General features: G+C 43.1%; 3 protein-coding genes, 2 non-coding genes and 2 pseudogenes across 8 annotated transcripts; 3 read left to right on the forward strand and 4 right to left on the reverse strand.

The window, feature by feature from the left end:
• Nucleotides 1-75054: 75054 nt before the first annotated feature.
• Nucleotides 75055-85305, forward strand: LOC124787755 (MOB kinase activator 1B). 4 transcript variants are annotated; one of them, XM_047254637.1, is made up of 6 exons: nucleotides 75055-75187; nucleotides 75408-75616; nucleotides 75833-75999; nucleotides 84083-84310; nucleotides 84400-84563; nucleotides 84640-85305. In XM_047254637.1, exons 2-6 carry the CDS (start codon nucleotides 75603-75605, stop codon nucleotides 84718-84720), a joined length of 654 nt encoding a protein of 217 aa, XP_047110593.1. In that variant the 5' UTR covers nucleotides 75055-75187; nucleotides 75408-75602; the 3' UTR covers nucleotides 84721-85305. The 4 variants fall into 4 exon arrangements, with proteins under 4 accessions (XP_047110593.1, XP_047110602.1, XP_047110586.1 ...); XM_047254646.1 differs by having other exon boundaries at nucleotides 75069-75310; XM_047254656.1 differs by having other exon boundaries at nucleotides 75143-75160.
• A 117335-nt stretch (nucleotides 85306-202640) lies between these two features.
• LOC124793790 (cyclic nucleotide-gated cation channel subunit A) lies at nucleotides 202641-798557 on the reverse strand. The gene is made up of 8 exons (XM_047258047.1): nucleotides 798462-798557; nucleotides 733575-733737; nucleotides 693348-693613; nucleotides 587369-587549; nucleotides 238005-238408; nucleotides 227402-227801; nucleotides 215244-215373; nucleotides 202641-203454 (listed from the first exon to the last, which is right to left on the reverse strand). The coding sequence occupies exons 2-8, from the start codon at nucleotides 733729-733731 to the stop codon at nucleotides 203298-203300; spliced, it is 1695 nt and encodes a 564-aa protein (XP_047114003.1). The 5' UTR covers nucleotides 733732-733737; nucleotides 798462-798557; the 3' UTR covers nucleotides 202641-203297.
• A 119013-nt stretch (nucleotides 798558-917570) lies between these two features.
• On the reverse strand, nucleotides 917571-917644 carry Trnat-ugu. The gene has a single exon. It is a non-coding gene; the product is annotated as a tRNA-Thr (tRNA).
• Nucleotides 917645-918013: 369 nt separating this feature from the next.
• On the forward strand, nucleotides 918014-918088 carry Trnat-ugu. Its single transcript has one exon. It is a non-coding gene; the product is annotated as a tRNA-Thr (tRNA).
• A 16457-nt stretch (nucleotides 918089-934545) lies between these two features.
• LOC124770779 lies at nucleotides 934546-1055740 on the reverse strand. The gene is made up of 3 exons (XM_047249218.1): nucleotides 1055652-1055740; nucleotides 982144-982296; nucleotides 934546-934654 (listed from the first exon to the last, which is right to left on the reverse strand). Exons 1-3 carry the CDS (start codon nucleotides 1055738-1055740, stop codon nucleotides 934546-934548), a joined length of 351 nt encoding a protein of 116 aa, XP_047105174.1.
• A 48781-nt stretch (nucleotides 1055741-1104521) lies between these two features.
• On the reverse strand, nucleotides 1104522-1104639 carry LOC124726234 (annotated as a pseudogene).
• A 42942-nt stretch (nucleotides 1104640-1147581) lies between these two features.
• LOC124726920 lies at nucleotides 1147582-1147699 on the forward strand (annotated as a pseudogene).
• The last annotated feature ends 5734 nt before the right edge of the window (nucleotides 1147700-1153433 follow it).

The raw sequence follows: 1153433 nt of genomic DNA on the forward strand, positions 1-1153433 counted from the left end.
ATAATGGTTTTAAAAGTTTGGCTTTAAGTAAGACAGTTGTGGCAGCTTTCAGGCCAATCTTAAAATTCCAGAATGAGATTTTCACTTTGTAGCGGAGTGTACACCGATATGAAACTTCCTGGCAGATTAAAATTGTGTGGCGGACCGAGACTCGAACTTTGGACCTATGCCTTTCGCGGGCAAGTGCTCTAGGAGACGAGGAACTGGCAGAAGTGAACCTGTGAGGACGGGACCCAAGTCGTGCTTGGGTAGCTCAGATGGTAGAGCACTTGCCCGCGAAAGGCAAAGGTTCTGAACTCGAGTCTCGGTCCGGCACACAGTTTTGATCTGTCAGAAAGTTTCAATCTTAAAATTGTTTCCCGTGAAAATATAAGCTGGAAAACCTGTCTCGCGTTGATACGTCAGTACAGAAAACAGCAGGATTGGAGGAGCATACTCAACCACTTATGGGCATTATTTTATAACTCTAGCGCAAAAGTCGTTGAGTGACTTGAGCCAAATTTGTGTTTGAAGGAGGATTAACTCTGAAATTCTATGGGTGATTCATACTCTATTGCGGATGACATCTGAGGTATTTTCTGTCAGTGAAAAGATTGTGTACCCAGTGAAAGTCATTTGCATCCTGAAAGTTCTCCAGTAAGGAATTTAAGAGAGTCGCCAAATTTTCAGTGACGTTTTCTTTAATATGAATTTATCTCTGCCTCTTAGTTCCACTGCCATAGGAACCAATCACAAAACACTGTTCTGCACATACCTGTTTTGTCCTGGGATCTAAGTTTGTGGCGTAAGCCTGACTGTAACGATGCCGCCCAAGGTAAAGCCTTTCTTCTCTTGTTCAACCGGAAATATCATTTCGCTTGTCAGTCTCAAAAACATTCGAATAGCAAGCTTAGTATTGAGCCTTACCTTAAGAAGTTTCGCTCATTATTCCAGTTTGATCCACCAACACGATTACAGAACCATCTATTAGAAGGTTTCCTAAAGTTCCTGACGTCCGTTATTGTTTCGTCACTCTTTCTCAGGTCTCTACTGCGCTAGCTCAACCTACTCACAGCGGCATCCGGGGCTTTTCGTTTAATCAAAACTGATCGCTGTATTACTACCTCTCCAGCTGACAACAGCTCACCGCTGCGGTGTTTGACTAGAGGTAGATTTTAAACAAATGTTCGTGCCAACTCTTTGAGGCCACCTATCGTCATAATCAGACTATAACTCTGCGTAAAACACAACTCCAACTGTTCTGTCAGTTTCATACTCGATGACTGTAAAGCACCTACAGAACGTGTGTCTGCTTGGTGCACCACCGTCAGCATCCTATTATTAAAAACATTTCCTCTTGTATTTAAAGACACTAATCATACCCTGGATTTTCTGAAAACTCTATTTGTCACACGACACACAACTTATTAATCGTCCAATCGCACCTGAATAAATTCAATGCTTTCCAACAGTTATTTTTTCTGGAGGGTAGACACAGAAACGTATCAGCGAATTTGTCTTCTATACTTCAGTCCATTCCTGGAATATCTAGAGTTTCTGTCCTTTGTGTATCTTTGTCATACTGACGATATTTGCATCATATGGACCTAAGGTGAGTCTGAAATTCTGGAATTCTTGGAATCTGTTAAGTCACTACTACAGCTAAATTTATTATTTTCGAAGTCACATTCAAGTCAAAACCAGTGTTGTAGGGTCATGTATAGGAGTATATAGTAGTGGTCTATTAAACTAAAAGCTATTCGCGATTTCAAGTATAAGTGTCACTTTACATTAGCTCATCTGACGCTGGATACACAAAATGTTACCATAACAGCATGGGCGGTTGCGCACCAAAGTGGCAGTGCGGTTATGAGATTCGAAAGAGCCGCTTTGGAGGTAAAAGCGCATCTGTCGACTGTGGGGATGTGGAGATAACGACTGTTGACAACGAAGATCATTCAGAAACGGAAATTCCTGGAAGATCGCACAGTAGTAATAATACAACAACGACAAAGATATCTGAAGCGTTGACGGTTCCTCACAGGACAAAAAACGGATAGACGCGAACCACTGCATCGTCACGTCCAGTCTGCTGTTCCTCGTGCTTTGAAAAAAGTGCAGAGATTTCAAGCCTGCATATGAGAAGGAGGGCCGACATCACAGCTGCCTTTCTTCCAGCGACATCAGGCCTGCTAAAATCATCGACATCATAAATACCTGCATCTGGTAACTGTATTTGTTCACCGTAGAATCCAACCATCCTGATTTATATTTCTGTGGCTGCCCTAAATGACTTCCGGCGATATGAAGATGATTTCTGCATTAGCGCCACATTCACTTACGTCCCAAATATTTCTCCTCTTGAACTAGTGCTCCATTACAACTGCCTTCGTTGCCAATGGCTTTAAATTTTATTACCTTTACTAAAATTATGGCTGACACTCGAGAGAGAACCACACACATTTTGGCATACGAGTATTCTCTTTCAACTCAGAAGTCACTGAAAATTTTTCCGGCCCTCAGTGGCGGGTGCTCGTACGGCAGTCCAGACATCGCAGCGTTACACACCGCGTCTGAGTCAGCATGCGTCATAGTTTCACGCAGGAGAGATACGGAATGGACGCTAAGCAGAAGGTGACAGAAGTCCCCTGAACGAGCAAGAAGTCACCACATCAGTCCACACGTAAAACTGATGGAGACTTAACGGGCGCCCATGTGCCATTTGCCAATGACTGATTCTTAACACCAATCGTGGAACTACCTTTATCGATTTCACCACTATACATGGCGTCCAATAAAAAATCGCTACCGAGGCCGAAGGCGCCTTGCGAAAACATGTCGCACTCGAGTCACAAGAATATATTTCATAGTGTTTCCGAAAATAATATTACCACCAGACCTTTTTATTCAAGATGTAACGTCTCTTAGCAAAAGACATATTATGTGATAAAGAGAAAACATTGTGTATCATGTTTTGTTATTGTATGGAATTATGTACTTTTTTATTATTTATTTTAGATAATATCTGTGTCGGCGAGTACTGAAACCGCCACAGACGATAAATATCAAACAAAGATGAGAATATGCAACTAGTATAAATAATACAGAACGAACATTAATTTCTCTGTCTTCTTCTTGGAGTTGTACGAGTAAGATAGCCTGTGACGTTGCAGTATATGCTAGCGTAGTCTTCTTTTGTCATGGTCAACAGATGTACGCCATTACGTACTCATTGTAAAAGGTGTGTATTAGTTAACATATTTAAATGTTTTGAATAGAGTTATTTAATGAAATCTTGCATTATTATTTGTAGTAGCTTGCTTGGCATATTATCCCATCTCTTTAAGAGCTTACGAAGCGAAAAAGAGCATCGCATTCTTTCTCGCCACTTGCGACCTTATAACTTCATTCTACCTGGAGCAAAGTTACAAATCAAAGAGCGCTTAAAACGGCAAATATCGACACCTTTTGATGACACCTGTCGTCTAGATGCAAATATGTATCGATTCCCGTGGGAAAACGTCAGACAGTGAAATAGCAGATTCCATTACAACGATTCTCGGACTTTTGTTGCGGCGCATGTTTAGACTCCGAAACAGTATTGTACGAAAAGCTTGTTTTTCGGCCAGGAAATAATCTGCAGATAAAAAATAGATAGTAAAAAGAATGTTGTGCGTTACTAATACAGCCCAGCCCAACAAAGCAGAAAAGAGTGACATCGATTATGAGTCTGCCCTGACGTAGCTATGAGAATGTAATTACACCGAAAAGCTAAACTTTCATCACTAATAGAACGTATCTGTTAATTGAAGAAATTCTTGATTTGCTAAAAGATCTACAATTACCTGGAACAGTTGCCACACAGCAACTTATTTCTGGAAGGTAACAACCCAGCCGTCTTCTCGTTCACGTGTCAAAAAGCATATTTCTGTACTTGGTCAAATGATGTGCCTGTCGAGTGGAAGAAATTTACTTTGATTTCTGGACTGAACTTTCCCGGAGAATGTTGTTTGTCTCCCCTGTATCAGTATTTGTCCCGCTCACAGCTTTGCTTATATCGTGTCTTTTGTGGTATGCGAAATTAAAGTTAAAGCTGTAAATTACGATGTGGAAGACTTCCACACTGAAACAGCAGTGTGATTTCGTGGCTCATAGGTGCGTGTGAGACTCCAGATATAGGTGGTCTACGAGGTGCATTCAAGTTCTAAGGCCTCCGATTTTCTTTCTAATTAACTACTCACCCGAAATCGATGAAACTGGCGTTACTTCTCGACGTAATCGCCCTGCAGACGTACACATTTTTCACAACGCTGACGCCATGATTCCATGGCAGCGGCGAAGGCTTCTTTAGGAGTCTGTTTTGACCACTGGAAAATCGCTGAGGCAATAGCAGCACGGCTGGTGAATGTGCGGCCATGGAGAGTGTCTTTCATTGTTGGAAAAAGCCAAAAGTCACTAGGAGCCAGGTCAGGTGAGTAGGGAGCATGAGGAATCACTTCAAAGTTGTTATCACGAAGAAACTGTTGCGTAACGTTAGCTCGATGTGCGGGTGCATTGTCTTGGTGAAACAGCACACGCGCAGCCCTTCTCAGACGTTTTTGTTGCAGTGCAGGAAGGAATTTGTTCTTCAAAACATTTTCGTAGGATGCACCAGTTACCGTAGTGCACTTTGGAACGCAATGGGTAAGGATTACGCCCTCGCTATCCCAGAACATGGACACCATCATTTTTTCAGCAGTGGCGGTTACCCGAAATTTTTTTGGTGGCGGTGAATCTGTGTGCTTCCATTGAGCTGACTGGCGCTTTGTTTCTGGATTGAAAAATGGCATCCACGTCTCATCCACTGTCACAACTGACAAAAAGAAAGTCCCATTCATGCTGTCATTGAGCGTCAACATTGCTTGGCAACATGCCACACGGGCAGCCATGTGGTCATCCGTCAGCATTCGTGGCACCCACCTGGATGACACTTCTCGCATTTTCAGGTCGTCATACAGGATTGTGTGCACAGAACCCACAGAAATGCCAACTCTGGAGGCGATCTGTTCAACAGTCATTCGGCGATCCCCCAAAACAATTCTCTACACTTTCTCGATCATGTCTTCAGACTGGCTTGTGCGAGCCCGAGGTTGTTTCACTTTGTTGTCACATGATGTTCTGCCTTCATTAAACTGTCGCACCCACGAATGCACTTTCGACACATCCATAACTCCATCACCACATGTCTCCTTCAACTGTGGATGAATTTCAATTGGTTTCACACCACGCAAATTCAGAAAACGAATGATTGCACTCTGTTCAAGTAAGGAAAACGTCGCCATTTTAAGTACTTAAAACAGTTCCCATTCTCGCCGCTGACGGTAAAATTCCATCTGCCGTATGGTGCTGCCATCTCTGGGACGTATTGACAATGAACGCGGCCTCATTTTAAAACAATGCGCATGTTTCCATCTCTTTCCAGTCCGGAGAAAAAAAATCGGAGGCCTTAGAACTTGAATGCACCTCGTAATACTCCGACATTTCAAGGATTTTTTGAGCTATTTACCATGATTTTATAGGAGGGGCTTACCAGTAACAACATTTACCTGACAGCTAACGAAAACCTCCCGTAAACACTGATCGGAGCTGGGAGATTGGGACTACTTTAATTTGTTTTTGGACAATGTCATTCATTGTCTCAGATAAAAGTTAACATTTTGTGTATGTATGGTCTGTGTGTGTATATTGTGTACGCGCCTGAGTGTTGCTGTACAAAGTGATGTGTTGTCTATCATACGAGGCGTGTTTTTTAAGTAACTACCGTTTTGAAATTAAAAAAGACGTGCTAAGATATCTCAATAATTTTATTTTTACATGAAAGCCTCTACCTTAATCTACTTTTCTACGTAATTTCCTTCAGTATTGAGGCACTTGTCATAACGTTGTACCAGTTTCTGAATACCCTTCTCATAGAAGTCTGCCGCCTGACTTGTTAACCACTGCATCACCACTGTTTTGACTTTGTCATCGTCTTGAAGATGCTGACCGCCCAGGTGTTTCTTCAAGTGCAGGAACAGATGGTAGTCACTGGGCGCAAGATCGGGGCTGTAGGGAGGATGATCTAGGGTTTCCCATCGAAAAGATATGATGACATCATTGGTCTGATTCGCCACATGCGGACGGGCATTGTCTTGCCGCAAAACGATGCCCTTCGTCAACTTCCATGGACTGTTGCTTTGATTCTGGTGTGACGTAGGCCACCCATGTTTCATCGCCCGTAATAATTTGGCTTAAGAAATCATCATCGTCGTTGTGGTACCGCTCAAGGAAAATCAATGCACTGTCAAAACGTTTGGTTTGTGTACATCCGTCAACATTTCGGTACCCAATGTGCGCACAATTTTCGGTAATTCAAGTGCTCGGTCACAATGCCATACAAAACACTACGAGAAACATTAGGAAAGTCATCCCGCAAGGAGGAAATCGTAAAGCGTCTGTTTTCTCTCTCCTTATTGTCCGCTTCTTACACCAAACTTTCATTAACGACCGAAGGACGCCCACTCCGTTGTTCATCATGCACATTTGTGCGGCCATCTTTAAATGCTCTCACCCACTTTCTTGCCATTCCATCACTCATAATGTTTTCTCCGTAAACTGCACTCACGATGAATATCGATCGCTTTTAGGCCTTTAGCACTAAGAAATCTTATAACAGCCCGTACTTCACAGTCGGCAGTACTCACGATTATCGGAGGCATCTTAAACACTCAGTGCACAACGTAAACAAGGAAGAATCAGACTGTAATGGCGTCAGTGCGTAGATTAAGGTACAGGCTTTCATGTAAAAATAAAATTATTGAGATATCTTAGCACGTCTTTTTTAATTTCAAAACGGTACTTACTTAAAAACACACCTAGTATCTTCATCTGAGTCCATATGTTACTCACTTGACGAGATTCCACCTGCAAGGAAAGATTTTTTTTGTGGCTACATTGAAACTTATAGCACTAACACCCACCTCATTACCCACGCTACTGAAATTATGGGAAGGCTGTGGGGTAGAAGGAACATATCACGTGTGCGCTACGTGCAGGCTCAGTCATTTATCGAAGTCAGAACGTTATTTGACGTTAGATTTTGCCGTTACGATGTGCCAAATACTACAGAACCAAGAAGTTTTCTGTGAAATTCACAGAACGCTCTGATCAAACATCTGCGCACCTAACGCACAGTTGAAATTGTGTATGAGATCCAACGTGTAACGCCAACAGGACTGGCCACAAGAGGCAGCAGTACACTCATCGGCTCTTTGTGCATTAGCTCTCTGTCTGTGTGTCCGTGTGCGTCGTGGGGAATGAGTCAACGTCCAGCTAAGTGAATAACTGTCTCCTCACGTCCATCTCAGATTACAAACTGGTACTGAAGGAGCACGTGGAGATGCAGGAAGCATGGCACTATTTCTGTGACGCACCTGTGATGTGCTGAAATATTCATGTGAGGGAAGACCATTTCTTGCGCGTAAGTCGGCACTTAATGCATGGACTGGGCACTGCAGTGTCTTCCTGAAGTTCCTGTAAAAAAGGAGACGAGGCAAGGAGTCTGGGAAATCCATACCAGAAGAAAGAGCGGGTGGAACGTTTGCTAAGGTAGCCGGGAGTGGCCACCTTGATTCATTCTGTAGACGAGGCACACAAATCGTTATCATCATAACTGAACATTTGAATAAACGTCATTGGATCATTATTGACCTGTTGTTCGTCACGGAATGTGAGTATACAACTCCTGAATTGTTTAATTTTGTATCACTGGTTATGTCCTTCGCAGTCGAAAATGGGGAGGACACCTGCACTTGACTCTCTGCTTCAACTTCGATAGCAGATTTATCGGTTGCGTGCTTTTCCAGCGAGTGGTCGTCATTGTGTAATTCTCGTGTAATTCCGCCCACTTATGCAGGAACGTTACATTCATTTAAGTTGACGGTCAGCTGCCATTCCGTGGAGGAGTTCCTGTGTTTTGTTACAATTCTCTGGCGTAGCGACTTACCTACACAGAACAGCATGATACGCCGACAGCTTCAGACAATATCTGATTCTGTTGTTCCAGTGACGTATGGTGAACAGATCCAAGAAGGGGAGCATGTTCTTTCGCATAATCTATATAGAACCTTAAAGGTATCCCATCACTTCAATTCACCACTTCTTTGTGAAGCGATTTCCGTCGATTTTCTGTTTTGCGATGACTTAACTCAATATATGTCTTTTCATAATTAGCATGACGGCTGGATGGTCGATTCGCCCCTATTTCGGTTCACTGAATTCAGTGTTTCAATCTTTTCGGTACCCGCATGGTTACTGTAGCCCCTGGTCGTCAGCCGTATTTTATAATAATACGCATCTAGCAACTAACAACAGAATCCAAAAACGTCAACTAGCGTTCAAAAGTACCAGTACTTTTAGAGACAGTAGTTTTTTTCTTTTTTTTAAGAAGTGCTTAATTTCAATTGACGTTGGTGAATTTGGCCTTGAGGTAAATAAAGTTGGCCGCTTACCTCAGGGGCATAGGTTCAGTAGCGTGGCCACTGTGGTGTTAGAGATGTGAGACGGGGAATATTTTATTGCTTGTCTTCCAATACTGATATCTGACGGGCATGGGCGACTCGTACCGACCCACTGCTACAATATAAATCTTGAGACGGTAATGTCCAAATGTGAAACATATTTGTAACAAGGTATATGAAATTAAAATAAGGGTGTTGTAATGCAACACAATGACTACAAAGAAAACGACATTTAAAACATTTGGTAAACATATGTGATCGTGTCTCATATTCAACAGAGCATTTAAATACAGGAAGAGCTACTGTTATTAGTCAATCACCCACTCTCACATACAACACAACAAAACTTCGTCAGGCAGTTACCATACTTTGGAGACGCTGAGCGAGACAAGAATCTGAAACTGATATAGTAGTCACGAAGTGCTGCGCACTTTTAACGGTCAGTGCTTGGCTGCCGTCGGCCAACTTATCGCGCCCTTGCTAGTTCATTGCGAACTCGTAACATAGTAATTTATGTCGGTTACCAATAATAAGGTTTGTACATACAGTCTTAGACATATAAACTGACCGTCACCCAGTCACCACTTAAGGTGGTCAATAATACCGACCGCCCCTGACAACGCTAAGTCCGGCCATCTGCATAATCTGGCAACAGTGTAGGATGCGGAAGTGTCAGGAGGAAGTTTTGTCTACTTCCGAGATGTCATGTTGTGTGAGACCGTGGCCTAGTGGTAATCATCGTGGATTCTAAACTTATTGTCACGTGTTTGCGTCCAACTGTATTCTTTTTATACACCATATTTCGGCCCTCATCTAAAGTTATGAGTCTGATTGAACATCGAAGATAATTCGCTTCACATTACACCCACCAGTAATAACAAATACTTCCAGAAACAATTCCGCAGGACAGCTCGTGGCTGCGTCGCGATCAAAACAGCTTACGCTAGAGTATTTCCTCGCGCTGCATCGCCTACCGGCCACCGGTCAAAAGCCACCCGCCGCCTAAAATCGGGCGCCGCCCAGGTGAACTCGGCGCGACGCTGTCAGTGTAACAACTGTTATTTTCGAATTTGGAGTTCTAGTTATCATCTTGCAGCTAAGCATTGGATTTTGCATACTTGAAAATCTTGTACTACGGTTAAGCATTGTAAAATAGGATCGCAAGTGGAAACAGGTGTAACATCTGCAACACAGTATTTACTTTTGGTGTAATAGAGGGGTAAATGCAGAGGAGGCAGCTCGAAAGATTTGAACTGTGTGTGGAGCGAGTGCTTTTGGGAAAAATTAGCCAGAAAAAGATATTCTTGTTTCAACAAAGATCGTTTTGGCATGAATGGTTTTCCACATTAAGCAAGTCTCAACTATTGATATAAGTGATGGATTACCATTTAACCATCATGCGACGTCTGCATTCAACAGGCAAGGTTCAGGAGTCTGGTGTAGGAGTACTGCATGCATCAATTCTAAACAACAAAAATCATCGGAGTGACTATTATTGCAGTTTTGCTTGAATATCATCATGTCGCTCATTGAGCGTTCCTATCCAATACTGTTAATTGTGACGTGTTATGATGTTTTTATCGTTAACTTTCTAAGAAGAAATGAAAGAGCTGATCACTTAACCAAGTGCAACATAGAGTACACGTGTAGTGAGTCATTTCAGCTGCATAGCTGACGGTAATATTAGATTATGTGCGCCACCATTAACGTTACTGTAAGCAGTTCGACAGCGTAACACCACTACATCCACTGACAACCTGTACCATTATCATCACACAGCTGTTACTCGCAGTGATTACAAGTTTCTGATGTCTGTCAAGAATAGCAGCAAACGCCTCATGAATGTGACTTTCCATTTGCATTACGCCTGTGACAGAGCGAATCCTAAATAACAGTAAAAGGTTACCCAGCGAAGGGAAGAGTCCACGTATGGTCTCGTGTTCTTGCAGTCTGATATTAATGTAGTTCCCGATGGTTTCACACTAACCGGTTCTTTGGCTATCGGAATACTCATACTGCCGGCCACGGTGGCCGAGTGGTTCTAGGCGCTTCAGTCCGGAACCGCGCAACTGCTACGGTCGCAGGTTCGAATCCTGCCTCGGGCATGAATGTGTGTGATTTCCTTAGGTTAGTTAGGTTTAAGTAGTGCCAAGTTCTAGGGGACTGATGACCTCAGATGTTAAGTCTCATACTGCTCCGAGCCATGTGTGTGTAATACTCATACGGGAATTATCAGAGCGTAATTTCTAGAACACTCAACTACCTTAAGAACACCTCATTCTGGATTGAACATAACTCGGAAATCGACGTTAATGTGAAGTTTCCGTCCGTCTCCTGAAGACTTACTGAATGAAGTCTGAAGTGCAGTCACAGTTGTGTTGCCTGCCGGATGAATTCTGTAAAGTGTTGTGGCAGCTCACAGTTATTTCTGAATACAGGCATGTGCAAATATCTTCACTGCTCTAGAGGAACTAGTCTTTGTTGCATTTTTTCCATACCGTAATTAGCAAAATAACATAAGCCTCATTCTGCTGAATAACTTGATGCCAGCAAGTCCTGAAATAAGAATCTGCGAGCGGTAGTAATACATGAAAGGAAACAGACTGTTGGACAAAAGAATGGAGAGCATCCTGCTTTTTGCTTTTCCGATAGGGCCTACGATAAGAATCTGGTGTCATATTATCCTTCAGAACCCTAAACTGTTTATTTTTTCACTTCAGACGAAAACAGAAGCTATGATATGAGAAGAGGAAATGACTTATATGCTTCTCAGAAACATTAGTTTTTGTGTTTATTTTCTCGCTTCATATTAAAACAAGGGCGTTGTTATTAGAGGAGAAAATGAAGTATGTGCTTTCAACACATAATATTTCGTTGTGTGCCACTACTGTGTGCATGAGAGCTCTGCTGTTAATTTTCGTGTGTTGGATAAATTTTGATATAACCTCACATTACTTTGTGAGCAGGTTCCTATTTTCTTGGGATTCAAATAGAGTGGACATTTTATCAGTGGTTAATATTCTGATGACTAACGACATGATACCCATTCCAATTGCTCCATGGTACCTGTGAGTAGAGTCTCACGTTGGGTACTGTAAGAACATGGAGGCAGTGATGATCGCTCATTGCAGTCAGAGCCAAGGTGATTTCTTTCTGTTTATGGCGAAGCGTGTGCTGCAGTGTCCCCGCTCACCCAACATAAACATATCGCGGGGGCTTTGGGCATTGGTAATCGCCGCACTTGTCGCGAACCTCTACAACAAGAGCGCACTGTATCTGCTATCGATATTGTGGAGTTAATACATCTCACTTACTTAACGTAATATGCAGGACATGGGTTGGGTAAAAATTCAGGTTGTAGTAACTAGCCTTTGAATTAAAATACTTTACAGTTGTATATGATGCAATATTTAATGTTGCTTGTCTCTCTATTATTAACAGTATTGATTTATATCGTGTGTGAACGCGAAAACACACACTCTATAGCATAGCGTCCGGTAAAAAAGGAGTATAAATAGGTTTTCGATATGCAACAATAAAGAAGCGTGATCTGCGCTCTCCGAATCGAAATAATTATGATCTTTGTCCATTTGTATGAAAAGAATGACCGTTTTTTGTTTCATTGTCTCCTCGAGTCTGATGTTCTAACTGAGGGACGCTTATTGTTCACGGTCTGTAATTCATACAATTATCTGTAGCAATATTAGAATTTGTTGAATATATACGAAACTACTGGTTACAGAATGTGTTTTTTGTCAGTAGCGAGTACCTTTCCTAAATATGATTTAGTTACGTAATAATTAAATGTTGCCCTGGCCATTTTTGTTTAGGCTCAGTGTTGTAGCGACGCCATTAATAATAAAAATGGTATAAGCTCTTTTAATAGTCATTTCACGCTAAAAGTATTAAAAAGAATAATCTCAATAAATGGAAAACGGCGTCTTGTAATATTTTAAAATTCATATTCGGCTCGAGATACAGTTCTTTTTATTAACAGGAATTTCTATAAATGCTTACGCTGCCACTGCACATAAGCAGCTATCCTGGAGCATCAACCCTCATAGAAAAAAAAATTAAGCATTGTGTTTAATGGATTATCGCGTAATATTAAAGAAATATTTTTAATCCATCGTGAGTAAGACGGATGTCTTCATGTTGGGATACGTATGATATTTCTGGCGATAGCGCCCTGAAAATTTTTTTGCCGTGGCTTTTAACAAACATAAAAGAGTACTTTCAAAATCCTTTCATACAATAGGAATAACGGCACAGTTATCGTTATATGAATTAACAGCATTTTCAGAAAGTTACGCGATAACACACACACACTTACACAGTCACTGATTCCAGTGAGAGTGACGACTGCTGTCTGTTGAACGACACATGCGTCAATCAATTTCTCATTTGGCGTCGAGTGGATGAGAATTTTCAGTTACCTTGCATTGCGAGAATTGTGAGGAGGAGACTGAAAGTAAATGGACTTGTATGCTAAAGAGCTGTGACTAAGTATAGCTTGATGATTATTAGATGATTGTACACATGGCTTTTCTGGACGAATACACTTTTAGTAACCAACCCATTCATCATCACTACGTAGATTTCTCGAATGCGTCGAGGCATTGACTCAACTAAGTTCCTAGATAATGTAGCGTGATGTTTTACTTCCTACCATACGTTTTCTATACTCGTTCAAAGGTCGCTTGCATTTGTAGGTCCACAGGCAATGACCTCGTTACCTCTGCCCACATATTCTTTATCGGGTTGAGATCCGGTGATCGTGGAACAAACGGCAACAGCTTTATCCTCTCTTGACCATGAAACAAATCTTGCACTGCTGTACTCTGGTGAATGGGGCTGTGGTTCTGTAAATAAATTGTTAATATATTTATTTTTAAATAACGTATTTGTAATAATAACATTGTATTAGTATTTTCCATATTGTTTAAGAATTCAGGGCCTGTCATAGATAAGTGATCTAGATTCAACAGTCCTATTAGGAATGTGGTTTACCGAGTGAATCATATGATGAGCGTCGTAGTCGGAAATACACATTAAGACTGACTGGATGAATCCGATTAGAACGATCTGGTATCAAACTGAAATTGAAGAAATTGGATAGTTTGAAAGTCTGTATTGCAACAATTCCTTTGATGGAGTAACAGTTAATGACTGTCTAAGAAAAACTGAGGACTATATCTACTAGCAGCAATGTAACGTAATTATAACCTATATTTATGTGATGCAAATACTGAATCGAACAATACACATATGTTTCAGTGGTGGGAAGATAAACCATATCGGATTTGCTGACGTAATAATAATAATAACAATAATAATCCCGTGTGAGGTTGTTAGATCCTCCATCGGGCGCCTCCCCACGTGGCGGATAGGGGAAAGCCTCCCAGATATGGGTGGTACCGAGGAAATCAAATACTTGGGGTGGACCAAATACCAACACAATCCTCAACGGCCATTTAACCTGTAGAAACCAAAATCCAGGCACGTCTGACTGAAAATCACCGCTACTCTGGTCAGCATCTGTTAGCTCAACGAGCTTGGCTGAAAGTATTGGGGTGGACCATACACCAACACAATCCTCAACGGCTCCCAACCCGTTGAACCCAAAATCCAGGCACGTCTGACTGAATATCACCACTACTCTGGTCAGCGTCTGTTAGCTTAACGAGCTTGGCTGAAAATATTCGGTTCCAAAGGCTTAAACAACCTCTGGTCCTATCCGGTCCTGGTATCATGCAGGCCAAACCAATGAAACACAAGCAAACATGAACTTGCAAGTAAATTCAGCTCTACCGCAGGTGGTACACAACCCTCCCGTCGACAGACGGCAACTGGACTTCCGGATTCTGGGGAGTCCAGGCTAGCACAGCATAGAATATCGGAGATATCTGGTAAATTTCCCTAAAAGCAGAAAACATTCATTGGAACACTAAATATTAGAAAATTGATCCAACCAGGAAAACTACATAATCTCACATAAGAAATCGACCGACAAAAAATTCTCATCCTTCCTCTTCAAGAAACATGACTACCTGACAATGAAACCTTGCATTACGGAAACTATAACATCTCCAAGAGCAAAACACAACAAAAGGTAGCGAAAGGTGCATCAATCTTCGGCATGGCATTTCTGGTACACAGACTCATCATCAACTCTGTCAGAGAAATCACACCCATCTAAAATCGACTTATGACCATGCACAATCAGAGCGCCAATAAAAAAATATAAACTCATCAATGCACATGTCCCCACCAACATCAATAATAAGAAACATCCTGAAAATGTTGAAAAATTCTGGAACGCACTCGAAAAAACCATGAGCAAAACTCATCAAAATGACGTGAAAATCCGAACGGGAGACTTCAACGCTCAATTTGGGGGGCAAAAAACCTATAGAAAAATCATCGGTAAAAATTCAGCACACCAAAACACTAACACCAACGGCACACGTCTGATGGACATTTGCCAACAATTCAACCTCAAAATGACGTCTACACACTTTTGGAAAAAATAGAACACATGGCGATCCCCGATCCAGCATCTTGGTGAATGCCAGATCGACCCCGTTGCCATCTCTTACACCCACTATAGAATCATCCACGATATTCAAGTCCGATGAGGCGCAAATATTGACTCAGACCACTACCTCGCACGAGTTAGAGTGAAACTCTCTCTGAAGACAGTCGACCTTTAAAAAATCTCTGCATTCAAAAATTCGACACTTCCAAAATTAAAGAAACCAATATCACAGAAAAATGGGAAAAAGAACCGACGAGCGGCTGGACTGACTTCTGCAGTAAAATTACCAGAAAAGCCAAAGAAGTAATTCCACTTTAAAAAAGGCAAAACCTGCGATCAAGCCATCATCAATCGCCGACTCGCCTTCCAAACGTACAAGAGCAACGAATCGACAGGAACCCTACAACACTTCCTCTACGTCCGCAAACAGACAAACAGAACCGTCAGAAAAACCAAACACCACTACATCATCGAACAGTTGAAATCAATTGAGGAACAACTTCAGAAACTACAACAGCAGAAATTTCTACAGAAATTTCGCAAACAAAATTAAAGGTTACTCACTACAAAATTTGACCTTCAAGAAACAAAATGGAATACTCGCCATCACCAACCAAGAAAACTGTGAAGAATTGTCATACTACTTTTCCGATCTCCTTAACTGCCCCGAATCATCCGAACGATTTCCACGCGCATCCCCAAGATACACAAAACTTGATCCCGATATACCGACTCAAGAAGAAATCCAGCACCACACCAAAAACTCAAGAAGGGAAAGACGTCAGCAGAAGACGGAATCATCGCAGGACTACTGAAAAATCTTGGCTCACGATCACTACAGGAAATCACGTGGATCATTCAGGATATCTGGCGAAGTGAAAAACTCCTAGACGACTGGAAATGTGCACTGATCCACCCACTCCACAAAAAAGGAGACAAATCTGATGTAACTACAGAGGATTTTCCTTCCTTTCAGACCCTTATAAAATCATCTCCGCGTGCCTCTTACAACGCACACAAGAACAAGTCGAATCCCTAATCGGTGAATACCGATCAGGATTCAGACCACACACTTGGCACCGGACAAATTTGCAACCTGAAATTCACACTCAAAATACGTCATAAGAAATCTCCCAACCATCTGCACATTCGTCGACTTCAGGAAAGCGCCTACGACTCCATCGACCGACAATCCCTTTTTAACATACTCTAAGAATGCAATATCGATCCTAAAATACGACGACACATCCAACAAACAATAATAGACCCAACTTCCAAAGTGTAATTCAACGGACAAATCTCACAACCCTACTCCATCAAGACTGGCGTCCGGCACGGCGATAGCCTCTCCCCATTACTCTTCAACATCGCCCTAGATATAGTCATCAAAGAATGGGAAAAGAAACGAGAAACAGAAACATCTGGAGACCCATCAGGTTAGGAAGACAGCAGAATAACATGAACGTCACATGCCTTGCCTCTGCTGACAATCTTGCCATCTTTTCCGGAGATGAATAGACAGCAGTTCATGAGATCGAAGTCCTCAAAAAATGTGCCGAGGAAGTTGGACTATAATTCACGGCCGCAAAATACATCAAAACACAAAATTTGATCACAAAATACGCCACAGTAAACAAGGGCAACTACTTTAAATACTTAGATTAAATCATTGAACCCGCAGGTACAGAAAGATTAGCACAATAAAGACACGAACTCAGAATGCAGAAAGCATACGGAAAAATCGCGGGCATCTACAACTAGAAATGCATGAACATCAAAACCGAAACTACACGACTGTTATCAAAACCTGAAACACTATACGCCAGTGAAACCCTAAACCTCGTTTACAAAAGGGACCTCGAGAATATCAAGAACGATGAAAGAAAAATCATCCGAAAAATCTCTGGGCCAAAACTCACAGATTAAGGATATTGTCTAAAATCACACACAATAATAGAAAAACACTCCAACATCGAAACAAGTTTCCGCAAACGACGACTGAAATTTTACGGTCACATCACAAGACGACGGCCTGTAAGTAGGCTGTTTAGGTTTTTATGTTGGTAACGCCACGTAGCGCTCTGTATGAAAATCACTGACTGTGCGACTGTGCTGTGTGCAGTCTGTGGCTGGTTTGCATTGTTGGAATATTTACTATTGTAGTGTTGGGCTGTTGGGTGTGAACAGCGCGTAGCGTTGCGCAGTTGGAGGTGAGCCGCCAGCAGTGGTGGATTTGGGGAGAGAGATGGCGGAGTTTTGAGCGCGGATGATCTGGACGTGTGTCCATCGGAGACAGTAAATTTGTAAGACTGGACGTCATGTACTGATACATATATAATATCTTTTGAACACTATTAAGGTAAATACATTGTTTGTTCTGTGTCAAAATCTTTCTTTTGCTAAGTATGCTTATCAGTAGTTAGTGCCTTCAGTAGTTAGAATCTTTTATTTAGCTGGCAGTAGTGGCGCTCGCTGTATTGCAGTAGTTCGAGTAACGAAGATTTTTGTGAGGTAAGTGATTCGTGAAAGGTATAAGTTAATGTTAGGGCCATTCTTTTGTAGGAATTTTTCAAAGTTAGATTGCGTTGCGCTAAAAACATTGTGTGTCAGTTTAGTGTTGATCAGAATAAGTAAAGAGAGTAATGTCTGAGTACGTTCAGTTTTGCTCAGCTGTTTGAAAATCAAATAACGTAGAGATTTATCAGCACAGTAATTCATTAATTTTTCTAAGGGGACGTTTCAAGCCTACTAACAAAGTAAATGTTGATGTATCTACAGAAACTAAAAACTACAAGTCTGGATCAAACAAGTCCAAATTGATCTCAAAAATGCCAACATCATACCAACAGACATCGACGATAGAAAAATCTTCAGACATCTGCCGCTGGGAAACTGTACCAGAAGATAAAACCAACATATCTAGGTGAGAATGTCGCGCTAAACACAGCGAGATGATGAAAGAATTTTGGAAAAACAAGAAGAATAACAGCAACAAATTATAATTCGCTTTTTGTGATCCCCTATGTGTCTGAACAATGTAGATAAATAAATATATAATAATGATAATAATAACATGTAATAATAGTAGTATTAGTAATAGAAGAAAATTCAGAAAATTAAAATGACAATGCAGGTGTCGTCGAACGCATTATGAAAGAGAACATTCAAAGTAACATCTAATTAAGCAGACTACAGAATGGACGGCAATGAGGAAAAATACTAACGAGACCAATGCAGACTGAAAAGCATTGGGTACTAAAAGTTAATCACGTCGAGCTATTCAACTACGTCGATTGTGGTCTTAAGTTAACGATAACAGATGCTTAGTACAAGTGATTAGAAGAATTATAATAACAAAGCAAGCGTTTTTAGCCAAAACGTTTCAACACTGAACACATCAAAGAGGTAATACATAAATGCAACGCAAAATCAACTGTACGGGATTTACATGCCTGTAACTCTGGGGAATCAAGCAGAGAACTTTCCGGAAACAACAGCAGTTTACATGCAAGGGACAGCGACTAGGACAATATGGATGGAAACAATGAAAAATCTGAAAGCACTACGAGATACAAAGAAAGCAAAATGGAGAAAATAAACAGAAGGAAGATGCAAATCATTTGATAAATCCGTATGTACATCACCATCCTCATGTATTTACGGACAACGTGTGATGCTAGGGGCTACGAGGGCGAAGAGGAATCTCTACTTTCAGGAGATCGTGACTAGAACAAAATGCAACAACAATACCGGGAACATCAAGAGACTACCAAACGACGGAATATAATGGTTTCTTCGATAAAAAGTAGGCCATAGGAAAAGAGTGAATCAGCATTTGCGAACTATGAAACAGCTCTCATTCTACTTGCTGTTCATACCTGCAGGAAATAGATGTCTCCTTGAGGATACAACAGCTCAGTGCTTGGCTTCGTTATATGTTCTAAAATGTTAACATACGCCTCTCTGTTGAGGTTCCCCTCAATTTACCATAGAGGCCCCGCTCCCTGAGACGAAATGAAGCGCCAAATGCCAACAGAAAAGCGTCCATTTCTCTGTCTTTTCACGAGATACTTCGAACTGACACGCCCTCCCCATGGCCGATACACCTACAGTATCAAAAGCGTTTATCTGTTAATAAAAACGCTGACGAATTCAACACCACCACCTATGTAACAAAGGCGATACCAAACAAATTTAACGACAAAACAAGAAAAGTATTTTACAACAACTATTCTGCATGACAATATTGTAAAGTGACTTCTATCGCAAACAATTTCATTTACGAAACTATATACAATAAATCAATTGATATCTCACCTGAACCGTAGGATTCGTAACGGAAGAAAATATTTTCTCGTCTGCTTCAGTCAAAAATCGATATACTCTTCCGCAAAAGCAATACGATAGATCTTCTGATAATCCGTCAAGCATTGCTTTTTAGCAGCTCTTCGGCATAAAAGTCCATGATCTTACAGTCTCCTCCTCACAGTTCTTGCACTACCAGGAAACTCCCCCAGTTGACGGCAACTGCGGAATGGTTTGGTGTCTATATTGTCGAACAGACATCGTCGTCCCTCTCACTGGACACACGGGGTGCCCACTCCCACTTTTCTGCCCGATACGGGCTGTTTCGATACAGTTTTTCCACCAACGCCTAGCCGTCCTCTTCAGTACTCCGCACCTCTCACTGTCTTCAGACGGGCAGTAACTTCCGTCCTCAATTAGTGCGATAACGCGAACTGTTGTCTCTTGATTCAACTGAGCATGCATTATGACTGGTGCTTTTGTGATGTAAAGCACGATTTATATACCATGAATGTGTGTATGTGAGTGCCTACGTTGGGAGAGGGGAGGGGGGCGGGGGTTGTTACAGGCTCTCAAGGGGAAGTTAAACTGAAGACAATTTATTGTTACAATGGCGAACACAAACGTATTAAATAAAAAAATCGCAAGTTTCATTAGCTAATGAGATGGAAAACGAAACTAGTTACAATATTGGATAAATAAATAACGTTAAGACGTAAAACAAATAAAGTATTACAAATCGGATTAAAAGTCACTGTGACGTATTTTACCCGACGGAAAGCTACAAACTGAATTTTTACCCAACCCATGTCCTGCATATTACGTTAAGTAAGTAAGATGTATCAACTCCACAATATCCTTAGCAGAAACAGTGCGCTCTTGCTGTCGCGGCTCGCGACAAGTGCAGCGATTCCCAGTGCCCAATGCCGCCGCGATGTGTTTATGTTGACTGAGCGAAGACACTGCAGCAGACGTTCCGCCATCAACATTAAGAAATCATTTTGGCTTTGACTGCAGCGAGCGGACATTACTGCCTGCATGATCTTACAGTAACCAACGTGAGACTCTACTCACAGGTACCGTGGATCAATTGGAATGGGCATCATGTCATTAGTCATCAGAATATTAACCACTGATGAAATGTCCACTCTATTTGAATCCCAAGAAAACAGGAACCTTCTCACAAAGTAACGTGATATCAAAAATTATCCAACACACAAAAATTAACAGCAGAGCTCTCATGTACGCAGTAGTAGCACACAACGAAATATTATGTCTTGGAAGCATATACGTCTTTTCCTCCTCTCATTCAACGCCCCTGTTTTAGTATGAAGTGAGAAAATAAACTCAAAAAACTGAAGTTTCTGAGAAGCATATAAGCCATTTCCTCTTGTCATATCATAGCTTTTGTTTTCGTCGTAAGTGAAAAAATAAACAGTTTAGGGTTCTGAAGCATAATATGACGCCAGATAGTATTCGTAGGCCCTATCGGAAACGCAAAAAGCAGGGAGTTCTCCATTCTTTTGTCCAACAGTCTGTTTCCTTTCATGCATTACTACCGCTCGCAGATTCTCATTTAGGGACTTGCTGGCATCAAGTTCTTCAGCAGAAGAGCCTTATGTTATTGTGCTAATTACGGTATGGAAAAAATGCTTCTTTCGGCAATACTACAGAAATACTGCAGCAATATGCTTGATACCTCACTGGATATGCTACTGCAACTGTAGCCAAAGATTCAAATCCCACAGGAAAAGTATATTTCAAGTCAGATGAGTTTGCTCCTCCTCTACCGTCACTGAAAGCGATCACAACGAAATTAAGTATAGGAATCCCACGGCACCCTTGAGTTCATAATGCGGCGCTGTGCAGATGAAAAAAGTAGTTTTTCACAATTAACAAATGACAGATGGAATTTGTCAGATTCCACTAATTATGACTGCATTATTAATTGTTGGTTCACAGGCGCTTTTCTGCTGCTTATTGTAACTATTTTTGAAAGTTAGAGCTGGAAGAATAGAAACATCAGATTTTAACCATTCGAATTCACCTTATGTCTTGACGTTTCGAGCAACTCAGAATATTCGTCAGAAAAGCTGACAACAAGGAGCCAGGTCATGCCTGTCTTCTGGCAGGTGTGCCAATGACAGTGATCTCAATAACAATATTGTATAGCAAAGATACGTTGCCAGCTCAATCACTGGAGAAGCTCCAAAATTGTAAATCGCGTCTGGTGAATACGCCTTCAAGGTTTAGGTCCGATTAAGACAGTAAAGTAGAAAGTATGGAACGTTTCCGTCTGACGCCGCTAGGCGCGCGCCGATCGCGTAATTTTGGTATGTGCGTGCTCGGCAGTTCAGTCGACATCTATCCGTGACAGCGGGTACGTCTCTACGCGTCTGTGTTTTTTGATATTCGAATTTGAAATGTGCGCTGCAATCGAAAATCCTGCCTGTTGTGAGATGCGGTCTGTGATACGGTTTTTGTTGCCATAAAACCTAAAACCTATAGAAATTAATCGTGAACTGTGCGAAGTGTACGGAAACAACGTAATGGGTGAATGTTCCGTCCGGATGTGGTGCATTCGGTTTAAAAGTGGCCGAACCAAAATTCATGATGAAGAGTGGGCGCCCGAGCATTGTGACTGACGATCTTGTCGCTAAAGTTGATCAAACTATTCGTGAAAACCGTCGCTCCACAATAACAGAGCTTTTGCTTTCTTTTCCACAAGTTTCACGGACTTTGTTGTTTGAAATTGTCACTCAGAAGCTAAGCTACCACAAATTTTGTGCACGATGGTTGCCCAAAATATTTACAGAGCACCATAAGAAAAAGCGAATGGGGGCAACATTGACATTTCTGGAGGCCTACCGCAAACATGGTGAGTCATTACTGGATCGAATCATAACCAGTGACGAGACTTGGGTCAAAAACGTCAATTGCGATACAAAACTACAGTCCATGGAGTGGAGGCACACAAGGTCCCCCCCCAAAACCAAGAAAATGTTTGCAAACCTTGTCAGCAAGGAAGTTGATGGCGACTGTGTTTTGGGATAGGCACGGTGTGCTTATTGATTTTCTCGAACGTGGAGCAACCATAAATTCTGCCCACTACTGTCAAACTTTGCACAGCCTTAGAAGAGCAGTTCGAAACAAACGCCGAGGAAAGCTGACGTCCAAAATTTTGTTTTTGCTCGACAATGACCGACCTCACACAGCAAACCGCACTAAAAAAACTCCTTAATTCATTCAAATGGGTAATTTTCCCTCATCGGCCCTACAGCCCCGACCTTGCACCAAGCGACTTCCACTTGTCTCCCAAGAGGAGGAACTGGCTTGCAACCCAGCGCTTTGATGACGACGTGGAACTCCAGACGGGCGAGACTCACTGGCTGAAGTTTCAGGCGGCAGAATTTTAAGACGAAGGTATTTCAAATCTTGTCCACGGCTATGATAAGTGCCTCAAAGTGTTTGGAGACTATGTGGAAAAGTAGTATGTCAGTCTCTCTTTCAGATGTATGTAATAAATGTATTTCTTGTACTTAGTTTTTTTTTAATGCCAAAACGTTCCATACTTTCTGAATAGCCTTAGAAATTGTCGCAGTTACTAATTTATGATGTTCCGTTTGCACTCAGTGCATCGATGCATTATAAGTAATTACACTCTAGCTCATTAACCTATTTACAGAAATGCAAATAAGACTCATTGACATATAATAGGGATATTCCGGCCCTTGCGACCCACTGCTTTGAGACAGAACTATAGTTACTTCCGAGGTGACTCACAGAACACATGAACTGGTATCCTTCCCGGTAGTGTAACTGAAACTTGGCAACAATGCAGGATGTGATTGGCAACTCTGTGATCAAAGAGTTACTTCCTCGATGGCACAGAACTATCCTACTAAATGCACTTGACATTATCATGTCATTTCAATTGAATAATGCGAGTGAATTTCTTTTGAGGCGTGATATAAGGATATCAGTTCACACTTTTGAGTCAAATGGCTCTGAGCACTATGCGACTTAACTTCTGAGGTCAACAGCCGCCTAGTACTTAGAACTAATTAAACCTAACTAACCTAAGGACATCACACACATCCATGCCCGAGGCAGGATTCGAACCTGCGATTGTAGCGGTCGCTCAGTTCCAGACTGTAGCGCCTAGAACCGCACAGCCACTCCGGCCGGTCTTTTGAGTCCACGAAAGTCCTTCCACATGGGGAATTCAACTACTCTCGCCTCTTATGTTGCGATTTGTCTGTCGTAGCAGCTACTGGGCAACAAGTAAGACACTTAACGATGCACCTCTTTGCTAGCTCTGAGATAATGTGCTTGCCTACCGGGTGCAAGCTGCATTCGTTCGCCTTTTTGAGACCCGTGGAAAGCAAGTTTGTTAATTCTTTTGTAGCAGAGTTACAAGCAGGTAGATAGAGATTCAACAAGGGAATCGTGAGACAACGGTGGGGCAAAATTTGTCTTGCTACTTTCAGTACCCCTTAGTGTCACAGCGAAAATCTTACGGTAATACAAAATTCATCATGCCACTTTTGTTTTCTGCCGACATACTTTTTGTTGTTGTGAGTCAAAAGTCGTTAATATCCTACTAATTCGTGTTAAAATAGGCACAATCGTCTTACAGACAATTAATGCTTTGTTAAGATAGTCTGCCGTCGTGACGTTTCTGTAGTAAGTTGAATTTATTTTTTTAGCACAGTGAGTATTTTAAATGCGTTTTCCATTAGTTGATTGAGCACAACAGTAATCATCAAAGAGATACTAATCAGCAACAGTATATTCTTTCACAATATCTAAAACAATCTGACAATGCTGAAGTAGTTTGCAAATTCTTAGCCTGTAGAAACCTACCAATTCTAAAAAAGTCATTATACCAGTGTAGATGAAGAACATTTTCGTCTAGAAATGAAGTGCCATGACGGTTGATCGATCAAGAGGGGGGAGTTAATAGTTTACGAGTATGCAATCAGAGACACAAGTGAATGAGAGATGACTTCCCAATCATCACCTGAATAGTTTTGATTCTCAAATCAACAGAGTGCATTATCATGCAGCAGCATATGTGATGTAGTTTTGTCGTTCGATTTTCTTACACTGTGACGTATAGGTGTCTCAATTGTTGGCAAAGAATTCCAGCAGTGATGGATACACCCTTGGGAAGGATTCGTAGTGCAAAACACACTTTTGGAGCCGTCAGATGGAAAATATTATGTTCACACTACTCTTTGGTAGAGTTTACGTCTTTTGGTAGGGCTCACTCTTTCATTTCTTCTTAGGTAGTTAACGATAAAAGTATCATAACACGTCACAATTAACAGTATTGGATAGGAACGCTCAATGAGCGACCTGATGATGTTCAAGCAAAACTGCAATAATAGTCACTCCGTTGATTTTTGTTGTTTAGAATTAAAACATGCAGTACTCCTACACCAGACTCCTGAACCTTGCCTGTTGAATGCAGACGTCACATGATGGTTAAATGGTAATCCATCACTTATATCAGTAGTTGAGACTTGCTTAATGTGGAAAATCATGCATGCCAAAACGATCTTTGTTGAAACAAGAATATCTTTTTCTGGCTAATTTTTCCCAAAAGCACTCGCTCCACACACAGTTCAAATCTTTCGAGGTGCCTCCTCTGCATTTACCCCTTTGTTATACCAAAAGTAAATACTGTGTTGCAGGTGTTACACCTTTTTCCACTTGCGATCCAATTTTTCAATGCTTAACCGTAGTACAAGATTTTCAAGTATGCAAAATCCAATGCTTAACTGCAAGATGATAACTAGAACTTCAAATTCGAAAATGACAGTTGTTACACTGACAGCGTCGCGCCGAGTTCACCTGGGCGGCGCCCGATTTTAGGCGGCGGGTGGCTTTTGACCAGTGGCCGGTAAGCGATGCAGCGCGAGGAAATACTCTAGCGTAAGCTGTTTTGATCGCGACGCAGCCACGAGCTGTCCTGCGGAATTGTTTCTGGAAATATTTGTTATTACTGGTGGGTATAATGTGAAGCGAATTATCTTCGATGTTCAATCAGACTCATAACTTTAGCTGAGGTCCGAAATATGGCGTTTAAAAAGAATACAGTTGGACGCAAACATGTGACATTTAGAATCCACGATGATTACCACTAGGCCACAGTCTCACACAACATGACAACATCTCTGAAGTAGACAAAACTTCCTCCTGACACTTCCGCATCCTACACTTTTGCCAGATTATGCAGATGGCTGGACTTAGCGTTGTCAGGAGCGGTCTGTTTTATTGGCCACCTTAAGTGAACGTCTCAGACTTAAGGTACGTTGTCCAAGACGCGACGCACACTAGCGACTGCGACGGGTCGCTACGTGACGTCAGAAGTTGGCTGCTGGCGCATGTGCAGTTCGAATTTGGGATGCGACGCGCGACTGTTGCGGCAGCTGTCGCAGCACTGCACCAGTGGGCAGTGTTGCGACGGAAGTCGGACGACACAAAGACGTACGGCTGCCAGAATGATGTCGAGCCAGTCATGGAAAACTGAAATGAGCCACTCACAGGATGTGATGCTCTGTGAGCTGCTCTCGCAACATCCTTGCCTTTACGATTTGAAGAATCCTAAATATAGAGACACTATGGTCAGAGACAGAATTTGGGAAGAAATTGGTGCACAGTTGAAACTGGCAGGTGAGTGAAATATATATTATTTTCCCATTAATGCAAATTTTTCAGGCCTGTTATGAAAATCAGTATAATCCATGCACATGTAGAATTAGAATGATGAAAATGAACTTGAAGGTCAATTATCGCATTACTCTTTTTTGTGACGATAAAAATTGAAAACGGCAAGTACATTATAAAATGAACAAACTAAAGTACAACGAGAAAGTTACATTTTACAATACCTTCACTTTGAAAGTAAACGGTAGATTGGTGTCTTGATGATACCTTCTAGTTGTGAAAAACCACCACCAGATTGTTGTACAGCTTTCTGTAATCAATAGATGTTCATTTTTGAGGAAGGCGTTTCTCAACAGATTGCGCAAACAGTATGCTGCAATAAGTAATTTGTCACATTCACTTCAATTCATTGGTAGAAGATGGTGCTCAAAAAACTTGTGCCAAAAGTGCACTACTGTTTTACAAGGCCCTTCTGGTCTGACACAGTTCACAATTGAAATTCGTCTTTTGTAAATCCTGGAGTCATCTTTTGAGTGCAGCTTGGCAAGATTAAATGTTCATGTCATCCATAACGATGTATGCTGTCAGAATATAAGAATATGGAAGTTCATTTGGATGGGAATAAAGAGTCAGTCGGCTATGAAAGTTGCCTTAGCTTGTTCCAAAAGTTTCTGCATGGGAGAAACTGACAAGTATAATTTGGGGAAATTTTGTGAACAAGCACGGACATTATTTCTTCCACATTTCTGCCAGTGTATACTGTAGACGTTCAGATCTAGAGATATTTAAGGTGTAACCCTATCTTGTTGTCAAGAACTTGAAACAATGCAATGACGCTATCGTGCGCTTATTGTTAATAAACTTATCTTTCATTAGAATTTTAGGTGAAATGTGCAAAAACAGATGGAGGAATATTCGGGACTCTTATCAGAGAAATAAACGAGAAAGAAAGCTTGGAACAGGTTCAGATGCCTCAGCAAAACCAAGAAAATGGGTTCTACTTGATCACTTGGCTTCAAGAAACCTACATTTCGTGGCATTTTAAATGAAATTGTCAAGAGCTTATGGAGAAATATTACTAACTCATACTGGAGAAATATATGACATAAAATGGTTTCATTAGGTCCAAATGTGTCAGCGAAACAAAACAAATGCATTTTCTATCGTGTGATGACCACACGATTCTCGTTGCGCGTCGACAGAACTGGCGGCAAGTCGCGACGCTCCCGGAGATATATGAGCCCAAATCTCGGAAACGGAGATCGATATCATTCTGATCTCAACTTTAAAAATAATTTCGATATGTTAGCTTCTTCTCATCGGCAACGATGTACGACCTAACGTGAACCATACGTAAAGTAGCCAGCGACCACATTTTTCACTGTACACAACTCAAATTTTATGCAGTAGGTCGCTTGTAAATTAAGTATCGGAATAACTGTGACGAATATCGGAAAAACAGACGCCTCATTATCAAGCTGTGATGTGAAACTGTAAGATACGCAAACATCAATTTTTTGCGCCTTTTACTTTCCTCACAATTGATAGAGAAGTAATATACAGCGAAAAAAACACGCAAAACCGGAAGAGATACTTTTCAATTTTTTAAAGTAAAAGGAGAATCTGTATCGAAAAACTAACTCTGGGAGCCGATGTAACTTTGTTGCATTAACATACAGTATTTTTTACAGCAAGAAAATCGGAATTCTTATTTTTCTTATGTATTTGAATCCGCCGCCGCCGACCGGAGCTTGGGAAACAGCGACGACTCCAGTCGTGTTGCGGCCGTGTCGCTGTCTGCCAGGGTGGGAAAAGAGGAGGGGGCAGCGTCGCAGTCGCAGCCAACTGTCGCGTCTTGCACAACGTAGCTTTAAGGTACGTTGTCCAAGGCGCGACGCACACTAGCGACTGCGACGGGTCGCTACGTGACGTCAGAAGTTGTCCGCTGGCGCATGCGCAGTTCGAGTTTGGGATGCGACGCGCGACTGTTGCGGCAGCTGTCGCAGCACTGCACCAGTGAGCAGTGTTGCGACGGAAGTCGCACGACACAAAGACTTACGGCTGCGAGAAAGATGTCGAGCCAGTCAAGGAAAACTGAAATGAGCCACTCACAGGATGTGATGCTCTGTGAGCTGGTCTCGCAACAGCCTTGCCTTTACGATTTGAAGAACCCTAAATATAGAGACACTATGTTCAGAGACAGAATTTGGGAGTAATTGGTGCACAGTTGAAACTGGCAGGTGAGTGAAATATATAATATTTTCCCATTAATGCAAATTTTTCAGGCCTGTTATGAAAATCAGTATAATCCATGCAGATGTAGAATTAGAATGATGAAAATGAACTTGAAGGTCAATTTTCGCATTACTCTTTTTTGTGACGATAAAAATTGAAAACGGCAAATACATTATAAAATGAACAATCTAAAGTACAACGAGAAAGTTACATTTTACAATACCTTCACTTTGAAAGTAAACGGTAGATTGGTGTCTTGATGATACCTTCTAGTTGTGAAAAACCACCACCAGATTGTTGTACAGCTTTCTGTAATCAATAGATGTTCGTTTTTGAGGAAGGCGTTTCTCAACAGATTGCGCAAACAGTATGCTGCAATAAGTAATTTGTCACATTCACTTCAATTCATTGGTAGAAGATGGTGCTCAAAAAACTTGTGCCAAAAGTGCACTACTGTTTTACAAGGCCCTTCTGGTCTGACACAGTTCACAATTGAAATTCGTCTTTTGTAAATCCTGCAGTCATCTTTTGAGTGCAGCTTGGCAAGATTAAATGTTGATGTCATCCATAACGATGTATGCTGTCAGAATACAAGAATATGGAAGTTCATTTCGATGGGAATAAAGATTCAGTCGGCTATGAAAGTTGCCTTAGCTTGTTCCAAAAGTTTCTGCATGGGAGAAACTGACAAGTATAATTTGGGGAAATTTTGTGAACAAGCATGGACATTATTTCTTCCACATTTCTGCCAGTGTATACTGTAGACGTTCAGAATCAAAATTCTAGAGATGTTTAAGGTGTAACCCTATCTTGTTGTCAAGAACTTGAAACAATGCAATGAAGCTAGCGTGCGCTTATTGTTAATAAACTTATCTTTCATTGGAATTTTAGGTGAAATGTGCAAAAACAGATGGAGGAATATTCGGGACTCGTATCAGAGAAATAAACGAGAAAGAAAGCTTGGAACAGGTTCAGATGCCTCAGCAAAACCAAGAAAATGGGTTCTGCTTGATCACTTGGCTTTAAGAAACCTACGTTTCGTGGCATTTTAAATGAAATTGTCAAGAGCATATGGAGAAATATTAGTAACTCATACCGGAGGAATATGACATAAAATGGTTTCATTAGGTCCAAATGTGTCAGCGAAACAAAACAAATGCATTCTCTATCGTGTGATGACCACACGATTCTCGTTGCGCGTCGACAGAACTGGCGGCTAGTCGCGACGCTCCCGGAGATATATGAGCCCAAATCTCGGAAACGGAGATCGATATCAATCTGATCTCAACTTAAAAAATAATTTCGATATGTTAGCTTCTTTTCATCGGCAACGATGTATGACCTAACGTGAACCATACGTAAAGTGGCCAGCGACCACATTTTTCACTGTACACAATTCAAATTTTATGCAGTAGGTTACTTGTAAATTAAGTATCGGGATAACTGTGACGAATATCGGAAAAATACACACCTCATTATCAAGCTGTGATGTGAAACTGTAAGATACGCAAACATCAATTTTTTGTGCCTTTTACTTTCCTCACAATTGATTGAGAAGTAATATACAGCGAAAAAAACACGCAAAACCGGAAGAGATACTTTTCAATTTTTTAAAGTAAAAGGAGAATCTGTATCGAAAAACTAACTCTGGGAGCCGATGTAACTTTGTTGCATTAACATACAGTATTTTTTACAGCAAGAAAATCGGAATTCTTATTTTTCTTATGTATTTGAATCCGCCGCCGCCGTCCGGAGCTTGGGAAACGGCGACGACTCCAGTCGTGTTGCGGCCGTGTCGCCGTCTGCCAGGGTGGGAAAAGAGGAAGGGGCAGCGTCGCAGTCGCAGCCAACTGTCGCGTCTTGCACAACGTAACTTTAGTCTCCATAGCGGCTGGGTGGCGGTCAGTTTTTATGTCTAAGATTGTACGTGGCCGGACATGACGGCTCACATTGTCCGTACTAGCTCTTGTTCAAAAACGTTTGGCTACTACTGTTCTAGACAGATCAATTTGATCTGTTTATTGCCCTAATGTGAGACTAAACTTCTCTAAATTTTTATTCACTTTGAAAATGTAAACATGGTCCAGGTAGACTGTATTATTTTTTTATTATCCATGCGACTGGCCAGTTTCGACCTCTGGTCATTTTCAGGCATGTATTTTAAGGTTCCAGCTTCATTTTACAAAAAGGTCGAAACTGACTTATAGCAAAGATCGTGTTTTCATTCTCAGAACACGTTGAGCTGTAGACCCCCACAAGAATAGAAAAAAATGAAATTTTTCTTCTCGTCTGTGGAGAGAAATTTATTTTTGAATTCCTTGAATGCATCTAGCATCTCCCTCCATATAATCGTTTTGGATTTGTTCGGATTTCGTTTTTCAAGAAGGCTTTGATTTTCTTCAAATACGTGATTAAGCTCTCTCTGCTTTGGTAGCAAATATCTATCACTGCTATTGAACGACAGTAGGTCTTTCCTTTCTCTCACAACCTTGTGTGATACATACATCTGTAATACGTATTGAGCAGTAATATTGAATTTTATCCATTGTCAACCCCCATTTTCAGCATCAAATACGAATGTTTGATGTTGATTTCTCAGCTAATCTGTAGTCTGTTTCTTGTCCAACTTGCAAAGCAGAAATATTTTCCTACCTTTCTTAAACCTACTATTAATATGTGCAGTGGAATACTTTGAAAGTTTTCCTTTGTATGCAGCGATTGTCGGTTAGTCTACAACCTTCTGGTTTCTTCCTTCCATTTTGATTATTGCATTACATTCGGTTGTCTTTTGGCGATCCATGTTACTCCTCTATTAATTGTCTGCTGCTTGTTTTGTCAGTATATCTGCCCTTCATGTACTGGCAAGTGATAGATTCTGTGTCAGAGTGCCTGAGATGCTGTAACTACAGCGCCTTCGTAAGCAGCTGCGTTCAGAATGGCTAGCTTCCACTAGAATGCTGCACAGCAGTACGTTGCAGCAGCAGCTACAAGCATTTTTCGCTAAGTCAAAGATGCATCCGGATTTGGCTTTCCCATCTGAAGCGGTAGCGCTTAGCAGTAACCATTGACCGACAGAATCAAGGTAGGGTGGCGCACCACTGAAATGCAGCAAACAAAATTGCATCTCAGACAGAGGTAAACACAACACTATGGATCTGAACAATGACTTAGAATATGCAGCTGCAGTTGATAAAGTCTCCGAACCAGATGAAATTCCTCGCCCTGTTCTAGAGAACTCTTCTTGGCCTGCAGGGTATGGTCATTCACAGAGGGGTGGGATTACTGGTAGTTGGGAGCTCCAACGTTAGGCGCGTAATGGGGCCCATTGTGGATATGGCTGTGATGGAGGGGAAGGAATCCAATGCGCACTCTGCGTGCATACTGGAAGGAGTCATTCCAGATTTGGAATGGGTGCTTCCAGGTACCATGAAAAGAACAAGGGGTAGCCAACTGCAGGTGGTGGCTCATGTCAGTATTAAAGACGTGTGTCGCTTTGGATTGAAACAGATTGTCTCTGGTTTCGGGCGGCTGTCTGAAGTAGTAATGATTGCCAGTCTTGCTTCCGAGATGAAGGCGGAGGTAACCATCGATAGTATCATCGACAGAACTGATTGTGGTCCTTTGGTAAGGAGCTGAGTGGAGGGTCTGAATCAGAGGCACAAATGCTTCTGCGACCATGTAGGTTGCAGATTCCTCGATTTGCGCCATAGGGTAATGGGTTTTCGTGTTCCCCTAAATAGGTCATGACTTCAGTACACGTAGAAAGTGGCTAGATTGGGTTAGATGGTGTGGGGACATGCAGAGAGGGCTTCAGTTTCAAAGGGTGCAGGCCAAATACAGTATGATGATAGATCTAATAACTATAGGTATTACAGCAGTAAATTGTTGTAGCTGTGCTGGGAAAGAACCAGAGCTCCAAGACTTAATAAAAGCACTGAATCTACAATCATTTTAAGTATAGAAAGCTGGCTTAAGTCGGAAAGAATTTCAACCGAAATTTTTACAAAGGACCTAACTGTGCTGAAAAAGACAGTTTAAGTAAAGTTGGTGGTGGAGTGTTTATTGCTGTCCGAAGTAGTTTACTTTGTAGTGAAATTGATGTTGATAGTTCCTATGAGTTAGTATGGGTAGAGGTTATACTTGACAACCGAAAAAAGTTAGTAATTGGTTCCACGACCTCCAAATTCAGATGACTCAGTTGCTGAACAGTTCATCTACTTCTACATCTACATGATTACTCTGCAATTCACATTTAAGTGCTTGGCAGAGGGTTCATCGAACCACAATCATGCTATCTCTCTACCATTCCACTCCCGAACAGCGTGCGGGAAAAACGAGCGCCTAAACCTTTCTGTTCGCGCTCTGATTTCTCTTATTTTATTTTGATGATCATTCCTACCTATGTAGGTTGGGCTCAACAAAATGTTTTCGCATTCGGGAGAGAAAGTTTGTAAGATGGCAAGAACTATGCCCCTTACATGAAGTCATTAAAGATCACCTAACTCACGTTGAGCGAATAGTAGGGCTCAACAAAATGACTGACAAGGCATAATGCATCTTGTAGATGGCATAGTATGGACATATTGGAATAATTATTGTCGGGTGATGGTTTTAAAGTAATTCACACGACATGAAAACTTTGTGGAAACGTGTCGATTTACTGGAGGCTAGTTTATCCCAGGGAAGTACCCAGAAATGACTGCGGCGCGCGGCTGGGGAATGGCGAAGGGAAGTGACAATAGGCAGCTTAGGGCGGCTCAAGCTGTGAAAAACCAGTAACGAGGCGCGGCCTCCAGCTGCCTTAAGATGAGTGACAGCATGGGTGGTTGACCCCGACCCCATGCTGGTGTACCGGGAAGCAGACGGAGAACTTGTATGCCTGTTGATAAATGTCCATCATCCCGTTTTCAGTGAAACATGTGAGAAAGCCGCGTAAAGCTACGGTGGAGCGGCCAACAGAGGTCAAAATATGCGTGTTCGTGACTATAGCAACTTCACGCTGAATTCACAGTCCACAGAATCAGAAGTAAATCAGATGAAGAGCGACAGAATGAAATATGCCGGCCTCCGATGGGAATGTAGGACCGTGGAATTTGAAGTACTCTCCTGGGAGTCAGAATTCCAGAAAAATTGGTGTTTGTGCAGACGCTAACCTTGATGGGTGGCCTGGGAGGAGCTAAATAACAGAAGTTGAGAGGAAGGGAAATGTTGTGGGAATTTGTTCACTTCGCAGAGCAGGCATTGGTCGGTGCTGGGAAGCGACGCATAATTAATGCGACTTGCGCTTTCTCTGAACTGTTCAGCAACTATATCATCGGAGTCTGGGGGTCAGTAGAAGGAGCCAATTATTAAACTTAGTTCGGCTGTTAAGTATAACCTCCACCTATACCAATTCGCATGGAGTATCTACTTTGACTTCACTACAAGATAAACCACTTCTGACAGACACAAACACTCCACCACCAATTCTGCCTAATCTATCTTTCCTGAACACCATCTGAGACTTCGTAAAAATTTCTGCAGAACTTATTTCAGGCTTTAGCCAGCTCTCTGTACATATAACGATTTCAGCTTCTGTGCTCTCTATTAGTGCTTGAAGCTCAGGGACTTTCCCAGCACAATTACAACAACTTACAACTACAATTCCGGCTGTTCCTTGATCCAAGCACGTCCTGTGTTTGCCATGCACCCTTTGAGATTGCAGCCCACCCCGTACTTTCCCGAGGCCTTCTAACATAAAAAACCACCCAGTCCACGCCACACAGCCTCCGCTACCCGTGTAGCCGCCAGCTGAGAAAACTTGTGTGTCATTTCAGGTAGGTACCCCACTCATATAATTATAGTTGGTGGTGACTTCAATTTACCTTAGATAGCCGGCCAGCGTGGCCGAGCGGTTCTAGGCGCTTCAGTCTGGAACCGCGTGACCGCTATGGTCACAGGTTCGAATCCTGCCTCGGGCATGGATGTGTGTGATGTCCTTAGGTTAGTTAGGTTTAAGTAGTTCTAAGTTCTAGGGTACAGATGACCTCAGATGTTAAGTCCTATAGTGCTCAGAGCCATTTGAACCATTACCTTAGAAACGTTAGGGAAAATATATGTTTAAAGTCGATGGTAGGACATCACACACATCCATGCCCGAGGCAGGATTCGAACCTGCGACCGTCGTCCAAAATCGTTCTAAGTGCCTTCTCAGAAAATTATTTTGAACAACCAGTTCAGGAGCCCACTCGAAGTGTAAATGGTTGCGTAAACATGCTTGACCTCTTAGCAACAAATAATCCTGACCAAAGAATTGGCGTCATTCCTGACAGGGATTAGTGACAATAAGGTTGTTGTAGCTAGAGTGAATAAGTAACATCCAAACCCCCAAAAATAGATGCAAAATACATCTATTTAAAAAGGCAGACAAAAATGCGCGCTACGGTCGCAGGTTCGAATCCTGCCTCGGGTATGGATGTGTGTAATGTCCTTAGGTTAGCTAGGTTTAAGTAGTTCTAAGTTCTAGGGGACTGATGACCTCAGATGTTAAGTCTCATAGTGCTCAGAGCCATTTGAACCATTTTTGAAAAATTCGCTTGACACCTTCCTGAAACCTATACCACTTCCAGTCTGACTACGAAAGCGTAGACGAAAAGTGGTTTAAATTCAAAGAAATAGTATCGACAGCAATTGTGAAATATGTAACCAATGAATTAATAAGAAATGGTACTGATCCTCGTGACACATAAAACAGGTCGGGTCACTATTGCAGGAGCAAAGAAAAAAACATGCCAAGTTTAAAAGAATGCAAAATCCTCAAAATTGGCGAAGTTTTACAGAAGCTCGAAATTTAGCGCGAAGTTCAATGCGAGATGCTTTTTATAGTTTCCACAACGAAACTCTGTCTCGAAATCTGGCAGAAAACCCAAAGAAATTCCGGCATTTTGATCATAATTCGTTAGCCTTCTTGCGACCTCGTTCTAATACCTCATAGGAGCAGGCATAATTTATTGCTTTTTGAACACCGAGCAGTAACACACAAAGATAGTAGATGGAAGGATACAAAGAAACAATCAGACTCATGGGTGTGGATCCACTTCATCATCAGAAGACTAAGCAAGAGGGAAACATGCAAGCAATGCATACGCTAATTTCTATACGTTATTTGTATAGAACGGAAGAAGAAAAAGCGAAAATCTGCACAGTGCCCACATCTGCCCTTTAGTTTCTGTCCACACCCATGAGTCTGATAATTTCTTTGTATCCTCCTATCTACTAAAATTAGGTTTGAGAGCAACGATAGGTACAGTGTTCGAAGTATTCATAATATTGTATACGTGTGTGTAAATGTCTTTCAATGCCCACTCAAAGAAGACAAGGATGCACAGTCTAGCTACAGTATTATAAATACGCCTCAGTTTGTGGATGAACTCAGACTTAGGTTGATAATCATTTTGAATATTTGGCAGTACTGTACCCATTGGTGTTAAACTCGTTTCCAACCAATGATTCCCACAGCTACAGGAACACTACTTGTGATACCTCATAGACAAAATAGTAATGCAATGCTATAAGAAGATAAGATCGTCCTGACTCAAACTGTGGGAAGTTTGTTTTACAACTTTCATACCTGGATAAAGAGCTTTTCCTATTTGAGATATCTGTGAACGTTGCTGCATAAGACGAGTTAAGAAGAAACTAAATTCCTTCAGCTACGACAATGTTTAAAGAAATCGTCTTAACGGCACTAAATCGTGGTTTGTGAATCGTTCACTGGCTGTACTCTGCCGCATTTCGCTGGTTGGAAGGCAAAAAGCTTACTGACAAATTTCACACAAGGAAAAGGCGGACGAAATGTCTCCCACTGGAAGGTCATGTTGTTCTATTTAAATGATTACAAAATCAGCTAAAACGAACAGTGAGGCTGTCACTATAAGCACATTACTGTTGTCAGAATGATGTTGCACTGCCCAGGGCCCGTTTAGGTCAGGCATATTGTATACAGAAGTGGAAGAGGGAGCACCACTAAATTCCACAATCCGCATGCATTGCATACACACAGAAATTACTGTTACAGTGTACTATTGGAGCCGAATGTGTGAACTGCATATTTTCCGGTGAAAAAGAGCACTGGCAAACAGTCTTCGCTACATTAGGTTACTTAAACTGGTGTCACTCTGAGCTAGAATTTATGGTCAGCGACTAAGTATAAGGTCAATGAGTCGGATGCGGGTTTTGCAACTGTGAAATACTTTCCTACATTATAGAAGTGAATATTAAATCTGAACCAATAATGCGAAAATTTTGAACTTGGGTAGCTTACAATGAAAATCTTTCTGTTTATTGGAAAGGAAAACAATTGATTTTCTAAAACATTCTCTGCTATACACAACTTGGAACAGGTCACGTCGACCAAATCTTGTGGAAGAACTGACAGCGACGTATAACGGAAGGCAGTAAGATCCCTTGGCTTTTGGTTTGGCAGTATTCGACAGCCATTTCTAGGCGCAAGTAAATTAAGAAAGGCAGCGCGTTTTTGTTATCAAGTTACGTCTTCATCAATTACTTTAGTTTTAATGTAATCTGCGAGAAATTGCTGATTTTTGATATTAACATGAAAAGGACTCCGTAGACAGGGAAAGAATCTCTTCTTGGCCAACTACTTCTATAATGACCAAAAGGCATTAAATGGTCTTCAAGCACATGTGTTCCAGCAACGGTATGAAGAAAATGATAGTAACAATGACGGTAATAATTGAATTATCCGGTAACTTCACACTTCACAGTGGATTTTCTCGAACTAAGAAATGTGCTGAATTAGTGAATATTTCAAAATGGCTTTACATCGAGGCTATGATGCCTAGAAGAGTATTTACATCCTGCTGACATGAGAATAGCATAATCTCCACGTCAGAAGATTGCTTCTACTTAATCATTTAATAGACTCGCATTTTTTCCATCGTGACTAATTTTGTAAGCTAAGCACATCATCCGTTACAGCACACTCCTGGGGCTGGGAAATGTGGCCACAATGGTCTGGTGGAACGAACTATCACAGGTGCAATGCGTGGGTTCAGGCATTTACTTTTAAGAGGCACAAACAGATTTACTTTACCTCTGGTAACCTCAAGAGACAGACGTTATAATCCAGAATCCGCATTAAACATCATGTTCCTTCATTACCAATTGGGTAGAGCCGGTTTACGTTGGGAAATGACATTGGCGGAAGTCAGGGTAAACAGAAATACTGTCTCCAGTAAACTTACTTACATTAGAAAATTTTATTTTATTTGATGAAACGATAGCCATTTAAAGGAACAGGACTCTTATTTTTCTTGTACTTGATTGAACTAGAGACGTTGAAAAATTTGGTGCTGGACTGTGATTCGAATTCGTATCTCATCTTTCGAGGATCTGAATCTCTCGGAACAGTATAGTTCAATCATTTCGTTCCTTTTCCCAAGACTGCAGTCTTCTCTAGGTCTCCTCCAAAGGTAACTATGTGGGTCCGAATCCTGATCCAGTACAAAAATATTCATAACTTCATTTCAAGCCCTACACGTGCATACCAGCCTGCTAGTGAAAATTAACGTGCATTTTTAATGTCTGCTCATGTGTTGCCAACAATCGCAATAGGTGTCGTTATTTCTAGTCAAACACGCTCACATCTTACTGTTGGTGAGAAAGTAAGTGTTACTTAAGCTATGTTCGTGGATGATAAAGAAGGACGGTAGGTGGTTCGATTGTCGCTCAGGCACAAAAATTTGTATCCTTATTTTAGATTCGAACATCTAGCAGCTGGTAAGAAAAACCGATACGTTACATTTGATTTTACTTAGGTAACAATCCGATTGCGTGCTGGGTTCGTATCTCCGTCACAGAACTTCACATCATGCGCTTCATCTTTAAATGCATGAACACTTTGTTCCTTCTGAATGGAGGTATATCACACATCTTTCGTGGTTAGTTAACAGGGACGAAAGGGTCTTTAAAGGAGTCCCGGTTTATTATAAAAATTGTCGTCTTTTTTTTCCAAGTTTAGATTTGGTTACTGATATTGCCAAAAATTTCTGTAATTCGTGCCTCTTCATGACTAGTAAGCAATATGATTAGATTAGATTAGATTAATACTTGTTCCATAGATCATGAATACGACATTTCGTAATGATGTAGAACGTGTCATTTTAATGAAAGATTTCTTTACATACCATGATTCAGTTTCCTTGCAACAATTTTTTACTCTCTCTCTCTCTCTCTCATTCTTTTATATTTTTATCTCTCTCCCTCACCACAGTCTTTTTTTATTTTTATTTTTTGTTGTGCTCGACTATCGGCGAGGCACGAACACGTTCGTCAATGATTTTCTTAGTTTTGAGTACACTCACGAAAGATATATAAAAATAACTACGAGAGTTATTGATTTATGAAGCTTAGTTTGCAGTCAGTTCTGAGTATTATTAGTAACTACGCTCCAGTCCCTAAATCCAGTTACAGAAATGTGAATCAGACGGATTACGTATTCCAGGCAGTAGCAGCCGCGTCTTTGAGACGTCAGCTATGGTCACTTCTCAGCCCACTGTAGGATCACATCGGTTCGTCTTCTTCCTGCTGGTAATGTAACTGAGATTTGACAACAAGGCAAGGTATATTTGGCAACTCTGTGATCGACGAGTTACTTCCTGGTGTGCACGGAATTAAGCCTCAAAGTTCACTTGATTTTTCCTGTCATTTCCGTTGAATAATCTGAGTTATTATTAACGCTTGAGCTGTTACAAAAGATTGTAAATTTATGGTTTTCAGCCCAGGAAAGTCGTTGTACGTGAAAATCGCACCTAATCTCGTACTTTAAATAGCGGTTTACGAGTTCTTGCCACTACTGGTCTCGTAAGAGGAGACCTAGACGCATGCCTCTTCCTGAGCTCCGTAGAAACGCACTAACGTGAGATAAAAGCGTCTGTTATGGTTTGCGGTTCCGGTCTTGCTGACTGTAACGTTTTTATCCCTTCTGTGAAAGAGCTACAAGCAGTCAGATCACACATCGATAAGGAAATCGCAGGAAAATACTTTCGGCTCATAGTGCAATGGTGAAAAACTTACAATGCTGCACGACAGGTAACGCCTCTTTCCGCTGCTGACAAACAAATTTTGGGTTTCTAGGAACACATAACTTTATTTATGAAATGCCACATTTGCATACCACTTGAGTATGAGAAAGCATACCAATCAAACACAGACCCAATCGAAATTAGGTGATTAGTATTTTACTAATTCGTGCCGATAGAGGCACGCTTGTGTACGGAAACTCAGTTTTATTGAAACAGACTTTCGTCGTAAGGTTATCGTGTGTAGTTTTATTTCATTTCTTATAATACAGTGCACTATTTTCGTACGGTTTCTTTTAGTGTTGTTAAAACATTAGTTAACATGGGAGAGAAATTAATCATCAACGATATATGCGAATTCTCTCATGTTATCTATAACAGTCTGACAATGCACATGCAGTTTATTGATTACATGCATGTGGAAAACTTGTTCTGTGTTAAAGCTGTCAAACAAGGTTTTGTGAAGAATAAAATGCCACTGCCACACGACAGCTAATGTAGAAAATACTTTTCTGACGTATTTTGGCACGATGCGCTCTCCCCATACATAATACAAAAGTTTCGAGATGCATATGCAGCCTGGCCATCTATTAAACCTGAAAAGAACAAAATGTCGCAGAAGTTAGTCCTTTTTCCACATGCTACTATTTTGGGTTGAGAAGTGAAGGGTATTATGTTCAAAGTTCCATTAGATCGATAACTTCATGGCGTTTACGCTACTAGCTGACACATAGTTACAACACCTCCAGAACTCAAGAACAATTCCTCCAGAACTTGCGCATTGCACAGTGCTGTGAGATAATGCATATGACCGGATGTAGACTTTTGAGAGACAGACAGTTGCAGCTTTTCTTTTGCACTGCACGACGTTTTTAACAAACAGATAGCACGACGTTTTTAACAAACAGATAGCGCAATAGAGTAGCTCAAGTCGAAAGGAACACTTCATGTTTAAATTTCTGCATCCTACACTGTTGAAAGTTCTGTGTAGGTATCAGTTACGTGATTTTATTTCGGTGATTACAAAATAGAGGCGAATGTATGCACTGGGTAGCCGAGGCAGCTAGTTCATGGCGATTCGGTCAACCAAGTAAATGAATGTACTGAACATGCTGCAAACCACTGCAGGGAGCCTGTGTGTCAGAATTCTCACCCAGTGTGACGCAACATTGTTATGATAGAAAAATAAGTGATAGAGAAGAGAATTTGGTGGGCTCTTGGATTGATGCCAGGTTCATATACTTATGGTCTGGGTTCGATTCCAACTTCTGCTAATGATTTTTGATAAGGGGAGACAGATTCTGTTCTCTTCTGGCTACGCCAAGTGAAGAAGGTATGATGGCATTGTGGTCTGACACTCATGTTAAACATGATATTCCTTCTCTGCCAAGTAGACGTTAGGCTGAACCACAATAAAGTCAGAAGTCGCAACACGAAGAAACTCTATCAACAGTAACCTTTCTTATACCAGTTATTTATTTCTAGTGACGAAACAAACGCTCTGTAGGGTCACAGGACACTTATTCCATCTTTTATTTGAGCTTCTGTATGTCGATAAAATTCGTTCTGATCTGGGAACGCAACCTAGACCGCCCTTAACGCGGAATTTGATCCCTTCGTGAAAATACAGCTCGACTGCAATTTGTTGTTTGTTCAAAACTGCAGATTCCTCAACATCTCCACATATTGCGCGTGAAAGGGTTCGAATCCTGGCCCCGCACTAAAGCTTTCATTATGTATTATCAAGCTCAAGCATGAGAACACCTATCTGCTGGTGGGTAATAATTTTGATTTTTAATGTATTTTCATTCGTTGTCAACACTAACGGTATCTGACGTTTTTGAGTCCCAGTGAGACACAGAACTGTTTTCGAAATCATTGCAAATTCAAGGATGTTATTCCGAGCTGCTGGTGGAGAAAAATTCGGTAGCTGACGTCTCTTTGTGCGCAGTCAACAACGATATGTGTGGGGCTCGAGTCCCAGTCAGCTCTGAACTCTTCGTCATATTATTTCTACTTCAAACATGCACACATGTCGCTGCTGGTGTAACAAACCCATTTTTAACGTTCGTTTTCTCTAGAATATAACAGCGATAGGTGCCAGGTTGGAGTCCTGGGAAAGAGAAAATTAATGTTTCGTCTCGTCATGTCAGTGAAAACGTCTAGCTACTGCCGAGAAAATCCGATATGTCACATTTGATTGTGCTTGGATGACAATCCAATTAGGTTCTGGGTTCGAATCCCTGTCCAACACAAAGCTTTACCTCACGGCATTTCAAGCAAGTTACTTGTGAAGAAGTAATATTTAACATCTCCCATAGTTCGTTAACAAGGACAGTAGATGCTGGGTAGGAATTCGCGTCCGTTAACCATGTTTACTTTATGTAATTTAAAGTTGATATTTGCTGACTACTACTGTCTAAAATCGAGGTATATCACTCTCCGTATGCCTAGTTCAGGAATGACTGTTAGTTTCCGTCAGTCACGAAGTCTTTGCTTAGTCTGCATGACTTGGGTTTGAATCCATATGCAGAACGAGACGGTTCGTCGTGTCATTTGAAGTTCATACATATTCTCAACTAGCTGCTCGTGAATAACTTACATTTTTAATGTCATTTTGTGTTAAATAGTAGGTATGGTACGTTATTTTGAAGAGGAAATCATGAATACGACGAACTTACTACGTGAGTTACCTATCTGACGTAATAATGAGAGTGGTAACATTTCATGTATGTCATTTATTGGAATAAATGTGAACTTACAAGCCTGAAGAACCGTCTTATCTGTGATAAGATGTTCCCTGATATTTGTAGTACCTTGGTATTATTTTACATCTTGAGTTATTGCGATACAGAGCAGTGTTTTCTAGTGGTGACTTGTTGGAACCATTTTCAATAGTCAAACGACTGTACCGAGGGGCGATTAGAGGACCTACTAGACAGCTGCGCTATGTGGGTTGCATTCAAATCAGGCGAAATGCGATTCAGGTCGTTCGGATACTTTTGAGCACGACTGTACGTGGTGTTCCAGCCAAATAGCGTATACCATCCCAATTAACTTAGCTATCGAATAACTAGGAGTCTCAGCTTCATTGAAGACGTAGAAAATGTATTCAGCTGATGTTTAACACTCGAGAGAGATTTTGAATAGATTCTCAGGTTCACAGCTCGCGCTGACAGCCACCACTGCCACCACTGACGCAAGGTTAACACACTCACACTCGCGCCACATCAACAAGTGATATTCAATTGACACTCAGAACAGCGGTCGTCTCTGTTTCTCCTAATTTTCGTACATTCAACCATGAGCTGTAGTTAAACATATACACTATTGTTGGGCTTAATTGAAGCAGAAACGTGAGATGTCCACTCTAACGAAAAGGATTGATCAGCCACTGTAGAGTTATGTATTGTTTTAATTGTATACCTCTTTTGATTGCTCTTTACCGACCCCCACTCAGTTTTGGGCATTCTCGTTGTTCATTTTAGCGTAATTGATATCTCTGGCCCCAGTTGTATTTACATTCCTGGAAATGGAAAAAAGAACACATTGACACCGGTGTGTCAGACCCACCATACTTGCTCCGGACACTGCGAGAGGGCTGTACAAGCAATGATCACACGCACGGCACAGCGGACACACCAGGAACCGCGGTGTTGGCCGTCGAATGGCGCTAGCTGCGCAGCATTTGTGCACCGCCGCCGTCAGTGTCAGCCAGTTTGCCGTGGCATACGGAGCTCCATCGCAGTCTTTAACACTGGTAGCATGCCGCGACAGCGTGGACGTGAACCGTATGTGCAGTTGACGGACTTTGAGCGAGGGCGTATAGTGGGCATGCGGGAGGCCGGGTGGACGTACCGCCGAATTGCTCAACACGTGGGGCGTGAGGTCTCCACAGTACATCGATGTTGTCGCCAGTGGTCGGCGGAAGGTGCACGTGCCCGTCGACCTGGGACCGGACCGCAGCGACGCACGGATGCACGCCAAGACCGTAGGATCCTACGCAGTGCCGTAGGGGACCGCACCGCCACTTCCCAGCAAATTAGGGACACTGTTGCTCCTGGGGTATCGGCGAGGACCATTCGCAACCGTCTCCATGAAGCTGGGCTACGGTCCCGCACACCGTTAGGCCGTCTTCCGCTCACGCCCCAACATCGTGCAGCCCGCCTCCAGTGGTGTCGCGACAGGCGTGAATGGAGGGACGAATGGAGACGTGTCGTCTTCAGCGATGAGAGTCGCTTCTGCCTTGGTGCCAATGATGGTCGTATGCGTGTTTGGCGCCGTGCAGGTGAGCGCCACAATCAGGACTGCATACGACCGAGGCACACAGGGCCAACACCCGGCATCATGGTGTGGGGAGCGATCTCCTACACTGGCCGTACACCACTGGTGATCGTCGAGGGGACACTGAATAGTGCACGGTACATCCAAACCGTCATCGAACCCATCGTTCTACCATTCCTAGACCGGCAAGGGAACTTGCTGTTCCAACAGGACAATGCACGTCCGCATGTATCCCGTGCCACCCAACGTGCTCTAGGAGGTGTAAGTCAACTACCCTGGCCAGCAAGATCTCCGGATCTGTCCCCCATTGAGCATGTTTGGGACTGGATGAAGCGTCGTCTCACGCGGTCTGCACGTCCAGCACGAACGCTGGTCCAACTGAGGCGCCAGGTGGAAATGGCATGGCAAGCCGTTCCACAGGACTACATCCAGCATCTCTACGATCGTCTCCATGGGAGAATAGCAGCCTGCATTGCTGCGAAAGGTGGATATACACTGTACTAGTGCCGACATTGTGCATGCTCTGTTGCCTGTGTCTATGTGCCTGTGGTTCTGTCAGAGTGATCATGTGATGTATCTGACCCCAGGAATGTGTCAATAAAGTTTCCCCTTCCTGGGACAATGAAATCATGGTGTTCTTATTTCAATTTCCAGGAGTGTAATTTGTTTGTATTTTTATCGAACCTCAGACATGATCATCAACCATCTTATCATTAAAGAACCTTATAATAGTTAGGTATTTCGCTTCACAGTTGTGAAAACCTAGTATCAATATTTTACCATCCTGTACTTAATTTTGCTAAAATTGTTATGTCATGAAGTCATAGTTAGAGAAAAAATAAAAATCAATAACGAAAATCTAAGATATTCAGTTTTGTTAACATATAGTTACGCCTGAACCCATAACGTTATCAATAATGTTTCCTTTACAGGAAGTGTACTGGAACTGACATTGAGATCACTGTCTGATTACACCACTGTCCATACTGCTGCATTCTTCTGAACTCTACATGTGTGAGATGATATCTTCCTACCTTGCAGGCCATAGGTCCAACACCAAATTCCTAAAACACTAACAGAGCGTCCTTGCGCAACTTTGGTAGAAAGATAGGTCAGAGTCAGAATCACACCTGTTACATTATTGCGACCATGCCAGGATGGTAAATTACAAATTACCATGGTAAGCTGGTCAACCATATATAATAACTAGGACAAAAAAATCCTCTTAAAAATTATTTTGTAATAAATTTTTGAGTTGCATCAACCAATGGTAAATATCAGTGGCTAGTGACAAGTAAGTAGGGAGACAGAGACGTGCAGTGCACTGAAAGATGCACGCAGTATCCATATGGTACAGCTGTAACGTAATTGTTAGCTTTAAGTTTTTCTTGCAAGCGCACAGGTGGCTGTCACAGCGTTTATAAGTTGGTTCTGTCCCAACTGGTAAGTGACGGTCGTACAGTCTTGTTATTGTGTCAAGGGAATTAGGAACAGTAAAGAAAGGCTGTAGGTATCTAATAATTTAATGAAGCGAGTAAGTTCGTATGATCGCAGGATACACGAAGTAGGGCGCATCAGTTAAAATTGCAATGATGGGAATCAGAGAGATTAGCAATGGCAGATTGAGAGGTTGACCGAATTGAGACTGACACCCAGCAAGATAAATGTACAGGAACCTCAGGGCAGAACAACAGACGACACAATGCCCCGTGAAATAGGTCAGTGGGCGCAGCAACAAGGCGCCGTAAGCGGCGACCAATACATTGCAGAGGTTCAAGAAGACGGAGAACGTCTAGAATATGTAGAACGCATAGTACATGTAATAAGACCTCCCTCACAACCAAGTATATGCAATACAAGTCAAAATGTGTCACCGCACTGTTCACTGGAGTCAGCTGCGGACAGACACGAGACTGTAAACGCAGAACGAAGTGCGTTGGAAGAGGAGACAGTAGGACCCGTTAATTTGTCGGAAATTCTCCACCAATTAACGCGAACCATAACGATACAAAATAGAGAGCAGCCGAAACAACTTCAACAACAGATACATGAGCAGAGTGCAGGAACAACGAAGCAACTACGTGAGATCATACAACACTTAGGTCACATAGAGGAAGAGGCAAAAGAATCCAGAAATGTAATCGAAACTTTAATAATAGGTCACACGCAATTAAGAATAGACACTGACAAGTCCCAAGTGGATGTGCCAACATTGCATGACGAGACACAGACCAAAATCAAAACATTACATACTGATACTCACGGTGAAATTGCGAAGGTTAATGCAATTACACGCCAAGCAGCGGGCACAGCACGACAAATAGTTGAAGATAGTGTGCTGCAAAAACGCATAAGGAAATCAGTTCTCAAGAGGTACGATACTCCCAGCGTAAGAATAGAAGCGAAAACGAAAAATCAGTTCGAAAAACTCAGAGAACTATGGCGAACTATACAAGAGCGAAGTGATCAAGATCATACAGGCTCTAAATCCATAACAACTTCCGAGTCAATAACGCCACCAGAAAGGGAAGAAGTTTCACAATGAACGAAAACAGATTTTACGCAAATACAATTCCAGTCACAGACGGAGAAGAAGTTACGCAATAGCCAACCACCTGCGGTGCCACAGGCACGTTTCGAAGCTAATGAAGAGCAGATGGTACCACGAAGACAAGATTACCACAAACATACTTTTCGGAACGATTCGGATCACACGATGAAGCGGCAAGATTAGCCAGGCAAGACACCGAGCCAATAAGTGACAGGGAAATGCAAGGGCACGAAGGTTATAGCGTAAAACATACCGACAATCGCGCAAAGCCAATGGAAGAACGTCATTGCGTTCCATTACAACGATGTCATGCAAGACTATGCGAAAGCTACAATGGGCAATATCCAGTCGATTTATCACAACCCGAAAAACAAGTGAAATGAACGGAAACAGAAGCGGCGAGGACTCTCGAATTTCGTACGGTACAACGACGGGTTACGACAACGATCATTTTCTCACTGTAAGGTAGATTCAGCATTTCCGTAAAGGAAACTCACTGCATCCACGAACCTTCATTGATCAGTTCAGAGTAGGACTACCAGAACATTGGACATTAGCACACAAACTAGACTTTATATGTGCCCATTTATCTGGAACAGTAGCAGAAACGATGCAAAACGTAGCAGCTACATGTCGATCATACGAAGATTTCAGAGGTAAGTTTCTCTCACGCTACTGGTCGATTGAAGCGCAAAATAGAGTGAAGTATGAACTACTACAAAATCCATACTTCGAGAATTCCAGAGAGAAGAGCCCTGTAATATTTTTCGAAGCAATGGCAAAGAAAAACCAATCTTCGGATGTGCCTTACAACGCTGGAGAATTGATTAAATTGTGTACCATGAAGTTGCCACCTAAATACCAAGTCATTGGTAGGGCGTGGAGGCAATGATGTGGAAGCCTTCAAAGGAATTTTGAGAGAATTAGAATTAATATTCTCGGAAGATGAGGCAAAAAAAAAAAAAAAAAAAAAAAAAAAACAGAACAAAACAAAGCGAAACCCGCGTGGAAACGTGAGAGAAGGACTGTGAAATGCACCGAAGACCGCACTAAGGTTCAAATGGTTCAAATGGCTCTGAGCACTATGGGACTTAACATCTATGGTCATCAGTCCCCTAGAACTTAGAACTACTTAAACCTAACTAACCTAAGGACAGCACACAACACCCAGTCATCACGGGGCACCACACTAAGGAATGTCAGCTATTACGAACCGCGTGACAACTTCACACCGAGAAATGACAATAGATTCCAACAGAGAAATGGGTACGGATATGGAACAAGAAATGGCAATGATTATCCACTCAGGAATGTCAATGATTGCTACAGGGGGAATACCGGCAATCGCAATGGGTATTGGAGGACACACAGGCCGACAAATTACCAGGAACGTAACCGGCGTCACCAAGTCGAACAAAGACAGGAAGGACCGAAAAAAGACGTGGAGATACGGCCACCAAATCCCAATGAAAGTTCGAAATGACGAGAGAGGGCCCAAGTCAAGGAGAATAGCGCACCTATCCAAGGAAGCAACAGCAATATATCGAAAAACAAACACTTTGATACGAAAGGTAAAAGATGAAAGAACAGAACCGCAGGGACCGAAAGAAGTCGAGATTTCGCAAATATCAGGTTGGACAGGAATTAGTTGGGAGGATTTCACAAAAAACGGACTACCTTAACAAAATGAAGCAGGCGTTACGAAAGTTGAGGTAAGAGGTAATGTAATTAGCATTGCAGAGTTACCTAACACTGGAAGTAGGGAGAGCCGATTCCAAGAAGATAACGTACTGTCGAGAGAAATAAATATTTTGTCACGACCAGTAATAAATGAGGAAATAGAATCACAGGGAAAAAACAAAAGCAGGAAAACAACATCATACTGGGGAGAAATTAATTGGGAGGATACCGACGAAGAAAATGAACTACCAGAGGCAGGCATAATGGAAGTAATTAGAATTGTCGAGCTATCTGAGGCTGAGACCAGGGAAAACGAACTCAAAGAGGATAATGTGCAGTCGACATAAGTTGAAAATAAAGTACCATTGGGCACAGATTCCAATGTACACAATAACAGAAATTACAGATATATAATAAGGACATTTAGATGTGATTACTTGGGAGTTTCCACGAAGAAAGAAGAGGCAGAGCTAATTGAGTTGAGGGAAGACGAAGTTAAATGTGAAGAAAAAGTTTTAGACGACAGAGAGATAGTGTTTGAGGCATATCTGACAGAAGGTTCGAATTCACAGATAAAAATCCTGAAACGAATCACATGTGATTCAACAGATGATGCTTTAATGCGGGGAGATGAGGAAGAACAGAGCAATCTGGTCGAGATTCAACCAGCTATGAAGGCCACTGTAGCGAAAATCTCAATTAATGTAGTCACAGAGAGCGGTAGCGAGCTAACCGCGATTGCGGAGAACTTATTTAACCAATGCAATCCTAATGAAAAATTACCGATCTTAAAAATGAAGAAGATTAAAGTGAAGCGTCCCATTAAAAATCATGCTGCAGATGTCAATAAGCGAACTAGGTTAACTCTCTTGTGCCATGGTCAAAAGATCGAAGCCAATTTTGTTATCGTACCAAAATTAACGGTGGACTTGATAATAGGTGCGGATTTTCTGAGTGAAAGACAAGCTGTTATAGACAAGGGAAAAGGTAGCGTCGCTATGGAGAGCACTACACTTCTCTTTGGCTGTTCAGCAAAAGCCTTCCAGACTTAAGGAACGATGTTCCACCATTCAAACAAAATGTTGCAGACAGAACGAACCAAGCATAGAATGAGATGGGTAAAAGATTAGGATGTCACCATTTAAGCCATATCAAAAGGTATGATGAACAGTCATTTATAGGCATCATTAAATAACATCAAAGGAGTCATGAAGTATCTTTCAGAGAGAACGTGACCAGGAGTCTGAGGAAAAGAAGAGACAGAGAACTGAGAAGAACATTAAATTTTTATATGTAGCAATTATCATAATAGGTATAGTTTGGAAAGTTGATGATCTGCTAGCATGACATATTAACATACCACACCACGACACCACACGTAACGAACGTAAGAAGTTTCATTAGCTTAACATATCAGGAACACATTGGAACCTAATAGAGAAACTAGAATTGTAACACAGAGATAGGACGCCGAACCATGTAAAGAATTTATTAAGAGATGAAAATTAAATCAGGCGTAAGGCATAAGGTAGATTATAAGAAAAGATTTTTGCACTCGACCTCCTGCAAGAAACAAGTGTCAACTGCCCACGACATTGTGGCGGACGACAACCGAAAATGTATCTGGGATGTGAATGGACGAGAGCAACAATTTTCTACGATGCTGAGGCGCCGGCAAGGGCGTGAGAAGGGTGATGATTTGTAACCAAGGCAACCCTTGTACCTAATTGCGGTAGCAACCTTCTCATGGTAAGGAAAGTACAAGAAGGGTGGATGAGCAGCAGAAGATCGACGTTGGATCCAGGCCTTATGAAAATTCACTTTCGACAGATACTCAAGTCGAAAGACTGCAGGGAACGATGGGCCGCAAAAAACGAAACAACAAGCAGTGCACGGAGTATAAAAAACAAACAGCCTCGCTGAAACCCCAGCTTAGCTGAGGCACAATTTGGTAAAAAATTATGCGTAGAATCGCACTCTCGCCACCAGATTGCGATATTATATTGAACGACAGAGCTGAAGGAAAATCAGTCAATCAGTGCTGAACTACACGTCCTTATCAACGATTGAAACACTAAAGAATGTGAAAAAAGTTCAAAGCAACTATTAGTCAATAATTTCCTATATCCTGCCCAAAGAAGAGACAAGATTTAAGATTGAAGAAAAGAAGATGTTTGGAAGAACAGAGGTTGAAGAGTCCCAAGACTGATGTTGAAGAGAGAAGATGGGCGAAAATATTTCGAGATACACCTTTCCAAATACCAGTCGTATTGTAAACTAGTTGTCTGCGAAGTCTACAGAAATATAAAGACCTTCAGCAATGTCTTGAGAAGAAAAATACACGTTTTTAAAAGCCAATACTCCATGGGACTCCACACCAAAAGGTCCACATTATTATGAGGGCCACACCAAACTATGGCAATATCCCGTTGCAAAATTCGACGAAGAACGATGCTGCCCATACAATGGTTCGCTGGCAAGCATCTCACACAAGTCCTTCAGCTTCGTGCAAAGACATTCGTCGCCAACCTCACACAGGAACATTCGTAGACATTGTGTGAAAATAGTGGTCGAAATTAGGTAAAGATCAGTGTCAGACAGTGAAACAGATGCAAAAAAGCACAATGTTAATATAGGACATCGATTTATTCATATCGATTTAATACAATGTTAAACTCTCTACACAATATGTGTTCCAAACAGGAACCCCATAACAGCCTTCTCATAATCTTTGTTTCATGAACAAAGCAGGATAAACCTTTTCGGAAAGAAATGTTTTATATACTTATAATGTACGAGATGAGTAAAATGAAAACCTTAAATCTGTAATAACAAATCTAAATTTCGCGCCATTATCCTGTAAGTTGGTAATCGTGCTACAGACAGCGTGCAGAATTGCCTGTAAGTGGCAGGACAGTGCAGATGTACGCATACCGCCGCAATATCAGTATAAAAATGGCCGCCCCACTTGCGACTTGCACCAGGGAAGAACAGCGTCTGTCATTCGGTTTTGGAGTAGTGAAGGTGTGAAACCTATTGAAATTCATCGACGAATGAAGGTTCAGTACGGTGATTCATGTCTGTCACAGCAGCAAGTCTACGAATGGCGTAGGAAATTCGCAAAATGTGTGACTTCAGTGGAGAATGTTCCTCGTCCAAGTCAGGCACAACGAGTTGTGACTCCACAGAACATTGCAGCAGTTGAAGGCATAGTGAAGGAAAACCGCCGAATGACACTGAATGACATTGTAGCATGTTTACAGATTAGTCATGGGTGAGCACACCACATTGTGCATGATGTGCTCCAGTTTCACAAAGTGTCTGCAAGATGGGTGCCACGGCAACTGACTCCTGAATTGAGAGAACGACGTGTTGATGCTTGTGAAGAACTTCTTTGGTGCTTTGATCGATAAGGTGATGGCTTCCTTGCAAGAATCGTTACTGGAGACGAAACCTGGGTTCACTTCCACCAACCGGAGACGAAGAGAGCGAGCAAGGAATGGCGCCATTCCTCAACACCAAAACCAAAGAAGTTTCGAACAGAACCATCAGCAGGGAAGGTTATGTTGACTCTCTTTTGGGACGAAAAAGGCGTCATTTTGGAGCGTTAATGCCTAGAGGGACCACTGTCAGCAGTGCATCATACACAGATTTCCTAAAAAATCATCTGCGGCCTGCAATCAAATGAAAGCGACGTGGATTGCTGTCAGCAGGTGTCCTTTTGCAACATGACACTGCAAGGCCCCACACTGCCCGTACAACAGTTGCATCAATCACTGACCTGCATTTTGAGTGTCTTCCTCATCCACCATACTCACCAGACCTTGTCCCAAGTGATTTCCATATGTCTGGACCACTCAAAGACGCAATGGGAGGAAAGAAGTTCCGTTCTGATGAAGAGGCACGCCATGTGGTGCATGAGTGGTTGCACGGACTACGAAATGAATTTTTTTTCTAGAGGAATTTATGCACTTTGTAAGCGCTGGATGGCTTGCATTGAGTGAGGGGGAGATTATGTTGAAAAGTGATACAGCTTTATACCACTTCTGCACAATAAATAATATTTAAAAAAAATATTTAAGGTTTTCATTTGACTCACCCTCTTAATTAGAATAAGATGCTGAAAAGAAAACCTGTTCATGTATATTGTGTCTCAAAGATAATATTTTTGTAAAGTTAATTTACAGCCTATGAGTGTAATATATTAAAATTTTATTCATGCATAATTGTCAATGACACATTTCTTAAAAACCACATTGTCTGTTAGAGACATATTTTTTTGAATAATGTGTGTATGAATATTGTTTGTGACAATAATATATTTGAACTTGCATAAATCAATAGCAGAAACGTTCAAAATTTGACAAATAAAGGATTTGCTTAAGAATTATTTTGATGCTTACATTAGTTGTTACAATCATAATGTTGGTAAAAAATAGCAGAATGGAAACACTGCATGTTTGGATTATATATAAAGAATATAAATTTGTAAGTTGATTTAAATAGTAAGTGGATGGTATCTCATCTTCGGTATAAAATCTAAAATACATGCAACTTATTTAAATAAATAAGAAAAAGAAATTGACACTAGTATAAAAATTTATAGTCTTCACTTAAGGGAGACAAATCAATAACAAAGTTAAAAATTAAAATATACAAACCAATAGAATTATGTACAAAAACGAGTAGAGCAAGTGGCTGACCAATATTCAATACTTAAGGAAAAGTGCAATTATAAAAAGTACGAACGCCCTGATGGCCAGAAAGAAAAAGTGTGGCCACCAGCTTTGATATAGGCAAATTGCAGACAAAGTAATTGGCTCTTCTCTTCCAGAAAATCGTCAAGTGTTTGAGCAAGGCGACTCGCGCGGGGCTGAGACGATTGCGAGAGACATTATGTGAACATTTGTTCACAGGCTCGTATTAACTCGTAAGGAACTAAACTGCAAAGTCTCCTAGTATACAGAATCACACCGAGCGCTGACAGTTAACACTTGCGAGTGATTTGAGGGCAACGTTGTACATGCTGTTCCAGCCAAATAGCGTATACCATCCCAATTAACTTAGCTATCGAATAACTAGGAGTCTCAGCTTCATTGAAGACGTAGAAAATGTATTCAGCTGATGTTTAACACTCGAGAGAGATTTTGAATAGATTCTCAGGTTCACAGCTCGCGCTGACAGCCTCCACTGCCACCACTGACGCAAGGTTAACACACTCACACTCGCGCCACATCAACAAGTGATATTCAATTGACACTCAGAAAGCGGTCGTCTCTGCCTCTCCTAATTTTCGTACATTCAACCATGAGCTGTAGTTAAACATATTAACTACTGTTGGGCTTAATTGAAGCACAAACGTGAGATGTCCACTCTAACGAAAAGGATTGATCAGCCACTGTAGAGTAATGAATTGTTTTAATTGTATACTTCTTTTGATTGCTCTTCACCAACCCCCGTTCGATTATGCATATTTTCATTGTTCATTTTAGCGCAATTGATATCTCTGGCACCAGCTGTATTTAATTTGTTTGTGTTTTATTGACCTCCAGACATGGGCATCAACAATCTTACCATTAAAGAACCTTATAATAGTTAGGTATTTCGCTTCACAGTTGTGAAAACCCAGCATCAATATTTTACCATCCTGTATGTAATTTTGCTAACATACTTAGAATTCATACTTAGAGAAAAAATAAACCTTAGTAACGAAAATCTAAAGTCTTTATTTTTGCTAACACGTAGTTATGGCTGATCCTGTACACTAATTTCTGTTAGCGATAACGTTTCATTTACAGGGAGTGTACTGGAACTGACATTGAGATCATTGTCTGATTACGTCACTGTCCACACTGCTTCACTCTTCTGAACTCTGCATGTGTGAGATGATATCTTCCTACCTTGCAGGCTGAAGGTTCAACACCAAATTCCTAATACACTATAACGTGTGTTAGATGGTCTGTAAGCCTTAATTATTGAATCAATCAGTCAAGAAGTATAGGGAAAAAGACAAAACAGCCAGATCACATTTTTCACTAATCGCAATTTAATCTTTCGTACCACTTGATTTAAAAATTATGAAACATTTATAATTGTAAGACATAGTTTTAGAAACCAGAATTTAAACTGCGAAATATTTTGAGGTGGAGATTACTCTGACCATAATTTATCGGTTATGAACAGCATATTAAGCTTAAAAAAGTAGGAAATTAAGGAGATGGCTCCTGGGTAAGTTAAAAGAACACGAGGTCATCGAGAGTGTCAAAGGGAGCATTAGACAATGATTGACTGGAACAGGAGAAGAACATACTACAATACGAACGGTTAACTTTGAGAAAATGAAGACTATGTAAGATTGAAAGCCAACGGCCTTGCCGCAGTGGTAATACTGGTTCCCTTCAGATCACTGAAGTTAAGCGCTGTTGCGCTGGGCTAGCACTTGGATGGGTGATCATCTGGTCTGCTGAGCATTGTTGCAAGCATGGTGCACTCAGTCCTTGTGAGGCAAACAGGAGCTACTTGATTGAGAAGTAGTGGCTCCGGTCTCATAAACTGACATACGGCCGGGAGAGCATATCTGCATCCAGTGACGCCTGAGGTTGAGGATGACACGGCGGCCGGTCGGTACCGTCGGGTCTTCCAAGGCCTGTTCAGATGGAGTGTATGTAAAATTGAAAGTGGCAAAAAGATAAGGTTCAGTATAAATCCTTAGATATAACAGACGACATTACATTTCATTGACAATAATAAAGAATATAAAAATGCAGCAAATGAAGCAGGCAAATGAGAATATAGACCTCTAAAAATGAAACTGACACGTGCAAAACTGCACAGCGAGACTGGCTGGAGGTAAGTTGGAAGGCTGTAGAAGCATGCTTGAATATGGAAAAGAAAGATGTTGCCTCTAGGAAACAGCATTATGAATATTGAGAGTTCAGATAGCAAAATCGGAAGTAAGCAATGAAGAGAAGGCTGGAAGATGGAAGGAATACATACAAAGGCGGCTATATAAACGAACCTGAAGACAATATTACATTCTGGCGAAAAGTCTGAATACACAAGTAAATGTTGATCTTATGGCTTGCCATAAAGAAGAAAGTCAGACCTATGTTTGTAGCATTTGTACATTCAGAGCAACCTTTTGTTGATGTTAGCTAGAATACTCTCTCCGAAATTGTGTAAGTATTAGGGAAACAAAAGAAAAGTTGGGAGTAGATATTAAAACCCATGGAGAAGAAATAAATACTTTGAGGTTCACCGATGACATTGTAATTCTGTCATAGATAGCAAAGGACTTGGGAGAGCAGTTGAATGGAACGGACAGTGTCTTGAAAGGAGGGTATAAGATGAACATCAACAAAAGCAAAACGAGGATAATGGAATGTAGTCGAATTAAGTCGAGTGATGCTGAGGGAATTAGATTAGGAAATGAGACACTTAAAGTAGTAAAGGGGTTTTGCTATTTGGGGAGCAAAATAACTGATGATGGTCGAAGTAGAGAGGATATAAAATGTAGACTGGCAATGGCAAGGAAAGCGTTTCTGAAGAAGAGAAATTTGTTAACATCAAGTATAGATTTAAGTGTCAGGAAGTCGTTTCTGAAAGTATTTGTATGGAATGTAGCCATGTATGGAAGTGAAACATTGACGATAAATAGTTTAGACAAGAAGAGAATAGAAGCTTTCGAAATGTGATACTACAGAAGAATGCTGAAGATTAGATGGGTAGATCACATAACTAATGAGGAGGTATTGAATAGAATTGTGGAGAAGAGGAGTTTGTGGTAAAACTTGACTAGGAGGAGGGATCGGTTGGTAGGACATGTTCTGAGGCATCAAGGGATCACCAATTTAGTACTGGAGAGCAGCATGGAGGGTAAAAATCGTAGAGGGAGACCAAGAGATGAATACACTAAGCAGATTCAGAAGGATGTAGGCTGCAGTAGGTACCGGGAGATGAAGAATCTTGCACAGGATAGAATAGCATGGAGAGCTGCATCAGGACTGAAGACCACAACAACAGTAGGGATAAAACAGGGGGGTCAAAAGGCTATGCACAACTCGTACAGCAGCCAGACTACAGTTAAAAGAGTAAAAGGACATGAAAGGAAAATGGTAATTGAGAAGGGCTTGATACAGATTTTCAGCCTGTCCCCATGTTACTCTATCTGTACAGAGAGCACGAAGCAAGTGAAACAAAGAAGAAATTTGGAAAAAGGAATTTAAATTCAGGGAGAGGGAAAAAAGGTTTTGAGGTATGCTATGGTATTATAACTATAACAGAGATGATAAAGGACTTTGGAGACCTATTGAACGGAATGGGTAGTGTATATGAGAAAAACATCAACAACAGTAAAACAAGGGTAAAGAAATGTATGTGAATGAAATCAGTCGATACTGAGAGAATTACATTACAAAATGAGACATTAAGGTGGATGGCAATGAAAATAAAACAAGGGTGTCTGAATGTAGTCATATTAAATGAGGGCATTGGAGATGGAAACAGTGTATTGGAAGTAAGTAACATATCTATGGCGCTGCTGGTTCAGGGTATCGGTAATCATGACATCATATGACACGGTCGCCTATGTGCAGGGGGGACGAGGGTGAAGGGAGAAGCAGGAGAGGGAAGTTGACAGATGTGAGCATGCCAAAACACACACACACACACACACACACACACACACAGATGCACATTTTCCTCTCTCAGTCACAGCCCACTATTTTAATGGTGATTGAGCACGAAACAGCCGGTCATAATGAAAGTGGGATATCACTGTGGGATTTCGCTCAAATCGCCAACTCAGTACTTTTTCTGGTGTTATTTTTTACCTGACGCAATTTTGCATGTCATATTCAAGGTCACCCCATCATCCTGCCCTCCCCTTCTCTCCCCGCCCCCCACTTTGCTCTAGTCCAATAGGGATTATTCAAGGTCTATATGCAATAGTGTAAGGATTGTCATGAAGCGCCTTAAGCAGAGGTTGCCACAAAAGCAGAAGAAGACTGAAAGAAAGGATTTATCCATCAATTAATGGTATTATTAATAATATTAGTATTATATTTGATTGTTCTTCTGTTACTGTTTTTTTTTTCAGCAGCATAACAGGTCACTGATCCAGTAGCTGCTGAAATGCAGTAACCCACAGATGGCCTCCTGATTTATCAGACCTGCTGTCATTCAACTATGCTGTACCATTGTCATAGCCACTGGAGCTATCTTAACTCACCGAACCTCAGTTACATCTCACAAGAGTATTGCTATTTGCCAACACATATGAAGTACCAGTGAAGACAAACATGTAAATGTAGGCCTAGCACCCAACAATGACTTTTAAGTAGCTACATAGAAGTAGAGAAAGTTCAGCAAGTTGGGGCTGCAGTACAGCATTCATAGTAAAATGGGACTATCTGTGCAGCATGAAGCAATACATAGAGAAGATCACGACAGATTATGCTCCATCTCATGCCCAATTGTCATTCATGTGTTTCAGAGGTAGATTTCAGTAGTGGATATATATATATATATATATATATATATATATATATATATATATATAGTGAAACTGTACTTGAAATAACTTCAGAGAACATGTGCATTTACATTAAATATTTGAGGGTTGTGAATTTGAATGATCCATGCTGTGCACTAATGATTGCTACAATCAAGCTAAACCACTGGCAACCATGTGTAAGAGGCACATACAATGGTTTTGTAGAATATTTGCATGAGAATGGTGTAAATATGAAGCAACCACAGCAGTGTATAAATGCTTGGATTCCATCAGTGCCACAGTGTATAAATGTAGACCTTATAAGCATCAAGTCTGTTGAAGTCGAATTCACAGACGTTATTGCTTTGCATCTTGTGGCACCTGTTGGACTGGATGCTGTACAGACCGGATTTAATGCTTGTAGAAGACAGTTGTTCGCAAAATGTTGCTCGACACATTATGTGGAAAAATGTATATACACCCTAAGACTAAAGCAGGTGCACAACGAAGGAATTATCATAATGGGATGGAAACCAGTATATGTAATGTAAATGTACAGATGAACAAATGATTATATTTCAGAAACAGTGGATGACTTACTCAAGAGAAAAAGCTTCAAAAACTGATCAAGTCAATCGTATGTCGGTCTACCTCTGGTCCCTATGCAAGCAGTTATTTGGCTTCACACTGGTTGACAGGGCTGATAGATGTCGTCCTGAGGGTATCGTGCCAAATTTCGTCCAATTGACTTGTTAAACTGTCTAAATCCCGAGATGGCTGTAGGGCCATGCTCATAATGCCCTAAACGGTCTCAATTAGAAAGAGATCTGGTTGCCTTGCTGGCCAAGGTATGGTTTGGCAACCACGAAAACAAGAAGTAGAAACTCTCACTATGTGTAGATGGGCATTATCTTGCTGAAATGTAAGCTCAGGATGGCCTGCCATCAAGGGCAACAAAACGGGGAGTAGAGTATCATATATGTGCTGCTCTAACGCAAGGGTGCCACAGATGTCAATCAAAGGGGTCCTCCTACGAAAAGAAATGGCATCCAAGACAATCCTGGTTGTCAGGCCATATGGCAAGCAACAGTCAGATTGGTATCCCACCGCTGTCCATCTCCAGACATGTCTTTAGCCTAGAATCTCATTGATAGGTATAGAATCAAATTCATTGATGAGTCCTAATTCGAACTGAGCCCTGATGACCAGGAGGGGGAGGGAACGTCATGCACACTGTACTATTTCTGCTTCTCATACTGTTCAGTTCTGTTTCGGTACCCTGTGCAGTGTATCATTACTTAAGGTCCTGACCTTGTAATTTAATTACGGCTGTCTTCTTGCTCAGCCTATCTGCATTTCCATTTTCCTTCCCAGATGTGTGGATTGCTTCATAATCAAATTCACAGAGTTTTAATGCCCACCTCATCAGTCCACTGGATGAGTTCTCCAAACCAAGTAACTGTTTCAAAGCAGCATGGTCAATCACTACCTTGAACAAGTTTCTACCATACAGGCACACCAGACATATGTTACTCCATGCACCAAGCTAGGCATCTCTCTCTCTCCATTGTAGAGAAAATCCTTACCACTGCGTTCAACTGTCTCCATGCAAAAGTAACAGAATTTTCCTGACTTAAAACGCACTCAAAAGCATGATTTGATGCATCACATGACAGTGTGAGCTCCTTCCGGAAGTCTGGAAACAACAACATTGAACTCGACATTAACACCCTTTTCAATTCGATAACCAGTCCTTGACGTTCCTCAGACCAAACAAACTTAATATACTTTTTCAGCAACTGTGTAAGTGATCGTGCTATAACCATAAATTCCCTCACAAACTTCCTATATTAATTTGTGAGATCCAGAAAAGATTGCAGCTCCTTGGTTGCCCCTGGCACCAGAAAATCTTGTATTGCTTGTGTTAATCTAGGATCAGTTTTCACACCATCTTACTAATGATATGGCCTACATAGTTGACTTCTTCCAGCATGAAGTGACACATTTCCCTACTAGTGTCAAATGAGCTGCTTATAATCTCTTGAACAATTCCCTCGATCATTGCCTATGCTCCTGCATATTACTTGAAAAGACAGCTACATCATTGAGATACACCAGACACTGATATCATTTCAGTCATTTCATTTTAATCATTTATCACCTCATCCAGTAATCATTGTAATGCTACCAGTTCATTTTTAACCCAAAAGGCAGCCTTCTATATTGATACTGTCGTCCAGGTGCTGAAAACACAGTTTTAGGTCTGCTCTTCAGAGCAACTACTGATTGATGGTATCCACTCTTTATGTACATTGTCGAGAAATACTGCCACTGCCATAGATGATCTAACATTTCTGTGATGTTCAGAACACAGTAATGATCTGTCGTAGTCTTACTGTTCAAATGATGGTAATCACAACAAAAGCGATACTTCTGCAAGCCATCCATAGACTTCTTGAGCATGATTACAGTTTTCACACCCCCAGGGACCACTACTTTCTTCTATTATCTCATCAGGCAATTGTTGCTTTATAAATTACTCAAAAACTGGTTGCAGTGATCGTGGTGTTCTGCACAGACTGTGATAAACCAGTGCTTTGTTCCGTTGGAATCCTGTGTTGTGTGACTAGTGTGGCAGGCAGCAGCCCTCATGGAAAAAACAGATAATGAAGTTCCATTAACGAGTTCTGCATCTGTCCTCTTATAGCCTACATCACTTGTTCAGCAATCTTCCTTCACCAAACTATCCAATGTGGACAACAATATTCCTTTCAGTAACTTAATCTCCTCAGCATCATAAGTATCTATGTTGACAGTTGCTACTTTGCCACCACTCCTCATTTGTATGGATGCACACTACTTTCAGCAAATAACATTCTGCATCCAACATTTTACTATCTTCCAGCGGTTCTACTATACATAACGTATTAACTTTTAAATCATGCTCCACATCCACCCATAGTGACTTCACAGGGCCACTTGCTGCACGATCATGTGAAACAAGGCTTAATGTCATTGCTCGCAGTTTAACTGGATTGTCTCTTATACTAGATGCTCCTCATGACAAATCAAAATTGAAAACAACTTCCCCTTGCTTGAATGTTTTCTATTAAGCTCCACTACACATCGTCGAAGGTAAACTATGGCATGATGTCGATGCAGAAAATCTAACCCTTGAATCATGCTGTAGCCCTCACTTACATGAAGCACCACATTCACATATCATGTAAACACGGTTGTCTCAATCGAAAAATTCATCATTATTGACCCCAATGGTTATATATCAGTTTCTCCAACTTCACACAACTGGTCATATGGTGGGTTCTAGCCCCTCATATATACCAATACTCTTGAGCCACTGACATATGTGCCCCTCTGTCCAACAATACATTATTCTCTCTACCATTTATCCCGCCTATTATGGCACATTCCGCCTCTGCATTCTGTAACTGTCGTGTCTGTTTGTTTCTCTGTTTAAACACACTTCTCCAAAACTGCTTGACATATTTTCATGAGGTTTTCACAGATAACATGAACATAAGATGGTGCAGTGTAAAGGCTTTATTTCATCAAAATTATATCATGGAAGAAAATGTACCATAATTTAAAGTGTTAACTAAAACCGCCGTGTCTGTATCTGTTTGAACCTAGTATTCTCTAAAACTAGTAGACGAATTTTCAGGGACTTATCACAGGTAACTTGAGCATAGCTTGGGCCGCCGTACACGCTTCATTTCATCAAAATAGAATCATGGGAGAAAAATGTAGCAATATAAAAATGTGTAAACGTTGCACATCTTCTCTGAAACCACTGGAACAATTCCCACACAAGTGACTTACTGTCTGGAAAGAATCGCTGGGGGGTAAGAACCACATAGCTATCAAAAGGATGGGGGTGGAGGTGAAAAGTAATTGTAGATCATGACTCGCAAATTCCCAGTATTTGAGAAAAAGAGAACTTAGTGACTTGCAACAAACTTAACACATAATTTCAAAAATTTGTGAAACTTTTTCTTGCTTGCAACCCCCACAAAGTGATGAAAGGAAAAAGGTTTATCGCTTACTTCAGGTTACTGTTCATGCAGAAAAACTGTCGGATCAGGAATGATGTTTTACTGTGTTACTTCTTTGTTATAACTGTACTCATGACACATTTTGCAGACAATGGTCACATACACCACTGAATGTACCAGCAAAATGACATTGTATGACACATAGTTCAGGGTATATGATGTCATAAACACTGAAATGCTTGAGAAACTGGCGCATATTGCATGGCATTTAAATTTACAACTTTATTTGCTGCTGACTATATCTGTAACACATTTCACTGAGAGTATCCACATATGCCATTGAATCTACCTACAAAATTTTATATTTCTGTATGATACATAGTTCAGCCATACTTGATACTCACTTTGTTTGATAAATTATTTATGGCATTTTAATTCAGTTAGTTTGAGTGTAAGACCTAAAATTTACAACCTTGTAGTGACAATCTCTTCTTTTGCTAGTGTTTTTGTCTGCTCCTTTGCTTTTTTCTGACAGTCAGTATACTGCTCTAAGAATGTTTTGTTTATCACACAAGGTGTACAGTTGTCATTTGAATTAAACTTGAATGCATCGTTTTCGCTCTTTGAGTGGACTTCATAGTGTGGTTTTAGTTTGTCTTTAATGTCATACTATTATCTACCGAGTATTGTAAGTATTGCTGAGGGTGCTGTTTGTTCTCTCTTCAAGGACCTCTGGGTTTTATTAGTGCTTACATTCTTGTTGTTATCAGAAACTAAATTTTCGTCTTTGTTCTCAATGCTGAGTAGAAAACTTATGTACGAGGGCAGTTCAATAAGTAATGCAACACATTTTTTTCCCCGGCCAATTTTGGTTGAAAAAACCGGAAATTTCTTGTGGAATATTTTCAAACATTCCCGCTTCGTCTCGTATAGTTTCATTGACTTCCGACCGGTGGCAGTGCTGTACGGAGCTGTTAAAATGGCGTCTGTAACGGATGTGCGTTGCAAACAACGGGCAGTGATCGAGTTTGTTTTGGCGGAAAACCAGGGCATCTCAGATATTCATAGGCGCTTGCAGAATGTCTACGGTGATCTGGCAGTGGACAAAAGCACGGTGAGTCGTTGGGCAAAGCGTGTGTCATCATCGCCGCAAGGTCAAGCAAGACTGTCTGATCTCCCGCGTGCGGGCCGGCCATGCACAGCTGTGACTCCTGCAATGGCGAAGCGTGCGAACACACTCGTTCGAGATGATCGACGGATCACCATCAAACAACTCAGTGCTCAACTTGACATCTCTGTTGGTAGTGCTGTCACAATTGCTCACCAGTTGGGATATTCAAAGGTTTGTTCCCGCTGGGTCCCTCGTTGTCTAACCGAACACCTTAAAGAGCAAAGGAGAACCATCTGTGCGGAATTGCTTGCTCATCATGTGGGTGAGGGTGACAATTTCTTGTCAAAGATTGTTACAGGCGATGAAACATGGGTTCATCACTTCGAACCTGAAACAAAACGGCAATCAGTGGAGTGGTGCCACACCCACTCCCCTACTAAGAAAAAGTTTAAAGCCATACCCTCAGCCGGTAAAGTCATGGTTACAGTCTTCTGGGACGCTGAAGGGGTTATTCTGTTCGATGTCCTTCCCCATGGTCAAACGATCAACTCTGAAGTGTATTGTGCTACTCTTCAGAAATTGAAGAAACGACTTCAGCGTGTTCGTAGGCACAAAAATCTGAACGAACTTCTCCTTCTTCATGACAACGCAAGACCTCACACAAGTCTTCGCACCCGAGAGGAGATCACAAAACTTCAGTGGACTGTTCTTCCACATGCACCCTACAGCCTCGATCTCGCACCGTCGGATTTCCATATGTTTGGCCCAATGAAGGACGCAATCCGTGGGAGGCACTACGCGGATGATGAAGAAGTTATTGATGCAGTACGACGTTGGCTCCGACATCGACCAGTGGAATGGTACCGTGCAGGCATACAGGCCCTCATTTCAAGGTGGCGTAAGGCCGTAGCATTGAATGGAGATTACGTTGAAAAATAGTGTTGTGTAGCTAAAAGATTGGGGAATAACCTGGTGTATTTCAATGCTGAATAAAACAACCCCTGTTTCAGAAAAAAAATGTGTTGCATTACTTATTGAACTGCCCTCGTATAATGAAACACTAAATATGTACTGTTCTGAGGATCTCGTATGTCAATATCAAAAATTTGGCTTAATTTGAGGTGTATGCAATTTCTAACATTTGTACTCTAGTTACCAGTTGTGATTAGAAACAATAATTTTCTTCAGCTCTTGTTCATAATTTATTAACTCAGTTAGTAATATTTTATTGTCAAAATTGCAATATGACTTCATTAGATCCAAAAGTATATGCTTGTGGTTCTGTCACAAAGACCCAATACATCACATAGTATGTTTGTGGACGTTACTCTATCTGATTTTGTATTTGTAAAAACTCGGGAACCGAGCTCTGTGTCATTTAGAATGTTGCATTTCTGCAAATAATTATTTTTTCTTTGTTTCCTATCTGATTCTATGAGTATCATCATTGATCAAAACAGAAATATTGCTATACATTTACCTTCTATGGGGACTCAAATGACTGTGCAACATTGTTCAAAGACAACTAAGTGAAGACAGTTTCATAGTTAATTACATGTCCTATAGACCAAGTGATTGATTTTGAACTTAATTGATAGAGAAGCTCAGTAAAATGATTCTCCTAGTTCAAGTTTTCATCAGTATATACATCAAAAAATTTGCTGCTACAATTGTTGGTATGACTCTATGTGTTGTACAGAATTGAATACAGTGCATTTTTCTCAAAATTTAGGGAAAGTCCATTTTCTGAGAACCACGTAACAATCTATTGGAAACCATTTCTCCTATAGCTTTCTCCCTAATGGGAGTTATTATAACACTAATATCATCTGCACAAATTATCAGTTCTGATTGTTGGGTGTTAAGTAGAGGTCATTCACATGTATGAGTACTAAGAGTAGACACAAAACTCAAACCTGTGGGACTCACTTTGTGATTTTTTTTTACCAGTCACTGAATTATTCCACTATTCCAGCATGCTTTAAAGTATTTGGCATAACTTTTTCTGTTCTGTTTGTTAAGTATGTTTCAAACCAGTTGCATGTAAAGCCATCAGTTTCATAAAACTTGAGTTTTTCTGAGAGAGTAATATGGTCTACACAATCAAACACATAGCAAAGATCACCATATATATATATCCTAAGAGAGAAGATATTGTTTAGGAAAGGGCTTTAAAAAATTGTATCACATTACTGCAGTTTTCCCATTATGTCATACTTCTACCACACTTATATATATATATATATATATATATATATATATATATATATATATATATATAAACTTATCAGTTTCCCATGTGAGAACACGCCACATATAATTGGCTATGTGAAAAGACCAGATTTTCTAGGTCCAACCCACAAACTGACATTGTTTGACCTTGTCACTTATTAATAGTCATGGCAAGTGCCAAGCGAATTGGAAATTGCAGACGTCTGAATGGAATGGGTGAGTCTGAAGGGATCATTGTGATACATGGCAGGAGAACAACTTCATCTTCAAATCTGCTGTTCAAAATTGTAGCTTCAGGAACATTGCCCACAATTTTTTATGACTAACCTATGTTGAAACGTTGCATAGCTTAGATGCATTTAAATTCCGAAGCAAAATGATAGGTGAACCAATTTTTAATTGCAAGTTATGTGGTGGCATTCCTGGTAAATGCAGCATATTCAAAAATTCAACAGGATAGCTGACTGCTTCGTCAGGATCGGTAACAGTGTCGATCGATTTGAAGAATATCTCATTGCCGGGCAATGACTGTTGCATTTTGAAGTTAATAGCTTCAACATCAATATTTTTACAGCTAAAATAGCTCATTCATGAAGCCACACATGATTAATATAATTAGCTTGTAAATCTGGAAATATGCTTTCAGTCAAAGAATCTTTCGTATTTACCGTGTTGCAAAACTTGTCTGGCAATTTGATGCATTATGTGTCTCCATGCAATGATATTGTTCCATTTCCAATGTCGAGCAATTGCTCAGAGAATGATAGTGTTAATGGATCATTTTGCAGTAGAACACGTATATTTGTGTTAAGACGTAATGTTCTGACATTTCGCCATAGGTAAATTTGTTTTATACATGCATTAATTACATCTGCATATGTAGCTCGTGGAATGACCAGCAAGGTAAGTCTAAAATCACTAGACAGCAGCAGTAAGGCACCACCGAAAAGCCTGGTGTTATTATTCAGATCTTTCATCATTCTATCAAGACCTTCAAGTGAATGCTTGTGGGCCATAGTGCATTCATCCCAGATAATAATTTTGCATTTTTGCAAAACTTGAGCCATACCAGAATGCTTTTTTTATGTTGCACACTGTTTTTGCATTTGTATGAATGTTCAATGGCAACTTGAGTGCTGAATGTGCAGTCCGTCCATCAAGCAAAGTGGCTGCAATACCCGATGAAGCAATTGCTAACGCAATATGATTTTGTAATCGAATGCGCGCAAGTATTAATGAGATGAGAAACGTTTTTTCAGTGCCACCTGGTGCGTCCAAAAAAAAAAAAAAGAATCTACCTTGTTCTGCTGCAATTGACATATTAATTCGATCGTATACAATCTTTTGTTCATCAGTGAGTAGTTGCTCATTAGTTTCAACGAATGTAGTTAAAGAGACCATACTGAACTGTTGTTCGCGCAGAATCTCGCTGTTAATGATGTCTGTTGCTGGGCGGTTAGGTGAGGGCATACCAAAATGAATGAGTGGCAAATTCGAATTCAGAATGCAGATATCTTCCATCTTTATTAGCGCCTCGTTATATATTTCCGCCGAACAATCGATATTGGGATCTTGATCAGCGATCCGAATGCGATGCAGAATGTCGTCGCTCATGGAATCTTCATATTTGTCCCAGAGGACAGAAGCTTGAGATGGAAAACATGTCGTCAATCATATGGCGAATAATTGGCGAATTTGATGAGGAGAGGAACTCAATGTTGCATCTGCAAGTGTAATATCCCAATGGTTGTCATCTTCCAGCAAATATAATTTGCAACACGCATCATGATATGTGTCATACAAAATGCCATTAACTGTTCACAAGTATTGGTAGGACGTCGGTCGAGGAACATTAACCAACAATAAACGCAAGAAGAAACATTCCCATTCCTTTGGATGGACTGTGTATAATCGGCCTAATGTATTTCCCATAAATATACCACTGTATCCTTCAACCGGAACACCTCGCTTTCTTGGTTCCCACTTTTTTGACTGTTTGTTCCATATGAAATATCGTGGCACATCAGTACACATTAATGTCTTTGCAAATTGACCGGGAATATCTGGTCCCTTACGTAGTTCGAAAAACGCAATTAATGTGATTTTTGGGGCAATTAATGCACGTTGTAGAGCAGTCTCTTCCGTGAAATAAACACACTATCCATTTTCAAGGCGCACGGCGAAATGTATAACAGCAGCGACTCTTTCGTGTATCGGAAAACCCAAAATACGCCAGACTGCTTCATTGCTGCTGATGTATCGGCCCATTTGATACCATGTTATTTCATCGTTTTCGTTAACATTGTGAACAGCAAATACCGCCATATCACTGCCCTTAAAGACATATTTGCATCTATATTTTAAGAACTTCACTGAACTGCAGAGCTCAATGTTAATGTGTGCTTTGTAGATTTTACACAGCAATGGAGAATACAGATCCACCCAGTGATTGTCAATGTCAACAGTTGTATCGTTTGACATGCGTAATTGATGTGACTGACCACCATGGTCAGTGTCTCTACGACGACACAATGGATAACCATCGATATTAGTGATTATATCATTTATACAATTTTTTGGAAAACGATTCGTACATTTTCCATTGTCTATGCATGGCGCCATCATGTTTATAGCACCGCATGGACCATGGATCGTGTTAGCGGTAACAATCTCATACAGTTCTTGATCGATATTCCGATCCGGAATTTTTGCTGAGATAATTTATCAATTTTTTCAGAGTGTATTTTGTCGACCAACCAAATGAAAATATGCATGTGTGGCAAACCTCGTTTTTGTCATTCAACAGAATACAGCCAGCAACGTGTTCTGCCAAATACAGAGGAATTTATCATCAAGTTCATCAACGATTTTAACTGTTGTCTGAAGACATGTGCAGTGATATCATGCCGATCTATTGCAGTTTGACCTGGCAATAACGCAATTTTAATTTCATCCCATTTTGGATTACACGTAAATGTAATGAACAAATCTGGTCATCCGTACGTGCGCACAAAAGTCATGTCTTGAATATATTCTTGCATATGACGTGGGCTACCAATATATGATGATGGAAGAATGTATGAAGTACCGACGTCGTTGATAGTAATTACTCCTTCTACGTTACCAACAATAGCATCATGCAAATGAATGTATTCCTCAGCTCGAAGTTTCGCTTGATTATACCTGAAGTATCGTAATCACTGGCTTTCAATTTTCGTGTACATATCAACGATATATTGGTGAAACAGCTGGCAGCATTGAAGAATATTATTGTCTTCATTGGCACGAATCATCAACTGATATGCGTAGAAGTTCATCACCCTCACTTTCTTGCTGGTTTCTCTACCTGAAAAGTAAAAACATAATTAAGAGAAAAAGAAATTATTTGTGCATATTAGGTAATGACATGTGTAGATTGTACCTGTTGATGGATTTCTTTGTTTTTATATTTAAATGATATCCATCTTCTCCTTCCCAAAATATCAATGGATATTGCGAACTGTCATAAGAGCGATGACTGTCTTCAATCGTATGTACTGTGTTATCTCTGTGTTAGATTCTTATATCTCGACATTCAAATGCGTAGCCAACCATAACAAGTGCAACTTCATTAATGGTCTGTGCGTTATATCAGCCCGTGTGTGGCCCAGATGGTACTTTGTCTGCTTTGATGACGATCGTGTAGTTGTCGTTTTGCAGTCTGTTTGAAACGGTATTGAACAACTGGACCAGCTGGTTGTGATTCAGTAAAAATGGTTCTAAAACACCCACAATTTTCCGCTCCTCCATCTGCTCGATATGGTTGTACTGGCAGCGTGCGTTTATTTGCTGCTTCTCATCACCCATGAAGTAGATTTGCAGAAATTTTGAATCAGTATCAGGCATCGGCATTAAAGAACAAATTTGATGATACGCCTGTCACTGAATCTTAAACGTTGACTGAAAATTGCAACCATCCTCATTCTGAACGATTTTTGTTGCTCCAAATGATGTCATTTGTAAGCACGAATTGAATTTGCGAATTTTACGCAAAAGCAGTATAGATTGAAATCTAGCTCCAGCCAATAGTGTGTTCAATGGTTCTGGCGGCGAATTCACTGGTGGCAATACAACTTTTCCAGTTGTGCAGCAGAAACCGACTGATTCACCTTTGTATTTGAGTGCATGACAGTGTTGGCATTGTTTGATCATAGCACCGATTACAATTTGTGAATGTGACGAATAGTCGATGTCCGACTCATATTCAAACGCAAGGCAGAGAAGTGATGAGCGTGTCAATGCGCGATACACTTGCAAACGCTGTTGTTCAAGTGTTCTGAATGTGTTGGTGACTCATTGACGGTCCAGTCTTTGTCTCAATGCATTAGCTCGAAGGCGTTCGTTGCGTTGCTCTTGACTTTCATTAGCATGTCTGATTGCAGCCTGGTTTCTTAAATTTTCATTGTCCGCCAATTGATTTTCTTCCGATCTATTTAACCGATGGTTCTGGACTAATTGTGAATTCAGAGTCCGTCAATCAATATTTTCTCCTCATCCACGAAGACGTGGCATTGTTTTATGTATGTAACTTATATGTGAATATAATACACTTAATATTCACTGAAATGCGACACCTGAAATATCAAAAGACACCGTATGAAAAAATTAAAATGTCAAAATAACGAAACACACATATCCTGTGTATATCAACGACCTTTCATCAGTAACATTACCAGATGCCAAGTTTGTTTTGTTTGCCGATGATACAAACATTGCAATAAATAGCAAATGAAGTGAAGTCTTAGAAAGATCAGCCAATAAAATATTTGTGGACATTAATCACTGGTGCCTAGCCAATTCTTTGTCACTAAACTTTGAAAAAACACACTACATGCAGTTCAGAACTTGTAAGGGGTGTCCCAAGAGTATATGTCTAACATATGATGACAAGAAGATAGAAGAAGTGGACAGTGTTAAATTCTTGGGATTACAGCTTGATAATAAATTCAACTGGGAGGAGCACACCACAGAACTGCTGAAGTGTCTTAACAAGTCTCTGTTTGCAATGCGAATTTTGTCAGACATAGGGGATATAAAAATGGAAAAGCTGGCATACTATGCTTACTTTCATTCCATAATGTCATATGGGATTAATTTTTGGGGTAATTCATCAAGCCAAGCTAAAGTTTTCCGGGCACAAAAACGTACAGTAAGAGTTATATGTGGTGGGAACTCAAGAACATCCTGCAGAAGCCTGTTTAGGGAACTAGGGATACTAACTACTGCTTCCCAATATATTTATTCCTTAATGAAATTTGTCATTAAAAATATATCACATTTTCAAACGAACAGCTCAATTCATGGAATCAATACTAGAAATAAGAATAATCTTCACAAGGATTTAAAGTCACTTAGTCTTGTACATAAAGGCGTGCATTATTCAGGAACACATATTTTCAATAACTTGCCAGCAGCCATAAAAAGCTTAACAACCAATGAAATTCAATTTCAGAGGAGCCTAAAGGTTTTATTGGTGGCCAACTCCTTCTACTCCATTGATGAATTTCTTAGTAAAACCAACCGATTTGTATATAAGTACAACATAACTTCTGCACAATTTTAAATAAGTATTACAGTAGTTGTATTACATGTTTATTACCTTATAAATAAATAAAAAACTTTTTTATTTTAAATTCAGTGCATTAGTATTTGTAAAATGACTCTTAGTGTTCATTAAAAATGACGATCATTCCATTTGGGACCCGTGGAATGGTACATTAGCTTATTTGTTTTAGTTGTAAATATTTGTCGTGTATTGTTGTTTTTCTGACATGTTCCATATCCTGGAGGACCTCCTCACTACGGATCAATTGGAATGAAAGTAAATCTAATCTATAATACACTCAAATTAAAATATCGAAAAATAAACGAAATCCTATGCACGTAACTTATATCTGAATATAAAACGCTCAGTATTGCACACAAAAATGCAACGCCACCTACTGTGCTGATTTAAGAATGTAAATTTTCCAGGCCCCCACTTGAATGCATACACAAAAATTCATTCAAGTCGATCCAGACATTTAGTTGCAGTATAGATAAATAACCTAGATACCGACTGCAGCACCATCTGCTGGGCTGATTTGGGAATCTAAACCATCCAGGGTAACATAGGACAGGTCATTAGACTTACAATCTAGATAATATCAAACATAAAAGTATATAAAATAGCTTACATATTAAATATACATAGGAGCTTTCACAGTATATATATAATATTACATAGTTCACAATGCCTCATGATGCAGTATATTCATAATATTACGAAGTACAAAATGACTTATGATACATAATACATACAAAAAACAATAATTTTCGAGGTATAATTAGCTTATATTATACATTAGTGGTTCCTAATTATAATTAATTTCTTTAACACTGATTTCTGTTGCTAGTTCTTTTTATGAAGCGTGAGATTTATCACTCACAGGATGGAAATGGAAGAGGATATAGATGAAGATGAAATGGGACATATGATACTGCGGGAAAAGTTTGGCAGAGCACTGAAAGACCCGAGTCAAAACAAGGCCCCGATAGTAGACAACATTCCAATAGAACTATTGACTGCCTTGGGAGAGCTAGTCCTGACAAAAGTTTACCATCTGGTGAGCAAGGTATATGAGACAAGCGAAATACCCTTAGACTCCAAGAAGAATATAATAATTCCAATCCCAAAGAAAGCAGGCATTGACAGATGTGAACTATCAGTTAAATAAGTCACTGCTGCAAAATAATAATGCAAATTCTTTACAGACGAATGGAAAAACTGCTAGAAGCCGACCTTGGGGAAGATCAGTTTGGATTCCATAGAAATGTTGGAACACCTGAGGCAATTCTGGCCCTACGACTTATCTTAGAAAATAGATTAAAGAAAGGCAAACCTACGTTCCTAGCAATTGTAGACTTAGAGAAAGCTTTTGACAATGTTGACTGGAATACTCTCTTTCAAATTCTGAAGGTGGCAGGAGTAATATACAGGGAGTGAAAGGCTATCTACAATTTCTACAGAAATCAGACGGCAATTATAAGAGTCGAGGGGTATGAAAGGGAAGCAGTGGTTGAGAAGGGAGTGAGACAGTGCTGTAGCCTCTCCCTGATGTCATTCAACCTGTATATTGAGCAAGCAGTAAAGGAAACAAAAGAAAAATTCAGAGTAGGAATTAAAATCCATGGAGAAGTAATAAAAACTTTGAGGTTTGCCGTTGACATTGTAATTCTGTCAGAGGCAGTAAAGGACTTGGAAGAGCAGTTGAACGAAATGGACAGTGTCTTGAAAGCAGGATATAAGATGAACATCAACAAAAGCAAAACGAGGATAATGGAATGTAGTCAAATTAAGTCGGGTGATGCTGAGGGAATTAGATTAGGAAATGAGACACTTAAAGTAGTAAAGGAGTTTTGCTATTTGGGGAGCAAAATAACTGATGATTGTCGAAGTAGATAGGATATAAAATGTAGACTGGCGATGGCAAGGAAAGCGTTTCTGAAGAAGAGAAATTTGTTAACATCTAATAGAGATTTAAGTGTCAGGAAGTCATTTCTGAAAGTATTTGTAAGGAGTGTAGCCATGTATGGAAGTGAAACATGGAAGAGAAATAGTTTGGACAAGAGGAGAATAGAAGCTTTCGAAATGTGGTGCTACAGAAGAATCCTGAAGATTAGATAGGTAGATCATATAACTAATGAGGAGGTATTGAATAGAATTGTGGAGAAGAGGAGTTTGTGGCACAACTTGACTAGAAGAAGGGATCGGTTGGTAGGACATGTTCTGTGGCATCAAGGGATCACAAATATACTATTGGAAGGCAGTGTGGAGGGAGATCAAGAGATGAATACACTAAACAGATTCAGAAGGATGCATGTTGCAGTAGGTACTGAGAGATGAAGAAGCTTGCACAGGATAGTGCAGCATGGAGAGCTGCATCAAACCAGTCTCAGGACTGAAGACCACAACAACAACAACAGGATGAACTTTTGTTCACTGTTGGCTAATGTAGTCAGCTAAACTATAAAATTCTCCTTGTATCAGAAACTTTTTTAGAGTTGTGGGGAAAGTTTCCTCATTTTTGAGTTCTTGCAATTCCCTTGGCATTGCTTGTATTAACTTGATTCCAGAATATTAGGGTCCTTTTTCAATAATCTTAAGTCTAAGTGGAATGCACTGCAGTTGTTTTCTGTTCCTTGTGTTGTGTGTATGAACAGTCTCATTAGTCTCCAGTTTTGTGTGATCACGTAATGCACTCATCATGGTCCTGAATATATACAATGAGGAAACGTTAGAATGTTTAGTTCTTTGAAACAACTTTTACACGATTCTTTTTGCTTCTTTTTCAATATAATTTGAATGGCTTGCTTTTGTAATGTGAATATTCTCTTCACTCCTGTGGTAGTTGAGATCCCCTATACCGTGATTCCATATCGCATGTATGGTTCAAAAAGGCAATGGTAGACACTGCACAAGAGGTCTTGGTGAGTATACCGAGCCAGTTGTTTCATTATAAATATCACTGAGCTTAGCTTACTGAAAACAGTATTTATCTGCTGTTTCCAATTTAGCTCACTGTCTATTGTAATGCCCAAAAACTTAACTGAAGCTACTTCTTCCAGTCCTTTTTCATCTAAGAAAACATCCATATGTTCTTCTTTTGTTTATTTTTGAAGGCCAACTACATAATTTTTTTTTGGATTAATAATTAACTCATTTTCAGAGAGCCATTGTGCTGTACTAACTTATATGTATGTATTTTGCTCAAGTGCCTCCAAATTGTTGGAAACATTTAGCACAGTCATATCATCTGCAAACAGTATTTTGATTTCATTTTCACAAGTTTGTGTATTATTTACAAATAAATTGAAAAAGACAGGTCGCATTACAGATCCTTGAGGTATACCATACTTAATGCTTCTAACTTCTGATCTGTATAAGCTATTAATGGCTAAATATTGCCTCCTGTTACTTATACATAATGTTATCCACTTTTCTGCATATCAAATTGCACAGGCACAATATAATTGTAATTTAGTTCTATCGAAATTTAAACAGTTAATTTCAATTTCCACTGCAATAAAGTAATGCAAATAAAAGTATAGCTAAATATTGCAGAGACTGAAGAAGAACGCGTTACAGATGAATGTCTTGGTTTACATGTGTACGATTTATTTATCAAGTTAACGGTTTCACAGTCAATATAAATCACAAACGTACTACGCTTGCTGATAGACAACAGTTTCCTGTGCAGTGCAGATGAAGTAGGAGCTTGAAAACCAAGCAATCATTAACACTGAAAATACAAAGACGTTTATAATACAAAACCATCTTCCTATATATCAGTATAGAACAATGTATGTAGTGTCTCAAATGTCAGTTCGAGCAAGTGACAGTCACCTCCTTAAATAAAGCCACGCATGACTATTTAACAATTTGATAAGAAAATTATTAGACACTGCAACATCAAACTGACAATGAGTGTTCGAAGCGAAACAGGCAAAAAGTGTTTTTAATAAGCTATCTAACTCAGTTATTGAAAGAAAAAGAATCGAAAACTTTTAAAATCATTTGAAAATGGTACCGTACCTCACAAAGACATCTATACATCATCTGTTTATTACTGCCAGTCTCCCTAATACTGAAGTTCAACCCGGTCACTTTTAAAATTATAGTTAATATTCATACGGACAAATTAACAGAAAATATATGTAAAAATCATTTATGTGTCATTACAAAGAAATTCTAATTTTATTGTAAATTTATATCATGCTCGTTATAACAAAGCTCCATATGTAAAACGATAGATGCAGCCAGAACTCAGATTTTACGACTGTCTTGGTCTGTCTGCTTGCACACCCAATACTGTCACCTACAGTCCAGGGGTAAGGGATAAGTAAATAGACAAAATAATCGAAGATAGCACTGGATACATATTATTAAAAAGCTAATCCAATAGCCCACAGATATATTAATGTCTCGTGCCCGAGACTGACCCAGCCAGGGAATATCCACGGTATTTGCTGCAAAAGAATCATTTGCGAACAGAAACTAAATTGTGTATTGTTATGGTGAAAGTACTAAGATATCACTCGCACCATTTTTCCCTCACGTTTGCAAATTTGTGGTGTTATCTTCCTAAATAATTTCAGTTTATACTCATGGTATTATCATTATTTTAGCTGCATAATTAAGGCCTATTAAACGCTGCCAATCATATCTGCTTTTTATGTCCCTCACCTAAGGATTACGATTGTTGGGCAGGAAAAAACTGTTTTCTTTCGTCCAATAAAAAGTCGGGAGATGGGAATGCTATCGATAACATGAGCGACAGTAGCATAGATGTTGTATGTGTATTAGCTGTCAAACGGTTATAGACAGTCATCAATAACTAAAGTTCTGCGTGTAGTTTTATGATCTAGGTGCACTATTTTCGTAGCTAGTTTAAGGTAGATATACTCGCTGTTTTAAGAACTCGACTGAAGCTCTTTTTTTTAGGAGAGCATTGGGAAAAGAGCAATAACACCATTCCCGATCGCGTGCGCTCCTGTTACATATTCGCTGTAGATCGTGTACATATTTTGCTTTTTGGAGAAATTTGCACACCATATCTCAGTAATAAGCAGCGAACTAAACAAGCTTTGCATAATTAATCCTTTTGTTTCGTAGCGGCCATTTGTAAAACAAACCAGTGCATAGATATTCGTGACAGCCGCAGACAGCTAATGGTTGTGGTTAACGGCATCTGAAAAGTAACGTCCCAGGAAGAATCACAAGAGAAGCTGCATACTGAACATCTGCAATATGCACTAGCAGATTAGCCATTTGCACTTTTTTCTGCCAAAGTAACTGGGGCACTTCAGAATGAGCTTCTTGTTGTAAGTGTACTTAACTTCCTCTCTGTGAAGTAACTATTCATGCTGTGTTGCCCTTGTCACTTGTTGCGATTGATGTAGTATTAGATATGTTGTTGGTTGATGTCAAATGATGTAGTATGACTTAAGTGAAGCCGTTATAGTAACGTGATTTAAGCATTGGAACGTAATTTATTGATTTTGATGTTACACATTTTGTTATTCAATGTTTAATTTTAGTGGCAGTCGGTCATCAAAAACTTTTAAACCGAAGAAGAACATACCTGAAGGGACGCACCAGTATGACTTAATGAAACATGCTGCTGCAACATTGGGTTCCGGTAATCTGCGGCTCGCAGTTATGTTGCCTGAAGGAGAAGATTTAAATGAGTGGGTCGCAGTTAACAGTAAGTTTAAAATTTGTGACACTTCAGCATTGTTCCCCATGCAACAACATACGAAGGTCTCATTTGTAAAGCACGAAAATGCGCATTGGGTAGCCGTTGGTTGTAAGAGATTTAAACAAGACCGAAGTTTCCCAGTGCGGTGAAAGTGAAAATGTTTCTTGATTCAGATAGTGACGTCCCCCTAAAAGTGTGCAGCATGTTCAACGTTCGTAGTTTGCTAATCGATGATTGCCAGCTTTTGTGAAAAGGTATTGTACTTAGTTCGATACTGCTTGCCTCTTTTTTTTTCTCCTACCGAGTATACAAATAACTAGTTTTTTGACCTTTTGGTTGTAGATAGCACCTGTAATATATCAGATTTTGAATTTATTGTTTACTGTCTTAAGTAGGATGCTGTTACTACATGTGTTGACATATGTAGTGGTGACTCTCCTCTTTTTTAGGTTTACTGTATGTACACCCTGACAGTATTTTAGGATTGCATATGTACCTTATCTTGTGTGCATGAACACCAAAGTGTTGACCTTTGATGAACTCACTGCCTGTAATGTATTTTGCCTTTCTCTAACTTTATCATTAGTTTATTGCACATACACAGAGGCCCTACCTTCAGTAATTATGTGATACCAAGCCTAGTGAGATAAAAGCACCAAACTGTGAATTAGTAAATGTCTTGTTTGCTATCTTTTATACAAATGCTAAAACCCATCCCTCCAGAATCATCTCACTAAACCAATGTTGCAGTTGCATTCTTTGCTATGAGAGTAATTTGATCTGTTGTAATACAGGCATTTCAGTTCATGCTAAGGTGTGTGTCAGATGGCACTTAGCAGAGATAATAACCTCAGCTTATTTAACTTGTACATGAACATCCACTTTTGTAATATGCGTAATAAGTGGTATTAAAAACATATAGGCCTACTTCATAGAACCATTACTGATGTGGTGTGCTTTTGATGTAAATATGCAGTGACAGGAATACTATCATGTCATAATTATTATTAGATGTTATCTAAACATACATGATTTTTTAAACATTAATAAGATCAGTATTGAGATCTGTAATACTTAACATTGTGTTTGTCTTTTGACGTTGTAGAAGCTGTATGAACAAGGAATGTGTGATAAGCTAAATGTAGACCTGAATTATTTAGTGTTCTCTACATATGAAAATTTATGATGTCAACTCCTGTTGAGTAATGCTAAGCTCCCTAATGATGAATCAACTGAAGTATCTATAAACTTCAAAAGACAGAAACTGCAATTGTCATGTTAAAAATTTGTGGGTTGGAGAAAACACTGAAGTTCTATTTCCATTCTCTTTCTTTTCCCCTTCTTCATAATGTCAAATTCAGTGAACCGGCATTCTTGTGTCAACAGTATGATTTACAGATTGCTTTCGCAATGTAACAGCACTGAATTGGTCACTGTCCAATGTAAGTTCTTCACTGCACCACACCATAATGACAGAAAATAAGGCTTCTGAGGGGTCATAAAAACTATATGCAACTAATATGAAACTTTAAGATACTTAATTATTTTAGAGGGAATGTCTTTATAAAATCTGTTGTAAGAAACTCTTCTGAATAGATCGATGTCTTACTTTATCAGAATAAATTAGTGCTCTTACATTGTTTATCTCCATCCTTCGGAACTACTCATTAAAACGATCGTATAGCTATTGTTCCTTATTTTTACTAATCTGACTCTTGAGTGGATGTGTTCTATAGACCGAAATAACCCATCAAAACAAAAAAATGCACCACAAAGCTACTCACTGTTTCTATTAGCCTGTAGCATCTCTGAATTTGCGGTCATTTATTTACTTCTTAATTGATACTCTTCGATAATAAAGTGCCACTGAATACCTAAGCAATATGCAAGAGGTAAATCACTTTCGTCATCAGGGCTAGTTCAAGAACATTTTTTCATGTAAACAACATATAATTTGGTGCCTCCCCCCTCTTTCCATTCCTCCATTAGTTGCTATTCTTTAAAAATAAATCTAAATGTAATGACAGGAAATTTTGTTTCTACTGTCAATTGTGGCAAATCTTGAGTACAAATTTCACATTGGGAACACATCAGGTGCTCCTATCAGCTTGGTGATTCAAGTGGCTGTTTGTGTAGATTGGGCCTTAAGTAGCCCTGTGTGACCTTCATCAAAATATTTTTTGTCTCAGTTCTTTTTATTACATTTGTTTACTTATTTATTTATTGCTTTTATAGCCTGACATGTGATCAGGAACAATACCTGCCAAAAAATAAAAATAATAAAAATATTGACAGGAACAACAACAACACTAATAATAGACATTAATACTAAAAATGAAAAGAATAGTTGACATTAATTATAACAACAGTAAAGGGCATTAAGAATGATGTGGATTAGTTTAGCACATTTGAATATGTGATTAGTATTATAGAAGTAGAAGAGATAAAGAAAGGAGGAGATTGAAATGATTGTTGCAGTTGCTGTTATGAAAGAACAGAATTTAAATGAAGAACTCTATTAATATGGTGGAAGGAGATTGAAGTGAATGAGTAGCAGGCTTAGTATAAGAGAGAAATGGCTGTTTGAACTGCCATTTGAAGTTTGGAAGGAATTCGATTTGTCTGATCCTTTGAGGAAGGTGAGGTTCCCAATAGGCATAGGGCCTACAGAAAATGATTTAGAGAACATGGCTGTGTTGTTTGATTGTACAGAGGGGATTTTAAGTTGTTGAGGAAGAGTATTTCTGCTGTACTGTTCAGATAGTAACTTAAGACTTGAAGATAAATGAGTGGGAGTGCAGTGAATGAGAAGACAATAGAGAAAGCACGAGTATGATGGTCTACGCTTATTGGCACACAGCTATGATAACTGTTCTTAGTCAGGAATGATATGGTCAAAATGTGTAAAGTTTCATGGCCAGAATTGTCACCGTTAATAAAATATTCCGTACTATTACGCTGTGGTCCAAGAAATTTCATTCTAAAACCCTATATTTTGTCCCCGTCTGCAGAGCACATTATCAAGGGGGATTGTAGCTTTGTTGAACGTCCTATTCACACCCTGGCTCTCTACTGGCTACAGCAAAATTCCACTTCCACAAGCTCCTGTGCAGTGGCGTGATGTCACATGTTTTGAATAGGCGAACACAGTTGGCCGTTATCGAGTGCTGTCATTTGCTGTTACTGTCATCGTATGGTGGAAGACTGGTATATATCTTTTTTAGCACCGGAATCAAAATTTCATTCAATTTCACTCCCTTCTCGTTCCTGTTGAAATTCCTAGGGTGTTTCACAATCTCTATGGCCCCTCTATATAGTCTTGTGGTATCAACTTGTGGCTGCCAGTACTTAAGTATTATCAAAATGAATTTGGTGGTCTCCTGGCTATAATGAATGTTCCACAACAGCTCATCTGTCAACCTCCACTCTTCTGCAGTTACTCTTAGAGTCGTCAAGAAGAAAAAAAAAACAACTCTTGAGAGCACAAGGGTAATTGCAGAAGAGTGGAGATTGACAGATCAGCTGTTGCGGTACGTCTTTATTGCCAGGAGACCACCACATTTATTTTGATAGTACCCAAGAACCAGCAGTCACAAGTGGATACCACGAAATACTATGTAGAGAGGCCATAGAGATTGTGAAACACCCCAGGAATTTCAATAGGAAGGGGGAGGGTGTGAAATTCAATGAAATTTGGATTCCGGTGCTAAAAAAGATGTGTACCAGTCTTCCACCATGGGATGGTAGTAACAGCGGACGACGTCAGTCAGTAACGGCCAATTGTGTGCTCCTATTCAAAATATGTGACATCACGCCACTGCATGGGAGCTAGTGGAAGTGGAATTTTGCTGTAGTCAGTAGTGAGCCAGGGTGTGAATCAGACGTTCAACAAAGCTACGACCCCCCTCGAAAATGTGCTCTGCAGATGGGGCCAAAACATCAGGTTTTAGAATGAAATATCTTTGACCACAGCATAATTGTCTGGAATATTTTATTAAATGTGAAATAGTATACATCACAAATGTATTGCATACAGGCATTGATTGCCAGTTCTGGCCTGTGTGAGCTTTTGTCAGAAAGTTATCAGAGAATGGCATCACCATAGTCAAGTATGGGGGAGTATAAGTGATAGTTCAGAATTAACCTCAAGTTCTTTGCAGAAGAGGAAACTGTTATTTGTGTGCTGTTTAGGATTAAGGATGGAAGATATTCCCTGAACTGCTTGGTAATGTCTTTCGTGGTGACTGCACACACTCAGACAAGACAAGTAAATGAGCATTTACATGCTGGATGGCAGTGTAAAAGTCTGTTTTTACTTGCACTTAAGTGCACTGAACAGCCAAAACCTTATGACCACTGTTCACCTCATCATTACGTCATCTGGTGGCATTCGGACATGTGAAGCAGTAAGGAAAGCAGGTAAATGGAGCAGAGATGGATAGGCATCGTCCTAGCGAAGATATGTGCTGCAAATTGGGAAATCATAGAGATAGAAACTCTCACAAAGGGCAAGTTATCGCGCAAAGCCTGTGAAAGAGTATCTTGGAAACAGGAAAGCTAGTTGAATGTTCATGTGCTACTGTCATTTGCATCTACAGAAAGTGGTAGAACAACATTGGACACTACCACTGGGTGCTGAGTGGTTAGATGTCCAGGACTTGTCACAGAATGTGGGGTTTGGTGGCTTGTCTGCTCTGTAAAGTAAGATAGATGGTAATCTAATATATCTTTGCCGAACGAGCACAGTGCTTATGCTCGAACAAGTGGTTTGGAGCACTCCATTTATTGTACATTGTTGAACATGGATCTCTGTAGCAGACCACTCCTGTGTGTTCACACATTGACCCAAAGACAATAACAATTAAAACTGCAGTGGGCACAGGGCTATCGGGATTAGACTGCTGAGCATAGGAAACGTGTCGTCTCTTTGGATGAATCATGTTTCGTGTTGCACCAGGTTGCTGGTCATCTCCATAAATGCCTTCATTGAAGTGAACGGTGGCTTGAAATGTGCTGCACACAATGGATGCAGCCTGGTGGGACCAGTACCGTGCTGTGGGAGGCATTCTCCTGCATTTGCTTGGGACCTGTGGTAGTAATCAAAAGACAACATTCCATCTGCATTCCGTCAAGCTTGATGTCTTCCCTGACGGCTGTGCCATATTTTGGCAACATAATTGTCTGTATCTCGAAACTAGAATCGTATTACAGTGGTTTGAAGAACATGATAGTGAAATCATGTTGATGTCTTGGCCACCAAATTCGCCTGACGTAAATCTGATGTGCTATCGCCACCTACACAAATCAGCGGCCTGTTATTTATGGGAATTACACAACTTGTGTGTAGACATCTTATGCCACATACCTCCACAAACCTACCAACAAATTGTAGAATCAGTGGTGCACAAAATTGGTGCTGCATTGCATTCGAAAGATGAATCAACAAGCGATTAAGCAGGTGGTCATAATGTTTTGGCTCGTCAGTATGTAACTGAAGGTTATCAACATATAGATGATATTTGCAGTGGGAGAGAATAGTTGACAGATCATAAACATAAAAAATGAATATCCTGTGATTTATGTATGGTACTGAATATTTAGATTCCTTTCCAGCAGAAAAGGAAATCACAACAATTGACTTGGTTAGTTCCTGGTGATCATTTGCATTTTCAAAGAAGCAGAATACCTAAAATATCTATTGAAGATTTTGAGAGATTTGTTTCTTCTGTTTGACTGCCATATTGTTCGCCATTAATAATCGAACAACTATTCTTCTTAAAATTGGCTGTTAACACAAAGTGCAAGCTGTTTCATTTGTTGATTTGGGTGTTACTATTCCTGCATTCATTGTTGTATTTTGCACTTTCTGAAAACACAAGAAGTGCAGTTCTGCCTGATTTTCTGTTTGAGTAGAATAATTAAATACAACTTTTTTGATGTAATTACTTTGGACTTCAGTAATCATTGTTATTGGACTTCATGCACCATTAATGTTGTATCCAGCCATCCCACATGAAATGCATTACTGTAATTGTGGCATAGTTGGTATGGAATGCGGCTTCTTTCCATGTATGGTCTTGCAATATGTAGGATAATGAAATTCGTATGTCTTAAATTGTTTTGCTACTGAGTTTTGTAGTGTGGCATTTTTTGTGCAAGAGCAGTTGTTCACCAGTCTTGCAGTCAAAGATTGCATTTCATGTGACCACTACATTCAGATTGATTGCTTGGCATGAGAAATATTAAGGACATTTAAAACATCTAGAATGACCTGCAGAGACTTTAGATTTGATCTATATTGAGAAAAAAGTACTACATAGCCTAGAATAATGCTCCAAATATTGGGAAAAGCATTCAGTCAGTATGATTGATATGAAAGTTATTGCAACAAGATTGACTGGTTATTGACATTTCATACATCCAGAATTTTGTCGAGTCCATATCGCACTTAAATGCACCCGTTACCATGAGCCATAGATGGAAGACAACTTTGTCTGGTGAGCTTATTATGCAAAGTAAGGTTTCTGAATTTTCACTTTGATTATACTTCCTTCCAAATAGCAGCAGTAAAGATTTAAGACTATCAGTTTCATTTCTATAGAAAATAATGAGGTGAAATTGGCCTGTCATTGCTGGTCTAAAAAAAATTGTGGTGGATTTAGGACTAAAACATAAATATAAAACAGATTTTCTGACTCAGTATTAAATCTTTTAAGAACTAGACTTTTTGCTGAAAAATCTAAAACTGCAAAACTTTGTGGAATTAAATACTGCATTTCCATTTAATGTCAGCTAGTGAAGACTGTTTTCTGTCCATGTAAGTGGGCTAAAGTGACTGTATAGTTTTTCTCTAGCTCTGTAATGTAATATAATTATTTAGTATTATTCCATGATTTACTCATACAAAAGCATTTGGAACTCCTGGATAGGAGTAAAGTGTCTCGTAAACTGATGAGCTATTCTTGAATCCTAACAGTGATAGTATTAAGTTGTGACTACAAGGATAAGAAATTTGCATCATTTTTATATAGTGATATTTGATTGAGTTCAGGAAGGAATGATTGGCTTTGAATTTCTAACACCTTGGAGGTTTGTGAGTTTGGGAGCTGGTCAAAACTAAAGTTTTAAACTCTCTAAATATTTCAGTGATAACCATAGAAATTTTAGTGGAGTATCATTTGTTGCTGATAAATATTGAGTATTCAAACTCATAGATTCGTAGGAAAGTGCAGTACAGTAAACGTCTGTAGTTGGAAATGCAAACACAGTATGGCTGAAAATGGCACCTAAATGTGCACAAAGCATGTTGGGAGCAGACATGAATGTGTACCATGACAATGTTCGTTGTTCCCACTCTTTAACACAGGCCTTATTTTAAAAATATACCTCACAAGTCGGTAATCTATACATGTGGTGGTCATTTTATAAATACGTGTTCGAGACATTGTTTATGAAATACTGTTAGAATAAGAAACAAAATTTTTTAATTTACACACACACACACACACACACACACACACACACACACACACACACACACACACAAAGGGATTTAACTTTTATAAGCTTTTGATAGAAGAGTTGAAGGGGAAGGAAGAGGGGTGAAGGGATAGGACTAGAGAGATTTAGGGAAGGGGGACAGTTCAGAAAAGTCATCCAGAAGCTCAGGTGAGGGGAGATTTATTGGACAGGATAAGAAGGAAAGACTGATTGTTGGGGCAAATCTCATCCAATGCAGTCCCCAACAACCAGTCTTTCCTTCTCATCCCGTCTGGTAAGTTTCTCCTGACCTGGGGTTCTGGATGACTTTTCTGAACTGTACCCATTCCCCTAAACCTTTCCAGTCCTTTTCCTTCACCCCTCTTCCTTCTTCTTCAACTCTTCTAGCAGGAGCCACCACTGGCTCCGAAAGCTTGTAAAAGTTAAATCCTTTTGTGTGTGTGTTCCCCTGCTGCTGCTGCTGCTTGGTTGAGTAGATTTTTTATCTATACATTTACATTATATAATCAATAATTGATTATTTTTGTTGTTAAACAAAATTTTTTGTGGTAGTCACTTGTCATTAGTGGTTACTGTTCTTTTTTTTCAGCTGTGGACTTCTTTAATCAGATAAATATGTTATATGGAACAATAACAGAATTTTGCACTGAAGACAGTTGTCCTATAATGTCAGCAGGACCAAAGTATGAATACCATTGGGCAGATGGACATACTGTAAAGAAACCTATAAAATGTTCTGCCCCTAAATACATAGATTATTTAATGACATGGGTGCAAGATCAGTTAGATGATGAAACATTATTTCCTTCAAAAATTGGTAATCAGTGCCTGTAGAACATTACCTCTAACTCTCTTAGCATTAAGTGTTGTTAGTTGGTTATTCTAGTGGACTCTTGAATTTTGCAGGAGTACCATTTCCCAAAAATTTCCTCTCCATTGCAAAGACGATACTGAAGAGACTTTTCAGAGTGTATGCACATATTTATCATCAGCATTTCTCAGAAGTTGTCCAGCTGGGTGAAGAGGCTCATCTCAATACATCATTTAAACACTTCATCTTTTTTGTTCAGGTGTGTGAATTAAATTATTTAACACACAGTATTTAAAATTTGTTCATGATTTTAACATCTTTCTCTTTTCTTTCAGGAATTCAATTTGATTGATCGAAAAGAATTAGCCCCTTTACAGGAATTAATTGAGAAGCTAACAGCAAAAGAATGCCGATAAAAAGGAAATGCTTTCAGATACTCTGTGGGGACAATATATAAAGTGAACAAAATATATTTACATACATTTGTATAGTTTTTGTGTAATTTCTCACATGGTGCCGTTACATAGCTTATCATGCGTTGTTGCACATTGTTCCTGTTGGATTGTCTGTTAGTCCAGATCACAAAGTGAGAATGAAAATATGATGGAAAATTCTTATCAGTGAGTGTCTTAACTCTTACCAGTTTTTTGAGAAGATTAGTAAGTATGTATTTATTTTTGTGGTAGTGACAGAAGCAGACAGAATGTGTAACATTATTACAATATCCAGATTCTTATGTGGCTGTCTACTTGGCTTCATATACTTTGAGTTTAGCATATGCATTTGTTCTGCTGATCTGATGCAGTATTTCAGTTGCAAATATTTCTTTCTCTTCTTCTTATGTGTCAGTTTTAGTCATTTGCTTTCAATGTTTGGCTAGACATTGTTTTGTTGATTGTTAAATGTTGTTGCTGTAGTATTTATTACTATTTTATTGTACAAAATGTGGTTGCAATGCAACAGAAAGAGCAAATAAATTATATATAAAACATGTAAGTTAATCTTGAGATGCAGGTGCACTGTTAATCAACTAAATTGTAGCTTCTCATACAACAGCAGTGTTCTGTGTGTCCCCTTCAATGTTGTACCTTCATCCAGTGACCACCATGATGGGTTCTGTGGTACACAACACAACCAGCCTGTGTGTATGGAGCCACCATCAGAAATATAACACAGAGTGAGTAGGTGTTGTGCTTCATATTGCTACTTGAGAAGCTCACTGCTATCAGCTGCATTCTGAAACCTCTCCTGGAATTTGCTTGTGAATGCCATTGCTCTGGTTCTCATTCTTAGAAAGTGTTTGTCATTGTGTGATTACACTCAGACCAATCCAATAGTAATTTGCAAAATTACACAATGACTGGCTAATTGAGGCAGTTAGTGCAGTGGTTAAGACCCTGGACTTTGATTTGGCATGAATGTGGTTCAGATGTTGGTTTAGGCCCCCTGATATTGGTTTTTTGTGGTTTATTTAAATAAATACAGGCAGCTGGTGAAATGATTCCTTTAGAATGACCATCCCTGATTTCCTATTATATCCTCCTTCAATCTGACCTATTGTTCTGTGTCAAATGTATTGTCAGTCAGACACTAAACTGTATTTACCCTCCTTCCTTTTGTGGCTGTTAAGAAACAAGTCTTAGTAACAGTTCCAATGCCATATTTCCTGTTAAGCAAGACCGTTTGGATATTACAGTGTGCCTACATGTACAGTAAGGAACACTACCACAGAACTGCAAGGCCTCTTAGAACTCCAGTACTTGACCAGTGCTGCTCCTATAACGTCAGTTGTATAGCTGCTGTGTTGAGCGTGTGGAGTGGCTATTTTGTCGCATCTGTAATAATATTGAATGCTATCCGTGTCCCCATTTCCTGAATGATGTGTCAGGATACATTGGCCTACTTCTGAAGAACCTCTAAGTGGCATGGGTATAAAAAACATAGATAATGAAATAACGAATGAGATTGCCTGGGTAGGTCTTGCATACCAAAATTTGTGGTTGATGGGTGGAGTTGCTTACCAAAAATTATAGACATATCCAGATAGGGAATGGTAATTGAAAAAAATTTAAAACAAAATTTGTGTATTTCGATAAGGTAATGGAAATTCCTTTGTGAAATGTAAATAATGGAATGAACAAAGGTAAAAACCCGCCATAACACTTCAGGCATTGAATCCTAGATCGGAACATTAACAAATCGGACAAAGCTACATTGTATGACACTGCAGCTTGACTAGGATGATTGGAGTGGGCAAGGATAGGAAGGTGGTTGGAAGTGAGAGGGAGAGTTTAGGAATGTTGGCAGACAGCTGAGAGGGGAAGGCAGCAGGCACATGGGATTGATATGACACAGGTGGCCTATTGTTGCCACAGGCAGAGGGAATTGTGAGCAGCATACAGTGACATGGGTTATTGAATTGGGAAGGATGGATAGAAGTGGGCAGAAGTTGAAATGAGGGAATTTAGGATTACGGGGTAGAGGTGGATGTGGAACAGGTGAGAGGAGATTGCAACTTATTCTTCAGTCCTGTAATTCTGGTGCCAGATTCTGCTAGCCCTTGCCCTTACACCCTCCTCTGTGCTTTAAAAAGTTAACTGAAAAACAAGTGCAAAACTGTGGAGATGTGTATGTACAGAAAAGAAACAATTACAAACATGTTTGTGAAGGAAACTTTTAGGACAGGTTACAAACTTTCTCTTACGTCATATCTAAAGGCAACACCGTATACCGAAAGATTTCTTCTTCCAAATGTGAAAACTTACCCTGCAGCATTAGTCATGTATTTCAAACTAGTAATTACTTGTAGACTATAAAAATGCTCTTCTAAGAGAGGGCCATGAACAAGGTATAGATGGAACATACAATAATAAAGACCAGAGACAAATGTGAAGGATACTAATTGTCAGTCTCTCTCGTTATAGTTTTATATACTTTTCAGACAGATGCAGGAAACTTGAGCAGTGTTAATCATTTTTTCTGTGCTTCGTGGTTCATTATGTACGAGGGCGGTTCAGAAAGTAACCTCCGATTGGTCACAGTGCGGGTTGTGGGGGGAGTAGCGACGCCATCTGTGCGTTCACGCACTCAACAGGTCAGTCGGCATCAAGCCGTGGTCGAGTGAACGTCGTACCTGCGCTAGTTTGGTTTTTGTGGCAGTTTGAAATGTGTGCTGCAATAGAAAACCCCGCCAAATGTGAAGTGCGTGCTGTCATAAGGTTTTTTACAGCCGAAGGATATTCTGCAGCAGCTATTCATCGTGAGCTTTGTGCCGTGTACGGACCAAGAGTTATGAGTGAAGGAGTTGTCCGTGAATGGGTACGTTTATTTAAAAGTGGACGAGAAAACGTTCATGATGAAGAGAGGAGTGGTAGACCATCATTGGTGACTGACGAACTCGTTCAGACAGTTGATGCAAAAGTTCGTGAAAATCGACGTTTCTCAATGTCGGAGTTGTCTACTGGTTTTCCACAGATTTCTAAGACTCTCTTGTACGAGATAGTGACAGCAAGATTGGGTTACCGTAAGTTCTGTGCACGATGGGTGCCCAAAATTCTTACCGACCACCACAAAACTCAAAGAATGGCCTCTGCATTAGACTTTCTGTCACGTTATGAGGACGAAGGAGAACCATTGTTAAACAGAATCGTGACCGGTGACGAAACCTGGATTAAGTACGTGAACCCTGAGACAAAAGAGCAATCAAAGATGTGGGCACATTCAAATTCGCCTACCAAACCAAGAAAAGCCTCGCAAGATTTTTCTGCCGGAAAACTGATGGCAACGGTGTTTTGGGATGCCAAAGGGGTGTTGTTGGTTGAATTCATGGAACGTGGTACGACCATTAATCAAGACATGTACTGTGAAACAATAAAAAAGTTACGACGGGCTATACAGAACAAACGCCGTGGTATGCTGACTTCCGGTATCGTTTTTTTGCACGATAACGCCCGTCCTCACTCTGCTCGCAGAATAACGGCCCTTCTTGAGTCCTTCAAGTGGGACGTTATCAACCATCCACCTTACAGCCCAGACCTGGCGCCAAGTGATTATCACCTCTTCATGCATTTGAAGAAATGGCTCGGGTCACAGCGGCTTGATGACGACGAAGAGCTCAAAGATGCGGTCACAGGCTGGCTCCAGGCACAAGCGGGTGATTTTTATGCAGAAGGAATTTCAAAGCTTGTGAAGAGATACGATAAGTGCCTCAATCGCTATGGAGACTATGTAGAAAAATAGTGCAAAGATGTAGTTGTAAGATGTATATATTAAAATATTTTTATTTAACTTGGTGTATTTTTTTTAAATCAACCGGAGGTTACTTTCTGAACGGCCCTCGTATTTCCAATTACTGCAGTTACTGGCTGGCTGATGTTAATATCTCTATCTCTCTCTCTCTCTCTCTCTCTCTCTCCCCCCCCCCACACACACACACACACACACACACACCCTTACTCTCATTCACTTCTCTAAATTATAGTTGGGTGTGGGAGTTTTTTTGTCTTTATGTACTGTCATTTCTTTGTGCCATATTTTTTTCTTCCAGTTTTTCCGTCTTCAGATTTCCGCCTATCTCTGTAATCATCACGAGGCTCTTCTTCACCATTTCTCAATTTACTCTAATTTCACCATCTGTTTTATTTCTGTATTTTGGCTTCTTGAAGCTGAATTATCAGCTCAGCCACTCTTTACAAGTTTTCATGCTGGAGAGAGCATGTGTTTTTTCCATTGGTGCTTAGTTTTCCCTGAATTTGTGGCTTGTGTGACATTCCACTTCTGCCCCCCCCCCCATCCCTCCTCCCTCCGTGCACTATTGTTTGATATTACAGAGTGACTTCAGTTGTTTCACAGGCATCCAGTTGATTGAATACATAGTCTTTCCAGCTGTTACAAGCTTTGGGTTATAAGGGGTCTCTTTTTGTGACGACGTCTGTACTGTATGTTTCGTGAATATCCAAAAATATAAAAGTGGTTTCCTGAAGTGTTTTATAAAAACTTTGTGTGTGTACACTTTTAAGAAATTATCCATCTTCTGCAGCTAAAATATCTTTTATTTATCACCCAAACATATTTCCTGTTCATATGTAGCATTTGTTTATTTTTTATTGCCGGAATTCAAGTCTCTTATTGCGAACAAATATTTACACACTTACGTCATTACCATAATTTAAAACAGTCAGTAGTAGCAACCAGTTTGGCTTATTGACTTTTAAGCTGTTTAGTATGTATGTGCGTGTTTGTGAATTTTTTTGTTACTACTGCTACTAATGCATGTTTGCTGCAACTTAATGTATTGCTCAGCATCTGTTTTGTCCATGGGCATTTCTGAGGGACACAATAATTCCATTCCACGATGTATTTGCATGAGTGTGCAGCGGGTGGGCTGACTTGTGTGTTTACTTCTATATAGATATGGGCTGCATAATGTCATACCCTAATGTTTCTTGCTAATGACCATTTACAATTACCCTAATGACACGTGTATGTAATTATTTACTCATAATTGGAATTTCATGAGCTTATCAGTAGTGTCTGACATAAGCAAATGGTATCTCGCACATTTTACCGCCAAAACTAAGCAGTACTTGCAGGGGTCTTCTGCAGTGTGCCCTCCAGTAGTGCAGTGAAGTCCACTAACAGAATTCATACCTTAGTGCCACGTTGGTGTTCACTTTGAATGAACCATTGTTCAGCCTAAAACCAGTTTTTATGCAAGTGACTTTCTGGTCAAAATAGACTACTTGAAGTGTGTGCACCTTTCATGCCTGCTTATAAAATCATCCACCAACCACGTTGCGAGTGTGTCTATGATGTCGATCTGTAGATCATGTCGAGTGTGGGGTTCTAAATTTCAGAGGTGCTGCGCACTGGACATGCACAGACAAGGGGCTGCGGCAGCATCTGCTGATTACAGAAGTTATAACCTATTCTGGTCAAGCTCGCTCCTATTATAAAATTGATTTTGCGCTTCTGTGTCATCATAATCTTTATTATGTTGTTTACTTTGTTTTTGTGACACATTGGAAAGTTGCATAGCATCCTGGTGTTTTTTTCCTAGTAGTGTTCTCCTACAAGAGAGACGAAATGTCTGAAAGCATAAAGTATGTATGTTTTACAGAGTGGGAAAAACCTATACTATGCAAAAACAAGAATGTAAACAGATAAACATGTTTTAATGAAAATTATTTCACAGTGAAAAAGTCAGATTTGTTGGAAGAGAAAAATAATCTTTGTTATTTGACACTTAATGAGAAAACAAGGTGCAAAGGATAAAGCAAAAAGGCACTATTTACTGTGTTCTGCATATTCTCTGATGTGTTTGCAAATATGTACTTTCTCGAGCTTGTACGTACATATGTTATGAAATGTTTGGATGATGCTTTCCCTATTCTTTCACTTAGCAGGAGTGTAGAGAATTTACCATATGACCATTGACAAGAACTGCCAGTGTAAGCTCTACATTGGTCATCCATACTGTAAACTCTGTTTTCATTGCTTGTTCCTACATTTTGTTACTATATTTTGATTTTTCTGTAAAAAGGATAGTCCTTCATAACCTCACTTGAACCATTCTGATGCCAAACTGCACAGCAGACAGCTCTCTCAACACCGGGAGTTTTGGGGCTGACGTGAAAACTAAAATGACCACTCAAAACATACAAGACTCAGTACGTGAACAGAATGCCAGGGACACTACAGTAGACCCAATAGACTTGAATAGTCAGTTGAGATAAGAAAGTCATTTGTGTAAAGGTGACTTAACTGTGTGCTCTGTGATGATAACAAGAAAATTGACAGTTTGCTAACAGCGACTCTAAACTGGGTATGCAGACAACTTATTACTCGTAGCATTTTTCATCAGTGTCCAGTTATATACTGTCAGTTTGTTGGGGTTATTTTTTAATATAATATTGTGTTGCTGGCAACTGTTCTACTTTGCAAGACAATATTTTAAAATTATAGATCTAATACTTAGTTTAATATTGTTCTCAGCGAAATATTATATAAAATTAAGTAAGGTGGAAGGAGTATATAGAGGGTCTATACAAGGGCGATGTACTTGAGGACAATATTATGGAAATGGAAGAGGATGAAGATGAAATGGGAGATACGATACCGCGTGAAGGGTTTGACAGAGCACTGAAAGACCTGAGTCGAAACAAGGCTCCGGGACTACACAACATTCCCTTAAACTACTGACAGCCTTGGGAGAGCCAGTCCTGACAAAACTCTACCATCTGGGGAGCAAGATGTATGAGACAGGCAAAATACCCTCAGACTTCAAGAATAATATTATAATTCCAATCCTAAAGAAAGCAGGTGTTGACAGATGTGAAAATTACCGAACAATCAGTTTCATAAGTCATGGCTGCAAAATACTAACGCGAATTCTTTACAGGCGAATGGAAAAACTAGTAGAAGCCGACATCGGGGAAGATCAGTTTGGATTCCGTAGAAATATTGGAACACATGAGGCAATACTGACCCTACGACTTATCTTAGAAGCTAGATTAAGGAAAGGCAAACCTACATTTCTAGCATTTGTAGACTTAGAGAAAGCTTTTGACAATGTTGACTGGAATATGCTCTTTCAAATTCTGAAGGGGGCAGGGGTAAAATACAGGGAGCAAAAGGCTATTTCCAATTTGTACAGAAACGAGATCGCAGTTATAAGAGTCGAGGGGCATGAAAGGGAAGCAGTGGTTGGGAAGGGAGTGAGACAGGATTGTAGCCTATCCCCAATGTTATTCAATCTTTATATTGAGCAAGCAGTGAAGGAAACAAAAGAAAAATTTGGAGTAGGAATTAAAATCCATGGAGAAGTAATAAAAACTTTGAGGTTTGCTGATGACATTGTAATTCTGTCAGAGACAGCAAAGGACTTGGAAGAGCAGTTGAACGGAATGGAAACTGTTTTGAAAGGAGGATATAAGATGAACATAAACAGAAGCAAAACGAGGATAATGGAATGTAGTTGAATTAAGTCGGGTGATGCTGAGGGAATTAGATTAGGAAATGAGACACTTAAAGTAGTAAAGGAGTTTTGCTATTTGGGGAGCAAAATGAGGATATGAAATGTAGACTGGCAATGGCAAGGAAAGCGTTTCTGAAGAAGAGAAATTTGTTAACATCGAATATAGATTTAAGTGTCAGGAAGTCTTTTCTGAAAGTATTTGTATGGAGTGTGGCCATGTATGGAAGTGAAACATGGACGATAAATAGTTTGGACAAGAAGAGAATAAAAGCTTTCGAAATGTGGTGCTACAGAACAATGCTGAAGATTAGATGGGTAGATCACAAAACTAATGAGGAGGTATTGAATAGGATTGGGGAGAAGAGAAGTTTGTGGCACAACTTGACTAGAAGAAGGGATTGGTTAGTAGGACATGTTCTGAGGCATCAAGGGATCACCAATTTAGTATTGGAGGGCAGTGTGGAAGGTAAAAATTGTAGAGGGAGACCAAGAGATGAATACACTAAGCAGATTCAAAAGGATGTAGGTTGCAGTAGGTACTGGGAAATGAAGTAGCTTGCACAGGATAGAGTAGCATGGAGAGCTGCATCAAACCAGTCTCAAGACTGAAGACAACAACAACAACAACAAGGAAGTACAGCCACACACATACAGCTGACTAATGTTTAGTCCGTAGAAACCTACAACAAAAAAGATCATGTGTGCTAGTTTTGAGCTCTTGGTCTTTCTGTAGCAAGAATACATATGTAAGAGCAGGCGTGCGCATGCACACCCCCCCCCCCCCCCCCCCCCACACGCACTCGCACATATGGGAAGGGGGGGGGTGGGGAAGAGAGAGAGAGAGAGAGAGAGAGAGAGAGAGAGAGAGAGAGAGAGACTGTTGGTTATTCATATTGATAGTTTCCAGTCAATGTGGAGTTGGGAACAGGCAGGCAGGGGAGGTTGCACGAAGGGAGGAGAAGGTATTGTGAGGCAAGTCTTTCGACAGGTCACTCCATGACTGCACAATAAGACAAAGGATTTCAGAGGTCAGAACATACAATAGGTAAGTTCGGGTGTCTGTGTGTACTTTTGCGAGAGCAAGAGCTCAAAAGTTAACGCAAATAATGTGTTCTGTTGCATGTGCCTGTGCATCTCAGGTGACTTCCCTTAATTTTACATAGTATTCCATACAGGTATATTTATTCTCAGTGGCATTCGTTGACTTCCATAATCTAATCTCTCTTTCTATAGTTGCAATTACTTTCAAGCTAGAACAGTGATATTCGTACTGTAAACAGTTGGCACAGTGACGAATAGATCAACAGATACACAACAAAAATAATTTTTAGTTCCCATCATTAGTATAAATATTACACTACCATTCACTGTGCGATAAGTCACAGTATAGAGAGTTCAAGGCAGTTAAGTGTGTGGAATTATTTGGACTGGTCTTCCGTTATGTAAATAATTTGTTTCTTTTTGTATTAGCCACATCCTGTCACATGAATTTACCTATGTTCAAGGTCGCACCCAATATGTAATATAGCATTTGGATCCATTTTGCTTTATGTAGTTTCATTAATGTGCACAATATAAAATACAGAAATCAGAAAATTCTGGCTTGGATGTTTCTTATTGGGAAGCTTGCTGAATTGGTATCTGCACCAAGAACTGTCATAGAAATAGGGTTCATTTCTGAATAGGTCATGGGAGCAGATATGTGATGCAGAGAGACAAATGGGAACGGATGAAAGTATGGGATAAGTAACAGTAATTCAGTGGGCAGTGCTTGCATTGTTGCCTTTCTGGAAGGCTGTGGTCTTCTAACTACCAGAACCGTGCAGCCTACTGCTGTACTCAGATTGCGTGACCTGTTGAAAGCTTAGAATATTTAGTGGAATTGATATAGAAAACATTCTGTAGAGTCTGCCCCGCCTGCACTCCCCCCTCCGTTTTTTTTTTCCAGTTTTGCCTTACAACAAAGTAATACTCATTGTGTAATTTTTTTTCTCATTTAGTTGTAACTTGGATTGAATAGTCACCATATGGCTGACTGATAAATCTTAGGGCTGTTGGAGCATTAGTCATATTAAGCATTTTAGTTATACATACATTTAATTTCATAGCTGACTGTGGTAACTCTTTGAAACTCAACAGGACGTTAATCGTGTGGAATACACTATCATCGAGTAAAGTTACAGGTCATTTCTTTGCAATTAAAGAACAGTGCACTTGAGGAAATGCAATTGAACCTACAAGCTGTTGCAGCAACTTTGGAATTGTTGGCAAGACATTCCCTGGTGGAATCATTCCTCTAGGTATAGCTACTTCCAGCCAGGTATTCCACTTGATGTAAAGCCAGAACATTTGAGAATATCCCATTACGGCTCTGAACTGTAGGAAAGATGTTACTGCACCTGTAATTGTGTGCACATAACAACAGACTTGTAAAAAGAATGGGAGGAGGAAGGATTCAGAAGTGTGCCAAAACACTGCGAAGGTAGATGCAAAGAAATGAAAATGTGATCTTTATAATAACCTGCAACTCTAATATTCTGCTAAAATACATGAATGCTGAAATTGTTCATCTGAATGTGCAGCCATTTTTTCTTCTGTCACCCAGCCTTGAGGTCTGTTAAATCAACAAATTTTTAATGTTGGGTGCCTTTCTGTTAGCCCAGTATTGCTTCATGCATTCTGAAGTGTGCAGCCATTTGTTCTGAATTTCGTTTTCTTTCCTGGCAACTAAAGAAAAAGGTGGATAGGCTCAATTGCATTCTTATTATTTGTTGTTGATGGTATTGTTTATAGGTAAGTATCATCTTTGGAAGATTCTGAAGAAATACAGAATGACATTACAGTTATTCTAATTGATGTATTTCGTGGTAAAAGTTCTAACCAAGAACACACGGAAACACACTGCCTTAAGTGAGACACAATTTATTGGGTCACAGAGTGACATTGAAAAGAATACAATGAAAGAAGTTTACACATATCACACATTCAACAACTGAGGGCCTGAAGGCTGGTGCGTGGTCTTACAAAAACTCTATCCACGCAGATGTCGCTGGTTTAGTGCTGCACTTGCACAGCAGACCTGCTGATGGCGGCCACCTCGGGTAGTTCAGGTGCGCCGCTTGAATGTCAGCAGCAGCAGTAGGCTCTGGTGAAGGAGACCCATATTCCATCCCTGCTGTCAGCAGTGTCTGCTCAGTGCAGTGGGGGAGGAAACCTGTATTCCATCCCTGCTGTCAGTAGAAAGTGCCTGCTCAGTGCAGTGAGGCACTGGCTGCAGGAAGCAAACCCATCATTGGTGCTGACAGTCTCTGTCTCCAGAGTAGGTATTCATGACAAGGCCTGCTTGGCCCATGGAGCAGCCAGGCTCAACAAAGAGTGAGATGTTAGGCTCATGGTCTCAGGAGGGCTCCCTGTGCCCTTTCTGGAATGCAACTGGTTCCAGTGATGTGCCATGAGTCACTCATTGGTGCTAGCCGTGAACACGAGGCAACCATGATGGCAATGGACAAAGGCTGGAATCCAATGAGGGTGCCATCCAAAAACCCTGACCCGTACTGATATGGTGGGTGCAGATGTCAACAAAACTGCTGCAGCTGGGGTTGCCTGCCCAGCAGCAAGAGGTTGAGCAGTGTCTGCTGCTGATGGCCATACACAAGTTCAGCAGGACTCTTGGCCTCAATTGGCATCATTCTGTAAGAGGTTAAAAAACAGGGAGAGCCTTCTCCTTCTTTCAACAGTAGAGTAATCGAGAGGAAGAAGTGATTGGCCAATGTACTAAAATTCCAAAGCAGATTTGATGCCTGGCCTGGCAGATGGTCAGGCCACCCATATTGTATCATACAAATGACCTGTTGGAACACCAGATCCCCTGCCACAGCAGAGGCAGTTTGCGAACTGCTGATGCGGAGGAGTGTAGAGACTGCTGCTATGTGACCCCTTTTTTATTTATTTATTTATTTATTTTTTTTTTTTTTAAGGATTCCCTCTGCCTGGGCAAGCTGTCCGCTCGTGCTGTATGAAACGAGGGGTACGAAGGAAGTGGCATTCGCTTTCAACCTGCTGCCCACAATGTGTGTGTCGGTGTGGTCGGGTTGGTTTGTTTGTACTGTGGCTACCTCCTTATGTTCCCTAATTATCTTCTCTGAATATAATATCCAAAATTATCATCATGGTTACATGGCTGCCAGGAACTGCAAAATATGTACAGTGGTATCAGTGCTATCCTCACCGTGCACCATCATGTCTCCAATGCCCAACGACACCAGAAAGAATATCCAAACGAACTTGTAGCATAATTTGATATTTTACCAAGTAGTTATTCAAAATATCTCAAAATTCAATTGTTTTGAGCCACATTTGATTAAACATTACTCTGATGTCACAGGGTGTTGCATTTGCAACTTAATTTGTACACGCAAATATGTACCCTCACATTAGGTTAGGATCACCACTATATCATCTGAGACATATGCAACCGTAAGACATCTCGTGGCAGAACTCGTCAGCAACATGGATGTTATGCCACTCAGTACGTCAGTGACTGGACCTCTTTTTTATTATTACTATGTGAGCTACTTGTGAGTTCTGGACAGCAAAAGCTGACTCATTAACATATGTACTACTAGGCAGCCTTGCAATAGATGTTGCCAAACTGTGAATGTACAGGTCCACACATTTTGCACTGCTCTAGTGTTGAGCTATCATTATGGATAAAACTTTTGTTTGTCACTGGAATCCAGTCTAAATTATAGCTGTCATTTGGTTTGATTGTAGTGTGTAGTCAAATTCTGAAGTGTTGCTCTGTAAAGCCAACCTCCATCACTTTCACAAATGCATTACTGTGAGCAGTGTTGTATCTGACATCTTGGGTTGTCAGGTGTTCTGACAGATATCAGCGTCGTACTTGCACGATATTTTGGTCACGTAGCTCGTGACCTTCATCAGGTGTGACCTGAGACTGTCTCAGGTCGCACCTGATGAAGATCACGAGCTACGTGACTGAAATATCGTGCAAGTACGACGCTGATACCCGGCAGAACACCCGACAACCCAAGATGTCATTAGATCGCCGGGAAAGCCTGAAGAGTTAGTGTTGTATCTGTTTGCTGTAGACAGGAATAAGGCAGTTCTAATCTGTATGAATCCATTCATTTCAAGACTTTCACCTTGAAACATACAAACTTTCTTCTTTATTTCAACTTAATTTTATGCCCTTTCCTGAGAGAGAGATTTAAAATTGACCTTTTAAGAGTTGCAGGAGATTTTGCTACTGAAAATTTGTTAATACCAAATTGGTCATCTTATTGCTCATAATGCATTCATTCAGGCAAATCTTTGAGGGTGCTGTAATTTTCACAACCATTAATATATATGAGAATTAATCTTTCACTCTGTTAAGTACTCACCGCCCCAAGTGACCTTGTGGTTCTAGGCGCTACAGTCTGGAACTGAGCGACCGCTACGGTCGCAGGTTCGAATCCTGCCTCGGGCATGGATGTGTGTGATGTCCTTAGGTTAGTTTGGTTTAATTAGTTCTAAGTTCTAGGCGATGATGACCTCAGAAGTTAAGTCGCATAGTGCTCAGAGCCATTTGTTAAGTACTTGGGTGGAATAAAAGAAAGGGGAGCTGCATAGCTTAAGATAAATACCAATGCCTAACTAGTTTATGGCACCTCTCACACTCTGGGACATTACTGCCCAGGAATGACCAGTGCCTGTGTCTACCTGCCAGTGCTCATTTTGCCGGAAGCTGCTTTCTCTTTTCAGTGACTCACTGATATTTGCTTTGGGATGTATTCCCAAATGTGACAACAATCAGCACAGAGTGGAAAATCCCCTCATATATAATAGTATCACAGTTTTGGCGAATGCTTCTTATATCTGATGATCACACAAATGATTTTGACCTCCACTTTCCACCTGTGGAAATATTTTATTGCAGTGAAATAATCTGTCATGAATCATGATAATTCTATTATAACCTGAGTTTTGAAGTCTAGCTCATAGTTATCTCCAAGAAATTCAGTTCTCACAGCAAGTATGTAAATAAAAGTTGTTTTTTTGTGTTGAGTCCAAAGATTGGGTTTATGCAGCTGTTGACGTTATTCATAACCTGTGCAACCCTTTTCATCTCATAATTACTAAAGCCTTCATCCATTTTGAGTATGCGTACTGTACTTGAGCCTGGGACTTCTGCTGTAGGGAATGTTGAAAGAACCTTGCCAGCTGGCAGTAGTCTTGGCTTTCACTGGTACTGCCTCCCCTTTTCTCTGCCACTCTTTACTGGCATGTTTGGATTCTGGAGTGTAGTGGTGAACCCACATTTCGTCACAGGTGACGATCTAACTCAAAAATGCAGTGTCTTCTTCTGCAAACCTTGCCATAAGTCTCTAACAGGTCTGCAAACATCTCAACTTCAGATTTTTGGTCAAAAGTTTAGGGACCCATCTGGAACAAACTTTATGGAACTGTAGATCGTTTGTGATGATTGCTTGACAGCTCCCATAACGGATTCCCACTTTTTGTGCAATTTCTGGTACTCTCGCCCATCGATCGTCGTCAATAATGTTTTCAGCCGCATGAATGTTTTTGTCTGTAATGCTGGTCAGAGGACGGTGATCATGTTGCTTATTTTCCACATGTTCTTGTCCTTCCTTGAACTTTTTATGCCAGGCAAACACATGCGTCCTTGATAATGTTTTACCACCAAACTGTGCAGTCAATCTTTGTCAAATTTCCACTGCTGTAACTCCTTCATGAACAAGGAATCTGATAATTATGCATTGCACATTGGAGGAGTGCACCTGTTGCTCATAAATCGTGAGCATTACTTACAAAACGGCAGGAAATATCTAACACACTCTCCTCACTTTTAACGGTCCCGCCTAAGCATAGCAGAAGAGCAGAGCCAGTCCTACCAACTGCTAATGTTCAGGAACAAAACTCCCTTTTATATTTGATCCCCCCTTGCAGATAATGAAAGCCCTGATGAATGATGTGGTTCAGTTGTTCCAGTCCAGGATAGTATTGGGTGACAAAGTGGGGCACTCTTTCGTACCTGGTTCTTAGAAGTATAATGGGATATGGCATGGGAAATATGTTTGCATAATAGGTGTGATGGATAGTGCCTGTCTGTGAAGGCTGAAATATGTTCAACATATCTTTCACTTTATTCTTCATACACCTTACTAGCTCTATCCTAACTCACAACTACCTCTCCTTTGAAACCAGTCCGTGGTGTAGCCAAGGGCATTCACATTACACCCTTCTATGCCGACCTGTTTATGGGCCATCTAAAGGAAATCTTTTTAGCCTCCCAAAACCTGCCACCCCTGGCCTGTTTCAGGTTCATTGATGGTACCTGCATGATCTGGACTCAGTGTCAGGACAACCTTTCCTCATTCCTTCACAACACCACCTTCTCTCCCATCTGCTTCACCTGGTCCTCCTCAACCCAACATGCCGCCTTCCTGGTCATCGATCCCCCTCTTCTCTGATGGCTCTTTCCACACCACTGTCTACATTAAACCTTTCAACCACAAGCAGTACCTGCATTTCAATAGCTACAATCCCTTCCACACCAAAAAATTCCTCCCGTACACCTTGACCACACAAGGACGGCATATCTGCAGTGACAAGAACTCCTTTGCCCAGCATGCTGAACAGCTCGCGAAGGTCTTCACTTATTGACATATTGGTACTATTCCCCCAGAGCTTGTCTGCAGACAGATTTCCTATGCCATATACTTAAAGTGAGTATCATTGTAACAGCTTTGAAATCTACTCAAATAATTCACACAATAACTTATATCTGGCTGTGTTCCAGAACTAATGTACAGGAGAGAACCTATCAGGTTCCTGTACTTGCTATCAAGGCTTCCATCATGTGCTACATCTAGTTTCAAATTTTCTTTCATTGGTGTACTGTACAGTTTTGCATGTTCAATCTGATATTTCTTAGCTAGAGATTTAATATAGCTACCCTGACTCAGTCATTACATTTTCTGCATTAATTATAATTAATATCTATCCCAAGATAATTCTTTATTTCACCTAAGTCTTCCATCTCGAATCACTTGGATAACAGACATTTCATTTCTTGTATTTTCTCTTTACTTTTACAACAAATTAGCAGATCATCAACAAACACAATTATATAGACAACACAAATTGTAGTCCTCAGTACATACTCAGTAAATAATAATAATAATAATAATAATAATAATAATAATAATAATAATAATAATAATAATAATAATAATAATAATGTCAGAAAAAAAACGAAAAATATTAGGTAAAATCTCACAACAAGAAGCGATAGAGCAATTAGATGAAAAGAAACAGAAATTACAAGCATTCGCCAAACGACTTAGAAGATACAAAAACAGTGAAAATAGAAGGAAACAAAACCAAACATTCAACACAAACCAAAAGAAATTTTACCAGACAATAGATAACACACACACTAAAATAGACAATCCACCAAACATAACAGACATGGAACACTTCTGGAGCAACATATGGTCAAACCCAGTACAACATAACAGGCATGCACGGTGGATACAAGCAGAAACAGACACATACAAGATGATACCAAAAATGCCTGAAGTGATAATTTTGCAACATGAAGTCACCCAAGCAATTAATTCTACTCACAATTGGAAAGCCCCTGGAAAAGATAAAATAGCAAATTTCTGGCTAAAGTAGTTCACCTCAACACATTCACATCTAACTTATTTAACAGTTACATTGCAGACCCATACACATTCCCTGACACACTTACACATGGAATAACTTATCTGAAACCTAAAGATCAAGCAGACACAGCAAACCCAGCAAAATATCGCCCCATAACATGCCTACCAACAATATACAAAATATTAACTTCAGTCATTACACAGAAATTAATGACACATACAACACAGAACAAAATTATAAATGAAGAACAAAAAGGCTGCTGCAAAGGAGCACGAGGATGTAAAGAGCAACTGATAATAGATGCAGAGGTGACATATCAACTTAAAACTAAACAAAGGTCACTACACTATGCATACATTGATTACCAAAAAGCTTTTGATAGTGTACCCTACTCATGGTTACTACAAATATTGGAAATATACAAAGTGGATCCTAAATTGATACAGCTCCTAAACATAGTAATGAAAAATTGGAAAACCACACTTAATATCCAAACAAATTCAAATAATATCACATCACAACCAATACAGATTAAGCGTGGAATATACCAAGGAGACTCATCAAGTCCTTTCTGGTTCTGCCTTGCCCTGAACCCACTATCCAACATGCTAAGTAATACAAATTATGGATACAATATTACTGGAACATACCCACACAAAATCACACATTTGCTATACATGGGTGATCTAAAACTACTGGCAGCAACAAATCAACAACTCAACCAATTACTAAAGATAACAGAAGTATTCAACAATGATATAAATATGGCTGTTGGAACAGACAAATGTAAGAAAAATAGCATAGTCAAGGTAAAACACACTAAACAAGAAGATTATATACTGGATAACCACAGCGACTGCATAGAAGCGATGGAAAAAACAGATGCCTATAAATATCTAGGATACAGACAAAAAATAGGAATAGATAATACAAATATTAAAGAAGAACTAAAAGAAAAATATAGACAAAGACTAACAAAAATACTGAAAACAGAATCGACAGCAAGAAACAAGACAAAAGCTATAAATACTTATGCTATACCAATATTGACCTACTCATTTGGAGTAGTGAAATGGAGTAACACAGACCTAGAAGTGCTCAATACACTTACACGATCACAATGCCACAAATATAGAATACATCACATGCATTCAGCAACAGAAATATTCACATTAAGCAGAAAGGAAGGAAGAAGGGGATTTATCGATATAAAAAACCTACATTATGGACAGGTAGACAATTTAAGAAAATTCTTTATAGAACGAGCAGAAACTAGCAAAATACACAACTTCATAACCACTTCTACAACCCTTTAGATCACATAACATCAACAGACACGAAGAAAATAAATTGGAAAAAGAAAACACTACATGGCAAGCACCCGTATCATCTAACACAGCCACACATCGATCAAGACGCATCCAACACGTGGCTAAGAAAAGGCAATATATACAGTGAGACGGAAGGATTCATGATTGCAATACAGGATCAAACAATAAACACCAGATATTACAGCAAGCATATTATTAAAGATCCCAATACCACAACAGATAAAAACAGTAGATCACATCACAAGCGGATGTACAATACTAGCAAATACAGAATACCCCAGAAGACATGACAATGTAGCAAAAATAATACATCAACAGCTTGCCTTACAACATAAACTTATAAAACATGTTCCCACATACAAGTATGCACCACAAAATGTACTGGAGAACGATGAATACAAATTATACTGGAACAGAACCATTATAACAGATAAACCACCACCACATAACAAACCTGACATCATACTCACCAATAAAAAGAAGAAATTAACACAACTAATCGAAATATCCATACCCAATACAACAAATATACAAAAGAAAACAGGAGAAAAAATTGAAAAATACATCCAACTGGCTGAGGAAGTCAAGGACATGTGGCATCAGGATAAAGTTGACATTATACCAATTATACTATCAACTACAGGAGTCATACCACACAATATCCACCAATACATCAATGCAATACAGCTACATTCAAACTTACATATACAACTACAGAAATCTGTAATTATTGACACTTGTTCAATTGCCCGAAAGTTCCTAAATGCATTGTAACATATACCGTACAGTTAAAAGGAAGTCGCGCTTGATCAAGGTCCGCGTCACCTTCCATTTTTAACCAGACATAATGTCTGAGACAAGAAAGAAATAATAATAATAATAGTCATAGTTAATTCTCTGAAACCCTTGACCTTTTAAAAACTCACCCAGACAATCATACCATGCTCTGGGGCTTTCCCTCAAGCCATAAAGTGCCTTAAATAACTCACAAACCCTATCTGTTCCATCCATGTATCCAGGGGTTGCTTAACGTAAATTTCTGACAAAATTTTTTCCATTAAGAGATGCAGTTTGTACATCCATTTGTTCTACGATTACGCCCTTTTGACAACAGAATGACAATAATATTTTCAATGTTTGCATCATAGCAACTGGTGAATAAATATCATCCACAAATTCCGTTTGTTGGAAGCCCCTTACAACTAATCTTGCTTTACAAGTGTTGTCAGATTTCTTTGTAAAAACCCACTTTACATCAAGAACATTTACATTTATTGGTTTAGTTACTAGTTTCCAAATTTTATTTTTATTTAAACTTTCAATTTCTTTATGCATTGCTTCCTTCCACATTTCTGACTCATTACTATTCATTGCCTCCTCAAAATTTTCTGGACTATCAGCACAACAAAAGTTTACATAAATGAAGTTACTCAAGACATAATCATTTAATCTATCAGGCATTCTATGTTCCCTAGTTGACGTTCTCAACTCTTGTTCCTGGTTTTGTTTTTGATTACTTGGACAACGCTCAACACCTCTTCCATCCATATACTCATTTACTGATTCACTGTTTATGCTTTTGCACTCAGAAACACTAAAATGTTCATTCCTTGAATTGGATGCCTTAATATCAATACACTTAACATCATCTTCTACAATATCAACATGTCTGGCAATGATAACTTTGTTATTAATCGATACCCTGTACCCAACTTCACTGTACCCTATTAAAATTCCCAAGTCTGCTTTACGGTCCCACTTTGACTTCCTCAACTGTTCTGGTACACGTACAAAAACCCTACTTCCATATAACTTCAAATGCTTAACATCAGGTTTCTTCTCAAATAATATCTCATAAGGAGTTTTCTTTTCAATAGTATTAGCTAAAGTTCTGTTCTTAAGGTATGTAGCTGCACGTACCACTTCTGACCAAATCTCCTATCTACTCTCGCTTCAGATATCAGACATCGTGACATATCCATAATTGACCTGTTATATCTTTCAGCTGTACCATTTAATTCATGTACCTAGGGAGGGCATGCATTTAATACGATTCCTTTCTGTCTTATAAACTGATACACATCTGAATTTAAATATTCTTTCCCATTGTCACATCTCAATTTCTTAATAGTTTTACCAGTTAAATTTTCAATTTCATTTACATATTCCACAAAACAATCATAAACCTGACTTTTAGATTTAATAGTATTGACTCTAGTCTAGCAGATTTTGTTGTCTATATTCTGCAATTCTGTGTATTGACATGCCCTTGGGGATGGGTATGGGCTTAGTCTTGAAATGAGCCCCTCTCAGGTTTTTAAATAAGCCCATTTAAGTTGTATTGTTTATGCACTTTCTTAGAACAGCAGCTAAGGTTTTGTGTATTTATTAATTCTCCAGAGAACGCCATTTCAATGCAGGAAATAAAATACTCAAGTTCTCGTATCACTGTGTGGCAATCATGTTAAGGGAGATTCCTTGGGCCCTTTGGTTGTTTTAATAGTGAAAGAAAAAACTAGCAGTTGATCATTTTCAGAATTTATTGAATTGTGCAGACAAACGTAATCGTATTTTTACTTCCACCAAAAAACCTTCCTTTTGCCTAAGCACTTACAGAACGCTCCAGTTGGGAAAGAAATGCATAATGAAGAACGTATGACAACAAAACACAATGTAATATAGGTTACCACTCTGATACATGTAAAGTAAAGTAAAGTAAAGTATGACTGAGCTCATTTTGGCATCAAGTGCTGGTATTTATAACAAATTGCATTGTTCTAGAACATACTAGAACAAACCTATCAAATTAATTTACATGTGTCCTACCAACCGATCCCTTCTTCTAGTCAAGTTGTGCCACAAACTTCTCTTCTCCCCAATCCTATTCAATACCTCCTCATTAGTTTTGTGATCTACCCATCTAATCTTCAGCATTCTTCTGCAGCACCACATTTCGAAAGCTTCTGTTCTCTTCTTGCCTAAACTATTTATCGTCCATGTTTCACTTCCATACATGGCTACACTCCATACAAATACTTTCAGAAACGACTTCCTGACACTTAAATCAATACTCGATGTTAACAAATTTATCTTCTTCAGAAACGCTTTCCTTGCCATTGCCAGTCTACATTTTATATCCTCTCTACTTCGACCATCATCGGTTATTTTGCTCCCCAAATAGCAAAACTCCTTTACTACTTTAAGTGTCTCATTTCCTAATCTAATTCCCTCAGCGTCACCCGACTTTATTCAACTACATTCCATTTTACTCATTTTGCTTCTGTTTATGTTCATCTTATATCCTCCCTTCAAGACACTATCCAGTCAGTTCAACTGCTCTTCCAAGTCCTTTGCTGTCTCTGACAGAATTACAATGTCATCGGCGAACCTCCAAGTTTTTATTTCTTCTCCATGGATTTTAATTCCTACTCCAAATTTTTCTTTTGTTTCCTTCACTGCTTGCTCAATATATAGATTGAATAACATCGGGGAGAGGCTACAACCCTGTCTCACTCCCTTCCCAACCACTGCTTCCCTTTCATGTCTCTCGACTCTTATAACTGCGATCTGGTTTCTGTACAAATTGTAAGTAGCCTTTTGATCCCTGTATTTTACCCCTGCCCCCTTCAGAATTTGAAAGAGAGTATTCCAGTCAACATTGTCAAAAGCTTTCTCTAAGTCTACAAATGCTAGAAATGTAGGTTTGCCTTTCCTTAATCTAGCTTCTAAGATAAGTTGTAGGGTCAGTATTGTCTCACGTGTTCCAATATTTCTACGGAATCCAAACTGATCTTCCCCGAGGTCGGCTTCTACTAGTTTTTCCATTCATCTGTAAAGAATTCGCGTTAGTATTTTGCAGCCATGACTTATGAAACTGATTGTTCGGTAATTTTCACATCTGTCAACACCTGCTTTCTTTAGGATTGGAATTATAATATTATTCTTGAAGTCTGAGGGTATTTTGCCTGTCTCATACATCTTGCTCCCCAGATGGTAGAGTTTTGTCAGGACTGGCTCTCCCAAGGCTGTCAGTAGTTTTAAGGGAATGTTGTGTAGTCCCGGGGCCTTGTTTCGACTCAGGTCTTTCAGTGCTCTGTCAAACTCTTCACGCAGTATCGTATCTCCCATATCACCTTCATCCACATCCTCTTCCATTTCCATAATATTGTCCTCAAGTACATTGCCCTTGTATAAACCCTCTATATACTCCTTCTACCTTTCTACTTTCCCTTCTTTGCTAAGAACTGGGTTTCCATCTGAGCTCTTGATATTCATACAAGTCGTTCTCTTATCTCCAAAGGTCTCTTTAATTTTCCTGTAGGCAGTATCTATCTTACCCCTAGTGAGATAGGCCTCTACATCCTTACATTTGTCCTCTAGCCATCCCTGCTTAGCCATTTTGCACTTCCTGTCGATCTCATTTTTGAGACGTTTGTATTCCTTTTTGCCTGCTTCATTTACTGCGTTTTTATATTTTCTCCTTTCATCAATTAAATTCAATATTTCTTCTGTTTCCCAAGGATTTCTACTAGCCCTCGTCTTTTTACCTACTTGATCCTCTGCTGCCTTCACTACTTCATCCCTCAAAGCTACCCATTCTTCTTCTACTGTATTTCTTTCCCCCATTCCTGTCAATTGTTCCCTTATGCTCTTCCTGAAACTCTGTACAACATCTGGTTTAGTCAGTTTATCCAGGTCCCATCTCCTTACATTCCCACCTTTTTGCAGTTGACTAGTGAATAATAAAATATTGCTGTATGCATCATGGAACAGATTTGGAAATTTGTAAGTAAATTTTTTTCTTTGAAATGAAGCATTGTTAAACTGAAAATAAATTATGGTTATTGATTTCTGCAAACAAACACGAAATATATGTAAATTGAAAATTAGCTTGATTCATCATGTTTATCACTTGATGTCTGGTATGAGACTGGCATTTGATTAGTTTTCTCTGGTTATTATCTGTTGCACACCCATCCCCCCACTCACTCAATATCATGCACAGAATGTGCAGAATATTTTGTTACTATTTAATACACATTTTCAAAATATGATTGTACCATTTTTTTTATTGTAAAAACGGACTTTGTAAAGAAAATGTGTCTGGTTGTTGCAATTCAAGCGGCTCATCAATCTGCCAGTAGTTACCTTACAAGAGTGTCTCATGTTAAAAAACGAAATATTAAGTAATAATTAACACTGCCCATAAAAAAAATTCAAAAATCCATCACTGAAATCAGAGGCAATGATTTTAAAACTGGAAATTAGTAATGCAAAAATATAACACCCAATCATATAAAAACTGGTCTTCAAACGTATTGTGTCTTTCTTTCACAGAGAATTATTTGTATCCAATGGTTTCAAAATACTATGAACTATAATATTTTGTTTATTCAGTTACTCCTATTGCCTTATCTTGAGAGAGGAGTGCTCCCAGCCCAATATCACTACTGTCTGCCAGTATGAAAAATGTGATTGACATATCTTGTCTATGTAACATTTGAATTAACATAGTTGGTTTTTGATCTCAATAAATGCCTCTTGATATTCCCAGCTCCAATCCCAAACTGTGTTTTTCTTTAGTAAATTACTGAAGCAAGGAGCCTCTAATGCTTGATGGCTAATAAACTTTCAGTAAAATCTGAATAACTGAAAGAATGATTTAAGTTGCTTTTTGTTCCTAGAGGCTAGAAAATTCTGAACCGCCTCAGTTTTTACTTTATCTTGTAAAATTCTCTTTTCTGTAATTCTGTGACCCAAAAATTTGTTTTAGCCTGAATTTACATTTTTCTAATTTTAGTCAATCCCCTTTTGTGAGTTTCAAACATCCTTCCTATAATAATTCAAAATATTCATCCCAAGTTCTCCCAATAATTAAAATGTCACCAACACACACAGTTAATTTTGAAGTAGTTTCATGTCCCAAAACAGAATCTAATGCAATAATAAAATCAGCAACTGAAACTTTTAAACCAAATGGGACTACACAGTACTGATAGCATCTACCGCTGAGTAAGAAGACAGTGTACTCGAGTCTGGATACAGTGACACCTGATGATTAGATATCTAAACTAATCCTGAATGTCACACACTGAAATGTGTGTGAAAGTTTTTTAATGCTTTCTGGGTGGTGCTTTCCTCTTGCAAGATACTTATTTAACTGTCTTGAATCAAGGGCGAGTTGCTCAACCCCATTTTTTGAAAACAACCACCAGAGGACTGTATACTCGCTACAACTCACCAGGTGTTCATCTTCTGAGTTTCTATTTCGACTACGTCCCTTTTCATGAAAGGTATTCCATATGGTATATTGAGGAAAGATTGAAGGGCCTTAAGTTATAGTTTGCATGATAATTTTTCATTCTACCAGGCTGATTACTAAATACATCCTGAAATTCCCACAATAATATTTTTGAACTGTCATCCTGGATATCATTTAAGTTTATAGCTTCTACTTTACTTTCCACAAGTTCTTCAAACTGTTAGTCAAGTAAATTATCTGGTGTCATTTCTTGAAGAAAAAAAAAAAAAACTTTCATGGTCACAAATTACTGTCCTAATATGATTATGACCAGTCCCACAACTTAAACAAGGATGTCTGTTGTAAAATTAACTTTACTTTTAAGTACAGTTGTAAGTATTACTTTCCACCCCGTCTACATCCTGCATTTACTTTTAATACCCAATCCAAGCCCAAGGTGAAATTTTCATTTAAGTCTGCAATTTCTGGGCAACCATGTCCAAATGTTCCATTCTCTATCATAAACATTAAAAAAAAATTCAGTTCATTACTACTGTTCTGTCCTTTCCTGTGGCCCCCTTTATCTTCACCTCTATTACTGCCATTTTAACAAAATTTTTCCACCTTTTAAATTTCTTTTTCTGTTATTCCCAGGAGAGGACTACCTGTGTTGATAAAGTATTTCCCTTCCCATACTTCAATTTTGACTATAATGTATGGATGTCCTAATCTTTGACTCTCCTCTTTGTCTTCTAATTCTTCAAACAACAAATAATTTTAAATTTCTTTAAATCACAGTTCTGTCTGTCATTCCCTTCTTTTCCCTTGTTATTTCCTTCTCCGTTTTTAATGAATTAACAGTTACACTGATCTCTTAATTATTACCATTCCCTTCTACCATAGGTTGGACACTAAACAAACTACTAGTTGTTCCCCATTTCTCATCTTCTTCCACCATTTTCGATAGAAAGTTTCACTGAATTTTGATAATCTTTTCCATAATTCTCCCCTGTCAGCACTATTTCGATAATGATTCTACAATACCCTTAAGAATCTTTCTCCTTTGTCTTCCAAGCTCATGGATTTTCCCAACAGACTCAGTTCATCCTGGCTCTCATTTTCTAATCCTTCCATGCCTTGTGATTCATGAACACCAACAGGCAATAGCTTCTGTTCTGAAATAATTTCCCTATCTTCTCTTTTCTCACCCTCAGAAACATCATTAAATTCAGAACTTCATCGTCTTCTATCTCAACATAATCACCAATGTTGACTTCAACATTATCAGTATCACTTCCAGTAATATTTCCTTCATCTTCTACAATAAATTATTTTCATCTCGTTAACCCCATCTGTATCTGATAATCAGCAACCTACCTATTAGCATTATCAACCACTGCATACACTCTTCTTCATTAAACAATCCCCCTAGTTCCAAATCCACGTAATATTTCTCTCTCTTTTCATTCTTTACTGTATCACTTTCAGCCCAGCTAACAACCACTGCAACATCTAAATATGGATTTTCACCTCTTTCCTACTTATTGTTATTTTCTGCTAAATCATTCTCTTTGTTCCAAAATTTGCTATTGAATTCCAAACCCTTCATTTGGTGCACTGTCTTTAATTTTTGTTGTTGGCTCCTCTGATTATAATTTCCTCTATCACTGTGGCAAAATTCCATTGTCTGGCTACATGCTCCTCTCACCCCAAAAATGTGGACCATCATTGGAATGCTCCTTTCTTTCCTGATTGATTCACTCTATCAACACATTTTACATTCATAGGTATTTTAGTTCCCTCACCCCATCTTCTATTCCTATTATCAAAGTCTCTCCCCCTATTTCTATCTCTGTTATTCCCATTGTAATCTTGTCTCATTCCACCATTAGGTGTTTAGAAACAAAACTTCCCGTACCATCATTCTGCAGCTCATTCCTGAAATTCACACAATCTCTCCTTCCATGGTTACCTCCATGAAAACCCTGATTCGGCCCCCTGTTCCCCATGTTGAGTGTTTCCATAATTAAAATGTCATCTATTATCCATTTCTAGGGCTCCATCAAAGTTGTCAACATCTTTTAGGAAATCTTCTATAGAATCATCAGGTCCGTTAATGAAGTCCCATTGCAGTCTTTTAGGTGGTCTCCTCTTAAGAGCATCTGTGTGGGTTATTTTATCAAAAGATTGCCCTAAGTGAGCTAGTTCTTCCAGCTAATTTTTGCAAAATGCCTTCATCCCCCATTAGCACACCAGGTCCATTTAGGGGTTCACTAATTATTCTTCCCTGAGCAGAATTTATTCATGAAATGCTGTTTGCTGCCAGCTGATCACTAATTTCATCCTTAAAAGCTTTAGGCTAAATTGGTTGTTAGTTTTCTCTGCTGTTCTTGCTTGAAACTGTACAGTATTAATGACCATCTGTTCAGTATTTTCATTTTGAAAAGCTACAGACTGCTAGTATTTTCCACTAATCTTGCTTCTAACTGTTCACCATTTACTTTTTTCTGTTCATCTACTGACTATGAAAATGATTTCAGAGCCTCAAAAAGATCTACAAGCTTTCCTCCTCTACACTGTCTGATCCATATCTCCTGCTTCCTCATTTTCTGGCTCTTCAGCTTTCACCGTCTTGACATGTTTTAACAAATACAAAAACCACAAAGCATAGGTATGATTGTTTGTAAGGTACTTATCTCTTTTTACTTCTTCAAAAATTCTGGCTGGAGATCCTATGTGGACCTTTACTTTCATCTACTATTTACTGTTGCTGTTTGTGATGAATTTTGTCCATGTGAGTGCCAACCTCAATCATCTGTCTCTTTGTTTAGCAGATAATTTCCTCTTGCAACTTACTTGACATGACACGACACACATTTTTTCGCTCTAAAAACAGAACAGCATTAGGTTATCATTAAAATGCTTCATGCCCTGGAAAAGAGCCCATGTATTGAAATAGGCCTCTCCCAGCTGGTTAAACCCATTTAAGTCGTCTCATTGAAGCACTTTCTTAGAACAGCAGCTCAGCTTTTATGCATTTATTAATATGCTGGGGAACACTTTTCAATTTAGGAAATAAAATAATTATCTTTTATATATCCATTTGTGGCTGTCTTCAGGGAGATTCTTGAGGTCCCTAGGTTGTTTTAATAGTAAAAGAAAAAACTAGCAGTTGATCATTTTCAGAATTCATTGAATTATGTCAGTAAACACAATCACAACACAACTTTGAAATGGAACATCATTAAAAAAAAATGAAAATAAACATGTTTTTGACATGTTAATATTCTTTAAAATTATGTTCTTGAACTGCTTTAGTGTATACTCTGACTATGTTTGGTTGTTGAACTTCATAAACAAATATGAAATTTACATAAATTAAAAATTAGCTTCAGGTATTGTGTTCCTCACCTGAAGAAATCTAGTATAAAACTGGCATCGTGTGATTAATTTACTCACTCTCCCCCCGGTAATGGTCTGTCCACAGAATGTTCCATTGCCATTCATTGGCCACTTCCATGTCAGCAAGAAATTCTAGAGCAAATATTTGCATTATTGGCAGCTCAGCATGAAGCAACTCCTGAGCATGTGTAATTTTGTATGGATAGTAATGCAGGATGTTTTATGCGTCAAGCTCACAGGCATGACCAACATTTGGGCAATTCCCGGTGCTCTGCATGTTTGCACACCACCTCTCAATCCCTACTGCAATACTGTGGCCACATCTCCAACAGATGTTGGATCAACTGCTTTCCTTCCTCTGCCACATTTCACTTCAGAAGGACCTACTGTAAGAAAATGAAATGCCTACGGCCATCCTTATGATCTTTCTTACTGTTTAGCTACCAGTTTTGGCGTTTTAATGCACCACCTTCAGGCCTTAGTTGATACTGAAGGGGTTATCACAATCCATATGTATGCTGTATCGTTGGGCAACATAACTGGTTTATGCAGACTATCTGTAACTGTGATGTCAGCTCTCCAGTCATCATGGTTGAAATGCTAACATCACAGTTATAGATAGTCTGCATAAACCCATTATGTTGCCCACTGATGCAGTGTATATATTGATTGTGAGAACCCCTTCAGCATCAAATAAGGCCTGAAGATGGTGCATTGAAGCACCGAAACTGGTAGCTACACAATAAAAACTGATCATAAGGACGGCTCTGCAATTGAAGATCAAAATTAATTATGCAGCTGAAAGACTCATATCATGGCTCCTCTCCAACAAATTATTGTTAAAAAAAAAAAAAAAGACAGCTCATGTGCTCCTCTAACCATCCCAACACCACCCGGCTATATAGAACCATTGCAGCTTGATGGAAAAGAAATTGAACTTGTAAGGGGATTGACAGGCCACTCAAGTGGGACCACCACAGGGCAAAACTGTTAAACAAGTTTGGTAGTCTCTGCTATGCTTTCGGAATTCTCAGACAATCATGTGATATAAACATACCAAAAACTAATACGTTTGTTTGCATGGCTATCTTCCGCAGAAGCTGTTAACACCTTTTACTATAGGTTATCCATCATGAGCAGACTGCAATCTAATTAAATTGAATTCCACCAGATGTGTTTCGCTTTTATTTATAGAGCATCTTCCATGGTTATTCTGTAAACTGGATACATACATTTGTACATTTTTAATTGTTTTAGGTTAAAACAGCATTTTCTTTCTAAAGTTGGTCTAAAACTGTTTATCATGGGCTTTTGCACCCAATAATAGTCTTTGCCATCCCTTTCGTTAGGGTTACTTACAGAAAAATTTTCCTCATGCAAAAAAAAATAAAATAAAATAAAAAAAATTAAAAAAAATGAACAGAATACCAATATCTGCTGCCAAACCCATTCTGAAAGAGCTTACTATATTTCTAGTCTCTGTATTTATATTCTAAAGACACTTTTTGTCAGAGAAAAAAAAACCCCTTGGTCTCTTTGCAACAAATGGAGAAACCCATAGTCATAACACAAGAACAAAAGCAAACATTCATCTGGTGGAAACAAAGATTAAGTGGGAGTCACAATGTGGTGGGAAATATGGGCCACCTACTCTTCAGCAAACTACTCTTGTCAATGAGAAACAAAAGAATACTTTTAAGAAGAAAGTTAAGGACTTACTAATGAAAAATACTCTTTATTCTGCCAATGATTGCCCATAGCCAAACTTGCATTAACTATTTGACATTATCATCTCCTAATCCATGCTTAAAAGTGCTTGTAATTACTTTGTATGCTTGCCTCAAAGTTTAAGGCATAATTTCTATTTGCCAGTGTTTTGTAGAATTATATAGAAATAATATGTTCACACTCGTATGTAACAAATTCTATTAATATATTACCATGCATCTTCCATATTTTAGTACATTAAAATATATCCTGAATCTTTTGTCAGATCTGTTACTGTAGGTACTATTGTATCTGGCACAATATGCGTGCTGAATTTTCATATATATTTTTATCTATTTAATGATATGGATATAATAGAGGGAAACATTCCACGTGGGAAAAATATATCTAAAAACAAAGATGATGTGACCTACCAAACGAAAGCGCTGGCAGGTCGATAGACACACAAACAAACAAACACAAACATACACACAAAATTCAAGCTTTCGCAACCAACAGTTGCTTCATCAGGAAAGAGGGAAGGAGAGGGAAAGATGAAAGGATGTGGGTTTTAAGGGAGAGGGTAAGGAGTCATTCCAATCCCGGGAGCGGAAAGACTTACCTTAGGGGGGAAAAAAGGACGGGTATACACTTGCATACACACACACACATCCATCCGCACATACACATACACATACACAAGCAGACATTTGTAAAGGCAAAGAGTTTGGGCAGAGATGTCAGTCGAGGCGGAAGTACAGAGGCAAAGATGTTGTTGAAAGACAGGTGAGGTATGAGCGGCGGCAACTTGAAATTAGTGGAGGTTGAGGCCTGGCGGATAACGAGAAGAGAGGATATACTGAAGGGCAAGTTCCCATCTCTGGAGTTCTGACAGGTTGGTGTCAGTGGGAAGTATCCAGATAACCCGGACGGTGTAACACTGTGCCAAGATGTGGTGGCCGTGCACCAAGGTGTACACGATCAAAGGCAAAGCCACGTGATTTACCAACTGACCTGCCTACACTGTGAAGCTTTCTATGTGGGAATGACAAGCAACAAACTGTCCATTCGCATGAATGGACACAGGCAGACAGTGTTAGTTGGTAATGAGGATCACCCTGTGGCTAAACATGCCTTGGTGCACGGCCACCACATCTTGGCACAGTGTTACACCGTCCGGGTTATCTGGATACTTTCCACTAACACCAACCTGTCAGAACTCCGGAGATGGGAACTTGCCCTTCAGTATATCCTCTCTTCTCGTTATCTGCCAGGCCTCAACCTCCGCTGATTTCAAGTTGCCGCCGCTCATACCTCACCTGTCTTTCAACAACATCTTTGCCTCTGTACTTCCGCCTCGACTGACATCTCTGCCCAAACTCTTTGCCTTTACAAATGTCTGCTTGTGTATGTGTATGTGTATGTGCGGATGGATGTGTGTGTGTGTATGCGAGTGTATACCCGTCCTTTTTTCCCCCTAAGGTAAGTCTTTCCGCTCCCGGGATTGGAATGACTCCTTACCCTCTCCCTTAAAACCCACATCCTTTCGTCTTTCCCTCTCCTTCCCTCTTTCCTGATGAAGCAACCGTTGGTTGCGAAAGCTTGAATTTTGTGTGTGTGTTTGTGTTTCTATCGACCTGCCAGCGCTTTCTTTGTTTTTAGATATATTTTTATCTATTTAGCTGCTTAAGTTAAAAGTTAGGTTATTGCTGTCATTACTAAGCATTTGTTGTTGTATGAAAATGTAATATGTGAGTATAAGGTTCCTGGGCTTCAAATAAACAAAAGCCCACGCCTATTATGTAGCCCACCTACCCATCCTCACAGAGATCACTGCTCACCGAGGTTAGGATTCAGCACCCAGAGATGACAGTGGCATGTGCTCTCTCTCTCTCTCTCTCTCTCTCTCTCTCTCTCTCTCTCTCTCTCTCTCTCTCTCACACACACACACACACACACACACACACACACACACACACACAGCAAGAAATGCATATTATCACTGGCTGCCTGTTTTTCAGTTTAATCTTCACATGGGATGAGAGTAATAGTTCTACATAATCTGCACCTAATTATATTTACAAATATATTAAAAGTCGCGAAAAGGTAAAGTTCTCCCACTAAGGATACTCTCTAAATTTTCTGGGACAGAGGTAATGAGTGTTCACAGCAGAAATGCTAATTTTGAAAAACAAAATATGAAGCTATTCTTCCATTTCTTCTGTGCCAGCAGAGCTACACATATGGAATGTTTCCCACAATTTGTATTTTCCAGTTCCCCTTTTTCATGAAGTGAAGGGACTACTTAACATAAAGAGTGACTACTATAATTAAAGTTCCTGTTTCAAAATGCTGTAAAAAAAAAAAAAAAAAAAAAAAGAAGAAAAAAGAAGAGTACTGTTGCTGAGAATGACATCAAATTTGAACAAATTATTGTCAAAGAAGGGGGAACGGTTATGGAAACAAAAAAAAATTTAACAGGAATTTAACCATTATATGACGCTACAAGTGGCAGAATATGCAAAATAAAAGATGTGGGCTACTCGTCTGTTCCTCAGCTTTTGTCTGAGACACTTGGTATGATTGTCTCAATGCAGGCTCATGCACAGCTGGTAAAGCCCTTTACAAGAACGGTGACTGTGCGCCATCATCTCTGCAGAACTTATGGACACTCAAGGGTATAAAAAAAGGAACTGGTCTGATGTCTGCCAAGGGTCTGGAGGAAATAATTACAAAATTTGAAAATACAGGTTCTTTTGAGTTTTTGTATGTCCATCCTTTTGACTGGAGGTCTGGGGGACCATCGCTCTTCACTGTTGTAAGAAAATGAAACGCCTACAGCCGTCCTTACAATAATTTTTTATTGTGTAGCTACCAGTTTTGGTGCTACAATGCACCATCTTCAGGCCTTAGTTGATGCTGAAAGGGTTATCACAATCAATATATACACTGCATCAGTGGGCAACATAATGGGTTTATGCAGACTATCTATAACTGTGATGTTAGCATTTCAACCATGATGACTGGAGTGCTGACATCACAGTTACAGATAGCCTGCATAAACCATTTATGTTGCCTACTGATACAGCACACACATGGATTGTGATAACCCGTTCAGTGTCAACTAAGGCCTGAAGGTGGTGCATTAAAATGCCAAACTGGTAGCTACACAGTAAGAAAGATCATAAGGATGGCTGTAGGCATTTCATTTTCTTACAGTAGGTTTTTCTGAAGTGTAATGGGGCAGAGGAAGGAAATCAGTTGATCCAACGTCTGTTGAAGATATAGCCACAGTATTGCAGTAGGGATTGAGAGGTGGTGTGCAAACATGCAGAGCACCGGGAATTGCCCAAATGTTGGTAATGCCTGTGAGCTTGGTGCATAAAACATCCTCCATTACTATCCATACAAAATTAACATGCTCAGGAGTTGTTTCATGCTGAGCTGCCAATAATGCAAATATTTGCTCTAGAATTTCTTGCTGACTTGGAAGTGGCCAATGAGTGGCAATGGAACATTTTGTAGACAGACCATTACCGGGGGGAGAGTGAGTAAATTAATCACACGATGTCAGTTTTATACTAGATTTCTTCAGGTGAGGAACACAATACCTGAAGCTAATTTTTAATTTATGTAAATTTCATATTTGTTTATGAAGTTCAACAACCAAACATAGTCACAGTATACAGTGAAGTCCAACTGTTACAGTAAGTTTGTGTCAACTGCAGACAACACAGGAGAAATATTAGAGAGATACTGAGGAAAGTCAATGATAAAAGGTCGGGAGAGGAGAAGCCACAGTACCAAGCCTTCAGTGGCTCCACAGTTTGTCAGTGCTTAGTCAGAATAAACTTTTATAGATTCGGGGCTTGTGACTTCCACCATTTGCTCTCAGTTTGTGAGATAGGATTTAAACCAATTATTTGCTGTACCTCTGATGCCACATGAGTCTGGCTTCTGAAGCAACAGCGAATGATCAACAAGATCAAAAATCTTGCTCAAGTCCAGAAGAAAATTCCTTTTGATTAAAGGCTTTAAGAATTTGTTCATTGAAATTGAAGAGTGCATCAATAACAATCTTGTTTTCTCTAAATCCATATTGGTGTTTCAGGAATTATGCCACTCTTTCTGGAATGCTGTGATTCTGTTGTACATTACTTTCTCAAATATCTTAGATATAACTGGGAGTATGGAAATAGGATGATATTTGTTTTCATCTTGACTGTACCACTTTTTGACGACAACAGTTACCTTGAGGTCTTTAGCACTGCTGGTAAACACCCTCCACTTATTGGGCTATTGATTATGATACATAGCAATGTGACAATTTCTACAGATGTAGTCATTAGTAAGTGATATGGGATGTCATCAACTCCACATGAAAATGATGTTTAGAATTGTCCTGTCTGATAATGTGAGTATAGGTTTGTGTATAGGTTTGTGTGATACTGCTGACATAGTGGTTCCTGACACTAGATTATCAGAAATCTTTGAAAAATTAAAAAGTACGCTAATCTGTTTTGCATAAGAGATTTTTGTTCTATTTAGCTGCAGGTTTTCAAGTGAGAGCCGTTTGGCTTTGGTTCGTGTGCTACCAATGATAACATCCCAAGGTAGTCTACTCATGTTACATGAGTTTAAAATAAACTAGTAGTTAAAGATCTGTTTTGCATTGCAAATAAATAGGGCGGGAGATGAGAATGGGGAGGAGATGATAGGATACAGGGGGTCGAAACTGTTGAATGGAGGGTGTGGGGCACAGTGACTGTAGGTTGAGGCTGGGATAATTACAGGAGCAGAGAATGCATTGTAAGGAAAACTCCCATCTGCTCAGATCAGGAAAAGCTGGTGGTGGAGGGAAGGATACAGATGGCTTGGGTAGTGAGGCAGCCACTGAAATCAAATGTGTTATGTTCAGCCGCATGTTGTGCCACAGGGTGGTCAGGGTGGTGTACTTCGCTTTTGGCCACAGTTTGGCGGTGGCTGTTCAGCCTGGTGGACAGCTAGTTGGTAGTCATACCAATGTAAAAAGCTGTGCAATGATTGCAGCACAGGTGGTAAATGCCAAGGTTGCTTTCACAGGTGGCCTAGCCCCTGACGGGGTAGGATAAACCTGTGACAGAACTGGAATAGGATGTGCTGGATGGGTGTATTGGGCAGGTTTTGCACATGGGTCTTCCACAGCGATATGATCCTTGTGGAAAGGGGTCGGGATTGGAAATGGCTTAGGGATGGATTAGGATGTTGTGAAGGTTGGGTGGGTGATGAAACACCACTTTAGGAGGGATGGGAAGTACCTCTGGTAAGATGTCCCTAATTTCAGGGCATGATGATAGATAATCAAAGCCCTGGTGAAGAATGTGGTTCAGTTGTTTTAGTCCGGGGTGGTACTGTTTGATGAAGGGGATATTCCTTTGTGGCTGGTTTGATTTTTCGAGGTGGTGGGAGGATTGGGGTAGTGAGGAGAAATGGCATGGGAGATCTGTTTGCAGATGATGTCTGAGGGATAGTGCCTGGCTTTGAAGGGCTTGGTGAGACCCTCAGCAAGATAGTTTTTGTCACTGCAGATATGCCGGTTTTGCACGAGTGTTCCACAGCGATATGATCCTTGTGGAACAGGGTCGGGATTGGAAGTGGCTTAGGGATGGATTAGGATGTGAAGGTTGGGTGGGTGATGAAACATCACTTTAGGGTAGCCAGGCTATATGGGAGGCATTTTTTTTTGTGTGTGTGTGAAAGGGATGACAGCTGTCAAAATGTAGATGTGTTTAATGTGGAACTCAAAACAAATCCTGACATAATCATCCTACCTGCAGACAAAAGTTCCACTACTGTTGTTATGAACTGCAGTGACTACCTGGCAGAAGGTGTTCGGTAAGTGTCTGACTCCTTCACATACAAAATTTGCCAGAGTGATCTCATCCCAGAAGTCCAACACAAACTCCAATCCCTGCTTAAAGCCTTACACCCTTCCCAGAACATCACCCCTGAATCCATTTCCCTCCTCACCCCTATGACAACCAGCACACCCACCTCCTACTTTTCCCCCAAAATACACAAACCTAACAATCTTGGTCGGCCCATTGTGGTTGGTTATTGTGGCCCCACTGAAAGAATTTTGGCACTTCCAACCAACTGCCTGCCATCTATCCTCTCATGTCAAAGACACCAACCACTTCCTTCACTGTCTCTCCAACATCCCCACCTCTTTACCTCCTGGATCCCTACTCATCACTGTTGACACCACTTCCCTATACACCAACATCCCTCATGCCCATGGTTACCGCTATTGAACAGTACCTTTTCCAGCGTACTTCAGACTCCAAGCCCACTACCTTATTCCTCATACAACCTACTAACTTTATCCTAACCCACAACTACTTCCGTTTGAAGGGAAGGTATATAAAAAAATCTGCAGCACAGCTGTGGGCAGCCACATGGTACCCTTCTATGCCAGCCTTTTTATGGACCATCTAGGGGAGACTTTCCTAGCCTCCCAAAACACCAAACCCCTAGTCTGGTTCAGGTGCATTGATGATATCTTCATGATCTGGACCCAGGGCCAAGACACCTTATCTTTGTTCCTTCACAACATCAACACCTTCTCACCCATTCGCTTCATGTGGTCCTCAACAACCCAGCATGCCACCTTCCTAGATGTTGGCCTCCCAATAGCCTGGTTAACTGGGGACAGCATGTTTGCAGTGACAAAAACTACCTTGCTCAGTATGCTGAGGGTCTTACCAAGGCCTTCACAGACAGGCACTATCCCCCAGACCTAGTCCATAAACAGATGTCCCCTCACAACCCCAATCCTCCCACCACCTTCAAAAACCAGCCACAAAGGAATGTCCTGTTTGTCACCCAGACTGAAACAACTGAACCACATTCTTTACTCCCTCTATGGGTTTGGAGATTAGAACTGGCCAGAGGTATTCCTGCCTGTCATGAGAGGCGACTAAAAGGAGTCTCCCACTTTTCAGTCCTGTAAGTTTAGGTCCCATTTTATGGTGTGACCTACTACATCCCAAATTCTACAGAAGTGCGGGCCTTTTGGGGAAGGATATCTTATACGGTGCATCAGTTATCCATAGTACCATTAGATCCAATCTCCTACACCTTTTCTTGTCATGGTTTTTCATCGCCACCTGCAATTCAACTATTTGGGTGAGGACAGCTTCCGGGTATGTCACCTACTTTCATAGTGTTCTGTCCTCTTTTGCCCCCATGACAATTTCGGATTTCTCTGCACCCAATATCCAGCATTGTACCCAGTCCATTGTGGTGGGGCCGTCATGTACCAATTTGGTGGTAGCCACCCTGACAACACAGGGATCGTACTGCTGATGCCTGAGCTGTAAACTCCCCACATATGCCAAGGAGTAGATGCCTGTCTTCCTGGGGCATCAGGACTCCCGGCAATGGCCATCGTGTGATGTGGCCGTGGCTGTGGCTGGGTGGCACCCATGGGGAGAGCCCCTGATTGGAGTGGGTGGCACCAGGGTGAATGACCTGCGGTGAAGCAGACCAGATCATCTTTTGCTGGGGACCGATTGGCCCCAGCAGTCTCTAAGAAAGGAAAGGTTGATTTCAATGCTGACAGGTATGACCCTAAATCATTCCCCTCCCTAGCATCACCTTGGGAGGAATGTAGGCTTCAGAGTGACAGGATCTATATTTGCCATGTTACTTAGTGTGCAGCAGAACTGATGGGTAATCCTTTCTGGAAACGAAGCCCCTGTTTTTTTTGTTGAGCACCTGGAAGATAAGTTTGGTGAAGTGACAGCACTATCCAAAATTACAATTGGTTGGTTTTGATTCAGACGGCATCCCCAACCCAGTCTCATGTGTTACTCGCCTGTGACAAGCTGGGTGATATTCCTGTTTCGTTCACTCCCCATAAAAGCCCCAACGTGGTCCAGGGAATTATTTTTCATTGCAACCTCCTTTCGCAGTCCGATGACGAGCTACATGCCAATTTAGAATGGCTGGATGTTAATTTTATCGAGCACATTTACAGGTGACCCATAGACAATAGGGTTGCTACCAATGCCTTCATCGTGGCCTTTGAGGGTGATTTATTACCTGAAAAGGTCAGGGTGATGGTGTACCGATGTGACATCAAACCCTATGTCCCTACCCCTATGTGGTCCTTTAAGTTCTGGAAATTTGGGCACATGTCCTCCCAGTGCAATTTCAGTGCCACATGTAGAGACTGCAGACCTTCGCTGCATCCGAATTCTTCATGTGTGCCTTCTCCCTTCTGTGTGAACTGTGGAGAGCATCACTCCCCCTGCTTGCTGGACTGCATGGTACTCCGAAAGGAGTGGAAAATTATGGAATACAAGACCCTGGACTGGCTGTCTTACTACGAGGCTAAACTCAAATATGAAAGACTAAACCCTGTTCCCATGCTATCTTCTTATGCTACTGTCATGACAGTGTCGCCATCAATGATACCATTATGCCCATCATCTAAGGTTACTCCAGTGAGCCCTCAGGGCTGCCCATCTTGCTCCTCCCTCCAGTTGGCCTGTGAGCACCTCTTCTTCTATTGTTCCCAAAGCTTCTACTTTGGCAGCATTGCCCCCCAAATGCCAGACACATCAGTCCCCTCTGCCCAGCCGGAGATGTAATGGCCTGCTCTGGCTCCTCTCAAGTGGAAGGGGCCCCTTGGGCCTCCTCCCTTTCATGGTCACCCCCCCCCCCCCCCTCCCCCAGTGGTCCAGCAGACACCAGCCAGTGGCTGAAAGAGCCACTGGCTGCTGGTCGATGGGCTTCAAGTTCTTCCTCTGTCTCTGAGGCTACTTCCGAGAAGCCCTCCCAGCAAGCCCCTAAGGAGAGGTGAGAGTGCAAAACTTCAAAGAAGTCTGCTAAGAAACGGGAGCCTCCAGTGCCCTCCACACCAGCGCTCCACCACAGCTCTGCGTCTGAGGACACGTTGGAGATTCTGGCGTCCCCTGAGGACCTAGATCTCACCGACACCTCGGATGCAATGGTACAGGATGCCAACACTCAATCAGTGGCGGCATGTGATGCTGAGGCCTAGTTTGCCTCCTTGGTCATTACATGCCACCCCAGACAACAGAAAGCATCATCCTCCAGCGGAACTGCAACTGTTTTTTCTCCCACCTGGCTGAGTTACGTCAACTTCTAAGTAGTACACCTGTTTTTTGTGTTGTCCTTCAGGAGACTTGGTTTCAGGGTGAGGACAATGCAGGAAATTACCATCTGTAACATCTACCTCCTTCCCGATGGTGTGGCATTGTCGCACATTTTGGCTGCACTCATTTCACAACTTGCCCCACCTTCTCTCCTTCTGGATGACTTTAATGCCCATAATCCTTTGTGGGGCGGAGCCAAGGTTACTGGCCATGGCAAAGATGTTGAGGACCTACTAACTCAACTTGACCTTTGCCTCCTAAATACAGTTGCCCTCACACATTTCAGTGTGGCACATGGCTCATATTTGGCCACTGATCCCTCGGTTTGCAGTCCTGGCCTTCTCCCATCTGTCCACTGGAGAGCACATGACGACCTTCGTGGTAGTGACCACTTTCCATTCTTCCTGTCCCTACCCCAGTGTCCTTCCTCTCGACACTTGCCCAGGTGGGTTCTTCCGTAGGCTAACTGGACCTCTTTCACACCCACTACCAACATTGAGTATCCGTTGCATGCCACCATCGATGAAGTGATCCATGTTGTCACTAATACTGTTGTTGCCACAGTGTTGGGACCACTATGTCTCCACCATTGGAAGACAAACCTCCCCCTCCCAGGTTTGGACCAAGCTCCACCGACTTTACAGCTGTCAGAACCCTGCAGGTGTACTTAGAATTTCCACAAATGGAGCTGTATAAGCTGATCCAGACATAATCGCAGAGCGTCTTGTTGAGCGTTATGCTCACACATCTGCATCTCAGAATTACCACCCCACCTTTTGTCTCCTCAAACAGAGTGTGGAATGATAACACCTATTTTTTGCTCCATGCCATCCTGAGCCTTATAATGCTCCCTTCAGCCAGTGGTAATTTCTCAGTGCCATTGCTGGCTGTCCTGAAACATCCCCTGGCCCAGACCGCATCCATTCGCAAATGCTGAAACATCTGTCAGCGGATTCCCAACGCTGCCTTCTTGCCATCTTTAACCGCATCTGGAGCGATGGCGAATTTCCATCACAATGGTGGGAAAGTATCATCATTTCAGTGCTAAAGCCTGGGAAGAACCCACTAGATGTTGGCAGCTATTGCCCCATCAACCTCACCAACATTCTGTGGATGCTGCTCAAACGTATGGTGAGCCAGCAGTTGTGTTGGCTCCTTTGGTCTTGTGGCCTTCTGGCTCCGTTCCAGGGCGGTTTTCACCAAGGACACTGCACCATCGACAACTTGGTGTACCTGGAGTCTGCCATTTCATCGGCCTTTTCCTGGCGACAACACCTTATTGCCGTCTTCTTCAACCTCAAGAAGGACTATGTTACCACTTGGCGATACCATATCCTCAATACTCTGCACAAGTGGGGACTCCAGGGCCCGCTCGAGATTTTCATACAGAACTTTTTTTCGCACCACACTTTCAGAGTTCATGTCGGTGCTTCCCACAGTGCACCCCATATACAAGACAATGGGGTCTGCAGGTCTCTGTCCTGAATGTCCCACTCTTTTTCATTGCCGTCAGTGGTCTTGCGTTAGCAGTAAGATTGTCAGAATCTCCCCTCCTATATGCTGACAATTTTTGTATTTCCTTTCACTCCTCTTCTACTGTTGTGGCTGAACGCCGCCTGCAGGGGGCTATATAGAATGTGCAGTCGTGGGCCCTCTATCATGGCTTTCAGTTTTCGGCTGCCAAAACTTGTGTCATGCACTTCTGTCATCATCGTACCGTCCATGCCAATCCAGAGTGGACCAACTACTAGATTTAGTAGAGACTTACTGCTTTTTTGGACTGGTCTTTGATACCCGCTTAAGTTAGCTTCCCCACCTTCGTCAGCTTAAAGACAAGTGCTGGCGGCACCTTAATCTTATTCAATGCCTGAGCCACACTGACTGGCGTGCTGATTGTCCTACACTGATGCAATTGACACAGCTCTCATACAGTCCCGTGTTGATTATGGGAGTGTGGTGTGTGGTTCAGCAGTACCCTCTGCACTGAGTTTATTGGACTCTGTCCATCACTGTGGAGTTCGCCTCACAATGGAAGCCTTCCAGTCAAGCACCGTGAACAGCCTCCTTGTGGAAGCTGGCATTCTTCCATTGAGGCTCCGGTAGTAACTATTGCTCGCAAATTATACTGCCCACATACATAGGTCACCTCGCCATCCAAATTACCGTCTCCTTTTTCCTAAAATGGTGATCTATCTCCCACAACGGTGGCCTAGAACCAGAAATCCCTTTGCCATCCGTATCCGGTCACTTCTTCATGAACTGGACACTTTCCCCTTACCACCTTTCCTGCAGGCCCATTTCTGTATACCTCCGTGGTCCATACCTCGGCCACAGCTTTGGCTGGACCTGTTGCAAGGCCCCAAAGGCTCAGTCCCACCTGAGGCCCTCCACCATCATTTTCTCTCTCTTCTTGGCGAGTTTGAGGGCTCAGAAATAATCTACACAGAAGGATCACTGGTCGACAGTCTTGTTGGGTTCGCTTATGCTCACTTTGGCCATACCGAACATCGCTCCTTGCTGGATGGCTGCAGCATTTCCACTGCAGAATTGGTTGCCATCTATCACACTCTTGATCATATCCACTCCTGCTCCGGTGAATCCTTTGTAATTTGTAGTGACTCCTTAAGCAGCCTACAAGCTCTCGACCAGTGCTTCCCTATAGACATCCTTTGGTGCTGTTAATCCAGGAGTCTCTTTATGCCCTCTGCAACAGTGGACGTTCAGTGTCTTTCATTTGGTCCCCAGGACATGTCGGGGTAGCAGGCAATGAACTTGCTGACCGCCTGGCCACCAGTAAACCATCTCTGGAGATTGGCCTGCCGGAGACCAATTTGCAGTTGGTTTTCCGCTGCGAAGTTTTTGCGATCAGGGATACTAAATAGTGCACACTGAGTACACCAAATAAACTCTGTGCTATCAAGGAGATGATGAATGTTTGGTGGTCATCGATGTGAGCCACTTGCAAGGAATTTGATGCCCTTTGCCAGCTCTGCATTTGCCATACGTGGCTAACACATGGTTACCTCCTCCATCGCAAGGACCCACCTTGGTGTCGATGTGGCTCCCATATGACTGTCGTCTACGTCTTGCTGGACTGCACAATTTTAGGCACTCTGCGGCGGACTTTTAACCTTCCCAGCACACTACCCTCAGTGTTGGGTGATAATGCCTCAACAGCAGATTTAGTTTTACATTTTATTCGTGCCATCTAAGTGTGGGCATTTGGCTTTTTCTCTGAGGCCACCACCCTCCCTCCATTTTAACTCTCTGTCGCCCTTTCTGTGCACTTGTTTGTCTTGGTGTTCGTCTTTTCCCTACATGTGTTCATCTCACCTTGTCTTTTTGGGGTGGACATTTTAGTGTGTTGCAGATTGCCTGGCTCATCCTCTTTTATTCTTGTGATCAGCCAGCCCAGACCTTCTTCTACTTTTCCTTGTGGTGTATGTTATCCCCATTTTTTTTTTTTTTTTCGTTCCATTAGATTTCTTTTTAGGTGTGCTTCCCCTTTTACTTTCCCAAACATACTTTGGGTGTTGTTTTACTTTGAGCCTTGTCCGCGTCAGGAAAAACGACTGATGACCCTGTAGTTTGGCCGCTTTATACACCAAACAAACCTACCAACCAACCACATTCTTCGCCATGGGTTTGATTACCTATCATAGTTCCCTGAAATTAGGGACATCCTACCTCAGGTACTTCCCACCTCCACAGCATCCTAATCCATCCCTAAGCCACTCTCAAGCCCAACCCCTTGTCACAAGGGTCATATCGCTGTTTAAGATCCAAGTGCAAAACCTGCCCAATACACCAATTCCAGTCGTGTCAAAGGTTTATCCTACCCACCAGGGGCTGGACCACATGTGAAAGCAGTCATGTCATTTACCAGCTGTGCTGCAATCATTGCACAGCTTTTTATATTGGTATGACTACCAACCAGCTGTCTACAAGCTGAACAGCCACGCCAAACTGTGGCCAAAAACAAAGTCTACATACATGTGATACTCTGCTATTCACAATATACTGCATGGCAGAGGGGTGAGTGAACCACCTTCAAGCTCTCTCTCTCTACTGTTCCACTCTCGAATGGCACACAGGAAAAACGAGCACTTAAATTTTTCTGTGTGAGCCCTGATTTCTCTTATTTTATCGTGATGATCATTTCTCCCTATGTAGGTGTGTACCAACAAAATGTTTTCGCTATCGGACGAGACAACTGGTGATTGAAATTTCATGAGAAGATCCCATCACAACAAAAAACGCCCTTGTTTTAATGATTGCCACTCCAATATACGTATCATGTCTGTGACATTGTCTCCCCTATTTTGTGAAAATACAAAATGAGCTGCCCTTCTTTGTACTTTTTTGATGTCATCCATCAGTCCCACCTGAGGCGGATTCCACACTGCACAGCAATACTCCAGAATAGGGCAGACAAGCGTTATGTAAGCAGTCTTTTTAGTAGACCTGTTGCACCTTCTAAGTGTTCTGCCAATGAATTGCAATCTTTGGTTTGCTCTACCCACAATATTATCTATGTGATCGTTCCAATTTAGGTTATTTGTAATTGTAATCCCTAAGTTTTAGTTGAATTTACAGCCTTCAGATTTGTGTGACTTATCATGTAGACCATTATGTGGCACAACATGAAGCTGAATGTAGCACACTTGTTTTAGTGGCTGCCTCACTACCCAAGCCATCTGAATCCTTCCCTCCACCACCAGTTTTTGTGAACTCCACAGATGGGAGTTATCTTTACATGGCATTCTCTGCTCCCGTAATTATCCCGGCCTCAACCTGCAGTAACATACTGTCCCCATGCTCTCCACCCAACAGTTTCCACCCCCTGTGCCGTGTCATCTTCTCCCCATTGTCATCTCACATCCTGTTTATTTGCAGCCCTTGCCAATGCCTCTGCCCGTCTTTCCCCGTTCCTCTCCTTTTTTGTTCCTTTTTTCCCTGTCTCCCTGCACCACAACCTCCTGATGCTGTGCATGTTGACAGTCTAGTCCCTGCCACTCCATGCGACAAGATTTGTCTCTCTTACCCCACCCGCATGCTACTACGTCTTCCCCTTCTCTTCCCCCTTCCCCCTTCCGGATTCCTGCTTGCATCCCACGTGATGATGCACATCCCACAAAATGTTGCATTGTCACATGCATATATGTGTGTGTGTGTGTGTGGGGGGGGGGGTTGCTGTGCCCCCCCCACCCCCCCCCCCCCCCCACACACACACACCACTCCCGGACGAAGGCTGTGGCCGAAAGCTATATGTGAGTGTCTTTTAATTGTGCCTGCCTGCAACTTGATGTGACGTTTTTATGGTAAGTAGCAATCTCTCTCTTCATACATTGTTGATATTCCTACCTGAAGTTTCTATTGTTTAATAATTTTTAAAATATCTTTTGAAGTGAAGTTTAGATCCCTGTTTGTCTTATTTTCTATATCAAGTTGATTGTTCAGGAGGCAGTTGTTCCCTTGGTGATCCATCATTTGTTTTCATTGCTTCTCATTGGTCTTTCTGTATGTTTTTTGAGGGAAGATGTGATGTTAAAATAATAAAATAATGTCACACTCAAGATACACAATTTTCAAGGTCTTCTGCTTTAGCAGGTGCTTAATTAACATTAAGCTGTAATTCCCTGATTGTTCAGGAGGCAGTTGTTCCCTTGGTGATCCATCATTTGTTTTCATTGCTTCTCATTGGTCTTTCTGTATGTTTTTTGAGGGAAGATGTGATGTTAAAATAATAAAATAATGTCACACTCAAGATACACAATTTTCAAGGTCTTCTGCTTTAGCAGGTGCTTAATTAACATTAAGCTGTAATTAACATTAAACTGTTGGTACCTTTAATATCTCTTCTGTGTGTGATAGTTGGTAAGTAAGAGGCTCTCAAAGTCAGAAAACACATTCACTAAGTTGTGTAAATTGCGCACAGGTGTAGAATTAGTGTTTGTCAGTATGGCATCTCCTGAGTTGCATGATGTGGGTTTTAGTCTTGTAGGCAATTAATACTCTGCATTTTCTTGAATTACTTAAAAAAAAAAAAAAAAAAAAAAAAAAAAAAAAAAAAAAAAAAAAAAAAAAAAAAAAAAAAACATCGGTACAATCTGAAGGCCAACTTAGCATAAACATAACCTAATCTTGGCTGGATTAATATTTCCTGCACTACAAATGTAATTGTGTTGCATAAATAATTCTTTCCAGCAGGATGATTCCAGGGTAGAGTTGGGACTAAGAGTTGTAGCGCTGCCTGTGAGAGTGTGCAGGAACAGGACAGTGGACAGCTAAATGCAGTATTCGGCGGCTGTGCTTGGGAGGGAATGGGGGAGAAGCTGAGAAGGGGAAAAACTATACAGGTGTGCTGGGGCAATAGAAGACCTGTGTATGTATGAAGTGTGAGGAGGTGAAGGGGATAGAGGCAGGAGGGGATAGAGGCAGGTGGAGGAAAGGGACTGGTGAAAGATGATATCACAGGGTAGGAAAGATAAGTTATAGGGAAGTTCCCACCTCTGCAGCTCAATAAATCTGATGTTGGTGGGAAGAAGTCAGATGGCACAGGCTGTGAAGCAGTTATTGAAGTCAATCACATAATGCTGCACTGCATGCTCAGCAACTGATTGGTCCACCTGTCTTTTGGCCACATTTTGGTCATGGCCATTCATGTGGACAGACAGCTTGTCAGTAATAATGCCAAAATAGAATTCCAAACACTAGTTGCAGCTAAGTTGGTAGGCCACATGACTCCTTTCACAAGTGATCCTGCCTTTTATGGAATAGGAAATGCCTTTGATAGAATAATTTCCATCTTGGGGTCTCTTACAAGTAGGCTGCACACCAATCAGAATTTTTTTGTTTTCAGTTATATTTATTGTATATGAAGTTCAGAATTCAAATATCAATCATCCAAAGCAGTTCAATAAAAATCTCAAAAATTCTCTAGGAAATTGAATTTGAATTTTAACATTCATTTTTTAAAACCAGAAGTTTCTCTTAGCTTCTCAATGTGTCATGTGGCCAGGTGGTACAATGCTCACCTGCCACATGGGTGGCAGGTGATTCACGGGTGATGCGTATTTTTAAACAAAGATGCATGTTCTATGAGCATTTATGTAAAGTGTAAAATGCATAATGATGAAAAAATGTAATTTTAATGTTTTTTTTTTTAATTTAAATAATCTTTATTGACAATGTTTTATAGGAGATCAATAATTAAGAAATTATATTTGGACTGAAAATCAATTTTTTGTACCAGTATGTAACTATAAATAAGAAGATTATTCATAAAAATGACAGTTAGATATGTGTTGATTAGCAAATATTGATGAATTTTATGTTTAAATGATGTAGGTATTCAAACTGCACAACAAAATAATAAACATAATTACCAAAATGAGACTTTTAACCGTTGATTACCAGTCTCAAGCACTACCATTTTTTCCATCTTCATGTGTTTTAAACTTCACAGAAATGCTCGTGGAACATACACCTTTATTTAGAAAGATGCATTTCACAGGAATCAACGTGTCAGGCAAGCATTCTACCACAGAGCCACATGTTCCATTGACAAATTGGGCTTGCTTTACAATATTAAAGAGAGTTTGGAAACTTCAAATTAAATTTTGTTAAGAATTTTTGAGAGTTGTATCAAACTGTTTTGGGGAAATTGTATCTGAGTTCTGAACTTTGTGTACCATAAATATAAAAACAATAAAAATTCAGTTGATGTGTGGTCTCCATGTTAGAGAAGCATCCTTCTCCTTTAGGTGGCAATATTAACTCTCACCCCCCCCCCCCCCCCTCTTCAACATCCATTCTTGCTCACTACAAATTCATTTTAATACTATGTTTTTCAAAAGTTTATCACATCTAGAGCATGTTTGTGTTATATTTTCAGATAAGAAGTTATAAGAATTTGTGTTTTCTTTTGTTGGGTTTGTGTATGGCAGAGATGATTTGTCCACTTTAATCATATAGTTGGTAGTCAAAGTTTTTCATCTGATGCTAAACTGCTGTCATTTCCATTCTTTGTGCAAGATGAGGTGTCTGTTACAAGAAAGAAATTATTTGCACAAACGTGCTCTTAAAGTCCCAAGAATGAGAATGAATTCAGTATAGTTTTCTTATTTATTCTTTCATTGTAGCAGCAAGCTATTATGAGTGTACTACTCAAATATTCATCTAAGTGCATTCTATGCTGAAGCTTTCCACCTCACATATTTCCAGAAATATTTAAGATATTATTGTTCTGTTTTCACCCAGATGAATTGTGAGAAAATTCCTACTAAATGATGTCTAGTCTTTTTTCATAGAGGAACTGTACTAATGTCTGCCAATACTGTTGTGGTTCTAAAAGAGTGAATTCAACTGTGTTTCACTCTTCAAAATATGATTACTAAATTTGGTCTAATTACAATATTTTGAACTTATGATTTGCCTGTTTTGAACAGGAAACCTATGACTTCATACTCAAATAAGGAAATAAGCTATATCAGATAAGGAGGAAACAGTGTTGCACTGCTGTGATACCAGTATAAACGGGACATAGAGCAAATTTAGCTTTCATTCCATCTGTGTCATTCATATGCGTTATTTGCTGGTTAACTTAGAAAAACAAATGTCTTTCACAAATGAAGACAAACTAGATATGCAACTTCTTTATGAGGACTGCAGAAGGAAGGTGAAGATAATAGCTGAGTTGTAATCTCAGACAGTGACCAACAATAATGGCAATTGGGTGCTGATAATCTCCATTGAGTGCTCATAAACTGCAACAGCACAATAATAACAATGCAATGAATGTACAAAAAACTGTTATCAGAAGGGACTGGAGTACTATGCAGAGGGTAATGAATAAAACTGCAACAAGCAGAGTGAATTAAATAGGTGTCTTGCAGCTGTTGCCTGTAATACACATATTAGCTTCAGAGAAGTTGCTAGTAGCTCTGAAATAAGTCAGCCAAGCATTATTTGCATTTTGCACACATAAGGTTCCATACATATCACTTCTTCAGCAGACTAACCAATGGAATTGCAGAAGACACATGAAATTCTGTCACTAAATTGTGATGCAAAATCAGGACAATAGGTTTTTTCTTCTTTACTGGTGAAGTTGCCTTCACAGATTATGGAAAGTCAAATGCATTACTGGACTGCTCAGAATTCACATTGGTTGAGGCAGGTTGAACGCCAGAGGGAATGGAATGTGAATACTGATGTGGGATTGTTGGAGACTGTGTGACTCCTCTTACTTCACTGAAGAGTCTTTAATGGGTATCAAGTGCTGCTGGCTCTCCTAGAGAAAGTACCTCTGGAAGTACATAAATTTGTAGATGTATGTGGTACCAGCATGATGGGTACCAAGCTCACTTCTCATTTATACCAAGGAAAGTATTTATACATCCGTTTGCTAGTAGCTGGTTAGGATGTTAAGATGTTATCACTTGGCATGTGAAGTTCACATATAATCTCAAAGGTGAAGTCTGTGTACAAGTTTCAGTGGCCCAAGAGGATTTAAAACATCGTATCATTGCAGTATCTGCAATGATATCAAAGGAAATTCGTCAGACTATCCATACGTCCTTGCATTCCATTTCATTTCATTTTATTATCTTCCTGTAAATCATTTACATGATGTAGGAATTGTCACAACAAAGTTATCATATTAGTACAAGTACTACAGACATAATAATGGAATATCACTTTCAAGGCATTTTTCAAAAGTGCAAATTTAGACATATAAATTAAAATTTTTGGCAATAAATTTACACACAATCAAAGTACTCATCTACGTCACAGAAAGTTTTGCTTAAAAGGTAATTTTTAAGCTCAGTCTTAAATTTTACTTCCTCTATTATTTCCTTCATGTACACTGGCAGAGCATTGTAAAGTTTTATTCCAAAATAACTTACATGCTTTTGGGTTTGTGTTGTCCTTACCCTTTCTACATACAAATTCTTACGAGTTCTAGTATTATAATTATGGCAGTCCTCATTTGTACGTAGATTTTTCATATGTGCTCTTGTACACAGAATGATTTTAAAAATATACAGTGATGGTATCGTGAGTATTTGCAGTTCTTTGAAAAGGGGCCTACAATGAGTTCTTGGAGAGTTATGTGTTATGATTCGTATTTCTGAAATTTGAAGGTATCTGTTAAGCTTGAATTAGTTTTACCCCAGAACACTATGCCGTAAGACACAATGGACTGAAAGTAAGCAATATACAATAGTCTAGTACAGTCTGTGCTGCATACTCTAGATAATATCCTCAATGCAAAACATGCCGAATTGAGCCTGTGGGATAAGTACTTGAGATGGTCTTTCCAGCTTAAGTTTTGATCAATGTGCATGCCCAAAAACTTTGTGGATTGTACACTCTCTATCTTCTTATCCATTAGTTTTAACTGGAGGTCCATACCTTGAGTTGCTTTGCCATACTGTATATAATTTGTTTTACTTAGATTAAGTGTTAACTCATTAGCATTAAACCAATGTTGAATATATTTCAGGACTATATGAGTTGTGGTGGTTAATGATTTTTTATCATCACTTATAATTATGCTAGTGTCATCTGTGAACAACATTATTTTGGTAGAAATATTAGGATTTTTTATGTCATTTATATAAAGCAAGAATAATAAGGGACCAAGAACACTGCCCTGTGGGACACCTATTTCCAATTTCTTTGCATCTGAGACCCACTTGATTTTCTGATTTTTATGTTCTGCAATGATTTCTACCACCTGAGTTCTACCTTGAAGGTAAGATTCAAACCACTGCTTCACAACTCCCCTTACACCTATTGCTCCATCTTGTTTAACAGAATTTTGTGATTTACTGTATCAAAAGCTTTAGATATATCTAAGTTAATTCCCACTACACATTTTTTAGTGTCAAGACTCTTGAAAATCTCTTTGGTATAGGCATGGATAGCTGATTCTGTGCTGTGGCCCGAGCAAAAGCCATGTTGATTGCAGTTTAGAAGTTTGTGAGCATCTAAGTAATTTATGAGTCTGGTTTTCATTAATTTCTCTAGAATTTTTGAAAATGATTGGAGAAGGGATATTGGTCTATAATTTTCTACCTTGTATGGATCTCCTTTTTTAAACAGAGGTCTAACCTTAGAGATTTTTAACCTCTCAGGAAACACACCTTCGCTGAAAGACAAATTGGCAATATGTACCAGGGGCTTTATAATTTGTTGGGCAACTTTTTTTATTATTGACCCAGGCACTTTGTTCACACCTACAGACATTTTTGACTTTAGACTCTTTATCACCTTTAATATTTCATTATCATTTGTGGGAGTCAATAACATACTACTGTCTACTTTTGGGGCTATTAATTTCTCATGTTTAGTAAAGTTTTTACTTAATGACACTGGTACACTTAAAAAGTAATTATTAATGTAATTTGCCAGAGTTTCATCTTTTAATTCAATATTTTCACTATTTTTGAGTACTATTTCCTGATCCTTGAGGCCCTTACCTGTTTCCCTTTTCACAATTTCCCAAATAGTTTTTGATTTTCTTATTAATTTATCATTACTTAGTAATTTTGCTTTTGAAAGTACTTTTCTATATATTTTTTTGTAATTTGTTACATGTTCTTTAAACTTGGGGTCAGTCCAACTTTTCAGTCTATAGTTAAGCATTTTCATGGTCCTGGAGGAATTTCTAATAACTGTTGTGATCCAGGAGTTAGCATGTGTATGCCCATATGTGTTTGTTTTGACAAGTTTCTTAGGAAAACACGTTTCAAAATTCAACATAAACAGGGAAGAAAAAACATTATATGCAGTGTTTGTGCTAGTTTGTAACAGTACTTCTGCCCATGATTGGTTAGTCAGTGTATTTATGAAGTGACTGCACCTATTTGTGGAGAAGGTTTTTTGTACATTTGGTGTGAACTACTTTTGGTCACAGGGGCTATGGGAAATTTAAGGATGAGTGCATTGTGATCAGATATTCCTAGGTCAACATTTATTACATCTATATTTGTGAAGATATTATCTATGAGACTTTTTGAGGAGTTTGTTATTCTTGTAGGATTAGTTATATGTGGATACAAATTGAAGCTCTGTAAAACATTCAGTAACTGGTCTTTGGATGCACCTTCAGTCAATAAGTTGACATTAAAATCTCCACTTATAATTATTGTTGATTTTTTTATGATGTAATATTTTGAGCAATGCCTCTAACTTATTTCTAAAAATTTCAGGATCACCACATGGTGATCTTTACACTGACATTATTATTAATTTACTCTTTTGCATATTCAAGTGTATTGCTGCAGCCTCAAAATATTTTTCTTCACTCAAGGATTCAGTTACAGTCACATTTTTAACCTTTACTCCAGGTTTTACATAAATGCAAACACCACCATGTCTTGTTTCCTTCATGCAATAATGACTTACTAATTTGTATGGGGAAATGCAAATATTTTCTAGTTCATAACTCGTGCACCAATGTTCTTGAATGCAAATACAATCTGTACTAGCTTCACTGGCTGCAATCTCAAGTTCTAATATTTTATTTTTAATGCATTGTATGTTAAGGCTCATTATTTTTAAATTATTGAAATTAGATTGAGAGGAGTTTGTACTTATGTTTCCCAATGTTACCGGCTGTTCCTTGCTCAGGCTGGGTACCAAAAATCCTTAAGAATTACATGTTTCCTGCTCCTTGTATTTCTTACCCCTGGACGTGCCACCATACTTGTTGTATCTGTAGTTGTAGCTGCTGTTTCAGTGGATGCTGGAGGTGTTTCTGAAGCTGATGATTCAGTGAATGTTGGAGATGCTGCCAGTTTTGATGCTGAGTCCGTTTTTGTAACTGATGTTCCAATTGATACTGGAACTTTTGCTGAAACTGTATTTTCGTTTAAATCTTGGACTGCAGTTGGCACTGACGTTACTGTAGACGTTGAAGCTGTGTATGAAGCTGATAAATGATGCTTCGATGGTGTTGATTTTTCTTCTGTTGATGATATCTGAGTGGCATTTTGTACCAGTGACTGCAAATGTGTGTTGCAGTAGCCAGTGGGCATTTTGATAACTTGGTGAAAAAAATGGAATTTTGAGGAAGTGTTTATAATCACAATCTTTTGTGAGTTCTGTTTACTTGCTGTTGCTGATGTAATTTTACAGTATAAGTGCACTATTATTTAACAATCCTTATACCTCAGTCCCATGTTTTATAAATGTATTCAGTTTTTGATGTGCACTATTCTGTCAGGGCTGTGGCAGAAAGGACAGTAGAATGTTACTGTAGTTATCTGGTGAATCATCCTTAGATGCCATGTAATTTGCCCTCCAGTTGGTTTGCCAGTCCAATCACATGTAGCCAAGTTTGATGAGTATCAGTTTAATTTAAAACTTCTCTCATCTTTTATAACTAGACTCCTTAGCTTCACTTTTGTATCTAGACTCCTTAGCTTCCATCAAGCTGGAGTACCCCATCAGCCTGACCAGGCGCGGCTCGTGGTTTCTATACGGGGGAAGGCTGTGGCATTTATTGATCAGAGCCAACATAGACCTCGGGTTACGCTACAGATTAGTCTGACGTAAACAACTAAGAATTCAGGGGGAGGGGGTGGGCAGATCACGCTCTACCCATAATTTTACGTACTGTATCTTCTATAATCAGGTATTATATATCATTAGAAGCTAACTTCGTGTTAAAATCTTTGGTTAGTGTTTTTATACGTCATTATTGCATTTTCTGACACTTTGCAGCAAATCATATGAAAAGACGCGTTTCGGAGAGATCTTTAATGCGGGTCTGGAAGCACCAAGTTCTTTCACTTTCATCCTATGGCCGTGTTCCAAGTTTTTACCTATTAATTTGCACACTGAATTCATATTGCGCTTGTTTCACACTCGCGGTATGTTGCAGGTATTCACCAGCAAGTAAAACTCACTAAAATCCTGCAAAATATACTCCGAAAAAGAAACTTGCTAATATCACACGGTATCAACAAAAGCAGTCAGCATCAGCAAGCAAGGAAGGTAAAGTAACGGGACAAATTTCGCGCGTTTTGTCCTCTAACCACTTATGAAACTCTCGCTAGATGGCAGTACTGGTACGTTACTGTAGTGTAGTGCACTCTGGCGGGATATTTGCAAACTTATTCTAAATGTGGATAAAATAGCCAATAGCAGAAACAAAACAACTATGTAAAACATTATCAAAACAATAATACTAAATGTCGATTAATGACGCATCGAAGCGTAGTAGAGATATGCAGAGACAGAGATTGGATAGCGAAGTTTCGGCCACTCTACATTCCTTTATTACATCGATAGTGGAACCTGAAAAATATGTGGTGGTTGGTACGACACCCTTAGGCTGCAAGCTCTGAGCCTTCGGGTCGCCCATAAAGAGCAGTACTTTGTAGAAGCCACGCCCCCAAACCGCTACTACATGCAGCTTACGGACGTTTCAAGGCGCAGCCTAAACACTACTAACCATTCGGAAAACATCTATCGATACAAACAGTTCCAAAAATGTTGACCGTCGTTATTTTAATCGGAACGGGAAATATGCGAAATTCGTCCTGATAATTTAAATTATGTAATACGTTCTTGCGAAATTTACTTTAACATATATTTTGGGGCGGCTCCGCCTCAGAGCCTTTAATTACGAGCCGCGCCTGACCCTGACACAACAGTTTTATATAATAACACAAACTTGAAAATAGGACACCAACTGGTTTCATGTTAATAACACATAAATCCTATCTTCTAAACATCATAATTTCTCTGATGCTACTAATCTGATCTTGGAGATTAAAATTCCATTGAATTCATCTCTTTTAAAACTATGATATTAGCAGCAAAATTTACTGTAGTTCCTTTTGAAAAAGTGAGGTAGACACTAATATTTCAATAATTAATATAGCTGTGAAAAGAGACAATACATCATTTAGTGAGGAATTTATTTCAATGGGTACAGAGTAATGGTACCTTAAATAGTTCAGAAAATATATGAGGTTAAAAGCTTAAACAGAATCACCCTCTACATAAACCTCTTTTGGTAGTTGAGGAGTGAGGTGGCAGCTAGGCTGTGTAAGTCGGAGGTGTGGAGAAACAGTATATTATTAGCTAGTTATATTCTTCCCACAGATTTATATAAGCCCTAGAATGTTGCAAATTATGTTGAGAATATCGGAAATACATTTGTACTGTTCATGTAAAAGAAGTAATTTAACTGTGATAAAAAGTAATCATAATCAAAATGGGGTAAAAGTACTCTATAATGTAGTCAACATAAGGATGACAAGAAAAGTCAGAAACATCACTTGATTTGAAAATTCAGAGGCTTCCTTTACCAGGCTATAGATTAGCTGGCTGTTTCTCAAGGAGTTCCTTGTGGGGTGGGGGAGTGGCCCAGTACGTAAAAAACAGTATCCCATTTGAGCCCGTAGATATATCACGACACTGCACTCAGCAGATATTTGAATGTTGTGCAGTGGTAGTTGAATTTAGTGAAACTAAACTTCTAATTGTTGTTCTTTATAGGTCCCCTAACTCCAACTTCAGAGCATTTCTGCTCAAGCTAGAGAGGCTTCTTGATTCACTTCGTAGGAAGTACCAGAAACTAGTTATTTGTGGTGATTTCAATATAAATTTTGTATATGATAGTGCAAGAAAAAGGATGTAGGTAGATCTCCTAAATTCATATGATCTGATGCAAACTGTGTTTTTTCCAACTAGGGTGCAGGGGAACAGTAGCATAGCCATAGACAATATTTTTATTCATTCTTCATTAGTAGATGGTCATTCTGTTAGAAAAAGAGTGAATGGCGTTTCAGACCACGATGCACAAATTTTAACACTAAAAGGCTTTTGTACTCAAACCAAGGTCATATTTAATTACAAACTATGTAGGAAAGTTAATCCAACAGCAATAAAGAGTTTTTTAAACCTTGTCAAGGAACAAGAGTGGCAGGATGTTTATAGTGCCGGTAACATCAATGATAAATACAACGCTTTCCTTATCACATTTCTCATGCTCTTTGAGAGTTGCTTTCCATTAGAACATTCTAAACTGGGTACTAGCAGTAATGGGCAGACCGGGTGGCTGACTAGTGGGATAAGGATATCGTGTAGAACAAAGCGGGAATTATATCGAAATGTTAGAAGTAGTCACAATCGAGCTACAGTAGCCTATTACAAACAGTATTGTAAGGTGCTTAAAAATGTTATCAGGAAGGCAAAGAGTATGTGGTACGCAAATAGAATAGCTAATTCACAGGATAAAATTAAAACCATATGGTCTGTTGTGAAGGAAGTGTCTGGTCAGCAGCACATAATCGACGATATAAAGTCAGTTTGCAGTAAAAATATTTCTGTTACTGATAAATCAGATATATGTACAGTATTTAATAATCATTTTCTGAGAATTGCTGGTGAATTAAATAAAAATTTAGTTTCTTCAGGAAATCATATAACTTTCTTGGCAAATGCCTTTTCGAGATTGATCTCTGAAATACTTCTCTGTGATACAGACAAGAGGGAGATTGAGTCAATAATTAAATCACTGAAGTCCAAGGACTCTCATGGTTATGATGGAGTGTCTAGCAGAATATTAAAGTACTGTGCTGCACATGTTAGCCCTGTATTTAGCCATATTTGTAATTTTTCCTTTAGGAATGGTCAGTTTCCTGAGCGATTAAAGTACTCAGTAGTAAAGCCACTTTATAAAAAGGGAGAAAGGGATAATGTAGATAATTTTAGACCTATTTCTATGCCATCAGTGTTTGCAAACGTTATTGAAAAGGCTATGTATGTAAGGATAATAGATCATTTTATATCACACGATTTGCTATCAAATGTACAGTTCGGCTTTAGAAGTCGTTTAACAACTGAAAATGCTGTATTCTCTTTTCTCTGTGAGGTACTGGTTGGGTTAAACAAAAGGTTTCAAATGCTTGGTATATTTTTTGATTTAAGTAAGGCATTTGAGTGTGTTGATCACAAAATATTGCTCCAGAAGTTGGACCGTTATGGAATACGGGGAGTAGCTCACAATTGGTTCACCTCTTACATTAGTGACAGGCAGCAAAAGGTCATTGTTCACAGTGTTGAGAATGGCTGTGATATGGGGTCTGAGTGGGGTACGGTCAAGTGGGGGAACCCCAGGGATCTGTGTTGAGGCCACTCCTGTTCCTTATTTATATAAATGATATGCCCTCTAGTATTATGGGTAACTCTAAAATATTTCTGTTTACTGATGACACTAGCTTGGTAGTAAAGGATGTTGTGTGCAACATTGGTTCGGTTTCAAATAGTGCAGTACATGACCTCAGTTCATGGCTTGTAGAAAATAAACTAACACTAAATCACAGTAAGACTCAGTTTTTACAGTTTCTAACACACAATTGAACAAAATATGACATTTTAATTTCACAGACTGGGCATATGATTAGTGAAACTGAACAGTTCAAATTTCTAGGTGTTCAGATAGATAGTAAGCTGTCGTGGAAAGCCCACGTTCAGGATCTTGTTCAAAGACTTAATACTGCCATTTTTGCTATTCGAATGGTATCTGAAGTAAGTGATCATTCGACATGAAAATTAGTCTACTTTGCTTATTTTTGTTTGCTATTGTTGTATGGTATTATATTTTGGAGTAACTCTTCCCATTCTAAAAGGATGTTTTTGGCTCAGAAACGGGCAGTTCGGGCAATAAGTGGTGTTAGTTCATGAACCTCTCGTCGCCCTCTGTACACGAGTCTGGGTATTTTGACATGGGCCTCTCAATACGTATATTCCTTATCGTCATTACCAATATTAGTTTATTCCCAAGAATAAGCAACTTTCACTCAGTTAATAGTCGGCAGAAATCAAACCTGCATTTGGATCGGACTTCCTTAACTCTTGTGCAAAACGGTGTGCAGTTTACTGCTGCATCCATTTTCAATAAGCTGCCACTCGAATTCAAAAATCTTAGCAGTAATCCACATGCTTTCAAATCCAAACTGAAGAGTTTCCTCATACGTCACTCCTCCTGTTCTGTCAAGGAGTTCCTTGAAAAATTAAGTTGATTTTTATTGTATTGCTGATAGCGTTTACTTAAACTTATGGACTGACTTTTTTAAGGTTCATGAACATTTATTTTTAACTGTTATTATTTTCATGTACTGACACATCCCATGACCTTGGAGATTTGCTCCTCAATTTGGTCCTAAGGAACTTGAAGAAAAAAAAAATAGAATGTTAGGCTAGTGTACATTAGATTGTGAATGAACTGAGAACAACAACATAGAAAATTGAAAAGTGAGCAAAGGGAAGAATTGAATAACAGTGGAGAGTTCTGAATGAACTTTCTGCATGAATATATGTAATGTAACAGGAAGTTGGTTGAAGTGGAAAGGGGGTTATGGTACAGTGAACTGATATGACTTGTCTTTAAAGGGTTGTTGGGATATGATAGGTGGTGAAGTGGCACTGCATGAGCTTAAAAGAATTGTATCTGAATGACATCTTAGATTTGCACCTCAAAAATCATAGCATGAATCAACTTTTTTTTCAAGCTTTCTGAGCTAATTAAGTAATCACAGGTCAAATACTGTTGTGTGGTTTTTAAGACAAGGATTTACCTATTTCTGGTTAATAACAGCAACATGCAAAACCTCTGTTGTATTTGTCATGTGATCACATTTGACTTAATCTGATTTGCATTTGAGGAAGTTGCTTGACATTAGAGAAGTAAGACATGACACTAAGAGAAATGTCTACTAATCTGTAAGGTTTCTGTTTAAGGTAGGGTACAGTCTAAAAAATATAGAGATGTATTATACCGAAAATATGAATAAGAGAAAAAGCAAGTGCTGTGGTATTTTATAGCCCTATAAATTTAATCAGAAAACTTAACAAAAACTATTCAATTTTACTGTATATTCTCTGCCATGATGCAAATGTTGCCACACAATGTATCAGTATATAAAAATGGCTGTTGTTTGTGCATTTTCGTGAATTATTGTAATATTTTTTCTAAAAGTTGTCTGAATTAGCTGGTTGGTGCAGGTCTAGTGTAAATGTATAAACAGTTATGCATGGACATTTTAAAAGTAACATTTTAGTCCAAATTTTGATTTATATGTTTCTTAATTCTGTGATTTTATCTCTCTTTCAGAATTCATGTTTTATCCATAGAGATGTGATGATGGCATTATTTTTGTGACAAGTGAGTACAAGAAATATCAGTGCTAATCAGGAAAAGTAGTCATAGTAACAAAAATTTATAAAATAGTAACTTTGGGAGATCACACAGAGGTTGTATATGACATGCAGGAAAATAGAGATTGTGTGACTCAGCATAATTTAGTGTATTTCTTTTTTTGTGTTTACAAGAAGATTATAGTTTATACTAAACAATCAGCAAAACAACAAAGTTCTTAGTTAAAATAGTTTAGAAATCTATTCAAAAGATGGACAATTAGAGAAAGAAGTATCTCCAGCTAATTTTTGAATCTACAACAAGTCTGTTGTCTCTCTCTTATGTATAGGATGATTCTTTGTTTAAAGTGCCTCTTATAAAGTAGTGTGATATAAATGAAAAGGGATCATAGCCTTATGCACCAAAAGTACTTCTGATGATATCACTCTATTTCTTATAAGAGTTCAAAGTATTTTACTACTGTTGTGAAATGTGATTTCGGATCTGTTGTTACCAGATAATTAAGTATTCTTGAAATGTACTAAACTTATTTTGTCTCACATATTTGCTAATGATATGGGTGTTCATTGTATACAGCAAACAATGTAAAGTAGACACTAGTATGATTGTATCAACACTGTTTTAATGTAATGAAACTCTTATGTCTTTAGCTGTTGATTCTGATGTTGACAAACATTCTAAATAGAATGTGCTTCTGGGTGTTCTGCTGAGTTATCCTCATTTACGTACAATATTCACTCACATCAAGGAAACCTAAGAGATCACATTGTGCATATAGGTTTGTGTTGCTGTTGCTGCTATTGGACTCTTTTATAGCTGTAAATACATGCTCTCAAAGTTGTGCATATTTTGTAATGTTAAGAGCACGACATTTATTGCTACTACATTAATGTTTTCCAGATGGACTGTTGCCACTCACATTATTATTTGTAGCAATCTTCTGTGATCAACTATGTGTTTAGAGGAGCATGACTCACAAGAATCTCATTGTCTGGTTGTAAGTTGTACCATCTCTTCTAACATGCATATGAAATTTTGTGGTTGTGTCCTGCTTCCAGATCTAAACTTGCTTTTGAAATTTAAAGTAATCATAAAACTTCTTTTGTAAAATTTTCATAAATAAGACTATGTAATGTGATCACGTAGAAAATTTGTTTTTCTAAGAATCTTTTTAAAAGGTACCTTATTCATTCTTGGAAGGTGTTTGTTAGTTACTATTTTGTCTTAAAGTTGGAAGTTTTAACTATGAACTGTAAGATTGTTATAACACTGTCTTTTGGTGTAAGTTTATGAATATAAAAAAAAGTTACTCACATTGAGTATGACAAATAGATAATTTATTGGTAATGTGAAATATGTTGTGTATTCACTTGATATGAAATAAAAGGATTAATTTTTTAAAAAGAAAACAAAATGGTTGAAATAGCCTCAAAAACTGTGCCACGTAGTTTGTATTAGTATCCCATCTTGCTTTTAAATAAAATAATGACATCAGTGTGTCTAATATTAATTCTGCATTTTTAGAGGTTAATGAATTGGATCTACCTGTACTTATCTCTTATTCTTGAAATTCACAGTTGTAAATATAACAGATGTACCATCTTTAATTACCATTTTTAATGACATTATATAGTTTTCACATTCTTGTTATTTGTTCACTTCTTTATAATCATTTTCTAAAATACCCACACTTAAAACATAATGTTTGTTGTGCAAGAGAAATGTTGTTTCACATGGAAGGGGAGAGATGTATGTTAACATATTCCCTACTGCTTATCCCACCATGGTCCCCAAAGCAGTTTGTTTCTTCCCATTAGCATGAATTTCAGAAACTTCTTGAAATTGCAAGAACAATTATTATGAGAAATTCCAAGCTGTAAAAGGCTCAAAGGTGTATAATTATTCAACATGAGATAAATAACTCAAATATGTTAATGCTTCTGTTTGGCCCACCAGTGACCCGATGACATCTTTTCATGCTGGTTTTCAGTTGTTTGGGTCATCTTATGTCTCGATTGGTACTGCACTCTTTTAGCACCAAATGCTGCAGAAAACAGGTCTCTTATTCTTGGACATTAAAATACTCACACTATCATATGTTAGTGCTAGCAGGCAAGAACAGCTGCCGTAAGGTATGTAGCAAAATAATATTTACAGTCATGAGATTGTCTGCTATAAGAATTATGTTTGGGTACCAGTTCTAATCACGTTTCGTTGCATGTTTAGCTAGAAATGGATCCATCTACTTCTGGGCTGCCTGTAACCAGAAAACAAAGATGTAGTACACCATTAGATAAAGAGGGAGTACGCTGCTATTTGAACTACAACCTAAATCAAAATGCCTCCAGTGACCATGACTTCTTTTTTGCATCTGATGTTGATCCAGCTTACAAGCCCCAAGATTCAAGATTCTCTCTGGATTTACATGTAAATGATGATGACTTCTCTTCCAGTGAGGTTCATGGATATTGTATGTAACTCTGATAATGATAATGGTGTCAGTGAAAATTGTATCCCAATTTGGAAACCAATTAGACAAAATTTAACAAAAGTAATTTTCAGTCAGGGTTTGGAAGTTAACATTTCGACCAGTTTGGACATCCCTTCTGATGTTTACAAAATGTTGGTAACACAAGACATATTTAACAATATGGTATTGGAAACAAGCAGATATGCAGCACACAAACCATCCAAAATGACAGGCAAAAAAAGATCTCATCTAGCCAATTGGATTGACATTTCTGAGAAAGAAATAGACAAATTTACTGACATAATGCTAATTGTAAGGTTAAATGATTTCCCAGAAATTTTATTTTATTGGTCAAAGAATCCACTGTACAGAAATAGTTATAAAAGCTACTATGCCTTGTGGCTGATTTCTAATTTTATGGTCTTGGTGCCATTTGGTTAATAATGATGCCCCTAGAAACGTAAACAACAGGACTTTCAAAGTACATGTGTTAGTTGAGCATCTGCAGAGTAACTTTCAAAATACTTTCTCCGGGAAAAAGTGTGATTGATGAATCCATGATTCCTTGGAATGGGAGATTGATTTTTAGGCAGTATATCCCCCAGCAAGTCTCACAAATATAGTGTAAAACTCTACAAAATTTGTACAGAGGAAGGATACACTTTTGTCTTGCAAAGCTATCTATGGAAAGACAACAAACAACAAAGTGCAGATCACACAGAAGATATTATCATGAAAATGTATCGGCCACTTTTTGAAAAAGGTCCCATTCTTTATGCTGACAATTTCTGTATAAGCATTTCCCTAGTGCGTAAACTGTTAATAAAATATACTTCTCTGTAGAATAATTCATCCCAATTGACCAGGACTTCCCAAAGGTATTGTAGAGATAAAACCTTAAAAAGAGGGAACTATATGTAGAGAACAATAATGGCATCAAAATTTCTAACTGGATGGATAAAAGCAGAGTTCTAATAATTTAATGGTTGTTTTAGACAACATCAGGAAAAAGAACAGACAAGGAGAAGTTATAATGAAACTAAAGGTTGTACTGGAGAAACAAGATACAAAAGGTTTTAATCTCAGTGATAAGATTCTTTGTTTTATTCAACATTGAGAAAGGAGTTGAAATGATGGAGAAAAGTTGCAGTGTCCTACGAGGTCGTACTAGGACCTCTGTAGTAAATGCTTGGGCCCCGAGTGCTTCGAGGAAAAGAATATCATTTCAAATTTTCAAGGGCCCTTAGCATTTCAAGGGAAAGAATGTATTTTCAAAGATTGCATTGCCTTGCAATTATGTGGATATGCTGCTTGTGGCACTCCTACATCAAGAAAGCAAGCTCGTACATTGAGAGATTAATTGAGGAACTAGCAAGAAAATTTTGGCCACACTGCATGTTGCAGTTTAAAGGATCATCACTCAGCAAGACAAAAAAGCAGCAGACAGCAAAATTTCAATGAAAAACACATCCATTAATGACTCTTATTTAAGACTGCAGTGTTTAATGATGCAAAGGTTATATTAATAAATATTGTTCATATAATTTATTCATGTGTTTCACAAATGAAGTAGCAGCGTAAAATGTCAATAAAAAATAAAAAAATCAAAAGACAACAAAACCAAGAATGATTATTTAAGATTCCAGATAAACAGTGCAAAGTTTATGTAAAAATTAGTTTTTTCTGGGGTTCTTTTCTTTTTCTTTCTGGGGAAAAAATTTGTGGGAAAAAAATTATTTCTTGGTGTAGCTGGTCACTACTGCAGCAGTATACACAATGATGTCTTTGCTGTAGACAGTCGAGCAAACACCTCTGTTGTGAAATGATGATTGATGTCATACAGAGGTATAGCCTATTTATACTCACAGCATTTGGGACACAGGTGACCCGACCCGCATTTCAGTGAAATTTTCATCAGATCACTGATGGGCCATATGATACAGTACAGGTGAAACATCAAATGCTGCTCCACCGAGAAAGTGTTAAAGTGATAGAAACATGAAAAATTATTAATAATAATCAGTGTGAGAAGCAACAGCACTTTGTGGAAATCTTTGGGCAGGCCATTAGTTGATAATGATGTTAGTTGGGGATCAGACAGTTTATGAATGCAACAGAGTTTAGTGTAATCATTTTTATGCTTTTAGAATATATGTAATGGGCTTTACTAAGTATTGTTTCAAACCTCTGACGACATTTTCAGGAACAATAGGATTTATCTGGCAATGGAGCCATGTATTATTTCAGAACTAAGAAACAGCATGATGGAAAACTACTTGAAGGTCAGCTGTATGATTTTTTTGATCAAATACTTGCAAGGAGAATCTTACAAATAAGACTGAAATGTCTCCACACTTTGCACGAATTTCCATTGCAGTACTGTTTATAGTCAAGAAGGAAGAATAAAATAATGAAAGTGGTTGTTTTTGAGATTAACTAAAAATTAATCTGGACTATGGTTGCTCATGAGTTGTAATGTGTAAGGAAGTATCTAGTGGTAAGAATGAATTTGTTGAATGTATTTGAGACATCAAGGTTTGAAATGTAAATGATTACACAGGAAGACTGGGTGTATACAAATAACAACGAGCTTGAATGTGAAGAGATTAAGGGGATAGAGGAATGTTAAGTTGTAAGTTGAAATTTAAGTAGGAAATAAATTAATCTGGTACAAAATCGAACTAAAGAGATGAGTAATGTGGAGAATCTGGAGCATCTAAATGCCAAGGAAAATTAAAATATACTATGTCTTCAAAATTTAAACTTATCTCATTGAATTATCAAAGGATAACGTATAAATAGTTAAAGAAAAAGGAGTTTCCAGAATGAAACTTTATAAGCAACAAAAGAACAAACTGCAACAGATGTGTAAATGCAAACTGAAAAACTGAGCTGACTACTAGGTTTTGGGAAATAGTTTCCTTCATCTATTAGAGTTATTCCTCTATGACTTTTGTGAGATGGTACTGACTGGATTTTTTCTTAATTTCGGAATATCTACATCTATTCTCTGTGAAGACCATGGCAGAGTGTACCAGTTATTAGGGCTTTTTCTTTTCCATCAATGTGTGGAGTACAGGAAGAATGATTGTTTAAATTCCTCTGTTCATGTTGTAAGTAATCTTATCTTGTCCTCACGATGCCTATGGGAGGAATATGGAGGGGGCTGTACTATATTTCTAGAGTTGTCATTTAAAACTGGTTCTTGAAACTTTGTTATTAAACTTTCTTTGGATAGTTTGTCTATCTTCAGAAGTCTGCCAATTCAGTTCTTTCAACATCTCTGTGACTCACTCCCACAGGCCAAACAAACCTATGATCATATGTGCTGCCCTTCACTGTGTACATTCAATATTCCCAACTAGTCCTATTTGTGCATGTCACTTGAGAAATATCCTAGGAAGGGTCACACAGGTGATTTGTAATAAACCTCATTTGTAGACTGCATTTCACTAGTATTCTGTCAGTAAACTGAAATCTGATATCTACATCTACATCCATACTCCGCAAGTCACCTGACGGTGTGTGGCGGAGGGTACCCTGAGTACCTCTATCGGTTCTCCCTTCTATTCCAGTCTCGTATTGTTCGTGGAAAGAAGGATTGTCGGTATGCTTCTGTGTGGGCTCTAATCTCTCTGATTTCATCCTCATGGTCTCTTCGTGAGATATACGTAGGAGGGAACAATATACTGCTTGACTCTTCGGTGAAGGTATGTTCTCGAAACTTTAACAAAAGCCCTAACTGAGCTACTGAGCGTCTCTCCTGCAGAGTCTTCCACTGGAGTTTATCTATCATCTCCGTAACACTTTCGTGATTACTAAATGATCCTGTAACGAAGCGCACTGCTCTCCGCTGGATCTTCTCTCTCTATTCTATCGACGTGCTTTACCCACAGCTGAGCTTATATGATCATTCCATTTCATGTCCCTAGTAAGTGTTACATTCAGGTATTTGTATGAGTTCACCAATTCCATCTGTGACTCACTGATATTATATTCATAGGATTTTTTTTCTTTTTTTGAAGTGCACAATTTTACATATCTGAACATTTAAAGCAAGTTGACAGTATTTGCACTACCCTGAAATTGCATCAAGATCTGACAGAATGTTTATGCAGCTTCGTTCAGACAATACTTCTTGTAGATAATTGCATCATCTGCAAAAAACCTATGATTACCATTAACATCATCCATAAGGTCATTTATATACTAAATGAACAGCAAAGATCCCAACACACTTCCCTTGGACACACTTGAAGTTACTTATGCATCCACTGAAGTCTCTCCATCGAAGATAACTTAGTGCATTCTATCTACCAAAAAATCCTGAATCCAGTCACAAATTTTGCTTGATATCCCATATTTTCATACTTTTTATACAAGTGTAGATGTGGTGCTGAGTCAGTTGCTTTTTGGAAATCAAGAAATACTGCAACCACCTGGCTGCCTTGATCCAAATTTTTCAGTATGTTATATGAGAAAAGTGCAAGTTGGGTTTCATGTGATTTGTGTTTTTGAAATCCATGCTGATTGGCGGAGAAGGTACTCCTGTTCAACATAGAATACAATCTAAGGTTCTACAACAAATGGGTGTCAAGGATATTGGATGGTAGTTTTGTGGATTACTCCTTGTACTTTTCCTGTAGAGCAGTATAACCTGTGCTTTCTTCCGACTACTGGGCATTATATATATATATAAAAAAAAAACAAAGATGAGGTGACTTACCGAACGAAAGCGCTGGCAGGTCGATAGACACACAAACAAACACAAACATACACACAAAATTCAAGCTTTCGCAACAAACTGTTGCCTCATCAGGAAAGAGGGAAGGAGAGGGGAAGACGAAAGGAGTGGGTTTTAAGGGAGAGGGTAAGGAGCCATTCCAATCCCGGGAGCGGAAAGACTTACCTTAGGGGGAAAAAAGGACAGGTATACACTCGCACACACACACATATCCATCCACACATACAGACACAAGCAGACATTCTTTTGGAATGGTGTTCAGCTCTGTTGTCGTGTTTTGCATTATCTCTTCTCTACTCTCAAAACGGGGTCCTTTCAGTGGCGTCTTCAATTCTGGAAACAAGCAGAAGTCGCAAGGTGCCATGTCAGGAGAGTAGGGAGGTTGGCGAATGGCTGTAATTCCATGTTTGGCCAAGAAATTTTGGATCAAGTGGGAGGAATGAATGGGGGCATTGTCATGATGCAGTTGCCAGTTTTTCGCCGTCCACTGGTCTTTTGCATCGAACTGTGTCCCGGTGTCACAGGAGAACATTTTGATAGTACTCCTTTGTCACTGTTTGTCATTCTGGTGCATAGTCATGATGCACAATTCCACAGACATCAAAGAAGACAGTCAGCATCACCTTGGTTTTGCTTCACACCTGCCGCACTTTCTTCAGCCTTGGAGACTCGGGATGCTTCCATTGCGACGAATGTCTTTTTGTTTCGGGAACATATCTGTACACCCATGACTCATCTCCCATGTTCAGAATCCCAGGATCAGTGTTGGTAGTGTCCAGAAGGTCCTGTGCAATGTTAAAATGGAGGTCTTTTGGTACTGGCGACAACTTGGGCACAAATTGCACAGCCACTTGGTGCATGTTCAAATCATCACGCAAAATTTCATGTGCAGACTCATTACTCACTCCAGCCTCTTGGGCAATCTCCCACACACTTAAACGATGATCTGCCATCACCAAATTTTGCATCTACTCAACAACAGCTGCACTCCAAGCAGTATGGGGCCTGCCAGAATACTGGTTACTCTCTGCTGGTGTGCGGCCATTTTTGAATCAGTTGAACCACTCCTTAATTTGTGTTACACCTATCGCATCTTCTCCAAATATCTTACGAATTGTTTTGCTTGAAGAATCACCAAGCCTTTGACGTAATTGCAGTATCTGCCCAACACATACAGTCATCTTGAGAGAATCAGTAATCCAATGAACATGTTGTGTAGCACCTCACTCAGTGACCAACAGGCAGCAACTGATGCTCTGGAAGGCAGGGACAAAATTCATGCATGTGCATAAAAGTTTCTTCCTTTAATGTGTACAGTGGCGCCGTGCTATCATCTGTATTTTGTGTGGAAAAATCAAAGGTTGGATATTTTTTAGACAGACCTCGCAGTTAACAGAGGGTCTAAATCAGCTGCAAATTGAGTGTAGAATCTGATAGGGATGCCATTGGGCCCTGGGACTTTGTTCAGTTTTAATGATTTTGACTGTTTCTCATTGCCACCTACTCTGATATCTATTTCACTCATATTTTCAGTGGTACGAGGATTAAACTGGGGCAATGTTCCTGGATTTTCCTTTGTAAGAGAAAATTTAAAAACAGATTTAAACATTCTGCATTTGCTTTGGTACTCTCAATTGCAGTTTCTGTCTTGGTCATGAGTGACTAGACATCAACTGTGGTGCAACTAAACAGCCTTTACATATGACCACAATTTCTTTGGGTTTTGTGAAAGAGCTTTTGACAATATACTGCTACGGTAGTCATTGAAGGTTTTATGCCTTGCTCTCTTGACTGCCAAACACATTTCATTCAGCATCTCTCTGTCTATAGCCCTTTGCAGTCCCTCTTTCTTTAGAACTTTCTTTACAGTGACTGTATACCATGGAGGATCTTTCCCTTTATGAACTGTTCTACTGGGTGCTTATCTATCCAGTGCATGGTCAACTATTCTTTTAAACTTCAGCCATAGATCCTCTAAGTGCTGTTGTCCTGGGCTGAAAGTTTCAGGTTCCCGTTGAGGTAGAACACTTCTGCATTTATTTAGTTTACTGACCATATATCTGTTTCAGTTGCTCTTTGTTTTGGGTTGGTGCCTAAGTTCATGGTGTTGTTTTTCCATAAGTTTCATAAACACAAGAGAGACTCTAGTAATCAATAATATGTTCTAATTCACTATTTACAACAGCTTACTAAGGGTGGGGTAACTTTTTGAGCCCGCAGCTGTAGAAATCGTGTGGTTTTGAAGCAAAGAACTTGTCCAAACCACGTTCAGAGCGCATTTTCATGTGGTAAAGAATTTCCTGGAGATTATTCAATAGAGAGTGGAAAAGATGAAATCTGAGGGCACAAGATGAGGTGAATAAGGTTGTATGGAAAGATTTCTCAACCCAACTCCTGTATAGTGTTTTTTGTCAGTCTAGCACAATGTGAGCAGGCATTATCATGGTGTTACATCACTTCACACTGTCTTCCTGGTCATTACAAGACATCTCAGTTGTTGACAGTAAATGTCAGTATGATGATTACACCTTGAGGAAGCAACTGTGGTACACTATACTGTTGCTGTTCCACCAGATGCATAACATCTTTTTTGAATGTGTGCAGGTCTTTGTATGGGAAATCACTGCTTTGTTTGGGCTCAACCATCCATTTCTTTTCCTTATGTTGGCTTGAAGACATCATTTCTTGTTACCAGTAAGAATACTGAATAAGAATGATATGTGTTGTTCATCAGCCAATTGACGACGAGCAAGCAAAGGTGCACTTATGGCCATTTTGTGATTTTGGCTTAGAGCATATACTCATGCAACCAAATTTTTAACCTTCCCCATTGCATGTAAATTTTGCATGATGGTGGAATGATCATAGTTCATTACATTCGTCAGTTCTCGAGTACACTGATGTAGATCATAATGGATTAATGCTTTTAAGTGATCTTCATCAAACCCTGTAGGTCTTCCTGGACATGGAGGGTCACTAATGCCAAAAAGACCCTCCTTAAAATGAGGAAACCATTTTCTTGCCATGCTCTGTCCAATGACATTATCCCTATATGTGGCACAAATGTTTGTGGATGTCTTCACTGCTGTCACCCGTGTATTGAACTCAAACAGAAGAATATGGTGGAAAAGTTCCAATTTCTTAACTTGACAGTCAATTTGGTAGTATTCACAACTCCACTCACTACCTACAGATAGCAATATGTAAACTAAGGTAGCAACAATGAGCAAAATGACAATAAATAAATCCCTAGAAGTTGGACTACCAATGTGCAAAACAAAAGTGTTGTGAACTTTTGCATCACCGTAATACTTTAGTAACCCTTGTTGCCACTATCATTTCATGGTCACCGGTATGATTTTTTATGTGAATCCTCGAAAAGGTCAGGTGTGTTTGTTGCCATTAGATCTAATATATTTCCATGATGAGTCAGGTTTCAAACAATCTTTTCTAGGTGCTTTTCAGAGGAGCCATTTAGTAATGTTTCACAGGCTGACTTGTCATGCCCACCACAAACAAAACTATCATTATCCCAGTTGACTGGTAAATGATTAAAGTCTACTTCAATAATTACAGTCGGATAAGGGAAGATAGGTACAGGTAAACTGAGGTTTTCTCTGAAGTTTTCAATTACACCAGGAAGTGAGTCTAGTGGTCAGTAGCAGGATCCTATTAAAAGATTACACCTACCCTTGATACTAAGTTTTGTCCAAACAATCTCAATACACCATCTCCATTTCCCGTTCCCTATCTTTTCAGTATATGCTTAAATTTTCTCTAAAGATTTCATTACTGTCCTCTTCAGGTTTTAACCAGCTTTCTATCCCTAGTATAATGTGAACTTCAGTGCTTTTTAGGAGCACTTCAAACTCTGGCACTTCATTGCAAATGCTTCAGCAGTTAACAACAAAGATTTTAATACTCTCACTTGTAGGGGCATTTCTTTGGATCTTACACCGATATTTCTGTGCTTCCTGCAGCTGTTGTTATCTGGATTGGATGGAGAGTTTCCTAAACCATTGCATGCACCACACACAGACCATCAGCTACCTGGGTAGCTGCCTCTGTTGTGTAGTGCATACCTGACTCATTTAGGGGGACCATACAACTTTAAACTCTTTGGTGCAAGTCTAGGAAGTCACAGCCTAGCTTGTCACAGAACTTCAAAGTCTTTGGTTCAAGCCATTCAACTGAGCCAGGGGCCAAGATCTATTCTGTGGACAATACTTCGTGAGCGGGGATGGTATTCTGATCCTTCTCTACTAGTTGCTGGAATGATCCAATTGAGACCTTGGAGTGCAGATGACAGGTATCATTTGTTCCAATGTGCACCACAGTCTGCCATTGATTGCATTCTGTTCCAACAGTGGCTGCTGCAACAGTTTCTTTAACATGCTTAATGAGGCCTCTAGGCATACACACTGAGTACACCTACTATTCCTTCCCTCTCCTTCCTGCCATGTCCATAATTCACCATATGTTGAACTGCCAATGATCAATAAACACCTACCTTTATGCTTTTGATGCCCCTTTACATAGGACACAGCAGGTTTCCCAATGGGTGAAGTGAGTTTCACTGGCTTAGTTTTGGTTTCAGTGGAAGACAGCACCTCGAACTTCTTTGTTATTTGGATGGTGCTGCACCCAGATGGAGATGATCTCTGTCTCCCATGTAAAGCACACCTAGATCTATCACTGACATGCCACTCACAGTTGAATAGGCAAGTAATGATGGGCCCTGTATTTCCTGCAGGAGAGATGTCATCCACAGGAGAGGACTTTACTTGAGTTACCTTTGGTATCTATGGTACCCAATTCTTTGTAACCCTCCCAGCACACACATTCACAGCAGCTTCTAATCACTTGACAGTAGTCATGGTGATTTCCAGTTGCTTATGAATAGTAACCTCCTAATTTTCTGCCCACAAAGAGTGAACACATTAGAGCTTTATTATACCTGGTGCAATAGTTTACAGGACAGTAAGCAAATAAGTTATGGCTGGTGCAGTATTTTACAGAATAGTAAACAAACAACTTATACTAAGCTAGTTGATTCTCTTTTAATTTATGAGACTAATATGCTACAAGTATTAATAGTAGCCTGCCAGAACTAAAGTGATTTACAGCCAGAAATTACAACAGAAAACTTGATCCAAATGTTACTATTTCTCTGAAATGTCTTCCAGGTTATGGTTCTACAAGAAAATTTAATAGTAACATTAATTTATAATAAATGTAGACATTTCCCTCAATTTTCCTGTACTTTGAAAGATGAAGCTTCTTATAACTGATATATTTGTTGCTTCTTACTTGGATGTTTATCTATAGTTTAAGTAGACCCTTTCTTGCCACTATCTGAAGCTTGACTTTTAAATTCATAATGAAAGATGTTCTGTGAGCAAGTATTGTCTGTAGTACCTAATGCCAGAGCATTGTACATTTCATGGATGGAGTAGTGATCACTTACTTTTGAAATGGTTTTCCAGTAGTGTTTCTTTTACAGCTACATCTAAATTTACACACAGTCTGCATGCCACTGTATGTAGATGACAGAGGGCATTCAATATTAATTATTTCCTGTTGGTTTCCGTTTGCTGCTGAGTGAGGAAAAAATACCTCTGTTTGCACCCTAATCTTTCTTTTCTTATTCTCATGATCCCTAAGCAAGATGTACTTTGGTGTCAGGAGAGTGGTTTCACATTCTTCCTCAAATACAAGTTTTTAAAATTTACAACTAAGTCCTCTATCTTCCAAGGATTCCCATTTAAATTCTCCAAGCATTTCTGTTACACTTTCATATGGGCTATGCCAGCAAGTTACAACCCTTCCTAAATACCAACAACGTGGGACTTGGTCAAAATGTTCACCACTAATCCTATAATGAGATACTGGTAGGCTGTTTTTCTTTATATATGCATTATATTGCATTTACCCACATTTAGAGCTGGTATTCATTACACTAAGTGGGAATTTTTTCCAAGTCTTTCTGTGTTTTCTTACGACCATCTGGTGACGATACTTTCCTGCTGACAACAGAATCATCATTAAACAACCATACAGTGCTGCTGATCCTATTTGATAAATCAGTTATGTATATGAAGAACATTAGAGGTCATTTTAGGGTTTCTTGGGGCACTCTTGATGTTACTTTCATTTCCATAGACAATTTGCTGTGTGTGGCATAGTGTGCTGTATCAGTCATATTAATTGTGCCAATGACATAGCTGTGAAAATACTCCTTGTTATCATATTTTGCTTTGTAGTCAATAGCGTGAGGATTTCAAACACCTTTTAGAAATCTTAAGAAGATGGTGTCTATCTGTCCACATGCATCTACTGTTTGTAAGATATTGTGTATGAATAAAGCGAGTGGTTTTTCATAAGAGCGTTTTTTCTGATTTCATGTTGATGCTTTGAGAAAAACTTGGTTTGCTCCAGGAATATACTCTAGGTTCCTGCAACAGACATATGTCAGTGATATTGATCTGTAATTCTGTGCATCTGATATTTTATCATTTTTATAAGCAGAAGTGATCTGCCCTCTTTTTTCCAGCCATGCAGGAGCATTCATTGTGTATGAGACTCTTGATAAATATCATCTAGAAAAGAAGTTAATATTGCAGTGTTTTCAGTGTAAAAACTAACTGGAATTCTGCCAGGGGCTGGAACCTTGTTGATTTTAAGTAATATTGATTGCTTTTCAATACTGGGAGTGAGTATACTTATCAGGTGTAGTTACAACACGCAAAGGAAGAACTAGATAGGTTGAGGAGGGTGAAGACTGCTTGGGAATGGGAACTGGCAGTTGGCAAAAAGGCAGCTAGGAGGAGGAGGTACTCAGACAGTTGTACTTTGTGTATATGCAATAGATTTGACCAACTTCAGAGCTGAGTGGAGAGGAGCCTCTTGTAGCTGTAGGTGTAGGGAACATGCAACAGTCCTCAACAGTTTTGAGGGCTAGGTCAGTTGCAAAGTCTAACAGACAGAAGAAGGTTCTGCTGCTAGGTAGTTCGCACGGTATAGGTGTGGGCCAGCAGATGCAGGAAGTGTTGGGGAGTGGGTACCAGGTCACCAGCATTGTGAAGCTTAGTGCAGAGTTGGCTCAGGTGACTGAGAGCATAGGGGAATTATGTAGGAATTTTACGGAGGAGGATCAGGTAGTGATAGTGGGTGGAGTAGGAAACAGTCTTGATAGGGACGAGAAATATGATGTAGGTGGTGACTTGGTAAAGATAGTTACTCGGACTGGTAGCACTAATGTGCATTTCATGCAACTGTTTCAACATCATGATTAGCCTTATCTTAACACAGCTGTTATGTGTGTTAACATGGGGCTAGAGAAGCCAGTGATGGCAGAGGGCATGGGTCACATTTCAGTGGTCCCAGTTGAGACTATCAGTAGATCGGGTTTCACTAGGCATGACCAGAACCTCAATAGGTATGGGAAGGGAAGGCTGGCAAAGCTTACAGCTGACAGTGTAGTGGTGGGATAACTCATAGAAAAATTCCTGTAGTAGTTGGTATTAGACCTGGACCTTTTTTGGATTGAAGTCAGGTGATAGGTATACCTGCTTAAAGGAAGTCACTCTAACTAAAGGCTCACCTTCAGAGGATGTTATATTTCCAAGTAGATAAGGAAATAGCGTATTTCATCAAAATATTAGAGGCATTAGAGATAAAGTTAGTGAACTGCTTATAAATATTGACTCTGAAATTATTGGTATATCGGAGCATCACTTAAATAATTTGACAATTTAGAGGCTTCCTTTATCAGGCTACAGATTAGCTGGCTGTTTTTCAAGGAATCTCTTGTGGGATGGGGGAGTGGCTGTGTATGTAAAAAAACAGTGTTCCATTTGAGTCCAGAGACAAATCACGGCACTGCACTGAACATATATTTCAATATTCTGCAGGGGCAGTTGAATTTAGTGAAACTAATTGTTGTTGTTTGTAGGTCCCCTAACTCCGACTTCAGAGCATTTCTGCTCAAGCTAGAGATGGTTCTTGATTCACTTTATAGGAAGTGCCTGAAAATAGTTATGTGTGGTGACTTCAATATAAATTTTGTATATGATGGTGCAAGAAGAAGGATGTTGGTAGATCTCCTAAATTCATATAATCTGATGCAAACTGTGTTTTTTCAACTAGGGTGCAGGGGAACATCAGCACAGCCATAGACAATATTTTTATTCATTCTTCATTATTAGATGGGCATTCTGTTAGTAAAAGGGTGAATGGCCTTTCAGACCACGATGCATGAATTTTAACACTAAAAGGCTTTTCTACTCAAACAAATGTCACATATCATTACAAACTATGTAGGAAAGTTAATCCAACAACAATAGAGTTTTTTAAACTTCATCAAGGAACAAGAGTGGCAGGATGCTTGTAGTACCGATAACATAGATGATACATATGCTTTCCTTAACACATTTCTCATGCTCTTTGAGAGTTGCTTTCCATTAGAATGTTCTAAATAGGGTACTGTCAGTAAAAGGCCACCCAGGTGGCTGACTAGTGAGATAAGGATATCATGTAGAACAAAGCAGGAATTAACTGTAAGGTGCTTAAAAATATTATTAGGAAGGCAAAGAGTATGTGTTATGTAAATAGAATAGCTAATTCACAGGATAAAATTAAAAACATATGGTCAGTTGTGAAGGAAGAGTGTGGTCAGCAGCACAAGGTCAACAATATAAAGTCAGTTTGTAGTAAAAATATTTATGTTACTGATAAATCAGATATATGTACAGTATTTAACAATTATTTTCTGAGCATTCTAAAGGGAATCATATAACTTTCTTGGCAAGTGCCTTTCCAAGACTGATGTCTGAAATACTCCTCTGTGATACAGACAAGGGGGAGATTGAGTCAATTATTAAACCACTGAAGAGTAAGCACTCTCATGGATATGATGGAGTGCCTCGCAGACTATTTAAGTCCTGTGCTGCATGTGTTAGCCCTGTATTTAGCCGTAATTTTTCCTTTAGGAATGGTCAGTTCCCTGAATGATTAAAGTACTTAGTAGTAAAGCCACTTTATAAAAAGGGAGAAAGGGATAATGTAGACAATTTTAGACCTATTTCTATGCCATCAGTGTTTGCAAATGTTATTGAAAAGGCTCTGTATGTAAGGATAATTGATCATTTTATGTCACACAGTTTGCTGTCAGATGTACAGTTCAGCTTTAGAAGTTGTTTAACGACTGAATATGCTATATCCTCTTTTCTCTGTGAGGTACTGGTTGGGTTAAACAAAAGGCTTCAAACGCTAGGAATATTTTTTGATTTAAATAAGGCATTTGATTGTGTTGATCACAAAATATTGCTCCAGAAATTGGATCGTTATGGAATATGGGGAGTAGCTCACAATTGGTTCACCTCTTACTTTAGCAACAGACCACAAAAGGTCATTGTTCACAGTGTTGAGAATGGCTGTGATGTGGGTTCTGAGTGGGGTACGGTCAAGTAGGGGTACCCCAGGGATCTGTGTTGAGGCCACTGCTGCTCCTTATTTATATAAATGATATGCCCTCTAGTATTATGGGTAACTCTAAAATATTTCTGTTTGCTGATGACACTAGTTTGGTAGTAAAGGATGTCATGTGCAACATTGGCTTGGTTTCAAATAGTGCAGTCCATGACATAAGTTCTTGGCTTGTAGAAAATAAACTAACACATGATACAACAAAATCTGACATTTTAATTTCACAGAATGGCCATATGATTAGTGAAACTGAACAGTTCAATTTTCTAGATGTTCAGGTAGATAGTAAAATGTTGTGGAAAGCCCACATTCAGGATCTTGTTCAAAGACTTACGCTGCCATTTTTACTATTTGAACAGTATCTGAAGTGAGTGATAATTCCACATGAAAAATAGTCTACTTTGCTTAATTTCATTCCCTTATGTCATATGGTATTACATTTTTGGGGGAACTCTTCCCATTCTCAAAGGATATTTTTGGCTCAGAAACCAGTAGTTCAGGCAATGAGTGGTGTAAGTTCACAAACCTCCTGCCGTCCCCTGTTCATGAGTCTGGGTATTTTGACATTGGCCTCTCAATATATATAAACAGGGTGGTCCAAGAGTCCGGAAACACCCTGATAAAATCCAAATGGAGTAGCAAACAAGGAAACAGAGTTCCTACACACGAGGAACGGGATTGGGGCAACTTTATAGGCTATGCCACCAACATGGCGGCCATCTTGAAAGCCGCAATCTTGGATTCAACTCCAAAATTTCAAATGGGAATGTGGTCATGTGACATATCAAACAGATAGAGAATTTCACCAGAAAAACAATGCCATTGTTATATTAAACATAGCTTTATTCATTCTCAGGTTATAGCCAGTTACATGTGGCAGCAGTGGGACGCTCGGCAGCATGTGTGTTATGTGCCGAAGAGACATTACATCGATGTTACACAGTCCCGAGAGACCACCAACAGTCATAGGAATGGCTCGATATGTTGTCCATCATGTTGGAATGTTAATGCTGTCCTCCGAACCCCATCCTGATGAACTGTGACCAACACATCTGGCTGAATTTAACCACACGCATCAACAATGACCTGCTTTAGATGATGCAAATCTCGTATTTCCACAGAATAAACCAGTGCTTTGACATGACTCCAAAGATAAAAATCCAAAGGAGTCAAATTTGGTGAACGTGATTGCCACTCCACAGCACCCCTACAACCAACTCACTTTTGAGGGAACTGCACATCTAGGTATGCTCGCACATTGTGCCCATAATCTGGTGGGGCTCCATCATGCTGGAAGAATTCCGGAAATGTCCCATCCTCCGTTAACAATGAAGGAAACACTTCATGCAATAACCTCAGATAACCGTTGAATGCAAACGTACCATCAATTAAAAAAGGTCCAACGACATTGGTACCCCACACACCACACCAGACCATCACTTTCTGTGAGTCAACTGTTTTGGAAGCATCAATCCAGTGCGGATTTGTGTCGGACCAGTATCTGTGATTCTGCTTGTTCACTTCACAATTGATAAAGAAATTGGCTTCATAACTGAACAGCACCTGATAGGCGAAACGTGGTGGGTTTATCTGCAGCTGCTGTGTCACCCATTCTGCGAGCTGTACCCAACGGTCTGGGTCATCCTCATTCAGGTGTTGGAACAGTTGAATTTTGTACGGGTGCCATTTGTGCTGCGATAAAATTCGCATTATGGAGGTACGACTAAAGCCACATTCTTGTGACAGGCGACGAGTACTCCATTGCAGACTCTTGCTAAATGATGCCAACACGCTCACTGTTGTTGCTTCATCGGTGGTGGATTTTGGTCTTCCAGACTTAGGTTTATCTGCGACAGAACCTGTTGCTCGGAATTTGGCCAAAAGCTTGGCAACTGCGCTGTGAGTAATGGGCTGTCTGGTTGGGTGACGACTGTTGAAATCCTTAGCAATGACCCGTGTGCTTCTTTCTCCTGATATCAAGATTATTTCAATGCATTCTTCATGTGTTAAGGACATTTTGTAACCTATAAATAAGGAAACAATGATTAAAACATTAACATGAGTAAATGATACCTAACAGTTAAACACGTGTAACATATCAGGCATGGGATAGTCACTTTGCACCGTTTCAGACTCCATTTTATGCCTTCTCAGTACGTAATACTCACGCTGCCGAGCGTCCCACTGCTGCCGCAAGTAATGGGTTATAACCTGAGAATGAATAAAGCTATGTTTAAAATAACAATGGCATTGTTTTTCTGGTGAAATTCTCTATCTGTTTGATATGTCACATGACCACATTCCCATTTGAAATTTTGGAGTTGAATCCAAGATGGCGGCTTTCAAGATGGCCGCTATGTTGCTGGCATAGCCTATAAAGTTTCCCGCTTCCCGTTCCTCGTGTGTAGGAACTCTGTTTCCTTGTTTGCTACTCCATTTGGATTTTATCAGGGTGTTTCTGGACTTTTGGACCACCCTGTATATATATTCCTTCATGTCATTTCTTGTTAATAATATTAGCTTATTCCCAAGAATAAGCAGCTTTCACTCAGTTATTACTCAGCAGAAATCAAATTTACATATGGATCAGACTTTCTTAACTCTCGTGCAGAAAGGTGTGCAGTATACTGCTGCATCCATTTTCAATAAGCTACCACTAGAATTAAAAAAATCTTAGTAGTAATCCACATACTTTCAAATTGAAGCTGAATAGTTTCCTAATGGGTCACTCCTTTTATTCTGTCAAAGAGTTCCTTGAAAAATTAAGCTGATTCTTGTTGTATTGTTGATTGTGTCTGCTTAAACTTATGGCTTAAATTTTTGGGGTGGATAAACATTTTATTTTTATCTGTTATTCCTTTCATGTTGTAATTTCATGTATGGACACATTCCATGACATTGGAGATTTGCTCCTCAATTTGGTCGTAAAGAACTTGATGTGTTAATAAAATAAATAAAATCAATCTCTCTCAGTTATGACTTTCTGTGATGGCCAAACATTAGTATGATAGTATCCTCACATGTAAATAAATTTTAATGCGGAATTGAATATTTCTGATTTTTGTCTACTGTCTTCAGTTTCAACGCTTGATGAATCCATAACGGCATGAAGGAAAGTTTGGAATAATTAATTGACTTTAAATACGACCAGGACTTCCTAGGATTTTTTGACAGGTCTTTCACCAGGATCTAACCAAAAATTATTGTAGGCTTCTTGTGTAGCTCTTTTTGCAGATGCACAAATTACTATTGAATTTTTTCTTTCAATTTTCCATCAGCGTGGTTCATGGTGTGGGTTCCTGGTGTCATGTCCTAGTTCATGAACCACGGACAACGTATGAGTGGCCAAGTAAGTGGTCCTGACAGTCAGGATACCAGTTACTTTGGAATAAGGCTGGGCATCTCGGACATATTCTGAGTCGTGGTCACCTTTGTGCTCAGACAGCAAAGACTACCAAATCCACCAGTTAGTCCCTCAACCGTTAGGGGTAAAAACCCAATGGGACCCGGGGCAAGTAAGGCTAGCAACCTGCTTCCCTGGTACTTTAAATATGATGCTGGCAACAATCAGAGCAAAATGCCTTGGACCTTTGGAGGTGACGGAGTCCCACCTCTAATTGACAAACCAGGAAGTCCTAAGATACGACTCGGCAAATGAATGGTAATGAGATGGGGAGCTATTAATATCAATGGGGGCAACTCTGGGAAGAAGGTAGAGTAGGCAGAGGCTGCAAGTAAGATGGGGTTGGATGTTTTAGCTGGCAGTGACATTCGGGTAAGGGGTGGAAAGAAGAGGAAGTGGGAGAATACAAGGTTTACCTGTCAGGAGTCAAATCAGGAATAGCACAAGGGGGTGTAGGGCTTTACATCAGGAAAGAAATGGAATCCAGAGTAGTTGCAATAAGACACGTAAATGAATGAGTGATGTGGATAGATTTGACAGTGTCTAACAAGAAAATTAGGATTGTGTCAGTATATTCGCATTGTGAAGGGACAGATCAAGATGAGATTTATAGTTTTTATGACGCACTCAGTGACGTAGTTGTTAGAGTAAAGGGCAAGGACAGTGTTCTGCTCATGGGTCATTTTAATGCCAGGATTGGAAATCGAACAGAAGGGTGTGAGAAGGTTATGGGTAAATTTGGAGAGGATATGGAGGCCAACAGGAACGGGAAACAACTCTTGGATTTCTGTGCCAGTATGGGCTTAGTAATCACAAACTCCTTTTTTAATACATAAGAACATTCACCAGTATACTTGGGAAGGGAGGGGAACCAGATCTGTCATTGACTATATAATAACAGATCAGGAATTCAGGAAGGCTGTGAGGGACACACGTGTATTCAGGGGATTCTTTGATGATACTGATCACTATTTAATCTGCAGTGAAATTGGTATTGTGAGGCCGAAAGTGCAGCAGGTCAGGTCCATATGTAGGAGGATAAGAGTGGAGAAATTTCAGGATAAGGAAATCAGGCACAAGTACATAACAGTGATCTCAGAAAGGTACCAGTTAGCTGAATGTAGTCAATTACAGTCACTGGAAAAGGAATGGACAAGGTACAGGGACACAGTACTAGAAGTGGCTAAAGAATGTCTTGGAACAGTAGTGTGTAAAGGTAGGATGTAGCAAACAGTTTGGTGGAATGACACAGTCAAGGCAGCCTGTAAAAAGAAAAAGATGGCATATCAAAAATGGCTACATACTAGAACTCAGGTAGACAGAGAAAGTTATGTTGAAGAAAGAAACAAAGCCAAACAGATAATTGCAGCATCCAAGAAGAAATCTTGGGAAGACTTTGGAAACAGGTTGGAGACTTTGGGTCAAGCTGCTGGAAAACCATTCTGGAGTGTAATTAGCAGTCTTCGAAAGGGAGGTAAGAAGGAAATGACAAGTATTATGGACAAGTCAGGAAAACTGCTGGTGAATCCTGTTGATGCCTTGGGCAGATGGAGGGAATATTTTGAAGAGTTGCTCAATGTAGGTGAAAATACGATCAGTAATGTTTCAGATTTCGATGTACAATGGGACTGGAATGATGATGGAAATAGGATCACATTTGAGGAAGTGGAGAAAATGGTCAGAAGATTGGAGTGCAATAAAGCGGCTGGGGTGGATGAAATTAAGTCGGAACTCATCAAATACAGTGGAATGTCAGGTCTTAAATGGCTACACAGGATAATTGAAATGGCGTGGGAATCAGGACAGGTTCCATCAGGCTGGACGAAAGCAGTAATCACACCAATTTTTAAACATGGAAACAGAAAAGATTGTAACAACTACAGAGGTATCTCTTTAATCAGCGTTGTGGGTAAAATCTTCTCAGATATTGTTGAAAGGAAAGTGCGAGTATTAGTTGAGGACAAACTGGATGAAAATCAGTGTGGGTTTAGGCCTCTTAGAGGTTGTCAGGGCCAGATCTTTAGCTTACGGCAAATAATGGAGAAGTGTTACGAGTGGAACAGGGAATTGTATCTATGCTTTATAGATCTAGAAAAGGTGTATGACCGGGTTCCTAGAAGGAAGTTATTGTCTGTTCTACGAGATTATGGAATAGGAGGCAAACTTTTGCAAGCAATTAAAGGTCTTTACATAGATAGTCAGGCAGCAGTTAGAGATGACGGTAAATTGAGTTCATGGTTCAGAGTAGTTTCAGGGGTAAGACAAGGCTGCAACCTGTTTCCACTGTTGTTCATATTATTTATGGATCCTATGTTGAAAACAATAAACTGGCTGGGTGAGATTAAGATATGTGAACACAAAATAAGCAGTCTCGCATATGAGGATGACTTAGTTGTGATGGCAGATTCGATTGAAAGTTTGCAAAGTAATATTTCAGAGCTAGATCAGAAATGTAGGGACTATGGTATGAAGATTAACATCTCCAAAACTAAAGTAATGGCAGTGGGAAAGAGATATAAATGGATTGAGTGCCAAATAGGAGGAACAAAGTTGGAACAGGTGGACGGTTTCAAGTACTTAGGATGCATATTCTCACAGGATGGCAACATAGTGAAAGAACTGGAAGCAAGGTGTAGCAAAGCTAATGCAGTGAGCGCTCAGCTATGATCTACTCTCTTCTGCAAGAAGGAAGTCAGTACCAAGACTAAGTTATCTGTGCACCGTTCACTCTTTCGACCAACTTTGTTGTATGGGAGCGAAAGCTGGGTGGATTCAAGTTACCTTATCAATAAGGTTGAGGTTACGGATATGAAAGTAGCTAGGATGATTGCAGGTACTAGTAGATGGGAACAATGGCAGGAGGGTGTCCACAATGAGGAAATCAAAGAAAAACTGGGAATGAACTCTATAGATGTAGCAGTCAGGGCGAACAGGCTTAGATGGTGGGGGCATGTTAAATGCATGGGAGAAGCAAGGTTACCCAAGAGACTCATGGGTTAAGCAGTAGAGGGTAGGAGGAGTCAGGGTAGACCAAGGAGAAGGTACGTGGATTTGGTTAAGAATGATTTTGAAGTAAAAGGCTTAACATCAGAAGAGGCGTCAATGTTAGCACTGAATAGGGGATCATGGAGGAATTTTATAAGGGGGACTATGCTCCAGACTGAATGCTGAAAGGCATAATCAGTCTTAAATGATGATGATGATGATTGATGATGATGATGATGATGATTTTCTATCAGCCTCTTTCATAGTGAAACTGTGGTAGTCTCTATTTTACATCATTCTTGTAATGCTGCCTTTAAGCCAAGATGGGTCTTTGCCATCGTTTATTACTTTAACTGTTGCATATTTATCTTTTTGCACTGTAAACAATGGAATATCTGGGATATAATGAAAATATGAATTAGGATAGATAGCTATTGCTAGGATGTCTAAAAATATTTCCTTTAAGTGTGAGTTGTCAGACCAGTTGTTCCCATCTTTTTGCCAGATAATGTATTTAGTATTATTTTTTGATTGTTTGTCCTTCATATGTGTGGTTTTTCCAGTCAATACTAGATTGGTCAAATGCACCACTTACAACTACTATTAATTTGGGGCATGTGCACACTTTTTAATTTAGGCTCTCTTTGACCGACTGACTGATCTGTTTGAATCTGGTAGTCTGTAGGAACATGTGCATCCTTCATCCAATGAAGATTCTTTTGTCTGGCTTTATGTCCTACCTAGCAACATTTCATTTTTGGTGCACTCAAGATTGCTGCTTGATTTATGTATTTATTTTCATGTATCTCATGTAATTCCTGCCATATATCTCACCATTATTCACAGAGGAACTATTAGGTTTTTAAAAAATTTTTTACATTGAGAGTCCATGTTTGCCAATAAATTAAGATTATGAATTTGCCTTTTGAAGTGCATTAGAAGCTTAGTTTTGAAAACTCATTTTAGTTTACCAAAAGCATTCCATGTCACATATCCTGTTTTATTTTGCACTCTCCAAAAATACAAAATCACATCAACTTGTCCTACAACTTCACTGTTGATTTGTGCAATTGTGTTTACAAAGTGTTTATTATAATCTTATCGTAGGTGATTTTAGACCTGCTTTCAAACTTACTCTTCCATGTGCTGTTGAAATAAATATGTGCTAGGGACAAACAGCATAATGAGATGGTTCAGGCATGTCCCTTTAACACATATTTCTTTTTCTTTTCCCTAGTTTATCGATCTGAAAACTAGTTATTGGGGTGCTGAGGATACTTTTGGCCATATGAAATCTGCATGTTTGACTCTTTTCAGATTCTGAACTTTTCTCTATCCTAATAAAGTCTAATGGAAGCTCTAGCATTGACGTATGTGTTTTGTGTACTAACACAAGTTGTATAAATACATGATCCTAAAAGTCTGTTCATTTAGATTTAGTTTAAACTGAGACAAACACTTTCTCAAAATATGGAAATCTGGAGAAAGTGGTATTTCATACTTATTACTTTATTCTATACTTTCACTCATGGATTATGAATGAAAGGTCTGTGCTATCTATGCATCAAAAAGTAGCATTGTCTCTTGACTGAATAATATCTGTTTTTTCTTGTGCAATTGGTTATAATTTTTGTAACTATCTTACATGTTATATAGAGGGGCTAATAGACTATCCGTATTTTTTTTTGTTTTTCCTGTTTATATAGAATAAAACAAGTACAGCATTGAAACTTCCTGGCTAATTAAAACTGTGCACCAGACTGAGACTCGAACTCGGGGCTTTTGCCTTTCACGGGCAAGTACCCTACCATCTGAGCTACCTGAGCATGACTTACGACCCATCCTCACAGTTTTAATTCTGCCAGTACCTCGTCTCCTTTCATTCTGGTAGTACAGCATTGTTACAGTTTTGGGAAATTGTCTACCTCTGCAGACATTCTGCAAACAATTTTGCAAGTTCCTTTGGTATAACTTTTCTTTCAGCTTTAACCATTTCTATTCATTTCCCTTGCCTTTCTTTCTTCATACTTTAAATGACTTTATTCATCTCATCTGGCATTGTTTCAATTTTTTTGTTCTTGCTTTCCTTATTCTTACTCTTATTGCTCTCAATTGCAATCAAGATTCAAGTTCACCACCTCTGACTATCACAAAGGAGAATCACTTTGTTGTGCACCAAGAACAAATATGGGCTCCCTACAACATTCTGTAACATCCTGTACCATTGGTCAGAGACTAGCAGCAGCTGGGCAGGGAATTGGCAACCCGTGCATAGGCTGCCATGAACATGTGTTTAGCATTGAATCACCATTCTGCAGTACACCAGGTGACCTTCGTTGGTGAGTATGACAGTGACCTAGGAGAGTCCCCACTATTCCAGTGTTTTGGAGAGGCACAGTAGTGTTACTTTTGGTGTTATGGTGTGGGGAGGCATCGAATATGACTTCAGGTCATGGCTGCTAATGACTGAAGGAACTCTGACAGCACAACAGTACACTATAGATATTTCACATTCTCATGTGTTAGTACTGGATGTCATTTTTTGACAGTGCTTGTCCATGCATGGCACACATCTTTGTGGAGCTGTTTGTGTGATATTGAGATACTCCTATGGCCAGTAAGATCCCAGGTCTGCCCCTGATGTAACATGTTTGGGGCCAGGTCAGATGTCAATTCATTTTCAGGGCCAGAAATTGTTTCAGTATCCATAATTACTGTTTTTAATTTTCTTGTTTGCTATGAAGTGTACAGCTAAATTTCCTCCCTGTTCTATTCCTCTGTAGGAAAGCTTATATTCTGTTAATACCGTTTAGTGTCTGCGTGTTCACCACACTTCTAATAACTGAACCACATCCTTCTCGATCTTATTTATTTCCTGTATTTAGATATCAAAGTTGTACAATGTGTGGTTCTTGGATAAAAAAAGTAGTAGAAGTACTTTAACTTCTAAGGTCCATGTTACTGTTCATATAGACAAACTTTGCATGGCAGGATTCCAGTACAGAAGTAGATGGGCATGTCTCATATCTTTAATAATTACATGAGATGCCTCAGTCCACTAATCTTAAGGTTCTTTCACTTAGGCTAGAATATCAATATTGTGGGAGCTCAAATATGACAGGAAGGCCTTAAACAATCCTATCTATGTAAAATTAGCTTACCAGGGTCTGAAGGTTTTTGTGGTACATGTGAACAATGTTTTATCTCTGCAGAGCTGCACTCACAATAGTCTCGTAAAAATGTACCTGACCAGAAGACAAGTAAGCAACCAGCTGGATTACCCCTGAGCATATGGTATGCTAGCAGTTACCTGCAGCTGCACTCACACATCAGTAGTTGTGTTATGGTGAGTAAAAAAGCTATTACACATGTGGTAACATTAACTACCCTCACACGTCAGCTTGTTCGAGTATGCAGAACTCATGATGTGCTCGCCACCCTTTCTAACTGCCCCAGCACATGACAATGTGACACACGTAGTGTTACTGCTGAGTGATGTGTGCAGAGATGTGTAGGCAGGAGCATGCTTCCATGCATTCTGCTATTGAAATTGCTGTAAATTATACATGTACTTTAAGCAACAAATTTAACAATTTTTAACATAGTTTGTGTACATTAGTGTAAAAAAAGGTTTCATTACCCACTTCACTGTTTTAGGGGCCAGTTCCCTTTTTTATTTTATAAAGTAGTGTATGTTCTTCGTCAGGGTTCAGCTACCTCCATACCAATTTTCATCAAAATTGTTTCAGTAGTTTAGTTGTGAAAACACAGCAGAGAGAGCTATTTTCACATTTATAATATTAGTATGGATTAACTGAGGATTGCAAAAATAGAGTGGAGTATGTGATATCAAGCAGTTCACACATCAAAAAGAGAAACTTTGAGTAACTTCTGGCTAGTGGAATACAAATAAGCTTGATCAAAACAAACAAATGAGGCTATGTACCTATGTAAGAACTGAAAGGAGTAACTGTAGAAGAATCAAAAGGATGGCTGAGGACACAGCAAGCATGAAAGGTGATGCAGAATGATGGTTAATGTAAAGTAGGACTTGCAAATAATACATATATTTCTCTTGACTGGTGACACACGTTATGTGGATCGACTGGAACGGATTTCTTCCTACAGCACATTGTAGTTCTATAGTAGATCTGCAGATGACTAAGGATGAATGATCATAGCTGGTGACACACATTCTGTGGATTGACTGGAAAGGATTTCTTCCTATAGCACAGCATAATTGTGTAAGTGTGTGTAGATATGACTGTAGATGACTGAGGGGAAGAAGGGACAGAGCACAGTTCTGTAGGAATTCCACCCAGAGTGGAAAAAAAATTGAAGTTCCTACAGGGAATTAAAATGAATATGACAGAGATGCTATTAGGGAAACTGTCATCTTAAAGAGTGATTGAGGTCACAGTGAGGAAAAAAGGTAAAAGAGACATACAATCAGTGAAAACAACCTAAAATGAGGAAGGCAAATGAGCTGCTAGCCATAGAGTGGCAGCATGTGAGACAATATAATTGAAATAACAATTTTCACAAGGTGCTATAAACCAACGAGAAGAGGATCCTGAAAATTGTTACAGACACGAGAAGCTCGTTAAAAGGCATAAGGTGGGCACAACATGCTGATATTTAGTGCAGTGGTCATACCTCACTAGTGTTGTAACATAATTGTAGTTGTGCTACACAAACTGGTTATGGAAACTGACAAAGTACTGCCAATTGATGTACATTGCCCAAAGCAAGTACCTATATGGAATTGCAGATGGGCACATAGATCAGAAACTCTGTGTTACAAAGTTAGACGAGACCATTTGTGCAGGAAACAAGATTGAGAAGGAGAGACAATCTACACTCCTGGAAATTGAAATATGAACACCGTGAATTCATTGTCCCAGGAAGGGGAAACTTTATTGACACATTCCTGGGGTCAGATACATCACATGATCACACTGACAGAACCACAGGCACATAGACACAGGCAACAGAGCATGCACAATGTCGGCACTAGTACAGTGTATATCCACCTTTCGCAGCAATGCAGGCTGCTATTCTCCCATGGAGACGATCGTAGAGATGCTGGATGTAGTCCTGTGGAACGGCTTGCCATGCCATTTCCACCTGGCGCCTCAGTTGGACCAGCGTTTGTGCTGGACGTGCAGACCGCGTGAGACGACGCTTCATCCAGTCCCAAACATGCTCAATGGGGGACAGATCCGGAGATCTTGCTGGCCAGGGTAGTTGACTTACACCTTCTAGAGCACGTTGGGTGGCACGGGATACATGCGGACGTGCATTGTCCTGTTGGAACAGCAAGTTCCCTTGCCGGTCTAGGAATGGTAGAACGATGGGTTCGATGACGGTTTGGATGTACCGTGCACTATTCAGTGTCCCCTCGACGATCACCAGTGGTGTACGGCCAGTGTAGGAGATCGCTCCCCACACCATGATGCCGGGTGTTGGCCCTGTGTGCCTCGGTCGTATGCAGTCCTGATTGTGGCGCTCACCTGCACGGCGCCAAACACGCATACGACCATCATTGGCACCAAGGCAGAAGCGACTCTCATCGCTGAAGACGACACGTCTCCATTCGTCCCTCCATTCACGCCTGTCGCAACACCACTGGAGGCGGGCTGCATGATGTTGGGGCGTGAGCGGAAGACGGCCTAACGGTGTGCGGGACCATAGCCCAGCTTCATGGAGACGGTTGCGAATGGTCCTCGCCAATACCCCAGGAGCAACAGTGTCCCTAATTTGCTGGGAAGTGGCGGTGCGGTCCCCTACGGCACTGCTTAGGATCCTACGGTCTTGGCGTGCATCCGTGCATCCGTGCATCGCTGCGGTCCGGTCCCAGGTCGACGGGCACGTGCACCTTCCGCCGACCACTGGCGACAACATCAATGTACTGTGGAGACCTCACGTCCCACGTGTTGAGCAATTCGGCGGTACGTCCACCCGGCCTCCCGCATGCCCATTATACGCCCTCGCTCAAAGTCCGTCAACTGCACATACGGTTCACGTCCACGCTGTCGCGGCATGCTACCAGTGTTAAAGACTGCGATGGAGCTCCGTATGCCACGGCAAACTGGCTGACACTGACGGCGGCGGTGCACAAATGCTGCGCAGCTAGCGCCATTCGACGGCCAACACCGCGGTTCCTGGTGTGTCCGCTGTGCCGTGCGTGTGATCATTGCTTGTACAGTCCTCTCGCAGTGTCCGGAGCAAGTATGGTGGGTCTGACACACCGGTGTCAATGTGTTCTTTTTTCCATTTCCAGGAGTGTATTATGAAGGTTGCCTACAGGCTACCAAGTCATATTCCACTTCCTGGGAGATAAGCTAAGACAAATACAGCACCAAATATAACATAGAATTGCTACCTAAGATCAGGCACAGCTTGTAATTAAAGGCTCTGAGGTGGAGCCGCCACAGCATATATATTAAAATAAATTTCTGAACTCATGCTACAAATTTACATCATAGGACACATTTTGCATGTTTCCCACATGAATTTAAATCAGGCCGATCAACGTTTTTGGAACTGTTGATGTGTGATATCCAGCAATGTTTTTCAAATAGGTAGTAGCTAAAGTTGTGCCTTGAAATGCCACTCCATGTAGCAGTAGTTTGAGTTCAGCTGTACAGCTCTGGTCGGCCTGCAGGCTCTGGGCATTCAGCTAAGCGTGTTCTACCAACCTCTGCACAGTTTTCATGATCCACTGCTTTTACCAAAAGAGAATGAACAGGGTTGTTGGAAATTCGTTATCGAATCCCTGTCTCTGTACATATATGTTATGATTTGATGTGTCATTAATTGACATTCCGTATTATTGTTTTGAAATCATTTTAGGTATTTGCTTTTGTTCTTCCATTGGCTGTTCTAGCCACTGTTAAGATAAGTTTGGAAAGCTCTCACCAGAGTGCACTAGGATACCGTAACATAAGGATCACCACCTAGCGAGAGTTTCACAAACAATTAGTAGAACAAAGCATACGAAATATGATCCATTAATTTAGTTTCCTTGCATGCTGTGTTTGCGGCTAACATGCATTATTTTCATGATTGTGTTTCTTTTTGTGATCGTATTGTGCCAGAGTGAAGTGAGCTATACTATCATCTGAGTAACTGCAAGGAATGACAAGTTAATAAACAGCATAGTATGAATTCGGTGTGCAATTTATTAGCTAAAAATTTGGAACATGCTGATAGGATAAAAATGAAGGACCTTGGGGCGCCCAGACCAGACCTGAAAATAAGTCGAGAACAAAAACAGTGTAAATCCAGGAAAGAGTATACATGAAATTTTAACAGAACAAGTACAATGCAGCTGAATGATTATAAAGTGAAAAATGTGTTTTTCTGTTACACCTGTCTTGTGACAAATAATAGTGATAGTGCCTGGACTGACTGTGGTATCACAGACAAAAAATTTTCATGCAAAGGTGAAAAACTCAATTCTAATGAAGAACATTGCAATGGTTTCACTGCATTTTCAATGCTATGAAAAGTGGGCAATATGTGCCAACTAGACTGTGTTTACCTCGTTAGCATAAAGACATACAAGGGGGAACCCAAAAGAAACCAGATTGTTGTAATAAGAAATTTATTGATTAACCTGTTTACAAAATTACTTCAGTCACCTCCAAAATACTCTCCATTACATGTGATGCACTTGTTAAGTCTCTTTTCCCACTGTTGGAAGCATGTTTGAAACTCTTCAAGTTTGATATTGTCTTACCGCCTTCACATCGTCATAACGCTCCCCTTTTAGCATTTTTTTCATTCGTGGAAATAGGAAAAAGTCACACGACGCTAGGTCTGGTGAATACAGAGCGTGGGGAATGACAGACCACCTCTGAGATGCCAAATAGTGGGTCACTCTTAAGGCCGTGTGTGCTGAAGCGTTGTCGTGATGCAGAAACCAGTCACCTTATCGCCAAAGGTACGGGTGTTTCCCCCTCACATCCTCTCGCAGACACCTTAAAACATCCAAGTAAAAGTGCTGGTTAACAGTTTGTCCAGGGGGTATGAATTCCCGATGCACAATTCCACGAACATCAAAAAAGACAATGATCATTGTCTTCACATTTGACCTCACTTGCCTTGCTTTTTTTGGTCTGGGAGAGTTGGGAGTCCTCCACTGGCTTGACGCTTGCTTGGTTTCTGGGTCATACCCAACTCTCATCCCCTGTAATGACTTTGTTCAAGAAGTTTGGATCACGTGCAATCTCTGTTTTCAAGTCCTGACACACATTCATGTGGATGGTTTTTTGCTCCTGTGTGAGAAGGCACGGAACAAATTTAGCAGCAACACGGCTCATGTGCAAATCCTCACTCAAAATCCAGTGGCATGAGCTCCAACTGATTCTTGTCTCTGCTGAAATTTGGTTGATCGTTTGGCGATGATCCTCGTTGATCTTTTGGCGGACCTTTTCAATGTTCTTCTCATTTTGCGATGTTGAAGGGTGTCCAGGACGAGCTTGGTCTTCAACACACATCTCCCATGTTTAAAGCACCCAATCCACTCGAAAACCTGTGTGCCGCTCATAGTGTCCTCCTGGAAAGCTTCCTGAAGCATTTTGTGTGTCTCTGTTGCAGTTTTTTTAAGCTGGAAACAAAATTTCACACACTCTTTGTTCTTTTAAAGTTGCCATAACGACTTCGCAACTTCACAGAGGTAACCCGCCAGCAGTCAGAGAAACACAATACCACACTTGCACGTTCAGCTCTACACTGACACCGTCTGCACAGCTGTTTCATGAAGGTCTCTACTAACACCATCTAGCATGAGAACCCTGCACTATGTCTATGAGTGGCAGTGCCCTCGGAGGCCGGTTTATTTTGGGTCCCCCCTCGTACAATGAAAGTGTCTCAAAAAGCCGGTATATCTTGAGTAAACTGATAAATTGATTAAATTTTGTGGCTAATTCAAGCTGTCCTTATGGGGTCATGATGAAACAGAAAATTCCAAGAACCAAGGAATTTTTCGATGACTAGTTGGTCTGATGTCAGAACTTGATGGCCTCCAAATGAACTGTTGGAATCAATTCACAAGGTGTGCCTAAATCTGATCAAGAATGAACTGTTGAAGACAAATTTCCTTGCTATCAAATTTGATGAAACCATTGAGAGTGCAAACTTGTCACAACTGGTCATAATAACTTGCTATGACCTGCAGGGGAAAATTAACGAAAGATTTATTTTCTTTGCACGATCAAAAAGTCACACTGCAGATGATGTAACTGTAGCTGTTCTCAGCGAGTCAGAGAAAATGAACATAAGTGAAACCACTGAGAAACTGATAGCTAAGTGTTACATTGGTGCTCCTTGTTATGAGTGGCCACAAAAGTGGAACTCAAATCAGGATGAAAGAGTAGTATAAAAATGCTCACTTCATTCACTGTAATGCACATCAGTTAAATTTAATTGTTGAAAGTTGCGTCCTAAACACACAGCCATTCTTGCCAAGATAGTGAAGAAACGTACTCCTACTTGTCCTCCGTCCATAATATGGAATTTCAGTTCATGGAGTGTAACAACTATTCACAAATATCAGACGGAAATTGTAGAGTGCATGGAAAAAGTCATTGATGATGCTAGTAATGATTACAAGACAATAAACAAGGTTATGGGGTTCAAAGGTTTCTGCAAGATGAAGGTTAAAAGAAAAAAAAAAAAAAAAAAAAAGTAATCCCTCATTGTGACAGTCTCTTCAACCAATTCCAGCAAAGGAATATTGACACAGTGAAAACTGTTGAATACGTATCTCAGTTTGCAGCTTGTGTTCAGCACATTAGGACCTCACTTGACACTGACAATCACTGGGAACAGGAAAAGCCCACTGCAAAAAGAGGTCGTTTCACTGAATCCAGAATGGCTTGTGCACGAGACATCTGTGACCACAACGTGACTCACATCAGTGATCGATTCAATTTTAATGATCACTTGTCAATTGCATGACTCTTTGAACTGTCTTTGTTTTCCAAATATAACATTGTTTTCCCAGAAAAGAACTTTCTTAGCTGTCAATTAGTTTAAATTACAGTGTTTAGACTTAAATGACATGAACTGAATGCGCTATACTGCCTAAATAATTTTATGAAAGCATCAGGTGCTTCGACTTTATTGAACTTTCTTTATGAAAACATTTTAGCAAATGCGTCTCCTGCAGATAATAGAAACCTTTCCAATGACAACAGGAGAGGCAGAACACTGCTTCTCTGCATTAAAGCAAGTGAAAACATTTATGTGCAGTGCTATCAATGAGAACAGACTGTGCATTTGCTTTGTGTTCTCTTGATAAAGAACTACTGAATCAGCCAGTTTCATTGATCATTGACCATTTTGCGGAGCAGAAGGGGCGAGGAGTGGGGGGGAGGGTGAACTGATTTCATTTACAAACAAATGAATTAAGGTAAGCAAAAGTGCATTAATAGATAATTAGGAGCAATTCCTTTGTTGTAACTATCAGTTCAGCTTATGAAATTAAGTGCATAAAAAAGGGTAGTGACTTGTTAAGCCATTGACTAACATTTTCTAAAATGCAGCCTCATTCGTAGTAGGCCTATGGCTTCTTGCCCTAAATGTCAAATTTGCCGACACTTTGGCACAATAAACCGTACTAAAAACTATGCATTTGGGAGATATCTTTCATGCGCTAGATCACTTAAAATGCATTAATTCATAATACACAAATGTAAACAGTACAACTATGGTATGTAAATTAACATGGCTGTTGGTCATATCAGCCAGTCACAGCACAAGACCCGTGACGTCACTGAAATATCACTATTTCGTCACGCAATTTCAAATGCCGCCATCTGAGCACATTAAACGACCAAAATTTAGAAATAAAAGCACCAGAAACATTAAGTGTACAGCGAAGTTAACCTATACCACATTCATGATCTCTCCTAAACGTGCCTTTTAATACAATTCTTAGGGATAAACTGTCAGGAAATACGATGGCTGGGAATAAATAAGCTAACGATAGATTTTATCTTGCAGTTAACTTTCGATGTTACTTAGCAGTTCACTATGAAATGGAAAGAAGGTACAGTATGTAAATGTTTGGGTAGAGTGTGATTTGCACCCAACCCCCTCCCCCCTCCGAAATCTTGGTTGTGGAGACATGTATTCCTGTATCGTAGCCTGTGTTAGTTCCAGTCGATTAATGTTGCAGGCTTACCAGTATGGAAACCATGAGCTGCGCCTGCCTAAGGCAAAGGGGAGGACTGTGTAAGTCTCCTCCACAAGCTACTCAAGAAGGGCAGAGCTTACGAGTGTGGAGATAACAAGAGACAACTTTTGAAATGTTAAAAAAGTAGATTATAAGAGTACTTATACTTATCTATTCTGACTGAAATCATCTGTTCTTTGTCACTAAAAGGATGATTCAGGAAGGAACTGGAGCTATATTAAGCCAAGGAGATCCTGCAGAGAAAAGTGAAATTATAGCACCATAGAATGGGTGCTATTTGCAATTCACTGGACTACCAGTTAAGTTATAACCCATTTGTGAATGAATTTTCCATGTGAGTTGATTACAAGTTAGTGCAGTAGTTCAGCAGTCTTAGTGATCCTTGTGCAAACAAAGTTGAAGCTGGAGGAATATGACTATCAAAGAATATTTGGACATTCCAGTCCAAGCTACTGGAGAGGGCAGTCATTTGTATGCATGAGATGTGCTGGCTTGTATGAATATGTGTGTGTGTGTGTGTGTGTGTGTGTGTGTGTGTGTGTGTGTGTGTGTGTGTGTGTGTGTTTTCCTTTTATGAAGAAGACTTTGGTCAAAAGCTAATGTGAAAGTGTCTTTTCATTGTGCCTGTCTGCAACTCAGAGTATCATCATATCATCGACATAAATACATCCTCCATCGATAAGGTTTCAAACCATTTTTTGGTGGCAACCACAGGATCCACAACATGATAGGTTCCACCAAGGATGCAGCCAACAAACTAAATACTGCAGCAGTATATGAACTACTTTGTTTAGTGTGGAGCTCACAATGGAAATGAGATCCATCCTTCATGAAACCCTCCCCACACCACCAAGAGTGTCTTTCCGCCGTCCACCTAACCTTCGTAACCTCTTGGTTCATCCCTATGAAATCCCCAAACCACCTTCCCTACCCTCTGGCTCCTACCCTTGTAACCACCCCCGGTGTAAGACCTGTCCCATGCACCCTCTCTCACCACCCCCTACTCCAGTCCTGTAACCCGGAAGGTGTACATGATCAAAGGCAGAGCCATGTGTGAAAGCACCCACATGATTTACCAACTGACATGCCTACACTGTGAAGCCTTCTATGTGAGAATGACCAGCAACAAACTGTACATTTGCATGAATGGACACAGGCAGACAGTGTTTGTTGGTAATGAGGTTCAACCTGTGGCTAAACATGCCTTGGTGCATGGCCAGCACATCTTGGCACAGTGTTCCATGATCCGGGTTATCTGGATACTTCCCACTGACACCAACCTATCAGAACTCCAGAGATAGGAACTTGCCTTTCAATATATTCTCTCTTCCCATTACCCACCAGGCCTCAACCTCCGCTAATTTCAAGTTGCCGCCGCTCGTACCTCACCTGTCATTCAACAACATATTTGCCTCTATACTTCCACCTCGACTGACATCTCTGCCCAACCTCTTTGCATTTACATGTGTCTGCCTGTGTCTGTATATGTGCGGATGGATGTGTGTGTGTGTGTGTGTGTGTGTGTGTGTGTGTGAGTGTGTGTGTGTGTGTGTGTGCGAGTGTATACCTGTCCTTTTTTCCCCCTAAGGTAAGTCTTTCCGCTCCCGGGACTGGAATGACTCCTTACCCTCTCCCTTAAAACCCACATCCTTTCGTCTTTCCCTCTCCTTCCCTCTTTCCTGATGAAGCAACCTTGGGTTGCAAAAGCTTGAAATTTGTGTGTGTGTTTGTGTGTTTTTTATTGTCTCTAACAACATACCAATACTTTCATTTGGTAAGTTACAGCATCTTTATTTTTAGATATATTTACATTACATTCATATTGTTACATTTACAATGGTGATTTCATTCATATAACTACTTAAAAATACTGGGTACAGGTTTAATGTGGATGCTAGAACAATATCTGTCCATGGACTGTTATAATTACTTGTACTTTTAATTAGATTCATTCATAATAAGATATAAATTGCAGTCATTGATTAATGTTCATATGAGTGGTTGTGCACGTTTTATGTGTTTTATACTATATATGTTTTCCGTGTCTATGTTACGTCAGTGTTGTTACTGTCACTCATTTCATTGTCGGTACTAGAGCTACTTGAGCTATCTGTGTCAGTTTGTCTTCATCAGACGCAGTCTGATGATCCAACTTTCTTTTAACAGGTTATCACCAGCAACGAGAGCTGGATTTACGGTTATGACCCAGAGACAAAGCAACAATCGTCCCAATGGAAGAGCCTGGGCTCTCCAAGACTCAAAATAGCGAGACAGATGAAGAGCAAAGTGAAGAGCATGATCATCATTTTCTTTGATACCAAGGGAGTTGTTCACAGAGAATTCACCCCACCCAACCAAACAGTGAATTTCATGTACTAATGTGACTTTTGTGACAGCTCCGTGAAAACATGCGGCGATGATGACTCAAACTTTGGCATCAAGGGAACTGGCTGCTGCATCATGAAAATGTGCCCTGTCACACGTCCTTGCTCACAAGGACCTTTTTGGCAAAAAAACAACATAGCGGTTGTACCCCACTCACCGCACATGCCAGATTTGGCACCTTGCGACTTCGCACTATTCCCAAAACTGAAACTCAAGTTGAAAGGCCGTCAGTTTGACACTCTAAGAGAGGATTCAAGAAGCATTTCTGGCAGTGATAAACACACTCACTGAAACTCAAGTTGCAAGGCCATCAGTTCGACACTCTAGAGAGGATTCAAGAAGCATTTCTGGCAGTGATAAACACCCTCAAAGAACAGGACTTCCAGAAAACATTTGACCAGTGGCAGAAGCGCGGGGACCAGTGTGTACGTGCGGGTGGGAACTACTTTGATGGTGATGGTGACCATTAGGCCTAAGGTAAGGCTTTCAACAGATGGCAGCACCAGTACCAAAAATTTTGGATAGCACCTCATATGATGTATTGTATTTATTGGTCCAGTAAATCTTACATGTACAGTACAGCACATCAGATATTGGACAGGTCAAAGTATATCTTACAATTAAAACACTTTAGAAACTAGAAAATTATGTTCATAAAATTTTACAGCACTTCATATACTGAGCAAGTCAATGTGTAAGTTATACACTCCTGGAAATGGAAAAAAGAACACATTGATACCGGTGTGTCAGACCCACCATACTTGCTCCGGACACTGCGAGAGGGCTGTACAAGCAATGATCACACGCACGGCACAGCGGACACACCAGGAACTGCGGTGTTGGCCGTCGAATGGCGCTAGCTGCGCAGCATTTGTGCACCGCCGCCGTCAGTGTCAGCCAGTTTGCCGTGGCATACGGAGCTCCATCGCAGTCTTTAACACTGGTAGCATGCCGCGACAGCGTGGACGTGAACCGTATGTGCAGTTGACGGACTTTGAGCGAGGGCGTATAGTGGGCATGCGGGAGGCCGGGTGGACGTACCGCCGAATTGCTCAACACGTGGGGCGTGAGGTCTCCACAGTACATCGATGTTGTCGCCAGTGGTCAGCGGAAGGTGCACGTGCCCGTCGACCTGGGACCGGACCGCAACGACGCATGGATGCACGCCAAGACCGTAGGATCCTACGCAGTGCCGTAGGGGACCGCACCGCCACTTCCCAGCAAATTAGGGACACTGTTGCTCCTGGGGTATCGGCGAGGACCATTCGCAACCGTCTCCATGAAGCTGGGCTACAGTCCCGCACACCGTTAGGCCGTCTTCCGCTCATGCCCCAACATCGTGCAGCCCGCCTCCAGTGGTGTCGCGACAGGCGTGAATGGAGGGACGAATGGAGACGTGTCGTCTTCAGCGATGAGAGTCGCTTCTGCCTTGGTGCCAATGATGGTCGTATGCGTGTTTGGCGCCGTGCAGGTGAGCGCCACAATCAGGACTGCATATGACCGAGGCACACAGGGCCAACACCCGGCATCATGGTGTGGGGAGCAATCTCCTACACTGGCCGTACACCACTGGTGATCGTCGAGGGGACACTGAATAGTGCACGGTACATCCAAACCGTCATCGAACCCATCGTTCTACCATTCCTAGACCGGCAAGGGAACTTGCTGTTCCAACAGGACAATGCACATCCGCATGTATCCCGTGCCACCCAACGTGCTCTAAAAGGTGTAAGTCAACTACCCTGGCCAGCAAGATCTCCGGATCTGTCCCCCATTGAGCATGTTTGGGACTGGATGAAGCGTCGTCTCACACGGTCTGCACGTCCAGCACAAACGCTGGTCCAACTGAGGCGCCAGGTGGAAATGGCATGGCAAGCCGTTCCACAGGACTACATCCAGCATCTACACGATCGTCTCCATGGGAGAGTGGCAGCATGCATTGCTGCGAAAGGTGGATATACACTGTACTAGTGCCGACATTGTGCATGCTCTGTTGCCTGTGTCTATGTGCCTGTGGTTCTGTCAGTGTGATCATGTGATGTATCTGACCCCAGGAATGTGTCAATAAAGTTTCCCCTTCCTGGGACAATGAATTCACGGTGTTCTTATTTCAATTTCCAGGAGTGTAATTAAACCACATTAGAAACTTGAAGTTTACAACTGAATGATGTGCTGTAGTCTTTGTTTCAATAATGACTGCATTATGATCACTTGTCGTTATGTTCAGATACACATGCCAGTCTATTTCTATACAGGTTGTTCACAAGTAGGATGTCACTGTTGATGTGACCTTAGTCATCAGTGTGATCACAATGCCACGAGGTGGATCTGGCATTGATGTCAGCTGCAATGATCATCTTCTTCCCTCTCAAGTAAAGTGCTATCTGTTGAATCGTTTCAGTGTATGGTTGAATTATATGGGAGTTCTGGGCATGCAGTGACACCAGTATCCATGTGTCTGTACCCTTGTGCCCTTTACTGTTACAACATGTCTGTTGCACAATTATGTGATTTTTGTAGTCTGGCACTTGGTGTCTATTATTGTACAGCCAGTGTTTTGTTCCATGAAATATGGTGTTAGTTTTGGATTCTAACTGTGAAAGTAGTTCTTGCAACATGCACATCTTTTATGGCTGAACATCTAAGAACACCAAGAGGACATTGTACATGCTATAAATGAGATTTTTGCTCATAAATCTGAGGGTGTGCTGCTGGAGTTTTCGTCTGAGAAAGAATTGCACATGCTTTACTGAATAATGATGAAGATTGTATGCTTGTTTATCAATATTTTGCATAGACATACTTTTCATTTGCAACAGTTATGTTTATACTTTGATGTGACCTTACTTGAATAAAGAAAGAAATGTCACATGTGACAATCTTTTCACCTCCTTGGCAGTCTCTGAAACCTAGGAAGCAAATGCTACAAGTTTTGTGGGCACCATAAATCGATCTCACAGGGAAATAACATCTCTGTCAAGAAGACAAAAGGAGAGAGATAACACTGTTGTTGAAGGAGAATGATACAACATTGATTGTTTATCAGGGAAAGAACAGTAAGAATGACATGATTCTCAGTGCTATGCATCCTTTAGTAAAAATTGAGGCTGGCTTAAAAAATAAGCCAGATACAGTTACATTTTGTAACTGCTGTAAATATTGTGTGGACTTGCTCAACCAAATGACTCACATATAGTCAAAGCACAATCCGGTTGTTTGTCTGTTCACGCAATTTGCAGCTTGCTAGATTTGCCTTGAATAAATGCCTGGGTATTGTACATTGTTCTAAATGAGAAAAAGTTGAAACACAGGGACTTTATACAGCAGCTTCAAGATCCACAGCAGAGATACATGAGACTGTACAAGTGTGAAGCAAATTGTAGATTACTTAACGATAGATAGCTACATTATCCTTAGTATCAATTGATCCAACCAACAGCCACATTGATGAGCTGGAAGTCAAATGAGAACAATATCCTACTGTCATAGTATATACACAAATGGGAATTACTGAGCCATATTTGATTAACCTAGTCAACAGTTCAGTATTAATAGTTGCTCAGGAACAATATTGGAGATAAGAATCTTCTGCCCATACCTACTGAGAAGAATCAATATCAGCTGCAGAAAGTAATGGAGCTCCATAGTCTTTATCGCTTCTTCTACTTCTGTCCACATTAGATCCATCTTTATATGATCTACATTTCTGGGCTCGTCACATTCCTCTTTCACATTTCCGTAAGGGTTTAGTAACTCTTCAGATTTATCCTTCCACATCTCCTTGATTTACTGTGCATTCTCAACTTCCTTTCCACAAAACTACAACTCTATATAAATGACATAACAATGTTGTAGAATCTTATAACATGTTGATACATAGTTATCTCAAACAGAATGACCTCCTCCAAGCCAACTATCATTGATTCAAAATATGTCATGCAAAAACCCAACTTGCGTTTTTCTCATATGACATCCTGTAAGCTATGGATAAAAGTAAACATTTAGAAGCAATTTTGCTTGACCTCCAAGGAGCATTTGACTCAGTATCACACCAACTGGTTTTAATGAAAGTACAATCAAAGTTCATGATTGGATATAGAATTTCTTGGTAGGGAGGACACAGCTTGATATATTTAATGAACAGTCATCAGCAGATGTAGAAATAACTAAAGGTATGCTCCAGGAAAATGTGTTGGGGCCCTGTTCATGTTGTATATAAATTACATTGCAGACTTTTGCAGGTGACACTGTTCTCTGTAATCAAGTACTGTTTGAAAAATACTGGACAATTATTCATTCAGGTCTTGGCAGCTTGCTGTAAATATTGAGAAATGTAAAATTTTGCACTTCACAAAATGTGAAAACATTGTATCCTATGACTACAATATCAGTGGGTTATAATTCTTATAAACACATGGTGTATAAAGTTTTACCCCTTCATGAACAGTGATGCCACCCTGGAGTGGCTGGCATATCTCAATGTTAAAGATAACCTTACTCTCAGCATAACAACATTGTGAAGAAGCCAGACTAACATTTTATTCCTGAAGAGGGTCAGCAGCCTTTTCAGTCATTGCTGGGGCAACACTTTGTATGACTGATCTGCCTTATAATATTAGCCAACATGGCTTTGTGAATGGTTGAAGTCATGGGGCACAATATCCTGATGAGCCAAAACTTTATCAATACCCGATTTTATGAACACCTGCTTAAAATGGTGTTGGTCCTTCTATGGAATGCAATGCAGCAGTGATTCTGTGTGACATGAGTCAACAAGTCCTTGGTAGGTTTCCAGAAGTATGTGACACAAAATAGGTCTTGCAATTCCAGTAAATTATGGGTCAGTAATTTGTGGACACAGAGATGGTGACCAATAGAGACCCAGATGTGTCCATTGGTTTCAGGTCAGAAAATTTGATGGTCAAGACATAAACATCAGCTCATTATTATGTTCCTCAAAGTACTGTTGCCTGAATGAATGCAGGTGGTCCACAATAATTCCCACACAATCCACAGCAGCCGTGGTGACTTTGGTTACTACTGCAGGTTCCCTGGAAGCCAGGTGAATATTTAAACATAATACTGTCCCCACCAGCCTATGTCCTTGTCTCAGTGCTAGTTTTGAGCAGCTATTCACCTGGATGTTGACATATCTGATCACGATCATCAACCTGGTGTAACGAGACATGTGATTTATCCAGCCAGGTGACACGTTTCCATTGATCTGTGGTCAAATCTCAGCACCAGTTGTTCACCGCAGTAGTAATTTTCAAGACCATTGAGTCAACATGGGGACACTTAAGGGTCATCTGCTGTAGTGCCCCATGTTCAACAGTGTGTGGTGAGTAGTGTGCATTGAAGCACTCGATCTTGCACCATGAGATGTGGATGTCCAAAAACTAAAAAAAAGGCCAAAAACTTAACCTGTTGGAAGTGGTGGAAATTAACAAACATGTGGTTCACAATCCTGATGAGGCATGGTGCCTTATATCGCTCCTGTCTAGAGCCTGTGTATTGGGAGAATCACTCGTGTGCACAGTGACTGATGGTCTGAAGTGGATTCAGTCAAGTACATAGTTCTAATTTTCATCTCATAGGAGACAGTAGCAGACAGGACTAAACAGAAAACTATAATGTACAGGGTGACACACGGGAGAGGGACGATATTGAACTGTGTAGTACTGAGGGCACGGTGGTGGAAGTGGTCGTGGTGGAGATGGTTCTGATCCACACAAGATGCCATTTTATTTACTCAATCACTATGGAGCAGTGGGACTTGCAACATTGAATGTTTGTCTATGACAGTTTCATGAAAAGTGATGAGTCTATTATTGCTATGCAGCGATTGTTTTGTGCGCGATTTAATGTCGGTCAACATGGAACTGTTCCGAGCCATAACACAATCCTCAGATGGGTGGAAAACTTCAGATCAACTGGAAACATACTGGTTAAGAAGCATCCTGGCCTGAGACACAGAGTAAGGACACCAGAAAATGTTGAAAGGATAAGGCAAGTGGCAGTCAGAAGCCCAGGATGGTCAGCTAGATGTCATGCTAGTGAGTTATGAATCAATTGTGAGTCAGTTAGACGAATTTTGCATAAAGAATTAAAATTCCATCCCTACAAAATGCTCATTGTCCAACAACTTAAGGAAACTGATTTTGCTGTACAAGAAGACTTCGCTTACAGAATGCAAGTGATTTTGGGACTGAATGAAAATGAAATTTTATAGATGAGCAATGAAGCTCATTTTCATTTAAACAGGACCATGAATAAGCAAAACGTACATTACTGGGCTCCAGAGCATACACAACTTATCCACCAGCGTCCTCTACACTCAGAAAAAGTAACAGTCTGGTGTGCTCTTGGCTCTGTTGGCATTATTGGAAGAGAACGGGGCCACAGTTACTGATAATTCAGTATGTTATGTTCATATGCTTGAAACATTCTTGAAACCAGAACTAAGAAGACGATGAATCCCATTAAAACGTGTTTGGTTCCAGCAGGATGGGGCAATATCGCACACCGCATGTTTCCTGGCCACAATTATCTCATGTTTTGGCAATGTTCCTTGGCCTCCCAGGTCCCTCAACTTGTCAGTATGTGACTTTTTTCTGTGGGGGGTGCCTTAAGAACTGTGTCTATAACCACAAACCACGAAATTTGGACGAGTTGAAGAATGCAGTCATTCAAGAAATTGCCGCCATCCCTGCAGAGATTTTAGTCCGTGTGATGGAGGATTTTGAGAAGAGACTTGAGTCTTGCATTTTAAATGATAGACATCACCTTGACGGCATATTTTTCATAAATAACTTTGTTAACTAAAATGGCAAATAATGAGCTTTGATTTTGTGTAAATAAACATGCATTAATTTTAAAGTTGGCTGAGTATTACTTCGTTAAAAACCATCCGTCTCCCTTGTGTCACCCTATAGTTAAGTATTTGGCCGCCAAAGTCCAGTAGTGCACAGAGACATTCAAGAAACAGGTCAAGAGAATGTTTATGTGAATTGTTCTGTTTATTTCTTGAAGACTTTTTTTATATTTTTGTTTGTAAAGTTTTGCATATGCTTTTAGTAGTGTGAATGATGCTTGAATGTGGTCTAAAGTAAATACGTAGATCATTGTTCTACTGATGAATGCTGCACAAACTAGCGTGAGAAAGAAATATCAGAATGTTAAATACTTATTTCAGGAAAAAGTACAGTTCGAAAGTGTGTTATTGTTTGTTTGGTTAGTCATAAAAAGCGCAAACTAACACAGAGAATAATATTTTCTATTGGCCTTAAAGAAAACTGACCAGTCAGAATGGAGTATTCTTCATGCTTCTTTTCTCTTGGAGATATACAGGGTGATTCAAAAAGAATACCACAACTTTAGGAATTTAAAACTCTGCAATGACAAAAGGCAGAGCTAAGCACTATCTGTCGGCAAATGAAGGGAGCTATAAAGTTTCCTTTAGTTGTACATTTGTTCGCCATTTCAGCCAATAAAGTTTTCGGTCCCTTATTCTTCGAAGGTGCTACTGTAACTGGACATCAGTATCTGGAGTTGCTAGAGAATTGGCTGTTCCCTCAGCTCGAACAAGAAGCACAACAATTCATATTTCAGCAGGATGGAGCGCCACCACATTGGCACTTATCAGTCCGTAACTACCTGAACGTCAACTACCCGAGGCGATGGATCGGCCGCCAGGCAGCCCGTGACAGAGCACTTCATCACTGGCCTCCAAGAAGCCCTGATCTTACCCCCTGCGATTTTTTCTTATGGGGGTATGTTAAGGATATGGTTGAATTTTGCAGAGAGAACGATTTAATTGTGAAAGAAACATAGAGACACTGTATAGTTACAGATAGATTATATAAACGTAAGACAGAGATTTCTTCTGCAGGTTTTCAAACTGCAAAATGTTTCTGGGGGTAGATGTAGACTCTCACCATATCACCAGGTTATGAACTGCAGATTGTAACTGAAGAAGTTATACACACATCAAAAAAAAGTTTCGCCATCACCCCAGATCCCAGAACTCCTGGAGATGGACGTTGACTGTGGATATTGTATCACAGACACAGACACAATATTAGAGGTACTGGTGTGTACAGCAGTCTGGACCACCACCTCTGAAGGTTTCGCTGTATGGTGGTACAACATGCAATGTGTGGTTTTCATGAGCAATAAAAAGGGTGGAAATGATGTTTATGTTGATGTCTATTCCAATTTTGTGTACAGGTTCCGGAACTCATAGAACCGAGGTGATACAAAATTTTTTTGATATGTGTTGTCAGTTAGGAAATTAAGGAGATAGAGCCCAGGTAATTTGAAAGAATCAGAGATTGCTGAGAGTTTCAAACAAAGCATTATGAAATATTGGCTTCAGCATGAGAAAGGAACACTGTAGAAGATGAATTGGTAGCTTTGAGAAATAAAATAGTGAAGGTAGCAGAGACTCAAATAGGCTGAGAGACAGAGATTCAAATAGGCTGAGAGACAAGAGGCAGTACTAATCCTTCGATAACATACAAAAGATTGATTTTAACTGATGGAAGTAGATCATATAAAAATGCTTCCAATGAAGCAGGCAAAATGGAATACAGATGTCTAAAATGAAATTTACAGAAAGTATAAACCAGCAAAGCAGGAATGATTAAATGAGGAAAACAAAGCTGTGAATGCATGTATAACTATGGAAAAGTTACACTAAAGTGCCAAAAAAACTGGTATAGACATGTGTATTCAAATAAAGAGACATGTAAACAGGCAGAAAATGGCGCTGCAGTTGGCACCACCTATTTGAGACAACAAGTGTCTGGTGCAGTTGTTGTATTGGTTACTGCTGCTACAATGGCTGGTTATCAAAATTGAAGTGAGTTTGAACGTGGTGTTATAGTCAGTGCATGAGCGATGGGACACAACATCTCTGAGTTGGCAATGAAATGGGGATTTTCCCGAATGACCTTTTCAGGAATGTACCATGAATATCAGGAATCCGGTAAAACATCAAATCTCCGACATTGCTTCAGCCGGAAAAAGAATGGGACCAACAATGACTGAAGAGAATCATTCAACATGATAGAAGTACAACCCTTCTGCAAATTGCTGGAGATTTCAATGCTGGCCATCGAGCCATTCAAGAAAACGTAATTGATATGGGCTTTCAGAGCTGAACGCCCCTTGTGGACCCCTTGGTGATTATGACACAAAGTTTTACACCTTGCCTGGCCTTGTCGGCACCAACACTGGACTGTTGATGTCTGGAAACATGTTGCCTGGACGGACAAGTCTCGTTTCAAATTGTATTGAGTGGATGGACATGTACGTGTATGGAGACAACCTCACAAATCCAAGGACCCTGCATGTCAGCAGGGGACTTTTTATGCTGGTGGAAGCTCTTTAAAGGTGTGGGGCATTTGTAGTTGAAGTTACGTGGGACCCATGATACATCTGGATATGACTCTGACAGGTGACACATATGTTAGCATCCTGTCTGATCACTTGCATCCATTCATATTAATTGTGCATTCTGACAGACTTGGGCAATTCCAGCAGGACAATATGACACCGCAAACGTCCAGAATTACTACAGAGTGGCTCCAGGAGCACTCTTATGAGTTTAAACACTTCTGCTGTCCACCAGACTCCACAGACATGAACATTATTGAGCACATCTGGGATGCCTGGCAACATGCTGTTCAGAAGAGATCTCCACTCTCTCATACTCTTATGGATTTTTGGACAGCCCTGCAGGATTTCAGTGTCAGTTCCCTCCAGCAATACTTCATACATTAGTCGAGTCCATGCCATGCCGTGTTGAGGCATTTCTGCATGCTTGCGGGGGCCCTGCATGATATTAGGCTGGCGCACCTGTTTCTTTGGCTCTTCAGTGTAGATGCCTTGTAAATTACAGAAATCCTTCCAAAAAAGAAGAAGCAGCAGTTGTATGAATATCAAGAGCTCCAATGAGAACCCAGTACTAAGCAAAGAATGGAAGTTTGAGAGGTGGATGGAATATATAGTAGGGCTATATAAAGAATGTAAATCATAAATTGACATTATGGGAAAGGAAATGGAAGCAGATGGAGATGAGACCAGGTATGTGATTCTGTGAGAAGAAGGTGACAGAGAACTGAAAGACCTAAGTTAAAACAAGACACATTCACACAGAATCATTTAGATTTTTCGGAGAACCAGCCATGACAAAACCTAGTATGCAAGATATATGAAACAGATAAAAAACTCTCAGGCATCAAGAAGAAACCAGTACTTCCAATTTTGAAGTAGGCAGGTGCTGACTGTTATGAAATTAGCAAACCATTAGTTTAATAAGCCATTGTTGCAAAATACCAAAACACTAATTATTTACAGTAGAGTCAATAGACTGTTGGAAGCTAATCTGCGGCGTATCAGTTTGGTTTCTAAGGAAATGTTGGAATGCATGAGGCAGTGCTGACACTAAAACTTATCTTAGAGGCTATACCGAAAGAAAGGCATCTCACTTTTTTAGCATTTGTATATTTAGATAAACAATGCTGACTGTAATACCCTTTCTAAAATTAGCAGGGATAAAATACGGTGAGTGGAAGGTTACTGACAATTTGTACAGAAAGAAACCTCCAGTTCTAAGAGTTGTACAACATGTAAGGGAGGCAGTACTGTGAAGGAGTGAAAGAATTTTTGCCTTTCCAAAATGTTATTTAAGTTGTACACTGAGGAAGCAGTAAATGACATGGAGAACATATTAGAACAGAAACTATGCTTCAGCGGGAAGAATTACAATCTTCGAGTTTTAAATATGGTAGTGGATAGTTAGAATGTTCTGGTAAAATGTAAATAAGTTTATAGGCACCCCCCCTCCCCCCCCAATCTCCCCCCCCCCCCCCAAAGCTCCCAGGGAATGGAAAAAATATAGTGTACTCAGGTGTTTTTCTTTCAAGGAAATGATTTAAAAGTCAGTTTTACCCAGGTTTTTTAACAGGGCCAGAATTGGAAATTACAAGTTGTCATTCGTCTTCCAAAATATTAAAAATACACCTCATCCCCAGATCTACAGCCCTCCTCCTTCCTACAAACTATCATATGGGCACGTGCGCGCGCACACCCACCCACTCACCCACCCACCCACCCACACACACACACACACACACACACACACACACACACACACACACACACACTTGTGAAGTTACTTTGTGTTTGCTTAATGCACTGTGCTGTAGCTGCAGGTAGCAGCTCCATGTGATATGAATGATGAATGCAACACATGCACTGGTTCCAGGAGCCTCATGTAGTGCATGATGGAGATGTCATGGTGATGATGTGGAAGAGTAGATTGTTATGGTATGACGGAACAGAGGAAGAGGAGATTGTGAGGAAGAGAGTGCAGGTGCAGGATGCTAGCGGCGACAGAAGGCAGGAAGATCACAGAAATGTAAAAATTTTCTCATTCCATCATGGCAGACTGTTTAGCAACTGGTTTCACAGTGTTTCAGAACAAAAACAGTCTCTGTTGCAAAATTATTTAATGTCAGTGATGCATTTGATGATGCCCCCCAAAAGGGTGAAATGCATCATTGACATTAAATAATTTCAGAATGGAGACTATTTTCGTACTGAAATGAAGGATATGTGTCAAAGACAGTACCCATCTACATAGTGCAGAGAATCTGGTGGGGGGTTCCAGATGGCATGGGTTGTGAAACAGCCATTACAATTAAGCATGTTGTGCTCAGCAGCATGTTCCGCCACTGCATCCTTGTCTGTAGTGATGAGAATTCCCAGGTCAACTATGGTGAAGGCCTCACTGAAGCTTTCACAGAGAGGTACTATCCCCCTAGATAGTCCACAGAGAGATTTCCTGTGTCATATCTTCACAACACACCCCTAATCCTCCCACCACCCCAAGAATCAGCTGCAAAGGAGCACCCCCCATCATAAAGCAGTATAATCATAGGCTGGAACAACTGAACCAAATCCTTCCCAGGGCTTTGGCTATTTATAGCACTGCTCATAAATGAGGAACATTCTACCTACTTTATTTCCCACACTTTCTAAAGTGGTATTCTGCTGCCCACCCAATTTACACAGATTTACCGGATATAGACTGGGACACTCAGATGTTTAGGATGGGCGGTAAGGACAGAGCATCGAGTGACATTATACTGAGTGCACTATCCGAAAATTACCTCAAGCAATTAAGCAGAGAACCGACTCATGGAGATAACATCTTGGACCTACTGGTAACAAACAGACCCGAACTTTTCGACTCTGTAAGCGCAGAACAGGGAATCAATGATCATAAGGCCATTGCAGCATCCCTGAATATGGAAATAAATAGGAATATAAAAAAGGGAGGAAGGTTTATCTGTTTAGCAAGAGTAATAGAAGGCAGATTTCAGACTACCTAACAGATCAAAACGAAAATTTATGTTCCGACACTGACAATCTTAAGTGTTTCTGGAAAAAGTTCAAGGCAATCATAAAATGCGTTTTAGACAGGTATGTGCCGAATAAAACTGTGAGGGATGGGAAAAACCCACCGTGGTTCAACAACAAAGTTAGGAAACTACTGCGAAAGCAAAGAGAGCTTCACTGCAAATTTAAATGCAGCCAAAACCTCTCGGACAAACAGAAGCTAAATGATGTCAAAGTTAGCGTAAGGAGGGCTATGCGTGAAGCGTTCAGTGAATTCAAAAGTAAAATTCTATGTACCAACTTGACAGAAAATCCTAGGAAGTTCTGGTCTTATGTTAAATCAGTAAGTGGATCAAAACAGTATATCCAGACACTCTGGGATGATAATGGCTTTGAAACAGAGGATGACACACGTAAAGCTGAAATACTAAGCACCTTTTTCCAAAGCTGTTTCACAGAGGAAGACCGCACTGCAGTTCCTTCTCTAAATCCTCCCACTAACGAAAAAATGGGTGACGTCGAAGTAAGTGTCCAAAGAATATAAATGCAACTGATATCATTCAACAGAGGAAAGTCCACTGGATCTGATGGGATACCAATTCGATTCTACACTGAGTATGCAAAAGAACGTGCCCCCCTTCTAACAGTCGTGTCCTGCAAGTCTCTAGAGGAACGGATGGTTCCAAATGATTGGATAGTTCCAGTTTTCAAAAAGGGTTGTCGAGCAGATGCGCAAAACTATAAACCTATATCTCTGATGTCGATCTGTTGTAGAATTTTAGATCATGTTTTTTGCTCGCGTAACACGTCATTTCTGGAAACCCAGAATCTACTCTGCAGGAATCAACATGGATTCCAGAAACAGCGATTGTATGAGACCCAACTCGTTTTATTTGTTCATAAGACCCAGAAAATATTAGACACAGGCTCCCAGGTAAATGCCATTTTCCTTGACTTCCGGAAGGCATTCGATACAAATCCGCACTGTCGCCTGATAAACAAAGTAAAAGCCTACGGAATATCAGACCAGCTGTGTGGCTGGATTGAAGAGTTTTTAGCAAACAGAACACAGCATGTTGTTCTCAATGGAGAGACGTCTACAGACATTAAAGCAACCTCTGGCGTACCACAGGGGAGTGTTATGGGACCACTGCTTTTCACAATATATATAAATGACCTAGTAGATAGTGTCGGAAGTTCCATGTGGCTTTTCTCGGATGATGCTGTAGTATACAGAGAAGTTGCAGCATTAGGGGATTGCAGCGAAATGCAGGAAGATCTGGAGTGGATAGGCACTTGGTGCAGCGACTGGCAACTGACCTTTAACATAGACAAATGTAATGTATCGTGAATACATAGAAAGAAGGATCCTTTATTGTATGATTATATGGTAGCGGAACAAACACTGGTAGTAGTTACTTCTGTAAAATATCTGGGAGTTTGCGTACGGAATGATTTGAAGTGGAATGACCATATAAAATTAATTGTTGATAAGGCGAGTGCCAGGTTGAGACTCATTAGGAGAGTCCTTAGAAAATGTAGTCCATCAACAAAGGAGGTGGCTTACAAAACACTCATTCGACCTATGCTTGAGTATTGCTCATCAATGTGGGATCCGTACCAGGTCGGGTTGACAGAGGAGATAGAGAAGATTCAAAGAAGAGCGGCGCATTTCATCAAAGGGTTATTTGGTAAGCACGATTGCATTACAGAGATGTTTAGCAAACTCAAGTGGCAGACTCTGCAAGAGAGGCACTCTGCATCACAGTGTAGCTTGGTGTCCATGTCTCAAGAGGGTGCGTTTCTGAATGAGGTATCAAATATATTGCTTCCCCCTACTTATACCTCCTGAGGAGATCACAAATGTAAAATTAGAGAGATTCGAGCGTGCATGGAGGCTTTCAGGCAGTCGTTCTTCCCGCGAACCATACACAACTGGAACAGGAAAGGGAAGTAATGACAGTGGCATGTAAAGTGCCCTCCGCCACAAACCGTTGGGTGGCTTGCGGAGTATAAATGTAGATGTACACAATATTCTGATGTATCTCTGTGCCACACTTATTCCCAACCCCTTGCCACATGAGTTGTACTCCTGTGGAAGACCTGCACTGAATACACTCTCAGCAATCGTATTCCAGCCCTGTAACGTGTTTGTCCTGTTGCATCAGAGAGAGGACCACCTGTGAAAGCAGTCATGTCATATACCAGTTCTGTTGCAGTTTATGCACAGCATTTTACATGGCATAGCCAGCACCCCCCGCCCGTCCCCCCCCCCCCCTCCCCGCCCACATGCTCCCCTTCTATCTCCCTATCTCCCTCCAGCACCAGATTCTCCGCACTACATAGATCTGAGTTGTCTTCGCAACACATCCTTCTTTTGTTTACACCTGCTGGCCTCAACTTTTGCTAGGTCTCTGCCATGCACCCACCTCCATCTTGCCCAGGACCGTAACTTCACTCGTCCTACAACCACACTCTTTTCCCTGTAGTCTATCTTCCTCTGTTCTGTCATCCCCTCCAAAACCTCTCCTCAACATCATCATCAAGACATTGTCATTATGTGATGCACAAAGTCACTGGTGGCAGTGCCCAAGTGTGTGTGTGTGTGTGTGTGTGTGTGTGTGTGTGTGTGTGTGTGTTTTTAATTTGCCGATGACCTACTAATTCTTGTTGGACCATGAATGTCTGTTGAACAGGATGGGTAGTTTTATGGAAAGATGTTATAAGATGAAAGTAAATCAAAGAAAGATGAAAGTAATGAGAAGTAGCAGAAATAAGAACAGTGATAAACTTAACAGCAGGATTGATGTCATGAGTAGATGATGTTAAGGAATTCTACTACCTTGGCAGCAAAATAATCAATGATGGACAGAGCAAGGAGGACATCAAAAGCAGAATAGTGTTGGCAAAAAGGGCGTTCCTGGCCAAGATAAGCCTTCCAGTATCAAACATAGGCCTCAATTTGAGGAAGCAACTTCTGAGAAAGTATGTTTGGAGCACAGCATTGTATGGTAGTGAAACATGGACTGTAGAAAAACCAGAACAGAAGAGAATCAAAGCATTTGAAATGTGGTGCTACAGGCAAATGTTGGCAATTAGGTGAACTGATAAAGTAAGGAGTGAGGAGGTTATGCAGAATTGGAGAATAAAGGGGCAGGTCACAGGACAGACTGTCACCACGTTTTTTAATTGTCTGTCTACTATGTTACCTGTCTGCTTCCTGTGTATTTTATTTGCTTTGCCAACGCTTTGCTTTATGTTTTAACTTTCCACAATTTTCCACCATTTTACAATTTAAATCATAAGCTGATTTTTGAATGCCTGCATAGTGTACGTGATGTGTCTGCCAGGGAAATCCCGTCGCATCTAGAAATAAACTTGCCTGCAGACAAAAGAGGACGGGGCCATACGAGCTGAGCGGAATAAAGCTGAACGGGTGAAAGCCAATGTTTGTTTGTGTGGTTGACTGGGTTTGCAAATGATCGGCGTTGTTATAATTGCTAGTGAAAGCCATAGATTCAGACTACCAGAGTGGAAATAAACAACTAACAGGAATAACAAGTAAGAAATATTAGTACTTATCTTCTTGGTGTATCTAAGAAAATGAAATTTTGATAGAAAGTTTTTGGCCAGACCGCTACACTAGTAAGGGCCAGTTGTACACTCCCCGGCCTGCAGGCCTAAGTTCTATTCTGGAAGTAGCGCGGAAAACGCGTTGTGCGAACACGTAATAACACCTAACCGGAGAATAAACGCGGGATAAAACCAGTGATTGTAGCAGGATTAGTGAAGTTAACCAGAGAATAAGTTTTTACACAGGCAGGAATAGTTACAGAATTACTGATGACAAGGTTGATTGTTAGAACGAAGAAAGGAGAAGATGAGAAGCTGGAGCGCATGAATGAAATGTGAAACTATTTCCTAACATAAAGCTTTTTGCTTGTAGTAGGCCTATTACGCATTTGATAGTGGTTCTTAATGAATTATATTCTGTCATGTCGTAAAAATGACCATTTGCTCCAAAGCAGTCTCGTTTATTTGGGGTGTATTACGATTGCTGCAATATTAGACAGGCCTATTTCGTTTTATCTAGCAGACAGTGACAAAATACACGTAATCAGCTCCAGAAACAACACCAGTCTTGGGTACTATTTGCATTAACAGCTTTTTCAGTATTAGACAACATTTCGTTTTTTCATATGGCAAGAGGTTTGACGAACTTCGATGAAGTAATAGATTCTTTCGCAGAAAGGAAAGTCCGCCATGTAAAACTGTAGTACGATTAGAGAGAGAAAAACACTAGGACTTAAGGATTGGAGAAATGTATCTTACTTGTCTCTTGCCTTTACTGGTTTTATGTATCCTATATTTACTTTTATGTTACACAAAACAACAAGTTATTAGCTAATAGGCAATAAAGAGTGCAAATTTTCTAAATAGTTCTTGTTCTCCTGGTTACAAATAATCCCATCCAGTATTAATCAAACCGGGTGACTGGGAACAGGTAAGGCACCACAGGACATTTTAATTTCCACTGTCCTGAATATAGTTTGATGGCATCCATTACAAAATATACAAGTTTGAATTCAACAGAGCGAAATAAGTGACATGCGATAAAAGAATGCTGTGTGAAGTGGCGTGACACTGCACTTTGGCACTCTAAAGACCAAATAACATGTCTTACATTTCTTCGATGACATGTTTTATGTCTCAGGCTCTACTGAAAGATATGCGCTATAAAACGAACATTTTTTGAAAAGTCGATTTAATTTTTTGCGTCCTGCCTCTAACGCCGGAGGAACGGAATAGGGGTGGTGTCACTTTCTAGTATTGCCCCGGTTCGGAAATATCGTAGATCCATGACAGAGGACTCTTGAGTTGTAGTGGGGGGAGGGTAGTCTCTACGTGACTCATGTTTACGTTTAGTGACTGCTGTTTCCTGTTCGTTTATTGCTCTCACGTCAAATGAAAACAAAATGAATTTCTGTGGACGGGAGCTATAAAGTGAATTAAAATACATTCACATAATTACGGAAGGCTAAAATAAGTTATTAGTTTCAGATTTTATTTTATTTCCACCCTTCTAAGCATTAGTCACCTTGCAGAACAATGAAGTTATTTTTGCCGGTTTGCTAAAGAAATTTGGCTTTTATTACTCTTTTCCGCTGAGGCAATCCATTTATTTGAAACGAAACGTTTAATCCCACGCTACTGGCTGCTTTCAACTGTTCACTGCCTTTCAAGTGCACATTTTCATCTTCTAGCATGTATTACATTATGCCCTAATAAAGAACCAAACACGAGATAGTATAGTACTGGTACTCCATGAAAATTTACATCCGAATGTGCACTTTAAGCCGAATTATGCATTGTAGTATGGTTCACGAAATTCCGATGCTCTTGGAGTAGTATCCTCTGATGTCTTGTTTCTTTTATGACGTAATGTAAAATCCTTTAATGTTTTTACACATACGATCATACGGGCTACCTGCGTCATCGTAACTGCGCAAGTGCGGTGATGCCTGTTACCTGGCACACTGGCAACTGATGAAACGAACTTATTTCTAACAGGTCGCCGGGAAATATTGAGAATGATGATTCGAAAAGCATTACTTTCAAATTAAATTTCTTTTTACACAAGATGAACTATGTGCGAGAATGTATGATGAATTTCTTAAGTCACAGAGCTTTTGACTCTCATTTAAAAATCAACTCTGTGAGGATAATCATTTGAAGAATTTCTAGCCCAGATGATCATTTATGTCGTTATTAAAAGTTTTACTGGCACCTTTGTGAAAAAAGATCAACTTCATAAATTCTCTTGCAGCCGATTAATAGTCACTGTTCTTGTAAAAGAGCTATACCAGCAGTGCATGATCCTACATGGAGACAGTCATGCTGAGCACCTCAAGATGCAAACAAAGGAATGGCCCTCTACCACACATCTTTTATTTAACAATTTTACTGCTTATAGCATCATCTAGTAATAAAATTTTTGTTATTTTTTTCATTCCCCAATACCTTTCCCCCTTCGCTGAAAACACTCCTTGCACATTTGACGTCAGTTTGAGCAATGTTTTTTTTTTTATTTTCTCCAGTGCTTTGAAACTGAGTCTGAGCAATGATTCTTTTTTTCTGCAGTATTGTGAAACTGGAACTGTAATTATATTCATCCTATATGGTACAGCAGAAAGAACTGTGTGTAGTGGTTTCCAGAGTATGAATGCAGAGATAGAAATGATACAGAGGAACACACAGCAACTTTTATGGGTAGAAATCGCCAGCCAGAGACTGTAATTATTAAGCAGAATTTTATGTAAGTGAAAGAAAATATTAATTTATCCTAATATATTGGATTATAACAGCACTTAGCAGTTCATAGTAGGTGGAGCAATCAAGAATACTCACCTGAGACTACACTTTCCAGAACCAGCACATATAAGGCTGATAAATGTCAGTGTCTTCTTTTTAAAAGATCCAGCAAGATAATAAGACAATGCTTGGTTTTGGGGAGGGAGAAGGTTTGCAGGGTTAGTGATTATATTATTTCTAAATTTGACAATTAAGAGGGTGACAGAAAAGGAACAAATATGCTAATAAGAAAACACTGTGTGCTGTTACTGTACAATAAATTTACAAAAGATTTTATCCATTGCACATATATGAAAATATAGATATACAGTACCTCTTGTACAATAATACATACAGATATGAAACAAGCTCTGACATACATATTTAAATCACAATCTTCAATGAAACTGAGGTATTATGTTTCTAAAACTAGGAAGTCATAGGAATGCTTAGCTTATCCTGCTTCTACAGTATAGCTGAATATTTTATGGTAAACAATTTATGTCTTTATCATGCACTGCCTCTGAATTTGTTCCACATAAAAAGCTTGATACATTAACTTTAAGTATAGTTTATTTTGTGCTTTTCAATCTGTGTCTCTATCTACTGTTATTTTGGTACAAAATACCACTCAAATTCAACCGAGGAACTGGAACAGAATAAAAGCTACATGAAGAAAAATGAAAACAATTACTTTAAAATCTTTTTGTTCATTTATGTAGCTTTTATTTGTTCCAGCATGATGTGTGTCACTATTTAAAACACTTTATATATTTTTTGTTACAAATCTAACATGGTTCTCTGAAACATTTTTTTTCTTTTCGTCGAATTATGCATATTCATCTGAAATATGTCTTTCATCTTTGAGTATTAATGGGATAGAAACATTATAAGACAGTACTTGATACCACCTCATCATCTAGTGAAGGTAAAAGTACTGTCAAAGGCACCATATGATGAATGTAAGATTCATCTCATCACTTAGATTCACATGAAAGAAGCTTTTGAAGTAGTTACACAGGAATACATTTAGTACACAATTCCATTACTGAAACTTGATCTGTGACACAGAGATGAAAAAAGTTGACAAGTGGTAACTCACATGCCTACCACCCAGATGTGCTGAGTCTGGTGAAGTCAGGGTAGGCCAAAAGCTATGAAGGGGTAATGACTGTGAATAATTGTTGTATTTATTGTTTTCTTTTGTTTCAGAGGAAGGACAGGACAATGACCATCCTTCGTCTTTAAGTCTGTGAAGAATCAATGGAAACTAATGATAAAGAAGTTAATCACAGTTATAAGCCCTTCACAAATTTTGCACCACCCTATAATTGTGAGGTGCTCCAAGGTTATCTCACCATTCTACCAGCATCTATCTGTGTTTATTTTTCCTTTTATTAGTCCCATTACCACTAAGTCTACCTTCCCATTTATTTGCTCCAAGCATGGTGTTAAATTTTGAAAACTAGATTTGTGTGTTGAATGAATAACTCTTCTCATAATTACAATATGTAATATCACACATGTGCTTGAAAGGACTTACAGTTAAAATCAGTCACACAATTTAAGTGAAGACTGTTTACATTACAGCCTAGGACAGACCATGTTTTTGCTTATCTTCCACATAATATGACAAGGATTGGTGTTTCTACATTATTTCCTTGTACTCAGTGGTTTACGCTACATAGTCCATATTTCTAATGAGGACTAAATTGTGCAAGCAGACATTTAAACAAAGATTCATGTATTATGAAAACTAATTTGCGTAATTTTTTAGCCTAAAATGATTGCCTTCTATAGTCAGGACTGCCTAAATACTTCTTTGTTCTCAACAACCAATTTCAACATACTTTGCTGTTATCTTCTTATCGGCATATATTCTTATTACAAAATGTGTTTGTTATGAGTTACAACAATTCACAGTGTTCCAGCTCACAATGACAGCAAAGTCTGTCATAACCAGATATTGAAAGTAAAGAAGTATTTATCTGATCTTGGTTACAGAATGTTTTTCAAAACAAATAAAACAGGCTGCTCCTTCACATTTCTCAACATGAGAAAATTCAGTTAAAATGATTATGTTATTATATTTAAGGACTGGTGTGAAGTTTGATAAAGAATGGAGAATATAATGATTTGAGAACAGTTATACTAATGCAACTAGAATTTTGGTATGACAAAGATATGGTTTCTTTCAGCTGTGACTTTGAAAAATGCATCATTTGGTCTTTTTACCTTCCATGACTTTATTGAATAAATTGTGGACAGTATCATGTCAGTGAATGTGGAAAACATTAGTCTGGTAAATTCAAAAAATGGAAAATCCAGGATGGAATACTGCCAATATTATGAAAAGGGTAGTTGCTACTCACCATAAGCAGAGATTCTGATTCGCAGACTGGCCTCGGCAGCCAGAGACTGTGGTCAAGTGTGTATGAGTTGCATTTATGTGAGCGTGTAAGTGTATGTTGCCTAATTCCAATGAAGGCCTTTTTGGCCAAAAACTTACCTGCTGACAGTATTTTTGTTGCGCCTATCTGTGACTCAGCATCTCTGCAGTATGATGAGTAACAACCACAGCCATCCTTTTCATAATATCGTAATTTGGTTAAGTGACAGACAAATATTTTCCAGGCATATTACTCATAGGCCTGCCACTACCGATTTTGTGATATAATTACTGTATCTATCAAAGAGCATGGGATTTAATGTACCAGATTCATAAACTTTTGTGATTTTTATTGGGCCTCAGATATTCCTTCAGTTAAATAACAGTAATTACTCCTTACTCATATATAATAATAATTGTTTTTAGTATTTTTATAATATTAGTGTTATTATTATGTGAAAGCATGTTTATCTAACACGGATGATATGAGTACATCAGAACTGTTAATAAAATACGCAACTTGACTTGGAACCTTCAAATCAGTTTGATGTTTGTTTCAATATTCGTGGATTGTCCTATACAAGAATGTTCATTATGGTAATGTAGAGTGCAAAGTGAACACACCATTTGAAAATGACTTTTTTTGAAGAAGTACTGTGTGTTTAATGAAACTATTTTATGCTAGTTCACAGGACAGAACAAATCGTTAAAGAAACTCAGACTATTGCCTCCTCACTGCAGAAAAATTGAAATAAATAAATAAATAAGTTATACCTTGCTGGCTAGAAGCACAGATTCTGATCTGCACTGATTCTCATTTTTGATGTTTGTGGTTTTCATTGTGCACCATAAATATTTAAATAAATTTACAATTTAGATGAAATTATTTAAAGATAGATTGTTGATGCAGTACTGCTAGTCCCACAATTTACTAGTCTTCTGCAACGTATACTCTCGCTCATTTCAAATCCCTGAAGGTTTTTGCTTTTGATGGAATCTGTGGAACACTATGAGTGAATGAATGAATCAATCAATCAATGAGGAGCCATTATTATATATTTTAACATCATTATCTTACATCTGTTTTGTAAACTATGTTTATGTGTTTTACTGTGTAGATTTATTTTTTATCTTCATGAAAATAGACAAATCATTTCTGTAATGAATAAATATTTAAAATGATTTGTTACATATGTAAATTTGTGTTATGCTTTTAGTTTCATGTTAGCTGGAACCATATATGAATTTCCTGTAATGAGAAACCAATTCAGTACCAGTAATTTAATTATCAGCTGTCAGTTGTAACTGTCTGAGTATTAAAGGTTTAACTTAAAAACTGAAGACGTTTAAAATTAACCGGAGTAAATACATAATGTTTGCAAATGTTCGACATGAAATCTGCAACATAAATGTTCTCGACTGATAGAGGAAGACAAGGAGGGGAAGAAGAAGAAGAAGAAGAAGAAGAAGAAGAAGGTGATGATCATACAGAAGAAGAAGAAGATGAGGAGGAGAAGTAAAAAAAGAGAGAGAAAGATGATATTAATTTTGTCAAAGTATTTACTTATAGTAGACATCCTCTGACATGCTCGTTCCTAACGTTGCCAGTAATAAATACTATAATTAGTAATGTAATGCTCTGTAACCAAAAAACTAAATGTCGTATGAAATGTGGCAATTCAATTTAGTTTTAGTGGCTTGTGACTCATAAAATAACTACATGACACCTTCCACATTTAATGTATAAATGAAACATTTTATGGAAAAAACGTTAGTACTATATGACAATACAGAATAGAACTTTCTTTTTCCAAAAACTATGTATATACGTTGATTTCTACTGCCTGAACTTGTCAAAAAATGTGTGCAACAAATTACAGTTTTTTAAATGGTCTAGCTGTAAATCGGATCAATACTTGTTGATAAATACAGCATATCAAGTGGAACCCATTTACCACACAGTTAATGTTGAAACACTCTCTTCCTTCTATTTCCTCTCTGTAAAGAAACATTCTGAGAAACATTCATATAATACTAGCTTGTATTTAGACATTATTTTACTGTAACTCTTGTAATGGTCACAGCTACATATTTCTATTTTTAGGAAATATGTTCACCTAGGTCAAGTCTTAGCTACAGTGGGAACCCTTAAAGTTTATTTTACCACTTTTTAACTAGTCAAATATGTCACTGACTTTTGTATCTAGACACATTAATCTTGTGCCTCACATTAAATGGTATTCTAATGGTAGCATTTCTTATATACCACATATGCCATTTTTCATAGACATTTTGGTAAAAATGATAAAGTTATCACTATTGTAGGTATGACTAAATTAAAAGGAAATAATGAATTTGTAATCTTTGGTGTGCATGCAGGAACTGTCATATTGTGGCTTACTCCTTACCTTATTAAATAGTAGCAAACTAAAGAAAGCATTTTCTTTGATGTGAATACAGCTGATTAGAGTCAGTAACAAAGTATTGTTTGTGTTACCCGTGTATGAAGTGTTAGTGAGGATTTAAAGTAAAGACATTGTAAAACCCATAAATCCATGTAAGAAATAGGGACTGCAAAGAGAATGGATACTGACAATCTGAGTTGTTCTCTTAGTTTTGTACAGTGCACCCCATGAATATATTCTGTATTAAAGTATGTTTGGTTGAAATTTGTAAAAGAAGTTGACTGACATTTGGTCAGTAAATAATTCATTGTCATAACATAGATTACATTAGAAATGTGCACAGAACTATAATGTAAATTAAGAGTTTCTTCCATTATAAGAATATATGCAATATATATTGTTTAAAATACAATAGCTACAAACGTTTTCAAATAAAAATTACAACTGAAATGGACATGTTTTAATGGATGGCATGGTAAATCTTGGAATATTTGCTCCAATTCTGCACTGCAATTTCATATCTTATTATAAAACAATTATCTTAAAGTCTGCACTGTTTCAAAACTTTATCACTTTTTGAGGACAGAAGTAATTACATGAAAGATATGTTACTGGTTTAAGAAGTCTCCTGATACAAAAATATATCTTCTCATATTTGTCACTCACCACTGTTACCATCACTGCTGAGGACTCCTATGCACAATTGTCACATCTCTTCTGATGAAAACATATAGCAAACTATGGCTTCAAATCCTCAGCACACACAGCCAATAGTTATCAATGAATGTTTTAGTAACTTAAGTAGTTTTATGTGAAGCTCAGTCACTCAGGCAATCAAGAGATAAAAAGAGGCTAACAGAAGACGTGAAAAATTCTTCATTGTTCTGGAAAGTTAGAGCTGATTACAGTGTACTTGAACTTAATCACAAACTGTGAACAAACTATACATTTGCACATGTGTAGAGATGAAAACAAATGTTGGTAGAATACACTCAAACACATATGGCAGTAGCTGTGACAGTCTGACAGCACTGAAGCCACCAGATTTTCTCTGGTGCCTACATTGTGTTTTGTTTGCTTCTTCGAAGGCGAGAAGTTGTGGGTCTTTGGAAGGATCTCCTCACTTGGCAGTTTGCCTCTAGTTCTTTGTCAAAAGATGACAGTGATAATTTTTCCATTTCTCCAGGTCTTAGTGTGTCTTTTGCTCTACTGCTGCTGTAAGATAAAACAAAAACAATTTACATCAGTTATTTGTATCTATGAATTGATTTGTGTATAGTTTTCCATTGTAAATGATATTACAATAGGGAACACATTTACTTCAAAGCTAATTCTCTTCAATACATGCAAATTACTTTGTTTTAAAGATTAATTATCATTTGGATATTGTCCAAGGACCACTGAGTGTCATACCTCAGGTGAATTATTTTTGTATGGTGGGTTAGAAAGAAATCAATTTAAAACTAAATACTGAATATTGTAGTGTCCTACAAGACTATTAATATTGTTCAGATGGCCTAGAGAGTAAGATGAACCAGCAGAAAGTAAGTTGTGTTGTGACTGGAAGATGCTAAGGGGTAATTCAATCACAAAAGTGCAAAGGTTTTCTTTATTCATGTGCATTGACACCATTCTTTTACATAGAATGATTATTGAACTTTAAATGTAACTGACTGAGTGTGGATGGGTGTAAAGAATGTGGGTTGTGATTATGGGGCTGCTGACAGCACATTAGATTAAGGTTAAAACCAGTTCTGACCTGTGGCTTACTCTTGACTAGCACCATGGAGATTCTTGGGCTTATAAGCACTGCTTAATAGGAAATAAATGGAAATTAGGGTTTAACTTTCAATGACTAAAACATACTCAACAGTGCCATAATCCCTCATTGTGCAAGATGCAGTAGAAAGTTTTGGTATTTTATCCATGATACTGGCAAACCATCGGGTGATTAGGAAATGTTCACTGTTACCTCTACATCGATTGACAGATAACAAAAATTTCTGTTGCAGTAAATTTCAAATGGATGTGTTCTCCTTAATGGCATCAGCCTTGATGGCAGGTTATGAAACAGAGATAAGCGTTTGGATAACTGTAGATCAAAACTTTCTAACAGAGTTGTGAAGACTTATCATTTTTTAAACAGAAGCTTCATGTAATACATTGATCACATCCAACAATTAATCTGAATTGTATACTACTTGTTTCACTGATATTTCTATATATTTTTACTCTAGTCATCTGCTACATGTTATACATATGCCTGCATGGACACTGATTCTTTGGTGCTCTGTCATTACGTCACCAATGTCTTGGACAGATAATAAACATTTGTTTCGTGAAAAATTGTCCAATCAGAAATATCTAAAAAATGGCATTTAGTAATGAGTTTCAGCTCTATCTTTTTATATTATTAAGAGGTCATTCTATTTACCCATGAGAACCATGTGTAACAGGTGTATAAATAAAAATGCTGAGCGCTGTGCTATCAGAAGTTACAGAATTTAATATTCTAAGAATGAATTTCCTTTTAATAAGATATTTTTCCCTACAACATCAAATAAAATTGAAAAGTGTAATAACCTCAAGTCTTGCCCCGAAAATCAAATATTACAGGAGATACAGAAAATTTAGTGAAGATAGGAAAGAATAAGCAGCAGGAGAGATTAGTTTTGGCAAGAAAAATGAGAAGTGAGAAAGATTAATAAAATTGTGTTGGCTGCAATCTATCAATGAAAATAATCAATTTTTGAAAACGTAATTGCATGGATAAAAAAATCTTCTCAGGAAGCAGTGGCAGGAGAACACACAGATAAAGGTATTTACATTCGCAAGCTTTGGAGGGAGCCAGTGGCTCCTTCTTCTGGCAGAAGGACTGAAGGAGAAGGAAGGGCAATGAAGAAAAAGTACTGGTGAGATTTAGAAAATAAGGAGAGTTAGTGCACTGTACATGGTAGAGGTGGGGGGTGTTCAAACAAGTCATAAAATGAAAGATATAAAAAACTAAAAGGGAGTGAAGAAATGCTGAGACCAAAGAAATTAATGTGAATTAAGATCAGGTGGGTGGTGAGAACCAAGGACATGTTGTAACATCAGTTCCCACCTGTGGAGTTCTGAGAAACTGGTGAACTGGTGTTTTGGTGGAAGAATCCAGATGACACGTTTAGTGAAACAGGCACCGAGGTCATGACTGTCATATTGTGGAGCATGCTCTGCAATGGGATATTGTGTGCTGTCAGTGTACACCCTTGCCTATGGCTATTCATCTTAACTGATGACCAGATCAGGCCCATGTAAAATGCCGAACTGTGTTTACATGATAGCTGGTGTATGACTCGTGTCGTTTCATGGGTGGCTCTCCCTTTGGCAGTATATGTTTTACCATTATGGGCCTGGTAAAGGTGGTGGTAGTCTTACAGTGGGGACAGTGACAGGGGAAGGGGCCATAGGGTAGGGAAATGGGTGCAGAAGGAGCATAGGGTCTCACAAGGATACTGCGGAGATTGGAGGGGTGATAAAAAGCTATTCTAGATGTGGTGGGCAAAATGTTGCACAGAATGGACCTCATTTCAGTCCAGGATTTTAGAGAGTCCAGCCTTGTTGAAGTAGCGGATTGATACATTCAAGATCAGGATAATAGGATAATTTATTACACACACACACACACACACACACACACACACACACACACACACACACACACACACACAGAGAGAGAGAGAGAGAGAGAGTTATGACAGAAATATTGTGCACTCCAGGTATAGAAGGGTAGTATATTGACAGCAATCATTTGTATGTAGGTGATTCATGTGAAAATGTTTCTGACATTATTATGGCTGTATGATGAGAATTAACAGACTTTGAGTACAGAATGGTAGTTGGAGCTACATGCATGGGACATTCCATTTCAGAAATATGAATTCTATACTCTGAGATCCACAGCATCAAGAGTGTGCCAAGAATACCACACTTCAGGCATTACCTCTCATCACAAACAATTCAGTGGCCGACAGCCTTCACAGAATGACTGAGAGCAGTGGTGTCTGTCTAGAATTATCAGTGCTAATGGATAAGCAACACTGTATGAAATAATCACAGAAATCAATGTGGGACATATGACAAACACATCCATTTTGAAATTACACCAAAATTAAGCATAATAGGCTGTGGCAGCAGATGGCTGATATGAAAGACTTTGCTTACAGCAGGACGTCACCTGCAGCACTTCTCCTGGGTTTGAGACCATGTCAGTTAGGCCCTAGACAACTGGAAAACAGTCACCTAGTCAAATGAGTTTTGATTTCAGTTGGTAAGAGCTGATGGTAGAGTTCGAGTGTGGCGCAGACTCCATGAAGCCATGGGCCCAAGTTGTCAACAAGGCACTGTGGAAGATGGTGGTGACTCCATAAAGGTGTGCACTTTGTTTATATGGAATGGACTGGTTCCTTTGATCCAACTGAACTGATCATTGACTGGAAATGGTTATGTTCAGCTACTTGGAGATCATTTGCAGCCACACAAGGAATTCATCTTCCCAAACAGTGATGGAATTTTTATGGATGATAATGCATGTCACCGGGCCACAGTTGTTCGTGACTGGTTTGAAGAACATTCTGGACAATTCGAGTGAATGATTTGGCCACCCAGATAGCTTGGCAGGAATCATATTGAACATTTATGAGACATAATTGAGAGGTCAGTCTGTGCACAAACTCCTGCACTGGCAGCACTTTCACAATTACGGACAGTTATTAGAGGCAGCATGACTCAGTATTTCTGCAGGGTAAGAGTTAGCCTGATGCTGGCACTAATAGTGTCCATAATCCAATACTAATTAAATGCTAGTTGAAATTCAAGAATTTGTAGGGAACATGGATAAAGGCATCTAAAACTAAGACTTGTTTGAAAGTGTGGGCAAAGACATAACATCATTTCCCGTAAGATATAACACTTCCAGAAGTAAGTGGTGTAGAAAACTGATGAAATGCTCTTAATAGAGGTGTCATAAATGCAGTAGAAAAGATACTAGGATAAGGAAAAGTCAATAAAGATGCAAACACAAATAACAGAAGAGATACTGGAATTACTGAAGAAATGAAAAAAAAAAAAAATATTTTGGAAGTGAACATCAGAAATATAAATCATGTAATAAAAAGGTGTGGCCAATCTTTCAGGACCCAGTCCTCAGAAAGACAGAAAAAGGAACATGCTGTATGGACATGTCCATAAATGCTTTATTTCCATTTTAGAATCCATTTTATATAACATCCTAATACCAGCAGGAGATCAGAACTATAAAACACTGACATAAAAAGAATTGCAATTTTAATAAGGAGTTGTGCAACATAAACAAGAGTTGGTAGCTGTGTTTCTACATCTGAAAGATCATGCCTATTCAAATTTTATGGCAGTTACATAAGAGTGGCGCTAGTAGTGCCACTATGAGGATACAAATCAGGTCTGCTTTAAATACCTTCTGTAACAATCACGAGTGACAGTTACCTTTGAGATTGGTCATGGTGAGTTGGTGTTGCTCAAGAATGGCTTTAAGATGACAAAGGCACCATCATCAACACATCATTGAGTTTGAATGAGGTCATGTAATATGGCTTTGAGAAGCTGAACGTTCCTTCTGTGATACTGCAGAAAGACTTGGTAGGAACATAAAAACTGTACATGATTACTGGCATTGGTAGTCATGAGAATGTACGGTTGCAAGGAGACCAGGATCTGGATGACAACATCACGTTACCGAGAGGGAAGACCTTGGTGTTTAGCGTATGGTTCTGGCTCATCATATTTTAGATCTATCTTCAAGAGTCTGCCAGTCCAGTTTCTTCAGCATATCTTTGATGCTCTCCCATGGATCAAACAAACTTGTGACCATTCATGCTTCCCTTCTCTGTATATGTTCAATATCCACTGTTAACCCTATATATTAAGAATCCCACACATGAGCAGTATTTTAGGATGAGTTATGTGAGTGATTTGTAAGCAGTCTTTCTTGTAGACTGATTGCATTTCTCATGTTGATCATAATGGTGTGCAGCATGGAGTGACTCATTTATTTAAAAGAATGTAAAGTGCAAGAAATATATAGAATCAAGACTAACCCTATACATTGAAGTGCACAAGGCCTCTACTGATTTTCTTGATTTCTCTCTGATTCACAAACATGTCTACTGTATTTACAAAACACTAATAACTGACAGAGAGACTTCATTAAGCTCTTAATGTCCAAATAGTCTCCTGTACCTTAAACAGAATATGTTGTGAAATTTGCCAAAGGCAAGGCAAAGTGATCATCCATACTGCAATTACTCATCGTCTACTAAAGGCAGACCATGCTACATTAGTTCTGTTAGAGCCAGACAGTCAAAAAATCATCTTAATTCACCACTAAGTGAGACAATTCCCCAAACTTTGGAATGCAAACAGAATGCAAAAGGCTGTGCTGATTAATTCAGATGATGTTGTAAGGGTAGAAAATTTTAGGGACTGGGAAGGAATTACAAAGGGAGTCCACAGGGTTCAGTTTTGGGTCTATCCTATTCTAGGGTGACCACACAATCGTTTTTAATGGGACTGGCCTTTTTTTTTCATTCTGTATACTGTTATCCTGCAAAATATTCAATAGGACACCAAATGTACAATTTTTTTTTCGCAATCAGCAGTAACCTTAGTTTTTTGCTTCATTTTGTTTTTTTAGTTAATTTTTAGCTCAATTTAGTGTCACAGACATAGTTTTTTTCAACATTTTCTTAAGTCTTGCCTTGTATTGAATGTAAAGATAGAATAAAGAAGCATTATTTTGGTCACAGGATGAGGAGAGGTGCAAACAGATTTTCTGTCATCTCACTCAGCACCAGTGATTCATGCGTGACCTTTGCGATTCATATCGATTATTTGCTTCTGCAGAAATGATGGACAGATGTTACAAGTTTTTATTAAAGAATGTTATAGGGCTATCAATGTTGAATTGCATTTGTAATAGCCGGCCGCAGTGGTCTCACGGTTAAGGCACTCAGTCCGGAACCGCGCGACTGCTACGGTCGCAGGTTCGAATCCTGCCTCGGGCATGGATGTGTGTGATGTCCTTAGGTTAGTTAGTTTTAAGTAGTTCTAAGTTCTAGGGGACTGATGACCACAGATGTTAAGTCCCATAGTGCTCAGAGCCATTTGAACCATTTTTTTGCATTTGTAATTAAGAATGAGCTATTTACTGCTGGATGACATAAATTTGCTGTAGATGCAACCAACACAAGGTCTTTGGATCATTACAGACAACAATAAGAAGTAGGTGGCAGTTTCAACACTGGGTTCACCAAGTTTGCTTCAGTGTACTCTATTATCTGTTGTTTACTATTTGTGGAACTAACACATGCCCATTAATATGGGGAAAAGAAAGTATTCATTCTCGAAAACCATGAAAGAATGATTCCCTTTCTTGTGTCATTCAGTTTTTTCCATTGAATACAGAGGCTGTGCCAATATAATGCTGCACATAAAGAAAAAGAAGGACCTGTTGGCAGTTTCTCTGCGAACTTCTAGCAACATAACTTCCTTTGTGAGTAAAAATAAACTACAAACAGAGGAAGATAAATGTAACACTGCAGATGAAGAGCTGTTTGCATTGCATACCACAAAACACAATCATTCTTTCCATTCAATGAACTGCAAGGCTCTTCTCATCAGAAACATATTTGAGAAGAAATTCACATATTTGAGGACAAAATGCAAGTCGATTTTAGTGAACATTTTGTCACTTTGTGCAATGAATGAATTTCAGTCAGAACTTAAAGATACTAAGTATGTGTCTTGGCCGTGCGATCTAATGCACGGCTTTCCAGGCGGGAAAGAGCACCAGTCCCCGGGCCGAATCCACCCGGTGGATTTGTGTTGAGGTCCGATGAGCCGGCCAATCTGTGTATGGTTTTTAGGTGGTTTTCCATCTGCCTCAGCAAATGTGGGCTGGTTCCCCTTATTCCACCTCAGCTACACTGTGTCGGTGATGGCTGCGCAAGCAAGTTCTCCACGTATGAACACCAACATTACTCTACCACGCAAACATAGGGGTTACACTTGTCTGGTGTGAGACATTCCCTGGGCTGGGGGAGGGGGGTGGGGGTCCACCAGGGGCCAAACCGCACGATAACCCTGAGTTCAGTGTGGGGTGGCAGAGGGGTGAAGTGGACTGCGGTAGTCGTCGTGGGGTTGTGGACCACTGTGGCTGCGGTGGGGATGGAGCGTCTCCGTTGTTTCTAGGTCCCTGGTTAACATAACATAAGTATGTGTCTACGATGGTTGATGCATCAAACAACAAAAGCTTAAAGCCAGCGACAGTTCTAGCTAGGTATTTCATTCCTACCAAAGGTGTACAGTGTGAAGTAATCTGTATTTAGAACACTGGTGGAGAAACGGTAGAATTATTAGCTGTCTACATTCTGGATGTTTTAAGAAAGCAAGATATAGTTGACAAGATACACAATGTTTATATTCCAAACCGAACAGTGCTCTCAAGATGAATATTCATGGTAACAGTTGTGCAGCCCACATGGTTCACAGTGAAGTTCAGACAAGTGCAGGCATTCTTCCCATTGACATAAGAAAATAGTGAATAAAATCTTTCAATTTTTTCATATTTACACTGTGCATGTGGGGAGCCTGAAATCATTTGATGATTTCATTGATGCTGAATACAAGCAAGTTCTACTTAATATTAAACTTGATGATTCTCATTGTTGCCTAGAGTTACAGGAGTTATTGATGTGTATTAATCTTTTAAATCTTATTTTCTGTCCCAGGATAGGGTCCTACATTGCTGAAACAGTATTTTGAGAACCTACAGTAACTTCTTTGGCTTCAGTTCACACAAAACCAACTGAAAATGTTTTCAAATTCATTCCAAAAGTTTGAAAGAACCATAATGTCAGTCACAGAATCAGCCAAGGGCTTAGAGCTATGTAAAGAAAAAATCAGTAACAGAGAATTTAGTAAATTTCAAACTTTAGTTATTTCTCCAATTTGAAGTAGCTTGGAAAAGGAAGATATTTTTACTCAGTCAAAATATGAGGTGATTACCAATTTATTTCATGACACTTTTGTGACTTATTTAGAAAAGCAGACTTCTCCATTTCAACCTCGGAAAACATTTGATGGGATAACACTGTAAAATTCTGTTTCTTAGGCTGAGCTTTTAAATTGTCTGAAAATTCTTAAGACTGTAGATTCAGGTGCAAAATTTCAATTAGATGAAGATGTATTATTTGATGAAATAGTACGTATTAACAACATTGTATTCATGAAACTCAAGGAATGGTAGAAAGCAAATTTGGAAACAGATGAGAGCTGGTTTGATGTATTCCATACACTTAAAAGGACAGGTACCTCACTTCAAAATATAGAAATGCTTGTGAGTTTTTCTCTTGCTGTACCAGGAACAAATGCTATTGTGGGAATGGTGTTTTCAAATTGTTTTACCACTGAAAGTATTGAAGCAGTTGTAACAAATGAGACTCATTATTAAGACCTTACCTACCAGGAGTTCTACAACCTGCTATTAATCAATTCAAAGGTATTGAAAGATATTAGGTCATCTGATAAGCACTAAGTTAGTAGCAGTGTTCCTGATACTGTAGCTAAATGGTCTACAGATTTTTGATGTCTACATTAGTATTCATTGGTTAGAAATCATTTTACCAGTTTCCCAGTGTTTTGAATTATAACCACTCTTGGCAAAACAATGAATTATCATGTGACACGGTGCCATTACAATCATATTTTGAAGTGTCTTGTTTAAATGGATGCCTTTTTATTTGTATAAACTTAAGTTTTTATTTATTTTAGTGAAGTGATGGAGTCATGTATGCAGAATATTTTATTTTTTTCTAGAGGCCTGTTTTGACCCATTTTTTATCCCAATTTTTCACAAATGTCTCGTTTTTTCACGTAGAAAATCTGGTCATGCTATCCTATTCCCCATAATATGAAAATGACCTTCCACTTAACATTCAGCAACTAAAATCTTTACTTTTTGTAGATGATACTAGTGTCGCAATAAACCCTATTAGAGAGAAAGCAGTAGAAGAATGGCAAATGATATTCTCCAAAGGATTATTAAGTGGTTCTTAGAAAATGGACTAACCCTAAATTTTGAAAAAAAAATGCACACACAATATGTGGTTCTGTTCAACAGTCATAGCAACAAATGATGTAGCACATGGGTGAGAGTCAATACATGGAGTAGAATGCTCCAAACATTTGGGTATACATATTCATGAAAACTTAAACTGGAAGAAGCATATTACCAAGCTTCTCAAACAATCAAGTTCCGTTACTTTTATTCTTCATATAATTGCTAATCTTGGAAACAAACAAATCAATCTTCTGACGTATTTTGCATATATTGACTTAACAATGTCTTATGGAATAATTTTCTGGGGTAACTTATCACTGAGATTGATAACACAAATGCAAGCAGTAAGAATAATAAGTGGTGTTCACCCATGGGTGTTATGTAGGTATCTCTTCAAGGAGCTACACATTTTAACTCTGCCATTACAATACATATATTCTGCTAATGTAATTCATCATAAATAATCCAACATAATTTGAGATGAACTGTGATTTGCATACTTACAACACTAGAGGGAAAAATGACCTGTATCACCCATTGTTAAAGTTGCCTGTGGTTCAGGAAGGAGTTCAATATACAGCAACAAAAAATTTTGAACATTTGCCCAGTAAAATAAAATGTCTGACAGGTAGCAAAGCAATTTTTAAATATAACTGAAAATCATTCCTCCTGGGCAACTCTTTCTATTCCATTGACGGGTTTCTACTTAAATAAATGTAAAAAAACTTGTTTTTAAGTGTACTGTATCTCTTGGACTAAAATAATAATATGTACATTAATGTTAACACAGATCACGTACACATATCCTGTACTTGTTCCACATCATTTCAATAAAAGTATCATTCAGATGATCTATGAGACATGTAAGTAACTAAATAACTAATGAACAAGATTTTAGTCAGTGTCTAAGAAAGGGTGATCATGTTATGAATGTGATGCAGGAAACTGCTGATGCGTACATTCCACAGAACATCACACCATTTATGAAGACTGCCTATCAATTGGTGGGAGAAGTGCTACTACGCAGTCAGTAAACGTGCAGTGCTGCAATAGTTCATTACTGATCTACTGCAGAAGAGCCTTACAGCCATTCTGGTAATAGATGAAAAGTCACCATATAATAACAGAGAGTGAAAGAGTGCGGTAGTGATAGTTTTTGCACTCAAGTGCCACCAATTCTGCTAAAATACGGGAAGCAATTATGAGGATATTCAATACCCATAGGAGGTCACCTATGTCTGCCATAAGTAACCAACACAGTCTGTGACAACTTCTAGAGACACTGTTAGGGCAATGGCAAAGCCTTATGCTAGTGTTACTGCTACCGCTATCCAGCACTCTGTTTTCAGGCCACAAGTGGCCCATCGTGACCATCCGACCACTGTGTCATTCTTGGCTGAGGATGTGGATAGGAGGGGTGTGTGGTCAGCACACCGCTCTCCTGGTTGTTATGATGGTTTTCTTTGACTGAAGCTGCTACTGTTCAATTGACATCACGAGGCTGAGTGCACCCCGAAAAATGGCAACAGTGCAGGGCGGCCTGGATGGTCACCCATCCAAGTGCCAGCCACGCCTGACAGTGCTTAACTTTGGTAATATGATGGGAACTGGTGTATCCACTGTGGCAAGGCCGTTGCCTACAGCTATCCAAGATCTAGCTTATTTTGAGCAAAGAGGGCGCAGAGATGGGCAGTTTGGAATATATAACAACAAAGAAGATTGCAATTGCCCGTTCTCCATGTAGAAGCTAGATCTCCTGTAGTAGCAGCCCTAGACACTGGCCCTGGTAACCGCTAGGTGCACTATACAGTTTCTTGTTATGATAGGTTAATCAATAGGGAATGTAAATCCTCCTCACTTTATTTAAAAAACCCGGTAGACAATGCTCAGCTCTTTGTCATATGCAGTCTTAATTTGCACTCTTACCACAGAAAGCCTGCACTTCTTGAGGCAGCTGCCACAGAGTTGCTCTTACAAGCTACTTAGGGCTCTTACAAGCAACTTAGAAAGGAGCTTAGAGTGCGTGATGAACTGTTGATTAACTTGGATTTCTGAAACCAAGAAGGCTGACAGTTGCTTTTATTGCCTGTTAAGGATGTATAACTGTTGATGATCTGATACAACTGGAGATGGGTTTGTTATCGAGACAAGCCTGGTAGGAGTTTCTCCAACAAATCTCTGTATATGGTATCATATCTTTGATGGACAGTGAGCTCTCCATGTCCTTCCATGTTATAGTTCTGTGGTGCAATGCAACGGGTGGTGATTTCATTCCTCAGCAACACAGCATTCAGCTTGTGGACAAATATTTTCAACAAGAAACAATTCAGTGAATGCTGCAACTACCACGGCATTCAATTTTGAATCCTACAGATTGTTTATGGACTGCTTTCATGGAGAGTGTCTGCATACATGTCACGTTGACAGCAGCAAAATGAGAAGAATGGTATTGACTTGCTATGAAGCTCATAAACACCATTATTAACAGCAGCAATGAATGTGCTTTATTACTGTTTGTTATAACTACTCTCCATGGCAGTGGAATTTGTATTATACCAAAGTGACATTTCCACTGTGGACATTTGAAAGTTCTTTGTTCAGCTCTGGACTTCCATGTTTTATTCATTATGAGTCTTACATTCTAGACTTCAACAAAATTTGACACACAGTGTTTTAGTTTCCCCTTATGTTTCCGACTTTTCCTTGATTTGTGAAAAACACTGTAGCTGTATAGCAAATTGTGGTGTCAGCTTACATGAAATTTGCTACCCTCTCTTAATGTGTCAGGAAAGGGAACCATTCTGGGAGAATGTGCAGATCAAAATGTAAACCTAGAACAGAAAAGGATGAGTGCCACACAGTCACCGACCTCCTTCGGCTGCGGTCGTCGTCTTCTCGTCGCTCGACGCGTGAGAGGCGCTGTTTCACTTTGCTCTGGTGGCTCTTGTACTCTGCCATCAGGCGTGCGAACCGCGTCTGCAGTATCTCTAGAGTGTTCTCTGCAAAGATATCAGACACACATTTGTTAGAAACCTGACCAGTGGTCTCATAAGACTTACAATAATGAATTAAATACGATGTTCCCACTACAGCTTCAGGGAGCAGCAGCACACAAACATTGTTGTATGAGGTCTGCTGGACCTGACATGGATAAAATGAGAACAGAAAGTGCAGGCTGGATAAAGTTGTGTATTCAAGGACAATCTCATATGTAGGTGAGAATTTCTAAATATGCCATTGCTGTGTGAATTATGTGTGCAATATAAAGTGCAAATAAGAAAGTAACCACATAATAAGGAATAATGATGTATGTGTGACAAGTGAGTTCAGAGACAACTGGACTGTAATACTGATGTGGTCATATGGCTCATTCTCTGAATGTAAGCTACAGAAACATTTAACCAGAATATGCATTGGTCTCTGCTAAGAGGAAAATAAAGCTTGATATTGGATCTCATATGATACCATACCAGTAATTGCTGTCCATTAATGGATGAAATGATTTGAAAAAGTGGAAAGCTCACATAGATGCAGATACACTGATACACCATGGACACTTTACAACATACGCAGCATGCTTGCCTGAACACGTATTAAAGTGATACACCGAGAGATAGATATCAGGTAGAAGAAGCCTGTGCAGTGTATGGGGTGGCTGTGTCTGCTCTGAATCATACACTAGTCGAAAACTTCTTTAGTGGTTCAGAGATATGAAAACTAGTGTGTAATTGGAATTTAACCCATGACGTCTGTGTAACAGTATGACATGCTGACTACTCATAGAACAACTTTAGAATTTGGCTGCAAATGGATTGTTGTTGTGGTCTTCAGTCTGAAAATTGGTTTGGTGAAGCTTTTCACATGAGTCCATCCTGTACCAGTCTCATCATCTCTGCATAACTTTTGCAACCTAGATGCATTGGAATCTGCTTATTGCTTTCAAGCTTTGTCCCCCATCTCCTCACCCACTCACCCCCCCCCCCCCCCCCCATCTCCACACATAAGTACACTTTCTTCCATTATCAAATTAACTATTCCCTGTGCTGTAAGGTGTGTCCTATCAACCAATTCCTCCTTTTCATCAAGCTGTGCAATAAAAATCATTTCTCAATGACTTGATTCAGCACCTCTTCATTGGTTATCCAGCCTACCCACTTAATCTCCAGAATTCTTCTGTAACATCACATTTCAGAAACATGTATTCTTTACTTGTCTGTACTGCATATTGTTCAAGCTTCATTTCAATATAAGCAAACATTCCAGACCAGCATTTTTAGAAGAGACTCCCTAAGACTTCAATTTATATTTTGTGTTGATGTATTTCACTTTTTTTAGGGGAGCTTTTATTTCTATTGCCATCTAGGTTTCATATCTTCTTTAGCTCTGTCAGTGTCAGTTATTTTGTTGCTCATATATGTAGAGGGTGTTGAGGGTACACATACAGATGTTTTAGTAACTGGTACCTTAATATCTGTCCACTTCAATGTGTTAGCTGCTTTTTCTCTGAGTCCAACAGTCTTCCTGCAAACACATCAAATAATTTGTAAGTGTTCATTTCTGAACTGTTTTAACTGCACTGTGAAGTGGACTATGCCTGTCAGTATAGACTTCCTGTTTTGTGTCCATACTTCAATACCTGATCTGCTGCCCAGGGGAGATACTAACTTGGAGGTACTAACCAACCTGAAAATACTAATCATAACAAGCATAATTATTAATATTCAAATCAAGTAAATATTGATGTAATGTTATTTGATACACTATCTTTGCCCATCAGTATAGATATCTATACTTATACTTCTAACAACCTATATATATAAAGGGCGAATCACCTAAAAACTTGCACCAGAAATATTGCAGAAATGGAAAGTGCTATTGATGTGCAGTTTTCACAAAATGCACTGGTAGTTAGAGGCTTGCATTGTTATCCAATAAACAGATTATAATAATACTTAGAAAGTGTATTTTTGTGCAAACAAACACTTTTTAAAATGGAACAATGCCTATTGACATTAACTAACTAAAAATAGAGTAAACTAGAATGTCAGTGGTGTTTGTTGCAGAACTCTAGTGTCAGTCATTTACAAAACATGGTATTCTGAAAAGTTTACACACCAATGTTTGCTTACAGTGTGCTTGTGTGTTCCTTGAGCACACTGCAACTTGCTAGTCAGTTAGTGCGTGACAGTCCAAGTAGCAGATCATGAGTGGACGATGTTCATTTTTGTACGGTGTATGCGGCAAGATATCTCAATACCCATCAACCATCCCAGCAGTTATTTATTGAATTCTTCAATTATGTGAAAATGGTTGTACAACACCTAGACTACATAACAGAGGGAAACAAGTGACAATGGAAGAGGGAGGGAAGTTAATCTTCTTGTTGCTGTTGCAGTTGATCCCCACTTTAGCTCTCAAGCAAATCACACAAGGAAGTGGCTTTAGTCAGGCAAGTGTCTTACACATTCTCCATTGACATAGGTTCGATCCCTATCACATCTCTTTCCATCAAGAGCTGCATGGAAACGATTATGAGAATCATGATAATTTCTGTACATGGGCATTAGCCAGGATACTCCAGACCTGTATCTTGTTTAGTGATGAAACTACATTTACCGATTATTGCCAGGTATACTGCCAAAACAAGCACTATAGATCTGTTGACAATCCCCATTGGCTTCGTCATGTGGAACGTCAGTGTCCATGGAGTATAAATGTGTGATGTGGACAGTTAGCCAACAGGTCATAGGCCAGCGCTTCAAACAAGGAACACTGAACATGCACAAGTATCGCAGCCTCCTGAAAGGCCCTCTTCCAAGGATGCTAGAAGATGTTCCTCTGCAGATTGGGAGGAACCTGTGGCACCAACATTATGGTTGTCCAGCCCATTGTGCATGAAGTACTACAGCATGTCTTTGCACATTATTTCCAAATCATTGGACTGGACACAGAGGACCTGTACCTTGATCAGCCCACTCCCCGGATTTGATGCCTACAAATTTTTCTCGGTGGGGAAAGCGGAAAATGCTATCCACAGGGATATACCAACTACACCCGATGATATGGAGTGACGTATTACTGCAGCCCACTAGGAAATCTCCGCTGAAATGCTAACACATGTGCAACAGTCGTTCCATATCAGCCAGGGACTATGTATTGCCACTGCCAGTGGTCATTTTGAACACATCCTGTGGTCAGAAGCCACATAACTAGTGTATGCACTTGTGCTGTTATTTAGTGTGCGCTACCACAGGCATTGTACAAATGTCGGTGTGGGAACATTTCAAAATGCAATATCTCATAAACAATTCACACTAGAATCCTGTAACAAATACCACTGACATTTTAATTTACCCTACTTTTAGTTTGTTAATGCCAATAGGCATGTTCCATTTAAAAACTGTATGTTGTCACAGAAAATACACTTTATAAGTATTATTATAATCTGTATATTGACTAACAATACGAACCCCTGACTACCAATGCATTCTGTGAAAATCACACATCAATAGTACTTTCCATTTCTGCAATACTTGGGGTGCAAGTTTTAGGAGCTTCATCCTGTACACTCTCATTTTCTAATCTTATTCTTTCAGTATTATCTGATTTAATTCGTCCAAGGGAGATATTTCACTGATTCTGCGTATCACGTATCTGACAGTTGTTGATGGGTATGTGGAGGTGTGAGGCAGGAAATGTCTATGCACAAGTAATGTAATTTCATCGCTGATTCGCGAATGCAATGATGGCGCCCAATGGGGACCCAGATGTGTTTCATAGGATTTATATCAGGCGAATTTGATCGTCGAGACATCAACATGAGTTCACTATAATGCTCCTGGAACCACTTTAGCATGGCTCTGGCTCCGAGACACGGACAACTATACTTTTGAAGGATGACATCGTCATCAGAGAAGACATCAAGCATGAAAGGACGCAGATGGTTCGCAGCTGTCAGCGTGCCTTCGATGTTACCACAGGTCCCATGCAAGCGCAGGAGAATGTCTCCAATAGCATATACTGTTCCCACCAGCCTGCATCCATGGCGCGCTACACGTTTCCATCCACTATTCACCTCGATGACGGCGTTTGTGGATACGACCAGCGGCCTAGCGTAGCAAAAATGTGACTCACTCGAATAGCTGACAACTTTCCATCAATCGACGGTCGAATCCGGATGGTTCTGTGCCCGCTGTACTCGTAACTGTCGATGTCGGGTCAACTTATGAACACGTAGGGGTGATCTTCAGTGGTCTCATAAGACTTAAAAAAATTATGAATTAAATACGATGTTCCCATTACAGCTTCGTGGAGAAGCAGCACACAAACGTCGTTGTATGAGGTCTGCTGGACCTGACATGGATAAAATGAGAACAGAAAGTGCAGGCTGGATAAAGTTGTGTGTTCAAGGACAATCTCATACGTAGGTGAGAATTTCTAAATATGCCATTGCTGTGTGAATTATGTGTGCAATATAAAGTGCAAATAAGAAAGTAACCACATAATAAGGAATAACGATGTATGTGTGACAAGTGAGTTCAGAGACAACTGGACTATAATACTGATATGGTCATATGGCTCATTCTCTGAATGTAGGCTACAGAAACAGTTGACCAGAATTTGCATTGGTCTCTGCTAAGAGGAAAATAAAGATTGATGTTGGATCTCATATGATACCATACCAGTAATTGCTGTCCATTAATGGATGAAATGGTTTGAAAAAGTGGAAAAGCTCACATAGATGCAGATACACCGACACACCATGTAGTAGCACTGGTTCTGGAAACTTTACAACATAGGTAGCATGGTTATTAAAGTGATACACTGAGAGATGGATATCAGGTAGAAGTAGTCTGTGTAGTGTATGGAATGGCTGTGTCTGCTCTGAATCATACATAGTCGAAAACTTCTTTAGTGGTTCAGAGATATGAAAACTAGTGTGTAATTGGAATTTAACCCATGACGTCTGCATTACAGTATGACATGCTCACTACTCATAGAACAACTTAAGAATTTGGCTGCAAATGGATTGTTGTTGTGGTCTTCAGTCTGAAAATTGGTTTGGTGCAGTTTTTCACATGAGTCCATCCTGTACCAGTCTCATCATCTCTGCATATCGGGTCAACTTATGCACACGTAGGGGTGATCTGCAGCGGAACTCCATGTTGAACAATGTATGATGAACGGTGTGTCCCAAACCACTTGTGCATGCACGAACGTTGTACTCTTTCAACTAAGATGTCCAGACCACCATCTGTCCTACTTTAAAGAGCAGACAAGCCTCTAAACTCCACGTTCTGTGAGAAGTCGTGGACGCCCAACCATGTAGCCACAAAAATCTTTGGTCATTTGCCAAATAGTATTAAAAGTCTGACAGATATCCAAAAAACATTTAAAAGCAAATTGAAAGAATTTCTGTGTGACAACTCCTTCTACTTAATAGATGAATTCGTAGATATGAAGTAGTAACTGTAAAAAAATTATTAATTAATTACTTTGTGTAAAGAAAACGTATGTTAAGGTGACAAGTTCCACACCATTGCGAAATGTCGTATTCATGATCTGTGGAACAAGGATTAATGTATGTGCGCATCTATTGGTAGCTTAACTGTCCTTCTACCTCCTTCTGTACATGCTTACGCCAGTAGTACATGAACATTCGACAGCTTCGCCGTTTTCGCGATACTCGTTCACAGGCTTTGCGTAATAATAATCTGCCCTTTGTCAAAAGATTGAAGGGAGGATATAAGATGAACATCAACAAAAGCAAAACGAGGATAATGGAATGTAGTCGAATTAAGTCGGGTGATGCTGAGGGAATTAGATTAGGAAATGAGACACTTAAAGTAGTAAAGGAGTTTTGCTATTTGGGGAGCAAACTAACTGATGATGGTCGAAGTAGAGAGGATATAAAATGTAGACTGGCAATGGCAAGGAAAGCGTTTCTGAAGAAGATAAATTTGTTAACATCGAGTATTGATTTAAGTGTCAGGAAGTCGTTTCTGAAAGTATTTGTATGGAGTGTAGCCATGTATGGAAGTGAAACATGGACGAATAGTTTAGACAAGAAAAGAATAGAAGCTTTCGAAATGTGGTGCTACAGAAGAATGCTGAAGATTAGATGGATAGATCACATAACTAATGAGGAGGTGTTGAACAGAATTGGGGAGAAGAGGAGTTTGTGGCACAACTTGACTAGAAGAAGGGATTGGTTGGTAGGACATGTTCTGAGGCATCAAGGGATCACCAATTTAGTACTGGAGGGCAGCGTGGAGGGTAAAAATCGTAGAGGGAGACAAAGAGATGAATACACTAAGCAGATTCAGAAGAATGTAGGCTGCAGTAGGTACTGGGAGATGAAGAAGCTTGCACAGGATAGAGTAGCATGGAGAGCTGCATCAAACCAGTCTCAGGACTGAAGACCACAACAACAATTGTCAAAGTCACTCATTTCAATGGATTTCCCCGTTTGCAGGTCATTTCTTCGCTAGGGTGATCTCCTATCCGTATCTGCTCCAGCTACACACTTTTGTCACTGCGTCATGCGCCCGCAATCCCACCAGGAGGCATCCAACGATGTTGTGGGCAGTGGTCATAATGTTTTGGCTTGTCAATGTAAACCACTATTTGTTCATTTCGAATAGTCAGTGCTAAATGTTGAAAACTGACGTCGGAGAATATTTTTCATATTAATTTGTCCGTTTTCAAGTGCTACAAGCAGATAAATGCGAATTATGTAGTCACAGGCAGCAGATTAGCTACTTTCTATTTTTATTTTATATATAATAAGCGACTTGCTATTAATTTTTGAATTTATTACTGTTACCTCAATATCCTTCCTCTATTATTGTTTCGTAGAAATGGCAGACAAATCCTTAGGCTTTTAAAGCAAATGAAGCATTGTACTTCAGTGCTACGTCGCTTTGTAAACATATTTCCTGGCTAGAGTTGGTGCCACTCTCCAGTACAACGGATATCCACCGACGACAGCGAGAAACTACCGTATAGACCAAGTGGGACAATGAAAGTACACGTACACCTTAAGCCACGACACACGGCAACTGGGACATTACTGTCTCCGCAGTGTTGCACCAATTCTTATGCAATACGTTTGTTTCTTGTTTCTGTCGGCATTGTTACTAAGATGGCACTGATCGCTTTTCCCATTTGCTATAATAATGCAATATATCAAACCAATGCAAATTTTACGAACAAAATTACTCCTTTTTTTTTTTTAAAAAAAAGAAAAGGTTTATTTAAAAACAAACATTTTAGCATTGCTGCTATAGATAATTGATATTTAAGGTTTTAAAATCGTTATTAGTAAAAAATAAAAAAACACCTGTTACAAGCAACACCTGTTGAAGGTTGTGTGGAATATGGGATGCAAGTGAACACAGCAAAAACAAAGAGTATGGTCATCAGTACAAGACGCAGGCTGTCCAATATTAAAATAGGACAATCTACCATTATCCAAGTAAGTGAATTTAAATATCTTGGAAGCACAATAACTGAAGACTTGAGATGTCACCAGGAGGTGAAAACTCGAATTGCCATAGTGAAGGAGGTATTCAACAGAAAGAGGAGACTCTTATGTGGCAAATTAGATAAAGGACTAAGGAAAAGGCTTGGCAAAAGTTTTGTCTGGAGTGTGGCACTATATGGGGCAGAAACATGGATCCTGAGACGAGAGGATGAAAAAAGGTTAGAAGCATTTGAGATGTGGAGGAGAATGGAGAGAATAAGCTGGATGGAAAGAGTGAGTAATGAAAGAGTATTGGAAAGGGTTGGTGAAAGAAGATGTCTGCTGAAGGTTGTAAGAGAAAGGAAAAAGAGCTGGTTGGGACATTCATTGAGAAGGGAGTGCTTGCTAGCAGATACTTTGCAAGGACTGGTTTGTGGGAGAAGACTGAGAGGAAGAAGGAGGTACAAGATGATAGTCGACATAAAGGGAAGAGGAAATTACGCAGACCTGAAGAGGATGGCAGAAGACTGGATACCCTGGAGAACTACCATGTGAAAACCTGCCTTTTGGCAGAACACTGATGATGATGACAACCGAGACCAAACAAATACCGAAGAAACTAAAATACTGGTATCGGTTCTAACAGCTCGGACTTTCACATTTCTAGTAAGACTGATCGCATACGTAAAGAAAGTGATGGCTAGGAGGTAACGCCCAATCGGTATGCAACACACCCAACGTATAGGTAACGCGGGTACGACCTTAAACAACACCGACTCGAAGGAAGGCCTCGGCGCTTGTTCGTGACGTCACGTCAGCTAGGCACGGCGAACGCCAAGTCTGTTGCACGCAGAAACGCCTGGGCGTGCCTATGACTATAAATCTCTTATTTTTGGACAAAATGTTTGGTATTGTTTTGGATTCTACAGTTTTATTTAAATGAAAGATTTTCTTAGTATTGTAAAGCTACAAATGAAGATCATAGTTCTGTATTACTGAATCCTGTCGAAACAAACGTAGATCAATATGAGAAGATGCTTTGCCCCATTCCGAGCTTCGGAAATTTTACATTCAAGTAACTACACTCCTGGAAATGGAAAAAAGAACACATTGACATCGGTGTGTCAGACCCACCATACTTGCTCCGGACACTGCGAGAGGGCTGTACAAGCAATGATCACACGCACGGCACAGCGGACACACCAGGAACCGCGGTGTTGGCCGTCGAATGGCGCTAGCTGCGCAGCATTTGTGCACCGCCGCCGTCAGTGTCAGCCAGTTTGCCGTGGCATACGGAGCTCCATTGCAGTCTTTAACACTGGTAGCATGCCGCGACAGCGTGGACGTGAACCGTATGTGCAGTTGACGGACTTTGAGCGAGGGCGTATAGTGGGCATGCGGGAGGCCGGGTGGACGCACCGCCGAATTGCTCAACACGTGGGGCGTGAGGTCTCCACAGTACATCGATGTTGTCGCCAGTGGTCGGCGGAAGGTGCACGTGCCCGTCGACCTGGGACCGGACCGCAGCGACGCACGGATGCACGCCAAGACCGTAGGATCCTACGCAGTGCCGTAGGGGACCGCACCGCCACTTCCCAGCAAATTAGGGACACTGTTGCTCCTGGGGTATCGGCGAGGACCATTCGCAACCGTCTCCATGAAGCTGGGCTACGGTCCCGCACACCGTTAGGCCGTCTTCCGCTCACGCCCCAACATCGTGCAGCCCGCCTCCAGTGGTGTCGCGACAGGCGTGAATGGAGGGACGAATGGAGACTTGTCGTCTTCAGCGATGAGAGTCGCTTCTGCCTTGGTGCCAATGATGGTCGTATGCGTGTTTGGCGCCGTGCAGGTGAGCGCCACAATCAGGACTGCATACGACCGAGGCACACAGGGCCAACACCCGGCATCATGGTGTGGGGAGCGATCTCCTACACTGGCCGTACACCACTGGTGATCGTCGAGGGGACACTGAATAGTGCACGGTACATCCAAACCGTCATCGAACCCATCGTTCTACCATTCCTAAACCGGCAAGGGAACTTGCTGTTCCAACAGGACAATGCACGTCCGCATGTATCCCGTGCCACCCAACGTGCTCTAGAAGGTGTAAGTCAACTACCCTGGCCAGCAAGATCTCCGGATCTGTCCCCCATTGAGCATGTTTGGGACTGGATGAAGCGTCGTCTCACGCGGTCTGCACGTCCAGCACGAACGCTGGTCCAACTGAGGCGCCAGGTGGAAATGGCATGGCAAGCCGTTCCACAGGACTACATCCAGCATCTCTACGATCGTCTCCATGGGAGAATAGCAGCCTGCTTTGCTGCGAAAGGTGGATATACACTGTACTAGTGCCGACATTGTGCATGCTCTGTTGCCTGTGTCTATGTGCCTGTGGTTCTGTCAGTGTGATCATGTGATGTATCTGACCCCAGGAATGTGTCAATAAAGTTTCCCCTTCCTGGGACAATGAATTCACGGTGTTCTTATTTCAATTTCCAGGAGTGTATATTTACTTGAAACTTCCTGGCAGATTAAAACTGTATGCCGGACCGAGACTTGAACTCGGGCCCTTTGCCTTTCGCGGGCAAGTGCTATACCGACTGAGCTACCCAAGCACGACTCACGCCCCGTCCTCAAAGCTTCACTTCTGCCAGTGCCAGTTTTAATCTGCCAGGAAGTTTCATATCAGCGCACACTCCGCTGCAGAGTGAAAATCTCATTCTGGATATATTTACTTGATCCATTCAGTTATTGAAACTTACCCCAACGCCCTTACAATTAACTCGTTTATTTTATTTATTTTCGTTTGACGTCGTCACTGGAAATGTGAACTAATTTACATGCGTAAATGTTCAACTGCTGCCAGTCATTAGATTACAGTCGTTTTCAACGAAAGGAATTCTAAACAGGAAACAAAATAGCTTCATACATCGAAAATACTGCTGAGCTTAAACTTTTTTAAACATGCACATTAGAAAAGATAAATATTCCCCTCTTGCAACTGAAAGGAGAAACTTTATAATATAAAAAAAATTATTTGATAAAACAAGTATCTCTCTTTTGCATCTTCTTCTGTCCCCCACCCCCTCCCCAACGTGTACAATCGCAAGATATTTCATTAACATTCAGTGCTCCTCATCCCATAGTCAACCAAGATACCTAAAGAAGAGCACCAATATGTTCACAGTTTCTCGTAAAAGCAACCCAATACAAACGTAAATTCCTCAGATTTACGAATAAGGTAAAGAAGCACGAATTCTGTTGCTGCTGGACCATGAAGTTGTTTTTGTATTGTAAGTAGGCTGATGTAAGTAGGCTGTTTAGGTTTTCTTATTGGTAACGCCACCTCTGTATGAAAATCACTGGCTGTGCTGTGTGCAGTCTGTGGCTGCTTTGCATTGTTGTAATACTCGCCATTGTAGTGTTGGGCAGCGGCAGCTGGATGTGAACAGCGCGTAGCGTTGGGCAGTTGGAGGTGAGCCGCCAGCAGTGGTGGATGTGGGGAGAGAGATGGCGGAGATTTGTAATTTGTCATGAACTGCTATATTTATATATGATGATATCAAGGTAAATACATTGTTTGTTCTCTACTAATATCTTTCATTTGCTAACTATCCCTATCAGTAGTTAGTGCCTTCCATAGTTTGAATCTTTTATTTAGCTGGCAGTAGTGGCGCTCGCTGTATTGCAGTAGCTTGAGCAGCGAAGATTTTTGTGAGGTAAGTGATTTGTGAAAGGTATAGTTTAATGTTAGTCAGGGCCATTCTTTAGTAGGGAATTTTGAAAGTCAGATTGCGTTGCGCTAAAAACATTGTGTGTCAGTATAAGCACAGTCTTGTATAAATTGTTCAAAGGGGACGTTTCAGTATGTCAGTCCTTAAAATAGGTGGATGGTTAAAATGGCTCTCAGCACTATGGGACTTAACATCTATGGTCATCAGTCCCCTAGAACTTAGAACTACTTAAACCTAACTAACCTAAGGACAGCACACAACACCTAGTCACCACGAGGCAGTGAAAATCCCTGACCCCGCCGGGAATCGAACCCGGGAACCCGGGCGTAGGAAGCGAGAACGCTACCGCACGACCACGAGCTGCGGACAAAATAGGTGGAAATTTAAGTTCAGGAGTACACTATTTGTTAAGAAGTGTAATGAATTGCACAATTAATTGATTGCAGAAATCTCTCAGAACAATGTTTGTTGGTCAATTACCGCCAATAGTTTCACATTTTCCTGTGTCAGAGGGAGACACCACCATTAGGAGCATGCCTGCAACAGACCTGGCGTTCGCCGTGCTTAGCTGACGCGACGTCACGAACAAGCGCTGGAGTCGGTGTTGACTTAAATGACCAAAGCTACTAGGAAAACTACTGTAGTCTACGCTGACTTACGGTATTCTACGATAGTTTTACAGCTCTGCAGCGTACACTGTGCTGCTGAGTAAAATAAGTCGTTCCGGATACTCGTCGACTCTGGTGTGGTGAAACCTAGCTTTTAGTGACTTAGACTAGAGTTTGCTATAGTAGAGTAGAGAAGAATACAGTAGAGAAGCGGACGTACCGAGACGGTCGACCTTGTCGGCGAGCGACTCGCGCTCGGCCTGGGCGCGGTGGAAGGCCTCCTCGTCGAGCAGGCCGTCCTTGCGCAGAAGCTGGCAGCCGCGCTCGGTGAGGGAGCGGCGCGCGTCCGGGTAGTCGGCGAGCGCCTCCCAGAGGTCACGCTTGGCCAGGCAGAAGAGGTCAGAGTAGCCGAGCGAGCGCACGTTGGCCGTGCGCCGGTTGCCGGTGCGGTTGCCCGCGATGTCGAGCACGCTCACCTCGCCGAAGACGGAGCCGGCGCTGAGCGTGGCCAGCACGGTGTGCCCGTCGTCCGCCACGACGCTCAGCCGGCCGCGCTTCACGATGTACATCTCGCGGCCCACGTCGCCCACGCGGCAGATGTAGTCGCCGGGGCTGAACACCTGCGCAAGCGACCGGTCGCTCAACCCGCTGCCCTGTCAACATCTCGCGGTGCCTCTACACTTGGCAGCCACCTGCCGCTGGTTTTTATGTCGAGCTCGATGGACCATTCGTGTGATCGCGAGGAATATGGCCGTCATAATGCTAGGGAGATACTCTCCGTGTCACTTTTTCACCGATAGGCTTGCAAAGGGCTCCCGAGCTTGTTGCTAGCAAGTATACACTCACCTTTACCGAGCGAGCAAAAAAAGAGTGCGAGCAAGGCACTTAGGGCCAAGTGCGTCGTTTAATGAACAAAGTAAGAGCATATGGACTCTCAGACCAATTGTGTGATTGGACTGAAGAGTTTCTAGATAACATAACGCAGCATGTCAATCTCAATGGAGAGAAGTCTTCCGAAGTAAGAGTGATTTCAGGTGTGCCGCAGGGGAGTGTCGTAGGACCGTTGCTACTCGCATTATATACAGGGTGTTACAAAAAGGTACGGCCAAACTTTCAGGAAACATTCCTCACACACAAATAAAGAAAAGATGTTATGTGGACATGTGTCCGGAAACGCTTAATTTCCATGTTAGAGATCATTTTAGTTTCGTCAGTATGTACTGTACTTCCTCGATTCACCGCCAGTTGGTCCAATTGAAGGAAGGTAATGTTGACTTCGGTGCTTGTGTTGACATCTGTGAACGTTTGGGCAGGCATTGTTGGTGATGTCTTGATTGGGCCCCATGTTCTTCCACCTACGCTCAATGGAGCACGTTATCATGATTTCATACGGGATACTGTCCCTGTGCTGCTAAAACATGTGCCTTTACAAGTACGACACAACATGTGGTTCATGCACGATGGAGCTCCTGCACATTTCAGTCGAAGTGTTCATACGCTTCTTAACAACAGATTCGGTGACCGATGGATTGGTAGAGGCGGACCAATTCCATGGCCTCCACGCTCTCCTGGCCTCACCCCTCTTGACTTTCATTTATGGGGGCATTTGAAAGCTCTTGTCTACGCAACCCCGGTACCAAATGTAGAGACTCTTCGTGCTCGTATTGTGAACGGCTGTGATACAATACGCCATTCTCCAGGGCAGCATCAGCGCATCAGGGATTCCATGCGACGGAGGGTGGATGCATGTATCCTCGCTAACGAAGGACATTTTGAACATTTCCTGTAACAAAGTGTTTGAAGTCACGCTGGTACGTTCTGTAGCTGTGTGTTTCCATTCCATGATTAATTTGATTTGAAGAGAAGTAATAAAATGAGCTCTAACATGGAAAGTAAGCGTTGCTGGACACATGTCCACATAACATATTTTCTTTCTTTGTGTGCGAGGAATGTTTCCTGAAAGTTTAGCCGTACCTTCTTGTAACACCCTGTATAAATGACCTTGTGGATAACATCGGAAGTTCACTGAGGCATTTTGCGGATGGCTGGTTCAAATGGCTCTGAGCACTATGGGACTCAACTGCTGAGGTCATTAGTCCCCTAGAACTTAGAACTAGTTTAACCTAACTAACCTAGGGACATCACAAACATCCATGCCCGAGGCAGGATTCGAACCTGCGACCGTAGCGGTCTTGCGGTTCCAGACTGCAGCGCCTTTAACCGCACGGCCATTTTGCGGATGATGCTGTGGTATATCGAGAAGTTTTAACAATGGAAAATTGTACTGAAATGCAGGAGGATCTGCAGCGAATTGACGCATGGTGCAGGGAATGGCAATTGAATCTCAATGTAGACAAGTGTAATGTGCTGCGAATACACAGAAAGAAAGATCCCTTATCATTTAGCTACAATATAGCAGGTCAGCAACTGGAAGCAGTTGATTCCATAAATTATCTGGGAGTACGCATTAGGAGTGATTTAAAATGGAATGACCATATAAAGTTGATCGTCGGTAAAGCAGATGCCAGACTGAGACTCATTGGAAGAATCCTAAAGAAATGCAATCCGAAAACAAAGGAAGTAGGTTACAGTACGCTTGTTCGCCCACTGCTTGAATACTGCTCAGCAGTGTGGGACCCGTACCGGATAGGGTTGATAGAAGAGATAGAGAAGATCCAACGGAGAGCAGCGCGCTTCGTTACAGGATCATTTAGTAATCGCGAAAGCGTTACGGAGATGATGGATAAACTCCAGTGGAAGACTCTGCAGGAGAGACGCTCAATAGCTCGGTACGGGCTTTTGTTGAAGTTTCGAGAACATACCTTCACCGAGGAGTGAAGCAGTATATTGCCCCCTCCTACGTATATCTCGCGAAGAGACCATGAGGATAAAACCAGAGAGATTAGAGCCCACACAGAGGCATACCGACAATCCTTCTTTCCACGAACAATACGAAACTGGAATGAAAGGGAGTACCGATAGAGGTACTCAGGGTACCCTCCGCGACACGCCGTCAGGTGGCTTGCGGAGTATGGATGTAGATGTAGATGCGTCTGTTCACTGTCCCTAGTGTTGCAGACTGAGATGGAGAACGAAACCAGTGTGTGTGTGTGTGTGTGTGTGTGTGTGTGTGTGTGTGTGTGTGTGTGTGTCGTCAAAGCCAAAAGTCTTGAGGAACTCCCCAGAATGGTGATGAATTCCGGTAACACTGCTAGCATATGAACCGAGTCGTTATATGTAAAGTGCAGCTACTCTCAGAGATCCAGTGTGGGCTTCAATTACCATATGCCAGCAAAACCTGGTAGATATTCCAGTGCACTAATGCGGAACCGATTGACGCTAGAAAAAAATTAGTTCCAATTTAGGCCACCAGGTGCAAATGTGGTACTCTACAGCACCTTATTGACGTCTCTGGAGCCTGTATTGGACAAACTGCGTAAGTGGCAATTAATAATAAAACAAGCATTATGTCTTTCTCACTTGCTTAACCTTTCCTGACCACATCCTGTTCCTAATCCATTACATATGGAAATGTTTCTTTACGTCTTTCTTTCATTCACAGCTCCAGATTTCCACCTGGTGGTCATAATTGGAACTATTTTTTTTTCCAGCGACAATCGATTTCGCATTAATGCAGTAGCATATCTACCAATTTTCGCTGAAATATGATAATAGCAGCCCACAATGGATCTCTGTGAGTAGCTGTGCTTTAATTATAACCACCCAGTACAATGTTATTGATCTACTAGTTTGTTCTCGAACCCAACGTTGATTAAAAGGGAATGTATGTAACAATGCTTATATGACATATTCCGTAAAACAAACGATAAAAATAGCTATAAAATCATTTATTACAAATCGTTAAGGAAAACTCGTAAATTATTGTGAACTATGTATATTATATTCCATAAAGCAAATTCTGGACACGTTTACTGACATGTATTGGAAACGTAAATGTAACAGGTACTTTGGTATGTTGACATGTTTTATTAAGGACAATAAAGTGCACAAATTATTTGCATAGTAAAACTGTGTATTGTCAAGGAACAGACATTGTCGTTATCAAACTGATTCTCGCTGAACTATGCAAAATACGATTTTTAGAGAAAATCTGATTGTCTGGACATTTTTCAGTAATTGTAATACTTTGGCATGTTTAGTAAGACAAAATTGTATTTTTTCTCATATTCTGAGTCGTTAGGAATTTGTAAATGTAAGGATCTATTATGGTTACAACATTAATCAAAATATGGTTAGTAAAAATGGAAGTTCGTAAAAGTAGTATTACGTAAAATGCCTACAAATGATAAAGAAGTTGTAAAGTATTTTAATGTATTCATTCCTGTTACTAATATTTTTTACTGTCAGTTATCGTATAACGTGAGTAGTAGTCACTCGAACTTGAGGAAATGAGTACAGTAAAAATTGAGTACAGGAAACTGTACGTACTAATAATGAATAAAAAACAGTGCACTACTCAGTGGAATCGACATCCTTCCGTGATACGGGGAGGTGGGCCTTCCCCACATCGAATCCGCCTCGCGGATTAACGACGAGGACTGGAGAGCCGACCAGCCTGCGGTTTCCCATATTCATCTAGATAAATGCCGCACTGTAACCCACGTCCTGCCTCAGATAAACGCTACGCAAACTTTTAGAAAACTTTGTCATACCTCAACGAACATTTACCCTCGGCGGAGACGGGTGGGGGTACTCAGATTCCATCCCCATCCTAGGGGGAGTGGGAGTATGAGGGGAGCGGGGGGGGGGGGGGGGGGGCGAAGGAGGAAAACAAGTCACGGTGGAACCTACAGCTCCATTTGGAAAGCCGTGCGGTTCTGGCGCTGCAGTCCGGAACCGCGGGACTGCTACGGTCGCAGGTTCGAATCCTGCCTCGGGCATGGGTGTGTGTGATGTCCTTAGGTTAGTTAGGTTTAAGTAGTTCTAAGTTCTAGGGGACTTATGACCTAAGATGTTGGGTCCCATAGTGCTCAGAGCCATTTGAACCATTTGGAGAGAAAAACCTTGTCCTAAAATTATTATTTGAAACAATCGAATACTCGTTCTAAAGAGCTAAAGATGTAATAAGATTCAAGAACGGCAGCTTTATTTATAAACAAAAAATTGTAGATAATCTTTCTTAGAGTTCATATTATTTTATTTTTTGACTTATACTGTCTTTAACTATTGGCAGTCTCCATGCACTAGCACTGCGACCCAAGAAATGCATTTGTCAGATTCTGTTGAACTAGTTTTATTGATATTATGAGCAAAGGCTAGTCAGCTGTGGAGACGAAAACCAGTCAGGCAAGGAATTCACGCATAACCATTCGCAGGAATCAATCGTCGAACAGATGAAGTCTGGTATCACGCGAAGAAGCCGCGCTCTATACGGCCTTTACTACCACGGTGTACCATCGGTACGTGTAATAAGCTGACGATCGTGCGACCGCTACCAGCAAGAAATACTGATAATAAACAGCTAGCGGCCAGCGTGTCTCAGATCCCTTTTTATTATTAATGTCAAGAGGGCAAGGTGAAATGTCCATGGATTAACGTGGTGATGACGTTGACATCAATGAATTTCGTTACGTTGGTGTCTGCTGTTGCATAGTAACGTAAGTCGAGTGCATGTTCATCTCTGCTGTGCAAAGCATCGTGAAGTGGGTGCCAGAGGCTACTTCCAACTGTGTCACGTACTAGGATTTTTCTCGCGTTCCAACCGCATATCGAGTGTGGGAAGAATGACAGCTTAATCCTTTCACTACCATTTTTATTTAAAAAACATTGATGTATGGTTATTTTAATTAATATCTTAGTCGGAAGAAACAATATGAAACGAATATTTCCCGCCGTTTCGTTTTCTAAGGCGGCTGGGGTGGGGGTTAGGACATACAGGGTTATTCCTAAGTACCTGCAGAGGGTTCAGAAGACGACTGTGCAAAAACTACAAGACATATCGAAAACAGACACACACTAGTAGAGAGAGCATCTCTCCAAGTTTGTAATGAACTACGTGTGCTCAGTGTTTACTTATTTTGTGAAGTGGCAAGCGTGAATTCGTGGGCGCAAGTCATTGACACGATGAGTCAGGGAGAGTTCGGAGGCAGCCCGCTTTGCGAATTTGGTAATTCGACGTGACATTACCGTGATGGCGGTTAACAATGACACTTGAGGACAGTACAACTACAGCAGCAGTCCGTAATTATAAGAATTCTATTGATTGGCGACTCCATGTTGTCTTGTGCACTACGACCAGATAACAGGTATACTTGAAAAAAGAGACAGCATTGGTCGTATATTTTTTACTATTGCAAAATCGATTTTCTGTCACTGAGTGACCATCTTCAGTGCTATATTGTAAGTTATACAATATAGCACTGAAGATGGTCACTCAGTGACAGAAAATCGATTTTGCAATAGTAAAAAATATACGACCAATGCTGTCTCTTTTTTCAAGTATAAGAATTCTGCTAACCATTAGTAGGCTACCTTTTACTAGTCGGACATTGATACGTAGCAGTAACATGCAACAAATTCCAATTGGTTCTCTGTAAACCTATCATGGGGCACATACGTGCCGATGGTAGTCAAAGGGTTAAACGCCTCTCTGCGCGCTGTAATGAGGCAAATTCAGTGTCGCGGTCCCTACGGGAGCGACACGTAGGGGGATGTACTCCGTTCCTAGATTCCTCGCTACTGCTGTTTCTTGAAACTTTGTAAGCAGCCTTTTGGGGGGTAATTGGTGTCTGTCTTCAAGCATATGCCTGTTTAGGATTTTCAGCATCTCCGTGGTGCTCTCTTGCGGACAAAACAAATCTCAGTCCATTCATGCTGCCAAATTTACAACGGAACTATCTGTTGCTTGATAGTACTCAGATTTAATTACGGAACTAATCTGATAACACTGTTGTCTCTAATTATACCTGTTAGCACATCATAGTCTCTTTCTATAGTAAGTAAAGCAGCCATCAGACTGAAGTTTCAAGATTTTTTTGAGCACCACAGACTTTTACTGGGCATAGTCGTGTTGGAGGTGGTACGCCGTTGCTTTCCTCCGACCTGTAAACTGACTTGCCCAGTCGTTTACAGGACGCCCTACAATTTAAGCTGGATTCCGAACCACGGCATTTTTCACTGCCAGAAGTGAAAGAAATCGTAAGTGATAGATAAAAACCCTAGAATCGCCTGTGAATCGAACCCGATACCTTTGGAATTGAAATCTGCCACTTTTCCACTGGACCACCTTTTCCTTTTTTATTCTGTCCTCCTGTCTATCCGTTCCTTTGTCTTTGGTCGTCATCAGTTTCCTTCCGATGTCGCAGAACACGTTTAAAATTTCATCGGTGAAAAATTCTCTCAGTTTTATTATTGTTATTGTTATTATTACAGAGGGTTGGCAGTTCCCTTACCGAACACGCTGAGCTACCGCTCCATCAGCCACCGAGCCCAGTTCTTCCAATACGAGTTAACAATGTTTGCTTTGCGAAATATGAAATACGTAATTTTGAATAGATTAATTAACTTAATACGCAGAATAATTATATTTTTGCAACTTTTGAGTGGTAGTATCATGTTTGCGTTCTGCTCAAATTGATAAATTGGAATGCCCTGCCGTTAATTTCTTTCTTTTTTTACACTTTATCCTCAACGAGTATTTATCCGAATTTCTGAAGGTTGATAAATCCCCCTTTGTAATTCAAAAATTAAGAAAAGGTCACTGACTTCGAACGCAGCCTCCCTTTGCATGAATATGATTCGAGTGAAGGACTTCTGATGATGATTTAAGTGAAGGAAGTCCGAAAACTGCAATCACAGATGAAAAAGTCGAGAAAGTGCATTGTACGGTACAGAACGATTACTGATTAAAGGTGCACCAAACAGCTGACGCCCTAGGCATCAGTTGAAGGAGTGTGGTGCATCTGATATTAAGAATCACCTGAGAGAAGGTTCTGTGCAATATGTGTGATACATTTGTTGAACTGCGACCATAAACAAAAGCGAAAAATAATTTACTATTTTAAAAACAATCCAGCTGATCTTGTGCGCCGATTTGTCACTGTGCATTAGACACTGAGCCACCACTGCTCGTCATAAACGATACAGAGAACCAGTTCTTTGGGCGGAAGCCAGTGTGCTTGCTCGATCTAGATTGAAAACGCCACTGTCGTTATTGATTACTTTGCAATGTGTAAACCAATAACTTGCGAATATTACACAAGTCTTCTAGGTCAAATAGATGAAAAAAATACGTGAGATTGGGTCGATGTTCCGAAAGAGAAAATAATCCATCCTTTTTTCTTAGAAAATGCAACCAATCACGGTTTGACAGCTGGAAATCTGATGGGTTTGAAGCTAGAATCACCCCTATCCATCACACGCTATATTATCTGACTTCCGTATATTGCAGATGTAAGGGAAGTGTTGGCTGTAATATATAATATGAGTCCAATAAAGTCATAGCTGCCATATAGGTTATGGATATTTTGCAGTCTCTCCAGAATCGCACTTGAAAAATAGAAACGTTCACTGGAGAAATGTTTCACAGGGTGCGGTGATGTAAAAGGGACTACGTTGGGAAATAAGGCTCACTTCCAGGTCAAGAATTTTTGTAATTAGTATTGATAAACATTTCGCATTGAAATCAATCACTGAAGCTGCGACCATGAACGTGGCGATGCTGAAGAGGTCGGTACTGAACTGCCCCGAAACAACGTTACATTGTAAGCAAGCGACTTTAACTTTCAGATTATGTGCACCGAAGTTTTCACGTGGGCTTCATACAGTTACTTAAATGAAAATCCATTTTTGACTGGTGACTTACCAAATGTAGGGGAAAGAGTGGCCCAAAATGACATACCGGTACTAGGAAGTTAATTGTCTTATACAGCTCATATACGCCAATTAAAATCATATAAATGCAATTCTACATTAGACTGAGGTTCTTAGAGTAGCTTATGCATAAACAATTCAATATAAAATTATTAATTTCGTTATGAATTCACAATTTCAAAAATGCTGACGTGTCATTTTGGGTTCCCGTGGGGCAAAATGACACATCTTTCCTCTTAGCAGCGTTGTTCCTTATTTTTACTAATAAATTTTTTGTATAAGCAAAAATTATAACTTAAACATATATTATACCTTAATTAAGCTCTATAACTGTAATCCTAACAAATTAACAATGTGAGTTAATAAAGTATATCTAAATTTATGACTAATTATTTTCAGAAACTGTCTTAGAACTCAGTTACAAAAAATAGTATTTCTTGTTGCTAGTTACTGTTTCAATTTCTAACAGACTTTTTATGGACAGACACACTGCATTTCATTTCAGCAGCTGTAAGGTACGTGACGGAGCAGTGCGAAAACCATGTAGTTGTATGTCATTTTTGCCCTGTTCAATAAGCGTAATCTTTGATCATAACTTGGAAAACTAACAAACACATAGTAAATCTATCACAGCAATAATCAACACCGCACAATTTTAAAGTTGCTTACGTGGACTTAAGAAAATCCTTTCCCGCGTTTCACGCCACTAAACGGAGGCAGCAAAGGTTGATGGCTTGTGGGCAAAGTGTAGTCACCACGAGCAATCAAGGCTGTGATTCTGTCAGCCGACAAATTAAAAAAAAAAAAATATCACTATGCCGTTTTGGGCCACTTTCCTCTAATGCTTATATCTAAGCCTTCCATGCTTGTAGTGCTGTGCTCGTACCAACAAGTGAGGAAATTGACTTTTTAGCCTTTTTTTCATAGCAACGTGCTTAGTGCTCACTGTCGCCTTGTGGAACCTCTTTGTGAAGCGAGTTCTAAACATAAGGTACCGTATACAATCTTCATTCTACATCTACATTTATACTCCGCAAGCCACCCAATTGTGTGTGGCGGAGGGCACTTTATGTGCCACTGTCATCACCTTCCTTTCCTCTTCCAGTTGCGTATGGCGGGAAGAACGACTGCCGGAAAGCCTCCGTGTGCGGCCGAATCTCTCTAATTTTACATTCGTGATCTCTTCGGGAGGTATAAGTAGGCGGAAGCAATATATTCGATACCTCATCCAGAAACGCACCCTCTCGATACCTGGACAGCAAGCTACACCGCGATGCAGAGCGCCTCTCTTGCAGAGTCTGCCACTTGAGTTTGTTAAACATCTCCGTAACGCTATCAAGCTTACCAAATAACCCTGTGAGGAACGCGCCGCTCTTCTTTGGATCTTCTCTATCTCCTCTGTGTCTAGGGTTTTAAATTTTTGTGATGTGTCTGGACTCTGGCCTAAACTTTTAGGCTGGAGGTTTTAGTGTATTGCAAAGTGGCTGGCTCCTCCCTTTTTTCCTTGCGGTCAGCCAGCCACTTCCATCTGCTATATTGTTTTAGCTCCCTCTACCACTTTCTTCCTGTGTTGTCCATGTCTTACTGCTAGCGGCATGCTTCGTCCCACGCTTCCGTGTGGATAGGCACATATTTTCTCCAAGCTTGTTACCTGTGTTTTACGTTCTCTTTTATCTTACTGTTCTGAGTCTTTTCTTGACACCCGTCTCAATCTGTTACTGAGCAGGCACTGAAGACTTTGCCATCGTGCACCCATACAACCCTCTCCCATCCATCCATCATCGGAAACCCTCCACTATGTATGGTGCACCAGTTTCAGAATGTCTCTGTGCCCTCCCAAGTTTCCAGATCTTAGCCCAACTGAACATCTATGCGACTGTCTCGATCACTGATCCACTGAGTTAATCCTCCGCAAGCTGCGAAGTGTTTCGTGACCCACAAAATTCCCAGACTTGAACACCTGTGCCGCTGGTGCGGGCAGCGCGACGTACCTGGAGGCGAAGCTTGAGCACCAGCTCCTCAAGCAGGCCCGGCTCGCAGTCGCGGAAGATGCGCACCTGGCGCAGCGTGTCCAGGTGCACGTGGATGGCGATCTCGGCCTTGAGCTTGTCGGGCAGCGCGGCGAGCACGCGCTCCTCGTCGAGCGCCTGCTTGTTGGCCCACGTGTAGGCGAACCAGCGGATGACGCGCGCCTCCAGCTCGCGTGACACGCGCCGGAACGCCATGTACTGCTTGACGCCGTCCATGCGCGTCTGGAAGTCGACGCGCGCCAGGTTCATGTTGCTGATCATGGAGCCGATGTTGCCGACGATGGTGGCGAAGATGAGGACGCCGGCCAGGAAGTCGGCCACGACGAACAGGTACTCGGCGTCGTTCTCGGGCTGCGGCGTCTCCCCTGGTGGGACAGAGGCACCACCCAGCTGAACGCCAGCGCCTTGTTTGGGAACAGAACCGGGGGGCACACAGAAACAACCAGCTTAGCACCAATCATGCGGGAGAGTGCTGCAGAGCGTGCGCAGGTGGTGGGTGGCGAAGAAGGCTAGTGCGGAGCAACTGTGTATGCCAGCCCTACATTCAGTTCCTTTTTCTTTAGATCTCACTGATCACTGACAACTGCTGCTGTCGGAATATATGTTACTCAATCCCATAATCTCAAAGCAGTCTTGATTAACATGTCTCATTGCTCAGAAATTACACCGATGGAAATTTAAAATGTTACACCAGATACATCTTGACCGGGCGCTACCAGTTGGTTACTCAAGTACTCCCCGCCCTTTGGGGTATGTTGATTAAAATTTCATCCTCAAGCGAACATATTTGCAGTGATCTCAGTGCCCAAAAAAACATTCCTATAGATGAAGAATGGCGTAGTGCTGCTACGTGTGTCTAACGTTGGTGGAACTCTTCAGGTTCAGGCTGCAATACAGCCTGTCCAGAGGACGTGCTAGTGCATCTTACCTCCATGTTTCAGATTTGGAGAAAGTTTGAATCTTCATCATTAGAAATATAGGAGATTTTGCTATAGATCGTGCAGACAATTGGCTGTAGTAGAATGAGCACTAAACGAGTGATGACGAAATTGGCTCAGGACAACACTGTGTCAAGAAGAGTAGACGCAGGTACTTCCATAAGGAATACACCACGAGTAGTCCGTGGGATTGTTTGACTGTCTCTGACGAATAGATGGACGACAGTATCTGAAATCCGGGCACAGGTTACAGGCAGTGTCGCCACCAACTGTGAGGAACAGAGTGCTGGGAGCTGGGTGGACATCTCATGTGTCGGCTACCACTGACACAATATACGTACAACAGAGACTTGCATGGTGTAGAACTAGAGTGAACTGCGGCAATGAATGGAATTCCTCAGTATTCAGAGATAAGTCCTGCTTTTGTTTATGAGGTTATATAGATGGCAACGTGTCTGTAGACGACCTGGAGAAAGGTCGCAGAAAACAGCCATTCTTGAGACCCATGTCTCTCCAACTTCATGAATCACGGTGTGGGGAGCTACTGGATACGACGACAGGACTGATTTGGTAATTCTTGAATGCAGACTGGATGTTCGACAGTATGTGGCAAGAATAGTAAATTCTGTTGCCATACTCTTTGTCATGGGGATACCAAATGACATACTTCAGCAGGATAATGCAAGAGCGCACACTGCATGTCGCAGCACAAACCCTTTAAGGGATGTATGGATCACTGACTGGCCTCCTTGCTCCCTCGAATTGTCAGTCATAAACCATGTCCTCGATGTGATGGGAAGACATATACTTTTATACTGATTTACAGCCAACAGTCTTCATTCACACACACATGGTGTATCTCAGAAATGGTAAGAAACTCCTTGAGATTCTGAGGGCGTTTGCTTCGATGCTAGAACGAATACAAGAATGTATTCGTGCCTTTGGGGGTCACATTTCATAGTGATGTTGAAGAGGGACATAAGTACCTAATGAAATGAGAGTTCAGTTATTCAATACTCCATTATGTGAAGAACTTATCCGTAAGGTCTGTTACACGGTGAAGAATCACTCCAGTATTTATCGCTTTCCGATTCTGTAAGTGTATGGGCAGGTATATAGATAGTAGTGAGGAAACACTATTACTAGGTCTGTTAGGAAAGTAATGAGACTGGAAACTGTATGTATGAACCCAGATGCTCTTGGCTTCTTCTTCTGTCTTTGATTCAATACTAGTAAAAACTCGCTGCAATTGGGACACGAGTGTTAAAAGCGACGGAAATGAAGCTGTGTTTGTCAAGTATGTGTACGAGCACGGATCGCGAAAGTATGAGGGATGTTATGCCATCAAATTTTGCGTGAAGCTTGGCAAAATCGCTGCTGTGACTTACGGAAAATTGCAATAGGATTATGAGAACATTCCTTATCCAAGGCTCAAGTATTCAGTTGGCACAAGTCCTTTTTATCTGGTTGGTAAGGAGTGGAAGACATAGCTCGCGTGACAATCTGGGTAGACTGAAATGCCTTGTGAGGTCAGACCGTCGATCGACAGAATGATTAGTATTGAGCTACATTTGCAAGTGTTTATCGTCCATCAAATTTTAACACAGGATATTGAGATGTTAAAAGAGAGCGCAAAGTAAGGTTCAAAAGAACCTCGTGACAGCAGAACAACTGGAAGGATGTTTGATATTCAGCACCGCCTTCAGAGTTATCCAAAATTCTTCAGTCTCGTTTTCACAGACGACGCATTATGGATTTACGAGTATGAACTGGAGACGAAACGCCAAACTCGGATGTGGTCCACTACAAACTCTACTCGGACTAAGAAGGCGAGAATGAGCAAAGTCAAACTCAGATCGATGCTTTCTTTTTAATTTCAGGGGATCGCCAACAAAGAATTTCTGCCTCCAGGATAAACTGTCTATCTAAGGTTGTATTGGTAAGTTCTTGAAAGACTGATAAAAAGGGTGACACATGCTATCAAAACTGGGAACGACGTCTGTGTCGTTGTGTATCTGCAGAAGAGAATTAATTTGGACGGGACTATAAGGAGATGTAAAAGGTAAAACTCATGTTTACGAGTAAAAAGGAAGATGAGTAGGAAAACCAGGCTTGTCACATCGTAAAATTGCATGTGACATGAAATGGAACAGGTACCTAAGGCTGTTTGCAGGGAAAGCGAATGGTCGACTTTGGTTTATTGGAAGAATTCTAGGATAGTATAGTTCATTTGTAAAGGAGACCGCTTAGAGAACACATGTGGAATCCGTCCTTGGGTACTGCTCATGTGTTTGAGATACCTAGCAGGTCATGTTCTCGGGTTAAAGGAAGATATCGAAGCACTTCAAAGGCGTAATGCTAGATTCGTTACCGGGCTGCCCGATCAACATGCGAGCGATACGGGAATGCTCCGTGAACTGAAATGTGAATCCCTGGTAGGAAGAAAACTATCTTTTCGCGAAACACTACTGAGAAAGTTTACAGAATCGGAATTTGCGACAGACTGCAGAACGATCCTTCTGCCACAAACATACATGTCGCGTAAAGACCACGAAGACAGGGTAAGAAGAATCAGTGCTGGTTCGGAAGCTTCCAGGCAGTCGCTCCATTTGCAAGTGGAACAGGAAAGGGATCAACTAACAATAGTACAAGGTACCCTCCGCTATGCACCGTATGGTCCCTTGCGGTGTATGTACTTAGATGTAGATATCGGTTCCATTACATTCCCAACACACCTCGTAGATTGATAATGGAGGACAAAGTGAGTCTGTTGCAGTCTCAAAAGACCAAAGGAAGCATGGTTAGTATGGTTATCAGCATCCACCAATAAGTGTCAGCCATTTGGTAGAGTTCTTGCTTTAAGACGAAACTGAAGCAACAGTGAATTCTAATAGTTCAATGAACAAGAACGATAACATTTTCGCTATCTGTTTAGTTGCAATTTGTATTTATTGTGGCTTCCTACTGAAGAAAACTGATATAAATACTTGAAAATAAAAGGAAAATTTAATCCTAATGTTCCACCGATAATGAGGTCCTTAGAAAAACCATAAGCTCGAATTAGACAAGGACGGAACTAAACGTTGGGCTTGTTATTTTCGAAAAACTATATCGGCATTTGCCAACCCATGTAGGGAAACGACAAGAAATGTCCGTCTTGATGACCGGACGTCGATTTTAAACACGTTCTTATTTAATGTGAGTCAGGGGCTATACTGCACAATCTCGCTCTATTGTTATTAGAACTTGCGCCTTCGCCTCGCAGCATAATGGCAGCCGTGTCTCGCCGGACCTTTTGACATGCAACATGCGCTGTACGACCCAATGGCGTACTGATTAGCAATTCTGCTGCTCATCGACCTTTATTCGCTCCTTCTGAGCTCCGATGCGGAAACAAAAAGTTAAATTCTTCATTATAAATAGGCATACAGAATTAATGAGAAGTATTCTCAGGCCTGAAACATTTTATAAGAGATAGATAGAAATTATTCTGTGAGAATATGCGACATTTTCATAGAATTCATCACGTAAAATGCAAGTTGACTGAGTTTGATGGTGCCTCTGTTTACTGAGACATACATGGTAAAAGATTATGGAACAACAAAGGTGTTGGCGGTGTCTGCGCGTTTAGGCGATACGAACTGACTCTCCTTGGAGATGTAATCGCAATATATACCTGTAACTGGCTACATATTAACTTTTTATTTTCATGCTTTGTCGCTCCGTGATCTCGAAGTGTATTTAGGAGCGAAGTGTAATATCGCTTTTGATAAAGAAGGCTACAAATTGACACCGGCTCTATTTGAGTAACAGACTCAGCGCTTGCCTGGAATGAATAAGAGAAAACGCAAATACCCTAAATTAGGATGTATGGGTCGGAATTTGAAAGTGCCTACTTCCACATAGCAATATTACATTTTAATACTGCTCCTTCTTGATTACTGTACATACAGATTCTCAAGAGCAATAGATAGAAGTGCTCGAAAGAAAAACAGATGGAAGAACCTGTACGCTGTGAACAGTGACATATTTTCAGTCAAGGGACATATTCAAGAGACGGAAAAAAATGTTACTGATTACGATGTGATATAACACGACAGCTAAAATTAGAACGGTTACCGTTATATTTGCTGTGAATGTGAATTATTGCAGCTCAGCGACGTAACTTGCAACATTTGTTGATTACGTTTTACGTGATCAGATTCTGTCTCAAAAATACTTTCAGTAAACTTGTGTTGTTTGGTGTATATCTGTTAATGAACCGCCGCGGAAATGTGGAACCCACGTAAGATAAGTATGTAAATATTTGAAACATTAGTGATTCCAAGCTGCCGTTTAGTAGCATGTTTTATTAAACACAGTATAACTTCCAGAATACACACACTGATGTCCAAAATTAAAGCAACAAACCGGTTTCCCCTTCCTGTGTCTAATTCACGATGTAATCATACAAACTGTCTACAGATGTCCGTACAATCCTGTTCTGCACTGAAGATGGCATTCCGGTCAACGGACAACCATGCCAACGATGACGTCAGGTCACCTATGAAGGGAGGTAGTGTTTGCGGGGTAGCCACACATCCACAATCGCTGTCAACACAGTCACAGACAGTGCAGTATGGCACAGAGAAGATGCCTACTAGACACTCTGGAATGGAGGGCCGTAGGAAGAGAGGGAGCAGGACAATCGCAAACTCATCTGCCCCGACGGCTTAATGTGAATAGTTCTGTTGTTTCTCAGGTGTGGCGACGGTTTATAGAAGCCGAAACTATTCCCGAAGACGAGGGCAGGGCCGACCACATGTGACTTCGAAAGAGAGGACCGTTATTTGACTGTAAGGGCACGACATTAGCGCCTTAGTACTGCATGGCAACTGGCACGTGAGATCGCAGCATCCATTCGACCTGTCGTACCGAGGCAAACGACGTGCAGAAGGCTTCGCCAGAGTGGCCTTTATTGTCAGAGACATGCTGTATGTCTGATGCGTCTTCACAGAAGGGAATGTCCAGAGTGGACGGTCCAATATTGGGCCAAGGTCGTTTTCACGGGTGAGTACCGATTTACTCTTGAGAGTGAATCTTGATGGATTCGCATCTGGAGGGAACGTGGAACACGATTTTGGGACCCAAACATTGTGTAAAGAAACCAAGATCTAGGAGGATCTCTAATGGTGTGTGCATGGATTACGTTTGCTATTGGAAGCCTTCTTTATGAAATTGTGCGAGTGAATAGGCAAGGTGTAACTGCTGTCAAGCATCGTGTGTGTAAAGAAACCGAGATCTAGGAGGATCTCTAATGGTGTGTGTGCATGGATTACGTTTGCTATTGGAACCCTTCTTTATGAAATTGTGCGAGTGAATAGGAAAGGTGTAACTGCTGTCAGGCATCGTGATGAGATCTTGGGACCTCATCTGCGGTTGTTGCGAAATGCTGTGGGCCCAGACGTCGTGTTAGTGGACGAAAATCCTCGAGCTCATGGAGCACGGGTGATTGATGTTTTCTTGGAAACGGAAGATATTGCACTAATGGCAGCGCCTGCTCGCTGTCCCGATTTCAGTCCCATAGTGCATGTCTGTGACGCACCAGGGAGACGGCTTGCATCATGTCAACATCCATTAACCACTCCTCGAGACTGCGAACAGCTCTGCAGGAAGAATGGGCGTTACTGCCTCAACACGAGACTGATGACATCATTCACAGCATGTCCCGTCGCTGTCAGGCGGTGGTCACAGCCCATACTGAGCACAATAACCAGTTGTCGGAAAGTACGTACAAATCGGTTAAATTGGAAAAAACAAAGAATATTTTTGTTTATCATTATGCTTGTTGCATGTGTTTGCGTTCTGTATTCTTTACATTGTTTATACTTTATTATCACCTGTTTACACTGTTTTGTGGCAAAATAAATGCAACTTTGCAAAATTTCTTTTTGTTGCTTTAATTTTGGACACCAGTGTAATTGACAGGCTGTATGGAGATATCGGATTTACGAAGGTTAATGGTATAAGATATTTGTTTCTTTAGAATTAAATTTTATTTACATTCATATGTCTACAGTGGTAAGGGTTTGCTTGTGCAGCCAGGATATTAGCTTTCATTCTAGTGCAGACAGTAGCATGTACAACTGGAACATTCCAGGATAAAATTATATTTGATTCATAGAGTGCAAATACCATGCCAAAACTTCAGTTTAATTACTTCTTTACTGATAATATGGTGCAGTGACGTCACGAGTGCTACGTTTAAAACTGTGCGTGCACATGCAATACCGTTTGCTATATGTTTCAGTTTTGGCATATATCTTTCTACAGCTAAACCAGCAGAACAAAGTAACGTTACATTAAAATATCAATATCACATGCTTTTTACAAAATGCGCTTGAAGATTTTTGAATTTTTTTATAAAATGAAACACATTTTAAAACTGTGAAACAGCAAGGTTCAGGTTGTGCAGCGCATGCTACCAATTGCTCTAATGGGGTGTTACAGATTTGTTTCATGCTTGTCTGATGAATTTCAAAACTCATAAGAAACAAATAAACAAAGCAGAAAAATATAAATGACGGTTAGAGTACTTACTGTGGCCTCCGCAATTCTGCCGAATGAAACTACAAAGATTGGATTAATAATGACAACACTTTATTCAATGTTAGCAGAAAATTGATCAATTCGGTAGTAGTAGCACATTGTATGATTCTGGTACATTTTCCCAGATTAGCTGGTTTCTGTTGGATATTGACAAAAGGAAAACCTTTTATTTGTGGAAACTCTTCTTTTTGTAGCCTCTCTAAGAGACAGTTGTAGAGAAATGCCGGAAGACTTGCAGAGGAACGTTGCAGGCACTGGCGACTGACCCTCGATAAGGGCCGGCCGGTGTGGCCGAGCGGTTCTAGGCGCTCAGTCCGGAACCGCGCGACTGCTACGGTCGCAGGTTCGAATTCTGCCTCGGGCATGGATGTGTGTGATGTCCTTAGGTTAGTTTGGTTTAAGTAGTTCTAAGTTCTAGGGGACTGATGACCTAAGATGTTAAGTCCCATAGTGCCCAGAGCCATTTGAACCATTTGAACTCGATAAGGTGCACATATTTCGTGGGGGAGACTCGTTGTTGTTATATTACACGATTGGCTGTGTCCGTCACTGGCAACTGTAACAACCGTAAAATACCGACGAGTATGGGACCGGAACGGTTTCAGATGAAGCGATCACATAAAAATGTTGGTAGGAGAGGAAGATACCAAAATAAGGTTTATAGAAAAGATAGAAAAGCTCCAAAAATGCAAAAAGAGCCACACGTTTTGTCGCGAGTTCGTTTCGTAATTGGCGGAGAGAGAGATTGAGATTCTTAGCCAACTCCAATGACAGACGCTAAAAGAAAGACATTATTCATCACGGAGAGGTCTGCTGTGCAAATTTCGCTGAAGCACATAGGAAGAAATGTTCAGCAAAGTATTACTTCCTCCTGCATATACATCTCATAAAATGACTACAGAAATTTGGACTCATATGGAGGCTTTGGCCCGTGTTACACCGTAAAAGAGCCTAGTCAAATATCTTTTATAAGAGACGTTCAATAAATCTTTGACAGTGTACAGAGATACTTTTATTGCAACTTTTATAAAAGTTAGTTTTATAAAATATTTGTCAAAGATCTCTTCTACTGTACTACGGGCCTTATGGACAGTCGTTCTTCCCGCGTACCGTTCCTGAATGGTACAGGATCTAGGCGAATTACCCTCCACCACTCATCAAATGTGCCTTTCAGAGCAATTTTGGGAAATTTTGCGTCCAAATTATCTCTCGAACAAAAAGATGTATGGCGCATATTCCTCCATTCGTGCGGTATCAGTACAACATAATGAACATGAACTTATGTTGATGATAATGATATCAATAACTTTTGAGTATAACGTGAAAGGCATGTGTGTAACAGTGATTATTGCAGAATCAAATCTGTGAAAATCCTCTGTATTTTCCTTGAAGTTTAAGAGATTTGGAACTAGCCCACTAATAATGTGTCTCAAAACCTGTAATTCGCAATGGAATCTAATCTCATATTTCTGAAGACTTTTGCAGTCAACGTTTAGTCATTTAGGTAAGTAGAGACAGAGGACGAATGTCGTCTTCTTAGTAGTGTCGGAATGAATATTACGTGGTCTTCGTGAGCTGCAATCGGGCAGGTCTGCCGTCTGTGTGCGTGACTAGGACAAGAAGATGCAAGCTCGGCAGCCATTGGCACGAAGTCGGCCCCTGCCACTGAGAAAGAGGTCAGACCAGCCCCTGAACGTAAAGTGACTAAAAAGCCAGCAAACGCGCTAAGGCCTATCAATCTTTTGCTGTTGTATATCAGAAAGTTGCCGCTAAAGTTTGATCAAATATAAAATTTAACTTCTTTATGCAATTACGTCCACTTCTATACTCCGCAAGCAACAGTACGACACGTGGCGAAGGATGTGCAACAGTATCATCCCCCCGCCCCCTCCCCCCCTTTTTTTTCCTAATCCAGTCGCAGACGGCAACCGGAAAGAAAGACTGCCTCTATCTGCTGTATGAGGTGATTATTTCAAGTTAGTGGTTCAGTTATTTCAGCCTCCTTTTACGCGTGTCTGAACGGGACATAATCTTCAGGGAGTGGGGGAGAGAGGTGGTTGTAGATATTACGAAGTGTCATATCGAAAATGTTATTTATTGCACAAAAGGCGAGTTTGTCGGGAAGGAAGCTTATTACTCGCAGTTTATGATAGTGTCACTAATACGTAAGGTTCAAATATTTACCTGAGAATTCGTATTTAACTACAACGTTAGTCTAAAATTAGTGTTGATCATCCAGGACATTACGACCTCACTTATATCGAAGCACTGAGCGCACACAGCACTTGGTGCGGTACGAAGGGATACGGAGACACAATCCGATCGACTACGTAAGGAAAGACTGGGGAACATAGACTGCGATTGGCCGGCAGCTGGCAACGAATCTCACAGGAGTGGTGAGGCTCATCGGTTGTTCATGTGTTGCCCACATAAGTATCTAATAAAAGCGGTGGAATGAGGCTGAAAGGGTCGTTAAACGATATGTCGTTTTTAACGTCCCAGAGATGGACGAATCGATGCAGGGAACCCGTCAGCACTGAATGGGAAGAACTCTGGGAACGGTTTCAGCATTCAACTAACAACTTTCATGCCATGTTCAAGAACATGTACTTTGGAGGCTTGCCTGCTGGCTAAAACGGAGTAGGCATTAGTCCTTATCAGGTGACATCGAAGTGCAATACTGAGAAAGTCTCTAATGCTGCACAGTGTTCGCTGGACCATGTTGCAAATGGGACGCCACAGAAGGTAGCTCGTGTACGATTTTATTTATCAAACGTATTCAGTTTGGATTGCAGCGGACTCTGTGAAATAGTACTGGAGTATGGGAGAACAGAAACGGCCACCTGGTCTGATACACAAACAATTTAGATGGTCCTTTCAGAATAGGTCGTCGTTCAAGACGAATCACAATAGACATAATTATCAGAAGAAGCGAAAAATGCCGCTTATGGCTGTGGCAGGCTTTCTGGGACGTTTAATTGGTACTTCTTGGGACCTGACTTACTGAGCAACGGCTGTGTAGAAGCTGTGCTGTACTTCGGTATTATTGTGGACTGCGCGATCTTGAGCATTTCTGGCATATGATGGTTTTGAATAACCGTGTGGCGTCGTCCTAATGGTGCCGTATTTCGGAAAGCCGACATTTCTCTTGCGTCTTCAGGAGGTTCTGATGACTGCCTTCATTTAGGCACAGGCTTAAATACTCCCTTACCGCTTGATGTCAGTCACGGACCCGCAATGACAGGACGGAGCTCCCCTGGCGAGGTTACGGACATAGTGCGCTGTCGGGAAACGAGACGTAATTTGCATTACCGAAGTACATAGATAACACCAGCAAAAGGATTTTTTGATTGTGAATGTATGTTGAAAGTTACACCATGTGGAATGAAACCGTGCACCGACTGGAATACAGGCAGCTGTAGGCGCTCGATCAATTAGTTGAAGAAATGATTCAACCAGTATTCGAATTTCTGTCCAAAGAAGATTTGGTTAAAACATGCACCGATGCTAATACGCAAAATGACAAGGAGAGCTTCAGCGTGTACATTTGGAAACTGGTACCGAAACATCTTCAATGTCGGCCAAAACAGTTGAAATAGCATATAGCTGCCAGTATATTCACAGAGTGGTCGTGGTCTAGCGGTAGCGTTCTCGCTTCCCGAGCACGGGGTTCCGGGTTCGATTCCCGGCGGGGTCCGGTATCTTTCCTGCCTCGAGATGACTGGATATTGTTGTGTCGTCTTCATCATCATCATTCAATCCCATTACGGTCGAACGAAGGCAATGGCAAACCACCTCCACTAGGACCTTGCCTAGTAAGGCGGCGCGAGTCTCCCGCGTCGCTCACCTACGCTCTGTAAAGTAGCACGGGACTCATCATCATCATATTCACAGAAGGTCTGTTCTGATGACCACGAAAGCGTTGGGAATCGTCATAGCCATGAACAGAAAAAAATTTCTCGGAGGTATCAGAGGAAACGTGTGGCCGCCGCGGAGCTCTGTAAAGTAGTACGGGACTCATCATCATCATATTCACAGAAAGTCTGTTCTAATGACCACGAAAGCGTTAGGAATTGTCATAGCCATGAACAGAAAAAAATTTCTTGGAGATATCAGAGGAAGCGTGTGGCCGCCGCGGAGCTCTATAAAATACTACGGGACTCATCATCAACATATTCACAGAAAGTCTGTTCTAATGACCACGAAAGCGTTAGGAATCGTCATAGCCATGAACAGAAAAAAACTTCTCGGAGGTATCAGAGGAAACGTGTGGCCGCCGCGGAGCTCTGTAAAGTAGTACGGGACTCATCATCATCATATTCACAGAAGGTCTGTTCTAATGACCACGAAAGCGTTAGGAATCGTCACAGCCATGAACAGAAAAAAACTTCTCAGAGGTATCAGAGGAAACGTGTGGCCGCCGCGGAGCTCTGTAAAGTAGTACGGGACTCATCATCATCATATTCATAGAAGGTCTGTTCTAATGACCACGAAAGCGTTAGGAATCGTCATAGCCATGAACAGAAAAAAACTTCTCGGGGGTATCAGAGGAAACGTGTGGCCGCCGCGGAGCTCAGTAAAGTAGTACGGGACTCATCATCATCATATTCACAGAAAGTCTGTTCTAATGACCACGAAAGCGTTAGGAATCGTCATAGCCATGAACAGAAAAAAACTTCTCGGAGGTATCAGAGGAAACGTGTGGCCGCCGCGGAGCTCTGTAAAGTAGTACGGGACTCATCATCATCATATTCATAGAAGGTCTGTTCTAATGACCACGAAAGCGTTAGGAATCGTCATAGCCATGAACAGAAAAAAACATCTCGGAGGTATCAGAGGAAACGTGTGGCCGCCGCGGAGCTCTGTAAAGTAGTACGGGACTCATCATCATCATATTCACAGAAAGTCTGTTCTAATGACCACGAAAGCGTTAGGAATCGTCACAGCCATGAACAGAAAAAAACTTCTCGGAGGTATCAGAGGAAACGTGTGGCCGCCGCGGAGCTCTGTAAAGTAGTACGGGACTCATCATCATCATATTCACAGAAAGTCTTTCTAATGACCACGAAAGCGTTAGGAATCGTCATGGCCATGAACAGAAAAAAACTTCTCGGAGGTATCTGAGGAAACGTGTGGCCGCCGCGGAGCTCTGTAAAGTAGTATGGGACTCATCATCATCATATTCACAGAAAGTCTGTTCTAATGACCACGAAAGCGTTAGGAATCGTCATAGCCATGAACAGAAAAAAACTTCTCGGAGGTATCTGAGGAAACGTGTGGCCGCCGCGGAGCTCTGTAAAGTAGTATGGGACTCATCATCATCATATTCATAGAAGGTCTGTTCTAATGACCACGAAAGCGTTAGGAATCGTCATAGCCATGAACAGAAAAAAACATCTCGGAGGTATCAGAGGAAACGTGTGGCCGCCGCGGAGCTCAGTAAAGTAGTACGGGACTCATCATCATCATATTCACAGAAAGTCTGTTCTAATGACCACGAAAGCGTTAGGAATCGTCATAGCCATGAACAGAAAAAAACTTCTCGGAGGAATCAGAGGAAACGTGTGGCCGCCGCGGAGCTCTGTAAAGTAGTACGGGACTCATCATCATCATATTCACAGAAAGTCTGTTCTAATGACCACGAAAGCATTAGGAATCGTCATAGCCATGAACAGAAAAAAACTTCTCAGAGGTATCAGAGGAAACGTGTGGCCGCCGCGGAGCTCTGTAAAGTAATACGGGACTCATCATCATCATATTCACAGAAAGTCTGTTCTAATGACCACGAAAGCGTTAGGAATCGTCATAGCCATGAACAGAAAAAAACTTCTCGGGGGTATTAGAGGAAACGTGTGGCCACCGCGGAGCTCAGTAAAGTAGTACGGGACTCATCATCATCATATTCACAGAAAGTCTGTTCTAATGACCACGAAAGCGTTAGGAATCGTCATAGCCATGAACAGAAAAAAACTTCTCGGAGGTATCAGAGGAAACGTGTGGCCGCCGCGGAGCTCTGTAAAGTAGTACGGGACTCATCATCATCATATTCACAGAAAGTCTTTCTAATGACCACGAAAGCGTTAGGAATCGTCATGGCCATGAACAGAAAAAAACTTCTCGGAGGTATCTGATGAAACGTGTGGCCGCCGCGGAGCTCTGTAAAGTAGTATGGGACTCATCATCATCATATTCACAGAAAGTCTGTTCTAATGACCACGAAAGCGTTAGGAATCGTCATAGCCATGAACAGAAAAAAACTTCTCGGGGGTATTAGAGGAAACGTGTGGCCGCCGCGGAGCTCAGTAAAGTAGTACGGGACTCATCATCATCATATTCACAGAAAGTCTGTTCTAATGACCACGAAAGCGTTAGGAATCGTCATAGCCATGAACAGAAAAAAACTTCTCGGAGGAATCAGAGGAAACGTGTGGCCGCCGCGGAGCTCTGTAAAGTAGTACGGGACTCATCATCATCATATTCACAGAAAGTCTGTTCTAATGACCACGAAAGCATTAGGAATCGTCATAGCCATGAACAGAAAAAAACTTCTCAGAGGTATCAGAGGAAACGTGTGGCCGCCGCGGAGCTCTGTAAAGTAGTACGGGACTCATCATCATCATATTCACAGAAAGTCTGTTCTAATGACCACGAAAGCGTTAGGAATCGTCATAGCCATGAACAGAAAAAAACTTCTCGGGGGTATTAGAGGAAACGTGTGGCCGCCGCGGAGCTCAGTAAAGTAGTACGGGACTCATCATCATCATATTCACAGAAAGTCTGTTCTAATGACCACGAAAGCGTTAGGAATCGTCATAGCCATGAACAGAAAAAAACTTCTCGGAGGTATCAGAGGAAACGTGTGGCCGCCGCGGAGCTCTGTAAAGTAGTACGGGACTCATCATCATCATATTCACAGAAAGTCTTTCTAATGACCACGAAAGCGTTAGGAATCGTCATGGCCATGAACAGAAAAAAACTTCTCGGAGGTATCTGAGGAAACGTGTGGCCGCCGCGGAGCTCTGTAAAGTAGTATGGGACTCATCATCATCATATTCATAGAAGGTCTGTTCTAATGACCACGAAAGCGTTAGGAATCGTCATAGCCATGAACAGAAAAAAACTTCTCGGGGGTATCAGAGGAAACGTGTGGCCGCCGCGGAGCTCAGTAAAGTAGTACGGGACTCATCATCATCATATTCACAGAAAGTCTGTTCTAATGACCACGAAAGCGTTAGGAATCGTCATAGCCATGAACAGAAAAAAACTTCTCGGAGGTATCAGAGGAAACGTGTGGCCGCCGCGGAGCTCTGTAAAGTAGTACGGGACTCATCATCATCATATTCACAGAAAGTCTTTCTAATGACCACGAAAGCGTTAGGAAACGTCATGGCCATGAACAGAAAAAAACTTCTCGGAGGTATCTGAGGAAACGTGTGGCCGCCGCGGAGCTCTGTAAAGTAGTATGGGACTCATCATCATCATATTCACAGAAAGTCTGTTCTAATGACCACGAAAGCGTTAGGAATCGTCATAGCCATGAACAGAAAAAAACATCTCGGAGGTATCAGAGGAAACGTGTGGCCGCCGCGGAGCTCTGTAAAGTAGTACGGGACTCATCATCATCATATTCACAGAAAGTCTGTTCTAATGACCACGAAAGCGTTAGGAATCGTCACAGCCATGAACAGAAAAAAACTTCTCGGAGGTATCAGAGGAAACGTGTGGCCGCCGCGGAGCTCTGTAAAGTAGTACGGGACTCATCATCATCATATTCATAGAAGGTCTGTTCTAATGACCACGAAAGCGTTAGGAATCGTCACAGCCATTAACAGAAAAAAACTTCTCGGAGGTATCAGAGGAAACGTGTGGCCGCCGCGGAGCTCTGTAAAGTAGTACGGGACTCATCATCATCATATTCACAGAAAGTCTTTCTAATGACCACGAAAGCGTTAGGAATCGTCATGGCCATGAACAGAAAAAAACTTCTCGGAGGTATCTGAGGAAACGTGTGGCCGCCGCGGAGCTCTGTAAAGTAGTATGGGACTCATCATCATCATATTCATAGAAGGTCTGTTCTAATGACCACGAAAGCGTTAGGAATCGTCATAGCCATGAACAGAAAAAAACTTCTCGGAGGTATCAGAGGAAACGTGTGGCCGCCGCGGAGCTCAGTAAAGTAGTACGGGACTCATCATCATCATATTCACAGAAAGTCTGTTCTAATGACCACGAAAGCGTTAGGAATCGTCATAGCCATGAACAGAAAAAAACTTCTCGGAGGTATCAGAGGAAACGTGTGGCCGCCGCGGAGCTCTGTAAAGTAGTACGGGACTCATCATCATCATATTCACAGAAAGTCTTTCTAATGACCACGAAAGCGTTAGGAATCGTCATGGCCATGAACAGAAAAAAACTTCTCGGAGGTATCTGAGGAAACGTGTGGCCGCCGCGGAGCTCTGTAAAGTAGTATGGGACTCATCATCATCATATTCACAGAAAGTCTGTTCTAATGACCACGAAAGCGTTAGGAATCGTCATAGCCATGAACAGAAAAAAACATCTCGGAGGTATCAGAGGAAACGTGTGGCCGCCGCGGAGCTCTGTAAAGTAGTACGGGACTCATCATCATCATATTCACAGAAAGTCTGTTCTAATGACCACGAAAGCGTTAGGAATCGTCACAGCCATGAACAGAAAAAAACTTCTCGGAGGTATCAGAGGAAACGTGTGGCCGCCGCGGAGCTCTGTAAAGTAGTACGGGACTCATCATCATCATATTCACAGAAAGTCTGTTCTAATGACCACGAAAGCGTTAGGAATCGTCACAGCCATTAACAGAAAAAAACTTCTCGGAGGTATCAGAGGAAACGTGTGGCCGCCGCGGAGCTCTGTAAAGTAGTACGGGACTCATCATCATCATATTCACAGAAAGTCTTTCTAATGACCACGAAAGCGTTAGGAATCGTCATAGCCATGAACAGAAAAAAACTTCTCGGAGGTATCAGAGGAAACGTGTGGCCGCCGCGGAGCTCTGTAAAGTAGTACGGGACTCATCATCATCATATTCACAGAAAGTCTTTCTAATGACCACGAAAGCGTTAGGAATCGTCATGGCCATGAACAGAAAAAAACTTCTCGGAGGTATCTGAGGAAACGTGTGGCCGCCGCGGAGCTCTGTAAAGTAGTACGGGACTCATCATCATCATATTCACAGAAAGTCTTTCTAATGACCACGAAAGCGTTAGGAATCGTCATGGCCATGAACAGAAAAAAACTTCTCGGAGGTATCTGAGGAAACGTGTGGCCGCCGCGGAGCTCTGTAAAGTAGTATGGGACTCATCATCATCATATTCACAGAAAGTCTGTTCTAATGACCACGAAAGCGTTAGGAATCGTCATGGCCATGAACAGAAAAAAACTTCTCGGAGGTATCTGAGGAAACGTGTGGCCGCCGCGGAGCTCTGTAAAGTAGTACGGGACTCATCATCATCATATTCACAGAAAGTCTTTCTAATGACCACGAAAGCGTTAGGAATCGTCATGGCCATGAACAGAAAAAAACTTCTCGGAGGTATCTGAGGAAACGTGTGGCCGCCGCGGAGCTCTGTAAAGTAGTATGGGACTCATCATCATCATATTCACAGAAAGTCTGTTCTAATGACCACGAAAGCGTTAGGAATCGTCATGGCCATGAACAGAAAAAAACTTCTCGGAGGTATCTGAGGAAACGTGTGGCCGCCGCGGAGCTCTGTAAAGTAGTATGGGACTCATCATCATCATATTCACAGAAAGTCTGTTCTAATGACCACGAAAGCGTTAGGAATCGTCATAGCCATGAACAGAAAAAAACATCTCGGAGGTATCAGAGGAAACGTGTGGCCGCCGCGGAGCTCTGTAAAGTAGTATGGGACTCATCATCATCATATTCACAGAAAGTCTGTTCTAATGACCACGAAAGCGTTAGGAATCGTCATAGCCATGAACAGAAAAAAACTTCTCGGAGGTATCTGAGGAAACGTGTGGCCGCCGCGGAGCTCTGTAAAGTAGTATGGGACTCATCATCATCATATTCACAGAAAGTCTGTTCTAATGACCACGAAAGCGTTAGGAATCGTCATAGCCATGAACAGAAAAAAACATCTCGGAGGTATCAGAGGAAACGTGTGGCCGCCGCGGAGCTCTGTAAAGTAGTATGGGACTCATCATCATCATATTCACAGAAAGTCTGTTCTAATGACCACGAAAGCGTTAGGAATCGTCATAGCCATGAACAGAAAAAAACTTCTCGGAGGTATCTGAGGAAACGTGTGGCCGCCGCGGAGCTCTGTAAAGTAGTACGGGACTCATCATCATCATATTCACAGAAAGTCTGTTCTAATGACCACGAAAGCGTTAGGAATCGTCACAGCCATGAACAGAAAAAAACTTCTCGGAGGTATCAGAGGAAACGTGTGGCCGCCGCGGAGCTCTGTAAAGTAGTACGGGACTCATCATCATCATATTCACAGAAAGTCTTTCTAATGACCACGAAAGCGTTAGGAATCGTCATGGCCATGAACAGAAAAAAACTTCTCGGAGGTATCTGAGGAAACGTGTGGCCGCCGCGGAGCTCTGTAAAGTAGTATGGGACTCATCATCATCATATTCACAGAAAGTCTGTTCTAATGACCACGAAAGCGTTAGGAATCGTCATAGCCATGAACAGAAAAAAACATCTCGGAGGTATCAGAGGAAACGTGTGGCCGCCGCGGAGCTCTGTAAAGTAGTACGGGACTCATCATCATCATATTCACAGAAAGTCTGTTCTAATGACCACGAAAGCGTTAGGAATCGTCACAGCCATTAACAGAAAAAAACTTCTCGGAGGTATCAGAGGAAACGTGTGGCCGCCGCGGAGCTCTGTAAAGTAGTACGGGACTCATCATCATCATATTCACAGAAAGTCTTTCTAATGACCACGAAAGCGTTAGGAATCGTCATGGCCATGAACAGAAAAAAACTTCTCGGAGGTATCTGAGGAAACGTGTGGCCGCCGCGGAGCTCTGTAAAGTAGTATGGGACTCATCATCATCATATTCACAGAAAGTCTGTTCTAATGACCACGAAAGCGTTAGGAATCGTCATAGCCATGAACAGAAAAAAACATCTCGGAGGTATCAGAGGAAACGTGTGGCCGCCGCGGAGCTCTGTAAAGTTGTACGGGACTCATCATCATCATATTCACAGAAAGTCTGTTCTAATGACCACGAAAGCGTTAGGAATCGTCATAGCCATGAACAGAAAAAAACTTCTCGGAGGTATCAGAGGAAACGTGTGGCCGCCGCGGAGCTCTGTAAAGTAGTACGGGACTCATCATCATCATATTCACAGAAAGTCTTTCTAATGACCACGAAAGCGTTAGGAATCGTCATAGCCATGAACAGAAAAAAACTTCTCGGAGGTATCTGAGGAAACGTGTGGCCGCCGCGGAGCTCTGTAAAGTAGTATGGGACTCATCATCATCATATTCACAGAAAGTCTGTTCTAATGACCACGAAAGCGTTAGGAATCGTCATAGCCATGAACAGAAAAAAACTTCTCGGAGGTATCTGAGGAAACGTGTGGCCGCCGCGGAGCTCTGTAAAGTAGTACGGGACTCATCATCATCATATTCACAGAAAGTCTGTTCTAATGACCACGAAAGCGTTAGGAATCGTCACAGCCATGAACAGAAAAAAACTTCTCGGAGGTATCAGAGGAAACGTGTGGCCGCCGCGGAGCTCTGTAAAGTAGTACGGGACTCATCATCATCATATTCACAGAAAGTCTGTTCTAATGACCACGAAAGCGTTAAGAATCGTCATACCCATGAACAGAAAAAAACATCTCGGAGGTATCAGAGGAAAAGTGTGGCCGCCGCGGAGCTCTGTAAAGTAGTACGGGACTCATCATCATCATATTCACAGAAGGTCTGTTCTAATGACCACGAAATCGTTAGGAATCGTCATAGCCATGAACAGAAAAAAACATCTCGGAGGTATCAGAGGAAACGTGTGGCCGCCGCGAAGCTCTGTAAAGTAGTATGGGACTCATCATCATCATATTCACAGAAGATATGTTCTAATGACCACGAAAGCGTTAGGAATCGTCATAGCCATGAACAGAAAAAAACTTCTCGGAGGTATCAGAGGAAACATGTGGCCGCCGCGGAGCTCTGTAAAGTAGTACGGGACTAATCATCATCATATTCACAGAAGGTCTGTTCTAATGACCACGAAAGCGTTAGGAATCGTCATAGCCATGAACAGAAAAAAACTTCTCGGGGGTATCAGAGGAAACGTGTGGCCGCCGCGGAGCTCTGTAAAGTAGTACGGGACTCATCATCATCATATTCACAGAAGGTCTGTTCTAATGACCACGAAAGCGTTAGGAATCGTCATAGCCATGAACAGAAAAAAACATCTCGGAGGTATCAGAGGAAACGTGTGGCCGCCGCGGAGCTCTGTAAAGTAGTACGGGACTCATCATCATCATATTCACAGAAGGTCTGTTCTAATGACCACGAAAGCGTTAGGAATCGTCACAGCCATGAACAGAAAAAAACATCTCGGAGGTATCAGAGGAAACAAGTGGCTGCCGCGGAGCTCTGTAAAGTAGTACGGGACTCATCATCATCATATTCACAGAAGGTCTGTTCTAATGACCACGAAAGCGTTAGAAATCGTCATAGCCATGAACAGAAAAAAACATCTCGGAGGTATCAGAGGAAACAAGTGGCCGCCGCGGAGCTCTGTAAAGTAGTACGGGACTAATCATCATCATATTCACAGAAGGTCTGTTCTAATGACCACGAAAGCGTTAGGAATCGTCATAGCCATGAACAGAAAAAAACTTCTCGGGGGTATCAGAGGAAACGTGTGGCCGCCGCGGAGCTCTGTAAAGTAGTACGGGACTCATCATCATCATATTCACAGAAGGTCTGTTCTAATGACCACGAAAGCGTTAGGAATCGTCATAGCCATGAACAGAAAAAAACATCTCGGAGGTATCAGAGGAAACGTGTGGCCGCCGCGGAGCTCTGTAAAGTAGTACGGGACTCATCATCATCATATTCACAGAAGGTCTGTTCTAATGACCACGAAAGCGTTAGGAATCGTCATAGCCATGAACAGAAAAAAACTTCTCGGGGGTATCAGAGGAAACGTGTGGCCGCCGCGGAGCTCTGTAAAGTAGTACGGGACTAATCATCATCATATTCACAGAAGGTCTGTTCTAATGACCACGAAAGCGTTAGAAATCGTCATAGCCATGAACAGAAAAAAACATCTCGGAGGTATCAGAGGAAACAAGTGGCCGCCGCGGAGCTCTGTAAAGTTGTACGGGACTAATCATCATCATATTCACAGAAGGTCTGTTCTAATGACCACGAAAGCGTTAGAAATCGTCATAGCCATGAACAGAAAAAAACATCTCGGAGGTATCAGAGGAAACAAGTGGCCGCCGCGGAGCTCTGTAAAGTTGTACGGGACTAATCATCATCATATTCACAGAAGGTCTGTTCTAATGACCACCAAAGCGTTAGAAATCGTCATAGCCATGAACAGAAAAAAACATCTCGGAGGTATCAGAGGAAACAAGTGGCCGCCGCGGAGCTCTGTAAAGTTGTACGGGACTCATCATCATCATATTCACAGAAGGTCTGTTCTAATGACCACGAAAGCGTTAGAAATCGTCATAGCCATGAACAGAAAAAAACATCTCGGAGGTATCAGAGGAAACAAGTGGCCGCCGCGGAGCTCTGTAAAGTAGTACGGGACTAATCATCATCATATTCACAGAAGGTCTGTTCTAATGACCACGAAAGCGTTAGGAATCGTCATAGCCATGAACAGAAAAAAACTTCTCGGGGGTATCAGAGGAAACGTGTGGCCGCCGCGGAGCTCTGTAAAGTAGTACGGGACTCATCATCATCATATTCACAGAAGGTCTGTTCTAATGACCACGAAAGCGTTAGGAATCGTCATAGCCATGAACAGAAAAAAACTTCTCGGAGGTATCAGAGGAAACGTGTGGCCGCCGCGGAGCTCTGTAAAGTAGTACGGGACTCATCATCATCATATTCACAGAAGGTCTGTTCTAATGACCACGAAAGCGTTAGAAATCGTCATAGCCATGAACAGAAAAAAACATCTCGGAGGTATCAGAGGAAACAAGTGGCCGCCGCGGAGCTCTGTAAAGTAGTACGGGACTCATCATCATCATATTCACAGAAGATATGTTCTAATGACCACGAAAGCGTTAGGAATCGTCATAGCCATGAACAGAAAAAAACATCTCGGAGGTATCAGAGGAAACAAGTGGCCGCCGCGGAGCTCTGTAAAGTAGTACGGGACTCATCATCATCATATTCACAGAAGGTCTGTTCTAATGACCACGAAAGCGTTAGAAATCGTCATAGCCATGAACAGAAAAAAACATCTCGGAGGTATCAGAGGAAACAGGTGGCCGCCGCGGAGCTCTGTAAAGTAGTACGGGACTCATCATCATCATATTCACAGAAAGTCTGTTCTAATGACCACGAAAGCGTTAGGAATCGTCATAGCCATGAACAGAAAAAAACTTCTCGGAGGTATCAGAGGAAACGTGTGGCCGCCGCGGAGCTCTGTAAAGTAGTACGGGACTCATCATCATCATATTCACAGAAGATATGTTCTAATGACCACGAAAGCGTTAGGAATCGTCATAGCCATGAACAGAAAAAAACATCTCGGTGGTATCAGAGGAAACAAGTGGCCGCCGCGGAGCTCTGTAAAGTAGTACGGGACTCATCATCATCATATTCACAGAAGGTCTGTTCTAATGACCACGAAAGCGTTAGAAATCGTCATAGCCATGAACAGAAAAAAACATCTCGGAGGTATCAGAGGAAACAAGTGGCCGCCGCGGAGCTCTGTAAAGTAGTACGGGACTCATCATCATCATATTCACAGAAGATATGTTCTAATGACCACGAAAGCGTTAGGAATCGTCATAGCCATGAACAGAAAAAAACATCTCGGAGGTATCAGAGGAAACAAGTGGCCGCCGCGGAGCTCTGTAAAGTAGTACGGGACTCATCATCATCATATTCACAGAAGGTCTGTTCTAATGACCACGAAAGCGTTAGAAATCGTCATAGCCATGAACAGAAAAAAACATCTCGGAGGTATCAGAGGAAACAAGTGGCCGCCGCGGAGCTCTGTAAAGTAGTACGGGACTCATCATCATCATATTCACAGAAAGTCTGTTCTAATGACCACGAAAGCGTTAGGAATCGTCATAGCCATGAACAGAAAAAAACTTCTCGGAGGTATCAGAGGAAACGTGTGGCCGCCGCGGAGCTCTGTAAAGTAGTACGGGACTCATCATCATCATATTCACAGAAGGTCTGTTCTAATGACCACGAAAGCGTTAGGAATCGTCATAGCCATGAACAGAAAAAAACTTCTCGGGGGTATCAGAGGAAACGTGTGGCCGCCGCGGAGCTCTGTAAAGTAGTACGGGACTCATCATCATCATATTCACAGAAGGTCTGTTCTAATGACCACGAAAGCGTTAGGAATCGTCATAGCCATGAACAGAAAAAAACTTCTCGGGGGTATCAGAGGAAACGTGTGGCCGCCGCGGAGCTCTGTAAAGTAGTACGGGACTCATCATCATCATATTCACAGAAGATATGTTCTAATGACCACGAAAGCGTTAGGAATCGTCATAGCCATGAACAGAAAAAAACTTCTCGGAGGTATCAGAGGAAACATGTGGCCGCCGCGGAGCTCTGTAAAGTAGTACGGGACTAATCATCATCATATTCACAGAAGGTCTGTTCTAATGACCACGAAAGCGTTAGAAATCGTCATAGCCATGAACGGAAAAAAACATCTCGGAGGTATCAGAGGAAACAAGTGGCCGCCGCGGAGCTCTGTAAAGTTGTACGGGACTCATCATCATCATATTCACAGAAGGTCTGTTCTAATGACCACGAAAGCGTTAGGAATCGTCATAGCCATGAACAGAAAAAAACTTCTCGGGGGTATCAGAGGAAACGTGTGGCCGCCGCGGAGCTCTGTAAAGTAGTACGGGACTCATCATCATCATATTCACAGAAGGTCTGTTCTAATGACCACGAAAGCGTTAGGAATCGTCATAGCCATGAACAGAAAAAAACATCTCGGAGGTATCAGATGAAACGTGTGGCCGCCGCGGAGCTCTGTAAAGTAGTACGGGACTCATCATCATCATATTCACAGAAGGTCTGTTCTAATGACCACGAAAGCGTTAGGAATCGTCATAGCCATGAACAGAAAAAAACTTCTCGGGGGTATCAGAGGAAACAAGTGGCCGCCGCGGAGCTCTGTAAAGTAGTACGGGACTAATCATCATCATATTCACAGAAGGTCTGTTCTAATGACCATGAAAGCGTTAGAAATCGTCATAGCCATGAACAGAAAAAAACATCTCGGAGGTATCAGATGAAACGTGTGGCCGCCGCGGAGCTCTGTAAAGTAGTACGGGACTCATCATCATCATATTCACAGAAGGTCTGTTCTAATGACCATGAAAGCGTTAGGAATCGTCATAGCCATGAACAGAAAAAAACATCTCGGAGGTATCAGAGGAAACGTGTGGCCTCCGCGGAGCTCTGTAAAGTAGTACGGGACTCATCATCATCATATTCACAGAAGGTCTGTTCTAATGACCACGAAAGCGTTAGGAATCGTCATAGCCATGAACAGAAAAAAACTTCTCGGGGGTATCAGAGGAAACAAGTGGCCGCCGCGGAGCTCTGTAAAGTAGTACGGGACTAATCATCATCATATTCACAGAAGGTCTGTTCTAATGACCATGAAAGCGTTAGGAATCGTCATAGCCATGAACAGAAAAAAACATCTCGGTGGTATCAGATGAAACGTGTGGCCGCCGCGGAGCTCTGTAAAGTAGTACGGGACTAATCATCATCATATTCACAGAAGGTCTGTTCTAATGACCATGAAAGCGTTAGAAATCGTCATAGCCATGAACAGAAAAAAACATCTCGGAGGTATCAGATGAAACGTGTGGCCGCCGCGGAGCTCTGTAAAGTAGTACGGGACTCATCATCATCATATTCACAGAAGGTCTGTTCTAATGACCATGAAAGCGTTAGGAATCGTCATAGCCATGAACAGAAAAAAACATCTCGGAGGTATCAGATGAAACGTGTGGCCGCCGCGGAGCTCTGTAAAGTAGTACGGGACTCATCATCATCATATTCACAGAAGGTCTGTTCTAATGACCATGAAAGCGTTAGGTATCGTCATAGCCATGAACAGACAAAAACATCTCGGAGGTATCAGAGGAAACGTGTGGCCGCCGCGGAGCTCTGTAAAGTAGTACGGGACTCATCATCATCATATTCACAGAAGGTCTGTTCTAATGACCACGAAAGCGTTAGGAATCGTCATAGCCATGAACAGAAAAAAACATCTCGGAGGTATCAGATGAAACGTGTGGCCGCCGCGGAGCTCTGTAAAGTAGTACGGGACTCATCATCATCATATTCACAGAAGGTCTGTTCTAATGACCATGAAAGCGTTAGGTATCGTCATAGCCATGAACAGACAAAAACATCTCGGAGGTATCAGAGGAAACGTGTGGCCGCCGCGGAGCTCTGTAAAGTAGTACGGGACTCATCATCATCATATTCACAGAAGGTCTGTTCTAATGACCACGAAAGCGTTAGGAATCGTCATAGCCATGAACAGAAAAAAACTTCTCGGAGGTATCAGAGGAAACGTGTGGCCGCCGCGGAGCTCTGTAAAGTAGTACGGGACTCATCATCATCATATTCACAGAAGGTCTGTTCTAATGACCACGAAAGCGTTAGAAATCGTCATAGCCATGAACAGAAAAAAACATCTCGGAGGTATCAGAGGAAACAAGTGGCCGCCGCGGAGCTCTGTAAAGTAGTACGGGACTCATCATCATCATATTCACAGAAGGTCTGTTCTAATGACCACGAAAGCGTTAGGAATCGTCATAGCCATGAACAGAAAAAAACTTCTCGGAGGTATCAGAGGAAACGTGTGGCCGCCGCGGAGCTCTGTAAAGTAGTACGGGACTCATCATCATCATATTCACAGAAGGTCTGTTCTAATGACCACGAAAGCGTTAGAAATCGTCATAGCCATGAACAGAAAAAAACATCTCGGAGGTATCAGAGGAAACAAGTGGCCGCCGCGGAGCTCTGTAAAGTAGTACGGGACTCATCATCATCATATTCACAGAAGGTCTGTTCTAATGACCACGAAAGCGTTAGGAATCGTCATAGCCATGAACAGAAAAAAACTTCTCGGGGGTATCAGAGGAAACGTGTGGCCGCCGCGGAGCTCTGTAAAGTAGTACGGGACTCATCATCATCATATTCACAGAAGGTCTGTTCTAATGACCACGAAAGCGTTAGGAATCGTCATAGCCATGAACAGAAAAAAACTTCTCGGAGGTATCAGAGGAAACGTGTTGCCGCCGCGGAGCTCTGTAAAGTAGTACGGGACTCATCATCATCATATTCACAGAAGGTCTGTTCTAATGACCATGAAAGCGTTAGGAATCGTCATAGCCATGAACAGAAAAAAACATCTCGGAGGTATCAGAGGAAACGTGTGGCCGCCGCGGAGCTCTGTAAAGTAGTACGGGACTCATCATCATCATATTCACAGAAGGTCTGTTCTAATGACCACGAAAGCGTTAGGAATCGTCATAGCCATGAACAGAAAAAAACATCTCGGAGGTATCAGAGGAAACGTGTGGCCGCCGCGGAGCTCTGTAAAGTAGTACGGGACTCATCATCATCATATTCACAGAAGGTCTGTTCTAATGACCACGAAAGCGTTAGGAATCGTCATAGCCATGAACAGAAAAAAAACATCTCGGAGGTATCAGAGGAAACGTGTGGCCGCCGCGGAGCTCTGTAAAGTAGTACGGGACTCATCATCATCATATTCACAGAAGGTCTGTTCTAATGACCATGAAAGCGTTAGGAATCGTCATAGCCATGAACAGAAAAAAACATCTCGGAGGTATCAGAGGAAACGTGTGGCCGCCGCGGAGCTCTGTAAAGTAGTACGGGACTCATCATCATCATATTCACAGAAGGTCTGTTCTAATGACCACGAAAGCGTTAGGAATCGTCATAGCCATGGACAGAAAAAAACTTCTCGGAGGTATCAGAGGAAACAAGTGGCCGCCGCGGAGCTCTGTAAAGTAGTACGGGACTAATCATCATCATATTCACAGAAGGTCTGTTCTAATGACCACGAAAGCGTTAGGAATCGTCATAGCCATGAACAGAAAAAAACTTCTCGGAGGTATCAGAGGAAACGTGTGGCCGCCGCGGAGCTCTGTAAAGTAGTACGGGACTCATCATCATCATATTCACAGAAAGTCTTTCTAATGACCACGAAAGCGTTAGGAAACGTCATGGCCATGAACAGAAAAAAACTTCTCGGAGGTATCTGAGGAAACGTGTGGCCGCCGCGGAGCTCTGTAAAGTAGTATGGGACTCATCATCATCATATTCACAGAAAGTCTGTTCTAATGACCACGAAAGCGTTAGGAATCGTCATAGCCATGAACAGAAAAAAACATCTCGGAGGTATCAGAGGAAACGTGTGGCCGCCGCGGAGCTCTGTAAAGTAGTACGGGACTCATCATCATCATATTCACAGAAAGTCTGTTCTAATGACCACGAAAGCGTTAGGAATCGTCACAGCCATGAACAGAAAAAAACTTCTCGGAGGTATCAGAGGAAACGTGTGGCCGCCGCGGAGCTCTGTAAAGTAGTACGGGACTCATCATCATCATATTCATAGAAGGTCTGTTCTAATGACCACGAAAGCGTTAGGAATCGTCACAGCCATTAACAGAAAAAAACTTCTCGGAGGTATCAGAGGAAACGTGTGGCCGCCGCGGAGCTCTGTAAAGTAGTACGGGACTCATCATCATCATATTCACAGAAAGTCTTTCTAATGACCACGAAAGCGTTAGGAATCGTCATGGCCATGAACAGAAAAAAACTTCTCGGAGGTATCTGAGGAAACGTGTGGCCGCCGCGGAGCTCTGTAAAGTAGTATGGGACTCATCATCATCATATTCATAGAAGGTCTGTTCTAATGACCACGAAAGCGTTAGGAATCGTCATAGCCATGAACAGAAAAAAACTTCTCGGAGGTATCAGAGGAAACGTGTGGCCGCCGCGGAGCTCAGTAAAGTAGTACGGGACTCATCATCATCATATTCACAGAAAGTCTGTTCTAATGACCACGAAAGCGTTAGGAATCGTCATAGCCATGAACAGAAAAAAACTTCTCGGAGGTATCAGAGGAAACGTGTGGCCGCCGCGGAGCTCTGTAAAGTAGTACGGGACTCATCATCATCATATTCACAGAAAGTCTTTCTAATGACCACGAAAGCGTTAGGAATCGTCATGGCCATGAACAGAAAAAAACTTCTCGGAGGTATCTGAGGAAACGTGTGGCCGCCGCGGAGCTCTGTAAAGTAGTATGGGACTCATCATCATCATATTCACAGAAAGTCTGTTCTAATGACCACGAAAGCGTTAGGAATCGTCATAGCCATGAACAGAAAAAAACATCTCGGAGGTATCAGAGGAAACGTGTGGCCGCCGCGGAGCTCTGTAAAGTAGTACGGGACTCATCATCATCATATTCACAGAAAGTCTGTTCTAATGACCACGAAAGCGTTAGGAATCGTCACAGCCATGAACAGAAAAAAACTTCTCGGAGGTATCAGAGGAAACGTGTGGCCGCCGCGGAGCTCTGTAAAGTAGTACGGGACTCATCATCATCATATTCACAGAAAGTCTGTTCTAATGACCACGAAAGCGTTAGGAATCGTCACAGCCATTAACAGAAAAAAACTTCTCGGAGGTATCAGAGGAAACGTGTGGCCGCCGCGGAGCTCTGTAAAGTAGTACGGGACTCATCATCATCATATTCACAGAAAGTCTTTCTAATGACCACGAAAGCGTTAGGAATCGTCATAGCCATGAACAGAAAAAAACTTCTCGGAGGTATCAGAGGAAACGTGTGGCCGCCGCGGAGCTCTGTAAAGTAGTACGGGACTCATCATCATCATATTCACAGAAAGTCTTTCTAATGACCACGAAAGCGTTAGGAATCGTCATGGCCATGAACAGAAAAAAACTTCTCGGAGGTATCTGAGGAAACGTGTGGCCGCCGCGGAGCTCTGTAAAGTAGTACGGGACTCATCATCATCATATTCACAGAAAGTCTTTCTAATGACCACGAAAGCGTTAGGAATCGTCATGGCCATGAACAGAAAAAAACTTCTCGGAGGTATCTGAGGAAACGTGTGGCCGCCGCGGAGCTCTGTAAAGTAGTACGGGACTCATCATCATCATATTCACAGAAGATATGTTCTAATGACCACGAAAGCGTTAGGAATCGTCATAGCCATGAACAGAAAAAAACATCTCGGTGGTATCAGAGGAAACAAGTGGCCGCCGCGGAGCTCTGTAAAGTAGTACGGGACTCATCATCATCATATTCACAGAAGGTCTGTTCTAATGACCACGAAAGCGTTAGAAATCGTCATAGCCATGAACAGAAAAAAACATCTCGGAGGTATCAGAGGAAACAAGTGGCCGCCGCGGAGCTCTGTAAAGTAGTACGGGACTCATCATCATCATATTCACAGAAGATATGTTCTAATGACCACGAAAGCGTTAGGAATCGTCATAGCCATGAACAGAAAAAAACATCTCGGAGGTATCAGAGGAAACAAGTGGCCGCCGCGGAGCTCTGTAAAGTAGTACGGGACTCATCATCATCATATTCACAGAAGGTCTGTTCTAATGACCACGAAAGCGTTAGAAATCGTCATAGCCATGAACAGAAAAAAACATCTCGGAGGTATCAGAGGAAACAAGTGGCCGCCGCGGAGCTCTGTAAAGTAGTACGGGACTCATCATCATCATATTCACAGAAAGTCTGTTCTAATGACCACGAAAGCGTTAGGAATCGTCATAGCCATGAACAGAAAAAAACTTCTCGGAGGTATCAGAGGAAACGTGTGGCCGCCGCGGAGCTCTGTAAAGTAGTACGGGACTCATCATCATCATATTCACAGAAGGTCTGTTCTAATGACCACGAAAGCGTTAGGAATCGTCATAGCCATGAACAGAAAAAAACTTCTCGGGGGTATCAGAGGAAACGTGTGGCCGCCGCGGAGCTCTGTAAAGTAGTACGGGACTCATCATCATCATATTCACAGAAGGTCTGTTCTAATGACCACGAAAGCGTTAGGAATCGTCATAGCCATGAACAGAAAAAAACTTCTCGGGGGTATCAGAGGAAACGTGTGGCCGCCGCGGAGCTCTGTAAAGTAGTACGGGACTCATCATCATCATATTCACAGAAGATATGTTCTAATGACCACGAAAGCGTTAGGAATCGTCATAGCCATGAACAGAAAAAAACTTCTCGGAGGTATCAGAGGAAACATGTGGCCGCCGCGGAGCTCTGTAAAGTAGTACGGGACTAATCATCATCATATTCACAGAAGGTCTGTTCTAATGACCACGAAAGCGTTAGAAATCGTCATAGCCATGAACAGAAAAAAACATCTCGGAGGTATCAGAGGAAACAAGTGGCCGCCGCGGAGCTCTGTAAAGTTGTACGGGACTCATCATCATCATATTCACAGAAGGTCTGTTCTAATGACCACGAAAGCGTTAGGAATCGTCATAGCCATGAACAGAAAAAAACTTCTCGGGGGTATCAGAGGAAACGTGTGGCCGCCGCGGAGCTCTGTAAAGTAGTACGGGACTCATCATCATCATATTCACAGAAGGTCTGTTCTAATGACCACGAAAGCGTTAGGAATCGTCATAGCCATGAACAGAAAAAAACATCTCGGAGGTATCAGATGAAACGTGTGGCCGCCGCGGAGCTCTGTAAAGTAGTACGGGACTCATCATCATCATATTCACAGAAGGTCTGTTCTAATGACCACGAAAGCGTTAGGAATCGTCATAGCCATGAACAGAAAAAAACTTCTCGGGGGTATCAGAGGAAACAAGTGGCCGCCGCGGAGCTCTGTAAAGTAGTACGGGACTAATCATCATCATATTCACAGAAGGTCTGTTCTAATGACCATGAAAGCGTTAGAAATCGTCATAGCCATGAACAGAAAAAAACATCTCGGAGGTATCAGATGAAACGTGTGGCCGCCGCGGAGCTCTGTAAAGTAGTACGGGACTCATCATCATCATATTCACAGAAGGTCTGTTCTAATGACCATGAAAGCGTTAGGAATCGTCATAGCCATGAACAGAAAAAAACATCTCGGAGGTATCAGAGGAAACGTGTGGCCTCCGCGGAGCTCTGTAAAGTAGTACGGGACTCATCATCATCATATTCACAGAAGGTCTGTTCTAATGACCACGAAAGCGTTAGGAATCGTCATAGCCATGAACAGAAAAAAACTTCTCGGGGGTATCAGAGGAAACAAGTGGCCGCCGCGGAGCTCTGTAAAGTAGTACGGGACTAATCATCATCATATTCACAGAAGGTCTGTTCTAATGACCATGAAAGCGTTAGGAATCGTCATAGCCATGAACAGAAAAAAACATCTCGGTGGTATCAGATGAAACGTGTGGCCGCCGCGGAGCTCTGTAAAGTAGTACGGGACTAATCATCATCATATTCACAGAAGGTCTGTTCTAATGACCATGAAAGCGTTAGAAATCGTCATAGCCATGAACAGAAAAAAACATCTCGGAGGTATCAGATGAAACGTGTGGCCGCCGCGGAGCTCTGTAAAGTAGTACGGGACTCATCATCATCATATTCACAGAAGGTCTGTTCTAATGACCATGAAAGCGTTAGGAATCGTCATAGCCATGAACAGAAAAAAACATCTCGGAGGTATCAGATGAAACGTGTGGCCGCCGCGGAGCTCTGTAAAGTAGTACGGGACTCATCATCATCATATTCACAGAAGGTCTGTTCTAATGACCATGAAAGCGTTAGGAATCGTCATAGCCATGAACAGACAAAAACATCTCGGAGGTATCAGAGGAAACGTGTGGCCGCCGCGGAGCTCTGTAAAGTAGTACGGGACTCATCATCATCATATTCACAGAAGGTCTGTTCTAATGACCACGAAAGCGTTAGGAATCGTCATAGCCATGAACAGAAAAAAACTTCTCGGAGGTATCAGAGGAAACGTGTGGCCGCCGCGGAGCTCTGTAAAGTAGTACGGGACTCATCATCATCATATTCACAGAAGGTCTGTTCTAATGACCACGAAAGCGTTAGAAATCGTCATAGCCATGAACAGAAAAAAACATCTCGGAGGTATCAGAGGAAACAAGTGGCCGCCGCGGAGCTCTGTAAAGTAGTACGGGACTCATCATCATCATATTCACAGAAGGTCTGTTCTAATGACCACGAAAGCGTTAGGAATCGTCATAGCCATGAACAGAAAAAAACTTCTCGGAGGTATCAGAGGAAACGTGTGGCCGCCGCGGAGCTCTGTAAAGTAGTACGGGACTCATCATCATCATATTCACAGAAGGTCTGTTCTAATGACCACGAAAGCGTTAGAAATCGTCATAGCCATGAACAGAAAAAAACATCTCGGAGGTATCAGATGAAACGTGTGGCCGCCGCGGAGCTCTGTAAAGTAGTACGGGACTAATCATCATCATATTCACAGAAGGTCTGTTGTAATGACCACGAAAGCGTTAGAAATCGTCATAGCCATGAACAGAAAAAAACATCTCGGAGGTATCAGAGGAAACAAGTGGCCGCCGCGGAGCTCTGTAAAGTAGTACGGGACTCATCATCATCATATTCACAGAAGGTCTGTTCTAATGACCACGAAAGCGTTAGGAATCGTCATAGCCATGAACAGAAAAAAACTTCTCGGGGGTATCAGAGGAAACGTGTGGCCGCCGCGGAGCTCTGTAAAGTAGTACGGGACTCATCATCATCATATTCACAGAAGGTCTGTTCTAATGACCACGAAAGCGTTAGGAATCGTCATAGCCATGAACAGAAAAAAACTTCTCGGAGGTATCAGAGGAAACGTGTTGCCGCCGCGGAGCTCTGTAAAGTAGTACGGGACTCATCATCATCATATTCACAGAAGGTCTGTTCTAATGACCATGAAAGCGTTAGGAATCGTCATAGCCATGAACAGAAAAAAACATCTCGGAGGTATCAGAGGAAACGTGTGGCCGCCGCGGAGCTCTGTAAAGTAGTACGGGACTCATCATCATCATATTCACAGAAGGTCTGTTCTAATGACCACGAAAGCGTTAGGAATCGTCATAGCCATGAACAGAAAAAAACATCTCGGAGGTATCAGAGGAAACGTGTGGCCGCCGCGGAGCTCTGTAAAGTAGTACGGGACTCATCATCATCATATTCACAGAAGGTCTGTTCTAATGACCACGAAAGCGTTAGGAATCGTCATAGCCATGAACAGAAAAAAAACATCTCGGAGGTATCAGAGGAAACGTGTGGCCGCCGCGGAGCTCTGTAAAGTAGTACGGGACTCATCATCATCATATTCACAGAAGGTCTGTTCTAATGACCATGAAAGCGTTAGGAATCGTCATAGCCATGAACAGAAAAAAACATCTCGGAGGTATCAGAGGAAACGTGTGGCCGCCGCGGAGCTCTGTAAAGTAGTACGGGACTCATCATCATCATATTCACAGAAGGTCTGTTCTAATGACCACGAAAGCGTTAGGAATCGTCATAGCCATGGACAGAAAAAAACTTCTCGGAGGTATCAGAGGAAACAAGTGGCCGCCGCGGAGCTCTGTAAAGTAGTACGGGACTAATCATCATCATATTCACAGAAGGTCTGTTCTAATGACCACGAAAGCGTTAGGAATCGTCATAGCCATGAACAGAAAAAAACTTCTCGGAGGTATCAGAGGAAACGTGTGGCCGCCGCGGAGCTCTGTAAAGTAGTACGGGACTCATCATCATCATATTCACAGAAGGTCTGTTCTAATGACCATGAAAGCGTTAGGAATCGTCATAGCCATGAACAGAAAAAAACATCTCGGAGGTATCAGAGGAAACGTGTGGCCGCCGCGGAGCTCTGTAAAGTAGTACGGGACTCATCATCATCATATTCACAGAAGGTCTGTTCTAATGACCACGAAAGCGTTAGGAATCGTCATAGCCATGAACAGAAAAAAACTTCTCGGGGGTATCAGAGGAAACAAGTGGCCGCCGCGGAGCTCTGTAAAGTAGTACGGGACTAATCATCATCATATTCACAGAAGGTCTGTTCTAATGACCACGAATGCGTTAGAAATCGTCATAGCCATGAACAGAAAAAAACTTCTCGGAGGTATCAGAGGAAACGTGTGGCCGCCGCGGAGCTCTGTAAAGTAGTACGGGACTCATCATCATCATATTCACAGAACGTCTGTTCTAATGACCACGAAAGCGTTAGGAATCGTCATAGCCATGAACAGAAAAAAACTTCTCGGAGGTATCAGAGGAAACGTGTGGCCGCCGCGGAGCTCTGTAAAGTAGTACGGGACTCATCATCATCATATTCACAGAAGGTCTGTTCTAATGACCATGAAAGCGTTAGGAATCGTCATAGCCATGAACAGAAAAAAACATCTCGGAGGTATCAGAGGAAACGTGTGGCCGCCGCGGAGCTCTGTAAAGTAGTACGGGACTCATCATCATCATATTCACAGAAGGTCTGTTCTAATGACCACGAAAGCGTTAGGAATCGTCATAGCCATGAACAGAAAAAAACTTCTCGGGGGTATCAGAGGAAACAAGTGGCCGCCGCGGAGCTCTGTAAAGTAGTACGGGACTAATCATCATCATATTCACAGAAGGTCTGTTCTAATGACCACGAAAGCGTTAGAAATCGTCATAGCCATGAACAGAAAAAAACTTCTCGGAGGTATCAGAGGAAACGTGTGGCCGCCGCGGAGCTCTGTAAAGTAGTACGGGACTCATCATCATCATATTCACAGAAGGTCTGTTCTAATGACCACGAAAGCGTTAGGAATCGTCATAGCCATGAACAGAAAAAAACTTCTCGGAGGTATCAGAGGAAACGTGTGGCCGCCGCGGAGCTCTGTAAAGTAGTACGGGACTCATCATCATCATATTCACAGAAGGTCTGTTCTAATGACCACGAAAGCGTTAGGAATCGTCATAGCCATGAACAGAAAAAAACTTCTCGGAGGTATCAGAGGAAACGTGTGGCCGCCGCGGAGCTCTGTAAAGTAGTACGGGACTCATCATCATCATATTCACAGAAGGTCTGTTCTAATGACCACGAAAGCGTTAGGAATCGTCATAGCCATGAACAGAAAAAAAACATCTCGGAGGTATCAGAGGAAACGTGTGGCCGCCGCGGAGCTCTGTAAAGTAGTACGGGACTCATCATCATCATATTCACAGAAGGTCTGTTCTAATGACCACGAAAGCGTTAGGAATCGTCATAGCCATGAACAGAAAAAAACTTCTCGGGGGTATCAGAGGAAACGTGTGGCCGCCGCGGAGCTCTGTAAAGTAGTACGGGACTCATCATCATCATATTCACAGAAGGTCTGTTCTAATGACCACGAAAGCGTTAGGAATCGTCATAGCCATGAACAGAAAAAAACATCTCGGAGGTATCAGAGGAAACGTGTGGCCGCCGTGGAGCTCTGTAAAGTAGTACGGGACTCATCATCATCATATTCACAGAAGGTCTGTTCTAATGACCACGAAAGCGTTAGGAATCGTCATAGCCATGAACAGAAAAAAACTTCTCGGGGGTATCAGAGGAAACGTGTGGCCGCCGCGGAGCTCTGTAAAGTAGTACGGGACTCATCATCATCATATTCACAGAAGGTCTGTTCTAATGACCACGAAAGCGTTAGGAATCGTCATAGCCATGAACAGAAAAAAACATCTCGGAGGTATCAGAGGAAACGTGTGGCCGCCGTGGAGCTCTGTAAAGTAGTACGGGACTCATCATCATCATATTCACAGAAGGTCTGTTCTAATGACCACGAAAGCGTTAGGAATCGTCATAGCCATGAACAGAAAAAAACTTCTCGGGGGTATCAGAGGAAACGTGAGGCCGCTGTGGAGCTCTGTAAAGTAGTACGGGACTCATCATCATCATATTCACAGAAGGTCTGTTCTAATGACCACGAAAGCGTTAGGAATCGTCATAGCCATGAACAGAAAAAAACATCTCGGAGGTATCAGAGGAAACGTGTGGCCGCCGCGGAGCTCTGTAAAGTAGTACGGGACTCATCATCATCATATTCAGAGAAGGTCTGTTCTAATGACCACGAAAGCGTTAGGAATCGTCATAGCCATGAACAGAAAAAACATCTCGGAGGCATCAGAGCAAACGTGTGGCCGCCGCGGAGCTCTGTAAAGTAGTATGGGACTCATCATCATCATATTCACAGAAGATATGTTCTAATGACCACGAAAGCGTTAGGAATCGTCATAGCCATGAACAGAAAAAAACATCTCGGAGGTATCAGAGGAAACGTGTGGCCGCCGCGGAGCTCTGTAAAGTAGTACGGGACTCATCATCATCATATTCAGAGAAGGTCTGTTCTAATGACCACGAAAGCGTTAGGAATCGTCATAGCCATGAACAGAAAAAACATCTCGGAGGCATCAGAACAAACGTGTGGCCGCCGCGGAGCTCTGTAAAGTAGTATGGGACTCATCATCATCATATTCACAGAAGATATGTTCTAATGACCACGAAAGCGTTAGGAATCGTCATAGCCTTGAACAGAAAAAAACATCTCGGAGGTATCAGAGGAAACGTGTGGCCGCCGCGGAGCTCTGTAAAGTAGTACGGGACTCATCATCATCATATTCAGAGAAGGTCTGTTCTAATGACCACGAAAGCGTTAGGAATCGTCATAGCCATGAACAGAAAAAACATCTCGGAGGCATCAGAGCAAACGTGTGGCCGCCGCGGAGCTCTGTAAAGTAGTATGGGACTCATCATCATCATATTCACAGAAGATATGTTCTAATGACCACGAAAGCGTTAGGAATCGTCATAGCCATGAACAGAAAAAAACATCTCGGAGGTATCAGAGGAAACGTGTGGCCGCCGCGGAGCTCTGTAAAGTAGTACGGGACTCATCATCATCATATTCAGAGAAGGTCTGTTCTAATGACCACGAAAGCGTTAGGAATCGTCATAGCCATGAACAGAAAAAACATCTCGGAGGCATCAGAGCAAACGTGTGGCCGCCGCGGAGCTCTGTAAAGTAGTATGGGACTCATCATCATCATATTCACAGAAGATATGTTCTAATGACCACGAAAGCGTTAGGAATCGTCATAGCCATGAACAGAAAAAAACTTCTCGGGGGTATCAGAGGAAACGTGAGGCCGCTGTGGAGCTCTGTAAAGTAGTACGGGACTCATCATCATCATATTCACAGAAGGTCTGTTCTAATGACCACGAAAGCGTTAGGAATCGTCATAGCCATGAACAGAAAAAAACATCTCGGAGGTATCAGAGGAAACGTGTGGCCGCCGTGGAGCTCTGTAAAGTAGTACGGGACTCATCATCATCATATTCACAGAAGGTCTGTTCTAATGACCACGAAAGCGTTAGGAATCGTCATAGCCATGAACAGAAAAAAACTTCTCGGGGGTATCAGAGGAAACGTGTGGCCGCCGCGGAGCTCTGTAAAGTAGTACGGGACTCATCATCATCATATTCACAGAAGGTCTGTTCTAATGACCACGAAAGCGTTAGGAATCGTCATAGCCATGAACAGAAAAAAACATCTCGGAGGTATCAGAGGAAACGTGTGGCCGCCGTGGAGCTCTGTAAAGTAGTACGGGACTCATCATCATCATATTCACAGAAGGTCTGTTCTAATGACCACGAAAGCGTTAGGAATCGTCATAGCCATGAACAGAAAAAAACTTCTCGGGGGTATCAGAGGAAACGTGTGGCCGCCGCGGAGCTCTGTAAAGTAGTACGGGACTCATCATCATCATATTCACAGAAGGTCTGTTCTAATGACCACGAAAGCGTTAGGAATCGTCATAGCCATGAACAGAAAAAAACATCTCGGAGGTATCAGAGGAAACGTGTGGCCGCCGTGGAGCTCTGTAAAGTAGTACGGGACTCATCATCATCATATTCACAGAAGGTCTGTTCTAATGACCACGAAAGCGTTAGGAATCGTCATAGCCATGAACAGAAAAAAACTTCTCGGGGGTATCAGAGGAAACGTGAGGCCGCTGTGGAGCTCTGTAAAGTAGTACGGGACTCATCATCATCATATTCACAGAAGGTCTGTTCTAATGACCACGAAAGCGTTAGGAATCGTCATAGCCATGAACAGAAAAAAACATCTCGGAGGTATCAGAGGAAACATGTGGCCGCCGCGGAGCTCTGTAAAGTTGTACGGGACTAATCATCATCATATTCACAGAAGGTCTGTTCTAATGACCACGAAAGCGTTAGAAATCGTCATAGCCATGAACAGAAAAAAACATCTCGGAGGTATCAGAGGAAACATGTGGCCGCCGCGGAGCTCTGTAAAGTTGTACGGGACTAATCATCATCATATTCACAGAAGGTCTGTTCTAATGACCACGAAAGCGTTAGGAATCGTCATAGCCATGAACAGAAAAAACATCTCGGAGGCATCAGAGCAAACGTGTGGCCGCCGCGGAGCTCTGTAAAGTAGTATGGGACTCATCATCATCATATTCACAGAAGATATGTTCTAATGACCACGAAAGCGTTAGGAATCGTCATAGCCATGAACAGAAAAAACATCTCGGAGGCATCAGAGCAAACGTGTGGCCGCCGCGGAGCTCTGTAAAGTAGTATGGGACTCATCATCATCATATTCACAGAAGATATGTTCTAATGACCACGAAAGCGTTAGGAATCGTCATAGCCATGAACAGAAAAAAACTTCTCGGAGGTATCAGAGGAAACATGTGGCCGCCGCGGAGCTCTGTAAAGTAGTACGGGACTAATCATCATCATATTCACAGAAGGTCTGTTCTAATGACCACGAAAGCGTTAGAAATCGTCATAGCCATGAACAGAAAAAAACATCTCGGAGGTATCAGAGGAAACAAGTGGCCGCCGCGGAGCTCTGTAAAGTTGTACGGGACTAATCATCATCATATTCACAGAAGGTCTGTTCTAATGACCACGAAAGCGTTAGAAATCGTCATAGCCATGAACAGAAAAAAACATCTCGGAGGTATCAGAGGAAACGTGTGGCCGCCGCGGAGCTCTGTAAAGTAGTACGGGACTCATCATCATCATATTCACAGAAGGTCTGTTCTAATGACCACGAAAGCGTTAGGAATCGTCATAGCCATGAACAGAAAAAAACTTCTCGGGGGTATCAGAGGAAACGTGTGGCCGCCGCGGAGCTCTGTAAAGTAGTACGGGACTCATCATCATCATATTCACAGAAGGTCTGTTCTAATGACCACGAAAGCGTTAGGAATCGTCATGGCCATGAACAGAAAAAAACATCTCGGAGGTATCAGAGGAAACGTGTGGCCGCCGCGGAGCTCTGTAAAGTAGTACGGGACTAATCATCATCATATTCACAGAAGGTCTGTTCTAATGACCACGAAAGCGTTAGGAATCGTCATAGCCATGAACAGAAAAAAACTTCTCGGAGGTATCAGAGGAAACGTGTGGCCGCCGCGGAGCTCTGTAAAGTAGTACGGGACTAATCATCATCATATTCACAGAAGGTCTGTTCTAATGACCACGAAAGCGTTGGGAATCGTCATAGCCATGAACAGAAAAAAACATCTCGGAGGTATCAGAGGAAACGTGTGGCCGCCGCGGAGCTCTGTAAAGTAGTACGGGACTAATCATCATCATATTCACAGAAGGTCTGTTCTAATGACCACGAAAGCGTTAGGAATCGTCATAGCCATGAACAGAAAAAAACTTCTCGGAGGTATCAGAGGAAACGTGTGGCCGCCGCGGAGCTCTGTAAAGTAGTACGGGACTCATCATCATCATATTCACAGAAGGTCTGTTCTAATGACCACGAAAGCGTTAGGAATCGTCATAGCCATGAACAGAAAAAAACATCTCGGAGGTATCAGAGCAAACGTGTGGCCGCCGCGGAGCTCTGTAAAGTAGTACGGGACTAATCATCATCATATTCACAGAAGGTCTGTTCTAATGACCACGAAAGCGTTAGGAATCGTCATAGCCATGAACAGAAAAAAACATCTCGGAGGTATCAGAGGAAACGTGTGGCCGCCGCGGAGCTCTGTAAAGTAGTACGGGACTCATCATCATCATATTCACAGAAGGTCTGTTCTAATGACCACGAAAGCGTTAGAAATCGTCATAGCCATGAACAGAAAAAAACATCTCGGAGGTATCAGAGGAAACAAGTGGCCGCCGCGGAGCTCTGTAAAGTTGTACGGGACTAATTATCATCATATTCACAGAAGGTCTGTTCTAATGACCACGAAAGCGTTAGGAATCGTCATAGCCATGAACAGAAAAAAACTTCTCGGAGGTATCAGAGGAAACGTGTGGCCGCCGCGGAGCTCTGTAAAGTAGTACGGGACTCATCATCATCATATTCACAGAAGGTCTGTTCTAATGACCACGAAAGCGTTAGGAATCGTCATAGCCATGAACAGAAAAAAACATCTCGGAGGTATCAGAGGAAACGTGTGGCCGCCGCGGAGCTCTGTAAAGTAGTACGGGACTCATCATCATCATATTCACAGAAGGTCTGTTCTAATGACCACGAAAGCGTTAGAAATCGTCATAGCCATGAACAGAAAAAAACATCTCGGAGGTATCAGAGGAAACAAGTGGCCGCCGCGGAGCTCTGTAAAGTAGTACGGGACTAATTATCATCATATTCACAGAAGGTCTGTTCTAATGACCACGAAAGCGTTAGGAATCGTCATAGCCATGAACAGAAAAAAACATCTCGGAGGTATCAGAGGAAACGTGTGGCCGCCGCGGAGCTCTGTAAAGTAGTACGGGACTAATCATCATCATATTCACAGAAGGTCTGTTCTAATGACCACGAAAGCGTTAGAAATCGTCATAGCCATGAACAGAAAAAAACATCTCGGAGGTATCAGAGGAAACAAGTGGCCGCCGCGGAGCTCTGTAAAGTAGTACGGGACTCATCATCATCATATTCACAGAAGGTCTGTTCTAATGACCACGAAAGCGTTAGAAATCGTCATAGCCATGAACAGAAAAAAACATCTCGGAGGTATCAGAGGAAACAAGTGGCCGCCGCGGAGCTCTGTAAAGTAGTACGGGACTAATTATCATCATATTCACAGAAGGTCTGTTCTAATGACCACGAAAGCGTTAGGAATCGTCATAGCCATGAACAGAAAAAAACTTCTCGGAGGTATCAGAGGAAACGTGTGGCCGCCGCGGAGCTCTGTAAAGTAGTACGGGACTCATCATCATCATATTCACAGAAGGTCTGTTCTAATGACCACGAAAGCGTTAGGAATCGTCATAGCCATGAACAGAAAAAAACATCTCGGAGGTATCAGAGCAAACGTGTGGCCGCCGCGGAGCTCTGTAAAGTAGTACGGGACTAATCATCATCATATTCACAGAAGGTCTGTTCTAATGACCACGAACGCGTTAGGAATCGTCATAGCCATGAACAGAAAAAAACTTCTCGGGGGTATCAGAGGAAACGTGTGGCCGCCGCGGAGCTCTGTAAAGTAGTACGGGACTAATTATCATCATATTCACAGAAGGTCTGTTCTAATGACCACGAAAGCGTTAGGAATCGTCATAGCCATGAACAGAAAAAAACTTCTCGGAGGTATCAGAGGAAACGTGTGGCCGCCGCGGAGCTCTGTAAAGTAGTACGGGACTCATCATCATCATATTCACAGAAGGTCTGTTCTAATGACCACGAAAGCGTTAGGAATCGTCATAGCCATGAACAGAAAAAAACTTCTCGGAGGTATCAGAGGAAACGTGTGGCCGCCGCGGAGCTCTGTAAAGTAGTACGGGACTCATCATCATCATATTCACAGAAGGTCTGTTCTAATGACCACGAAAGCGTTAGGAATCGTCATAGCCATGAACAGAAAAAAACTTCTCGGAGGTATCAGAGGAAACGTGTGGCCGCCGCGGAGCTCTGTAAAGTAGTACGGGACTCATCATCATCATATTCACAGAAGGTCTGTTCTAATGACCACGAAAGCGTTAGGAATCGTCATAGCCATGAACAGAAAAAAACATCTCGGAGGTATCAGAGGAAACAAGTGGCCGCCGCGGAGCTCTGTAAAGTAGTACGGGACTAATTATCATCATATTCACAGAAGGTCTGTTCTAATGACCACGAAAGCGTTAGGAATCGTCATAGCCATGAACAGAAAAAAACTTCTCGGAGGTATCAGAGGAAACGTGTGGCCGCCGCGGAGCTCTGTAAAGTAGTACGGGACTCATCATCATCATATTCACAGAAGGTCTGTTCTAATGACCACGAAAGCGTTAGGAATCGTCATAGCCATGAACAGAAAAAAACATCTCGGAGGTATCAGAGGAAACGTGTGGCCGCCGCGGAGCTCTGTAAAGTAGTACGGGACTCATCATCATCATATTCACAGAAGGTCTGTTCTAATGACCACGAAAGCGTTAGAAATCGTCATAGCCATGAACAGAAAAAAACATCTCGGAGGTATCAGAGGAAACAAGTGGCCGCCGCGGAGCTCTGTAAAGTAGTACGGGACTAATTATCATCATATTCACAGAAGGTCTGTTCTAATGACCACGAAAGCGTTAGGAATCGTCATAGCCATGAACAGAAAAAAACATCTCGGAGGTATCAGAGGAAACGTGTGGCCGCCGCGGAGCTCTGTAAAGTAGTACGGGACTAATCATCATCATATTCACAGAAGGTCTGTTCTAATGACCACGAAAGCGTTAGAAATCGTCATAGCCATGAACAGAAAAAAACATCTCGGAGGTATCAGAGGAAACAAGTGGCCGCCGCGGAGCTCTGTAAAGTAGTACGGGACTAATCATCATCATATTCACAGAAGGTCTGTTCTAATGACCACGAAAGCGTTAGGAATCGTCATAGCCATGAACAGAAAAAAACATCTCGGAGGTATCAGAGGAAACGTGTGGCCGCCGCGGAGCTCTGTAAAGTAGTACGGGACTCATCATCATCATATTCACAGAAGGTCTGTTCTAATGACCACGAAAGCGTTAGAAATCGTCATAGCCATGAACAGAAAAAAACATCTCGGAGGTATCAGAGGAAACAAGTGGCCGCCGCGGAGCTCTGTAAAGTAGTACGGGACTAATTATCATCATATTCACAGAAGGTCTGTTCTAATGACCACGAAAGCGTTAGGAATCGTCATAGCCTTGAACAGAAAAAAACTTCTCGGAGGTATCAGAGGAAACGTGTGGCCGCCGCGGAGCTCTGTAAAGTAGTACGGGACTCATCATCATCATATTCACAGAAGGTCTGTTCTAATGACCACGAAAGCGTTAGGAATCGTCATAGCCATGAACAGAAAAAAACATCTCGGAGGTATCAGAGCAAACGTGTGGCCGCCGCGGAGCTCTGTAAAGTAGTACGGGACTAATCATCATCATATTCACAGAAGGTCTGTTCTAATGACCACGAACGCGTTAGGAATCGTCATAGCCATGAACAGAAAAAAACTTCTCGGGGGTATCAGAGGAAACGTGTGGCCGCCGCGGAGCTCTGTAAAGTAGTACGGGACTCATCATCATCATATTCACAGAAGGTCGGTTCTAATGACCACGAAAGCGTTAGGAATCGTCATAGCCATGAACAGAAAAAAACTTCTCGGAGGTATCAGAGGAAACGTGTGGCCGCCGCGGAGCTCTGTAAAGTAGTACGGGACTCATCATCATCATATTCACAGAAGGTCTGTTCTAATGACCACGAAAGCGTTAGGAATCGTCATAGCCATGAACAGAAAAAAACTTCTCGGGGGTATCAGAGGAAACGTGTGGCCGCCGCGGAGCTCTGTAAAGTAGTACGGGACTAATCATCATCATATTCACAGAAGGTCTGTTCTAATGACCACGAAAGCGTTAGAAATCGTCATAGCCATGAACAGAAAAAAACATCTCGGAGGTATCAGAGGAAACAAGTGGCCGCCGCGGAGCTCTGTAAAGTTGTACGGGACTAATTATCATCATATTCACAGAAGGTCTGTTCTAATGACCACGAAAGCGTTAGAAATCGTCATAGCCATGAACAGAAAAAAACATCTCGGAGGTATCAGAGGAAACGTGTGGCCGCCGCGGAGCTCTGTAAAGTAGTACGGGACTCATCATCATCATATTCACAGAAGGTCTGTTCTAATGACCACGAAAGCGTTAGGAATCGTCATAGCCATGAACAGAAAAAAACTTCTCGGAGGTATCAGAGGAAACGTGTGGCCGCCGCGGAGCTCTGTAAAGTAGTACGGGACTAATCATCATCATATTCACAGAAGGTCTGTTCTAATGACCACGAAAGCGTTAGGAATCGTCATAGCCATGAACAGAAAAAAAACATCTCGGAGGTATCAGAGGAAACGTGTGGCCGCCGCGGAGCTATGTAAAGTAGTACGGGACTCATCATCATCATATTCACAGAAGGTCTGTTCTAATGGCCACGAAAGCGTTAGGAATCGTCATAGCCATGAACAGAAAAAAACTTCTCGGGGGTATCAGAGGAAACGTGTGGCCGCCGCGGAGCTCTGTAAAGTAGTACGGGACTCATCATCATCATATTCACAGAAGGTCTGTTCTAATGACCACGAAAGCGTTAGGAATCGTCATAGCCATGAACAGAAAAAAACTTCTCGGAGGTATCAGAGGAAACGTGAGGCCGCTGTGGAGCTCTGTAAAGTAGTACGGGACTCATCATCATCATATTCACAGAAGGTCTGTTCTAATGACCACGAAAGCGTTAGGAATCGTCATAGCCATGAACAGAAAAAAACATCTCGGAGGTATCAGAGGAAACGTGTGGCCGCCGTGGAGCTCTGTAAAGTAGTACGGGACTCATCATCATCATATTCACAGAAGGTCTGTTCTAATGACCACGAAAGCGTTAGGAATCGCCTTAGCCATGAACAGAAAAAAACATCTCCGAGGTATCAGAGGAAACGTGTGGCCGCCGCGGAGCTCTGTAAAGTAGTTCGGGACTCATCATCATCATATTCACAGAAGGTCTGTTCTAATGACCACGAAAGCGTTAGGAATCGTCATAGCCATGAACAGAAAAAAACTTCTCGGAGGTATCAGAGGAAACGTGTGGCCGCCGCGGAGCTCTGTAAAGTAGTACGGGACTCATCATCATCATATTCACAGAAGGTCTGTTCTAATGACCACGGATGCGTTAGGAATCGTCATAGCCATGGACAGAAAAAACATCTCGGAGGTATCAGAGGAAACGTGTGGCCGCCGCGGAGCTCTGTAAAGTAGTACGGGACTCATCATCATCATATTCACAGAAGGTCTGTTCTAATGACCACGAAAGCGTTAGGAATCGTCATAGCCATGAACAGAAAAAAACATCTCGGAGGTATCAGAGGAAACGTGTGGCCGCCGCGGAGCTCTGTAAAGTAGTACGGGACTCATCATCATCATATTCAGAGAAGGTCTGTTCTAATGACCACGAAAGCGTTAGGAATCGTCATAGCCATGAACAGAAAAAAACATCTCGGAGGTATCAGAGCAAACGTGTGGTCGCCGCGGAGCTCTGTAAAGTAGTATGGGACTCATCATCATCATATTCACAGAAGATATGTTCTAATGACCACGAAAGCGTTAGGAATCGTCATAGCCATGAACAGAAAAAAACTTCTCGGAGGTATCAGAGGAAACATGTGGCCGCCGCGGAGCTCTGTAAAGTAGTACGGGACTAATCATCATCATATTCACAGAAGGTCTGTTCTAATGACCACGAAAGCGTTAGAAATCGTCATAGCCATGAACAGAAAAAAACATCTCGGAGGTATCAGAGGAAACAAGTGGCCGCCGCGGAGCTCTGTAAAGTTGTACGGGACTAATCATCATCATATTCACAGAAGGTCTGTTCTAATGACCACGAAAGCGTTAGAAATCGTCATAGCCATGAACAGAAAAAAACATCTCGGAGGTATCAGAGGAAACAAGTGGCCGCCGCGGAGCTCTGTAAAGTTGTACGGGACTAATCATCATCATATTCACAGAAGGTCTGTTCTAATGACCACGAAAGCGTTAGGAATCGTCATAGCCATGAACAGAAAAAAACATCTCGGAGGTATCAGAGCAAACGTGTGGCCGCCGCGGAGCTCTGTAAAGTAGTACGGGACTAATCATCATCATATTCACAGAAGGTCTGTTCTAATGACCACGAAAGCGTTAGAAATCGTCATAGCCATGAACAGAAAAAAACATCTCGGAGGTATCAGAGGAAACAAGTGGCCGCCGCGGAGCTCTGTAAAGTTGTACGGGACTAATCATCATCATATTCACAGAAGGTCTGTTCTAATGACCACGAAAGCGTTAGAAATCGTCATAGCCATGAACAGAAAAAAACATCTCGGAGGTATCAGAGGAAACAAGTGGCCGCCGCGGAGCTCTGTAAAGTAGTACGGGACTCATCATCATCATATTCACAGAAGGTCTGTTCTAATGACCACGAAAGCGTTAGGAATCGTCATAGCCATGAACAGAAAAAAACATCTCGGAGGTATCAGAGCAAACGTGTGGCCGCCGCGGAGCTCTGTAAAGTAGTACGGGACTAATCATCATCATATTCACAGAAGGTCTGTTCTAATGACCACGAAAGCGTTAGAAATCGTCATAGCCATGAACAGAAAAAAACATCTCGGAGGTATCAGAGGAAACAAGTGGCCGCCGCGGAGCTCTGTAAAGTTGTACGGGACTAATCATCATCATATTCACAGAAGGTCTGTTCTAATGACCACGAAAGCGTTAGAAATCGTCATAGCCATGAACAGAAAAAAACATCTCGGAGGTATCAGAGGAAACAAGTGGCCGCCGCGGAGCTCTGTAAAGTAGTACGGGACTCATCATCATCATATTCACAGAAGGTCTGTTCTAATGACCACGAAAGCGTTAGGAATCGTCATAGCCATGAACAGAAAAAAACATCTCGGAGGTATCAGAGGAAACGTGTGGCCGCCGCGGAGCTCTGTAAAGTAGTACGGGACTCATCATCATCATATTCACAGAAGGTCTGTTCTAATGACCACGAAAGCGTTAGAAATCGTCATAGCCATGAACAGAAAAAAACATCTCGGAGGTATCAGAGGAAACAAGTGGCCGCCGCGGAGCTCTGTAAAGTAGTACGGGACTAATTATCATCATATTCACAGAAGGTCTGTTCTAATGACCACGAAAGCGTTAGGAATCGTCATAGCCATGAACAGAAAAAAACATCTCGGAGGTATCAGAGGAAACGTGTGGCCGCCGCGGAGCTCTGTAAAGTAGTACGGGACTAATCATCATCATATTCACAGAAGGTCTGTTCTAATGACCACGAAAGCGTTAGAAATCGTCATAGCCATGAACAGAAAAAAACATCTCGGAGGTATCAGAGGAAACAAGTGGCCGCCGCGGAGCTCTGTAAAGTAGTACGGGACTAATCATCATCATATTCACAGAAGGTCTGTTCTAATGACCACGAAAGCGTTAGGAATCGTCATAGCCATGAACAGAAAAAAACATCTCGGAGGTATCAGAGGAAACGTGTGGCCGCCGCGGAGCTCTGTAAAGTAGTACGGGACTCATCATCATCATATTCACAGAAGGTCTGTTCTAATGACCACGAAAGCGTTAGAAATCGTCATAGCCATGAACAGAAAAAAACATCTCGGAGGTATCAGAGGAAACAAGTGGCCGCCGCGGAGCTCTGTAAAGTAGTACGGGACTAATTATCATCATATTCACAGAAGGTCTGTTCTAATGACCACGAAAGCGTTAGGAATCGTCATAGCCTTGAACAGAAAAAAACTTCTCGGAGGTATCAGAGGAAACGTGTGGCCGCCGCGGAGCTCTGTAAAGTAGTACGGGACTCATCATCATCATATTCACAGAAGGTCTGTTCTAATGACCACGAAAGCGTTAGAAATCGTCATAGCCATGAACAGAAAAAAACATCTCGGAGGTATCAGAGGAAACAAGTGGCCGCCGCGGAGCTCTGTAAAGTAGTACGGGACTAATCATCATCATATTCACAGAAGGTCTGTTCTAATGACCACGAAAGCGTTAGGAATCGTCATAGCCATGAACAGAAAAAAACATCTCGGAGGTATCAGAGGAAACGTGTGGCCGCCGCGGAGCTCTGTAAAGTAGTACGGGACTCATCATCATCATATTCACAGAAGGTCTGTTCTAATGACCACGAAAGCGTTAGAAATCGTCATAGCCATGAACAGAAAAAAACATCTCGGAGGTATCAGAGGAAACAAGTGGCCGCCGCGGAGCTCTGTAAAGTAGTACGGGACTAATTATCATCATATTCACAGAAGGTCTGTTCTAATGACCACGAAAGCGTTAGGAATCGTCATAGCCTTGAACAGAAAAAAACTTCTCGGAGGTATCAGAGGAAACGTGTGGCCGCCGCGGAGCTCTGTAAAGTAGTACGGGACTCATCATCATCATATTCACAGAAGGTCTGTTCTAATGACCACGAAAGCGTTAGAAATCGTCATAGCCATGAACAGAAAAAAACATCTCGGAGGTATCAGAGGAAACAAGTGGCCGCCGCGGAGCTCTGTAAAGTAGTACGGGACTAATTATCATCATATTCACAGAAGGTCTGTTCTAATGACCACGAAAGCGTTAGGAATCGTCATAGCCATGAACAGAAAAAAACATCTCGGAGGTATCAGAGGAAACGTGTGGCCGCCGCGGAGCTCTGTAAAGTAGTACGGGACTAATCATCATCATATTCACAGAAGGTCTGTTCTAATGACCACGAAAGCGTTAGAAATCGTCATAGCCATGAACAGAAAAAAACATCTCGGAGGTATCAGAGGAAACAAGTGGCCGCCGCGGAGCTCTGTAAAGTAGTACGGGACTAATCATCATCATATTCACAGAAGGTCTGTTCTAATGACCACGAAAGCGTTAGGAATCGTCATAGCCATGAACAGAAAAAAACATCTCGGAGGTATCAGAGGAAACGTGTGGCCGCCGCGGAGCTCTGTAAAGTAGTACGGGACTCATCATCATCATATTCACAGAAGGTCTGTTCTAATGACCACGAAAGCGTTAGAAATCGTCATAGCCATGAACAGAAAAAAACATCTCGGAGGTATCAGAGGAAACAAGTGGCCGCCGCGGAGCTCTGTAAAGTAGTACGGGACTAATTATCATCATATTCACAGAAGGTCTGTTCTAATGACCACGAAAGCGTTAGGAATCGTCATAGCCTTGAACAGAAAAAAACTTCTCGGAGGTATCAGAGGAAACGTGTGGCCGCCGCGGAGCTCTGTAAAGTAGTACGGGACTCATCATCATCATATTCACAGAAGGTCTGTTCTAATGACCACGAAAGCGTTAGGAATCGTCATAGCCATGAACAGAAAAAAACATCTCGGAGGTATCAGAGCAAACGTGTGGCCGCCGCGGAGCTCTGTAAAGTAGTACGGGACTAATCATCATCATATTCACAGAAGGTCTGTTCTAATGACCACGAACGCGTTAGGAATCGTCATAGCCATGAACAGAAAAAAACTTCTCGGGGGTATCAGAGGAAACGTGTGGCCGCCGCGGAGCTCTGTAAAGTAGTACGGGACTCATCATCATCATATTCACAGAAGGTCGGTTCTAATGACCACGAAAGCGTTAGGAATCGTCATAGCCATGAACAGAAAAAAACTTCTCGGAGGTATCAGAGGAAACGTGTGGCCGCCGCGGAGCTCTGTAAAGTAGTACGGGACTCATCATCATCATATTCACAGAAGGTCTGTTCTAATGACCACGAAAGCGTTAGGAATCGTCATAGCCATGAACAGAAAAAAACTTCTCGGGGGTATCAGAGGAAACGTGTGGCCGCCGCGGAGCTCTGTAAAGTAGTACGGGACTAATCATCATCATATTCACAGAAGGTCTGTTCTAATGACCACGAAAGCGTTAGAAATCGTCATAGCCATGAACAGAAAAAAACATCTCGGAGGTATCAGAGGAAACAAGTGGCCGCCGCGGAGCTCTGTAAAGTTGTACGGGACTAATTATCATCATATTCACAGAAGGTCTGTTCTAATGACCACGAAAGCGTTAGAAATCGTCATAGCCATGAACAGAAAAAAACATCTCGGAGGTATCAGAGGAAACGTGTGGCCGCCGCGGAGCTCTGTAAAGTAGTACGGGACTCATCATCATCATATTCACAGAAGGTCTGTTCTAATGACCACGAAAGCGTTAGGAATCGTCATAGCCATGAACAGAAAAAAACTTCTCGGAGGTATCAGAGGAAACGTGTGGCCGCCGCGGAGCTCTGTAAAGTAGTACGGGACTAATCATCATCATATTCACAGAAGGTCTGTTCTAATGACCACGAAAGCGTTAGGAATCGTCATAGCCATGAACAGAAAAAAAACATCTCGGAGGTATCAGAGGAAACGTGTGGCCGCCGCGGAGCTATGTAAAGTAGTACGGGACTCATCATCATCATATTCACAGAAGGTCTGTTCTAATGGCCACGAAAGCGTTAGGAATCGTCATAGCCATGAACAGAAAAAAACTTCTCGGGGGTATCAGAGGAAACGTGTGGCCGCCGCGGAGCTCTGTAAAGTAGTACGGGACTCATCATCATCATATTCACAGAAGGTCTGTTCTAATGACCACGAAAGCGTTAGGAATCGTCATAGCCATGAACAGAAAAAAACTTCTCGGAGGTATCAGAGGAAACGTGAGGCCGCTGTGGAGCTCTGTAAAGTAGTACGGGACTCATCATCATCATATTCACAGAAGGTCTGTTCTAATGACCACGAAAGCGTTAGGAATCGTCATAGCCATGAACAGAAAAAAACATCTCGGAGGTATCAGAGGAAACGTGTGGCCGCCGTGGAGCTCTGTAAAGTAGTACGGGACTCATCATCATCATATTCACAGAAGGTCTGTTCTAATGACCACGAAAGCGTTAGGAATCGCCTTAGCCATGAACAGAAAAAAACATCTCCGAGGTATCAGAGGAAACGTGTGGCCGCCGCGGAGCTCTGTAAAGTAGTTCGGGACTCATCATCATCATATTCACAGAAGGTCTGTTCTAATGACCACGAAAGCGTTAGGAATCGTCATAGCCATGAACAGAAAAAAACTTCTCGGAGGTATCAGAGGAAACGTGTGGCCGCCGCGGAGCTCTGTAAAGTAGTACGGGACTCATCATCATCATATTCACAGAAGGTCTGTTCTAATGACCACGGATGCGTTAGGAATCGTCATAGCCATGGACAGAAAAAACATCTCGGAGGTATCAGAGGAAACGTGTGGCCGCCGCGGAGCTCTGTAAAGTAGTACGGGACTCATCATCATCATATTCACAGAAGGTCTGTTCTAATGACCACGAAAGCGTTAGGAATCGTCATAGCCATGAACAGAAAAAAACATCTCGGAGGTATCAGAGGAAACGTGTGGCCGCCGCGGAGCTCTGTAAAGTAGTACGGGACTCATCATCATCATATTCAGAGAAGGTCTGTTCTAATGACCACGAAAGCGTTAGGAATCGTCATAGCCATGAACAGAAAAAAACATCTCGGAGGTATCAGAGCAAACGTGTGGTCGCCGCGGAGCTCTGTAAAGTAGTATGGGACTCATCATCATCATATTCACAGAAGATATGTTCTAATGACCACGAAAGCGTTAGGAATCGTCATAGCCATGAACAGAAAAAAACTTCTCGGAGGTATCAGAGGAAACATGTGGCCGCCGCGGAGCTCTGTAAAGTAGTACGGGACTAATCATCATCATATTCACAGAAGGTCTGTTCTAATGACCACGAAAGCGTTAGAAATCGTCATAGCCATGAACAGAAAAAAACATCTCGGAGGTATCAGAGGAAACAAGTGGCCGCCGCGGAGCTCTGTAAAGTTGTACGGGACTAATCATCATCATATTCACAGAAGGTCTGTTCTAATGACCACGAAAGCGTTAGAAATCGTCATAGCCATGAACAGAAAAAAACATCTCGGAGGTATCAGAGGAAACAAGTGGCCGCCGCGGAGCTCTGTAAAGTTGTACGGGACTAATCATCATCATATTCACAGAAGGTCTGTTCTAATGACCACGAAAGCGTTAGGAATCGTCATAGCCATGAACAGAAAAAAACATCTCGGAGGTATCAGAGCAAACGTGTGGCCGCCGCGGAGCTCTGTAAAGTAGTACGGGACTAATCATCATCATATTCACAGAAGGTCTGTTCTAATGACCACGAAAGCGTTAGAAATCGTCATAGCCATGAACAGAAAAAAACATCTCGGAGGTATCAGAGGAAACAAGTGGCCGCCGCGGAGCTCTGTAAAGTTGTACGGGACTAATCATCATCATATTCACAGAAGGTCTGTTCTAATGACCACGAAAGCGTTAGAAATCGTCATAGCCATGAACAGAAAAAAACATCTCGGAGGTATCAGAGGAAACAAGTGGCCGCCGCGGAGCTCTGTAAAGTAGTACGGGACTCATCATCATCATATTCACAGAAGGTCTGTTCTAATGACCACGAAAGCGTTAGGAATCGTCATAGCCATGAACAGAAAAAAACATCTCGGAGGTATCAGAGCAAACGTGTGGCCGCCGCGGAGCTCTGTAAAGTAGTACGGGACTAATCATCATCATATTCACAGAAGGTCTGTTCTAATGACCACGAAAGCGTTAGAAATCGTCATAGCCATGAACAGAAAAAAACATCTCGGAGGTATCAGAGGAAACAAGTGGCCGCCGCGGAGCTCTGTAAAGTTGTACGGGACTAATCATCATCATATTCACAGAAGGTCTGTTCTAATGACCACGAAAGCGTTAGAAATCGTCATAGCCATGAACAGAAAAAAACATCTCGGAGGTATCAGAGGAAACAAGTGGCCGCCGCGGAGCTCTGTAAAGTAGTACGGGACTCATCATCATCATATTCACAGAAGGTCTGTTCTAATGACCACGAAAGCGTTAGGAATCGTCATAGCCATGAACAGAAAAAAACATCTCGGAGGTATCAGAGCAAACGTGTGGCCGCCGCGGAGCTCTGTAAAGTAGTACGGGACTAATCATCATCATATTCACAGAAGGTCTGTTCTAATGACGACGAAAGCGTTAGGAATCGTCATAACCATGAACAGAAAAAAACATCTCGGAGGTATCAGAGGAAACAAGTGGCCGCCGCGGAGCTCTGTAAAGTTGTACGGGACTAATCATCATCATATTCACAGAAGGTCTGTTCTAATGACCACGAAAGCGTTAGGAATCGTCATAGCCATGAACAGAAAAAAACATCTCGGAGGTATCAGAGGAAACGTGTGGCCGCCGCGGAGCTCTGTAAAGTAGTACGGGACTAATCATCATCATATTCACAGAAGGTCTGTTCTAATGACCACGAAAGCGTTAGGAATCGTCATAGCCATGAACAGAAAAAAACTTCTCGGGGGTATCAGAGGAAACGTGTGGCCGCCGCGGAGCTCTGTAAAGTAGTACGGGACTCATCATCATCATATTCACAGAAGGTCTGTTCTAATGACCACGAAAGCGTTAGGAATCGTCATAGCCATGAACAGAAAAAAACTTCTCGGAGGTATCAGAGGAAACGTGTGGCCGCCGCGGAGCTCTGTAAAGTAGTACGGGACTCATCATCATCATATTCACAGAAGGTCTGTTCTAATGACCACGAAAGCGTTAGGAATCGTCATAGCCATGAACAGAAAAAAACATCTCGGAGGTATCAGAGGAAACGTGTGGCCGCCGCGGAGCTCTGTAAAGTAGTACGGGACTAATCATCATCATATTCACAGAAGGTCTGTTCTAATGACCACGAAAGCGTTAGGAATCGTCATAGCCATGAACAGAAAAAAACTTCTCGGGGGTATCAGAGGAAACGTGTGGCCGCCGCGGAGCTCTGTAAAGTAGTACGGGACTCATCATCATCATATTCACAGAAGGTCTGTTCTAATGACCACGAAAGCGTTAGGAATCGTCATAGCCATGAACAGAAAAAAACTTCTCGGAGGTATCAGAGGAAACGTGTGGCCGCCGCGGAGCTCTGTAAAGTAGTACGGGACTCATCATCATCATATTCACAGAAGGTCTGTTCTAATGACCACGAAAGCGTTAGGAATCGTCATAGCCATGAACAGAAAAAAACTTCTCGGGGGTATCAGAGGAAACGTGTGGCCGCCGCGGAGCTCTGTAAAGTAGTACGGGACTAATCATCATCATATTCACAGAAGGTCTGTTCTAATGACCACGAAAGCGTTAGAAATCGTCATAGCCATGAACAGAAAAAAACATCTCGGAGGTATCAGAGGAAACAAGTGGCCGCCGCGGAGCTCTGTAAAGTAGTACGGGACTAATCATCATCATATTCACAGAAGGTCTGTTCTAATGACCACGAAAGCGTTAGAAATCGTCATAGCCATGAACAGAAAAAAACATCTCGGAGGTATCAGAGGAAACAAGTGGCCGCCGCGGAGCTCTGTAAAGTTGTACGGGACTCATCATCATCATATTCACAGAAGGTCTGTTCTAATGACCACGAAAGCGTTAGAAATCGTCATAGCCATGAACAGAAAAAAACATCTCGGAGGTATCAGAGGAAACAAGTGGCCGCCGCGGAGCTCTCTAAAGTAGTACGGGACTAATCATCATCATATTCACAGAAGGTCTGTTCTAATGACCACGAAAGCGTTAGAAATCGTCATAGCCATGAACAGAAAAAAACATCTCGGAGGTATCAGAGGAAACAAGTGGCCGCCGCGGAGCTCTGTAAAGTAGTACGGGACTAATCATCATCATATTCACAGAAGGTCTGTTCTAATGACCACGAAAGCGTTAGAAATCGTCATAGCCATGAACAGAAAAAAACATCTCGGAGGTATCAGAGGAAACAAGTGGCCGCCGCGGAGCTCTGTAAAGTTGTACGGGACTCATCATCATCATATTCACAGAAGGTCTGTTCTAATGACCACGAAAGCGTTAGAAATCGTCATAGCCATGAACAGAAAAAAACATCTCGGAGGTATCAGAGGAAACAAGTGGCCGCCGCGGAGCTCTGTAAAGTAGTACGGGACTAATCATCATCATATTCACAGAAGGTCTGTTCTAATGACCACGAAAGCGTTAGAAATCGTCATAGCCATGAACAGAAAAAAACATCTCGGAGGTATCAGAGGAAACAAGTGGCCGCCGCGGAGCTCTGTAAAGTTGTACGGGACTCATCATCATCATATTCACAGAAGGTCTGTTCTAATGACCACGAAAGCGTTAGAAATCGTCATAGCCATGAACAGAAAAAAACATCTCGGAGGTATCAGAGGAAACAAGTGGCCGCCGCGGAGCTCTGTAAAGTAGTACGGGACTAATCATCATCATATTCACAGAAGGTCTGTTCTAATGACCACGAAAGCGTTAGAAATCGTCATAGCCATGAACAGAAAAAAACATCTCGGAGGTATCAGAGGAAACAAGTGGCCGCCGCGGAGCTCTGTATAGTAGTACGGGACTAATCATCATCATATTCACAGAAGGTCTGTTCTAATGACCACGAAAGCGTTAGAAATCGTCATAGCCATGAACAGAAAAAAACATCTCGGAGGTATCAGAGGAAACAAGTGGCCGCCGCGGAGCTCTGTAAAGTTGTACGGGACTAATCATCATCATATTCACAGAAGGTCTGTTCTAATGACCACGAAAGCGTTAGAAATCGTCATAGCCATGAACAGAAAAAAACTTCTCGGAGGTATCAGAGGAAACAAGTGGCCGCCGCGGAGCTCTGTATAGTAGTACGGGACTAATCATCATCATATTCACAGAAGGTCTGTTCTAATGACCACGAAAGCGTTAGAAATCGTCATAGCCATGAACAGAAAAAAACATCTCGGAGGTATCAGAGGAAACAAGTGGCCGCCGCGGAGCTCTGTAAAGTTGTACGGGACTAATCATCATCATATTCACAGAAGGTCTGTTCTAATGACCACGAAAGCGTTAGAAATCGTCATAGCCATGAACAGAAAAAAACATCTCGGAGGTATCAGAGGAAACAAGTGGCCGCCGCGGAGCTCTGTAAAGTAGTACGGGACTAATCATCATCATATTCACAGAAGGTCTGTTCTAATGACCACGAAAGCGTTAGAAATCGTCATAGCCATGAACAGAAAAAAACTTCTCGGAGGTATCAGAGGAAACGTGTGGCCGCCGCGGAGCTCTGTAAAGTTGTACGGGACTAATCATCATCATATTCACAGAAGGTCTGTTCTAATGACCACGAAAGCGTTTGGAATCGTCATAGCCATGAACAGAAAAAAACTTCTCGGGGGTATCAGAGGAAACGTGTGGCCGCCGCGGAGCTCTGTAAAGTAGTACGGGACTAATCATCATCATATTCACAGAAGGTCTGTTCTAATGACCACGAAAGCGTTAGAAATCGTCATAGCCATGAACAGAAAAAAACATCTCGGAGGTATCAGAGGAAACAAGTGGCCGCCGCGGAGCTCTGTAAAGTTGTACGGGACTAATCATCATCATATTCACAGAAGGTCTGTTCTAATGACCACGAAAGCGTTAGAAATCGTCATAGCCATGAACAGAAAAAAACATCTCGGAGGTATCAGAGGAAACAAGTGGCCGCCGCGGAGCTCTGTAAAGTTGTACGGGACTCATCATCATCATATTCACAGAAGGTCTGTTCTAATGACCACGAAAGCGTTAGAAATCGTCATAGCCATGAACAGAAAAAAACATCTCGGAGGTATCAGAGGAAACAAGTGGCCGCCGCGGAGCTCTGTAAAGTTGTACGGGACTAATCATCATCATATTCACAGAAGGTCTGTTCTAATGACCACGAAAGCGTTAGAAATCGTCATAGCCATGAACAGAAAAAAACATCTCGGAGGTATCAGAGGAAACAAGTGGCCGCCGCGGAGCTCTGTAAAGTTGTACGGGACTAATCATCATCATATTCACAGAAGGTCTGTTCTAATGACCACGAAAGCGTTAGAAATCGTCATAGCCATGAACAGAAATAAACATCTCGGAGGTATCAGAGGAAACAAGTGGCCGCCGCGGAGCTCTGTAAAGTAGTACGGGACTAATCATCATCATATTCACAGAAGGTCTGTTCTAATGACCACGAAAGCGTTAGGAATCGTCATAGCCATGAACAGAAAAAAACTTCTCGGGGGTATCAGAGGAAACGTGTGGCCGCCGCGGAGCTCTGTAAAGTAGTACGGGACTCATCATCATCATATTCACAGAAGGTCTGTTCTAATGACCACGAAAGCGTTAGGAATCGTCATAGCCATGAACAGAAAAAAACTTCTCGGGGGTATCAGAGGAAACGTGTGGCCGCCGCGGAGCTCTGTAAAGTAGTACGGGACTCATCATCATCATATTCACAGAAGGTCTGTTCTAATGACCACGAAAGCGTTAGAAATCGTCATAGCCATGAACAGAAAAAAACATCTCGGAAGTATCAGAGGAAACAAGTGGCCGCCGCGGAGCTCTGTAAAGTAGTACGGGACTCATCATCATCATATTCACAGAAAGTCTGTTCTAATGACCACGGAAGCGTTAGGAATCGTCATAGCCATGAACAGAAAAAAACTTCTCGGAGGTATCAGAGGAAACGTGTGGCCGCCGCGGAGCTCTGTAAAGTAGTACGGGACTCATCATCATCATATTCACAGAAGGTCTGTTCTAATGACCACGAAAGCGTTAGGAATCGTCATAGCCATGAACAGAAAAAAACTTCTCGGGGGTATCAGAGGAAACGTGTGGCCGCCGCGGAGCTCTGTAAAGTAGTACGGGACTCATCATCATCATATTCACAGAAGGTCTGTTCTAATGACCACGAAAGCGTTAGGAATCGTCATTGCCATGAACAGAAAAAAACATCTCGGAGGTATCAGAGGAAACGTGTGGCCGCCGCGGAGCTCTGTAAAGTAGTACGGGACTCATCATCATCATATTCACAGAAGATATGTTCTAATGACCACGAAAGCGTTTGGAATCGTCATAGCCATGAACAGAAAAAAACTTCTCGGAGGTATCAGAGGAAACATGTGGCCGCCGCGGAGCTCTGTAAAGTAGTACGGGACTAATCATCATCATATTCACAGAAGGTCTGTTCTAATGACCACGAAAGCGTTAGAAATCGTCATAGCCATGAACAGAAAAAAACATCTCGGAGGTATCAGAGGAAACAAGTGGCCGCCGCGGAGCTCTGTAAAGTTGTACGGGACTCATCATCATCATATTCACAGAAGGTCTGTTCTAATGACCACGAAAGCGTTAGGAATCGTCATAGCCATGAACAGAAAAAAACTTCTCGGGGGTATCAGAGGAAACGTGTGGCCGCCGCGGAGCTCTGTAAAGTAGTACGGGACTCATCATCATCATATTCACAGAAGGTCTGTTCTAATGACCACGAAAGCGTTAGGAATCGTCATAGCCATGAACAGAAAAAAACTTCTCGGAGGTATCAGAGGAAACGTGTGGCCGCCGCGGAGCTCTGTAAAGTAGTACGGGACTCATCATCATCATATTCACAGAAGGTCTGTTCTAATGACCATGAAAGCGTTAGGAATCGTCATAGCCATGAACAGAAAAAAACATCTCGGAGGTATCAGAGGAAAGGTGTGGCCGCCGCGGAGCTCTGTAAAGTAGTACGGGACTCATCATCATCATATTCATAGAAGGTCTGTTCTAATGACCACGAAAGCGTTAGGAATCGTCATAGCCATGAACAGAAAAAAACTTCTCGGGGGTATCAGAGGAAACGTGTGGCCGCCGCGGAGCTCTGTAAAGTAGTACGGGACTCATCATCATCATATTCACAGAAGGTCTGTTCTAATGACCACGAAAGCGTTAGGAATCGTCATAGCCATGAACAGAAAAAAACTTCTCGGAGGTATCAGAGGAAACGTGTGGCCGCCGCGGAGCTCTGTAAAGTAGTACGGGACTCATCATCATCATATTCACAGAAGGTCTGTTCTAATGACCATGAAAGCGTTAGGAATCGTCATAGCCATGAACAGAAAAAAACATCTCGGAGGTATCAGAGGAAACGTGTGGCCGCCGCGGAGCTCTGTAAAGTAGTACGGGACTCATCATCATCATATTCACAGAAGGTCTGTTCTAATGACCACGAAAGCGTTAGAAATCGTCATAGCCATGAACAGAAAAAAACATCTCGGAGGTATCAGAGGAAACAAGTGGCCGCCGCGGAGCTCTGTAAAGTAGTACGGGACTCATCATCATCATATTCACAGAAGGTCTGTTCTAATGACCACGAAAGCGTTAGAAATCGTCATAGCCATGAACAGAAAAAAACATCTCGGAGGTATCAGAGGAAACAAGTGGCCGCCGCGGAGCTCTGTAAAGTAGTACGGGACTCATCATCATCATATTCACAGAAGGTCTGTTCTAATGACCACGAAAGCGTTAGGAATTGTCATAGCCATGAACAGAAAAAAACTTCTCGGGGGTATCAGAGGAAACGTGTGGCCGCCGCGGAGCTCTGTAAAGTAGTACGGGACTAATCATCATCATATTCACAGAAGGTCTGTTCTAATGACCACGAAAGCGTTAGGAATCGTCATAGCCATGAACAGAAAAAAACTTCTCGGAGGTATCAGAGGAAACGTGTGGCCGCCGCGGAGCTCTGTAAAGTAGTACGGGACTCATCATCATCATATTCACAGAAGGTCTGTTCTAATGACCATGAAAGCGTTAGGAATCGTCATAGCCATGAACAGAAAAAAACTTCTCGGGGGTATCAGAGGAAACAAGTGGCCGCCGCGGAGCTCTGTAAAGTAGTACGGGACTCATCATCATCATATTCACAGAAGGTCTGTTCTAATGACCACGAAAGCGTTAGAAATCGTCATAGCCATGAACAGAAAAAAACATCTCGGAGGTATCAGAGGAAACAAGTGGCCGCCGCGGAGCTCTGTAAAGTAGTACGGGACTCATCATCATCATATTCACAGAAGGTCTGTTCTAATGACCACGAAAGCGTTAGGAATTGTCATAGCCATGAACAGAAAAAAACTTCTCGGAGGTATCAGAGGAAACGTGTGGCCGCCGCGGAGCTCTGTAAAGTAGTACGGGACTAATCATCATCATATTCACAGAAGGTCTGTTCTAATGACCACGAAAGCGTTAGGAATCGTCATAGCCATGAACAGAAAAAAACTTCTCGGAGGTATCAGAGGAAACGTGTGGCCGCCGCGGAGCTCTGTAAAGTAGTACGGGACTCATCATCATCATATTCACAGAAGGTCTGTTCTAATGACCACGAAAGCGTTAGAAATCGTCATAGCCATGAACAGAAAAAAACATCTCGGAGGTATCAGAGGAAACAAGTGGCCGCCGCAGTACGGGACTCATCATCATCATATTCACAGAAGGTCTGTTCTAATGACCACGAAAGCGTTAGAAATCGTCATAGCCATGAACAGAAAAAAACATCTCGGAGGTATCAGAGGAAACAAGTGGCCGCCGCGGAGCTCTGTAAAGTAGTACGGGACTCATCATCATCATATTCACAGAAGGTCTGTTCTAATGACCACGAAAGCGTTAGGAATCGTCATAGCCATGAACAGAAAAAAACTTCTCGGGGGTATCAGAGGAAACGTGTGGCCGCCGCGGAGCTCTGTAAAGTAGTACGGGACTAATCATCATCATATTCACAGAAGGTCTGTTCTAATGACCACGAAAGCGTTAGGAATTGTCATAGCCATGAACAGAAAAAAACTTCTCGGAGGTATCAGAGGAAACGTGTGGCCGCCGCGGAGCTCTGTAAAGTAGTACGGGACTAATCATCATCATATTCACAGAAGGTCTGTTCTAATGACCACGAAAGCGTTAGGAATCGTCATAGCCATGAACAGAAAAAAACTTCTCGGAGGTATCAGAGGAAACGTGTGGCCGCCGCGGAGCTCTGTAAAGTAGTACGGGACTCATCATCATCATATTCACAGAAGGTCTGTTCTAATGACCACGAAAGCGTTAGAAATCGTCATAGCCATGAACAGAAAAAAACATCTCGGAGGTATCAGAGGAAACAAGTGGCCGCCGCGGAGCTCTGTAAAGTAGTACGGGACTCATCATCATCATATTCACAGAAGGTCTGTTCTAATGACCACGAAAGCGTTAGGAATTGTCATAGCCATGAACAGAAAAAAACTTCTCGGAGGTATCAGAGGAAACGTGTGGCCGCCGCGGAGCTCTGTAAAGTAGTACGGGACTAATCATCATCATATTCACAGAAGGTCTGTTCTAATGACCACGAAAGCGTTAGGAATCGTCATAGCCATGAACAGAAAAAAACTTCTCGGGGGTATCAGAGGAAACGTGTGGCCGCCGCGGAGCTCTGTAAAGTAGTACGGGACTAATCATCATCATATTCACAGAAGGTCTGTTCTAATGACCACGAAAGCGTTAGGAATCGTCATAGCCATGAACAGAAAAAAACATCTCGGAGGTATCAGAGGAAACGTGTGGCCGCCGCGGAGCTCTGTAAAGTAGTACGGGACTCATCATCATCATATTCACAGAAGGTCTGTTCTAATGACCACGAAAGCGTTAGAAATCGTCATAGCCATGAACAGAAAAAAACATCTCGGAGGTATCAGAGGAAACAAGTGGCCGCCGCGGAGCTCTGTAAAGTAGTACGGGACTCATCATCATCATATTCACAGAAGGTCTGTTCTAATGACCACGAAAGCGTTAGAAATCGTCATAGCCATGAACAGAAAAAAACATCTCGGAGGTATCAGAGGAAACAAGTGGCCGCCGCGGAGCTCTGTAAAGTAGTACGGGACTAATCATCATCATATTCACAGAAGGTCTGTTCTAATGACCACGAAAGCGTTAGGAATCGTCATAGCCATGAACAGAAAAAAACTTCTCGGAGGTATCAGAGGAAACGTGTGGCCGCCGCGGAGCTCTGTAAAGTAGTACGGGACTCATCATCATCATATTCACAGAAGGTCTGTTCTAATGACCATGAAAGCGTTAGGAATCGTCATAGCCATGAACAGAAAAAAACATCTCGGAGGTATCAGAGGAAACGTGTGGCCGCCGCGGAGCTCTGTAAAGTAGTACGGGACTCATCATCATCATATTCACAGAAGGTCTGTTCTAATGACCACGAAAGCGTTAGGAATCGTCATAGCCATGAACAGAAAAAAACTTCTCGGAGGTATCAGAGGAAACGTGTGGCCGCCGCGGAGCTCTGTAAAGTAGTACGGGACTCATCATCATCATATTCACAGAAGGTCTGTTCTAATGACCACGAAAGCGTTAGGAATCGTCATAGCCATGAACAGAAAAAAAACATCTCGGAGGTATCAGAGGAAACGTGTGGCCGCCGCGGAGCTCTGTAAAGTAGTACGGGACTCATCATCATCATATTCACAGAAGGTCTGTTCTAATGACCACGAAAGCGTTAGAAATCGTCATAGCCATGAACAGAAAAAAACATCTCGGAGGTATCAGAGGAAACAAGTGGCCGCCGCGGAGCTCTGTAAAGTAGTACGGGACTAATCATCATCATATTCACAGAAGGTCTGTTCTAATGACCACGAAAGCGTTAGAAATCGTCATAGCCATGAACAGAAAAAAACATCTCGGAGGTATCAGAGGAAACAAGTGGCCGCCGCGGAGCTCTGTATAGTAGTACGGGACTAATCATCATCATATTCACAGAAGGTCTGTTCTAATGACCACGAAAGCGTTAGAAATCGTCATAGCCATGAACAGAAAAAAACATCTCGGAGGTATCAGAGGAAACAAGTGGCCGCCGCGGAGCTCTGTAAAGTAGTACGGGACTAATCATCATCATATTCACAGAAGGTCTGTTCTAATGACCACGAAAGCGTTAGAAATCGTCATAGCCATGAACAGAAAAAAACATCTCGGAGGTATCAGAGGAAACAAGTGGCCGCCGCGGAGCTCTGTAAAGTTGTACGGGACTCATCATCATCATATTCACAGAAGGTCTGTTCTAATGACCACGAAAGCGTTAGAAATCGTCATAGCCATGAACAGAAAAAAACATCTCGGAGGTATCAGAGGAAACAAGTGGCCGCCGCGGAGCTCTGTAAAGTAGTACGGGACTAATCATCATCATATTCACAGAAGGTCTGTTCTAATGACCACGAAAGCGTTAGAAATCGTCATAGCCATGAACAGAAAAAAACTTCTCGGAGGTATCAGAGGAAACAAGTGGCCGCCGCGGAGCTCTGTAAAGTTGTACGGGACTAATCATCATCATATTCACAGAAGGTCTGTTCTAATGACCACGAAAGCGTTAGGAATCGTCATAGCCATGAACAGAAAAAAACTTCTCGGGGGTATCAGAGGAAACGTGTGGCCGCCGCGGAGCTCTGTAAAGTAGTACGGGACTAATCATCATCATATTCACAGAAGGTCTGTTCTAATGACCACGAAAGCGTTAGAAATCGTCATAGCCATGAACAGAAAAAAACATCTCGGAGGTATCAGAGGAAACAAGTGGCCGCCACGGAGCTCTGTAAAGTTGTACGGGACTCATCATCATCATATTCACAGAAGGTCTGTTCTAATGACCACGAAAGCGTTAGAAATCGTCATAGCCATGAACAGAAAAAAACATCTCGGAGGTATCAGAGGAAACAAGTGGCCGCCGCGGAGCTCTGTAAAGTTGTACGGGACTAATCATCATCATATTCACAGAAGGTCTGTTCTAATGACCACGAAAGCGTTAGAAATCGTCATAGCCATGAACAGAAAAAAACATCTCGGAGGTATCAGAGGAAACAAGTGGCCGCCGCGGAGCTCTGTAAAGTTGTACGGGACTAATCATCATCATATTCACAGAAGGTCTGTTCTAATGACCACGAAAGCGTTAGAAATCGTCATAGCCATGAACAGAAAAAAACATCTCGGAGGTATCAGAGGAAACAAGTGGCCGCCGCGGAGCTCTGTAAAGTAGTACGGGACTAATCATCATCATATTCACAGAAGGTCTGTTCTAATGACCACGAAAGCGTTAGGAATCGTCATAGCCATGAACAGAAAAAAACTTCTCGGGGGTATCAGAGGAAACGTGTGGCCGCCGCGGAGCTCTGTAAAGTAGTACGGGACTCATCATCATCATATTCACAGAAGGTCTGTTCTAATGACCACGAAAGCGTTAGGAATCGTCATAGCCATGAACAGAAAAAAACTTCTCGGGGGTATCAGAGGAAACGTGTGGCCGCCGCGGAGCTCTGTAAAGTAGTACGGGACTCATCATCATCATATTCACAGAAGGTCTGTTCTAATGACCACGAAAGCGTTAGAAATCGTCATAGCCATGAACAGAAAAAAACATCTCGGAAGTATCAGAGGAAACAAGTGGCCGCCGCGGAGCTCTGTAAAGTAGTACGGGACTCATCATCATCATATTCACAGAACGTCTGTTCTAATGACCACGGAAGCGTTAGGAATCGTCATAGCCATGAACAGAAAAAAACTTCTCGGAGGTATCAGAGGAAACGTGTGGCCGCCGCGGAGCTCTGTAAAGTAGTACGGGACTCATCATCATCATATTCACAGAAGGTCTGTTCTAATGACCACGAAAGCGTTAGGAATCGTCATAGCCATGAACAGAAAAAAACTTCTCGGGGGTATCAGAGGAAACGTGTGGCCGCCGCGGAGCTCTGTAAAGTAGTACGGGACTCATCATCATCATATTCACAGAAGGTCTGTTCTAATGACCACGAAAGCGTTAGGAATCGTCATTGCCATGAACAGAAAAAAACATCTCGGAGGTATCAGAGGAAACGTGTGGCCGCCGCGGAGCTCTGTAAAGTAGTACGGGACTCATCATCATCATATTCACAGAAGATATGTTCTAATGACCACGAAAGCGTTAGGAATCGTCATAGCCATGAACAGAAAAAAACTTCTCGGAGGTATCAGAGGAAACATGTGGCCGCCGCGGAGCTCTGTAAAGTAGTACGGGACTAATCATCATCATATTCACAGAAGGTCTGTTCTAATGACCACGAAAGCGTTAGAAATCGTCATAGCCATGAACAGAAAAAAACATCTCGGAGGTATCAGAGGAAACAAGTGGCCGCCGCGGAGCTCTGTAAAGTTGTACGGGACTCATCATCATCATATTCACAGAAGGTCTGTTCTAATGACCACGAAAGCGTTAGGAATCGTCATAGCCATGAACAGAAAAAAACTTCTCGGGGGTATCAGAGGAAACGTGTGGCCGCCGCGGAGCTCTGTAAAGTAGTACGGGACTCATCATCATCATATTCACAGAAGGTCTGTTCTAATGACCACGAAAGCGTTAGGAATCGTCATAGCCATGAACAGAAAAAAACTTCTCGGAGGTATCAGAGGAAACGTGTGGCCGCCGCGGAGCTCTGTAAAGTAGTACGGGACTCATCATCATCATATTCACAGAAGGTCTGTTCTAATGACCATGAAAGCGTTAGGAATCGTCATAGCCATGAACAGAAAAAAACATCTCGGAGGTATCAGAGGAAAGGTGTGGCCGCCGCGGAGCTCTGTAAAGTAGTACGGGACTCATCATCATCATATTCATAGAAGGTCTGTTCTAATGACCACGAAAGCGTTAGGAATCGTCATAGCCATGAACAGAAAAAAACTTCTCGGGGGTATCAGAGGAAACGTGTGGCCGCCGCGGAGCTCTGTAAAGTAGTACGGGACTCATCATCATCATATTCACAGAAGGTCTGTTCTAATGACCACGAAAGCGTTAGGAATCGTCATAGCCATGAACAGAAAAAAACTTCTCGGAGGTATCAGAGGAAACGTGTGGCCGCCGCGGAGCTCTGTAAAGTAGTACGGGACTCATCATCATCATATTCACAGAAGGTCTGTTCTAATGACCATGAAAGCGTTAGGAATCGTCATAGCCATGAACAGAAAAAAACATCTCGGAGGTATCAGAGGAAACGTGTGGCCGCCGCGGAGCTCTGTAAAGTAGTACGGGACTCATCATCATCATATTCATAGAAGGTCTGTTCTAATGACCACGAAAGCGTTAGGAATCGTCATAGCCATGAACCGAAAAAAACTTCTCGGGGGTATCAGAGGAAACAAGTGGCCGCCGCGGAGCTCTGTAAAGTAGTACGGGACTCATCATCATCATATTCACAGAAGGTCTGTTCTAATGACCACGAAAGCGTTAGAAATCGTCATAGCCATGAACAGAAAAAAACATCTCGGAGGTATCAGAGGAAACAAGTGGCCGCCGCGGAGCTCTGTAAAGTAGTACGGGACTCATCATCATCATATTCACAGAAGGTCTGTTCTAATGACCACGAAAGCGTTAGGAATTGTCATAGCCATGAACAGAAAAAAACTTCTCGGGGGTATCAGAGGAAACGTGTGGCCGCCGCGGAGCTCTGTAAAGTAGTACGGGACTAATCATCATCATATTCACAGAAGGTCTGTTCTAATGACCACGAAAGCGTTAGGAATCGTCATAGCCATGAACAGAAAAAAACTTCTCGGAGGTATCAGAGGAAACGTGTGGCCGCCGCGGAGCTCTGTAAAGTAGTACGGGACTCATCATCATCATATTCACAGAAGGTCTGTTCTAATGACCATGAAAGCGTTAGGAATCGTCATAGCCATGAACAGAAAAAAACATCTCGGAGGTATCAGAGGAAACGTGTGGCCGCCGCGGAGCTCTGTAAAGTAGTACGGGACTCATCATCATCATATTCACAGAAGGTCTGTTCTAATGACCACGAAAGCGTTAGGAATCGTCATAGCCATGAACAGAAAAAAACTTCTCGGAGGTATCAGAGGAAACGTGTGGCCGCCGCGGAGCTCTGTAAAGTAGTACGGGACTCATCATCATCATATTCACAGAAGGTCTGTTCTAATGACCACGAAAGCGTTAGGAATCGTCATAGCCATGAACAGAAAAAAAACATCTCGGAGGTATCAGAGGAAACGTGTGGCCGCCGCGGAGCTCTGTAAAGTAGTACGGGACTCATCATCATCATATTCACAGAAGGTCTGTTCTAATGACCACGAAAGCGTTAGGAATCGTCATAGCCATGAACAGAAAAAAACTTCTCGGGGGTATCAGAGGAAACGTGTGGCCGCCGCGGAGCTCTGTAAAGTAGTACGGGACTCATCATCATCATATTCACAGAAGGTCTGTTCTAATGACCACGAAAGCGTTAGGAATCGTCATAGCCATGAACAGAAAAAAACTTCTCGGAGGTATCAGAGGAAACGTGAGGCCGCTGTGGAGCTCTGTAAAGTAGTACGGGACTCATCATCATCATATTCACAGAAGGTCTGTTCTAATGACCACGAAAGCGTTAGGAATCGTCATAGCCATGAACAGAAAAAAACATCTCGGAGGTATCAGAGCAAACGTGTGGCCGCCGTGGAGCTCTGTAAAGTAGTACGGGACTCATCATCATCATATTCACAGAAGGTCTGTTCTAATGACCACGAAAGCGTTAGGAATCGCCATAGCCATGAACAGAAAAAAACATCTCCGAGGTATCAGAGGAAACGTGTGGCCGCCGCGGAGCTCTGTAAAGTAGTACGGGACTCATCATCATCATATTCACAGAAGGTCTGTTCTAATGACCACGAAAGCGTTAGGAATCGTCATAGCCATGAACAGAAAAAAACTTCTCGGAGGTATCAGAGGAAACGTGTGGCCGCCGCGGAGCTCTGTAAAGTAGTACGGGACTCATCATCATCATATTCACAGAAGGTCTGTTCTAATGACCACGGATGCGTTAGGAATCGTCATAGCCATGGACAGAAAAAACATCTCGGAGGTATCAGAGGAAACGTGTGGCCGCCGCGGAGCTCTGTAAAGTAGTACGGGACTCATCATCATCATATTCACAGAAGGTCTGTTCTAATGACCACGAAAGCGTTAGGAATCGTCATAGCCATGAACAGAAAAAAACATCTCGGAGGTATCAGAGGAAACGTGTGGCCGCCGCGGAGCTCTGTAAAGTAGTACGGGACTCATCATCATCATATTCAGAGAAGGTCTGTTCTAATGACCACGAAAGCGTTAGGAATCGTCATAGCCATGAACAGAAAAAAACATCTCGGAGGTATCAGAGCAAACGTGTGGCCGCCGCGGAGCTCTGTAAAGTAGTACGGAACTCATCATCAACATATTCACAGAAAGTCTGTTCTAATGACCACGAAAGCGTTAGGAATCGTCATAGCCATGAACAGAAAAAAACATCTCGGAGGCATCAGAGGAAACATGTGGCTGCCGCGGAGCTCTGTAAAGTAGTACGGGACTCATCATCATCATATTCACAGAAGGTCTGTTCTAATGACCACGAAAGCGTTAGGAATCGTCATAGCAATGAACAGAAAAAAACATCTCGGAGGTATCAGAGGAAACGTGTGGCCGCCACGGAGCTCTGTAAAGTAGTACGGGACTCATCATCATCATATTCACAGAAGGTCTGTTCTAATGACCACGAAAGCGTTAGGAATCGTCATAGCCATGAACAGAAAAAAACATCTCGGAGGTATCAGAGGAAACGTGTGGCCGCCGCGGAGCTCTGTAAAGTAGTACGGGACTCATCATCATCATATTCACAGAAGGTCTGTTCTAATGACCACGAAAGCGTTAGGAATCGTCATAGCCATGAACAGAAAAAAACATCTCGGAGGTATCAGAGGAAACGTGTGGCCGCCGCGGAGCTCTGTAAAGTAGTACGGGACTCATCATCATCATATTCACAGAAGGTCAGTTCTAATGACCACGAAAGCTTTAGGAATAGTCATAGCCATGAGCAGAAAAAAACATCTCGGAGGTATCAGAGGAAACGTGTGGCCGCCGTGGAGCTCTGTAAAGTAGTACGGGACTCATCATCATCATATTCACAGAAGGTCTGTTCTAATGACCACGAAAGCGTTAGGAATCGTCATAGCCATGAACAGAAAAAAACATCTCGGAGGTATCAGAGGAAACGTGTGGCCGCCGCTGAGCTCTGTAAAGTAGTACGGGACTCATCATCATCATATTCACAGAAGGTCAGTTCTAATGACCACGAAAGCTTTAGGAATAGTCATAGCCATGAGCAGAAAAAAACATCTCGGAGGTATCAGAGGAAACGTGTGGCCGCCGTGGAGCTCTGTAAAGTAGTACGGGACTCATCATCATCATATTCACAGAAGGTCTGTTCTAATGACCACGAAAGCGTTAGGAATCGTCATAGCCATGAACAGAAAAAAACATCTCGGAGGTATCAGAGGAAACGTGTGGCCGCTGCGGAGCTCTGTAAAGTAGTACGGGACTCATCATCATCATATTCACAGAAGGTCTGTTCTAATGACCACGAAAGCGTTAGGAATCGTCATAGCCATGAACAGAAAAAAACATCTCGGAGGTATCAGAGGAAACGTGTGGCCGCCGTGGAGCTCTGTAAAGTAGTACGGGACTCATCATCATCATATTCACAGAAGGTCTGTTCTAATGACCACGAAAGCGTTAGGAATCGTCATAGCCATGAACAGAAAAAAACATCTCGGAGGTATCAGAGGAAACGTGTGGCCGCCGCGGAGCTCTGTAAAGTAGTACGGGACTCATCATCGTCATATTCACAGAAGGTCTGTTCTAATGACCACGAAAGCGTTAGGAATCGTCATAGCCATGAACAGAAAAAAACATCTCGGTGGTATCAGAGGAAACGTGTGGCCGCCACGGAGCTCTGTAAAGTAGTACCGGACTCATCATCATCATATTCACAGAAAGTCTGTTCTAATGACCACGAAAGCGTTAGGAATCGTCATAGCCATGAACAGAAAAAAACATCTCGGAAGTATCAGAGGAAACGTGTGGCCGCCACGGAGCTCTGTAAAGTAGTACGGGACTCATCGTCATCATATTCACAAAAAGTCTGTTCTAATGACCACAAAAGCGTTAGGAACCGTCATAGCCATGAACAGAAAAAAACATCTCGGAGGTATCAGAGGAAACGTATGGCCGCCACGGAGCTCTGTAAAGTAGTACGGGACTCATCATCATCATATTCACAGAAGGTCTGTTCTAATGACCACGAAAGCGTTAGGAATCGTCATAGCCATGAACAGAAAATAACATCTCGGATGTATCAGAGGAAACGCGTGGCCGCCACGGAGCTCTGCAAAGTAGTACGGGACTCATCATCATCATATTCACAGAAAGTCTGTTCTAATGACCACGAAAGCGTTAGGAATCGTCATAGCCATGAACAGAAAAAAACATCTCGGAGGTATCAGAGGAAACAAGTGGCCGCCGCGGAGCTCTGTAAAGTAGTACGGGACTCATCATCATCATATTCACAGAAAGTCTGTTCTAATGACCACGAAAGCGTTAGGAATCGTCATAGCCATGAACAGAAAAAAACATCTCGGAGGTATCAGAGGAAACGTGTGGCCGCCGCGGAGCTCTGTAAAGTAGTACGGGACTCATCATCATCATATTCACAGAAGGTCTGTTCTAATGACCACGAAAGCGTTAGGAATCGTCATAGCCATGAACAGAAAAAAACATCTCGGAGGTATCAGAGGAAACATGTGGCCGCCGCGGAGCTCTGTAAAGTAGTACGGGACTAATCATCATCATATTCACAGAAGGTCTGTTCTAATGACCACGAAAGCGTTAGAAATCGTCATAGCCATGAACAGAAAAAAACATCTCGGAGGTATCAGAAGAAACAAGTGGCCGCCGCGGAGCTCTGTAAAGTTGTACGGGACTCATCATCATCATATTCACAGAAGGTCTGTTCTAATGACCACGAAAGCGTTAGGAATCGTCATAGCCATGAACAGAAAAAAACATCTCGGAGGTATCAGAGGAAACAAGTGGCCGCTGCGGAGCTCTGTAAAGTAGTACGGGACTCATCATCATCATATTCACAGAAGGTCTGTTCTAATGACCACGAAAGCGTTAGAAATCGTCATAGCCATGAACAGAAAAAAACATCTCGGAGGTATCAGAAGAAACAAGTGGCCGCCGCGGAGCTCTGTAAAGTAGTACGGGACTAATCATCATCATATTCACAGAAGGTCTGTTCTAATGACCACGAAAGCGTTAGAAATCGTCATAGTCATGAACAGAAAAAAACATCTCGGAGGTATCAGAAGAAACAAGTGGCCGCCGCGGAGCTCTGTAAAGTAGTACGGGACTCATCATCATCATATTCACAGAAGGTCTGTTCTAATGACCACGAAAGCGTTAGGAATCGTCATAGCCATGAACAGAAAAAAACATCTCGGAGGTATCAGAGGAAACAAGTGGCCGCCGCGGAGCTCTGTAAAGTAGTACGGGACTCATCATCATCATAATCACAGAAGGTCTGTTCTAATGACCACGAAAGCGTTAGGAATCGTCATAGCCATGAACAGAAAAAAACATCTCGGAGGTATCAGAGGAAACAAGTGGCCGCCGCGGAGCTCTGTAAAGTAGTACGGGACTCATCATCATCATATTCACAGAAGGTCTGTTCTAATGACCACGAAAGCGTTAGAAATCGTCATAGCCATGAACAGAAAAAAACATCTCGGAGGTATCAGAAGAAACAAGTGGCCGCCGCGGAGCTCTGTAAAGTAGTACGGGACTCATCATCATCATATTCACAGAAGGTCTGTTCTAATGACCACGAAAGCGTTAGGAATCGTCATAGCCATGAACAGAAAAAAACATCTCGGAGGTATCAGAGGAAACAAGTGGCCGCCGCGGAGCTCTGTAAAGTAGTACGGGACTCATCATCATCATAATCACAGAAGGTCTGTTCTAATGACCACGAAAGCGTTAGGAATCGTCATAGCCATGAACAGAAAAAAACATCTCGGAGGTATCAGAGGAAACAAGTGGCCGCCGCGGAGCTCTGTAAAGTAGTACGGGACTAATCATCATCATATTCACAGAAGGTCTGTTCTAATGACCACGAAAGCGTTAGGAATCGTCATAGCCATGAACAGAAAAAAACATCTCGGAGGTATCAGAGGAAACGTGTGGCCGCCGCGGAGCTCTGTAAAGTAGTACGGGACTCATCATCATCATATTCACAGAAGGTCTGTTCTAATGACCACGAAAGCGTTAGGAATCGTCATAGCCATGAACAGAAAAAAACTTCTCGGAGGTATCAGAGGAAACGTGTGGCCGCCGCGGAGCTCTGTAAAGTAGTACGGGACTCATCATCATCATATTCACAGAAGGTCTGTTCTAATGACCACGAAAGCGTTAGAAATCGTCATAGCCATGAACAGAAAAAAACATCTCGGAGGTATCAGAAGAAACAAGTGGCCGCCGCGGAGCTCTGTAAAGTAGTACGGGACTAATCATCATCATATTCACAGAAGGTCTGTTCTAATGACCACGAAAGCGTTAGGAATCGCCATAGCCATGAACAGAAAAAAACATCTCCGAGGTATCAGAGGAAACGTGTGGCCGCCGCGGAGCTCTGTAAAGTAGTACGGGACTCATCATCATCATAATCACAGAAGGTCTGTTCTAATGACCACGAAAGCGTTAGGAATCGTCATAGCCATGAACAGAAAAAAACATCTCGGAGGTATCAGAGGAAACAAGTGGCCGCCGCGGAGCTCTGTAAAGTAGTACGGGACTAATCATCATCATATTCACAGAAGGTCTGTTCTAATGACCACGAAAGCGTTAGGAATCGTCATAGCCATGAACAGAAAAAAACATCTCGGAGGTGTCAGAGGAAACGTGTGGCCGCCGCGGAGCTCTGTAAAGTAGTACGGGACTCATCATCATCATAATCACAGAAGGTCTGTTCTAATGACCACGAAAGCGTTAGGAATCGTCATAGCCATGAACAGAAAAAAACATCTCGGAGGTATCAGAGGAAACAAGTGGCCGCCGCGGAGCTCTGTAAAGTAGTACGGGACTAATCATCATCATATTCACAGAAGGTCTGTTCTAATGACCACGAAAGCGTTAGGAATCGTCATAGCCATGAACAGAAAAAAACATCTCGGAGGTATCAGAGGAAACGTGTGGCCGCCGCGGAGCTCTGTAAAGTAGTACGGGACTCATCATCATCATATTCACAGAAGGTCTGTTCTAATGACCACGAAAGCGTTAGGAATCGTCATAGCCATGAACAGAAAAAAACTTCTCGGAGGTATCAGAGGAAACGTGTGGCCGCCGCGGAGCTCTGTAAAGTAGTACGGGACTCATCATCATCATATTCACAGAAGGTCTGTTCTAATGACCACGAAAGCGTTAGAAATCGTCATAGCCATGAACAGAAAAAAACATCTCGGAGGTATCAGAAGAAACAAGTGGCCGCCGCGGAGCTCTGTAAAGTAGTACGGGACTAATCATCATCATATTCACAGAAGGTCTGTTCTAATGACCACGAAAGCGTTAGGAATCGTCATAGCCATGAACAGAAAAAAACATCTCGGAGGTATCAGAGGAAACAAGTGGCCGCCGCGGAGCTCTGTAAAGTAGTACGGGACTCATCATCATCATAATCACAGAAGGTCTGTTCTAATGACCACGAAAGCGTTAGGAATCGTCATAGCCATGAACAGAAAAAAACATCTCGGAGGTATCAGAGGAAACAAGTGGCCGCCGCGGAGCTCTGTAAAGTAGTACGGGACTAATCATCATCATATTCACAGAAGGTCTGTTCTAATGACCACGAAAGCGTTAGGAATCGTCATAGCCATGAACAGAAAAAAACATCTCGGAGGTATCAGAGGAAACGTGTGGCCGCCGCGGAGCTCTGTAAAGTAGTACGGGACTCATCATCATCATATTCACAGAAGGTCTGTTCTAATGACCACGAAAGCGTTAGGAATCGTCATAGCCATGAACAGAAAAAAACTTCTCGGAGGTATCAGAGGAAACGTGTGGCCGCCGCGGAGCTCTGTAAAGTAGTACGGGACTCATCATCATCATATTCACAGAAGGTCTGTTCTAATGACCACGAAAGCGTTAGAAATCGTCATAGCCATGAACAGAAAAAAACATCTCGGAGGTATCAGAAGAAACAAGTGGCCGCCGCGGAGCTCTGTAAAGTAGTACGGGACTAATCATCATCATATTCACAGAAGGTCTGTTCTAATGACCACGAAAGCGTTAGGAATCGTCATAGCCATGAACAGAAAAAAACATCTCGGAGGTATCAGAGGAAACAAGTGGCCGCCGCGGAGCTCTGTAAAGTAGTACGGGACTAATCATCATCATAATCACAGAAGGTCTGTTCTAATGACCACGAAAGCGTTAGGAATCGTCATAGCCATGAACAGAAAAAAACTTCTCGGAGGTATCAGAGGAAACGTGTGGCCGCCGCGGAGCTCTGTAAAGTAGTACGGGACTCATCATCATCATATTCACAGAAGGTCTGTTCTAATGACCACGAAAGCGTTAGTAATCGTCATAGCCATGAACAGAAAAAAAACATCTCGGAGGTATCAGAGGAAACGTGTGGCCGCCGCGGAGCTCTGTAAAGTAGTACGGGACTCATCATCATCATATTCACAGAAGGTCTGTTCTAATGACCACGAAAGCGTTAGGAATCGTCATAGCCATGAACAGAAAAAAACTTCTCGGGGGTATCAGAGGAAACGTGTGGCCGCCGCGGAGCTCTGTAAAGTAGTACGGGACTCATCATCATCATATTCACAGAAGGTCTGTTCTAATGACCACGAAAGCGTTAGGAATCGTCATAGCCATGAACAGAAAAAAACTTCTCGGAGGTATCAGAGGAAACGTGAGGCCGCCGTGGAGCTCTGTAAAGTAGTACGGGACTCATCATCATCATATTCACAGAAGGTCTGTTCTAATGACCACGAAAGCGTTAGGAATCGTCATAGCCATGAACAGAAAAAAACATCTCGGAGGTATCAGAGGAAACGTGTGGCCGCCGTGGAGCTCTGTAAAGTAGTACGGGACTCATCATCATCATATTCACAGAAGGTCTGTTCTAATGACCACGAAAGCGTTAGGAATCGCCATAGCCATGAACAGAAAAAAACATCTCCGAGGTATCAGAGGAAACGTGTGGCCGCCGCGGAGCTCTGTAAAGTAGTACGGGACTCATCATCATCATATTCACAGAAGGTCTGTTCTAATGACCACGGATGCGTTAGGAATCGTCATAGCCATGAACAGAAAAAAACTTCTCGGAGGTATCAGAGGAAACGTGTGGCCGCCGCGGAGCTCTGTAAAGTAGTACGGGACTCATCATCATCATATTCACAGAAGGTCTGTTCTAATGACCACGGATGCGTTAGGAATCGTCATAGCCATGGACAGAAAAAACATCTCGGAGGTATCAGAGGAAACGTGTGGCCGCCGCGGAGCTCTGTAAAGTAGTACGGGACTCATCATCATCATATTCACAGAAGGTCTGTTCTAATGACCACGAAAGCGTTAGGAATCGCCATAGCCATGAACAGAAAAAAACATCTCCGAGGTATCAGAGGAAACGTGTGGCCGCCGCGGAGCTCTGTAAAGTAGTACGGGACTCATCATCATCATATTCACAGAAGGTCTGTTCTAATGACCACGAAAGCGTTAGGAATCGTCATAGCCATGAACAGAAAAAAACTTCTCGGAGGTATCAGAGGAAACGTGTGGCCGCCGCGGAGCTCTGTAAAGTAGTACGGGACTCATCATCATCATATTCACAGAAGGTCTGTTCTAATGACCACGAAAGCGTTAGGAATCGCCATAGCCATGAACAGAAAAAAACATCTCCGAGGTATCAGAGGAAACGTGTGGCCGCCGCGGAGCTCTGTAAAGTAGTACGGGACTCATCATCATCATATTCACAGAAGGTCTGTTCTAATGACCACGAAAGCGTTAGGAATCGTCATAGCCATGAACAGAAAAAAACTTCTCGGAGGTATCAGAGGAAACGTGTGGCCGCCGCGGAGCTCTGTAAAGTAGTACGGGACTCATCATCATCATATTCACAGAAGGTCTGTTCTAATGACCACGAAAGCGTTAGGAATCGCCATAGCCATGAACAGAAAAAAACATCTCCGAGGTATCAGAGGAAACGTGTGGCCGCCGCGGAGCTCTGTAAAGTAGTACGGGACTCATCATCTTCATATTCACAGAAGGTCTGTTCTAATGACCACGAAAGCGTTAGGAATCGTCATAGCCATGAACAGAAAAAAACTTCTCGGAGGTATCAGAGGAAACGTGTGGCCGCCGCGGAGCTCTGTAAAGTAGTACGGGACTCATCATCATCATATTCACAGAAGGTCTGTTCTAATGACCACGAAAGCGTTAGGAATCGCCATAGCCATGAACAGAAAAAAACATCTCCGAGGTATCAGAGGAAACGTGTGGCCGCCGCGGAGCTCTGTAAAGTAGTACGGGACTCATCATCATCATATTCACAGAAGGTCTGTTCTAATGACCACGAAAGCGTTAGGAATCGTCATAGCCATGAACAGAAAAAAACTTCTCGGAGGTATCAGAGGAAACGTGTGGCCGCCGCGGAGCTCTGTAAAGTAGTACGGGACTCATCATCATCATATTCACAGAAGGTCTGTTCTAATGACCACGGATGCGTTAGGAATCGTCATAGCCATGAACAGAAAAAAACTTCTCGGAGGTATCAGAGGAAACGTGTGGCCGCCGCGGAGCTCTGTAAAGTAGTACGGGACTCATCATCATCATATTCACAGAAGGTCTGTTCTAATGACCACGGATGCGTTAGGAATCGTCATAGCAATGAACAGAAAAAAACATCTCGGAGGTATCAGAGGAAACGTGTGGCCGCCACGGAGCTCTGTAAAGTAGTACGGGACTCATCATCATCATATTCACACAAGGTCTGTTCTAATGACCACGAAAGCGTTAGGAATCGTCATAGCCATGAACAGAAAAAAACATCTCGGAGGTATCAGAGGAAACGTGTGGCCGCCGCGGAGCTCTGTAAAGTAGTACGGGACTCATCATCATCATATTCACAGAAGGTCTGTTCTAATGACCACGAAAGCGTTAGGAATCGTCATAGCCATGAACAGAAAAAAACATCTCGGAGGTATCAGAGGAAACGTGTGGCCGCCGCGGAGCTCTGTAAAGTAGTACGGGACTCATCATCATCATATTCACAGAAGGTCTGTTCTAATGACCACGAAAGCGTTAGGAATCGTCATAGCCATGAACAGAAAAAAACATCTCGGAGGTATCAGAGGAAACGTGTGGCCGCCGCGGAGCTCTGTAAAGTAGTACGGGACTCATCATCATCATATTCACAGAAGGTCAGTTCTAATGACCACGAAAGCTTTAGGAATAGTCATAGCCATGAGCAGAAAAAAACATCTCGGAGGTATCAGAGGAAACGTGTGGCCGCCGTGGAGCTCTGTAAAGTAGTACGGGACTCATCATCATCATATTCACAGAAGGTCTGTTCTAATGACCACGAAAGCGTTAGGAATCGCCATAGCCATGAACAGAAAAAAACATCTCCGAGGTATCAGAGGAAACGTGTGGCCGCCGCGGAGCTCTGTAAAGTAGTACGGGACTCATCATCATCATATTCACAGAAGGTCTGTTCTAATGACCACGGATGCGTTAGGAATCGTCATAGCCATGGACAGAAAAAACATCTCGGAGGTATCAGAGGAAACGCGTGGCCGCCGCGGAGCTCTGTAAAGTAGTACGGGACTCATCATCATCATATTCACAGAAGGTCTGTTCGAATGACCACGAAAGCGTTAGGAATCGTCATAGCAATGAACAGAAAAAAACATCTCGGAGGTATCAGAGGAAACGTGTGGCCGCCACGGAGCTCTGTAAAGTAGTACGGGACTCATCATCATCATATTCACACAAGGTCTGTTCTAATGACCACGAAAGCGTTAGGAATCGTCATAGCCATGAACAGAAAAAAACATCTCGGAGGTATCAGAGGAAACGTGTGGCCGCCGCGGAGCTCTGTAAAGTAGTACGGGACTCATCATCATCATATTCACAGAAGGTCAGTTCTAATGACCACGAAAGCTTTAGGAATAGTCATAGCCATGAGCAGAAAAAAACATCTCGGAGGTATCAGAGGAAACGTGTGGCCGCCGTGGAGCTCTGTAAAGTAGTACGGGACTCATCATCATCATATTCACAGAAGGTCTGTTCTAATGACCACGAAAGCGTTAGGAATCGTCATAGCCATGAACAGAAAAAAACATCTCGGAGGTATCAGAGGAAACGTGTGGCCGCCGCTGAGCTCTGTAAAGTAGTACGGGACTCATCATCATCATATTCACAGAAGGTCAGTTCTAATGACCACGAAAGCTTTAGGAATAGTCATAGCCATGAGCAGAAAAAAACATCTCGGAGGTATCAGAGGAAACGTGTGGCCGCCGTGGAGCTCTGTAAAGTAGTACGGGACTCATCATCATCATATTCACAGAAGGTCTGTTCTAATGACCACGAAAGCGTTAGGAATCGCCATAGCCATGAACAGAAAAAAACATCTCCGAGGTATCAGAGGAAACGTGTGGCCGCCGCGGAGCTCTGTAAAGTAGTACGGGACTCATCATCATCATATTCACAGAAGGTCTGTTCTAATGACCACGGATGCGTTAGGAATCGTCATAGCCATGAACAGAAAAAAACTTCTCGGAGGTATCAGAGGAAACGTGTGGCCGCCGCGGAGCTCTGTAAAGTAGTACGGGACTCATCATCATCATATTCACAGAAGGTCTGTTCTAATGACCACGGATGCGTTAGGAATCGTCATAGCCATGGACAGAAAAAACATCTCGGAGGTATCAGAGGAAACGTGTGGCCGCCGCGGAGCTCTGTAAAGTAGTACGGGACTCATCATCATCATATTCACAGAAGGTCTGTTCTAATGACCACGAAAGCGTTAGGAATCGCCATAGCCATGAACAGAAAAAAACATCTCCGAGGTATCAGAGGAAACGTGTGGCCGCCGCGGAGCTCTGTAAAGTAGTACGGGACTCATCATCATCATATTCACAGAAGGTCTGTTCTAATGACCACGAAAGCGTTAGGAATCGTCATAGCCATGAACAGAAAAAAACTTCTCGGAGGTATCAGAGGAAACGTGTGGCCGCCGCGGAGCTCTGTAAAGTAGTACGGGACTCATCATCATCATATTCACAGAAGGTCTGTTCTAATGACCACGAAAGCGTTAGGAATCGCCATAGCCATGAACAGAAAAAAACATCTCCGAGGTATCAGAGGAAACGTGTGGCCGCCGCGGAGCTCTGTAAAGTAGTACGGGACTCATCATCATCATATTCACAGAAGGTCTGTTCTAATGACCACGAAAGCGTTAGGAATCGTCATAGCCATGAACAGAAAAAAACTTCTCGGAGGTATCAGAGGAAACGTGTGGCCGCCGCGGAGCTCTGTAAAGTAGTACGGGACTCATCATCATCATATTCACAGAAGGTCTGTTCTAATGACCACGAAAGCGTTAGGAATCGCCATAGCCATGAACAGAAAAAAACATCTCCGAGGTATCAGAGGAAACGTGTGGCCGCCGCGGAGCTCTGTAAAGTAGTACGGGACTCATCATCATCATATTCACAGAAGGTCTGTTCTAATGACCACGAAAGCGTTAGGAATCGTCATAGCCATGAACAGAAAAAAACTTCTCGGAGGTATCAGAGGAAACGTGTGGCCGCCGCGGAGCTCTGTAAAGTAGTACGGGACTCATCATCATCATATTCACAGAAGGTCTGTTCTAATGACCACGAAAGCGTTAGGAATCGCCATAGCCATGAACAGAAAAAAACATCTCCGAGGTATCAGAGGAAACGTGTGGCCGCCGCGGAGCTCTGTAAAGTAGTACGGGACTCATCATCATCATATTCACAGAAGGTCTGTTCTAATGACCACGAAAGCGTTAGGAATCGTCATAGCCATGAACAGAAAAAAACTTCTCGGAGGTATCAGAGGAAACGTGTGGCCGCCGCGGAGCTCTGTAAAGTAGTACGGGACTCATCATCATCATATTCACAGAAGGTCTGTTCTAATGACCACGGATGCGTTAGGAATCGTCATAGCCATGGACAGAAAAAACATCTCGGAGGTATCAGAGGAAACGTGTGGCCGCCGCGGAGCTCTGTAAAGTAGTACGGGACTCATCATCATCATATTCACAGAAGGTCTGTTCTAATGACCACGAAAGCGTTAGGAATCGTCATAGCAATGAACAGAAAAAAACATCTCGGAGGTATCAGAGGAAACGTGTGGCCGCCGCGGAGCTCTGTAAAGTAGTACGGGACTCATCATCATCATATTCACACAAGGTCTGTTCTAATGACCACGAAAGCGTTAGGAATCGTCATAGCCATGAACAGAAAAAAACATCTCGGAGGTATCAGAGGAAACGTGTGGCCGCCGCGGAGCTCTGTAAAGTAGTACGGGACTCATCATCATCATATTCACAGAAGGTCTGTTCTAATGACCACGAAAGCGTTAGGAATCGTCATAGCCATGAACAGAAAAAAACATCTCGGAGGTATCAGAGGAAACGTGTGGCCGCCGCGGAGCTCTGTAAAGTAGTACGGGACTCATCATCATCATATTCACAGAAGGTCTGTTCTAATGACCACGAAAGCGTTAGGAATCGTCATAGCCATGAACAGAAAAAAACATCTCGGAGGTATCAGAGGAAACGTGTGGCCGCCGCGGAGCTCTGTAAAGTAGTACGGGACTCATCATCATCATATTCACAGAAGGTCAGTTCTAATGACCACGAAAGCTTTAGGAATAGTCATAGCCATGAGCAGAAAAAAACATCTCGGAGGTATCAGAGGAAACGTGTGGCCGCCGTGGAGCTCTGTAAAGTAGTACGGGACTCATCATCATCATATTCACAGAAGGTCTGTTCTAATGACCACGAAAGCGTTAGGAATCGCCATAGCCATGAACAGAAAAAAACATCTCCGAGGTATCAGAGGAAACGTGTGGCCGCCGCGGAGCTCTGTAAAGTAGTACGGGACTCATCATCATCATATTCACAGAAGGTCTGTTCTAATGACCACGGATGCGTTAGGAATCGTCATAGCCATGGACAGAAAAAACATCTCGGAGGTATCAGAGGAAACGCGTGGCCGCCGCGGAGCTCTGTAAAGTAGTACGGGACTCATCATCATCATATTCACAGAAGGTCTGTTCGAATGACCACGAAAGCGTTAGGAATCGTCATAGCAATGAACAGAAAAAAACATCTCGGAGGTATCAGAGGAAACGTGTGGCCGCCACGGAGCTCTGTAAAGTAGTACGGGACTCATCATCATCATATTCACACAAGGTCTGTTCTAATGACCACGAAAGCGTTAGGAATCGTCATAGCCATGAACAGAAAAAAACATCTCGGAGGTATCAGAGGAAACGTGTGGCCGCCGCGGAGCTCTGTAAAGTAGTACGGGACTCATCATCATCATATTCACAGAAGGTCAGTTCTAATGACCACGAAAGCTTTAGGAATAGTCATAGCCATGAGCAGAAAAAAACATCTCGGAGGTATCAGAGGAAACGTGTGGCCGCCGTGGAGCTCTGTAAAGTAGTACGGGACTCATCATCATCATATTCACAGAAGGTCTGTTCTAATGACCACGAAAGCGTTAGGAATCGTCATAGCCATGAACAGAAAAAAACATCTCGGAGGTATCAGAGGAAACGTGTGGCCGCCGCTGAGCTCTGTAAAGTAGTACGGGACTCATCATCATCATATTCACAGAAGGTCAGTTCTAATGACCACGAAAGCTTTAGGAATAGTCATAGCCATGAGCAGAAAAAAACATCTCGGAGGTATCAGAGGAAACGTGTGGCCGCCGTGGAGCTCTGTAAAGTAGTACGGGACTCATCATCATCATATTCACAGAAGGTCTGTTCTAATGACCACGAAAGCGTTAGGAATCGTCATAGCCATGAACAGAAAAAAACATCTCGGAGGTATCAGAGGAAACGTGTGGCCGCCGCTGAGCTCTGTAAAGTAGTACGGGACTCATCATCATCATATTCACAGAAGGTCAGTTCTAATGACCACGAAAGCTTTAGGAATAGTCATAGCCATGAGCAGAAAAAAACATCTCGGAGGTATCAGAGGAAACGTGTGGCCGCCGTGGAGCTCTGTAAAGTAGTACGGGACTCATCATCATCATATTCACAGAAGGTCTGTTCTAATGACCACGAAAGCGTTAGGAATCGTCATAGCCATGAACAGAAAAAAACATCTCGGAGGTATCAGAGGAAACGTGTGGCCGCCGCGGAGCTCTGTAAAGTAGTACGGGACTCATCATCATCATATTCACAGAAGGTCAGTTCTAATGACCACGAAAGCTTTAGGAATAGTCATAGCCATGAGCAGAAAAAAACATCTCGGAGGTATCAGAGGAAACGTGTGGCCGCCGTGGAGCTCTGTAAAGTAGTACGGGACTCATCATCATCATATTCACAGAAGGTCTGTTCTAATGACCACGAAAGCGTTAGGAATCGCCATAGCCATGAACAGAAAAAAACATCTCCGAGGTATCAGAGGAAACGTGTGGCCGCCGCGGAGCTCTGTAAAGTAGTACGGGACTCATCATCATCATATTCACAGAAGGTCTGTTCTAATGACCACGGATGCGTTAGGAATCGTCATAGCCATGGACAGAAAAAACATCTCGGAGGTATCAGAGGAAACGCGTGGCCGCCGCGGAGCTCTGTAAAGTAGTACGGGACTCATCATCATCATATTCACAGAAGGTCTGTTCGAATGACCACGAAAGCGTTAGGAATCGTCATAGCAATGAACAGAAAAAAACATCTCGGAGGTATCAGAGGAAACGTGTGGCCGCCACGGAGCTCTGTAAAGTAGTACGGGACTCATCATCATCATATTCACACAAGGTCTGTTCTAATGACCACGAAAGCGTTAGGAATCGTCATAGCCATGAACAGAAAAAAACATCTCGGAGGTATCAGAGGAAACGTGTGGCCGCCGCGGAGCTCTGTAAAGTAGTACGGGACTCATCATCATCATATTCACAGAAGGTCAGTTCTAATGACCACGAAAGCTTTAGGAATAGTCATAGCCATGAGCAGAAAAAAACATCTCGGAGGTATCAGAGGAAACGTGTGGCCGCCGTGGAGCTCTGTAAAGTAGTACGGGACTCATCATCATCATATTCACAGAAGGTCTGTTCTAATGACCACGAAAGCGTTAGGAATCGTCATAGCCATGAACAGAAAAAAACATCTCGGAGGTATCAGAGGAAACGTGTGGCCGCCGCTGAGCTCTGTAAAGTAGTACGGGACTCATCATCATCATATTCACAGAAGGTCAGTTCTAATGACCACGAAAGCTTTAGGAATAGTCATAGCCATGAGCAGAAAAAAACATCTCGGAGGTATCAGAGGAAACGTGTGGCCGCCGTGGAGCTCTGTAAAGTAGTACGGGACTCATCATCATCATATTCACAGAAGGTCTGTTCTAATGACCACGAAAGCGTTAGGAATCGTCATAGCCATGAACAGAAAAAAACATCTCGGAGGTATCAGAGGAAACGTGTGGCCGCCGCTGAGCTCTGTAAAGTAGTACGGGACTCATCATCATCATATTCACAGAAGGTCAGTTCTAATGACCACGAAAGCTTTAGGAATAGTCATAGCCATGAGCAGAAAAAAACATCTCGGAGGTATCAGAGGAAACGTGTGGCCGCCGTGGAGCTCTGTAAAGTAGTACGGGACTCATCATCATCATATTCACAGAAGGTCTGTTCTAATGACCACGAAAGCGTTAGGAATCGTCATAGCCATGAACAGAAAAAAACATCTCGGAGGTATCAGAGGAAACGTGTGGCCACCACGGAACTCTGTAAAGTAGTACGGGACTCATCATCATCATAATCACAGAAGGTCTGTTCTAATGACCACGAAAGCGTTAGGAATCGTCATAGCCATGAACAGAAAAAAACATCTCGGAGGTATCAGAGGAAACGTGTGGCCGCCGCGGAGCTCTGTAAAGTAGTACGGGACTCATCATCATCATATTCACAGAAGGTCTGTTCTAATGACCACGAAAGCGTTAGGAATCGTCATAGCCATGAACAGAAAAAAACATCTCGGAGGTATCAGAGGAAACGTGTGGCCGCCACGGAACTCTGTAAAGTAGTACGGGACTCATCATCATCATAATCACAGAAGGTCTGTTCTAATGACCACGAAAGCGTTAGGAATCGTCATAGCCATGAACAGAAAAAAACATCTCGGAGGTATCAGAGGAAACGTGTGGCCGCCGCGGAGCTCTGTAAAGTAGTACGGGACTCATCATCATCATATTCACAGAAGGTCTGTTCTAATGACCACGAAAGCGTTAGGAATCGTCATAGCCATGAACAGAAAAAAACATCTCGGAGGTATCAGAGGAAACGTGTGGCCGCCGCGGAGCTCTGTAAAGTAGTACGGGACTCATCATCATCATATTCACAGAAGGTCTGTTCTAATGACCACGAAAGCGTTAGGAATCGTCATAGCCATGAACAGAAAAAAACATCTCGGAGGTATCAGAGGAAACGTGTGGCCACCACGGAACTCTGTAAAGTAGTACGGGACTCATCATCATCATATTCACAGAAGGTCTGTTCTAATGACCACGAAAGCGTTAGGAATCGTCATAGCCATGAACAGAAAAAAACATCTCGGAGGTATCAGAGGAAACGTGTGGCCGCCGCTGAGCTCTGTAAAGTAGTACGGGACTCATCATCATCATATTCACAGAAGGTCAGTTCTAATGACCACGAAAGCTTTAGGAATAGTCATAGCCATGAGCAGAAAAAAACATCTCGGAGGTATCAGAGGAAACGTGTGGCCGCCGTGGAGCTCTGTAAAGTAGTACGGGACTCATCATCATCATATTCACAGAAGGTCTGTTCTAATGACCACGAAAGCGTTAGGAATCGTCATAGCCATGAACAGAAAAAAACATCTCGGAGGTATCAGAGGAAACGTGTGGCCGCCACGGAACTCTGTAAAGTAGTACGGGACTCATCATCATCATAATCACAGAAGGTCTGTTCTAATGACCACGAAAGCGTTAGGAATCGTCATAGCCATGAACAGAAAAAAACATCTCGGAGGTATCAGAGGAAACGTGTGGCCGCCGCGGAGCTCTGTAAAGTAGTACGGGACTCATCATCATCATATTCACAGAAGGTCTGTTCTAATGACCACGAAAGCGTTAGGAATCGTCATAGCCATGAACAGAAAAAAACATCTCGGAGGTATCAGAGGAAACGTGTGGCCACCACGGAGCTCTGTAAAGTAGTACGGGACTCATCATCATCATAATCACAGAAGGTCTGTTCTAATGACCACGAAAGCGTTAGGAATCGTCATAGCCATGAACAGAAAAAAACATCTCGGAGGTATCAGAGGAAACGTGTGGCCGCCGCTGAGCTCTGTAAAGTAGTACGGGACTCATCATCATCATATTCACAGAAGGTCAGTTCTAATGACCACGAAAGCTTTAGGAATAGTCATAGCCATGAGCAGAAAAAAACATCTCGGAGGTATCAGAGGAAACGTGTGGCCGCCGCGGAGCTCTGTAAAGTAGTACGGGACTCATCATCATCATATTCACAGAAGGTCTGTTCTAATGACCACGAAAGCGTTAGGAATCGCCATAGCCATGAACAGAAAAAAACATCTCCGAGGTATCAGAGGAAACGTGTGGCCGCCGCGGAGCTCTGTAAAGTAGTACGGGACTCATCATCATCATATTCACAGAAGGTCTGTTCTAATGACCACGAAAGCGTTAGGAATCGTCATAGCCATGAACAGAAAAAAACTTCTCGGAGGTATCAGAGGAAACGTGTGGCCGCCGCGGAGCTCTGTAAAGTAGTACGGGACTCATCATCATCATATTCACAGAAGGTCTGTTCTAATGACCACGGATGCGTTAGGAATCGTCATAGCCATGGACAGAAAAAACATCTCGGAGGTATCAGAGGAAACGTGTGGCCGCCGCGGAGCTCTGTAAAGTAGTACGGGACTCATCATCATCATATTCACAGAAGGTCTGTTCTAATGACCACGAAAGCGTTAGGAATCGTCATAGCAATGAACAGAAAAAAACATCTCGGAGGTATCAGAGGAAACGTGTGGCCGCCACGGAGCTCTGTAAAGTAGTACGGGACTCATCATCATCATATTCACACAAGGTCTGTTCTAATGACCACGAAAGCGTTAGGAATCGTCATAGCCATGAACAGAAAAAAACATCTCGGAGGTATCAGAGGAAACGTGTGGCCGCCGCGGAGCTCTGTAAAGTAGTACGGGACTCATCATCATCATATTCACAGAAAGTCTGTTCTAATGACCACGAAAGCGTTAGGAATCGTCATAGCCATGAACAGAAAAAAACATCTCGGAGGTATCAGAGGAAACGTGTGGCCGCCGCGGAGCTCTGTAAAGTAGTACGGGACTCATCATCATCATATTCACAGAAGGTCTGTTCTAATGACCACGAAAGCGTTAGGAATCGTCATAGCCATGAACAGAAAAAAACATCTCGGAGGTATCAGAGGAAACGTGTGGCCGCCGCGGAGCTCTGTAAAGTAGTACGGGACTCATCATCATCATATTCACAGAAGGTCAGTTCTAATGACCACGAAAGCTTTAGGAATAGTCATAGCCATGAGCAGAAAAAAACATCTCGGAGGTATCAGAGGAAACGTGTGGCCGCCGTGGAGCTCTGTAAAGTAGTACGGGACTCATCATCATCATATTCACAGAAGGTCTGTGCTAATGAGCACGAAAGCGTTAGGAATCGTCATAGCCATGAACAGAAAAAAACATCTCCGAGGTATCAGAGGAAACGTGTGGCCGCCGCGGAGCTCTGTAAAGTAGTACGGGACTCATCATCATCATATTCACAGAAGGTCTGTTCTAATGACCACGAAAGCGTTAGGAATCGTCATAGCCATGAACAGAAAAAAACTTCTCGGAGGTATCAGAGGAAACGTGTGGCCGCCGCGGAGCTCTGTAAAGTAGTACGGGACTCATCATCATCATATTCACAGAAGGTCTGTTCTAATGACCACGAAAGCGTTAGGAATCGTCATAGCCATGAACAGAAAAAAACATCTCGGAGGTATCAGAGGAAACGTGTGGCCGCCGCGGAGCTCTGTAAAGTAGTACGGGACTCATCATCATCATATTCACAGAAGGTCAGTTCTAATGACCACGAAAGCTTTAGGAATAGTCATAGCCATGAGCAGAAAAAAACATCTCGGAGGTATCAGAGGAAACGTGTGGCCGCCGTGGAGCTCTGTAAAGTAGTACGGGACTCATCATCATCATATTCACAGAAGGTCAGTTCTAATGACCACGAAAGCTTTAGGAATAGTCATAGCCATGAGCAGAAAAAAACATCTCGGAGGTATCAGAGGAAACGTGTGGCCGCCGTGGAGCTCTGTAAAGTAGTACGGGACTCATCATCATCATATTCACAGAAGGTCTGTGCTAATGAGCACGAAAGCGTTAGGAATCGTCATAGCCATGAACAGAAAAAAACATCTCCGAGGTATCAGAGGAAACGTGTGGCCGCCGCGGAGCTCTGTAAAGTAGTACGGGACTCATCATCATCATATTCACAGAAGGTCTGTTCTAATGACCACGAAAGCGTTAGGAATCGTCATAGCCATGAACAGAAAAAAACTTCTCGGAGGTATCAGAGGAAACGTGTGGCCGCCGCGGAGCTCTGTAAAGTAGTACGGGACTCATCATCATCATATTCACAGAAGGTCTGTTCTAATGACCACGGATGCGTTAGGAATCGTCATAGCCATGGACAGAAAAAACATCTCGGAGGTATCAGAGGAAACGCGTGGCCGCCGCGGAGCTCTGTAAAGTAGTACGGGACTCATCATCATCATATTCACAGAAGGTCTGTTCTAATGACCACGAAAGCGTTAGGAATCGTCATAGCCATGAACAGAAAAAAACTTCTCGGAGGTATCAGAGGAAACGTGTGGCCGCCACGGAGCTCTGTAAAGTAGTACGGGACTCATCATCATCATATTCACAGAAGGTCTGTTCTAATGACCACGGATGCGTTAGGAATCGTCATAGCCATGGACAGAAAAAACATCTCGGAGGTATCAGAGGAAACGCGTGGCCGCCGCGGAGCTCTGTAAAGTAGTACGGGACTCATCATCATCATATTCACAGAAGGTCTGTTCTAATGACCACGAAAGCGTTAGGAATCGTCATAGCCATGAACAGAAAAAAACTTCTCGGAGGTATCAGAGGAAACGTGTGGCCGCCGCGGAGCTCTGTAAAGTAGTACGGGACTCATCATCATCATATTCACAGAAGGTCTGTTCTAATGACCACGGATGCGTTAGGAATCGTCATAGCCATGGACAGAAAAAACATCTCGGAGGTATCAGAGGAAACGCGTGGCCGCCGCGGAGCTCTGTAAAGTAGTACGGGACTCATCATCATCATATTCACAGAAGGTCTGTTCTAATGACCACGAAAGCGTTAGGAATCGTCATAGCAATGAACAGAAAAAAACATCTCGGAGGTATCAGAGGAAACGTGTGGCCGCCACGGAGCTCTGTAAAGTAGTACGGGACTCATCATCATCATATTCACACAAGGTCTGTTCTAATGACCACGAAAGCGTTAGGAATCGTCATAGCCATGAACAGAAAAAAACATCTCGGAGGTATCAGAGGAAACGTGTGGCCGCCGCTGAGCTCTGTAAAGTAGTACGGGACTCATCATCATCATATTCACAGAAGGTCAGTTCTAATGACCACGAAAGCTTTAGGAATAGTCATAGCCATGAACAGAAAAAAACATCTCGGAGGTATCAGAGGAAACGTGTGGCCGCCGCTGAGCTCTGTAAAGTAGTACGGGACTCATCATCATCATATTCACAGAAGGTCAGTTCTAATGACCACGAAAGCTTTAGGAATAGTCATAGCCATGAGCAGAAAAAAACATCTCGGAGGTATCAGAGGAAACGTGTGGCCGCCGCGGAGCTCTGTAAAGTAGTACGGGACTCATCATCATCATATTCACAGAAGGTCTGTTCTAATGACCACGAAAGCGTTAGGAATCGTCATAGCCATGAACAGAAAAAAACATCTCGGGGGTATCAGAGGAAACGTGTGGCCGCCGCGGAGCTCTGTAAAGTAGTACGGGACTCATCATCATCATATTCACAGAAGGTCTGTTCTAATGACCACGAAAGCGTTAGGAATCGTCATAGCCATGAACAGAAAAAAACATCTCGGAGGTATCAGAGGAAACGTGTGGCCGCCGCTGAGCTCTGTAAAGTAGTACGGGACTCATCATCATCATATTCACAGAAGGTCAGTTCTAATGACCACGAAAGCGTTAGGAATCGTCATAGCCATGAACAGAAAAAAACATCTCGGAGGTATCAGAGGAAACGTGTGGCCGCCGCTGAGCTCTGTAAAGTAGTACGGGACTCATCATCATCATATTCACAGAAGGTCAGTTCTAATGACCACGAAAGCTTTAGGAATAGTCATAGCCATGAGCAGAAAAAAACATCTCGGAGGTATCAGAGGAAACGTGTGGCCGCCGCGGAGCTCTGTAAAGTAGTACGGGACTCATCATCATCATATTCACAGAAGGTCTGTTCTAATGACCACGAAAGCGTTAGGAATCGTCATAGCCATGAACAGAAAAAAACATCTCGGAGGTATCAGAGGAAACGTGTGGCCGCCGCTGAGCTCTGTAAAGTAGTACGGGACTCATCATCATCATATTCACAGAAGGTCAGTTCTAATGACCACGAAAGCGTTAGGAATCGTCATAGCCATGAACAGAAAAAAACATCTCGGAGGTATCAGAGGAAACGTGTGGCCGCCGCTGAGCTCTGTAAAGTAGTACGGGACTCATCATCATCATATTCACAGAAGGTCAGTTCTAATGACCACGAAAGCGTTAGGAATCGTCATAGCCATGAACAGAAAAAAACATCTCGGAGGTATCAGAGGAAACGTGTGGCCGCCGCTGAGCTCTGTAAAGTAGTACGGGACTCATCATCATCATATTCACAGAAGGTCAGTTCTAATGACCACGAAAGCTTTAGGAATAGTCATAGCCATGAGCAGAAAAAAACATCTCGGAGGTATCAGAGGAAACGTGTGGCCGCCGCGGAGCTCTGTAAAGTAGTACGGGACTCATCATCATCATATTCACAGAAGGTCTGTTCTAATGACCACGAAAGCGTTAGGAATCGTCATAGCCATGAACAGAAAAAAACATCTCGGGGGTATCAGAGGAAACGTGTGGCCGCCGCGGAGCTCTGTAAAGTAGTACGGGACTCATCATCATCATATTCACAGAAGGTCTGTTCTAATGACCACGAAAGCGTTAGGAATCGTCATAGCCATGAACAGAAAAAAACATCTCGGAGGTATCAGAGGAAACGTGTGGCCGCCGCGGAGCTCTGTAAAGTAGTACGGGACTCATCATCATCATATTCACAGAAGGTCTGTTCTAATGACCACGAAAGCGTTAGGAATCGTCATAGCCATGAACAGAAAAAAACATCTCGGAGGTATCAGAGGAAACGTGTGGCCGCCGCTGAGCTCTGTAAAGTAGTACGGGACTCATCATCATCATATTCACAGAAGGTCAGTTCTAATGACCACGAAAGCTTTAGGAATAGTCATAGCCATGAACAGAAAAAAACATCTCGGAGGTATCAGAGGAAACGTGTGGCCGCCGCTGAGCTCTGTAAAGTAGTACGGGACTCATCATCATCATATTCACAGAAGGTCAGTTCTAATGACCACGAAAGCTTTAGGAATAGTCATAGCCATGAGCAGAAAAAAACATCTCGGAGGTATCAGAGGAAACGTGTGGCCGCCGCGGAGCTCTGTAAAGTAGTACGGGACTCATCATCATCATATTCACAGAAGGTCTGTTCTAATGACCACGAAAGCGTTAGGAATCGTGATAGCCATGAACAGAAAAAAACATCTCGGAGGTATCAGAGGAAACGTGTGGCCGCCGCTGAGCTCTGTAAAGTAGTACGGGACTCATCATCATCATATTCACAGAAGGTCAGTTCTAATGACCACGAAAGCGTTAGGAATCGTCATAGCCATGAACAGAAAAAAACATCTCGGAGGTATCAGAGGAAACGTGTGGCCGCCGCTGAGCTCTGTAAAGTAGTACGGGACTCATCATCATCATATTCACAGAAGGTCAGTTCTAATGACCACGAAAGCTTTAGGAATAGTCATAGCCATGAGCAGAAAAAAACATCTCGGAGGTATCAGAGGAAACGTGTGGCCGCCGCGGAGCTCTGTAAAGTAGTACGGGACTCATCATCATCATATTCACAGAAGGTCTGTTCTAATGACCACGAAAGCGTTAGGAATCGTCATAGCCATGAACAGAAAAAAACATCTCGGGGGTATCAGAGGAAACGTGTGGCCGCCGCGGAGCTCTGTAAAGTAGTACGGGACTCATCATCATCATATTCACAGAAGGTCTGTTCTAATGACCACGAAAGCGTTAGGAATCGTCATAGCCATGAACAGAAAAAAACATCTCGGAGGTATCAGAGGAAACGTGTGGCCGCCGCGGAGCTCTGTAAAGTAGTACGGGACTCATCATCATCATATTCACAGAAGGTCTGTTCTAATGACCACAAAAGCGTTAGGAATCGTCATAGCCATGAACAGAAAAAAACATCTCGGAGGTATCAGAGGAAGCGTGTGGCCGCCACGGAGCTCTGTAAAGTAGTACGGGACTCATCATCATCATATTCACAGAAAGTCTGTTCTAATGACCACGAAAGCGTTAGGAATCGTCATAGCCATGAACAGAAAAAAACATCTCGGAGGTATCAGAGGAAGCGTGTGGCCGCCACGGAGCTCTGTAAAGTAGTACGGGACTCATCGTCATCATATTCACAAAAAGTCTGTTCTAATGACCACAAAAGCGTTAGGAATCGTCATAGCCATGAACAGAAAAAAACATCTCGGAGGTATCAGAGGAAACGTGTGGCCGCCACGGAGCTCTGTAAAGTAGTACCGGACTCATCATCATCATATTCACAGAAAGTCTGTTCTAATGACCACGAAAGCGTTAGGAATCGTCATAGCCATGAACAGAAAAAAACATCTCGGAGGTATCAGAGGAAGCGTGTGGCCGCCACGGAGCTCTGTAAAGTAGTACGGGACTCATCGTCATCATATTCACAAAAAGTCTGTTCTAATGACCACAAAAGCGTTAGGAATCGTCATAGCCATGAACAGAAAAAAACATCTCGGAGGTATCAGAGGAAGCGTGTGGCCGCCACGGAGCTCTGTAAAGTAGTACGGGACTCATCATCATCATATTCACAGAAAGTCTGTTCTAATGACCACGAAAGCGTTAGGAATCGTCATAGCCATGAACAGAAAAAAACATCTCGGAGGTATCAGAGGAAGCGTGTGGCCGCCACGGAGCTCTGTAAAGTAGTACGGGACTCATCGTCATCATATTCACAAAAAGTCTGTTCTAATGACCACAAAAGCGTTAGGAATCGTCATAGCCATGAACAGAAAAAAACATCTCGGAGGTATCAGAGGAAGCGTGTGGCCGCCACGGAGCTCTGTAAAGTAGTACGGGACTCATCATCATCATATTCACAGAAAGTCTGTTCTAATGACCACGAAAGCGTTAGGAATCGTCATAGCCATGAACAGAAAAAAACATCTCGGAGGTATCAGAGGAAGCGTGTGGCCGCCACGGAGCTCTGTAAAGTAGTACGGGACTCATCGTCATCATATTCACAAAAAGTCTGTTCTAATGACCACAAAAGCGTTAGGAATCGTCATAGCCATGAACAGAAAAAAACATCTCGGAGGTATCAGAGGAAACGTGTGGCCGCCACGGAGCTCTGTAAAGTAGTACCGGACTCATCATCATCATATTCACAGAAAGTCTGTTCTAATGACCACGAAAGCGTTAGGAATCGTCATAGCCATGAACAGAAAAAAACATCTCGGAGGTATCAGAGGAAGCGTGTGGCCGCCACGGAGCTCTGTAAAGTAGTACGGGACTCATCGTCATCATATTCACAAAAAGTCTGTTCTAATGACCACAAAAGCGTTAGGAATCGTCATAGCCATGAACAGAAAAAAACATCTCGGAGGTATCAGAGGAAACGTATGGCCGCCACGGAGCTCTGTAAAGTAGTACGGGACTCATCATCATCATATTCACAGAAGGTCTGTTCTAATGACCACGAAAGCGTTAGGAATCGTCATAGCCATGAACAGAAAAAAACATCTCGGATGTATCAGAGGAAACGCGTGGCCGCCACGGAGCTCTGTAAAGTAGTACGGGACTCATCATCATCATATTCAGAGAAAGTCTGTTCTAATGACCACGAAAGCGTTAGGAATCGTCATAGCCATGAACAGAAAAAAACATCTCGGAGGTATCAGAGGAAACGTGTGGCCGCCACGGAGCTCTGTAAAGTAGTACGGGACTCATCATCATCATATTCACAGAAAGTGTGTTCTAATGACCACGAAAGCGTTAGGAATCGTCATAGCCATGAACAGAAAAAAACATCTCGGAGGTATCAGAGGAAACGTGTGGCGGCCACGGAGCTCTGTAAAGTATTACGGGACTCATCATCATCATATTCACAGAAGGTCTGTTCTAATGACCACGAAAGCGTTAGGAATCGTCATAGCCATGAACAGAAAAAAACATCTCGGAGGTATCAGAGGAAACATGTGGCCGCCGCGGAGCTCTGTAAAGTAGTACGGGACTCATCATCATCATATTCACAGAAGGTCTCTTCTAATGACCACGAAAGCGTTAGGAATCGTCATAGCCATGAACAGAAAAAACATCTCGGAGGTATGAGAGGAAACATGTGGCCGCCGCGGAGCTCTGTAAAGTAGTACGGGACTCATCATCATCATATTCACAGAAGGTCTGTTCTAATGACCACGAAAGCGTTAGGAATCGTCATAGCCATGAACAGAAAAAAACTTCTCGGGGGTATCAGAGGAAACGTGTGGCCGCCGCGGAGCTCTGTAAAGTAGTACGGGACTCATCATCATCATATTCACAGAAAGTCTGTTCTAATGACCACGAAAGCGTTAGGAATCGTCATAGCCATGAACAGATAAAAACTTCTCGGAGGTATCAGAGGAAACATGTGGCCGCCGCGGAGCTCTGTAAAGTAGTACGGGACTGATCATCATCATATTCACAGAAGGTCTGTTCTAATGACCACGAAAGCGTTAGGAATCGTCATAGCCATGAACAGAAAAAAACATCTCGGAGGTACCAGAGGAAACGTGTGGCCGCCGCGGAGCTCTGTAAAGTAGTACGGGACTCATCATCATCATATTCACAGAAAGTCTGTTCTAATGACCACGAAAGCGTTAGGAATCGTCATAGCCATGAACAGAAAAAAACATCTCGGAGGTATCAGAGGAAACGTGTGGCCGCCGCGGAGCTCTGTAAAGTAGTATGGGACTCATCATCATCATATTCACAAAAGGTCTGTTCTAATGACCACGAAAGCCTTAGGAATCGTCATAGCCATGAACAGAAAAATACATCTCGGAGGTATCAGAGGGAACGTGTGGCCGCCACGGAGCTCTGTAAAGTAGTACGGGACTCATCATCATCATATTCACAGAAAGTCTGTTCTAATGACCACGAAAGCGTTAGGAATCGTCATAGCCATGAACAGAAAAAAACATCTCGGAGGTATCAGAGGAAACGTGTGGCCGCCGCGGAGCTCTGTAAAGTAGTACGGGACTCATCATCATCATATTCACAGAAGGTCTGTTCTAATGACCACGAAAGCGTTAGGAATAGTCATAGCCATGAACAGAAAAAAACATCTCGGAGGTATCAGAGGAAACATGTGGCCGCCGCGGAGCTCTGTACAGTAGTACGGGACTCATCATCATCATATTCACAGAAGGTCTGTTCTAATGATCACGAAAGCGTTAGGAATCGTCATAGCCATGAACAGAAAAAACATCTCGGAGGTATCAGAGGAAACGTGTGGCCGAAGCGGAGCTCTGTAAAGTAGTACGGGACTCATCATCATCATATTCACAGAAGGTCTGTTCTAATGACCACGAAAGCGTTAGGAATCGTCATAGCCATGAACAGAAAAAAACAATTCGGAGGTATCAGAGGAAACGTGTGGCCGCCGCGGAGCTCTGTAAAGTAGTACTGGACTCATCATCATCATATTCACAGAAAGTCTGTTCTAATGACCACGAAAGCGTTAGGAATCGTCATAGCCATGAACAGGAAAAAACATCTCGGAGGTATCAGAGGAAACGTGTGGCCGCCGCGGAGCTCTGTAAAGTAGTATGGGACTCATTATCATCATATTCACAGAAGGTCTGTTCTAATGACCACGAAAGCGTTAGGAATCGTCATAGCCATGAACAGAAAAAAACATCTCGGAGGTATCAGAGGAAACGTGTGGCCGCCGCGGAGCTCTGTAAAGTAGTACGGGACTCATCATCAACATATTTACAGAAAGTCTGTTCTAATGACCACGAAAGCGTTAGGAATCGTCATAGCCATGAACAGAAAAAAACATCTCGGAGGTATCAGAGGAAACGTGTGGCCGCCGCGGAGCTCTGTAAAGTAGTACGGGACTCATCATCATCATAATCACAGAGGGTCTGTTCTAATGACCACGAAAGCGTTAGGAATCGTCATAGCCATGAACAGGAAAAAACATCTCGGAGGTATCAGAGGAAACGTGTGGCCGCCGCGGAGCTCTGTAAAGTAGTACGGGACTCATCATCATCATATTCACAGAAGGTCTGTTCTAATGACCACGAAAGCGTTAGGAATCGTCATAGCCATGAACAGAAAAAAACATCTCGGTGGTATCAGAGGAAACGTGTGGCCGCCACGGAGCTCTGTAAAGTAGTACTGGACTCATCATCATCATATTCACAGAAAGTCTGTTCTAATGACCACGAAAGCGTTAGGAATCGTCATAGCCATGAACAGAAAAAAACATCTCGGAGGTATCAGAGGAAACATGTGGCCGCCGCGGAGCTCTGTAAAGTAGTACGGGACTCATCATCATCATATTCACAGAAGGTCTGTTCTAATGACCACGAAAGCGTTAGGAATCGTCATAGCCATGAAGAGAAAAAAACTTCTCGGGGGTATCAGAGGAAACGTGTGGCCGCCGCGGAGCTCTGTAAAGTAGTACGGGACTCATCATCATCATATTCACAGAAAGTCTGTTCTAATGACCACGAAAGCGTTAGGAATCGTCATAGCCATGAACAGAAAAAAACTTCTCGGAGGTATCAGAGGAAACATGTGGCCGCCGCGGAGCTCTGTAAAGTAGTACGGGACTGATCATCATCATATTCACAGAAGGTCTGTTCTAATGACCACGAAAGCGTTAGGAATCGTCACAGCCATGAACAGAAAAAAACATCTCGGAGGTATCAGAGGAAACGTGTGGCCGCCGCGGAGCTCTGTAAAGTAGTACGGGACTCATCATCATCATATTCACAGAAAGTCTGTTCTAAAGACCACGAAAGCGTTAGGAATCGTCATAGCCATGAACAGAAAAAAACATCTCGGAGGTATCAGAGGAAACGTGTGGCCGCCACGGAGCTCTGTAAAGTAGTACGGGACTCATCACCATCATATTCACAGAAAGTCTGTTCTAATGACCACGAAACCGTTACGAAACGTCATAGCCATGAACAGAAAAAAACATCTCGGAGGTATCAGAGGAAACGTGTGGCCGCCGCGGAGCTCTGTAAAGTAGTACGGGACTCATCATCATCATATTCACAGAAAGTCTGTTCTAATGACCACGAAAGCATTAGGAATCGTCATAGCCATGAACAGAAAAAAACATCTCGGAGGTATCAGAGGAAACGTGTGGCCGCCGTGGAGCTCTGTAAAGTAGTACGGGACTCATCATCATCATATTCACAGAAAGTCTGTTCTAATGACCACGAAAGCGTTAGGAATCGTCACAGCCATGAACAGAAAAAAACATCTCGGAGGTATCAGAGGAAACGTGTGGCCGCCACGGAGCTCTCTAAAGTAGTACCGGACTGATCATCATCATATTCACAGAAGGTCTGTTCTAATGACCACGAAAGCGTTAGGAATCGTCACAGCCATGAACAGAAAAAAAATCTCGGAGGTATCAGAGGAAACGTGTGGCCGCCACGGAGCTCTGTAAAGTAGTACCGGACTCATCATCATCATATTCACAGAAGGTCTGTTCTAATGACCACGAAAGCGTTAGGAATCGTCATAGCCATGAACAGAAAAAAACATCTCGGAGGTATCAGAGGAAACGTGTGGCCGAAACGGAGCTCTGTAAAGTAGTACGGGACTGATCATCATCATATTCACAGAAGGTCTGTTCTAATGACCACGAAAGCGTTAGGAATCGTCACAGCCATGAACAGAAAAAAAATCTCGGAGGTATCAGAGGAAACGTGTGGCCGCCACGGAGCTCTGTAAAGTAGTACCGGACTCATCATCATCATATTCACAGAAGGTCTGTTCTAATGATCACGAAAGCGTTAGGAATCGTCATAGCCATGAACAGAAAAAAACATCTCGGAGGTATCAGAGGAAACGTGTGGCCGCCGCGGAGCTCTGTAAAGTAGTACGGGACTCATCATCATCATATTCACAGAAAGTCTGTTCTAATGACCACGAAAGCGTTAGGAATCGTCATAGCCATGAACAGAAAAAAACATCTCGGAGGTATCAGAGGAAACGTGTGTCCGCCGCGGAGCTCTGTAAAGTAGTACGGGACTCATCATCATCATATTCACAGAAAGTCTGTTCTAATGACCACGAAAGCGTTAGGAATCGTCATAGCCATGAACAGAAAAAAACATCTCGGAGGTATCAGAGGAAACGTGTGGCCGCCGCGAAGCTCTGTAAAGTAGTACGGGACTCATCATCATCATATTCACAGAAAGTCTGTTCTAATGACCACGAAAGCGTTAGGAATCGTCATAGCCATGAACAGAAAAAAACATCTCGGAGGTATCAGAGGAAACGTGTGGCCGCCGTGGAGCTCTGTAAAGTAGTACGGGACTCATCATCATCATATTCACAGAAAGTCTGTTCTAATGACCACGAAAGCGTTAGGAATCGTCATAGCCATGAACAGAAAAAAACATCTCGGAGGTATCAGAGGAAACGTGTGGCCGCCACGGAGCTCTGTAAAGTAGTACGGGACTGATCATCATCATATTCACAGAAGGTCTGTTCTAATGACCACGAAAGCGTTAGGAATCGTCACAGCCATGAACAGAAAAAAAATCTCGGAGGTATCAGAGGAAACGTGTGGCCGCCACGGAGCTCTGTAAAGTAGTACCGGACTCATCATCATCATATTCACAGAAGGTCTGTTCTAATGATCACGAAAGCGTTAGGAATCGTCATAGCCATGAACAGAAAAAAACATCTCGGAGGTATCAGAGGAAACGTGTGGCCGCCGCGGAGCTCTGTAAAGTAGTACGGGACTCATCATCATCATATTCACAGAAAGTCTGTTCTAATGACCACGAAAGCGTTAGGAATCGTCATAGCCATGAACAGAAAAAAACATCTCGGAGGTATCAGAGGAAACGTGTGTCCGCCGCGGAGCTCTGTAAAGTAGTACGGGACTCATCATCATCATATTCACAGAAAGTCTGTTCTAATGACCACGAAAGCGTTAGGAATCGTCATAGCCATGAACAGAAAAAAACATCTCGGAGGTATCAGAGGAAACGTGTGTCCGCCGCGAAGCTCTGTAAAGTAGTACGGGACTCATCATCATCATATTCACAGAAAGTCTGTTCTAATGACCACGAAAGCGTTAGGAATCGTCATAGCCATGAACAGAAAAAAACATCTCGGAGGTATCAGAGGAAACGTGTGGCCGCCGTGGAGCTCTGTAAAGTAGTACGGGACTCATCATCATCATATTCACAGAAAGTCTGTTCTAATGACCACGAAAGCGTTAGGAATCGTCATAGCCATGAACAGAAAAAAACATCTCGGAGGTATCAGAGGAAACGTGTGGCCGCCGCGAAGCTCTGTAAAGTAGTACGGGACTCATCATCATCATATTCACAGAAAGTCTGTTCTAATGACCACGAAAGCGTTAGGAATCGTCATAGCCATGAACAGAAAAAAACATCTCGGAGGTATCAGAGGAAACGTGTGGCCGCCGCGGAGCTCTGTAAAGTAGTACGGGACTCATCATCATCATATTCACAGAAAGTCTGTTCTAATGACCACGAAAGCGTTAGGAATCGTCATAGCCATGAACAGAAAAAAACATCTCGGAGGTATCAGAGGAAACGTGTGTCCGCCGCGGAGCTCTGTAAAGTAGTACGGGACTCATCATCATCATATTCACAGAAAGTCTGTTCTAATGACCACGAAAGCGTTAGGAATCGTCATAGCCATGAACAGAAAAAAACATCTCGGAGGTATCAGAGGAAACGTGTGGCCGCCGCGGAGCTCTGTAAAGTAGTACGGGACTCATCATCATCATATTCACAGAAAGTCTGTTCTAATGACCACGAAAGCGTTAGGAATCGTCATAGCCATGAACAGAAAAAAACATCTCGGAGGTATCAGAGGAAACGTGTGTCCGCCGCGAAGCTCTGTAAAGTAGTACGGGACTCATCATCATCATATTCACAGAAAGTCTGTTCTAATGACCACGAAAGCGTTAGGAATCGTCATAGCCATGAACAGAAAAAAACATCTCGGAGGTATCAGAGGAAACGTGTGGCCGCCGTGGAGCTCTGTAAAGTAGTACGGGACTCATCATCATCATATTCACAGAAAGTCTGTTCTAATGACCACGAAAGCGTTAGGAATCGTCATAGCCATGAACAGAAAAAAACATCTCGGAGGTATCAGAGGAAACGTGTGTCCGCCGCGGAGCTCTGTAAAGTAGTACGGGACTCATCATCATCATATTCACAGAAAGTCTGTTCTAATGACCACGAAAGCGTTAGGAATCATCATAGCCATGAACAGAAAAAAACATCTCGGAGGTATCAGAGGAAACGTGTGGCCGCCGTGGAGCTCTGTAAAGTAGTACGGGACTCATCATCATCATATTCACAGAAAGTCTGTTCTAATGACCACGAAAGCGTTAGGAATCGTCATAGCCATGAACAGAAAAAAACATCTCGGAGGTATCAGAGGAAACGTGTGGCCGCCGTGGAGCTCTGTAAAGTAGTACGGGACTCATCATCATCATATTCACAGAAAGTCTGTTCTAATGACCACGAAAGCGTTAGGAATCGTCATAGCCATGAACAGAAAAAAACATCTCGGAGGTATCAGAGGAAACGTGTGGCCGCCGTGGAGCTCTGTAAAGTAGTACGGGACTCATCATCATCATATTCACAGAAAGTCTGTTCTAATGACCACGAAAGCGTTAGGAATCGTCATAGCCATGAACAGAAAAAATCATCTCGGAGGTATCAGAGGAAACGTGTGGCCGCCGTGGAGCTCTGTAAAGTAGTACGGGACTCATCATCATCATATTCACAGAAAGTCTGTTCTAATGACCACGAAAGCGTTAGGAATCGTCATAGCCATGAACAGAAAAAAACATCTCGGAGGTATCAGAGGAAACGTGTGGCCGCCGTGGAGCTCTGTAAAGTAGTACGGGACTCATCATCATCATATTCACAGAAAGTCTGTTCTAATGACCACGAAAGCGTTAGGAATCGTCATAGCCATGAACAGAAAAAAACATCTCGGAGGTATCAGAGGAAACGTGTGTCCGCCGCGGAGCTCTGTAAAGTAGTACGGGACTCATCATCATCATATTCACAGAAAGTCTGTTCTAATGACCACGAAAGCGTTAGGAATCGTCATAGCCATGAACAGAAAAAAACATCTCGGAGGTATCAGAGGAAACGTGTGGCCGCCGCGGAGCTCTGTAAAGTAGTACGGGACTCATCATCATCATATTCACAGAAAGTCTGTTCTAATGACCACGAAAGCGTTAGGAATCGTCATAGCCATGAACAGAAAAAAACATCTCGGAGGTATCAGAGGAAACGTGTGGCGGCCGTGGAGCTCTGTAAAGTAGTACGGGACTCATCATCATCATATTCACAGAAAGTCTGTTCTAATGACCACGAAAGCGTTAGGAATCGTCATAGCCATGAACAGAAAAAAACATCTCGGAGGTATCAGAGGAAACGTGTGGCCGCCGCGGAGCTCTGTAAAGTAGTACGGGACTCATCATCATCATATTCACAGAAAGTCTGTTCTAATGACCACGAAAGCGTTAGGAATCGTCATAGCCATGAACAGAAAAAAACATCTCGGAGGTATCAGAGGAAACGTGGGGCCGCCGCGGAGCTCTGTAAAGTAGTACGGGACTCATCATCATCATATTCACAGAAAGTCTGTTCTAATGACCACGAAAGCGTTACGAAACGTCATAGCCATGAACAGAAAAAAACATCTCGGAGGTATCAGAGGAAACGTGTGGCCGCCACGGAGCTCTGTAAAGTAGTACGGGACTCATCATCATCATATTCACAGAAAGTCTGTTCTAATGACCATGAAAGCGTTACGAAACGTCATAGCCATGAACAGAAAAAAACATCTCGGAGGTATCAGAGGAAACGTGTGGCCGCCGCGGAGCTCTGTAAAGTAGTACGGGACTCATCATCATCATATTCACAGAAGGTCTGTTCTAATGACCACGAAAGCGTTAGGAATCGTCATAGCCATGAACAGAAAAAAAATCTCGGAGGTATCAGAGGAAACTTGTGGCCGCCACGGAGCTCTGTAAAGTAGTACCGGACTCATCATCATCATATTCACAGAAGGTCTGTTCTAATGATCACGAAAGCGTTAGGAATCGTCATAGCCATGAACAGAAAAAAACATCTCGGAGGTATCAGAGGAAACGTGTGGCCGCCGTGGAGCTCTGTAAAGTAGTACGGGACTCATCATCATCATATTCACAGAAAGTCTGTTCTAATGACCACGAAAGCGTTAGGAATCGTCATAGCCATGAACAGAAAAAAACATCTCGGAGGTATCAGAGGAAACGTGTGGCCGCCGTGGAGCTCTGTAAAGTAGTACGGGACTCATCATCATCATATTCACAGAAAGTCTGTTCTAATGACCACGAAAGCGTTAGGAATCGTCATAGCCATGAACAGAAAAAAACATCTCGGAGGTATCAGAGAAAACGTGTGGCCGCCGTGGAGCTCTGTAAAGTAGTACGGGACTCATCATCATCATATTCACAGAAAGTCTGTTCTAATGACCACGAAAGCGTTAGGAATCGTCATAGCCATGAACAGAAAAAAACATCTCGGAGGTATCAGAGGAAACGTGTGGCCGCCGTGGAGCTCTGTAAAGTAGTACGGGACTCATCATCATCATATTCACAGAAAGTCTGTTCTAATGACCACGAAAGCGTTAGGAATCGTCATAGCCATGAACAGAAAAAAACATCTCGGAGGTATCAGAGGAAACGTGTGGCCGCCGTGGAGCTCTGTAAAGTAGTACGGGTCTCATCATCATCATATTCACAGAAAGTCTGTTCTAATGACCACGAAAGCGTTAGGAATCGTCATAGCCATGAACAGAAAAAAACATCTCGGAGGTATCAGAGGAAACGTGTGGCCGCCGTGGAGCTCTGTAAAGTAGTACGGGACTCATCATCATCATATTCACAGAAAGTCTGTTCTAATGACCACGAAAGCGTTAGGAATCGTCATAGCCATGAACAGAAAAAAACATCTCGGAGGTATCAGAGGAAACGTGTGGCCGCCGTGGAGCTCTGTAAAGTAGTACGGGACTCATCATCATCATATTCACAGAAAGTCTGTTCTAATGACCACGAAAGCGTTAGGAATCGTCATAGCCATGAACAGAAAAAAACATCTCGGAGGTATCAGAGGAAACGTGTGGCCGCCGTGGAGCTCTGTAAAGTAGTACGGGACTCATCATCATCATATTCACAGAAAGTCTGTTCTAATGACCACGAAAGCGTTAGGAATCGTCATAGCCATGAACAGAAAAAAACATCTCGGAGGTATCAGAGGAAACGTGTGGCCGCCGTGGAGCTCTGTAAAGTAGTACGGGACTCATCATCATCATATTCACAGAAAGTCTGTTCTAATGACCACGAAAGCGTTAGGAATCGTCATAGCCATGAACAGAAAAAAACATCTCGGAGGTATCAGAGGAAACGTGTGGCCGCCGTGGAGCTCTGTAAAGTAGTACGGGACTCATCATCATCATATTCACAGAAAGTCTGTTCTAATGACCACGAAAGCGTTAGGAATCGTCATAGCCATGAACAGAAAAAAACATCTCGGAGGTATCAGAGGAAACGTGTGGCCGCCGTGGAGCTCTGTAAAGTAGTACGGGACTCATCATCATCATATTCACAGAAAGTCTGTTCTAATGACCACGAAAGCGTTAGGAATCGTCATAGCCATGAACAGAAAAAAACATCTCGGAGGTATCAGAGGAAACGTGTGGCCGCCGTGGAGCTCTGTAAAGTAGTACGGGACTCATCATCATCATATTCACAGAAAGTCTGTTCTAATGACCACGAAAGCGTTAGGAATCGTCATAGCCATGAACAGAAAAAAACATCTCGGAGGTATCAGAGGAAACGTGTGGCCGCCGTGGAGCTCTGTAAAGTAGTACGGGACTCATCATCATCATATTCACAGAAAGTCTGTTCTAATGACCACGAAAGCGTTAGGAATCGTCATAGCCATGAACAGAAAAAAACATCTCGGAGGTATCAGAGGAAACGTGTGGCCGCCGCGGAGCTCTGTAAAGTAGTACGGGACTCATCATCATCATATTCACAGAAAGTCTGTTCTAATGACCACGAAAGCGTTAGGAATCGTCATAGCCATGAACAGAAAAAAACATCTCGGAGGTATCAGAGGAAACGTGTGGCCGCCGTGGAGCTCTGTAAAGTAGTACGGGACTCATCATCATCATATTCACAGAAAGTCTGTTCTAATGACCACGAAAGCGTTAGGAATCGTCATAGCCATGAACAGAAAAAAACATCTCGGAGGTATCAGAGGAAACGTGTGGCCGCCGCGGAGCTCTGTAAAGTAGTACGGGACTCATCATCATCATATTCACAGAAAGTCTGTTCTAATGACCACGAAAGCGTTAGGAATCGTCATAGCCATGAACAGAAAAAAACATCTCGGAGGTATCAGAGGAAACGTGTGGCCGCCGTGGAGCTCTGTAAAGTAGTACGGGACTCATCATCATCATATTCACAGAAAGTCTGTTCTAATGACCACGAAAGCGTTAGGAATCGTCATAGCCATGAACAGAAAAAAACATCTCGGAGGTATCAGAGGAAACGTGTGGCCGCCGTGGAGCTCTGTAAAGTAGTACGGGACTCATCATCATCATATTCACAGAAAGTCTGTTCTAATGACCACGAAAGCGTTAGGAATCGTCATAGCCATGAACAGAAAAAAACATCTCGGAGGTATCAGAGGAAACGTGTGGCCGCCGTGGAGCTCTGTAAAGTAGTACGGGACTCATCATCATCATATTCACAGAAAGTCTGTTCTAATGACCACGAAAGCGTTAGGAATCGTCATAGCCATGAACAGAAAAAAACATCTCGGAGGTATCAGAGGAAACGTGTGGCCGCCGTGGAGCTCTGTAAAGTAGTACGGGACTCATCATCATCATATTCACAGAAAGTCTGTTCTAATGACCACGAAAGCGTTAGGAATCGTCATAGCCATGAACAGAAAAAAACATCTCGGAGGTATCAGAGGAAACGTGTGGCCGCCGCGGAGCTCTGTAAAGTAGTACGGGACTCATCATCATCATATTCACAGAAAGTCTGTTCTAATGACCACGAAAGCGTTAGGAATCGTCATAGCCATGAACAGAAAAAAACATCTCGGAGGTATCAGAGGAAACGTGTGGCCGCCGCGGAGCTCTGTAAAGTAGTACGGGACTCATCATCATCATATTCACAGAAAGTCTGTTCTAATGACCACGAAAGCGTTACGAAACGTCATAGCCATGAAAAGAAAAAAACATCTCGGAGGTATCAGAGGAAACGTGTGGCCGCCACGGAGCTCTGTAAAGTAGTACGGGACTCATCATCATCATATTCACAGAAAGTCTGTTCTAATGACCACGAAAGCGTTACGAAACGTCATAGCCATGAACAGAAAAAAACATCTCGGAGGTATCAGAGGAAACGTGTGGCCGCCGCGGAGCTCTGTAAAGTAGTACGGGACTCATCATCATCATATTCACAGAAGGTCTGTTCTAATGACCACGAAAGCGTTAGGAATCGTCATAGCCATGAACAGAAAAAAAATCTCGGAGGTATCAGAGGAAACTTGTGGCCGCCACGGAGCTCTGTAAAGTAGTACCGGACTCATCATCATCATATTCACAGAAGGTCTGTTCTAATGATCACGAAAGCGTTAGGAATCGTCATAGCCATGAACAGAAAAAAACATCTCGGAGGTATCAGAGGAAACTTGTGGCCGCCGCGGAGCTCTGTAAAGTAGTACGGGACTCATCATCATCATATTCACAGAAGGTCTGTTCTAATGACCACGAAAGCGTTAGGAATCGTCATAGCCATGAACAGAAAAAAACATCTCGGAGGTATCAGAGGAAACGTGTGGCCGCCGCGGAGCACTGTAAAGTAGTACGGGACTCATCATCATCATATTCACAGAAGGTCTGTTCTAATGACCACGAAAGCGTTAGGAATCGTCATAGCCATGAACAGAAAAAAACATCTCGGAGGTATCAGAGGAAACGTGTGGCCGCTGCGGAGCTCTGTAAAGTAGTACGGGACTCATCATCATCATATTCACAGAAAGTCTGTTCTAATGACCACGAAAGCGTTAGGAATCGTCATAGCCATGAACAGAAAAAAACATCTCGGAGGTATCAGAGGAAACGTGTGGCCGCCACGGAGCTCTGTAAAGTAAAACGGGACTCATCATCATCATATTCACAGAAAGTCTGTTCTAATGACCACGAAAGCGTTAGGAATCGTCATAGCCATGAACAGAAAAAAACATCTCGGAGGTATCAGAGGAAACGTGTGGCCGCCACGGAGCTCTGTAAAGTAGTACGGGACTCATCATCATCATATTCACAGAAAGTCTGTTCTAATGACCACGAAAGCGTTAGGAATCGTCATAGCCATGAACAGAAAAAAACATCTCGGAGGTATCAGAGGAAACGTGTGGCCGCTGCGGAGCTCTGTAAAGTAGTACGGGACTCATCATCATCATATTCACAGAAGGTCTGTTCTAATGACCACGAAAGCGTTAGGAATCGTCATAGCCATGAACAGAAAAAAACATCTCGGAGGTATCAGAGGAAACGTGTGGCCGCCACGGAGCTCTGTAAAGTAGTACGGGACTCATCATCATCATATTCACAGAAAGTCTGTTCTAATGACCACGAAAGCGTTAGGAATCGTCATAGCCATGAACAGAAAAAAACATCTCGGAGGTATCAGAGGAAACGTGTGGCCGCCGCGGAGCTCTGTAAAGTAGTACGGGACTCATCATCATCATATTCACAGAAAGTCTGTTCTAATGACCACGAAAGCGTTACGAAACGTCATAGCCATGAACAGAAAAAAACATCTCGGAGGTATCAGAGGAAACGTGTGGCCGCCGCGGAGCTCTGTAAAGTAGTACGGGACTCATCATCATCATATTCACAGAAAGTCTGTTCTAATGACCACGAAAGCGTTAGGAATCGTCATAGCCATGAACAGAAAAAAACATCTCGGAGGTATCAGAGGAAACGTGTGGCCGCTGCGGAGCTCTGTAAAGTAGTACGGGACTCATCATCATCATATTCACAGAAGGTCTGTTCTAATGACCACGAAAGCGTTAGGAATCGTCATAGCCATGAACAGAAAAAAACATCTCGGAGGTATCAGAGGAAACGTGTGGCCGCCACGGAGCTCTGTAAAGTAGTACGGGACTCATCATCATCATATTCACAGAAAGTCTGTTCTAATGACCACGAAAGCGTTAGGAATCGTCATAGCCATGAACAGAAAAAAACATCTCGGAGGTATCAGAGGAAACGTGTGGCCGCCGCGGAGCTCTGTAAAGTAGTACGGGACTCATCATCATCATATTCACAGAAAGTCTGTTCTAATGACCACGAAAGCGTTACGAAACGTCATAGCCATGAACAGAAAAAAACATCTCGGAGGTATCAGAGGAAACATGTGGCCGCCGCGGAGCTCTGTAAAGTAGTACGGGGCTCATCATCATCATATTCACAGAAGGTCTGTTCTAATGACCACGAAAGCGTTAGGAATCGTCATAGCCATGAACAGAAAAAAAATCTCGGAGGTATCAGAGGAAACTTGTGGCCGCCACGGAGCTCTGTAAAGTAGTACCGGACTCATCATCATCATATTCACAGAAGGTCTGTTCTAATGATCACGAAAGCGTTAGGAATCGTCATAGCCATGAACAGAAAAAAAATCTCGGACGTATCAGAGGAAACGTGTGGCCGCCGCGGAACTCTGTAAAGTAGTACGGGACTCATCATCATCATATTCACAGAAAGTCTGCTCTAATTCCCACGAAAGCGTTGGGAATCGTCATAGCCATGAACAGAAAAAAACATCTCGAAGGTATCAGAGGAAACGTGTGGCCGCCACGGAGCTCTGTAAAGTAGTACGGGACTCATCATCATCATATTCACAGAAAGTCTGTTCTAATGACCACGAAAGCGTTAGGAATCGTCATAGCCATGAACAGAAAAAAACATCTCGGAGGTATCAGAGGAAACGTGTGGCTGCCGTGGAGCTCTGTAAAGTAGTACGGGACTCATCATCATCATATTCACAGAAAGTCTGTTCTAATGACCACGAAAGCGTTAGGAATCGTCATAGCCATGAACAGAAAAAAACATCTCGGAGGTATCAGAGGAAACGTGTGGCCGCCGCGGAGCTCTGTAAAGTAGTACGGGACTCATCATCATCATATTCACAGAAAGTCTGTTCTAATGACCACGAAAGCGTTAGGAATCGTCATAGCCATGAACAGAAAAAAACATCTCGGAGGTATCAGAGGAAACGTGTGGCCGCCGTGGAGCTCTGTAAAGTAGTACGGGACTCATCATCATCATATTCACAGAAAGTCTGTTCTAATGACCACGAAAGCGTTAGGAATCGTCATAGCCATGAACAGAAAAAAACATCTCGGAGGTATCAGAGGAAACGTGTGGCCGCCGTGGAGCTCTGTAAAGTAGTACGGGACTCATCATCATCATATTCACAGAAAGTCTGTTCTAATGATCACGAAAGCGTTAGGAATCGTCATAGCCATGAACAGAAAAAAAATCTCGGAGGTATCAGAGGAAACTTGTGGCCGCCACGGAGCTCTGTAAAGTAGTACCGGACTCATCATCATCATATTCACAGAAGGTCTGTTCTAATGATCACGAAAGCGTTAGGAATCGTCATAGCCATGAACAGAAAAAAAATCTCGGACGTATCAGAGGAAACGTGTGGCCGCCGCGGAGCTCTGTAAAGTAGTACGGGACTCATCATCATCATATTCACAGAAGGTCTGTTCTAATGACCACGAAAGCGTTAGGAATCGTCATAGCCATGAACAGAAAAAAACATCTCGAAGGTATCAGAGGAAACGTGTGGCCGCCACGGAGCTCTGTAAAGTAGTACGGGACTCATCATCATCATATTCACAGAAAGTCTGTTCTAATGACCACGAAAGCGTTAGGAATCGTCATAGCCATGAACAGAAAAAAACATCTCGGAGGTATCAGAGGAAACGTGTGTCCGCCGCGGAGCTCTGTAAAGTAGTACGGGACTCATCATCATCATATTCACAGAAGGTCTGTTCTAATGACCACGAAAGCGTTAGGAATCGTCATAGCCATGAACAGAAAAAAACATCTCGGAGGTATCAGAGGAAACATGTGGCCGCCGCGGAGCTCTGTAAAGTAGTACGGGGCTCATCATCATCATATTCACAGAAGGTCTGTTCTAATGACCACGAAAGCGTTAGGAATCGTCATAGCCATGAACAGAAAAAAAATCTCGGAGGTATCAGAGGAAACTTGTGGCCGCCACGGAGCTCTGTAAAGTAGTACCGGACTCATCATCATCATATTCACAGAAGGTCTGTTCTAATGATCACGAAAGCGTTAGGAATCGTCATAGCCATGAACAGAAAAAAAATCTCGGACGTATCAGAGGAAACGTGTGGCCGCCGCGGAGCTCTGTAAAGTAGTACGGGACTCATCATCATCATATTCACAGAAGGTCTGTTCTAATGACCACGAAAGCGTTAGGAATCGTCATAGCCATGAACAGAAAAAAACATCTCGGAGGTATCAGAGGAAACGTGTGTCCGCCGTGGAGCTCTGTAAAGTAGTACGGGACTCATCATCATCATATTCACAGAAGGTCTGTTCTAATGACCACGAAAGCGTTAGGAATCGTCATAGCCATGAACAGAAAAAAACATCTCGGAGGTATCAGAGGAAACGTGTGTCCGCCGCGGAGCTCTGTAAAGTAGTACAGGACTCATCATCATCATATTCACAGAAAGTCTGTTCTAATGACCACGAAAGCGTTAGGAATCGTCATAGCCATGAACAGAAAAAAACATCTCGGAGGTATCAGAGGAAACGTGTGGCCGCCGTGGAGCTCTGTAAAGTAGTACGGGACTCATCATCATCATATTCACAGAAAGTCTGTTCTAATGACCACGAAAGCGTTAGGAATCGTCATAGCCATGAACAGAAAAAAACATCTCGGAGGTATCAGAGGAAACGTGTGGCCGCCGTGGAGCTCTGTAAAGTAGTACGGGACTCATCATCATCATATTCACAGAAGGTCTGTTCTAATGACCACGAAAGCGTTAGGAATCGTCATAGCCATGAACAGAAAAAAACATCTCGGAGGTATCAGAGGAAACGTGTGTCCGCCGTGGAGCTCTGTAAAGTAGTACGGGACTCATCATCATCATATTCACAGAAGGTCTGTTCTAATGACCACGAAAGCGTTAGGAATCGTCATAGCCATGAACAGAAAAAAACATCTCGGAGGTATCAGAGGAAACGTGTGGCCGCCGTGGAGCTCTGTAAAGTAGTACGGGACTCATCATCATCATATTCACAGAAAGTCTGTTCTAATGACCACGAAAGCGTTAGGAATCGTCATAGCCATGAACAGAAAAAAACATCTCGGAGGTATCAGAGGAAACGTGTGGCCGCCGTGGAGCTCTGTAAAGTAGTACGGGACTCATCATCATCATATTCACAGAAGGTCTGTTCTAATGACCACGAAAGCGTTAGGAATCGTCATAGCCATGAACAGAAAAAAACATCTCGGAGGTATCAGAGGAAACGTGTGTCCGCCGTGGAGCTCTGTAAAGTAGTACGGGACTCATCATCATCATATTCACAGAAAGTCTGTTCTAATGACCACGAAAGCGTTAGGAATCGTCATAGCCATGAACAGAAAAAAACATCTCGGAGGTATCAGAGGAAACGTGTGGCCGCCGCGGAGCTCTGTAAAGTAGTACGGGACTCATCATCATCATATTCACAGAAGGTCTGTTCTAATGACCACGAAAGCGTTAGGAATCGTCATAGCCATGAACAGAAAAAAACATCTCGGAGGTATCAGAGGAAACGTGTGGCCGCCGTGGAGCTCTGTAAAGTAGTACGGGACTCATCATCATCATATTCACAGAAAGTCTGTTCTAATGACCACGAAAGCGTTAGGAATCGTCATAGCCATGAACAGAAAAAAACATCTCGGAGGTATCAGAGGAAACGTGTGGCCGCCGTGGAGCTCTGTAAAGTAGTACGGGACTCATCATCATCATATTCACAGAAAGTCTGTTCTAATGACCACGAAAGCGTTAGGAATCGTCATAGCCATGAACAGAAAAAAACATCTCGGAGGTATCAGAGGAAACGTGTGGCCGCCGCGGAGCTCTGTAAAGTAGTACGGGACTCATCATCATCATATTCACAGAAGGTCTGTTCTAATGACCACGAAAGCGTTAGGAATCGTCATAGCCATGAACAGAAAAAAACATCTCGGAGGTATCAGAGGAAACGTGTGGCCGCCGTGGAGCTCTGTAAAGTAGTACGGGACTCATCATCATCATATTCACAGAAGGTCTGTTCTAATGACCACGAAAGCGTTAGGAATCGTCATAGCCATGAACAGAAAAAAACATCTCGGAGGTATCAGAGGAAACGTGTGTCCGCCGTGGAGCTCTGTAAAGTAGTACGGGACTCATCATCATCATATTCACAGAAAGTCTGTTCTAATGACCACGAAAGCCTTAGGAATCGTCATAGCCATGAACAGAAAAAAACATCTCGGAGGTATCAGAGGAAACGTGTGGCCGCCGTGGAGCTCTGTAAAGTAGTACGGGACTCATCATCATCATATTCACAGAAAGTCTGTTCTAATGACCACGAAAGCGTTAGGAATCGTCATAGCCATGAACAGAAAAAAACATCTCGGAGGTATCAGAGGAAACGTGTGGCCGCCGTGGAGCTCTGTAAAGTAGTACGGGACTCATCATCATCATATTCACAGAAAGTCTGTTCTAATGACCACGAAAGCGTTAGGAATCGTCATAGCCATGAACAGAAAAAAACATCTCGGAGGTATCAGAGGAAACGTGTGGCCGCCGTGGAGCTCTGTAAAGTAGTACGGGACTCATCATCATCATATTCACAGAAAGTCTGTTCTAATGACCACGAAAGCGTTAGGAATCGTCATAGCCATGAACAGAAAAAAACATCTCGGAGGTATCAGAGGAAACGTGTGGCCGCCGTGGAGCTCTGTAAAGTAGTACGGGACTCATCATCATCATATTCACAGAAGGTCTGTTCTAATGACCACGAAAGCGTTAGGAATCGTCATAGCCATGAACAGAAAAAAACATCTCGGAGGTATCAGAGGAAACGTGTGGCCGCCGTGGAGCTCTGTAAAGTAGTACGGGACTCATCATCATCATATTCACAGAAAGTCTGTTCTAATGACCACGAAAGCGTTAGGAATCGTCATAGCCATGAACAGAAAAAAACATCTCGGAGGTATCAGAGGAAACGTGTGGCCGCCGTGGAGCTCTGTAAAGTAGTACGGGACTCATCATCATCATATTCACAGAAAGTCTGTTCTAATGACCACGAAAGCGTTAGGAATCGTCATAGCCATGAACAGAAAAAAACATCTCGGAGGTATCAGAGGAAACGTGTGGCCGCCGTGGAGCTCTGTAAAGTAGTACGGGACTCATCATCATCATATTCACAGAAAGTCTGTTCTAATGACCACGAAAGCGTTAGGAATCGTCATAGCCATGAACAGAAAAAAACATCTCGGAGGTATCAGAGGAAACGTGTGGCCGCCGCGGAGCTCTGTAAAGTAGTACGGGACTCATCATCATCATATTCACAGAAGGTCTGTTCTAATGACCACGAAAGCGTTAGGAATCGTCATAGCCATGAACAGAAAAAAACATCTCGGAGGTATCAGAGGAAACGTGTGGCCGCCGTGGAGCTCTGTAAAGTAGTACGGGACTCATCATCATCATATTCACAGAAAGTCTGTTCTAATGACCACGAAAGCGTTAGGAATCGTCATAGCCATGAACAGAAAAAAACATCTCGGAGGTATCAGAGGAAACGTGTGGCCGCCGTGGAGCTCTGTAAAGTAGTACGGGACTCATCATCATCATATTCACAGAAGGTCTGTTCTAATGACCACGAAAGCGTTAGGAATCGTCATAGCCATGAACAGAAAAAAACATCTCGGAGGTATCAGAGGAAACGTGTGTCCGCCGTGGAGCTCTGTAAAGTAGTACGGGACTCATCATCATCATATTCACAGAAAGTCTGTTCTAATGACCACGAAAGCCTTAGGAATCGTCATAGCCATGAACAGAAAAAAACATCTCGGAGGTATCAGAGGAAACGTGTGGCCGCCGTGGAGCTCTGTAAAGTAGTACGGGACTCATCATCATCATATTCACAGAAAGTCTGTTCTAATGACCACGAAAGCGTTAGGAATCGTCATAGCCATGAACAGAAAAAAACATCTCGGAGGTATCAGAGGAAACGTGTGTCCGCCGTGGAGCTCTGTAAAGTAGTACGGGACTCATCATCATCATATTCACAGAAAGTCTGTTCTAATGACCACGAAAGCGTTAGGAATCGTCATAGCCATGAACAGAAAAAAACATCTCGGAGGTATCAGAGGAAACGTGTGGCCGCCGCGGAGCTCTGTAAAGTAGTACGGGACTCATCATCATCATATTCACAGAAGGTCTGTTCTAATGACCACGAAAGCGTTAGGAATCGTCATAGCCATGAACAGAAAAAAACATCTCGGAGGTATCAGAGGAAACGTGTGGCCGCCGTGGAGCTCTGTAAAGTAGTACGGGACTCATCATCATCATATTCACAGAAGGTCTGTTCTAATGACCACGAAAGCGTTAGGAATCGTCATAGCCATGAACAGAAAAAAACATCTCGGAGGTATCAGAGGAAACGTGTGTCCGCCGTGGAGCTCTGTAAAGTAGTACGGGACTCATCATCATCATATTCACAGAAAGTCTGTTCTAATGACCACGAAAGCCTTAGGAATCGTCATAGCCATGAACAGAAAAAAACATCTCGGAGGTATCAGAGGAAACGTGTGGCCGCCGTGGAGCTCTGTAAAGTAGTACGGGACTCATCATCATCATATTCACAGAAAGTCTGTTCTAATGACCACGAAAGCGTTAGGAATCGTCATAGCCATGAACAGAAAAAAACATCTCGGAGGTATCAGAGGAAACGTGTGTCCGCCGTGGAGCTCTGTAAAGTAGTACGGGACTCATCATCATCATATTCACAGAAAGTCTGTTCTAATGACCACGAAAGCGTTAGGAATCGTCATAGCCATGAACAGAAAAAAACATCTCGGAGGTATCAGAGGAAACGTGTGGCCGCCGCGGAGCTCTGTAAAGTAGTACGGGACTCATCATCATCATATTCACAGAAGGTCTGTTCTAATGACCACGAAAGCGTTAGGAATCGTCATAGCCATGAACAGAAAAAAACATCTCGGAGGTATCAGAGGAAACGTGTGGCCGCCGTGGAGCTCTGTAAAGTAGTACGGGACTCATCATCATCATATTCACAGAAGGTCTGTTCTAATGACCACGAAAGCGTTAGGAATCGTCATAGCCATGAACAGAAAAAAACATCTCGGAGGTATCAGAGGAAACGTGTGTCCGCCGTGGAGCTCTGTAAAGTAGTACGGGACTCATCATCATCATATTCACAGAAAGTCTGTTCTAATGACCACGAAAGCGTTAGGAATCGTCATAGCCATGAACAGAAAAAAACATCTCGGAGGTATCAGAGGAAACGTGTGTCCGCCGTGGAGCTCTGTAAAGTAGTACGGGACTCATCATCATCATATTCACAGAAAGTCTGTTCTAATGACCACGAAAGCGTTAGGAATCGTCATAGCCATGAACAGAAAAAAACATCTCGGAGGTATCAGAGGAAACGTGTGTCCGCCGTGGAGCTCTGTAAAGTAGTACGGGACTCATCATCATCATATTCACAGAAAGTCTGTTCTAATGACCACGAAAGCGTTAGGAATCGTCATAGCCATGAACAGAAAAAAACATCTCGGAGGTATCAGAGGAAACGTGTGTCCGCCGTGGAGCTCTGTAAAGTAGTACGGGACTCATCATCATCATATTCACAGAAGGTCTGTTCTAATGACCACGAAAGCGTTAGGAATCGTCATAGCCATGAACAGAAAAAAACATCTCGGAGGTATCAGAGGAAACGTGTGTCCGCCGTGGAGCTCTGTAAAGTAGTACGGGACTCATCATCATCATATTCACAGAAAGTCTGTTCTAATGACCACGAAAGCGTTAGGAATCGTCATAGCCATGAACAGAAAAAAACATCTCGGAGGTATCAGAGGAAACGTGTGTCCGCCGTGGAGCTCTGTAAAGTAGTACGGGACTCATCATCATCATATTCACAGAAGGTCTGTTCTAATGACCACGAAAGCGTTAGGAATCGTCATAGCCATGAACAGAAAAAAACATCTCGGAGGTATCAGAGGAAACGTGTGTCCGCCGTGGAGCTCTGTAAAGTAGTACGGGACTCATCATCATCATATTCACAGAAAGTCTGTTCTAATGACCACGAAAGCCTTAGGAATCGTCATAGCCATGAACAGAAAAAAACATCTCGGAGGTATCAGAGGAAACGTGTGGCCGCCGCGGAGCTCTGTAAAGTAGTACGGGACTCATCATCATCATATTCACAGAAAGTCTGTTCTAATGACCACGAAAGCGTTAGGAATCGTCATAGCCATGAACAGAAAAAAACATCTCGGAGGTATCAGAGGAAAAGTGTGGCCGCCGTGGAGCTCTGTAAAGTAGTACGGGACTCATCACCATCATATTCACAGAAAGTCTGTTCTAATGACCACGAAAGCGTTAGGAATCGTCATAGCCATGAACAGAAAAAAACATCTCGGAGGTATCAGAGGAAACGTGTGGCCGCCGTGGAGCTCTGTAAAGTAGTACGGGACTCATCATCATCATATTCACAGAAGGTCTGTTCTAATGACCACGAAAGCGTTAGGAATCGTCATAGCCATGAACAGAAAAAAACATCTCGGAGGTATCAGAGGAAACGTGTGGCCGCCGTGGAGCTCTGTAAAGTAGTACGGGACTCATCACCATCATATTCACAGAAAGTCTGTTCTAATGACCACGAAAGCGTTAGGAATCGTCATAGCCATGAACAGAAAAAAACATCTCGGAGGTATCAGAGGAAACGTGTGGCCGCCGTGGAGCTCTGTAAAGTAGTACGGGACTCATCACCATCATATTCACAGAAAGTCTGTTCTAATGACCACGAAAGCGTTAGGAATCGTCATAGCCATGAACAGAAAAAAACATCTCGGAGGTATCAGAGGAAACGTGTGGCCGCCGTGGAGCTCTGTAAAGTAGTACGGGACTCATCATCATCATATTCACAGAAGGTCTGTTCTAATGACCACGAAAGCGTTAGGAATCGTCATAGCCATGAACAGAAAAAAACATCTCGGAGGTATCAGAGGAAACGTGTGTCCGCCGTGGAGCTCTGTAAAGTAGTACGGGACTCATCATCATCATATTCACAGAAGGTCTGTTCTAATGACCACGAAAGCGTTAGGAATCGTCATAGCCATGAACAGAACAAAACATCTCGGAGGTATCAGAGGAAACGTGTGGCCGCCGTGGAGCTCTGTAATGTAGTACGGGACTCATCATCATCATATTCACAGAAAGTCTGTTCTAATGACCACGAAAGCGTTAGGAATCGTCATAGCCATGAACAGAAAAAAACATCTCGGAGGTATCAGAGGAAACGTGTGGCCGCCGTGGAGCTCTGTAAAGTAGTACGGGACTCATCATCATCATATTCACAGAAGGTCTGTTCTAATGACCACGAAAGCGTTAGGAATCGTCATAGCCATGAACAGAAAAAAACATCTCGGAGGTATCAGAGGAAACGTGTGGCCGCCGTGGAGCTCTGTAAAGTAGTACGGGACTCATCATCATCATATTCACAGAAAGTCTGTTCTAATGACCACGAAAGCGTTAGGAATCGTCATAGCCATGAACAGAAAAAAACATCTCGGAGGTATCAGAGGAAACGTGTGGCCGCCGTGGAGCTCTGTAAAGTAGTACGGGACTCATCATCATCATATTCACAGAAAGTCTGTTCTAATGACCACGAAAGCGTTAGGAATCGTCATAGCCATGAACAGAAAAAAACATCTCGGAGGTATCAGAGGAAACGTGTGGCCGCCGTGGAGCTCTGTAAAGTAGTACGGGACTCATCATCATCATATTCACAGAAGGTCTGTTCTAATGACCACGAAAGCGTTAGGAATCGTCATAGCCATGAACAGAAAAAAACATCTCGGAGGTATCAGAGGAAACGTGTGGCCGCCGTGGAGCTCTGTAATGTAGTACGGGACTCATCATCATCATATTCACAGAAAGTCTGTTCTAATGACCACGAAAGCGTTAGGAATCGTCATAGCCATGAACAGAAAAAAACATCTCGGAGGTATCAGAGGAAACGTGTGGCCGCCGTGGAGCTCTGTAAAGTAGTACGGGACTCATCATCATCATATTCACAGAAGGTCTGTTCTAATGACCACGAAAGCGTTAGGAATCGTCATAGCCATGAACAGAAAAAAACATCTCGGAGGTATCAGAGGAAACGTGTGGCCGCCGTGGAGCTCTGTAAAGTAGTACGGGACTCATCATCATCATATTCACAGAAAGTCTGTTCTAATGACCACGAAAGCGTTAGGAATCGTCATAGCCATGAACAGAAAAAAACATCTCGGAGGTATCAGAGGAAACGTGTGGCCGCCGTGGAGCTCTGTAAAGTAGTACGGGACTCATCATCATCATATTCACAGAAGGTCTGTTCTAATGACCACGAAAGCGTTAGGAATCGTCATAGCCATGAACAGAAAAAAACATCTCGGAGGTATCAGAGGAAACGTGTGTCCGCCGTGGAGCTCTGTAAAGTAGTACGGGACTCATCATCATCATATTCACAGAAAGTCTGTTCTAATGACCACGAAAGCCTTAGGAATCGTCATAGCCATGAACAGAAAAAAACATCTCGGAGGTATCAGAGGAAACGTGTGGCCGCCGCGGAGCTCTGTAAAGTAGTACGGGACTCATCATCATCATATTCACAGAAAGTCTGTTCTAATGACCACGAAAGCGTTAGGAATCGTCATAGCCATGAACAGAAAAAAACATCTCGGAGGTATCAGAGGAAACGTGTGGCCGCCGTGGAGCTCTGTAAAGTAGTACGGGACTCATCATCATCATATTCACAGAAAGTCTGTTCTAATGACCACGAAAGCGTTAGGAATCGTCATAGCCATGAACAGAAAAAAACATCTCGGAGGTATCAGAGGAAACGTGTGTCCGCCGCGGAGCTCTGTAAAGTAGTACGGGACTCATCATCATCATATTCACAGAAAGTCCGTTCTAATGACCACGAAAGCGTTAGGAATCGTCATAGCCATGAACAGAAAAAAACATCTCGGAGGTATCAGAGGAAACGTGTGACCGCCGCGGAGCTCTGTAAAGTAGTACGGGACTCATCATCATCATATTCACAGAAAGTCTGTTCTAATGACCACGAAAGCGTTAGGAATCGTCATAGCCATGAACAGAAAAAAACATCTCGGAGGTATCAGAGGAAACGTGTGGCCGCCGCGGAGCTCTGTAAAGTAGTACGGGACTCATCATCATCATATTCACAGAAAGTCTGTTCTAATGACCACGAAAGCGTTACGAAACGTCATAGCCATGAACAGAAAAAAACATCTCGGAGGTATCAGAGGAAACGTGTGGCCGCCGCGGAGCTCTGTAAAGTAGTACGGGACTCATCATCATCATATTCACAGAAAGTCTGTTCTAATGACCACGAAAGCGTTACGAAACGTCATAGCCATGAACAGAAAAAAACATCTCGGAGGTATCAGAGGAAACGTGTGGCCGCCACGGAGCTCTGTAAAGTAGTACGGGACTCATCATCATCATATTCACAGAAAGTCTGTTCTAATGACCACGAAAGCGTTACGAAACGTCATAGCCATGAACAGAAAAAAACATCTCGGAGGTATCAGAGGAAACGTGTGGCCGCCGCGGAGCTCTGTAAAGTAGTACGGGACTCATCATCATCATATTCACAGAAGGTCTGTTCTAATGACCACGAAAGCGTTAGGAATCGTCATAGCCATGAACAGAAAAAAAATCTCGGAGGTATCAGAGGAAACTTGTGGCCGCCACGGAGCTCTGTAAAGTAGTACCGGACTCATCATCATCATATTCACAGAAGGTCTGTTCTAATGATCACGAAAGCGTTAGGAATCGTCATAGCCATGAACAGAAAAAAACATCTCGGAGGTATCAGAGGAAACTTGTGGCCGCCGCGGAGCTCTGTAAAGTAGTACGGGACTCATCATCATCATATTCACAGAAAGTCTGTTCTAATGACCACGAAAGCGTTAGGAATCGTCATAGCCATGAACAGAAAAAAACATCTCGGAGGTATCAGAGGAAACGTGTGGCCGCCGCGGAGCTCTGTAAAGTAGTACGGGACTCATCATCATCATATTCACAGAAAGTCTGTTCTAATGACCACGAAAGCGTTACGAAACGTCATAGCCATGAACAGAAAAAAACATCTCGGAGGTATCAGAGGAAACGTGTGGCCGCCACGGAGCTCTGTAAAGTAGTACGGGACTCATCATCATCATATTCACAGAAAGTCTGTTCTAATGACCACGAAAGCGTTACGAAACGTCATAGCCATGAACAGAAAAAAACATCTCGGAGGTATCAGAGGAAACGTGTGGCCGCCGCGGAGCTCTGTAAAGTAGTACGGGACTCATCATCATCATATTCACAGAAGGTCTGTTCTAATGACCACGAAAGCGTTAGGAATCGTCATAGCCATGAACAGAAAAAAAATCTCGGAGGTATCAGAGGAAACTTGTGGCCGCCACGGAGCTCTGTAAAGTAGTACCGGACTCATCATCATCATATTCACAGAAGGTCTGTTCTAATGATCACGAAAGCGTTAGGAATCGTCATAGCCATGAACAGAAAAAAACATCTCGGAGGTATCAGAGGAAACTTGTGGCCGCCGCGGAGCTCTGTAAAGTAGTACGGGACTCATCATCATCATATTCACAGAAAGTCTGTTCTAATGACCACGAAAGCGTTAGGAATCGTCATAGCCATGAACAGAAAAAAACATCTCGGAGGTATCAGAGGAAACGTGTGGCCGCCGCGGAGCTCTGTAAAGTAGTACGGGACTCATCATCATCATATTCACAGAAAGTCTGTTCTAATGACCACGAAAGCGTTACGAAACGTCATAGCCATGAACAGAAAAAAACATCTCGGAGGTATAAGAGGAAACGTGTGGCCGCCACGGAGCTCTGTAAAGTAGTACGGGACTCATCATCATCATATTCACAGAAAGTCTGTTCTAATGACCACGAAAGCGTTACGAAACGTCATAGCCATGAACAGAAAAAAACATCTCGGAGGTATCAGAGGAAACGTGTGGCCGCCGCGGAGCTCTGTAAAGTAGTACGGGACTCATCATCATCATATTCACAGAAGGTCTGTTCTAATGACCACGAAAGCGTTAGGAATCGTCATAGCCATGAACAGAAAAAAAATCTCGGAGGTATCAGAGGAAACTTGTGGCCGCCACGGAGCTCTGTAAAGTAGTACCGGACTCATCATCATCATATTCACAGAAGGTCTGTTCTAATGATCACGAAAGCGTTAGGAATCGTCATAGCCATGAACAGAAAAAAACATCTCGGAGGTATCAGAGGAAACTTGTGGCCGCCGCGGAGCTCTGTAAAGTAGTACGGGACTCATCATCATCATATTCACAGAAGGTCTGTTCTAATGACCACGAAAGCGTTAGGAATCGTCATAGCCATGAACAGAAAAAAACATCTCGGAGGTATCAGAGGAAGCGTGTGGCCGCCGCGGAGCTCTGTAAAGTAGTACGGGACTCATCATCTTCATATTCACAGAAGGTCTGTTCTAATGACCACGAAAGCGTTAGGAATCGTCATAGCCATGAACAGAAAAAAACATCTCGGAGGTATCAGAGGAAACGTGTGGCCGCTGCGGAGCTCTGTAAAGTAGTACGGGACTCATCATCATCATATTCAGAGAAAGTCTGTTCTAATGACCACGAAAGCGTTAGGAATCGTCATAGCCATGAACAGAAAAAAACATCTCGGAGGTATCAGAGGAAACGTGTGGCCGCCACGGAGCTCTGTAAAGTAGTACGGGACTCATCATCATCATATTCACAGAAAGTCTGTTCTAATGACCACGAAAGCGTTACGAAACGTCATAGCCATGAACAGAAAAAAACATCTCGGAGGTATCAGAGGAAACGTGTGGCCGCCACGGAGCTCTGTAAAGTAGTACGGGACTCATCATCATCATATTCACAGAAAGTCTGTTCTAATGACCACGAAAGCGTTACGAAACGTCATAGCCATGAACAGAAAAAAACATCTCGGAGGTATCAGAGGAAACATGTGGCCGCCGCGGAGCTCTGTAAAGTAGTACGGGGCTCATCATCATCATATTCACAGAAGGTCTGTTCTAATGACCACGAAAGCGTTAGGAATCGTCATAGCCATGAACAGAAAAAAAATCTCGGAGGTATCAGAGGAAACTTGTGGCCGCCACGGAGCTCTGTAAAGTAGTACCGGACTCATCATCATCATATTCACAGAAGGTCTGTTCTAATGATCACGAAAGCGTTAGGAATCGTCATAGCCATGAACAGAAAAAAAATCTCGGACGTATCAGAGGAAACGTGTGGCCGCCGCGGAGCTCTGTAAAGTAGTACGGGACTCATCATCATCATATTCACAGAAGGTCTGTTCTAATGACCACGAAAGCGTTAGGAATCGTCATAGCCATGAATAGAAAAAAACATCTCGGAGGTATCAGAGGAAACGTGTGGCCGCCGCGGAACTCTGTAAAGTAGTACGGGACTCATCATCATCATATTCACAGAAAGTCTGCTCTAATTCCCACGAAAGCGTTAGGAATCGTCATAGCCATGAACAGAAAAAAACATCTCGAAGGTATCAGAGGAAACGTGTGGCCGCCACGGAGCTCTGTAAAGTAGTACGGGACTCATCATCATCATATTCACAGAAAGTCTGTTCTAATGACCACGAAAGCGTTAGGAATCGTCATAGCCATGAACAGAAAAAAACATCTCGGAGGTATCAGAGGAAACGTGTGGCCGCCACGGAGCTCTGTAAAGTAGTACGGGACTGATCATCATCATATTCACAGAAGGTCTGTTCTAATGATCACGAAAGCGTTAGGAATCGTCCTAGCCATGAACAGAAAAAACATCTCGGAGGTATCAGAGGAAACGTGTGGCCGCTGCGGAGCTCTGTAAAGTAGTACGGGACTCATCATCATCATATTCACAGAAGGTCTGTTCTAATGACCACGAAAGCGTTAGGAATCGTCATAGCCATGAACAGAAAAAAACATCTCGGAGGTATCAGAGGAAACGTGTGGCCGCCGCGGAGCTCTGTAAAGTAGTACGGGACTCATCATCATCATATTCACAGAAAGTCTGTTCTAATGACCACGAAAGCATTAGGAATCGTCATAGCCATGAACAGAAAAAAACATCTCGGAGGCATCAGAGGAAACGTGTGGCCGCCATGGAGCTCTGTAAAGTAGTACGGGACTCATCATCATCATATTCACAGAAAGTCTGTTCTAATGACCAAGAAAGCGTTAGGAATCGTCATAGCCATGAACAGAAAAAAACATGTCGGAGGTATCAGAGGAAACGTGTGGCCGCCACGGAGCTCTGTAAAGTAGTACGGGACTCATCATCATCATATTCACAGAAGGTCTGTTCTAATGACCACGAAAGCGTTAGGAATCGTCATAGCCATGAACAGAAAAAAACATCTCGGATGTATCAGAGGAAACGTGTGGCCGCCACGGAGCTCTGTAAAGTAGTACGGGACTCATCATCATCATATTCACAGAAAGTCTGTTCTAATGACCACGAAAGCGTTAGGAATCGTCATAGCCATGAACAGAAAAAAACATCTCGGAGGTATCAGAGGAAACGTGTGGCCGCCACGGAGCTCTGTAAAGTAGTACGGGACTCATCATCATCATATTCACAGAAAGTCTGTTCTAATGACCACGAAAGCGTTAGGAATCGTCATAGCCATGAACAGAAAAAAACATCTCGGAGGTATCAGAGGAAACGTGTGGCCGCCACGGAGCTCTGTAAAGTAGTACGGGACTCATCATCATCATATTCACAGAAGGTCTGTTCTAATGACCACGAAAGCGTTAGGAATCGTCATAGCCATGAACAGAAAAAAACATCTCGGAGGTATCAGAGGAAACATGTGGCCGCCGCGGAGCTCTGTAAAGTAGTACGGGACTCATCATCATCATATTCACAGAAGGTCTGTTTTAATGACCACGAAAGCGTTAGGAATCGTCATAGTCATGAACAGAAAAAAACATCTCGGAGGTATCAGAGGAAACATGTGGCCGCCGCGGAGCTCTGTAAAGTAGTACGGGACTCATCATCATCATATTCACAGAAGGTCTGTTCTAATGACCAAGAAAGCGTTAGGAATCGCCATAGCCATGAACAGAAAAAAACTTCTCGGGGGTATCAGAGGAAACGTGTGGCCGCCGCGGAGCTCTGTAAAGTAGTACGGGACTCATCATCATCATATTCACAGAAAGTCTGTTCTAATGACCACGAAAGCGTTAGGAATCGTCATAGCCATGAACAGAAAAAAACTTCTTGGAGGTATCAGAGGAAACATGTGGCCGCCGCGGAGCTCTGTAAAGTAGTACGGGACTGATCATCATCATATTCACAGAAGGTCTGTTCTAATGACCACGAAAGCGTTAGGAATCGTCATAGCCATGAACAGAAAAAAACATCTCGGAGGTATCAGAGGAAACGTGTGGCCGCCGCGGAGCTCTGTAAAGTAGTACGGGACTCATCATCATCATATTCACAGAAGGTCTGTTCTAATGACCACGAAAGCGTTAGGAATCGTCATAGCCATGAACAGAAAAAAACATCTCGGAGGTATCAGAGGAAACATGTGGCCGCCACGTAGCTCTGTAAAGTAGTACGGGACTCATCATCACCATATTCACAGAAGGTCTGTTCTAATGACCACGAAAGCGTTAGGAATCGTCATAGCCATGAACAGAAAAAAACATCTCGGATGTATCAGAGGAAACGTGTGGCCGCCACGGAGCTCTGTAAAGTAGTACGGGACTCATCATCATCATATTCACAGAAAGTCTGTTCTAATGACCACGAAAGCGTTAGGAATCATAATAGCCATGAAAAGATAAAAACATCTCGGACGTATCAGAGGAAACGTGTGGCCGCCGCGGAGCTCTGTAAAGTAGTACGGGACTCATCATCATCATATTCACAGAAGGTCTGTTCTAATGACCACGAAAGCGTTAGGAATCGTCATAGCCATGAACAGAAAAAAACATCTCGGAGGTATCAGAGGAAACGTGTGGCTGCCGCGGAGCTCTGTAAAGTAGTACGGGACTCATCATCATCATATTCACAGAAAGTCTGTTCTAATGACCACGAAAGCGTTAGGAATCGTCATAGCCATGAACAGAAAAAAACATCTCGGAGGCATCAGAGGAAACGTGTGGCCGCCATGGAGCTCTGTAAAGTAGTACGGGACTCATCATCATCATATTCACAGAAAGTCTGTTCTAATGACCAAGAAACGTTAGGAATCGTCATAGCCATGAACAGAAAAAAACATGTCGGAGGTATCAGAGGAAACGTGTGGCCGCCACGGAGCTCTGTAAAGTAGTACGGGACTCATCATCATCATATTCACAGAAGGTCTGTTCTAATGACCACGAAAGCGTTAGGAATCGTCATAGCCATGAACAGAAAAAAACATCTCGGATGTATCAGAGGAAACGTGTGGCCGCCACGGAGCTCTGTAAAGTAGTACGGGACTCATCATCATCATATTCACAGAAAGTCTGTTCCAATGACCACGAAAGTGTTAGGAATCGTCATAGCCATGAACAGAAAAAAACATCTCGGAGGTATCAGAGGAAACGTGTGGCCGCCACGGAGCTCTGTAAAGTAGTACGGGACTCATCATCATCATATTCACAGAAAGTCTGTTCTAATGACCACGAAAGCGTTAGGAATCGTCATAGCCATGAACAGAAAAAAACATCTCGGAGGTATCAGAGGAAACGTGTGGCCGCCACGGAGCTCTGTAAGGTAGTACGGGACTCATCATCATCATATTCACAGAAGGTCTGTTCTAATGACCACGAAAGCGTTAGGAATCGCCATAGCCATGAACAGAAAAAAACTTCTCGGGGGTATCAGAGGAAACGTGTGGCCGCCGCGGAGCTCTGTAAAGTAGTACGGGACTCATCATCATCATATTCACAGAAAGTCTGTTCTAATGACCACGAAAGCGTTAGGAATCGTCATAGCCATGAACAGAAAAAAACTTCTTGGAGGTATCAGAGGAAACATGTGGCCGCCGCGGAGCTCTGTAAAGTAGTACGGGACTGATCATCATCATATTCACAGAAGGTCTGTTCTAATGACCACGAAAGCGTTAGGAATCGTCATAGCCATGAACAGAAAAAAACATCTCGGAGGTATCAGAGGAAACGTGTGGCCGCCGCGGAGCTCTGTAAAGTAGTACGGGACTCATCATCATCATATTCACAGAAGGTCTGTTCTAATGACCACGAAAGCGTTAGGAATCGTCATAGCCATGAACAGAAAAAAACATCTCGGAGGTATCAGAGGAAACATGTGGCCGCCACGTAGCTCTGTAAAGTAGTACGGGACTCATCATCACCATATTCACAGAAGGTCTGTTCTAATGACCACGAAAGCGTTAGGAATCGTCGTAGCCATGAACAGAAAAAAACATCTCGGATGTATCAGAGGAAACGTGTGGCCGCCACGGAGCTCTGTAAAGTAGTACGGGACTCATCATCATCATATTCACAGAAAGTCTGTTCTAATGACCACGAAAGCGTTAGGAATCATAATAGCCATGAAAAGATAAAAACATCTCGGACGTATCAGAGGAAACGTGTGGCCGCCGCGGAGCTCTGTAAAGTAGTACGGGACTCATCATCATCATATTCACAGAAGGTCTGTTCTAATGACCACGAAAGCGTTAGGAATCGTCATAGCCATGAACAGAAAAAAACATCTCGGAGGTATCAGAGGAAACGTGTGGCCGCCACGGAGCTCTGTAAAGTAGTACGGGACTGATCATCATCATATTCACAGAAGGTCTGTCCTAATGATCACGAAAGCGTTAGGAATCGTCCTAGCCATGAACAGAAAAAACATCTCGGAGGTATCAGAGGAAACGTGTGGCCGCTGCGGAGCTCTGTAAAGTAGTACAGGACTCATCATCATCATATTCACAGAAGGTCTGTTCTAATGACCACGAAAGCGTTAGGAATCGTCATAGCCATGAACTGAAAAAAACATCTCGGAGGTATCAGAGGAAACGTGTGGCCGCCGCGGAGCTCTGTAAAGTAGTACGAGACTCATCATCATCATATTCACAGAAAGTCTGTTCTAATGACCACGAAAGCGTTAGGAATCGTCATAGCCATGAACAGAAAAAAACATCTCGGAGGCATCAGAGGAAACGTGTGGCCGCCATGGAGCTCTGTAAAGTAGTATTTGACTCATCATCATCATATTCACAGAAAGTCTGTTCTAATGACCACGAAAGCGTTAGGAATCGTCATAGCCATGAACAGAAAAAAACATGTCGGGGGTATCAAAGGAAACGTGTGGCCGCCACGGAGCTCTGTAAAGTAGTACGGGACTCATCATCATCATATTCACAGAAGGTCTGTTCTAATGACCACGAAAGCGTTAGGAATCGTCATAGCCATGAACAGAAAAAAAACATCTAGGATGTATCAGAGGAAACGTGTGGCCGCCACGGAGCTCTGTAAAGTAGTACGGGACTCATCATCATCATATTCACAGAAAGTCTGTTCTAATGACCACGAAAGCGTGAGGAATCGTCATAGCCATGAACAGAAAAAAACATCTCGGAGGGATCAGAGGAAACGTGTGGCCGCCACGGAGCTCTGTAAAGTAGTACGGGACTCATCATCATTATATTCACAGAAAGTCTGTTCTCATGACCACGAAAGCGTTAGGAATCGTCATAGCCATGAACAGAAAAAAACATCTCGGAGGTATCAGAGGAAACGTGTGGCCGCCACGGAGCTCTGTAAAGTAGTACGGGACTCATCATCATCATATTCACAGAAGGTCTGTTCTAATGACCACGAAAGCGTTAGGAATCGTCATAGCCATGAACAGAAAAAAACATCTCGGAGGTATCAGAGGAAACATGTGGCCGCCGCGGAGCTCTGTAAAGTAGTACGGGACTCATCATCATCATATTCACAGAAGGTCTGTTCTAATGACCACGAAAGCGTTAGGAATCGTCATAGCCATGAACAGAAAAAAACATCTCGGAGGTATCAGAGGAAACGTGTGGCCGCCGCGGAGCTCTGTAAAGTAGTACGGGACTCATCATCATCATATTCACAGAAGGTCTGTTCTAATGACCACGAAAGCGTTAGGAATCGTCATAGCCATGAACAGAAAAAAACATCTCGGAGGTATCAGAGGAAACGTGTGGCCGCCGCGGAGCTCTGTAAAGTAGTACAGGACTCATCATCATCATATTCACAGAAGGTCTCTTCTAATGACCACGAAAGCGTTAGGAATCGTCATAGCCATGAACAGAAAAAAACATCTCGGAGGTATCAGAGGAAACGTGTGGCCGCCGCGGATCTCTGTAAAGTAGTACGGGACTCATCATCATCATATTCACAGAAGGTCTGTTCTAATGACCACGAAAGCGTTAGGAATCGTCATAGCCATGAACAGAAAGAAACATCTCGGAGGTATCAGAGGAAACGTGTGCCCGCCGCGGAGCTCTGTAAAGTAGTACGGGACTCATCATCATCTTATTCACAGAAGGTCAGTTCTAATGACCACGAAAGCGTTAGGAATCGTCATAGCCATGAACAGAAAAAAACATCTCGGAGGTATCAGAGGAAACGTGTGGCCGCCGCGGAGCTCTGTAAAGTAGTACGGGACTCATCATCATCATATTCACAGAAAGTCTGTTCTAATGACAACGAAAGCGTTAGGAATCGTCATAGCCATGAACAGAAAAAAACATCTCGGAGGTATCAGAGGAAACGTGTGGCCGCCGCGGAGCTCTGTAAAGTAGTACGGGACTCATCATCATCATATTCACAGAAGGTCTGTTCTAATGACCACGGAAGCGTTAGGAATCGTCATAGCCATGAACTGAAAAAAACATCTCGGAGGTATCAGAGGAAACGTGTGGCCGCCGCGGAGCTCTGTAAAGTAGTACGGGACTCATCATCATCATATTCACAGAAAGTCTGTTCTAATGACAACGAAAGCGTTAGGAATCGTCATAGCCATGAACAGAAAAAAACATCTCGGAGGTATCAGAGGAAACGTGTGGCCGCCGCGGAGCTCTGTAAAGTAGTACGGGACTCATCATCATCATATTCACAGAAGGTCTGTTCTAATGACCACGGAAGCGTTAGGAATCGTCATAGCCATGAACAGAAAAAAACATCTCGGAGGTATCAGAGGAAACGTGTGACCGCCGCGGAGCACTGTAAAGTAGTACGGGACTCATCATCATTATATTCACAGAAAGTCTGTTCTAATGACCACGAAAGCGTTAGGAATCGTCATAGCCATGAACAGAAAAAAACATCTCGGAGGTATCAGAGGAAACGTGTGGCCGCCGCGGAACTCTGTAAAGTAGTACGGGACTCATCATCATCATAATCACAGAAGGTCTGTTCTAATGACCACGAAAGCGTTAGGAATCGTCATAGCCATGAACAGAAAAAAACATCTCGGAGGTATCAGAGGAAACGTGTGGCCGCCGCGGAGCTCTGTAAAGTAGTACGGGACTCATCATCATCATATTCACAGAAGGTCTGTTCTAATGACCACGGAAGCGTTAGGAATCGTCATAGCCATGAACAGAAAAAAACATCTCGGAGGTATCAGAGGAAACGTGTGGCCGCCGCGGGGCTCTGTAAAGTAGTACGGGACTCATCATCATTATATTCACAGAAAGTCTGTTCTAATGACCACGAAAGCGTTAGGAATCGTCATAGCCATGAACAGAAAAAACATCTCGGAGGTATCAGAGGAAACGTGTGGCCGCCACGGAGCTCTGTAAAGTAGTACGGGACTCATCATCATCATATTCACAGAAAGTCTGTTCTAATGACCACGAAAGCGTTAGGAATCGTCATAGCCATGAACAGAAAAAAACATCTCGGAGGTATCAGAGGAAACGTGTGGCCGCCGCGGAGCTCTGTAAAGTAGTACGGGACTCATCATCATCATATTCACAGAAGGTCTGTTCTAATGACCAAGAAAGCGTTAGGAATCGTCATAGCCATGAACAGAAAAAAACATCTCGGAGGTATCAGAGGAAACATGTGGCCGCCGCGGAGCTCTGTAAAGTAGTACGGGACTCATCATCATCATATTCACAGAAGGTCTGTTCTAATGATCACGAAAGCATTAGGAATCGTCATTGCCATGAACAGAGAAAACATCTCGGAGGTATCAGAGGAAACGTGTGGCCGCCGCGGAGCTCTGTAAAGTAGTACGGGACTCATCATCATCATATTCACAGAAGGTCTGTTCTAATGACCACGAAAGCGTTAGGAATCGTCATAGCAATGAACAGAAAAAAACATCTCGGAGGTATCAGAGGAAACATGTGGCCGCCGCGGAGCTCTGTAAAGTAGTACGGGACTCATCATCATCATATTCACAGAAGGTCTGTTCTAATGACCACGAAAGCGTTAGGAATCGTCATAGCCATGAACAGAAAAAAACATCTCGGAGGTATCAGAGGAAACGTGTGGCCGCCGCGGAGCTCTGTAAAGTAGTACGGGACTGATCATCATCATATTCACAGAAGGTCTGTTCTAATGACCACGAAAGCGTTAGGAATCGTCATAGCCATGAACAGAAAAAAACATCTCGGAGGTATCAGAGGAAACATGTGGCCGCCGCGGAGCTCTGTAAAGTAGTACGGGACTCATCATCATCATATTCACAGAAGGTCTGTTCTAATGATCACGAAAGCATTAGGAATCGTCATTGCCATGAACAGAGAAAACATCTCGGAGGTATCAGAGGAAACGTGTGGCCGCCGCGGAGCTCTGTAAAGTAGTACGGGACTCATCATCATCATATTCACAGAAGGTCTGTTCTAATGACCACGAAAGCGTTAGGAATCGTCATAGCAATGAACAGAAAAAAACATCTCGGAGGTATCAGAGGAAACGTGTGTCCGCCACGGAGCTCTGTAAAGTAGTACGGGACTCATCATCATCATATTCACAGAAGGTCTGTTCTAATGACCACGAAAGCGTTAGGAATCGTCATAGCCATGAACAGAAAAAAACATCTCGGAGGTATCAGAGGAAACGTGTGGCCGCCGCGGAGCTCTGTAAAGTAGTACGGGACTCATCATCATCATATTCACAGAAGGTCTGTTCTAATGACCATGAAAGCGTTAGGAATCGTCATAGCCATGAACAGAAAAAAACATCTCGGAGGTATCAGAGGAAACGTGTGGCCGCCGCGGAGCTCTGTAAAGTAGTACGGGACTCATCATCATCATATTCACAGAAGGTCTTTTCTAATGACCACGAAAGCGTTAGGAATCGTCATAGCCATGAACAGAAAAAAACATCTCGGAGGTATCAGAGGAAACATGTGGCCGCCGCGGAGCTCTGTAAAGTAGTATGGGACTCATCATCATCATATTCACAGAAGGTCTGTTCTAATGATCACGAAAGCATTAGGAATCGTCATTGCCATGAACAGAGAAAACATCTCGGAGGTATCAGAGGAAACGTGTGGCCGCCGCGGAGCTCTGTAAAGTAGTACGGGACTCATCATCATCATATTCACAGAAGGTCTGTTCTAATGACCATGAAAGCGTTAGGAATCGTCATAGCCATGAACAGAAAAAAACATCTCGGAGGTATCAGAGGAAACGTGTGGCCGCCGCGGAGCTCTGTAAAGTAGTACGGGACTCATCATCATCATATTCACAGAAGGTCTTTTCTAATGACCACGAAAGCGTTAGGAATCGTCATAGCCATGAACAGAAAAAAACATCTCGGAGGTATCAGAGGAAACATGTGGCCGCCGCGGAGCTCTGTAAAGTAGTACGGGACTCATCATCATCATATTCACAGAAGGTCTGTTCTAATGATCACGAAAGCATTAGGAATCGTCATTGCCATGAACAGAGAAAACATCTCGGAGGTATCAGAGGAAACGTGTGGCCGCCGCGGAGCTCTGTAAAGTAGTACGGGACTCATCATCATCATATTCACAGAAGGTCTGTTCTAATGACCACGAAAGCGTTAGGAATCGTCATAGCAATGAACAGAAAAAAACATCTCGGGGGTATCAGAGGAAACGTGTGGCCGCCACGGAGCTCTGTAAAGTAGTACGGGACTCATAATCATCATATTCACAGAAGGTCTGTTCTAATGACCACGAAAGCGTTAGGAATCGTCATAGCCATGAACAGAAAAAAACATCTCGGAGGTATCAGAGGAAACGTGTGGCCGCCGCGGAGCTCTGTAAAGTAGTACGGGACTCATCATCATCATATTCACAGAAGGTCTGTTCTAATGACCACGAAAGCGTTAGGAATCGTCATAGCCATGAACAGAAAAAAACATCTCGGAGGTATCAGAGGAAACGTGTGGCCGCCGCGGAGCTCTGTAAAGTAGTACGGGACTCATCATCATCATATTTACAGAAGGTCTGTTCTAATGACCACGAAAGCGTTAGGAATCGTCAGAGCCATGAACAGAAAAAAACTTCTCGGAGGTAGCAGAGGAAACGTGTGGCCGCCGCGGAGCTCTGTAAAGTAGTACGGGACTCATCATCATCATATTCACAGAAGGTCTGTTCTAATGACCACGAAAGCGTTAGGAATCGTCATAGCCATGAACAGAAAAAAACATCTCGGAGGTATCAGAGGAAACGTGTGGCCGCCGCGGAGCTCTGTAAAGTAGTACGGGACTCATCATCATCATATTCACAGAAAGTCTGTTCTAATGACAACGAAAGCGTTAGGAATCGTCATAGCCATGAACAGAAAAAAACATCTCGGAGGTATCAGAGGAAACGTGTGGCCGCCGCGGAGCTCTGTAAAGTAGTACGGGACTCATCATCATCATATTCACAGAAGGTCTGTTCTAATGACCACGAAAGCGTTAGGAATCGTCATAGCCATGAACAGAAAAAAACATCTCGGAGGTATCAGAGGAAACGTGTGGCCGCCACGGAGCTCTGTAAAGTAGTACGGGACTCATCATCATCATATTCACAGAAAGTCTGTTCTAATGACCACAAAAGCGTTAGGAATCGTCATAGCCATGAACAGAAAAAAACATCTCGGAGGTATCAGAGGAAACGTGTGGCCGCCGCGGAGCTCTGTAAAGTAGTACGGGACTCATCATCATCATATTCACAGAAGGTCTGTTCTAATGACCACGAAAGCGTTAGGAATCGTCATAGCAATGAACAGAAAAAAACATCTCGGAGGTATCAGAGGAAACGTGTGGCCGCCACGGAGCTCTGTAAAGTAGTACGGGACTCATCATCATCATATTCACAGAAGGTCTGTTCTAATGACCACGAAAGCGTTAGGAATCGTCATAGCAATGAACAGAAAAAAACATCTCGGAGGTATCAGAGGAAACGTATGGCCGCCACGGAGCTCTGTAAAGTAGTACGGGACTCATCATCATCATATTCACAGAAGGTCTGTTCTAATGACCACGAAAGCGTTAGGAATCGTCATAGCAATGAACAGAAAAAAACATCTCGGAGGTATCAGAGGAAACGTATGGCCGCCACGGAGCTCTGTAAAGTAGTACGGGACTCATCATCATCATATTCACAGAAGGTCTGTTCTAATGACCACGAAAGCGTTAGGAATCGTCATAGCCATGAACAGAAAAAAACATCTCGGAGGTATCAGAGGAAACGTGTGGCCGCCACGGAGCTCTGTAAAGTAGTACGGGACTCATCATCATCATATTCACAGAAGGTCTGTTCTAATGACCACGAAAGCGTTAGGAATCGTCATAGCCATGAACAGAAAAAAACATCTCGGAGGTATCAGAGGAAACGTGTGGCCGCCACGGAGCTCTGTAAAGTAGTACGGGACTCATCATCATCATATTCACAGAAGGTCTGTTCTAATGACCACGAAAGCGTTAGGAATCGTCATAGCAATGAACAGAAAAAAACATCTCGGAGGTATCAGAGGAAACGTATGGCCGCCACGGAGCTCTGTAAAGTAGTACGGGACTCATCATCATCATATTCACAGAAGGTCTGTTCTAATGACCACGAAAGCGTTAGGAATCGTCATAGCCATGAACAGAAAAAAACATCTCGGAGGTATCAGAGGAAACGTGTGGCCGCCACGGAGCTCTGTAAAGTAGTACGGGACTCATCATCATCATATTCACAGAAGGTCTGTTCTAATGACCACGAAAGCGTTAGGAATCGTCATAGCCATGAACAGAAAAAAACATCTCGGAGGTATCAGAGGAAACGTGTGGCCGCCACGGAGCTCTGTAAAGTAGTACGGGACTCATCATCATCATATTCACAGAAGGTCTGTTCTAATGACCACGAAAGCGTTAGGAATCGTCATAGCAATGAACAGAAAAAAACATCTCGGAGGTATCAGAGGAAACGTATGGCCGCCACGGAGCTCTGTAAAGTAGTACGGGACTCATCATCATCATATTCACAGAAGGTCTGTTCTAATGACCACGAAAGCGTTAGGAATCGTCATAGCAATGAACAGAAAAAAACATCTCGGAGGTATCAGAGGAAACGTGTGGCCGCCACGGAGCTCTGTAAAGTAGTACGGGACTCATCATCATCATATTCACAGAAGGTCTGTTCTAATGACCACGAAAGCGTTAGGAATCGTCATAGCCATGAACAGAAAAAAACATCTCGGAGGTATCAGAGGAAACGTGTGGCCGCCGCGGAGCTCTGTAAAGTAGTACGGGACTCATCATCATCATATTCACAGAAGGTCTGTTCTAATGACCACGAAAGCGTTAGGAATCGTCATAGCCATGAACAGAAAAAAACATCTCGGAGGTATCAGAGGAAACGTGTGGCCGCCGCGGAGCTCTGTAAAGTAGTACGGGACTCATCATCATCATATTCACAGAAGGTCTGTTCTAATGACCACGAAAGCGTTAGGAATCGTCATAGCAATGAACAGAAAAAAACATCTCGGAGGTATCAGAGGAAACGTGTGGCCGCCACGGAGCTCTGTAAAGTAGTACGGGACTCATCATCATCATATTCACAGAAGGTCTGTTCTAATGACCACGAAAGCGTTAGGAATCGTCATAGCCATGAACAGAAAAAAACTTCTCGGGGGTATCAGAGGAAACGTGTGGCCGCCGCGGAGCTCTGTAAAGTAGTATGGGACTCATCATCATCATATTCACAGAAAGTCTGTTCTAATGAACACGAAAGCGTTAGGAATCGTCATAGCCATGAACATAAAAAAACATCTTGGAGGTATCAGAGGAAACGTGTGGCCGCCGCGGAGCTCTGTAAAGTAGTACGGGACTCATCATCAACATATTCACAGAAAGTCTGTTCTAATGACCACGAAAGCGTTAGGAATCGTCATAGCCATGAACAGAAAAAAACATCTCGGAGGTATCAGAGGAAACGTGTGGCCGCCACGGAGCTCTGTAAAGTAGTACGGGACTCATCATCATCATATTCACAGAAGGTCGGTTCTAATGACCACGAAAGCGTTAGGAATCGTCCTAGCCATGAACAGAAAAAAACATCTCGGAGGTATCAGAGGAAACATGTGGCCGCCTCGGAGCTCTGTAAAGTAGTACGGGACTCATCATCATCATATTCACAGAAGGTCTGTTCTAATGACCACGAAAGCGTTAGGAATCGTCATAGCCATGAACAGAAAAAAACATCTCGGAGGTATCAGAGGAAACATGTGGCCGCCGCGGAGCTCTGTAAAGTAGTACGGGACTCATCATCATCATATTCACAGAAGGTCTGTTCTAATGACCACGAAAGCGTTAGGAATCGTCATAGCCATGAACAGAAAAAAACTTCTCGGGGGTATCAGAGGAAACGTGTGGCCGCCACGGAGCTCTGTAAAGTAGTACGGGACTCATCATCATCATATTCACAGAAGGTCGGTTCTAATGACCACGAAAGCGTTAGGAATCGTCATAGCCATGAACAGAAAAAAACATCTCGGAGGTATCAGAGGAAACATGTGGCCGCCGCGGAGCTCTGTAAAGTAGTACGGGACTCATCATCATCATATTCACAGAAGGTCTGTTCTAATGACCACGAAAGCGTTAGGAATCGTCATAGCCATGAACAGAAAAAAACTTCTCGGGGGTATCAGAGGAAACGTGTGGCCGCCACGGAGCTCTGTAAAGTAGTACGGGACTCATCATCATCATATTCACAGAAGGTCGGTTCTAATGACCACGAAAGCGTTAGGAATCGTCATAGCCATGAACAGAAAAAAACATCTCGGAGGTATCAGAGGAAACATGTGGCCGCCGCGGAGCTCTGTAAAGTAGTACGGGACTCATCATCATCATATTCACAGAAGGTCTGTTCTAATGACGACGAAAGCGTTAGGAATCGTCATAGCCATGAACAGAAAAAAACATCTCGGAGGTATCAGAGGAAACATGTGGCCGCCTCGGAGCTCTGTAAAGTAGTACGGGACTCATCATCATCATATTCACAGAAAGTCTGTTCTAATGACCACGAAAGCGTTAGGAATCGTCATAGCCATGAACAGAAAAAAACATCTCGGAGGTATCAGAGGAAACATGTGGCCGCCGCGGAGCTCTGTAAAGTAGTACGGGACTCATCATCATCATATTCACAGAAGGTCTGTTCTAATGACCACGAAAGCGTTAGGAATCGTCATAGCCATGAACAGAAAAAAACTTCTCGGGGGTATCAGAGGAAACGTGTGGCCGCCGCGGAGCTCTGTAAAGTAGTATGGGACTCATCATCATCATATTCACAGAAAGTCTGTTCTAATGACCACGAAAGCGTTAGGAATCGTCATAGCCATGAACAGAAAAAAACATCTCGGAGGTATCAGAGGAAACGTGTGGCCGCCGCGGAGCTCTGTAAAGTAGTACGGGACTCATCATCATCATATTCACAGAAGGTCTGTTCTAATGACCACGAAAGCGTTAGGAATCGTCATAGCCATGAACAGAAAAAAACTTCTCGGAGGTATCAGAGGAAACGTGTGGCCGCCGCGGAGCTCTGTAAAGTAGTACGGGACTCATCATCATCATATTCACAGAAGGTCTGTTCCAATGACCACGAAAGCGTTAGGAATCGTCATAGCCATGAACAGACAAAAACATCTCGGAGGTATCAGAGGAAACGTGTGGCCGCCACGGAGCTCTGTAAAGTAGTACGGGACTCATCATCATCATAATCACAGAAAGTCTGTTCTAATGACCACGAAAGCGTTAGGAATCGTCATAGCCATGAACAGAAAAGAACATCTCGGAGGTATCAGAGGAAACGTGTGGCCGCCGCGGAGCTCTGTAAAGTAGTACGGGACTCATCATCATCATATTCACAGAAGGTCGGTTCTAATGACCACGAAAGCGTTAGGAATCGTCATAGCCATGAACAGAAAAAAACTTCTCGGGGGTATCAGAGGAAACGTGTGGCCGCCGCGGAGCTCTGTAAAGTAGTATGGGACTCATCATCATCATATTCACAGAAAGTCTGTTCTAATGACCACGAAAGCGTTAGGAATCGTCATAGCCATGAACAGAAAAAAACATCTCGGAGGTATCAGAGGAAACATGTGGCCGCCGCGGAGCTCTGTAAAGTAGTACGGGACTCATCATCATCATATTCACAGAAAGTCTGTTCTAATGACCACGAAAGCGTTAGGAATCGTCACAGCCATGAACAGAAAAAAACATCTCGGAGGTATCAGAGGAAACGTGTGGCCGCCGCGGAGCTCTGTAAAGTAGTACGGGACTCATCATCATCATATTCACAGAAGGTCTGTTCTAATGACCACGAAAGCGTTAGGAATCGTCATAGCCATGAACAGAAAAAAACTTCTCGGAGGTATCAGAGGAAATGTGTGGCCGCCGCGGAGCTCTGTAAAGTAGTACGGGACTCATCATCATCATATTCACAGAAGGTCTGTTCCAATGACCACGAAAGCGTTAGGAATCGTCATAGCCATGAACAGACAAAAACATCTCGGAGGTATCAGAGGAAACGTGTGGCCGCCACGGAGCTCTGTAAAGTAGTACGGGACTCATCATCATCATAATCACAGAAAGTCTGTTCTAATGACCACGAAAGCGTTAGGAATCGTCATAGCCATGAACAGAAAAGAACATCTCGGAGGTATCAGAGGAAACGTGTGGCCGCCGCGGAGCTCTGTAAAGTAGTACGGGACTCATCATCATCATATTCACAGAAGGTCTGTTCTAATGACCACGAAAGCGTTAGGAATCGTCATAGCCATGAACAGAAAAAAACTTCTCGGAGGTATCAGAGGAAACGTGTGGCCGCCGCGGAGCTCTGTAAAGTAGTATGGGACTCATCATCATCATATTCACAGAAGGTCTGTTCTAATGACCACGAAAGCGTTAGGAATCGTCATAGCCATGAACAGACAAAAACATCTCGGAGGTATCAGAGGAAACGTGTGGCCGCCACGGAGCTCTGTAAAGTAGTATGGGACTCATCATCATCATATTCACAGAAGGTCTGTTCTAATGACCACGAAAGCGTTAGGAATCGTCATAGCCATGAACAGAAAAAAACTTCTTGGAGGTATCAGAGGAAACGTGTGGCCGCCGCGGAGCTCTGTAAAGTAGTACGGGACTCATCATCATCATATTCACAGAAGGTCTGTTCTAATGACCACGAAAGCGTTAGGAATCGTCATAGCCATGAACAGAAAAAAACTTCTCGGAGGTATCAGAGGAAACGTGTGGCCGCCGCGGAGCTCTGTAAAGCAGTATGGGACTCATCATCATCATATTCACAGAAGGTCTGTTCTAATGACCACGAAAGCGTTAGGAATCGTCATAGCCATGAACAGAAAAAAACTTCTCGGAGGTATCAGAGGAAACGTGTGGCCGCCACGGAGCTCTGTAATGTAGTATGGGACTCATCATCATCATATTCACAGAAGGTCTGTTCTAATGACCACGAAAGCGTTAGGAATCGTCATAGCCATGAACAGAAAAGAACATCTCGGAGGTATCAGAGGAAACGTGTGGCCGCCGCGGAGCTCTGTAAAGTAGTACGGGACTCATCATCATCATATTCACAGAAGGTCTGTTCTAATGACCACGAAAGCGTTAGGAATCGTCATAGCCATGAACAGACAAAAACATCTCGGAGGTATCAGAGGAAACGTGTGGCCGCCACGGAGCTCTGTAAAGTAGTATGGGACTCATCATCATCATATTCACAGAAGGTCTGTTCTAATGACCACGAAAGCATTAGGAATCGTCATAGCCATGAACAGAAAAAAACATCTCGGAGGTATCAGAGGAAACGTGTGGCCGCCGCGGAGCTCTGTAAAGCAGTATGGGACTCATCATCATCATATTCACAGAAGGTCTGTTCTAATGACCACGAAAGCGTTAGGAATCGTCATAGCCATGAACAGAAAAAAACTTCTCGGAGGTATCAGAGGAAACGTGTGGCCGCCACGGAGCTCTGTAAAGTAGTATGGGACTCATCATCATCATATTCACAGAAGGTCTGTTCTAATGACCACGAAAGCGTTAGGAATCGTCATAGCCATGAACAGAAAAGAACATCTCGGAGGTATCAGAGGAAACGTGTGGCCGCCACGGAGCTCTGTAAAGTAGTATGGGACTCATCATCATCATATTCACAGAAGGTCTGTTCTAATGACCACGAAAGCGTTAGGAATCGTCATAGCCATGAACAGAAAAGAACATCTCGGAGGTATCAGAGGAAACGTGTGGCCGCCGCGGAGCTCTGTAAAGTAGTACGGGACTCATCATCATCATATTCACAGAAGGTCTGTTCTAATGACCACGAAAGCGTTAGGAATCGTCATAGCCATGAACAGAAAAGAACATCTCGGAGGTATCAGAGGAAACGTGTGGCCGCCGCGGAGCTCTGTAAAGTAGTACGGGACTCATCATCATCATATTCACAGAAGGTCTGTTCTAATGACCACGAAAGCGTTAGGAATCGTCATAGCCATGAACAGAAAAAAACTTCTTGGAGGTATCAGAGGAAACGTGTGGCCGCCGCGGAGCTCTGTAAAGTAGTACGGGACTCATCATCATCATATTCACAGAAGGTCTGTTCTAATGACCACGAAAGCGTTAGGAATCGTCATAGCCATGAACAGAAAAGAACATCTCGGAGGTATCAGAGGAAACGTGTGGCCGCCGCGGAGCTCTGTAAAGTAGTACGGGACTCATCATCATCATATTCACAGAAGGTCTGTTCTAATGACCACGAAAGCGTTAGGAATCGTCATAGCCATGAACAGAAAAAAACTTCTCGGAGGTATCAGAGGAAACGTGTGGCCGCCGCGGAGCTCTGTAAAGCAGTATGGGACTCATCATCATCATATTCACAGAAGGTCTGTTCTAATGACCACGAAAGCGTTAGGAATCGTCATAGCCATGAACAGAAAAAAACTTCTCGGAGGTATCAGAGGAAACGTGTGGCCGCCACGGAGCTCTGTAAAGTAGTATGGGACTCATCATCATCATATTCACAGAAGGTCTGTTCTAATGACCACGAAAGCGTTAGGAATCGTCATAGCCATGAACAGAAAAGAACATCTCGGAGGTATCAGAGGAAACGTGTGGCCGCCGCGGAGCTCTGTAAAGTAGTACGGGACTCATCATCATCATATTCACAGAAGGTCTGTTCTAATGACCACGAAAGCGTTAGGAATCGTCATAGCCATGAACAGAAAAAAACTTCTCGGAGGTATCAGAGGAAACGTGTGGCCGCCGCGGAGCTCTGTAAAGTAGTATGGGACTCATCATCATCATATTCACAGAAGGTCTGTTCTAATGACCACGAAAGCGTTAGGAATCGTCATAGCCATGAACAGACAAAAACATCTCGGAGGTATCAGAGGAAACGTGTGGCCGCCACGGAGCTCTGTAAAGTAGTATGGGACTCATCATCATCATATTCACAGAAGGTCTGTTCTAATGACCACGAAAGCGTTAGGAATCGTCATAGCCATGAACAGAAAAAAACTTCTTGGAGGTATCAGAGGAAACATGTGGCCGCCGCGGAGCTCTGTAAAGTAGTACGGGACTCATCATCATCATATTCACAGAAGGTCTGTTCTAATGACCACGAAAGCGTTAGGAATCGTCATAGCCATGAACAGACAAAAACATCTCGGAGGTATCAGAGGAAACGTGTGCCGCCACGGAGCTCTGTAAAGTAGTATGGGACTCATCATCATCATATTCACAGAAGGTCTGTTCTAATGACCACGAAAGCATTAGGAATCGTCATAGCCATGAACAGAAAAAAACATCTCGGAGGTATCAGAGGAAACGTGTGGCCGCCGCGGAGCTCTGTAAAGTAGTATGGGACTCATCATCATCATATTCACAGAAGGTCTGTTCTAATGACCACGAAAGCGTTAGGAATCGTCATAGCCATGAACAGACAAAAACATCTCGGAGGTATCAGAGGAAACGTGTGGCCGCCGCGGAGCTCTGTAAAGTAGTATGGGACTCATCATCATCATATTCACAGAAGGTCTGTTCTAATGACCACGAAAGCGTTAGGAATCGTCATAGCCATGAACAGAAAAAAACTTCTCGGAGGTATCAGAGGAAACGTGTGGCCGCCGCGGAGCTCTGTAAAGCAGTATGGGACTCATCATCATCATATTCACAGAAGGTCTGTTCTAATGACCACGAAAGCGTTAGGAATCGTCATAGCCATGAACAGAAAAAAACATCTCGGAGGTATCAGAGGAAACGTGTGGCCGCCGCGGAGCTCTGTAAAGTAGTACGGGACTCATCATCATCATATTCACAGAAGGTCTGTTCTAATGACCACGAAAGCGTTAGGAATCGTCATAGCCATGAACAGACAAAAACATCTCGGAGGTATCAGAGGAAACGTGTGGCCGCCACGGAGCTCTGTAAAGTAGTATGGGACTCATCATCATCATATTCACAGAAGGTCTGTTCTAATGACCACGAAAGCGTTAGGAATCGTCATAGCCATGACAGAAAAAAACATCTCGGAGGTATCAGAGGAAACGTGTGGCCGCCGCGGAGCTCTGTAAAGTAGTACGGGACTCATCATCATCATATTCACAGAAGGTCTGTTCTAATGACCACGAAAGCGTTAGGAATCGTCATAGCCATGAACAGACAAAAACATCTCGGAGGTATCAGAGGAAACGTGTGGCCGCCACGGAGCTCTGTAAAGTAGTATGGGACTCATCATCATCATATTCACAGAAGGTCTGTTCTAATGACCACGAAAGCGTTAGGAATCGTCATAGCCATGAACAGAAAAAAACATCTCGGAGGTATCAGAGGAAACGTGTGGCCGCCGCGGAGCTCTGTAAAGTAGTACGGGACTCATCATCATCATATTCACAGAAGGTCTGTTCTAATGACCACGAAAGCGTTAGGAATCGTCATAGCCATGAACAGAAAAAAACATCTCGGAGGTATCAGAGGAAACGTGTGGCCGCCGCGGAGCTCTGTAAAGTAGTACGGGACTCATCATCATCATATTCACAGAAGGTCTGTTCTAATGACCACGAAAGCGTTAGGAATCGTCATAGCCATGAACAGACAAAAACATCTCGGAGGTATCAGAGGAAACGTGTGGCCGCCACGGAGCTCTGTAAAGTAGGATGGGACTCATCATCATCATATTCACAGAAGGTCTGTTCTAATGACCACGAAAGCGTTAGGAATCGTCATAGCCATGAACAGAAAAAAACATCTCGGAGGTATCAGAGGAAACGTGTGGCCGCCGCGGAGCTCTGTAAAGTAGTACGGGACTCATCATCATCATATTCACAGAAGGTCTGTTCTAATGACCACGAAAGCGTTAGGAATCGTCATAGCCATGAACAGAAAAAAACATCTCGGAGGTATCAGAGGAAACGTGTGGCCGCCGTGGAGCTCTGTAAAGTAGTACGGGACTCATCATCATCATATTCACAGAAGGTCTGTTCTAATGACCACGAAAGCGTTAGGAATCGTCATAGCCATGAAAAGACAAAAACATCTCGGAGGTATCAGAGGAAACGTGTGGCCGCCACGGAGCTCTGTAAAGTAGTATGGGACTCATCATCATCATATTCACAGAAGGTCTGTTCTAATGACCACGAAAGCGTTAGGAATCGTCATAGCCATGAACAGAAAAAAACATCTCGGAGGTATCAGAGGAAACGTGTGGCCGCCGCGGAGCTGTGTAAAGTAGTATGGGACTCATCATCATCATATTCACAGAAGGTCTGTTCTAATGACCACGAAAGCGTTAGGAATCGTCATAGCCATGAACAGACAAAAACATCTCGGAGGTATCAGAGGAAACGTGTGGCCGCCACGGAGCTCTGTAAAGTAGTATGGGACTCATCATCATCATATTCACAGAAGGTCTGTTCTAATGACCACGAAAGCGTTAGGAATCGTCATAGCCATGAACAGAAAAAAACTTCTCGGAGGTATCAGAGGAAACGTGTGGCCGCCGCGGAGCTCTGTAAAGTAGTATGGGACTCATCATCATCATATTCACAGAAGGTCTGTTCTAATGACCACGAAAGCGTTAGGAATCGTCATAGCCATGAACAGAAAAAAACATCTCGGAGGTATCAGAGGAAACGTGTGGCCGCCGCGGAGCTCTGTAAAGTAGTACGGGACTCATCATCATCATATTCACAGAAGGTCTGTTCTAATGACCACGAAAGCGTTAGGAATCGTCATAGCCATGAACAGACAAAAACATCTCGGACGTATCAGAGGAAACGTGTGGCCGCCGCGGAGCTCTGTAAAGTAGTATGGGACTCATCATCATCATATTCACAGAAGGTCTGTTCTAATGACCACGAAAGCGTTAGGAATCCTCATAGCCATGAACAGAAAAAAACATCTCGGAGGTATCAGAGGAAACGTGTGGCCGCCGCGGATCTCTGTAAAGTAGTACGGGACTCATCATCATCATATTCACAGAAGGTCTGTTCTAATGACCACGAAAGCGTTAGGAATCGTCCTAGCCATGAACAGAAAAAAACATCTCGGAGGTATCAGAGGAAACGTGTGGCCGCCGCGGAGCTCTGTAAAGTAGTATGGGACTCATCATCATCATATTCACAGAAAGTCTGTTCTAATGACCACGAAAGCGTTAGGAATCGTCATAGCCATGAACAGAAAAAAACATCTCGGAGGTATCAGAGGAAACGTGTGGCCGCCGCGGAGCTCTGTAAAGTAGTACGGGACTCATCATCATCATATTCACAGAAGGTCTGTTCTAATGACCACGAAAGCGTTAGGAATCGTCATAGCCATGAACAGACAAAAACATCTCGGAGGTATCAGAGGAAACGTGTGGCCGCCACGGAGCTCTGTAAAGTAGTACGGGACTCATCATCATCATAATCACAGAAAGTCTGTTCTAATGACCACGAAAGCGTTAGGAATCGTCATAGCCATGAACAGAAAAGAACATCTCGGAGGTATCAGAGGAAACGTGTGGCCGCCGCGAAGCTCTGTAAAGTAGTACGGGACTCATCATCATCATATTCACAGAAGGTCTGGTCTAATGACCACGAAAGCGTTAGGAATCGTCATAGCCATGAACAGAAAAAAACTTCTCGGAGGTATCAGAGGAAACGTGTGGCCGCCGCGGAGCTCTGTAAAGTAGTATGGGACTCATCATCATCATATTCACAGAAGGTCTGTTCTAATGACCACGAAAGCGTTAGGAATCGTCATAGCCATGAACAGAAAAAAACATCTCGGAGGTATCAGAGGAAACGTGTGGCCGCCGCGGAGCTCTGTAAAGTAGTACGGGACTCATCATCATCATATTCACAGAAGGTCTGTTCTAATGACCACGAAAGCGTTAGGAATCGTCATAGCCATGAACAGAAAAAAACATCTCGGAGGTATCAGAGGAAACGTGTGGCCGCCGCGGAGCTCTGTAAAGTAGTACGGGACTCATCATCATCATATTCACGGAAGGTCAGTTCTAATGACCACGAAAGCGTTAGGAATTGTCATGTCCATGAACAGAAAAAAACATCTCGGAGGTATCAGAGGAAACGTGTGGCTGACACGGAGCTCTGTAAAGTAGTACGGGACTCATCATCATCATATTCACAGAAAGTCTGTTTTAATGACCACGAAAGCGTTAGAAATCGTCATAGCCATGAACAGAAAAAAACATCTCGGATGTATCAGAGGAAACGTGTGGCCGCCACGGAGCTCTGTAAAGTAGTACGGGACTCATCATCATCATATTCACAGAAAGTTTGTTCTAATGACCACGAAAGCGTTAGGAATCGTCATAGCCATGAACAGAAAAAAACTTCTCGGAGGTATCAGAGGAAACGTGTGGCCGCCGCGGAGCTCTGTAAAGTAGTACGGGACTCATCATCATCATATTCACAGAAGGTCTGTTCTAATGACCACGAAAGCGTTAGGAATCGTCATAGCCATGAACAGAAAAAAACATCTCGGAGGTATCAGAGGAAACGTGTGGCCGCCGCGGAGCTCTGTAAAGTAGTACGGGACTCATCATCATCATATTCACAGAAGGTCTGTTCTAATGACCACGAAAGCGTTAGGAATCGTCATAGCCATGAACAGAAAAAAACTTCTCGGAGGTATCAGAGGAAACGTGTGGCCGCCGCGGAGCTCTGTAAAGTAGTACGGGACTCATCATCATCATATTCACGGAAGGTCAGTTCTAATGACCACGAAAGCGTTAGGAATCGTCATAGCCATGAACAGAAAAAAACATCTCGGAGGTATCAGGGGAAACGTGTGGCCGCCGCGGAGCTCTGTAAAGTAGTACGGGACTCATCATCATCATATTCACAGAAGGTCAGTTCTAATGACCACGAAAGCATTAGGAATCGTCATAGCCATGAACAGAAAAAAACATCTCGGAGGTATCAGATAAAAACGTGTGGCCGCCGCGGAGCTCTGTAAAGTAGTACGGGACTCATCATCATCATATTCACAGAAAGTCTGTTCTAATGACCACGAAAGCGTTAGGAATCGTCATGTCCATGAACAGAAAAAAACATCTCGGAGGTATCAGAGGAAACGTGTGGCCGCCGCGGAGCTCTGTAAAGTAGTACGGGACTCATCATCATCATATTCACAGAAGGTCTGTTCTAATGACGACGAAAGCGTTAGGAATCGTCATAGCCATGAACAGAAAAAATCATCTCGGAGGTATCAGAGGAAACGTGTGGCCGCCACGGAGCTCTGTAAAGTAGTACGGGACTCATCATCATCATATTCACAGAAAGTCTGTGCTAATGACCACGAAAGCGTTAGGAATTGTCATGTCCATGAACAGAAAAAAACATCTCGGAGGTATCAGAGGAAACGTGTGGCCGCCGCGGAGCTGTGTAAAGTAGTATGGGACTCATCATCATCATATTCACAGAAGGTCTGTTCTAATGACCACGAAAGCGTTAGGAATCGTCATAGCCATGAACAGAAAAAAACATCTCGGAGGTATCAGAGGAAACGTGTGGCCGCCACGGAGCTCTGTAAAGTAGTATGGGACTCATCATCATCATATTCACAGAAGGTCTGTTCTAATGACCACGAAAGCGTTAGGAATCGTCATAGCCATGAACAGAAAAAAACATCTCGGAGGTATCAGAGGAAACGTGTGGCCGCCGCGGAGCTGTGTAAAGTAGTATGGGACTCATCATCATCATATTCACAGAAGGTCTGTTCTAATGACCACGAAAGCGTTAGGAATCGTCATAGCCATGAACAGACAAAAACATCTCGGAGGTATCAGAGGAAACGTGTGGCCGCCACGGAGCTCTGTAAAGTAGTATGGGACTCATCATCATCATATTCACAGAAGGTCTGTTCTAATGACCACGAAAGCGTTAGGAATCGTCATAGCCATGAACAGAAAAAAACTTCTCGGAGGTATCAGAGGAAACGTGTGGCCGCCGCGGAGCTCTGTAAAGTAGTATGGGACTCATCATCATCATATTCACAGAAGGTCTGTTCTAATGACCACGAAAGCGTTAGGAATCGTCATAGCCATGAACAGAAAAAAACATCTCGGAGGTATCAGAGGAAACGTGTGGCCGCCGCGGAGCTCTGTAAAGTAGTACGGGACTCATCATCATCATATTCACAGAAGGTCTGTTCTAATGACCACGAAAGCGTTAGGAATCGTCATAGCCATGAACAGACAAAAACATCTCGGACGTATCAGAGGAAACGTGTGGCCGCCGCGGAGCTCTGTAAAGTAGTATGGGACTCATCATCATCATATTCACAGAAGGTCTGTTCTAATGACCACGAAAGCGTTAGGAATCCTCATAGCCATGAACAGAAAAAAACATCTCGGAGGTATCAGAGGAAACGTGTGGCCGCCGCGGATCTCTGTAAAGTAGTACGGGACTCATCATCATCATATTCACAGAAGGTCTGTTCTAATGACCACGAAAGCGTTAGGAATCGTCCTAGCCATGAACAGAAAAAAACATCTCGGAGGTATCAGAGGAAACGTGTGGCCGCCGCGGAGCTCTGTAAAGTAGTATGGGACTCATCATCATCATATTCACAGAAAGTCTGTTCTAATGACCACGAAAGCGTTAGGAATCGTCATAGCCATGAACAGAAAAAAACATCTCGGAGGTATCAGAGGAAACGTGTGGCCGCCGCGGAGCTCTGTAAAGTAGTACGGGACTCATCATCATCATATTCACAGAAGGTCTGTTCTAATGACCACGAAAGCGTTAGGAATCGTCATAGCCATGAACAGACAAAAACATCTCGGAGGTATCAGAGGAAACGTGTGGCCGCCACGGAGCTCTGTAAAGTAGTACGGGACTCATCATCATCATAATCACAGAAAGTCTGTTCTAATGACCACGAAAGCGTTAGGAATCGTCATAGCCATGAACAGAAAAGAACATCTCGGAGGTATCAGAGGAAACGTGTGGCCGCCGCGAAGCTCTGTAAAGTAGTACGGGACTCATCATCATCATATTCACAGAAGGTCTGGTCTAATGACCACGAGAGCGTTAGGAATCGTCATAGCCATGAACAGAAAAAAACTTCTCGGAGGTATCAGAGGAAACGTGTGGCCGCCGCGGAGCTCTGTAAAGTAGTATGGGACTCATCATCATCATATTCACAGAAGGTCTGTTCTAATGACCACGAAAGCGTTAGGAATCGTCATAGCCATGAACAGAAAAAAACATCTCGGAGGTATCAGAGGAAACGTGTGGCCGCCGCGGAGCTCTGTAAAGTAGTACGGGACTCATCATCATCATATTCACAGAAGGTCTGTTCTAATGACCACGAAAGCGTTAGGAATCGTCATAGCCATGAACAGAAAAAAACATCTCGGAGGTATCAGAGGAAACGTGTGGCCGCCGCGGAGCTCTGTAAAGTAGTACGGGACTCATCATCATCATATTCACGGAAGGTCAGTTCTAATGACCACGAAAGCGTTAGGAATTGTCATGTCCATGAACAGAAAAAAACATCTCGGAGGTATCAGAGGAAACGTGTGGCTGACACGGAGCTCTGTAAAGTAGTACGGGACTCATCATCATCATATTCACAGAAAGTCTGTTTTAATGACCACGAAAGCGTTAGAAATCGTCATAGCCATGAACAGAAAAAAACATCTCGGATGTATCAGAGGAAACGTGTGGCCGCCACGGAGCTCTGTAAAGTAGTACGGGACTCATCATCATCATATTCACAGAAAGTTTGTTCTAATGACCACGAAAGCGTTAGGAATCGTCATAGCCATGAACAGAAAAAAACTTCTCGGAGGTATCAGAGGAAACGTGTGGCCGCCGCGGAGCTCTGTAAAGTAGTACGGGACTCATCATCATCATATTCACAGAAGGTCTGTTCTAATGACCACGAAAGCGTTAGGAATCGTCATAGCCATGAACAGAAAAAAACATCTCGGAGGTATCAGAGGAAACGTGTGGCCGCCGCGGAGCTCTGTAAAGTAGTACGGGACTCATCATCATCATATTCACAGAAGGTCTGTTCTAATGACCACGAAAGCGTTAGGAATCGTCATAGCCATGAACAGAAAAAAACTTCTCGGAGGTATCAGAGGAAACGTGTGGCCGCCGCGGAGCTCTGTAAAGTAGTACGGGACTCATCATCATCATATTCACGGAAGGTCAGTTCTAATGACCACGAAAGCGTTAGGAATCGTCATAGCCATGAACAGAAAAAAACATCTCGGAGGTATCAGGGGAAACGTGTGGCCGCCGCGGAGCTCTGTAAAGTAGTACGGGACTCATCATCATCATATTCACAGAAGGTCAGTTCTAATGACCACGAAAGCATTAGGAATCGTCATAGCCATGAACAGAAAAAAACATCTCGGAGGTATCAGATAAAAACGTGTGGCCGCCGCGGAGCTCTGTAAAGTAGTACGGGACTCATCATCATCATATTCACAGAAAGTCTGTTCTAATGACCACGAAAGCGTTAGGAATCGTCATGTCCATGAACAGAAAAAAACATCTCGGAGGTATCAGAGGAAACGTGTGGCCGCCGCGGAGCTCTGTAAAGTAGTACGGGACTCATCATCAACATATTCACAGAAAGTCTGTTCTAATGACCATGAAAGCGTTAGGAATCGTCATAGCCATGAACAGAAAAAAACATCTCGGAGGTATCAGAGGAAACGTGTGGCCGCTGCGGAGCTCTGTAAAGTAGTACGGGACTCATCATCATCATATTCACAGAAGGTCTGTTCTAATGACCACGAAAGCGTTAGAAATCGTTATAGCCATGAACAGAAAAAATTATCTCGGTGGTATCAGAGGAAACGTGTGGCCGCCACGGAGCTCTGTAAAGTAGTACGGGACTCATCATCATCATATTCACAGAAAGTCTGTTTTAATGACCACGAAAGCGTTAGAAATCGTCATAGCCATGAACAGAAAAAAACATCTCGGATGTATCAGAGGAAACGTGTGGCCGCCACGGAGCTCTGTAAAGTAGTACGGGACTCATCATCATCATATTCACAGAAAGTTTGTTCTAATGACCACGAAAGCGTTAGGAATCGTCATAGCCATGAACAGAAAAAAACTTCTCGGAGGTATCAGAGGAAACGTGTGGCCGCCGCGGAGCTCTGTAAAGTAGTACGGGACTCATCATCATCATATTCACAGAAGGTCTGTTCTAATGACCACGAAAGCGTTAGGAATCGTCATAGCCATGAACAGAAAAAAACATCTCGGAGGTATCAGAGGAAACGTGTGGCCGCCGCGGAGCTCTGTAAAGTAGTACGGGACTCATCATCATCATATTCACAGAAGGTCTGTTCTAATGACCACGAAAGCGTTAGGAATCGTCATAGCCATGAACAGAAAAAAACTTCTCGGAGGTATCAGAGGAAACGTGTGGCCGCCGCGGAGCTCTGTAAAGTAGTACGGGACTCATCATCATCATATTCACAGAAAGTCTGTTTTAATGACCACGAAAGCGTTAGGAATCGTCATAGCCATGAACAGAAAAAAACATCTCGGAGGTATCAGAGGAAACGTGTGGCCGCCACGGAGCTCTGTAAAGTAGTACGGGACTCATCATCATCATATTCACAGAAAGTTTGTTCTAATGACCACGAAAGCGTTAGGAATCGTCATAGCCATGAACAGAAAAAAACATCTCGGAGGTATCAGAGGAAACGTGTGGCCGCCACGGAGCTCTGTAAAGTAGTACGGGACTCATCATCATCATATTCACAGAAAGTTTGTTCTAATGACCACGAAAGCCTTAGGAATCGTCATAGCCATGAACAGAAAAAAACATCTCGGAGGTATCAGAGGAAACGTGTGGCCGCCACGGAGCTCTGTAAAGTAGTTCGGGACTCATCATCATCATCTTCTCAGAAGGTCTGTTCTAATGACCACGAAAGCGTTAGGAATCGTCATAGCCATGAACAGAAAAAAACATCTCGGATGTATCAGAGGAAACGTGTGGCCGCCACGGAGCTCTGTAAAGTAGTACGGGACTCATCATCATCATATTCACAGAAAGTCTGTGCTAATGACCACGAAAGCGTTAGGAATTGTCATAGCCATGAACACAAAAAAACATCTCGGAGGTATCAGAGGAAACGTGTGGCCGCCAGGGAGCTCTGTAAAGTAGTACGGGACTCATCATCATCATATTCACAGAAAGTCTGTTCTAATGACCACGAAAGCGTTAGGAATCGTCATAGCCATGAACAGAAAAAAACATCTCGGAGGTATCAGAGGAAACGTGTGGCCGCCACGGAGCTCTGTAAAGTAGTACGGGACTCATCATCATCATATTCACAGAAGGTCTGTTCTAATGACCACGAAAGCGTTAGGAATCGTCATAGCCATGAACAGAAAAAAACATCTCGGAGGTATCAGAGGAAACATGTGGCCGCCTCGGAGCTCTGTAAAGTAGTACGGGACTCATCATCATCATATTCACAGAAGGTCTGTTCTAATGACCACGAAAGCGTTAGGAATCGTCATAGGCATGAACAGAAAAAAACATCTCGGAGGTATCAGAGGAAACATGTGGCCGCCGCGGAGCTCTGTAAAGTAGTACGGGACTCATCATCATCATATTCACAGAAGGTCTGTTCTAATGACCACGAAAGCGTCAGGAATCGTCATAGCCATGAACAGAAAAAAACTTCTCGGGGGTATCAGAGGAAACGTGTGGCCGCCGCGGAGCTCTGTAAAGTAGTACGGGACTCATCATCATCATATTCACAGAAAGTCTGTTCTAATGACCACGAAAGCGTTAGGAATCGTCCTAGCCATGAACAGAAAAAAACATCTCGGAGGTATCAGAGGAAACGTGTGGCCGCCGCGGAGCTCTGTAAAGTAGTACGGGACTCATCATCATCATATTCACAGAAAGTCTGTTCTAATGACCACGAAAGCGTTAGGAATCGTCTTAGCCATGAACAGAAAAAAACATCTCGGAGGTATCAGAGGAAACGTGTGGCCGTCGCGGAGCTCTGTAAAGTAGTATGGGACTCATCATCATCATATTCACAGAAGGTTTGTTCTAATGACCACGAAAGCGTTAGGAATCGTCATAGCCATGAACAGAAAAAAACATCTCGGAGGTATCAGAGGAAACGTGTGGCCGCCACGGAGCTCTGTAAAGTAGTACGGCACTCATCATCATCATAATCACAGAAAGTCTGTTCTAATGACCACGAAAGCGTTAGGAATCGTCATAGCCATGAACAGAAAAAAACATCTCGGAGGTATCAGAGGATACGTGTGGCCGCCACGGAGCTCTGTAAAGTAGTACGGGACTCATCATCATCATATTCACAGAAAGTCTGTTCTAATGACCACGAAAGCGTTAGGAATCGTCATAGCCATGATCAGAAAAAAACATCTCGGAGGTATCAGAGGAAACTTGTGGCCGACGCGGAGCTCTGTAAAGTAGTACGGGACTCATCATCATCATATTCACAGAAGGTCTGTTCTAATGACCACGAAAGCGTTAGGAATCGTCATAGCCATGAACAGAAAGAAACATCACGGAGGTATCAGAGGAAACGTGTGGCCGCCACGGAGCTCTGTAAAGTAGTACGGGACTCATCATCATCATATTCACAGAAAGTTTGTTCTAATGACCACGAAAGCGTTAGGAATCGTCATAGCCATGAACAAAAAAAAACTTCTCGGAGGTATCAGAGGAAACGTGTGGCCGACGCGGAGCTCTGTAAAGTAGTACGGGACTCATCATCATCATATTCACAGAAGGTCTGTTCTAATGACCACGAAAGCGTTAGGAATCGTCATAGCCATGAACAGAAAGAAACATCTCGGAGGTATCAGAGGAAACGTGTATCCGCCGCGGAGCTCTGTAAAGTAGTACGGGACTCATCATCATCATATTCACAGAAGGTCTGTTCTAATGACCACGAAAGCGTTAGGAATCGTCATAGCCATGAACAGAAAAATCTTCTCGGAGGTATCAGAGGAAACGTGTGGCCGCCGCGGAGTTCTGTAAAGTAGTACGGGACTCATCATCATCATATTCACAGAAGGTCTGTTCTAATGACCACGAAAGCGTTAGGAATTGTCATAGCCATGAACAGAAAAAAACTTCTCGGAAGTATCAGAGGAAACGTGTGGCCGCCGCGGTGCTCTGTAAAGTAGTATGGGACTCATCATCATCATATTCACAGAAGGTCTGTTCTAATGACCACGAAAGCGTTAGGAATCGTCATAGCCATGAACAGAAAAAAACATCTCGGAGGTATCAGAGGAAACGTGTGGCCGACGCGGAGTTCTGTAAAGTAGTACGGGACTCGTCATCATCATATTCACAGAAGGTCTGTTCTAATGACCACGAAAGCGTTAGGAATCGTCATAGCCATGAACAAAAAAAAACTCCTCGGAGGTATCAGAGAAAACGTGTGGCCGACGCGGAGCTCTGTAAAGTAGTACGGGACTCATCATCATCATATTCACAGAAGGTCTGTTCTAATGACCACGAAAGCGTTAGGAATCGTCATAGCCATGAACAAAAAAAAACTTCTCGGAGGTATCAGAGGAAACGTGTGGCCGACGCGGAGCTCTGTAAAGTAGTACGGGACTCATCATCATCATATTCACAGAAGGTCTGTTCTAATGACCACGAAAGCGTTAGGAATCGTCATAGCCATGAACAAAAAAAAACTTCTCGGAGGTATCAGAGGAAACGTGTGGCCGACGCGGAGCTCTGTAAAGTAGTACGGGACTCATCATCATCATATTCACAGAAGGTCTGTTCTAATGACCACGAAAGCGTTAGGAATCGTCATAGCCATGAACAGAAAAATCTTCTCGGAGGTATCAGAGGAAACGTGTGGCCGCCGCGGAGTTCTGTAAAGTAGTACGGGACTCATCATCATCAAATTCACAGAAGGTCTGTTCTAATGACCACGAAAGCGTTAGGAATTGTCATAGCCATGAACAGAAAAAAACTTCTCGGAAGTATCAGAGGAAACGTGTGGCCGCCGCGGTGCTCTGTAAAGTAGTATGGGACTCATCATCATCATATTCACAGAAGGTCTGTTCTAATGACCACGAAAGCGTTAGGAATCGTCATAGCCATGAACAGAAAAAAACATCTCGGAGGTGTCAGAGGAAACGTGTGGCCGCCGCGGAGCTCTGTAAAGTAGTACGGGACTCATCATCATCATATTCACAGAAGGTCTGTTCTAATGACCACGAAAGCGTTATGAATCGTCATAGCCATGAACAGAAAAAAACATCTCGGAGGTATCAGAGGAAACGTGTGGCCGCCGCGGAGCTCTGTAAAGTAGTACGGGACTCGTCATCATCATATTCACAGAAGGTCTGTTCTAATGACCACGAAAGCGTTAGGAATCGTCATACCCATGAACAGAAAAAAACATCTCGGAGGTGTCAGAGGAAACGTGTGGCCGCCGCGGAGTTCTGTAAAGTAGTACGGGACTCATCATCATCATACTCACAGAAGGTCTGTTCTAATGACCACGAAAGCGTTATGAATCGTCATAGCCAAGAACAGAAAAAAACATCTCGGAGGTATCAGAGGAAACGTGTGGCCGCCGCGGAGCTCTGTAAAGTAGTACGGGACTCGCCATCATCATATTCACAGAAGGTCTGTTCTAATGACCACGAAAGCGTTAGGAATCGTCATACCCATGAACAGAAAAAAACATCTCGGAGGTGTCAGAGGAAACGTGTGGCCGCCGCGGAGTTCTGTAAAGTAGTACGGGACTCATCATCATCATATTCACAGAAGGTCTGTTCTAATGACCACGAAAGCGTTATGAATCGTCATAGCCATGAACAGAAAAAAACATCTCGGAGGTATCAGAGGAAACGTGTGGCCGCCGCGGAGCTCTGTAAAGTAGTACGGGACTCGTCATCATCATATTCACAGAAGGTCTGTTCTAATGACCACGAAAGCGTTAGGAATCGTCATACCCATGAACAGAAAAAAACATCTCGGGGGTGTCAGAGGAAACGTGTGGCCGCCGCGGAGCTCTGTAAAGTAGTACGGGACTCAACATCATCATATTCACAGAAGGTCTGTTCTAATGACCACGAAAGCGTTATGAATCGTCATAGCCATGAACAGAAAAAAACATCTCGGAGGTATCAGAGGAAACGTGTGGCCGCCGCGGAGCTCTGTAAAGTAGTACGGGACTCATCATCATCATATTCACAGAAGGTCTGTTCTAATGACCACGAAAGCGTTAGGAATCGTCATAGCCATGATCAGAAAAAAACATCTCGGAGGTATCAGAGGAAACGTGTGGCCGCCGCGGAGCTCTGTAAAGTAGTACGGGACTCATCATCATCATATTCACAGAAGGTCTGTTCTAATGACCACGAAAGCGTTAGGAATCGTCATTGACATGAACAGAAAAAAACTTCTCGGAGGTATCAGAGACGCGTGTGGCCGCCGCGGAGCTCTGTAAAGTAGTACGGGACTCATCATCATCATATTCACAGAAGGTCTGTTCTAATGACCACGAAAGCGTTAGGAATCGTCATAGCCATGAACAGAAAAAAACATCTCGGAGGTATCAGAGGAAACGTGTGGCCGCTGCGGAGCTCTGTAAAGTAGTACGGGACTCAACATCATCATATTCACAGAAGGTCTATCCTAATGACCACGAAATCGTTAGGAATCGTCATACCCATGAACAGAAAAAAACTTCTCAGAGGTATCAGAGGAAACGTGTGGCCGCCACGGAGCTCTGTAAAGTAGTACGGGACTCATCATCATCATATTCACAGAAGGTCTGTTCTAATGACCACGAAAGCGTTAGGAATCGTCATAGCCATGAACAGAAAAAAACATCTCGGAGGTATCAGAGGAAACGTGTGGCCGCCGCAGAGCTCTGTAAAGTAGTACGGGACTCATCATCATCATATTCACAGAAGGTCTGTTGTAATGACCACGAAAGCGTTAGGAATCGTCATAGCCATGAACAGAAAAAAACATCTCGGAGGTATCAGAGGAAACGTGTGGCTGCCGCGGAGCTCTGTAAAGTAGTACGGGACTCATCATCATCATATTCACAGAAGGTCTGTTCTAATGACCACGAAAGCGTTAGGAATCGTCATAGCCATGAACAGAAAAAAACATCTCGGAGGTATCAGAGGAAACGTGTGGCCGCCGCGGAGCTCTGTAAAGTAGTACGGGACTCATCATCATCATATTCACAGAAGGTCTGTTCTAATGACCACGAAAGCGTTAGGAATCGTCATAGCCATGAACAGAAAAAACATCTCGGAGGTATCAGAGGAAACGTGTGGCCGCCGCGGAGCTCTGTAAAGTAGTACGGGACTCATCATCATCATATTCACAGAAGGTCTGTTCTAATGACCACGAAAGCGTTAGGAATCGTCATAGCCATGAACAGAAAAAACATCTCGGAGGTATCAGAGGAAACGTGTGGCCGCTGCGGAGCTCTGTAAAGTAGTACGGGACTCAACATCATCATATTCACAGAAGGTCTATCCTAATGACCACGAAAGCGTTAGGAATCGTCATACCCATGAACAGAAAAAAACTTCTCAGAGGTATCAGAGGAAACATGTGGCCGCCACGGAGCTCTGTAAAGTAGTACGGGACTCATCATCATCATATTCACAGAAGGTCTGTTCTAATGACCACGAAAGCGTTAGGAATCGTCATAGCCATGAACAGAAAAAACATCTCGGAGGTATCAGAGGAAACGTGTGGCCGCTGCGGAGCTCTGTAAAGTAGTACGGGACTCATCATCATCATATTCACAGAAGGTCTGTTCTAATGACCACGAAAGCGTTAGGAATCGTCATAGCCATGAACAGAAAAAAACATCTCGGAGGTATCAGAGGAAACGTGTGGCCGCCGCAGAGCTCTGTAAAGTAGTACGGGACTCATCATCATCATATTCACAGAAGGTCTGTTGTAATGACCACGAAAGTGTTAGGAATCGTCATAGCCATGAACAGAAAAAAACATCTCGGAGGTATCAGAGGAAACGTGTGGCCGCCGCGGAGCTCTGTAAAGTAGTACGGGACTCATCATCATCATATTCACAGAAGGTCTGTTCTAATGACCACGAAAGCGTTAGGAATCGTCATAGCCATGAACAGAAAAAAACATCTCGGAGGTATCAGAGGAAACGTGTGGCCGCTGCGGAGCTCTGTAAAGTAGTACGGGACTCATCATCATCATATTCACAGAAGGTCTGTTCTAATGACCACGAAAGCGTTAGGAATCGTCATAGCCATGAACAGAAAAAACATCTCGGAGGTATCAGAGGAAACGTGTGGCCGCTGCGGAGCTCTGTAAAGTAGTACGGGACTCATCATCATCATATTCACAGAAGGTCTGTTCTAATGACCACGAAAGCGTTAGGAATCGTCATAGCCATGAACAGAAAAAAACATCTCGGAGGTATCAGAGGAAACGTGTGGCCGCCGCGGAGCTCTGTAAAGTAGTACGGGACTCATCATCATCATATTCACAGAAGGTCTGTTCTAATGACCACGAAAGCGTTAGGAATCGTCATAGCCATGAACAGAAAAAACATCTCGGAGGTATCAGAGGAAACGTGTGGCCGCCGCGGAGCTCTGTAAAGTAGTACGGGACTCATCATCATCATATTCACAGAAGGTCTGTTCTAATGACCACGAAAGCGTTAGGAATCGTCATAGCCATGAACAGAAAAAACATCTCGGAGGTATCAGAGGAAACGTGTGGCCGCCGCGGAGCTCTGTAAAGTAGTACGGGACTCATCATCATCATATTCACAGAAGGTCTGTTCTAATGACCACGAAAGCGTTAGGAATCGTCATAGCCATGAACAGAAAAAACATCTCGGAGGTATCAGAGGAAACGTGTGGCCGCTGCGGAGCTCTGTAAAGTAGTACGGGACTCATCATCATCATATTCACAGAAGGTCTGTTCTAATGACCACGAAAGCGTTAGGAATCGTCATAGCCATGAACAGAAAAAAACATCTCGGAGGTATCAGAGGAAACGTGTGGCCGCCGCGGAGCTCTGTAAAGTAGTACGGGACTCATCATCATCATATTCACAGAAGGTCTGTTCTAATGACCACGAAAGCGTTAGGAATCGTCATAGCCATGAACAGAAAAAACATCTCGGAGGTATCAGAGGAAACGTGTGGCCGCCACGGAGCTCTGTAAAGTAGTACGGGACTCATCATCATCATATTCACAGAAGGTCTGGTCTAATGACCACGAAAGCGTTAGGAATCGTCATAGCCATGAACAGAAAAAACATCTCGGAGGTATCAGAGGAAACGTGTGGCCGCTGCGGAGCTCTGTAAAGTAGTACGGGACTCATCATCATCATATTCACAGAAGGTCTGTTCTAATGACCACGAAAGCGTTAGGAATCGTCATAGCCATGAACAGAAAAAAACATCTCGGAGGTATCAGAGGAAACGTGTGGCCGCCGCGGAGCTCTGTAAAGTAGTACGGGACTCATCATCATCATATTCACAGAAGGTCTGTTCTAATGACCACGAAAGCGTTAGGAATCGTCATAGCCATGAACAGAAAAAACATCTCGGAGGTATCAGAGGAAACGTGTGGCCGCTGCGGAGCTCTGTAAAGTAGTACGGGACTCATCATCATCATATTCACAGAAGGTCTGTTCTAATGACCACGAAAGCGTTAGGAATCGTCATAGCCATGAACAGAAAAAACATCTCGGAGGTATCAGAGGAAACGTGTGGCCGCCGCGGAGCTCTGTAAAGTAGTACGGGACTCATCATCATCATATTCACAGAAGGTCTGTTCTAATGACCACGAAAGCGTTAGGAATCGTCATAGCCATGAACAGAAAAAACATCTCGGAGGTATCAGAGGAAACGTGTGGCCGCTGCGGAGCTCTGTAAAGTAGTACGGGACTCATCATCATCATATTCACAGAAGGTCTGTTCTAATGACCACGAAAGCGTTAGGAATCGTCATAGCCATGAACAGAAAAAACATCTCGGAGGTATCAGAGGAAACGTGTGGCCGCTGCAGAGCTCTGTAAAGTAGTACGGGACTCATCATCATCATATTCACAGAAGGTCTATTCTAATGACCACGAAAGCGTTAGGAATCGTCATAGCCATGAACAGAAAAAACATCTCGGAGGTATCAGAGGAAACGTGTGGCCGCCGCGGAGCTCTGTAAAGTAGTACGGGACTCATCATCACCATATTCACAGAAGGTCTGTTCTAATGACCACGAAAGCGTTAGGAATCGTCATAGCCATGAACAGAAAAAACATCTCGGAGGTATCAGAGGAAACGTGTGGCCGCTGCGGAGCTCTGTAAAGTAGTACGGGACTCATCATCATCATATTCACAGAAGGTCTGTTCTAATGACCACGAAAGCGTTAGGAATCGTCATAGCCATGAACAGAAAAAAACATCTCGGAGGTATCAGAGGAAACGTGTGGCCGCTGCGGAGCTCTGTAAAGTAGTACGGGACTCAACATCATCATATTCACAGAAGGTCTATCCTAATGACCACGAAAGCGTTAGGAATCGTCATACCCATGAACAGAAAAAAACTTCTCAGAGGTATCAGAGGAAACGTGTGGCCGCCACAGAGCTCTGTAAAGTAGTACGGGACTCATCATCATCATATTCACAGAAGGTCTGTTCTAATGACCACGAAAGCGTTAGGAATCGTCATAGCCATGAACAGAAAAAACATCTCGGAGGTATCAGAGGAAACGTGTGGCCGCCGCGGAGCTCTGTAAAGTAGTACGGGACTCATCATCATCATATTCACAGAAGGTCTGTTCTAATGACCACGAAAGCGTTAGGAATCGTCATAGCCATGAACAGAAAAAACATCTCGGAGGTATCAGAGGAAACGTGTGGCCGCTGCGGAGCTCTGTAAAGTAGTACGGGACTCATCATCATCATATTCACAGAAGGTCTGTTCTAATGACCACGAAAGCGTTAGGAATCGTCATAGCCATGAACAGAAAAAACATCTCGGAGGTATCAGAGGAAACGTGTGGCCGCCGCGGAGCTCTGTAAAGTAGTACGGGACTCATCATCATCATATTCACAGAAGGTCTGTTCTAATGACCACGAAAGCGTTAGGAATCGTCATAGCCATGAACAGAAAAAACATCTCGGAGGTATCAGAGGAAACGTGTGGCCGCTGCGGAGCTCTGTAAAGTAGTACGGGACTCATCATCATCATATTCACAGAAGGTCTGTTCTAATGACCACGAAAGCGTTAGGAATCGTCATAGCCATGAACAGAAAAAACATCTCGGAGGTATCAGAGGAAACGTGTGGCCGCTGCGGAGCTCTGTAAAGTAGTACGGGACTCATCATCATCATATTCACAGAAGGTCTATTCTAATGACCACGAAAGCGTTAGGAATCGTCATAGCCATGAACAGAAAAAACATCTCGGAGGTATCAGAGGAAACGTGTGGCCGCCGCGGAGCTCTGTAAAGTAGTACGGGACTCATCATCATCATATTCACAGAAGGTCTATTCTAATGACCACGAAAGCGTTAGGAATCGTCATAGCCATGAACAGAAAAAACATCTCGGAGGTATCAGAGGAAACGTGTGGCCGCTGCGGAGCTCTGTAAAGTAGTACGGGACTCATCATCATCATATTCACAGAAGGTCTGTTCTAATGACCACGAAAGCGTTAGGAATCGTCATAGCCATGAACAGAAAAAAACATCTCGGAGGTATCAGAGGAAACGTGTGGCCGCTGCGGAGCTCTGTAAAGTAGTACGGGACTCAACATCATCATATTCACAGAAGGTCTATCCTAATGACCACGAAAGCGTTAGGAATCGTCATACCCATGAACAGAAAAAAACTTCTCAGAGGTATCAGAGGAAACGTGTGGCCGCCACAGAGCTCTGTAAAGTAGTACGGGACTCATCATCATCATATTCACAGAAGGTCTGTTCTAATGACCACGAAAGCGTTAGGAATCGTCATAGCCATGAACAGAAAAAAACATCTCGGAGGTATCAGAGGAAACGTGTGGCCGCCGCGGAGCTCTGTAAAGTAGTACGGGACTCATCATCATCATATTCACAGAAGGTCTGTTCTAATGACCACGAAAGCGTTAGGAATCGTCATAGCCATGAACAGAAAAAACATCTCGGAGGTATCAGAGGAAACGTGTGGCCGCTGCGGAGCTCTGTAAAGTAGTACGGGACTCATCATCATCATATTCACAGAAGGTCTGTTCTAATGACCACGAAAGCGTTAGGAATCGTCATAGCCATGAACAGAAAAAACATCTCGGAGGTATCAGAGGAAACGTGTGGCCGCCGCGGAGCTCTGTAAAGTAGTACGGGACTCATCATCATCATATTCACAGAAGGTCTGTTCTAATGACCACGAAAGCGTTAGGAATCGTCATAGCCATGAACAGAAAAAACATCTCGGAGGTATCAGAGGAAACGTGTGGCCGCTGCGGAGCTCTGTAAAGTAGTACGGGACTCATCATCATCATATTCACAGAAGGTCTGTTCTAATGACCACGAAAGCGTTAGGAATCGTCATAGCCATGAACAGAAAAAACATCTCGGAGGTATCAGAGGAAACGTGTGGCCGCTGCGGAGCTCTGTAAAGTAGTACGGGACTCATCATCATCATATTCACAGAAGGTCTATTCTAATGACCACGAAAGCGTTAGGAATCGTCATAGCCATGAACAGAAAAAACATCTCGGAGGTATCAGAGGAAACGTGTGGCCGCCGCGGAGCTCTGTAAAGTAGTACGGGACTCATCATCACCATATTCACAGAAGGTCTGTTCTAATGACCACGAAAGCGTTAGGAATCGTCATAGCCATGAACAGAAAAAACATCTCGGAGGTATCAGAGGAAACGTGTGGCCGCTGCGGAGCTCTGTAAAGTAGTACGGGACTCATCATCATCATATTCACAGAAGGTCTGTTCTAATGACCACGAAAGCGTTAGGAATCGTCATAGCCATGAACAGAAAAAAACATCTCGGAGGTATCAGAGGAAACGTGTGGCCGCTGCGGAGCTCTGTAAAGTAGTACGGGACTCAACATCATCATATTCACAGAAGGTCTATCCTAATGACCACGAAAGCGTTAGGAATCGTCATACCCATGAACAGAAAAAAACTTCTCAGAGGTATCAGAGGAAACGTGTGGCCGCCACAGAGCTCTGTAAAGTAGTACGGGACTCATCATCATCATATTCACAGAAGGTCTGTTCTAATGACCACGAAAGCGTTAGGAATCGTCATAGCCATGAACAGAAAAAAACATCTCGGAGGTATCAGAGGAAACGTGTGGCCGCCGCAGAGCTCTGTAAAGTAGTACGGGACTCATCATCATCATATTCACAGAAGGTCTGTTGTAATGACCACGAAAGCGTTAGGAATCGTCATAGCCATGAACAGAAAAAAACATCTCGGAGGTATCAGAGGAAACGTGTGGCCGCCGCGGAGCTCTGTAAAGTAGTACGGGACTCATCATCATCATATTCACAGAAGGTCTGTTCTAATGACCACGAAAGCGTTAGGAATCGTCATAGCCATGAACAGAAAAAAACATCTCGGAGGTATCAGAGGAAACGTGTGGCCGCCGCGGAGCTCTGTAAAGTAGTACGGGACTCATCATCATCATATTCACAGAAGGTCTGTTCTAATGACCACGAAAGCGTTAGGAATCGTCATAGCCATGAACAGAAAAAAAACATCTCGGAGGTATCAGAGGAAACGTGTGGCCGCTGCGGAGCTCTGTAAAGTAGTACGGGACTCATCATCATCATATTCACAGAAGGTCTGTTCTAATGACCACGAAAGCGTTAGGAATCGTCATAGCCATGAACAGAAAAAAACATCTCGGAGGTATCAGAGGAAACGTGTGGCCGCCGCAGAGCTCTGTAAAGTAGTACGGGACTCATCATCATCAAATTCACAGAAGGTCTGTTCTAATGACCACGAAAGCGTTAGGAATCGTCATAGCCATGAACAGAAAAAAACATCTCGGAGGTATCAGAGGAAACGTGTGGCCGCTGCGGAGCTCTGTAAAGTAGTACGGGACTCATCATCATCATATTCACAGAAGGTGTGTTCTAATGACCACGAAAGCGTTAGGAATCGTCATAGCCATGAACAGAAAAAAACATCTCGGAGGTATCAGAGGAAACGTGTGGCCGCTGCGGAGCTCTGTAAAGTAGTACGGGACTCATCATCATCATATTCACAGAAGGTCTGTTCTAATGACCACGAAAGCGTTAGGAATCGTCATAGCCATGAACAGAAAAAAACATCTCGGAGGTATCAGAGGAAACGTGTGGCCGCCGCAGAGCTCTGTAAAGTAGTACGGGACTCATCATCATCATATTCACAGAAGGTCTGTTGTAATGACCACGAAAGCGTTAGGAATCGTCATAGCCATGAACAGAAAAAAACATCTCGGAGGTATCAGAGGAAACGTGTGGCCGCCGCGGAGCTCTGTAAAGTAGTACGGGACTCATCATCATCATATTCACAGAAGGTCTGTTCTAATGGCCACGAAAGCGTTAGGAATCGTCATAGCCATGAACAGAAAAAACATCTCGGAGGTATCAGAGGAAACGTGTGGCCGCCGCGGAGCTCTGTAAAGTAGTACGGGACTCATCATCATCATATTCACAGAAGGTCTGTTCTAATGACCACGAAAGCGTTAGGAATCGTCAGAGCCATGAACAGAAAGAAACTTCTCGGAGGTATCAGAGGAAACGTGTGGCCGCCGCGGAGGTCTGTAAAGTAGTATGGGACTCATCATCATCATATTCACAGAAGGTCTGTTCTAATGACCACGAAAGCGTTAGGAATCGTCATAGCCATGAACAGAAAAAAACTTCTCGGAGGTATCAGAGGAAACGTGTGGCCGCCGCGGAGCTCTGTAAAGTAGTACGGGACTCATCATCATCATATTCACAGAAGGTCTGTTCTAATGACCACGAAAGCGTTAGGAATCGTCATAGCCATGAACAGAAAAAACATCTCGGAGGTATCAGAGGAAACGTGTGGCCGCCGCGGAGCTCTGTAAAGTAGTACGGGACTCATCATCATCATATTCACAGAAGGTCTGTTCTAATGACCACGAAAGCGTTAGGAATCGTCATAGCCATGAACAGAAAAAACATCTCGGAGGTATCAGAGGAAACGTGTGGCCGCCGCGAAGCTCTGTAAAGTAGTACGGGACTCATCATCATCATATTCACAGAAGGTCTGTTCTAATGACCACGAAAGCGTTAGGAATCGTCATAGCCATGAACAGAAAAAAACTTCTCGGAGGTATCAGAGGAAACGTGTGGCCGCCGCGGAGCTCTGTAAAGTAGTACGGGACTCATCATCATCATATTCACAGAAGGTCTGTTCTAATGACCACGAAAGCGTTAGGAATCGTCAGAGCCATGAACAGAAAGAAACTTCTCGGAGGTATCAGAGGAAACGTGTGGCCGCCGCGGAGGTCTGTAAAGTAGTATGGGACTCATCATCATCATATTCACAGAAGGTCTGTTCTAATGACCACGAAAGCGTTAAGAATCGTCATAGCCATGAACAGAAAAAAACATCTCGGAGGTATCAGAGGAAACGTGTGGCCGCCGCGGAGCTCTGTAAAGTAGTACGGGACTCATCATCATCATATTCACAGAAGGTCTGTTCTAATGACCACGAAAGCGTTAGGAATCGTCATAGCCATGAACAGAAAAAAACTTCTCGGAGGTATCAGAGGAAACGTGTGGCCGCCGCGGAGCTCTGTAAAGTAGTACGGGACTCATCATCATCATATTCACAGAAGGTCTGTTCTAATGACCACGAAAGCGTTAGGAATCGTCATAGCCATGAACAGAAAAAAACTTCTCGGAGGTATCAGAGGAAACGTGTGGCCGCCGCGGAGCTCTGTAAAGTAGTACGGGACTCATCATCATCATATTCACAGAAGGTCTGTTCTAATGACCACGAAAGCGTTAGGAATCGTCATAGCCATGAACAGAAAAAACATCTCGGAGGTATCAGAGGAAACGTGTGGCCGCCGCGGAGCTCTGTAAAGTAGTACGGGACTCATCATCATCATATTCACAGAAGGTCTGTTCTAATGACCACGAAAGCGTTAGGAATCGTCATAGCCATGAACAGAAAAAACTTCTCGGAGGTATCAGAGGAAACGTGTGGCCGCCGCGGAGCTCTGTAAAGTAGTACGGGACTCATCATCATCATATTCACAGAAGGTCTGTTCTAATGACCACGAAAGCGTTAGGAATCGTCATAGCCATGAACAGAAAAAACATCTCGGAGGTATCAGAGGAAACGTGTGGCCGCTGCGGAGCTCTGTAAAGTAGTACGGGACTCATCATCATCATATTCACAGAAGGTCTGTTCTAATGACCACGAAAGCGTTAGGAATCGTCATAGCCATGAACAGAAAAAAACATCTCGGAGGTATCAGAGGAAACGTGTGGCCGCCGCGGAGCTCTGTAAAGTAGTACGGGACTCATCATCATCATATTCACAGAAGGTCTGTTCTAATGACCACGAAAGCGTTAGGAATCGTCATAGCCATGAACAGAAAAAACATCTCGGAGGTATCAGAGGAAACGTGTGGCCGCTGCGGAGCTCTGTAAAGTAGTACGGGACTCATCATCATCATATTCACAGAAGGTCTGTTCTAATGACCACGAAAGCGTTAGGAATCGTCATAGCCATGAACAGAAAAAACATCTCGGAGGTATCAGAGGAAACGTGTGGCCGCCGCGGAGCTCTGTAAAGTAGTACGGGACTCATCATCATCATATTCACAGAAGGTCTGTTCTAATGACCACGAAAGCGTTAGGAATCGTCATAGCCATGAACAGAAAAAACATCTCGGAGGTATCAGAGGAAACGTGTGGCCGCTGCGGAGCTCTGTAAAGTAGTACGGGACTCATCATCATCATATTCACAGAAGGTCTGTTCTAATGACCACGAAAGCGTTAGGAATCGTCATAGCCATGAACAGAAAAAACATCTCGGAGGTATCAGAGGAAACGTGTGGCCGCTGCGGAGCTCTGTAAAGTAGTACGGGACTCATCATCATCATATTCACAGAAGGTCTGTTCTAATGACCACGAAAGCGTTAGGAATCGTCATAGCCATGAACAGAAAAAACATCTCGGAGGTATCAGAGGAAACGTGTGGCCGCCGCGGAGCTCTGTAAAGTAGTACGGGACTCATCATCATCATATTCACAGAAGGTCTGTTCTAATGACCACGAAAGCGTTAGGAATCGTCATAGCCATGAACAGAAAAAACATCTCGGAGGTATCAGAGGAAACGTGTGGCCGCTGCGGAGCTCTGTAAAGTAGTACGGGAGTCATCATCATCATATTCACAGAAGGTCTGTTCTAATGACCACGAAAGCGTTAGGAATCGTCATAGCCATGAACAGAAAAAAACATCTCGGAGGTATCAGAGGAAACGTGTGGCCGCTGCGGAGCTCTGTAAAGTAGTACGGGACTCAACATCATCATATTCACAGAAGGTCTATCCTAATGACCACGAAAGCGTTAGGAATCGTCATACCCATGAACAGAAAAAAACTTCTCAGAGGTATCAGAGGAAACGTGTGGCCGCCACGGAGCTCTGTAAAGTAGTACGGGACTCATCATCATCATATTCACAGAAGGTCTGTTCTAATGACCACGAAAGCGTTAGGAATCGTCATAGCCATGAACAGAAAAAAACATCTCGGAGGTATCAGAGGAAACGTGTGGCCGCCGCAGAGCTCTGTAAAGTAGTACGGGACTCATCATCATCATATTCACAGAAGGTCTGTTGTAATGACCACGAAAGCGTTAGGAATCGTCATAGCCATGAACAGAAAAAAACATCTCGGAGGTATCAGAGGAAACGTGTGGCCGCCGCGGAGCTCTGTAAAGTAGTACGGGACTCATCATCATCATATTCACAGAAGGTCTGTTCTAATGACCACGAAAGCGTTAGGAATCGTCATAGCCATGAACAGAAAAAAACATCTCGGAGGTATCAGAGGAAACGTGTGGCCGCCGCGGAGCTCTGTAAAGTAGTACGGACCTCATCATCATCATATTCACAGAAGGTCTGTTCTAATGACCACGAAAGCGTTAGGAATCGTCATAGCCATGAACAGAAAAAAACATCTCGGAGGTATCAGAGGAAACGTGTGGCCGCTGCGGAACTCTGTAAAGTAGTACGGGACTCATCATCATCATATTCACAGAAGGTCTGTTCTAATGACCACGAAAGCGTTAGGAATCGTCATAGCCATGAACAGAAAAAAAACATCTCGGAGGTATCAGAGGAAACGTGTGGCCGCCGCAGAGCTCTGTAAAGTAGTACGGGACTCATCATCATCATATTCACAGAAGGTCTGTTCTAATGACCACGAAAGCGTTAGGAATCGTCATAGCCATGAACAGAAAAAAACATCTCGGAGGTATCAGAGGAAACGTGTGGCCGCTGCGGAGCTCTGTAAAGTAGTACGGGACTCATCATCATCATATTCACAGAAGGTCTGTTCTAATGACCACGAAAGCGTTAGGAATCGTCATAGCCATGAACAGAAAAAAACATCTCGGAGGTATCAGAGGAAACGTGTGGCCGCTGCGGAGCTCTGTAAAGTAGTACGGGACTCATCATCATCATATTCACAGAAGGTCTGTTCTAATGACCACGAAAGCGTTAGGAATCGTCATAGCCATGAACAGAAAAAAACATCTCGGAGGTATCAGAGGAAACGTGTGGCCGCCGCAGAGCTCTGTAAAGTAGTACGGGACTCATCATCATCATATTCACAGAAGGTCTGTTGTAATGACCACGAAAGCGTTAGGAATCGTCATAGCCATGAACAGAAAAAAACATCTCGGAGGTATCAGAGGAAACGTGTGGCCGCCGCGGAGCTCTGTAAAGTAGTACGGGACTCATCATCATCATATTCACAGAAGGTCTGTTCTAATGACCACGAAAGCGTTAGGAATCGTCATAGCCATGAACAGAAAAAACATCTCGGAGGTATCAGAGGAAACGTGTGGCCGCCGCGGAGCTCTGTAAAGTAGTACGGGACTCATCATCATCATATTCACAGAAGGTCTGTTCTAATGACCACGAAAGCGTTAGGAATCGTCATAGCCATGAACAGAAAAAAACTTCTCGGAGGTATCAGAGGAAACGTGTGGCCGCCGCGGAGCTCTGTAAAGTAGTACGGGACTCATCATCATCATATTCACAGAAGGTCTGTTCTAATGACCACGAAAGCGTTAGGAATCGTCATAGCCATGAACAGAAAAAAACTTCTCGGAGGTATCAGAGGAAACGTGTGGCCGCCGCGGAGCTCTGTAAAGTAGTACGGGCCTCATCATCATCATATTCACAGAAGGTCTGTTCTAATGACCACGAAAGCGTTAGGAATCGTCAGAGCCATGAACAGAAAGAAACTTCTCGGAGGTATCAGAGGAAACGTGTGGCCGCCGCGGAGGTCTGTAAAGTAGTATGGGACTCATCATCATCATATTCACAGAAGGTCTGTTCTAATGACCACGAAAGCGTTAAGAATCGTCATAGCCATGAACAGAAAAAAACATCTCGGAGGTATCAGAGGAAACGTGTGGCCGCCGCGGAGCTCTGTAAAGTAGTACGGGACTCATCATCATCATATTCACAGAAGGTCTGTTCTAATGACCACGAAGGCGTTAGGAATCGTCATAGCCATGAACAGAAAAAAACTTCTCGGAGGTATCAGAGGAAACGTGTGGCCGCCGCGGAGCTCTGTAAAGTAGTACGGGACTCATCATCATCATATTCACAGAAGGTCTGTTCTAATGACCACGAAAGCGTTAGGAATCGTCATAGCCATGAACAGAAAAAAACTTCTCGGAGGTATCAGAGGAAACGTGTGGCCGCCGCGGAGCTCTGTAAAGTAGTACGGGACTCATCATCATCATATTCACAGAAGGTCTGTTCTAATGACCACGAAAGCGTTAGGAATCGTCATAGCCATGAACAGAAAAAAACTTCTCGGAGGTATCAGAGGAAACGTGTGGCCGCCGCGGAGCTCTGTAAAGTAGTACGGGACTCATCATCATCATATTCACAGAAGGTCTGTTCTAATGACCACGAAAGCGTTAGGAATCGTCATAGCCATGAACAGAAAAAAACTTCTCGGAGGTATCAGAGGAAACGTGTGGCCGCCGCGGAGCTCTGTAAAGTAGTACGGGACTCATCATCATCATATTCACAGAAGGTCTGTTCTAATGACCACGAAAGCGTTAGGAATCGTCATAGCCATGAACAGAAAAAAACTTCTCGGAGGTATCAGAGGAAACGTGTGGCCGCCGCGGAGCTCTGTAAAGTAGTACGGGACTCATCATCATCATATTCACAGAAGGTCTGTTCTAATGACCACGAAAGCGTTAGGAATCGTCATAGCCATGAACAGAAAAAAACTTCTCGGAGGTATCAGAGGAAACGTGTGGCCGCCGCGGAGCTCTGTAAAGTAGTACGGGACTCATCATCATCATATTCACAGAAGGTCTGTTCTAATGACCACGAAAGCGTTAGGAATCGTCATAGCCATGAACAGAAAAAAACTTCTCGGAGGTATCAGAGGAAACGTGTGGCCGCCGCGGAGCTCTGTAAAGTAGTACGGGACTCATCATCATCATATTCACAGAAGGTCTGTTCTAATGACCACGAAAGCGTTAGGAATCGTCATAGCCATGAACAGAAAAAAACTTCTCGGAGGTATCAGAGGAAACGTGTGGCCGCCGCGGAGCTCTGTAAAGTAGTACGGGACTCATCATCATCATATTCACAGAAGGTCTGTTCTAATGACCACGAAAGCGTTAGGAATCGTCATAGCCATGAACAGAAAAAAACTTCTCGGAGGTATCAGAGGAAACGTGTGGCCGCCGCGGAGCTCTGTAAAGTAGTACGGGACTCATCATCATCATATTCACAGAAGGTCTGTTCTAATGACCACGAAAGCGTTAGGAATCGTCATAGCCATGAACAGAAAAAAACATCTCGGAGGTATCAGAGGAAACGTGTGGCCGCCGCGGAGCTCTGTAAAGTAGTACGGGACTCATCATCATCATATTCACAGAAGGTCTGTTCTAATGACCACGAAAGCGTTAGGAATCGTCATAGCCATGAACAGAAAAAAACATCTCGGAGGTATCAGAGGAAACGTGTGGCCGCCGCGGAGCTCTGTAAAGTAGTACGGGACTCATCATCATCATATTCACAGAAGGTCTGTTCTAATGACCACGAAAGCGTTAGGAATCGTCATAGCCATGAACAGAAAAAAACTTCTCGGAGGTATCAGAGGAAACGTGTGGCCGCCGCGGAGCTCTGTAAAGTAGTACGGGACTCATCATCATCATATTCACAGAAGGTCTGTTCTAATGACCACGAAAGCGTTAGGAATCGTCATAGCCACGAACAGAAAAAAACTTCTCGGAGGTATCAGAGGAAACGTGTGGCCGCCGCGGAGCTCTGTAAAGTAGTACGGGACTCATCATCATCATATTCACAGAAGGTCTGTTCTAATGACCACGAAAGCGTTAGGAATCGTCATAGCCATGAACAGAAAAAAACTTCTCGGAGGTATCAGAGGAAACGTGTGGCCGCCGCGGAGCTCTGTAAAGTAGTACGGGACTCATCATCATCATATTCACAGAAGGTCTGTTCTAATGACCACGAAAGCGTTAGGAATCGTCATAGCCATGAACAGAAAAAAACATCTCGGAGGTATCAGAGGAAACGTGTGGCCGCCGCGGAGCTCTGTAAAGTAGTACGGGACTCATCATCATCATACTCACAGAAGGTCTGTTCTAATGACCACGAAAGCGTTAGGAATCGTCATAGCCATGAACAGAAAAAAACTTCTCGGAGGTATCAGAGGAAACGTGTGGCCGCCGCGGAGCTCTGTAAAGTAGTTCGGGACTCATCATCATCATATTCACAGAAGGTCTGTTCTAATGACCACGAAAGCGTTAGGAATCGTCATAGCCATGAACAGAAAAAAACATCTCGGAGGTATCAGAGGAAACGTGTGGCCGCCGCGGAGCTCTGTAAAGTAGTACGGGACTCATCATCATCATATTCACAGAAGGTCTGTTCTAATGACCACGAAAACGTTACTGAATCGTCATAGCTATGAACAGAAAAAAAACATCTCGGGGGTACCAGAGGAAACGTGTGGCCGCCGCGGAGCTCTGTAAAGTAGTACGGGACTCATCATCATCATACTCACAGAAGGTCTGTTCTAATGACCACGAAAGCGTTAGGAATCGTCATAGCCACGAACAGAAAAAAACTTCTCGGAGGTATCAGAGGAAACGTGTGGCCGCCGCGGAGCTCTGTAAAGTAGTACGGGACTCATCATCATCATATTCACAGAAGGTCTGTTCTAATGACCACGAAAGCGTTAGGAATCGTCATAGCCACGAACAGAAAAAAACTTCTCGGAGGTATCAGAGGAAACGTGTGGCCGCCGCGGAGCTCTGTAAAGTAGTACGGGACTCATCATCATCATATTCACAGAAGGTCTGTTCTAATGACCACGAAAGCGTTAGGAATCGTCATAGCCATGAACAGAAAAAAACATCTCGGAGGTATCAGAGGAAACGTGTGGCCGCCGCGGAGCTCTGTAAAGTAGTACGGGACTCATCATCATCATATTCACAGAAGGTCTGTTCTAATGACCACGAAAGCGTTAGGAATCGTCATAGCCATGAACAGAAAAAAACATCTCGGAGGTATCAGAGGAAACGTGTGGCCGCCGCGGAGCTCTGTAAAGTAGTACGGGACTCATCATCATCATACTCACAGAAGGTCTGTTCTAATGACCACGAAAGCGTTAGGAATCGTCATAGCCATGAACAGAAAAAAACTTCTCGGAGGTATCAGAGGAAACGTGTGGCCGCCGCGGAGCTCTGTAAAGTAGTTCGGGACTCATCATCATCATATTCACAGAAGGTCTGTTCTAATGACCACGAAAGCGTTAGGAATCGTCATAGCCATGAACAGAAAAAAACATCTCGGAGGTATCAGAGGAAACGTGTGGCCGCCGCGGAGCTCTGTAAAGTAGTACGGGACTCATCATCATCATATTCACAGAAGGTCTGTTCTAATGACCACGAAAGCGTTAGGAATCAACATAGCCATGAACAGAAAAAAACTTCTCGGAGGTATCAGAGGAAACGTGTGGCCGCCGCGGAGCTCTGTAAAGTAGTACGGGACTCATCATCATCATATTCACAGAAGGTCTGTTCTAATGACCACGAAAGCGTTAGGAATCGTCATAGCCATGAACAGAAAAAAACTTCTCGGAGGTATCAGAGGAAACGTGTGGCCGCCGCGGAGCTCTGTAAAGTAGTTCGGGACTCATCATCATCATATTCACAGAAGGTCTGTTCTAATGACCACGAAAGCGTTAGGAATCGTCATAGCCATGAACAGAAAAAAACTTCTCGGAGGTATCAGAGGAAACGTGTGGCCGCCGCGGAGCTCTGTAAAGTAGTTCGGGACTCATCATCATCATATTCACAGAAGGTCTGTTCTAATGACCACGAAAGCGTTAGGAATCGTCATAGCCATGAACAGAAAAAAACATCTCGGAGGTATCAGAGGAAACGTGTGGCCGCCGCGGAGCTCTGTAAAGTAGTACGGGACTCATCATCATCATATTCACAGAAGGTCTGTTCTAATGACCACGAAAGCGTTAGGAATCAACATAGCCATGAACAGAAAAAAACATCTCGGAGGTATCAGAGGAAACGTGTGGCCGCCGCGGAGCTCTGTAAAGTAGTACGGGACTCATCATCATCATATTCACAGAAGGTCTGTTCTAATGACCACGAAAGCGTTAGGAATCGTCATAGCCATGAACAGAAAAAAACTTCTCGGAGGTATCAGAGGAAACGTGTGGCCGCCGCGGAGCTCTGTAAAGTAGTTCGGGACTCATCATCATCATATTCACAGAAGGTCTGTTCTAATGACCACGAAAGCGTTAGGAATCGTCATAGCCATGAACAGAAAAAAACATCTCGGAGGTATCAGAGGAAACGTGTGGCCGCCGCGGAGCTCTGTAAAGTAGTACGGGACTCATCATCATCATACTCACAGAAGGTCTGTTCTAATGACCACGAAAGCGTTAGGAATCGTCATAGCCATGAACAGAAAAAACTTCTCGGAGGTATCAGAGGAAACGTGTGGCCGCCGCGGAGCTCTGTAAAGTAGTACGGGACTCATCATCATCATATTCACAGAAGGTCTGTTCTAATGACCACGAAAGCGTTAGGAATCAACATAGCCATGAACAGAAAAAAACTTCTCGGAGGTATCAGAGGAAACGTGTGGCCGCCGCGGAGCTCTGTAAAGTAGTACGGGACTCATCATCATCATATTCACAGAAGGTCTGTTCTAATGACCACGAAAGCGTTAGGAATCAACATAGCCATGAACAGAAAAAAACTTCTCGGAGGTATCAGAGGAAACGTGTGGCCGCCGCGGAGCTCTGTAAAGTAGTACGGGACTCATCATCATCATATTCACAGAAGGTCTGTTCTAATGACCACGAAAGCGTTAGGAATCAACATAGCCATGAACAGAAAAAAACTTCTCGGAGGTATCAGAGGAAACGTGTGGCCGCCGCGGAGCTCTGTAAAGTAGTACGGGACTCATCATCATCATATTCACAGAAGGTCTGTTCTAATGACCACGAAAGCGTTAGGAATCGTCATAGCCATGAACAGAAAAAACTTCTCGGAGGTATCAGAGGAAACGTGTGGCCGCCGCGGAGCTCTGTAAAGTAGTACGGGACTCATCATCATCATATTCACAGAAGGTCTGTTCTAATGACCACGAAAGCGTTAGGAATCAACATAGCCATGAACAGAAAAAAACTTCTCGGAGGTATCAGAGGAAACGTGTGGCCGCCGCGGAGCTCTGTAAAGTAGTACGGGACTCATCATCATCATATTCACAGAAGGTCTGTTCTAATGACCACGAAAGCGTTAGGAATCGTCATAGCCATGAACAGAAAAAACTTCTCGGAGGTATCAGAGGAAACGTGGGGCCGCCGCGGAGCTCTGTAAAGTAGTACGGGACTCATCATCATCATATTCACAGAAGGTCTGTTCTAATGACCACGAAAGCGTTAGGAATCGTCATAGCCATGAACAGAAAAAACTTCTCGGAGGTATCAGAGGAAACGTGTGGCCGCCGCGGAGCTCTGTAAAGTAGTACGGGACTCATCATCATCATATTCACAGAAGGTCTGTTCTAATGACCACGAAAGCGTTAGGAATCAACATAGCCATGAACAGAAAAAAACTTCTCGGAGGTATCAGAGGAAACGTGTGGCCGCCGCGGAGCTCTGTAAAGTAGTACGGGACTCATCATCATCATATTCACAGAAGGTCTGTTCTAATGACCACGAAAGCGTTAGGAATCGTCATAGCCATGAACAGAAAAAACTTCTCGGAGGTATCAGAGGAAACGTGTGGCCGCCGCGGAGCTCTGTAAAGTAGTACGGGACTCATCATCATCATATTCACAGAAGGTCTGTTCTAATGACCACGAAAGCGTTAGGAATCAACATAGCCATGAACAGAAAAAAACTTCTCGGAGGTATCAGAGGAAACGTGTGGCCGCCGCGGAGCTCTGTAAAGTAGTACGGGACTCATCATCATCATATTCACAGAAGGTCTGTTCTAATGACCACGAAAGCGTTAGGAATCGTCATAGCCATGAACAGAAAAAAACTTCTCGGAGGTATCAGAGGAAACGTGTGGCCGCCGCGGAGCTCTGTAAAGTAGTACGGGACTCATCATCATCATATTCACAGAAGGTCTGTTCTAATGACCACGAAAGCGTTAGGAATCAACATAGCCATGAACAGAAAAAAACTTCTCGGAGGTATCAGAGGAAACGTGTGGCCGCCGCGGAGCTCTGTAAAGTAGTACGGGACTCATCATCATCATATTCACAGAAGGTCTGTTCTAATGACCACGAAAGCGTTAGGAATCGTCATAGCCATGAACAGAAAAAAACTTCTCGGAGGTATCAGAGGAAACGTGTGGCCGCCGCGGAGCTCTGTAAAGTAGTTCGGGACTCATCATCATCATATTCACAGAAGGTCTGTTCTAATGACCACGAAAGCGTTAGGAATCGTCATAGCCATGAACAGAAAAAAACTTCTCGGAGGTATCAGAGGAAACGTGTGGCCGCCGCGGAGCTCTGTAAAGTAGTTCGGGACTCATCATCATCATATTCACAGAAGGTCTGTTCTAATGACCACGAAAGCGTTAGGAATCGTCATAGCCATGAACAGAAAAAAACATCTCGGAGGTATCAGAGGAAACGTGTGGCCGCCGCGGAGCTCTGTAAAGTAGTACGGGACTCATCATCATCATATTCACAGAAGGTCTGTTCTAATGACCACGAAAGCGTTAGGAATCAACATAGCCATGAACAGAAAAAAACATCTCGGAGGTATCAGAGGAAACGTGTGGCCGCCGCGGAGCTCTGTAAAGTAGTACGGGACTCATCATCATCATATTCACAGAAGGTCTGTTCTAATGACCACGAAAGCGTTAGGAATCGTCATAGCCATGAACAGAAAAAAACTTCTCGGAGGTATCAGAGGAAACGTGTGGCCGCCGCGGAGCTCTGTAAAGTAGTTCGGGACTCATCATCATCATATTCACAGAAGGTCTGTTCTAATGACCACGAAAGCGTTAGGAATCGTCATAGCCATGAACAGAAAAAAACATCTCGGAGGTATCAGAGGAAACGTGTGGCCGCTGCGGAGCTCTGTAAAGTAGTACGGGACTCATCATCATCATATTCACAGAAGGTCTGTTCTAATGACCACGAAAGCGTTAGGAATCGTCATAGCCATGAACAGAAAAAACATCTCGGAAGTATCAGAGGAAACGTGTGGCCGCCGCAGAGCTCTGTAAAGTAGTACGGGACTCATCATCATCATATTCACAGAAGGTCTGTTCTAATGACCACGAAAGCGTTAGGAATCGTCATAGCCATGAACAGAAAAAAACATCTCGGAGGTATCAGAGGAAACGTGTGGCCGCTGCGGAGCTCTGTAAAGTAGTACGGGACTCATCATCATCATATTCACAGAAGGTCTGTTCTAATGACCACGAAAGCGTTAGGAATCGTCATAGCCATGAACAGAAAAAAACATCTCGGAGGTATCAGAGGAAACGTGTGGCCGCCGCGGAGCTCTGTAAAGTAGTACGGGACTCATCATCATCATATTCACAGAAGGTCTGTTCTAATGACCACGAAAGCGTTAGGAATCGTCATAGCCATGAACAGAAAAAAACTTCTCGGAGGTATGAGAGGAAACGTGTGGCCGCCGCGGAGCTCTGTAAAGTAGTACGGGACTCATCATCATCATATTCACAGAAGGTCTGTTCTAATGACCACGAAAGCGTTAGGAATCGTCATAGCCATGAACAGAAAAAAACATCTCGGAGGTATCAGAGGAAACGTGTGGCCGCCGCAGAGCTCTGTAAAGTAGTACGGGACTCATCATCATCATATTCACAGAAGGTCTGTTCTAATGACCACGAAAGCGTTAGGAATCGTCATAGCCATGAACAGAAAAAAACATCTCGGAGGTATCAGAGGAAACGTGTGGCCGCCGCGGAGCTCTGTAAAGTAGTACGGGACTCATCATCATCATATTCACAGAAGGTCTGTTCTAATGACCACGAAAGCGTTAGGAATCGTCATAGCCATGAACAGAAAAAACATCTCGGAGGTATCAGAGGAAACGTGTGGCCGCCGCGGAGCTCTGTAAAGTAGTACGGGACTCATCATCATCATATTCACAGAAGGTCTGTTCTAATGACCACGAAAGCGTTAGGAATCGTCATAGCCATGAACAGAAAAAAACTTCTCGGAGGTATCAGAGGAAACGTGTGGCCGCCGCGGAGCTCTGTAAAGTAGTACGGGACTCATCATCATCATATTCACAGAAGGTCTGTTCTAATGACCACGAAAGCGTTAGGAATCGTCATAGCCATGAACAGAAAAAAACTTCTCGGAGGTATCAGAGGAAACGTGTGGCCGCCGCGGAGCTCTGTAAAGTAGTACGGGACTCATCATCATCATATTCACAGAAGGTCTGTTCTAATGACCACGAAAGCGTTAGGAATCGTCATAGCCATGAACAGAAAAAAACATCTCGGAGGTATCAGAGGAAACGTGTGGCCGCCGCGGAGCTCTGTAAAGTAGTACGGGACTCATCATCATCATACTCACAGAAGGTCTGTTCTAATGACCACGAAAGCGTTAGGAATCGTCATAGCCATGAACAGAAAAAAACTTCTCGGAGGTATCAGAGGAAACGTGTGGCCGCCGCGGAGCTCTGTAAAGTAGTTCGGGACTCATCATCATCATATTCACAGAAGGTCTGTTCTAATGACCACGAAAGCGTTAGGAATCGTCATAGCCATGAACAGAAAAAAACATCTCGGAGGTATCAGAGGAAACGTGTGGCCGCCGCGGAGCTCTGTAAAGTAGTACGGGACTCATCATCATCATACTCACAGAAGGTCTGTTCTAATGACCACGAAAGCGTTAGGAATCGTCATAGCCATGAACAGAAAAAACTTCTCGGAGGTATCAGAGGAAACGTGTGGCCGCCGCGGAGCTCTGTAAAGTAGTACGGGACTCATCATCATCATATTCACAGAAGGTCTGTTCTAATGACCACGAAAGCGTTAGGAATCAACATAGCCATGAACAGAAAAAAACTTCTCGGAGGTATGAGAGGAAACGTGTGGCCGCCGCGGAGCTCTGTAAAGTAGTACGGGACTCATCATCATCATATTCACAGAAGGTCTGTTCTAATGACCACGAAAGCGTTAGGAATCGTCATAGCCATGAACAGAAAAAAACATCTCGGAGGTATCAGAGGAAACGTGTGGCCGCCGCAGAGCTCTGTAAAGTAGTACGGGACTCATCATCATCATATTCACAGAAGGTCTGTTCTAATGACCACGAAAGCGTTAGGAATCGTCATAGCCATGAACAGAAAAAAACATCTCGGAGGTATCAGAGGAAACGTGTGGCCGCTGCGGAGCTCTGTAAAGTAGTACGGGACTCATCATCATCATATTCACAGAAGGTCTGTTCTAATGACCACGAAAGCGTTAGGAATCGTCATAGCCATGAACAGAAAAAAACATCTCGGAGGTATCAGAGGAAACGTGTGGCCGCCGCAGAGCTCTGTAAAGTAGTACGGGACTCATCATCATCATATTCACAGAAGGTCTGTTCTAATGACCACGAAAGCGTTAGGAATCGTCATAGCCATGAACAGAAAAAAACATCTCGGAGGTATCAGAGGAAACGTGTGGCCGCTGCGGAGCTCTGTAAAGTAGTACGGGACTCATCATCATCATATTCACAGAAGGTCTGTTCTAATGACCACGAAAGCGTTAGGAATCGTCATAGCCATGAACAGAAAAAAACATCTCGGAGGTATCAGAGGAAACGTGTGGCCGCTGCGGAGCTCTGTAAAGTAGTACGGGACTCATCATCATCATATTCACAGAAGGTCTGTTCTAATGACCACGAAAGCGTTAGGAATCGTCATAGCCATGAACAGAAAAAAACATCTCGGAGGTATCAGAGGAAACGTGTGGCCGCCGCAGAGCTCTGTAAAGTAGTACGGGACTCATCATCATCATATTCACAGAAGGTCTGTTGTAATGACCACGAAAGCGTTAGGAATCGTCATAGCCATGAACAGAAAAAAACATCTCGGAGGTATCAGAGGAAACGTGTGGCCGCCGCGGAGCTCTGTAAAGTAGTACGGGACTCATCATCATCATATTCACAGAAGGTCTGTTCTAATGACCACGAAAGCGTTAGGAATCGTCATAGCCATGAACAGAAAAAACATCTCGGAGGTATCAGAGGAAACGTGTGGCCGCCGCGGAGCTCTGTAAAGTAGTACGGGACTCATCATCATCATATTCACAGAAGGTCTGTTCTAATGACCACGAAAGCGTTAGGAATCGTCATAGCCATGAACAGAAAAAAACTTCTCGGAGGTATCAGAGGAAACGTGTGGCCGCCGCGGAGCTCTGTAAAGTAGTACGGGACTCATCATCATCATATTCACAGAAGGTCTGTTCTAATGACCACGAAAGCGTTAGGAATCGTCATAGCCATGAACAGAAAAAAACTTCTCGGAGGTATCAGAGGAAACGTGTGGCCGCCGCGGAGCTCTGTAAAGTAGTACGGGACTCATCATCATCATATTCACAGAAGGTCTGTTCTAATGACCACGAAAGCGTTAGGAATCGTCAGAGCCATGAACAGAAAGAAACTTCTCGGAGGTATCAGAGGAAACGTGTGGCCGCCGCGGAGGTCTGTAAAGTAGTATGGGACTCATCATCATCATATTCACAGAAGGTCTGTTCTAATGACCACGAAAGCGTTAAGAATCGTCATAGCCATGAACAGAAAAAAACATCTCGGAGGTATCAGAGGAAACGTGTGGCCGCCGCGGAGCTCTGTAAAGTAGTACGGGACTCATCATCATCATATTCACAGAAGGTCTGTTCTAATGACCACGAAGGCGTTAGGAATCGTCATAGCCATGAACAGAAAAAAACTTCTCGGAGGTATCAGAGGAAACGTGTGGCCGCCGCGGAGCTCTGTAAAGTAGTACGGGACTCATCATCATCATATTCACAGAAGGTCTGTTCTAATGACCACGAAAGCGTTAGGAATCGTCATAGCCATGAACAGAAAAAAACTTCTCGGAGGTATCAGAGGAAACGTGTGGCCGCCGCGGAGCTCTGTAAAGTAGTACGGGACTCATCATCATCATATTCACAGAAGGTCTGTTCTAATGACCACGAAAGCGTTAGGAATCGTCATAGCCATGAACAGAAAAAAACTTCTCGGAGGTATCAGAGGAAACGTGTGGCCGCCGCGGAGCTCTGTAAAGTAGTACGGGACTCATCATCATCATACTCACAGAAGGTCTGTTCTAATGACCACGAAAGCGTTAGGAATCGTCATAGCCATGAACAGAAAAAAACTTCTCGGAGGTATCAGAGGAAACGTGTGGCCGCCGCGGAGCTCTGTAAAGTAGTACGGGACTCATCATCATCATATTCACAGAAGGTCTGTTCTAATGACCACGAAAGCGTTAGGAATCGTCATAGCCATGAACAGAAAAAAACTTCTCGGAGGTATCAGAGGAAACGTGTGGCCGCCGCGGAGCTCTGTAAAGTAGTACGGGACTCATCATCATCATATTCACAGAAGGTCTGTTCTAATGACCACGAAAGCGTTAGGAATCGTCATAGCCATGAACAGAAAAAAACTTCTCGGAGGTATCAGAGGAAACGTGTGGCCGCCGCGGAGCTCTGTAAAGTAGTACGGGACTCATCATCATCATATTCACAGAAGGTCTGTTCTAATGACCACGAAAGCGTTAGGAATCGTCATAGCCATGAACAGAAAAAAACTTCTCGGAGGTATCAGAGGAAACGTGTGGCCGCCGCGGAGCTCTGTAAAGTAGTACGGGACTCATCATCATCATATTCACAGAAGGTCTGTTCTAATGACCACGAAAGCGTTAGGAATCGTCATAGCCATGAACAGAAAAAAACTTCTCGGAGGTATCAGAGGAAACGTGTGGCCGCCGCGGAGCTCTGTAAAGTAGTACGGGACTCATCATCATCATATTCACAGAAGGTCTGTTCTAATGACCACGAAAGCGTTAGGAATCGTCATAGCCATGAACAGAAAAAAACTTCTCGGAGGTATCAGAGGAAACGTGTGGCCGCCGCGGAGCTCTGTAAAGTAGTACGGGACTCATCATCATCATATTCACAGAAGGTCTGTTCTAATGACCACGAAAGCGTTAGGAATCGTCATAGCCATGAACAGAAAAAAACTTCTCGGAGGTATCAGAGGAAACGTGTGGCCGCCGCGGAGCTCTGTAAAGTAGTACGGGACTCATCATCATCATATTCACAGAAGGTCTGTTCTAATGACCACGAAAGCGTTAGGAATCGTCATAGCCATGAACAGAAAAAAACATCTCGGAGGTATCAGAGGAAACGTGTGGCCGCCGCGGAGCTCTGTAAAGTAGTACGGGACTCATCATCATCATATTCACAGAAGGTCTGTTCTAATGACCACGAAAGCGTTAGGAATCGTCATAGCCATGAACAGAAAAAAACTTCTCGGAGGTATCAGAGGAAACGTGTGGCCGCCGCGGAGCTCTGTAAAGTAGTACGGGACTCATCATCATCATATTCACAGAAGGTCTGTTCTAATGACCACGAAAGCGTTAGGAATCGTCATAGCCACGAACAGAAAAAAACTTCTCGGAGGTATCAGAGGAAACGTGTGGCCGCCGCGGAGCTCTGTAAAGTAGTACGGGACTCATCATCATCATATTCACAGAAGGTCTGTTCTAATGACCACGAAAGCGTTAGGAATCGTCATAGCCATGAACAGAAAAAAACTTCTCGGAGGTATCAGAGGAAACGTGTGGCCGCCGCGGAGCTCTGTAAAGTAGTACGGGACTCATCATCATCATATTCACAGAAGGTCTGTTCTAATGACCACGAAAGCGTTAGGAATCGTCATAGCCATGAACAGAAAAAAACATCTCGGAGGTATCAGAGGAAACGTGTGGCCGCCGCGGAGCTCTGTAAAGTAGTACGGGACTCATCATCATCATATTCACAGAAGGTCTGTTCTAATGACCACGAAAGCGTTAGGAATCGTCATAGCCATGAACAGAAAAAAACTTCTCGGAGGTATCAGAGGAAACGTGTGGCCGCCGCGGAGCTCTGTAAAGTAGTACGGGACTCATCATCATCATATTCACAGAAGGTCTGTTCTAATGACCACGAAAGCGTTAGGAATCGTCATAGCCATGAACAGAAAAAAACTTCTCGGAGGTATCAGAGGAAACGTGTGGCCGCCGCGGAGCTCTGTAAAGTAGTACGGGACTCATCATCATCATATTCACAGAAGGTCTGTTCTAATGACCACGAAAGCGTTAGGAATCGTCATAGCCATGAACAGAAAAAAACTTCTCGGAGGTATCAGAGGAAACGTGTGGCCGCCGCGGAGCTCTGTAAAGTAGTACGGGACTCATCATCATCATATTCACAGAAGGTCTGTTCTAATGACCACGAAAGCGTTAGGAATCGTCATAGCCATGAACAGAAAAAAACTTCTCGGAGGTATCAGAGGAAACGTGTGGCCGCCGCGGAGCTCTGTAAAGTAGTACGGGACTCATCATCATCATATTCACAGAAGGTCTGTTCTAATGACCACGAAAGCGTTAGGAATCGTCATAGCCATGAACAGAAAAAAACTTCTCGGAGGTATCAGAGGAAACGTGTGGCCGCCGCGGAGCTCTGTAAAGTAGTACGGGACTCATCATCATCATATTCACAGAAGGTCTGTTCTAATGACCACGAAAGCATTAGGAATCGTCATAGCCATGAACAGAAAAAAACTTCTCGGAGGTATCAGAGGAAACGTGTGGCCGCCGCGGAGCTCTGTAAAGTAGTACGGGACTCATCATCATCATATTCACAGAAGGTCTGTTCTAATGACCACGAAAGCGTTAGGAATCGTCATAGCCATGAACAGAAAAAAACTTCTCGGAGGTATCAGAGGAAACGTGTGGCCGCCGCGGAGCTCTGTAAAGTAGTACGGGACTCATCATCATCATATTCACAGAAGGTCTGTTCTAATGACCACGAAAGCGTTAGGAATCGTCATAGCCATGAACAGAAAAAAACTTCTCGGAGGTATCAGAGGAAACGTGTGGCCGCCGCGGAGCTCTGTAAAGTAGTACGGGACTCATCATCATCATATTCACAGAAGGTCTGTTCTAATGACCACGAAAGCGTTAGGAATCGTCATAGCCATGAACAGAAAAAAACATCTCGGAGGTATCAGAGGAAACGTGTGGCCGCCACGGAGCTCTGTAAAGTAGTACGGGACTCATCATCATCATATTCACAGAAGGTCTGTTCTAATGACCACGAAAGCGTTAGGAATCGTCATAGCCATGAACAGAAAAAAACTTCTCGGAGGTATCAGAGGAAACGTGTGGCCGCCGCGGAGCTCTGTAAAGTAGTACGGGACTCATCATCATCATATTCACAGAAGGTCTGTTCTAATGACCACGAAAGCGTTAGGAATCGTCATAGCCATGAACAGAAAAAAACTTCTCGGAGGTATCAGAGGAAACGTGTGGCCGCCGCGGAGCTCTGTAAAGTAGTACGGGACTCATCATCATCATATTCACAGAAGGTCTGTTCTAATGACCACGAAAGCGTTAGCAATCGTCATAGCCATGAACAGAAAAAAACTTCTCGGAGGTATCAGAGGAAACGTGTGGCCGCCGCGAAGCTCTGTAAAGTAGTACAGGACTCATCATCATCATATTCACAGAAGGTCTGTTCTAATGACCACGAAAGCGTTAGGAATCGTCATAGCCATGAACAGAAAAAAACTTCTCGGAGGTATCAGAGGAAACGTGTGGCCGCCGCGGAGCTCTGTAAAGTAGTATGGGACTCATCATCATCATATTCACAGAAGGTCTGTTCTAATGACCACGAAAGCGTTAGGAATCGTCATAGCCACGAACAGAAAAAAACTTCTCGGAGGTATCAGAGGAAACGTGTGGCCGCCGCGGAGCTCTGTAAAGTAGTACGGGACTCATCATCATCATATTCACAGAAGGTCTGTTCTAATGACCACGAAAGCGTTAGGAATCGTCATAGCCATGAACAGAAAAAAACTTCTCGGAGGTATCAGAGGAAACGTGTGGCCGCCGCGGAGCTCTGTAAAGTAGTACGGGACTCATCATCATCATATTCACAGAAGGTCTGTTCTAATGACCACGAAAGCGTTAGGAATCGTCATAGCCATGAACAGAAAAAAACTTCTCGGAGGTATCAGAGGAAACGTGTGGCCGCCGCGGAGCTCTGTAAAGTAGTACGGGACTCATCATCATCATATTCACAGAAGGTCTGTTCTAATGACCACGAAAACGTTACTGAATCGTCATAGCTATGAACAGAAAAAAAACATCTCGGGGGTATCAGAGGAAACGTGTGGCCGCCGCGGAGCTCTGTAAAGTAGTACGGGACTCATCATCATCATACTCACAGAAGGTCTGTTCTAATGACCACGAAAGCGTTAGGAATCGTCATAGCCACGAACAGAAAAAAACTTCTCGGAGGTATCAGAGGAAACGTGTGGCCGCCGCGGAGCTCTGTAAAGTAGTACGGGACTCATCATCATCATATTCACAGAAGGTCTGTTCTAATGACCACGAAAGCGTTAGGAATCGTCATAGCCACGAACAGAAAAAAACTTCTCGGAGGTATCAGAGGAAACGTGTGGCCGCCGCGGAGCTCTGTAAAGTAGTACGGGACTCATCATCATCATATTCACAGAAGGTCTGTTCTAATGACCACGAAAGCGTTAGGAATCGTCATAGCCATGAACAGAAAAAAACATCTCGGAGGTATCAGAGGAAACGTGTGGCCGCCGCGGAGCTCTGTAAAGTAGTACGGGACTCATCATCATCATATTCACAGAAGGTCTGTTCTAATGACCACGAAAGCGTTAGGAATCGTCATAGCCATGAACAGAAAAAAACATCTCGGAGGTATCAGAGGAAACGTGTGGCCGCCGCGGAGCTCTGTAAAGTAGTACGGGACTCATCATCATCATACTCACAGAAGGTCTGTTCTAATGACCACGAAAGCGTTAGGAATCGTCATAGCCATGAACAGAAAAAAACTTCTCGGAGGTATCAGAGGAAACGTGTGGCCGCCGCGGAGCTCTGTAAAGTAGTTCGGGACTCATCATCATCATATTCACAGAAGGTCTGTTCTAATGACCACGAAAGCGTTAGGAATCGTCATAGCCATGAACAGAAAAAAACATCTCGGAGGTATCAGAGGAAACGTGTGGCCGCCGCGGAGCTCTGTAAAGTAGTACGGGACTCATCATCATCATACTCACAGAAGGTCTGTTCTAATGACCACGAAAGCGTTAGGAATCGTCATAGCCATGAACAGAAAAAAACATCTCGGAGGTATCAGAGGAAACGTGTGGCCGCCGCGGAGCTCTGTAAAGTAGTACGGGACTCATCATCATCATACTCACAGAAGGTCTGTTCTAATGACCACGAAAGCGTTAGGAATCGTCATAGCCATGAACAGAAAAAAACTTCTCGGAGGTATCAGAGGAAACGTGTGGCCGCCGCGGAGCTCTGTAAAGTAGTACGGGACTCATCATCATCATATTCACAGAAGGTCTGTTCTAATGACCACGAAAGCGTTAGGAATCAACATAGCCATGAACAGAAAAAAACTTCTCGGAGGTATCAGAGGAAACGTGTGGCCGCCGCGGAGCTCTGTAAAGTAGTACGGGACTCATCATCATCATATTCACAGAAGGTCTGTTCTAATGACCACGAAAACGTTACTGAATCGTCATAGCTATGAACAGAAAAAAAACATCTCGGGGGTATCAGAGGAAACGTGTGGCCGCCGCGGAGCTCTGTAAAGTAGTACGGGACTCATCATCATCATATTCACAGAAGGTCTGTTCTAATGACCACGAAAGCGTTAGGAATCGTCATAGCCATGAACAGAAAAAAACTTCTCGGAGGTATCAGAGGAAACGTGTGGCCGCCGCGGAGCTCTGTAAAGTAGTACGGGACTCATCATCATCATATTCACAGAAGGTCTGTTCTAATGACCATGAAAGCGTTAAGAATTGTCATAGCCATGAACAGAAAAAAATTTCTCGGAAGTATCAGAGGAAACGTGTGGCCGCCGCAGTGCTCTGTAAAGTAGTACGGGACTCATCATCATCATATTCACAGAAGGTCTGTTGTAATGACCACGAAAGCGTTAGGAATCGTCATAGCCATGAACAGAAAAAAACTTCTCGGAGGTATCAGAGGAAACGTGTGGCCGCCGCGGAGCTCTGTAAAGTAGTACGGGACTCATCATCATCATATTCACAGAAGGTCTGTTCTAATGACCACGAAAGCGTTAGGAATCGTCAGAGCCATGAACAGAAAAAAACTTCTCGGAGGTATCAGAGGAAACGTGTGGCCGCCGCGGAGCTCTGTAAAGTAGTATGGGACTCATCATCATCATATTCACAGAAGGTCTGTTCTAATGACCACGAAAGCGTTAGGAATCGTCATAGCCATGAACAGAAAAAAACATCTCGGAGGTATCAGAGGATACGTGTGGCCACCGCGGAGCTCTGTAAAGTAGTACGGGGCTCATCATCATCATATTCACAGAAGGTCTGTTCTAATGACCACGAAAGCGTTAGGAATCGTCATAGCCATGAACAGAAAAAAACATCTCGGAGGTATCAGAGGAAACGTGTGGCCGCCGCGGAGCTCTGTAAAGTAGTATGGGGCTCATCATCATCATATTCACAGAAGGTCTGTTCTAATGTCCACGAAAGTGTTAGGAATCGTCATAGCCATGAACAGAAAAAAACATCTCGGAGGTATCAGAGGAAACGTGTGGCCGCCGCGGAGCTCTGTAAAGTAGTACGGGACTCATCATCATCATATTCACAGAAGGTCTGTTCTAATGACCACGAAAGCGTTAGGAATCGTCATAGCCATGAACAGAAAAAAACATCTCGGAGGTATCACAGGAAACATGTGGCCGCCGCGGAGCTCTGTAAAGTAGAACGGGACTCATCATCATCATATTCACAGAAGGTCTGTTCTAATGACCACGAAAGCGTTAGGAATCGTCATAGCCATGAACAGAAAAAAACATCTCGGAGGTATCAGAGGAAACGTGTGGCCGCCGCGGAGCTCTGTAAAGTAGTACGGGACTCATCATCATCATATTCACAGAAGGTCTGTTCTAATGACCACGAAAGCGTTAGGAATCGTCATAGCCATGAACAGAAAAAAACTTCTCAGAGGTATCAGAGGAAACGTGTGGCCGCCGCGGAGCTCTGAAAAGTAGTATGGGACTCATCATCATCATATTCACAGAAGGTCTGTTCTAATGACCACGAAAGCGTTAGGAATCGTCATAGCCATGAACAGAAAAAACATCTCGGAGGTATCAGAGGAAACGTGTGGCCGCCGCGGAGCTCTGTAAAGTAGTACGGGACTCATCATCATCATATTCACAGAAGGTCTGTTCTAATGACCACGAAAGCGTTAGGTATCGTCATAGCCATGAACAGAAAAAAACTTCTCAGAGGTATCAGAGGAAACGTGTGGCCGCCGCGGAGCTCTGTAAAGTAGTACGGGACTCATCATCATCATATTCACAGAAGGTCTGTTCTAATGACCACGAAAGCGTTAGGAATCGTCATAGCCATGAACAGAAAAAAACTTCTCAGAGGTATCAGAGGAAACGTGTGGCCGCCGCGGAGCTCTGTAAAGTAGTACGGGACTCATCATCATCATATTCACAGAAGGTCTGTTCTAATGACCACGAAAGCGTTAGGAATCGTCATAGCCATGAACAGAAAAAACATCTCGGAGGTATCAGAGGAAACGCGTGGCCGCCGCGGAGCTCTGTAAAGTAGTACGGGACTCATCATCATCATATTCACAGAAGGTCTGTTCTAATGACCACGAAAGCGTTAGGAATCGTCATAGCCATGAACAGAAAAAAACTTCTCGGAGGTATCAGAGGAAACGTGTGGCCGCCGCGGAGCTCTGTAAAGTAGTATGGGACTCATCATCATCATATTCACAGAAGGTCTGTTCTAATGACCACGAAAGCGTTAGGAATCGTCATAGCCATGAACAGAAAAAAACATCTCGGAGGTATCAGAGGAAACGTGTGGCCGCCGCGGAGCTCTGTAAAGTAGTACGGGGCTCATCATCATCATATTCACAGAAGGTCTGTTCTAATGACCACGAAAGCGTTAGGAATCGTCATAGCCATGAACAGAAAAAAACTTCTCGGAGGTATCAGAGGAAACGTGTGGCCGCCGCGGAGCTCTGTAAAGTAGTATGGGACTCATCATCATCATATTCACAGAAGGTTTGTTCTAATGACCACGAAAGCGTTAGGAATCGTCATAGCCATGAACAGAAAAAAACATCTCGGAGGTATCAGAGGAAACGTGTGGCCGCCGCGGAGCTCTGTAAAGTAGTACGGGACTCATCATCACCATATTCACAGAAGGTCTGTTCTAATGACCACGAAAGCGTTAGGAATCGTCATAGCCATGAACAGAAAAAAACTTCTCGGAGGTATCAGAGGAAACGTGTGGCCGCCGCGGAGTTCTGTAAAGTAGTATGGGAATCATCATCATCATATTCACAGAAGGTCTGTTCTAATGACCACGAAAGCGTTAGGAATCGTCATAGCCATGAACAGAAAAAAACATCTCGGAGGTATCAGAGGAAACGTGTGGCCGCCGCGGAGCTCTGTAAAGTAGTACGGGACTCATCATCATCATATTCACAGAAGGTCTGTTCTAATGACCACGAAAGCGTTAGGAATCGTCATAGCCATGATCAGAAAAAAACATCTCGGAGGTATCAGAGGAAACTTGTGGCCGCCACGTAGCTCTTTAAAGTAGTACGGGACTCATCATCATCATATTCAAAGAAGGTCTGTTCTAATGATCACGAAAGCGTTAGGAATCGTCATAGCCATGAACAGAAAAAACATCTCGGAGGTATCAGAGGAAACGTGTGGCCGCCGCGAAGCTCTGTAAAGTAGTACGGGACTCATCATCATCATATTCACAGAAGGTCTGTTCTAATGACCACGAAAGCGTTAGGAATCGTCATAGCCATGAACAGAAAAAAACATCTCGGAGGTATCAGAGTAAACGTGTGGCCGCCGCGGAGCTCTGTAAAGTAGTACGGGACTCATCATCATCATATTCACAGAAGGTCTGTTCTAATGATCACGAAAGCGTTAGGAATCGTCATAGCCATGAACAGAAAAAAACATCTCGGAGGTATCAGAGGAAACGTGTGGCCGCCACGGAGCTCTGTAAAGTAGTACGGGACTCATCATCATCATATTCAAAGAAGGTCTGTTCTAATGACCACGAAAGCGTTAGGAATCGTCATAGCCATGAACAGAAAAAACATCTCGGAGGTATCAGAGGAAACGTGTGGCCGCCGCGGAGCTCTGTAAAGTAGTACGGGACTCATCATCATCATATTCACAGAAGGTCTGTTCTAATGATCACGAAAGCGTTAGGAATCGTCATAGCCATGAACAGAAAAAAACATCTCGGAGGTATCAGAGGAAACGTGTGGCCGCCGCGGAGCTCTGTAAAGTAGTACGGGACTCATCATCATCATATTCACAGAAGGTCTGTTCTAATGACCACGAAAGCGTTAGGAATCGTCATAGCCATGAACAGAAAAAAACATCTCGGAGGTATCAGAGGAAACGTGTGGCCGCCGCAGAGCTCTGTAAAGTAGTACGGGACTCATCATCATCATATTCAAAGAAGGTCTGTTCTAATGACCACGAAAGCGTTAGGAATCGTCATAGCCATGAACAGAAAAAACATCTCGGAGGTATCAGAGGAAACATGTGGCCGCCGCGGAGCTCTGTAAAGTAGTACGGGACTCATCATCATCATATTCACAGAAGGTCTGTTCTAATGATCACGAAAGCGTTAGGAATCGTCATAGCCATGAACAGAAAAAAACATCTCGGAGGTATCAGAGTAAACGTGTGGCCGCCGCGGAGCTCTGTAAAGTAGTACGGGACTCATCATCATCATATTCACAGAAGGTCTGTTCTAATGACCACGAAAGCGTTAGGAATCGTCATAGCCATGAACAGAAAAAAACATCTCGGAGGTATCAGAGGAAACGTGTGGCCGCCGCGGAGCTCTGTAAAGTAGTACGGGACTCATCATCATCATATTCACAGAAGGTCTGTTCTAATGACCACGAAAACGTTACTGAATCGTCATAGCTATGAACAGAAAAAAACATCTCGGAGGTATCAGAGTAAACGTGTGGCCGCCGCGGAGCTCTGTAAAGTAGTACGGGACTCATCATCATCATATTCACAGAAGGTCTGTTCTAATGACCACGAAAGCGTTAGGAATCGTCATAGCCATGAACAGAAAAAAACATCTCGGAGGTATCAGAGGAAACGTGTGGCCGCCGCGGAGCTCTGTAAAGTAGTACGGGACTCATCATCATCATATTCACAGAAGGTCTGTTCTAATGACCACGAAAACGTTACTGAATCGTCATAGCTATGAACAGATAAAAAACATCTCGGGGGTATCAGAGGAAACGTGTGGCCGCCGCGGAGCTCTGTAAAGTAGTACGGGACTCATCATCATCATATTCACAGAAGGTCTGTTCTAATGACCACGAAAGCGTTAGGAATCGTCATAGCCATGAACAGAAAAAAACTTCTCGGAGGTATCAGAGGAAACGTGTGGCCGCCGCGGAGCTCTGTAAAGTAGTACGGGACTCATCATCATCATATTCACAGAAGGTCTGTTCTAATGACCACGAAAGCGTTAGGAATCGTCATAGCCATGAACAGAAAAAAACTTCTCGGAGGTATCAGAGGAAACGTGTGGCCGCCGCGGAGCTCTGTAAAGTAGTACGGGACTCATCATCATCATATTCACAGAAGGTCTGTTCTAATGACCACGAAAGCGTTAGGAATCGTCATAGCCATGAACAGAAAAAAACTTCTCGGAGGTATCAGAGGAAACGTGTGGCCGCCGCGGAGCTCCGTAAAGTAGTACGGGACTCATCATCATCATATTCACAGAAGGTCTGTTCTAATGACCACGAAAGCGTTAGGAATCGTCATAGCCATGAACAGAAAAAAACTTCTCGGAGGTATCAGAGGAAACGTGTGGCCGCCGCGGAGCTCTGTAAAGTAGTACGGGACTCATCATCATCATATTCACAGAAGGTCTGTTCTAATGACCACGAAAGCGTTAGGAATCGTCATAGCCATGAACAGAAAAAAACTTCTCGGAGGTATCAGAGGAAACGTGTGGCCGCCGCGGAGCTCTGTAAAGTAGTACGGGACTCATCATCATCATATTCACAGAAGGTCTGTTCTAATGACCACGAAAGCGTTAGGAATCGTCATAGCCATGAACAGAAAAAAACATCTCACAGGTATCAGAGGAAACGTGTGGCCGCCGCGGAGCTCTGTAAAATAGTACGGGACTCATCATCATCATATTCACAGAAGGTCTGTTCTAATGACCACGAAAGCGTTAGGAATCGTCATAGCCATGAACAGAAAAAAACTTCTCGGAGGTATCAGAGGAAACGTGTGGCCGCCGCGGAGCTCTGTAAAGTAGTACGGGACTCATCATCATCATATTCACAGAAGGTCTGTTCTAATGACCACGAAAGCGTTAGGAATCGTCATAGCCACGAACAGAAAAAAACTTCTCGGAGGTATCAGAGGAAACGTGTGGCCGCCGCGGAGCTCTGTAAAGTAGTACGGGACTCATCATCATCATATTCACAGAAGGTCTGTTCTAATGACCACGAAAGCGTTAGGAATCGTCATAGCCATGAACAGAAAAAAACTTCTCGGAGGTATCAGAGGAAACGTGTGGCCGCCGCGGAGCTCTGTAAAGTAGTACGGGACTCATCATCATCATATTCACAGAAGGTCTGTTCTAATGACCACGAAAGCGTTAGGAATCGTCATAGCCATGAACAGAAAAAAACATCTCGGAGGTATCAGAGGAAACGTGTGGCCGCCGCGGAGCTCTGTAAAGTAGTACGGGACTCATCATCATCATACTCACAGAAGGTCTGTTCTAATGACCACGAAAGCGTTAGGAATCGTCATAGCCACGAACAGAAAAAAACTTCTCGGAGGTATCAGAGGAAACGTGTGGCCGCCGCGGAGCTCTGTAAAGTAGTACGGGACTCATCATCATCATATTCACAGAAGGTCTGTTCTAATGACCACGAAAGCGTTAGGAATCGTCATAGCCATGAACAGAAAAAAACTTCTCGGAGGTATCAGAGGAAACGTGTGGCCGCCGCGGAGCTCTGTAAAGTAGTACGGGACTCATCATCATCATATTCACAGAAGGTCTGTTCTAATGACCACGAAAGCGTTAGGAATCGTCATAGCCACGAACAGAAAAAAACTTCTCGGAGGTATCAGAGGAAACGTGTGGCCGCCGCGGAGCTCTGTAAAGTAGTACGGGACTCATCATCATCATATTCACAGAAGGTCTGTTCTAATGACCACGAAAGCGTTAGGAATCGTCATAGCCATGAACAGAAAAAAACTTCTCGGAGGTATCAGAGGAAACGTGTGGCCGCCGCGGAGCTCTGTAAAGTAGTACGGGACTCATCATCATCACATTCACAGAAGGTCTGTTCTAATGACCACGAAAGCGTTAGGAATCGTCATAGCCACGAACAGAAAAAAACTTCTCGGAGGTATCAGAGGAAACGTGTGGCCGCCGCGGAGCTCTGTAAAGTAGTACGGGACTCATCATCATCATATTCACAGAAGGTCTGTTCTAATGACCACGAAAGCGTTAGGAATCGTCATAGCCATGAACAGAAAAAAACTTCTCGGAGGTATCAGAGGAAACGTGTGGCCGCCGCGGAGCTCTGTAAAGTAGTACGGGACTCATCATCATCATATTCACAGAAGGTCTGTTCTAATGACCACGAAAGCGTTAGGAATCGTCATAGCCACGAACAGAAAAAAACTTCTCGGAGGTATCAGAGGAAACGTGTGGCCGCCGCGGAGCTCTGTAAAGTAGTACGGGACTCATCATCATCATATTCACAGAAGGTCTGTTCTAATGACCACGAAAGCGTTAGGAATCGTCATAGCCATGAACAGAAAAAAACTTCTCGGAGGTATCAGAGGAAACGTGTGGCCGCCGCGGAGCTCTGTAAAGTAGTACGGGACTCATCATCATCATATTCACAGAAGGTCTGTTCTAATGACCACGAAAGCGTTAGGAATCGTCATAGCCATGAACAGAAAAAAACTTCTCGGAGGTATCAGAGGAAACGTGTGGCCGCCGCGGAGCTCTGTAAAGTAGTACGGGACTCATCATCATCATATTCACAGAAGGTCTGTTCTAATGACCACGAAAGCGTTAGGAATCGTCATAGCCACGAACAGAAAAAAACTTCTCGGAGGTATCAGAGGAAACGTGTGGCCGCCGCGGAGCTCTGTAAAGTAGTACGGGACTCATCATCATCATATTCACAGAAGGTCTGTTCTAATGACCACGAAAGCGTTAGGAATCGTCATAGCCATGAACAGAAAAAAACTTCTCGGAGGTATCAGAGGAAACGTGTGGCCGCCGCGGAGCTCTGTAAAGTAGTACGGGACTCATCATCATCATATTCACAGAAGGTCTGTTCTAATGACCACGAAAGCGTTAGGAATCGTCATAGCCACGAACAGAAAAAAACTTCTCGGAGGTATCAGAGGAAACGTGTGGCCGCCGCGGAGCTCTGTAAAGTAGTACGGGACTCATCATCATCATATTCACAGAAGGTCTGTTCTAATGACCACGAAAGCGTTAGGAATCGTCATAGCCATGAACAGAAAAAAACTTCTCGGAGGTATCAGAGGAAACGTGTGGCCGCCGCGGAGCTCTGTAAAGTAGTACGGGACTCATCATCATCATATTCACAGAAGGTCTGTTCTAATGACCACGAAAGCGTTAGGAATCGTCATAGCCATGAACAGAAAAAAACTTCTCGGAGGTATCAGAGGAAACGTGTGGCCGCCGCGGAGCTCTGTAAAGTAGTACGGGACTCATCATCATCATATTCACAGAAGGTCTGTTCTAATGACCACGAAAGCGTTAGGAATCGTCATAGCCATGAACAGAAAAAAACATCTCGGAGGTATCAGAGGAAACGTGTGGCCGCCGCGGAGCTCTGTAAAGTAGTACGGGACTCATCATCATCATATTCACAGAAGGTCTGTTCTAATGACCACGAAAGCGTTAGGAATCGTCATAGCCACGAACAGAAAAAAACTTCTCGGAGGTATCAGAGGAAACGTGTGGCCGCCGCGGAGCTCTGTAAAGTAGTACGGGACTCATCATCATCATATTCACAGAAGGTCTGTTCTAATGACCACGAAAGCGTTAAGAATTGTCATAGCCATGAACAGAAAAAAATTTCTCGGAAGTATCAGAGGAAACGTGTGGCCGCCGCAGTGCTCTGTAAAGTAGTACGGGACTCATCATCATCATATTCACAGAAGGTCTGTTGTAATGACCACGAAAGCGTTAGGAATCGTCATAGCCATGAACAGAAAAAAACTTCTCGGAGGTATCAGAGGAAACGTGTGGCCGCCGCGGAGCTCTGTAAAGTAGTACGGGACTCATCATCATCATATTCACAGAAGGTCTGTTCTAATGACCACGAAAGCGTTAGGAATCGTCAGAGCCATGAACAGAAAAAAACTTCTCGGAGGTATCAGAGGAAACGTGTGGCCGCCGCGGAGCTCTGTAAAGTAGTATGGGACTCATCATCATCATATTCACAGAAGGTCTGTTCTAATGACCACGAAAGCGTTAGGAATCGTCATAGCCATGAACAGAAAAAAACATCTCGGAGGTATCAGAGGATACGTGTGGCCACCGCGGAGCTCTGTAAAGTAGTACGGGGCTCATCATCATCATATTCACAGAAGGTCTGTTCTAATGACCACGAAAGCGTTAGGAATCGTCATAGCCATGAACAGAAAAAAACATCTCGGAGGTATCAGAGGAAACGTGTGGCCGCCGCGGAGCTCTGTAAAGTAGTATGGGGCTCATCATCATCATATTCACAGAAGGTCTGTTCTAATGTCCACGAAAGTGTTAGGAATCGTCATAGCCATGAACAGAAAAAAACATCTCGGAGGTATCAGAGGAAACGTGTGGCCGCCGCGGAGCTCTGTAAAGTAGTACGGGACTCATCATCATCATATTCACAGAAGGTCTGTTCTAATGACCACGAAAGCGTTAGGAATCGTCATAGCCATGAACAGAAAAAAACATCTCGGAGGTATCACAGGAAACATGTGGCCGCCGCGGAGCTCTGTAAAGTAGAACGGGACTCATCATCATCATATTCACAGAAGGTCTGTTCTAATGACCACGAAAGCGTTAGGAATCGTCATAGCCATGAACAGAAAAAAACATCTCGGAGGTATCAGAGGAAACGTGTGGCCGCCGCGGAGCTCTGTAAAGTAGTACGGGACTCATCATCATCATATTCACAGAAGGTCTGTTCTAATGACCACGAAAGCGTTAGGAATCGTCATAGCCATGAACAGAAAAAAACTTCTCAGAGGTATCAGAGGAAACGTGTGGCCGCCGCGGAGCTCTGAAAAGTAGTATGGGACTCATCATCATCATATTCACAGAAGGTCTGTTCTAATGACCACGAAAGCGTTAGGAATCGTCATAGCCATGAACAGAAAAAACATCTCGGAGGTATCAGAGGAAACGTGTGGCCGCCGCGGAGCTCTGTAAAGTAGTACGGGACTCATCATCATCATATTCACAGAAGGTCTGTTCTAATGACCACGAAAGCGTTAGGTATCGTCATAGCCATGAACAGAAAAAACTTCTCAGAGGTATCAGAGGAAACGTGTGGCCGCCGCGTAGCTCTGTAAAGTAGTACGGGACTCATCATCATCATATTCACAGAAGGTCTGTTCTAATGACCACGAAAGCGTTAGGAATCGTCATAGCCATGAACAGAAAAAAACTTCTCAGAGGTATCAGAGGAAACGTGTGGCCGCCGCGGAGCTCTGTAAAGTAGTACGGGACTCATCATCATCATATTCACAGAAGGTCTGTTCTAATGACCACGAAAGCGTTAGGAATCGTCATAGCCATGAACAGAAAAAACATCTCGGAGGTATCAGAGGAAACGCGTGGCCGCCGCGGAGCTCTGTAAAGTAGTACGGGACTCATCATCATCATATTCACAGAAGGTCTGTTCTAATGACCACGAAAGCGTTAGGAATCGTCATAGCCATGAACAGAAAAAAACTTCTCGGAGGTATCAGAGGAAACGTGTGGCCGCCGCGGAGCTCTGTAAAGTAGTATGGGACTCATCATCATCATATTCACAGAAGGTCTGTTCTAATGACCACGAAAGCGTTAGGAATCGACATAGCCATGAACAGAAAAAAACATCTCGGAGGTATCAGAGGAAACGTGTGGCCGCCGCGGAGCTCTGTAAAGTAGTACGGAGCTCATCATCATCATATTCACAGAAGGTCTGTTCTAATGACCACGAAAGCGTTAGGAATCGTCATAGCCATGAACAGAAAAAAACTTCTCGGAGGTATCAGAGGAAACGTGTGGCCGCCGCGGAGCTCTGTAAAGTAGTATGGGACTCATCATCATCATATTCACAGAAGGTTTGTTCTAATGACCACGAAAGCGTTAGGAATCGTCATAGCCATGAACAGAAAAAAACATCTCGGAGGTATCAGAGGAAACGTGTGGCCGCCGCGGAGCTCTGTAAAGTAGTACGGGACTCATCATCACCATATTCACAGAAGGTCTGTTCTAATGACCACGAAAGCGTTAGGAATCGTCATAGCCATGAACAGAAAAAAACTTCTCGGAGGTATCAGAGGAAACGTGTGGCCGCCGCGGAGCTCTGTAAAGTAGTATGGGAATCATCATCATCATATTCACAGAAGGTCTGTTCTAATGACCACGAAAGCGTTAGGAATCGTCATAGCCATGAACAGAAAAAAACATCTCGGAGGTATCAGAGGAAACGTGTGGCCGCCGCGGAGCTCTGTAAAGTAGTACGGGACTCATCATCATCATATTCACAGAAGGTCTGTTCTAATGACCACGAAAGCGTTAGGAATCGTCATAGCCATGATCAGAAAAAAACATCTCGGAGGTATCAGAGGAAACTTGTGGCCGCCACGTAGCTCTTTAAAGTAGTACGGGACTCATCATCATCATATTCAAAGAAGGTCTGTTCTAATGATCACGAAAGCGTTAGGAATCGTCATAGCCATGAACAGAAAAAACATCTCGGAGGTATCAGAGGAAACGTGTGGCCGCCGCGAAGCTCTGTAAAGTAGTACGGGACTCATCATCATCATATTCACAGAAGGTCTGTTCTAATGACCACGAAAGCGTTAGGAATCGTCATAGCCATGAACAGAAAAAAACATCTCGGAGGTATCAGAGTAAACGTGTGGCCGCCGCGGAGCTCTGTAAAGTAGTACGGGACTCATCATCATCATATTCACAGAAGGTCTGTTCTAATGACCACGAAAGCGTTAGGAATCGTCATAGCCATGAACAGAAAAAAACATCTCGGAGGTATCAGAGGAAACGTGTGGCCGCCGCAGAGCTCTGTAAAGTAGTACGGGACTCATCATCATCATATTCACAGAAGGTCTGTTCTAATGATCACGAAAGCGTTAGGAATCGTCATAGCCATGAACAGAAAAAAACATCTCGGAGGTATCAGAGGAAACGTGTGGCCGCCACGGAGCTCTGTAAAGTAGTACGGGACTCATCATCATAATATTCAAAGAAGGTCTGTTCTAATGACCACGAAAGCGTTAGGAATCGTCATAGCCATGAACAGAAAAAACATCTCGGAGGTATCAGAGGAAACGTGTGGCCGCCGCGGAGCTCTGTAAAGTAGTACGGGACTCATCATCATCATATTCACAGAAGGTCTGTTCTAATGATCACGAAAGCGTTAGGAATCGTCATAGCCATGAACAGAAAAAAACATCTCGGAGGTATCAGAGGAAACGTGTGGCCGCCGCGGAGCTCTGTAAAGTAGTACGGGACTCATCATCATCATATTCACAGAAGGTCTGTTCTAATGACCACGAAAGCGTTAGGAATCGTCATAGCCATGAACAGAAAAAAACATCTCGGAGGTATCAGAGGAAACGTGTGGCCGCCGCGGAGCTCTGTAAAGTAGTACGGGACTCATCATCATCATATTCAAAGAAGGTCTGTTCTAATGACCACGAAAGCGTTAGGAATCGTCATAGCCATGAACAGAAAAAACATCTCGGAGGTATCAGAGGAAACATGTGGCCGCCGCGGAGCTCTGTAAAGTAGTACGGGACTCATCATCATCATATTCACAGAAGGTCTGTTCTAATGATCACGAAAGCGTTAGGAATCGTCATAGCTATGAACAGAAAAAAACATCTCGGAGGTATCAGAGTAAACGTGTGGCCGCCGCGGAGCTCTGTAAAGTAGTACGGGACTCATCATCATCATATTCACAGAAGGTCTGTTCTAATGACCACGAAAGCGTTAGGAATCGTCATAGCCATGAACAGAAAAAAACATCTCGGAGGTATCAGAGGAAACGTGTGGCCGCCGCGGAGCTCTGTAAAGTAGTACGGGACTCATCATCATCATATTCACAGAAGGTCTGTTCTAATGACCACGAAAGCGTTAGGAATCGTCATAGCCATGAACAGAAAAAAACTTCTCGGAGGTATCAGAGGAAACGTGTGGCCGCCGCGGAGCTCTGTAAAGTAGTACGGGACTCATCATCATCATATTCACAGAAGGTCTGTTCTAATGACCACGAAAGCGTTAGGAATCGTCATAGCCATGAACAGAAAAAACATCTCGGAGGTATCAGAGGAAACATGTGGCCGCCGCGGAGCTCTGTAAAGTAGTACGGGACTCATCATCATCATATTCACAGAAGGTCTGTTCTAATGACCACGAAAGCGTTAGGAATCGTCATAGCCATGAACAGAAAAAAACATCTCGGAGGTATCAGAGGAAACGTGTGGCCGCCGCGGAGCTCTGTAAAGTAGTACGGGACTCATCATCATCATATTCAAAGAAGGTCTGTTCTAATGACCACGAAAGCGTTAGGAATCGTCATAGCCATGAACAGAAAAAACATCTCGGAGGTATCAGAGGAAACATGTGGCCGCCGCGGAGCTCTGTAAAGTAGTACGGGACTCATCATCATCATATTCACAGAAGGTCTGTTCTAATGACCACGAAAACGTTACTGAATCGTCATAGCTATGAACAGAAAAAAACATCTCGGAGGTATCAGAGTAAACGTGTGGCCGCCGCGGAGCTCTGTAAAGTAGTACGGGACTCATCATCATCATATTCACAGAAGGTCTGTTCTAATGACCACGAAAGCGTTAGGAATCGTCATAGCCATGAACAGAAAAAAACATCTCGGAGGTATCAGAGGAAACGTGTGGCCGCCGCGGAGCTCTGTAAAGTAGTACGGGACTCATCATCATCATATTCACAGAAGGTCTGTTCTAATGACCACGAAAGCGTTAGGAATCGTCATAGCCATGAACAGAAAAAAACTTCTCGGAGGTATCAGAGGAAACGTGTGGCCGCCGCGGAGCTCTGTAAAGTAGTACGGGACTCATCATCATCATATTCACAGAAGGTCTGTTCTAATGACCACGAAAACGTTACTGAATCGTCATAGCTATGAACAGATAAAAAACATCTCGGGGGTATCAGAGGAAACGTGTGGCCGCCGCGGAGCTCTGTAAAGTAGTACGGGACTCATCATCATCATATTCACAGAAGGTCTGTTCTAATGACCACGAAAGCGTTAGGAATCGTCATAGCAATGAACAGAAAAAAACATCTCGGAGGTGTCAGAGGAAACGTGTGGCCGCCGCGGAGCTCTGTAAAGTAGTACGGGACTCATCATCATCATATTCACAGAAGGTCTGTTCTAATGATCACGAAAGCGTTAGGAATCGTCATAGCCATGAACAGAAAAAAACATCTCGGAGGTATCAGAGGAAACGTGTGGCCGCCGCGGAGCTCTGTAAAGTAGTGCGGGACTCATCATCATCATATTCACAGAAGGTCTGTTCTAATGACCACGAAAGCGTTAGGAATCGTCATAGCCACGAACAGAAGAAAACTTCTCGGAGGTATCAGAGGAAACGTGTGGCCGCCGCGGAGCTCTGTAAAGTAGTACGGGACTCATCATCATCATATTCACAGAAGGTCTGTTCTAATGACCACGAAAGCGTTAGGAATCGTCATAGCCACGAACAGAAGAAAACTTCTCGGAGGTATCAGAGGAAACGTGTGGCCGCCGCGGAGCTCTGTAAAGTAGTACGGGACTCATCATCATCATATTCACAGAAGGTCTGTTCTAATGACCACGAAAGCGTTAGGAATCGTCATAGCCACGAACAGAAGAAAACTTCTCGGAGGTATCAGAGGAAACGTGTGGCCGCCGCGGAGCTCTGTAAAGTAGTACGGGACTCATCATCATCATATTCACAGAAGGTCTGTTCTAATGACCACGAAAGCGTTAGGAATCGTCATAGCCACGAACAGAAGAAAACTTCTCGGAGGTATCAGAGGAAACGTGTGGCCGCCGCGGAGCTCTGTAAAGTAGTACGGGACTCATCATCATCATATTCACAGAAGGTCTGTTCTAATGACCACGAAAGCGTTAGGAATCGTCATAGCCACGAACAGAAGAAAACTTCTCGGAGGTATCAGAGGAAACGTGTGGCCGCCGCGGAGCTCTGTAAAGTAGTACGGGACTCATCATCATCATATTCAAAGAAGGTCTGTTCTAATGACCACGAAAGCGTTAGGAATCGTCATAGCCATGAACAGAAAAAACATCTCGGAGGTATCAGAGGAAACGTGTGGCCGCCGCGGAGCTCTGTAAAGTAGTACGGGACTCATCATCATCATATTCACAGAAGGTCTGTTCTAATGACCACGAAAGCGTTAGGAATCGTCATAGCCATGAACAGAAAAAAACTTCTCGGAGGTATCAGAGGAAACGTGTGGCCGCCGCGGAGCTCTGTAAAGTAGTACGGGACTCATCATCATCATATTCACAGAAGGTCTGTTCTAATGACCACGAAAGCGTTAGGAATCGTCATAGCCACGAACAGAAAAAAACTTCTCGGAGGTATCAGAGGAAACGTGTGGCCGCCGCGGAGCTCTGTAAAGTAGTACGGGACTCATCATCATCATATTCACAGAAGGTCTGTTCTAATGACCACGAAAGCGTTAGGAATCGTCATAGCCACGAACAGAAGAAAACTTCTCGGAGGTATCAGAGGAAACGTGTGGCCGCCGCGGAGCTCTGTAAAGTAGTACGGGACTCATCATCATCATATTCACAGAAGGTCTGTTCTAATGACCACGAAAGCGTTAGGAATCGTCATAGCCATGAACAGAAAAAAACTTCTCGGAGGTATCAGAGGAAACGTGTGGCCGCCGCGGAGCTCTGTAAAGTAGTACGGGACTCATCATCATCATATTCACAGAAGGTCTGTTCTAATGACCACGAAAGCGTTAGGAATCGTCATAGCCACGAACAGAAAAAAACTTCTCGGAGGTATCAGAGGAAACGTGTGGCCGCCGCGGAGCTCTGTAAAGTAGTACGGGACTCATCATCATCATATTCACAGAAGGTCTGTTCTAATGACCACGAAAGCGTTAGGAATCGTCATAGCCACGAACAGAAAAAAACTTCTCGGAGGTATCAGAGGAAACGTGTGGCCGCCGCGGAGCTCTGTAAAGTAGTACGGGACTCATCATCATCATATTCACAGAAGGTCTGTTCTAATGACCACGAAAGCGTTAGGAATCGTCATAGCCACGAACAGAAAAAAACATCTCGGAGGTATCAGAGGAAACGTGTGGCCGCCGCGGAGCTCTGTAAAGTAGTACGGGACTCATCATCATCATATTCACAGAAGGTCTGTTCTAATGACCACGAAAGCGTTAGGAATCGTCATAGCCATGAACAGAAAAAACATCTCGGAGGTATCAGAGGAAACGTGTGGCCGCCGCGGAGCTCTGTAAAGTAGTACGGGACTCATCATCATCATATTCACAGAAGGTCTGTTCTAATGACCACGAAAGCGTTAGGAATCGTCATAGCCATGAACAGAAAAAAACTTCTCGGAGGTATCAGAGGAAACGTGTGGCCGCCGCGGAGCTCTGTAAAGTAGTACGGGACTCATCATCATCATATTCACAGAAGGTCTGTTCTAATGACCACGAAAGCGTTAGGAATCGTCATAGCCACGAACAGAAAAAAACTTCTCGGAGGTATCAGAGGAAACGTGTGGCCGCCGCGGAGCTCTGTAAAGTAGTACGGGACTCATCATCATCATATTCACAGAAGGTCTGTTCTAATGACCACGAAAGCGTTAGGAATCGTCATAGCCATGAACAGAAAAAAACTTCTCGGAGGTATCAGAGGAAACGTGTGGCCGCCGCGGAGCTCTGTAAAGTAGTACGGGACTCATCATCATCATATTCACAGAAGGTCTGTTCTAATGACCACGAAAGCGTTAGGAATCGTCAGAGCCATGAACAGAAAAAACATCTCGGAGGTATCAGAGGAAACGTGTGGCCGCCGCGGAGCTCTGTAAAGTAGTACGGGACTCATCATCATCATATTCACAGAAGGTCTGTTCTAATGACCACGAAAGCGTTAGGTATCGTCATAGCCATGAACAGAAAAAAACTTCTCAGAGGTATCAGAGGAAACGTGTGGCCGCCGCGGAGCTCTGAAAAGTAGTACGGGACTCATCATCATCATATTCACAGAAGGTCTGTTCTAATGACCACGAAAGCTTTAGGAATCGTCATAGCCATGAACAGAAAAAAACTTCTCGGAGGTATCAGAGGAAACGTGTGGCCGCCGCGGAGCTCTGTAAAGTAGTACGGGACTCATCATCATCATATTCACAGAAGGTCTGTTCTAATGACCACGAAAGCGTTAGGAATCGTCATAGCCATGAACAGAAAAAAACTTCTCGGAGGTATCAGAGGAAACGTGTGGCCGCCGCGGAGCTCTGTAAAGTAGTACGGGACTCATCATCATCATATTCACAGAAGGTCTGTTCTAATGACCACGAAAGCGTTAGGAATCGTCATAGCCATGAACAGAAAAAACATCTCGGAGGTATCAGAGGAAACGTGTGGCCGCCGCGGAGCTCTGTAAAGTAGTACGGGACTCATCATCATCATATTCACAGAAGGTCTGTTCTAATGACCACGAAAGCGTTAGGTATCGTCATAGCCATGAACAGAAAAAAACTTCTCGGAGGTATCAGAGGAAACGTGTGGCCGCCGCGGAGCTCTGAAAAGTAGTACGGGACTCATCATCATCATATTCACAGAAGGTCTGTTCTAATGACCACGAAAGCGTTAGGAATCGTCATAGCCATGAACAGAAAAAACTTCTCGGAGGTATCAGAGGAAACGTGTGGCCGCCGCGGAGCTCTGTAAAGTAGTACGGGACTCATCATCATCATATTCACAGAAGGTCTGTTCTAATGACCACGAAAGCGTTAGGAATCGTCATAGCCATGAACAGAAAAAAACTTCTCGGAGGTATCAGAGGAAACGTGTGGCCGCCGCGGAGCTCTGAAAAGTAGTACGGGACTCATCATCATCATATTCACAGAAGGTCTGTTCTAATGACCACGAAAGCGTTAGGAATCGTCATAGCCATGAACAGAAAAAACTTCTCGGAGGTATCAGAGGAAACGTGTGGCCGCCGCGGAGCTCTGAAAAGTAGTACGGGACTCATCATCATCATATTCACAGAAGGTCTGTTCTAATGACCACGAAAGCGTTAGGAATCGTCATAGCCATGAACAGAAAAAACTTCTCGGAGGTATCAGAGGAAACGTGTGGCCGCCGCGGAGCTCTGTAAAGTAGTACGGGACTCATCATCATCATATTCACAGAAGGTCTGTTCTAATGACCACGAAAGCGTTAGGTATCGTCATAGCCATGAACAGAAAAAAACTTCTCGGAGGTATCAGAGGAAACGTGTGGCCGCCGCGGAGCTCTGAAAAGTAGTACGGGACTCATCATCATCATATTCACAGAAGGTCTGTTCTAATGACCACGAAAGCGTTAGGAATCGTCATAGCCATGAACAGAAAAAACTTCTCGGAGGTATCAGAGGAAACGTGTGGCCGCCGCGGAGCTCTGTAAAGTAGTACGGGACTCATCATCATCATATTCACAGAAGGTCTGTTCTAATGACCACGAAAGCGTTAGGAATCGTCATAGCCATGAACAGAAAAAAACTTCTCGGAGGTATCAGAGGAAACGTGTGGCCGCCGCGGAGCTCTGTAAAGTAGTACGGGACTCATCATCATCATATTCACAGAAGGTCTGTTCTAATGACCACGAAAGCGTTAGGAATCGTCATAGCCATGAACAGAAAAAAACTTCTCGGAGGTATCAGAGGAAACGTGTGGCCGCCGCGGAGCTCTGTAAAGTAGTACGGGACTCATCATCATCATATTCACAGAAGGTCTGTTCTAATGACCACGAAAGCGTTAGGAATCGTCATAGCCATGAACAGAAAAAACATCTCGGAGGTATCAGAGGAAACGTGTGGCCGCCGCGGAGCTCTGTAAAGTAGTACGGGACTCATCATCATCATATTCACAGAAGGTCTGTTCTAATGACCACGAAAGCGTTAGGTATCGTCATAGCCATGAACAGAAAAAAACTTCTCAGAGGTATCAGAGGAAACGTGTGGCCGCCGCGGAGCTCTGAAAAGTAGTACGGGACTCACCATCATCATATTCACAGAAGGTCTGTTCTAATGACCACGAAAGCGTTAGGAATCGTCATAGCCATGAACAGAAAAAACATCTCGGAGGTATCAGAGGAAACGTGTGGCCGCCGCGGAGCTCTGTAAAGTAGTACGGGACTCATCATCATCATATTCACAGAAGGTCTGTTCTAATGACCACGAAAGCGTTAGGTATCGTCATAGCCATGAACAGAAAAAAACTTCTCAGAGGTATCAGAGGAAACGTGTGGCCGCCGCGGAGCTCTGAAAAGTAGTATGGGACTCATCATCATCATATTCACAGAAGGTCTGTTCTAATGACCACGAAAGCGTTAGGAATCGTCATAGCCATGAACAGAAAAAACATCTCGGAGGTATCAGAGGAAACGTGTGGCCGCCGCGGAGCTCTGTAAAGTAGTACGGGACTCATCATCATCATATTCACAGAAGGTCTGTTCTAATGACCACGAAAGCGTTAGGTATCGTCATAGCCATGAACAGAAAAAAACTTCTCAGAGGTATCAGAGGAAACGTGTGGCCGCCGCGGAGCTCTGAAAAGTAGTATGGGACTCATCATCATCATATTCACAGAAGGTCTGTTCTAATGACCACGAAAGCGTTAGGAATCGTCATAGCCATGAACAGAAAAAACATCTCGGAGGTATCAGAGGAAACGTGTGGCCGCCGCGGAGCTCTGAAAAGTAGTACGGGACTCATCATCATCATATTCACAGAAGGTCTGTTCTAATGACCACGAAAGCGTTAGGTATCGTCATAGCCATGAACAGAAAAAAACTTCTCAGAGGTATCAGAGGAAACGTGTGGCCGCCGCGGAGCTCTGTAAAGTAGTACGGGACTCATCATCATCATATTCACAGAAGGTCTGTTCTAATGACCACGAAAGCGTTAGGAATCGTCATAGCCATGAACAGAAAAAACATCTCGGAGGTATCAGAGGAAACGTGTGGCCGCCGCGGAGCTCTGTAAAGTAGTACGGGACTCATCATCATCATATTCACAGAAGGTCTGTTCTAATGACCACGAAAGCGTTAGGAATCGTCATAGCCATGAACAGAAAAAACATCTCGGAGGTATCAGAGGAAACGTGTGGCCGCCGCGGAGCTCTGAAAAGTAGTACGGGACTCATCATCATCATATTCACAGAAGGTCTGTTCTAATGACCACGAAAGCGTTAGGTATCGTCATAGCCATGAACAGAAAAAAACTTCTCAGAGGTATCAGAGGAAACGTGTGGCCGCCGCGGAGCTCTGTAAAGTAGTACGGGACTCATCATCATCATATTCACAGAAGGTCTGTTCTAATGACCACGAAAGCGTTAGGAATCGTCATAGCCATGAACAGAAAAAACATCTCGGAGGTATCAGAGGAAACGTGTGGCCGCCGCGGAGCTCTGTAAAGTAGTACGGGACTCATCATCATCATATTCACAGAAGGTCTGTTCTAATGACCACGAAAGCGTTAGGTATCGTCATAGCCATGAACAGAAAAAAACTTCTCAGAGGTATCAGAGGAAACGTGTGGCCGCCGCGGAGCTCTGAAAAGTAGTATGGGACTCATCATCATCATATTCACAGAAGGTCTGTTCTAATGACCACGAAAGCGTTAGGAATCGTCATAGCCATGAACAGAAAAAACATCTCGGAGGTATCAGAGGAAACGTGTGGCCGCCGCGGAGCTCTGTAAAGTAGTACGGGACTCATCATCATCATATTCACAGAAGGTCTGTTCTAATGACCACGAAAGCGTTAGGTATCGTCATAGCCATGAACAGAAAAAAACTTCTCAGAGGTATCAGAGGAAACGTGTGGCCGCCGCGGAGCTCTGAAAAGTAGTATGGGACTCATCATCATCATATTCACAGAAGGTCTGTTCTAATGACCACGAAAGCGTTAGGAATCGTCATAGCCATGAACAGAAAAAACATCTCGGAGGTATCAGAGGAAACGTGTGGCCGCCGCGGAGCTCTGTAAAGTAGTACGGGACTCATCATCATCATATTCACAGAAGGTCTGTTCTAATGACCACGAAAGCGTTAGGTATCGTCATAGCCATGAACAGAAAAAAACTTCTCAGAGGTATCAGAGGAAACGTGTGGCCGCCGCGGAGCTCTGAAAAGTAGTATGGGACTCATCATCATCATATTCACAGAAGGTCTGTTCTAATGACCACGAAAGCGTTAGGAATCGTCATAGCCATGAACAGAAAAAACATCTCGGAGGTATCAGAGGAAACGTGTGGCCGCCGCGGAGCTCTGTAAAGTAGTACGGGACTCATCATCATCATATTCACAGAAGGTCTGTTCTAATGACCACGAAAGCGTTAGGTATCGTCATAGCCATGAACAGAAAAAAACTTCTCAGAGGTATCAGAGGAAACGTGTGGCCGCCGCGGAGCTCTGAAAAGTAGTACGGGACTCATCATCATCATATTCACAGAAGGTCTGTTCTAATGACCACGAAAGCGTTAGGAATCGTCATAGCCATGAACAGAAAAAACATCTCGGAGGTATCAGAGGAAACGTGTGGCCGCCGCGGAGCTCTGTAAAGTAGTACGGGACTCATCATCATCATATTCACAGAAGGTCTGTTCTAATGACCACGAGAGCGTTAGGTATCGTCATAGCCATGAACAGAAAAAAACTTCTCAGAGGTATCAGAGGAAACGTGTGGCCGCCGCGGAGCTCTGAAAAGTAGTATGGGACTCATCATCATCATATTCACAGAAGGTCTGTTCTAATGACCACGAAAGCGTTAGGAATCGTCATAGCCATGAACAGAAAAAACATCTCGGAGGTATCAGAGGAAACGTGTGGCCGCCGCGGAGCTCTGAAAAGTAGTACGGGACTCATCATCATCATATTCACAGAAGGTTTGTTCTAATGACCACGAAAGCGTTAGGTATCGTCATAGCCATGAACAGAAAAAAACTTCTCAGAGGTATCAGAGGAAACGTGTGGCCGCCGCGGAGCTCTGTAAAGTAGTACGGGACTCATCATCATCATATTCACAGAAGGTCTGTTCTAATGACCACGAAAGCGTTAGGAATCGTCATTGCCATGAACAGAAAAAAACTTCTCAGAGGTATCAGAGGAAACGTGTGGCCGCCGCGGAGCTCTGTAAAGTAGTACGGGACTCATCATCATCATATTCACAGAAGGTCTGTTCTAATGACCACGAAAGCGTTAGGAATCGTCATAGCCATGAACAGAAAAAACATCTCGGAGGTATCAGAGGAAACGCGTGGCCGCCGCGGAGCTCTGTAAAGTAGTACGGGACTCATCATCATCATATTCACAGAAGGTCTGTTCTAATGACCACGAAAGCGTTAGGAATCGTCATAGCCATGAACAGAAAAAAACTTCTCGGAGGTATCAGAGGAAACGTGTGGCCGCCGCGGAGCTCTGTAAAGTAGTATGGGACTCATCATCATCATATTCACAGAAGGTCTGTTCTAATGACCACGAAAGCGTTAGGAATCGTCATAGCCATGAACAGAAAAAAACATCTCGGAGGTATCAGAGGAAACGTGTGGCCGCCGCGGAGCTCTGTAAAGTAGTACGGGGCTCATCATCATCATAATCACAGAAGGTCTGTTCTAATGACCACGAAAGCGTTAGGAATCGTCATAGCCATGAACAGAAAAAAACTTCTCGGAGGTATCAGAGGAAACGTGTGGCCGCCGCGGAGCTCTGTAAAGTAGTATGGGAATCATCATCACCATATTCACAGAAGGTCTGTTCTAATGACCACGAAAGCGTTAGGAATCGTCATAGCCATGAACAGAAAAAAACTTCTCGGAGGTATCAGAGGAAACGTGTGGCCGCCGCGGAGCTCTGTAAAGTAGTACGGGACTCATCATCACCATATTCACAGAAGGTCTGTTCTAATGACCACGAAAGCGTTAGGAATCGTCATAGCCATGAACAGAAAAAAACTTCTCGGAGGTATCAGAGGAAACGTGTGGCCGCCGCGGAGCTCTGTAAAGTAGTACGGGACTCATCATCACCATATTCACAGAAGGTCTGTTCTAATGACCACGAAAGCGTTAGGAATCGTCATAGCCATGAACAGAAAAAAACTTCTCGGAGGTATCAGAGGAAACGTGTGGCCGCCGCGGAGCTCTGTAAAGTAGTATGGGAATCATCATCACCATATTCACAGAAGGTCTGTTCTAATGACCACGAAAGCGTTAGGAATCGTCATAGCCATGAACAGAAAAAAACTTCTCGGAGGTATCAGAGGAAACGTGTGGCCGCCGCGGAGCTCTGTAAAGTAGTACGGGACTCATCATCACCATATTCACAGAAGGTCTGTTCTAATGACCACGAAAGCGTTAGGAATCGTCATAGCCATGAACAGAAAAAAACTTCTCGGAGGTATCAGAGGAAACGTGTGGCCGCCGCGGAGCTCTGTAAAGTAGTATGGGAATCATCATCACCATATTCACAGAAGGTCTGTTCTAATGACCACGAAAGCGTTAGGAATCGTCATAGCCATGAACAGAAAAAAACTTCTCGGAGGTATCAGAGGAAACGTGTGGCCGCCGCGGAGCTCTGTAAAGTAGTACGGGACTCATCATCACCATATTCACAGAAGGTCTGTTCTAATGACCACGAAAGCGTTAGGAATCGTCATAGCCATGAACAGAAAAAAACTTCTCGGAGGTATCAGAGGAAACGTGTGGCCGCCGCGGATCTCTGTAAAGTAGTATGGGAATCATCATCATCATATTCACAGAAGGTCTGTTCTAATGACCACGAAAGCGTTAGGAATCGTCATAGCCATGAACAGAAAAAAACATCTCGGAGGTATCAGAGGAAACGTGTGGCCGCCGCGGAGCTCTGTAAAGTAGTACGGGACTCATCATCATCATATTCACAGAAGGTCTGTTCTAATGACCACGAAAGCGTTAGGAATCGTCATAGCCATGATCAGAAAAAAACATCTCGGAGGTATCAGAGGAAACTTGTGGCCGCCACGTAGCTCTTTAAAGTAGTACGGGACTCATCATCATCATATTCAAAGAAGGTCTGTTCTAATGATCACGAAAGCGTTAGGAATCGTCATAGCCATGAACAGAAAAAACATCTCGGAGGTATCAGAGGAAACGTGTGGCCGCCGCGAAGCTCTGTAAAGTAGTACGGGACTCATCATCATCATATTCACAGAAGGTCTGTTCTAATGACCACGAAAGCGTTAGGAATCGTCATAGCCATGAACAGAAAAAAACATCTCAGAGGTATCAGAGTAAACGTGTGGCCGCCGCGGAGCTCTGTAAAGTAGTACGGGACTCATCATCATCATATTCACAGAAGGTCTGTTCTAATGACCACGAAAGCGTTAGGAATCGTCATAGCCATGAACAGAAAAAAACATCTCGGAGGTATCAGAGGAAACGTGTGGCCGCCGCAGAGCTCTGTAAAGTAGTACGGGACTCATCATCATCATATTCACAGAAGGTCTGTTCTAATGATCACGAAAGCGTTAGGAATCGTCATAGCCATGAACAGAAAAAAACATCTCGGAGGTATCAGAGGAAACGTGTGGCCGCCACGGAGCTCTGTAAAGTAGTACGGGACTCATCATCATCATATTCAAAGAAGGTCTGTTCTAATGACCACGAAAGCGTTAGGAATCGTCATAGCCATGAACAGAAAAAACATCTCGGAGGTATCAGAGGAAACGTGTGGCCGCCGCGGAGCTCTGTAAAGTAGTACGGGACTCATCATCATCATATTCACAGAAGGTCTGTTCTAATGATCACGAAAGCGTTAGGAATCGTCATAGCCATGAACAGAAAAAAACATCTCGGAGGTATCAGAGGAAACGTGTGGCCGCCGCGGAGCTCTGTAAAGTAGTACGGGACTCATCATCATCATATTCACAGAAGGTCTGTTCTAATGACCACGAAAGCGTTAGGAATCGTCATAGCCATGAACAGAAAAAAACATCTCGGAGGTATCAGAGGAAACGTGTGGCCGCCGCGGAGCTCTGTAAAGTAGTACGGGACTCATCATCATCATATTCAAAGAAGGTCTGTTCTAATGACCACGAAAGCGTTAGGAATCGTCATAGCCATGAACAGAAAAAACATCTCGGAGGTATCAGAGGAAACATGTGGCCGCCGCGGAGCTCTGTAAAGTAGTACGGGACTCATCATCATCATATTCACAGAAGGTCTGTTCTAATGATCACGAAAGCGTTAGGAATCGTCATAGCCATGAACAGAAAAAAACATCTCGGAGGTATCAGAGTAAACGTGTGGCCGCCGCGGAGCTCTGTAAAGTAGTACGGGACTCATCATCATCATATTCACAGAAGGTCTGTTCTAATGACCACGAAAGCGTTAGGAATCGTCATAGCCATGAACAGAAAAAAACATCTCGGAGGTATCAGAGGAAACGTGTGGCCGCCGCGGAGCTCTGTAAAGTAGTACGGGACTCATCATCATCATATTCACAGAAGGTCTGTTCTAATGACCACGAAAACGTTACTGAATCGTCATAGCTATGAACAGAAAAAAACATCTCGGAGGTATCAGAGTAAACGTGTGGCCGCCGCGGAGCTCTGTAAAGTAGTACGGGACTCATCATCATCATATTCACAGAAGGTCTGTTCTAATGACCACGAAAGCGTTAGGAATCGTCATAGCCATGAACAGAAAAAAACATCTCGGAGGTATCAGAGGAAACGTGTGGCCGCCGCGGAGCTCTGTAAAGTAGTACGGGACTCATCATCATCATATTCACAGAAGGTCTGTTCTAATGATCACGAAAGCGTTAGGAATCGTCATAGCCATGAACAGAAAAAAACATCTCGGAGGTATCAGAGGAAACGTGTGGCCGCCGCGGAGCTCTGTAAAGTAGTGCGGGACTCATCATCATCATATTCAAAGAAGGTCTGTTCTAATGACCACGAAAGCGTTAGGAATCGTCATAGCCATGAACAGAAAAAACATCTCGGAGGTATCAGAGGAAACGTGTGGCCGCCGCGGAGCTCTGTAAAGTAGTACGGGACTCATCATCATCATATTCACAGAAGGTCTGTTCTAATGATCACGAAAGCGTTAGGAATCGTCATAGCCATGAACAGAAAAAAACATCTCGGAGGTATCAGAGTAAACGTGTGGCCGCCGCGGAGCTCTGTAAAGTAGTACGGGACTCATCATCATCATATTCACAGAAGGTCTGTTCTAATGACCACGAAAGCGTTATGAATCGTCATAGCAATGAACAGAAAAAAACATCTCGGAGGTGTCAGAGGAAACGTGTGGCCGCCGCAAAGCTCTGTAAAGTAGTACGGGACTCATCATCATCATATTCACAGAAGGTCTGTTCTAATGACCTCGAAAGCGTTAGGAATTGTCATAGCCATGAACAGAAAAAAATTCTCGGAAGTATCAGAGGAAACGTGTGGCCGCCGCGGTGCTCTGTAAAGTAGTACGGGACTCATCATCATCATATTCACAGAAGGTCTGTTCTAATGACCACGAAAGCGTTAGGAATCGTCATAGCCATGAACAGAAAAAAACTTCTCGGAGGTATCAGAGGAAACGTGTGGCCGCCGCGGAGCTCTGTAAAGTAGTACGGGACTCATCATCATCATATTCACAGAAGGTCTGTTCTAATGACCACGAAAGCGTTAGGAATCCTCAGAGCCATGAACAGAAAAAAACTTCTCGGAGGTATCAGAGGAAACGTGTGGCCGCCGCGGAGCTCTGTAAAGTAGTATGGGACTCATCATCGTCATATTCACAGAAGGTCTGTTCTAATGACCACGAAAGCGTTAGGAATCGTCATAGCCATGAACAGAAAAAAACATCTCGGAGGTATCAGAGGAAACGTGTGGCCGCCGCGGAGCTCTGTAAAGTAGTACGGGACTCATCATCATCATATTCACAGAAGGTCTGTTCTAATGACCACGAAAGCGTTATGAATCGTCATAGCAATGAACAGAAAAAAACATCTCGGAGGTGTCAGAGGAAACGTGTGGCCGCCGCAAAGCTCTGTAAAGTAGTACGGGACTCATCATCATCATATTCACAGAAGGTCTGTTCTAATGACCTCGAAAGCGTTAGGAATTGTCATAGCCATGAACAGAAAAAAATTCTCGGAAGTATCAGAGGAAACGTGTGGCCGCCGCGGTGCTCTGTAAAGTAGTACGGGACTCATCATCATCATATTCACAGAAGGTCTGTTCTAATGACCACGAAAGCGTTATGAATCGTCATAGCAATGAACAGAAAAAAACATCTCGGAGGTGTCAGAGGAAACGTGTGGCCGCCGCAAAGCTCTGTAAAGTAGTACGGGACTCATCATCATCATATTCACAGAAGGTCTGTTCTAATGACCTCGAAAGCGTTAGGAATTGTCATAGCCATGAACAGAAAAAAATTCTCGGAAGTATCAGAGGAAACGTGTGGCCGCCGCGGTGCTCTGTAAAGTAGTATGGGACTCATCATCGTCATATTCACAGAAGGTCTGTTCTAATGATCACGAAAGCGTTATGAATCGTCATAGCCATGAACAGAAAAAAACATCTCGGAGGTATCAGAGTAAACGTGTGGCCGCCGCGGAGCTCTGTAAAGTAGTACGGGACTCATCATCATCATATTCACAGAAGGTCTGTTCTAATGACCACGAAAGCGTTATGAATCGTCATAGCAATGAACAGAAAAAAACATCTCGGAGGTGTCAGAGGAAACGTGTGGCCGCCGCGGAGCTCTGTAAAGTAGTGCGGGACTCATCATCATCATATTCAAAGAAGGTCTGTTCTAATGACCACGAAAGCGTTAGGAATCGTCATAGCCATGAACAGAAAAAACATCTCGGAGGTATCAGAGGAAACGTGTGGCCGCCGCGGAGCTCTGTAAAGTAGTGCGGGACTCATCATCATCATATTCACAGAAGGTCTGTTCTAATGATCACGAAAGCGTTATGAATCGTCATAGCAATGAACAGAAAAAAACATCTCGGAGGTGTCAGAGGAAACGTGTGGCCGCCGCGGAGCTCTGTAAAGTAGTACGGGACTCATCATCATCATATTCACAGAAGGTCTGTTCTAATGACCACGAAAGCGTTATGAATCGTCATAGCAATGAACAGAAAAAAACATCTCGGAGGTGTCAGAGGAAACGTGTGGCCGCCGCGGAGCTCTGTAAAGTAGTGCGGGACTCATCATCATCATATTCAAAGAAGGTCTGTTCTAATGATCACGAAAGCGTTAGGAATCGTCATAGCCATGAACAGAAAAAAATTCTCGGAAGTATCAGAGGAAACGTGTGGCCGCCGCGGTGCTCTGTAAAGTAGTATGGGACTCATCATCGTCATATTCACAGAAGGTCTGTTCTAATGATCACGAAAGCGTTATGAATCGTCATAGCCATGAACAGAAAAAAACATCTCGGAGGTATCAGAGTAAACGTGTGGCCGCCGCGGAGCTCTGTAAAGTAGTACGGGACTCATCATCATCATATTCACAGAAGGTCTGTTCTAATGACCACGAATGCGTTATGAATCGTCATAGCAATGAACAGAAAAAAACATCTCGGAGGTATCAGAGGAAACGTGTGGCCGCCGCAAAGCTCTGTAAAGTAGTACGGGACTCATCATCATCATATTCACAGAAGGTCTGTTCTAATGACCTCGAAAGCGTTAGGAATTGTCATAGCCATGAACAGAAAAAAATTCTCGGAAGTATCAGAGGAAACGTGTGGCCGCCGCGGTGCTCTGTAAAGTAGTATGGGACTCATCATCGTCATATTCACAGAAGGTCTGTTCTAATGATCACGAAAGCGTTATGAATCGTCATAGCCATGAACAGAAAAAAACATCTCGGAGGTATCAGAGTAAACGTGTGGCCGCCGCGGAGCTCTGTAAAGTAGTACGGGACTCATCATCATCATATTCACAGAAGGTCTGTTCTAATGACCACGAAAGCGTTATGAATCGTCATAGCAATGAACAGAAAAAAACATCTCGGAGGTGTCAGAGGAAACGTGTGGCCGCCGCGGAGCTCTGTAAAGTAGTGCGGGACTCATCATCATCATATTCAAAGAAGGTCTGTTCTAATGATCACGAAAGCGTTATGAATCGTCATAGCCATGAACAGAAAAAAACATCTCGGAGGTATCAGAGTAAACGTGTGGCCGCCGCGGTGCTCTGTAAAGTAGTACGGGACTCATCATCATCATATTCACAGAAGGTCTGTTCTAATGACCACGAAAGCGTTATGAATCGTCATAGCCATGAACAGAAAAAAACATCTCGGAGGTGTCAGAGGAAACGTGTGGCCGCCGCAAAGCTCTGTAAAGTAGTACGGGACTCATCATCATCATATTCACAGAAGGTCTGTTCTAATGACCTCGAAAGCGTTAGGAATTGTCATAGCCATGAACAGAAAAAAATTCTCGGAAGTATCAGAGGAAACGTGTGGCCGCCGCGGTGCTCTGTAAAGTAGTATGGGACTCATCATCGTCATATTCACAGAAGGTCTGTTCTAATGATCACGAAAGCGTTATGAATCGTCATAGCCATGAACAGAAAAAAACATCTCGGAGGTATCAGAGTAAACGTGTGGCCGCCGCGGAGCTCTGTAAAGTAGTACGGGACTCATCATCATCATATTCACAGAAGGTCTGTTCTAATGACCACGAAAGCGTTATGAATCGTCATAGCAATGAACAGAAAAAAACATCTCGGAGGTGTCAGAGGAAACGTGTGGCCGCCGCGGAGCTCTGTAAAGTAGTGCGGGACTCATCATCATCATATTCACAGAAGGTCTGTTCTAATGACCACGAAAGCGTTATGAATCGTCATAGCAATGAACAGAAAAAAACATCTCGGAGGTGTCAGAGGAAACGTGTGGCCGCCGCGGAGCTCTGTAAAGTAGTACGGGACTCATCATCATCATATTCACAGAAGGTCTGTTCTAATGATCACGAAAGCGTTAGGAATCGTCATAGCCATGAACAGAAAAAAACATCTCGGAGGTATCAGAGGAAACGTGTGGCCGCCGCGGAGCTCTGTAAAGTAGTGCGGGACTCATCATCATCATATTCAAAGAAGGTCTGTTCTAATGACCACGAAAGCGTTAGGAATCGTCATAGCCATGAACAGAAAAAACATCTCGGAGGTATCAGAGGAAACGTGTGGCCGCCGCGGAGCTCTGTAAAGTAGTACGGGACTCATCATCATCATATTCACAGAAGGTCTGTTCTAATGATCACGAAAGCGTTAGGAATCGTCATAGCCATGAACAGAAAAAAACATCTCGGAGGTATCAGAGTAAACGTGTGGCCGCCGCGGAGCTCTGTAAAGTAGTACGGGACTAATCATCATCATATTCACAGAAGGTCTGTTCTAATGACCACGAAAGCGTTATGAATCGTCATAGCAATGAACAGAAAAAAACATCTCGGAGGTGTCAGAGGAAACGTGTGGCCGCCGCGGAGCTCTGTAAAGTAGTACGGGACTCATCATCATCATATTCACAGAAGGTCTGTTCTAATGATCACGAAAGCGTTAGGAATCGTCATAGCCATGAACAGAAAAAAACATCTCGGAGGTATCAGAGTAAACGTGTGGCCGCCGCGGAGCTCTGTAAAGTAGTACGGGACTCATCATCATCATATTCAAAGAAGGTCTGTTCTAATGACCACGAAAGCGTTAGGAATCGTCATAGCCATGAACAGAAAAAACATCTCGGAGGTATCAGAGGAAACGTGTGGCCGCCGCGGAGCTCTGTAAAGTAGTACGGGACTCATCATCATCATATTCACAGAAGGTCTGTTCTAATGATCACGAAAGCGTTAGGAATCGTCATAGCCATGAACAGAAAAAAACATCTCGGAGGTATCAGAGGAAACGTGTGGCCGCCGCGGAGCTCTGTAAAGTAGTGCGGGACTCATCATCATCATATTCAAAGAAGGTCTGTTCTAATGACCACGAAAGCGTTAGGAATCGTCATAGCCATGAACAGAAAAAACATCTCGGAGGTATCAGAGGAAACGTGTGGCCGCCGCGGAGCTCTGTAAAGTAGTACGGGACTCATCATCATCATATTCACAGAAGGTCTGTTCTAATGATCACGAAAGCGTTAGGAATCGTCATAGCCATGAACAGAAAAAAACATCTCGGAGGTATCAGAGTAAACGTGTGGCCGCCGCGGAGCTCTGTAAAGTAGTACGGGACTAATCATCATCATATTCACAGAAGGTCTGTTCTAATGACCACGAAAGCGTTATGAATCGTCATAGCAATGAACAGAAAAAAACATCTCGGAGGTGTCAGAGGAAACGTGTGGCCGCCGCAAAGCTCTGTAAAGTAGTACGGGACTCATCATCATCATATTCACAGAAGGTCTGTTCTAATGACCTCGAAAGCGTTAGGAATTGTCATAGCCATGAACAGAAAAAAATTCTCGGAAGTATCAGAGGAAACGTGTGGCCGCCGCGGTGCTCTGTAAAGTAGTACGGGACTCATCATCATCATATTCACAGAAGGTCTGTTCTAATGACCACGAAAGCGTTAGGAATCGTCATAGCCATGAACAGAAAAAAACTTCTCGGAGGTATCAGAGGAAACGTGTGGCCGCCGCGGAGCTCTGTAAAGTAGTACGGGACTCATCATCATCATATTCACAGAAGGTCTGTTCTAATGACCACGAAAGCGTTAGGAATCCTCAGAGCCATGAACAGAAAAAAACTTCTCGGAGGTATCAGAGGAAACGTGTGGCCGCCGCGGAGCTCTGTAAAGTAGTATGGGACTCATCATCGTCATATTCACAGAAGGTCTGTTCTAATGACCACGAAAGCGTTAGGAATCGTCATAGCCATGAACAGAAAAAAACATCTCGGAGGTATCAGAGGAAACGTGTGGCCGCCGCGGAGCTCTGTAAAGTAGTACGGGACTCATCATCATCATATTCACAGAAGGTCTGTTCTAATGACCACGAAAGCGTTATGAATCGTCATAGCAATGAACAGAAAAAAACATCTCGGAGGTGTCAGAGGAAACGTGTGGCCGCCGCAAAGCTCTGTAAAGTAGTACGGGACTCATCATCATCATATTCACAGAAGGTCTGTTCTAATGACCTCGAAAGCGTTAGGAATTGTCATAGCCATGAACAGAAAAAAATTCTCGGAAGTATCAGAGGAAACGTGTGGCCGCCGCGGTGCTCTGTAAAGTAGTACGGGACTCATCATCATCATATTCACAGAAGGTCTGTTCTAATGACCACGAAAGCGTTATGAATCGTCATAGCAATGAACAGAAAAAAACATCTCGGAGGTGTCAGAGGAAACGTGTGGCCGCCGCAAAGCTCTGTAAAGTAGTACGGGACTCATCATCATCATATTCACAGAAGGTCTGTTCTAATGACCTCGAAAGCGTTAGGAATTGTCATAGCCATGAACAGAAAAAAATTCTCGGAAGTATCAGAGGAAACGTGTGGCCGCCGCGGTGCTCTGTAAAGTAGTACGGGACTCATCATCATCATATTGACAGAAGGTCTGTTCTAATGACCACGAAAGCGTTAGGAATCGTCATAGCCATGAACAGAAAAAAACTTCTCGGAGGTATCAGAGGAAACGTGTGACCGCCGCGGAGCTCTGTAAAGTAGTACGGGACTCATCATCATCATATTCACAGAAGGTCTGTTCTAATGACCACGAAAGCGTTAGGAATCCTCAGAGCCATGAACAGAAAAAAACTTCTCGGAGGTATCAGAGGAAACGTGTGGCCGCCGCGGAGCTCTGTAAAGTAGTATGGGACTCATCATCGTCATATTCACAGAAGGTCTGTTCTAATGACCACGAAAGCGTTAGGAATCGTCATAGCCATGAACAGAAAAAAACATCTCGGAGGTATCAGAGGAAACGTGTGGCCGCCGCGGAGCTCTGTAAAGTAGTACGGGACTCATCATCATCATATTCACAGAAGGTCTGTTCTAATGACCACGATAGCGTTAGGAATCGTCATAGCCATGAACAGAAAAAAACTTCTCGGAGGTATCAGAGGAAACATGTGGCCGCCGCGGAGCTCTGTAAAGTAGTATGGGACTCATCATCATCATATTCACAGAAGGTCTGTTCTAATGACCACGAAAGCGTTCGGAATCGTCATAGCCATGAACAGAAAAAAACATCTCGGAGGTATCAGAGGAAACGTGTGGCTGCCGCGGAGCTCTGTAAAGTAGTACGGGACTCATCATCATCATATTCACAGAAGGTCTGTTCTAATGACCACGAAAGCGTTAGGAATCGTCATAGCCATGAACAGAAAAAAACATCTCGGAGGTATCAGAGGAAACGTGTGGCCGCCGCGGAGCTCTGTAAAGTAGTACGGGACTCATCATCATCATATTCACAGTAGGTCTGTTCTAATGACCACGAAAGCGTTCGGAATCGTCATAGCCATGAACAGAAAAAAACATCTCGGAGGTATCAGAGGAAACGTGTGGCCGCCGCGGAGCTCTGTAAAGTAGTACGGGACTCATCATCATCATATTCACAGAAGGTCTGTTCTAATGACCACGAAAGCGTTAGGAATCCTCATAGCCATGAACAGAAAAAAACTTCTCGGAGGTATCAGAGGAAACGTGTGGCCGCCGCGGAGCTCTGTAAAGTAGTACGGGACTCATCATCATCATATTCACAGAAGGTCTGTTCTAATGACCACGAAAGCGTTAGGAATCGTCATAGCCATGAACAGAAAAAAACATCTCGGAGGTATCAGAGGAAACGCGTTGTCGCCGCGGAGCTCTGTAAAGTAGTACGGGACTCATCATCATCATATTCACAGAAGGTCTGTTCTAATGACCACGAAAGCGTTAGGAAGCGTCATAGCCATGAACAGAAAAAAACTTCTCGGAGGTATCAGAGGAAACGTGTGGCCGCCGCGGAGCTCTGTAAAGTAGTATGGGACTCATCATCATCATATTCACAGAAGGTCTGTTCTAATGACCACGAAAGCGTTAGGAATCGTCATAGCCATGAACAGAAAAAAACATCTCGGAGGTATCAGAGGAAACGTGTGGCCGCCGCGGAGCTCGGTAAAGTAGTATGGGAATCATCATCATCATATTCACAGAAGGTCTGTTCTAATGACCACGAAAGCGTTAGGAATCGTCATAGCCATGAACAGAAAAAAACATCTCGGAGGTATCAGAGGAAACGCGTTGTCGCCGCGGAGCTCTGTAAAGTAGTACGGGACTCATCATCATCATATTCACAGAAGGTTTGTTCTAATGACCACGAAAGCGTTAGGAATCGTCATAGCCATGAACAGAAAAAAACATCTCGGAGGTATCAGAGGAAACGTGTGGCCGCCGCGGAGCTCTGTAAAGTAGTACGGGACTCATCATCACCATATTCACAGAAGGTCTGTTCTAATGACCACGAAAGCGTTAGGAATCGTCATAGCCATGAACAGAAAAAAACTTCTCGGAGGTATCAGAGGAAACGTGTGGCCGCCGCGGAGCTCTGTAAAGTAGTATGGGAATCATCATCATCATATTCACAGAAGGTCTGTTCTAATGACCACGAAAGCGTTAGGAATCGTCATAGCCATGAACAGAAAAAAACATCTCGGAGGTATCAGAGGAAACGTGTGGCCGCCGCGGAGCTCTGTAAAGTAGTACGGGACTCATCATCATCATATTCACAGAAGGTCTGTTCTAATGACCACGAAAGCGTTATGAATCGTCATAGCAATGAACAGAAAAAAACATCTCGGAGGTGTCAGAGGAAACGTGTGGCCGCCGCGGAGCTCTGTAAAGTTGTACGGGACTCATCATCATCATATTCACAGAAGGTCTGTTCTAATGACTGCGAAAGCGTTAGGAATCGTCATAGCCATGAACAGAAAAAAACTTCTCGGAGGTATCAGAGGGAACGTGTGGCCGCCGCGGAGCTCTGTAAAGTAGTATGGGACTCATCATCATCTTATTCACAGAAGGTCTGTTCTAATGACCACGATAGCGTTATGAATCGTCATAGCCATGAACAGAAAAAAACATCTCGGAGGTATCAGAGGAAACGTGTGGCCGCCGCGGAGCTCTGTAAAGTAGTTCGGGACTCATCATCATCATATTCACAGAAGGTCTGTTCTAGTGACCACGAAAGCGTTAGGAATCGTCATAGCCATGATCAGAAAAAAACATCTCGGAGGTATCAGAGGAAACTTGTGGCCGCCACGTAGCTCTGTAAAGTAGTACGGGACTCATCATCATCATATTCAAAGAAGGTCTGTTCTAATGATCACGAAAGCGTTAGGAATCGTCATAGCCATGAACAGAAAAAACATCTCGGAGGTATCAGAGGAAACGTGTGGCCGCCGCGGAGCTCTGTAAAGTAGTACGGGACTCATCATCATCATATTCACAGAAGGTCTGTTCTAATGACCACGAAAGCGTTAGGAATCGTCATAGCCATGAACAGAAAAAAACTTCTCGGAGGTATCAGAGGAAACGTGTGGCCGCTGCGGAGCTCTGTAAAGTAGTACGGGACTCATCATCATCATATTCACAGAAGGTCTGTTCTAATGACCACGAAAGCGTTAGGAATCGTCATAGCCATGAACAGAAAAAAACTTCTCGGAGGTATCAGAGGAAACGTGTGGCCGCCGCGGAGCTCTGTAAAGTAGTACGGGACTCATCATCATCATATTCACAGAAGGTCTGTTCTAATGACCACGAAAGCGTTAGGAATCGTCATAGCCATGAACAGAAAAAAACTTCTCGGAGGTATCAGAGGAAACGTGTGGCCGCCGCGGAGCTCTGTAAAGTAGTACGGGACTCATCATCATCATATTCACAGAAGGTCTGTTCTAATGACCACGAAAGCGTTAGGAATTGTCATAGCCATGAACAGAAAAAAATTTCTCGGAAGTATCAGAGGAAACATGTGGCCGCCGCGGAGCTCTGTAAAGTAGTACGGGACTCATCATCATCATATTCACAGAAGGTCTGTTCTAATGACCACGAAAGCGTTAGGAATTGTCATAGCCATGAACAGAAAAAAATTTCTCGGAAGTATCAGAGGAAACATGTGGCCGCCGCGGTGCTCTGTAAAGTAGTACGGGACTCATCATCATCATATTCACAGAAGGTCTGTTCTAATGACCACGAAAGCGTTAGGAATCGTCATAGCCATGAACAGAAAAAAACATCTCGGAGGTATCAGAGTAAACGTGTGGCCGCCGCGGAGCTCTGTAAAGTAGTACGGGACTCATCATCATCATATTCACAGAAGGTCTGTTCTAATGACCACGAAAGCGTTAGGAATCGTCATAGCCATGAACAGAAAAAAACTTCTCGGAGGTATCAGAGGAAACGTGTGGCCGCCGCGGAGCTCTGTAAAGTAGTACGGGACTCATCATCATCATATTCACAGAAGGTCTGTTCTAATTACCACGAAAACGTTACTGAATCGTCATAGCTATGAACAGAAAAAAAACATCTCGGGGGTATCAGAGGAAACGTGTGGCCGCCGCGGAGCTCTGTAAAGTAGTACGGGACTCATCATCATCATATTCACAGAAGGTCTGTTCTAATGACCACGAAAGCGTTAGGAATCGTCATAGCCATGAACAGAAAAAAACTTCTCGGAGGTATCAGAGGAAACGTGTGGCCGCCGCGGAGCTCTGTAAAGTAGTACGGGACTCATCATCATCATATTCACAGAAGGTCTGTTCTAATGACCACGAAAGCGTTAGGAATTGTCATAGCCATGAACAGAAAAAAATTTCTCGGAAGTATCAGAGGAAACATGTGGCCGCCGCGGTGCTCTGTAAAGTAGTACGGGACTCATCATCATCATATTCACAGAAGGTCTGTTCTAATGAGCACGAAAGCGTTAGGAATCGTCATAGCCATGAACAGAAATAAACATCTCGGAGGTATCAGACGAAACGTGTGGCCGCCACGTAGCTCTGTAAAGTAGTACGGGACTCATCATCATCATATTCAAAGAAGGTCTGTTCTAATGATCACGAAAGCGTTAGGAATCGTCATAGCCATGAACAGAAAAAACATCTCGGAGGTATCAGAGGAAACGTGTGGCCGCCGCGGAGCTCTGTAAAGTAGTACGGGACTCATCATCATCATATTCACAGAAGGTCTGTTCTAATGACCACGAAAGTGTTAGGAATCGTCATAGCCATGAACAGAAATAAACATCTCGGAGGTATCAGACGAAACGTGTGGCCGCCGCGGAGCTCTGTAAAGTAGTACGGGACTCATCATCATCATATTCACAGAAGGTCTGATCTAATGACCACGAAAGCGTTAGGAATCGTCATAGCCATGAACAGAAAAAAACATCTCGGAGGTATGAGAAGAAACATGTGGCCGCCGCGGAGCTCTGTAAAGTAGTACGGGACTCATCATCATCATATTCACAGAAGGTCCGTTCTAATGACCACGAAAGCGTTAGGAATCGTCATAGCCATGAACAGAAAAAAACATCTCGGAGGTATCAGAGGAAACGTGTGGCCGCCGCGGAGCTCTGTAAAGTAGTACGGGACTCATCATCATCATATTCACAGAAGGTCTGTTCTAATGACCACGAAAGCGTTAGGAATCGTCATAGCCATGAACAGAAAAAAACTTCTCGGAGGTATCAGGGGAAACATGTGGCCGCCGCGGAGCTCTGTAAAGTAGTATGGGACTCATCATCATCATATTCACAGAAGGTCTGTTCTAATGACCACGAAAGCGTTCGGAATCGTCGTAGCCATGAACAGAAAAATACATCTCGGAGGTATCAGAGGATACGTGTGGCTGCCGCGGAGCTCTGTAAAGTAGTACGGGACTCATCATCATCATATTCACAGAAGGTCTGTTCTAATGACCACGAAAGCGTTAGGAATCGTCATAGCCATGAACAGAAAAAAACATCTCGGAGGTATCAGAGGAAACGTGTGTCCGCCGCGGAGCTCTGTAAAGTAGTACGGGACTCGTCATCATCATATTCACAGTAGGTCTGTTCTAATGACCACGAAAGCGTTAGGAATCGTCATAGCCATGAACAGAAAAAAACTTCTCGGAGGTATCAGAGGAAACGTGTGGCCGCCGCGGAGCTCTGTAAAGTAGTACGGGACTCATCATCATCATATTCACAGAAGGTGTGTTCTAATGACCACGAAAGCGTTAGGAATTGTCATAGCCATGAACAGAAAAAAATTTCTCGGAAGTATCAGAGGAAACGTGTGGCCGCCGCGGTGCTCTGTAAAGTAGTACGGGACTCATCATCATCATATTCACAGAAGGTCTGTTCTAATGACCACGAAAGCGTTAGGAATCGTCATAGCCATGAACAGAAAAAAACTTCTCGGAGGTATCAGAGGAAACGTGTGGCCGCCGCGGAGCTCTGTAAAGTAGTACGGGACTCAACATCATCATATTCACAGAAGGTCTGTTCTAATGACCACGAAAGCGTTAGGAATTGTCATAGCCATGAACAGAAAAAAATTTCTCGGAAGTATCAGAGGAAACGTGTGGCCGCCGCGGAGCTCTGTAAAGTAGTACGGGACTCATCATCATCATATTCACAGAAGGTCTGTTCTAATGACCACGAAAGCGTTAGGAATCGTCAGAGCCATGAACAGAAAAAAACTTCTCGGAGGTATCAGAGGAAACGTGTGGCCGCCGCGGAGCTCTGTAAAGTAGTACGGGACTCAACATCATCATATTCACAGTAGGTCTGTTCTAATGACCACGAAAGCGTTAGGAATCGTCATAGCCATGAACAGAAAAAAACATCTCGGAGGTATCAGAGGAAACGTGTGGCCGCCGCGGAGCTCTGTAAAGTAGTACGGGACTCATCATCATCATATTCACAGAAGGTCTGATCTAATGACCACGAAAGCGTTAGGAATCGTCATAGCCATGAACAGAAAAAAACATCTCGGAGGTATCAGAGGAAACGTGTGGCCGCCGCGGAGCTCTGTAAAGTAGTATGGGACTCATCATCATCATATTCACAGAAGGTCTCTTCTAATGACCACGAAAGTGTTAGGAATCGTCATAGCCATGAACAGAAAAAAACATCTCGGAGGTATCAGAGGAAACGTGTGGCCGCCGCGGAGCTCTGTAAAGTAGTACGGGACTCATCATCATCATATTCACAGAAGGTCTGATCTAATGACCACGAAAGCGTTAGGAATCGTCATAGCCATGAACAGAAAAAAATATCTCGGAGGTATCAGAGGAAACGTGTGGCCGCCGCGGAGCTCTGTAAAGTAGTATGGGACTCATCATCATCATATTCACAGAAGGTCTCTTCTAATGACCACGAAAGTGTTAGGAATCGTCATAGCCATGAACAGAAAAAAACATCTCGGAGGTATCAGAGGAAACGTGTGGCCGCCGCGGAGCTCTGTAAAGTAGTACGGGACTCATCATCATCATATTCACAGAAGGTCTGATCTAATGACCACGAAAGCGTTAGGAATCGTCAGAGAGATGAACAGAAAAAAACTTCTCGGAGGTATCAGAGGAAACGTGTGGCCGCCGCGGAGGTCTGTAAAGTAGTATGGGACTCATCATCATCATATTCACAGAAGGTCTCTTCTAATGACCACGAAAGTGTTAGGAATCGTCATAGCCATGAACAGAAAAAAACATCTCGGAGGTATCAGAGGAAACGTGTGGCCGCCGCGGAGCTCTGTAAAGTAGTACGGGACTCATCATCATCATATTCACAGAAGGTCTGATCTAATGACCACGAAAGCGTTAGGAATCGTCATAGCCATGAACAGAAAAAAACATCTCGGAGGTATCAGAGGAAACGTGTGGCCGCCGCGGAGCTCTGTAAAGTAGTATGGGACTCATCATCATCATATTCACAGAAGGTCTGTTCTAATGACCACGAAAGCGTTAGGAATCGTCATAGCCATGAACAGAAAAAAACATCTCGGAGGTATCAGAGGATACGTGTGGCCGCCGCGGAGCTCTGTAAAGTAGTACGGGACTCATCATCATCATATTCACAGAAGGTCTGATCTAATGACCACGAAAGCGTTAGGAATCGTCATAGCCATGAACAGAAAAAAACATCTCGGAGGTATCAGAGGATACGTGTGGCCGCCGCGGAGCTCTGTAAAGTAGTATGGGACTCATCATCATCATATTCACAGAAGGTCTGATCTAATGACCACGAAAGCATTAGGAATCGTCATAGCCATGAACAGAAAAAAACATCTCGGAAGTATCAGAGGAAACGTGTGGCCGCCGCGGTGCTCTGTAAAGTAGTACGGGACTCATCATCATCATATTCACAGAAGGTCTGTTCAAATGACCACGAAAGCGTTAGGAATCGTCATAGCCATGAACAGAAAAAAACATCTCGGAGGTATCAGAGGAAACGTGTGGCCGCCGCGGAGCTCTGTAAAGTAGTACGGGACTCATCATCATCATATTCACAGAAGGTCTGTTCTAATGACCACGAAAGCGTTAGGAATCGTCATAGCCATGAACAGAAAAAAACATCTCGGAGGTATCAGAGGAAACGTGTGGCCGCCGCGGTGCTCTGTAAAGTAGTATGGGACTCATCATCATCATATTCACAGAAGGTCTGATCTAATGACCACGAAAGCGTTAGGAATCGTCATAGCCATGAACAGAAAAAAACATCTCGGAAGTATCAGAGGAAACGTGTGGCCGCCGCGGTGCTCTGTAAAGTAGTACGGGACTCATCATCATCATATTCACAGAAGGTCTGATCTAATGACCACGAAAGCGTTAGGAATCGTCATAGCCATGAACAGAAAAAAACATCTCGGAGGTATCAGAGGATACGTGTGGCCGCCGCGGAGCTCTGTAAAGTAGTATGGGACTCATCATCATCATATTCACAGAAGGTCTGATCTAATGACCACGAAAGCGTTAGGAATCGTCATAGCCATGAACAGAAAAAAACATCTCGGAAGTATCAGAGGAAACGTGTGGCCGCCGCGGTGCTCTGTAAAGTAGTACGGGACTCATCATCATCATATTCACAGAAGGTCTGTTCAAATGACCACGAAAGCGTTAGGAATCGTCATAGCCATGAACAGAAAAAAACATCTCGGAGGTATCAGAGGAAACGTGTGGCCGCCGCGGAGCTCTGTAAAGTAGTACGGGACTCATCATCATCATATTCACAGAAGGTCTGTTCTAATGACCACGAAAGCGTTAGGAATCGTCATAGCCATGAACAGAAAAAAACTTCTCGGAGGTATCAGAGGAAACGTGTGGCCGCCGCGGAGCTCTGTAAAGTAGTACGGGACTCAACATCATCATATTCACAGAAGGTCTGTTCTAATGACCACGAAAGCGTTAGGAATTGTCATAGCCATGAACAGAAAAAAATTTCTCGGAAGTATCAGAGGAATCGTGTGGCCGCCGCGGTGCTCTGTAAAGTAGTACGGGACTCATCATCATCATATTCACAGAAGGTCTGTTCTAATGACCACGAAAGCGTTAGGAATCGTCAGAGCCATGAACAGAAAAAAACTTCTCGGAGGTATCAGAGGAAACGTGTGGCCGCCGCGGAGGTCTGTAAAGTAGTATGGGACTCATCATCATCATATTCACAGAAGGTCTCTTCTAATGACCACGAAAGTGTTAGGAATCGTCATAGCCATGAACAGAAAAAAACATCTCGGAGGTATCAGAGGAAACGTGTGGCCGCCGCGGAGCTCTGTAAAGTAGTACGGGACTCATCATCATCATATTCACAGAAGGTCTGTTCTAATGACCACGAAAGCGTTAGGAATCGTCATAGCCATGAACAGAAAAAAACATCTCGGAGGTATCAGAGGAAACGTGTGGCCGCCGCGGAGCTCTGTAAAGTAGTACGGGACTCATCATCATCATATTCACAGAAGGTCTGTTCTAATGACCACGAAAGCGTTAGGAATCGTCATAGCCATGAACAGAAAAAAACATCTCGGAGGTATCAGAGGAAACGTGTGGCCGCCGCGGAGCTCTGTAAAGTAGTACGGGACTCATCATCATCATATTCACAGAAGGTCTGTTCTAATGACCACGAAAGCGTTATGAATCGTCATAGCAATGAACAGAAAAAAACATCTCGGAGGTGTCAGAGGAAACGTGTGGCCGCCGCGGAGCTCTGTAAAGTTGTACGGGACTCATCATCATCATATTCACAGAAGGTCTGTTCTAATGACTGCGAAAGCGTTAGGAATCGTCATAGCCATGAACAGAAAAAAACTTCTCGGAGGTATCAGAGGGAACGTGTGGCCGCCGCGGAGCTCTGTAAAGTAGTATGGGACTCATCATCATCTTATTCACAGAAGGTCTGTTCTAATGACCACGATAGCGTTATGAATCGTCATAGCCATGAACAGAAAAAAACATCTCGGAGGTATCAGAGGAAACGTGTGGCCGCCGCGGAGCTCTGTAAAGTAGTTCGGGACTCATCATCATCATATTCACAGAAGGTCTGTTCTAGTGACCACGAAAGCGTTAGGAATCGTCATAGCCATGATCAGAAAAAAACATCTCGGAGGTATCAGAGGAAACTTGTGGCCGCCACGTAGCTCTGTAAAGTAGTACGGGACTCATCATCATCATATTCAAAGAAGGTCTGTTCTAATGATCACGAAAGCGTTAGGAATCGTCATAGCCATGAACAGAAAAAACATCTCGGAGGTATCAGAGGAAACGTGTGGCCGCCGCGGAGCTCTGTAAAGTAGTACGGGACTCATCATCATCATATTCACAGAAGGTCTGTTCTAATGACCACGAAAGCGTTAGGAATCGTCATAGCCATGAACAGAAAAAAACTTCTCGGAGGTATCAGAGGAAACGTGTGGCCGCCGCGGAGCTCTGTAAAGTAGTACGGGACTCATCATCATCATATTCACAGAAGGTCTGTTCTAATGACCACGAAAGCGTTAGGAATCGTCATAGCCATGAACAGAAAAAAACTTCTCGGAGGTATCAGAGGAAACGTGTGGCCGCCGCGGAGCTCTGTAAAGTAGTACGGGACTCATCATCATCATATTCACAGAAGGTCTGTTCTAATTACCACGAAAACGTTACTGAATCGTCATAGTTATGAACAGAAAAAAAACATCTCGGGGGTATCAGAGGAAACGTGTGGCCGCCGCGGAGCTCTGTAAAGTAGTACGGGACTCATCATCATCATATTCACAGAAGGTCTGTTCTAATGACCACGAAAGCGTTAGGAATCGTCATAGCCATGAACAGAAAAAAACTTCTCGGAGGTATCAGAGGAAACGTGTGGCCGCCGCGGAGCTCTGTAAAGTAGTACGGGACTCATCATCATCATATTCACAGAAGGTCTGTTCTAATGACCACGAAAGCGTTAGGAATTGTCATAGCCATGAACAGAAAAAAATTTCTCGGAAGTATCAGAGGAAACATGTGGCCGCCGCGGTGCTCTGTAAAGTAGTACGGGACTCATCATCATCATATTCACAGAAGGTCTGTTCTAATGAGCACGAAAGCGTTAGGAATCGTCATAGCCATGAACAGAAATAAACATCTCGGAGGTATCAGACGAAACGTGTGGCCGCCACGTAGCTCTGTAAAGTAGTACGGGACTCATCATCATCATATTCACAGAAGGTCTGTTCTAATGACCACGAAAGCGTTAGGAATCGTCATAGCCATGAACAGAAAAAAACTTCTCGGAGGTATCAGAGGAAACGTGTGGCCGCCGCGGAGCTCTGTAAAGTAGTACGGGACTCATCATCATCATATTCACAGAAGGTCTGTTCTAATGACCACGAAAGCGTTAGGAATCGTCATAGCCATGAACATAAAAAAACTTCTCGGAGGTATCAGAGGAAACGTGTGGCCGCCGCGGAGCTCTGTAAAGTAGTACGGGACTCATCATCATCATATTCACAGAAGGTCTGTTCTAATGACCACGAAAGCGTTAGGAATTGTCATAGCCATGAACAGAAAAAAATTTCTCGGAAGTATCAGAGGAAACATGTGGCCGCCGCGGAGCTCTGTAAAGTAGTACGGGACTCATCATCATCATATTCACAGAAGGTCTGTTCTAATGACCACGAAAGCGTTAGGAATTGTCATAGCCATGAACAGAAAAAAATTTCTCGGAAGTATCAGAGGAAACATGTGGCCGCCGCGGTGCTCTGTAAAGTAGTACGGGACTCATCATCATCATATTCACAGAAGGTCTGTTCTAATGACCACGAAAGCGTTAGGAATCGTCATAGCCATGAACAGAAAAAAACATCTCGGAGGTATCAGAGTAAACGTGTGGCCGCCGCGGAGCTCTGTAAAGTAGTACGGGACTCATCATCATCATATTCACAGAAGGTCTGTTCTAATGACCACGAAAGCGTTAGGAATCGTCATAGCCATGAACAGAAAAAAACTTCTCGGAGGTATCAGAGGAAACGTGTGGCCGCCGCGGAGCTCTGTAAAGTAGTACGGGACTCATCATCATCATATTCACAGAAGGTCTGTTCTAATTACCACGAAAACGTTACTGAATCGTCATAGCTATGAACAGAAAAAAAACATCTCGGGGGTATCAGAGGAAACGTGTGGCCGCCGCGGAGCTCTGTAAAGTAGTACGGGACTCATCATCATCATATTCACAGAAGGTCTGTTCTAATGACCACGAAAGCGTTAGGAATCGTCATAGCCATGAACAGAAAAAAACTTCTCGGAGGTATCAGAGGAAACGTGTGGCCGCCGCGGAGCTCTGTAAAGTAGTACGGGACTCATCATCATCATATTCACAGAAGGTCTGTTCTAATGACCACGAAAGCGTTAGGAATTGTCATAGCCATGAACAGAAAAAAATTTCTCGGAAGTATCAGAGGAAACATGTGGCCGCCGCGGTGCTCTGTAAAGTAGTACGGGACTCATCATCATCATATTCACAGAAGGTCTGTTCTAATGAGCACGAAAGCGTTAGGAATCGTCATAGCCATGAACAGAAATAAACATCTCGGAGGTATCAGACGAAACGTGTGGCCGCCACGTAGCTCTGTAAAGTAGTACGGGACTCATCATCATCATATTCAAAGAAGGTCTGTTCTAATGATCACGAAAGCGTTAGGAATCGTCATAGCCATGAACAGAAAAAACATCTCGGAGGTATCAGAGGAAACGTGTGGCCGCCGCGGAGCTCTGTAAAGTAGTACGGGACTCATCATCATCATATTCACAGAAGGTCTGTTCTAATGGCCACGAAAGTGTTAGGAATCGTCATAGCCATGAACAGAAATAAACATCTCGGAGGTATCAGACGAAACGTGTGGCCGCCGCGGAGCTCTGTAAAGTAGTACGGGACTCATCATCATCATATTCACAGAAGGTCTGATCTAATGACCACGAAAGCGTTAGGAATCGTCATAGCCATGAACAGAAAAAAACATCTCGGAGGTATGAGAGGAAACATGTGGCCGCCGCGGAGCTCTGTAAAGTAGTACGGGACTCATCATCATCATATTCACAGAAGGTCCGTTCTAATGACCACGAAAGCGTTAGGAATCGTCATAGCCATGAACAGAAAAAAACATCTCGGAGGTATCAGAGGAAACGTGTGGCCGCCGCGGAGCTCTGTAAAGTAGTACGGGACTCATCATCATCATATTCACAGAAGGTCTGTTCTAATGACCACGAAAGCGTTAGGAATCGTCATAGCCATGAACAGAAAAAAACTTCTCGGAGGTATCAGGGGAAACATGTGGCCGCCGCGGAGCTCTGTAAAGTAGTATGGGACTCATCATCATCATATTCACAGAAGGTCTGTTCTAATGACCACGAAAGCGTTCGGAATCGTCGTAGCCATGAACAGAAAAATACATCTCGGAGGTATCAGAGGATACGTGTGGCTGCCGCGGAGCTCTGTAAAGTAGTACGGGACTCATCATCATCATATTCACAGAAGGTCTGTTCTAATGACCACGAAAGCGTTAGGAATCGTCATAGCCATGAACAGAAAAAAACATCTCGGAGGTATCAGAGGAAACGTGTGTCCGCCGCGGAGCTCTGTAAAGTAGTACGGGACTCGTCATCATCATATTCACAGTAGGTCTGTTCTAATGACCACGAAAGCGTTAGGAATCGTCATAGCCATGAACAGAAAAAAACTTCTCGGAGGTATCAGAGGAAACGTGTGGCCGCCGCGGAGCTCTGTAAAGTAGTACGGGACTCATCATCATCATATTCACAGAAGGTGTGTTCTAATGACCACGAAAGCGTTAGGAATTGTCATAGCCATGAACAGAAAAAAATTTCTCGGAAGTATCAGAGGAAACGTGTGGCCGCCGCGGTGCTCTGTAAAGTAGTACGGGACTCATCATCATCATATTCACAGAAGGTCTGTTCTAATGACCACGAAAGCGTTAGGAATCGTCATAGCCATGAACAGAAAAAAACTTCTCGGAGGTATCAGAGGAAACGTGTGGCCGCCGCGGAGCTCTGTAAAGTAGTACGGGACTCAACATCATCATATTCACAGAAGGTCTGTTCTAATGACCACGAAAGCGTTAGGAATTGTCATAGCCATGAACAGAAAAAAATTTCTCGGAAGTATCAGAGGAAACGTGTGGCCGCCGCGGAGCTCTGTAAAGTAGTACGGGACTCATCATCATCATATTCACAGAAGGTCTGTTCTAATGACCACGAAAGCGTTAGGAATCGTCAGAGCCATGAACAGAAAAAAACTTCTCGGAGGTATCAGAGGAAACGTGTGGCCGCCGCGGAGCTCTGTAAAGTAGTACGGGACTCAACATCATCATATTCACAGAAGGTCTGTTCTAATGACCACGAAAGCGTTAGGAATCGTCATAGCCATGAACAGAAAAAAACATCTCGGAGGTATCAGAGGAAACGTGTGGCCGCCGCGGAGCTCTGTAAAGTAGTACGGGACTCATCATCATCATATTCACAGAAGGTCTGATCTAATGACCACGAAAGCGTTAGGAATCGTCATAGCCATGAACAGAAAAAAACATCTCGGAGGTATCAGAGGAAACGTGTGGCCGCCGCGGAGCTCTGTAAAGTAGTATGGGACTCATCATCATCATATTCACAGAAGGTCTCTTCTAATGACCACGAAAGTGTTAGGAATCGTCATAGCCATGAACAGAAAAAAACATCTCGGAGGTATCAGAGGAAACGTGTGGCCGCCGCGGAGCTCTGTAAAGTAGTACGGGACTCATCATCATCATATTCACAGAAGGTCTGATCTAATGACCACGAAAGCGTTAGGAATCGTCATAGCCATGAACAGAAAAAAATATCTCGGAGGTATCAGAGGAAACGTGTGGCCGCCGCGGAGCTCTGTAAAGTAGTATGGGACTCATCATCATCATATTCACAGAAGGTCTCTTCTAATGACCACGAAAGTGTTAGGAATCGTCATAGCCATGAACAGAAAAAAACATCTCGGAGGTATCAGAGGAAACGTGTGGCCGCCGCGGAGCTCTGTAAAGTAGTACGGGACTCATCATCATCATATTCACAGAAGGTCTGATCTAATGACCACGAAAGCGTTAGGAATCGTCAGAGAGATGAACAGAAAAAAACTTCTCGGAGGTATCAGAGGAAACGTGTGGCCGCCGCGGAGGTCTGTAAAGTAGTATGGGACTCATCATCATCATATTCACAGAAGGTCTCTTCTAATGACCACGAAAGTGTTAGGAATCGTCATAGCCATGAACAGAAAAAAACATCTCGGAGGTATCAGAGGAAACGTGTGGCCGCCGCGGAGCTCTGTAAAGTAGTACGGGACTCATCATCATCATATTCACAGAAGGTCTGATCTAATGACCACGAAAGCGTTAGGAATCGTCATAGCCATGAACAGAAAAAAACATCTCGGAGGTATCAGAGGAAACGTGTGGCCGCCGCGGAGCTCTGTAAAGTAGTATGGGACTCATCATCATCATATTCACAGAAGGTCTGTTCTAATGACCACGAAAGCGTTAGGAATCGTCATAGCCATGAACAGAAAAAAACATCTCGGAGGTATCAGAGGATACGTGTGGCCGCCGCGGAGCTCTGTAAAGTAGTACGGGACTCATCATCATCATATTCACAGAAGGTCTGATCTAATGACCACGAAAGCGTTAGGAATCGTCATAGCCATGAACAGAAAAAAACATCTCGGAGGTATCAGAGGATACGTGTGGCCGCCGCGGAGCTCTGTAAAGTAGTATGGGACTCATCATCATCATATTCACAGAAGGTCTGATCTAATGACCACGAAAGCGTTAGGAATCGTCATAGCCATGAACAGAAAAAAACATCTCGGAAGTATCAGAGGAAACGTGTGGCCGCCGCGGTGCTCTGTAAAGTAGTACGGGACTCATCATCATCATATTCACAGAAGGTCTGTTCAAATGACCACGAAAGCGTTAGGAATCGTCATAGCCATGAACAGAAAAAAACATCTCGGAGGTATCAGAGGAAACGTGTGGCCGCCGCGGAGCTCTGTAAAGTAGTACGGGACTCATCATCATCATATTCACAGAAGGTCTGTTCTAATGACCACGAAAGCGTTAGGAATCGTCATAGCCATGAACAGAAAAAAACATCTCGGAGGTATCAGAGGAAACGTGTGGCCGCCGCGGTGCTCTGTAAAGTAGTATGGGACTCATCATCATCATATTCACAGAAGGTCTGATCTAATGACCACGAAAGCGTTAGGAATCGTCATAGCCATGAACAGAAAAAAACATCTCGGAAGTATCAGAGGAAACGTGTGGCCGCCGCGGTGCTCTGTAAAGTAGTACGGGACTCATCATCATCATATTCACAGAAGGTCTGATCTAATGACCACGAAAGCGTTAGGAATCGTCATAGCCATGAACAGAAAAAAACATCTCGGAAGTATCAGAGGAAACGTGTGGCCGCCGCGGTGCTCTGTAAAGTAGTACGGGACTCATCATCATCATATTCACAGAAGGTCTGTTCAAATGACCACGAAAGCGTTAGGAATCGTCATAGCCATGAACAGAAAAAAACATCTCGGAGGTATCAGAGGAAACGTGTGGCCGCCGCGGAGCTCTGTAAAGTAGTACGGGACTCATCATCATCATATTCACAGAAGGTCTGTTCTAATGACCACGAAAGCGTTAGGAATCGTCATAGCCATGAACAGAAAAAAACTTCTCGGAGGTATCAGAGGAAACGTGTGGCCGCCGCGGAGCTCTGTAAAGTAGTACGGGACTCAACATCATCATATTCACAGAAGGTCTGTTCTAATGACCACGAAAGCGTTAGGAATTGTCATAGCCATGAACAGAAAAAAATTTCTCGGAAGTATCAGAGGAATCGTGTGGCCGCCGCGGTGCTCTGTAAAGTAGTACGGGACTCATCATCATCATATTCACAGAAGGTCTGTTCTAATGACCACGAAAGCGTTAGGAATCGTCAGAGTCATGAACAGAAAAAAACTTCTCGGAGGTATCAGAGGAAACGTGTGGCCGCCGCGGAGGTCTGTAAAGTAGTATGGGACTCATCATCATCATATTCACAGAAGGTCTCTTCTAATGACCACGAAAGTGTTAGGAATCGTCATAGCCATGAACAGAAAAAAACATCTCGGAGGTATCAGAGGAAACGTGTGGCCGCCGCGGAGCTCTGTAAAGTAGTACGGGACTCATCATCATCATATTCACAGAAGGTCTGTTCTAATGACCACGAAAGCGTTAGGAATCGTCATAGCCATGAACAGAAAAAAACATCTCGGAGGTATCAGAGGAAACGTGTGGCCGCCGCGGAGCTCTGTAAAGTAGTACGGGACTCATCATCATCATATTCACAGAAGGTCTGATCTAATGACCACGAAAGCGTTAGGAATCGTCATAGCCATGAACAGAAAAAAACATCTCGGAAGTATCAGAGGAAACGTGTGGCCGCCGCGGTGCTCTGTAAAGTAGTACGGGACTCATCATCATCATATTCACAGAAGGTCTGTTCAAATGACCACGAAAGCGTTAGGAATCGTCATAGCCATGAACAGAAAAAAACATCTCGGAGGTATCAGAGGAAACGTGTGGCCGCCGCGGAGCTCTGTGAAGTAGTACGGGACTCATCATCATCGTATTCACAGAAGGTCTGATCTAATGACCACGAAAGCGTTAGGAATCGTCATAGCCATGAACAGAAAAAAACATCTCGGAAGTATCAGAGGAAACGTGTGGCCGCCGCGGTGCTCTGTAAAGTAGTACGGGACTCATCATCATCATATTCACAGAAGGTCTGTTCAAATGACCACGAAAGCGTTAGGAATCGTCATAGCCATGAACAGAAAAAAACTTCTCGGAGGTATCAGAGGAAACGTGTGGCCGCCGCGGAGCTCTGTAAAGTAGTATGGGACTCATCATCATCATATTCACAGAAGGTCTCTTCTAATGACCACGAAAGTGTTAGGAATCGTCATAGCCATGAACAGAAAAAAACATCTCGGAGGTATCAGAGGAAACGTGTGGCCGCCGCGGAGCTCTGTAAAGTAGTACGGGACTCATCATCATCATATTCACAGAAGGTCTGATCTAATGACCACGAAAGCGTTAGGAATCGTCATAGCCATGAACAGAAAAAAACATCTCGGAAGTATCAGAGGAAACGTGTGGCCGCCGCGGTGCTCTGTAAAGTAGTACGGGACTCATCATCATCATATTCACAGAAGGTCTGTTCAAATGACCACGAAAGCGTTAGGAATCGTCATAGCCATGAACAGAAAAAAACATCTCGGAGGTATCAGAGGAAACGTGTGGCCGCCGCGGAGCTCTGTAAAGTAGTACGGGACTCATCATCATCATATTCACAGAAGGTCTGTTCTAATGACCACGAAAGCGTTAGGAATCGTCATAGCCATGAACAGAAAAAAACTTCTCGGAGGTATCAGAGGATACGTGTGGCCGCCGCGGAGCTCTGTAAAGTAGTACGGGACTCAACATCATCATATTCACAGAAGGTCTGTTCTAATGACCACGAAAGCGTTACGAATTGTCGCAGCCATGAACAGAAAAAAATTTCTCGGAAGTATCAGAGGAATCGTGTGGCCGCCGCGGAGCTCTGTAAAGTAGTACGGGACTCATCATCATCATATTCACAGAAGGTCTGTTCTAATGACCACGAAAGCGTTAGGAATCGTCATAGCCATGAACAGAAAAAAACATCTCGGAGGTATCAGAGGAAACGTGTGGCCGCCGCGGTGCTCTGTAAAGTAGTATGGGACTCATCATCATCATATTCACAGAAGGTCTGATCTAATGACCACGAAAGCGTTAGGAATCGTCATAGCCATGAACAGAAAAAAACATCTCGGAGGTATCAGAGGAAACGTGTGGCCGCCGCGGAGCTCTGTAAAGTAGTACGGGACTCATCATCATCATATTCACAGAAGGTCTGTTCTAATGACCACGAAAGCGTTAGGAATCGTCATAGCCATGAACAGAAAAAAACATCTCGGAGGTATCAGAGGATACGTGTGGCCGCCGCGGAGCTCTGTAAAGTAGTATGGGACTCATCATCATCATATTCACAGAAGGTCTGATCTAATGACCACGAAAGCGTTAGGAATCGTCATAGCCATGAACAGAAAAAAACATCTCGGAAGTATCAGAGGAAACGTGTGGCCGCCGCGGTGCTCTGTAAAGTAGTACGGGACTCATCATCATCATATTCACAGAAGGTCTGTTCAAATGACCACGAAAGCGTTAGGAATCGTCATAGCCATGAACAGAAAAAAACATCTCGGAGGTATCAGAGGAAACGTGTGGCCGCCGCGGAGCTCTGTAAAGTAGTACGGGACTCATCATCATCATATTCACAGAAGGTCTGATCTAATGACCACGAAAGCGTTAGGAATCGTCATAGCCATGAACAGAAAAAAACTTCTCGGAGGTATCAGAGGAAACGTGTGGCCGCCGCGGAGCTCTGTAAAGTAGTACGGGACTCAACATCATCATATTCACAGAAGGTCTGTTCTAATGACCACGAAAGCGTTAGGAATTGTCATAGCCATGAACAGAAAAAAATTTCTCGGAAGTATCAGAGGAATCGTGTGGCCGCCGCGGTGCTCTGTAAAGTAGTACGGGACTCATCATCATCATATTCACAGAAGGTCTGTTCTAATGACCACGAAAGCGTTAGGAATCGTCAGAGCCATGAACAGAAAAAAACTTCTCGGAGGTATCAGAGGAAACGTGTGGCCGCCGCGGAGGTCTGTAAAGTAGTATGGGACTCATCATCATCATATTCACAGAAGGTCTCTTCTAATGACCACGAAAGTGTTAGGAATCGTCATAGCCATGAACAGAAAAAAACATCTCGGAGGTATCAGAGGAAACGTGTGGCCGCCGCGGAGCTCTGTAAAGTAGTACGGGACTCATCATCATCATATTCACAGAAGGTCTGTTCTAATGACCACGAAAGCGTTAGGAATCGTCATAGCCATGAACAGAAAAAAACTTCTCGGAGGTATCAGAGGAAACGTGTGGCCGCCGCGGAGCTCTGTAAAGTAGTACGGGACTCAACATCATCATATTCACAGAAGGTCTGTTCTAATGACCACGAAAGCGTTAGGAATTGTCATAGCCATGAACAGAAAAAAATTTCTCGGAAGTATCAGAGGAATCGTGTGGCCGCCGCGGTGCTCTGTAAAGTAGTACGGGACTCATCATCATCATATTCACAGAAGGTCTGTTCTAATGACCACGAAAGCGTTAGGAATCGTCAGAGCCATGAACAGAAAAAAACTTCTCGGAGGTATCAGAGGAAACGTGTGGCCGCCGCGGAGGTCTGTAAAGTAGTATGGGACTCATCATCATCATATTCACAGAAGGTCTCTTCTAATGACCACGAAAGTGTTAGGAATCGTCATAGCCATGAACAGAAAAAAACATCTCGGAGGTATCAGAGGAATCGTGTGGCCGCCGCGGAGCTCTGTAAAGTAGTACGGGACTCATCATCATCATATTCACAGAAGGTCTGTTCTAATGACCACGAAAGCGTTAGGAATCGTCATAGCCATGAACAGAAAAAAACATCTCGGAGGTATCAGAGGATACGTGTGGCCGCCGCGGAGCTCTGTAAAGTAGTATGGGACTCATCATCATCATATTCACCGAAGGTCTGATCTAATGACCACGAAAGCGTTAGGAATCGTCATAGCCATGAACAGAAAAAAACATCTCGGAAGTATCAGAGGAAACGTGTGGCCGCCGCGGTGCTCTGTAAAGTAGTACGGGACTCATCATCATCATATTCACAGAAGGTCTGTTCAAATGACCACGAAAGCGTTAGGAATCGTCATAGCCATGAACAGAAAAAAACATCTCGGAGGTATCAGAGGAAACGTGTGGCCGCCGCGGAGCTCTGTAAAGTAGTACGGGACTCATCATCATCATATTCACAGAAGGTCTGTTCTAATGACCACGAAAGCGTTAGGAATCGTCATAGCCATGAACAGAAAAAAACTTCTCGGAGGTATCAGAGGATACGTGTGGCCGCCGCGGAGCTCTGTAAAGTAGTACGGGACTCAACATCATCATATTCACAGAAGGTCTGTTCTAATGACCACGAAAGCGTTAGGAATTGTCATAGCCATGAACAGAAAAAAATTTCTCGGAAGTATCAGAGGAATCGTGTGGCCGCCGCGGAGCTCTGTAAAGTAGTACGGGACTCATCATCATCATATTCACAGAAGGTCTGTTCTAATGACCACGAAAGCGTTAGGAATCGTCATAGCCATGAACAGAAAAAAACATCTCGGAGGTATCAGAGGAAACGTGTGGCCGCCGCGGTGCTCTGTAAAGTAGTATGGGACTCATCATCATCATATTCACAGAAGGTCTGATCTAATGACCACGAAAGCGTTAGGAATCGTCATAGCCATGAACAGAAAAAAACATCTCGGAGGTATCAGAGGAAACGTGTGGCCGCCGCGGAGCTCTGTAAAGTAGTACGGGACTCATCATCATCATATTCACAGAAGGTCTGTTCTAATGACCACGAAAGCGTTAGGAATCGTCATAGCCATGAACAGAAAAAAACATCTCGGAGGTATCAGAGTATACGTGTGGCCGCCGCGGAGCTCTGTAAAGTAGTATGGGACTCATCATCATCATATTCACAGAAGGTCTGATCTAATGACCACGAAAGCGTTAGGAATCGTCATAGCCATGAACAGAAAAAAACATCTCGGAAGTATCAGAGGAAACGTGTGGCCGCCGCGGTGCTCTGTAAAGTAGTACGGGACTCATCATCATCATATTCACAGAAGGTCTGTTCAAATGACCACGAAAGCGTTAGGAATCGTCATAGCCATGAACAGAAAAAAACTTCTCGGAGGTATCAGAGGAAACGTGTGGCCGCCGCGGAGCTCTGTAAAGTAGTACGGGACTCATCATCATCATATTCACAGAAGGTCTGATCTAATGACCACGAAAGCGTTAGGAATCGTCATAGCCATGAACAGAAAAAAACTTCTCGGAGGTATCAGAGGAAACGTGTGGCCGCCGCGGAGCTCTGTAAAGTAGTACGGGACTCAACATCATCATATTCACAGAAGGTCTGTTCTAATGACCACGAAAGCGTTAGGAATTGTCATAGCCATGAACAGAAAAAAATTTCTCGGAAGTATCAGAGGAATCGTGTGGCCGCCGCGGTGCTCTGTAAAGTAGTACGGGACTCATCATCATCATATTCACAGAAGGTCTGTTCTAATGACCACGAAAGCGTTAGGAATCGTCAGAGCCATGAACAGAAAAAAACTTCTCGGAGGTATCAGAGGAAACGTGTGGCCGCCGCGGAGGTCTGTAAAGTAGTATGGGACTCATCATCATCATATTCACAGAAGGTCTCTTCTAATGACCACGAAAGTGTTAGGAATCGTCATAGCCATGAACAGAAAAAAACATCTCGGAGGTATCAGAGGAAACGTGTGGCCGCCGCGGAGCTCTGTAAAGTAGTACGGGACTCATCATCATCATATTCACAGAAGGTCTGTTCTAATGACCACGAAAGCGTTAGGAATCGTCATAGCCATGAACAGAAAAAAACATCTCGGAGGTATCAGAGGATACGTGTGGCCGCCGCGGAGCTCTGTAAAGTAGTACGGGACTCATCATCATCATATTCACAGAAGGTCTGATCTAATGACCACGAAAGCGTTAGGAATCGTCATAGCCATGAACAGAAAAAAACATCTCGGAAGTATCAGAGGAAACGTGTGGCCGCCGCGGTGCTCTGTAAAGTAGTACGGGACTCATCATCATCATATTCACAGAAGGTCTGTTCTAATGACCACGAAAGCGTTAGGAATCGTCAGAGTCATGAACAGAAAAAAACTTCTCGGAGGTATCAGAGGAAACGTGTGGCCGCCGCGGAGGTCTGTAAAGTAGTATGGGACTCATCATCATCATATTCACAGAAGGTCTCTTCTAATGACCACGAAAGTGTTAGGAATCGTCATAGCCATGAACAGAAAAAAACATCTCGGAGGTATCAGAGGAAACGTGTGGCCGCCGCGGTGCTCTGTAAAGTAGTACGGGACTCATCATCATCATATTCACAGAAGGTCTGATCTAATGACCACGAAAGCGTTAGGAATCGTCATAGCCATGAACAGAAAAAAACATCTCGGAGGTATCAGAGGAAACGTGTGGCCGCCGCGGTGCTCTGTAAAGTAGTACGGGACTCATCATCATCATATTCACAGAAGGTCTGTTCTAATGACCACGAAAGCGTTAGGAATCGTCAGAGCCATGAACAGAAAAAAACATCTCGGAGGTATCAGAGGAAACGTGTGGCCGCCGCGGAGCTCTGTAAAGTAGTACGGGACTCATCATCATCATATTCACAGAAGGTCTGATCTAATGACCACGAAAGCGTTAGGAATCGTCATAGCCATGAACAGAAAAAAACATCTCGGAGGTATCAGAGGAAACGTGTGGCCGCCGCGGTGCTCTGTAAAGTAGTATGGGACTCATCATCATCATATTCACAGAAGGTCTGATCTAATGACCACGAAAGCGTTAGGAATCGTCATAGCCATGAACAGAAAAAAACATCTCGGAGGTATCAGAGGAAACGTGTGGCCGCCGCGGAGGTCTGTATAGTAGTATGGGACTCATCATCATCATATTCACAGAAGGTCTGATCTAATGACCACGAAAGCGTTAGGAATCGTCATAGCCATGAACAGAAAAAAACTTCTCGGAGGTATCAGAGGAAACGTGTGGCCGCCGCGGAGGTCTGTAAAGTAGTATGGGACTCATCATCATCATATTCACAGAAGGTCTCTTCTAATGACCACGAAAGTGTTAGGAATCGTCATAGCCATGAACAGAAAAAAACATCTCGGAGGTATCAGAGGATACGTGTGGCCGCCGCGGAGCTCTGTAAAGTAGTATGGGACTCATCATCATCATATTCACAGAAGGTCTGATCTAATGACCACGAAAGCGTTAGGAATCGTCATAGCCACGAACAGAAAAAAACATCTCGGAGGTATCAGAGGAAACGTGTGGCTGCCGCGGAGGTCTGTATAGTAGTATGGGACTCATCATCATCATATTCACAGAAGGTCTGATCTAATGACCACGAAAGCGTTAGGAATCGTCATAGCCATGAACAGAAAAAAACTTCTCGGAGGTATCAGAGGAAACGTGTGGCCGCCGCGGAGGTCTGTAAAGTAGTATGGGACTCATCATCATCATATTCACAGAAGGTCTCTTCTAATGACCACGAAAGTGTTAGGAATCGTCATAGCCATGAACAGAAAAAAACATCTCGGAGGTATCAGAGGATACGTGTGGCCGCCGCGGAGCTCTGTAAAGTAGTACGGGACTCATCATCATCATATTCACAGAAGGTCTGATCTAATGACCACGAAAGCGTTAGGAATCGTCATAGCCATGAACAGAAAAAAACTTCTCGGAGGTATCAGAGGAAACGTGTGGCCGCCGCGGTGCTCTGTAAAGTAGTATGGGACTCATCATCATCATATTCACAGAAGGTCTGATCTAATGACCACGAAAGCGTTAGGAATCGTCATAGCCATGAACAGAAAAAAACATCTCGGAGGTATCAGAGGATACGTGTGGCCGCCGCGGAGCTCTGTAAAGTAGTACGGGACTCATCATCATCATATTCACAGAAGGTCTGATCTAATGACCACGAAAGCGTTAGGAATCGTCATAGCCATGAACAGAAAAAAACATCTCGGAGGTATCAGAGGAAACGTGTGGCCGCCGCGGTGCTCTGTAAAGTAGTATGGGACTCATCATCATCATATTCACAGAAGGTCTGATCTAATGACCACGAAAGCGTTAGGAATCGTCATAGCCATGAACAGAAAAAAACATCTCGGAGGTATCAGAGGAAACGTGTGGCCGCCGCGGAGGTCTGTATAGTAGTATGGGACTCATCATCATCATATTCACAGAAGGTCTGATCTAATGACCACGAAAGCGTTAGGAATCGTCATAGCCATGAACAGAAAAAAACTTCTCGGAGGTATCAGAGGAAACGTGTGGCCGCCGCGGAGGTCTGTAAAGTAGTATGGGACTCATCATCATCATATTCACAGAAGGTCTCTTCTAATGACCACGAAAGTGTTAGGAATCGTCATAGCCATGAACAGAAAAAAACATCTCGGAGGTATCAGAGGATACGTGTCGCCGCCGCGGAGCTCTGTAAAGTAGTATGGGACTCATCATCATCATATTCACAGAAGGTCTGATCTAATGACCACGAAAGCGTTAGGAATCGTCATAGCCATGAACAGAAAAAAACATCTCGGAGGTATCAGAGGAAACGTGTGGCCGCCGCGGAGGTCTGTATAGTAGTATGGGACTCATCATCATCATATTCACAGAAGGTCTGATCTAATGACCACGAAAGCGTTAGGAATCGTCATAGCCATGAACAGAAAAAAACTTCTCGGAGGTATCAGAGGAAACGTGTGGCCGCCGCGGAGGTCTGTAAAGTAGTATGGGACTCATCATCATCATATTCACAGAAGGTCTCTTCTAATGACCACGAAAGTGTTAGGAATCGTCATAGCCATGAACAGAAAAAAACATCTCGGAGGTATCAGAGGAAACGTGTGGCCGCCGCGGTGCTCTGTAAAGTAGTACGGGACTCATCATCATCATATTCACAGAAGGTCTGATCTAATGACCACGAAAGCGTTAGGAATCGTCATAGCCATGAACAGAAAAAAACATCTCGGAGGTATCAGAGGAAACGTGTGGCCGCCGCGGTGCTCTGTAAAGTAGTACGGGACTCATCATCATCATATTCACCGAAGGTCTGATCTAATGACCACGAAAGCGTTAGGAATCGTCATAGCCATGAACAGAAAAAAACTTCTCGGAGGTATCAGAGGAAACGTGTGGCCGCCGCGGAGGTCTGTAAAGTAGTATGGGACTCATCATCATCATATTCACAGAAGGTCTCTTCTAATGACCACGAAAGTGTTAGGAATCGTCATAGCCATGAACAGAAAAAAACATCTCGGACGTATCAGAGGAAACGTGTGGCCGCCGCGGTGCTCTGTAAAGTAGTACGGGACTCATCATCATCATATTCACAGAAGGTCTGATCTAATGACCACGAAAGCGTTAGGAATCGTCATAGCCATGAACAGAAAAAAACTTCTCGGAGGTATCAGAGGAAACGTGTGGCCGCCGCGGAGGTCTGTAAAGTAGTATGGGACTCATCATCATCATATTCACAGAAGGTCTCTTCTAATGACCACGAAAGTGTTAGGAATCGTCATAGCCATGAACAGAAAAAAACATCTCGGAGGTATCAGAGGAAACGTGTGGCCGCCGCGGAGCTCTGTAAAGTAGTACGGGACTCATCATCATCATATTCACAGAAGGTCTGATCTAATGACCACGAAAGCGTTAGGAATCGTCATAGCCATGAACAGAAAGAAACATCTCGGAGGTATCAGAGGATACGTGTGGCCGCCGCGGAGCTCTGTAAAGTAGTATGGGACTCATCATCATCATATTCACAGAAGGTCTCTTCTAATGACCACGAAAGTGTTAGGAATCGTCATAGCCATGAACAGAAAAAAACATCTCGGAGGTATCAGAGGAAACGTGTGGCCGCCGCGGTGCTCTGTAAAGTAGTACGGGACTCATCATCATCATATTCACAGAAGGTCTGATCTAATGACCACGAAAGCGTTAGGAATCGTCATAGCCATGAACAGAAAAAAACATCTCGGAGGTATCAGAGGAAACGTGTGGCCGCCGCGGTGCTCTGTAAAGTAGTACGGGACTCATCATCATCATATTCACAGAAGGTCTGTTCTAATGACCACGAAAGCGTTAGGAATCGTCAGAGCCATGAACAGAAAAAAACATCTCGGAGGTATCAGAGGAAACGTGTGGCCGCCGCGGTGCTCTGTAAAGTAGTACGGGACTCATCATCATCATATTCACAGAAGGTCTGTTCTAATGACCACGAAAGCGTTAGGAATCGTCATAGCCATGAACAGAAAAAAACATCTCGGAGGTATCAGAGGATACGTGTGGCCGCCGCGGAGCTCTGTAAAGTAGTATGGGACTCATCATCATCATATTCACAGAAGGTCTCTTCTAATGACCACGAAAGTGTTAGGAATCGTCATAGCCATGAACAGAAAAAAACATCTCGGAGGTATCAGAGGAAACGTGTGGCCGCCGCGGTGCTCTGTAAAGTAGTACGGGACTCATCATCATCATATTCACAGAAGGTCTGATCTAATGACCACGAAAGCGTTAGGAATCGTCATAGCCATGAACAGAAAAAAACATCTCGGAGGTATCAGAGGAAACGTGTGGCCGCCGCGGTGCTCTGTAAAGTAGTACGGGACTCATCATCATCATATTCACAGAAGGTCTCTTCTAATGACCACGAAAGTGTTAGGAATCGTCATAGCCATGAACAGAAAAAAACATCTCGGAGGTATCAGAGGAAACGTGTGGCCGCCGCGGAGCTCTGTAAAGTAGTACGGGACTCATCATCATCATATTCACAGAAGGTCTGATCTAATGACCACGAAAGCGTTAGGAATCGTCATAGCCATGAACAGAAAAAAACATCTCGGAGGTATCAGAGGAAACGTGTGGCCGCCGCGGTGCTCTGTAAAGTAGTACGGGACTCATCATCATCATATTCACAGAAGGTCTGTTCTAATGACCACGAAAGCGTTAGGAATCGTCAGAGCCATGAACAGAAAAAAACTTCTCGGAGGTATCAGAGGAAACGTGTGGCCGCCGCGGAGGTCTGTAAAGTAGTATGGGACTCATCATCATCATATTCACAGAAGGTCTCTTCTAATGACCACGAAAGTGTTAGGAATCGTCATAGCCATGAACAGAAAAAAACATCTCGGAGGTATCAGAGGAAACGTGTGGCCGCCGCGGAGCTCTGTAAAGTAGTACGGGACTCATCATCATCATATTCACAGAAGGTCTGATCTAATGACCACGAAAGCGTTAGGAATCGTCATAGCCATGAACAGAAAAAAACATCTCGGAGGTATCAGAGGATACGTGTGGCCGCCGCGGAGCTCTGTAAAGTAGTACGGGACTCATCATCATCATATTCACAGAAGGTCTGTTCTAATGACCACGAAAGCGTTAGGAATCGTCATAGCCATGAACAGAAAAAAACATCTCGGAGGTATCAGAGGAAACGTGTGGCCGCCGCGGAGCTCTGTAAAGTAGTACGGGACTCATCATCATCATATTCACAGAAGGTCTGATCTAATGACCACGAAAGCGTTAGGAATCGTCATAGCCATGAACAGAAAAAAACATCTCGGAGGTATCAGAGGAAACGTGTGGCCGCCGCGGAGCTCTGTAAAGTAGTATGGGACTCATCATCATCATATTCACAGAAGGTCTCTTCTAATGACCACGAAAGCGTTAGGAATCGTCATAGCCATGAACAGAAAAAAACATCTCGGAGGTATCAGAGGAAACGTGTGGCCGCCGCGGAGCTCTGTAAAGTAGTATGGGACTCATCATCATCATATTCACAGAAGGTCTCTTCTAATGACCACGAAAGTGTTAGGAATCGTCATAGCCATGAACAGAAAAAAACATCTCGGAGGTATCAGAGGAAACGTGTGGCCGCCGCGGAGCTCTGTAAAGTAGTACGGGACTCATCATCATCATATTCACAGAAGGTCTGATCTAATGACCACGAAAGCGTTAGGAATCGTCAGAGCCATGAACAGAAAAAACTTCTCGGAGGTATCAGAGGAAACGTGTGGCCGCCGCGGAGGTCTGTAAAGTAGTATGGGACTCATCATCATCATATTCACAGAAGGTCTCTTCTAATGACCACGAAAGTGTTAGGAATCGTCATAGCCATGAACAGAAAAAAACATCTCAGAGGTATCAGAGGAAACGTGTGGCCGCCGCGGAGCTCTGTAAAGTAGTACGGGACTCATCATCATCATATTCACAGAAGGTCTGATCTAATGACCACGAAAGCGTTAGGAATCGTCATAGCCATGAACAGAAAAAAACATCTCGGAGGTATCAGAGGAAACGTGTGGCCGCCGCGGAGCTCTGTAAAGTAGTATGGGACTCATCATCATCATATTCACAGAAGGTCTGATCTAATGACCACGAAAGCGTTAGGAATCGTCATAGCCATGAACAGAAAAAAACATCTCGGAGGTATCAGAGGAAACGTGTGGCCGCCGCGGAGCTCTGTAAAGTAGTATGGGACTCATCATCATCATATTCACAGAAGGTCTCTTCTAATGACCACGAAAGTGTTAGGAATCGTCATAGCCATGAACAGAAAAAAACATCTCGGAGGTATCAGAGGAAACGTGTGGCCGCCGCGGAGCTCTGTAAAGTAGTACGGGACTCATCATCATCATATTCACAGAAGGTCTGATCTAATGACCACGAAAGCGTTAGGAATCGTCATAGCCATGAACAGAAAAAAACATCTCGGAGGTATCAGAGGAAACGTGTGGCCGCCGCGGAGCTCTGTAAAGTAGTATGGGACTCATCATCATCATATTCACAGAAGGTCTCTTCTAATGACCACGAAAGTGTTAGGAATCGTCATAGCCATGAACAGAAAAAAACATCTCGGAGGTATCAGAGGAAACGTGTGGCCGCCGCGGAGCTCTGTAAAGTAGTACGGGACTCATCATCATCATATTCACAGAAGGTCTGATCTAATGACCACGAAAGCGTTAGGAATCGTCATAGCCATGAACAGAAAAAAACATCTCGGAGGTATCAGAGGAAACGTGTGGCCGCCGCGGAGCTCTGTAAAGTAGTATGGGACTCATCATCATCATATTCACAGAAGGTCTCTTCTAATGACCACGAAAGTGTTAGGAATCGTCATAGCCATGAACAGAAAAAAACATCTCGGAGGTATCAGAGGAAACGTGTGGCCGCCGCGGAGCTCTGTAAAGTAGTACGGGACTCATCATCATCATATTCACAGAAGGTCTGATCTAATGACCACGAAAGCGTTAGGAATCGTCAGAGCCATGAACAGAAAAAACTTCTCGGAGGTATCAGAGGAAACGTGTGGCCGCCGCGGACGTCTGTAAAGTAGTATGGGACTCATCATCATCATATTCACAGAAGGTCTCTTCTAATGACCACGAAAGTGTTAGGAATCGTCATAGCCATGAACAGAAAAAAACATCTCAGAGGTATCAGAGGAAACGTGTGGCCGCCGCGGAGCTCTGTAAAGTAGTACGGGACTCATCATCATCATATTCACAGAAGGTCTGATCTAATGACCACGAAAGCGTTAGGAATCGTCATAGCCATGAACAGAAAAAAACATCTCGGAGGTATCAGAGGAAACGTGTGGCCGCCGCGGAGCTCTGTAAAGTAGTATGGGACTCATCATCATCATATTCACAGAAGGTCTGATCTAATGACCACGAAAGCATTAGGAATCGTCATAGCCATGAACAGAAAAAAACATCTCGGAGGTATCAGAGGATACGTGTGGCCGCCGCGGAGCTCTGTAAAGTAGTACGGGACTCATCATCATCATATTCACAGAAGGTCTGATCTAATGACCACGAAAGCGTTAGGAATCGTCATAGCCATGAACAGAAAAAAACATCTCGGAAGTATCAGAGGAAACGTGTGGCCGCCGCGGTGCTCTGTAAAGTAGTACGGGACTCATCATCATCATATTCACAGAAGGTCTGTTCTAATGACCACGAAAGCGTTAGGAATCGTCATAGCCATGAACAGAAAAAAACATCTCAGAGGTATCAGAGGATACGTGTGGCCGCCGCGGAGCTCAGTAAAGTAGTACGGGACTCATCATCATCATATTCACAGAAGGTCTGATCTAATGACCACGAAAGCGTTAGGAATCGTCATAGCCATGAACAGAAAAAAACATCTCGGAAGTATTAGAGGAAACGTGTGGCCGCCGCGGTGCTCTGTAAAGTAGTACGGGACTCATCATCATCATATTCACAGAAGGTCTGTTCTAATGACCACGAAAGCGTTAGGAATCGTCATAGCCATGAACAGAAAAAAACATCTCGGAGGTATCAGAGGAAACGTGTGGCCGCCGCGGAGCTCTGTAAAGTAGTACGGGACTCATCATCATCATATTCACAGAAGGTCTGATCTAATGACCACGAAAGCGTTAGGAATCGTCATAGCCATGAACAGAAAAAAACATCTCGGAGGTATCAGAGGATACGTGTGGCCGCCGCGGAGCTCTGTAAAGTAGTACGGGACTCATCATCATCATATTCACAGAAGGTCTGATCTAATGACCACGAAAGCGTTAGGAATCGTCATAGCCATGAACAGAAAAAAACATCTCGGAAGTATCAGAGGAAACGTGTGGCCGCCGCGGTGCTCTGTAAAGTAGTACGGGACTCATCATCATCATATTCACAGAAGGTCTGTTCTAATGACCACGAAAGCGTTAGGAATCGTCATAGCCATGAACAGAAAAAAACATCTCGGAGGTATCAGAGGATACGTGTGGCCGCCGCGGAGCTCAGTAAAGTAGTACGGGACTCATCATCATCATATTCACAGAAGGTCTGATCTAATGACCACGAAAGCGTTAGGAATCGTCATAGCCATGAACAGAAAAAAACATCTCGGAAGTATTAGAGGAAACGTGTGGCCGCCGCGGTGCTCTGTAAAGTAGTACGGGACTCATCATCATCATATTCACAGAAGGTCTGTTCTAATGACCACGAAAGCGTTAGGAATCGTCATAGCCATGAACAGAAAAAAACATCTCGGAGGTATCAGAGGATACGTGTGGCCGCCGCGGAGCTCTGTAAAGTAGTACGGGACTCATCATCATCATATTCACAGAAGGTCTGTTCTAATGACCACGAAAGCGTTAGGAATCGTCATAGCCATGAACAGAAAAAAACATCTCGGAAGTATCAGAGGAAACGTGTGGCCGCCGCGGTGCTCTGTAAAGTAGTACGGGACTCATCATCATCATATTCACAGAAGGTCTGTTCTAATGACCACGAAAGCGTTAGGAATCGTCATAGCCATGAACAGAAAAAAACTTCTCGGAGGTATCAGAGGAAACGTGTGGCCGCCGCGGAGCTCTGTAAAGTAGTACGGGACTCATCATCATCATATTCACAGAAGGTCTGTTCTAATGACCACGAAAGCGTTAGGAATCGTCATAGCCATGAACAGAAAAAAACTTCTCGGAGGTATCAGAGGAAACGTGTGGCCGCCGCGGAGCTCTGTAAAGTAGTACGGGACTCAACATCATCATATTCACAGAAGGTCTGTTCTAATGACCACGAAAGCGTTAGGAATCGTCATAGCCATGAACAGAAAAAAACATCTCGGAGGTATCAGAGGAAACGTGTGGCCGCCGCGGAGCTCTGTAAAGTAGTATGGGGCTCATCATCGTCATATTCACAGAAGGTCTGTTCTAATGACCACGAAAGCGTTAGGAATTGTCATAGCCATGAACAGAAAAAAATTTCTCGGAAGTATCAGAGGAAACGTGTGGCTGCCGCGGAGCTCTGTAAAGTAGTATGGGACTCATCATCATCATATTCACAGAAGGTCTGTTCTAATGACCACGAAAGCGTTAGGAATTGTCATAGCCATGAACAGAAAAAAATTTCTCGGAAGTATCAGAGGAAACGTGTGGCTGCCGCGGAGCTCTGTAAAGTAGTATGGGACTCATCATCATCATATTCACAGAAGGTCTGTTCTAATGACCACGAAAGCGATAGGAATTGTCATAGCCATGAACAGAAAAAAACATCTCGGAGGTATCAGAGGATACGTGTGGCCGCCGCGGAGCTCTGTAAAGTAGTATGGGGCTCATCATCATCATATCCACAGAAGGTCTGTTCTAATGACCACGAAAGCGTTAGGAATTGTCATAGCCATGAACAGAAAAAAATTTCTCGGAAGTATCAGAGGAAACGTGTGGCTGCCGCGGAGCTCTGTAAAGTAGTATGGGACTCATCATCATCATATTCACAGAAGGTCTGTTCTAATGACCACGAAAGCGTTAGGAATTGTCATAGCCATGAACAGAAAAAAACATCTCGGAGGTATCAGAGGATACGTGTGGCCGCCGCGGAGCTCTGTAAAGTAGTATGGGGCTCATCATCATCATATTCACAGAAGGTCTGTTCTAATGACCACGAAAGCGTTAGGAATTGTCATAGCCATGAACAGAAAAAAATTTCTCGGAAGTATCAGAGGAAACGTGTGGCTGCCGCGGAGCTCTGTAAAGTAGTATGGGACTCATCATCATCATATTCACAGAAGGTCTGTTCTAATGACCACGAAAGCGTTAGGAATTGTCATAGCCATGAACAGAAAAAAACATCTCGGAGGTATCAGAGGATACGTGTGGCCGCCGCGGAGCTCTGTAAAGTAGTACGGGACTCATCATCATCATATTCACAGAAGGTCTGTTCTAATGACCACGAAAGCGTTAGGAATTGTCATAGCCATGAACAGAAAAAAACATCTCGGAGGTATCAGAGGATACGTGTGGCCGCCGCGGAGCTCTGTAAAGTAGTACGGGACTCATCATCATCATATTCACAGAAGGTCTGTTCTAATGACCACGAAAGCGTTAGGAATTGTCATAGCCATGAACAGAAAAAAACATCTCGGAGGTATCAGAGGATATGTGTGGCCGCCGCGGAGCTCTGTAAAGTAGTATGGGGCTCATCATCATCATATTCACAGAAGGTCTGTTCTAATGACCACGAAAGCGTTAGGAATCGTCATAGCCATGAACAGAAAAAAACATCTCGGAGTTATCAGAGGAAACGTGTGGCCGCCGCGGAGCTCTGTAAAGTAGTATGGGGCTCATCATCATCATATTCACAGAAGGTCTGTTCTAATGACCACGAAAGCGTTAGGAATTGTCATAGCCATGAACAGAAAAAAATTTCTCGGAAGTATCAGAGGAAACGTGTGGCTGCCGCGGAGCTCTGTAAAGTAGTATGGGACTCATCATCATCATATTCACAGAAGGTCTGTTCTAATGACCACGAAAGCGTTAGGAATTGTCATAGCCATGAACAGAAAAAAACATCTCGGAGGTATCAGAGGATACGTGTGGCCGCCGCGGAGCTCTGTAAAGTAGTATGGGGCTCATCATCATCATATTCACAGAAGGTCTGTTCTAATGACCACGAAAGCGTTAGGAATTGTCATAGCCATGAACAGAAAAATACATCTCGGAGGTATCAGAGGAAACGTGTGGCCGCCGCGGAGCTCTGTAAAGTAGTATGGGGCTCATCATCATCATATTCACAGAAGGTCTGTTCTAATGACCACGAAAGCGTTAGGAATTGTCATAGCCATGAACAGAAAAAAACATCTCGGAGGTATCAGAGGATACGTGTGGCCGCCGCGGAGCTCTGTAAAGTAGTACGGGACTCATCATCATCATATTCACAGAAGGTCTGTTCTAATGACCATGAAAGCGTTAGGAATTGTCATAGCCATGAACAGAAAAAAACATCTCGGAGGTATCAGAGGATACGTGTGGCCGCCGCGGAGCTCTGTAAAGTAGTATGGGGCTCATCATCATCATATTCACAGAAGGTCTGTTCTAATGACCACGAAGGCGTTAGGAATCGTCATAGCCATGAACAGAAAAAAACATCTCGGAGGTATCAGAGGATACGTGTGGCCGCCGCGGAGCTCTGTAAAGTAGTACGGGGCTCATCATCATCATATTCACAGAAGGTCTGTTCTAATGACCACGAAAGCGTTAGGAATTGTCATAGCCATGAACAGAAAAAAACATCTCGGAGGTATCAGAGGAAACGTGTGGCCGCCGCGGAGCTCTGTAAAGTAGTATGGGACTCATCATCATCATATTCACAGGAGGTCTGTTCTAATGACCACGAAAGCGTTAGGAATCGTCATAGCCATGAACAGAAAAAAACATCTCGGAGGTATCAGAGGATACGTGTGGCCGCCGCGGAGCTCTGTAAAGTAGTATGGGACTCATCATCATCATATTCACAGAAGGTCTGTTCTAATGACCACGAAAGCGTTAGGAATTGTCATAGCCATGAACAGAAAAAAACATCTCGGAGGTATCAGAGGAAACGTGTGGCCGCCGCGGAGCTCTGTAAAGTAGTATGGGACTCATCATCATCATATTCACAGAAGGTCTGTTCTAATGACCACGAAAGCGTTAGGAATCGTCATAGCCATGAACAGAAAAAAACATCTCGGAGGTATCAGAGGATACGTGTGGCCGCCGCGGAGCTCTGTAAAGTAGTACGGGACTCATCATCATCATATTCACAGAAGGTCTGTTCTAATGACCACGAAAGCGTTAGGAATTGTCATAGCCATGAACAGAAAAAAACATCTCGGAGGTATCATAGGAAACGTGTGGCCGCCGCGGAGCTCTGTAAAGTAGTATGGGACTCATCATCATCATATTCACAGAAGGTCTGTTCTAATGACCACGAAAGCGTTAGGAATCGTCATAGCCATGAACAGAAAAAAACATCTCGGAGGTATCAGAGGATACGTGTGGCCGCCGCGGAGCTCTGTAAAGTAGTACGGGACTCATCATCATCATATTCACAGAAGGTCTGTTCTAATGACCACGAAAGCGTTAGGAATTGTCATAGCCATGAACAGAAAAAAACATCTCGGAGGTATCAGAGGATACGTGTGGCCGCCGCGGAGCTCTGTAAAGTAGTATGGGGCTCATCATCATCATATTCACAGAAGGTCTGTTCTAATGACCACGAAAGCGTTAGGAATCGTCATAGCCATGAACAGAAAAAAACATCTCGGAGGTATCAGAGGATACGTGTGGCCACCGCGGAGCTCTGTAAAGTAGTATGGGACTCATCATCATCATATTCACAGAAGGTCTGTTCTAATGACCACGAAAGCGTTAGGAATTGTCATAGCCATGAACAGAAAAAAACATCTCGGAGGTATCAGAGGATACGTGTGGCCGCCGCGGAGCTCTGTAAAGTAGTACGGGACTCATCATCATCATATTCACAGAAGGTCTGTTCTAATGACCACGAAAGCGTTAGGAATTGTCATAGCCATGAACAGAAAAAAACATCTCGGAGGTATCAGAGGATACGTGTGGCCGCCGCGGAGCTCTGTAAAGTAGTATGGGGCTCATCATCATCATATTCACAGAAGGTCTGTTCTAATGACCACGAAAGCGTTAGGATTCGTCATAGCCATGAACAGAAAAAAACATCTCGGAGGTATCAGAGGATACGTGTGGCCGCCGCGGAGCTCTGTAAAGTAGTACGGGACTCATCATCATCATATTCACAGAAGGTCTGTTCTAATGACCACGAAAGCGTTAGGAATTGTCATAGCCATGAACAGAAAAAAACATCTCGGAGGTATCAGAGGATACGTGTGGCCGCCGCGGAGCTCTGTAAAGTAGTATGGGGCTCATCATCATCATATTCACAGAAGGTCTGTTCTAATGACCACGAAAGCGTTAGGAATCGTCATAGCCATGAACAGAAAAAAACATCTCGGAGGTATCAGAGGAAACGTGTGGCCGCCGCGGAGCTCTGTAAAGTAGTATGGGGCTCATCATCATCATATTCACAGAAGGTCTGTTCTAATGACCACGAAAGCGTTAGGAATTGTCATAGCCATGAAAAGAAAAAAATTTCTCGGAAGTATCAGAGGAAACGTGTGGCTGCCGCGGAGCTCTGCAAAGTAGTATGGGACTCAACATCATCATATTCACAGAAGGTCTGTTCTAATGACCACGAAAGCGTTAGGAATCGTCATAGCCATGAACAGAAAAAAACATCTCGGAGGTATCAGAGGAAACGTGTGGCCGCCGCGGAGGTCTGTAAAGTAGTATGGGACTCATCATCATCATATTCACAGAAGGTCTCTTCTAATGACCACGAAAGTGTTAGGAATCGTCATAGCCATGAACAGAAAAAAACATCTCGGAGGTATCAGAGGAAACGTGTGGCCGCCGCGGAGCTCTGTAAAGTAGTACGGGACTCATCATCATCATATTCACAGAAGGTCTGTTCTAATGACCATGAAAGCGTTAGGAATTGTCATAGCCATGAACAGAAAAAAACATCTCGGAGGTATCAGAGGAAACGTGTGGCCGCCGCGGAGGTCTGTAAAGTAGTATGGGACTCATCATCATCATATTCACAGAAGGTCTCTTCTAATGACCACGAAAGTGTTAGGAATCGTCATAGCCATGAACAGAAAAAAACATCTCGGAGGTATCAGAGGATACGTGTGGCCGCCGCGGAGCTCTGTAAAGTAGTACGGGACTCATCATCATCATATTCACAGAAGGTCTGTTCTAATGACCACGAAAGCGTTAGGAATTGTCATAGCCATGAACAGAAAAAAACATCTCGGAGGTATCAGAGGATACGTGTGGCCGCCGCGGAGCTCTGTAAAGTAGTATGGGGCTCATCATCATCATATTCACAGAAGGTCTGTTCTAATGACCACGAAAGCGTTAGGAATCGTCATAGCCATGAACAGAAAAAAACATCTCGGAGGTATCAGAGGAAACGTGTGGCCGCCGCGGAGCTCTGTAAAGTAGTATGGGGCTCATCATCATCATATTCACAGAAGGTCTGTTCTAATGACCACGAAAGCGTTAGGAATCGTCATAGCCATGAACAGAAAAAAACATCTCGGAGGTATCAGAGGAAACGTGTGGCCGCCGCGGAGGTCTGTAAAGTAGTATGGGACTCATCATCATCATATTCACAGAAGGTCTCTTCTAATGACCACGAAAGTGTTAGGAATCGTCATAGCCATGAACAGAAAAAAACATCTCGGAGGTATCAGAGGATACGTGTGGCCGCCGCGGAGCTCTGTAAAGTAGTACGGGGCTCATCATCATCATAATCACAGAAGGTCTGTTCTAATGACCACGAAAGCGTTAGGAATCGTCATAGCCATGAACAGAAAAAAACATCTCGGAGGTATCAGAGGAAACGTGTGGCCGCCGCGGAGCTCTGTAAAGTAGTATGGGGCTCATCATCATCATATTCACAGAAGGTCTGTTCTAATGACCACGAAAGCGTTAGGAATCGTCATAGCCATGAACAGAAAAAAACATCTCGGAGGTATCAGAGGAAACGTGTGGCCGCCGCGGAGCTCTGTAAAGTAGTATGGGGCTCATCATCATCATATTCACAGAAGGTCTGTTCTAATGACCACGAAAGCGTTAGGAATCGTCATAGCCATGAACAGAAAAAAACATCTCGGAGGTATCAGAGGAAACGTGTGGCCGCCGCGGAGCTCTGTAAAGTAGTATGGGGCTCATCATCATCATATTCACAGAAGGTCTGTTCTAATGACCACGAAAGCGTTAGGAATCGTCATAGCCATGAACAGAAAAAAACATCTCGGAGGTATCAGAGGAAACGTGTGGCCGCCGCGGAGCTCTGTAAAGTAGTATGGGGCTCATCATCATCATATTCACAGAAGGTCTGTTCTAATGACCACGAAAGCGTTAGGAATCGTCATAGCCATGAACAGAAAAAAACATCTCGGAGGTATCAGAGGAAACGTGTGGCCGCCGCGGAGCTCTGTAAAGTAGTATGGGGCTCATCATCATCATATTCACAGAAGGTCTGTTCTAATGACCACGAAAGCGTTAGGAATCGTCATAGCCATGAACAGAAAAAAACATCTCGGAGGTATCAGAGGAAACGTGTGGCCGCCGCGGAGCTCTGTAAAGTAGTATGGGGCTCATCATCATCATATTCACAGAAGGTCTGTTCTAATGACCACGAAAGCGTTAGGAATCGTCATAGCCATGAACAGAAAAAAACATCTCGGAGGTATCAGAGGAAACGTGTGGCCGCCGCGGAGCTCTGTAAAGTAGTATGGGGCTCATCATCATCATATTCACAGAAGGTCTGTTCTAATGACCACGAAAGCGTTAGGAATCGTCATAGCCATGAACAGAAAAAAACATCTCGGAGGTATCAGAGGAAACGTGTGGCCGCCGCGGAGCTCTGTAAAGTAGTATGGGGCTCATCATCATCATATTCACAGAAGGTCTGTTCTAATGACCACGAAAGCGTTAGGAATTGTCATAGCCATGAACAGAAAAAAATTTCTCGGAAGTATCAGAGGAAACGTGTGGCTGCCGCGGAGCTCTGTAAAGTAGTATGGGACTCATCATCATCATATTCACAGAAGGTCTGTTCTAATGACCACGAAAGCGTTAGGAATTGTCATAGCCATGAACAGAAAAAAACATCTCGGAGGTATCAGAGGAAACATGTGGCCGCCGCGGAGGTCTGTAAAGTAGTACGGGACTCATCATCATCATATTCACAGAAGGTCTGTTCTAATGACCACGAAAGCGTTAGGAATCGTCATAGCCATGAACAGAAAAAAACATCTCGGAGGTATCAGAGGAAACGTGTGGTCGCCGCGGAGCTCTGTAAAGTAGTATGGGGCTCATCATCATCATATTCACAGAAGGTCTGTTCTAATGACCACGAAAGTGTTAGGAATCGTCATAGCCATGAACAGAAAAAAACATCTCGGAGGTATCAGAGGAAACGTGTGGCCGCCGCAGAGCTCTGTAAAGTAGTACGGGACTCATCATCATCATATTCACAGAAGGTCTGTTCTAATGACCACGAAAGCGTTAGGAATCGTCATAGCCATGAACAGAAAAAAACATCTCGGAGGTATCAGAGGATACGTGTGGCCGCCGCGGAGCTCTGTAAAGTAGTACGGGGCTCATCATCATCATATTCACAGAAGGTCTGTTCTAATGACCACGAAAGCGTTAGGAATCGTCATAGCCATGAACAGAAAAAAACATCTCGGAGGTATCAGAGGATACGTGTGGCCGCCGCGGAGCTCTGTAAAGTAGTACGGGGCTCATCATCATCATATTCACAGAAGGTCTGTTCCAATGACCACGAAAGCGTTAGGAATCGTCATAGCCATGAACAGAAAAAGACATCTCGGAGGTATCAGAGGAAACGTGTGGCCGCCGCGGAGGTCTGTAAAGTAGTATGGGACTCATCATCATCATATTCACAGAAGGTCTGTTCTAATGACCACGAAAGCGTTAGGAATTGTCATAGCCATGAACAGAAAAAAATTTCTCGGAAGTATCAGAGGAAACGTGTGGCTGCCGCGGAGCTCTGTAAAGTAGTACGGGACTCATCATCATCATATTCACAGAAGGTCTGTTCTAATGACCAGGAAAGCGTTAGGAATCGTCATAGCCATGAACAGAAAAAAACATCTCGGAGGTATCAGAGGATACGTGTGGCCGCCGCGGAGCTCTGTAAAGTAGTACGGGGCTCATCATCATCATATTCACAGAAGGTCTGTTCTAATGACCACGAAAGCGTTAGGAATCGTCATAGCCATGAACAGAAAAAAACATCTCGGAGGTATCAGAGGAAACGTGTGGCCGCCGCGGAGCTCTGTAAAGTAGTATGGGGCTCATCATCATCATATTCACAGAAGGTCTGTTCTAATGACCACGAAAGTGTTAGGAATCGTCATAGCCATGAACAGAAAAAAACATCTCGGAGGTATCAGAGGAAACGTGTGGCCGCCGCGGAGCTCTGTAAAGTAGTACGGGACTCATCATCATCATATTCACAGAAGGTCTGATCTAATGACCACGAAAGCGTTAGGAATCGTCATAGCCATGAACAGAAAAAAACATCTCGGAGGTATCAGAGGAAACATGTGGCCGCCGCGGAGCTCTGTAAAGTAGTACGGGACTCATCATCATCATATTCACAGAAGGTCCGTTCTAATGACCACGAAAGCGTTAGGAATCGTCATAGCCATGAACAGAAAAAAACATCTCGGAGGTATCAGAGGAAACGTGTGGCCGCCGCGGAGCTCTGTAAAGTAGTACGGGACTCATCATCATCATATTCACAGAAGGTCTGTTCTAATGACCACGAAAGCGTTAGGAATCGTCATAGCCATGAACAGAAAAAAACATCTCGGAGGTATCAGAGGAAACGTGTGGCCGCCGCGGAGCTCTGTAAAGTAGTACGGGACTCATCATCATCATATTCACAGAAGGTCTGTTCTAATGACCACGAAAGCGTTAGGAATCGTCATAGCCATGAACAGAAAAAAACTTCTCGGAGGTATCAGAGGAAACATGTGGCCGCCGCGGAGCTCTGTAAAGTAGTATGGGACTCATCATCATCATATTCACAGAAGGTCTGTTCTAATGACCACGAAAGCGTTCGGAATCGTCATAGCCATGAACAGAAAAATACATCTCGGAGGTATCAGAGGAAACGTGTGGCTGCCGCGGAGCTCTGTAAAGTAGTACGGGACTCATCAACATCATATTCACAGAAGGTCTGTTCTAATGACCACGAAAGCGTTAGGAATCGTCATAGCCATGAACAGAAAAAAACATCTCGGAGGTATCAGAGGAAACGTGTGGCCGCCGCGGAGCTCTGTAAAGTAGTACGGGACTCATCATCATCATATTCACAGAAGGTCTGTTCTAATGACCACGAAAGCGTTCGGAATCGTCATAGCCATGAACAGAAAAAAACTTCTCGGAGGTATCAGAGGAAACGTGTGGCCGCCGCGGAGCTCTGTAAAGTAGTACGGGACTAATCATCATCATATTCACAGAAGGTCTGTTCTAATGACCACGAAAGCGTTAGGAATCGTCATAGCCATGAACAGAAAAAAACTTCTCGGAGGTATCAGAGGAAACGTGTGGCTGCCGCGGAGCTCTGTAAAGTAGTACGGGACTCATCATCATCATATTCACAGAAGGTCTGTTCTAATGACCACGAAAGCGTTAGGAATCGTCATAGCCATGAACAGAAAAATACATCTCGGAGGTATCAGAGGAAACGTGTGGCTGCCGCGGAGCTCTGTAAAGTAGTACGGGACTCATCATCATCATATTCACAGAAGGTCTGTTCTAATGACCACGAAAGCGTTAGGAATCGTCATAGCCATGAACAGAAAAAAACATCTCGGAGGTATCAGAGGAAACGTGTGGCCGCCGCGGAGCTCTGTAAAGTAGTACGGGACTAATCATCATCATATTCACAGAAGGTCTGTTCTAATGACCACGAAAGCGTTAGGAATCGTCATAGCCATGAACAGAAAAATACATCTCGGAGGTATCAGAGGAAACGTGTGGCTGCCGCGGAGCTCTGTAAAGTAGAACGGGACTCATCATCATCATATTCACAGAAGTTCTGTTCTAATGACCACGAAAGCGTTAGGAATCGTCATAGCCATGAACAGAAAAAAACATCTCGGAGGTATCAGTCGAAACGTGTGGCCGCCGCGGAGCTCTGTAAAGTAGTACGGGACTCATCATCATCATATTCACAGAAGGTCTGTTCTAATGACCACGAAAGCGTTAGGAATCGTCATAGCCATGAACAGAAAAAAACTTCTCGGAGGTATCAGAGGAAACGTGTGGCCGGCGCGGAGCTCTGTAAAGTAGTACGGGACTAATCATCATCATATTCACAGAAGGTCTGTTCTAATGACCACGAAAGCGTTAGGAATCGTCATAGCCATGAACAGAAAAAAACATCTCGGAGGTATCAGAGGAAACGCGTGGCCGCCGCGGAGCTCTGTAAAGTAGTACGGGACTCATCATCATCATATTCACAGAAGGTCTGTTCTAATGACCACGAAAGCGTTAGGAATCGTCATAGCCATGAACAGAAAAATACATCTCGGAGGTATCAGAGGAAACGTGTGGCTGCCGCGGAGCTCTGTAAAGTAGTACGGGACTCATCATCATCATATTCACAGAAGGTCTGTTCTAATGACCACGAAAGCGTTAGGAATCGTCATAGCCATGAACAGAAAAAAACATCTCGGAGGTATCAGAGGAAACGTGTGGCCGCCGCGGAGCTCTGTAAAGTAGTACGGGACTCATCATCATCATATTCACAGAAGGTCTGTTCTAATGACCACGAAAGCGTTAGGAATCGTCATAGCCATGAACAGAAAAATACATCTCGGAGGTATCAGAGGAAACGTGTGGCTGCCGCGGAGCTCTGTAAAGTAGAACGGGACTCATCATCATCATATTCACAGAAGGTCTGTTCTAATGACCACGAAAGCGTTAGGAATCGTCATAGCCATGAACAGAAAAAAACATCTCGGAGGTATCAGTCGAAACGTGTGGCCGCCGCGGAGCTCTGTAAAGTAGTACGGGACTCATCATCATCATATTCACAGAAGGTCTGTTCTAATGACCACGAAAGCGTTAGGAATCGTCATAGCCATGAACAGAAAAAAACTTCTCGGAGGTATCAGAGGAAACGTGTGGCCGGCGCGGAGCTCTGTAAAGTAGTACGGGACTAATCATCATCATATTCACAGAAGGTCTGTTCTAATGACCACGAAAGCGTTAGGAATCGTCATAGCCATGAACAGAAAAAAACATCTCGGAGGTATCAGAGGAAACGCGTGGCCGCCGCGGAGCTCTGTAAAGTAGTACGGGACTCATTATCATCATATTCACAGAAGGTCTGTTCTAATGACCACGAAAGCGTTAGGAATCGTCATAGCCATGAACAGAAAAAAACTTCTCGGAGGTATCAGAGGAAACGTGTGGCCGCCGCGGAGCTCTGTAAAGTAGTACGGGACTCATCATCATCATATTCACAGAAGGTCTGTTCTAGTGACCACGAAAGCGTTAGGAATCGTCATAGCCATGAACAGAAAAAAACTTCTCGGAGGTATCAGAGGAAACGTGTGGCCGCCGCGGAGCTCTGTAAAGTAGTACGGGACTCATCATCATCATATTCACAGAAGGTCTGTTCTAATGACCACGAAAGCGTTAGGAATCGTCATAGCCATGAACAGAAAAAAACATCTCGGAGGTATCAGAGGAAACGTGTGGCCGCCGCGGAGCTCTGTAAAGTAGTACGGGACTCATCATCATCATATTCACAGAAGGTCTGTTCTAATGACCATGAAAGCGTTAGGAATCGTCACAGCCATGAACAGAAAAAAACTTCTTGGAGGTATCAGAGGAAACGTGTGGCCGCCGCGGAGCTCTGTAAAGTAGTACGGGACTCATCATCATCATATTCACAGAAGGTCTGTTCTAATGACCACGAAAGCGTTAGGAATCGTCATAGCCATGAACAGAAAAAAACATCTCGGAGGTATCAGAGGAAACGTGTGGCCGCCGCGGAGCTCTGTAAAGTAGTACGGGACTCATCATCATCATATTCACAGAAGGTCTGTTCTAGTGACCACGAAAGCGTTAGGAATCGTCATAGCCATGAACAGAAAAAAACTTCTCGGAGGTATCAGAGGAAACGTGTGGCCGCCGCGGAGCTCTGTAAAGTAGTACGGGACTCATCATCATCATATTCACAGAAGGTCTGTTCTAATGACCACGAAAGCGTTAGGAATCGTCATAGCCATGAACAGAAAAAAACATCTCGGAGGTATCAGAGGAAACGTGTGGCCGCCGCGGAGCTCTGTAAAGTAGTACGGGACTCATCATCATCATATTCACAGAAGGTCTGTTCTAATGACCATGAAAGCGTTAGGAATCGTCATAGCCATGAACAGAAAAAAACTTCTTGGAGGTATCAGAGGAAACGTGTGGCTGCCGCGGAGCTCTGTAAAGTAGTACGGGACTCATCATCATCATATTCACAGAAGGTCTGTTCTAGTGACCACGAAAGCGTTAGGAATCGTCATAGCCATGAACAGAAAAAAACTTCTCGGAGGTATCAGAGGAAACGTGTGGCCGCCGCGGAGCTCTGTAAAGTAGTACGGGACTCATCATCATCATATTCACAGAAGGTCTGTTCTAATGACCACGAAAGCGTTAGGAATCGTCATAGCCATGAACAGAAAAAAACATCTCGGAGGTATCAGAGGAAACGTGTGGCCGCCGCGGAGCTCTGTAAAGTAGTACGGGACTCATCATCATCATATTCACAGAAGGTCTGTTCTAATGACCATGAAAGCGTTAGGAATCGTCATAGCCATGAACAGAAAAAAACTTCTTGGAGGTATCAGAGGAAACGTGTGGCCGCCGCGGAGCTCTGTAAAGTAGTACGGGACTCATCATCATCATATTCACAGAAGGTCTGTTCTAATGACCACGAAAGCGTTAGGAATCGTCATAGCCATGAACAGAAAAAAACATCTCGGAGGTATCAGAGGAAACGTGTGGCCGCCGCGGAGCTCTGTAAAGTAGTACGGGACTCATCATCATCATATTCACAGAAGGTCTGTTCTAGTGACCACGAAAGCGTTAGGAATCGTCATAGCCATGAACAGAAAAAAACTTCTCGGAGGTATCAGAGGAAACGTGTGGCCGCCGCGGAGCTCTGTAAAGTAGTACGGGACTCATCATCATCATATTCACAGAAGGTCTGTTCTAATGACCACGAAAGCGTTAGGAATCGTCATAGCCATGAACAGAAAAAAACATCTCGGAGGTATCAGAGGAAACGTGTGGCCGCCGCGGAGCTCTGTAAAGTAGTACGGGACTCATCATCATCATATTCACAGAAGGTCTGTTCTAATGACCATGAAAGCGTTAGGAATCGTCATAGCCATGAACAGAAAAAAACATCTCGGAGGTATCAGAGGAAACGTGTGGCCGCCGCGGAGCTCTGTAAAGTAGTACGGGACTCATCATCATCATATTCACAGAAGGTCTGTTCTAATGACCATGAAAGCGTTAGGAATCGTCATAGCCATGAACAGAAAAAAACTTCTTGGAGGTATCAGAGGAAACGTGTGGCTGCCGCGGAGCTCTGTAAAGTAGTACGGGACTCATCATCATCATATTCACATAAGGTCTGTTCTAATGACCATGAAAGCGTTAGGAATCGTCATAGCCATGAACAGAAAAAAACTTCTTGGAGGTATCAGAGGAAACGTGTGGCTGCCGCGGAGCTCTGTAAAGTAGTACGGGACTCATCATCATCATATTCACAGAAGGTCTGTTCTAATGACCACGAAAGCGTTAGGAATCGTCATAGCCATGAACAGAAAAAAACTTCTCGGAGGTATCAGAGGAAACGTGTGGCCGCCGCGGAGCTCTGTAAAGTAGTACGGGACTCATCATCATCATATTCACAGAAGGTCTGTTCTAATGACCACGAAAGCGTTAGGAATCGTCATAGCCATGAACAGAAAAAAACTTCTTGGAGGTATCAGAGGAAACGTGTGGCTGCCGCGGAGCTCTGTAAAGTAGTACGGGACTCATCATCATCATATTCACAGAAGGTCTGTTCTAATGACCATGAAAGCGTTAGGAATCGTCATAGCCATGAACAGAAAAAAACTTCTTGGAGGTATCAGAGGAAACGTGTGGCTGCCGCGGAGCTCTGTAAAGTAGTACGGGACTCATCATCATCATATTCACAGAAGGTCTGTTCTAATGACCACGAAAGCGTTAGGAATCGTCATAGCCATGAACAGAAAAAAACTTCTTGGAGGTATCAGAGGAAACGTGTGGCCGCCGCGGAGCTCTGTAAAGTAGTACGGGACTCATCATCATCATATTCACAGAAGGTCTGTTCTAATGACCATGAAAGCGTTAGGAATCGTCATAGCCATGAACAGAAAAAAACTTCTTGGAGGTATCAGAGGAAACGTGTGGCTGCCGCGGAGCTCTGTAAAGTAGTACGGGACTCATCATCATCATATTCACAGAAGGTCTGTTCTAATGACCATGAAAGCGTTAGGAATCGTCATAGCCATGAACAGAAAAAAACTTCTTGGAGGTATCAGAGGAAACGTGTGGCTGCCGCGGAGCTCTGTAAAGTAGTACGGGACTCATCATCATCATATTCACAGAAGGTCTGTTCTAATGACCACGAAAGCGTTAGGAATCGTCATAGCCATGAACAGAAAAAAACTTCTCGGAGGTATCAGAGGAAACGTGTGGCCGCCGCGGAGCTCTGTAATGTAGTACGGGACTCATCATCATCATATTCACAGAAGGTCTGTTCTAATGACCATGAAAGCGTTAGGAATCGTTATAGCCATGAATAGAAAAAAACTTCTCGGAGGTATCAGAGGAAACATGTGGCCGCCGCGGAGCTCTGTAAAGTAATACGGGACTCATCATCATCATCATATTCACAGAAGGTCTGTTCTAATGACCACGAAAGCGTTAGGAATCGTCATAGCCATGAACAGAAAAAAACATCTCGGAGGTATCAGAGGAAACGTGTGGCCGCCGCGGAGCTCTGTAATGTAGTACGGGACTCATCATCATCATATTCACAGAAGGTCTGTTCTAATGACCATGAAAGCGTTAGGAATCGTCATAGCCATGAACAGAAAAAAACTTCTTGGAGGTATCAGAGGAAACGTGTGGCTGCCGCGGAGCTCTGTAAAGTAGTACGGGACTCATCATCATCATATTCACAGAAGGTCTGTTCTAATGACCATGAAAGCGTTAGGAATCGTCATAGCCATGAACAGAAAAAAACTTCTTGGAGGTATCAGAGGAAACGTGTGGCTGCCGCGGAGCTCTGTAAAGTAGTACGGGACTCATCATCATCATATTCACAGAAGGTCTGTTCTAATGACCACGAAAGCGTTAGGAATCGTCATAGCCATGAACAGAAAAAAACTTCTCGGAGGTATCAGAGGAAACGTGTGGCCGCCGCGGAGCTCTGTAAAGTAGTACGGGACTCATCATCATCATATTCACAGAAGGTCTGTTCTAATGACCATGAAAGCGTTAGGAATCGTTATAGCCATGAATAGAAAAAAACTTCTCGGAGGTATCAGAGGAAACATGTGGCCGCCGCGGAGCTCTGTAAAGTAATACGGGACTCATCATCATCATCATATTCACAGAAGGTCTGTTCTAATGACCACGAAAGCGTTAGGAATCGTCATAGCCATGAACAGAAAAAAACATCTCGGGGGTATCAGAGGAAATGTGTGGCCGCCGCGGAGCTCTGTAAAGTAGTACGGGACTCATCATCATCATATTCACAGAAGGTCTGTTCTAATGACCACGAAAGCGTTAGAAATCGTCATAGCCATGAACAGAAAAAAACATCTCGGAGGTATCAGAGGAAATGTGTGGCCGCCGCGGAGCTCTGTAAAGTAGTACGGGACTCATCATCATCATATTCACAGAAGGTCTGTTCTAATGACCACGAAAGCGTTAGAAATCGTCATAGCCATGAACAGAACAAAACTTCTTGGAGGTATCAGAGGAAACGTGTGGCTGCCGCGGAGCTCTGTAAAGTAGTACGGGACTCATCATCATCATATTCACAGAAGGTCTGTTCTAATGACCATGAAAGCGTTAGGAATCGTCATAGCCATGAACAGAAAAAAACTTCTCGGAGGTATCAGAGGAAATGTGTGGCCGCCGCGGAGCTCTGTAAAGTAGTACGGGACTCATCATCATCATATTCACAGAAGGTCTGTTCTAATGACCATGAAAGCGTTAGGAATCGTCATAGCCATGAACAGAAAAAAACTTCTTGGAGGTATCAGAGGAAACGTGTGGCTGCCGCGGAGCTCTGTAAAGTAGTACGGGACTCATCATCATCATATTCACAGAAGGTCTGTTCTAATGACCACGAAAGCGTTAGGAATCGTCATAGCCATGAACAGAAAAAAACTTCTCGGAGGTATCAGAGGAAACGTGTGGCCGCCGCGGAGCTCTGTAATGTAGTACGGGACTCATCATCATCATATTCACAGAAGGTCTGTTCTAATGACCACGAAAGCGTTAGGAATCGTCATAGCCATGAACAGAAAAAAACATCTCGGAGGTATCAGAGGAAACGCGTGGCCGCCGCGGAGCTCTGTAAAGTAGTACGGGACTCATCATCATCATATTCACAGGTCTGTTCTAATGACCACGAAAGCGTTAGGAATCGTCATAGCCATGAACAGAAAAGAACTTCTCGGAGGTATCAGAGGAAACGTGTGGCCGCCGCGGAGCTCAGTAAAGTAGTACGGGACTCATCATCATCATATTCACAGAAGGTCTGTTCTAATGACCATGAAAGCGTTAGGAATCGTCATAGCCATGAACAGAAAAAAACTTCTTGGAGGTATCAGAGGAAACGTGTGGCTGCCGCGGAGCTCTGTAAAGTAGTACGGGACTCATCATCATCATATTCACAGAAGGTCTGTTCTAATGACCACGAAAGCGTTAGGAATCGTCATAGCCATGAACAGAAAAAAACATCTCGGAGGTATCAGAGGAAACGCGTGGCCGCCGCGGAGCTCTGTAAAGTAGTACGGGACTCATCATCATCATATTCACAGAAGGTCTGTTCTAATGACCACGAAAGCGTTAGGAATCGTCATAGCCATGAACAGAAAAAAACTTCTCGGAGGTATCAGAGGAAACGTGTGGCCGCCGCGGAGCTCTGTAAAGTAGTACGGGACTCATCATCATCATATTCACAGAAGGTCTGTTCTAATGACCATGAAAGCGTTAGGAATCGTCATAGCCATGAACAGAAAAAAACTTCTTGGAGGTATCAGAGGAAACGTGTGGCTGCCGCGGAGCTCTGTAAAGTAGTACGGGACTCATCATCATCATATTCACAGAAGGTCTGTTCTAATGACCACGAAAGCGTTAGGAATCGTCATAGCCATGAACAGAAAAAAACATCTCGGAGGTATCAGAGGAAACGCGTGGCCGCCGCGGAGCTCTGTAAAGTAGTACGGGACTCATCATCATCATATTCACAGAAGGTCTGTTCTAATGACCACGAAAGCGTTAGGAATCGTCATAGCCATGAACAGAAAAGAACTTCTCGGAGGTATCAGAGGAAACGTGTGGCCGCCGCGGAGCTCTGTAAAGTAGTACGGGACTCATCATCATCATATTCACAGAAGGTCTGTTCTAATGACCATGAAAGCGTTAGGAATCGTCATAGCCATGAACAGAAAAAAACTTCTTGGAGGTATCAGAGGAAACGTGTGGCTGCCGCGGAGCTCTGTAAAGTAGTACGGGACTCATCATCATCATATTCACAGAAGGTCTGTTCTAATGACCACGAAAGCGTTAGGAATCGTCATAGCCATGAACAGAAAAAAACTTCTCGGAGGTATCAGAGGAAACGCGTGGCCGCCGCGGAGCTCTGTAAAGTAGTACGGGACTCATCATCATCATATTCACAGGTCTGTTCTAATGACCACGAAAGCGTTAGGAATCGTCATAGCCATGAACAGAAAAGAACTTCTCGGAGGTATCAGAGGAAACGTGTGGCCGCCGCGGAGCTCTGTAAAGTAGTACGGGACTCATCATCATCATATTCACAGAAGGTCTGTTCTAATGACCACGAAAGCGTTAGGAATCGTCATAGCCATGAACAGAAAAAAACTTCTCGGAGGTATCAGAGGAAACGCGTGGCCGCCGCGGAGCTCTGTAAAGTAGTACGGGACTCATCATCATCATATTCACAGGTCTGTTCTAATGACCACGAAAGCGTTAGGAATCGTCATAGCCATGAACAGAAAAGAACTTCTCGGAGGTATCAGAGGAAATGTGTGGCCGCCGCGGAGCTTTGTAAAGTAGTACGGGACTCATCATCATCATATTCACAGAAGGTCTGTTCTAATGACCACGAAAGCGTTAGGAATCGTCATAGCCATGAACAGAAAAAAACTTCTCGGAGGTATCAGAGGAAATGTGTGGCTGCCGCGGAGCTCTGTAAAGTAGTACGGGACTCATCATCATCATATTCACAGAAGGTCTGTTCTAATGACCACGAAAGCGTTAGGAATCGTCATAGCCATGAACAGAAAAAAACTTCTCGGAGGTATCAGAGGAAACGTGTGGCTGCCGCGGAGCTCTGTAAAGTAGTACGGGACTCATCATCATCATATTCACAGAAGGTCTGTTCTAATGACCACGAAAGCGTTAGGAATCGTCATAGCCATGAACAGAAAAAAACTTCTCGGAGGTATCAGAGGAAACGTGTGGCCGCCGCGGAGCTCTGTAAAGTAGTACGGGACTCATCATCATCATATTCACAGAAGGTCTGTTCTAATGACCACGAAAGCGTTAGGAATCGTCATAGCCATGAACAGAAAAAAACATCTCGGAGGTATCAGAGGAAACGCGTGGCCGCCGCGGAGCTCTGTAAAGTAGTACGGGACTCATCATCATCATATTCACAGGTCTGTTCTAATGACCACGAAAGCGTTAGGAATCGTCATAGCCATGAACAGAAAAGAACTTCTCGGAGGTATCAGAGGAAACGTGTGGCCGCCGCGGAGCTCTGTAAAGTAGTACGGGACTCATCATCATCATATTCACAGAAGGTCTGTTCTAATGACCACGAAAGCGTTAGGAATCGTCATAGCCATGAACAGAAAAAAACTTCTCGGAGGTATCAGAGGAAACGCGTGGCCGCCGCGGAGCTCTGTAAAGTAGTACGGGACTCATCATCATCATATTCACAGGTCTGTTCTAATGACCACGAAAGCGTTAGGAATCGTCATAGCCATGAACAGAAAAGAACTTCTCGGAGGTATCAGAGGAAATGTGTGGCCGCCGCGGAGCTTTGTAAAGTAGTACGGGACTCATCATCATCATATTCACAGAAGGTCTGTTCTAATGACCACGAAAGCGTTAGGAATCGTCATAGCCATGAACAGAAAAAAACTTCTCGGAGGTATCAGAGGAAATGTGTGGCCGCCGCGGAGCTCTGTAAAGTAGTACGGGACTCATCATCATCATCATATTCACAGAAGGTCTGTTCTAGTGACCACGAAAGCGTTAGGAATCGTCATAGCCATGAACAGAAAAAAACTTCTCGGAGGTATCAGAGGAAATGTGTGGCCGCCGCGGAGCTCTGGAAAGTAGTACGGGACTCATCATCATCATATTCACAGAAGGTCTGTTCTAATGACCACGAAAGCGTTAGGAATCGTCATAGCCATGAACAGAAAAAAACTTCTCGGAGGTATCAGAGGAAACGCGTGGCCGCCGCGGAGCTCTGTAAAGTAGTACGGGACTCATCATCATCATATTCACAGGTCTGTTCTAATGACCACGAAAGCGTTAGGAATCGTCATAGCCATGAACAGAAAAGAACTTCTCGGAGGTATCAGAGGAAACGTGTGGCCGCCGCGGAGCTCTGTAAAGTAGTACGGGACTCATCATCATCATATTCACAGAAGGTCTGTTCTAGTGACCACGAAAGCGTTAGGAATCGTCATAGCCATGAACAGAAAAGAACTTCTCGGAGGTATCAGAGGAAACGTGTGGCCGCCGCGGAGCTCTGTAAAGTAGTACGGGACTCATCATCATCATATTCACAGAAGGTCTGTTCTAATGACCATGAAAGCGTTAGGAATCGTCATAGCCATGAACAGAAAAAAACTTCTTGGAGGTATCAGAGGAAACGTGTGGCTGCCGCGGAGCTCTGTAAAGTAGTACGGGACTCATCATCATCATATTCACAGAAGGTCTGTTCTAATGACCACGAAAGCGTTAGGAATCGTCATAGCCATGAACAGAAAAAAACTTCTCGGAGGTATCAGAGGAAACGCGTGGCCGCCGCGGAGCTCTGTAAAGTAGTACGGGACTCATCATCATCATATTCACAGGTCTGTTCTAATGACCACGAAAGCGTTAGGAATCGTCATAGCCATGAACAGAAAAGAACTTCTCGGAGGTATCAGAGGAAACGTGTGGCCGCCGCGGAGCTCTGTAAAGTAGTACGGGACTCATCATCATCATATTCACAGAAGGTCTGTTCTAATGACCACGAAAGCGTTAGGAATCGTCATAGCCATGAACAGAAAAAAACTTCTCGGAGGTATCAGAGGAAACGCGTGGCCGCCGCGGAGCTCTGTAAAGTAGTACGGGACTCATCATCATCATATTCACAGGTCTGTTCTAATGACCACGAAAGCGTTAGGAATCGTCATAGCCATGAACAGAAAAGAACTTCTCGGAGGTATCAGAGGAAATGTGTGGCCGCCGCGGAGCTTTGTAAAGTAGTACGGGACTCATCATCATCATATTCACAGAAGGTCTGTTCTAATGACCACGAAAGCGTTAGGAATCGTCATAGCCATGAACAGAAAAAAACTTCTCGGAGGTATCAGAGGAAATGTGTGGCTGCCGCGGAGCTCTGTAAAGTAGTACGGGACTCATCATCATCATATTCACAGAAGGTCTGTTCTAATGACCACGAAAGCGTTAGGAATCGTCATAGCCATGAACAGAAAAAAACTTCTCGGAGGTATCAGAGGAAACGTGTGGCTGCCGCGGAGCTCTGTAAAGTAGTACGGGACTCATCATCATCATATTCACAGAAGGTCTGTTCTAATGACCACGAAAGCGTTAGGAATCGTCATAGCCATGAACAGAAAAAAACTTCTCGGAGGTATCAGAGGAAACGTGTGGCCGCCGCGGAGCTCTGTAAAGTAGTACGGGACTCATCATCATCATATTCACAGAAGGTCTGTTCTAATGACCACAAAAGCGTTAGGAATCGTCATAGCCATGAACAGAAAAAAACATCTCGGAGGTATCAGAGGAAACGCGTGGCCGCCGCGGAGCTCTGTAAAGTAGTACGGGACTCATCATCATCATATTCACAGGTCTGTTCTAATGACCACGAAAGCGTTAGGAATCGTCATAGCCATGAACAGAAAAGAACTTCTCGGAGGTATCAGAGGAAACGTGTGGCCGCCGCGGAGCTCTGTAAAGTAGTACGGGACTCATCATCATCATATTCACAGAAGGTCTGTTCTAATGACCACGAAAGCGTTAGGAATCGTCATAGCCATGAACAGAAAAAAACTTCTCGGAGGTATCAGAGGAAACGCGTGGCCGCCGCGGAGCTCTGTAAAGTAGTACGGGACTCATCATCATCATATTCACAGGTCTGTTCTAATGACCACGAAAGCGTTAGGAATCGTCATGGCCATGAACAGAAAAGAACTTCTCGGAGGTATCAGAGGAAATGTGTGGCCGCCGCGGAGCTTTGTAAAGTAGTACGGGACTCATCATCATCATATTCACAGAAGGTCTGTTCTAATGACCACGAAAGCGTTAGGAATCGTCATAGCCATGAACAGAAAAAAACTTCTCGGAGGTATCAGAGGAAATGTGTGGCCGCCGCGGAGCTCTGTAAAGTAGTACGGGACTCATCATCATCATATTCACAGAAGGTCTGTTCTAGTGACCACGAAAGCGTTAGGAATCGTCATAGCCATGAACAGAAAAAAACTTCTCGGAGGTATCAGAGGAAATGTGTGGCCGCCGCGGAGCTCTGTAAAGTAGTACGGGACTCATCATCATCATATTCACAGAAGGTCTGTTCTAATGACCACGAAAGCGTTAGGAATCGTCATAGCCATGAACAGAAAAAAACTTCTCGGAGGTATCAGAGGAAACGCGTGGCCGCCGCGGAGCTCTGTAAAGTAGTACGGGACTCATCATCATCATATTCACAGGTCTGTTCTAATGACCACGAAAGCGTTAGGAATCGTCATAGCCATGAACAGAAAAGAACTTCTCGGAGGTATCAGAGGAAACGTGTGGCCGCCGCGGAGCTCTGTAAAGTAGTACGGGACTCATCATCATCATATTCACAGAAGGTCTGTTCTAGTGACCACGAAAGCGTTAGGAATCGTCATAGCCATGAACAGAAAAAAACTTCTCGGAGGTATCAGAGGAAATGTGTGGCCGCCGCGGAGCTCTGTAAAGTAGTACGGGACTCATCATCATCATATTCACAGAAGGTCTGTTCTAATGACCACGAAAGCGTTAGGAATCGTCATAGCCATGAACAGAAAAAAACTTCTCGGAGGTATCAGAGGAAACGCGTGGCCGCCGCGGAGCTCTGTAAAGTAGTACGGGACTCATCATCATCATATTCACAGGTCTGTTCTAATGACCACGAAAGCGTTAGGAATCGTCATAGCCATGAACAGAAAAGAACTTCTCGGAGGTATCAGAGGAAATGTGTGGCCGCCGCGGAGCTCTGTAAAGTAGTACGGGACTCATCATCATCATATTCACAGAAGGTCTGTTCTAATGACCACGAAAGCGTTAGGAATCGTCATAGCCATGAACAGAAAAGAACTTCTCGGAGGTATCAGAGGAAACGTGTGGCCGCCGCGGAGCTCTGTAAAGTAGTACGGGACTCATCATCATCATATTCACAGAAGGTCTGTTCTAGTGACCACGAAAGCGTTAGGAATCGTCATAGCCATGAACAGAAAAAAACTTCTCGGAGGTATCAGAGGAAACGTGTGGCCGCCGCGGAGCTCTGTAAAGTAGTACGGGACTCATCATCATCATATTCACAGAAGGTCTGTTCTAATGACCACGAAAGCGTTAGGAATCGTCATAGCCATGAACAGAAAAAAACATCTCGGAGGTATCAGAGGAAACGCGTGGCCGCCGCGGAGCTCTGTAAAGTAGTACGGGACTCATCATCATCATATTCACAGGTCTGTTCTAATGACCACGAAAGCGTTAGGAATCGTCATAGCCATGAACAGAAAAGAACTTCTCGGAGGTATCAGAGGAAACGCGTGGCCGCCGCGGAGCTCTGTAAAGTAGTACGGGACTCATCATCATCATATTCACAGAAGGTCTGTTCTAATGACCACGAAAGCGTTAGGAATCGTCATAGCCATGAACAGAAAAAAACTTCTCGGAGGTATCAGAGGAAACGTGTGGCCGCCGCGGAGCTCTGTAAAGTAGTACGGGACTCATCATCATCATATTCACAGAAGGTCTGTTCTAATGAGCACGAAAGCGTTAGGAATCGTCATAGCCATGAACAGAAAAAAACTTCTCGGAGGTATCAGAGGAAACGCGTGGCCGCCGCGGAGCTCTGTAAAGTAGTACGGGACTCATCATCATCATATTCACAGGTCTGTTCTAATGACCACGAAAGCGTTAGGAATCGTCATAGCCATGAACAGAAAAGAACTTCTCGGAGGTATCAGAGGAAACGTGTGGCCGCCGCGGAGCTCTGTAAAGTAGTACGGGACTCATCATCATCATATTCACAGAAGGTCTGTTCTAGTGACCACGAAAGCGTTAGGAATCGTCATAGCCATGAACAGAAAAAAACTTCTCGGAGGTATCAGAGGAAATGTGTGGCCGCCGCGGAGCTCTGTAAAGTAGTACGGGACTCATCATCATCATATTCACAGGTCTGTTCTAATGACCACGAAAGCGTTACGAATCGTCATAGCCATGAACAGAAAAAAACTTCTCGGAGGTATCAGAGGAAACGCGTGGCCGCCGCGGAGCTCTGTAAAGTAGTACGGGACTCATCATCATCATATTCACAGGTCTGTTCTAATGACCACGAAAGCGTTAGGAATCGTCATAGCCATGAACAGAAAAGAACTTCTCGGAGGTATCAGAGGAAACGTGTGGCCGCCGCGGAGCTCTGTAAAGTAGTACGGGACTCATCATCATCATATTCACAGAAGGTCTGTTCTAATGACCACGAAAGCGTTAGGAATCGTCATAGCCATGAACAGAAAAAAACTTCTCGGAGGTATCAGAGGAAATGTGTGGCCGCCGCGGAGCTCTGTAAAGTAGTACGGGACTCATCATCATCATATTCACAGAAGGTCTGTTCTAATGACCACGAAAGCGTTAGGAATCGTCATAGCCACGAACAGAAAATAACTTCTCGGAGGTATCAGAGGAAATGTGTGGCCGCCGTGGAGCTCTGTAAAGTAGTACGGGACTCATCATCATCATATTCACAGAAGGTCTGTTCTAATGACCACGAAAGCGTTAGGAATCGTCATAGCCATGAACAGAAAAAAACTTCTCGGAGGTATCAGAGGAAACGCGTGGCCGCCGCGGAGCTCTGTAAAGTAGTACGGGACTCATCATCATCATATTCACAGGTCTGTTCTAATGACCACGAAAGCGTTAGGAATCGTCATAGCCATGAACAGAAAAGAACTTCTCGGAGGTATCAGAGGAAACGTGTGGCCGCCGCGGAGCTCTGTAAAGTAGTACGGGACTCATCATCATCATATTCACAGAAGGTCTGTTCTAGTGACCACGAAAGCGTTAGGAATCGTCATAGCCATGAACAGAAAAAAACTTCTCGGAGGTATCAGAGGAAATGTGTGGCCGCCGCGGAGCTCTGTAAAGTAGTACGGGACTCATCATCATCATATTCACAGAAGGTCTGTTCTAATGACCACGAAAGCGTTAGGAATCGTCATAGCCATGAACAGAAAAAAACTTCTCGGAGGTATCAGAGGAAACGCGTGGCCGCCGCGGAGCTCTGTAAAGTAGTACGGGACTCATCATCATCATATTCACAGGTCTGTTCTAATGACCACGAAAGCGTTAGGAATCGTCATAGCCATGAACAGAAAAGAACTTCTCGGAGGTATCAGAGGAAACGTGTGGCCGCCGCGGAGCTCTGTAAAGTAGTACGGGACTCATCATCATCATATTCACAGAAGGTCTGTTCTAATGACCACGAAAGCGTTAGGAATCGTCATAGCCATGAACAGAAAAAAACTTCTCGGAGGTATCAGAGGAAATGTGTGGCCGCCGCGGAGCTCTGTAAAGTAGTACGGGACTCATCATCATCATATTCACAGAAGGTCTGTTCTAATGACCACGAAAGCGTTAGGAATCGTCATAGCCACGAACAGAAAAAAACTTCTCGGAGGTATCAGAGGAAATGTGTGGCCGCCGCGGAGCTCTGTAAAGTAGTACGGGACTCATCATCATCATATTCACAGAAGGTCTGTTCTAATGACCACGAAAGCGTTAGGAATCGTCATAGCCATGAACAGAAAAGAACTTCTCGGAGGTATCAGAGGAAACGTGTGGCCGCCGCGGAGCTCTGTAAAGTAGTACGGGACTCATCATCATCATATTCACAGAAGGTCTGTTCTAGTGACCACGAAAGCGTTAGGAATCGTCATAGCCATGAACAGAAAAAAACTTCTCGGAGGTATCAGAGGAAATGTGTGGCCGCCGCGGAGCTCTGTAAAGTAGTACGGGACTCATCATCATCATATTCACAGAAGGTCTGTTCTAATGACCACGAAAGCGTTAGGAATCGTCATAGCCATGAACAGAAAAAAACTTCTCGGAGGTATCAGAGGAAACGCGTGGCCGCCGCGGAGCTCTGTAAAGTAGTACGGGACTCATCATCATCATATTCACAGGTCTGTTCTAATGACCACGAAAGCGTTAGGAATCGTCATAGCCATGAACAGAAAAGAACTTCTCGGAGGTATCAGAGGAAACGTGTGGCCGCCGCGGAGCTCTGTAAAGTAGTACGGGACTCATCATCATCATATTCACAGAAGGTCTGTTCTAATGACCACGAAAGCGTTAGGAATCGTCATAGCCATGAACAGAAAAAAACTTCTCGGAGGTATCAGAGGAAATGTGTGGCCGCCGCGGAGCTCTGTAAAGTAGTACGGGACTCATCATCATCATATTCACAGAAGGTCTGTTCTAATGACCACGAAAGCGTTAGGAATCGTCATAGCCACGAACAGAAAAAAACTTCTCGGAGGTATCAGAGGAAATGTGTGGCCGCCGCGGAGCTCTGTAAAGTAGTACGGGACTCATCATCATCATATTCACAGAAGGTCTGTTCTAATGACCACGAAAGCGTTAGGAATCGTCATAGCCATGAACAGAAAAAAACTTCTCGGAGGTATCAGAGGAAATGTGTGGCCGCCGCGGAGCTCTGTAAAGTAGTACGGGACTCATCATCATCATATTCACAGAAGGTCTGTTCTAATGACCACGAAAGCGTTAGGAATCGTCATAGCCACGAACAGAAAAAAACTTCTCGGAGGTATCAGAGGAAATGTGTGGCCGCCGTGGAGCTCTGTAAAGTAGTACGGGACTCATCATCATCATATTCACAGGTCTGTTCTAATGACCACGAAAGCGTTAGGAATCGTCATAGCCATGAACAGAAAAGAACTTCTCGGAGGTATCAGAGGAAACGCGTGGCCGCCGCGGAGCTCTGTAAAGTAGTACGGGACTCATCATCATCATATTCACAGGTCTGTTCTAATGACCACGAAAGCGTTAGGAATCGTCATAGCCATGAACAGAAAAGAACTTCTCGGAGGTATCAGAGGAAATGTGTGGCCGCCGCGGAGGTCTGTAAAGTAGTACGGGACTCATCATCATCATATTCACAGAAGGTCTGTTCTAATGACCACGAAAGCGTTAGGAATCGTCATAGCCATGAACAGAAAAAAACTTCTCGGAGGTATCAGAGGAAATGTGTGGCCGCCGCGGAGCTCTGTAAAGTAGTACGGGACTCATCATCATCATATTCACAGAAGGTCTGTTCTAATGACCACGAAAGCGTTAGGAATCGTCATAGCCATGAACAGAAAAAAACTTCTCGGAGGTATCAGAGGAAACGTGTGGCCGCCGCGGAGCTCTGTAAAGTAGTACGGGACTCATCATCATCATATTCACAGGTCTGTTCTAATGACCACGAAAGCGTTAGGAATCGTCATAGCCATGAACAGAAAAAAACTTCTCGGAGGTATCAGAGGAAATGTGTGGCCGCCGCGGAGCTCTGTAAAGTAGTACGGGACTCATCATCATCATATTCACAGAAGGTCTGTTCTAATGACCACGAAAGCGTTAGGAATCGTCATAGCCATGAACAGAAAAAAACTTCTCGGAGGTATCAGAGGAAATGTGTGGCCGCCGCGGAGCTCTGTAAAGTAGTACGGGACTCATCATCATCATATTCACAGAAGGTCTGTTCTAATGACCACGAAAGCGTTAGGAATCGTCATAGCCATGAACAGAAAAAAACTTCTCGGAGGTATCAGAGGAAATGTGTGGCCGCCGCGGAGCTCTGTAAAGTAGTACGGGACTCATCATCATCATATTCACAGAAGGTCTGTTCTAATGACCACGAAAGCGTTAGGAATCGTCATAGCCATGAACAGAAAAAAACTTCTCGGAGGTATCAGAGGAAATGTGTGGCCGCCGCGGAGCTCTGTAAAGTAGTACGGGACTCATCATCATCATATTCACAGGTCTGTTCTAATGACCACGAAAGCGTTAGGAATCGTCATAGCCATGAACAGAAAAGAACTTCTCGGAGGTATCAGAGGAAACGTGTGGCCGCCGCGGAGCTCTGTAAAGTAGTACGGGACTCATCATCATCATATTCACAGAAGGTCTGTTCTAATGACCACGAAAGCGTTAGGAATCGTCATAGCCATGAACAGAAAAAAACTTCTCGGAGGTATCAGAGGAAATGTGTGGCCGCCGCGGAGCTCTGTAAAGTAGTACGGGACTCATCATCATCATATTCACAGGTCTGTTCTAATGACCACGAAAGCGTTAGGAATCGTCATAGCCATGAACAGAAAAAAACTTCTCGGAGGTATCAGAGGAAATGTGTGGCCGCCGCGGAGCTCTGTAAAGTAGTACGGGACTCATCATCATCATATTCACAGAAGGTCTGTTCTAATGACCACGAAAGCGTTAGGAATCGTCATAGCCATGAACAGAAAAAAACATCTCGGAGGTATCAGAGGAAACGTGTGGCCGCCGCGGAGCTCTGTAAAGTAGTACGGGACTCATCATCATCATATTCACAGGTCTGTTCTAATGACCACGAAAGCGTTAGGAATCGTCATAGCCATGAACAGAAAAAAACTTCTCGGAGGTATCAGAGGAAACGTGTGGCCGCCGCGGAGCTCTGTAAAGTAGTACGGGACTCATCATCATCATATTCACAGAAGGTCTGTTCTAATGACCACGAAAGCGTTAGGAATCGTCATAGCCATGAACAGAAAAAAACATCTCGGAGGTATCAGAGGAAAGGTGTGGCCGCCGCGGAGCTCTGTAAAGTAGTACGGGACTCATCATCATCATATTCACAGGTCTGTTCTAATGACCACGAAAGCGTTAGGAATCGTCATAGCCATGAACAGAAAAAAACTTCTCGGAGGTATCAGAGGAAATGTGTGGCCGCCGCGGAGCTCTGTAAAGTAGTACGGGACTCATCATCATCATATTCACAGGTCTGTTCTAATGACCACGAAAGCGTTAGGAATCGTCATAGCCATGAACAGAAAAAAACTTCTCGGAGGTATCAGAGGAAACATGTGGCCGCCGCGGAGCTCTGTAAAGTAGTACGGGACTCATCATCATCATATTCACAGAAGGTCTGTTCTAATGACCACGAAAGCGTTAGGAATCGTCATAGCCATGAACAGAAAAAAACTTCTCGGAGGTATCAGAGGAAATGTGTGGCCGCCGCGGAGCTCTGTAAAGTAGTACGGGACTCATCATCATCATATTCACAGAAGGTCTGTTCTAATGACCACGAAAGCGTTAGGAATCGTCATAGCCATGAACAGAAAAAAACTTCTCGGAGGTATCAGAGGAAATGTGTGGCCGCCGCGGAGCTCTGTAAAGTAGTACGGGACTCATCATCATCATATTCACAGGTCTGTTCTAATGACCACGAAAGCGTTAGGAATCGTCATAGCCATGAACAGAAAAGAACTTCTCGGAGGTATCAGAGGAAACGTGTGGCCGCCGCGGAGCTCTGTAAAGTAGTACGGGACTCATCATCATCATATTCACAGAAGGTCTGTTCTAATGACCACGAAAGCGTTAGGAATCGTCATAGCCATGAACAGAAAAAAACTTCTCGGAGGTATCAGAGGAAATGTGTGGCCGCCGCGGAGCTCTGTAAAGTAGTACGGGACTCATCATCATCATATTCACAGGTCTGTTCTAATGACCACGAAAGCGTTAGGAATCGTCATAGCCATGAACAGAAAAAAACTTCTCGGAGGTATCAGAGGAAATGTGTGGCCGCCGCGGAGCTCTGTAAAGTAGTACGGGACTCATCATCATCATATTCACAGAAGGTCTGTTCTAATGACCACGAAAGCGTTAGGAATCGTCATAGCCATGAACAGAAAAAAACATCTCGGAGGTATCAGAGGAAACGTGTGGCCGCCGCGGAGCTCTGTAAAGTAGTACGGGACTCATCATCATCATATTCACAGGTCTGTTCTAATGACCACGAAAGCGTTAGGAATCGTCATAGCCATGAACAGAAAAAAACTTCTCGGAGGTATCAGAGGATACGTGTGGCCGCCGCGGAGCTCTGTAAAGTAGTACGGGACTCATCATCATCATATTCACAGAAGGTCTGTTCTAATGACCACGAAAGCGTTAGGAATCGTCATAGCCATGAACAGAAAAAAACATCTCGGAGGTATCAGAGGAAACGTGTGGCCGCCGCGGAGCTCTGTAAAGTAGTACGGGACTCATCATCATCATATTCACAGGTCTGTTCTAATGACCACGAAAGCGTTAGGAATCGTCATAGCCATGAACAGAAAAAAACTTCTCGGAGGTATCAGAGGAAACGCGTGGCCGCCGCGGAGCTCTGTAAAGTAGTACGGGACTCATCATCATCATATTCACAGAAGGTCTGTTCTAATGACCACGAAAGCGTTAGGAATCGTCATAGCCATGAACAGAAAAAAACATCTCGGAGGTATCAGAGGAAACGTGTGGCCGCCGCGGAGCTCTGTAAAGTAGTACGGGACTCATCATCATCATATTCACAGGTCTGTTCTAATGACCACGAAAGCGTTAGGAATCGTCATAGCCATGAACAGAAAAAAACTTCTCGGAGGTATCAGAGGAAATGTGTGGCCGCCGCGGAGCTCTGTAAAGTAGTACGGGACTCATCATCATCATATTCACAGAAGGTCTGTTCTAATGACCACGAAAGCGTTAGGAATCGTCATAGCCATGAACAGAAAAAAACTTCTCGGAGGTATCAGAGGAAATGTGTGGCCGCCGCGGAGCTCTGTAAAGTAGTACGGGACTCATCATCATCATATTCACAGAAGGTCTGTTCTAATGACCACGAAAGCGTTAGGAATCGTCATAGCCATGAACAGAAAAAAACATCTCGGAGGTATCAGAGGAAACGTGTGGCCGCCGCGGAGCTCTGTAAAGTAGTACGGGACTCATCATCATCATATTCACAGAAGGTCTGTTCTAATGACCACGAAAGCGTTAGGAATCGTCATAGCCATGAACAGAAAAAAACTTCTCGGAGGTATCAGAGGAAATGTGTGGCCGCCGCGGAGCTCTGTAAAGTAGTACGGGACTCATCATCATCATATTCACAGGTCTGTTCTAATGACCACGAAAGCGTTAGGAATCGTCATAGCCATGAACAGAAAAAAACTTCTCGGAGGTATCAGAGGAAATGTGTGGCCGCCGCGGAGGTCTGTAAAGTAGTACGGGACTCATCATCATCATATTCACAGAAGGTCTGTTCTAATGACCACGAAAGCGTTAGGAATCGTCATAGCCATGAACAGAAAAAAACTTCTCGGAGGTATCAGAGGAAATGTGTGGCCGCCGCGGAGCTCTGTAAAGTAGTACGGGACTCATCATCATCATATTCACAGGTCTGTTCTAATGACCACGAAAGCGTTAGGTATCGTCATAGCCATGAACAGAAAAGAACTTCTCGGAGGTATCAGAGGAAATGTGTGGCCGCCGCGGAGCTCTGTAAAGTAGTACGGGACTCATCATCATCATATTCACAGAAGGTCTGTTCTAATGACCACGAAAGCGTTAGGAATCGTCATAGCCATGAACAGAAAAAAACTTCTCGGAGGTATCAGAGGAAATGTGTGGCCGCCGTGGAGCTCTGTAAAGTAGTACGGGACTCATCATCATCATATTCACAGAAGGTCTGTTCTAATGACCACGAAAGCGTTAGGAATCGTCATAGCCATGAACAGAAAAAAACTTCTCGGAGGTATCAGAGGAAACGCGTGGCCGCCGCGGAGCTGTGTAAAGTAGTACGGGACTCATCATCATCATATTCACAGGTCTGTTCTAATGACCACGAAAGCGTTAGGAATCGTCATAGCCACGAACAGAAAAAAACTTCTCGGAGGTATCAGAGGAAATGTGTGGCCGCCGTGGAGCTCTGTAAAGTAGTACGGGACTCATCATCATCATATTCACAGAAGGTCTGTTCTAATGACCACGAAAGCGTTAGGAATCGTCATAGCCATGAACAGAAAAAAACTTCTCGGAGGTATCAGAGGAAATGTGTGGCCGCCGCGGAGCTCTGTAAAGTAGTACGGGACTCATCATCATCATATTCACAGGTCTGTTCTAATGACCACGAAAGCGTTAGGAATCGTCATAGCCATGAACAGAAAAGAACTTCTCGGAGGTATCAGAGGAAATGTGTGGCCGCCGCGGAGCTCTGTAAAGTAGTACGGGACTCATCATCATCATATTCACAGAAGGTCTGTTCTAATGACCACGAAAGCGTTAGGAATCGTCATAGCCATGAACAGAAAAAAACTTCTCGGAGGTATCAGAGGAAATGTGTGGCCGCCGCGGAGCTCTGTAAAGTAGTACGGGACTCATCATCATCATATTCACAGAAGGTCTGTTCTAATGACCACGAAAGCGTTAGGAATCGTCATAGCCACGAACAGAAAAAAACTTCTCGGAGGTATCAGAGGAAACGCGTGGCCGCCGCGGAGCTCTGTAAAGTAGTACGGGACTCATCATCATCATATTTACAGGTCTGTTCTAATGACCACGAAAGCGTTAGGAATCGTCATAGCCATGAACAGAAAAGAACTTCTCGGAGGTATCAGAGGAAATGTGTGGCCGCCGCGGAGCTCTGTAAAGTAGTACGGGACTCATCATCATCATATTCACAGAAGGTCTGTTCTAGTGACCACGAAAGCGTTAGGAATCGTCATAGCCATGAACAGAAAAAAACTTCTCGGAGGTATCAGAGGAAATGTGTGGCCGCCGTGGAGCTCTGTAAAGTAGTACGGGACTCATCATCATCATATTCACAGAAGGTCTGTTCTAATGACCACGAAAGCGTTAGGAATCGTCATAGCCATGAACAGAAAAAAACTTCTCGGAGGTATCAGAGGAAATGTGTGGCCGCCGCGGAGCTCTGTAAAGTAGTACGGGACTCATCATCATCATATTCACAGGTCTGTTCTAATGACCACGAAAGCGTTAGGAATCGTCATAGCCATGAACAGAAAAGAACTTCTCGGAGGTATCAGAGGAAATGTGTGGCCGCCGCGGAGCTCTGTAAAGTAGTACGGGACTCATCATCATCATATTCACAGAAGGTCTGTTCTAATGACCACGAAAGCGTTAGGAATCGTCATAGCCATGAACAGAAAAAAACTTCTCGGAGGTATCAGAGGAAATGTGTGGCCGCCGCGGAGCTCTGTAAAGTAGTACGGGACTCATCATCATCATATTCACAGGTCTGTTCTAATGACCACGAAAGCGTTAGGAATCGTCATAGCCATGAACAGAAAAGAACTTCTCGGAGGTATCAGAGGAAATGTGTGGCCGCCGCGGAGCTCTGTAAAGTAGTACGGGACTCATCATCATCATATTCACAGAAGGTCTGTTCTAATGACCACGAAAGCGTTAGGAATCGTCATAGCCATGAACAGAAAAAAACTTCTCGGAGGTATCAGAGGAAATGTGTGGCCGCCGCGGAGCTCTGTAAAGTAGTACGGGACTCATCATCATCATATTCACAGAAGGTCTGTTCTAATGACCACGAAAGCGTTAGGAATCGTCATAGCCACGAACAGAAAAAAACTTCTCGGAGGTATCAGAGGAAACGCGTGGCCGCCGCGGAGCTCTGTAAAGTAGTACGGGACTCATCATCATCATATTTACAGGTCTGTTCTAATGACCACGAAAGCGTTAGGAATCGTCATAGCCATGAACAGAAAAGAACTTCTCGGAGGTATCAGAGGAAATGTGTGGCCGCCGCGGAGCTCTGTAAAGTAGTACGGGACTCATCATCATCATATTCACAGAAGGTCTGTTCTAGTGACCACGAAAGCGTTAGGAATCGTCATAGCCATGAACAGAAAAAAACTTCTCGGAGGTATCAGAGGAAATGTGTGGCCGCCGCGGAGCTCTGTAAAGTAGTACGGGACTCATCATCATCATATTCACAGAAGGTCTGTTCTAATGACCACGAAAGCGTTAGGAATCGTCATAGCCACGAACAGAAAAAAACTTCTCGGAGGTATCAGAGGAAACGCGTGGCCGCCGCGGAGCTCTGTAAAGTAGTACGGGACTCATCATCATCATATTCACAGAAGGTCTGTTCTAATGACCACGAAAGCGTTAGGAATCGTCATAGCCATGAACAGAAAAAAACTTCTCGGAGGTATCAGAGGAAATGTGTGGCCGCCGCGGAGCTCTGTAAAGTAGTACGGGACTCATCATCATCATATTCACAGAAGGTCTGTTCTAATGACCACGAAAGCGTTAGGAATCGTCATAGCCATGAACAGAAAAAAACATCTCGGAGGTATCAGAGGAAACGTGTGGCCGCCGCGGAGCTCTGTAAAGTAGTACGGGACTCATCATCATCATATTCACAGAAGGTCTGTTCTAATGACCACGAAAGCGTTAGGAATCGTCATAGCCATGAACAGAAAAAAACTTCTCGGAGGTATCAGAGGAAACGTGTGGCCGCCGCGGAGCTCTGTAAAGTAGTACGGGACTCATCATCATCATATTCACAGAAGGTCAGTTCTAATGACCACGAAAGCTTTAGGAATAGTCATAGCCATGAGCAGAAAAAAACATCTCGGAGGTATCAGAGGAAACGTGTGGCCGCCGTGGAGCTCTGTAAAGTAGTACGGGACTCATCATCATCATATTCACAGAAGGTCAGTTCTAATGACCACGAAAGCGTTAGGAATCGTCATAGCCATGAACAGAAAAAAACTTCTCGGAGGTATCAGAGGAAATGTGTGGCCGCCGCGGAGCTCTGTAAAGTAGTACGGGACTCATCATCATCATATTCACAGAAGGTCAGTTCTAATGACCACGAAAGCGTTAGGAATCGTCATAGCCATGAACAGAAAAAAACTTCTCGGAGGTATCAGAGGAAATGTGTGGCCGCCGCGGAGCTCTGTAAAGTAGTACGGGACTCATCATCATCATATTCACAGAAGGTCTGTTCTAATGACCACGAAAGCGTTAGGAATCGTCATAGCCATGAACAGAAAAAAACATCTCGGAGGTATCAGAGGAAACGTGTGGCCGCCGTGGAGCTCTGTAAAGTAGTACGGGACTCATCATCATCATATTCACAGAAGGTCAGTTCTAATGACCACGAAAGCTTTAGGAATAGTCATAGCCATGAGCAGAAAAAAACATCTCGGAGGTATCAGAGGAAACGTGTGGCCGCCGTGGAGCTCTGTAAAGTAGTACAGGACTCATCATCATCATATTCACAGAAGGTCAGTTCTAATGACCACGAAAGCGTTAGGAATCGTCATAGCCATGAACAGAAAAAAACATCTCGGAGGTATCAGAGGAAACGTGTGGCCGCCGTGGAGCTCTGTAAAGTAGTACGGGACTCATCATCATCATATTCACAGAAGGTCAGTTCTAATGACCACGAAAGCGTTAGGAATAGTCATAGCCATGAGCAGAAAAAAACATCTCGGAGGTATCAGAGGAAACGTGTGGCCGCCGCGGAGCTCTGTAAAGTAGTACGGGACTCATCATCATCATATTCACAGAAGGTCTGTTCTAATGACCACGAAAGCGTTAGGAATCGTCATAGCCATGAACAGAAAAAAACTTCTCGGAGGTATCAGAGGAAATGTGTGGCCGCCGCGGAGCTCTGTAAAGTAGTACGGGACTCATCATCATCATATTCACAGAAGGTCTGTTCTAATGACCACGAAAGCGTTAGGAATCGTCATAGCCATGAGCAGAAAAAAACATCTCGGAGGTATCAGAGGAAACGTGTGGCCGCCGTGGAGCTCTGTAAAGTAGTACGGGACTCATCATCATCATATTCACAGAAGGTCAGTTCTAATGACCACGAAAGCGTTAGGAATCGTCATAGCCATGAACAGAAAAAAACTTCTCGGAGGTATCAGAGGAAATGTGTGGCCGCCGCGGAGCTCTGTAAAGTAGTACGGGACTCATCATCATCATATTCACAGAAGGTCTGTTCTAATGACCACGAAAGCGTTAGGAATCGTCATAGCCATGAACAGAAAAAAACATCTCGGAGGTATCAGAGGAAACGTGTGGCCGCCGTGGAGCTCTGTAAAGTAGTACGGGACTCATCATCATCATATTCACAGAAGGTCTGTTCTAATGACCACGAAAGCGTTAGGAATCGTCATAGCCATGAACAGAAAAAAACATCTCGGAGGTATCAGAGGAAACGTGTGGCCGCCGTGGAGCTCTGTAAAGTAGTACGGGACTCATCATCATCATATTCACAGAAGGTCTGTTCTAATGACCACGAAAGCGTTAGGAATCGTCATAGCCACGAACAGAAAAAAACTTCTCGGAGGTATCAGAGGAAACGCGTGGCCGCCGCGGAGCTCTGTAAAGTAGTACGGGACTCATCATCATCATATTCACAGGTCTGTTCTAATGACCACGAAAGCGTTAGGAATCGTCATAGCCATGAACAGAAAAAAACTTCTCGGAGGTATCAGAGGAAATGTGTGGCCGCCGCGGAGCTCTGTAAAGTAGTACGGGACTCATCATCATCATATTCACAGAAGGTCTGTTCTAATGACCACGAAAGCGTTAGGAATCGTCATAGCCATGAACAGAAAAAAACTTCTCGGAGGTATCAGAGGAAATGTGTGGCCGCCGTGGAGCTCTGTAAAGTAGTACGGGACTCATCATCATCATATTCACAGAAGGTCTGTTCTAATGACCACGAAAGCGTTAGGAATCGTCATAGCCACGAACAGAAAAAAACTTCTCGGAGGTATCAGAGGAAACGCGTGGCCGCCGCGGAGCTCTGTAAAGTAGTACGGGACTCATCATCATCATATTCACAGGTCTGTTCTAATGACCACGAAAGCGTTAGGAATCGTCATAGCCATGAACAGAAAAGAACTTCTCGGAGGTATCAGAGGAAATGTGTGGCCGCCGCGGAGCTCTGTAAAGTAGTACGGGACTCATCATCATCATATTCACAGAAGGTCTGTTCTAGTGACCACGAAAGCGTTAGGAATCGTCATAGCCATGAACAGAAAAAAACATCTCGGAGGTATCAGAGGAAACGTGTGGCCGCCGTGGAGCTCTGTAAAGTAGTACGGGACTCATCATCATCATATTCACAGAAGGTCTGTTCTAATGACCACGAAAGCGTTAGGAATCGTCATAGCCACGAACAGAAAAAAACTTCTCGGAGGTATCAGAGGAAACGCGTGGCCGCCGCGGAGCTCTGTAAAGTAGTACGGGACTCATCATCATCATATTCACAGAAGGTCAGTTCTAATGACCACGAAAGCGTTAGGAATCGTCATAGCCATGAACAGAAAAAAACTTCTCGGAGGTATCAGAGGAAATGTGTGGCCGCCGCGGAGCTCTGTAAAGTAGTACGGGACTCATCATCATCATATTCACAGAAGGTCTGCTCTAATGACCACGAAAGCGTTAGGAATCGTCATAGCCATGAACAGAAAAAAACTTCTCGGAGGTATCAGAGGAAATGTGTGGCCGCCGTGGAGCTCTGTAAAGTAGTACGGGACTCATCATCATCATATTCACAGAAGGTCTGTTCTAATGACCACGAAAGCGTTAGGAATCGTCATAGCCACGAACAGAAAAAAACTTCTCGGAGGTATCAGAGGAAACGCGTGGCCGCCGCGGAGCTCTGTAAAGTAGTACGGGACTCATCATCATCATATTCACAGAAGGTCAGTTCTAATGACCACGAAAGCGTTAGGAATCGTCATAGCCATGAACAGAAAAAAACTTCTCGGAGGTATCAGAGGAAATGTGTGGCCGCCGTGGAGCTCTGTAAAGTAGTACGGGACTCATCATCATCATATTCACAGAAGGTCAGTTCTAATGACCACGAAAGCGTTAGGAATCGTCATAGCCATGAACAGAAAAAAACTTCTCGGAGGTATCAGAGGAAATGTGTGGCCGCCGCGGAGCTCTGTAAAGTAGTACGGGACTCATCATCATCATATTCACAGAAGGTCTGTTCTAATGACCACGAAAGCGTTAGGAATCGTCATAGCCACGAACAGAAAAAAACTTCTCGGAGGTATCAGAGGAAACGCGTGGCCGCCGCGGAGCTCTGTAAAGTAGTACGGGACTCATCATCATCATATTCACAGGTCTGTTCTAATGACCACGAAAGCGTTAGGAATCGTCATAGCCATGAACAGAAAAGAACTTCTCGGAGGTATCAGAGGAAATGTGTGGCCGCCGCGGAGCTCTGTAAAGTAGTACGGGACTCATCATCATCATATTCACAGAAGGTCTGTTCTAGTGACCACGAAAGCGTTAGGAATCGTCATAGCCATGAACAGAAAAAAACATCTCGGAGGTATCAGAGGAAACGTGTGGCCGCCGTGGAGCTCTGTAAAGTAGTACGGGACTCATCATCATCATATTCACAGAAGGTCTGTTCTAATGACCACGAAAGCGTTAGGAATCGTCATAGCCACGAACAGAAAAAAACTTCTCGGAGGTATCAGAGGAAACGCGTGGCCGCCGCGGAGCTCTGTAAAGTAGTACGGGACTCATCATCATCATATTCACAGAAGGTCAGTTCTAATGACCACGAAAGCGTTAGGAATCGTCATAGCCATGAACAGAAAAAAACTTCTCGGAGGTATCAGAGGAAATGTGTGGCCGCCGCGGAGCTCTGTAAAGTAGTACGGGACTCATCATCATCATATTCACAGAAGGTCTGTTCTAATGACCACGAAAGCGTTAGGAATCGTCATAGCCATGAACAGAAAAAAACTTCTCGGAGGTATCAGAGGAAATGTGTGGCCGCCGTGGAGCTCTGTAAAGTAGTACGGGACTCATCATCATCATATTCACAGAAGGTCTGTTCTAATGACCACGAAAGCGTTAGGAATCGTCATAGCCACGAACAGAAAAAAACTTCTCGGAGGTATCAGAGGAAACGCGTGGCCGCCGCGGAGCTCTGTAAAGTAGTACGGGACTCATCATCATCATATTCACAGGTCTGTTCTAATGACCACGAAAGCGTTAGGAATCGTCATAGCCATGAACAGAAAAGAACTTCTCGGAGGTATCAGAGGAAATGTGTGGCCGCCGCGGAGCTCTGTAAAGTAGTACGGGACTCATCATCATCATATTCACAGAAGGTCTGTTCTAGTGACCACGAAAGCGTTAGGAATCGTCATAGCCATGAACAGAAAAAAACTTCTCGGAGGTATCAGAGGAAATGTGTGGCCGCCGCGGAGCTCTGTAAAGTAGTACGGGACTCATCATCATCATATTCACAGAAGGTCTGTTCTAATGACCACGAAAGCGTTAGGAATCGTCATAGCCACGAACAGAAAAAAACTTCTCGGAGGTATCAGAGGAAACGCGTGGCCACCGCGGAGCTCTGTAAAGTAGTACGGGACTCATCATCATCATATTCACAGAAGGTCAGTTCTAATGACCACGAAAGCGTTAGGAATAGTCATAGCCATGAGCAGAAAAAAACATCTCGGAGGTATCAGAGGAAACGTGTGGCCGCCGCGGAGCTCTGTAAAGTAGTACGGGACTCATCATCATCATATTCACAGAAGGTCTGTTCTAATGACCACGAAAGCGTTAGGAATCGTCATAGCCATGAACAGAAAAAAACATCTCGGAGGTATCAGAGGAAACGTGTGGCCGCCGCGGAGCTCTGTAAAGTAGTACGGGACTCATCATCATCATATTCACAGAAGGTCAGTTCTAATGACCACGAAAGCGTTAGGAATAGTCATAGCCATGAGCAGAAAAAAACATCTCGGAGGTATCAGAGGAAACGTGTGGCCGCCGCGGAGCTCTGTAAAGTAGTACGGGACTCATCATCATCATATTCACAGAAGGTCTGTTCTAATGACCACGAAAGCGTTAGGAATAGTCATAGCCATGAGCAGAAAAAAACATCTCGGAGGTATCAGAGGAAACGTGTGGCCGCCGCGGAGCTCTGTAAAGTAGTACGGGACTCATCATCATCATATTCACAGAAGGTCAGTTCTAATGACCACGAAAGCTTTAGGAATAGTCATAGCCATGAGCAGAAAAAAACATCTCGGAGGTATCAGAGGAAACGTGTGGCCGCCGCGGAGCTCTGTAAAGTAGTACGGGACTCATCATCATCATATTCACAGAAGGTCAGTTCTAATGACCACGAAAGCGTTAGGAATAGTCATAGCCATGAGCAGAAAAAAACATCTCGGAGGTATCAGAGGAAACGTGTGGCCGCCGCGGAGCTCTGTAAAGTAGTACGGGACTCATCATCATCATATTCACAGAAGGTCAGTTCTAATGACCACGAAAGCGTTAGGAATAGTCATAGCCATGAGCAGAAAAAAACATCTCGGAGGTATCAGAGGAAACGTGTGGCCGCCGCGGAGCTCTGTAAAGTAGTACGGGACTCATCATCATCATATTCACAGAAGGTCTGTTCTAATGACCACGAAAGCGTTAGGAATCGTCATAGCCATGAACAGAAAAAAACATCTCGGAGGTATCAGAGGAAACGTGTGGCCGCCGCGGAGCTCTGTAAAGTAGTACGGGACTCATCATCATCATATTCACAGAAGGTCAGTTCTAATGACCACGAAAGCGTTAGGAATAGTCATAGCCATGAGCAGAAAAAAACATCTCGGAGGTATCAGAGGAAACGTGTGGCCGCCGCGGAGCTCTGTAAAGTAGTACGGGACTCATCATCATCATATTCACAGAAGGTCTGTTCTAATGACCACGAAAGCGTTAGGAATAGTCATAGCCATGAGCAGAAAAAAACATCTCGGAGGTATCAGAGGAAACGTGTGGCCGCCGCGGAGCTCTGTAAAGTAGTACGGGACTCATCATCATCATATTCACAGAAGGTCAGTTCTAATGACCACGAAAGCTTTAGGAATAGTCATAGCCATGAGCAGAAAAAAACATCTCGGAGGTATCAGAGGAAACGTGTGGCCGCCGCGGAGCTCTGTAAAGTAGTACGGGACTCATCATCATCATATTCACAGAAGGTCAGTTCTAATGACCACGAAAGCGTTAGGAATAGTCATAGCCATGAGCAGAAAAAAACATCTCGGAGGTATCAGAGGAAACGTGTGGCCGCCGCGGAGCTCTGTAAAGTAGTACGGGACTCATCATCATCATATTCACAGAAGGTCTGTTCTAATGACCACGAAAGCGTTAGGAATCGTCATAGCCATGAACAGAAAAAAACTTCTCGGAGGTATCAGAGGAAATGTGTGGCCGCCGCGGAGCTCTGTAAAGTAGTACGGGACTCATCATCATCATATTCACAGAAGGTCTGTTCTAATGACCACGAAAGCGTTAGGAATCGTCATAGCCATGAGCAGAAAAAAACATCTCGGAGGTATCAGAGGAAACGTGTGGCCGCCGTGGAGCTCTGTAAAGTAGTACGGGACTCATCATCATCATATTCACAGAAGGTCAGTTCTAATGACCACGAAAGCGTTAGGAATCGTCATAGCCATGAACAGAAAAAAACTTCTCGGAGGTATCAGAGGAAATGTGTGGCCGCCGCGGAGCTCTGTAAAGTAGTACGGGACTCATCATCATCATATTCACAGAAGGTCTGTTCTAATGACCACGAAAGCGTTAGGAATCGTCATAGCCATGAACAGAAAAAAACATCTCGGAGGTATCAGAGGAAACGTGTGGCCGCCGTGGAGCTCTGTAAAGTAGTACGGGACTCATCATCATCATATTCACAGAAGGTCAGTTCTAATGACCACGAAAGCTTTAGGAATAGTCATAGCCATGAGCAGAAAAAAACATCTCGGAGGTATCAGAGGAAACGTGTGGCCGCCGTGGAGCTCTGTAAAGTAGTACGGGACTCATCATCATCATATTCACAGAAGGTCAGTTCTAATGACCACGAAAGCGTTAGGAATCGTCATAGCCATGAACAGAAAAAAACATCTCGGAGGTATCAGAGGAAACGTGTGGCCGCCGTGGAGCTCTGTAAAGTAGTACGGGACTCATCATCATCATATTCACAGAAGGTCAGTTCTAATGACCACGAAAGCGTTAGGAATAGTCATAGCCATGAGCAGAAAAAAACATCTCGGAGGTATCAGAGGAAACGTGTGGTTGCCGCGGAGCTCTGTAAAGTAGTACGGGACTCATCATCATCATATTCACAGAAGGTCTGTTCTAATGACCACGAAAGCGTTAGGAATCGTCATAGCCATGAACAGAAAAAAACTTCTCGGAGGTATCAGAGGAAATGTGTGGCCGCCGCGGAGCTCTGTAAAGTAGTACGGGACTCATCATCATCATATTCACAGAAGGTCTGTTCTAATGACCACGAAAGCGTTAGGAATCGTCATAGCCATGAGCAGAAAAAAACATCTCGGAGGTATCAGAGGAAACGTGTGGCCGCCGTGGAGCTGTGTAAAGTAGTACGGGACTCATCATCATCATATTCACAGAAGGTCAGTTCTAATGACCACGAAAGCGTTAGGAATCGTCATAGCCATGAACAGAAAAAAACTTCTCGGAGGTATCAGAGGAAATGTGTGGCCGCCGCGGAGCTCTGTAAAGTAGTACGGGACTCATCATCATCATATTCACAGAAGGTCTGTTCTAATGACCACGAAAGCGTTAGGAATCGTCATAGCCATGAACAGAAAAAAACATCTCGGAGGTATCAGAGGAAACGTGTGGCCGCCGTGGAGCTCTGTAAAGTAGTACGGGACTCATCATCATCATATTCACAGAAGGTCAGTTCTAATGACCACGAAAGCGTTAGGAATAGTCATAGCCATGAGCAGAAAAAAACATCTCGGAGGTATCAGAGGAAACGTGTGGCCGCCGTGGAGCTCTGTAAAGTAGTACGGGACTCATCATCATCATATTCACAGAAGGTCAGTTCTAATGACCACGAAAGCGTTAGGAATAGTCATAGCCATGAGCAGAAAAAAACATCTCGGAGGTATCAGAGGAAACGTGTGGCCGCCGTGGAGCTCTGTAAAGTAGTACGGGACTCATCATCATCATATTCACAGAAGGTCAGTTCTAATGACCACGAAAGCGTTAGGAATAGTCATAGCCATGAGCAGAAAAAAACATCTCGGAGGTATCAGAGGAAACGTGTGGCCGCCGTGGAGCTCTGTAAAGTAGTACGGGACTCATCATCATCATATTCACAGAAGGTCAGTTCTAATGACCACGAAAGCGTTAGGAATAGTCATAGCCATGAGCAGAAAAAAACATCTCGGAGGTATCAGAGGAAACGTGTGGCCGCCGTGGAGCTCTGTAAAGTAGTACGGGACTCATCATCATCATATTCACAGAAGGTCAGTTCTAATGACCACGAAAGCGTTAGGAATAGTCATAGCCATGAGCAGAAAAAAACATCTCGGAGGTATCAGAGGAAACGTGTGGCCGCCGTGGAGCTCTGTAAAGTAGTACGGGACTCATCATCATCATATTCACAGAAGGTCAGTTCTAATGACCACGAAAGCGTTAGGAATAGTCATAGCCATGAGCAGAAAAAAACATCTCGGAGGTATCAGAGGAAACGTGTGGCCGCCGTGGAGCTCTGTAAAGTAGTACGGGACTCATCATCATCATATTCACAGAAGGTCTGTTCTAATGACCACGAAAGCGTTAGGAATCGTCATAGCCATGAACAGAAAAAAACATCTCGGAGGTATCAGAGGAAACGTGTGGCCGCCGTGGAGCTCTGTAAAGTAGTACGGGACTCATCATCATCATATTCACAGAAGGTCAGTTCTAATGACCACGAAAGCGTTAGGAATAGTCATAGCCATGAGCAGAAAAAAACATCTCGGAGGTATCAGAGGAAACGTGTGGCCGCCGTGGAGCTCTGTAAAGTAGTACGGGACTCATCATCATCATATTCACAGAAGGTCTGTTCTAATGACCACGAAAGCGTTAGGAATCGTCATAGCCATGAACAGAAAAAAACTTCTCGGAGGTATCAGAGGAAATGTGTGGCCGCCGCGGAGCTCTGTAAAGTAGTACGGGACTCATCATCATCATATTCACAGAAGGTCAGTTCTAATGACCACGAAAGCGTTAGGAATAGTCATAGCCATGAGCAGAAAAAAACATCTCGGAGGTATCAGAGGAAACGTGTGGCCGCCGTGGAGCTCTGTAAAGTAGTACGGGACTCATCATCATCATATTCACAGAAGGTCTGTTCTAATGACCACGAAAGCGTTAGGAATCGTCATAGCCATGAACAGAAAAAAACATCTCGGAGGTATCAGAGGAAACGTGTGGCCGCCGTGGAGCTCTGTAAAGTAGTACGGGACTCATCATCATCATATTCACAGAAGGTCAGTTCTAATGACCACGAAAGCGTTAGGAATAGTCATAGCCATGAGCAGAAAAAAACATCTCGGAGGTATCAGAGGAAACGTGTGGTTGCCGCGGAGCTCTGTAAAGTAGTACGGGACTCATCATCATCATATTCACAGAAGGTCTGTTCTAATGACCACGAAAGCGTTAGGAATCGTCATAGCCATGAACAGAAAAAAACTTCTCGGAGGTATCAGAGGAAATGTGTGGCCGCCGCGGAGCTCTGTAAAGTAGTACGGGACTCATCATCATCATATTCACAGAAGGTCTGTTCTAATGACCACGAAAGCGTTAGGAATCGTCATAGCCATGAGCAGAAAAAAACATCTCGGAGGTATCAGAGGAAACGTGTGGCCGCCGTGGAGCTCTGTAAAGTAGTACGGGACTCATCATCATCATATTCACAGAAGGTCAGTTCTAATGACCACGAAAGCGTTAGGAATCGTCATAGCCATGAACAGAAAAAAACTTCTCGGAGGTATCAGAGGAAATGTGTGGCCGCCGCGGAGCTCTGTAAAGTAGTACGGGACTCATCATCATCATATTCACAGAAGGTCTGTTCTAATGACCACGAAAGCGTTAGGAATCGTCATAGCCATGAACAGAAAAAAACATCTCGGAGGTATCAGAGGAAACGTGTGGCCGCCGTGGAGCTCTGTAAAGTAGTACGGGACTCATCATCATCATATTCACAGAAGGTCAGTTCTAATGACCACGAAAGCGTTAGGAATCGTCATAGCCATGAACAGAAAAAAACTTCTCGGAGGTATCAGAGGAAACGTGTGGCCGCCGTGGAGCTCTGTAAAGTAGTACGGGACTCATCATCATCATATTCACAGAAGGTCTGTTCTAATGACCACGAAAGCGTTAGGAATCGTCATAGCCATGAACAGAAAAAAACTTCTCGGAGGTATCAGAGGAAATGTGTGGCCGCCGCGGAGCTCTGTAAAGTAGTACGGGACTCATCATCATCATATTCACAGAAGGTCAGTTCTAATGACCACGAAAGCGTTAGGAATAGTCATAGCCATGAGCAGAAAAAAACATCTCGGAGGTATCAGAGGAAACGTGTGGCCGCCGTGGAGCTCTGTAAAGTAGTACGGGACTCATCATCATCATATTCACAGAAGGTCTGTTCTAATGACCACGAAAGCGTTAGGAATCGTCATAGCCATGAACAGAAAAAAACATCTCGGAGGTATCAGAGGAAACGTGTGGCCGCCGTGGAGCTCTGTAAAGTAGTACGGGACTCATCATCATCATATTCACAGAAGGTCAGTTCTAATGACCACGAAAGCGTTAGGAATAGTCATAGCCATGAGCAGAAAAAAACATCTCGGAGGTATCAGAGGAAACGTGTGGTTGCCGCGGAGCTCTGTAAAGTAGTACGGGACTCATCATCATCATATTCACAGAAGGTCTGTTCTAATGACCACGAAAGCGTTAGGAATCGTCATAGCCATGAACAGAAAAAAACTTCTCGGAGGTATCAGAGGAAATGTGTGGCCGCCGCGGAGCTCTGTAAAGTAGTACGGGACTCATCATCATCATATTCACAGAAGGTCTGTTCTAATGACCACGAAAGCGTTAGGAATCGTCATAGCCATGAGCAGAAAAAAACATCTCGGAGGTATCAGAGGAAACGTGTGGCCGCCGTGGAGCTCTGTAAAGTAGTACGGGACTCATCATCATCATATTCACAGAAGGTCAGTTCTAATGACCACGAAAGCGTTAGGAATCGTCATAGCCATGAACAGAAAAAAACTTCTCGGAGGTATCAGAGGAAATGTGTGGCCGCCGCGGAGCTCTGTAAAGTAGTACGGGACTCATCATCATCATATTCACAGAAGGTCTGTTCTAATGACCACGAAAGCGTTAGGAATCGTCATAGCCATGAACAGAAAAAAACATCTCGGAGGTATCAGAGGAAACGTGTGGCCGCCGTGGAGCTCTGTAAAGTAGTACGGGACTCATCATCATCATATTCACAGAAGGTCAGTTCTAATGACCACGAAAGCGTTAGGAATAGTCATAGCCATGAGCAGAAAAAAACATCTCGGAGGTATCAGAGGAAACGTGTGGCCGCCGTGGAGCTCTGTAAAGTAGTACGGGACTCATCATCATCATATTCACAGAAGGTCTGTTCTAATGACCACGAAAGCGTTAGGAATCGTCATAGCCATGAACAGAAAAAAACATCTCGGAGGTATCAGAGGAAACGTGTGGCCGCCGTGGAGCTCTGTAAAGTAGTACGGGACTCATCATCATCATATTCACAGAAGGTCAGTTCTAATGACCACGAAAGCGTTAGGAATAGTCATAGCCATGAGCAGAAAAAAACATCTCGGAGGTATCAGAGGAAACGTGTGGTTGCCGCGGAGCTCTGTAAAGTAGTACGGGACTCATCATCATCATATTCACAGAAGGTCTGTTCTAATGACCACGAAAGCGTTAGGAATCGTCATAGCCATGAACAGAAAAAAACTTCTCGGAGGTATCAGAGGAAATGTGTGGCCGCCGCGGAGCTCTGTAAAGTAGTACGGGACTCATCATCATCATATTCACAGAAGGTCTGTTCTAATGACCACGAAAGCGTTAGGAATCGTCATAGCCATGAGCAGAAAAAAACATCTCGGAGGTATCAGAGGAAACGTGTGGCCGCCGTGGAGCTCTGTAAAGTAGTACGGGACTCATCATCATCATATTCACAGAAGGTCAGTTCTAATGACCACGAAAGCGTTAGGAATCGTCATAGCCATGAACAGAAAAAAACTTCTCGGAGGTATCAGAGGAAATGTGTGGCCGCCGCGGAGCTCTGTAAAGTAGTACGGGACTCATCATCATCATATTCACAGAAGGTCTGTTCTAATGACCACGAAAGCGTTAGGAATCGTCATAGCCATGAACAGAAAAAAACATCTCGGAGGTATCAGAGGAAACGTGTGGCCGCCGTGGAGCTCTGTAAAGTAGTACGGGACTCATCATCATCATATTCACAGAAGGTCAGTTCTAATGACCACGAAAGCGTTAGGAATAGTCATAGCCATGAGCAGAAAAAAACATCTCGGAGGTATCAGAGGAAACGTGTGGCCGCCGTGGAGCTCTGTAAAGTAGTACGGGACTCATCATCATCATATTCACAGAAGGTCAGTTCTAATGACCACGAAAGCGTTAGGAATAGTCATAGCCATGAGCAGAAAAAAACATCTCGGAGGTATCAGAGGAAACGTGTGGCCGCCGTGGAGCTCTGTAAAGTAGTACGGGACTCATCATCATCATATTCACAGAAGGTCAGTTCTAATGACCACGAAAGCGTTAGGAATAGTCATAGCCATGAGCAGAAAAAAACATCTCGGAGGTATCAGAGGAAACGTGTGGCCGCCGTGGAGCTCTGTAAAGTAGTACGGGACTCATCATCATCATATTCACAGAAGGTCAGTTCTAATGACCACGAAAGCGTTAGGAATAGTCATAGCCATGAGCAGAAAAAAACATCTCGGAGGTATCAGAGGAAACGTGTGGCCGCCGTGGAGCTCTGTAAAGTAGTACGGGACTCATCATCATCATATTCACAGAAGGTCAGTTCTAATGACCACGAAAGCGTTAGGAATAGTCATAGCCATGAGCAGAAAAAAACATCTCGGAGGTATCAGAGGAAACGTGTGGCCGCCGTGGAGCTCTGTAAAGTAGTACGGGACTCATCATCATCATATTCACAGAAGGTCAGTTCTAATGACCACGAAAGCGTTAGGAATAGTCATAGCCATGAGCAGAAAAAAACATCTCGGAGGTATCAGAGGAAACGTGTGGCCGCCGTGGAGCTCTGTAAAGTAGTACGGGACTCATCATCATCATATTCACAGAAGGTCTGTTCTAATGACCACGAAAGCGTTAGGAATCGTCATAGCCATGAACAGAAAAAAACATCTCGGAGGTATCAGAGGAAACGTGTGGCCGCCGTGGAGCTCTGTAAAGTAGTACGGGACTCATCATCATCATATTCACAGAAGGTCAGTTCTAATGACCACGAAAGCGTTAGGAATAGTCATAGCCATGAGCAGAAAAAAACATCTCGGAGGTATCAGAGGAAACGTGTGGCCGCCGTGGAGCTCTGTAAAGTAGTACGGGACTCATCATCATCATATTCACAGAAGGTCTGTTCTAATGACCACGAAAGCGTTAGGAATCGTCATAGCCATGAACAGAAAAAAACATCTCGGAGGTATCAGAGGAAACGTGTGGCCGCCGTGGAGCTCTGTAAAGTAGTACGGGACTCATCATCATCATATTCACAGAAGGTCAGTTCTAATGACCACGAAAGCGTTAGGAATAGTCATAGCCATGAGCAGAAAAAAACATCTCGGAGGTATCAGAGGAAACGTGTGGCCGCCGCGGAGCTCTGTAAAGTAGTACGGGACTCATCATCATCATATTCACAGAAGGTCTGTTCTAATGACCACGAAAGCGTTAGGAATCGTCATAGCCATGAACAGAAAAAAACATCTCGGAGGTATCAGAGGAAACGTGTGGCCGCCGTGGAGCTCTGTAAAGTAGTACGGGACTCATCATCATCATATTCACAGAAGGTCAGTTCTAATGACCACGAAAGCGTTAGGAATAGTCATAGCCATGAGCAGAAAAAAACATCTCGGAGGTATCAGAGGAAACGTGTGGCCGCCGTGGAGCTCTGTAAAGTAGTACGGGACTCATCATCATCATATTCACAGAAGGTCTGTTCTAATGACCACGAAAGCGTTAGGAATAGTCATAGCCATGAGCAGAAAAAAACATCTCAGAGGTATCAGAGGAAACGTGTGGCCGCCGTGGAGCTCTGTAAAGTAGTACGGGACTCATCATCATCATATTCACAGAAGGTCTGTTCTAATGACCACGAAAGCGTTAGGAATAGTCATAGCCATGAACAGAAAAAAACATCTCAGAGGTATCAGAGGAAACGTGTGGCCGCCGTGGAGCTCTGTAAAGTACTACGGGACTCATCATCATCATATTCACAGAAGGTCAGTTCTAATGACCACGAAAGCTTTAGGAATAGTCATAGCCATGAGCAGAAAAAAACATCTCGGAGGTATCAGAGGAAACGTGTGGCCGCCGTGGAGCTCTGTAAAGTAGTACGGGACTCATCATCATCATATTCACAGAAGGTCAGTTCTAATGACCACGAAAGCGTTAGGAATAGTCATAGCCATGAGCAGAAAAAAACATCTCGGAGGTATCAGAGGAAACGTGTGGCCGCCGTGGAGCTCTGTAAAGTAGTACGGGACTCATCATCATCATATTCACAGAAGGTCAGTTCTAATGACCACGAAAGCGTTAGGAATAGTCATAGCCATGAACAGAAAAAAACATCTCAGAGGTATCAGAGGAAACGTGTGGCCGCCGTGGAGCTCTGTAAAGTAGTACGGGACTCATCATCATCATATTCACAGAAGGTCTGTTCTAATGACCACGAAAGCGTTAGGAATAGTCATAGCCATGAACAGAAAAAAACATCTCAGAGGTATCAGAGGAAACGTGTGGCCGCCGTGGAGCTCTGTAAAGTAGTACGGGACTCATCATCATCATATTCACAGAAGGTCTGTTCTAATGACCACGAAAGCGTTAGGAATCGTCATAGCCATGAACAGAAAAAAACATCTCGGAGGTATCAGAGGAAACGTGTGGCCGCCGTGGAGCTCTGTAAAGTAGTACGGGACTCATCATCATCATATTCACAGAAGGTCAGTTCTAATGACCACGAAAGCGTTAGGAATAGTCATAGCCATGAGCAGAAAAAAACATCTCGGAGGTATCAGAGGAAACGTGTGGCCGCCGTGGAGCTCTGTAAAGTAGTACGGGACTCATCATCATCATATTCACAGAAGGTCTGTTCTAATGACCACGAAAGCGTTAGGAATCGTCATAGCCATGAACAGAAAAAAACATCTCGGAGGTATCAGAGGAAACGTGTGGCCGCCGTGGAGCTCTGTAAAGTAGTACGGGACTCATCATCATCATATTCACAGAAGGTCAGTTCTAATGACCACGAAAGCGTTAGGAATAGTCATAGCCATGAGCAGAAAAAAACATCTCGGAGGTATCAGAGGAAACGTGTGGCCGCCGTGGAGCTCTGTAAAGTAGTACGGGACTCATCATCATCATATTCACAGAAGGTCAGTTCTAATGACCACGAAAGCGTTAGGAATAGTCATAGCCATGAGCAGAAAAAAACATCTCGGAGGTATCAGAGGAAACGTGTGGCCGCCGTGGAGCTCTGTAAAGTAGTACGGGACTCATCATCATCATATTCACAGAAGGTCTGTTCTAATGACCACGAAAGCGTTAGGAATCGTCATAGCCATGAACAGAAAAAAACATCTCGGAGGTATCAGAGGAAACGTGTGGCCGCCGTGGAGCTCTGTAAAGTAGTACGGGACTCATCATCATCATATTCACAGAAGGTCAGTTCTAATGACCACGAAAGCGTTAGGAATAGTCATAGCCATGAGCAGAAAAAAACATCTCGGAGGTATCAGAGGAAACGTGTGGCCGCCGCGGAGCTCTGTAAAGTAGTACGGGACTCATCATCATCATATTCACAGAAGGTCTGTTCTAATGACCACGAAAGCGTTAGGAATCGTCATAGCCATGAACAGAAAAAAACATCTCGGAGGTATCAGAGGAAACGTGTGGCCGCCGTGGAGCTCTGTAAAGTAGTACGGGACTCATCATCATCATATTCACAGAAGGTCAGTTCTAATGACCACGAAAGCGTTAGGAATAGTCATAGCCATGAGCAGAAAAAAACATCTCGGAGGTATCAGAGGAAACGTGTGGCCGCCGTGGAGCTCTGTAAAGTAGTACGGGACTCATCATCATCATATTCACAGAAGGCCTGTTCTAATGACCACGAAAGCGTTAGGAATCGTCATAGCCATGAACAGAAAAAAACTTCTCGGAGGTATCAGAGGAAATGTGTGGCCGCCGCGGAGCTCTGTAAAGTAGTACGGGACTCATCATCATCATATTCACAGAAGGTCTGTTCTAATGACCACGAAAGCGTTAGGAATCGTCATAGCCATGAACAGAAAAAAACATCTCGGAGGTATCAGAGGAAACGTGTGGCCGCCGTGGAGCTCTGTAAAGTAGTACGGGACTCATCATCATCATATTCACAGAAGGTCAGTTCTAATGACCACGAAAGCTTTAGGAATAGTCATAGCCATGAGCAGAAAAAAACATCTCGGAGGTATCAGAGGAAACGTGTGGCCGCCGCGGAGCTCTGTAAAGTAGTACGGGACTCATCATCATCATATTCACAGAAGGTCAGTTCTAATGACCACGAAAGCGTTAGGAATCGTCATAGCCATGAACAGAAAAAAACATCTCGGAGGTATCAGAGGAAACGTGTGGCCGCCGTGGAGCTCTGTAAAGTAGTACGGGACTCATCATCATCATATTCACAGAAGGTCAGTTCTAATGACCACGAAAGCTTTAGGAATAGTCATAGCCATGAGCAGAAAAAAACATCTCGGAGGTATCAGAGGAAACGTGTGGCCGCCGTGGAGCTCTGTAAAGTAGTACGGGACTCATCATCATCATATTCACAGAAGGTCAGTTCTAATGACCACGAAAGCGTTAGGAATCGTCATAGCCATGAACAGAAAAAAACATCTCAGAGGTATCAGAGGAAACGTGTGGCCGCCGTGGAGCTCTGTAAAGTAGTACGGGACTCATCATCATCATATTCACAGAAGGTCTGTTCTAATGACCACGAAAGCGTTAGGAATCGTCATAGCCATGAACAGAAAAAAACTTCTCGGAGGTATCAGAGGAAACGCGTGGCCGCCGCGGAGCTGTGTAAAGTAGTATGGGACTCATCATCATCATATTCACAGGTCTGTTCTAATGACCACGAAAGCGTTAGGAATAGTCATAGCCATGAGCAGAAAAAAACATCTCGGAGGTATCAGAGGAAACGTGTGGCCGCCGTGGAGCTCTGTAAAGTAGTACGGGACTCATCATCATCATATTCACAGAAGGTCTGTTCTAATGACCACGAAAGCTTTAGGAATCGTCATAGCCATGAACAGAAAAAAACATCTCGGAGGTATCAGAGGAAACGTGTGGCCGCCGCGGAGCTCTGTAAAGTAGTACGGGACTCATCATCATCATATTCACAGAAGGTCTGTTCTAATGACCACGAAAGCGTTAGGAATCGTCATAGCCATGAACAGAAAAAAACTTCTCGGAGGTATCAGAGGAAACGTGTGGCCGCCGTGGAGCTGTGTAAAGTAGTATGGGACTCATCATCATCATATTCACAGGTCTGTTCTAATGACCACGAAAGCGTTAGGAATAGTCATAGCCATGAGCAGAAAAAAACATCTCGGAGGTATCAGAGGAAACGTGTGGCCGCCGTGGAGCTCTGTAAAGTAGTACGGGACTCATCATCATCATATTCACAGAAGGTCTGTTCTAATGACCACGAAAGCTTTAGGAATCGTCATAGCCATGAACAGAAAAAAACATCTCGGAGGTATCAGAGGAAACGTGTGGCCGCCGCGGAGCTCTGTAAAGTAGTACGGGACTCATCATCATCATATTCACAGAAGGTCTGTTCTAATGACCACGAAAGCGTTAGGAATCGTTATAGCCATGAACAGAAAAAAACTTCTCGGAGGTATCAGAGGAAACGCGTGGCCGCCGCGGAGCTGTGTAAAGTAGTATGGGACTCATCATCATCATATTCACAGGTCTGTTCTAATGACCACGAAAGCGTTAGGAATCGTCATAGCCATGAACAGAAAAGAACTTCTCGGAGGTATCAGAGGAAACGTGTGGCCGCCGCGTAGCTCTGTAAAGTAGTACGGGACTCATCATCATCATATTCACAGAAGGTCTGTTCTAATGACCACGAAAGCGTTAGGAATCGTCATAGCCATGAACAGAAAAAAACTTCTCGGAGGTATCAGAGGAAACGTGTGGCCGCCGTGGAGCTCTGTAAAGTAGTATGGGACTCATCATCATCATATTCACAGAAGGTCTGTTCTAATGACCACGAAAGCGTTAGGAATCGTCATAGCCATGAACAGAAAAAAACTTCTCGGAGGTATCAGAGGAAACGCGTGGCCGCCGCGGAGCTGTGTAAAGTAGTATGGGACTCATCATCATCATATTCACAGGTCTGTTCTAATGACCACGAAAGCGTTAGGAATCGTCATAGCCATGAACAGAAAAGAACTTCTCGGAGGTATCAGAGGAAACGTGTGGCCGCCGCGGAGCTCTGTAAAGTAGTACGGGACTCATCATCATCATATTCACAGAAGGTCTGTTCTAATGACCACGAAAGCGTTAGGAATCGTCATAGCCATGAACAGAAAAAAACTTCTCGGAGGTATCAGAGGAAACGTGTGGCCGCCGTGGAGCTCTGTAAAGTAGTATGGGACTCATCATCATCATATTCACAGAAGGTCTGTTCTAATGACCACGAAAGCGTTAGGAATCGTCATAGCCATGAACAGAAAAAAACTTCTCGGAGGTATCAGAGGAAACGCGTGGCCGCCGCGGAGCTGTGTAAAGTAGTATGGGACTCATCATCATCATATTCACAGGTCTGTTCTAATGACCACGAAAGCGTTAGGAATCGTCATAGCCATGAACAGAAAAGAACTTCTCGGAGGTATCAGAGGAAACGTGTGGCCGCCGCGGAGCTCTGTAAAGTAGTACGGGACTCATCATCATCATATTCACAGAAGGTCTGTTCTAATGACCACGAAAGCGTTAGGAATCGTCATAGCCATGAACAGAAAAAAACATCTCGGAGGTATCAGAGGAAACGTGTGGCCGCCGTGGAGCTCTGTAAAGTAGTATGGGACTCATCATCATCATATTCACAGAAGGTCTGTTCTAATGACCACGAAAGCGTTAGGAATCGTCATAGCCATGAACAGAAAAAAACTTCTCGGAGGTATCAGAGGAAACGCGTGGCCGCCGCGGAGCTGTGTAAAGTAGTATGGGACTCATCATCATCATATTCACAGGTCTGTTCTAATGACCACGAAAGCGTTAGGAATCGTCATAGCCATGAACAGAAAAGAACTTCTCGGAGGTATCAGAGGAAACGTGTGGCCGCCGCGGAGCTCTGTAAAGTAGTACGGGACTCATCATCATCATATTCACAGAAGGTCTGTTCTAATGACCACGAAAGCGTTAGGAATCGTCATAGCCATGAACAGAAAAAAACATCTCGGACGTATCAGAGGAAACGTGTGGCCGCCGCGGAGCTCTGTAAAGTAGTACGGGACTCATCATCATCATATTCACAGAGGGTCTGTTCTAATGACCACGAAAGCGTTAGGAATCGTCATAGCCATGAACAGAAAAAAACATCTCGGACGTATCAGAGGAAACGTGTGGCCGCCGCGGAGCTCTGTAAAGTAGTACGGGACTCATCATCATCATATTCACAGAAGGTCTGTTCTAATGACCACGAAAGCGTTAGGAATCGTCATAGCCATGAACAGAAAAAAACATCTCGGAGGTATCAGAGGAAACGTGTGGCCGCCGCGGAGCTCTGTAAAGTAGTACGGGACTCATCATCATCATATTCACAGAAGGTCTGTTCTAATGACCACGAAAGCGTTAGGAATCGTCATAGCCATGAACAGAAAAAAACATCTCGGAGGTATCAGAGGAAACGTGTGGCCGCCGCGGAGCTCTGTAAAGTAGTACGGGACTCATCATCATCATATTCACAGAAGGTCTGTTCTAATGACCACGAAAGCGTTAGGAATCGTCATAGCCATGAACAGAAAAAAACATCTCGGAGGTATCAGAGGAAACGTGTGGCCGCCGCGGAGCTCTGTAATGTAGTACGGGACTCATCATCATCATATTCACAGAAGGTCTGTTCTAATGACCACGAAAGCGTTAGGAATCGTCATATCCATGAACAGAATAAAACTTCTCGGAGGTATCAGAGGAAACGTGTGGCCGCCGCGGAGCTCTGTAAAGTAGTACGGGACTCATCATCATCATATTCACAGAAGGTCTGTTCTAATGACCACGAAAGCGTTAGGAATCGTCATATCCATGAACAGAATAAAACTTCTCGGAGGTATCAGAGGAAACGTGTGGCCGCCGCGGAGCTCTGTAAAGTAGTACGGGACTCATCATCATCATATTCACAGAAGGTCTGTTCTAATGACCACGAAAGCGTTAGGAATCGTCATAGCCATGAACAGAAAAAAACATCTCGGACGTATCAGAGGAAACGTGTGGCCGCCGCGGAGCTCTGTAAAGTAGTACGGGACTCATCATCATCATATTCACAGAAGGTCTGTTCTAATGACCACGAAAGCGTTAGGAATCGTCATAGCCATGAACAGAAAAAAACATCTCGGACGTATCAGAGGAAACGTGTGGCCGCCGCGGAGCTCTGTAAAGTAGTACGGGACTCATCATCATCATATTCACAGAAGGTCTGTTCTAATGAGCACGAAAGCGTTAGGAATCGTCATATCCATGAACAGAATAAAACTTCTCGGAGGTATCAGAGGAAACGTGTGGCCGCCGCGGAGCTCTGTAAAGTAGTACGGGACTCATCATCATCATATTCACAGAAGGTCTGTTCTAATGAGCACGAAAGCGTTAGGAATCGTCATAGCCATGAACAGAAAAAAACATCTCGGAGGTATCAGAGGAAACGTGTGGCCGCCGCGGAGCTCTGTAAAGTAGTACGGGACTCATCATCATCATATTCACAGAAGGTCTGTTCTAATGAGCACGAAAGCGTTAGGAATCGTCATAGCCATGAACAGAAAAAAACATCTCGGACGTATCAGAGGAAACGTGTGGCCGCCGCGGAGCTCTGTAAAGTAGTACGGGACTCATCATCATCATATTCACAGAAGGTCTGTTCTAATGACCACGAAAGCGTTAGGAATCGTCATATCCATGAACAGAATAAAACTTCTCGGAGGTATCAGAGGAAACGTGTGGCCGCCGCGGAGCTCTGTAAAGTAGTACGGGACTCATCATCATCATATTCACAGAAGGTCTGTTCTAATGACCACGAAAGCGTTAGGAATCGTCATATCCATGAACAGAATAAAACTTCTCGGAGGTATCAGAGGAAACGTGTGGCCGCCGCGGAGCTCTGTAAAGTAGTACGGGACTCATCATCATCATATTCACAGAAGGTCTGTTCTAATGACCACGAAAGCGTTAGGAATCGTCATAGCCATGAACAGAAAAAAACATCTCGGACGTATCAGAGGAAACGTGTGGCCGCCGCGGAGCTCTGTAAAGTAGTACGGGACTCATCATCATCATATTCACAGAAGGTCTGTTCTAATGACCACGAAAGCGTTAGGAATCGTCATAGCCATGAACAGAAAAAAACATCTCGGAGGTATCAGAGGAAACGTGTGGCCGCCGCGGAGCTCTGTAAAGTAGTACGGGACTCATCATCATCATATTCACAGAAGGTCTGTTCTAATGACCACGAAAGCGTTAGGAATCGTCATAGCCATGAACAGAAAAAAACATCTCGGACGTATCAGAGGAAACGTGTGGCCGCCGCGGAGCTCTGTAAAGTAGTACGGGACTCATCATCATCATATTCACAGAAGGTCTGTTCTAATGACCACGAAAGCGTTAGGAATCGTCATAGCCATGAACAGAAAAAAACATCTCGGACGTATCAGAGGAAACGTGTGGCCGCCGCGGAGCTCTGTAAAGTAGTACGGGACTCATCATCATCATATTCACAGAAGGTCTGTTCTAATGACCACGAAAGCGTTAGGAATCGTCATATCCATGAACAGAATAAAACTTCTCGGAGGTATCAGAGGAAACGTGTGGCCGCCGCGGAGCTCTGTAAAGTAGTACGGGACTCATCATCATCATATTCACAGAAGGTCTGTTCTAATGAGCACGAAAGCGTTAGGAATCGTCATAGCCATGAACAGAATAAAACTTCTCGGAGGTATCAGAGGAAACGTGTGGCCGCCGCGGAGCTCTGTAAAGTAGTACGGGACTCATCATCATCATATTCACAGAAGGTCTGTTCTAATGACCACGAAAGCGTTAGGAATCGTCATATCCATGAACAGAATAAAACTTCTCGGAGGTATCAGAGGAAACGTGTGGCCGCCGCGGAGCTCTGTAAAGTAGTACGGGACTCATCATCATCATATTCACAGAAGGTCTGTTCTAATGAGCACGAAAGCGTTAGGAATCGTCATAGCCATGAACAGAATAAAACTTCTCGGAGGTATCAGAGGAAACGTGTGGCCGCCGCGGAGCTCTGTAAAGTAGTACGGGACTCATCATCATCATATTCACAGAAGGTCTGTTCTAATGACCACGAAAGCGTTAGGAATCGTCATATCCATGAACAGAATAAAACTTCTCGGAGGTATCAGAGGAAACGTGTGGCCGCCGCGGAGCTCTGTAAAGTAGTACGGGACTCATCATCATCATATTCACAGAAGGTCTGTTCTAATGACCACGAAAGCGTTAGGAATCGTCATAGCCATGAACAGAAAAAAACATCTCGGACGTATCAGAGGAAACGTGTGGCCGCCGCGGAGCTCTGTAAAGTAGTACGGGACTCATCATCATCATATTCACAGAAGGTCTGTTCTAATGAGCACGAAAGCGTTAGGAATCGTCATATCCATGAACAGAATAAAACTTCTCGGAGGTATCAGAGGAAACGTGTGGCCGCCGCGGAGCTCTGTAAAGTAGTACGGGACTCATCATCATCATATTCACAGAAGGTCTGTTCTAATGAGCACGAAAGCGTTAGGAATCGTCATAGCCATGAACAGAATAAAACTTCTCGGAGGTATCAGAGGAAACGTGTGGCCGCCGCGGAGCTCTGTAAAGTAGTACGGGACTCATCATCATCATATTCACAGAAGGTCTGTTCTAATGACCACGAAAGCGTTAGGAATCGTCATATCCATGAACAGAATAAAACTTCTCGGAGGTATCAGAGGAAACGTGTGGCCGCCGCGGAGCTCTGTAAAGTAGTACGGGACTCATCATCATCATATTCACAGAAGGTCTGTTCTAATGACCACGAAAGCGTTAGGAATCGTCATATCCATGAACAGAATAAAACTTCTCGGAGGTATCAGAGGAAACGTGTGGCCGCCGCGGAGCTCTGTAAAGTAGTACGGGACTCATCATCATCATATTCACAGAAGGTCTGTTCTAATGACCACGAAAGCGTTAGGAATCGTCATAGCCATGAACAGAAAAAAACATCTCGGACGTATCAGAGGAAACGTGTGGCCGCCGCGGAGCTCTGTAAAGTAGTACGGGACTCATCATCATCATATTCACAGAAGGTCTGTTCTAATGACCACGAAAGCGTTAGGAATCGTCATATCCATGAACAGAATAAAACTTCTCGGAGGTATCAGAGGAAACGTGTGGCCGCCGCGGAGCTCTGTAAAGTAGTACGGGACTCATCATCATCATATTCACAGAAGGTCTGTTCTAATGACCACGAAAGCGTTAGGAATCGTCATAGCCATGAACAGAAAAAAACATCTCGGACGTATCAGAGGAAACGTGTGGCCGCCGCGGAGCTTTGTAAAGTAGTACGGGACTCATCATCATCATATTCACAGAAGGTCTGTTCTAATGACCACGAAAGCGTTAGGAATCGTCATATCCATGAACAGAATAAAACTTCTCGGAGGTATCAGAGGAAACGATCGGCCGCCGCGGAGCTCTGTAAAGTAGTACGGGACTCATCATCATCATATTCACAGAAGGTCTGTTCTAATGACCACGAAAGCGTTAGGAATCCTCATAGCCATGAACAGAAAAAAACATCTCGGACGTATCAGAGGAAACGTGTGGCCGCCGCGGAGCTCTGTAAAGTAGTACGGGACTCATCATCATCATATTCACAGAAGGTCTGTTCTAATGAGCACGAAAGCGTTAGGAATCGTCATAGCCATGAACAGAAAAAAACTTCTTGGAGGTATCAGAGGAAACGTGTGGCCGCCGCGGAGCTCTGTAAAGTAGTACGGGACTCATCATCATCATATTCACAGAAGGTCTGTTCTAATGACCACGAAAGCGTTAGGAATCGTCATAGCCATGAACAGAAAAAAACATCTCGGAGGTATCAGAGGAAACGTGTGGCCGCCGCGGAGCTCTGTAAAGTAGTACGGGACTCATCATCATCATATTCACAGAAGGTCTGTTCTAATGAGCACGAAAGCGTTAGGAATCGTCATAGCCATGAACAGAAAAAAACTTCTCGGAGGTATCAGAGGAAACGTGTGGCCGCCGCGGAACTCTGTAAAGTAGTACGGGACTCATCATCATCATATTCACAGAAGGTCTGTACTAATGACCACGAAAGCGTTAGGAATCGTCATAGCCATGAACAGAAAAAAACTTCTCGGTGGTACCAGAGGAAACGTGTGACCGCCGCGGAGCTCTGTAAAGTAGTACGGGACTCATCATCATCATATTCACAGAAAGTCTGTTCTAATGACCACGAAAGCGTTAGGAATCGTCATAGCCAGGAACAGAAAAAAACTTCTCGGTGGTACCAGAGGAAACGTGTGGCCGCCGCGGAGCTCTGTAGAGTAGTACGGGACTCATCATCATCATATTCACAGAAGGTCTGTTCTAATGAGCACGAAAGCTTTAGGAATCGTCATAGCCATGAACAGAAAAAAACTTCTCGGAGGTATGAGAGGAATCATGTGGCCGCCGCGGAGCTCTGTAGAGTAGTACGGGACTCATCATCATCATATTCACAGAAAGTCTGTTCTAATGAGCACGAAAGCGTTAGGAATCGTCATAGCCATGAACAGAAAAAAACTTCTCGGAGGTATCAGAGGAAACGTGTGGCCGCCGCAGAGCTCTGTAAAGTAGTACGGGACTCATCATCATCATATTCACAGAAGGTCTGTTCTAATGAGCACGAAAGCGTTAGGAATCGTCATAGCCATGAACAGAAAAAAACTTCTCGGAGGTATCAGAGGAAACATGTGGCCGCCGCAGAGCTCTGTAAAGTAGTACAGGACTCATCATCATCATATTCACAGAAGGTCTGTTCTAATGACCACGAAAGCGTTAGGAATCGTCATAGCCATGAACAGAAAAAAACTTCTCGGAGGTATCAGAGGAAACATGTGGCCGCCGCAGAGCTCTGTAAAGTAGTACAGGACTCATCATCATCATATTCACAGAAGGTCTGTTCTAATGAGCACGAAAGCGTTAGGAATCGTCATAGCCATGAACAGAAAAAAACTTCTCGGAGGTATCAGAGGAAACGTGTGGCCGCCGCAGAGCTCTGTAAAGTAGTACGGGACTCATCATCATCATATTCACAGAAGGTCTGTTCTAATGAGCACGAAAGCGTTAGGAATCGTCATAGCCATGAACAGAAAAAAACTTCTCGGAGGTATCAGAGGAAACATGTGGCCGCCGCGGAGCTCTGTAAAGTAGTACGGGACTCATCATCATCATATTCACAGAAGGTCTGTTCTAATGACCACGAAAGCGTTAGGAATCGTCATAGCCATGAACAGAAAAAAACTTCTCGGAGGTATCAGAGGAAACATGTGGCCGCCGCAGAGCTCTGTAAAGTAGTACGGGACTCATCATCATCATATTCACAGAAAGTCTGTTCTAATGAGCACGAAAGCGTTAGGAATCGTCATAGCCATGAACAGAAAAAAACTTCTCGGAGGTATCAGAGGAAACGTGTGGCCGCCGCAGAGCTCTGTAAAGTAGTACGGGACTCATCATCATCATATTCACAGAAGGTCTGTTCTAATGAGCACGAAAGCGTTAGGAATCGTCATAGCCATGAACAGAAAAAAACTTCTCGGAGGTATCAGAGGAAACATGTGGCCGCCGCGGAGCTCTGTAAAGTAGTACGGGACTCATCATCATCATATTCACAGAAGGTCTGTTCTAATGAGCACGAAAGCGTTAGGAATCGTCATAGCCATGAACAGAAAAAAACTTCTCGGAGGTATCAGAGGAAACATGTGGCCGCCGCAGAGCTCTGTAAAGTAGTACAGGACTCATCATCATCATATTCACAGAAGGTCTGTTCTAATGAGCACGAAAGCGTTAGGAATCGTCATAGCCATGAACAGAAAAAAACTTCTCGGAGGTATCAGAGGAAACGTGTGGCCGCCGCAGAGCTCTGTAAAGTAGTACGGGACTCATCATCATCATATTCACAGAAGGTCTGATCTAATGACCACGAAAGCGTTAGGAATCGTCATAGCCATGAACAGAAAGAAACATCTCGGAGGTATCAGAGGAAACATGTGGCCGCCGCGGAGCTCTGTAAAGTAGTACGGGACTCATCATCATCATATTCACAGAAGGTCTGTTCTAATGACCACGAAAGCGTTAGGAATCGTCATAGCCATGAACAGAAAAAAACTTCTCGGAGGTATCAGAGGAAACGTGTGGCCGCCGCGGAGCTCTGTAAAGTAGTACGGGACTCATCATCATCATATTCACAGAAAGTCTGTTCTAATGAGCACGAAAGCGTTAGGAATCGTCATAACCATGAACAGAAAAAAACTTCTCGGAGGTATCAGAGGAAACATGTGGCCGCCGCGGAGCTCTGTAAAGTAGTACGGGACTCATCATCATCATATTCACAGAAAGTCTGTTCTAATGAGCACGAAAGCGTTAGGAATCGTCATAGCCATGAACAGAAAAAAACTTCTCGGAGGTATCAGAGGAAACGTGTGGCCGCCGCAGAGCTCTGTAAAGTAGTACGGGACTCATCATCATCATATTCACAGAAGGTCTGTTCTAATGAGCACGAAAGCGTTAGGAATCGTCATAGCCATGAACAGAAAAAAACTTCTCGGAGGTATCAGAGGAAACATGTGGCCGCCGCAGAGCTCTGTAAAGTAGTACAGGACTCATCATCATCATATTCACAGAAGGTCTGTTCTAATGAGCACGAAAGCGTTAGGAATCGTCATAGCCATGAACAGAAAAAAACTTCTCGGAGGTATCAGAGGAAACATGTGGCCGCCGCGGAGCTCTGTAAAGTAGTACGGGACTCATCATCATCATATTCACAGAAGGTCTGTTCTAATGAGCACGAAAGCGTTAGGAATCGTCATAGCCATGAACAGAAAAAAACTTCTCGGAGGTATCAGAGGAAACATGTGGCCGCCGCAGAGCTCTGTAAAGTAGTACGGGACTCATCATCATCATATTCACAGAAAGTCTGTTCTAATGAGCACGAAAGCGTTAGGAATCGTCATAGCCATGAACAGAAAAAAACTTCTCGGAGGTATCAGAGGAAACATGTGGCCGCCGCAGAGCTCTGTAAAGTAGTACAGGACTCATCATCATCATATTCACAGAAGGTCTGTTCTAATGAGCACGAAAGCGTTAGGAATCGTCATAGCCATGAACAGAAAAAAACTTCTCGGAGGTATCAGAGGAAACATGTGGCCGCCGCGGAGCTCTGTAAAGTAGTACGGGACTCATCATCATCATATTCACAGAAGGTCTGTTCTAATGACCACGAAAGCGTTAGGAATCGTCATAGCCATGAACAGAAAAAAACTTCTCGGAGGTATCAGAGGAAACATGTGGCCGCCGCGGAGCTCTGTAAAGTAGTACAGGACTCATCATCATCATATTCACAGAAGGTCTGTTCTAATGAGCACGAAAGCGTTAGGAATCGTCATAGCCATGAACAGAAAAAAACTTCTCGGAGGTATCAGAGGAAACATGTGGCCGCCGCAGAGCTCTGTAAAGTAGTACAGGACTCATCATCATCATATTCACAGAAGGTCTGTTCTAATGAGCACGAAAGCGTTAGGAATCGTCATAGCCATGAACAGAAAAAAACTTCTCGGAGGTATCAGAGGAAACATGTGGCCGCCGCGGAGCTCTGTAAAGTAGTACAGGACTCATCATCATCATATTCACAGAAGGTCTGTTCTAATGAGCACGAAAGCGTTAGGAATCGTCATAGCCATGAACAGAAAAAAACTTCTCGGAGGTATCAGAGGAAACATGTGGCCGCCGCGGAGCTCTGTAAAGTAGTACGGGACTCATCATCATCATATTCACAGAAGGTCTGTTCTAATGACCACGAAAGCGTTAGGAATCGTCATAGCCATGAACAGAAAAAAACTTCTCGGAGGTATCAGAGGAAACGTGTGGCCGCCGCGGAGCTCTGTAAAGTAGTACGGGACTCATCATCATCATATTCACAGAAAGTCTGTTCTAATGAGCACGAAAGCGTTAGGAATCGTCATAGCCATGAACAGAAAAAAACTTCTCGGAGGTATCAGAGGAAACATGTGGCCGCCGCGGAGCTCTGTAAAGTAGTACGGGACTCATCATCATCATATTCACAGAAAGTCTGTTCTAATGAGCACGAAAGCGTTAGGAATCGTCATAGCCATGAACAGAAAAAAACTTCTCGGAGGTATCAGAGGAAACGTGTGGCCGCCGCAGAGCTCTGTAAAGTAGTACGGGACTCATCATCATCATATTCACAGAAGGTCTGTTCTAATGAGCACGAAAGCGTTAGGAATCGTCATAGCCATGAACAGAAAAAAACTTCTCGGAGGTATCAGAGGAAACATGTGGCCGCCGCAGAGCTCTGTAAAGTAGTACAGGACTCATCATCATCATATTCACAGAAGGTCTGTTCTAATGAGCACGAAAGCGTTAGGAATCGTCATAGCCATGAACAGAAAAAAACTTCTCGGAGGTATCAGAGGAAACATGTGGCCGCCGCGGAGCTCTGTAAAGTAGTACGGGACTCATCATCATCATATTCACAGAAGGTCTGTTCTAATGAGCACGAAAGCGTTAGGAATCGTCATAGCCATGAACAGAAAAAAACTTCTCGGAGGTATCAGAGGAAACATGTGGCGCCGCAGAGCTCTGTAAAGTAGTACGGGACTCATCATCATCATATTCACAGAAGGTCTGTTCTAATGAGCACGAAAGCGTTAGGAATCGTCATAGCCATGAACAGAAATAAACTTCTCGGAGGTATCAGAGGAAACATGTGGCCGCCGCGGAGCTCTGTAAAGTAGTCCGGGACTCATCATCATCATATTCACAGAAGGTCTGTTCTAATGAGCACGAAAGCTTTAGGAATCGTCATAGCCATGAACAGAAAAAAACTTCTCGGAGGTATGAGAGGAATCATGTGGCCGCCGCGGAGCTCTGTAAAGTAGTACGGGACTCATCATCATCATATTCACAGAAAGTCTGTTCTAATGAGCACGAAAGCGTTAGGAATCGTCATAGCCATGAACAGAAAAAAACTTCTCGGAGGTATCAGAGGAAACGTGTGGCCGCCGCAGAGCTCTGTAAAGTAGTACGGGACTCATCATCATCATATTCACAGAAGGTCTGTTCTAATGAGCACGAAAGCGTTAGGAATCGTCATAGCCATGAACAGAAAAAAACTTCTCGGAGGTATCAGAGGAAACATGTGGCCGCCGCGGAGCTCTGTAAAGTAGTACAGGACTCATCATCATCATATTCACAGAAGGTCTGTTCTAATGAGCACGAAAGCGTTAGGAATCGTCATAGCCATGAACAGAAAAAAACTTCTCGGAGGTATGAGAGGAATCATGTGGCCGCCGCGGAGCTCTGTAAAGTAGTACGGGACTCATCATCATCATATTCACAGAAAGTCTGTTCTAATGAGCACGAAAGCTTTAGGAATCGTCATAGCCATGAACAGAAAAAAACTTCTCGGAGGTATGAGAGGAATCATGTGGCCGCCGCGGAGCTCTGTAAAGTAGTACGGGACTCATCATCATCATATTCACAGAAAGTCTGTTCTAATGAGCACGAAAGCGTTAGGAATCGTCATAGCCATGAACAGAAAAAAACTTCTCGGAGGTATCAGAGGAAACGTGTGGCCGCCGCAGAGCTCTGTAAAGTAGTACGGGACTCATCATCATCATATTCACAGAAGGTCTGTTCTAATGAGCACGAAAGCGTTAGGAATCGTCATAGCCATGAACAGAAAAAAACTTCTCGGAGGTATCAGAGGAAACATGTGGCCGCCGCGGAGCTCTGTAAAGTAGTACGGGACTCATCATCATCATATTCACAGAAGGTCTGTTCTAATGAGCACGAAAGCGTTAGGAATCGTCATAGCCATGAACAGAAAAAAACTTCTCGGTGGTACCAGAGGAAACGTGTGGCCGCCGCGGAGCTCTGTAGAGTAGTACGGGACTCATCATCATCATATTCACAGAAGGTCTGTTCTAATGAGCACGAAAGCGTTAGGAATCGTCATAGCCATGAACAGAAAAAAACTTCTCGGAGGTATCAGAGGAAACATGTGGCCGCCGCGGAGCTCTGTAAAGTAGTACAGGACTCATCATCATCATATTCACAGAAGGTCTGTTCTAATGAGCACGAAAGCGTTAGGAATCGTCATAGCCATGAACAGAAAAAAACTTCTCGGAGGTATCAGAGGAAACATGTGGCCGCCGCGGAGCTCTGTAAAGTAGTACGGGACTCATCATCATCATATTCACAGAAGGTCTGTTCTAATGAGCACGAAAGCGTTAGGAATCGTCATAGCCATGAAGAGAAAAAAACTTCTCGGAGGTATCAGAGGAAACATGTGGCCGCCGCGGAGCTCTGTAAAGTAGTACGGGACTCATCATCATCATATTCACAGAAGGTCTGTGCTAATGAGCACGAAAGCGTTAGGAATCGTCATAGCCATGAACAGAAAAAAACTTCTTGGAGGTATCAGAGGAAACGTGTGGCCGCCGCGGAGCTCTGTAAAGTAGTACGGGACTCATCATCATCATATTCACAGAAGGTCTGTGCTAATGAGCACGAAAGCGTTAGGAATCGTCATAGCCATGAACAGAAAAAAACTTCTCGGAGGTATCAGAGGAAACATGTGGCCGCCGCGGAGCTCTGTAAAGTAGTACGGGACTCATCATCATCATATTCACAGAAGGTCTGTGCTAATGAGCACGAAAGCGTTAGGAATCGTCATAGCCATGAACAGAAAAAAACTTCTCGGAGGTATCAGAGGAAACATGTGGCCGCCGCGGAGCTCTGTAAAGTAGTACGGGACTCATCATCATCATATTCACAGAAGGTCTGTTCTAATGAGCACGAAAGCGTTAGGAATCGTCATAGCCATGAACAGAAAAAAACTTCTCGGAGGTATCAGAGGAAACATGTGGCCGCCGCGGAGCTCTGTAAAGTAGTACGGGACTCATCATCATCATATTCACAGAAGGTCTGTGCTAATGAGCACGAAAGCGTTAGGAATCGTCATAGCCATGAACAGAAAAAAACTTCTTGGAGGTATCAGAGGAAACGTGTGGCCGCCGCGGAGCTCTGTAAAGTAGTACGGGACTCATCATCATCATATTCACAGAAGGTGTGTTCTAATGAGCACGAAAGCGTTAGGAATCGTCATAGCCATGAACAGAAAAAAACTTCTCGGAGGTATCAGAGGAAACGTGTGGCCGCCGCGGAACTCTGTAAAGTAGTACGGGACTCATCATCATCATATTCACAGAAGGTCTGTTCTAATGACCACGAAAGCGTTAGGAATCGTCATAGCCATGAACAGAAAAAAACTTCTCGGTGGTACCAGAGGAAACGTGTGACCGCCGCGGAGCTCTGTAAAGTAGTACGGGACTCATCATCATCATATTCACAGAAAGTCTGTTCTAATGACCACGAAAGCGTTAGGAATCGTCATAGCCAGGAACAGAAAAAAACTTCTCGGTGGTACCAGAGGAAACGTGTGGCCGCCGCGGAGCTCTGTAGAGTAGTACGGGACTCATCATCATCATATTCACAGAAGGTCTGTTCTAATGAGCACGAAAGCTTTAGGAATCGTCATAGCCATGAACAGAAAAAAACTTCTCGGAGGTATGAGAGGAATCATGTGGCCGCCGCGGAGCTCTGTAAAGTAGTACGGGACTCATCATCATCATATTCACAGAAAGTCTGTTCTAATGAGCACGAAAGCGTTAGGAATCGTCATAGCCATGAACAGAAAAAAACTTCTCGGAGGTATCAGAGGAAACGTGTGGCCGCCGCAGAGCTCTGTAAAGTAGTACGGGACTCATCATCATCATATTCACAGAAGGTCTGTTCTAATGAGCACGAAAGCGTTAGGAATCGTCATAGCCATGAACAGAAAAAAACTTCTCGGAGGTATCAGAGGAAACATGTGGCCGCCGCAGAGCTCTGTAAAGTAGTACAGGACTCATCATCATCATATTCACAGAAGGTCTGTTCTAATGACCACGAAAGCGTTAGGAATCGTCATAGCCATGAACAGAAAAAAACTTCTCGGAGGTATCAGAGGAAACATGTGGCCGCCGCAGAGCTCTGTAAAGTAGTACAGGACTCATCATCATCATATTCACAGAAGGTCTGTTCTAATGAGCACGAAAGCGTTAGGAATCGTCATAGCCATGAACAGAAAAAAACTTCTCGGAGGTATCAGAGGAAACGTGTGGCCGCCGCAGAGCTCTGTAAAGTAGTACGGGACTCATCATCATCATATTCACAGAAGGTCTGTTCTAATGAGCACGAAAGCGTTAGGAATCGTCATAGCCATGAACAGAAAAAAACTTCTCGGAGGTATCAGAGGAAACATGTGGCCGCCGCGGAGCTCTGTAAAGTAGTACGGGACTCATCATCATCATATTCACAGAAGGTCTGTTCTAATGAGCACGAAAGCGTTAGGAATCGTCATAGCCATGAACAGAAAAAAACTTCTCGGAGGTATCAGAGGAAACATGTGGCCGCCGCAGAGCTCTGTAAAGTAGTACGGGACTCATCATCATCATATTCACAGAAAGTCTGTTCTAATGAGCACGAAAGCGTTAGGAATCGTCATAGCCATGAACAGAAAAAAACTTCTCGGAGGTATCAGAGGAAACGTGTGGCCGCCGCAGAGCTCTGTAAAGTAGTACGGGACTCATCATCATCATATTCACAGAAGGTCTGTTCTAATGAGCACGAAAGCGTTAGGAATCGTCATAGCCATGAACAGAAAAAAACTTCTCGGAGGTATCAGAGGAAACATGTGGCCGCCGCGGAGCTCTGTAAAGTAGTACGGGACTCATCATCATCATATTCACAGAAGATCTGTTCTAATGAGCACGAAAGCGTTAGGAATCGTCATAGCCATGAACAGAAAAAAACTTCTCGGAGGTATCAGAGGAAACATGTGGCCGCCGCAGAGCTCTGTAAAGTAGTACAGGACTCATCATCATCATATTCACAGAAGGTCTGTTCTAATGAGCACGAAAGCGTTAGGAATCGTCATAGCCATGAACAGAAAAAAACTTCTCGGAGGTATCAGAGGAAACGTGTGGCCGCCGCAGAGCTCTGTAAAGTAGTACGGGACTCATCATCATCATATTCACAGAAGGTCTGATCTAATGACCACGAAAGCGTTAGGAATCGTCATAGCCATGAACAGAAAGAAACATCTCGGAGGTATCAGAGGAAACATGTGGCCGCCGCGGAGCTCTGTAAAGTAGTACGGGACTCATCATCATCATATTCACAGAAGGTCTGTTCTAATGACCACGAAAGCGTTAGGAATCGTCATAGCCATGAACAGAAAAAAACTTCTCGGAGGTATCAGAGGAAACGTGTGGCCGCCGCGGAGCTCTGTAAAGTAGTACGGGACTCATCATCATCATATTCACAGAAAGTCTGTTCTAATGAGCACGAAAGCGTTAGGAATCGTCATAGCCATGAACAGAAAAAAACTTCTCGGAGGTATCAGAGGAAACATGTGGCCGCCGCGGAGCTCTGTAAAGTAGTACGGGACTCATCATCATCATATTCACAGAAAGTCTGTTCTAATGAGCACGAAAGCGTTAGGAATCGTCATAGCCATGAACAGAAAAAAACTTCTCGGAGGTATCAGAGGAAACGTGTGGCCGCCGCAGAGCTCTGTAAAGTAGTACGGGACTCATCATCATCATATTCACAGAAGGTCTGTTCTAATGAGCACGAAAGCGTTAGGAATCGTCATAGCCATGAACAGAAAAAAACTTCTCGGAGGTATCAGAGGAAACATGTGGCCGCCGCAGAGCTCTGTAAAGTAGTACAGGACTCATCATCATCATATTCACAGAAGGTCTGTTCTAATGAGCACGAAAGCGTTAGGAATCGTCATAGCCATGAACAGAAAAAAACTTCTCGGAGGTATCAGAGGAAACATGTGGCCGCCGCGGAGCTCTGTAAAGTAGTACGGGACTCATCATCATCATATTCACAGAAGGTCTGTTCTAATGAGCACGAAAGCGTTAGGAATCGTCATAGCCATGAACAGAAAAAAACTTCTCGGAGGTATCAGAGGAAACATGTGGCCGCCGCAGAGCTCTGTAAAGTAGTACGGGACTCATCATCATCATATTCACAGAAAGTCTGTTCTAATGAGCACGAAAGCGTTAGGAATCGTCATAGCCATGAACAGAAAAAAACTTCTCGGAGGTATCAGAGGAAACATGTGGCCGCCGCAGAGCTCTGTAAAGTAGTACAGGACTCATCATCATCATATTCACAGAAGGTCTGTTCTAATGAGCACGAAAGCGTTAGGAATCGTCATAGCCATGAACAGAAAAAAACTTCTCGGAGGTATCAGAGGAAACATGTGGCCGCCGCGGAGCTCTGTAAAGTAGTACGGGACTCATCATCATCATATTCACAGAAGGTCTGTTCTAATGACCACGAAAGCGTTAGGAATCGTCATAGCCATGAACAGAAAAAAACTTCTCGGAGGTATCAGAGGAAACATGTGGCCGCCGCGGAGCTCTGTAAAGTAGTACGGGACTCATCATCATCATATTCACAGAAGGTCTGTTCTAATGAGCACGAAAGCGTTAGGAATCGTCATAGCCATGAACAGAAAAAAACTTCTCGGAGGTATCAGAGGAAACATGTGGCCGCCGCGGAGCTCTGTAAAGTAGTACGGGACTCATCATCATCATATTCACAGAAAGTCTGTTCTAATGAGCACGAAAGCGTTAGGAATCGTCATAGCCATGAACAGAAAAAAACTTCTCGGAGGTATCAGAGGAAACATGTGGCCGCCGCGGAGCTCTGTAAAGTAGTACGGGACTCATCATCATCATATTCACAGAAGGTCTGTTCTAATGACCACGAAAGCGTTAGGAATCGTCATAGCCATGAACAGAAAAAAACTTCTCGGAGGTATCAGAGGAAACATGTGGCCGCCGCAGAGCTCTGTAAAGTAGTACGGGACTCATCATCATCATATTCACAGAAGGTCTGTTCTAATGAGCACGAAAGCGTTAGGAATCGTCATAGCCATGAACAGAAAAAAACTTCTCGGAGGTATCAGAGGAAACATGTGGCCGCCGCAGAGCTCTGTAAAGTAGTACAGGACTCATCATCATCATATTCACAGAAGGTCTGTTCTAATGAGCACGAAAGCGTTAGGAATCGTCATAGCCATGAACAGAAAAAAACTTCTCGGAGGTATCAGAGGAAACATGTGGCCGCCGCGGAGCTCTGTAAAGTAGTACGGGACTCATCATCATCATATTCACAGAAGGTCTGTTCTAATGAGCACGAAAGCGTTAGGAATCGTCATAGCCATGAACAGAAAAAAACTTCTCGGAGGTATCAGAGGAAACATGTGGCCGCCGCAGAGCTCTGTAAAGTAGTACGGAACTCATCATCATCATATTCACAGAAGGTCTGTTCTAATGAGCACGAAAGCGTTAGGAATCGTCATAGCCATGAACAGAAAAAAACTTCTCGGAGGTATCAGAGGAAACATGTGGCCGCCGCGGAGCTCTGTAAAGTAGTACGGGACTCATCATCATCATATTCACAGAAGGTCTGTTCTAATGAGCACGAAAGCTTTAGGAATCGTCATAGCCATGAACAGAAAAAAACTTCTCGGAGGTATCAGAGGAAACATGTGGCCGCCGCAGAGCTCTGTAAAGTAGTACAGGACTCATCATCATCATATTCACAGAAGGTCTGTTCTAATGAGCACGAAAGCGTTAGGAATCGTCATAGCCATGAACAGAAAAAAACTTCTCGGAGGTATCAGAGGAAACATGTGGCCGCCGCGGAGCTCTGTAAAGTAGTACGGGACTCATCATCATCATATTCACAGAAGGTCTGTTCTAATGAGCACGAAAGCGTTAGGAATCGTCATAGCCATGAACAGAAAAAAACTTCTCGGAGGTATCAGAGGAAACATGTGGCCGCCGCGGAGCTCTGTAAAGTAGTACGGGACTCATCATCATCATATTCACAGAAGGTCTGTTCTAATGACCACGAAAGCGTTAGGAATCGTCATAGCCATGAACAGAAAAAAACTTCTCGGAGGTATCAGAGGAAACATGTGGCCGCCGCAGAGCTCTGTAAAGTAGTACGGGACTCATCATCATCATATTCACAGAAGGTCTGTTCTAATGAGCACGAAAGCGTTAGGAATCGTCATAGCCATGAACAGAAAAAAACTTCTCGGAGGTATCAGAGGAAACATGTGGCCGCCGCGGAGCTCTGTAAAGTAGTACGGGACTCATCATCATCATATTCACAGAAAGTCTGTTCTAATGAGCACGAAAGCGTTAGGAATCGTCATAGCCATGAACAGAAAAAAACTTCTCGGAGGTATCAGAGGAAACGTGTGGCCGCCGCAGAGCTCTGTAAAGTAGTACGGGACTCATCATCATCATATTCACAGAAGGTCTGTTCTAATGAGCACGAAAGCGTTAGGAATCGTCATAGCCATGAACAGAAAAAAACTTCTCGGAGGTATCAGAGGAAACATGTGGCCGCCGCAGAGCTCTGTAAAGTAGTACAGGACTCATCATCATCATATTCACAGAAGGTCTGTTCTAATGAGCACGAAAGCGTTAGGAATCGTCATAGCCATGAACAGAAAAAAACTTCTCGGAGGTATCAGAGGAAACATGTGGCCGCCGCAGAGCTCTGTAAAGTAGTACGGAACTCATCATCATCATATTCACAGAAGGTCTGTTCTAATGAGCACGAAAGCGTTAGGAATCGTCATAGCCATGAACAGAAAAAAACTTCTCGGAGGTATCAGAGGAAACATGTGGCCGCCGCGGAGCTCTGTAAAGTAGTACGGGACTCATCATCATCATATTCACAGAAGGTCTGTTCTAATGAGCACGAAAGCTTTAGGAATCGTCATAGCCATGAACAGAAAAAAACTTCTCGGAGGTATGAGAGGAATCATGTGGCCGCCGCGGAGCTCTGTAAAGTAGTACGGGACTCATCATCATCATATTCACAGAAAGTCTGTTCTAATGAGCACGAAAGCGTTAGGAATCGTCATAGCCATGAACAGAAAAAAACTTCTCGGAGGTATCAGAGGAAACGTGTGGCCGCCGCAGAGCTCTGTAAAGTAGTACGGGACTCATCATCATCATATTCACAGAAGGTCTGTTCTAATGAGCACGAAAGCGTTAGGAATCGTCATAGCCATGAACAGAAAAAAACTTCTCGGAGGTATCAGAGGAAACATGTGGCCGCCGCGGAGCTCTGTAAAGTAGTACGGGACTCATCATCATCATATTCACAGAAGGTCTGTTCTAATGAGCACGAAAGCGTTAGGAATCGTCATAGCCATGAACAGAAAAAAACTTCTCGGTGGTACCAGAGGAAACGTGTGGCCGCCGCGGAGCTCTGTAGAGTAGTACGGGACTCATCATCATCATATTCACAGAAGGTCTGTTCTAATGAGCACGAAAGCGTTAGGAATCGTCATAGCCATGAACAGAAAAAAACTTCTCGGAGGTATCAGAGGAAACATGTGGCCGCCGCGGAGCTCTGTAAAGTAGTACAGGACTCATCATCATCATATTCACAGAAGGTCTGTTCTAATGAGCACGAAAGCGTTAGGAATCGTCATAGCCATGAACAGAAAAAAACTTCTCGGAGGTATCAGAGGAAACATGTGGCCGCCGCGGAGCTCTGTAAAGTAGTACGGGACTCATCATCATCATATTCACAGAAGGTCTGTGCTAATGAGCACGAAAGCGTTAGGAATCGTCATAGCCATGAACAGAAAAAAACTTCTCGGAGGTATCAGAGGAAACATGTGGCCGCCGCGGAGCTCTGTAAAGTAGTACGGGACTCATCATCATCATATTCACAGAAGGTCTGTTCTAATGAGCACGAAAGCGTTAGGAATCGTCATAGCCATGAACAGAAAAAAACTTCTCGGAGGTATCAGAGGAAACATGTGGCCGCCGCAGAGCTCTGTAAAGTAGTACGGAACTCATCATCATCATATTCACAGAAGGTCTGTTCTAATGAGCACGAAAGCGTTAGGAATCGTCATAGCCATGAACAGAAAAAAACTTCTCGGAGGTATCAGAGGAAACATGTGGCCGCCGCGGAGCTCTGTAAAGTAGTACGGGACTCATCATCATCATATTCACAGAAGGTCTGTTCTAATGAGCACGAAAGCTTTAGGAATCGTCATAGCCATGAACAGAAAAAAACTTCTCGGAGGTATCAGAGGAAACATGTGGCCGCCGCAGAGCTCTGTAAAGTAGTACAGGACTCATCATCATCATATTCACAGAAGGTCTGTTCTAATGAGCACGAAAGCGTTAGGAATCGTCATAGCCATGAACAGAAAAAAACTTCTCGGAGGTATCAGAGGAAACATGTGGCCGCCGCGGAGCTCTGTAAAGTAGTACGGGACTCATCATCATCATATTCACAGAAGGTCTGTTCTAATGAGCACGAAAGCGTTAGGAATCGTCATAGCCATGAACAGAAAAAAACTTCTCGGAGGTATCAGAGGAAACATGTGGCCGCCGCGGAGCTCTGTAAAGTAGTACGGGACTCATCATCATCATATTCACAGAAGGTCTGTTCTAATGACCACGAAAGCGTTAGGAATCGTCATAGCCATGAACAGAAAAAAACTTCTCGGAGGTATCAGAGGAAACATGTGGCCGCCGCAGAGCTCTGTAAAGTAGTACGGGACTCATCATCATCATATTCACAGAAGGTCTGTTCTAATGAGCACGAAAGCGTTAGGAATCGTCATAGCCATGAACAGAAAAAAACTTCTCGGAGGTATCAGAGGAAACATGTGGCCGCCGCGGAGCTCTGTAAAGTAGTACGGGACTCATCATCATCATATTCACAGAAAGTCTGTTCTAATGAGCACGAAAGCGTTAGGAATCGTCATAGCCATGAACAGAAAAAAACTTCTCGGAGGTATCAGAGGAAACGTGTGGCCGCCGCAGAGCTCTGTAAAGTAGTACGGGACTCATCATCATCATATTCACAGAAGGTCTGTTCTAATGAGCACGAAAGCGTTAGGAATCGTCATAGCCATGAACAGAAAAAAACTTCTCGGAGGTATCAGAGGAAACATGTGGCCGCCGCAGAGCTCTGTAAAGTAGTACAGGACTCATCATCATCATATTCACAGAAGGTCTGTTCTAATGAGCACGAAAGCGTTAGGAATCGTCATAGCCATGAACAGAAAAAAACTTCTCGGAGGTATCAGAGGAAACATGTGGCCGCCGCAGAGCTCTGTAAAGTAGTACGGAACTCATCATCATCATATTCACAGAAGGTCTGTTCTAATGAGCACGAAAGCGTTAGGAATCGTCATAGCCATGAACAGAAAAAAACTTCTCGGAGGTATCAGAGGAAACATGTGGCCGCCGCGGAGCTCTGTAAAGTAGTACGGGACTCATCATCATCATATTCACAGAAGGTCTGTTCTAATGAGCACGAAAGCTTTAGGAATCGTCATAGCCATGAACAGAAAAAAACTTCTCGGAGGTATGAGAGGAATCATGTGGCCGCCGCGGAGCTCTGTAAAGTAGTACGGGACTCATCATCATCATATTCACAGAAAGTCTGTTCTAATGAGCACGAAAGCGTTAGGAATCGTCATAGCCATGAACAGAAAAAAACTTCTCGGAGGTATCAGAGGAAACGTGTGGCCGCCGCAGAGCTCTGTAAAGTAGTACGGGACTCATCATCATCATATTCACAGAAGGTCTGTTCTAATGAGCACGAAAGCGTTAGGAATCGTCATAGCCATGAACAGAAAAAAACTTCTCGGAGGTATCAGAGGAAACATGTGGCCGCCGCGGAGCTCTGTAAAGTAGTACGGGACTCATCATCATCATATTCACAGAAGGTCTGTTCTAATGAGCACGAAAGCGTTAGGAATCGTCATAGCCATGAACAGAAAAAAACTTCTCGGTGGTACCAGAGGAAACGTGTGGCCGCCGCGGAGCTCTGTAGAGTAGTACGGGACTCATCATCATCATATTCACAGAAGGTCTGTTCTAATGAGCACGAAAGCGTTAGGAATCGTCATAGCCATGAACAGAAAAAAACTTCTCGGAGGTATCAGAGGAAACATGTGGCCGCCGCGGAGCTCTGTAAAGTAGTACAGGACTCATCATCATCATATTCACAGAAGGTCTGTTCTAATGAGCACGAAAGCGTTAGGAATCGTCATAGCCATGAACAGAAAAAAACTTCTCGGAGGTATCAGAGGAAACATGTGGCCGCCGCGGAGCTCTGTAAAGTAGTACGGGACTCATCATCATCATATTCACAGAAGGTCTGTTCTAATGAGCACGAAAGCGTTAGGAATCGTCATAGCCATGAACAGAAAAAAACTTCTCGGAGGTATCAGAGGAAACATGTGGCCGCCGCGGAGCTCTGTAAAGTAGTACGGGACTCATCATCATCATATTCACAGAAGGTCTGTGCTAATGAGCACGAAAGCGTTAGGAATCGTCATAGCCATGAACAGAAAAAAACTTCTTGGAGGTATCAGAGGAAACGTGTGGCCGCCGCGGAGCTCTGTAAAGTAGTACGGGACTCATCATCATCATATTCACAGAAGGTCTGTGCTAATGAGCACGAAAGCGTTAGGAATCGTCATAGCCATGAACAGAAAAAAACTTCTCGGAGGTATCAGAGGAAACATGTGGCCGCCGCGGAGCTCTGTAAAGTAGTACGGGACTCATCATCATCATATTCACAGAAGGTCTGTGCTAATGAGCACGAAAGCGTTAGGAATCGTCATAGCCATGAACAGAAAAAAACTTCTCGGAGGTATCAGAGGAAACATGTGGCCGCCGCGGAGCTCTGTAAAGTAGTACGGGACTCATCATCATCATATTCACAGAAGGTCTGTTCTAATGAGCACGAAAGCGTTAGGAATCGTCATAGCCATGCACAGAAAAAAACTTCTCGGAGGTATCAGAGGAAACATGTGGCCGCCGCGGAGCTCTGTAAAGTAGTACGGGACTCATCATCATCATATTCACAGAAGGTCTGTGCTAATGAGCACGAAAGCGTTAGGAATCGTCATAGCCATGAACAGAAAAAAACTTCTTGGAGGTATCAGAGGAAACGTGTGGCCGCCGCGGAGCTCTGTAAAGTAGTACGGGACTCATCATCATCATATTCACAGAAGGTCTGTTCTAATGAGCACGAAAGCGTTAGGAATCGTCATAGCCATGAACAGAAAAAAACTTCTCGGAGGTATCAGAGGAAACGTGTGGCCGCCGCAGAGCTCTGTAAAGTAGTACGGGACTCATCATCATCATATTCACAGAAGGTCTGTTCTAATGAGCACGAAAGCGTTAGGAATCGTCATAGCCATGAACAGAAAAAAACTTCTCGGTGGTACCAGAGGAAACGTGTGGCCGCCGCGGAGCTCTGTAGAGTAGTACGGGACTCATCATCATCATATTCACAGAAGGTCTGTTCTAATGAGCACGAAAGCGTTAGGAATCGTCATAGCCATGAACAGAAAAAAACTTCTTGGAGGTACCAGAGGAAACGTGTGGCCGCCGCGGAGCTCTGTAAAGTAGTACAGGACTCATCATCATCATATTCACAGAAGGTCTGTTCTAATGAGCACGAAAGCGTTAGGAATCGTCATAGCCATGAACAGAAAAAAACTTCTCGGTGGTACCAGAGGAAACGTGTGGCTGCCGCGGAGCTCTGTAGAGTAGTACGGGACTCATCATCATCATATTCACAGAAGGTCTGTTCTAATGAGCACGAAAGCGTTAGGAATCGTCATAGCCATGAACAGAAAAAAACTTCTTGGAGGTATCAGAGGAAACGTGTGGCCGCCGCGGAGCTCTGTAGAGTAGTACGGGACTCATCATCATCATATTCACAGAAGGTCTGTTCTAATGAGCACGAAAGCGTTAGGAATCGTCATAGCCATGAACAGAAAAAAACTTCTTGGAGGTACCAGAGGAAACGTGTGGCCGCCGCGGAGCTCTGTAAAGTAGTACGGGACTCATCATCATCATATTCACAGAAGGTCTGTTCTAATGAGCACGAAAGCGTTAGGAATCGTCATAGCCATGAACAGAAAAAAACTTCTTGGAGGTATCAGAGGAAACGTGTGGCCGCCGCGGAGCTCTGTAAAGTAGTACGGGACTCATCATCATCATATTCACAGAAGGTCTGTTCTAATGAGCACGAAAGCGTTAGGAATCGTCATAGCCATGAACAGAAAAAAACTTCTTGGAGGTATCAGAGGAAACGTGTGGCCGCCGCGGAGCTCTGTAAAGTAGTACGGGACTCATCATCATCATATTCACAGAAGGTCTGTTCTAATGAGCACGAAAGCGTTAGGAATCGTCATAGCCATGAACAGAAAAAAACTTCTTGGAGGTACCAGAGGAAACGTGTGGCCGCCGCGGAGCTCTGTAAAGTAGTACGGGACTCATCATCATCATATTCACAGAAGGTCTGTTCTAATGAGCACGAAAGCGTTAGGAATCGTCATAGCCATGAACAGAAAAAAACTTCTCGGAGGTATCAGAGGAAACATGTGGCCGCCGCGGAGCTCTGTAAAGTAGTACGGGACTCATCATCATCATATTCACAGAAGGTCTGTTCTAATGAGCACGAAAGCGTTAGGAATCGTCATAGCCATGAACAGAAAAAAACTTCTTGGAGGTATCAGAGGAAACATGTGGCCGCCGCGGAGCTCTGTAAAGTAGTACGGGACTCATCATCATCATATTCACAGAAGGTCTGTTCTAATGAGCACGAAAGCGTTAGGAATCGTCATAGCCATGAACAGAAAAAAACTTCTCGGAGGTATCAGAGGAAACATGTGGCCGCCGCGGAGCTCTGTAAAGTAGTACGGGACTCATCATCATCATATTCACAGAAGGTCTGTTCTAATGAGCACGAAAGCGTTAGGAATCGTCATAGCCATGAACAGAAAAAAACTTCTTGGAGGTATCAGAGGAAACGTGTGGCCGCCGCGGAGCTCTGTAAAGTAGTACGGGACTCATCATCATCATATTCACAGAAGGTCTGTGCTAATGAGCACGAAAGCGTTAGGAATCGTCATAGCCATGAACAGAAAAAAACTTCTTGGAGGTACCAGAGGAAACGTGTGGCCGCCGCGGAGCTCTGTAAAGTAGTACGGGACTCATCATCATCATATTCACAGAAGGTCTGTGCTAATGAGCACGAAAGCGTTAGGAATCGTCATAGCCATGAACAGAAAAAAACTTCTTGGAGGTATCAGAGGAAACGTGTGGCCGCCGCGGAGCTCTGTAGAGTAGTACGGGACTCATCATCATCATATTCACAGAAGGTCTGTTCTAATGAGCACGAAAGCGTTAGGAATCGTCATAGCCATGAACAGAAAAAAACTTCTTGGAGGTATCAGAGGAAACGTGTGGCCGCCGCGGAGCTCTGTAAAGTAGTACGGGACTCATCATCATCATATTCACAGAAGGTCTGTTCTAATGAGCACGAAAGCGTTAGGAATCGTCATAGCCATGAACAGAAAAAAACTTCTTGGAGGTATCAGAGGAAACGTGTGGCCGCCGCGGAGCTCTGTAAAGTAGTACGGGACTCATCATCATCATATTCACAGAAGGTCTGTTCTAATGAGCACGAAAGCGTTAGGAATCGTCATAGCCATGAACAGAAAAAAACTTCTTGGAGGTACCAGAGGAAACGTGTGGCCGCCGCGGAGCTCTGTAAAGTAGTACGGGACTCATCATCATCATATTCACAGAAGGTCTGTGCTAATGAGCACGAAAGCGTTAGGAATCGTCATAGCCATGAACAGAAAAAAACTTCTTGGAGGTACCAGAGGAAACGTGTGGCCGCCGCGGAGCTCTGTAAAGTAGTACGGGACTCATCATCATCATATTCACAGAAGGTCTGTGCTAATGAGCACGAAAGCGTTAGGAATCGTCATAGCCATGAACAGAAAAAAACTTCTTGGAGGTATCAGAGGAAACGTGTGGCCGCCGCGGAGCTCTGTAGAGTAGTACGGGACTCATCATCATCATATTCACAGAAGGTCTGTTCTAATGAGCACGAAAGCGTTAGGAATCGTCATAGCCATGAACAGAAAAAAACTTCTTGGAGGTATCAGAGGAAACGTGTGGCCGCCGCGGAGCTCTGTAAAGTAGTACGGGACTCATCATCATCATATTCACAGAAGGTCTGTTCTAATGAGCACGAAAGCGTTAGGAATCGTCATAGCCATGAACAGAAAAAAACTTCTTGGAGGTATCAGAGGAAACGTGTGGCCGCCGCGGAGCTCTGTAAAGTAGTACGGGACTCATCATCATCATATTCACAGAAGGTCTGTTCTAATGAGCACGAAAGCGTTAGGAATCGTCATAGCCATGAACAGAAAAAAACTTCTCGGTGGTACCAGAGGAAACGTGTGGCCGCCGCGGAGCTCTGTAGAGTAGTACGGGACTCATCATCATCATATTCACAGAAGGTCTGTTCTAATGAGCACGAAAGCGTTAGGAATCGTCATAGCCATGAACAGAAAAAAACTTCTTGGAGGTATCAGAGGAAACGTGTGGCCGCCGCGGAGCTCTGTAAAGTAGTACGGGACTCATCATCATCATATTCACAGAAGGTCTGTTCTAATGAGCACGAAAGCGTTAGGAATCGTCATAGCCATGAACAGAAAAAAACTTCTCGGTGGTACCAGAGGAAACGTGTGGCCGCCGCGGAGCTCTGTAGAGTAGTACGGGACTCATCATCATCATATTCACAGAAGGTCTGTTCTAATGAGCACGAAAGCGTTAGGAATCGTCATAGCCATGAACAGAAAAAAACTTCTTGGAGGTATCAGAGGAAACGTGTGGCCGCCGCGGAGCTCTGTAAAGTAGTACGGGACTCATCATCATCATATTCACAGAAGGTCTGTTCTAATGACCACGAAAGCGTTAGGAATCGTCATAGCCATGAACAGAAAAAAACTTCTCGGTGGTACCAGAGGAAACGTGTGGCCGCCGCGGAGCTCTGTAGAGTAGTACGGGACTCATCATCATCATATTCACAGAAGGTCTGTTCTAATGAGCACGAAAGCGTTAGGAATCGTCATAGCCATGAACAGAAAAAAACTTCTTGGAGGTATCAGAGGAAACGTGTGGCCGCCGCGGAGCTCTGTAAAGTAGTACGGGACTCATCATCATCATATTCACAGAAGGTCTGTTCTAATGAGCACGAAAGCGTTAGGAATCGTCATAGCCATGAACAGAAAAAAACTTCTCGGTGGTACCAGAGGAAACGTGTGGCCGCCGCGGAGCTCTGTAGAGTAGTACGGGACTCATCATCATCATATTCACAGAAGGTCTGTTCTAATGAGCACGAAAGCGTTAGGAATCGTCATAGCCATGAACAGAAAAAAACTTCTCGGTGGTACCAGAGGAAACGTGTGGCCGCCGCGGAGCTCTGTAGAGTAGTACGGGACTCATCATCATCATATTCACAGAAGGTCTGTTCTAATGAGCACGAAAGCGTTAGGAATCGTCATAGCCATGAACAGAAAAAAACTTCTCGGTGGTACCAGAGGAAACGTGTGGCCGCCGCGGAGCTCTGTAGAGTAGTACGGGACTCATCATCACCATATTCACAGAAGGTCTGTTCTAATGAGCACGAAAGCGTTAGGAATCGTCATAGCCATGAACAGAAAAAAACTTCTCGGTGGTACCAGAGGAAACGTGTGGCCGCCGCGGAGCTCTGTAGAGTAGTACGGGACTCATCATCATCATATTCACAGAAGGTCTGTTCTAATGAGCACGAAAGCGTTAGGAATCGTCATAGCCATGAACAGAAAAAAACTTCTTGGAGGTATCAGAGGAAACGTGTGGCCGCCGCGGAGCTCTGTAAAGTAGTACGGGACTCATCATCATCATATTCACAGAAGGTCTGTTCTAATGAGCACGAAAGCGTTAGGAATCGTCATAGCCATGAACAGAAAAAAACTTCTCGGTGGTACCAGAGGAAACGTGTGGCCGCCGCGGAGCTCTGTAGAGTAGTACGGGACTCATCATCATCATATTCACAGAAGGTCTGTTCTAATGAGCACGAAAGCGTTAGGAATCGTCATAGCCATGAACAGAAAAAAACTTCTTGGAGGTACCAGAGGAAACGTGTGGCCGCCGCGGAGCTCTGTAAAGTAGTACGGGACTCATCATCATCATATTCACAGAAGGTCTGTGCTAATGAGCACGAAAGCGTTAGGAATCGTCATAGCCATGAACAGAAAAAAACTTCTTGGAGGTATCAGAGGAAACGTGTGGCCGCCGCGGAGCTCTGTAAAGTAGTACGGGACTCATCATCATCATATTCACAGAAGGTCTGTTCTAATGAGCACGAAAGCGTTAGGAATCGTCATAGCCATGAACAGAAAAAAACTTCTCGGTGGTACCAGAGGAAACGTGTGGCCGCCGCGGAGCTCTGTAAAGTAGTACGGGACTCATCATCATCATATTCACAGAAGGTCTGTTCTAATGAGCACGAAAGCGTTAGGAATCGTCATAGCCATGAACAGAAAAAAACTTCTCGGTGGTACCAGAGGAAACGTGTGGCCGCCGCGGAGCTCTGTAAAGTAGTACGGGACTCATCATCATCATATTCACAGAAGGTCTGTTCTAATGAGCACGAAAGCGTTAGGAATCGTCATAGCCATGAACAGAAAAAAACTTCTTGGAGGTATCAGAGGAAACGTGTGGCCGCCGCGGAGCTCTGTAAAGTAGTACGGGACTCATCATCATCATATTCACAGAAGGTCTGTTCTAATGAGCACGAAAGCGTTAGGAATCGTCATAGCCATGAACAGAAAAAAACTTCTTGGAGGTATCAGAGGAAACGTGTGGCCGCCGCGGAGCTCTGTAAAGTAGTACGGGACTCATCATCATCATATTCACAGAAGGTCTGTTCTAATGAGCACGAAAGCGTTAGGAATCGTCATAGCCATGAACAGAAAAAAACTTCTCGGTGGTACCAGAGGAAACGTGTGGCCGCCGCGGAGCTCTGTAAAGTAGTACGGGACTCATCATCATCATATTCACAGAAGGTCTGTTCTAATGAGCACGAAAGCGTTAGGAATCGTCATAGCCATGAACAGAAAAAAACTTCTTGGAGGTACCAGAGGAAACGTGTGGCCGCCGCGGAGCTCTGTAAAGTAGTACGGGACTCATCATCATCATATTCACAGAAGGTCTGTGCTAATGAGCACGAAAGCGTTAGGAATCGTCATAGCCATGAACAGAAAAAAACTTCTCGGTGGTACCAGAGGAAACGTGTGGCCGCCGCGGAGCTCTGTAAAGTAGTACGGGACTCATCATCATCATATTCACAGAAGGTCTGTTCTAATGAGCACGAAAGCGTTAGGAATCGTCATAGCCATGAACAGAAAAAAACTTCTTGGAGGTATCAGAGGAAACGTGTGGCCGCCGCGGAGCTCTGTAAAGTAGTACGGGACTCATCATCATCATATTCACAGAAGGTCTGTTCTAATGAGCACGAAAGCGTTAGGAATCGTCATAGCCATGAACAGAAAAAAACTTCTTGGAGGTACCAGAGGAAACGTGTGGCCGCCGCGGAGCTCTGTAAAGTAGTACGGGACTCATCATCATCATATTCACAGAAGGTCTGTTCTAATGAGCACGAAAGCGTTAGGAATCGTCATAGCCATGAACAGAAAAAAACTTCTTGGAGGTACCAGAGGAAACGTGTGGCCGCCGCGGAGCTCTGTAAAGTAGTACGGGACTCATCATCATCATATTCACAGAAGGTCTGTTCTAATGAGCACGAAAGCGTTAGGAATCGTCATAGCCATGAACAGAAAAAAACTTCTTGGAGGTACCAGAGGAAACGTGTGGCCGCCGCGGAGCTCTGTAAAGTAGTACGGGACTCATCATCATCATATTCACAGAAGGTCTGTTCTAATGAGCACGAAAGCGTTAGGAATCGTCATAGCCATGAACAGAAAAAAACTTCTTGGAGGTACCAGAGGAAACGTGTGGCCGCCGCGGAGCTCTGTAAAGTAGTACGGGACTCATCATCATCATATTCACAGAAGGTCTGTTCTAATGAGCACGAAAGCGTTAGGAATCGTCATAGCCATGAACAGAAAAAAACTTCTTGGAGGTATCAGAGGAAACGTGTGGCCGCCGCGGAGCTCTGTAAAGTAGTACGGGACTCATCATCATCATATTCACAGAAGGTCTGTTCTAATGAGCACGAAAGCGTTAGGAATCGTCATAGCCATGAACAGAAAAAAACTTCTCGGTGGTACCAGAGGAAACGTGTGGCCGCCGCGGAGCTCTGTAAAGTAGTACGGGACTCATCATCATCATATTCACAGAAGGTCTGTTCTAATGAGCACGAAAGCGTTAGGAATCGTCATAGCCATGAACAGAAAAAAACTTCTTGGAGGTATCAGAGGAAACGTGTGGCCGCCGCGGAGCTCTGTAAAGTAGTACGGGACTCATCATCATCATATTCACAGAAGGTCTGTGCTAATGAGCACGAAAGCGTTAGGAATCGTCATAGCCATGAACAGAAAAAAACTTCTCGGTGGTACCAGAGGAAACGTGTGGCCGCCGCGGAGCTCTGTAAAGTAGTACGGGACTCATCATCATCATATTCACAGAAGGTCTGTTCTAATGAGCACGAAAGCGTTAGGAATCGTCATAGCCATGAACAGAAAAAAACTTCTTGGAGGTACCAGAGGAAACGTGTGGCCGCCGCGGAGCTCTGTAAAGTAGTACGGGACTCATCATCATCATATTCACAGAAGGTCTGTTCTAATGAGCACGAAAGCGTTAGGAATCGTCATAGCCATGAACAGAAAAAAACTTCTTGGAGGTACCAGAGGAAACGTGTGGCCGCCGCGGAGCTCTGTAGAGTAGTACGGGACTCATCATCATCATATTCACAGAAGGTCTGTGCTAATGAGCACGAAAGCGTTAGGAATCGTCATAGCCATGAACAGAAAAAAACTTCTTGGAGGTATCAGAGGAAACGTGTGGCCGCCGCGGAGCTCTGTAAAGTAGTACGGGACTCATCATCATCATATTCACAGAAGGTCTGTGCTAATGAGCACGAAAGCGTTAGGAATCGTCATAGCCATGAACAGAAAAAAACTTCTTGGAGGTACCAGAGGAAACGTGTGGCCGCCGCGGAGCTCTGTAGAGTAGTACGGGACTCATCATCATCATATTCACAGAAGGTCTGTTCTAATGAGCACGAAAGCGTTAGGAATCGTCATAGCCATGAACAGAAAAAAACTTCTTGGAGGTACCAGAGGAAACGTGTGGCCGCCGCGGAGCTCTGTAAAGTAGTACGGGACTCATCATCATCATATTCACAGAAGGTCTGTTCTAATGAGCACGAAAGCGTTAGGAATCGTCATAGCCATGAACAGAAAAAAACTTCTCGGTGGTACCAGAGGAAACGTGTGGCCGCCGCGGAGCTCTGTAAAGTAGTACGGGACTCATCATCATCATATTCACAGAAGGTCTGTTCTAATGAGCACGAAAGCGTTAGGAATCGTCATAGCCATGAACAGAAAAAAACTTCTCGGTGGTACCAGAGGAAACGTGTGGCCGCCGCGGAGCTCTGTAAAGTAGTACGGGACTCATCATCATCATATTCACAGAAGGTCTGTTCTAATGAGCACGAAAGCGTTAGGAATCGTCATAGCCATGAACAGAAAAAAACTTCTTGGAGGTACCAGAGGAAACGTGTGGCCGCCGCGGAGCTCTGTAAAGTAGTACGGGACTCATCATCATCATATTCACAGAAGGTCTGTTCTAATGAGCACGAAAGCGTTAGGAATCGTCATAGCCATGAACAGAAAAAAACTTCTCGGTGGTACCAGAGGAAACGTGTGGCCGCCGCGGAGCTCTGTAAAGTAGTACGGGACTCATCATCATCATATTCACAGAAGGTCTGTGCTAATGAGCACGAAAGCGTTAGGAATCGTCATAGCCATGAACAGAAAAAAACTTCTTGGAGGTACCAGAGGAAACGTGTGGCCGCCGCGGAGCTCTGTAGAGTAGTACGGGACTCATCATCATCATATTCACAGAAGGTCTGTTCTAATGAGCACGAAAGCGTTAGGAATCGTCATAGCCATGAACAGAAAAAAACTTCTTGGAGGTATCAGAGGAAACGTGTGGCCGCCGCGGAGCTCTGTAAAGTAGTACGGGACTCATCATCATCATATTCACAGAAGGTCTGTGCTAATGAGCACGAAAGCGTTAGGAATCGTCATAGCCATGAACAGAAAAAAACTTCTTGGAGGTACCAGAGGAAACGTGTGGCCGCCGCGGAGCTCTGTAGAGTAGTACGGGACTCATCATCATCATATTCACAGAAGGTCTGTTCTAATGAGCACGAAAGCGTTAGGAATCGTCATAGCCATGAACAGAAAAAAACTTCTTGGAGGTATCAGAGGAAACGTGTGGCCGCCGCGGAGCTCTGTAGAGTAGTACAGGACTCATCATCATCATATTCACAGAAGGTCTGTTCTAATGAGCACGAAAGCGTTAGGAATCGTCATAGCCATGAACAGAAAAAAACTTCTCGGTGGTACCAGAGGAAACGTGTGGCCGCCGCGGAGCTCTGTAGAGTAGTACGGGACTCATCATCATCATATTCACAGAAGGTCTGTTCTAATGAGCACGAAAGCGTTAGGAATCGTCATAGCCATGAACAGAAAAAAACTTCTCGGAGGTATCAGAGGAAACGTGTGGCCGCCGCAGAGCTCTGTAAAGTAGTACGGGACTCATCATCATCATATTCACAGAAGGTCTGTTCTAATGAGCACGAAAGCGTTAGGAATCGTCATAGCCATGAACAGAAAAAAACTTCTTGGAGGTATCAGAGGAAACGTGTGGCCGCCGCGGAGCTCTGTAAAGTAGTACGGGACTCATCATCATCATATTCACAGAAGGTCTGTGCTAATGAGCACGAAAGCGTTAGGAATCGTCATAGCCATGAACAGAAAAAAACTTCTTGGAGGTACCAGAGGAAACGTGTGGCCGCCGCGGAGCTCTGTAGAGTAGTACGGGACTCATCATCATCATATTCACAGAAGGTCTGTTCTAATGAGCACGAAAGCGTTAGGAATCGTCATAGCCATGAACAGAAAAAAACTTCTTGGAGGTATCAGAGGAAACGTGTGGCCGCCGCGGAGCTCTGTAAAGTAGTACAGGACTCATCATCATCATATTCACAGAAGGTCTGTTCTAATGAGCACGAAAGCGTTAGGAATCGTCATAGCCATGAACAGAAAAAAACTTCTCGGTGGTACCAGAGGAAACGTGTGGCCGCCGCGGAGCTCTGTAGAGTAGTACGGGACTCATCATCATCATATTCACAGAAGGTCTGTTCTAATGAGCACGAAAGCGTTAGGAATCGTCATAGCCATGAACAGAAAAAAACTTCTTGGAGGTATCAGAGGAAACGTGTGGCCGCCGCGGAGCTCTGTAAAGTAGTACGGGACTCATCATCATCATATTCACAGAAGGTCTGTTCTAATGAGCACGAAAGCGTTAGGAATCGTCATAGCCATGAACAGAAAAAAACTTCTTGGAGGTATCAGAGGAAACGTGTGGCCGCCGCGGAGCTCTGTAAAGTAGTACAGGACTCATCATCATCATATTCACAGAAGGTCTGTTCTAATGAGCACGAAAGCGTTAGGAATCGTCATAGCCATGAACAGAAAAAAACTTCTCGGTGGTACCAGAGGAAACGTGTGGCCGCCGCGGAGCTCTGTAGAGTAGTACGGGACTCATCATCATCATATTCACAGAAGGTCTGTTCTAATGAGCACGAAAGCGTTAGGAATCGTCATAGCCATGAACAGAAAAAAACTTCTTGGAGGTATCAGAGGAAACGTGTGGCCGCCGCGGAGCTCTGTAAAGTAGTACGGGACTCATCATCATCATATTCACAGAAGGTCTGTTCTAATGAGCACGAAAGCGTTAGGAATCGTCATAGCCATGAACAGAAAAAAACTTCTCGGTGGTACCAGAGGAAACGTGTGGCCGCCGCGGAGCTCTGTAGAGTAGTACGGGACTCATCATCATCATATTCACAGAAGGTCTGTTCTAATGAGCACGAAAGCGTTAGGAATCGTCATAGCCATGAACAGAAAAAAACTTCTTGGAGGTATCAGAGGAAACGTGTGGCCGCCGCGGAGCTCTGTAAAGTAGTACGGGACTCATCATCATCATATTCACAGAAGGTCTGTTCTAATGAGCACGAAAGCGTTAGGAATCGTCATAGCCATGAACAGAAAAAAACTTCTTGGAGGTATCAGAGGAAACGTGTGGCCGCCGCGGAGCTCTGTAAAGTAGTACAGGACTCATCATCATCATATTCACAGAAGGTCTGTTCTAATGAGCACGAAAGCGTTAGGAATCGTCATAGCCATGAACAGAAAAAAACTTCTTGGAGGTATCAGAGGAAACGTGTGGCCGCCGCGGAGCTCTGTAGAGTAGTACGGGACTCATCATCATCATATTCACAGAAGGTCTGTTCTAATGAGCACGAAAGCGTTAGGAATCGTCATAGCCATGAACAGAAAAAAACTTCTTGGAGGTATCAGAGGAAACGTGTGGCCGCCGCGGAGCTCTGTAAAGTAGTACGGGACTCATCATCATCATATTCACAGAAGGTCTGTTCTAATGAGCACGAAAGCGTTAGGAATCGTCATAGCCATGAACAGAAAAAAACTTCTTGGAGGTATCAGAGGAAACGTGTGGCCGCCGCGGAGCTCTGTAAAGTAGTACGGGACTCATCATCATCATATTCACAGAAGGTCTGTTCTAATGAGCACGAAAGCGTTAGGAATCGTCATAGCCATGAACAGAAAAAAACTTCTCGGTGGTACCAGAGGAAACGTGTGGCCGCCGCGGAGCTCTGTAGAGTAGTACGGGACTCATCATCATCATATTCACAGAAGGTCTGTTCTAATGAGCACGAAAGCGTTAGGAATCGTCATAGCCATGAACAGAAAAAAACTTCTTGGAGGTATCAGAGGAAACGTGTGGCCGCCGCGGAGCTCTGTAAAGTAGTACGGGACTCATCATCATCATATTCACAGAAGGTCTGTTCTAATGAGCACGAAAGCGTTAGGAATCGTCATAGCCATGACCAGAAAAAAACTTCTCGGTGGTACCAGAGGAAACGTGTGGCCGCCGCGGAGCTCTGTAGAGTAGTACGGGACTCATCATCATCATATTCACAGAAGGTCTGTTCTAATGAGCACGAAAGCGTTAGGAATCGTCATAGCCATGAACAGAAAAAAACTTCTTGGAGGTATCAGAGGAAACGTGTGGCCGCCGCGGAGCTCTGTAAAGTAGTACGGGACTCATCATCATCATATTCACAGAAGGTCTGTTCTAATGAGCACGAAAGCGTTAGGAATCGTCATAGCCATGAACAGAAAAAAACTTCTCGGTGGTACCAGAGGAAACGTGTGGCCGCCGCGGAGCTCTGTAGAGTAGTACGGGACTCATCATCATCATATTCACAGAAGGTCTGTTCTAATGAGCACGAAAGCGTTAGGAATCGTCATAGCCATGAACAGAAAAAAACTTCTTGGAGGTACCAGAGGAAACGTGTGGCCGCCGCGGAGCTCTGTAAAGTAGTACGGGACTCATCATCATCATATTCACAGAAGGTCTGTTCTAATGAGCACGAAAGCGTTAGGAATCGTCATAGCCATGAACAGAAAAAAACTTCTCGGTGGTACCAGAGGAAACGTGTGGCCGCCGCGGAGCTCTGTAAAGTAGTACGGGACTCATCATCATCATATTCACAGAAGGTCTGTGCTAATGAGCACGAAAGCGTTAGGAATCGTCATAGCCATGAACAGAAAAAAACTTCTTGGAGGTACCAGAGGAAACGTGTGGCCGCCGCGGAGCTCTGTAGAGTAGTACGGGACTCATCATCATCATATTCACAGAAGGTCTGTTCTAATGAGCACGAAAGCGTTAGGAATCGTCATAGCCATGAACAGAAAAAAACTTCTTGGAGGTATCAGAGGAAACGTGTGGCCGCCGCGGAGCTCTGTAAAGTAGTACGGGACTCATCATCATCATATTCACAGAAGGTCTGTGCTAATGAGCACGAAAGCGTTAGGAATCGTCATAGCCATGAACAGAAAAAAACTTCTTGGAGGTACCAGAGGAAACGTGTGGCCGCCGCGGAGCTCTGTAGAGTAGTACGGGACTCATCATCATCATATTCACAGAAGGTCTGTTCTAATGAGCACGAAAGCGTTAGGAATCGTCATAGCCATGAACAGAAAAAAACTTCTTGGAGGTATCAGAGGAAACGTGTGGCCGCCGCGGAGCTCTGTAGAGTAGTACAGGACTCATCATCATCATATTCACAGAAGGTCTGTTCTAATGAGCACGAAAGCGTTAGGAATCGTCATAGCCATGAACAGAAAAAAACTTCTCGGTGGTACCAGAGGAAACGTGTGGCCGCCGCGGAGCTCTGTAGAGTAGTACGGGACTCATCATCATCATATTCACAGAAGGTCTGTTCTAATGAGCACGAAAGCGTTAGGAATCGTCATAGCCATGAACAGAAAAAAATTTCTCGGAGGTATCAGAGGAAACGTGTGGCCGCCGCAGAGCTCTGTAAAGTAGTACGGGACTCATCATCATCATATTCACAGAAGGTCTGTTCTAATGAGCACGAAAGCGTTAGGAATCGTCATAGCCATGAACAGAAAAAAACTTCTTGGAGGTATCAGAGGAAACGTGTGGCCGCCGCGGAGCTCTGTAAAGTAGTACGGGACTCATCATCATCATATTCACAGAAGGTCTGTGCTAATGAGCACGAAAGCGTTAGGAATCGTCATAGCCATGAACAGAAAAAAACTTCTTGGAGGTACCAGAGGAAACGTGTGGCCGCCGCGGAGCTCTGTAGAGTAGTACGGGACTCATCATCATCATATTCACAGAAGGTCTGTTCTAATGAGCACGAAAGCGTTAGGAATCGTCATAGCCATGAACAGAAAAAAACTTCTTGGAGGTATCAGAGGAAACGTGTGGCCGCCGCGGAGCTCTGTAAAGTAGTACGGGACTCATCATCATCATATTCACAGAAGGTCTGTTCTAATGAGCACGAAAGCGTTAGGAATCGTCATAGCCATGAACAGAAAAAAACTTCTTGGAGGTATCAGAGGAAACGTGTGGCCGCCGCGGAGCTCTGTAAAGTAGTACAGGACTCATCATCATCATATTCACAGAAGGTCTGTTCTAATGAGCACGAAAGCGTTAGGAATCGTCATAGCCATGAACAGAAAAAAACTTCTCGGTGGTACCAGAGGAAACGTGTGGCCGCCGCGGAGCTCTGTAGAGTAGTACGGGACTCATCATCATCATATTCACAGAAGGTCTGTTCTAATGAGCACGAAAGCGTTAGGAATCGTCATAGCCATGAACAGAAAAAAACTTCTTGGAGGTATCAGAGGAAACGTGTGGCCGCCGCGGAGCTCTGTAAAGTAGTACGGGACTCATCATCATCATATTCACAGAAGGTCTGTTCTAATGAGCACGAAAGCGTTAGGAATCGTCATAGCCATGAACAGAAAAAAACTTCTTGGAGGTATCAGAGGAAACGTGTGGCCGCCGCGGAGCTCTGTAAAGTAGTACAGGACTCATCATCATCATATTCACAGAAGGTCTGTTCTAATGAGCACGAAAGCGTTAGGAATCGTCATAGCCATGAACAGAAAAAAACTTCTCGGTGGTACCAGAGGAAACGTGTGGCCGCCGCGGAGCTCTGTAGAGTAGTACGGGACTCATCATCATCATATTCACAGAAGGTCTGTTCTAATGAGCACGAAAGCGTTAGGAATCGTCATAGCCATGAACAGAAAAAAACTTCTTGGAGGTATCAGAGGAAACGTGTGGCCGCCGCGGAGCTCTGTAAAGTAGTACGGGACTCATCATCATCATATTCACAGAAGGTCTGTTCTAATGAGCACGAAAGCGTTAGGAATCGTCATAGCCATGAACAGAAAAAAACTTCTCGGTGGTACCAGAGGAAACGTGTGGCCGCCGCGGAGCTCTGTAGAGTAGTACGGGACTCATCATCATCATATTCACAGAAGGTCTGTTCTAATGAGCACGAAAGCGTTAGGAATCGTCATAGCCATGAACAGAAAAAAACTTCTTGGAGGTATCAGAGGAAACGTGTGGCCGCCGCGGAGCTCTGTAAAGTAGTACAGGACTCATCATCATCATATTCACAGAAGGTCTGTTCTAATGAGCACGAAAGCGTTAGGAATCGTCATAGCCATGAACAGAAAAAAACTTCTCGGTGGTACCAGAGGAAACGTGTGGCCGCCGCGGAGCTCTGTAGAGTAGTACGGGACTCATCATCATCATATTCACAGAAGGTCTGTTCTAATGAGCACGAAAGCGTTAGGAATCGTCATAGCCATGAACAGAAAAAAACTTCTTGGAGGTATCAGAGGAAACGTGTGGCCGCCGCGGAGCTCTGTAAAGTAGTACGGGACTCATCATCATCATATTCACAGAAGGTCTATTCTAATGAGCACGAAAGCGTTAGGAATCGTCATAGCCATGAACAGAAAAAAACTTCTTGGAGGTATCAGAGGAAACGTGTGGCCGCCGCGGAGCTCTGTAAAGTAGTACAGGACTCATCATCATCATATTCACAGAAGGTCTGTTCTAATGAGCACGAAAGCGTTAGGAATCGTCATAGCCATGAACAGAAAAAAACTTCTCGGTGGTACCAGAGGAAACGTGTGGCCGCCGCGGAGCTCTGTAGAGTAGTACGGGACTCATCATCATCATATTCACAGAAGGTCTGTTCTAATGAGCACGAAAGCGTTAGGAATCGTCATAGCCATGAACAGAAAAAAACTTCTTGGAGGTATCAGAGGAAACGTGTGGCCGCCGCGGAGCTCTGTAAAGTAGTACGGGACTCATCATCATCATATTCACAGAAGGTCTGTTCTAATGAGCACGAAAGCGTTAGGAATCGTCATAGCCATGACCAGAAAAAAACTTCTCGGTGGTACCAGAGGAAACGTGTGGCCGCCGCGGAGCTCTGTAGAGTAGTACGGGACTCATCATCATCATATTCACAGAAGGTCTGTTCTAATGAGCACGAAAGCGTTAGGAATCGTCATAGCCATGAACAGAAAAAAACTTCTTGGAGGTATCAGAGGAAACGTGTGGCCGCCGCGGAGCTCTGTAAAGTAGTACGGGACTCATCATCATCATATTCACAGAAGGTCTGTTCTAATGAGCACGAAAGCGTTAGGAATCGTCATAGCCATGAACAGAAAAAAACTTCTCGGTGGTACCAGAGGAAACGTGTGGCCGCCGCGGAGCTCTGTAGAGTAGTACGGGACTCATCATCATCATATTCACAGAAGGTCTGTTCTAATGAGCACGAAAGCGTTAGGAATCGTCATAGCCATGAACAGAAAAAAACTTCTTGGAGGTATCAGAGGAAACGTGTGGCCGCCGCGGAGCTCTGTAAAGTAGTACGGGACTCATCATCATCATATTCACAGAAGGTCTGTTCTAATGAGCACGAAAGCGTTAGGAATCGTCATAGCCATGAACAGAAAAAAACTTCTTGGAGGTATCAGAGGAAACGTGTGGCCGCCGCGGAGCTCTGTAAAGTAGTACGGGACTCATCATCATCATATTCACAGAAGGTCTGTTCTAATGAGCACGAAAGCGTTAGGAATCGTCATAGCCATGAACAGAAAAAAACTTCTTGGAGGTATCAGAGGAAACGTGTGGCCGCCGCGGAGCTCTGTAAAGTAGTACGGGACTCATCATCATCATATTCACAGAAGGTCTGTTCTAATGAGCACGAAAGCGTTAGGAATCGTCATAGCCATGAACAGAAAAAAACTTCTTGGAGGTATCAGAGGAAACGTGTGGCCGCCGCGGAGCTCTGTAAAGTAGTACGGGACTCATCATCATCATATTCACAGAAGGTCTGTTCTAATGAGCACGAAAGCGTTAGGAATCGTCATAGCCATGAACAGAAAAAAACTTCTTGGAGGTATCAGAGGAAACGTGTGGCCGCCGCGGAGCTCTGTAAAGTAGTACAGGACTCATCATCATCATATTCACAGAAGGTCTGTTCTAATGAGCACGAAAGCGTTAGGAATCGTCATAGCCATGAACAGAAAAAAACTTCTTGGAGGTATCAGAGGAAACGTGTGGCCGCCGCGGAGCTCTGTAGAGTAGTACGGGACTCATCATCATCATATTCACAGAAGGTCTGTTCTAATGAGCACGAAAGCGTTAGGAATCGTCATAGCCATGAACAGAAAAAAACTTCTTGGAGGTATCAGAGGAAACGTGTGGCCGCCGCGGAGCTCTGTAAAGTAGTACGGGACTCATCATCATCATATTCACAGAAGGTCTGTGCTAATGAGCACGAAAGCGTTAGGAATCGTCATAGCCATGAACAGAAAAAAACTTCTTGGAGGTATCAGAGGAAACGTGTGGCCGCCGCGGAGCTCTGTAGAGTAGTACGGGACTCATCATCATCATATTCACAGAAGGTCTGTTCTAATGAGCACGAAAGCGTTAGGAATCGTCATAGCCATGAACAGAAAAAAACTTCTTGGAGGTATCAGAGGAAACGTGTGGCCGCCGCGGAGCTCTGTAAAGTAGTACAGGACTCATCATCATCATATTCACAGAAGGTCTGTTCTAATGAGCACGAAAGCGTTAGGAATCGTCATAGCCATGAACAGAAAAAAACTTCTTGGAGGTATCAGAGGAAACGTGTGGCCGCCGCGGAGCTCTGTAAAGTAGTACGGGACTCATCATCATCATATTCACAGAAGGTCTGTGCTAATGAGCACGAAAGCGTTAGGAATCGTCATAGCCATGAACAGAAAAAAACTTCTTGGAGGTATCAGAGGAAACGTGTGGCCGCCGCGGAGCTCTGTAAAGTAGTACGGGACTCATCATCATCATATTCACAGAAGGTCTGTTCTAATGAGCACGAAAGCGTTAGGAATCGTCATAGCCATGAACAGAAAAAAACTTCTTGGAGGTATCAGAGGAAACGTGTGGCCGCCGCGGAGCTCTGTAAAGTAGTACAGGACTCATCATCATCATATTCACAGAAGGTCTGTTCTAATGAGCACGAAAGCGTTAGGAATCGTCATAGCCATGAACAGAAAAAAACTTCTCGGTGGTACCAGAGGAAACGTGTGGCCGCCGCGGAGCTCTGTAGAGTAGTACGGGACTCATCATCATCATATTCACAGAAGGTCTGTTCTAATGAGCACGAAAGCGTTAGGAATCGTCATAGCCATGAACAGAAAAAAACTTCTTGGAGGTATCAGAGGAAACGTGTGGCCGCCGCGGAGCTCTGTAGAGTAGTACGGGACTCATCATCATCATATTCACAGAAGGTCTGTTCTAATGAGCACGAAAGCGTTAGGAATCGTCATAGCCATGAACAGAAAAAAACTTGTTGGAGGTACCAGAGGAAACGTGTGGCCGCCGCGGAGCTCTGTAGAGTAGTACGGGACTCATCATCATCATATTCACAGAAGGTCTGTTCTAATGAGCACGAAAGCGTTAGGAATCGTCATAGCCATGAACAGAAAAAAACTTCTTGGAGGTATCAGAGGAAACATGTGGCCGCCGCGGAGCTCTGTAAAGTAGTACAGGACTCATCATCATCATATTCACAGAAGGTCTGTTCTAATGAGCACGAAAGCGTTAGGAATCGTCATAGCCATGAACAGAAAAAAACTTCTCGGAGGTATCAGAGGAAACATGTGGCCGCCGCAGAGCTCTGTAAAGTAGTACAGGACTCATCATCATCATATTCACAGAAGGTCTGTTCTAATGAGCACGAAAGCGTTAGGAATCGTCATAGCCATGAACAGAAAAAAACTTCTCGGAGGTATCAGAGGAAACATGTGGCCGCCGCAGAGCTCTGTAAAGTAGTACAGGACTCATCATCATCATATTCACAGAAGGTCTGTTCTAATGAGCACGAAAGCGTTAGGAATCGTCATAGCCATGAACAGAAAAAAACTTCTCGGAGGTATCAGAGGAAACGTGTGGCCGCCGCGGAGCTCTGTAAAGTAGTACGGGACTCATCATCATCATATTCACAGAAGGTCTGTTCTAATGAGCACGAAAGCGTTAGGAATCGTCATAGCCATGAACAGAAAAAAACTTCTTGGAGGTATCAGAGGAAACGTGTGGCCGCCGCGGAGCTCTGTAAAGTAGTACGGGACTCATCATCATCATATTCACAGAAGGTCTGTTCTAATGAGCACGAAAGCGTTAGGAATCGTCATAGCCATGAACAGAAAAAAACTTCTCGGAGGTATCAGAGGAAACGTGTGGCCGCCGCGGAGCTCTGTAAAGTAGTACGGGACTCATCATCATCATATTCACAGAAGGTCTGTTCTAATGAGCACGAAAGCGTTAGGAATCGTCATAGCCATGAACAGAAAAAAACTTCTTGGAGGTATCAGAGGAAACATGTGGCCGCCGCGGAGCTCTGTAAAGTAGTACGGGACTCATCATCATCATATTCACAGAAGGTCTGTTCTAATGAGCACGAAAGCGTTAGGAATCGTCATAGCCATGAACAGAAAAAAACTTCTCGGAGGTATCAGAGGAAACATGTGGCCGCCGCGGAGCTCTGTAAAGTAGTACGGGACTCATCATCATCATATTCACAGAAGGTCTGTTCTAATGAGCACGAAAGCGTTAGGAATCGTCATAGCCATGAACAGAAAAAAACTTCTCGGAGGTATCAGAGGAAACATGTGACCGCCGCGGAGCTCTGTAAAGTAGTACGGGACTCATCATCATCATATTCACAGAAGGTCTGTTCTAATGAGCACGAAAGCGTTAGGAATCGTCATAGCCATGAACAGAAAAAAACTTCTTGGAGGTATCAGAGGAAACATGTGGCCGCCGCGGAGCTCTGTAAAGTAGTACGGGACTCATCATCATCATATTCACAGAAGGTCTGTTCTAATGAGCACGAAAGCGTTAGGAATCGTCATAGCCATGAACAGAAAAAAACTTCTCGGAGGTATCAGAGGAAACATGTGACCGCCGCGGAGCTCTGTAAAGTAGTACGGGACTCATCATCATCATATTCACAGAAGGTCTGTTCTAATGAGCACGAAAGCGTTAGGAATCGTCATAGCCATGAACAGAAAAAAACTTCTCGGAGGTATCAGAGGAAACATGTGGCCGCCGCGGAGCTCTGTAAAGTAGTACGGGACTCATCATCATCATATTCACAGAAGGTCTGTTCTAATGAGCACGAAAGCGTTAGGAATCGTCATAGCCATGAACAGAAAAAAACTTCTCGGAGGTATCAGAGGAAACATGTGACCGCCGCGGAGCTCTGTAAAGTAGTACGGGACTCATCATCATCATATTCACAGAAGGTCTGTTCTAATGAGCACGAAAGCGTTAGGAATCGTCATAGCCATGAACAGAAAAAAACTTCTCGGAGGTATCAGAGGAAACATGTGGCCGCCGCGGAGCTCTGTAAAGTAGTACGGGACTCATCATCATCATATTCACAGAAGGTCTGTTCTAATGAGCACGAAAGCGTTAGGAATCGTCATAGCCATGAACAGAAAAAAACTTCTCGGAGGTATCAGAGGAAACATGTGACCGCCGCGGAGCTCTGTAAAGTAGTACGGGACTCATCATCATCATATTCACAGAAAGTCTGTTCTAATGAGCACGAAAGCGTTAGGAATCGTCATAGCCATGAACAGAAAAAAACTTCTCGGAGGTATCAGAGGAAACATGTGACCGCCGCGGAGCTCTGTAAAGTAGTACGGGACTCATCATCATCATATTCACAGAAGGTCTGTTCTAATGAGCACGAAAGCGTTAGGAATCGTCATAGCCATGAACAGAAAAAAACTTCTCGGAGGTATCAGAGGAAACATGTGGCCGCCGCGGAGCTCTGTAAAGTAGTACGGGACTCATCATCATCATATTCACAGAAGGTCTGTTCTAATGAGCACGAAAGCGTTAGGAATCGTCATAGCCATGAACAGAAAAAAACTTCTCGGAGGTATCAGAGGAAACATGTGGCCGCCGCGGAGCTCTGTAAAGTAGTACGGGACTCATCATCATCATATTCACAGAAGGTCTGTTCTAATGAGCACGAAAGCGTTAGGAATCGTCATAGCCATGAACAGAAAAAAACTTCTCGGAGGTATCAGAGGAAACATGTGACCGCCGCGGAGCTCTGTAAAGTAGTACGGGACTCATCATCATCATATTCACAGAAAGTCTGTTCTAATGAGCACGAAAGCGTTAGGAATCGTCATAGCCATGAACAGAAAAAAACTTCTCGGAGGTATCAGAGGAAACATGTGACCGCCGCGGAGCTCTGTAAAGTAGTACGGGACTCATCATCATCATATTCACAGAAGGTCTGTTCTAATGAGCACGAAAGCGTTAGGAATCGTCATAGCCATGAACAGAAAAAAACTTCTCGGAGGTATCAGAGGAAACATGTGACCGCCGCGGAGCTCTGTAAAGTAGTACGGGACTCATCATCATCATATTCACAGAAGGTCTGTTCTAATGAGCACGAAAGCGTTAGGAATCGTCATAGCCATGAACAGAAAAAAACTTCTCGGAGGTATCAGAGGAAACATGTGGCCGCCGCGGAGCTCTGTAAAGTAGTACGGGACTCATCATCATCATATTCACAGAAGGTCTGTTCTAATGAGCACGAAAGCGTTAGGAATCGTCATAGCCATGAACAGAAAAAAACTTCTCGGAGGTATCAGAGGAAACATGTGACCGCCGTGGAGCTCTGTAAAGTAGTACGGGACTCATCATCATCATATTCACAGAAAGTCTGTTCTAATGAGCACGAAAGCGTTAGGAATCGTCATAGCCATGAACAGAAAAAAACTTCTCGGAGGTATCAGAGGAAACATGTGACCGCCGCGGAGCTCTGTAAAGTAGTACGGGACTCATCATCATCATATTCACAGAAGGTCTGTTCTAATGACCACGAAAGCGTTAGGAATCGTCATAGCCATGAACAGAAAAAGCTTCTCGGAGGTATCAGAGGAAACGTGTGTCCGCCGCGGAGCAATGTCTCAATTTTTTTAAAAGAACGCGGGTTGGAAACTACAGCACCAAATAATGCCTGTATAGCCTTCCGATAGCAGATTAACCGTAAGTTTAGAAAGACCGTTTTTTTGTTACTCCAAATTCTACACGCATTTTTCTCGAAACAACGTTTTTCAGCTCGCGAAGCGCTCTGGAGCCACCACAGATTAGTTGGTTCATCTGACTTTTTTTTATAAATGAAAGATAATTAAATTAAGAGTCCTTAGTTTTTTTAGTTGAAGTTTATTTTTTTAACATTTGAAAATAGAAAAACGTGTCTAGAAATAGACATGATCAGTGTAGTGATATGTTTTTCAAAAAGCAGCCATTTTTTCCGAGGTACTTTTCAGAATCCTACCGTGATGCCTCCTCACCTTCAGAGTCATTCTATTTTAAGAATTTTCTATTTTTATGTGTTTCAGAAAGAGCCACGGATCTGTACAAGACTTCGGTCAAATCAGGACGCGCCACGAGGCGCTGTAGCCGTAATTTTTGATTTGCTAAGAGATAATTTATTCATACACGAAAAGTGGTAGAAGCTCCATTTTAGTAAACACAATCCGTAGATGACAAAATTCTAGACTTTACACACTTTTCGTGCCTCTCGACCAGAACCTCTCCTTAACCCACCACTCGATAGGGGAGCTGCGATCGGGTATTGCGTGTCCGTGACCGACAGCAAGACGTAAGCGGATATTTAAAACTAAGCCCAGCGCAAGACAGTCTGTAATGACCGCGCCTGAGGATGACAATAAGTTAGCGTGTGGAAATATCTCACAATTTGGAGGATGCTATACTAATGAATACTCAAAAACATTTCAAAATTATCGTCGACTGGATGCACCTGTCCATGGCTAAGTTTTCTTGTCGGGTATTGCACATTCCGTCAGAACTTTCAATGCCACAAGGACACGATCATATTAACGTATCTGGGAAACGTGATTATGAGTTCCACTTATGTCATAATGTTTAAATTCATTCCGACAGTAATCCTTTGAAACACGCCTGGGATGTCACTAAGCACTAGCGCAGGGTTCAGAAACCTCCACCTCCTACCAGCAGCTACGTCATCCGTGCGGAGACATCTTGTGCTGTATGGAATTGTCCTTTTGTAAAGAACATGTAGAGAAGTTACGCCAAAGAAACGAGGTTTTTTGACTACCGGATGAGCATCTTCACGCCATTATGGGGCCGGTCGTAATGTCCCGGATGACCAGTGCGATTCGTAGCAGGTAGTGGCGGCGAACAGCGGCGTGCTGGCGCGCTTACCTATGGTGGTGAGTGTGAGCGTGGACCAGTAGAAGCTGTATATGTACTGTCGCGAGAGGCTGCTGTTGCGCCCGCCGTTGAGGTTGTACACCCAGTTGTCGGAGCCGAAGCCGATCACGTAGCTGATGGCGAAGTAGAAGCACGCGTTCCAGTGGATCAGCACCAGGATGGCCAGCACCACCTGCCAAAACACAGACCGTCTGCTGCGTAAATACTGTGTATTCGTTACGAAGGCTGACAACCTTCTCTCCGAGATGTAACACGATTGTCGCCGATATAAATACATCGCCTGACGGAAGATGTGAAGCACCCAGAATACGTGGTTGGACGACAATGCAACTTCTTACACGTACACCCCATTGGCGGTTATGTAAATGCTTAGTGATGCGGTTTTCTGCGACAGTTAGAACGGCCGTCAGAGAGCATTAGTGATAGACCTGAGTTTCTCCTGGCGTATACAACTTTCAAATAACTTCCAGGAATTCAGCCAGGTGACATTTCCAGCGACCGCCTAGATACTTCGGCGGGAGAACACCCCGCCATTTTCAAGGCAAACTGCAACGGACAGGTGACATACATACAAATTTAAAACCTCGGTTCTCGGACTGAAGCTGGAAAGATAACACACACACTGAACACTAATGCCACCAACCAAAGATGACAAAAGTCAGAGCTATCGATAGTGAGACTACGAATTCGCAGGTGAGGTAGCAAAGACTCTGTCCCTCTGTTTTTTGACAAGGGAGAGAGCCGGATTCCAAACAGAGTTTAAACAGAAACCTCCATCCCTGTTAACGAGGTTACTCGCTAATTTAATCTCAACTGCCTCCTTAATAACACTGTCGCAATAGCTGGACGTGCATGCCAATATCTTGGTGTAATTACACAACATGGGGTGACCGGTATCCAAGCAATGTTCGGCAGTAGCAGATCTACTTGGCTGCTGTAACCGTGTGTGCTGTTTATGCTCAGTACATCGGTCCTCCACAGTCCTGATAGTTTGACCAATATATGCCAAGCCGCAGCTACAAGGAATACGACATATACCCGCCTTACGCAGACCAATATCATCCTTAACGGAACACAAAGGCGCTCTAATTTTAGATGGAGGTCGAAAAACACATTTCACATCGCATTTCCATAAAATACGACCGATCTTGTTGGACGTGTTTCCTTTTCTTTTTTTTTTGTCATCAGTCTACTGACTGGTTTGATGCGGCCCGCCACGAATCCCTTTCCGGTGCTAACCTCTTCATCTCAGAGTAGCACTTGCAACCTACATCCTCAATTATTTGCTTGACGTATTCCAATCTCTGTCTTCCTCTACAGTTTTTGCCCTCTACAGCTCCCTCTAGTACCATGGAAGTCATTCCCTCATGTCTTAGCAGATGTCCTATCATCCTGTCCCTTCTCCTTATCAGTGTTTTCCACATATTCCTTTCCTCTCCGATTCTGCGTAGAACCTCCTCATTCCTTACCTTATCAGTCCACCTAATTTCCAACATTCGTCTATAGCACCACATCTCAAATGCTTCGATTCTCTTCTGTTCTGGTTTTCACACTGTCCATGTTTCACTACCATACATACAATGCTGTACTCCAGACGTACATCCTCAGAAATTTCTTCCTCTTCCTTGATATTAGTAGACTTCTCTTGGCCAGAAATGCCTTTTTTGCCATAGCGAGTCCGCTTTTGATGTCCTCCTTGCTCCGTCCGTCATTACGTGTTTCCTACGTAAGGCAAAAAGGCAGTAGACTTAGGTGTTGACTCAGAATTATCATCAATCACCCGATGTACAGTTGGTCGATAGCGCAACGCACGTTCAATCTGTCTATCACTTTAACCATTTTGACGAAATGTAACTTCAAGATGGGACAGCTCAGCCGCCAAAGTCTCAGCGTCAGAAACGACATGTGCCCTGTGTACCAAGGTACGAAGTACCCCTTCACGCTGAGCCGGCTGGTGGGAACTATTACCCTGTAAGTACAAGTCGATGTGAGTACGTTTCCTGTAGACTGCATGTCCCAATGATCCATCATCCTTCCTCCTAACCAACACGTCAATAAAGGGAAGGCAACCATCCTCTTCCACCTTCATCGTAAAACGAATGTTCGGGTGGATCGAGCTCAGATGTTCTAGAAAGACATTCAGATTCTCCCAACCATGAGGCCAAACAACAAAGGTATCGTCAACGTATCTAAAGAAACAGGCGGGTTTCAAAGGCGCCGACTCCAATGCACGTTCCTCGAAGTCTTCCATACACAAATTTGCGATCACAGGAGACAACGGACTAGCCATTGCAACTCCATCTGTCTGCTCGTAATACTGGTCATCAAAAAATAAAAAGTAAGTGGATGTCAACACATGCCGAAAGAGATTAGTTAATTCAGCAGCAAACCTGGCCTCAATTAACCGCAACGAATCAGACAGAGGAACACGAATGAAGAAAGAGACCACACCGAAACTCACTAAAATATCAGAGTTATTCAACCGCAGTCCCTCCAAACGACGTAAAAAATCAGCTGGGTTCCTGATATGATGTTCACACCGACCTACTTGTGGACTCGACAGAGAAGCAAGATGCTTGTTTTAGATATTTCGGCGGGAGAACGCTGAAAGTGTCACCTGGCTGGATCCCCGGAAGTTATTTGAAAGCATTAGTGTTGTTCACGTTTAGTGCAGGCCCCTATCATGCCGTAGCGGAGAACTTGTTCTCGAACTGAACCCTGCCAGTTGCAGAGACGGATATAAATACTGACCTATGACTTAAAGCGCATGACACACAACGAGAGGAAACCGAAGAACAAAATAAAAAGGGTGTTTACCTCACAACTCCTAAGTGATGAAGTCTGTCTTAAATGGATGCAGTCTCCGAGTTTTCTCTAACAGGTCTCCGTCAAACTGTGGTAAGTTATAAGTATCTATTTAAGAATGCAGGGTTCTTTTTTTTTTTTACAAGCAGGAATGAAGATTTAAGTTATCGATTCAGGGCAGTGGCAGTAAACTTGCGAAGTAACGGATACTGGGGTTGTTTTATTTTCCACTAAGATTTTTCACTTTCGATTTCTGATAATATTTCCACACTGTGCGTCTGTCTTTTGTGCTTTTTTCAATCTTTATTTTATTTTTGTATTGCTTCGTGAAATTTATCTACCTTCCTTCCCACAATTTTACCATATAGCATTCAACTAGGTTGGACGTGAATAATTGTGGTCTCAAATGTAACTTGAACTAGGCACTTTATTTTCACACTTTTTTCTAACAACAGGGACGCAGAAACCTTGCTAACGTTAGATGCATCTGTTAACTGACTGTTATGCAACCTTTTATCAGATATTTCACATCATTCACTAGGTACAAACACAGTCTTGTCCTGCAAATGGCGGCTTCAGTAAGGAGACACTACACTAGTAGCAGTGAGCGGTCTAGTTATTTTTAGTACGTCTGTGGTTTAGTGTTGTTGCCAGGCCTGGCAGGGTTTGTAAGCGACGTGAACAGCGTCAGATACTGCGTGATCACTTAGAAGGACACGAAGATACCAAGTACTCGTGTGAGCACTTGACAAAAGTTGGAGAGGGTCCTCACTGTGGATGTCTGCATGATGCTGAGGTACTCCCTTGGCCAGGAAGAACCCCTGATCTGTCAAATGTAGAAAATATGTGAGACCAGCTCGGACATTAAATGCGCTCCAGCGGCCGTGCCAGTATCCAGGACATCGAGGACCAGCTACAACAGTTGTGGACCACCTTCCTTCAGGAGAGGGTACAACGGCTGTATGACACTCCTCGCACACAAGTCAGTGCATGCATTCAGGCCCGAGCGGGTGTGCCCTCATACTAATACTGAATGGTTATTTGTAATTTTGACGCGGTATTGTAAACACAGAAATAACACAATATGCCCTCTCAACGCATGAAGTTTCATTTCGTTTCCTCCTTCCCTTCTGGATGTTTTACTTTTTTTTGTCAGGCAGTGTACTTCCTTCACTCTATTTCTTACGGAGAGAATGGGGAAAGATGACTTTAGATAGGGCGGACACCTGTCAGCAGGAATACCTTCGCGATTTCCAGAATGAATCTATGACTGAAGAATTTAAATCCACGTTTACTGGCCTGGCTGTTCTGCTCATCTGCAGTGATTGTTTTTGCTAGCGCTGTTTTGGATTCCGTAGAAATGTTGGAACACGTGAGGCAATACTGACCCTACGACTTATCTTACAAAATAGATTAAGGAAAGGCAAACCTACGTATCTCGCATTTGTAGACTTAGAGAAGCTTTTGACAATGTTGACTGGAATACTCTCTTTCAAATTCTGAAGGTGGCAGGGGTAAAATACAGGGAGCGAAAGGCTATTTACAATTTGTATAGAAACCAGATGGCAGTTATAAGAGTCGAGGGGCATGAAAGGGAAGCAGTGGTTGGGAAGGGAGTGAGACAGGGTTGTATCCTATCCCCGATGTTATTCAATCTGTATATTGAGCAAGCAGTAAAGGAAAAAAAAAAAGAAAAATTCGGAGTAGGAATTAAAATCCATGGAGCATAAATAAAAACTTTGAGGTTCTGCGATGACATTGTACTTCTGTCAGAGACAGCAAAGGACCTGGAAGAGCAGCTGAACGCAATGGACAGTATCTTAACAGGAGGATATAAGCTGAACATCAACAAAAGCAAAACGAGGATAATGGACTGTAGTCGAATTAATTCGGGTGATGCTGCGGGAATTAGATTAGGAAATGAGACACTTAAAGTAGTAAAGGAGATTTGCTATTTGGGGAGCAAAATAACTGATGATGGTCGAAGTAGAGAGGATATAAAATGCAGACTGGCAATGACAAGGAAAGCGTTTATGAAGAAGAGAAATTTGTTAACATCGAGTATAGAGTTAAGTGTCAGGAAGTCGTTTCTAAAAGTATTTGTATGGAGTGTAGCATAGAAGTGAAACGTGGACGATAAATAGTTTAGACAAGAAGAGAATAGAAGCTTTCGAAATGTGGTGCTACAGAAGAATGCTGAAGATTAGATGGGTAGATCACATAACTAATGAGGAGATATTGAACAGAATTGGGGAGAAGAGAAATTTATGGCACATCTTGACTAGAAGAAGGGATCGGTTGGTAGGGTATATTCTGAGGCATCAAGGGATCACCAATTTAGTATTGGAGGACAGCGTTGAGGGTAAAAATCGTAGAGGGAGACCAAGAGATGAATACACTAAACAGATTCAGAAGGATGTAGGCTGCAGTACGTATTGGGAGGTGAAGAAGCTTGCACAGGAGAGAGTAGCATGGAGAGCTGCATCAAACCAGTCTCAGGACTGAAGACCACAACAACAACAGTGCTGTTTTGTTCTTGTTTTGTTTTTTATAATGGCAAGTTTAAGCGAACAACGTGCAGCTGTGAAATTTTGTATTCTACTCGGTAAAAATGCTGCTGAAACTATTTTAATGTTGAAAACAGCTTTCCAAGATGACGCTATGGGAAAAACTCAAGTGTACGAATGGTTTGCTCGATTTAAAAATGGCTGCGTGTCGATTGATGACAAACCTCGTTCTGGACGTCCATCAACTGCCCGAATCGACGAAAATATTGAAAAGTTCATTCAGTGTTTGTTTCTCGCAGGTCAGATCGTTCAAAAATGGTTCAAATGGCTCTGAGCACCATGGAACTCAACTTCTGGGGTCATCAGTCCCCTAGAACTTAGAACTACTTAAACCAAACTAACCTAAGGACGTAACATACATCCATGCCCGAGGGAGGATTAGAACCTGCGACCGTAGGGTCAGATCGTCAATCACACCTTTATTTGCAAGTTTTAGGGAAACTGCGCGACAGTGTTCGTCAAAAAAGACCCGATTTGTGGCAGACAGGAGACCGGTTCTTCCAACACGACAACGCACCTGGACAAACAGCCATCTCTGTCAGATAATTTGTGTCTAAAAATGGTTTTGTTCCATTGCCCCACAGCTGACCTGGCTCCGTGCGTCTTTTCCTTATTTCCACGCATGAAAAGGGGCAAGAAAGAACACCGAATTGACAACATAGAAGAAAGCAGGAAAAAAACGAGGGAGGAGCTGTCAGCTATTTCTAAAGGTGACTAAAAAAATATTTCGAACGGCGGAAGCGCCAGTGGGACAGATGTATTACTTGTTATGTAGAGTATTTTGAAGGGAAAAGGTTGTTTTATAAACAGTTTGAAAATATATAGCGTTTAAAATATAATTCCGGTTTTTTGGGTACCGCATCGCACGTGGTTTCTACGGATTTGCAAGGCTACGGTAAGTACATTAACAATTCACCCAAAGTAAACAAGGTTTTGAACGATGTCCACTTACTGCATTAGCTCACTTACGGATTGCGATATTCCTTTGTCAGCAAAAAACTTGCAGTGCACGTCTTAGCGATAAAGACGTACTAGGTGTGTGATACACAATGACGGTCAGAATCTCAACTAATTGGTAAGGGCCGGCCGGTGTGGCCGAGCGGATCTACACGCTTCAGTCTGGAACCGCGCGACTGCTACGGTCGCAGGTTCGAGTCCTGCCTCGGGCATGGATGTGTGTGATGTCCTTAGGTTAGTTAGGTTTAAGTAGTTCTAAGGTCTAGGGGACTGGTGACCTCAGATGTTAAGTCTGAAAGTGCTCAGAGCCATTTGAACCAAGTGGTAAGGAACTGCTTATAACTGGTAGGTGGCTCACAAACGCCATAGCTGTTCAAGATTTAATCATTACTTCTAAGCTCCATATATTCTTCTTTTCCTCCGTAACGTCTTTCCCGTCTAGCACGGGCTCCACTTTTTTCAATATTTGGCACATTTTGTTTTAGTATTCAACTCTGTAGCCGGATGGCCTTCCTGTTGCCATAGTCCTCAAGGTAAAGTGAGGGAGGGAAGCCTTGCGCGTAATCCGTCTGTGAATCGTGTACAGTTCATTCAGTGAGTTATCGTATTGTAACTGTTTGTATATCGTACTCGCTGAGGCGGAATTTGGGGACCAGCCTAGCATTTGTCCAAGCGAGCGTGGGAAACCGCCTAAAAACAACACTCAGGGTGGCTGGTGTACCCACCCAGGAGTCCACGGCGCTCCTAGTGCGGCGCACCTCCACCGTATCGCAGGGTAGCTAATTACGTTATACGAGCAGGTGGGTCTGTAGCTCTGTGGAATCATAAGTCTGCAACATAGACGCAATCTGAACACAAAAATATATATCTTTCCAACACAAAGATGTTTTCACCTATTAATTGGCCTTGATGGATATGCTAAATATCCTGTTTGCCATTGGCTCAAACTTCCAGTACAGGCTACGCTTTTAAAACGAAGCTCGCTGACAGACAAGGCACGCGGACGTCACAGCATACTGATACAGCGAAACAGACTGTTTCGCAATCGGCGCACCGGTCGGTCCAAACGCTTACTGCTGCTCCGTTGGGAAGGTCTGCTCGCAGTAATCCGAGGAATCTACCCAGAGACATAAAATTTAATCTCAAAAAGTTGATGCCTGTGCAAACAAATCTCTAGGTCTAACCGACCTACATCTTTGACGTTATACTGCGGAAAGTTTGCGTTAGTTAATTTTGTTCTCAACTGTTGAAGCTCCGCCGGCCGGTGTGGCCGAGCGGTTATAGGCGCTTCAGTCTGGAACCGCACGACCGCTACGGTCGCAGGTTCGAATCCTGCCTCGGGCATGGATGTGTGTGATGTCCTTAGGTTAGCTAGGTTTAAATAGTTCTAAGTTCTAAGGGACTGATGACCTCGGATGTTAAGTCCCATAGTGCTCAGAGCCTTTTTTTTTTGTTGAAGCTCACTTAAATTTGTCACACTCTGGGAATAAAACTTCGAAAAGAAAGCAGGTTACATCTAAATTGCCATTTCCCGAGAAACTGCTGCTATACCGTCATTCACTACTATCTATCGCTGTTTTATGTAGTGACAACGTTGTTAAGGGAACATCACATTTTGTATCGTATGTAAAACTTCACCATTAATTCGGATTTCGCCTACTGTGCCTTGTAAAACATTATGAATTATGCAGGCCATCATTATATCACATAGTGTTTTGGCGGAAGAGATTGTACGGATACATGACAAAACGACTCTTTCCGCTCCGTTTACCTGAATCGAGAGTCACGGCACAAGGCTTTCATTCGTCATAAATTCTGTCCTAGTCTGCGGGTGCGGGAATCTCCTTAATCTCTCCCGCTACGCAGATGCAGGAATTGAAATCTGCTTCTTTTTCTGTATTACATGTTAGTTATACGAGGTAGAAATGAGAAAATACACAGAACTATATGAGTGAGGGAAACCACATAAAAGTCAAATCTTAGATCATTAGCATGTGAGGAACTTCGATTGGGCTGTCTTTCTTCTCTCAGTTTTTCATATTTTTTAAAAGACGTCATATTCGCCATTGACTGTACATTTATTACAATATCTCCTATTACAGGGACATTTTGGTCATTTGAAGTCGTTACAACTGCACTAAACATGTACATCGAGGTATCAGCCGCTGCCACATACGCCAGCTTTTAAAGTATAAAATACACCATCACGTTATGAGAAAACATCATAAAATACACAGATAAATGCAGCACTGTTAACTAATTTTACCGTTATGTGGTGAGTAGGATAAAAGCACTTTCCACTGAGTGCCTGTTTACTGCACCGTACTAGCCAAACAGGCGGGTATCAGCTCCAAGGTATTTGTGTCATAACCAAGGAGTGCATTTAAGAGGCAAGCAGGTGCCAACATGCTCTTAGGTGTTAATCTTAAGGTAGCGGGAAACCGAGGAATCAAACTTTATTAACAGTGTGGTAAAAACATACACGTATCCATAAACTAGAAAATAAATTCAAACCCTACATGCTCATAAAGATGCATACAATAACGTGGCTTGGTTACAAAAGTCCTCGTATTAAACAGTTGTATGGATTAAACATAATATTTCATGTATTGTGTTATTTGACGTGTGTGGTGTAAAGTGTGGTGCTCACGAGGGCGTCATATCACAAGAAATCATACAATGCAAATACATTCCATTGTGTCCATATATTGAAGTACAACGATTATACTATTCTGGTAAATTCGGAAATTTGTGGTAAGTTCCAACAGGACTATACTGCTGAGGTCATGGATTCCTAGGTTTACACACTACTTAATGTAACGTAAACTAACTTACGCTATGGACAACACACACACCCATGCCCGAGGGAGGACTCCAACCTCCGACGGGAGGAGCCGCGCGTTCCGTGGCAAGGCGCCCTAGACCGTGTGGCTACCCCGCGCGGCGCTATTCTGGTAAAATCATCATCCTTACATGTGATTATAAGCACAACACTTTATGATCCATAATGACCATTTCATGTAGTGCCTTACCTAAAAGGTGGGTGTAAAATGTTGGTCATGTGCAGGCGTCACTTCACTACGAAACCAAACAATACAGATACTTTGGAGCTAATTCCTACCTGGTTTGACCAGTGATGTGTTTGTTACTGACATGTGCAGTAAGCAGGAATTCAATTTCAAGTGCTTTTATCCTACCGTCCCATAGCGGAAAAATTAAATGTGGGTGCTGTATTTATTTGTGTGCGTTATGATGTGTTCTCGTAAGGTGATGCAATTTATACGGGGTGTTCAGCAAGTCTCTCCGCAGTGCCGTATGATTGTTAGCCGCGCGTACCTTATGATTGTTCGCCTGCCTGGGTTTTTCAACGAAACAATAAACGAACAACGATATTCAGTGATATACAGCTCGCGTTTCAGTATCACTGCTTGCTGATGTTTTTGGTGATCGCATAATTTCAGAGGGACTTGGCCTCCACGATGGCCCGACCTAACACCACCTGAACTTTTCTTCTGGGGTGCAGCGAAAGCAACTGTCCATAAAAACAGTCCAAAATCCATCGCTGAATTGAAAACTGAAATATCCACTTTCACTACTTCTGTTACAGAAGAAATGTTACATCTTGTGTTTGGAAACATGATTAGACGAATTGAATTGTGTATTCAACAAGAGGGGGGACACTTTCAACATTTAATGTGAAAATTTGCAAGTAAAAATGAATATTCAATAAATTAATAACTTGTATTTCACTGAGTTTCATTTCGGTATATTCACTGCGGCATACAGCACGTGCGGCTGAGAATCATACGGCACTACGGAGAGACTTTTTGAACACCCCGTATTTTATACACGTGGTTTAAGTGACAGAGGTTAACACGAGTCATAGAGGCTCACGTCTTTTTGTTAATGTTGACCACTGCTACGTTTTCAGCAGATGCATAATATTTTAGTTTGTTTCACTTCAGATTTTTCATGGCTGTATTGTGATACGTGAATGTATTTCTGTCAGTGGTATGTCTAACCTCAATGTATGTGATGTTTGGACGTATAACTGCTTGAAAGTTACCGATATTTTGAAACTGCAGTAGCGGATACTATAATATAAATATAGTCAATGGCGAATGTGAAGTCTTTTTAAAATTTCTGCGAGAGATGTACAGTTGTGTACTTTTCACATTACAGATTCCTGTTTGGTTGGAATGTGTTCATTGGAATGATTGATTAGGCATATTGCGAACGAATTTGAAATCTATGAAGTTGTGTCGATTATCAGACATATTTAAATATGTGCCTAAAAAGGTGTAGGATCTGATCAAGATGGTCTCAGCACGATGCCGGACTAGAGACGCACTGGTGGTATAAAGCGGTTGAGTGAGATTGGCTTTAAGGATTTAAGGAAAAAGTTAGTTTAAAACCGTTTAATAACGGGGGGAGGGGCGTTGGTGGAAGACTTGGCGGCAGGAAGGGCATTCGGTAACCTTCTAACACTAACACCGTTAAATCCAGGTTAACGTGCCGATTCGTTGAAGACACGGGGAGAAGAAGAAAATTTACATTTGCTGAGTAAAGTAACTGTCGTAAATCCAAAATCCCTATATAAATGGTTTGTTTCCTTTACTCTAGGTAATAGTTTTATACTTGGCCTAGAAGACATAGCTGCAGTAAGTAACCAAAAGATAATAGCACTTCCTCAGAGACTTAACAGAGAGATGATACGGCAAATAAATTTCCAAATTTATTGATTTAGTTTGTAATATACAGTGGCCGTTACACTGAGTCCTCATTTGATGAAAGAGGGGTATTTTCTGGTAATCTTGTATGTATTCTCGATCAGAATTATGTATGCGGTTCCCGTGCAATTATACAAGTCTTTCTGTCCGTATTGAAGCCAACCCGTTTCGGATTTTTGAGTGAATCCGACCATGAGCGGACCATTGGAGGTACATTTAGAATCCCGGATGTCAAAGGACACAAAGGTTGCTCAGTGCACAGACCTTACCACCAGCTGGATCGGACCACCATCTCGAAATTGTGCTAAATGCTGCAATCAAGTTGAAGCAAATTGCTTAGTGTTTCTACATAGTCCATTGGCATTCCTCATGTGGAGTAAGAACTTCTCCCTTACACCATGGGTCCAGACGGTTTGCTACTACTTGGAACGTTTTGAACGTTAACTCTTCCCTACGTTTCACGACAGCTTTTATAATCGATGTGTCTTGTGAAAAAAGTACTGTACTCTCCGCCAACACTGCATCCACGTTAGCTCAAATTACAGCAAAAACCTCATGTACTGCCGAGAAAACGGTATTGTCTACTTCTGCTCTCGTTACAGATTTCAGTAACCGCAAAGCCTTTTCCAGTTCCTGCCATGTCTCATTCTCTAGCATGTCTTGTCGAACTGCACATTGGGACAAACAATTGTTTACAACATAGCGTCCCTCCTCTTTAAGAAGCTATCAAAACATATTGCTTCAGCAGCATATTGCTTTCTAGATGGAAGTTTCAGTGTGGCAGGTGAAGTACCGTATTTCTCTTTCCTCTTAGCCTCCAATACGGTATTTTTAAATCTCTGTGTCGGACTATAGATGAAATTCACTGGATTTGATTTTTCATATGTGAATGGAAAGTTTCTTTTAAACAGTTATATCTGAATTTCCTGAAATTTTCTTTGATTGTTGAGTATGATACTGCTTTTGGAAGCTCAGAGCAGTACACAATATTGCCTGAAGCTTGCGCATACATGATTATTACGAGCGGTAATAATGTGTTGGCTGACAACAATTTTAATACCAGTCACAAAGTGGAATCATTGTCTTCTGTGAATCTTAAAGTGTGTTGAAGCCTCAGGAACATTCGGGGACCGGAACAATTGTAAATTTATCCTAGATCTTGACCGGAGACTATTTAAATTTCAAACGGACGGTTTTTATTCCCTTCCCGTGATGTACGAATTGTTTCTGTAAAAACCATGCCGTTTATAGACAACAGTACAAGCGAGAAATAGATAATTTTTCGTGAAATCAAAAACAGAAAGAAATTTATTTTACAGCTTATTTTACTTAAATGAAAAGTATTGTTTATATTTATGCTGTCAAATTGAAATATCCCTATTGTGATATCACCAAAATTCTTTTAAACAATTCTGCTAGTTTTCTGATGGATATTCTTTCACCTATCTTTCAATCAAACGAAATCTTAACTTCTCGAAGTACGTAGAAAAACAACATATTCTGCAACATAAGTATTCTACTGAGTTTTGATTCTTTTTCAAAATCCAGCACTATAGTAGATAAGGGCCGACCTGGTCCATTAGTTGAAAACGTAGAGCATTACTTTGCGAGACGATAAGGTCAGCCAAGTATGAATCGCATTCACGGATTGGAATAACGAGTATTGGTATGGAAAAAAAAATACTAGCTTGCGTTTGGTTTCGTTGCCGGCCTTCAGTTTGCGTCAGTGTGGATGTACATATTACGTGAATGGTTTCCCTCTCCGTTAGATAGGAAAACATTAAGATGGCAGCAAGGGTATCAAGAAAATAGTACTGACAATAACAAAAAATGGTTCAAATGGCTCTGAGCACTATGGGACTTAACAGCTATGGTCATCAGTCCCCTAGAACTTAGAACTACTTAAACCTAACTAACCTAAGGACAGCATACAACACCCAGTCATCACGAGGCAGAGAAGATCCCTGACCCCGCCGGGAATCGAACCCGGGAACCCGGGCGTGGGAAGCGAGAACGCTACCGCACGACCACGAGCTGCGGACTGACAATAACAGAAGGATGAAGAAATGGCAACTGGTACCAGATTCACGCTCAGGTACTGGTCTTGTTTTTGCTGTCCTGTAACTGAAAATTTATTTAGTTCCAACGTCCGTTCCCTGAGAAGGAGGTGTTTGATAAATCAAATAATACTTTTCGAGTAATTATTTGCGACGACCGTTCTGTACAATATCATTTAGAGATCCTTCGTGAAAGAAATGATCACTTGATTTTTGTCCCTAATTTCCCGCCAATAACATAATTTTCGGAGGCAACAGGAAACTTCTGAATGTTTAGCTACAGCGTCAGTTCAAAGCAGCTTAGAAAGAGTTTAAAAACCACTTCAGCAACTGTCGCAAGGAAATTAGAAATTTGTTGCTGCGATGAAAATGTAGTACATATTCAAAGACTCTCCATTATATGTAGAATAAGCTATGCAATGTAGGTTTTGTAGCCTACCAAAGAATTGCTGTGTCAATCGGAACGGAAGGCGCAACGTATATAAAAAGAAGGCGAAGGCATAAGACTCGTCGACGTTGAGCATACAGGATGTCAACGTGGTAATGACACGAACTTTGAAAGATGTTACAGAAACAGGAAAATATTTGATACGTCATTCTCTGCCAGTGGAATTCGGGAAACCACATGTATTACGAGTAGTTTGTATGAGGTCATAAACTGATTTGTAATGTGCGGCGTTGATAGCATTGCAGCATAGTGTGGAAAATGTAGGCTTATATCATAAGGAGTGGGGACTGTAAGCTCCAACGCTGTATTGCTGATAACTTGACGTGTCACTGACTTGGTAGCATCGATATAAAGATCTTTAGATTGCAATCTGCGTTTGCAGGTTGAAGTGGACAAGTGTTCAGTCTTAGTGAAATAGCATAGTACTCGTTTTTGAAATTTACAGAAATGGTTTTCGTGTACGAACAAACAAACGCAAACTGTTGGAGAGCTGAAGGGTTATATAGGACCTAGCACTCAAGAAGATGTTCGACAGGAACTATGTTTCCCATGAACGTTCCAACGGTCAAGTGAAACAGGGCGACAGCTATCACAACACAGAGAACAGAGAACTACTATCTCTACGGACTGCTGACTCGGAAAAGGCAGTGATCGCTCGCCCATCAACACTTTATATGTGCACGTTTTTCAACTACATCTACATATAGACGACTACTCTGCAATTCACACTTAAGTGCTTGGCAGGGTGCACAGAGTCGCCTTCAGACTACTTCTCTACTGTTCCACTCTCAAAAAGCACTTGGAAAGGATGAATACCTAGATCTTTCAGTGCGAACTCTGATTTATTTTAACACTACGGACATTTCTCCTTCTACTGGAGAAACTCAACAAAATATTTTGACAGAGGAGAAGGTTGCTGATTGAAATTTCTTGGATCGATGTCACCACAATGTAAAACGTATTTGTTTTAATGATTGCCTTTCCAAGTCGCTTATCATATCCGTGACACTGTCTCCCCTGTTTCACGATAATACAAAACAAGTCGTCGTTCTTTTAACTTTTTCGATGTCTTCCACCAATCCTATCCGATAAGGATCACATACTAAGCAGCAAGAGGATAGACAAGCGCAGTGTACGCAGTCGCCTTGCAAATTTATTATTTCGTTCCAGCATGATGGAGAACCTACTAAGTTTGCCAGTCTCTGCCAACAGCTGCATAAGACGTTACGTGAATGGTGTACAGAAGGAACAGGTCCACATTCGTGACTATCTCGTTCACACGACCTGACTCCACTTGGCTTCTTCTTGCGAAGTCATGTGGAAAATCTTATCGATATGCTAGTAAGAATTATCGCTGTCTGTTTCTTCGCCTAAACAACACCATGTGTTTCCACAATGTCTTCACTCTGCAACGGAGTGTGCTCTGTTTTGAAATATACTGATGGATTAAAACTGTGTGTGTTAGAACTGCCCTCGAAACAGGAGACAGTCCGCTGCGGAATGAAAGATTTATTTTGAAAACAACTCCTAGACTGTGACAAGATCGTTTCTCCGCATTGTCCTTTTTTCCAGGAGAGGTACTCCAGCGGAGTATGCAGGAGAGTATGCATTTGTGACATCATGAAGGTGAAGGGGATACTGGCAGAATCGAAGTTGTGAGGGGAGGGGACTCACTAGTAGTGGCTGTACGGGCCAAACGATAACAGCACTGCCCGCGAATGAGAAGGTTCAAGTTTCGAGTCCCGGTCCGGCACTGGAAGTTTCCCCTCCGCTGGGGTTGACCTGCTGTAACAGGAAATTCTCCGCTGGCAATCTGACAGCTGTCTTTCCGTTGGCTTCCGAGATGCTGATCTTTTAGTCTGCAGAACTAGCTAGTTCAGTTTATTGGCATACAGACATTAGTAAGCTACTGAATTACCTACAGAACGTGATAGCCTTCGACGACTGTTGCTTGTTTATCGTATAAGTCAATAACACGAAATAAAATTTAAAGTAGTTCGTCTTTAAAGAAATTTAATTTGTCTACTAAATGGTCAGCTTAAGTCTAACGTATGTCTATCAATTTACTGGCAGGAGCCAACAATATTTACTGCTCTCTATGAATATTTACGCGTAAACCGCTGACTGAGCGTAGATTGTGCAATGTGAGAACCAGCATGTGTTTGATTAATGCCACTAATCTGAATAACGGTCAGTGAGCTATGACGTTTATTGAATTATCAAGGCAGCATTTGTCTGTTCTAGCAAAGCGGTATTTATTTTGTGAGTCAGATTTCACAGTGTTCGTTATTTCATGCATTAACATGTTCATTAATTATAATTTTAGTTTGATACACAAAGAGCGCGACAAACGCTCAACTATTGTTCTCCCATCACCCACATACTGAAAACTTGCAGTGGTGGAACCACTTCCATACTTTTATGTAACTCATGAAGCTACTACCGTATTTCTGAAGCATTCAGGAGCAAACAACAACCGTTTTTATAACGCCACTAATCAGAAACTGACCATCTATTTATGTCCTAATAGAGCGAAGATTTTTATACATGTTTTGAAGATAATGTGTACTAAAACAACTGGCAAGCGGCTGTTTTACACGTGTGGCTGGGTAATTAACAATGATTCTAAAAATAACAATACATAGAAGGTGTATCTGAAACGATATTAGAACAGCAACACAACGTGAAAATTCCATAGCGATTGATATCTTCAAACATCCTTGGTTTCGAGTTATTAACGCTATTTGAACGTAATAATATATTCACAATGATGTGTCCAGCGAATCATCATTTCAAGTCCTCGTGGAGAAGAAAGGTATTGTTAGCAATATTTAGAGTACTGGAATGTCGTATCTCTCGGACTACAGTTGATTGCCTGTATAACAGCAGCAGTCAGCACTAGGTACAGATGAGTCAATATATAGTGAAATGTTTGGTTTTGAAAGAACAGCTGGGTTGAAACTTCCTGGCAGATTAAAACTGTGTGCCGGACCGAGGCTCGAACTCGGGAGTTTTGCCTTTCGGGGACAAGTGCTCTACCAACTGAGCTACCCAAGCATGACTCACGCCCCGCCCTCACAACTTCACTTGTGCGAGTACCTTGTCTCCTACCTTCCAAACTTCACAGAAGCTCTCTTGCGAACCTTGCAGAACTAGTACTCCTGGAAGAAAGGATATTGCAGAGGCAAGGCTTTGCCACAGCCTGGGGGATGTTTCCAGAATGAGATTTTCACTCTGAAGCGGAGTGTGCGTTAATTTGAAACTTCCTGGCAGATTAAAACTGTGTGCCGGACCGAGACTCAAACTCGGGACTTTTGCCTTTCGCGGGTGAGCAGTTCCGAGTTTGAGTCTCGGTCCGGCACACAATTTTAATCTGCCAGAAAGTTTCAAATTAGCGCACATTCGGCTGCAGAGTGAAAATCTCATTCTGGAAACAGCTAGGTTGTGATGAAGTGAAATCATTTATGTATCAACTATGGGAACAATCGCTAACTAGTCTGAAAAATTATGAGAGAACTGCCCCACTGACCGGTATTACAAACGTTAGATTTCTCTTCTTCTGCTTCTCTCAAAAGGAGCCTGTTCGTCCGGTCCGTTTCACGGTAGTGAATATGCGCGCATGTATATGTGTAACCGGAGGCCGCAAGGAGCAAATTACGGCCAGTACAAAAACTAACAGAAATATTATTTAGATAAATAATTTGGTTTTGATATTCGTGTAATCATCATCAGCCATTTGTCATACACTAGCGGGTAAATTTCTCCTCTAGACTGTTCCATGCTCCAACATCTTCAGCGATATGCATCACCGATACTTTTGGATTTTCTCTAATCTCTCGCACATAAACATATCATCCGATTCAGTAACCTTCTTGTTAATTTTTAATATTTTCATTTCGATTTGTTAATTATACATCAGGTTAGTCTTATTGTGTCAGCGTCCTTGTGACAGTAGTAACACCGGTCCCAACAGATCACCTATGTTAAGCGCTATCGGGCTTGGCAAGCATTTGGATGGGTGATCGTTCGGATCCGCCGAGTGCTGTTGGCAAGCGGGATCCATTCAGCCCACGGGAACACAGTAGAGGAATTACTTGATTGAGAAGTGGCGGCCCCGGTCACGAAAGCTGGCAACGGCCGGCAGAGCGGTGTGCTAACCACATGCCCCTCCAAATCCGCATCCATTGACGCCTGACGGCTGAGGATGTCACGACGATTGGTCGGTACCGTCGGGCCTTCCAAGGCCTCTTGGGACGGAATTTCATTCAGTTAGTCTTACTGTACAGTGTTGGCCATTAAAACTGTAGCAAGTTTAAGGACGCGTGCAACAAACGTCAAACTGACATGAAATGTTCTACAAGTTTCGATATGCAGATGACTAGCGTTTCAGTGCATCCGCACGAAGTGGATAGGAATAACTCATTCTACGTGATGCATATGAGTGAAAAGTACAAAGTGGGTTTCTCATTCAACAATCGCACTTTAATAATGGAGACCTGTGGTGGCTCAAGTGGCTCTGAGCACTATGGGACTTAACTTCTGAGGTCATCAGTCCCCTAGAACTTAGAACTACTTAAACCTAACTAACCTAAGGACATCACACACATCCATGCCCAAGGCAGGAATCGAACCTGCGACCGTAGCGGCCTCGCGGTTCCAGACTGTAGCGCCTAGATCCGCTCGGCCACCCCGGCCGGCCTGGAGACCTGTGAGAAGGTCGTGTTATGCTTCGTGAAAGAAGGAGAAACTAGCACATGTCAGAAATCGACAACGCTAGGATCGTGTCATTTGGAGTTTTCAATTCGCCTTCTCTCGGTAATGTCGCCCACGACAGTCGGAATCCCATGACTGTCATGGGAACATGGAATCGATGGTTTCAGGAGGCCTGTACTCAACGCCTTCCGGGGTTCAACGGCCCCACGCGACTAACGCCCGACATGGCGCACGTATTGTTCGCTATGACTGGCAGAATCGTACAACTACGCCATGTATTTCGAGTCAAAAAGTAGGCTTGTGTGCAGCACTTATCCGCACAGACAATGCGACAATGTCTGGAGCCGCAGACTGTCAAAACAGCATCAACTGTTGCGGCTTCTCTAGAAGCAGGAAGCAAAGAGGCAAGAATGGTGCGCCGAACGACAATACTGGACACAGTAAGTGGCGCCACAACGTCTTAGACGAGTCCTGTTTTTTCGTGCATCACCGCGACTGCCGTATTCATGTATGGAAACCACGAGCTGAACGAACATTGCCAGACTGCATCGTCGTTATCGTACAGAGCCAGCAAATGGTGTGAGGGATTGGGGTACCTCTAGGTACCCCTCTGGTTCGCGTAGCAGGTGATATGGACGGGAGGCGCTGCAGTTCTGTCCTGTAAATGCTGGTGGCTGTATCCTATCTTCGAAGTCTCCGTGAGGTTTTCAGAAAGCTAAAACAAGACTGCAGTTTGTCTGTACTGTTCCAGCCTGTCTCAATAAAGAGGATCTTCGACCCTTGCCCTAGCCAATTCGTTCTTCATATCACTGACTCACTGACACTCATTGACTCTCTGTCTCACTGACATTGATATCTCTGGTCATGCGTTGTCGAGAGACTGGCTCACCAGCACTCGCCAGCCACGAACTCTGGAGAGGGGTTGGAGAAGCATGGAATGGCGTAATCATACCTGCCATCCAACCTCAGTTGGAACTGATGCCCATATAGGCAAAGCTATTGTTGCTGTCAGCGTTGGTAGCTCTGTGTGGTAAATTTCGCGCCAATAAATGAGTTACAAATTTAATCATGTATTCTTCACACTGTACTGTATCTCAGGAACAAAGTGGTTGTGATTATTTTAAACTGAGGATGGGAACCCATCAGTTTTCCGAATAGTCAGTTCACGAGAATACGGTTATGCAGGGTCTATTCTAAAACAAAAAAGCTATTACAAACGGCCATAGTTATATAATATTTGAAAAATTCAAAAAAATGATTTTGTTTTAACGGCTTAAAATGTCTACTTTATTGCAGTGTTCATCGAAAGTTGTCCAGTAACCCCGTTATCGAGTTGCAAGGCGATCTGTGAAAATGTGTCTCCGAAAACCATTCGAAGCGGGGGTGGGGGTGGGGTTGAGGGAGGGAAGGGGGGGGGGGTGAATAGCTGGAGGAGCACCTCCTTTTGGATCTTGAAGGATTGCTGTACGGTCCAGGGATCGCTGACTAGAGATATGTTTAACTAAAGTAAAAAAAAAAAGTAATCCAAAACTTTAAATGCGTTTTTCTCGGAACCGTATGTTTCAAACTGGCGGGAAACGTGACTTTGGAACGGGACATACAATTTTGATCGGAATTTCATGCCAGCATTCTAAACTAAGTTCTCTATTGGCGTATGTAGCCATTTTGCGATATCTTAAAATATCTATTTTTGGATCACGATTTTATGGGCGAAGAAAATGACATGTGCTTCAGCACGTGACCATTTTGTTAAAATTTAATGTTTTTCAATCATCCTATGTATGGTGACGGAACGTATATTGAGACTGACTTTCACAAAATTGTTTTATTACAGGTCCAAAAGCGGGCATTCGGGAATTCTCGCCTATGACCAATGTTCCGGCTGCAGGGGGTTTTCCCGTTTGGTGCAGCGGTTTCAGGAAGCGTCCGATGTGGACTCAAAAATAACTTCTTAAAGACAAAAGTGTAAGGATAAAACTGTATCATTAGATTTAGTATTACTTTTTATTTTGTATAAAAATATCGAAAATTAATTTTTTTAATGCGTTCAAGGAGGGCTACTCCATTAATGCACAACGGTACATCGGGAAAAGTTACAGAGAAGAAAGAAGAAAGTTAAAAAAAATTTCCTACATACTTTCAGATGTTTTATATCAGTACCCTTACTCACACGGACAATATCACACCTATAATCCATTTCACACCCTACATTCCGAAGCATATGTAGATCCACCTACGCGAACCTGTTAGAAACGCGCATTTGCAGTTCTGTAATTGTCTTCGGCAAAGAACAGACATACATAAAGTTTTCCACGTAACCCCATAAGACGAAGCCCAAGGATGTCAGGTGCAGGGATCTAGGTGACCACGATCAGAACACAGCGTCCAGTACGACCGATTTGCTGATTTAAAAATGCGTGGGCCTTCCTAATCCAATGTGGGGGAGCTCTATCTTACTGAACTATGTTATCTGTGGGGTTCGTATGAAGCTATGGCATCAGCCATTGCTCAAGCTTGTCAATGTAGATGTTTGTTGAAACAGCTCAATGCGGAAAAATGGGGCGTATAACCTTTGTGCCGATCTCGCACAGAACACTGCACAGATTCAACTACACTTGCGCAACGAGAGAAATTTCTAAGATTCTTTTACATTATCTGTAATTCTTTTCTATGTAACGCTGTGCATCAAATAGTCGTATGCGTTTGCAGTTAGTATATTCATTTTGAATTACACTCTCCCGTGCTGCGCATTAGCTGTACAGTACTAGAATGGAAAAACTGGTAGAAGCCGACCTCGGCGAAGATCAGTTTGGAGTCCGGAGAAATGTGGGAAAACGCGAGGCAATACTGACCCTACGTCTTCTCGTCGAAGAATGGTTACAGAAAGGCAAACCTACATTTATAGCATTTGTAAACTTAGATAGAGCTTTTGACAATGTTGACTGGAATACTCTCTTTCAAATTCTAAAGGCGGCACTGGTAAAGTACAGGAAGAGAAAGGCTGTTTACAATTTATACAGAAACCAGATGGCAGTTATAAGAGCCGAGGGGCACGAAACGGAAGCATTGGTTGAGAAAAGAGCGAGACAAGGTTGTAGCTTAACCCGAATGTTACTCAGTCTGTATATTGAGCAAGCAGAAAATGAAACAAAAAAAAAAAAAAAATTTGGAGTAGGAATTAAAGTCCAGGCAGAAGAAATAAAACCTCTGAGGTTTGCCGATGACAATGCAATTCTGTCAGAGACAGTAAATGACTTGGAAGAGCAGGTCAACGGAATGGACAGTGTCTTGAAAGGAGAATATAAGATGAACATCAACAAAAGCTAAACGGCAATAATGAACTGCAGTCGAATTAAATCAGGTGACGCAGAGGGAATTAGATTAGGAAATAAGACACTGAAAGTGATGATGGTCGAAGTGAGGAGGATATAAAATGTAGACTAGCAATGGCAAGAAAAGCATTTCTGAAGAAGAGAAATTTGTTAACATCGAATATAGATATACATATCAGGAAGTCGTTTCCGAAAGTATTTGTAATGAGTGTAGTCATGTATAGAAGTGAAACATGGACGAGAAACAATTTAGACAAGACGAGAATAAAAGCTTTTGAAACATGGTGCTACAGAAGAATAGGTGGATCACGTAACTAATGAGGTGGTACTGAACAGAATTGGAGAGAAGAGAAATTTATGGCATAACCTGATTAGAAGAAGCGATTGGTTGGTAGGTCATATTCTGAGGCATCAAGGGAACACCAATTTAGTACTGAAGGGAAGTGCGGGAGGGGTAAAAATCGTAGAGGGAGACCAAGAGATGAAAGTAATAAGCAGACTCAGAAAGTTGTAGGTTGTAGTTGTTAGTCGGATATGAAGAGGTTTTCACAAGACAGAGTAGAAAGAAGAGCTGCATCACACCAGTCTTTGGACTGAAGACCACAAAGACAACATACTGTGATGGTGGTGTCTTGTTTGCGAAATGCGGTACATTAAGTGAAGTGGGAGCGATGTGTCCTGAATTTAGGCAACACAGAGGTCCGCTCACGGCAGGGGAGCAGACTGAGCCTGGGAGGAAGTGGGGGATGAGGAGGACGCGTGAACGGCTGTGACAGGCAGGGGCGCAGGCTCTGTGCTGCAGGGCTGCAGCCGCATCACAGACTAGTCGAACATCCACGTGGCAGGCTATGTCCCCGTCCTCTGATAATTCTGGAGCCTTATGACTTCCGGAAAACGTGATCCACACAATCCCGATGACATCAAAGGCAGATAAACACGAGAACTGTCACAAGATCGGCTTGGCAGCTAGCTCATGCGGGTTTCTAACGAGAATAATATACAGTAGAACCGAAAAGAGATTAGAGGATCTGTTCGGTGACGATTAGTTCGGCTTAAGAAAAAGTAAGGGCAAGTCTGACGTTGCGCTTTGTAAGAAAGAAAAGATTTAAGAAAACACCCTTACTTGATTTGTCGCTCCTGGAAACGCGTTCGGCAACATAAAATGGTGCAATATTTTTTAAATTCTCAGAAAACAGGTATAAGCTACTGGGAAAGACGGCTATTATATGGTGTGTACTGGGCTCATGCAGTAACAGTAAGAATGAAACACTGAAACAGAAGTGCTTGCATTAAAAAGGTCTAGGAGTAGGAATGAAGTCATCCTCCCCAACTTTTAAACCTGTGCTTCGAAGAAGCAATGACGGAAATAAAAGAATGAAGATTAACATACAGGGAGAAAGGTTATCAATTCGATGTTGGCATCATTATCCTCAGTGAGCTGTAAAGAGTTACAGATCCTTCTGAATGGTATGAGCAGACTAACGTGTATCAAATATACACTGAAGAGCCGAAGAAACTGTTACACATGCGTAATATCGTTTAGGGCCCCCGCGAGCACGCACAAGTGCCGCAAACAACGTGGCATGGACTCGACTAATGTTTGTAGTACTGCTGTAGGGAAATGACACCATGAATCCTACAGGGCTGTCCAAAAATCCGTAAGAGTACGAAGGGGTGGAGGTCTCTTCTGATCAGCACGTTGCAAGATATGCTCTGTAATGTTCATGTCTGAGATTTTGGTGGCCAGCGGATGTGTTTAAACTCAGAAGAGTGATCCTGGAGCCACTCTGTCGCAATTCTGGACGTGTGGGGTATCGCATTGTTCTGCAGGAATTGCCCAAGTCCATCGTAATGCACAATGGACGTGAATGGATGCAGGTGATCAAACAGGATGCTTACTTACCTGTCACCTGTCAAAGTCGTCTCTAGACATATCTGGGGTCCCATATCACTCCAACTGCACACACCCCACACCATTACAGAGCCTCAACCGGCTTGACAGTTCACTGCTGACATGCATGGTCCATGGATTCATGAGGTTGCCTCCATACCAGTACGCGTCCATCCGCTCGATACAATTTGAAATGAGACTCGTTCAACCAGGCAACATGTTTCCGGTCATCAACAGTACAATGTCGGTGTTGACAGGCCCAGGCGAGAAGTAAAGCTTTGTTCGTTTAGTCATCAAGGGTACACGACAGGGCCTTCGGCTCCGAAAGCCTATATAGATGATGTTTCGTTGAATGGTTCGCACGCTGACACTTGTTCAAGGTCCAGCATTGAAATCTGAAGCAATTTTCGGAAGGGTTGCACTTCTGTCACGTTGAACGATTCTCTTCAGTCGTCGTTGGTTCCGTTCTTCCACGATCTCTTTCCGGCACCAGCGATGTCGGAGAGTTGATGTTTTACCGAATTCCTGATGCTCACGGTACACTCGTGAAATGGTCGTACGGGAAAATCCCCACTTCATCTCTACGTCGGAGATGCTGTGTCCCATCGCTCGTGCACCGAATATAACACCACGTTCAAACTCACTTAAATCTTGTTAGCTTGCCATTGTAGTAGCAGTAACCGATCTAACAACTGCGCCAAACGCTTGCTGTCTTACGTAAGCGTGCCGACCGCAGTGTCGTATTTTGCCTGTTTACATATCTCTATTTGAATACGCATACCTATACCAGTTTCTTTGACGCTTCAGTGTAGAAACTGTGAGTAAACCCAAGGAGGTCGAAAGAACTGAAGAGCAGTAGAAGTAAGATCAAGGATAAACCTAACGTCCAAATTGAGGACCACGTAGAAGACGAAGTGAAGGATTTCTTCTAGCTTGGAAGCAAAGTAACGCTTAAAAGACGATGCAAGGAGGACTTAAGCTGCTGACTAGACAGGCAAACAGGGCATTACTCAGTAAAAGAAGTTTATTGGTATCAAACACGCATCTTAATTTGGGCAAGAAATTTCTGAGAATGCACATGTGGAACCTAGAATTGTATGACAGTGAATCATGAATAATGGACTGTGAAAAACCGGAAAAGAAGAGGATCAAAGCGTGTGAGGAGTGCCGTTATAAGAGGATGCTTAAAATTAAGTTGGTGATAAGAAAAGAAATGAGTTGGTTTCACGCAGAATCAGCGAGGAACGGACTATCTGGGAAACATTGGCAAGAAGAAAAGATAGAATGATTGGAGATGTTTTATGACATCAGGGTATAAATTTCGTTATACAAGAGGGACCCGTAGAGGGCAAAACTATAGGGGAAGACACAGATTGAAAAATATTCGAAAAATAATCAAGGACGTCAACGTCTACTCTGAGATGCAGAGGTTGGCATAAGAGAATGCATTATGGTAGTCCGCATCAAACTTATCAGATGACTGATGGAGAAAAAATACTGTGCCTCCAAGATTCTCCAGAATTCGCCACAATTAAAGAGGAATACCGTAGATGATAAATATACCAGGCTAGTACTCGAACGCTGACTTAAGTCTTTCGCAGGCAGAATCACCACAGCACACCTCACGACCTCACTCAAAACATCAATCCACAATTACCTCTTCCGTACTTTTCCAAACTCGACAGGGGTTCTTCTGCATAACTTTATTGAACGAACATTCCAGGTAGAAAGAACGTGGAGGAAAATGGCTTGGGGGGGGGGGGGAGGGGGGGTACTGTGGCATGTTTCCAGGAAAAAGTCTAGGATCGAAAATCATTCCAGCACGAAGAGCTAATCTGTTAGGAAGATTACAAAATGGTTCAAATGGCTGTGAGCACTATGGGACTTATCTTCTGAGGTCATCAGTCCCCTAGAACTTAGAACTACTTAAACCTAACTAACCTAAGGACATCACACACATCCAAGCCCGAGGCAGGATTCGAACCTGCGACCGTGGTCGCGCGGTTTCAGACTGTAGCGCCTAGAAACGCTCGGCCACACCGGCCGGTAGGACGTTTACACTCATCTATTATCAAGAGTTACTAATGTGGTTAGGTTATTCTTCTAGAAGAACAATTTTTTTAGTATAACTGCTTGTCAGATTTCCATGAAATCTGGGGAAACCGACGGCAACGTGTTGTCACTATATGTTGGAGTAGAGACTTCTCGCCATCTTATGTCGCATACTCACGAAAGTGCACTAACCTCTTCTGTTACGATTTCACGAGTGCACGAATTATAAACCTGTAAGATGCAGGCATTAGTTGAGAATTTAAGTCTCGCGCTGGTACGCCCTCGCCACCCTTATCAATATCGCATCTATTGGGTTTCTTCAGTAACACCATAGAAATACGAAGTTTCCTAATGACAGTATGGAAACCGTAGTTCCGATTGACCAGTTTCTTAGATAATCGTATTGAATTCTTGATAACATGGTCCCAGATGTTTGGAGTTTGGGTACATTTCTACTTTATTGCAGTCTTTTGAATAATCAGTATAAATATAGTGTTGGGTAATGGCAGATTTGGCGACTGGAAGGCAAATATGCCGCTGACGCTCCCCAAAGCAATTCGTTACGGTGTGCGTGGCTTGCTCTGTATAAGATTTCGCGAACGCGACAGATATCGAGTACACCCTTGCCTTGGGCAGCTTTAAGTCGTCGTTGACCGATCCGATGATCGTCGGGATTTTTGTTGCAAAATCGAAACACCGCTCTGGCCTGACCTCTGTGCCCTAAGTATTTTTGCAGAAACATTCCCAATCTCACAAGTAAACTGTCATCTTGAAGGTCTCGTCCTCGTCCTTTCTCCGTCATTTACGCGTATGCAGCGCCCTCTGTATTTGACTAATAGTATACTTCTTCTCAAGGAACACTATTTCGACACAGTCCAATTATCTTCTGAATGCTATCTGCGTCTGAGATGCTACTGGCTCGGTGGATAAAGGTCTTTAGAAGGCCCATTCCCTGCGTCGGGTGGTGGCAACAGGTGGCCTGTTAACACAGATCTATGTGAGTGAGCTTTTGACACGCCAATGACATAGTGCACCGTCTCTCTTACGTCACAGTAAGACATCTAGAATCGGCAAAATGTACCTCTCTCCATATACATTATGAATTGTATGTTAACACGTATGAAATGTGTACATCGAAGAAAGTCATGGCGACTGTGCAGATCAATTCGCAAAACTATAAATGTACCAACATATTGATGGGATAAATTACTTTTCAACTACTTGCTGCGATCAGGTTCTCTGGTCCTTCTCCAAAACCCTAAAAATGGTTGAAATGGCTCTGAGCACTATGGGACTTAACTGCTGTGGTCATCAGTCCCCTAGAACTTAGAACTACTTAAACCTAACTAACCTAAGGACATCACAAACATCCATGCCCGAGGCAGGATTCGAACCTGCGACCGTAGCGGTCGCGCGGTTCCAGACAGTAGCGCCTAGAACCCCTCGGCCACCTCGGCCGGCCGTAAAAGAGGACAGACAAGCGTAGTGTAGGCAGTCTCCTTAGTAGAAGTGTTACATTTTGTAAGTGTCCTGCCAATAAAACGCAATCTTTGGTGAGCCCTCGCCACAACATTTTCTATGTGTTCCCTCCAATTTAAGTTTTTCGTAATTGTAATTCCTAGATATTTAGTTGAATTTACGACCTTTAGATATAACTGATTTACCGTGTAACCGAAGTTTAACAGATTCCTTTTAGCACTCATGTGGATGACCTCACACTTTTCGTTATTTAGAATCTACTGCCAATTTTCGCACCATCCAGATATCTTTTCAAAATCGTTTTGCAATTTTTTTGATCTTCTGATGACTTTATTAGTCGATAAACGACAGCGTCGTCTGCAAACAACCTAAGACGGCTGCTCAGATTGTCTCCCAAATCGTTTACACAGATAAGGAAAAGCAAAGGGTCTATAACACTATCTTGGGGAACTCCAGAAATCACTTCTGTCTTACTCGATGACTTTCCGTCAATTACTAAGAACTGTGACCTCTCTGACAGGATATCACAAACCCAGTCACATAACTGAGACGATATTCCATAAGCATGCAATTTCACTACAAGCCGCTTATGTGGTACAGAAATACGGAATCGATCTGAAATCCCTTATCAATAGCACTCAGCACTTTATGTGAATAAAGGGCTAGTTGTGTTTCAACACTGACTGTCTGTCAATAGACAGTTTTCTTCGGGGTAATTCATAATGTTCGAACACAATATACGTTCCAAAAACCTGCTGTATATCGCCGTTAACGATATGGGCCTGTAATTAAGTGGATTACTCTTACTACCTTTCGTGATATTGGTGTGACCTGTGCAACTTTCCAGTCTTTGGGTACGGATCTTTCGTCGAGAGAACGGTTGTATATGATTGTTAAGTATGGAGCTAATGCATCAGCATACTCCGAAAGGAACCTAATTGGTATACAGTCTGGACCAGAAGGCTTGCTTTTATTAAGTGATTTAAGTTGCTTCACTACTCCGAGGATACTTCCTTCTACGTTACTCATGTTGGTAGCTGTTCTCGATTCGAATTCTTGGATATTTACTTTGTCTTCTTTTGTGGAGGCATTTCGGAAGGCTGTGTTTAGTAACTCTGCTTTGGCAGCACTCTCTCCGATAGTAGTATCTCCATTGCTATCGCGTAGAGATGGCATTGATTGTTTCTTGCCGCTAATATACTTCACATACGACCAGAATCTCTTTGGATTTTCTGCCAGGTTTCGAGATATAGTTTCGTTGTGGAAACTGTTATAAACATCTCGCATTGAAGTCCGCGCTAAATTTCGAGCTACTGTAAAAGATCGCCAAAGTTGGGGATTTTGCGTCTGTTTAAATTTGGCACGTTTGTTTCGTTGTTTCTGCAACAGTGTTCAAACCCATTTTGTGTACTAAGGAGGATCAGCTCCGACATTTGTTAATTTATTTGGTATAAATCTCTCAATTGTTGCCGATACTATTACTTTTGAATTCAAGCCACACTTGTATTATTAATCTGGAATGAGTGGAGATTGTCTCTCAGGAAAGCGTCAAGTGAATTTTTATCTGCTTTTTTAACAGGTATATTTTTCGTTTATTTTTGGAGGATTTGTGGATTAAAATATTCAGTCTCACTACGACAACCCTGCGTTCACTAATCCCTGTATTGATTTTGATGCTCGTTTTTAAGTCAGGATTATTTGTTGCTAAGAGGTCAAGTGTGTTTTCACAACCGTTCACTATTCGCGTGGACTTATGAAATAACTGCTCGAAATAATTTTCAGAGAATGCGTTTAGCACAGTTTCGGATGATATTTTATGCATATCTCCGGAATTGAACTTGTACTTTCGTCAACATATCGAGGGTAAATTAAAGTCACCAGCAACTATAATCGTATGAGTCGGGTACGTGTTTGAAATCAGACTCCAGCTTTCTTTGAACTTTTCAGCAACTGTATCATCTGAATTGGGAGGTCGGTAAAAGGATCCCATTATTATTTTATTCCGGTTGCCAACAATGACCTCTGCCCATACTAACTCTCAGGAACTATCTACTTCAATTTCACGACAAGTTAAACTAATTCTAACAGCAACAAACACGCCACCGCCAACCGTGTTTAGCCTATCCTTTCGGAACACCGTTAGGTTCTTCGCAAAAATTTCGGCTGAGCTTCTATCCGGCTTTAGCCAGCTTTCAGTGGCTGTAACGATTTGAGCATCAGAGCCTTCTATTAGCGCTTGCAGCTCTGGTACTTTCCCAACACAGCTACGACAATTTACAACTGTTATACCAATTGTTCCTGTATCTACGTTCTTCCTATGTTCGGTCTGCACCCTTTGTGACTGAAGCCCTTCTTGTGTTTTCCCGAGGCCCTCTAACCTATAAAACCGCCCAGTCCACGCCACACAGTCCCTGCTAAACGGGTAGCCGGCTCCTGCGTATAGTGGACACCTGACCTATTCAGCGGAACCCGAAACCCAACCACCCTTTGGCGCAAGTCGAGGAATCTGGAGCCTACACGGTCGCAGAACCGTCTGAGCCTCTGATTCAGACCCTCCACTCGGCTCTGTATCAGAGGTACGTAGTCGGTCCTATCAACTATGCTGCGAATGGTCAGCTATGTTTTCATCTTGCAAGCAAGACTGGCAGCCTTTACCACTTCTGTTACCCGCTCGAAACCAGAGAGAATCTCTTCTGATCCAAAGTGACACACATCATTGATACCGACGTGAGCAACCACCTGCAGCTGGCTGCACCCTGTGCTCTTCATAACATTCGGGAGGACCCTTTCCATATCTGGATTGGCTCCACCCGTTACGTATACGGTGTGCACATTGGTTTTTTTCCCTTCTTGGCAGCCATGTCTCTAAGGGGCCCCAAACCGCGTCCAAGTTGGAGCTCCCAACTATCAATAATCCCACCCTCCGTGCTTGTCCTGTTCTTGCAGGCCGAGAGGTTTCCTCTGAAACAGGACAGATGACATCATGTGGCTCAGCGACAGTGTCAGCCACAGACAGCACCCGGAACCTATTTGTCAGAGATATCGGGGAGGCCTTCGTGCGGCCGCCTGGGAAGCCTTCCGCCGCTTGCTACACCCTGGGGCGACCTCCCACTCGACCACAGGTCAGGGGTCAACCTCAGTGCGAGCAGTAACTGGGCTGGCCACCGGTGAGGACCGATCGGAGGACTCTGACGCGCTGGACGTCCATTGGATTCCCACGGCCGGCCCACAACAGTGGTGCCCATCCACTGCAGCCTCAAGCTGTGTAACGAGGCCATCACAGCCTGAAGCTGAGAGCGATGTGTCACCACCTCTATTTGAAAAAGGAAATTTAGAAAACCCTATGGCCCTATTTTCAGTTGGATTTTGATTCCTGGAAATCAAATTATTTTAGCAGCTTTCACTGTTCTTGAGCGACGACGTATTTTCTCATGTTAAAAACACACAATTACTAAATTATTGCTCTCTCTAGAAGTATTTCAAATTTCTTTTCTCCACATCGGTGCTTTCGCAAAACTCCTCTGCCGTGTTGCAGCGTGAAGCTGTGTGACTCTGCACGGAAGTCCGTGAGACGCTGTGGAGAGCTTTGGTAGCCAAGCCCGTATATCAGCGCACAGTCAGGTGACCGGAAATTGTACGCCACCACGCAATCTCCTCTTGCCGCCAAGATGTGACAGGGGAATACTCACTTCACTATCACGGTTCGTATCAGCTAGCTCTGTAGAAAGGGCCGCTGTAAGAGGGGGAGTTAACGGCTACAATTCGGCAGGTAGTGTTATGCTTAAATTAATTGTAACGTGCACGTATGCCACTCTTATGTAATGTCATATACTAGATTTACAAGGTATACACGTATAGAAAAAGGACATTGGCTCCTTTGTACAGTGGAACTCTACTGCCGTCAGCGATTGAAATGTTGCTGTTGTCAAAACACTGGAATCACATTCGTAAGCAGCAGGTACAATTATTCACGTTGCCTCCCAGATTTGTTTCCCATGGTTTTCCGGGGTGATTGTTTTTCTAGCACATTCGCCGATTTCCTCCTTCACCTTTGCCCAATCGGAGCTTCTGCTTCATCTCTAAAACCCTCGTCATCTCCATTCTTTGACTACTTATGTCATATCGCATGAAGTATTGATGGAAGCCCGCTTTATGCCAGGTCAGAAGCACTGTTTGTTGGTCGTTCCGTCAATACGGTAGAGTCCTCGTTGAGTGATAGTTGACAATGAATTATCGACTGAATTTGTCAGACGAGGAATACTTATAGATCTGCAATATCGCTGCTTTCCATTTTGTGATAATAAAGGATGTTATGGACACGTAAAGAGAACAGAAAACGCACATGATGTAAGCACTCTAACAGCTGCTGTATGATGTACGTTAAGAGGGCTGAGAAAGAAGTGTATCCAGCATCTGGCAGTCGTTAAGAGCTCTGCGATGTTCTCCTCGCTCAGGTGAGGGTTCGCCAGTGTGGCAGCGCATGCTCGGAACCAACGGTCAGCGGGCTGCACGAAAAGGTCATTCGGTCAAACACACAGTCCGTAAAGACGCCGCCGCAACAAGGTTCTGCGTTCTCTTGTGGCCAAACAAGCGACTGGGTAGAGGCAGAAATACATTGTAGTGAAACAGACGACTCTAATTGAAAGCGGTCTGATCTGTCCTTTGGTATCAATTGTACCTGTTAAGAAATCTTACGGAATCTAGAGATACCATTGTCTAAAAGTTGTTTGCAAAATTCTCTTACAGGAACCGATGATTATAAATTTGATGACCCCGGAATAGAATGGACGTGGCTCCGTTGAGGACATCATATCACTGGGTCGGGGATATGAGTACGAATAAGACACTCTCATTTAGAAATGTACACTACTGGCCATTAAAATTGCAAAACCAAGAACAAACGGAGATGATAAACGGGTATTCATTGGACACATATATTATACTAGAACTGACATTTGATTACATTTTCAAGCAATTTAGGTGCATAGAGCCTGAGAAATCGGTACCCAGAACAACCACCTCTGGCCGTAATAACGGCCTTGATACGCCAGTTAAACAGAGCTTGGATGGTGTGTACAGGTACAGGTGCCCATGCAGCTTCAACACGATACCACAGTTCATCAAGAGTAATGACTGGCGTATTGTGACAAACCAGTTGCTCGGCCACCATTGACCAGAGGTTTTCAATTGGTGTGAGATCTGGAGAATGTGCTGGCCAGGGCAGCAGTCGAACATTTTCTGTATCCAGAAAAGCCCCTACAGGACCTTCAAATGCGGTCGTGCACTATCCTGCTGAAATGTAGGGTTTCGCAGGCCTCGAATGAAGGATAGAGCCACGGGTCGTAACACATCTGAAATGTAACGTCCACTCTTCAAAGTGCCGTCAATGCGAACAAGAGGTGACCGAGACGTGTAACCAATGGCACCCCATACCATCACGCCGGGTAATACGCCAGTATAGCGATGACGAATACACCCTTCCAATGTGCGTTCACCGCGATGTCGCCAAACACGGATGCGACCATAATGATACCGTAAACATAACCTGGATTCATCCGAAAAAATGACGTTTTGCCATTCGTGCACCCAGGTTCGTCGTTGAGTACACCATCGCAGGCGTTCCTGTCTGTGATGCGGCGTCAAGAGTAACCGCAGCCATTGTCTCCGAGCTGATAGTCCGTGCTGCTGCAAACGTCGTCGAACTGCTCGTGCAGATGGTTGTTGTCTTGCAAACGTCCCCATCTGTTGACTCAGGGATCGAGACGTGGCTGCACGATCCGTTACAGCCATGCGGCTAAGATGCCTGTCATCTCGACAGCTAGTGGTACGAGGCGGTTGGAATCCAGTACGGCGTTCCATATTACCCTCCTGAACCCACCGATTCCATATCCTGCTAACAGTCCTTGGATCTCGACCAACGCGAGCAGCAATGTCGCGATACGATAAACCGCAATCGTGATAGGCTACAATCCGACCTTTATCAAAGTCGGAAACGTAATGGTACGCATTTCTCCTCCTTACACGAGGCATCACAACAACGTTTCACCAGGCAACGCCGGTCAACTGCTGTTTGTGTATGAGAAATCGGTTGGAAACTTTCCCCATGTCAGCACGTTGTAGATGTCGCCACCGGCGCCGACCTTGTGTGAATGCTCTGAAAAGCTAATCATTTGCATATCACAGCATCTTCCTCACGTCGGTTAAATTTCGCGTCTGTAGTACGTCTTCTTCGTGGTGTAGCAATTTTAATGGCCACTAGTGTAGTTCACTTGTTTGATCATACACATTTACATACTATTGTTAACTCTAAGTTAAATCCTCAGTAATTCTCTAAAGTTTCTCTTCTGCTCCAAGGGAATATTCTTGTTCTGACCGTCGTATATGGAGAAAAGCATACCTTAACAGCAGTAGTATAGAATACATATGAAGCGGCTTAGACTTTTTACTCCCTGGCAATTCGATTATAGGCCGGAAAATACGTGCAAGACTGCCGAAGAGCAATAACGGTAAAATACAAATAAAAGCGGCGATCAGTGTGGCGCACAACTGAATTTTTTTAGTTTATGTTATTGTACAAAGTATTTATATTATTGTATACAATGCAATGATAATACGAAAACAGAGCAGAGAAATTACGTTCAGCATGACACGTATTACGAAGGAATTCTCCAGTTACCACAGACGAACTACAGGGTGTTCAGAAATTCCCGTTACAAACGTCTAGGACATGTAGAGCGCAGTAAGTACATAATATTTTGAATAGGAACAAATATCTGGAAACGTATCGTTTCCGATCTACGACTGTTCCAGTTCAGATGTGTCACGCGTCCACGTTTGCTAGGGAAAGAGAAAAGTGTCAGAGCTGCTTATCCTGGTATGCAATAAGGAAGACAGGATGACTCGTACTCCTATGGACGACTTCTTGTGGTGTCGTGTGTGAAAATTAGTTTACGGGGTTCCTGTAGAGACAGAGGAAGATCTGCTGGCACGAGTTCTGCCCGCTGCCCTAGAAATTAAAGAAACACCAGGTGGGATGATATCAAATTGATATGTAGATTAATTAAATTGATCAGTTAATCACCCCTGACAATGCCCACCCCCACCTCCGGATGACGTGATGCGTTTTCCTCAGCCTGCACATGGATCCCCTTCCCCTTCCCCTCCCCCTCCCCCTCCCCCCTCCCCACCCCTCCCCCTCCCTCTCCCCACCTACCCTATCGGCGGACGTTTCGAATTTTGGCGGGAATTAAGAATTTTGGTGGGAATTTCTGTGTCCCAGGGCTGTGCAGACATCCCCCCTCCCACCCCCACTCGGGAACTGGCGGGAAATTAAAATGGCAGTGCTCTTTCCGGGACTCGAACCCTGGTCCTTCTAAACAGAGAGAGACCAAATACACTTCCCAACACATAGAAACTCTCCAGATGCAGGAGAGGAAGGTTAGGTTAATATACTTTATTTAGTTTGTTTTGGAATCTGAAGTAAAGATCAGTCCTAGTTACATAATTAATCATTCAGATCGACCCTAATTACGAAACTGTATGCATAGTGCTACACAAGGACTGCATAAAATCGCAATACAGCTCAAAAATTGATGATGGCATACAGCTGGTATTATCCTGCTGGGAAAAAATTTCACAATACCACTCAAAACTAGTGGCAGATGTACTCAAACTCTACACTTCACCTACAAGCTGGGTACATGGTACTATCTTTTTTTGTGGTTAATATTTTCAACTGACGAGAGGCTGACATTGGGGGGAGAGGAGTTTAATGAATGTATTACCTATAAGCATACAGATGATGACTGTATCTATCGCTGTTTGACACCAGAGATCGCTACAGACGCCTGCTCAACAAATCTTGCAGCCCAGGTAATCAAAGCCAATACACGCTACCACAACTGATGGAAGAAATGCATCACTGTTTTAACCACATCGAAATTAACGTGAAAAAAATCAGCACTCATAATGAATGGGTCGTAATGAACACATGTACTGGGGAAATCCATTGTCCCAAAAGATTGCAGAGGGGGCGGTAGTTGAATTTGACTTCTCCTTGATGGGCACTCAGGAACTAACCAACTTGGAGGCAGTCTTACACCCGCCCCCGGCCCTTGCCCTCCTTCCCTCCGTCTCCTCGCCGTTAGTAGGGATAGAGGTCTGTTCTGTCTTGCTGCTGGTGGTCCACAAATAGATCCTTCTGGTGGTACTGGTGTAATGTCTGACTCTGTGGAAATCAGTCAAAGATAGACAAAAGATATGAAGAGCTCATTTCTTGCAATCTGTCAAACATATATCTTCGGAAGACTGGACCCCCCCCCCCCCCCCCCTATGAAACAACATCGGAATTCCAGAGGACTCCTCAGATCGTTTTTTCAAACGTCCAGTGCTTGGAGAAAAGCAGCTCATAGTCTCTGCCAGCCACAGCCCCTGCTGTATCTGGGAGCACAGTTTCCACCAGCTGCACAGCCAGAGGAAAAAAAATGGTTCAAATGGCTCTGAGCACTATGGGACTCAACTGCTGAGGTCATTAGTCCCCTAGAACTTAGAACTAGTTAAACGTAACTAACCTAAGGACATCACAAACATCCATGCCCGAGGCAGGATTCGAACCTGCGACCGTAGCGGTCTTGCGGTTCCAGACTGCAGCGCCTTTAACCGCACGGCCACTTCGGCCGGCTCAGGCAGAGCAGCCTGTAGGGCATGCCATGAGCTCACAGTCTCCTCGAGAAGCGACGGTTCTTCACCAATACGAATGCATGTAAACGCAACTAATCAATACGAGATAAATGAAGGTCGCCCTGTCTTACACACTGCACCCTGACTGGAGCATAGCTGCCTAGAACAGCCACCCGGCCACCCACACCCTCACACCCATCCACCCACCCACACACACACACACACACACACACACACACACACACACACACACACACACACACTGCTCACAAGTAAGTGCCTGCCATTCTGAGATGGAGAACACTTTTAATTTAGAGTCAATGCACCTCCTATAACCGAGCATCCATAAAAAAGGGAAAAAACAATTGCAACGATAATATTAAATATCCTCTTTCCACGAAAATAGGTTCAGTCCATTTTCTTTTACTTTTATGAGCAAAATCGGTATAGATTTTTCATTACACTGCAGGATGCAATTCGCATCTCATTATTTTGTGACATCCTTTGAAGTGCAATACCCCTGATTATAAATGATCAGACTGCAGAGACATCACCACCCTGCATAAAATTATATAAAAGACTTCCGCCACTTTACTGTAAAAACTACCGATCACCACATTATATCCTCGTTACTTCGAAACCCTCATCAGAGTAAAGAAAAAGCAAGAATTTAAACTCTGAAGAACAAAAAACATCTATATTAATCAGTTTCTTTCAGCATAATGGATAAATTACATGACCTGAGAGTGTCCCCCATTTTCAAATCAATGAGTGTAAATAAACTGTCATGCACGTGCATATTACAGACATTTCAGATATGTGAAATAACATCAGAGAATACAAACTTTCATGCCATTAGTTCACATGTCAGAAAAAAACGCAATCAAATTTATGTTCAACAACAACACGCTGTAATTCAAGAGGATGTAGCTATTTTGTACACTATGGCAAGTCCTATTTCACCAGTGCAGAGCTATATCGCTCCTGCATGTACGAAAAAAACCGTGAAAGCCTGCTTTTTTCTCTCTCTCTCTCTTTCGTTACACTGAAACAAATTACCATGTGCATGCCTACATTTGTCATTTTTGCTCCATAAGTCCCCTCTGCTGACATGTCTGTAAAGTTTCTATCATACAGCAGATTCTTGCATTCTAGTTTTGTAAGCAGTTTAATCGTCACAGCCCGTCTCACGCAATCTGCTCAAATGTCAGGTAAAAACACTATTATTTTTAGGTTCCACAACGAGCTATAATTCAAGTGATGTCCACTTTATAATTGGGTGTTATGAAGTATGCAAGAACACAGGACTTTTTACCATGACTTTGTGGTCTCTGTCAGCTAATAAACTGACATTAACACATATGTAACCTTCGGCTCCCACAGAACACTGATCATCGCATGTTGTAAACTATTCAGCTCCCACAACACAAAGGTTGGTGGAAATAAAACACAGAGGTTATGTTTCTCATTGACAAAGTGTGGGAGACATCATAACATATGGAAACTGGAAGAGTCTGCGGCATTGTACAGCATTTCCAACAGCTATCCGAAGGTGGTGACCTATACAGTTAATCTCATCCTCCACAGCGACAGGGTAGCAGATATCTTGGTGTTCTGTTTTGAAGAGCATTGTTTCCTCATTTTGATATCATGTATATGATAACAGTTCCAGTGTTGACCATCACCAGAAGATGCCGTTCACAACATGCGTGAGGTGGTAGAAATAAAAAGGGGTACTGTTATCTTATTGGTGAAAAAAATATATAAAAACATGTGGAGGGTACTGCAGCATGTGGAAATAGGATGAATCTGCAGCATTGAGGAATACTTCCAAACAACCATCTGAAGGTGATGAGCTCTGTATTTATCCTATGCTCCACAGTGACAATTAGTAGTTATCCAGCGTTCCACCAAGGCTCCCTCCATCTCAGCCACAGGGTGTCAGTCAATCATAATGCGGTTATGCGTACCAGGGGACAGACGGGATTGGATACTCATACAGGGCAATGTACGGTAATACCCACCGAAGTTGATAGCATGATCAATTTTAGCAATATTTCCAGTTGTTCTTAATTTCAGCGCCAGCCAGTGGCACAGCAGATTCCTTCCCAATTTCTGTATCATTGCTAAATCACCCCTCCGGTAGCTCATAGGTACCATATACTAGATTGTGAATGATGGTAAATGACTGTGCAGTATGTCTATTCGGTTATATACGTCAAAGTATACTATTTGTTCTGTAATTTCAGAGCCAGCCATTGACACAGCAGAATGCTTCCCAATTTCTGCAGCATCGCTAAATCACCCTTCATTACTCTGTACGTACCACATACTATATATTGCGAATGCAGATAGATGACTGTGCAGTACGTCCATTCGGGCATATACACTATGTGATCAAAAGTATCCGGACACCCTCAAAAACATGTGTGTTTCATATTAGGTGCGTTGTGCTGCCATCTACTGCCAGGTACTCTATATCAACGACTTCAGTAATCATTAGACATCGTGAGAGAGGAGAATGGTGCGCTCTGTGGAACTCACAGACTTCAAATGGGGCAGGTGATTTGGTGTTACTTGTGTCATAAGTCTGTACGCAAGATTTCCACACTCCTAAACATCCTTAGGTCCACTGTTTCCAATGTGACAGTGAAGTGTAAACGTGAAGGGACATATACAGCACAAAAGCCTACAGGCTGACCTCACAGAGACAGTTGAAGAGGGTCATAATGCGTAATAAGCAGACATCTATCCAGACCGTAACACAGGAATTCCAACCGCATCAGGATCCACTGCAAGTACTACGAGAGTTAGGCGGGAGGTGAGATAACTTGGATTTCATGGTCGAGCGGCTGCTCATAAGCCACACATCACGCCACACATCACGCCTCGCTTGGTGTAAGGAGCATAAACATTGGTCGATTGAACAGTGGAAAAACTTTGTGTGGATTGACGAAACACAGTACACAATGTGGCGATCCGATGGCAGGGTGCGGGTATAGCGAATGCCTGGTGAACGTCATTTGCCAGCATGTGTAGTGCCAACAGTAAAATTTGGAGGCGGTAGTGTTGTGGTGTGGTCATGTTTTTCATCGAGGGGACTTGCAACCCTTGTTGTTTTGCATGGCACTATCACAGCACAGGCCTATGTTGATGTTTTAGGCACCTTCTTGCTCTCCATTATTGAAGAATAATCCGGGATGGCGATTGCATCTTTCAACACGATCGAGCACCTGTTCATAATGCACGGCCTGTGGTGGAGTGGTTACATGACAATAACATCGCTGTAATAGACTGGCCTGAACAAAGTCCTGACCTGAATCCTATAGAACACATTTGGGACGTTTTGGAACGCCGACTTTGTGCCACGCCTTACTGACCGCACTCCGTGAAGAATGGGCTGCTATTCCCCAAGAAACCTCCAGCACCCGATTGAACGTGTGTCGGCGAGAGTGGGAGCTATCATCAAGGCTACGAGTGGGCCAACACCATACTGAATTCCAGCATTACCGATGGAGGGCGCCACGAACTTGTAAGTCATTTTCAGCCAGGTGTCCGGATACTTTTGATCACATAGTGTAGTTGGTTGATTTTGGGGAGGAGACCAAACAGCGAAGACATTGGTCCTATCGGATTAGGGAAGGATGGGGGAGGAAGTCGGCTGTGGCCTTTCAAACGAACCATCCCGGCATTTGCCTGAAGCGATTTAGGGAAATAACGGAAAACATAAATCAGGATGGCCAGAAGTTGATTTGATAAGTCATCCTCCTGAATGCGACTAATGTGTGCTAACCACTGCGCCATCTCGCTCCATTGGCCACATACATCACAGAATACCAGTTGTTCCGTAATTTCAACGCATGCCATTGACGTAGCAGAATGCTACCCATTTTCTGAATCATTACTAAATCAGCGCCCCACTACTTTGCAGATACCATATACCAGATTGCGAAAACAGATAGATGACTTTGCAGTACGTCTACTCATCCATATACACCTAAGTATACCAGACAGCGTCCTATACTGACGAAAGTAGGCTATCTACGTATTGCCAGCGTATCGATCATAGTGCAGAATTTACGATTACGAGTGGCCATTTTTGCCTGTGTGGACGGGCGTCACAAATATAGGACAAAGTCGGAGATTAACAGATCCCTCCCATCTGTCCTTGACCAATCCTCCCCGCAACACCAATCTTACCCACGGCACCCATCCAAAAGCACAAGATCTCTCTGGACGCATGCATGTCGAGGAGGATAGCATCTCTTATCGATATATAGTAGACATGAGAGTGTTGCGGTGATATAAATGATGGTTAAGAAGAGATGTGCGGTTTGTACATGATGGAGCTTCAGATGGATCGAGTTTGAAACATTTCATGTAAATCAAGCGTTCTATCAATTCTGAAACATTATTCCACTGTCTGGAGTCAGTGCAGGAAGAGAAAAATGATCGTAGAGCATAAACACACACTCGATAGTTACATGGTTCTGCTCCTAAGAATGCTATATTGTTAAAGCCATACAGTTTCCGAAGCGTTAGTCATGCGGAATGCAATGCTCTTAACACTCTAATGCAGGACATATTTGCCCAACATCAGACATACAACCACCCCACAAGCTTGCTACCTCGATCACCATGGTGACAAACTTTAGAATGATAAAACTACTTCCTTCTACACTATTCTGGTGTCCTAGGAAGGTACCGTCAGTGTATATCCACCACTCGAGCTACTTTTAAACTAACTAGAACTAAGTCTGGAGACTGCTGTTCTGTCTCTTAGGAAATTAACGGCTTTTATATGTCTTTTTAAGCATATTTTTTTAAACGTAACAAAAGTACGGAGCTCATCTGGAAAGCAATAAGAGCATATACTTACGGGGAAAAGATAATATCAGAGCAGCGGAAATCAGCTCTGTACACATGTCAACTCCCTGTTGCATATCCCTAAATGGTAGAGTGGAAATCAGACGAATGTGTAGAATCTTACTAGATTGAGTTTCCATTAAGTGTGTTGCTACATGAGTCCTCAAACAAGCTCTCTGATGTGCTGTAGCAGTACACAGATTTGTTTTCAGACAACGATTTTCCAATCTACACCACTCACTGAGTCTCATCTAGCTGCGAAATGAGTGTTACTATACTTTTCATGATCTTCCTATCCAAAATGCATGCATGTAGATCAACAGGAAGAGGGAAATTCTTAGGATTTTTTAGTGGGCTGGTGAGTAGGACACGCAAATATCCTAATATAAAATCAAACAACGCATGACTGTGGCGTCAATATGACCATATACATACGGAAAAATACAAAAAAATATGAAAAGACTCAAAATCAGTAAAAATCGAGGAAAACGTGATATAATTACAATAAACTGATGGAAAATAGGTAAAATTAAGGGAAATACGATGAAATATGTAAAATTGCGAGGAAAATAGCAAACTTACTTAAATTGACCAAGAATACATAAAATTACAGTAAAATTACCACGAAATGTGGGGACTGAAGCGGGTTGAGGTACCCAAACACTCAAGGCCGAGAAAGCTTAAAAATTATGCTCTGGCTGCATTCACTTGTAACCCTCCCCCTCCCCCTGTAAACTACGTGGGTTTTCGTAACACATTCTCCAACAAAGGCGGTATAAGCATTACAAGAGGTGCTATACTAAAGTAGGTAAAACATATGTATCCAAATCCATAATTGTTCTCACACATGCAGTCGAATATAGACGGTAATTTTCTTCGACAAAATGTGATGTGCTTTGACCCGTGCATCTTGTACCGAGTATCATCCCAAGTTCAAAATCGGTTAACTCGCGAAGTGGTGCCATGTTCACTGCATATCTGTCTGTGACAGACTGCTTAGGTATTGGGTCAACACCCACACGTTACCCTCGACTGGCCGCTACATTCGTGCGTCATGCACGGAACACATTTTCTGGTGACTTTCGGCCATTTAGTTTATCATCTTGTAGTTATTACCCTCTACAGTTCTCTTTAGTACTGTGGAAATTATGCCATGATTAACACATATCCTATTATGGTGTCCCTTTTTTTCTAAGTGTTTTCCATACGTTTCTTTCTACGCCGATTCCACAGAGAAACTCCTCATTTCATACCTCAGTGCACCTAATTTTCAACATCCTTCTACAGCACCACACCTCAAACGGTTCGATTCTCCTTTTTTCCGGTTTCCTGATAAACTATCATGTCATCTGGATGTACATTCTAATAAATCTCCTCCACAAAGAAAGGCAAAGTTTGATATCAGAGCCATTTTTTTCCAGTCTACGACTGGTTGCGGTATTAAAAGCACAGCAAAAATTCTGTGAAGCTCTAGTATGCCCCTCTATCACGTTACATCACATCACACTTTCCACTCCAGAGCGCATAATGAGCAGGTAAAGATGCCTACAACAATAGTTCAAATGGTGCAAATGGCTCTAAGCAGTATGGGACTTAACATCTGAGGCTATCATTTCCCTAGACTTAGAACTACTTAAATGTAACTAACCTAAAGACATCACACACATCCATGCCCGAGGCATGATTCGAACCTGCGACAGCAGCAGCAGCGCGGTTCTGGACTGAAGAGCCTAGAACCGCTCGGCCACAGCGGCCGGCTATAACAATAGCGTCTACCACCATGTGTGGAGTATCTTTTTAGGGATTTCTCTTGGTCTCATGCATCGTACATAACTGTCATGCGTTTCCTTCTGCATGACAATTCAAATTCTGCACGGGCAAGGAAGACGCTTCTGCGCTTCTGCACCATTTGGAAGTGTTTAATCACCCACCATACAGCCCGGACTTGGCTTCCTCTAATTTTCATCTCATTGCTCACACGTACCACATGCTATGAGGACAGCATTTTTGTACAGATAACGAGCTGCAGACAACCGTTGAGAGTTGGCGGATCACACAGGCAGCTGCTTTTTATGACGAGGGTTTTGGGAGGTTGGTACCACGCTATGGCAAATGTCTAAGTCGGTGCAGCGGCTATGTAGAGGAGTATCTGGGAAGTGTCACTAAATGTTGTAAATCTTATAGCGGAGATGCTGAGTCGCGATAGATACAATAAAAAGATTCACACAGTTAAAGCTTTCGGCCATTAAGGCCTTAGTCAGCAGTATACACACACACAAACACACACACACACACACACACACACACACACACACACACACACGTGTGTCTACTGCTGACAAAGGCCTTAATAGCCGAAAGCTTTAATTGTGTGAATATTTTTATTGTGTCTATCGCGACTCAGCATCTCCGCTATATGGTGAGTAGCAACTTTCCTTCTCTGGTATTGTTACATTCCACGTATCGTTTCCAGTCGGGTGTGCCGCGGCAGTCCTCACAGGGGAAGTGACGCGTCTCTTATAGCCTCTCCTTCCCAAGTGGCTCTTTCCACCTTCCCGTGGTGCCAGATGTTAAGCTTGGCATTCTGCCTTGCGACAAAAGGGAGAGCTGCGACCCAACCCGATGCGAAAGCGAAGGGTGCGTGACACAGGGGGAGCTGTGTCGAGGGACCGAACACCAGTCCCTTTCTGTTCGCAGGGCACAGACCAGCAGGTGCTCTGCATGCCGGCGACTTCGTTTGTCGGCGTGGGATAACGGCGCGAGTCGGCAAGGGTGCTTCGCCGCGCCCCTGGGTAACCGGGGCGTGCTCTGCCAAACCCAGGAGGTGGTGACATCGCCTGGGCTAGGTTACATGGGCCCAGACCGCCGAACGACTGGGGTACCGACCCACCACCTGAGTAGGAGTGGGTCCTTGGCCTTCAGGTGGAAGCTCGGGCAGGTATGTGGCGAAGGGCGAGGGGTGCATCCGCCTCTCCGGAGTGCGGGGTGCAGTTGCCGAGGAGTGTCGTGTGAAATCGTCGACGAAGAGGCCATCGATGGGGACCAGTGCGCTGGCGACGGCGCGCTGAACCCGGCAGCTCTGGAGTGCCCTTGACCTAGGGGCGAGGTCGGTGGGCGAGCTGCAGAAGTCTCCCCCCCCCCCCCCCCCCATGCCAGAGGAGCCGGTCCGGGGCAAGAGACGGGCTCCCACCCCTTTTTTTATCACTCGTTCAATATGGAGACATCAGAGACGAGTGATACGAGTGCGCTATCGCGAGCTTCCTTGATGCCTGTACCTGCTCCTCAGGACGAGACGGGACAGGCAAACGAAGAAAATGTGTTGCAAAGACACTCAAGGGTCACGTTGCTCCTTGAGAAAAATATCAAAAATGGCAAAATCAGTCAGGCGGCACTGACAATAATCAAAAATGAGTTGGCGGCGTGGGCCATCGCCAACGCCAAGCTCGAGGGCCGCGTAGAAGAGTTGGAGAAGGAAAATGAAAGACTGAGAAAACGACCTGCTAAGACCTGGGCGGGAGTGGTCGCACAAGCGCCACCAAAACCAAAAACAACAAGGGACACCATTGCAAAAGTTACTAAAAGAGCAGACACAACGGTCTTTCTAAGGACCTTACCCGGTCAGGACACTAGTGTGAGGAAAATACAAGAGCTGCTCACCACTACAATAAACCCGGTAAAAGACAAGGTTAGAATTAACAAGGTTAAACCAAGTAGGAATTCAGTGATTATAGAAGTTGCCTCCGAAGAGGAAAAAGTAAAACTATTAAACAATGCTAAATTAAACTCGGTGGTCAAATGTGAGCCACCGAGGAAAAGAAACCCGTTGGTCATCGTATATGATATACCAACAATCATGACAAACGAGGAAATACATAAAACTATAAAGGCACAAAATTTCGAGGAAATGTCAGAAGACGAATTTAAAGAAAATTTTAAACTGAGATTTAAAACGGGGTCTCGGGACCGTGATGTGGTTCACCACGTCGCTGAGGTCTCCGCTCAAATGTGGAGGAAAATAACTGCAATGGGCAAACTGTACATCGGCTTTCATGCCATAAATACACGTGATTATCTTGTGGTATCGCGTTGCCACAACTGTGGAGATCTCGACCACGTTCTGAGGCACTGTACCAGGGGGTCGGCCTGCTCAAAATGTGGTGAGGACGGACATGTACGAAAAGACTGTAGGGCTGCAGCAGTCTGCATCCCTTGTAATAGAAGGGGCAAAAAACCTTGTGGCGCCACTGGGCGAAACTGCCCCACCTACAGACTCCTGGAGCAGAGATTAATTTCGAGGATAGACTATGGCTGAACAAGCCAAAGCGAACGGGATGCCCAAAAGAAAATCCCCAAGCAAAAGGAGGAGGGATGCCTTGAGGGCAAGTGCCTTTAAGTTATTTTTGAGGTCGCTCACTGACGCCACAATCAATACCAATGATGCGAGTACTCAAACGGACTCTACTACAACTGACAGAGGAACTCAAACTGAGCCTCTTACAGTCAAGTCTCCCTCCTCCCAAAGCCGGGAGACAAGGCCGACTAAAGATCAACGGCAATGGCATCCTGTAACAGAGACTGTGGCAATCTCAACGAAGGAGAACAGAAATATAAACGAACCAGTTCAGGAAAACAAAATATCTAGCTCTAGTGAACTAGCCACAATAGATCCTGTCGTGAGATTGCCACCCATCGACCCAGTCAGAGTCTATCCAAACCTCGAATTTACAATGCAACTGACAAGATTAGAGCAGCCGACTACCCTGACCACTGCCTTAAGACACGTGATCCGGGTGGGACATGAATATGGTAGGAGAGTCACCTTCTCGGTAATGGAGGCCGTAGACAGAATCCAACTCAAGTCAGTGAATCTCCCCACCGACTTCGGAGCCCTGCGGGACTTACTCAAGAAAGTCTTTGAAAGACGTGGCGAAAAATTCGATCTAGACGATATCTATGAACAAGCAGTTTTGGCAAATGGGCGCATCACATTTGACTGGAACAAGACTTGGCCTAACGACAGAATTCACACATATTTTCCATAAAAACTAAATGACAAAAATCACCATTGGCCAACTTAACGCCCATAACAGCAGACTTGTGATGCAGGAGCTACGTAAGGAAGTGGAGGAGAGGAGACTGGATCTGGTCTGTCTGCAAGAGCCGTACTCCCTAAATGGAAAATTAGTTTTCACAGCTGCGACCTGGCAAGTTATAAGCAGAGGGGAGGACCCAAGATCGGCAATAATTATAACCAACAAACTCCTAAGAGCCATAGTTCTAACACAGTTCACAACCAGCCACTGCAACGTCGTGGAGCTGCAGTCTCCATCCGGAACCATTATCTTCATCAACATGTACTTTCAGTATGGTGATGACATTGAGACACACCTGGCACACCTTACCACAGTCATCACGGCGTTGTGGGGGCGAAAAGTAATTATAACTGCAGACATAAACGCTAAATCCCCCCTATGGTACAGCGGCACCAGGGACCCAAATGGAGAGAGGGCAGAAGAGGCCATCATGGCCTTGCAGCTGGTGGTGGCAAACAAGCCTGGCAACCCTCCGACCTACGTGGCAGGAGGTGGCCAAGGCACAAACATTGATGTGACCTTGGCTACGCCTAATGCTGCGCACCTAATCCAGCAGTGGGAAGTTGTAGAGAACGCCACCACTAGTGACCATAATCTCATTACTTTCAGTGTGGGAGACAAGGAGAGCGGCTGGGCCATGGGGTGGCAGGTGCAATATAATTACAAAAGAGCCGATTGGGAGAAACTTGCTAGGGAGTGCGACATTCCTGCACTGCCAGAAGGTGACGGACACCTAGACATTGACGTTGACAACAGAGCTGAGGAACTGATGACAGCAATAACTCGAGCGGTGAAGGCTGCTGTACCTACTAGGAGGAAGGCCATGGCGGCCTCTCCGTCACCATGGTCAGCTGAACTAGAGGAGATGCGCCGGTCTGTTAGAAGGCTCAGGAGGCACTACCAGCGCAGTGTCGTCTGGCTAGAAAGACGACGATGGCTGCAGCTATACCGGGAAGCGAAAGATAACTTCCACAAACATTTTCGTGAAGTAAGATCTAAAAGCTGGGAACACTTTGTTCTAAACCAACTTGCTCTAGACCCTTGAGGAGTTCCCTGTAAGCTTGTCCGGGAAAAAATCCGCTCTCCAATGGAGCTCTCAACCGTCAGGCGTGGGGATGGGATAACGGAGTCCTGGCAGGAAACTGCTGAGGTCCTTCTCCAGTCCCTGCTGCTTGATGACACAGCGGATGGAGAGACAAACGAACAACGGCAGCTGCGAGAGAACTACAGCAGCAATGTATATGGAAACGATATGGCAGTCTACCCATTCTCTGAAGAGGAGGTAGCTGCCCATATAAAATCTCTGAAGATAGGGAAAGCTCCCAGGCCAGATGGCATTGTGGCGGAGGTGGTGCAATCTCTGGCCCCCCAGATAGTCGCCCCTGTAACTCACCTATACAACGAATGTCTCAGGCAGCAAAAATTCCCTCGAATTTGGAAGAGGGCAAATGTAGTGATCATTAAGAAAGGAGCTGACAAAGACCCAGCAGAAACAAAATCCTACCGACCAATCTGCCTGCTTGATCTGCTTGGGAGGGTTTTGGAGCGACTGCTGGCTGACAAACTGGCTGCGCACCGAGTGCTGTGCGGGATGAGCAACAGGCAGTTCGGCTTTAGGCCTCGGCGATTGGCATCTGATGCAATCGCCCTGGCGGCCGAGGTCTGTGGCTCTACCCCGTACAAGTACGTTGTCGGCATCATGGTGGACATAAGTGGCGCCTTCGACAACCTGTGGTGGCCTTCGCTCTTCTCCTGTTTATGGGAGAAGGAGTGTCCAGGGCCGCTATATGGGTGTCTGAGGAGCTATTGCGAGGATCGGGAGGTCTGGCTATCATCCCCTGGCACAAGGGTAAGAAAAACAATCACTAAGGGATGTCCCCAGGGCTCCGTACTAGGTCCCCTGTTTTGGGACATCCACATGGAACCCTTACTAGATAAATTACAGCAAAGTGACGAAGTGCTAGAGGTGATAGCCTACGCCGATGACCTCCTCCTACTGGTTGGCGGCCTAAGCCGAGTAGACATAGAGCCAAAGATAGAACGAGCAATAGAAACACTACAACTTTGGTGCCGGAACACTAAGATGACGATCTCACCAGTCCACATACCTCCTTCTAAAGGGACAACTAGTTCGAAGCCCAACAGTCAGGATAGAAGGCTCACCAGTTCTCAGCCGACGTGAGACTCGATACCTCGGCATCATCATTGATGAAAGGTGGTCATTTGGCAGGCACATTGAAACCGTAACTCAAAGAGCTTTACAAGTACTCAACAACCTCATCTCCATTGGACATAAACGCTTCCATCTCCCACCACATCTCATCAAACTATATCACAATAGCATACTCACCTCCATAGTGGGTTACGGTTCGGTAATCAGGGGCACACAGGCTCACGAGGGTGGTGCCCGCCATGACAGTGAGAAGAGTGCAGAGGAACATGATTATGAGATCAGTGGGGGCATACAGGACCACACCGGGAGGAGCCCTGTTAGTCATAATGGGACTCTGCCCCTTAGATATCAAAATCGGGAGCAGGCCGCTTGGTACTGGGCAAAGAAGGGGAACTTAGAGAAAATAGAGGAAATTCTAGGAAGCAGAATTGAAAACAAAGTTGAGATTAGGCTAAGAGGGGATCAGTTGTGGCAACATTCATGGGAAGGCGAAGAAACAGGGCGCAGAACTTTTGACTTATTACCAGATGTCAGGGAAAGAATGGGAATGTCATATTTTGAACCAACCAGGGGACTGATTCACTTTCTCACTGGACATGGACCCTATTCGACATATTTACGTCGATTCGGGAAAAAGGCGACACCCGCGTGTGATCGTGGTGTTCCGGAGGGTACTCCTGACCGTGTAGTTTACGAGTGCCCCCTTTTCAATGATGTGGCCTCGGTGTTACGTGACCAACTACCTCATAATGACACGTATAGACTGCTGAGGCATCAAGACACCTTTCAGACTATAAACAAACTGGCTAATGCGGTATCACAGAAAGTCTTAAGGGACTACCTGAGAGAACCAAATTAGCACCTATTAGAGACTTACTCAAATACCGATAAAGTCTAGTACCCTATTCCCAAACCGCATGGGCACGGAAAGGCCGACTTCTTCAGTCTGGAATCCGCCGTGCCTCGGGATTAGGGGGACTGGGGTGTAACTTCATCGATCCAGACAACGCACCTAATTTGACCTTAGGATAAGTTTAGTTGTAGGACCTAGTTTATAGATACTATTCTTAGGAAGCTGCAGCGACCAACTCCATGGCCTGCCCAGTGTCAGGGGCACGCTCATTGGGGTAGCTCAATGAGCAATGCCTTATAGTAAGTTTATACTTTCAGCTGACACATATGTAACGCTGCAGGCTTTAGTGACTAGTTTGTAGTTAGTTAGTTAGGTTACCACTTAGTACTCAACATACTAATTTGCCCATTGCAGTATCCATAGATTGCCTACTAACTAGTTACTAAATCACACTTAGAATAGCTGCAACTTGTATAAATGTATAAGTATCTTCGGCCCACTAATCACATAAGGCAGTGGGCTAGATTGTAAAATTAATAAGCTTTTTGGAAATGAAGAATTTTAAAAAAAATGTTGTAAATGAAACATTTTAGAATGTCATTGTGGTTTCGTTTTCGCGACCGATAGGGGGGTGACAAAAAGTAGCCCTCTTGTTAGTAGACTTCTTTTGGCCAGGAATGTCCTCTTTGTCCGTACCAGTCTACTTTCCATGTCCTCCTTCGTCCGTCAGGTATTATTTGGCTTCCAAGGAAGCAGAGTTCATTAATTCTCGATGTTATATTTATCGCTAATCTCATTTCTACTACATTGTAGCTTACTCCTATTCTTCTCAGAATTTCGAACACCTTACACCATATTACACACTCGAACGCTTCCTCCAGGTCGCAAATCCCACCAACCTGTCTTAATTTTTCTTAAACATTGCTTCCATTATCAACCGCGACGTCAGAACTGCCTCTCTGGTATCTTTATCTTTCCGAAAACCAGACTGAGCGTCAGCTAAAAGATCCTCAGTTTTTCTTTTCCATGTTTCTGTATATTATTCCTGTCAGCAATTTGGATGCATGAGATGTCAAGCTGATTGTGTGCTACTTGTCGCACTTATCTTCGGTTGTGTAACAGGCTCCCTATTTTCGGGTTTATCAACATTGGAGACGTCTTTAGTGGTGCAGCAAATAACTTTTGTTTTGTTCCCTACTAAATAATACTGGAGACTCCAAAAATTGGAAAAAATTAATGCCAGTCGAAGATGTACCAGTTCAGTGATGTAGTACTTCTGGGTTCCATTTATAAGTTTTCTGATGTTGTCTTAATAACTGAAAGGCAATATTTCGCTCTTTAAGGGAAATAACTTTCTGACATAATATGCTGCAGTTCGCCGTAACTTCCGAAACTCTACGCTGTTAAATTCAGCTGTAACACGAAATAGTTGTGCCAAAACTTTTCAAATTTGAGACGCTTGCAAGTGAGACGCTGATCATCTACCCAGTGGGGGCTTTGACGGGCTCCGATAGTTACGCTACGAATTCTACACGATCTTGGTACATGGCCGTAAGTAGGCGTCATATGTCCTCACATCGATCCCATAATTCGTGTAGATTGAGACGTGAAGGCTAGAAGGGTACCTTATTCCCTGAAGTGTAGGGTAACTTCTGTTCTGTAGAAACTTCCGCCTAGCGGACAAAAGTGTGATAGAAGATTATTATCTAGCGTCCATCGACAGTGAGGTAATTAGAGACGGTTCAGTACCTCGTACGGGACAAATTCAGGGAAGGATATTGACCGTAAGATTTTCAAATGGACAAAAACGTCACGACCACTACCTTCCGTCAGACTGATTGCCACCTGTTTTTTTTCCTTTTTTTGGTTAGCTTCCCGGGATGCTGCTCAGTACAAAACTACACTCCGCACTATAGTTCAAATGGTTCAAATGGCTCTGAGCACTATGGGACTTAACTTCTGAGGTCATCAGCCCCCTAGAACTTAGAACTACTTAAACCTAACCAACCTAAGAACATCACACACATCCATGCCCGAGGCAGGATGCGAACCTGCTACCGTAGCGGTCGTGCGGTTCCAGACTGTAGCGCCTAGAACCGCTCGGCTACGCCGACCGGCTGTATACCCAACAGACGAATCGTTTTAGTGTCACTGTCCGACAGTACAGGGTCAAAATATGAATGTTATCTTTCTCCGTCTTAGGCAATAGGAGCAAATCGTTCGGTTCTTCTTGCATTTAATGTGGTGTACAGTGGGCCTTAAGGTGCTTGTGGAGGCACCATCAGTTCATGGGCGGTTGTTTGGAAAACCAACAAAAAGTGTTTATTTTACCATCTTTTCGAACCAAATTCGAGCCGGGAATTCCAAGACTACTATCCACAGCAAATGGATGACATTTTTACAATGTATTCTTGAGACCCCGATCTCGAACATCCTTGTAACTCTTCTTGGCGCCTTTATTAGTTTCTGAATTTTTTTTGGTCATCAGTCTTCTGACTGGTTTCATGCGGCCCGCCACTAATTCCTCTCCTGTGCTAACCTATTCATCTCAGAGTAGCACTTGCAACCTACGTCCTCAATTATTTGCTGTATGTATTCCAATCTCTGTCTTCCTCTACAGTTTTTGCCCTCTACAGCTCTCTCTAGTACCTTGGACGTCATTCCTTCACGTTTTAACAGATGTCCTATCATCCTGTCCCTTCTCCTTATCAGTGTTTTCCAGATATTCCTTTCCTCTCCGATTCTGCGTAGAATTTCCTCATTCCTTACCTTATCAGTCCACCTAATTTTCGACATTCGTCTGTAGCACCACATCTCAAATGCTCCGATTCTCTTCTGTTCCGGTTTTCGCACAGTCCATGTTTCACTACCATACAATGCTATACTCCAGACGTACATTCTCAGAAATTTCTTCCTCAAATTAAGGTCGACATTTCACATTAGGAGACTACTCTTGGCCAGGAATGCCTTTTTTGCCATAGCTAGTCTGCTTTTGATGTCCTCCTTGCTCCGTCCGTCATTGGTTATGTTACTGCCTAGGTAGAAGAATTCCTTAACTTGATAGATGTGCTGTCCCAGCGACGATTGTGTGGTAAAAATATTCAAAACAAAACAAAAAAAAAAAAAAAAACTTGGAAGGAGAAATATTATACGATGAAATAATGTACACGAATACAATGAAGGCTTTCACGACCGGATGGTACTGTTGTTGATAATTCTCCAGGGTTATAAGGCTGTGGTCCATGGAATTCTTCAATTTCTAACGTTTCGTCCAATACTACGTTGGACATCTTCAGAGGTATGGCTGGTCCTGCTGAGTCCTGCCGACTGACGAGTCGGGCGGCGGAGAGCGGCCTAAATACCGAGGAAAGTGGGCGTGGTCTAGCTTGCACATCGTAGCAGAGAGAAAACTGGTCATGGATAAAATGTAACTATCGATAATAGTCCGTCATAGACAAAAATCAGTTATCGATTCTAAACGCCACTGTCCATATCTCGCTTAATTTCAAGGCCTCTTCTTTTCTATTAAAATTATCTTCATGTTTATAAATTTCAATAGCCTCCTATACAGTCGTGGATAATAGTTAGTGGTAGCACTTAAAACTGTAGTTTCAGAAAATTTAACTAAATGGTCGCCTGACTGAAGTGCATGTTCCGCAACAGCTGATTTATCTATTCTTCCCAGTCGGCAGAGACTTTTATGCTCCTTAATCCTCGTATTCACACTTCTTTTTGTAGTACCAATATAGACCTTGCCACAGGTACACGGAATTTTATACACACCGCTAGATGATAATGGTGGCCTTCTATCTTTAACAGAATGAAGTACTCGTCCTATTTTTCTGGTAGGTTTGAATCGATAGTTACATTTTATCCTTGACTAGTTTTCTGTCTGCTACGATGTGCAAGCTATACCACGCCCACTTTCCTCGGTATTTAGGCCGCTCTCTGACGCCCGACTCGTCAGTCGGCAGGACTCAGCAGGACCAGCGATATCTCTGAAGATGTCCAACGTAGTATTGGACGAAACTTTAGGAATTGAAGAATTCCATGGACCACGGCCTTATAACCCGGAAGAATTATCAACAACAATGTACACGAATCTTATGTGTTTCACCGACCGCATAGGCGGCGGAAAATATCCATGTTTTACTGTAAATATTAATTTTAGTATCAAGGAGTGAACTCTTAAAATGTATTAATCTCTATGATGTTCATAAGGGAGAAGAATGCTCCTAGACTGTTCTTCTCTTCCACTTCCTTCACTTGTTTCTGGTGTTAGGAAGCAGACATCTTGCTGCACGAAAGTAATGTAAGCTTTTATGCTGTTAACCTTGTTAATACAGTACGTTTAAGTTTCTATTTGATTTATTTCAATGTACCGTCAGCCCTCTGTCATGTTCTTTGCATTGGTTTAATTTTTATTAAGACGTTTACAGCTCCACAATAATAGCGGCCGCTGCTTCAACGGACGCCATTACGTGTCGATCTAAAAAGCGAAATCATAGAGGAAGCGCAGAAATCGCCCGCTTTAACATTTAACAAACATTTTTTCACGGCAATGAGCCGCAGCGAGAGCAACATTAGTTTTAAGATTTTACTTTTCAGCTTACGCCGAAAGCTAGGATTCGACTACCACGGCCTGAATATGATGGTAATAGGAGTATTCTTCGAGTGTTGTGTGGCTCCACAATAAATTTTTGAATCCATGCTCTTTAAAGAACAAATACGCCGAGGCTAATTATCATACTGTTATATTTTCATTCTCACGTAATATTCTAGGAAGTAGAAATCAGTTAATAATTTTTTCATTTGGACCACACAAAAGAAATTTGCACTTGTTTTTAAAGTCACCAAATAAAATTAATAAGTAAATAAATATACTACTTCTCTTGAATAGCCACTTTATCCTAAGGGCCCGGGTTCGATTCCCGGCTGGGTCGGAGATTTTCTCCGCTCAGGGACTGGGTGTTGTGTTGTCCTAATCATCATCATTTCATCCCCATCGACGCTCAAGTCGCCGAAGTGGCGTCAAATCGAAAGACTTGCATCCGGCGAACTGTCTACCCTACGGGAGGCCCTAGTCGCACGACATTATTATTATTATTATTATTATTATTATTATTATTATCGACTTTGTGACCATCAATCCTGATGTTAAGTTTCTCGCTGTTCTCATTTCTCCTACTTCTCATTACCTTCGTCTTTCTTCGATTTACTCTCAGTCCATACTGTGTACTCATCAGACTGTTCATTCTGTTGAGCAGATCAAGTAATTCTTCTTGACTTTCAGGATAGCAATGTCATCAGCAAATCGTATCATTGATACCCTTTCACTTTGAATTTTAATTCCACTCCTGAACCTTTCTTTTATTTCCATCATTGTTTCCTCGCTGTACAGATTGAACAGTAGGGGCGAAAGGCTACGTCCTTGTCTTACACCCCATTTAATACGAGCACCTCGTTCTTGGTCGTCCACTCTTATTATTCCCTCTTGGTTGTACTTATTGTATATGATCTGTCTCTCCCTATAGCTTGCCCCTACTTTTTTCAAAATTTGAACATCTTGCACCGTTTTATATTGTCGAACGAGTTACAGAGGTTCAAAGTTATCCAACTTCTTCACGTAAGATACGACCGTTAAGTCCGGTATGAGATGGAATTTAAATAATGAATAACCGCAACAAATCGCTCACGTTTTAACGTTATATTCTCTAGGTAATTATCTAGAAGTGACAGCTTCCCGTTTTCAAAAATCTTTATCCGTTATCGAGAAACACCCTAGAAATCTGGTTTTTAGGTACCAAAACCGAGGTGCAGATTCCATGACGCATATGCACAGCAAATGAGTATAATTTATACTACATATTACTGAGATCCCGAGCTCGAAAAACATTGAAAATTTTCTTGATATCTTTACCCGTTTCCGAGGTTCAGAGGTTCAAATTTATCCCCTTTGTACACGTGAAATACGCACGTATAATCCGGTGTGTGGCGAAAATTTAGTTTATGGAGTGACGTAGCAACGTGCTATAAAGTACCTCCGTTATCACCAGAAGGTTGTGAGAAGCCTATGTCGTACTGAAGCACTTGCAAAACTTTTGTGCACGCAAAATCCAGTCTGAGGCGTAAAATTAGTTTTGCGTTACTTCAATTTCACATAAGTACACTATCAAAATTTTACTGATCTATACCGTTCTTTTCATTTAGTGAAATGCGAGGCTGTAGCAGGGGAAAGAAGGGAACTAGTGAAAAAAATGCGCCTATCGGAGCACGAAAAAGACGAATATGCGCCTGTTAAAAAGACATTGACTGGAGAGTAGGGTAGCTGCTGCCTCATTCAGTCTTCCTCAGCATCTATAAAACTTTCCCCAAAAATTTACGCAAGCGAAAATATATGTGTTTTTTCATGCTGAGAGAGAAAGGGACAGTGGTGGTAGGAAAGAGGCGGAAATGTAATAAATGATAGAAGATAGTAGACAGTGGTTGTGTCGATCAAAGGAGGCAATGGAAGTGTGAGAGAAAGAGAGAGACACAATGACAGTGGAACACAGTTCACAGTGACAGAACACTGTTAGGAAATGAGTGAAGGAGAGGGTGCCAGTAGGATAGCAATAAAGAAGGAAGTGGAAATTGATGAGAGCCAGTATAAAGACAAATGGCTCTGAGCACTATGGGACTCAACTGCTGTGGTCATAAGTCCCCTAGAACTTAGAACTACTTAAACCTAACTAACCTAAGGACAGCACACAACACCCAGCCATCACGAGGCAGAGAAAATCCCTGACCCCGCCGGGAATCGAACCCGGGAACCCGGGCGTGGGAAGCGAGAACGCTACCGCACGACCACGAGATGCGGGAAGTATAACGACAATTACAGTCTATGACAACGGCAACGAGGAAAAGGGAGATAGTGACAATAAGAAAAGACAGCAGCTGTGGGAAGGAATGAATGAGAAAGTAGGAGTAAGAGAGAGCAAGAGGGAGACAGTGACAGTGAGACCTCAGAGTAGTAGTAGGACAGAACGAAGGAGACTGAGGCTCTGAGACAGGAGGCAGTGACAGAGAGAAACAAGAGACAGTGACAATGAGTTGGGCTGAATGAATGAGTGAGAATGGGCAAGTGTGAGGGACAGTATGAGCGACTTTACAGCAATGGTCTAGTGGGAGCGATTGATTTGCAATTAGGGGAGCTTGTGGGAGTGCGAAGTGAATTTCATGTTATCGGCCTGCTATCCCAACATGATGCAATTAATCTCATTAATTACAAAAAACGCAATTTTAATGTAGTTTTCTCAATTATATTCCGTCCTTGGCTACAGTTTTACGGTGTTAGAAAACTTTGGCGCATAATCTTATCAGTTCTCGTAGACTTCTGACCTCATTCACACTTTTTCAAAATCAGTGTTATATCCGTGCTGAGCTGGGTCCGTTCGTGGGTTAGTGATGCATTTTGGTAGACAAGTTCAGCATTAACGTACAAATTTGACTGTTTATAAAGTCACTTCCAGATAACCTGTGTAGGCCCAACACGCAGCATGTGTTCCTTGACGAACGTGCATCTTGCATGCTCATGCCATTTTTTAATATCCTTTTGTACTCGTTTTAGAAAGACCAGAAGAAAACCAGATTGTAAAACGTGATATTTAGTTTTCATTTTGTATTTGCCGAGGGCCAGGAACGGCTCTGACCGTTTCTCTCTGGAGCGCAGCGTAGAGCTGCCCTTGTCGCCAGGCACCCGCCTCGTTCACTCACCTTCTGCACGACTATAGTACACACTTTGGTGTAACAGATGCTGCTCTAGGACGATAGAAAAGCATCTTCGAAAATTCCAGCTTCAGAATTTTGCTGACCTGGTGGATACGGTACGACATCGGCAGCCGTGTGGCAGCGGCTAAGGCGTCAGGCTAGAAGGCTGCTCGTACTATGCTCCACCAAACACTTGTATCTCTACAATGAGTCGCGTTCCTTCAGAAAAAAATTGTAGCACTTTGGTGGCGAAGTATGAGTCATGATGAAAGGAACATTTATTTAGCGATGCATTCATGCGCTTATCTCAAATAACTGCACTCAGTGCACATTATTCAAAGCAGGTGTAGCCCTGGATGACTTCACAGCGATACACGAATGAACGTATCGGTAGGTAAATAATCATTTTAGCACGGTTGTTTATTATATCGTGATGTCGCAACGAATGTGTCACAGTGATTGTCATTGTTCCTTTCCGAAGAATCATGATTCGATGTGATGATGCTAGTGTCTGGTGGAATATCAGGGGAAAAAAATGTCGATATTCCACTGCAGTTTGGTCAGATGTACAGTCTGCCGCCTAATTATCCGGTTGCACTAACACCGCAGCTCGGCGGCTGGTGCAGTCTTATACTACCCAACAACCCCGTAAAACTTTAAACCTCGATTTCTCGGACATGCTTGAGATGCGCATCGTACTAAAGCAGCACTGGTTGCAACCAGCTGTTCGTCAGGATAGATGTCAGGAGCGGAAAATTGTGGGCTTTGCTATAATTGAAAGTAATCAAACTGGAATGGACCCTATTTATTCATGTAACGATGGTACATGGGTGCCTACGTAGGGCTGAGCAGCCCCAAGAGAGGTTGCCGTCTGTTCATCAGGAGGTTTGAGGAGAGAGGCAGAGGCTAGATGAGCGACCACAACCAACTCGTGGGACTAGAGCCTGACTGAGGAGCACGTGGCAGGAGTGTGCCGAACACGGTCTTCCGCCCAGCACCTTCCACCACAGCATGCACGGCCGTACATTATGAATGGAAAAACTATTTAATAAAATGTTGTCGGCAATGATCCCTCTTGGGGGGTCTCCTCCCTGCACACAGCTATGTACTACAGTCGTGTGTAACAGGAGTAAAACCGGTGACCTGTTCCGTTACTCTTCCCTTGCAAAACAAAAAACAAAAACAGAAAACAGGTGCACTGTAACAATTGCCAACATCACTGAAGAAACAGTAAATTGAAGCTTACAATAATGTGCAATAAAATTTATCTCCAATTCACCTATACATGTTATAAATTAAACTCCCCTTACACGAATTTCTGTCTGGGCGCGAAGGATAGTCTTACGAGCTACCTTAGCGATTTTGATCCATTTTCAGTAATGGACAGACTCATTCACGAGGAAGGTTTGTGTATATAATTTAGTAGCGACCCGCCCTGGCTTCACGTGGGTAGCTCTGAGTGTCTACGGTAAGAGGACTTTTCTGGTGCAACAGTAATTTTGTTTACAGAGTTATGATTAAAAATCGTAGAACAACGTTAGGTAACTGAATATCATCACTTTCATAAATCTTAAACAATATGAGCAGCTCACTCCAGGAAAATTCCCAGGGGACTTCAATGTTATCTGTTCCATATTTAATTGGTTTTTGGAGTGACATATTAGTTCCAATTTTATTATATGTGGCCATATGTACCACATTTTTAGAGATGCATTGACTTTGTCTGCTCTCGTCCCTATAGCTATTATTGGCAACATTTGACAGAAGTCTACTGAGAACAAAACAGAGCAGACACTGATAGGGCTATTCATGTTACACAAATTCTACATTTTCCTATCTAGTGCATCATCAGATACTTCGTGGTAAATTGAAAGCTCATCCTAAACACTCAAAGTGTAACAGGCTAGTTGCGTATCGCGTTTCGAGAAGAAAGGCATGACGATAATGGCAGAGGCACTCTACGGGCATAGTCGACAGGCGTAAGGTAGCCAGAGTACAGTGCCTGGCCGTCGCGAGGTACTGCTACCGGCTTGCAGGCACAAGCTACCGCCTGTAAGGATGATTCCTAGGAGTTCTTCCATTCACCGCTAAATGGAAATGGCATCTTTTCACAACAGTGGTGGACCGTGATTCATCATACTTCAGCCAATTTACATGAAGTATTATTAAATTATACGAACAAACATTTTTCTTGTATCGGTCTATTTATTTGTGAAAACCGTATCAGAATTATTTTTTTAGCCTGAGTGTACAGACAGAAACAGTAGTTGGAACCTTTAATTGATATATGTATTGACGGTAAATATTTCATGCATACTGACTCCACTGTGATGATGTTTGTCGATTAAGTCGTACCGCCTGAGAACTTTCCTGGTGTACACTGCTAAAATGATTTAAGTTAAACAGCGATTTGGAGTTAATATTCAATTAGCTAACGTTTTTCTCTGAATTTTGATCGGTACACTACGCAGTCTCACGTAAACAACTTTCCCGCTAAGCCAGACAATTAGTCCACCTGTAGATACTTACAAGGGGACCGTACGTGCTTGCCCTCATCGATTAGATTCATAATTGATAGGGTGTGTAGATCATGGCTAAGACTTCAAAGCATGCGAAAAGGAAGGCGCAACTCTCAACCACTTTTGAGAAAATCGAGTTTTAAAGTTTCAGGCAAGCATGTATACTAATGTGTGCTCGCTAGTAGCCAAATAGTAGGTAGCCGAACGAGAAAGAGCTTGGTTTCGTAAGCTGAAGGACTGTGCATCGAATGTTGCTCCCGCTATTTTTCTTTCTCCGTTCACATGTAATTCTAATTACAGGTTTATCATGACTGTGCAAATTATCAGTATCTAAGGAATTATTTATTGTTAACATAATTTTCGTCTGGGAAATTCGGGTTTTTCTCCAACATTTGGGGAGTAGTTTACCATTTGTGGTGTGCGTACTGTAAGACCTTCGGTACACACACCATCAGATTATTTGACTTGTCGCTCTAGCGAAGTAGGCGAGTGTCAGCAATATGTCTCGTGGTCTTATCGTGGCGTGTTTATCTTCTGCCGTTACGTCAGACGATAGAAATGCCACTTGCACGCTTAGAGTAACAGATTGACGGTGACCAACTTTAAACAGAACTTGATTAATTTTCACACACATTTATTAAAATAATAACAATCATAAACCTTACTTAACTTGATTCTGGATGCTATTTACAATTGACAATCTGAAGTTCCTTTGGGTCTTGGTACGTTAATCTTATTCTCACATATCTCTAATACTTGACAAAGAGTCTACACATTTCTCTTCATGGCTATGAACAGGACTATGATAATCTTCTTAGGTGCAGACTGAAACTTTACTACAGACAAATGCAGACTAATGCAGACTGACTAATCGGAGGTCTGTACACTAGTTATAATACCTCGCGCGTACAGGTATCACTGCGCGAGTGTGATCCGCGAGGAGAAAAGGTTCTACGTTAGCAGCAATCTCATTGGCTGCATTATATATTAATACGCGGATCGGCGGAAGTAGAATTTGGTCCGTCTCTAAAGGCAGCGCCATCTCGTAGTGCGGAGATGGACGAGCGCTGCGCCTGCGCTGTTGTGCTTAGCGGGGCGCGCTCTAGTGGGAAAGTTGTGTACGCGCTGAGTAGGCGGAACTATGTACACAACACCATTATAGCCGCATTGCTGAAAGAACGCTTCAACCCTTCACTATCCTACTTTGGAGTTCAAAATTTGTTCAAATGGCTCTGAGCACTATGGGACATCTAAGGTCATCAGTCCCCTAGAACTTAGAACTACTTAAACCTAACTAACCTAAGGATCACACACATCCATGCCCGAGGCAGGTTTCGAACCTGCGACCGTAGCGGCCGCGCGGTTCCGGACTGTAGCGCCTAGAACCGCTCGGACACATTGTCCGTCCAGGATGGAGTTAAGCCACTCTTCGCAGAAGGACAGCTTCACGCCTCAAAAGCATGAAAGGTTTGAAAAGATTGTAAGAATGTATAAAACAAGGTGTAACAAGGCACGAACAACTTAAAACAATTGATTCGTGGACCTATGATCGTTTCATAGAAGCTAGAGAACATAATCAGCAGATGACGACGAGAAACCTGCAGCAATGGGCCCTTGCTGCTGCTAGCCAATCTCTTGATTTAAATATTCAAGCTTCTGGCTCGTGGGTCGTGCTCTCCAAACAAAGGCATCGGTTTCGTCACTGAAAAATAACCAGCTTTGTGTCCGACATGGAAAGCGCTTCACTGCAGCAGAAAATTTCCGAATGCAGACACAAGCCCTCATACCAAAGTACGACAAGGATTTTGTTATATCCACTGATCAAACAGATATTACACGTAAAAGTACCTGATTCGTTTACGTCAATTGCAATACTACTTTTATAGACCATACGATGCCAATTTGTGAATGTTTATCCCAGCGTGCCAATATCAATCAACTTACGACAGACATCTCGCCGAACGCGGAACAAAGATGGTTCTTCTGCAGCGAAAGGATATGCACAAGGTGGTATATTCGTACACTACACAATATACTGTCCTGTCATCTTATCTGGAAGATTACTACCACCGTTTTTCGTTTGCTTGCAAGAGCTCAGTGGCTCATTTGGACCAAGGGTACAAAAAGCAGCTGATGAGAACGCACACAAATAGAAAAACGTTATGACAACATCTTCAGAGTTCGGAAAACTCAACACTACTGCCGCGCGGGATTAGCCGAGCGGTCTCAGGCGCTGCAGTCATGGATGTGCGGCTGGTCCCACCGGAGGTTCGAGTCCTCCCTCGGGCATGGGTGTGTGTGTTTGTCCTTAGGATAATTTAGGTTAAGTAGTGTGTAAGCTTAGGGACTGATGACCTTAGCAGTTAAGTCCCATAAGATTTCACACACCTTTTTGTACATTCAACACTACTACACAGGAAATATCTAATTGACATCTTGAAGCCCTGCTTGAGAAAAGAAGAATTTCTTTTGCTCCTCGATTCATGTGGATGGCAAACGAACATGCTTTCGTACGACGAAATTTTTCAAGACAGAGAGGTGAAAAATTTTGTAAAGCGGTTACAAAATTGCTCGTACACCATCGAACACAGTAGAGGGATGGATTCAAGAGAAGACTGCATATAAATTCAATCAATCGTACACGATAAATTGTCTGCATCAATATTTGCTAATATGATCAGATATGCGCGGTAATCAGCGAAACTGTGTGATGACGGAGAACCGTTTATAAACTAAATCAAGTTTGTTTTGCAGTAGAAACATTGAAAAAACCACGCTCATGCAAAAACATGGCGTACATTACGTGTGCCGTATGCCATAATCAATATTTTTTAACATGTTTCTACGATCAGTATCATCCTGATTCGTGCAGTGCTCCATACGTGTCACAAACGTAGGTACTATAATTCAATAAAAAGACTATACTGATTTGATTCCAAATGGTCGTGTATCATTATTTCCAATGTCCGTACAAAAATACTTGTATTTTGTTTTACTATTTTTCGGAATATGTATTATACAAACAGTTAATGAATCATGAAATTCTAGTAATTTGGGTAGTTATAATAAATCTGTTGTTAGGGTAGGTACGGCGCGGGAATGAAGAAAAGCACCAGCAACGAGTTTCAATTCAGAGACCTTGCGCTTATAAAACTAAGTACTTAATCACTTGGCTGCAGACTCCTTGCCTGTTAGTGACCACACAGTAGTATACAGGGTGTAAGTTTTAAGTTGACAAACTAGAATAACTCGAAAAATAAGCTTCACACAAAAAAATATGTAGAATCCAAAGTTGATTATTTTCGAGGGAGACATCTGCTGGTGCTAAAATTAGCCTACCACCCCAGCCCTTCGAGGGGTCGGGGCTGGAGGCAACTTTAAAATTTCAAATGGGAACCCCCATTTTTTATTGCAGAATCAGATTCTACATAAAAACTACGTACATTTTGTCTTAAAAATTTGTTTTGATTCTTGGTAGTTGTCACTGCAATTCAAGAAAATCCATGTTCTCATTTTTGTGTTGATAATGGTTACAGGTAAATAAAAAATACTTATTTACTTCGTAAATTTTGATTCGCTAAAAGTAAATCTCTCCCTCTCTCCCCATAGGGTGGGGTTTGAGAGAGAGGAATTAGAGTTTTAGAAATGTTGATCCAAATATTAATTTTTTCCGCAGATTCGGATAAATTTTGTTTGTTTTGTGGAAATGAGGCCACACAACTTTTAATTATCAAGCAAATCATCTGACTAGCAAACTAACTAACCAAACATCCTACCTACTAACGAGTGAATAATTTTTTCCGCAGATTCGGATAAATTTTGTTTGTTTTATGGTCATGAGGCCACACAACTTTTAATTATCAAGCAAATCATCTGACTAGCAAACTAACTAACCAAACATTCTACTTACTAACGAGTGAAGTCATTAACTAACAGAGTAAACAAAATAAAAGACTAACTGAAGAAAAGACCAACCCACTCGCTAACTAAAGATTCTTGAATTAGATCGCCAACGACCAAGAATCAAAATAGATATTTAAGACAAAATGTAAGGAATTTTTATATGTAGAATCTGATTCTACAATAAAAATGGGGGTTCCCATTTGAAATTTGAAAGTTGCCTCCCACCACACCCCCAGGGGGCTGGGGTGTCGGGCTAATTTTAGCACCAGCAGATGTCCCCCTCGAAAATAATCAACTTTGGATTCTACACATTTTTTCGCATGAATCTTATTTTTCGAGTTATTCTGGTTTGTCAACTTATAATTTACACCCCAGAAACTTTCAAACTCGATTTTCTCGAAAACGGTTGAGAGTTGCGCTTTCCTCTTTACCTAAGTTGAAGCGCTAGCCATGCTCTACACAACCTGTCAACACGAATCAACTCGTACGTACGGTCCCGTTGTTAGCCGTACCGTGCGAGGCCGAGGCGGGCCGGTAGTCGATTGTGGCGCCGGCCGCCACTGACGGGCACGGCTAGGAGGAGGGTCCGGCACCGCACAAAGGAGCGCCTGGCGGCAGACACGGCCGCTTCCTGTCACCTGGCCGCTCCTTTACGGGCGTCGCTGCCGCACCACCCGAATGACAACAACCGGCTGCTTCCTCCGCTTTCGGAAGCGACGAGTCACACGGCACTCCTTGTCTGAATCGCCTGCACAGGATCCATGCTAAAGTAGTTACCTTTCCAAGACGCGTGCAGTCGTGGCTAAAAATATAGGCAGTGTAGGAGGCTGAATACCTTAATAGTGCGAGTAAACTGAAAACCGATAAAAATGTTTAAAACTGTTGGTGGCCCCGGTACATATCAAATTTTGAGCATCCCGCTGCTATGATGGGTGTTGCAAGTGTTCGATGGGTCTACGTTCACCTCTTTGCACTCTCCATCTCATCAGCGACGAAATCCACATCCTTGCTACAAGCACGCTCGTTAAATGACTCAGCTGAGCGCGATTACGTCTTACACACCTTGACATCAAAGACAGGCCAACATAAATACTTCTAGAACAAGGAAGCATATCTAGGTACGACTTTTGATAAGTTTCAGCGGAAATTTTTGGAAATTTGTGGTAAGTTCCTATAGGACCAAACTGCTGAGGTCACCGGTCCTTAGTCGGCCGGAGTGGCCGATCGGTTCTAGGCGCTACAGATTGGAACCGCGCGACCGCTGCGGTCGCAGGTTCGAATCCTGCCTCGGGCATGGATGTGTGTGGTGTCCTTAGGTTAGTTAGGTTTAAGTAGTTCTAAGTTCTAGGGGACTGACGACCTCAGAAGTTAAGTCCCATAGTGCTCAGAGCCATTTGAACCATTTTTCATCGGTCCTTAGGCTTACACGCTATTTACTCTAACTTAAACCAACTTATGCTATGCACAACAAACACACCCACGCCTGAGGGAGGACTCCAACCTCCGACGGGGGACGCCGCGCGAACCGTGACAAGGCGCCCTAGACCAAGAGGCTACGCCGCGCGACATTGCAGCGGTTGTTGCGAATTTTCCGACGTGTGCAAGAAATAATTAACATTTATACCATTTTAGCATCACTAACACGCAATACACATAGCATTACGAGGCAGCTTGAATGTACGATTAGGTGCAGTCAAAGGAATGGTCTCTGAGTATTATATAGTAACGCATTTAATTCTTCCAACATTTCTTTTCATCAGCTAGGTCAGGAAATGGCTTTCAGAATCTATTGCAGCTCTCCTAAAGGCGTCTACTTAAAAACTTGATTACGGCTGAAGCATCGTTCGCGAACCATTGGTATATTAATTTTCATAACATTCATTACTGGACAGCTGAAAATCTACGCTGACCGAGAGAAATGGATAAACAATGACGTATATCTGTCGCGTCATTCCTTCCTGTTTCACTGACGGGAGTCCGTATTGTCCTAACAGATACAATACTTCAATAACTGTAAGATGTCCCACAGATCAGAAGGATATTTCAGTCGTACAACCATGATGGATTTCCCGACCCCGCAACCACTCCACTCAGATAATTACCCTACATAACAGAAGTTTTGGAGTTCGTTACATCAGTCATTTGGGAAAAACAAACTGGCCTGGACGCTCAGAAAAAGAAAAACGATGAGTCTTAAAGTCATGAATGCGACATAACCGGGCGTATGATGCGGTAAGTCCGGATGAAATTTAATATGCAGTATTGTCTGTGTGGAATGGGCTTATAGCAAGTATCAGTGCTCAAAGTCTGCATTCAGAGCACTTTATGTGACACTCATAATAACAAGCCACTGTACTTAACCTGACTTACAGAATTGGTTAAATTTGATACGGCAGGGAAGGCGTTTGTGCAACCTTTTCTGGTGGGCGTCTGATGACAATGCGACCGTGGTGCTGTTATGTTGTTAATATTTGACCTGGTTCCACACATGTCATGTTCCTAAAGTCCTCTTCGAAAGCTGTTTCCAGTGGTACAAAAAATATAAACAGTTTCATTAAAAAAGTCGATGTCGTAATTTGGCAGCTATACGTTAAAAAAATACTTGCATACGTTATAAAATTCACAACATTGCCCGTTATAACGTTTAGAAGTCCGCACCTTGAGATTATGTACGAGGGGTTTACAAAAAAATGGAATGCTACAAATACAACCTTTAAAATGCCTAATAAGGTGTAGTTAAATTGTTAGCATTCAGAACATCTTCCAGTCGTCTCGAAACGGGAAAATCCTGCACAGTTTGAAGGGAATCTTACTCCATTTTTTCCTGCACAAATAGTGACAAGTTGAGGTAATGATGATTGAGGTGGATAGTGATCAAGCACCCCTCCAAAGTAGGCCACAGACTTTCAAAAGATTGACATCTGGTGACTGTGGTGGTGAGAGAAGATGCGACAGTTCATTCTAGTGATTACAAAACCGGTGAAAAATCAGGACGATGGGAGCTGTGTGAATAGGGACCCTGTCGTCCTGGAAAACAACGGGAAACAAATATTGTAGCATCTGATGGAATTGGTCAGCCACAATGGTCACATAATTCTAAGCAGTAATGGGATCTTGCAGAGTAACCATGGGGCTCACGAAATACCACGATGTGACTGCCAAAATCATTACCGAACTCCCGTTATGTTTCACTCTTGTGACACAAAATTGATCACAAGCTGGAAACAATGTACAGCAAGACTCATCCGACCAAACGACTTTCTTCCATTGCTCCACAGTCCAGCCTTTATGGTTTCGGCACCACGTTTTCCTGCTATAAGCATTTTCCTCACTGGTGAATTGTTTTGGAATTCCATCTCGCCCTGCGATTCTCTACTTAGGAGCTCCCTTCGTGTTGTTTTGATGCTGACGGGATTTGCGAGGGCGACATTCAGGGCTGCAGACTTTTGCGGTTATCGGTCTCTTTATTTTTCGTCACAATCCTCCTCAACGACCGTTCGCCACCGTCATTCAACACTCACTTTCGTCCGCGTTATGACTTAGCGGTTGATGTTTTTCCGCTTTCCCCATATGTAGTATAAATGTTCGAGACGGTACCTCTTGAAACACCAAACACGTCGGCTATCTTGGTTACAGAGGCACTCATAATAGGACTCCAACAATTTGTACACGTTCGAATGCACTGAGCTCCGACGTAATGCACTCACAATTAGACGGAACATTGTTCCAACCAACGGCTGACACTTGCAACGTATTGAGGACATTGCACAGGTGCCGTGGTCAAATACAACAGCGCAACCTGCGGGCTTGGCTAATAGAGAGCTCTGTTTTAGCTGCCCAACCACGTGTATGCGCGACTGTACTCTCGATTTCTTTTTGCCTCTTCAACAGTACTACACCACAGAGAGTACAAGTCATAATATATTTGACACATAACAAGAGCTGTAGCCACTCTCTATGACATTACGTGTATGAAGCCATCAACAAAGAGTCTGTATGGTTGTTAACATCCTTAGCTTTTAAGGGATGGTTTCTTTCTCACTAGTGTCTCTGCGGGCGCTTGTCAGTTGTTACTTGATGTTGTCCTAATAAGGCGGAAATCCGTTACTAATAAACAAGAGGTATAATTGACCACCGCGGAGGAGAGTGAAGTTGCTCCAAAGCCTTTCTGCCCTGCTAAGTCTTTATTCAGAATGCTGTGCACGTGGGAAACACGTGTTGTGAAGGTGTTAATTCGTGCTAGGTAATGAAGCGCTTTCTATTCGCGCCGCCGACGCTTCCTCGCCCAGGTTGGGATCAGGCGGGTCTGAAGGACACTCACAACCCATGTCCTTCCATCGACGAACGGAGGAAGGCGACAGCTTAAGATGCCGATCTCTCTTCCTTTGACTAATGGAACTGATTTATGGGCCGCTGATTACAACATCGGCGAGCAACTCCTAAGCAAATAATCATTCGGCACAGAGTTAACCCCTTCATGGATAAAATTAATTTTTTACAGCTTTTTAAAATATTAAGGTGATAACAGTCTCTTTTCAGTCCCATTATTATATTTTCACCACCAAAATATTTTTTAAGTTCTCCATTTTTTCACAACAGGAAGTGGGACACACATGTCCCATGAACCAACGCAAGATACCTTTTCTGCTGACTAACTGATTTTGTAATATTTTTTTTAGCCATAAACAGGATTTTGCAGAGAATAAAATAACTACAAATTATACATGCATGTAATCTTTTTATTTGTGTAGAGACAGTGTGAAAAATATTCATTACATTTCAGTTTTCATGATACATGACCAATACTTAAAAAACTTTACATGCCATGAAACTTGGAAAAACATGGTGTGGCACAGAGTGGTACACCACAAGCAGTGCAAACAACTTTTGTTCTCTTTAGAGTTTGTGCTGCAGAATCTGCATCGCTTCCTAGTGCCACTGTCTTTCGGTACATGTTTGCCTACGTTCACGAGCCGGACGTCATCTGGCACACTAGAGATTCCTCTCTTTGCTCGGAAGAAAGTGGGCATTGATCCCCTCTTCCTATTTCAAATGTCTGCTGGGACACATGTGTCCCACTAATTTTATTTCGATTATAAGATAGTACAGTCGCTGAGAAGTACATTTCACACTGTATTTGTACTAAAAGATGATTATTAAGTTAATAATAAGATGAATTACTTACGTCAGACATCGCTGGAAACTGAGAAATGATGAAAACTGAAGAATGACACAAATAAGTGGCGTTGCAGCGGCTATATGTACACGCCAGTCAACAAAAGTAGTCACCGCTTCTCTATTGCCTTTGCAGTGCAGTCCCGATTTTTTTCTTAGGTTCAGTACAGTCGTCCCTAGATGGCAGCACCGTGCACAGCTGGGTAACATATATCCCGACACTCGAACTGGCACTCAAAGTTAGTGGGACATATATGACCCATCAACCACGAAAGGGTTAAGTGAGGTGACGTCGACGAAATATTTTTCAGGCGGTACTTGTTGGAGTAGATAGACGTTAACCAGTTCGTGAACCTGTACTGCGTTCAAAATTCTGAGAAGATTTTTTGCCTTATGTTGTGACGGAAGCTGATCACTTTAGTGGCATATTCTCCACGTCGATACGAGAACACCGATGAGGCACTGGTATACTATTCGGGACGACTGCAGTTAAAATCCCCGTCCAGCAACCCATATTTAGGTTTATCGCGCTTTCTCAGATCGCTTAAGGTAAATGCGGGTATGGTTGCTTTCAAACAACATGGCCGATTTTCTTCCCTATCCTTCGTAATGAGAAGTCTTTTGTTTCTTATGGCCTCGTCGTCGTTGGGGCGTTAAACATTAAGCTTGTTTTCCTCGTTAGTCAGCCGTGCCACACTAACTGACGAAAATAAATGTCTCTTAACGGAAATGTTTCTGTGCAACATAGCTTCTACAAGCGAAAACTTATCGAACGGAAACGTAACGCGAGTGAAATACTCATTCCTGAAGTTTGTAACGGATACCACAGAACAGAATACCGGTATGCAGAGCTTAGCATTGACGTTCCAAACTGCTACGCGTTCGGACTCCTTATGCACATGTTATCAAACAAATCATTTTAAATATTTAAAGTATACTGATATGTTGAACCTGATATTAAAATGCAGATTTACAAACACAGAAACAAAGATTATTCTTCTACTGCCTAACAACTTTTCGAACCGGCTCGTTGTAATATATTTTTTGCGGCCTTTGGTGGCACTTAGTGAAGTACTTGAAAATCCTTGTGTGTGTGTGTGTGTGTGTGTGTAATGGAATGTTGTGCTTGTGTTGTTATGAATGATTATATCACCAAAACTGGTATAAAATTACATTTTCTGCAACTTTTGTCTATTATTTCATTATGATAGGGCAAACTTTGAAGATAATGTACACCACACTGAGTAAAACAGAAGTGATATCTTCAGTTTCCCACCCCCTGGTGTTCCTAATGTGTATAAACGGTGTAGGAGACAATCTGAGCACTCCTCCTAGATTGTCTGCAGATGATGCTGCTGTCTACCGTCCAGTAAAGTCATTAGAAGATCAGAACCAACTACAAAATGATTTAGACAAGATATCTAATTTGACAACAAAGTGGTGTCTGACTATAAAAAGTGGGAGGTCATCCACATGAGTACTGAAAGGAATACGTTAAATTTCGGTTACACGACAAATCACACAACTAAATACCTAGGGGTTACAATTAGGAGCACTTAAACTGGATCGATCACAGAGAAAATGTTGTGAGGAAAGCGAACCAAAGACTGTGTCTTATTTGGCAGAACACTTAAAAGATGCAACAAATATGCTAAATAGACTGCCTATCCTACGCTTGTCCATCCTCTTCTAGAGTAATGCTGCGCAGTATGGAACCCCCATCAGACAGGATTGTCAGAGCACATTGAAAAGGTACAAAGAAGGCAACTCATCCTATTATCGCGAAATAGGGGAGAAAGTGTAACGGACGTGATATGCGAGTTGGTTTGGGAGTCATCATACCAAAGGTGTTTTTCATTAAGGCGTGATGTTTTCACGAAATTTCAGTCACCAACATTCTCCCCCCAATACGAAAAAAATGGTTCAAATGGCTCTGAGCACTATGCGACTTAACTTCTGAGGTCATCAGCCGCCTAGAACTTAGAACTAATTAAACCTAACTAACCTAAGGACACCACACACATCCATGCCCGAGGCAAGATTCGAACCTGCGACCGTAGCGGTCACGCGTTTCCAGACTGAAGCGCCTTTAACCGCACGGCCACCCCGGCCGGCCCCAATACGAAAATATTTTCTTGATGCCCATCTATCTAGGAAGAAATTATCACTGTGATAAAGTAGGAGAAATCAGAGTTCGCACGGAAAGATTTGTGTGTTCGTTTTTTCCTCGTGCTTTTCGAGGGAAGAACGACAGAGAAATAGACCGAAGGTGGTTCGACGAACGCACTACCGAGCACTTAACTGTGAAGTGCAAAGAAGTCATGTAGATTAGACGCCATTCCACGAAATTACATTCTTTCCACAAAGGAAGCTCTGAACATTTTCTAGTACTCATTCAAGCAAGACAAAAAATTTCTCTACATGAGTATTGCCCGACTTCTGCTGCGTGTTGAACAGGACTTTTCGTCTTGATTTGCGCAGCACAGTGAAGGAAAGACGGAAATAAAGTTGAGCTAAATCATCTTGCAATCGACTCTGAATTTAACAATTACCGATCTGATTTGATACGTTATTAGTGAAGCAAAAATACGGCTAGAATGGCAAAGCCCATCTATGACACTCCGAACTGCGTATAACACTCCGCGTCCGCGTCTCGTATATTCAGAGCTGTAGCATTGACGTTGCTGCTCAAAGAATGATCACCGAATCAGAAAAGACTACTCGTGCGAAACAGAACTTGCTCTACTCAAGGAGTATATACCGGTGAACAAGTGAATTGAGTCTTCCTAGGTTTCCGTAAGGCAGTCGTTTGACGGACGCGTCAGTATGCTTCCGGAAATCGATTCATCTACATCTACATCTACGTGATTACTCTGATATTCACAATAAAGTGCCTAGCAGAGGGTTCAATGAACCACCTTCAAGCTGTCTCTCTACCGTTCCACTCTCGAACGGCGCGCGGGAAAAACGAGCACCTAAATTTTTCTGTGCTAGCATTGATTTCTCTTATTTTAACGTGATGATCATTTCTCCCTATGTAGGTGGGTGCCAACAGAGTGTTTTCGCAATCAGAGGAGAAAACTGGTGACTGAAATTTCGTGAGAAGATCTCATCGCAACGAAGATCGCCTTTATTTTAATGACTGCCACTCCAATTCACGTATCATGTCTGTGGCACTATCTCCCCCACTTCGCTATAATACACAACGAGCTGCCCTTCTTTGTACGTTTTCGAAGTCATCCGCCAGTCCCATCTGATGCGGATCCCACACCGCACGGCAATACTCCAGAATAGGGCGGACAAGCGTGGAGTAAGCAGTCTCTTCAGTAGACCTGTTGCACCTTCTAAGTGTTCTGCCAATGAATCGCAGTCTTTGGTTTGCTCTACCCACAGTATTATCTATGTGATAGTTCCAATTCAGGTTATTTGTAATTGTAATCCCTAAGAATTTAGTTGAATTTACAGCCGTCAGATTTGTTATTTTCGTTATTCAGAGTCAATTGCCACTTTTCGCACCATACAGATATCTTATCTAAATCATTTTGCAATTCGTTTTGGTCATCTGATGACTTTACAAGACGGTAAATGACAGCATCATCTGCAAACAATGTAAGACGGCTACTGAGATTGTCTCCTATGTCGTTAGTATAGATCAGGAACAATAGAGGGCCTATAACACTTCCTTGGAGAAGGCCGGATATTATTTCTGGTTTACTCTGTGACTTTCCGTCAATTACTACGAACTGTGACCTTTCTGACAGGAAATCACGAATCCAGGCGCACAACTCAGGCGATATTCCAAAGGCACGCAGTTTGGCTAGAAGACGCTTGCGAGGAACGGTGTCGAAAGCCCTCTGGAAATCTAAAAATATAGAATCAGTTTGACATACCCTGTTGATATCACTCATTACTTCGAGAGTATAAAGAGCTAGTTGTGTTTCGCAAGAACGATATTTTCTGAATTCCTGCTGACTACAAGTCAATAAATCGTTTTCTTCGAGGTACTTCATCATGTTCGAATACAATATATCTTACAAAACCCTACTGCCTATCGACATTAGTGATATGGGCCTGTAATTCAACGGATTACTCCTATTTCCCTTTTTGGGTGTTGGTGTGACTTGAGCAATTTTCCAATCTTTAGGTACGGATCTTTCTATGAGCGAGCGGTTGTATATAACTGCTAAATATGGAGCTATTGTATCAGCATACTCTGAGAGGAACCTGACTGGCATAGAATCTGGACCAGAAGCCTTGTTTCTATTAAGTGATTTAAGCTGCTTTGCGACACCGAGGATATCTATTTCCATGTTTCTCTTCTTGGCAGTTGTTCTTGATTGGGATTCAGGAATATTTACTTCGTCTTCTTTGGTGAAGGCGTTTCGGAAAACCGTGTTTAATAACTCTACTTTAATGGCACTGTCATCAATAACTTCACCGTTGTTATCGCGATTACGGTTCAAGTAAAAGTGTGGCGAACAAAGTATTAAATGGAATTTTAGATTGTTAAATAATGGTAATATTTAATAAAAAGCTATCAGCCAAAAAGCAAATGTGCAGTCGTGCTCAAAAGTATCCGAACGACCTGAACTGCATTTCGCCTGATTCGCATGCAACCCACATAACGCAGCTGTCTAGCAGGTCCTCTAATCGCTCCTTGGTACAGTCGTTTGACTATTGAAAATGGTTCCAACAAGTCACCACTAGAAAACACTACTCTGTATCGCAATAACTCAAGATGTAAAGTAACACTACGATACTACAAACATCAGGGAACACCTTATCACAGGTAAGACTGTCCTTGTAAGCTCACATTTATTACAATAAATAACATACCTGAAACGTTACCACCCTCATTAATACGTCAGATAGGTAATGCACGTAGTAAGTTCGTCGTATTCAGGGTTTCCTCTTCAAAGTAACATACAGTACCTATTATTTAACACAAAATGACATTAAAAATTTAAGTTATTCACGAGCAGCTAGTTGAGAATATGTATGAACTTCAAATGACACGACGAACCGTCTCGTTCTGCATATGGATTCAAACCCAGGTCATGCAGACTGAGCAATGATTTCGTGACTGACGTAAACTAACAGTTATTCCTGATTAGGCATACAGAGAGTGATATACCTCAATTTTAGACAGTATCAGTTAGCAAATATCAACTCTAAATTACATAAAACAAACATTTTTAACGGACGCGAATTCCTACCCAGCACCTATTGTCCCTGTTAACGAACTACGAGAGATATTAAATATTGCTTCTTAACAAGTAACTTACTTGAAATGCCGTGAGGTAAAGATTTGTGTTGGAGAGGGATTTGAACCCAGAACCTAATCGGATAGATATCGAAGCACAATCAACTGTAACATATCGCATTTTCTCGGCAGTAACTAGATGTTTTAACTGAAATGACGAGACGAAACATTAATTTTTCATGCCCAGGACTCCAACCCAGCATCTATCGCTGTTTTATTCTAGAGAAAACGTTAAATGCGGGTTTGTTGCGCCAGCAGCGACATGTGAGCATGTTTGAACCAGAAATAATATGACGAAGAGTTCAGTGCGGACTGGGAATAGAGCGCCACACATATCGTTGTTGATTATACGCAAATAGACGTCAGCTACCGAATTTTTCTCCATCAGCAGCTCGGAATAACATCTCGCAAATAGTTCTGTTCCTCACTGGGAGTCAAAAACGTTAAATATCGTCAGTGTTGATAACGAACGAAAAAACATTAAAAATCGAAATTATTATCCACCAGCGGATAGGTGTTTTCATGGTGGATCTTGATAATACATAATGAAATCTTTAGTGCCGGGCCAGGATTCGAACCAATTCACGCGCAATATGTGGAGATGTTGAGGAATCAGCAGTTTTGAACAAACAACAGATTGTAGCCGAGCTGTATTGTCACGAAAGGAACAAATTCCACGTTAAGAGCGGTCTGAGCTGCATTCCCAGTTCAGAACCAATTTTATCGACATACAGAAGCTCAGATAAAGATGGAATAAGTGTCTTGTGATCCGACATAGCGTTTGTTTTGTCACTAGAAATAAATAACTAGTATAAGAAAGGTTGCTGGTGATAGAGTTTCTACATGTCGCCACTCTAGACTTTATTGTGGCTCAACCTAACGTCTACTTGGTAGAGAAGGAATATCATTTTTAAAGTGAATATCAGACCACAATGCCATTATATCTTCTTCACATGGCGTAGCCAGAAGAGAATGGAATCTGTCTCTCCCTATCTAAAATCACTGACCGAAGTTGGAATCGTACCCAGACCATAGATATATGAACCTATCATCAGCACAGCAGACCACCAAATCCACTGCTGAGTGGCTCATTTATCTATCATAACGCCGTTGTGCCACACTGGCTGAGAATTCTGACACACAGGCCCCCTGTATCAATTTGCAGCAAGTTCAGTAAATTCATTTACTTGGTTGACCGAATCACCATGAACTAGCTGCCTCGGCTACCCAGTGTATACATTCAACTTTATTTTGTAATCACCAAAATAAAATCACGTAACTGCCACCAACACAGAACTGCCAACACTGTAGGATTGGTTGGTTGGTTGGTTGGTTTGGGGAAGGAGACCAGACAGCGTGGTCATCGGTCTCATCGGATTAGGGAAGGATGGGGAAGGAAGTCGGCCGTGCCCTTTCAGAGGAACCATCCCGGCATTTGCTTGGACTGATTTAGGGAAATCACGGAAAACCTAAATCAGGATGGCCGGACGCGGGATTGAACCGTCGTCCTTCCGAATGCGAGTCCAGTGTCTAACCACTGCGCCACCTTGCTCGGTAACACTGTAGGATGCAGAAATTTAAATAGGAAGTGTTCCTTTCCACTTGAGCTACTCTACTGCGCTATCTGTTTGTTGAAAACAGAAAAGGTGTAACTGTTTGTCTTTCAGAATTCTAGACCCGGCCACATCCATTATCTCACAACCTGTGGAATGCAGATGTTCTGGAGGATTTGTTTTTGAGTTCTGGAGCAGTTGTGCCTATGTGTCAGCTGGTAGCGTAATGGTAAGTGTCATGACCCGTAAAAAAGATGTCTCGATTTAGAGTACATTCATTGCTACATTTTTTAAAACGCAATTCTACTGTCTGCTTAATTTATCAACGTAATAGATCTTGTAACATAATTCTCTTCACTTCTGAACCCAAAATAGTCACATGTGGGAAAAGGGCTAACTTCTGCGACATTTTATTCTTTTCAGGTTTAATAGACAACCAGGCAGCAGACGCATCTCGAAACTTTTGTGTTATGTATGGGGAGAGCGCATCATGCCAAAATATGTCGGAAAAGTATTTTCTACATTAGCTGTCGTCTGGTAGTGGCATTTTATTCTTCTTCAAACCTTGTTTGACAGCTTTAACTCAGAACAAGTTTTCTACACGCATGTAATCAATAAACCGCATGTGCGTTTTCAGACTGTTATAGATAACATCAGAGAATCCGCATATATCGTTGATGATTAATTTCTCTCTCATGTTTACTATTGTTCTAACAACACTAAAGAAAACCTTACGAAAATTGTGAGAAGTATTACAAGAATTTTAATAAAACTATCCACAATAACCTTATGACGAAAATCTGTTTTAATAAAACTGAGTATCTGTACACAAGCGTGCCTCTATCGACAAGAATTGGTAAGATTCTACTCACTTAGATTTTGATTGGGTCTGTGTTTAATTGGTATGCTGTGTCGTACTCAAGATCTATGGAAATGTGGCATTTCACAAATAAAGTTATGTATTCCTAGAAACTCAAAATTTGCTTGTCAGCAGCGGAAAGGGGCGTTACCTATTGTGCAGCATCGTAAGTTTATCACCATTGCACTATGAGCTGAAAGTATTTAACTGCGATTTCCTTATCGATGTTTAATCTGACCGTTTGTAGCTCTTTCACAGAAGGGATAAAAACGTTACACTCAGTGACACTGGAACTGCGAACAATAATAGACGCTTTTTCACAGGTCAGACGGTACCACAGAGCTGGCGAAGAAGTATGCGTCTTAACTTCTACTTACGAGACCAATAGTGGCTAGAGCTCGCAAACCGCTATTTGAAGGACGTGATTAGTCGCGATTTCCACGTGCAACGACTTTCCTGGGCTTAAAACCGTAAATTTAAAATCTTTTGTTACACCTCAAGCGATAATAACTCAGATTATTCAATGGAAATGACGTGAAAAATCGAGTGAACTTTGAGGCTTAATTCCGTGCACACCAGGAAGTAACTCGTCGATCACAGAGTTGCCGAACATACATTGTCTTGTTGCCAAATCTCAGTTACAATACAAGCAGGAAGAAGACGAACCGATGTGATCTTACAGCGGGCTGGGAAGTGACCATAGCTGGTGTCTCCAAGTCGCTGCTGCTACGGCCTGGAATACGTAATGTGTCTGATTCGCAATTCTGTAACTAGGTTTAGGGACTGGAGCGTAGTTACTAATAATTCTCAGAACTGACTGCAAACTAAGCATAATAAATCAGTAACTCTCATTGTTGTTTTTATATTTCTTTCGTAAGTGTACTCAAAACTAAGAAACTCTTTCACAGACGTTTTCGTACCTCGCCAATAGTCGAGCACAACACACAAATAAAAATAAAAACAGAATGTGTGTGTGTGTGTGTGTGTGTGTGTGTGTGTGTGTGTGTGTGTGTTTGTGACAGAGAGAGAGAGAGAGAGAGAGAGAGAGAGAGAGAGAGAGAGAGAGAAATCAAAAAGAATGAGAGATAGAGAGAGTAAAAAATTGTAAAGAAATTGAATCATGGTATGTAAAGAAATGTTTCATTAAAATGACACGTTCCACATCATTACGAAATATCGTATTCATGATCTATGAAACAAGAATTAATATAATGTAATCTAATCTAATCATATCCTATTGATGACCAATCATGAAGAGTCATGAATTACCGTAGTTTTTGCCAATACCAGTAACCAAATCTAAACTTGAAAATAAAAGATGACAGTTTTTGTAATAAACTGTGGCTTCTGTCAAGACCCTTTCGTTCCTGTTAATTATCCACGAAAGATGTCTTATATACCTCTATTCTGAAGTAACAAAGTGTGCATGCATGTATAGATGAAATGCATGATGTGAAGTTCTGTGACAGAGGTACGAACCAAACACGGTTTTTTCCGTGTCTGCGGAATCCTTTTCATCTTAATATCAAACATCAGCAATTACTCGTAGATTACATTAAAACTAAAGTAATTGATGAAGACGTTACTTGATAACAGAAACGCGCTGCCTTTCTTCATTTGCTTGCGCCTTGAAATGGCTATAGAGTACTGTCAAACCGAAAGGCAAGAGATCTTACTGCCTTCCGATATACGTCGCTGTCAGTTCCTCCATATGATTTGGTCGACATGACCTGTTCAAGTTGTGTATGACAGACAATGTTTTAGAAAAGCAATTGTTTTCCTTTGCAATAAACGGAAAGATTTTCATTCTAAGCTATCCAAGTACAAAATTTTCGCAATATTAGTTCAAATTTAATATTCGCCTCTATGATGTAGGAAAGTATTTCACAGTTGCAAAACTCGCATCTGACTCATTGACCTTACACTTAGTCGCTGACCATAAATTCTATCTCAGAGTGACACCATTTTAAGTGACCTAATGTAGCGAAGACTGTTTGGCAGTGCTCTTTCTCACCAGAAAATCCGCAATTCACTCATTTGGCTCCACAAGTACACTGTAACAATAATTTCTGTGTATGCAATGCATACGGATTAGAATTTAGTGGTGCTCTCTCTTCCACTTCTTTATACAATATGCCTGACCTAGACGGGCCCTTTATCATTACAGGCCATGGGAAGTGCAGCATCATACTGACAACAGTAGCCGGCCGAAGTGGCCGTGCGGTTAAAGGCGCTGCAGTCTGGAACCGCGAGACCGCTACGGTCGCAGGTTCGAATCCTGCCTCGGGCATGGATGTTTGTGATGTCCTTAGGTTAGTTAGGTTTAACTAGTTCTAAGTTCTAGGGGACTAATGACCTCAGAAGTTGAGTCCCATAGTGCTCAGAGCCATTTTTTTGACAACAGTAATGTGCTTATACTGACAACCTGACTGTTCGTTTTACCTGATTTTGTAATCATTTGAATAAACTAACATGACCTTCCAGTGTGAGACATTTCGTGCCCCTTTTCCTTCCGTGAAATTTGTCAGTAAGCTTTTTGCCTTCCAACCAGTGAAATGCGGCAGAGTACGGCATGTAAACGATTCACAAACCACGATTTAGTACCGTTAAGACAATTCCTTTAAACATTGTCGTAGCTGAAGGAATTTAGTTTCGTCTTAAATAGTCTCAAGCAGCAATGTTCACAGACATCTCAAATAGGAAAAAAGCTCATTATCCAGGTTGAAGGTTGTAAAACAAGTTTCCCACAGTTTGTGTTACGTTGATTTTTTCGTCCGATAGCACTGCGTAAGTATTTTGTCTATGAGGTATGACAAGTAGTGTTCCTGTAGCTGTGGGAATCATTGGTTGAAAACAAGTTTAACACCAATGGGTGCAGTACTGCTAAATATTCAATATGATTATCAAACTAAGTCTGAGTTCATCCGCAAACTGAGGCGAGTTTATAGTATTGAAGCTAGAGTGTGTATCCTTGTCTTCCTTGAGTGCACATTGGAAGGCGTTTACACACACGTATACAATACTATGAATACTTCGAACGCTATAATTAACGTTGCTCACATAAACTACTTTTGTTTTTTTGATTCTTCTGGGTCTTCAGCGTGCAATATGTGTTGTAGATACAGTTTTAGAGCAAACAATTGACCGCCGAGTCGTTCACGTAAGGTTGGCAATACAGTCGCGCTCCTCTCAGAATGGTATGTCTGGCAATATGCTCGATCTGGCAACATTGTAGACTGCGGCACTTCCCAGAGGAAGTCTTGACTTCAGTCTTAATACTTTATTCTTGACTACGACCGTAGTCTTGAGGTAAAACGAACAGTCAGGTTGTCAGTATAATCACATTACTGTTGTCAGTAAGATGTTGCACTGCCCAGGGCCTGTAATGATAAAGGGCCCGTCTAGGTTAGGCATATTGTTTCTGTTATCAAGTAACGTCTTCATCAATTACTTTAGTTTTAATGTAATCTACGAGTAATTGCTGATGTTTGATATTAAGATGAAAAGGATTCCGTAGACAGGGAAAAAACCGTGTTTGGTTCGTACCTCTGTCACAGAACTTCACATCATGCACTTCATCTATAAATGCATGCACACTTTGTTACTTCAGAATAGAGGTATATCAGACATCTTTCGTGGTTAATTAACAGGGATGAAAGGGTCTTGGCAGAAGCCCCGGTTTATTACAAAAATTGTCGTCTTTTATTTTCAAGTTTAGATTTGGTTACTGGTATTGGCAAAAACTACGGTAATTCATGACTCTTCATGATTAGTCATCAGTAGGATATGATTAGATTAGATTACATTATATTAATTCTTGTTTCATAGATCATGAATACGATATTTCGTAATGTTGTGAACGTGTCATTTTAATGAAAGATTTCTATACGTACCATGATTCAATTTCTTTACAATTTTTTACGCTCTCTATCTCTCATACTTTTTTATTTCTCTCTCTCTCTCTCTCTCTCTCTGTCACACACACACACACACACACACACACACACACACACACACACACATTCTTTTTTTATTTTTATTTGTGTTTTGTGCTCGACTATTGGCGAGGTACGAAAACGTCTGTGAAAGAGTTTCTTAGTTTTGAGTACACTTACGAAAGAAATATAAAAACAACAATGAGAGTTACTGATTTATTATGCTTAGTTTGCAGTCAGTTCTGAGAATTATTAGTAACTACGCTGCAGTCCCTAAACCTAGTTACAGAATTGCGAATCAGACACATTACGTATTCCAGGCCGTAGCAGCAGCGACTTGGAGACACCAGCTATGGTCACTTCCCAGCCCGCTGTAAGATCACATCGGTTCGTCTTCTTCCTGCTTGTATTGTAACTGAGATTTGGCAACAAGGCAATGTATGTTTGGCAACTCTGTGAACGACGAGTTACTTCCTGGTGTGCACGTAATTAAGTCCATTGAATAATCTGAGTTATTGTCGCTTGAGGTGTAACAAAAGATATTAAATTTACGGTTTTAAGCCCAGGAAAGTCGTTGCACGTGGAAATCGCAACTAATCACGTCCTTCAAATAGCGGTTTGCGAGCTCTACCCACGATTGATCTCGTAAGAAGAAGCTAAGACACATACTTCTTCGCCAGCTCTGTGGTAACGTGCTGACCTGTGAAAAAGCGTCTGTTATTGTTCGCAGTTCCAGTGTCACTGAGTGTAACGTTTTTATCCCTTCTGTGAATGAGCTACAAACGGTCAGATTAAACATCGATAAGGAAATCGCAGATAAATACTATCGGCTCATAGTGCAATGGTGATATTCTTACAATGCTGCACAATAGATAACGCCCCTTTCCACTGCTGACAAGCAAATTTTGAGTTTCTAGGAATACATAACTTTATTCATGAAATGCCACATGTGCATAGATCTTGAGTACGACACAGCATACCAATTAAACACAGACCCAATCAAAATCTAAGTGAGTAGTATTTTACCAATTCTTGTCGATAGAGGCATGCTTGTGTACAGATACTCAGTTCTATTTAAACAGATTTTCGTCATAAGGTTATTGTGGGTAGTTTAATTAAAATTCTTATAATACTGCTCACAATTTTCATAAGGTTTTCTTTAGTATTGTTAAAACAATAGTAAACATGAGAGAGAAATTAATCATCAACGATATATGCGGATTCTCTGATGTTATCTATAACAGTCTGAAAACGCACATGCGGTTTATTGATTACATGCGTGTAGAAAACTTGTTCTGAGTTAAAGCTGTCAAACAAGGTTTGAAGAAGAATAAAATGCCACTACCAGACGACAGCTAATGTAGAAAATACTTTTCCGACATATTTTGGCATGATGCGCTCTCCCCATACATAACACAAAAGTTTCGAGATGCGTCTGCTGCCTGGTTGTCTATTAAACCTGAAAAGAATAAAATGTCGCAGAAGTTAGCCCTTTTCCCACATGCGACTATTTTGGGTTGAGAAGTGAAGAGAGTTATGTTACAAGTTCCATTACGCTGATAAATTAAGCAGACAGTAGAATTGCGTTTTAAAAAATGTAGCAATGAATGTACTCTAAATCGAGACATCTTTTTTACGGGTCATGACACTTACCATTACGCTACCAGCTGACACATAGGCACAACTGCTCCAGAACTCAAAAACAAATCCTCCAGAACATCTGCATTCCACAGGTTGTGAGATAATGGATGTGGCCGGGTCTAGAATTCTGAAAGACAAACAGTTACACCTTTTCTGTTTTCAACAAACAGATAGCGCAGTAGAGTAGCTCAAGTGGAAAGGAACACTTCCTATTTAAATTTCTGCATCCTACAGTGTTACCGAGCAAGGTGGCGCAGTGGTTAGACACTGGACTCGCATTCGGAAGGACGACGGTTCAATCCCGCGTCCGGCCATCCTGATTTAGGTTTTCCGTGATTTCCCTAAATCAGTCCAAGCAAATGCCGGGATGGTTCCTCTGAAAGGGCACGGCCGACTTCCTTCCCCATCCTTCCCTAATCCGATGAGACCGATGACCACGCTGTCTGGTCTCCTTCCCCAAACCAACCAACCAACCAACCAATCCTACAGTGTTGGCAGTTCTGTGTTGGTGGCAGTTACGTGATTTTATTTTGGTGATTACAAAATAAAGTTGAATGTATGCACTGGGTAGCCGAGGCAGCTAGTTCATGGTGATTCGGTCAACCAAGTAAATGAATTTACTGAACATGCTGCAAATTGATACAGGGGGCCTGTGTGTCAGAATTCTCAGCCAGTGTGGCACAACGGTGTTATGATAGATAAATGAGCCACTCAGCAGTGGATTTGGTGGTCTGTTGTGCTGATGATAGGTTAATATATCTATGGTCTGGGTTCGATTCCAACTTCGGTCAGTGATTTTAGATAGGGAGAGACAGATTCCATTCTCTTCTGGCTACACCATGTGAAGAAGATATAATGACATTGTGGTCTGAAATTCACTTTAAAAATGATATTCCTTCTCTACCAAGTAGACGTTAGGTTGAGCCACAATAAAGTCTATAGTGGCGACATGTAGAAACTCTATCACCAGCAACCTTTCTTATACTAGTTATTTATTTCTAGTGACAAAACAAACGCTATGTAGGATCACAAGACACTTATTCCATCTTTTATCTGAGCTTCTGTATGTCGATAGAATTGGTTCTGAACTGGGAATGCAACTCAGACCGCTCTTAACGTGGAATTTGTTCCTTTCGTGACAATACAGCTCGGCTACAATCTGTTGTTTGTTCAAAACTGCTGATTCCCCAACATCTCCACATACTGCGCGTGAATGGGTTCGAATCCTGGCCCGGCACTAAAGATTTCATTATGAATTATCAAGATCTACGATGAGAACACCTATCTGCTGGTGGATAATAATTTCGATTTTTAATGTATTTTCATTCGTTATCAACACTAACGTTATTTAACGTTTTTGACTCCCAGTGAGGAACAGAACTATTTGCGAGATGTTATTCCGAGCTGCTGGTGGAGAAAAATTCGGTAGCTGACGTCTCTTTGTGTGTAGTCAACAACGATATGTGTGGGGCTTTATTCCCAGTCCGCACTGAACTCTTCGTCATATTATTTCTAGTTCAAACATGCTCACCTGTCGCTGCTGGCGCAACAAACCCGCATTTAACGTTTTCTCTAGAATAAAACAGCGATAGATGCTGGGTTGGAGTCCTGGGCATGAAAAATTAATGTTTCGTCTCGTCATTTCAGTTAAAACATCTAGTTACTGCCGAGAAAATGCGATATGTTACAGTTGATTGTGCTTCGATATCTATCCGATTAGGTTCTGGGTTCGAATCCCTCTCCAACACAAAGCTTTACCTCACGGCATTTCAAGTAAGTTACTTGTTAAGAAGCAATATTTAATATCTCTCGTAGTTCGTTAACAGGGACAATAGGTGCTGGGTAGGAATTCGCGTCCGTGAAAAATGTTTGCGTTATGTAATTTAAAGTCGATATTTGCTAACTGATACTGTCTAAAATCGAGGTATATCACTCTCTGTACGCCTAATCAGAAATTACTGTTAGTTTCCGTCAGTCACGAAATCATTGCTCAGTCTGCATGACCTGGGTTTGAATCCATATGCAGAACGAGACGGTTCGTCGTGTCATTTGAAGTTCATACACATTCTCAACTAGCTGCTCGTGAATAACTTAAATTTTTAATGTCATTTTGTGTTAAATAATAAGTACGGTATGTTACTTTGAAGAGGAAATCCTGAATACGACGAACTTACTACGTGCATTACCTATCTGACGTAATAATGAGAGTGGTAACATTTCAGGTATGTTATTTATTGTAATAAATGTGAGCTTACAAGCCTTAAGGCCAGTCTTACTTGTGATAAGGTGTTCCTTGATATTTGTAGAATCGTAGTATTACTTTACATCTTGAGTTATTGCGATACAGAGTAGTGTTTTCTAGTGGTGACTTGTTGGAACCATTTTCAATAGTCAAACGACTGTACCAAGGAGCGATTAGAGGACCTGCTAGACAGCTGCGTTATGTGGGTTGCATGCGAATCAGGCGAAATGCAATTCAGGTCGTTCGGATACTTTTGAGCACGACTGTGCATTAAACGTGTTCTATCTCGGACACTATTTATAATAAGGCATATTTTCATATGAAGTTGTTTCTTTCAAATGAGCGTTTCTATCATATTCCTGGATATTGACCATTCCTCCTGGGACCATCTTTTCAGAGGAAGCTTGCGAGCACATTCTAAGGCATCCAGGAATAAATAGTTTGGTATTTGAAGGAACAGCGGAAAGGAGAAATTATAGAGCTGGTGGTTATTGGAAACGTAAATGAGATCAATGAAAACGTTTAGTACGTATAGGTGAAAAGGTTAAATGAAGAAATGCCCGACGATATTGAACGAGGCGAAAGACAGATTTTATTTTTTTTTAAAAAAGGAGTAACAGGAAATTACAGAAATTATTTAACGAAATTATGAGATATTCCGACAGGGAAATATAGTTCTGAACACGTCTGGGTTTTCGTCATATGTTTTAATGGCACTTGTTTGTTTATTAGGTAAGCACAGCGCAGAAATATAGACAGTGTAATCGTTTTTTCAAACGGTATTTTGGAATGCGACTCTTCAAACTTTCTTGGAATCATTATGAAGCAAAGTTATATTAGTGGTGATGTTGGCGGACGAACCTGTCATCTGCGAGAACGCAGCAACACCATAAGACTGTAGCGAAATGCAGGAAGACCTGTGGATGATCGATGATTCGTGCAGGGAGTAGCAGCTGATCCTAAGCATAAATAAATGTAACATACTGCTTATAAACAGACGAATAAATCACTGAAACAATAACAACCATACTGGAATGACCACAAAAAACAAAGTGCAGGAGAAGCGGATCTCAGAGTAAGGTTCACTGCGTGTATCTTAAGGAAATGTACGAGGGACGTTCGAAATGTCATTATTTTTAAAAGTGGAAGTGCTACACTATATGACACAAACAAACGTCATATGAATCCACACCTATCGCTGGTTCAACGACGGAGGGGCGTTAGAAGAGGGGGAATGACTAATGCACAGAGCGCTGAAGAAGGTAGGGTAGCAACTGACGAGCGTGCCCGAGGTTATTCGAGTACACATCACGATGGCAGATGGACGTGTACTGACAACGTTGTTGCCAATGGAAGTGCGTTCTGTTATCCTGTATGAAAGACGTGGTGTCCACACTGCGTACTGGCTGTGCTCAGGCCCATCCCATGCTTCATGATGCGCTGTGTTACCGAAACGTGTTTGCAAGGTGGGAGCCGAGAAACCTGATCCCAGGCCACAAGAGCGCAAGAACGGGAATCCGCGGCAATCACTTGATGCGGTGCACGCAGGAGGGAAATGAGTTCCTGTTCAGAATCATCATATGTGATGAGACGTGGGTGCACTACTTTGCCCAAGGATCCAAGGCTGCCTCACTGACATGGAAACGTCGCGATTCACTGGCGTGCAAAAATTTAAAGTGTCAGCCTCCGTAGGAACCGGCCAGGGTGGCCGAGCGGTCCTAGGCGCCACACTCTGGAACCGCGTGACCGCTACGGTCGCAGGTTCGAATCCTGCCTCGGGCATGGATGTGTGTGATGTCCTTAGGTTAGTTAGGTTTAAGTAGTTCTAAGTTCTAGGGGACGGATGACCTCAGAAGTTGAGTCGCATAGTGCTCAGAGCCATTTGAACGTCCGTAGGAAAGGTTATGACCAGTGTTCTGGGACGCAGAAGGTGTGATTCTCCATCATTTTCTACAGCAAGGGAACATCAATGGAGAAAGCTACTGCGATACCCTCGCCAAACTCAGTTCCGCCATTCGACGAAACATACCAGTCTTTTGAGTGAAGGTGTTGTGCTCTTGGACGATAACGCGAGGGCTCACAGAGGATCAGATATGTCGCTTCGGATGGAAGAAATTGGATCGCCCGGCATACAGCCCCGAAATTGCTCCATCGTACTTTCAGCTGTTCCGTGCATTAAAAGCCACACTCTCGGAACTTCACTTCCAAACCAATGCTGAGCTCGAGCAGGCTGCGAGACAATTCCTTGCATCGTAGGACACCGAGTTTTACCAGAGTGGTTTCTTCAAACGGGTTGCATGCTGCGACTTATGTCTCAATGTCGGTGGCGACTATGCGGGAAAGTAGAGCAAGATGAATCGTTCATGATACGATCGTGTATTTGCTTTTGGCAATAAAATTCCAGTGTGAAAAACAATGACAAAATTTACTTTCGGAACGCCCTCGTAATTCATCCATGAAAGAAGTCTCTTACAAAACACTTACTTGACAGCATCCTGAATATTGTTCATCGCCTGGAACCCTTAACGCCTTTGGTTAATAGACGAGTTAGAGCAAATCGAACGAAGAACATTACATTTATCGTGGAATCATTTAATAAGCGCCAATTTCAGTGGCGGACGCTGTAAGAGAGACGTTGTGTATAACGGAGAGTTTTCTCCTGAAATCAAAGAAAAATCGTGCAATACGAAGAAGAGTTGTGTAAAATATTGCTTTCTGGGAATGACCATGACCAGAAAATATGAGAAATTAAATTTAATGTGGAGGTTTATTGACCATGAATGGAAGAGGGAACGAGGGAAATGAAATTGGTACCGGATGTTGTAGTCAGCCACACGCCGTGAGATGCCTTACGGTCTGTAGATGCAGATGACTTGTTCCTAAGCTATACATCACATAAACAGAGAAAGAAAGACAAGAGGCTATTGTGTGTGACCTTGTTTTGCCACATAGGCGATCGACGATGCTACTGATAGTATGTGTACCCTGTATCTCAGAACCAGGCGTACTGTACATGTCGTCCACACGTGAATGGGTAGGGTTTACGACCGAGCCAGGCACCCAGTGAACAGACCGAGGCAGCGTCTGGCCTGCCTACAGACCTCCACCCTCCTCCGTCACTATCTCTGTTGCCGCGATTCTCCGCAGAAGGAGGGAGAATTTTAATCACGAGTCACCGTAATTGCTCATCCGCCACTCTCAAGAAAATAGCAATCTGGAGGAACAGGCGGCGGCTGAAACAATAAATCTCGGCTCGCTGGAGGAGAATTTAGCCCCGTCCTTGCGTGAAATGATTTTGTCGCAAAAGAAACGAGCCAACTAACCCGTCACCTTAGAGTAGGATGCGTTCTGCTTACTGGATTTGTAAGCAACACATATAACGTGAATGTGAAAAGTCTACGGGCCAGCTTAGAAGGTTTGCTCTAGGATATTTTTTCATGTGTAGACCGCACAGTCTCGGATCTTATTCTCGAGTAATGATAAAATTTGTTGTGAAGACCTTTTGGACGTGGCAAACCTGTTTCTTATCTCTTCAGTTGTGAAGTAAAAGATATAAATGAAATAATTATTAATGGTAGTTATACAGTAGCTCAAAAATGTTGACCGCAGTTTGTTGAGGTCACGAAGCCAAAAAACTAGAACGGCTGTCGTAAACAGGCATCATTAACTAATTTGTAACGTTTGGCTTCGTAAGCCTAAAAATACAGCGACAAAAAGGTTGAAGAGTGGTTTCCCGTCGACGTCAAGTTCATTATAGCACACGAACAGATCGGTCAAGTATGGGATACGAAATTTCGCAGCGACCTTTGTTACAAAACCATTCCTTGCAGTCACTGAAGTTCTTTTGAAATACCTGAAAAACTTAAATACGGATCGCAGGCCGAGGATTTCAAGCCCGCCCATTCGATTACGACAACAGTGACGTAACTAAAGAGCCAGTTCACCATGGGGATCAGCCACTTGTGCTCCGAACTGCAAATTAAAGCCCCTATGACTTCGATATTCTCGATACAGTGATTACTTGGTCCTGATCGAATTCAGAGAATTTTACACACATCAAAAAATGCTTTGCATCACCTCGGTTCACAGAACTCCTGAAGGTAGAAGTTGACTGTGGATACTGTATCACAGACACAGTCCATTTGACTGTTCAGAGATGTCACTAAAGCCGCCCAAAGATGAAACCAACCATGGATCAGCAGCGCCTATTAGACGGAGGGGTCCGACAGCCCATCAGTTCCAGTCATTCCACCAGGAAGAACGTACACGGGTCGTGTTGTCTGTAGTTCAACCACGCCTACACGGTCAATAAAATGGTTCAAATGGCTCTGAGCACTATGGGACTCAACATCTTAGGTCATAAGTCCCCTAGAACTTAGAACTACGTAAACCTAACTAACCTAAGGACATCACACACACCCATGCCCGAGGCAGGATTCGAACCTGCGACCGTAGCAGTCCCGCGGTTCCGGACTGCAGCGCCAGAACCGCTAGACCACCGCGGCCGGCCACGGACAATACCGTGGTTCGATCGCGTCTGCATTGTTACTTTGTGCCAGGAAGGGCTCTCAACAAGGGAAGTGTCCAGGCGTCTCGGAGTGAACCAAAGCGATGGAGGAGATACAAGGAGACAGGAACGGTCGAAGACATGCCTCGCTCAGGCCGCCCAAGGGCTACTACTGCAGTGGATGACTGCTACCTATGGATAACGGCTTGGAGGAACATCTACATCTACATCTACATGACTACTTTGCAATTCACATTTAAGTGCTTGGCAGAGGGTTCATCGAATCACAATCATACTATCTTTCTACCATTCCACTCCCGAACAGCGCGCGGGAAAAACGAACACCTAAACCCTTCTGTTCGAGCTCTGATTTCTCTTATTTTATTTTGATGATCATTTCTACCTATGTAGGTTGGGCTCAACAAAATGTTTTCGCATTCGGAAGAGAAAGTTGATGACTGAAATTTCGTAAATAGATCTCGCCGCGACGAAAAACGTCTTTGCTTTAATGACTTCCATTCCAACTCGCGTATCATATCTGCCACACTGTCTCCCTTATTACGTGATAATACAAGACGAGCTGCCCTTTTTTGCACCCTTTCGATGTCCTCCGTCAATCCCACCTGGTAAGGATCCCACACCGCGCAGCAATATTCTAACAGAGGACGAACGAGTGTAGTGTAAGCTGTCACTTTAGTGGACTTGTTGCATCTTCTAAGTGTCCTGCCAATGAAACGCAACCTTTGGCTCGCCTTTCCCACAATATTATCTATGCGGTCTTTCCAACTGAAGTTGTTCGTAATTCTAACACCCAGGTACTTAGTTGAATTGACAGCCTTGAGAATTGTACTATTTAATCACCTCACACTTTTCGTTATTTAGCGTCAACTGCCACCTGCCACACCATACAGCAATCTTTTCTAAATCGCTTTGCAACTGATACTGGTCTTCGGATGACCTTACTAGACGGTAAATTACAGTATCATCTGCGAACAACCTAAGAGAACTGCTCAGATTGTCACCCAGGTCATTTATACAGATCAGGAACAGCAGAGGTCCCAGGACGCTTCCCTGGGGAACACCTGATATCACTTCAGTTTTACTCGATGATTTGCCGTCTATTACTACGAACTACGACCTTCCTGACAGGAAATCACGAATCCAGTCGCACAACTGAGACAATACCCTATAGGCCCGCAGCTTGATTAGAAGTCGCTTGTGAGGAACGGTGTCAAAAGCTTTCCGGAAATCTAGAAATACGGAATCAACTTGAGATCCCTTGTTGATAGCTGCCTTTACTTCGTGCGAATAAAGAGCTAGCTGCGTTGCACAAGAACGATGTTTTCTGAAACCATGCTGATTACGTATCAATAGATCGTTCCCTTCGAGGTGCTTCATAATGTTTGAATACAGTACATGCTCCAAAACCCTACTACAAACCGACATCAATGATATAGGTCTGTAGTTCGATGGATTACTCCTACTACCCCTCTTAAACACTGGTGCGACCTGCGCAATTTTCCAATAGTAGGTACAGATCTATCGGTAAGCGAGCGGTTGTATATGATTGCTAAGTAGGGAGCTATTGTATCAGCGTAATCTGAAAGGAACCTAATCGGTATACAATCTGGACGTGAAGACTTGCCCGTATCAAGCGATTTGAGTTGCTTCGCAACCCCTAAGGTATCTACTTCTAAGAAACTCATGCTAGTAGCTGTTCGTGTTTCAAATTCTGGAATATTCCATTCGTCTTCCCTGGTGAAGGAATTTCGGAAAACTGCGTTCAGTAACTCCGCTTTAGCGGCACAGTCGTCGGTAACAGTACCATCGGCACTGCGTAGCGAAGGTATTGACTGCGTCTTGCCGCTTGTGTACTTTACATACGACCAGAGTTTCTTCGGGTTTTCTACCAAATTTCGAGACAATGTTTCGTTGTGGAACCTATTAAAGGCATCTCGCATTGAAGTCCGCGCCAAATTTCGCGCGTCTGTAAATTTTAGCCAATCTTCGGGATTTCGCGTTCTTCTGAACTTCGCATGCTTTTTCCGTTGCCTCTGCAACAGCGTTCGGACCTGTTTTGTGTACCATGGGGGATCAGTTCCATCTCTGACCAATTTATGAGGTATGAATCTCTCAATTGCTGTTGCTACTATATCTTTGAATTTGCGCCACATCTCGTCTACATTTGCATAGTCAGTTCGGAAGGAATGGAGATGGTCTCTTAGGAAGGCTTCTAGTGACACTTTATCCGCTTTTTTAAATAAAATTATTTTGCGTTTGTTTCTGGTGGATTAGGAAGAAACGGTATTGAGCCTAGCTACAACGACCTTGTGATCACTAATTCCTGTATCAGTCATGATGCTCTCTATTAGCTCTGGATTGTTTGTGGCTAAGAGGTCAAGTGTGTTTTCGCAACCATTTACAATTCGCGTTGGTTCCTGGACTAACTGCTCGAAATAATTTTCGGAGAAAGCATTTAGAACAATCTCGGAAGATGTTTTCTGCCTACCACCGGTTTTGAACAAGTATTTTTGCCAACATATCAAGGGAAGGTTGAAGTCCCCACCAACTATAACCGTATGAGTGGGGTATTTATTTGTTACGAGACTCAAATTTTCTCTGAACTGTTCAGCAACTATATCATCGGAGTCTGGGGGTCGGTAGAAGGAGCCAATTATTAACTTAGTTCGGCTGTTAAGTATAACCTCCACCCATACCAATTCGCACGGAGAATCTACTTCGACTTCACTACAAGATAAACCACTACTGACAGACACAAACACTCTACCATCAATTCTGCCTAATCTGTCTTTCCTGAACACCGCCTGAGACTTCGTGAAAATTTCTGCACAACTTATTTCAGGCTTTAGCCAGCTTTCTGTACCTATAACGATTTCAGCTTCTGTGCTTTCTATTAGCGCTTGAAGCTCAGAGACTTTCCCAGCACAACTACAACAATTTACAACTATAATTCCGACTGTTCTTTGATCCAAGCACGTCCTGTATTTGCCATGCACCCTTTGAGATTGCAGCCCACCCCGCACTTTCATGAGGCCTTCTAACCTAAAAAACCGCCCAGTCCACGCCACACAGCCTCCGCTACCCGTGTAGCCGCCAGCTGAGTGTAGATTGCTGATAGCAATGCCACCCTACTGAATATTCCTTTTCATACAGCCACAAGACATCGTCTTACAACTCAGACTGTGCGCAATAGGCTGCATGATGTGCAGCATCGCTCCCGACGTCCATGGCGACGTACATCTTTGCAACCATGACACCATGCAGCGCGGAACAGATGGGACCAACAACATGCCGAATGGACCTCTCAGTATTAGCATCAAGTTCTCTTCGACGATGATTGTCGCATATGTCTTCAACCAGACAATCATCGGAGACATGTTTGGAGGCAAACCGGTCAGGCTGAACGCCTTAGACACACTGTCCAGTGAGTGCAACAAGGTGGAGGTTCCCTGCTGTTTTGGGGTGGCATTACGTGGGGCTGACGTACGCCGCTGGTGGTCATCCAGGCACCGTAACGGCTGTACGATACATGAATGCCATCGTCCGACCGATAGTGCAATCATATCGGCAGCATATTGGCGAGGCATTCGTCTTCATGGACGACAATTCACGTCCCCATGGTACGCATCTTGTGAATGACTTCCTTCAGGATGACGATATAGCTCGACTAGAGTGGCCAGCATGTTCTCCACATGAACCCTATCGAACATCCCTGGAATGGATTGAAAAGGGCTGTTTATGGACGACGTGACCCGACAACCACTCTGAGGGATCTGCGCCGAGTATCCATTGAGGAGTGGGACAATCTGGACCGACAGTGCCTTGATGAACTTGTGGATAGTATGCCACGATGAATACAGGCATGCGTCAGTTCAAGAGGATGTGCTACTGGGTGTTAGAGGTACCGGTGTGTATAGCAATCTAAAGGTCTCGCAGTATGATGGTACAACAAGCAATGTGCGGTTTTCAAGAGCAATAAAAAGGGCGGAAATGATGTTTATGTCGATCTCTATTCCAATTTTCCATACAGGTTCCAGGACTCTCGGAACTGAGGTGATGCAAAACTTTTTCGGTCAGCAGGACCCGCATTTCAACTCAAATCAACTTAGGAGATACCTAATCCTTATCCTTCACTTGAGTTAAACCAGCGTCACGTCGACAGAGAGACGAAGAGAGACAAAAACTCCTCTCAGTTCTGGCAACAGTACGCCAAGTAGCTGGCTGTAGTTTTATTAAAAAAAGGGTATCGATATACCCTTAAGACAGTGCAGGAACAACGGATAGAAAAGTTCAGAGTGTCTGCACTGGGATTTGCGTCCGGGTCCTCCGGCTTGCGCGTCCTCTGTGGTCACGTAGCGTCGCGTACCTGGTAGATATTCCTCCTTCAGATGTCGAGTTACAACTGGCCACGACTCAAGTGTTTGAGGACACGCCGTTCATTGGTAATTAGTAAAACTGAGATCTGTGCAACAAATGGCCTATAGCTGTCTCCTTCGCGACCCAGCAACTTCTACAGTTACGATTGCAGTTCGACTTGTAACACGCACAACAGATAGGCTGCGCAATCACGAAATTAGTTTATCTGATCCGATATGTAATGTATCCTTCTATATCATGTCGACGCTCGAGTCAGGATATACGACTATTCACTGGCTGGTGGTGGCAGTATTGTGCCTTGGTGCATATATGTCCGCGAGGTGCTGAAGGAGAGGGCGCTTGCGCCCAACAGGAAACTGGTGTATAGAGTTTTTAATCGTACTCGTATGATGAGTGGATAACCATCAGTTCTCTGGAGAGTAATAAGTTTTCTTGTGTCATCTATAATATTTAGTTCTAATGGCATGAGTTGTCTTGAAACTGACAGGCTCATTTATATCGGAAATGGCAATTTTAGAGTCTTGGTGGCGACCCCCAACCCTCCCCTCTGGAAAAATTTCCCCGGCCGCCCTTGCCTTCGTATACCTTAAAGTCAGTCTGTTTGGAATCTAAGGGTGTTAAAAAAGCCAGCATGACAGCTATAACTGTTGTTGTTGTGGTCTTCAGTCTAGAGACTAGTTTGATGCAGCTCGCCATGCTACTCTATCTTGAGCAAGATTCTTCATCTCCCATTATCTACTGCAACCTACATCCTTCTGGATCTGCTTAGTGTATTCATCTCTTGGTCTCCCTTTACGATTTTTACCCTCCACGCTGCCCTCCAATACTAAATTGGTGATCCCTTGATGCCTCAGAACATGTCCTACCAACCGATCCCTTCTTCTAGTCAGGTTCTGTCACAATTTCTCTTCCCCCTAATTCCATTCAATACCTCCTCATTAATTATGTAATCTACCCATCTAATCTTCAGCATTCTTCTGTAACATCACATTTCGAAAACTTCTATTCGCTTCTTGTCCAAACTATTTTACGTTCACGTTTCACTTCCATACATGGCTACAGTCCATACAAATACTTTCAGAACGATTTCCTGACGCTTAAATCTATAGTCGATGTTAACAAATTTCTCTTCTTCAGAAACGCTTTCCTTGCCACTGCCAGTCTACATTTTATATTCTCTCTACTTCGACCATCAGTTGTTTTGCTCCCCAAATAGCAAAACTCATCTGCTACTTTAAATGTCTCATTTCCTCATCTAATCCCTCAGCATCACCCGACTTAATTTAACTACATTTCATTATCCTCGTTTTGCTTTTGTTGATGTTCATCTTATATCCTTCTTCCAAGACACTGTCCATTCCGTTCAACTGCGTTTCCAGGTCCTTTGCTGTCTCGGATAGCATTAAAATGTCATCGGCGAACCTCAAATTTTTTATTTCTTCTCTATGGATTTTAATTCCTACTCCGAATTTTTCTTTTGTTTCCTTTACTGCTTGCTCAATATACAGATTGAATAACATCAGGGATAGGCTACAACTCTGTTTCACTCTCTTCCCAACCACTGCTTCCCTTTCATGCCCCTCGACTCTGATAACTTCCAACTGGTTTCTGTACAAAATGTAAATAGCCTTTCGCTCCCGGTATTTTACCCCTGCCACCTTCAGAATTTGAGAGAGAGATTTCCAGTCAACACTGTCAAAAGCTTTCTCTAAGTCTGAAAATGCTAGAAACGTAGGTTTGTCTTTCCTTAATCTTTCTTCTAAGATAAGTCGTAGGGTCAGTATTGCCTCACGTGTTCCAACATTTCTACGGAATCCAAACTGATCTTCCCCGAGGTCGGCTTCTACTAGTTTTTCCATTCGTCTGTAAAGAATTCACGTTAGTATTTTGCAGCTGTGACTTATTAAACTGATAGTTCGGTAATTTTCACATCTGTCAACATCTGCTTTCATTGGGATTGGAATTATTATATTCTTCTTGAAGTCTGAGGGTATTTCGCTTGTCTCATACATCTTGCTCACCAGATGGTAGAGTTTTGTCAGGACTGGCTCTCCCAAGCCTGTCAGTAGTTCTAATGGAATGTTGTCTACTCCTGGGGCCTTGTTTCGGCTTAGGTCTTTCAGTGATCTGTCAAACTCTTCACGCAGTATCATATCCCGCATTTCATCTTCATCTACATCCTCTTCCATTTCCAAAATATTGCCTTCAAGTACATTGCCCTTGTATAGACCCTCTATGTACTCCTTCCAGCTTTCTGCTTTCCCTTCTTTGCTTAGGACTGGGTTTCCATCTGAGCTCTTGATATTCATACAAGTCGTTCTCGTTTCTCCAAAGGTCTCTTTAATTTTCCTGTAGGCAGTATCTAACTTACCCCTAGAGAGATATGCCTCTACTTCCTTACATTTGTCCTCGAGCCATCCCTGCTTAGCCATTTTGCACTTCCTGTCGATCTCATTTTTGAGACGTTTGTATTCCCTTTTGCCTGCTTCTTTTACTGCGTTCTTATATTTTCTCCTTTCATCAATTAAATTCAATATATCTTCTGTTACTCAAGGATTTCTGCTAGCCCTCCTCTTTTTACCTACTCGATCCTCCGCTGCCTTCACTATTTCATCCCTCAAAGCTACCCATTCTTCTTCTACTGTATTTCTTTCCCCCATTTGTGACAATTGTTCCCTTATGCTCTCCCTGAAACTCTGTACAACCTCTGGTTTAATCAGTTTGTCGAGGTCCCATCTCCTTAAATTCCCACCTTTTTGCAGTTTCTTCAGTTTTAATCTAATGTTCATAACCACTAGATCGTGGTCAGAGTCCACATGTGCCCCTGGAAATGTCTTACAATTTAAAACCTGGCTCCTAAATCTCTGTCTTACCATTATATAATCTATCTGATACCTTACAGTAGCTCCAGACCTCTTCCATGTATACAGCCTTCTTTTATGATTCTTGAAGCAAGTATTAGCTATGATTATGTTATGCTCTGTGCAGAATTCTACCAGGCGGTTTCCTCTTTCATTTCTTACCCCATTCCACATTCACCTACTACGTTTCCTTCTCTTCATTTTCCTATTATCGAATTCCAGTCACCCATGACTATTAAATTTTCGTCTCCCTTCACTATCTGAATAATTTATTTTATCTCATCATACATTTCATCGATCTCTTCGTCATCTGCGGAGCTAGTTGTCATATAAACTTGTACTACTGTGGTAGGGGTGGGCTTCGTGTCTATCTTGCCCACAATAATGCGTTCACTATGCTGTCTGCACTAACTTGCCCGCACTCCTATTTTTTTTATTTATTATTATACCTGCTCCTGCATTACCCCTATTTGATTTTGTATTTATAACCCTGTATTCACCTGAACAGAAGTCTTGTTCTTCCTGCCACCGAACTTCACTATTCCCGCTATATCTAACTTTAACCTATCCATTTCCCTTTTTAAATTTTCTAACCTACCTGCCCGATTAAGGGATCTGACATTCCACGCTCCATTCCGTAGAACGCCAGTTTTGTTTCTCCTGATAACGTCGTCCTCCTGAGTAGTCCCCGCCCGGAGATCCGAATGGGGGACTATTTTACCTCCGGAATATTTTACCCTAGATGACGTCATCATCATTTAACTCCACAGTAAAGCTGCATGCCCTCGGGAAAAATTACGGCTGTAGTTGCACCTACGGTAATGCTATCTGTATCGCTGAGGCACGCAAGCCTCTCCACCAACGACAAGGTCCATGGTTCATGTGGGGTAGGAGCTGTAACAATCTCACTATTATTGCTGTCGACTTGTCACTGTTTAAAGATCATCAGTCGGTTTGTGGTTTTCGCTATAATGCTACCTGATTTATGGTTCGTCTTTTGTTCGTTACAAGAATAAAAGCCGTAGTGGATTTGCTTATGGATGGATGCTCAGCGTGTGAAATGTCTACCACCTGCCCGTAATAGGCTACGAGTAACAAGTAAGTCCTTTCTTGAAATAAGAAATGTACGAAAATTAAATTCTTTGTCCATGTTGTAGAATAAATATTTAATCTAGACTTCTGACTATTTTAGAAACACAGATGACAGATTGTTACATTACATTATTCATGACCAATGCTAAGTATTTCATATTAACCTGCAATTTTAAATTGCATAAAGTATCGTATCTTTGGCATTAGCACTCAAACGCACAGTGTACAGAATGGAGAAAACAGCGTGATAATAAGGCCAGAACAGGGTAGGGAGCGTTGAATCCAGCAAATGGAAATGCAGCGTTGTGAGACTACGGTCATGAAATGAAAGCCAACCAGGCACGAGGGCGCCAGAGTGTGCACTTAAACCAGCTTGCTCCAGCTAATAACAGTTATATTGATGAGTGCAGTTATTAATTAAATTAGGTGGAGATAATCGTTTCAGCTAAACAGTCAAGCCAGGCAAACTTTACATTCCTGACGGCGGCTGGTTAAGTAGAGGCGAAATTTCTGTTGTGTTTACAGGACAAAGTTCAGTTTCAAATCAACTACGCTAAAAGTACGGTAATGTTGTTTATTTGTTGTTTGTTAAGATAAGCTGTACAGCAGAAACATCACTTCAGAAAGCTGTTCGATATGTTTTACTTTAAGATGAAATGTTATAAAAAATGAAATCTAAAGGTCACATGTTTTAGTTTTTTTGCTAACGTAATGAGAGCATGAATGAATTATTATTCTAACAAGTATTAAAGAGTAGAGAACCGGACTGCTGGACACACCGAAACATGTTCGCTTACCAGACGAACTACCGCACGTTTGTCGATGACAGGCTGCCGTTTTATGGCCGTAGCCCCGCAACGGTGCATTTCCGAACTACTTTTAGGAAATTTTGCTCGACTCCACGCCCCTTACCTCGCTCTACCTCATCATCAATTTTCTTTCCTTCCGTCCTGTACAACACCTCAATTACACGAAATACACATAATGGCTCTCGGGAAGCGTGGTTGTGCATCGGTTTTTGCAACAAGCACACGTTGTATGAGAGATCAACGCTGACAGTGCTCGCAAATGTAATTTGTCCGATCGTAAATTTGGAACTACGACAGTGATGTGTGCTTGTAAAATAGGGAGAATGAAGAGACCTGGATAAGTTGTAAAGTCATCTGTGGATGACAGAAGTCTTCCGTCAGCATCGAAGACAGGTGCCCAGTCGGCTTGCCTAAAATGAACAGCAGAGCTTCCTCCGCGATTACCAACGAAGCGCTGGAGCAGTGATACAAGTGTGTAGTAGTCTGACGCCGTACGTTGTACCATCTACGTCACCACGACCACGTGCATTGATGCCTTTGAAAAGAACACCCCTTACGCCAAAGTGAAGAAACTCTAGTACGGTGTAATCGTTATTACACAAACGTCCTGTCAAATGCACCAAATCATCATTTATGATAATGTCACTTCAGTTTTGACGAAACACGTTGTCCATCCTCATACTTTGCGAAAACCAGATGTATTTGGGGAACTATTTGTTACCAGGGACAACACCGACTGCTCCAAACTGTTGACGCTTGAGACAGATATGACTCAATAAGTACTGAATATAGAGTCGTGTTGCCCTTTTTTCATGAAATACCCGTAGCAATGGAAGGAATAAATAAAATGATCAAAAGCTCTCCATACTAGAAATATCATTTCTTCAGTAGTCTTTCATTCACCTGCCGTACCACCAGCTGCATATGGCTTGACGCTTACCCATTGCACGGAAAAATTGAATTTCGGGCTAATTTCGAAGGTAGCTTACCTGCAACGATACTTTCACTGTCGCATTAAGAGTCCGTTTGATTCTATACGACTATCTGTAGAGGTCCCCATTGCAGCATACACGCTTAGGTGGCAAAAGTCATGGGATACCTCCTAATATCGTATCGCTCCTTTTGCCCCGCGCAGTGCAGCAATTCGACATGGCACGGACTCAACAAGTCACTGGAAATCCCTTGCGGAAATATTATGCGATGCTGCCTCTACAACCATCCATAATTTCGAAAGTGTTTCCCTTGCAAGAGTGTGTGCACGAACTGACCTCTCGATTGAGTCCCTCAAATGTTCAATGGGATTCATGTCGGGCGATATGAGTGGCCAAATCTTCCGCTCGAATTGTCCAGAATGTCCTTCAAACCGATCTCGAATAATTAAGGCCTGGTGACATGGCGTAATGTCTTCTATAAAAATCATTGTTTGTCAACGTGAAGTCCATGAATGACTGCAAATAGTCTACAAGTAGTTGAACATAACCATTTCCAGTCAATGATCGGTTCAGTTGGACCAGAGGACACAGTCGATTCCACGTGAACACAGCCAAGACCATTATGGAACCACCACGAGCACGCACAGTGCCTTGTAGACAACTAGGGTCCATGGCTTTGTGGGGTCTGCGCCATGCTCAAACCCTATCATCAGCTCTTACCAACTGAAATCTGGGCTCATCAGGGCAGGCCACGGTTTTCTAGTCTTCTAGCGTCCAATCGATACGGCCACGCGCCCAAGAGAGGCGCTGCAGGCAATGCCATGCTGTTAACAATGGCACTCGAGTCGGCCGTCTGCTGTCATAGCCTATATACGCCGAATTCCGCAATATTGTCCTAACAGATAAGTTCATCGTACGTCCCACATTAATTTCTGTGGTTGTTGCACGCAGTATTTGTATGTTATAACTGACACTCAAAGCAAACGCCACGCTCTCGGCCGTTAAGTCACAACCATCGGCCACTTCGTTGTGCGTGGTGAGAGGTACTGTTTGAAATTTGGTATTTTCGGCACACTCTTGACACTGTGGATATTGGAATATTGAATTGCCTAAAGATTTCCAAAATGGAATGTCCTGTGCGTCCGGCTCCAACAACAATTCCGCGTTGAAAGTTTTAATTCCCGTCGTGTGGCCATGATCAAGTCGGAAACTTTTCACATGAATCACTTGAGTGTAAATGACAGCTCTGCCAATGCACTGCCCTTTTATATCTTGTGTACGCGATACTACAGCCATATCGCTCGACTTCTGTCACCACAATATACAGGGTGGTCCATTGATAGTGACCGGGCCAAATATCTCACGAAATAAGCGTCAAACGAAAAAACTACAAAGAACGAAACTCGTCTAGTTTGAAGGGGGAAACCAGATGGCGCTATGGTTGGCCCGGCAGATGGCGCTGCTATAGGTCAAACGGATATCAACAGGAACCCCCATTTTTTATTACATGTTGGTGTAGTACGTAAAGAAATATGAATGTTGTATTTGGACCATTTATTTCGCTTTGTGATAGACGGCGCTGTAATAGTCACAAACGTATTAAGTAATTGGTACCACGTAACATTCCGCCAGTGCGGACGTTATTTGCTTCGTGATACATTATCCGCGTTAAAATGGACCGTTTACCAATTGAGGAAAAGGTCGATATCGTGTTGATGTATGGCTATTGTGATCAAAATGCCCAACGGCCGTGTGCTATGTATGCTGCTCGGTAACTGGACGACATCATCCAAGTGTCCGGACCGTTCGCCGGATAGTTACGTTATTTAAGGAAACAGGAAGTGTTCAGCCATGTGTGAAACGTCAAACACGGCCTGCAACAAATGATGATGCCCAAGTAGGTGTTTTAGCTGCTGTCGCGGCTTATCCGCACATCAGTAGCAGACAAATTGCGCGAGAATCGGGAATTTCAAAAACGTCGGTGTTGAGAATGCTACATCGATATCGATTGCACCCGTACCATATTTCAATGCACGAGGAATTGCATGGCGACGACTTTGAACGTCGTGTACAGTTCTGCCACTGGGCACAAGAGAAATTACGGGACGACGACAGATTTTTTGCACGCGTTCTATTTAGCGACGAAGCGTCATTCACCAAAAGCGGTAACGTGAACCGGCATAATATGCACTATTGGGCAACGGAAAATCCACGATGGCTGCCACAAGTGGAACATCAGCGACCTTGGCGGGTTAATGTATGGTGCGGCGTTATGGGAGTAAGGATAATTGGCCCCCATTTTATCGATGGCAGTCTAAATGGTGCAATGTATGCTGATTTCCTACGTAATGTTCTACCGATGTTACTACAAGATGTTTCACTGCATGACAGAATGGCGATGTACTTCCAACATGATGGATGTCCAGCACATAGCTCGCGTGCAGTTGAAGCGGTATTGAATAGCATATTTCATGACAGGTGGATTGATCGTCGAAGCACCATACCATGGCCCGCACGTTCACCGGATCTTACGTCCCTGGATTTCTTTCTGTGGGGAAAGTTGAAGGATATTTGCTATCGTGATCCACCGACAACGCCTGACAACATGCGTCAGCGCATTGTCAATGCATGTGCGAACATTACGGAAGGCGAACTACTCGCTGTTGAGAGGAATGTCGTTACACGTATTGCCAAATGCATTGAGGTTGACGGACATCATTTTGAGCATTTATTGCATTAATGTGGTATTTTCAGGTAATCACGCTGTAACAGCATGCGTTCTCAGAAATGATAAGTTCACAAAGGTACATGTATCACATTGGAACAACCGAAGTAAAATGTTCAAACGTACCTAAGTTCTGTATTTTAATTTAAATAACCTACCTGTTACCAACTGTTCGTCTAAAATTGTGAGCCATATGTTTGTGACTATTACAGCGCCCTCTATCACAAAGCGAAAAAAGTGGTCCAAATAAAACATCCATATTTCTTTACGTACTGGACGAATATGTAATAAAAAAGGGGGGTTCCTATTAAAAAAAAACCGCAGTTGATATCCGTTTGACCTATGGCAGCGCCATCTAGCGGGCCAACCATAGCGCCATCTGGTTTCCGCCTTCAAGCTAGACAAGTTTCGCTCTTTGTAGTTTTTTCGTTTGACGCTTATTTCGTGAGATATTTGGCCCGGTCACGATCAATGGACCACCCTGTATATTGCTGCTTAAAATGGGACTTAAGGAGACCAAACACGTAAAATCACCATTCTCCTATTCAACCTCTAGGACGGAATCAGTGTACCCCATCTACCTGAGCCTAGAATAAATTCTACGTTGCAAGTGCGAGAATATTTTCTGAATGTTTGCACAGTGTATACCTGATAGGAATGCCCGCTAGCCGCCTGGCGGAATATAGTAAACCGCCTAGAAACCACATCCAGGCTGGCCGGCACGTCAGCCCTCGTCGTTAGTGCTCCGGGAGGATTCGAACTGGGCCAGCGTGCCGCCCCGTCTCAGAAGAGGCCACTTTAATGCGAACGGCGGGTAATCAGCACATCTACAACGACCTTTTAATACTTAGCGATTTCTTTGGTCGACTGTGTACCGTAAACGACCTGCCCGTATACATTAACCCACAGCACGCTAGCTTGTGAGACAGAGAGGTGACAGCGATCTGTATCGAAAACGCGTGGTGGATTAACCACTGGCCAGTTTGAGTGTGGGTTTTGTGTGCTATTCCATGGTTTTTTAGGGAAATTCTGGACTGGTTGTCAGTCTTCTCCTCCGAAAATACTATACAAATAACACACAGAAGAAAGTTTGTAAGATTCGCAGACATTCGGCATTCACGAGTCCCCTGCCCTAGAGTAAGTGACGACTATGGCGGCAGGAAGGGCATCCGGTCACAGAGTTAAAATAAAAATAAAATTTGCCAGATAATGAAAGCAGGACAACCTGCACGACCACGTAAACTCGATTTAAGAGAGACGCTGTGGATTTTAAGTGAGCAAAACTGATGATTCACGGACGTGTTTGATACTACTGATTGGTTATGGGCAACTTGAATTAGAAATAATATCCACAAGGTGATAATTACAATCGCGAGCTTAATTTTATGAAAGGCTACATGTGCACTGTGATGCTACTGCATTCCGTTCTAAAAGAAGATGAGAAATGATAAACTGCCTATTGGGTTATGTCTCGGGTCGTTCGGTCGACATTTGTTTGCTGATTTTTCTGACGTTTCGTCAGCAAGAGTGCCTTTCATTGCTGGTGGCGTCGAAATCGCGGTCGCAGAATATATGTACGTGGCGCGCCAACGTCCGAGAACTTTTCTTTGGTCATAGCAACTGTCGATCTCCCCTTGACACCTGCTTGCTGAAGCTGTTGTCATGTTCGTGCCTTTCTGCATTTCTAAGGTTACCATGAACAAATGGGGGTGGTGGCTCTTTTGCACAACAACCTTTATGAGGAACAGCTCGGTGACTTCCTAAGACACCCGATCAGTCTCCGTACCAACATAAAGATTACTATGATGACAGCTACTCTTTCTGGATGAGCTGGTTATGAGGGATGGTGAGAACATCGCACATAGCGTGCATCGAAAACAGACCCACAGGGAGCGATACCTACACAAATTGGCAAATCATCATCCGAGCCATAAAATGGGAATGATTAATAGGCTCATAATGTGTGCAAGACGAATATGTGAGCCGCTGCATATCAGGAGCGAGATGTAACACCTGGAAAGTATTCTGAGCAGCAATGGGTACATCGGCACTTACATAAAAAGTGCCACAAGATCTAACACTTGGCAAAATAATACAACGGCAGAAGAGATGTCGCCTACAGCCTTAATGCCGTACATCCCAAGGGTGGCGGATAGAATCGGTCGTATGCGCTGTGCAAACACGGAGTAAAGACTATTTATATACCGGCAAAGAAGATCAAAGTGTCTCAGATCCGCGAAGGACGAAAGGGACACATTTGCAATGTCGAGAGTGTATCGCATTCCCAGTACATGCGGAAAAGTCTACGTTGGAATGACTGCACACAGCAGGGTCATCGAACATAAACATCATTGCATGTTGGGACAGGTGGAGAAAATGACCGTGGCGGAGCACGTGTTGCGTGAGACCGACCATGTAATAAAATTTGCGGACTCAGAATTCTTGCTGTGGAGAAGAGCTACCACGCCTGTTTGTTCAGGAAAGTCTTGTAAATCTACAAGTATGGCAACAGTTTCAACAAGAAAGAGGAAAGCCTCAACGTGAAAGGATTCTGGATTCCCGTGCTGCAACAAATGACACTTGCAGATATTGAAGGAAGAACCACGGCGGTGATGACCTGGGAAAAGCCCTCGGATATTGATGTCCCACATACATATTGAAGGGGAGGGGGGAGGAGTGGGAAAGGGAAGGTACATGTTGGGGCCGAAGTTCCTCCCGTGGAAACACTGTTGTCATTTAAGAATGGCTTTTATTGACTTCAATACTTGACGTACACTACGGGCCATTAAAATTTCTACACCACGAAGATGACATGCTACAAACGCGAAATTTAACCGACAGGAAGAAGATACTGTGATATGCAAATCATTAGCTTTTCAGAGCATTCACACAGGGATGGCGCCGGTGGCGACACCTACAACGTACTGTCATGAGGAAAGTTTCCAACCGATTTCTCATACACAAACTGCAGTTGACCGGCGTTGCCTGGTGAAACGTTGTTGTGATGCCTCGTGTAAGGAGGAGAAATGCGTACCATTAGTTTCCAACTTTGATAAAGGTCGGATTGTAGCCTATCGCGATTTCGGTTTATCGTATCGCCACATTGCTGCTCTCGTTGGTCGAAATCGAATGAGTGTTAGCAGAATATGGAATCGGTGGGTTCACGGCCTCGTATCACTAGCAATCGAGATGACAGGCATCTTATCCGCATGGCTGTAATGGATCGTGCAGCCACGTCTCGATTCCTGAGTCAACAGATGTGGACGTTTGCAAGACAACAAACATCTGCACGAACAGTTCGACGACGTTTGCAGCAGCATGGACTAGCAGCTCGGAGACCACGGCTGCGGTTACCCTTGACGCTGCGTCACAGACAGGAGCGCGTGCTGTGGTGTTACTCAACGACGAACCTGCGTGCACGAATGGCAAAACGTCATTTTTTCGGATGAATCCAGGTTTTGTTTACAGCATCATGATGGTCGCATCCGTGTTTGGCGACATCGTGGTGAAGGCACATTGGAAGAGTATTCGTCATCGCCATACTGGCGTATCACCCGGCGTGATGGTATGGGGTGCCATTGGTTACACGTCTCGGTCATCTCTTGTTCGCATTGACGGCACTTTGAACAGTGGACGTTACATTTCAAACGTGTTACGACCCGTGGCTCTACACTTCATTCGATCCCTGCGAAACCCTACATTTCAGCAGGATAATGCACGACCGCATGTTGCAGGTCCGGTACGGGCCTTTCTGGATACAGAAAATGTTCGACTGCTGCCCTGGCCAGCACATTCTCCAGATCTCTCACCAATTGAAAACGTCTGGTCAATGGTGGCCGAGCAACTGGCTCGTCACAATACGCCAGTCACCACTCTTGATGAACTGTGGTATCGTGTTGAAGCTGCATGGTCCGCTGTACCTGTACACGCCATCCAAGCTCTGTTTGACTCAATGCTCAGGCGTATCAAGGCCGCTATTACGGCCAGAGGTGGTTGCTCTGGGTGCTGATTTCTCAGGATCTATGCACCCAAATTGGGTAAAAATGTAATCACACGTCAGTCCTAGTATAACGTATTTGTGCAATGAGTACCCGTTTATCATCTTCATTTCTTCTCGGTGCAGCAATTTTAATGGCCAGTAGTGTAGTATGGCTACCTCTTCTCTCTATGTTGTCCCTGGCTGCTGCTGGTGAGAGGGTGGCGGCCTCCATCTTGGTGCTGATGTCACAAGGCACTTGGGCGGTCGGCAGACTTTGGAGGCCGTGTCTCTTGATGTGAGCGGCAAGCTACTAAGCTACTTTCCATAAGAGTCGTGGAGGCCCGGTGGCCCCTTTCTCCACTCACATCACCGCGATGGTGTGCGAAGATGACTGTGCGACTCGTTGCCCTCTAGCGGTAGTTAGGCAGTGGTTGGCACTGCGGCGTCAAGTGTGGCAAGGACTCAGCGTCAGTGGCAGCAAGCACCGAGGTCAGGTCAGCGGGGATGCGGCACCAAGTGCTGGCAGCAAGCGTAGCCCTGTCTCCAACCCAAGGTTTCTGCTGGCGATGGCCAGTCATCTCGCTGTCCAGTGTAGCTGCGGCATCTTAGTGGTGCTGCTGGATTCCGGCGACGAGAAGTGATCTCCTGCCTCGAAATTCAGACTTTGTTAAATTCCTCTGGCGCGCATTTCTTTCACTGAAACGCGGCAAACAGTCACAAGAGACTTGCCATGGTGTGGTGACATCGCCCCGTTAGCTATACGGTTACCGCTGTGAAGACAATTTACTGCTGTGCTCGGCTTTCGGGGCTTCGCAAACCCCATGTGGTCTTTATTGTAGTCCACACTGGCGGCTATCGACTCGCGGCTTTTAACGAAACACTCCATGGCGGCTTCCTCACTACTTCTCGTTACTTTTGCTAAAGACATAATTTGCACTCAAAGACTAGGTAGCGGCGCTACAGCAGAATCTGCGGGCGCTAGTTTGAAAAGAATGCCATCCACTCGTGCTAACGAAATGTCAGAAAAATCAGCAACCAAACGACGGCTGAAGAAGACAGTAGACAGTTTGTCAACAAGTGGGCACGAAAGATTCAATAATTTTGTAAAATGAGAAATGTTTGTCGTTGTTTACCTTGCAAATCCGGAAAGCGTTGGGGTAGCCAGTTTTGGTCTCGGTGCGGTCGAAGAACTGGCTCATGCGCGGCAGGCGCAGCAGGCGGTTGGCGCGCACGATGACGGGGCAGGGGACGCGCACGTGGCAGGAGTCGGGCGGCCACCACAGGTAGGCGAGGTCGGTGGGCAGCAGGCTGAGCACGTCCAGCCGCCAGCGGCCCGTCTCCACGTAGTGCCGCCGCAGCTGCCGCGCGTCGCGCACCATCAGCCCCTGCTCCAGGTAGCCTGCCACAGAGGTCCAGAGTCAACGCTGCGGGCTGCACTCTCACCTCAAAACTCTACCACACACCTCTACAACCGGCAGTCCTGTCATACACAATTTTAGGCGATTCAGTTTTTCACGCACTAATGCATTTCTCGTGCTAGAACTACCAGATAGCTGACGATTACAAATTTCAGTCGCTGTCGTAGTGTTTATTACTAGCCATGTAATGACGAGTGGTCTGAGGGAAAGTCTATGATTACTAAACAACAGATCAAAAATGGTTCAAATGGCTCTGAGCACTATGGGACTCAACTGCTGAGGTCATTAGTCCCCTAGAACTGAGAACTAGTTAAACCTAACTAACCTAAGGACATCACAAACATCCATGCCCGAGGCAGGATTTGAACCTGCGACCGTAGCGGTCTTGCGGTTCCAGACTGCAGCGCCTTTAGCCGCACGGCCACTTCGGCCGGCCACTAAACAACAGATCCTAGCTTCTGGGTTCGATCCCACGTACTGTTCAGATTCTGAATAAAAATCTACATCTACATGTACATACATATCCCCCAAGCTTCTTGGAGGATACCCTGTGCCACTACTAGTTCCCTTTTCTGTTTTGTGAGGTAACGGGCAAGCTGTGGCGCCCTGAAAATATTCCAAGTTCGGAGGAAGCAGTGGCCGCACGGGCCGCTCGGCCAGCAGGGGCCCGGCAGCAAACACGTGGTGCCGAACGTTAGCTGGACGAGAGGGGTAGAGCCAGCACGTGGTCCATCGGCCACGTGGCTAGGAATTCCTTGGTGACGCTGTGCGCCGGGAGGGCCAAAGATGGCGGGCTTTATGAAACCATCATGGCAGACATTTCACAGTTCATATAGAAATTAATAATAGCCAGATGGACCATGATATCTCAAAAAGAAACATGTACATTGATATTATTTGCACGACGATTCTGATGGTGTAGTCAGATTTTTAATACTTTTATTAGTTTAAAGTTTAGTAACTGACGGTAAATTATACAAGTAACACCAATAAACGAATTTACAAAATATAAACGCTTGATCCGATTTTGTCGATCGTCGTGTCTTTAGAAAGCTATTAGTGTGAACCTAAATTGGTATGGATTACAGGCATGTAACTTGCATAATACATGAGTTATTTGAGGTGAAAGTGGCCGATTACAATCGATCGCGTCAGGCCATAACTATTCCACAGTTACACGAAAAGACGATAGCAACATGCTAATAAATCTATTCATTCGTCTATGTCTTTGTTTATTGCATCACATGGCTCTGAGCACTATGGGACTTAACATCTGTGGTCATCAGTCCCCTAGAATTTAGAACTACTTAAACCTAACTAACCTAAGGACATCACACACATCCATGCCCGAGGCAGGATTCGAACCTGCGACCGTAGCGGTCACGCGGTTCCAAACTGAAGCGCCTAGAACCGTACGGCCACACCGGCCGGCTCTTTGTTTATATCCGAGATATACTATTCATGAAGAAATTAGTTAAATATTTACTGTGTTATAGAAAGCACAGAGACATTTGGCTACTGGCCTACCTTTTGTTCTATTCCTTTGATATATGTTTATTTAAATTGTTTATGTATCTAATACTGCGCGTTAGAGCGTGTTTATGGTCCAGCCGTAGGAATATTTATATAATTTCAAGTTATTTAAATGTAAATGTAGTACTTCGAATGTGTTTCGTTATGTTTGTGTGGATATGTTGGCATGAAGACATGGCGCGAGCGCTCTAGCCAATCACAGCGCTCGTTGATGGGGAGACTGGATGGAAGCGGGTTCCGGTGAAGAGTTCTGCGGAGTACGGCACAGGAAACGCGAAGTGCCGGGACGGTACAGCGTGAGGGACGCACGGTCGCCGGAGAGACTTGGAGTGTGGAGCGGATTGCGCGTGGCCGCGAGAGGTAGAAATACTTCGGAGTGCCGACTTGTGAACTTGTGAGATTTCCGAGGTTTCTACAGTGAAGACGTAGTGTGCGTTTAGAAGTGAATGTCTAGCGAGCTATGTTATTGTTCATAACTAATTACGGTGCTGTAGGAATCTATTGTTTCCCTGTTATTCAGCTTATATTTTATTTAGTTGCTGGACCATCGACACCAATAAGTATTTTGCAGAAATATACCGCATTCTCAAAAGGACTTCTACTGTCGTACTCATTATTTAAAGTCGTTAAGATAGTACCTGCAGATTTTATTTAATTGCAGTCTTTCATTTATAAATTTATATGTTACATTTATAATTCGCAATTGCCGAGTGATAGAAACCTTCGACCATTCGATTCATGTGTATATTCTTATCGTATACTGTAGACTCAGCAGTATTTGGCATGTAATGCGGCAACTACGTACCCCAGCCCCTAGACAACGAAACCAGCCAAAACTTTTAATATTGCAACTCCGAGTCGGAGGGTACGTACCTGAGGTCCACCACACCATCATTTCATATTGTTTGAAAGCCCGCAGTTTTCCTCGCAAAAAGAGGTGTCTACAGGGAGTGCGGAAACTTTCGTTACAAGCATCTAGCATTGTAGAGGGGATTGAGTAGGCAATATTTTGAATTGGAACCCACATCCGGAAACGATCCGTTTTCGTGCTATAGTCGTTTGAAAATATGTTTTGCTAGGTAGAAATACGACAGGATAGTTACGATGGGGGCGAGGCCCACGAGAAAGACAGGCCGTGGTGCGTACACCACAGCACTTGAGACTGTAGATCTTACGAGAGCCAGCAGCTGTCTCCGGCGGGGACCGAGTACTTATTTCAGAAGAGTTTAATAATTCTGGAATGCGCTTTTAAATGCATGTAGTTCTCGATAGCACACGGCAAAATTAAGACCTTCGCGAAGTCTTAGAAGTGTAGCGGACAAGCCAACTAATGTGGCATCACAAGTTCATTGCAGGGGCCGCACATCTCGTTGGCCACGGGATGGGAGGTGCTTACGTCAGATCGTATCATGTCATTTGACACCTATCCTACCTCTCTGACCTGGCTCTAGCTTCATTCACGTGTCTATGAGTATTAGAGCAACTTGGTTGAGTACACGTTTGCAGAATATAACGAAATGATACCTCTGTATGGCGAAGCTTACGGTAACGGAAGGACTGCTCCTGACGTTAATCATGATCATTGCCCACAACGTCCGACTAATCGCATACCCTTTTCGCCACAGTTACGCAATGGATTAGAAGAAGTGGCTACAAGTCTTAGAAGTTTGTAACGCGAGTCTCCGAACACTCTTTATATGAGGAATTTTTAAGATTGTGCAGCCCTGTCAGCAACTGTGATAGTTGAACTTGTAACAAGTCAGTCTCAGTTACAGATAGAAACCAAACTTTACCCAGGTTTCAGCCAAATTAATTTGGCCTTCTTCAGTGTCACTCGCTTCTGAAGAAGGCCACATTGTTTTGGCTGAAAACTGGGTAAAGTGTGGTTTCTATTTGCAACTGAGGCTGACGTGTTACATGTTACTCTGTATATACCTCCGTACGAGCCCTAATCTCTCTAATCTATCTTCGTAGTGCTAACGCTGAATGTAGGTTGGTGGCAGTAGAAATGTTCTGCAGTCACCCTCAAACGCCGGTTCTCTAAATCTTTTCAGCAGTGCTCCTCGAAAAGAATGTCGCCTTCCCTCCAGTGAGTCCCATATGAGTTGCCGAAGCATCTTCGTTGTAGCTGTATGTTGTTTAAACCTACCGGTAACAAATCTACTAGCTTGCGTCGGTTTGCTTCGATGTCTTCCATAAATCCGACCTGATGCTGATCCCAAACACTCGAACAGCTCTCAACACTAGATCGCACTAGTGTCCTCCGTGCGGTCTCCTTAACGCTTGCTTAAAATCTTCCCACTGACCCGAAGTCGATCATTCGTCTCCCCTGCTACAGTCCTGACATGCTCATTCTATTTCATATCACTTTGCAATGTTACGCATAAATATTTAATCGACGTGACTATGTCATACAACACACTACTAAGACTCTAATTGAACACGATGCGTTTTTCCCCCACTTATCTGCATTAATATACATATTTCCACATTTAGAGCTACGTGCCATTCATCACACAAACTACCACTCCACAGAGACTCAACGACGACACTTCCCCGTGCACAGCAGCAACATCAGCGGCCGCAGACTGCTGCTTACCCTGTCCGCCAGATCATTTACGTAGATAAAAAATGACGGCGGTCTTATCACACTTACCTGGGGTACTCCTGACAATACTATTGTCTCTGATGAACACTTGCCATGGAGGACAACACACTGGGCTCTGTTATTCAAGAAGTCTTCGAGCTACTCACGTAACTGGGAACCTTTTATGTATGTTCGTAGCTTCGTTAACAGTCGACCATGTGGCACCATGTGAAACGCTGTTATTGAAATCTAGGAATATGGAATCCTCCTATTGCCTTTATCCACGGTTCGCTGGATCTTATGTGAGAAAAGGTCAAGCCGAGTTTCACACTAGCAATGCTTTCTAAAACCGTGCTGATTTGTGCACAGAAGCTTTTCCCTCTCAAGGAGATTTATTTTACTCGAACTGAGAATACACTCCTGGAAATTGAAATAAGAACACCGTGAATTCATTGTCCCAGGAAGGGGAAACTTTATTGACACATTCCTGGGGTCAGATACATCACATGATCACACTGACAGAACCACAGGCACATAGACACAGGCAACAGAGCATGCACAATGTCGGCACTAGTACAGTGTATATCCACCTTTCGCAGCATGGAGACGATCGTAGAGATGCTGGATGTAGTCCTGTGGAACGGCTTGCCATGCCATTTCCACCTGGCGCCTCAGTTGGACCAGCGTTCGTGCTGGACGTGCAGACCGCGTGAGACGACGCTTCATCCAGTCCCAAACATGCTCAATGGGGGACAGATCCGGAGATCTTGCTGGCCAGGGTAGTTGACTTACACCTTCTAGAGCACGTTGGGTGGAACGGGATACATGCGGACGTGCATTGTCCTGTTGGAACAGCAAGTTCCCTTGCCGGTCTAGGAATGGTAGAACGATGGGTTCGATGACGGTTTGGATGTACCGTGCACTATTCAGTGTCCCCTCGACGATCACCAGTGGTGTACGGCCAGTGTAGGAGATCGCTCCCCACACCATGATGCCGGGTGTTGGCCCTGTGTGCCTCGGTCGTATGCAGTCCTGATTGTGGCGCTCACCTGCACGGCGCCAAACACGCATACGACCATCATTGGCACCAAGGCAGAAGCGACTCTCATCGCTGAAGACGACACGTCTCCATTCGTCCCTCCATTCACGCCTGTCGCGACACCACTGGAGGCGGGCTGCACGATGTTGGGGCGTGAGCGGAAGACGGCCTAACGGTGCGCGGGACCGTAGCCCAGCTTCATGGAGACGGTTGCGAATGGTCCTCGCCGATACCCCAGGAGCAACAGTGTCCCTAATTTGCTGGGAAGTGGCGGTGCGGTCCCCTACGGCACTGCGTAGGATCCTACGGTCTTGGCGTGCATCCGTGCGTCGCTGCGGTCCGGTCCCAGGTCGACGGGCACGTGCACCTTCCGCCGACCACTGGCGACAACATCGATGTACTGTGGAGACCTCAAGCCCCACGTGTTGAGCAATTCGGCGGTACGTCCACCCGGCCTCACGCATGCCCATTATACGCCCTCGCTCAAAGTCCGTCAACTGCACATACGGTTCACGTCCACGCTGTCGCGGCATGCTACCAGTGTTAAAGACTGCGATGGAGCTCCGTATGCCACGGCAAACTGGCTGACACTGACGGCGGCGGTGCACAAATGCTGCGCAGCTAGCGCCATTCGACGGCCAACACCGCGGTTCCTGGTGTGTCCGCTGTGCCGAGCGTGTGATCATTGCTTGTACAGCCCTCTCGCAGTGTCCGGAGCAAGTATGGTGCGTCTGACACACCGGTGTCAATGTGTTCTTTTTTCCATTTTTAGGAGTGTATGTCCAAGGATTATGCAGTAAACCGATGTTAAAGATATTGGCGTATAATTTTGTACGCCAGTTATTTTATTCTTCTTGCCTACAGGAGTCACCTGCGCTTTTCTCCAGTCGCTTAGGACTGTTCACTGGACGAGAGATTCGCGATAAATGCAGGCTACGTAAGGAGCTACAGGGAACTCTTTGTAAAATCGAGTTGATATTCCATCAGGACCTGGCGACGTATTGCCTTTCAACTCTTTCAGTTGTTTCTCGGCACCAGCGATGCTCATTATTATGTCCACAATACGGGAGTCTGTCCGATGCTCAAACGACGCTATGTTTGTACATATTCCTGAGTGAACGATTTCTTAAACGCAAAATTTAAAGCTTCAGCTATTTTTGCCCCAATGACTGCCTAAGATTTCCGTTTCCTTACATAAATTTTTATTTCCTGCCGTTTACAAATTACGTGCCATCTGGTAAGACAAGTCAAGTTCACATTAAATTATACATATACATAGAATGAAGAGCCAAAGAAACTGGTACACCTGCCTAATATCGTGTAAGGACCCCGCGAACACGCAGAAATGCCGCAATGTGACATGGCACGCACTCAACTGATGTCTGAAGTAGTGCTGGAGGGAACTGACACCATGAATCCTGCAGGGCTGTTCATAAACTCGTAAGAGTACGAAGGGGTGGAGATCTCTTCTGAAGAGCACCTTGCAAGGAATCCCAGATATGCTCAATAATGTTCTTGTCTGGGGAGTTTGGTGGCCAGCGGAAGTGTTTAAACTCAGAAGAGTGTTCCTGGAACCACTCTGTAGCAGTTCTGGACGTCTGGGGTGTCACGTTGTCCTGCTGGAATTGCCCAAGTCCGTCGGAATGCACAATGGAGATGAATGGATGCAGGCGATCCGACAGGATGCCTACATACGTGTCACGTGTCATAGTCGTAGCTAGACATAGCAGGACTCCAACATATCCCCGACTCCACACGCCCCACACCATTAAGACTCCACCAACTTGAACAGTTCCCTGCTCACATGAAGGACCCATCGATTCATGAGGTTGTGTTCATTCCCGTACACGTTCATCCGCTCGATACAATTTGAAACGAGACTTGTCTGACCAGGCGACACGTTTCCAGTCATCATCAGTCCAATGTCGGTCCTGACGGGCCCAGCCGTGGCGTAAAGATTTCTATCGTGCAGTGATCAAGGATAGATACACGAATGGGCCTTCGGCTCCGAAAGCCCATAAAGATGACGTTTCGTTGAATGTTTAGCACGCTGACACTTGCTGAAGGCCCAGCATCGAAATCTGCAGCAACTTGCGGAACGGTTGCATTTCTGCCTCGTTGAACGATTCTCTTCAGTCGTCGTTGGTCCCGTTCAAAAAATGTTGAAATGTGTGTGGAATTTTATAGCACTTAACTGCTAAGGTCATCAGTCTCTAAGCTTACACACTACTTAACCTAAATTATCCTAAGGACAAACACACACAGCCATGCCCGAGGGAGGACTCGAACCTCCGCCGGGACCAACCGCACAGTCTATGACTGCAACGCCCTAGACCGCTCGGCTAATCCCGCGCGGCGTTGGTCCCGTTCTTGCACCACATTTTTCTAGCTGCAGCGATGTCGTAGATTTGATGTTTTACCGAATTTCTGGTATTCACGGCACACTTGTGAAATGGTCGTTTGGGAAAATCCCCACTTTATCGCTACATCGGAGATGCTGTGTCCCATCGCTCGTATGCCGACTATAACAGCACGTTCAGACTCACTTAAAACTTGATAACCTGCCATAGTAGCAGCAGCAACCGATCTGACAACTGCGCCAGGCACTTGCCTTATATAGGCGTTTCCGACCGCACCGCCGTATTCTGCCTGTTTATATATCTCTGTATCTAAATACGCATGCCTACACCAGTTTCTTTGGTGCCTCAGTGTACTATGGACCTTATTTAATTGCTTGTTACGTTAACGAATTTTTGACAGTGTTGCAGCACAAAATATTTGTAAACCTAGAACTGATTCGGAAACCTCCGAAAGGCATTGTGCCTCTCGCTCCTGGGCAGCCGCAGCCATATCTAATACTATTCGCCATCCCAGAGCAAGGACCTCAGCAATACTTTGAATCTCTCGTTCTCAGACGCGTGATCATACACCTAGGTGAGGTTTCTCTATGTGGCAAAATGTGCTCTCCTCTATTTCTACATTTCTCTTACAGTCTAATATTACTGTCTAATTAACATTTGTTTTCGTGTCACTCTTTGACTAAACATTTAGTTGCTATTCTGTGTTTGTCCGTCTTCGCCTGTGTCGCTGTCTCTACTGCTACCACTACTGTTGTCGCCTTGTCTCGCTATTATTGTCTGTAAAGCCATTCGTCACCTGTGCTCGTTGCTGCTTGCGTTCTCGGTTCTGCAAGTACTCCTTATGCAGCGCCCTAGATCTGTCCATAAGCTCGGGTCTCTTAAGCGACTGTGTTATGCCATGGGGTATCCTACTCGTCTTTCCTGCGACCAACGGTTACAGTATAGAAGTACACTTTCTGGAGAGCCTTTCACTCCACAGGCACATCCACCCTCCTGGCCGACGTTCACACTCAGATGAAGCGTGGGGTATGGCTCATGGGCGGTTAAGAAATGAACCATGCCCAGGCTAGGATTGATATGTTTGATTCTCTGACGCTGCCTTATCTTGCTTCCTGCACAAAGAGTCAATCACAACCTATCAACGGCCTTGTCAAAGTGGTGGATAAACTTTTCGTAACGTGTCACCACAGTGTAGTAAATGCAGTCACGACATCGTCTGGTGCGAAAGCTATTACCATTTGACATCTGGAGCGATATTAGCATTCCAAGGTGTGAGAAAGCAGAGAATCACATGGGACGTAACGATAATGTTTTTTCAAAAATATTTTATACTTAATTAACGGAATAGTTATATTTTTGCGTTCCATGCTTTAGTAAGTTACCAAGAGACATGAATTGTCGTGAAATACATGTAAAAACAGCCGAATCACACTGATTTATTGCCATAAGCTACAACTCATTCATGAAGAAATACTTCTGAATATGTTTACATTTGCAGCTTATTCCGTTGGATGCAAGGGAATATAAGAACATTCTTGTCTGAGTAACATATATTTCTGTTGTTATCTGTTTTTATTATCACAGGAACTTTCCTTAATACTTAAAATTTTTTATGGAGTCCAATGATTCGCCCTTTCGTACACGTCACTCGACTTTCTAATACACATGTATTTTCGTAAATGTAATTACTTCTGCTTCGAAAGCGAATGTATTGAAAGTTCTTTCCGTTTGTGGCTCAGATTTAGCAACAGTTGTGGAATTGGTCGTTGGGAAGCAGTTTTATTACTTTTGACAATTTAGTATCACGTCTGTATGCTTTTCCATTAAGTTACAGTTGTGGTGGCTTATTTGATACGTTAAATAATGTAGGTATTACATTCCACATAGGTTTCCTACGTTCCACATTCTCTGATTTGGCTGAAAGTGTAGCGAACAAAACTCTGTTTTGTTGGATAGACACTTGACGTCTTTCCGCAAAAGGTCAGGTGCTCTGGTGTTTACTAGCAATATTTTGTTACTGAAGGAAAATGACATTGCTCAGTAGATGCCTGTACGTTACAAGAGAATCGTAAATAAATTGTTCTGTAATGCACGGTTTCGTATCTTCCGGTGTTCTTTGGACACTACAGAATCACAAATTTGGTGCAATTTTTTACTTGTTGTCAATTTTTATGGCACTACATACACTCCCAATTGGAAGAATTTTGTTACAAATCAATGTACACGTTAGTATTCGCACTTTTCCAACATCGTATTCAGAAGTGTCGCTTGCTGACCGCTTGGATGATGAGGATGATGATGTTTGGTTTATGGGGCGCTCGACTGCGCGGTCATAAGCGTCCGTACAAAGTCCCAATTTTTTACACAGTCCAATCTACCCACTGTCAAGAATGATGACGATGAAATGTTGAGGACAACACAAACACCAAGTCCCCGGGCAGAGAAACTCCCCAACCCGGCCGGGAATCGAACCCGGGACCCCGTGATCCAGAAGCAGCATGCTGGCCGCTTGGGGCGCTGCTGTCGCTGTGGGTAACAAATACGAGACGGAATGTCGCAACTGTTATTTTAGACTATGGTAACACTTTTCGCTGAGTGTTAGCTAATTCGATTTCGTAACATTTGTGTGACATTCCTCGCAGTCTGCCATCGATCGTTCTTGCTAATCTTTTCTTCACACGTTCAGTATCCCTCGTTGGTCCAATCTGGTACAGACGTCACTCACTTAAATTTAGTACTATTCCAATATTTTATAAGGAACCTGTTTCGTAGACAAACTCGGTATCCTAAAACTAAGCCTTACGTTTGTCTTCTCCGTGACTGATGCAACTTGATCTCTCTGTTGGCTTTATTGTTCCAGTTACTTGGATGCATGTCGGCCTATCGTTGTTACTCTTAAACATTTCGTGATGTGCACTTAGATTCATATTACTTTTATTTAGGGGCAGTTTCATATCTTTTAAGCAGTTAACTATTTTGTGAAGATCTGTCTCACAGTAAGTGAACCAGAGCAAAGCCTGAAGCTGTAACTAACTCTATCCCAAGGATAAATCAACAGCTCGTCTACATCAAAGATATAGAGGCGACTGTTTATCAGCCGAAACGAGCGTGAAGAAATAGAGGCGATCTAGGTGAACAATAAAGGGTGTTTGAAAAAGAACTCCCAAGTTTTGAAGTGCCCTAGAGTCTGTACAAAGTGGCATACACTATTCTAGTTTGTGGTGTTTGATTCATCAACTCTCTAAGTTTGGCTCCCCTGCAGTTGGCAGGTCTGCTTGACCTTGAGACGGCACCTGTTCTGTTTTTTTCCTCTGTTCCCTCAGTTAAGTCCAGGCGTGCGTGCAGTAAAGTGCAGAGCAGCTCAGCAACAATGTGCACTCCGGAACAGAAAGCGCAGTGTGTTATTCGTCTTGGGAAAATTGAGTCAGTTATAACAGTGCAGCTTAATTTTATACGTCAGTATGGTAGTGTGCGGCTCTTGACACTCGCCTTCCAGGAGGGTGGATAGGCGGGGCTGGCCCAATACCTGGGCCACCTCTAAACACAGACATAACCCCACTAGACTTTTTCTTTTGGGGTCACAAAAAAAATGTTGTGTACACTGAAAAGATCAAGGACAGCAATCATTTACGGGAAAGAATCGTCGCGGCTGTTGGAGTTGCACCTTAAATGGTGATGAATACGTGGCGAGAAGGGAATATCGTCTCGACGTGTGCAGGCCAACAAATGGAACTCACGTTAAAGTCTACTAACATTAATTAAAACTTGAAGGAATTTCTCCATTAAATTTACTTAAAACTAGGGAGTCGTTTTTCAAACACCCTGAATTTTGTTGCAGAAGTGCGATCATTTGATGGCTGGAGTGTCCGAAAAATCACTATGTCAGTGTTCATGATTATCCACTAAGTCATTTATTCATTTCTGTCTGGCGTAACTGTCAAATAACGGTCTGCCATTGTGTTCCATTGCTCGCGAAATGCAACGCCACACACTGACTTGATCTTCTTTCCTCTACTAGTCACTTGTGTAACAATTACGTCTGCAACAGTTCATCTGTACATATGAATAGCAAGTTATTCAAAAGATTAATGACTTAAGGCATTTTTAGTATGGTTTAAGAGCTTAAAAGTCGCATGTGTGCACTTTTGACTTCGCGCTACTTGGCGCCACGTTATCTTGTCACCGCATCGTCTTATTCGCCGATTCGCGCTTGTCAACAAGAGCTATATAAACCGCTGTTACGAGCGGGTCTTCATGTGGCAAAAATGAGTAACATCAACATTAAAAAAATACTTGCAGTTCACCTTAGCAGCTAAAATTTTGACAGTGCATTTCTTTCGGTGCACTCTTCCTGGCTAAAAAGTTTCAGGTTAGGTTTCAACATATTGGATTGGACCATTCCTGTCAGATAAGTACACTCTGTCATTGACATTTAGGCGGGTTTCTGCCAAAAATAAATACAACTAGCTCACTGCCTGGAGCTTTAATTACTGAAGACATACAATTATGTCTTGCAGTAAGAAGTAAGTATTATTTCCTGTCGTAAATACATCACACAATTTTTACTGCTTTTACTTGATTATAATGGTAAAGGTGCTGCAATTTATAATATACGTTAGCCACAAAATTAATTTCATTGTTATGGTTCCTAGTCCAGTTTTAAGTTGTGTATCGGATTTACGTTAGGATAGGCAGAACAGTATAATGATTCCTTCTTTATCAGAGGCCTGTATGTGCATAAAAGCTATTCTTGAGGTGAACGAGGAAACTGCAATAGATGTATTTATTTATTGAACCTCCTGAAGCTTCTGCGAAGTTGGGTGAAGATTCTGCTGAAGAAGATGGTGGTGGAAGATAGATAATCTTGGACCAACGCAGTTTAAGGCTGGTGCAGAAGTGGTTTTGAGTAACAAAAACAGGTTGTGTGGTTAACCTGAGATTGATTGCTCTCACGATGATAAAAAAGAAAAATGTCACCTCAGATAAAACAGAAAAGCTACAAAAGATAAAAAAAATAATCATAGATTGAAGGGGGAGGGATCTACAAAGAACTAACTTTATATTTACTGACAATGTTCATAGAAAATGCAGAGCTTGTGTTCAGCTCAATGGTTTGGCTTCTTTTAAAATGATTAAATAATTGAATTTCTCTTCATTAAATCAACAAAATGCGCTTTGTTCAGGAACTGCCCAGATTCCAATATAACACATAAAGAAACAATTTTTTTTAGGAATTCTGATTATTTCGGGCTATAATCCCGTACCTAGCAGAAGATGTTACTGGGATTGAGGTCTGGACATGTGAGGTAAAGTGATGCACAACACGATGAGGAGATATAGGCATGAAACAATTACGGGTTTCATTCTCTCGTGCGATAACACAAAAATCAATGTAAATGATAAAATGTAGAAATTTCGGCCATTAATAAGTATGCTAGCAAAACAGTTTTCTCTCCGCTTTCAGCACGAGAAAGATTTGGATTATGATTAAGCATGATTAAGTATTTTCGTAGGCACAGATACAAACAATTTCTGAAAGGTAAACTCTTTAACTTTTGGTACAATGTATGGTGCCTAAACACAAACATGGGTTTTCAGTTATACGAACGAACCGATGCACAAATAATTAACTGTACGAATGACATTCGGAAACTGTACTGCACATCTGGTTCAAATGATCGATTCCATTCCTGAAAAATGTAAAATCTGCCTTACAGGTTTTATTTTGACAACTTATTTTCATCACATTAATTTTTGATTCATCTAAAGCAACAAGGTTATGGTGCAAAAGACAATGCCCAAAAGTAATAAGAGAGAAGATTTTCATTTCAAGAGCAACAAGGGACGTGAAATGACCATTACCAGATGGCTAAATAATGCTGCAATAACAACTTTTGCCACCAGTCATGGCATCAATCTAGTCAGGTCTGTAGGCCGATACTCCAGACGAGAGAAGAAAAGAACTTGTACCTGGGCCGTATGTTATTGGAGAAAACGACAAAAGTATGTGTAAAACTAACAGAATGGGTGAAAATGTAGCGTCATATGCGCTGAGTACCAGAGGAAAGAAGTGGTGGTGGTAAATTTTTATGTGGCTGACTACAGGATATGTCTGTTCCTAATGGGTGGCTTCTGTACAGAAAGATGTTTGCGAATATTTCACAGCTGCAGTTCACGCGCTGCATTGTGAAATGTTACGTGACTCCCAGTGTAACAATGCCTAGAGGTCCTACTCAACATGCTGATAATTCATACTAAGGTACGGTGCTGCGCGACGTCAGACATGATGAGAAAAATCATCTGGCGCTTCAGAGAACTGCATATGTACTCCAAATGTGATGCTGATTTGCGCATAGTGTGTTTTGTAGTGTAGCACAGAAAGTGAGTACTGTTCTTAAACACGATATAAATGGCATACACTGCATTATTTTATTTGCTGTCATGCATTCCGTTTAAAATGCATGTTCTGTCTAGGGTGACGAATGTGTTACATCCTCTTTTTTTAAATTGTTAATTATTTCTCTGTTTTGTTTGTTGTAGTATGTTTATTTGATGACAATAAACATAAATATCTAATTTGTAAAACTCAGAAGGGAAAATTAATTCAGGCAGAAATGGGTTGATAAGGAACTAGTATAGGAGAGACCACTTATCAAATTTTCTGGGAACACATCTGAAATTACTTGGCTCTACAAATGACGCCGCACCCAGATCATGCTGCAAGAAAATAGCGCTTTTTTACTTATAAATCCATACTGATAAGACGCAAAACTGCGTTTAAAATATAAATTACGTAGTCGAGGCTAATATGCTCGTGGATTGAATTCCAACTTTCTAAACATTCATTAAGAGTTTTGTCTAGACCCTGGCACTGTATGGCCCATATGAGACGTCTGGAAGCGTATGACATGTGGTGCCTGAGAAATAGGGAAAATTTCATGTGAACAGCAAAGCTCACAAAAGAATAAATTCTTAGAAGAACAGTGAAACCAGTTATTTACTATCAACAGCACGGAAAAGAAGGGTTCAATTAATTGTCCACCAATACCGACAGAATAGTTTTCCAGTCCATATAATGCAAAGAATGATTCAAGGCAGGAGAGGAAGAGGAAGACGTAGAGACGGCGTAAAAGCAGGCTCATCTACATTTATACTCTGCAAATCACCGTGAGGTGCATGACAGAGGGTACGCCCCACTGTACCAGTTATTAGGGGTTCTTTCTGTTCCATTCACGTATGGAGCGTGGGAAGAATGTTTTTTTGAATGCCTCTGACTATGTAGTAATTATTCTAATCTTATTCTCCGGATCCATAAGTGAGCGATACGTAATGGATTGTAGTATATTCCTAGAGTCATCGTTTAAAGCTTGTTCTTGAAACTTTGTTAATAGAATTTCTCAGGATAGTTTACGTCTATCTTCAAGAGTCTGCCAGTTCAGTTCCTTCAGTATCTCTGTGACACTCTCCCGTGGATTAAAGAAACCTGTAACCATTCCTGCTGCCAGTCTCTGTATACGTTCAGTTTTCTCAGTTAGTCCTATCTGGTAGGGGTCCCACACACTTGAGCAGTACACTAGAGCAGGTCACACGAGTGATTTGTAAGCGATCTGCTTCGTAGACTGATTGCACCTCTCCAGTATTATACCAGTGAACCAAAGTCTACCATCGTGACTGAACCTCTGTGATCATTCCATTTCATATTCCTACAAAGTGTTACACCCAGATACTTGTTTGACTTGGCCAATTCCAAGAGTGACTCTGATATTAAAATCATAGGATACTACATGTTTTCCTTTTGTGAAATGCGCAATTTTACATTTCCCAACACTTGGACAAGCTGCCAATTTTTGAGTCCTTCAGATTGTACTCGTACTTCATTATAGATAACTGCACCATCGGAGAAAAGCCTGATTTTACTAGTGATATTGTCTGCAAAGATATTAACATACAACATGAACAGCAAGGGTCCCAACAGACTTCTCTGGGGCACATTCGAAGCTACTTCTACATCTGACAATGACTCTCCATCCAAATAACGTGTTGCGTCCTCCCTACCAAAATATTCTCAACCCAGTCACAAATTTCACTTCATACCCCATATGATCGTACTTTTGACAATAAGTGTAGGTGTGGTATTGGGTCAAATGTTTTGCGGAACTCAAGGAATACTGCATTACTTCTTTGCCTTGACCCAAAGCTTTCAGTATGTCATGTGAAAAGTGCGAGTTGCGTTTAACAAGATCGATGTTTTCGAAATCCACGCTGGCTGGCATTGAGAAGGTCATTCTGTACAAGATACCTCATTATGTTTGAGGTCAGAATATGTCCTAAGATTCTACAACAACTTGATGTCAAGAATATTGTACGGTAGTTTTGTGGATCACTTCTACTATCTTTCTTGTAGATGGGTGTGACCTTTGCCTTTTTCCAAGGACTGGGCAGGTTTTTTTGTACGAAGAATCTACGACGGATTATAGTGAGAAGAGAGGCTAACTCAGCCTCAAATTAGTATCGAATCTGACAGGGATTCCATCGGGTCCTTGAACTTTGTTCATTTTTAACGGTTTCAGCTGTTTCTCAACACCACTAACTCTAATACCCATTCTTCTTTTCAGCGTCACGAGAATTAAACTGGGGCAATTCTCCTGGGTTTTCCTTTGTAAAGCAACATCTGAAAACGGAGATAAGCAGTTTAGCTTCTGCTTTGCTATCTTCAATTTGATTTCCTGTCTCATTCGCTAGGGACTGTACACTAACTTCGTTCCACTTACATCCTTTACGTAATACCACAATTTCTTTGAGTTCTGCGAAAGATCACTTTGACAATATTCCGCTATGATAGCCACTGAAGGCATCAGGTATTGCTCTCTTGGCAGATAAACGTGTTTCATCCAGCATCTCTCTATCTATAGCTCTATGATTCGTTTTACACCTATTATGCAGTAATCTCTGTTTCTTTAGAAGTTCCTTTACAATGACTGTATATCGTGCAGGTTCCCTTCCATGAAGAATTGTTCTACTGGATACATATCTACCCAGTGCATGGTCAACTGTTCTTTTAAACTTGCGCCGCAGTTCCTCCATGTGCTCCTGCCCTCTGCTGAAAGTTTCAAGTCCCTCGTTCAGATATGACACTACTGATTTTTTATCTAGTTTACAGGACGTATATATCTTTTTTCTTGTTTTAATTGTCATTCGTAGTTTGGTAACAATTGTTGCAACATCCGCATCGTGGTCAGTAGAGCGCATTTAATAAAATTTCCAGGATTTTTTATCACGCCCATCGCTAACAAAATTTTCCCAATTAATTGTTGGATTATTAAAGTCCCCACCGATGATTACAGCACGATTGGGGAGCTTAGCTACAAATAAACCGATATTTCCTCTAAAGTAGAGTCTTGCCCACACAATCTCACATGTAGCTTCAATTTCTATCTCGATGGATTTGAGGAAATGAAGAGACTAACAAGGAGCAGAGAAAAGTGGACAAGTGGAATCACTGCCATGCAGTCTTCAGATTGAGACTTTAGCAGTGAAACAAATATAAAGCATACGTTTTATAATTAGCGTAATTACGTCTCCTTTGTTGGATAGAATTGATGTAGTTAGGAAACTTAGTGAACATACTCAACACTTATGGTCCTCAGCTTACCCAGTAATTTAATATCTAACATTCGAGACAAGAAAAATGGACATTTGAAATGTCACATTTACGTCTCAGGAGGCATTTTGGCCCCCTCTATAGCCAAATTTCCTTGCAATTCTGATGATGTGTTGTACCATTAGCGTGTGATAATTCAACTGTGGAAGATGATGGCGGTGTACTTGGCGGACGTCAGACTAAGAACGTGCGCCATGTTGAAAAGTTGTTTGCTTGCTGATTTGGAAGTTACAATGGTGAAAACATAACTTGTTGACCTTTCGGATACTGTTTTGGTTAGTTGCTGCAGTGGCTCACTAACAGTATTTACTTAGCACTTAACAGTGGCCTTCTGTTACTCACGCGGAATAGTTGACGTTGGATTACTGCGCTCGCGATTCTACACCATTAGGTTAATGAGGCAGTACTCACGCAATTACTGGCGACTCCCTAGCGTGAAAGCCGGGTTACGTGCTCCTCAACGCTGCTTTTGCCATCCGGTCTCCTCATTACCAAACAAGAATTCAAACCATTCCATGAATTTTACTGTTGTAGTGACTTTTATTACTCTGATATTGATTCTCTCGACACAGGAAATGGGGAAAAAATTAATTTAAAAAAAGGTGATGTGAAGTGCGTTCTGTTTGTGACATAATCCAAGAGCCAACAGAATTTACGGAGTGATGGTTAAGGCTTTCTCGACCTAATTTGATGGTTTACAAGTTTTTGGGTTTGAAGCAGAGTCGTCATTTTAACTTCATGCATATTTCGACAACGTCCCCATTTGCGGTCAGGCGTCCAGCGCAGATTTAGTTTCTCGCTGCTCAGATCCCAACGAAACTGAAAACCAAGTGAATACCACATACCGTGCGGAAGTGACATTTCATATTCTGCACAAACTACAAGAACTGTTGAAGGAAGATCTAAGGAACACAATAGTTACACCCAATTGAAGCAGCTATTCAATCAGCTGCCTCAGCCGTCCGTATGAAAGAAATAGGACGACGCCAGCATTCTGGTGCAAGCAACGAATGTCTAGGATATTGTAATGAAAAAAGCAATTGAAAATAGGGTGGCGGATAATTTAATCAACAGGGATAGAGGCTCCAATTTTACTAAAGCGTAAGATCCAGCGACAGCTTTCTTAAATCGGGCGACAGCTTGCTTAAAACGGGTCGGAAAATCTTTCAATGCTCCCTCTCTGTGCTCACGGATTAATGCCTATTAACACGTTGTGCGATGAAGGGTATCGTTTCACCGGATTCTCCTTAATTATAACTCTCTACTTTTTGGCACAGCCTCCCTGTTGGATTTGAATTTCTCTTGACTGTTTTACTGTAACCCTATAGTGCACGGTGACGCGTGTGTGAATCAATATTTTCTTTCACCAGTGCTTCAATAGCAAGTGCATGTACGAATCGTTCAGCGGTTATTTGTAGAATAGGGGAACAGCTGTCTTTTATGTAGCGTCATCTTTGGTGGCGGCAGCATATAACTCATTGTTTGCACATGTCATTGTTCTCAGATGCTTCTAGATAAACCAGTAATTTAAGTGCCACAAAAATTACAGGCATTAACTATATAGTTTTTCTCATAAAGAGTAAATGTTTATATATTTTAAGAGTTATTTATAAAACTTGTAGATTAGAATATGAGTTATTCATTGAGTAAAGTAACACGCCATACAAAATGACTGTGTAGGTAGTTCTTTTTTTGTTCTTTATAACATTATATTTTGAGCGTCCATAAGTAGCAATCTTTATAACATTATATTTGTTTTATTATGAAAACTGTCTTGTTGATCGAATAAAATCTGGATTATATATTATAAAATTTCTTATAGTATAGAATAGTTTGAGCAGCCACATGAAGCTAATAAATGATATTGTCAAACTTTCCATATTTACATCATATTGCTTCTAGATGTCAGTACATAGACGAGATCGGAATTAGAAGACTGGACACAAATGGTATCTTTCTTATTGAGTAGTATCCCAAGTGACAGTGGGGATGATTTCAGACAGTGACAGTGATAATGAAAAAATGGGAAGAAACAATCCAAGCAGCAGGTATATGCAAATCTGTGCATCACAGCTTATTTCATCTTGGTTGGACGTGGCTAGAGAAGCTTTATCTGAAAAGGTATCTTGTGTTCAGAACCTTCTTCGTGAAAAGAACTTAGTTGAAATGTTTGATGAAAGCTTATCAGGTGAGGTTATTGGATCTGAGGTGGCAAATATGTGCATCCCAGCTGCAATAGCACAGATTCAGCAACAAATAACTAACCAGTCAAATCAAAGTATGTGCACCTATGAAGTGGACGGTCAGTCTCGTTCTACACTACCCTCAAAAACCAATAAATGGCAGTTAGATCCAGCACAACAGGAAAATTCAACGGAAGAAAATAACTGAAAGAAGAAAACTGGAAATATTATTTGGAGGGAAACAGCTTTAAAGATGTGAGACCTTAGTTTCTCTCGGCGTCTACATTGTTCAGTCAACTTACGGGAATGCAGCCGGGTGACGTGATCGACAACCGTCGATACTTCGACAAGAGCACTCCGTGCCATTTTGAAGGCAAAACTGCAGCAAGTATGGGCCATGCAAGGGGATTTAAAATGTCGATTTGCGCAGCAATTAGCCGGCCGCGGTGGTCTCGCGGTTCTTGGCGCGCAGTCCGGAACCGTGCGACTGCTACGGTCGCAGATTCGAATCCTGCCTCGGGCATGGATGTGTGTGATGTCCTTAGGTTAGTTAGGCTTAAGTAGTTCTAAGTTCTAGGGGACTGATGACCACAGCTATTAAGTCCCATAGTGCTCAGAGCCATTTGAACCATTTTGCGCAGCAATTCCGGAAGAAAACACACACACACACACACACACACACACACACACACACACACACACACACATACACAGAGAGAGAGAGAGAGAGAGAGAGAGAGAGAGAGAGACACACTGTATCACACAGCCAAAGATCACCGACGTCAGAGGGTTTCGACAGCAAAAATGAATAACCAACAAGTGAGGTAGCATTAACACTGTCCCTCTGTCTTTTGACACGGAGACAGCAAGATTATAGGCAGAATTTATACAAAAATCACCTGCTGTATTTATAAGGTTACTTGCAAATTTAATTTAAAGTGCTTCTTTAATAACACTGTCCCAACAGCTGGATGTACATGCCAGCACCACTCGTTATATTCCATAGGATGACCGGCGCCAAGACAACGTTCTGCAGTAGCTGACTTCTTCGGCTGCTGTAAGCATGTGTGTCTCTTATGCTCAATACACAGGCTCACCCAATTCCTGATAGTCTCACCAATATATGATCTGCCATAAGTGCAAGAAATACAATAGACGCCAGGTTTACGCAAACCAAAATCATCGTTTACGAAATCTGAAAAGTCCCTTATCTTGGATGGCTATCTAAAAACACTATATCCATTATGACGAAATGGGCCTCAACGGGCTAACCAAGCGTCCGAGATAATTGGGCCCTGTGAACCAAGGTACGAAGTATCCTTCATGAGAGCTGGATGGTGACAAGTATCAGCTTGTAGATACAAGTCAATGTGAGTAGGTTTGCTGTAAACAATATGTCCCAACGTGTTTTTTTCAGCTACTTGGATGATAATTTTATTGTTTGGCCTCATGTCAGTAAGAATTAGAACGACTTTTTGGAACGTCCAAATTCAATCCACCCCAGTATTTGTTTCACGATGGAGGGGAAAGGATGGCTGTCTTCCCTTCCTGCATGTGTTGGTCAGGAGGAAGGTTGATGGTACGCTGGGACATGCCTTTACAGGAAGTCTACTCACACTGACTTGTATCTACAGGTTGATAGTTGTCACCACTTGGTTCAACGTGAAGGGGTATTTCACACCTTGGTTCACGCAGCCTACGTTATCTCGCACGCTGGATTAGCCCATCTTCACCTTTCGTCAGAATGGTTATGGTCAAAGACAGATCAGACATGCGCTGCTCTATCGACCAACCGTGCACCGAGTGAGTGATGATAGTACCGACAGAGCACCAAGGTCTACGGCTTTTCTGCCATACACAGCGAGCACTTTCAACAGGATTGGTCGTCCTTTGCAAAAATTTAGCGTTAAACGTGTTTTTAGACCGCAGTCTAAGGTCAAGGTCTTTTTAGATTCCGTAAAGGATGATCTCGATATGCGTAAGCCTGGTGTCTATTGTATTCCTTGCAGTTGTGGCAGATCATATATTGGTGAGGCTATCAGGCTGGGTGAATCTGTCTATGGACTATGATGTACGGGCTTTCTGCCTTACGCAGGGAGCATTTCCAGCAAGAATGGTCATACTTCGTAGAAATGTGATGTGAAATGTGCGTTTCGACCACCATCTAAGATTAGGATGTTTTTAGGTTCCGTAAAGGATGGTTTTGGTTTGCACAAGGCACACGTTCCGAATTCCTTGCAGTTGTGGCGTGTCATATATTTGTGAGAGTATAGGGACTGTGGACCAGAGGCAAACATGCCTACAACAGCCGAGCAAATCCGGTATCGGAGAACATTGTCTTGGCGCCGATCATCCTGTGGAATATAACAACACGGAGATTCTGACACGCACTTCCAGTTTCAAGAAGAGTATTATTAAAGAAGTAGTTGAGATTAAATTAGCAAGTAACCTTGTAAATAGAGATAGAGGCTTTTTTTAAATTCTGCATGTTATCCCGCTTACTACCCTGTGAAAGTACGGAGGGACAGAGTTAATGCTACCTCACCACTTGGTAACTGAATTTCACTATCGATAACTTCCGAAGTCGGCGAGCTCGTTATTTTGTGTGTGTGTGTGTGTCTGTGTGTGTGTGTGTGTGTGTGTGTGTGAGAGAGAGAGAGAGAGAGAGAGAGAGAGAGAGAGAGAGAGTTATCTTTCGGAATTGTTCTAAAAACCGAGGATTTAAAAAGCCCCGCACACTGCTTACTTGTTGCAGTGTCGCCTTGCAAATGACAGGGTGTGCTCCTGTCGAAATACTGGCGGCTGTCGATGACGTCACCTGGTTGCATTCCCGTAAGTTATGTGAACTGCTCTAAATATCTCTGAACAGCAAAAGACGTCCATTGGTTGCAGTGATATTCACTGACTTTTACAAGCTTTTGACAGCCAATATCACATTCTGAAGCGCTTTTTTTTAGCTAGGAAATAACGCAGAAAATTACTTATGGGGTCACGTTTTTACATACGAATAACAGCTCAAAACAAGCCTTCAACAAAAGAGCTGACGGACATGATAAACAGTGTAAATTGGGTCCACTTCTTGACGAAATGAGGAAAAAGTTTCTTTAGATTCCTAGGGAAGATTGTTTATCAATTGATGAGCAAATTTGCGCTACTAAAACTATACATTACCTAAAGCACACAGACGGCTTACAAATGGGGTTCTATGTTACCTATTCTCTGTAAGGTATGTAGATTTACCTACAAATTCGAAATATATATAGGAACTAAGAAAGATTTTAAAAACAAATTTGCACATGAACGAGACTTGGGAGCTAGTGGAAATGTAGTAGTTAGATTGTATAAGAGATTTCAACGGGTGTGTTTTAAGAACTTTTCTTTGATAATTACAGTTAAGTCTGCCACTAGTTTTATACTTGGCTCCACAAGGACTTCATAGTTTTGAGACTGTTTGAAGAAACAGAGTATCAGTTGATGAGAGGTCAAAAAAGAAGGAAGGGGGTTTGTTGTAGAGTAACGCACTGCATACGCAAATATCAAATTCATTGCTTTATTTTGGTAACATGATAAGTGCGTCTATTTACTACACACATTTGCTTTAACCCGACCAGAAGGAATGACTGAAAAGACAAAAAAAGAAGTAAAAGAGAAATCGGAAATTATCAGAAGTAACACATGAAAACAACCGTGTTCATTTTCTTGACGTCTTATTGGGTCGTTATCACATTTCCATGTACTCTGTGAAATGGATATAAGATCCTTGATATAACTGTTGTCAATTCACGTCGTCAATTCTTGGTTGCTACATACGGAGTTACTTAGCCCCAAAGACTCAACGAAATTGTCACGTTTCAGAATTGAACTATTAAATACTCTGTGCAATGCTGGACATTTCTCGCCGCCAAAACGAGGGAGCCCTCCTCTGAAGCACAGAACAGCTAGACAGCAATGAAATGTAACGGTCCAATTCCATAGTTCCTCCGCTGATGTCGATGTGAAAGGGTGGAGCATTTTCCTACTCGGAATCCCACAATCGTACGATGCGATTTCAGGACGTGCGCGAAGCAAACCATTGTGAGGACCAGTTAATGTGCTATTGCAGTTTGCATAGGGAATTACACAATTTTTTTACTTTCACACAATGTGAATGCTAGAAAAAGTAAGTACTGTCAGCAGTGCTGAATACTCAAGTTAATATTCTTTTAAAGTCAATGGATAATTAAAAATTTATTTCCTGCGTCACAAATTTAGTTATTTCTGGATACATTGTGTTATTATTAATTCTAGACTGATTTTTAAAATTTCTGTCTACTGATTTTTCAGTTTAATAAGTATAACAATTATATGCAATAAAATATGCCACAATACACAATGGGATTTATTTATGTATCAGTCCAATATTGTCGAACAATCAGAAGAATCTTTTAAAATTTTTCGTTATGTTATTTGCATGTTTTTCTGATGGAAGGGAAAAATACATGCACTCTTGAAGTTGTTTAACGGCGCTGGGGAACAATCGCAAGGGCGCCGTGCAGCGGAATCTGTTCATAGTCTGGTTGGAGTCCAGACAGCGACCAATGAGATTTGCACTCGACACTTGACTAAGACATCTAGGGAATTTGTCGAGATATCTTGTTAGCAGAAAATGACAGCTTCGGTGCAAGCCCAAAAACTCTTAAACCAGGTTTGAGGAGCATTCTTAACAGTCGGCAGGACACTTGCGTAGCATCCCTGGAGCGCAGGCTTGCGGGACAGGACAGCTGAATAACATGGAAATGCAGTGTGGCTAGGGCCTTCCGTCGGGTAGACCGTTCGCCTGGTGCGAGTTGACGCCACTTCGGCGACTTGCGTGTCGATGAGGATGAAATGATGATAAGGACAACACAACAGCCAGTCCCTGAGCGGAGAAAATCTCCGACCCAGCCGGGAATCGAACCCGGGTTGTTAGGTATAACATTCCGTCGCGTTGACCACTCAGCTACCAGGGGTGAACAAGACAGCTGAATTAGCGCATATAATTAAAAATCATTCAATCTGGTACTCTACGCAAAGTATGCTCCTTACTTCTGCTTTTCTCCGTAGCAGTATCGTCCTGTAGGGAGAAGATATAGACGTAAATTTAGATTAGCCTGCCAAACGAATATTACATCATTCTGTACCATAGGGGCGGATTATCGATGGATTACCGAGAGCGCGGAAGCTACTCAATGGATGGACGCACAGCTTTGGATTGGGCAGGCCACGGAGGGCGCCTGCATTGCGTCGCATCCTCACACCCACAGTACCTATAGAGGAACCCAAGTCGCGCGGAAGTGCCCGTAGTTCCCGCCTGGGTAGCTGGGCGGTCAATGCGGCCCATTGCTAACCGAAGAGACCCAGATTCGATTCCCCGCCGCGTCTGAGATTTTCGCCCATCGAGGACTGTCTGTTGTGTTGTCCTTAGGTTTTTATCGTCAGAAATGATCTTCCACTGTCGAGATGGCTGTATGGGTATATACCGAAAGCAAATAAAAAAATTTCCCTCAGCGCCGTAGGTCTCAGAGCAGAAGAGTGGTGTGTTGTGGTGTGGAGTGTGTGGTTGCACAGGAGAGGCGAGGCTACCCCTGCCGTTAGCCATCCGAGGTGTACCTGATGCAAGAAATTTACACACCGTTCAGCTACACTCAATTAGTGTTGATTACCTCCACGGTCCTCCCCCCCATGAACCATGGACCTTGCCGTTGGTGGGGAGGCTTGCGTGCCTCAACGATACAGATAGCCGTACCGTAGGTGCAACCACAACGGAGGGGTATCTGTTGAGAGGCCAGACAAACGTATGGTTCCTGAAGAGGGGCAGCAGCCTTTTCAGTAGTTGCAGGGGCAACAGTCTGGACGATGGACTGATCTGGCCTTGTAACACTAACCAAAACGGCCTTCCTGTTGTGGTACTGCGAACGGCTGAAAGCAAGGGGAAACTACAGCCGTAATTTTTCCCGAGGGCATGCAGCTTTACTGTATGGTTAAATGATGATGGCGTCATCTAGGGTAAAATATTCCGGAGGTAAAATAGTCCCCCATTCGGATCTCCGGGCGGGGACTACTCAGGAGGACGTCGTTATCAGGAGAAACAAAACTGGCATTCTACGGATCGGAGCGTGGAATGTCAGATCCCTTAATCGGGTAGGTAGATTAGAAAATTTAAAACGGGAAATGGATAGGTTAAAGTTAGATATAGTGGGAATAACTGAAGTACGGTGGCAGGAGGAACAAGACTTTTGGTCAGGTGAATACAGGGTTATAAATACAAAATCAAATAGGTGTAATGCAGGAGTAGGTTTAATAATGAATAAAAAAAGAGGAGTGCGGGTAAGCTACTACAAACAGCATAGTGAACGTATTGTAGTGGCCGAGATAGACACGAAGCCCACACCTACTACAGTGGTACAAGTTTATATGCCAACTAGTTCTGCAGATGAAGAAGAAATTGAAGAAATGTGTGATGAGATAAAAGAAATTATTCAGGAAGTGAAGGGAGACGAAAATTTAATAGTCATGGATGACTGGAATTCGACAGTAGGAAAAGGGAGAGTAGGTGAATATGGATTGGAGCTAAGAAATGAGAGAGGAAGCCGTCTTGTAGAATTTTGCACAGAGCATAATTTAATCATAGCTAACACTTGGTTCAAGAATCATAAAAGAAGGTTGTATACATGGAAGAATCCTGGAGATACTAAAAGGTATCAGATAGATTATATAACGGTAAGACAGAGATTTAGGAACCAGGTTTTAAATTGTAGGACATTTCCAGGGGCAGATGTGGACTCTGACCACAATCTATTGGTTATGAACTGTAGATTAAAACTGAAGAAATTGCAAAAAGGTGGGAATTTAAGGAGATGGGACTTGAATAAACTGACTAAACCAGAGGTTGTACAGAGCTTCAGGAACAGCACAAGGGAACAACTGTCAGGAATGGGGGAAAGAAATACAATAGAAGACGAATGGGTAGCTCTGAGGGATGAAGTAAGGGAGGCAGCAGAAGATCAAGCAGGTAAAAACACGAGGGCTAGTAGAAATCCTTGGGTAACAGAAGAAATATTGAATTTAATTGATGAAAGGAGAAAATATAAAAATGCAGTAAATGAAGCAGGCAAAAAGGAATACAAACGTCGCAGAAATGAGATCGACAGGAAGTGCAAATTGGCTAAGCAGGCATGGCTAGAGGACAAATGTAAGGATGTAGAGGCTTATCTCACTAGGGGTAAGATAGATACAGCCTACAGGAAAATTAAAGAGACCTTCGGAGAAAAGAGAGCCACTTGTATGAATATGAAGAGCTCAGATGGAAACCCAGTTCTAAGCAAAGAAGGGAAAGCAGAAAGGTGGAAGGAGTATATAGAGGGTCTGTACAAGGGCGATGTACTTGAGGACAATATTATGGAAATGGAAGAGGATGTAGATGAAGATGAAATGGGAGATACGATCCTGCGTGAAGAATTTGACAGAGCACTTAAAGAACCTCAGACTTCAAGAAGAATATAATAATCCCAATCCCGAAGAAAGCAGGTGTTGACAGATGTGAAAATTACCGAACTATCAGTTTAATAAACCACAGCTGCAAAATACTAACGCGAATTATTTACAGACGAATTGAAAAACTGGCAGAAGACGACCTCGGGGAAGATCAGTTTGGATTCCGTAGAAATGTTGGAACACGTGAGGCAATACTGACCTTACGACTTATCTTGGAAGCTAGATTAAGGAAAGACAAACCTACGTTTCTAGCATTTGTAGACTTAGAGAAAGCTTTTGACAATGTTGACTGGAATACTCTCTTTCAAATTCTAAAGGTGGAAGGGGTAAAATACAGGGAGCGAAAAGCTACTTACAATTTGTACAGAAACCAGATGGCAGTTATAAGAGTCGAGGGGCATGAAAGGGAAGCAATGGTTGGGAAGGGAGTGAGACAGGGTTGTAGCCTCTCCCCGATGTTATTCAATCTGTATATTGAGCAAGCAGTGAAGGAAACAAAAGAAAAATTTGGAGTAGGAATTAAAATCCAGGGAGAAGAAATAAAAACTTTGAGGTTCGCTGATGACATTGTAATTTTGTCAGAGACAGCAAAGGACTTGGAAGAGCAGTTGAACGGAATGGACAGTGTCTTGAAAGGAGGATATAAGATGAATATCAACAAAAGTAAAACGAGGATAATGGCATGTGGTCGAATTAAGTTGGGTGATGCTGAGGGAATTAGATTAGGAAATGAGACAGTTAACGTAGTAAACGAGTTTTGCTATTTGGGGAGCAAAATAACTCATGATGGTCGAAGTAGAGAGGATATAAACTGTAGACTGGCAATGGCAAGGAAAGCGTTTCTGATGAAGAGAAATTTGTTAACGTCGAGTATAGATTTAAGTGTCAGGAAGTCGTTTCTGAAAGTATTTGTATGGAGTGTAGCCATGTATGGAAGTGAAAAATGGACAATAAATAATTTGGACAAGAAGAGAATAGAAGCTTTCGAAATGTGGTGCTACAGAAGAATGTTGAAGATCAGGTGGGTAGATCACGTAACTAATGAGGAGGTATTGAATAGGATTGGGGAGAAGAGAATTTTGTGGCACAACTTGACTAGAAGAAGGGATGGATTGGTAGGACATGTCCTGAGGCATCAAGAGATTACAAATTTAGCATTGGAGGGCAGCGTGGAGGGTAAAAATCGTAGAGGGAGACCAAGAGATGAATACACTAAGCAGATTCCGAAGGATGTAGGTTGCAGTAGGTACTGGGAGATGAAGGGGATGCACAGGATAGATTAGCATGGAGAGCTGCATCAAGCCAGTCTCAGGACTGAAGACCACAACAACAACAACCTCCACGGTGGGACCCATTTGCCTGCTCGTTCCTTCGACTGTTAAAAACATTTCTACATGTCTATATTCCATAATTCTAATGTTTACATTAGGGATAGCGGCAGTCACGGTTAGGTTACTCTACCGTCCATGGGTTGGCATGTCAGTTTAATGTAGCCAATGGGATGATACTTTCACGTAGCCAGTGAGAGGGGAAGAGAGAGGCAATGGAATCAATCTTTTGGGACAAATATTTGGCTGTTTTTCTCCGAGTACATCACGAATGACGAGGTTATGATTGGGTTGGAATGTTAAAGTTTGGTTGTGAGTTGGTGAACCCAGCTAATGTGGCAGCTGAAAGGCTTGTTAGGTTAGGAGGTGAGAGTTTGGTTGCTGAAGCCAACGAATGTGAAAACTGAAACACCTGGCTGTGGTGACAGACTGATCTTTAGCTTAGCCTGAGGACTGGGTTAGGTTGGAATTGGACATTTTTACGCCCAGAAATCAGTTTAATAATCTTTGTTGTGACATATATCTGTCTGCTTCTTCCGAATATGTTCTGTTTTCGGAGTTTGTGGTATACTGGCGTGACAATATTCCTTCGTGTCTTACTTCCAAACCTGTCGTCTGTCCGCTGATCTCTCTCTCTCTCTCTCTCTCTCTCTCTCTCTCTCTCTCTCTCTGGCCGCGCATATCCAGCCGCTGACACGCCCTCCTTCCTTCCCCTTATTATCTTATCATAGGGAACGTCTATTAATTACATGAGGAATTTTCTTTAAAATTCGAACCCCCGCCCCTCTCATCCGTTGTTGAGATTTGGCGAGATGCGGTGAGACTCTCCTCTCTCTCATGAGAGGTTTATTCCGTAGCTGGGTAAGAATACGTAAAAATGAAAATTTTGTTATTGTTTTAAACATTGATTAAATACTGCAATAAACCGTGTTTTATTCAGAAAGATAATTAAACAGTGTTTTTAACACATTATTAGAAGCAATATTTTAAACTTGTCAACTCTAATCAGCATTCGGACGGACAAACAGATAGAGACAGACGAACAAAAAGGCTCCACGGGAACAGTATTAACCGTTTTGACGGACCCCCAAAATATTGACCTTTTGTATATTATAAAGTGACATAAAATGTCACTTTACTTTCGTTTTTATTTTTTAGATGAAAGACAACGTTGTTTGTACCTACCCTTGAATTGTATGATTACGTAGCTCTTCAGTCTCTTGATTTATATGATCACGAACAGAATTCTTGTCAGTGAACTTCAGCTAAGCTTCCTTGCACAAATGGTTAACTTCTTGCTTGCACGTATGGTTCAACTTGCCTATGAAATTTGACACTTACGCAGCACTTGTTTTATATCGGGGATTCCAGGCATGCACACATGTAAAGCATTCAGTTCAGAGAGGCTATAAAGATTGGTCGGCACTTTAATATTGTCCGTTATAATAAAGTATAATAATATAAAAGTTCATCTAAAATCGTTTTTTGGTTCACCCTCACAGTACAGCGGAAGCGACTAAGTGAATCAAACGAACTACCAGAATTCATTTGAATTGGGGTTATTGCTAATGTAATTCATTTCCTTTTTTGTAATTCTGTTTTAATTTTCTCCCACGATTTATAAATTCAGCCAGTGTGTGTTCGTTGTAGGTACATCTTTTGGAGCTTTTCTGTAAAATTGTTATGTATGTTTTATTGTTTAACCATGCAGATACACCACAGTCAAGCCGAATCTCGCAGTTTTAAGTTTCCAATCTTCACTGCTGAGCACAGCATAGATAAGTCTCTCCCCACCGGTGTATCGCGACGTTGTGGCATAGTCCTATGGTGTGTGTCAAAAAGTTTTATTCTGTACAGATGCCTACAGTTTACAAGTTTATAGTGCCACATGTTTAACTTTTTAACGACAGCTGTAATAACACGACATTGCAGTGCCTGTGTTGTTAAGAGGAACCATGTGATGTTCATTCGGACTGCGACTACGGCCATTGTGAAATACATGAAATCTATTCGCAGTTTCGGATTCGCACAACAATCATTTGTACAACGGGAGGACGGCAATGCAAATTTGTGCAGGAGCGGGATTCGAACCCCGATTTTCCGCTTATCGCGAGCGGTCGCCTTACCATTCGGCTATCCGTGCACTATCCACAGTCAGACCCAAACTTCCACATGTCGTCAATTCCGGCACAAGTTTTCATTGTTGTCATTCCATTCTGCAGCTGATGGTAGTCCTTATTCGCCCAATTGCGGATTCATTTTATGTGACAATGAAATTTGTGCCAGACCGGGGCTCTAACCCGAGTTCGAGTTACTGTCTGGTAGAAATTTTCACTCTAGTGATTCCTTTATGCAGCTGATAGTTGTATATTGCTGTTATAGTTTTGTAATAAATTTCGAGTGTCCGTATTAGCAAGCGACCCAACGGCGAAAACTGTTAGTTCTTTTTACTGGTAATTCAAGGGACGGTAAAAATCTGAAACAGTGCTTAGCTTACTCTTTGTGCTCAGTGAAAATAAGATGGTCAGCCTGAGTACTTGATCAATTTCAGTGTACATGTAGACTAAACATTTTTATTACAGTTTTATGATGGAGAGACTTGTCAGTCCTATTCGTAAAAGGCAAGCTAGGGATTAAATTAGTCAAATAGAATTTTACTAGAAGTTACTTTCACCTCTCATATGGAAGCAAAATAAGTTTAAAAATACATATTGCTAAATAGTGGCCCCGCGCTACTTGAAACCGGTCTAGTCACGGAAAATAGTTTCGTGATCATACGGACAAAAAATGGCTCTGAGCACTATGGGACTTAACTGCTGAAGTCATCAGTCCCCTAGAACTTAGAACTATTTAAACCTAACTAACCTAAGGACATCACACACATCCATGCCCAAGGCAGGATTCGAACCTGCGACCGTAGCGGTTCCAGACTGAAGCGCCTAGAACCGCTCGGTCACTCCGAATCATGCGGACAGTTTCTTTATTTTTCCAAGCTCTTATATTACCCCAGTACAGTGTTACAAACAATATATTATTCGTTCAATAGATCAAACACAAAACGTCTCAAGAGGAATCATTAATACTTAGGTATACGGCTCAAACGATCATTCGAAGCAAAAGTGTCTAGTAACGCGGGCTCTAAAACGCTTACCTTAAGGGCTATGAGCATTCTTTCATCTTCGATTCTGTGAAACAAATCTCTTGTGTTCCAAGCTCTTTGCTTTCCTTAATTTGAGAGGAGGTAGTATTGATCAAAACAAAACAAAAAAATTGTAATAAACATGGGCTCTAAAGCGCATACCTTAAGAGCTATGGGCACTTGACTTATGGAAGGGATTTGTTTCACAGTAGTCAAGATGAACAAGTGCTGATAGATCTTAAGGTACGCATTTTACACCACATATTTGCTGGACTTTTTTTCTCGTTTCAGTCCACGCTACCGCATCTCAAAATATGTAAAGCAAAGAGCTTGCAGTAGAAGACGTTTGTTTCGCGATTTCGAAGATGAAGTAGTGCTCACGCATTTTACAGTCCGAGTTTGCTAGACTTTTTTTCTTCATGTGATCGTCCCTGTCATTTTCTCCTGGGACACCCTGTATAGCTGTTGGAACTCGGCGTTTTAGTACTCCACACACAGTTCCTGCACCGTCGACAGCACGGCTCTCTGGATAATTGCCTTTAGAGCCCTCTATCACAGACCGAAAAATGTGATGATTATGCATCGCGTCTTTAGACGAGTTAATTTTTCATTCCCGACTAGTGCTTTCATATAACACGTCTTAGGCTGCAGTCTAGCTCTAGTGCGTTGAAACGTGGTTACGCCTGTAAATGTAACCATGCCTTGCAGGCTTTATGAAAATCCAGCAGGAATTTATTTCCGAGAGTGCAGAGGAAATTGCTCTGCTCCCAGTGGAAATTTATTACACTCCAGCTCAGAAAGGGACGCCTGCCAGACGTACGAGAAACAGTAATACCTACCAATGAGGCGTGGCGATACGCAGTGCTACTGTCTTATTTCGACAGTCCCCGAGAAGTATTGGAACACAGACTCTAAAGAAGAAAACTGCTAAGCAGCTACAGCTTATAAGCGAAGAATATGTTTCAGTAATTTATTCTCTTTTTCAATACCGGTACTGTACGACCTGGTCGAGAATATCAGTACATTCACGAAGCACGTCCTTCTTCACACAAAGACATTTAAATAGAGTTGTAATTTTCTTCTTTTGAATTTGCATTTAATTCAGTTTCAGACATTAATGTACATCAATTATGTAAATACAGTACGATGAAGTTTTACGAACACTTGCCTGTTGAAATGTTGAAGGATTCCTCGTCTTACCTTCAGCAACTTACGGGATTGCGTTCTCACGAATACCAATTCTACGTTTTATTAAGTTTCCAAATGCATATGTTTCTGTATGTAATGTTGCTGTGAAAACGTGAAGCTTGGATATTTTGTTCTGTAGCTGAAGGAAACCTATTTTAAGTTAATTAAGCTCCACGTCGATTAAAATTTAAGGCTGCTACGCAGTGCAACTACATATTTATATTTTATGTGTTATCGATAACGTGATCCGTAATCGAGTGTTTATATGAGCTGTTGTTATTGATGCCCCCTAGTATCGGTTCATTTATCTCCCATATTTTAAGTCTTACCTAAAATGTAAAAAAACGACGGTTCCTAAAAAGGGAAATGATGTTGTAACAGGAAGATATGGTCATGTTGTTGTTGTTGTTCTTGTGGTCTTCAGTCGTGAGACTGGTTTGATGCAGCTCTCCATGCTACTCTATCCTGTGCAAGCTTTTTCATCTCCCAGTACCTACTGCAACCTACATCCTTCTGAATCTGCTTAGTGTATTCATCTCTTGGTCTCCCTCTACGATTTTTACCCTCCACGCTCCCCTCCAATACTAAATTGGTGATCCCTTGATGCCTCAGAACATGTCCTACCAACCGATCCCTTCTTCTGGTCAAGTTGTGCCACAAACTTCTCTTCTCCCCAATCCTATTCAATGCTTCCTCATTAGCTATGTGATCTACCCATCTAATCTTCAGCATTCTTCTGTAGCACCACATTTCGAAAACTTCTATTCTCTTCTTGTCCAAACTATTTATCGTCCATGTTTCACTTCCATACATGGCTACACTCCATACGAATACTTTCAGAAATGACTTCCTGACACTTAAATCAATACTGGATGTTAACAAATTTCTCTTCTTCAGAAACGTTTTCCTTGCCATTGCCAGCCTACATTTTATATCCTCTCTACTTCGACCATCATCAGTTATTTTGCTCCCCAAATAGCAAAACTCCTTTACTACTTTAAGTGCCTCATTTCCTAATCTAATTCCCTCAGCATCACCCGACTTAATTAGACTACATTCCATTATCCTTGTTTTGCTTTTGTTGATGTTCATCTTATATCCTCCTTTCAAGACACTGTCCATTCCATTCAACTGCTCTTCCAAGTCCTTTGCTGTCTCTGACAGAATTACAATGTCATCGGCGAACCTCAAAGTTTTTATTTCTTCTCCATGAATTTTAATACCTACTCCTACAGTCATAAATACTGAAAAAGGAGTACTGCAGCGCAATGGCGGTTTTCGGACTAAGACCATAACAAAATCAGTAATATATTAAGCAAAAATATTGTTGATAGGGTAAATTCAATTACATTTCAGTTCAAAAGAATAGCGTTTCTCTGCATGCAAGGCATGTATCGCCACAGATATAGTCCTTACAGGCTACAGTAATATTATTTTTGCGACGTCATAATTTTCGAAGATAGCAACAGCAGACATGTGCGAGTACTATTGCGCGGAAACCTTAACTGCTAATAAAGATGCTGACAAGAATAATATACTGAAGTATGAAAAAGAAAACTGAGAGTCTGCTAGATGACGATCAGTTTGGCTTTAGGAAAGGTAAAGACGCCAGGGAGACAGTCCTGAGGTTGAGCTTGACAGTGGAACCAAGAATAAAGAAAAATCAAGACCCAGTCATTCGATGAGTCGACCCGGAAAAAGCGGTCGACAACGTAAAATGGCGCAAGACGTTTGAAATTCTGAGAAAAATAAGAGTAACATATAGGGAACGAGGAATAATGTATAGTATGGACAAGACTCAAGAGGGAACAATAAGACTGGACGAGCAAGATCGACATGCTCGGATTGAAAAGGGTGTAATACAGGGATGCAGTATTTCGGCCCTATTCTTCAATCTACTGTATACGTAGAAGAAGCAATGACGGAAATAAAAGGAAGGTTCAAGAGTGGGTTAAAAATTCAGGGTGAAAGGATATCAATGACAAAATTCGTTGATGACATTGCTACCCTTATCGAAGGTGAAAATGAATTATTACAGAATCTTTTGAATGGAATGAAAAGTCTAATAAGTAAAGAATATGGACTGACGCTCAGTATAAATCGACGCAAGACAAAAGTAACGGGAGGTAACTGAAATCAGAACAAAGAGAAATTTATCAACAAAATTGGTGATCACGAAAATGACGAAATTAAGGAACTGGAAAAAAATAGCCCATGACGAACGAAGCAAGGAGGACATGAAGAGCAGACCAGCGCAGGAAAAGTGAGCGTTCCTGGCCAAAAGAAGTCTGTTAGTCTCACACATGGACCTTAATTTGAAAAATATGTTCAAATGCGTGTGAAATCTTATGGGACTTAACTGCTAAGGTCATCAGCCCCCAAGCTTACACACTACTTAACCTAAATTATCCTAAGGACAAACAGACACATCCATGCCCGAGGGAGGACTCGAACCTCCGCCCGGACCAGCCGCACAGTCCATGACTGCAGCGCCTAAGACCGCTTGGCTAATCCCGCGCGGCCTTAATTTGAGGGAGAAATGTCTTAGAATGTACATTTGTAGCATAGCTCTGTGTGGTAGTGAACCATGGGCTATGGGAAAACCGGAGCAGAAGAGAATCGAAGCGTTTGAAATGTGATGATAGAGAAGAATATTGAAAATTAGGTGGACTGATAAGGTAAGTAATTAGGAGGTACTCCGCAGAATCGGCAAAGAAAGGAACACATCGGAAACACTGATAAGAAGAAGGAACAGGATGACAGGACATGTGTTAAGACATCAGGGTACTAGAGTGAGCTGTAGAGGATAAAAACTGCAGAGGAAGACAGATTTTGGAACATATCTCACTAGTAACTGAGGGCGTAATGCGCAAGAACTTACTCCGAGATGAAGAATTTGGCGCAGGAGAGAAATCAGAGACCGGCCAAATCAGACCGCTCAAAAGACTAACGACTTAAAGAACAATTTTTTTTCGGCCCAGACGTAAACATCTTAATCACTTACACGCCTAGTCTTATGAATTAAATACTAAACTGGTAGCTAATTATAATAACAGGTCTCTTACGAGAGGAAAAAGGTTGTGTAAAGCCTGCTGAGAAATAAAATACAATCTGCTGAGCAATAAATCGTATAAGAACCGTTGGCAAGTGGATTAGAGGTCAGAGAGCTTGGAGTCCAGTACATACGTATATTTGAAAATCAGTGTAACGTTGCAATTTGTGTAACGGAGCACTTGTTGGTGAACTCTGAGAGGTTGGTGGTCTTTTTGCAATCTTAAGCATAAGGATGAGTAAGCATCAATTTACACTGTACTGATAAAAAAAAAACGCAAAAGAACAACTGCTGCCATTGACCAAGTGGTCGAGGCGATGCGTGAGATGTCAGATTCCCACATGCGAGATTATTACAATACAGTCGATATCGGTGGGCCCAGATCGACTTTTTACAATACTATATTTTGAGATTGTTTAGCTAAGGATCGCCATTTCAAGGCGTCAAATTATTACAACCTTTCTTCGTCTTTGATAGGAGCTCCTCTACCGTCTGATTACATTTGGAGAAACCTCAGATATGACAAATGGGACGTAAGACACGCTCAGTTAACAGTCTGCACATAACTTCTCAACTGGTTCTTTGAAAGCCCTCGGAATCACAGAAAAGCAAAGTCTCGTGACAATAGTTCGCATGTTCTAAGAGTCTAGATGAAACGCTTCAGTTTAAGTGAAAACGATAGGGACAACCGCCGAAGCGAGAATCAACAGGCCTTGGCGACAACGTGTTGATGATTGATCGGCGATGACTATCGCTCATTGTAACAACGGTTAGAATGCCACAAGGCAGCAAATTGCTCGTCAACCCAATACTGGACATCCATAACTATTGACCAACACTCGCTCGTCGTTGTGAGATACAGAAGCCACCATCCCGTATTGCTCACCACACGTCACAGGGAACACAGCATGAGCGCCGGAATTCAGCCACTGGAAGCTAGTTGGACGTCCGGATGGATGAATCACGCTACACGCCGGAACTCGACGTGTTTAACGGAAACCACACGCAACCTCACTTGTCAACGGGGAAACATTAAGCAAGTGATGAAGGTACTCTTCTTAACGGCTCAACTTGCACGTTGCATTTAAGAGAACTAGAGCCTTTCACATGAAAAAGGTTATTCAAATTTGCTGTTTACAGTTTCGATGTTCTTCTATTATACTTCTTTCTTCACTGATGTTATTGGGAAGAAGGTCATACGATTAACGACTTCACATACCGAATTAAAAATCTGTACTTTGATTAAACAGCAGACGGGCACTTTGTCTCGCACATAATTTGAAACCTCTGGAAATTGTTTTCGAGCATTAAAAACACAGTACAGTTTCCTTAGCGAATTGGTCCCTAGCGCAGCATTTCATCTTAAAAAAAGAAGTTAGATTAGAGTTTAACGTCCCGACGGGGACAAGGTCATTAGAGACAGAGCACTAGCTAGTACGGACAACGATGGGGAAGGAAACTGGCCGTGTCCTTTTCAGAGGAACCATTCCAGCATTCATCTCAGTCAATTTTGGGGGACAGCGGGAAACTTAAATTTAGACGTCCAGTGGAGGATTTTAATTACACAGTTTCCAAATGCGAGTCCACTGCCTAAACAACTGAATCCGTTTGATGACTGATCTTCTAGACATATGTAATGTCATTAGCCTCCTAAATTATTAGCGTCTATATCTGCATTCTGCTAACAATTTTACGATATGTGCCCAAGAGTAAATAGCGTAGCAGAATAATTACAATTACAGTTACATCTGTGACGTAGCAAAGTAAATGTCGTGCCATGAACCACGTGGTACATTTTGTTACATATGAGCTAAAACACGCAATGTCCAATCACCTTGCAGCAGATTGTTTCCATACCAACGTACAGAAAGTAGTACCTAACAGATTATAATAAGAGACTACATATATGATCGATTTTAACACTCTTTAACTACACTATGTGATGATAAGTATCCGGACACCCCCAGAAACATACGTTTTTCATATTAGGCGCATTGAGCTGCCACCTACTGCCATGTACTCCATATCAGCGATCTCAGTAGTCATTAGACATCGTGGGAGAGCAGAATGGGGCGCTCCGCGGAACTCACGGAGTTCGAACGTGGTCAGATGATTGGGTGTCACTTGTGCCATACGTCTGTACGCGAGATTACCACACTCCTAAACATTCATAGATCCACTGTTTCTTGAGCGGCCCTTCCCGCCGGAGGTTCGAGTCTTCCCTCGGGCACGTGTGTGTGTGTGTGTGTTGTTAGCATAAGTTAGTTTAAGTAGTGTGTAAGTCTCGCGATCGATGACGTCAGAAGTTTGGTCCCTTAGTAATTCACACACATTTGAACATTTTTTCCACTGTTTCCGATGTGACAGTGAAGTGGAAACGTGAAGGGGCACGTATAGCGCAAAAGTGTAAAGGTCGAACTCGTCCGTTGTGTGACTGAGGCAGCCGACAGTTGAAGAGGGTCGTAATGTGTAATAGGCAGTCATCTATCCAGACCGTCGTACAGGAATTCAAAACGGCATAAGGATCCACTGCAAGTACTATGACATTAGGCGGTAGGTGAGAATACTTGGATTTCATTGTCGAAGGGGTGCTCACAAGCTACGCATCACGCCGGTGAGCGCCAAACGCCGCCTCGCTTGGTGTAAGGAGCGTATAAACATTGGACGATCGAACAGTGGATAAACGTTGTGTAGAGTGACGAATCACGGTACACAATGTGGCGATCCGATGGCAGGGCGTGGGTATGGCGAATTTCCGCTGAACGTCATCTGCCAGCGTGTGTAGTGCCAACAGTAAAATACGGAGGCGGTTGTGCTATGGTGTGGTCGTGTTTTTCATGAAGGGGGCTTGCATCCCTTGTTGTTGTGCGTAGCACTATCACAGTGCGGGCCTACATTGATGTTTTAAGTACCATCTTGCATCCAACTGTTGAAGAGCAGTTTGGGGATTGCGATTGTATCTTTCAATACGATCGAGAACCTGTTCATAATGCACGGCCCGTGGCGGAGAAGTTACACGACAGTAACATCCCTGTAATGGAATGGCCTGCACAGAGCCCTGACCTGAATCTTATAGCACACCTGTGGGATGTTCTGGAACGCCAACTTCGTGCCAGGCCTCACCGGCCGACATTGATACCTCTCCTCAGCGCAGCACTCCGTGAAGAACGGGCTGCCCTTCACCAAAAAACATTCCAACACCTGACTGAACGTATTACTGCGAGAGTGGAAGGTCTACGGGTGGGCCAACACCAGATTGAATTCCTTCATTACCGATGGAGGGCGCCACGAACTTGTAAGTCATTTTCAGTCAGCTGTTCGGATACTTTTGATCACATAGTGTATATATGCTCTAGCCTCAGATGATAGGTGGTAGTGGCCGATATTTGCTTCAAAAAAAGGTGTGAATAAATAAAAGTAACTAAAGCAGCTTTTTTCGAAACTTTGTTGTTGTTGTGGTCTTCAGTCCTGAGACTGGTTTGATGCAGCTCTCCATGCTACTCTATCCTGTGCAAGCTTCTTCATCTCCCAGTACCTACTGCAACCTACATCCTTCTGAATCTGCTTAGCGTATTCATCTCTTGGTCTCCGCGCTGCCCTCCAATGCTAAATTTGTGATCCCTTGATGCCTCAGAACATGTCCTACCAACCGGTCCCTTCTTCTTGTCAAGTTGTGCCACAAACTCCTCTTCTCCCCAATTGTATTCAATACCTCCTCATTACTTATGTGATCTACCCATCTAATTTTCAGCATTCTTCTGTAGCACCACATTTCGAACGCTTCTATTCTCTTCTTGTCCAAACTATTTATCGTCCATGTTTCACTTCCATTCATGGCTACACTTCATACAAATACTTTCAGAAACGACTTCCTAATACATAAAACTATACTGGATGTTAGCAAATTTCTCTTCATCAGAAACGCTTTCCTTGCCATTGCTAGTCTACATTTTATATCCTCTCTACTTCGACCATCATCAGTTATTTTGCTCCCCAAATAGCAAAACTCCTTTACTACTTTAAGTGTCTCATTTCCTAATCTAATTCCCTCAGCATCATCCGACTTAATTCGACTACATTCCATTATCCTTGTTTTGCTTTTGTTGATGTTCATCTTAACTGTCAAAAAGGTCCTTCGTCGCTTGCTTGAAAACGGCGCAGCACCGAAGTTATAAAACGTCTAAGATATCTTCGAGTCTATATTGTTTCATTCTAAACACAATTCTAAACTGTGTAATTGCATTTCCTGTACAATACGAAACTGAAACAGTAGTAATACAGTAATTCAGGAACTTTAGTTTCATAAGATATTAAGCGAGCCGCGGCTGACCCAGCGATCGTCGCTGCCAATGTGACTTACCCTCATGCGCGTGTATGAAGGTGTCTATGAGGTAGATGGCGTCGCAGGTGTAGTCGAGCGTCCACCAGAGGGCGGGCACGGCGTTGTTGAGCTCCCAGAAGACGGCGCGCCCCACCACCAGCACCAGGTTGTACAGCACCGCCAGCGACACCAACATCAGCCACTGCAACACACCGGCGCGGCCCGCTCGCTCAGTCTAAGGGTCCCTCCATCAACTTAAATTCCCGATGGTCCATAAACTAAAGCAAAGTACGTCCTACACTTGGTCAATGAGCCTTAAGAGAAGGTCCTAGTGGAGATAATTTACCATTGGCTTCTTGTGACTTGATGCAAAGTGTCACATTTGTATCTGTGGCATATGGACGATCTCGATGGGTGCTGCTTAGTGTAGTCTTGTTTTAGGGTTATCATAGGTGAACATGTAATGAAATGAATAGGGAAAGTGAAATTCATTTCTGCTGCATGACCAAATTGTCCCGAATAGCAACAAATGGGCCGGCGACCTCATTTTCTCATCTGGTTCATATATTACTGCCAACACTCCATTGCAGAGAGGTTTGGCATTCCAGCCTGAACGCTGGCACACAGTCTAGTGAACAGAACTGCACATCATCAACTTCACCTTTGTCACCAAAGTCTGGTCATGAAATTTTCTTATACCCCACGATACGAATCGAATATCACTGGACCGAGAGCCACAGCACTGTGTTCGTTATCGACCCTAATTGCATAAGAAGTTTCAGGCGCTTCTTCTTTTTCACGGTCTTATCCCGTGACTTCACGGAGTCGACGGCACGTTAATCTGGATTTGGCAGTGTTAGTGGTAGAGGGTGGCAGGATGTGCTTCCCCCCCCCCCTCCCCCTTGCTCCTTACCCTGACTTCCGAGACGGAATTTGTGTATCCCATTCTACTACGTCTAGTGTTATCTCAGTGAAAGTTTAAGAACGTTCCCGAAATGTTTGCGAATCATGTAACTGAGGAGGGACGTGGGTACCAGCCAGGTATTCAACTATCCGGATGTGGGAAATCGCCTGAAAACCTCATCCATGCTCGCTGGCACACCAGCACCCGTCGTCAGCTCGATGATGGATTCGGTAAAGGCAGACGAACCTTCCCGAACCCCGAGGCGGCAGTCCTAAATCGCCCATCTATCTGGACACGTCTGGAGGTTTCAGACACAAACAATGGAAATAATTATTATGGACACTAAACAACAAACAATACTATTGTTTAATATATCAAACGTGAATGTGTAGACGTACAGATTGGAGACTACTATTGCTCTAAGGTGTTCAAGATGAACTTCTTCGTTTTTCTGAAGGGTACGTCAGCAGTAACCATTCAATAACTTGTTTCCTTTCAGAGTAAGCTGATACAGTAGCTCCATACTTAAAAATCATATGTAACAGCTCGCTCGACGATAGATATACACCTAAACACTGGAATATTGCACTGGTCACACCAATACTCGAAAAAGGAAATGAAAATAAAACCCTGAATTACAGGTCCATGTCACTGCTATCGATCTATGCATTACTTTCAACGATCTATTGACAAATAGTCTGGATGTATTCAGAAAACATCTCTTCGTGAAACACAACTAGCTTCTTATTCACACGAAGTAATGGATGATATCGACAGTGGGTCTCAAACTGAATTCATATTTCTATACTTCCAGAATGCTTTTAACACCGTTCTTCACAAGTAACTTGTAACGGAGTATCGTCTCACTTGTGCAGCTGGATCCGTGATTTCCTGTCAGAAAGGTCACAGTACATAGTACCTGCCGGAAAGTCATCGGGTAAAACAGAAGTGATCTCTGGCGTCTCCCAAGCAAGTGTAGTACGCCCTCTGCTGTTCCTAATTTGTACAAAGTGTTAGGAGTAACGGTACAGATATTGTGACGATTGGTACCTTCTCTACCTTCTTGCCGCAAAAACATTACATAATTTAGTACCTGATGTTTTCTGCACGGTCGCAACTGTGCCACGAAGTGGACTATGGCTGTCACTGTAGACTTCCCAATGTCCTCACTTCAGTACCTGTACCTGCAGCCCAGGGGAAAACAAACATTAATGGCTTGCTTGTGCTACGAGTAATTGGAGGTACAAACCAATCTAAAAATATACTGCTCGTAATAAAAATGATTATTATGAGTGAATACTGATGTAACGTTGGTTCAGTACGCTGTTCTCAGTCCTCAATAGAAATTTCTACACTTGTACCCCTAACACGCTCTATAAAAGATTTAGGAGACAATCTTCACAGCCCTCTTAGATCGTTTGCAGATGATTCTGTCATTTGTCGTTCAACAAAGTCAAGAAGATCAAAACCAACTGCAAAATTATTTAGACGAGATACCTCTGTTATTCGAAAAGTGGCAATTGACTCTAAATAATGAAAAGTGCCAGGTCATCCACAAAGGACGAGTATTAAAAGGAATCCGTTAAATTTCGCTTACACGTTAAATCTCACAAATCTAAAGGCTGTCACTTGAGCAAAATATCTACGAGCAACTTAAACTGAAATAATCAAAGAGATAAAGTTGTGAGGCAAGTGGGCCAAAGACTGTGTTAGTTAGCAGAACACTTAATACACTCACGTTCAGAAACAATAGATCGCCTTGATCGACTGGAGACAGGACGATCATAGTCACAGGACATGTACATTAGTATTTTCAGCAGAAACGATCACCTCGGTTCAGTATGTGCAGTGTTGCCTGGTAGGCACAGGGTCCGGCATGGGCCCTTATAACTTGTGGCATGGGTGATGGGATCGAAGCGTGCAAGGAGCGAATGGCGTCCTGTGGTATAGCCATCCATGTTGCATTCACCTGATTCCAAAGGTCATCTGTGGTGGTTGGCATTGGGTCACAGCACTGCATCCGTCGTTTCACCATATCCCACACATTTTCGGTTGGCGGCAAGTCTGGTGATCTGGCGCGTCAGGTCAAAAGACTGACACCCTGTGACACCAAGAAGACACGTGTTTGTGCAGCAACATGTGGTCGTGTATTGTCTTGCTGAAAAATGGCGTCTGGGGTGTTGTCCAGGAAGGGTACGGCTAAGGGTCGCAGGATGTCACTCACGTAGGTCGTACTGGTCACAGTGCCCTGGACACGCACCAGCTGTGATTTGTGGTTGTACTCAATAGTACCTCACACCATAACGCCTTGAGTTGACCTTGTACGTCTCGTGCGAATGCAGTCACTGTGATGCCACTCTGCCTCTCTGCGGCGAACCAAAATGCGGCCATCATTTTCAAGCAAACAGAAGCTGGATTCGTACGAACACACTATATGATACCATTCTGTCTCCAGTGACTTCGTTCCATGCACCATTCCCGTCTAACACGTTTCTGCGCATTTATCAAAGGTAGATGGAGAAGTGGACGTCGCGCACGTAGCCCCTGACGTAATAAATGGCGACGGACTGCCACGCCTGATAGTGTCGATATGTTACACTGTTGCGCCAGAACCGAGGAGGACGAAGATCTGTTCTGCAATGCCATTTTGCTGAGATGTCGATCTTCTCGGGGATGATCTGGTTGATGCTACCTGACCCATCTTGTCGTGTTCTACGACCTTCTGTGAACCATTATGCACACATCCGTTGCACTGTCGAAACACTTCGTCCAACACGAGCAAAAATTTCCCGGATGGATGCATCACATTCTCCCATGGCAACAATGCGTTCTGTTTCAAATTCACTGATTTGCCGGTACGGTTCGCGCATATGTCTGCGAGGCATCCTGCATGCCTGCTCAAGTCACATTGATCCATTACCTTCAGTTTATAGCGACAACGAGGGCCACAGGTACGTTTCAACGGTAAGTGGTTTTGCGCCGCGATATCGATGTTGCCCATGAACCCGCGGGCCAACTTGTTTCAGATGCTAATAATTTCTGCAGAACGTACTAATGTACATGTTCTGTGAGTATGAACGTCCTATCTCTAGTCGTTCAAGATGCTCTATTTTTTTTCCCCTCTGAACATGAGCGTATATGCAACAGGTCTGCTAAAGAGACTGCCTGCGCTATGGGTGTTCTTCTGGAGTATTGCTGTGCATTATGGAATTATCGCATAAAATGGGAGAGACTCACGAATGTGGACGCGAATTGGGGTGGCTTCATTAAAATCACCGACTTCCTCTTCTGAACGCCAAAATATTTTGTTGAATTCCACCTGTAGAAAGAGAAATAGCGATCGTGATAAAATAAGAGAAATCATAGCTCGTACGGAAAGATTTAAGTATCCATTTTTCCCGTACACCGTTAGAGAGTGGAGCGATAGAGAATTAGTCTGTAGGAGGTTCGATGGACCCACTGCCAGGCATTTAATTAGGAACTGCAGAGTAGTCATGCAGATGTAAATGTAGATATACAAAGGCAAATGGAGTAAAGATAGCAGTAGCCGGTAAGAAGGTAAAACTGTCATTCAGGCCTTCTATGGAAAAGGGTAGTTCTTGCTCTGTCGATATCATTCGACGCGCAACCAATGAAATCGAAGTAAGACCGACGATACAACGCTTCTTTTGTGTCCACTGTTGAAGATTGGCTACTGAAGAACAAAATGCAGCGGAACGCTTTGATCCAATATATAGGGGTAACGAATTTAAGCGGGATCTCATTTGACAAGATACATTATCATTTGTAAGCTGATGTAAACAACAGATACTGCAGTTTTAGGTTACACCAAATTCAGAAATGTTAGACCCTCGTACAGTGCCAAGGCTTACATCTAATGGGTACAGACATACGAGGTGTGGCTAGAAAAAAAACCGGACTAGTACTGGTGAAACAATAAAACGAATGCAATAAGGCTGAAAGTCGCGTGGCCTGTCACGTGACTCTCGCTCCGCCTACTGCTCGAGTTTCATCTGCCTCCTGCACTCAGTCTGCCCGTGGCGTCTGTTTTAAGTAGTTGACGTTTTGTCTGTGCGTCGGAAAATGTTGAGTGTACAGAAAGAACAGCGTGTTAACATCAAATTTTGTTTCAAACTAGGAAAATCTGCAAGTGAAACGTTTGTAATGTTACAACAAGTGCGGCGATGATTGTTTATCGCGAACACAAGTGTTTGAGTGGTTTAAACGATTTAAAGATGACCGCGAAGACACCAGTGATGACACTCGCACTGGCAGGCCATTGTCAGCAAAAACTGATGCAAACATTGAAAAAATCGGTAAACTTGTTCGACAAGATCGCCGTTTAACAATCAGAGCAGTGTCTGAGTTAACAGGAGTTGACAAGGAAAGTGTTAGGCAGATTCTTCATGAAAGTTTCGACATGAACAAAGTGTGTTCAAAAATGGTTCCAAAGTGTCTCACAATTGAACAGAAGGAACGCCGAAGAATGATTTGTTCTGACATCCTGGAAAACATTGAAAGTGATCACACCTTCTTACAAAATGTTATTACTTGCCAATCGATGCATTGGAAAACTCCTGGTTCTCCACGACAAAAAAAAGCACGAATGTCAAAATCGAAATTCAAGGCAATGATGATTGTTTTTTTTTGACATCAAAGGGATTGTGCACATTGATTGGGCACCAGAGGGACAAACAGTGAATCAGCATTACTACATTAGCGTCCTGGCTACCCTACGTGAGCGAGTACGGAGAAAACGGAACGATTTGTGGAGAAAAAAGTCATGGATCCTTCACCAAGACAATGCCCCAGCTCACAGTACGTTGTCAGTGAAGACGTTTTTGGCAAAACACAACATTCCCATCTTAGATCATCCACCCTACTCACCTGATTTGGCCCCCTGTGACTTTTTTCTTTTCCCTAAAGTCAAATCGGCTTTGAAAGGAACTAGATTTGAGACTGTTGAAGCAGTAAAAGAAAAAGCGACGGAAGTAATGTATGGACTTACCGAAAATGATCTGCAGCATTGCTATGAACAGTGGAAAATTCGTATGGAGCGGTGTAGAGACCGAGGAGGAGAGTACATTGAAGGAGATAACATGAAATTGTAAATAATTGTAAATAAATGTTTTTTCCAGCATCAGTCCGGTTTTTTTCTAGCCGCACCTCGTAGTCACGGCGCACCACTTATTAATATTTCGTGGACGCTACTGAGGAATCTGTTGCTATTATTGCCAAGCGCCGCAACAGCACGTTAACCATATCAGTTATTCCAACGGAAACGTCTCCAGGTTTGTGATATTTGGGCGTATCATGATGGTGCTAGCAAACACATGGCACCTCACTAATTTCCTGGCCGTATCGTTTCCTCATTAGGTGACATCACGTGGCAAACCTGTTGGCTAGATTTAGCTCAGTATCGTTAGGAAACTTCCTGGCAGATTAAAACCGTATGCCTGACCGAGACTCGAACTCGGGACCTTTGCCTTTCGCGGGCAAGTGCTCTACCTACAGAGCTACCCAAGTACGACTCACGCCCCGTCCTCACAGCTTTACTTCTGCCAGTACCTCGTCTCCTACTGCCAGGAAGTTTCGTATCAACGCACACTCCGCTGCAGAGTGAAAATCTCATTCTGAAAACATCTCAGTATCGGCAATTCCGGCGAGGTAGCTTGTAGGTTCTTCATCAGTGAACTGCAGAAGATTCCAACAAAGCATTCAGAGGAAAGTACTGGTCACTACTAAACAGGTGAATTGACGCGTCGTTATAAACTGCATCATCGTCGATCAATCATTTGTATTAATCTGCCAAATGTTTAGCGATAACCCAACGAGATACTTTGATGAAATGACCAAATAAAGCAACCTGGGAGAAATAATAATCCGTACTTAGATACTTTGGAAGAATACTGCTGAAGTAATTAACCTACGAAGGAAGTCGCTCACAAAACAAAACAATTGCTCGACAGATACTTGAGTCATAGTTCCCCAGTCCACCAAGCGGGATTAACGGTGGAGTAAGAGAAAATTCAGAGAAGGTTTGTGCAGCTTATTTGGTCAGCGCAAGTGGTCAGAAACCATTTAGAAACTGAAATGAATAATAGCAGGAAAGGCATTAGTATCATATTAAAAATATAAAAGCGGATATAGCAATATTGTTCGAGAAACATCCTCCTTTAACCACATTTATCATACGCAGTGTTAGTAACAGTAAAACAGATGAAGCTAAGTTAATGTGGAGGCCTACTGATAATTGTTTTTTTCGTCACTCCTTTAAGAAGTGAAGTAGAAAAAGAGAAAATGTACCGCCCACTGGACACTCTATGACGCCCTGAAAATTATAATTTTGGCCCGAGACGTAGGTGACGTCATCGACCAAGGCGGCGCAGTAGTTCTGATTTTGATATCTCTAACTAATTTAAGGGAGTCGTAGGATGGCTGATTTAAAAAAAATGCTTTCACTGGCAGCATTAATTTATTAACTTAGTGCGGTCTGTTTCAAGTACAAGTGTCCTCCCAAACCCTGCTTCCTCTTCTTATTTCCTTTCTTTTTGTATGCTATAGAATGAGCGCTAGAATGCTATATGTACGTGACACAGTAGGAGAAAGAGGGACGAAACGAGGATTGGTGAGTGACAAGGCCGGGTTGCCTTAGTGATTTACGGCAAACGTGCAAGGAAATGCAGAATTCGCGGTTCTCGTCAGTATTGAGGCAGCTACGCTCTAAACGAACAGCTAGTGCTAATCAGAGCAGGAACGACCGCAGCATTGTTGGTGCGCGGAGACGTACGGCAATAAAATGTGCTTTTACTGCGCCGCTAGTCGCCGACAGTGTTTTATTGCCTGGAGTAGCGGCCCCACGTGGCGCGTGATCCGCCTGCTGGGTGCCGGGTTGGCCACCGCTGGCTGCGCTGGCTGTGCGGTCTCTGTGAAAACTGCTATTAGACTTATTATTACTTCTATACATTTAACGGATTTACTAATGGGCAGACAGTAACACACAGAGATTCGTCTGCTGACATGTAATGCTTGGTTAGCTCTGAGGAAATGTCGATGTTGCAACTCTGTTCACAATGTATGTGCACAACTGGATCTGTGCGTGTGTATGTATGGGATCTCTGACAATCCATTGGTTCGATTTCAACCAAGTTTGGCACAAGAACCGTAGGTTTCATGAGTATCACCACTGTGGGATTTATGGTCTCCTTGCTCCAATAGGTGCAGAGATACAGGCAAGGACATGTTTTTCTCCAGTCCCTGCCTTACAGGCTGCCCTACATGACCAACATGTTGTGTGGGTATAGTATCAGCCTGTCTTATCGACCAGCTTTGGAGGGCAATCTGCACATCAGAGGCAAGAAACATCTTCCAGGCTCTGACATGTAGGTTGCCCAGCAGAGCAAGCATGTTGAGTTGGAGTAGTATCAGGGCATCTTATATGCCAGGGGCAAAAAAGGTTTTCAAGTTCCTCAAATGTAGGCTGCCCTGCCTGACAGGTAAGTTGGGGAGAAGTAGCCACCTACCTTATCGACCTGTTTTGTGACTGCTATTGGAAGGAGGTTAAGATGGATAGAGAAGGGGTTGGATAGAGAGAGGGAAGCAGGAGGAGATGGATAGGGAGAGGTGGGGAATAAGAGGTGGATAGGGAGAGGTGAGAGGGGGAAAGAAACAACAGAAAGGGAGAAGAGGGCAGAAAAAGATGGACAGAGAGAGAGAGAGAGAGAGAGAGGGGAGAGAACGATATGGACAGAGAGAGGGGGAGGGAGGGAACGAACACAGAGTTGGGAGAGGAGGGGATGGACAGAGATAGCTGTAGGAGGGAACGGTCAGAGAGAGGGCTGGGAAGGGAATATAGCAGTCACAGGGAAGGTGTTCAGGGGTAATGCTTAAGTGCAAAAGGAACAGGGTAAGAGGAGATGAACAGAGAGGGGAGAGGAGGAGATGGACACAGGGAGGGGAGGAGGACATAGTTGGAAAAAGAGGTGGAGGAGATGGACAAAGAGAGGGAGAAGAAGGAAACAGAGAGACAGAAAATAAAGAGGAATGTACGTTTGGAGCACTGCATTGTATGGTGGTGAGATATGGACTCTGGGAAAACCAGAACAAAAGAGAACAGGAGCATTTGAGATGTGGTGCAACAGAAGAATGTTCAAAATTAGGTGGTCAGGTAAGATAAGGAATGATGAAATCCTTCGGAGAATAGACGAGGAAAGGAATGCATGTCGCCTCTACCTGGCTTTGACGGCTCTTCGAAGCGGAACACTGGTATACATCTTGTTCCTTTCTTCTTGTAAGGAAAACACTGACAAGAAGAAGAGATTGGATGGAAGGTCATCTGTTAAAACATCAGGAAGTAGCTTCTACGGAAGTAGAGGGAGCTGTGGAGGGTAAGAACTGTAAATGAAAACAGCGATTGCAATATATTCAGCAAATAATTGAAGACGTTGGTTGCAGGTGCTTCTTTCAGATGAAGAGGCTGGAACAGGAGAGAAATTCGTGGTGGGCCGCATCAAACCAGTCAGAAGATTCCCTGCTCGATTCTGTCGGTATGTTCGGACTTATCTCAAGAACTACGGCAGGGATTTCGATACGGTTTTTGCTAATAGTTGATTGGTTTACGAGGAAGCTTCGTGTGAATAATTTATAAATATTTCGTGCTAACTGACTGGTATCTGATGACAAAGTCAACCGCCACTGTGGCAGCACGCCGTGATTGGTAGTACTTACAGCGCTGGCTTTTGCTACGTAAACGAGTGTGTCCGTTTGATCTTCATCGCTCACTGCTGCGGCGACGGTTCCCAGCTCGCTCCGAGACACTATTGTCGTGGTTGTATGAACTATTGTCGTTTTCCGTTCTGCGATTTGTATATTTTGCCCTGCTGACGCTTCCTCATGGACCAAGTCTATGTTTTGCAGTTAGGACATGACATGGTGTCTAATTTAAAGGTCTGCACCAGATCACTGAGCCACACGAAACTATTACTACTGGAATCTATATATGTATACATTTTGTAAGTCCCCCGCCACATTTTTCTGTCTGTACGTGGAGACTAATCTCAGAAACTACTGGAGATTTTCATACGGTTTTCATTAATACGTACTCTGATTCAGGACGGGATGGACAGCGTAGTATCTCACAGCTTCCATGGATACCGCGAGATGTCACTCCGATCGCCAGTTAAATGTGGAATACATAACATTCGAGCCTCCTGAGAACTTCCGTGACGCGCGCTAATTAAATAGTTTAAGTTGTTGTCCGGCTATAGACACTTAGCGCCACAAGAGCAATGCCGAGCCATGTCGCTAATACTACTTATGTTTAAATGCGTTATGCAATATGAGAAAGGATCAACGATCACAAATGTTTTGTACGTTATTTTTCTTCTACTCTCTGAGTTGTACTACAGCAGCCTTATTTAATTTCATAATTTTTTCTAATAGTAAGTACCGCATTTGAAGATGATCGACTCTGTAATGCGCATTCACTAATTCATATTGTTCCTTGTCAAAACTTATACCACAGCAGGTGATGGCACGAGTCGCGCACGCCCGTGAGTTGTCAATACTGGAAGACAAATAATGAAAAATTCCCCCATCTGATGTCCTCTAACCTTGCAGTGTCCGCGCTACCTATCCTTTGCCCCTGAGGTAAGCGGCCAACTTTCCTTAGTTCACGGCAGAATTCACCGACATCAATTAAAATTAAGCACGTCTTAAAATATTAGTGCCCCTGTAAGTATTTCTGTTTGTTACTGAGCAGGAAAACTACGTTCTTAATAAGCTCTAAATGTTAGTTAACGTTTTTGGAATTGGCTGTTTGTTACTAGACTCATGTTATTACTGAGTACAGCTGAGGACCGAGGGCCGCACGAATATCCGTTTAGAGCTCAATTCCGTTCGCAGATCGTAGTTTGACGACCACTGCTCTACATCCACACCTACAGGAGCGTGTAGAAGCGGAATAGTAATGAAATGTTGTAGACTCCAATGCCACAATCCCAGGTGGTTCTGGTGAGGACTTAAGCCCATATTTTCCTCTCCTTCGTTTCATTAGCGTTTACCCCGTATAGTTACAGGGTCTCCTATAATCAAGTGTCCGCAAATTTATATTATTTAACTTTGCGCTTTTGTTGCTTCTGTATCGTGTTAGGTTGAAGCACAAGTTCGTAGCGTTTTTGTTTTGCATGCTGGTATTCCTATTCTTATGGAGTTATTTATCGATTGTCATTTCTCACTTGTAGTCCATTGTTACTATTTGAGTTGACGTACGTTTGGTTATTTGGAGATAGTCAGAGGAGTTGTGGATGCCAGAAAATGGAGTGTCAAGTGGAGAGAAATCGGAACCTTTCTCACATATTCTCCTGTTTGAGTTCAGGAGAGGGGTGACAGCAGAGGAGACTGCCAGAAACATTTGCGCCGTGTTTGGGGATAATGCCAATGGACAGAGCACAGCAAGAAAACTGTTTCCTAGTTTTAAGGAGGATCGTTTTGGCGTTGATGTCTCTCCACGTTCAGGAAGATTTTCGGAGTTCGATGAAGTTCGTTTACAGGCATCAATCCACAATGATTCACGTCAGTGTAGTCTAGAACTAGGAAATGTAGTGAACTGTGATCATTCCTCGATCGTAAGACATTTGCATGCAATGGGTAAGGTCAAAAAATGGCTCGTGCGGTTACCGCATGCTCTAAGCCGAAATCACAAAAAAATCAGCTGGTTGCTATGTATGCACTTCTGCTTGCTCGTCATCAGTTTTGTTACTGGTGAAAGTAAATGGTGTCTCCATGCTAATATGACGGAAAGAAAGGAATGGCTGAGCCCAAACAGAGAAGCGACTCGCGGCACAAACGCCTGCGCGCATCCACGGAAGATAATGTTCTGCAGCTGCTGGATCAGCGACGGCGTGGCGTACTAATAATGGCTTCTCCGAGGTATAACCACCACTTCTGACATTTATTGTCAATAACCGAGACGTCTCGCAGGCGCAATACAAGAACAATAGCCAGGAAGACTGCTCCATGACAACGCGCACCCGCATTCTGCAAGACTGACAAAAAGCACTATACAGGAGTTGGGTTGGGAAATCATTCTACACATGCCTTATTCACTTGATCTGGCGCCCTTCGATTCTTATCTTGTCCGCTCTCTATCGAATAACCTTCAAGGAACTTCGTGTCTGGATGAAAATGCACTCCAAATATAGCTCGACGAGTTCTTCGCCTCAAAACCACATGAGTTCTATGATCGCGGAATCGAAAAGTTACCCGAGCTTTGGCTGACTGTTGTAAACAGTGAAGCAGAATATGTTATTGAAGAGAAAAATTTCTGTTATGTGTATCTGTTGCCTTTATTGAACATATGGAAAAACGGTACGATCTGCGACACCAACCCAATATCATAATTACACTTTCCCACTGTCCGTATGGTTTAGATGCATCTCTCTGTGAGGCAACGTTACGAGAAACCCTATTGCTCATTTCTACAGCAGGTAAGTTCTTGCTATAGTTAAATCCTGCTAGGCCAGAGCGACTCAAGGAGTGAGCCAAGCTGTGCACTGCATGACGAACTCAGCAACGATATGGATTTGCCCTTTAGTGATCAAGCACAAAGGCTGATAGTTAGGCTTTTGAAGACTGTGGGAGCTGCAAGGCCTTAGAAAACTGGCACCCCGCGAGTGTGTGTGACAGTTCTGGGCACCTGGGCAGCGCTCGCAAACGTGAGACACGCCTCTCCGTTTTGTGTGTGTCAGTGAACTGTCATGTACACATATCTGGTAACTATGTCCCGAGGGCGCCCTGCGACACCATAGCGCTGAAACGGGCAGTTCCTGGCCATTTCACTCTGCTTGGTAGAGGCACTGGCCTGGTCACGGCTTAATTAGTGAAGTCAGGGAGCTGACCCTTCTTGTCGTCCTGATGCAGATTTCTCAGTTGTTTTCTATTCTTTCTTTTCCTCTAACCATATTTTCCTCTGTTATCAGCACTGTTTATACCTTTCAGATTAAGAAGTAAGAGGATGCAAGATGACCTAACAAAATGGTTATCATTCATGTCATGCTTTACCAAGACATTATCGCAAACAACACACTCCTGGTTGTAACGAAGAGAGCGAAACGCTTCTCAATGACTGCCTCCGACTTTCTATGGTCACTAAATGAGAGCAGACAAAACAGATGGGGAAAGAAACCGTAGCTCCCTTGGATCATACCCACTACAGCAGGAAGGCCTGGTCCTTAATCAAAAAGCTGGATGTTGTTGTTGTTGTCGTCTTCGGTCCTGAGACTGGTTTGATGCAGCTCTCCATGCTACTCTATCCTGTGCAAGCTTCTTCATCTCCCAGTACTTACTGCAACCTACATCCTTCTGAATCTGCTTAGTGTATTCATCTCTTGGTCTCCCTCTACGATTTTTACCCTCTACGCTGCCCTCCAATGCTAAATTTGTGATCCCTTGATGCCTCAGAACATGTCCTTCTAACCGGTCCCTTCTTTTTGTCAAGTTGTGCCACATACTCCTCTTCCTCCCAATTCTATTCAATAGTTCATCATTAGTTATGTGATCTACCCATCTAATCTTCAGCATTCTTCTGTAGCACCACATTTCGAAAGCTTCTATTCTATTCCTGTCCAAACTATTTATCGTCCGTGTTTCACTTCCATACATGGCTACACTCCATACAAATACTTTCAGAAACGACTTCCTGACACTTAAATCTATACTCGATGTTAACAAATTTCTCTTCTTCAGAAACGCTTTCCTTGCCATTGCCAGTCTACATTTTGTATCTTCTCTACTTCGACCATCATCAGTTATTTTGCTCCCCAAATAGCTAAACTCCTTTACTACTTTGTCTCATTTCCTAATCTAATGCCCTCAGCATCACCCGACTTAATTCAACTACATTCCATTATCTTCGTTTTGCTTTTGTTGATGTTCATCTTGTATCCTCCTTTCAAGACACTGTCCATTCCGTTCAACTGCTCTTCCAAGTCCTTTGCTGTCTCTGATAGAATTACAATATCATCGGCGAACCTCAAAGTTTTTATTTCTTCTCCATGGATTTTAATACCTACTCCGAATTTTCTTTTGTTTCCTTTACTGCTTGCTCAATATACAGATGGAATAACATCGGGGAGAGCCTACAACCTTGTCTCACTCCCTTCCCAACCACTGCTTCCCTTTCATGCCCCTCGACTCTTATAACTCCCATCTGGTTTCTGTACAAATTGTAAATAGCCTTTCCTTCCCTGTATTTTACCCGTGCCACCTTTAGAGTTTGAAAGAGAATATTCCAGTCAACATAGTCAAAAGCTTTCTCTAAGTCTACAAATGCTATAAACATAGGTTTGCCTTTCCTTAATCTATCTTCTAAGATAAGTCGTAAGGTCAGTAGTGCCTCACGTGTTTCAATATTTCTACCGAATCCAAACTGATCTTCCCCGAGGTCGGCTTCTACCAGTTTTTCCATTCGTCTGTAAAGAATTCGTGTTAGTATCTTGCAGCTGTGACTTATTAAACTGATAGTTAGTAATTTTCACATCTGTCAACACCTGCTTTCTTTGGGATTGGAATTATTATATTCTTCTTGAAGTCTGATGGTATTTCGCCTGTCTCATACATCTTGCTTACCAGATGGTAGAGTTTTGTCAGGACTGGCTCTTCCAAGGCTGTCAGTAGTTCTAATGGAATGTTGTCTACTCCCGAGTCCTTGTTTCGACTCAGGTCTTTCAGTGCTCTGTCAAACTCTTCACGCAGTATCGTATATCCCATTTCATCTTCATCTACATCCTCTTCCATTTCCATAATATTGTCCTCAAGTACATCGCCCTTGTATAGACCCTCTATATACTCCTTCCACCTTTCTGCTTTCCCTTCTTTGCTTAGAACTGGGTTTCCATCTGAGCTCTTGATATTCATACATGTGGTTCTCTTTACTCCAAATGTCTCTTTAATTTTCCTGTAGGCTGTATCTATCTTACCCCTAGTGAGATAAGCCTCTACATCCTTACATTTGTCCTCTAGCCATCCCTGCTTAGCCATTTTGCACTTCCTGTCGATCTCATTTTTGAGACGTTTGTATTCCTTTTTGCCTGCTTCATTTACTGCATTTTTATATTTTCTCCTTTCATCAATTAAAATCAAAAATTCTTCTGTTACCCAAGGATTTCTGCTAGCCCTCGTCTTCTTACATACTTGATCCTCTGCTGCCTTCACTACTTCATCCCTCAGAGCTACCCATTCTTCTTCTACTGTACTTCTTTCCCCCATTCCTGTCAATTGTTCCCTTACGCTCTCCCTGAAACTCTGGTTTAGTCAGTTTATCCAGGTTTCATCTCCTTAAATTCCCACCTTTTTGCAGTTTCTTCAGTTTTAATCTACAATTCATAACCAATAGATTGTGGTCAGAGTCCACATCTGACCCTGGAAATGTCTTACAACTTTCAACCTGGTTCCTAAATCTCTGTCTTACCATTATATAATCTATCTGATACCTTCTAGTATCTCCAGGATTCTTCCATGTATACAACCTTCTTTTATGATTCCTGAACCAAGTGTTAGCTATGATTAAATTATGCTCTGTGCAAAATTCTACCAGACGGCTTCCTCTCTCATTTCTTAGCCCCAATCCATATTCACCTACTATGTTTCCTTCTCTCCCTTTTCCTACTGTCGAATTCCAGTCACCCATGACTATTAAATTTTCGTCTCCCTTCACTACCTGAATAATTTCTTTTATCTCATAATACATTTCATCAATTTCTTCATCAGCTGCAGAGCTAGTTGTCATATAAACTTGTACTACTGTAGTAGGCGTGGGCTTTGTGTCTATCTTGGCCACAATAATGCGTTCACTATGCTGTTTGTAGTAGCTTACCCACACTCCTATTTTTTATTCATTATTAAACCTACTCCTGCATTACCCCTATTTGATTTTGTATTTATAACCCTGTATTCACCTGACCAAAAGTCATGTTCTTCCTGCCACCGAACTTCGCTAATTTCCACTATATCTAACTCTAACCTATCCATTTCCCTTTTTAAATTTTCTAATCTACCTGCCCGGTTAAGGGATCTCACATTCCACCCTCCGGTCCGTAGAACGCCAGTTTTCTTTCTCCTGGATGCAGCCAACAAAATCACCAACCCAACTGCATGTCTGCGCTTCCAAGTCAACAAGAGATAAACACATCAAAAGAGATGTTATGCATCTCTTAAAAGTGATGATAGCGTCGGCCCCACAAACATCTGAGTTCTCCACCCCATTTCATTTGGAAGAGACCAAATAAGCTATAAAGAACACGAAATTTAGAAACGCAGCAGGCTTTTATGGCGTTCAACCTGAGTTCCCGTTGCACTGTAGTCCTGCTACTGTGGCAGAATACCTTCATTTAAAATACCTCTAATAAAGAAAATTAAGATCATTGCTGTACTAAAGTCAAACAAATAACCACTTAGAGTGGAAAACTATCGCCCCATTTCTCTCCTTAGTGTCACGTTCAAGGTCATGGAGAGGCTTATTCGTAACAGAATCTGCTCAGCCACCAACAAGCACGTCCCCATGGGGCAAGCTAGGTTTAGACTGGGAAGAGGATGTGAGGAAGAGGTGCTAGCAATAGCAACTCGTATCTAAAACGGCTTTGAAAAGCATAGGATAAACAAAGGGATCTTCTTAGAACAAACTGCAGCCTATGATACTGTCTGGCGTGACAAACTCCTGATCAAATTCATCATCGCCATACCGTGTCGGAGACCAACCACTCTAATTGACAACATACTGAAGAACAGATTCTTCCAGATGCTCTCAGAGAACTGAGTTCCCAAAATAAATGGTGGTATCTCACAAGGTTCCATTTTGGCCCGCTCCTTTTTAATTTGTGTACATACGACCATCTATAAGCTGTTCAGGAAATTCATTTACGCTGATGATACTCCTCTGATCGCTCAGGATCAATGCTTTAGGAAAGCTGAAGCAACACGAACGCCAGACCTGTTGTATCAATTTTGCAGCTACAAAAATACACAAGCAGACTACAAACTTAACATCACATTCAGAGATCAGACCTTCCAATACTGCAATGCTCCAAAATACCTAGGTGTGATCCTAGACGGATCTTTGACATAGAAAGTCCAACTCCGAAACGTGACAGCTAAAATCCAAACTCGGAGCAATGTACTCCAGAAGTTAACAGAAACCACCTGGAGGACCATTCCAAAAGTCCTCGGATCATCTACTCTATCTCTTTCATACTCAGTCACCGAATACTACTCTTTCACGTGGCTAAACAGTACTCACACTAAAATTATTGACACACAAATAAATCAAGTAATGCGCCTCATCACAGGGTGTATTATTCCCACAGACACGCACTGGCTAAAGGTACTTAGTAATATTACACCACCATCGATAAGAAGACCACAGTCATTGCTGAACGTGTAGACAAGAATAAAAAACAACCCGGAATTACCATTGAGAAACTTCATGATCAGAACCCTGGCGACCGAGCTCTTAATCACCGTGGCCTACAGCAATCAGCCTGCAGGACACAAACTTCAACACGCAAGGAGCCTGAAACAGTCAATGGCAGGGCAGTCTTCCATGAAGCATCACCTATCAATCAAAACACCCTGTGAGCGACCAGCAGATTTTCATCTACATCGGCGACAGTGGTGCACGCTGAATCGGAACGGAACTCACCGAAGCAGATAAGGAACATTGCTACACCAAAGAAGATGGAAGTACTCCACTGAATGTGACTGCGGCGGAGAGCAGTAAACCATACATCTGAATGTTCCCACAGAACATTCAAAGAGACAGTGGAAGACATCACAATTTGTCTACAGAAGCTTCTGACTGGATTTCCAACCTCGACTTACAGTTATGAAACCTTTACGAATTTGAGATTGTATGTATCTGTATAGCAAAGTATTTTTTTAAAGAGTTGTCTATATTTTTCTGTCATCGCTCGATAAATAAATATTCATGTCATTATTGCCTTTAAATTACATTGTATATTCGAAATGTGGGCGAATGCCATAATTGTACATGAGTTCATTATTCTAACTGTGATAGTCAGTTGTATCATTAATGTAATGTACAATCCGTCGTAGACGGTGGAACAAAGTCCTTGCAGCACATGAATAATTATAATAAAACAAATAATATTTCCCCGCGACTCTTTCCGCCTGCTTTAGCCCCCTCACGGCATGAGGGGCTGCCCTTCTATAACCAGTTTCAAAACTTGCGTAACATAGTGGAAGCTATGAGCCAATACCTCGTTCTCAAGGTTATTGTTTAAAGGCAGCGTCCGCTCTGTGCATCAAATGACGGTTGTGGAAGGGAGCAGGTGAATGCAAGCGCGTTGATTGTCTATTAGGAGATGGAGGTGCTTGCGGCGATTACCGTACAATACCAGGGCTGCAGGTCTCCGATACCGCAGCCGTAATGCAGCGTGCTGCCGGCGCAGGGAGCGGTTAATCTCCAGCTGCCAGACACCAACACACTCTTCGCCGGCGTCTCGTAAAGACAGGGACACAGACGCACCTTTAATACGCCGCTTGGCACTGACCGCGAAAATCTGACGTCATTTGAAAGCCAGGGACCACACTCAAGAAAGCCTGCGTTGGGATGGGAACCATCTTTACACCCCGATAACTTTATGGCGAAACCGTGTAGTTTTTAGTGCCCGGAGAAGGGGTCAAAAGAAGCGCCAGGAGTTTATAGAGATTGGCTGATTCGCCTGCTGGTGAATGTCATTACGCGGGTTGCTCACCACCTCCCGCGTCTCTTCTTGTAGTAAACGTCTACGGCGACCTCTCGTGAAGGTTAAGACGGAAACTTTGTCCGCTGTCGGAGAGGCTGTTATGAGGTTGTAAAACACATTTAATCAACTTTTATGGTTGTAACATAAAGGCAGTACCCACAGGGTCCCGTTTACATGGTGTGACTCCTCGACCGCCTGACACGTCCTAAAGGGTTTAGCTCCAGAAGTCGTTTACTCTGATTTATACCACACAGTGATCTACTCATTAGTCGGAGTCAAAGGCCTTGTATATGCAGTGCGGCCGTGCCCCCAGTCATCACTGAATGGAATTTTATAAACATACGTTTTTCTGTATATTAAATTTTTGGAATAATTAACAGACGCTCTAAATTCTGAAGTTCTCATTAATAACAAGCCAACGTATTATACCGTGACCATCTGATCATTTCTAAATGCTTTTGATTTATCATTACCAGTCGTAAGGTTCCCGTCGCAAATGCTTCCCAGTTGGGTATATTTCTATGGCAACCTATTTACTGTAAGTCACTTCTAATTTGTGGTGTACAATTTATAGTGCTGGTAGTGACATAATCAAAGATGTTGTAGATAATAGCCTCTGCTACCCATGTCAAATAAAGATTAATTTAGAACTTGCTCTCCCACTATGCCAGATATGTAGGCCCTACACAGTATTCAGGTCTCAGTACGACAGATGTGTATGATCTACAGTCGTATGTCTTGTTCATAGACATACAGCTCTAATCTCCTGGGACATGCTCCTGCTATTTCTAACACGTTAAATGAATTTCAGTCTTAACGATAGCGACTAAAATCCATTGAGAGCCTGGATAATGCATAAGGAAGCAAATTCTGGCTACTACTTACATATGCTTCCTCTATTACTCAGGACCATGAGATAATTACGAACAATTCGTAATAAAGGTGTTCCTGGGCAGGAGGTTAGTGATGTTACCAATAGGAATAAGAGCTACATTAGGACTTCAACGCAACTACATTTGTCAAACAAAGTGTCTATTATTCAACCACACACATTTTCATTAGTGCGCCGGCAATCAAAATTCAAATGGCTCTAAGCACTATGGGACTTAATATCTGAGGTCATCAGTCCCCTAAACTTAGAACTACTTAAACCTAACTAACCTAAGGACATGACACACATCCATGCCCGAGGCAGGATTCGAACCTGCGACTGTAGCAGCAGCGCGGTTCCAGACTGAAGCACCTAGAACCGCTCGGTCACAGCAGCGGGTTGCCGGCAATCAAATGTAGTTCAGCTACTAACAGCGTATGCCTTAAGAGAGAGATTTCCGGTGCACATGCTCTGTACTAACTCACAATAATACAACAAACGATATTTGGAAGCATAGATGCGAGACTTGCCGCATACTGTATCCCTCCCTCGACTGTCACAGTGGGTCACTTGACAGTATCCTCTAGTGGCCAATCTTGATGAGCAAATAAGTTTTAATTTTTGGCAATTTCCTGCAATTCCTGTGAATCATGAATTAACTTTTAAAAACTCGAAAAATTGTTTTGTGACCTTTCATACACTGTTCAAAAGAATTAGGGGAACTCATGTATCCAAGTCCGGTATGTTAAATCTATTTGGATGCAGGCGGTACCTGTAGTCTTATTGCACGGTTTGATATCCTTGCTTTCAGTGCAGGCAACAACTAAAATCGTTCGCCATCTACTGGCTGCGTTATGCGTCACACTATCAGATGATGCCACACTAGGAACTGAGTACTGGTGTCCCAGAGTTTTTTGGTGAGGTACGCAGATGGCAGATGTCATTTGTGGACGTTGTATTCAACGAGGCACAGGCAACACGGTATCTTAATGCAGTGAAAGTTTCAAGGGTGGTCTGTTTGATTAAAAAAGGATGAACTTCCGGTCATGTTGTTGCAGATGGCAGTGCCTCTCCATGTGTCATCCATAGTATTGGGCGTTCGCAGCTGTTAAAGGGCATGATGTTAAGAAGAATTCCATTTATTCAAAATGACAGTCACAATCGCATTATTTATTTTGCCGCCAACCGGTTTCAACCCGCGATGGGGTCATCTTCAGGACAATTTACACCATTTGGTCGTTCTCTGGAGCCGTCACCCTGCCTGTGCATAGTTACCAACAGTGCACAGGCAGGGTGACGACTCCAACGAGCGACCAAATGGTGTAAATTGCCCTGAAGATGACCCCATCGCGGGTTGAAACCGGTTGGCGGAAAAATAAATAATGCGATTGTGACTGTCATTTTGAATAATTGATTATAAGTAAATTAATCGCTGTTTATCTCCATACGACTATGTAAGGCTGCATCATCAGGTGCAACCTACATGATAAAGAGACTTATACATTGCTTCAACTTCGTGGATAATGAAATTAACGAAGGTGACATCTAAAATATACACATAATGTTAAAAGGTCATAGGTAATCCATCGTCCTCGTCGAGATATATCACTCAGAGAATATTGTCGCTTTGTATTGGCGAACAAAGGGTCCCTTGTTTTAAAATTTGCCTCCCTCTAAAAGAAGAAAATATATATTATGGAAAGAGGGCGCCAAATTAAAAAAGAGAAGAAACTGGATTGGCATTTAAAATAGTCTCTACTAGAACGATTAGTCGGTGCCCAATGGAAGTTACTGTACGGAATCGTATAAGGTGGCAGTTTGTTAAAAGTGGGATGGCACAGTGAGCCGATATTGGGAGGGGTAGAAGCGGCCCGGATAGGCAACAAGGACGGACTGGTAGGCTGGTGGAGCGGAGACTGTTCTGTGGACGGTGATAACGTCACGTGCTCATAACTAGAAGCGCAGGGTCACTCCCTTTACAAACCAGAATAACACTGATTTTTATGACAGACTAATACTTAATCGTATAAACAGTCGGACTAAGCCAGAAAACTATTGTGCTTCAATTCCAGTTGATTATTCAAAGTGAACTGTTGTCATAAGAAATAGAAATATATAGGGCAGAACGGTAGGTTATTTCAGAAGAGACTTCAAGAGTACCTTGACTTAAATAATACCCGATCTGCATTAACAACGTGAAGCGGGGCGCAGCGTCACAAGCCCTTCAGAAAATTTAAAAATGCTTCATAAAAAAAGAAAAAAGCCACATTTTGAACATATTAAAGGAAGTAGAAAGTTTTAGGTACAAAAAAGAAAATGCACAGTTGATGTTGAATGATCAGTTACAATTAAAGCACCATTGCATTCTAAGTTTAATAGTTTATACGAATAAGTACTTGTATGTAGTGAAATTCGGTATTATTCTCGCTTCTAAACGGAGCGATCCAAAGCTCCTAGTCATGAGATCGTCTCCACTCCACCAGCCTTATTGCCTGTCCGGGCCGCTTCTATCTTTCCCAACACCAGGTTGCTCTGCCGTTCCTCTGTTAAGAAACTGCGGAGACCCGTGTTGTGTGGTACCTGCCAAATGTTGTCCAGGAAATCGACAGATGTATAAGGTTCTGTGATGCTATGGGGAGGCCTCAGTGTTGACAGCCATACGGATCTTGTCGTTGTTCATGTTCGCCTTACCGCCGGACAGTGATTCGAACAGACCTAGTCCGATCATACAGTGGCTCCTGCGTATGGTGGTGGCTCTGAATTCCTTCTAATTCCCGGGCCTGTCTGACGAGCGCCAGCAGGGACGCCTTGCGAAACTTGGACGTTGAAGTTATGGAACGGCCAGCGGCGAGTCCCGAGCTAAACCCCATCGTCCATATGTGGGACATGCTTGACAGACATGTTCGTGGGCGTCCTGTCCCACCGCAGACTCTCCAAGAACTCTCACGGGCTCTCGTTGAAGAATGGGGACGGATACCATGGGGTGACCTCCGTAGACTTAACACGGATCATGCTACATAGGTTAAGGCATTGGTAAACGCTTAAGGAGGGCATACACGTTACTGAAACTCTCAAAGTCCAATGAAAAGCACCCAGGATGACGGGATGAATGATTGTTTCCATTCGGTTTTCGACACCTGTCGGACATTTCAGGTCTTTTTATGTGAAAGATCGAGGATGTAATGATGTTTCGTTGTGAACTTAATTGGTGAAAGGTAGTAGGAGTAATCCACTAAATTACAGACCATATCCTTAACGTCGATATGAAGTAGGATTTTGGAACATATATTGTGTTCGAACATTATGAATTACCTCGAAGAAAACGGTCTATTGACACACAGTTAACATGGGTTTAGAAAACATCCTTCCTGTGAAACACAACTAGCTCTTTACTCACAGAAAGTGTTGAGTGCAATTGACAAGGGATTTCAGATCGATTCCGTATTTCTGGATTTCTGGAAGGCTTTTGACACTGTACCACACAAGCGGCTCGTAGTGAAATTGCGTGCTTATGGAATATCGTCTAGGTTATGTGACTGGATTTGTGATTTCCTTTCAGGGAGGTCACAGTTCGTAGTACTTGACGGAAAACATCGAGTAAAACAGAAGTGATTTCTGGCGTTCCCCAAGGTAGTATTATAGGCCCTTTGCTTTTCCTTATCTATATAAATGATTTGGGAGACAATCTGAGCAGCGGTCTTAGGTTGTTTGTAGATGACGCTGTCGTTTATCGACTAATAACATCAGAAGATCAAAACAAATTGCTAAACGATTTAGAAAATATATCTGAATGGCACGAAAATTGGCAGTTGACCCTAAATAACGAAAAGTGTGAGGTCATCCACATGAGTGCTTAAAGGAACTCGTTAAACTTTGGTTACACGATAAATCAGTCTAATCTAAAAGCTGTATATTCAACTAAATACCTAGGTATTACAATTATTAACAACTTAAATTGGAAAGAACACATAGAACATGTTGTGGGGAAAGCTAACCAAATACTGCGTTTTATTGGCAGGACACTTAGAAAATGTAACAGACCTACTAAGGAGACTGGCTACATTACTCTTGTCCATCCTCTTTTAGAATACAGCTGCGTGGTGTGGGATCCTTACCAGATAGGACTGACAGAGTACATCGAAAAAGTTCAAAGAAAGGCAGCACGTTTTGTATTATCGCGAAATATGGGAGAGAGTGTCACAGAAATGATACAGGATTTGGGCTGGACATCATTAAAAGAAAGGCGTTTTTCGTTGCGACGGAATCTTCTCACGAAATTCCAATCAGCAAATTTCTCCTCCGAATGCGAAAATATTTTGTTGACACCGACCTATATAGGGAGGAACGATGGCACGATAAAATAAGGGAAATCAGAGCTCGTACGGAAAGATATAGGTGTTCATTCTTTTCGCGCGCTGTAAGAGATTGGAATAATAGAGAACTGTGAAGGTGGTTCGATGAACCGTCTGCCAGACACTTAGATGTGATTTTCAGAGTATCCATGTAGATGTAGAAGGTATAATTTGATAACAACTCAATCCTCAATTATTGCTCAATGGAGTATGAAAAATGTTCAAAGTCATATTCCTCCAGTTCTTTGCACCTTTATGACGACTATTGTATGTATTTGTGAATGATTATGTAATTCTTGTGTAAAATAGTGTATCTATCGTATATTGTGTTTGTCTTGGATGTTCCACGCCCTCAGCATTTTCCATATACGAGCAATCAGTTTACTATACTAAAAAAGTTCGATTTTTATCAATGGAATCCAAAAATGAGGAAACTTCGAGAATTCTAGATTGTCGAAACCTATCAAAGAGCTTGATAACTATGTTGCTAGAAAGGCACAAAATATTTGTGCCAGTTGAAAGCTGTGTCGAGCTACAAAATGTCGCAAACTGGTAAACATGCTATACTTTTATAGAATTTGCGTATATTTCCGGTTGTGTAGTTAGAAATATTTTGAAATATTTCAATGTGCGTTGAAAATGGTGAAATAATAGAAGCGACGCTGATGATGATCCATTCAACAAAAAACTTCTACTTGACATCTTAAGTTACTCGATGAAACTTAATTTCTACCGTTTTGAGAAGATATATATTTTTATGTTCAGGATTGGTTTTATTTTACCTTTAGAGTGTGAGAGGAAGAGTATTTTTCTTTCTGAAATGACTGCTCTCATTGTTAGACGGTATGATGCATTTTAACGATTGAAAGTATGGCATGCAATTGAACAGCGCAGACTTCCAAGAAGAAAACTAAGGTGCAGCCAGGTACCCTTGACACTAAAAAGCATGCAGTATAATAGCGAACATCGACTTTCCTTTTACTACCTACGTGACATTCTTGCGAAAGCTTCCGGCTGCAGGCTAATAACCTCCGTTTTATTGTTGGTTGCGCCAGTTTATAGTATGCGTGAGTATGATGTCATGTTTCTAGGCGGCAGACAGAAAGCCATTAGTAGCTATGTGGAAAGAATATACACACCGTTCTCCCGTAAAGTTCGGAGGCAGATTTTATTCCTGGCGTATAAGCGACGTCAGCACAGTGGTACGGTGTCAGCTTGGATTAACAACTATAAACAACAAATGTGTATTCGTCAAATGTTAAGCTATTGGACGAGCGACCATAGTGGCTCAATGTTCTTTTGTCACAAATCGTAATGGAGCAACTTCTCTGAATCATGTGTCCAGAGATTCTCCAGAAAGTTCTGAAGAAGAGAGTGTGCAAAATTTGTTTCGCGCACCTTGACTCGCGAACGAAACCAACGACGTGAAGGCGTCTGCCGCCATCTGAATGAAATGCAAAACGCGAGAAATTCTTTTCCCGAAAACATCATCACGGATGACGAGACTTGGTGTTATCAGTGCGAATCTACCACAAAAGACAAAGTGGAGAATGCGTCTCTAGTGGTTTGCCAAGACCGACGAAGGTGCGAATGTGACGCACGAGTTGAACAGTATTCCAAGTAAGGACTTTCCTGACATTTTCACGTAGTTGTTCGAACGTTCCGTTCGTTTTGGTTAAGTGTTACGGGGGGGAGGAGAAGGAGAAGAGACTATGGCGAATACCTGAAGCGCTAAAATCACCGTTTTAACTTTTCTCTATTGTTTATTAATGCAACCTTGAAACTTTTGAGATCGACGGCTGTGAGAGGGGGATGGGGAGAGGTTACACAATGCAAGCAGCCTAGATATCGTACAAGCAGATTTTGTGATCATACACCGCAATCCTAACTTTGCAGTCAAGAGACAACGTACTCGTTGTTTGGCAAGTGGTAGCTTACTTTAAATGTGAAGTCCAAGGTAATGCGCCCCAGTACGAAAAAAATCGTGTGGTATTTCAGTCCAGACAGTAATCTGGCTCTCGAGTTGGCGACCTCAATAAAATATCTGGGGACGCAGTAACAATGTGAGGTGCACGTATGAAAACATTTTTAAGGAGGGCAAATGGACGAGTCAGATTAATTAGGAGAATTCTGAAAGGGTGGTGTTGCTGATAGTAGACAATGGGCAAGACGCTGGGAGAACTAGTCATGAGTGCTGCTCGAGTGTTTAGGATCCTCACCAGGTCACGTGGAAGTAGTGGGCTGATGGAACTCAAAAGCCCCAAGTGGAACGCGCAAGGGAGTGGCAAATAATGGCACACGGCACCCATCTCAATACTGCGGAGAATGTGCGTAGTTGTAGACGCGAAGTTCACGCAAAAGGAGTTCTTTAGTGACACTTAAGATCTTTCTTTTTAGTTCTGTTGCCATTTACTTTGTTCTAAAACTATCAGATATCGTTGACACTCGTTGGCGTTCTTTCTGTTAGCTGCAGTTACAGACCACGTTGTTAATCATTAGAAAAGTTTGAGCCTTACGTTAACCATATCCAGTAAGAGCAATGGTAAAAGGAGAAGCTATCTAAAGTGACTTTTTCATAAATTTTAAAGTTTTAGCCAATTCTACTTGCAAATGACGTAAAAAAATAAAATTATGTGTGATTCATACCGAGAGGTCTTGGGTGCTGTATGGAGAACAAAACACTACTACTTGCGTTAATCGGGGAACAAAAATCAGGAAATTATGTAGGCTAAACAAATGGAGGCCGGCTTTCCATAGGCTGTCGCCAGATTCGCACTTCTTCTGTCTACATCTCCAGCATGTAGGCCACGTTACCAGAAAGTACTTTGCGTACCACTGTCATGTCCCCCTTTTATGTTCTAGTCACGAATAAGAATGAGTCGTTGACAAGCCTCCGTTCGAACTCGAATCTCTCTAACACTCCATTCTGTACGCTAGAGTAGAACATCGCAAATTTTTAAATATAAAAAAAACAAAAATTTTTAAAAAATTACGCTGCATCATAATAAAACATCAAAACGACTATACCACTGTCGACTGGAACCTCTTGATAGCCGTCCTCTTCAGAGTGAGTAACTATTAAATTTTGAGGATGGTCTTCCTTATACAGCGTTCAAATGGTTCAAATGGCTCTGAGCACTATGGCACTCAACTGCTGAGGTCATAAGTCCCCTAGAACTTAGAACTACTTAAACCTAACTAACCTAAGGACAACACACACATCCATGCCCGAGGCAGGATTCGAACCTGCGACCGTAGCGTTCGCGCGGTTCCAGACTGTAGCGCCAGAACCGCTCGGCCACCAGCGTCTTATTTAATTTGTCAGGGGACCACCGACGTCACATTCTGGTATGCTACTGGACAGTTTGAAGGAAAAAGTAAAGGCTGCTGTAAAGAGGTGGCTATATGGTATAGACTATGGTGCTACTCTGGAAAACGACTGGTAGGCAGTAGCGAATCGTCAACTTGTACTCAAGAATAATTTTAATAAACATTTTTGGAACAGTGTTAAAAAATTAAAAAAAAATTTCTTTTTAAAATTAAGTCTTGATCACAGCACGTATGCTGCAAGAACATAGGTGACCGGTTTCGGTCATATCACATGATCATCATCAGATTCATGGCATCCTTCGAAGATGGTAGGTAGAGCACTCTTCTCAGCTGCTGCGATGTCAACTCATCGTAGCAGCTCAGAAGAGTGCTCCACCTGAGTGATGGTCATGTGATATGACCGAAACCGGTCACCTATATGCTTGTAGCATACGTGGTGTGATCAAGACTGAATTTTAAAAAGAAAAATTTTGTACTCAAAAGTTGGCTTTTCCTGCAGCTAGACGTTGCCGCACGGCAGTTGTCTTATGGCTGTTTGTTTACACTGTTGAATCTGCGTCATGTGGAGCTGATGGCAGCCGAAGACGCGCCTCCCCTTGGTTGAGATCGCTGGGAGCCAGGCAGTCGGTAACTTGTAGGCGTCCTTCCTGTTCATGCTGTTGAGGCGTTTAATTATTTCGGTAACCCCTCTTATTTTTTGCTGCTGCATCCACGGCTGCCGAACAACCACGTGAGGTACTTGAAAATTAATGGATGCGGTGGTGTTTCGCTGTAGCTGATTTGTTGCGGACGTACCGTTCGTTCTGTAGCACGCGAGTGCTGATTTGTCTCCCTTCCCGGTTTCGCCAATACAGACTTTGTGTCACTCAAATCGAAGTTCGTAGACGCGTACAATGCGGATGGCATTTGCTGAATCATTCGTGGGCCTTGACAGATCTCGAATTGTACTCAGACACTGAACGTGAAAGTCTACGAACTATGTTTGCAGTTATACCTGACTAGCGAACCCGGCAATGCATCGAAACTGCTAAATATAGGAATTGGATACAAGACTGATTTCCTTTTCTCCGTTCATCTCCCCCCCCCCCTCTCTGTTCATCTCCTCTTCACACCCCTTCCCCTCCCTCATCTGTGTGGCCTTGAACCTTGTTTATTGTTGTTACGAAGGAAATCTACATTGGGGAGTGAAGTCGCTTAAAATGGATAAATCGTTTGTGTTCATTAGTACACGGACTGTGAGAGAGGCTTCTCCAGTTGCTCTATCTGTGAGAATAGTAGCTTCAGTGACGTAGCTTCAATCTGTGAACGGGTAGGATTACAAAGTTCGCCATAAATACAGCTTTCCTGTATTCTGTTTAAGCCGACTGCAACGAAGAAATCAAATCAGCAAATTGCTGTGTTTGTGTATGTAATTTTTGTGTTAAATTATATATAAGGAAAGAGACTATATACGGGAGAAGTGATCTGTCTATGGTTTAAACACGCTGCTATCGCAGTTAAGACTAACTGCGATAAGGAAACCAAACAGCACATCCCACAATATAGCAGTTTATTTCTCGCAGTCGGATATATACATATAGATTTGCTGTGTCATATTCTGACATGTTATAGACATGCGCCTCTAGTTCAAGGACTAGGAAAAGTGAGGCACCACTTCTTCTTCGTTTGCCTTTTTTCTATTCCTTTGACGGGTTTGACATTGCCAAACGAGTTTTGACAATCTTATTGGTAGATGGTACCCGGGTGCCCTTCCTGATGTCACCACTGCCCCCGGAAAGGAATCTGTGTACCCCATCTTTTTGCGCCTCGAGTAAATGAATGCTGAAGTGCGAGAATGTTTTCTAAATGTCAGCGCAGTGAATGTCTCAGACGGAATGTGGGTACCAGGCCACTATTCACCTATTTGAATACGGGGAAACCACCTAAAACAATATCGTGGCTGGCAGGCTCACCTGTTCTCGTCGTTAATCTGTGAGGCGAATTATGTACGGGATAGGCTCGTGAGGAACCACTTAGTTTGGGAAAACTCCCAGATTTTTCTTCATATACTTTTAATTTTACTTTGCGGTATTTGAACGTAGAACTGTCACAATTTTAGAGATTTTAATGAACGCTAGCTCTTTTTCTCATTATAGTTTCTGAAGTTGGGTAGTGTAAAGCTGGACCACAAGACTGTTAAAAACGTATTCCTTTATTCAGCCTAAAAAATGTAAGTGATAGGGGAGGTGACAGTAAGTCGGCCGAAGTGGCCGTGCGATTCTAGGCGCTGCAGTCTGGAACCGCGAGACCGCTACGGTCGCAGGTTCGAATCCTGCCTCGGGCATGGATGTGTGTGCTGTCCTTAGGTAAGTTGCGTTTAACTAGTTCTAAGTTCTAGGGGACTAATGACCTTAGAAGTTGATTCCCATAGTGCTCAGAGCCATTTTTTGGAGGTGACAGTAAAAGTACGAATTTTTGGATTTACTACATATTTTTCAAAATAACGCACTCAGCACCTACTCTGATATCTTTACGGCATTGTGTAATAGTTTGACACCCAATTATTATTATTAGAAGAGTAATAAAGGTTTTCCTAAAAATAGTTTTGCATACTCTTACCCAATGCTGCGGAATAATAGTACGTGGGTTTGGGGCAAGAGTACACAGTGCGTACTCATACCTCCAACTCAAGAAAATGAAATGAATTACAAACGGCCAGCCGCTGTGGCCGAACGGTTCTGGGCGCTTCAGTCTGGAACCGTGCGACTGCTACGGTCGCATGTTCGAGTCCTGCCTCGGGCATGGATGTGTGTGATGCCCTTAGGTTAGTTAGGTTTAAGTAGTTCTAAGATCTAGGGGAGTGATGACCTCAGAGACATTTGAACCAATTTTTGAATTACAAACAAATACATGGAAAAACAAATTAGCAGTTCTTTAATTTTCAGCGAGTTCAACAAGTAAATGTCATAATGAACCGAGAGTAAGGCCGTAAAAATGTTTCCCGAGGGATATGCGGATCTGCACTATTGCATGAAAAACCTGTTGTGAATCGGCCAAGGCGCTCACTACCTTTGCCAGTTTTAAGACTTTTTCTTAAGGCAACCTCTGAAAACCCAGTAGCTTTGGATGCTTGCCGTAGTGAGCTCTCATTTTCAATAGGGCCAAGAGCTTGATGGCAGAGTGGCTCTTTTAATAGCCGTCGAGTCGACGTTCTCGGTCGGTGTCTGGGGAAAATGGCGCTATGGAAGACGGATTATACTCGAAATGTGTTTCAAAAGGTACGTTTGAACAAAGCACTTCCCAAAGAAAGAAAAACTACAGAAAGGAAAAATTAAGACGATGAAGAAGCCGGCCGTGAAAGCCTACATAGGATGATTCGACGCCTCTACGGGGAGGAAATGTCAACTAAGGTACGACGACTGGAGAACCTACGCAAGAAGAAAGGTCAACAACTTCGCTCACTCACTTTTCTGCTACGCTGTCGTGATACCGGTATAGTTCCCAAGTTTTTAAAAGTGAGAAGAATGTTTCATTCGGCACAAGCTAACCGTATTTATTCTCGTATGGAACTGGCATTACTACGTGAGCGGATACATCAGACACGACGAGGACTGGCGGTATGTGATAGTCAACTGCTAAATCTTCATTTACTTATTAGCAATACTATGCAGTTTTGTCATTGGAACAAAGTTGACAGTTTAACATTTATATCTATGGAGATTAGTGCAGAAGTGTCTTCCAATAGGCAGAAGGAGAAGTTTGATCGTCTACAAGAGGGTCGACAGGAAACACCGATTCCAAACAATTCCCAAACGGTTATTAATTTATCGGAAAAAGAATTGTCTAAGGAAGAACTTTCTGTTCTGTCTAAAGGAGGGAATTTTGCAATCACTCCATCCAAGGTTCCTATGGAGGACATTATTGCTAATATAGAGGCAGGAATTCGTCAGTTACCATCATATTCTGCTGATGAAATTAGGATGGGAACCTCCAGGATATTACGTAAAGCTAAGCCACCCAGCAGCAATCTGTCTCAAGGGGAAAGGAAGGCATTGCGGGAGATCAATGCAGACAACAATGTTATTATAGATGCCGCTGACAAGGGAAATGTTACTGTTTTATTGAATACTGAGGATTATCACAAGAAGATCAGTGATCTCCTGGAACCCAGCACATACAAGAAGTTGAAAAAGGATCCCACAACGAATGTGCTGAATGCCACCAATCGTCTGATAAAACAGTCTTCCATTCCTACAGAAGTTAAAAAGTATCTTTGTAAAACGGAGGCTTATCCTCCGAGATTATATGGATTACCAAAGATACATAAGCCTGATGTTCCTTTGAGACCGATAGTCATCGCAATTGGAGCTCCTACCCAAGAACTAGCCAGACACCTTGCCTCTTTGTTACAATCTTACATAGGCAAAACTGAGAGTCATATTAAAAACTCTTTATACTTCATTGAGAAATTGAGGGAAATTACTGTCGGTCCTAATGACATCCTTGTCAGTTTCGATATAGTGTCTTTGTTCACTATGGTTCCAGTTGATGAAGCTCTCTCTCATATAGCCGATATGTCCCCTACTGATATAGTGGTCTTGTTCCAACACTGTCTATCCTCGACCTATTTTCAGTACAGTGGTGAATTTTATGAACAGATTGATGGGGTAGCCATGGGAAGCCCCCTAAGCCCCGCAATTGCGAATTTATTCATGGAATATTTTGAACATCAAGCACTGCAGTCGGCCAAATAAAGCCCCTCGAAGTGGTATCGGTATGTGGATGATACCTTTGTAATATGGAATCATGAGGAAGAAAACTTGAATGATTTTCTGGTGCACTTAAATAGCATCAACCCAAAGATCAAATTTACTATGGAGAAAGAGAAGAATGGACAACTTAACTTTTTGGATGTATCAGTTATCAAACGGGCGGATGGGACCTTAGGCCATAAGGTCTACAGGAAAGGTACACATACTGATCGCTACCTCCATAAGAACTCAAACCACCACCCTAGGCAAAAGAGGGGGGTCATGAAAACACTAGTGGATAGGGCCAATAATATTTGTGAACCAGGCTACTTACAAGAAGAACTAAACCATTTACGAATGGCTTTTGCGAAAAATGGTTATACGAAAAACGAGATTAACTGAGCACTTCACCCCAGTAGAAAAATGCCTAAAAATAGGAGACAGCAACAACCATCAGCTGGAAAAGTATTTCTTCCGTTCATCCATAACATCACGGATCGCATTGGGAAAGTACTAGCCAAGTTTCAGGTGGAGACTATTTTCAGACCTAATAAGAAAATTAGTGAATGCCTAAGATCAACAAAAGATGCTCGTCACCCCCTAGCCACCCCAGGGGTATATAAAATTCCGTGTAGTTGTGGCAGGGTTTACATAGGAACAACAAAAAGAAGCATCAACACACGGTTGACGGAGCACAAAAGAAACTGTCGCTTGGGACATATCGACAAATCGGCAGTAGCGGAACATGTTTTTAAGGATGGAGATCACGAAATAAAATTTGGTGAGACAAGCGTGCTAGCGAGGACGTCGCATTATTATACACGTATGTATAGTGAGGCAATTGAAATCCACAAACATCAATACAATTTTAATCGTAAAGAAGAAGGATTAAAATTGGATAAGATATGGCGGTCGACGTTGCATCAATCACGTGACAATCGATTGCCTGCAATCGAGAGAACAGACGATAGCCAGAGATAGCTACACATCGACGCCACGTGACGTGCGGTGGCGCCCTCTACGATCTCCATATAAGCGGCGGCCCCAGCTCCTAGCAGCCAGTCGTCGACTCACCTCGGAAAATGCTCTCCGTAGTTGAGAACGAAACGTCAGGGAGAAGAAGTTCTACAGATCGACCACGGCAACTTAGTCCGGAAGTGTTTACTGATGAAAATTAATTTAAGTTGTCTAAAATGAATAATGAGGCACCTAAGGGAAATAAACACCAACAAAAAATACTTAAATACGCTATAAGGGACTACACAAGTACAGGTCGTGGGATAAAAGTAAATAGTTTCTCGATGAGGTAAAAGTACGCCCTATGAACTTTTACTACAATAGACCTGCACACTTTTATACCCGTTCCGCTGTTTCCTTTCTCGGCAGTCTACAGGTAACATGCACAACTAAAACCGAAGGAGATCAAGGAGGATACTGAAATCTTATACATTGATGACGGTTCTGGTAACATCTTTATCTAGTTTTTAAACAGATTTATGTTCACATAACACTCAATCGAAACTATACAAATTTTGGACAGAAAACGTACTAAAGTGACTCAACGTATTTTCTCCAGCTGTAAGCGTCGGACTGCCACGGGATTCCAGAGGAGAACTGAGGTGATGACGACTTATGAACAGCCTGGTGGGAAGAAGATGAACTTCTGCTATATGGACGTGAAAATTTGATGCGCATGTTTGTCCCACGCGTACTTTTACCCCACCTACTAAACATGTCAGTCATTTTTCTATATAGATATAATTGATTTTTTTAAACAATAATAATTTTAGGTGGGCAAAAAAGTGACATGACGAGTGTGTACAGTCACTTACCGGAGACAGGACGTAATGTTACCATAAAACGATTTCACACAGCATTAGCAGCAAGAATAGTATGACAAGTCAATTTAGTTCTTCCATTCTGACGTGAGACCGAGTGGCCTGCAACTTGATACTGTTAAACAGTGGTCCTGCGACCATTTCCGTAATGTACTGAAACCTCCGGTTTGCAGCACGCGAGTTTGTGTAACCATGTGTGCTGTTAGACGTTCAGGTTTTTATTTCGAGTATTTACTGCAATGCGAATATCAATCTGGGTACTGGAAAGTCATCGCCCCGCACTGCTATTTAGTGAAAAAAATTCGGTGTTACCGAGTATCGGATCAGATCTGCGGCAGCATTCAAGATTTCCTTGCAGGTAGAAAACAACACGTCTCTCTTAACGGGACAAAATCTACAGTTGTAACGGTAATTTCAGGAGGACCATAAGGAAGTGTGATAGGACCGTTACTGTTTAGAATGTATGTAAATGATTTATCACAAAACGTCCGAAGCTCCATAATGCTGTTTGCAGATGATACTGTTGTGTGTAAGATGGTAGCAACGCCTGAAAACTGTAGCGACAAAGAGACCTGCAGATGAATGCAGGGACTGGCAGTTGACACTGAAAGTAAATACATGTAACGTACTGCGCATACATAGCACTAGAAACTCACTGATGTACAACTCTGGAAACACTACCTACCGTAGAATGTCTAGCAGTAACCCTTCGGGGCGACCTTAAGTGGTATGGCCACATAAAAAAATAGTAGGAAAAGCAGATGACAGACAGATCCACAGGAAGACAGGTTCGCAGGAGTAGTGTTGGAGATCACAAAGTGGTTTACTATTGAAATTCCGACAGAATACGTTCCGAAAAGAATTGGACAACATATTACTTCCGGCCCCCCTCCCCCCCTCCCCCCCCATAAGTCTCGCGAAATCACCGCAATAAGCCGGCCGCTGTGGCCGAACGTAACGTGGATATCTGACTTAAATAATAAATACAAAAACTTAAAACACTGGTGTAATTATCTAAAAATTTTTAAAATAGGAAGCGGCCCGTGTGGCCGAGCGGTTCTAGACGCTTCAGTTCGGAACCGCGCTGCTGCTACGGTCGCAGGTTCGAATCCCTCCTCGAGCATGGATGTGTGTGATGTCCTTAGGTTAGTTAGGTTTAAGTAGTTCCAAGTTCTAGGTGACTGACGACCTCAGAAGTTAAGTCCCATAGTGCTCAGAGCCTTTTGAAACATTTTTGATTAAACTGAAGTGACGTGCTTGTAGGCGACAGCCGTACCCTGTCTTGTGTGACTGGATAGGTCAATATTGTGCCTAGCTCATTCAGAGAAGAAGGTGAAATCTAAATACGAAAGCAATCATCGGAGTGCCTACGTCGACGAAGCGCGCATTGTCAGCAATCATTTGAGTTTGAATGGGGCAGAGTGGTCGGACTACTGGACATTAAAATTGCTACACGACGGAGATGACGTGCTACAGACGCGAAATTTAACCGACAGAAAGAAGATGCTGTGATATGCAAATGACTAGCTTTTCAGAGCATTCACACAAGGTTGGCGCCGGTGGCGACACCTACAACGTGCTGACAACCGGTCGTGCATCATCCTGCTGAAATGTAGGGTTTCGCAGGGATCGAATGAAGGGCGGAGCCACGGGTCGTAACCCATCTGAAATGTAACGTCCACTGTTCAAAGTGCCGTCAATACGAACAAGAGATGACCGACACGTGTAACGAATGGCACCCCATACCATCACGCCGGGTGATACGCCAGTATAGCGATGACGAATACACGCTTCCAATGTGCGTTCACCGCGATGTCGCCAAACACGGTTGCGATCATCATGATGCTGTAAACAAAACCTGGATTCATCCGAAAAAATGACGTTTTGCCATTCGTGCACCCAGGTTCGTCGTTGAGTACACCATCGCAGGCATCCTGTCTGTGATGCAACGTCAAGGGTAACCGCGGCCATGGTTTCCGAGCTGATAGTTCATGCTGCTGCAAACGTCGTCGAACTGTTCGTGCAGATGGTTGTTCTCTTCCAAACGTCCCCATCTGTTGACTCAGGGATCGAGACGTGGCTGCACGATCCGTTACAGCCATGCAGATAAGATGCCTGTCATCTCGACTGCTAGTGATACGAGGTCGTTGGGATCCAGCATGGCGTTCCGTATTACCCTCCTGAACCCACTGATTCCATATTCTGCTAACAGTTATTGGATCTCGACCAAAGCGAGCAGCAACGTCGCGATACGATGAACCGAAATCGCGATAGGTTACAATCCGACCTTTATCAAAGACGGAAACGTGATGGTACGCATTTCTCCTCCTTACACGAGGCATCACAACAATGTTTCACCAGGCAACGCCGGTCGACTGCTGTTTGTGTATGAGAAATCGGTTGGAAACTTTCCTCATGTGAGCACGTTGTAGGTGTCGCCACCGGCGCCAACCTTGTGTGAATGCTCTGAACAGCTAATCATTTGGATATCACAGCATCTTCTTCCTGTCGGTTAAATTTCGCGTCTGTAGAACGTCATCTTCGTCATGTATCAATTTTAATGGCCAGTAGTGTACAATCCGCCCTGTGGCATATGCCGTCATTGGATCAAAAGCGACGTCGTCTTTCCACGCGCACTACTTTCTTCCAGTAGTGTATGTATGCAAACTAGTATACAGCAGGAGAATAGTAGAACTGCTGTTCAATATTAGAAATAGAATTTACGATATCCTCGTAGAATCCATTCTGTACAGCTTTTCTTGTTCTTCTGCAAGTAGTTGCGGACGCACGCTGCTGTTTATAAAAAGGCTCGCCGTACTTGTACTTTCCCCCCCGGGCGAGTCACGTTTAATATTTATTATACTTGCACAGCCACCAGCTTTCCTTGATAGCGGGAGCCGCCGAGTGCAGTAAACGGCGCTGGAACCTATTAATCATTTATGCAGGCCCCGTAACACACATGCAAAGTTGTTTTTCACTCATTCAGCAGCTTCTTATTTTCGCAGCAAACGGGCTGTAAACTTCATTACGAAACCAGGCAGCACACTCCACGGATGCTTCAACGTGCTGTTTATGAACTTTTTTTCTTTGCGTAAATGGTTTCACTCACAATTTGTAAGCCACTTGCAAAACAGAGAAGCGGAACCCATTGAAAAGGAAAGAAGTGACGCCGTTGCCGAGTAAGTAGTAAACACATTTTTAACCTGATTCGTCTCACTAAAAAATACACACTACAGCTGATTTATACAGTCTACATTTGTGATGCCAGGTGACTCAACGCGTTCGGGCACCTGCATCCAGTTATAGCTGCCGTTGACGTGGCAGGTGGACGACAGTCATTACTGAATGATCAGTTTTGATACGGTACGATAAAACTTCAGCGCACCGACCAGTGAACCCCTCTCTTCAAGAGCTTCTCCCGCAGAATACTAGTGTCTGGATTTCAGACTTATCCTGATACACAGTTTTTGCTTATGATAAACACTCAGCACTGTGTTGAGCAAGTACGCTAGCGTGTTAATTACTTACTGTGTTCACTGGTTGCGGTGTGTGTACCGGGCACAATGAACAAAAACAGTACGTACGCATTAAGTTATTTTTCTTCTTTCATAATCATCAGCATTTCTGCTAGTTTTACTTTGTTTTCTGTTTCATGCTGATATTTTCTATGTATATTATACTCTTTGACTGTCTACAGTAAGTCTCCTTTCATAACCAAATTATTTACTTCGAAATAGCTTAGAATATGTCTCAGCAACTGTTTCTTCTGGAGAGATATTACAGATTTCTGTCCTTATGTCCTTCCTTTACTTCTTACTTTATCGGTCTATGTAACAATATATATCCTCCAATAAAACGAAGCAATGAGTAATCTCCAATGGACGCAGCACCAAACTTGTTCGGATCTTATAGTTTTCTAGTCTGAAGTCTCTCTTGGGATAAATTATTATTTTGAAGACAAAAAAGGACTGGAATAGTTATAGATATCTGGCCTTTTATGCTTGTGTGACGCCCAATTACTGTGATATCGTTAACATACAGAGAACATGGTATTAAGCCCACAATGCACGCCAGAATTAAACATTGCCGCGGTTGACATTTCTAGTCTCTTCGATTTACTAGCAGTATACTCCACTTCTTGGAAAGGCAAATGCCACTGTATTTGTTTCTAGACTTGCTTATTGCTCCAGTTGACTTCCCACCGGCTTCCTCCCACACACTGAAGTGCCTTAGAAGCAGCTACGTCACTGAATGATGTGTTCATGTGTGCCTTCATCCTGCGACTTGCTATGTTACGTTATTTTCCAGGCAGCCGACACATACTAGTCATCATCTAGTGCGCTATTGTGTGATAAACTACTTCTAATAACAGAGAAGAACACAAACTAATGCTGTAGGGAGACTTCATCCACTAGACGAAGAATATCGTTAGTAATGTATGTGACAAAGAGTGGAGAACCTCTAAAGTGACAAGCAGAAGACCTGTGCTATGGTACCACCAACTATAACAACAAAAACGTGGTACTATGGGTTTAGCCGGAAGTAGATATTATTAGTATATACATCCTGTATGATGTTTAATCGCGTACAATTCAAACGCCACGTCCTTCGCATAAAATTGTGCTGTTTTCTCTTTATAACTGTAGTGAACAAAAAGAGATACACCCCATTTTATAGTTTGCATAAGACGGAAGAACAACATATAGGCCTTTTTATAGAATATAACCGACCCGAAACATAAATTGCTGACTGCAGTCCCTATAACGTTAGCATCAAGAAACAGTTTACATATAGAATACTATATTTCTTGTACTATATAATATACATTTATCTAATATAAGGAATTATCTTAATGATACGATCTGATTGTACAAGTAAAAATTGCTATATTTCCTTCGATACAGAACTGTATCTATGGTATGTTGTTTTATCAGGTTTCCTTCAGACCTATCATGTATGGAAATGGCCGAAAATCACCAGAAAAACAAAATAAAGTACACGGTCCCCTCTCCATCCACACACACACACACACACACACACACACACACACACACACACACCCACGTGTACGATGAAGCGAACCACCAACTCTGTTACAGCCGCTCACGGTGCACTAAATTCCAGAACGTCAATATTATCGATCCCTTTGAGTATATGCAATATTTCGAGACGACTGTGTTTTCTGAACGGTACGACAGAAAAGCCTTTCTGAATCTGCATAATTTATGCTGTTTCTGATCACGTCGCAAAGATTGAAGCGTTTCCCTCGTCTGAGAGCGGGAAAGTAAAATCTTAGGCTGAATAAATTCTCGTGAACTGCACATGGAAAGCGATCGATGAGAGACGAAGAGTGCTTATCAAGAAGTGTTACCTGATTCGAGCTATTGTGAATCGCATCACCAGAAAAAACAGACATACAGAATGACATTTCAAATTTTTATCCTACATCACTCAGCAGAATAACGTCAGAGAGCTTTCTTCCATATGTCGGTGACAAATTTCCATTAATGACTTACGAACTTCAGACAGTAAGACTTCATCTGCCGGCGTTATCTTATAAATGAAAATATTTAAGTATTTTGACAGACAACTTGAACACGTATTAAGATGCCATAATATTGGCAAAATATTACGAATTTCCTTCAATTGCTCTAAGTGAACACCGTGATATTACTATTATTGTTATTATTACTACCACTATTATTATTAGTAAATTAAAAATGGCTTGATGTAACTTTAACTTTTTTAATGAAGTACTTGATAATAGAGATATCGTTCTTTACTAATGTGCATGTAACAAGAACACATTAAAAAGTATCCTGTAACAGCGCATATTCCGTATTTACCTGTTTCATTTATGACGGAAGAAACGTATTGTGGAATACATTTCTTAAGGATCAAGAATGAATTTGGTAACTGTATTGTGATAAATTAAAATTTACATATTTCATACCTTAGGCAATATTACGATCACATAAGTAATACTATGGGTAAGGCAGAACATTTGAAAGATGCAACAAATCCACGAAAGCGAGTGCCTACATTACGCTTGTCCGCCCTCTGCTAGAGTACTGTTGTGCGGTTTCGGATCTTTACCAGACAGGATTGATGGAGGACAGCGAAATAGTTATTATATCATTGCAAAACAGGGAAGAAACTGTCACTGGTATTATACGTGAGCTGTGGTGGCAATAATTGTAGCCAAACCTTTTTTCGTTGCGGCGAGTTCTTTTCGTGACATTTCCATCATGAACTTTCTCCTCCATATGCGAAAATAATCTGTTGACTCATACCTACAAAGGGAGAAGTGGTCATCGTAATAAATTAAGAGAAATCATACGTCGCACGAACATATTAAGTGTTCGTTTTACCCTTGTGCTTGTCGATAATGGAATGGAAGAGAAATAGTTTGAATGTGGTTCGCTCAACCTTCTGACATGCACTTCAATGTGAATTCCAGAGTAGTCATGTAGATGTAGATGTACATGTAAATTGGCTGTGCTATTTTACACACACACGTCTCATGAATACATGTGACTAAAATGGCGATTGTCCTTCAGGTACAATGTCCTTCTCTTAATATCCAAAACATTTTTGCCACCGTTTTCTAGATTTCCTGTAGAGTGCAAATTACAAAAGGATCTTTATTACGCCTTTATATTTCAGTTACATGAAACTCTCAAGAACCATTTTGAGGAGACTTTTCATTGAAATTGAAATGTCAAAAACTAGAAACGGACGTGGTTTGTCTTCATTGGCGGGATTTACTTACACAAATTTATCAAGCATTATGAAACTGACATTGGCAACCAAAGAACATCCGAGTTACGAAACCATGTGAGCACTTCCAAAGGCCATTTCATCGTACCCATCCAATTATAGCCGGCCGCGGTGGTCTAGCGGTTCTGGCGCTGCAGTCCGGAACCGCGGGACTGCCACGGTCGCAGGTTCGAATCCTGCCTCGGGCATGGGTGTGTGTGATGTCCTTAGGTTAGTTAGGTATAAGTAGTTCTAAGTTCTAGGGGACTTATGACCTAAGATGTTGAGTCCCATAGTGCTCAGAGCCATTTGAACCATCCAATTATAGCTATTGAGCATGAGTCGACAACGTGAAGGAGTCATTTATAAACGAATAAGTGTAAGATTTAAACACACATATGGAGTGTTAAATTCAGAGTGGAGAACAGATAGCCGGTGTGTCTCGACGACGTGAAATGACCGTCTAGTGACGTGATAGAGGAAGAAATGAGAGTCAACATGGATGACATAGATCATCCAGTAGTACAGTCAGAGTTTAACAGAGCTTCGGAAAACTTGCATTAAATAAGGCGGAAGACATATATAACGCGATTTTGAAATATCTGAAACCATTGGTGGTCGTGGAACCCAAGTGACTATTCAAGTTTGTGTGTAGAATGTAAGAGACCGGAGATATACCATCAGACGTCTGGAATAATATCATCCACACAGTCCCAAAGATGGTATGGACAGATAAGTGCGAAAACTATCGTCCATTTAACTTAACAGATCATGCATCAAAGTTTCTGACAAAAACAATACCAGAAAAACAGAAAAAAAAGTTGAGTATCTGTTAGGTGAAGATCGCTGTGAATTTAGGAAAAGTTAAGACACCACAGAGGCAGTCTTGACGTTGCGCTTAACAATTGAGTCTAGACACGTTCGGAGGATTTGTCAACATTGAGAAAGCTTTAGAGAACGTGAAATGATACAAGATGTTCGAAATTCTTTGAAAAAGAGGTTTAAGCTATAGCGAAAGACGGATAATATACAAGACCCAAGAAGGAACAATAAGAATGGAGATCGAGAATGAAGTGCTCTGATTGAAAAGAGTGTAAAGCAGTGATGGTGTCTTTCTCACTTACTGTTCAACCTACACATCAAAGAAGCAATGACGGAAATAAAAGAAAGGTCCAGCATGGGATTAAAATCCAGGTTGAAAGGATATCAGTGATAAGATTCACTAATGAAGTTGCTATCCACAGTGAAAGTGAGAAAGGACTAAAGACATACTGAACGGAATGGACAGTCCATTGGACACAGATAATGGATTGAAGCTAAACCGAAGAAAGACGGCAGTAAGGAGGAGGAGGAGAAATGAAGTAAGTGGTAAAAATCACATCAAAATTGGGGCTACGAAACAGACGAGGTGAAGGAATTCTGCTTACTTGGAAGCAAAATAATGCCTGGCGGACGAAACAAAAAGGACATAAAAAGCAGAGTAGTATCAAACGTAGGTCTTAATTTATGTAATACATTTCTGAGGATGTAAGTTTAGAACATAGCATTGTATGATAGTGAATTACTGACTGTCGGAAAAGCAGGAAAGAAAAGATACGAATGTTTGAGACTTGACATCACAGAATGATGTTGAAAATTAGGCATACTAATAAGAAATGGGAAGATTCTCGCAAGGAACTGATGGAAAACGCTCACAAATAAAGAACTGGATGATAGAACATTTGTCAAGACATCATGGAGTAACTTCCATGGTGGAACGCGTCGGTCTGTTTTGTACTGATTCGTTTAATTTTTATTTCTACTCTTTAATTCATTTTTCGCATCTGAGAAATTCCTGTACCGATTAAATGCATCAATGCTGATTACGAGCAATCTCAGTGATTTCAACGATTAAGTCATCGGTTCTCATTTTATTTTTTTATCCATCCGCAGTAGCTGTTGCATGTGAAACTTTTCTGTAGCCGCATGGCTGGATCGCGTAGGAAGGGACAGGTAGGGCTCGGTGACTTCAGGATACGGGGTACTTTTCCGGCTCAATATTATGTAAAAATCAACAGCTATTTCTTTCAGGCACTGTTTTACAGATTTTTTGTTGATATCAGGTAATGCAGCACACTTTCTAAACAAATCACAAGTATTTTGAATATTTTTGAATCTGCTTAGGGTTATTAAAAAAATTACAAAGAAATTGATGCAATTTTTTTTCCAAAATCCTTCCTCAAATTGAGGTACCATTTAATCCAACGTTATACATTCGAAGGAGACCAAATTTTTATCAGACATGCATGAAAAGATGGCTGAGGTACTAGACCTATTTAATTCCACCTATTATGTATATTACAAGGATAAAAATATCACATTTTAATTTTTATAATTTCTTTCCTAATGAAAATGTTATTTTCTATAATTTAGTTGATTCTGTTATAAAGCTTAGGTTTACTACATGAGTATGGACTATTGCAAGTTACAGAAAAAAATTAGAGCAATGCTTTATAAACTTTAGGAAATATTTGTACCTGAATTCTGAAAAATATAACCTGGGAGAAATTGCGAATGAAGATATGAGTCCAATTAAACTGCGCCTCAGAACATTCCTGAAACATAGTCTTCATCCTGCAGCATTTCTTCATCTTCAAGCTTCCTCTTGGCATTCCTTTTAACACTTCTTGCTTCTTTGGTAACTTGAAGAGCCAATCTTTAAGCATCATGCACTTGTTGTCTGTCACACGCAAGCAATTGATCTTCCTTATTAGAGCGACATTTCATGTCTACATTTCTCAGGACTTCCAACCTTCCTATCATCCCATCATTGAAACATATCACTGCATCTAGTACACCAACTTTTAATGGATTTAGTCCCACAAAAATATTCTTCGGTAATCTTTCCCATATGCAATGGTTGAAACTTTCATTAGTATTCTGAGTGCCCCCATGAAGACATTTACAAAGCAAAACAGGGTCACTCAGGTATCTAAAAATTGGTTTTATTTCATTCCTAACAGGCTCAGGAAGGGAATGCTTATGACGGTATATCTGACCACTTTCTTTTGCTTTTTAGTAACCACACCAAGAATCTGCTCCTTTAGGGCAAAGTCCCTGAACAGGGTGGTCATCTGTGGACAACTTAATGAAAGTGGGTGACCCATACAGCTTTGATGATTGCTGTAACATCACTCAGAGGTGTAGTTCGTCTAATGACCAGTCCGTAATAACTCTGAAAAAGGTCTATTTCAGTTTCTGTCAATCTGCCTCGGCCAGACAGAGATTTTTCATCAGATAGCAACTTTCCTTTCATTTCCTTCGTAGCTTCTCAATCTAGCACCCATTCTCTTTTGCACATGTCCGCAACACTCCAGTTTTGTTACCAAGGACTCACCATAAACATTGAACCCATTAATTTTATTGAAAGCTTTAGAGTCCCCATCGCCTAGGTACTTCGTATATCTAACTTTATAAACGGGCACCCACCTCCGTAATATAACTCTGAATATAACTCCTCTGTAACCATCGTAATTCTTAGAACGCTGATGTTCAATATGTCCTTCAGTGTTACCATGGCAGGTGTGGCAGTACTTATATTAGCACTCAACAATAACAACTTTTCCATTCTCCAGATAAGTAGCACTTACAACACCATTCAAGGAACAATGTCCTCGACGTTGCCATGTCCCATCAAGTGCAACAGCAATGTCCCAGGTTCCACTAATATGTACAGTTTCTTCTACTGCACGTTTCATCGATGCTTTAGACGCAACCGTCAAGGCACCTAAAAGTATTTATATGTACTTGCTGAACCTACTGGGTGGAGGAGCATGGTCCATCAAACTACAAAACGTTTGAGGAGCCTTTTTTCCTTTTCCTATTGCACGCATAGCATGCACTAACTTCAAATTCACATCATATGAATTGTGCTCAATGTTCTAAGTCATTTTCGAGGTAGATTTATTGCAGGATCTACACAGAACAATTAATATTGACGCTAAACCCTTCCTGCTACTTTGTTGTTCAGTTATTTGAGATAGCCTACAATATCACATTGTTTACACCTCAACACTTCCTTTATCAAAGAAGATAAGATACCCACATCAACAACAACAAATCCATTACAAACAGTGTCATTATTAACACAAAAATTTTAATTACCAGGAGGCGTATCATGTGGGAGTTTCTTCCCTGAAGAATTTGTACAAAGGTTACTTTCAACAGTGTGGCTTGTTTTGTTAGTGAACTGGTTACCGCGGAATTTCCTTTTATTGAATTTCTTGATGCGAGGCATAGTTCGTATTTATTGCACACTAAAGGATATGCACTTCCACAGATATATGTAGCACTTGGGCAACAAACATTCAGTAAGACGTGAAAAAACTGCTTCAGCGAAACAGAAGTAAATACTAGCAAAGATAATCATTTACAGACACTAGAAACCTGCACTGTTACCAACATTTACGATGTATCACAGGTTAAATCGCTGGAAACAGGAAGTTCATAGACCTTTTAGAAATAATACTGGTTTCTGTAACAGTAATAAAGGGGGCTTGGCGGCATACATTAATATAACTTTAAAATTTGGTATATGTAGCTCATTTTTCATTTGAAACCCTATAATGTATTTATCAATGTAATCGGGAAAGACTACAGAATTTAATAAATTCATAAAAAAATTCGAATTTTCCACCTTTTATAAGTACCCTGTATCCTTCAGAGCAGTCGCCGGGGAGTCGGTTTCTTTTCTAAGTGTAGTGCTACCGACAGTCGATGAGCACCATGCAGGACACGTAGGCCGCCGCTTGATTTGTTTAGGACAGGTGCTGAGCGCCAGCAGTTGCAGAAGTTTCCCTGAATACGATGGTCACCAAAGCTTGAGAGTACATCGACTCTACCTTAAAACGCCGGTATAGTGACGCATGACGAAAACTTGGTCCTGTGCAGAATACTGCTCATTTTTAGAAGCAAAAGTTATCCAGTCAGAGCACAGCTCTGTAGGATTAGGTTTGGTATCTGGTAGCCTTCCTAGAAAGCAAGAGAGTGGGCCATCACTTGTAGTTAATCATTCCTCTCTTTTTCGTGGGAAGATAAATAGCTGAGTGTGTTTTAGAATTTCCTTTCTCCTTTTGTGGAGGCGAGATGCCGTAAGCAGAGCACCGCGTCCATAACCACTCGTAGAAAACGCAGGCACGAGCTCCACTGCCCCCCCTCCCCCCTGAAAATTACGAGAGGGTGGGAGGCCGGTCGCTACCTGTAAATATTAAAGACACGAGAGAACCGCAGACTGGCCGAAATGAAACCATCTGTGAAGAATGGTAATTTTGTACGTAACTTTTACGAGCAGTGCTTGCGAAAACACGAGCCATTGGCTGGCTGATAAAACTTTTCCTGAGAGGGGAGTTTAGCAGATTTGTTACGATCATTATCGCTGGACAGAATTTAACGGAATCTTGCGAATGGCGAAAGACAGTTAATGTGAAATTCTGGGAGAACAGAGAGGATATAGTTCTGCCTAGCTCAGTGGAAACATATGGGTACTACAGCCCTGCAAGAACACTCTGTCTCTCCAGCTCTTCCCCTGACTTTGGAGCTGGGAGGTACTTCTGAGGGAGAACATGGCATATAACGACCAATCCATTGGCAGCCGTCCCCACTACTCCATCCTACCGTTTATATCATGGTGAGAATCTGCAGCACAGGCGACCGAAAATGAGAGTTATCACTCGTTCAGTAGTCGCGAAGTGTTAACTAACTTAGATTCTAGAATCACGATACTTCTGATTAGGTTTTTCAATGCTCGTTAAGGATCAAGTTAGTTATGGTGGTTGCTTGTCACATTCTGTGCCCTGTGGCAATGTCGGAGAAATCACTCTGTGGATACCACGATCGTTTCCTTTCATCAGTGATTTGTAAGGTGACTTTTTCTGTCTTCCAAACCTGCGGTCTTTGTCAGATGAATCAATCATTAGCTCAGATTGCTCGTTGTCCATGAAGATTATTTGTTCTATTTTCTTTGAGAGTTATTCCTCTCAATATCAAAATGGTTCAAATGGTTTCAGCACTATGGGGCTTAACTGCTGAGGTCATCAGTCCCCTAGAACTTAGAACTACTTAAACCTAACTAACCTAAGGACATCACACACATCCATGCCCGAGGCAGGATTCGAACCTGCGACCGTAGCGGTCGCGCGGTTCCAGACTGTAGCGCCTAGAACCGCTCGGCCACTCCAGCCGGCCTCTCAACATCATTTCGTCAGAAAATTCGTATTATGCAATTGATACAGAGGTTTTGTAATAAATCAGGGGCTAACAGGACCAATCTTTTATTTCAGAAAAATCCCCTTTTATCGAGATTATTAATATTTTCTACAAGAATCAACACACAGGACTCACTTGTCAGGATCACCCTCTTCATCACGTTATTCCGTTGCACGACAGCTTTCATTACCACATCTGAGTCCATGGGAAGCGAAGGTCCAACTGATGCAGATCAGTGTGGCTATTAGGGAAGACTGAGACTGGAATATATCCGACAAATAATTGAAGACGTTGGCTATAAATGCTACTCTGAGATGAACAGCATGTACGATGCACGTGCTCGTGTTTTTAGTTGCAGAACAGGGACTTGAGACTGGAATAAACAAGCAACATGACAAAGGCCGCGAGGGGTAGCCGCCCGGTCTCGGCCGTCTTGCCATGGTTCGCGCGGCTCCCTCCTTCGGAGGTTCGAGTCATCCCTCGGGCATGGGTGTGTGTGTTGTCCTTAGCGTAAGTTAGTTTAAGTTAGATTAAGTAGTGTGTAAGCCTAGGGACCGATGACTTGAGCAGTTTGGTCCCATAGGAACTTACCAACACCATGACAAAGCTTGATCTGCAGGAACTAGCCATACTTTATCAGAATTTAATCCTCTAGGTCACAACACAAAACGCGCTTTTTTGAAACTTTTTATAAATTTTGCATACTCCCTAGGCAAGTGTGTATCGAGCGACTTTGTGAGGGTTAATGAAGACCCACCATGATAGAACAGCCGTGATAGAATGTTATTAGGAATGCAAAGAGAGATCCATCATATATTAAAGTGAAGCCAGAATCAAGTTGACACACTAAATCTGAAGGAATCTAGAAAGAAAGTATAGACAGCAATGTGAGAAGCGTTTAAAGAATTCGAAAGTAAAATTTTGCATGTGGTGCTGATTACTTGTTTTACGCGAAGTCCGCCTAAGCGGAAGGAAATAATCTTTTCATTCGGTCGGTGATCATAAAAGCACCGAAACGGAAGATGAGAGAGAGAAGACCGATATACTGAATCCGGTATTCCGAAATTGTAACTGCGGAACATTGTAATACGCTTCCTACTTTCAGCAGTTGTAGGAACGTTAAAAAGATAGATACTGAGCCAGAAAGTGAACTAAAATCGCTCACTAGTGCAAAGGCACCTGAACCGGCTGAAACGCGATGAAAGAACTCGTAACACTTGTAGCGGGTAGTAGGTCACTGGAACAACGTAGTATACCGAGCATTTGGAAGAAAGCATAGTCATTTCTGTTTTCAAGAATGGTCGTGGAACTGATGTACATAATTATAGGTCCATATTGCTGACCTCAATCTGTTTTACAATCGTAGAACATGTTCTGTGCTCACGCATTATGACTTTTCTGGAGAAGGGAACCTCCTCTTTAAAAACCAAAATGGATTCCGTAAACACAGAAAGTGAGCTCGCTCTGTTCACCCATACAATCCAGAGCGCCGCAGACAAAGGCGGTGTAACATCTCCCCTTTTGCCTTTGGTTTGTTTTGAATATGGTTTTCATGTATGAGGGCGCACTTGCACATAATGTTCGCATTAGCTACGCCGACCTCCAGAGAATTTCATTAGGGTGTGTTGGAAATTTTTACCTCTGCAATGCGCCTATGGTCAACTATCGTGCGATATTAAGAAAAAGGGTTCACTTGTTTGAGTAAAAAAAAAAATCGATGTCTTGCGGCATGTAAAGCTCTCATGTAGTCCTTAAAAGTAAAAGCGTAAGTTATCTGACTTCATAACTGTCATTTCACCTCTTGATTTAATTAAGATCAAAGTCAATACTAAAGTTTGTAAGAATTTTCAGATCTTGATTCCAGAGATCAGAGGCATAGCTTCCCGACAGCAGAGATCACGAACAAACAGCTATTTGAACACGTAAGATTTTTTGTTTCTTTTTGTCTTTCAGACTAGCAAACGGCTCGCGAGGTGACAGCGCCCAGGGTGATGCCGTATTCTCTTGTCTTCCGGAAGGCACCCGTTGCAGTTCCGCACTGTGGTCCACTAAACAAAATACGAGCCTTCCGCATATCAGATCACATTTGTGACTGAATTCAGGACTTTTACAGATGTAAAGGCAATTTATGAAGCACCTCAAGGGAGTGTTACAAAGGAATTACTGTTTACAATATATATAAATGATTTATTGGATAATACCAGAAGCTCTCTGCACGAAGACTGCAACGTCAGGACACCAGTGAAAGGCAGCAAATCTTACGGAGGATCGATGGTCAGTGCAAGATCTGGCAGCTGACCCAGAATATAAATAAATGTAGCACATAGGGGAAGCGATCCATTACTGGTCAATTACGCTATTGATGAAAAATCACTGGAAACAGCAGAACTACAAAATACCTAGGAGTAACAGTCCAGAGGGACCTAAAGTGGAATGGAAACCTAAGACTAATTGTTCGGAAAACTAAATGACAGAATGAGATTCTTTGGAAAAAAATTCTTAAGGACATGTGATTCATCCACGGAACAACGTGGCTTACAAAACACTTGTTTGACGGGCTCTTGGGTATAGTTCATCAGTCTGGGAGCCTTGCCAAGTGGGACTGAATGAAGAGATAGAGAATATCAAAAGAAAAGCTATACGTCTCGTCACGGGATCGTTCAGTGCACGCACAGAATAAAGGAGATGATGAACAAGCTACAGTGACTGACGCTGCAATAGAGGGGTTGTGTGGCACGGGGATGTTTACTGTTGAAATCTCGCAATATGACTGGGACGAGAAAATCAGATAAATTTGAGCTCATACAGAGGCTTATAGATATTCGTTTTTCCGACATACCATTCACGAGTGGAACAGAGAGAGGGAAAGATGTTATTGGTAACGGAGGTGCCTACCGCCACACACCGTAAGATGTCTCGCGGAGTGTAGATGTAGACGTTGATGTATACGTAGATTTTTTGCTTCTATTCTCAAGAAATTAAAATTAACAAAAGCATATGTTTCATTAGATATTCAATACATATCCGTTCTGCTTATTAGTGGTTCCATCTCTTTACACAGTATAAAAGAAAATGTCCTGACTGACTCGTCGTCGCCCACCCCACTGCTAAGGACAAAACTTGAAATTTGGAGAGGCTGTTGATCTTGTACTATAGGCATCGCTTAAGAAGGTATTTTTCTAAATATCGCCCATAAGGGTGTGAAATAGGGGATGAAAGGTTTCTTGAAAATATGTCACTATTAAGGCAATTTTGGAGCTAGATCTACGAAAATCTGTATTTAGTTTCACGGTCAGAAATAAAGAAATGCGTGGTTCAGCATTTTTGGGCATTTAACTCCTATTGTGGTCAAATAGTGGGTGAAAGTTTTGTTTGAAAATAAATCATTATCAAAGAACTACTAAAGGATTTTTAGAGCTAAATCTGTGAAAATTGGTATTTGTCTTCTCGTTTAGAAATAAAAAGCAGGTGGTTCGGTGTTTTTGGAAATTCAACTTCTAAGAGAATGAAATGCGAGATGTTTTATGAAAATATTTCGCTATGGGAGCGCTGAATTTTGCTTCCCGGTTGGAAATAAAATATTGTGTGTTTCAGTGTTTTGGGAAATTCGTGCTCTAAGGGGGTGAAATAGGGTACGAAAAATTTTACGGAAATATTTCATTACAACAATTTGTAAAGCAAAACGTAAGAAAATTTGTACTTTGCTTCTCTATTACAAGTAAAAGAATATGTGTTTTCGGAAACTGAACTCCTAGAGGGGTAAAATAGGAGATGAAAGTTTTTATGGCAATATTTCAGTGCGGAAGCCTTTTTGAAACCAAATCTCTGAAACTTGTATTTGAATTTTCGGTTGGAAATAAAAAAAATACATGTTTCAATATGTTTTATGGAAAGTCAACTCGTACGAGGGCGAAATAGAGGATTACAATTTTTATGAAATTTTTCGTTGTATAAAAACGTTTTTGAAGCCAAATCTCTGTCAGCAGCTGTTTGACTTCTAAAGAAATATGAGTTAGGGGATGAAACTTCCTATGGAAATGTCACCACAAGAACTCAAAAGACATCCGACATGAGCTACCAGAATTGCTTTTTGGTCAGAAGTACATCCGGAAAAGACCATGGTTTAAGAAGATGTTGGAATTTGTGCACAACATAAAAATTCTATTAAAAAAACAAGAAGTGTCTGTGCAGACCATACAATCTATACAAGCAAGGCAGCGAGCGCTAAGCCCGTGGAGGATAGAATACCCAGTATCACCAGCTACCACTCCCTGGTTTGTGATACTTTTCTTCAAATACAGGATGAAGGTATAACCTTTTAAGATACTCTCATCAGGGAAAGAGTTACCAGCGTTCATCTCAAGGCTCGATTCCATAATGAGATGCCTCTGTGCCATAAAAAAATTAATATCTATTTTTTCAACTTCAGGATGACAGTGCCTCAGCAATAAACTGCTGTCTCACGGTACTGTTTTAGTGCCTTATATCTTGGATTGATCAGCGCTTTCCACTTCCCATTGACACGATTTCCTTGGTGTTTTCTATCAATTGCGACTGAGTTGTTACAACAGCTATCATCCCTCATACCCTCACTACTAAAATACGAGGGTTGGAACTTAAATAGTGGCAACTATTTATTCACAACCGATACAAAAGAGCTACATGTTGTGTAGAAACCGCTGCCAGAGATGTGGAAGGCGTAGTATACCGTTAGCAGAGCCTGTTCTGTTGATGGCGCGAATGGAGCGGTCTACTGCCTGTCGAATACCTGGAACAGTTCTGAAGCGAATGCCACGAAGTGGTTCGTTCATCTTCGGAATCAAATTAAAGTCACAAGGACTTAAGTCCGGGGAGTATGATGGGTGGTGCAGTACTTCCCAGTCCCATCGACCGAACAGAGCAGCCAGCTTGCGCTGTATGCGTCCGCGCATTGTCTTGCAAAATGATGGGTGGAGTGCGCTGAAAGTGTCGCCGCTTCTTTCGCAAAGCTGGTCGCAGGTGGCGCTCCAAAAACGAACAGTAATAGTATGCATTGACGGTCTGTCGTGGGGGAACGTAATGTGTTAGGATAACACCATCACAGTCGTAAACGAGAATCACCATAACTTTAGACCGCTCCATTCGCACCATGAACAGAACAGGCTCTGCTAACGGTATACTACGCCTTCCACATCTCTGGCAACGGGTTCTACACAACGCTGATGACTACTTTGAAGGAGAATAACAGGTGCAAACATGTAACTCTTTTGTATCGGTTGCGAATAAATAGTTGCCACTATTTAAGTTCCAACCCTCGTATTTAACATTGTTGAACATTCTCCGAGCACTCATTTTGGATTTCGGGATCATGGATGCAAATAAACAGAAAAAGTAAACAAACAGAAGATCATGATAAGTCGTGCAAGCAGCACTCGCCACTGTGTATGACGTACGGGACGTCCAACTATTGCAACTCCTTGGGTGGTTACTAGACCGGCACGATTCAAACAGTCTTCGCGGTAACTACTGTTAGAACTAACATACTTACGGAGTCAACCTTGTCAGACGTTTTCTTAATTTACGAAATTTATTTATGTAAGATATCCATAATTAGTCGCTTAAGTTGCTTATTTTATAATTGTTTTAATCACGGTTATTTGTGTTAGTGTTTCAACGATTTTTTCTTGACTATCTGACAGTTTCCTGTTTTTGAAAACTTTGGTTTATTATTTTTGACGATGGGAATTACCAAATTACGTTTCTCTTTTGACTATACGTCAGGTGTTAAAGCATTTATTCAGAAAATATTATGATATCTTCGTTACTTCTGTTGGATCAACAGCTGATTTGTAAACGTTTAGTGCTCCAAGGGAAGTAAAGCGCTAGAAATGTAAGAATATTCCCTCATATCCGTCTTCCCCTTTTAAGAATGAACATGTGTTAGAATAGGAGGGTCGACGCCGGGGTATCAGATGAGCTTTTAAGCTTGCAAGTGCCGAAGAAGACGTCCGATGAGGTTGAAGATCCCCGTTGGGAGTGTCAGAGCATTTCAGACAATGAATCTAAAAGGTAGGCCTAACGCCAATGGCCTGATAAATTATTCGAAGTGCCTGGGAGCACTGTGAAGCTTATCTTGAGAGTATGATAAAGAAGAAAGGTACTTATTTGGAAAGCAATCCCGGGATAAATATATCTTAACTATATTCTATCAAAACCGTTTGGCAGTCGTGAAAAATCACTTATATTTGAATTTCATCAGCGATGATTGAAAATATTAATTGTCGATAAGATAACGCAAATTTTCAAGATACCTCTTCCGAATTACAGCCCACTTAAGGTAGTGTGGGACATATCTGTCTCTTTTACTATCATTCGGAATCCAAAATGCTGAGGAAACGTTTGAATAAATGTCTTTGACGAGAAACTTTTTGAGGCCTAAACCCAGAAATTCCGCAGTGTTTCTTAAAAATAGGGTAAACGAAATCCGACATGGAAGAATTAAAGGTGTGGAAGAAGAAGGAAATGTTACAAATGACCTGACTCCGGAAAAAGGTGGAAAAGACTGCAACAAAATTTCAATTAGGAGTTTCTTATTTAATGCTGTTTTGTATCATAAACCACTTACAACTACACAAACAGAAAAAAATTAAGGTGCAGCACTTAAAAGTGCTAGCTCTAACAATTAGTGGCTTCATGACTGTTACACTATTTCTAAGTCTCTACAAATGTATCGAGAAGAGCCCGTCTAAAGGTAATGAAGGTCATTACAGATTATCTGATATTCATTATGTAAAATGAAGTGATTCGCTGCTGCGCTTTGGCGCCCTACAGAACGGCAACCCTTCTTACAGCAGTGGTGCACCAAGTGCCTAACCTCGAAGGGGCTACATCAGTAGATGACAGAGCTCAGGTAGGCGCGCTGCCTAGACCAGCAGGCGCACTGCAAGCGTCATCAGAGGTCTTTGGCCTCGCGAACCTGTTTGTCTCCGCGGGTCACGTGATAGCAAATAGTGTATCTGTATCTCTATGCAGCCTGGGTGTTTACGGTGGCGCAAAGCCTCTCCGAGGCATCTTCCGTCAAGCTCTGGGCCAGGCACAGACTGCACCCACAGTCCCCTAATCAGAGCCTCGATCGGAACCTTCGTTACATACGACGCTGGGCCGCGCCAGCCACCGCCGACCGAAGGATTGGCAAGTGCCTGCTGCCCCGTGGCAGGGACTTGGCCTCTGCATGCCGGCCGGTGTGGCCGAGCGGTTCTAGGCACTTCAGTCTGGAACCGCGTGACCACTACGGTCGCAGGTTCGAATCCGGCCTCGGGCATAGATGTGTGTGATGTCCTTAGGTTAGTTAGGTTTAAGTAGTTCTAAGTCTAGGGGACCTCAGATGTTAAGTCCCATAGGGCTCAGAGCCATTTGAACCATCTGGCCTCTACATCAGAGACAACCAGAGGCTTGGCATCGACCGTCAACTTTCACTGCGCTATTTTGTTTTGCTTCCCAGTGAAAATTAACTTTTATTGTTTCATCATTACGGCTTTCAACCTAAGTTAGACTTTTATAGATTCAGTGCTAAAACTGTCACAAACTTGTAGCAATTGATTGTTCTCCGGAGGAGGAGTAGTTTGGTATATATCGTTTTCAAGAAAACTGTTTACCTGAGCCGTGTTCTCATTGTGCCTCAATAAGAGTGAAACTTAATACTTGCGGTGTTCACTTCTGAAGGTTTATTTGAGTAAAAGTACGAGCATCGTAGCAAAAAATGGCAACATTTGAGAGGGAGCAGATATGCGATTTGTTTTAAGAGTGAATTGTCAGCGATAACTGTAGTTGCTGTTACTCTACAACGTGCATCTACAGCAGTGGTTCCCGAACTTTTCCTCTGACAGACCACTTTGATAATGCTGCTACTCTGATGGAGCACCTTGTTTATTTCGAAGCTCCATTCAATTGATATTTTTTTAAATGAAACTTGTTTTATTCAGTGATTAATTCAATTTTAAAACATAACTACTAACACAGAAATCATAACAATTTTTTAAAAAATAAGAAAAAATGTACGAGAAAAGGCCATTTTACTAACGGATTTTTTGCGGAGCACTTATTGCCATCCTACAGAACATCAGTGTTCCACGGAATACAGTTTGTGAAACTCTTGTGCAGGATCGATTCGGCTGGTGAATATTTCCTATAATAGGGTGCCACAGAGGGATGTGCGATCAACATCATCTGCGACACCGCACGCTACTGACAGCCATATCTCGATCCTCAGCCTCCGCAGGAAGTGTCGTACTTTGTAATGATGCTACTGACGGGAAAGGTCATGCTGCGTTACCGAAAGCCTTCGATTTCATGTCCAGTATTAAATTAAGCTTCCACGATGGCCAAAAATAGGTTTCACATTTCTGGCAAAAGATATACCGTGGAGAGCGGCCTTTATTTCTTTGGAAAGGCTACATTTGTGATAGGTTTATGTGAAATCGCCATCAGTCCACATGACTACTTCGCATTACGCCGACAGGATTTTCAGTCTACTGGTTATCTCTGTGCAGACGAGCTTCGAAAATGGTGCGTTGCAACAGAACAGTGTCTGTTCCCGGGCTACAGACGCAATGATTGAGTTTTCTCCGCGATCGCAGTCTGGCTCAGAGATTTCTGTTATGACTGTGGTCTAGGTGGTGTGCGGCGCAGGGAAGAATGCTTGTTAAGCAGCGCTCGGGAAGGACGGTGACGACTTTGGTTTGTGTCCGGTTGGTGTGAGGGTCGAGAGGTGGTGTTGTGGCCGCTTTTCGCTGCGGCTGGACTGGGCAGTTGTGTTATTGGAGCAGCAACTAACCGGAGTGTATACCGGGGTGCGGTAGCGGCCAGTATTGCTTTGGTCTGTTACTTGTGGCACTAGGTTTGTGCTGCCCGTTTTACTACTGGCACTGTGCTCTGACCTTGGCTATCTGGACTGGAATGAACGGCGAGTGTCTTCTGAGCTCTGCCTAATAGTGCTGTTTTCCGCAAAGCTACGAATTGTGTTCTGTGGTGTCAGTGCCATTCACCTTCCATGCTCCGGGTTTGAATCCCAGTTGGGAGAATAAAGCCCGTTAAAAGTGTTGGCCTCAGTTGCGCGATTCTTAGCGCTGATCTGCAAACTCAGCTCCTAGTGTGTTTCTCACAGCCCTGTTCACTTTACGAAAATTGTTATTAGTTCAAGTCTGTGATGCAGAGATTATTTAAGGTTGATGTGCGTGCCATGATGTGTACTATAATCGTGGGTCTCTGCTTTAGACGCCCATTTATTACTCTATTCTGTAGCATTATTTATGCAGAGCGTAGAGGCATTGCGGGTGCCACCAACGACAACCAAAGATAAAATACCGGCATTAGCCCACTGCGATTGAGGCAGCTACGGACCAAGCGATGGTGTCGTGCTCAATGTATTGTAATTTTATGCAGCTGTTTTATTGGTGCTCTGATTTTTCGTAAGTTCAGTTTCATTACATGCGATTCTCTGAAGCTACTTTGATTATATTCGTTTTATAAGTTTCTGCCTTGACATATTTCATGTACAGCTACAATGTGTCCGTTGACTCTGTCACTGCCTACTACTGTAATGTGGATAACGAAATTTAGTATCTCAGTTCCTTAAAGCTTGTGGGGGCTATAGCTCGTTTTTATGTTAACTGCTTCTCTGGGAGGGAGTCCGTTAGCTGCATAACGGTTTGGGCGGGAGCGCGGTAAACTTTTGACTATTCTTCTTCAACTGTAAGCTTAATTTTCATTGATTTAAGGGCAGGTCCCATTAAAGGTTTCTTAATGCCTTCAGTTGAATTGTATCGTATTGTATTAAACCGGGGACCTAGAAACGACGTAGAGGCTTCATCCCGCCGCAGCCCTCAGTGGTTCACAACCCATCAACAGGCCACAGCAGTCCACCCACCCCACCGACGCCCCATACCGAACCCAGGGTTATTGTGCGGTTCGGGCGCCAGAGGAACCCCCGGGAACGTCTCATACCAAACAAGTGTAATCCCAAATGTTTGTGTGGTAGAATAATTGTGGTGTACGCGTACATAGAAACGGTGTTTGTGCAGCAATCGCCAACACAGTGTAACTGAGGCGAAATATGGGGAACCAGCTCGCATTCGCCGAGGTAGATGGAAAACCGCCTTAAAAACCGTCCACAGGCTGGCCGGCACACCGGACCTCGATACCACTGCTGGGGACCGGCATGCTTTCCCGCTCGGGAAGCAGCGCATTAGACCGCACGGCTAGCTGGGCGGGCTTAATGCCTTGTAACTTTAATGTTGTTTGCTGTTACGAAGTTTTGATGATCTTTCTTAGAATACTAATTGACTGATTTCGCGAGATTATATCCATTTAGGTATTAATTGTCCATGTGGGCAGTAGTCCATTGGCTGTGCCCAACCATTTGGGGCAGCTGCCGGGTGAAAGCTCGTTATCTTTTTGTTCAGGTGTTAGATTGTATTTTCGATTACTGAAAGGGTAAGACCCGTCAAAGTTGTCTTATTGTTAATGAGTGTTTTTCTTTTAACTATTTAGTGATTAAAGCATACCTGCCAACCTTCAAAAACCAAAAAAAAACAGGAGATTAAGTTTCAAAAATCAGGAGAAGTCAGGAGATATGAAAGATCAAAAAGCTGTGGCTCATTTTTGTATACACCTAAGACAACTGAAAAGTTTTCCATTAAGGCGCCACAAAGCTATATAATGGCTAAAAAAGCATATAGAAACACTGGAAATACCCAAAATGTTGATTCTGTAACCCTTATTTGTAGTTTCGACCAGTTAATTGCTGTTAGGTTAGGATGTTTTTTGGCATTAGAAAAGAAAGTATGATTGCCGTAAAACAGCATACACCATACTGTTTTGTGACACACATGAAAACTGTAAAAATACGCTTGCCAACTGGTTCTCCGGTGTATGCTGAAATCTTAACACAACCACTTCTTTTTTATTTTTCAGGGGCAGCATCTACTTTCTCCTCGTAAGATTTCACATTCTACATCTCTGCATGTTCAAAGTTAGCTAGTATTACACATTTTCAGGGAAACTATGTCATTACAGAAATTCGTAAAATTCTCATATTTAACTCTAGCTATGTAGCCTATTAGTATTCAGTATTAGCGAGAGACATTGGAACAATCATGAGAACATGTACAATACCTTTCTTCTCACAGGTGAAGTAGAAGCTGCTTCTGCAGTAGGAAACATTGCAGAATCTGAATAATGATGATGTACTAACAAACTAAAACAGTTACCAAATAAAATAGTAGTTCACTCTTAAAATGTTTCGAGATAATACACATTAGTGTTCTCACTTATTTAACAATGTTGTTATCCGTTCACATCAAGGTCTATCATTTCCTCCTTAATTAAATTTCCAATACATGATGAGGATGGAGAAAATATGGTAACACACAGGTATAATTATCTTTTCATGAAACACTTCACATTTCTATTGATTTAAGGAATTGAATGTTGAAGACTTAGCCTTTCTGAGAAATTCTTTGTTGAAGGTTTGCTGAAAGCAGTAGCCCTGTAGTCTTGATTTTACTGTCAACAATCTCTCCAAATTTTCATCACCGGTAGATGATCTAAACTGTGTCCTTGTTTTAGTTACTTGACTAAATATCCTCTCACATTCTGCATTACTATGAGGGGCCGTTAGAATACCTAACATAACACGAATTAATTTGTCAAATTTTAGGCTCCCATCACTATTTCATAGTTTTCCTATCAGAGACCACTGCACATCAATTCTTTCTTCCCTTAAGATTTCATCCGGTATATCATATATCTGAAATGCACAAAACTGAGATTGTAATTCATCCATGGCATCATGCTGTTTACCTACATCTGCATTCAATAATACTGGAAATTTTTCCACAAAATACTTTAGGGTAGAAAAGGATGCATTGGAAACATATCTGATTTGAACAACTGTTGCATTCCTCAGCATTTCAGTCTTCAATGGGAATTTGTGAACCATGTATTCACAGGCGGCAATTAAGTATTTCCGAACAGATGAGAAGAATTCCACCTTCTCATCATGCTTGAGGTAATCCACAAGTTGAGAAGTACAACTGCCAATGACCAAATCACAATCATCCTTCTGGTTTCTTCTGCTGTGGTAATCAACCTCAAAAGGAGAACAGGATTTTATCACTGTAGGTAGTACAAATTTAGACATCAAATTCTGTAACTTGTCCAGCAGCAGATCTTGCAGTAAATGGATGTGAGGTACACTTGACTGCCAAATTACATTTGTTTTGTCAAATGTAGGTATAATATTTGACAAAAACAGACCCAAAGCCATATATAAATCTGATGACAGAAACTTAAAAATCCTTTCTTCACGAGACAGGTTGTACTTAATTGGGGAATCCTGTTTACTTATTTTTGATGTAGATGAACGTGGAATTGGCAATTCACTAGCTCTTTTTCTTGAAGAGGCACTAATCTCAATTGGTGACTGTTTCACCTTCGGTATATGATAATTTTGGAGACACCCAAGCTGATCATTCTTACCAGACGTCACTTCATAATTAAGCAGGCTGGTCAAAGGCTTCCACTGTTCCAGTAACCGAAGTAAACATTTTCTCACAGAAAGCCAACGGATGCACACATGCTTCAATATTTTCTTCATCTCGACATCATATAATTTCTGAAATTCTTTCAGTTTCTCCTTTCTCTTTGTACTCTTTTGCAGAACATAATGTATGTCCAGTAAACAGTCATCAATCTGGAATGGCAGACATGCAGCTCCCTTTTTTGCTGCCAAATTTAACAAATGGCAGGGACAACCAAAAACAAAGAGGTTACAGGGGCATTCTCACAAACTATTGACAAACAGTTACTGAGTGGAATATTAAATTCCTTCAGTGTGTTGAGAAGAAGTGTTCCTATGTTGACACCAGTGGAATCTCCTTTTAAGTTGGGGAGAGATAATAAGGTACTTTCAATTTTTTGGGTCGTCTCATTATAAACGGTAACAACAGTGGGATATAAATTAGCATCCCCTTTGTTACTACTGTCCGTTGCAATAGAAAATGGCCATTTTTTCAAAATGTCTACGGTTTCTTCTTTTTCCTTTTTTGCCATTTCTCCGATAATTGCGACAGTTTTTGTCCTTCCGCAGCTATACTGCTATCCGGGAACATTTTCTGGAACAGGTGACTCGCATGGTCAGCGCAATGAATCGGCAAATTATGTTCTAAAGTAAAAGATGTAAATAAACATTCAGCATTTATCACTCCATCAATTTCACTTTTGTCGCTAAATTCCAGTTTTTATTGTTACTGATGCACTTCGAATTGTCTCAGTGCTTTTTTGTTTCTCCACCATGTGATACACGAATATCACATCGGCAAACGGTACAAAAAGCAAACAACGGGCCTTTCCTCGACTCGATAATGCACGGAAACTGTTCCGAAAATTGTTTTAAGAAGACGGAGTTATATTTTTTGGCCATGTTAAAAAACAAAGCCCCGAATCAAAATACTACGACAATATGCATCAACACACGTCCAAGCAGAACACTGTGCACTACCGAGGTTACTACATGTGCACTATGGGACACGGGCACATCTTCGACAAAATGCGTGGGAAAGAGGAAAAATAACTATGGATATATAAATCGCGCGCGACTTCCTGATTTCCATAAACTTCGATACGTCTCGATTAAGGTCGACTAATACGCAAAGAATTCCGGCAACTGGTGAAAAAAAACTGAAATGGCGGGTTTTCAAAACAAATGTCGTAAGTTTGACAATAACTAGTAAAAATCGGGAGAAATACTGGAATAATCGGAAGGCGGGAGAAAAAGTGGAAAATCAGGAGTCTCCCGCCTAAATCGGAAGAGTTGGCAGGTATGTTAAAGGTATTACAAACAATGCTCTGTTCAAGCACCAATGAATGGAAAAACTTGACTGTAATAACTGTTGTGTTAATAAAAACAACAAACTTTTTTTAAGTAAAAGATCAGTGGCTTTCAACTTAAGGATCTTTGCATGCAAACGAAATTGTTCTATGGATAATCCTCCGCCATTAGTTTCAGTTTTTTTAGCGGATCCCAAGGTCCTCATATAAGCTCTTTTTAGCACGTTTGGGAAGAACTAGATCTCACAGAGGAGGAGATTCAGCAGAAAGTGATTCTGGGAGTGTCTCGGATTACAGCAATGTGTTGGAACTGGTGGTGGGAATAACCTTTGCAGCCATACGTTCCAGTGTAAAAAAAAAAAAAAAAAACACGGGCTTCGCGTGTACTTCTGTTAATGATGTTCCAATTTCTATTTTGTGTAAGGCAGGAACTGGCTGTATTGAACAACATTATACAGAACTTGGGCAAAATAATATGAATACCCACCTAGTATGGCGTAGGGATTCCCTCGGAATCCGTAAGAGCCTATATTCGCCTGTGGATCAAGTAGTAAAATCTCGACTGATAGTCAATGGGAGTTCATAGAATTCCTCGCAAAGAAACGATTCGTATTCCTTTAGAGGTGGTGTAGGAGATAATGAGCCTTCAAAAGGTTTTGTAATACCGACCGAAATTGCTTGACACAAAGTCCAGCGATCATTAAGTTGGGGAAGACTTGTTTCATCGCCTCGCAAACCATTCCTGTATCTTTCGTCATTTCAAGCCTACAGGTTGGTATGTGATGGTAGATTAACACGTCGCAACGACATATTGGTGAAAACTAAAACTTCTAGAGATTTTGCGAGGAAAAAAGAATACAAAGTCAAAGCGTAACAGATAAACGAAGTAGTAATATCCGGAAGTGAGGTGTTAACATGTGTGTGATGTTATTGTTTTTCTCTAGCCGCTGCAGTGAGTTGACAATGTCTGTGATTGAATGCCTACGTGTGTAAATGGATTTCCATTTCATGGCGTGCTGGTACAGCAGCCAGTATGCAGATTGTGGTGAAAACAACAGTCTTCGTTGCAGAATTGATTTTATTACGCGCGTTTCGCCTAATACAAGATATCTTCAGAGAGATCATTAGAGTGTTGGTAAGTGGGTTCTGTGTGTCACGATTAGGGCATCGGCAGAAAACAGACTGTCCGTGTCCTATATAGGGTGTCCCATTTTAATCTATACCGGCCGATATGTTTAGAGCGGCATAATTCTGCAAAAAAGTCACCAGTAAAAGTTGTAAAGTTTGAAAGGGGTCATGGAGTGGTTATCTTGAAATCACCTTGAACCCTGTTTTCAGGGTCAAACCAAGGTCAAGTTCATTTTTGCAAATGGTAACCCCTATTTTTTACTCCATATTCGTATTCTACGTGAAAAAATACGCTTTGTTTGTAGGAAATATTTTTTCGACAAACCAATGGTTTGTCGACAGGGGGGCTTCATTGTACCTTTCGCAGGTTACCAGTGCCTCGAGAACGAAGCGAGATCGGGAAAAATTTTCAATGAAGATCTTGTATAGTTTATGAACTCTGTCCACTGTTGAAATTTTCGTGAATTGAAATGGCCTTGAAATTATTTAGTACGGATTAACCTGAAAGTAAATACCGTCGGTACCCAGTGGGGAATGAGAGACCAGCATTGTGTTTGTGCCGGCACAATCAGGATAGAGAAGGGTGGACCTTTGAGGCTAATTAGTAAGCGTCATTGTCGGGGAATTAGAAATCATGACTGAGGCCTCAGAGAAATTTTGCCTTTAGAGACTCAGAAAATTTCTTGGCTGTGCTCACTTAGAATGATTCTTGACTGGCGTGACTCTTACGGCCTTAGAAGAAATGTGTGTTAACGGATTTAGAAAAATTCCACTTCGTCAAACTGTGACGAATTTCGTTTCTTGGGACTCAGAACAATCTCTTCAAAATGGGCAGTTGGTCGATCATCTGAGATCCAAAATTTCCAATGAGAACCATGTTAATCAGCCCTTTTCAGGGCTAACGACGTGCGAAGTCCGCTGGGCAACCTCCACGTGGTGCACGTTGGGTTCCGCTAATGCCGACCGCATTTGCTTTCAGGTTGATCCCTACTGAAGAGTTTCAAGGCCAAGTTCACGAAAATTTCACCAGTGGACAGAGTTCAGAAACTATACAAGATCTTCATTGAAAATTTTTCCCGGTCTCGCTTCGTTCTCGAGATACTGAAAACCTGGGAAAGTTACAATGAAGCGCCCCCTGTTCACAAACCACTGGTTTTTCGAAAAAAATGTTTCGTAGAGACAAATCGTGTTTTTTCAAGTAGAATACGAATATGGAGTAAAAAATAGGTGTTATCATTTGCAAAAATTAACTTGACCTAGAAAACATGGTTCAACGTCATATCGAGGTAACCACTCCCTTCAAACATTACAACTTTTACTAGAGACTTTTTTTGCAGAATTATGCCGCACCAGAGGTATCGGCCGGTGTAGATTAAAATGGGACACCCTGTATAGTAAAATAATTAGAAGGAAGTATGAGCTCACGTCATATTCCGCTTTTAACAAATGACATGAGCGCATACCTGATTCGATTTATTTTACTATACATGGTGAAAAGTATTTAAACTGACAAAGTCTGGGAGGTTGTAGGGGACATCAAAACAAATATTTTTCCCTCATGTTATTTTTTCCTATGAGGATTATTTAAACCGGTTGAGGCCTTATTACGCTCTTCAGTTGTTAGGCGCTGTATTACGACCTTCAGTTGTTATAGGGCGTATTACGCTCTTCAGTTGTAGGCAACTGCTGTCCGCCAGTGTAGTAGTACATCGTCTCTGTTTACTAATGGAGCGATACACCTGGAGTGAGTTCACTGATATGGTTGGTGCGTACTATGTAGCGCACCACAAGGGACGAGCTGCACAGCGGGTTTATCAACAACAATATCCTAATTGCAGTATACCGCATCATACGACCTTTGCTGCTGTGTACCAACGTCTGCGTGAGACCGAGTCATTTAGCAGATTACCTGGACAGGGACGCCGTCACACAGTAAGAACACTGCAATTTGAGGAAGCTGTCTTGCAGCATGTGGAACGGAATCCTTCAATCAGCACTCGTACAATTGCACGTAACATGGGGACAAATTAGACGAATGTAAGAACAGTCCTTCGAGAGCAATTGTTACGTCCATTTCACTTACAGCGTGTCCACAACCTGGAACCAGTTGATTATCCACCTAGAGCACAGTTTTTGCAGTGGTACCTGGAACAGTGTGAAATGCATCCTACATTTACATCCTCTGTATTGTTTACCGATGAAGCAACGTTCGGGCGTGATGGAGTCTTCAACATGCACAATTCGCATGTTTGGAGTGAGGATAACCCACATACCGCAGTTACTACCACTCATCAAGTGCGGTTCTTCGTTAATGTGTGGGTCGGTGTTGCTGGGGACTGTTTAATTGGGCCGTATCTGCTACCTAGGCCATTAAATGGCAGGCACTATTACAATTTTCTCTCCAGAGCATTGCCAGTATTGCTGGAAGACGTCCCGCTCCCTACAAGACAACGTATGTGGTTCCAACATGACGGGTCGCCGGCAAATTTCAGTCGTCGTGTGCGTCGATTCCTGGACCGACGGTTCCCAGAAACGTGGAATGGCAGAGGTGGTCCTGTACCATGGCCTGCTCGATCCCAAGATATGGCCCCTATGGACTTTTTTCTGTGGGGAGAGATGCGGATACTCCTGGGGCTTAGACAGAACATGATCCGACGTTGTAACCTTTGTTTACTTGTCAATGGAGGCATTTTTGAAAATTTACTCTAATTGAAATTGGGTTGTGTTAACGTGTTGTCTCTTGGTCATAAAAAAATGAAAAAGTGTTTGTTGATTTAATTAATTTACCACCAGAGAAATCTTCCTCTACTGGTTTAAATAATCCTCATAGGAAAAAAATGACATTAGGGAAAAATGTTTTGATGTCCCCTATAACCTCCCAGAGGTTGTCGGTTTAAATACTTTTCACCCTGTATATTACGAAGGTAGGCAAATCTTTTTGTCGTAATCATGGCACCCAAAAACCACTTACCAACACTGTAAGAGTCAATGTGAAGGTGTTTTGTACTATGCGAACGCGCGGTATGAATAAATAAAGAAATAAAATCAATTCTGTAACGAAGTCTGTTGTTTTCACCACTAACTACATGTAGGCTACAGTCGGACAGTAGCGTAGAGGAGCGGGGTGCTGAGCTGCAGGTACGTACCCGGTAGTGGAAGGGCAGCGCCGGGTCGACGGCGAGCCGGTCCCCCCAGCAGAAGGGCGTGGGCTCCTGCTCGCTGTCGCCGGCGCCCGCGAACTTGGCCAGGAAGCCGTCCGCGCCGCCCGACAGCGGGTCGCCGCCCGCCGCGCGCCGCCACCGCCTCTGCAACACGCCGCACGCCGCTCCAGTACAGACCACACCTCGTACACGCTACAGGCTGCGAACTGCGGCTATCTCTAACGGCTAGTGACAGGGTAACGACATCGACAGGCACCAACATCAGACGCCATTGCATTCTTCACAAACGACTTCACCGTTTACCCAGCGAACCTGAAACGGACCATTTTTTTTTATAATTTGGCCAGCCCAATTTTTTTAAAAATTACGTTCTATACGGAGTATGATGGAACACGCGAGGCAATACTGACCTTACGACTTAGCATGGAAAATAGATTAAGGAAAGGCAAACCTACGTTTCTAGCATTTGTAGACTTAGAGAAAGCTTCTGACAATGTTGACTGGAATACTTTCTTTCAAATTCTGAAGGTGGCAGGGGGGTAAAATACAGAGAGCGAAAGGCTATTTACAATTTGTACAGAAACCGGATGGTAGTTATAAGAGTCGAGGGACATGAAAGGGAAGCAGTGGTTGGGAAGGGAGTGAGACAGGGTTGTGGCCTCTCCCCAATGTTATTCAATCTGTATATTGAGCAAGCAGTAAAGGAAACAAAAGAAAAATTCGGAGTAGGTATTAAAATACATGGAGAAGAAATGAAAACTTTGAGGTTTGCCGATGACATTGTAATTCTGTCAGAGACAGCAAAGGACTTCGAAGAGCAGTTCAACGGAATGGACAGAGTCTTGAAAGGAGGATATAAGATGAACATCAACAAAAGCAAAAAGGGATAATGGAATGTAGCTGAATTAATCGGGCGATGCTGCGGGAATTAGATTAGGAAATGAGAGGCGTGAAGTAGTAAAGGAGTTTTGCTATTTGGGGAGCAAAATAACTGATGATGGTCGAAGTAGAGAAGATATAAAATGTAGACTGACAATGGCAAGGAAAGCGTTTCTGAAGAAGAGAAATTTATTAACATCGAGTATAGATTTACATGTCAGGAAGTCGTTTCTGAAAGTATTTGTATGGAGTGTAGCCATGTACGGAAGTGAAACGTAGACGATAAATAGCTTAGACAAGAAGAGAATAGAAGCTTTCGAAATGTGGTGCTACAGAAGACTGCTGAAATTTAGATGCGTAGATCACATAACTAATGAGGAGGTATTGAATAGAATTGGAGAGAAGAGGAGTTTCTGGCACAACTTGACTAGAAGAAGGGATCGGTTGGTAGGGCATATTCTGAGGCATCAAGAGATCACCAATTTAGGATTGGAGGGCAGCGTGGAGGGTAAAAATCGTAGAGGGAGACCAAGACATGAATACACTAAGCAGATTCAGAAGGATGTAGGTTGCAGTAAGTACTGGGAGATGAAGAAGTTTGCACAGAGTAGCATGGACAGCTGCATCAAACCAGTCTCTGGACTGAAGACCACAACAACAACAACAACGGAATATCAGACGGCCACTGGCGTAACTGAGTCAGCAAACGGCGGTGATAAACGTACACTCGCTAATGTAATCGATTATCATCAACGGATTATTTAAACATTTTTACACTTCCTATCTGAAACAGATAGTAGATTTCCTCTCACAACCGCGACGTATAGAGCTTTTCTTATTTTAAGCTCTGCGGTCAAACATTACTTGAAATTATGTAACAGTTTAACATCTCTGAGATAGGTTGAATCACTCTTTCCGTCGTATCCCCCTCGTCACTACTTCTGGTCGTTGGCCAACTGTCATTCAGTCAAGATGGTGTACTCAGTAATGAAACAAAGCAGTAGGCTCTGCCAGAAATATCGACTCTTAGACAATGTGTCTAATAGTTTATTTTAACACGACGGTATGACATCTTAGGCAATTTATAACACTTAAAACACTTGATAATGGCACTTTGAAGTCGAAATCATGATTGTTAAGTGTAAATGGAACACTGTAAATAAACAACAGTCTAATGACGGTACTGACTTTAAAGACAGCAGAGATTGTTCAGAGATTCAAAGGGAGCATTAGGCAATCATTAACCTATCCAGGTAAGGAGGACAAAAGAAAACGAATGGGTACACTTAGAGACGAAGTTGTTAAGATAGTAGATGATAAAACAAGCAAGAAAGACAAGATCCAGTACAAACCCTGGGATTCAAAAATGATTCAAATGACCCTGAGCACCATGGGACTTAACTTCTGAGGTCATCAGTCCCCTATAACTTAGAACTACTTAAACCTAACTAGCCTAAGTACAGCACACACATCCATGCCCGAGGTAGGATTCGAACGTGCGACCGTAGCGTCGCGCGGTTCCAGACTGAAGCGCCTAGAACCGCTCGCCCACACCGGCCGGCCCTTCCGATTGCCCACGAGGTACTAAATCTAAATGATGAGAGAAGGAAATATGAAAATACAGCAAATGGAGCAGGTGAAGGAGATACATACATATAAAAACCAAGACTGACAGAAAGTGCAAACTGGCAGAGCAGACTGGAAAGATAAGACACGCAAGGCATGAATAAGTAGTGAACAGGAAGACGTACCTATAGAAAAATGTGAGATGATGATGATGATTGGTTTGTGGGGCGCTCAACGCACGGTCGTCAGCGCCCGTACAAAGTCCCAATTTTTTCACAGTCCAATTTTTTTTCACAGTACAGTCACTGTCACGAATGACGATGATGATGAAATGATGAGGATGACACAAACACCCAGTCATAGGCCAGAGAAAAAAATCCCCAACCCGGCCGGGAAGCGAACCCGGGACCCCGTGATCTAGAGGTTACAAAAATAGTCACTAGACCACGAGCTGCGGACATGATTTAAAAGACCTTCAGAGAAAAGACAAGCACCTTTATCACTGTTAACAACTCAGAAGACAACCATGTACTTGACAAGGAACATGCCAGGAATAACATGCGGTACATATGGCAGACGTTCAAAACCTAACTTAACAAATTATTTTTCTCGACCAAATTCTGCTGACAAACACTTGGAATTTGTTGTGGGACAGGCCCTAGAGTTTTATGAAGTTCCGACAGATAGAAGTGCTATACGTAGCCTTCAAAATTGCATCTGTAACAGAGGTGCGTTCCAAGCAGAGGGCTCTCAATGAGTTTCTTTCGGCGGAATACCAGAGAATCACAGATATTCATAGCGGCCTGCAGAATATCGACGGGGATCTGACATTGAACAAAAGCACGGTGAGTTGTTCGGCGATGCGTGTGTCATCATCGCAACAAGGTCGCACAAACCTGTCCGATCCCTCATGTGCTGGCCGACCGCAAACAACTATGCCTCATGCAATACTGGAACATGCGAACACTCTCATTCGAGGTGATCGACGGATGCAGACGAACACCTCGCTGCACAACTGGACATCTCTATTGCTAGTGCTGACACACTTGTCCGCTAGCTGGGTTCCTCGCCGCCCAATACAAGACCATAAAGAGCAACGAAGGACCAACAATGTAGAGTTGCTTGCGCGTTACGAGGTTGATGGTGTTAATTTTTTGTCGAAAGTCGTCACAGGCGATGAATCACAGATTCTTCGTTTCGAACCGGGAGGAAAATGGCAATCCACGTGGCGTCACACCACCTCTCTCCCGAAGAAATTCTGAAGGTATCAAGGGTAAAACACATGGAGGGAAAAATTATCTACAAGTTGTACAGAAATCAACCTGTAGTTATATAAATCCAATGTCATGAAAGAGGAGCAGTAGTTGAACAGGGAATGAGAGTTGTAGAATATTGCCGATCTCATCCAACCTGTTCTTTGAAAATGAAACCACAGAGGAACCAAGGAGAATTTTGTATATTGAATTAAAGTTCAGGGTGAAGAAATAAAAACCTGAAGGTGTGTCGATGACATAGTAATTCTGTCACAGACGGTAAAGGACTTGAAAGAGCAATTACCGGAATGGACAGTGTCTTGAGAAGAGGTTATAAGGTATCAAGTAAAACAAGGTGATGGAATACAGACGAATTAAATCAGGTTATGCTGAGGGGATTAGATTAGGAAATGGGTGTAAGGAGTGTGTCAGAAATCTACATTACACTGAAAACAGTATAGCGAACTTAATGCTTTTCTTTGCATTCTGTAAGCAATCAGATATCGATAGTACCAATCTGAGGGCGAAATATGGGACCGCGATTCTAAGCATTGCTGTGAGACGTACGTCTGCGAGAGTGGAAGTAGTAGTGTCGGTCGATAACACGGAGGCAGAAGACGTGTCACGCTGCCCTCACGTCGGTGATGGCACATCTTATCAGACTCAAGGTCTAATTTCGTTTATATAGCAGGGAGATGTAGATGACTTAACTACGCTTGAAGATGGAATTCAAGGTAAAATTCGCAAGCATAGCGCAAAACCAACTGCAGGGTTAGGGTCGTGACTGTTAGTCCGAGTTTACAATAATACCATGTTTTGCTTGTCAGTTAAAGATGCCTCCTTATCCTTCAAATAATAATAATTATTCTCCACATCTACTTAATAAATATGCTGTGGTTATTAAATGTTAATGTAACTTTGAAATTGAACTGACTTGTTAATCTGGCACTCAGTCATTATTGATACCTATGTCATTGTAATTGTCATCGTCTAATATTGGTTATGAGTTATGATGATTCTGAAGTTTTAAATAGACTTTATTTATAAAATCGCTTCTCACAAGTTATTTAGTAGTTAACCGGACCCAAGCAATTTCCTTTTTATTAAATTCATTCCTAATAACAATAAGCTTTAGCCACTGCTGCTGCGTGCTGCTGCGAATTGCTGTAAACCACATGGAAAAAAGCAGTATTCGAAAGAGCTGAGTGTAAAACGTAGGGCCAAAACAGAGACACTGACACACCAGAACATGTCCTGTACTCTAATCCAGTAAATTCCGTTGCACAAGTCACATTCTGTATCACTTGTAAATTCTTGTTCAAAAACGGAGTAAGATGGCTTTGGTATTCATTGTAACAGATTCATTTGTTCCTGTAGTCTTTCACATTCAAATACGCAGTCAGACAGCTTATCCAAATGTCATTTTTAAGTTTTTCATGTAACGATCTGTGAGGGTTTAAAGGACGGACTCAGAGTGTTAAGCAGGTTATATTCCGTTTACTGATAGCTCTGGTTGCTTGTCGAGTCCATTTTGACTGACGAACGTAGGCATATTTATTGTAGTTACGTTACATGACACACTGAAAGTAGTAGACGATTTTTGCTATTTAGGCAGCAAAAAACTGATCAAGTCCGTAGCAGAGAGGATATACAACGCAGACTGCTTGTAGAAAGAAAAGAATTTATGAAAAAGAGGAATTTGTTGACATCGAACATAAATTTAAGAGTTAGGAAGTCCATTCCAAAGTTGTTTGTATGGAGTGTAGCCTTGAAGGAAAATGATGTGTGGACAATAAACAGTTCAAATAAGAAGAGAACAGAATCTTTTGAAATGTGTTACAGAAAAATGTTGAAGATTGTGTGGATTAATCGAACAATTAATGAGGAGGTACTGAAACAAATACGAAAAAAAAAGAAATTTGTGGTTCATCTTCATCAAAAGGAGTATCGCTTCTTCGCATCAAGGAATCGTAAATTCGGCAATGGATAGGAATGTGGGGCGTAAATACTATAAACGGGGACGAAGGATTGAATACGGTAAACAGTTTGAAATGGGAGTAGCTTATGGTAGTTATTCGGAGAAGAAGAGGCTTTCACAGGATAAACTTTGGTGGAGAACTGCATCAAAACAGGTTTTAAAAAAAATTACGTTCGTGTTTTTTATAAGTGCTATCGGCTCAAAGGAAACAGCGTTCGATGCCTGGGAAACGGGGAGGGGGGACTTTATACATTAATAGCATTTGCCTGTCAAGAGGCTGAGACGTATTGAAATACAGTTCCTGATGAATAAGCTGGAATGTTTTACGGAATGAGGGTACGTGAATCTACTGATAGTAATTTGTACGTGGGGCGAAGACAGTAAACTACTTGGGAAATGGTACAAATGGCTCTGAGCACTATAGGACTTAACATCTGAGGTCATCAGTCCCCTAGAACTTAGAACTACTTAAACCTAACCAACCTAAGGACGTCACACACATCCATGCCCGAGGCAGGATTCGAACCTGTGACAGTAGAGGTCGCGCGGTTCCAGACTGAAGCGCCTAGAACCGCTCGGCCACAGCGGCCGGCAAACTACTTGGGAGAGTGGTGGGAGTGAGAGTATTTAAATATTTGATAGCTTTAGGTGACGCTGTCTACAATCATTTCCGTGAACATCCATAACAACAAGAATAGAACATTGCGCTGCATAATCACTCATTACAGAAGCCACACGACTCAGAGACACATTCTACAAACTGCGATAGGGTATGCGGAGAGATTCACCATCAATAACTTCAGTATGTGATACGAACATCCATGACACTGAGTCGCAACGTATGGATTGGAACTAACGACTAACCAGAATGTCACGTCTTACGTGCACCGTCATTTGGCGACAAGCCGTTCTTCTTGAGATTATTTTCAAAATCGAACGTGCGATGTGTTTCGGGGAAGTATAATACCACTTTGTTTTTGGTACACTTCCCATCGGTCAGGAAATGACGTGGAGATTTCTATCCAAATGCAGGATGTTGGCGTTGAGGAGCTGCCCGCCCACGGGCTTTCATTGAAGCGCGGCTGCTGGTGTGAGTGTTGGAGACGCGCAGGGCGGGTGTCCTTGGACGGGCCGGCTGGTAATTGCGCGACGCGCCCTTCTTAAAGAGTGTCCGTGCCGCGAATACTGGCAGGCGCCCAGCCGCGGAGCCCTGGGGAGGGGAGCGGACCGTGCAGTACCAAGCCCTGCTGCTCGCTGCCTGGCCAGCTGCTGGCGGCGCCTGCCATCGCAAGGTTTGAGCTAATGAGCACTTACAAACGTGTTGCAACTGCTTTCGTCACAGATCTTGCGTCCAGAAAGGAGCCCGTTGCGGCGTAACCACAATTGTGGCAGAACACGAAACACTAGAGGGAGGCAGATGATAGTCTCCGTTAGCAAACTATAGCAGCTTCGTTAGAGAACAAGTTACTGCGAAAAGAATGGAACGGAACATGAAACTATAGCCTCCCATCGATTTAGATACAGTCAAAGACCGACTAGTTCAGATGGACGAGGACAAGGAAGGAAATATAACTCTTTTTTGTAAGTACTATCTCAGGCTTTGCATAAAGTTATTCCCTGTCAAAGCTGCAAAAGTTATGAAATGGGTAGCGTGCGTGGTAAGGAAACAATTCTACGTCCTTTGGGTAATGTGAGGTGAATGATGTATTAACTGTACTGTCAGAATTTACAGTCATAATAATAATAATAATAATAATAATAATACACTATGTATTCTGTATGGAGTATGCAACAGCGAGTTTTCCAAAAGCAGTAGTTGCAACGTAATCTCAGATGAATGTGGACGTCTTGGACCGCGACACAACGGAAGTCATTTTCTTACAAATTTGCAACATTATGAGAATAACAAAAAAAAGGCTAGATGTGCCTCGCAAACTAACAGGATTAATTTCAAATTTATGCATTACTGTTAGAAACTGGTACGACAACGGATTGTCATATCTAGTCAGTAATTTAATATGCCATTTATCAATATACAGAGGGGTCCAAAAATGTATCCGCTGTTTAAAAGTCCATAACTGGCAAACTAATTGACGGAGTTGTCTCATTTTTGGTGAAAGTGTAGCTTATAAAGTCCTACTTAAATACAAGGTCTTACAAAAAGGTACGGCCAAACTTTCAGGAAACATTCCTCATACACAAAGAAAGAAAATATGTTATGTGGACATGTGCCCGGAAACGCTTACTTTCCATGTTAGAGCTCATTTTATTACATCTCTTCAAATCACATTAAACATGGAATGGAAACACACAGCAACAGAACGTACCAGCGTGACTTCAAACACTTTGTTACAGGAAATGTTCAAAATGTCCTCCGTTACCGAGGATACATGCATCCACCCTCCGTCGCATGGAATCCCTGATGCGCTGATGCAGCCCTGGAGAATGGCGTATTGTATCACAGCCGTCCACAATACGAGCACGAAGAGTCTCTACATTTGGTACCTGGGTTGCGTAGACAAGAGCTTTCAAATGCCCCCATAAATGAAAGTCAAGATGGTTGAGGTCAGGAGAGCGTGGAGGCCATGGAATTGGTCCGCCTCTACCAATCCATCGGTCACCGAATCTGTTGTTGAGAAGCGTACGAACACTTCGACTGAAATGTGCAGGAGCTCCATCGTGCATGAACCACATGGTGTGTCGTATTTGTAAAGGCACATGTTCTAGCAGCACAGGTAGAGTATCCCGTATGAAATCATGACAACGTGCTCAATTGAGCGTAGGTGGAAGAACATGGGGCACAATCAAGACATCACCAACAATGCCTGCCCAAACGTTCACAGAAAATCTGTGTTGATGACGTTATTGCACAGTTGCGTGCGGATTCTCGTCAGTCCACACATGTTGATTCTGAAAATATGCAATTTGATCACGTTGGAATGAAGCTTCATCCGTAAAGAGAACATTTGCACTGAAATGAGGATTGACACATTGTTGGATGAACCATTCGCAGAAGTGTATCCGTGGAGGTCAATCAGCTGCTGATAGTGCCTGCACACGCTGTACATGGTACGGAAACAACTGGTTCTCCCGTAGCACTCTCCATAAAGTGACGTGGTCAACGTTACCTTGTACAGCAGCAACTTCTCTGACGCTGACATTAGGGTTATCGTCAACTGCACGAAGAATTGCCTCGTCCATTGCAGGTGTCCTCGTCGTTCTAGGTCTTACCCAGTAGCGAGTCATAAGCTGGAATGTTCCGTGCTCCCTAAGACGCTGATCAATTGCTTCGAACGTCTTCCTGTCGGGACACCTTCGTTCTGGAAATCTGTCTCGATACAAACGTACCGCGCCACGGCTATTGCCCCGTACTAATCCATACAGCAAATGGGCATCTGCCAACTCCGCATTTGTGAACATTGCACTGACTGCAAAACCACGTTCGTGATGAACACTTACCTGTTGATGCTACCTACTGATGTGCTTGATGCTAGTACTGTAGAGCAATGAGTCGCATGTCAACACAAGCAACCAAGTCAACATTACCTTCCTTCAATTGGGCCAACTGGCGGTGAATCGAGGAAGTACAGTACATACTGACGAAATTAAAATGAGCTCCAACCTGGAAATTAAGCGTTTCCGGACACATGTCCACATAATATCTTTTCTTTATTTGTGTGTGAGGAATGTTTCCTGAACGTTTGGCCGTACCTTTTTGTAACACCCTGTGTATCACTGTAGGTGTTCGAAATGGTCACCATTAACATCCACACACAAACGGTGCCGCCGAACAGCAGCACGAACTACTGATTGCAACGTGTTCAGTTGGATATTTGCACATGAATGTGCGATGGATTCTCGAAGTTCATACAATGTGCGTGGATTTTGTCGATAAACGACGTCCTTTAGTGTTCCCCACAGGTAAAAGTCCATATGAGCTAGGTCTGGGGAACGTGGTGGATACTCCACAGCACCTTGTGTTCCTTGAGTCTGTATGGTCCAGGTATTCAAAAATTCCCAACATGCAGAAATACTGCTAGTAAAATTACATTCCTGATTGTTTGAGACATATGCATAGTGCTTTTTGCGAAAACAATGAAGGTTTTTGTTTGTTTATTTTTAAAATGTGAAACGCTACATAACAACGCAGGTTGCGTAGTACGTTGCATTTATCAAAAGATCATCGCTGCTAGTAAGGTTTCAAGTACTTGACTAGGACGCAGCACATTTATGTACCGTAGTAATTTTTGTGTGGCTGTCATTATGAAGCGATTGCTTTCTGATGTGCAGCTGGAAGAATTACTAAATGCATATGACAACTGGGAGAATATTTGTGAAGAAGAAAATCATAACAGTGCCGACAAGCATTCATACTACATCTGAATCAGACGACACTTCAGAAACTGATATCTCACATGGAAATGTGGAAGCGGTTCAGTCAAAAGACTGGCTTCGTAAATGTGACATTCAGTTCTGCACTTTTTTTAGTCACAATCCTCCTCAATGACCGTTTTTAATGATCACTCAACACGCACTATATCCGCGTTGTAACTTAGCGCTGACGTTTTTCCGCCGCTTTCTCTGTTAGCGGTGTAAATCTTCGATACGGTGCCTCTTGAAACTGCAAACAATTCGGTTACCTTGGTAAGGCAAGCACCCACCATATAAGCACCGAGAACTTGCCCTCGTTCGAATTCGCTTAGCTCCAAGATAACACACTCACAACCGCACAAAAAATTGCTGTAACCGCGACTGACACTTGCAACGTACTGTGGACAGGTGCTACTCGTGGTCAAATAAAACAGCACAACCTGCAGGTTTGGCTAGCATCTGCATTTATGCTCAAGCGAGTATTTCTCGCAGTTTTTCCACATTTTTGTCCAACTCCTGTAAAATCCTCTTTTCTAGCTCTTATGAACGATAATCTTCAGACCGTTGTGATGAATTTGGAAATTTGTGGTAAGGTCTTATGCGACCAAACTGTTGAGGTCATCGGTCCCTAAGCTTACCCACTACTTAATCTAACTTAACTTGCGCTAAGGACAACACACACACCCATGCACGAGGGACTTGAACCTCCGACGGGGGGAGCCGGGCGGACCGTGACAAGGCGCCCTTAGACCGCGCGGCTACCCCGCGCGGCGTTGTGGTGACTAGTACTGCGCGTGAAGTAGTGGAAGCAAGAAATAGCCAACTGAAATGTCTGCTTACGGCTCCTGGTAATAATTGGCAGAAAGGATTGATTCTTCAAACAGTACGGTGCAGCGTTCGCAGCTCGCAGAAAAGAGGTCAACCGACGACCTCGCGAGTGTAGAAGACAAGTCTTCGCCCTCTGGGGCGGAAGAGGGTTTTCAGAGCGTATTTATGAGCACGTGCTCCGTTGTCGGAGGTATCATATCAGATCGTGGAGCCAGTAGCTAGCTGTCGGTTAAAAGATACGAAGTTGCCGAGATTTAATTCACACCCATAAATTCAAGTTATTTCTGTAGCAATGTGAAGTATGGTGGTTTTTGTGTCTGACTTTCTCCGTCTTGACTTTAGAAAGTTACACTGTTTTATTCTTGTGGAAATTGCTCGCGGAATTTGCTAGAAACCAGATAGAGGTTGTAATGATTCTTTATTTACGTGACAATTACGGCACTCCAACCCCAGTTCTAGATACCAGTAATATCGTACTACTTTTCTGCGAAGTAACAGACACATATTTGTGACAATATTCACATTTGGTTTTATTAATGTATAGGTACTCCGGTGTATCGATATATTATAGTGATATCGTTCTTGTGTGTATTCATTTCTGTGAGACTGTCATAATCTTTGACTTACTTGTAACTGTTTTGGCGCGAATGCACACAGAGCAGTCTTTGTTTTCACTTTGCAGAAGTTAAGTTGTTATTTCGCTTTGTAAAAGAACAGTCAAGTCTAGTGTTTGGTTAAAGTGGAAATTAAATATATGAAGATTGATACAAAACTGATTTCTTGATGATGTGATAAATAAGAAGTATATGTGAAATTAAACGAAGTTCAATAAAAATGTGGATCGTGAACACCAAGTCAAAAATTATTTCTGCCATACCATTGTTCTGATATGGAATTGTTTGATCATTAAGAATTTCCTGAAAAACGCATTTGTTAGGTCTTCAAATATTGCTAAAATACAGATCTGGACCTTCTAGCAGTCAAAGTAGAATCATCCTAGAATCAACAAGATGAGCCATAACAACTTCGACGAAATCTACGTGGGAATCCATTCAAGATAAGTGCCAAAATTAATGACTTTTTTTACAGTGACTTCATTATTTCCATTCTGACGATACCATCCACAGTCAATAACTTTGTTGTTGCCCGATAAAGCGAACATATGCTGCGTGGGCAACATTATTAATCTGATTTCTAACCTACTTTGCAAGTGGTGGTATTGTTACAAGATGGAGCAAGAATTGTATGCGGTGAACATGTTTCAGTGGAATGGTCGCAGCTCATCTCGCAATCTTCCTGAGACTAGTTTCACAGCTACAGGGTTTTCTAGCGGGGCACAGTGAGGCTGTCGATCCTTACAATGAGGTGACAAAGATTAGGGAACAGCGTTATACACATATACTACGTGATCAAAAGTATCCGGACACCCCCAAAATTATACGCTTTTCATATTAGGTGCATTGTGCTGCCACCTACTGCCAGGTACTTCATATCAGCGACCTCAGTAGTCATTAAACATCATGAGAGAGCAGAATGGGGCTCTCCGCGGAACTTATGGACTTCGAACGTGGTCAGATGATTGGGTGTCACTTCTGTCATACGTCTATACACGAGGTTTCCACACTCCTAAACATCCCTCGGTTCACTGTTTCTGATGTGATAGTGAAGTGGAAACGTGAGTGGACACGTATAGCACAGGCCGATCTCGTCTGCTGACTGACAGAGACTGCCGACATTTGAAGAGGGTCGTAATGTGTAATAGACAGACATCTATCCAGACCCTCATACAGGAATTCCAAACTGCATCAGGATCCACTGCAAGTACTAAGACAGTTAGGCGGGAGGTGAGAAAACTTGCATTTCGTGGTCGAGCGACTGCTCATAAGCCGCACATCACGTCGGTAAACGCCAAAGGACGCCTCATTTAGTGTTAGGAGCGTAAACATTGGACGATTGAACAGTGGAAAAACATTGTGTGAAGTGACGCATCACGGTGCACAATGTGGCGATCCGATGCCAGAGTGTGTATATGGTGAATTCCCTGTGAACGTCATCTGCCAGCGTGTGTAGTGCCAACAGTAAAATTCGGAGGCGGTGGTGTTATGGTGTGGTCGTGGTTTTCATGGAGGGGACTTGCAACCCTTGTTGTTTAGCGTGACACTATCACAGCACAGGCCTACAATGATGTTTTAAGTACCAGCTTGCATCTCACTGTTGAAGAGCAATTCGGGGATGGCGATTGTATCTTTCAACACGATGGAGCACTTGTTCTTAATGCACACCCTGTGGCAGAGTGGTTACTCTACAATAACATCACTGTAATGGACTGGCCTGCTCATAGTCCTAATCTGAAACCTATAAAACACCTTTGGAATGTTTTGGAACGATAACTTCGTGCCAGGCCTCACCCACCGACATCAATACCACTCCTCAGTGCAGCACTCCTTGAAGAATGGGCTGCCATTCCCCAAGAAACGATCCAGCGCCTGATCGAATGTGTGCCAGCGAGAATGGAAGCTGTCATCAAGGCCAAAGGTGGGCCAACACCATATTGAATTCCAGCATTACCGATGGAGGGTGCCACGAACTTGTAAGTCATCTTCATCCAGGTGTCCGGATACTTTTGATCACATAGTGTATACAGATGGTGGCAGTACCGCGTACTCAAGGTATAAAAGAGATTGGCGGAGCTGTTATTTGTGCTCAAGTGATTCATGTGAAAAGATTTCTGACGTGATTACGACCATACGACTGGAATTAGCAGACTTCGAACGCGGAATGGCAGTTGGAGCCAGACATATAGCATATTCCACTTCGGAAATCGTTAGGGACTTCAATATCCCGCGTCCCGCTGCGTCGAATGTGTGTCGAGAATACCACGATTCAGGCATTACCTCTCACCACGGATAGCGGAGTGGCTGACGGCCTTCACTTAACGACCGAGAGCGGTGGCGTTTGCGTAGAGTTGTCGGTGCTAACAGACAAGCAACACTACGTGAAATAGACGAACGTATCTGTTACGACGATATGACGACATCTGGCGTTAGCAGGCTACGGCAACAGACGACCGACACGGAGTCACCTGCGCTTTTTTCGTCGTTTGGGATTTTGTGCTGGGCGAGAGTTTCATTGTAAATGCAAGCTAGGTAAGGGGCCGACGCCGTAGAGTACTCTTTGTAAAACCGAGTTGGGATTCTATCAGGATCTGCTGATTTATTTGCTTTCAAATCTTTCAGTTGTTTCTCTACGCCAGGAATGCTTATTACTATGTCGTTCATACGGAGTCTGTCCGATGATCAAATGACGGTTTGTTTATACGATTCTCCTGTGTGAACGATTTCTTCAACGTGCCATTTAAAACATCGGCTTTCGTTTTGCTATCTTCAGTTGCCACACCAAATTGATCATCAAGGGACTGAATGGAAGCCTTAGATCCGCGTTGCATTCCAGTGTGCGATCTCATTGCTGGGCTTAGAGACTTGGCCAAAAGCAAATGAAACGAGGCGTGGTAGACGGAAGATCTTCACAATATCAGCTGGTAGAAACATATGCACTGACGTACACGAAAGGGCCAGTAGCATGCTAAAAAGTGGGCTCTAAAATGCACTAGAATTGATTAGGGAACCAGAGACAGTTTGTGAGACTCACTGCCCGGCTAAAATTCAACGACGGCTGCCACCAACAACACGTCTATAGACTCCACCTCGCTCCATCACCATTTTGCGACTGTGTGGTGGTCCAGGACATCAGTGTCATCTAATATGACTGCCCTTGATGAAGAGGGGCGTTAGACTGAATTATTACGGAGCTGGTGTGCATGCATCAAGTACCTCCTATTCACGTCTTAATCCCTCTGTTTACAAAGAGCAGACATCTATAAATTATTTGCGGCATTCGTTTTAGAAATAGGAATTAAACTAATTGTATCTGTTAGGTTTGTTTGTGGTAAAGGGGGGAGGGGGGGGGGGGGCTGCCGCAACGAGCGCGACTTGGTCACGGAACGGACGGACAGAAGGAACGTTTCAGAAGTACCAAGGGAAAACAAAAACAGCGAAAAAGATCTGTATTACTTAACTGCTAATTCGGGGCGCAGCCCAATTGCATATTTGACGGATTGTAGGGACAAAAAAAATTGATTTCCAATGTTTCATACATTTATTGACCGAATTTAAAAGTTTAAAATGCTGTCATAATCTATCCATAAAGAGCTATAATTTATATTAAAGTTTCAACTCAGTAAGTAAAATATCCTGTCAGATATTGCGTATACGTCTTGAGGCAGAGCCGCGCGGGGAAGCCGTGGGCTGCGGTGCCTTGCCGCGGTTCGCGCGGCTCCCGCCGTCGGAGGTTCGAGTCCTCCCTCGGGCATGGGTGTGTATCTCGTCCTTAGCGTAAGTTGGTTTAAGTTAGATCAAGTAGTGTGTAAGCCTAGGGACCGATGTCCTCAGCAGATTGGTCCCATAGCAACGTACCACAAATTTCCAATTTGCAAAAAATTTCTTGAGGCAGAGTAAAAATGGTTCAAATGGCTCTGAGCCCTATGGGACTTAACATCTATGGTCATCAGTCCCCTAGAACTGAGAACTACTTAAACCTAATTAACCTAAGGACATCACACAACACCCAGTCATCACGAGGCAGAGAAAATCCCTGACCCCGCCGGGAATCGTACTCGGGAACCCGGGCGCGGGAAGCGAGAACGCTACCGCACGACCACGAGCTGTGGACAGAGGCAGAGTAACACACGGCGCATATATTGCTCTGCCTTTATTCATCCAGTATTTGAAAATGAGAGCACTTAGCGTTTGCAGCGAACTTTAAATATAATTTCAAAGCGTTTCTTAACTTCTTCTCGCTTACGTGCTTAACATCAACATTTGACAGAGTGACTGATTTGTACTAAATAAGGCGTTTGAAGCCGTTTTATACGTGAGAGTTTTATACTTTAGAGGATCAGGGATGTGGAAGGAGGAAGCTTTACTGGAACAGTGGAATAAGAAAGAGCACTGCGTGTGGTTCCCGATGGACCGTAGCCTTGCGACAAATATGGCTCTGAGCATTATGCGACTTAACTTCTGAGGTCATCAGTCACCTAGAACTTAGAACTAATTAAACCTAACTAACCTAAGGACATCACGCACATCCATGTCCGAGGCAGGATTCGAACCTGCAACCGTAGCGGTCGCTCGGTTCCAGACTGTAGCGCCTAGAACCGCACGGCCACTCCGGCCGGCTAGCCTTGCCAGACACACCCTACGCTTCGCCTGCAGCAGCTGTCGCCGAACACAGAGACAGGCAGTCAGACAGAGTGGGAGTATGGAGTAGTAAGCAGCAGCTGGTAGCCCACCTGCAGCGACGTGGAGAGGCGGCGGAGGCTCCTGCCGGCGGTAGAGGCGGCGGCGCGCAGGCGCGACGAGTGCGCCATGGCGGCCGGCTCACCCTCCTGCAACACCAAACACACTGCCTGACAAACACCTCTCCTGCCAGCGATGCCATCGCTACAAACATTCTGTTGTTTCTTCTCTTCAAATGTAATCTCTTTCTAAATTTTACAGGAAAACAAAAAAAAAAGGTTCCAAAATTGAGAATAAATGTGCGTATTGTAACTGTACGTTGGACCGGTACTCGAACCCGGAAACTTGACTTTCGCGACCAAATATCTTAGCGGCTGAGCTATCCAAGAATGACTCACGGCCCGCTCTGGCAGCTGCATAGTGAAAGATTCATCGCGCAAAACATCCTCTTGACCACTGCTCGGCAAATTCATCAGTCAACAGAGCCAAGTATTAACAATACAACGACCGGAATTCCTTTTGTGAATCATTTCTTTTTTTAAATCCAGACTACATACTTAGGTACACTGTTATTAACTTCATTAGGTTACTCCTGCGCTAGTCTATGCTAAAACGAATCCTCAACCTGACTGAGGTACGTTCTCTGAGATCGACCTTTCTCAATACTCGAAAATATATCTTCTTCCACCACACAGCGCTTCCTAAAATGAACTTAATAAAATATAAGTAAAGTTTTAAGATTTGTTAAACTATGGGCACGTTATATAAAACCTGATATCATATTTAATAACGATATTATTTATTGATACACTTAATTTGTTAGACATTTATAAAATTAAATCTTGACAGTGACTGACAAACACTAATGTAAACGATGCCTTGCATCTCCTTGGAAAGTCTGCACATCTCATGTCTGTAAGTTGTTTTAAATTTTAGGTATGAATCCAGCTGGTCCACGATTCTAGATTCTCATCAATAAAAAGATTTCTTAATATACTCCTCATAAGGTTTACTTGAAGATGATTGTTCACATGAATATGTAGACTTCATTAAGAACACAACAGCAAACACTAGTTATCCGACTGACTATAAGAGTCAGTAACACCATTCCAGTCGGTGAAAGTCACAAGGTTCTCCAGAACAGCCAAATGTTCACTGAAGTAAGTACGCGTTTGAAACTTCCTGGCAGATTAAAACTGTGTACCGGACCGAGACTCGAACTCGGGACCTTTGCCTTTCGCGGGCAACTGCTCTACCATCAGCGCTACCCAAGCACAACTCACGACGCGCACTCCGCTGCAGAGTGAAAATCTCATTCTGGAAACATCCCCCAGTCTGTGGCTAAGTCATGTCTCAGCAATATCCTTTCTTCCATGAGTGCTAGTTCTGCAAGGTTCGCAGGAGAGCTTCTGTAAAGTTTGGAAGGTAGGAGACGAGGTACTGGCAGAAGTAAAGCTGTGAGGACGGGGCGTGTGTCATGTTTGGGTAGCTCAGATGGTAGAGCACTTGCCCGCGAAAGGCAAAGGCCCCGAGTTCGAATCTCGGTCCGGCACGCAGTTTTAATCTGCCAGGAAGTTTCATAGCAGCGCACACTCCACTGCAGAGTGAAAATCTCATACTGGATTCAAGTACGCATTTGTTTTTCAACAATATTTTTATATCAGCAGAAAGACATTCAGTTTTTGATCTCCCCAATCATTTGTTTTCTAAATCCAGCAACTGCATTTCAAAGTTGCAGATGTCAGTATTAAAAGGAGAAGAATGTTATTCTGTTACAGTAGCATTAAGAGTATTTTAACGTGGGCTAACATCTGTTTAATGTTTCTAAACTCCTGAAATCTGTTGACAAAAGGATCCCTCATATTTAAAAAAAAAATATTTTGAAGTGTCAAATGTCAGTGTGAGAATCGTATTTCCTTGCCCATGTTTCAACAGGAGTGAAACTGAATCAAAGTATCTCTTTCAAAATCTTGAGAAAAAAAGAAACAGTTTCTAAATCAGATAACTTCTTCTGACATTGAAAGAATTGTGTTTCCTTTCCCTTGCGGTTTACCACTAAGCTGATTTGGATGAAACGTGAAGTCTACTGTGGAATAAAATGTTTTGATGCACTGATCGTTTGTTAATTCTGGATAGTGAGCACCCTTCTGAAGGTGAAATGCTTCAATTTCTGTTAATAAGAAAGTGAGAGGCTTCAGAACGTTCCTCTCGATCACCAACGTACGCTGTTATTCAGCAGATGATCTGCTTACTTACTTTCAGTTCCTACAAAATTTCTTTAAATTGGCGATGAATAAGAGCTTTAGCCATTTGAGATTCACGATCTCACTGCCCAGTTCCGTAACCTAATAATTTTCTCCTGGAAATGTCTGCACACAAAGCGCTTCTCGATGAATAATACAATGATAAGTAGGTATCTCGTGATTAAATTTCGTTTCTTTTCTCGTTTTTTTCTCCAAAATACTAGTAGCAACAAACTCGTTTCTTACACGGATCATGCTTTTCGCCCTGTCGATTAAAACTGAGACAATTTTATCCAATTAAATATGGTGTTTTTCAGTGCACTCAGTTACAACATTTGCTATATCCTCTCTATGTGTTTGGCCTTTGAGTGGCAGGACCTGTATGCGAAATAAATTGCGCTAGAAGTGGAGCTTGCGCTGTATAATTTATGTCGCAAGACTTGTCAGCCGCTTTTAATAAAGGTGAAACGAGTTTAAGATCTTCGACTTTCTGGTTCGTAATATTGGAAGACTTTTTGAATTTTCTGCCTCTCACTGATTTAGCGGATAATAGTAACTTTTTATATTTTTTAGAAAATCTGTTTTCTTCCTACAATCTCGAAATAGCTCTTTGGATGTATTTTTGGAACACATTTTTATATATTCGACCTCTGTATATGGTTTTCCTCTCTCAGTAGCCTCTTGACTAACCACAAAACTTGGAATATTAACTTTGTTGGAAGACTACATACTGTAATTAAATACAGAATTTGATTTTTTTGTTCATTGTTTTGAAGTTCCTCAACTACTTCCTGCCTTGCATAACCGACAGGCTATTTGGTACTAAATGACGCGTAACTAATTGATAAGTGGGCCTAGAAAACTTTTTTCTTGTTATGAATCAAATTTTCCTGATAAATAAGACAGATCACGATGACATTTAAGTTTTAAACAAACGCGAAAGCTTCGGTCTACGCAAGTTTAAAATTACGATTTTTGTCTCGTTTTTCTTTGTTCCTTCTTGTAGTCATGTCAAACAGGGCACCTAAAACGTTTCAATTTATAATAATAAAGCCCCCAAGAAAATATAATTACAATTCTTAAACTGATAACAAAAATACGTGCAAGATTTGCAGCTTGTTAGAAAGATATAGGTAACTTCATGATTCAGATAGGTATTTTCGTTGTGACTAACGCTAACCACGGTGCAATGAGACTGATGACTGACTGGTTCACTCACCCCGTTTATGAATCGGGTATGCCTCCCCCACGCGTACAGCCCGACTGAAACTTCGTGGCCACCAATGCGCACAACGACAGCGAATGGAGGGGAAATGGCTACTGGTGGGGGAACCCTAAGGACAGGCAAAGGGATTAGGACAGAGGCAGTGGAATTGCCGACCTCGAAGTGCGGATCTTAACTACGCTGTTGGCCACGCGCTCAGAAGATTGTACAACATGAGGCAAAGATAGGATTTCACGTTATGCGTTGACATTTTATCTTTCTGGAAATGTTCTCTCAATAAGCCGCTCCAGAGTACTCGCATGAAGATAAAAACACACAAACACCAACTAAATATGTAAAAACAGAAACAAGTCATGTTTGCAAGTATTTTTATTTACTATTACACAATTTTACATTTCTTTGTCACCATCATTACCTATTCACTTATTTCCGACTCAGAGTTATTATAAAATCGCTTTCGAAAAGATCCCTTGTTAGTTCACTATTGACATGATTACTTTCTTCTTTTGCCCGATCACACTCGACAACTGTGTAGATATTCCTTACACTGCTTCATTTTACGTGAACTTCAGCACATTAAAATTTACCTCACGCACCTGACTTCGAAGCATTATCCATCCTCCCTCCCAATCCAGTTCTCGACCCTCTGCTTTCTAAGACATTGTCGCAAGCAGTAAAAGCGGGCAGCGAGTCCACGTTGTCTGAACCCCGAGAGAGAATGGCAGTTTCACCTACACCTACGTCTTCAAAACAGAGTCGCCCATGCCGAAAACAAACTTCGGCGATGGGTTTCAAATGCTTTTCTTTCAAATGCTTTTCTTTCAAATGCTTTTCATGATCCACATAGGCTAGGTGAGTTTCGTCTCTTTTGAATCATCTGTTTCAATGCAAAAACGTTGTCTACGCATGATCTTCCCTTTAGGAAACCTACTTGTTCCACCATTACAATTACATCCGAGATGTGGTCTTCCATTTATTATTTTACTGTAGATTTTGTAAGAAATATTCAGAATACTTATGCCTCTATAGTTTGATGAACTACTTCTTAAACCTTTTTTATATACTGAAATGGCCTTTGCTATTTTCCATTCCTCCAGTGTCTCATACCTTACCCAGGACTTGTTAAAGACATCTAGCATTCTTTAAGAGGACTGCTCCGTGTGCAATCAATCAGGTATTAATTCCATCTAGTTCTGGTGATTTCCCTTTTATTCATTTTTTTAAACACTGTCTTAAATTCAGTCAGTTCAATATGCGAGTCTGTTGTCTACAGTTATTCTTTTTTAACTGCTTCGTTGATTTCTGGATGGTACCACAGTTTTTCATAATATGTAATCCAGTCAGAGGGTAGTGTTACATTTAGATTTAGTTATCTCTTTCTGCTTTATTAAGGTATTTCATTAACGTGTATGCTATTTCTTGTCTCCCGTGGATATCTTATTCAACTCTGCTTATAAAAGCGTCCCACAATGTGGTATGCGCTGACCTTACTATCCCTTTTGCTTCATTTCTTCTCTAAAGGTTTTGCTCTTTGACTTCTGTTGATTTCTTATGGAAGTACTCATTGTACGCTTTCTGTTTATCATGTCTGGCTTTTTGTTTCTCTTCATTCCATATTTTTAAACCCCTTTTCCGACTGGTCCTATTTTTTCATCTAGTACTTCACTTGCTGTTTTTTACCGTTTTTAATATTAGGCAATTCTTCGTTTATCTCTTCACATCTATGTATTTCATTGAGCAGTTGTGTGAGTCTGTTCTGAGGAATATTTCTTAAGCTCTCTTCTTGCAACGGTTATAGAAATAAATTGTCCGTGTTCTTTTCAAAGAAATCATCTCAGTATTTGCCTTAAGCGATTTTGGAAAATCTTTACCTGGATGACTAGAATAGGTTTCGAACCGTCGCCTTTCCGAATGCGAATCCAGAGTTGTATCACTGCGCCAAAAGTGTGTTGCTGTGGTAAAATATTTTGTATTGGTGTTGATTTCCGTCATTTACATTTTCAAGTCCTAGTGACATATAGTGTTGCATCTGGTCCCTTCCTTAAGGACAACCGGAAGACCCCACAGTGAGGCTTCAAGGTATCCCTTGAGTGTGGGGTCGCAGAGAGCCAATGACGTTTACGGCATTCGACGCCCCACATATTGCCTACTATGCAACCACAACATCAGCTGCTTATAGTAACAAGAGGCGGGACTGGAAGTATCCAGTGGTTAGCTACTGAGCGTAGTTGAACTGCTTGGCCTATGAGTAACTTACAAAAGTGCTATAGTGCTAGCGGTGTTGACACAAAGCAGAGCAATGGCAACGATAAACAAAACAAACATTGGATTATATCTACACCAACCGTTGCCGAATTTGACATCTCGTCAGAAAGGAACCCAAGGAATTTCGCAGAGCCAGAAGGATGAGGCAGATGAAATATTAGCGTCTCTACATGATGGGTTAGTGGAATGTGTGGTGTCGTATACTCTCGACTGTTCGGACAATGTACATGAGGAGCACAATGACGACGATTCCTGCTTAACAAGCAAAAGTGATACTGTAACAGGTGCCGAGCCACGTAGTTCATCATCCTTGTCGGATAGGGAGTTACAAATCTCGACTCCAATGAGTAGTAGAAAATGGTTGTCCAGGGAGCGGGTACTAAAAATAATTACGAACGTGAAACACCATCTGCAGCATAGCAAAAAGCAATTATGAATAGACTTCGAATAAGTCCGTAGCAATATGATCGTGTAGCGAATTAGAAAAACTACGTATTTTCAAGGGAGGAGAAGGCGCAGTTGTTAACTTGTTACAAAAACGGGTGTTTGAGCGTTTCAAGGGTGCTGCATACAATTTACAGGATTTGCATGACAGTGGCCTACTACGTTATGCACTCCAAATTGCACGCGACATAGGTTACAGCGATTTCAAAGGAAGCAGTGGATGGTTGTATAATTTCAAACAGTGTTACAGAACTGGAAGACGTAAGATAAGAAAATTTGAAACATAGCGTCAACTTGATAATGCACAGCAACATGCGCAATAGTCTGTGAGGAATTTGTTTTTTCCTCAGACCAATCGAAATTGGAGGAGGAAATGCATATGAAAGGAACCGCGGAAATTCGATGTACATAGAGTTGAATCAAGATCAGCTAACGGCAATGCCTTAACGCATTCGTATACAGTTATGCTAAATGTTAATCAGGAAGATAGATTGACTGGAAAAATATTTGTTGTCCTGAGTGTAGTTGGAGGTGCTCTGCCCCACTGCGGTTCTTTCTTGAGTGTGTGATCTTGCAAAGGCAGTAGGGAATATTTTCGTCACAGCAAGCGAGAGTGGGAAAATGGGCATAAGAGAATTGCAGCTATGGTATGAGCACTGCTTTTGACCAATAACTGGTCAAAAAACTTGCTTTTGCGTGATTCCTGGTCTGCGTATAAAAATCATACTTCTTTAGAGTAAACTACCCTCCCAAAATGTGACTGACGTTATAATTCATACCACCTGGAACCACTGTACAAATTCAGCCTCTGGATGTTTGTTTCTTCTGTGCTTATAAAAAATATTATCCCACTGTCTAGAGCTACGACTTAAAGGATAGCCAGTTTCACGGTAAACACGACAGACTGTTTCTCATTTGGTTTCATGCCATGACATTCCTTCAGTTCTCATCACCACGTTACACTAGTATGATGATTCTATATGCATTCTTTAAGAATGGATACGTAGGTGAACGTCCTGCACAGTTTGTATCTCCCAAGGAGTTCGCCTCCGATCTTCATGATACCAACTTTCGTGATGACTGTGACGCGCCATTTTTCATTCGATATTCATGGTGTAGGTTAATGATTTATTTTCAATATACGAGGGCTGTCCAGAAAGTAAGTTACGATCGGTCGCGAAATGGAAACCACTGGCAAAATCCGGTAAAGCTTCGCACAGATGTGTTGGTCAGTGTCTCTAGTATGCCCGTCAATCGTGTCGCGTCGCTCGTTTCAGTTTTGAGTGAACAGTGAGCACTTAAAGATGCGTAGGGAATAGCGTCTCCCGCCAAGCATGAGGGCCCGGTTAAAGATTTCGCCTGTGTCATGCAGCCCACATAACACAACTGTCGAGCAGTTCCTTCTTCAAGCCAATTCTCGGCCGCACACTGCAGGGGAAATGAAGACGCTCCTGCGGCGTTTCCGATGAGAAGTGTTTGATCACCCACAATACAGTCCGTAATTGGCTCCCTCTGAGTCTCATTTCTGCTCACAAAAACCGCTGGCCACGAAGACAAAATTTTTCGACAGACAACGAGCTGCAGACCTGGCCGAAAGCACAGGCGCTTGCTTTCTATGACGAGGATATCGGAAAGTTGATACAACACTACGACAAAACTCGAAGTTGGAGCAGCGACTATGTAGAGAAGTAGGTGGAAGGTGTACCTAACTGTTGCAAATAAAATGTTTGTCGTTTTCACTGTGGTCTCCGTTTCGCGACCGATCGTAACTTACTTTCTGGACAGCCTTCGTATCTAGAATGTCGACGATGTCCATTTTGTGAAGTGTAATACACTAGGAGAGACAAAACTGGCGTTTTCTCCGACTGGAATGGATCGGAACGTGGAATGTCAGATCCATTAATCGGGCAGGTAGGTTAAAAAATTTAAAAAGGGAAATGGATAGGTTAAAGTTAGATATAGTGGGAAATAGTGGCGTTCGGTGGCAGGAGGAACAAGACTTTTGGTCAGGTGAATACAGGGTTATAAATACAAAATCAAATAGGGGTAATGCAGGAGTAGGATTAATAATAAATAAAAAAATAGGAGCGCGGGTAATCTATTACAAACACCATAGTGAACGCATTATTGCAGCCAAATAGACTCGAAGCCCACACCACCACAGTAGTACCAGTTTATATGCCAACTAGCTCCGCAGATGTCGAAGAGATTGAAGAAATTTATGATGAGATAAAAGAAATCATTCAGATAGTGAGGGGAGACGAAAATTTGATAGTTATGGGGCACTGAAATTCGATAGTAGGTAAAGGAAGAGGAGGAAAAGTAGCAGGTGAATATGGAATGGGAGTAAGGAATGAAAGAGGAAACCGCATGGTGGATTTTGCACAGAGCATACGTTAATCATAGCTAACACTTGGTTTAAGAATCGTGAAAGAAGGTTGCATACGCGGATGAGGTCTGGACACATTGGAAGGTTTCAGAGAGATTATATAATGGTAAGATAGAGATTTAGGAACCATGTTTTAAATTTTAAGATACTTCCACGGGCAGATGTGGACTCTGAAAAAAATTTATTGGTAGACTAAAACTGAAGTAACTGCAAAAAATAGGAATTTAAAGAGGTGGGACCTGGATAAACTGAAAGAACCAGAGGTTGCAGAAAGTTTCAGAGAGAGCATTAGGGAACGATTGACAGGAACGGGGGAAAGAAATGCAGTAGAAGAAGAATGGGTAACTTTGAGAGATGAAATAGTGAAGGCAGCAGAGGATCAAGTAGGTAAAAAGACAAGGGCCAGTAGAAATCCTTGGGTAACAGAAGAGATATTGAATTTAGTTGACGAAAGCAGAAAATAAAAAAATGCAGTAAATGAAGCAAGCAAAAAGGAATACAAACGTCTCAAAAATAAGGTCGACAGGAAGTGCAAACCCGCTAAGGAGGGATGGCTAGAGGACAGACATAAAGATGTAGAGGCATATATCACTACGGGTGAGATAGATGTTGCCTACAGGAAAATTAAAGAGACCTTTGGAGAAAAGAGAACCGCTTGTATGAATATCAAGAGCTCAGATGGAAAACCAGTTCTAAGAAAGAAGGGAAAGTAGAAAGGTGAAACGAGTAGATTGAGGGTTTACACAGGGGCGGTGTCCTGGAGGGCAATGTTATGGAAATGGAAGAGGACGTAGATAAGATGAAATGGGAGATATGATACTGCGTGAAGAGTTTGACAGATCACAGAAAGACCTGAGTCGAAACAAGGCCCCGGGAGTAGACAACATTCCATTGGAACTACTGACGGCCTTGGGACAGCCAGTCCTGACAAAACTCTACCATCTGCTGAGCAAGATGTATGGGGCAGGCGAAATACCCTCAGACTTCAAGGAGATTATAATAATTCCAATCCCAAAGAAAGCAGGTGTAGACAGGTGTGAAAATTATCGAATTATCAGTTTAATAAGTGACGGCTGCAAAAAGCTAACATGATTTCTTTACAGACGAATGGAAAAACTGGTAGAAGCCGACCTTGGGGAAGATCAGTTTGAATTCCGTGGAAATGTTGGAACGCCTGAAGTAATATTGACCCTACGACTTATCTTAGAAGATAGATTAAGGAAAGGCAAACCTACGTTTCTAGGATTTGCAAACTTGGATAAAGCTCTTGACAATGTTGACTGGAATACTCTCTTTCAAATTCTAAAGGCGGCGGGGATCAAATACAGGGAGCGAAAGGCTATTTACAATTTTTACAGAAAGCGGACGGCAGTTATAAGAGTCGAGGGGCATGAAAGGGAAGCAGTGGTTGGGAAGGGAGTGAGACAGGGTTGTAGCGTATCCCCGATGTTATTCAGACTGTATATTGAGCAAGCAGTAAAGGAAACATAAGAAAAATTTGAGTAGGAATTAAAATCCATGGAGAAGAAATGAAAACTTTGAGGTTTGCCGATGACATTGTAATTCTGTCAGAAACAGCAAAGGACCTGGAATAGCAACTGAGCATAATGGACAGTGTCTTGAAAGGAGGATATAAGATGAACACCAACGAATTGCAAAACGAGGATAATGGAATGTAGTCGAATAAAATCAGATGATACTGAGGGAATTAGATTAGGAAATGAGACACTTAAAGTAGTAGATGATTTGGGGAGCAAAATAACTGATGATGGTCGACAAGGAAAGCGTTTCTGAAGAAGAGAAATTTGTTGACATCGAGTGTAGATTTAAGTGTCAGGAAGTCTTTTCAGAAAGTATTTGTATGGAGTGTAGCCATTTATGGAAGCGAAACATGGACGATAAATAGTTTAGACGAGTAGAGAATAGAAGCTTTCGATATGTGTTGCTGAAGATTAGATGGATAGATAACGTAACTAATGAGGAGGTACTAAATAGAATTGGGGAGAAGAGAAATTCGTGACACAACTTTACTAGAAGAAAGGTTCGGTTGGTAGGACGTTTCCTGAGGCATCAAGGGATCACCAATATAGGATTGGAGGGAAACGTGGAGGGTAAAAATCGCAGAGGGAGACAGAGAGATGAATACACTAAGTAGTAGGTAGTTCGAGATGAAGAACCTTGCACAGAATAGGGTAGCGAGCGGTGGAATATGATGGTGGAACACAAGTGTTTTTTTTTGTGTTAAATACTTTGTGTTCTGGTGTATCATTTGAGCTGAAATAATTTAAGGGCAATGAGTATCGCATACTACACACTTATGACTTAAGTGTACGATAGCAGGAACGAGAGACTTGCCAGTGACCAGTTACGTAAAACTGGTTTTGTTGCAGTTCAGGCTTTTTCCGTGCACAAACGTTTCCTAAACGTGACGTTCTGACATATTTCTTTGTTAATGATGTAAATACTGGGAAGAAACTGGTGGTGGTTAAAGACTTTCCATCTTCACTTGAATGTCTTCCTCTGGGGTGAATAGGACTGCATCTTTAGATCCATGTCGTAGGCGCAGATCTTTGTTCAGTCACATTGTTTTCAGAAGATTTTCATTTTTATTTCTACTTTCCTGAATCTCCTGACAGATGGTCCAGATCTCGTTCACTTTATCGGTCTACTACGCAGCGAAGAACTTAAAAAAGCGCCGTTGGCTATCATTATCCGTTAAACTACACGGTGGTTTACGAGGCACGATCCTGTTGGGGATAGAATGTCTTTGCCTTTCTCTGACCTTTGAACTGACTGACCAGGACAGCGACAAGGTGGCTTGCAGTTTGTCGTGCACTCCGAGCCACACCGCAACTTGGCTTTATTCTCGTTAACTAATCAGTACGAGAGAAGTGATCTACTAAAGCTTGAACTCGGACCTTTGGGTTTGAGGCTTGACGCTTGCCCACCAAAACACGCAATTACAATACGACCACAGCGTATTAAAGCAGGTGAACTCACGAGGAACTTACCGAGCTCTGGATACCGGGCACTGCAGTCTTGTTCGGTGTGGTTGAGTTTTCCAGTCCAAACACGTTGGGATTTTCCCGGCGCGGCGTCCGAATTTATGCGAATACTACCTACTCGGATTGTCTGTCTGTTCGTCGGTATTATGTCGGTCTTTCCAGACGTGCGGTAACAGCAGACCCAGGTCATTTACAGCTCCCAGAATAAGTTTCTTGACAAGCATCCGGGTAGCCGCGTCGCCTTTAAGGTGGCGGCGAATGGCAGTGACGTCAGCCCTTCGCCACCTGCCGGACTGGGAGCGGTTATCAATGCAATACGCGGCTCTCGCTGACCTGCCGAGTTGACCTACCGGGCAGCCGGCGTCTTCTGTACTCTGCCACTAAAGTAGTGTCGGGACGCGGCTGCACCTACGTATTTGGTGTCCCGCGTTTGCCTTTTTAATTAACAGTCTTGCTTAACGGTTTGCATCGAGCGGCAGTTCGAGAAATACGTTGCACGTCCAGTTGCTCTTGGACACAGTGTTTGTATGCCACTGCTCGGCTGAAAAGTCGTACAGTTGAGAACAATATTACTGAGTGTTATTCTAATGATCCAAACATTCGCAGGATCAGAAGGTCAGCCATATTCTCTCACGACAGGTGCACTTTCTAAAGCCGTCTTCGCACGGGACGGGGGAGCTGACGTTGAATTTGAATCGGACTTGACATCCGGCCTCACGAGAGACAGATCCGTCGGCACACGGGACGAGCTGGTTAACGTGATCTGTTCTCAGTGCTCTCCAGCGGCAGTTGCTGGCATTATTCGGCTGCCAAACCAGATAGCTTCTTTACGAAAATGGACGCGCGCAAAATAATGGGTTAACACTATAAGCGTTTGTCGAAGCAGAGCGGAGAAAATTGCAAAAACGGTTCTAGACTCATCGATGGCTTGACCAGCGAATTTCTGGTCGAGGAACACTGCGTAATGCCGTACAACGATCAGATATACATGCAAGTAGAAGTTATTCGTTTACTCAATTGAATCTTCATCCCGTTTTCGGTTTTAAAATGAATATAGTTATAGTATGTAATGCCAGTTTGCACATGCGTAATATTCACATTCTCGACATTGCATTGATTATCATTACATGGATTTCAAGAGGAGAGTTTTTCCAAGCTGCTCACTATCAGTGAAAAATATATTTACCGGCAAGTTAAGCTCCATAACACACACAGCTCTCATTTTCACAAACGATGTACTGTAAACAGTATATACAGATATTTATCTTCCTAGATCGTTGAAGAACGTTGGACAGTGTTCGAAGAAACCAAGGTGCGGAGAATGTCCACAAGTATGTGACTAGCTCTAAGATTTTTTAATTAATAAGATCAACTAAATTATAGAGAATGGCGAAAGTTAATTAGATCTGAATACAATATTGGGAGGGCCCCAAGGAAGCATAATAGGTTCGCCAATAATCCAAATATACCTGAACGATAGTCAGGTACGGTCAACAGCATTAGATTGTTCCTTGGAATGTTGTTGCCTGCAAACATTCGACCCAGCAAGATTGTAAGGAAACCCAGAATAAAATACACCGTATTTTCATTTTGTGTATTGAGTAGTAGGTTTCTATTTAAGTACACATATTTAATGTAAAACAAGAGAAAGATAAGTCAATAATTGGTTAAAACATTAACGGTTATATTCTTGAGCCAATAACATCATTATATAATGTCAATGTGATATTAAAGAGAGTGTGTGAAATGGAATGCAATCATCTATTACCACAGCTCTGTAAAAGTGAGAAGTCGCTAGCGCGTCCACTTAATAGATATAACCAGAAATCAAATTCAGAGAGCCACTGATAGGCTCATCACATGTCAGCATATCTCATGCGGAATTTTAATACCGAAGCTCACTGATATTAAATGCGCATCTTTGGAAGAATGGCGACATTTGTCTCGTGAAACTCTACTGAGTAAATTTCGAAAATCACTATTATAGGAAGACTGACAAATCTGATACTTCCATCAAGTATCTCGCTTAGGGATCGTGAAGACAGTATAAAAGAATTATGGCGAGAACCGAGGCATACAGACCGTACTTCTCCCCTCGATCCATACTCGAATGAATAAGTCAATAAGCCTCTAATATTACGAGTAGCAGGAGGAATCCTCCGCCATGAACTGTGCCGTGGCTTACACAGTGAACATGTAGATACTCGTAGAATGCCGCGGTGTTGCAGTTTACACATTCGACACGACTACGCATTAAAAAATAATTTTATGCACGTTATTGCGAAACATGTACCAACATGTCAAAAATAAGATATTATTTCTACCAACGGGACCTCCGTGCCAGGCCACGGCCAAAACGTATCTTAACTTTTTTTTCCAGAATTCAGCTTTCTCGTAAAGATAAGTCTTTTGGTGAGAGATACTGTTCACTTTAGTATAGAATTTTGATGAGTGTGTCAGATAAAATCGGAGAGGTAGTCTACTGAGGCTTTCTCAAAGGAGCCTTCATGGTATTCATCCAATGAATCACTGGACGCAGATGTGAAACCATAATACGTCTGCGAACAAATTTATTCTCCGTAACAGTCGTGCCATAGAACGAATAGTTCTAAACAGTGTATTGTGACTTTTGTCATAAGATGATGAGATAAAGTTTGAAATTTAAAGCTGCACGTGTGCACATAAGTCTACCAGAAACTACAGAATTTTGCCGTTCCTCTCTTTTCTATTTCAGCCAAATTTCTATTGTGATAATTCTCCATATACATCCTCGTCGAACACCACCATGTTACCACAGTTCCGCGACATCAACAAAAGTTGCTTCTATTAGATTTAAACTATTTTTTAAGTTAAAATAATTCATACCAAGCCAAAATTCGACATTAATCGCGCATTCTAGGAACCTTAAGCCGTCCTCTGGCGGGACGCAAAAATGCGGACGAGGAGCTGACGTCACAGCTTGGAATTCCACGTCCAACTACACAGCGGAGCGTGAAATAATCTGGAATGTTGGATATTTACCTCGTGGAGAGGAACGTGCCCAATCACATGCGACATCGTTTTAGGTTACAAGCAGTGCATAGGAGCCGCCATATTGTATGGCGTTAAACATCGTATTTGCTGGGTTTCCTTTCTCGTAGAGCACATGGTATGAATATAACCTATTTCAAAGTATCAGTATTCTGAGGATCCCTCGAAAACCAGTCGTTTTAGCTACGGAGTGTTATAATAAAATGACAGGAAACTACGTACCTGTAGGTAACGGATTCCTGTAGTTGATATTTTAGTGTTATACTACACTTTTCCAAAATTCTCTCGACAGAATTAGAGTACGGAATTCAATACCCCGCTTTTCTGTCTGTTGTTTGAAGTTTCAGCAACAAACTGGTCCGTAAGTGACTGAACGAAAGAACTGGATCTGTCGATTGACTTTTACGTGAGACCAGAACTACCTACGATTTTCTGATAAATTTTTCACCAGAACCTCTGGATAGGAATTAATGTAGACTTTATAACGGATTCACTCGTTGCCACTGAGTTTTCTCCATTAGTTTTCCTTCTTTTTCTTTTGTCGTGATGCTGTAGCTGTTTGTTTTTTCAACAGTCTCCGAACAGTACCATTATATCATCTTCGCTGCCATTCGTTATTTTCTTTGTTTACCTAGAGATTTAAGGCATGTTTGAGTTTCATACACCTCTCTTCTGCGCTTATTGTTTTTGAACTACTTTTTGTAAACACCTCCTTTAAGATGGGAATTATTTCTATTAAAAACAAATTCTCTCCTACTTCACTTGATGAATTTTCTGTATTTGGTGCCTACATCCCTATAACATCATCATTTTCATTACTTCACGTTTTTTTGAAAATACTCGCAAGATTGTAAGTCTGTTTGTAGCCAGGAGGTCTAAAATATTTCCCTCGCATTTGGGATGTCTGACAAGTAGTTTGAGGAAGCTGCCGATGTGCGGACCAACGGTGGTCAAATTGATGTGTCTGTAACCCTACTGCGTATGGTCCATGCCGTTCAGCTCCGTAGGTTAGCCTCGGTAGTGACGCCATTTTCGGTTCGGTTGTCGAAGCTGGTATTCTGTACACTATTAAGGCCTGTTAACGATCAGCCCGCTTGCCGATTATTCGTCTACTGTACCGAGAGGTGATGAATTGTCAGTAAGGTCGTTTGTTCAGTTCACTGTGCTTTTATTGCGGGTATAACTTGTTATTTTAGAAATATTGAGTTATTTTTTCGTATTAGATTTAGTGATTAGGTTTTACTGAAGAAACGCTCAGACACATACGAGTGGAAAGTGCGTTCATCAACGTTATCATGCATGCATGGAAACATGCATTCTCAGAGGTGGGGAAATTGTAAACATTTTTATGCATTTCAGTCATACTCATGGAAGTAGACAAGGAGCGCATAGTATTGTTAAGAAGGCGATAGCTCGAGGAAACGCAGCGCCATATGATTTGTCAACGTAATCTGCGGCATGAGACAAATCCCTTTGAAACGCTAGAGAGCAATTTGGTTGAAAATCCAAGGAAACCGTAACAACTTCCCCTGTATAATTTGAAATGTGTCATGCATTCCTTCACAACAATAATGAGCGACTTGTTATTGTGCTTGTTAATACCATTTGTTATGGGAGACTGACCTATACTCACTTAGTATCAGTAATAACATTTTGCCCAGAAGGCTTTATTGTGAAATTTTACGTAATGTATCTGATACAATTACGCACGAATGTTATTACAAACCCAAAAAGTAACGTGCACATGTGACTTAAATAATAAATATAAAAAGTTAAAACACTGGTGTAACTATCTACAAATTTTTAAAACAGGAGATAACAGGTTTAGTACAGTCTGCTCAGGTATTAGCTGCTTGTGCCATCACGTATTAAATTTTGATAGCAATTGAATCAAAGCGCTAGGTGTCACAAGCTGTTTATGAATTACAGCTCTCAGCTGTGGCCTGATGGCTACAATTTTTAACACACGTTATTATTCTGAGAAAGGCCAGAAATACTGGTTGAAACCAGTCAATGATAAAGTGTCCTACTGCATCCTGGTTGCTGGTTTTGTTTCAAATATAGCACACATGCAATGGCAACAGGCGAAGTCATTTAAGTGTCACTGGGATGTGAACATACTAATGTTCTCTTTTCTACGGCCATCTCCGCTGATATCTCATATGACAAACACTGTTCACTGTAAACACACATTTCGGGAACAATGATGGGAACAGCGTGTCTGGTAACTGTGTCCGCTGGCTGCTTTAGATGTGAAGCCACATACATGATACGTGAACTGGAGTGGCAATCGTTAAAACAGTGGCGATTTTCTTTGCGACGGGATCTTCTCATGAAATTTCAGTCACCAGTTTACTCATCTAATTGCGAAAACATTCTGCTGGCACCCACCTACATTGGGAGAAATGATCATCACGATAAAATAAGAGAAATCAGGGCTTGCACAGAAAAATTTCGGTGCTCGTTTTTCTCGCACGCCGTTCGAGAGTGGAACGGTAGAGACACAGCTTGAAGGTGGTTCGCACTTTATTGTGAATAGCAGAGCAATCACGTAGATGTAGATGTAGATGAATGAGCATGCTGCAATGCGCCATGCTGGCTGCGTAGTCGTCGGGCGAGTGTGCCTGCAGCTTGTGATCATTTGTCTGATTGGCTGGCGCTAGGACAAGCAGCAACATGGCACAGGCTCACTTCGTTTCCTCGGTAGCTGTACCGACTCACTACCGATTGGCTTACGGAATTGCATGTGGGTTCGGTTGTGGTAATTCCACCGCTTGGAGCACCTACCTATCGAACCAATCGGCAGAGCGACTGAACAATACAGAATAACGCTACCTGGCTCTCTCTCCCTGCATAGCAAATCAACGAGATTTGTATTGTGCTTTTCGAGCACTTAAAAAATCCGATACATTCTGTGTACTCATGAATAAAAGACAACTCTGATATGATAAACTACGGAAGCATTAGATATTTCAGTATCTGACATGGCTCAATGGTTCTGGGTATCGATAATCACACGCACTTTCTCTGTCAGAATTTGTGGACCACAAATATGGATCCCACATGCCACCACAGATAATATTCTTGAGCGTTGTGGTTGTCATGTTGAGTAACAACACTCACCAGTCCTTAAATAGTGGACATTTTAAGTAAATTGGAATACTCTCCTTCAAATTCTGAAGGTGGCAGGGGTAAAATACAGGGAGCGAAAGGCTATTTACAATTTGTACAGAAACCAGATGGCAGTTATAAGAGTCGAGGGACATGAAAGGGAAGCAGTGGTTGGGAAGGGAGTGAGACAGGGTTGTAGGCTCTCCCCGATGTTATTCAATCTGTATGTTGAGCAAGCAGTGAAGGAACCAAAAGAAAAATTCGGAGTAGGTATTAAAATACATGGAGAAGAAATAAAAACTTTGAGGTTTGCCGATGACATTGTAATTCTGTCAGACACGATACATGACTTGGAAGAGCAGTTGAACGGAATGGATAATGTCTTGAAAGGAGGTTATAAGATGAACATCAACAAAAGCAAAACGAGGATAATAGAATGTAGTCGGATTAAGTCGGATGATGCTGAGGGAATTAGATTAGGAAATGAGACACTTAAAGTAGTAAAGGAGTTTTGCTATTTGGGGAGCAAAATAACTGATGATGGTCGAAGTAGAGAGGATATAAAACGTAGACTGGCAATGGGAAGGAAAGCGTTTCTGAAGAAGAGAAATTTGTTAACCTCGAGTATAGATTTAAGTGTTAGAAATTCATTTGTGAAAGTATTTGTATGGAGTGTAGTCATGTATGGAAGTGAAACATGGACGATAAATAGTTTGGACAAGAAGAGAATAGAAGCTTTCGAAATGTGGTGCTACAGAAGAATGCTGAAGATTAGATGGGTAGATCACATAACTAATGAGGAAGTATTGAATAGGATTGGGGAGAAGAGAAGTTTGTGGCACAACTTGACCAGAAGAAGGGATCGGTTGGTAGGACATGTTGTGAGGCATCAAGGGATCACCAATTTAGTATTGGAGGGCAGCGTGGAGGGTAAAAATCGTAGAGGGAGACCAAGAGATGAATACACTAAGCAGATTCAGAAGGATGTAGGTTGCAGTACGTACTGGGAAATGAAGAAGCTTGCACAGGATAGAGTAGCATGGAGAGCTGCATCAAACCAGTCTCAGGACAGAAGACCACAACAACAACAACAGTAATCAATATTCTCTTAATTGTCTAGTTAATATAGAATGTATGCAAGAAGCAAATATGAAGAAAAATGACACGACATAATAATACACATGAACACACAAAGTAAAATAAGGAAAACCATCGAAGTCCTAAATCAGGATTGTTGGACTAGGGTTGAAATCTTGTTCCTCCCGAGTGTCAATTCAGTGTCTTCACTATACCTTGTTTATCGCCAAGGCATAGAACCCTAAAAACTGCTCAAGTTGTAGCTCTGTCCAACAGCTATATTATCAGTCACGTTTGAACGGTAATCCATGCAGTAGCCACAGAACCCATGATTGGGCTACACATGTTGCCATTACTGGGCAGACCGACATGAATACCACGCGAAATTGCAGAGGTGAGCAACTGCCGATGGTTATCTGCCCCTCCTCCCCCACCCTTCCCACGCCGCCCTCCTTTCCATCGTCTTGTATATGGAAGTTTTTCTCAGTGGTCAATTTGCTGTATAGGCTGTGGCTGGGTTTTAGTATTCGATACAGCAAACTGACCATTGAGGGAAACTTCCATATACAGACGGCAATAGCAGAAGGAAAACAGGTGTTAAACGAATACACTACACTCTGCAAGGGCACACTATTTAACACATTAAAGGAACTTTACAAATAAACACAGTACAAACAGATAAAATCTACACACACGGACACGCACACGCAGCAGCACACACACAAAGATAAAATGCAAACAAAATTCAGATTTGGCGCCGAACTCTCTGGTGAACAAATGAACACCGACTGGGCTGGGACACACAAGAAACCACAATCACACTGTGTTCTGGCATAGGGAAAAGTGTTTTAATACGTTATTTGTGGAATAAACATCACAGCATCTCGGCATGATGCGGAAAATGGAAGTGCTTGCCACACGAAAACGTAAGAAAATACGAAAATAGGCACGAAAACGTCGCGAAAAACTAAATTTCATGCTAGAAGATAGGTTAACTCCCAGCAAAAAAACTTTCTCATCAACATTGTTTGGTTGCAGATGACAAGCTACCTGTAGTAATTAACACAAAAGTGATCCAGAAAATTCATGCACACGAAATGTAAAGGTATTTACAAAAAGAAGCGATCTGTTGTTTGAACTAAAAATGCGCATAATGTTATAATCGTTTAACAAAAATGTTCACATTGCAGAATAAATAAAAACGAAAACCCACTGATGATGGCACAGTGGTGCCGAAACATGTTAGGGTACTGAGAAAAACGGTGTTTTGCATAACTGGCGGACCTCACATCCAACAATAATATTTAACATTGATCAGACAGTACATGGAGTGAATGTGATACTAATAATCCCATTCGTCGAGTTAGTGATTATGACTGCGACAATGCCATTAGAAGCATCTGCCGTTCTCAAGCATGACATGAGTAGAAAGATAACAGAGCTCCGACAAAAAAGTCGGTATTCAACCACTGGTATCTTTTGTGGCATTTAAATACGTAGTATAAGACACCTAAATTGAGGTACAAATTATCAGTTATGTTTGTGAGGCTGTCAAAAAAATTAATGAAATATGGTGCTTGTGTTTATTTGTGGCAATTGCAAACTAACTTTTTGAAATGTACTACAAGTAACATTACGTCAAGTTCAATATGTTTGTCTTCCTGATACCGTAAAAAATGTGTTTTCATATTTCTTTTAATCAAAATAGTTTTATGAGACAAGAGAGAGACGACTTCTTGCATCTGGCAGAAGACTGATCAGCAACGTTTTGTCATGTCTGTGTAGCAACTACTTTCCTCATTAAAAAGACTGTAAATGTGTACGAGATTATAATTCTTTGCGGGCAAACGCTCTGAGGGAAATGGTTGCAGCCACACCATGTTATGTTGATCTTTCCAAAAAACAACGGAACACGAACACTTGCAGTGTACAAGTATGCTTCTCTCCGAAAAGGGTGTCCTATTTTAAGACTGATAGGCGAGGTACGCTGTTAAAATGTAGACGTGGCCTAGTATGCAATAATGGTCAGAAGTAATTGTGAGTTGTGGACATTGCAATGAAGACGGACATTGTACAATAAAATATTTTCCGCATGATCGGACTTCATAATTAAAGACATGACACCATGTGCTTGTTGAATAGTAGTGATGTAATACACCGCTTAGGAATGTACAAGGGGGCTCCAAAAAGTAAGTTACGCATGTCGCACTACGCTAAAATCGTTGTGCCACAAGATGGCGCACTGTCAGAAGAGAGTACATGTTATGGATTCCATGAAGACACAGTTCTTCTGCGGTACAGATAAAAGGTGTGTGACAGCGTGGTAGTGCAATGGCGTGGCAGCTGCAAACGTAATACAGAGTAAAAGTACGCGGGATACTACAATTATTGTGAACAAAACATCTCAACTGGACACAGACGCATCTGAAATTCTGGTGGCATATGAAGCAAACACAACGTCCCGTCCAGCCGTCGTGGAATGGTGTCGACAATTTGACCAAGGGCGTACAGTCGTGCGAGATGCTGAAGAAGGCTACCGATACCAATGGCAGTCGAAAGCGTCCAGGCAGTCAAGCAACTCAATTGCAGCACTTGCAGATTTTCCGGCTATTAGGGCGCACAGACAGCGGTTCTCTAACAGTTTCGTTATGAAACAGCTGATTTCTATCGTCGAGGAAGTCGACGATTTGTAGAACGTTACGACCGTTGTTTATAGAGGTTTGATGGCTATGTTGGATAATAGTGTCATATCTATGTCACTTTGAAGTGTGGTGCAGCGTTCAATATAAGTTACTCAGCCTGCCATAATAACAGCCACACGTTATTATGGTAGGCTACTTCGAAGTTCCGTAGTGAGAGCGCACTGTATAATGACCCACCTTTCCCGTGATATTTGTTTTATCTCTTGCTTTTGGCCAGTATTTTACAAATGCTACAAATATATTTCACGAAAGTTTATCGGTTTACTCCTCTCGTAAAGTGTACAGTACTTTCTCTTCTGATTTTCTTAAAGCATAAGATACTTTACACATCAATTCATAGTTGTCCGGGAACATAGTAAGTACAGGAAGTAAAAACGGATACAGGGTTTGCTGTTTTGACATTGGGTCTTCTCGCTGAACTCTCTGCTTTGGACTAAAAAAAGGCAAAAATAATTGCGGTTTTTTCTACCTTGATGACAACATTCTGGAGCACCCTCCAGTGTAACATGTTATATAGAAATGAAGCATCGACCATAAACAGCACGGACAAGAAGACTATAGAAAGTTTTGAAACACGGTGCTGCAAAAAAATGAATGGCGTTTCCCAAGGAAGTATTACAGGTCCTCTGCTGTTCCTGATCTACATAAACGATTCAGGAGAAGATCTGAACAGCTCTCTTAGATTATTTGCATATGATGCTGTCATTTACCGTCTTTTGAAGTCATCAGGAGGTCAAAACCAATTGCAAAATGATTTACGCAAGATATCTTTATAGTGCGAAGAGCGGCAATTGATTCTAAATCCCTAAGAGTGTAAAGTTATCCAAGTGAATTCTAAAAACATTCGCAAATTTCTGTTACACAATAAATCACACAAATCTAAAGGCTACACATTCAGCTGAATACTACGAATAAAATAAATTGGAATAATCACATAGATAATGTTGTGGGGAAAGTAAAGCAAAGGCTGCGATTTGTTGTCTGAACACTTAGAAAATGCAAGTGGTCTACTAAAGAAACTGCTTACACAACGCTTGCCCGCCCTCTTCTGGAGTATTGCTGTTTGGTCTGGGACTCACATCAGACGATATTCACGGAGGATATCGACAAAGTTCGAAGAAGTACAGCTCGTTTTATATTATCGCGAAATAAGGGGTATGATGCGCAAATTGGAATGAAAATCATAAAAACAAATACGTTGTTAGTTGCTGTAGAACCTTCTCAAGAAATTTCAATCAGCAATTTTCTGCTCGGAGTGCGAAAATATTTTGTTAGCGTCCAGCTACATAGGGTGAAATTGATCATCATAATAAAATAAGAGAAATCAGAGCTCGCACGGAAAGATGAATGCGCTCGTTTTACCCGCGAGTTGTTCGAGAGTGGAAAGGTAGAGAAATAGTTTGGAAGTGGTATGGTGAACCCTCGGCCGGGCACTTAACTGTGAATTGTAGAGTAATCGTGTAGATGTAGATGTAGCTTGTAAATCGGGTTGCTCATGAAGAGAACCTAATTCGATTCGTGGAGAAAATAAATTTATGATACAATCTAATCAAAAAACGGGATATGCTGACTGAACATATCCCGACGCATCAAGGAACTGTTAATTTGATTGTCGATGGTGGGGTAGAAGTAGCAGAGGGAAACCGAGACTTTACCACAATAGGGGTTTCGTGTGCACTGGATTATTGATTTTCACGAACAACTGCGTAAATTCACTCTTCGGTCTCAAGAACATAACAACACAAGGATCAGACTTAAAACGCAACAAAGATCAAGGTGTGTAAGGTATCGCTGCATAAGTATAGGGGATCAGTTAAATGAAATCGAGACAGATGCAAAAAAGTATGTAAACTGTTCATTATTTGAAAGGGAATCGCCGCAACTGTTAATACTTCTATCCACTGTGTGACAAGACCGTCAATGCCCTCATAAAAAAGTGTTTGCGTTTGCCTACGGGACCATGTTAGTCCCCATGCATCTGTTCGGACAGACGGCCACGAATGTGTTTTCAGGGCTCCAAAAATAGTGAAATCGCACAGGGAGAGATCGAGATTGTATGCAGAATGTGGAAGGGCTTCCCAGCGGAACTTCTGCAGCGCAGTCGAAACACTCTTGGAAACACTTGAGAGGGCATTATCCTCCAACAGTATAATGCCGTCCATGAACATTCCTGAGCGTTCTGACTTAATGACGGGCTTCAATTTTTCCAAAATGTTCACGTACTGCTGTCCGTTAATTGTTCCAGAAACTCATTGAGCAGCAGTGCCCTCCAGACAAAGAAAAGGGTTAACATGACTCTTCCGTAGCTGTAGTTTCGGTTATGCTACGGAAGCCCTGCTGGGAAGTCTTTACACATCTTCCATACAGTCGCAATGTCTGCTAGTGAGACATCCATGTTTTTGGAGCCCTGCAGAAAGACATTTGTGGCCGTCGAATTGCTTCAAACGAAGTGGGGCACGCCTGGTTACAAACATGGTTCCATAGGCAACAGCAAACATTGTTCCATGAAGGAACTGACCGGCTTGTCTCACAGTGGCGATTTCTTTTGAAATACTATACAGTTTACTTACTTTTTTTACATCCGTCTCGCTTTCATTTGAAAGAAAAACTGGGAATGAACTCTATAGATGTAGCAGTCAGGGCGAACAGGCTTAGATGGTGGGGTCATGCTACACGCATGGGAGAAGCAAGGTTACCCAAGAGACTCATGGGTTCAGCAGTAGAGGGTAGGAGGAGTCGGGGCAGACCACGGAGAAGGTACCTGGATTCGGTTAAGAATGATTTTGAAGTAATAGGTTTAACATCAGAAGAGGCACCAATGTTACCACTGAATAGGGGATCATGGAGGAATTTTATAAGGGGGGCTATGCTCCAGACTGAACGCTGAAAGGCATAATCAGTCTTAAATGATGATGATTGTTTCCGTTAAGCTACGTCAATGATTGCGTTAGGAAATCAAGATACAGTCTGTTATTGAATATTGTGATCAGGTTAGTGAGTAGAAAAGTGTATTTGACAACAAACTAGAATCTATACATACACCATATATGAACAAAAGAAAAATATAATTACTATTAATAATAGATCGAGTCACCCAATGCGTCGATAATTGCTCTGCATCTCCTAGGCATGCTTGCAACCAAGTTTTCCGCGTACTCAGATGGAGGAGACCCCCCCCCCCCCCCCAATGCGTCAAGTTTACGTTAACAGCTGTTTCAAAGCGAATTTTGGTTGCACTTGACGCATTGTTGAGAATGGGTTTCCCAAAAATGGTTAATAATAATTTTTTCCGTTTTTGGAGTCACTTTACTGATTGACCAATGTTCTTCAAACTCATCCATGTTTTTTAAAACCAATTTATAGCGTGTTACTTACTTTTGCACAAATCATTTTGACTTCCCAATATGTTTAGGCGCCACGACTTGAGTCATTTTCGGGCCTTTGGGGTGCGTACAGAGAAACACAGCCTCAAAAAGCGACGCGTAAGCTGCAAAATAAATGGTTCAAATGGCTCTGAGCACTATGGGATTTAACATCTGAGGTCATCAGTCCCCAAGAACTTAGAACTACTTAAACCTAGCTAACCTAAGGACATCACACACATCCATGCCCGAGGCAGGAATGGAACCTGCGACCGTAGCGGTCGCGCGGTTCCAGACTGAAGCTCCTAGAACCGCTCGGTCACATCGGCCGGCCGTAAGCTGCAGTCATGTCTCTTCTTGAGTATCTCAGTCAAGAATTCAAAGTAAAATAATACTTTATGGACATTGCATGGAGCACAAAGGTTCCCCCTATTGGGCTGTGAAAGAACTAAGTCGATACCTTTCATCATTTGCGTGTAATCTCGACCACGCTCTTACTTAACCGACTATAAGGAACTGACATACCATTTGTAATAGCTACCTGACAATCTCTGGTGAAGATGATACAGCAGCTTAGCAGGCCGCAGTGGCCTAGCGGTTCTAGGCGCTACAGTCTGGAACCGCGCGACCGCTACGGTTCGAGGTTCGAATCCTGCCTCAGGCATAGATGTGTGTGATGTCCTTGGGTTAGTTAGGTTTAAGTAGTTTTAAGTTCTAGGGGACTGATGACCTCAGAAGTTAAGTCCCTTAGTGCTCAGAGCCATTTGAACCATTTGATACAGCAACTTACATTATTTAAGCGGTTTATACGGCAAGAGTCATGCTTTAACCAACCTTTTAATATTGCCGAGATATACTTAGTACTGATGATGTCGTGTGCAGCGTAGTAGTTAGGTACCTATTCTTTAGCAACCGTGATTTGAGTTACAGCCGGACCCGGTGGCCGAGCGGTTCTAGGCGCTTTAGTCCGGAACCGCGCGACTGCTACGGTCGCAGGTTCGAATCCTGCCTCGGTCATGGATGTGCGTGATGTCCTTAGGTTGGTTAGGTTTAAGTAGTTCTAAGTTCTAGGGGACTGATGACCTCATATGTTAAGTCCCATAGTGCTCAGAGCCATTTGAACCATTGTGAGTTACACTTACAAGGAAACCTCCCCATCGCACCCCCCTCAGATTTAGTTATAAGTTGGCACAGTGGATAGGCCTTGAAAAACTGAACACAGATCAATCGAGAAAACAGGAAGAGGTTGTGTGGAACTATGAAAAATAAGTAAAATATACAGACTGAGTAGTCCATGCGAACATAGGCAACATCAAGGACAATGAGAGTTAAGGATTGCCGTGGTCCCGTGGTTAGCGAGAGGAGCTGCGGAACGAGAGGTCCTAGGTTCAAGTCTTCCCCCGCGTGGAAAGTTTAATTTTTTATTTTCAGTTTATGTGACAAACTCTTATGTTTTCATCACTTTTTTGGGAGTGATTATTATATCCACAAGAATACCTAAATCGGGCAAGGTAGAAGAATGCTTTTACCAATTCGCTAAGTGTACAAGTTAGTTGGGTCGACAACATATTCCTGTCATGTGACGCACATGCCGTCACCAGTGTTGTATAGAATATATCATACGTGTTTTCCTGTGGAGGAATCGGTTGACCTATGACCTTGCGATCAAATGTTTTCGGTTCCCATTGGAGAGGCACGTCCTTTCGTCTACTAATCGCACGGTTTTGCGGTGCGGTCCCAAAACACAGACACTAAACTTATTACAGTGAACAGACGTCAATGAACGAACAGACGGATCATAACTTTGCGAAAGTAAAGAAAGTAAAATTTTCAGTCGAGGGAAGCTACTCTCGCTAACCACGGGACCACGGCACTCCTGATCTCAGATTCTCCTTGATGTTGCATATCTTGCACATGCAATACTCAGTTTGTATACTTTGCTTATTTTTTTCATAGTTCCACACAACTTCTTCCTGTTTTCTCGATTGATCTGTGTTCAGTTTTTCAAGGCCTATCCACTGTGCCAACTTATAACTAAATCTGAGGGGGGTGCGATGGGGAGGTTCCCTTGTTAGTAACGATGGTGTTGTGGCCAGCGTTGTACTTAGGTTTTGATTCTTCAATAAGGGTGGTCTGAGGATGATTGCTAGTCAGGTAAAACTGGTGATCAAGTTTTATTGTAGTCAAGACTGACATAACAGTACTTTAGTTTTCTATTATTTAACCACATGTCAGTCACAGGTTTCAGATACAAGCGACAGTCATTTTCAGATCCAGCACAGTAGCAGGTGACGTGCAATTGCTAGTAACGAGGTGGGGACACTGGTCAGTTTCAGTGCGACCTATGAATCAGCCCCTTATTTGGAACGAGCCACGGCTCGGACACGCGCGACCGATACGTCACGGGAGGGAACGGGCACGCGGGTAGCCGAGCTGACGCAACAATTAGCCGCGGCCTGCCTGTTGCGCAGCCGCGTGACCCACAGCCGCGGCCGGACAACCGTGGCGGCGGAAGATGCTGGCGAAACGCGCGCTATTCACATTCAGGCGGGCACGGCGAGCGCATTCCGCATGCGTAATCGTGCCGGCATCTGAGGACGGCCGCGTGCCGCCTGTGTCCGACGGGAAAGCGCCTGCCGTTGGCTTTGTCGTTCAGGCCAGACTGTCTTCTCCAGCCAGGAGCGTAGCCAGGCGTCGGAACCTTACAGGCTAACTGCGGCGGTGGTCTTTCAAGGCTATTATTGTGGATGAAGAGGCGATCAGGAACAGAGCAGTTTCTACTGATACGAGCAAATCTACGACTCATTAGTACGATAAGCTATACTGACAAAGTACGTTTTCATTCATAAATAGGTAAACAATTACACCGAAGAGCCAAAGAAACTGATACACCTGCCTAATATCGTGTAGGGCCCCCGCGAGCACGCAGAACTGCTGCAACAGGACGTGGCGTGGACTCGACTAATGTCTGAAGTAGTGCTGGAGGGAATTGACACAATGAATCCTGGAGGGTTATCCATAAATCCGTTAGAGTACGAGGGGGTGGAGATCTCTTCTGAACAGGCTGTTGCAAGGCACCCCAGATATACTAAATAATGTTCATGTCTGTGAAGTTTGGTGGCCAGCGGAAGTGTTTAAATTCAGAAGAGTGCTCCTGGAGCCACTCTGTAGCAATTCTGGACGTGTGGGGTGTCGCATTGTCCTGCCGGAAATGCCCAAGTTCTTCAGAATGCACAGTGAACATGAATGGTTGCAGGTGATCAGACAGGGCGCATAACCTGTCAGAATCGTTTCTAGACGTATCAGGGGTCCCATATCACTCCAACTGAACACACCCCACGCAATTGCAGAGCCTCCACCAGCGTGAACAGGCCCCTGCTGACATGCTGGGTCCATGGGTTTATGAGGTTGTCTTCTTACTCGTAAACGCCCATCCCCTCGATACAATCTGAAACGAAATTCGTCCGAGACAACATGTTTCCCCTCATCAACAGTCCAATGTCGGTGTTGATTGGCCCAGGCGAGGCATAAAGATTTGTGTCGTGCAGTCATCAAGGGTACACGAGTGGGCCTTCGGCTCCGAAAACCCATATCGATCACGTTTCACTGAATAGTTCACGCGCTGACACTTATTGATGGCCCAGCATTAAAATCTGCAGAAATTTGCAGAAAGGTATCACTTCTGTCACGTTCAACGGTTCTCTTTAGTCGTTCTTGGTGCCATTCTTGCAGGATCTTTTCTCGGCCGCAGCGATGTCGGAGATTTGATGTTTTACCGGATTCCTGATATTCACGGTACACTCGTGAAATGGTCCTACGGAAAAATCTCCACTTCGCTACCTCGGAGAAGATGTGTCTCATCGCTAGCTCGCTGACTATAATACGACATTCAAACTCATTTAAATTTTGATAACCAGCCATTGAAGCAGCAGTAACCGATCTAACAACTACACCAGACACTTTATGTCTTATATGGTCGTTGCCGACATCAGCGCCGTATTCTTTTGGCGCTTCAGTGTATGTTGTAAACTGAAGTGAATTTAACGTTCCATCTTCTACAGCTCTACTTACATTTGTACTCCGCAATCTACTCCACGTGTGTCTATAGGCGTACTAGGCTCGTTCAGCAAGTAATGATCAAATTTTTTATCGGTCAGTTTCGGTTGAGTAAATGAGGAGTTTCTTGTGGGACACTGTGGAATACTCTCGCTTCAGCCCCTACAGTTTCATGGGGTTCCGATAGGAGCCGGCACTATACGTAGCCTTCAAACCTGAGGTGCCTTCTAAGAAAAGAACTGTCACTGAGTGTCTCTCGGCGCAATACCGGAACACCGCAGATATTCGTTGGTATTTGCAGAATGTGTACGGAGAAGTCGCAGTGAATAAAAGCACGGTGATTAGTTGGGCGAGGTCTGAAAGTCTCTATGTACAGTAAACGCGAAGTAATCTGCTGAACATACACATCGATAGAGAAATACGCCAGGCAACTCAACTCGCCGAAAGAATGACGGACAGGTACTCGGGTGTCCGAGAGATAAAGGGACCCTCTGGACAGCGCAGGCTTCTGCAGTGTTCCATTTGTTGCTAGTGCACATTGGAAGTGTGGAGAGAAGTGACAACACATGGTGAAAGGAACACTAAAGCTACTGACGACTGGAGTATACTGAGAAGTCTGCGCTAGCAGACCACTCTCTCGTAAACAATCAACTAATCCGATTTAGAAAAAGTCCTGAGATCAGCATCACAACACATTTATTACCAGCCACGACGGTATCGTGAAGTATTAAAAGCTTAGAAGCAGGAAAGAGGAATCGCAAAAAAATAAATAATATTTGGTTTCCAGCTCGGTAGTCTATACAAATAGACAACATCAGAGAAACAACAGATATCTGCCGCGCGCGATTAGCCGAGCGGTCTGTGGGGGCTGCAGTCATGGACTGTGCGGCTGATCCCGGCGGAGGTTCGAGTCCTCCCTCGGGCATGGGTGTGTGTGTTTGTCCTTAGGATAATTTAGGTTAAGCAGTTTCCTTAGGGACTGATGACCTTAGCAGTTAAGTACCACAAGATTTCACACACAACAGATATCTGAAAAAGCCCAGAGCAGTTACAGGAGGAACTTCAAATGTGAGATGTATACCTGTTAACTCACACCGAGCAAGGTAGTGCAGTGATTAGCACACTAGACTCGCTTTAGGGAGGACGACGGTTCAGTTCCGCTCCGATCATCTTGATTTAGATTTTCTATGATTTCCCTAAATCGCTTCAGGCAAATACCGGGATGGTTCCTTTGAAAGGGCACTTCCGATTCCTTTCCGTACTAAGAGGTTGTGCTCCGTCTCTAATGACCTCGATGTCGACGGGACATTACATACTACTCTTCCTTCTGTTGAGTGAAAGCCTACAAAGCACTACATTTTTCTGACAAGCAGTTGTCAGTAAATGCACAACTAAAGAAAGAGCTTTGAGTTCACAACTGATGTAAACATTAACTCTCGGAGATAAACTGTTTCAGATATATTTCAGTAAGAGAATTATATTTCTTCAATAACAGGGATCACTGTCGGCATCTCAGTAGATGCTGAGTGTATCCATTCCGACACTTAGGGAATGATCTGCGACATCTTGTCTCCGTAAACAATGTGTTATAAACACACCTTAGACTCGATGGCCACGTGTAAGAACAAATTTTCATTAGATTTACCAAATTTATAAAGCACGGTTCGGTGCATGTTTTCATACTTCATGCAAACGCTCGGGATTAAATTCCACTTCTCTGTAATGTGACAATGGTGATGACAGCCCATTCGTCGGATGAGGGCGTTGTGGTCGAAGGTCGGTGGTCTTTTCATGCTATTATCATTTCTGTATCATCATCAGCCATTCAAAATAATCAAGACATTTATTCGTACTTGATAAAGGAAATGAGTCAACATGCGAGGAAAAAGAAAATCTTTCGAACTGGTTGGCTGACCTTACATCTCAAGGTCTCTCGAACGGTAATGTCAAAATTTATTATCCAGCTATCATCTGTACATTGTTCAAGAGAGACTATTCTCTTATTATATTATGAAGAGATTCAGAAACAACGCGCGTCTCCATAATCTCGACATAAAAATGCCAGAAAAATACACAGAACGACAGGTATTACTTGAAATGTTGTTCCCGCTGAAAGCCATCTTTAACACTGGGAGCGAAGTTATTTGCTACTCAGTTGACATTGCATTAGACTAACGACCGAGTTTTTACGCTGATAAAGAGCTTCTTTCGACCATTTTAAAGCTACCTCAAATCTGTTTTGTTCCCTAACTCGCACATAACATGTTTCATAGAAATAAAATCGCATGCGGGAATATAGCTCATAAAGACACAGCACCAAAAGTATTTCGCTTAGTGTCTAACGAAACAAAAAAGCAGTGAAAGAGGCAGGAAAAAAGTGCGAGGCCATATATATACTGCAACTATCGATTCTGAAGGGGCACTGGAAGTTACTAATAAGAGTTCCGGTGAAAATGTATTACGAAAGAGAAACAAAATATTTTACAGTAAAATAATGCATTACTCCAGTATGTGTTATACAAGGGAGTTAGTGAGACAAGTTAATTATATGCTTTTACAAAGAAAACGAACTGAATTCGTAAGTTTTGTAAACTAGTGAACCGTTCAATAGTTTAACAACACCATATTTCGTTTTACTTTCACTTCAAAGATGTAGTGATTCACTTTCTCAACAGGAATGAACTGTTGCTGGATAAAGGATTTGTTGCTCCTGCGTGTCTGGCCACCTTCCATTATGTCGTCATTCGGTCCTTTCTTGGCTCTTGGAATCCAGCAAAGATCTCCCTCGGCGCGTCTGCCATACATACGCCTGGCTGCATGTCCTACATGTTCAGTTTCATTACGTCTTACTCTCCAGGTTGTTCTCTCATCTGTTCGTTAGTTTTCCGGTCTCTCCTATAAATTCCCAGCATACATTTCTCCATTGTCCGTTGGATAACCCTTAGATTTTGAATAGTTTTCACATTAAGGGTCCATGTCTTCGTGACGTAAGTCCAAACTGGTAAGACGCTCTGACATTAATCTTTCATTTCAAACACATCGGAAAATGGCTTCTGAAAACCCAGTTTATTTTTTGCAAAATAGGACTCTAGGCCAATTTGATTCTTCTGTTTATTTCTTTTACTTCAAAACCATCAACTTCCCTAAATACAAAAACTGATCAGCTGGTTCTACAACTAACATTATTTTAACCATGTTAGCATTGGTTGTGAGCCATTACTTTCGATTAACTTAGATAAAAAATATCAGCCACCAGATGATTTTTTTCAATTTATCTATGCCAAGATGCATTTCGGGATTTCACTCATTTTCAGTTGGTGCAACGCATGTTCTGTCATTTCATTGTTAAGATACACAAATCTCATTTTGATGTGTTCATTATAGGTTGTCCTAGGGTCGTAGTAGAGTTTTAGGTCTACTTTGAGATTAGCTACGCAGCATTTTGCGATTCGCTGTTGAATTTTATCTGCAATAGCGGCAAAAAGTACCATGTCATCTGATATTTTGGATCTCAGTCATAATCTTTATGACGAATTCCTGACACGGTGGTAATTCATGCTTATCCTTCCATACTGTAATTTCATTCGCGACTTGTAAATGATCAGCTGCACTATTATAGCCAGTTTGTTTCTTTGTCTAATCGAAATTTAATATTATTTTCAAAATGGTCCAAATGGCTCTGAGCACTATGGGACATAACTTCTGACGTCATCAGTCCCCTGGAACTTAGAACTACTTAAACCTAACTAACCTAAGGACACCACACACATCCATACCCGAGGCAGGATTCGAACCTGCGACCGTAGCGATCGCGCGATTCCAGACTGTAGCGTCGAGTACCGCTCGGTCACTCGGGCCGGCTATTATTTTCACTTTCGAATCTTTAATGAATATCTTGTGCATTACGGACATTATTTAGGGAATGACATGTTTTTATTAACTACCTGTGTTTCTGCTTCAGTCTTGCATTATATAGACATTTAAAGAATTTGTGTAATGTTTGCATAATTTTCTCGGTGTTGTTAGCTACTGTACCATTTTCCTCCATAACTGATGAGATGAATTCTCTTCCAAATATAATTTTTTTGTCGAATGTTTCGTTGTATGATTATCAAGCGAAAACCAACCGGATTTTGTGGTTCACTGTTTTCAACGACATGAGTCAAGCTTTACGACAATCACGTAGATTTCTTAGTGGTATTCATATGGGATTTTTCTCGCAATCAAAAAGAAATACATGGAATGTGAAGTTACAAAACTAGCGTTTCTACTAACAGCTTAAGTACAATTAATAAAGTCAGAAATGGCATATAAATGTATACATTTTATAAATTAAAGTCGTCAGCTGAGTTTTTCTAGCTGTGTGTCACTGCTAATCTCAAGAGCTGTTCTATAGATTTTGATACGGTTTTCACTATTAATTAGATTGATTCAGGAGGAAGATTTGTGTATATGATTTACTATCTCTGCGCCAGAAGAGCAGTTCTGTAGTAGATACTTAGTGCTACCGCTGGGAAGTCGGGGCTAGTCACTAATATTGTATAAGTTCCAGTTGTGAAACTTGCATTTTCCGCTAACAGGTACTGTCAGCAAAAAATTATTCAATCCCTGCTGTTACTTAAATATGTAATATGCTGCATTTTCCATGTCTGTGATGTTGATAACAACTAAAAAACGATCAAGATACGATGATAGTGGTAATACGTAAGGGACAGAGATCAATTGTTGCTCGAGATAGAAATCACTTTGATGAACTTACATAATTACTTTCGTAATTAACGAGCAGTACAGTGGTAAGTACATATAAATAACTAAACAAAGCTTTTTAAGCAAAGAAACATACGATAAGAGCTACGTGGAGTACATTTCTCATTTTAGCCCGACTTGTTTGTTGACGCACCTAAAACGCTACGACGTGTGACGGTGGCAGCCATGTGGAGGGTGGCTTGGGCAGTGGGAGGCGGAAGCTCCAGACAGAGGTGAAGGTCTGCTGCCGAAAACGGACTAATGTCTCCTTAGTATTCACCAGTCGCGAGCCCACTAAGAGAACGCCTTCCGGTCGCAGTTCGTGACGTCGGAACGTACCTTGGAAGTCCATGAGCAACAGCTCCGTGGTGTTGGCGAAGCGCTTATCGCCTTGGTGAGGCCTCTGCAAGTTATATTTCCAATTAATAACGGATGTGTCCCCATCAATAGCCTAGACGGAAAGTAATGCGCACACCGATGAAAGAGTAGATACATGAAGAGCTAGAATGCAGAGAGACCGTAATTTAGTAATGTAACAGAGATAAAGAGACAAAAGAAGGCCCGTAGCGATGCAACCATTAGTCAGCAAGTAATGAAACGGTGAAAGTAAAAAACACTAACGAGGGGGACTGGTCACTGATCGTGGTCAGATACCATGTAAGTTATTTTGTCTAAGTGGTTGCAAGACGTGGAACATATTTAACCTAACAGCCACAGCATGAGGAGAACTATTATATTTCCCGAGGCACAAATGTCTTAAAATTATGGATGGAGTGAAGCGACTGTTGTCACACTCTCAAATCTAGGAATTATGTAATTGTATTCGTTACTAATAAATACGTATAAGAAAGGAAGATAAATGTAAGTGAAAGTAACAAACGAAGCTAAGGCCATGATGAAAGCACTACCATGTTTAAAACTGCTGCCGGCTGGTGTGGCCGAGCGGTTCTAGGCGCTTCAGTCTGGAACCGCGCGACCGCTACGGTCGCAGGTTCGAATCCTGCCTCGGGCATGGATGTGCGTGATGTCCTTAGGTTAGTTAGGTTTAAGTAGTTCTAAGTTCTAGGGGACTGATGACGTCAGATGTTAAGTCCCATAGTGCTCAGAGCCATTTGAACCATTTTTTAAAACTGCTAACAAAGTCAATAATGAGAAGAGTAAAACCAAAAATACATAAATCAAGTGAAAATATTTTAAATGTTTTCATACCTAGAGAAGCATATAAACTTTTTAATTTGTAATGCATTTTGGAATTGTTTTCAACTTTTAAGATTTCAGAGAGGTTTTAGTTAAATCTACAAAGAATCAGTGTGCCGTACAACTGAACGACACTGCAGGTTTTCTCCATAATAAGATAGCAGTGGAGATGTTTACCGTTGCCTTCTTACGATGTTGTAACAAAAATTTATGAAGAATGTATGATGATGTAGCGTAGTGTTATTTATATGCTTATGCTGATAACTATAGAACAAAAAGGATGCGTTAAGATTAGGCACGTCGTAAGGCCAACTCGCTTCTACTACCATCTGCTGGATTCCAGACATAGATCCCCGTCCGATTAAAGGATCACTAGCAACAGTGTCACATTGCCTACTTCCATGACATGAAGGAGACGTCTGTATTTTTACTAATGCATGACATTATCGGGAATGAACGCACCGATCTTTACGTAATTTATTAAATTTTTTTACAAAAAATCTTTTATTGCCTAAATCACATGTACATAAGACAATTAAATATGATGAATAGCTATTTCTGTTGTAAGTAACAACTTCTTCAGATCATGCACACATTAAATTCTGGTTGAACAGAGACTGGATGTACCAGTAATAATCATCATGCAGTGACATGGATTTGTGTAAAAAGCAACATATATGAGAAATTTGGTGCTAACAGAAACAGAAAAACTGAGCCAATCGTACACGTACGAGACGCACGTTGATCAAACTGGTTGTATCAGTAAAATCACATCTTTCGTTAACTTGCAACTGCATAAAAGGCAAGTTCACCGAAAAAAACTTTTATGCAACGGCATAAAAATTGAGAATGGTTCCACACCCTCGTCTGCGAGAGTGCGTGTATAGTTCAGTTACGTTTTGACGCTGAATGGGGGTAGTAAAATCATTCCGGCTGGACATACAAGAATTTTATTTCGTTGTGACTAGTTTAACGTGATGTAGCGATGGCCGTTGTATATTTTATGACTTACCACGATTTCATCAATGGGAGTGTAGAACCATTATTGTCTATTAAAAATTGGAAAAAATAGCGAAGATTACTGTGTGTTTTAAAGTAAACTCGACAAACGCACTTTGCAACTAAATATCAGATGCAGAAAGAGTGAAAATAACCACCTGTAAGAGGAGAGGTCGTGTTTTGAAGCGGCTTCGTAGAATCGCTTGAAATTCTATGAACCTGTATTTAACGCCAAGCACGACGTTAAAAAGGACTGAGTGATGTTCGTGCTGCGGGGAGGGAGATTCTGTGCTGCGGAAATGTTGTACTTCAAAATATTATTTAAAATTAAGTGGAGTGGTAAGGTACTGAGAGGTTAAATATGCTAGGTATGTCTGGGAGTACAAGGATCAGAATGAGCTCGACGAAGTCTCTTTGAAGAACACGTGGCCTTAATTTGTCATGTTACGGCTTCTTGTCAACAATGAATCAAGCGCCAACGGCAACATCTCCACTTTCCGCCAATATGTCAATATATAGATAGCTGGTTCTGTTTTGATGTACTCTTTTGCTTTTGGAGTGACAAGCGAACCCTGAAGTGATGTCGTAAGTGACCAGCGACAAAGAGACGAATTTATAAGAAAATAACTCATGAAAATTATATCTACTGCAATTGCCGTCTCTTCTTCCGTTCTTATCAAAAAATTAGGGAAGTATCCCGGCCTCAAAACTCATTCTTCTCTTAAAAATCGCTTATGCAGATAATATTACACATAACACATACAAGATAATATTTTTTGGGTTGTTACACATAATATTGAATGAGACGCCAGGAGCTCCAAAAGAATGCTGGAAAGAGACAACTGGAAAAGTGGAGCAAAATACGATGGGAAATATATTTCTAGGCTACACTACTCCATCATCAGCTACTGCATACCGTGAGGTGTAGCGCCTATAGACACAAAGACACGCATGTAATGTGTTTTTTTTTTTGTTTGGAGTATGAATGAACCATTCAGCTGAGTTTAAAGGTCTTGCTTTATTTGGTAATCATTTTGGTGCTACGATGCGGAATCTTCTGGCCCCTGTATGACTAACCGGGTTATTACTCGGGTAACAGGCACTACACAACTCAACAGAGGGCACAATCAAATCGATGTCCGTGATAATGTATTCCATCTTTTCTGTTTATGCTACTGACAGCGCCAACAAAATAAAAAACCGGTTGTGATTTGAGTCTTGTTGACATGCTGGCACTGTCAGTATCATAAGAAGGAAAAAAAGGAATTTATCATCGCGAAAATGAATTTTATTATGCCCTCTCACGAAATGTGTTAAAGCGGTTACCCAGTAATCATCATGATTACCCAGTTTTATCAGATGATGGCATGGTACGTTGTAGCGCCGAAATCGACAGCAAATAAAGCGAGACCTGTAGCTACAGCAGAAGGATTCATTCATACTAAAATGAAAACGTAGCAACAGGCGGCGTCTCCTGATCTATCTGAAGATGGATATACTAAGAGCACATAATGAGTTATCTTGGACAATTCAAAATGTTGGTGCAATATTGATCTGACAGATTAGGAAATAAATCAACGTCGACGACTGTTGTTCACGCTCAAGAGGTCTCTTTTGACATTCAAGAAAATCTCAAATCTTTCTTGTATTCTTCTCGTAAGAGATAGATGTTATGTCTCATATCCTATTCACGACGCCTAGTTATGTAGCCACGTATGAAACAGACTGGCAATCACTCATGCCGAGAGGTTCACGTTGAGGTGATGATCAGCATCATACAGTTAGACTGCATATACAATCTCGTGGATCACTTTGGCTCCAAGCAAACAGCGAAGGAATGATGACTACTCTTACAATAAATTGAACAACTGTCTGTATTGATGCAAGCGGATCTTCACAATGAACGTAGGTATAATTTCTCCATATCATTAATTATTATTGGGTTGGTGTCAAGTAGCAATAAACCAAAAAATGGTTTTAGGTTATTTTATTCAAAAAGAATATAATTTCTCCATATCATTAATTATTATTGGGTTGGTGTCAAGTAGCAATAAACCAAAAAATGGTTTTAGGTTATTTTATTCAAAAAGTACCGTTACCCGTTTCATACTGGTGTAATTCATCAACAGATGGCTTTGATTTTCTGCTGAATTGCTCTAAGATAGCTACTAATTCACTGTTACAAACGTTTTTTTAAAGATGACAGCGCTATAGACCTATCATGGAATGGAGCTTACATCAAATGTCCGTCTAGAATATTTCTTTTTACAGTTTTTCTTCAACGAATGGTATTCACATTGTTGTTTGTATTTTCAAACTCATGCACGTTGGTTTTCATTATTAATTGCTTTCGTTTGGTCACAGAAGAAATTATCAATGGGCACCACGTGTTTTGACCTATTGTCTGTTCATCATAAGAATAAACCTGATGTAAACATTACATCATGTATTCTTCCGCATTTGCTTGAACCACATTGGATTTAGTTTCACATGGAGAAAGCCAAGCTGTGACCAGTACAGTTAAGTGCGAAGGATGCTGTGTCACACGCACATAGACTGAACGATAACGCGGGACAACAGCTTTACCGGCGCATTAAGCTTTGCCAGCACTGCTCAGCCAACGGTCCAACTAATCTGCAATGATGTGAGCAGTTGCAGTTCAGACGTAAAAAGAGAAGAGCAAAGGAACAATATAGTTTCGAACGTCATTTAATTTTTAAAGAGAATGAAATAATATTCGGCAAAACTCTAGCACTACCGCGCCCTTCTTAGGTGACCAGACGGAAAGCATAAAATGCTCTCGTTCTCATCTTACATGGTATCCTAGTTACAAGGAAGGGCGATGAAAATTCCTAACTTAAACATAAGGTAATTTTTCTGAGCGAGCTATGTGTGATGCAAAAGCGCACTGCAGGGATTTCACCGTACTGTTGAATACTAAAGCCAGTGAAGGGATTAATTACAAGTCAGTCGTCAGGTAGCCTCTTAGCTCCTTCCTTATCCGAATCCGAGAATTCTGGAACTGTCATCCGCTATGTCGACGAGTCGATCAACAACAGAATGAACGAAGCCTCCTCTTTTATGAGGTGCCGTACTGTATGCCGTCAGTGTTCGGCAGTGACATTTGAAGAAGCTGCGTGCGTTAGTTCCTGCACGTCCGGGAGCCTCTTGTTATTTCTCGGGCCAGACCCCTTAACTTGGCTACATATCAGTTCCGATGGGTTCATATTGTAATGGTACAGGGGCAAATGTAAAAATGCAGCATTTGTGTGGTGTGCTCGATGTTGTGAAAATGGTTGTTTTCCATGTTCTTATGACACTTCTCTACAACTGTGGTATAAAACAATAGACATAGGCCAAATACAGAGTATTTGGTTTTTCATTTTTGCCTTAAAAATTAAGCTGTTATGTTTTCTTAATTTAAGCAACCTTTATTAACAGTCTTTCATGAAATATCGTAATTAAGAATTTATATTTGAAATGGAAACAGGAATTTCTCATGCATTATGCTTATAGGAATAAGAAGACGTGCATTATTCATAAAGAATGGTTATGCATTTTACAATTTCGAGATGTAGATATTTCATATTGGACGAGAAAAAAAGTTTACGCAGGTGAAACTTGAACCAACGATCCAGAAACTGCAGTGACTTACCTATCAACTACGCTACCGATTTTTCTTTTAATCTCATTTTGCTCGTGATTGGTCGTCGTTCTCTAAGTTTATGAAAAACATTAAGAAAAAATGGTTCAGATGGTTCTGAGCACTATGGGACTCAACTGCTGAGGTCGTTAGTCCCCTAGAACTTAGAACTAGTTAAACCTAACGAACCTAAGGACATCACAAACATCCATGCCCGAGGCAGGATTCGAACCTGCGACCGTAGCGGTCTTGCGGTTCCAGACTGCAGCGCCTTTAACCGCACGGCCACTTCGGCCGGCTACATTAAGAACAACTTATTTCTGTGCACTATTTAACCGTGTTCCACATGCGTGTTTCACTACGGAGCAGTAAACAGCCTCAGACATTTTCATACTGCGTATTAACAACGCGACAATCGGAGCTCAACAGTGCAGAGGCTGTGACTGTACACGATTTTTAAAATAAAAGCTACATAGCTAAAGAGAGTTTAAGAAATATGTTGATGGCTGTAAAATACATTTGAATATCTTAAAGTTTCATTTAACTTAATTTAGTAATAATATGTCTAAACATAAGTAGGACCTACTTCCCATTGCGTAACAACACCAGTGTACGTATGCTACAGCTTCTGACCAATCATCGCGTTTGTGTTTGTTTGTATCAGGTTTATTCTTATAATGAACGGAGTATAGTTACAGGCCACGAAAACAGAGTATTTAACAAGTTCGTGAGTGTCAAACATCTTACGAACATTCATACATTACAAAGATATGGCATTTCTGGAAAGAAAGCGAATATTTTTGTTATATTTGACATGAAATGTAGAATAGTAAATACAAAGAAATGAATGGGAATTAATGAATTACAACATAACAAAAGTATTTTACGAAAACGGTAGAGAAATTGATGTGCCCTTGTATTATCAACCAAAACGGCATTGCTGTGCTGGAACTGCAAACAGCTGTTAGCAAGGGGCAACTATAGCCCTAATTTTTCCCGAGGGCATGCAGCTCTACTGTATGTTTAAATGATGATGGCATCTTCTTGCGTAAAATATTCCGGAGGTAAAAGAGTCTTCCATTCGGATCTCCGACCGGCGACTACTGAGCAGGACTCTTCTAAGTCCGTCTGTATACAGATGGTTACGGGACCTTGGCTATTCAGTACAGACTGTCGAATAAAAACACTTTCAGCTGTCTAAATTTCCAGTTGTTATTTGTTTGAGCAACTAGTTTCAGCGCTGCATGGTGCACTAACTACAGGCCCCCTAATCCCTGTGTAGGAAGAATAACACCTCTGGTCCAAACAAAATAGAGCTCAGCATACAGTGACTGGTATCCGTAGATTTCTTCTTAACGTAGTGATACCTTCGATCATTCGATCATCACATGATTGAAAGACTTGCTTTTCTAAGAGGAAATCTACCGATACCAGTCACTGAATGCCGTCCTCGGCAAATGACGATCGAAAGGATCGCTTTGTTAAGAAGAAATCTACGGATACCAGTCACTGAACGCTGGCCCATGTTTTGACTGGACCAGAGGTGGGATTTTTCCTACACATCAGTGAGGGGGCCTGAAGATGGGGTAATGTAGCACTGAAACTGGTTGCTCAAATAAAATAACAACTGGAAATTTAAACAGTTGAAGGTGTTTTGATTCGTAATTTTGTACTCAGGACGGTGTCATCATCAGGAGAAACATAACTGGCCTTCTAGAGATAGGAGCAAAGAAAGTAAAATTCCTTAATCGGTCACGTAGGTCAGAAAACTAAAAAAGAGAAATGGATATGTAGAAGTTAGATAAAATCGGAATCAATGCAATTCGGTGGCAGGAGGAACAGGACTTCTTGTCAGGTGAGTACAGGGCTATAAATAGAAAATAAGATAGGGGTAATGCAGGGATGGGTTTAATAATGAATAAGAAAGTAGGAATGCGTAAAGGCTACAATGAACAGCATAGTGAACGTATTATTGTAGCCAAGATAGACACGAAGCCCACACCTAACACAGTAGTACAAGTTTATATTCCAACTATCTCTACCGATGATGAATAAATTGAAGAAATATGTGATGAGATAAAAGATTTTATTCAAATAGTGAAGAGAGACGAAAATTCAATTGTGGTGGCGGACTAGTGTTCGGTAGTAAGAAAACAGAGAGAGGGAAAAATAGTATGTGAATGTGGTCTAGGTGAAAGGAATAAAAGAGGAAGTCACCTGGCAGAATTATGTACAGAGCGCAATTTAACACATGGTTTAAGAATCATGAAAGAATTCCGTACACATGGAAGAGACATGGAGACACCGGAAGGTCTCAGATTGAGTGTATAATGCTAAGACAGAGATTTAGGAATCAAATTTTAAACTGTAAGACATTTCCAGGGGTAGATGTGAACTCTTACCACAATTTGTCGGTTATGAACTGCAGATTAAAACCTGAGAAATTGGAAAAAGGCAGGAAATTAAGGAGATGGGACCTGGATAAATTGAAAGAACCAGAGATTGTTCAGAGTTTCAGAGGGAGCTTTAGATAATGGTTGACTAGAACAGTGGAAAGGAATACAGCAGGAGACGAATGGCTAGCTTGAGATATGAAATACTGAAGGCAGCAGAGGATCAAATAGGGAAAAACACAAGGCGTAGTAGAAATCCTTGGATAACACAAGGGATACTAAATTTAACTGATCAAAGGAGAAAATATAAAAATGCATCAGATGAAGCAGACGAAAGGGAATACAAACGTTTAAAGAATGAGATTGCCAGGAAGTGTAAAATGGCTAAGCAAGGATGGCTAGTTGACAAATATAAGGATTTAGAAGCATATTTCATTAGAGGAAGAGTAGATACAACCTATAGGAAAATTAAAGAAGCCTTTGGGGAAAAGAGAAGCAGCTGTACGAACATTAGGAGCTCAGATGGAAAACTAGTACTAACAACATAAGGGAAAGCTGAAAGTTGGAAGAAGGACGTTGGGGGTCTATACAAGGGAGATAAACTAGAAGGCAATTTTATAGACAGGGAAGTGGACGTAGTTGAATATGAGATGGGAACTTTGATACTGCGAGAATAATTTGACAGAGCAGTGAAAGGCCTAAATAGAAACAAGGCGCTGGGAGTAGACGACATTCTGTCAGGCAGCCATGACAAAACTCTACCATCTGGTGTGAAAGATACATGAGACAGGTGCAATACTCTAGCACTTGAAGAATAACGTAATAATTTCAATTCCAAGGAAACAGGTGCTGACAGATGTGAAAATTCCCTGTATTCCCTTGTTATCAGAATATAGGTTATGTACTTCGATGTGGTTTTGGTATAATTGGTCTTTTAAATTGTACATTTGTATGGCTTAACCGTCTATGAGTATAGTACTGCTCATGTAACAGTGGGACCTAATTCCCACAGGATACACAGATCCTTAGGCATGCTAGTTTTTGAGGATTTTCAGCAGATTATATCAGTTTCATGACGGTACTTGACATGAGGTAATGGAACCACTCTTACTGACTCCATAATCTCTACTAGTTGATTACGTCGTTACTCTCCTTCACTTATGAACTGCGATCCCACAGGTTATATTGACTTAGCAATTGTCGCTTGGACAACACTACGATGGCTTTAGTACCTACGTGGTGATGAAATGAGTCTCATTTTTTCGTTTAACGGTTTCACGTTGCAACGGTTTTTTATTATTAATGATTTCTAGCATAGGAATCCTGTTAACGCATGATGTTTCCAATCTGATATGGATGTACTTTCTTTCTCTGTTTTTTCACGTTTTTTTAGTTCATGCCAGTGCGTTAAGCTTTCTTTCACATAAGGTGTTTTTATTCCGTAACCACTGTAGAGGGCTCGTACAATACGTTCTTTCTTTCTCTTTTTAGGATTGATCTGCTTGAAATTCAGGGGCTTGGTTTCCCAAGCATGGTTTTAGACAAATATACAATAGATTGCAAGTTTTAAATTTCTGATCGATTTGCCTCATTGTTAATTAAAATCGAGTTCTACTTTACATTTGTGTTTGCCTGGTCTTTTTCTTACGATTGTATGATTATATACTTTGCTCATTAGTTTAAGTTAATACAGTGTGCAACTGCTCCCTTATTAGATTCCTTAATTTATCTGTAACTTTACGGAACTTCCTGAACTGTTTGGTATTGTTATGTTGCTACATATTACCACTGTATATAAGACTTGCGCCATCCCCTTTTTGGTTACCTATTTCATACTGTTACCATTATTGTCTGTACACAGGGGACTGAAGATGTCGTTGTAAATCGCCTTATCTGGTAGCCAAATAAAATAACAGTTTGGAAATTAAATGGCTGAAACGAATTTGAGTTAGCACTGATACGAAAATTATCGAACTGTCAGTTTAGTAAGTCATGGTTGCAAAATAGTAACACTTATTCTTTACAGAAGACTGGAAAAACTGTTAGTAGCCGACTTCGGAGAAATATAGGAATACTCGAGGCCATACTGACCCTATGACTTATCTTAGAAGATAGCTTAAGGAACGCAAACCTATGTTTACAGCTTTTGTAGACTTAGAGAGAGCTTTCTACAATGTTGACTGGAACACTTTATTTGATATTCTGAAGGTCGCAGAGGTAAAATACAAGGAGCGAAACGCTATTTTCCACTTTGTACACAAACCAGGTAATTGAAAGAGTTGAAGGGCATGAAAGGGAAGCAGTGGTTGAGAAGAGAGTGAGACAGGGTTGCACGATATAACCAAGGACTTGGAAGAACAGTTGAACGCAATGGACGGTGTCTTGAAAGGAGGATATAAGATGAACATAAAAAAACAAGGATAGTGGAATATAGTCGTATTAAATCAGGTGATGCTGAGGGTATTAAATTAGGAAACGAGACACTTTTGATATTTGGGCAGCAAAGTACCTAATGATGGCGGAAGTAGAGAAGATATAAAACGTAGACTGGCAATGACGAGAAAAGCGTTTCTGAAGAAGAGAAATTTATGAACATCGAATATAGGCGTAAATGTTAAGGAATCTTTTCTGAAGGTATTTGCCTAGATGTAGCCATGTATGGAAGTGGCACATGGACGATAAACAGTTTACACAAGAAGAGAACAGAAGCTTTTGAAATGTTGAAGGTTAGGTGGGAAGATCACGTAACTAATGAGGAAGTACAGTATAGAATTGAGGATGGAAGAAATTTGTGGCACAACTTGACTAAAAGAAGGAACTTCCTGAGACATCAATGGATCACCAGTTTAGTTTTGGAGGGAAGTGTGGGGGGTAAAAAGCGTAGGGGAGACCAAGAGATGAATACAGTAAGCAGATTCAGAAGGCTGTAAATAGCAGTAGTGATAAGGAGATGAAGAGGATTGCATGGGACAGAGCAGCGTGGAGAGCTGCGTCAAATTAGTCTTCGGACTTGAAACACGACAAGAAGGTATACGAAAACCTGATGTGCTATCTGAACAGTGCTGGCGGCAGTATATTTAAGTTTCTTAATAATTAGTTCAAGGATAATTATTGACTATTGTAGATTCATACAACATAAAAATTGTTACTTGATCACCAGATAGACAGAGAAACTTTATTTACGTTGAAGTGTAGTATTAAGCTATTTCTGCAAGTCTTTCAGGAATTGTCTGCACATTGAAGATATGGTCATGGGAGGTGTTTTTATTTAATTTATATTTCTATTCTGTTTTAATCCTATTTCTTCTAACAGATTTAATTTGGCTACTTTTCCTGCAAAGTGTAATATTTTCATGGTATTCGCAATGTTTGTCACTGAATGGTTTACTTTTCCGAAGAGGGTTGCAATTGTAGATTAGTTTAAGTTGCCAAGTCTTACGGCATCTTTGTATTTGATCTCAAAACTTCTGCCTGTCTAACCAATGTAGCGTTTTGTGTAGGAATCACGTTTGAACTTGTGTATTCCTGATTTATTTATTTACTTATATAAACAAAACAGTTACAAAGATCTGTAAGAGGATCTTCGTAACTGTTTTGTTTATATAAGATATTTTCGATGTGTAAAATGTACAAGTTGTGTGTGATGTTAAGTGTGTGTGAGACTCTACACAAATGGACCATTAGAAAACTTAAAAGTCAACAAAATGAAGCAGACTCACACACACTGACAACATCAAAAGAAATGGCTTAACACACATAAAAAAAACGTACTTGAAAATGGGAATTATGTCTCGAAACGCGTCGTGCGAATAGTAAAATAAAGAAAAATCGTGACTGGTAGCAGAAGATTTATTTATTTATAAACAAACCTATTGTATCTACAGTCGCAGGCTTTCAAAAACCATTTATAATGGATCAAATCAGATAGAGTATGATAGTGTGTACGCTTAAGAGACGTACCCATGATAATCGTTCGTAGGCTTGTGTCATATGGTTGAAAAAGCATACGCCATGAATGTATTGTACACAAGGATTCATCACCAGTTCCAGCGTAAGTGACCTTTTGCACCAAAGTCCTTGGAGAATGGCATTGCCACAATCAAGTATGGGAAGTAATAGTGTCTCTACGAATTTCTTTTTAAGTTCTAAACGAAATAATTTTTTATGTTTCTGTAGTGAGTAAATCGACAAATCGTAATTGTATGTTCAGTCCAGTCTAAGAGAGGGTCCAGAATCATCTCCAAGTTCTTTTTAGTGGAAGAAACGATTATTTCTGTGTCGTTTAGTATTAGTGGTGGAAGATATTCTCTGAACAGAGCAGTAACAAGTCTTTTGTGAGCGGCTAAGACTGCTTGCGTTTTAGATTGGTTAAGCTTAAAACCTATGCTCTGCGTTCACGCGCTCAGGATAAGTACATCAGCATTTACAAGCTGGGTGACTGTGCAGAGGTCTGTTGGACTTGCACTTAACCATAACTGAATGACGTCAGTGTACAGATAACATTTGCAATGGAAGAGAGTAGTTGATAAATTGTTAACATAAAATGAAAAGAGTAATGGGCACAATACTGATCCCTGAGGAACCATCTGATTGTACACCCCTCCATTGTGATCGTTTTGTTCCAATAATTACTCTGTTGGTGAGATGTAAGGTATGAGCGTAACCACTGTACAGCACAAGTAGAATGTCAAGGTGGACGGTGTCTAAAGCTTTGCCAAAATCCAAAAAGCATTAATAATCCCCTATTGATTATCCTTAGCTTGCTTCAGGTAGTCAGTTACTTAAATAAGATTAGTCGTGGTGTTTCAGTTTTGCCGGAAACTGCACTGGTATTCATCTAAAAGGATATCTGATGTTAAATTATCAGTGAGCTGTTCGTGAGCTATGCATTCTAAAGCTTCGATAGTGCTGGCAGCCTGCAGTTAGAAAGCTGTTCGGCAGATTCCTTCTTGGATAGTGGTTTTGTGAGTCCCTGCTTCCAAGCTGTTGGAAAGATGCTGGAGGTCAGAGAATGGTTTAAAATGTCCGTTATTTTGGGCATTAGAGGATAGAAGAGAATTTGCACTGCTATTTTAACCTGCCATGCAGCTGCCGAACGAGATCGCGCAACTGACTTCCGGGTCGATATAGGGCGTTGCGGCTGCAAAAAAAAAAAAAAATTTTCATTTACTGTTGTTTCCAAATAAGTTTGCTTTTTGTTATGACAGTGGACCTATGTGTGGGATTACAGTATATTTACGTTTGGTTACTGTGAGAGAATGATTTCTTTTGGAGTGAATGTAGTGTGAATTGCACTGAGAATCTGTGGTTCTTGCTTTTATTTTGTCATTACCATTATTATAAACAGTTTACCACCATTATTATAAACAGTTGTTCTAATTACACTAATTTCAATTTGTTGATCTCATATTTTCGATGCCATGATGTTTTATTTTCGGAATTTGCGCTAACGATAACATGAAAATACTGGAACATAAATCTGAGAGGAAATGGAGCAGAAATGAGAAATAGTTTTGCCATAGAATCGGCCGCAGGCGATTGGAGACAGAGCGCATACGCTGTTTGGACAAGGTTGTGCACTACCTTAACTTGATAAATGTGTATTCAAACTATCATAATTACACTAAAAACTACACACCACCTCAAAAAGCTTAGTAAATCTTGTCTGGGATTCAGAGGAATATGCACTTCCTCTAAAGCAGTCAACAGTCCCATAAAATGACTCAGGATTCTCGATAGTATCACCACCGCAAGGAACTTTCGCCACAACCAGTGAACATCGGGTAATTACGCAATTTAATTGTTGATTCGAAACCGATAACAGCGTTATTTGTTACTAATAAATAGCGTTTGTGTTGGTGAGCATTTACTGTTTACATTTGATTCTGAGTATTATCCGCCAGGTTAGCCAAGAGGGCTAATGCTCTGCTTCCTAGAATCGGGTAGGCGCGACGGCCCTGGATCGAATCCGCCCGGCAGATTAACAATAAGGGCCAGTGTGCTGGCCAGCCTGGATGTGGTTTTTAGGCTGTTTCCCACATCCCACTAGGTGAATACCGGGCTGGTCCCCACTTCCCGCCTCAGTTACACAACTCGCAGACATTTGAGAAACGTTTTCAGTATATCATAGCTTACACTAGCTGCAGACAGCTGGGGTACATTAATTCCGTCCTGAGGGGTACAAGGTGGCCACAGGATGAGCATTTGGTCACCCTCAGACAATAACATCGCCAAATCCATAGTAACAAGGCCGACCCCGCGTTGACGGGAGTCAAAGGCACAAAGGAAATGATGATGATTTGATTGTGAGGATTAATATGTATTTTCAGATAGCCACAGTTTCACCATGTCAGTCTTCGATAAAATGGAATTAACATTATACTGGATTTATACTTCGTAAAGCAAAATGTGGACACATTGTTTGCCTGCTTACGATTCTCGCACTGCTAATTAGGCTCATGATGTGTATTTTTTAAGTAATTGTTTTGCAAATTCCTCAAGTCCTCTCTTCCTTCTACGCTGTATTTTAATTATGCTCATAACTTCAATGTATCCTGTCATCACTTTGACCGACTGAGGAAGTGTTGCGTGCTCGTCTCGGATGTGATTTTTTAATTTAGTGGTCCGATTACTTCCACCGGTCAATTAGTAAACGCATTTAAGCCGTTTAACTGCAGGAAAAAATATCGCTTTTCTGGAGCGTGATGAGACGGAATATTCAGCCATGTGAGCAATATCTTCTTACAAGCCATAGGCTAGCTTTTATATGCTCTTTTGTAAATCGCAAAGAAAATAAAAATGATTAACGTCGAATACCTCGAGCAGAGTAAAAACATTTATAGTAAATGACAAACCAAATGGTCTCTTTTTTTTAACAAACATGCGTTTCTGAATCAACTCTTTGTTGTTACCAAGGTATTGAAGTTTATAGAATGACGTCCTGATCAACAGGAAACTATTCTTTGATGTGATGTGGGAGATACACAGTCAAGTTTTATTGTGAAGTCGGGTTGTTTTTGTGAGAAACGCAGGAAATAGAAATATTCTCTGACCCGAGGGAGGACAAGAAAGAGTATCGGTTGTGATCTGAGAAAACTACTGCTGCCAGTTATTTGTGAACTGACGGAACACTAACGTCAGAGGCCAAGGCCATTTCGTGGAAAGTTGTGGCAATACGAAATACATTGAATACTCGCAAGCACATTTACAGAGAAAAGAGCAAAGAAATGTGGAAGAGAGATTTCCCAGGTGGCGAAGGTAAGTGGTTAGCTGTCGTCAAGTAACAACTGGTGTATGTGACTGTAGGCTTTCCCGGCGTAAACTGCTGATGAAGGTTTCTCGGGTCTCCAGCCGGGTGGTAGTGTTGATATTTCGCGACGACGCTTCAGGAAGTCGCCAGAAGATGGGTAGTATGACATTTCCCGAAACGTCGCGAGATATCAACGCTACCATCCGGCTGGAGACCCGAGGAACCTTCATCAGCAATTGGTTTAATTTACAGGTGGCGATGGAAGGTTTCTGTATTTATTTAGACTTTTTGTGCTGGGGATTAAATGTGAATTTGAAATGGTGTTATGATTTTGTCGTCGTAGTGAAGGTGTCGGAATATTAACGACACAACTGTGCATATGTTTCCTGTACTGAAAATTTTACTGAAAATATTCCGGATTTCTATCGTACTTGCAGAAAACAGTAACACCGTTACAGAAATGACGTGGTAAAGAAAAACGATAAGATACATGAATATGTCTGAGCAAGAAGTACCAGTTATCAGCAGTACACTGGTGCATAGTATTAATAGATCAACTGTTGTATTTTACTTAGTTATGTCTTGACAGCGTATAATTGCTGCGGATGGTTTTTATAACTACAGCGTGAAGTGTAATTCCTGTGAGGATTTAAACAGTCTCATTGGCCTCACTGACCCATCAACCTCTCCTCCTAGGACGGACCTATAACGCCACAAGCCTATGCCATCTGTTTAATTTACTGCTAATTGAAAAGAACAGGTCTACGCAACGTTTGATTTGGTCTTACGAAACATTAAGGCCGGGATTGAATTTTAGATGAAGGAAATTCTATAAAAGACAAACAAATGACTCTAAAGGTGATATTTATTTTCTTTCTTTCTTTTTCTTTTGCGTAGGGTTAAAGATCCCCAACAGGAACAATACCTCGCAGCAATTGGTCGCTAGGTCGCTCTGTCCGTAGAAAGCTCAAATAAGTGTAAATTGCTGATTGTAAAGAAGGATCGCCGGTCGTTCGTAAACCTCAAGTAATCCGATGAACCGCCGGTGACGAATCGCCCGTGCATGGCAATATGGCTGGCTGATTGCTACCTGTTTGTTCGTTAAGTGGGGTTGTGTAATTCCATTTCGTTTAGTTTCGCTTAGTCCCGTGTAGTAAACACTTGACGTTAGAACTGAGAGTTATTGAGGATACTCGACCACTCTAAAAAAGGAAGGAGGAGCTGTGAGATTATGAAGGGATACAACTATAAAAGCATTGATGCAATCAGATTTTACAGTTACTAGCATGTTTGCGCGGTTGAAGTAGAAATTCATGGAAAGTCAGTAGTAATAATCACAGTTCACACGTATCCAAGAATTGACGAAAGAATCTGCCGCTTTATTAATCTTTTTAACTTCGAATATGGAGAGTATAGGTCTAACGTAATTTTTTTAGGGTATACATAGAGCTGTACTGAAGTCGGCTCATCGGGTTCCAAAGACATAAAGTAAATACGGGTATTTGAACAACAAGACTAATAAATGAAAAAGGAAATGAGTACTTCAAGATGCACTTGCGAAGTACAGACTGGAAAAATTAAGGGGGGAATGTTGTCCCTTGGAACACTTTTCACACTTTCGGCCTTAGTCAGCACTGTTATAGAAGTTTAATGTATTTTATTATTCCATTTTTAAATGATAGTATTCACTTTTTCCGTGCTGCATTTCATTTAACTACAAAAAATTGCTCCTGAAAGCTTTATTCCAAATGTGAAGAATGTTACAAGGTACAAGATGGTTGTGTATCTAGAAACAAATCCAAATTTAAAATTGTTGTTATCGAGAAAATCTTGTCAGTACAGTATTTAACTGTCTTTTATATTATTACTTTACTAGACATCAATAATCAGTTGGAGAAATACAATTAAGTATATGTATCACATCACTTACAGATAAAATACGTTTTAAACTAGAAATTATTGGAAACTAACACAAATTTCCGTTCCCAAGACAGATATAATTGTTTGGACATTTAAAAAGACTCAGTTAACTTGCAACAATACTACTATATAAAGACAAGTAGATGTTTAACGTTATTATCAAATATCTTGATAAGTTCTTGAATGATGTACTGAAAATTTTTATATGACATTGGAATAAGCATTTGGACGAACCGAGTCTATATATCTATATATACTTCCCAACGTTTTCGCCAAAATCTTTCCATATATATATATATATATATATATATATATATATATATATATATATATATATATATATATATATATTCACAGGACAGTATTTTCTTCTCCGCAGAAAACCTGTCGTTGTCGTTTCAAAAAATATACAGTTAATGTGCATATATATATATATAGGGAAAGATTTTGGCGAAATCGTTGGGAAGTTAAACGACAACGACGTGTTTGCAGTTTAGATTTCTCTCTCGCAGTCAGTCTTAACTACGATAGCACGGCATTTAAATCAATGACAAATAGTTTCTCCCATTTATTCCTTCTCCTTACATACAGTTTTAAATAAAAAAATTTGTTTTCTACTTTGCAGACGGTTTTCACAGGAAACGGGGAAATTGTATTTGTGGCTTATGAGATTATGATTAGAATATTTCTATGGAATATGAATTGTCCGAAACTTTGTAATCATATCCGTTTGAAAATTAAAACTTTATGAAATACTATCATTGAAAGAAGCATCCTCACAGGTTCATCAGCTGGAGAGGTCTCTCAACGGCCATAAACCAATGATGCCAAACGATTTACCCACTTATTTTAAGCGACTTCAGTTCCCAATCAAGGTTTCATTGGCTATAACAATAAACAAGACTCACGGTCAGTGAGAGGGGGGGGGGAAGAGGAAATGAACAGAGAAAGATGGGGGGGGGGGCTGGCGGAGGGGAAAAACATAGAGGAAGCTTGGAGAAGGTTAGAGAGGAGGGAGGAAGAGTGGACACAGGCAGGGGAAGGGTGAGATGGATAGAGCAGGGGAGGAGCTGATGCTCAGAGAGAGGGGGAGGAGGAGGCGGAGGAGGAGATTAACAAAGAGAATGGAGAAAAGGTAGTGCACATCTAGAGGAAGGAGAAGGAGATCAGGACGTATATCCGAAATTTAGCAACTGCCAAGTGTTGCCGGGTTTGTTAGTGTCTTATAACAACAAAAACTGTATAAAATGACGGAAACTGCTTATGACGGTCTCTGGCGTGTGTGTTCTTTCATCTTTATCATCTTCTTCTTCTTCTTGGGGATTATCGACGGCTGACGCCGCTTCTCCGCCCCAGTCGCCATCTTCTTCGTATTGACTTTCCTTAACATTGATTCTCCTTGCCTGCATTGCCTCCTTCACATCATTTTGCCAGTAGCGTCGTGGACGACTCCTTTTCTTCCGCCAGGATGGTATCCATCTTAGTATCCTATTTCGTCCTGTTGACACTGCCAAACGAAAACAGCTGCTTCTGTTGGATATCGTCACAGATATCCCTGTCCATTTTCATCCTTTGTCGAATTACGTCATTCCTGATCCTACCGTTCGTAGAACAACTTGAACTTCATCGTAAGTAATCCGCCTCAACAGAACACAGTTTTTTTATGTTTTGCTAACGTCCCAGGCATCTGCTGTATACAAAAGTACTCTCTAGACTATAGGCTTGTGCATTCTCTTCTCCGTTATTCTTTTTATCCTTTTGCTTCACAGAACAGAATTCATTGCCCTTGATACAACTCGTCCTTTAGTAGCTGTACTGGTGATTTCATCATTGATAAGCCTGTTTATTAAAGGATATCCCAAGGTATTTTGCATTTTACACACCTGCAAATACTTCTCCATCTACTTCCAAATTATTTACTTTTTTCCGTTCCAGCAGCGAAGTACTCGCCCTTCATGTTCACCTTCAGACCAGCCGTATTGTATTGTTCTTTAAGCTTTCTTATCATGTAGCTCAGATCATATTCATCTTGTACCAGTACAATCTGGTCATCTGCGAAATACAGGCTAATTTTATTATCTTGCTGTCCTCTACTGTCACTCCCATAACGTGGCAAATTTCTATGCCAGGTCTTGAGGATTGCTCCTAGACACAGCTTAAAGAGAGTCGAGACAGCTCACATCCCTGCTCAAACCCTTACTCACCTGGAATTCTTCTGTACATTTATGCCCAATCATTAGTCTCCCTGCGTTATTTATAAAGAATTTCATAACAGCCTTTAGCAATCTTTGATCCAACTCTCTTTCTTTCAACTTTTCCCAGAGATTTTCGGCGGATATGTTGTCGTTCGCTTTCTCTGGGTCAATTAATGCAACATATGTCTCTGTTCAAACCTTTGTGCGTATTTCACTCATTAGTTCCACTGTGGAGATGATGTCCATTACCGAGCTTCGAGCTCGGAAACCTGCTTGCTCTTCTTGCTGCTTGTACATTCTTTCATTTGATTCTAAAATCAGCTATTACACTGAATTACGACCAGGAAAATCATGTGTTCCTAGGTACACTACCCTCAACATTCTAACCCTACATAGCACACTTGACGGTAGTCGACCTGCGCTGATCAACTGCCGCTGCTGCTTATCACAGCATCTCATTTTCCATAGCATAACTTCATATCGTAGTGACGTTCGATTGTTCGAAATACTGGATAAAACTGCTTGGTAAAACCCTCTTCTAGAAGAGAACGACCGATTGCAGGCGTTGTTGCTGCCGAGACTGCCAGAGATATATCGCTCCTGTGTCGGCGTCCTTAAGGTATCTCAGACTGTGTGACGCAGACGCCATCATGGATATGGGTGCATTCCGTGAGGAAAATGTTTGTTGTATACTACCGGGTATCATTCCGGTAACAAGACATGCTGCTGGAAATACTGCCAGTCAGAAGCTATGACGAACAGTAGTAGTAATCGTGAACGAATGCTGTTTCTTAGAGAAAATCTTGAGAGAAATCGCCAGCTTGAAATTACACGGATTGCTTTATGTATGGAACTGTAAAGAGGTAAGGCAGTACACACCTTACAAAATACGTGAACTGCATTCCAGATACCCAACCCGTATATCCCCTTTAGCGGAATTTTTTTAAACGTTTGCTGCAGTACCTGTCGCTGGAAAACTGTATTTACTTTGGTTTAACAGACAGACTTTAAACTGAGCGAAGGAGAACAAATTTAAAGGGAACCAAACGATTGAACTGGCTGCTCGCCTGGGAACGAAAGAGGTCACGGTTGACTGCATACACAACAAGAGAAAGCAAATCGCCAGAGCTCATCGCACAGTCGGCACACGAAGAGATGCTACTGTGAAATCGCCTTTCGGCGTTTTACACACAATGTCATCGTGACCATGAATGTCCAAAAAGCTACGTACCCCCACAATGAAACAGTAAGTAACGTGATATTTCATTCCTTGCGGCATGTTGGCTGAATTTTGGCAACTGTCTAATAATTTCTCCACCACACGCAACAAAGGATTCACTTCTGCAGTGTTATTTGAGACAGCGTAACTGTGAGAGCTATGACTGATGGACAAATGAAATTCGAAGACCTATTTTCTTTCGCAATTTATTCTCGGTCTCCAGCTGTTTAATTTTTCGTTAATGTGGCTAAGTTTTCTGTTGATAGCGTCTTGAGAGGTGAAAGACTAATATTTATTTATTTGTGAATTTATTTTACTCTGCAGGATTTAGCTCATGACGCTCTCAAATGCGTCCAGTCGGGTTTCTTTTACAACTTCTGTAATCGCAAAGAAAGGAAGTGATAATGAAACTAAAACAAAGCAGTCATTAAACTGACGTTAAAATACAAATAGTAATTACAGTGACAGTAATAACAGTGTGTGAACGATTCGAAACGGCAGTTGGATTTAAACCGAAAGAAAACAATAATAATAATAATAATATGAATAATAATAATAACATTAATGTTGGATGAAGGCGGGTAAGTCTATGGGTTATGGAAACATTGAATATGAGGGAGGCAGAGCACACGGATGTGAGGAATAGATGAGTACAAACCCTAAAGGGAGAAACAAGCACTATAAGTGGCTGAATTTCTTTGAAAGGGAAGAACCATGAAATGAGGAAGGCAGAAGAATGGACAAAAGGAAAAAGAGAAGATATGAGGATTTCTTACGTTGTTAGGCCCTTCCTGCCATTTACTGTGAGAAAGTTACTTCACTGATAGCGAAAAGTACTACAACTTCCTCTTCAGTACAGCATGGTGCTGCACTTTACTGAAATACATTCAAAGGATACACTAGTTTCCTAATGAAACCTATTCGCATCAGTGACCGAAACGCTGTTGTATTTTACAGGACGTGCAAACTCAGAAGAGTATTATTGAATCTGCCTTCGGTAGCGGAATCCTTCGCATTTACGAGCGCTGTTTAGCTACGAGTAGGAAATTAAGATTAGTTGAAATCGCGTAACATTCAGTTTAAAGACAAGAGTAACTTCGATTTGGAGGAATTACACAGGTCTTCATTGGCGTTTACAACAGCAGGATTTATATTTCTCGGTTTGTCTTTTAAGTTCACTCGGAGAAAGAGATCTTCGGTATAAAAATTATATTAAAACAATATCACTGGCATTTAGGGAAGAGTAGTACAAGCATCCACAGAAAATGTGGAAATGATAATAGCATTCGTCTGACGTGGGATAAGGGAACTTGGATTGCATGAATTAGAAAGGCGTTTGTACGATACGAAGCTGGCTATTCTTGCTATGAATTTTTAATGTTACCACCGTGACGCTTTCCTCTTTCGAAGTCTTCAGCTCTCCAGTAATGTGTATGATATACTCAAAACCAATCTTGTGCTACGTGGTCAGCGCGGCATCTTGCTAATCAGCAATCAAACAATGGAAAGTCCAGGACATACAGGTACAATGAAAAACATTGCTAAAATAATAAAGCTTTCGGACAATGTACTTCTTTTGAGCCGGCCGGAGTGGTCGAGCGGTTTGTGATGTCTTTAGGTTAGTTAGATTTAAGTAGTTCTAAGTTCTAGAGGACTGATGATCTCAGCAGTTAAGTCCCATAGTGCTCAGAGCCATTTGAACTTCTTTTGAAATAGAAAATACACACACACACACACACACACACACACACACACACACAAATTCATACACACACACGTGGCCACTGTATCTGGGTACTGCTGCCTCCTCTATGTGGATTCAAGATCCAGTGTTACTTTCACACTTCGTGTAGCTTACTCGGCTTCTGTATCCAGCTCTAGTATCTAGCTTGCAATTAGTGAAATAACACGATTGAGATTCATATTCCGGTTATCAGGATTAGATTCTGCGTATTATTCTAATTAGTTCGAGGCAAATGTCGGGCTGGCTCAACTGAAAGATCATATCCAGTTTCCTGCTCCAACAAGTTGAAATCGAATTTTTACTTCATTAGGTATGACCTCTTCACCAATAGGAAGTAAATCCTAATTACCCTTTCGTTTCAATTCAGCATCTCAGAGCGTCTGTCATAGTACGCGTAATCATACTGGTATGTCCTGCTTCTTCAATGTATCAAAATAGAGAGATTATTCGCGTCATATTTACAAGCATGTCCGAGACTTCATTTGTATAGTAGTGGCAGATATGCTTTACAATGTTCATTTGCACAGACTTATGAAACGTTGCTGATTATTCTGTGAGAAATACGATTGTAACTTCTTAATTATAAACTAAGCGCAATGAACTGATTTTGTACGACATCGTCCCAAGGAAAAATGATCTACAGGTGCGGAGATTATTCGCGTTTCGTAGCCAAATGAATTTTGAAACATACAGTAATTGGTACAAAATGATCTGCTGGACAGATGAAAATCTTAGTTTACGACAACTTATTCAACCTAATCGGCTGTTTGTTTGATTAAAAAGTTTACGAAAGACGGGATTACCTTATTTTGGGAATCACGTAAGTTCGGGGCTTCTTAAGATGATGCTTGGTGCCATTATTATACTTGAAAATTTTTCGGCGTTATCTTTCTTAAACAGTTAGTAACATAAACGCACTCGTGACAGTCAAATCTGAAACAGTTGTATTTGAAACATTCTATATATTAGCGCAGTTGGCTAACGTAAAGGTTACAAGCTACTTAACGTTTCGGCTGTGCAAGTGGCCACTTATGTCAAAGAGTAGTGCTCTTACGTTCCTGTTGAACCGTAGTGCACACTGACTAATACACGCGAACCTAAGGCTTCGACAAAAACCCAGCTTCGGTGCAAGAAATGATGAAATAGGTAGTAGAATGAGATTAAAACTGTGTGCCGGACCGAGACTCGAATTCGGGAACTGAGTTCGAGTCTCGGTCCGGCACACAGTTTTAACCTGTCAGGAAGTTTCTAAATAGGTAGTGTTTACTATGGAGGCAGTAATAAGTACTGAAAAATTGCAAGGACAGTAATCATGAACCAGTCGAGCTCTGAGCGTTTAGAGTTCTACGAGTACCTACGAATAACTCCCTGCTTTGCTGCCAGAAAGGTGCACTTCGCCGTACAGAGATTTTTACATTTACGTGCACAGTGTAGTGAACACAAATCTGTAATAAAATAACACTAATTTAGGAAAAGGAAGCAGATTGCAGTCTTCAACCGAAGCTCTAACACGTATTACTTTTACGCAAGTGTATGGAACATGAAGAAAGTGCTGGGCAATGTAGATGTACAGTTCAAATCGCGACACCAATTATGGCCACTAAGTGAAGAAAGTAGTTTGAAATATAAGTCAACCGTACCTGCAACCACGAATAACTTGACCGTTAGGGAACGATGTTAACATTTGCTTGCAGCGGATATACTAATTAGTATATACAATGTCGGAAAAAAATTAGTACACCCTTTTAGAGGCCTCCAATTCACTGAAGATTGCAACAGTGTTTATGGAGTACATGAAATGATTACGTTTGCCGATCAGTAGCACAAGCGGTTCTGAGGTACCTGGTATCGACCCATGATGAAACACTCATATTACCATGTGGTGTAGCCTCTATGGACGGCAATGCGGGCGCTCACTCTGACGTCCAGTCGGTCGTACGGATGGCGAATACTGTCTTGGGATACGTTATGCCACGCCTGCTCGAGTTGTTCACTTAATTCTATAAGAGCTGTTGGTTGACAAGTCGCACGAGTCACTTCTCGTCCCATCATATCACACGTGTGCTCGATTGGAGACACGTCTAGAGATCGTGCCGGCCGGGAAGTTGCTGCAATTCTCGCAAAGCACATCGAATTTCACGGGCAGTGTGTGGGCGAGCGTTATCCTGTTGGAACAACACATCACCTTCCCGTTGCAAGAACGGGAAAAGAACGAGTGTAACAGCACTGTGTATGTACCGCGCGCTGGTTAGCGTCCCCTCCAGAAGCACCAAAGGTGGACGAGAGTTGCAGCTTATCACAGTCCAGACCATACGTGTTGGGGTGAGGCCAGTGTGTCTTGGAAGAATACTACTTTACGAGAAAGTGCTCGCCAAGTCTATTTCGAACGCGCAAACAACCATCACTTGCGTGCAGGCAAAATATGCTTCCATCGCTGTAGACCATGGCGCACCATTCCATCTTCTAATTGATCTTCTAACGCCGTCAGTGGAGCTGAGCATGTCGATGATGTGACTTGAGTGGAAGACGGGCTACAGCTGCACGTTCCTGTAGTCCCACTCCTAATCACCGGTTCGCAGCAGTTTGTGTTGACACGTCTGCGATTACAAGCCCTCTTACCTGTGCTGTAGTAGCTGTACGATCTACCACTGCTGCACTTAAAATACGACGATCCTAGCGGGCATCTGTGCTGCATAGACGTCCAGAACCTCGTCTGCGGATGTGAGAAAGTTCACGTTACCACAGATACCAGCATCGTCGCACAGCTGACACAGCACGTCAAACTCGTTTGGCAATTGTCTGAAAGGATCATCCCGCCACTCGGAAGGCCACTGTTTGAGCCTTCCAAACCCGCTCAGTTGACTGTAGGAAGAGTACGTCTCCGTGGCATGGTTGCCTCCTTACAGCACTCGTTTAGACCACACTGAGTCTTCTGGCTGTGAGCATTCCCTATTGAAGAGTAGACACAGAGGGCGTTCTGGTAGCTATGCCATTACGCTGTCTGTTGGCGGAAGACGTTGAAACCGTTAGCAGTTCATCTGTCCCTCATGTGGCATACGCCGTCATCGGACCAAAATCTATGTCGTCTTTCCGTTGTAATAATTTTTTTCCGGCAGTATATTTTGCTTCTTTTAATGATTAGAAAATTTGGGAATACCACCGCTTAATTCTACTTTTTCAAAACAATTTTTATTCCAATCAATGTATCTCTATTGTAGAACTAATTCGAAATCCAAATGTCTTTTGAAACCAGCGCTCACTTATCATTCCACAGTAATAATTAAGTTACACTCAACAAATCACCATCCTACAGAATGTCCCACACTTGTACTAAAAAATGAGGAAGATCGAAGCGGTAGGATGGTTTCCAAGAACTCTGAAACCTACTGCGTCCACTCAGCAGAAGTTTACGGTTGATGTGCTCTAACAATGTGGTAATGATATGACTGGGATGCACCACTGATAGTAATCGGCTGGTTCTGAGTTCCAACAGACTCCAGCCATGTACCGCCCAGAGTACGACTTGACTGTTTGTTGTTAAGAGTTGAAGAGCGCATGTTGTTACACTCTTGTCAAGGGACAGGAAATAGTCAGCATACTCTAATTGGCAGACTAGGTTTTCGAAATGCCTTAGGTGAGGTGCACCCTCATCTCTGATGGTGTATCGCTCATTTTGCGAAATTATTCAACCCCAGTAATAAAGTTAGGTTTCGTGACATGTTACACTGTTGAAACTTCCTGGCAGATTAAAACTGTGTGCCCGACCGAGACTCGAACTCGGGACCTTTGCCTTTCGCGGGCAAGTGCTCTACCATCTGAGCTACCGAAGCACGACTCACGCCCGCTACTCACAGCTTTACTTCTGCCAGTATCTCGTCTCCTACCTTCCAAACTTTACAGAAGCTCTCCTGCGAACCTTGCAGAACCAGCACTCCTGAAAGAAAGGATATAGCAGAGACATGGCTTAGCCACAGCCTGGGGGATGTTTCCAGAATGAGATTTTCACTCTGCAGCGGAGTGTGCGCTGATATGAAACTTCCTGGCAGATTAAAACTGTGTGCCCGACCGAGACTCGAACTCGGGACCTTTGCCTTTCGCGGGCAAGTGCTCTACCATCTGAGCTACCGAAGCACGACTCATGCCCGCTACTCACAGCTTTACTTCTGCCAGTATCTCGTCTCCTACCTTCCAAACTTTACAGAAGCTCTCCTGCGAACCTTGCAGAACCAGCACTCCTGAAAGAAAGGATATAGCAGAGACATGGCTTAGCCACAGCCTGGGGGATGTTTCCAGAATGAGATGTTACACTGTTATTCACATGACAACGCTTGCGACTTTCGAAATGTTTGAGATTTTTTATCCACTGGGAGACACATTCACTGGCTGGGATCCTGCCATAGTGTGTAGTACCCACACAGCTTCGCTGACTTTTATGTTGTTTTGCAGAACTGTATCAACTGCATATGTTTACAAGCTGAGAGATACTCATATGTAATCGTATGCTACACTTCGGAGTTCCTACACATGTTTCTGTGTAGCAGACAAACTTTCGTAAGTGGAAAAAAAGTTGGGTTAACCTGACTGGAGAGAATCTTCAGTTTGAAAATTCCAACTTAATTTTTTATAGTAATACAGAGAATTCTTTCTAAAGACAAAAAATAGTTTAGAAGTAGCTAACTAATAGCAGGTCTCGAAAAATAATTACCGTGAAATTGAAAGCTATTCTTCTTTGAGACATACATTCATACTAACTATGGCGTACTATGGAATACTAAACTGTGGCAGTATTAATAAGGTGGGCTTGATTTCTTGGCAACAGTGTGTGTAAAGAGAGGCCTACACATGCACAGAAGCAAGTTTTGTCTTTCCCGTCCCTTACATAAACAAAGATCTGTATGGAAACAGACTTCTTTTTCTTTTTTATAAAAAAAAGCAAAAGAGCAAGCTGTTTGTGAAAGTTGCTAAAAAAATTAAAAACTAGAAACATGAAATAGAACTATATGGTGGTGCGGAGACGTAGTTCCGTATGTCGCCATAAGCTCTCTGTGAGCTGGAAAGTAGCTAACACATTGGTGCACTTCATTCTTTCCCAGAAAATTAGGCACATGTCTTTCGACTAAACCGACCGTGAACTATGGTCAGACATTATGTACTCGATTAATCTTCATCATCATCATTCATCCCCATCACGGTCGGAGGAAGGCAATGGCATCCACCTCCACTAGGACCTTGCCTAGTAAAGCGGTGCGGGTCTCCCGCATCGTTCCCCTACGCTCTGTAAAGACGCATGGGACTTCATTTCCATTTTTTTTTCAATAACGAACCACTTGTCTAAGTCCAGTATTGACGTCGTACTGCATAAAGTTGTCACAACCGCTCCTACTGTACATTACTAGTAACACTGCAACGAAATGATAGCATGGCTTGTACTTGATGCCCGCAGCAGTAGCATTGGACCCTTGTTGCGATCACCGATACAGGAACACACCCATAGGAAAAAGTGTGTGTTCGCTAGCAGCGACGTTTCGGTTTTGCAACAGAGTGGATATGGATGAATTTGCTGCCAAAAGAGGATCCCCGACACGTCAGATCTCAGCCTCTACGAGGTTGCCGACTAGCAGCCTTGCTAGTTAGTAGCTGTCTGCCCGATTTGTTCGCTAATCTGTGAACCAAACATAGTGTATTGCGCTGAGATTTACGTCACTACCTTTAAAATCGCAGACCAAACAAGCTTTCATTCATATGAGGGCTTTGCCGAGGAAAATAGCAAGCGTTACGTATTCTACGCACTGCACGTAGCTGGCAGGTAGAAGACAGAAGCGAAGCGAAGCCGCGGCTGCCGCTTTAGGAAGACGAGTCCGCTTGGCGGTGGCACATAAATCGTAGAACAACGCCGCCGGACGTGAGAGCGACTCCCTCAGTCACGTCTGCCGACTTCAGTCGCACCGAAGGCGAGCCGTACCAGCGGAATCACCAAGGGTAATGCGCAGCGCCGCGGACCGCCGGGAATTCTGATTGCGTGCCGCGTACGTCCAGCGACGATCTGCGCTACGCGTAGCGACAGCGGTGTCGTTTAACTGGAAAACTAGAAAAGCACGCCGAGTCACGTTCGCATAGTAACTGAAATATTCTTATTATCTCTCAGAGAGAGTATCGATGGCGTGAACGGTGAAAAAAAAAAAAAAAAAAAAAAAAAAACCAGCAGAATTCCTTTTTTTGGAAAACTCAGGTGTGGATATTACGGATTTGGGTTAAAAATCGATTTTTCAAAAGAAGTTTGCTTTATCCATAGGGTTTAATCTACCGGGTGATCAAAAAGTCAGTATAAATTTGAAAACTGAATAAATCACGGAATAATGTAGATAGAGAGGTACAAATTGATACACATGCTTGGAATGACATGGGGTTTTATTAGAACCAAAAAAATACAAAAGTTCAAAAAATGTCCGACAGATGGCGCTTCATCAGATCAGAATAGCAATAATTAGCACAACCAAGTAAGACAAAGCAAAGATAATGTTCTTTACAGGAAATGCTCAATATGTCCACCATCAATCCTCAACAATAGCTGTGGTCGAGGAATACTGTTGTGAACAGCACTGTAAAGCATGTCTGGAGTTATGGTGAGGCATTGGCGTCGGATGTTATCTTTCAGCATCCCTTGAGATGTCGGTCGATCACGATACACTTGCGACTTCAGGTAACCCCAAAGCCAATAATCGCGCGGACTGAGTTCTGGGGACCTGGGAGGCCAAGCACGACGAAAGTGGTGGCTGAGCACACGATCATCACCAAACGACGCGCGCAAGAGATCTTTCACGCGTCTAGCAGTATGGTGTGGAGCACCATACTGCGTAAACATCGTATGTTCCAGCAAGTGTTTATCAGCCAGGCTGGGGATGATGCGATTCTGTAACATACCTCTCACCCGTCACGGTAGCAGTTACAAAACCAGAATCACACATTTCCTCGAAGAAAAATGGCCCGATAACGATAGATGTGGCAAATCCAACCCATACCGTGACTTTCTCGTCGTGCAATGGAGTTTCCACGACAGTTCTAGGATCTTCGGTAGCCCAAATTCTGCAGTTGTGGGCGTTGACAGACCCTCTGAGCGTGAAATGAGCTTCGTCGGTCCACAACATGTTACTTAACCAATCGTCATCTTCCCCCATCTTTTGAAACGCCCAAAACCGCAAATGCCCTCCGCTTCACTAAATCGCCAGGTAACAGTTCATGATGCCGATGGATTTTGTACGGATAGCATCGGAGGGTTCGCCTCAGTGCCAACCAAACAGTAATGTATGGAATGCCGGTGCGACGTGCGACTGCACGAGCGCTGACTTCCCCGTGCATAGACGAACCCGCTACAGTCTCCATTTCTTCCTGAACTGTCTCAGCAGCATTATGCCTTGTGTTCGGTCGGCCACTACGGGGTCTATCGTCTAAACAACCCGTGGCTTCGAACTTCGAAATCATTCTCGCCACAGCTGCATTTGTCAACGGAACTTTACCCGTTCGAATCCCCTTCCTATGGCGATAGGATCGCAACGCTGAACTAGCAAATTCCTCATTCTGATAATACATTTCACTAAAAGCGCCTTTTCAGGTAACGTCAACATGCTTCGACTGCTGGCGCATCTGATTCTACCTCTCATTACAGCTCCTTTTACACACGATTGTCATGCACAGTCACTGACGTTTTGCTGTCCAGCGCCATCTGTCGGACATTATGTGAACTTCGTTTTTTTTTGTTCTAATAAAACCCCATGTCATTCCAAGCATGTGTGTCAATTTTTACCTCTCTATCTACATTATTCCGTGGTTTATTAAGTTTTCAAATTTATACTTATTTGATCACCCAGTATATTGTGCATAAATTTTATCTTGATATCAGTATTAGAAATACCTTTACTCTGAGGTGACAAAAGTCATGGGATACCACTTAATATCGAGTCCTTTTGCCCGACGTAGTGCAGCAGTTCGACGTGACATGGACTAAACAAGCCGTTGGAAGTTATCTGCACAAATATTGTGAGCCGTGCTGACTCTATACCCCTCAATAGCTGCCAAAGAGTTGCCGGTGCAGGATTTTATACACGGACTGATGTATCGATTATGTACCATAAATGTTCGATGGGATTCATGTGACCAAATCATTCCCTCGAACTGTCCAGAATGTTCTCAAAACCAATCGCGAACATGTCGCATTGCCATTCATGAAAATTCCATCATTGTTTGGGAACGTGAAGAACATGAATGGCTGCAAATCGTCTCCGAACATAACCATTTTCAGTCAATAGTCGGTTCAATAGGACCAGAGGACTCAGTTCATTTTATGTAAACAGAGCCCATACCACTATGGAGCCACGAACAGCTTGCCCAGCACCTTGTTGGCAACTTGGGTCGATGGTTGCGTGGGTTCTGCGTCGCACTCTAACCCTACCATCAGCTGTTACCAACTGAAATCGGAACTCATCTGACAAGGTCCCAGTTTTGCAGTCCTTTAGGGTCCAACCGATATGGGCACGAGTCCAAGAGAGGCGCTGCGGGCGATGTCGTGCTGTTAGCAAAGGCACTCGCGTCCATCGTCTGCTGCCACAGCCCATTAGCGCCAGATTTCGCCGCATTGTCTTAATAGATACGTGCGATGTATGTCCCACATTGATATCTGCGGTTATTTCGGGCAGTGTTACTTGTCTGTTAGCACTGACAACTCTATTCAAACGTCGCTGGTCTCGGTCGTTAAGTTGTCTGTGGTGAGGGGTAATGTCTGAAATTAGGTATTCTCGACACAGTCTTGACACTGTGGATATCGAAATACTCAACTCCGATTTCCGAAATGGGATGTCCAATGCTTCTAGCTCCAACTACCATTCCGTGTTCGATGTCTGTTAAGTCCCGTCGTGCGGCCATAATCATGCCGGAAACCTTTTCACTTGAATCACCCGAGTACAAATGACAGCTCTACCAACACACTGGCCTTTTCTACCTTGTGTACGCTGCACTAACGCCATCTTTATATATGTGTAACACTACCACATGACTTTTGTCGCCCCAGTGTAAACTATTAAAATGTTAATCTCTGCACTCACAGCCACTCCCACAATATTTGAGAAATGTGATGGGGACTCTTTGTCTTTCAAAGCTGTAATAGATAATAAGCCATACATACTCCAATAGAAAAGCTGCATTGTGTTGGCCTTAACCAAAAGAGGCTTGGTGGCAGATTCGTCGCTTGCTGAAGGAAAAGAAAGGGCTAGTGCTCGAAGCTGGAAAACCACTAGGAGGAAAAGGCTGGCTTGTTATTAAGGATATCGATTCTCTTCAATGATGTTATGGGAGAGCTATCAGAAAAAATACAAACGATTGAGAGATAATGAGGCGCGCTGTGTCGACAATTTACTTCGACAAACCATCCACCGACCAAAGACCAAAGCACAATCAGTGCCCAAAAGATGACTGGTGTGAGTACAACAAAGCAAATGAAACATATTCACATAAGCACTCTCTCTACGAGGACCTGTTATGAATGAAATTAAGTCTGGATTCAGGTTTGTGATTTATTAAGGAAGAATCTCCACGGGAAAACACAAAACGCAAATGAAAGCCTAAATAATTTAGTTTGGATTAGATGCACAGAAAGGACATTCTGTGGGCTAGATGTATTGGTAATAGGTGTCTGTGGTGAGTTTTACGTTTTATAAGGGGAATATTGGCAGGCTTGAAGTTCTCAAGAGAGCTGGTGTAAATTCAGATGTGTTTACTGCAAAAGAATTTTACACCATCGGTCAGAGCAGGATTAACAAAGTCAGCAGAGCACTTCGTAATCCACAAATGTAGGGCACACAAATTAGAAGGGGACAGAACAGAAATCTGCAGGAAGAGGAGTATCGTTGTGGAGGATTTGAAAATACAAGTAAACCAATTACATGCTGAAATATATGAACTACATCTTTAAACTGCTTTTTTCAGTTCTACATTTTTCGCATTATTAGAAGCCTTTACTTAAAAAATATATAGACTATTGCTATGAAATTTTCAGGACCAAAACATGTTGATGTCCCACTGGAACTAATAAAATATAATACCTTCAGTTAAAGTATGGTCTATAGGATTGTACGTCAGCCAAAAATACTTAATTTTCTTTGTACAAAATACTAAACTTCCTGAATAATCAAATTTTAATCGCAAGTTAATAATTGTATCTCAGTGATATTATTACCCTCTTAGGACCATATAATAAAATTTTCAGACTGATTGCATAATCAGAATTTCAGTTTTGGCTTTATAAATGAAGACAATTAAAAATTATTGACGTTTTCTTAGAATCCCCCCTTGATAATAAAATCCGTCTACTGGCTTTTCAGTAGCGTTTTCACTGTGTAAATGTACATTTATAAGTCGCAGCAGGGTCACTCCATATCAAATCATCCAGAAATATTAGGACATGACGCCTGCCGTCACACAAAACCTAGAAATCTTGTTTGTTAGACGTTCGCCTAGATATCCGGACATTTCCACAATTTAAATGTTGCAGGTCAAGTACCTTTTCAATTTTGCTATTAACGAGTTACATGGATTGAAGAACTCGGGCTTTTGTAGTTAATCTCCTTTGCAATTTAAAAATGCAATAGTTCCTATAGTTTTTGCAATAGAAGTTCCATTTCTTAAAATTAATGAGGCATGTTTATATTTTTGCGTTCATGTTTCTTATATTGAATATCCATAATCTATGACATAAAAAATTGAAAATAATTTCTTTTAAACAAACGCAATACATAGCCATTATAATTTTTAAAGCATTGCCGCCTCATAGGTTTATTTGGATATTTTACAATATTATTATGAATATTTCTTTATGTCACAAAAAAAGGATCATAGTGTAGAAATGATGGGAAGTGTGGAAAAAGGCTATTTTAAAAATATATTTAAATTTATAATGTATAACTACCATTTCACCTGTGAATTGCTGAAGTGTGGGGCTATAGTGGATTTTCCTAGTGACATATCAGATTTGAGAAGAGTGTTTGATTACCAAAAAATGTATTGCATCATGCACTTCCTTTGTTTTGAGTCGTGTGTTCACTGAGCGCACAATTCTGAGCTATTGAACTTGTGTCTCATATTTTATTGTTGAAATCAAACAATGGGAAGTCCAAGATGGAACAACAATAATATTATGTGAAGGATAGACTGTTACTCGCTGTATGGGGGAACCACTGAGTTGCAGACAGGCATAACGAAAAGACTGCTATAGTTCACAGTTGGTAGAAAATTTAGTTGTGGAAATTTTTCAGCTATTCACTTTCAAAACGGAAGTAAGTATTATCTGCTGAAAATAGTAACAATAATATTAAAATAATAATCTGAAACACTTTTGTAATGAAACTATGGAATAGAATGATTTATGTTGTTATCTAATGACTTTTTAGGTTAGACCAGCCGGCCGAAGTGGCCGTGCGGTTAAAGGCGCTGCAGTCTGGAACCGCAAGACCGCTACGGTCGCAGGTTCGAATCCTGCCTCGGGCATGGATGTTTGTGATGTCCTTAGGTTAGTTAGGTTTAACTAGTTCTAAGTTCTAGAGGACTAATGACCTCAGAAGTTGAGTCCCATAGTGCTCAGAGCCATTTGAACCATTTTTTTAGGTTAGACCAACATCTTTTGGATTATTTATGACACATGGTTGTTTTACGCCTCAAGCAACAAGGCAAGTACAGATAGGCAGTGTTTACTTGGACAATACCTTCAAGATTCATGCGATAATACCCTGAGAAGTGAGAATGAACTGACTGATGAAGGCTGGCCGCTGTGGCCGTGCGGTTCCAGGCGCTTCAGTCCGGAACCACGCTACTCCTACGGTCGCAGGTTCGAATCCTGCGTCGGCCATCGATGTGTGTGATGTCCTTAGGTTAGTTAGGTTTAAGTAGTTCTATGTCTAGGGGACTGATGACCTCAGATGTTAAGTCCCATAGTGCTTAAAGCCATTTGAACCATTTCGAACCGATGAAGAACAATAACTTGTATTATGGTGAAGCAAGAGCCGTATGTACTGTGTGTATTTCGTATGTGTGTTTTAAACATAAAGACAGGCATTTTGATAGATTCTTTCTGCATAAGAAAATTTACTGTGATCCCTTCCAGCGATACAAATGATCTGTTTCATCTGGTGTGCGTCCACCCCTTTAGCTGAGTAGTCAGGAAATATGACTGCCATACACTGGGTTCGGGTTCGATTCCTGGATGGGTCAGAGGTTTTCTCCGCTCTCGGCCATCAATTCCATTTGGTCATTTCATTATAGCTGGACTGCGTGAAATTAGCTTAGAGAAGCCAAAGCACTTCAGAATTAGAGGAAGTAGAATTTGTTCCTGGGGAGAAAGCGTGCCCAACCTAAACTAAACTTACTACTGGAAAACAAACAAGTGACGACTGTCATCAGATGATATAAATTTCGGTGATGTGAAGGTGATGATTCCTGAAAGAGCAGTGCTCAATACTGTCTAAACTAAACTAGGAATGTCGCCCGCAAAGCTGCATTCACTTGGCATAGTCGGTATGTAACAACCAAATGTAAATAGAAATCGGCAACTGGAGTACCAGAAACTACAATTTCACATGTTATCAAGCTGAGCTAGATTCTGATGCAAGTAACAACCCTGATAGCCTTTCAACAATAACTGAACTGAAGGATAAAACAAAAAAAGAAAATTAAACAAGCAAATAATCGTGAAATATTCAGTTACTGGATCTTGTGCGACAAACTTGATCTCAACAAAAATTTAGCTCCATATTTCAAGTTCCTGAATATTTGGTGCGACAAGTAAGACTTGAAAAGGGTATTTTAGTGATGCCTGAGCAAAAACGAGGAAAGATATTACATGATACAGTGCAAAACGTAAAGAGTTTTTATTTAGATGAAAATTCAGGACTAATGCCTGGGGAAAAAAGGAAATGTGAACACCATCAAAAATTCTTACGAACAAAAGCGTCTGATCTTAAATAATTTATCTGTGTAATTTAATAAGTTATGTACCTATCAAAAGAAATGTCCTGAAGATAAAGCAGGATTTTCAGTATCTGCTTATGTTCGACCGAAACAGCGTATACTCGCAGGATCATCGGGAACGCATGCCATAATTATGCATCTCCACTTACCACCAAAATGTTAAATTGCTTCTAAATTTCATTTCTATTAAAGATATGTACCAAGATCTAATTAAAATAATAACATGTGATATAAATAACCGGTCTTGTATGCTTCGTCTGTGTGATAAATGCTACATCAATTCTATATTTCAAACACACTTAGGAAATGAAATAGAAGACTACGATCCTGATGATATGGTTCTGTACAGTCAATGTGTATCAGCTGATAGAATAACTCTATCAGAGTTTTGTGGCACACTAATTAAGAAGATTGAGAAACTTATTCCATACTCTTATTTCTCGATCACAGTCTGATTGTCTGATTGATGAAGGATCTGAGTTAATTTTAATGAATTTAAGTGAAAGTCTCAATTTTATTCTTGAAGATCAAGTAAAGATGTACCACTGGACAATGGTAGCTGCATTTTTTTACTCTGTTGTCATAACCTGAAGAGCCAAAGAACCTGGTACACCTGCCTAATATCAAGTAGGGCCCCTAAGAGCGACCAGAAGTGCCGCAGCACGACGTACCATGGACTCGACTAATGTCTGAAGTAGTGCTGGAGGGAACTGCCATCATGAATCCTGTAGGACTGTCCATAAATCCGTAAGAGTACGAGGGGGTGGAAATCTCTTCTGGACAGCGCGTTGCAAGGCATCCCAGATATTCTCAATAATGCTCATGTCTGGGTAGTTGGTGACCAGCGAAAGTGTACCACATCACTCCAACTGCACCATTACAGAACCTCCAGCAACTTGAACAGCCCCTGCTGACACGCAGGGTCCCTGGGTTCAAGAGGTTGTCTCCATGTCAGTACACGTCCATCCGCTCGATACAATTTGAAACCAGACTCGTCCGACCAGGCAACATGTTTCCAGTCATCAACAGTCCATTGTCGCTGTTGACGGCTCAGGTAAGGCATAAAGCTTTGTGTCATGCAGTCATCAAGGGTACATGAGTAGGCCTTCGGTTCGGAAAGCCCATATCGATGATGTTTCGTTGAATGGTTCGCGCGCTGACCCTTGATGATGGCTCAGCACTGAAATATGCAGCAATTTGCAGAAGGGCTGCACTTTTGTGAAGTTGAATGATTCTCTTTAGTCGTCGTTGATCCCGTTCTTGCAGGATATTTTCCGGCCGCAGCGATGTCGGAGATTGATGTTTTACCGGATTCCTGATATTCACGGTACGCTGGTGAAATGGTCGTACGGGGAAATCCTCATTTCATCGCTACTTCGGAGATGTTTTGTCCCATCGCTGGTGCGCCGACTATAACATCGCGTTCAGATTCACTTAAATCTTGATAACCAGCCACTGTAGCGGCAGTAGCTGATCTAACAACTGCCGCAGACGCTAGTTGTCTTACATAGGTGTCGCAGCGTCATATTATGCCTGTTTACATATCTCTGTATTTGAATATGCATGCCTGTATTAGTTTCTTTGGCGCTTCAGTATATATTACAAAATAGAGAAGTGCGAATTTCCTGAAATTTCCCTTTCTTCTGCAGAATATGTCTCTGATGAATGTGCTGCATAGTACAAAAGTTTTAAGAATTTTTTAAATATCAGTTACCACGCACACGATTTCAATGACATTTGCAGCTGACCTTTTTTGGTAACCAGAAATGGCAGATCTCCATGCGATGGTATTGGTGGCATTGTTAAAAGACAAGTGACAAAAAGAGGTTTACAAAGACTGTATAAAGGTAAAATGTAAAATACTTACACCATCGCAGGTATATGAATTATGCGAGGAGAACATGTAAGGAATTTCAGTTCTGTTTGTCGCAAAAGATAAAATGATACAAGTTAGAAATTTTCTTTTTCCAGGCTTGGAAAGTACAAAAATGGTTCGTGGAGCACAATCTATGCTTCACATTATACCACTACTACCAACTAAGATTTGAGAATATTAATATCGAATTTTAATATCGTACATGATTTCTCTGCACTTCCGCCGCTAATGCCAGAATGCTCTGTGCAACCTATCTGCCGTGTTGCATATGCATATGGCTGTTGCATGTGCATATGGCTCGTGGTATTTGAGGATTGTTGAGAAAGTGAAAGGTGAAGGAGGAGACGTTACAGTAAGATTCAAGAATGCTCATGGACCATCCCCGTCCCACTACTACCTTCATAGTGATAACTGTGGCTTGTCATTCTCTTATTATCAATGTGAAGTTGATATCACCGCGGTAACAGGCGGTACTTGTTCTGTAAACCAATAATATTCAAAGCTGGTGGAAGAAAAATGTTCCTCGTACAAAAAAAAAAAAAAAAAAAAAAGTGAATCATTAAAGCGTCTTGCCACACATGTAGTTCCAAATGAACTTGATGGCAGATCGCAGCACCAGTATTTCGTGTAATGCTGACACACTATTTACTTTTGTTTTGAGAAGGCGTTCAAATATTATAAAGAAATCACTAGGTGTCATTGCATTGAGTTAATTCAGTTATGACAGAGGTTACGTTGTGTAATGTATGTGTACGTTTTACAGTTTGTTGTTTTGTTTTATATTACAGTTTTTGCTGCATATGTATATTTCACTGTTCGCTTATGTTGTTAACGATTCTTGGGTAGCTAACAGTACTTCTCTCAAGGATGTTGTGGGAATGTTAATGGCTGAGTGGCAATATTCTCAAAATTCAGCTTTTTATAGTGACATCCATTTATCAAATCTATTTCTTTTGTGACGAACCTTTACTATATGTATAACGCTTTCTAATTTTTCATTCATTTTCAGAGGGCGTAGGTGCCCAGTTTTTTTAATTTAACAAAAAATAAATAAAATTAAACAAAAAAATTATATGGTCAATTATTTAATGTTTTCGTAAACTAGATGTCAGAAAAGATATTCGGGAAAAAAATCCTAACCTACTTTTTTCATTAAAAGTTGCAGAAACATGTCAGCTCAACATTTTTATGTGGGAAAGCTACCTTAATTGTCTGATCAGGCTTTACATGTTTCATTTTAGCCATAGTGTTCTTGGAATAAGCGAGACACTGAAATAAATGAAAAACACAATAATAAAATGCGAAGAGTACGAAATGTACATTGGCATAGTAAAAACTCTACTGATAAGACAAGAATGAATTTTGGTATTAAATTGTATGGAGCCCCGTGTTGCGGTGAGATGTTTATCTAAGAATAAGATTTTCCTCCACGAGGTCGTCATGACGCAACACGACAGACAAATTTCTGAATCAACAACGTTGTTAATTTCTGAGAATATTTGAAACTAATTTCTTGTGGCCTTAATCCTGTATAATCCTGTAGTATTATGAACGGAAAACATCTTATGGGGACTATCACAAAATTATGTCCACCTCCCCCCCCCCCCCAATACATTAGCTTCCAAAGGAATAATAATCTGTAGGAATCGGACGTGTCCTTTGGCTTTTCACATTATTAATACGAGCTGAATGTCAGCTTAGTGTAGAAACGTCGAGTAATGTACAACTTACTTTAGGACGTGTAATTACAAAGGAAAATTGTTCAGTGCGGCAGAAGTAATATGGCAATGAGGTAATATGAAGTGGCAGTGAGGATCATGAAATTCGCCTGAACTGCGTACCAAATTCATTGCAGGATATCGTAACGCTTAGCATAATCATTCATGATTCGGACACTCACATTGGGAGAAATAATAAAAAAATGGAAACCGCGTTTTAGTGACATTGGTATGTACTTTTATAAAGCGTATTCGTACGTATAATAACCACATCATCTTGGTGAGATGGTCTGACGGCCAGTAATAATTGCTCTAGTTCATTTAGTGTCACTCAGAGTACACTACGTGGACGCGAGCTAGATCATATGCACACTAATAGGAATGCGCACGTGCATCTTACATCGTGTGTGTGTGTGTGTGTGTGTGTGTGTGTGTGTGTGTGTGTGTGTGTGTGTGTGTGTGTGTGTGAGTGTGTGTGTGTGTGTGCTTGCGTGCGTGCTTGCGTGCGTGCGTGCGTGCGTGCGTTTATGAGTGTGTTTCTGAGTAAAGGAAAATAAGTGAAACTCTTCCCTTACTCGATACTGAAACTGCATTAATTAATTATTTAATTGGTCATTTTTGCTATAACGTATATTTTTATCACTGATGAATTCCAGTTATCCTCTTTGCTTCGCTTCCCATCCCGAATTCACCCAAACCAAAATTTTATTTGAACAAGATAGATTCCATAAGCTTGAGGCACAAATACCGAGGTTTAGAAACTAGATTGTGGGCTTCAGATTCGAGCATGAAATCTCACTGGCAACGTCTCCCTGTTTAACACTATCATCTTAAAAAGCTTGCATATCACACGGCTACGACTTTACGCTTGACGTCAGTTTAACATAGTACAAAAATCAGTGTACCTATCTCAAGAAAGTGGTTGAAGTCGGCTAAATCTCTGGTAAGCAGTTGGGGAAAAATGTTATCATTGTGAGCGACAATATTTACCTCAATGACTTCTAGAGAGATTCCTGAAGCTCTACTATAAATACTTAGTTAATTACTTTTACTTCTATGTATTCGTTCAGTATTTGCGTTGGAACATTTCAGTAAACTTCTCGGTACTCTTTCAAATTCTGGAAAAATAATTTTGGCGCCGTTATGTAGATTTAAAAAGAGAGTGGAAGATAAGGTTTTAAAGTCCCGTCGACATAGAGATCGTTAGAAACGGACTACAGTCGCAGACTGTGTCAAGGATGGAAAAGGAAAACGGCCCTTCCCTTGAAAAGGAACCATCCCCGCATTTGCCTGAGCAGTTTAGGGAAATCACGAAAAACCTAAATGTGGACGGCCGGTCGTGGATTTGAATCGTCGTCCTCCAGAATGCGAGTCCATTGTTCTCACCACTTGGCAAAAATCGGTAAGGAAAAGAACTAGATTCTTATATCAGACTAACGATTACTCAAGGTCTTTGTTTGTTACACTACCGACTTAAAAAAGCATGTATACTTGTAGCACTTGAAAACGGACTGTATCTATAACACCAACATAACTTTGCTCTAACATCACACGTCGTACTCAAGAGCGCGGATTGCGTCACGAATAATTAACTGAAGCTGCTTGATTCAGGGATAAAATACGTGACTTCTTCCGAGAAACAAGTAAGTCGCATTATAATGAAAATACAAAACTTTAGAATATACCTAAGTTAAGAAAGCTGAATTTCACTGAACATTTTAGTAATAGTAACCCGAAGTGTTTCTCTTTCGATTGTTTGAAATGTCTGTTGATAAATTACTATATATACGATGTTTTTATTCTGCATCCGACTTTCAAGATGTGAATGCTATTCTGTAGTTTATATTGTGTAATTGCGAACACTTCATTCAACACCGTTTGTCAACGCGCCACAGACGAAGCAGACGAAAGTCTTTTAGGGAGCAAACACATGTTCCTCGTAATCGGATTGCTATTTTGATATGATGCAACGACATGAAATTCCTATTAGCTGGCTGCGACCTTCGCTTAGCAGAGTCTCGCTAAAACGAGCTTTTTAATACGTGATACACAAGTAGGCCATTCATGTTGCTCGAAACGTTTATAAAAGTTAATCCTCCTTCGTTCGTGCTCCTTCAAAGGTACTAATGTCTGGGAGTATGGACATCGTTCGTTAACGTCCCAAGTGACAAAATTGTTTCGTGGTAAAATGTTCAGGACATTGTTGTTCTATGGTTATGTGTCTCTGTCGCAAATTACCCGATCATGTCCAATCTAGTCACCTGTTGTTTCTTTTGCATGACACACTAACACGTTTCCACTTCAGCATCCTCCAGAAGAATCTTAAGGAAACCAAATCTAAAGTAAAAGCCACTGTATGATGTTGTTGTATTTGTGTATAACTGCAATATTCTATGTTATGTTACGAGTTACATTTTTGTTTCTAAAAAGAAGTGGATAAGTGACATTAGAAATACGAATACGCGGGGTACAGTCATCAGTCAGCGTTGTGGTCATTTATTGGCCTCTTCATCTCTGGGAGTCATTTGTTTATGTGAAAAATGCCGAGTTGCACCGTGGTTCGGAGTCTAGGTTAAAGTGTATATTCCACTTAGAAATTCTTCAAATCCATATGTGGCGTACGGCAGACGAGTGGTTAACAGTATTGGTTAAAACAGTCTAGGTTGCAATTTTAGTTTTTTATTTTTCAACGACGTGTTTCGCCTTATTTAGGCATCTTCAGGTTATCTACATAGAAAACAGAGAACAAATAAATCTATTTAAGAATCGCGATCGCGTTGTGCAGACTTGGATAACCTATAAGCATGTATAAACAGATCACATATTGAAAGAGCAAATACCTTAGTTTGGTATTTCTTAGAAGAATCCTTTAGTCAGTGTAGCTAAAGGGCATCGTCAAATATATCAGACCAACATCGCTTTCGTTAAACTCAGTAAAAACTAGAAATATAAAATAGTAAAATCATTCCCTTTTCTAGATCGACGCGAGAGGAACCAAGAACTGCATAACGCTTTCCCGTTCACAGGAGCGAGTAACAGGGTAAGATGTAGGCTCAGGTAGTAAGCATAATGCGCCACAGCGTCGATTGCCATTACTGGAGCCTAATACAGAATCACCCTAAAAGGTGGCGCTGCGACGCAGCAGAGATAAAATTGAGAGATCGTAAACTAGATATACATACACACTAAAACTTTATAAATGTAATGCACATAAAACATTGATAAGATGGAATTACTAGGGGCAACACCTGTGCATAACTTATCCTAAAATTTTGACGAAGTAAAATACAAATGAAGGCGGTAAATTTAAAATGAGAAAACAAGGTGTATAATACAACACACAGATGCAGTACATAGACAAATTTTTCGTATCATATACCACTAGAACGAGAACATTAAAAAACACAGGACTGTAATTTCAGATAAAGAGTCTGCCCATATAACACTCAATACTGCGTCATTCGGAGCTAGAACTTCTAGCAAGGCAGAATTACGAGAGCTCCAGGATTACATTAATAACACGGATTTCATAACTTCTGAAAAGGCCTGATTGGCGCCAAATATTTGGCCGTTAAGGAAAGGCAAATCTTTGTCTTCCATATGCCTAAATATTTCAATTTCTTCCAAAATGTTTACTTCTTACCCTATTGCGCATAATGTAAAATCTTAAGATTTTGTGCTTGCGGAGGACTATGGCCACTGGCTTTAAGGTGTTGGGCAAAGGCAGAGTTCTGTTTTACCTGTACCCATCTATTCCACTCAACTGGCTTGGTACGTTAAATCAAGGTCGGAGAAAGGTAAGGGCGTGCCACTTCCAACAGGACAACGCATGATAAAAACTGAGGAATTCAAACCAACCTTCGAGGACAGGCCAACTCTCCAGACGGAGAGCCTGCAGCACGACAGGCGCACGACGCGGTGACAGCAGCAACACAACAGGCTATGTAAAAACTAGGTTTTGACACCTATGCAAAGTGAGTAGGACGAGTTCAGTCGCGGTCCCATGCTTCATAACGCAGTAGGAACACGGTAGAAACAGTCTGAACACTTTACCCCTGTGTGGAAACCGAATCTAACACAGCTACAGGGTTACAGCGGATGGCCTCTGGTGTCATCTCGGCGTGATGCATGCAAAAGCCTTGCCCCAACTCTCACATCGTCCGGCAGCTGCTGGCGTGGAGCACCAGGTGGTGCGATCTCTGGCGGCCCGTTTTCTGTGATCTCATGACCTGTCGGCGAGGCGGACACGGAATCCGTTACAAGGATACAGACTGAAGACGACAATGCTCGTCCACATCGATCTGCAAAGAAAGTACAGTCGGAAACAAAACCGAAACGCTTTCTGGTGATCGATGTTTTTCTGGTTTACCGAAGAGTGGGAGATGTACAGTGAAAGGCCTCATTTTAAATAATATGGACAAGCAATCAAGATTTTACTGTATTTCATATTTTCTCTGGCAGATTATTCTGTGTTCGCGTAGTCTGTGCGGTAGGCAGCACATAATGCACATTAACAGTAAAAAGTGCACGATTTTTAGTGAAAGGTAATCTTTACTTACATCCTAATGCTTCTTCCATCCGAAGGGTATTAATTTCTAATGCTTTTTCAATTTGTGTAGTCGCTTACTTTTCAACATCTCTTCTCCCACAGAGTACGAATTTACAGGGTTTAAACGATAACTGTTTACAGTGTACTACAGTGGTGTAAGAGAAATCGAGATGAACTGTCTGATGTAGGCACACGTGGTCTGTGAAGCCGCAGACAGCCTCAAATAGCGCTACAAAAGGTATCTAACCTACAGCGTAAGAGCGCAGCGCGAGATTTTTGAATATCCCTTCGCCTTCTTATGCGATCCAATAACTAAACGAGTGCGGATATTTAAAGCCTAGTCAGCGACGATCTGCATCAACTAATGCATTCTACTTTTTCGAAATAATTTAATGGGACTCTTGGGTGAAGTGCTCCTCATTACATATCTACATTTCCTGCCTGATGGAATGCATACATATTTTGAGTGAAATGCTCGAGTTTTTCGACATGGCACGTTTGGTTGCAGAAGAAACGGATAGAATAATTTCGTTGAACAACTTTCACGTTCCTTCATTTTAGGTTGTCAAGTTGAAAGTGCGAGCCGACGCATTGATTAAAAACTTTTTCTATGGACGAGCTGGCTCAGAAAACTCCTCGCGCCAGTTTAATTTATTCTCTACACTAACTTCATATTTCCTTTAACACGACCATGGATCACTCTTCTTCATATCCGTCTGTAACGTTCCCATAGATGACGAAGAGTAAAACCATATTCATCCCTCCTTCCTTCCTGCACCCTTGTCCAATGAAGTTAGTTCTCCATTTTTAATGGTAATGACGCAGAGACAATATGAAACTGACACTTTTCTATCATCACACAATTTTTTGTGTGGCGGTGGCCTAAATCCAATGTTCATTACACGTGTTAAAATGACATATCGTAACACGAAGCGTATGATGCAGTTATCTGAAATATCAGAGTTACTCTTCAAAGAAACGTTATTTTATTTGTGTTTGTGATATTAGCTAGAACTCTGACAGATCGCTTTGAAGACGACTTCTTCAGAAATAAACCCTTAGCAAAACTAGCTAAATTATGTATATACAGTTTTCAGTATCCACTTGCAAGTAAAGAGATTTCCACGTTTCGCAGCATACGTTCTCTAAGTAAATTCATACGTACCTATACTACAGATGCCTGTCTAGCAGCAGGTAACAGCTCCTTACATAAGAAAACTATATGTTAGGTATAATCGACTGAGGCAGTGCGTTTGTAAAGACACTGGCTTCAGTTTCGGATAGATGGAGGCTCGTGCTCTGTCAGACCATATGATTTCTAATTTCCGTGGTTTTCATACTTCAAGTGAAAGTCGAGATCGTTTATTCAATAAAGTCACAGTTTGCCCACTTGTCGTGCCCTCTCCTGATTAAACATATGTGTATATTCATTTGTCGGTATATGTGACTTACGTTACCAATGTTTTAAGCTGACAAATCCTATACCATTGAAAAATGATCCTCGGACGAATAAATTCCTAATACTAATACACCTCGATGATGGCGGTAACGTGTAATGACACGGAAGAACCGTTGTGAACCATGGCCTCTCAACCAACGTCCACTGCTAACATTAGTTACAACTAGTCTTACAAAATTCTCAATCCTATTCATGTCAGGTGACCTGAACGGGGCAAAGAAACTCTTTGAAAACATCGGAGTGTTCCTTTCAAATAGTTCAAATGGCTCTGAGCACTATGGGACTTAACATCTCACGTCATCAGTCCCCTAGAACTTAGAACTAGTTAAACCTAACTAACCTAAGGACATCACACACATCCATGACCGAGGCAGGATTCGAACCTGCAACCGTAGCGGTCGCGCGGTTAGAGACTGAAGCGCCTAGAACCGCTCGGTCATCAGCGGCCGGCGGAGTGTTCCTAAAACCGTTGTGAGACAATTTGGGGGTGCTGAGATGGAGCACTGACGTATTAGGCAAACAATAGCGTACACATGATTCCGTATGATTCGCCAGTGAGAGGCAATGGCAGACTACCAGGGCTATAATTTCACCCGTTGCAAATATCTTGCTGAAAGGTTAGCTAACTGATGCATCGTCTTATCTTGCTTTCGAGTTCGTAGCTGGGCACAGGTACGTTCCGCAATTGCCGCGAATCATCATTACAAACGTTTTTTTCCCATTCTTCGACTTCTCAATTGGGATGTTTCTCCGTCCATACTAACATGTGTTCCTTTTACTTTAGTCAATAGAACTACATGAGTGTGACGGTTGATATTATATCCCATGGCGAGGATATTGTGTAGTATGTATGGCTGCGCACTGATTGTTGTCTAACATTGCATTGTCGAATAATTTGTTGCACTATCCTGTCAGGATCCACAATAGGTGACAGCCGCGAGAGTCAGCAGCAAAATATTATCCACACGATCTGACATTTGTGGTGCCATTTTTTGCAGAACCGAAGATCTCGCGGAAGACTCTTGGCATATTGATATGTGAAGATCCCAGAGCTTGAGATGAGATCTTATGCGTTGGGCACCCATGTTTGGTCGCAATAAAATGCACAAACTTAGCGCGCATTGCCCATTTTGTGCCGACTGTCAGGTTGACGACAAGTACAACGCTTGGCGACATCACACTGACGTGACAGACTAGCTACTGAATTCGCCTTGGGCTCATCGTTTATCTCTAATATCAAGCATCCGTGAACGTATTCTTAGCTTATACTCAACAGAAGAATACATTCGTGTCGCTTTCAGAGTGTATCTCGATCTAACGCAAAATGGAAACAATGAGTCTTCACGATCACTTAATTCTCTGCATTTAATTGAATCTGAGAATATGATTTCTAGATTCTGTTTTCTTTGACCTATAATTTACAGCCAAGTGCTACTTTTCAAAATAAAAATGGTATATTTATTTTGTACTGTGTCTAAAATGCTGTGTCTAAAACGCTCTTGCTCTATGTAAAATCGGTCAGGGGCGCCCTTAGAGACCAGTACAATATTAGAGGAAGGTGTCAGAATTCTCAGCCTGCCAATAAAAGATCGAATTGTTAATTTTTGAAATATTTTTCGTTAAAACGCTAAAATGCTAACGAAATGGCTTAGTTTTACAGCCAATATTAAACAAAGAGAAAACAAAATAGCAAGTGGCATATTCTCTCTGATCAAACATTTGCCAGACCATTCTCCTTTATATATTTTCTTAATTTTTAAAGTACTGTAAATCCCGTAGAGATTTGTGCTGTTAGCAAACAAATCTAAGAACAGATCACGAGGTTCGTAAGCTGTAAGTGAATATGAGAGAGCTCATATTACGAAAATGAGGGGATGAAGTTAGCGGAAATACTGTCTTGAAACACCTGCACATTCCATCGCCTTGACGCTGTTTCAGAGGCAAGTTATGGCAAGCATCTCTGTGTTCCATTCCTGACAACCAAAGTTGTCAACACCTGACTACCGAAAATAAGTTTCGTTTGTGCGCATTATTTTGAAATTTTTGAAATGTTAATTATAAAAATTATCACGAGAAGTTAGTCCGAAACTCTATGCCGAAACTGATACAGAAAAATAATGAAGTAAATGTTTGTAGAATAAAGACTTTGAACAGTTCGTTGAACGACCGTTAAGGCTTTATGAACCTGCCGTTTTTACTCTTAAATACTTTTTAGTGGAGTCTAGGACGCTGGCTTCATCTTTCGTTTCTTTTGTTTCGACTGTGTTATGTCGACACAGGATTACATATTCGACAGTTGTAAGTTATTCAAACGCTGATTTTTCAGTCACGTACAAGGTTATATTTAGGATTTTACACAATGTTTTTTATTCCTCAGACGAGAATACTTTTTACAGTCATTTCTATAAGATACTAGAGATCTACATTTTTTTTAGATATTGTAGAAATAGTTTACCGCAATGATTCACAACTTTATACAACATGAGAAAATTGTTTTCAGCATCAGAATGACTTAAGCACTGTTGTAACAATGGATTAACTATGGTTTTTCGTCGGTATTTGTTTTACGCTGGTAGTTAACAGGTTTTGAAATTTTCTATAGAAAACGGAGAAATTAAAAATAGGTTGCAAAAAAAAAAAAAATGGACCATGTCGTATGCAGCCACCTGTAAACTTTGTTTTACAACCACGCACATATTCTTCAACAGTTCGAATACTACCGCTTAAGTCAGGTCATCAATTTTAAGAACCATATGAGTAGTGTATTATACAGTTCACTATTGTTGTCACTTGGTAAATCTACGTATACGAAGAAGAGTATCCGTTTTTCGTTTGTTTGTAATTCATACAAATTTACAGTTTGATTACGATCTTGACGAAATGTTGCAAGTTTCCCTTCAAGACAAAATGGAGACAATTGGCTATATAAAACTTCAGGATCTGACTTCAATTATACATGTACGTAATATATAAAGGGGTAAAGTTGTTATCAAAAATCTGTAAAAGTACTTGGCCGATTTATTTCAAATATCTACGCGATCTTCAAATGAGCATTTGGGCAAACAGAGACTACATATTTTTTGATGTACACAATACACGGATGGGCCAAAACATTATGAATATCTGCTTAATAGCCCGTTTCTCCGACTTTGGAACGAAACACGCCACTGATGTATCACGAATCAAATAGTTCTTTCGTAGGTTTGTGGAGGTATATGGCATTAAATGTCTACGCACAGGTCATGTTATTCGCGTAAATAACGGGCCGCTGATTTGCGTATGTGGTGATGGCGCCTGATAGCGACCCATAGGGTTTACATCAGACGAATTTGGTCTGTCTCTATGCTGGTCGTAGGTTGTGTTCCAAAAATGAACAGCTTAGGGACAGAACTGATGACACTTTCTGCAGGATCTGACCATCATTTTGCAGGACAACGCTCAAGCACGTACAGTGCAAACTGTTACTGATTTGTTTGACTGATGATGCTGCTAAGTGATATACCACCTACTGCACTCCCCTGACTTAAGCTCTCTTGAGTTCAACTCGATTTCTAAACCGAAGGAAACACTTCACGGCGTTCGCTTCAGAACTGCTACAAATTCGTTGCGTAATAGACCACGCCGCTCGAACTGTCAACACAACTGGCATTGCTAAGAGTATCCTACGACTTCCACATCGCTGGCAACGGGTTATGCACAATGCTGGTGACTACTTTGTAGGTCAGTAAAACTTTGAAACACGTATCTATTTTGTACGAGCTACAAATAAATAGTTGCCACCATTAAAGTTCCAACCCTCGTATAGCGATAGTTATGCAACGGAACAAGGCTGACTGTGAGGAACCTATTGCCGAACGTGACACAGGACACCATCATCACAGGGTGTGTCGCAGGTGAAGACGTATTCATTTCTCACATTCCGTTGATACCCAGTGATTTAAATATGCCCTTCGATTTAAAGCGATACCAATTTCCCATGCGGCTTGCATTCGCTATGAGTATAAACAAGCCACAGGGCTAATCATTTTCTGTGGCATATATTGAACATCGCTGGCAACACTGAGCACTGCACCTAGTGAAGTACTACACGTAACAAAAATTGATGAACTGGGTCAACTAAAACCCAACGCAAGCTGCATTTAAAGTTTGTGACCCAACGGGTGATCACTAATCCACGTCCTAGAAAGCAGTGATAGCGTTCCAGCAAACATTGCCAACTTGGTTGTTAAACTGTTTGTTTTCACATTACAAGAATGCTAAAATTTTGGGATATCTCCTGCAGCGTCAAAATGGCACTCGAATATGAAGCAATTTGACCGATTACTTTGCTTTGTTTGCATACCCTGCCGCGAATCGAACCTACGTCAGTAAGTTTTATTCGGACAGCTAGCGCAGTAGTGCACGACTTCTAAACTTACAAAGTTTGCTGCCATAGACAGCAATTAGCACCGACAACACTATCCAGTGCGAGTCGAGTGTACTGAAATAAACTGTCCTAGCAAAGGTATTCGTCTGGCGGGTAATACCTAGAACTGCGCTCTACCAAAACTACGGTTCGGTAGTTCTTGTATAGTACATATATGACGTAGTATATAATAGGATTACTGGCATTATTGGTTGCATTGGGAGGGAAAGTAACGTAAATGGTTGAGTGAGAGGGAAACTGAGAGCCGACGACTTTTCTTTGATTTTTGTTTGTTAGAACCGCACACCGTTCATTGTTAGTCCATTGCGTTTTTTATATCCTTACAAAATATAAATTGGATTCTGTAAGTAATAAAAATTAGTCGATCGCATAACTTCTACGCTTTTATGTAATCAAAGCAGTTGCTTTTGATGCAAGTACAGATTACATGCACAAACGTAGAAAGCTCTATGCAATATATTATTGTTATTTTGTGCTCTATAGAACGTTCTTCATCATGATGAAACGCAAGAGGTTCCTGTCATCACTGATAAGTACGAACGTTGTTTATTAATAACTGAAACAGGTTTTATATAAGCTTGACGAAATACTGAAGCGATGTCTGATATGTTCTTGTTTCGAGTTTTTTTAAATTTTACCTTTTTCGGAGGAAATTGCATTTTCGAGCCCTGTGTAATAAACCTGTTAAAAAATCCCTATGTTTTACATTACAAATCAGAAATTTTCGATAAAAATCACAATTATACATTGAGGGTTTCCAGTTTACTAATAATACTATTTATTTTTAAGGATAACTGTGTGGAACAAAAATGTTGTATAAGTTACTTGGTCCTTTACACATCCTCACTCGGTTTCTAGACGGTTCACCGCTACTATTTTCTAGGGGAATCTAGTAGTACACTGATCGCATACACAAGGAAAGGGATCGAAATGAGGTAACGCCTCATGCATATGCAACACACCTAACGCACAGGTAACGCGGTTACGATGTTAACTGACCAAAGCTACTTGGAAAACTCTACGCTTACTAATATAGTCTAGGTAGCCTACGATAGTTTCACTACTGTAAATACCACAAAAGCTGAGTGCATGTTGTTCTTGTTCGTGTCGACACAAAGACTCCCATTACAGTTGGCTCGCAATGGTCATTGTTCTCGTTTCAGGTACTACTTTCGAAGTATTTTATTCTAGTTGTATACATGATTGCTTGTCGTAAGCTTTATGTTCACGTGACACATGCGTGTGACCTCAGAGCTCGGTCGCAAGTACTCAAACACGTCAACTACGGTTTGAAATCTCCTTAAAAGCCGGAATTGACCGATAGTTGGAAACAAACAATGATTACCGTCAAAGGCCAAAAGCGTCATTTCGAATTGAACAGTGACGTTCGCTGTTCATACATAGGAAGCTAGTATACGCTAAATCTGCAGACACAGACGAGGATCTGTATGTTAAAATCAAAACGGAGGTAACGTGGACGCGTAGGAGGAGGCGCGGGACGGCGTTAGCTTACGTGGGAGAGGCCGCTCCATGGGGGCGAGGCGCGGGCGGTGGCGAGCGTGTCTGCGGCTACAGGTGTGTGGCCGGCGCGTCGGCTGCTGTGCGACTGCGGCGCGGCTGGCCCTGCGGCTAGACGGGGCCCGCCGGTCTACGGGAGCCGCGTGCTAAATGAGCGCCGAGGCATTAGTAAGCCATTACGGCAGCGCCGCCCGCCAAACGCTCCCTCCTGCATCACAACGATCTCTGCCGCAAGTGCCGACTGCCCGAACGGCCTTCCGGTCCCACCTGCATGCATCAGGTTCAATGTCCATTTCCCGCACCGACTAACTTCCAAGTTGTTCCCCAGCTTGAAGCTGCCTCCATCTATTCTCAAAATTCGCTTCTCTGTTATTTGTTCACATCAGAAGCGTCACAATAAACAACAAGCAGTCAAAATAGCGCCGTACTCAGGAAACGAGCACAGGGCAGCAGATTCAGAAAACCCGCATCACCGTCCTGGGCAGGAACGGGAATAGTGTTGCCAATTATTAGTCACGGAGACGTGGGAAACGAGAAATTTATAAACGCGACTTGACAAAATAAGCGGGACGTGCCTGCAGATGCGCAGAAACTAGAGAAAAACAATTGTAATCATTTTTATCAGCTTTATTTAAAAGTTGAAACAAAATCAACAAAATAATCTCTTCGCTATTACAAAACAATCATCACAAAAAATTTTGACACAAATTAGTAAATGCACTTTACTGGCTCTGAGCACTATGCGACTTAACTTCTGAGGTTATCAGTCGCCTAGAGCTTAGAACTAATTAAACCTAACTAACCTAAGGACATCACACATATCCATGCCCGAGGCAGGATTCGAACCTGCGACCGTAGCGGTGGCTCGGCTCCAGACTGTAGCGCCTAGAACCGCATGGCCACTCCGACTGGCTGACGCACTTTACTCTATCAGTTAGTTTTTCTTTTTGACGGAGTACTTGTGATTTGACACATTTGAGCAATTTTTTATTCTTCAAAACGTAATTATAAAATCTATGCAATTGTACTGAAAGTTAATTTTTACTTCCAGTTCCGCATTTACGTGTTCAACACTTAGTCTACTTCTTCAATCAGTCTAGGCCCTTCAGCACCCTCTCAGCAGCGGCATCAGAACATGGAACGGACACAATAAACTGGAAAATTTAATAAGTTCGGTTTGTTTGAATACTGAAATAGTTAATATATACATTTTTTTCATTTGACAGTGGTATTCGCTCCTCAGTAACTTTACGAGGGTGGGAACTTTAATAGTGGCAACTATTGATTTACAGCTCGTACAAAACAGATACGTGCTTCAAAGTTTTACTGACCTTCAAAGTAGTAACCAGCATTGTGTATAATCCGTTGCCAGCGATGTGGAAGTCGTAGGATACTCTTGGCAGTGCCAGTTGCGTTGACAGTTCGAGCGGCGCGGTCTATTGCCCTACGAATTTGTAGCAGTTCCGAGGCAAATGCCTTGAAGTGTTTCCTACAGTTTACAAATCGAGTTAACTCACGAGGGCTTAAGTCAGGGGAGTGCAGTATGTGGTACAGCACTTAGCAACCCCATGAGTCAAGCAAATCAGTAACAGCTTGCACTGTACGTGCTTGAGCATTGTCCTGCAAAATGATGGTCAGGTCCTGCAGAAAGTGTCATGACTTCTGTCTCTAAGCTGGTAGCAGGTTGTGTTCCAAACGTGAAGACAGATGTGATGCCACTTTCTGCAGCACCAGTCCATCATTTTGCAGGACAACGCTCAAGCACGTACAGTGCAAGCCGTTACTGATTTGTTTAACTGATGGGGCTGCTAAGTGCTATACCGCCTACTGCACTCCCCTGACTTAAGCCTTCGTAAGCTCAATTCGATTTGTAAACTGAAGGAAACACTTCACGGCATTCGCTTCAGAACTGCTACAAATTCGTCGGGCAATAGACCGCGCCGCTCGAACTGTCAACACAACTGGCACTGCTAAGTGTATCCTACGACTCCCACATCGCTGGCAACGCGTTATACACAAGGTTGGTGACTGCTTTGAAGATCAGTAAAACTTTGAAACACGCATCTATTTTGTACGAGCTGTAAATAAATAGTTGCCACTATTAATGTTCCAACCCTCGTATTTACAGTTTCCTTAGGACTGTAGAACTCATTACACAGTTCGTCCATATCTGCGAGTTTGGTGAGTGATACTTTTTCGCAACACATACATCGATTCTTGCAAATAAATGTGTTTTCCAAAGCAAATATTCGCATTATTGCCAAATTATTATCTACAGAAAAATGATAGTAATCGTCCAGGTATTTCAATGTAATTCTGCGCCATGTAATCAAAACAGTTTCCGTAGACTCTTGTTCATCAGTTGTGAAACTGGTGAGGGCATTTGAGAAAATGAATCCAAAGACTTTTTCGTTATTTCTTTGCTCTATTTTTAGGCGTAAATCTGTTAGGACGTTGTAGGTTTCACAAGAGAAAGCATTATCTTTTTGCAAAAACATGATGGCATTCTGAAATATTTTTAAAGCAATATCTAGAGATCCAAGAAAGAATTCTGTTTTCCTTGTGTGGTTGTCATATCAAAATATTTTACGAGTAGAACTGGACAGTTATCTCAAAGAGCTATAAAATATGACTTCAGCGCTGGAAACCTAGAGTAGGATGCAATGACAGTCACCTTGTCTTGATGTGTCATGTAATATTTTGCTTCTCTATTCGAGCATCAGCGAAGTGTCCTTTTAGGGTTTGGACACTCTGGGCATCCCCATATACTTGAAGTACCAAAGTCTCCACGTCAAATTCTCACTTCAAAGCATGACTGAAGACATTGTGTATCATGTGCACTGAACACCCTGCAGGCAAGAGGTTGGCATTATCTTGAGAAAGTAGTTCGGAAATTGAATTATTTTTTCCAAAATTAACATTGTCGTTGTTAGCTGAGTAGGCAGATACATTTGTGAAATCTAAATCCAGCCCTTCGGGTCTACTGTTTATATTATTGTAAATATCGATCTTTTCTCCATCCGGGCCATCATAAAAATCAAGAGGCTGGTCTTGATTCCATTCTGTGAACAGTAACATCTGAAAATTATTGGAAATAGTTTTATATGTCCATGATTTTCCGCATGTGTCGAAATGCTACAAACACGCCTGACCTAAGTTCTTCCTCGCTATCTTCAATTGATGCTGGACCCAGATCATTGTAAACTAAAGAGGACGCTTAAGTTCTACCGAGTGATAGTTTTGATGCGGTTTGGGAATCATTAAATATCACGGAGCATATTTTTGAATCGCAGTTAACAGAATTGTACATGTAATGGTTTACACCTTGGTAAACTTTTGTCAACTCTGCAGGTATCATTTATTCCTCTATACGTCGCGCTCTAAAAACTGTTGTGAAGTCTGAATACTCTTTCGACATCTTTCACCTCGTTGGTGTCTCGTGACGCTAACACGCCGTTAAATATCATTCAGACCTCCATGCGATATCATAAATGATTTCATACGCACATTGCAAAAAGTTTTAGGCACATTTGCATCAACTTTTTCCAAAAAAGGAACGAATTCTCCCATTATTGCCGGTAGGAACACATGCGTTTACGCTTTTTGTGTTTTACTTTTTCACTGTCGCTGTCAATTGTTCCTGAGTCAGACGTGACTTTAATCCAGAGAAACTGTTCAAAAATAACAGTAGCAAAGTGCCAACAACACAATAAACGCTATTTATTTTATGAATAGCACAAAACACTGAAACTCTATGACAAGTAGTGAGTACTAACTGCACGGCGTCGGTGTAACGCGAAGCAGCTGAGGAGGGGAAGGGGGGGGGGGAGAAGGAGGGGAGGGGTGGAGCGAGCGAGCGACCGAACGCGTGCGACACTCATTTGTCTCTTTCCAAGGGCTGAGTCGGCGCGAGCGGCCGCTGTCATTGTCTCCGCGCCCGAAACTATTGCATGTACGCTACGCGCCACCCGTACTTCATTTGAATGGAGTTTCTTTCTAACCTAGGCTAGGTTTACCTTAAAGCGGGAAAGTTATTGTCCCGCAGACACACATCGCTGGACGCGTTATTTGAGCCGTGGAAACGGACGTCCCGCCTACGCGTGACGGTAGGTAACCCTAGATGGGAAAAACCGGCTGATTGAAACTGATACCGGTATTGTGTTCTGAATAACCGGTATTTTTCGGTATTTGTGTGGCACCCATGCCCAGGCTTATTACATTTTGTTGCTATGTTTCAATGCACGCTATAGAAAGATATTGTTACGGGAAGTTAGCTAGCGAGTAGGTAGGATCGCAAGGCAGAGTCATCGAACGGCGGGCCACATGGTCACATAGCGTGGGAGCGGCCGGGTGAGCACGAGCCGGGCCTTACTGGAGCAGACAGAGAGACAGTGGGGACTCACCTACAACGCTGGGTGCCAAGTAGCGAAGATTTTATTATTTATATTTACTGTTTAAATGTTAATATACAGTTATTTACAATGAGAACTTAATAATAATTTCAGTGTCACTCAGCTCATAAGGAAATGCTAGCTACAAATTTTAGTTACTGTCAGCGCTTATTGATGGGAAGGATGAACCAATCACAAGTGTGCCCTAAAGGGCAGGCGCCAAACTGTTACGATATTTCAGTACTAGTATATGATCGATTTGCTTGGAGGTAATGCGTGAATCCGTGTATAAAATATGATCTCATGTAAAGACGGAACAATTTGTTGAAAAATTGCCTCGGATGACGTACTTGTGCTATGTTGTGGTACTCCAGTCACTCTACGATAGGTTTCCGAGGTGGCAACCCGCGAACTAGTGTGTGAAGTGCAGCTCCGCGTAAAGACGTAATTCATTGCTGAAGTTGCCTCAAGAAACATATTTGTGCGATCTCATATTGATTATAAGATCGCGTGAAGTGTTGTTGTGACTTTTGCCGTGCTCGAGAATAGTGTTATGAATATTAACGGTAGACTATCTCTAGAAATCGTTTTACTAATATTGCGGTTAGTTAAATAAAGCAAAATTAGGTGGCATCCTAACATTTTACGATTCTTATTATGTTTAACATTTAAACCTATTCACTTGTCATATTATTATGCACTGTTTTTTGCACAAGTGTTAGAGCTCGCGACCGACGGAGAAGGAACCAATTGTTGCAGCGTCTATGAGACGCGAGGTAATCCAGCTGTCTACAGTTCAGTTACAACAAGTAGGGGGCGGGTGCACTAGATTCTCATCTGTAAATCACACGTAGCATCACTATGCATTCCCGTGTAAATATTGTGGAAGACGACATTTCAAACTTCATATCCTTTCTGCTGTCATAGTGTTATATTTGTTTAGTCTCGGTCATGACAAAAAAAAAAAAAATCAGATGTCTCCAAGCACTATGGGACTTAACATCTGAGGTCATCAGCCCCCTAGAACTTAGAACTACATAAACCTAACTAACCTAAGGACATCATGCACATCCATGCCCGTGGCAGGATTCGAACCAGAGACCGTAGCAGCAGCGCGTTCCGAACTGAAGCGCCTAGAACCGTTCGGTCACAGAGGCGGCTTCGGTCGTAACAGTTTTTTTATTTTTTACTAATAACTGAGTAATAAAACGGAAATATCAATTAGCAGCAGCAGCAGTACCAAGATTTTTCGTTTTTAAATAAACCCTTTTTTTCAAACAGGAGTAATTTTTATTTGTAAAATTTGAATTGGTTTGAAATATTGCCTTATTATAGAAAATAGGAAAAGCGATCAGTGGAATGTTAGATCAGTGCCGACAGAAACGAACAGCAAAGACATGGCGCAAGAGTTGGTACAACATTGGTGAGACAACACTGTCCCTGTTGGCGTATGTTGTGACGGAGGGTACGCGAGTACGTGCAGTGCGGCCTACTTGCCTCCTCCTGGTCTATTCGATAGTTTCTCGCTGTCATCGCCGGACATCCGTTGTATTGGAGAATGGCAAGGACCTCAGTCCGGAAATATTTTGACGCAGCAATGAAGTACAATGCTTCCTTTCCTTCAAGAGATTAAAGATGTGACTGCAATTTCTATGAAATAATAAAATATGAAGGAAGTTATGGTGACAGTAATAAATTAAAAACTTAGCAACGAATCATTCGGAGCATACAATAAAAATAACAAGTGGCTGATTTTCTGCCTGTGTCTATATAATAAGCCTTTATGTGTTTGTAGCTTTTGAAAACGGACCAATTAACACGAAAAATAGAGTTCTTCAGCATCAGTTTTCACCCTTTATCGCTGGCTATTCGCAGTGATCAAATTGTGATATGATTCCCGATTAAAACACGATTTTGGAGCAGAGTTTCCAAAAAATCAGAAGCAGTAGGGGAATGCTTTTGATTTTTTGTACTGTTCAACCAGTTATCATTTTTCGAGAAAAGCAGTGAACGATGGACAGACTAAGGTTTCTTTTATTTGCGTATTGAAACTAATATTGTGATTCTATATATCTTGAAACTGAGAGAGTCGAACTTTTTCAGTCTTTCTCTGATCTTTAGATTTCTTACAGGAAACAATAGCAATAAGAAGCCGAATATCAGTTATTTCAGAAACCGCTTGTTTTGCAATTTTAACAATCGGGTTAAACTGGCGTGAAAAAAAACTATATTACCGAAAACCGATTGTTTTAGCGGTAACCCCCATTCCTAGGGCCTAAAGTATGTCGCTTGCCGTTGCCTCTTCTGACAGGCTATTCCATTTCAAATCAGACGAAATATGAGAAAACGGACCTCATATTTTTTAAAATCGTTAATTATGTTTACATGTGCCGATTACCGTAAAAGAAAACAATTTTCACAAATATATCACTTAAATGTTTACTAGCTTTCGAGTTACAATTCTGTAAACTTTGCGTAATTTTCGGAACATGACAATTTGTCTGCCTTGTAATTGAAGAACTTTATGTCGGACTTCAGTGAACTACCTACGATTCATTTGGAGGACGACTTGGAAGAGGAGATTAGTGTTTAACGTACCGCATTGATTTTGAAGCTGAATGTCTGCTCTTGATGGAGCTATATAACTACAACGTAACAATGATTAATTAGATTTTTAAAAGCCTTTTATTCATGTATTAAGCATAAACACAGTTTTTACGCGATTAAAGTAACATAGGCCTGAACCTCTTTTTAATACACATTGATTTAAGTTTTTACTATGGAGCCAGTTGTCTGAAATAATAATTAAGTGATAAATATACAAGCTCACGCTGTGCTTAGGTTGTCGACGGGCTGGCGTTAAACATAAATTATAAGCGATCACAGTTGTCTCCTCATGAGTCATGGGTTATGCCGGTCTTTCTATCTACTTTTTAGTTTTTTCTACAGCTCTCCATTCAAGATAGCATAGAGATGTTTACTGATATTGTTTTTACATCAAATGCTGAGCAATATGGCTTAGTTTTTATTTTTTTTTAATTATGCTTTACAGAAAAATATGAATCACGATAAAAATACACTCCTGGAAATGGAAAAAAGAACACATTGACACCGGTGTGTCAGACCCACCATACTTGCTCCGGACACTGCGAGAGGGCTGTACAAGCAATGATCACACGCACGGCACATCGGACACACTAGGAACCGCGGTGTTGGCCGTCGAATGGCGCTAGCTGCGCAGCATTTGTGCACCGCCGCCGTCAGTGTCAGCCAGTTTGCCGTGGCATACGGAGCTCCATCGCAGTCTTTAACACTGGTAGCATGCCGCGACAGCGTGGACGTGAACCGTATGTGCAGTTGACGGACTTTGAGCGAGGGCGTATAGTGGGCATGCGGGAGGCCGGGTGGACGTACCGCCGAATTGCTCAACACGTGGGGCGTGAGGTCTCCACAGTACATCGATGTTGTCGCCAGTGGTCGGCGGAAGGTGCACGTGCCCGTCGACCTGGGACCGGACCGCAGCGACGCACGGATGCACGCCAAGACCGTAGGATCCTACGCAGTGCCGTAGGGGACCGCACCGCCACTTCCCAGCAAATTAGGGACACTGTTGCTCCTGGGGTATCGGCGAGGACCATTCGCAACCGTCTCCATGAAGCTGGGCTACGGTCCCGCACATGCAATTTTAAAGCCACTTTTATATTAACGTTTGTTAACGTTTTGACTTCTAGAAGTAATACCCCGAAGCTCTCAAGATGTAGGGAAAAGTGTATAGAAAGTAGTTAATGATTTCACTTTGTGGCGACGTTATGCATATTTTACTGACTTATACCATTTTTATGATCTTCAGTGTCCCTACAAGTATACATTATGGCAAAACTGTTTATGGATTGTCACATTATAAGATGACAATAATATGCTGAAACCATTAACCTAAATATTTGTAGTAGTATGAGGTGGGAATGATATAATAAATTATTTTATCTCTTACAAAGTGCATTTCCATTGTTGGTTGGTTGTTGAGTTAGAGCAACAAGTCCCCTAAAGATGCTACTCAAGCTTGCTAGTTCTGAGGAATTATTTCTTGCCACGCCTCTGGTGAACAGACGCTGACACTCTGCCGCATGTTGCAAGTCCGACGTATTGTGGATTTTTTCTTGTGTTGCATCTTCCGCTAGTTCCACCGTTACAAGATCCATTCTTTCCGCATCCACTACCGTTAAAGTCTTCACTATAACCCTAGTACGGAGCCCTCATAGGGTGCCATTACCAATCAGCTGACCACTGGTTTCTTACGAGGTTGTTACTCCTTCTCCTTCCTCATCACTTGCACGATTAATACATCTAGTACATAAAGAGGAAAGAGGACTGATCATAACAATTATAGAGGGATCTCTCTCGTGCCAGTGACATAAGATTTTGTGCATTCCACTTAAACAGAGCTGAAGGAACACTCGACCCACAAATAGGAGAGTATCGAGCAGAATTTAGGCAAGGTCTTGTGCAGAGCAAATTCTAGTTCTAAGAAACTTAATAGAAATGAGGCAAATTAGAAACTTTTGCAGAATTTAAAATGACACATGACTCGATTGATAGAAATGCACTAATCAGCATTATAAAGTAATTCGGACTCGACCGTAAAACAACTGAAATACTAAAAGGAACTTTAACAAACAAAACAACAAAAGTAAAATTTATTGGGGATTTGTCAAAGTCTTTTGAAATAAAATCAGGAGTAAGACTGGGAGATGATTTATCATCCCTACTTATTAAATGCGTGTTAGAGAATGGTCAAAATCTGTCGATACTAACGCCATTCAGCTAGGAAGAAATCTAAATAAAATCACCATTCGCTGTCTAGCTTTTGCAGATGATTTGACGTAAATTACTGACTCGCTGGATGGTGCCAAAGAACAAATCGCAGAACTACAGAAACACGCAGACAAAGCAGAACTAAAATTATCATTTGAAAAAAAAAGTTTAGTGAAAAATATCAGTGATGCTCCTCCAAGTCTTAAAACTCATAACAATACAATATCTAAAACAAAGTGTTTTAGATATCTAAGAGAATGGGTGACAAGCTACACAAAACAAAAGCTAGCCATAGAAAACAGAACGCATAAAAAGGAAAGGCATTCCAAACGACTACATATATATATATATATATATATATATATATATATATATATATATAACGACACTATCAAGCAAACAGTAGTAAGGCCTGAAACACTGTAAGTAGCAGTAGCAGAAAAACAAAAGATTTGGGAATCTTAAAATACTGTAAAAAGTTGAAAGAAGAATTCTAAGGAAAATACTGGGACGTAGGACTTATGGTAATGTTGAATACAAACTGAGTGCAGACAGAAAGCTCTATTTGAAAATGGAAAAGCTAACTTCTGTAATAAGGACAAGAAGACTACGGTTTTATGGACACATATACCGAATGGATAATAACTGATCAACTAGACAGATTTTCAACATACTAAACAGCTACAAACTCAAACCCACATGGTTCTCCGAAATCGACAAAGATATGTAAAGTCATAGGAATTAAACTGGACATGATGATAACAGAATACATTTTAAAGAAACAACGCATGTCAGGTTTTCAGGAAAGAAAGAGATCTACAAAAGGAAGAAAGTGGATGCAGGAAGAAAAGGAACGACACTTTCAAAGGATGAAGGAATTCTGGGAGCTACGAAAATTAAACACAAAGAAGCAGAACCAAAGTTGATTTATCGTACCTTCCAAAAGGGTTAATCGAAAAAATAAATAAAAATAATCTGTCTGTCTCCTCCCCCATCTCCTCCTTCTGCGGCGGCTTGCCACGGTTTTCGCGGCTCCCCCCGTCGGAGGTTCGAGTCCTCCCACGGGCATGTGTGTGTGTGTTGTTCTTAGCGTAAGTTAGGGTAAGTTAGATTAAGTAGTGTGTAAGCCTAGGGACCGATGACCTCAGCACTTTGGTATCATAGGAACCTACCACAAATTTCCAAAATTTTCCTCCTTTTGCCCTCTTTTTCTGTACATCACCAACTCCTTCCACCCTGCCTCTGACCATCTGCTCCCTTACCCTCTCTGCATTCACTTTCTTCTCCTCTCTGGCCGCCTCCTCTTCTCCCCACTCATTCTGACTTTCAGCCTTGTTTATTGGCGCTGAAAAGGAAATCTTGATCGGGAACAAAAGTCGTTTAAAATAAAAGGGTGAATCAGTTGAGATCGTTGATATATGGGGTATGAGAGAGACCTCTGTAGGTGCTGTATCTGTGAGGATAGTAAGCTACAATAATGTGTAAGATTGCAACTTTTCCGATATTTCAAATTCCTTATAGGTATTCTAACCATAAGCCGATAAGCCACAAATACAACTTCCTGTTTTCCGTTAAAAAGGACCGTGAGGAATAAAACGAAACTACATGTTGTTGTGTATACAAATTTTGTTTGAAATGATGCATAATAATAAAGAATATATGTGGGAGATACAATTTGTGTAATGGTTTTGTAGCGTCCGTGCAGTAAGTGATGGTGTAACACCGAAAATGAAGGATGCAAGGCACCTGCTACGAATACATAATTTTTTTTTAAATTGTATGTAAATATTTGTAATTTAAATGCTTTCATTTAATAAGTAAGGACATTTCTTCACTGTATGTGTACATTTAGGTAGAAGTCTGTTGACTTTTCATTGTATTGATCTGTGTTTTACTGTGAAACTTATAAGCTCTGGGAAAAAGCCAAAGGAACTGTTATTTGCATCGACTAGCAACTATAATAGCAGTGCCTGTGCGTTGTAAAATCTTTGGGTAGGGGGTTGTTGCGCAGAGCGCGCGGAGAGACAGAGAGACGGGTTCCAGCGCTTTTAGTGTGCGGAAGTGTGGTGTTAACGTTCTCACAGTAGAGAGTACCATTTCGGCGGCATCATGTGCGCGCGCCAGCCAGATGGCTAGTAGCAGGAGGAAGGACAGTGGACGGGCGGAAGAGGCTATATTAATTACAGTTGCCCGTTCCTGTAACTAGCCGTGGCCCCACAAGATGCTTGCGTCTTCAACAACAGCAGCAGTTCCAGCAACACAGATTCGTCGTCGGCTCCGAGTTTCGTCGCACGCACAGCACTGAAGTAAGACTGTTCATTGGTAGAAAGTATTAACGGCTAACCCAGCAGCACAACTGAATGTCATTTGATTAATGAACTATATTTAAATAATAATCAGTTAAATTCCGGGCGATTGTGTCCTCATTGCCCCCAGACATTGTTACCAAGCAGGGTCCGTGTTCCCTTTTTTTCCTTATATGCTAACCGAAGTTGGAGAATCTATCACTGGAAAAAATCCAAATCTAAAGAAAATGCACAAATTAAGAATGCAGAAGTTTTATTTATTTTACATATAGCTTGGAGCACATGGCTGTTTGGTTTGGTACGTATTCTAGTAAAGAATATACACTCCTGGAAATTGAAATAAGAACACCGTGAATTCATTGTCCCAGGAAGGGGAAACTTTATTGACACATTCCTGGGGTCAGATACATCACATGATCACACTGACAGAGCCACAGGCACATAGACACAGGCAACAGAGCATGCACAATGTCGGCACTAGTACAGTGTATATCCACCTTTCGCAGCAATGCAGGCTGCTATTCTCCCATGGAGACGATCGTAGAGATGCTGGATGTAATCCTGTGGAACGGCTTGCCATGCCATTTCCACCTGGCGCCCCAGTTGGACCAGCGTTCGTGCTGGACGTGCAGACCGCGTGAGACGACGCTTCATCCAGTCCCAAACATGCTCAATGGGGGACAGATCCGGAGATCTTGCTGGCCCGGGTAGTTGACTTACACCTTCTAGAGCACGTTGGGTGGCACGGGATACATGCGGACGTGCATTGTCCTGTTGGAACAGCAAGTTCCCTTGCCGGTCTAGGAATGGTAGAACGATGGGTTCGATGACGGTTTGGATGTACCGTGCACTATTCAGTGTCCCCTCGACGATCACCAGTGGTGTACGGCCAGTGTAGGAGATCGCTCCCCACACCATGATGCCAGGTGTTGGCCCTGTGTGCCTCGGTCGTATGCAGTCCTGATTGTGGCGCTCACCTGCACGGCGCCAAACACGCATACGACCATCATTGGCACCAAGGCAGAAGCGACTCTCATCGTTGAAGACGACACGTCTCCATTCGTCCCTCCATTCACGCCTGTCGCGACACCACTGGAGGCGGGCTGCACGATGTTGAGGCGTGAGCGGAAGACGGCCTAACGGTGTGCGGGACCGTAGCCCAGCTTCATGGAGACGGTTGCGAATGGTCCTCGCCGATACCCCAGGAGCAACAGTGTCCCTAATTTGCTGGGAAGTGTCGGTGCGGTCCCCTACGGCACTGCGTAGGATCCTACGGTCTTGGCGTGCATCCGTGCATCGCTGCGGTCCGGTCCCAGGTCGACGGGCACGTGCACCTTCCGCCGACCACTGGCGACAACATCGATGTACTGTGGAGACCTCACGCCTCACGTGTTGAGCAATTCGGCGGTACGTCCACCCGGCCTCCCGCATGCCCACTATACGCCCTCGCTCAAAGTCCGTCAACTGCACATACGGTTCACGTCCACGCTGTCGCGGCATGCCATCAGTGTTAAAGACTGCGATGGAGCTCCGTATGCCACGGCAAACTGGCTGACACTGACGGCGGCGGTGCACAAATGCTGCGCAGCTAGCGCCATTCGACGGCCAACACCGCGGTTCCTGGTGTGTCCGCTGTGCCGTGCGTGTGATCATTGCTTGTACAGCCCTCTCGCAGTGTCCGGAGCAAGTATGGTGGGTCTGACACACCGGTGTCAATGTGTTCTTTTTTCCATTTCCAGGAGTGTAGTTCTGTTCAAGTCAGTAAAAAAGGCTGAGTTGTTCAGACAATAATATGAAATGCAATTTGCAAATTAAGTAACTGCAAAGTAAAAAGTGCTTGCCTTTCTCTAAATTCCTTTGATGGCGTTATGTTGAGGTCTCTGACAGTCATTGTTCACGTAACGAAGTTCAATATTAACATGCAGTTTAAGTGGATATTTTCAAATCATTACTCGATTGCCTTTTTCAAAATTTAATGACAAACTTAACGTAAAAGTGTCTTCTCAGTTTTCTTTATCGTTACATACTCACTTACAATTAGTGTCAAAAAACGTGACAACTGAAGGTCAGTGTTTAATAATAAACGTTTTTCTTTCCCGTCCTCTTGTACAGGATTTTGGATGTAAATAGCCCTAGTGGGCTGGCGACCGTAATTATTTCCTTTTCGTTCATTAGTGTAACTTTTGGGTTCATGATCGGTGGTACCCCTTTTCTGTCCAGTGTTGTTCGTGAGTGAATGCACAAAATAACTTTCATTTTTCCAAATTGTAGCCCTGTTCGGTTTAATTGCTTTTTATTTTTAGTAGACTTTTCTATCTGAAAGATCGGTTGTACACTTTCCCCCTACTTATCGGTATTACTTCTTCGGGAAAGATAGCCTTATCCAATCAGAATAATTCCATTAGGTATACACGCGATCCACGGTCATATTTTATATCGCAAGCCGGATAGGTCGATTAGTACGGGGGAGGTTACAATGGGAGAGGTGAAAATATAGAAAGGTAGCTAGTTTTCCAACACACCTCTGTATGGTACTCATTTTTAAAATGTAAATCACTGAAAACCAAATCAGATTTTCCAGCTACAGATTTAATCCTGGGTCCCCTGCAATACTAATTTAGCGTCTTATCATTGCAGCCTCCCTTAATTTGTAACGTCAACGAATAAAATGCAGTCTCCGAAAAGGCTGTGAACGTATTTCCACCCAAGGCTATTAGCCGTTCTTCAAGCACCGAGACATCTCCAAGGAGATCTAATGCATTAGTTTAAATATTAGGTGGCTGGTACAAATAACGCAGTGCAACAAAATCATGGTACACAGCTACAATGTGTATAATGACAGACAATGTGGTGGTGTTAAAAATAAGAAAAGCAACATTCATTAATAGTGTCCATGTTCGAATTCCTTACAGTATTCAGCTAAGCTCAACAGTTAAACTCCAGGGGCCTTACGAAGAGAAGCATGACTAACCCAGATGCGCTATGTGTAATGATAGAAACGTTGCGAATCATTGAAAAGTTTATAATACACCGTATCCAACACATTTGTTTTAGAGTGTGTATTCATAACGTTCCTATATGTATTTTGAACATGTTAACTTTTTTGCATAGAAACTTCAACGAATAATTTCAACTAAAGTAATTTTGATTTCCGTACTAGTTTCCACATTTTTTTTTGTTTTATTAGGACGTGAAGATTTTACCACTGGAATGAATTTCAGATCAGTTTATATTTTTCAAGTTCTTAATGAGTAAGTATTAATTTAATATGATGTCACGAATATTGCTGTTTGATACACAACACATACAAACAGCTGTAATATAACGGAAAATTTTTTCGACGATTTTGCACGTTTGTGGGCTGATAACACTGTAATTGCCTCGCTGCGTCATTTTGTCGTGTGGCATGCCTATAAAAACACGTGATTCTTTTCATCAGCTTGTCCATCCGTGTTAAGGGATATAGTTGACAAGGAATTCAAAGTTAGGTTATCGAAGTGGTTCACAAAAAGAAGTAAAGGGAGAGTCCGTGTGAAGTGGATCAAGGCCTTCCGACAAACACAAGGAAAAGAAGTTTTTATGGATACAGCAAATCAATAATAATAAAAAAATCGAAGAATTAAACCCTAAAGTGTGATCGGGAAATGTAGATAGAAGAAGAGGTGCTGAAACGGTAGAATGAGTGTTGCAACAGTCATCAAGGAAGTTCACAGGGATATATATCGATTATTTGTGCTTCAAGAGCAGGTCTTAAAAGAAAGAACCAACGAAGAAGCCTTTATTGTTTGACAAGTTCGACACAGAAATGGAAGTTGTAGGGATTTGCAAAGTGTAAGGAAGGTATGACTTTGTTAGTGAGAAGTTTGTATTTGACCATGTAGTTTTAAGCATGTCAAACTTAACCTGTACCTTACGATATTGGTTTGGTTTTCCCAGTCTTCTTATGTTTATTTCATCATATTTAGTTATACATTTTCGCAGATTGTTCTTCAGTCATATGTCCTGCTATTGCACTGTTTATTCCTCCAGCAGTTTGTGTCTTTGAGATTTTTTACATATTGAGAGGTTACATTACTAACTGCAAATTTATCACTTTAATCTTCAAAAATTCTTTGAATTTGAAGTCTGTTACCTTGTGGATTGACTACATAAGAAATTGTTTTAATGTATTTGTTAGCTGGACGTACATTGGCGGTAGCTTTTGTTAACTTATTATGTTTTAAAATAATAATAAAATAGAAAGCTAGAGCGTCAGAAGGTGTATCACGCTACTATCGCCTTCGTGTTGATTTTGTGAAACAACTGCAACAACCAAATTTCCATTGTTATTCACATGCCTCTTAAGTTTGCAGTGTTTGAAACCAATTTGAACAGTGTTTGAAACCAATTTGAAGCTGCTTGCACTTCATAATACTTTGATAAATTTGTTTTTAAGAAGCTACTACTATGTGATTAGATTCTATGTTATCCATATCGCCACTTTAGATTTGAGACTGAATGCGTGTTAAGTAACAGGAGAAAGCCAAGCTCGTTCTTGGCATTGTGTCGGTCGTAGAGAGCTGTGTCTGGGAGAGAGCGATTTAAGCTGGCGCCACACGTAAGAAGAAAACGATCGCCCGTGCGTTCTTCACTGAAGGATTTATGTGCTCACTGTAAGAGGGTACTAGCCATGCTCCGCGGACAGAATGAGATACTCCTTACGGACAAACAAATGGGCCATGGTAGGCCTCCCTGTTATATTCACATACTGTCGAACATCCTACGGTTGGATTGCCCCGTGTAGTGCAAATTGCGTCCATGACACAAGGAAATTGGATAGTTTATACCAGGTTGTAGTCAATAAACCAATAACAAAAAGAGAAATATTGAAAAGACTGACATAACTGATCAGGTTACTACTGGCGTACCGTACTGCACACTGATCGCACTTACCATTTCATTATTTAATGAATGGAGTAAGCTCCATCTACGAATTGTTTTGTGCAGGAAAGCTGCAACGTATTTCTAGAGATGGTCAGTCTCAAAGACAGTACAAATTCCAAAGGCTATAGTCCTATTTTTGAACTTCATAAAATTTTGTTTGTACTTTTCGTCCTTTCACACCTGGCCTCAAAACTTTGTTTGTGTCCGTGACATGTCAATTTCAAAGTGCGGTTTTGGATCTCTTTGGGCTAATTTTTCTCAATATTGTTTGATATTCATTTGACTCTCCATCTTCTGTTACTCGTGTGGTGTATTTGAGACTTCCCAGTCTTTGAGATAAGATCGGTGCTTACGCCTTCTTTGGGTGAAACTTTACTACGATACACAGGAGCCCTACTTCCCACAGCGTAGTCTGAAGTTGTTACTACATCGCATATCGATTTCATGCTCGACGATCCCTTGCTGAGATTTTTAGCAGGAAGGGAAGTGGGAAGGAAAGTTAGTCACGCAGGAAACAACGAAAACGTATTGTTCGTACGGTCATCTTAAAGTGCAGAACGTTTACGGGACAATGGCCAGATGGACGAAATCTGTCAGTTCCTGGAGTTTTTGGTCGGCTGTTGGAAAATTTACTAGTTCACGTTTTGAATAAGACAATATGAGAAACTTTGGGTCCTTTTCTTTTACAATGAAGAAACGTTTTTATATAATTTTATTAAGCAATTTCTAATTCGTGACAAAACCGTATAGGTGATTAACTACTGTAACATGCGATGCTTGTGGCAATGCGCTTGAATCATTTTGCTACAAAAGATATGATTTATTTCAGGGTGACATAAATTTTATATTCTCAAATGTCACCAAATGAATCGGAAAGGAAATATGTATAAAAGGACATAAGGATATGACAAAATCATATCTCGTATAATAAATCGATTGAGTGCCGCAGCGGTGTATGAATACAAATGCATCGTGGCCACAACTAAATTACATTTGCTCTATTTCTTCTTCTCACATCTCCCCTCCCATTTCTTATAGGTCTTTTGATGTGATCACTCGTAGCAAAGGAATAATCAGCGAAGTATTTTTGACAGACACATCAAACACTCCAACTGTATAACGACTGTTCTTAAAGCACAATGAAACGATACAAGTTTGGAAGTGAATAGATTAAAATGGGTAGCGTCAAACAATCTACGCCATTATCAACCACACCAAGAAAACCAGTCGAGAGCACACCAAAACAGGTATGTAGCATATTATTCGCCACAAGGAGAGCCAACGCTTATAAAATCTATCAAACAGTGAACTGAAAACCACGATTTATCTATTCGTCTCTATTGACGTTCCAAACGGCACGTTATGTGCGTTTTTCATTCCCTGCCGAAGCGGTCAGTTGTAGAGATCTAGCCCTTTTCAACTAATTTCAGGAGCTGGGAGGGGGGTGAACGGATTCTCAATTGTCGTACAGTATTGAACAGTTCTGTCGCTATTAGTGCTTTGGAATTCGACAGCCTGCGGGTAAGAAAACGCGTGCTAGAAACGATCACAGTAGGGTTTATGTATCATATATTTACTAAGATGGTGTCTGTTCTTTCGGACATGTCCGAAAGAACAGATACCATCGGTGACCTAGCAGCTCGTTAGAATGAAATTACAATGAAATGAACACCCTTAGCTGCTTACATGCGTTGACATACGTCAACGAGGACAGATGAAAATGTGCGCCCCGACCGGGACTCGAACCCGGGATCTCCTGCTTACATGGCAGACGCTCTATCCATCTGAGCCACCGAGGACACAGAGGATAGCTCGACTGCAGGTATTTATCTCTGGCACGCCTCCCGCGAAACCCACATTCTCAAAGTATTGTCCCGCGCTACATTCGTAGTGCCCCCGCCCATTATACTCATTACTCGCGGCGCGTTGCCGATTCCCGTAAGAGTTCGGGCACTGTTTGTGCATTCGCACAGAAGAAGAAGATGGACAAGTGGGCGGTGAGCCATAACTATATATTTACTAAGATGGTGTCTTAGTAAATATATAGATAACTATATATTTACTAAGATGGTGTCTTAGTAAATATATAGTTATGGCTCACCGGCCACTTGACCACTTTCGCGAGAGGCGTGCCAGAGATAAATCCCTGCAGTCGAGCTCTCCTCTGTGCCCTCGGTGGCTCAGATGGATAGAGCGTTTGCCCTGTAAGCAGAAGATCCCGGGTTCGAGTCCTGGACGGGGCATACATTTTCATCTTTCCCCGTTGACGTATGTCAACGCCTGTAAGCAGCTAAGGGTGTTCATTTCAATGTAATTTATGTATCATGTTGGAAACGATAAATAGTGAGAAATTTTTTCTGACAGCCTTGATATCGTAGAGCATATTTGCATAGTGTACTAAGAGATTAAACTGTTTACAAATTGATGAAACTGACCCAGAAGAAGCTCTACGGATTTTTCTCGAATGATTGCAAATCTTGTTCCAAAATATCGTTCCGTTAATGACCAATACATCACGTAGTCTTCCGGTGGTGCTACTGTACAAAATCCAGCATCCTGTAGAGTTTTCGATGAATAAATTGTTTGCTGAACCTGCAAAACAGCTGGCAGGTCGCCTCTGGCGTGATTTATGAATAGAATTACAGAGACATAGGCTATATCCCCACTCTGTTTACCTTGTTCGTTGCAGCTGTTGTCGTGGCGCAGTAGAACCTTTGGAGCTCCTGAAGCCGCACGATCTGGAGTGGACTGCACACAGCCGGGACGAAAGGAACCGTTAATAATTCTACCGCGGCCTTACGGCTCTCAAACAGGATCGCAAATATTTTTTCACGTGGCAACTCATACGCTGCGGTTCCAGAGAAAATGACACACTGAAGTGGATGATGTTTTCAGAAGAAGCAAGAAGGAAGACAATGCATGACTCTGTTGTTTCGTAGTTGTGTCAGGATGGCTTGTGCCATAGAACGGTATTGTTCGCTCTAACTCCGATATCATGAATACTGTTTTGTACTGTAATTGACAACTGTGTGTCTGTCGACAGACATACACGTACTTGGATTTTAAAATACTTGACTGTTCATCTACGCGGAAAAAACTCGAAAGTTCTGAACTAAAATGTCTTCGCCTCGAATCTCATTGACTGCACTAGAATTGTCTACAGTGATGAGTCCCACTTCCAAATGGGCAGCCAAGACGTATCTGGAGGCGCCTTAGACAGTGGTGTGATGGCAACGTTACTGTCGCCCACCTTACAGCCCGACAAACGCGAGTGATGATCGGGGAGGTGCCACTTCATTTCATAGCAGGTCCCTATGGTTTTCATCTGCGGCACACTTACAGCACAGTAGTACGTCAACGTTATTCTATGCTCAGTTTTGTTGTCTTTCGAGGCAAGTTATCTTAGGCATACAGTTCACCAATGTAATGCCCGCCCACACACGGCGAGAGTTTCTACTGTGATCTTCGGGCTTGCCAAACCATACCTTACCCAGTGAGGTCGCCTGAGATCTTCCTAATTGAGAACGTTTACATCATTATGGGTAGGGCTCTTCAACCATCTCGGGATTCTGACGACTCATCGCTGCAATTGGATAGAATTTGGCACAATATCTCTGAGGTGGCATTCAATAGCTCTATCAATCAATACCAGCAGTGACTGCTTACATAAGGGCAAGAGGTGAACAAACGCTTTGTCTTGCTCAGTTTGTGAAGCTCTCTCCCTTGAATAAATAGTCCAATTTTTCCGAAATTGTAATCATTTTAGGGTCGAAGCTCTTCTTTCGGGTTTGTTTACAATGGAACTGTTTTTCAAGGGAGTCCACCTTCAGCAAAATACAATTTTGTGTTTTCTTCTGTTTCCTAGACATGTTTCGCTGAAGTTTCAGCATCGTCAGTGAGCTTTTATTTTGTTTCTATTAAACAGGAAAAATGCTTTTTACTACTTGTGCTCATATACACTCAGTTTTTAAAACAGTATTTACATATTTGAAGAATAGACAACGTTTATTATGTATAACTTGTTAGCAAATGCTGTGGTTCACCTGTTGATTATGTTTTTGTTGCACCTGCTTTCTTTCTGGATTTGTCATCTGCAACCATACAGAAATTAATGTAGAGAAGTTATTTACTTCGAAATTTTGCGACTGGGAATGCTATGATGGGGACTAACATTAACAAATTCCGTGAGAAAGAGTGAATATCTGTGTGTGTGTGTGTGTGTGTGTGTGTGTGTGTGTGTGTGTGTGTGTAGGTGAATGAATGTGGGTTTTATTTATTTAATTTTTTATTACGTTTTATTTACACACACACACACACACACACACACACACACACACACAGACACACACACACACTCACAGAGAGAGAGAGAGAGAGAGAGAGAGAGAGAGAGAGAAGAGAGAGAGAGAGAGAGAGAATGAAAGAGAGAGAGAGATAGAGATACACTCTTTCTCACGGAATTAGTTAATGTTAGTCCCCATCGTTAAAAAAAATTAATAAATGGCCACAGACTTGTTGAAACGTGCGAAAATTTTAACCTTAAAATAATGTCAACACATTTTAAAAAGAACCCTACTGAACCAAAAAAACTTGGCGGGACCCAGTACATTTATTGGGTAATTTCATAGAGCTATTTCATATCCTCATTACAAAGAAATTTTAAATGTTCAAGATAGGAAAGGGGCAAATATAGATTATGACCAATATTTAATGATGCGAATAAAAGCAAAACTTCAACCTCAAAAACTCTGCAAATCAAAAAATGTTATCCCAAAATTTGACACTGCGAAAATAACCTCAATCCAACAAGCGAACTTGACAAAAAAACAATCCAATTGGCAAAGCATAAAAGAAAAGTTCATCACAAGAGCACAAAATTTAATTCCGCTTCGAAAGAAACACAAACACTCTTGGTGGCAAGCAGACGTTGAAACAGCAGTTAAGTGTAGCCATGAGGCATTCAAAAATTGGAATAGTGACAAAACTGAAAATACGGACAACACCTTTCTAACCGTAAGAAACATCTAAATTAGTCCGAAAGTCTAAAAGAAACTACGAAAATACTGATTTTTTAGAAATCGAAAAAGACGTCCAAAAGAACAATACAAGAAACTTTTATAAAACATTCAAAACGAAACTAACTGGCCACCATCCTCAAAGTCTTTGCTTCAAAAATGAAAATGGCTGTTTGGCTCTTAACAACCAGGAAAACTGTAAGGTACTTGCTAACTATTTTGAAAAACTATTAAACTGTTCAGAACCAGCCAATAAATTCCAACCACAGCAAACTAATAACACCAAACCTAACTCTAAAGAACCTGACGAAATTGAAATAATTAAACAAATTAAGAATCTTAAAAACAACAAAGCATCCGAAGAAGACTGTATAATTGCAGAACTACTAAAATCAGCTGGCCCTAACGCTACAAAAGAGATCACCCAACTAGTAGGCATATCTGGCAAACTGAGAAAATACCTGAGGACTGGAAAACTGCCCTAATTCATGCATTGCATAAAAAGGGGATAGAACCGATGTTAGCCATTACCAAGGAACCTCTCTTCTCCTGCTCACATACAAAATTCTCTCGCATTGTTTACTTGATCGAGCCAAAGCACAGTTAGAATCTAAAGTTGGTGAATACCAAGCAGGCTTTAGACCAAAAAGATCGTGTCCGGTACAAATTCTTAATTTAAAACTAATCCTTAGGCACCAAAGGATTTCTGGTAACAATATTGTGAATTTTAAAAAAGGCCTACGACTCAGTTGATCGTGAACATCTTTTTCAAATTTTAAAGCAGCAAGGGCTAGATAATAAAACTCTGACGCTGATTAAGGAAACGTTAACTGACTATCAATCAAAAAAACGGAATATATGACATCCTACAAACAAACACCAAAGTTTTTGAAAATAAAATATGGAAAAATAAAAAAAAAAGGTTTCTCAGTTTAAATAATTGGGGGAAGTCATACAAGAAAACGGTGTGGAAAAACCTACAAACGAAGATCACTGTCAAGAAATGGCAACTGAATTCACATTAACTCGACATATTTATGATAAAAGATCACTTTCTAAATTCAGTTAACTTAGGCATTACAGCACTGTCATCAAACCTGAATGTCTCTGTGGAGCTGAAACTGCTTTTAAGTAGAAAGAGGGCTATTTAAGAGATTCAGAAGAAAGAAAGAAAGATTATTAGGAAAATATTGGGCCCCGAAATTGCTAATGGAGAGACTTGTAGGCTGAGAAGTAATAAGGAAATAAAAAATACGTAGACATACATGGTGACACGAGGAAACGAAGACTTAAATTTTATGGGGACATTAAAAGAATGGCATCCACTATGTTAAGAAAATAAACAGAATTCTACGAAAACAGAAGTAAGGCCAAAACTGAGTCAATTAAATGGATCGCTACGAGGATCGTAAAGTAGCCGGCATAACTCAGGCACACGTTACAGATAGAGAAACATTCAGGCAAACGATATTTGTTTGGAAAGTTGGTCAGAGGGGAATTAGGAAACGGACTGGAACATCATGGTCTGACGAAAGAAATAGACTTCATTCTGAAAGGATAAAACAAAATTGGACACAAATGAAGACCAACCATAAAAAATGATATTGTTGCAGTGTATCTCGAGTGGTCCTATTGGGCCCATATATGAATAACAATAAATCAATTACCAATTTCATAAATGAAACACACGCACACACACACACACACACACGCACACACGCATGAAAAGGCAGATATACCTGACCGAGATTCAAAACTCCCGCCTAGAACACATTCAGCTGTTCAACTGCCCACCGTCTTGTTTATGTAGTTTGTAAACAGTGACAGTGAAAATTACATAAGGCAATTTTTCACCGTGAAGATAATGGAGAAATTAGAGGAAGTAAGTGAAGCATGTCACAAACGCGTGCACAAAAAACCAACACACACACACACACACACACACACACACACACACACACACACACACGATCTTCACATAAAATGAGATAATGCTAGGCCTAATCATAAGATTCCCAATCGTATTATTCGAAATGAATAACTTTTCTACATTACTTTGTACATAGTTGCAGATAATAAACTGTGAAAGTAAACAAGTGATATAGAAAACCAGGAACAGTACAGCACACGGTAATAAAATAAATTGTACGAAATACGATACAGCAGTGCCTGTGTTAAGAAGAATGATGCAATGTTCCTTCGGACACGCAAGCATGTGACGCAGGAACGACGACGCATGGAAATTTGGGTCTGGCCGTGTGTCGTGCACGGATAACCAAAGCACATAAGGTGAACACTTACGTAAAGCGGAAAATCCGGATTCGAGTCCTGGTCTGGCACACATTTTCGTTGTTGTCATTTCGCCATTCCATATACTGCCGATGGTTGTTCATATTCCCAAATTTGTAAATACTGTCTTCAAAACTCAAGTTTGTATGTGTATAAGTAGTAGAGCAGTTTTCATGTTTAACAGAAAGAGAATAAAAGCCCACTGATGACGCTGAAACTGCATTGGAACCTGTCTGGGAAATAGGAGAAAAGATAAAATTGTTTTGCGTAAGGCGGATTTCTCTCAAATACAAATCTATTTGTAATCATGTGTTTGTTGCTACATGTAAACCACACCTATCGTTTTCCGCCTCATCTGGATACTTTCTTCGTGGTGCATCGCTTATTTTTGTCTTTGAGTGTGTTTTCGGAACAGTGAAATGCGTACAATATGCAATCACCAAAACGCACAATACATGTGCAGATGCAATGGTACTGTGACGTGATTGCCGTCGCTACTAGAACAGCTCAGCATAGAGTCGTTCCGCCGCTTTTTATTACATTGAAGACATATCTGACAGTAATACCTGAAAATACTTCTTAATCTAAATGGCTATGAAGTTAAGTGATATTATGTTACTTTTCTGTCTTTCTGATCCACAAACACAGGCATACCCCACCGTAAAAAATAAATGTCATCTGTTCATGACTATATGGCGTGTTGTATCTAACTGTTCTTCGGTACTACATACGTGTTGTTTTTCTTTTCTGAAAATGTTATTTTTAACGATAAAATAAAAGCATTGTATGAGTACGTGTGCTGTGGCCACTGCAGACACACGCTAGAAAAATTCTGTTTATGGTGAGCAGTATGGTCTGAATCTTCGAGCCATGAGCGAATTCTTAAAAGGATACAGAGTAAAGAGAAGAAATATATTTTGCTATAGCGAGCCGTCTGTTGTAAGTCCCTCAAATTTCACGGGCAGTTCTAAAAATAATCAACAGAAATTTTCTTCAATGAAGGAATATAAAAATGAGACCCAGTATTGTATTCGTATTCCAGCCTGGAACATGAGAATATGACAAGCGCGCTCTTTCAGAAAATTGATGGTGAAATCGCTGACAAATAGACGAAGATGTTGGGGAGCAAAAACTGAGTACACTTGGGCGGCCCAGTATGGACCTTGACTGAGAATCAAGGACTGGCACGCCACATAGAGAAAACGTTTGGAAAGTTGTGGAAACCGAATCAAACTAGTTTAATTGGGGGGAATCTCTTTTTTACGAAAGAAATAGTATTTAAGAAGATTTATCAGAATATGCACTATGAGATTACGAACTAAATCCCGTACAGATTTTTTTTGCCGTCTTTACTGCTGCAAACAATGTAATATGAGTGCAATCTCATAGTGTATTCACCTTGTAAACAATCTCAACAACCCAGTCATTATGCAGTTGTGTCCCTGCATTATTTCGCATCCTGGCCATACATGTTTCAATATAGCAGGCCGCTGTGGCCGAGCGGTTCTAGGCGCTTCAGTCTGGAACAGCGCGACCGCTACGGATCTGTGTGATGTCCTTAGGTTAGTTAGGTTTAAGTAGTTCTAAGTTCTAGGGGACTGATGACGTCAGATGTTAAGTCCTATAGTGCTCAGAGCCATTTTGTCTCAATATAGATTTTCAATGACACTTGTTGGCTCGTCGTGGTTACTCGGGAGGAAGCAATGATTCTTCGCCTGGCCATCTACATCTTCCTCAGCGACTGGACGAAAGAGGAGGTGTATCACACCAATACAACAGCTGTTTCCACAATTATAGCTAGAGTTTTGAAGAGGTATGCCGCAAACATGTCTAAACACTTACAAAATTGCACAGCTTTGACGTTACTTTCCGATACCTTTAGTAATGAATAAGGGTTTTCCATTTACAAAGGTATAAAGAAATGTTTTATTTGTTTTACTCGTTTAATAACCGACAGAATATGTACAGTTTTCGATACAGATTTAATTGCTATACGCCATGCTCTTCGTGGAAAGACCAACCACACTACAACAATCATCGATGTTACTGGAGTATGAGAACTTGTCGTGACGCGAGATGTTTCGTTCCGTGAAGTGCTAGTCAGGGCAGAGACCTGATAACGTTTGGGGTATCTCAAGGTCACTAGCGCTTTGTTGTCCTGTACATTACGTCAATTGTAACGGAATACGGTATTGCCGTTAGAAAAGTTAGCGTAACTTGCCGGATAGGCCCATTTCGTAAGGAGATGGCGCTGAGAGCCGAACTTAAATTACATCCAACAGAGACCAAAGTTGGTTGCTGTACGACAGTGTCTCGTGATACAACGACCTACAGAGGGGACACTATGCAGAATGCACCCATGATAACACGTGGTTCAGGCTAAATACGCATTCAGCCACCTAGACAGTGCAGTATAATTTTAACTCGCTATATTATCGGCCTAGTTTCCAGATTTTAATCGACTAAGGGTATTTTTGTTTCACCAGTCGAGAAGTTTTCGCTAATTAATCGGCATGAGTGGCACCAGGTCCGAAGCCGTTATTCATCTCAATTTTTTTAAGCCGTTAGCTTTTTTATCCACAACAGATCCAAATAGTTGCCAGTTCTAGTGTTAACAGTGTTGAAGGTACATTTCAACTACAGAAACTCCAGAGCGCCCACAAATACGACCTTTGAAAGACGGATGTGCGAGTCTCACACTGCTACCTTAACGTTGTAAGACAGTGAACATTTTGAAACTTGCTAGTAGATTAAACCTATGTACTGGAACCGAGCTAGAACCTGGGACGTTTACCTTCCATGGGAAAGTGCTCCACCGACTTTTTTCCTTTATAATTCTTAATTTTGTTCGTCGATATTGTCACTATGGTCTGGGCTGCGATTACACGATCCCTTCAAGTTCATCGATGAACACTTCACTCAGTTTTTTACTTTATTTACTTATTTTTGTTACGGACGGCAACCGGCCCTCTGACCGAACACGCTGAGCTACCATACCGGCAACTCAGGTATCCAAGCAGCTCGCCCTCACAGCTTTACTTGCAGCAGTACCCCACTCGCTTACCTTCCAAAGTAAGGCTGCATGGGCCTGTCGTGAAGTGTGCTTGGATACTTCAGTCGGACAAGTCTGGCTTGAAACCTCGTCGCGAGTAGACGTGTTGCCGCTGAGCTGTGCACTGCAGAAAGCAAGACGAGCTTGCTATATTGGTTGTTGAGTATGTGGATACTGCACAGCTGTTTTTCCTAATATGTATTATTTGGAGATGTCACTGATCTCAAGAAGAGACACTTTGAAGTTTGGTTTTGATCGTTACTATGTGAGGTCTGGTCCACTTGAGTTTGACAGTTTTGTTGTTAAGAAGGTTAGAATTTCTTTGGGTGATTTTATTGCTATACACCTTTCGCAGTCTGTCGCTCTTGCTTATGAGAAGCTTAAACATTCGCGAATTTGCAGTTGTGTAATTGAAGAAACAGAACTATGACATTTACTTTTCTAAACGGAATTGTAGTAAAATTACTGTACGAGTAATTGAGTTCTACTTTGGAATTGCATGTGATCATGTAAAACTTATTTTAAGTCAATGTTGGACAGCAATTTTTGTTTGTGGAGAGAGGTGGGGAAACGGATTTCCCTTGCCTGTTCTCAATAGAGTTAGACAAGTTACGATTGATCAGCTGAAACACATCCCGCCATTCATAAATTTAGACTTAGAGAAAGCTTTTGACAATTTTGACTGGAATACTTTCTTTCAAATTCTGAAGGTGGCAGGGGTAAAATACAGGGAGCGAAAGGCTATTTACAATATGTACAGAAACCAGATGGCAGTTATAAGAGTCGAGGGACATGAAAAGGAAGCAGTGGTTGGGAACCAAGTGAGACAGGTTTGTAGCCTCTCCCAGATATTATTCAATCTGTATGTTGAACACGCAGTAAAGGAAACAAAAGAAAAATTCGGAGTAGGTATTAAATCCATGGAGAAGAAAACTTTGAGGTTCGCGATGATATTGTAATTCTGTCAGAGACAGCAAAGGATTTGGAAGAGCAGTTGAACTTATTGGACAAAGTCTTGAAAGGAGGATATAAGATAAACATCAACAAAAGCAAAACGAGGATAATGGGTTGTAGTCGAATAAAATCAGGTGATGCTGCGGGAATTAGATTAGGTTGGCTCTGAGCACTATGGGACTTAACATCTATGGTCATAAGTCCCCTAGAACTTAGAACTACTTAAACCTAACGACCCTAAGGACAGCACACAACACCCAGTCATCACGAGGCAGAGAAAATTCCTGACCCCGCCGGGAATCGAACCCGGGAACCCGGGCAATTAGATTAGGAAATGAGACACTTAAAGTAGTAAAGGAGTTTTTCTATTTGGGGAGCAAAATAACTGATGATGGTCGAAGTAGAGAGGATATAAAATGTAGACTGGCAATGGCAGGGAAAGCGTTTGTGAAGAAGAGAAATTTGTTAACATCGAATATAGATTTAAGTGTCAAGAAGTCGTTTCTGAAAGTATTTGTATGGGGTGTAGCCATGTATGGAAGTGAAACATGAACGATAAATAGTTTGGACAAGAAGAGAATAGAAGCATTCGAAATGTTACGCTACAGAAGAATGCTGAAGATTAGATCGGTAGATCATTTAACTAATGAGGACGCTTTGAATAGAATTGGGGAGAAGAGGAGTTTGTGGCACAACTTGACTAGAAGAAGGGATCGGTTGGTAGGACATGTTCTGAGCCATCAAAGGCTCCCCAATTTAGTATTGGAGGGCAGCGTGGAGGGTAAAAGTTGTAGAGGGAGACCAAGAGATGTATACACTAAGCAGATTCAGAAGGATGTAGGTTGCAGTAGGTACTGGGAGATGAAGAAGCTTGCACAGGATAGAGTAGCATGGAGAGCTGCTTCAAACCAGTCTCAGGACTGAAGACCACAACAACAACAACCGTACATTATTTCTCTACGATTAATAGCGTAGAACGTGTGCATTACGCAACTCCACTGAGCATTAGCGTGCTGAGTGCTCGCGGAGATGCATGGTCCAGCTACCGGCCAGAGGCGCGGTGGCGCTGTCTGCATGTCGCTAACGTGGCTGAAAACTAACAAATGCACATGACATTCACAGAAAACGGTGGAACCTCCTCCAGAAATCCTTTCCAGATGACATTAACATCTTGGAAACGGACAACAATGGGTCTGAGGATCACGTTGCAACACTCTGTAAGGACAGAAAAAGAAGAATAGGTCATTCAGCAGCTGAAACTGAAGCTCCCAAAACGAAAGACAAATCGCGCCAAATCAAGTTGAAGGATAAAGAACAAACGCATGCCGCAGCAAAAGAAAAGTAAAACCTCACAGATAATTGCAAAACCTTAGGTACACTAAACCGGACTACTTAAATGCAAGCTAAGGAGCGAAGTCAAACATCGAGGACTTACGGATCAATCTCTGTTGATCCATTGTGGAAACGGGACAGCAGCTGGTCAAGTATTTAACAATGAAATTCGCAAATGTTATTTTATTTTATTTTTACTACCAGTTTGGGCATTCCATTATGCCATCTTCAAGCCCCAGATGTCTCTCAAAAATGAACTATATCGGCATACTGGGCCATTTTTTCCTGGATGTCGTAAATTCTAAACCGTATCCGAAGTGCCTGATTGTAATGAGGTCTTAGAAGGAATACGATTTAGAATTCACGAAATTCAGGAACATATGGCCCAGTAAGCCAGTATCGTTTATTTTTGAGAATGCATATGGGGCCATAAGATGGCATAATGGAATGCCAAAACTGGTAGTAAAAATAAAATAAATAACATCTCAACTGCACGGCTCTTAGCGATTTTCGTTGTTAAAGATTTACCAATCAATTTCATCGTTCACTGATGCTGGAAATGATAATAACAACATTCATGATATTTAAACTGAGTTATTGCAGAAAGGGGTGGAAAATCTATGGTTTTTCTGTATTACGGGACGTATAGGTCGCAGCCCTTAGACACCACACCTTGATGACGTGTTTCTGTTGGTTACTTTGTCTGTTATGTGATCAATAAAATACGAACCGACTCAGTTGGGAAATATAAATATTAATTAAGATCATAAGACAAATATTGGCAATACGTTAAAAATATTCCAAAGCAAGGAATAGGTTAATACTCCTGTTGTAATAAAATTGAAGCAGAACATAAATCTGCTATTAAACTATCAAAATATCAACATCATGTACTCACTACTGAATGTATGTCATCTACGAAACGAATGTTACCAAAGTTCAGGAAGTATGTGCTGTGCGTATTTGCTTTCAGCTGTGTGTAACTATTTTATGTAGATGATTTGATATTTACTTAATTCACGTCAGTTCCAAATCATATATTAATAACATAAAAGGAAGAATCAATTTATTTACATATACTTTCTGTCTTTATTTTTTTCTCTGAGGAATATGATAATTTAATGCATAATTAAATATACTGTATTACTTATTTTATTTTTTCTTTTCTTTAAAGAACACAAGTGAAAAGAAAAACTCACTTTTTATGAGCACCCACCTATTTGAAGAAGAAGAATTTATTTTACTTATGCAATTTATTCAACTGAAGGAGCAACTGACGTAGCAGTTTTATTAAGAAGCAAATATTTATGTTTATTCGAGTTTCTCTACCTGTTAATCAACAAGAAATGAATACATTTTCTTTAAAAAGAGAAAATTCTGTTTAATGTTATCTGAAGCCATGCCGAGAATGTAAGTGTTGGCGAGCGCAAGGAAGGGCTGAAATGGAGGTAGATCCTTTAAAAAATTAAAATAAAGAAGTCGGTAGAGCCCTTGTCCGATTGGGAAAAGGTCCCAGGTTCAAGTATCAGTCCTGCATACAATTTTAATCTGCAAGGAAGATTCAGATCGGGATACACACCGCAGCAGAGTGAAATTTCATTCTGGAATAACCACTGTTCTCGTTTCGCTATCATGTTAGAATAACGTGATAACCTAACAGACTAGACCCTCACAGTACTTTAAAGGACTCATCCTGATGATCACGGAGCCACATGGCCCAGTTTACTCATTGTACTGGGTAAACAGGTGCTGAAAACTGCAATCGAACCTGAAGATTTGCTGCAATGATACGTAGGGTGAAGTAGAATGGAAATACGAAAACATCTGCGTCCTGTTGTTTAGAATAACTGGAAAAAGCATTAGTTTACAATTAGATAAGTATAGTGTCCCTTATAAAAACTCTAGCAGATAGTTCTTGTGGAGGGCAGCAACTACAGCACTCGAAGAACGAATACAGAAGGAATTCTACGAAGATTTATGAATGATATTAGACAAACTATATAAAAATGAAGTTTATCTAACTCCTTAGTTGAGGGAAAATAACCACAATTTAGACAATAGACACAATGAGCAAATTGCGATATTATACGTACAGCATTTTGAAAGAATGATAACATCCTGAGAAAATGCGACTTGTGGCCTTTCTGCAGTTTTCATTTCTAACTGTCATTGTTCCCCTGCAAGCAATGCCTGCACTCGCTCTATAATTTAAATTACTTTCTCAAAGCACAAAATGTCCACACGTACGATCATACATATCAGTTCATGACCTAAGAACTACAGGGTGTAACGAAAAGGTACAGCCACACGTTGAGGACACATTCCTCATACGTAGAGGAAGAAAATATGTTACGTAGATATAGGTCCGGAAACGATTTGTTTCCATGTTCGCGCATAGTTTGTACAAACTCTTCAAACGTTACTCAAGAGATACACTCAAGAAAAGCATCTATCAGCACAGTATGAATTACGTTCCTAAAAGAAATGTTCTAAATGCTCTCCGTTAGCATGTATCAACCCACCGTCTCTTTGGACCCCTGCTGCGCTGATGTATTCCTGGAGAATTGCGTATTGTTTCACAGTCCTCCACAATACGGGCACGAAGACGTACATCTTGAACCGGGGTTCCGCATCCAAGTGCTTTCAGATGTCCCTCACTAGTAAAATTCTAGTGGGTTTTGGTCCGGAGAGCTTGGAGGAATTGGTCTATCTCTACCAATCCATCTGTCACGGAATCTGTTAAATGGAAACCTACGAACATTAACATTACAGTGATGAGAACCTGCATCGTGCATGAGTACATGTTTCGTCCTACTCATAAACGCACATGTCCTATCAGGTAGAGCGTTCTCTAAGAAAACAAGGCAGGTTTTTTCCGTTGAGCTTGGATAGAAAAACGTGAGATCCTAACAAAGTCACCAACAATACCGACAGGTAAAGTTTTGATGATGCCGTGATTGCACAATTTCGTATGTATTCTCTACAGCCCCTATATACCGTTTGTGAAAATTTAGAATCCGGTCACGTAGTAACGAAGCCTTATCCATGAACAGCACATTTGCACTAAAGTGAGGGTTGACACATTGTTGAAGGAATCACTTGCAGAAGTTTACCCGTGCATAAATATCAGCTGCTGGTAGTGCTTGCACACATTGGATGGTACGGATACTGCGAGTTCTCATGTAGGTCAACATTACTTGTTGCAGCTAATTGTCTTACGCTGACGCTATGGTTGTCATCAACTCCAGTTGAAGTGTCCTCTCATTATAGGTCTCTCTCATCACGAGCAGTAGGTTTAAACGTCCCATCCTCGCTTAGATAACGACCAGTTGCTTTAAATGTCCTTTGTAGGGGAAACGTCGTTCTGAAAATATCTTCTGATACAACCGCTGAGCGCCGCGGCCATTACTATCTGCTAAGTCGCGCAGCAAATGGGAATTTGTCAACTTCGCGTTTGGTGCACTTCCATTAAAATGTACCGAAAACCAAGTCCGCGATGAAAACTAAACAGCTGATGCTACGTGCTTAGTGCGAGTAGAGCAGCGAGGTGGTTAGCCGCATGTCAACAGAAGCAGTGAAACGAGACACGTTTCAACGTTACCTTCGTTCCTTGGGAACAACAAACACGGGCCGTGAACCTAAGAAGTACAACTTACTGCACCAGAGGGTATTTTTAAGCCGGCCGGAGTGGCCGAGCGGTTCTAGGCGCTACAGTCTGGAACCGCGCGACCGCTACGGTCGCAGGTTCGAATCCTGCCTCGGGCATGGATATGTGTGACGTCCTTAGGTTAGTTAGGTTTAAGTAGTTCTAAGTTCTAGGGGACTGATGACCTCAGAAGTTAAGTCCCATAAAAAAGGTATTTTAAACATTTAACGTAAGAAAACGTTTCATATAACTCGAGTACGTTCTGGTTCTGTGTGTTTCCCATGATTAACGGGATTATGCACAGAAGTAGAAAATGAAAATAAGGGGTTTTCGGACCCATGTCCGTACAACACGTTTTATTCCTATACGTGTGAGGAATTTTGCCTGAAAGTTTGGCCACATCTTTTCGTTACACCTTGTACGGTATAACTACCATTGATGTGCTAACCACTACAATTGTTGAATTCTGGTACAGTGTTGAAGCAGCATGAATGATGTGACCGTATCTGTCATTCAAACTCACTTCGACTAGTTATTCATCCAGAATCATTATTGATGCCAGGAGTGGTAAAGCGTAGAAATTTAATGACGTTTTATTGACGCTGTACTGTTTACGCACAATAAGTAAAATTTCCTGGTGTAAAATTTTAATTTTTAGTATTATAATTATTGTATTGCACTCTATGAAACTGTGTCACTCACTTTTGCCTCTTCTAATGTCATCACTTGCTACATTTTACAACTGGTCAGGCCAGGCTGTTCAGTATAGCCTACTCCCTGTCTAGAATGTCGTAACTTTGTGTGAGCATCTGAAGCTTGGGGCTCTTCGTTCAGGGCCGCAGGTAGTGTGGGGAAATCACAGTGAGCAGACGTGTGTCTCAGCAAAGCAAACGCCACAGTGAACGGGCGTCTTGCGTGTCTTTAAAAGCATTTACGAGAAGAAATGTGTATTTATATCTAACAGTTTATGTTCCTGTACTTGACTTGAGTGGAAACAAGGGGAGGGAGTGAGTCCTGGCGCACGGTACGCCCAAAACTGAGGTACACGAATGCAGGAGCCAGAGACTTGCAAGTGAACACTTGCGTACGAATTCTTACACTGAAGAGCCAAAGGAACTGGTACACCTGCCTAATATCGTGTATGTTCCCCGCAAGCACGAAGAAGTGCGGCGGTATGACGTGGCATGGACTCAAATAATTCTGAAGTTGTGATGGAGGGAATTGACACCATGAATCCTCCACGACTGTCCGTGAATCCATAAGACTACGAGGGGGTGGAGGTCTCTTATGAATAGCACGCTGCAAGGCATCCAAAATAAGCTCAATAATGTTCATGTCTGGGGAGTTTGGTGGCCATCGGAAGTGTTTCAACTCAGAAGAGTGTTCCTGGAGCCACTCTACAACAATTATGGACGTGTGGGGTGTCCTACTGGTATTGCCCAAGTTCGGTGGAATGCACAATGGACACGAATGGATGCAGCTGAGCAGACAGGATGCTTAAGTACGTGTCACCTGTCAGTCGTATCTAGGCTTATCAGGGGTCCCATAGCACTCCAATTGCACACGTCCCACACTATTAAGGAGACTCCACCAGCTTGAGCAGTCCTTTGCTGACATGCAGGGTCCGTGGATTATAATAGTGTCTCCATACCCATACACTCGATACAATTTGAAACAAGACTCATCCCACCAGGCAACATGTTTGCAGTCATCAACAGTCCAATGTCGGTGTTTGACGAGCCCAGACGAGGTGTAAAGCTTCGTTTCGTGCAGTCATCAATGGTATGCGAGTGGGCCTTCTGCTCTGAAAGCCCATATAGATGTTGTTTCTTTGAATGGTTCGCATGCTGACACATGTTGATGGCCCACCACTGAAATCAGCAGCAGTTTGCGGAAGGGTTACACTTCTGTCACGTTAAACGACTTCGTTCAGTCGTCGTTGGTCCCGTTCTTGCAGGATGTTTTTCCGGCCGCAGCGATGTCTGAGATTTGATATTCTACCGGATTCTCGATAATCACGGCACACTCGTGAAATGGTCGTATGGGAAAATCCCCACTTCATCGCTACCTTGGGGATGCTGTGTCCTATCGCTCGTGCGCCGACTGTAACATCACGTTCAAACTCACTTAAATCTTGATAATTTGTCATTGTAGCAGCAGTAACCGAGCTTACAATTGCGCCAGGCACTTGTCTTATGTAGGCGTTGCCGACCGCAGCACCGTATTCTGCCTGTTTACATATTTCTGTATTTGAATACGCATGCCTATACCAGTTTCTTTGGCGCTTCAGTGTAGTTTCCGATGGTGTTGCCATTGTGCTATGTCACTGCGACCCTCTGATAATGTGAAACGCTGTAAAAAGATGAGAGACGTAGACAGAGAGACGGGGACCGACCTGGGTGGAGGGCGGCGTCACGCCGGTGGCAGCGCTGGCGTCAGGCAGCTGCACCACCGCCACCTGGGTCCGGACCGACGGCTCTTCCGCTTCCGCCGCCGCCTCCGCCGCCGCTGCCGGCCGGTCCTGCAACACAGTGGACACAGTGACTACTGTAACAGCCTCACGTAATGGACGAAAGAAATATTTTCCGACGTTGTCTCCAGCATTGCAAAGGAATACCAGATGACAAAAGTACACTACTGGCCATTAAAATTGCTACACCAATAAGAAAGCAGATGATAAACGGGTATTCATTGGACAAATATATTATACTAGAACTGACATGTGATTACATTTTCACACAATTTGGGTTCATAGATCCTGAGAAATCAGTACCCGGAACAACTACCTCTGGCCGTAATAACGGCCTTGATACACTTGGGCATTGAGTCAAACAGAGCTTGGATGGCGTGTACAGGTACAGCTGCCCAGACTGGTGTATTGTGACGAGCCAGTTGCTCGGCCACCAGTGACCAGACGTTTTCAATTGGTGAGAGATCTGGAGAATGTGCTGGCCAGGGCAGCACTCGAACATTTTCTGTATCCAGAAAGGCCCGTACAGGACCTGCACATGCGGTCGTGCATTATCCTGCTGAAATGTAGGGTTTCGCAGGGATCGAATGAAGGGCAGAGCAGCCGACCGCGGTGGTCTCGCGGTTCTAGGCGCGCAGTCCGGAACCGCGCGACTGCTACGGTCGCAGGTTCGAATCCTGCCTCGGGCATGGATGTGTGCGATGTCCTTAGGTTAGTTAGGTTTAAGTAGTTCTAAGTTCTAGGGGACTGATGACCACAGCTGTTAAGTCCCATAGTGCTCAGAGCCATTTGAACCATTTGAAGTGTAGAGCCACTGTCGTAATACATGTGGATTGTAACGTCTACTGTTGAAAGTGCCGTCAATGCAAACAAGAGGTGACCGAGACGTGTAACCAATGGCACCCCATACCATCACGCTGGGTGATACGCCAGTATGGCGATGACGAATACACGCGTCCAATGTGCGTTAACCGCGATGTCGTCAAACACGAATGCGACCATCATGATGCTGTAAACAGGACCTGCATTCATCAGAAAAAATGACGTTTTGCCATTCGTGCACCCAGTTTCGTCGTTGAGTACACCATGGCAGGCGCTCCTGTTTGTGATGCAGCGTAAAAGGTAGCCGCAGTCATGGTCTCCGAGCTTATAGTCCATGCTGCTGCAAACGTCGTCGAACTGTTCGTGCAGATGGTTGTTGTCTTGCAAACGTCCCCATCTGTTGACTCAGGGATCGAGACGTGGCTGCGCGATCCGTTACAGCCATGCGGATTATATGCCTGTCACCTCGGCTGCTAGTGATACGAGGCCGTGGGATCCAGCACGGCGTTCCATATTACCATCCTGAACCCACCGGTTCAGTACTCTGCTAACAGTCATTGGATCTCGACCAACGCGAGCAGCAATGTCGCTATACGATTAACCGCAATCGCGATAGGCTACAATCCGACCTTTATCAAAGTCGGAAACGTGATGGTACGCATTTCTCCTCCTTACACGAGGCATCACAACAACGTTTCACCAGACAACGCCGCTCAACTGCTGTTTTTGTATCAGAAATCGGTTGGAAACTTTCCTCATGTCAGCACGTTTAGGTGTCGCCATCGGCGCCAATTTTGTGTGAATGCTCTGTAAAGCTAATCATTTGCATATCACAGCGTCTTCTTCCTGTCGGTTAAATTTCGCGTCTGTAGCACGTCATCTTCGTGGTGGAGCAATTGTAATGGCCAGTAGTGTATTAGGGTGCAGATTAGCAAGGAAATCGGTTATGGCCTTATCGACGAACCAACCCGCCACTTGGCTGAAGTGATGTAGGTAGAGCATGTCAAGTGCTAATAAGGGTGGACCGACGGGAATTTGAGCCTTGATCGTCCACAACTTTCAAAGGACTAGTAGATTTTGCCAAGCATCATAACTCACTAAAGAAATTAAGTTGAGGTTTTATGCATTTTAAGACAGCCGTGTGGGGGAACAGGTGAAGATCAATGGCTTTTGAGGTGGATGTAGATATGAATCGGAGTGTCGAAGAAGGCGGATGAGTCATTTTCTCCTGACAGCGATACCTCAACGATAGTGAAGGCGGAGAGGACGTATTTCAGTATGGCGGATCTTGGGGACGACGCAGCCCAATAAGCAAAACAAAAATCAACGTCGCGTCTGAGTTGCAACAAGCGGCCACGTAGTCAGCTTTTGTCTGCATGTTGATGGCGGCTGCAAAAAATCAGTAGCTTCTGTTACCAAACTAGTCGGCTACGAAAGGTGTCTGTTCTCATATTGGGCGACCTGCTAAAACCCATTTGGAGATTCGATCCCAGATGTAACATCCTGCGAAGCGCTGAACACATCTTCCTAATTTCCTATCAATCAAGCCATGGTGGTAAACACTGAAGGAGAAGTTCCCCAGGAGGTAAATAACCCATCACTGAAAACAGTAATGCAACTAGACGTCGGATTCTGTAGAGTCTAGAACATAATGTAAGGAAGAATCGAAGATCCCGGGAGCTTCCCACGTAAGGCTTAAGAAAAATCATCTTCTAGCAACAGTGATCATTAACATTTTACTAAAAACGGGGAAACTGGAACAAATGACGGATGTATTGAACAGATGCAATATACTGATACTAGCACGTCATAAAACCTGATACTGAAATGAGAACAGATTTGAGTCCGAGGGATACAAGATTTATGAAGGAAAAGAGGCCATAAAGAATTAACAAAAAAGTCACTCTGCTTGTATGAGTTTTCACGACCAAGCGGAATGTAGCAGAATCCGTAACAAATTTTACGTTCCATGTGAATGTCGTTTGGAGCAGCAACCAACATCATTAGGATCCTAAATGTCACGTACAGACAATAACGACAGAAGAAAATCCAGAAAAAAAATCGAACGAATTTGGGAAGCACTAGAAAGAGAGACATAAAAAATACTGAATCACTGCATAAGACTGCTCGCTGGGGGCTTCAGCGCGCAGCGCGAGAGAGCAAAGAAATCAAAGGAAACAGGAAATTTTCTCACTCACAAACGCACTGATGATAACTGAGGAAGGCTCATCAACTTCTGCAGACTATTCGACTTAAAACTAATGTCAACCAGGGAGAAAAGATCTGGTACTCTCCTAATACACATTTAGGCTCATGTCAGTTGTGTCATGCGGCAATAACAAAACAAAACCATAATCATGAACGTGCGGATAGGAAGAGGACAAGGCATACACTTTTCAACAGAAAGCAAAGCCAAGTTTCAGCGTAAAGGACCAAATATCGAAATTTAAAAAAATACATAACAATGACACAAAATTGTTGTCAGACAGAGGAAGGAATTAGCTAAAGAGCTTCACACAAAAAAAGAGAGGAAACTGGGATGAGACAAGAGAAGCGATTATAGGAACGATGAAAGAACTAGAATAGCCACCAGGAAGAAGAAAATAAAGATGGTGGAACAAGACATGTGACGAGGCGATAGAGCCTAATTTAGCACCTTGGAGGAAATGGAGCTCCCACAGGAGGGAAAGAGACTGGAACACCTTCACTGACATCATAAAACGGACATAGATAATTATTAGAATAGGAAACGGAAATATGACAAAAATGGGAAATAAATACAAATTTCAGCAGAACAACACTAGAGATGTCGCACAAATTTTCAAAGAAGTAACAGGATACAACCTGATGAGCCTTTACTTAAAAGATTGAGCAGGTGAACTGATAACCAACAACAAATACAACTGCGAGCTAATAGCAAAATATTTTAGGAGTTTTCTAAACTGTGAGGAGCCAACACAACGACTTTTTTTCAGATAGTCCCTAATAGAAAACCCAGCTCCACTGCATAAGTTGAAAATTACAGTGGCCTGCTGAAAACAACATAGCGCCCATAGAAGGCAGGCTATTTACCAGAGATGTGGGAAGTGGGAGGGAAGACGGTAGCTGAAACTACTTATTACGTTGCTGGGAGAAAGGAAGAATACCGGAAGATTAGACTCCATAATCCATCCACTACATAAGGAGACAGAGAGATAGACACCAACAATGACCGAGACAAAAAATGTTCAAATGTGTGTGAAATATTATGGGACTTAACTGCTAAGGTCATCAGTCCTTAAGCTTACACACTACTTAGTCTAAATTATCCTAAGGACAAACACACACACCCGTGCTTGATGGAGGACTCGAACCTCCTCCGGAACCAGCTACACTATCCATGAGTGCAGCGCCTTAGACCGCTCGGAATGACCGAGACATATCCTTACTTCCGGTCACCGGTAAATTATATCGAAAGCTCTACTGAACAAGACAGAACCCCAAGGAGAACACAGAACTAGGATGTACCAAGCGAAAAGGTCGAAAAGAACAAATTTTTAACTTGAAAACAGTCCTCACGATCAGAGCAATACGAAACCATAACACAATTGGCTTCAAGAAAGCCTGCGATTCCGTAGACGTACTGAGAGTATTCTTACTAATAGAAGAAGCAAGTATCCACAAAACGAAGAGATAATTAGTCGAACAGTCAATTAGTCGAACAGATACTTACACACACGACTTCGAAAATTAAATTCCTACAAGACTTTTCTCAACCGTTCAGAATTAACAAAGGAATTAGGCAAGGCGTCGCGTTCTGACTGATTCTCTCCAATTTGATATTAGATAGGGCAATGATAGAATGGGATAAAGACGTAAATGAGAAAAACATTGAATGAATTTATTCGGTACAAGGAAAAGGAAGATCTGAGGTTAAATGTCTTGCTTTTACTTACGATACTGGAATAATTTCTAAGGACAAAACAGGTACAAAGATAATGACAGGAACACTTCGCAAAATTGCAGTTAAAACTAGACTACAAATATGAGAAAACTTAACACATAAATTGCACTAAGGACAACAGAGAAATACATATAACTACCAACACAACACGGAAACGTCAAAAGAGCTGATAAGCTCGAGTATTTGGAAGAAGAGATAGAATGAAACTGATCAGATAACTCCTCAAGTAAAGAAAGATGAAAGAAAATTAAATCAGCATACGGTCTCGCCTAACTCACCCAAAATAGTAGTAAGTATCACCGAAAACAAAGATAATAAAAAAATCGACATCTTTCCAGGCAAAAATTAGACCTACATAGCAGTAATTAAACTGGAAGAACTACACTGGTCTGATTAACTTACGTTGAATAAAAGAGGTAAATAAGAAGAACTGAAAAAGAAAGAAAGGAAAATATTCAGAAAAAATGGACCACAAAGCATCAAAGATAACAGACGAAGAGGAGAAATGAAGAAATATACAGAAGTAACCAGGTCGTTATAATTAAAATGGTGTTCCGAGTACTGCAGTGCGGGCTGTGTACATCGCAGGAAGCTGAAACATCTTAGGTATTTCCAATAATTGGTGCGTTCTAAGAATATTCTGAAAAAAAATGGTTCCACTTTTGCCACCAGGTGAAAATATGGCGCTGTAAACAGAACGTGAAGTGAAACTTCCTGGCAGATTAAAACTGTGTGTCCGACCGAGACTCGAACTCGGGACCTTTGCCTTTCGCGGGCAAGTGCTCTACCATCTCAGCTACCGAAGCACGACTCACGCCCGGTCCTCACAGCTTTACTTCTGCTGTTATCTTGTCTCCTACCTTCCAAACTTTACAGAAGCTCTCCTGCGATCCTTGCAGAACTAGCACTCCTGAAAGAAAGGATACTGCGGAGACATGGCTTAGCCACAGCCTGGGGGATGTTTCCAGAACGAGATTTTCACTCTGCAGCGGAGTGTGCGCTGATATGAAACTTCGTGGCAGATTAAAACTGTGTGTCCGACCGAGACTCGAACTCGGGACCTTTGCCTTTCGCGGGCAAGTGCTCTACCATCTGAGCTACCGAAGCACGATTCACGCCCGGTCCTCACAGCTTTACTTCTGCCAGTATCTCGTCTCCTACCTTCCAAACTTTACAGACAGTTTTAATCTGCCAGGAAGTTTCATATCAGCGCACACTTCGCTGCAGAGTGAAAATCTCATTCTGAGAGCGTGAAGTGTTTCCTGTTTTGACGTCAGTATGCTGTTTGTCGCCTGGCGACGTGAACTGATTTCTCTCTGAAGTGACTGTTGGTGTAGAGTGTTAGCGACAGTAACAGCTGCGAAGAGGTCCCATGTCCACAAACTGGCTAATGAATGTGAGCAAGAAATTTGAAGAAACAGGTGAATTAAGTGGTGCAGCAGGGAGAGGGAGGCGGCCCATTCCCACAGCAGTTGTTAATGAAATTGCTGCAACTATAGCCGACTGCGCAGCACATTCTGCAGCCAGTGCTCTAGCTGTGTCAAGGGAATTGTCTGTCCCCCGGTCAAAAGTTCAAAAGATTTTGCAGCGCATTTTACACTGGTGTCCCTACAACATTCAAAATGTGCACTAAATGAAGACCGAAAATAGACTACAACTCTGTGACTTTGCCCTTCGTTTCTTGGCACGCCTGAAAATGGATAAGATGTAGACGGGGAATATTCTTTGAACCGACGTGGGACTTCTACTCTGTATGGTGTCGTGAATGCACAGAACTGTCGCATAAGAGTTCTATTCCGCCACGTGCTGTGCAGGAGCATCCACTGCGCTCATCTTATGTGACTATGTCGTATGGTTTCACAAGCTCCTTCATTCTCGGTCCGTATTTCTTCGAGGATATGATACCTCGCGGACATGTTAGGTGCAAAGTAACATCTGAACGTTGTAAGAACCTCCTTGTGCAACACGTGCTTCCAGCTTTGCAAGATCGCAACTGCGTCCACATCACCGTTTTCACGACCGAGCGAGGTGGCGCAGTGGTTAGCACACTGGACTCGCGTCCGGTCATCCTGATTTAGGTTTTCCGTGATTTCCCTAAATCGCTCCAGGCAAATGTCGGGATGGTTCCTTTCAAAGAGCACGGCCGACCTCCTTCCCCATCCATCCCTAATCCGATGAGACCGATGACCTCGCTGTCTGGTCTCCTCCCCCCAGACCAACCAACCAACTGTTTTCATGCAAGATGAGGCAACAGTAAGTGTCACTTGCCAGGTGAAAGATTTCTTCGAAAAATCTTCGCTAACGACCGCATCATTTTAAGGCAATTTCATGATGTGTAGCCTTCCTGATCCCCCGACCTAAATCCATATGATTCTGGTTGTGGGGCTATCTGGAAGATCGTGTCTATCAGGGATATATCTGTACTCTTCCTGATATGAATGGTAGCAGACGATGGCATATCGATCAGATTACACCGGATATCCTGCGAGTAACTGTCGACCATCCCGCGTTACGGATGTGGCATGTTGCTGAGTTGGGAGACATATTGAACACATATTGTATTTTGGGGCAATATCCTTCTAAACATGCCAGAGCCACCTTATAATGTGTATGATCGTTTCTCAACTTTTCCCGTATCAACATCACAGTCTCACTGATTATAGCGCCATATTTTCACTTGTTGGCAGAAAGTGAAAGTATTGTTTCTTTCAGCATATTCCGCGAGAGCACCGATTAATGAACATACCTGCTATGTTTCAGCTTCGTATGACGCACACAGCCTGCACTGCAGTGCTCGGGACACTGTCAGTGCAATTATAGCCACCTGGTAGAAACAACAACAGACACGATAAGGAAGAGTCTTTACTGTCATATTCACAGAATGAATGACAATAGGCTAAACAAGGAAATTTTAAATTTCCGTATTAAAACACTCCATGGGTTTGCTAGAAGAGACAAGAAGGGATTTGAGAAGACACTATACAAGATAGGGAAAATTTTAGGCTACTGGTCAGTACTACAAACTTATCTATCCAACAACAAAATCCAGAACCTAGGCGAATGATATCGAACGAACTGAGGCAGGTCGCCAGCCAATGCTTACAGAAGTTTTAGGAAGATAGAAAAAAGATTGTACCACTGTTTTTGGCTATGAGCGGTCTCGGATTGGCCAGATTCTGTGAAAAAGAAGAAATAAAGACTGTACTATCACAAATTCTTCACTTAATCCTGTGGTAAGCAAATATGTGTGCAGAATCACAGTGATTGAAGTGAGTATTCATAAACCACATTTAAACAAAACCAAGAAGAGTGTGAGGAAAGGAAATTTACTAATGGATTAGATTTTGCCGTGCTTTTCGGGTTGTTCCGTCGATTGTTGCTTGATGGTTCCTCTAACACTTTGCTACCGCTATTGAGAGGTGTTGTCAACGAATAATCCCCCATTACAAGTCGCAGACGTCAGGCACTGGACTCGAATACGGAAGAGAACGGTGGTTCAAACCACAGTGTGACCGTCCAGGTTTAGGATTTCCACAGTTTCTCTAAACTGCATAAGGCAAATGCCGGGTTGATTACTTTGAAAGTGTCACGGCCCGTTTCCTTCACGATTTCGAGAATTTTCTGCATCTGCAATGACCGCAACGTCTAAGGGCATTAAGGCAAAGTCTTCGTTCCTTCTTCTATGCATATCAGAAGTCATTCGACGAGGGTACAGAGAAAATCAAAAGGTGGCACATCAAGAAACGACCATGGTTTCATAAGAATTAATGCTACCCGTAGGTACGACCATAGATAGACTTTTTTTTTTGTCGTCAGTCTACTGACTGGTTTGATGCGGACCGCCACGAATTCCTTTCCTGTGCTAACCTCTTCATCTCAGAGTAGCACTTGCAACCTACGTCCTCAATTATTTGCTTGACGTATTCCAATCTCTGTCTTCCTCTACAGTTTTTGCCCTCTACAGCTCCCTCTAGTACCATGGAAGTCATTCCCTCATGTCTTAGCAGATGTCCTGTCATCCTGTCCCTTCTCCTTATCAGTGTTTTACACATATTCCTTTCCTCTCCGATTCTGCGTAGAACCTCCTCATTCCTTACCTTCTAAGTCCATCTAATTTTCAACATTCGTCTATAGCACCACATCTCAAATGCTTCGATTCTCTTCTGTTCCGGTTTCCCCACAGTCCATGTTTCACTACCATACAATGCTGTACTCCAGATGTACATCCTCAGAAATTTCTTCCTCAAATTAAGGCCGGTATTTGATAATAGTAGACTTCTCTTGGCCAGAAATGCCTTTTTTGCCATAGCGAGTCTGCTTTTGATGTCCTCCTTGCTCCGTCCGTCATCGGTTATTTTATTGCCTAGGTAGCAGAATTCCTTAACTTCATTGACTTCGTGACCATCAATCCTGATGTTAAGTTTCTCGCTGTTCTCAATTCTACTACTTCTCATTACCTTCGTCTTTCTCCGATTTACTCTCAAACCATACTGTGTACTCATTAGACTGTTCATTCCGTTCAGCAGATCATTTAATTCTTCTTCACTTTCACTCAGGATAGCAATGTCATCATCGAATCGTATCATTGATATCCTTTCACCTTGTATTTTAATTCCACTCCTGAACCTTTCTTTTATTTCCATCATTGCTTCCTCGACGTACAGATTGATGAGTAGGGGCGAAAGGCTACAGCCTTGTCTTACACCCTTCTTAATACGAGCACTTCGTTCTTGATCGTCCACTCTTATTATTCCCTCTTGGTTGTTGTACATATTGTATATGACCCGTCTCTCCCTATAGCTTACCCCTACTTTTTCAGAATCTCGAACAGCTTGCACCATTTTATATTGTCGAACGCTTTTTCCAGGTCGACAAATTCTATGAAAGTGTCTTGATTTTTCTTTACCCTTGCTTCCATTATTAGCCGCAACGTCAGAATTGCCTCTCTCGTGCCTTTACTTTTCCTAAAGCCAAACTGATCGTCACCTAGCGCATTCTCAATTTTCTTTTCCATTCTTCTGTATATTATTCTTGTAAGCAGCTTCGATGCATGAGCTGTTAAGCTGATTTGCGATAATTCTCGCACTTGTCAGCTCTTGCCGTCTTCGGAATTGTGTGGATGATGCTTTTCCGAAAGTCAGATGGTATGTCGCCAGACTCATATATTCTACACACCAACGTGAACAGTCGTTTTGTTGCCACTTCCCCCAATGATTTTAGAAATTCTGATGGAATGTTATCTATCCCTTCTGCCTTATTTGACCGTAAGTCCTCCAAAGCTCTTTTAAATTCCGATTCTAATACTGGATCCCCTATCTCTTCTAAATCGACTCCTGTTTCTTCTTCTATCACATCAGACAAATCTTCACCCTCATAGAGGCTTTCAATGTATTCTTTCCACCTATCTGCTCTCTCCTCTGCATTTAACAGTGGAATTCCCGTTGCACTCTTAATGTTACCACCGTTGCTTTTAATGTCACCAAAGGTTGTTTTGACTTTCCTGTACGCTGAGTCTGTCCTTCCGACAATCATATCTTTTTCGATGTCTTCACATTTTTCCTGCAGCCATTTCGTCTTAGCTTCCCTGCACTTCCTATTTATTTCATTCCTCAGCGACTTGTATTTCTGTATTCCTGATTTTTCCGGAACATGTTTGTACTTCCTCCTTTCATCAATCAACTGAAGTATTTCTTCTGTTACTCATGGTTTCTTCGCAGCTACCTTCTTTGTACCTATGTTTTCCATCCCAACTTCTGTGATGGCCCTTTTTAGAGGTGTCCATTCCTCTTCAACTGTACTGCGTACTGCACTATTCCTTGTTGCTGTATCTATAGCGTTAGAGAACTTCAAACGTATCTCGTCATTCCTTAGTACTTCCGTATCCCACTTCTTTGCGTATTGATTCTTCCTGACTAATGTCTTGAACTTCAGCCTACTCTTCATCACTGCTATATTGTGATCTGAGTCTATATCTGCTCCTGGGTACGCCTTACAATCCAGTATCTGATTTCGGAATCTCTGTCTGACCATGATGTAATCTAATTGAAATCTTCCCGTATCTCCCGGCCTTTTCCAAGTATACCTCCTCCTCTTGTGATTCTTGAACAGGGTATTCGCTATTACTAGCTGAAACTTGTTACAGAACTCAATTAGTCTTTCTCCTCTTTCATTCCTTGTCCCAAGCCCATATTCTCCTGTAACCTTTTCTTCTACTCCTTCCCCTACAACTGCATTCCAGTCGCCCATGACTATTAGATTTTCGTCCCCCTTTACATACTGCATTACCCTTTAAATATCCTCATACACTTTCTCTATCTGTTCATCTTCAGCTTGCGACCTCGGCATGTATACCTGAACTATCGTTGTCGGTGTTGGTCTGTTGTCGATTCTGATTAGAACAACCCGGTCACTGAACTGTTCACAGTAACACACCCTCTGCCCTACCTTCCTATTCATAACGAATCCTACACCTGTTATACCATTTTCTGCTGCTGTTGATATTACCCGATACTCATCTGACCAGAAATCCTTGTCTTCTTTCCACTTCACTTCACTGACCCCTACTATATCTAGATTGAGCCTTTGCATTTCCCTTTTCAGATTTTCTAGTTTCCCTACCACGTTCAAGCTTCTGACATTCCACGCCCCGACTCGTAGAACGTTATCCTTTCGTTGATTATTCGATCTTTTTCTCATGGTAACTTCCCCCTTGGCAGTCCCCTCCCGGAGATCCGAATGGGGGACTATTCCGGAATCTTTTGCCAATGGAGAGATCATCATGACACTTCTTCAATTACAGGCCACATGTCCTGTGGAAACACGTTACGTGTCTTTAATGCAGTGGTTTCCATTGCCTTCTGCATCCTCATGTCGTTGATCATTGCTGATTCTTCCGCCTTTAGGGGCAATTTCCCACCCCTAGGACAAGAGAGTGCCCTGAACCTCTATCCACTCCTCCGCCCTCTTTGACAAGGCTGTTAGCAGAATGAGGCTGACTTCTTATGCCGGAAGTCTTCGGCCGCCAATGCTGATTATTTATCAAAATTTAGGCAGTGGCGGTGATCGAACCCGAGACCGAAGACGTTTTTGATTATGAATCAAAGACGCTACCCCTTTTTTTTCTTTTTTTTTGTTTTTTTATTTTTTTTTCGCTACCCCTTTTTTTTGTTTTTTTTTGACTCTACCCCTTTTTTTAATTTTTTTAATTTTTTTTTAATTTTTACCGCTCTTTTTTTACGTTTTTTTATTTTTTTTTTGACGCTACCCCCCCTTTTTTTTTCCACGGTAATTACCACTGCAGTTCTTGTTTATAATTATTGTATGTATAAAAATTGAATGTTTCCCAATCGAATTTGTTATTCTGATTAAAAACCCAATAATTCTCCTTATATACTTTACAATGAAAATTGGAAAACCCACCGCCATGAATTGTGTTGTTGGACAAAAAGAAAATAATTTTTATTCAATGATGTAACTAATTTGCTAAAGATAATGTAGGTTTGGGAAACTTTCTGAATAATTGGTGGACTAACAAAAGAAAATGAAACAGAAGAAAAAAAAGTGCCAGAGGAGGAATAGAACCCAAGATCTCTGGCGTAAGAGTCCGAGCCCTAAACATCTTTTTTTTTGTTTTTTTTATTTTTTTATTTTTTTATTGAACCGGCGACCTTTTTTTATTTTTTTATTTTTTTTGTTTTTTTATGGATTTCTACCCCTTTTTTTCTTTTTTTTACCCCCTTGTTGAACCACTTTCTTCCCTTAAGAAGCCCCTTAGGAAAATGGAACTAAAAAAATAAATAAATAAAAAAAATAAAACAACCTAAGTGCCACCGCCACTTGTCATCCTATAACAAAAAAAATTTGATCCACTTCAGGCGTTAGCTCCTGAGTAAACCCACCCCAGAGAGCTGCCTATAGACCAGGGGAAGTATGGGAATCAAGGTTAGGGCTATCCGTTGCCACTTTTTTTTATATGATTACATTTAGGGAGCGTGTACAAATGAGAATTCTAGTAACTAAGTGTTACAAGTAAGTGTTACAACAACAAAGGTGGCATAAAAGAGTAATAAAAAAAATAAAATATAAACCACTGTTGTAATTCTAACTAAAAGGTTCTTCAATAATGTAACTGGTTCCACTTGGAGCCTTGGCATCGTTATCTGAAATCTCCAATAGCGCCTTTGAAGGGCATCTGCAACGGAGGCATTCTGCTTCGCTAGTGCCTCAAGGAAAACAGTATCCTTGCAGCAGCTTGTCTCTTCCTTTGGTCATGGCTGGCAAGGCAGAGCCGTTAGTGTGATGCGGCACAGCACATTAACCACAGCCTGGCACTCCCCAGCTGAGTGGGGGGTTAACGAAAACGCTGCGTAAATAATTTGCGAAGAGCGTACGGTATTTCGGTGTGCGTTCGAGGGCGTTGTGAGCATTTTGTAGGAACCACCAGTAATCAAGCTGCTCTTTCTCTCCGTCGCTAAAGATGTAGGCGACGGTAAGTCCTTTGAACCATGTAAGCGCATGATATTTTGCAGCCGGAAAGTAAGTTTCATCGGGACAGAGTAGGGTCTGCGGGTCAATCATATCAGGTGTGACCCGGAGGTAACAAGCCAATATCTTCTGTGTTAGTCGCCAAACTCCGGACGATGATGCGCAAGTAAAACGATGTTCATCGGTATCCAAAAGGTGACAATCTGGGCAATAAGGGGAGTCTGCCAGTCCAATAGTGTGAAGTCGCTGGCGTGTGGCATATTTTTTGTTGGCGATCTGATACCACTTCGAACGCACCGTGGATGACAGAAAGTGGTGGTGTATCGTTTTCCACACTCTTGGCCAGTGAACCGTAGGGTACTTGTTTTCCACCACGTTATGGTGAACAGCCCGCAGAAGGTTGGTATAAAAATCTTTCGCCTTTGGTGGACGTGTGGCGGAGAGGTTCAAGCTGACATAGCTGTAATCAAGAATGAAGGTCGACACATGGGAGAGCTGTGGTGCGACGTGCGCAACCGACACCGGCGGGACGTGAGAGGCTGGCATCAGAACCTGTAGTAAACGACCCGTGAGAGAGGTATATTGACTTTTCCATCGTTTCCTCATGTTGCTCATGTAAAGAGCAGCTGCTCTCGCCCTGACGTTGACCAATCCCAGCCCTCCTTTGTGCACTGGGAGGGTAAGAGTGTCATATCGTACTTTAAAGATATGACCTGCGGAAACGTAGTAACTGAAGGCCGCCTGAAGCCGGCGACCTATCTGCAGCGGTAGTGGGAGGACCTGTGCCACGTGGTTGAGTTTTGATGCCACGTAGAGGTTCAGGTATTCAACACGTTGTAGCAGATTCAAGTCCCGGAGTAGGTTCTGTCGCACCATTGCGCGTATGATCTGTAATAACCGTCGGTAGTTTGCTGCAGCTGTTTTACGTACATCTTTCTTGAACGTGATTCCCAAATATCGCAGATCAGAAACTGGTGGGAGGGGAGCGAGGGCTTCCGGTCCGAGACCACGCCCAATGTCCAACGCCGCCGACTTGTTGATGTTCAGAAGACTGCCTGCGGCCTGTCCGTATCGCTCAATCCAGGTTAGTACGCTTTGAACTTCGTCATTGGAACGAACCAGCAGTAGCAGGTCGTCAGCGTATGTCCTATAGCGAAAGGTGACGTCCCGCAGCGTGATACCAGATAGGCGGTGGTTAAGGCCCCCAAGGAGTGGCTCGAGTGCGATTGCATAAAGGTAGGTTGAAAGGGGACAACCCTGTCGTAGAGACCTCTTAATGGGTACTGGTCCTACCGTCCTTCCATTGACCTGAACGTGTGAGCTGGCTGCGGTCCAAAGACGCCGTAGGGTGTCGATGAGGCCCGGGGGGAATCCCATACAGTCCATCACTCGTAGGAGGAAGTTGTGGTGCACTCTATCAAAGGCGCCGTGGAAATCGACGGAGACGATCGCCGCTCTCAGACGGCACGCAGAAGCGATCGCTATTAAGTCCCTGCAGTCACCGGTGGCCATGTGTATGTTGGCTTCTCCCCCCTGCGACGTCTGTTCTGGAGCGAGGATCATCTGCAAAGTCGTCTTAATACGGCTCACCATAATCCTGGTGAAAATTTTGTAATCGGCGTTCAACATTGTAAGCGGCCGATAGTCGTTAATCGATAGCCCTCCACCTGGCTTGTGTACTGGTATGAGGAGACCTTCTACAAACGCTGGCGGCACAACACAGTCTGGAGACATAAGTTCGCGGAACATTATAACCCAGCGAGGCATCATGATGTCACGGAAAGTCCGGTAGAATTCGATGGGCAATCCATCAGGTCCAGGAGATTTATTGGCCGCACCTTTGTCCACGGCGTCTTCGACTTCTTCGAGTGAGATTTCCTCTGTTAGTGCATTCACGGTAGCCTCGTCGATAGTACGGGTTATCTGCTGTAACACTTCAGTAGTGGCCTCGTCAATGACGGTTCTTTCCTTGTAAAGATGACGAAAATGATCCTCCACCGCCTTTACTATGGTTGCTTGGGTCGTACATAAGCGACCGTCGTGTGTCCTGAGTTGTGTGATTAAATGTTGACGTTGTCGGCGCTTATCCGCCACAACGTGGTGCATAGTGGGTTCCTCTGCAACCGTTCGGTCGTGCCGTCGCGAGCGGACTACTGCACCTTCTAGTCGACGCTTCGTCAATGATAGTATGTGAGCCTTGATTCTGCTTTGGTCATGTTGTCTCTCCGGGGAAGGGGGTAAGGCGTCGAGGTCCCTGAGTGCCGCGTAGTAAAAATCGAGGGTCTGTCGATGCCACGCAGTCACGTCCTTGCCATAACGCATAAGTGTCCTACGGATTGCTGGTTTGGCACAGAGGAGCGACCACTCCAGGGTCGAGGTGTATCGTGGGTGGCGGCGTTCACAGTCAGTCCACGTTGCTGCAACTTGCCGACGGCAATCCAGGTCCTGGAGATGAGTTATGTTGAGCTTCCAAAAGCCATTGCTGCGCCAGACTTGTTGGGGGCGTAGGTGTATAGTGCAGATATAGGCACTGTGATCGGAATAGGCTTGAGGCCATAATTCGGCGTCCACCACACCGTGTGTGAGATCTTGTGACACATATATGCGGTCAAGTCGGCTGGCCGAATGACTGGTAAGATGAGTGTGGCCAGAGCGGTTACCGTGGACTTTTTCCCACGTGTCGCACAAGTGAAGTTCTTGGATCATCGCACCCAGTTCCGGACAAGGCATGTAATGTGGGATTTGGTCCTTGGGGTGAAGTACGCAATTAAAATCGCCGGCGAAGACGCTGTGCTCGTATCGTCCAAGGAAAAGGGGAGCGACATCTGTGGAATAGAATCTGGCGCGGTCGTGACGTCTTGTGGTACCCGACGGCGCGTAAACATTAATGAATCGGGTGTTGAGTGCCGTAAATGCTATTCCTCTCGCGGAGGGAAGAAACGTGACGTCGGTAACTTCAATACCTTCACGCACTAATATTGCCACTCCGGTGTCTGCAGGGCTTCCGGGCGTCACATGTGTGGCGTAACCGTAAAAGTGCGGGAGTGCAGTCGTTTTCACTTCTTGTAGGAAAGCAAAGTCAACTCCCATGGCTCGTATGGTTTCTATCAAAAGTTGGATCTTGACAGGAGAACTGAACATGTTGATATTCATTGTCGCCAGGCGGTAAGCCTGGCAACGCGTTGTTTGGGCGAGGTTATCCATGTTGGAGAGAAGCGAACATCGGAAGTGATGTCACCCCCCGCCAAACGCGGTCCTCCTTGTGCTGCTTATGCTGCATGATCCGGCGGCGCCTCAGCTGGCCGCGGGTCGGGATCTTGTGTCTCGACGTCCTCGGCCCACGAAGCGGGCGCGGATGTCTGTTCATGTTCCATAGCCTCGGAATGTTTGGCAGTAAGGGACCGGGCGACTTCGCTGCCTGCACTGGTACCTTCCCGCTGCTCACTGTTTCTGTCAATGGGCTGATGTTCGAAAGCTGCATGTTTTTCTGTCTGTTCTGCAAGGTTGGAGTCAGTGGAAACAGCCTCAGCTTCGCGGCTGGCTTCTTGAGTGGTTAGTTGTTCTTCCCCGGCCGAATGCGAACCGCTGTGTTCCGACACGGTCCGACGACGGCGCTTTCGGCGTTTCGGTGATCGCTGTTTCCGTACATGGCCTTCATTGTCAGAAGACGGCACTGACTCACGCTCCGCCGGAACAAACGCTTCGGTCGGTACAATAAGGGAATCAATTGCCATCTTGCCGCCGTCAATGTCTGTCGCGTTCGGTAGCTCCAGAGTCGTAGTACTATTTTCCACCACTGGCCAGGTCGGCGGATCATCCAGGTTTTTGTCCGTGGAAAGTGATTCTTGTACCGCTGAAGCGGTCGGCCGTGTCTGTTGTGTGGAGAACGTCGTGAGCGCCGCCGCGTAAGTCACGGGTAGAACAGTCTTCGCCGCTGGTGGCGCAACGTCCTTCGGTGGGAGTTGTGTGATCCGACGCTGGAGGCACTCGGAACGAAGGTGTCCTTCTTTGCCGCATCCGGAACACGTCTTCGGCTGGCCGTCATAAATAACTATGGCCCGGCATCCTCCGATCTGTAGATAGGATGGCACGTGTCGTTGGAGATCTATGCGCACTTGGCGTACTCCATTGAGTACTGGATACGTCTTAAACTGGGTCCATTTTTCAGCCACGTGTTCGTGTACCGTGCCGTAGGGGCGGAGCGCCGCTACAACTTCTGCCGCCGGGAGTTCGAATGGAAGTTCGAATATGCGGATAGTCCGCAGTCCCATTGCGGCATGGCCGACCTCGACGTTGCCAACATTGCCATCTGCGTGGCAGAAGCGGAGTTCTTGTTTCATCTCACGAAGCACCTTGTCGCATGTAATTTCGTTTATGAGCTTTACATAGACCGTGCTACTGACGATCGAAAAGTGAATGCCGACAATGTCGGCAGCCGGGATCTTGGCTTCCTCTTTTAAAAAGCGTTCGACTTCGAGCGCCTTTGGTCGGGTAAAGTCGTTCCGAAATGTGAATTTCAAGGTTGATCTTCTGTATTGGTTTGCCATGGTCTTGTAGCGCTACGGCGTCACGTTAGTGTCGGCCGAAAAAAGTAAACAAGGCGCGCGGGCTCTCTCTGACAGCGGAGAGCACACACCGCACGTCTGCTTCGCTCGGCTGCGAGAGCCGCACTGACCCCTAGACCACGGATAGACCATACATAGACTACTTAGGGTTGCCATGAAAACTATAAGTAGAGTATTTAGTTGACGAGAAACAGTAAAGTTTTTAGGAAGTTGGTAACTAGCATGCTGGTATATCATTTGTTCTCCACGTGAAGTTGTGGAATGGTGACAGTGATCAGCATTTCCTTATAGTACGAGAAGAAGATACACAAATTGATAGAAATGACTGGGTTATGTTGACGTGGAAATTATGATCCCCTTCCTTCAAAATGTGTGCATCGTTTGTTGCTGTCTTTATTTTGTAGTTCATGCTACTGGAATTTGATTTTTCGTGACTGCTTGCGGACATGTCACACATTCTAACCAGAAGAAGGAGTGGAGTTTTTCTCAGGTTGTTGTTGCAGTCCAGACTGCGGGACCATTTGAAGATATCCCTCAGAGAAGTTTGTACATCACGTTCTCACTAATCTGAGTTTCCGTTGGAATAAACTGGTACATCGCATGAGATGAGCTATCATAGCAACGGATATCTTTTTTCTGTTTGTCTGTTGAGTTATTTGTAGCTGTAAAGTTGACCATCCTGGAAGAAAGTTGTACATCAACGAAAACGGCGCATGTGGCTGATGTAAGTTACACTTCAAAGGAAATTGTATCATTAAATAAAGGCATAGAAAGGAATACAGATCTATCAAACTGGAAGAAAATGTCAAAAAAGTAGAAGGAACAGTGGAAAATCTACAGATGGTAGAGACGTACCTGACAAAAGGACATCAAATATGGTACGTGCAAGAACGTTGTATATCATTATAAGGTAAAAATTGTACACTGCAATAATTTATTTTGTATGGTCGTTGGTTTGGCCAAAACTGAGACACTTTTATACAACTACGTTGATATTGCACAATTAAGCAGAAGTTTATTGTTAGATTTCTGCCCTGATACGGTACTTTTGAGTTAATCGGAAAAAAATAAAAGTGTTGGATGTCATGATTACCTACGAATGGGTGTATGTAGTATCTGAAGCTTGTTTAAGCACATTTTCATTATAAAGGAAATGAGGCAGAATGGCTTTGTTGCTGTCATTGTTTTTCAAGAAATTGGGAAGTGTGACTCAAACTTGAAAACAATTAGTTACGTTGTTGAATGCAGATGATCCAGATTCAGTGGATATGTGTCGTAGCCATAATGTCTTTCACCCTATAGTTCTGTTCTCTAACAGCGCGCGGGAAAAGCGAACATTTCAGTCTTTCCGTGAAAAATATGGTTTCTCGCATTTTACTACAATGATTGTTTCTCCCTATGTAGATGTTGTCAACAAATTATTTTCGCACTCGGAGGAGAACGAGAGAGATTGAAATTTAGTGAAAAGAATTCGCCAAAATGAAAAACGCCTTTGTTTCAATGGTTGCCACTCCAACTCACGTTTCATATCCGTGGCACTCTCTTCCCAATTAAGCAATAATACAAAACGAGCTACCCCTCTTTGAACTTTCTCGATGTCCTCCATCAAATCTTAATTCCTTTGTTATATAAGTTGCTCTTCCTCCATCAGCAGGGAAAATAATGGACTTACAGGATATATGTAAATACCTTGATGTACGATTCATGAAATTTTGTATGAACTTCACTTCTGACTGAACAGTTAAATTTATTTTCGTTCTGTTTAATTTTTTCTTTGTGGTGGTTTCTTGTCCTGTATAGAACTATTTTTTTATTTGGAGGTTGATTAATAAACACATTGTTTTACTTCAGTATGTCAGATAATACATTCTGTTGATCTTTTTTTCCCCTGTAAGAGAAAATCATTTTTTTTATATACAACGTTATTCCACAATGTACTTTTACAGGATATGGTACGTTCTTATACAGAAAGCTACATAAAACTTAACTATCTAAATATTGTAAAATATACTAAATACATGTTGCTGTTCTATAACACATACTACATCACTTGCTCATACAAATGTATAAATAAACAGTACCAAAGGGAAGCAACAATGATTTTTACTTTATGAAAAATTACTATTGTGACGTACAACCTTCTTCGGGCGTGATTTTCATTTATATATTTAAGAGTTTAAAGATGAGTTGACGCAAGCTCTGTAAACCTGCACTCACCAGGTTCAAACGAGCAGTTTTGTTCGCTTTACTTTTTACATTCAGTGTTTCCTGGGTATTGTAGTAAGAAAAGATAGATATCTGGATTGTGCAGTAACACACAGTAGCTTACACAAGAAAATTTACAATTTTTTGACGCTTGTAGATGGTGTAAATAAAACAGTGACTATTTTATTCACTGAGGATATAAGCACGATTATGTTACTGGAGAATGCACCACTGCCACAAATAAAAATGTTGCGTGATATGAGTAAAAGAGTATGAGCTATAAATTAGAACCTAAATTAATCGAAATCTGTAACTAATAGTCCAAGGTTCATTCCGCGAGAAGAGAATACGAATACTCCATTAAGATGAAAATTTGAGATTCGTAAGAGTTTGGGTGAGTTATGAAGAAGAGTCAAAAAACTATAGTTGCTGTGGCATTCGGGTTATGTCAACATTATAAATCGTGGTAAAAATAAAAAAGGCTTGGAGAGTATTAAGACTGACGCAGAATTGACCCTTATTAACGAACGCCGCAGAAGACGCTGGAAATAAGCACCTTTGACGTAGACGCAGCGCTCTGCTCGGTTTATAAAACAGTGAGACATCTGTAGCAACTCTACCTGTAGGGTAGGAGCAATAGTGTTTTCGTTTTCTGCTGTAACTGTTTCAAGGTGAGGCTTATTTGACTACACATGACACTTTGATGTGCCTCACAAATAAAAATCACAGGAAGAGAGATCGGGCGATCGAAGTGGCCAGGAGATTGCACTGCCTCTGCTGACTGTCGTCTCCTCAGCGAACACCTCATGCAGTCGTGACAAGCTTGTCAGTGCGGTGTGTGCTGTCGCTCCGTCTTGCTGAAAGGTCTTTCATGTCCTGTGAGATGATCCACGTATAGATTATACAGTTTCTGGACATACCGGTTAGCATTAAAAGTTTAGTGGAAAAATCGAGTTACGGTGCAGACATCCGACTTTGCGTAACAAACACCAGTATTGAGATTACGCAACAGCTCTTTCAACTACTGATGGAGATCTTCTCATGCTTAATGGAATCCTGATTCCATTTCACTCAGAAAGCACTGGCAGAAGTCAACACGTGAAAGTTCATCTGGTTGCTTTAACTTATGCACAGCAGTAAATTTGTAATGATAAAGTTGCAGGTCATCTTTGATAATGTTTCGACATGACAGTCTCTTAATTCCCACTTGCTCAGATAAACGGCATTAAGATTTCGTCGGATTTCGTTCCAGGCTTTTCTTCTTTTCCGGTGTTCGAACCCTTATCGGATAGTTACTGTTTTTGTTCGTAACACAGCTCGTTTCGCGTTATTTTGCCACTAAGTTTCACGTTGCACGCATTGCTGGAGGTTTTAACAAAACACCTCCAATCTTAAACTCTTGCGGCAACAGTTCCGCACACGTATTTCACGAATAGTGCTTAGTATTAATACTCACCAATGAACAGGTCCTGTTTTATCATGAACACAATTTTCCGTTGAATCCAAGTGTTCACTGAACATGTGTGCTCTGCTTATTTATTCAATCATAACTACTCAGCGAAGTACTTCAGACGGAGCAGTGGGAGACGCGAATGCACAGGCACATGACAGCAGCCGATTGCTGATGTAAACAAACACAAACGTGATGACTGGTCAGAAGCTGTAGCATACGTACACTGATGATGTTACGCTCTTGGAAGGAGGTCCTACTTATGCATTAGATATATTGTTAGTAAATTACGTTAAATGAAACTTAAAGATATTCTCCTGTATTAACAGCCATCAACGTTTTTCTTAATCACGCTTTATCTACGCAGATTTTATTTCAAGAATCGTGTACAGTCGCTGTCTCTATACTGTTATGCTCTGACTGTCGCACTTTTAACACGCAGTATGGAAATGGCTGAGGCTGCTTCCTGTTCCGTAGTGAAACACGCGTTTGGAAAACTGTTAAAAAGTGACGAGAAATAGTTTGTTCCTAATGTTTTTCATAAATTTACAGGAAAAATCGGCCTTGCAGTTTTCCGAGGGACTGTATTTGATGCAGCTGAGATACAAATGCACAATTGATGTATAGCGGTATCGGTAGAGTAGTAGACTAATAATCTATTGCAGTTCATGGATCGCTGGCTCAAGTCTCGCATTAGTCATATTTTTTCGTTCAATTTGAAATACCTGCATCTACGAGTAGTAATTGTAAAATTCATCATCATTTTTTATGAATAATGCACGTCTTCTTGTTCCTAATTACATGCTGCACACGAAATTCCTGTTTTCAAATATAATTTCTTAATTATTGATTTTTATGAAAGATTGTTAATAAAGGTTACTTAAATTAAGAAAAAATAATTTTTAGGGCAAAAATGAAAAAACAGATACCCGTTAATTGTCTATGTCCTTTGTTTTATACCACAGATATAATCTCACACAAAACGGAGTAGTAAGTATCATACAAACATAAAAAAACAATCATTTTCACAGCATCGAGAACTCCATACAAATGATACAGTTTTACATTTGCCACTGTTCCATTATAATATGAACCCAGCAGAACTGTTCTGGAGCCTAGTTAAGAGATTTGGTCCGAGAAATAACAAGACTGAAGCTGCCAGACGTAGTAGAACTAGCGCACGCAGCTTTTTCACATGTCACTGCCGAACACTGGCGGGATATAGAACGGCACGTTATAAAAGAAGAGGAGAAAATGCTGCGGCTGGGTGTCTTCGTGGCTCCTGTTGTTGATCAACTCGTTAATTAATACCTTTAGTGGCTTCAGTGTTCAATAGTACAGTGAAATCCCTGCAGTATGCTTTTGCATAAAACATTGCCCCCTCAGAAAATTTACCCTGTGTTTACGTTGGGAATTTTCATCATTCTTGTTTGTAATTAGAATAGTATGGTAGCTGAGAACGAACATTATATACTTTCCGTCTGGTCACCTAAGAAGCGTGCGGTAGGGGTGGAATTTTGCCGAATATTATTTCATTCTCTTTAATAAAAATTAAATGACACTCGAAGATAGGGTGTTTCTTTGCTCGTCTCTGTTTACATCTGAACTGAACTACTTACATCATTGCAGGTTAGTTGGACCAGCAGGCTGGCCAGTGCTGTCCAAGATTAATGCGCCGGTAAAGCTGTTGTCCCGCATTATCGCTCAGTCTATGTGAGTGTACAGCATACAACATCCTTATGATCGTACTTGACTGTACTGAACAAAGCTTGGCTTTCGCTCCACGTGTAACGAAATCCAATGAGATCCAAGCAAAAACAGAAAAATACATGGCGTAATGTTTACGTCAGGTTTATTCTTATGATAAACAGAGTATAGTGTTTTCTGTGATGGTCAGACTCCTGTTCATTGTCAAGGGCCAATTCCGCATCAGTCTTATCAACATTTTCCGGCCAGTTTCAGTTTTTCCATCCTGTAACTGGATGAATCCTTTGGGGTTCGTGTGGTCGTGTTCCATGAAACTTTTTCGTTCCTAACGTTTCGTCCAGAGTTGTGCTGGACATCTTCAGAGGTGTCTCAAGACGTCCAGCGCAGCTCTGGACGAAACGTTAGGAACGAAAAAGCTTCATGGAACAAGACCATACAACTCGGAATATTCAGCGGCAAATAAGACAACCAGTGATGGAAGCCTTCACTATACAGCTATAGCTAGGGGTTGTATATAATATTCTACAATTTATAGATAAATTTTGTATCCAGGTTGGTTATAATCAAACTTTCGCTACTTGAGACGGTGTAGACGGGAAACTATTTACCGTGTGGATATACAGGGTTGTTACAAATGATTGAAGCGATTTCACAGCTCTACAATAACTTTATTATTTGAGATATTTTCACAATGCTTTGCACACACATACAAAAACTCAAAAAGTTTTTTTAGGCATTCACAAATGTTCGATATGTGCCCCTTTAGTGATTCGGCAGACATCAAGCCGATAATCAAGTTCCTCCCACACTCGGCGCAGCATGTCCCCATCAATGAGTTCGAAAGCATCGTTGATGCGAGCTAGCAGTTCTGGCACGTTTCTTGGTAGAGGAGGTTTAAACACGGAATCTTTCACATAACCCCACAGAAAGAAATCGCATGGGGTTAAGTCGGGAGAGTGTGGAGGCCATGACATGAATTTCTGATCATGATCTCCACCACGACCGATCCATCGGTTTTCCAATCTCCTGTTTAAGAAATGCCGAACATCATGATGGAAGTGCGGTGGAGCACCATCCTGTTGAAAGATGAAGTCAGCGCTGTCGGACTCCAGTTGTGGCATGAGCCAATTTTCCAGCATGTCCAGATACACGTGTCCTGTAACGTGTAACTTTAAACCGTGAGATTGCACAAAACATACTAACTTATGGTGAATTGCGAATTTGCTGCACGAATGCGTGAGGATTCTCTACCGCCCATATTCGCTCATTGTGTCTGTTCACTTCACCATTAAGAAAAAATGTTGCCTCATCACAACAAGTTTCGCACTGAACGCATCCTCTTCCATGAGCTGTTGCAACCGCGCCGAAAATTCAAAGCGTTTGACTTTGTCATTGGGTGTCAGGGCTTGTAGCAATTGTAAACGGAAAGGCTTCTGCTTTAGCCTTTTCCGTAAGATTTTCCAAACCGTCGGCTGTGGTACGTTTAGCTCCCTGCTTGCTTTATTCGTCGACTTCCGCGGGCTACGCGTGAAACTTGCCCGCACGCGTTCAACCGTTTCTTCGCTCACTGCAGGCCGACCCGTTGATTTCCCCTTACAGAGGCATCCAGAAGCTTTAAACTGCGCATACCATCGCCGAATGGAGTTAGCAGTTGGAGGATCTCTGTTGAACTTCGTCCTGAAGTGTCGTTGCACTGTTATGACTGACTGATGTGAGTGAATTTCAAGCACGACATACGCTTTCTCGGCTCCTGTCGCCATTTTGTCTCACTGCGCTCTCGAGCGCTCTGGCGGCAGAAACCTGAAGTGCGGCTTCAGCCGAACAAAACTTTATGAGTTTTTCTGCGTATCTGTAGAGTGTCGTGACCATATGTCAATGAGTGGAGCTACAGTGAATTTATGAAATCGCTTCAATCATTTGTAATAGCCCTGTAGAACTTTATAGGAGTGATGGTTAGACTGTGTGCTTGCAGTATTTGCGTTGTTAGTAGTGCTAGTGTCGTGACATGTCCTTAAGGCGCCAGTACTGGCACAGCGACGAAGGGCTGAAAACAGGCACCAATGTGCATTGCAGTTACAGACAGTCGACATTGGTCCGAACAAGTTGAGCAGAGTTTTACACGTAAAGCTACATTACTAAAAAAAAGAAAAAGCAATAGTCGCTGCTGGTCTTCGCTGGAATCGAGACATTGCTGGTGAGGTTACTCGGTTACTCTGAGACATGTTAGGAGAAAACCGAATGACAGGCCTTTCGTTCCAAACTGCATGGCCACCAAGATTACCAGATTTGAAAGCGTGTAATTCATGGCTGTTGGGTTATGTGAAAAAAAAATGGCTCTGAGCATTATGGGACTTAACTTCTGAGGTCATCAGTCCCGTAGAACTTAGAACTACTTAAACCTAACTAACCTAAGGACATCACACACATCCATGCCCGAGGCAGGATTCGAACCTCGGACCGTAGCGGTCGCGCGGTTCCAGACTGTAGCGCCTAGAACCGCTAGGCCACTGCGGCCTGCTAAGTTGCTGTATCACCTTCACCAGAGATTGTCAGGTAGCTATTACAAATGTTATGTCAGTTCCTTATAGTCGGTTAGGTAAGAGCGTGGTCGAGATTACACACAAATGATGAAAGGTATCGACTTAGTTCTTTCACAGCCCAATAGGGGGAACCTATGTACATGCAATGTCCATGAAGTATTATTTTACTTTGAATTCTTGACTGAGATACTCAAGAAGAGACATGACTGCAGCTTACGGCCGGCAGTTGTGACCGAGCGGTTCTAGGAGCTTCAGTCTGGAACCGCGCGACCGCTACGGTTGTGTGTGATGTCCTTAGGTTAGCTAGGTTTAAGTAGTTCTAAGTTCTTGGGGACTGATGACCTCAGATGTTAAGTCCCATAGTGCTCAGAGCCATTTGAACCATTCATTTTGCAGCTTACGCGTCGCGTTTTGAGGCTGTGTTCCAGCGGTCGCGCGGTTCCAGACTGTAGCGCCTAGATCCGCTCGGGCACTCCGGCCGGCGGTTATGTGAAAGACGGGATTTATCAAGGGGGATACTAACACACGTTGGTGGCATAAGATGAGCGTGACGAGGCAGGTAGCCAGTATCCCACACGAGATGTTTCTGGCAACATTAGAGCAATTTCTAGTGTGGTTCCAGGCTATCGTAGATACATATGATCGTCACAGTGAGCAAGGTTTGGAACTTGAGACGTAAGCATGATACGCAGTTAACGAATGTTACCCTCTCGTGTGGAAATTGGAATTTGTTTCTTTCAATGGTTTATTCGTTATTTCTCTTTCGCATGTTTTTACAAACGTTTCCGCAAAGTTTCATTGCCCTACGATCACTCATTTTTCATGAGGATCCTCTCAAGTAACGAACGTTTATTTACAGCCACCCAGTAATTCAACAAAGTAACAGAATATGTAAATGTATTAGCTGGATTTCATTTTATGGTAGTTTCTAACTGAATTGTAGTAGGAAAATAATTCCCTGTTAAAGGCATTGCTTTTATTTGTGTAGTGGAGCGGATAGATATACAGGCCCTCAAAATATAATAGATAATGCTTTCACTTTAAAGCACTATGAAGCGTCCGTTCATGGTTCATTTTCTTATAGAGGGGTTGCAGCAGAACTACAGAGGGATGATTATGACTGACAGACGTTCTGAGGATACCGACGGAAGGAACGTTAGATTTTCACGTTACGCTAGCTGGAGCATCGTTAGAGACTGAACCCAAGTTCGCTCTAGACGGGATCTGGGGAGGAAGTCGATTGTTCAGATAGCTTGTTTGACGCAGAAATTCATTGAAGGAAATATCACGAAGCAGTTCCCGTGGAAAAGTAAATAAATTCTCCATCTATGGCGCAAACAGCTAAAACAGTAAAGTCAACGTTACTGACTAACATTCAGGAGAATGTTCACCATAGCCTCTATTTCTCAAAGACTTTCAATGCTAATGAAGTATTCTAAATTCCATGTTTCATCAGTTATTTAAAGTAGTGGCGGTTTTTTCTTTCAATGCAGTCGGTGTTCAGATGCCTAAAGTCTTACGAACATAGTTTAAATTGGCGATTTACGAAGGTATAATATGCAATCAGCCGCTTTTTTGCATTACGATACGAATTATTGAAATATTAGCTAGTTATCAAGCCCGTGCTGTGTTATCATCGACGGTGTTACAGGAACAGTGTATATTGCACCAAATGCAGCTAGACGCTAGGCTAATGCCGCAGGCCAAAAAAACAGAAAAAACGACTAGTCGCAAGGTGTACCCACGTCAATCGCCAATTTAAATTACTCAGTTGTCGGTATCTATATCACTGATAAAGCGTTCGTTGCAGAAGCGGCAAGGAAATAAAAGGGCGAAGAAATATTTCTGTTTGCTATATTTAAGTTACATGGTTGCTGAATGATTTAACTATTGGCAGCTGTTATCTATATTACTAAACGGGTAACCTAGTTCATGGTTTATGGAGCATGGTCCGAGTGGCAGGTTGCCTATCTAACAGCTTCCAGGGACAACAAAAATTTAATTTTCGGTACCTCATATAAATATAGACCGACTATGAAAATTTAAGATACTGAATAATCTACTCATAAAAAGGTATGGTCTTATTTCAAATGTTTAACACAGTAAGGCAATATTAGATTTCGAAACTGTGTATATGCCTCGAGGTAGCGTAACTTAATGCGCACAAATACCCATACTGTATTCATTCAGTATTTCAGAATGGGAGCACTTCCTGCCTTGCAACAATATTTACACGTAATATCAAACCTTTACGACAGTTTCCCTCGCTGACCCTACAAAATGATGAAAGGAAAAAGAATTTATCGCTCTCTACATTTTCGCTGTTCATGTTGTAAAACTTCAGCATCTGCAATGACGTTTTAAATTTCTTTACGCGCAACACATTGTGCATACAGCATCCGCATGTAACACTAAATATAACTGCAAAATTATATCGTGGCACGTCACATAGTTCAGGAGATATTGTGTGGTTGTTTTGAGACGCCTGAAACACTAGGTTTTATTCAAAACGGAGAGAAAATTACCAGGACTGTACTCATCTTGTTTTCGAGAATGAGAGCACTTAACGACTGCCAATGACTTTTAAACGCTCCAAACGTTTTCTCGCTTGCAAGCGTAACGCGAAATTTTTAACATATTAACTCATTTGTAAAACAATCGGAAGTTTGAAGGTGTTTCACATGTGGGAGTTCGATTCTTTACAGAATCGGGGTTTACTGGTTTTCTACTATTTTACCTTAATCGGGATGTATTTAGGGACGTTTTCTCATTTTCAAATTTTACATCACTGAGCGGAGATATCACCTAAAACTTAAACAGAAAATATTGCGGAAATGGAAAATGCTATTGATGTGCTGTTGTCACTGAATGGATAGGTAGTCAGGTGCTCCTATTGTTAGCCAACAAACAGATTTTAATAATACATAGAAAGCATATTTGTGTGCAACATAAACTTTTTAAATGGAACAATGCTTGTTGATATCAGCAGACTAAAGGTAGGGTAAATTAGAATGTCAGTGGTTTTAATTGCAGAATGGTAGCGCGAGTCGTTTACGAGACATCGTATTTTGAAAATTTTCCACAGTGACACTTGTTTGTGCCATTCAACCTGCGCGTTTGCTAGGTATGGTGTTGTTATGTCTTATTACAGTGTGCTTTTGTGTTCCTTGAGTGCACTGCGACTTGCTAGTCAGTTAGTGTGTGGCAGCCAACGTGGGGCATCATGGGTTGGCAACGCGATTTACCAGTGCACATAAAGCCGACATGTTCATGATTTATGGAGAGAGTAGCAAGAATACAGTTAGTTCGTGTTCGGTGTATGCGACAAGGTATCCCAATAGATGACAACAATATCTGCAAGTATTTATCATTTTCTTCAACCAGTTACGTGAAAGTGGTACTGTAACTCTTGGACAATGTGACAGAGGGAAACAAATGACGATAGAAGAGAGGGAAATTAGTGTTGTTGCTGCTGTTGCGGTTGCAGTTGCACGTTAGCTCCCACGCAATCGCACTAGGAAGTGGCATGAGTTAGGCCAGTGTCCTACGCATTCTCCACTGATATAAGCTCCATCCCTATCACATCTCCTCCATCAAGAGCTAAATGGAAGCGATTACGAGAACCGTGTTAACTTCTGTACATTGCCATTAAGATAGCATACTGCAGATGTATCATGTACCTTGTTTAGAGCAGAAGCTACTTTTACCAATCATGACCTGGTAAACTGCCGAAACATCCACTATCTGTTGAAAATCCTCGTTGGGTTCGTCAGGTGAAAAGTCAGCGTCCACGGAGAGTAAACGTGTGGTGTGGGATAGCGAACCATCAGCTCATAGGCCCATGTCTGATAGACGGAACGCTGACGCGCACGATTATCTCAGCCTAACAGATCATCTTCCACAGATGCTAGAAGACGTTCCTCTGCGGACTATGAGGAACCTGTGGTATCAACATGGTGGCCGTAAACCTCATAGTGTACGAAGTACTATAGCATGTCTTCATGAACTCTTTCCAAATCGTTACTGGGCGCAGAGGACCTGTACCACGGGTGGCCCGTTCTCCAGATTTGACTCTGTAGACTCTTTCCTGCGGGGAAAGCTGAAAGACGCCGTCCACAAGAAGGTACCAACTACACTAAATGATATGCAACGACGTATTACAGCCGCCTGCTCGGACGTATCCGCTGAAATGCTAGCACGTGTGCAGCAGTCGTTCCATACCAGACTGGAAGCGTGTATTGCCGCTGCCGGTGGTCATTTTGAACACAACCGTTGATGGTCAATTGTCTCGTTACCGGTAAGAATCCACATAACTTGTGTATGCCCTTGTGCTGTTCTTTAGTATGTGCTACCACAGGTACTGTACAAGTTTCATTGTGAGAACTTTTCAGAATACGATATCTCTTAAACGTCTAGCACTAGAATCTTGCAACGGACGCCTCTGACATTTTGATTTACCCTGCTTATAGTTTGTTAGTGCCACTACGCATTGTTCTATTTAAAAAAGTGTATGTCTGCACAAAAATACACTTTATAAGTACTATTAAAATCTGTTTATTGGCTAACAATACGAGCCCCTGACTATCAATCCATTCTGTGACAATAGCACATCAATAGCACATTCCATCTCTGCGATACTTCCGGTGCAAGTTTTACGTGATACACTCTGTATACATTTTACGTGTATTGAATTCTGTAGCAGACTTCAATTTCAGCTTCGTATAATGTAAGTGGTAAATGCTAGATGATTTCTAGTATTGTACCTGCTCCGGCGTATCGACAAGCGCCGGCACGAAGATGAAGAACGCTACAGCAGAGAGGGCTGTGAGATGACGACAGCCAATAGCGCGCTGACTAGGACGACACCACGACAGGAGCGGCACCTGTACGAAGAGAACATAAGCGCCGCTCCTGCCAGCTTCGGCCGGACAATAGAAGACGGACACTAGCAGAGAGGCGTAGAAGAGCAGTGATATTAACGACAACAGTGACTTATCAGTGGGTGTGAGTAACTTGCAGGGACATTCTGGATAGCGAAGGACTTTGATTGTTTGCATGTCGCCAATCGCTTGCGACCCGTTCTTGTAATCCAAAGTCAAGTGTTGTCAATCTACTTTATTGTAATAAAAATCATTAACGTGATTTGCTTGAATTGCCGTTTAGCTATCCGAGAAAGCATCCTTTAGGCACCCTGTATGATAGGAGTGGGCAGGACCCCACAGTACCAACATTCTGTTTGACCTCAGCAGTTTGGTACCATGAGACCTTACCACAAATTTAAAAAAATAAAAAATGTATTAGGGAAATAGCGACTTTCCGAACATTTAATTATGCGAACAGCGATGATACGTTATTTGCTATGCCTTATTTCCTGTGCTTCAGTAGTTGTGAAGAGGGATGAAACGTGCAGAATGTATAATGAAAACTGCAGAATTCTACTCGCTGAATGCAAGTGTTACTTACTGAAGGATGTAGGGACAGAAATAATGAGCGAAAATCAGTTCTGTGAACAGTTTCACTAATGATTATCTAAAACATTTCGTCTAAAAAAATGTCTGAAGTGAGGAATGTAAATGGAGGCTGCGGGATTATTATTATCGATTTTCAGCCCTTAACTTCTACGTCCTCATGGAAAAAAATGTGCTACAGCTCTTTAAAGCGTTCAGTGTCTTCACTGAAATGCAAAGTGCTCCGTTGCCATGCTCCAGTGTCTATGGAACTACACTGCTGGCCACCGTAAATGTAACACCCTGAAGGAAGCATCCGAATCGAGTGAAATTTACACCATGAGTTTGCAGCGATGAGATATGCAACTGATTAGAATTTCAGCGCAGACGCACATCACGCGCGCCTGTGGCGCCAGCTCATAGCGCCATTTAAGGCTTGGCGATTTCGACGAGTGTACGTTCGGCACGTGTGTTTACCTTGTGGTTGTTTTACAAGACGATCAGTTATGCCTCGTAGACAACAGCGAACATCTTTTGATCAAGTATCCGAGTTCGACAGAGGAAGGATAGTGGCTTACCGAGATTATGGATTATCATACAGAGAAATCGCTAGTCGTGTTGGACGAAACCAAACAACTGTAATGCGGATATGTGACCGTTGGATGCAGGAGGGTACGACGGACCGACGTGGTCGATCGCATTCACCTCGGTGCACCACTGCACGTGCTGATAGGCAAATTGTGCGCATGGCAGTGACGGATCGCTCAGTGACATCCCGAACCATAGCACAGCACATTGCGTCTGTAACGCATCATCCAGTATCTGCGCGTACCATTCGACGCCGTTTACAGAAGAGTGGTCTGTCCGCAAGACGTCCATTGCTTCGTCTACCATTGACGCAGAACCACAGACGTCTCCGTCGCCAATGGTGTGATGACAGACGCATGTGGACGGCAGAATGGAATGACGTTGTCTTTACTGACGAGGCACGCTTCTGTCTGCAGCACCACGATGGTCGGATTCGGGTGTGGAGACACCGTGGAGAGAGGATGCTGGACAGCTGCATTATGCACCGCCACACTGGTCTTGCACCGGGTATTATGGTATGGGGCGGTATTGGATATTACTCTCACACGCCTCTAGTACGCATTGCCAGTACTTTAAATAGCTGGCGCTACATATCCGAGGTGCTGGAGCCAGTTGTCCTTCCTTACCTTCAGGGCTCGGCCACAGCCATATTTCAAAAGGATAATGCGCGACCACACGTGGCACGCATTGTCCAAAGGTTCTTCGTCAATAACCAGATTGAATTGCTTCCCTGGCCGGCTCGCTCTCCGGATCTTTCGCCGATAGAAAACATATGGTCCATGGTTGCTCAACGAGTGACCCAGATTACATCCCCAGCTGCCACACCAGATGATCTTTGGTAACGTGTGGAAGCTGCTTGGGCTGCTGTACCCCAGGAACACATCCAACGTCTCTTTGACTCAATGCCGAGACGTGTGGCAGCGGTGATCTCCAACAATGGCGGCTACTCTGGCTACTGATTCTGGCAGGAACCACATGTCACAGACGTCTGTAAACGTAATCATTTGATACTTGGTCAACATGTTATCTACAAAATAAATTTTGTTGTGCTACCTCTTGTCTTTCTTGGAGTTGCATTTACGGTGGCCAGCAGTGTAGATCTGAGGCGACGTTTGCGTTCCGTTCATAATAACATAGGGCTCCTGCACTAATGCGGCAACTGTTTACCCGAGACAAGTACTTGCTGACATATGACGTGATATTTTGGAATGGAAATATATGGATGACTGTTTTCTCAAGAACATAATAGCTAATGAAACTTGACTTTTTGAATTGGATATGGACGCAAAAGAAAAGCATGCCAAAATCCCTCAAAGCTGAAATGGTGTTGATTGTGTTTCTTGTTTTGCCACAATGAGCACCTGATACGAGGATCAAAGTACTTTGAAGTCCCTTCAACGACATCTTGGTTCTGCTTTATATCGTTGTGTCCGAGCAAATTCAGTATTTGTTACTAAATTATTTTAAGAGGAGAAAAAAATACTGTCCTTGCTACAGTATCCCTATTCACCAAAGTTGGTACGGCAGTCCAGTTCCTATTCTGTCATTACTGAGATCCTGTGACAAATGAGGCAGGTACGACAGATTAAGAAAAGGTCGGTGCAACAAAATAACGCCATGTCACAAGCTGCGTTCTAGAGGGCATTTCAGTACGGAGGAAACGGCGCTAGAGGAAGTGTGTACATTATGAAGTATGCTTGTACAGGAAAAGAGAAGTGTTTAAGCTCCATCGCAAGTCACTGTTTCTTCTTACCAGACATCACGTACTAGCACCTGTTTCTAATTTTAGACGGGTTTCTTTCCTGGCCTTATTCTGCAACATTTTAAATCGTTTCACGTATACTACTATATTTATTTAATTCTTGACCCACGTCACGGTCCTATTGTTACAGATTAGGTATTTAAAATGTTTAACTTCTTTCAGAGTAATCACCTGTAAGATCAAGTGTAGAATATAGGCTCAAGAAATGAGGCTTTTAAGAAGAGTGAGAGGATGTACAAGAGAAGGTTGTAAAAGAAATGACGATATAAGGAAAGATGTAGAAATGTATAACTTAAACGAAAAAATAAATAAAATGAAGCAGAACAGAGGGGATATGTAAACTATATGAATGGAGAAATGCTCCCTGTAATAGCTTTCAATTATAAACAAACTAGAAGAAGAAATGTAGGGAGGGCTTACGGAAACAGAGAATTTGTCTATTACATGAAGTGAAGAAGAATAAAAAGTTTTTCACTGCACTGTCTAGTATGTTTCAGGTGTAGCATTTGAGTCATGTTCAACTATATATAATGTGTAATGTGTCTTGGGGAGAAGGCTGGTTGTTCCGTCAAATGCCGTTACTTTGGCTGCCCATGTTAATTCTTTGCAATGCTCTAGAAACGGGCTCGTAAGCTATGCCGACTTTTCCTCAGGTTTTTGAATTCGTTCTTAATGTTTTTCTGTCTATTTGTTCTTCCTACGGTACTTTGTATTGTTACCATGAAATCCCTCGTGAAACAGTCCATTCGCTAACGAACAACTGCGCTTTTATCGATGGGAATTAATAATTTGAACACGCCTTGTACTTACAGGTTCCAGAAACTTCGCGTCAAGATGTGACGCACCCTAATGCCTTCGAAGTCAGAACATTAGAATAAGAGACATACCCAAAATGAAGTGGAAAATTAATGATGAGATCGGCCTTGAAATATGTATAGTTTGAATAAGAAGCGAGTTCTCGAGTAGCAAACGAAACAGAGATTATGACAGAGTTTTCATTATACTTCATTTTCAAAGTCATACGGGAATCGGTAACAATAATGTTTGTGCTGATAATGAGTCTTAGTGAACGTGGCGTTTCGTTAGCTTTGACGGTGGCGCCCAGGGAACAACATCAACCATAGAGGCATCAATAGTGCGTGTGACCGGCTCGTGTCACTGAGGAAAGCTACTAGTGAGTGCTGGGGCCAGAGATTAGTGGATCGTCAGACGAAAGAAATGTTACGTGGAGTCGTGGTAATGAATTTTCACGGGGAAAGATGGCTATCACTCAGTATGTTCTTTAGTGGCATGGCCTATTACAAGTGAATTTGATAGGTTGCAGATCCCGCAGCGACAGAAAAACATCTCTTCCGCGCCTGTGGGGAGAGTACTGCCAATAAATTGTCAGTAAGCTGCAGGTTCGCAAATACACTTTACTGCAATATTTAACTTGCTTGATTGCTCTAGCTGTAATGAGTATCTCTGGGGAGTCGCAAGGAATGGGTCCTTGCTGGACACGCAAGAGGAAAATAACAAGTTCGGCAAATTTCAATTCAAACTGCTGCATTTCCCGGAGCTTATAGACATCTTTAGGTCTTTCTGTTTCCGATAAGTTGAAAGTCACCTATAAGGTAGCCATTTTCAATTTTCGCTTATTTTATCACTCTACTTCGCGAGTCAGTTATTTCTGGCGCTATGCAAAGATGGTATTGTGTATCAAGGATCGACAGCAAACACTCTGGTTAGCTAGTATATGCTTTGAAGCTTTCGAGAAGTTGTGTGTTTTGGTTCCGGTCCAGTGCAATAGTCGTAGCTCTCCCCGCCAGGCAAAATTCTGTGGGTTAAATGTTTGAACGAAAGTGTCTATACGGGTCGCGGGGCAGGTGAGACGTTCGGTGTTAAATGGAGTCGACGCTGTGTTTGCTGTTTGGCGAGGAAGATAATATTATTGTGGTTATCCGTAGCCATTGCTTATTTGCAAAGTGCTTTCATTTAGTATTCTTGGGGATTTGCATTTCATGGTCAAATTCTGATTGATTTACAGACAGAGGTTGCTGTGAACGCTGTGAGCAGAAACATGTCCGACGTGTCGTTACGAATTTGTTGTCTTATGAGGTCCGCAGTCACGAAGTTGGGTACGAATCCAAATTCAATCATTCAATCCAAAGAGCAGGTAAGTCAGGTTATTCACTCTTCCATTCAACTTAGATTATTAGCCGGTTTATATTGTGTATATTACTTGCTTCTTTTATGTTTGTTTACTGGTTTGCTTGCCTTTGTTTTGGTAGGAGGCTATGTATTACTCCGGCCTACGGCTTTTTGAATTAACTTTAGAAAGTTGGAAATTACATAGTTTCTCCTATTTAAATATCCTTGGTCGTTGATTTGATACTTAGTGTATGGTATAGTTCCAGTTATATGATCATTATGTGATAACGGGTTATGAAACGATGCCTTTCTCACCTGTCTGAAGCAAGTGCCAAATTTCGCCTAGTGTTTCCTACTACAAGTAACTTCCTCCAGATTCACCTTTACGTATTCCTGTTCTCTGCATGAATTTAACAGCTAATAGTGGACTAGCGGTTCTAGGCGCTACAGTCGGGAACGGCGCGACCGCTACGGTTGCATGTTCGAATCCTGCCTCGGGAACGGATGTGTGTGATGTCCTTAGGTAAGTTAGGTTTAAATAGTTCTAAGTCTAGGGGACTGATGATCTCAGTAGTTAAGTCCCATAGTGCTCAGAGCCATTTGAACCATTTTTTAGCCATTCCATGCGATGGGTTTACTACAACCCCTGAAGTTGTCAGGCGAAGGCGGCGCTGTGCGCCATGCAAATAGTATCGCAGCCACCTTCCTAGGTTGTCTCCATATCGCTGGAAGCGATAAACACATTTTAATAAACTATGTATATTGAAAATTTTGAAGCACGTGACTCATCCGACTTTAAGTACTGTTACTAGTAAATATTCACCTTTGGTGGACGGGCCACTACTTGTAGTCCTGCTGATTCTACTACCACCAAACCATTACAAGAAAGAACAAAATGCATGACGATACTCATAATCGGTCCATCTTAAGACCACGTTTGACTATCATCTCCATAAATGTGGAGGGGTTATCACCTGCCAAACACGATATACTGGCTGATTTGTGCAGATCGAACGAATGTCACGTCCTATGCCTACAGGAAACACACCGAGGCCCAAACAGCAATAGACCTAAAATTGCGGGCATGAAACTGGCAATCGAACGGCCTGACGATCAATACGGAAGTGCAATTTTCATACGAGAGGGAGTGGCCTACGACGGGTTTCAACTTTCAGACAAAAACAACATTGAAGTTCTCCGAGTTGAGACTAATCATATGACAATAACTTCAATATATAAGCCTCCAAATACGCCATTCAAATATGACCTGCTGCGCAATAATCCCCTTCCCACGGGCAGTATTGTAATGGGTGACTTCAATAGTCACCATACACGCTGGGGATACAATGAATCTAATGAAGAAGGACTCAAGGTGGAGACATGGGCAGATGCTGAATCACTCTGTCTCATACACGACGCCAAACTCCCCCCATCTTTTAACAGCGGCAGGTGGCAAAGGGAATACAACCCTGACCTCGTCTTCGTCAGCCATAACTTGGTAACTGAGTGCGTGAAAGATGTCCTGGGTCCTATTCCACACTCCCAACATAGACCCATCAAACTCACAGTTACTTCAGCAGTGGTGCCAGTGCGGATTCCATTTCGACGAAGATTTAATTTCAAGAGGGCAAACTGGGAAGGTTTCGCAATTGCAATCGACGAAAAGCTGCAAACTCTAGAACCAACACCCAGCAACTACGACAAGTTCATAGAAATCGTCCAGAATGTATCAAGAAAGTCTATCCCTAAGGGCTGCAGAACGGATTTTGTACCGGGCCTAACGAAAGACAGCCCGCAACATACGATGCATATAAGGAAAAGTATGAGGAGAACCCATTCTCTGAAGAAACTCTTGAACTTGCAAATACACTTACCGACCAGCTAATCGAGAAGCGCCAAGAAGAATGGCAACATCTAATTGAAAGTGTAGACATGATCTAGCCGGATTGCCTGGAAGACAATTAAGAAGCTAAATAACGACCCTAAGCAGCAAACGGAAGCACCAAGAGTAACAGCCAACCAAATAGCGCACCAACTCGTTCTTAATGGGAAAACGAAGACTCCAGCAAAAACCATCCCAATAAGAAGTGGCGAAAGTGACACGGGCTACTACAGCCGTCCATTTACCATCGAAGAGCTAGAATCCGCACTTAAATCTCTGAAATCTGGCAAAGCAGCAGGGCTAAACGACCTTAGGTATGAACAGATCCTTAAATTTGGCGAGTACACGAAAAACTGGCTGCTCCTACTTTTCAATACCTGTATCCGGCTAAACAACATCCCGAAAATCTGGAGAAAGGGCAAGGTCATAGCCATTCCAAAACCCGGCAAACCATTGGACGAGCCAAAAAATTTCAGACCGGTAACATTGCTTTGTTGCTTGTACAAGGTGTTAGAGAACATGCTGCTGAATCGACTTGTGCCTAATATTGATCATCAGATAATTCCGGAACAGGCGAGGTTTTGCCCTGGGAAAACTTGCACTTGGACTTACCCAGTTCATAGAGCATGGGTACGAGAACCGTCTAATTACTGGAGCCGTACTTCTCGACTTCTCATCCGCATTCGACACTATAAATCACAAACTGCTGCTCACTAAAAAATACGCTATGACTAATGATTTCGGGCTGATACAAATTATATCAACTCTTCTCAGCAACAGACGGTTCATCGTAAACGTAAGAGGGAAGCGAAGCCGATGGCGTATCCAGAAAAATGGACTACCCCAAGGCAGTGTCCTCGCACCCACTCTTTTCAACATATATGTGAATGATCAACCAGTTGCACCAGGGACTAGGAGCTTTGCTTACGCGGACGATCTTGCAATAGCCGTGCAGGGTCGGAACTTTAACGACATAGAAATTAGCCTTACGAATGCCCTCAACGGTCTAACGCCGTACTACGAAGCCAACTGCCTACGCCCGAACGCAGCAAAAACATTATCCTGCCTATTCCATCTTCGAGACCGAGACGTCAAACATAACCAAAACATCATGTGGAACAACCAACGGATCGCGTTCAGCAGCACTCCTTGTTACTTAGGCGTCACCCTTGATCGCACACTTACTTACAGACATCATGTAGACAGGGTCAGGGGCAAACTATCAGCAAGAAACAACCTCCTGAGTAAGCTCACCTCCACAAAATGAGGTGCCGACCCACATACTTTACGTACGTCGGCACTTGCACTCTGCTACTCGGTTGGTGAATACGCTGCCCCAGTTTGGGAAAGATCAGAGCAGGCGAATCGAGTGGATCCTCTGCTGAACGATACCTGTCGCGTAATCACGGGATGCCTAAGACCCACCCCGGTTAGCCAACTTTATTTACTTAGTGGCATAGCTCCACCCAACATCAGACGAGCTATAGCAAGCGAAGCAGAGCGCCTCAAGCAGCTGTGCGACCAGCGCCATCCTCTCTTCGGACAAAACCATCCACACACAAGTCTAAATCAAGACGGAGTTTCCTCGCCTCAGTTCAACCGCTCGAAACCTCAAAACAAAAGGCCAGATTGTCAAAATGGCAAGCAATACTGCCTACGGGAGACCAGGCACCTCTAATCTCACCCAACGAACAACTGGTCTCTGGAAATGAACTAAGATGGCCATTATGGAGAACCCTCAACCACCTACGAACTGGGGTGGGCAGATGCAACGTAAACATGTGTAAATGGGGATGCCGAGCCGGGAAGGACACGTGCCAGTGCTGACAGACCGAAACAGTGGACCACCTCCTGGAATGCAGCAACATGGGGGAAGTGTGCAGGAAAGAAGATCTGGCGAACGCTACGGCAGTGGCAGTTAAATGCGCTGAATTTTGGCGGGACGTAATATGATATATATACTATGTTTGTCTTTATATTGTAATGTGATTCCCCATTTTGGGTTTGTTTTATTTATACATATGTGTATTGTATTTGTATTTGTGTGTATATGTAATATGTGGGTTGTCTACGGCTTGGACACGATTAAATAAATAATAACCTTTGTTGGAGTCTTATAATTGATTTTTCATATTCGGTCTGCTGACAATGTGTCTAGTATTTTTACACTGCACGGTGAATGTGCGTTCTGATCAATTACTTCGCGTTCATTAATTTGTTATACGGATCAGAACTGTATCGATGATACGTGTTGGGTTTACGTTACACTAGGAAACCGAAATTCAAAGTGAGCAGAAGGCTTGCATATTTGGAACGACCGTCGTGTGTGCTGTAGGAAGTGCTGCGCTGCATGTGGAGTTGGGTGAACGAAATTTGATGTGTGCACAGTGAAGGGCCGTCGGCCTGCGTGGAGGCGCGCGGCTGCGCTGGACACGGAATGGCTAATGCAGGGTCCCCGCTAAGCTGGACTGGACTGGGCTGGGCTGGGCTGGCCACACCGAAATTACGGGCCGCGGCTCTGGCATTTGGCGAGGGGCCCGCGGCGGCTGCGAGGCGCCCTTCTTCGCAGAGCTCACGGCTTAGCGCAAACCACTGACCACGAGGGCGCCCAGCTGCCTCACTGCCTGGCCCCGCAAGCACAATTTCATGCAGCAGAGGTACTACGGGGGTGTCGCGGCTACTTCCCTCGGTGTATGGCTGCACCAGGGTGTCAAATATGTGAAAGCGAGTTTCTACAAGAAATACATCAATCTATGCGTCACTTGTTTCCTCAAAAACACGTTTTTTTTTTTTTTTTTCTTTTTGTGACTAGCACAATGCTTAGACAACAAGAGGCGTGAATTACCTACGGCAAAGTCTGTGTGGTGATGCAGGCTGCTTCTACACGGCCACAACATTGATTATTTTAATAATTCACCATTTTAAGTACCTATGGGAAAGTTTCTTCACACTGAAACTTGTCAAAGTTCTAATCTGATTCAGTAACTATTGGGTGGTGTAAGGACTAGGTTATTAAAGTAAAATAATAATTATATGTCCATAGAAAGCATTCCATAGAAAGAAGTGGGATAGCCTTTGATTATAAGACTGATTATCAAACACATCCCCCCATGAACCATGGACCTTGCCGTTGGTGGGGAGGCTTGCGTGCCTCAGCGATACAGATGGTCGTACCGTAGGTGCAACCACAACGGAGGGGTATCTGTTGAGAGGCCAGACAAACATGTGGTTCCTGAAGAGGGGCAGCAGCCTTTTCAGTAGTTGCAGGGGCAACAGTCTGGATGATTGAGTGATCTGGCTTTGTAACATTAACCAAAACGGCCTTGCTGTGCTGGTACTGCGAACGGCTGAAAGCAAGGGGAAACTACAGCCGTAATTTTTCCCGAGGACATGCAGCTTTACTGTATGATTAAATGATGATGGCGTCCTCTTGGGTAAAATATTCCGGAGGTAAAATAGTCCCCCATTCGGATCTCCGGGCGGGGACTACTGAAGAGGACGTCGTTATCAGGAGAAAGAGAACTGGCGTTCTACAGATCGGAGCGTGGAATGTCAGATCCCTTAATCGGGCAAGTAGGTTAGAAAATTTAAAAAGGGAAATGGATAGGTTAAAGTTAGATATAGTGGGAATTAGTGAAGTTCGGTGGCAGGAGGAACAAGACTTTTGGTCAGGTGATTACAGGGTTATAAATACAAAATCAAATAGGGGTAATGCAGGAGTAGGTTTAATAATGAATAAAAATATAGGAGTGCGGGTTAGCTACTACAAACAGCATAGTGAACGCATTATTGTGGCCAAGATAGACACAAAGCCCATGCCTACTACAGTAGTACAAGTTTATATGCCAACTAGCTCTGCAGATGATGAAGAAATTGATGAAATGTATGACGAGATAAAAGAAATTATTCAGGTAGTGAAGGGAGACGAAAATTTAATAGTCATGGGTGACTGGAATTCGTCAGTAGGAAAAGGGAGAGAAGGAAACATAGTAGGTGAATATGGATTGGGGGGAAGAAATGAAAGAGGAAGCCGCCTAGTAGGATTTTGCACAGAGCATAACTTAATCATAGCTAACACTTGGTTCAAGAATCATAAAAGAAGGTTGTATACCTGGAAGAATCCTGGAGATACTAAAAGGTATCAGATAGATTATATAATGGTAAGACAGAGATTTAGGAACCAGGTTTTAAACTGTAAGACATTTCCAGGGGCAGATGTGGATTCTGACCACAATCTATTGGTTATGAACTGCAGATTGAAACTGAAGAAACTGCAAAAAGGTGGGAATTTAAGGAAATGGGACCTGGATAAACTGAAAGAACGAGAGGTTGTAGAGAGTTTCAGGAAGAGCATAAGGGAACAATTGACAGGAATGGGGGAAAGAAACACAGTAGAAGAAGAATGGGTAGGTCTGAGGGATGAAATAGTGAAGACAGCAGAGGATCAAGTAGGTAAAAAGACGAGGGCTAATAGAAATCCTTGGGTAACAGAAGAAATATTGAATTTAATTGATGAAAGGAGAAAATATAAAAATGCAGTAAATGAAACAGGCAAAAAGGAATACAAACGTCTCAAAAATGAGATCGACTGGAAGTGCAAAATGGCTAAGCAGGGATGGCTAGAGGACAAATGTAAGGATGTAGAGGCTTGTCTCACTAGAGGTAAGATAGATACTGCCTACAGGAAAATTAAAGAGACCTCTGGAGAGAAGAGAACCACTTGTATGAATATCAAGAGCTCAGATGGCAACCCAGTTCTAAGCAAAGAATGGAAGGCAGAAAGGTGGAAGGAGTATATAGAGGATTTATACAAGGGCGATGTACTTGAGGACAATATTATGGAAATGGAAGAGGATGTAGATGAAGATGAAATGGGAGATAAGATACTGCGTGAAGAGTTTGACAGAGCACTGAAAGACCTGAGTCGAAACAAGGCCCCGGGAGTAGACAACATTCCATTAGAACTACTGATGGCCTTGGGAGAGCCATTCCTGACAAAACTCTACCATCTGGTGAGCAAGATGTATGAGACAGGCGAAATACCCACAGACTTCAAGAAGAATGTAATAATTCCAATCCCAAAGAAAGCAGCTGTTGACAGATGTGAAAATTACCGAACTATCAGTTTAATAAGTCACAGATGCAAAATACTAACGCGAATTCTTTACAGACGAATGGAAAAACTATTAGAAGCGGACCTCGGGGAAGATCAGTTTGGATTCCGTAGAAATGTTGGAACCCGTGAGGCAATACTAACCTTACGACTTATCTTAGAAGAAAGATTAAGAAAAGGCAAACCTATGTTTCTAGCATTTGTAGACTTAGAGAAAGCTTTTGACAACGTTAACTGGAATACTCTCTTTCAAATTCTGAAGGTGGCAGGGGTAAAATACAGGGAGCGAAAGGCTATTTACAATTTGTACAGAAACCAGATGGCAGTTATAAGAGTCGAGGGGCATGAAAGGGAAGCAGTGGTTGGGAAAGGAGTGAGACAGGGTTGTAGCCTCTCCCCGATGTTATTCAATCTGTATATTGAGCAAGCAATAAAGGAAACAAAAGAAAAATTCGGAGTAGGTATTGAAACCCATGGAGAAGAATTAAAAACGTTGAGGTTCGCCGATGACATTGTAATTCTGCCAGAGACAGCAAAGGACTTGGAAGAGCAGTTGAACCGAATGGACAGTGTCTTGAAAGGAGGATATAAGATGAACATCAACAAAAGCAAAACGAGGATAATGGAATGTAGTCAAATTAAATCGGGTGTTGCTGAGGGGATTAGATTAGGTAATGAGACACTTAAAGTAGTAAAGGAGTTTTGCTATTTAGGGAGTAAAATAACTGATGATGGTCGATGTAGAGAGGATATAAAGTGTAGACTGGCAATGGCAAGGAAATCGTTTCTGAAGAAGAGAAATTTGTTAACATCGAGTATAGATTTAATTGTCAGGAAGTCGTTTCTGAAAGTATTTGTATGGAGTGTAGCCTTGTATGGAAGTGAAACATGGACGATAACCAGTTTGGAAAAGAAGAGAATAGAAGCTTTCGAAATGTGGTGCTACAGAAGAATGCTGAAGATAAGGTGGGTAGATCACGTAACTAATGACGAAGTATTGAATAGGATTGGGGAGAAGAGAAGTTTGTGGCACAACTTGACTAGAAGAAGGGATCGGTTGGTAGGACATGTTTTGAGGCATCAAGGGATCACAAATTTAGCATTGGAGGGCAGCGTGGAGGGTAAAAATCGTAGAGGGAGACCAAGAGATCAATATACTAAGCAGATTCAGAAGGATGTAGGTTGCAGTAGGTACTGGGAGATGAAGAAGCTTGCACAGGATAGAGTAGCATGGAGAGCTGCATCAAACCAGTCTCAGGACTGAAGACCACCACAACAACAACATCAAACACATGTAATTTATCGTTTGTAGAATATAATTTTGAGTGACGGAGACTATGGGTGCCAAATTAAAGGATCGTATAGCTGCAGTTGCTGGTAAATAAGTGGAAGGTTTTGAAATACTGATTGGATATTGGGGTTTTTCTACATCTTTTGGAAAGCAGTCATCTGCTACCTTTACTTGATACGTGTTGACGTACAGGATACGTGATGTATTGCATGTAATATTGGTAATTTTCACCTCACAAAGATTAGTATACCCTCAACAGTAAACGCCTGATGGCCTGAAGTTATCAAACAATTGTAATTTAAAAGAAAGCAGAGACAGAATCTATTATTCTTTACCTTTGCCGCTCCTGCACGGCGGCTGTAAATCTGTATGTACACATATCGATTAATGATATGAAAATAATTAGGTTTTTTCAAGCCGAATGAGGCCTTGAGCGCTTCACCTTTTAGCGTTTCTATTCCATGAAAGGCGGACGCGTATTGGCTGCGTTCCGCAATCTGTATTATATATATATATATATATATATATATATATATATATATATATATATATATATATATATATATACTCCTGGAAATGGAAAAAAGAACACATTGACACCGGTGTGTCAGACCCACCATACTTGCTCCGGACACTGCGAGAGGGCTGTACAAGCAGTGATCACACGCACAGCACAGCGGACACACCAAGTACCGCGGTGTTGGCCGTCGAATGGCGCTAGCTGCGCAGCATTTGTGCAGCGCCGCCGTCAGTGTCAGCCAGTTTGCCGTGGCATACGGAGCTCCATCGCAGTCTTTAACACTGGTAGCATGCCGCGACAGCGTGGACGTGAACCGTATGTGCAGTTGACGGACTTTGAGCGAGGGCGTATAGTGGGCATGCGGGAGGCCGGGTGGACGTACCGCCGAATTGCTCAACACGTGGGGCGTGAGGTCTCCACAGTACATCGATGTTGTCGCCAGTGGTCGGCGGAAGGTGCACGTGCCCGTCGACCTGGGACCGGACCGCAGCGACGCACGGATGCACGCCAAGACCGTAGGATCCTACGCAGTGCCGTAGGGGACCGCACCGCCACTTCCCAGCAAATTAGGGACACTGTTGCTCCTGGGGTATCGGCGAGGACCATTCGCAACCGTCTCCATGAAGCTGGGCTACGGTCCCGCACACCGTTAGGCCGTCTTCCGCTCACGCCCCAACATCGTGCAGCCCGCCTCCAGTGGTGTCGCGACAGGCGTGAATGGAGGGACGAATGGAGACGTGTCGTCTTCAGCGATGAGAGTCGCTTCTGCCTTGGTGCCAATGATGGTCGTATGCGTGTTTGGCGCCGTGCAGGTGAGCGCCACAATCAGGACTGCATACGACCGAGGCACACAGGGCCAACACCCGGCATCATGGTGTGGGGAGCGATCTCCTACACTGGCCGTACACCACTGGTGATCGTCGAGGGGACACTGAATAGTGCACGGTACATCCAAACCGTCATCGAACCCATCGTTCTACCATTCCTAGATCGGCAAGGGAACTTGCTGTTTCAACAGGACAATGCACGTCCGCATGTATCCCGTGCCACCCAACGTGCTCTAGAAGGTGTGAGTCAACTACCCTGGCCAGCAAGATCTCCGGATCTGTCCCCCATTGAGCATGTTTGGGACTGGATGAAGCGTCGTCTCACGCGGTCTGCACGTCCAGCACGAACGCTGGTCCAACTGAGGCGCCAGGTGGAAATGGCATGGCAAGCCGTTCCACAGGACTACATCCAGCATCTCTACGATCGTCTCCATCGGAGAATAGCAGCCTGCATTGCTGCGAAAGGTGGATATACACTGTACTAGTGCCGACATTGTGCATGCTCTGTTGCCTGTGTCTATGTGCCTGTGGTTCTGTCAGTGTGATCATGTGATGTATCTGACCCCAGGACTGTGTCAATAAAGTTTCCCCTTCCTGGGACAATGAATTCACGGTGTTCTTATTTCAATTTCCAGGAGTGTATATATATATATATATAGACGATGAATTTGGTACAGGAACACACAGTGGTCAGTCTTTAGTTTGCTGAAACAGTGCGAAAATCTTGCAGAGATGATGACCAAGTTAACGTTGCCGTTGTCATGAATGGATGTAAGTTCCATTCTGCGTTAGTATTGCTTGTTTTTAATCTCATCTCCTTCTTTTACAGACAACTACGGTACTATAATTGATTTCTTAGCAATAAATTAACAGTGCCGAAAAGTGAATCGTGAAACTCTTAGTTGTTACATATCTTATAACTGTGTGACAAGAAAAGCGAAGCACTCAAAAGACAGGGCCGGATGTCTGTGTAACTTCGTACACACCATCAGCAGGTATATAAATGATCAGAGTTGCCATTCTCTTTGACACGCACAGTGGCCAACAGAATTCATTAGTGTTTCTCATGTTTAGTCTTGTTACCAGGCCTGTTAGGGTATATATGGGTCACGAACTAAGGTAAATGTTGAGTGATCACTCTGAAGGACACGGAGATGTCACTTATACGTGCGAGAATGCGTTATCAGTTCTTGATAAAGTTTGAAAGGAGCCTCATTGTCAGTCTTCATTTGGTCAGGTGGTCGAAAAGTGCAATATCCAGATTTGTGGGCATTCAGATGTAAGAGCGGCTCAATGTTGGACTACATGGGAACGTGAGAGTATCCATACTTGTCGTCGAGGTTCCAGTCACTTTATCTTACCAATACAAAGGAGTATCTCCGTATTATGCAGCAGGCACATCGTAACACGTTAGCAACAGCACCTGTTATCCGAGAACAAGTAATGGATTCGCTGCAACATTTTGTCATCCATTCGTTGGAGGCTAGCATCAGCTGGACTAGGGAATTACCAGACCATGGTAGTTTGCCGTAAAAATAAAAAACAGAGGGGGAGAGAGAGAACACAAACGGCTGCATTTGGGTTGGTGCCGTCACCTGGAAGCTTGCACTGCTGATGAATGGTGTCGCATTATGTTCAGCGCTGAATTACAGTTATGCATTACCTCCGATGACCATCGTCGGAAAGTATAGCGGTAATGTGGGGGGAAGCCCCATTCTTCCAACGTTTTGCAGAGGCACAGCGGTGTTATTCCTTGCATCATGGTACTGGGAGCCATCGCTTATAGCCTCCTGTCCTGTCCTGCCTGGTAGTGACTGAGTGAACCCTGATGGCCCAATGATACGTCACGGATGCCATGCATCCTATTGTGTTACCACTCATGCGACAGCATCATGGTGCCATTTTTCAACAGGACAATGCTTGTAGATGTACTGCCATAGCCAGCAAGATCCCAAGATCTGTCCCCGATAGATCCCATGTGGGACGTGCTCGAACTTGCCGGTGTCTAGGTTATCAAAGGCCAGTGACAACAATTGTAGGCCAGCTTGCCTCAGAAATGCATCCAGGCCAGAGAGAGTGTAACGTCATACTGATAAGCTGGCTCATACTTCAATGTTCTTTATAAATTTGACTCGATTTCGTGACCACTTAAATGAGATCACTATCTTTTCAACCTGTGAAGTTTCATTTCGCTTCCCCCTCACCTTCTGAGTGTTTCACTTTTTTGTCAGGCATGTGTTAAACACATATACATATTTCTTTACCTGAGATGCTTCGTTGGGCCTTTGCTGTGGCGCTGGGACGACATCTTGCGGCTGGTGAGTGAATCGTTGCGCTCTGAATGCGTCACCTTGCGCCGCCATGATGGGCGTCCACATTGGTCACGTGACCGGGGTAGTTCCTCTGATTGGTCATGCCTGAAACAGACAGAAACTGCTATTAGCATTCACGAATTACTTATATAGTAGCCTTAGTTCTTTCAGAAAAAATGAATGTTTCACTCCTTTGAATGAAAATAATTTCATGTTTAGTGTGTGGGGTAAGGCTGTGGACAAGGTACCAGGAATGAGAAGTACCATGTAGTATTGCAATGGTGCAGCAGGTGTTGCCTTGTCACTATAGAAAACAAAGTGAAATATCTTATATTTTTGCCTGCCAAGAATGCTGGAAGTGAGCTGAATTTATGATGGAGCAATCAGATTACCAAAATATCAGAATACACACATGACTAGCTATATTGCTAGCAGTATGTATATATCAAGAAAAATGTGGCATCACCCCTATATCTCGTGCAGGTATGTTGCTATTGTGACTGTTCCCGTACCGATCGGAAGGTCACCTCTGAAGTTGTTTATAAACATACACACTCTTACCATGACCGCTACCCACAGGTAGAACGTTGCATTCGAATGGATTGCGGCATTTCAGTTGAAAGTAAAGCACTAGCAGGGATGCAGTGGAAAGGTCTGTGGAACAGCAGAGTGAACATCCGTCATGCCACGGACAGTCGTGACCAATGATCAAGTCCGCATCATCACGTTATGTGCAGAATGCTTGTCAACCAGGGAAGTTGCTCGACGTGTGCACCGGAGTCAAAATGATGTGGTGCAGACATGAAATCGGTTCCAATTAGCAAGTAGGGTTGAAGACTGACATCGCACAGGTTGTCCACGTTCGATATGTGCACTGGATGATCGATGTCGACGGGTCAAATAAACCGTGGGCTGAGTGCTCCAGAACTGAATTCGGCCATCGAAGAGCTTACATGACGCTGTACATCGCATTAAACTGTTAGGAGTCGATGCATGAAGCAAATCTCCATTCCTGACAACCATTGCGAGCACCACGTCATACACTACAACTGCACGTACTCATTTACAGATGGACAAAATTTATGCAGAATGGACGCCCCAGGATTGGTGTCGGATGTTGTTTACGAACGAAACTCGGACATGTTTGACACTCATAATCGAGGACAACCTGCTTGGAAACGACCCGGTAATATCGAACGTCTTCAAAATTGTGTTTGACATGTGCAACGAGGTAGTGATAGAGTTGTGTAATGGGGTGGCATTACGGGCATTAAAAGGAGCAACCGCACGTATCTCGTGGTTGTCGAGGGTAATGTAATTGCTATACGGTACATTGACAAGATTCTACAATGGATGGTGAGACCGCATCGCCAATATTTTGGTGACAATTTCGCCTTGATGGAGGATAACTCGCGTGATCACTGTGCTGTTCTCGTGAAATGACTGCAGGAGAGTGGGACAGTTTTGACCAGGGCTGGCTTGATGCTCTCATAAAACACCTATCGTAAAAACAGGATTCTAAATGTAGATGCGTAGATTAAACGATTAAAAAAGTAGAACCGTAATTAGGGCAGGAATTCACTGGCCAAGAACCCACAGCTGTAAACTATACTGCAGAAACAGAGAAACCCTATTGATTAAAATATAACATTTTTATCATTTTCTGTGTGTATAGGGCTCGATTGTTTAGTTTTGTTCTTTCTCACTGAAGTGCATTCTTTGAACTTTTGCCTAGATTAACTTTGCAGATACTTGTAGATCACAGAACTCGATAGATTAGCTTTTATGTGTAAACAAGGACTTAATTCAGCTGTCTATGTATGGCACAATATTCGTTACCCAGAGGCAAGCGGATCAGTTTATAAGGAAATGTGCTTGAACAAAAATTAACAGCTTTGGCCATAGAGCCTGTCACACGTGAATTTTGTAAAAGAAAAAGACAACCTCAAGCAATGTATCAGATTTTAGTTGGTTTGACGACGACCACGAAAGCTTGCTGGGTCACATGATCCGTTTGCCTGAGGAAGATATTTTTGTGTTCCATATAATTTACATGTTGGTCCTATCGATGACTGGCAATGTGGTCCACCATTACTTACATCTTGCTGATATCTGTGACGTTACCCATTTCAGGTACCTTTCATGGACCTGTTATTTCCTTGATTCAACTGTATATAATCGAGCTAAAATCTTACAGGTGCCTGTTGACCTCTATTAATAGGCTATCTAACTTTAAAAACTGTCTGAAGAGTTGTTCTATACGCTTTGTCTGAGAGCCTAGTAAAGCGGATAGTAAAAAATTGCGAAGTCACAAAGTGATTGAAAACCCTGTAGCGCTATCATATGACCGATTTCATTAACAACGAAGATTTATGTTCATTAACAACTGAGGAAAATATTATAATTGTTAGGAAAATAGTAAAGTAGATTGGAGATATTAAGAATTAAAATATAATTGTTATTATTCATACGAGGAAGAAATGTCACGACAAATTAAAACGTTACAGAATCGGCACTCGATTGCAGGCTACCTTTAGCATCTGACCCATACAAGGTTTACAGGCTGGTTTTGAATTAAAACTACAGAATTTCCCTCTTCTTGGAGTAGGAATGTGTGGCGTTAGGAATGCAAAGAAGGATTCTGGATCAGGTAACAACCCGGCACACAATCTTAGTGTCTGAAAGTTTGTTGTAGTATACACACCGATGAGGATTGCAGGATTTGTCAATGAAACCACCTACAAAAAGTGACTAAGCTGTTGTAGATCACATCCATTATCCCAAGGGTACTAATTGTAAAGGATAGTGAGGAGTGTTCAAACGTTGATAATGGAGTCGTTTAGAACCGTTTTATGAACTATTTTGCCAATTTGTTTTGAAAGTGTCACATACTGTAAGAAACTGCTTATACTAAACCCTTAAACGTTTAGATTTTTACTCGCTGAATTCAATATTACTTTGTGTTTATGATTTCTGCTTAACGCATCTACAAGTTAGCAAACGGGAGGAGGAGTCTCTTTGGATGTAAAAATGACTATTGCAACTGATCTGAATATTGTGCGAGATCCAGAAAGCGATAAAGCAACCTAAACGAGAATTTAATTGTTTAACGGCAGAGTATGAAAGCAGTGATACGTGTAGAAAGTGTGGCAACATAGAGGTATGTGTCGGAAACAAATCAAATGCTAACCTGGTGTAGACAGCTGCGAGGTACAACTGTATGGGCGAATATTTCCATTAAGTGCATTTGTCAGAAAACGACCCGTAAGTAATTGTTATTTTAATAGTTGTCTACCGAATCGTTCACCATAAACGGTTCATAAGATTGTTTTATTCCTCAACCTGTTGACGTTTGATAGCTTCGTCTAAAAGTGGGTATAAGCAAAGAATCACTCTGCGGTTATCTTTGCGGTGGCGTGTAGTTAATTACAAGTGATATGTTTCTTCTTCTGGCTGGAAGGGACTGAGATGTATTGCAGGTTTTCTTTGATACGTGTTGTTGCTCTCACTTGTTCTCACGATTCAGTAAACGAAATATGTCTTATGCCAGACACCTCATTCTTCTTACAAGGGAACGTCCCCATCGCACCCCCTTCAGATTTAGTTATAAGTTGGCACAGTGGATAGGCCTTGAAAAACTGAACACAGATCAATCGAGAAAACAGGAAGAAGTTGTGTGGAACTATGAAAAAATAAGCAAAATATACAAAATGAGTAGTCCATGTGCAAGATAGGCAATGTCAAGGAGAATGTGAGATGAGGAGCGCCGTGGTCCTGTGGTTAGCGTGAGCAGCTGCGAAACGAGAGGTTCATGGATCAAGCCTTCCCTCGAGTGAAAATTTCAATTTTTTATTTTCGGTTTATATGACAAACTCTTATGTTTTCATCACTTTTTTGGGAGTGATTATCACATCCACAAGAAAACCTAAATCGGGCAAGGTAGAAGAATCTTTTTACCCATTTTACCCCATTGATCTATATTCAGACAACATATTCCTGTCATGTGACGCACATGCCGTTACCAGTGTCGTATAGAATATATCAGACGTTTTCCTGTGGAGGAATCGGTTGACCTATGACCTTGCGATCAAATGTTTTCGGTTCCCATTGGAGAGGCACGTCCTTTCGTCTACTAATCGCACGGTTTTGCGGTGCGGTCGCAAAACACAGACACTAAACTTATTACAGTGAACACAGACGTCAATGAACGAACGGACAGATCATAACTTTGCAAAAGAAAGGAAGTAAACTTTTCACTTTAGGGAGGACTTGAACCAACGACCTTTCGTTCCGCAGCTGCTCACGCTACCCACGGGACCACGGCACTCCTGAGTTCACACTATTCTTGATGTTGTCTATCTTGCGCATGGGCTATTCAGTTTGTATATTTTGCTTATTTTTTCATAGTTCCACACAACTTCTTCCTGTTTTCTCGATTGATCTATATTCAGATTTTCAAGGCCTATCCACTGTGCCAACTTATAACTAAATCTGAGGGTGGTGCGATGGGGAGGTTCCCTTGTTAGTGATACTGCGACGAACTGTGGGCACGCAGTGTGGCGTAGGATTTCACGTCGCTGTAGGCCTACTGTCGTGCTGCGGGTCGCCAGTTTACATCCGACCACCAGCAAGTGTTTGCCATTTCTTATTCAACATTTCTGGAAGGTTCGCGAAATTCGTTATTTTTGTAATGTTAGTATTTTCTAAAATATTCGATCTTGTGTAAAGTTTCTTCAGGGGTACAGTTCTGTTATGGCTGCACGCTGATGTAACAAACGTTATTTCACTGGTAAGTGTTATACTTTACTGACGACCCTGTTTTCATGTTTGAACTTGATTGTGGTTACGACATGACATTGTTTGATGGAGACGCCTGGGGTAAGAGAAGAGTAACAGCAGTTATTTGTGGTAACCAGAACCGTCGGATCGAGAAAGCAAGAGGTAAATCATGAATGTCGACCTCACACGTCATGATGAAGAAGAGGTGTATCGACATTTAGCACCGATTTCCATCACCAGTCGAAAGCGCCACAAACAATGGACTCGGCCGACTCTGACTTAGGCCGCAGCCGTCAAACAGACGCGCAGTATCCGATCAACGCAGGTAGCATACAACCAACTTGTATGCCAAGTATGACGCCCCACTAAAAAACGGACGTTTGGAAGACAGAGAACAACGCGCAGGTATGTTCCACTATGGGCGCCCTGGGCTTGTACGCTACTGCAGAGAGACAGAATACGAGTGTTCGATGACTATTACGCTACCAGGCGTTGACCATCACAACAGTCCTAGTCACTCCAGTCAATTGCATTATAGTAGACCTATGGGACGATGCCAATCGCTATACTCTGGAAGTCGTTACCCAATACGCCGTAGCGGTTCCCCGTTGCCTCACAGAGAGGTACTAGCCGCTCGCCAAGCCACCGAATTCAACAAAACTAAGCGAGGCAAACATCTGTGCAGATGAGGCTGATATAGATGAAACCCTGCAGACATCAAAGGCAGTCATGGAGTGTGGAAGATTAGAACTGCAGAATGACGAAGCTATTCCAACAAGCACACATAACAAAGATTACTATGAGCGGTGGTTTGCCATTGAAGACGTTATTTTCCCGCTGTCATAAAAGAGTCGATATCTATTCATCAATCGAGATGCTCAGTAGAAGCGTGAAGCGTTTTTCGATTGAAAATAGCTACTCAGGCTCAAAAAAGGGATCTACATGCCACTGACGATAATATGCATTGTACGTTGGCAAAGAGAACTTTGTGGAACTGTTACGAGCAGCTTTAACTCGTCCCTAAAGGGATGTGGGTACGAATAGCCCTATTAGGTCAGCAGAGCAAGCTTAGTGGCATCGAAGAAGGCTCATGGTCTGTTACCACTGCAGACAAGGCAGGGGAGAAAGCTACTATCGAAATGCCAACATGATCTGGCCCTAAGGAAGTAAAATGTCAACGCGTGTCATCCGTTCTGCCACTAATTTCAGGATGCTTTCAAATTCAGATTGGAGGAAAGAGACACCAAGCGACTCATGTTAAAACAGTGGGTCGCCCACCGACTAACCAAAGCTCACATAATTCGACGCCGGCTGAACGACGGATAAACCGGAAAGAAGTGGAGAAGATGCTGCAAGATGACATTAATGAACCTTGAGAGAGTCCTTGGTCCTAACCCGTGGTCATTGTGAAGAAGAATGATGGCACATGCCATTTCTGAACAAAATCAGGTAAATAGATGTCTGCCCACTACCGCTCATTGATGACAACCCAGATTGCTTGAAAGGAGCAAAGTATTTCTCAACCATGGACATGCAGATCGGCCACTGGGAAATCGGGCTGACGAGGCTGATAGAGAAAAGACTGCCTTCATAACTCCTGGCGGCCTATATGTGCTCAAAGTTATGCAGTTTGGCTACGAAACACTCTAGCAACCTTAGAAAGTGTGATGGACTACTTGCTACGGCACCTTAAATGGCAGACGTGTCTTCGCTATCTGGATGATAACTGTCGTTTTTAAAAGACATCTGCATAACATCTGAGCCGCCTGACAACCTTGTTAAAATGTTTTCAGCCTGCAGACCTCCGCCTGAACGCGAAAATGTGCCTCTTCACTATCCAGTAAATAAAAATCTTGGGGCGCCTAGTGAATGGCGGTGTAATCCACCCCGACCTAGAGAAAATAAGAGCAGTCACAAACTTTTCGACTGCCCAGCACATTCGCACTGTGAGACATTTTCTCGTAATGTGATCGTACTACCAACGATTTATAAAGGACTTCTGCACCAAGGAACGTTTGTTATTAGAACTACTACAGGGAGACGGCAAATTTTCGTGGAAAGAGGTGGAAGAAAGATCTTTCCTTGTCCTTAAGGAGGTGCCAACATCTTGTCCAGTACTAGCATCGCATGACGAGATTTCCGAGACAGATGTTCACAATGACTGGCGGGTATGGGATAGGAGCAGTTCCAGTACAAATTTAGGAATATGCTGAGAAGGTGATAGCATATGCTTCCAGAGAACTCTCCGAGATGAACTATTGCACAAACGAGGAAGTGTGCCTTGCAGTTGTTTGGACCATCAACAAGCACCGGCCCTATTTATTTGGAAAACAATTCACCGTTACAACAATTCTGTACCCCGACTGACTAGTCTGAAGGATTCGTCGGGTTGCCCGGCGAGATAGGCACCGAGGCTTCAGGAGAACGATTTCAGAGTTGTATACAATACCGGACACTGCCTTCCAAGGAATCCTTTGCGGAACACAGCAGCGTGGAGGAAAAACTGTTCAAAATGGTTCAAATGGCTCTGAGCACTATGGGACTTAACATATGAAGTCATCAGTCCCCTAGACACAACTACTTAAACCTAACTAACCTAAGGACACAACACACATCCATGCCCGAGGCAGGATTCGAGCCTACGACCGTAGCAGCAGCGCGGTTCCGGACTGAAGCGCCTAGAACCGTTCGGCTACAGCGGTCGGCGGAAAAACTGTAATCGCAACATTAAGTGACATTACTGCTGAACAGAGGGAAGATCCAGCATTGCTGAAAACCATAGAAGCCTTTAAGGAGGAGCAATCGTCCAAAGGAAAATTCCAGTTAATAGATGCTACAATGTGTAAGAGGAACTATAATTCGATGGGGCGGAAATTGTTGCTCATCATCTCAGCTCAGACACGTCCAAATATTTTTAAGTTTTTACACGACACTCCAACACTCTAGTTATTTGGGATTCGTGAAGCTGCTAGACAGAATCAGACGAAGGTATCACTGACCAGGACTATATCGATCCGTTGGACACTATGTGAGCCACCGCAATGAGTGCCAACGACGGAAGCACGTACCTCAATTTCCTCCAGAGCACCTGGTATCAATTCTGCCTGTACCGTCGAATTGGAATCGACCTCATGAGGAGTTTCCCGAAGTCGACAAACGGTAATCGATTGATAATAGTCTGTGCTGACTACCTGATCCGTTGCTCTGTCACTAAAGCGAAACCGACTGTCGAAGCTCCGGGAATTTCAAGGCTCATAGTAGAAGGAATCGGTTTGGAACATGGAGCACCCAATGCGTTAATCTCTGACCTAGCAAAATTTTTCCAGCCGAGACTAGTATGAGAGGTAATTTTAAGTTGTGACATCATGCACAGGAGGACAGCTACCTATCATCCACACACGAATGATCTCATAGGACGCTTTAATAAGGCATTGGCATATATGCTCTTGATAGGACATACTTTTCCTGTTTCAACTAGACGATATTCAGGAAGATTACGTGAAACAACTCATCACCAGGACAAAACAAGCAAGACAGCTGGCTCGCATACGGACATCGCACTCCCAGGAGAAAGTCGAGAGCGTTAAAATGTCAAGCACTGGCCAGTGAGATACAGCCCAGGATACTCCATATGGATTTTTACGCTTGTGTGGGAAGTGGAACTACCGGAAAAGTTACTAAAGCACAACTCTATGCAGCATCATAGCCTTTGACGCTTGTCGGACGTCACATACGAAGTCGATTACGGTCCTTCATCAGTAAGGCAGAACTGCAGAGTCGTCGTCCATGCTCTCCGTATGAAGCCCTACTAAGATCCTGAGGCGCAAACAGACGATGGGGGCTTCTCGTTCAAGGAAACTGAAGACCAACTAGACGATCGCGAAGCTCGATGGGAGGGGCTACATTTGATACTCATCCTTGTGAAGACGATGTGACAAGTCGACATGAACTTGACAACCCGCCAGCGCTGCCATACGGAGGATCACTGACAAGATCTATATCCAAGGTGTTGTAGTTTGATCCAATGCATATTCTAGAATATTCAAGTTTGGTCAAACAGCAACACTCTTCGTCCAGAAATTCATTTCTATTCTGGCTGAACGCCGGTGTGATTGTAAACATACTTTCAGTGTTAATTGCTGTACTTCATTGACGGTCCTACTTTCGAAATTGGACTTGATTTTGATTATGACGCGACAGTATTAAGAGTTGACATCAGCGAAGGCATCAGTGATACCGCCACTGGCACATATGCAGAGCTCTGTACAGGGAAACATCCTGACAAATTAAAGCCGTGTGCTGAACTTGGCCTCGACACAGACTCTTGCCTTCCCCACGCAATGCTCTTGTCGGCTGACCTGTTCAGGCAGGACTCACGATTCGTCTTCATAGTGTCGAATCAGACAGTACTGCAACACCTCTCATCTAATTTTCCAAACGTACCAAGAGCTGCAACTCCTGGAAGAAAATTTTGGGAAGAAATGGCTGAGCCACAGCTTAGGGATTGTATCCCGCAGAATAAAATATTCATTCTGGAAAGAATTTTAAGTTTGTAATTCAAACATTTCTCTGCAACGTCCTTTCTTTCTCCCTGCACGGTGCATCGCGGAGAGTATTTCATACCATAATTAGTTGTCTCCTTTCCTGCTCCATTACGAAGTCACGGGGGAGAGCGGGGGTGAGGATGGACGCGTACTTGTCTAAGCATCCGAGTCTATTTTGTCTGCTTATTAAGGTCGTAATAGAAAGTATAAAATTCAATCTAAATTTACGAAGCAGCCTTTCGCGTATGCAAATTCTTCAAACGATTCCCAAATAAGTAGCGTCAAAATTTCCACAACACTCTCGTAGCAACAATTTGCGGTAGTTTTAACCTAAATTGTTATCAATGGAGAAACGTCTACAGACGTTAAAGTAACCTCTGGCGTGCCACAGGGGAGTGTTATGGGACCATTGCTTTTCACAATATATATAAATGACCTAGTAGATAGTGTCGGAAGTTCCATGTGGCTATTCGCGAATGATGCTGTAGTATACAGAGAAGTTGCAGCATTAGAAAATTGCAGCGAAATGCAGGAAGATCTGCAGCGGATAGGCACTTGGTGCAGGGAGTGGCAACTGACCCTTAACATAGACAAATGTAATGTATTGCGAATACATAGAAAGAAGGATCCCTTATTGTATGATTATATGGTAGCGGAACAAACACTGGTAGCAGTTACTTCTGTAAAATATCTGGGAGTATGTGTGCGGAACGATTTGAAGTGGAATGATCATATAAAATTAATTGTTGGTAAGGCGGGTGCCAGGTTGAGATTCATTGGGAGAGTCCTTAGAAAATGTAGTCCATCAACAAAGGAGGTGGCTTACAAAACACTCGTTCGACCTATACTTGAGTATTGCTCATCAGTGTAGGATCCGTACCAGATCGGGTTGACGGAGGACATAGAGAAGATCCAAAAAAGAGCGGCGCGTTTCGTCACAGGGTTATTTGGTAACCGTGATAGCGTTACGGAGATGTTTAACAAACTCAAGTGGCAGACTCTGCAAGAGAGGCGCTCTGCATCGCGGTGCAGCTTGCTCGCCAGGTTTCGAGAGGGTGCGTTTCTGGATGAGGTATCGAATATATTGCTTCCCCGTACTTATACCTCCCGAGGAGATCACGAATGTAAAATTAGAGAGATTAGAGCGCACACGGAGTCTTTCAGACAGTCGTTCTTCCCGCGAACCATACGCGACTGAAACAGGAAAGGGAGGTAATGACAGTGGCACGTAAAGTGCCCTCCGCCACACACTGTTGGGTGGCTTGCGGAGTATAAATGTAGATGTAGATGTAGATGTAGATACGTACCTTTCATCAAGAAAGAACTGTACACAATCCTTACGTATGAGACGGAATTGCTTATAGCACAGCGCAGCCTTTCTTCTTATTTTATAGCCATCGAAGTGCATGGAAATTTCATAGATTGTAAGACTAGTATGAGTTCGTCAGATTCGCTGTCATTTTCCTTCAACAACCCAGTGAAATACAGGGTGTTTCAAAAAGAATTAATCAAGTTTTGAAGTCACTTATATCGAATAATTTCTGTTAGGAGAGGAGAGTTTGGAGTTTCACACGGTCGTCGATGCGTCTTTGTAGCGCGCTCCTCCCTGTTCTCATATTATTTACTGTCAAGATGGTGACATCGCAACAAAGATCTGTCTACCATTATTTACAGTGAGGGAATTTGTTACAGCAGTACATAATAGATTCAAACAACAATATAATGTTGAAACTTTCACCGCTTTGAGTATACGACGTTGGCATTAACAGCTCAAAGACAGAAAATGCCTCTGCAAAACGAAATCAACGGGCCATCCTCGTATTTCTGACAAAGATGTGGGATTCATTCGAAAATGCTTTGTATAGAATTTCAAAGTATTCGCACGACGAGAGACGGGAGATCTTTTTTTTAAATGTCTGTCACTTGCACTTGCACTCTGGGCAACTGATGCAGCCCGTATGTTATTTTAAAAAAGTTACAATTGTGTACTCCTTATATTTATAATTAAAAGACGAATTAGCTTACCTAGAGGAATAATAACAGGAAAAAAAACGTATGATACTCGTCGGAGAGAGATAGAGAGACAGACAGAGAGAGAGAGAGAGAGAGAGAGAGAGAGAGAGAGAGAGAGAGAGAGAGAAGGAAATAATAGAACGGTTGCCGCTGTGGTGTGTGGAGTGTAATGCAGCGTCGTCTGTAGAGAGTTCACCACGTAGAGAATTTTTATTTTGTAAATAGCAGGGAAATATGGGAGGAACATTCTCTGTCACAACTGTTCTCAGTGAGAAGACAGATGTTCTTTAGTCGGGAACGGCAAAAGCCACATAGTGGAAAATTGGAGTTCAGTGCAGCCTTTTGAATTTATCAAGCGCGAGAAATACACTTTCTTAAGTTCCATGCTTTCGTATCTTTTCCATCAACAACAAGATGCATGTGGCCTGTATTTTCTTCTGCATAACATTTTCTCAGAAATTTCATACTCGGAAATGGCTTAGTACTTTTTTTTTCCACGATTCAAATCTGGTTGGGAAAAAGAACCAAAAACACAAGTAATTCAATATTTTTAGTTCTTGTAATGAACGAAACCATTGTTAAACCAGATATGAAAACAGATTTTGATATGTTCGTATTCACCTCAAAGACCAGGCAACAAAAATAGCTAAACAAGATTTAACTGCTGTGTATTCACCTCTCTCTGCAGGGCGTACAGCAACATGTAGGATTATTTTTTATGTTATAAAAGAATGAGCTAGTTCCAAATCCAAATACAAGTTTGAAGTCATGCAAAAGACTTATAAACTCTTAAAATTATGATTTTTATATATTTTTAAAATTCATCAATTTTTTATTTCGAAATTGAAAACTGTTTTTATTAAACGCATTTTACGGTAAAGACAATGTTCGTCCTCAACTTTCTCCAATCCTAGATTGTTTTCGCGTCTATAATGAACATGTGTCGACTCAGTGTTAGGGGCTGAACGTTCTATCTTACTTCCAAATAGAATGCAACAAAATCGTAAACAGCACAACGCATCAACGATGGTTAGGCCGTAAGGGCCATCTGCAACTAAGTGTTATATGTTTAGCATCCAAAGGGAAACAAACTAAGAAAATATGAACATTTAAGGCCTTTTTAAGTAAAAATTATATTTAGAAATTTATTTTAAAAGCCGTTAAAGTTCCTGGTTTGATAATTATATAATACATGCTTACTAAAATCAGACACATCTTTCCGATATTTCAAATGACCCCAAAAACAATAGTGTTGGGGACTTGTGTCGGAAAGCTATGGGTTCCGTGCGACTTACAGAAGTTGACATTTATGGATAATTCATTATGAGAATTTCTGTGAGGTGACAAAAAGATGCGTAGACTCAAGTCGGAAACTACCGTTGGGAAAGAATAAAAAGATCAGCCACGTTGATGTATGTTTATATTTATTTAATTGTTTTACATTCCTCCAGCGACGAGGACACCATACGTAACGAACAACACAGTCTAGTTGTGGGGAGCACGGAAAGCTTTTCTCAGGCTATCTACTTTGGGTGAAACAGGATGGTATGATTAGACAACTTCAACCACGTCACGAACACACACGTATTTCCATGTAATTGTCGTGAGTCTTCAATCTTCGGACTATTTTGATGCGGTCCGTCACGGCTTCCTTGCTGTGCCAAGCTCTTCACCTCAGAGTAGCACTTGCACCCAACCTCCTCAGTTAATTGTTGGATGTATCCCAGTCTCTGTCTTCCGCTACAATTTTACCCTCTACAGCTCCCTCCACTGCTCTGGAAGCTATTCTGTGGTGTCTTATGTCTAATCATCCTGTTCTTTGCTCTTGTCAATGTTTTTACACATTTCTGTCCTGACCGGAATTATCATCGTACAAAGTCATTATGCACAGTAGCAGAATTGATCAGCCATTAAATTCTACGCATTTATAAATTTTTGGCTATTTAATGGTTCTGTTTGGTAAAGCAGAAGACAGTAAGATAATAGACCGGCGTGGAGAAGGACATATAAATGACATCTGAACGCGCCTTGTTGGTAAGTGAGCACTGAAAGCCATAAATGGATCCTTCCAGTACAAAACAAACACAAAAGCATCTTGTCTAGAACTTGACAAAATGTTAGATCTGTATTATACTATTTCATACAGCGGCAGAACACAAGGTTCCTCCCGGAAAACGTTAGACGCTGGGAACAGTGTGTCGGCTAGATGACTGATCAGAGCAAACTTAATAAAAACTGATAACCCAGGGGCGCAAGTGCAGAATAAGTGCTACAATATCAACAGTGCAACACTTTAATTGGCACAGTTCCTGAACACGAACTGGAGAACATTGTGAAGAACTGAAATACATAGTTACAGTATAAAAGAAGACTGAGGAGAGAATGCAAAAAAAAAAAAAAATCACGACGAGGAAAGACACGTAGAGAATCAGAAGAGGCTGTCAGGAATTGGAAGATATATGGGTGCAACTAATGTCGTGGGATCGAAGAAAGTCGGAAAGTTATTGAGGACAGAAGTCAAATATAAATCGAATAAATGTGCGATCTCGACTGAAAATTGGAAGAATTACTGTGAACAACTTTTAAAGGGAGAGTGGCAGCGGTAGAGATATAAGAGGATACGTGGTATGAAAAGAGGCGGTGAAAGAACATCACCGAAAGAAATCTACAACTAAAGGAGGTTTTCAGATGAATAGATTACTGAGTATATGTTTCCACTCCATAAAACTGGTGTCAAATGTGTTTGTGTAAAATACAAGGGTATATGTGGCACCACTATTTATGAAGGTAATGGTTTTTGTACGAAAAGGCAAAACTGAAATAAAGGTGAATGGCATGAACGGCCAAACTGCATTTAGAACCGGATGATCGTCCTAAGGAATATTTTAATATCTACGTGATTGATACATTACATTAGTCGCATAACACGGTTGCCGCGGAGAGGGTTTCCTAAGGCGCGGAAAAAAGTAAACAGGAACATTTTCGCTAGTGCGGTACCATTTAATAACTTACGAAATATTATTGCACTGCAATTCTAATATTAATCATAAAGTATTCTAAAATATCAGTTTTAAGAGTTTCTGTGAAGTTACTCTTCTACAAAGTGGAAGGAGTTGCCCAACACCACGTTCTTTACTTCGGGCTTAGTTTCCCCCACATTAACTGGAAGAAAGTTTGTAAGTTTCTAACGAACTGCATCATGGAACCATCAAAAGATGTTGTAACAGACAACGAGTTCCGGTCATGTGACCATCTTCAATTCATTCACTTGTGCATAAAATGTGTAAGAGACGTTACCTGAAATCAATAGTTCGTTGATCAGATTAACACTGCACCGAGTCTGAGGAAGGTTAATTGTCATAAAATACACAATTATTTTTAATTACTGCATCTAAATGAAAATAGTCCAAAGCAAAATCACAGTCGATTTTTGCTCTCGATGACTAGTAGAAAATCTATAACATAAGATATGCGGATTATGTCACATATTCTAGAGGCAGATCGGAATATATTGTGCATACAAAACATTTTTACATACGTATTAGAATGTTTTTATGCATATTTTATGTATGACTAATTCCTTTAGAAGTTGCAACAAAGAAACAAGTTATCTATGTGATGCTAGGAAACATTCATTCAACTTCATGTTGCCTTAATCCGCACTTTCTCTTATGTTCACCGAAACTATTTTATCATGTAATATTTCTTATACATTTCATACATATGTAGGTGACTAAAATTTTCATTACAATACCTTTTGATGGTTCCATTATGTCTTTCTTAAAATACACTGAAGCTGTAGAAAACATTTAACATGCTTTTTCAGGTTGTTAAATACATGTGTACCGATATAGCTGCCTACTTTCTACACTCTTACATTAGCATATGGAGGGAAACACTTGACAATGATTGGGTAGTGATGGCAACTGGCCATGCAGATAAGGCAGTTTGAAGACTAGTAGGACAAAATACAAATATGTCGGAGCACTAGTGCAAACGACCCAAGAAAGTCTCTTGTCCATATTCTTAGTTTTTAGCGCTTTGTTGTCCCAGAGTTACATCAGGTAGCCTTAGCTATTGTTGGACATTGTCTAATAACAGTTTTAATGTCACTGTAACTGATAATATATCTTTCTTACGGATAACCCTCCGTAGCAGAGTGGTCAGCATATCTGACGCCCATGCTGAGGACCTTGGTTCAATTCTCAGTAGTGTTCGTTGGTGGGAGGACTGGGGCGGGGTGCACTGTGCCTCGTGATGTCCACAGGAGAGTTACTTTGAGTGAAAAGTATGGCTGTAAGTTCTGGAAAGCAAATAACAACGAGCAGAACGGTCTGCTGGCCTCTCACCCTTCATACCGCAGCCAAATAATGCCATTAGCTGAGGATGATATGGCGCCTTGTCGGCACCACATGGTCCTCAAGGCAGGAACGCGGAATCTGTAATAATAATCTTCCTGACGAAACACACTAATAACTTCCCACTTCATACATTTGTTCCCATGCACATATCACCTGTTCAGTTGTTTCGGTTACGATCTGTTTACGAGACTGTAGGAACCAGAAATCTACATCACATGACATCGAGGTGACGTCTACTGCCACCCGGAGTGGCCGTGCGGTTCTAGGCGCTACAGTCTGGAGCCGAGCGACCACTACGGTCGCAGGTTGGAATCTTGCTTCGGGCATGGATGTGTGTGATGTCCTTAGGTTAGTTAGGTTTAAGTAGTTCTAAGTTCTAGGGGACTGATGACCTCAGACGTGAAGTTCCATAGTGCTTCGAGCCATTTGCACCATTTGACGTCTACTCGCAGTGCATACACTATGTATCTAGTGAGGCTGCTGCTCAAATTCCGCAGCGATTTTTAGTACCTTATACACTGAAGCGCAAAAGAAACTGGTATAGGCGTGCACATTCAAATACAGAGAAAAATAAACAGGCAGAATACGGCGCTGCCGCCAGCAACGTGTGTATAGGACAACAAATGTCCGGCGCAGTTGTTAGATCGGTTACTGCTGCTACAATGGCAGGTTATCAAGATTTAAGTGAGTTTGAACGTGGTGCTGTAGTCGGCGCAGGAGCGATGGGACGCAGCATGTGCGAGGTAGCGACGAAATGGTGATTTTTCCCATACGACCATTTCACGAGCATACCGTGAATATCAGGAATCCGATAAAACATCAAAACTTCGCCATCGCTGCGGCCGGCAAAAGACCCTGCAAGAAAGGTACTAACGACGACTGAAGAGAATCGTTCAATGTGAGTGAGGTGCAACCATTCCCCCATTTGCTGCAGATTTCAATGCTGGGCCATCAACAAGAGTCAGCGTGCGAACCGTTCAACGAAACATTGTCGATATGGGCTTTCGGAGCCGAAGGCCCACTCCTGTACCCTTCATGACTGCACGACACAATTCTTTACGCCTCGCCTGGGCTCGACAACACTGACATAGGACTGTTGATGACTGGAAACATGTTGGCTGGTCGGACGAGTCTCGTTTCATATAATATCGAGCGGATTGACGTGTACGGTTATGGAGACAACCTCGGGAATCCACCGACCCTGCATGTCACCAGGGAAGTGCTCAAGCTGGTGGAGTCTCTTTAATAGTGTGGGGCGTGTGCAGTTGGAGTGGTGCAGGACCCTGATACGTGTAGATACGACTCTGACAGGTGGCACGAACGTAAGAATTCTGTTTGATCACCTGCATCCATTCATATCCATTGTGCATTCCGACGGACTTGGGCAATTCCAGAAGCACAATGCGGCACTCCACACGTCCAGAATTGCTACAGAGTGGCTACAGTTACACTCTTCTGAGTTTAGGCCGGCCGGAGTGGCCGAGCGGTTAAAGGCGCTACAGTCTGGAACCGCACGACCGCTACGGTCGCAGGTTCGAATCCTGCCTCGGGCATGGATGTGTGTGATGTCCTTAGGTTAGTTAGGTTTAAGTAGTTCTAAGTTCTAGGGGACTTATGACCACAGCAGTTGAGTCCCATAGTGCTCAGAGCCATTTGAACCATTTTTCTTCTGACTTTAAACACTACCGATGGTCACCAAACGCCGCAGACATGAACATTATTCAGCATATCTGGCATGTCTTGTAATATGCTGTTCAGAAGAGATCTCCAACCCTCGTACTCTTACGGATTCATGGATAGCCCTGCAGGATTCATGGTGTCAGTTCCCACCAGCACTACTTAAGACATTAGTCGAGACCATGGCACGTCGTGTTGCGGCACTTCTGCGTGCTCGCGGGGGCCATAAACGATATTAGGCAGGTGTACCAGTTTCTTTGGCTCTTCAGTGTAAATACAGCAAGCTATAAAAAAGTTACTGTTTGAGTGCGTTGCTGCAGAGTATAAGCAACGTAGTCCGACTGCGATGCGGGTATACAAGCACCGAAATGTAGGCATGCAATGAGTGTGGCCATTGCAGCCTGCATACAGTAAATGCTGAAACATAATATTACCAAATGCGTCCAAACAGGACCAACGGGCTGTTATTTTTTTCTTGGCTGCCGAAAGACAAACACAAACCACCGTTGTGGTGTGGTGAGCCAAGTTCCCTGCGGTCGCGATTCGACACAAGACGCCTGTTGTTCTGGGAGGCCAGCCAACCTAAGTGGGAGACACTCGAGCACCCGCCTTGTAGTCGTGATCTCACCAATTGGGATTATCACGCCTTCGATCCTAAAAAAAAGAAAAAAAAAACGTTGACGGGCGACGATTTCAGTCGGACGAGGATGTGCAGTAGGCATTTACGGACTCTTGATGCAGCAGGACACGGTGTTTTACTAAACGGGAATCTTCAACCTGGTGCGTCGATGAGATGATTGCTTCAATGTTCAAGGCGATTTTGAATGACTGGCATACCGATTCTGAACTGTATAGGCTTAGAACGGAAACTTTTTGATTATTCCTTATAGATGGGCAGCTCTATTGGCTTCTGAATTTTTCACCGGAACATGAGCTGCGTTTTAATTTTTGCCTCTCACGTAAAGAATAAGCGAACCCCACAATGATATATCAGGGGTTTGTGTATGTGAGTCCCTTGATTCACAATGATTTATCTTTGACAAATTGCACAGGCAAAATATTTGACTGTACTAGTACTCCCTAAACTGGCAGCATATTTTTTGCGAAACTTTTACGCGATGTTTCTACGACGTCCTGCTGCCAGTTTGTAGGGAGGTTCATGTTGACAGGAATGAATAAATAAAACAAACTGCCTGCTTTTTGGAAGGTCTGTATATCGCGACAGATACTCTGCTTTTCATTTATGACCCTCCCTACACATTTATCTCTCTAGAAATTAACTAATCCATTTACGGGCATATATATTAGATACAGAAGACCGAATTGATGGTGCGGCGTACATTGGTGAATTTGAAGTATGCGACGTAGTTGTCGGTGTTGGACCGTATCGTCTTTCCATAGAATGCCACAAAGGCCCATGTGAGGTAACGACTCACCTAGCTGAGAGGATATGCAGGGACTGCTGTCGCTGTGGGGGAAGCGGCCCCCTTGTGTGTTGGGAGGCGGGGAAACCTGGCCACTGCAGTCCGCCGCTCGTTGTCACGAGAAGCTGGCGCTGCTCCATCCGCTAATGGATTAGAAAGGCAAATCGTTTCGGGGCAATTTCATCGGAAACTGTGCGATTTATTACAAGAAGTGTTCTGCATTCTCGAGGGTGAAGGGCTGCGGGCTCACGTGAATAATTGCGCAGTGTTTGCAGACTGCAGAAAATTCCCTTGGATGAAGTGCTAACCGTACGCGGAAATGACACGACTGGGAAAGTGACGCTGGTTAAGGAACTTGATGCCGTAACGTAGATGACGTCATTGCGTGGTGACTGCAGCATATTTCCCTGTTACTAATTTGAGCGAATTACGCAGAGTCGTTGCAATGAGAGTTTTCAGTAAGTCGAGTAAAATGTTATATTCTACTTCCGCATTCAAAGGTGAGTTCTCTAGAAGACATGAGAAGTTACTCGTAAATTAATTTGAAACGTCAAAATAAAATTCTACTCATGTGTGCTTTAAGCCGGCATTCTAAATCGAAGGTTGCTGTGGATACATGAAAGGACTACATTACGTAACTCGTACAACAGTTTTTGCGTTTTGTAATAGTCTTCCATAAGAGGAACAAACTGTAGTTTTTACTTAAAAAAGTAACTCTTTAAGTTAACTAAATACACTGGCGAGAAGCCGGCCTCTATGGCCGAGCGGTTCTAGGCGCTTCAGTCTGGAACCGCGCTGCTGCTACAGTCGCAGGTTGGAATCCTGTCTCGGCCGTGGATGTGTGTGATGTCTTTAGGTTTAGTTAGGTTTAAGTAGTTTCTAAATCTAGGGGACTGATAACCTCAGATTTTAAGTCCCATAGTGCTTAGAGCCAATTGAACCATTTTTACACTCGCGGGAGGAAATGCGACTTACGCAAGTATAAGGTCATTTTATAGACAAATGGTATGACAGATAGTTCATCGTTGTAGGAGTATATGATAAGAAAATCAGACTAAATGAAACTCACATGTCACAATACAGAATGCCCGAACAGTCGCATTAGTAGACAGTGATCCCCTCTCTAGCGGCAAAACAGGCATGTATACTCGCATACAAACGATCATAAAGGTGCCGAATGACATCCTGCGATAGATTGTCCCAAGCATCTTGTACCTTGTATCTTTTGTTGCAGTTCGGTAATGCTTCTTGCAGGCTCTGGAGAACGAGTAAGTTCCTGCTTCACCATGTCCCATGCGTGTCCAATTGGCGCTAGCCCTGGTGACCTTGATAGCCAGGGCTCTTATTTTACACCACGAAGAGCACTTTGCGTTGCAGCAGCGGTATGTGGATGTGCATTGTCCTACTGAAAAAGCACATCATCTTCCTGTCGCAGAAATGGCAGTATCAAGGTGATTAACCCGTGCCATGTAGCGGGCACTAGTTACTTTACCCTACGCATACACCAAATGTTACCACGAGCTGTAACTGATGGCCACACGGTAAGCATGGGATGGGACTTGTTTGATCCAGGAATAGGCCGCTCACCAGGTCTATGCCGTACACGTTTGCGTCCACCTCTCCAATACAGACAGAACCTACTCTTACCACTTAAGACAACAGAGCGACATTTCACTGTCCAGTCGACTCTTTCATGACACCAGAGTGGACGTGTTTGGCGGTGTCGTGATGGCAGTGATACCATGGCGAGAGTCATACGTGATCTTAGCCCCGTTTCATTCAGACGGTTCCCAGTGGTCCCTAGTGAAACAGGTGGTGATGCGTGTGCCCCGATTTCTTCCCGGGATGATGTTCGTTCGGCCTCCGGTGCTCCTACAATGCGTCAATTGTGACGCGCGTCTGTGCTAAACGGACGTTGAGAGACTGGTCTACGGGGTGGGAATGTACCACAGGCTACTGTTGAAAGCAGCGACACACCACGGTACATTATGTGCAACAAGTGCAGCAGTTCTTCGATACGTGCACCCAGCTTCCCGCAGGCCCCCAGTGCGACTCCGGCTAAAATGGCTAAACTTCTTCAACAAGAGTACGAACTTGTCTGTAGGCACCATTGTATTCTGGAATGACTGCTGCACACACTGTTCACCTCTTAAGTCAGCACAGTTACTGCCTGCAAAGTCTAAACACAGGGGCGACAGACAGGCCTCGTGAGTGCCAATTGGTCGCCGACGACCGTGACTACACTACTACCCCTCAGTATCCACCTGTTGTACGCATGAGAATGTTGCACTTTTTTCCGGCGATATATTGTTAAACAGTTCATTTGTTTGTTTTAGGGAGACGCCTTTTGAATAAATTCTTCCAGGATCGCTCCAACAGCTGCACATACTTTATATGAAGGGCTTATTTCAATAGTGCTACAAGTCCATTATCTGCACTTTTCTGTCTATAACGCTTCTGAAATTAATGAGCCAAACAAACAGAAAGAAAGGTTCATCTCTAGCAAGAAGCCATATGCTTGAATATTTCTGGTATCTGAACTGCAGATTTTTCAGCGCTCGTTTAACTTTAGGACTCTGTATCTCAATATGAACAAAAATGGACTTGTACCACTGTTGAAATAAACCCTTCATATGTGTCCATTCATACCAAAACGTCTCATTGTGGTGACCAGTACTAGTATTAACTAAGAAAAATGTTTATTGCAAGAGGTACAAGCGGATTTTCTTTACTCCCCGTTGTAGTCTTTCAGGGCTTTTTGTGCAAAGAGAAGGGAAGTGACAGCTTTACACAAAAACCCTGCGCCAGACGCCGTAAGCTGGCTTGCACGGAGTATAGATGTATATGTGGACAGAGTAGGTATCATTTTTAACAAACACGATTGCGTGCTACAGGGAGAATCATATAAAATAATGTATTCACTTGCCTGAGTATGCTAAATGAAACTGACCCGTGCAAAGCTCTTGTACGAACTCTAAAGTGTGGTGAACGAGTAATCTCTTTGCATATGCTAAGCAGCCGCTTCCCACTTCTCCTGTGAGGGGGCATACGCACTTTACAGTGCACCAGCTTAACGGCGTCGCCCATGAACTCGCTCTCCATCGCTTACCACCGATAACTGCATGTTGGTCATCCAGCGACGAGTACTGCCTGTCACGCGGCACGCGAATGCCAGGAGAATTTGCCACAACTGAATACGACTACAACCTTACACGCCCGAAAAGCGTGTCGCTCGGATTAGGTGGATCATCGTTATTTGTGTATACAGTATTCACGGAGAAAGTGGGATTAGTCAGCTGTAGTCATCGGCGCTCGTTGGACTTATTTGGTGAGCACCTTAATATGTAGACAGTACGAAATGTTATTCAGAGCTGTCCACTATGCGGCAGGGCTCTGTAAACTATTTGTATTAGGTCCGAGTTAACCAAAATCTTACGTAAACAGTTTACCAGTTCCAAATTCCCTAGGTTACTCTGATAAAACTGCTTATGCCACAATTATTTGTGGCGGGTTGTCTAGTTCCTAAGTATCGAGTTTGAAACCTGTAGGTAATTTACGAATATTATATGTGGTAATTACTTGTACGTGTAATTTTATTTTATACTCAGGATTAAGGTAAGTTCGATTTTGTTACCCACTATTTTAGTTTAAGCCAAGTGGACGTTCTAGGTAAAAATTTATTAATAGATTCTTTTATAGTACTGGCCTGCGTTATTACTACTTAAATCTAAGCTAAGTGCAGCAGTACATACTCTCTTGGGTGAGATTTGCATTCTATGTAATTCTGCGTTTGGCTATTTGTTCCTAATCTTGAGCTCTTTGACGAGACAATAGCTGCCTGTTTATGAGAATTCAAATAATCTTATCCTGATTTACATAAAGGTTATATTTCATACTATTGTTATAGGTGCTCGTCACCTGCTGTGATTTGATACGCTTACCGATATTAACTGATGCGTTAACTAAATTACTCATGCTTGATATATTACCCTGGAGCTTATGTTAATTTAAATGTTTTTCTGTCTAGTCCAGCAGCACTTGTGTCCATTCGTGCTACCATTCTCTGTATACATTCATCATCTTCACGTGCGTGAGCAGTACTCTAAGGCGGTTCGCACGAGTGTTTTGCAGGCAATCTCTTTTGTAGATTGGTTACATTTTCCTGGTATCCTGTCCATAAAAAATTTCTGCTATCTGCTTTATCTACAACTTCGCCTATGAAACCATCCCATTTCATGTCCTTACAGACTATTAAACCTAGGTATTTGTATGAGTACCCCGATTCCAAATTTGACACATTAATACTGCAGTTATACAACAGGTTTTTTCGTTCTGTCAACTACGAAATATTACATTTCCGAACATGTAAAGCAAATTGGCGATCTTTGCACCACTTTGAAGTCTTATCAAGAGTTGACTGAATATTTGTACATCTGTATTCAGGAAGTGCTTCATTCTAAATAACTGCATCATCTGCGGAAAGTCTGAGCTAACTATTAACCTGTAAGAACATACGACGTGCGCAGTAATCGCCCAACATATTTCCTAGGGCAAACACTAAGTTACTTCTACATCTGCCGATGACTCCCTAGCCAAGGTAGTGCACTGAGGTATTCGGTTACATCAAAAGGTGAATCTGGCGGTCGATAAATGATACAACCGTTAGTTTATGTCCACCACTGATAATGAGTTTTGCACAAACAATCTCTTATACAGCTTCATTTCGTATCTAGGTGGATTTGACTTTGTCTACTGCAAAAAATACATCATCTCTGTTTCCCATTAGCCTCTCCTTCCGCTTTACCCTTAAATTCTCCCGAAAAATTTCACTGTTATCAATTTCTGCACTTGATGTTGATTATTTCAGCTCCAAAGCTCTTAAGGAGCGCTTCGAACGCTGACACTACGTTGCTAATGATTTGGCAGTTAACCACTAGGATTTTAACACTCTCATGTGTGTGTATGGAGGGGAGGGGATGGGGTTTAGCATTTCTTTGGATCTTAGGCTTATAGTTCCGGGTTTCCTACAGCTATCGCTGTCTTAATTGGATGGAGAATAGTTTAATCTAAAAATCGTTTGGTGTACTCCACGCACAATCAGCTACCTGAATAGGAGCCTCTGATGTGTCGTACACACCTGACACCTGCGTCGTTTAGGAGGATCCTTCCCAATTGCACAAGTCTACGACGACAGAGTTTTTTGTTTTGTCTGTTCCTGATACTGTGAAATAGAAGAATTAAGTCTGTTTCAATTTTGGAGGTTTTCTCCCTGAGTCATTTTGCAAATAATTTTCAAAGTTCGGAATGAATGACTTTTTCTCCGTACTAAATAATTTCTTGAATCAATCACTATTTCCGGAATATCATATCTGTCATTATCAACTATCTCTATCTATGGCTCAGTGCTTAAGTTATACAAACGTTTAAGAAATTTTACAATATTTGGAGAACTGTCGCACTGTTTTCAGTTACTCAGTTTTCTACCAACTCAGTGGATGAACTGTGATGTCTACCCACCATAAATTTCTAGGTTTTGTTCGTCACGCGTTATTTTCAATCATATCTGCTGATAGTAGAGGCACAGTGCTAAGACACCGGACTCGTTAAAATTAATCATCTTACTTTAGCTCAAATATATATCTTTTTTCTTCCTCTGGAAGCCATTTCCGAATAGTTGTATTTAATTTTGCGTAAGTAACGCCGTTAACGTTGATGAAGATTTCGCCCGTTGGCAAACTGAGCATAACGGATCATTTTTCCGAAAACTGGCTCTTGCAATTGATTATGAACCAAGATACACTAGAGGAATTTCAAATAATTTTCTCATTTTTTAAAAAAGTTCATTAATCTTACGTACAATAAACAGTAGAATAAGGACAACGTTATATTAATATATACTGGAAAACATTCGTGGACCGTTTGGTCTGAGGATGTGGAGTGTTAAAAGCCACATAAAGTATCTGGAAAGTACGTCGAGAACTTAGACCGTCGTTTCTTCACAAACGGTCGAATACCTAAAGACAAGCCGAGTCACATGTTCGTTTACTCCTCCTCCACTGAGCGAAGTTTCTGGGAAATCAGGTTGTGGTACTTGTCGTGTTCTCCTTGTAAGGAATTTTGTAAAATTGTGGCTCTCCTTTCTATGTCAGAATAATGTTCGTTTCCGTGGATGTTAAATGTGTCGATTAATTTAATCTAGTATACCTCCCTATTCTGAAACAACTCGTGATCTACATTCAAGATTTTCTCCATAATGAGTTTCTCTCTTCCAGCATCGTATTTATTTTTATTCTAGAAATAACTAGTTTGATTACAAGGAGCTTCAAATCTGTATGTACAGTGTTTAACAGTAAGTGTGCTGAAGATGTGTATTTGCCCCCCGTCTGTTCAAAACGGCACACATTTTCTAGTATAAGCTGAATGTCAAGAAAGTAACTTGCAGAATAGTGTTGCGGGATGTAATAGATTTGATACTGTGTAGGAAACAACGTAAACTATCAATAAATATCATGTATATCGACAATGTAGAAATAAATTGTCATTTCCGGGTCCAGTTCGACGCCGTATCTGCCTTTGTCAGATTTGCAAAGTGTATGTAGCATGTATTTAAATAATAACTATATATAAATTCGTAGATTTTCACTGTCGATGTCAATCACTTTAAAATCCTTCAGGTTGTAATGCGAAATCATCTTATAAAATACTTGAAATACTAAATACTGAACTATTCGACGTTTTGGTCGTGTTACAGTGGGCTTCCTCGTAATGGAAAAGATGTAGGCAAATAAAGAACATTAATGTGGTTGTGAGGAAAAGACAGGGCATAACGTCAGTATTCTTATATTTTAAAAAGTATAGATAGTGTGTGACACTGTTTATTTTAGTTTGGATTTTTATTCACAGTACTAACTTCACACAAAATTTTTATGGACGCTATTAACATATTCGTTTGATGCCCTGGCCCCAAATGCAATCCAGTTCACAGATATGCCGCAGTAGCTGCCGTTGGAGAGTCGGTAACTCGGTGATGTCCTGTTTGTGACGATGCGGACACGTGAGCCAAGGCAATGCTACCGAGATGTTCAAAAATGTTCAAATGTGTGAGAAATCTTATGGGACTTAACTGATAAGGTCATCAGTCCCTAAGCTTATACACTACTTAACCTAAATTATCCTAAGGACAAACACACACACCCATGGCCGAGGGAGGACTCGAACCTCCGCCGGGACCAGCCGCACAGTTCATGACTGCAGCGCCTGGACCGCTCGGCTAATCCCGCGCGGCTACCGAGATGGATCCTAATGTTAAAGAAGTATAGCTCGATGACATTGCTTGTTATAGAAAGAAGAAAGCTGAACTTTGATAGGAACATTACACGTACAGTTTTTGTAAGGTGACTATACTAATTCACAGATGATTAAAATTCCTGATACGAGAAACAATATCTGAATCCACTGCGCCTGTGGTGTACTTCTTTGGTTATAGAAACACCGTAAAAAAAGGAATTGACGACAACAGAATTACACTTTTCTGACGATCACGTGAAAGGTACATGCTTTGTTGCTGTCAACCCCCGTGTATTGTTCCGGTGATCACAGAGTGCGGCGCAAGTAGACGCACCCGCTGGAAGGACACTAAGTCAATTTGAATCGGATGACGTGAAACTGCGTCCAAAGTATTGACAAAATTAACATTTGGGATAAAATGTCGAGGGTACAAGAAAGATGCGAGTATCGCAAGCAAAATAATGAAACAAGTACAAAAGTGATATCAAGGTTAGAAAAAACGACAATCAAGGCTGTGCAGTCGATACTAGACTTGTATATTGACAGTTGATGACGAAAGGACAAAATTGAAAATTATAGGGAACAGCGGTTAGCATGGATCGCATGGATCGGAGGGAAGGTTGGGCCATTAGTGTTTCTTTGGTTTCCCGTTAAAAGGTGGATACATGTAGCGCTAGGAAGAAAGCGCAGACATCACTTCCGATATGCTAGAACTTGAGTGATGTAGGTGTTAAGTTGGTGGTAAAAACATTTTTGTTTTCGTTTTTTGAGTGTCGGTTTATATCGTTGAAAGTAAGAAATAACATCATTATGCTAACATTAATATTTATATATTCTTATGTAGATTGTATTGTAACAATGGAATCCCATTCATTGAAACCGGTTTCATTTTGTGCTCAATTGTAATGTGCAAAGTATGGGCCATATCAAAGACAGGTGGTGTGGGCCACATACCTAAAGTTTTGTTTTTTTGGTTTTCTAGCACGATGCTAAGGTTCAAGAAGAGGCCTGCCAGAGAGGGTCCAGTGAGTGATCTGAGACTCCAATGAAGGAAGCGATTTCAAGCGTTTTGGAAGGCGCATTTACCAAAAGGGCTGTTGCCGATCCTAGAGCTACACTGCAGAAAAGATTAAAATCATATGTACGGTTCAACACACATCTGTGACATCGCGGACGTGTTTTTTTTTTTTTAACATTGAAGAAAACTGGATCCCGTGTGAAAGATGTGAGTGCTAGGTGCATGAATTTTGTGCGGACACTGAAGATTCATTGTGTAACAATGAATATTAGACAATTATTGGTTATCTAACTTTTATTTAAATTCATTGTATTACAATGAATATTAGATAATTATTTGTTATCTAACTTTTATTTACATTCATTGTATTACAATGAATATTAGACAATTATTGATTATGTAACTTTTATTTACATTCTTTGTATTACAATGAATATTAGACAATTATTGGTTATCTACCTTCTATTTACATCTCGAATTGTAAGTCGTAGAAAATATTGTCTTTCTGTGTTTTGCTTTCATTAGAAATCTTTGCTTTTTGCCCTTTACACCAAAGCAAATGTTCAAAAAAGGTGTTACGTAGCTGTACCTCGTTTCGAAAGAACGGATAAAGTTTTATACCAATTATGGCTTACGTGGTCCGTAATAGACCCATTTCTCTAATTTACAACTGTAGACGAGTAATTGTAGGTCTCTTCTTTAATTTAGCGTCTTACCACAAAAGATCACCATGAAACGAGCAACGTACTCAAATTAGGGCTCGCCACCATGTTGCATGTAAAACAGAGAATGTGATTGCCACGCTCCTGAAATCATCTCTTCAAGCATAAAAGATCGATCACGACACAATTTTAACACAAATACTGTGGATTTCAGCGCTTAAGAATAAATATTGCATATCAAAGATTCTCTCACGTTTCCTCTTGCAGTCAGCTTGGCTTATACCAAAATAAAACTGTTGGGCAAATAAAAAGGAAGAAAAAAGAAATGACATTTACAGGGCACAAACATTAATAGACAGTTGTTATATTAGAGAGTAACTAAAAGTGATGCAATTAATTAATTGTACACGACCGAAACAACAATTTCAGATCGCAGAATTGCAGTCGTCGTATAGATTTATTGGAGAAGTGATGGGCCTTAAATACATTTAGTTAAAATTCACCCGTCCTCGTCAGTGCATTTCTACACACGTCTCTAAGTAACAATGATTGCCTGGATTTGTTGGAAGTCATACGAATGGTCGTTTTCTAGGATAACAGTGACTCCCTGGTAGATCCACATATCTTATAATTTCACTGCAGCTCGGCAAACTTCATCTACTATCAATCTCGTGACCAGTTACCGATGCATCTATCCACATATCTGTGCTGCACAGGAAATGAGAATCATGAATAATCGATTGCCTAGGAAAGTGCTACATAACGACTTTATCATAACAGAGTAGTTCTCTTTCAGAAAGCGTGTCCAAATAACACACGTACTCAGCTCTAGTAGTTTGTGTTGCAGTAATGTATGTAAATATCTCTTGTGAATCGTTCATCTATGTTAGCAAACCAGCGCAGTTAACATCTTGCGGATATGCCATAGCACAAGTTGACTGAACGCATTAGGCCACTTTTATTTCTATTACACAACAACGTAAGCGAGAACTGCATCATCCAGAATGAATGGTGGAATGTATCGTAGTTGCTAGCATGTATAAAGCAGAATACCAACAAGAAATGATTAAGATTATACAGTAAGGAAGTACTCATTGTCCCCTTCTGTGTAGTCTAGGTGTCAAGAGACTATAGTGCCCGGAAATAATGCTGTAATCTTATTAATTGTAAAGCGCTAAAATGCCTATTAATGCTTCGTCGCCGTGACAACGCTCAAAGTGTTCATTTGAAATCTTGCTAGCAGGACAAATAGTCTATCGGAAATTTGCTAGCAGGGGAAGAAGAAGTGTTACGATACTCATCATTTGAGAAAGAACGATAGTTGAGTCATACTCCAGACGCCAGTGAAAACTTGTTTGCCGGCCGGAGTGGCCGTGCGGTTCTAGGCGCTACAGTCTGGAGCCGAGCGACCGCTACGGTCACAGGTTCGAATCCTGCCTCGGGAATGGATGTGTGTGATGTCCTTGGGTTAGTTAGGTTTAATTAGTTCTACGTTCTAGGCGACTGATGACCTCAGAAGTTAAGTCCCATAGTGCTCAGAGCCTTTTGAGCCATTTTTTGAAAACTTGTTTTAAAATAGTTTATTTTCCGGCGCAATCATGACAATTTAAATTCAAAAATGTCAGCTTCGGCCGTCACCGGCCAGCCTCTCATCTACAGTCAATAAGTCTGAAAGCTGAAAGAGAAGTTATACGTATTACGTCAAAATCAAAGTGCAATAAAATAAAGAGATGCCGTATTTCAAGACATACTGCGGAAGTTCTGTTTTAACTTTTAAACTTATTCGACTCGTAGTTCCGGGGATGGCTGGTGACGAACGAAATCGGTAAACATCGTATTGAAACTGTTGTGATTGTACCAGAAAATAAATTATTTACTTATTTATATCTACATGTACATGAGTATTCTGCAATTCATACTGAAATGCTTGACAGAGTTCACAAAACCAGAGTCGGACTAATTCTTCACCGTTCTAATCTCGAATAGAACGTGGGACAAATGGAAATCTGAATTTTTCCAGGCGATTTCTGATTTATTGTTATTTCTCCCTGTGTAGGTGGGCATCAACAAAATATTATTACATTTGGAGGAGAATGTTGGTAATTGAAATTTTGTGGAAAATTCTCACCATCATGTCGTTGTTTTAATGATTGCCACCCCAACTCATGTCACTTCTTCGCTCATTTCGCCATAGTACAAAACGAGCTGCCTTTTTTGAAGTTTTTTGATATCCTGCTTCAGTCCTCTGGTAAGGATCCCGTAGCGTGTGCGCCTCGCGTCTTGTAATAGCGAGAGCAGGCCGGGACCGCTGGCGACGTGCAGGCACTGTCCGATCGAGGGGCTGTAGCCGACGACCGAACCCAGGACGTCTGAAGTTGAATGAACCTTATCGAGTAGTGAAACTTCCACTGTTTGAGATCTCGCTGTTGTTTGCGTGTTGCTGCTCCCAGGGTCGATGAGACCAGCCGCAGCAAGTGGAGTCTGTCAGGGTGGCGGAAGCTATTAGCTGCCTACTGCTGCTTGATGTTAGTTTGGATTTAGTGTTATTATTGCTGAAGTGCAACCAGCGGTATGTTACTGCCTAGTGGTCGCTAACACCCCAGTTACCTGCCCTGCGGGTTAGCGTATTTTGCGGCAGTGTACTTTTCCTCATCTTGCCGATGCCGCCCGGCATGGCGTGTAATTTGACAGCTTCCTTGATTGGGGTATCGATAATTGTTTTCCTTGTCTACCTGGGTTATAGTGGTTCCTTCTGCTTTTGGTGTTTTAAACATCGGGTTCTGGAGACGCAGTGCTGTCTATCACTCCGCTCTCGCCTGAATTATTTCATCGTTGTACCTGTTATCTGGTGTTAGATGGTTTTGTTAAGAAGGTTGATCGGCGTTTAAACCGTCTCTAGTTTGAGTTGTCCTCCTTAGGTGAACATTACTCTTGGCTACCAGTCTCATCGCTTACACAGCTGTAGTCACCTTCCTCAGGTCGATTCAGGGAGCACTGTCTGTGGATCACTCCGTCTTACTTGGTCAAGTTGTCCTAATTGTTTAAAATTTACCCTAATGTTTTAACATGTAATTGCCTTCCTCAATTGTAATTCACGCCTTCAGCCGTGAACTGTTTGTAGCACTGCTTGTAGCCTTCAGCCGACAAATAATTTTCAATGCTGTCTTGATAAGGCCTTCAGCTGTCACTATAGCTTGTTACAGTTTTCATTGTTTAAGAAGAAAATATCTTAGTATTTGTTAATGTGTGACTGCCTTCCTCACTTGTAATGCAGGCCTTCAGCTGTTGAGTATTCTGAAGTTGCTTGTAGCCATCAGCCAACCAAAAAAATTTTTTTTCTTGTTTAGTGTAGTAAAATCTTTTAAAATGATTGTTGGAAGTTATTTCTTCAAATAAAGTGTATGTGATTAGTGTAGCCAACGGTAGCTGATTACGGCCCCATCCACAATCGTTGCCTTATCCTGGCTCTCCCTGACTACCAGATTACAAGTAGTCCAGAACACAACAGGCAAGCGTAGCGTAGGCACTTAGGCACTCTCTTTAGTAGATTGGTTGTAGCTTCTAATAAAACATAGTCTTTGGTTCGGCATACTCGCAGTTTTTTCCAAGTCGTGGTTGTAATTTAAGTTGTTCGTAATTGGTTTCAGGTACTAATTAAAATGTAAATGAGTAACATTTGCACGGTAATATTAACGATGATTTAAACAACGACACAGAGAACGTTTCCTGAAACGTCTCACGGGGCAGGTGTGACCGTCCCGTCTGAGAAGAACGTCTAACTCCAGCCTTCCCCCATATTTCTGGTCACATTTCCGAAGCATCTGTAGCAAGTAAGAAATCACCTAAAAATAGAGAGCGCTTCTTTAATGCCAAATCACGAGTTGAGAGTTGGTCAGACGGGTTCCCAGGGGGGGACATTTAGGAGCGGGTCGCCAGTTCCAGGATTTACCGTCTCGATAGGAACCAGGGACTGAAACTACTTTTAGTTCTTTTCTGAGACAGGGAATCCAATAAAAATATGGAGGCCTGGTGTTTGTTTACGTCTTTATTCGAGAATGTAAGATACTGCAGCCAATGTTTTGCTCAATTTGAGCAGCCCTCCTACAGAATACAGGTGCTTAGAGTTCTATGAGTATAAAATGAGAACTGTCGAAACAAACTACGAGAAGTCAGTGAAGTCGGTGTCGTGACACAGGGCAGAGCGGATCGTGGCTTCACAGTCTTCGTAGCCCATCCAGTGTGCACGAAACTTCTGCCCCTAATGTACAGATCTGTATAAGCAAACTTAACTATGAACTGGCGGCTCTCACTCGTATCAGAGCGAGTTTCTTGCTCATCGTTGCGAATACTGAATTTTGTTGATAAAGACAGGATGTGAAACTGTTTGTTTTTATTAACTCAGACGTCATAATCCATATCCAAAGTCCGATATCCTATAAATCCCAGGGAACATAATTAGTATGTGGACCTTGATACTACTGGTTTTGTTGAATACATACATATCAGAACGGAAATTGGCCTTAAATTGAAGATAAATATCCTTACTTATGCTTCTGGTAGTGAAAGGGACCCACAGAACATGTAAATCAAGAGTTCCGGAGAAGTATTTGGGTCCCACTCTGTTCTAATAATGTGGTACAGTGGTCACTGCCGTACGCTGCACTGCCAGGAAAGGAAAGTCACGTGTAAATACAGGACTATTTGAACATTTACTCCTCGACTGTAACATTTATCGGCAACATTGTGGTTTTGGATTAGATCCAAGAATACTGCGTAAATAAAGGAACGTGGTTATTCACCAATTCATGAAACGAACAAAACTACTCACATACAATAATGTCGCACGTATCTACGAATGGTGCAGATGACATGATGCGTAAAGGTAACGAATTGTCAAGTTTTCTTCTTGCTTAGATTTAGACGTATTTCCGCTTCATACCAGGAAAAAGTAGTTATGTGTATAGAATTGTGAGCCCATTTATTCAACAGCGCTATTCAAACGAATCGCGTTTGAGCGTTTTTACAGTGCCAAAAAAAAAAAAAAAATAGCGAAGACCAGTTTGCTTATAGCTGCAGTCTATAGCTGTGACCACAAGTATTTGGTAAAAATAGATCGGCCCACTCTTTTGTCGCTGTTACAAGAAAAGATTCGTGCACCCACTACCTGACAGGCGAGATTCCATCGTTATTCATTGTGATGACATAGAGAAGGGTTGCTTTGTCGTAGATAAGAAATGTTTATGTGCTGAACATAAATGTGGATAATATGTAGATGCAATGTTTCATACACATCTACACTACTGGCCATTAAAATTGCTACACCAAGAAGAAATGCAGATGATAAACGGGTATTCATGGGACAAATACATTATACTACAACTAACATGTGATTACATTTTCACGCAATTGGGGGCATAGACCCTGAGAAATCAATACCCAGAACAACCACCTCTGGCCGTAATAACGGCCTTGATACGCCTGGGCATTGAGTCAAACAGAGCTTGGATGGCGTGTACAGGTACAGCTGCCCATGCAACTTCAACACGATATCACAGTTCATCAAGAGTAGTGGCTGGCGTATTGTGACGAGCCAGTTGCTCGGCCACCATTGACCAGACGTTTTCAGTTGGTGAGAGATCTGCAGAATGTGCTGGGCAGGGCAGCAATCGAACATCTTCTGTATCCAGAAAGGCCCGTACAGGACCTGCAACATACGGTCGTGCGTTAACCTGCTGATATGTAGGGATTCGCAGGGATCGAATGAAGGGTAGAGCCACGGATCGTAACACATCTGAAATGTAACGTCCACTGTTCAAAGTGCCGTCAATGCGAACGAGAGGTGACCGAGACATGTAACCAATGGCACCCCATGCCATCACGCCTCGTGGTACGCCAGTATGGCGAGACGAATACACGCTTCCAATGTGCGTTCACCGCGATGTCGCCAAACACGGATGCGACCATCATGATGCTGTAAACAGAGCCTGGATTCATCCGAAAAAATGACGTTTTGCCATTCGTGCACCCAGGTTCGTCGTTGAGTACACCATCACAGGCCCTCCTCTCTGTGATGCAACGTCAAGGGTAACAGCAGCCATGGTCTCCGAGCTGATAGTCCATGCTGCTGCAAACGTCGTCGAACTGTTGGTGCAGATGGTTGTTGTCTTGCAAACGGCCGCATCTGTTGACTCAGGGATCGAGACGTGGCTGCAAGTTCCGTTACAGCCTTGAGGATAAGATGCCCGTCATCTCGACTGCTAGTGATACGAGGCCGTTGGGATCCAGCACGGCGCTCCGTATTACCCTCCTGAACCCACCGATTCCATATTCTGCTAACAGTCATTGGATCTCGACCAACGCGAGCAGCAATGTCGCGATTCGATAAACCGCAATCGCGATAGGCTACAATTCGACCTTTATCAAAGTCGGAAACGTGATGGTACGCATTTTTCCTCCTTACACGAGGCATCACAACAACGTTTCATCAAGGAATGCTGGTCAACTGCTGTTTGTGTACGAGAAATCGGTTGGAAATTTTCCTCATGTCAGCACGTTGTACGTGTCGCCACCGGCGCCAACCTTGTGTGATTGCTCTGTAAAGCTAATCATTTGCATATCACAGCATCTTCTTCCTGTCGGTTAAATTTCGCGTCTGTAGCACGTTATCTTCTTGGTGTAGCAATTTTAATGGCCAGTAGTGTAACTTTTAATTTAGTCATGTTCGGTAAATCTTTGTGTAATCCTTGTTAACTACTAAACTTTGTGAGTCACATTTCAATATCTGATACCAGCGGAGCTCTTTTACTGAATGACACTTTCTTCACCTGAGCTAACATACTCCCGATTTTTTTCCCTGCTTCGGCCACCCTGTGACTTGCTTCCTAGATAGGAGAATCCTTTCATTTCTTCAGCTATTAGCGACAAGTTTTTCTCATATCTCCAGGACTGTTCCCGGTTGAGCACCTTGCCACCAGCGTGCGCTTGCAGCCTCGGCTGAGGAGGCAGGCAACACGAGATAACAGCGTGCGGCAGCCCGGCTTACCGAGCCGCCTCGGCAACACCTCGCATGCGCCACTCCGCGGATAATTACGTATTTAAATGAATGCAGAAAAGGCGTAGTTTGTGGGTGTAGCACCGAGGCGCTTTCCCGCCAAACAAGTACATAATTGCCGGCCAGTGATTAAGTGGCTCCTGCAGTTCGTCTCTGGCGCGCAGCAAGGCGCCAGGCTGCCGACAGAAACCGGCAGCTCGGTGGCTCCGCACGTTACATCGCGCCACGCGGCTCTTAACTACGTAGCAGCATCCGCATCCAGTCAACAGTTTCTCTTCACATACGGCCCAATCTAGGAAAAGGAAGCTCAGTATTCCAACGGCAGTCTACATAAGACTATTAAGTGCTTACGCGTGCCGTATCAACGCGTCCTCCGTTTAAAATTCGTATCTAAATCAATGGTTATGATGTCAGAGACAGCAAAGGACTAATATAGATTTAAGTGTCAGGAAGTCGTTTCTGAATGTATTTGTATGGAGTGTGGCCATGTATGGTGGTGAAACATGGACGATAACTTGTTCGGACAAGAAGAGAATAGAAGCTTTCGAAATGTGGTGCTACAGAAGAATGCTGAAGATAAGGTGGGTAGATCACGTAACTAATGAGGAGGTATTGAATAGGATTGGGGACAAGATAAGTTTGTGGCACAACTTGACTAGAAGAAGGGACCGGTTGGTAGGACATGTTTTGAGGCATCAAGGGATCACTAATTTAGCATTGGAGGGCAGCGTGGAGGGTAAAAATCGTAGAGGGAGACCAAGAGATGAATACACTAAGCAGATCCAGAAGGATGTAGCTTGCAGTAAGTTCTGGGAGATGAAGAAGCTTGCACAGGATAGAGTAGCATGGAGAGCTGCATCAAATCATTCTCAGGACTGAAGACCACAACAACACAACAACAACATGAGGTCGGATGTACTGTCAACAACTATTATGAAGTGGATGCTTATGAAATTCTACAGAGCCTCGCAGAACGCTGATTATGTTTTAATGACGTTGTAAATTTCTGGTACCTTATTGTTCATTAGATCTTTCCCAATATCACGACTCTTCAGAAAACCTGTGTGCCGATCTTCTGTATTACAGTGCGGTCAAGCAACGGCACTAGTGTTCCGGTATGGCAGGTAGGCAGTATATTCACTCTGGTCTCACTCAGATAAATATTACGCCTATGTAGAAGTCAATAAGCAAATTCATGAATACGTTTTACAGTAGAGAATTTCAAACCTAATCTTAAAGATCTCAAGACAGCAAATAAAAGTAAGTCTTTGTCAATCCCTTTTCCTAACACAGGGTTATTACTTTTTTCCTTGGTGGGAACGAAGGTTTGCCAAACTTCGGGGAGGAAATACACAGAATGTTGACAAATCGTGTTTATTTTCAGTTTACTCTCTCACTGGTTTCTCCTTCTGATCAATACTTAAAAGCTTTACTCTTGTGGCTACACAGTCAGGAGTTATTTCTGAGCCCATTCGCTGGCGCTCCCAATAGCATATTAAAAACTACAAGTTATATTTACAAAAGGTGTTGTATACTTATTAAGAGTATTTTTTTTATTCTTTGTAAATCTGAAACGTTTAATTTGCACCACGAAACTTGTTGTTACTAGTTGTTCTTTCCTGTACGCTTAATGAATGATTATGTGATTATTTTTATTATTATTGTTAGTGTCGATGGTTAGTGCTACTCGTGCCCAAATTCACGGGTTCAAATTGTCTTGAGGTCCGGTCTTTAGTCTCATATTCCGAAGGCCGTGTCGTACGAGAATACAGTTTCTGAGAAAATCTCTAAGAATCAAATTTGAATCTCGAGTTGCCTCCAACTTGTGATGTAGGCACTCTAACATTCCATACCATGTAACAAGTCTTAATTTTCAATTATAAAAAAATGTACTAAAGACTGAAGTTACCGAGAACGTCGTCTACACCGCGGTGAGGTTATGGTGCACTGTCTCCAATTTTTAACGATACCATTTGGAACTTGACAAATCTATTTCTCCTCAATTACACGTGGCCACGGAGTCTTATTGTTAACACAAATCTTCCTGCATTGCAAAGACACGACTCCACAGGACAGCTACTCACAACAGAGTCTCTTCAACCATCTACGCAGATCAACAAGAACAAAGATACAAGAGGTTACAGCACAGCAATTTACAAAGTATCCGTCTTTTACATGCGAAGAGATTACTACAGAAATAATTAATTCTTTTACAAATATCATCAAATTATTACTCACGATAAATTGCAGAAAGAAGTTAATACTTTCAAATGTGATTACAATATCGAAAAAAATTGTAAATATTAAAAATAATTGTTTCTTCAGAAATAAATCTGAAGTTGATTTCACGTGTTTTATCTGTGCATGAAAAGAAAATGTAAATAATGGTAATTATTTTGCCAAAGTTACACTAAATGTTAAATTTCAACTTGTATACTATTGGATCGTATTGTGGATTTAACTGTGCATCGTATTCTACAATATACGTCAAACGAAGGTGTGCAGACTAGTCACATTAAAACAAGAAACTAAATCTTGGCGGGACTGCGACGAGTGAACTTTGGCTCGGTAACTGTTGGTCAGTCAGTAATATTTATTATTGTTTCTCGAGTTCCCATAATTATGTCACAGTTTTACACTATTCAGCTCTTCTAGTCTTTCATAATCAAATCTAGCAAAATTTAGTTAAACCAATTTCCATATATTATCAATTTAACCAGCGCAGTACTGACTCGGTCCTAACAGGCTTCGGAAGGTCCAACGGTACCGACCCACCGCCATATCATCCTTGCCCGACTTGATGTGGATACGGAGGGGCATGTGGTCAGCACACCGCTCTCCCGGCCGATGTCAGTTTTCGTGACCGGAGCCGCTACTTGTCAACAAGTAACTCCTCAATTGGCTTCACAAGAGCTGAGTGCACACCACTTGCCAACAGCGCTCTGCTCAACCACACGGTCACCCATCCAAGTGCTAGCGCTTAACTTCGGTGATCTGAGGGAACCCGTGTTACCGCTGACACAACGCATTATTACAACTCACCAACTGTAGCAGTGTTGGAGAGTGTACGAAGGAGCGACCAGGAGTTGGGTAGGGAGGGAGGGGCCTTAGTTGCCTAGGGTGACAAAATACGTGGAACTGAAGTGTAAAATCTGACAGACAAACCCTAATAATTAGACTCATTGACGTCTCTGACGTCCTCAATCACCAGTGTCAAGTATTTGCCACTGTCGATCCATTTACTTGCATACTGATTTCTCGATAGTAAACCAATAGCAAATTATTTACCTTCGGGAAACGCTCTCTGTCTTTTACCTTTAGTAATTCACCCATGAAGTGAACTAACATTTAAGACTGAAGTTAACAATGGGGCAGTGACGACCGGGATTCGTTTTCTGTATTGTATGTGGATAGGCTGTGCGACGGTATTGCAGGAAAATGAAAGAGTGATGAGAAAACAGTTGCTAAAACTGAAAGGCTTCAATATCTTTCGGAGTTTGTTTCATGCCCTTCGTTATTTCTTACAATCTTGAGGCTTTTCCACATTGTGACATTTTTAATGGCACATATACTCCTTTTTATGGTGATCTGTGTGGTAAAGCTCTTAGCTGGTGTTTGTACAGTACTTGTGCATCCCCAATTCTCAAATATGTTTGCCTAGCAACGTAAACAGCATTAATATGTCGGATTGCTTCATTTATAATACTGGCGGAGTGAGTTGTGCATTCCTGTTTTCAGTCTCTAGGTGCAAATAGCTGATATCACGTTCCAGTGAGACTTCTAGGTTTTCTGTAGAAGCCACAACTGTACTTGTATATTTGCAGTAGATGCAGAACTAATTTTATTATGAAGAAATCTAACCCACTGGTAATGAGCGTCATAAAAGTCGCCAGTAAAAACGAAAACCTCGAGAAGAAGATAAAATTTTACGGGTCTAGCAACACGCAAACATTAAATATTGAAATAACTGGTGACATAGCTAACATGGCCGTTCAAAAGGACACACTTAAAAAATTAAAGTACCAGCATCAGATATAAGGACTACATTGTCAAGGAGAACAAGATTCGAATGGGAAGAGCAATACCAAGTATCGAAATGCAGTAAGGAGAAATGTTGAACATAAACACACCCAAACATTCTCTCGAAGCACACGGTCCACACACCCGAAGCGAATGGAAGAAATCATATGTTCCACAATTCGGATGACATTTAAATATGGATCACTATTCAGCCATCTCCTCTGATTACACGTAAGAAATATTATTTACTGTGAATATGACAGATGAGTGTGCAAGATGTAAATTATATCTTATTTGCACGTACCCCTTATTCAAAACAGTAAACGAAATCCTTACAACAGTTAATCAGATACTGAAACTTCCTGGCAGATTAAAACTGTGTGCCGGACCGAGACTCGAACTCGGGACCTTTGCCTTTTGCGGGCAAGTGGTAGAGCAAAGGTCCCGAGTTCGAGTCTCGGTCCGGCACACAGTTTTAATCTGCCAGGAAGTTTCATATCAGCGCACACTCCGCTGTAGAGTGAAAATTTCATTCTGTAATCAGATATTATCAACCATTGCCAACTAATGTGGCAATTCTCCATCGTCAAAATGATTTATTAATTTTAAAATATTAATAGAATTTTTAAAGAAATGTAAAATTTTCGTGTAAAGTCCCTAATAATCCCTAATTCACTAACAGGCAGCTTTAGTTAAAGCGTCAGACTTTATTTTAAAGTGGCGCTGCCAAAGCGAGAGTGCTTAATGGCTCCGCAGTAACTGTCTCAGCCTCCTGAGCGTCGTTATATTGAACACGCTGCACGTTCTGAGACTGTGATTAGGTTGGAACGCAAGAGATCGGCTTCAATCCTAGGACCAGCGCGACGGTGCTTACATTTCTGCAGCATCTGCCGCATTTATATGTTGTTCTTTAATATATTTGTTTTTGGAATACATTGTACATCCTTAGTTTACAATTGAGATGTAAGAAAGTGGGTATCGCGCATCGAAAGAGGCTCCTTATAGTGGCTAGATGTCACCAAGTGACTCAAGCCGACCGAAGTGGCCGAGCGGTTCTAGGCGCTACAGTCTGGAACCGCGCGACCGCTACTGTCGCAAGTTCGAATCCTGCCTGGGCATGGATGTGTGTGATGTCTTCAGGTTAGTTAGGTTTAAGTAGTTCTGAGTTCTAGGGGACTGATGACCTCAGAAGTTAAGTCCCATAGTGCTCAGAGCCATTTGAACCATTTTTTGTAAACTCAAACATGTGACAATTTGCAGTATTAATTACGTAGTATAGTAATTTAAAATGAGATCTGTAGGTAACAGAAACTAAACTATAAAGTTACAAGGCGATACGAGTATTACTGTCAGTTGGAGACACTGTATCGGCGGCAGTGAAATGAAAACGAGACAGAGGGAAAAGAGGTAAGAAACTGCTTATTACTTCAAAAATATTCGCCATAACTGTTAATACATTTATCGGACTGGGAGACAAGACGGTCAATGCCTTGATGGAAAAAAGTTTTCGGTTGCCTACGGAAGCATGATTGTACCTAGCGTGTACGTTTTCGTCTGAAGCAAACGGACGGCTACGAATGTCTTTTTACAGGGCTCCAAAAATACGGAAATCGCATGGGGAGGGACCAGGACTACATGGAAGATGTGTAAGGGCGTCCCAGCGAAACTTCTGCAATATAATTGAAACAACCTTGGCAACATGTGGGCGGGAATTATCCAGCAACAGTATGCCGTCCGTCAACATTCGTGGCGTTTGAATTTAATGGTGCGTTTCAATTTTTCGAAATGTCCACGTGGACACGTATTTTTGGATTCCTGAAGACACACATTTGTGGTTATCTATTTGTTTCGGGCGGATAAGGTGCACGCCTGGGAACAATCACAGTTCCGTAGGCAGCCTCAGACTATTTCCGTGAATGCATTGATGGTCTTGTCTCATATCGTTCTTTTCATCTCCCTCGTTCTCATTTGACTACCCGTTATATTATCTTCTGATAGCGTGAAATGATCGAATGATTGACTAAATCTAATACAGTACACACCATTTCTTAATAGAAACAATGATAGATGGATGTTGGCTGACAATGTGTTATTAATGCAATTGAAGAGATGTAGTAGTTTTGTATTTTATACGACAACAAGCCGATGTGACGTGATAACTGCCAGGCCCATGAGCTGTAAAAGGCAAATAGATACCGTTCAGTGTTCCATACTATTTCTCAGGACATCTCGTCTTAACAACGATACACCAATGACACATGCAAATTGACAAATATGCAATTACGAGATATGACAATAGCATTTCATCACTGAAAAACTGACAAGCTTTCGAGAAATGAGCAGACTACATCTACAAACGAAAGGAAATATAAAGTTTCTCGATACAAAAAATAAATTTTACACTGCCTATGTATTTTTAAAATTTAATCTTATTTATTCACTGCCATCGGCAACAAAAGATTGTCTTCAGTAACTAAATTCGCTGTAGTTTCAACTCTTCCCAAAACAAACTAAAGTTTCCCTTTACAAGATATTTCCACTTCTATATACGTCATTTACGATGAAATCACATGAAAGATAAGTGAGGTCTTTTAAATTTCAATTTAATTTCGTGTGGTACATGGGAAATGCCGTAAGCAATAACTCACTGACCCAGTATATAATATCAATTCGTTCACGCTCTTTGCACAGAAATGTAAATGGCATATACACTAAAAGAAGCACAACTTACTCTTTGCAGCAAATGTGAAAACAACATATTCCCTGCAACAGATACAACAATATTGAACAGTGGCCGAGCGAGATGACACGATGGTTAGCACACCGGGCTCGCATACGGGAAGACATCCGGCCATCCTGATTTAGGTTTTCCATGATTTTCCTAAATCGCTTCAGGCGATTGCCGGGATCGTTCCTTTGAAAGGGCAAGGCCGACTTCGTTCCCCATCCTTCCCTAATCCGATGGGACCGATGACCTCGCTGTTTGGTCCTCTCCCCCAAATCATTGAACCAGCTTAACCGTGATACTGCTCGATATGCTTTGATAACGTAGAACGCTAAAGAGATGGAAAAGGCAACGAATGGCTGTGGTGCTCTAGAAAATACTTCTCCTCATTTAGATGAAATTTTCAATTGGTCTGGGGTTTGTGCCTGGCAAAGTGGCAGCCTCTTAAAAAAAAAAAGTTCAAATGGCTCTGAGCACTTTGGGACTTTACATCTGAGGTCATCAGTCCCCTAGAACTTAGAGCTTCTTAAACCTAACTAACCTAAGGACATCACACACATCCATGCCCTTTAAAACCATATCTTCTGAGCATGTATAATAAATGGCTAGAGGCTAATGTGGGTACCTGTCAAAAAAATGGCTCTGAGGACTATGGGATTTAACTTCTGAGGTTATCACTCCCCTAGAACTTAGAGCTACTTAAACATAACCAACCTAAGGACATCACACACAGCCATGCCCGAGGCAGGATTCGAACCTGAGACCGTAGCGGTCGCACGGTTCCAGACTGTAGCGCCTAGAACCGCTCGGCCAACTCGGACGGCTTGGTACTTGTCAGAACTGCCCGAGTAGGTCAAATGAAAGTAGTTATACAGATATAACAATGTGAGCGCCGAAGAGATACACCTAAATATTCCCACAGGTGGTAAGTAAACAAGCTCTTAAAGCAGCTATGGTTAGCAATTAGTTAAGGTCAAGTGTACACGCCTACTGTCCAACGTAAACATAACTCCTTGGTGACACAAATTAGGGAAGATGGCCTTCGCTCCTTCGATATTGCTCGTATCGTGTGATGGCGATTGAGGAAGGGAGCAGAAACCACGATGCGGAACCCCAAAAAGGTCTATTGTCACCGGTGAGCAAGTCACCCGCTTTCTCATAGTTTCTCTGCCACCACACGCGTTAAGAAATCTTTTTCATTCACTTATCTTTTCATTGACATTTATTTACTGCAGACTGCTGTCATAGAAGAACACTAAAAACGATTGTCTAACAGTACTTTCAATTTCGTACGGGACTACAGGTTTTTATTTTCTCAGAGCGTACCGTAGACTGCTTCAGTAAACAGAACTGTATACGGGTTAGGCAGAACGTAAGACGACTGGGAGGATATTTCCCATTTCAAAGCACTGTGGTTCAAAATACCATTTTCGGTCGTCAGCTGCTTTTCATCTGTCAGAAAAATTGCTGAGTAAGAATAATTTGTTTTAGTATTCGATATTTCTTCAACGACGTCGTTGTAGAGCGACAACTGTCTCATTTTAGAGAGAAGAAGCAATTAATAGTGCCGCTGTCAGAGAACCTGTTGAGATACTGATCAAAACTGATTATATAGAACCTTTCAAATTGCGAGTCCGCATGTCCAATTCACTATGCGAATGCATTACTGTAATTAGTGAGACGCATCGCACGATGGTGGTACGAATGAACCAGATGACTGTAAGGATAATGTAGGAGGGGAAAAAAAAACCAGGAGAATTTCAGTCAAACCTCCAGATTCTCCATATCTAGCGCTTTAACTCTCGGAACAGAACTTACAAATAAAAATGAAGCACGTACGGAGTTGTCTGGGTGAAATGGTGTCGATTAGAGGGGGTATTGCTTTACACGTGTTATAGTAGGTAGACTGTGACGAGTTGTATGTTGGGCAGGGGAATATGTAGTCCGCAATTCATTGTAATTTCTATTGGACATGAGGACACCACGTGTGGCGCATTCAGGTAAGCCGTAAATTCTTTTAAGTCATTGTCACTACTTGAGGCGTATCTGGGAGGAAAAAATATTTTCTATACTTGTCTTGGGACGTTTAGTGTTTGACATAATTCCTAACTAGAATGAGATTTTCACTGTGCAGCGGAGTGTGCGCTGATATGAAACTTCCTGGCAGATTAAAACTTTGTGCCGGACCGAAACTCGAACTCGGGACGTTTGCCTTTCGCATGCAAGTGCTTGGGAAGCTCAGATGGTAGAGCAGTTGTCCGCGAAAGGCAAAGATTCCGAGTTCGAGCCTCGGTCCGGCACACAGTTTTAATCTGCTAGGAAGTTTCATAATATCTAACTGCCCACCACTTACCGCAGAGATTGAACTCGAGCCGTTCACTTAAGGCGGCAGCAACCTTCACTATGCCCATATGCACTATCTGGTAGAACTGCAAGTTCCGGAGGAAGTGTTGTCTGTCGTCAGTGCTGTTCTGGTGCTGTATCTGCTCGTGGTGTTGTGTTAAGCGTCACACAACGAAACGCTAAGTTGAGTGTTTCAGCTCACTCCTTCATCGACTCTTTAAACTGCATTTCATTTATCAGAAAAGTTATCAGTCTCATGGTAACACAAACATAATTTAATCTACTCTTTGGTTATTTCGTCCCATTATAATATACTTTTTTGTCTCCGTCCACTACTTCTCTTAGCAGCATATCGTCGTCGTCGTCGGCGGCGGCGGCTGATACTCGTATCCGAGTTTTCATTTCTCTCCTGAGATTTCCTTTGTCACGGTTCAGGTGTGGAAGTGTCGTTGATGGCTTAGCAATCCAATCCTAGCGTGGAACAGGCGGCCACAGACATTACAGCTGATGGAAGGTGGAGGACGTGGCTGAGCCTGGAGGAGTTTACGTCTCCGGCGTTTGTCATCCTCCATTCTTCGACGTTCCAGCTCAAAGTTTTGAAGAGCATTTGAGGTAACTATGCGCCAGCGACTTCGATCTTCTGCTATTGTGGACCAGTTACTCGGATCGATGTTCAAGTTTTTCAGATTTTTCTTGTACTGATCCTTATAACGTTTGAGAGGGGCACCTCGTGGCCTTTTACCTGTGCTCACTTCGCTGTACAGCATTTGGCGTGGAAGTCTGTAATTTTTCATTCGCTGGACATGTCCGACCCATCTGAGTTGATGCCCAATGATAAGAGCTTCCATGCTATACATTTTTGCTTTCTCAAGAACAGCCGTGTTGGATATGAAGTCATCCCATTTCAGGTACATGATATATATTATGCTTCTGTTGGTTGAAGCGTTCTAGTTTCTTCAGATCACAGCGATATAACGTCCAGGTTTCGCAACCATATAGCAGGGTGGAAATGACTACAGCTTTTACACCATCAGTTTGGTGTACAGTGTTAGGTCTTTATTCAGGAAGACACGCTTTGTAAGACGTCAAAATGCTACATGGGCAGCACGTAATCTATTCTCCACATCTTTTCCAGATGAGCAGTTAGATGACAGTATGCTTCCCAGGTAGAGGATATGGTCCACTTGTTCCAAGGGTGTATCATCAATGGATGCTGAAGTCAGGAACGGAGGAGCCAGGAGTTGGCTGCGCCATCACCTTTGTCTTTGGAATATTGATGGAGAGACCAAATCGTTCGTACGCCCTGCTGAAGGAATCAACTGACAGCTGCAACTCTGCAGGTGAATGAGCTGGAGAAGCATTGTCATCAGCATACTGCAGCTCTGTCACAGGAGTGGTACTGGTGAACCTTTTTGAATGGAGTCTGGACTGGTTGAATAATCCTCCATCAAACCTGTACTTTAGTTCTATTCCTGCATTGTTTACGGTTGTCTCGTAAAGCATAGCTGCCACATACAATGCAAATAATGTTGGTGCAAGAACGCATCCTTGTTTAAGCCCACTTGTTATTGGGAATTCACCAGTCGTTTCATTCTGGCAGAGGACCTGTCCTGTCATATCATCGTAGAGAGCTTCAATCAGGTCAACAAAATGTTCAGGGCAGCCGAAGCGTTTTAAGACCATCCACATGGCTTCTCTGGGAACTGTATCAAAGGCCTTTTCTAGATCGTAGAAAACAAGTAGTAAAGGCTTTTGTTGTTCTCTGCACTTCTCCTGTACTTGTCGTGCACAGAAAATCATGTCAATTGTCCCTCTTGAAGGTCGAAACCCGTATTGAGACTCAGGTAGTATAGTCTCTGAAAGTGTCTGGAGGCGATTTAAAAGGATTCTTTTTTCCTTTTAGCAGCATATATGCGTTTAAAAACTACATCATAGGCTAAGATGTTGCTTATTTTGTGCGTCACGGCTTCTTGTATAAAGACAACGAGTTTGCTTGCGGGTATAAAGATGATGTGTAAATACGCGGCAGGCAGATAATCCACTCAATTTTTAATTTTAACATACGGCTCGATATTTACGATTCCATTATGCTCATGCGGGCTGGTGATCAGTCATGCACCTCTTCAAAGAAGTCTAATATAGTGTCCAGTGCGTTCGTTTCCGTAGCTTCGGTTTCCTGCACGTTCGCACCATGGATCTCTTCGTCGCCGGCCGGGGTGGCCGAGCAGTTCTAGGCGCTACAGTCTGGAACCGCGCGACCGCTACGGTCGCAGGTTCGAATCATGCCTCGGGCATGGATGTGTGTGATGTCCTTAGGTTACTTAGGTTTAAGCAGTTCTAAGTTCTAGGGGACTGATGACCACAGTAGTTAAGCCCCATGGTGCTCAGAGCCATCTCTTCGTCGTTCCGGGATTTCATGCGTTCTCTTCCTACAGGGTGACAATTATTGAACTACTTGAAATAAAACCGCCATAACTTCCGAACGGTTTGCGTTAGGACGTTCAAACTGCGCAGTTGGCATGGGGGGCATGATGGGAATTAGTATGCGCATGTATGGTTTGGTTTAGCGACGAACCCCACTTTCGTTTGGATGGATTCGTGAATAAGCAAAATTGGCGCATTTGGGGGACTGAGAATCTGTATTTCGCGATTGAGAAGTCTTTTCACACTCAACGGGTGTCTGTGTGGTGTGAAATGTCCAGTCACGGAATAACCGGTGCGATATTCCTTGATGGCACGGTGACAATCGAACGGTACGTGAATGTTTTGGAAAATGATTGCAGCCCAAAATCTAAAGTGACTCTGATTTCGACAAGATGTGGTTCACATAAGACGGAGCTCGACCCCATCGAAGCAACAGAGTGTTTGATGTATTGGAGGAGCACTTTGAAGACCTCACTGTGGCCCTTGGGTACCCAGAGTCATTGACACGGGCCTCGATTGGCCGCCCTATTCTCCGGATCTGAGCACACGCGACTTCTTTTCGTGGGCCTATATTAAGCACAAGTTGTACAGCTTGTACAGCAATAACCCCAAAACCTTTGCTGAGCCGAAAACAAGCATTCAGGAGGTCATCGACACCGTCGATGTTCCAATACTTCAGTGGGTCATGCAGAATTTCGCTATACGTCTGCGCCACATTATCGCCAATGATGCAGGCATATCGAACATGTCATAATCTAAATGAAAATATCTATAGTGACGTTTACATGTTGAATAAATTATGTGCACGCCGTCGTTTGTAACTAACTTACTTTTTCTTTCATATAGTTCAATATCTGTCGACTTATATGTCTGTGCGACTTCCCCTCTTCCAATTCAACGTTTTATGCGTCTTTCGTGATTTGTTTTTTAATTTTAGTAATTCTACAGAAATTTGTTTACGGGTGGTCTGTTTCGGTCTTCAGTCCTCTACATTGTGTGTCATCTTCCTCTAAGTTTGTGGCCGCATCTGTTATTAGCGCTTTTGATTTTGCAGCATTAGTCGAAATAGATTTTGCTTGTAGTAGAATTACACGCTGCGCTGCCAGTTGACATTTCGCTTACTCTTCCTGTTGCTGACCAAGTTCCGTACCTACCCTCTTAGTAGTTACAGGTGAAGGGGATTGTTGTGGCTCGGGTGCAGTTATTCGTCTGTCCTATTAAGCAACATTAGTAAGTTGGTTAGGCTTTAGAGTCACAGTTCTCGCTGTAAAGTTATTCGTTTGTGCCGGAGTTATCATAAAGGTTTAGGTATGTTGCTTCTAATTTCGTAGTATTATTGTCTGTGTGCTTGGTACACTTATCTATGTTAGACTGTTACCTGACTTTCCACGTTCCGTGTCTGGGTGGACGCCCATATTTTTGTGAGGATTGTTTGCTTCTCGACATGGTAATTTCAGATGGCCGGTTGATCTACAGGGATTGAACGAATATGGAAACGCCGCGAGAAATGCGTGCTTGAAAATAAACACAGATGTAAATGAAGTCTGTAGGTTGTATTGTAGTTGACCATGAATATGCACGCATGTAATGTCGTCAATATGTTGTAAGTGTCAGTCGTGGTCAGAACAGCGTTCATTGTGGTTGTGAGTGTGTTATATCGGACTAAGTGAATTCTATCGGGGGAAAATTGATGTTGCCCGTATGGCGGGTACTTCTGTAAGAAAGGCAGGCGAAATGGTTAGTGTTTCAAGAGACACCTTATCGAAGATTTATACCACATACAGCGAAAGAGGCTAAACATCACCCGATAAGCCACAACGCAGACGACAGTATGTTGTGTAATCATGACGGACGGTCACTGAAGAGAACTGTGACGAAAACTCAGAGGACGACACCTCCAAAAGTCACTGCAGAACAGAATGTTGCTCTCGCGGACCCTGCCAGCACCAAAACAACACAACGGGAGCATCATAAGCAGGGAATTGTTGGGCGAACTGGAATTACAGAATCAGTCACCGTGATGGAAATGTCCGAAACAGGAAAACGTGAGGTCATAAAACCTGGACTAAGGAGCTGTGGAAGAATGTTACTTTTTCGAAAGAGTCTTGTTTCTCACTGTTTCCAACTTCGTGCCAAGTTTACGTCCCCAGAGTGAATCAGAGCAGGTGTTCGGTGGTAATTTGGGAAAATATATCGTGAAATTCCAAAAGCCCGATGGTTACCCTGCAAGGTTGCCAAAGATTATGTGACCATTTTGCGTGATCAGGTCCATACTGTACTACAATGCCTGTTCCCTAGTGGTGTTGCTGTGTTCCAAGAGGGCAGGGTCCCTATTCACACAGCTTGCATCGTCCAGTACTGGTTTTGTGAGCACGAGGATGAATTGTCACGTCTCACCTGGCCACCACAGCCACCAGATGTCAATACCGCCGCGCGGGATAACCGAGCGGTCTAGGGCGTCTCGTCACTGTCCGCGCGGCTTCCACCGTCGGAGGTTCGAGTCCTCTCTCGGGCACGGTTGTGTGTGTGTTGTCCTTAGTTAATTTAAGTTAGATTAAGTAGTGTGTAAGCCTAGGAACCGATGACCTCAGCAGTTTAGTCCCATAAGACCTTACCACAAATTTCCAAATCTCAATATCGTTGAGCCTTTGTGGTCTAGTTTGGAGAGGAGGGTACGTGATCACTATCCACCTCCATCGCGGTTAACTGAACTAGCCATTGTTTTGCAGGAGGAATGGTACAAGATTCCATTGAAAACGACGCAGGACCTCAATTTATCCATTCCGAGACGACTAGAAGCTGTTCTTAATACCAGTTGTTTTACTTCACCGTTATGGGCATTGTAATGTGTTGTGTTTGTGGTCTTTCCACACTTCTGTCAAGCCTCTGCACAAGTGCTCGGCTTTCCTCCGTATATTACAAGCGCTTTAAATTCATGAATTTATTACGTATGATGGGAAATGTTCGTTCAAATCAGTAATGGCACTCTTAACTACGTTGTCAACGTTAAATATTGTTTCTGGTCTGTCTCTTGTACGATATACGCAACAAAGTCATATTGAAAGCTTATTACGTCATTGTTCTACCTTTTCATGCAAACACTCATAAATTTCATTTACATTTGGACGTTCAAAACCATATTGTTCCAATGTTCCTTTCAGTGTACTCACAATACTTGTTCTCATATGCTGCTCACTCTAGTGGCGCATACAGTGCGAGAGCTCGTAAACATCTTCAACAGCAACGGAAGTTGCGGTTAGTCTGTACAGACGGTATGATCCATATGATCATGGCACTTTGCTGTATGCATCTCACTGTTGACATCCGCAAATAATGCGATAGGTATAACCTTCTGAAGAAGGACACTAAGTGCCCGGAATCGGTAAAGAAATTAAATTTCTTTTATGCAGCTCATTGCTTATTATTTCATTATATACGACTACAGTTGCTGAGAATGGATAAAATACTATATAAATGATTTAGGAGACAGTCTGCGGAGTCTCTTAGACTGTCTGGAAATGAGGTAGTCTACCGTCTAGCAAAGTCGTTAGAAGATTAAAACAAATTTCAAAATGGTATTAAAAGGGTGGTCCAAGCATGTTTTGGTACGTCGCTTTGCCAAGCGCATCACAATGATTTGTAGAGCATGGGTGAAGATGCAAATGAAGTGCTTTGACCATCCATTTAATACTGGAAAGTTTAACTTAATAACGCCGTGAAAGGTAAAAGTCCCGAGTTCGAGTCTCGGTCCGGCACACAGTTTTAATCTGTCAGGAAGTTTCATATCAACTCACACTCCGCTGCAGTGTGAAAATTTGATTCTAATAACGATGTTGTTGTGCACGACACTGTACTGGTGTACTATTAATACTGTAAGTATCATTTGAGGATGGTTGCTGGTCAACTGAAACCGGTAATCATTAAGATATAGTTACATTTTATTCCGATCAAGACCGTGAAAGGATATAATAAGAGATTTTCTTTATGACGAGATGTTTTCGCAAAATTTCAGTCACTAATTTTCTCCTCCAAATGTGACAATATTCTGTTGACTCCTACCTACATAAGAAGAAATGAAATAAAATAAAATAAGAGAAATCAGAGCTTGCTTGGAAATATTTAGTCGCTTACTTTTTAACCCCGTACTGGTCAAGAGAGAAACGGTCGAGAAACAGTCTGAAAGTGATTTTGTGAACGCTCTGTCAGACACTTAAGTGTGAACTGCGGTGTAATCATGTAGACTTAGATGTGGATGTAGGTGACTGGATATGAATGAAATAAATAGTGTTTTGTATTAATATTTAAAGAATTAATTATTATAGAAAATAAAGTACGGTTTGAGGTAACATTTAAAAAAGAAGAAATTGCGAATTTGAGGAGCCGCAGCAAGGAAAAGTAAATAAAAATGTAGCTTGATCGCGCTATGAGAATTTTCTTACTCCACGGGACGGACCACTAGCATATTGCGGAAACGTATCGAAGACTCCAGAAAAATGAGGTAACACATTTCCATCCCGGGGACGAACGACAGAATCCTGTGTCCCACGAACGGAGAAAGCAAGATGGATTTCACATGATCAGTGGAGATGATGGCGAAACTTGGCATCTGGTGAACAGATACTGTGGACAGCTGCAAGCGGCAACGAGACGGAAAGAGCGCAACAGCGAGCGGTGGCCTTAGCCGGTAAGGCGGTGCACGCCCCCACCTCCGCGCCGCCTTCCGAGGCGTCCTTCGACAGACGCGCTGCCTCTGCCGCCCCCGCAGACTGTGCCCCCTCAAAGAACGCCGCAGTGCCAACGCCGGAAATTAGCTGCGGCACGCGGCACCGGCTGACGTTGTGCGGCTTCCGGTCTGCGCAACGTGCCGCTCATCTCCATATAACGGCGCATAATTAACGCTCTCCGTAAAAATGTTTCAAACTACACTCAACACCGAAATTGAACTCTGGCTCAAGCGTCTTTCTTCTCCCTTACGCTATGACAGGTGGGGCAAAACTCTTGGGAGTAGTAGATGGACACTGAGAACGTTCTTCATAATATACCTATGGAACTGCTGTCGTAGAAACACTATTACACTGACGGAAAAAATCGCTACACCAAAAAATAATTAATGTAGTAATAAAATTTGGGGAATACATTTGCCTAGGTAACATATTTAAGTGATTAACATATTTAAGTGATTAACATTGGCCGGCAGCTGTGACCTAGCGGTTATAGGCGCTTCAGTCCGGAACAACGCTGCTGCTACGGTCACAGGTTCGAATCCTGCCTCGGGCATGGATGTGTGTGATGTCCTTAAGTTAGTTAGGTTTAAGAAGTTCTAAGTCTAGGGGATTGATGACCTCAGATGTTAAGGCCCATAGTGCTGAAAGCCATTTGAACCATTTGATTAACATTGCAAGATCGCAGGTTAATGTAAAAGCGAGATAAGCCATTGCAAATTTAAGATGCTGGTGCACAAATAAGCGGTGTAATCTCCAGAATGTTGAATTCAGGCATGCAAACGTGCATGAATTGTACAGGTGCTGGATCTCAGTTTCTAATATGGACTTCCATGCCTTTTGCACTTGGTGGGTCAATGCAGGGATGGTTAATGCTCTTTGTGGATGACGCTGGCGTTGTCGTCCGATGATGTCTCATATGTGGTCGACTGGAGACAGATCTGGTGATCGAGCACGCCGAGCCAACCTGTTGACACCCGGTAGAGAGTGTAGGGTTACAACAGCGGTACGTGGGCGAGCGTTATACTGTTGGAAAACATACCCTGGAACGTTGTTCATGAGTGGCAGCACAACAGGTCGAATCACCAGACTGGCATAGTTTTGATGTCAGGGTGCGTGACTTAATCACGAGAGTGCTCCTGCTGTCGTAGGAAATTGCAGACCAGATGACAACCTCAGGTTTAGATCCAGTGCGTCCAGCACGTAGACAGGCTGGGTGCAGGCTCTCAAATGCCTCTTTCTGATCAAAACACTGCCATCACTGGCACCAAAGCAGAACGAGCTTTCATCAGAGAAGACAACAGACTTCCATTTTGCCCTCCAAAGAGCTCTCGCTTGACACCACTGAAGTTGCAAATGGCGGTGGTTTGGGGTCAGTGGAATGCACGCTACTGGTGGTCTGGCTCGGAGCTGTCCTTGATATAAGCGATTTTTAACAGTTCGTTGTGTCACTTTGGTGCCAACTGCTGCTGATGACCCCAAAAAGAAAAAACAACAACAACAGAACAAGGAAGTGGCGCTACTAGCACGACTCTTATGCGACTGGAGTGAAATTTGAATAGACATCATCTTTCATCTTTCAGATGTAGAAACAAGCCTACCAACTTTCGTTTATGTCGTATAACTCATTCTCGGTGTTGTGATTTTTCCAGAATTGTATCTACCTTTTTCCGCACTTGAGCACACAGCGAAGTGATTACTATATTTAGATTAGTGATAGAAATCATGGTTCAAAATGGTTTAAAAGTATACTTTACGGTTGATTTTACATTATTTGATACTTTGTTTAAATCTTTTGAAGTCAACCGTTTTAGAGCGTTCCCCATCATTGAAAACATTCTCATGAAACGTAAGCTATCCCATCACAAATCAAATTGTATTTCCCTATAACAATACATGTCTCGAAGGTACCAGCCGATGACTAACGCTTTTCTTTCCCACGTTGAATTCATCCTTTGTGCTAATCTCTTCATCTCAGAATAGTACCTGTCTCTATATCCTCAATTATTTTTTGGATCTATTCCAGTCTCTATCTTCTCTACAATTTTTACTCCAACTGCACACGCCCCGCACCATTACAGAGCCTCCGCCAAATAAGGCTATGGAAGATATGCCCTAATACCTTAACAAGTTGTCAGTATTTTCGATACATTATTTTCTTCGCTGATTTGAAAGAATAATCTCTTCGTTCCTCATCTTATCAGTTCACCCACTTTTCGACGTTCTTCCGTAGCACGACATGTCAAACGCTTCGGTTTTCCCACTGCCCATGATTCGCTACCATGGAATGCTGAGCTCCAAATTTACACTGTCAACAGTTTCTTCCTCGCACTAAGAGCTATGATTTATGCTAATAGATTTCGTTTAGCAGGAATGCCCTCTGTACCTGCGTTCGTCTGCTTTTTATATGATACTTGATTCGCCCGTTATGTGTTGTTATGCATCCAAGGTACGAAAATTCTTTCACTTCGTCTTCTTCGTGGTCACCGATTTTGATGTTAAGTTCATTGCCCTCCTCATCTCTGTTCCTCCTCAATACTTTTGTCTTTCTTCGGTTTACTCTCAGTTCATTGCGTTATAATGGAATATCGAGGGTGGCATGGTGTGGGTGGTGATTACCTGCTGGAGATGGATGTGGGCGCAGCAGAAGAAGACAGCCCGTGAATACAAGAAATACTTTAACGCTGTTTATTTACATTCACCGGTCTTCGATGCTGCTAGTGTTATCTCTGGCGAGCGGGGCAGGTACACCTACACAGCGCCTCCCGGTGTGTTGATCTCCCACTCCGTCAGCGGCAGTGCGGCCGCCGCTGCTTCTGTGTCAAGCGATGTCCCGCGTTACTGTCTCGAAGCTGGACGTTCAGGCGTCAACTGCTGTCGTCGAGAAGACGGCAGACTGCGTCTCTCCCCAGTGCGGCAGGGCGAAGGATTCCTATTTGTGAACATCGGCAGATGCAGAGGTGGCTGGGCGCCGCCGTAGTAGACCTCTGAAGACGGCAGAGTGCTGAGTTGTCCAAGCGCACAGCCAGTCACGCTGCGGTTGAACTTCAAAGCCCGGATAAGGCTGTGGCAGCCGCCTTAGCGAGGTGGCTTTGACTGGCACAGACTGCACATCACAATACTGATACGATAACAGGCTTTACTACGGGGGAGGGGGAGGGAGCGGGGGGTGGTACATACAGCTGTTCGAGACTGACCATGCGGAAGGCATCGCTGGTGAAACGAAGTGTGATTGATGGTTCAGATGGCTCTGAGCACTATGGGACTTAACATCTAAGGTCATCGATCCCCTAGACTTAGAACTACTTAAACCTAACTAACCTAAGGACATCACACACATCCATGCCCGAGGCAGGATTCGAACCTACGACCCTAGCAGCAGCACGGTTTCGGTCTGAAGCGCCTAGAATCGCTCGGTCACAGCGGCCGGCGAAGTGTGATTTATGGTCAGCCTTACTACAGGTGGCTTTCACATACAGATTTTTTTGCTGCGTAAAAAAAAAAAAGATCCATCAAGAATGGTCACATACGTGGGAGACCCCACAACAATCCAGAGGAAGATATTGTGCCGCAATATAGCCGAGTATTCCGCGAAGAACTTATTTCTCTGAAACCAAGCTATCCAGACGTCGTACCACTACTATAACGCGCATCCGACTGGGTCATGGCTGTTAGGCTTCACATCTTTATAGGATGAAAGTTCAGCCATCTCCGTACTGAGACCTCAGTCATGGGACACTAAGGTATTCACACTATGGCGGACAACGCCGCAGCTTTCTTAACAACTTGATCAGAGGAGGAATTCTCCATTCTAAGACTGTGATGGACCTGCTTCGACAACAGAACGCAACAGACTAGGTCAGAAATCTCTGTATTCTGCAAGAAGCAGATCCCGAGTTATAAATAAGACATAAAGGATCGAGCGTGAGGAGATGTGATATACGTACTGTGTTTCGCGTGTGAATGTACAAACTGTTCCATGAGGTTTACTTGAAATTAATACAATTTCTAATGCCTATGCTATATAAATTGAAGCGCCAAAGAAACTGCTACAGGCATGCGTATTCAGTTGCAGGGAGATGTAAACAAGCAGAATACGGCACTGCGGTCGGCGAGACCTATATAAAACAGCAAATGTCTGGCGCAATTGTTAGATCGGTTACAGCTGCTACAAGGACAGGTTATTAAGATTTAAGTAAGTGTCAACGTGGTGTCATAGTCGGGGCACGAGCGATGGGACACAGCACCTCCGAGGTAGTGTTGAAGTGGAGAGTGTACAGTGAATATCAGGAATCCGATAAAACATCAAATCTCCTACACCGCTGTGGCCGGAAAAAGATTCTGCAACAACGGTACCAACGACGACTGAAGAGAATCGTTCAACGTGCCAGACGTGCAACACTTCCGCAAATTGCTGCAGATTTCAGTGGTGAGCCATCAACAAGTGTCAACGTGCGAGCGATTCAACGAAACCTCATCGATATGGGCTTTCGGAACCGAAGGCCACCTCTGTACCCTTGATGATGGCACGACACCAAGCTTTACGCCCCGTTGGGCCCGTCAACATCGACATTAGGTTGTTGATGACTGGAAACATGTTGCATGGTCGGATGAGTGTCGATTCACATTGTATAGAGCGGATGGACGTGTACGGGTATGGAGACAATGTCATGCATCCATGGACACTGCATGTGAGCAGGGGACTGTTCAAGCTGGCGGAGGCTCTGTAATGGTGCGGGGCGTGTGCAGTTGGAGTGATAAGGGACGCCTAATACGTAGATACGACTCTGGCAGGAGACGTACGTAAGCATCCTGTCTTATCACCTGCATCCGTTCATGTCCATTGCACATTCCGACGGACTTGGAAATTCCAGTAGGACAATGCGACACCCCATACGTCCAGTACTGCTACAGAGTTGGTCCAGGAACATCCTTCTGAGTTTAACACTTCTGCTGGCCACCACACTCCACAGCCATGAACATTATTGAGCGTGTCTGGGATGCCTTGGAACGAGCTGTTGAGTAGAGGTCTTCAACTCCTCGTACCTTTAAGGAAGAATGGACAGCCCTGCACGATTCATGGTTTCAGTTCCCTCCAGCACTACTTCAGACATTAGTCGAGTCCATGGAACGTCGTGTTGCGGCACTTCTGCGTGCTCGCGGGATCCCTACACGCTGTTAGGCAGGTGTAGCAGTTTCTTTGGCTCTTCAGTGTATATGATATAGTATATCAAATCTGTAGTTACTTCTCTTGCTAAATCGTTAATGCCAGTGAATTAAAAAAAAAGTCGTCACGCGCCTGTGTCACACTGAAACGTCTCGAACATGGGAGAGTATCTGAGTCATGGCTGTCTTCATGGGGAAGAATGCCGGCGCGGAAGCAGGCACACGGCGGATTGGTTGCTGCGTCGGTAGGTCGCTGACTGCAGATGCTGGAAGCGGCTGTTAATGTCATTGTTACGACACCGGTCCATGGCTGTGGCCCGTGGCGATACAGCGTGTACTCATTAGATTGCTCATTCCATCCAACAGATCCTGTAATTCTCCTTCACATTCACTGAGGATAGCAATGTCATCAGTGAATTTTACCATTGATGTCCCCTCACTCTGAATTTCAATGTCATTGTTGAACCTTTCTTGTATTTTCGTCATTATTTCTTGGATCTGTTAACTGAAAAGTAGGAGTGAAATACACATGCATGACACACATCTTTTTCAATCCGAACACTTCGTTCTTTGTCTTCCATTCTCATTGTTCCCTCTTGGTTCTGATTCATCTATGCGTATACTACTGTATAAAGACAAGATGTTTATAATGTTGTTACCAAAAATCACGAGAAGTTCTAGAACGATTTACTTCACATTTTTACATGATACTCTAATAAACATTCATAAGATGTATAATGGACAGGTTTTCCGTGAAAATCTACTACAAGAAAGAAAATGCTGTGCTGTACTATGAAAACGTGGGGTTTCTTTTTCTTTCTTGCAGTCAGTTTTAGCAAAACAGCAGTGCATTTAAACGCTTAAACAAAGTGTTTCTTCAATATTTATTCTTTCTCGATTTATACACAATTTTAAACAAAAGTTCACTTGTCCTCATCCTCGCAGTTCTATTTTAACAAAAAAAGAAAAAAAAAACAGGAAAGTTTTATTTGTGGCTTATTGGCATATGATTCGAATACTGCTTCGTCCAAAACTTCGTAATCCAACCCGTTCGTAGATTAAAGCTATGCGGAATACTGCCTCTGGAGCTACTATTCACAGACCTGGAGTTGGAGAATTACCTCTCATACTGTGTACCCATTCATTTAATCAACTTCAATTCCCTAACAAAGTTTCGTTTTGAGTAACAATAAACAAATTTCAGGGGCAGAGAAAAAACGAAATAGGGGATGGACAGAGGGATGAGGGAGAGCGGGGGGAGAAAATGCACATAGAAAAAGCGAAGGGGAAGATGGTCAGAGAGAGGGGTGAGAAGGAGATGGAGACAAGGGGTGGAGGAAACAGAGAGAGGAGGGAGCTGAGGGGCTGAGAGAAGGGGAATCAGAGGATCAGGACGTATATGCACTTACCACACATTTAGCAACTGAAAAGCATTGCTGGGTTCGTCAATATTGTGTATTAGCCGTATTTTCTTAGAGTTTACACTTATTTCTCACAGAATTCTGAACATTTTGCGCTATTTTAATTGCCGAAAACTTTTTCTAGGCCGACAAACCTTATGGATGTGTCTTGACTTTCTGTAAGTCTTGCTTCCATTATCGATTACGACGTCGCAGCTACCTTTGTGGTGTCCTTACCTTTTCAACTGATCGTCCCCTAAGAGATCCCTAGTTTCCTTCTACAGTCTTCTGCATGTTATTCTTGTTAGCATCTTGGATTCATGAGCTGTTAATCTGGTTTACTTCATTTTTCTGACTTATCTGCCCTTGCTCTCTTTCACACTGTGGAATGACGTCTTTTCGTTACATTTTCTCATTGTCGGTTATCCCTTTTCAGTCACCTCCAGGAGATCCGAATGAGCGCTAATCCGGAATCTTTTAGCACTGGACAGATCATCATGTCACATTTCGGTTACAGGCCATACGTGTTTTTCGTTTACAATAAGTGCCGTTAGTGGAATGGTTTCCATGGCTTTCTGCATGCTCATGCCATTAATCATTGCTGATTCTTCAGCATTTTAGGGACAGTTTCCCACTCGAACCTCCTGCTCCTCCACCCACTTTGACAAGGCCATTGCCAGAACGGTGTTGAGTCCTTGAAGAGGAAAATGCCTCTGAGCACTACGGGACTTAACATCTGTGGTCATCAGTCCCCTAGAACTTAGAACTACTTAAACCTAACTAACCTAAGGACATCACAGAACACCCAGTCATCACGAGGCAGAGAAAATCACTGACCCCGCCAGGAATCGAACCCGGGAACCCGGGCGCGGGAAGCGAGAACGCTACCGCACGACCACGAGCTGCGGACTCTTGAAGAGGAACTCTTCGGCCACTGTTACTGATAAATTTTATTCAAAACTCGCTTTTCACCTGCTGCTTTACTCGCGTATGTGTATGTGACATAGGTAACATACATCTCCTCTTCCCCCTCCCCCCTCTCTCTTCACCTTCCCCTCTCCCTCTCATAATCCATCTGCTCCCTCCATCCTCTCTCTCATCAGCAGTGGCGATCCGAGTGTGTACACCCTGGAGCACCTACCGATACTACCCACACAACAAGCCAGTCGTGCAAAGCAGCCCACATGTCAGGCGCTCTTAACTCTTTCAGCCTCACTCCTAACTATATGGAAGCTACGTGTTTTTCTTACCCCCATAGTACTTCTTCCACACAATAAGTAACATATGTACTGACTTTTGTTAAATAGATACTGTGTTTTAGGAAGAGATGTGGAGCACACACACACACACACACACACACACACACACACATACACACACACACACACACACACACACATTTATACACTCCTGGAAATGGAAAAAAGAACACATTGACACCGGTGTGTCAGACCCACCATACTTGCTCCGGACACTGCGAGAGGGCTGTACAAGCAATGATCACACGCACGGCACAGCGGACACACCAGGAACCGCGGTGTTGGCCGTCGAATGGCGCTAGCTGCGCAGCATTTGTGCACCGCCGCCGTCAGTGTCAGCCAGTTTGCCGTGGCATACGGAGCTCCATCGCAGTCTTTAACAATGGTAGCATGCCGCGACAGCGTGGACGTGAACCGTATGTGCAGTTGACGGACTTCGAGCGAGGGCGTATAGTGGGCATGCGGGAGGCCGGGTGGACGTACCGCCGAATTGCTCAACACGTGGGGCGTGAGGTCTCCACAGTACATCGATGTTGTCGCCAGTGGTCGGCGGAAGGTGCACGTGCCCGTCGACCTGGGACCGGACCGCAGCGACGCACGGATGCACGCCAAGACCGTAGGATCCTACGCAGTGCCGTAGGGGACCGCACCGCCACTTCCCAGCAAATTAGGGACACTGTTGCTCCTGGGGTATCGGCGAGGACCATTCGCAACCGTGTCCATGAAGCTGGGCTACGGTCCCGCACACCGTTAGGCCGTCTTCCGCTCACACCCCAACATCGTGCAGCCCGCCTCCAGTGGTGTCGCGACAGGCGTGAATGGAGGGACGAATGGAGACGTGTCGTCTTCAGCGATGAGAGTCGCTTCTGCCTTGGTGCCAATGATGGTCGTATGCGTGTTTGGCGCCGTGCAGGTGAGCGCCACAATCAGGACTGCATACGACCGAGGCACACAGGGCCAACACCCGGCATCATGGTGTGGGGAGCGATCTCCTACTCTGGCCGTACACCACTGGTGATCGTCGAGGGGACACTGAATAGTGCACGGTACATCCAAACCGTCATCGAACCCATCGTTTTACCATTCCTAGACCGGCAAGGGAACGTGCTGTTCCAACAGGACAATGCACGTCCGCATGTATCCCGTGCCACCCAACGTGCTCTAGAAGGTGTAAGTCAACTACCCTGGCCAGCAAGATCTCCGGATCTGTTCCCCATTGAGCATGTTTGGGACTGGATGAAGCGTCGTCTCACGCGGTCTGCACGTCCAGCACGAACGCTGGTCCAACTGAGGCGCCAGGTGGAAATGGCATGGCAAGCCGTTCCACAGGACTACATCCAGCATCTCTACGATCGTCTCCATGGGAGAATAGCAGCCTGCATTGCTGCGAAAGTTGGATACACACTGTACTAGTGCTGACATTGTGCATGCTCTGTTGCCTGTGTCTATGTGCCTGTGGTTCTGTCAGTGTGATCATGTGATGTATCTGACCCCAGGAATGTGTCAATAAAGTTTCCCCTTCCTGGGACAATGAATTCACGGTGTTCTTATTTCAATTTCCAGGAGTGTACATATAGAAAAGAAATCAATGGCTGAAATCGCATCTAGAACTATGAAGTTTGACAGTCTGAACTGACAGATGTGGTGTTGGGCAGTACCATGATCAGATTGTGAGGTCACAGCATGGGATTAATGTGCTACAAGGCAAGGAAACTGTGTGGCGCTGGTCATGGAAGGCCCATGAGCACAAAGGAAGCCTTCTGTCACTGAGAAAGTGACAGTATTACAGCGCTGCCTTTGAAAATTGCTGCAAGCTACGAGAGTTTGTAAGAATGAACATTTCTGGAAAATACTCTGGTAGCACAATTATTGTACGCTCTTGATGCGACATTTGTTAGTATTTGCTACTTGGCTACATTCAAAATATATGTTTTGATTATTAACAGGAGTCCATACCTGGATATTCCATTAAATGGGGCATAGTGTGCACCACATTGCCGACACCAGCCAACGTGAAGGGCTAGCTCTGCCACAGGGCCCTACGAATACCCTGTGTGAGTTTGTAGCCACAATTCTTGTTATAAGCACTTTTGGAAGGTGGGTATTAACAGCTGTCAAGTAATGTATAAAATACATATTTGACCATCAGCTGCTTTTTTATTTAAAAACCAAATATCGACCGGTTTCAGTCACAGACCATCTTCACGGGTTAGGGTTAAAACAGTTGAAGCCACATCATCACATACTTAAACAATGCCAACGTCTCATATGTAGAGAATGTCATTCAAATTAGTATGTTTGCCTTTAAAAGTCCTGTGCGGGATAATGGAATTTATGACATACTCTACATATGAGATGTGGCCGTTATTTAAATAATGACAAATGCTATGTTGTGGCTTCAACTGTTTTAACCCAAATCCGTGAAGGTTGTCTGTGACTGAAACCCGTCGATATTTGAGTTTTAAATAAAAAAGCAGCTGATGGTCAAATATGCATTTTATACACAATTCTTGTTATCGTGGTCGCTGTCTCAGGATGACAACGAACTAAAATATCGAAGGTACACTGAGTGCAAACTTGAGGAAGGAGTAAATTGCGGATGATGTGTCGCTGCCAAATAACGTAGTTCGATGGAACTTGGGGACTGCTACAATAAAGTACAGTAGCTAACTGGAAGAATGAAACGAACAGAAGTGAAACTTTCGTTCAAAGGCAATAATTACACTGGAAACAGCGCGATTTACGATGGTCCCCTGGCACAACAAAAGGCGGGACATATTTCCCAATAAGATGTGTGAACACCACGCACGACAAAGTATGCTCTCTCTCTCTCTCTCTCTCTCTGCCGGCCTGAGTGGCCGTGCGGTTCTAGGCGCTACAGCCTGCAACCAAGCGACCGCTACGGTCGCAGGTTCGAATCCTGCCTCGGGCATGGATGTGTGTGATGTCCTTAGGTTAGTTAGGTTTAATTAGTTCTAAGTTCTAGGCGACTGATGACCTCAGAAGTTAAGTCGCATAGTGCTCAGAGCCATTCGATCCAAAGTTTGCTCTGCAACGTACTGTCGTGCTGGCCACGTACTAGTAAGGAGTTTTTGAGGTATGGCGTTCCATTCCTCCAGCAGCGGAGATGACAACTCCTGGATGGTCGTTGGTGCTTGTGGGCGTGCTGCAGTACGGCTCCCCAACGCATTCCACACATGTTCGATGGGACTGAAGTCGGGGGGATGGGCAGCCCAGTCCATTCGCTGGATATCCTGTCACTGCAACAGTTGCTCGACCTGAGCTGATCTGGACGTTTTGATGATACAGATGTTACGGTGTGGGGGAGTATAATGTTGCTCGGGTGTGAACTCCAAGTCTTTGAACACGGTACACTCACCGGTCGACGTTATTGTGACACTGTACCGCTTCCTCATGTGCGTCTTTTCATGCGGTGCGATCGCCGCTGGCTTTATTTTCTTAGAAGGCAATGCACGACCGTATCGAACAATCTGTGACCAAAATGGTACTGAAACAGAGGATGACAGACTAAAGGCCGAAATACCAAATGTCTTTTTCCAAAGCTGTTTCACAGAGTGCACTGTAGTTCCTTCTCTAGATTGTCGCACAGATGACAAAATTGTAGGTATCGAAATAGACGACGGAGGGATAGAGAAACAATTAAAATCGCTCAAAAGAGGAAAGGCTGCTGGACCTGATGGGATACCAGTTCGATTTTACACAGAGTACGCGAATGAACTTGCCCCCCCTTCTTGCAGAGGTGTACCGTAAGTCTCTAGAAGAGCGTAGCGTTCCAAAGGATTGGAAAAGGGCACAGGTCATCCCCGTTTTCAAAAAGGGACATCGAACAGATGTGGAGAACTATAGACCTATATCTCTAACGTCTATAACTTGTAGAATTTTGCACACGTATTATGTTCGAGTATAATGACTTTTCTGGAGACAAGAAATCTACTCCGTAGGAATCAGCATGGGTTTCGAAAAAGACGATCGTGTGAAACCCAGCTCGCGCTATTCGTCCACGAGACTCAGAGGGCCATAGACACGGGTTCACAGGTAGATGCCGTGTTTCTTGACTTCCGCAAGGCGTTCGATACAGTTCCCCACAGTCGTTTAATGAACAAAGTAAGAGCATATGGACTATCAGACCAATTGTGTGATTGGATTGAAGAGTTCCTAGATAACAGAACGCAGCATGTCATTCTCGATGGAGAGAAGTCTTCCGAAGCAAGAGTGATTTCAGGTGTGCCGCAGGGGAGTGTCGTAGGACCGTTGCTATTCACAATATACATAAATGACCTTGTGGATGACATCGGAAGTTCACTGAGGCTTTTTGCGGATGATGCTGTGGTATATCGGGAGGTTGTAACAATGGAAAATTGTACTAAAATGCAGGAGGATCTGCAGCGAATTGACGCATGGTGCAGGGAATGGCAATTGAATCTCAATGTAGACAAGTTTAATGCGCTGCGAGTACATAGAAAGAAAGATCCCTTATCATTTAGCTACAATATAGCAGGTCAGCAACTGGAAGCAGTTAATTCCATAAATTATCTGGGAGTACGCATTAGGAGTGATTTAAAATGGAATGATCATATAAAGTTGATCGTCGATAAAGCATATGCCAGACTGAGATTCATTGGAAGAATCCTAAGGAAATGCAATCCGAAAACAAAGGAAGTAGGTTACAGTACGATTGTTCGCCCACTGCTTGAATACTGCTCAGCAGTGTGGGATCCGTACCAGATAGGGTTGATAGAAGAGATAGAGAAGATCCAACAGAGAACAGCGCGCTTCGTCACAGGATCATTTAGTAATCGCAAAAGCGTTACGGAGATGATAGATAAACTCCAGTGGAAGACTCTGCAGGAGAGACGCTCAGTAGCTCGGTACGGGCTTTTGTTGAAGTTGCGAGAACATACCTTCACCGAGGCGTCAATCAGTATATTGCTCCCTCCTACGTATATCTCGCTAAGAGACCATGAGGATAAAATCAGAGAGATAGAGCCCACACAGAGCCATACCGACAATCCTTCTTTCCACGAACAATACAAGACTAGAATAGAAGGGAGAACCGCCACACACAGTCAGGTAGCTTGCGGAGTATGGATGTGGATGTAGATATAGATGCATGTGTTGGAGCTCCTGGGAGGAGAGGATATTCGGCAAATGGACTGGCCTGCCTCTTCCCCCCACTCAAATCCCATCGAGCACGTGTGGGATGCGTTGAGAAGACGTGTTACAGCACGTCCACACGTACCAAGCACCATCAAGAAGTTGTCGGCCGCGCAGGTGGGAAAAAGGAAAGACCTACCACAGAAACTTGCAAGCTTTCAAAAATAATGATAAGGGGGTGTGGTGGCCCTCAACTACATACCCCCTGACTCAGAGTTGAAATATTAAAGGTTTTGGCTGGTTTCATTGTCTAGGGTCTGGGATACGTAGTTGTCGCAATTACAAGCCAAATACTGCTGAGTCTACAGTATACAATATGAACACACTCATGAACCGAATGGTCGAACGTTCCTGTCACTCGGCAATCGCTAATTATGAATATAAAATATAAATTTATAAATGACATATTGCAATTAAATAAATTCTGCACTTACTATTTTAACGACTTTAAATGATGAGTACGATAGCAGAAGTACTTTTAAGAATGTCCTTTATTACTGCAAAACACTTACTGGTGTCGATGGTACAGCAGTTGAATAAAACATATGTTGAATAACAGGGAAACAATAGATTCCTACTTCACGTAATTTAGTTATGAACAACAATATAGCTCGCGAGACATTCACTTCCAAACGCGTACTATGTCTTCACTGCAGAAGCCACGGAAATCTCACAAGTGCACAAGTTGGCACTACAAAATATTTCTATCTCCTGCGACCACACGCAAACTGCTCCACTCTCCTAGTCTTTCCCGTGACCATGCGTCCGTCGCGCCGTACTGTCCAGGACCCTCTAGTGTCCTCTCCTGTCCTGCCCAGAACTCCCCCGTGTCCTCTGTGACTGTCCGTCGCGCCTCACTGTTTAGAGCTGCCCCTCCATTCACTTCGGTAGTCGCCTCCCTTAGTAATGAGCGCTGTGATTGGAGATGGCGATCCCGTCATGTCTCCAAGCCAACACACACTCACAAACATTTTGAAATACATTAGAAATACTGGAGTTACATTTAAATAACTTGAAATTAAATAAATATTCCTATGGATGGACCATAAACAAACTCTAACACACATTATTAAAGACACACACAAATTATATAAACATATATCAAACGATTAGAACAGCCGTAAGCAAGTAACCTAATATCTCTGTGCTTTCCTTAAACACAGTAAACAATTGACTAATTTCTTCATGAATAGTATATATCGGATATAAACAGACATAGATGAATAAATATATTTATAAGTATGCTGATACCGTTTTTTCGTGTAACTGTGGAGTACTTACGGCCTGACGCGATCGGTAGTAATTGACCACTTTGATCTCCAATAACTCATGTACTATTCAAGTTACATGCCTGTAATCTATACCAATTTAGGTTTACACTAACAGCTTTCAAAAGACACGCCGACAGACAAAATCGGATGAACCGTTTAGATTTTGGAAATTCGTTGCTGGGTGTTACTTGTATAATTTACCGCCAGATACTAAACTTTAAACTATTAAAGATATTGAAAATCTGATTACACCATCAGTATCGTCTTGCAAATAATGGCAATTTACATGTTTTTTAAGGTATCGTGATTCATCTGGCTACTGTTAATTTCTATACGAACTGTGAAATGTCTGCCATTAACGCTTCACAAGGTCCGCCAACTTTGGCACTCCCTGCATGTCTCCTTCATCGACACAGCGTCACCATGGAATTCCCAGCCACGCAGTCGATGGACCACTTGGTTCGGCCGTTGTGCAGCATCACGCAGTTGCTAATGAGCCACGGCTGGCCGAGCGGCCCCAGCGGTGGCCGCCAACTCTGAACTTCGAATATTTTCAGGGCGCCACAACTCGCCAATTACCTCAGAAACTCCTTACCAAATTTGTGGCCAACATGGGACCACATTGCAGATTATGTATTGCTGTCCGTGATGATCACACACCCTATTTAGAACCATGTCCTATAGTTTGTGAAGGCCGGCGGACAGTCAGGAATCGCGGTTACTCCAGTGTAGTTACTGTCTTTGAATAAAAGTGTCATTTCTATTCGTCTCAAAGCGCATTTCTTTCGGCTACCTTCTGTATTATACTGTAGCAGTTCTTTCTATGTGTGGTTCAAAATTCATCGACCTGTGCAATTTGGCAGTGTCACATCATACGAAAATTACCTTCGCTCTTTAAGTTTTGCACGCAAGCGTAAATGACAGCCCCCCCCTCCTCCCCCCTCCCCCCAACGAATTTGTGAAACTGTGGTAAGTGATTTGAGCCGGCCTGGGTAGCCGAGCGGTTCTAGGCGCTACAGTCTGGAACCGCGCGAAACATGTCTGGCTCGTGCATTGCGCGCCGTTATAGTATATTCGGAAGAAACGTATTCCACCATTAATCCCTTTGCTGGAAAAATTTCAAACTCATATTGGCCTTAATGTTGTAATAAATACCGCCACTAAGAAAACTACATAAAAACAGTGTTTCAAAAAATCCGGCCAGTACTTCGCTCAGGAAATTGGTGTTCTCGAGCAGGAATTTTCTCATTCTCATTAAAATGATTACTAGTGTAAAACCATGCCGATACACTCCCAATGGTTTAACTGTCATAATGTCACAGCACACAGTTTAAAACGTATCTCCCTTCGAAACCACGGAGAATGGAAAGTTGGAACGCGTTGTATTCTTGTGTGCAGCTGTCTAGGCTTTGACCAGATAAAGTCAGAGACCTCGTTGACTCTAAACTAAAGCAGCTTTTTGTAACTAGCTATCGAAGACAGTGTTAGAAGTATGGCAAGCAAGTTAATTCAAGGCAATGGCGACATACACGATTTACTCGAATACAACGTCAGCGAAGAGTATTCGTGGACTAAAGCTAACCCTTAGTGTTGCGATCACGAGAGATTGAAGCTTAATGATCGCCTAACCGATGTGACAGAACCGATGTCAGAACCCGGAATTTCACATGTCTCTGCCAGGAGTTCGTGTAATTTTAACGTTCCGTTATTCATTTTGAGTAAGACTCAGTGTAATGTCGTTTATCCTGCCGCCATTAATCTGGACTTCCGGTTCATCCGCTCAATTGAAGTACGGAAAAATTACAGTATTTGGCAATCACTAAATTTAAATTCAGCCATCCACGAGTTGGCGACTTCAAACTTCTCTGCATCAGAGGTGTGCCAACACGGAAGTAAAATCCTATTATACACGAAACCTGCTAGATTTAGTGTGTTAAAAACTTCTATACTGTAATGAAAACCTTCGTCTTTAATTACCGCACACTGTTCCTTCCGCTTCGCATGACGTCAGCACAGTATCGCTGATCAAAGCCGCTTGGTTTTTCTAGAGGTAAAAATTGTTCCGCCACAGTACTGATTCTCAGGTGTATATTTCACGTGGACCACAAATGGATAAATTACTGCTCTTGACTATTATAATGTAGTGTTTATAGGGCCCAGCTTGTTAGGAATAGCGACCATGCCATCTACTACCGGGTAATCACAAACTGTGAAGAAGTTCGAGAAGACCGTCGTATTTAATGAGCAGATCTACGCTTCAGGATTTTCCTGCTGATAACCAGAAACACATTTTCTGTGCATTTCGCCATACTTGTTCTAACAGTCACAAGCGGATTTTCCATGAATTTCAGGATCTGCTGCTGGCAACTAGAAGGCGATTTTCTATGCATTTATGGAACGTTTTGTTGATATTTTCGTTCAGCTTTCAGATGTATTACGGTTTTTTCTTGTCAAAACTTCTTCTGAGTTTGTCTGTGTATCTAGCACTACGCTTCTCCTTCTCTTCGACGGTATGAAAAGTGCCTATATGATGAAAGGTCGGTGTAGTTTTTACGATTTTTTTCTACAAAGTGTCTTATAGCTATGGAGGTATAATAAGGGAATGTGACGCTACAGATTTACGCTGTACGTTGCTTCGAAGCTTGCACTTCCGCGTTAGATGCCTCAAAACATTAGCAGACTACTGTTACGATTGCTTCTTGTTCTTAATTTATGTCGGGGGCACCCGAAAGTTGTTTTACACAGAGAATGTTCCAGTACTTCCGTGAACAACACAGCGTTAGGAAAGAACTTTAAGATTTTTTTCTGGTCATAAATATAATATAACCTATTTGATTCAGTAACATGACGAATTTCACCTCGCTTATGTAACCTTCTTTTTGTAATACGTTTCGAATAACCAAGAAGAGAAATATGTGATATGAAAAGGTAGTTCGGCATTTTTCCCTAATACCCCTGATGAAATTGATATTTGGTCTATGTCTACTTCCCGAAAATGCTGAGAATATATTTAGCTATGCTTGGGCGGTTTCCAATATTTTCTTCTCACAGCGTTCACTTAGAGAGCTTTTAGAGCTAGACTGATAAAATGTTAGAGTCAAATGAGAGAAATAAAACCACCACAGTCAAAGAAAAAAAGTGCAACCAAACTTCATGTATATAAAACAAAATACCGCTTGAACGAGTCCACTTACGAATGGAATGTGATTCCTTCACACTTTAGACTAAAATCAGAATGATTAGTATATCCCAAAACGAAGCAAGCCGGCATTTTTGAACAAAACGATTCCACCAGAAGTTAATCGTTGGGGCAAGTAACATGGCGGACGTCGACTTCCAGTTTGTGAGTCTTGACAGCTCTCCTTATTATTCCTCCATGTTTACAGTTGAGCACATGAGTGGAGTAGATCTCTTCGGCAAACGTTACGGATAGATGACGGCATTTGTTTCTTTGCCAGCCTAACTCGTTACATAGTAGTAATGGCGGTTATAGTGTGTGGAGACCGGTTTTCGATACGCTGATTTGCCCGCATCCCGTGGTCGTGCGGTAGCGTTCTCGCTTCCCACGCCCGGGTTCCCGGGTTCGATTCCCGGCGGGGTCAGGGATTTTCTCTGCCTCGTGATGGCTGGGTGTTGTGTGCTGTCCTTAGGTTAGTTAGGTTTAAGTAGTTCTAAGTTCTAGGGGACTGATGACCATAGATGTTGAATCCCATAGTGCTCAGAGCCATTTGAACCATTTTTTGATACGCTGATTTTCCATGTCGGTATATGGTAAGAAATGTAACGTACATCAAAACTCTTGAATTTGCTACGATCGTTAATATGCGCGGAATTTGCGTAGGATTATTTATAGCGCGGTCGTTGGTGGAGACTAAATTCACGGTTATCAAATCTTTCTCTTGGCAGTTATCTCACAATTGCCACGCATGTATTCAGGAAGTTGTATAAGAATTTAAGTGGATTGTATCAAGGGACTTTCCTTTTCTCTTCTTAACAAAATCTAAGTAATAAATGAAATAGCCTTTTCTCTCCTTGCTTGTGCCAAACTGATTGCTACAATGCTGTCTAAGAAAGCCATGTACTTGCATTCAAATATCAACTCTTTAACCGTCCGTGTTTTCTTCATTAAAATATAAGCATGATTTTGAAACAGGTTTATGATTCACTTTATCCCGACCTTCCATATTTCCTCTTAATGAATAAAAACTCACTTAGCATGAGCGCTCTTATACGCATGGCACAGTAGTCGCGTGATTTGATTCATTAGCTTGCATTCACGCGTTGCACTTACCGTGATTTATTCATATGTATTGCATAACAGCACTACTTGATTCATTTCATGTACTGTTGCAGAACAGGAGAGATCTTAGTTGCGCAAGTAAAGATTAATTTCAGGGCTATGAGAACCATCGTCTGGAGTGTTTATGGAGCAGTAAACATTTATCTGTTTATGTATAATTCCGAAGTAATATCAGTAACTCCAAGAGGTTTTCGCATACGATGGTTAATATTACAAAGTCTTGGTTGTTGAGTGACAAGTTGTTGAGTAATGTGTTTCACAGAAAATTACTTCTCGTGATGAAATCATTAATTATTAAATCAGGGAAAAGTCTATAAATTAAAGTTTCGCATGAGAAACAAACGGCCACTAAGTTATGCAGTACTTAGTTCCAGCGTATGAACTGCACGTATTACAGCAGGGAATAGCCGTTATTAATAGGGCGTCGTATAAACAATTTACAGCTACAAAGTTTCCATTCACAATTACGTTGCAACCATAGTCACAGATATCAACGTAAAAGTTACAGCTTGAACATGCCACGTAAAAGTTACACAATTCAAACATGAGCATTATATATGAACGTTATAGAAAATGAAAGTTACATTGTATGGTCTGTATTCTACTACTACTAAAAGTATATTCCTGCTCTAGTTGGTACTGAACACCGATACGAGGAAAGAATAGGGAAAGTCTAGCGGGTACGAGTCCTGATTTTAATATGTATTGGACTTGTTTGTGCAGCGTGTTGGATGTTATGCCTCTTGCTGACCGGGTAAACCTGAATCGCACAGTAGTCATATACGGCATGCTACGACACATCAGCAGAAACTGTGTGTGGAGTCTCAGTAGTTTATATTCTGCCTATAACCGAAATGGATGAGGTCTCTTGTGTGTGACACCAGTATGACTAACAACTAAAAAAAAACGATATAGACATTCATAGTCGACTATTGGTAGAGTATAAGAAATCGACACTAAGATATGACAGCGGAGAATGGTGAAGCAATGAGTTAATGCGAAGGCTATTTCAGATTTTTGGTGACCATGCATGCACGTAAACATGTAACTCTAAGGAAAAAGAAGCGATATGTGAAAACATTTACATATATTTCTCATTTCAGATATGAGGAGCAAAAATGGTTTGAAATAGATATGAAAGTGGGATTTTAAACTCTCGAAACGGGTCGTGATTTGAATAAATAATTAGTACAACTGAAGCGGACCTCTCTTAATCAATGAAATAGAAAAATGTTGAGAAACTAATTCACGTGAGCAAATTACTTGTTAACCGATTTGTCGAATGTTTTTGTTATTAAAGAAGAATCTATGAGACAAGAAATATAAACCGGATATACATAGGAATCTAGTATTTCAGTGGACCGTTTCCGCCATGTTAGAGACTCATATTGCCCTCTCGGAATAACCATGTTTACCACCCCAGTACCTGCTACTGCTTCAGTCAGTTGTGAAATTACAGGTATAAAACGTGTCACTTCACATCGGTATGACACAAATGTCTCGCTCAGAAATACCAGTTGACGGGTATACAATTTTCGCTCAGAAAAGGAGTTAAGTGCAATGATGGTTCGAATGGCTCTGAGCACTGTGGCACTTAACATCTGAGGTCATCAGTGCCCTAGAACTTAGAACTACTTAAACCTAACTAACCTAAGGACATCACATACATCCATGCCCGAGGCAGGATTCGAACCTGCGACTGTAGCGGTCGTGCGGTTCCAGGCTGAAGCTCGTACAACCGCTCGGCCACACCGGCCGGCTAAGTGCAATGAGGAACGCTAGTCACTAACTATAATTTACATTTCATAACCTTATATTTTTAGCTACAAGGATTCACATAGTAAAAATTTCACCAACAAAGATCTCCTATAGGTGCTTTTTATTGCGAGGAATCAAACGTTAAAAATCTGTAACACTTCAACGGCTCGAGGTTGCCGAGAACATTCAGTATACACGGACGTCAAACTGACAGATTTTCTACGCTTAAAGGTAAGTGATGGTTCAGGGATAAAAGCAACTAATAAGCCGATCTAGCGAATGGCAACTGCTGCTACCATATGTCGTTTTACTGAACGTCGAGAAGATGGTGCGTGGAATGTTCTGCCAGATCGGGGAATCTTGCTACCGGCAGTGCTTTTTATGGGTGCTGAGAACAATTTGCCGGCTGATGCGTCATTGCTAGTCAACAGGTAACTCTTGTACGCGATCATCTTTGCAACCGCCACTTCCCGTTCCGCATAGTACAGAGCAGGACATGAAGTAGCTCCAGGACTACCTCTTCCCTTCCTCAACTTCAGCGGGACAGGCTGCATTGCTCTCGTCGCTTCAGAGGTGTCACGTGAGAGTGCGACCAGTTGTTTGTTTGGGGCGCTCAACATCCTGGTTATCAGTGCCCCTGCCACTACGTTGTGAAATGAATGCGTTTAAGTGTATAAAATGCAGACTTGCTAAATGGCAGACACAATCACATTTGCTCTATCCTCAAGAAAACAAAATCGAGAACAGTTAACAAAATTTTTGTGTAAGATATGCTGTAAAAGGAGGAATACAGCGTGATGACTGGGTGCTGTGTGACGTCCTTAGGTTAGTTAGGTTTACGTAGTTCTAAGTTCTAGGGGACTGATGACCATAGATGTTAAGTCCCATAGTGCTCAGAGCCATTTGAGGAATACAGCGTTAGGAAACTCACAAAACACCGAGACCGCACGCTGTAATGGGCTGATCACTTCCCTAGTAAGTCGGTGAGCTTGTCATTGCTGCTACGGTCGCAGGTTTGAATCCTGCCTCGGGAATGGATGTGCGTGATGTCCTTAGGTTGATTAGGTTTAAGTAGTTCTAAGTCTAGGGGACTGATAACCTCCGATGTTGAGTCCCATAGTTCTTAGAGCCATTTGAACCATTTTGAGCTTGTCATACTCTGCACACTTCAACTCTCCTAGCAAAGAGTTTAGATAGAAGGAGAGACACAACATAACAGCTAGAAACATGTAGGCCACCAGATTCGTCTAATCGTGACGTAAAATTGAGGCCAGGCCGTGTAATAAACTTGCTTCCGCTTTCTTATCTTGATGCAAAAGTTCGCTGGATGAGAAAAACCTGTTACACTGGCTGTCGTTATTTTGATTAGAACATCTTTTTATGCAATGTGACGGCTTGATTTTAATAGAAACAGCACGAAACCAAGTGTTTCTAGAGTAGCTGTCACGGCACCAACTTGCTTATTTTAAAATGCGGCCACCACAGTGCATTTTGACAATGTCCGCCCTAACCTCAGCCATACGACGCGTTACTCTTACTAAGAAAATTTGCTTCGGTTGTTGATGACGCTGCAACTAAATCACTGGTATAAAATCTGGAACGGTGATCTGTACGCCACAGGCGCCACATGCTGGGGGCCTTTACGTCTAAGAAGAAAAATATGCGGCGTGAGACTGCACCACAATCGATGGCGTGTTAAACAAGCTTAAGTAATATGTTGCTCCTACAGGGCTTAAGTTTCGATGCATAAAGAACTTTGTAACTCTGTTCCGCGTCTTCCTCTATTCGATGCTTCGTCTCTCTGGTAGCTGCTTGGCCTTGTCTTCGGATGTAATCACAGTGCAGGTGGGAAACTTCCTGCACTTGGCACAGAGTTATGCAAGCCATTGTTAGGTGAGAATCGGGTTAACTGACTGCTCAGTCTACCTGAGCTACAGTTCTGGGTTCAGCGAGGGGCAGGCACTGTCGTACGCGCAACCAGGCGCAGTGGTCCTGGAGGTATCGCGCGGACAGGGGCCGGTGCCGTCTGCTTCTGCGGGGCGCTTCTGGGGGCGGCGGCGGCGGCGGCGGGCTGGTGCTTACCTGAGCGGCGAGCGGCGGCGGCGCGCCAGTCGTGGCGGTGCGGTCGGGTCGCGCAGACGCGGGCCCTGCGACTGCCCGCCGGCCGCCATGGCTGCAGCCGCTGCCGCCGCCTCCCCTCCACCCGCCACTGCGAGGCTCCGCCGGTCACCACTTTCCAATACCTGTCTGTATCCACACATACGCCACGACGGTACGCACGCAGCGGGCCAAACCAGGTCAAATGCCAAGTTGGGACACGGCCTGCCGCCATATTCGTAGTCGCGGCGTCGCCGGCACCTGTCGCCAGCACGTGTCCCTCACACCGGCACCTACCGCCCGCTTCTTGCTGCCTCCCCGCGAACTGTCAATAGGCGCCACGGCGGTGACAGGAGGAAGGAACGTCGGGGACAAAACCTCGGCGTCGTGGGACATCGTTGAGCACAGATTTGAGCGTTGCTACACATAGAAGTTGTAGTAGGATCACCTACTCTCAGAAAACCAACATTCACACATTTTTGCAGGGGGTTCGCACTGAGCAAAACACAGTTCTGTATTTTCTGTCATTTTCCATTCATGTTTCGCTGAAGTTTCAGTGACATCAGTAGGCTTTTATTTTCTTACTATTAAAAAGGAAAAACGCTCTTAACATTTTGTACACATACATATTTGAGCTTTTAGGCAATATTTACTAATTTGGAAAACAGAGAGGTTTTGTATTTATACGTTCTTACCACACACTGGTCCGCCCCCGGTAGCTCAGTGGTCAGCGCGACAGAATGTCACTCCTACAGGCCCGGGTTCGATTACAGGATGTGTCGGACAATTTCTCTGCTCAAGGACTGGGTGTTGTGTTGTCCTTATTATCTTCATTTCATCCCCTTCGACGCGCAAGTCACCGAAGTGGCGTCAAATCGAAAGACTTGCACCGGGCGAACGGTCTACCCGACGAGAGGCCCTAGTCACACGACATTTACATTTTACCACACACTGTGGTTTTCATGGGTTTTAAATTTTTATACCGCTTGCATTGTTTCACAGTTTGTCATCTGCAGCCATATATGCTTTGTAGAACTTAATGTCGAAAAGTTAATTCGTTCGAAGTTTTACGAATGGGCTTTTATGGTTACGTCTGAAATTAACTAATTCTGCTTGTAAAACTGTGTGTGTGTTTTTCGAGAGGGGGTTTGGGGTGTTAATGGGTTGGTGTTGTCTGGTAGTTCTTTGAGGGTTCAAATGGTTCAAATGGCTCTGAACACTATGGGACTTAACATCTGAGGTCATCAGTCCCCTAGAACTTAGAACTACTTAAACCTAACTAACCTAAGGACGTCACACACATCCATGCCCGAGGCAGGATTCGAACCTGCGACCGTAGCGGTCGCGCGGTTCCAGACTGAAGCGCCTACAACCGCTAGGCCACACCGGCCGGATCTTTGAGGGCAGAGACCAGAGTTCCATTGCACAGAAATGTGTATTTATGAATACGCATTTCTCTGCAATGGAACTATCAGACAACACTAACCCATAATCATACCTCAGCCCCCTCTCCAAACACACACACACATACACACACACACACACACACACACACACACACACACACACACACACATGGAGAGCGTGTTCCACACAGAAGTAGTTAACGTCAATAATGTTCCCATTCGTAAAATTTCGAAGTAATTAACTTTGCTTATTAAGTTCTACATAAGGTTGTAATGAGAATCTGTCTAAGAAAACAAGCGGCGTAAAAAACATAAAAACGTAGGAAAACCACATCGTACGGTAACAAGCTGTAAATACAAAATTTGTCTGTTTTTCAAATTTGTGAATACTGTCTTAAAGACACAAATTTATATGTTTGCAAACAGTAAAGAGCATTTTTCCTTTTTAACATTAAGAAAATAAAAGCCCATTGATGATGCTGGAACTCCAGCGAAACATGTACGGAAAATACAAGAAATGTCAGATTTGTCTTTTTCTCAAGGCAGAAACCCTTGGAAAAACAAATTTATTGATAAAGCAAAAAAGGACAGAAGAGCTCCAACTTCAACATGAGTATTCATATAACCATTTACTCACTCGTGTTAGCCAGGCAGTGCCAAGCTGAGTTCAGATATATTCCGTCTATAACTATCGGAATGTCAGTCCCATACTTAGGAAATGAACGTTGAGAGTAGATACTCTCATGGGCAAAGTCCTAGAGGTTTGTAGTTGCCTTCCCCTGAAGTACTAAAAAGTACGAAGTATACGTTTGTGTCGTGTGGACAACTGCAACGAGTGCTTCTCTACAGTGTACTGTTGTACTGCATTTTTAATTAATATACCGATATACAGGATATTCTCTTAGTTGATGATGTATCTCACGGTTGTGCTATCACAGTATAATGTTTCATCTAGAGCTGCACTCAGCACTTTCAGAGGTGTCTCAAGGAACTCAAACTTTCGGACAAGTCCGAAAGAACAGACACCGCACGTATAATTAAGGCGACGATGGCCAATGATAACTTCAGTGCAAAAGCACAACACGCTCGAAACCTCATGGCAATCGATGACATGCCGCGAGTAATGAGGTTAATGGGCAAGAAACATTGCATCCGTAGTGTATGGACAAGCTGAGAAGTTTGGTCTGACTGGAGGTATGCTAGGGTAGTCCGTGCAATTGCGATGACCACTGCGTCCGGATGGCCCAGTGGTTAGCGCATCCGCCTAGTGAGCGTGTTCGATTTCCAATCCGGCACAGATTTTCAACTTTCTCCTTTGATTTAAATCAATGCCAACTGGCAGCTAATGTCATTAATTCCTCTGTGTCTTGACAGAAATTTTTATCGATTAGGGAAAGTAGAAACACCAGCTGTAGTAGAACATGCTCGCCACTTTTAGAGAAGGCATCTAAATACAGGATGTAACGTGGCATAAGTGCATGTGTTTCTATTGGTGACTGATGGCTGTGTACTCAACAACATTACTTAGGTATTTACGTAATTTGCAGCCTAATAATTATAGCTATTATGAGTCGTGTGTTTTTAGGTTGGGTAGTACGACTAAAAACACGTGACAAGAGCAACACATCATGCTTATTTTCCCAGGAGCAGCAAGTCGGATGTTGAAGTATGGACGCATGGACGCAAGTTAGTCTATTCTGCCAGGCGTAGTTCACTCCGCTGCACAGATACGTCCATGTAGTAAACGTCAGGTCATAAAGTTTGTGGGAAGACTGTTCAAGGCAGGGGAAAAGCGACCAACTCAGTGATGTGTGTACACATTAAAGTAACGCATATAACAATATCTGCACTTATGCCCCTTTCACCATGTATATGAACATGGGGACAACTTTAACAGAAAAAGTCCGCGTGAATAGAGTGCTGCTCTTGGATTCAGGGAGGCGAGCCTCGCAGATTAACGATGAGGAATGGTGAGGCGACCGGCCTAGATGCGGTTATTAGGCTGTTTCCTATTTCTAGTTAGGTAAATGCCGGGCTGGTACCCACGTTATTTCTCAGATACGCGCTACGCTGACATTTAGAAAATACTCTAACATACATTTAATTAGACACAGACAGATGAGCTACAAAGATTCCTTACCAAAGGTGCTAGTGACATCGAGAAAGACACTCTGCCTCCAAGTGCCACTTTACATTTCTTCAACTCGTTTAAAAATTTCATTATTTACTTATTTATTATCATGACAATGCCGTATTCGCAGAAAACGGAAACAGGCGAGGAAGAGCAAGAAGAAGAAGAAGAAGAAGAAGAAGAAGAAGAGGCAGAGAATTGTAATGCAAAAGAAGACGCTATAAAACTTAATGATGTGTGGGCAGTAGCTCTACAGAATCGGTAGATGAGTTTTGTATTCGACAGACAACAGTACATGTACGCAGGTCTAGACGAAACGTTAACAAAGCAGCTCGGTGGACCACGACCATACAGCCCGGAAGACTGACCAGCAACTACAGCGTATTATTTGACTAGTTTCACTCACCAGACAGGAGCATTTTCGGATGTTTATTGCCCTGGTGGCAACACATGAAATGTTAAAAGCTCCATCGTCAACACAAAATGTGGTACCGAGCAGTGATTTAAGCCTCCAATGTTTTGCCACCAAGGCAACCATATCTGAGAATGTTCGCTTCTGATGAGCAAAATTAGTCAAATGAACCAAGTAATACTCGATCTTATCATTACAGTATTTACAAAGCAGCGCGCTATGGCTGAGTTTTCTAAATGCTATTTTTGTGTTGTTGTGGAGGAAGGGAAAGGAGGGGGTGAAATCCTATGTTGGACTTCGTTTGCTGTTTGTCAGTAGCTCTAAAGGGACCACAGAAGTTATCGCCCCTAACCAACCGGTGGATCACCATCAAAAGTTTCACCTGCTATCACCCCCTGAAACATTGCGTAGAGATTTGGAATCTGGCCCAGGTCATTGGTGATCAGTAGCTATACGTCTTCCCTCACCGGCCAATTGATAGGGACGAAAAACTTCTTCCACCAACAGGACTCGAACTGGTCACTTTCGAGGGGAGTAGCTCGGTCATGGACGTGGACCTCCATGGATCTATAAAAGAAAGTAATAATTGCGTAGTCAAGCAATATTGAAGTTTGCCCTTAGCAGGATACGTATTTCTGTGAAGAGATAAATGAATATTTCTTCGCGCCCTAGAGTGGAAACAAACTCCTTGTGAGAAAATACATTGCACGCCCTCAGTGCAAATTGAAACACTTGAGAAGTTTCTTCTTAGACGTGTCACTGATCGTGAGGTAGAAAAGCGCTTATTCGGATCAAAGCTGTTGCGGTAGGGAATGATGGTGCTATCTGTAGTATTTGCATCGGTGTAGTACTTGTTAGTTGCTACTATAACTTGAATAAAATAAGTCGAGAGGTTGTACTTTCAGGGAGGGGGGGGGGGGAGGGGGGTGGTATTGCCGACGTGCAGCCACTCACGATAGTCAAGGCGCTTCCGGTACCTGCAGAACAAGAATCACAGCGAGCACGTGGTGCTCGAGAAAGTACTGCGGTTGGGCGATGGCTTGTCCCTACCATGTGATTCATAGAAGCATCGTGCACAAAGTCGTTTTAATTAAAGAATGTATTTTTTTAATAAATCTCACAACACGCTAACATTCCTATGTACTTCTCACGATGCCGTAATAAAACCCTTATGAATAAATGCAGTCGAGGGTATTCTTTTTTAATCAATTAACATCTGGTTTTCCATGATCGACTAATATATTTCCATTGATAAATTTACTGATTACTTAAAGACACCCAGCATTCAGGTATTCCTTAAAAATACAATGTCACAACTGCCCTTACCAAAGTGACATACATGAAAATATCTACAGGCAGAACTGTGCGGCTGGTCCCGGCGGAGGTTCAAGTCCTACCTCGGGCATGGGTGCGTGTGTTTGTCCTTAGGATAATTTAGGTTAAGTAGTGTGTAAGCTTAGAGACTGATGACCTTAGCAGTTAAGTCCCATAAGATTTCACACACATTTGAACATTTTTTTCTATAGGCAGACGACAAGCTACTGCATTGATCCGCCTCGGTTACAGCAAAGCCTTCGATAAAATTGTTACATTGTAATTGCACGAAAAGAAAACTTAATGTTCTTTAAAATGGCTCAGAAGTGCTTTGAATCTTATACGGCGACAGTGATGTATAATGAAGGGAATACAAGGAACGCAGTCCAGAGACATCAGACCAGATGTTACTCAGTGGTGAGTGGTAGGACCATTTTTATTTTCCTTTAGTACTATGTAAACTGCATATATTCCATACTACCACTATTTTATGCATCTATAGTATTCAGATGATCTTTAGCTGCAGATAAGCACAAAAAAATGGTTCAAATGGCTCTGAGCACTATGGGACTTAAACATCTTAGGTCATCAGTCCAGTAGAACTTAGAACTACTTAAACCTAACCAACCTAAACACATCACACACATCCATGCCCGAGGCAGGGTTCGAACCTGCGACCGTAGCAGTCACGCGGTTCCGGACTGAAGCGTCTAGAACCACACGTCCACCGCGGCCGGCAGATAAGCACCAGACCAAACAGTGAAATGGCGCTTCTAACCTCCAGTAATGAAGTACTCTAAGGTGTAAACGATTGGTCCAACGAAATAGGACTTCTGCTGACACCTACTTAATGGCTTGTAATTCTCAGGTTCATTAACGATTATTCACTGCAGCGCGTCGTTTCGCAAGTCGTTCTAAATACATAAATCTCTTTCAATTTCCTTTGAAATTTTTCTGCATAGGCAAATACTTCGCGCGTGACAGAATTGGTGTACGTCGTTTCCTACTTCACAAATACATTTTTGAGAGATATGGAAAGTAAATTATTTTGACAGGCTAGTTGGGCTCGTATTTGATAATAGTGACGTCCCACAATGTAGCCCACACAGTGACAACCGCCAGAAGATTAGCCTAACGCTCCATTTCCTATCTGAGATACTCTTATTTCCCCTCTTTACTTATTTCTGTCCATTTGTTAGTTCCCTTTTATGTTACAAGTGGTGTAAAATATATGAGGCAATCACCATAAAAATAAACCATATAATGCTCCGCAATAAAATTAAAGGCTCGCTTTTTCGAAAGTTCGTAATTGTCTCCCATTACGGCGTGAAAGTTTGAAATTTGGCTCAGAGGCACCTACAGCCTTTCTCTGAAATGATACAAAAGCGTGGAGCCCTGAGACGACATCCTTGAGCTCGGCGACGCCTCAGACAGCAAGCTTCCGACAAAGGCGAACAAAGGTCAACAGCACAAAAATTCATGTGAGCTGTAGGATGAGTTAATGCTATCACATTGGCACTAAAATTCACCTTAATTTTGCCCAACGCCATCTTGGACGGGTTACTCGATAAGAAGGTTGTCACAGCCACTCTCACGCACATTTCAGCCCTTCTTTTCACGGTTTTGCGATGGATGTCAGAACAGCGACACCCAGCGTTGAAAGTACGTCGTTTTCTTGAGGGTGGTCGAGGACAACATATCCGACACACCGCCGCTCAGAATAGACACGAGAGAGGCTTAGGGGTTGGCATAAACGACGTCAGTGAAACCACCACTTTCCCTGGGGGGGGAAGGGGGGGGGGTTTATTTCCACACATTGCGCGGTCGTAAACGACAGATCGCAGTGCGATAAACAACAGGAAGATATTGTTGACAACCTTTGACACTGCTGACACCGTCGGACGTTTAACCCTTCTCTAAGAACATTGAGGGGCTGCATCCCCACTGTACGTGATCGCACCATTTTGAAGTGCAGTGCGACTATAATTTTTGCTCTCGAGTATAGGTTGTAATCACTAGGTACAGCTCAAAACCATTCAACGAAATTTGAACGTGATGCGAAGCAGCAGAAGGTACTATGTTTTATCAACCCTGTTGTGTTGTGTGATGTCCTTAGGTTAGTTAGGTTTAAGTAGTTCTAAGTTCTAGGGTACTGATGACCATAGATGTTAAGTCCCATAGTGCTCAGAGCCATCAACCCTGTTGTTGTCCGCCTTCCTGTGGCATTATCAAGCGGGAGTGAAACATTGACATGTGCGTGAATAAAACGGCGAACGGTCTCACTGAGACCCCCAGTTCGGTAACACCCTCGGTGCCACCCACGCAACTTTATGGAGCACGTTACAAATACACCTGTCAGAAACCTTGATACCAAATCAGCCAGGTGGCTGCTCTAGCTCGTGAAGCTAGGCAAACCGCAACCAGAGGGTGTCGAAGGGGTTGTCTAACCCTCAGGCACTAGAACAGCCGTCAGGCTGATATGGTGTGCAGATGACGCATATTTACAATCATGGTTATGCAGGTAACCGCAAACATTATTCTATAAAGGTATTGACTGTCTTGTCTTACACTGGAATAAATATGCGTTATCGTGACTGCTTATGAAGTAATAAATAGTTCACTTACTTTTTTCCATCAGTCTCGTTTTCATTTGACTGTCACTTATAGGTCAATAACTTTGGTAGAGACGAAACATTTACTGTTGTTTCTACACTACTGGCCATTAAAATTGCTACACCAAGAAGAAATGCAGATGATAAACTGGTATTCATTGGACAAATCTATTGTACTAGAACTGACATGTGATTATATTCTCACGCAATTTCAGTGCATAGATCCTGAGAAATCAGTACCCAGAACAACCACCTCTGACTGTAATAACGGCCTTGATACGCCTGGGAATTGAGTCAAGCAGAGCTTGGATGGCGTGTACAGGTACAGCTGCCCATGCAGCTTCAACACGATACCACAGAGTAGTGACTGGCGTATTTTGACGAGCCAGTTGCTCGGCCAGCATTGACCAGAAGTTTTCAATTGGTGAGAGATCTGAAGAATGTGCTGAACAGAGAAGAAGTCGAACATTTTCCGTATCCAGAACGGCCCGTACAGGACCTACAACATGTGGTCGTGCATTATCCTGCTGAAATGTAGGGTTTCGCAGGGATCGAATGAAGTGTAGAGCCACGGGTCGTAACACATCTGAAATGTAGCGTCCACTGTTCAAAGTGCCGTCAATGCGAACAAGAGGTTACAGAGACGTGTAACCAATGGCACCCCATACCATCACGCCGGGTGATACGCCAGTATGGCGATGACGAATACACGCTTCCAATGTGCGTTCACCGCGATGTCGCCAAACACGGATGCGACCATCACGATGCTGTACACAGAACCTGGATTCATCCGAAAAAATGACGTTTTGCCATTCGTGCACCCAGGTTCGACGTGGAGTACACCATCGCAGGCGCTCCTGTCTGTGATGCAGCGTCAAGGTTAACCGCAGCCACGGTCTCCGAGCTGATAGTCCATGCTGCTGCAAACGTCGTCGAACTGTTCCTGTAGATGGTTGTTGTCTTGCAAAAGTCCCCATCTGTTGACCCAGGGATCGAGACGTGGGTGCACGTTCCGTTACAGCCATGCGGATAAGATGCCTGTCATCTCGATTGCTAGTGATACGAGGACGTTGGGATCCAGCACGGCGTTCCGTATTATCCTCCTGAACCCACCGATTCCATATTCTGCTAACAGTCATTGGATCTCGACCAACGCGAGCAGCAATGTCGCGATACGATAAACCGCAATCGCGATAGGCTACAATCCGACCTTTATCAAAGTCGGAAACGTGATGGTACTCATTTCTCCTCCTTACACGAGGCATCACAACAACGTTTCACCAGGCAACGCCTGTCAACTGCTGTTTGTGTATGAGAAATCAGCACGTTGTAGGTGTCGCCACCGGCGCGAACCTTGTGTGAATGCTCTGAAAAGCTAATCATTTGCATATCACGGCATCTACTTCCTGTTGGTTAAATTTCGCGTCTGCAGCACATCATCTTCGTGGTGTAGCAATTTTAATGGCCAGTAGTGTAAAATACGTATCTTTCTCCATTCAAAGACTTTCTTACGTTTTTTGTTGTTGTTGAAAGTCACTGTATCAATTTACTGGGATGCGGCTCACATGGTAGGAGATCCTGCTATCTCGGTGAAATCTCGTCGTCTCGGGAATAGATCCTAGGCCCAGGACCTAGTGTCGCTGGGAAGCGAACATATTGTTGGGAACAAAAGTTTTTCCACATGACGTGATCTATCATCCTTACACGTTTGACGCAAAGACTTAGAGACATCCTGTATGTATTGGATGTTTCACAACTCCTATTACCGATTTTTGGGGGTTGTAGAGGTTTTTAGTAGGTAACGTTTTGATAAGAAACCCATGCCCAGAAATGTAAGAAAGCGTAAAAATTTGAAGATCGGATCACTTTCAAACTTCCCGCTTCACTGTTCGCACACAAGCTGGGAAGAGGGCGCCGTCGTCAGTCCCTGTTGTATTTATGACGTCACGTATCAGTTGCGTTCGACTACGACGGCTGGTAGAAACTGGTAAGTTGCCAACAACTAGATCTGACTGTGCTGCTCCACGGAGGCGCCACGCTCTTGGCTTTGAAGATGTCCTTTGTCACGTAGAAGAGAACCGGATGGCGAGTATTCAAACCAGTAGCCACATCATGGGCTCTTGTAGAGCACCCAGGCCAGAGATCATTGCCTCTGCTGTGTTGATCCATTAGATTTCGGATGTACACCGCAGAAACTATTTATTTACCTGATATTACTGCTGCATAGCCTTCGACTATCTTTCGAGACGGCCGAATTATCAGGTGAAGAAATGGGAGTTCCTGCGGTTGCGCGCGTGAAACCTAATGGATCACTTATTGAGCCGCGAAAACATTTTACAGAAGATTTACGTCGTCTTGACGGTGGTGCACTTATTGTGTTTTTCCTTAGGCTTGAATCTGGAAATGTTCAGTTTGACAAATACATATTAGGGTGTTGTGAATTTTCTACCCATACGAATCACATTCATATTATAGCTTTTACATCGAATAAACTTCTTATTAGTGTACTAGATGAAGAATCACATTATCATTAAATTCAAAGCCTCTAGGAAAGTATCTTTAATAATGTTGCTGTCTTCTTAATTCATGACGGTTCGGAATCAACGCAATTCCTGTCTGGGGGCGGAACCTACGCTGAAAAGTATTCCATGTCTATCATTTCCTTCGGCAACTTATTCAAGAATTTATCTTCCATATTTATGAAACATAACTAGTAATTCCTTTTGTTATCTACTTCTATATGTATAGTCCGCATGCCGTAGTAATGCGGATGACAGAGGGTGTTTCATAACGATAACAGCCACTTTCTGCCCTATTCCATTCACTTACCGACTGCGGAGACATGAAACCGCGTACTCCCCAACGATACCGAATGTCTCTTCGTATTGTTATTGCGATCCTTACGTCAGATATAGGATGGAGATAGAGGATTTATGGCGTAGTCTTTCACTAGTACCATTTCTCTAATTTTATACAACAAAGTAAGAGTGAACATGGTGTTTCATCCAAACATTCCAATTTTATTTGGTAAAAACTTTCAACAGTCAAGATTGCATAAATTCATCTTCATCTTTGGTAACCGATTTTGCCATTATGGTGTATAAAATAGAGCATTTCATACAAAGGTTAGTCAGAAATAAAACGTTTCATACTCAAAAATCGCAATGTACGTTAAAATGCACAATTGCTTCATTTGTGAGCGCTACCTACACGGATTTGGCCATGTGCGGAAGGTGCTTTTTATTCTGCAAATGTTTCATTTCTATCAAATCTCTGTGTGAAGCGCTATATTTTACCCGCTATAATGACAACATGGCATGAGGCTCCAACTCACAATGAACACGTACAGTAACAAATTTTTTTTTGAAGTCCAGAAATGCTGTCTTGACTATTGGAAGTTTTTATTTTGCTAAGTATAGCAGATCGCTCCTTCTAATTTCTCAACATGAGATAATACAGTTCCAATTTTATTTATCTTAGCATCTCAGTTAACTTTCGTATGGTTTGTACTGACGTTTTACAATCCTAGAAGTGCATCTGCTAATTCCTTCAGTGTCTCTTGTCAATTTACTGGATGAGAACTCCAGTCCCGGAGTGGTACTCTAAAACTGGTCGCAGTAGCCTTTTGAGTTCACTTTCCAGTATAGATGCCCCACACTTACCCAACAATTCTAAGTCTTCCTTTCGCTTTTTGTACTACTGACTTCGTTTTCATTCTCTTCCATACTGTTTTGTAGAGTTATACCTTGCATTTATCGACAGTTATAGAGAACTGTCATTCAGTATACCATGTACGAGTAAAAATGTTGTGTATGTTGTGTTTCCTTAGGATTACCAAGCGACGAAATTTTAGAACCTTTCTTTAAGTACTCTACTTTCCAACACGGAAAGTGGTTTATATTATGACTATTGCAGACTTCTGTTGGACAAAAGTGGGAAACGAAATAACTTTGAGGATGGACGAATCCAGTACGAATCGTTCAATCTACAGAGAGTCTGCGCCTTTCTGGAACTTCCTGGCAGATCAAAATGGTGCCGAAAAGGAACCAGAACCCATAATCTTGCCTTCCGTGGGCAATACTATTACCGGCTGAGCTATCCAGGCCCCAACAGCTTATCCTCTGCCAGTGCCTCTCCCCTACATTCCAAAGTCCACAGAAGATTTCCTCTAAGCCTATCGGAACTAGCGCTCTTGAAATAAAGGAAACTACAGAGAAATGGTTCAGCCACAATCTAGAGGACTGTTTCCAAAAACAATCTTTCATTCTATTGCGGAGTGTGCGGTGTTTGTCGGCGTGTACAGAGTTCCAGTCCCGATTTCACATTGTTTTGGTCAGTCAAGAAATTTCATTCATTCGAAATCAAGATGGCTGCATAGGGATTCGAATTTCTGCCATTCGGATATATACTCCAGTCGAGCCACCAATTGTATTTATGCAAACGTCTTTCAGCCCAGGTTGTCCGTTGTTCATTAGTTCGTAGGGTTTATTTTTTGAGGCCTCATGTTAGGTATGAACGAAATCGCTACACACGGTAGTCAATCTCACCAGTGTGTTTATTATTCGCATTACTTTGAGTAATAATTATTGATTCATCTGCAGAAAACAGGTCGGTAAATCGCCGTAAAATGCAAAACGCTATTGGAACTTGAAAATCTCAGTTTCAGCACGTAATCTGTTCGTTAGCTTGGACGCCTCGCTGTGTTCGTAACGCCCTTACGTGGGACTAAGCTGTGATTAGGCATCAGGATGTACGCTGCTTCTTCCTCTGCTCTGCGTATTCATCTGTAATGCCACTTACTATAAGCTCTCATTACACTTATCATTACCATACACTCCCACTTCAGATACATCACAATTATTCCAAAGGGGACACCATTGCAATTATCTCTTGCCTTGCCTGCAATATTTTAACTACAGGTCTTTTAAGCTCAGTCATTGAATTATGAAACAACTATTAATTTTAATCATTATTAGAACGTTATTATTCAGAAGTAAGTCAGACATAATGTATCAGTATCTCTTTGTCATGGAGAGTGAATGCCTTTTCACAAGCGTGACTTTTTCTTATTTAGATGTTGGTTCCTAGGAGCGTCCACCAACATGTCAATAATTGTTAAGTGATTAATTTTGATTACTATTAGACCCTTATTATCCACAAATAATTCACAAATAATTTATCAGTGTCTCGTTGTCATTGTCAATGAACGCCTTTCCACAAGCATAATGTTCTTATTTAGATCTTGTTGGAGTATGTTTCTGTGTGGTTAAGATAGTGTACCAGGAGCTTTCACTACAGGTGAATAATTTTTGAATGATAGAAGTTTTTGTAAATATTTATTGGCGATATTATCCTTCTCACATTATTTGGCTACTAAAATCCTTTATACTAAGATGGTATCTGTTCTTTCGGAACCATCTTAGTATATATATATATATATATATATATATATATATATATATATATATATATATATATACACTCCTGGAAATGGAAAAAAGAACACATTGACACCGGTGTGTCAGACCCACCATACTTCCTCCGGACACTGCGAGAGGGCTGTACAAGCAATGATCACACGCACGGCACAGCGGACACACCAGGAACCACCAGGAACCGCGGTGTTGGCCGTCGAATGACGCTAGCTGCGCAGCATTTGTGCACCGCCGCCGTCAGTGTCAGCCAGTTTGCCGTGGCATACGGAGCTCCATCGCAGTCTTCAACACTGGTAGCACGCCGCGACAGCGTGGACGTGAACCGTATGTGCAGTTGACGGACTTTGAGCGAGGGCGTATAGTGGGCATGTGGGAGGCCGGGTGGACGTACCGCCGAATTGCTCAACACGTGGGGCGTAAGGTCTCCACAGTACATTGATGTTGTCGCCAGTGGTCGGCGGAAGGTGCACGTGCCCGTCGACCTGGGACCGGACCGCAGCGACGCACGGATGCACGCCAAGACCGTAGGATCCTACGCAGTGCCGTAGGGGACCGCACCGCCACTTCCCAGCAAATTAGGGACACTGTTGCTCCTGGGGTATCGGCGAGGACCATTCGCAACCGTCTCCATGAAGCTGGGCTACGGTCCCGCACACCGTTAGGCCGTCTTCCGCTCACGCCCCAACATCGTGCAGCCCGCCTCCAGTGGTGTCGCGACAGGCGTGAATGGAGGGACGAATGGAGACGTGTCGTCTTCAGCGATGAGAGTCGCTTCTGCCTTGGTGCCAATGATGGTCGTATGCGTGTTTGGCGCCGTGCAGGTGAGCGCCACAATCAGGACTGCATACGACCGAGGCACACAGGGCCAACACCCGGCATCATGGTGTGGGGAGCGATCTCCTACACTAGCCGTACACCACTGGTGATCGTCGAGGGTACACTGAATAGTGCACGGTACATCCAAACCGTCATCGAACCCATCGTTCTACCATTCCTAGACCGGCAAGGGAACTTGCTGTTCCAACAGGACAATGTACGTCCGCATGTATCCCGTGCCACCCAACGTTCTCTAGAAGGTGTAAGTCAACTACCCTGGCCAGCAAGATCTCCGGATCTGTCCCCCATTGAGCATGTTTGGGACTGGATGAAGCGTCGTCTCACGCGGTCTGCACGTCCAGCACGAACGCTGGTCCAACTGAGGCGCCAGGTGGAAATGGCATGGCAAGCCGTTCCACAGGACTACATCCAGCATCTCTACGATCGTCTCCATGGGAGAATAGCAGCCTGCATTGCTGCGAAAGGTGGATATACACTGTACTAGTGCCGACATTGTGCATGCTCTGTTGCCTGTGTCTATGTGCCTGTGGTTCTGTCAGCGTGATCATGTGATGTATCTGACCCCAGGAATGTGTCAATAAAGTTTCCCCTTCCTGGGACAATGAATTCACGGTGTTCTTATTTCAATTTCCAGGAGTGTAGTTATGGCTCACCGGCCACTTGACCATCTTCTTCTTCTGTGCGAATGCGCAAACAGTGCCCGAACTCTTACGGGAATCGGCAACGCGCCGCGAGTAGTGAGTATAGTGGGCGGGGGCACTGCGAATGTAGTGCAGGACAATACGTTGATAATGTGGGTTTCGCGAGAGACGTGCCAGAGATAAATCCCTGCAGTCGCGCTATCCTCTGTGTCCTCAGTGGCTAAGATGGATAGAGCGTCAGTCGTGTAAGCAGGAGATCCCGGGTTCGAGTCCCGGTCGGGGCACACATTTTCATCTGTCCCCGTTGACGTATGTCAACGCCTGTAAGCAGCTAAGGGTGTTCATTTCATTGTAATTTCATTCTAACGAGCTGCATGGTCACGACCTGTAGTCGTGTATTTTACAACTTTTTAGATCTACACAAAGCGATTCAACAGAAAGTGCTTTCGGTTGACTGAGCTTCCTTAGTTAATAACAAATGCATATAAGGCTCTGGAGGGATATATTTTGGCAAACTGTACTACATGTTCAAGAATTAAGACCTCCTCATACGAAAAATGTATAAAGTGTTCCGTATAATTAAAAAGTGAGAAAAAATTACTCCAATTTTGTTCAGCATAAATACTTTACACCTCATGAAATCATTATGACAGTGTCGCCCAGACATCATCTTTCTCTAGTATCACTTCCAACATTTTTTTTGAGAACAAGCAAGAGAATTACGGTTTTGGGAGTAACAACGGACCCTGAAAGATCATGATCATACAAAGTAATAAGTACGAGTCAACAATCAGTAACTAAGGCTATGAAAGTTATCAAGTGTTTATCAATGAAAAACACACGCGGTAGATACCCTACAGTATTCTAGATAACCCACAACACGTGTTTTTCTTTATTAAGTTTGAAAATCTTCCGCTACACAGTGACAGAAGAATCCGTGCCTCGTGAAGTACTGGTTATTTATTCAGCTGTTCGGACGAACTATTGTGGGTCCCTTATCTGTTTCAACTTTTAAGGAGTTTGTTATTATTGGATTTAAGTCAGTTTCTTTCAAAAATATTTTTCTTTGTTTTGTGGATATTTTTGTGTTAATTTTGTTGGCTTTTTGGCCTCGTACTAAATTTTGCATAGCCTGCAACTATCTACGAGTATAATGAGCATATGGTGTTCTTTGTAACACTTTGATGATTTTTTCTCATTTTGTATTGTTCTGCAATCTTTTGTTCGTTCGGACTAAAGTTGAATTAAATTGTGTTCTCAACCCATGGATAGAACTTTAGCAGAGTTTTTATTATTTTTATTGATCCAGTATATAGGTGGCATGTTTTCCTCTCTTAACCATTTAACCTTTTTATATTGCCATGTAGTTTATGATACATATTTCTTGTTGGAAATCGTAACAATGAAGTCCGTCTACTGTCTTTACAGTACTGTTTTTATTTCGCCATTCTTACCGAAGAATTTGTGGTTTGAAATTACAATGGTGAAATAAAGACAGTACTCTAAAGACAGTGGACGGACTTCATCGTTACGTTTTCCAACAATAAATATGTATCATAAAATAAATGGCAATATAGAAAGGTTAAATGGCTGAGAGAGGAAAACAAGCCACCTATATACAGGATCAATAAAAATAATGAAAGCTCTAACTGCTAAAGTTCTATCCCACCTTCACTGAAATGTCAACATGCCAGAGAAGCCTATCTATTGGAGGCTACAGAGCGTTTGTAGATGAAATTTGCTAATTCGTGGTGGGACATACAATAATTACAGAATAATATATTGAACTTTCTGTTAAAATCTGTACTGTATCTAGAATTTGCTAATTAATGTTGCATATGCCTTCTCAATGAAGTAACTTCCAGATGATGTTTTGCAGTATTGTATGAACGCACATAGTTTTCAAAGACGGCAGTATGAGAAAGAAAATAGCAATCTGTATTGACGATGTTTCAGAAGTGTAAATATATGAAATAACTAATATGTTATACAGCACAAATGAAAGGTTAACCAAATTTATGTATTTAAATACTCTGAGAAAAAGTTAGTAATATGGTACATGCTTCTCAGTAGTTGATGTTAAACGTGAAAATTAGTATTAACGGTGCTAATATTGATCTATGTATACGACATGACTGTTAAATAATTCATGTATATTTTGTAATCATGTGGTTTCATATAGGAACATGTACTAGCACATTGTACAACAATGCAACATACAAAAAATGCGTTTATACAGTATATGCAATAACTATTTCTTTAAATACGAAACTATGGGATTAATAATGATACCATGGAATTAATAACTAAACCATGGAATGAAATCTTAAACCTAGCATATTACAATGTCTGAAATTCGCATCAGTTGTATCCAGCTATCATTACCGTAAAGATCGATGCTGACAGAATCAGTAATCGACATCCTGGCGGAAACTACATGTCTGTAATACTGAAGTACTATTGCGATAGTTTACTTGCAGTGTAATTCAGAAAATTATGCAGCAAGCTGCTCGGTGCTCAGTGTTTATATTGTTGTGATGTACTTCCGATTCCGTCACGAAATGCTTGAAAAATGAAGCTTAAAACGCTGAAATATTACCAAATACTTGATTCTAGATTATTCCAATTTTTTTTCATTCATTTCAGTAACTTTTATTTTCATATAAATACAATAAAAAGTAAAATATTGAAAAATATTATTTACAGACGAATAGGCAAATTGTAGAAGCTATCCTCACGGAAGATCATTTTTGTGTTTCTGAAAAATGCGTGAACACTGACCTAATCGCTTGTCTTAGAAGACGCGCTGAATATAGGCAACATTAAATTTATAACAATTATAGATTTAAAAAAATTGATAGCTTTTATTCAATACATTCTTAAAAATTCTGAAAATGTCTTGGATAAAATTCGGGTAATGAAGGGTTATCTCCAACTTGTACAGAAACGAGACTGTAGTTACAAGAGTCAGAGGACAAAAGAGGGCGGAGGTAACTGAAAAGGGATGGAGACGCAGTTGTGCCTGTCCGCTCTGTTATTCAACCCGTAATTCAGCGGATTACTCCTATTTCCTTTCTTGGGTATTGGTGTGACTCGTGCAACTTTACAGTCATCGGGTACGGATGTTTCTACTAGCGAGCGGCATTAGCGTACTCAAAGAAACCTGACTAGTATACACTCTGTGCCGGAAGCCTTGCTTTTCTTAAGTGTTTTAAGTGGCTTATCTACATCGAGGATATCTACTTACAAGGTACTCAAGTTGGCAGTTGTTCTTGATTAGAATTCTGGAGTATTTACTTTGTCTTTTTTGTGAAGGAATTTCGGAAAACCGTGTTTAGCAACACTGCCCTAGTGGAGCTGTGATCAATAACATCACCATTGTTATCGCGCAATGAAGGTATTGACTGCGTCTTGCCACTGGTGTAGTTTACATACGACCAGAATCTCTTTGGGTTTTTTGTCTGATTGTGGAACCTATTAAAAGCATCTCGCACTGAATTTCGCGCTAAATTTCGAACATCCGTAAAACTTCGCCAATCTTGGGGATTTGCGTACTTTTAAGTTAGGCATGCTTTTTTCGTTGCTTCTGAAATAGTGACCTGTCCTGTTTTGTGTACTTAGGGGGATCAGTGCCATCCCTTATTAATTTATTTGCTATATGTCTCTCAGTTGTTGTCGATATTATTTCCTTCAATTTAAACCACATCTGGTCTACATTTACAAGTCAGATTGGAAGGAGTGGAGACCGTCTCTTAGAAGGCGTCAAGCGAATTTTTATTTGCTTTTTTAAATAGACGTATTTTGCGTTTATTTTTGAGGTTTGGATGTTACGGCATCCACTCTAACTACAACAACCTTGTAGTCACTAATCCCTGTCGGTAATGACGCCCCTTCTGTGGTCAGGATTATTTGTTGCTAAGAGGTAAAGCATGTTTTCGCATTTGAGTGGGCTCCTGAACTAGTTGTTCAGGATTATTTGTTGCTAAGAGGTAAAGCATGTTTTCGCATTTGAGTGGGCTCCTGAACTAGTTGTTCAAAATAATTTTCTGAGAAGGCACTCAGAACGATTTCGGACGATGTTTCGTGTCTACCACCGACTTTAAACACGTATTTTCGCCAAGATATTAATGGTAGATTGAAGTCACCACCAACTATGCTACCTACTTGAAATGACACTCACGTTTTCTTTGATCAGTCAACAACTACATCGTTGAGTCGGAGGTCAACAGAAGGAACCAATTTTTAATTTATTCTGATTGTCAAGTATGACATCTACCCTTACTAGGTCACAGAACAATCTGCATAAATTCCACAACAATGTAAACTTCTTCTGACGGCAATAAACACTCCCCCAACAGCTGTGTTTAATCTATCCTTCCTGAACACAGTTAGATTCTTTGTAAAAATTTCGGCTGAACTTATTTCCGGCGTTAGCCAGCCTCCTGTACCTATAACGATTTGACATTTAGTGCTTTCTATTAACGCTTGGAGCTCTGATTCTTTTCCAGTACAGCTAGGACAGTTTACAGCCACAATATTGATTGTTCCTACGTCGACCCTCTTCCTGTGTTCGCCCAGCACCCTTTGAAACTGAAGCCCTTTCTGCACTTTACCGAAACCCTCTAATATAAAAACCTCCCAGTCCCCTCCATACAGCCCCGCTAATCACGCAGCCCCTTCCTGCGTGTAATGGACTTCTGACCTATTTAGCGAAACCAGTAATCCCACTCTTCTAACTGAAGAGCACAACATGAAATTCAATAAGAAACGCCTGATGATGAGGAAAACGTACTCGAATCGTGTGGCAATGTATTAAATTAAAACAAAATCAATAATGTGAGTGGTAGCGTTACAACAACAAAAATTAGCTTATATTTTATTCCACTTTACTGATTTACCGAATACTGTTACGACATAAAAGATGGTGCTGTGAATTATTAGGTACGTTGTTGATCGTTATTCTCTGCAGCCCATGACATTAGGCCTGTCGTTTCAAAAAATTGTCAACAAACACACACTGGCATACATATTAGAGACGTGGTGGGGTAATACAAACATCAAAAACGTTTTGCATCACCTCGGTTCCGAGAGTTCCAGAACCTGTACAGAAAATTAGAATAGAGATCAACATAACATCATTTCCGTCCTCTTTAGTGCTCATGAAAACCACACATTGCATGTTGCACCCCCATACAGCGAGACCTTCAGAGGTGGCGGTCCATACTGCTGTACACACTGGTACCTCTAATACCCAGTAGCACGTCCTCTTGCATTGATGCATGCCTGTTTTCGTCGTGGCATACTATCCACAAGTTTATCAAGGCACTGTTGGTCCATATTGTCTCACTCCTCAACAGCGATTCGGCGTAGATCCCTCAGAGTGGTTGGTGAGTCATGTCGTCCATAAACAGCCCTTTTCAATCTATCCCAGGCATGTTCGATAGGGTTCATGTCTGGAGAACATGCTGGCCACTCTAGTCGAGCGATGTCGTTATCCTGAAGGAAGCCATTCACAAGATGTGCATGATGGACGCGCGAATTTTCGTCCATGAAGACAAATTCCTCGCCAATATGCTGCAGATATATTTGCACTATCGGTCGTAGAATGGCATTCACGTATCGTACAGTCGTTACGGCGCCTTCCATGACCACCAGCGGTGGACGTCGGCCCCACATAATGCCACCCCAAAACAGCAGGGAACCTCTAACATGGTGCACTCGCTGGACAGTGTGTCTAAGGGGTTCAGCCTGACCGGGTTGCCTCCAAACATGCTCCGACGATTGTCTTGTTGAAGGTATATGCAACACTCATCGGTGAAGAGAACGTGATGGTAATCCTGAGCGGTCCATTCGGCATGCTGTTGGGCCCATCTGTACCGCGCTGCATGGTGTCGTTGCAAAGATGGACCTCGCCATGGACGTCAGGAGTGAAGTTGCGCATCATGCAGCCTATTGCGCACAGTTTGAGTCGTAACACGACGTCCTGTGGCTGCACGAAAAGCATTATTCAACATGGTGGCGTTGCTGTCAGGTTTGCCCCGAGCAATAATCCGTAGGTAGTGGTCATACACTGCAGTCGAAGCCCTTGGGCAGCCTGAGCGAGACATGTCATCGATAGTTCCTGCCTCTCTGTATCTCCTCCATGTCCGAACAACATCGCTTTGTTTCACTCCAAGACGACTGGAGACTTTCCTTGTTGAGAGCCCTTCCTGGCACGAAATAACAATGCGTACGCGATCGAACCGCGGTATTGTCCGCCTAGGCATAGTCGAACTACAGACAACACGAGCCGTGTAACTCCTTCCTGGTGGGTGCAATGACTAGAACAACTGATCGGCTGTTGGACGACCCCCCCCCCCCCCGCTCCCCGCCCCCCCCCCCCCCGTCTAATAAGCGCTGCTCGTGCATGGTTTTTTACATCTTTGAGCTGGTTCAGTGACATCTCTAAACAGTTAAATGGACTGTGTCTGTGATACAATATCCACGGTCAACATACATCTCCAGGAGTTCTGGGAACGGGGGTGATGCAAAAGTTTCTTTTTTTATGTGTGTATTATTAAAAGGTTCCATAAGTGCTCCAGGAGCAGCTACTAACAGCCCATTAGCAGATCAATTACTGGATAAAGGCGAAAACAGTCGCAAGGTATACATAGAAAGAGGCAGAAGCTGTGTGACAGTTACGGAAAAATCTTTCATTTATCCACAGAGAAGACTTTCATATACAAAAGCAGATCACTAGGAAAATACGTATTCAAACATATTTGATGTATCTGTACATCTTACAGTCAGTCATTAGAAGCAGGTGTGCAGTTTTTGAGAGACGCCCAAACATTGGAAAAAATGGTTAGAAAATCTGAGAACCTTTTACAATTCTCCAATATTGTTAAGAAATATTGTTTACGTTTAGGATCGCACATAATATTCACATTAGCTCACGATTTATTTTATATCACACTGAAAACAGAACTCTGTCCTACAACTGTTGATATATCTGCAACATAGACCGCAAACAACCTCATGGTGTGTGATGGAGGTACTTCTGCTACGACTAATTAATCGTCTCAACCCCGTTCCACTCGCGAATTGCACATGGGAAGAATGATTGTCGGTAAATCTCTGCATTAGCTCTAATTTATCTCATTTTCTTTTCGTGATCATTGCACGAGACGTATCTGGCAGAAAGTAATATGTCGTCCAACTCTTCTCGGAAAGTGATCTCTCGAAATTTCAACAGTAAACCTCCGCGTGGTGCACAATTCTTCTAACTTCTGGCAGTGGTGCTCGTTGAGCATTTCGGTGAAGCTCTCGCGTCGACTATGCAATCCCGTGAGAAACACCCCGCTCTTCGGTGGACCTTCTCTGTCTGTTACATCAGTCCTACCTGGTAAGGATTCCATGTTGATGAACAAGACTCAGTAGTCGGTCGAACAAGCGCCTTATAAGCCACTTCCTTCGTGGGTGAGTTACATTTCCTCCATATTCTTCCTATGAATTTCAGTCTGGCATGTGCTTTTCCCGCTACATTTTTATGTGGTTATTTCACTTCAGGGCATACTGGATAGTTACTCCTAGATATTTTTCGGCAGATTCTGTTTCCAGTAGTTTCTCATCAATAGTGTATTTCTACGGTAGTGGCTTTCTTTTTCTATGCAGGAGCAGTATGTTAAATTTATTTAGGTTCAGTGTCAACTGCCAGAGCCTGCACCATTCGTCGATCCTCTGCAAGTCATTCTGTAAATCGATACTGTCTTCTGGCGTCGCTACTTTGCTATAGACAACGACACCATCTGCGAACCGTCTTAAAGAGCATCCCACGCTATCTACTAGTTCATTCATACACATTGTAAACAATAACGGCCCTACCACACTTTCTTGGAATACCCCCGATATTATCCTTACATCTGTCACTTTTGTTCTGTTAAGTGCGACGTGTTGAGTTTCATTTGTAAGAAGTCTTGAATCCACTCGCAGATCTTGTCCGGTATTTGATAACCTCGTTTTTTTCCCTACTAATCGGCTTTGCGGGACGGTGTCAAATGCCTCCCTGAAGTCAAGGAGCACGGCATCAACCTGAGCGCCGTTGTCTACAAGTGCTATGAATCTCATGGACCAACAGACTGAGGAGAGCTTATCAAGATATCTGTTTGCGAGATCCATGTTGATTTTTATAGAGGAGATTATCGTTCTACAAAATGTCATAATGCTTGAACATAAAACATTTTCCATAATTCTATAACATATTGTAGTCAGCGATATGGGTCTATAATAGTGTACATCTGTCCTAAGACCAGTCTTGAAAATGGGAGTGACCCGGGCGTTCTTCCAGTAGCTAGGTACCCTTCGTTGCTCCTGTGATCTAGGATAAACTGCCACTAGAAGGGGAGCAAGTTATTTCGCATAATCTTTGGAGAATCTTATAGGTACCTCATCTCGTCCTGATGCCTTTCCACCAATAAGCGATTGTTCAAATGGCTCTGAGCACTATGGGACTTAACTTCTGAGGTCATCAGTCCCCTAGAACTTAGAACTACTTAAACCTAACTAACCTAAGGACATCACACACATCCATGCCCGAGGCAGGATTCGAACCTGCGACCGTAGCGGTCGCGCGGTTCCAGTCTGTAGCGCCTAGAACATAAGCGATTGTAGTTGCTTTTCTGCTGCGCGATCGGCTATCTCAGTATCTGCCATTTCGACGTTCGTACGATGACAAAGGAGGGATTTTGTTACGATCATCCTCTGTGAAACAATTTCGGATAACCAAATTCAGTATTTCGGCATTCTCACTGTTATCTTCCATTTCGTCGAACTACTTATTGATTTTACAGAAGATCAAAACCTCTTACGGTTTTTATTCAGATCAGATGACAGAATTTTAGTTTCAGAGTCATTACACGCTTTTCTCACTGATGAGCGTTGATAGGCCTTTAAAACTCAGGTAAGAATTTAGTACAGTTATTATCTACATATATCTATATATCTGATTTTCGCTGCTGGAAAGTAAGTTAAGAACGTCACCGACGAAAGGCAGAGATCGGGGTTCGTTTCCAGGATCAATTTAGTTCGTTAGACGTTTCGCCACAGCTACAGTCCGCAGCAAAGTGATGTTACAATATAGCTAAAAAGATCAGTCGCACAGAGAAATCATATCCAAGTGGTAAATTATATGGAAGACCCAACTTATTGTAATAGAGAGACTGTTGGTCGCCGAAAGGCAACCATTTCTCTTTACTTCACAATCTTGTGTTCGTGATAGCTGTGGTGTCACCGCCAGACACCACACTTGCTAGGTGGTAGCTTTAAATCGGCCGCGGTCCATTAGTACATGTCGGACCCGCGTGTCGCCACTGTGTGATCGCAGACCGAGCGGCACCACAAGGCAAGTCTCGAGAGACTGACTAGCACTCGCCCCAGTTGTACGGACGACGTAGCTAGCGACTATACTGACGAAGCCTCGCTCCTTAGCCGAGCCAATAGTTAGAATAGCCTTCAGCTAAGTCAATGGCTACGACCTAGCAAGGCGCCATTAGTAACATTGCATGTATCTAAAGAGTCTCACTTGTATCGCCACAATCTCCAGATGTACCAAAAGGATGGATTAAAGTTAAGTATTCCAGAAGCTACGTACTTTTCTTTATAGCATTCATTACGTATCCTGTTTCAGACCTCACGCCTTCCTGCTTTAGCGTAGCGCGTGCCTTTCGGCTTCCTCACATTATGTTTAGGCTGTCTTGTCTAGACACAACAATAGCCATCTATAAGCGCATGGTTGTTTGGGGCTGAAGTATTCTGTGCATAAACGGAAAAATCGATTACTGCCCAACTGATTAGATTTCATGAAAACGCGTATACTGCTCTTCAAAATGATAACGAACGATATAAGCCCTATTACATGACACGCTTTACTCCTCCCAAATAAGTGGTTAGTAGGATACACGAAGAGACGAAAGTGAGCATAGAGTCATCTGGAAGATGAATACAGCTATGTAAATTATAAATTAAATTTCTACGTAGTGCATAACGAATAGGATACTAAACTAACAGCGAAAATGCATAACATACTGTTACAAAGCGGGTTCCCGGGTTCGATTCCCGGGGGTCAGGGATTTTCTCTGCCTCGTGATGACTGGGTGTTGTGTGCTGTCCTTAGGTTAGTATAGGTTTAAGTAGTTCTAAGTTCTTGGGGACTGATGACCAGTGATGTTAAGTCCCATAGTGCTCAGAGCCATTTGAACCATTTGTTACAAAGCCCTGCCATACCGGTCGGAAGTGATAAACGCTTTGTGGAATCTGTACCACAGGCGAAGTTCTTTCAACTGAAAGTGTAGTGAAATGTTGGGAATGTGTTCCAAAAACCGCGAGTCCTCTGAAGTTGTTATAATACCTACAGCTGCTGGTTGCAATGTCGTTTTTAGTAAATATGCATTAGGCACTCTTCTGTTGCCACAGACGACCAATGCCGAATACTGTTTACATTATCGACGTGGTTTTTTAAATCCCTTCTCTCATCTTACCTGCTTGTCTGTTAGAAAGATAATGATGAAGTAACAATCTGCCGACTTGCACAACATTTGTGTGATACCTGTGCCTTGCGATTTCTCATATATTTTCTCAAACGAGTTTTGATATAGCAGTGTAGTTCCATATTTGCATAACATGTCTGCCGGCCGCGGTGGTCAAGCGGTTCTAGGCGCTTCAGTCTGGAACCGCGCGACTGCTGCGGTCGCAGGTTCGAATTCAGCCTCGGGCATGGATGTGTGCGATGTCTTTACGTTAGTTAGGTTTAATTAGTTCTAAGTTCTAGGGGCAGATGACCTCCGATGTTAAGTCCCGTAGTGCTCAGAGCCATTTGAACCATAACATGTCTCAGAACTGCACGAATGTGAGAGTTTTGTATCGACTCGTTCAATTTAGTATGGATGGTGACATTTTTCTGAAAATGTTGATTGTGCGAGCGTCTGTTGGGTTATGAAAATGGGAAGAGGGGGAGGTGTGAAGGCGCAGCAAAATAATGCTCCGTTGACGTACAATGCTCTACATTTCATCACGGCGTATTTACAGTAGATGATACAGTAGCATAGGGACTTGAACAACTGTTACAAAATAAGGTATCAGATCGGGTGCCAATCAGGAATACACTTTTTATCTGTCGAAAGGCGACAATTTCAAACTGAGTATAGCCACTAGGCTACACCTATGCCATTGTGTACCATATTATTATCTCCCAAAAGTGCTAGGCAAATAACGTGAACAGGAAATAACTTCTCTGGAATCTGGGACAGAGGATGACACCCTGACGCTGTCATCTGAGTGTGAGGCGTTCGCGGACGGCTCAGTTGATAAAGAAATTGGCTGCAAAAGCCAAGGGTCCGGGTCAGATAATAGATCTGAGAAATTTTTAAAATTTGACACCAATTTGTTTCGATCACGAAGAACTGTTATCCATAAACGTGCTTGAAATATTGAAAAACGCTATCGAAAAAAATACGGTATTGGATTTGTCATGAAAAAGTGTAAGTAGGCTGTTTAGGTTTTTTTATTGGTAACGCCACCTCTGTATAAAAATCACTGGCTGTGCTGTGTGCAGTCTGTGGCTGCTTTGCATTGTTGTAATACCTGCCGCCATTGTAGTGTTAGGCAGCTGGCTCTGAACAGCGCGTAGCGTTGCGCAGTTGGAGGTGAGCCGCCAGCAGTGGTGGATGTGGGGAGAGAGATGGCGGAGTTTTGTAATTTGTCATGAACTGATATATATATATTATGACTATTAAGGTAAATACATTGTTTGTTCTCTATTAAAATCTTTCATTTGCTAACTATGCCTATCAGTAGTTAGTGCCTTCCGTAGTTTGAATCTTTCATTTAGCTGGCAGTAGTGGCGCTCGCTGTATTGCAGTAGCTTGAGTAACGAAGATTTTTGTGAGGTAAGTGATTTGTGAGAGGTACAGGTTAATGTTAGTTCGATTCTTTTGTAAAGCCTGTACCACAAATGTTATCTGTATCGTTATGTTCTTTAATGATGTATTTTGTACCTTTGTAATTGTATTCTTATGTTATATAATTGTAATTGACACCAGTTCATCATATTATTAACTTGTAAGTTCCATTTCACTGCACACGTTTCTGTTGGTCATAGTATATGGACAATATGTGAGAAGTAGGGACTGTTAGTGTTTGCACGTGTGTTAATAATTCAGCAAGGGACTGGATAACAGCATTTCTGGTTCTAAGGACAATTCCAAAAAGTTTGTGAGTGCACAAGTGGTGGTTATGGACTTGCTATATTATCCGCAAGACTCTTCGATGGTGATTGTGCACCTGCACAGTCGCAACAGATCGCAACAGATGGCTGCTGGCCATCTCTACAAGGACTACAGTGGGTCTGCATCTTTGATGACCCACCAATACCATTATCTCTACAAGGACTACAGTGGGTCTGCATCTTTGATGACCCACAAATACCATTATTTCTACAAGGACTGCAGTGGGTCTGCACCTCTGGTGGCCCACCAATACCATACTCTCTGCCAGGACTACAGTGGGTCTACTCTGTGATGACCTACCTACCAATATTCTTCAAAACTTCGACTGACTCTGCTGTGGGTTTGCTCTGCTGTGACCCATTACTTGTCTGCATGTCGAGAGTCAGCACTGTCTTTCCGTTGGAAGGACAACACTACTTGTTCAAGACTGCATGGAAATCCACTACTTCTGTATGCATTCTCGTTTACTGTTCAGACTTTGAAAAAAAAAGAAAAACACTGTAATTTTACTGTGATGAATCAGGACTGTCTTTATAGACTGTGAGAAAATTTTAGCTTTTGACCAACATTGTATCAATAAGCGTGTGCATTTGATATCTTTGTTATTGTAATTATGAAAAATTTTATCAAATCATTATTGACCACTGCCCAAAACAATTTGTAAAATTTTTTGTGGGGAGCTTGGGAGCTATGTAAGTAGGCTGTTTAGGTTTTTTTATTGGTAACGCCACCTCTGTATAAAAATCACTAGCTGTGCTGTGTGCAGTCTGTGGCTGCTTCGCATTGTTGTGATACTCGCCATTGTAGTGTTAGGCAGCTGGCTGTGAACAGCGCGTAGCGTTGCGCAGTTGGAGGTGAGCCGCCAGCAGTGGTGGATGTGGGGAGAGAGATGGCGGAGTTTTGTAATTTGTCATGAACTGATATATATATATATATATATATTATGACTATTAAGGTAAATACATTGTTTGTTCTCTATTAAAATCTTTCACTTGCTAACTATGCCTATCAGTAGTTAGTGCCTTCCGTAGTTTGAATCTTTCATTTAGCTGGCAGTAGTGGCGCTCGCTGTATTGCAGTAGCTTGAGTAACGAAGATTTTTGTGAGGTAAGTGATTTGTGAAAGGTACAGGTTAATGTTAGTCAGGGCCATTCTTTTGTAGGGATTTCTGAAAGTCAGATTGCGTTGCGCTAAAAATATTGTGTGTCAGGTTAAGCACAGTCGTGTATAGTTGTTATAAAAAGGGGACGTTTCAAAAGGAAAAAATTGAAAGGTGCCCAAAATGTGTACATTGCTTTCATTGTAGTGTGTTTTGCGTACAATCAGAATTCTAGGAAAACTTCAAAACAAAGAAAAGTTACTCTTATCGAATAAATGAATTGTGAACATTTACTTGTGTATTTGTGAACTTTTGCGAAAGAACATCTTCTCTGAATATCATAAACTATACGCAACACGCACTGTGCGTAAACCGAAGAGCGCATTATAATTACATGCGCGCTGTCCCATTAAGCACTACTTAGTTGGACTTGTGGTTCTTAGTTTTCCCATTTACAGTAACAAGGCATCTAAACGCACGGTAATTTGCCCAGAGAGCGCTGTCAGAGAGTTAATAGCGTCGGCGAGCATCTGCCGTGGTTCGGGAAAGCCTTGTATGGAACAAATCATGACAGCGGGCGGGAGTCACAAACCGGTTCGTCCGTGGCGCGCATCATTCACGTTCCAGATAGGCCGGTTTTGCAACCGAGAAAGCAGCTCATCTCCGCGTTGAGGAGAATTTAGCAGTGCTCATTAGGCTGTTACACATGTAACGAATGAAGTGCACTAGGTGTGCCCATGAAATGCCATCTACGATGTGCATCAGCCCATGTGCAGGCGCGAGAATTACACCGTCGTCGCTGCTATTAGCCTTTTGCGCGCACAACAGCGTCGTCATTAACACCCTCATTCTGTAAAAAAAAGTATGTGGTTTCAACTGAAACGAGGCAATTAGTGTAATGAAAATTCCGATGGAATGAAAGTAATAAAATGAGGCAGCATTGTTAATGAACGTACAAAATATCAAGACGATGATGACGATCATGATGACGATGATGCAAACTTCATCACCATCATTATCAACCCTCTCAGACTTTTTTTTATTTTTCAAGATGTCCCTCCAGGCGTTTCAATCTTGTATACCTTCTTCCTGTGCGCCAAGTCTTCTCATTGGCAATCGTACGTAGGGTGTCTCTTCTCTTCTTTCCCTGTGGTTCCCATTCCAGAATAATTTTCGGAATTCTGGCTTCCTCTATACTTTTTTCACGCCCATACTATTGTATCATCCTTCTCTCGATCACATCATGTATTCTTTCTCTTACTTCCATTCTCTTTATTATTTCGTCGTTTTTTACTTTCTCTTTTCTAGAAATTCTTGCTGGCCTTCTCCAGAAGTCCACTTCTACTGCTTGCAGGTTTTTTTAAGTGTTTCAGATTTGTAGTCCAAGTCTCCACTACGCTCTCTAGTATCGATTTATATATGATTTTTTTGGTTTGATTTGTTACATTTCTGCTCTATAAGATTGAGTTGATCATCCCAGTGGCCTTCCTTCCACTGCTAATTCTTTTGTTAATCTCTACTTTTGACTTTCCCTGCAGATCTGCAATTGATCCTAAACAACGGAAAGTTAATTTTCTTTCCCTCTGTGTATAAGTCATATCGATCATTAGTGAGGTATTCTGTTTTCTGGTAATTAATCTTCAATCCCCAGTTTCTGTATTCCGTTGCTGATTGGTTACACATATAATTTGCTGCCTCCCCGTCATGTGCTGTAACTACTAAATCATAAGCAAATAGTAATTTATGTCAATCCCATTGCATTTACGAGACCATGTTTTAAGACTGATATCTATATAGATTTTAAATAATGTTGGTGACATGGGGCAGCCTTGTAACATACTCTTGCCTGATCTAAATTTCTGTGAAAGTATACTGCCAATTCTCACTTGACATATATTATTTTTATACAATTCTTGTATTATTTTAATTAAAGGACCATTTATATTTGCCAAATGTGATGCTCTTCAAAGTATGGCTCTGAGCACTATGGGACTTAACATCTGTGGTCATCAGTCCCCTAGAACTTAGAACTACTTAAACCTAACTAACCTAAGGACATCACACACATCCATGCCCGAGGCAGGATTCGAACCCGCGACCGTAGCAGTTACACGGCTCCGGACTGAGCGCCTAGAACCGCGAGACCACCGCGGCCGGCCGCTCTTCAAAGTAGTTTTCTCGGGAGAAGATCATATCCTTTTATACATCTATGAAAATTAATCATAAGTTTTCTGATTTTTCCCTTTGCTTCTCTAAAATCTGTCTTAATGTAAAAATATGAATACGCGTGATCTACCAGCTGTGAAGCCACGTTGTTCTTCCTGGATTTTAAAATTTATTTCCAGCTTATTTTTAATTATTTTCCCAAAACTCTAAAATACCTGGCTAGGTCGAGCAGCTTTTGAGATACCCTTTCTTAAATATAGTATTATAGTGGACAAAAGCCACTTCCAGACTCCACAGTCAAACGGATCCATTTTTCTCCTTCACGTTCTCTAATGTAGCCTGCACGCCTTCCATCTGATAATCCTTTCAGTCTTTTATTATTTCTTAGATCCAGTAACGAACGTCTTTGGTCCAACTGCCACCTGTTCTCATTGTAACATGCCCCGCCCTCCCTCATTTCAGTTACATTACGACCATAATTGCTTCACTCCTGGTCCATTCCCAGGTTCTCCTTCTCATTCCCAGTACGCACATCTCTATTGGTCGCACAGGAAACCTCCCATTTTGCAAGCTTTCCGCTTGTCCCATTCTTACCTGGGGCAGTGAAGTCCCAGCAACGAACTAAAGTATTTAATCCTCGCGTTCCGACTAAGGCTTCCGGAAGGTTTTCTTTGACTACAAGACAAATTGTGGAATTAGAAATGCCCTCCTAATTTAACTAACTGAGAACCATTATCCCCATTCCTAGCTTGCTGAGTTCTGACTGAAAAGATCCAAGTTCTTACATTGAGCTGCGATCCCAAACTGTCCGTCACGCGCACTCACGTACGTACGAAATGCAAGGAAAACAAATATGCCAATCATACACAAACATCTACATGTGCACTCTATAAACTTGCATATTTTTGATTAATACGTCACCTCACCAAAAAAAAAAATTAAAAATGGATACAATACCTGTTTCCTACCAGATGTTTGGCTATTTACTTCGGAGTACGGGAAGTAATTAAATGTAAATCTGCTCCTTCGATTTAATTGAAAAGAATCAATAGTTTTACAACGACCTGCCCAACAGAGTAACGGATTCAAAAGAACTTACTTACATATATGACTAGGAAGTGATCGAGTTTACATTTTGAGAGGACTAGGGTTACATACTCGTATTTTTGTACGTACAACGTTGTCCAAGTAACAAGTTAAAATATCGCCTATCTGAGGGTTACAGTCAATGTTTTCGGTAGGTTTACATTGGTTGTGAGGTGCATACTGTCGCAAGCTGCAACATTCTCATCCCCTCCTCCATAGTACAAGCTTCTACTGTGATGTTAGTGGTTCTGCATCCTGCACCTGATTCTTCTTGATTCCACAATTCCGTGCAACTCCAAAAAAATCGTCCGGTGTCCTTTGCTGCTGTTGCCTTCAGTTCGAGGATTTGTTTGATCCAGCCCTTCACTCTAGTCTCTCCTGTGCATGCCTCCTCATCTCTCTATAACCATTGCAGCGGAAATCCAGTTGAATCTCCTGTAATCACGCCTTTGTCTGTGTCTACAATTTTGACGTTCCACAGACATTGCTCCTTTATCAAATTAGCTATTCCTTGATGCCTAAGGGCATGTTATATCAACATGTCACTTTTTATAGTCAACTTGTGCTAAAATATCTTTTCTCTTTGTTTACATTCAATAACTTTTCATTGGTTTGCCCCTCTACTTAGTAATCTTCTGGATTTTTCTTTAGCACCATATCTTGAAAGCTTCTGTTCTCTTCTTGGCTGTGCTGTTTTCAGTCCACATTTCTCTTTTACCTTATAAGACTTCACTAGGGACAAATATCTGCAGAAAAGGGTTCCTAACACTTAAGTTTGTATTAAATGCTAACATGTTTTTCTTCTTCGAAAATGCATTTCCTAGTACCGTCAGGTTGCGTTTTACATCCTCTTTTCTACTGTCATCGTCAGTATTTTTCTACCAAAATAGAAAATCCAAACTATTACATTTAGAGAGTTGCAGGATAAATCCGGGAGAGGTGCCGTGTGCGGTATGGACTGCGAACCCCTCGTAATTTCGGTAAACAGTGACACAGTGTTGGCGTGTAGGCATTGCAGTTGTTCAGTGGACGCCAGGGCATGATAAAAGTATGCACGTTTCAATCAAGGAAGTTTTATGTAAGTTCTGGTGGAATAACTGAGATAAATCTGTAAATATCCCTTCATAACCTTTTACAGCGTCACTATGGTTCTTAGTGTATGGTAAATTGTCAGATATTTCCAAATGTATCACTAGTTGTATTAACAATAAGCTGTGTTGGGCATATTTTGATTCTAGTGCGGCCGTCTTGGCTATGACATTCATGAATTTATAAGGTGCGGCGTCTCTACAGATCGGGATACATGCTTCTACAAATTCCGGTACATACGCCGAACAGTTTTAAATAGGTGAAAATATTTCAGTTTTGTTTGTATTTTCGTTCAAATGACATGCCATAAAAATGGCTCAAATGGCTCTAAGCACTATGGGACTTAACATCTTAGGTCATCAGTCCCCTAGACTTACAACTACCTAAGCCTAACTTAACTAAGGACATCACACACATCCATGCCCGAGGCAGGATTCGAACCTGCGACCGTAGCAGCAGCGCGGTTCCACACTGAAGCGCCTAGAACCGCTCGGCCACCCCGGCCGGCTTATGCAGAAGTCCGGAAGAACAGACATCATACATATAGTTGAGGCAAGGAGCACCTATTGATCGGCCGGCCGGTGTGGCCGTGCGGTTCTAGGCGCTTCAGTCTGGAACCACGTGACCGCTACGGTCGCCGGTTCGAATCCTACCTCGGGCGTGGATGTGTGTAATGTCCTTAGGTTAGTTAGGTTTAAGTAGTTCTAAGTTCTAGGGGACTGATGACCACAGATGTTAATTCCCATAGTGCTCGGAGCCATTTTTTTAGCACCTATTGATCGCTTCAGTGCAAAGTCACATCAGGATCGAACGCTTACAGGAATCTGCGAAATGCCGCGAGTAATGACGATAATGGGTAAGGTGCACTACATCAGTAGTGTGTGGATAAGTTGTGAATGTGAGTCTGACGGTAGGCGTGTTAGGTTAGTTCGTCCAGTTGTGATGACCACTGTGTCTGGATGTCACAGTGGTGAATGTATGTGCCTAACAAGCAGGAGACCATCATTCAACTCTCTGGTCTGGCACAAACTTTCAGCTTTCGCCACTGACTTAGTCAATGCTCACTGGCATCTAATGTTATTAATTCATTTGTGTCTTGTTTCATACTGGCTGCAAGATGAAAAAATAGTGTCTGTTCTTTCGGATGCAGGAGTAATGTCACCTGCATACTGTTTACAAGGAAAGATTGCGTAGAGGCTTTCTCGTTCAGAAATCACATTTCAGTGTTGTTTGTTTGTGAGAAGATAGCGTTATACCTCCTGTACGAAGGAAGAATGTGTACCAGCACTTATCAGAAATCGACAGCAGCAGGAGCATGGCCTAATGTTCTGCAATATTGCTACCTGTGCTGGTGAGTATCCCACGACAGCCATCCGAATATAGAATTGATGGGTTCAGGAGGACCATGTTCAACGCCATGCAGGACCTCAGCGGGCTCGTGCGACTAGCGCCCGAGAGGACAGGCACATTGTTCGCTCTGCCTTGCAGGATCGTACAGACATGTCACGCAACACATTCAGTCATAATATACGTTCATTTGCACACACACACACACACACACACACACACACACAAACAGGTGTACACATGGGTAGTCCGGTGATGTCTGGAGCACCATAGACTGACAGCATGGAGGCCATTGTTGGAGCTGTCCTTGACGTGGCAGCAGGGAGGAGCGCGGATATCGCCGCGCCTAATGACTACTGTGGCCACATGGGTGGCACCGCGTCGTCATTCAAGTGAGTCCTTATGCTGCGAAAAGCACCGCGATGGACTTACCTTGTGTGGATTACATTGGGTGGTATTTGGTGTAACACGGTCTCCTCTGGTTCCCATAGCCGGTAGTTTGGACAACAGGCATTACCTTTCTGACGTACTGAGGTCGGTGGTTGAGTCATGTGTTCGAGGACTCCATGGCGTCATATTCCGCTAAGATAGCGCAAGACTACATGTTTTCTCTGCTTCCCGGCTTACCTCGATGCAAAGTGCGTTCGACTAGAGCACTGGGCAACACTTTCTGCAGACTTCTCACTCATTGAAAACATATGTTCATGGGGTGCCGAGACACCAACAAGCCACCATTCGCCAGCCGCTACGGTTGAGGAGCTCTGTCATAGAGCTCAAGCAACGTGGAATGTCATACCTGTATCTGTCATCCGAGCTCATTTTGTTTCGATGTCTCACCGCCGGGTTACTGCCGGAGCTGCTGCCAGAGATCGCTGGTCTGTGTATTAAATTTCTCTCGTTGAATACACCCCCCCGCCCCTCATCCCCAGGTTACTTTAATTTAATCACGTAGTGTTCCTACTATTCTGCTTACGTAGAATAAGTAAAATTTCGTTACTTTATATCCTTCCTTATGTTGCAATTTTAGTAGCGAACAACGTATTTTTCGACGTTAAAGCTGCCATTTTTGAGATTATGTTGAACATATGTACTTCCTTATTTTATGCACTGCTTGCTAAGTATCAGCGCCGGAAACAGAAATTCACACTTTATTTATCTCCTGTAAGGACTGCAGTTTTCTGAGAATATTGTAAGGGCCGACCAAAAAGTTTCTGTTGGAAGGGCGCACAGCACAAAATCTGTATGCCAATCTGGCAGAATCACCGTGAGCATCGAGGCAATCATCCCCCAGACTCGCCAGGTTGAAGACTGCCGTTTGGTAACACACCGTGCCCTGCTCTGTGAGGTATTCCGCAACTGCCTGCTACACGTCCTCGCCGGACAGCAGTCATCGACCCTTCAAAGCCATTTTTAAGGGACTGAAGGCATGATAATCGCGTGGGACTACAGGGTGGGTGCTCGAGTACCTCCCACTTTAACTGGTGTAAGCCAGATCTACCAGTACGGAACCTGACGCACCATTTCCCAGTTTTGCTTTTCGACAGACATGCTGCCACATACACATTCTTCATTCTCCGACGGATATCTACCGGTGTTTGTTCTTCGGCTGCCAAGAAAATAATAACATCACGTTGAACCTTTTTTGATTGTTTTTGGTAATAACGTCACCATAATTCACAATTCCACTTTTACCGCAAGCAGACCGGGAAGACACAACTGCCAGACTAATTCCTTGCTTACGTGAGTCGCGTTACGTTTCATATACGCTGCAGAAATGCCCTCAAATGGAAACTTTTTTATCACCCCCTATGATACTACCAATAATGTTAACAAGTATTCTTACGCAATCCTGGTTAATGTTGTTTGGTAAGTCATAAACATATTATTATTGTAGAGTTACAATAGAACACTAGAAGTTGTGATGGACAGTTTTCTGAATCTGTGGTTTCAAGTATGGCACCTGACGCTGAAGAATTTAAGGAAGGTTGGCGCACCATATGTGTAAACCTGAAACTTGTTGGACAGACTACCGGTCGGATGTTTATTAGACAGCTCTTATTCTCTTAAAAGGGGACTTTTGCTGTGTGTTTCTTTCTTTCTTTCTCAGATTTGATGTCTCCCCGTGAACGGTAAGTCTGCGTTCACATCACCTACTTCATGATTATGAAGAGGATTGATTCACTTCTACCTTGTGTCTAAAATTTTGCAAATTCGGGTAAATTCTGCTAATTCGTTTTTTGGCTGATTCTGTTCCGCATCCTTCTCCCATCCGACACGTGTGTTGTCTCTCAGTGCTCCGTCGCCGAGCGATTTTAAACACTAATCTTCCTTCTTTTGCGTTACCATGTGGCATTCGTTTATAACCACATTCGTTTATAACCACAGTAATATATCTCGTAGTTACTGTCAGCAGAGAAACCAGCTACATTTGGACAATGAAATAACTATATTTTTAAAATAAATTAGCATTGGAGTTTATCTGAGCAAACCGGAAGAGTCATTGTAGTTATTCTGTCTCTAGAACACTTTAAAGTCGAATATTTCGAGTGAGATGTAGCAGGGCTTAAGTCACTAGACCCATGTTCTGGAGGAGCGGATTTCGAATCCTTGTTTGGCCATCCAGATTTGAGGACTCCGCGGTTCCTAACTTGAACTGTCTGATTAAAATGGCGGGATGATTCATTTGAAAAATGGCGGTCGAGTTCATGCTCCATCCTCATTCAGACTGGGGTTTATTTTCAATCTTTAACAGTCATTGATGATAACTGATCAGAAATGCGCGGACATATATTCGACTACCACCGCGCACTACTAACCTGAAGAAGATGAACTCCGATCTTTTAAATACGTCATAGGACTTCATATACATATAGAGCGTACTATAACTTATTTAAAACAGGTACAGGGTGGAAGCAGATGTATTCACCACTCTCCAAAATTGTCATGAACGAGATCGAATGACGGTTGATACATGGTCGATACCAAGAAGCAACTTAGATGGTGCCGAATGGCCTCTTTAGGAGTAGAGCACGTGAAGCTGACGAGTCGTGCTGCTCGTAGAATGAAAATAGCATGTCATTGCAAATGAAGGGCCCCGCAGAACTGAGCTTCAGGGACACGAGTTGCGAAAAGTCCCACGGTCGACGACGGAAAATTCTGTATGCGCGGTCCGCGCTCCAGTTGCCTGGTTACCGTATAGAGAGGTGGCGGCGCTGGTAGCCGGTGCATCGCGGCTTAGCTTTCTGCACGAACAACCTCTACACTTTCTCTCCGGTCGCGTATTTAGTGCTGTCTGCTCGAACTCCCTTATTCTCGCTTTCCTTAACCACCAACAGACGGTATTGCACTGTCGGAAGGGCAGTTCTGTATTCAGACCACATTGGTGACACTTGACTTTTCACCAATACGACTTCACCTGATGTAACTCAGTAATTCTATAGTCTTTACATGGTTACACAGTATTCGAAGCTGAGAAGTATTGCAACGATCTATAATCATTGATAAAGCGAGGGCCATACGGAAATTAATATATGTTTTGAAATAAAAAATTAACAATATGGAGAAACCAAATTTTATTATATACACTACTGGCCATTAAAATTGCTAACCAAGAAGAAATGCAGATGATAAACGGGTATTCATTGGACAAATATATTATACTAGAACTGACATGTGATTACATTTTCACGCTATTTCGGTGCACAGCTCCTGAGAAATCAGTACCCAGAACAACTACCTCTAGCCGTAATGACAGCCTTGATACGCCGGGACATTGAGTCAAACAGAGCTTGGATGGCGTGTACAGGTACAGCTGCCCATGCAGCTTCAACACGATACCACAGTTCATCAAGGGTAGTGACTGGCGTATTGTGATGAGCCAGTTGCTCGGCCACCATTGACTAGACGTTTGGTGAGAGATCTGGAGAATGTGCTGGTCAGGGCAGCAGTCGAACATTTTCTGTATCCAGAAAGGCCCGTACAGGACCTGCAACATGCGCTCGTGCATTATCCTGCTGAAATGTAGGGTTTCGCAGGAGTCGAATGAAGGGTAGAGCCACGGGTCGTAACACATCTGAAATGTAACGTCCACTGTTCAAAGTGCCGTAAATGCGAACAAGAGGTGACAGAGACGTGTAACCAATGGCACCCCATACCATCACGCCGGGTGATACGCCAGTATGGCGATCACGAATACACGCTTCGAATGTGCGTTCACCGCGTTGTCGCCAAACACGGATGCGACCATCACGATGCTGTAAACAGAACCTGGATTCATCCGAAAAAATGACTTTTGCCATTCGTGCAACCAGGTTCGTCGTTGAGTACACCATCGCAGGCGTTCCTGTCTGTGATGCAGCGTCAAGGGTAACCGCAGCCATGGTCTCCGAGCTGATAGTCCATGCTGCTGTAAACGTCGTCAAACTGTTCGTGTAGATGGTTGTTGTATTGCAAACGTCCCCATCTGTTGACCCAGGGATCGAGACGTGGCTGCACGATCCGTTTCAGCCATGCGGATAAGATGCCTGTCATCTCGATTGCTAGTGATACGAGGCCGTTGGGATCCAGCACGGCGTTCCGTATTACCCTCCTGAACGCACCGATTCCATATTCTGCTAACAGTCATTGGATCTCGACCAATGGGAGCAGCAATGTCGCGATACGATAAAACGCAATCGCGATAGGCTACAATCCGAACTTTATCGAAGTCGGAAACGTGATGGTACGCATTTCTCCACCTTACACGAGGCATCACAACAACGTTTCACCAGGCAACGCCGGTCAACTGCTGTTTGTGTATGAGAAATCGGTTGGAAACTTTCCTCATGTCAGCACGTTGTAGGTGTCGCCACCGGCGCCAACCTTGTGTGAATGCTCTGAAAAGCTAATCATTTGCATATCACAGCATCTTCTTCCTGTCGGTTAAATTTCGCGTCTGTAGCATGTCATCTTCGTGGTGTAGCAATTTTAATGGCCAGTAGTGTGCATTTTAAAGGTACACTTTTAAGTTATTTTTTTCATAATCGCTATTCAAATAGAGCCACTTATCACATGGTGCCACAAGTTTTGCAATACCATATCCGTAGAAATCTGCCGCCTGCGATTGCAACCAATGGGTTATACCGGCATGCAGTTCGGCGTCAGTATCAAAACGCTGTGTAGCGAGCCATATCTTCATTGCTGGGATGTGGTGATAGATGCTCGGCGTCAAATCCGGGCTGTATTGTGGATGATCAAACACCCTCTAACCAAAACCCCGTAGCAGCTCTCAGGTTCGATTGGACATGTGTTGACGCGCGTAGTCATGAAAAAACAAAACTTTTGCTCAGAGTTTTTGCCCGATACTTGTTTTGCATCGCCCGCCGTAACTTTATCAGTGTTTGACAATACCTCTCTGAGTTAACTGTTGCGCTAGGTTCGGGGAAATCAACGAGAATTACTCCATTAAATTCTCAAAACACAGTAGCCATGATCTTTCTTGTTGACAGATTTAGCAAACATTCCTCGGTTTTTGCGAGAATCTCTATGTCCCCATTCTGTCGACTGCCTCAGTTGACAGGTATCAGTCAAATCTCATCTCCAGTTACGATACGATCGATAACTTTGTTTCGATTTCTCTCGTAATCTTCGAGTTTCGAGGAAGGTCATTCCTGTAGCCTGTTTCTGTTTTCTGTGATCTTCCGTTAGGATTTTGGGAACACATCTAGCACAAAATGTGTGATAATCAAAATCCTTCGCCACAATTTCACGCACCAAACTCCGTAAAATCTGGAATAACGTTGTGAAAGTTCCGTGATCGTGAAACGTCGATTTTTACAAATTTTGTCTTTGATTTTCGTCTCCAGTTCGCCAGTCACAAAGCTAGGCCTACCTTTGCAGTCCCCATCTTGAACATTGGTAAGGCCATTTTTAAAATCAATGCACCGTTACTTCACACGGATTTCGCTCATTATTCCTTTTCCGTGCACATCACGAAGGTAGCGATAAATTTCAGTTGGTTTGCAGTATTTGCCAACAAAAACCTAATGACAGAACGCACCTCACAAGTGGCGGTATTTTGTATTGCAGCGCACATTTTAACATGTCACAGAAAACAAAGCAGAAGAGACACAGACCACGCACTCTACCCACTGGATGCGTACTGAACGTAGGAACGTTATGTCACAAAGAGGAAGGCTGTAGCCCCGCCCACCGTCGTGGAAACCAAAACGTCTGTTACTTTCTGGGTAGCCCTCGTACTTTGGGCAGTTGCTGCGAGCGTGGTGGAATGGGGGAACTATATTATACGATGTCGCTCTTCGAAGTGCAATTCTCCAGTAAAGTAAAGCTATTAGCAATTCGAAGGCTCGCTTTACTACACATAGTCCTGTTGGAGGTGATATGCCGCTGTCTTCCTCCGGCCTTTGAACTGCCGTACCCAGCCTGTTACAGGGGGACCTATAGTTCGAAGTGTACTCCGAACCACTGGGCTGATCAGCGTTTTTCATATGAACAAACACTTCCAGAGGTGAAAGAATGATTAGCGACAGATAATCACTAGTATGGTTTATACACTGAAGCGCCAAAGAACGGGTATAGGCATGCGTATTCAGATACAGGGATGTGAAAACAGGCAGAATACGGCGCTGCGGTCGGCAGCGCCTGTATAAGACAACAACTGTCTGGCGCAGTTGTTAGATCGGTTACTGCTGCTATAATGGCAGGTTATCAAGATTTAAGTGAGTTCGAATTTGGTGTTATAGTGCAGGCCGTGGTGGCCGAGCAGTTCTAGGCGCTACAGTCTGGAACCGCGCGACCGCTACGGGCATGCCGCGGGCATGGATGTGTGTGATGTCCTCAGGTTAGTTAGGTTTAAGTAGTTCTAAGTTCTAGGGGACTGATGACCTCAGAAGTTAAGTCCCATAGTGCTCAGAGCCATTTGAACCATTTTTTTGGTGTTATAGTCGGTGCACAACCGATGGGGCAGAGCATCTCCGAGGTAGAGACGAAGTGGGGATTTTCCCGTATGACCATTGCAATGAGTGTACCGTGACTATCAGGAATCCGGTGAAACATCAAATCTCCGACATCGCTGCTGCTGGAAAAAGATCCTCCGAGAACGGGGCCAACGACGACTGAAGAGAATCCTCCAACCTGACGGAAGTGCGACCCTTCCGCAAGTGTGAGTGTGCGAACCATTCAACGAAACATCATCGATATGGGCTTCCGGAGCCAAAGGCCCACTCATGTACCCTTGATGACTGCACGACACAAAGTTTTACGCCTCGATGGACCCGTCAACACCAATATTGGACTGTTGACGACTAGAAACAAGTTGCCTGGTCGGACGAGTCTCGTTTAAAATTGTATCGAGCGGATGAACATATACAGGTATGGAGAGAACCTCATGAATCCATGGAACCTGCATCTCAGCAGGGGACCGTGCAAGCTGGTGGAGGCTCTGTGGTGGTGTGGGGCGTGTGCAGCTGGAGTGATATGGGACGCCTGATACGTCTAGATACGACTCTGACAGGTGACAAATACCTGAGCGTCCTTTCTGATCACCTACATCCGTTCATGTCCATTGTGCATTCCGACAGACTCGGGCAATTCCAGCAGGACAATGCGACACCCCACACGTCCATAATTGCTGCAGAGTGGCTCCGGGAATTCTCTTATGAGTTTAAACACTTCCGTTGGCCACCAAACACCCCTGACATGAACGTTACTGAGCATATCTGGGATACCTTGCAACGTGCTGTTCAGAAGATATCTTCACTACTTCGTAGGCTTACGAATTTATGGGCAGCCCTGCAGGATTCTTGGTGTCAGTTCCCTCCAGCACTGCTTCAGACATTAGTCGAGTCCATGCCACGTCGCGTTGCGGCACTTATGCGTGTTCGCGGGGGTCCTACACGATATTAGGCAGGTGTACCAGTTTCTTTGGCTCTTCAGTATAGTTCAACGGTTTCACAAATGTCATTCACATGTTAGAAGATTCATATCTTCTCGTACATAATGAGGACGCGTGGTTCGATTAATCTGTCTGTTCTGTAATTGTGGTACTAGGGCTCTGAAATTGCCCCTATTCTTAATCCGTCTTCCAGTAACAGGATTACCACTTCGATAGTACCACTCTCTTCTATTATAAAGCTCCTATTTCTTACAACTGGAAACGGCTGTACTCCTGCTCTTGGTACTGCGGGTATGGTGAAATCCATATCAATGAGTGACATGTTCAGGAATTTTATTTTGTCAGCAATTCCCGTAAAGTCTACTGCGTAGCTTTCATTGTGATTCTAATCTAGACAAGATTTTTACGGGCACCTGAAGGTGACGATTGGACCAGACGTATAAATATTTTGCACAACATGGAAGCTTTCTGTCAGATATATACTAAAAAGGACACATCCTTCACTTTTCAGTGAAATAGATGATGTAATTACAGGGTATACGCCGCTACAGTATAAAAGATTCATTCCGGAAACTATCCCTAGGCTTTCCAATACTCCGTCAAAAATTTTCTCACGGGCAGTTTAGCCTAGCAAAACTGTAATCAAGTTCCTGAAAAGTTTTGAAAACAAGATTCTCTGTGAGAGGAACGTTCCACACTCTCGCTACGGTCACTGCAGCCACTCCTGACTTCTCAATCCTGTGCAGCGTACAGTTTCAACGCTTCAGGACGACCCTAACAAAATCTGCCGAACTCTGCATATGCACGTCTTCCTCAAAGCACCATTCTCCCTGTCAGCTGCGTAATACGTGTTGGAGGACACGTAACCGGTCCTGCTAAGTTTCACATACTGTGATGGTTTTCAACTACTCTGGTGAAGCAAAACATTATGGGCGTTGCCCACTGCGAGTTTGATGGTCGTCTGGTAGTGTTACGGGCAGAAACAAAAGTCTATAAGCGGAGCAGGGAAGGTCATTCTGGTGACGATACGGTCTGAAAATGGAGAAATCCACCGACATGAGAGAGTTTGGTAAACGGTACTCTTATGCCCCGGCACCTGGAAATGAGCCTAAAGGAAACAGCGAAGCTGGACAGCTGTTCGCATGCTATTATCGTCAACATTTAAGGAAAGTGGTTGATTGACGGTGAAACGACGAGTAAGTGACAAGGCGTTGGACTCCACACGTCACCACAGAACATGGAGGTCGGAGGCTTTCCTGGACTACAAAGTAAGATGGGCAGTCATCAATGGGCAGATATGACCTCACTGTACAGTACTGTTCCAGAAACAAGTGTTTTCGAGCACACACTTCAGCGCACATTGTTGAATATGGTGCTCCGCAGCAGAAGACATCTTTGCCGGTCAGTGTGGCCGAACGGTTCTAGGCGCTTCAGTCTGGAACCGCGCGACCGCTACGGTCGTAGGTTTGAATCGTGCCTCGGGCATAGATGTGTGTGATGTCCGTAGGTTAGTTAGGTTTAAGTAGTTCTAAGTTCTGGGGGACTGATCACCTCAGATGTTAAGTCCCATAGGGCTCAGAGCCATTTTTTTTGAAGACATCTTTGTGTACATATGTTGATTGAAAGACAGTGTCAATTAGATCGCAATATGCACGAGGTCATCGAGAAACGCTCGTAGATCGTCTGGTCTTCTTAAACCAGGACGACGGTAGTGTCAGAACGGGTGCTCGAAACATATACTAGAGATCAGCAACGGAGCGACTTCGAGTCTAATGTTCAGCGCTGCATAGTTTGCAAATCGAGGAGTCGCTGTTACGTCAGTGCTATACTGCATCCGTCACACGCTGTAGCTCCGTGAATACGACGAGACTGAGAACTGTGGCGCTGAGTTCGCTTTATACTCGAAGTCTCGTTCTCCTTTACTGAAGCGTGAAGGAGTACAAAGGCTAGTCGTGACTTAGTACGGAAGTTGAGTACATGATCTTGCTGCTGTGAAGTAACACTAACAAGGCAAAATGACCAATTGTCGGGATCAGATAGCTTTTAACGAAGCTGTGATTCGTGAGACCGTGGGGAGTGTAAGACGAAAATTAAGTGATACAGTGTATACAACTGCAAATGTGTCCCATTAGATGTGGAGTGATGTCTGGAATAAGTTCCATGCTATAGTCCACATTTCAGATGAAAGACATACAAATTTCGTCAAGTATAACAAAATGGTGGTATTATTGTTTATTCCATCTCCACCATGAGAAAACTATTCACAGAGCAACGCCGGTGTTACTTCCCTGCGACCAAAAAGAGCGCTATTTCTGTATTCTTTTCGTCTTGACAACTAGCGATTATTGGCTAACTGCAAGTTGTGTAGCTTATCATTCATTTCTGTAACCTTTTTGACCACTCTCTTAAGTTTATTACAGTAATGAATCACCATTTAGAGAATGCACTTCATCCTCGCAGCATGTTTTCTTGTACTGTCGTCACAAACTCAGTAACGTCTGGAAGTGTGTGCGTGTCAACGTAATTGTCAAACATTCTCGGAATGGATGTTAAATATTAATATGTATAAATGCATTTACAAACGGAAGAGTATTCATTGCAAACAGATTATTTGTTGTATCTGTAGGCCCTATATCCTAACGGTCAAGCCCAACGGTCGCATATGTTTCACAAGCTGGGACATTGTCGCGAATAAAACATTGACCCGTATATACAACAAGTTTACTTTAATTTACATCTATGGTCACAAACTTTTTTTTAACAAATTACTGGTTTCGGTCTATAATGACATCATCAGTTCTGTTTTATAAAAACAGTCTAAACGGTCTAAGATGACCATCATCAGATCTGTTTTATAAAAACAGATCTGACGTTGGTCATTATAGACCGAAACCGGTAATCTGTTAACAAAAAGTTTGTGACCATAGACGTAAATTAAAGGAAACTTATTGGTCCCGTATGTAGTGGTAATGCCCCTAGTCCGCGTTTGTACTTGGGAACTCGTATATTCGTTCTCCTTTGTACGCTGGTGTAGTCCACTTGTGCCCGACAATACACTCTGGTGGCAAATTTTCAGTTAAAGAGGCAGCGGCGCAGACTCGCGGGTTGAGTCGCCGAGCACACGGAAACGGCGAGTTCGGAGATCTCTAACCTGCACTACGTCACGGCCGCAGACCGAAGGGGACAGTGCAATGCTACTGGGAACTTTCACCGGGATTCCATAGCACCTATAGTAGTACGAGCGAAGGCACTATGACTGCTGTGGACCTGTCTATCTTCGTGTTTTAGGAACAAGCCGGCCGGAGTGGCCGAGCGGTTCTAGGCGCTACAGTCTGATAGCGCTCGACCGCTACGGTCGCAGGTTCGAATCCTGCCTCGGGCATGGATGTGTGTGATGTCCTTAGGTTAGTTAGGTTTAAGTAGTTCTAAGTTCTAGGGGACTGATGACCTCAGAAATTCAGTCCCATAGTGCTCAGAGCCATTTGAACCATTTCATATATACACCCGGAAACCTACCAAGGACTTTTTGAATTCATGCCACGCAGGATCGCCGCCTTATTGCATACCTAAGATGGACGAACACGCTATTCAGCAAGTTTCCATAACATTTTGACCCAACATGGTATGTGCCAATAGTCATGAATGGAGCGCAATTTTGTTAGAAGCTACTATCTGCTTTGAACTACTGAGCAGGTGAATAAGCATTTCAAATAGTCTACAAGTGTGGGTGAGTTTACACAAGTGTGAGCCTCCAAGTATCCTCAACGATTACGCTAGGAATAATTTTTCTTCGACAAACATTCACTTCGTTGACGCCTTAATTCTCTGTAGACTTAATATTTTTAAATATGCTTATGGACTGGAAAAGGCTAGGATGGTTCTCTTTGTATAAAGACAATGCTCAATGACTTGCAATGTTAGTGGAAAGACGTTGAATTTTTGGTACTGATAACTTACCCTGTGCACTAAAAGCAGACGACACAAATACTGTCGCAGAAACGAGGATATGTCATCACTTGTTGCGCAATGAATGCCGAATGCCACTGAAATGGCGAGTATTTCCTCTTTGAGGCAGTATATAAACGTTCACTCATTTAATTATTGTATCTGATGTATGTCTTATTTAACCTCAAAATCTACGCCCCATTCATGACTGAGTGACCCAGAAAGGTTTTACTTACGGAAAAAAACGTGGAAACTACCAAGATGAACGAGGTCGATAAAAAGCGATATGAAGGTGACAATCAGTGTTAAGCTGGTCAATTCGAATCTTACAGTGAAATGAACACCCTTAAGCTTCTTACAGGTGTTGACATACGTCAACGGTGACAGATGAAAATGTGTGCCCGACCGGGATCCCCTGCTTACATGGCAGACGCTCTATCCATCTGAGCCACCGAGGACACAGAGGACAGTGTGACTGCAGGTATTTATCTCTGGCACGCCTCCCGCGAAACCCACATTCTCAACGTATTGTGCCACACTACATTCGTAGTGCCCGTGCCCCTTATACTGATTACTCGCGGCGCGATGCCGATTCCCGTAAGAGTTCGGGCACTGTTTGTGCATTCGCACAGAAGATGAAGATGGTCAAGTGGCCGGAGAGCCTTAACTATATATATACTAAGATGGTATATCTGTTCTGTCGGACATGTCCGAAAGAACAGATACCATCGGTGACCATGCAGCTCGTTAGAATGAAATTACAGTGAAATGAACACCCTTAGCTGCTTACAGGCGTTGACATACGTCAACGGGGACAGATGAAAATGTGTGCACCAACCGGGACTCGAACCTGGGATCTCCTGAGACGCTCTATCCATCTGAGCCACCGAGGACACTGAGGATAGTGCGACTGCAGATATTCCCGTTTCGCGGGAGGCGTGCCAGAGATAAATCCCTGCAGTCGCACTATTCTCTGTGTCCTCGGTGGTTCAGATGGATAGAGCGTCTGCCATGTAAGCAGGAGATCACGGGCTCGAGTCCCGGTCGGGGCACACATCTTCATCTGTCTCCGTTGACGTATGTCAACGTCTGTAAGCAGCTAAGGGTGTTTATTTCACTGTAATTTCATTCTAACGAGCTGCATGGTCACCGATGGTGTCTGTTCTTTCGGACATGTCCGACAGAACAAATGGTTCAAATGGCTCTGAGCACTATGGGACTTAACATCTATGGTAATCAGTCCCCTAGAACTTAGAACTACTTAAACCTAACTAACCTAAGGACATCACACACATCCATGCCCGAGGCAGGATTCGAACCTGCGACCGTAGCAGTCGCGCGGTTCCGGACTGCGCGCCTAGAACAGCTAGACCACCGCGGCCGGCTGGAGCGTCTTATGGAGTGGCATTATGAAGCAGTTTTTAAAGGCGATACATCGCTTGATGCAATTTGTACTATTCACCTATAACTTTTTGTTATGAACGGCACTAAAATTACACTCTTAAAGGCACTTTTACAGTCAAATACGCCGGCCGGTGCGGCCGACCGGTTCTAGGCGCTTCAGTTCGGAACCGCACGATCGCTACAGCCGCAGGTTCGAATCCTGCCTCGGGCATGGATGTGTGTGATGTCCTTAGGTTAGTTAGGTTTAAGTAGTTCTAAGTTCTACAGGATTGATGACCTCAGATGTTAAGTCTCATAGTGCTCAGAGCTATTTGAACCATTTGAACAGTCAAATACAATGAACAGTGGCGCTCTAGATACACCTTTCAAGTCGGTCGGTGTGGCCGTGCGGTTCTAGGCACTTCAGTCTGGAACCACGTGACCGCTACGGTCGCAGGTTCGAATCCTGCCTCGGGCATGGATGTGTGTGATGTCCTTAGGTTAGTTAGGTTTAAGTAGTTCTAAGTTCTAGGGGACTGATGACCACAGATTTTAAGTCCCATAGTGCTCAGAGCCATTTGAACCATTTTTTGAAATTCCATGTTAATAGTGTCACCAGTGTTCGCCAGTAGTTAGACGCGGACAGCGTATTTCGAATCCTGCTCATACTGAATGTCAGCCCATAAGGTTAGCATTTGGCTAATGAACTTTTTACGTAGCGCATCGCGTGCTCCGTTCTCCCGTGATATACAAGCCCGCACACTGCGCCATCATGCCCGATTTCTGTGTACGTCACGCGATAAGCGACGCGTGACATCTCTCTACGCCGGACGGTGGCAGACGGCACAAATACATTCAAGAAAGTCATGCCAAACCAAAAATTTATTTCTACACGTCCATTTGTTGGCAGCACCCACTACATACAAGTTTGTTTACTAATTCTTCTGTTGGCTAATAACGAGAGAGATGGCACAGCTGTTAAGACAATGTCACATTCCCATCCGGTCATCTAGCTTCAGCTTTCCGCGCTTTTCCAAATCAGTTAAGATGAAAATTACGATGGTTACTTTGAAAAGAACAATATCGAACTCCTTTTTCCAACATTATCTTATCCAACAACGTCGCTTCCTGTTTTGAACCTTATCCTGTCTGCGCTTGTTAAGTCTTCGTTCCATCCTTTTCCACTTAATCAGTGACCACATTGATGTTATACACAATACAAAAATCGGTAGTAGGTATTCATCTTGTGTGACCAGGGCTTGAGTATTGTATTGTCATCGTTATTTACCAATGTCTATCAATGTAAATACAATGAATTCACTTCAAAAAATGGTTAAAATGGCTGTGAGCATTATGGGACTTAACATCTGAGGTCATCAGTCCCCTAGAACTTAGAACTACTTAAACCTAACTAACCTAAGGACATCACCCACATCCATTCCCGAGGCAGGATTCGAACCTGCGACCGTAGCGATCGCGCGGTTCCAGACTGTAGCGCCTAGAACCGCTCTGCCACACCGGCCGGCAGTTCACTTCAGATAACCAAATGGCTGACTTATATTGTGAGGTCGGAGTAAAAAAAAACTAACTAAACTCCGTCCGAACAGGCCTTGGAAAGCCGAACGATACCGACCGGCCACCGTGTCATCCTCAGCTCACAGGCGTCACTGGGTGCGGATTTGAAGGGTCATGAGGTCAGCACACCACTCTCCCAGCCACTGTCAGTTTTCGTGACCGGTGTCGCTAATTCGCAGTCAAGTAGCTCTTCAAGTTGCCTCACAAAGGCTGAGTGCACCCCGCTTGCCAACGGCGCTTGGGAGCCCGGATGGTCACCCATCTAAGTACTAGCCCAGCCAAACAGCGCTTAACTTCGGTGATCTGATGGGAACCGGTGTTACCACTGCGGCAAGGCCGTTGGCATGGTTGGAGTAAACACAAGATAAATTATAAGTGTGGCGCAATCATTAAAAAACTCAAGTTTTTCATGTAGTTTCCTAGACCCTATATGTGCATGGTGTCACGCTCGCCTGTATATGTATTTCTGATGGACCTTAACTCAGAATTACACCTTGTTCAACAGATTTAGCAGGCTATCCAGTACTTTCCAATGATAGAGAATGTTGTGCTAGAGAGCACTGCGAGACTTAAAATCAAATACTTCGTGCAGTAAAGTGAAACCGAAATTATTATAAGGGGGCGGTCAAAAAGTTTCCGTTCGAAGGCTGTACAGTCCAGAATGCCATTGAAGCAAAATCACCGTGAGCACTGAGACAATCATCCGACCGACGCACCAGGTTGAAGATATTCCTTCGCTAAAGCAGCGTGTCCTGCTGCGTGAACAAGTCCGCGAGTGTCTCGTCCGACGGAAGTGGTCAACCGTTCAAGGCCTTTTTTCGGTGACCGAAGGCGTGATAATAGGATGGGGATGCTCGAGTGTGTCCTACTTGAGTTAGCGTAACTTCTACGTTACGAAATCTGCGATATGGGGACGTGTGTTATCACGAAGCAGCGGCACCCTATGGCACACCGTTCCACAACGGAGGTTTTCGACAGACTTTCTGCCCCATAAAGATTCTTCATTCTCAAATGGATGTCTGTTCTTCGGCAGCTAAGAAGAGAACAACAACAACAACAACAACAACAACACGTTGGTCCTGTTTGGATGCATTTAGTAACAATATCGCCACAGTTCACATGTCCTCATTTTCCGCAAGCATGTCATAAAGAATGCCACAGTAATTCCTTCCGTACATATCGGTGCTTATGTACCTGAGCCGAAGTCGGCTACGTCGCATGAACTCTGCTACAAACTGAAAGTTGTTGATCGCCCCTTATATCTTGACAGAATAAATGGAACAGCAACGTCAAAGAATTTTTGTCGGCGACCAGCATAAGGAAAAGTAAATTCACAGCTTTACTGTTCTGTTCTACATGAAAAAGTCACTGTTAACGTGACAGGTATCTCTCAACAAGTGGATTCTTCGCCGAGACGCAGGATTGTGTTATATGAAACGATACGCGACGACTGATAAGTTTAATTTTTTCAACATTAATTTTATTTCCCAAATATAGAAGAAAAGAGGGAGGGAGGGAGGTTACTAACGTCTCGCTCACATCGATATTAGTAAAACTGGGGTCCAAACCACATGCCTGGTCTTACACGCAAAAAGCGGGATCGGGACGGCGTGATTGGCATTTTATCACCGCTTTCCTTGATCACGAGATCAATGCCTTTAGTTTTGCTCCGTGTCACTCCTTTTCACAGTTATAGTCACATTGGTTTTGTTATCTTAGCCCACATAAAATACTAAGAAATTTGAGAGCACGTTATACAGCACAAATGAAATGGTAATTAAATCAAGACCCTACGCTGCCGACAGGCGTTGATACACGTCAACGGGGACAATTAAATATGCGTGCCCCGACCGGGACTCGAACCCGACGGATTGCAGCGCCGACATCACAATCATATTCGCCACTGTCATGTGCAAGGTGATCCTTCTGTATCTCTTTCCCCAGATTCAAGGATCCCTAGGACAGCACGGCCACAGCAGCCGCCAGAAGGTGTCATCAGGACACCGCGGGATGACCCCATGGAGACGGAGGCTTCGCCTCCTCCACCTCCTCTAGTCCTACCGATGGAGCTAGACCCGCCCGCGCCGCAGCAGCCGACGCCTTCGATATCTTAGTACAGGCCTCAAGAGGTGGACTCGTAGCCTTCTGGTCGTTTTCCAGGGGACGTTTCCGCCAGTGCGAAGACCAGATGGCGAGATACGACCTGAAGCTTGACGTCCCCTGCAGCCCCAGCTTCCGGTCTTTCAGAGCGTCCATGCCACTGTCTCCCCCCCCCCCTCCCCCGACGTGCTCTATATACGACGACTGCCGTCGCTTTGGAGGGGGGGGGGGAGGAATGTTACGGTGTGAAGTCAGCGTTGGCACTCCAGTCGGGAACAACATGGAAGAGAAGGCTGTGTGAAGAGGTAAGACAGTCGACGGTGGCCTACCTTTCTCCAGGACGACAACGCGACAGCAGCGCCCCCTAGGTGAAAACGACATAATCGCCGCACCCGACTGTTTGGACCCACTTCGGTAGCAGCCACATCGTTAGCTGACTCGTGTAGCCTCTTCATTAGAAATCTCTACGTAGCACAGGTAGAGATCAGCAGTCACTGCAGTTCAGTTATGTCGCTCTTTGCTTGCGACACATCCGTGTTATCAAAGTGAAGTATTTGTATTTTTCTGGTTGTAATAATACTCATTGAAATGTAAATGATCGTATGGCATTGTTGGCCGGGAGGACACATTCGGGGGAGTTCGGCCGCCGCATTGCGAATCCTTTTTAGTTGACGCCACATCGGCGACTAGCGAGTCAATGATGAATAAAGACACACAACACCCAGTCCCCTGCCTGGAATCGAACCCGGGCCCCTTTGCGTGGTAGGCGGTAACGCTACCGCTACGCTACGGAGGCAGATATAAAACTCATTAATATGAGTTATCTGATTGTTTGTCTAGCGAACCGACTATGCAGTATTCCTAGACACAACAGAACTAGCAGCGGAATGTGTCCTCTTAGACCTTGTAATGACATAGCCTAATCGAAGAATTTGATCCTAAAACCCTGACTTTCCGCACATCATTTCCCATATAAACTGAAAAAAAATTGTTCAGAAGTTAGCCGTAAATCCCATGTAACGTAATCGAATTTCTGCATAAAATGTTAGAAATATAGTGCGTACAGATAAGTTGTAAGTCATATACTCTGTGAGATTTCTGTTGCCGTGAAAATGCGTACAGATAATTTATGTCATATACTCTGTGAGATTTCTATTGCCGTGAAAATACAACAAACAAGCGTAATCTTACCAAAGTATTTGAGGTTTCACACTACGCAGTGACGATTTTGAAACGATCAGTCCTTGTCATCAAACTACAAGATCTAACAATATGTTGCGGCCAAGGAAAAAAACTTTTAATTTTTGTAAGTTCAATAGTCAGCATCGGGTTGAGAACAATTACCTCTCTTCATACTACAAATTTTGGTAATGATATAAACCTATCATGATTTTGAAGAGTAGCGAAATCAATAAAGCTTCTCGTGAAAGCGCGGAAAATGCCTCGTGAAATTCTCAAAATAAATTATGTTTCCTGTGAAGAGACTTAAAGTGGATGAAACGGCTCAGAGGCAGTAGCTCGTTGGGGGAGGATGACCGGCTGGGAAGCCCATCTTCTCAATCGTCACTGAAGGAGAATAAACCTTGGATGTGCGAGAACGAGCATGAGAATAAAACATGAAGGGGAAAATAAGACAGTAAAAAGATGAACCACGGATAAAAAATACAAAATTAGAAAATCGAGAATCAGGACGAGTCTGATTAAAGTCTCGTAGAATCGAGCGCCGAGAGTGAGACATCCCGCTCTTACTACCTGGAGGCAATGATACGTTTGGAGAAAAAAGAATCCCGAGTTGTGGCAAAGCAACAAGTGGGTGCTCCGTCATAACTATGGAGTCAATCAAGCAGCTTTTAGTCTGAATGGTCACTGCAGCCCTACTCCCCGGATTTAATTCCTGTGTTATATTTAAAAATAAAAATAAAAAATGGCTCGATCCCAAGACTCTGCTGGCATGGTCGGTAGAGCTGTCAGGGGTACGGAAGTGGACTTATTTATGAGCACTTTGGAGACTGTAAATGGAGGAAAGTCTTTAGGCATAGCGTTTACTTACAAGGGTGCTAGGGGTATATAAGAGGTGCCATCAAAAAGTACTGGCCATTTTCATTTTTCTAAAAGGATCTTTATTCATTAAGATCGACTTTGTTCCCTTCAATGTGATCCCCCTCCGATATGATACACTTGTGCCAGCGCTTTTTCCAATCATGGAAGCACTTACGCAACTCAGTTTTCGTTATTGTGTTCAGCTCCTTCAGCGATTCCGTTTTTATCTCATCAATGGTGGCAAAACGACGTCCTTTCTTGGTTTGCTTCATCCTCGGGAATAGAAAGAAGTCACAGGGGACCCTGTCCGGCGAATATGGCGACTTAGGCAGCTTGTCGGTTTTGCTTTTTGTCAAAAATTCACAAACGAGCGTTGAGACGTGATCGTGATGCAACTTCCACGAATGATTTTGCCACAGTTCCGGTCGTTTTCTTTGGACTGGTTCACGGAAATGGCGCATAAGTTCCAGGTAGTGATCGCATGAGCATAAGGTAGGAACTCGTGATGCGCTACGATCACATTTCTTTCGCTCTTGGCTCTGCAGCCAGTTTCCCTGAGAACGATTGGACCTTCTGACACACGTTTCGTGCCCAAAATGTCTGAAAAAAAAAAATAAAATTGGCGAGAGCCAAAGGATATGCCGACATCATCAGCATTCTCGCTGACGGTAATTAGGCGATTTCCGGGAACAATTTTCTTACTTCACCCATATTGTCGTCAGCAACTGATGTGCTAGGGCCAGGGTGGTCGTCGTCTTGAACGCCTTCTCGAACTTGTTTGAAACGTTTATGCCAACCGTAAACTCTTGTCTTACGCCGCGCGGAATGGCCGCACGGTTAGGGGCGCCATGTCACTAGTCGTGCGGTCTCTCCCACCGGAGGTTCGAGTCCTCACTCGGGCATGGGTGTGAGTGTTGTCCTTATTGTTAAGTTAGTTTAAGCAATGTATAAGTCTAGGGACCGATGATCTCAGCAGTTTCGTCCCTTAGGAATTTACACAATTTTGAACATTTGCCTTACAGTAGATTCGCCAAAAGCCACTGTCAACATTTCAAATGCCGTGCTGCACTTTATTCCATGTTTCAAGCAAAATTCAATGCAAATTCGTTGATCCATCTTTTTCGAAAGTAAAAATTTGACGAGCACTCGAAGACACGTGTAAACTTTTCGACTGTCAACGATAAGCTAAATACTCTAAACTGCTGCAAACGCAAACCTACTTTAGGGACATGGGTACCAATAAGATAAAAAAATTGAAAATAGGGTGTAGAAAGCCCGCGAAATTAAAAAATTCCCGTTACGTTTTGATCGTACCTCATATATTCCTTTACATAGTAAAGTGGTTTCCAAACCTAGCCCGTTTAGTGGCTTGACATGGACAGGTTGGGAAGCATGCGGTTTATATACTCAATATAAATTTTAGCTGTCCTGGTATTTTAACACAACACAAATAAAATTTGTATATACCTCGCACAGTGGCCGTACCTTTCCCGATTGTACTGCGCCAGCTGAATAAACTGAATGAAGCAATCTAGTTTTTCTTTGAATAAAGGCGGTTTTTGTTTTCTTTCCGGGAAACCTTCAAGTAGCTCCTTTCAGAGGTTACTGGAACATAGGATACAGGTTCATCAGGCACCGACAAGTACTGCTCTGAACAAAGCTTTCGGAAGCGGATTGTAGGAAGAAGATTACGAGTACGTGCCTCAGATTCCGTAGCTCCCCACAACATAAGCGGGCAGTTCTCTCTGCAAAGCCGCCGTAGAGCGGTGGCGCTGAAAACCATAATAATTACTGCAGAGAGCCGCTGCCGTAGTTCAAAGTGCCGTAATGCAGTTAGGAAATTGGCCACGCCTCGGCGGCAGCCGCTAAAGCTATCAACTTCAATAGGCGGCGCTCTGCTGCGTGAACACGGGCGACCCTGAAGCGCTCACGAGGCTTTGCCGAAGGTTCCGAGCAGATACAGGTGAACATATGTCCCTAGCACACGGCGGTCTTTTCAGCTGTAGTTGGAGGGAAAGTAAAACTAAGGAAAAATGCACGAAGTAATGTCAGTAATGTCGCTAAAATGTTCGCAGAAGATTCAGATTGGATAGTAACGATTTTGTCATTATAAGGAGACGTGTAAACCATAATCTGTTTAATGCAAGTAATACAGACGAGTTAACAAACGCCGGCCGCGGTGGCCGCGCGGTTCTGGCGCTGCAGTCCGGAACCGCGGGGCTGCTACGGTCGCAGGTTCGAATCCTGCCTCGGGCATGGGTGTGTGTGATGTCCTTAGGTTAGTTAGGTTTAAGTAGTTCTAAGTTCTAGGGGACTTATGACCTAAGATGTTGAGTCCCATAGTGCTCAGAGCCATTTGAATTTGTTAACAAACATATTGATGAAATTTTATTTTTGAGATACGACTTTATCACCTGTGTCAATTGTGTAGTTTTGATCTTCGGTCCGAAAACTGGTTTGATGCATCTCTTCATACTACTGTATCCTATGCAAGCCTCTTAATCTCCGAATACTTACTGCAACCTACGTCCATTTGAACCTGTTTATCGTCTCTTTACCTGCCTCTACAATATTTACCCCCAACAGTTCCTCCCAATACTGAATTGACGATTCTTTGATGTCTCAGAATGTTCCCTACCAACCAAGTCCTTTGCAGTCAAGTTACGCCACAAATTTCTTTTCTCCCCAGTTATGTCCCATACCTCCTCATTAATTACGTGATCTATCGATCTAATTATTAGCATTATTCTGCAGCACCACATTTCAAAAACTTCTATTCTCTTCCTTCCTGAACTGCTTATAGTCCATGTTTCACTTTCATAAAGCGTATGCCCCAAATACCTGGACAGAAGATTTTCAAACATTTAATCTTATGTTCGACGTTAACAAATTTGTCTTCGTCAAAAACGCTTTTCTTGCCATTGGTGGTTTACATTTTATATGTTTTCTACTTCGGCCATCATCATTTACTGCTGAATTAGCAAAACTCAAGTACTGATTTTAGTGTTTCATTTCTTGACGTAATTTCCTAAGCATCGCATTATTTGATTCGAATGTACGACGGTGACGTAAAGAAGAAACAGAATACGCAGCTAGTAACGAAAAATAAGTCTTTTTACATAGTTTTCGTTTGTTTGATTAAATACGCGTTTCCGGTAAAACATATCTGTTGAACTACAATAAAATTAAAAAGCATTTATAATACTGATAACTACGTACAAAATGTGTTCAGAAACATACATATTCCGCATTAGACAGTGAAATATCATAAACAAAAACTTTTAATTTGTCGTCATACATTGCTTACACAGACGCTGAAGCTTTGACTGACGTTTGAATACCGAAACTGTCAATAATTTTTAACAGAATTTAATTATACTTTACAGTTCCGTATTTCCATGAATACTAAATGTATACCTACGTATTAGCGGAAATAAACGAAACATTTGTGGACGTTGTCAGCGTTTACTTGTGGACCAGACAGTAGCGTCAGTTTTACGGCAGTCTCTTATTCGCAGGTATACTTTCAATCAGGTAAGCACCGCGCTTGCGCATGTAAACAGCTCACACTTCACAATGGGTTCCAGTGTCGACATGTATCGACGAGGATTGGTACAATGCAAGTTGAAGCTGCCTTTCCAGATGATTTTACAAATGATCTCCGCGGAAGAAATGTGGATGCCGCAGCTCCATCACCCCAGAGAAGCTTCGGCGTACGTGGGTCTAAACATTATACTAGACATTTTAAGAGTAGCAAAAGGAGCCCATATAGAAGTATATTAATGTTTTGCACAAACTTTTTTGAGCTACTTTACATAATGTTTGCAAATCACAAGCGCTTTTGTCTCATAGTTTTTTTTAATTTCATTTGGAAATCAGGGAGGTTTTATGGGGACACCCGCATATTTCACGTAAGAGTCACGAGAATAAGATGAGAGAAATTAGGGTGTGTTCAGAAGTTCATAGACCTAATTGTTTTCCTCTCTGCGTGGATGGCATAGGAAATAAAATCGATAACATTGGTACAAAGTACACTCCGCTGTGCACTGCACATTTAACTACGGAGCATATGTGTAGATGCTGGCAGCATGTAAGATGTACCGTCAGTCTGAAAAGTTTCGACACTGGATTTAAGAAATTAGGGAATCGCTAAGATGCTTGTTTCAATGCTTCAGACATTCCAGATATTTTACCGCTACTTGAGAAGCACGTATAGCCATATGAAACTCACAAAAGTCATTATTTTGGATGTTATCCTTCTTGTGCGTCACATTGGCTTCAGTGTCAGTTACGTCGTCAAAGCGTTGACACTTTACGTGAATTTTGGAACTATGTCGTTTCGTGGTAGGTGCACATTGACGCCGGACGGAGTGGCCGTGCGGTTCTAGGCGCTACAGTCTGGAACCGAGCGACCGCTACGGTCGCAGGCTCGAATCCTGCCTCGGGCATGGATGTGTGTGATATCCTTAGGTTAGTTAGGTTTAATTAGTTCTAAGTTCTAGGCGACTGATGACCTCAGAAGTTAAGTCCCATAGTGCCCAGAGCCATTTCAACCATTTTTTTGCACATTGATAACATCATGTTTCGTCACTAGTGATGATTTTTTCCAGAAACGAATTGTCCCCGTTTTTCAGTTCTATCCAATTTCGGCAGGCGTCTATCCGTCGTTTTTTTTTTGTTCAAAAGCCAAGGAGTGTGGTACAAACTTTGCGCGCACTTTTCTTTCGTCAAAACATACTTGATTTTGAGATGTTGATCCATTGCGATTTATGACACAATAACGATGACACACTGGACCGGACGCACGTCCACTACTTAATACTGTCTGCTCACAACTGACTGGTCGCATGCACATCCGTTGTTTGCAGTTATTAGTGCAGTCTGTCACCATAGTGCGTTCACATCGCTTATAGGCCAGGAATAAAATCAGTCTCGGAACATGTTGGATGGACGGTGAACGTCAGTGAAGGCAACTGCTGAGAGAAATTTGCCGTCTACCGCTAATTTAATTACAGCGCCACATCTTCATGTCATTGTCATTGGAAACAGTGTCTGCGAGGATGGTTAATAATGGCGCAACTCATGCTTTTCTCACGTCGCAGCGCGTAATGATAGCCCAATGCAAGTAATAAAGCTCATTTCGTTTCAAATTAGATGTTGTTAACTTGAAAGCGATGACGCAGCACAGATTCCACACGCTCGGGACTCCCTCCTCCCTCTACCAAAGGATCTTATAAGTAATTGCAGTTCTATACTGCCAGTAAACAATATATACTTACTTTCTGAAACTACATTCTATTCTATTTCTTTTTTTTTTTTTTTTTGATTCTGTTGATGAGGTTCCTATTTAAAAGCAACAGTCTGCATTTACATAATTATTTCGCCTTACATTGTGTTCAGCAATGGTATAAAACTGAAGAGAAGTGTCCACGAAGAATTTACTAATGATCAGTTCATTTTTACAAACCTAACTAGCAGCATGTGGTTCTGATATTCATTCGTAGCATACCCTGGGTGCTGTAGTGCCACCTTCATCTGCATTATACAACGACCGATGACAACTCATATTGACCAGTCCGAGAAGTGTCAAAGGCGAGTTCATCCACTTTGATGTCCATATGAGTTCATCGATTCCCTATTACAGCTAAGGAGTGACGGTAGGTTGCAGTGATTACCTTAATGTGACGAAACTGAGTTTGGAACTGAAGGAGGAAAACAGCTTCACGTAATAGTCAATACCCTGCACTATTCGCCACTGCTTCTAGAGGTTTGGCAGATTTTCTGCATTATGCATTATAAACACTTCTCTTGCGAGAACTCTAGTCGTACGGCATAATTTTGAAATATTTCATAGAGAGCGGAACACACTAGTCTAAAAAATGGCTATGAGCACTATGGAACTAAACATCTGAGGTCATCAGTCCCCTAGACTTAGAACTACTTAAACCTAACCAACCTAAGGACAGCACACACGTCCATACCCGAGGCAGGATTCGAACCTGCGACCGTAGCGGTCGCGCGGTTCCAGACTGTAGCTAAGCAGGTGTTCATAATGCTTGATACATCAGTGTTTTTGTGTACGATCTCACAAAAGTTGAAACGATTCATACAAGTTTGAAACATAGAGCGACGCGCTTAAAAAAACCTTACAAAAAGTGTTTTTTGCACGTAAAATCCCGAATGAAGCTAGATTTTTGAAAGCAAGTTTTCAACTTGATTGTAAGAATGCATTTTTTTTATTTAGATTAACGTTAAACCGTTCCGCGCACTCAGCTCGCGCAAGAATCAGTTTTGCGTGTTACATGTAGCTCTTCTTTAAACCATCGTATCTCGACGACGGATAGAAGTTATTGGATAAAAAAATTCTTTTTGATTTTATTAATTTGTCTTCGCGCAAAGTAGGAACCGATTCTGACAAGTTTAAAGTATAGAAGTGGCGCGCTTCATAAACCTCGCAGAAAAACATGTTGTTCGCATGTTTTTGCACGTAAAATCCGAACGATGCACATACTGATGTGGCATTAGTTGAGCATTAATTTCAGTCCAATTAAAATTTTTTGCAAAAGGACTTTTTTCTGGGCTCCAGCTACTGCTCGTCGTTCAAACCTTACTTAATATAATGTATCACGGTTACAACAAGACAGATTTTCGGATGACTGTGCAAATAGCAGATGCTCCGGGCTAAGGCAAAAGCTTTTTATCCCACGTTCCCAGAACAGGAACCGAGCACAAGCCACCCCCAACGTCTCCTCAAACCGCGATTCTGCTCTTGGCTTTTCAGACATTTATTGCAGTTCCTCCGCGCCGCGCTGTAACGATTACACGTGCAAGATGAAAATCTCTTCACATACCACAGGGACTTCGTTCACTTCAACGAATTTTTTTCCTGTTATTATTGCAAATGTATAATAAAGTAGTCTCCTTGATCTGTGAAAACGTTTCGTGAATAGATTTTTAAAAACAGCAGTGATGTTTGTTGTGCTTTGAAACGATTGTATAAAAAAATTTATTCTACTAGTTAGGTAGGTCCGATTCAAGCTCAGTGCTTAGATTTTACAGATTGAGGCTATAATTTGATAGTATCCACTACTTCGAAGACATCGCAAGACGTGAAGTTGTGCAAGGCGTAGTTTGTCATTATATTTTGAGTATCCCAAGTGACTAACAAACGTGATCCACAACCCCTGACATTTCATCTCACACTTCCCCAGTCTTAACAAGGATGGACGTGTACGCCCTTTCACACTGGTTTGCACCTCAAGGGCCCGCAGATTTAGTTCCAGAAGTGGTAACTTCCGTTTTTCCAAGTTTTGTAAAGTCGCTCTTCCTACGCTATTCCGAGTTCCAGCAACGCAGTATTTTCGAAATTTCATCCTTTTTTAACACATTTCGCAGTTTTCAAGTAGTAATACCACGTACATGGTTACATTTACAGCACAGTACCGTCTCCCTCATCGTCAACAGAAAACTGGGCATATCCTTTCGACAATTCCACTGTGTTTTCCCGCTTTTTATTAGGTCTACAACTTTGCTTCCAGCGTTTTGCAGTAGATGGAATTTGTGGAAACTAGTGGCGCAAGTCGTAGGTCGTAGGTGTCATACAGTAAGCGTAGGCATTTGAGAATATAACGCCATCGATTTTTGATTGCATCTTAAAGTTATTCTCGGCTGAATATGTCAACTTACGAGCCAAATTTTCGTCATCTGCGGGAATTTTTAATTTTCTGCTTTGATATGAAGAAATCTGCTGCTGAGGCTCATAAAAAGCTGGATAAGACCTTTGCTGAGACGCCTGTTACTGACAGAACTTTGCACAAAATGGTTTCATGCTCCAAGAAAGGTGATTTTGACATAGAAGACCGGCATGGTTGTGAAGGAGAGAAAGCTTTCGATGCTATTGCAGCCGACGGGAACAATCACAGGAGATCAGTATCGAAAGCAATTGATGTGTTTGAGCCGATCACTGAAAGACAAACGGCGACAATACAGCGACAGACATGAAAAGCTGATTTTGCAGAATGACAGTGCTCGACCCCGTGTCGCAAAACACGCCAAAACATACCTGGTAACGTTGAAATGGGAAGTACTACATCACCCGTCGTATTCTGCAGACATTTTTCCCTTTGACCACCAACTTTTTAGTTCAATGGCACACGACCTGGCTACCCAGCACTTCCTGTCATATGAACAATTGCAAAATTGGTTCGATGTATGGATCTTCCCGAAAGACGCCCAGTTCTTTCGCCGCGGGATTCGTGTGATGCCCGAAAGATGGGAGAAAGTAGTGGCCAGAGATGGCCAATACTTCCAAACGTAAATTTTTTTGCAAGATGTTCACAAAAAAGCCTCGAACTTTGAGAAAAAACGGCGGAAGCAAAGTTGTAACCCCTGTAAGTTGCAATAACTTTTTACGTTGTTTGAGTTCCAATATCGGAATCTCAAAATAATGAACAAGTATCCTGCTGGTACATCATGTTGGGTTTGACTATTGGGGTAGCAATTTTATGCAATTTTCTACTCTTCTCAATATTCCATTTGTCTATATGCAGATATTTTAGTGTGTATGTTATAAGAAGAAAGTGATTCTTCAGTTTCTGCCGGCTTACTGATTGATCTAACAGTTCAAGGGTGTACTGCCGGTCCATAGTGTACAACAAGCACAGTATTTCAGCGATCAGACATGTTACCATTGTCAGTTGCGCTGACGAACTGACACCTCGGAGGAGCATGGCTCACTTACATTGTCCAGTCACATTAATGTGGCCACCTGTCAAAAGCCCGAATAAGCTTCTACTGCAAGAAGACAGCCAGTGAGGGTATGGAAGGTACCGACCGGGATCTGGAGCCATAGCGACTCCAGTGCCGTGGCTAACTGCGCTAGGTTTCTGGCGCGAACAGCCCGATCAAAGTGGACCCACAGATTCTCGATTGGGTTTTGTGAGCAGTGGAGTACGGTAAACTCATCCTGGTGTCCTTTGAACCACACACGTACACTGTGAGATGTGTGACATGTTGCGTTGTCCTGCTCGTAGATAATTTGCATGTGTGGATCCCCAAGGATAGATGAATTGTTGTGTTAATCCATTGTGCATTCCAGAATGATGAGATTATCCAGAGATTTACCGTGGGACTTGACTCTTCCAACGATTGTTACAGGATATTTGCTTTCCGACGTACAGACATACACGCCGTACACGTAAATGGCCATCTGTCCGATGGAGCATGAAACGTGATTCTTCTGAAACGACGACCAGTCGCCATTCAATGGACGTCCAGTAGCGGTACAGGCATGCAAATTCAAGCCTTTGCCGCCGATGAACAGCAGTGAGCATGAGTGCACGAACCGGGAGCCTGCTGCGGAGGCCCATACGCAGTAACGTTCGCTGAACCGTCGTTGTGGAGACACTGTGGTGTCCTGACACAGGTGGGAGAGGGAGAAAAGGGGTAACTGGTCAGTCTGTGCTCCCGAGCGGTACAGAGCAGAAGGCAGAAGGACAATTCATAGTGAAGGCATTTGATTTTTTTCTGCTATCTGAACCAACACTGTTACAGGATTTACTAAAAATGCAGGTGGTGAGACTCGTTAGGGAACTCGTTGTGGAGACCCTTGGACAAACAGGGTTTTGAAATAGTTTATTCAAGATAGGACTAATTAACACACGGCAGGCTAGTTTTAGGGTTAGAATAACACTGTTACAACACAAGCCAGTGCAGAAGTCCCAGGAGTGGATGCTAACGACAGTAGCAAACACTAGCAGCACCTTAAGGCGACGACTTAGTTGCAAAACAAAACATATACTGAATGTGACACTGTTCGCCGAGGCACTTCAAGTGAGAGAGCAGAAGGCAGAAGGACAATTCACAGTGAAGGCATTTGATTGTTTTCTTCTATCTGAGCCAACACTGGTAGAGGCAAGCGAGAGATTCAAAAAGGGTATTTTTGGCTCAAAAACGGGCTGTTCGAGCTATATGTGGTGTAAGTTCGAGAACCTCTTGTCGACCCCTATTCAATAGTCTGGGAATTGTGACATTGCCCTCACAGTATATATTTTCTTTAATGTCGTTTGTTGTTAGCAATATTAGCCTATTCCCAAGAGTTAGCAGCTTTCACTCAGTTAATACTAGGCAGAAATCCAATCTGCATGTGGAACGCACTTCCTTGATTCTTGTGCAGAAAGGAGTGCAGTATTCTGCTGCATCCACTTTCAATAAGCTACCACAAGAACTCAAAAATCTTAGCAGTAGCCCAAACTCTTTTAAGTCTAAACTGAAGAGTTTCCTCATGGCTCACTCCTATTCTGTCGAGGAGCTCCTGGAAGAGCTAAAAAATTAAGCAAATTCCAGTGTTACATTGTTGATTTTCTTTATTTAAGCTTACGACTTGTCACCTGAATATGTTACTTATATTTCATTTTATCTGTTTCTACTACCGTGTTATAATTTCATGTATTGACTCGTTCCATGACCATGGAGACTTCTCCTTAATTTGGTCCCACGGAACAATAAACAAATAAATAAAAACTTAAGCGGGTCTGGACCGAGGCTGGAGTCGACGGACGCGGATTCGGCGCCCAGATCATCCGACTAAGAACTCCGCCGACATGCGGAGTCTAGGGGTCCTAAAGAGTCACGTGGGGGCACTGGTTTTCCCACTTAAAGCCACCCATCCAATCCCGCTGGTCTCTTGCAGGCGCCTGCCAATCACGGATTAGTTAGGTCCCTTCTACTCCTCCTAAGGCGGGGATGTTAATGCAGTTGTACTAATTAAGTCCGCATTTGGTATCAACATTGTTCAGCTGAAAACTAAACGTAACGGCTCTGCCAAATAAGCCTTGCAATATTATTGTTATACGTCACTTAGCCCCGCCCCTCGGGCTCCCCGGAGTAGGGACTGCTAGGGAAACAGTTTTTGGCGTTTTCGCTCTCTTTCTAACCCTTGTGATCCTACTGACGTTGCTGTTCTCAGGGTTGGTATCAAGCTGGCTTTATACGCTAGTACGTGCCTGTTGGTTACAAAGTTCGACGGTGGCAACCTACTACAGCGTCTAGACGACATATGAAGTTACATGTTAATTCCTTGAAGAGCAACTAGGGCCCTGTGACCGCGTCTGGGGGCGTCAGCATTTTCACAGGGCTCTCTCCCTACGGTTTAGTTCGTGTAACGATATCTCTCCTAGTTTCGTCTGCCCTCAGCATCGTCTTTGCTTCCACGTCTTGGAGCGCCTGTCCTCCCTTCTCAGAGCTCCAAGATAACACTACAGCAGCAAGGAATAATCAATATGTTACAACATTGTTGGTAGCCCCTCGGACCATCTGGGCTCTCAGATGCTCAACAGCTGCACGCCTATTCACCGTACACATCTCCATAGCCGTCGTTCACCTCTGTCATCTATGGCTCGTCGAGCACCACCGCATGTAAATGATGGACGTGAAACAGAAAAGCTTAAGTAAACATGGCATGGTGAAATATGACAGGATCTACTGTGATCCCTCGCTGAAATCGTGGTAAAACGAAGTAATGAGCTACGGCCCATCACCAAGGATCAAGTAACGTATCACTACGATCCTTGTAAAATTTTTATGATAGGGTGCTGGAATGTACGTGGATGGGGCAAATCATGACTAAATACATCAATGCTAGGTTTCAGTGATTTTGTTCGTGACAACATTCACTGGCATGAAGGCTCCCATCTCATTACAAATAACGTCATATAAATATCGAAACTAGAGGACAGTGAATTTTACATGGATAAGTCACGATAGGAAAGCGTTATTCAAGACAGGTGGCCGTCAATGCTGACAAAAGGAAATGACAAAACGAATCATTTAAGGAGAATCCACCTGATTTCCTACGCCAGTTTGTTAATATGGAGAGGTGTGGAATTTACCAACTGACGTCAGAAATGACAGACCGGTCAAAGGCGTCCGTAAATGAACGAAAACCCATCATTCAGTACAAGAAGAAATATGAGAGGCGAAGGCGTTAGTCACTACAGTACCTGGGTCGTTCTGCACGAAAACCTCCAGTGGCCCCGTACCACTTTCAAAGATTGCATGAATTAAATACGGTAGACTTTTAGCCAGGAAGAACTTTATGTCAACTCATGTTTCAGCACTGTGCTATGTTCATATATTCCTTAGATTTTATCCTACTCACTAATGAGTCTGGCTTTACGTGCAATGGTATCTTCAATTATCACACCTGAACGTATGAAATCCCTAGTGAAGTATGACATGAGAAACATCAACAGCGCTTCAGCATCAACTTGTCGAGTGGCATCATCCATGATCGTCTTACTGCTTGCTATTTTTTCCCACAACGTCTTACTGGACAAAGGTATTCACAGTTTTCAGGGATGATGTGCTTCACTTACAAGAGAATGTGCATCTAGATGTCACTCGACGAATACATTGATCGAGAACGGCCTGTCCAATCACCGGATTTGAATCCAATGGATTTTTAGCCCTGGGGACATTTAAAATCCTTGGTATATTCACTTCCTCTAATATCGATGTTCTGATGGAGTGTATCCAAAATGAGTATGACCAAATACGACGCTTGTCCTTTGTTAAATGTGTCACATGTAACAGCAGCAATAAACACATGTAACTCTCTAACGAAGCATTTTCGGAGCCACGTTCACCAACATTTTTTTAATCCTTTGGTGCCATAACTACGTGTGTGACCATCATTTTAAAAACGAACTTACTGAACTATTAACGTCAGTACTTCATTGTAAACTTTTTTCCTTCAACAGTAAAAGTTTTATGCAGGAATAAGGATTAGCTTGGACTCTTCACTTGTTGGCATTATTGCCCATATATTTATCAATCATCTTGAAAAACAGTTTTTCAGTTATCTACAAGAGACACGGAACATGGTTTATTACGGTAGATATGTTGACGACATTCCGTTGTATGTAGGATATAAGGAAGAGATTGATCTGTTATTTCGTAAAATGAACTAACTTCATCCTGATATTTACTTTATTGTAGAACATCAGAATATATGTTCGTTAATTTTCTAGATCAATGCATTACTAATATTAATCAAAGGTATTCGTTTTGCATGTATCGCAATCCTACAACAGCCGATGTCATCATTTCCCAGAATTCTTGCCACCCAGCGCAACGAAAGGAAGTCTTTTCCCAAGAATAATAAGCAGAATACTTAAGTTACGCATTAATAATACATAAATTAACAAAGAACAGATATGCTGCGCCGTATCGCTTCCAAATGATGATATTAGGTTTGTGGGGCGCTCAGCTGCGTGATTATCAGCGCCCGTACAAATTTCCAGCCTTTTCACTGTCCACTCTCGCCACTTTCCCGAATGATGAAACGATGAGGACAAAACAAGCACCCAGTCCCCGGGCTGCGGAAATCCTCGACCAAGCCGAGAATCGAACCCGGGAAACCGTGAATGAGAGGAAGCAACGCTTGCCACTATTTTTTTTTTTTGATTTTATTCATTATTGTTCTTGCGTACTCGCCTCAAAAAATGGCTATCATTCTTTCTTAGTCGATAAGATATATAATTGAGACATTTTCTGGAACAAGGGTCCATAGGTTCATGTGCCCTTTCTCTGATCATGATTTAAAATTAATCAGCATGTTTCGAGGAATACTGTACCAATGTTTTCTTTTGTTGTCTCAATGCTTGAGGTCAGAGCAGCTTTCTCTTGATGCGTGAGAGCTCATCACTTCTCATTCAGTTTAATGTAACGAGTGCTTATGTGCAGGTCAGTTAAAAAAAAAAACCTGTCGCTAAGGGAACTGTGTTTAAAATTGAGAAGTACTTTGTTGTAAAGTACAAAACAGATGGTACAGTACTAGGCTCATTAACACACAAAGTTCCATACACATCATTCCGACTGTGGAAACAGAAATACAGTAATGGTTTATTGTAAAACCTGAGACTGTCAACAGTGGTGTTTAATCTAGTGAAGCCAGAAAACGAAAATGGTGTCAGGGCTGTATTTAAGAACATTGATAATGAAAGTAGTTCATGGTTACACAGTACGCTTGAACATAATCGCTAGCAACCAGAGGTTATTTAGGAAATATACATCCATGAAGGACAGGTAGAAGAAAAGAAACAAAAGGTCTTTCAGTAACTAGAAACTATACGAAAGAAACTGTCTCTCATAATGTATGGACCCCAGGAAAGAAAGCGGCATTTTATTTCTGAACCTGTATTCTATTACCAATTTACTTTTTGTTACTTTATTTTTGTACCTTTCTGAGGGTTCCCCGAGCATCAATATTATCAAGAACAATATAATGTTATGTTTCAATGTGGTCTGAGGAATACAATAACATTTGATGAAAGAAATGTTTACTGATTATAACCTATTGAGATTGACTGATGGGAAAAGGGCCTATAAATGTTTATGAAAAATGTTATTCTTCACATTAAAAACATAGGTTAAAATATCTAGTATTATGGGAAGATTTAGTTAATAGTTCAAATCATATTAAAATATATTTCTATATTAGACATATGTTGGCATTCGAATATATTAAAAGTAGGCATTCTCACTGTCCAATCTCAAATAATCATTTTATCCTATGAGCTTTTCTTCCGGAAAATGCGTCAGTTCTAAACTCAAGGTTCTTCAAAATAGAGGTAACAGATTTAGTGACGATAAAGGATAAAATTCATGCCGTTTCCCTTTTATGGGGACGTTTCTTATAAAGTAGGTACATTGTTCCTCATATTTAATGGTATAACTGCCTTCAAAACTGGTGACACGAGGTCAGATACTTGCATACAGTATTTAAAAAAAAAACAAATTTAGAATTGCGGGCATTTATAAAACCTACTGCGCTGACTGCAAAGCGTTTTATATTCGCCAGGCAGACAGAAATTTTGAACTTAGTTTGAAGGGACATACAGAAGTAGGAAGGGAAAATGCATAAGACAAAGTCTCCTTTGTTTCTCAATTTCAAAAGGGACACATGCCACAAACACTGCCAATAACCTCGCAATTTTGCATAAAATGAAGAAAGGTACCCTTAGAGACATCTTTGAAGAAATTGAAATTTACGTGCATCTTAATATGAAAGACATTCTTAACGAACAAAAAGGCCTTTTTAAAAGAGTATGTTTGATGATTATGCAATTAATTTCAGCGCTGTTACATTTATTGTAAACAGACCACAAATAGTTTCTCATTGCTGCATCATATTTGTATGCAAAGATACTCCTTGTTGCTTCCGTTTGTTTGCCATCGTTGGTAGGCCCTGTAGCGTGCAATCCACTGACCGCGAACTACAGCAGTTTGCGACTTCAGCGGTGTCAAGCAAGAGCTCATTGGAGGGCGAAGTGAACGTCTGTTGTGTTTTCTCATGAAATTGTTTCCGGCTCGGTGACGTGACGGCTGTGATTTGGTTAGGAGGAGACCAGTTGAGGGTCTGCAAGCAACCTGTCTGCATTCGAGAGACACAGAGTTATGGTCTGGGGTACGGTTTCGTGAGAAAGCAGAAGCTCTCTAGTGGTTATCCCACCATCCTGAAGGCAGATTTGTTACTCTGGTGATTCGACTTGTTGTGCTGCCATTCATGAACAGCATTGATACAAATGATTCAAATGGCTCTGAGCACTATGGGACTTAAGATCTGACGTCATCAGTCCCCTAGAACTTATAACTACTTAAACCTAACTAACCTAAGGACATCACATACATCCATGTCCGAGGCAGGATTCGAACCTGCGCCGTAGCGGTCGCGCGGTTCCAGATTGAAGCGCCTACAACCGCTCGGTCACACCGGGCGGCTGAACAGCATTCCAGGGGGTGCTTTCCAACAGGATATCGCTCTCCCACATGCCGCTATTGTAACTCAACATGCCACACAGAAGGTCGACATGTTACCTTGGCCTGCTCGACCACCAGATCTGTCTCCAGTCGAGCACAATGGGACAACATAGGACGAGAACTCCAGTGTCATCCACAAACGGCATTAACTGTCGCTGTATTTTCCTACGAAGTGTAGCAGACATGGAACTCCATCCACAGACTCTCGTCCGGCACCTGTACCACACAATGCAGCCATGCTTACATGCTTGCATTCAACGTTCTGGGGGCTACACGGGTTATTAAAGTACCAGCATTTCGCATTCGCATTGACTTTTCTCGCGCTAAGATTAGCCTGTGAACTAGCAACGTTACTCACTTAAATATGTTACCCAGTCAAAGTATTCCCAAAATTTCGTTACTGTACATTAATTATTCCTTGGTGTTGGTAATTTCTTCCGTCAGTGTATTTTTACACGATACACATGTACGATACTGGCACTTCCTGTCTTTGAATATGTACCTTGTGATGCCACTATTCTGAAATTCCACAGACAGACACCAAGGCAAGTCTTCCGGTCCAGATGGTATACCAGTCAGGTTCCTTTCAGAGTATGCAGACACAATAACGGCTTTCTTAGCAATCATATGCAACCCCTCACATGACGAAAGGTTTGTTCCTAAAGACTGGAAAGTAGCACAGGTCACACCAATATTCAAGAAAAGAAATAGGATTAACCCATTGAACTACAGACCCGTATCAGTGACCTCAATTTGCAGCAGGATATTGGAGCATATACTGTAATCCAACATTATGAATCACCTTGAAGAAAAAGACTTATTGATACATAACCAACACGGATTCAGAAAACATCGTTCTTGTGCAACACAGCTAGCTCTTTATTCCCATGAAGTAATGAGTGCTGTCGACAAGGGATCTCAGATCGATTCCATATTCCTAGATTTCCAGAAGGCTTTTGATACCGTTCCTCACAAGCGACTATTAAACGAATTGCGTGCATATGGGGTATCGTCTCAGTTGTGTGACTGGATTCGTGATTTCCTCTCAGAGAGGTCACAGTTCGTAGTGATAGACGGTAAATCATCGAGTAGAACAGAAGGGATATCTGGCGTCCCGCAAGGTAGTGTCATAGGCCCTCGACTGTCCCTGATTTACATAAGTGATCTAGGTGATGATCTGAGCAGCCCCCTTGGATTGTTTGCAGATGATTCTTTAATTTACCGTCTAGTGAAATCATCAGACGATCAATTCCAATTACAAAATGATCTAGAGAGAATTTCTGTATGGTGCGAAAAGTGGCAATTGGCACTAAACAAAGAAAAGTGTGAGGTCATCCACATGGGTACTACAAGGAACCCGATAAATTTTGGGTATACGATAAATCGCACAAATCTAAGGGCTGTCAGTTCTACTAAATACCTATGAATTACAATTACGAGCAACTTAAATTGGAAAGACCACATAGATAATATTGTGGGGGAGGCGAAACAAAGACTGCGCTTTGTTGGTAGAACACTTATAGGATGCGACAAACCCAGTAAAGAGACAGCCTACATTACACTTGCCCGTCCTGTGCTGGACTATTGCTGCGCGGTGTGGGATCCTTACCAGGTAGGATTGACGGAGGACATCGAAGAAGTGCAAAGAAGGGCAGCCCGTTTGTTGTTATCGCGCAATAGGGGTGAGAGTGTCACTGATATGATACGCGAGTTGGGGTGGCAGTCACTGAAACAAAGGCGGTTTTCTTTGCGGCGAGATGTATTTACGAAATTTGAATCACCAACTTTCTCTTCCGAATGCGAAAATATTTTGTTGAAACCTACCTACGTAGGGAGAAATGATCATCATAATAAAATAAGAGAAATCAGTGCTCGAACGGAAAGATTTAGGTGTACCTTTTTCCCACGCGCCATTCGAGAGTGGAATAGTAGAGAAGTAGTACGAAAATAGTTAGATGAACCCTCTGCCAGGCACTTAAGTGTGAATTGCAGAGTAACCATGTAGATGTAGATAGCATTCAGCGGGTGTCTGGTGTCTCTTGGCCAGTGTATGTCACCAGCCCTCGCAACGAAGCAGAAACGTTATCGATATTGCTGTTGCGGTGGGAAGCCATCCGTGTTTGATTTCAAAGACAACATACGTCACAGAGATGAGCAAGTAGCATCTGTAAAAGTGATGCCGGCGTCCGGACGATGCAGTCAATACGTCGTCGGTGCCGGCAGCCGGCGAGTCGGTGGCGAGGTGTCCCAGTAATTGCCCATCGCGCTGCCTTTGGACGGCGTCCAGGTGGGACGCGGCGCGGCGCGGCGCGCGTCACGCTTGTCTCCGCTTCGCCGGTGGCGGCCTCTCCAGTCGATTACGTCCTCCGCCGCCTGGCGCGACGGGCGAGGACGGCCGGCAGCCGTGTTGTTTCCACGGCGGTACAGCACCGGCTGTCACCTCGTGTGACGTCAGTTTGCTGAAGACACAGTCACCGTTCTGAGGCTGATACCTGATGGGACAGGGGTTAACTCGCCGCGGAAGAAGCTTGGATCGAGTGACGGTGTACATATCAGTTTATATCGACATATGAAAGGAAATGAAACGAAACGATGTAATGGCGTCACTGATCGGGAGACCCCACTGGTGTAGTTCAGCCACATAGTCCAAGTTTTTTTATTTATCTTTTTTACTTTACACGTCTTGTTCCGCAGGACCAAAATGAAGAGAAAATCTCCATGTTTATGTAACGGGTAAGTACATGAAAGTAACATAAATAAAATAAAATATAGACGAATCCTACGCAGATCACACGCCACAAATTTATATTTCTGCAAAGATAGGCGTTTTGCGTCACTGTGTTTTAATCTTAAGTTTCTGTGAGCGTGTGTTCCTAGAATAGTAAAAAAATATATTGCTTCCTCCTACGTATGTAACACGCATATACCATGAAAATAAAATTTGGGAGATTCGAGCCAAAATGGAGGCTCAGCGGCAATCATTCTTTCTGCGAACCATTCGCGACTGGAATAGGACAGGTAGTAAGTGACAGTGGTGCGCATATACCCTCTGCCACACACCGCAAGATGACTTACAGAGTGTAGATGTAGATCTAGATATTACCGTATTCGATAATGCAATGCAGGAATTAACTTAATTTTTTTTTCAGGAACTCCGTGACAGTAGAGGGAGTGACATCTGACAAAATTCTTCAATTTAGACTTGAATGTGCGATGATTACTACTAAGAGTACAAGAGTCAAGAAGGTGCGATCCAAATTCACATTAGATTTCTGTCTCGTATTAAGTGAGTAAAAGCTGCTAATTCTTGGAAATGAGAGCATATTGTTAACAACAAACGATATTAAGGAAATTCAATATTGAGAGACCTTTGTGAGAGTTCCCAGACTCCATAAAAGGAATCGACAAGAGATTCACGAACTTACACCATATATTGCCCGAACTGCCGATTACTAATCCAAAAATTTTTGTTGTGAATAGGAAGAGATACTCTAAAATTTAATATCGTTTGTCATAAGCAAATGAAAATAAACAAAATACACTGATTGAAGCCTAACTTGTTGCAGATACTGCTCTAGCGGTAAATACAGCAACCGGCCGGAGTGGCCGAGCGGTTCTAGGCGCTTCAGTCCGGAACCACGCGACTGCTACGGTCGCAGGTTCGAATCCTACCTCGGGCATGGATGTGTGTGAAGTCCTTAGGTTAGTTAGGGTAAGTAGTTCTAAGTTGTAGGGGACTGATGACCTCCGATGTTAAGTCACATAGTGTTCAGAGCCATTTTAAGAATTTTTGAGCGGGACTCCAGGATCTAGAGACAATAATGCTTACTTCTAGACCACAAGCTGACAGACTTTGAATATGACGTTCTTTGTATTCAAGAATGGAACATTTCCGATCACGAAGTCTCTGAATCAATGAAAATCACGACAACGTGGACAACGACCGCATGCAAATAACTGAGGTTTTGCGATGTGTGCCAGAATACCTCAGAACGAGCACTCGTGTGACACAATCAGTAACAACATTAAATGCTTCACTTTTCAGTCTGTCACATATTAATGAATATGTTTTATTCATTGAGAGCATAACTGAAAGAATGCACTCAGTCTGCGAAGCACTTCTGATGCCGAAAAACCTCAAATGGCAGACACAGACACTTGAAAATAGACGCAAATTATATCGCGAAAGCCTACTTAAAATGTATCAAGTACCAGTAGTGAGAGAAGAATCTAGAAATATACTTCAGTCTACTGCGTATCGTTTCCGTAGGGACTGCGGAGATAAACGGGAGTAACTGCAGCGCACACAGGAGCATTCGATCATCATTCCTACACTCTGAATGAGATTGAATGAGGAATAAACCCTAACAAGTGTTACAATGCTACGTGCTCTTTACCACGCCCTCCACATGTTTTACAGTCTGTATGCAGACGCAGACTTCAACTTGATTAACTGTCGTCAGTAGAGTCCTAACTAGTGATGCTGGCAGATGTTCTTCACTTTACAGTAGAGTGCGTTTTTTGTTTGTGGCCACAGAGACAGTTACTTAGCGGGCGAGAGTGTGCGACGCAGACGTTTCTATGGAACGATGCCAGTGTTACTAAGCCGTCAGTACCATACAGTTACACGTCGACAGACATTTGGGTGCAGACTGAGTTAATTTTTATGGTACTAAAGTAGTATAACAGTTTGCCAATAATACTAACAAACGTCTTGCAAATGAGAGGTGTTATATAATAATTTAAGTGAATAATTTAGTAACTAAGGGACAGAGACAAATGAAAACGAGACAGGTGGAAAAAATAGTTAAACTGCTTATTAGTTCAAAATTAAGCGTCATGATTGTTAATACACTCTGAAAGAAGACGGTTAAATGGAAAATTTATGGAAAAGTGTTTGCGGATGCCCGTGGAACCGTGATAGCACCCAAGCGTGCATCTCTTCGTCAGAAGCAAATCGACTGCCACGAATGTCTTTCTTCAGAGCTCCAGAAAATATGTAAATCACGAGGGGAGAGGTCGGGACTGCATGGGCTTCCGAGTGAAACTACTGCAGCATAGACTAGATAATCTGTCAGTAAAATGCCCTCTCACATATTGTGAAGATTGTTTCGAGTACACTGCAGAAGCTTCGCAGGGCAGCCCTTACACATCCTCTCTCCATGAGATTTCGATAACTTTGCAGCGCTGAAGACAATCATTAGTGGCCGTCGATTTGCTTCAGATAAAGAGGTGCACGCCCCCGATCTTGATTCCATAAGCAATCACGAACATTTTTCTAGTAGGCATTGACTCTCTTGACTCACAGAAGGACAAATGTATTAACAGTTATGGCGATTATTTTATAAATAATATTTTATATATATATATATATATATATATAATCATATTTTATATTTAATATAACATTTTATAAATAATAAACGAGGGTCATGCCTGCCATGGCCGTAAGAAGAGTGCAGCGTAATATGCTCCTGCGCTCCACAGGGGCATATAGGATAACTCCAGGGGGAGCATTATCAGTATTGATGGGACTTTGTCCCCTTGATATACAGATTACGGAACAGGCGGCATGGTATTGGGTAAGAAAGGAGAAGAGGGACAAAATAATCGAATTAATAGGGATTCACGTGGGGAAAAAATTAGAAATTAAACGTAAGAGGGGGGGGGGGGGGGGGGGGGGAATTCAGGCAGGAACAATGCGACAACGACGAAACAGGTCGTAGAACATACGAATTGCTGCCCAACATCATGGAGCGGTTACATCTACAATACCTTAAGCCATCAAGAGGACTGCTGCACTTCCTTACGGGACATGGACCCTACCAGGCATACCTATGCCGGTTTGGGAAGCGGGCCACACCAACGTGTGACCGTGGTGCCGTACAGGGCATCCCAGGTCATGTGGTGTACGAGTGCGCACCCTCTCCGACGATGTAGCGGCACATTTAAGACAACAGCTACCCAATTATGACACGTACAACCAGCTCAGGCGAGAGGACCACTTCCAAATCTCGAATAAACTTGAAAATGAAATATCAAACAAAGTTATAAAAGAATTCCTAAGGAACAACCATTAATAGATCACGCCTGATTTAGACTCCGTACACCTATTGTGTTCCGCCGAGGCGTGGACCTGGCTAGCCGCTTCACGGCTGGGTTCCGCCACGTCGCCACGTCTAGTATAAGGGGGGAGGCGGGGGAGGTGCACACACTAACCGATTCTGACGCTCACCGAGGATTGTAGATTTAGTATTAGGTTAGACGTAGGATAAGACAGGATAACTCCATTAGCATAGTACTGCAGCTATTCACTATTCTGGGCCAGCCCGGTGCCAGGGGCATGCCCACTGGGATTAGCTCACTGGGCACGGCCACCAATGTAGGGTTATAAACGCTGGCACACTTGTAACGCTGCGTGTAGAGTAGATCAGCAATAAGTAAAACATCGGTAACCCAAAAACACAGCACGTAATGCCCATAGTGGAAAAAGGAACAACACCACATTCTAGAACTAGATAAGCTGCAGTAAGTCTAATTGTAATAAGTATAAAGCAGGACCCGCTAATGTATTAGGTAGTGGGTTATTTTGTATCATATATTTGAAGAATAAAGATTTTCTTAAAAAACTGTTTGATTATTTCTTTCCAAATATCCCGTTTCCATTTGACTGCCATTTACATAAATAAATATGGTCAGTCTGTATTATTTGTGAGATGTGAAGAATGAGGGCGAAGTGAAATGAACGCTAATGATGAAGAATGAGCGCTAAAACTTCGGTAGTCGTCCCCCAGAACTATCAGTCCGACAGCCGCAGCCGGTCGATCCACATGCAGCAACGCGGAAGTAAACGATTTGTGACATAATGTAGCACAAGCAGCTGAGTAGGACCATGGTGTAGTGGGTATCCTCCTATACTGTTCCCTGGAGGGTCGTGAGTTCAAAACTCACCTGGATCGTGCAATTTCAATTTATATATTCTGTTCGAGTACATTCTAGAAGTATCCACAAATGTCAAGTATCATTGTACTGGAATGTTCTATAGCTGTATATATACTGTATGTCTTCTGGCCGTAGGCAGTTCGCTCCTCGCTCTTGTATGAGCAAGTGCTAAATAAACCTTCCTTAAATGAAGTTAGTGTTCGTCATTCGTCTAATTACACCTGCTTCTACGTGACAATATTATAAGTTCCTAATCAGTAGCGAATTATTTAGTCTCGCCTGTGTGCTTTGGTAGTTTAGTTTTTGATTTCTGCGTATTAATGTAATTTATTAGATACACTTCTTGTGCTTTCGTCAGTGTTTACTGTAGAGTTTCGTAGCGCGTGTCGGTAGTTGTTTATTTGTGTGTTTTCAAACCTAGTGATCGCTCATTGGCATTAGTCAGCCAAGCAGGCAGCAGCAGCCGGTCGAGACACAAGCAACAACAGGGAGATAACCGATCTTTTAACATATTGCAAGTTCTTAATCAGGAGCGAATTATCTATTCTCACCTGTGTCCTTTGGTGGTTTAGTTTTTGAATCGTGTGCTTTCGTTGTTTACTTTTTGAATCTTTGTGTATTAACCTAGTTTACTGGACACAGTTCTTGCATTTCTGTTAGTGTCTACGGTAGAGCTTCGCAGTGCATGTCGATAGTCGTTTGTTTGTCTGTATAGTATAATTTTCCACCGTCTTTAGTATGGATAGCGAGTGTCATTGCTATGTGCAGATGCGAGCTGAGTTGGTGACACGTCGCTCTCAGCTCCAAGCTGTACTGATTCCGATTACACGGCCTGAGGCTGCAGTGCATGGCCATCACTGCTGTGGACCGTCCGCTGATCGGTCCAAAGCGGTGGTCAGCCCAACGACTGCAAGCATTGAGGTTGACCCGTCACCTGTGATCGAGTTGGAGGTTGCCTCGGGGCGTTTCAGTCTGTGATAGATTTCCTGGGGGGTGGAGGTGGGGGTGGGGAGAGGGAGAAGTGTAGAAGGAGGGGGGAAGCGGGAGGGGGAGGCCTCCCCAGTTAGTCTGACGTTGTTGCAGGTGCTGTCTGTGGCTGACACTGTCCCTCAGCCAGATACAGTCTCTTGTCCTGTTTCAGAGGAAATCTCTCACCCTGCAAGATCCGGACAGTTACAGAGGTTGAGATTATTGGTAGTTGGGAGCTCCAATATTAGGTGCGTTATGGGGCGCCTTAGGAACATGGCTACCAAGAAGAAGATGAGAGCAAATGTGCAGTCCGTGTACATAATGGGTGGAGTCGTTCCAGATGTGGAATGGGTCCTTCCGGACGCCATGAGGAGCATACGGTGCGCCCAGCTGCAGGTGGTGGCTCACTTTGGGCCAATGATGTGTGTCGCTTAGGATCGGAATAGCCTCGCTGCGAGATGAGAGCAGAGCTCGACATTTGCAGTATAGTCGGCAGGACCTCGGGTACAGAGCTGAGGGGAGGGTCTGAATCAGAGGCTCAGACGATTCTGCGACCTTGTAAGCTGCATATTGCTCGACTTGCACCTAGGATCGTGGGATTTATGGTTCCGCTAAAATGGTCAGGAGTCTATTACACGCAGGAGCTGGCTACACGGGTAGCAAGGACTGTGTGGCGTGGACTGGTTTTTAATTTTTTTTGGGTTAGAGGGTCTCGGGATAACACAAAAAGGGCTTCAGTCTCAAAGGGCGCAGGATGAACGCAGGAAGAACTAGATCTAGAAACTATCAGAATAACAGTTGTAAGCTGCACTGGGGAAGTACCATAGCTCCAAGCGCTAACGGAAGGAAATGATGCTCAAATCGTTATAGGCACTGCATGTTGCCTAAGGCCGGACATAAGTTCAGCCGAAATTTTTGCGAAGGTGTTCAGAAAAGATAGGCTAATTATATTTGGCGGTGGCGTGTTTGTTGCTGTTAGAAGTAATGTATACCTATCTTATAGCGAAATTGAAGTAAACAAATCCTGTGAGTTAGTAAGGGCAGAGATCATTCTTGGTAATCGGGATAAAATTAAAATTGGACCCTTTTACTGACCTCCCACCCAGCGAGGTGGTGCAGTAGTTACCACAGTGGACTCGTATTCTGGAGGACGACGGTTCAAACACGCGCCTGGCCATCCTGGTTTAGGTTTTCCGTGATTTCCCTAAATCTTTTCAGGTAAATGCCGGGATGGTTCCTTTGAAAGGGCGCGGCCGACTTCCTTTCTCATCTTTCCCTCATCCAATGGGAAGATGAAAATCAACCAACCAACCTCCCAGCTCAGATGATACTTTTGCTGACACTTTCAAAGGGAACTTGAGTTTAATTTGAAAGGCGTACCCGAATCATAAAATTGTAGTTGGTGGGGACTTCAACTTACCCTCGGTACATTGACAAAAATACCTGCTTAAATCCGAAGGTACGCATAAAACTTCATCCGGAATTGTGCTAAACGAGGTCTCTGAAAATCATTTCGAGCAATTAGTTCATCAGCCCACTCGAATAGAAAATGGTTGTGAAAAGTCACTTGGCCTCTGTGCAACAAATAAATAGTGAGCATCAAAACGGATAGAAGGATATGTGGACACAGGGTTGTCGTAGCGAGACTGAGTACCATAACTCCCAAATACTCCGAAAATAAACGAAAAATATGCCTATTTTTTTTTAAAAAAAGCAGATAAAAATCTCTTGTCGTCTTCACGAGAGACAGTCTTCACGTCTTCCGAGTTACCAATGTGTGTAGACCAGATGTGTCTTGAGTTCGAAGAAATAGTATCGACAGCAGTTGAGATATTTATACCAAATAAATTAACAATCGACGGAGATGATCCACTTTGGTACACAAAACAGGTCAGAGCACTGTTGCAGAAACAACGAAAAAAGCATACCAAATTTAAACAAACGCATAATCCCCAAGATTGGTGATCTTTCACAGAAGCTCGAATTATAGTGCGGACTTCTTTGACTCGAAACCTGGCAGAATCTACTAACGATTGTGGTCGTATGTAAGGTATGCTAGCGGCAAGACACAAGCAATGCCTCCTCTCCGAGACAGAAAAGGAAATAGTAGCGATGACAGTGCTGCTAAAACAGAGTTACTAAACACATCCTTCCAAAATTCCTTCACCAAAGAAGACGAGGTAAATATTTTAGAATTCGAATCAAGAATATTTGCCATCATAACTAACATAAAAGTGAAGCAACTTAAATCACTTAATAAAAGCGTATCTTCCGTTCCAGACTCTACAACAATTAGGTTCCTTTCAGAGTATGCTTATGCAATAGCTCCATATTTAACAATCATATACAACTGTTCACTAGACGAAAGATCCGTACCCATAAAGCAGAAAGCTGCACCGAACACACCAATATTCAGGAAAGGCAATAGAAGCAATTCACTAAATTACAGGCCCATATCTTAACGTCGATGTGCAGCAGGATTCTGGAACATACAGAGAGCGCACAGTTCGTAACAATAAATTGAAAATCATGAGTAAGACAGAAGTGATTTCTGGCGTTCCCCAAGGTAGTGTTATAGGCCCTTTGCTGTTCCTTATCTATATAAACGATTTGGGAGACAACTTGAGCAGCAGTCTTGTTGTTTGCAGGTTCAAATGGTTCAAATGGCTCTGAGCACTATGTAACTTAACTTCTGAGGTCAGCAGTCCCCTAGAACTTATAACTACTTAAACCTAACTAACCTAAGACATCACACACATCCATACCCGAGGCAGGATTCGAACCTGCGACCGTAGCGGTCGCGCTGTTCCAGACTGTAGCGCCTAGAACCGCTCGGCCACTCCGGCCGGCTGTTTGCAGGTAATTCTGCTGTTTATCGTCTAGTAAAGTGATCGGAAGATCAAACCCAATTCCAGAACAATTTACTTAGATGCATGATGCGAAAATTGCGAGGTCATCGGCATGAATACTAAAAGGAATCCGTTGAACTTCGATTTCACGATAAATCAAACAAATCTTAGGGGGGTAAATTCAACTAAATAGCTATGGATTAAAATTAACAGCAACTTAAACTGGAAGAAACACATAGAAAATGTTGTGGGGAAGGCGAACTAAAGACTACGTTTTATTGGCAGAACAGATATACTAGACAGACTGCCTACACTTAGCTTGTCCGTCCTATTTGGGGGTACTGCTGCGCTTTACGGGATCCTTACCAGATAGGATTAACGCAGTACATCGACAAAGTGTAAAGAAGAGCGGCACGTTTTGTATTATCGAGAAATAGTAGGGAACATTCAGCAGGAACGAATTTGTACGCTTCCTAACATCCCTAGCGCCAATGGCTTTCAAGCAGTAGCAACACCGGGCCCCGTCAGATCAAGCGCTGTCAGACTTGTTTAGCAGCTGGATGGGTGCCCGTGCAGGTCCAGTGAGCGCTTTTGGCAAGCCGGCTGAACTCAGTCGTGGTGAGACCAATTAAGCAGCTACTTAACACACAAGTGGCGGCTCCGGTGACGAAAGCTGCTAACGGCCGGGACAGCGATGTGCTGACCACGTGCTCCTCCATATCGGCATCCATTGATGCCTATAGGGTCAGGATGACACGGCAGTCAGTCGGTACCGTTGAACCTATAGAGGCCTGTTCGGACGGAGTCCAGTTCTCAACATTCTTAGCTGATGGACTGTGTGTCCCTAATCTGGTCACTGTGTGACGATAGCTGAAATTTTGAATGACCGCAGAATACCGTTATAAGAGTTATAATAATGTTACTCATAACGTAAATGGAATTTTTTTCGACCAGCAAGTTGCAAATCACAGTTCAAGAAGTCCTTCAGAAGGCAACATCAGAAGAGAGGTGAAAACACAAAAGGCTATCAGTCTTCAACTACAGAGCTGATTCGACTGATTTAACTGGTAGTTGCACAAATTTGGAATTTTATATGAACTTCAAATATAAAGGAGTTTGTTACGGACACTCGTAGGTGCCTTGTGCCGAACGGAGCGGGAGATGATGGTGTTCGGCAGTTTTTTATTATCTTAAAATGGTTCAAATGGCTCTGAGCACTATGCGACTTAACTTCTGAGGTCATCAGTCGCCTAGAACTTAGAACTAATTAAACCTAACTAACCTAAGGACGTCACACACATCCATACCCGAAGCAGGATTCGAACCTGCGACCGCAGCAGTCGCGCGGTTCCGGACTGTAGTGCCTAGAAACGCACGGCCACTCAAGCCGGCTATTATCTTAAGATGTGATTCCCATGTGTCGGATGCGTTGCGCAGAAGGTGCGGAGATTAGTATGAAACTGACGGTTCCGTTCCATTACACGGGAGTGGAGCCTTAATGACGGTTCCGGTTTTTGAAGGTGATTGTTATAATTTAGCACAGGTGGGTTTGACATTTCGGTGGCAGTTTTATGTTACGTGGCTGAGCTTATAGCTAGCTGGAGGAGGTGTTGATTCAGTAAACAGGAGTGTCTAGGTAAATTGCAGTGAGAATAAATATTTTCTTTTATATTTAACATGAAGTGTGTCGGGTTGGGTGACCATTTTCACTGTCGTCGTTTTGAAGCTCTTGTTTCTGAAGTTCCGATGATGTTACAATGAGTCGTCTGGGGAGTTCAGAGGAGACCATTCACGGTGTTTCCTGTCCAATGATCGGATCAACATTCTGCCTTGCCCATCTTTCTCACTATTATAGTACAAACTTAGATGTAACGAATGACTGTCTAGTACGATGCAATTGCAAGCATCTTCGAGAAATCGAAGTCCAAAGTCTCACGAGGCTGCTGAATATCATACGACATCCCCATCCGTCGAGCTGCGACATTAAGGGAACCGCCTAAGATGGGGCACCAGAAGTCAGCATGAACTGCATTCCGGTCGCTCATTTAAGAAACAAAAAAAAAAAAAAAAAAAAAAAAAAATGAGACACTCATATTGCTAAGATGAATCTTGTTTGTTCGGAAAGGTACAATAATAAAGACAATAATGAAGGTGTACTTGTGGTGTGGTAGTATTATATCGTTTATTTAGGGACTGATACCCTCGTGGCGAGGTGGTAGTATATCGCTTATTTAGGGACTGATATGTTCTTCAGTCTATATATAGATTGTCATTCACAGTCAGTCTTGGAAGGACAGTTAGATTCAGCTGCTGCGATTTAATTGAGAAGAACAGCCAGAATTTCAGCAGGTGTGCATTATTTCGTTTGCCACCTATGTTGAAATTATTTCAAAAATGGTTCAAATGGCTCTGAGCACTATGGGACTTAACTGCTATGGTCATCAGTCCCCTAGAACTTAGAACTACTTAAACCTAACTAACCTAAGGACATCACACACATCTATGCCCAAGGCAGGATTCGAACCTGCGACCGTAGCGGTCACGCGATTCCAGAATGTAGCGCCTAAAACCGCACGGCCACTCCGGCCGGCGAGATTTATTTCGTATATGTTGGAGTCCCGTGTCGAGAAGCAGAGGAATCAACCTCAGCTAAATACTAGGCCAACAGTAACAACATTGCGAGAATAAAGCTTCCTGGGTTTGTTGAAAGAATCATCCCTGTTTTCTACAGCAATAAGTAAATCAGCATTTCAGTGCTGCAGAAAATACTGCAAACTGCGTCCGAGGAGTGGCGGCAAGGAGCTACCTGCCAGGAATTTCCGACAGTGGTTCGCGAACGTTACAGTTGTAAGTTTCTCTCTAAATTTTATTTCTGTCTGAAATTTAGTCCAGCTTTACAAAACCTAATATGAACCGAACTGTTAACTGATCTGAAAGCAGCTTGACTTTGTATTAAATGCACAACGGAAGTAAAACAATTATCTGGCCCTACTTAAAATGTCCACTTACCTAGCGTTTTTACAATATTATTGCAGATTTCTCGAAAGCACAACAGCAATAGGCAAGCAGGCAGCGGCTAAGCCTGATTTCTGTTCCTAAATACATGTTCAAACTGTTGCATGTGGTAATGCGTAATGATAAACAGTGGGGTGGGGAGAGTAACAATTCTTTTGAAATTATATGCAAAGAAAACGATTTTAGAATGAAATATATATTCAGAAAGACTGAGTAATACTTCGCGTCATCTTTACACGCAACATGAGTCTGAACAATACTATGCTTAACAAGGTTAACAATGGTTGTAAAAACTTGAGAAATCTTGACAGAGAATTTCTATAAAAATCAAACAGCTTAATGAACTAATATTCAAATCCATGGCTCAGGGAAGTGAGGTGATCTTCCTCTCACCTCTGAGCAAGTTAACTAGCTGACAATAACCATTCCTAGCTGCGCAATGCTGCAGTCATACCTCAACCTTCTTCTCTTCAAAAATAATGACATTATTCAAAATACTGTATATATTCCTTTCACCTTTCAATATGTACATGATATTCATCTTTGCTGTCCTTTCTTCATCTAACAGATACAATTATACATCGACAAAGCACTACTAAATACGTCCATCATCATTCATACAAAGAAGTGTCGCTGAGGCAAACGTGCCTTCGAGCGATGCTCGAGGTTTTCGCAATTTCTGTATTTCGAATGTTTCTACAATCGGTATCATCCAAACGAATGCACCACATTTTCCTGAAGAATAAACATAATAAAATATAAGAATGAATTGGTATAAGAATGAAATATAAGAATTTGAAAGGTTAAAGCATTGTAACTACTGAAAATACCGTACACATACATATTATATAATAAATGCATGGAACTTCATGCAAAACCCAGACGTAATTTTACAATTAATGCAACGTCCTTGTAACCCCTAACTCGACAATTAACTTTCGTATAGTAAACTTGTACGGCCATGGGTAGATAAATTAAAAACGTAAAATAAAATAAAAAAGTAATAATCGCGTTTTGAACATTTGACGCATAACTGGACGTCCACGACACGAGCCGCTCCACTATCAGTCGGGCTAAGGGGACTGTGCGCTCAAAGCCATCTAAATTACGTTGAAAACTCTGACGGTCGTTTTCTCAGAAACGGCCGAGTATCTACGGATAAGCCAAGAGACGGATTCAGTCATTCCGGCTCCTCATCCACTGAGCGAAGCTCATGGGATATCAGGTTATGGCACCTGCCGTGTTCTCCTCGTGAGCAGTGTATCCTGATGTTAGAACCAACTATCCACGCCAATAATTTTCATTTTTGCTTGCTACCACACCACACAACCGAGAACTGGGTCACACGATGCAGTTCAAGTACTTGGGAAGCTTTCTGACAAAAGATCCGCACTGCATAAACGAAATTCGGGCAAGTATCCCCATGGCCAAAGCCGCATTCGACAAGAAGAGGACTCTGCTGACCGGAAAGTTGAGCTTGGACATATGGAAGAAACTGGTGAAGTGCTACGTCTGGAGCATTGCACTGTACAGAACAGAGACGTAGACCAGGAGAAAAATGGAGAAAAATTACCAGGAAAGTTTTGAAGCTTGGTGCCGAAGTAGAATACAGAACAAAAACTGGACAAAAAAATGGCTCTAAGCACTATGGGGCTTAACATCTGAGGTCATCAGTCCCCTAGACTTAGAACTACTTAAACCTAACTAACCTACGGACATCACACACATCCATGCCCGAGGCAGGATTCGAACCTGCGACCGTAGGAGCTGCGTAGTTCCGGACTGAAGCGCCTAGAACCGCTCGGCCACAGCGGCCAGCAAAACTGGACAGATAGGGTGACAAACGACAATATACTGAGAAGAACAGGAGAGAAGAAACTCAATCTGAATACAATTCTTCAGAGAAAGACCGACTGCATGGTACTCATACTTAGGTACGAGGGGTTCATACACGACGTCATTGAAGGGAACTACAGGGCGAGGAAGAAGAAGTATTCAACATCTGGATGAGATGAAAAATAGAAGGATATGCAGAAGACTGAATGAAGAAGCTGAGTAGGAAACACTGAGGTCAGAAATTCTTCATAGGAAGACATGGACCTGCCACTAGACAGAATATTACATAATAACAATAACCACATCTGTTCAGTGGTGAATGGCCTTGAAGAAACGTGCAGGAGAATCCTCTGCAGGCCGTAGCACTGCCAGCGACCCTCTGGTTCTGTGATGCAGGCCGGGCTGTTCTTATGCCGCTCGCAGACAGGCGGCTACCGGATAGCGAGGCGACTCGCACAGTGCGCTCATTACGAAAGCCATTTGCCGCCAGCCGGCTCGGACTGGCTTTAATTACAAGTCGTAAAACCTCCCTGGGACAAGTTTTTACGCAAATGAATCGATGCCGAAGTAGAAAAAGAAGGAGATAGCTCTGTTCGTAGCACAAATGGTCGAGAACGGACTTGTAAACTAGGAAAACTACAAAATGCATGCCAATTGTAACCCAGTCTTGTGCAAAATCGTCAAACGATACATCATTCCATCGTACACATCCGAATTACGCACATGTGTAGCACTCAGGTAATGGTATGGGTGGTATTTTGCATAGGTATGTTTTCGTACTCATACAATAACGGCTTTCCAAGGTCTGTTGTCTCACTTGTTGACGATTCTTTCGGGTTGTGTAGTCGTAGTCCATGAAAGTTTCATTTTGGTCCTAACGTTCCAACCAGAGCCGCGGTGGAAAACTTCCTGGTTCCGTCGAGTGTTGCTGACACAGACCAAAGTAACCCTGGACGAAACTTTAGGACCAAAAAAGCTTTCATGGATCACGACTGTACAACCCGGAAGGTTCACCGATTGCTTTCATACTGATTCCAACTAGTCTGTCAGGTATAGGAGAGACATCCTTGGAAATTGAGGCTCTAAGTTGAGCAGTGAGACGTTGTTGGATGGATTATAGGCAGAATGGGAAAAAACACTACACCATATGATGTCAGTGTAAATGTATGGCTATACTAGACTTCGAGCGTATTCCAAGGAAGTGTTACAAGATCATTACTATTCAGGACAAATCCAAATAACATACTTGCTGTCTGTTGTTTGGGACATGTCCGTAACAATAGACACCATACTCATCGTGCGATCAGTATGAACCTAGACGCAAAGGAATTAAACACAATATCTGCCAGTGTGCGTTGATATAAATGAATGGAGAAAGTTGAAAATTTGAGTAAGGCAGGGATTTTTTTTTTTTTTTTGTATTGTTCGTAGTGTTTGGTCTGGACGGACGTCACAAGACATCCGTTCAAGTTGATCGTTGATTCCGTTACTCAGTTTCATTTATTGTAGAGGGCGAGCAGGTCTCTGACCGAACACGCTGAGCTACCGTGCCGGCTAAACGTCCGTTCCGGTACCGGGAATCGAACTCGATTCGAACCTGGGTCTCGTGGTCACGAGGCTGATGCGATGAGCACTGCACCAAGTGGACACAGTGGTCATTGCAACTGCACGGAGTACCTTAGCATGTCCGAAAGAACACATACATCATTCATGATTAAGGCGAGGACGGCAAAAAATCTCTTCAGTGTAGATGCACACCGAGCACGAACTCTTAAGGGAATTGGCAAAATTCCACGAGTAATGAAGATAATGGTCAGGGGGCACTACATCAGTAATGTGTGGATAAGCTGAGAATTTGGATCTGACGGGAGACGTGCTAGGGTAGTCCATGCAGTTGCGATGAGCACTGTGTCCCGGGTTCGAATCCCGCTCAGGCACAGATCTTCAAATTTCCCCAGCGATTTAAATCAATGCCCGCTCGCAGCTAGTGTTTAATTCTTTTGTGGGTTAAATTAAATGACCTAACAGATAACATCAGAATCCTCATAAAGCTGCCTGAGAATGATTCTGTTGTATGGAGATAAATCGCAGAAAATTGTAGCGAAAGGAAGGAAGACCTGCAGGGATCGACGCTTGGTGCAGCGATCGTTGGCAGATAACCCTGATCAGAAATAACTGTAACGTATTTTGCATAAATAGGCGGAAAGATTCGTTATTGTACGATTACGCGATTGCCGAACAATCACTGCAAGCAGACAAATCCGTTAAATCTCTGGGAGGACGTATACAGACCGAAGTAATGGGATAGCGTTATACACATACACAGATGGCGAAAATATCGCGCACGTAAGATATAAAAGGGTGGTGCATTGGCGGAGCTGTCATTTGTACTCAGGTAAGGTTTTCGATATGATTATGACTGCACAACGTGAGTTGATAGACTTTAAACGCGAAATGGTATTTGGAGCTACACGAGTGGGACACAATATTTTCGAAATCGTCAGGGAATTCAATATTCCGAGATCCACAGTGTCAAGAATGCGCCGAGAATACCATATTTCAGGAATTTCCGCCAATCACGGAGAACACAGTGGCCGACGGCCTTCACTTAACGACGGAGAGCAGCGGCGTTTGCGTAGAGTTGTCAGCCCTAACAGACAACTAGCACTGCTGTAATAACTGCAGAATGCAATGTGGAACGTACGGCGAACATATCCGTTAGGACAGTGCGGCGAAATTTGGCGTTAGTGGGCTATGGCAGCAACTGACCGTCGTGAGTGTCTTTGCTAACAGCACGACTGGCTGTAGCGCCTCTCCTGTGTTCTAGACCATATCGGTTGGACCATAGACGACTGGAAACCCTTGGCTTGGTCAAAAAGGTCTCGACTTAAGCCGGTAAGGGCTGATGGTAGGATTCGATTGTGGCGTAGACACCAGGAAACCATGGTCCCAAGTAGTCAACAAGACACTGGGCAAGCTGGTGCTGGGCTATTTACATGCAGTGAACCGATCATTGACTCGAAATATAGGTATGTTCGTCTACTTGGAGACCACTGGCAGCCATCATGGACTTCATGTTCCCAAACAACCATCGAATTTTTATACATGACAATTCGATTGTCACCGGGGCGCAACTGTTCGCGGTTTGTTTGAGGAACATTCTGGACAATTCGAGTGAATAATTAGGCGACCCAGATCGCTCGACAAGAAACCCAGTGAACATTAATGGAACATAACCGAGAAGTTAATTCGTGCAAAAAATGCTGCACCGCAACACCTTCGCAATTGTGGACGGTTATAGAGGCAGCATAGCTCAATATTTCCGCAGGGGGCTTCAACAACCTGTTGAGTCCATGCGACGTCGAGTTACTGCACTACGGGAGGTCGATAGGATATTATGGGGTATCCCATGACTCTTTCAGCTCAGTGTAAAGAGATACGGCCACATAATACTAATCTTAGGAGATGCGGATGCCAAAAAGAGATTCGTTGGAAAAATCCTCAGAAAGTGTAGTCCGTCTAAGAAGTAGGTAGCTTTAAAAATCTTCATTCGGCCGTACCAGATATAATTAATAGATCAAATACAGAGGATTCATAGAAGAGCAGTGCGTTTCATCACAGGTTTTAGTAAGCTTCAAGGAGATGCTCATCCAGACGTAGTAGCACACGCTAGAAGAGAGGCATTTTGCATTACCATTAAAATTCCGAAAGCATATGTTCCTAGAGGAGTCAACCAATATTTTGCTGCCTCCTAGGTATATCCCAAAAAAAGACCGCGAAGGCAAGAACAAGGAGATTCTGTGTAGATTTCACTACTGGAAAGGGGTAGGGGGCAGGATAAATGTAGATACAGTGTATCGAAAAGGTTTGCCTGTGAAAAAGACTGAATCTATACATACACATTTGTGTGTCGATGAGTTTCAAAAATGTGAACCGGTTCATCAGAAGATAACACTTACATTCGCTCCTTAGGGAGCGTTGAAATTAAAACTGAGTGCCGTCGCGTAGTCGTTACGACACAGAGCTCGGGCTCGTAAGGAGCATGCTACAGATGCTAGTTCAGCCATTCATATTTTACACATGCTGTTCCTGTGTCATCCCCTTGTGCTTTGTTAAACCTCAGGTACCTTTCATGACAGAAGCAGCTGAAATGTCGACCTATCCGCATGCTCTAAACACATTAGAGCGTAGGCATTTCCAATCATACGGCGAAACGTGTGAAAGCGGAGTACAACGGCACATGAGAAAGTTACCAGCGTGCAGCTCTGGCGCTAGGGGCGCCTTATCGGCCCTGCTGCTACTGGCCCGGGGAATGACGAAAGTGTCTTCCGGAACCGCTCTCTGCCCTGCGAGAGCGGAGGGCACGACCTGCATCGAGGGCACTGTTTGTAAACACCGACACGTGGATGCGGGCGTGGCCGTGCCGCCGCTGCCAATGCGGGCCCAGGCCGGCTACCACGTGCCGCTCCAGCACTGCAGCTCTCCTGGACACTCCGCTGGGACCTAATGTGTGCGTCGAACGACTGGAGGCCGCACTGTGCTACCCACAGACTTCGACGAGCTGCGGTGTGCTACCTGAGGCCGACTCGAAAGCGTCTCCTGCCAAAGGATTTAGGTCATCAAGCTTCCCATTTTCGAGAAAAAAGAATGAGGTCAAAGGTCATAACACAGGGTATGTTTCGGACGCATTAAATCGTTAGAACACTCAGATATAAAAATAGTTTATGCATATGAGGCACAAAATATAACAGTTTCCGAGAAACTCAGCTTGCCCTTTTCTCACATGACACACTGCGAACTATGGATGGAAGGTACCAGGCAGATTCCATATTTCTAGATTTCTGAAAGGTTTGACAGGGTGCCTCACTGCAGACTGTTAAAGAAGGTACTAGCATAGGGAATATGTACGCAGAAACGTGAGTGCCTCGAAGACATGTTAAGTTATAGAACCCGTTGTGTTGTTCTCGATGGTGAAAGTTCATGAGAGACAAGGGTATCGTCAGGGAGGCCCAGGGAAGTATGAGAGGCCCGCTGTTATTCTCTGTAGACATAAATGATTGACGGACAAGTTGGGCAAGAATATGTGGTTGTTTACTGGCGGTGCTGTGGTGTACAGTCAGGTGTCGTCTTTGAGTGACTGTAGGAGGATACAAGATGACTTAGACAAAAAAATCCCAGTTGGTGTGAGGAATGACAGCTAGCTCTAAATCTAGAAAAAATGTAATTTAATTCGGATAAGTTGGTGTTGTTGTTGTGGTCTTCAGTCCTGAGACTGGTTTGATACAGCTCTCCATGCCACTCTATCCTGTGCAAGCTGCTTCATCTCCCAGTACCTACTGCAACCTACATCCTTCTGAATCTGCTTAGTGTATTCATCTCTCGGTCTCCCTCTACGATTTTTACCCTCCACGCTGCCCTCCAATACTAAATTGGTGATCCCTTGATGCCTCAGAACATGTCCTACCAACCGATCCCTTCTTCTAGTCAAGTTGTGCCACAAACTTCTCTTCTCCCCAATCCTATTCAATACCTCCTTATTAGTTATATGATCTACCCATCTAATCTTCAGCATTCTTCTGTAGCACCACATTTTGAAAGCTTCTATTCTCTTCTTGTCCAAATTATTTATCGTCCATGTTTCACTTCCATACATGGCTACACTCCATACAAATACTTTCAGAAATGACTTCCTGACACTTAAATCTATACTCGATGTTAACAAATTTCTCTTCTTCAGAAACGCTTTCTTTCCCATTGCCAGTCTACATTTTATATCCTCTCTACTTCGACCATCATCAGTTATTTTGCTCCCCAAATAGCAACTCCTTTACTACTTTAAGTGTCTCATTTCCTAATCTATTTCCCTCAGCATCACCCGACTTAATTCGACTACATTCCATTATCCTCGTTTTGCTTTTGTTGATGTTCATCTTACATCCTCCCTTCAAGACACTGTCAATTCCGTTCAACTGCTCTTCCAAGTCCTTTGCTGTCTCTGACAGAATTACAATGTCATCGGCGAACCTCAAAGTTTTTATTTCTTCTCCTTGGATTGTAATACCTACACCGAATTTTTCTTTAGTATCCTTCACTGCTTGCTCAATATACAGATTGAATAACATCGGGGAGAGGCTACAACCCTGTCTCACTCCCTTCCCAACCACTGCTTCCCTTTCATGTCCTTCGACTCTTATAACTACCATCTGGTTTCTGTGCAAATTGTAAAAGCCTTTCGCTCCCTGTATTTTACCCCAGCCACCTTCAGAATTTGAGAGTATTCCAGTCAACATTGTCAAACGCTTTCTCTAAGTCTACAAATGCTAGACACGTAGGTTTGCCTTTCCTTAATCTAGCTGCTAAGATAAGTCGTAAGGTCAGTATTGCCTCACGTGTTCCAATATTCCTACGGAATCCAAACTGATCTTCCCCGAGGTCGGCTTCTAACAGTTGTTCATTCGTCTGTAAAGAATTCGCGTTAGTATCTTGCAGCTGTGACTTATTAAACTGATAGTTCGGTAATTTTCACAACTGTCAGCACCTGCTTTTTTTGGGATGGGAATTATTATATTCTTCTTGAAGTCTGCGGGTATTTCAGCTGACTCATACATCATGCTCACCAGATGGTAGAGTTTTGTCAGGACTGGCTCTCCCAAGGCCGTCAGTAGTTCTAATGGAATGTTGTCTACTCCCGGGGCCTTGTTTCGACTCAGGTCTCTCAGTGCTCTATCAAACTTCACGTAGTATCGTATCTCCCATTTCATATTCATCTATATCCTATTCCATTTCCATAATATTGTTCTCAAGTACATCGCCCTTGTATAGACCCTCTATATACTCCTTCCACATTTCTGCTTTCCCTTCTTTGCTTAGAAGTTGGTTTCCATCTGAGCTCTTGATATTCAAACAAGTGGTTCTATTTCCTGAAAATGCATGTTTAATTTTCCTGTAGGCAGCATCTATCTTACCCCTAGTGAGATAAGCCTCTACATCCTTACATTTGTCCTCTAGCTATGCCTGCTTAGCCATTTTGCACTTCCTATTGATCTCATTTTTGAGACGTTTGTATTCCTTTTTGCCTGCTTAATTTACTGAATTTTTATATTTTCTCCTTTCGTCTATTAAATTCAATATTTCTTCTGTCATCCAAGGATTTCTACCAGCCCTCGTCTTTTTACCTACTTGATCCTCTGCTGCCTTCACTACTTCATCTCTCGAAGCTACCCATTCTTCTTCTACTGTATTTCTTTCCTCCATTGTTGTCAATTGTTCCCTTATGCTCTCCCTGAAACTCTGTACAACCTCTAGTTTAGTCAGTTTATCCAGGTCCCATCTCCTTAAATTCCCACCTTTTTGCAGTTTCTTCAGTTTTAATAGTAGGAAAAACAAATCCATAATTTTCGGGTACAGCATTAGTAGTGTCCTGCTTGACAAAGTCTTACAGTTTAAGTATTAGTGTTTAACGTTGCAAAGCGATATGAAATGGAACGAGCGTGTGGGGTCTGTCACAGGGAATGTGAATGGTCGACTTCGATTTGTTGAGAGAATTCTGGGAAAGTTTGGTTCATCTGCAAAGGAGACTGCATACAGGACGCTAGGGCGACCCATTCTTGAGTACTGCTCGAGTGTTTGGAATCTGTACCAGATCAGGTTAACGGAATATATCGAACCAATTCAGAGGCGGGCTGCGAGATTTGCTACCTATAGGTTCGTACGACAGCCAACGGCCTTGCCGCAGTGGTAACACCGGTTCCCGTCAGATCACCGAAGTTAAGTGCTGTCGGGCTGGGCTAGTACTTGGATGGGTGACCATCTGGTCTGCTGAGCTCTGTTGGCAAGCGGGATGCACTCAGCCCTTGTGAGGCAAACTGAGGAACTACTTGATTGAGAGGCAGCGGCTCCGGTCTCGTAAACTGACATACGGCCGGCAGAGCGGTGTGCTGACCACATGTCCCTCCATATCCGCATCCAGTGACGCCTGTGAGCTGAGGAGGACACGGCAGCCGGACGGTACCGTTGGGCCTTCCAAGGCCTGTTGGACGGGGATAAATTAGGTTCGAACAACACGTAAGTGGAAAGGAGATGGTTTGGGAACTCAAATTCTGATCCCTAGAGGGAAGGCAACATTCCTTTCGAAGAACATCATTGAGAAAATTTCGAGAACCAGGAATTTGAAGCTGGCTGCAGAACGACTCTGTTGCCTCCAAAATACATTGCTCATAAGAACCCTGAATATAAGAAATTAGAGCTTATACGGAGGCACACAGACAGTTGTTTTTTTCTTGTTCTGTTTGAGAGTGGAACAGGGAAGGAAATGACTGTTAGTAGTACGGGGTACCCTCCACCACGCTCCGTAAGATGGTTTGGGGAGTATCAGTACAGATGTAGATATAAATGTAGATAGCTGAAGTAGGGTGTGCGAATTCTGAATTTAGTCGCGGCATCCTTGATCAACTCTGAAGCAAAGACATCTCCCTCTAACGTAATAACGTGTGGTTACCTCTCCCTGAAGATCTAGGGTGAACCAGTGCACTGTACCATGTCCTGAGACCAAGCGTCTTTCCTTCTCTTCTGAAAATATAGCTAATCTTGCCAGTACAAGATTCTCAGCAGCCAGTAACAGTATACTATTTATCTCCAGTAACTTACATGCTACCACTTTTGCCTGCTATCTGTATTGTGTCTCTGATTTCCCGCCTTGGAGCGTCCTTGATGGCTCCAAATAGCCTTAAGCTTAGCAACGTAGAAGTCATTACGTCATCAATACATGACACTGTAGTCATTGCTGAGCGGCACATGAGGTGGTGTAAGGACCGACACCACTGGACGATCAATGAATAAACTTTGTGCTCTGCCTTACGGCAGGTCTTATCATGGGGGAAGCCTCGTCAGAGAGGTCCACCGCATGAGTGGTGGTTTCCCGTTGTCTTCCACTGATGATGATGAAATGATAATGAGGACAACACAACACCCAGTCCCTGAGCGGAGAAAATCTCCGACTCAGCCGGGAATCGAACCCGAGCCCCTTGGCGTGACAGACCGCCACGCTGACCACTCAGCTATTGGGGCGGACATCAATGAATGAGAACGACTGATATGGACTGATGAATTACGTTATACCCCATGGCAATCCGACACAAGGTTAGAGAGTGCTTCCCTTATAGCACTTATGAAAACGCTAAACGCGGAATGATATGAAAACATTTTACAGCACTGTGTTGTGTACTGTTGAGGAACATTTCGGAAAGGACGATTGTCTATATCAGAATGCGAAAGCTGCCTGTCATAAAGTAGCTTCTTTGAGACGGTAGTTTGTGGACAATAACATCTCTGAAATAGACTGGCCTACCCAGAGTCCCGACCTGAAGGGAACATCTTTGGGATGAGTTAGAACATCAACTTAACTCCAGGCCACACTACATTTTCTGATTTTGGTTCTTGATTCTGCCATTCCTCCACAGACACTCAGACAACTCACTGAAAGTGCCTGTAGTAAAATTCGAGCTGTCAAAGCTGAAGGGTGGAGAACTGCATGTTAATGTCCACTAATAAGTGTCAGACAGTTTTTTATCAGATAGTGTTCAATATCTTCCATCGAACTCCACGAGGTATAAAAATAGGTTTCTCAAACTATGAAATACAAAAATTCGATACTATTAAGTTCTTGGAACTACAAATACACTCCTGGAAATGGAAAAAAGAACACATTGACGCCGGTGTGTCAGACCCACCATACTTGCTCCGGACACTGCGAGAGGGCTGTACAAGCAATGATCACACGCACGGCACAGCGGACACACCAGGAACCGCGGTGTTGGCCGTCGAATGGCGCTAGCTGCGCAGCATTTGTGCACCGCCGCCGTCAGTGTCAGCCAGTTTGCCGTGGCATACGGAGCTCCATCGCAGTCTTTAACACTGGTAGCATGCCGCGACAGCGTGGACGTGAACCGTATGTGCAGTTGACGGACTTTGAGCGAGGGCGTATAGTGGGCATGCGGGAGGCCGGGTGGACGTACCGCCGAATTGCTCAACACGTGGGGCGTGAGGTCTCCACAGTACATCGATGTTGTCGCCAGTGGTCGGCGGAAGGTGCACGTGCCCGTCGACCTGGGACTGGACCGCAGCGACGCACGGATGCTCGCCAAGACCGTAGGATCCTGCGCAGTGCCGTAGGGGACCGCACCGCCACTTCCCAGCAAAATAGGGACACTGTTGCTCCTGGGGTATCGGCGAGGACCATTCGCAACCGTCTTCATGAAGCTAGGCTACGGTCCCGCACACCGTTAGGCCGTCTTCCGCTCACGCCCCAACATCGTGCAGCCCGCCTCCAGTGGTGTCGCGACAGGCCTGAATGGAGGGACGAATGGAGACGTGTCGTCTTCAGCGATGAGAGTCGCTTCTGCCTTGGTGCCAATGATGGTCGTATGCGTGTTTGGCGCCGTGCAGGTGAGCGCCACAATCAGGACCGCATACGACCGAGGCACACAGGGCCAACACCCGGCATCATGGTGTGGGGAGCGATCTCCTACACTGGCCGTACACCACTGGTGATCGTCGAGGGGACACTGAATAGTGCACGGTACATCCAAACCGTCATCGAACCCATCGTTCTACCATTCCTAGACCGGCAAGGGAACTTGCTGTTCCAACAGGACAATGCACGTCCGCATGTATCCCGTGCCACCCAACGTGCTCTAGAAGGTGTAAGTCAACTACCCTGGCCAGCAAGACCTCCGGATCTGTCCCCCATTGAGCATGTTTGGGACTGGATGAAGCGTCGTCTCACGCGGTCTGCACGTCCAGCACGAACGCTGGTCCAACTGAGGCGCCAGGTGGAAATGGCATGGCAAGCCGTTCCACAGGACTACATCCAGCATCTCTACGATCGTCTCCATGGAGAATAGCAGCTTGCATTGCTGCGAAAGGTGGATATACACTGTACTAGTGCCGACATTGTGCATGCTCTGTTGCCTGTGTCTATGTGCCTGTGGTTCTGTCAGTGTGATCATGTGATGTATCTGACCCCAGGAATGTGTCAATAAAGTTTCCCCTTCCTGGGACAATGAATTCACGGTGTTCTTATTTCAATTTCCAGGAGTGTAGCTCATAATTGGAAAACGATGACTAATATTAATGAAGTACCTTAGTTCACCTACATTTAGAGCAGGCATGATTACTAATATAAAGTGTTTAAAAAATAAACTAGTGTTATCTACCTATTACCATTCAGTAATGAGATATGAAATTATTCTTGGGAAACACAGGGATAGTATTTTTTGAAGATAGACCTGTTATAAGAATTTTAGAACATTCCGGAGACAATATATATATATATATATATATATATATATATATATATATATATATATGTGTGTGTGTGTGTGTGTGTGTGTGTGTGTATAGGATGTCCCATTTATCTTGACCCCTCTAAATAGCTGTTTGTCCACATACAAATTACACAATGTCTCAACCAAATGTTCTTTAGCCGTCAGGGGGACACCAATCAGCATGATTCCCATAGTTGTAGCTTTGTTTTTTACGAAGGTATGAACAGCGGTTTGACTTTTTTAAATGGCACCCTGTATTTTTTGTTCGGTGATTGATTTCCTCTCCTAAAGACTTATTCAGAAATGTATCACAGTGTACCATTCACTGAAACACAATGTTATTAATTACATAACACAAAATTGACGCTGACGGTCCCAGCGCTTAGTGCAGGTACCCGCGGTAATGGAACACATCCACGTGCTGACATTGACAGAGAACAAATGTAATCATAAGTAGAATGCACGCCCGTCATTCCGTCAACCGTCGTCAGTTGAAAAGTTGTGTCAGCAGAGTGTACACCAACGAAGAGAAGGTAGAAATTCTACTCATCTATGGGGAATGTAAGTTAGCAGAACAGTAAGTGCAATACTGTTTTCTTATGCACGCGTAAATTTAGTACAGTAGGTTAGTCCCTTTAAATACTGTTGTGTGGAGTAGGCATATAGTAAAGACTATCTTCCTACAAACTGCATCGACATAGCATTTCTTTTATTGTTGTTGTTGAAGGTTGGCGATATGCTACGCAGGCAACGGAACTGTACAGACAGCGATATTCGGACAAAAACCCACCTTCCCGATGGATGTTTTCTGGTTTTGTTGCGACGCTTTAGGAAGCGGGAAGATTTAACCCACGATAACACAATCGTCGTAGCACTCGCACAGACAAAGCTGCCGAAGTTACTGTTCTCGCTTCCGTTGCTATGAGTCCACATGTGAGATCACGACAGCTTGAACACGATATTAGCATCGTATTCTTATACGTCACCGGTTCCATCCTTCCCATGTACTCCTACATCGAGAATTGCTTGGGAATGATTTCCAGAATCATGTACAGCTCTGTAAGTGGGCACAGCAGCAAATCCTCGCCAACCCGAACTTTTTCTCCAATGTTCCACTTACTGATGAATGTTCCTTCTCAAACAAAGGATAGGTAAATATAAGAAACATGCATTATTGGTCCAGTGATAACCCACCATGGCTTAGACAGGGGGAACATCAGCGTCAATGGAGAGTTAACGTCTGGTGTGGGATGCTTTGTACTACAATTATTGGCCCTTATTTTATCAATGGTAATCTAAACGGCACAGCGTATGCCAACATCCTCAGACAAATTCTTCCTTCTCTTCTGGATGAAGTGCCGCTTTGAATGCTTATGTGGTATCAACACTATGGATGCCCTACACATGATGCCTTGCTCGCCCATCGTGTTCTGAACGGAAGGTATCCTGCCAGGTGGATTGGTCGAGGAGGAACAGTTACTTGGCCTGCTAGGTCTCCTGATTTAAATCCTCTGGACTTTTTTCTTTGGGGATGCAATAAAGATGTTGTTCATCGCGATATTCCAACAAGTCCAGAGGACACGCGGGAACGTATCGTGCTTGCTTGTAATTCTCTTCAGCAGGCAACACTGGAAGCAATCAATAATTCTTTCATTCAACGAGTGCACCAGTGTATCGGTGTCCAGGGTCACCACTTTGAGCAGCTTTGAATGTTCTACTCCTGAGCAATGGTACAGGAGAGTCAAAGTCAATTTTGTGTTATGTTTTTTCTTGGTTTTCATTTATTTTCTGACAACTTCAGCAGTTGGACGAGTTTGTGATCCTGCGCTGAAAGCCAGTGTTGTGTTTTTTAATTAATAACGTTGTGTTGCAGTGAATGGTACACTGTTATACATTTTTTAATAGGTCTTTAGGAGAGGAAATGAATTACCGAATAAAAAATACAATGTGCCACTTAAAAAATTCGTACCGCTGTTCATATCTTTGTAAAAACAAAGCTACAACGAAGGCAATCTTGCTGATTGGTATCCCCCTGACGGCTAACGAACATGTGCTTGAAACATTTTGTAATTTGCATCTGGACAAATAGTTATTTAGGGTGGTCAAGATAAATGGGACACCTTATATATATAGTGAGAGAGACTGTGTGTGTGTGTGTGTGTGTGTGTGTGTGTGTGTGTGTGTGTGTGTGTGTTTGTGTGTGTGTGCGTCCAGTATCTCCTCCAAAACTCCTGGATGCATTTC

This window comes from Schistocerca piceifrons, chromosome 1 (genome assembly GCF_021461385.2).
Source record: "Schistocerca piceifrons isolate TAMUIC-IGC-003096 chromosome 1, iqSchPice1.1, whole genome shotgun sequence".
In the NCBI taxonomy this organism is placed as follows: domain Eukaryota; kingdom Metazoa; phylum Arthropoda; class Insecta; order Orthoptera; family Acrididae; genus Schistocerca; species Schistocerca piceifrons.

Bases quoted from the DNA above. Each gene is read 5' to 3' on its own strand.
- LOC124787755 (XM_047254637.1), top strand. The intron at 76,000-84,082 runs GTAAGTTTAAAA...CTTTTTTTTCAG, and splicing joins TGAGTGGGTCGCAGTTAACA to CTGTGGACTTCTTTAATCAG. The intron at 84,311-84,399 runs GTAATCAGTGCC...TGAATTTTGCAG, and splicing joins ATTATTTCCTTCAAAAATTG to GAGTACCATTTCCCAAAAAT.
- LOC124793790 (XM_047258047.1), bottom strand. From the start codon at position 733,731: ATGTTGGTGTCGCTGGCGGTGCTGTACAACCTGGTGCTGGTGGTGGGG. The intron at 238,409-587,368 runs GTAAGCGCGCCA...CTGTCCCACCAG, and splicing joins GCTCACACTCACCACCATAG to GGGAGACGCCGCAGCCCGAG. The intron at 215,374-227,401 runs GTACGTCCGCTT...ATATCTTTGCAG, and splicing joins CGACAAGGTCGACCGTCTCG to AGAACACTCTAGAGATACTG.
- LOC124770779 (XM_047249218.1), bottom strand. From the start codon at position 1,055,740: ATGGCGGCCGGCGGGCAGTCGCAGGGCCCGCGTCTGCGCGACCCGACC. The intron at 982,297-1,055,651 runs GTAAGCACCAGC...TGTCTGTTTCAG, and splicing joins CGCCGCCGCTCGCCGCTCAG to GCATGACCAATCAGAGGAAC. The intron at 934,655-982,143 runs GTAAAGAAATAT...ACTGTGTTGCAG, and splicing joins GGCCCAACGAAGCATCTCAG to GACCGGCCGGCAGCGGCGGC.